A 1,064,155-nucleotide genomic window follows, 5' to 3' on the forward strand; every position below is an offset into this window, starting at 1 on the left:
AAATGCCCTTGTTATCAACAGCAGCCTTTTAAACTCACCTGAGCTAACAGGTATGTGAGCTGGTTACTCTGCTGCGCTTAAAATTTCTTTTTTGGTTTGCTACAATGCCTTTTCTGAAACGTTGTCTCCCTCTGCTGGAACACTGACTTCTTTCATTTAATGCCTGCAGACTATAAAAGAGAAACCAACCCAAAAAGTTTGGTTGATTAGTCTGTGGCATTCTTTTAAACTGTTGCTTATGGCGGTCTCTGTGAGCTTCTCAGTGACATTCAGCCATCCAGGTATCCCGCCTGCAGTAGATGGAATGTGGCAATGGAACGCTGGCTGCGCGTGTCATAATAGGCTCTGAGCCTTTATATACCTGCGCACAGCAGCAGCCACCTTCAGTCTGCTGCTGGACAGCCAGCAGCAGCAGCAGCAGGAGAGGTAATTAATCAGCAACCCTCCTGCTAAGGGTAGACAGCTGCTCGTTCCACCCCCCCCCCCGCCTTAATTGGTTCTCCTCCCTTCCAACGGTGTTGAGGCGGGTGGGAACAGCCGGGGGTTGAGGGTACTGTGCTAAAAGAGGTGGAGTTATGCAGATCTAAAACGCGTGGATTGCAGCAGCAGCAAGCCGAAAAGTGCAGGCATGTGAGGGATCTAGAGGTTGACAGCATGTCTTCTTAACGGGAGTCCAGGTGGCCATCTCCACAAATGGACTTTTCAGAATCCTTGGGTGGCACCGTAGTCGGAAACCAATTCTGGTTATCGCTTCTCGGCCTTTTGGCTAAGATCAAGTGTAGTATCTGTTCTTATCAGTTTAATATCTGATACGTCCCCTATCTGGGGACCATATATTAAATGGATTTTTAGAACAGGGAGATGGAAAAAGAGCTTGCTCTGTCCACTCCACGCATTGACCTGGTATTGCAGTATCTCCAGGACCGGTGCACCCCTTCTTTAATGCAGTTTCTAAAATCAGAAAGAATTGAATTCAATGCTTTTTGTTCATTTTGATTGTTTGTCGGATTTTGGGATGGACTCTTTGGCTTTGCTTTTCTTCTCCTCATTGGATTTTTCATGTTAAAAGTTGCAGAAGCCAGATGACAAGCTCATTTTGGTTCAACCTCAGCAACTGTGCATTGCATTGCCATGTAATGTAATGTAATGCAATGCTATCTATCTAGCTCTCCCTCTATACTTCCTTTTGGATAAACAGACATATTAGGCAAGCATTTTGGAGCTTTCACCTAAATAACTACAGGTGGTGAGATAAGCTGCACAATATAATTGACCTTTCAGTATATTGTTGCACACACACCATCTATTTAGCAAATGCCCTTGTTGTCAACAGCAGCCTTTTAAACTCACCTGAGCTAACAGGTATGTGAGCTGGTTACTCTGCTGCGCTTAAAATTTCTTTTTTGGTTTGCTACAATGCCTTTTCTGAAACGTTGTCTCCCTCTGCTGGAACACTGACTTCTTTCATTTAATGCCTGCAGACTATAAAAGAGAAACCAAACCAAAAAGTTTGGTTGATTAGTCTGTGGCATTCTTTTAAACTGTTGCTTATGGCGGTCTCTGTGAGCTTCTCAGTGACATTCAGCCATCCAGGTATCCCGCCTGCAGTAGACGGAATGTGGCAATGGAACGCTGGCTGCGCGTGTCATAATAGGCTCTGAGCCTTTATATACCTGCGCACAGCAGCAGCCACCTTCAGTCTGCTGCTGGACAGCCAGCAGCAGCAGCAGCAGGAGAGGTAATTAATCAGCAACCCTCCTGCTAAGGGTAGACAGCTGCTCGTTCCACCCCCACCCCCCGCCTTAATTGGTTCTCCTCCCTTCCAACGGTGTTGAGGCGGGTGGGAACAGCCGGGGGTTGAGGGTACTGTGCTAAAAGAGGTGGAGTTATGCAGATCTAAAACGCGTGGATTGCAGCAGCAGCAAGCCGAAAAGTGCAGGCATGTGAGGGATCTAGAGGTTGACAGCATGTCTTCTTAACGGGAGTCCAGGTGGCCATCTCCACAAATGGACTTTTCAGAATCCTTGGGTGGCACCGTAGTCGGAAACCAATTCTGGTTATCGCTTCTCGGCCTTTTGGCTAAGATCAAGTGTAGTATCTGTTCTTATCAGTTTAATATCTGATACGTCCCCTATCTGGGGACCATATATTAAATGGATTTTTAGAACAGGGAGATGGAAAAAGAGCTTGCTCTGTCCACTCCACGCATTGACCTGGTATTGCAGTATCTCCAGGACCGGTGCACCCCTTCTTTAATGCAGTTTCTAAAATCAGAAAGAATTGAATTCAATGCTTTTTGTTCATTTTGCTTGTTTGTCGGATTTTGGGATGGACTCTTTGGCTTTGCTTTTCTTCTCCTCATTGGATTTTTCATGTTAAAAGTTGCAGAAGCCAGATGACAAGCTCATTTTGGTTCAACTTCAGCAACTGTGCATTGCATTGCCATGTAATGTAATGCAATGCTATCTATCTAGCTCTCCCTCTATACTTCCTTTTGGATAAACAGACATATTAGGCAAGCATTTTGGAGCTTTCACCTAAATAACTACAGGTGGTGAGATAAGCTGCACAATATAATTGACCTTTCAGTATATTGTTGCACACACACCATCTATTTAGCAAATGCCCTTGTTATCAACAGCAGCCTTTTAAACTCACCTGAGCTAACAGGTATGTGAGCTGGTTACTCTGCTGCGCTTAAAATTTCTTTTTTGGTTTGCTACAATGCCTTTTCTGAAACGTTGTCTCCCTCTGCTGGAACACTGACTTCTTTCATTTAATGCCTGCAGACTATAAAAGAGAAACCAACCCAAAAAGTTTGGTTGATTAGTCTGTGGCATTCTTTTAAACTGTTGCTTATGGCGGTCTCTGTGAGCTTCTCAGTGACATTCAGCCATCCAGGTATCCCGCCTGCAGTAGACGGAATGTGGCAATGGAACGCTGGCTGCGCGTGTCATAATAGGCTCTGAGCCTTTATATACCTGCGCACAGCAGCAGCCACCTTCAGTCTGCTGCTGGACAGCCAGCAGCAGCAGCAGCAGGAGAGGTAATTAATCAGCAACCCTCCTGCTAAGGGTAGACAGCTGCTCGTTCCACCCCCCCCCCGCCTTAATTGGTTCTCCTCCCTTCCAACGGTGTTGAGGCGGGTGGGAACAGCCGGGGGTTGAGGGTACTGTGCTAAAAGAGGTGGAGTTATGCAGATCTAAAACGCGTGGATTGCAGCAGCAGCAAGCCGAAAAGTGCAGGCATGTGAGGGATCTAGAGGTTGACAGCATGTCTTCTTAACGGGAGTCCAGGTGGCCATCTCCACAAATGGACTTTTCAGAATCCTTGGGTGGCACCGTAGTCGGAAACCAATTCTGGTTATCGCTTCTCGGCCTTTTGGCTAAGATCAAGTGTAGTATCTGTTCTTATCAGTTTAATATCTGATACGTCCCCTATCTGGGGACCATATATTAAATGGATTTTTAGAACAGGGAGATGGAAAAAGAGCTTGCTCTGTCCACTCCACGCATTGACCTGGTATTGCAGTATCTCCAGGACCGGTGCACCCCTTCTTTAATGCAGTTTCTAAAATCAGAAAGAATTGAATTCAATGCTTTTTGTTCATTTTGCTTGTTTGTCGGATTTTGGGATGGACTCTTTGGCTTTGCTTTTCTTCTCCTCATTGGATTTTTCATGTTAAAAGTTGCAGAAGCCAGATGACAAGCTCATTTTGGTTCAACTTCAGCAACTGTGCATTGCATTGCCATGTAATGTAATGTAATGCAATGCTATCTATCTAGCTCTCCCTCTATACTTCCTTTTGGATAAACAGACATATTAGGCAAGCATTTTGGAGCTTTCACCTAAATAACAACAGGTGGTGAGATAAGCTGCACAATATAATTGACCTTTCAGTATATTGTTGCACACACACCATCTATTTAGCAAATGCCCTTGTTATCAACAGCAGCCTTTTAAACTCACCTGAGCTAACAGGTATGTGAGCTGGTTACTCTGCTGCGCTTAAAATTTCTTTTTTGGTTTGCTACAATGCCTTTTCTGAAACGTTGTCTCCCTCTGCTGGAACACTGACTTCTTTCATTTAATGCCTGCAGACTATAAAAGAGAAACCAACCCAAAAAGTTTGGTTGATTAGTCTGTGGCATTCTTTTAAACTGTTGCTTATGGCGGTCTCTGTGAGCTTCTCAGTGACATTCAGCCATCCAGGTATCCCGCCTGCAGTAGACGGAATGTGGCAATGGAACGCTGGCTGCGCGTGTCATAATAGGCTCTGAGCCTTTATATACCTGCGCACAGCAGCAGCCACCTTCAGTCTGCTGCTGGACAGCCAGCAGCAGCAGCAGCAGGAGAGGTAATTAATCAGCAACCCTCCTGCTAAGGGTAGACAGCTGCTCGTTCCACCCCCCCCCCGCCTTAATTGGTTCTCCTCCCTTCCAACGGTGTTGAGGCGGGTGGGAACAGCCGGGGGTTGAGGGTACTGTGCTAAAAGAGGTGGAGTTATGCAGATCTAAAACGCGTGGATTGCAGCAGCAGCAAGCCGAAAAGTGCAGGCATGTGAGGGATCTAGAGGTTGACAGCATGTCTTCTTAACGGGAGTCCAGGTGGCCATCTCCACAAATGGACTTTTCAGAATCCTTGGGTGGCACCGTAGTCGGAAACCAATTCTGGTTATCGCTTCTCGGCCTTTTGGCTAAGATCAAGTGTAGTATCTGTTCTTATCAGTTTAATATTTGATACGTCCCCTATCTGGGGACCATATATTAAATGGATTTTTAGAACAGGGAGATGGAAAAAGAGCTTGCTCTGTCCACTCCACGCATTGACCTGGTATTGCAGTATCTCCAGGACCGGTGCACCCCTTCTTTAATGCAGTTTCTAAAATCAGAAAGAATTGAATTCAATGCTTTTTGTTCATTTTGCTTGTTTGTCGGATTTTGGGATGGACTCTTTGGCTTTGCTTTTCTTCTCCTCATTGGATTTTTCATGTTAAAAGTTGCAGAAGCCAGATGACAAGCTCATTTTGGTTCAACTTCAGCAACTGTGCATTGCATTGCCATGTAATGTAATGTAATGCAATGCTATCTATCTAGCTCTCCCTCTATACTTCCTTTTGGATAAACAGACATATTAGGCAAGCATTTTGGAGCTTTCACCTAAATAACTACAGGTGGTGAGATAAGCTGCACAATATAATTGACCTTTCAGTATATTGTTGCACACACACCATCTATTTAGCAAATGCCCTTGTTATCAACAGCAGCCTTTTAAACTCACCTGAGCTAACAGGTATGTGAGCTGGTTACTCTGCTGCGCTTAAAATTTCTTTTTTGGTTTGCTACAATGCCTTTTCTGAAACGTTGTCTCCCTCTGCTGGAACACTGACTTCTTTCATTTAATGCCTGCAGACTATAAAAGAGAAACCAACCCAAAAAGTTTGGTTGATTAGTCTGTGGCATTCTTTTAAACTGTTGCTTATGGCGGTCTCTGTGAGCTTCTCAGTGACATTCAGCCATCCAGGTATCCCGCCTGCAGTAGACGGAATGTGGCAATGGAACGCTGGCTGCGCGTGTCATAATAGGCTCTGAGCCTTTATATACCTGCGCACAGCAGCAGCCACCTTCAGTCTGCTGCTGGACAGCCAGCAGCAGCAGGAGAGGTAATTAATCAGCAACCCTCCTGCTAAGGGTAGACAGCTGCTCGTTCCACCCCCCCCCCCGCCTTAATTGGTTCTCCTCCCTTCCAACGGTGTTGAGGCGGGTGGGAACAGCCGGGGGTTGAGGGTACTGTGCTAAAAGAGGTGGAGTTATGCAGATCTAAAACGCGTGGATTGCAGCAGCAGCAAGCCGAAAAGTGCAGGCATGTGAGGGATCTAGAGGTTGACAGCATGTCTTCTTAACGGGAGTCCAGGTGGCCATCTCCACAAATGGACTTTTCAGAATCCTTGGGTGGCACCGTAGTCGGAAACCAATTCTGGTTATCGCTTCTCGGCCTTTTGGCTAAGATCAAGTGTAGTATCTGTTCTTATCAGTTTAATATCTGATACGTCCCCTATCTGGGGACCATATATTAAATGGATTTTTAGAACAGGGAGATGGAAACAGAGCTTGCTCTGTCCACTCCACGCATTGACCTGGTATTGCAGTATCTCCAGGACCGGTGCACCCCTTCTTTAATGCAGTTTCTAAAATCAGAAAGAATTGAATTCAATGCTTTTTGTTCATTTTGCTTGTTTGTCGGATTTTGGGATTGACTCTTTGGCTTTGCTTTTCTTCTCCTCATTGGATTTTTCATGTTAAAAGTTGCAGAAGCCAGATGACAAGCTCATTTTGGTTCAACTTCAGCAACTGTGCATTGCATTGCCATGTAATGTAATGTAATGCAATGCTATCTATCTAGCTCTCCCTCTATACTTCCTTTTGGATAAACAGACATATTAGGCAAGCATTTTGGAGCTTTCACCTAAATAACTACAGGTGGTGAGATAAGCTGCACAATATAATTGACCTTTCAGTATATTGTTGCACACACACCATCTATTTAGCAAATGCCCTTGTTATCAACAGCAGCCTTTTAAACTCACCTGAGCTAACAGGTATGTGAGCTGGTTACTCTGCTGCGCTTAAAATTTCTTTTTTGGTTTGCTACAATGCCTTTTCTGAAACGTTGTCTCCCTCTGCTGGAACACTGACTTCTTTCATTTAATGCCTGCAGACTATTAAAGAGAAACCAACCCAAAAAGTTTGGTTGATTAGTCTGTGGCATTCTTTTAAACTGTTGCTTATGGCGGTCTCTGTGAGCTTCTCAGTGACATTCAGCCATCCAGGTATCCCGCCTGCAGTAGACGGAATGTGGCAATGGAACGCTGGCTGCGCGTGTCATAATAGGCTCTGAGCCTTTATATACCTGCGCACAGCAGCAGCCACCTTCAGTCTGCTGCTGGACAGCCAGCAGCAGCAGCAGCAGGAGAGGTAATTAATCAGCAACCCTCCTGCTAAGGGTAGACAGCTGCTCGTTCCACCCCCACCCCCCGCCTTAATTGGTTCTCCTCCCTTCCAACGGTGTTGAGGCGGGTGGGAACAGCCGGGGGTTGAGGGTACTGTGCTAAAAGAGGTGGAGTTATGCAGATCTAAAACGCGTGGATTGCAGCAGCAGCAAGCCGAAAAGTGCAGGCATGTGAGGGATCTAGAGGTTGACAGCATGTCTTCTTAACGGGAGTCCAGGTGGCCATCTCCACAAATGGACTTTTCAGAATCCTTGGGTGGCACCGTAGTCGGAAACCAATTCTGGTTATCGCTTCTCGGCCTTTTGGCTAAGATCAAGTGTAGTATCTGTTCTTATCAGTTTAATATCTGATACGTCCCCTATCTGGGGACCATATATTAAATGGATTTTTAGAACAGGGAGATGGAAAAAGAGCTTGCTCTGTCCACTCCACGCATTGACCTGGTATTGCAGTATCTCCAGGACCGGTGCACCCCTTCTTTAATGCAGTTTCTAAAATCAGAAAGAATTGAATTCAATGCTTTTTGTTCATTTTGCTTGTTTGTCGGATTTTGGGATGGACTCTTTGGCTTTGCTTTTCTTCTCCTCATTGGATTTTTCATGTTAAAAGTTGCAGAAGCCAGATGACAAGCTCATTTTGGTTCAACTTCAGCAACTGTGCATTGCATTGCCATGTAATGTAATGTAATGCAATGCTATCTATCTAGCTCTCCCTCTATACTTCCTTTTGGATAAACAGACATATTAGGCAAGCATTTTGGAGCTTTCACCTAAATAACTACAGGTGGTGAGATAAGCTGCACAATATAATTGACCTTTCAGTATATTGTTGCACACACACCATCTATTTAGCAAATGCCCTTGTTATCAACAGCAGCCTTTTAAACTCACCTGAGCTAACAGGTATGTGCGCTGGTTACTCTGCTGCGCTTAAAATTTCTTTTTTGGTTTGCTACAATGCCTTTTCTGAAACGTTGTCTCCTTCTGCTGGAACACTGACTTCTTTCATTTAATGCCTGCAGACTATAAAAGAGAACCCAACCCAAAAAGTTTGGTTGATTAGTCTGTGGCATTCTGTTAAACTGTTGCTTATGGCGGTCTCTGTGAGCTTCTCAGTGACATTCAGCCATCCAGGTATCCCGCCTGCAGTAGACGGAATGTGGCAATGGAACGCTGGCTGCGCGTGTCATAATAGGCTCTGAGCCTTTATATACCTGCGCACAGCAGCAGCCACCTTCAGTCTGCTGCTGGACAGCCAGCAGCAGCAGCAGCAGGAGAGGTAATTAATCAGCAACCCTCCTGCTAAGGGTAGACAGCTGCTCGTTCCACCCCCCCCCCGCCTTAATTGGTTCTCCTCCCTTCCAACGGTGTTGAGGCGGGTGGGAACAGCCGGGGGTTGAGGGTACTGTGCTAAAAGAGGTGAAGTTATGCAGATCTAAAACGCGTGGATTGCAGCAGCAGCAAGCCGAAAAGTGCAGGCATGTGAGGGATCTAGAGGTTGACAGCATGTCTTCTTAACGGGAGTCCAGGTGGCCATCTCCACAAATGGACTTTTCAGAATCCTTGGGTGGCACCGTAGTCGGAAACCAATTCTGGTTATCGCTTCTCGGCCTTTTGGCTAAGATCAAGTGTAGTATCTGTTCTTATCAGTTTAATATCTGATACGTCCCCTATCTGGGGACCATATATTAAATGGATTTTTAGAACAGGGAGATGGAAAAAGAGCTTGCTCTGTCCACTCCACGCATTGACCTGGTATTGCAGTATCTCCAGGACCGGTGCACCCCTTCTTTAATGCAGTTTCTAAAATCAGAAAGAATTGAATTCAATGCTTTTTGTTCATTTTGCTTGTTTGTCGGATTTTGGGATGGACTCTTTGGCTTTGCTTTTCTTCTCCTCATTGGATTTTTCATGTTAAAAGTTGCAGAAGCCAGATGACAAGCTCATTTTGGTTCAACTTCAGCAACTGTGCATTGCATTGCCATGTAATGTAATGTAATGCAATGCTATCTATCTAGCTCTCCCTCTATACTTCCTTTTGGATAAACAGACATATTAGGCAAGCATTTTGGAGCTTTCACCTAAATAACTACAGGTGGTGAGATAAGCTGCACAATATAATTGACCTTTCAGTATATTGTTGCACACACACCATCTATTTAGCAAATGCCCTTGTTATCAACAGCAGCCTTTTAAACTCACCTGAGCTAACAGGTATGTGAGCTGGTTACTCTGCTGCGCTTAAAATTTCTTTTTTGGTTTGCTACAATGCCTTTTCTGAAACGTTGTCTCCCTCTGCTGGAACACTGACTTCTTTCATTTAATGCCTGCAGACTATAAAAGAGAAACCAACCCAAAAAGTTTGGTTGATTAGTCTGTGGCATTCTTTTAAACTGTTGCTTATGGCGGTCTCTGTGAGCTTCTCAGTGACATTCAGCCATCCAGGTATCCCGCCTGCAGTAGACGGAATGTGGCAATGGAACGCTGGCTGCGCGTGTCATAATAGGCTCTGAGCCTTTATATACCTGCGCACAGCAGCAGCCACCTTCAGTCTGCTGCTGGACAGCCAGCAGCAGCAGCAGCAGGAGAGGTAATTAATCAGCAACCCTCCTGCTAAGGGTAGACAGCTGCTCGTTCCACCCCCCCCCCCGCCTTAATTGGTTCTCCTCCCTTCCAACGGTGTTGAGGCGGGTGGGAACAGCCGGGGGTTGAGGGTACTGTGCTAAAAGAGGTGGAGTTATGCAGATCTAAAACGCGTGGATTGCAGCAGCAGCAAGCCGAAAAGTGCAGGCATGTGAGGGATCTAGAGGTTGACAGCATGTCTTCTTAACGGGAGTCCAGGTGGCCATCTCCACAAATGGACTTTTCAGAATCCTTGGGTGGCACCGTAGTCGGAAACCAATTCTGGTTATCGCTTCTCGGCCTTTTGGCTAAGATCAAGTGTAGTATCTGTTCTTATCAGTTTAATATCTGATACGTCCCCTATCTGGGGACCATATATTAAATGGATTTTTAGAACAGGGAGATGGAAAAAGAGCTTGCTCTGTCCACTCCACGCATTGACCTGGTATTGCAGTATCTCCAGGACCGGTGCACACCTTCTTTAATGCAGTTTCTAAAATCAGAAAGAATTGAATTCAATGCTTTTTGTTCATTTTGCTTGTTTGTCGGATTTTGGGATGGACTCTTTGGCTTTGCTTTTCTTCTCCTCATTGGATTTTTCATGTTAAAAGTTGCAGAAGCCAGATGACAAGCTCATTTTGGTTCAACTTCAGCAACTGTGCATTGCATTGCCATGTAATGTAATGTAATGCAATGCTATCTATCTAGCTCTCCCTCTATACTTCCTTTTGGATAAACAGACATATTAGGCAAGCATTTTGGAGCTTTCACCTAAATAACTACAGGTGGTGAGATAAGCTGCACAATATAATTGACCTTTCAGTATATTGTTGCACACACACCATCTATTTAGCAAATGCCCTTGTTATCAACAGCAGCCTTTTAAACTCACCTGAGCTAACAGGTATGTGAGCTGGTTACTCTGCTGCGCTTAAAATTTATTTTTTGGTTTGCTACAATGCCTTTTCTGAAACGTTGTCTCCCTCTGCTGGAACACTGACTTCTTTCATTTAATGCCTGCAGACTATAAAAGAGAAACCAACCCAAAAAGTTTGGTTGATTAGTCTGTGGCATTCTTTTAAACTGTTGCTTATGGCGGTCTCTGTGAGCTTCTCAGTGACATTCAGCCATCCAGGTATCCCGCCTGCAGTAGACGGAATGTGGCAATGGAACGCTGGCTGCGCGTGTCATAATAGGCTCTGAGCCTTTATATACCTGCGCACAGCAGCAGCCACCTTCAGTCTGCTGCTGGACAGCCAGCAGCAGCAGCAGCAGGAGAGGTAATTAATCAGCAACCCTCCTGCTAAGGGTAGACAGCTGCTCGTTCCACCCCCCCCGCCTTAATTGGTTTTCCTCCCTTCCAACGGTGTTGAGGCGGGTGGGAACAGCCGGGGGTTGAGGGTACTGTGCTAAAAGAGGTGGAGTTATGCAGATCTAAAACGCGTGGATTGCAGCAGCAGCAAGCCGAAAAGTGCAGGCATGTGAGGGATCTAGAGGTTGACAGCATGTCTTCTTAACGGGAGTCCAGGTGGCCATCTCCACAAATGGACTTTTCAGAATCCTTGGGTGGCACCGTAGTCGGAAACCAATTCTGGTTATCGCTTCTCGGCCTTTTGGCTAAGATCAAGTGTAGTATCTGTTCTTATCAGTTTAATATCTGATACGTCCCCTATCTGGGGACCATATATTAAATGGATTTTTAGAACAGGGAGATGGAAAAAGAGCTTGCTCTGTCCACTCCACGCATTGACCTGGTATTGCAGTATCTCCAGGACCGGTGCACCCCTTCTTTAATGCAGTTTCTAAAATCAGAAAGAATTGAATTCAATGCTTTTTGTTCATTTTGCTTGTTTGTCGGATTTTGGGATGGACTCTTTGGCTTTGCTTTTCTTCTCCTCATTGGATTTTTCATGTTAAAAGTTGCAGAAGCCAGATGACAAGCTCATTTTGGTTCAACTTCAGCAACTGTGCATTGCATTGCCATGTAATGTAATGTAATGCAATGCTATCTATCTAGCTCTCCCTCTATACTTCCTTTTGGATAAACAGACATATTAGGCAAGCATTTTGGAGCTTTCACCTAAATAACTACAGGTGGTGAGATAAGCTGCACAATATAATTGACCTTTCAGTATATTGTTGCACACACACCATCTATTTAGCAAATGCCCTTGTTATCAACAGCAGCCTTTTAAACTCACCTGAGCTAACAGGTATGTGAGCTGGTTACTCTGCTGCGCTTAAAATTTCTTTTTTGGTTTGCTACAATGCCTTTTCTGAAACGTTGTCTCCCTCTGCTGGAACACTGACTTCTTTCATTTAATGCCTGCAGACTATAAAAGAGAAACCAACCCAAAAAGTTTGGTTGATTAGTCTGTGGCATTCTTTTAAACTGTTGCTTATGGCGGTCTCTGTGAGCTTCTCAGTGACATTCAGCCATCCAGGTATCCCGCCTGCAGTAGACGGAATGTGGCAATGGAACGCTGGCTGCGCATGTCATAATAGGCTCTGAGCCTTTATATACCTGCGCACAGCAGCAGCCACCTTCAGTCTGCTGCTGGACAGCCAGCAGCAGCAGCAGCAGGAGAGGTAATTAATCAGCAACCCTCCTGCTAAGGGTAGACAGCTGCTCGTTCCACCCCCCCCCGCCTTAATTGGTTTTCCTCCCTTCCAACGGTGTTGAGGCGGGTGGGAACAGCCGGGGGTTGAGGGTACTGTGCTAAAAGAGGTGGAGTTATGCAGATCTAAAACGCGTGGATTGCAGCAGCAGCAAGCCGAAAAGTGCAGGCATGTGAGGGATCTAGAGGTTGACAGCATGTCTTCTTAACGGGAGTCCAGGTGGCCATCTCCACAAATGGACTTTTCAGAATCCTTGGGTGGCACCGTAGTCGGAAACCAATTCTGGTTATCGCTTCTCGGCCTTTTGGCTAAGATCAAGTGTAGTATCTGTTCTTTTAAGAACACAAGAGCTACGATCTACACTTGACGAGAGCGATCGAACTCGGAAGGAGAAGAGCTTCGGAGCGCAGCTGACATCGGAGAAGGAAGGCGGATATCGGTGGGAGGAAGAAGCTCTAAAGAATCCAGAAGAAGACGAAGACTCGGAGAAGAATCGGGCTGTCCTGTGGAATCTTTGAGTAAGAAAATCATCGAGACAAAGACCTTTCGGGGAATTTGTCCAGAACACGACGGGAGAAGAATCTGCATAGCTCCACCCATTTCGGGAAGAGCTCCAGATCCAGCTCCAAGAAGTAACTGCAGGAGGAAAGCCATGGCAAGCGCTGCGAGGAAGGCCGAAAAGAAGAGCCTGGAGCAGGGGACAGCCAGGAGGGCCCAGCCAGGAGCCGATTCTGACCCCAAGGACTCTGCCTCCACGACTGGCCAGCAGAAGGGACCCCAGAAGCCCCGCCACGAAGCTCCAGCCCTGGAGCCATGGATGCGGCAGACGGTGGCCCTGAAGCTGAAGGAAGTGGATGGGAGGGTGCCGGACATGTCCTCGGACGTGTTCTGCCAGAAGATGCTGCTGGATCGAGGCTTCTCCAGGTCGGACACCCTCAGCATCCAGACCTTCTTGACGGGGATCTTCTTCGTCACCTTCGCCACTGTGAACACCTGCAGGAGGTTCTGGGAAATGGTAAGCGCAAAAGGATCGGATAATTCTTTCTCTGCCTTTACAGGTAGCTGCCCTATCCAGAGGGACGAAAGGAGGATCACGGTCTCCATGCGCAACCCGCACACCCCAGGCCAAGACATCTGTACCTTCCTGAGACGCTTCTGTTTGGTTGTGAAGGAACCCTCTCACATCCTGAATGGACTCGGCTTCTGGACAGGTAAGTGGTCGGTGACTGTTAGACTTCACAGGGACCTGGCGTACTCAGACGGACTTCGGCACCTGCCCCCGACATTCTCCCTGGGCAACTCCTACGGCCTCATCTATTACCCGGACATGCCGCGGAACTGCAGGAGATGCGGCAAGAACGGCCACGAGATGAAGGACTGCAAGGAGGATGCCTGCAGGATTTGTCGAGTGACGGGACACAGCTCGAAGGACTGCCCGAAGAAGACGTCCTGCAACCTGTGTGGGCTGGCGGCTCATCTGTACAAGGATTGCCCCAAGCGTGAGAGATCCTGGGCATCGGTGGTTGCGACGACCCCAGCTCCGGAGGACAACGCCCCGACGACCAGGCCTGTGAAGGTCAAGGACGCGACGACCAAGGCCCCAGCGGCCAAGGCCGAGACGACCAAGGCCAAAGCGGTCAAGGAGTCGGTGGCCAAAGCCCCAGCGACGGTCCCAGCAGCTCCGAAGCAGAAGAAAAAGTCAAAGGAGGGTAAGAGTTCTGTCACCCCTCTCTCGATCCCTCCCCCTGCCACCCCCGTCCAATCCCCCCCCACCCCGGCCACCCCTGCTGAGGATTCCACTTCCTCTTCCTCCTTCCCCTACTCCTCAGCAGGTGTCCTTTCCCCTGCCCCGGCAGCCACTCTCCCTCCTCAGACCATGGTAGTGGTGGAATTAACCTTTCCTCCACCTGCCGCTATCTATTCCGAGGAGGATTTTCCCCTTCTTGTCTCCCCAGTTCCAACCCGGGGAAAGAGGAAGGTGGAGGACAGCCCTGCTACTGAATCCTCCAAAAAGAAGATTCTGGATTTCGTAGGCGAAAAGGAGGATACCCTCCCTGAGCCAGAAGAGATGGAGCACATGGTTGAGACCCTGGTGGCCGAGCCAGAAGAGGAGGAACTGGTGGTCGCCGAGATCGAGGCCGCGCTGCTTGACCAGATGGAGGAAGAGGGCCTGCTGGTGATCCCGTCACCAGCAGTCAACACCGACGAGGGACCACCCGACCGGAGTGGTAACTAAGGTGTATTGCCTGCGCTAACTTTTTCTTTTTTCCCTACATGATGGCTAATATTAACTTATTTTCCATTAATGTCAGGAGCATCAAGGACAAGTTCAGACGTCAGACTATTTATGCCTTCCTTACTTCCCAGTTGTGTGATGTTTATATGTTGCAGGAATGTTCCCTTCCCTCCTCTAGGTCCTTCAAACATCTGGCCAGGGAGTGGTCCCACGGTCCATCCTACTGGTCCGGTGGGGGTGACTGCAAGTCTGCAGGGGTCGCAATTCTGATCAGGGGGGGCGCATTCACGCTTGAGTCCGTCCAGGAGCTCATCTGCGGCAGGGCTCTTGTTGTAGATGGCAACTGGGCGGGAGAACCTGTCAGGTTCATCAACGTGTATGCGTCCCCACTGAAGAATGAGCGTTTGGAGCTTTTCCAGACCCTGCGGCTTCAGCTTGCCACCACCAGGACCTTAGTGATGGCCGGGGATTTCAACTGCCCCATCGAGGAGGATGGTCGTAGTTCTGGCACATCTGCCAAGTTGGACATCACGTCCAAGCTGCTCATCGAGATGGTAACCGAGGCCTCTCTTCAGGACGTGGTGGGCTCCATGGGGAGAGGCTCCACGAACTATTCGTGGAGCCGACCGGATGGCTCACTCCGCTCCAGGATTGACTTTGTGTTCACCTCTCGGGCAGTCAGGCAGAGTAGGCACTCGATGGTCCCCTGCTCCTTCTCCGACCACAGAGCCATTCACTTACAAGGTGTCCTCGGCGACGGTTTTCCGTCCGGCCCCGGCTCCTGGAAGCTGAATTGTGCTCTGCTGGCTCAGGATGAAGTCGTGGAGGAGCTGAGAGCAGCCTACGCAATGTGGCAGTCCTACAAGGGTAGCTTCCAAACAGTCTCTGATTGGTGGGAATATGTTAAACTTGAGTTTCGCTGTTTCTTTCAGGCCAAGGGTCGACAACAGGCGTGTGAGAAGAGGAGGGACTTCAGAGGGCTGCAGCGCGAGCTGCGGTCGCTGCAGGACCTTCTTCACTGTGGCTGGGACGTGAGGGAGGAGCTGGAGGAGACCAAGAAGAGCCTGAAAAGGCACTTTGAGGAGGAGTCCAAGCGAATCGTCTTCCGTTCCAAAGTGGAGAATCTGGAGAAGGGTGAGAAATGTAACTCATTCTTTTTCAGGAAACTTCATGCCGGTCACACGCCCCTGAACGAGCTGCGAGACGAGAGCGGAAACATGCGACGTGGGAAGGAGGACGTGATGAGGGTCGTCAGCGACTTCTACAGCGAACTCTACTCCCACAAGACTACCGACCCCGACGCTGCTGATAACTTCCTGTCAGGTATCACTAACCATCTTGATCCTGCAGGCACGGCAGCCTTGGACAAACCTCTGATGGTGGGCGAATTGCTCTCTGCCGCTAAATCCTTTAGGACCGGCAGGACCCCGGGCAGTGATGGTCTTCCAGCGGAGCTCTATGTAGCGCTGGGAGACCTCATCTGTCCGGACCTGTTGGACCTGTACGAGGAGATGGTGGTGGAGGGTAGAATGCCTCCATCTTTGAGGGAAGGAATGGTCACGATCCTGTACAAGCGGAAGGGAGAGAGTTGCGACCTGAGGAATTGGCGTCCCATCACTCTGCTCAACGTGGACTACAAGATCCTGGCCAAGACGATGGCGACACGACTTAAGACGGTCATCGGACGGATCATCCACCCGGACCAGACCTGCGGCATCCCTGGACGTCGCATCGCAGACAGCCTCGCTCTCGTGCGGGACACGGTCGAGTACATCAAGGTCCGCCGCGCACACGCGGCCCTGGTCTCCTTGGATCAGGAGAAGGCCTTCGACCGGGTTTCCCACGAGTTCATGGGCCGAGCTCTGCACCGGTTAGGTTTGGGTAACATGTTTTGTTCGTATGTCCGTTTGATGTATTTTGATATCCACAGCTCGGTGTTGGTGAAAGGCTGGAAGACTGACCCCTTCCCTGTCCTCTCTGGGGTCAGACAAGGCTGCCCTCTATCACCTCTTCTTTTTGTTTGTGTTATAGAACTCTTCGCAGAGGCTATCCGGCAGAATGGAGAGATCAGAGGGATCACCGCACCGGGTCCGGGAGACACGAGGTCAAGTGCTCGCTCTACATGGACGACGTCACCGTCTTCTGCGCTGATCGTGGTTCAGTCGACGCCCTCGTCCAGACGTGTGAGAGGTTCGGCCGGGCTTCAGGGGCCAAAGTCAACTGCAGGAAGTCGGAAGCCATGCTCTTCGGGGATTGGCAGCCGGCCTCCTCCGCCCCCTTCCCCTTCAACATTCAACCGGATTTCCTCAAGGTGCTGGGAGTCTGGTTCGGGAAGGAAGGAGCGGCCCTCAAGTCCTGGCAAGAACGCTTGGCCAAGGTGAAGCAACGGATCGGACTCTGGAGCCTCAGACACCTCACTTGTGAGGGTAAGGCACTCGTCCTGCGTAATGAGGTCCTGCCCGTCTTGCAGTACACGGCGCAGGCCTGGCCCCCACACGTCACTGTGTGCAGGGCCATTACCAGGACAGTGTTTCACTTTGTCTGGGGATCCAAGATGGACAGAGTCAGGCGGGCCGTCATGTACAAGGAGCCTCGCAAGGGTGGGAAGGGCGTTCCAGATATCCCCACCCTCCTGCGATCCTCTTTTGTGTGTGATTGTGTCCGCCGGACTTTGCAAGTCAAGAATGGCTCCGCGGGCAGGTCCATGTCTCGCTTCTTCCTGCTTCCTCTTTGGAGGCGACTCGGCTGGGACAAGTGGGACAGCTCCTTCCCCTACAACTGGACGACGCCATGGTTCTATGGAGACGTCGTTCGATTTGTGGGGGAACATCAACTGGAGGGACTCAAGCCCGACTTGTGGAAGCCCAAAACTATCCACAAGCTCATCAGAGCCAAGGATGACGTGGAGAACATCACAGGACTTCACCAGGACACGCTGGAGACTGTGTGGACAAATGTGTCGTCTGACAGGCTGACCAACGGGCACAAGGACTTGTCGTGGATGGCGATTCAGGGCGGACTGCCCGTCCGGTCATTCATGCATGCCCGGAACCTGTGCAAGACCCGGTACTGCCCAAGGTGCCCCTTCGTGGAGGAAACATCTTTGCACACTTTTTGGGACTGCGGATTTGCACAGCGCCTGTTGACTGCCCTTGAGGACGACCTGAGGAACTCTGTCCCCAGGGCGAGCCTATCGCACCATTCTGTGCTTTACGGACTCTTCCCTGGGGTTCATACCGTCGGAGCCATCCAGGAGGCTTGGCGCCTTATGAACTGCTTCAAGGATGCCGTTTGGGTCGCCAGGAACCGGCTCATCTTGAGGAGGGAGAGGATGTCCATCCAGGACTGCCGCAGGCTGATCCACAGCCTGCTCAGAGACTATTCCATCGTGGACGGTCCGGAGGACGAGGATGAGGACTAAACCCCTCCTCCCCCTCTCCCCTTATGTGTCTTGTCTTTTAATAAAGCTTCGGGCCTGTGATTTTCCCCTCCCCATCCCCTTTTTCCCAATCCCCATCCCTTATCACGGTTCGTCGTACTGTATTGATTGACATGCTTTTTCTTTCATATTGAGTGTTTTGTGTAGCATAGGGGTGTGATGTGTCTAGTTAGTGCGTCGTATCCTCATGCTATGTAAATGTGATGTAGAATTCTGTGTGTACTGGGCTGCGGCACTGTACACTGTCTGTTAACTTATTTTTTGTGCTAATAAAAGATATATTCAATCAAAAAAATCTGTTCTTATCAGTTTAATATCTGATACGTCCCCTATCTGGGGACCATATATTAAATGGATTTTTAGAACAGGGAGATGGAAAAAGAGCTTGCTCTGTCCACTCCACGCATTGACCTGGTATTGCAGTATCTCCAGGACCGGTGCACCCCTTCTTTAATGCAGTTTCTAAAATCAGAAAGAATTGAATTCAATGCTTTTTGTTCATTTTGCTTGTTTGTCGGATTTTGGGATGGACTCTTTGGCTTTGCTTTTCTTCTCCTCATTGGATTTTTCATGTTAAAAGTTGCAGAAGCCAGATGACAAGCTCATTTTGGTTCAACTTCAGCAACTGTGCATTGCATTGCCATGTAATGTAATGTAATGCAATGCTATCTATCTAGCTCTCCCTCTATACTTCCTTTTGGATAAACAGACATATTAGGCAAGCATTTTGGAGCTTTCACCTAAATAACTACAGGTGGTGAGATAAGCTGCACAATATAATTGACCTTTCAGTATATTGTTGCACACACACCATCTATTTAGCAAATGCCCTTGTTATCAACAGCAGCCTTTTAAACTCACCTGAGCTAACAGGTATGTGAGCTGGTTACTCTGCTGCGCTTAAAATTTCTTTTTTGGTTTGCTACAATGCCTTTTCTGAAACGTTGTCTCCCTCTGCTGGAACACTGACTTCTTTCATTTAATGCCTGCAGACTATAAAAGAGAAACCAACCCAAAAAGTTTGGTTGATTAGTCTGTGGCATTCTTTTAAACTGTTGCTTATGGCGGTCTCTGTGAGCTTCTCAGTGACATTCAGCCATCCAGGTATCCCGCCTGCAGTAGACGGAATGTGGCAATGGAACGCTGGCTGCGCGTGTCATAATAGGCTCTGAGCCTTTATATACCTGCGCACAGCAGCAGCCACCTTCAGTCTGCTGCTGGACAGCCAGCAGCAGCAGCAACAGGAGAGGTAATTAATCAGCAACCCTCCTGCTAAGGGTAGACAGCTGCTCGTTCCACCCCCCCCCCCCGCCTTAATTGGTTCTCCTCCCTTCCAACGGTGTTGAGGCGGGTGGGAACAGCCGGGGGTTGAGGGTACTGTGCTAAAAGAGGTGGAGTTATGCAGATCTAAAACGCGTGGATTGCAGCAGCAGCAAGCCGAAAAGTGCAGGCATGTGAGGGATCTAGAGGTTGACAGCATGTCTTCTTAACGGGAGTCCAGGTGGCCATCTCCACAAATGGACTTTTCAGAATCCTTGGGTGGCACCGTAGTCGGAAACCAATTCTGGTTATCGCTTCTCGGCCTTTTGGCTAAGATCAAGTGTAGTATCTGTTCTTATCAGTTTAATATCTGATACGTCCCCTATCTGGGGACCATATATTAAATGGATTTTTAGAACAGGGAGATGGAAAAAGAGCTTGCTCTGTCCACTCCACGCATTGACCTGGTATTGCAGTATCTCCAGGACCGGTGCACCCCTTCTTTAATGCAGTTTCTAAAATCAGAAAGAATTGAATTCAATGCTTTTTGTTCATTTTGCTTGTTTGTCGGATTTTGGGATGGACTCTTTGGCTTTGCTTTTCTTCTCCTCATTGGATTTTTCATGTTAAAAGTTGCAGAAGCCAGATGACAAGCTCATTTTGGTTCAACTTCAGCAACTGTGCATTGCATTGCCATGTAATGTAATGTAATGCAATGCTATCTATCTAGCTCTCCCTCTATACTTCCTTTCGGATAAACAGACATATTAGGCAAGCGTTTTGGAGCTTTCACCTAAATAACTACAGGTGGTGAGATAAGCTGCACAATATAATTGACCTTTCAGTATATTGTTGCACACACACCATCTATTTAGCAAATGCCCTTGTTATCAACAGCAGCCTTTTAAACTCACCTGAGCTAACAGGTATGTGAGCTGGTTACTCTGCTGCGCTTAAAATTTCTTTTTTGGTTTGCTACAATGCCTTTTCTGAAACGTTGTCTCCCTCTGCTGGAACACTGACTTCTTTCATTTAATGCCTGCAGACTATAAAAGAGAAACCAACCCAAAAAGTTTGGTTGATTAGTCTGTGGCATTCTTTTAAACTGTTGCTTATGGCGGTCTCTGTGAGCTTCTCAGTGACATTCAGCCATCCAGGTATCCCGCCTGCAGTAGACGGAATGTGGCAATGGAACGCTGGCTGCGCGTGTCATAATAGGCTCTGAGCCTTTATATACCTGCGCACAGCAGCAGCCACCTTCAGTCTGCTGCTGGACAGCCAGCAGCAGCAGCAGCAGGAGAGGTAATTAATCAGCAACCCTCCTGCTAAGGGTAGACAGCTGCTCGTTCCACCCCCCCCCCGCCTTAATTGGTTCTCCTCCCTTCCAACGGTGTTGAGGCGGGTGGGAACAGCCGGGGGTTGAGGGTACTGTGCTAAAAGAGGTGGAGTTATGCAGATCTAAAACGCGTGGATTGCAGCAGCAGCAAGCCGAAAAGTGCAGGCATGTGAGGGATCTAGAGGTTGACAGCATGTCTTCTTAACGGGAGTCCAGGTGGCCATCTCCACAAATGGACTTTTCAGAATCCTTGGGTGGCACCGTAGTCGGAAACCAATTCTGGTTATCGCTTCTCGGCCTTTTGGCTAAGATCAAGTGTAGTATCTGTTCTTTTAAGAACACAAGAGCTACGATCTACACTTGACGAGAGCGATCGAACTCGGAAGGAGAAGAGCTTCGGAGCGCAGCTGACATCGGAGAAGGAAGGCGGATATCGGTGGGAGGAAGAAGCTCTAAAGAATCCAGAAGAAGACGAAGACTCGGAGAAGAATCGGGCTGTCCTGTGGAATCTTTGAGTAAGAAAATCATCGAGACAAAGACCTTTCGGGGAATTTGTCCAGAACACGACGGGAGAAGAATCTGCATAGCTCCACCCATTTCGGGAAGAGCTCCAGATCCAGCTCCAAGAAGTAACTGCAGGAGGAAAGCCATGGCAAGCGCTGCGAGGAAGGCCGAAAAGAAGAGCCTGGAGCAGGGGACAGCCAGGAGGGCCCAGCCAGGAGCCGATTCTGACCCCAAGGACTCTGCCTCCACGACTGGCCAGCAGAAGGGACCCCAGAAGCCCCGCCACGAAGCTCCAGCCCTGGAGCCATGGATGCGGCAGACGGTGGCCCTGAAGCTGAAGGAAGTGGATGGGAGGGTGCCGGACATGTCCTCGGACGTGTTCTGCCAGAAGATGCTGCTAGATCGAGGCTTCTCCAGGTCGGACACCCTCAGCATCCAGACCTTCTTGACGGGGATCTTCTTCGTCACCTTCGCCACTGTGAACACCTGCAGGAGGTTCTGGGAAATGGTAAGCGCAAAAGGATCGGATAATTCTTTCTCTGCCTTTACAGGTAGCTGCCCTATCCAGAGGGACGAAAGGAGGATCACGGTCTCCATGCGCAACCCGCACACCCCAGGCCAAGACATCTGTACCTTCCTGAGACGCTTCTGTTTGGTTGTGAAGGAACCCTCTCACATCCTGAATGGACTCGGCTTCTGGACAGGTAAGTGGTCGGTGACTGTTAGACTTCACAGGGACCTGGCGTACTCAGACGGACTTCGGCACCTGCCCCCGACATTCTCCCTGGGCAACTCCTACGGCCTCATCTATTACCCGGACATGCCGCGGAACTGCAGGAGATGCGGCAAGAACGGCCACGAGATGAAGGACTGCAAGGAGGATGCCTGCAGGATTTGTCGAGTGACGGGACACAGCTCGAAGGACTGCCCGAAGAAGACGTCCTGCAACCTGTGTGGGCTGGCGGCTCATCTGTACAAGGATTGCCCCAAGCGTGAGAGATCCTGGGCATCGGTGGTTGCGACGACCCCAGCTCCGGAGGACAACGCCCCGACAACCAGGCCTGTGAAGGTCAAGGACGCGACGACCAAGGCCCCAGCGGCCAAGGCCGAGACGACCAAGGCCAAAGCGGTCAAGGAGTCGGTGGCCAAAGCCCCAGCGACGGTCCCAGCAGCTCCGAAGCAGAAGAAAAAGTCAAAGGAGGGTAAGAGTTCTGTCACCCCTCTCTCGATCCCTCCCCCTGCCACCCCCGTCCAATCCCCCCCCACCCCGGCCACCCCTGCTGAGGATTCCACTTCCTCTTCCTCCTTCCCCTACTCCTCAGCAGGTGTCCTTTCCCCTGCCCCGGCAGCCACTCTCCCTCCTCAGACCATGGTAGTGGTGGAATTAACCTTTCCTCCACCTGCCGCTATCTATTCCGAGGAGGATTTTCCCCTTCTTGTCTCCCCAGTTCCAACCCGGGGAAAGAGGAAGGTGGAGGACAGCCCTGCTACTGAATCCTCCAAAAAGAAGATTCTGGATTTCGTAGGCGAAAAGGAGGATACCCTCCCTGAGCCAGAAGAGATGGAGCACATGGTTGAGACCCTGGTGGCCGAGCCAGAAGAGGAGGAACTGGTGGTCGCCGAGATCGAGGCCGCGCTGCTTGACCAGATGGAGGAAGAGGGCCTGCTGGTGATCCCGTCACCAGCAGTCAACACCGACGAGGGACCACCCGACCGGAGTGGTAACTAAGGTGTATTGCCTGCGCTAACTTTTTCTTTTTTCCCTACATGATGGCTAATATTAACTTATTTTCCATTAATGTCAGGAGCATCAAGGACAAGTTCAGACGTCAGACTATTTATGCCTTCCTTACTTCCCAGTTGTGTGATGTTTATATGTTGCAGGAATGTTCCCTTCCCTCCTCTAGGTCCTTCAAACATCTGGCCAGGGAGTGGTCCCACGGTCCATCCTACTGGTCCGGTGGGGGTGACTGCAAGTCTGCAGGGGTCGCAATTCTGATCAGGGGGGGCGCATTCACGCTTGAGTCCGTCCAGGAGCTCATCTGCGGCAGGGCTCTTGTTGTAGATGGCAACTGGGCGGGAGAACCTGTCAGGTTCATCAACGTGTATGCGTCCCCACTGAAGAATGAGCGTTTGGAGCTTTTCCAGACCCTGCGGCTTCAGCTTGCCACCACCAGGACCTTAGTGATGGCCGGGGATTTCAACTGCCCCATCGAGGAGGATGGTCGTAGTTCTGGCACATCTGCCAAGTTGGACATCACGTCCAAGCTGCTCATCGAGATGGTAACCGAGGCCTCTCTTCAGGACGTGGTGGGCTCCATGGGGAGAGGCTCCACGAACTATTCGTGGAGCCGACCGGATGGCTCACTCCGCTCCAGGATTGACTTTGTGTTCACCTCTCGGGCAGTCAGGCAGAGTAGGCACTCGATGGTCCCCTGCTTCTTCTCCGACCACAGAGCCATTCACTTACAAGGTGTCCTCGGCGACGGTTTTCCATCCGGTCCCGGCTCCTGGAAGCTGAATTGTGCTCTGCTGGCTCAGGATGAAGTCGTGGAGGAGCTGAGAGCAGCCTACGCAATGTGGCAGTCCTACAAGGGTAGCTTCCAAACAGTCTCTGATTGGTGGGAATATGTTAAACTTGAGTTTCGCTGTTTCTTTCAGGCCAAGGGTCGACAACAGGCGTGTGAGAAGAGGAGGGACTTCAGAGGGCTGCAGCGCGAGCTGCGGTCGCTGCAGGACTTTCTTCTCTGTGGCTGGGACGTGAGGGAGGAGCTGGAGGAGACCAAGAAGAGCCTGAAAAGGCACTTTGAGGAGGAGTCCAAGCGAATCGTCTTCCGTTCCAAAGTGGAGAATCTGGAGAAGGGTGAGAAATGTAACTCATTCTTTTTCAGGAAACTTCATGCCGGTCACACGCCCCTGAACGAGCTGCGAGACGAGAGCGGAAACATGCGACGTGGGAAGGAGGACGTGATGAGGGTCGTCAGCGACTTCTACAGCGAACTCTACTCCCACAAGACTACCGACCCCGACGCTGCTGATAACTTCCTGTCAGGTATCACTAACCATCTTGATCCTGCAGGCACGGCAGCCTTGGACAAACCTCTGATGGTGGGCGAATTGCTCTCTGCCGCTAAATCCTTTAGGACCGGCAGGACCCCGGGCAGTGATGGTCTTCCAGCGGAGCTCTATGTAGCGCTGGGAGACCTCATCTGTCCGGACCTGTTGGACCTGTACGAGGAGATGGTGGTGGAGGGTAGAATGCCTCCATCTTTGAGGGAAGGAATGGTCACGATCCTGTACAAGCGGAAGGGAGAGAGTTGCGACCTGAGGAATTGGCGTCCCATCACTCTGCTCAACGTGGACTACAAGATCCTGGCCAAGATGATGGCGACACGACTTAAGACGGTCATCGGACGGATCATCCACCCGGACCAGACCTGCGGCATCCCTGGACGTCGCATCGCAGACAGCCTCGCTCTCGTGCGGGACACGGTCGAGTACATCAAGGTCCGCCGCGCACACGCGGCCCTGGTCTCCTTGGATCAGGAGAAGGCCTTCGACCGGGTTTCCCACGAGTTCATGGGCCGAGCTCTGCACCGGTTAGGTTTGGGTAACATGTTTTGTTCGTATGTCCGTTTGATGTATTTTGATATCCACAGCTCGGTGTTGGTGAAAGGCTGGAAGACTGACCCCTTCCCTGTCCTCTCTGGGGTCAGACAAGGCTGCCCTCTATCACCTCTTCTTTTTGTTTGTGTTATAGAACTCTTCGCAGAGGCTATCCGGCAGAATGGAGAGATCAGAGGGATCACCGCACCGGGTCCGGGACGACACGAGGTCAAGTGCTCGCTCTACATGGACGACGTCACCGTCTTCTGCGCTGATCGTGGTTCAGTCGACGCCCTCGTCCAGACGTGTGAGAGGTTCGGCCGGGCTTCAGGGGCCAAAGTCAACTGCAGGAAGTCGGAAGCCATGCTCTTCGGGGATTGGCAGCCGGCCTCCTCCGCCCCCTTCCCCTTCAACATTCAACCGGATTTCCTCAAGGTGCTGGGAGTCTGGTTCGGGAAGGAAGGAGCGGCCCTCAAGTCCTGGCAAGAACGCTTGGCCAAGGTGAAGCAACGGATCGGACTCTGGAGCCTCAGACACCTCACTTGTGAGGGTAAGGCACTCGTCCTGCGTAATGAGGTCCTGCCCGTCTTGCAGTACACGGCGCAGGCCTGGCCCCCACACGTCACTGTGTGCAGGGCCATTACCAGGACAGTGTTTCACTTTGTCTGGGGATCCAAGATGGACAGAGTCAGGCGGGCCGTCATGTACAAGGAGCCTCGCAAGGGTGGGAAGGGCGTTCCAGATATCCCCACCCTCCTGCGATCCTCTTTTGTGTGTGATTGTGTCCGCCGGACTTTGCAAGTCAAGAATGGCTCCGCGGGCAGGTCCATGTCTCGCTTCTTCCTGCTTCCTCTTTGGAGGCGACTCGGCTGGGACAAGTGGGACAGCTCCTTCCCCTACAACTGGACGACGCCATGGTTCTATGGAGACGTCGTTCGATTTGTGGGGGAACATCAACTGGAGGGACTCAAGCCCGACTTGTGGAAGCCCAAAACTATCCACAAGCTCATCAGAGCCAAGGATGACGTGGAGAACATCACAGGACTTCACCAGGACACGCTGGAGACTGTGTGGACAAATGTGTCGTCTGACAGGCTGACCAACGGGCACAAGGACTTGTCGTGGATGGCGATTCAGGGCGGACTGCCCGTCCGGTCATTCATGCATGCCCGGAACCTGTGCAAGACCCGGTACTGCCCAAGGTGCCCCTTCGTGGAGGAAACATCTTTGCACACTTTTTGGGACTGCGGATTTGCACAGCGCCTGTTGACTGCCCTTGAGGACGACCTGAGGAACTCTGTCCCCAGGGCGAGCCTATCGCACCATTCTGTGCTTTACGGACTCTTCCCTGGGGTTCATACCGTCGGAGCCATCCAGGAGGCTTGGCGCCTTATGAACTGCTTCAAGGATGCCGTTTGGGTCGCCAGGAACCGGCTCATCTTGAGGAGGGAGAGGATGTCCATCCAGGACTGCCGCAGGCTGATCCACAGCCTGCTCAGAGACTATTCCATCGTGGACGGTCCGGAGGACGAGGATGAGGACTAAACCCCTCCTCCCCCTCTCCCCTTATGTGTCTTGTCTTTTAATAAAGCTTCGGGCCTGTGATTTTCCCCTCCCCATCCCCTTTTTCCCAATCCCCATCCCTTATCACGGTTCGTCGTACTGTATTGATTGACATGCTTTTTCTTTCATATTGAGTGTTTTGTGTAGCATAGGGGTGTGATGTGTCTAGTTAGTGCGTCGTATCCTCATGCTATGTAAATGTGATGCAGAATTCTGTGTGTACTGGGCTGCGGCACTGTACACTGTCTGTTAACTTATTTTTTGTGCTAATAAAAGATATATTCAATCAAAAAAATCTGTTCTTATCAGTTTAATATCTGATACGTCCCCTATCTGGGGACCATATATTAAATGGATTTTTAGAACAGGGAGATGGAAAAAGAGCTTGCTCTGTCCACTCCACGCATTGACCTGGTATTGCAGTATCTCCAGGACCGGTGCACCCCTTCTTTAATGCAGTTTCTAAAATCAGAAAGAATTGAATTCAATGCTTTTTGTTCATTTTGCTTGTTTGTCGGATTTTGGGATGGACTCTTTGGCTTTGCTTTTCTTCTCCTCATTGGATTTTTCATGTTAAAAGTTGCAGAAGCCAGATGACAAGCTCATTTTGGTTCAACTTCAGCAACTGTGCATTGCATTGCCATGTAATGTAATGTAATGCAATGCTATCTATCTAGCTCTCCCTCTATACTTCCTTTTGGATAAACAGACATATTAGGCAAGCATTTTGGAGCTTTCACCTAAATAACTACAGGTGGTGAGATAAGCTGCACAATATAATTGACCTTTCAGTATATTGTTGCACACACACCATCTATTTAGCAAATGCCCTTGTTATCAACAGCAGCCTTTTAAACTCACCTGAGCTAACAGGTATGTGAGCTGGTTACTCTGCTGCGCTTAAAATTTCTTTTTTGGTTTGCTACAATGCCTTTTCTGAAACGTTGTCTCCCTCTGCTGGAACACTGACTTCTTTCATTTAATGCCTGCAGACTATAAAAGAGAAACCAACCCAAAAAGTTTGGTTGATTAGTCTGTGGCATTCTTTTAAACTGTTGCTTATGGCGGTCTCTGTGAGCTTCTCAGTGACATTCAGCCATCCAGGTATCCCGCCTGCAGTAGACGGAATGTGGCAATGGAACGCTGGCTGCGCGTGTCATAATAGGCTCTGAGCCTTTATATACCTGCGCACAGCAGCAGCCACCTTCAGTCTGCTGCTGGACAGCCAGCAGCAGCAGCAGCAGGAGAGGTAATTAATCAGCAACCCTCCTGCTAAGGGTAGACAGCTGCTCGTTCCACCCCCCCCCCAGCCTTAATTGGTTCTCCTCCCTTCCAACGGTGTTGAGGCGGGTGGGAACAGCCGGGGGTTGAGGGTACTGTGCTAAAAGAGGTGGAGTTATGCAGATCTAAAACGCGTGGATTGCAGCAGCAGCAAGCCGAAAAGTGCAGGCATGTGAGGGATCTAGAGGTTGACAGCATGTCTTCTTAACGGGAGTCCAGGTGGCCATCTCCACAAATGGACTTTTCAGAATCCTTGGGTGGCACCGTAGTCGGAAACCAATTCTGGTTATCGCTTCTCGGCCTTTTGGCTAAGATCAAGTGTAGTATCTGTTCTTATCAGTTTAATATCTGATACGTCCCCTATCTGGGGACCATATATTAAATGGATTTTTAGAACAGGGAGATGGAAAAAGAGCTTGCTCTGTCCACTCCACGCATTGACCTGGTATTGCAGTATCTCCAGGACCGGTGCACCCCTTCTTTAATGCAGTTTCTAAAATCAGAAAGAATTGAATTCAATGCTTTTTGTTCATTTTGCTTGTTTGTCGGATTTTGGGATGGACTCTTTGGCTTTGCTTTTCTTCTCCTCATTGGATTTTTCATGTTAAAAGTTGCAGAAGCCAGATGACAAGCTCATTTTGGTTCAACTTCAGCAACTGTGCATTGCATTGCCATGTAATGTAATGTAATGCAATGCTATCTATCTAGCTCTCCCTCTATACTTCCTTTTGGATAAACAGACATATTAGGCAAGCATTTTGGAGCTTTCACCTAAATAACTACAGGTGGTGAGATAAGCTGCACAATATAATTGACCTTTCAGTATATTGTTGCACACACACCATCTATTTAGCAAATGCCCTTGTTATCAACAGCAGCCTTTTAAACTCACCTGAGCTAACAGGTATGTGAGCTGGTTACTCTGCTGCGCTTAAAATTTCTTTTTTGGTTTGCTACAATGCCTTTTCTGAAACGTTGTCTCCCTCTGCTGGAACACTGACTTCTTTCATTTAATGCCTGCAGACTATAAAAGAGAAACCAACCCAAAAAGTTTGGTTGATTAGTCTGTGGCATTCTTTTAAACTGTTGCTTATGGCGGTCTCTGTGAGCTTCTCAGTGACATTCAGCCATCCAGGTATCCCGCCTGCAGTAGACGGAATGTGGCAATGGAACGCTGACTGCGCGTGTCATAATAGGCTCTGAGCCTTTATATACCTGCGCACAGCAGCAGCCACCTTCAGTCTGCTGCTGGACAGCCAGCAGCAGCAGCAGCAGGAGAGGTAATTAATCAGCAACCCTCCTTCTAAGGGTAGACAGCTGCTCGTTCCACCCCACCCCCCCGCCTTAATTGGTTCTCCTCCCTTCCAACGGTGTTGAGGCGGGTGGGAACAGCCGGGGGTTGAGGGTACTGTGCTAAAAGAGGTGGAGTTATGCAGATCTAAAACGCGTGGATTGCAGCAGCAGCAAGCCGAAAAGTGCAGGCATGTGAGGGATCTAGAGGTTGACAGCATGTCTTCTTAACGGGAGTCCAGGTGGCCATCTCCACAAATGGACTTTTCAGAATCCTTGGGTGGCACCGTAGTCGGAAACCAATTCTGGTTATCGCTTCTCGGCCTTTTGGCTAAGATCAAGTGTAGTATCTGTTCTTATCAGTTTAATATCTGATACGTCCCCTATCTGGGGACCATATATTAAATGGATTTTTAGAACAGGGAGATGGAAAAAGAGCTTGCTCTGTCCACTCCACGCATTGACCTGGTATTGCAGTATCTCCAGGACCGGTGCACCCCTTCTTTAATGCAGTTTCTAAAATCAGAAAGAATTGAATTCAATGCTTTTTGTTCATTTTGCTTGTTTGTCGGATTTTGGGATGGACTCTTTGGCTTTGCTTTTCTTCTCCTCATTGGATTTTTCATGTTAAAAGTTGCAGAAGCCAGATGACAAGCTCATTTTGGTTCAACTTCAGCAACTGTGCATTGCATTGCCATGTAATGTAATGTAATGCAATGCTATCTATCTAGCTCTCCCTCTATACTTCCTTTCGGATAAACAGACATATTAGGCAAGCGTTTTGGAGCTTTCACCTAAATAACTACAGGTGGTGAGATAAGCTGCACAATATAATTGACCTTTCAGTATATTGTTGCACACACACCATCTATTTAGCAAATGCCCTTGTTATCAACAGCAGCCTTTTAAACTCACCTGAGCTAACAGGTATGTGAGCTGGTTACTCTGCTGCGCTTAAAATTTCTTTTTTGGTTTGCTACAATGCCTTTTCTGAAACGTTGTCTCCCTCTGCTGGAACACTGACTTCTTTCATTTAATGCCTGCAGACTATAAAAGAGAAACCAACCCAAAAAGTTTGGTTGATTAGTCTGTGGCATTCTTTTAAACTGTTGCTTATGGCGGTCTCTGTGAGCTTCTCAGTGACATTCAGCCATCCAGGTATCCCGCCTGCAGTAGACGGAATGTGGCAATGGAACGCTGGCTGCGCGTGTCATAATAGGCTCTGAGCCTTTATATACCTGCGCACAGCAGCAGCCACCTTCAGTCTGCTGCTGGACAGCCAGCAGCAGCAGCAGCAGGAGAGGTAATTAATCAGCAACCCTCCTGCTAAGGGTAGACAGCTGCTCGTTCCACCCCCCCCCCGCCTTAATTGGTTCTCCTCCCTTCCAACGGTGTTGAGGCGGGTGGGAACAGCCGGGGGTTGAGGGTACTGTGCTAAAAGAGGTGGAGTTATGCAGATCTAAAACGCGTGGATTGCAGCAGCAGCAAGCCGAAAAGTGCAGGCATGTGAGGGATCTAGAGGTTGACAGCATGTCTTCTTAACGGGAGTCCAGGTGGCCATCTCCACAAATGGACTTTTCAGAATCCTTGGGTGGCACCGTAGTCGGAAACCAATTCTGGTTATCGCTTCTCGGCCTTTTGGCTAAGATCAAGTGTAGTATCTGTTCTTTTAAGAACACAAGAGCTACGATCTACACTTGACGAGAGCGATCGAACTCGGAAGGAGAAGAGCTTCGGAGCGCAGCTGACATCGGAGAAGGAAGGCGGATATCGGTGGGAGGAAGAAGCTCTAAAGAATCCAGAAGAAGACGAAGACTCGGAGAAGAATCGTGCTGTCCTGTGGAATCTTTGAGTAAGAAAATCATCGAGACAAAGACCTTTCGGGGAATTTGTCCAGAACACGACGGGAGAAGAATCTGCATAGCTCCACCCATTTCGGGAAGAGCTCCAGATCCAGCTCCAAGAAGTAACTGCAGGAGGAAAGCCATGGCAAGCGCTGCGAGGAAGGCCGAAAAGAAGAGCCTGGAGCAGGGGACAGCCAGGAGGGCCCAGCCAGGAGCCGATTCTGACCCCAAGGACTCTGCCTCCACGACTGGCCAGCAGAAGGGACCCCAGAAGCCCTGCCACGAAGCTCCAGCCCTGGAGCCATGGATGCGGCAGACGGTGGCCCTGAAGCTGAAGGAAGTGGATGGGAGGGTGCCGGACATGTCCTCGGACGTGTTCTGCCAGAAGATGCTGCTGGATCGAGGCTTCTCCAGGTCGGACACCCTCAGCATCCAGACCTTCTTGACGGGGATCTTCTTCGTCACCTTCGCCACTGTGAACACCTGCAGGAGGTTCTGGGAAATGGTAAGCGCAAAAGGATCGGATAATTCTTTCTCTGCCTTTACAGGTAGCTGCCCTATCCAGAGGGACGAAAGGAGGATCACGGTCTCCATGCGCAACCCGCACACCCCAGGCCAAGACATCTGTACCTTCCTGAGACGCTTCTGTTTGGTTGTGAAGGAACCCTCTCACATCCTGAATGGACTCGGCTTCTGGACAGGTAAGTGGTCGGTGACTGTTAGACTTCACAGGGACCTGGCGTACTCAGACGGACTTCGGCACCTGCCCCCGACATTCTCCCTGGGCAACTCCTACGGCCTCATCTATTACCCGGACATGCCGCGGAACTGCAGGAGATGCGGCAAGAACGGCCACGAGATGAAGGACTGCAAGGAGGATGCCTGCAGGATTTGTCGAGTGACGGGACACAGCTCGAAGGACTGCCCGAAGAAGACGTCCTGCAACCTGTGTGGGCTGGCGGCTCATCTGTACAAGGATTGCCCCAAGCGTGAGAGATCCTGGGCATCGGTGGTTGCGACGACCCCAGCTCCGGAGGACAAGGCCCCGACGACCAGGCCTGTGAAGGTCAAGGACGCGACGACCAAGGCCCCAGCGGCCAAGGCCGAGACGACCAAGGCCAAAGCGGTCAAGGAGTCGGTGGCCAAAGCCCCAGCGACGGTCCCAGCAGCTCCGAAGCAGAAGAAAAAGTCAAAGGAGGGTAAGAGTTCTGTCACCCCTCTCTCGATCCCTCCCCCTGCCACCCCCGTCCAATCCCCCCCCACCCCGGCCACCCCTGCTGAGGATTCCACTTCCTCTTCCTCCTTCCCCTACTCCTCAGCAGGTGTCCTTTCCCCTGCCCCGGCAGCCACTCTCCCTCCCCAGACCATGGTAGTGGTGGAATTAACCTTTCCTCCACCTGCCGCTATCTATTCCGAGGAGGATTTTCCCCTTCTTGTCTCCCCAGTTCCAACCCGGGGAAAGAGGAAGGTGGAGGACAGCCCTGCTACTGAATCCTCCAAAAAGAAGATTCTGGATTTCGTAGGCGAAAAGGAGGATACCCTCCCTGAGCCAGAAGAGATGGAGCACATGGTTGAGACCCTGGTGGCCGAGCCAGAAGAGGAGGAACTGGTGGTCGCCGAGATCGAGGCCGCGCTGCTTGACCAGATGGAGGAAGAGGGCCTGCTGGTGATCCCGTCACCAGCAGTCAACACCGACGAGGGACCACCCGACCGGAGTGGTAACTAAGGTGTATTGCCTGCGCTAACTTTTTCTTTTTTCCCTACATGATGGCTAATATTAACTTATTTTCCATTAATGTCAGGAGCATCAAGGACAAGTTCAGACGTCAGACTATTTATGCCTTCCTTACTTCCCAGTTGTGTGATGTTTATATGTTGCAGGAATGTTCCCTTCCCTCCTCTAGGTCCTTCAAACATCTGGCCAGGGAGTGGTCCCACGGTCCATCCTACTGGTCCGGTGGGGGTGACTGCAAGTCTGCAGGGGTCGCAATTCTGATCAGGGGGGGCGCATTCACGCTTGAGTCCGTCCAGGAGCTCATCTGCGGCAGGGCTCTTGTTGTAGATGGCAACTGGGCGGGAGAACCTGTCAGGTTCATCAACGTGTATGCGTCCCCACTGAAGAATGAGCGTTTGGAGCTTTTCCAGACCCTGCGGCTTCAGCTTGCCACCACCAGGACCTTAGTGATGGCCGGGGATTTCAACTGCCCCATCGAGGAGGATGGTCGTAGTTCTGGCACATCTGCCAAGTTGGACATCACGTCCAAGCTGCTCATCGAGATGGTAACCGAGGCCTCTCTTCAGGACGTGGTGGGCTCCATGGGGAGAGGCTCCACGAACTATTCGTGGAGCCGACCGGATGGCTCACTCCGCTCCAGGATTGACTTTGTGTTCACCTCTCGGGCAGTCAGGCAGAGTAGGCACTCGATGGTCCCCTGCTTCTTCTCCGACCACAGAGCCATTCACTTACAAGGTGTCCTCGGCGACGGTTTTCCGTCCGGCCCCGGCTCCTGGAAGCTGAATTGTGCTCTGCTGGCTCAGGATGAAGTCGTGGAGGAGCTGAGAGCAGCCTACGCAATGTGGCAGTCCTACAAGGGTAGCTTCCAAACAGTCTCTGATTGGTGGGAATATGTTAAACTTGAGTTTCGCTGTTTCTTTCAGGCCAAGGGTCGACAACAGGCGTGTGAGAAGAGGAGGGACTTCAGAGGGCTGCAGCGCGAGCTGCGGTCGCTGCAGGACCTTCTTCACTGTGGCTGGGACGTGAGGGAGGAGCTGGAGGAGACCAAGAAGAGCCTGAAAAGGCACTTTGAGGAGGAGTCCAAGCGAATCGTCTTCCGTTCCAAAGTGGAGAATCTGGAGAAGGGTGAGAAATGTAACTCATTCTTTTTCAGGAAACTTCATGCCGGTCACACGCCCCTGAACGAGCTGCGAGACGAGAGCGGAAACATGCGACGTGGGAAGGAGGACGTGATGAGGGTCGTCAGCGACTTCTACAGCGAACTCTACTCCCACAAGACTACCGACCCCGACGCTGCTGATAACTTCCTGTCAGGTATCACTAACCATCTTGATCCTGCAGGCACGGCAGCCTTGGACAAACCTCTGATGGTGGGCGAATTGCTCTCTGCCGCTAAATCCTTTAGGACCGGCAGGACCCCGGGCAGTGATGGTCTTCCAGCGGAGCTCTATGTAGCGCTGGGAGACCTCATCTGTCCGGACCTGTTGGACCTGTACGAGGAGATGGTGGTGGAGGGTAGAATGCCTCCATCTTTGAGGGAAGGAATGGTCACGATCCTGTACAAGCGGAAGGGAGAGAGTTGCGACCTGAGGAATTGGCGTCCCATCACTCTGCTCAACGTGGACTACAAGATCCTGGCCAAGACGATGGCGACACGACTTAAGACGGTCATCGGACGGATCATCCACCCGGACCAGACCTGCGGCATCCCTGGACGTCGCATCGCAGACAGCCTCGCTCTCGTGCGGGACACGGTCGAGTACATCAAGGTCCGCCGCGCACACGCGGCCCTGGTCTCCTTGGATCAGGAGAAGGCCTTCGACCGGGTTTCCCACGAGTTCATGGGCCGAGCTCTGCACCGGTTAGGTTTGGGTAACATGTTTTGTTCGTATGTCCGTTTGATGTATTTTGATATCCACAGCTCGGTGTTGGTGAAAGGCTGGAAGACTGACCCCTTCCCTGTCCTCTCTGGGGTCAGACAAGGCTGCCCTCTATCACCTCTTCTTTTTGTTTGTGTTATAGAACTCTTCGCAGAGGCTATCCGGCAGAATGGAGAGATCAGAGGGATCACCGCACCGGGTCCGGGACGACACGAGGTCAAGTGCTCGCTCTACATGGACGACGTCACCGTCTTCTGCGCTGATCGTGGTTCAGTCGACGCCCTCGTCCAGACGTGTGAGAGGTTCGGCCGGGCTTCAGGGGCCAAAGTCAACTGCAGGAAGTCGGAAGCCATGCTCTTCGGGGATTGGCAGCCGGCCTCCTCCGCCCCCTTCCCCTTCAACATTCAACCGGATTTCCTCAAGGTGCTGGGAGTCTGGTTCGGGAAGGAAGGAGCGGCCCTCAAGTCCTGGCAAGAACGCTTGGCCAAGGTGAAGCAACGGATCAGACTCTGGAGCCTCAGACACCTCACTTGTGAGGGTAAGGCACTCGTCCTGCGTAATGAGGTCCTGCCCGTCTTGCAGTACACGGCGCAGGCCTGGCCCCCACACGTCACTGTGTGCAGGGCCATTACCAGGACAGTGTTTCACTTTGTCTGGGGATCCAAGATGGACAGAGTCAGGCGGGCCGTCATGTACAAGGAGCCTCGCAAGGGTGGGAAGGGCGTTCCAGATATCCCCACCCTCCTGCGATCCTCTTTTGTGTGTGATTGTGTCCGCCGGACTTTGCAAGTCAAGAATGGCTCCGCGGGCAGGTCCATGTCTCGCTTCTTCCTGCTTCCTCTTTGGAGGCGACTCGGCTGGGACAAGTGGGACAGCTCCTTCCCCTACAACTGGACGACGCCATGGTTCTACGGAGACGTCGTTCGATTTGTGGGGGTGCATCAACTGGAGGGACTCAAGCCCGACTTGTGGAAGCCCAAAACTATCCACAAGCTCATCAGAGCCAAGGATGACGTGGAGAACATCACAGGACTTCACCAGGACACGCTGGAGACTGTGTGGACAAATGTGTCGTCTGACAGGCTGACCAACGGGCACAAGGACTTGTCGTGGATGGCGATTCAGGGCGGACTGCCCGTCCGGTCATTCATGCATGCCCGGAACCTGTGCAAGACCCGGTACTGCCCAAGGTGCCCCTTCGTGGAGGAAACATCTTTGCACACTTTTTGGGACTGCGGATTTGCACAGCGCCTGTTGACTGCCCTTGAGGACGACCTGAGGAACTCTGTCCCCAGGGCGAGCCTATCGCACCATTCTGTGCTTTACGGACTCTTCCCTGGGGTTCATACCGTCGGAGCCATCCAGGAGGCTTGGCGCCTTATGAACTGCTTCAAGGATGCCGTTTGGGTCGCCAGGAACCGGCTCATCTTGAGGAGGGAGAGGATGTCCATCCAGGACTGCCGCAGGCTGATCCACAGCCTGCTCAGAGACTATTCCATCGTGGACGGTCCAGAGGACGAGGATGAGGACTAAACCCCTCCTCCCCCTCTCCCCTTATGTGTCTTGTCTTTTAATAAAGCTTCGGGCCTGTGATTTTCCCCTCCCCATCCCCTTTTTCCCAATCCCCATCCCTTATCACGGTTCGTCGTACTGTATTGATTGACATGCTTTTTCTTTCATATTGAGTGTTTTGTGTAGCATAGGGGTGTGATGTGTCTAGTTAGTGCGTCGTATCCTCATGCTATGTAAATGTGATGTAGAATTCTGTGTGTACTGGGCTGCGGCACTGTACACTGTCTGTTAACTTATTTTTTGTGCTAATAAAAGATATATTCAATCAAAAAAATCTGTTCTTATCAGTTTAATATCTGATACGTCCCCTATCTGGGGACCATATATTAAATGGATTTTTAGAACAGGGAGATGGAAAAAGAGCTTGCTCTGTCCACTCCATGCATTGACCTGGTATTGCAGTATCTCCAGGACCGGTGCACCCCTTCTTTAATGCAGTTTCTAAAATCAGAAAGAATTGAATTCAATGCTTTTTGTTCATTTTGCTTGTTTGTCGGATTTTGGGATGGACTCTTTGGCTTTGCTTTTCTTCTCCTCATTGGATTTTTCATGTTAAAAGTTGCAGAAGCCAGATGACAAGCTCATTTTGGTTCAACTTCAGCAACTGTGCATTGCATTGCCATGTAATGTAATGTAATGCAATGCTATCTATCTAGCTCTCCCTCTATACTTCCTTTTGGATAAACAGACATATTAGGCAAGCATTTTGGAGCTTTCACCTAAATAACTACAGGTGGTGAGATAAGCTGCACAATATAATTGACCTTTCAGTATATTGTTGCACACACACCATCTATTTAGCAAATGCCCTTGTTATCAACAGCAGCCTTTTAAACTCACCTGAGCTAACAGGTATGTGCGCTGGTTACTCTGCTGCGCTTAAAATTTCTTTTTTGGTTTGCTACAATGCCTTTTCTGAAACGTTGTCTCCCTCTGCTGGAACACTGACTTCTTTCATTTAATGCCTGCAGACTATAAAAGAGAAACCAACCCAAAAAGTTTGGTTGATTAGTCTGTGGCATTCTTTTAAACTGTTGCTTATGGCGGTCTCTGTGAGCTTCTCAGTGACATTCAGCCATCCAGGTATCCCGCCTGCAGTAGACGGAATGTGGCAATGGAACGCTGGCTGCGCGTGTCATAATAGGCTCTGAGCCTTTATATACCTGCGCACAGCAGCAGCCACCTTCAGTCTGCTGCTGGACAGCCAGCAGCAGCAGCAGCAGGAGAGGTAATTAATCAGCAACCCTCCTGCTAAGGGTAGACAGCTGCTCGTTCCACCCCCCCCCCCCCGCCTTAATTGGTTCTCCTCCCTTCCAACGGTGTTGAGGCGGGTGGGAACAGCCGGGGGTTGAGGGTACTGTGCTAAAAGAGGTGGAGTTATGCAGATCTAAAACGCGTGGATTGCAGCAGCAGCAAGCCGAAAAGTGCAGGCATGTGAGGGATCTAGAGGTTGACAGCATGTCTTCTTAACGGGAGTCCAGGTGGCCATCTCCACAAATGGACTTTTCAGAATCCTTGGGTGGCACCGTAGTCGGAAACCAATTCTGGTTATCGCTTCTCGGCCTTTTGGCTAAGATCAAGTGTAGTATCTGTTCTTATCAGTTTAATATCTGATACGTCCCCTATCTGGGGACCATATATTAAATGGATTTTTAGAACAGGGAGATGGAAAAAGAGCTTGCTCTGTCCACTCCACGCATTGACCTGGTATTGCAGTATCTCCAGGACCGGTGCACCCCTTCTTTAATGCAGTTTCTAAAATCAGAAAGAATTGAATTCAATGCTTTTTGTTCATTTTGCTTGTTTGTCGGATTTTGGGATGGACTCTTTGGCTTTGCTTTTCTTCTCCTCATTGGATTTTTCATGTTAAAAGTTGCAGAAGCCAGATGACAAGCTCATTTTGGTTCAACTTCAGCAACTGTGCATTGCATTGCCATGTAATGTAATGTAATGCAATGCTATCTATCTAGCTCTCCCTCTATACTTCCTTTTGGATAAACAGACATATTAGGCAAGCATTTTGGAGCTTTCACCTAAATAACTACAGGTGGTGAGATAAGCTGCACAATATAATTGACCTTTCAGTATATTGTTGCACACACACCATCTATTTAGCAAATGCCCTTGTTATCAACAGCAGCCTTTTAAACTCACCTGAGCTAACAGGTATGTGAGCTGGTTACTCTGCTGCGCTTAAAATTTCTTTTTTGGTTTGCTACAATGCCTTTTCTGAAACGTTGTCTCCCTCTGCTGGAACACTGACTTCTTTCATTTAATGCCTGCAGACTATAAAAGAGAAACCAACCCAAAAAGTTTGGTTGATTAGTCTGTGGCATTCTTTTAAACTGTTGCTTATGGCGGTCTCTGTGAGCTTCTCAGTGACATTCAGCCATCCAGGTATCCCGCCTGCAGTAGACGGAATGTGGCAATGGAACGCTGGCTGCGCGTGTCATAATAGGCTCTGAGCCTTTATATACCTGCGCACAGCAGCAGCCACCTTCAGTCTGCTGCTGGACAGCCAGCAGCAGCAGCAGCAGGAGAGGTAATTAATCAGCAACCCTCCTGCTAAGGGTAGACAGCTGCTCGTTCCACCCCCCCCCCAGCCTTAATTGGTTCTCCTCCCTTCCAACGGTGTTGAGGCGGGTGGGAACAGCCGGGGGTTGAGGGTACTGTGCTAAAATAGGTGGAGTTATGCAGATCTAAAACGCGTGGATTGCAGCAGCAGCAAGCCGAAAAGTGCAGGCATGTGAGGGATCTAGAGGTTGACAGCATGTCTTCTTAACGGGAGTCCAGGTGGCCATCTCCACAAATGGACTTTTCAGAATCCTTGGGTGGCACCGTAGTCGGAAACCAATTCTGGTTATCGCTTCTCGGCCTTTTGGCTAAGATCAAGTGTAGTATCTGTTCTTATCAGTTTAATATCTGATACGTCCCCTATCTGGGGACCATATATTAAATGGATTTTTAGAACAGGGAGATGGAAAAAGAGCTTGCTCTGTCCACTCCACGCATTGACCTGGTATTGCAGTATCTCCAGGACCGGTGCACCCCTTCTTTAATGCAGTTTCTAAAATCAGAAAGAATTGAATTCAATGCTTTTTGTTCATTTTGCTTGTTTGTCGGATTTTGGGATGGACTCTTTGGCTTTGCTTTTCTTCTCCTCATTGGATTTTTCATGTTAAAAGTTGCAGAAGCCAGATGACAAGCTCATTTTGGTTCAACTTCAGCAACTGTGCATTGAATTGCCATGTAATGTAATGTAATGCAATGCTATCTATCTAGCTCTCCCTCTATACTTCCTTTTGGATAAACAGACATATTAGGCAAGCATTTTGGAGCTTTCACCTAAATAACTACAGGTGGTGAGATAAGCTGCACAATATAATTGACCTTTCAGTATATTGTTGCACACACGCCATCTATTTAGCAAATGCCCTTGTTATCAACAGCAGCCTTTTAAACTCACCTGAGCTAACAGGTATGTGAGCTGGTTACTCTGCTGCGCTTAAAATTTCTTTTTTGGTTTGCTACAATGCCTTTTCTGAAACGTTGTCTCCCTCTGCTGGAACACTGACTTCTTTCATTTAATGCCTGCAGACTATAAAAGAGAAACCAACCCAAAAAGTTTGGTTGATTAGTCTGTGGCATTCTTTTAAACTGTTGCTTATGGCGGTCTCTGTGAGCTTCTCAGTGACATTCAGCCATCCAGGTATCCCGCCTGCAGTAGACGGAATGTGGCAATGGAACGCTGGCTGCGCGTGTCATAATAGGCTCTGAGCCTTTATATACCTGCGCACAGCAGCAGCCACGTTCAGTCTGCTGCTGGACAGCCAGCAGCAGCAGCAGCAGGAGAGGTAATTAATCAGCAACCCTCCTGCTAAGGGTAGACAGCTGCTCGTTCCACCCCCCCCCGCCTTAATTGGTTCTCCTCCCTTCCAACGGTGTTGAGGCGGGTGGGAACAGCCGGGGGTTGAGGGTACTGTGCTAAAAGAGGTGGAGTTATGCAGATCTAAAACGCGTGGATTGCAGCAGCAGCAAGCCGAAAAGTGCAGGCATGTGAGGGATCTAGAGGTTGACAGCATGTCTTCTTAACGGAAGTCCAGGTGGCCATCTCCACAAATGGACTTTTCAGAATCCTTGGGTGGCACCGTAGTCGGAAACCAATTCTGGTTATCGCTTCTCGGCCTTTTGGCTAAGATCAAGTGTAGTATCTGTTCTTATCAGTTTAATATCTGATACGTCCCCTATCTGGGGACCATATATTAAATGGATTTTTAGAACAGGGAGATGGAAAAAGAGCTTGCTCTGTCCACTCCACGCATTGACCTGGTATTGCAGTATCTCCAGGACCGGTGCACCCCTTCTTTAATGCAGTTTCTAAAATCAGAAAGAATTGAATTCAATGCTTTTTGTTCATTTTGCTTGTTTGTCGGATTTTGGGATGGACTCTTTGGCTTTGCTTTTCTTCTCCTCATTGGATTTTTCATGTTAAAAGTTGCAGAAGCCAGATGACAAGCTCATTTTGGTTCAACTTCAGCAACTGTGCATTGCATTGCCATGTAATGTAATGTAATGCAATGCTATCTATCTAGCTCTCCCTCTATACTTCCTTTTGGATAAACAGACATATTAGGCAAGCATTTTGGAGCTTTCACCTAAATAACTACAGGTGGTGAGATAAGCTGCACAATATAATTGACCTTTCAGTATATTGTTGCACACACACCATCTATTTAGCAAATGCCCTTGTTATCAACAGCAGCCTTTTAAACTCACCTGAGCTAACAGGTATGTGAGCTGGTTACTCTGCTGCGCTTAAAATTTCTTTTTTGGTTTGCTACAATGCCTTTTCTGAAACGTTGTCTCCCTCTGCTGGAACACTGACTTCTTTCATTTAATGCCTGCAGACTATAAAAGAGAAACCAACCCAAAAAGTTTGGTTGATTAGTCTGTGGCATTCTTTTAAACTGTTGCTTATGGCGGTCTCTGTGAGCTTCTCAGTGACATTCAGCCATCCAGGTATCCCGCCTGCAGTAGACGGAATGTGGCAATGGAACGCTGGCTGCGCGTGTCATAATAGGCTCTGAGCCTTTATATACCTGCGCACAGCAGCAGCCACCTTCAGTCTGCTGCTGGACAGCCAGCAGCAGCAGCAGCAGGAGAGGTAATTAATCAGCAACCCTCCTGCTAAGGGTAGACAGCTGCTCGTTCCACCCCCCCCCCCGCCTTAATTGGTTCTCCTCCCTTCCAACGGTGTTGAGGCGGGTGGGAACAGCCGGGGGTTGAGGGTACTGTGCTAAAAGAGGTGGAGTTATGCAGATCTAAAACGCGTGGATTGCAGCAGCAGCAAGCCGAAAAGTGCAGGCATGTGAGGGATCTAGAGGTTGACAGCATGTCTTCTTAACGGGAGTCCAGGTGGCCATCTCCACAAATGGACTTTTCAGAATCCTTGGGTGGCACCGTAGTCGGAAACCAATTCTGGTTATCGCTTCTCGGCCTTTTGGCTAAGATCAAGTGTAGTATCTGTTCTTATCAGTTTAATATCTGATACGTCCCCTATCTGGGGACCATATATTAAATGGATTTTTAGAACAGGGAGATGGAAAAAGAGCTTGCTCTGTCCACTCCACGCATTGACCTGGTATTTCAGTATCTCCAGGACCGGTGCACCCCTTCTTTAATGCAGTTTCTAAAATCAGAAAGAATTGAATTCAATGCTTTTTGTTCATTTTGCTTGTTTGTCGGATTTTGGGATGGACTCTTTGGCTTTGCTTTTCTTCTCCTCATTGGATTTTTCATGTTAAAAGTTGCAGAAGCCAGATGACAAGCTCATTTTGGTTCAACTTCAGCAACTGTGCATTGCATTGCCATGTAATGTAATGTAATGCAATGCTATCTATCTAGCTCTCCCTCTATACTTCCTTTTGGATAAACAGACATATTAGGCAAGCATTTTGGAGCTTTCACCTAAATAACTACAGGTGGTGAGATAAGCTGCACAATATAATTGACCTTTCAGTATATTGTTGCACACACACCATCTATTTAGCAAATGCCCTTGTTATCAACAGCAGCCTTTTAAACTCACCTGAGCTAACAGGTATGTGAGCTGGTTACTCTGCTGCGCTTAAAATTTCTTTTTTGGTTTGCTACAATGCCTTTTCTGAAACGTTGTCTCCCTCTGCTGGAACACTGACTTCTTTCATTTAATGCCTGCAGACTATAAAAGAGAAACCAACCCAAAAAGTTTGGTTGATTAGTCTGTGGCATTCTTTTAAACTGTTGCTTATGGCGGTCTCTGTGAGCTTCTCAGTGACATTCAGCCATCCAGGTATCCCGCCTGCAGTAGACGGAATGTGGCAATGGAACGCTGGCTGCGCGTGTCATAATAGGCTCTGAGCCTTTATATACCTGCGCACAGCAGCAGCCACCTTCAGTCTGCTGCTGGACAGCCAGCAGCAGCAGCAGCAGGAGAGGTAATTAATCAGCAACCCTCCTGCTAAGGGTAGACAGCTGCTCGTTCCACCACCCCCCCCGCCTTAATTGGTTCTCCTCCCTTCCAACGGTGTTGAGGCGGGTGGGAACAGCCGGGGGTTGAGGGTACTGTGCTAAAAGAGGTGGAGTTATGCAGATCTAAAACGCGTGGATTGCAGCAGCAGCAAGCCGAAAAGTGCAGGCATGTGAGGGATCTAGAGGTTGACAGCATGTCTTCTTAACGGGAGTCCAGGTGGCCATCTCCACAAATGGACTTTTCAGAATCCTTGGGTGGCACCGTAGTCGGAAACCAATTCTGGTTATCGCTTCTCGGCCTTTTGGCTAAGATCAAGTGTAGTATCTGTTCTTATCAGTTTAATATCTGATACGTCCCCTATCTGGGGACCATATATTAAATGGATTTTTAGAACAGGGAGATGGAAAAAGAGCTTGCTCTGTCCACTCCACGCATTGACCTGGTATTGCAGTATCTCCAGGACCGGTGCACCCCTTCTTTAATGCAGTTTCTAAAATCAGAAAGAATTGAATTCAATGCTTTTTGTTCATTTTGCTTGTTTGTCGGATTTTGGGATGGACTCTTTGGCTTTGCTTTTCTTCTCCTCATTGGATTTTTCATGTTAAAAGTTGCAGAAGCCAGATGACAAGCTCATTTTGGTTCAACTTCAGCAACTGTGCATTGCATTGCCATGTAATGTAATGTAATGCAATGCTATCTATCTAGCTCTCCCTCTATACTTCCTTTTGGATAAACAGACATATTAGGCAAGCATTTTGGAGCTTTCACCTAAATAACTACAGGTGGTGAGATAAGCTGCACAATATAATTGACCTATCAGTATATTGTTGCACACACACCATCTATTTAGCAAATGCCCTTGTTATCAACAGCAGCCTTTTAAACTCACCTGAGCTAACAGGTATGTGAGCTGGTTACTCTGCTGCGCTTAAAATTTCTTTTTTGGTTTGCTACAATGCCTTTTCTGAAACGTTGTCTCCCTCTGCTGGAACACTGACTTCTTTCATTTAATGCCTGCAGACTATAAAAGAGAAACCAACCCAAAAAGTTTGGTTGATTAGTCTGTGGCATTCTTTTAAACTGTTGCTTATGGCGGTCTCTGTGAGCTTCTCAGTGACATTCAGCCATCCAGGTATCCCGCCTGCAGTAGACGGAATGTGGCAATGGAACGCTGGCTGCGCGTGTCATAATAGGCTCTGAGCCTTTATATACCTGCGCACAGCAGCAGCCACCTTCAGTCTGCTGCTGGACAGCCAGCAGCTGCAGCAGCAGGAGAGGTAATTAATCAGCAACCCTCCTGCTAAGGGTAGACAGCTGCTCGTTCCACCCCCCCCCCCCGCCTTAATTGGTTCTCCTCCCTTCCAACGGTGTTGAGGCGGGTGGGAACAGCCGGGGGTTGAGGGTACTGTGCTAAAAGAGGTGGAGTTATGCAGATCTAAAACGCGTGGATTGCAGCAGCAGCAAGCCGAAAAGTGCAGGCATGTGAGGGATCTAGAGGTTGACAGCATGTCTTCTTAACGGGAGTCCAGGTGGCCATCTCCACAAATGGACTTTTCAGAATCCTTGGGTGGCACCGTAGTCGGAAACCAATTCTGGTTATCGCTTCTCGGCCTTTTGGCTAAGATCAAGTGTAGTATCTGTTCTTATCAGTTTAATATCTGATACGTCCCCTATCTGGGGACCATATATTAAATGGATTTTTAGAACAGGGAGATGGAAAAAGAGCTTGCTCTGTCCACTCCACGCATTGACCTGGTATTGCAGTATCTCTAGGACCGGTGCACCCCTTCTTTAATGCAGTTTCTAAAATCAGAAAGAATTGAATTCAATGCTTTTTGTTCATTTTGCTTGTTTGTCGGATTTTGGGATGGACTCTTTGGCTTTGCTTTTCTTCTCCTCATTGGATTTTTCATGTTAAAAGTTGCAGAAGCCAGATGACAAGCTCATTTTGGTTCAACTTCAGCAACTGTGCATTGCATTGCCATGTAATGTAATGTAATGCAATGCTATTTATCTAGCTCTCCCTCTATACTTCCTTTTGGATAAACAGACATATTAGGCAAGCATTTTGGAGCTTTCACCTAAATAACTACAGGTGGTGAGATAAGCTGCACAATATAATTGACCTTTCAGTATATTGTTGCACACACACCATCTATTTAGCAAATGCCCTTGTTATCAACAGCAGCCTTTTAAACTCACCTGAGCTAACAGGTATGTGAGCTGGTTACTCTGCTGCGCTTAAAATTTCTTTTTTGGTTTGCTACAATGCCTTTTCTGAAACGTTGTCTCCCTCTGCTGGAACACTGACTTCTTTCATTTAATGCCTGCAGACTATAAAAGAGAAACCAACCCAAAAAGTTTGGTTGATTAGTCTGTGGCATTCTTTTAAACTGTTGCTTATGGCGGTCTCTGTGAGCTTCTCAGTGACATTCAGCCATCCAGGTATCCCGCCTGCAGTAGACGGAATGTGGCAATGGAACGCTGGCTGCGCGTGTCATAATAGGCTCTGAGCCTTTATATACCTGCGCACAGCAGCAGCCACCTTCAGTCTGCTGCTGGACAGCCAGCAGCAGCAGCAGCAGGAGAGGTAATTAATCAGCAACCCTCCTGCTAAGGGTAGACAGCTGCTCGTTCCACGCCCCCCCCCCCGCCTTAATTGGTTCTCCTCCCTTCCAACGGTGTTGAGGCGGGTGGGAACAGCCGGGGGTTGAGGGTACTGTGCTAAAAGAGGTGGAGTTATGCAGATCTAAAACGCGTGGATTGCAGCAGCAGCAAGCCGAAAAGTGCAGGCATGTGAGGGATCTAGAGGTTGACAGCATGTCTTCTTAACGGGAGTCCAGGTGGCCATCTCCACAAATGGACTTTTCAGAATCCTTGGGTGGCACCGTAGTCGGAAACCAATTCTGGTTATCGCTTCTCGGCCTTTTGGCTAAGATCAAGTGTAGTATCTGTTCTTATCAGTTTAATATCTGATACGTCCCCTATCTGGGGACCATATATTAAATGGATTTTTAGAACAGGGAGATGGAAAAAGAGCTTGCTCTGTCCACTCCACGCATTGACCTGGTATTGCAGTATCTCCAGGACCGGTGCACCCCTTCTTTAATGCAGTTTCTAAAATCAGAAAGAATTGAATTCAATGCTTTTTGTTCATTTTGCTTGTTTGTCGGATTTTGGGATGGACTCTTTGGCTTTGCTTTTCTTCTCCTCATTGGATTTTTCATGTTAAAAGTTGCAGAAGCCAGATGACAAGCTCATTTTGGTTCAACTTCAGCAACTGTGCATTGCATTGCCATGTAATGTAATGTAATGCAATGCTATCTAGCTAGCTCTCCCTCTATACTTCCTTTTGGATAAACAGACATATTAGGCAAGCATTTTGGAGCTTTCACCTAAATAACTACAGGTGGTGAGATAAGCTGCACAATATAATTGACCTTTCAGTATATTGTTGCACACACACCATCTATTTAGCAAATGCCCTTGTTGTCAACAGCAGCCTTTTAAACTCACCTGAGCTAACAGGTATGTGAGCTGGTTACTCTGCTGCGCTTAAAATTTCTTTTTTGGTTTGCTACAATGCCTTTTCTGAAACGTTGTCTCCCTCTGCTGGAACACTGACTTCTTTCATTTAATGCCTGCAGACTATAAAAGAGAAACCAACCCAAAAAGTTTGGTTGATTAGTCTGTGGCATTCTTTTAAACTGTTGCTTATGGCGGTCTCTGTGAGCTTCTCAGTGACATTCAGCCATCCAGGTATCCCGCCTGCAGTAGACGGAATGTGGCAATGGAACGCTGGCTGCGCGTGTCATAATAGGCTCTGAGCCTTTATATACCTGCGCACAGCAGCAGCCACCTTCAGTCTGCTGCTGGACAGCCAGCAGCAGCAGCAGCAGGAGAGGTAATTAATCAGCAACCCTCCTGCTAAGGGTAGACAGCTGCTCGTTCCACCCCCACCCCCCGCCTTAATTGGTTCTCCTCCCTTCCAACGGTGTTGAGGCGGGTGGGAACAGCCGGGGGTTGAGGGTACTGTGCTAAAAGAGGTGGAGTTATGCAGATCTAAAACGCGTGGATTGCAGCAGCAGCAAGCCGAAAAGTGCAGGCATGTGAGGGATCTAGAGGTTGACAGCATGTCTTCTTAACGGGAGTCCAGGTGGCCATCTCCACAAATGGACTTTTCAGAATCCTTGGGTGGCACCGTAGTCGGAAACCAATTCTGGTTATCGCTTCTCGGCCTTTTGGCTAAGATCAAGTGTAGTATCTGTTCTTATCAGTTTAATATCTGATACGTCCCCTATCTGGGGACCATATATTAAATGGATTTTTAGAACAGGGAGATGGAAAAAGAGCTTGCTCTGTCCACTCCACGCATTGACCTGGTATTGCAGTATCTCCAGGACCGGTGCACCCCTTCTTTAATGCAGTTTCTAAAATCAGAAAGAATTGAATTCAATGCTTTTTGTTCATTTTGCTTGTTTGTCGGATTTTGGGATGGACTCTTTGGCTTTGCTTTTCTTCTCCTCATTGGATTTTTCATGTTAAAAGTTGCAGAAGCCAGATGACAAGCTCATTTTGGTTCAACTTCAGCAACTGTGCATTGCATTGCCATGTAATGTAATGCAATGCTATCTATCTAGCTCTCCCTCTATACTTCCTTTTGGATAAACAGACATATTAGGCAAGCATTTTGGAGCTTTCACCTAAATAACTACAGGTGGTGAGATAAGCTGCACAATATAATTGACCTTTCAGTATATTGTTGCACACACACCATCTATTTAGCAAATGCCCTTGTTATCAACAGCAGCCTTTTAAACTCACCTGAGCTAACAGGTATGTGAGCTGGTTACTCTGCTGCGCTTAAAATTTCTTTTTTGGTTTGCTACAATGCCTTTTCTGAAACGTTGTCTCCCTCTGCTGGAACACTGACTTCTTTCATTTAATGCCTGCAGACTATAAAAGAGAAACCAACCCAAAAAGTTTGGTTGATTAGTCTGTGGCATTCTTTTAAACTGTTGCTTATGGCGGTCTCTGTGAGCTTCTCAGTGACATTCAGCCATCCAGGTATCCCGCCTGCAGTAGACGGAATGTGGCAATGGAACGCTGGCTGCGCGTGTCATAATAGGCTCTGAGCCTTTATATACCTGCGCACAGCAGCAGCCACCTTCAGTCTGCTGCTGGACAGCCAGCAGCAGCAGCAGCAGGAGAGGTAATTAATCAGCAACCCTCCTGCTAAGGGTAGACAGCTGCTCGTTCCACCCCCCCCCCGCCTTAATTGGTTCTCCTCCCTTCCAACGGTGTTGAGGCGGGTGGGAACAGCCGGGGGTTGAGGGTACTGTGCTAAAAGAGGTGGAGTTATGCAGATCTAAAACGCGTGGATTGCAGCAGCAGCAAGCCGAAAAGTGCAGGCATGTGAGGGATCTAGAGGTTGACAGCATGTCTTCTTAACGGGAGTCCAGGTGGCCATCTCCACAAATGGACTTTTCAGAATCCTTGGGTGGCACCGTAGTCGGAAACCAATTCTGGTTATCGCTTCTCGGCCTTTTGGCTAAGATCAAGTGTAGTATCTGTTCTTATCAGTTTAATATCTGATACGTCCCCTATCTGGGGACCATATATTAAATGGATTTTTAGAACAGGGAGATGGAAAAAGAGCTTGCTCTGTCCACTCCACGCATTGACCTGGTATTGCAGTATCTCCAGGACCGGTGCACCCCTTCTTTAATGCAGTTTCTAAAATCAGAAAGAATTGAATTCAATGCTTTTTGTTCATTTTGCTTGTTTGTCGGATTTTGGGATGGACTCTTTGGCTTTGCTTTTCTTCTCCTCATTGGATTTTTCATGTTAAAAGTTGCAGAAGCCAGATGACAAGCTCATTTTGGTTCATCTTCAGCAACTGTGCATTGCATTGCCATGTAATGTAATGTAATGCAATGCTATCTATCTAGCTCTCCCTCTATACTTCCTTTTGGATAAACAGACATATTAGGCAAGCATTTTGGAGCTTTCACCTAAATAACTACAGGTGGTGAGATAAGCTGCACAATATAATTGACCTTTCAGTATATTGTTGCACACACACCATCTATTTAGCAAATGCCCTTGTTATCAACAGCAGCCTTTTAAACTCACCTGAGCTAACAGGTATGTGAGCTGGTTACTCTGCTGCGCTTAAAATTTCTTTTTTGGTTTGCTACAATGCCTTTTCTGAAACGTTGTCTCCCTCTGCTGGAACACTGACTTCTTTCATTTAATGCCTGCAGACTATAAAAGAGAAACCAACCCAAAAAGTTTGGTTGATTAGTCTGTGGCATTCTTTTAAACTGTTGCTTATGGCGGTCTCTGTGAGCTTCTCAGTGACATTCAGCCATCCAGGTATCCCGCCTGCAGTAGACGGAATGTGGCAATGGAACGCTGGCTGCGCGTGTCATAATAGGCTCTGAGCCTTTATATACCTGCGCACAGCAGCAGCCACCTTCAGTCTGCTGCTGGACAGCCAGCAGCAGCAGCAGCAGGAGAGGTAATTAATCAGCAACCCTCCTGCTAAGGGTAGACAGCTGCTCGTTCCACCCCCCCCCCGCCTTAATTGGTTCTCCTCCCTTCCAACGGTGTTGAGGCGGGTGGGAACAGCCGGGGGTTGAGGGTACTGTGCTAAAAGAGGTGGAGTTATGCAGATCTAAAACGCGTGGATTGCAGCAGCAGCAAGCCGAAAAGTGCAGGCATGTGAGGGATCTAGAGGTTGACAGCATGTCTTCTTAACGGGAGTCCAGGTGGCCATCTCCACAAATGGACTTTTCAGAATCCTTGGGTGGCACCGTAGTCGGAAACCAATTCTGGTTATCGCTTCTCGGCCTTTTGGCTAAGATCAAGTGTAGTATCTGTTCTTATCAGTTTAATATCTGATACGTCCCCTATCTGGGGACCATATATTAAATGGATTTTTAGAACAGGGAGATGGAAAAAGAGCTTGCTCTGTCCACTCCACGCATTGACCTGGTATTGCAGTATCTCCAGGACCGGTGCACCCCTTCTTTAATGCAGTTTCTAAAATCAGAAAGAATTGAATTCAATGCTTTTTGTTCATTTTGCTTGTTTGTCGGATTTTGGGATGGACTCTTTGGCTTTGCTTTTCTTCTCCTCATTGGATTTTTCATGTTAAAAGTTGCAGAAGCCAGATGACAAGCTCATTTTGGTTCAACTTCAGCAACTGTGCATTGCATTGCCATGTAATGTAATGTAATGCAATGCTATCTATCTAGCTCTCCCTCTATACTTCCTTTTGGATAAACAGACATATTAGGCAAGCATTTTGGAGCTTTCACCTAAATAACTACAGGTGGTGAGATAAGCTGCACAATATAATTGACCTTTCAGTATATTGTTGCACACACACCATCTATTTAGCAAATGCCCTTGTTATCAACAGCAGCCTTTTAAACTCACCTGAGCTAACAGGTATGTGAGCTGGTTACTCTGCTGCGCTTAAAATTTCTTTTTTGGTTTGCTACAATGCCTTTTCTGAAACGTTGTCTCCCTCTGCTGGAACACTGACTTCTTTCATTTAATGCCTGCAGACTATAAAAGAGAAACCAACCCAAAAAGTTTGGTTGATTAGTCTGTGGCATTCTTTTAAACTGTTGCTTATGGCGGTCTCTGTGAGCTTCTCAGTGACATTCAGCCATCCAGGTATCCCGCCTGCAGTAGACGGAATGTGGCAATGGAACGCTGGCTGCGCGTGTCATAATAGGCTCTGAGCCTTTATATACCTGCGCACAGCAGCAGCCACCTTCAGTCTGCTGCTGGACAGCCAGCAGCAGCAGCAGCAGGAGAGGTAATTAATCAGCAACCCTCCTGCTAAGGGTAGACAGCTGCTCGTTCCACCCCCCCCCCGCCTTAATTGGTTCTCCTCCCTTCCAACGGTGTTGAGGCGGGTGGGAACAGCCGGGGGTTGAGGGTACTGTGCTAAAAGAGGTGGAGTTATGCAGATCTAAAACGCGTGGATTGCAGCAGCAGCAAGCCGAAAAGTGCAGGCATGTGAGGGATCTAGAGGTTGACAGCATGTCTTCTTAACGGGAGTCCAGGTGGCCATCTCCACAAATGGACTTTTCAGAATCCTTGGGTGGCACCGTAGTCGGAAACCAATTCTGGTTATCGCTTCTCGGCCTTTTGGCTAAGATCAAGTGTAGTATCTGTTCTTATCAGTTTAATATCTGATACGTCCCCTATCTGGGGACCATATATTAAATGGATTTTTAGAACAGGGAGATGGAAAAAGAGCTTGCTCTGTCCACTCCACGCATTGACCTGGTATTGCAGTATCTCCAGGACCGGTGCACCCCTTCTTTAATGCAGTTTCTAAAATCAGAAAGAATTGAATTCAATGCTTTTTGTTCATTTTGCTTGTTTGTCGGATTTTGGGATGGACTCTTTGGCTTTGCTTTTCTTCTCCTCATTGGATTTTTCATGTTAAAAGTTGCAGAAGCCAGATGATAAGCTCATTTTGGTTCAACTTCAGCAACTGTGCATTGCATTGCCATGTAATGTAATGTAATGCAATGCTATCTATCTAGCTCTCCCTCTATACTTCCTTTTGGATAAACAGACATATTAGGCAAGCATTTTGGAGCTTTCACCTAAATAACTACAGGTGGTGAGATAAGCTGCACAATATAATTGACCTTTCAGTATATTGTTGCACACACACCATCTATTTAGCAAATGCCCTTGTTATCAACAGCAGCCTTTTAAACTCACCTGAGCTAACAGGTATGTGAGCTGGTTACTCTGCTGCGCTTAAAATTTATTTTTTGGTTTGCTACAATGCCTTTTCTGAAACGTTGTCTCCCTCTGCTGGAACACTGACTTCTTTCATTTAATGCCTGCAGACTATAAAAGAGAAACCAACCCAAAAAGTTTGGTTGATTAGTCTGTGGCATTCTTTTAAACTGTTGCTTATGGCGGTCTCTGTGAGCTTCTCAGTGACATTCAGCCATCCAGGTATCCCGCCTGCAGTAGACGGAATGTGGCAATGGAACGCTGGCTGCGCGTGTCATAATAGGCTCTGAGCCTTTATATACCTGCGCACAGCAGCAGCCACCTTCAGTCTGCTGCTGGACAGCCAGCAGCAGCAGCAGCAGGAGAGGTAATTAATCAGCAACCCTCCTGCTAAGGGTAGACAGCTGCTCGTTCCACCCCCCCCCCGCCTTAATTGGTTCTCCTCCCTTCCAACGGTGTTGAGGCGGGTGGGAACAGCCGGGGGTTGAGGGTACTGTGCTAAAAGAGGTGGAGTTATGCAGATCTAAAACGCGTGGATTGCAGCAGCAGCAAGCCGAAAAGTGCAGGCATGTGAGGGATCTAGAGGTTGACAGCATGTCTTCTTAACGGGAGTCCAGGTGGCCATCTCCACAAATGGACTTTTCAGAATCCTTGGGTGGCACCGTAGTCGGAAACCAATTCTGGTTATCGCTTCTCGGCCTTTTGGCTAAGATCAAGTGTAGTATCTGTTCTTATCAGTTTAATATCTGATACGTCCCCTATCTGGGGACCATATATTAAATGGATTTTTAGAACAGGGAGATGGAAAAAGAGCTTGCTCTGTCCACTCCACGCATTGACCTGGTATTGCAGTATCTCCAGGACCGGTGCACCCCTTCTTTAATGCAGTTTCTAAAATCAGAAAGAATTGAATTCAATGCTTTTTGTTCATTTTGCTTGTTTGTCGGATTTTGGGATGGACTCTTTGGCTTTGCTTTTCTTCTCCTCATTGGATTTTTCATGTTAAAAGTTGCAGAAGCCAGATGACAAGCTCATTTTGGTTCAACTTCAGCAACTGTGCATTGCATTGCCATGTAATGTAATGTAATGCAATGCTATTTATCTAGCTCTCCCTCTATACTTCCTTTTGGATAAACAGACATATTAGGCAAGCATTTTGGAGCTTTCACCTAAATAACTACAGGTGGTGAGATAAGCTGCACAATATAATTGACCTTTCAGTATATTGTTGCACACACACCATCTATTTAGCAAATGCCCTTGTTATCAACAGCAGCCTTTTAAACTCACCTGAGCTAACAGGTATGTGAGCTGGTTACTCTGCTGCGCTTAAAATTTCTTTTTTGGTTTGCTACAATGCCTTTTCTGAAACGTTGTCTCCCTCTGCTGGAACACTGACTTCTTTCATTTAATGCCTGCAGACTATAAAAGAGAAACCAACCCAAAAAGTTTGGTTGATTAGTCTGTGGCATTCTTTTAAACTGTTGCTTATGGCGGTCTCTGTGAGCTTCTCAGTGACATTCAGCCATCCAGGTATCCCGCCTGCAGTAGACGGAATGTGGCAATGGAACGCTGGCTGCGCGTGTCATAATAGGCTCTGAGCCTTTATATACCTGCGCACAGCAGCAGCCACCTTCAGTCTGCTGCTGGACAGCCAGCAGCAGCAGCAGCAGGAGAGGTAATTAATCAGCAACCCTCCTGCTAAGGGTAGACAGCTGCTCGTTCCACCCCCCCCCCCCCGCCTTAATTGGTTCTCCTCCCTTCCAACGGTGTTGAGGCGGGTGGGAACAGCCGGGGGTTGAGGGTACTGTGCTAAAAGAGGTGGAGTTATGCAGATCTAAAACGCGTGGATTGCAGCAGCAGCAAGCCGAAAAGTGCAGGCATGTGAGGGATCTAGAGGTTGACAGCATGTCTTCTTAACGGGAGTCCAGGTGGCCATCTCCACAAATGGACTTTTCAGAATCCTTGGGTGGCACCGTAGTCGGAAACCAATTCTGGTTATCGCTTCTCGGCCTTTTGGCTAAGATCAAGTGTAGTATCTGTTCTTATCAGTTTAATATCTGATACGTCCCCTATCTGGGGACCATATATTAAATGGATTTTTAGAACAGGGAGATGGAAAAAGAGCTTGCTCTGTCCACTCCACGCATTGACCTGGTATTGCAGTATCTCCAGGACCGGTGCACCCCTTCTTTAATGCAGTTTCTAAAATCAGAAAGAATTGAATTCAATGCTTTTTGTTCATTTTGCTTGTTTGTCGGATTTTGGGATGGACTCTTTGGCTTTGCTTTTCTTCTCCTCATTGGATTTTTCATGTTAAAAGTTGCAGAAGCCAGATGACAAGCTCATTTTGGTTCAACTTCAGCAACTGTGCATTGCATTGCCATGTAATGTAATGTAATGCAATGCTATCTATCTAGCTCTCCCTCTATACTTCCTTTTGGATAAACAGACATATTAGGCAAGCATTTTGGAGCTTTCACCTAAATAACTACAGGTGGTGAGATAAGCTGCACAATATAATTGACCTTTCAGTATATTGTTGCACACACACCATCTATTTAGCAAATGCCCTTGTTGTCAACAGCAGCCTTTTAAACTCACCTGAGCTAACAGGTATGTGAGCTGGTTACTCTGCTGCGCTTAAAATTTCTTTTTTGGTTTGCTACAATGCCTTTTCTGAAACGTTGTCTCCCTCTGCTGGAACACTGACTTCTTTCATTTAATGCCTGCAGACTATAAAAGAGAAACCAACCCAAAAAGTTTGGTTGATTAGTCTGTGGCATTCTTTTAAACTGTTGCTTATGGCGGTCTCTGTGAGCTTCTCAGTGACATTCAGCCATCCAGGTATCCCGCCTGCAGTAGACGGAATGTGGCAATGGAACGCTGGCTGCGCGTGTCATAATAGGCTCTGAGCCTTTATATACCTGCGCACAGCAGCAGCCACCTTCAGTCTGCTGCTGGACAGCCAGCAGCAGCAGCAGCAGGAGAGGTAATTAATCAGCAACCCTCCTGCTAAGGGTAGACAGCTGCTCGTTCCACCCCCACCCCCAGCCTTAATTGGTTCTCCTCCCTTCCAACGGTGTTGAGGCGGGTGGGAACAGCCGGGGGTTGAGGGTACTGTGCTAAAAGAGGTGGAGTTATGCAGATCTAAAACGCGTGGATTGCAGCAGCAGCAAGCCGAAAAGTGCAGGCATGTGAGGGATCTAGAGGTTGACAGCATGTCTTCTTAACGGGAGTCCAGGTGGCCATCTCCACAAATGGACTTTTCAGAATCCTTGGGTGGCACCGTAGTCGGAAACCAATTCTGGTTATCGCTTCTCGGCCTTTTGGCTAAGATCAAGTGTAGTATCTGTTCTTATCAGTTTAATATCTGATACGTCCCCTATCTGGGGACCATATATTAAATGGATTTTTAGAACAGGGAGATGGAAAAAGAGCTTGCTCTGTCCACTCCACGCATTGACCTGGTATTGCAGTATCTCCAGGACCGGTGCACCCCTTCTTTAATGCAGTTTCTAAAATCAGAAAGAATTGAATTCAATGCTTTTTGTTCATTTTGCTTGTTTGTCGGATTTTGGGATGGACTCTTTGGCTTTGCTTTTCTTCTCCTCATTGGATTTTTCATGTTAAAAGTTGCAGAAGCCAGATGACAAGCTCATTTTGGTTCAACTTCAGCAACTGTGCATTGCATTGCCATGTAATGTAATGCAATGCTATCTATCTAGCTCTCCCTCTATACTTCCTTTTGGATAAACAGACATATTAGGCAAGCATTTTGGAGCTTTCACCTAAATAACTACAGGTGGTGAGATAAGCTGCACAATATAATTGACCTTTCAGTATATTGTTGCACACACACCATCTATTTAGCAAATGCCCTTGTTATCAACAGCAGCCTTTTAAACTCACCTGAGCTAACAGGTATGTGAGCTGGTTACTCTGCTGCGCTTAAAATTTCTTTTTTGGTTTGCTACAATGCCTTTTCTGAAACGTTGTCTCCCTCTGCTGGAACACTGACTTCTTTCATTTAATGCCTGCAGACTATAAAAGAGAAACCAACCCAAAAAGTTTGGTTGATTAGTCTGTGGCATTCTTTTAAACTGTTGCTTATGGCGGTCTCTGTGAGCTTCTCAGTGACATTCAGCCATCCAGGTATCCCGCCTGCAGTAGACGGAATGTGGCAATGGAACGCTGGCTGCGCGTGTCATAATAGGCTCTGAGCCTTTATATACCTGCGCACAGCAGCAGCCACCTTCAGTCTGCTGCTGGACAGCCAGCAGCAGCAGCAGCAGGAGAGGTAATTAATCAGCAACCCTCCTGCTAAGGGTAGACAGCTGCTCGTTCCACCCCCCCCCCGCCTTAATTGGTTCTCCTCCCTTCCAACGGTGTTGAGGCGGGTGGGAACAGCCGGGGGTTGAGGGTACTGTGCTAAAAGAGGTGGAGTTATGCAGATCTAAAACGCGTGGATTGCAGCAGCAGCAAGCCGAAAAGTGCAGGCATGTGAGGGATCTAGAGGTTGACAGCATGTCTTCTTAACGGGAGTCCAGGTGGCCATCTCCACAAATGGACTTTTCAGAATCCTTGGGTGGCACCGTAGTCGGAAACCAATTCTGGTTATCGCTTCTCGGCCTTTTGGCTAAGATCAAGTGTAGTATCTGTTCTTATCAGTTTAATATCTGATACGTCCCCTATCTGGGGACCATATATTAAATGGATTTTTAGAACAGGGAGATGGAAAAAGAGCTTGCTCTGTCCACTCCACGCAGTGACCTGGTATTGCAGTATCTCCAGGACCGGTGCACCCCTTCTTTAATGCAGTTTCTAAAATCAGAAAGAATTGAATTCAATGCTTTTTGTTCATTTTGCTTGTTTGTCGGATTTTGGGATGGACTCTTTGGCTTTGCTTTTCTTCTCCTCATTGGATTTTTCATGTTAAAAGTTGCAGAAGCCAGATGACAAGCTCATTTTGGTTCATCTTCAGCAACTGTGCATTGCATTGCCATGTAATGTAATGTAATGCAATGCTATCTATCTAGCTCTCCCTCTATACTTCCTTTTGGATAAACAGACATATTAGGCAAGCATTTTGGAGCTTTCACCTAAATAACTACAGGTGGTGAGATAAGCTGCACAATATAATTGACCTTTCAGTATATTGTTGCACACACACCATCTATTTAGCAAATGCCCTTGTTATCAACAGCAGCCTTTTAAACTCACCTGAGCTAACAGGTATGTGAGCTGGTTACTCTGCTGCGCTTAAAATTTCTTTTTTGGTTTGCTACAATGCCTTTTCTGAAACGTTGTCTCCCTCTGCTGGAACACTGACTTCTTTCATTTAATGCCTGCAGACTATAAAAGAGAAACCAACCCAAAAAGTTTGGTTGATTAGTCTGTGGCATTCTTTTAAACTGTTGCTTATGGCGGTCTCTGTGAGCTTCTCAGTGACATTCAGCCATCCAGGTATCCCGCCTGCAGTAGACGGAATGTGGCAATGGAACGCTGGCTGCGCGTGTCATAATAGGCTCTGAGCCTTTATATACCTGCGCACAGCAGCAGCCACCTTCAGTCTGCTGCTGGACAGCCAGCAGCAGCAGCAGCAGGAGAGGTAATTAATCAGCAACCCTCCTGCTAAGGGTAGACAGCTGCTCGTTCCACCCCCCCCCCGCCTTAATTGGTTCTCCTCCCTTCCAACGGTGTTGAGGCGGGTGGGAACAGCCGGGGGTTGAGGGTACTGTGCTAAAAGAGGTGGAGTTATGCAGATCTAAAACGCGTGGATTGCAGCAGCAGCAAGCCGAAAAGTGCAGGCATGTGAGGGATCTAGAGGTTGACAGCATGTCTTCTTAACGGGAGTCCAGGTGGCCATCTCCACAAATGGACTTTTCAGAATCCTTGGGTGGCACCGTAGTCGGAAACCAATTCTGGTTATCGCTTCTCGGCCTTTTGGCTAAGATCAAGTGTAGTATCTGTTCTTATCAGTTTAATATCTGATACGTCCCCTATCTGGGGACCATATATTAAATGGATTTTTAGAACAGGGAGATGGAAAAAGAGCTTGCTCTGTCCACTCCACGCATTGACCTGGTATTGCAGTATCTCCAGGACCGGTGCACCCCTTCTTTAATGCAGTTTCTAAAATCAGAAAGAATTGAATTCAATGCTTTTTGTTCATTTTGCTTGTTTGTCGGATTTTGGGATGGACTCTTTGGCTTTGCTTTTCTTCTCCTCATTGGATTTTTCATGTTAAAAGTTGCAGAAGCCAGATGACAAGCTCATTTTGGTTCAACTTCAGCAACTGTGCATTGCATTGCCATGTAATGTAATGTAATGCAATGCTATCTATCTAGCTCTCCCTCTATACTTCCTTTTGGATAAACAGACATATTAGGCAAGCATTTTAGAGCTTTCACCTAAATAACAACAGGTGGTGAGATAAGCTGCACAATATAATTGACCTTTCAGTATATTGTTGCACACACACCATCTATTTAGCAAATGCCCTTGTTATCAACAGCAGCCTTTTAAACTCACCTGAGCTAACAGGTATGTGAGCTGGTTACTCTGCTGCGCTTAAAATTTCTTTTTTGGTTTGCTACAATGCCTTTTCTGAAACGTTGTCTCCCTCTGCTGGAACACTGACTTCTTTCATTTAATGCCTGCAGACTATAAAAGAGAAACCAACCCAAAAAGTTTGGTTGATTAGTCTGTGGCATTCTTTTAAACTGTTGCTTATGGCGGTCTCTGTGAGCTTCTCAGTGACATTCAGCCATCCAGGTATCCCGCCTGCAGTAGACGGAATGTGGCAATGGAACGCTGGCTGCGCGTGTCATAATAGGCTCTGAGCCTTTATATACCTGCGCACAGCAGCAGCCACCTTCAGTCTGCTGCTGGACAGCCAGCAGCAGCAGCAGCAGGAGAGGTAATTAATCAGCAACCCTCCTGCTAAGGGTAGACAGCTGCTCGTTCCACCCCCCCCCCGCCTTAATTGGTTCTCCTCCCTTCCAACGGTGTTGAGGCGGGTGGGAACAGCCGGGGGTTGAGGGTACTGTGCTAAAAGAGGTGGAGTTATGCAGATCTAAAACGCGTGGATTGCAGCAGCAGCAAGCCGAAAAGTGCAGGCATGTGAGGGATCTAGAGGTTGACAGCATGTCTTCTTAACGGGAGTCCAGGTGGCCATCTCCACAAATGGACTTTTCAGAATCCTTGGGTGGCACCGTAGTCGGAAACCAATTCTGGTTATCGCTTCTCGGCCTTTTGGCTAAGATCAAGTGTAGTATCTGTTCTTATCAGTTTAATATTTGATACGTCCCCTATCTGGGGACCATATATTAAATGGATTTTTAGAACAGGGAGATGGAAAAAGAGCTTGCTCTGTCCACTCCACGCATTGACCTGGTATTGCAGTATCTCCAGGACCGGTGCACCCCTTCTTTAATGCAGTTTCTAAAATCAGAAAGAATTGAATTCAATGCTTTTTGTTCATTTTGCTTGTTTGTCGGATTTTGGGATGGACTCTTTGGCTTTGCTTTTCTTCTCCTCATTGGATTTTTCATGTTAAAAGTTGCAGAAGCCAGATGACAAGCTCATTTTGGTTCAACTTCAGCAACTGTGCATTGCATTGCCATGTAATGTAATGTAATGCAATGCTATCTATCTAGCTCTCCCTCTATACTTCCTTTTGGATAAACAGACATATTAGGCAAGCATTTTGGAGCTTTCACCTAAATAACTACAGGTGGTGAGATAAGCTGCACAATATAATTGACCTTTCAGTATATTGTTGCACACACACCATCTATTTAGCAAATGCCCTTGTTATCAACAGCAGCCTTTTAAACTCACCTGAGCTAACAGGTATGTGAGCTGGTTACTCTGCTGCGCTTAAAATTTCTTTTTTGGTTTGCTACAATGCCTTTTCTGAAACGTTGTCTCCCTCTGCTGGAACACTGACTTCTTTCATTTAATGCCTGCAGACTATAAAAGAGAAACCAACCCAAAAAGTTTGGTTGATTAGTCTGTGGCATTCTTTTAAACTGTTGCTTATGGCGGTCTCTGTGAGCTTCTCAGTGACATTCAGCCATCCAGGTATCCCGCCTGCAGTAGACGGAATGTGGCAATGGAACGCTGGCTGCGCGTGTCATAATAGGCTCTGAGCCTTTATATACCTGCGCACAGCAGCAGCCACCTTCAGTCTGCTGCTGGACAGCCAGCAGCAGCAGCAGCAGGAGAGGTAATTAATCAGCAACCCTCCTGCTAAGGGTAGACAGCTGCTCGTTCCACCCCCCCCCCGCCTTAATTGGTTCTCCTCCCTTCCAACGGTGTTGAGGCGGGTGGGAACAGCCGGGGGTTGAGGGTACTGTGCTAAAAGAGGTGAAGTTATGCAGATCTAAAACGCGTGGATTGCAGCAGCAGCAAGCCGAAAAGTGCAGGCATGTGAGGGATCTAGAGGTTGACAGCATGTCTTCTTAACGGGAGTCCAGGTGGCCATCTCCACAAATGGACTTTTCAGAATCCTTGGGTGGCACCGTAGTCGGAAACCAATTCTGGTTATCGCTTCTCGGCCTTTTGGCTAACATCAAGTGTAGTATCTGTTCTTATCAGTTTAATATCTGATACGTCCCCTATCTGGGGACCATATATTAAATGGATTTTTAGAACAGGGAGATGGAAAAAGAGCTTGCTCTGTCCACTCCACGCATTGACCTGGTATTTCAGTATCTCCAGGACCGGTGCACCCCTTCTTTAATGCAGTTTCTAAAATCAGAAAGAATTGAATTCAATGCTTTTTGTTCATTTTGCTTGTTTGTCGGATTTTGGGATGGACTCTTTGGCTTTGCTTTTCTTCTCCTCATTGGATTTTTCATGTTAAAAGTTGCAGAAGCCAGATGACAAGCTCATTTTGGTTCAACTTCAGCAACTGTGCATTGCATTGCCATGTAATGTAATGTAATGCAATGCTATCTATCTAGCTCTCCCTCTATACTTCCTTTTGGATAAACAGACATATTAGGCAAGCATTTTGGAGCTTTCACCTAAATAACTACAGGTGGTGAGATAAGCTGCACAATATAATTGACCTTTCAGTATATTGTTGCACACACACCATCTATTTAGCAAATGCCCTTGTTATCAACAGCAGCCTTTTAAACTCACCTGAGCTAACAGGTATGTGAGCTGGTTACTCTGCTGCGCTTAAAATTTCTTTTTTGGTTTGCTACAATGCCTTTTCTGAAACGTTGTCTCCCTCTGCTGGAACACTGACTTCTTTCATTTAATGCCTGCAGACTATAAAAGAGAAACCAACCCAAAAAGTTTGGTTGATTAGTCTGTGGCATTCTTTTAAACTGTTGCTTATGGCGGTCTCTGTGAGCTTCTCAGTGACATTCAGCCATCCAGGTATCCCGCCTGCAGTAGACGGAATGTGGCAATGGAACGCTGGCTGCGCATGTCATAATAGGCTCTGAGCCTTTATATACCTGCGCACAGCAGCAGCCACCTTCAGTCTGCTGCTGGACAGCCAGCAGCAGCAGCAGCAGGAGAGGTAATTAATCAGCAACCCTCCTGCTAAGGGTAGACAGCTGCTCGTTCCACCCCCCCCCGCCTTAATTGGTTCTCCTCCCTTCCAACGGTGTTGAGGCGGGTGGGAACAGCCGAGGGTTGAGGGTACTGTGCTAAAAGAGGTGGAGTTATGCAGATCTAAAACGCGTGGATTGCAGCAGCAGCAAGCCGAAAAGTGCAGGCATGTGAGGGATCTAGAGGTTGACAGCATGTCTTCTTAACGGGAGTCCAGGTGGCCATCTCCACAAATGGACTTTTCAGAATCCTTGGGTGGCACCGTAGTCGGAAACCAATTCTGGTTATCGCTTCTCGGCCTTTTGGCTAAGATCAAGTGTAGTATCTGTTCTTATCAGTTTAATATCTGATACGTCCCCTATCTGGGGACCATATATTAAATGGATTTTTAGAACAGGGAGATGGAAAAAGAGCTTGCTCTGTCCACTCCACGCATTGACCTGGTATTGCAGTATCTCCAGGACCGGTGCACCCCTTCTTTAATGCAGTTTCTAAAATCAGAAAGAATTGAATTCAATGCTTTTTGTTCATTTTGCTTGTTTGTCGGATTTTGGGATGGACTCTTTGGCTTTGCTTTTCTTCTCCTCATTGGATTTTTCATGTTAAAAGTTGCAGAAGCCAGATGACAAGCTCATTTTGGTTCAACTTCAGCAACTGTGCATTGCATTGCCATGTAATGTAATGTAATGCAATGCTATCTATCTAGCTCTCCCTCTATACTTCCTTTTGGATAAACAGACATATTAGGCAAGCATTTTGGAGCTTTCACCTAAATAACTACAGGTGGTGAGATAAGCTGCACAATATAATTGACCTTTCAGTATATTGTTGCACACACACCATCTATTTAGCAAATGCCCTTGTTATCAACAGCAGCCTTTTAAACTCACCTGAGCTAACAGGTATGTGAGCTGGTTACTCTGCTGCGCTTAAAATTTCTTTTTTGGTTTGCTACAATGCCTTTTCTGAAACGTTGTCTCCCTCTGCTGGAACACTGACTTCTTTCATTTAATGCCTGCAGACTATAAAAGAGAAACCAACCCAAAAAGTTTGGTTGATTAGTCTGTGGCATTCTTTTAAACTGTTGCTTATGGCGGTCTCTGTGAGCTTCTCAGTGACATTCAGCCATCCAGGTATCCCGCCTGCAGTAGACGGAATGTGGCAATGGAACGCTGGCTGCGCGTGTCATAATAGGCTCTGAGCCTTTATATACCTGCGCACAGCAGCAGCCACCTTCAGTCTGCTGCTGGACAGCCAGCAGCAGCAGCAGCAGGAGAGGTAATTAATCAGCAACCCTCCTGCTAAGGGTAGACAGCTGCTCGTTCCACCCCCCCCCCGCCTTAATTGGTTCTCCTCCCTTCCAACGGTGTTGAGGCGGGTGGGAACAGCCGGGGGTTGAGGGTACTGTGCTAAAAGAGGTGGAGTTATGCAGATCTAAAACGCGTGGATTGCAGCAGCAGCAAGCCGAAAAGTGCAGGCATGTGAGGGATCTAGAGGTTGACAGCATGTCTTCTTAACGGGAGTCCAGGTGGCCATCTCCACAAATGGACTTTTCAGAATCCTTGGGTGGCACCGTAGTCGGAAACCAATTCTGGTTATCGCTTCTCGGCCTTTTGGCTAAGATCAAGTGTAGTATCTGTTCTTATCAGTTTAATATCTGATACGTCCCCTATCTGGGGACCATATATTAAATGGATTTTTAGAACAGGGAGATGGAAAAAGAGCTTGCTCTGTCCACTCCACGCATTGACCTGGTATTGCAGTATCTCCAGGACCGGTGCACACCTTCTTTAATGCAGTTTCTAAAATCAGAAAGAATTGAATTCAATGCTTTTTGTTCATTTTGCTTGTTTGTCGGATTTTGGGATGGACTCTTTGGCTTTGCTTTTCTTCTCCTCATTGGATTTTTCATGTTAAAAGTTGCAGAAGCCAGATGACAAGCTCATTTTGGTTCAACTTCAGCAACTGTGCATTGCATTGCCATGTAATGTAATGTAATGCAATGCTATCTATCTAGCTCTCCCTCTATACTTCCTTTTGGATAAACAGACATATTAGGCAAGCATTTTGGAGCTTTCACCTAAATAACTACAGGTGGTGAGATAAGCTGCACAATATAATTGACCTTTCAGTATATTGTTGCACACACACCATCTATTTAGCAAATGCCCTTGTTATCAACAGCAGCCTTTTAAACTCACCTGAGCTAACAGGTATGTGAGCTGGTTACTCTGCTGCGCTTAAAATTTCTTTTTTGGTTTGCTACAATGCCTTTTCTGAAACGTTGTCTCCCTCTGCTGGAACACTGACTTCTTTCATTTAATGCCTGCAGACTATAAAAGAGAAACCAACCCAAAAAGTTTGGTTGATTAGTCTGTGGCATTCTTTTAAACTGTTGCTTATGGCGGTCTCTGTGAGCTTCTCAGTGACATTCAGCCATCCAGGTATCCCGCCTGCAGTAGACGGAATGTGGCAATGGAACGCTGGCTGCGCGTGTCATAATAGGCTCTGAGCCTTTATATACCTGCGCACAGCAGCAGCCACCTTCAGTCTGCTGCTGGACAGCCAGCAGCAGCAGCAGCAGGAGAGGTAATTAATCAGCAACCCTCCTGCTAAGGGTAGACAGCTGCTCGTTCCACCCCCCCCCCCCGCCTTAATTGGTTCTCCTCCCTTCCAACGGTGTTGAGGCGGGTGGGAACAGCCGGGGGTTGAGGGTACTGTGCTAAAAGAGGTGGAGTTATGCAGATCTAAAACGCGTGGATTGCAGCAGCAGCAAGCTGAAAAGTGCAGGCATGTGAGGGATCTAGAGGTTGACAGCATGTCTTCTTAACGGGAGTCCAGGAGGCCATCTCCACAAATGGACTTTTCAGAATCCTTGGGTGGCACCGTAGTCGGAAACCAATTCTGGTTATCGCTTCTCGGCCTTTTGGCTAAGATCAAGTGTAGTATCTGTTCTTATCAGTTTAATATCTGATACGTCCCCTATCTGGGGACCATATATTAAATGGATTTTTAGAACAGGGAGATGGAAAAAGAGCTTGCTCTGTCCACTCCACGCATTGACCTGGTATTGCAGTATCTCCAGGACCGGTGCACCCCTTCTTTAATGCAGTTTCTAAAATCAGAAAGAATTGAATTCAATGCTTTTTGTTCATTTTGCTTGTTTGTCGGATTTTGGGATGGACTCTTTGGCTTTGCTTTTCTTCTCCTCATTGGATTTTTCATGTTAAAAGTTGCAGAAGCCAGATGACAAGCTCATTTTGGTTCAACTTCAGCAACTGTGCATTGCATTGCCATGTAATGTAATGTAATGCAATGCTATCTATCTAGCTCTCCCTCTATACTTCCTTTTGGATAAACAGACATATTAGGCAAGCATTTTGGAGCTTTCACCTAAATAACTACAGGTGGTGAGATAAGCTGCACAATATAATTGACCTTTCAGTATATTGTTGCACACACACCATCTATTTAGCAAATGCCCTTGTTATCAACAGCAGCCTTTTAAACTCACCTGAGCTAACAGGTATGTGAGCTGGTTACTCTGCTGCGCTTAAAATTTCTTTTTTGGTTTGCTACAATGCCTTTTCTGAAACGTTGTCTCCCTCTGCTGGAACACTGACTTCTTTCATTTAATGCCTGCAGACTATAAAAGAGAAACCAACCCAAAAAGTTTGGTTGATTAGTCTGTGGCATTCTTTTAAACTGTTGCTTATGGCGGTCTCTGTGAGCTTCTCAGTGACATTCAGCCATCCAGGTATCCCGCCTGCAGTAGACGGAATGTGGCAATGGAACGCTGGCTGCGCGTGTCATAATAGGCTCTGAGCCTTTATATACCTGCGCACAGCAGCAGCCACCTTCAGTCTGCTGCTGGACAGCCAGCAGCAGCAGCAGCAGGAGAGGTAATTAATCAGCAACCCTCCTGCTAAGGGTAGACAGCTGCTCGTTCCACCCCCCCCGCCTTAATTGGTTTTCCTCCCTTCCAACGGTGTTGAGGCGGGTGGGAACAGCCGGGGGTTGAGGGTACTGTGCTAAAAGAGGTGGAGTTATGCAGATCTAAAACGCGTGGATTGCAGCAGCAGCAAGCCGAAAAGTGCAGGCATGTGAGGGATCTAGAGGTTGACAGCATGTCTTCTTAACGGGAGTCCAGGTGGCCATCTCCACAAATGGACTTTTCAGAATCCTTGGGTGGCACCGTAGTCGGAAACCAATTCTGGTTATCGCTTCTCGGCCTTTTGGCTAAGATCAAGTGTAGTATCTGTTCTTATCAGTTTAATATCTGATACGTCCCCTATCTGGGGACCATATATTAAATGGATTTTTAGAACAGGGAGATGGAAAAAGAGCTTGCTCTGTCCACTCCACGCATTGACCTGGTATTGCAGTATCTCCAGGACCGGTGCACCCCTTCTTTAATGCAGTTTCTAAAATCAGAAAGAATTGAATTCAATGCTTTTTGTTCATTTTGCTTGTTTGTCGGATTTTGGGATGGACTCTTTGGCTTTGCTTTTCTTCTCCTCATTGGATTTTTCATGTTAAAAGTTGCAGAAGCCAGATGACAAGCTCATTTTGGTTCAACTTCAGCAACTGTGCATTGCATTGCCATGTAATGTAATGTAATGCAATGCTATCTATCTAGCTCTCCCTCTATACTTCCTTTTGGATAAACAGACATATTAGGCAAGCATTTTGGAGCTTTCACCTAAATAACTACAGGTGGTGAGATAAGCTGCACAATATAATTGACCTTTCAGTATATTGTTGCACACACACCATCTATTTAGCAAATGCCCTTGTTATCAACAGCAGCCTTTTAAACTCACCTGAGCTAACAGGTATGTGAGCTGGTTACTCTGCTGCGCTTAAAATTTCTTTTTTGGTTTGCTACAATGCCTTTTCTGAAACGTTGTCTCCCTCTGCTGGAACACTGACTTCTTTCATTTAATGCCTGCAGACTATAAAAGAGAAACCAACCCAAAAAGTTTGGTTGATTAGTCTGTGGCATTCTTTTAAACTGTTGCTTATGGCGGTCTCTGTGAGCTTCTCAGTGACATTCAGCCATCCAGGTATCCCGCCTGCAGTAGACGGAATGTGGCAATGGAACGCTGGCTGCGCATGTCATAATAGGCTCTGAGCCTTTATATACCTGCGCACAGCAGCAGCCACCTTCAGTCTGCTGCTGGACAGCCAGCAGCAGCAGCAGCAGGAGAGGTAATTAATCAGCAACCCTCCTGCTAAGGGTAGACAGCTGCTCGTTCCACCCCCCCCCCGCCTTAATTGGTTCTCCTCCCTTCCAACGGTGTTGAGGCGGGTGGGAACAGCCGGGGGTTGAGGGTACTGTGCTAAAAGAGGTGGAGTTATGCAGATCTAAAACGCGTGGATTGCAGCAGCAGCAAGCCGAAAAGTGCAGGCATGTGAGGGATCTAGAGGTTGACAGCATGTCTTCTTAACGGGAGTCCAGGTGGCCATCTCCACAAATGGACTTTTCAGAATCCTTGGGTGGCACCGTAGTCGGAAACCAATTCTGGTTATCGCTTCTCGGCCTTTTGGCTAAGATCAAGTGTAGTATCTGTTCTTTTAAGAACACAAGAGCTACGATCTACACTTGACGAGAGCGATCGAACTCGGAAGGAGAAGAGCTTCGGAGCGCAGCTGACATCGGAGAAGGAAGGCGGATATCGGTGGGAGGAAGAAGCTCTAAAGAATCCAGAAGAAGACGAAGACTCGGAGAAGAATCGGGCTGTCCTGTGGAATCTTTGAGTAAGAAAATCATCGAGACAAAGACCTTTCGGGGAATTTGTCCAGAACACGACGGGAGAAGAATCTGCATAGCTCCACCCATTTCGGGAAGAGCTCCAGATCCAGCTCCAAGAAGTAACTGCAGGAGGAAAGCCATGGCAAGCGCTGCGAGGAAGGCCGAAAAGAAGAGCCTGGAGCAGGGGACAGCCAGGAGGGCCCAGCCAGGAGCCGATTCTGACCCCAAGGACTCTGCCTCCACGACTGGCCAGCAGAAGGGACCCCAGAAGCCCCGCCACGAAGCTCCAGCCCTGGAGCCATGGATGCGGCAGACGGTGGCCCTGAAGCTGAAGGAAGTGGATGGGAGGGTGCCGGACATGTCCTCGGACGTGTTCTGCCAGAAGATGCTGCTGGATCGAGGCTTCTCCAGGTCGGACACCCTCAGCATCCAGACCTTCTTGACGGGGATCTTCTTCGTCACCTTCGCCACTGTGAACACCTGCAGGAGGTTCTGGGAAATGGTAAGCGCAAAAGGATCGGATAATTCTTTCTCTGCCTTTACAGGTAGCTGCCCTATCCAGAGGGACGAAAGGAGGATCACGGTCTCCATGCGCAACCCGCACACCCCAGGCCAAGACATCTGTACCTTCCTGAGACGCTTCTGTTTGGTTGTGAAGGAACCCTCTCACATCCTGAATGGACTCGGCTTCTGGACAGGTAAGTGGTCGGTGACTGTTAGACTTCACAGGGACCTGGCGTACTCAGACGGACTTCGGCACCTGCCCCCGACATTCTCCCTGGGCAACTCCTACGGCCTCATCTATTACCCGGACATGCCGCGGAACTGCAGGAGATGCGGCAAGAACGGCCACGAGATGAAGGACTGCAAGGAGGATGCCTGCAGGATTTGTCGAGTGACGGGACACAGCTCGAAGGACTGCCCGAAGAAGACGTCCTGCAACCTGTGTGGGCTGGCGGCTCATCTGTACAAGGATTGCCCCAAGCGTGAGAGATCCTGGGCATCGGTGGTTGCGACGACCCCAGCTCCGGAGGACAAGGCCCCGACGACCAGGCCTGTGAAGGTCAAGGACGCGACGACCAAGGCCCCAGCGGCCAAGGCCGAGACGACCAAGGCCAAAGCGGTCAAGGAGTCGGTGGCCAAAGCCCCAGCGACGGTCCCAGCAGCTCCGAAGCAGAAGAAAAAGTCAAAGGAGGGTAAGAGTTCTGTCACCCCTCTCTCGATCCCTCCCCCTGCCACCCCCGTCCAATCCCCCCCCACCCCGGCCACCCCTGCTGAGGATTCCACTTCCTCTTCCTCCTTCCCCTACTCCTCAGCAGGTGTCCTTTCCCCTGCCCCGGCAGCCACTCTCCCTCCTCAGACCATGGTAGTGGTGGAATTAACCTTTCCTCCACCTGCCGCTATCTATTCCGAGGAGGATTTTCCCCTTCTTGTCTCCCCAGTTCCAACCCGGGGAAAGAGGAAGGTGGAGGACAGCCCTGCTACTGAATCCTCCAAAAAGAAGATTCTGGATTTCGTAGGCGAAAAGGAGGATACCCTCCCTGAGCCAGAAGAGATGGAGCACATGGTTGAGACCCTGGTGGCCGAGCCAGAAGAGGAGGAACTGGTGGTCGCCGAGATCGAGGCCGCGCTGCTTGACCAGATGGAGGAAGAGGGCCTGCTGGTGATCCCGTCACCAGCAGTCAACACCGACGAGGGACCACCCGACCGGAGTGGTAACTAAGGTGTATTGCCTGCGCTAACTTTTTCTTTTTTCCCTACATGATGGCTAATATTAACTTATTTTCCATTAATGTCAGGAGCATCAAGGACAAGTTCAGACGTCAGACTATTTATGCCTTCCTTACTTCCCAGTTGTGTGATGTTTATATGTTGCAGGAATGTTCCCTTCCCTCCTCTAGGTCCTTCAAACATCTGGCCAGGGAGTGGTCCCACGGTCCATCCTACTGGTCCGGTGGGGGTGACTGCAAGTCTGCAGGGGTCGCAATTCTGATCAGGGGGGGCGCATTCACGCTTGAGTCCGTCCAGGAGCTCATCTGCGGCAGGGCTCTTGTTGTAGATGGCAACTGGGCGGGAGAACCTGTCAGGTTCATCAACGTGTATGCGTCCCCACTGAAGAATGAGCGTTTGGAGCTTTTCCAGACCCTGCGGCTTCAGCTTGCCACCACCAGGACCTTAGTGATGGCCGGGGATTTCAACTGCCCCATCGAGGAGGATGGTCGTAGTTCTGGCACATCTGCCAAGTTGGACATCACGTCCAAGCTGCTCATCGAGATGGTAACCGAGGCCTCTCTTCAGGACGTGGTGGGCTCCATGGGGAGAGGCTCCACGAACTATTCGTGGAGCCGACCGGATGGCTCACTCCGCTCCAGGATTGACTTTGTGTTCACCTCTCGGGCAGTCAGGCAGAGTAGGCACTCGATGGTCCCCTGCTTCTTCTCCGACCACAGAGCCATTCACTTACAAGGTGTCCTCGGCGACGGTTTTCCGTCCGGCCCCGGCTCCTGGAAGCTGAATTGTGCTCTGCTGGCTCAGGATGAAGTCGTGGAGGAGCTGAGAGCAGCCTACGCAATGTGGCAGTCCTACAAGGGTAGCTTCCAAACAGTCTCTGATTGGTGGGAATATGTTAAACTTGAGTTTCGCTGTTTCTTTCAGGCCAAGGGTCGACAACAGGCGTGTGAGAAGAGGAGGGACTTCAGAGGGCTGCAGCGCGAGCTGCGGTCGCTGCAGGACCTTCTTCACTGTGGCTGGGACGTGAGGGAGGAGCTGGAGGAGACCAAGAAGAGCCTGAAAAGGCACTTTGAGGAGGAGTCCAAGCGAATCGTCTTCCGTTCCAAAGTGGAGAATCTGGAGAAGGGTGAGAAATGTAACTCATTCTTTTTCAGGAAACTTCATGCCGGTCACACGCCCCTGAACGAGCTGCGAGACGAGAGCGGAAACATGCGACGTGGGAAGGAGGACGTGATGAGGGTCGTCAGCGACTTCTACAGCGAACTCTACTCCCACAAGACTACCGACCCCGACGCTGCTGATAACTTCCTGTCAGGTATCACTAACCATCTTGATCCTGCAGGCACGGCAGCCTTGGACAAACCTCTGATGGTGGGCGAATTGCTCTCTGCCGCTAAATCCTTTAGGACCGGCAGGACCCCGGGCAGTGATGGTCTTCCAGCGGAGCTCTATGTAGCGCTGGGAGACCTCATCTGTCCGGACCTGTTGGACCTGTACGAGGAGATGGTGGTGGAGGGTAGAATGCCTCCATCTTTGAGGGAAGGAATGGTCACGATCCTGTACAAGCGGAAGGGAGAGAGTTGCGACCTGAGGAATTGGCGTCCCATCACTCTGCTCAACGTGGACTACAAGATCCTGGCCAAGACGATGGCGACACGACTTAAGACGGTCATCGGACGGATCATCCACCCGGACCAGACCTGCGGCATCCCTGGACGTCGCATCGCAGACAGCCTCGCTCTCGTGCGGGACACGGTCGAGTACATCAAGGTCCGCCGCGCACACGCGGCCCTGGTCTCCTTGGATCAGGAGAAGGCCTTCGACCGGGTTTCCCACGAGTTCATGGGCCGAGCTCTGCACCGGTTAGGTTTGGGTAACATGTTTTGTTCGTATGTCCGTTTGATGTATTTTGATATCCACAGCTCGGTGTTGGTGAAAGGCTGGAAGACTGACCCCTTCCCTGTCCTCTCTGGGGTCAGACAAGGCTGCCCTCTATCACCTCTTCTTTTTGTTTGTGTTATAGAACTCTTCGCAGAGGCTATCCGGCAGAATGGAGAGATCAGAGGGATCACCGCACCGGGTCCGGGACGACACGAGGTCAAGTGCTCGCTCTACATGGACGACGTCACCGTCTTCTGCGCTGATCGTGGTTCAGTCGACGCCCTCGTCCAGACGTGTGAGAGGTTCGGCCGGGCTTCAGGGGCCAAAGTCAACTGCAGGAAGTCGGAAGCCATGCTCTTCGGGGATTGGCAGCCGGCCTCCTCCGCCCCCTTCCCCTTCAACATTCAACCGGATTTCCTCAAGGTGCTGGGAGTCTGGTTCGGGAAGGAAGGAGCGGCCCTCAAGTCCTGGCAAGAACGCTTGGCCAAGGTGAAGCAACGGATCGGACTCTGGAGCCTCAGACACCTCACTTGTGAGGGTAAGGCACTCGTCCTGCGTAATGAGGTCCTGCCCGTCTTGCAGTACACGGCGCAGGCCTGGCCCCCACACGTCACTGTGTGCAGGGCCATTACCAGGACAGTGTTTCACTTTGTCTGGGGATCCAAGATGGACAGAGTCAGGCGGGCCGTCATGTACAAGGAGCCTCGCAAGGGTGGGAAGGGCGTTCCAGATATCCCCACCCTCCTGCGATCCTCTTTTGTGTGTGATTGTGTCCGCCGGACTTTGCAAGTCAAGAATGGCTCCGCGGGCAGGTCCATGTCTCGCTTCTTCCTGCTTCCTCTTTGGAGGCGACTCGGCTGGGACAAGTGGGACAGCTCCTTCCCCTACAACTGGACGACGCCATGGTTCTATGGAGACGTCGTTCGATTTGTGGGGGAACATCAACTGGAGGGACTCAAGCCCGACTTGTGGAAGCCCAAAACTATCCACAAGCTCATCAGAGCCAAGGATGACGTGGAGAACATCACAGGACTTCACCAGGACACGCTGGAGACTGTGTGGACAAATGTGTCGTCTGACAGGCTGACCAACGGGCACAAGGACTTGTCGTGGATGGCGATTCAGGGCGGACTGCCCGTCCGGTCATTCATGCATGCCCGGAACCTGTGCAAGACCCGGTACTGCCCAAGGTGCCCCTTCGTGGAGGAAACATCTTTGCACACTTTTTGGGACTGCGGATTTGCACAGCGCCTGTTGACTGCCCTTGAGGACGACCTGAGGAACTCTGTCCCCAGGGCGAGCCTATCGCACCATTCTGTGCTTTACGGACTCTTCCCTGGGGTTCATACCGTCGGAGCCATCCAGGAGGCTTGGCGCCTTATGAACTGCTTCAAGGATGCCGTTTGGGTCGCCAGGAACCGGCTCATCTTGAGGAGGGAGAGGATGTCCATCCAGGACTGCCGCAGGCTGATCCACAGCCTGCTCAGAGACTATTCCATCGTGGACGGTCCGGAGGACGAGGATGAGGACTAAACCCCTCCTCCCCCTCTCCCCTTATGTGTCTTGTCTTTTAATAAAGCTTCGGGCCTGTGATTTTCCCCTCCCCATCCCCTTTTTCCCAATCCCCATCCCTTATCACGGTTCGTCGTACTGTATTGATTGACATGCTTTTTCTTTCATATTGAGTGTTTTGTGTAGCATAGGGGTGTGATGTGTCTAGTTAGTGCGTCGTATCCTCATGCTATGTAAATGTGATGTAGAATTATGTGTGTACTGGGCTGCGGCACTGTACACTGTCTGTTAACTTATTTTTTGTGCTAATAAAAGATATATTCAATCAAAAAAATCTGTTCTTATCAGTTTAATATCTGATACGTCCCCTATCTGGGGACCATATATTAAATGGATTTTTAGAACAGGGAGATGGAAAAAGAGCTTGCTCTGTCCACTCCACGCATTGACCTGGTATTGCAGTATCTCCAGGACCGGTGCACCCCTTCTTTAATGCAGTTTCTAAAATCAGAAAGAATTGAATTCAATGCTTTTTGTTCATTTTGCTTGTTTGTCGGATTTTGGGATGGACTCTTTGGCTTTGCTTTTCTTCTCCTCATTGGATTTTTCATGTTAAAAGTTGCAGAAGCCAGATGACAAGCTCATTTTGGTTCAACTTCAGCAACTGTGCATTGCATTGCCATGTAATGTAATGTAATGCAATGCTATCTATCTAGCTCTCCCTCTATACTTCCTTTTGGATAAACAGACATATTAGGCAAGCATTTTGGAGCTTTCACCTAAATAACTACAGGTGGTGAGATAAGCTGCACAATATAATTGACCTTTCAGTATATTGTTGCACACACACCATCTATTTAGCAAATGCCCTTGTTATCAACAGCAGCCTTTTAAACTCACCTGAGCTAACAGGTATGTGAGCTGGTTACTCTGCTGCGCTTAAAATTTCTTTTTTGGTTTGCTACAATGCCTTTTCTGAAACGTTGTCTCCCTCTGCTGGAACACTGACTTCTTTCATTTAATGCCTGCAGACTATAAAAGAGAAACCAACCCAAAAAGTTTGGTTGATTAGTCTGTGGCATTCTTTTAAACTGTTGCTTATGGCGGTCTCTGTGAGCTTCTCAGTGACATTCAGCCATCCAGGTATCCCGCCTGCAGTAGACGGAATGTGGCAATGGAACGCTGGCTGCGCGTGTCATAATAGGCTCTGAGCCTTTATATACCTGCGCACAGCAGCAGCCACCTTCAGTCTGCTGCTGGACAGCCAGCAGCAGCAGCAGGAGAGGTAATTAATCAGCAACCCTCCTGCTAAGGGTAGACAGCTGCTCGTTCCACCCCCCCCCCCCCGCCTTAATTGGTTCTCCTCCCTTCCAACGGTGTTGAGGCGGGTGGGAACAGCCGGGGGTTGAGGGTACTGTGCTAAAAGAGGTGGAGTTATGCAGATCTAAAACGCGTGGATTGCAGCAGCAGCAAGCCGAAAAGTGCAGGCATGTGAGGGATCTAGAGGTTGACAGCATGTCTTCTTAACGGGAGTCCAGGTGGCCATCTCCACAAATGGACTTTTCAGAATCCTTGGGTGGCACCGTAGTCGGAAACCAATTCTGGTTATCGCTTCTCGGCCTTTTGGCTAAGATCAAGTGTAGTATCTGTTCTTATCAGTTTAATATCTGATACGTCCCCTATCTGGGGACCATATATTAAATGGATTTTTAGAACAGGGAGATGGAAAAAGAGCTTGCTCTGTCCACTCCACGCATTGACCTGGTATTGCAGTATCTCCAGGACCGGTGCACCCCTTCTTTAATGCAGTTTCTAAAATCAGAAAGAATTGAATTCAATGCTTTTTGTTCATTTTGCTTGTTTGTCGGATTTTGGGATGGACTCTTTGGCTTTGCTTTTCTTCTCCTCATTGGATTTTTCATGTTAAAAGTTGCAGAAGCCAGATGACAAGCTCATTTTGGTTCAACTTCAGCAACTGTGCATTGCATTGCCATGTAATGTAATGTAATGCAATGCTATCTATCTAGCTCTCCCTCTATACTTCCTTTCGGATAAACAGACATATTAGGCAAGCGTTTTGGAGCTTTCACCTAAATAACTACAGGTGGTGAGATAAGCTGCACAATATAATTGACCTTTCAGTATATTGTTGCACACACACCATCTATTTAGCAAATGCCCTTGTTATCAACAGCAGCCTTTTAAACTCACCTGAGCTAACAGGTATGTGAGCTGGTTACTCTGCTGCGCTTAAAATTTCTTTTTTGGTTTGCTACAATGCCTTTTCTGAAACGTTGTCTCCCTCTGCTGGAACACTGACTTCTTTCATTTAATGCCTGCAGACTATAAAAGAGAAACCAACCCAAAAAGTTTGGTTGATTAGTCTGTGGCATTCTTTTAAACTGTTGCTTATGGCGGTCTCTGTGAGCTTCTCAGTGACATTCAGCCATCCAGGTATCCCGCCTGCAGTAGACGGAATGTGGCAATGGAACGCTGGCTGCGCGTGTCATAATAGGCTCTGAGCCTTTATATACCTGCGCACAGCAGCAGCCACCTTCAGTCTGCTGCTGGACAGCCAGCAGCAGCAGCAGCAGGAGAGGTAATTAATCAGCAACCCTCCTGCTAAGGGTAGACAGCTGCTCGTTCCACCCCCCCCCCGCCTTAATTGGTTCTCCTCCCTTCCAACGGTGTTGAGGCGGGTGGGAACAGCCGGGGGTTGAGGGTACTGTGCTAAAAGAGGTGGAGTTATGCAGATCTAAAACGCGTGGATTGCAGCAGCAGCAAGCCGAAAAGTGCAGGCATGTGAGGGATCTAGAGGTTGACAGCATGTCTTCTTAACGGGAGTCCAGGTGGCCATCTCCACAAATGGACTTTTCAGAATCCTTGGGTGGCACCGTAGTCGGAAACCAATTCTGGTTATCGCTTCTCGGCCTTTTGGCTAAGATCAAGTGTAGTATCTGTTCTTTTAAGAACACAAGAGCTACGATCTACACTTGACGAGAGCGATCGAACTCGGAAGGAGAAGAGCTTCGGAGCGCAGCTGACATCGGAGAAGGAAGGCGGATATCGGTGGGAGGAAGAAGCTCTAAAGAATCCAGAAGAAGACGAAGACTCGGAGAAGAATCGGGCTGTCCTGTGGAATCTTTGAGTAAGAAAATCATCGAGACAAAGACCTTTCGGGGAATTTGTCCAGAACACGACGGGAGAAGAATCTGCATAGCTCCACCCATTTCGGGAAGAGCTCCAGATCCAGCTCCAAGAAGTAACTGCAGGAGGAAAGCCATGGCAAGCGCTGCGAGGAAGGCCGAAAAGAAGAGCCTGGAGCAGGGGACAGCCAGGAGGGCCCAGCCAGGAGCCGATTCTGACCCCAAGGACTCTGCCTCCACGACTGGCCAGCAGAAGGGACCCCAGAAGCCCCGCCACGAAGCTCCAGCCCTGGAGCCATGGATGCGGCAGACGGTGGCCCTGAAGCTGAAGGAAGTGGATGGGAGGGTGCCGGACATGTCCTCGGACGTGTTCTGCCAGAAGATGCTGCTGGATCGAGGCTTCTCCAGGTCGGACACCCTCAGCATCCAGACCTTCTTGACGGGGATCTTCTTCGTCACCTTCGCCACTGTGAACACCTGCAGGAGGTTCTGGGAAATGGTAAGCGCAAAAGGATCGGATAATTCTTTCTCTGCCTTTACAGGTAGCTGCCCTATCCAGAGGGACGAAAGGAGGATCACGGTCTCCATGCGCAACCCGCACACCCCAGGCCAAGACATCTGTACCTTCCTGAGACGCTTCTGTTTGGTTGTGAAGGAACCCTCTCACATCCTGAATGGACTCGGCTTCTGGACAGGTAAGTGGTCGGTGACTGTTAGACTTCACAGGGACCTGGCGTACTCAGACGGACTTCGGCACCTGCCCCCGACATTCTCCCTGGGCAACTCCTACGGCCTCATCTATTACCCGGACATGCCGCGGAACTGCAGGAGATGCGGCAAGAACGGCCACGAGATGAAGGACTGCAAGGAGGATGCCTGCAGGATTTGTCGAGTGACGGGACACAGCTCGAAGGACTGCCCGAAGAAGACGTCCTGCAACCTGTGTGGGCTGGCGGCTCATCTGTACAAGGATTGCCCCAAGCGTGAGAGATCCTGGGCATCGGTGGTTGCGACGACCCCAGCTCCGGAGGACAACGCCCCGACAACCAGGCCTGTGAAGGTCAAGGACGCGACGACCAAGGCCCCAGCGGCCAAGGCCGAGACGACCAAGGCCAAAGCGGTCAAGGAGTCGGTGGCCAAAGCCCCAGCGACGGTCCCAGCAGCTCCGAAGCAGAAGAAAAAGTCAAAGGAGGGTAAGAGTTCTGTCACCCCTCTCTCGATCCCTCCCCCTGCCACCCCCGTCCAATCCCCCCCCACCCCGGCCACCCCTGCTGAGGATTCCACTTCCTCTTCCTCCTTCCCCTACTCCTCAGCAGGTGTCCTTTCCCCTGCCCCGGCAGCCACTCTCCCTCCTCAGACCATGGTAGTGGTGGAATTAACCTTTCCTCCACCTGCCGCTATCTATTCCGAGGAGGATTTTCCCCTTCTTGTCTCCCCAGTTCCAACCCGGGGAAAGAGGAAGGTGGAGGACAGCCCTGCTACTGAATCCTCCAAAAAGAAGATTCTGGATTTCGTAGGCGAAAAGGAGGATACCCTCCCTGAGCCAGAAGAGATGGAGCACATGGTTGAGACCCTGGTGGCCGAGCCAGAAGAGGAGGAACTGGTGGTCGCCGAGATCGAGGCCGCGCTGCTTGACCAGATGGAGGAAGAGGGCCTGCTGGTGATCCCGTCACCAGCAGTCAACACCGACGAGGGACCACCCGACCGGAGTGGTAACTAAGGTGTATTGCCTGCGCTAACTTTTTCTTTTTTCCCTACATGATGGCTAATATTAACTTATTTTCCATTAATGTCAGGAGCATCAAGGACAAGTTCAGACGTCAGACTATTTATGCCTTCCTTACTTCCCAGTTGTGTGATGTTTATATGTTGCAGGAATGTTCCCTTCCCTCCTCTAGGTCCTTCAAACATCTGGCCAGGGAGTGGTCCCACGGTCCATCCTACTGGTCCGGTGGGGGTGACTGCAAGTCTGCAGGGGTCGCAATTCTGATCAGGGGGGGCGCATTCACGCTTGAGTCCGTCCAGGAGCTCATCTGCGGCAGGGCTCTTGTTGTAGATGGCAACTGGGCGGGAGAACCTGTCAGGTTCATCAACGTGTATGCGTCCCCACTGAAGAATGAGCGTTTGGAGCTTTTCCAGACCCTGCGGCTTCAGCTTGCCACCACCAGGACCTTAGTGATGGCCGGGGATTTCAACTGCCCCATCGAGGAGGATGGTCGTAGTTCTGGCACATCTGCCAAGTTGGACATCACGTCCAAGCTGCTCATCGAGATGGTAACCGAGGCCTCTCTTCAGGACGTGGTGGGCTCCATGGGGAGAGGCTCCACGAACTATTCGTGGAGCCGACCGGATGGCTCACTCCGCTCCAGGATTGACTTTGTGTTCACCTCTCGGGCAGTCAGGCAGAGTAGGCACTCGATGGTCCCCTGCTTCTTTTCCGACCACAGAGCCATTCACTTACAAGGTGTCCTCGGCGACGGTTTTCCGTCCGGTCCCGGCTCCTGGAAGCTGAATTGTGCTCTGCTGGCTCAGGATGAAGTCGTGGAGGAGCTGAGAGCAGCCTACGCAATGTGGCAGTCCTACAAGGGTAGCTTCCAAACAGTCTCTGATTGGTGGGAATATGTTAAACTTGAGTTTCGCTGTTTCTTTCAGGCCAAGGGTCGACAACAGGCGTGTGAGAAGAGGAGGGACTTCAGAGGGCTGCAGCGCGAGCTGCGGTCGCTGCAGGACTTTCTTCACTGTGGCTGGGACGTGAGGGAGGAGCTGGAGGAGACCAAGAAGAGCCTGAAAAGGCACTTTGAGGAGGAGTCCAAGCGAATCGTCTTCCGTTCCAAAGTGGAGAATCTGGAGAAGGGTGAGAAATGTAACTGATTCTTTTTCAGGAAACTTCATGCCGGTCACACGCCCCTGAACGAGCTGCGAGACGAGAGCGGAAACATGCGACGTGGGAAGGAGGACGTGATGAGGGTCGTCAGCGACTTCTACAGCGAACTCTACTCCCACAAGACTACCGACCCCGACGCTGCTGATAACTTCCTGTCAGGTATCACTAACCATCTTGATCCTGCAGGCATGGCAGCCTTGGACAAACCTCTGATGGTGGGCGAATTGCTCTCTGCCGCTAAATCCTTTAGGACCGGCAGGACCCCGGGCAGTGATGGTCTTCCAGCGGAGCTCTATGTAGCGCTGGGAGACCTCATCTGTCCGGACCTGTTGGACCTGTACGAGGAGATGGTGGTGGAGGGTAGAATGCCTCCATCTTTGAGGGAAGGAATGGTCACGATCCTGTACAAGCGGAAGGGAGAGAGTTGCGACCTGAGGAATTGGCGTCCCATCACTCTGCTCAACGTGGACTACAAGATCCTGGCCAAGACGATGGCGACACGACTTAAGACGGTCATCGGACGGATCATCCACCCGGACCAGACCTGCGGCATCCCTGGACGTCGCATCGCAGACAGCCTCGCTCTCGTGCGGGACACGGTCGAGTACATCAAGGTCCGCCGCGCACACGCGGCCCTGGTCTCCTTGGATCAGGAGAAGGCCTTCGACCGGGTTTCCCACGAGTTCATGGGCCGAGCTCTGCACCGGTTAGGTTTGGGTAACATGTTTTGTTCGTATGTCCGTTTGATGTATTTTGATATCCACAGCTCGGTGTTGGTGAAAGGCTGGAAGACTGACCCCTTCCCTGTCCTCTCTGGGGTCAGACAAGGCTGCCCTCTATCACCTCTTCTTTTTGTTTGTGTTATAGAACTCTTCGCAGAGGCTATCCGGCAGAATGGAGAGATCAGAGGGATCACCGCACCGGGTCCGGGACGACACGAGGTCAAGTGCTCGCTCTACATGGACGACGTCACCGTCTTCTGCGCTGATCGTGGTTCAGTCGACGCCCTCGTCCAGACGTGTGAGAGGTTCGGCCGGGCTTCAGGGGCCAAAGTCAACTGCAGGAAGTCGGAAGCCATGCTCTTCGGGGATTGGCAGCCGGCCTCCTCCGCCCCCTTCCCCTTCAACATTCAACCGGATTTCCTCAAGGTGCTGGGAGTCTGGTTCGGGAAGGAAGGAGCGGCCCTCAAGTCCTGGCAAGAACGCTTGGCCAAGGTGAAGCAACGGATCGGACTCTGGAGCCTCAGACACCTCACTTGTGAGGGTAAGGCACTCGTCCTGCGTAATGAGGTCCTGCCCGTCTTGCAGTACACGGCGCAGGCCTGGCCCCCACACGTCACTGTGTGCAGGGCCATTACCAGGACAGTGTTTCACTTTGTCTGGGGATCCAAGATGGACAGAGTCAGGCGGGCCGTCATGTACAAGGAGCCTCGCAAGGGTGGGAAGGGCGTTCCAGATATCCCCACCCTCCTGCGATCCTCTTTTGTGTGTGATTGTGTCCGCCGGACTTTGCAAGTCAAGAATGGCTCCGCGGGCAGGTCCATGTCTCGCTTCTTCCTGCTTCCTCTTTGGAGGCGACTCGGCTGGGACAAGTGGGACAGCTCCTTCCCCTACAACTGGACGACGCCATGGTTCTATGGAGACGTCGTTCGATTTGTGGGGGAACATCAACTGGAGGGACTCAAGCCCGACTTGTGGAAGCCCAAAACTATCCACAAGCTCATCAGAGCCAAGGATGACGTGGAGAACATCACAGGACTTCACCAGGACACGCTGGAGACTGTGTGGACAAATGTGTCGTCTGACAGGCTGACCAACGGGCACAAGGACTTGTCGTGGATGGCGATTCAGGGCGGACTGCCCGTCCGGTCATTCATGCATGCCCGGAACCTGTGCAAGACCAGGTACTGCCCAAGGTGCCCCTTCGTGGAGAAAACATCTTTGCACACTTTTTGGGACTGCGGATTTGCACAGCGCCTGTTGACTGCCCTTGAGGACGACCTGAGGAACTCTGTCCCCAGGGCGAGCCTATCGCACCATTCTGTGCTTTACGGACTCTTCCCTGGGGTTCATACCGTCGGAGCCATCCAGGAGGCTTGGCGCCTTATGAACTGCTTCAAGGATGCCGTTTGGGTCGCCAGGAACCGGCTCATCTTGAGGAGGGAGAGGATGTCCATCCAGGACTGCCGCAGGCTGATCCACAGCCTGCTCAGAGACTATTCCATCGTGGACGGTCCGGAGGACGAGGATGAGGACTAAACCCCTCCTCCCCCTCTCCCCTTATGTGTCTTGTCTTTTAATAAAGCTTCGGGCCTGTGATTTTCCCCTCCCCATCCCCTTTTTCCCAATCCCCATCCCTTATCACGGTTCGTCGTACTGTATTGATTGACATGCTTTTTCTTTCATATTGAGTGTTTTGTGTAGCATAGGGGTGTGATGTGTCTAGTTAGTGCGTCGTATCCTCATGCTATGTAAATGTGATGTAGAATTCTGTGTGTACTGGGCTGCGGCACTGTACACTGTCTGTTAACTTATTTTTTGTGCTAATAAAAGATATATTCAATCAAAAAAATCTGTTCTTATCAGTTTAATATCTGATACGTCCCCTATCTGGGGACCATATATTAAATGGATTTTTAGAACAGGGAGATGGAAAAAGAGCTTGCTCTGTCCACTCCACGCATTGACCTGGTATTGCAGTATCTCCAGGACCGGTGCACCCCTTCTTTAATGCAGTTTCTAAAATCAGAAAGAATTGAATTCAATGCTTTTTGTTCATTTTGCTTGTTTGTCGGATTTTGGGATGGACTCTTTGGCTTTGCTTTTCTTCTCCTCATTGGATTTTTTATGTTAAAAGTTGCAGAAGCCAGATGACAAGCTCATTTTGGTTCAACTTCAGCAACTGTGCATTGCATTGCCATGTAATGTAATGTAATGCAATGCTATCTATCTAGCTCTCCCTCTATACTTCCTTTTGGATAAACAGACATATTAGGCAAGCATTTTGGAGCTTTCACCTAAATAACTACAGGTGGTGAGATAAGCTGCACAATATAATTGACCTTTCAGTATATTGTTGCACACACACCATCTATTTAGCAAATGCCCTTGTTATCAACAGCAGCCTTTTAAACTCACCTGAGCTAACAGGTATGTGAGCTGGTTACTCTGCTGCGCTTAAAATTTCTTTTTTGGTTTGCTACAATGCCTTTTCTGAAACGTTGTCTCCCTCTGCTGGAACACTGACTTCTTTCATTTAATGCCTGCAGACTATAAAAGAGAAACCAACCCAAAAAGTTTGGTTGATTAGTCTGTGGCATTCTTTTAAACTGTTGCTTATGGCGGTCTCTGTGAGCTTCTCAGTGACATTCAGCCATCCAGGTATCCCGCCTGCAGTAGACGGAATGTGGCAATGGAACGCTGGCTGCGCGTGTCATAATAGGCTCTGAGCCTTTATATACCTGCGCACAGCAGCAGCCACCTTCAGTCTGCTGCTGGACAGCCAGCAGCAGCAGCAGCAGGAGAGGTAATTAATCAGCAACCCTCCTGCTAAGGGTAGACAGCTGCTCGTTCCACCCCCCCCCCGCCTTAATTGGTTCTCCTCCCTTCCAACGGTGTTGAGGCGGGTGGGAACAGCCGGGGGTTGAGGGTACTGTGCTAAAAGAGGTGGAGTTATGCAGATCTAAAACGCGTGGATTGCAGCAGCAGCAAGCCGAAAAGTGCAGGCATGTGAGGGATCTAGAGGTTGACAGCATGTCTTCTTAACGGGAGTCCAGGTGGCCATCTCCACAAATGGACTTTTCAGAATCCTTGGGTGGCACCGTAGTCGGAAACCAATTCTGGTTATCGCTTCTCGGCCTTTTGGCTAAGATCAAGTGTAGTATCTGTTCTTATCAGTTTAATATCTGATACGTCCCCTATCTGGGGACCATATATTAAATGGATTTTTAGAACAGGGAGATGGAAAAAGAGCTTGCTCTGTCCACTCCACGCATTGACCTGGTATTGCAGTATCTCCAGGACCGGTGCACCCCTTCTTTAATGCAGTTTCTAAAATCAGAAAGAATTGAATTCAATGCTTTTTGTTCATTTTGCTTGTTTGTCGGATTTTGGGATGGACTCTTTGGCTTTGCTTTTCTTCTCCTCATTGGATTTTTCATGTTAAAAGTTGCAGAAGCCAGATGACAAGCTCATTTTGGTTCAACTTCAGCAACTGTGCATTGCATTGCCATGTAATGTAATGTAATGCAATGCTATCTATCTAGCTCTCCCTCTATACTTCCTTTTGGATAAACAGACATATTAGGCAAGCATTTTGGAGCTTTCACCTAAATAACTACAGGTGGTGAGATAAGCTGCACAATATAATTGACCTTTCAGTATATTGTTGCACACACACCATCTATTTAGCAAATGCCCTTGTTATCAACAGCAGCCTTTTAAACTCACCTGAGCTAACAGGTATGTGAGCTGGTTACTCTGCTGCGCTTAAAATTTCTTTTTTGGTTTGCTACAATGCCTTTTCTGAAACGTTGTCTCCCTCTGCTGGAACACTGACTTCTTTCATTTAATGCCTGCAGACTATAAAAGAGAAACCAACCCAAAAAGTTTGGTTGATTAGTCTGTGGCATTCTTTTAAACTGTTGCTTATGGCGGTCTCTGTGAGCTTCTCAGTGACATTCAGCCATCCAGGTATCCCGCCTGCAGTAGACGGAATGTGACAATGGAACGCTGGCTGCGCGTGTCATAATAGGCTCTGAGCCTTTATATACCTGCGCACAGCAGCAGCCACCTTCAGTCTGCTGCTGGACAGCCAGCAGCAGCAGCAGCAGGAGAGGTAATTAATCAGCAACCCTCCTGCTAAGGGTAGACAGCTGCTCGTTCCACCCCCCCCCCCCGCCTTAATTGGTTCTCCTCCCTTCCAACGGTGTTGAGGCGGGTGGGAACAGCCGGGGGTTGAGGGTACTGTGCTAAAAGAGGTGGAGTTATGCAGATCTAAAACGCGTGGATTGCAGCAGCAGCAAGCCGAAAAGTGCAGGCATGTGAGGGATCTAGAGGTTGACAGCATGTCTTCTTAACGGGAGTCCAGGTGGCCATCTCCACAAATGGACTTTTCAGAATCCTTGGGTGGCACCGTAGTCGGAAACCAATTCTGGTTATCGCTTCTCGGCCTTTTGGCTAAGATCAAGTGTAGTATCTGTTCTTATCAGTTTAATATCTGATACGTCCCCTATCTGGGGACCATATATTAAATGGATTTTTAGAACAGGGAGATGGAAAAAGAGCTTGCTCTGTCCACTCCACGCATTGACCTGGCATTGCAGTATCTCCAGGACCGGTGCACCCCTTCTTTAATGCAGTTTCTAAAATCAGAAAGAATTGAATTCAATGCTTTTTGTTCATTTTGCTTGTTTGTCGGATTTTGGGATGGACTCTTTGGCTTTGCTTTTCTTCTCCTCATTGGATTTTTCATGTTAAAAGTTGCAGAAGCCAGATGACAAGCTCATTTTGGTTCAACTTCAGCAACTGTGCATTGCATTGCCATGTAATGTAATGTAATGCAATGCTATCTATCTAGCTCTCCCTCTATACTTCCTTTTGGATAAACAGACATATTAGGCAAGCATTTTGGAGCTTTCACCTAAATAACTACAGGTGGTGAGATAAGCTGCACAATATAATTGACCTTTCAGTTTATTGTTGCACACACACCATCTATTTAGCAAATGCCCTTGTTATCAACAGCAGCCTTTTAAACTCACCTGAGCTAACAGGTATGTGAGCTGGTTACTCTGCTGCGCTTAAAATTTCTTTTTTGGTTTGCTACAATGCCTTTTCTGAAACGTTGTCTCCCTCTGCTGGAACACTGACTTCTTTCATTTAATGCCTGCAGACTATAAAAGAGAAACCAACCCAAAAAGTTTGGTTGATTAGTCTGTGGCATTCTTTTAAACTGTTGCTTATGGCGGTCTCTGTGAGCTTCTCAGTGACATTCAGCCATCCAGGTATCCCGCCTGCAGTAGACGGAATGTGGCAATGGAACGCTGGCTGCGCGTGTCATAATAGGCTCTGAGCCTTTATATACCTGCGCACAGCAGCAGCCACCTTCAGTCTGCTGCTGGACAGCCAGCAGCAGCAGCAGCAGGAGAGGTAATTAATCAGCAACCCTCCTGCTAAGGGTAGACAGCTGCTCGTTCCACCCCCCCCCCCAGCCTTAATTGGTTCTCCTCCCTTCCAACGGTGTTGAGGCGGGTGGGAACAGCCGGGGGTTGAGGGTACTGTGCTAAAAGAGGTGGAGTTATGCAGATCTAAAACGCGTGGATTGCAGCAGCAGCAAGCCGAAAAGTGCAGGCATGTGAGGGATCTAGAGGTTGACAGCATGTCTTCTTAACGGGAGTCCAGGTGGCCATCTCCACAAATGGACTTTTCAGAATCCTTGGGTGGCACCGTAGTCGGAAACCAATTCTGGTTATCGCTTCTCGGCCTTTTGGCTAAGATCAAGTGTAGTATCTGTTCTTATCAGTTTAATATCTGATACGTCCCCTATCTGGGGACCATATATTAAATGGATTTTTAGAACAGGGAGATGGAAAAAGAGCTTGCTCTGTCCACTCCACGCATTGACCTGGTATTGCAGTATCTCCAGGACCGGTGCACCCCTTCTTTAATGCAGTTTCTAAAATCAGAAAGAATTGAATTCAATGCTTTTTGTTCATTTTGCTTGTTTGTCGGATTTTGGGATGGACTCTTTGGCTTTGCTTTTCTTCTCCTCATTGGATTTTTCATGTTAAAAGTTGCAGAAGCCAGATGACAAGCTCATTTTGGTTCAACTTCAGCAACTGTGCATTGCATTGCCATGTAATGTAATGTAATGCAATGCTATCTATCTAGCTCTCCCTCTATACTTCCTTTTGGATAAACAGACATATTAGGCAAGCATTTTGGAGCTTTCACCTAAATAACTACAGGTGGTGAGATAAGCTGCACAATATAATTGACCTTTCAGTATATTGTTGCACACACACCATCTATTTAGCAAATGCCCTTGTTATCAACAGCAGCCTTTTAAACTCACCTGAGCTAACAGGTATGTGAGCTGGTTACTCTGCTGCGCTTAAAATTTCTTTTTTGGTTTGCTACAATGCCTTTTCTGAAACGTTGTCTCCCTCTGCTGGAACACTGACTTCTTTCATTTAATGCCTGCAGACTATAAAAGAGAAACCAACCCAAAAAGTTTGGTTGATTAGTCTGTGGCATTCTTTTAAACTGTTGCTTATGGCGGTCTCTGTGAGCTTCTCAGTGACATTCAGCCATCCAGGTATCCCGCCTGCAGTAGACGGAATGTGGCAATGGAACGCTGGCTGCGCATGTCATAATAGGCTCTGAGCCTTTATATACCTGCGCACAGCAGCAGCCACGTTCAGTCTGCTGCTGGACAGCCAGCAGCAGCAGCAGCAGGAGAGGTAATTAATCAGCAACCCTCCTGCTAAGGGTAGACAGCTGCTCGTTCCACCCCCCCCCGCCTTAATTGGTTCTCCTCCCTTCCAACGGTGTTGAGGCGGGTGGGAACAGCCGGGGGTTGAGGGTACTGTGCTAAAAGAGGTGGAGTTATGCAGATCTAAAACGCGTGGATTGCAGCAGCGGCAAGCCGAAAAGTGCAGGCATGTGAGGAATCTAGAGGTTGACAGCATGTCTTCTTAACGGAAGTCCAGGTGGCCATCTCCACAAATGGACTTTTCAGAATCCTTGGGTGGCACCGTAGTCGGAAACCAATTCTGGTTATCGCTTCTCGGCCTTTTGGCTAAGATCAAGTGTAGTATCTGTTCTTATCAGTTTAATATCTGATACGTCCCCTATCTGGGGACCATATATTAAATGGATTTTTAGAACAGGGAGATGGAAAAAGAGCTTGCTCTGTCCACTCCACGCATTGACCTGGTATTGCAGTATCTCCAGGACCGGTGCACCCCTTCTTTAATGCAGTTTCTAAAATCAGAAAGAATTGAATTCAATGCTTTTTGTTCATTTTGCTTGTTTGTCGGATTTTGGGATGGACTCTTTGGCTTTGCTTTTCTTCTCCTCATTGGATTTTTCATGTTAAAAGTTGCAGAAGCCAGATGACAAGCTCATTTTGGTTCAACTTCAGCAACTGTGCATTGCATTGCCATGTAATGTAATGTAATGCAATGCTATCTATCTAGCTCTCCCTCTATACTTCCTTTTGGATAAACAGACATATTAGGCAAGCATTTTGGAGCTTTCACCTAAATAACTACAGGTGGTGAGATAAGCTGCACAATATAATTGACCTTTCAGTATATTGTTGCACACACACCATCTATTTAGCAAATGCCCTTGTTATCAACAGCAGCCTTTTAAACTCACCTGAGCTAACAGGTATGTGAGCTGGTTACTCTGCTGCGCTTAAAATTTCTTTTCTGGTTTGCTACAATGCCTTTTCTGAAACGTTGTCTCCCTCTGCTGGAACACTGACTTCTTTCATTTAATGCCTGCAGACTATAAAAGAGAAACCAACCCAAAAAGTTTGGTTGATTAGTCTGTGGCATTCTTTTAAACTGTTGCTTATGGCGGTCTCTGTGAGCTTCTCAGTGACATTCAGCCATCCAGGTATCCCGCCTGCAGTAGACGGAATGTGGCAATGGAACGCTGGCTGCGCGTGTCATAATAGGCTCTGAGCCTTTATATACCTGCGCACAGCAGCAGCCACCTTCAGTCTGCTGCTGGACAGCCAGCAGCAGCAGCAGCAGGAGAGGTAATTAATCAGCAACCCTCCTGCTAAGGGTAGACAGCTGCTCGTTCCACCCCCCCCCCCGCCTTAATTGGTTCTCCTCCCTTCCAACGGTGTTGAGGCGGGTGGGAACAGCCGGGGGTTGAGGGTACTGTGCTAAAAGAGGTGGAGTTATGCAGATCTAAAACGCGTGGATTGCAGCAGCAGCAAGCCGAAAAGTGCAGGCATGTGAGGGATCTAGAGGTTGACAGCATGTCTTCTTAACGGGAGTCCAGGTGGCCATCTCCACAAATGGACTTTTCAGAATCCTTGGGTGGCACCGTAGTCGGAAACCAATTCTGGTTATCGCTTCTCGGCCTTTTGGCTAAGATCAAGTGTAGTATCTGTTCTTATCAGTTTAATATCTGATACGTCCCCTATCTGGGGACCATATATTAAATGGATTTTTAGAACAGGGAGATGGAAAAAGAGCTTGCTCTGTCCACTCCACGCATTGACCTGGTATTTCAGTATCTCCAGGACCGGTGCACCCCTTCTTTAATGCAGTTTCTAAAATCAGAAAGAATTGAATTCAATGCTTTTTGTTCATTTTGCTTGTTTGTCGGATTTTGGGATGGACTCTTTGGCTTTGCTTTTCTTCTCCTCATTGGATTTTTCATGTTAAAAGTTGCAGAAGCCAGATGACAAGCTCATTTTGGTTCAACTTCAGCAACTGTGCATTGCATTGCCATGTAATGTAATGTAATGCAATGCTATCTATCTAGCTCTCCCTCTATACTTCCTTTTGGATAAACAGACATATTAGGCAAGCATTTTGGAGCTTTCACCTAAATAACTACAGGTGGTGAGATAAGCTGCACAATATAATTGACCTTTCAGTATATTGTTGCACACACACCATCTATTTAGCAAATGCCCTTGTTATCAACAGCAGCCTTTTAAACTCACCTGAGCTAACAGGTATGTGAGCTGGTTACTCTGCTGCGCTTAAAATTTCTTTTTTGGTTTGCTACAATGCCTTTTCTGAAACGTTGTCTCCCTCTGCTGGAACACTGACTTCTTTCATTTAATGCCTGCAGACTATGAAAGAGAAACCAACCCAAAAAGTTTGGTTGATTAGTCTGTGGCATTCTTTTAAACTGTTGCTTATGGCGGTCTCTGTGAGCTTCTCAGTGACATTCAGCCATCCAGGTATCCCGCCTGCAGTAGACGGAATGTGGCAATGGAACGCTGGCTGCGCGTGTCATAATAGGCTCTGAGCCTTTATATACCTGCGCACAGCAGCAGCCACCTTCAGTCTGCTGCTGGACAGCCAGCAGCAGCAGCAGCAGGAGAGGTAATTAATCAGCAACCCTCCTGCTAAGGGTAGACAGCTGCTCGTTCCACCCCCCCCCCCCCGCCTTAATTGGTTCTCCTCCCTTCCAACGGTGTTGAGGCGGGTGGGAACAGCCGGGGGTTGAGGGTACTGTGCTAAAAGAGGTGGAGTTATGCAGATCTAAAACGCGTGGATTGCAGCAGCAGCAAGCTGAAAAGTGCAGGCATGTGAGGGATCTAGAGGTTGACAGCATGTCTTCTTAACGGGAGTCCAGGTGGCCATCTCCACAAATGGACTTTTCAGAATCCTTGGGTGGCACCGTAGTCGGAAACCAATTCTGGTTATCGCTTCTCGGCCTTTTGGCTAAGATCAAGTGTAGTATCTGTTCTTATCAGTTTAATATCTGATACGTCCCCTATCTGGGGACCATATATTAAATGGATTTTTAGAACAGGGAGATGGAAAAAGAGCTTGCTCTGTCCACTCCACGCATTGACCTGGTATTGCAGTATCTCCAGGACCGGTGCACCCCTTCTTTAATGCAGTTTCTAAAATCAGAAAGAATTGAATTCAATGCTTTTTGTTCATTTTGCTTGTTTGTCGGATTTTGGGATGGACTCTTTGGCTTTGCTTTTCTTCTCCTCATTGGATTTTTCATGTTAAAAGTTGCAGAAGCCAGATGACAAGCTCATTTTGGTTCAACTTCAGCAACTGTGCATTGCATTGCCATGTAATGTAATGTAATGCAATGCTATCTATCTAGCTCTCCCTCTATACTTCCTTTTGGATAAACAGACATATTAGGCAAGCATTTTGGAGCTTTCACCTAAATAACTACAGGTGGTGAGATAAGCTGCACAATATAATTGACCTTTCAGTATATTGTTGCACACACACCATCTATTTAGCAAATGCCCTTGTTATCAACAGCAGCCTTTTAAACTCACCTGAGCTAACAGGTATGTGAGCTGGTTACTCTGCTGCGCTTAAAATTTCTTTTCTGGTTTGCTACAATGCCTTTTCTGAAACGTTGTCTCCCTCTGCTGGAACACTGACTTCTTTCATTTAATGCCTGCAGACTATAAAAGAGAAACCAACCCAAAAAGTTTGGTTGATTAGTCTGTGGCATTCTTTTAAACTGTTGCTTATGGCGGTCTCTGTGAGCTTCTCAGTGACATTCAGCCATCCAGGTATCCCGCCTGCAGTAGACGGAATGTGGCAATGGAACGCTGGCTGCGCGTGTCATAATAGGCTCTGAGCCTTTATATACCTGCGCACAGCAGCAGCCACCTTCAGTCTGCTGCTGGACAGCCAGCAGCAGCAGCAGCAGGAGAGGTAATTAATCAGCAACCCTCCTGCTAAGGGTAGACAGCTGCTCGTTCCACCCCCCCCCCCGCCTTAATTGGTTCTCCTCCCTTCCAACGGTGTTGAGGCGGGTGGGAACAGCCGGGGGTTGAGGGTACTGTGCTAAAAGAGGTGGAGTTATGCAGATCTAAAACGCGTGGATTGCAGCAGCAGCAAGCCGAAAAGTGCAGGCATGTGAGGGATCTAGAGGTTGACAGCATGTCTTCTTAACGGGAGTCCAGGTGGCCATCTCCACAAATGGACTTTTCAGAATCCTTGGGTGGCACCGTAGTCGGAAACCAATTCTGGTTATCGCTTCTCGGCCTTTTGGCTAAGATCAAGTGTAGTATCTGTTCTTATCAGTTTAATATCTGATACGTCCCCTATCTGGGGACCATATATTAAATGGATTTTTAGAACAGGGAGATGGAAAAAGAGCTTGCTCTGTCCACTCCACGCATTGACCTGGTATTTCAGTATCTCCAGGACCGGTGCACCCCTTCTTTAATGCAGTTTCTAAAATCAGAAAGAATTGAATTCAATGCTTTTTGTTCATTTTGCTTGTTTGTCGGATTTTGGGATGGACTCTTTGGCTTTGCTTTTCTTCTCCTCATTGGATTTTTCATGTTAAAAGTTGCAGAAGCCAGATGACAAGCTCATTTTGGTTCAACTTCAGCAACTGTGCATTGCATTGCCATGTAATGTAATGTAATGCAATGCTATCTATCTAGCTCTCCCTCTATACTTCCTTTTGGATAAACAGACATATTAGGCAAGCATTTTGGAGCTTTCACCTAAATAACTACAGGTGGTGAGATAAGCTGCACAATATAATTGACCTTTCAGTATATTGTTGCACACACACCATCTATTTAGCAAATGCCCTTGTTATCAACAGCAGCCTTTTAAACTCACCTGAGCTAACAGGTATGTGAGCTGGTTACTCTGCTGCGCTTAAAATTTCTTTTTTGGTTTGCTACAATGCCTTTTCTGAAACGTTGTCTCCCTCTGCTGGAACACTGACTTCTTTCATTTAATGCCTGCAGACTATGAAAGAGAAACCAACCCAAAAAGTTTGGTTGATTAGTCTGTGGCATTCTTTTAAACTGTTGCTTATGGCGGTCTCTGTGAGCTTCTCAGTGACATTCAGCCATCCAGGTATCCCGCCTGCAGTAGACGGAATGTGGCAATGGAACGCTGGCTGCGCGTGTCATAATAGGCTCTGAGCCTTTATATACCTGCGCACAGCAGCAGCCACCTTCAGTCTGCTGCTGGACAGCCAGCAGCAGCAGCAGCAGGAGAGGTAATTAATCAGCAACCCTCCTGCTAAGGGTAGACAGCTGCTCGTTCCACCACCCCCCCCGCCTTAATTGGTTCTCCTCCCTTCCAACGGTGTTGAGGCGGGTGGGAACAGCCGGGGGTTGAGGGTACTGTGCTAAAAGAGGTGGAGTTATGCAGATCTAAAACGCGTGGATTGCAGCAGCAGCAAGCCGAAAAGTGCAGGCATGTGAGGGATCTAGAGGTTGACAGCATGTCTTCTTAACGGGAGTCCAGGTGGCCATCTCCACAAATGGACTTTTCAGAATCCTTGGGTGGCACCGTAGTCGGAAACCAATTCTGGTTATCGCTTCTCGGCCTTTTGGCTAAGATCAAGTGTAGTATCTGTTCTTATCAGTTTAATATCTGATACGTCCCCTATCTGGGGACCATATATTAAATGGATTTTTAGAACAGGGAGATGGAAAAAGAGCTTGCTCTGTCCACTCCACGCATTGACCTGGTATTGCAGTATCTCCAGGACCGGTGCACCCCTTCTTTAATGCAGTTTCTAAAATCAGAAAGAATTGAATTCAATGCTTTTTGTTCATTTTGCTTGTTTGTCGGATTTTGGGATGGACTCTTTGGCTTTGCTTTTCTTCTCCTCATTGGATTTTTCATGTTAAAAGTTGCAGAAGCCAGATGACAAGCTCATTTTGGTTCAACTTCAGCAACTGTGCATTGCATTGCCATGTAATGTAATGTAATGCAATGCTATCTATCTAGCTCTCCCTCTAAACTTTCTTTTGGATAAACAGACATATTAGGCAAGCATTTTGGAGCTTTCACCTAAATAACTACAGGTGGTGAGATAAGCTGCACAATATAATTGACCTTTCAGTATATTGTTGCACACACACCATCTATTTAGCAAATGCCCTTGTTATCAACAGCAGCCTTTTAAACTCACCTGAGCTAACAGGTATGTGAGCTGGTTACTCTGCTGCGCTTAAAATTTCTTTTTTGGTTTGCTACAATGCCTTTTCTGAAACGTTGTCTCCCTCTGCTGGAACACTGACTTCTTTCATTTAATGCCTGCAGACTATAAAAGAGAAACCAACCCAAAAAGTTTGGTTGATTAGTCTGTGGCATTCTTTTAAACTGTTGCTTATGGCGGTCTCTGTGAGCTTCTCAGTGACATTCAGCCATCCAGGTATCCCGCCTGCAGTAGACGGAATGTGGCAATGGAACGCTGGCTGCGCGTGTCATAATAGGCTCTGAGCCTTTATATACCTGCGCACAGCAGCAGCCACCTTCAGTCTGCTGCTGGACAGCCAGCAGCTGCAGCAGCAGGAGAGGTAATTAATCAGCAACCCTCCTGCTAAGGGTAGACAGCTGCTCGTTCCACCCCCCCCCCCGCCTTAATTGGTTCTCCTCCCTTCCAACGGTGTTGAGGCGGGTGGGAACAGCCGGGGGTTGAGGGTACTGTGCTAAAAGAGGTGGAGTTATGCAGATCTAAAACGCGTGGATTGCAGCAGCAGCAAGCCGAAAAGTGCAGGCATGTGAGGGATCTAGAGGTTGACAGCATGTCTTCTTAACGGGAGTCCAGGTGGCCATCTCCACAAATGGACTTTTCAGAATCCTTGGGTGGCACCGTAGTCGGAAACCAATTCTGGTTATCGCTTCTCGGCCTTTTGGCTAAGATCAAGTGTAGTATCTGTTCTTATCAGTTTAATATCTGATACGTCCCCTATCTGGGGACCATATATTAAATGGATTTTTAGAACAGGGAGATGGAAAAAGAGCTTGCTCTGTCCACTCCACGCATTGACCTGGTATTGCAGTATCTCCAGGACCGGTGCACCCCTTCTTTAATGCAGTTTCTAAAATCAGAAAGAATTGAATTCAATGCTTTTTGTTCATTTTGCTTGTTTGTCGGATTTTGGGATGGACTCTTTGGCTTTGCTTTTCTTCTCCTCATTGGATTTTTCATGTTAAAAGTTGCAGAAGCCAGATGACAAGCTCATTTTGGTTCAACTTCAGCAACTGTGCATTGCATTGCCATGTAATGTAATGTAATGCAATGCTATCTATCTAGCTCTCCCTCTATACTTCCTTTTGGATAAACAGACATATTAGGCAAGCATTTTGGAGCTTTCACCTAAATAACTACAGGTGGTGAGATAAGCTGCACAATATAATTGACCTTTCAGTATATTGTTGCACACACACCATCTATTTAGCAAATGCCCTTGTTATCAACAGCAGCCTTTTAAACTCACCTGAGCTAACAGGTATGTGAGCTGGTTACTCTGCTGCGCTTAAAATTTCTTTTTTGGTTTGCTACAATGCCTTTTCTGAAACGTTGTCTCCCTCTGCTGGAACACTGACTTCTTTCATTTAATGCCTGCAGACTATAAAAGAGAAACCAACCCAAAAAGTTTGGTTGATTAGTCTGTGGCATTCTTTTAAACTGTTGCTTATGGCGGTCTCTGTGAGCTTCTCAGTGACATTCAGCCATCCAGGTATCCCGCCTGCAGTAGACGGAATGTGGCAATGGAACGCTGTCTGCGCGTGTCATAATAGGCTCTGAGCCTTTATATACCTGCGCACAGCAGCAGCCACCTTCAGTCTGCTGCTGGACAGCCAGCAGCAGCAGCAGCAGAAGAGGTAATTAATCAGCAACCCTCCTGCTAAGGGTAGACAGCTGCTCGTTCCACCCCCCCCCCCCCCGCCTTAATTGGTTCTCCTCCCTTCCAACGGTGTTGAGGCGGGTGGGAACAGCCGGGGGTTGAGGGTACTGTGCTAAAAGAGGTGGAGTTATGCAGATCTAAAACGCGTGGATTGCAGCAGCAGCAAGCCGAAAAGTGCAGGCATGTGAGGGATCTAGAGCTTGACAGCATGTCTTCTTAACGGGAGTCCAGGTGGCCATCTCCACAAATGGACTTTTCAGAATCCTTGGGTGGCACCGTAGTCGGAAACCAATTCTGGTTATCGCTTCTCGGCCTTTTGGCTAAGATCAAGTGTAGTATCTGTTCTTATCAGTTTAATATCTGATACGTCCCCTATCTGGGGACCATATATTAAATGGATTTTTAGAACAGGGAGATGGAAAAAGAGCTTGCTCTGTCCACTCCACGCATTGACCTGGTATTGCAGTATCTCCAGGACCGGTGCACCCCTTCTTTAATGCAGTTTCTAAAATCAGAAAGAATTGAATTCAATGCTTTTTGTTCATTTTGCTTGTTTGTCGGATTTTGGGATGGACTCTTTGGCTTTGCTTTTCTTCTCCTCATTGGATTTTTCATGTTAAAAGTTGCAGAAGCCAGATGACAAGCTCATTTTGGTTCAACTTCAGCAACTGTGCATTGCATTGCCATGTAATGTAATGTAATGCAATGCTATCTATCTAGCTCTCCCTCTATACTTCCTTTTGGATAAACAGACATATTAGGCAAGCATTTTGGAGCTTTCACCTAAATAACTACAGGTGGTGAGATAAGCTGCACAATATAATTGACCTTTCAGTATATTGTTGCACACACACCATCTATTTAGCAAATGCCCTTGTTATCAATAGCAGCCTTTTAAACTCACCTGAGCTAACAGGTATGTGAGCTGGTTACTCTGCTGCGCTTAAAATTTCTTTTTTGGTTTGCTACAATGCCTTTTCTGAAACGTTGTCTCCCTCTGCTGGAACACTGACTTCTTTCATTTAATGCCTGCAGACTATAAAAGAGAAACCAACCCAAAAAGTTTGGTTGATTAGTCTGTGGCATTCTTTTAAACTGTTGCTTATGGCGGTCTCTGTGAGCTTCTCAGTGACATTCAGCCATCCAGGTATCCCGCCTGCAGTAGACGGAATGTGGCAATGGAACGCTGGCTGCGCGTGTCATAATAGGCTCTGAGCCTTTATATACCTGCGCACAGCAGCAGCCACCTTCAGTCTGCTGCTGGACAGCCAGCAGCAGCAGCAGCAGGAGAGGTAATTAATCAGCAACCCTCCTGCTAAGGGTAGACAGCTGCTCGTTCCACCCCCCCCCCGCCTTAATTGGTTCTCCTCCCTTCCAACGGTGTAGAGGCGGGTGGGAACAGCCGGGGGTTGAGGGTACTGTGCTAAAAGAGGTGGAGTTATGCAGATCTAAAACGCGTGGATTGCAGCAGCCGCAAGCCGAAAAGTGCAGGCATGTGAGGGATCTAGAGGTTGACAGCATGTCTTCTTAACGGGAGTCCAGGTGGCCATCTCCACAAATGGACTTTTCAGAATCCTTGGGTGGCACCGTAGTCGGAAACCAATTCTGGTTATCGCTTCTCGGCCTTTTGGCTAAGATCAAGTGTAGTATCTGTTCTTATCAGTTTAATATCTGATACGTCCCCTATCTGGGGACCATATATTAAATGGATTTTTAGAACAGGGAGATGGAAAAAGAGCTTGCTCTGTCCACTCCACGCATTGACCTGGTATTGCAGTATCTCCAGGACCGGTGCACCCCTTCTTTAATGCAGTTTCTAAAATCAGAAAGAATTGAATTCAATGCTTTTTGTTCATTTTGCTTGTTTGTCGGATTTTGGGATGGACTCTTTGGCTTTGCTTTTCTTCTCCTCATTGGATTTTTCATGTTAAAAGTTGCAGAAGCCAGATGACAAGCTCATTTTGGTTCAACTTCAGCAACTGTGCATTGCATTGCCATGTAATGTAATGTAATGCAATGCTATCTATCTAGCTCTCCCTCTATACTTCCTTTTGGATAAACAGACATATTAGGCAAGCATTTTGGAGCTTTCACCTAAATAACTACAGGTGGTGAGATAAGCTGCACAATATAATTGACCTTTCAGTATATTGTTGCACACACACCATCTATTTAGCAAATGCCCTTGTTATCAACAGCAGCCTTTTAAACTCACCTGAGCTAACAGGTATGTGAGCTGGTTACTCTGCTGCGCTTAAAATTTCTTTTTTGGTTTGCTACAATGCCTTTTCTGAAACGTTGTCTCCCTCTGCTGGAACACTGACTTCTTTCATTTAATGCCTGCAGACTATAAAAGAGAAACCAACCCAAAAAGTTTGGTTGATTAGTCTGTGGCATTCTTTTAAACTGTTGCTTATGGCGGTCTCTGTGAGCTTCTCAGTGACATTCAGCCATCCAGGTATCCCGCCTGCAGTAGTCGGAATGTGGCAATGGAACGCTGGCTGCGCGTGTCATAATAGGCTCTGAGCCTTTATATACCTGCGCACAGCAGCAGCCACCTTCAGTCTGCTGCTGGACAGCCAGCAGCAGCAGCAGCAGGAGAGGTAATTAATCAGCAACCCTCCTGCTAAGGGTAGACAGCTGCTCGTTCCACCCCCCCCCCGCCTTAATTGGTTCTCCTCCCTTCCAACGGTGTTGAGGCGGGTGGGAACAGCCGGGGGTTGAGGGTACTGTGCTAAAAGAGGTGGAGTTATGCAGATCTATAACGCGTGGATTGCAGCAGCAGCAAGCCGAAAAGTGCAGGCATGTGAGGGATCTAGAGGTTGACAGCATGTCTTCTTAACGGGAGTCCAGGTGGCCATCTCCACAAATGGACTTTTCAGAATCCTTGGGTGGCACCGTAGTCGGAAACCAATTCTGGTTATCGCTTCTCGGCCTTTTGGCTAAGATCAAGTGTAGTATCTGTTCTTATCAGTTTAATATCTGATACGTCCCCTATCTGGGGACCATATATTAAATGGATTTTTAGAACAGGGAGATGGAAAAAGAGCTTGCTCTGTCCACTCCACGCATTGACCTGGTATTCCAGTATCTCCAGGACCGGTGCACCCCTTCTTTAATGCAGTTTCTAAAATCAGAAAGAATTGAATTCAATGCTTTTTGTTCATTTTGCTTGTTTGTCGGATTTTGGGATGGACTCTTTGGCTTTGCTTTTCTTCTCCTCATTGGATTTTTCATGTTAAAAGTTGCAGAAGCCAGATGACAAGCTCATTTTGGTTCAACTTCAGCAACTGTGCATTGCATTGCCATGTAATGTAATGTAATGCAATGCTATCTATCTAGCTCTCCCTCTATACTTCCTTTTGGATAAACAGACATATTAGGCAAGCATTTTGGAGCTTTCACCTAAATAACTACAGGTGGTAAGATAAGCTGCACAATATAATTGACCTTTCAGTATATTGTTGCACACACACCATCTATTTAGCAAATGCCCTTGTTATCAACAGCAGCCTTTTAAACTCACCTGAGCTAACAGGTATGTGAGCTGGTTACTCTGCTGCGCTTAAAATTTCTTTTTTGGTTTGCTACAATGCCTTTTCTGAAACGTTGTCTCCCTCTGCTGGAACACTGACTTCTTTCATTTAATGCCTGCAGACTATAAAAGAGAAACCAACCCAAAAAGTTTGGTTGATTAGTCTGTGGCATTCTTTTAAACTGTTGCTTATGGCGGTCTCTGTGAGCTTCTCAGTGACATTCAGCCATCCAGGTATCCCGCCTGCAGTAGTCGGAATGTGGCAATGGAACGCTGGCTGCGCGTGTCATAATAGGCTCTGAGCCTTTATATACCTGCGCACAGCAGCAGCCACCTTCAGTCTGCTGCTGGACAGCCAGCAGCAGCAGCAGCAGGAGAGGTAATTAATCAGCAACCCTCCTGCTAAGGGTAGACAGCTGCTCGTTCCACCCCCCCCCCCCCGCCTTAATTGGTTCTCCTCCCTTCCAACGGTGTTGAGGCGGGTGGGAACAGCTGGGGGTTGAGGGTACTGTGCTAAAAGAGGTGGAGTTATGCAGATCTAAAACGCGTGGATTGCAGCAGCAGCAAGCCGAAAAGTGCAGGCATGTGAGGGATCTGGAGGTTGACAGCATGTCTTCTTAACGGGAGTCCAGGTGGCCATCTCCACAAATGGACTTTTCAGAATCCTTGGGTGGCACCGTAGTCGGAAACCAATTCTGGTTATCGCTTCTCGGCCTTTTGGCTAAGATCAAGTGTAGTATCTGTTCTTATCAGTTTAATATCTGATACGTCCCCTATCTGGGGACCATATATTAAATGGATTTTTAGAACAGGGAGATGGAAAAAGAGCTTGCTCTGTCCACTCCACGCATTGACCTGGTATTGCAGTATCTCCAGGACCGGTGCACCCCTTCTTTAATGCAGTTTCTAAAATCAGAAAGAATTGAATTCAATGCTTTTTGTTCATTTTGCTTGTTTGTCGGATTTTGGGATGGACTCTTTGGCTTTGCTTTTCTTCTCCTCATTGGATTTTTCATGTTAAAAGTTGCAGAAGCCAGATGACAAGCTCATTTTGGTTCAACTTCAGCAACTCTGCATTGCATTGCCATGTAATGTAATGTAATGCAATGCTATCTATCTAGCTCTCCCTCTATACTTCCTTTTGGATAAACAGACATATTAGGCAAGCATTTTGGAGCTTTCACCTAAATAACTACAGGTGGTGAGATAAGCTGCACAATATAATTGACCTTTCAGTATATTGTTGCACACACACCATCTATTTAGCAAATGCCCTTGTTATCAACAGCAGCCTTTTAAACTCACCTGAGCTAACAGGTATGTGAGCTGGTTACTCTGCTGCGCTTAAAATTTCTTTTTTGGTTTGCTACAATGCCTTTTCTGAAACGTTGTCTCCCTCTGCTGGAACACTGACTTCTTTCATTTAATGCCTGCAGACTATAAAAGAGAAACCAACCCAAAAAGTTTGGTTGATTAGTCTGTGGCATTCTTTTAAACTGTTGCTTATGGCGGTCTCTGTGAGCTTCTCAGTGACATTCAGCCATCCAGGTATCCCGCCTGCAGTAGACGGAATGTGGCAATGGAACGCTGGCTGCGCGTGTCATAATAGGCTCTGAGCCTTTATATACCTGCGCACAGCAGCAGCCACCTTCAGTCTGCTGCTGGACAGCCAGCAGCAGCAGCAGCAGGAGAGGTAATTAATCAGCAACCCTCCTGCTAAGGGTAGACAGCTGCTCGTTCCACCCCCCCCCCCCCGCCTTAATTGGTTCTCCTCCCTTCCAACGGTGTTGAGGCGGGTGGGAACAGCTGGGGGTTGAGGGTACTGTGCTAAAAGAGGTGGAGTTATGCAGATCTAAAACGCGTGGATTGCAGCAGCAGCAAGCCGAAAAGTGCAGGCATGTGAGGGATCTAGAGGTTGACAGCATGTCTTCTTAACGGGAGTCCAGGTGGCCATCTCCACAAATGGACTTTTCAGAATCCTTGGGTGGCACCGTAGTCGGAAACCAATTCTGGTTATCGCTTCTCGGCCTTTTGGCTAAGATCAAGTGTAGTATCTGTTCTTATCAGTTTAATATCTGATACGTCCCCTATCTGGGGACCATATATTAAATGGATTTTTAGAACAGGGAGATGGAAAAAGAGCTTGCTCTGTCCACTCCACGCATTGACCTGGTATTCCAGTATCTCCAGGACCGGTGCACCCCTTCTTTAATGCAGTTTCTAAAATCAGAAAGAATTGAATTCAATGCTTTTTGTTCATTTTGCTTGTTTGTCGGATTTTGGGATGGACTCTTTGGCTTTGCTTTTCTTCTCCTCATTGGATTTTTCATGTTAAAAGTTGCAGAAGCCAGATGACAAGCTCATTTTGGTTCAACTTCAGCAACTGTGCATTGCATTGCCATGTAATGTAATGTAATGCAATGCTATCTATCTAGCTCTCCCTCTATACTTCCTTTTGGATAAACAGACATATTAGGCAAGCATTTTGGAGCTTTCACCTAAATAACTACAGGTGGTGAGATAAGCTGCACAATATAATTGACCTTTCAGTATATTGTTGCACACACACCATCTATTTAGCAAATGCCCTTGTTATCAACAGCAGCCTTTTAAACTCACCTGAGCTAACAGGTATGTGAGCTGGTTACTCTGCTGCGCTTAAAATTTCTTTTTTGGTTTGCTACAATGCCTTTTCTGAAACGTTGTCTCCCTCTGCTGGAACACTGACTTCTTTCATTTAATGCCTGCAGACTATAAAAGAGAAACCAACCCAAAAAGTTTGGTTGATTAGTCTGTGGCATTCTTTTAAACTGTTGCTTATGGCGGTCTCTGTGAGCTTCTCAGTGACATTCAGCCATCCAGGTATCCCGCCTGCAGTAGACGGAATGTGGCAATGGAACGCTGGCTGCGCGTGTCATAATAGGCTCTGAGCCTTTATATACCTGCGCACAGCAGCAGCCACCTTCAGTCTGCTGCTGGACAGCCAGCAGCAGCAGCAGCAGGAGAGGTAATTAATCAGCAACCCTCCTGCTAAGGGTAGACAGCTGCTCGTTCCACCCCCCCCCCGCCTTAATTGGTTCTCCTCCCTTCCAACGGTGTTGAGGCGGGTGGGAACAGCCGGGGGTTGAGGGTACTGTGCTAAAAGAGGTGGAGTTATGCAGATCTATAACGCGTGGATTGCAGCAGCAGCAAGCCGAAAAGTGCAGGCATGTGAGGGATCTAGAGGTTGACAGCATGTCTTCTTAACGGGAGTCCAGGTGGCCATCTCCACAAATGGACTTTTCAGAATCCTTGGGTGGCACCGTAGTCGGAAACCAATTCTGGTTATCGCTTCTCGGCCTTTTGGCTAAGATCAAGTGTAGTATCTGTTCTTATCAGTTTAATATCTGATACGTCCCCTATCTGGGGACCATATATTAAATGGATTTTTAGAACAGGGAGATGGAAAAAGAGCTTGCTCTGTCCACTCCACGCATTGACCTGGTATTCCAGTATCTCCAGGACCGGTGCACCCCTTCTTTAATGCAGTTTCTAAAATCAGAAAGAATTGAATTCAATGCTTTTTGTTCATTTTGCTTGTTTGTCGGATTTTGGGATGGACTCTTTGGCTTTGCTTTTCTTCTCCTCATTGGATTTTTCATGTTAAAAGTTGCAGAAGCCAGATGACAAGCTCATTTTGGTTCAACTTCAGCAACTGTGCATTGCATTGCCATGTAATGTAATGTAATGCAATGCTATCTATCTAGCTCTCCCTCTATACTTCCTTTTGGATAAACAGACATATTAGGCAAGCATTTTGGAGCTTTCACCTAAATAACTACAGGTGGTGAGATAAGCTGCACAATATAATTGACCTTTCAGTATATTGTTGCACACACACCATCTATTTAGCAAATGCCCTTGTTATCAACAGCAGCCTTTTAAACTCACCTGAGCTAACAGGTATGTGAGCTGGTTACTCTGCTGCGCTTAAAATTTCTTTTTTGGTTTGCTACAATGCCTTTTCTGAAACGTTGTCTCCCTCTGCTGGAACACTGACTTCTTTCATTTAATGCCTGCAGACTATAAAAGAGAAACCAACCCAAAAAGTTTGGTTGATTAGTCTGTGGCATTCTTTTAAACTGTTGCTTATGGCGGTCTCTGTGAGCTTCTCAGTGACATTCAGCCATCCAGGTATCCCGCCTGCAGTAGTCGGAATGTGGCAATGGAACGCTGGCTGCGCGTGTCATAATAGGCTCTGAGCCTTTATATACCTGCGCACAGCAGCAGCCACCTTCAGTCTGCTGCTGGACAGCCAGCAGCAGCAGCAGCAGGAGAGGTAATTAATCAGCAACCCTCCTGCTAAGGGTAGACAGCTGCTCGTTCCACCCCCCCCCCCGCCTTAATTGGTTCTCCTCCCTTCCAACGGTGTTGAGGCGGGTGGGAACAGCTGGGGGTTGAGGGTACTGTGCTAAAAGAGGTGGAGTTATGCAGATCTAAAACGCGTGGATTGCAGCAGCAGCAAGCCGAAAAGTGCAGGCATGTGAGGGATCTAGAGGTTGACAGCATGTCTTCTTAACGGGAGTCCAGGTGGCCATCTCCACAAATGGACTTTTCAGAATCCTTGGGTGGCACCGTAGTCGGAAACCAATTCTGGTTATCGCTTCTCGGCCTTTTGGCTAAGATCAAGTGTAGTATCTGTTCTTATCAGTTTAATATCTGATACGTCCCCTATCTGGGGACCATATATTAAATGGATTTTTAGAACAGGGAGATGGAAAAAGAGCTTGCTCTGTCCACTCCACGCATTGACCTGGTATTGCAGTATCTCCAGGACCGGTGCACCCCTTCTTTAATGCAGTTTCTAAAATCAGAAAGAATTGAATTCAATGCTTTTTGTTCATTTTGCTTGTTTGTCGGATTTTGGGATGGACTCTTTGGCTTTGCTTTTCTTCTCCTCATTGGATTTTTCATGTTAAAAGTTGCAGAAGCCAGATGACAAGCTCATTTTGGTTCAACTTCAGCAACTCTGCATTGCATTGCCATGTAATGTAATGTAATGCAATGCTATCTATCTAGCTCTCCCTCTATACTTCCTTTTGGATAAACAGACATATTAGGCAAGCATTTTGGAGCTTTCACCTAAATAACTACAGGTGGTGAGATAAGCTGCACAATATAATTGACCTTTCAGTATATTGTTGCACACACACCATCTATTTAGCAAATGCCCTTGTTATCAACAGCAGCCTTTTAAACTCACCTGAGCTAACAGGTATGTGAGCTGGTTACTCTGCTGCGCTTAAAATTTCTTTTTTGGTTTGCTACAATGCCTTTTCTGAAACGTTGTCTCCCTCTGCTGGAACACTGACTTCTTTCATTTAATGCCTGCAGACTATAAAAGAGAAACCAACCCAAAAAGTTTGGTTGATTAGTCTGTGGCATTCTTTTAAACTGTTGCTTATGGCGGTCTCTGTGAGCTTCTCAGTGACATTCAGCCATCCAGGTATCCCGCCTGCAGTAGACGGAATGTGGCAATGGAACGCTGGCTGCGCGTGTCATAATAGGCTCTGAGCCTTTATATACCTGCGCACAGCAGCAGCCACCTTCAGTCTGCTGCTGGACAGCCAGCAGCAGCAGCAGCAGGAGAGGTAATTAATCAGCAACCCTCCTGCTAAGGGTAGACAGCTGCTCGTTCCACCCCCCCCCCCGCCTTAATTGGTTCTCCTCCCTTCCAACGGTGTTGAGGCGGGTGGGAACAGCCGGGGGTTGAGGGTACTGTGCTAAAAGAGGTGGAGTTATGCAGATCTATAACGCGTGGATTGCAGCAGCAGCAAGCCGAAAAGTGCAGGCATGTGAGGGATCTAGAGGTTGACAGCATGTCTTCTTAACGGGAGTCCAGGTGGCCATCTCCACAAATGGACTTTTCAGAATCCTTGGGTGGCACCGTAGTCGGAAACCAATTCTGGTTATCGCTTCTCGGCCTTTTGGCTAAGATCAAGTGTAGTATCTGTTCTTATCAGTTTAATATCTGATACGTCCCCTATCTGGGGACCATATATTAAATGGATTTTTAGAACAGGGAGATGGAAAAAGAGCTTGCTCTGTCCACTCCACGCATTGACCTGGTATTCCAGTATCTCCAGGACCGGTGCACCCCTTCTTTAATGCAGTTTCTAAAATCAGAAAGAATTGAATTCAATGCTTTTTGTTCATTTTGCTTGTTTGTCGGATTTTGGGATGGACTCTTTGGCTTTGCTTTTCTTCTCCTCATTGGATTTTTCATGTTAAAAGTTGCAGAAGCCAGATGACAAGCTCATTTTGGTTCAACTTCAGCAACTGTGCATTGCATTGCCATGTAATGTAATGTAATGCAATGCTATCTATCTAGCTCTCCCTCTATACTTCCTTTTGGATAAACAGACATATTAGGCAAGCATTTTGGAGCTTTCACCTAAATAACTACAGGTGGTGAGATAAGCTGCACAATATAATTGACCTTTCAGTATATTGTTGCACACACACCATCTATTTAGCAAATGCCCTTGTTATCAACAGCAGCCTTTTAAACTCACCTGAGCTAACAGGTATGTGAGCTGGTTACTCTGCTGCGCTTAAAATTTCTTTTTTGGTTTGCTACAATGCCTTTTCTGAAACGTTGTCTCCCTCTGCTGGAACACTGACTTCTTTCATTTAATGCCTGCAGACTATAAAAGAGAAACCAACCCAAAAAGTTTGGTTGATTAGTCTGTGGCATTCTTTTAAACTGTTGCTTATGGCGGTCTCTGTGAGCTTCTCAGTGACATTCAGCCATCCAGGTATCCCGTCTGCAGTAGACGGAATGTGGCAATGGAACGCTGGCTGCGCGTGTCATAATAGGCTCTGAGCCTTTATATATCTGCGCACAGCAGCAGCCACCTTCAGTCTGCTGCTGGACAGCCAGCAGCAGCAGCAGCAGGAGAGGTACTTAATCAGCAACCCTCCTGCTAAGGGTAGACAGCTGCTCGTTCCACCCCCCCCCCCGCCTTAATTGGTTCTCCTCCCTTCCAACGGTGTTGAGGCGGGTGGGAACAGCCGGGGGTTGAGGGTACTGTGCTAAAAGAGGTGGAGTTATGCAGATCTAAAACGCGTGGATTGCAGCAGCAGCAAGCCGAAAAGTGCAGGCATGTGAGGGATCTAGAGGTTGACAGCATGTCTTCTTAACGGGAGTCCAGGTGGCCATCTCCACAAATGGACTTTTCAGAATCCTTGGGTGGCACCGTAGTCGGAAACCAATTCTGGTTATCGCTTCTCGGCCTTTTGGCTAAGATCAAGTGTAGTATCTGTTCTTATCAGTTTAATATCTGATACGTCCCCTATCTGGGGACCATATATTAAATGGATTTTTAGAACAGGGAGATGGAAAAAGAGCTTGCTCTGTCCACTCCACGCATTGACCTGGTATTGCAGTATCTCCAGGACCGGTGCACCCCTTCTTTAATGCAGTTTCTAAAATCAGAAAGAATTGAATTCAATGCTTTTTGTTCATTTTGCTTGTTTGTCGGATTTTGGGATGGACACTTTGGCTTTGCTTTTCTTCTCCTCATTGGATTTTTCATGTTAAAAGTTGCAGAAGCCAGATGACAAGCTCATTTTGGTTCAACTTCAGCAACTGTGCATTGCATTGCCATGTAATGTAATGTAATGCAATGCTATCTATCTAGCTCTCCCTCTATACTTCCTTTTGGATAAACAGACATATTAGGCAAGCATTTTGGAGCTTTCACCTAAATAACTACAGGTGGTGAGATAAGCTGCACAATATAATTGACCTTTCAGTATATTGTTGCACACACACCATCTATTTAGCAAATGCCCTTGTTATCAACAGCAGCCTTTTAAACTCACCTGAGCTAACAGGTATGTGAGCTGGTTACTCTGCTGCGCTTAAAATTTCTTTTTTGGTTTGCTACAATGCCTTTTCTGAAACGTTGTCTCCCTCTGCTGGAACACTGACTTCTTTCATTTAATGCCTGCAGACTATAAAAGAGAAACCAACCCAAAAAGTTTGGTTGATTAGTCTGTGGCATTCTTTTAAACTGTTGCTTATGGCGGTCTCTGTGAGCTTCTCAGTGACATTCAGCCATCCAGGTATCCCGCCTGCAGTAGACGGAATGTGGCAATGGAACGCTGGCTGCGCGTGTCATAATAGGCTCTGAGCCTTTATATACCTGCGCACAGCAGCAGCCACCTTCAGTCTGCTGCTGGACAGCCAGCAGCAGCAGGAGAGGTACTTAATCAGCAACCCTCCTGCTAAGGGTAGACAGCTGCTCGTTCCACCCCCCCCCCCGCCTTAATTGGTTCTCCTCCCTTCCAACGGTGTTGAGGCGGGTGGGAACAGCCGGGGGTTGAGGGTACTGTGCTAAAAGTGGTGGAGTTATGCAGATCTAAAACGCGTGGATTGCAGCAGCAGCAAGCCGAAAAGTGCAGGCATGTGAGGGATCTAGAGGTTGACAGCATGTCTTCTTAACGGGAGTCCAGGTGGCCATCTCCACAAATGGACTTTTCAGAATCCTTGGGTGGCACCGTAGTCGGAAACCAATTCTGGTTATCGCTTCTCGGCCTTTTGGCTAAGATCAAGTGTAGTATCTGTTCTTATCAGTTTAATATCTGATACGTCCCCTATCTGGGGACCATATATTAAATGGATTTTTAGAACAGGGAGATGGAAAAAGAGCTTGCTCTGTCCACTCCACGCATTGACCTGGTATTGCAGTATCTCCAGGACCGGTGCACCCCTTCTTTAATGCAGTTTCTAAAATCAGAAAGAATTGAATTCAATGCTTTTTGTTCATTTTGCTTGTTTGTCGGATTTTGGGATGGACACTTTGGCTTTGCTTTTCTTCTCCTCATTGGATTTTTCATGTTAAAAGTTGCAGAAGCCAGATGACAAGCTCATTTTGGTTCAACTTCAGCAACTGTGCATTGCATTGCCATGTAATGTAATGTAATGCAATGCTATCTATCTAGCTCTCCCTCTATACTTCCTTTTGGATAAACAGACATATTAGGCAAGCATTTTGGAGCTTTCACCTAAATAACTACAGGTGGTGAGATAAGCTGCACAATATAATTGACCTTTCAGTATATTGTTGCACACACACCATCTATTTAGCAAATGCCCTTGTTATCAACAGCAGCCTTTTAAACTCACCTGAGCTAACAGGTATGTGAGCTGGTTACTCTGCTGCGCTTAAAATTTCTTTTTTGGTTTGCTACAATGCCTTTTCTGAAACGTTGTCTCCCTCTGCTGGAACACTGACTTCTTTCATTTAATGCCTGCAGACTATAAAAGAGAAACCAACCCAAAAAGTTTGGTTGATTAGTCTGTGGCATTCTTTTAAACTGTTGCTTATGGCGGTCTCTGTGAGCTTCTCAGTGACATTCAGCCATCCAGGTATCCCGCCTGCAGTAGACGGAATGTGGCAATGGAACGCTGGCTGCGCGTGTCATAATAGGCTCTGAGCCTTTATATACCTGCGCACAGCAGCAGCCACCTTCAGTCTGCTGCTGGACAGCCAGCAGCAGCAGCAGCAGGAGAGGTAATTAATCAGCAACCCTCCTGCTAAGGGTAGACAGCTGCTCGTTCCACCCCCCCCCCCGCCTTAATTGGTTCTCCTCCCTTCCAACGGTGTTGAGGCGGGTGGGAACAGCCGGGGGTTGAGGGTACTGTGCTAAAAGAGGTGGAGTTATGCAGATCTAAAACGCGTGGATTGCAGCAGCAGCAAGCCGAAAAGTGCAGGCATGTGAGGGATCTAGAGGTTGACAGCATGTCTTCTTAACGGGAGTCCAGGTGGCCATCTCCACAAATGGACTTTTCAGAATCCTTGGGTGGCACCGTAGTCGGAAACCAATTCTGGTTATCGCTTCTCGGCCTTTTGGCTAAGATCAAGTGTAGTATCTGTTCTTATCAGTTTAATATCTGATACGTCCCCTATCTGGGGACCATATATTAAATGGATTTTTAGAACAGGGAGATGGAAAAAGAGCTTGCTCTGTCCACTCCACGCATTGACCTGGTATTGCAGTATCTCCAGGACCGGTGCACCCCTTCTTTAATGCAGTTTCTAAAATCAGAAAGAATTGAATTCAATGCTTTTTGTTCATTTTGCTTGTTTGTCGGATTTTGGGATGGACTCTTTGGCTTTGCTTTTCTTCTCCTCATTGGATTTTTCATGTTAAAAGTTGCAGAAGCCAGATGACAAGCTCATTTTGGTTCAACTTCAGCAACTGTGCATTGCATTGCCATGTAATGTAATGTAATGCAATGCTATCTATCTAGCTCTCCCTCTATACTTCCTTTTGGATAAACAGACATATTAGGCAAGCATTTTGGAGCTTTCACCTAAATAACTACAGGTGGTGAGATAAGCTGCACAATATAATTGACCTTTCAGTATATTGTTGCACACACACCATCTATTTAGCAAATGCCCTTGTTATCAACAGCAGCCTTTTAAACTCACCTGAGCTAACAGGTATGTGAGCTGGTTACTCTGCTGCGCTTAAAATTTCTTTTTTGGTTTGCTACAATGCCTTTTCTGAAACGTTGTCTCCCTCTGCTGGAACACTGACTTCTTTCATTTAATGCCTGCAGACTATAAAAGAGAAACCAACCCAAAAAGTTTGGTTGATTAGTCTGTGGCATTCTTTTAAACTGTTGCTTATGGCGGTCTCTGTGAGCTTCTCAGTGACATTCAGCCATCCAGGTATCCCGCCTGCAGTAGACGGAATGTGGCAATGGAACGCTGGCTGCGCGTGTCATAATAGGCTCTGAGCCTTTATATACCTGCGCACAGCAGCAGCCACCTTCAGTCTGCTGCTGGACAGCCAGCAGCAGCAGCAGCAGGAGAGGTAATTAATCAGCAACCCTCCTGCTAAGGGTAGACAGCTGCTCGTTCCACCCCCCCCCCCGCCTTAATTGGTTCTCCTCCCTTCCAACGGTGTTGAGGCGGGTGGGAACAGCCGGGGGTTGAGGGTACTGTGCTAAAAGAGGTGGAGTTATGCAGATCTAAAACGCGTGGATTGCAGCAGCAGCAAGCCGAAAAGTGCAGGCATGTGAGGGATCTAGAGGTTGACAGCATGTCTTCTTAACGGGAGTCCAGGTGGCCATCTCCACAAATGGACTTTTCAGAATCCTTGGGTGGCACCGTAGTCGGAAACCAATTCTGGTTATCGCTTCTCGGCCTTTTGGCTAAGATCAAGTGTAGTATCTGTTCTTATCAGTTTAATATCTGATACGTCCCCTATCTGGGGACCATATATTAAATGGATTTTTAGAACAGGGAGATGGAAAAAGAGCTTGCTCTGTCCACTCCACGCATTGACCTGGTATTGCAGTATCTCCAGGACCGGTGCACCCCTTCTTTAATGCAGTTTCTAAAATCAGAAAGAATTGAATTCAATGCTTTTTGTTCATTTTGCTTGTTTGTCGGATTTTGGGATGGACTCTTTGGCTTTGCTTTTCTTCTCCTCATTGGATTTTTCATGTTAAAAGTTGCAGAAGCCAGATGACAAGCTCATTTTGGTTCAACTTCAGCAACTGTGCATTGCATTGCCATGTAATGTAATGTAATGCAATGCTATCTATCTAGCTCTCCCTCTATACTTCCTTTTGGATAAACAGACATATTAGGCAAGCATTTTGGAGCTTTCACCTAAATAACTACAGGTGGTGAGATAAGCTGCACAATATAATTGACCTTTCAGTATATTGTTGCACACACACCATCTATTTAGCAAATGCCCTTGTTATCAACAGCAGCCTTTTAAACTCACCTGAGCTAACAGGTATGTGAGCTGGTTACTCTGCTGCGCTTAAAATTTCTTTTTTGGTTTGCTACAATGCCTTTTCTGAAACGTTGTCTCCCTCTGCTGGAACACTGACTTCTTTCATTTAATGCCTGCAGACTATAAAAGAGAAACCAACCCAAAAAGTTTGGTTGATTAGTCTGTGGCATTCTTTTAAACTGTTGCTTATGGCTGTCTCTGTGAGCTTCTCAGTGACATTCAGCCATCCAGGTATCCCGCCTGCAGTAGACGGAATGTGGCAATGGAACGCTGGCTGCGCGTGTCATAATAGGCTCTGAGCCTTTATATACCTGCGCACAGCAGCAGCCACCTTCAGTCTGCTGCTGGACAGCCAGCAGCAGCAGCAGCAGGAGAGGTAATTAATCAGCAACCCTCCTGCTAAGGGTAGACAGCTGCTCGTTCCACCCCCCCCCCCGCCTTAATTGGTTCTCCTCCCTTCCAACGGTGTTGAGGCGGGTGGGAACAGCCGGGGGTTGAGGGTACTGTGCTAAAAGAGGTGGAGTTATGCAGATCTAAAACGCGTGGATTGCAGCAGCAGCAAGCCGAAAAGTGCAGGCATGTGAGGGATCTAGAGGTTGACAGCATGTCTTCTTAACGGGAGTCCAGGTGGCCATCTCCATAAATGGACTTTTCAGAATCCTTGGGTGGCACCGTAGTCGGAAACCAATTCTGGTTATCGCTTCTCGGCCTTTTGGCTAAGATCAAGTGTAGTATCTGTTCTTATCAGTTTAATATCTGATACGTCCCCTATCTGGGGACCATATATTAAATGGATTTTTAGAACAGGGAGATGGAAAAAGAGCTTGCTCTGTCCACTCCACGCATTGACCTGGTATTGCAGTATCTCCAGGACCGGTGCACCCCTTCTTTAATGCAGTTTCTAAAATCAGAAAGAATTGAATTCAATGCTTTTTGTTCATTTTGCTTGTTTGTCGGATTTTGGGATGGACTCTTTGGCTTTGCTTTTCTTCTCCTCATTGGATTTTTCATGTTAAAAGTTGCAGAAGCCAGATGACAAGCTCATTTTGGTTCAACTTCAGCAACTGTGCATTGCATTGCCATGTAATGTAATGTAATGCAATGCTATCTATCTAGCTCTCCCTCTATACTTCCTTTTGGATAAACAGACATATTAGGCAAGCATTTTGGAGCTTTCACCTAAATAACTACAGGTGGTGAGATAAGCTGCACAATATAATTGACCTTTCAGTATATTGTTGCACACACACCATCTATTTAGCAAATGCCCTTGTTATCAACAGCAGCCTTTTAAACTCACCTGAGCTAACAGGTATGTGAGCTGGTTACTCTGCTGCGCTTAAAATTTCTTTTTTGGTTTGCTACAATGCCTTTTCTGAAACGTTGTCTCCCTCTGCTGGAACACTGACTTCTTTCATTTAATGCCTGCAGACTATAAAAGAGAAACCAACCCAAAAAGTTTGGTTGATTAGTCTGTGGCATTCTTTTAAACTGTTGCTTATGGCGGTCTCTGTGAGCTTCTCAGTGACATTCAGCCATCCAGGTATCCCGCCTGCAGTAGACGGAATGTGGCAATGGAACGCTGGCTGCGCGTGTCATAATAGGCTCTGAGCCTTTATATACCTGCGCACAGCAGCAGCCACCTTCAGTCTGCTGCTGGACAGCCAGCAGCAGCAGCAGCAGGAGAGGTAATTAATCAGCAACCCTCCTGCTAAGGGTAGACAGCTGCTCGTTCCACCCCCCCCCCGCCTTAATTGGTTCTCCTCCCTTCCAACGGTGTTGAGGCGGGTGGGAACAGCCGGGGGTTGAGGGTACTGTGCTAAAAGAGGTGGAGTTATGCAGATCTAAAACGCGTGGATTGCAGCAGCAGCAAGCCGAAAAGTGCAGGCATGTGAGGGATCTAGAGGTTGACAGCATGTCTTCTTAACGGGAGTCCAGGTGGCCATCTCCACAAATGGACTTTTCAGAATCCTTGGGTGGCACCGTAGTCGGAAACCAATTCTGGTTATCGCTTCTCGGCCTTTTGGCTAAGATCAAGTGTAGTATCTGTTCTTATCAGTTTAATATCTGATACGTCCCCTATCTGGGGACCATATATTAAATGGATTTTTAGAACAGGGAGATGGAAAAAGAGCTTGCTCTGTCCACTCCACGCATTGACCTGGTATTGCAGTATCTCCAGGACCGGTGCACCCCTTCTTTAATGCAGTTTCTAAAATCAGAAAGAATTGAATTCAATGCTTTTTGTTCATTTTGCTTGTTTGTCGGATTTTGGGATGGACTCTTTGGCTTTGCTTTTCTTCTCCTCATTGGATTTTTCATGTTAAAAGTTGCAGAAGCCAGATGACAAGCTCATTTTGGTTCAACTTCAGCAACTCTGCATTGCATTGCCATGTAATGTAATGTAATGCAATGCTATCTATCTAGCTCTCCCTCTATACTTCCTTTTGGATAAACAGACATATTAGGCAAGCATTTTGGAGCTTTCACCTAAATAACTACAGGTGGTGAGATAAGCTGCACAATATAATTGACCTTTCAGTATATTGTTGCACACACACCATCTATTTAGCAAATGCCCTTGTTATCAACAGCAGCCTTTTAAACTCACCTGAGCTAACAGGTATGTGAGCTGGTTACTCTGCTGCGCTTAAAATTTCTTTTTTGGTTTGCTACAATGCCTTTTCTGAAACGTTGTCTCCCTCTGCTGGAACACTGACTTCTTTCATTTAATGCCTGCAGACTATAAAAGAGAAACCAACCCAAAAAGTTTGGTTGATTAGTCTGTGGCATTCTTTTAAACTGTTGCTTATGGCGGTCTCTGTGAGCTTCTCAGTGACATTCAGCCATCCAGGTATCCCGCCTGCAGTAGACGGAATGTGGCAATGGAACGCTGGCTGCGCGTGTCATAATAGGCTCTGAGCCTTTATATACCTGCGCACAGCAGCAGCCACCTTCAGTCTGCTGCTGGACAGCCAGCAGCAGCAGCAGCAGGAGAGGTAATTAATCAGCAACCCTCCTGCTAAGGGTAGACAGCTGCTCGTTCCACCCCCCCCCCGCCTTAATTGGTTCTCCTCCCTTCCAACGGTGTTGAGGCGGGTGGGAACAGCCGGGGGTTGAGGGTACTGTGCTAAAAGAGGTGGAGTTATGCAGATCTAAAACGCGTGGATTGCAGCAGCAGCAAGCCGAAAAGTGCAGGCATGTGAGGGATCTAGAGGTTGACAGCATGTCTTCTTAACGGGAGTCCAGGTGGCCATCTCCACAAATGGACTTTTCAGAATCCTTGGGTGGCACCGTAGTCGGAAACCAATTCTGGTTATCGCTTCTCGGCCTTTTGGCTAAGATCAAGTGTAGTATCTGTTCTTATCAGTTTAATATCTGATACGTCCCCTATCTGGGGACCATATATTAAATGGATTTTTAGAACAGGGAGATGGAAAAAGAGCTTGCTCTGTCCACTCCACGCATTGACCTGGTATTGCAGTATCTCCAGGACCGGTGCACCCCTTCTTTAATGCAGTTTCTAAAATCAGAAAGAATTGAATTCAATGCTTTTTGTTCATTTTGCTTGTTTGTCGGATTTTGGGATGGACTCTTTGGCTTTGCTTTTCTTCTCCTCATTGGATTTTTCATGTTAAAAGTTGCAGAAGCCAGATGACAAGCTCATTTTGGTTCAACTTCAGCAACTGTGCATTGCATTGCCATGTAATGTAATGTAATGCAATGCTATCTATCTAGCTCTCCCTCTATACTTCCTTTTGGATAAACAGACATATTAGGCAAGCATTTTGGAGCTTTCACCTAAATAACTACAGGTGGTGAGATAAGCTGCACAATATAATTGACCTTTCAGTATATTGTTGCACACACACCATCTATTTAGCAAATGCCCTTGTTATCAACAGCAGCCTTTTAAACTCACCTGAGCTAACAGGTATGTGAGCTGGTTACTCTGCTGCGCTTAAAATTTCTTTTTTGGTTTGCTACAATGCCTTTTCTGAAACGTTGTCTCCCTCTGCTGGAACACTGACTTCTTTCATTTAATGCCTGCAGACTATAAAAGAGAAACCAACCCAAAAAGTTTGGTTGATTAGTCTGTGGCATTCTTTTAAACTGTTGCTTATGGCGGTCTCTGTGAGCTTCTCAGTGACATTCAGCCATCCAGGTATCCCGCCTGCAGTAGACGGAATGTGGCAATGGAACGCTGGCTGCGCGTGTCATAATAGGCTCTGAGCCTTTATATACCTGCGCACAGCAGCAGCCACCTTCAGTCTGCTGCTGGACAGCCAGCAGCAGCAGCAGCAGGAGAGGTAATTAATCAGCAACCCTCCTGCTAAGGGTAGACAGCTGCTCGTTCCACCCCCCCCCCGCCTTAATTGGTTCTCCTCCCTTCCAACGGTGTTGAGGCGGGTGGGAACAGCCGGGGGTTGAGGGTACTGTGCTAAAAGAGGTGGAGTTATGCAGATCTAAAACGCGTGGATTGCAGCAGCAGCAAGCCGAAAAGTGCAGGCATGTGAGGGATCTAGAGGTTGACAGCATGTCTTCTTAACGGGAGTCCAGGTGGCCATCTCCACAAATGGACTTTTCAGAATCCTTGGGTGGCACCGTAGTCGGAAACCAATTCTGGTTATCGCTTCTCGGCCTTTTGGCTAAGATCAAGTGTAGTATCTGTTCTTATCAGTTTAATATCTGATACGTCCCCTATCTGGGGACCATATATTAAATGGATTTTTAGAACAGGGAGATGGAAAAAGAGCTTGCTCTGTCCACTCCACGCATTGACCTGGTATTGCAGTATCTCCAGGACCGGTGCACCCCTTCTTTAATGCAGTTTCTAAAATCAGAAAGAATTGAATTCAATGCTTTTTGTTCATTTTGCTTGTTTGTCGGATTTTGGGATGGACTCTTTGGCTTTGCTTTTCTTCTCCTCATTGGATTTTTCATGTTAAAAGTTGCAGAAGCCAGATGACAAGCTCATTTTGGTTCAACTTCAGCAACTGTGCATTGCATTGCCATGTAATGTAATGTAATGCAATGCTATCTATCTAGCTCTCCCTCTATACTTCCTTTTGGATAAACAGACATATTAGGCAAGCATTTTGGAGCTTTCACCTAAATAACTACAGGTGGTGAGATAAGCTGCACAATATAATTGACCTTTCAGTATATTGTTGCACACACACCATCTATTTAGCAAATGCCCTTGTTATCAACAGCAGCCTTTTAAACTCACCTGAGCTAACAGGTATGTGAGCTGGTTACTCTGCTGCGCTTAAAATTTCTTTTTTGGTTTGCTACAATGCCTTTTCTGAAACGTTGTCTCCCTCTGCTGGAACACTGACTTCTTTCATTTAATGCCTGCAGACTATAAAAGAGAAACCAACCCAAAAAGTTTGGTTGATTAGTCTGTGGCATTCTTTTAAACTGTTGCTTATGGCGGTCTCTGTGAGCTTCTCAGTGACATTCAGCCATCCAGGTATCCCGCCTGCAGTAGACGGAATGTGGCAATGGAACGCTGGCTGCGCGTGTCATAATAGGCTCTGAGCCTTTATATACCTGCGCACAGCAGCAGCCACCTTCAGTCTGCTGCTGGACAGCCAGCAGCAGCAGCAGCAGGAGAGGTAATTAATCAGCAACCCTCCTGCTAAGGGTAGACAGCTGCTCGTTCCACCCCCCCCCCCCGCCTTAATTGGTTCTCCTCCCTTCCAACGGTGTTGAGGCGGGTGGGAACAGCCGGGGGTTGAGGGTACTGTGCTAAAAGAGGTGGAGTTATGCAGATCTAAAACGCGTGGATTGCAGCAGCAGCAAGCCGAAAAGTGCAGGCATGTGAGGGATCTAGAGGTTGACAGCATGTCTTCTTAACGGGAGTCCAGGTGGCCATCTCCACAAATGGACTTTTCAGAATCCTTGGGTGGCACCGTAGTCGGAAACCAATTCTGGTTATCGCTTCTCGGCCTTTTGGCTAAGATCAAGTGTAGTATCTGTTCTTATCAGTTTAATATCTGATACGTCCCCTATCTGGGGACCATATATTAAATGGATTTTTAGAACAGGGAGATGGAAAAAGAGCTTGCTCTGTCCACTCCACGCATTGACCTGGTATTGCAGTATCTCCAGGACTGGTGCACCCCTTCTTTAATGCAGTTTCTAAAATCAGAAAGAATTGAATTCAATGCTTTTTGTTCATTTTGCTTGTTTGTCGGATTTTGGGATGGACTCTTTGGCTTTGCTTTTCTTCTCCTCATTGGATTTTTCATGTTAAAAGTTGCAGAAGCCAGATGACAAGCTCATTTTGGTTCAACTTCAGCAACTGTGCATTGCATTGCCATGTAATGTAATGTAATGCAATGCTATCTATCTAGCTCTCCCTCTATACTTCCTTTTGGATAAACAGACATATTAGGCAAGCATTTTGGAGCTTTCACCTAAATAACTACAGGTGGTGAGATAAGCTGCACAATATAATTGACCTTTCAGTATATTGTTGCACACACACCATCTATTTAGCAAATGCCCTTGTTATCAACAGCAGCCTTTTAAACTCACCTGAGCTAACAGGTATGTGAGCTGGTTACTCTGCTGCGCTTAAAATTTCTTTTTTGGTTTGCTACAATGCCTTTTCTGAAACGTTGTCTCCCTCTGCTGGAACACTGACTTCTTTCATTTAATGCCTGCAGACTATAAAAGAGAAACCAACCCAAAAAGTTTGGTTGATTAGTCTGTGGCATTCTTTTAAACTGTTGCTTATGGCTGTCTCTGTGAGCTTCTCAGTGACATTCAGCCATCCAGGTATCCCGCCTGCAGTAGACGGAATGTGGCAATGGAACGCTGGCTGCGCGTGTCATAATAGGCTCTGAGCCTTTATATACCTGCGCACAGCAGCAGCCACCTTCAGTCTGCTGCTGGACAGCCAGCAGCAGCAGCAGCAGGAGAGGTAATTAATCAGCAACCCTCCTGCTAAGGGTAGACAGCTGCTCGTTCCACCCCCCCCCCGCCTTAATTGGTTCTCCTCCCTTCCAACGGTGTTGAGGCGGGTGGGAACAGCCGGGGGTTGAGGGTACTGTGCTAAAAGAGGTGGAGTTATGCAGATCTAAAACGCGTGGATTGCAGCAGCAGCAAGCCGAAAAGTGCAGGCATGTGAGGGATCTAGAGGTTGACAGCATGTCTTCTTAACGGGAGTCCAGGTGGCCATCTCCACAAATGGACTTTTCAGAATCCTTGGGTGGCACCGTAGTCGGAAACCAATTCTGGTTATCGCTTCTCGGCCTTTTGGCTAAGATCAAGTGTAGTATCTGTTCTTATCAGTTTAATATCTGATACGTCCCCTATCTGGGGACCATATATTAAATGGATTTTTAGAACAGGGAGATGGAAAAAGAGCTTGCTCTGTCCACTCCACGCATTGACCTGGTATTGCAGTATCTCCAGGACCGGTGCACCCCTTCTTTAATGCAGTTTCTTAAATCAGAAAGAATTGAATTCAATGCTTTTTGTTCATTTTGCTTGTTTGTCGGATTTTGGGATGGACTCTTTGGCTTTGCTTTTCTTCTCCTCATTGGATTTTTCATGTTAAAAGTTGCAGAAGCCAGATGACAAGCTCATTTTGGTTCAACTTCAGCAACTGTGCATTGCATTGCCATGTAATGTAATGTAATGCAATGCTATCTATCTAGCTCTCCCTCTATACTTCCTTTTGGATAAACAAACATATTAGGCAAGCATTTTGGAGCTTTCACCTAAATAACTACAGGTGTGAGATAAGCTGCACAATATAATTGACCTTTCAGTATATTGTTGCACACACACCATCTATTTAGCAAATGCCCTTGTTATCAACAGCAGCCTTTTAAACTCACCTGAGCTAACAGGTATGTGAGCTGGTTACTCTGCTGCGCTTAAAATTTCTTTTTTGGTTTGCTACAATGCCTTTTCTGAAACGTTGTCTCCCTCTGCTGGAACACTGACTTCTTTCATTTAATGCCTGCAGACTATAAAAGAGAAAGCAACCCAAAAAGTTTGGTTGATTAGTCTGTGGCATTCTTTTAAACTGTTGCTTATGGCGGTCTCTGTGAGCTTCTCAGTGACATTCAGCCATCCAGGTATCCCGCCTGCAGTAGACGGAATGTGGCAATGGAACGCTGGCTGCGCGTGTCATAATAGGCTCTGAGCCTTTATATACCTGCGCACAGCAGCAGCCACCTTCAGTCTGCTGCTGGACAGCCAGCAGCAGCAGCAGCAGGAGAGGTAATTAATCAGCAACCCTCCTGCTAAGGGTAGACAGCTGCTCGTTCCCCCCCACCCCCGCCTTAATTGGTTCTCCTCCCTTCCAACGGTGTTGAGGCGGGTGGGAACAGCCGGGGGTTGAGGGTACTGTGCTAAAAGAGGTGGAGTTATGCAGATCTAAAACGCGTGGATTGCAGCAGCAGCAAGCCGAAAAGTGCAGGCATGTGAGGGATCTAGAGGTTGACAGCATGTCTTCTTAACGGGAGTCCAGGTGGCCATCTCCACAAATGGAGTTTTCAGAATCCTTGGGTGGCACCGTAGTCGGAAACCAATTCTGGTTATCGCTTCTCGGCCTTTTGGCTAAGATCAAGTGTAGTATCTGTTCTTATCAGTTTAATATCTGATACGTCCCCTATCTGGGGACCATATATTAAATGGATTTTTAGAACAGGGAGATGGAAAAAGAGCTTGCTCTGTCCACTCCACGCATTGACCTGGTATTGCAGTATCTCCAGGACCGGTGCACCCCTTCTTTAATGCAGTTTCTAAAATCAGAAAGAATTGAATTCAATGCTTTTTGTTCATTTTGCTTGTTTGTCGGATTTTGGGATGGACTGTTTGGCTTTGCTTTTCTTCTCCTCATTGGATTTTTCATGTTAAAAGTTGCAGAAGCCAGATGACAAGCTCATTTTGGTTCAACTTCAGCAACTGTGCATTGCATTGCCATGTAATGTAATGTAATGCAATGCTATCTATCTAGCTCTCCCTCTATACTTCCTTTTGGATAAACAGACATATTAGGCAAGCATTTTGGAGCTTTCACCTAAATAACTACAGGTGGTGAGATAAGCTGCACAATATAATTGACCTTTCAGTATATTGTTGCACACACACCATCTATTTAGCAAATGCCCTTGTTATCAACAGCAGCCTTTTAAACTCACCTGAGCTAACAGGTATGTGAGCTGGTTACTCTGCTGGGCTTAAAATTTCTTTTTTGGTTTGCTACAATGCCTTTTCTGAAACGTTGTCTCCCTCTGCTGGAACACTGACTTCTTTCATTTAATGCCTGCAGACTATAAAAGAGAAACCAACCCAAAAAGTTTGGTTGATTAGTCTGTGGCATTCTTTTAAACTGTTGCTTATGGCGGTCTCTGTGAGCTTCTCAGTGATATTCAGCCATCCAGGTATCCCGCCTGCAGTAGACGGAATGTGGCAATGGAACGCTGGCTGCGCGTGTCATAATAGGCTCTGAGCCTTTATATACCTGCGCACAGCAGCAGCCACCTTCAGTCTGCTGCTGGACAGCCAGCAGCAGCAGCAGCAGGAGAGGTAATTAATCAGCAACCCTCCTGCTAAGGGTAGACAGCTGCTCGTTCCACCCCCCCCCCCGCCTTAATTGGTTCCCCTCCCTTCCAACGGTGTTGAGGCGGGTGGGAACAGCCGGGGGTTGAGGGTACTGTGCTAAAAGAGGTGGAGTTATGCAGATCTAAAACGCGTGGATTGCAGCAGCAGCAAGCCGAAAAGTGCAGGCATGTGAGGGATCTAGAGGTTGACAGCATGTCTTCTTAACGGGAGTCCAGGTGGCCATCTCCACAAATGGACTTTTCAGAATCCTTGGGTGGCACCGTAGTCGGAAACCAATTCTGGTTATCGCTTCTCGGCCTTTTGGCTAAGATCAAGTGTAGTATCTGTTCTTATCAGTTTAATATCTGATACGTCCCCTATCTGGGGACCATATATTAAATGGATTTTTAGAACAGGGAGATGGAAAAAGAGCTTGCTCTGTCCACTCCACGCATTGACCTGGTATTGCAGTATCTCCAGGACCGGTGCACCCCTTCTTTAATGCAGTTTCTAAAATCAGAAAGAATTGAATTCAATGCTTTTTGTTCATTTTGCTTGTTTGTCGGATTTTGGGATGGACTCTTTGGCTTTGCTTTTCTTCTCCTCATTGGATTTTTCATGTTAAAAGTTGCAGAAGCCAGATGACAAGCTCATTTTGGTTCAACTTCAGCAACTCTGCATTGCATTGCCATGTAATGTAATGTAATGCAATGCTATCTATCTAGCTCTCCCTCTATACTTCCTTTTGGATAAACAGACATATTAGGCAAGCATTTTGGAGCTTTCACCTAAATAACTACAGGTGGTGAGATAAGCTGCACAATATAATTGACCTTTCAGTATATTGTTGCACACACACCATCTATTTAGCAAATGCCCTTGTTATCAACAGCAGCCTTTTAAACTCACCTGAGCTAACAGGTATGTGAGCTGGTTACTCTGCTGCGCTTAAAATTTCTTTTTTGGTTTGCTACAATGCCTTTTCTGAAACGTTGTCTCCCTCTGCTGGAACACTGACTTCTTTCATTTAATGCCTGCAGACTATAAAAGAGAAACCAACCCAAAAAGTTTGGTTGATTAGTCTGTGGCATTCTTTTAAACTGTTGCTTATGGCGGTCTCTGTGAGCTTCTCAGTGACATTCAGCCATCCAGGTATCCCGCCTGCAGTAGACGGAATGTGGCAATGGAACGCTGGCTGCGCGTGTCATAATAGGCTCTGAGCCTTTATATACCTGCGCACAGCAGCAGCCACCTTCAGTCTGCTGCTGGACAGCCAGCAGCAGCAGCAGCAGGAGAGGTAATTAATCAGCAACCCTCCTGCTAAGGGTAGACAGCTGCTCGTTCCACCCCCCCACCGCCTTAATTGGTTCTCCTCCCTTCCAACGGTGTTGAGGCGGGTGGGAACAGCCGGGGGTTGAGGGTACTGTGCTAAAAGAGGTGGAGTTATGCAGATCTAAAACGCGTGGATTGCAGCAGCAGCAAGCCGAAAAGTGCAGGCATGTGAGGGATCTAGAGGTTGACAGCATGTCTTCTTAACGGGAGTCCAGGTGGCCATCTCCACAAATGGACTTTTCAGAATCCTTGGGTGGCACCGTAGTCGGAAACCAATTCTGGTTATCGCTTCTCGGCCTTTTGGCTAAGATCAAGTGTAGTATCTGTTCTTATCAGTTTAATATCTGATACGTCCCCTATCTGGGGACCATATATTAAATGGATTTTTAGAACAGGGAGATGGAAAAAGAGCTTGCTCTGTCCACTCCACGCATTGACCTGGTATTGCAGTATCTCCAGGACCGGTGCACCCCTTCTTTAATGCAGTTTCTAAAATCAGAAAGAATTGAATTCAATGCTTTTTGTTCATTTTGCTTGTTTGTCGGATTTTGGGATGGACTCTTTGGCTTTGCTTTTCTTCTCCTCATTGGATTTTTCATGTTAAAAGTTGCAGAAGCCAGATCACAAGCTCATTTTGGTTCAACTTCAGCAACTGTGCATTGCATTGCCATGTAATGTAATGTAATGCAATGCTATCTATCTAGCTCTCCCTCTATACTTCCATTTGGATAAACAGACATATTAGGCAAGCATTTTGGAGCTTTCACCTAAATAACTACAGGTGGTGAGATAAGCTGCACAATATAATTGACCTTTCAGTATATTGTTGCACACACACCATCTATTTAGCAAATGCCCTTGTTATCAACAGCAGCCTTTTAAACTCACCTGAGCTAACAGGTATGTGAGCTGGTTACTCTGCTGCGCTTAAAATTTCTTTTTTGGTTTGCTACAATGCCTTTTCTGAAACGTTGTCTCCCTCTGCTGGAACACTGACTTCTTTCATTTAATGCCTGCAGACTATAAAAGAGAAACCAACCCAAAAAGTTTGGTTGATTAGTCTGTGGCATTCTTTTAAACTGTTGCTTATGGCGGTCTCTGTGAGCTTCTCAGTGACATTCAGCCATCCAGGTATCCCGCCTGCAGTAGACGGAATGTGGCAATGGAACGCTGGCTGCGCGTGTCATAATAGGCTCTGAGCCTTTATATACCTGCGCACAGCAGCAGCCACCTTCAGTCTGCTGCTGGACAGCCAGCAGCAGCAGCAGCAGGAGAGGTAATTAATCAGCAACCCTCCTGCTAAGGGTAGACAGCTGCTCGTTCCACCCCCCCCCCCCGCCTTAATTGGTTCTCCTCCCTTCCAACGGTGTTGAGGCGGGTGGGAACAGCCGGGGGTTGAGGGTACTGTGCTAAAAGAGGTGGAGTTATGCAGATCTAAAATGCGTGGATTGCAGCAGCAGCAAGCCGAAAAGTGCAGGCATGTGAGGGATCTAGAGGTTGACAGCATGTCTTCTTAACGGGAGTCCAGGTGGCCATCTCCACAAATGGACTTTTCAGAATCCTTGGGTGGCACCGTAGTCGGAAACCAATTCTGGTTATCGCTTCTCGGCCTTTTGGCTAAGATCAAGTGTAGTATCTGTTCTTATCAGTTTAATATCTGATACGTCCCCTATCTGGGGACCATATATTAAATGGATTTTTAGAACAGGGAGATGGAAAAAGAGCTTGCTCTGTCCACTCCACGCATTGACCTGGTATTGCAGTATCTCCAGGACCGGTGCACCCCTTCTTTAATGCAGTTTCTAAAATCAGAAAGAATTGAATTCAATGCTTTTTGTTCATTTTGCTTGTTTGTCGGATTTTGGGATGGACTCTTTGGCTTTGCTTTTCTTCTCCTCATTGGATTTTTCATGTTAAAAGTTGCAGAAGCCAGATGACAAGCTCATTTTGGTTCAACTTCAGCAACTGTGCATTGCATTGCCATGTAATGTAATGTAATGCAATGCTATCTATCTAGCTCTCCCTCTATACTTCCTTTTGGATAAACAGACATATTAGGCAAGCATTTTGGAGCTTTCACCTAAATAACTACAGGTGGTGAGATAAGCTGCAAAATATAATTGACCTTTCAGTATATTGTTGCACACACACCATCTATTTAGCAAATGCCCTTGTTATCAACAGCAGCCTTTTAAACTCACCTGAGCTAACAGGTATGTGAGCTGGTTACTCTGCTGCGCTTAAAATTTCTTTTTTGGTTTGCTACAATGCCTTTTCTGAAACGTTGTCTCCCTCTGCTGGAACACTGACTTCTTTCATTTAATGCCTGCAGACTATAAAAGAGAAACCAACCCAAAAAGTTTGGTTGATTAGTCTGTGGCATTCTTTTAAACTGTTGCTTTTGGCGGTCTCTGTGAGCTTCTCAGTGACATTCAGCCATCCAGGTATCCCGCCTGCAGTAGACGGAATGTGGCAATGGAACGCTGGCTGCGCGTGTAATAATAGGCTCTGAGCCTTTATATACCTGCGCACAGCAGCAGCCACCTTCAGTCTGCTGCTGGACAGCCAGCAGCAGCAGCAGCAGGAGAGGTAATTAATCAGCAACCCTCCTGCTAAGGGTAGACAGCTGCTCGTTCCACCCCCCCCCCCGCCTTAATTGGTTCTCCTCCCTTCCAACGGTGTTGAGGCGGGTGGGAACAGCCGGGGGTTGAGGGTACTGTGCTAAAAGAGGTGGAGTTATGCAGATCTAAAATGCGTGGATTGCAGCAGCAGCAAGCCGAAAAGTGCAGGCATGTGAGGGATCTAGAGGTTGACAGCATGTCTTCTTAACGGGAGTCCAGGTGGCCATCTCCACAAATGGACTTTTCAGAATCCTTGGGTGGCACCGTAGTCGGAAACCAATTCTGGTTATCGCTTCTCGGCCTTTTGGCTAAGATCAAGTGTAGTATCTGTTCTTATCAGTTTAATATCTGATACGTCCCCTATCTGGGGACCATATATTAAATGGATTTTTAGAACAGGGAGATGGAAAAAGAGCTTGCTCTGTCCACTCCACGCATTGACCTGGTATTGCAGTATCTCCAGGACCGGTGCACCCCTTCTTTAATGCAGTTTCTAAAATCAGAAAGAATTGAATTCAATGCTTTTTGTTCATTTTGCTTGTTTGTCGGATTTTGGGATGGACTCTTTGGCTTTGCTTTTCTTCTCCTCATTGGATTTTTCATGTTAAAAGTTGCAGAAGCCAGATGACAAGCTCATTTTGGTTCAACTTCAGCAACTGTGCATTGCATTGCCATGTAATTTAATGTAATGCAATGCTATCTATCTAGCTCTCCCTCTATACTTCCTTTTGGATAAACAGACATATTAGGCAAGCATTTTGGAGCTTTCACCTAAATAACTACAGGTGGTGAGATAAGCTGCAAAATATAATTGACCTTTCAGTATATTGTTGCACACACACCATCTATTTAGCAAATGCCCTTGTTATCAACAGCAGCCTTTTAAACTCACCTGAGCTAACAGGTATGTGAGCTGGTTACTCTGCTGCGCTTAAAATTTCTTTTTTGGTTTGCTACAATGCCTTTTCTGAAACGTTGTCTCCCTCTGCTGGAACACTGACTTCTTTCATTTAATGCCTGCAGACTATAAAAGAGAAACCAACCCAAAAAGTTTGGTTGATTAGTCTGTGGCATTCTTTTAAACTGTTGCTTTTGGCGGTCTCTGTGAGCTTCTCAGTGACATTCAGCCATCCAGGTATCCCGCCTGCAGTAGACGGAATGTGGCAATGGAACGCTGGCTGCGCGTGTCATAATAGGCTCTGAGCCTTTATATACCTGCGCACAGCAGCAGCCACCTTCAGTCTGCTGCTGGACAGCCAGCAGCAGCAGCAGCAGGAGAGGTAATTAATCAGCAACCCTCCTGCTAAGGGTAGACAGCTGCTCGTTCCATTCCCCCCCCGCCTTAATTGGTTCTCCTCCCTTCCAACGGTGTTGAGGCGGGTGGGAACAGCCGGGGGTTGAGGGTACTGTGCTAAAAGAGGTGGAGTTATGCAGATCTAAAATGCGTGGATTGCAGCAGCAGCAAGCCGAAAAGTGCAGGCATGTGAGGGATCTAGAGGTTGACAGCATGTCTTCTTAACGGGAGTCCAGGTGGCCATCTCCACAAATGGACTTTTCAGAATCCTTGGGTGGCACCGTAGTCGGAAACCAATTCTGGTTATCGCTTCTCGGCCTTTTGGCTAAGATCAAGTGTAGTATCTGTTCTTATCAGTTTAATATCTGATACGTCCCCTATCTGGGGACCATATATTAAATGGATTTTTAGAACAGGGAGATGGAAAAAGAGCTTGCTCTGTCCACTCCACGCATTGACCTGGTATTGCAGTATCTCCAGGACCGGTGCACCCCTTCTTTAATGCAGTTTCTAAAATCAGAAAGAATTGAATTCAATGCTTTTTGTTCATTTTGCTTGTTTGTCGGATTTTGGGATGGACTCTTTGGCTTTGCTTTTCTTCTCCTCATTGGATTTTTCATGTTAAAAGTTGCAGAAGCCAGATGACAAGCTCATTTTGGTTCAACTTCAGCAACTGTGCATTGCATTGCCATGTAATGTAATGTAATGCAATGCTATCTATCTAGCTCTCCCTCTATACTTCCTTTTGGATAAACAGACATATTAGGCAAGCATTTTGGAGCTTTCACCTAAATAACTACAGGTGGTGAGATAAGCTGCACAATATAATTGACCTTTCAGTATATTGTTGCACACACACCATCTATTTAGCAAATGCCCTTGTTATCAACAGCAGCCTTTTAAACTCACCTGAGCTAACAGGTATGTGAGCTGGTTACTCTGCTGCGCTTAAAATTTCTTTTTTGGTTTGCTACAATGCCTTTTCTGAAACGTTGTCTCCCTCTGCTGGAACACTGACTTCTTTCATTTAATGCCTGCAGACTATAAAAGAGAAACCAACCCAAAAAGTTTGGTTGATTAGTCTGTGGCATTCTTTTAAACTGTTGCTTATGGCGGTCTCTGTGAGCTTCTCAGTGACATTCAGCCATCCAGGTATCCCGCCTGCAGTAGACGGAATGTGGCAATGGAACGCTGGCTGCGCGTGTCATAATAGGCTCTGAGCCTTTATATACCTGCGCACAGCAGCAGCCACCTTCAGTCTGCTGCTGGACAGCCAGCAGCAGCAGCAGCAGGAGAGGTAATTAATCAGCAACCCTCCTGCTAAGGGTAGACAGCTGCTCGTTCCACCCCCCCCCCCCCGCCTTAATTGTTTCTCCTCCCTTCCAACGGTGTTGAGGCGGGTGGGAACAGCCGGAGGTTGAGGGTACTGTGCTAAAAGAGGTGGAGTTATGCAGATCTAAAACGCGTGGATTGCAGCAGCAGCAAGCCGAAAAGTGCAGGCATGTGAGGGATCTAGAGGTTGACAACATGTCTTCTTAACGGGAGTCCAGGTGGCCATCTCCACAAATGGACTTTTCAGAATCCTTGGGTGGCACCGTAGTCGGAAACCAATTCTGGTTATCGCTTCTCGGCCTTTTGGCTAAGATCAAGTGTAGTATCTGTTCTTATCAGTTTAATATCTGATACGTCCCCTATCTGGGGACCATATATTAAATGGATTTTTAGAACAGGGAGATGGAAAAAGAGCTTGCTCTGTCCACTCCACGCATTGACCTGGTATTGCAGTATCTCCAGGACCGGTGCACCCCTTCTTTAATGCAGTTTCTAAAATCAGAAAGAATTGAATTCAATGCTTTTTGTTCATTTTGCTTGTTTGTCGGATTTGGGATGGACTCTTTGGCTTTGCTTTTCTTCTCCTCATTGGATTTTTCATGTTAAAAGTTGCAGAAGCCAGATGACAAGCTCATTTTGGTTCAACTTCAGCAACTGTGCATTGCATTGCCATGTAATGTAATGTAATGCAATGCTATCTATCTAGCTCTCCCTCTATACTTCCTTTTGGATAAACAGACATATTAGGCAAGCATTTTGGAGCTTTCACCTAAATAACTACAGGTGGTGAGATAAGCTGCACAATATAATTGACCTTTCAGTATATTGTTGCACACACACCATCTATTTAGCAAATGCCCTTGTTATCAACAGCAGCCTTTTAAACTCACCTGAGCTAACAGGTATGTGAGCTGGTTACTCTGCTGCGCTTAAAATTTCTTTTTTGGTTTGCTACAATGCCTTTTCTGAAACGTTGTCTCCCTCTGCTGGAACACTGACTTCTTTCATTTAATGCCTGCAGACTATAAAAGAGAAACCAACCCAAAAAGTTTGGTTGATTAGTCTGTGGCATTCTTTTAAACTGTTGCTTATGGCGGTCTCTGTGAGCTTCTCAGTGACATTCAGCCATCCAGGTATCCCGCCTGCAGTAGACGGAATGTGGCAATGGAACGCTGGCTGCGCGTGTCATAATAGGCTCTGAGCCTTTATATACCTGCGCACAGCAGCAGCCACCTTCAGTCTGCTGCTGGACAGCCAGCAGCAGCAGCAGCAGGAGAGGTAATTAATCAGCAACCCTCCTGCTAAGGGTAGACAGCTGCTCGTTCCACCCCCCCCCCCCCCGCCTTAATTGGTTCTCCTCCCTTCCAACGGTGTTGAGGCGGGTGGGAACAGCCGGGGGTTGAGGGTACTGTGCTAAAAGAGGTGGAGTTATGCAGATCTAAAACGCGTGGATTGCAGCAGCAGCAAGCCGAAAAGTGCAGGCATGTGAGGGATCTAGAGGTTGACAGCATGTCTTCTTAACGGGAGTCCAGGTGGCCATCTCCACAAATGGACTTTTCAGAATCCTTGGGTGGCACCGTAGTCGGAAACCAATTCTGGTTATCGCTTCTCGGCCTTTTGGCTAAGATCAAGTGTAGTATCTGTTCTTATCAGTTTAATATCTGATACGTCCCCTATCTGGGGACCATATATTAAATGGATTTTTAGAACAGGGAGATGGAAAAAGAGCTTGCTCTGTCCACTCCACGCATTGACCTGGTATGGCAGTATCTCCAGGACCGGTGCACCCCTTCTTTAATGCAGTTTCTAAAATCAGAAAGAATTGAATTCAATGCTTTTTGTTCATTTTGCTTGTTTGTCGGATTTTGGGATGGACTCTTTGGCTTTGCTTTTCTTCTCCTCATTGGATTTTTCATGTTAAAAGTTGCAGAAGCCAGATGACAAGCTCATTTTGGTTCAACTTCAGCAACTGTGCATTGCATTGCCATGTAATGTAATGTAATGCAATGCTATCTATCTAGCTCTCCCTCTATACTTCCTTTTGGATAAACAGACATATTAGGCAAGCATTTTGGAGCTTTCACCTAAATAACTACAGGTGGTGAGATAAGCTGCACAATATAATTGACCTTTCAGTATATTGTTGCACACACACCATCTATTTAGCAAATGCCCTTGTTATCAACAGCAGCCTTTTAAACTCACCTGAGCTAACAGGTATGTGAGCTGGTTACTCTGCTGCGCTTAAAATTTCTTTTTTGGTTTGCTACAATGCCTTTTCTGAAACGTTGTCTCCCTCTGCTGGAACACTGACTTCTTTCACTTAATACCTGCAGACTATAAAAGAGAAACCAACCCAAAAAGTTTGGTTGATTAGTCTGTGGCATTCTTTTAAACTGTTGCTTATGGCGGTCTCTGTGAGCTTCTCAGTGACATTCAGCCATCCAGGAATCCCGCCTGCAGAAGACGGAATGTGGCAATGGAACGCTGGCTGCGCGTGTCATAATAGGCTCTGAGCCTTTATATACCTGCGCACAGCAGCAGCCACCTTCAGTCTGCTGCTGGACAGCCAGCAGCAGCAGCAGCAGGAGAGGTAATTAATCAGCAACCCTCCTGCTAAGGGTAGACAGCTGCTCGTTCCACCCCCTCCCACCCCCGCCTTAATTGGTTCTCCTCCCTTCCAACGGTGTTGAGGCGGGTGGGAACAGCCGGGGGTTGAGGGTACTGTGCTAAAAGAGGTGGAGTTATGCAGATCTAAAACGCGTGGATTGCAGCAGCAGCAAGCCGAAAAGTGCAGGCATGTGAGGGATCTAGAGGTTGACAGCATGTCTTCTTAACGGGAGTCCAGGTGGCCATCTCCACAAATGGACTTTTCAGAATCCTTGGGTGGCACCGTAGTCGGAAACCAATTCTGGTTATCGCTTCTCGGCCTTTTGGCTAAGATCAAGTGTAGTATCTGTTCTTATCAGTTTAATATCTGATACGTCCCCTATCTGGGGACCATATATTAAATGGATTTTTAGAACAGGGAGATGGAAAAAGAGCTTGCTCTGTCCACTCCACGCATTGACCTGGTATTGCAGTATCTCCAGGACCGGTGCACCCCTTCTTTAATGCAGTTTCTAAAATCAGAAAGAATTGAATTCAATGCTTTTTGTTCATTTTGCTTGTTTGTCGGATTTTGGGATGGACTCTTTGGCTTTGCTTTTCTTCTCCTCATTGGATTTTTCATGTTAAAAGTTGCAGAAGCCAGATGACAAGCTCATTTTGGTTCAACTTCAGCAACTGTGCATTGCATTGCCATGTAATGTAATGTAATGCAATGCTATCTATCTAGCTCTCCCTCTATACTTCCTTTTGGATAAACAGACATATTAGGCAAGCATTTTGGAGCTTTCACCTAAATAACTACAGGTGGTGAGATAAGCTGCACAATATAATTGACCTTTCAGTATATTGTTGCACACACACCATCTATTTAGCAAATGCCCTTGTTATCAACAGCAGCCTTTTAAACTCACCTGAGCTAACAGGTATGTGAGCTGGTTACTCTGCTGCGCTTAAAATTTCTTTTTTGGTTTGCTACAATGCCTTTTCTGAAACGTTGTCTCCCTCTGCTGGAACACTGACTTCTTTCATTTAATGCCTGCAGACTATAAAAGAGAAACCAACCCAAAAAGTTTGGTTGATTAGTCTGTGGCATTCTTTTAAACTGTTGCTTATGGCGGTCTCTGTGAGCTTCTCAGTGACATTCAGCCATCCAGGTATCCCGCCTGCAGTAGACGGAATGTGGCAATGGAACGCTGGCTGCGCGTGTCATAATAGGCTCTGAGCCTTTATATACCTGCGCACAGCAGCAGCCACCTTCAGTCTGCTGCTGGACAGCCAGCAGCAGCAGCAGCAGGAGAGGTAATTAATCAGCAACCGTCCTGCTAAGGGTAGACAGCTGCTCGTTCCACCCCCCCCCGCCTTAATTGGTTCTCCTCCCTTCCAACGGTGTTGAGGCGGGTGGGAACAGCCGGGGGTTGAGGGTACTGTGCTAAAAGAGTGGAGTTATGCAGATCTAAAACGCGTGGATTGCAGCAGCAGCAAGCCGAAAAGTGCAGGCATGTGAGGGATCCAGAGGTTGACAGCATGTCTTCTTAACGGGAGTCCAGGTGGCCATCTCCACAAATGGACTTTTCAGAATCCTTGGGTGGCACCGTAGTCGGAAACCAATTCTGGTTATCGCTTCTCGGCCTTTTGGCTAAGATCAAGTGTAGTATCTGTTCTTATCAGTTTAATATCTGATACGTCCCCTATCTGGGGACCATATATTAAATGGATTTTTAGAACAGGGAGATGGAAAAAGAGCTTGCTCTGTCCACTCCACGCATTGACCTGGTATTGCAGTATCTCCAGGACCGGTGCACCCCTTCTTTAATGCAGTTTCTAAAATCAGAAAGAATTGAATTCAATGCTTTTTGTTCATTTTGCTTGTTTGTCGGATTTTGGGATGGACTCTTTGGCTTTGCTTTTCTTCTCCTCATTGGATTTTTCATGTTAAAAGTTGCAGAAGCCAGATGACAAGCTCATTTTGGTTCAACTTCAGCAACTGTGCATTGCATTGCCATGTAATGTAATGTAATGCAATGCTATCTATCTAGCTCTCCCTCTATACTTCCTTTTGGATAAACAGACATATTAGGCAAGCATTTTGGAGCTTTCACCTAAATAACTACAGGTGGTGAGATAAGCTGCACAATATAATTGACCTTTCAGTATATTGTTGCACACACACCATCTATTTAGCAAATGCCCTTGTTATCAACAGCAGCCTTTTAAACTCACCTGAGCTAACAGGTATGTGAGCTGGTTACTCTGCTGCGCTTAAAATTTCTTTTTTGGTTTGCTACAATGCCTTTTCTGAAACGTTGTCTCCCTCTGCTGGAACACTGACTTCTTTCATTTAATGCCTGCAGACTATAAAAGAGAAACCAACCCAAAAAGTTTGGTTGATTAGTCTGTGGCATTCTTTTAAACTGTTGCTTATGGCGGTCTCTGTGAGCTTCTCAGTGACATTCAGCCATCCAGGTATCCCGCCTGCAGTAGACGGAATGTGGCAATGGAACGCTGGCTGCGTGTGTCATAATAGGCTCTGAGCCTTTATATACCTGCGCACAGCAGCAGCCACCTTCAGTCTGCTGCTGGACAGCCAGCAGCAGCAGCAGCAGGAGAGGTAATTAATCAGCAACCCTCCTGCTAAGGGTAGACAGCTGCTCGTTCCACCCCCCCCGCCTTAATTGGTTCTCCTCCCTTCCAACGGTGTTGAGGCGGGTGGGAACAGCCGGGGGTTGAGGGTACTGTGCTAAAAGAGGTGGAGTTATGCAGATCTAAAACGCGTGGATTGCAGCAGCAGCAAGCCGAAAAGTGCAGGCATGTGAGGGATCTAGAGGTTGACAGCATGTCTTCTTAACGGGAGTCCAGGTGGCCATCTCCACAAATGGACTTTTCAGAATCCTTGGGTGGCACCGTAGTCGGAAACCAATTCTGGTTATCGCTTCTCGGCCTTTTGGCTAAGATCAAGTGTAGTATCTGTTCTTATCAGTTTAATATCTGATACGTCCCCTATCTGGGGACCATATATTAAATGGATTTTTAGAACAGGGAGATGGAAAAAGAGCTTGCTCTGTCCACTCCACGCATTGACCTGGTATTGCAGTATCTCCAGGACCGGTGCACCCCTTCTTTAATGCAGTTTCTAAAATCAGAAAGAATTGAATTCAATGCTTTTTGTTCATTTTGCTTGTTTGTCGGATTTTGGGATGGACTCTTTGGCTTTGCTTTTCTTCTCCTCATTGGATTTTTCATGTTAAAAGTTGCAGAAGCCAGATGACAAGCTCATTTTGGTTCAACTTCAGCAACTGTGCATTGCATTGCCATGTAATGTAATGTAATGCAATGCTATCTATCTAGCTCTCCCTCTATACTTCCTTTTGGATAAACAGACATATTAGGCAAGCATTTTGGAGCTTTCACCTAAATAACTACAGGTGGTGAGATAAGCTGCACAATATAATTGACCTTTCAGTATATTGTTGCACACACACCATCTATTTAGCAAATGCCCTTGTTATCAACAGCAGCCTTTTAAACTCACCTGAGCTAACAGGTATGTGAGCTGGTTACTCTGCTGCGCTTAAAATTTCTTTTTTGGTTTGCTACAATGCCTTTTCTGAAACGTTGTCTCCCTCTGCTGGAACACTGACTTCTTTCATTTAATGCCTGCAGACTATAAAAGAGAAACCAACCCAAAAAGTTTGGTTGATTAGTCTGTGGCATTCTTTTAAACTGTTGCTTATGGCGGTCTCTGTGAGCTTCTCAGTGACATTCAGCCATCCAGGTATCCCGCCTGCAGTAGACGGAATGTGGCAATGGAACGCTGGCTGCGCGTGTCATAATAGGCTCTGAGCCTTTATATACCTGCGCACAGCAGCAGCCACCTTCAGTCTGCTGCTGGACAGCCAGCAGCAGCAGCAGCAGGAGAGGTAATTAATCAGCAACCCTCCTGCTAAGGGTAGACAGCTGCTCGTTCCACCCCCCCCCCCGCCTTAATTGGTTCTCCTCCCTTCCAAAGGTGTTGAGGCGGGTGGAAACAGCCGGGGGTTGAGGGTACTGTGCTAAAAGAGGTGGAGTTATGCAGATCTAAAACGCGTGGATTGCAGCAGCAGCAAGCCGAAAAGTGCAGGCATGTGAGGGATCTAGAGGTTGACAGCATGTCTTCTTAACGGGAGTCCAGGTGGCCATCTCCACAAATGGACTTTTCAGAATCCTTGGGTGGCACCGTAGTCGGAAACCAATTCTGGTTATCGCTTCTCGGCCTTTTGGCTAAGATCAAGTGTAGTATCTGTTCTTATCAGTTTAATATCTGATACGTCCCCTATCTGGGGACCATATATTAAATGGATTTTTAGAACAGGGAGATGGAAAAAGAGCTTGCTCTGTCCACTCCACGCATTGACCTGGTATTGCAGTATCTCCAGGACCGGTGCACCCCTTCTTTAATGCAGTTTCTAAAATCAGAAAGAATTGAATTCAATGCTTTTTGTTCATTTTGCTTGTTTGTCGGATTTTGGGATGGACTCTTTGGCTTTGCTTTTCTTCTCCTCATTGGATTTTTCATGTTAAAAGTTGCAGAAGCCAGATGACAAGCTCATTTTGGTTCAACTTCAGCAACTGTGCATTGCATTGCCATGTAATGTAATGTAATGCAATGCTATCTATCTAGCTCTCCCTCTATACTTCCTTTTGGATAAACAGACATATTAGGCAAGCATTTTGGAGCTTTCACCTAAATAACTACAGGTGGTGAGATAAGCTGCACAATATAATTGACCTTTCAGTATATTGTTGCACACACACCATCTATTTAGCAAATGCCCTTGTTATCAACAGCAGCCTTTTAAACTCACCTGAGCTAACAGGTATGTGAGCTGGTTACTCTGCTGCGCTTAAAATTTCTTTTTTGGTTTGCTACAATGCCTTTTCTGAAACGTTGTCTCCCTCTGCTGGAACACTGACTTCTTTCATTTAATGCCTGCAGACTATAAAAGAGAAACCAACCCAAAAAGTTTGGTTGATTAGTCTGTGGCATTCTTTTAAACTGTTGCTTATGGCGGTCTCTGTGAGCTTCTCAGTGACATTCAGCCATCCAGGTATCCCGCCTGCAGTAGACGGAATGTGGCAATGGAACGCTGGCTGCGCGTGTCATAATAGGCTCTGAGCCTTTATATACCTGCGCACAGCAGCAGCCACCTTCAGTCTGCTGCTGGACAGCCAGCAGCAGCAGCAGCAGGAGAGGTAATTAATCAGCAACCCTCCTGCTAAGGGTAGACAGCTGCTCGTTCCACCCCCCCCCGCCTTAATTGGTTCTCCTCCCTTCCAACGGTGTTGAGGCGGGTGGGAACAGCCGGGGGTTGAGGGTACTGTGCTAAAAGAGGTGGAGTTATGCAGATCTAAAACGCGTGGATTGCAGCAGCAGCAAGCCGAAAAGTGCAGGCATGTGAGGGATCTAGAGGTTGACAGCATGTCTTCTTAACGGGAGTCCAGGTGGCCATCTCCACAAATGGACTTTTCAGAATCCTTGGGTGGCACCGTAGTCGGAAACCAATTCTGGTTATCGCTTCTCGGCCTTTTGGCTAAGATCAAGTGTAGTATCTGTTCTTATCAGTTTAATATCTGATACGTCCCCTATCTGGGGACCATATATTAAATGGATTTTTAGAACAGGGAGATGGAAAAAGAGCTTGCTCTGTCCACTCCACGCATTGACCTGGTATTGCAGTATCTCCAGGACCGGTGCACCCCTTCTTTAATGCAGTTTCTAAAATCAGAAAGAATTGAATTCAATGCTTTTTGTTCATTTTGCTTGTTTGTCGGATTTTGGGATGGACTCTTTGGCTTTGCTTTTCTTCTCCTCATTGGATTTTTCATGTTAAAAGTTGCAGAAGCCAGATGACAAGCTCATTTTGGTTCAACTTCAGCAACTGTGCATTGCATTGCCATGTAATGTAATGTAATGCAATGCTATCTATCTAGCTCTCCCTCTATACTTCCTTTTGGATAAACAGACATATTAGGCAAGCATTTTGGAGCTTTCACCTAAATAACTACAGGTGGTGAGATAAGCTGCACAATATAATTGACCTTTCAGTATATTGTTGCACACACACCATCTATTTAGCAAATGCCCTTGTTATCAACAGCAGCCTTTTAAACTCACCTGAGCTAACAGGTATGTGAGCTGGTTACTCTGCTGCGCTTAAAATTTCTTTTTTGGTTTGCTACAATGCCTTTTCTGAAACGTTGTCTCCCTCTGCTGGAACACTGACTTCTTTCATTTAATGCCTGCAGACTATAAAAGAGAAACCAACCCAAAAAGTTTGGTTGATTAGTCTGTGGCATTCTTTTAAACTGTTGCTTATGGCGGTCTCTGTGAGCTTCTCAGTGACATTCAGCCATCCAGGTATCCCGCCTGCAGTAGACGGAATGTGGCAATGGAACGCTGGCTGCGCGTGTCATAATAGGCTCTGAGCCTTTATATACCTGCGCACAGCAGCAGCCACCTTCAGTCTGCTGCTGGACAGCCAGCAGCAGCAGCAGCAGGAGAGGTAATTAATCAGCAACCCTCCTGCTAAGGGTAGACAGCTGCTCGTTCCACCCCCCCCCCGCCTTAATTGGTTCTCCTCCCTTCCAACGGTGTTGAGGCGGGTGGGAACAGCCGGGGGTTGAGGGTACTGTGCTAAAAGAGGTGGAGTTATGCAGATCTAAAACGCGTGGATTGCAGCAGCAGCAAGCCGAAAAGTGCAGGCATGTGAGGGATCTAGAGGTTGACAGCATGTCTTCTTAACGGGAGTCCAGGTGGCCATCTCCACAAATGGACTTTTCAGAATCCTTGGGTGGCACCGTAGTCGGAAACCAATTCTGGTTATCGCTTCTCGGCCTTTTGGCTAAGATCAAGTGTAGTATCTGTTCTTATCAGTTTAATATCTGATACGTCCCCTATCTGGGGACCATATAATAAATGGATTTTTAGAACAGGGAGATGGAAAAAGAGCTTGCTCTGTCCACTCCACGCATTGACCTGGTATTGCAGTATCTCCAGGACCGGTGCACCCCTTCTTTAATGCAGTTTCTAAAATCAGAAAGAATTGAATTCAATGCTTTTTGTTCATTTTGCTTGTTTGTCGGATTTTGGGATGGACTCTTTGGCTTTGCTTTTCTTCTCCTCATTGGATTTTTCATGTTAAAAGTTGCAGAAGCCAGATGACAAGCTCATTTTGGTTCAACTTCAGCAACTGTGCATTGCATTGCCATGTAATGTAATGTAATGCAATGCTATCTATCTAGCTCTCCCTCTATACTTCCTTTTGGATAAACAGACATATTAGGCAAGCATTTTGGAGCTTTCACCTAAATAACTACAGGTGGTGAGATAAGCTGCACAATATAATTGACCTTTCAGTATATTGTTGCACACACACCATCTATTTAGCAAATGCCCTTGTTATCAACAGCAGCCTTTTAAACTCACCTGAGCTAACAGGTATGTGAGCTGGTTACTCTGCTGCGCTTAAAATTTCTTTTTTGGTTTGCTACAATGCCTTTTCTGAAACGTTGTCTCCCTCTGCTGGAACACTGACTTCTTTCATTTAATGCCTGCAGACTATAAAAGAGAAACCAACCCAAAAAGTTTGGTTGATTAGTCTGTGGCATTCTTTTAAACTGTTGCTTATGGCGGTCTCTGTGAGCTTCTCAGTGACATTCAGCCATCCAGGTATCCCGCCTGCAGTAGACGGAATGTGGCAATGGAACACTGGCTGCGCGTGTCATAATAGGCTCTGAGCCTTTATATACCTGCGCACAGCAGCAGCCACCTTCAGTCTGCTGCTGGACAGCCAGCAGCAGCAGCAGCAGGAGAGGTAATTAATCAGCAACCCTCCTGCTAAGGGTAGACAGCTGCTCGTTCCACCCCCCCCCGCCTTAATTGGTTCTCCTCCCTTCCAACGGTGTTGAGGCGGGTGGGAACAGCCGGGGGTTGAGGGTACTGTGCTAAAAGAGGTGGAGTTATGCAGATCTAAAACGCGTGGATTGCAGCAGCAGCAAGCCGAAAAGTGCAGGCATGTGAGGGATCTAGAGGTTGACAGCATGTCTTCTTAACGGGAGTCCAGGTGGCCATCTCCACAAATGGACTTTTCAGAATCCTTGGGTGGCACCGTAGTCGGAAACCAATTCTGGTTATCGCTTCTCGGCCTTTTGGCTAAGATCAAGTGTAGTATCTGTTCTTATCAGTTTAATATCTGATACGTCCCCTATCTGGGGACCATATATTAAATGGATTTTTAGAACAGGGAGATGGAAAAAGAGCTTGCTCTGTCCACTCCACGCATTGACCTGGTATTGCAGTATCTCCAGGACCGGTGCACCCCTTATTTAATGCAGTTTCTAAAATCAGAAAGAATTGAATTCAATGCTTTTTGTTCATTTTGCTTGTTTGTCGGATTTTGGGATGGACTCTTTGGCTTTGCTTTTCTTCTCCTCATTGGATTTTTCATGTTAAAAGTTGCAGAAGCCAGATGACAAGCTCATTTTGGTTCAACTTCAGCAACTGTGCATTGCATTGCCATGTAATGTAATGTAATGCAATGCTATCTATCTAGCTCTCCCTCTATACTTCCTTTTGGATAAACAGACATATTAGGCAAGCATTTTGGAGCTTTCACCTAAATAACTACAGGTGGTGAGATAAGCTGCACAATATAATTGACCTTTCAGTATATTGTTGCACACACACCATCTATTTAGCAAATGCCCTTGTTATCAACAGCAGCCTTTTAAACTCACCTGAGCTAACAGGTATGTGAGCTGGTTACTCTGCTGCGCTTAAAATTTCTTTTTTGGTTTGCTACAATGCCTTTTCTGAAACGTTGTCTCCCTCTGCTGGAACACTGACTTCTTTCATTTAATGCCTGCAGACTATAAAAGAGAAACCAACCCAAAAAGTTTGGTTGATTAGTCTGTGGCATTCTTTTAAACTGTTGCTTATGGCGGTCTCTGTGAGCTTCTCAGTGACATTCAGCCATCCAGGTATCCCGCCTGCAGTAGACGGAATGTGGCAATGGAACGCTGGCTGCGCGTGTCATAATAGGCTCTGAGCCTTTATATACCTGCGCACAGCAGCAGCCACCTTCAGTCTGCTGCTGGACAGCCAGCAGCAGCAGCAGCAGGAGAGGTAATTAATCAGCAACCCTCCTGCTAAGGGTAGACAGCTGCTCGTTCCACCCCCCCCCCCGCCTTAATTGGTTCTCCTCCCTTCCAACGGTGTTGAGGCGGGTGGGAACAGCCGGGGGTTGAGGGTACTGTGCTAAAAGAGGTGGAGTTATGCAGATCTAAAACGCGTGGATTGCAGCAGCAGCAAGCCGAAAAGTGCAGGCATGTGAGGGATCTAGAGGTTGACAGCATGTCTTCTTAACGGGAGTCCAGGTGGCCATCTCCACAAATGGACTTTTCAGAATCCTTGGGTGGCACCGTAGTCGGAAACCAATTCTGGTTATCGCTTCTCGGCCTTTTGGCTAAGATCAAGTGTAGTATCTGTTCTTATCAGTTTAATATCTGATACGTCCCCTATCTGGGGACCATATATTAAATGGATTTTTAGAACAGGGAGATGGAAAAAGAGCTTGCTCTGTCCACTCCACGCATTGACCTGGTATTGCAGTATCTCCAGGACCGGTGCACCCCTTCTTTAATGCAGTTTCTAAAATCAGAAAGAATTGAATTCAATGCTTTTTGTTCATTTTGCTTGTTTGTCGGATTTTGGGATGGACTCTTTGGCTTTGCTTTTCTTCTCCTCATTGGATTTTTCATGTTAAAAGTTGCAGAAGCCAGATGACAAGCTCATTTTGGTTCAACTTCAGCAACTGTGCATTGCATTGCCATGTAATGTAATGTAATGCAATGCTATCTATCTAGCTCTCCCTCTATACTTCCTTTTGGATAAACAGACATATTAGGCAAGCATTTTGGAGCTTTCACCTAAATAACTACAGGTGGTGAGATAAGCTGCACAATATAATTGACCTTTCAGTATATTGTTGCACACACACCATCTATTTAGCAAATGCCCTTGTTATCAACAGCAGCCTTTTAAACTCACCTGAGCTAACAGGTATGTGAGCTGGTTACTCTGCTGCGCTTAAAATTTCTTTTTTGGTTTGCTACAATGCCTTTTCTGAAACGTTGTCTCCCTCTGCTGGAACACTGACTTCTTTCATTTAATGCCTGCAGACTATAAAAGAGAAACCAACCCAAAAAGTTTGGTTGATTAGTCTGTGGCATTCTTTTAAACTGTTGCTTATGGCGGTCTCTGTGAGCTTCTCAGTGACATTCAGCCATCCAGGTATCCCGCCTGCAGTAGACGGAATGTGGCAATGGAACGCTGGCTGCGCGTGTCATAATAGGCTCTGAGCCTTTATATACCTGCGCACAGCAGCAGCCACCTTCAGTCTGCTGCTGGACAGCCAGCAGCAGCAGCAGCAGGAGAGGTAATTAATCAGCAACCCTCCTGCTAAGGGTAGACAGCTGCTCGTTCCACCCCCCCCCCCGCCTTAATTGGTTCTCCTCCCTTCCAACGGTGTTGAGGCGGGTGGGAACAGCCGGGGGTTGAGGGTACTGTGCTAAAAGAGGTGGAGTTATGCAGATCTAAAACGCGTGGATTGCAGCAGCAGCAAGCCGAAAAGTGCAGGCATGTGAGGGATCTAGAGGTTGACAGCATGTCTTCTTAACGGGAGTCCAGGTGGCCATCTCCACAAATGGACTTTTCAGAATCCTTGGGTGGCACCGTAGTCGGAAACCAATTCTGGTTATCGCTTCTCGGCCTTTTGGCTAAGATCAAGTGTAGTATCTGTTCTTATCAGTTTAATATCTGATACGTCCCCTATCTGGGGACCATATATTAAATGGATTTTTAGAACAGGGAGATGGAAAAAGAGCTTGCTCTGTCCACTCCACGCATTGACCTGGTATTGCAGTATCTCCAGGACCGGTGCACCCCTTCTTTAATGCAGTTTCTAAAATCAGAAAGAATTGAATTCAATGCTTTTTGTTCATTTTGCTTGTTTGTCGGATTTTGGGATGGACTCTTTGGCTTTGCTTTTCTTCTCCTCATTGGATTTTTCATGTTAAAAGTTGCAGAAGCCAGATGACAAGCTCATTTTGGTTCAACTTCAGCAACTGTGCATTGCATTGCCATGTAATGTAATGTAATGCAATGCTATCTATCTAGCTCTCCCTCTATACTTCCTTTTGGATAAACAGACATATTAGGCAAGCATTTTGGAGCTTTCACCTAAATAACTACAGGTGGTGAGATAAGCTGCACAATATAATTGACCTTTCAGTATATTGTTGCACACACACCATCTATTTAGCAAATGCCCTTGTTATCAACAGCAGCCTTTTAAACTCACCTGAGCTAACAGGTATGTGAGCTGGTTACTCTGCTGCGCTTAAAATTTCTTTTTTGGTTTGCTACAATGCCTTTTCTGAAACGTTGTCTCCCTCTGCTGGAACACTGACTTCTTTCATTTAATGCCTGCAGACTATAAAAGAGAAACCAACCCAAAAAGTTTGGTTGATTAGTCTGTGGCATTCTTTTAAACTGTTGCTTATGGCGGTCTCTGTGAGCTTCTCAGTGACATTCAGCCATCCAGGTATCCCGCCTGCAGTAGACGGAATGTGGCAATGGAACGCTGGCTGCGCGTGTCATAATAGGCTCTGAGCCTTTATATACCTGAGCACAGCAGCAGCCACCTTCAGTCTGCTGCTGGACAGCCAGCAGCAGCAGCAGCAGGAGAGGTAATTAATCAGCAACCCTCCTGCTAAGGGTAGACAGCTGCTCGTTCCACCCCCCCCCCCCCGCCTTAATTGGTTCTCCTCCCTTCCAACGGTGTTGAGGCGGGTGGGAACAGCCGGGGGTTGAGGGTACTGTGCTAAAAGAGGTGGAGTTATGCAGATCTAAAACGCGTGGATTGCAGCAGCAGCAAGCCGAAAAGTGCAGGCATGTGAGGGATCTAGAGGTTGACAGCATGTCTTCTTAACGGGAGTCCAGGTGGCCATCTCCACAAATGGACTTTTCAGAATCCTTGGGTGGCACCGTAGTCGGAAACCAATTCTGGTTATCGCTTCTCGGCCTTTTGGCTAAGATCAAGTGTAGTATCTGTTCTTATCAGTTTAATATCTGATACGTCCCCTATCTGGGGACCATATATTAAATGGATTTTTAGAACAGGGAGATGGAAAAAGAGCTTGCTCTGTCCACTCCACGCATTGACCTGGTATTGCAGTATCTCCAGGACCGGTGCACCCCTTCTTTAATGCAGTTTCTAAAATCAGAAAGAATTGAATTCAATGCTTTTTGTTCATTTTGCTTGTTTGTCGGATTTTGGGATGGACTCTTTGGCTTTGCTTTTCTTCTCCTCATTGGATTTTTCATGTTAAAAGTTGCAGAAGCCAGATGACAAGCTCATTTTGGTTCAACTTCAGCAACTGTGCATTGCATTGCCATGTAATGTAATGTAATGCAATGCTATCTATCTAGCTCTCCCTCTATACTTCCTTTTGGATAAACAGACATATTAGGCAAGCATTTTGGAGCTTTCACCTAAATAACTACAGGTGGTGAGATAAGCTGCACAATATAATTGACCTTTCAGTATATTGTTGCACACACACCATCTATTTAGCAAATGCCCTTGTTATCAACAGCAGCCTTTTAAACTCACCTGAGCTAACAGGTATGTGAGCTGGTTACTCTGCTGCGCTTAAAATTTCTTTTTTGGTTTGCTACAATGCCTTTTCTGAAACGTTGTCTCCCTCTGCTGGAACACTGACTTCTTTCATTTAATGCCTGCAGACTATAAAAGAGAAACCAACCCAAAAAGTTTGGTTGATTAGTCTGTGGCATTCTTTTAAACTGTTGCTTATGGCGGTCTCTGTGAGCTTCTCAGTGACATTCAGCCATCCAGGTATCCCGCCTGCAGTAGACGGAATGTGGCAATGGAACACTGGCTGCGCGTGTCATAATAGGCTCTGAGCCTTTATATACCTGCGCACAGCAGCAGCCACCTTCAGTCTGCTGCTGGACAGCCAGCAGCAGCAGCAGCAGGAGAGGTAATTAATCAGCAACCCTCCTGCTAAGGGTAGACAGCTGCTCGTTCCACCCCCCCCCGCCTTAATTGGTTCTCCTCCCTTCCAACGGTGTTGAGGCGGGTGGGAACAGCCGGGGGTTGAGGGTACTGTGCTAAAAGAGGTGGAGTTATGCAGATCTAAAACGCGTGGATTGCAGCAGCAGCAAGCCGAAAAGTGCAGGCATGTGAGGGATCTAGAGGTTGACAGCATGTCTTCTTAACGGGAGTCCAGGTGGCCATCTCCACAAATGGACTTTTCAGAATCCTTGGGTGGCACCGTAGTCGGAAACCAATTCTGGTTATCGCTTCTCGGCCTTTTGGCTAAGATCAAGTGTAGTATCTGTTCTTATCAGTTTAATATCTGATACGTCCCCTATCTGGGGACCATATATTAAATGGATTTTTAGAACAGGGAGATGGAAAAAGAGCTTGCTCTGTCCACTCCACGCATTGACCTGGTATTGCAGTATCTCCAGGACCGGTGCACCCCTTATTTAATGCAGTTTCTAAAATCAGAAAGAATTGAATTCAATGCTTTTTGTTCATTTTGCTTGTTTGTCGGATTTTGGGATGGACTCTTTGGCTTTGCTTTTCTTCTCCTCATTGGATTTTTCATGTTAAAAGTTGCAGAAGCCAGATGACAAGCTCATTTTGGTTCAACTTCAGCAACTGTGCATTGCATTGCCATGTAATGTAATGTAATGCAATGCTATCTATCTAGCTCTCCCTCTATACTTCCTTTTGGATAAACAGACATATTAGGCAAGCATTTTGGAGCTTTCACCTAAATAACTACAGGTGGTGAGATAAGCTGCACAATATAATTGACCTTTCAGTATATTGTTGCACACACACCATCTATTTAGCAAATGCCCTTGTTATCAACAGCAGCCTTTTAAACTCACCTGAGCTAACAGGTATGTGAGCTGGTTACTCTGCTGCGCTTAAAATTTCTTTTTTGGTTTGCTACAATGCCTTTTCTGAAACGTTGTCTCCCTCTGCTGGAACACTGACTTCTTTCATTTAATGCCTGCAGACTATAAAAGAGAAACCAACCCAAAAAGTTTGGTTGATTAGTCTGTGGCATTCTTTTAAACTGTTGCTTATGGCGGTCTCTGTGAGCTTCTCAGTGACATTCAGCCATCCAGGTATCCCGCCTGCAGTAGACGGAATGTGGCAATGGAACGCTGGCTGCGCGTGTCATAATAGGCTCTGAGCCTTTATATACCTGCGCACAGCAGCAGCCACCTTCAGTCTGCTGCTGGACAGCCAGCAGCAGCAGCAGCAGGAGAGGTAATTAATCAGCAACCCTCCTGCTAAGGGTAGACAGCTGCTCGTTCCACCCCCCCCCCCGCCTTAATTGGTTCTCCTCCCTTCCAACGGTGTTGAGGCGGGTGGGAACAGCCGGGGGTTGAGGGTACTGTGCTAAAAGAGGTGGAGTTATGCAGATCTAAAACGCGTGGATTGCAGCAGCAGCAAGCCGAAAAGTGCAGGCATGTGAGGGATCTAGAGGTTGACAGCATGTCTTCTTAACGGGAGTCCAGGTGGCCATCTCCACAAATGGACTTTTCAGAATCCTTGGGTGGCACCGTAGTCGGAAACCAATTCTGGTTATCGCTTCTCGGCCTTTTGGCTAAGATCAAGTGTAGTATCTGTTCTTATCAGTTTAATATCTGATACGTCCCCTATCTGGGGACCATATATTAAATGGATTTTTAGAACAGGGAGATGGAAAAAGAGCTTGCTCTGTCCACTCCACGCATTGACCTGGTATTGCAGTATCTCCAGGACCGGTGCACCCCTTCTTTAATGCAGTTTCTAAAATCAGAAAGAATTGAATTCAATGCTTTTTGTTCATTTTGCTTGTTTGTCGGATTTTGGGATGGACTCTTTGGCTTTGCTTTTCTTCTCCTCATTGGATTTTTCATGTTAAAAGTTGCAGAAGCCAGATGACAAGCTCATTTTGGTTCAACTTCAGCAACTGTGCATTGCATTGCCATGTAATGTAATGTAATGCAATGCTATCTATCTAGCTCTCCCTCTATACTTCCTTTTGGATAAACAGACATATTAGGCAAGCATTTTGGAGCTTTCACCTAAATAACTACAGGTGGTGAGATAAGCTGCACAATATAATTGACCTTTCAGTATATTGTTGCACACACACCATCTATTTAGCAAATGCCCTTGTTATCAACAGCAGCCTTTTAAACTCACCTGAGCTAACAGGTATGTGAGCTGGTTACTCTGCTGCGCTTAAAATTTCTTTTTTGGTTTGCTACAATGCCTTTTCTGAAACGTTGTCTCCCTCTGCTGGAACACTGACTTCTTTCATTTAATGCCTGCAGACTATAAAAGAGAAACCAACCCAAAAAGTTTGGTTGATTAGTCTGTGGCATTCTTTTAAACTGTTGCTTATGGCGGTCTCTGTGAGCTTCTCAGTGACATTCAGCCATCCAGGTATCCCGCCTGCAGTAGACGGAATGTGGCAATGGAACGCTGGCTGCGCGTGTCATAATAGGCTCTGAGCCTTTATATACCTGCGCACAGCAGCAGCCACCTTCAGTCTGCTGCTGGACAGCCAGCAGCAGCAGCAGCAGGAGAGGTAATTAATCAGCAACCCTCCTGCTAAGGGTAGACAGCTGCTCGTTCCACCCCCCCCCCCGCCTTAATTGGTTCTCCTCCCTTCCAACGGTGTTGAGGCGGGTGGGAACAGCCGGGGGTTGAGGGTACTGTGCTAAAAGAGGTGGAGTTATGCAGATCTAAAACGCGTGGATTGCAGCAGCAGCAAGCCGAAAAGTGCAGGCATGTGAGGGATCTAGAGGTTGACAGCATGTCTTCTTAACGGGAGTCCAGGTGGCCATCTCCACAAATGGACTTTTCAGAATCCTTGGGTGGCACCGTAGTCGGAAACCAATTCTGGTTATCGCTTCTCGGCCTTTTGGCTAAGATCAAGTGTAGTATCTGTTCTTATCAGTTTAATATCTGATACGTCCCCTATCTGGGGACCATATATTAAATGGATTTTTAGAACAGGGAGATGGAAAAAGAGCTTGCTCTGTCCACTCCACGCATTGACCTGGTATTGCAGTATCTCCAGGACCGGTGCACCCCTTCTTTAATGCAGTTTCTAAAATCAGAAAGAATTGAATTCAATGCTTTTTGTTCATTTTGCTTGTTTGTCGGATTTTGGGATGGACTCTTTGGCTTTGCTTTTCTTCTCCTCATTGGATTTTTCATGTTAAAAGTTGCAGAAGCCAGATGACAAGCTCATTTTGGTTCAACTTCAGCAACTGTGCATTGCATTGCCATGTAATGTAATGTAATGCAATGCTATCTATCTAGCTCTCCCTCTATACTTCCTTTTGGATAAACAGACATATTAGGCAAGCATTTTGGAGCTTTCACCTAAATAACTACAGGTGGTGAGATAAGCTGCACAATATAATTGACCTTTCAGTATATTGTTGCACACACACCATCTATTTAGCAAATGCCCTTGTTATCAACAGCAGCCTTTTAAACTCACCTGAGCTAACAGGTATGTGAGCTGGTTACTCTGCTGCGCTTAAAATTTCTTTTTTGGTTTGCTACAATGCCTTTTCTGAAACGTTGTCTCCCTCTGCTGGAACACTGACTTCTTTCATTTAATGCCTGCAGACTATAAAAGAGAAACCAACCCAAAAAGTTTGGTTGATTAGTCTGTGGCATTCTTTTAAACTGTTGCTTATGGCGGTCTCTGTGAGCTTCTCAGTGACATTCAGCCATCCAGGTATCCCGCCTGCAGTAGACGGAATGTGGCAATGGAACGCTGGCTGCGCGTGTCATAATAGGCTCTGAGCCTTTATATACCTGAGCACAGCAGCAGCCACCTTCAGTCTGCTGCTGGACAGCCAGCAGCAGCAGCAGCAGGAGAGGTAATTAATCAGCAACCCTCCTGCTAAGGGTAGACAGCTGCTCGTTCCACCCCCCCCCCCCGCCTTAATTGGTTCTCCTCCCTTCCAACGGTGTTGAGGCGGGTGGGAACAGCCGGGGGTTGAGGGTACTGTGCTAAAAGAGGTGGAGTTATGCAGATCTAAAACGCGTGGATTGCAGCAGCAGCAAGCCGAAAAGTGCAGGCATGTGAGGGATCTAGAGGTTGACAGCATGTCTTCTTAACGGGAGTCCAGGTGGCCATCTCCACAAATGGACTTTTCAGAATCCTTGGGTGGCACCGTAGTCGGAAACCAATTCTGGTTATCGCTTCTCGGCCTTTTGGCTAAGATCAAGTGTAGTATCTGTTCTTATCAGTTTAATATCTGATACGTCCCCTATCTGGGGACCATATATTAAATGGATTTTTAGAACAGGGAGATGGAAAAAGAGCTTGCTCTGTCCACTCCACGCATTGACCTGGTATTGCAGTATCTCCAGGACCGGTGCACCCCTTCTTTAATGCAGTTTCTAAAATCAGAAAGAATTGAATTCAATGCTTTTTGTTCATTTTGCTTGTTTGTCGGATTTTGGGATGGACTCTTTGGCTTTGCTTTTCTTCTCCTCATTGGATTTTTCATGTTAAAAGTTGCAGAAGCCAGATGACAAGCTCATTTTGGTTCAACTTCAGCAACTGTGCATTGCATTGCCATGTAATGTAATGTAATGCAATGCTATCTATCTAGCTCTCCCTCTATACTTCCTTTTGGATAAACAGACATATTAGGCAAGCATTTTGGAGCTTTCACCTAAATAACTACAGGTGGTGAGATAAGCTGCACAATATAATTGACCTTTCAGTATATTGTTGCACACACACCATCTATTTAGCAAATGCCCTTGTTATCAACAGCAGCCTTTTAAACTCACCTGAGCTAACAGGTATGTGAGCTGGTTACTCTGCTGCGCTTAAAATTTCTTTTTTGGTTTGCTACAATGCCTTTTCTGAAACGTTGTCTCCCTCTGCTGGAACACTGACTTCTTTCATTTAATGCCTGCAGACTATAAAAGAGAAACCAACCCAAAAAGTTTGGTTGATTAGTCTGTGGCATTCTTTTAAACTGTTGCTTATGGCGGTCTCTGTGAGCTTCTCAGTGACATTCAGCCATCCAGGTATCTCGCCTGCAGTAGACGGAATGTGGCAATGGAACGCTGGCTGCGCGTGTCATAATAGGCTCTGAGCCTTTATATACCTGCGCACAGCAGCAGCCACCTTCAGTCTGCTGCTGGACAGCCAGCAGCAGCAGCAGCAGGAGAGGTAATTAATCAGCAACCCTCCTGCTAAGGGTAGACAGCTGCTCGTTCCACCCCCCCCCCCCCCCCCGCCTTAATTGGTTCTCCTCCCTTCCAACGGTGTTGAGGCGGGTGGGAACAGCCGGGGGTTGAGGGTACTGTGCTAAAAGAGGTGGAGTTATGCAGATCTAAAACGCGTGGATTGCAGCAGCAGCAAGCCGAAAAGTGCAGGCATGTGAGGGATCTAGAGGTTGACAGCATGTCTTCTTAACGGGAGTCCAGGTGGCCATCTCCACAAATGGACTTTTCAGAATCCTTGGGTGGCACCGTAGTCGGAAACCAATTCTGGTTATCGCTTCTCGGCCTTTTGGCTAAGATCAAGTGTAGTATCTGTTCTTATCAGTTTAATATCTGATACGTCCCCTATCTGGGGACCATATATTAAATGGATTTTTAGAACAGGGAGATGGAAAAAGAGCTTGCTCTGTCCACTCCACGCATTGACCTGGTATTGCAGTATCTCCAGGACCGGTGCACCCCTTCTTTAATGCAGTTTCTAAAATCAGAAAGAATTGAATTCAATGCTTTTTGTTCATTTTGCTTGTTTGTCGGATTTTGGGATGGACTCTTTGGCTTTGCTTTTCTTCTCCTCATTGGATTTTTCATGTTAAAAGTTGCAGAAGCCAGATGACAAGCTCATTTTGGTTCAACTTCAGCAACTGTGCATTGCATTGCCATGTAATGTAATGTAATGCAATGCTATCTATCTAGCTCTCCCTCTATACTTCCTTTTGGATAAACAGACATATTAGGCAAGCATTTTGGAGCTTTCACCTAAATAACTACAGGTGGTGAGATAAGCTGCACAATATAATTGACCTTTCAGTATATTGTTGCACACACACCATCTATTTAGCAAATGCCCTTGTTATCAACAGCAGCCTTTTAAACTCACCTGAGCTAACAGGTATGTGAGCTGGTTACTCTGCTGCGCTTAAAATTTCTTTTTTGGTTTGCTACAATGCCTTTTCTGAAACGTTGTCTCCCTCTGCTGGAACACTGACTTCTTTCATTTAATGCCTGCAGACTATAAAAGAGAAACAAACCCAAAAAGTTTGGTTGATTAGTCTGTGGCATTCTTTTAAACTGTTGCTTATGGCGGTCTCTGTGAGCTTCTCAGTGACATTCAGCCATCCAGGTATCCCGCCTGCAGTAGACGGAATGTGGCAATGGAACGCTGGCTGCGCGTGTCATAATAGGCTCTGAGCCTTTATATACCTGCGCACAGCAGCAGCCACCTTCAGTCTGCTGCTGGACAGCCAGCAGCAGCAGCAGCAGGAGAGGTAATTAATCAGCAACCCTCCTGCTAAAGGTAGACAGCTGCTCGTTCCACCCCCATCCCCCCGCCTTAATTGGTTCTCCTCCCTTCCAACGGTGTTGAGGCGGGTGGGAACAGCCGGGGGTTGAGGGTACTGTGCTAAAAGAGGTGGAGTTATGCAGATCTAAAACGCGTGGATTGCAGCAGCAGCAAGCCGAAAAGTGCAGGCATGTGAGGGATCTAGAGGTTGACAGCATGTCTTCTTAACGGGAGTCCAGGTGGCCATCTCCACAAATGGACTTTTCAGAATCCTTGGGTGGCACCGTAGTCGGAAACCAATTCTGGTTATCGCTTCTCGGCCTTTTGGCTAAGATCAAGTGTAGTATCTGTTCTTATCAGTTTAATATCTGATACGTCCCCTATCTGGGGACCATATATTAAATGGATTTTTAGAACAGGGAGATGGAAAAAGAGCTTGCTCTGTCCACTCCACGCATTGACCTGGTATTGCAGTATCTCCAGGACCGGTGCACCCCTTCTTTAATGCAGTTTCTAAAATCAGAAAGAATTGAATTCAATGCTTTTTGTTCATTTTGCTTGTTTGTCGGATTTTGGGATGGACTCTTTGGCTTTGCTTTTCTTCTCCTCATTGGATTTTTCATGTTAAAAGTTGCAGAAGCCAGATGACAAGCTCATTTTGGTTCAACTTCAGCAACTGTGCATTGCATTGCCATGTAATGTAATGTAATGCAATGCTATCTATCTAGCTCTCCCTCTATACTTCCTTTTGGATAAACAGACATATTAGGCAAGCATTTTGGAGCTTTCACCTAAATAACTACAGGTGGTGAGATAAGCTGCACAATATAATTGACCTTTCAGTATATTGTTGCACACACACCATCTATTTAGCAAATGCCCTTGTTATCAACAGCAGCCTTTTAAACTCACCTGAGCTAACAGGTATGTGAGCTGGTTACTCTGCTGCGCTTAAAATTTCTTTTTTGGTTTGCTACAATGCCTTTTCTGAAACGTTGTCTCCCTCTGCTGGAACACTGACTTCTTTCATTTAATGCCTGCAGACTATAAAAGAGAAACCAACCCAAAAAGTTTGGTTGATTAGTCTGTGGCATTCTTTTAAACTGTTGCTTATGGCGGTCTCTGTGAGCTTCTCAGTGACATTCAGCCATCCAGGTATCCCGCCTGCAGTAGACGGAATGTGGCAATGGAACGCTGGCTGCGCGTGTCATAATAGGCTCTGAGCCTTTATATACCTGCGCACAGCAGCAGCCACCTTCAGTCTGCTGCTGGACAGCCAGCAGCAGCAGCAGCAGGAGAGGTAATTAATCAGCAACCCTCCTGCTAAGGGTAGACAGCTGCTCGTTCCACCCCCACCCCCCCGCCTTAATTGGTTCTCCTCCCTTCCAACGGTGTTGAGGCGGGTGGGAACAGCCGGGGGTTGAGGGTACTGTGCTAAAAGAGGTGGAGTTATGCAGATCTAAAACGCGTGGATTGCAGCAGCAGCAAGCCGAAAAGTGCAGGCATGTGAGGGATCTAGAGGTTGACAGCATGTCTTCTTAACGGGAGTCCAGGTGGCCATCTCCACAAATGGACTTTTCAGAATCCTTGGGTGGCACCGTAGTCGGAAACCAATTCTGGTTATCGCTTCTCGGCCTTTTGGCTAAGATCAAGTGTAGTATCTGTTCTTATCAGTTTAATATCTGATACGTCCCCTATCTGGGGACCATATATTAAATGGATTTTTAGAACAGGGAGATGGAAAAAGAGCTTGCTCTGTCCACTCCACGCATTGACCTGGTATTGCAGTATCTCCAGGACCGGTGCACCCCTTCTTTAATGCAGTTTCTAAAATCAGAAAGAATTGAATTCAATGCTTTTTGTTCATTTTGCTTGTTTGTCGGATTTTGGGATGGACTCTTTGGCTTTGCTTTTCTTCTCCTCATTGGATTTTTCATGTTAAAAGTTGCAGAAGCCAGATGACAAGCTCATTTTGGTTCAACTTCAGCAACTGTGCATTGCATTGCCATGTAATGTAATGTAATGCAATGCTATCTATCTAGCTCTCCCTCTATACTTCCTTTTGGATAAACAGACATATTAGGCAAGCATTTTGGAGCTTTCACCTAAATAACTACAGGTGGTGAGATAAGCTGCACAATATAATTGACCTTTCAGTATATTGTTGCACACACACCATCTATTTAGCAAATGCCCTTGTTATCAACAGCAGCCTTTTAAACTCACCTGAGCTAACAGGTATGTGAGCTGGTTACTCTGCTGCGCTTAAAATTTCTTTTTTGGTTTGCTACAATGCCTTTTCTGAAACGTTGTCTCCCTCTGCTGGAACACTGACTTCTTTCATTTAATGCCTGCAGACTATAAAAGAGAAACCAACCCAAAAAGTTTGGTTGATTAGTCTGTGGCATTCTTTTAAACTGTTGCTTATGGCGGTCTCTGTGAGCTTCTCAGTGACATTCAGCCATCCAGGTATCCCGCCTGCAGTAGACGGAATGTGGCAATGGAACGCTGGCTGCGCGTGTCATAATAGGCTCTGAGCCTTTATATACCTGCGCACAGCAGCAGCCACCTTCAGTCTGCTGCTGGACAGCCAGCAGCAGCAGCAGCAGGAGAGGTAATTAATCAGCAACCCTCCTGCTAAGGGTAGACAGCTGCTCGTTCCACCCCCCCCCGCCTTAATTGGTTCTCCTCCCTTCCAACGGTGTTGAGGCGGGTGGGAACAGCCGGGGGTTGAGGGTACTGTGCTAAAAGAGGTGGAGTTATGCAGATCTAAAACGCGTGGATTGCAGCAGCAGCAAGCCGAAAAGTGCAGGCATGTGAGGGATCTAGAGGTTGACAGCATGTCTTCTTAACGGGAGTCCAGGTGGCCATCTCCACAAATGGACTTTTCAGAATCCTTGGGTGGCACCGTAGTCGGAAACCAATTCTGGTTATCGCTTCTCGGCCTTTTGGCTAAGATCAAGTGTAGTATCTGTTCTTATCAGTTTAATATCTGATACGTCCCCTATCTGGGGACCATATATTAAATGGATTTTTAGAACAGGGAGATGGAAAAAGAGCTTGCTCTGTCCACTCCACGCATTGACCTGGTATTGCAGTATCTCCAGGACCGGTCCACCCCTTCTTTAATGCAGTTTCTAAAATCAGAAAGAATTGAATTCAATGCTTTTTGTTCATTTTGCTTGTTTGTCGGATTTTGGGATGGACTCTTTGGCTTTGCTTTTCTTCTCCTCATTGGATTTTTCATGTTAAAAGTTGCAGAAGCCAGATGACAAGCTCATTTTGGTTCAACTTCAGCAACTGTGCATTGCATTGCCATGTAATGTAATGTAATGCAATGCTATCTATCTAGCTCTCCCTCTATACTTCCTTTTGGATAAACAGACATATTAGGCAAGCATTTTGGAGCTTTCACCTAAATAACTACAGGTGGTGAGATAAGCTGCACAATATAATTGACCTTTCAGTATATTGTTGCACACACACCATCTATTTAGCAAATGCCCTTGTTATCAACAGCAGCCTTTTAAACTCACCTGAGCTAACAGGTATGTGAGCTGGTTACTCTGCTGCGCTTAAAATTTCTTTTTTGGTTTGCTACAATGCCTTTTCTGAAACGTTGTCTCCCTCTGCTGGAACACTGACTTCTTTCATTTAATGCCTGCAGACTATAAAAGAGAAACCAACCCAAAAAGTTTGGTTGATTAGTCTGTGGCATTCTTTTAAACTGTTGCTTATGGCGGTCTCTGTGAGCTTCTCAGTGACATTCAGCCATCCAGGTATCCCGCCTGCAGTAGACGGAATGTGGCAATGGAACGCTGGCTGCGCGTGTCATAATAGGCTCTGAGCCTTTATATACCTGCGCACAGCAGCAGCCACCTTCAGTCTGCTGCTGGACAGCCAGCAGCAGCAGCAGCAGGAGAGGTAATTAATCAGCAACCCTCCTGCTAAGGGTAGACAGCTGCTCGTTCCACCCCCCCCCCCGCCTTAATTGGTTCTCCTCCCTTCCAACGGTGTTGAGGCGGGTGGGAACAGCCGGGGGTTGAGGGTACTGTGCTAAAAGAGGTGGAGTTATGCAGATCTAAAACGCGTGGATTGCAGCAGCAGCAAGCCGAAAAGTGCAGGCATGTGAGGGATCTAGAGGTTGACAGCATGTCTTCTTAACGGGAGTCCAGGTGGCCATCTCCACAAATGGACTTTTCAGAATCCTTGGGTGGCACCGTAGTCGGAAACCAATTCTGGTTATCGCTTCTTGGCCTTTTGGCTAAGATCAAGTGTAGTATCGGGAAGGGCGTTCCAGATATCCCCACCCTCCTGCGATCCTTTTTTGTGTGTGATTGTGTCCGCCGGACTTTGCAAGTCAAGAATGGCTCCGCGGGCAGGTCCATGTCTCGCTTCTTCCTGCTTCCTTTTTGGAGGCGACTCGGCTGGGACAAGTGGGACAGCTCCTTCCCCTACAACTGGACGACGCCATGGTTCTACGGAGACGTCGTTCGATTTGTGGGGGAACATCAACTGGAGGGACTCAAGCCCGACTTGTGGAAGCCCAAAACTATCCACAAGCTCATCAGAGCCAAGGATGACGTGGAGAACATCACAGGACTTCACCAGGACACGCTGGAGACTGTGTGGACAAATGTGTCGTCTGACAGGCTGACCAACGGGCACAAGGACTTGTCGTGGATGGCGATTCAGGGCGGACTGCCCGTCCGGTCATTCATGCATGCCCGGAACCTGTGCAAGACCAGGTACTGCCCAAGGTGCCCCTTCGTGGAGGAAACATCTTTGCACACTTTTTGGGACTGCGGATTTGCACAGCGCCTGTTGACTGCCCTTGAGGACGACCTGAGGAACTCTGTCCCCAGGGCGAGCCTATCGCACCATTCTGTGCTTTACGGACTCTTCCCTGGGGTTCATACCGTCGGAGCCATCCAGGAGGCTTGGCGCCTTATGAACTGCTTCAAGGATGCCGTTTGGGTCGCCAGGAACCGGCTCATCTTGAGGAGGGAGAGGATGTCCATCCAGGACTGCCGCAGGCTGATCCACAGCCTGCTCAGAGACTATTCCATCGTGGACGGTCCGGAGGACGAGGATGAGGACTAAACCCCTCCTCCCCCTCTCCCCTTATGTGTCTTGTCTTTCTTCGGGCCTGTGATTTTCCCCTCCCCATCCCCTTTTTCCCAATCCCCATCCCTTATCACGGTTCGTCGTACTGTATTGATTGACATGCTTTTTCTTTCAGATTGAGTGTTTTGTGTAGCATAGGGGTGTGATGTGTCTAGTTAGTGCGTCGTATCCTCATGCTATGTAAATATGATGTAGAATTCTGTGTGTACTGGGCTGCGGCACTGTACACTGTCTGTTAACTTATTTTTTGTGCTAATAAAAGATATATTCAATCAAAAAATCTGTTCTTATCAGTTTAATATCTGATACCTCCCCTATCTGGGGACCATATATTAAATGGATTTTTAGAACAGGGAGATGGAAAAAGAGCTTGCTCTGTCCACTCCACGCATTGACCTGGTATTGCAGTATCTCCAGGACCGGTGCACCCCTTCTTTAATGCAGTTTCTAAAATCAGAAAGAATTGAATTCAATGCTTTTTGTTCATTTTGCTTGTTTGTCGGATTTTGGGATGGACTCTTTGGCTTTGCTTTTCTTCTCCTCATTGGATTTTTCATGTTAAAAGTTGCAGAAGCCAGATGACAAGCTCATTTTGGTTCAACTTCAGCAACTGTGCATTGCATTGCCATGTAATGTAATGTAATGCAATGCTATCTATCTAGCTCTCCCTCTATACTTCCTTTTGGATAAACAGACATATTAGGCAAGCATTTTGGAGCTTTCACCTAAATAACTACAGGTGGTGAGATAAGCTGCACAATATAATTGACCTTTCAGTATATTGTTGCACACACACCATCTATTTAGCAAATGCCCTTGTTATCAACAGCAGCCTTTTAAACTCACCTGAGCTAACAGGTATGTGAGCTGGTTACTCTGCTGCGCTTAAAATTTCTTTTTTGGTTTGCTACAATGCCTTTTCTGAAACGTTGTCTCCCTCTGCTGGAACACTGACTTCTTTCATTTAATGCCTGCAGACTATAAAAGAGAAACCAACCCAAAAAGTTTGGTTGATTAGTCTGTGGCATTCTTTTAAACTGTTGCTTATGGCGGTCTCTGTGAGCTTCTCAGTGACATTCAGCCATCCAGGTATCCCGCCTGCAGTAGACGGAATGTGGCAATGGAACGCTGGCTGCGCGTGTCATAATAGGCTCTGAGCCTTTATATACCTGCGCACAGCAGCAGCCACCTTCAGTCTGCTGCTGGACAGCCAGCAGCAGCAGCAGCAGGAGAGGTAATTAATCAGCAACCCTCCTGCTAAGGGTAGACAGCTGCTCGTTCCACCCCCCCCCCCCCGCCTTAATTGGTTCTCCTCCCTTCCAACGGTGTTGAGGCGGGTGGGAACAGCCGGGGGTTGAGGGTACTGTGCTAAAAGAGGTGGAGTTATGCAGATCTAAAACGCGTGGATTGCAGCAGCAGCAAGCCGAAAAGTGCAGGCATGTGAGGGATCTAGAGGTTGACAGCATGTCTTCTTAACGGGAGTCCAGGTGGCCATCTCCACAAATGGACTTTTCAGAATCCTTGGGTGGCACCGTAGTCGGAAACCAATTCTGGTTATCGCTTCTCGGCCTTTTGGCTAAGATCAAGTGTAGTATCTGTTCTTATCAGTTTAATATCTGATACGTCCCCTATCTGGGGACCATATATTAAATGGATTTTTAGAACAGGGAGATGGAAAAAGAGCTTGCTCTGTCCACTCCACGCATTGACCTGGTATTGCAGTATCTCCAGGACCGGTGCACCCCTTATTTAATGCAGTTTCTAAAATCAGAAAGAATTGAATTCAATGCTTTTTGTTCATTTTGCTTGTTTGTCGGATTTTGGGATGGACTCTTTGGCTTTGCTTTTCTTCTCCTCATTGGATTTTTCATGTTAAAAGTTGCAGAAGGCAGATGACAAGCTCATTTTGGTTCAACTTCAGCAACTGTGCATTGCATTGCCATGTAATGTAATGTAATGCAATGCTATCTATCTAGCTCTCCCTCTATACTTCCTTTTGGATAAACAGACATATTAGGCAAGCATTTTGGAGCTTTCACCTAAATAACTACAGGTGGTGAGATAAGCTGCACAATATAATTGACCTTTCAGTATATTGTTGCACACACACCATCTATTTAGCAAATGCCCTTGTTATCAACAGCAGCCTTTTAAACTCACCTGAGCTAACAGGTATGTGAGCTGGTTACTCTGCTGCGCTTAAAATTTCTTTTTTGGTTTGCTACAATGCCTTTTCTGAAACGTTGTCTCCCTCTGCTGGAACACTGACTTCTTTCATTTAATGCCTGCAGACTATAAAAGAGAAACCAACCCAAAAAGTTTGGTTGATTAGTCTGTGGCATTCTTTTAAACTGTTGCTTATGGCGGTCTCTGTGAGCTTCTCAGTGACATTCAGCCATCCAGGTATCCCGCCTGCAGTAGACGGAATGTGGCAATGGAACGCTGGCTGCGCGTGTCATAATAGGCTCTGAGCCTTTATATACCTGCGCACAGCAGCAGCCACCTTCAGTCTGCTGCTGGACAGCCAGCAGCAGCAGCAGCAGGAGAGGTAATTAATCAGCAACCCTCCTGCTAAGGGTAGACAGCTGCTCGTTCCATCCCCCCCCCCCCGCCTTAATTGGTTCTCCTCCCTTCCAACGGTGTTGAGGCGGGTGGGAACAGCCGGGGGTTGAGGGTACTGTGCTAAAAGAGGTGGAGTTATGCAGATCTAAAACGCGTGGATTGCAGCAGCAGCAAGCCGAAAAGTGCAGGCATGTGAGGGATCTAGAGGTTGACAGCATGTCTTCTTAACGGGAGTCCAGGTGGCCATCTCCACAAATGGACTTTTCAGAATCCTTGGGTGGCACCGTAGTCGGAAACCAATTCTGGTTATCGCTTCTCGGCCTTTTGGCTAAGATCAAGTGTAGTATCTGTTCTTATCAGTTTAATATCTGATACGTCCCCTATCTGGGGACCATATATTAAATGGATTTTTAGAACAGGGAGATGGAAAAAGAGCTTGCTCTGTCCACTCCACGCATTGACCTGGTATTGCAGTATCTCCAGGACCGGTGCACCCCTTATTTAATGCAGTTTCTAAAATCAGAAAGAATTGAATTCAATGCTTTTTGTTCATTTTGCTTGTTTGTCGGATTTTGGGATGGACTCTTTGGCTTTGCTTTTCTTCTCCTCATTGGATTTTTCATGTTAAAAGTTGCAGAAGCCAGATGACAAGCTCATTTTGGTTCAACTTCAGCAACTGTGCATTGCATTGCCATGTAATGTAATGTAATGCAATGCTATCTATCTAGCTCTCCCTCTATACTTCCTTTTGGATAAACAGACATATTAGGCAAGCATTTTGGAGCTTTCACCTAAATAACTACAGGTGGTGAGATAAGCTGCACAATATAATTGACCTTTCAGTATATTGTTGCACACACACCATCTATTTAGCAAATGCCCTTGTTATCAACAGCAGCCTTTTAAACTCACCTGAGCTAACAGGTATGTGAGCTGGTTACTCTGCTGCGCTTAAAATTTCTTTTTTGGTTTGCTACAATGCCTTTTCTGAAACGTTGTCTCCCTCTGCTGGAACACTGACTTCTTTCATTTAATGCCTGCAGACTATAAAAGAGAAACCAACCCAAAAAGTTTGGTTGATTAGTCTGTGGCATTCTTTTAAACTGTTGCTTATGGCGGTCTCTGTGAGCTTCTCAGTGACATTCAGCCATCCAGGTATCCCGCCTGCAGTAGACGGAATGTGGCAATGGAACGCTGGCTGCGCGTGTCATAATAGGCTCTGAGCCTTTATATACCTGCGCACAGCAGCAGCCACCTTCAGTCTGCTGCTGGACAGCCAGCAGCAGCAGCAGCAGGAGAGGTAATTAATCAGCAACCCTCCTGCTAAGGGTAGACAGCTGCTCGTTCCACCCCCCCCCCCGCCTTAATTGGTTCTCCTCCCTTCCAACGGTGTTGAGGCGGGTGGGAACAGCCGGGGGTTGAGGGTACTGTGCTAAAAGAGGTGGAGTTATGCAGATCTAAAACGCGTGGATTGCAGCAGCAGCAAGCCGAAAAGTGCAGGCATGTGAGGGATCTAGAGGTTGACAGCATGTCTTCTTAACGGGAGTCCAGGTGGCCATCTCCACAAATGGACTTTTCAGAATCCTTGGGTGGCACCGTAGTCGGAAACCAATTCTGGTTATCGCTTCTCGGCCTTTTGGCTAAGATCAAGTGTAGTATCTGTTCTTATCAGTTTAATATCTGATACGTCCCCTATCTGGGGACCATATATTAAATGGATTTTTAGAACAGGGAGATGGAAAAAGAGCTTGCTCTGTCCACTCCACGCATTGACCTGGTATTGCAGTATCTCCAGGACCGGTGCACCCCTTCTTTAATGCAGTTTCTAAAATCAGAAAGAATTGAATTCAATGCTTTTTGTTCATTTTGCTTGTTTGTCGGATTTTGGGATGGACTCTTTGGCTTTGCTTTTCTTCTCCTCATTGGATTTTTCATGTTAAAAGTTGCAGAAGCCAGATGACAAGCTCATTTTGGTTCAACTTCAGCAACTGTGCATTGCATTGCCATGTAATGTAATGTAATGCAATGCTATCTATCTAGCTCTCCCTCTATACTTCCTTTTGGATAAACAGACATATTAGGCAAGCATTTTGGAGCTTTCACCTAAATAACTACAGGTGGTGAGATAAGCTGCACAATATAATTGACCTTTCAGTATATTGTTGCACACACACCATCTATTTAGCAAATGCCCTTGTTATCAACAGCAGCCTTTTAAACTCACCTGAGCTAACAGGTATGTGAGCTGGTTACTCTGCTGCGCTTAAAATTTCTTTTTTGGTTTGCTACAATGCCTTTTCTGAAACGTTGTCTCCCTCTGCTGGAACACTGACTTCTTTCATTTAATGCCTGCAGACTATAAAAGAGAAACCAACCCAAAAAGTTTGGTTGATTAGTCTGTGGCATTCTTTTAAACTGTTGCTTATGGCGGTCTCTGTGAGCTTCTCAGTGACATTCAGCCATCCAGGTATCCCGCCTGCAGTAGACGGAATGTGGCAATGGAACGCTGGCTGCGCGTGTCATAATAGGCTCTGAGCCTTTATATACCTGCGCACAGCAGCAGCCACCTTCAGTCTGCTGCTGGACAGCCAGCAGCAGCAGCAGCAGGAGAGGTAATTAATCAGCAACCCTCCTGCTAAGGGTAGACAGCTGCTCGTTCCACCCCCCCCCCGCCTTAATTGGTTCTCCTCCCTTCCAACGGTGTTGAGGCGGGTGGGAACAGCCGGGGGTTGAGGGTACTGTGCTAAAATAGGTGGAGTTATGCAGATCTAAAACGCGTGGATTGCAGCAGCAGCAAGCCGAAAAGTGCAGGCATGTGAGGGATCTAGAGGTTGACAGCATGTCTTCTTAACGGGAGTCCAGGTGGCCATCTCCACAAATGGACTTTTCAGAATCCTTGGGTGGCACCGTAGTCGGAAACCAATTCTGGTTATCGCTTCTCGGCCTTTTGGCTAAGATCAAGTGTAGTATCTGTTCTTATCAGTTTAATATCTGATACGTCCCCTATCTGGGGACCATATATTAAATGGATTTTTAGAACAGGGAGATGGAAAAAGAGCTTGCTCTGTCCACTCCACGCATTGACCTGGTATTGCAGTATCTCCAGGACCGGTGCACCCCTTCTTTAATGCAGTTTCTAAAATCAGAAAGAATTGAATTCAATGCTTTTTGTTCATTTTGCTTGTTTGTCGGATTTTGGGATGGACTCTTTGGCTTTGCTTTTCTTCTCCTCATTGGATTTTTCATGTTAAAAGTTGCAGAAGCCAGATGACAAGCTCATTTTGGTTCAACTTCAGCAACTGTGCATTGCATTGCCATGTAATGTAATGTAATGCAATGCTATCTATTTAGCTCTCCCTCTATACTTCCTTTTGGATAAACAGACATATTAGGCAAGCATTTTGGAGCTTTCACCTAAATAACTACAGGTGGTGAGATAAGCTGCACAATATAATTGACCTTTCAGTATATTGTTGCACACACACCATCTATTTAGCAAATGCCCTTGTTATCAACAGCAGCCTTTTAAACTCACCTGAGCTAACAGGTATGTGAGCTGGTTACTCTGCTGCGCTTAAAATTTCTTTTTTGGTTTGCTACAATGCCTTTTCTGAAACGTTGTCTCCCTCTGCTGGAACACTGACTTCTTCCATTTAATGCCTGCAGACTATAAAAGAGAAACCAACCCAAAAAGTTTGGTTGATTAGTCTGTGGCATTCTTTTAAACTGTTGCTTATGGCGGTCTCTGTGAGCTTCTCAGTGACATTCAGCCATCCAGGTATCCCGCCTGCAGTAGACGGAATGTGGCAATGGAACGCTGGCTGCGCGTGTCATAATAGGCTCTGAGCCTTTATATACTTGCGCACAGCAGCAGCCACCTTCAGTCTGCTGCTGGACAGCCAGCAGCAGCAGCAGCAGGAGAGGTAATTAATCAGCAACCCTCCTGCTAAGGGTAGACAGCTGCTCGTTCCACCCCCCCCCCGCCTTAATTGGTTCTCCTCCCTTCCAACGGTGTTGAGGCGGGTGGGAAAAGCCGGGGGTTGAGGGTACTGTGCTAAAAGAGGTGGAGTTATGCAGATCTAAAACGCGTGGATTGCAGCAGCAGCAAGCCGAAAAGTGCAGGCATGTGAGGGATCTAGAGGTTGACAGCATGTCTTCTTAACGGGAGTCCAGGTGGCCATCTCCACAAATGGACTTTTCAGAATCCTTGGGTGGCACCGTAGTCGGAAACCAATTCTGGTTATCGCTTCTCGGCCTTTTGGCTAAGATCAAGTGTAGTATCTGTTCTTATCAGTTTAATATCTGATACGTCCCCTATCTGGGGACCATATATTAAATGGATTTTTAGAACAGGGAGATGGAAAAAGAGCTTGCTCTGTCCACTCCACGCATTGACCTGGTATTGCAGTATCTCCAGGACCGGTGCACCCCTTCTTTAATGCAGTTTCTAAAATCAGAAAGAATTGAATTCAATGCTTTTTGTTCATTTTGCTTGTTTGTCGGATTTTGGGATGGACTCTTTGGCTTTGCTTTTCTTCTCCTCATTGGATTTTTCATGTTAAAAGTTGCAGAAGCCAGATGACAAGCTCATTTTGGTTCAACTTCAGCAACTGTGCATTGCATTGCCATGTAATGTAATGTAATACAATGCTATCTATCTAGCTCTCCCTCTATACTTCCTTTTGGATAAACAGACATATTAGGCAAGCATTTTGGAGCTTTCACCTAAATAACTACAGGTGGTGAGATAAGCTGCACAATATAATTGACCTTTCAGTATATTGTTGCACACACACCATCTATTTAGCAAATGCCCTTCTTATCAACAGCAGCCTTTTAAACTCACCTGAGCTAACAGGTATGTGAGCTGGTTACTCTGCTGCGCTTAAAATTTCTTTTTTGGTTTGCTACAATGCCTTTTCTGAAACATTGTCTCCCTCTGCTGGAACACTGACTTCTTTCATTTAATGCCTGCAGACTATAAAAGAGAAACCAACCCAAAAAGTTTGGTTGATTAGTCTGTGGCATTCTTTTAAACTGTTGCTTATGGCGGTCTCTGTGAGCTTCTCAGTGACATTCAGCCATCCAGGTATCCCGCTTGCAGTAGACGGAATGTGGCAATGGAACGCTGGCTGCGCGTGTCATAATAGGCTCTGAGCCTTTATATACCTGCGCACAGCAGCAGCCACCTTCAGTCTGCTGCTGGACAGCCAGCAGAAGCAACAGCAGGAGAGGTAATTAATCAGCAACCCTCCTGCTAAGGGTAGACAGCTGCTCGTTCCACCCCCCCCCCGCCTTAATTGGTTCTCCTCCCTTCCAACGGTGTTGAGGCGGGTGGGAACAGCCGGGGGTTGAGGGTACTGTGCTAAAAGAGTTGGAGTTACGCAGATCTAAAACGCGTGGATTGCAGCAGCAGCAAGCCGAAAAGTGCAGGCATGTGAGGGATCTAGAGGTTGACAGCATGTCTTCTTAACGGGAGTCCAGGTGGCCATCTCCACAAATGGACTTTTCAGAATCCTTGGGTGGCACCGTAGTCGGAAACCAATTCTGGTTATCGCTTCTCGGCCTTTTGGCTAAGATCAAGTGTAGTATCTGTTCTTATCAGTTTAATATCTGATACGTCCCCTATCTGGGGACCATATATTAAATGGATTTTTAGAACAGGGAGATGGAAAAAGAGCTTGCTCTGTCCACTCCACGCATTGACCTGATATTGCAGTATCTCCAGGACCGGTGCACCCCTTCTTTAATGCAGTTTCTAAAATCAGAAAGAATTGAATTCAATGCTTTTTGTTCGTTTTGCTTGTTTGTCGGATTTTGGGATGGACTCTTTGGCTTTGCTTTTCTTCTCCTCATTGGATTTTTCATGTTAAAAGTTGCAGAAGCCAGATGACAAGCTCATTTTGGTTCAACTTCAGCAACTGTGCATTGCATTGCCATGTAATGTAATGTAATGCAATGCTATCTATCTAGCTCTCCCTCTATACTTCCTTTTGGATAAACAGACATATTAGGCAAGCATTTTGGAGCTTTCACCTAAATAACTACAGGTGGTGAGATAAGCTGCACAATATAATTGACCTTTCAGTATATTGTTGCACACACACCATCTATTTAGCAAATGCCCTTGTTATCAACAGCAGCCTTTTAAACTCACCTGAGCTAACAGGTATGTGAGCTGGTTACTCTGCTGCGCTTAAAGTTTCTTTTTTGGTTTGCTACAATGCCTTTTCTGAAACGTTGTCTCCCTCTGCTGGAACACTGACTTCTTTTATTTAATGCCTGCAGACTATAAAAGAGAAACCAACCCAAAAAGTTTGGTTGATTAGTCTGTGGCATTCTTTTAAACTGTTGCTTATGGCGGTCTCTGTGAGCTTCTCAGTGACATTCAGCCATCCAGGTATCCCGCCTGCAGTAGACGGAATGTGGCAATGGAACGCTGGCTGCGCGTGTCATAATAGGCTCTGAGCCTTTATATACCTGCGCACAGCAGCAGCCACCTTCAGTCTGCTGCTGGACAGCCAGCAGCAGCAGCAGCAGGAGAGGTAATTAATCAGCAACCCTCCTGCTAAGGGTAGACAGCTGCTCGTTCCACCCCCCCCCGCCTTAATTGGTTCTCCTCCCTTCCAACGGTGTTGAGGCGGGTGGGAACAGCCGGGGGTTGAGGGTACTGTGCTAAAAGAGGTGGAGTTATGCAGATCTAAAACGCGTGTATTGCAGCAGCAGCAAGCCGAAAAGTGCAGGCATGTGAGGGATCTAGAGGTTGACAGCATGTCTTCTTCACGGGAGTCCAGGTGGCCATCTCCACAAATGGACTTTTCAGAATCCTTGGGTGGCACCGTAGTCGGAAACCAATTCTGGTTATCGCTTCTCGGCCTTTTGGCTAAGATCAAGTGTAGTATCTGTTCTTATCAGTTTAATATCTGATACGTCCCCTATCTGGGGACCATATATTAAATGGATTTTTAGAACAGGGAGATGGAAAAAGAGCTTGCTCTGTCCACTCCACGCATTGACCTGGTATTGCAGTATCTCCAGGACCGGTGCACCCCTTCTTTAATGCAGTTTCTAAAATCAGAAAGAATTGAATTCAATGCTTTTTGTTCATTTTGCTTGTTTGTCGGATTTTGGGATGGACTCTTTGGCTTTGCTTTTCTTCTCCTCATTGGATTTTTCATGTTAAAAGTTGCAGAAGCCAGATGACAAGCTCATTTTGGTTCAACTTCAGCAACTGTGCATTGCATTGCCATGTAATGTAATGTAATGCAATGCTATCTATCTAGCTCTCCCTCTATACTTCCTTTTGGATAAACAGACATATTAGGCAAGCATTTTGGAGCTTTCACCTAAATAACTACAGGTGGTGAGATAAGCTGCACAATATAATTGACCTTTCAGTATATTGTTGCACACACACCGTCTATTTAGCAAATGCCCTTGTTATCAACAGCAGCCTTTTAAACTCACCTGAGCTAACAGGTATGTGAGCTGGTTACTCTGCTGCGCTTAAAATTTCTTTTTTGGTTTGCTACAATGCCTTTTCTGAAACGTTGTCTCCCTCTGCTGGAACACTGACTTCTTTCATTTAATGCCTGCAGACTATAAAAGAGAAACCAACCCAAAAAGTTTGGTTGATTAGTCTGTGGCATTCTTTTAAACTGTTGCTTATGGCGGTCTCTGTGAGCTTCTCAGTGACATTCAGCCATCCAGGTATCCCGCCTGCAGTAGACGGAATGTGGCAATGGAACGCTGGCTGCGCGTGTCATAATAGGCTCTGAGCCTTTATATACCTGCGCACAGCAGCAGCCACCTTCAGTCTGCTGCTGGACATCCAGCAGCAGCAGCAGCAGGAGAGGTAATTAATCAGCAACCCTCCTGCTAAGGGTAGACAGCTGCTCGTTCCACCCCCCCCCCCCCCGCCTTAATTGGTTCTCCTCCCTTCCAACGGTGTTGAGGCGGGTGGGAACAGCCGGGGGTTGAGGGTACTGTGCTAAAAGAGGTGGAGTTATGCAGATCTAAAACGCGTGGATTGCAGCAGCAGCAAGCCGAAAAGTGCAGGCATGTGAGGGATCTAGAGGTTGACAGCATGTCTTCTTAACGGGAGTCCAGGTGGCCATCTCCACAAATGGACTTTTCAGAATCGTTGGGTGGCACCGTAGTCGGAAACCAATTCTGGTTATCGCTTCTCGGCCTTTTGGCTAAGATCAAGTGTAGTATCTGTTCTTATCAGTTTAATATCTGATACGTCCCCTATCTGGGGACCATATATTAAATGGATTTTTAGAACAGGGAGATGGAAAAAGAGCTTGCTCTGTCCACTCCACGCATTGACCTGGTATTGCAGTATCTCCAGGACCGGTGCACCCCTTCTTTAATGCAGTTTCTAAAATCAGAAAGAATTGAATTCAATGCTTTTTGTTCATTTTGCTTGTTTGTCGGATTTTGGGATGGACTCTTTGGCTTTGCTTTTCTTCTCCTCATTGGATTTTTCATGTTAAAAGTTGCAGAAGCCAGATGACAAGCTCATTTTGGTTCAACTTCAGCAACTGTGCATTGCATTGCCATGTAATGTAATGTAATGCAATGCTATCTATCTAGCTCTCCCTCTATACTTCCTTTTGGATAAACAGACATATTAGGCAAGCATTTTGGAGCTTTCACCTAAATAACTACAGGTGGTGAGATAAGCTGCACAATATAATTGACCTTTCAGTATATTGTTGCACACACACCATCTATTTAGCAAATGCCCTTGTTATCAACAGCAGCCTTTTAAACTCACCTGAGCTAACAGGTATGTGAGCTGGTTACTCTGCTGCGCTTAAAATTTCTTTTTTGGTTTGCTACAATGACTTTTCTGAAACGTTGTCTCCCTCTGCTGGAACACTGACTTCTTTCATTTAATGCCTGCAGACTATAAAAGAGAAACCAACCCAAAAAGTTTGGTTGATTAGTCTGTGGCATTCTTTTAAACTGTTGCTTATGGCGGTCTCTGTGAGCTTCTCAGTGACATTCAGCCATCCAGGTATCCCGCCTGCAGTAGACGGAATGTGGCAATGGAACGCTGGCTGCGCGTGTCATAATAGGCTCTGAGCCTTTATATACCTGCGCACAGCAGCAGCCACCTTCAGTCTGCTGCTGGACAGCCAGCAGCAGCAGCAGCAGGAGAGGTAATTAATCAGCAACCCTCCTGCTAAGGGTAGACAGCTGCTCGTTCCACCCCCCCCCCGCCTTAATTGGTTCTCCTCCCTTCCAACGGTGTTGAGGCGGGTGGGAACAGCCGGGGGTTGAGGGTACTGTGCTAAAAGAGGTGGAGTTATGCAGATCTAAAACGCGTGGATTGCAGCAGCAGCAAGCCGAAAAGTGCAGGCATGTGAGGGATCTAGAGGTTGACAGCATGTCTTCTTAACGGGAGTCCAGGTGGCCATCTCCACAAATGGACTTTTCAGAATCCTTGGGTGGCACCGTAGTCGGAAACCAATTCTGGTTATCGCTTCTCGGCCTTTTGGCTAAGATCAAGTGTAGTATCTGTTCTTATCAGTTTAATATCTGATACGTCCCCTATCTGGGGACCATATATTAAATGGATTTTTAGAACAGGGAGATGGAAAAAGAGCTTGCTCTGTCCACTCCACGCATTGACCTGGTATTGCAGTATCTCCAGGACCGGTGCACCCCTTCTTTAATGCAGTTTCTAAAATCAGAAAGAATTGAATTCAATGCTTTTTGTTCATTTTGCTTGTTTGTCGGATTTTGGGATGGACTCTTTGGCTTTGCTTTTCTTCTCCTCATTGGATTTTTCATGTTAAAAGTTGCAGAAGCCAGATGACAAGCTCATTTTGGTTCAACTTCAGCAACTGTGCATTGCATTGCCATGTAATGTAATGTAATGCAATGCTATCTATCTAGCTCTCCCTCTATACTTCCTTTTGGATAAACAGACATATTAGGCAAGCATTTTGGAGCTTTCACCTAAATAACTACAGGTGGTGAGATAAGCTGCACAATATAATTGACCTTTCAGTATATTGTTGCACACACACCATCTATTTAGCAAATGCCCTTGTTATCAACAGCAGCCTTTTAAACTCACCTGAGCTAACAGGTATGTGAGCTGGTTACTCTGCTGCGCTTAAAATTTCTTTTTTGGTTTGCTACAATGCCTTTTCTGAAACGTTGTCTCCCTCTGCTGGAACACTGACTTCTTTCATTTAATGCCTGCAGACTATAAAAGAGAAACCAACCCAAAAAGTTTGGTTGATTAGTCTGTGGCATTCTTTTAAACTGTTGCTTATGGCGGTCTCTGTGAGCTTCTCAGTGACATTCAGCCATCCAGGTATCCCGCCTGCAGTAGACGGAATGTGGCAATGGAACGCTGGCTGCGCGTGTCATAATAGGCTCTGAGCCTTTATATACCTGCGCACAGCAGCAGCCACCTTCAGTCTGCTGCTGGACAGCCAGCAGCAGCAGCAGCAGGAGAGGTAATTAATCAGCAACCCTCCTGCTAAGGGTAGACAGCTGCTCGTTCCACCCCCCCCCCCCCCCGCCTTAATTGGTTCTCCTCCCTTCCAACGGTGTTGAGGCGGGTGGGAACAGCCGGGGGTTGAGGGTACTGTGCTAAAAGAGGTGGAGTTATGCAGATCTAAAACGCGTGGATTGCAGCAGCAGCAAGCCGAAAAGTGCAGGCATGTGAGGGATCTAGAGGTTGACAGCATGTCTTCTTAACGGGAGTCCAGGTGGCCATCTCCACAAATGGACTTTTCAGAATCCTTGGGTGGCACCGTAGTCGGAAACCAATTCTGGTTATCGCTTCTCGGCCTTTTGGCTAAGATCAAGTGTAGTATCTGTTCTTATCAGTTTAATATCTGATACGTCCCCTATCTGGGGACCATATATTAAATGGATTTTTAGAACAGGGAGATGGAAAAAGAGCTTGCTCTGTCCACTCCACGCATTGACCTGGTATTGCAGTATCTCCAGGACCGGTGCACCCCTTCTTTAATGCAGTTTCTAAAATCAGAAAGAATTGAATTCAATGCTTTTTGTTCATTTTGCTTGTTTGTCGGATTTTGGGATGGACTCTTTGGCTTTGCTTTTCTTCTCCTCATTGGATTTTTCATGTTAAAAGTTGCAGAAGCCAGATGACAAGCTCATTTTGGTTCAACTTCAGCAACTGTGCATTGCATTGCCATGTAATGTAATGTAATGCAATGCTATCTATCTAGCTCTCCCTCTATACTTCCTTTTGGATAAACAGACATATTAGGCAAGCATTTTGGAGCTTTCACCTAAATAACTACAGGTGGTGAGATAAGCTGCACAATATAATTGACCTTTCAGTATATTGTTGCACACACACCATCTATTTAGCAAATGCCCTTGTTATCAACAGCAGCCTTTTAAACTCACCTGAGCTAACAGGTATGTGAGCTGGTTACTCTGCTGCGCTTAAAATTTCTTTTTTGGTTTGCTACAATGCCTTTTCTGAAACGTTGTCTCCCTCTGCTGGAACACTGACTTCTTTCATTTAATGCCTGCAGACTATAAAAGAGAAACCAACCCAAAAAGTTTGGTTGATTAGTCTGTGGCATTCTTTTAAACTGTTGCTTATGGCGGTCTCTGTGAGCTTCTCAGTGACATTCAGCCATCCAGGTATCCCGCCTGCAGTAGACGGAATGTGGCAATGGAACGCTGGCTGCGCGTGTCATAATAGGCTCTGAGCCTTTATATACCTGCGCACAGCAGCAGCCACCTTCAGTCTGCTGCTGGACAGCCAGCAGCAGCAGCAGCAGGAGAGGTAATTAATCAGCAACCCTCCTGCTAAGGGTAGACAGCTGCTCGTTCCACCCCCCCCCCGCCTTAATTGGTTCTCCTCCCTTCCAACGGTGTTGAGGCGGGTGGGAACAGCCGGGGGTTGAGGGTACTGTGCTAAAAGAGGTGGAGTTATGCAGATCTAAAACGCGTGGATTGCAGCAGCAGCAAGCCGAAAAGTGCAGGCATGTGAGGGATCTAGAGGTTGACAGCATGTCTTCTTAACGGGAGTCCAGGTGGCCATCTCCACAAATGGACTTTTCAGAATCCTTGGGTGGCACCGTAGTCGGAAACCAATTCTGGTTATCGCTTCTCGGCCTTTTGGCTAAGATCAAGTGTAGTATCTGTTCTTATCAGTTTAATATCTGATACGTCCCCTATCTGGGGACCATATATTAAATGGATTTTTAGAACAGGGAGATGGAAAAAGAGCTTGCTCTGTCCACTCCACGCATTGACCTGGTATTGCAGTATCTCCAGGACCGGTGCACCCCTTCTTTAATGCAGTTTCTAAAATCAGAAAGAATTGAATTCAATGCTTTTTGTTCATTTTGCTTGTTTGTCGGATTTTGGGATGGACTCTTTGGCTTTGCTTTTCTTCTCCTCATTGGATTTTTCATGTTAAAAGTTGCAGAAGCCAGATGACAAGCTCATTTTGGTTCAACTTCAGCAACTGTGCATTGCATTGCCATGTAATGTAATGTAATGCAATGCTATCTATCTAGCTCTCCCTCTATACTTCCTTTTGGATAAACAGACATATTAGGCAAGCATTTTGGAGCTTTCACCTAAATAACTACAGGTGGTGAGATAAGCTGCACAATATAATTGACCTTTCAGTATATTGTTGCACACACACCATCTATTTAGCAAATGCCCTTGTTATCAACAGCAGCCTTTTAAACTCACCTGAGCTAACAGGTATGTGAGCTGGTTACTCTGCTGCGCTTAAAATTTCTTTTTTGGTTTGCTACAATGCCTTTTCTGAAACGTTGTCTCCCTCTGCTGGAACACTGACTTCTTTCGTTTAATGCCTGCAGACTATAAAAGAGAAACCAACCCAAAAAGTTTGGTTGATTAGTCTGTGGCATTCTTTTAAACTGTTGCTTATGGCGGTCTCTGTGAGCTTCTCAGTGACATTCAGCCATCCAGGTATCCCGCCTGCAGTAGACGGAATGTGGCAATGGAACGCTGGCTGCGCGTGTCATAATAGGCTCTGAGCCTTTATATACCTGCGCACAGCAGCAGCCACCTTCAGTCTGCTGCTGGACAGCCAGCAGCAGCAGCAGCAGGAGAGGTAATTAATCAGCAACCCTCCTGCTAAGGGTAGACAGCTGCTCGTTCCACCCCCCCCCCCCGCCTTAATTGGTTCTCCTCCCTTCCAACGGTGTTGAGGCGGGTGGGAACAGCCGGGGGTTGAGGGTACTGTGCTAAAAGAGGTGGAGTTATGCAGATCTAAAACGCGTGGATTGCAGCAGCAGCAAGCCGAAAAGTGCAGGCATGTGAGGGATCTAGAGGTTGACAGCATGTCTTCTTAACGGGAGTCCAGGTGGCCATCTCCACAAATGGACTTTTCAGAATCCTTGGGTGGCACCGTAGTCGGAAACCAATTCTGGTTATCGCTTCTCGGCCTTTTGGCTAAGATCAAGTGTAGTATCTGTTCTTATCAGTTTAATATCTGATACGTCCCCTATCTGGGGACCATATATTAAATGGATTTTTAGAACAGGGAGATGGAAAAAGAGCTTGCTCTGTCCACTCCACGCATTGACCTGGTATTGCAGTATCTCCAGGACCGGTGCACCCCTTCTTTAATGCAGTTTCTAAAATCAGAAAGAATTGAATTCAATGCTTTTTGTTCATTTTGCTTGTTTGTCGGATTTTGGGATGGACTCTTTCTTTGGCTTTGCTTTTCTTCTCCTCATTGGATTTTTCATGTTAAAAGTTGCAGAAGCCAGATGACAAGCTCATTTTGGTTCAACTTCAGCAACTGTGCATTGCATTGCCATGTAATGTATTGTAATGCAATGCTATCTATCTAGCTCTCCCTCTATACTTCCTTTTGGATAAACAGACATATTAGGCAAGCATTTTGGAGCTTTCACCTAAATAACTACAGGTGGTGAGATAAGCTGCACAATATAATTGACCTTTCAGTATATTGTTGCACACACACCATCTATTTAGCAAATGCCCTTGTTATCAACAGCAGCCTTTTAAACTCACCTGAGCTAACAGGTATGTGAGCTGGTTACTCTGCTGCGCTTAAAATTTCTTTTTTGGTTTGCTACAATGCCTTTTCTGAAACGCTGTCTCCCTCTGCTGGAACACTGACTTCTTTCATTTAATGCCTGCAGACTATAAAAGAGAAACCAACCCAAAAAGTTTGGTTGATTAGTCTGTGGCATTCTTTTAAACTGTTGCTTATGGTGGTCTCTGTGAACTTCTCAGTGACATTCAGCCATCCAGGTATCCCGCCTGCAGTAGACGGAATGTGGCAATGGAACGCTGGCTGCGCGTGTCATAATAGGCTCTGAGCCTTTATATACCTGCGCACAGCAGCAGCCACCTTCAGTCTGCTGCTGGACAGCCAGCAGCAGCAGCAGCAGGAGAGGTAATTAATCAGCAACCCTCCTGCTAAGGGTAGACAGCTGCTCGTTCCACCCCCCCCCCCCCGCCTTAATTGGTTCTCCTCCCTTCCAACGGTGTTGAGGCGGGTGGGAACAGCCGGGGGTTGAGGGTACTGTGCTAAAAGAGGTGGAGTTATGCAGATCTAAAACGCGTGGATTGCAGCAGCAGCAAGCCGAAAAGTGCAGGCATGTGAGGGATCTAGAGGTTGACAGCATGTCTTCTTAACGGGAGTCCAGGTGGCCATCTCCACAAATGGACTTTTCAGAATCCTTGGGTGGCACCGTAGTCGGAAACCAATTCTGGTTATCGCTTCTCGGCCTTTTGGCTAAGATCAAGTGTAGTATCTGTTCTTATCAGTTTAATATCTGATACGTCCCCTATCTGGGGACCATATATTAAATGGATTTTTAGAACAGGGAGATGGAAAAAGAGCTTGCTCTGTCCACTCCACGCATTGACCTGGTATTGCAGTATCTCCAGGACCAGTGCACCCCTTCTTTAATGCAGTTTCTAAAATCAGAAAGAATTGAATTCAATGCTTTTTGTTCATTTTGCTTGTTTGTCGGATTTTGGGATGGACTCTTTGGCTTTGCTTTTCTTCTCCTCATTGGATTTTTCATGTTAAAAGTTGCAGAAGCCAGATGACAAGCTCATTTTGGTTCAACTTCAGCAACTGTGCATTGCATTGCCATGTAATGTAATGTAATGCAATGCTATCTATCTAGCTCTCCCTCTATACTTCCTTTTGGATAAACAGACATATTAGGCAAGCATTTTGGAGCTTTCACCTAAATAACTACAGGTGGTGAGATAAGCTGCACAATATAATTGACCTTTCAGTATATTGTTGCACACACACCATCTATTTAGCAAATGCCCTTGTTATCAACAGCAGCCTTTTAAACTCACCTGAGCTAACAGGTATGTGAGCTGGTTACTCTGCTGCGCTTAAAATTTCTTTTTTGGTTTGCTACAATGCCTTTTCTGAAACGTTGTCTCCCTCTGCTGGAACACTGACTTCTTTCATTTAATGCCTGCAGACTATAAAAGAGAAACCAACCCAAAAAGTTTGGTTGATTAGTCTGTGGCATTCTTTTAAACTGTTGCTTATGGCGGTCTCTGTGAGCTTCTCAGTGACATTCAGCCATCCAGGTATCCCGCCTGCAGTAGACGGAATGTGGCAATGGAACGCTGGCTGCGCGTGTCATAATAGGCTCTGAGCCTTTATATACCTGCGCACAGCAGCAGCCACCTTCAATCTGCTGCTGGACAGCCAGCAGCAGCAGCAGCAGGAGAGGTAATTAATCAGCAACCCTTCTGCTAAGGGTAGACAGCTGCTCGTTCCACCCCCCCCCCGCCTTAATTGGTTCTCCTCCCTTCCAACGGTGTTGAGGCGGGTGGGAACAGCCGGGGGTTGAGGGTACTGTGCTAAAAGAGGTGGAGTTATGCAGATCTAAAACGCGTGGATTGCAGCAGCAGCAAGCCGAAAAGTGCAGGCATGTGAGGGATCTAGAGGTTGACAGCATGTCTTCTTAACGGGAGTCCAGGTGGCCATCTCCACAAATGGACTTTTCAGAATCCTTGGGTGGCACCGTAGTCGGAAACCAATTCTGGTTATCGCTTCTCGGCCTTTTGGCTAAGATCAAGTGTAGTATCTGTTCTTATCAGTTTAATATCTGATACGTCCCCTATCTGGGGACCATATATTAAATGGATTTTTAGAACAGGGAGATGGAAAAAGAGCTTGCTCTGTCCACTCCACGCATTGACCTGGTATTGCAGTATCTCCAGGACCGGTGCACCCCTTCTTTAATGCAGTTTCTAAAATCAGAAAGAATTGAATTCAATGCTTTTTGTTCATGTTGCTTGTTTGTCGGATTTTGGGATGGACTCTTTGGCTTTGCTTTTCTTCTCCTCATTGGATTTTTCATGTTAAAAGTTGCAGAAGCCAGATGACAAGCTCATTTTGGTTCAACTTCAGCAACTGTGCATTGCATTGCCATGTAATGTAATGTAATGCAATGCTATCTATCTAGCTCTCCCTCTATACTTCCTTTTGGATAAACAGACATATTAGGCAAGCATTTTGGAGCTTTCACCTAAATAACTACAGGTGGTGAGATAAGCTGCACAATATAATTGACCTTTCAGTATATTGTTGCACACACACCATCTATTTAGCAAATGCCCTTGTTATCAACAGCAGCCTTTTAAACTCACCTGAGCTAACAGGTATGTGAGCTGGTTACTCTGCTGCGCTTAAAATTTCTTTTTTGGTTTGCTACAATGCCTTTTCTGAAACGTTGTCTCCCTCTGCTGGAACACTGACTTCTTTCATTTAATGCCTGCAGACTATAAAAGAGAAACCAACTCAAAAAGTTTGGTTGATTAGTCTGTGGCATTCTTTTAAACTGTTGCTTATGGCGGTCTCTGTGAGCTTCTCAGTGACATTCAGCCATCCAGGTATCCCGCCTGCAGTAGACGGAATGTGGCAATGGAACGCTGGCTGCGCGTGTCATAATAGGCTCTGAGCCTTTATATACCTGCGCACAGCAGCAGCCACCTTCAGTCTGCTGCTGGACAGCCAGCAGCAGCAGCAGCAGGAGAGGTAATTAATCAGCAACCCTCCTGCTAAGGGTAGACAGCTGCTCGTTCCACCCCCCCCCCCCGCCTTAATTGGTTCTCCTCCCTTCCAACGGTGTTGAGGCGGGTGGGAACAGCCGGGGGTTGAGGGTACTGTGCTAAAAGAGGTGGAGTTATGCAGATCTAAAACGCGTGGATTGCAGCAGCAGCAAGCCGAAAAGTGCAGGCATGTGAGGGATCTAGAGGTTGACAGCATGTCTTCTTAACGGGAGTCCAGGTGGCCATCTCCACAAATGGACTTTTCAGAATCCTTGGGTGGCACCGTAGTCGGAAACCAATTCTGGTTATCGCTTCTCGGCCTTTTGGCTAAGATCAAGTGTAGTATCTGTTCTTATCAGTTTAATATCTGATACGTCCCCTATCTGGGGACCATATATTAAATGGATTTTTAGAACAGGGAGATGGAAAAAGAGCTTGCTCTGTCCACTCCACGCATTGACCTGGTATTGCAGTATCTCCAGGACCGGTGCACCCCTTCTTTAATGCAGTTTCTAAAATCAGAAAGAATTGAATTCAATGCTTTTTGTTCATTTTGCTTGTTTGTCGGATTTTGGGATGGACTCTTTCTTTGGCTTTGCTTTTCTTCTCCTCATTGGATTTTTCATGTTAAAAGTTGCAGAAGCCAGATGACAAGCTCATTTTGGTTCAACTTCAGCAACTGTGCATTGCATTGCCATGTAATGTATTGTAATGCAATGCTATCTATCTAGCTCTCCCTCTATACTTCCTTTTGGATAAACAGACATATTAGGCAAGCATTTTGGAGCTTTCACCTAAATAACTACAGGTGGTGAGATAAGCTGCACAATATAATTGACCTTTCAGTATATTGTTGCACACACACCATCTATTTAGCAAATGCCCTTGTTATCAACAGCAGCCTTTTAAACTCACCTGAGCTAACAGGTATGTGAGCTGGTTACTCTGCTGCGCTTAAAATTTCTTTTTTGGTTTGCTACAATGCCTTTTCTGAAACGTTGTCTCCCTCTGCTGGAACACTGACTTCTTTCATTTAATGCCTGCAGACTATAAAAGAGAAACCAACCCAAAAAGTTTGGTTGATTAGTCTGTGGCATTCTTTTAAACTGTTGCTTATGGTGGTCTCTGTGAACTTCTCAGTGACATTCAGCCATCCAGGTATCCCGCCTGCAGTAGACGGAATGTGGCAATGGAACGCTGGCTGCGCGTGTCATAATAGGCTCTGAGCCTTTATATACCTGCGCACAGCAGCAGCCACCTTCAGTCTGCTGCTGGACAGCCAGCAGCAGCAGCAGCAGGAGAGGTAATTAATCAGCAACCCTCCTGCTAAGGGTAGACAGCTGCTCGTTCCACCCCCCCCCCCCGCCTTAATTGGTTCTCCTCCCTTCCAACGGTGTTGAGGCGGGTGGGAACAGCCGGGGGTTGAGGGTACTGTGCTAAAAGAGGTGGAGTTATGCAGATCTAAAACGCGTGGATTGCAGCAGCAGCAAGCCGAAAAGTGCAGGCATGTGAGGGATCTAGAGGTTGACAGCATGTCTTCTTAACGGGAGTCCAGGTGGCCATCTCCACAAATGGACTTTTCAGAATCCTTGGGTGGCACCGTAGTCGGAAACCAATTCTGGTTATCGCTTCTCGGCCTTTTGGCTAAGATCAAGTGTAGTATCTGTTCTTATCAGTTTAATATCTGATACGTCCCCTATCTGGGGACCATATATTAAATGGATTTTTAGAACAGGGAGATGGAAAAAGAGCTTGCTCTGTCCACTCCACGCATTGACCTGGTATTGCAGTATCTCCAGGACCGGTGCACCCCTTCTTTAATGCAGTTTCTAAAATCAGAAAGAATTGAATTCAATGCTTTTTGTTCATGTTGCTTGTTTGTCGGATTTTGGGATGGACTCTTTGGCTTTGCTTTTCTTCTCCTCATTGGATTTTTCATGTTAAAAGTTGCAGAAGCCAGATGACAAGCTCATTTTGGTTCAACTTCAGCAACTGTGCATTGCATTGCCATGTAATGTAATGTAATGCAATGCTATCTATCTAGCTCTCCCTCTATACTTCCTTTTGGATAAACAGACATATTAGGCAAGCATTTTGGAGCTTTCACCTAAATAACTACAGGTGGTGAGATAAGCTGCACAATATAATTGACCTTTCAGTATATTGTTGCACACACACCATCTATTTAGCAAATGCCCTTGTTATCAACAGCAGCCTTTTAAACTCACCTGAGCTAACAGGTATGTGAGCTGGTTACTCTGCTGCGCTTAAAATTTCTTTTTTGGTTTGCTACAATGCCTTTTCTGAAACGTTGTCTCCCTCTGCTGGAACACTGACTTCTTTCATTTAATGCCTGCAGACTATAAAAGAGAAACCAACTCAAAAAGTTTGGTTGATTAGTCTGTGGCATTCTTTTAAACTGTTGCTTATGGCGGTCTCTGTGAGCTTCTCAGTGACATTCAGCCATCCAGGTATCCCGCCTGCAGTAGACGGAATGTGGCAATGGAACGCTGGCTGCGCGTGTCATAATAGGCTCTGAGCCTTTATATACCTGCGCACAGCAGCAGCCACCTTCAGTCTGCTGCTGGACAGCCAGCAGCAGCAGCAGCAGGAGAGGTAATTAATCAGCAACCCTCCTGCTAAGGGTAGACAGCTGCTCGTTCCACCCCCCCCCGCCTTAATTGGTTCTCCTCCCTTCCAACGGTGTTGAGGCGGGTGGGAACAGCCGGGGGTTGAGGGTACTGTGCTAAAAGAGGTGGAGTTATGCAGATCTAAAACGCGTGGATTGCAGCAGCAGCAAGCCGAAAAGTGCAGGCATGTGAGGGATCTAGAGGTTGACAGCATGTCTTCTTAACGGGAGTCCAGGTGGCCATCTCCACAAATGGACTTTTCAGAATCCTTGGGTGGCACCGTAGTCGGAAACCAATTCTGGTTATCGCTTCTCGGCCTTTTGGCTAAGATCAAGTGTAGTATCTGTTCTTATCAGTTTAATATCTGATACGTCCCCTATCTGGGGACCATATATTAAATGGATTTTTAGAACAGGGAGATGGAAAAAGAGCTTGCTCTGTCCACTCCACGCATTGACCTGGTATTGCAGTATCTCCAGGACCGGTGCACCCCTTCTTTAATGCAGTTTCTAAAATCAGAAAGAACTGAATGCAATGCTTTTTGTTCATTTTGCTTGTTTGTCGGATTTTGGGATGGACTCTTTGGCTTTGCTTTTCTTCTCCTCATTGGATTTTTCATGTTAAAAGTTGCAGAAGCCAGATGACAAGCTCATTTTGGTTCAACTTCAGCAACTGTGCATTGCATTGCCATGTAATGTAATGTAATGCAATGCTATCTATCTAGCTCTCCCTCTATACTTCCTTTTGGATAAACAGACATATTAGGCATGCATTTTGGAGCTTTCACCTAAATAACTACAGGTGGTGAGATAAGCTGCACAATATAATTGACCTTTCAGTATATTGTTGCACACACACCATCTATTTAGCAAATGCCCTTGTTATCAACAGCAGCCTTTTAAACTCACCTGAGCTAACAGGTATGTGAGCTGGTTACTCTGCTGCGCTTAAAATTTCTTTTTTGGTTTGCTACAATGCCTTTTCTGAAACGTTGTCTCCCTCTGCTGGAACACTGACTTCTTTCATTTAATGCCTGCAGACTATAAAAGAGAAACCAACCCAAAAAGTTTGGTTGATTAGTCTGTGGCATTCTTTTAAACTGTTGCTTATGGCGGTCTCTGTGAGCTTCTCAGTGACATTCAGCCATCCAGGTATCCTGCCTGCAGTAGACGGAATGTGGCAATGGAACGCTGGCTGCGCGTGTCATAATAGGCTCTGAGCCTTTATATACCTGCGCACAGCAGCAGCCACCTTCAGTCTGCTGCTGGACAGCCAGCAGCAGCAGCAGCAGGAGAGGTAATTAATCAGCAACCCTCCTGCTAAGGGTAGACAGCTGCTCGTTCCACCCCCCCCCCCGCCTTAATTGGTTCTCCTCCCTTCCAACGGTGTTGAGGCGGGTGGGAACAGCCGGGGGTTGAGGGTACTGTGCTAAAAGAGGTGGAGTTATGCAGATCTAAAACGCGTGGATTGCAGCAGCAGCAAGCCGAAAAGTGCAGGCATGTGAGGGATCTAGAGGTTGACAGCATGTCTTCTTAACGGGAGTCCAGGTGGCCATCTCCACAAATGGACTTTTCAGAATCCTTGGGTGGCACCGTAGTCGGAAACCAATTCTGGTTATCGCTTCTCGGCCTTTTGGCTAAGATCAAGTGTAGTATCTGTTCTTATCAGTTTAATATCTGATACGTCCCCTATCTGGGGACCATATATTAAATGGATTTTTAGAACAGGGAGATGGAAAAAGAGCTTGCTCTGTCCACTCCACGCATTGACCTGGTATTGCAGTATCTCCAGGACCGGTGCACCCCTTCTTTAATGCAGTTTCTAAAATCAGAAAGAATTGAATTCAATGCTTTTTGTTCATTTTGCTTGTTTGTCGGATTTTGGGATGGACTCTTTCTTTGGCTTTGCTTTTCTTCTCCTCATTGGATTTTTCATGTTAAAAGTTGCAGAAGCCAGATGACAAGCTCATTTTGGTTCAACTTCAGCAACTGTGCATTGCATTGCCATGTAATGTAATGTAATGCAATGCTATCTATCTAGCTCTCCCTCTATACTTACTTTTGGATAAACAGACATATTAGGCAAGCATTTTGGAGCTTTCACCTAAATAACTACAGGTGGTGAGATAAGCTGCACAATATAATTGACCTTTCAGTATATTGTTGCACACACACCATCTATTTAGCAAATGCCCTTGTTATCAACAGCAGCCTTTTAAACTCACCTGAGCTAACAGGTATGTGAGCTGGTTACTCTGCTGCGCTTAAAATTTCTTTTTTGGTTTGCTACAATGCCTTTTCTGAAACGTTGTGTCCCTCTGCTGGAACACTGACTTCTTTCATTTAATGCCTGCAGACTATAAAATATAAATCAACCCAAAAAGTTTGGTTGATTAGTCTGTGGCATTCTTTTAAACTGTTGCTTATGGAGGTCTCTGTGAGCTTCTCAGTGACATTCAGCCATCCAGGTATCCTGCCTGCAGTAGACGGAATGTGGCAATGGAACGCTGGCTGCGCGTGTCATAATAGGCTCTGAGCCTTTATATACCTGCGCACAGCAGCAGCCACCTTCAGTCTGCTGCTGGACAGCCAGCAGCAGCAGCAGCAGGAGAGGTAATTAATCAGCAACCCTCCTGCTAAGGGTAGACAGCTGCTCGTTCCACCCCCCCCCCGCCTTAATTGGTTCTCCTCCCTTCCAACGGTGTTGAGGCGGGTGGGAACAGCCGGGGGTTGAGGGTACTGTGCTAAAAGAGGTGGAGTTATGCAGATCTAAAACGCGTGGATTGCAGCAGCAGCAAGCCGAAAAGTGCAGGCATGTGAGGGATCTAGAGGTTGACAGCATGTCTTCTTAACGGGAGTCCAGGTGGCCATCTCCACAAATGGACTTTTCAGAATCCTTGGGTGGCACCGTAGTCGGAAACCAATTCTGGTTATCGCTTCTCGGCCTTTTGGCTAAGATCAAGTGTAGTATCTGTTCTTATCAGTTTAATATCTGATACGTCCCCTATCTGGGGACCATATATTAAATGGATTTTTAGAACAGGGAGATGGAAAAAGAGCTTGCTCTGTCCACTCCACGCATTGACCTGGTATTGCAGTATCTCCAGGACCGGTGCACCCCTTCTTTAATGCAGTTTCTAAAATCAGAAAGAATTGAATTCAATGCTTTTTGTTCATTTTGCTTGTTTGTCGGATTTTGGGATGGACTCTTTGGCTTTGTTTTTCTTCTCCTCATTGGATTTTTCATGTTAAAAGTTGCAGAAGCCAGATGACAAGCTCATTTTGGTTCAACTTCAGCAACTGTGCATTGCATTGCCATGTAATGTAATGTAATGCAATGCTATCTATCTAGCTCTCCCTCTATACTTCCTTTTGGATAAACAGACATATTAGGCAAGCATTTTGGAGCTTTCACCTAAATAACTACAGGTGGTGAGATAAGCTGCACAATATAATTGACCTTTCAGTATATTGTTGTACACACACCATCTATTTAGCAAATGCCCTTGTTATCAACAGCAGCCTTTTAAACTCACCTGAGCTAACAGGTATGTGAGCTGGTTACTCTGCTGCGCTTAAAATTTCTTTTTTGGTTTGCTACAATGCCTTTTCTGAAACGTTGTCTCCCTCTGCTGGAACACTGACTTCTTTCATTTAATGCCTGCAGACTATAAAAGAGAAACCAACCCAAAAAGTTTGGTTGATTAGTCTGTGGCATTCTTTTAAACTGTTGCTTATGGCGGTCTCTGTGAGCTTCTCAGTGACATTCAGCCATCCAGGTATCCCGCCTGCAGTAGACGGAATGTGGCAATGGAACGCTGGCTGCGCGTGTCATAATAGGCTCTGAGCCTTTATATACCTGCGCACAGCAGCAGCCACCTTCAGTCTGCTGCTGGACAGCCAGCAGCAGCAGCAGCAGGAGAGGTAATTAATCAGCAACCCTCCTGCTAAGGGTAGACAGCTGCTCGTTCCACCCCCCCCCCCGCCTTAATTGGTTCTCCTCCCTTCCAACGGTGTTGAGGTGGGTGGGAAGAGCCGGGGGTTGAGGGTACTGTGCTAAAAGAGGTGGAGTTATGCAGATCTAAAACGCGTGGATTGCAGCAGCAGCAAGCCGAAAAGTGCAGGCATGTGAGGGATCTAGAGGTTGACAGCATGTCTTCTTAACGGGAGTCCAGGTGGCCATCTCCACAAATGGACTTTTCAGAATCCTTGGGTGGCACCGTAGTCGGAAACCAATTCTGGTTATCGCTTCTCGGCCTTTTGGCTAAGATCAAGTGTAGTATCTGTTCTTATCAGTTTAATATCTGATACGTCCCCTATCTGGGGACCATATATTAAATGGATTTTTAGAACAGGGAGATGGAAAAAGAGCTTGCTCTGTCCACTCCACGCATTGACCTGGTATTGCAGTATCTCCAGGACCGGTGCACCCCTTCTTTAATGCAGTTTCTAAAATCAGAAAGAATTGAATTCAATGCTTTTTGTTCATTTTGCTTGTTTGTCGGATTTTGGGATGGACTCTTTGGCTTTGCTTTTCTTCTCCTCATTGGATTTTTCATGTTAAAAGTTGCAGAAGCCAGATGACAAGCTCATTTTGGTTCAACTTCAGCAACTGTGCATTGCATTGCCATGTAATGTAATGTAATGCAATGCTATCTATCTAGCTCTCCCTCTATACTTCCTTTTGGATAAACAGACATATTAGGCAAGCATTTTGGAGCTTTCACCTAAATAACTACAGGTGGTGAGATAAGCTGCACAATATAATTGACCTTTCAGTATATTGTTGCACACACACCATCTATTTAGCAAATGCCCTTGTTATCAACAGCAGCCTTTTAAACTCACCTGAGCTAACAGGTATGTGAGCTGGTTACTCTGCTGCGCTTAAAATTTCTTTTTTGGTTTGCTACAATGCCTTTTCTGAAACGTTGTCTCCCTCTGCTGGAACACTGACTTCTTTCATTTAATGCCTGCAGACTATAAAAGAGAAACCAACCCAAAAAGTTTGGTTGATTAGTCTGTGGCATTCTTTTAAACTGTTGCTTATGGCGGTCTCTGTGAGCTTCTCAGTGACATTCAGCCATCCAGGTATCCCGCCTGCAGTAGACGGAATGTGGCAATGGAACGCTGGCTGCGCGTGTCATAATAGGCTCTGAGCCTTTATATACCTGCGCACAGCAGCAGCCACCTTCAGTCTGCTGCTGGACAGCCAGCAGCAGCAGCAGCAGGAGAGGTAATTAATCAGCAACCCTCCTGCTAAGGGTAGACAGCTGCTCGTTCCACCCCCCCCCGCCTTAATTGGTTCTCCTCCCTTCCAACGGTGTTGAGGCGGGTGGGAACAGCCGGGGGTTGAGGGTACTGTGCTAAAAGAGGTGGAGTTATGCAGATCTAAAACGCGTGGATTGCAGCAGCAGCAAGCCGAAAAGTGCAGGCATGTGAGGGATCTAGAGGTTGACAGCATGTCTTCTTAACGGGAGTCCAGGTGGCCATCTCCACAAATGGACTTTTCAGAATCCTTGGGTGGCACCGTAGTCGGAAACCAATTCTGGTTATCGCTTCTCGGCCTTTTGGCTAAGATCAAGTGTAGTATCTGTTCTTATCAGTTTAATATCTGATACGTCCCCTATCTGGGGACCATATATTAAATGGATTTTTAGAACAGGGAGATGGAAAAAGAGCTTGCTCTGTCCACTCCACGCATTGACCTGGTATTGCAGTATCTCCAGGACCGGTGCACCCCTTCTTTAATGCAGTTTCTAAAATCAGAAAGAATTGAATTCAATGCTTTTTGTTCATTTTGCTTGTTTGTCGGATTTTGGGATGGACTCTTTGGCTTTGCTTTTCTTCTCCTCATTGGATTTTTCATGTTAAAAGTTGCAGAAGCCAGATGACAAGCTCATTTTGGTTCAACTTCAGCAACTGTGCATTGCATTGCCATGTAATGTAATGTAATGCAATGCTATCTATCTAGCTCTCCCTCTATACTTCCTTTTGGATAAACAGACATATTAGGCAAGCATTTTGGAGCTTTCACCTAAATAACTACAGGTGGTGAGATAAGCTGCACAATATAATTGACCTTTCAGTATATTGTTGCACACACACCATCTATTTAGCAAATGCCCTTGTTATCAACAGCAGCCTTTTAAACTCACCTGAGCTAACAGGTATGTGCGCTGGTTACTCCGCTGCGCTTAAAATTTCTTTTTTGGTTTGCTACAATGCCTTTTCTGAAACGTTGTCTCCCTCTGCTGGAACACTGACTTCTTTCATTTAATGCCTGCAGACTATAAAAGAGAAACCAACCCAAAAAGTTTGGTTGATTAGTCTGTGGCATTCTTTTAAACTGTTGCTTATGGCGGTCTCTGTGAGCTTCTCAGTGACATTCAGCCATCCAGGTATCCCGCCTGCAGTAGATGGAATGTGGCAATGGAACGCTGGCTGCGCGTGTCATAATAGGCTCTGAGCCTTTATATACCTGCACACAGCAGCAGCCACCTTCAGTCTGCTGCTGGACAGCCAGCAGCAGCAGCAGCAGGAGAGGTAATTAATCAGCAACCCTCCTGCTAAGGGTAGACAGCTGCTCGTTCCACCCCCCCCCCCGCCTTAATTGGTTCTCCTCCCTTCCAACGGTGTTGAGGCGGGTGGGAACAGCCGGGGGTTGAGGGTACTGTGCTAAAAGAGGTGGAGTTATGCAGATCTAAAACGCGTGGATTGCAGCAGCAGCAAGCCGAAAAGTGCAGGCATGTGAGGGATCTAGAGGTTGACAGCATGTCTTCTTAACGGGAGTCCAGGTGGCCATCTCCACAAATGGACTTTTCAGAATCCTTGGGTGGCACCGTAGTTGGAAACCAATTCTGGTTATCGCTTCTCGGCCTTTTGGCTAAGATCAAGTGTAGTATCTGTTCTTATCAGTTTAATATCTGATACGTCCCCTATCTGGGGACCATATATTAAATGGATTTTTAGAACAGGGAGATGGAAAAAGAGCTTGCTCTGTCCACTCCACGCATTGACCTGGTATTGCAGTATCTCCAGGACCGGTGCACCCCTTCTTTAATGCAGTTTCTAAAATCAGAAAGAATTGAATTCAATGCTTTTTGTTCATTTTGCTTGTTTGTCGGATTTTGGGATGGACTCTTTGGCTTTGCTTTTCTTCTCCTCATTGGATTTTTCATGTTAAAAGTTGCAGAAGCCAGATGTCAAGCTCATTTTGGTTCAACTTCAGCAACTGTGCATTGCATTGCCATGTAATGTAATGTAATGCAATGCTATCTATCTAGCTCTCCCTCTATACTTCCTTTTGGATAAACAGACATATTAGGCAAGCATTTTGGAGCTTTCACCTAAATAACTACAGGTGGTGAGATAAGCTGCACAATATAATTGACCTTTCAGTATATTGTTGCACACACACCATCTATTTAGCAAATGCCCTTGTTATCAACAGCAGCCTTTTAAACTCACCTGAGCTAACAGGTATGTGAGCTGGTTACTCTGCTGCGCTTAAAATTTCTTTTTTGGTTTGCTACAATGCCTTTTCTGAAACGTTGTCTCCCTCTGCTGGAACACTGACTTCTTTCATTTAATGCCTGCAGACTATAAAAGAGAAACCAACCCAAAAAGTTTGGTTGATTAGTCTGTGGCATTCTTTTAAACTGTTGCTTATGGCGGTCTCTGTGAGCTTCTCAGTGACATTCAGCCATCCAGGTATCCCGCCTGCAGTAGACGGAATGTGGCAATGGAACGCTGGCTGCGCGTGTCATAATAGGCTCTGAGCCTTTATATACCTGCGCACAGCAGCAGCCACCTTCAGTCTGCTGCTGGACAGCCAGCAGCAGCAGCAGCAGGAGAGGTAATTAATCAGCAACCCTCCTGCTAAGGGTAGACAGCTGCTCGTTCCACACCCCCCCCGCCTTAATTGGTTCTCCTCCCTTCCAACGGTGTTGAGGCGGGTGGGAACAGCCGGGGGTTGAGGGTACTGTGCTAAAAGAGGTGGAGTTATGCAGATCTAAAACGCGTGGATTGCAGCAGCAGCAAGCCGAAAAGTGCAGGCATGTGAGGGATCTAGAGGTTGACAGCATGTCTTCTTAACGGGAGTCCAGGTGGCCATCTCCACAAATGGACTTTTCAGAATCCTTGGGTGGCACCGTAGTCGGAAACCAATTCTGGTTATCGCTTCTCGGCCTTTTGGCTAAGATCAAGTGTAGTATCTGTTCTTATCAGTTTAATATCTGATACGTCCCCTATCTGGGGACCATATATTAAATGGATTTTTAGAACAGGGAGATGGAAAAAGAGCTTGCTCTGTCCACTCCACGCATTGACCTGGTATTGCAGTATCTCCAGGACCGGTGCACCCCTTCTTTAATGCAGTTTCTAAAATCAGAAAGAATTGAATTCAATGCTTTTTGTTCATTTTGCTTGTTTGTCGGATTTTGGGATGGACTCTTTGGCTTTGCTTTTCTTCTCCTCATTGGATTTTTCATGTTAAAAGTTGCAGAAGCCAGATGACAAGCTCATTTTGGTTCAACTTCAGCAACTGTGCATTGCATTGCCATGTAATGTAATGTAATGCAATGCTATCTATCTAGCTCTCCCTCTATACTTCCTTTTGGATAAACAGACATATTAGGCAAGCATTTTGGAGCTTTCACCTAAATAACTACAGGTGGTGAGATAAGCTGCACAATATAATTGACCTTTCAGTATATTGTTGCACACACACCATCTATTTAGCAAATGCCCTTGTTATCAACAGCAGCCTTTTAAACTCACCTGAGCTAACAGGTATGTGAGCTGGTTACTCTGCTGCGCTTAAAATTTCTTTTTTGGTTTGCTACAATGCCTTTTCTGAAACGTTGTCTCCCTCTGCTGGAACACTGACTTCTTCCATTTAATGCCTGCAGACTATAAAAGAGAAACCAACCCAAAAAGTTTGGTTGATTAGTCTGTGGCATTCTTTTAAACTGTTGCTTATGGCGGTCTCTGTGAGCTTCTCAGTGACATTCAGCCATCCAGGTATCCCGCCTGCAGTAGACGGAATGTGGCAATGGAACGCTGGCTGCGCGTGTCATAATAAGCTCTGAGCCTTTATATACCTGCGCACAGCAGCAGCCACCTTCAGTCTGCTGCTGGACAGCCAGCAGCAGCAGCAGGAGAGGTAATTAATCAGCAACCCTCCTGCTAAGGGTAGACAGCTGCTCGTTCCACCCCCCCCCGCCTTAATTGGTTCTCCTCCCTTCCAACGGTGTTGAGGCGGGTGGGAACAGCCGGGGGTTGAGGGTACTGTGCTAAAAGAGGTGGAGTTATGCAGATCTAAAACGCGTGGATTGCAGCAGCAGCAAGCCGAAAGGTGCAGGCATGTGAGGGATCTAGAGGTTGACAGCATGTCTTCTTAACGGGAGTCCAGGTGGCCATCTCCACAAATGGACTTTTCAGAATCCTTGGGTGGCACCGTAGTCGGAAACCAATTCTGGTTATCGCTTCCCGGCCTTTTGGCTAAGATCAAGTGTAGTATCTGTTCTTATCAGTTTAATATCTGATACGTCCCCTATCTGGGGACCATATATTAAATGGATTTTTAGAACAGGGAGATGGAAAAAGAGCTTGCTCTGTCCACTCCACGCATTGACCTGGTATTGCAGTATCTCCAGGACCGGTGCACCCCTTCTTTAATGCAGTTTCTAAAATCAGAAAGAATTGAATTCAATGCTTTTTGTTCATTTTGCTTGTTTGTCGGATTTTGGGATGGACTCTTTGGCTTTGCTTTTCTTCTCCTCATTGGATTTTTCATGTTAAAAGTTGCAGAAGCCAGATGACAAGCTCATTTTGGTTCAACTTCAGCAACTGTGCATTGCATTGCCATGTAATGTAATGTAATGCAATGCTATCTATCTAGCTCTCCCTCTATACTTCCTTTTGGATAAACAGACATATTAGGCAAGCATTTTGGAGCTTTCACCTAAATAACTACAGGTGGTGAGATAAGCTGCACAATATAATTGACCTTTCAGTATATTGTTGCACACACACCATCTATTTAGCAAATGCCCTTGTTATCAACAGCAGCCTTTTAAACTCACCTGAGCTAACAGGTATGTGAGCTGGTTACTCTGCTGCGCTTAAAATTTCTTTTTTGGTTTGCTACAATGCCTTTTCTGAAACGTTGTCTCCCTCTGCTGGAACACTGACTTCTTTCATTTAATGCCTGCAGACTATAAAAGAGAAACCAACCCAAAAAGTTTGGTTGATTAGTCTGTGGCATTCTTTTAAACTGTTGCTTATGGCGGTCTCTGTGAGCTTCTCAGTGACATTCAGCCATCCAGGTATCCCGCCTGCAGTAGACGGAATGTGGCAATGGAACGCTGGCTGCGCGTGTCATAATAGGCTCTGAGCCTTTATATACCTGCGCACAGCAGCAGCCACCTTCAGTCTGCTGCTGGACAGCCAGCAGCAGCAGCAGCAGGAGAGGTAATTAATCAGCAACCCTCCTGCTAAGGGTAGACAGCTGCTCGTTCCACCCCCCCCCCCCGCCTTAATTGGTTCTCCTCCCTTCCAACGGTGTTGAGGCGGGTGGGAACAGCCGGGGGTTGAGGGTACTGTGCTAAAAGAGGTGGAGTTATGCAGATCTAAAACGCGTGGATTGCAGCAGCAGCAAGCCGAAAAGTGCAGGCATGTGAGGGATCTAGAGGTTGACAGCATGTCTTCTTAACGGGAGTCCAGGTGGCCATCTCCACAAATGGACTTTTCAGAATCCTTGGGTGGCACCATAGTCGGAAACCAATTCTGGTTATCGCTTCTCGGCCTTTTGGCTAAGATCAAGTGTAGTATCTGTTCTTATCAGTTTAATATCTGATATGTCCCCTATCTGGGGACCATATATTAAATGGATTTTTAGAACAGGGAGATGGAAAAAGAGCTTGCTCTGTCCACTCCACGCATTGACCTGGTATTGCAGTATCTCCAGGACCGGTGCACCCCTTCTTTAATGCAGTTTCTAAAATCAGAAAGAATTGAATTCAATGCTTTTTGTTCATTTTGCTTGTTTGTCGGATTTTGGGATGGACTCTTTGGCTTTGCTTTTCTTCTCCTCATTGGATTTTTCATGTTAAAAGTTGCAGAAGCCAGATGACAAGCTCATTTTGGTTCAACTTCAGCAACTGTGCATTGCATTACCATGTAATGTAATGTAATGCAATGCTATCTATCTAGCTCTCCCTCTATACTTCCTTTTGGATAAACAGACATATTAGGCAAGCATTTTGGAGCTTTCACCTAAATAACTACAGGTGGTGAGATAAGCTGCACAATATAATTGACCTTTCAGTATATTGTTGCACACACACCATCTATTTAGCAAATGCCCTTGTTATCAACAGCAGCCTTTTAAACTCACCTGAGCTAACAGGTATGTGAGCTGGTTACTCTGCTGCGCTTAAAATTTCTTTTTTGGTTTGCTACAATGCCTTTTCTGAAACGTTGTCTCCCTCTGCTGGAACACTGACTTCTTTCATTTAATGCCTGCAGACTATAAAAGAGAAACCAACCCAAAAAGTTTGGTTGATTAGTCTGTGGCATTCTTTTAAACTGTTGCTTATGGCGGTCTCTGTGAGCTTCTCAGTGACATTCAGCCATCCAGGTATCCCGCCTGCAGTAGACGGAATGTGGCAATGGAACGCTGGCTGCGCGTGTCATAATAGGCTCTGAGCCTTTATATACCTGCGCACAGCAGCAGCCACCTTCAGTCTGCTGCTGGACAGCCAGCAGCAGCAGCAGCAGGAGAGGTAATTAATCAGCAACCCTCCTGCTAAGGGTAGACAGCTGCTCGTTCCACCCCCCCCCCCGCCTTAATTGGTTCTCCTCCCTTCCAACGGTGTTGAGGCGGGTGGGAACAGCCGGGGGTTGAGGGTACTGTGCTAAAAGAGGTGGAGTTATGCAGATCTAAAACGCGTGGATTGCAGCAGCAGCAAGCCGAAAAGTGCAGGCATGTGAGGGATCTAGAGGTTGACAGCATGTCTTCTTAACGGGAGTCCAGGTGGCCATCTCCACAAATGGACTTTTCAGAATCCTTGGGTGGCACCGTAGTCGGAAACCAATTCTGGTTATCGCTTCTCGGCCTTTTGGCTAAGATCAAGTGTAGTATCTGTTCTTATCAGTTTAATATCTGATACGTCCCCTATCTGGGGACCATATATTAAATGGATTTTTAGAACAGGGAGATGGAAAAAGAGCTTGCTCTGTCCACTCCACGCATTGACCTGGTATTGCAGTATCTCCAGGACCGGTGCACCCCTTCTTTAATGCAGTTTCTAAAATCAGAAAGAATTGAATTCAATGCTTTTTGTTCATTTTGCTTGTTTGTCGGATTTTGGGATGGACTCTTTGGCTTTGCTTTTCTTCTCCTCATTGGATTTTTCATGTTAAAAGTTGCAGAAGCCAGATGACAAGCTCATTTTGGTTCAACTTCAGCAACTGTGCATTGCATTGCCATGTAATGTAATGTAATGCAATGCTATCTATCTAGCTCTATATCTATACTTCCTTTTGGATAAACAGACATATTAGGCAAGCATTTTGGAGCTTTCACCTAAATTACTACAGGTGGTGAGATAAGCTGCACAATATAATTGACCTTTCAGTATATTGTTGCACACACACCATCTATTTAGCAAATGCCCTTGTTATCAACAGCAGCCTTTTAAACTCACCTGAGCTAACAGGTATGTGAGCTGGTTACTCTGCTGCGCTTAAAATTTCTTTTTTGGTTTGCTACAATGCCTTTTCTGAAACGTTGTCTCCCTCTGCTGGAACACTGACTTCTTTCATTTAATGCCTGCAGACTATAAAAGAGAAACCAACCCAAAAAGTTTGGTTGATTAGTCTGTGGCATTCTTTTAAACTGTTGCTTATGGCGGTCTCTGTGAGCTTCTCAGTGACATTCAGCCATCCAGGTATCCCGCCTGCAGTAGACGGAATGTGGCAATGGAACGCTGGCTGCGCGTGTCATAATAGGCTCTGAGCCTTTATATACCTGCGCACAGCAGCAGCCACCTTCAGTCTGCTGCTGGACAGCCAGCAGCAGCAGCAGCAGGAGAGGTAATTAATCAGCAACCCTCCTGCTAAGGGTAGACAGCTGCTCGTTCCACCCCCCCCCCGCCTTAATTGGTTCTCCTCCCTTTCAACGGTGTTGAGGCGGGTGGGAACAGCCGGGGGTTGAGGGTACTGTGCTAAAAGAGGTGGAGTTATGCAGATCTAAAACGCGTGGATTGCAGCAGCAGCAAGCCGAAAAGTGCAGGCATGTGAGGGATCTAGAGGTTGACAGCATGTCTTCTTAACGGGAGTCCAGGTGGCCATCTCCACAAATGGACTTTTCAGAATCCTTGGGTGGCACCGTAGTCGGAAACCAATTCTGGTTATCGCTTCTCGGCCTTTTGGCTAAGATCAAGTGTAGTATCTGTTCTTATCAGTTTAATATCTGATACGTCCCCTATCTGGGGACCATATATTAAATGGATTTTTAGAACAGGGAGATGGAAAAAGAGCTTGCTCTGTCCACTCCACGCATTGACCTGGTATTGCAGTATCTCCAGGACCGGTGCACCCCTTCTTTAATGCAGTTTCTAAAATCAGAAAGAATTGAATTCAATGCTTTTTGTTCATTTTGCTTGTTTGTCGGATTTTGGGATGGACTCTTTGGCTTTGCTTTTCTTCTCCTCATTGGATTTTTCATGTTAAAAGTTGCAGAAGCCAGATGACAAGCTCATTTTGGTTCAACTTCAGCAACTGTGCATTGCATTGCCATGTAATGTAATGTAATGCAATGCTATCTATCTAGCTCTCCCTCTATACTTCCTTTTGGATAAACAGACATATTAGGCAAGCATTTTGGAGCTTTCACCTAAATAACTACAGGTGGTGAGATAAGCTGCACAATATAATTGACCTTTCAGTATATTGTTGCACACACACCATCTATTTAGCAAATGCCCTTGTTATCAACAGCAGCCTTTTAAACTCACCTGAGCTAACAGGTATGTGAGCTGGTTACTCTGCTGCGCTTAAAATTTCTTTTTTGGTTTGCTACAATGCCTTTTCTGAAACGTTGTCTCCCTCTGCTGGAACACTGACTTCTTTCATTTAATGCCTGCAGACTATAAAAGAGAAACCAACCCAAAAAGTTTGGTTGATTAGTCTGTGGCATTCTTTTAAAATGTTGCTTATGGCGGTCTCTGTGAGCTTCTCAGTGACATTCAGCCATCCAGGTATCCCGCCTGCAGTAGACGGAATGTGGCAATGGAACGCTGGCTGCGCGTGTCATAATAGGCTCTGAGCCTTTATATACCTGCGCACAGCAGCAGCCACCTTCAGTCTGCTGCTGGACAGCCAGCAGCAGCAGCAGCAGGAGAGGTAATTAATCAGCAACCCTCTTGCTAAGGGTAGACAGCTGCTCGTTCCCCCCCCCACCCCGCCTTAATTGGTTCTCCTCCCTTTCAACGGTGTTGAGGCGGGTGGGAACAGCCGGGGGTTGAGGGTACTGTGCTAAAAGAGGTGGAGTTATGCAGATCTAAAACGCGTGGATTGCAGCAGCAGCAAGCCGAAAAGTGCAGGCATGTGAGGGATCTAGAGGTTGACAGCATGTCTTCTTAACGGGAGTCCAGGTGGCCATCTCCACAAATGGACTTTTCAGAATCCTTGGGTGGCACCGTAGTCGGAAACCAATTCTGGTTATCGCTTCTCGGCCTTTTGGCTAAGATCAAGTGTAGTATCTGTTCTTATCAGTTTAATATCTGATACGTCCCCTATCTGGGGACCATATATTAAATGGATTTTTAGAACAGGGAGATGGAAAAAGAGCTTGCTCTGTCCACTCCACGCATTGACCTGGTATTGCAGTATCTCCAGGACCGGTGCACCCCTTCTTTAATGCAGTTTCTAAAATCAGAAAGAATTGAATTCAATGCTTTTTGTTCATTTTGCTTGTTTGTCGGATTTTGGGATGGACTCTTTGGCTTTGCTTTTCTTCTCCTCATTGGATTTTTCATGTTAAAAGTTGCAGAAGCCAGATGACAAGCTCATTTTGGTTCAACTTCAGCAACTGTGCATTGCATTGCCATGTAATGTAATGTAATGCAATGCTATCTATCTAGCTCTATATCTATACTTCCTTTTGGATAAACAGACATATTAGGCAAGCATTTTGGAGCTTTCACCTAAATTACTACAGGTGGTGAGATAAGCTGCACAATATAATTGACCTTTCAGTATATTGTTGCACACACACCATCTATTTAGCAAATGCCCTTGTTATCAACAGCAGCCTTTTAAACTCACCTGAGCTAACAGGTATGTGAGCTGGTTACTCTGCTGCGCTTAAAATTTCTTTTTTGGTTTGCTACAATGCCTTTTCTGAAACGTTGTCTCCCTCTGCTGGAACACTGACTTCTTTCATTTAATGCCTGCAGACTATAAAAGAGAAACCAACCCAAAAAGTTTGGTTGATTAGTCTGTGGCATTCTTTTAAACTGTTGCTTATGGCGGTCTCTGTGAGCTTCTCAGTGACATTCAGCCATCCAGGTATCCCGCCTGCAGTAGACGGAATGTGGCAATGGAACGCTGGCTGCGCGTGTCATAATAGGCTCTGAGCCTTTATATACCTGCGCACAGCAGCAGCCACCTTCAGTCTGCTGCTGGACAGCCAGCAGCAGCAGCAGCAGGAGAGGTAATTAATCAGCAACCCTCCTGCTAAGGGTAGACAGCTGCTCGTTCCACCCCCCCCCCGCCTTAATTGGTTCTCCTCCCTTTCAACGGTGTTGAGGCGGGTGGGAACAGCCGGGGGTTGAGGGTACTGTGCTAAAAGAGGTGGAGTTATGCAGATCTAAAACGCGTGGATTGCAGCAGCAGCAAGCCGAAAAGTGCAGGCATGTGAGGGATCTAGAGGTTGACAGCATGTCTTCTTAACGGGAGTCCAGGTGGCCATCTCCACAAATGGACTTTTCAGAATCCTTGGGTGGCACCGTAGTCGGAAACCAATTCTGGTTATCGCTTCTCGGCCTTTTGGCTAAGATCAAGTGTAGTATCTGTTCTTATCAGTTTAATATCTGATACGTCCCCTATCTGGGGACCATATATTAAATGGATTTTTAGAACAGGGAGATGGAAAAAGAGCTTGCTCTGTCCACTCCACGCATTGACCTGGTATTGCAGTATCTCCAGGACCGGTGCACCCCTTCTTTAATGCAGTTTCTAAAATCAGAAAGAATTGAATTCAATGCTTTTTGTTCATTTTGCTTGTTTGTCGGATTTTGGGATGGACTCTTTGGCTTTGCTTTTCTTCTCCTCATTGGATTTTTCATGTTAAAAGTTGCAGAAGCCAGATGACAAGCTCATTTTGGTTCAACTTCAGCAACTGTGCATTGCATTGCCATGTAATGTAATGTAATGCAATGCTATCTATCTAGCTCTCCCTCTATACTTCCTTTTGGATAAACAGACATATTAGGCAAGCATTTTGGAGCTTTCACCTAAATAACTACAGGTGGTGAGATAAGCTGCACAATATAATTGACCTTTCAGTATATTGTTGCACACACACCATCTATTTAGCAAATGCCCTTGTTATCAACAGCAGCCTTTTAAACTCACCTGAGCTAACAGGTATGTGAGCTGGTTACTCTGCTGCGCTTAAAATTTCTTTTTTGGTTTGCTACAATGCCTTTTCTGAAACGTTGTCTCCCTCTGCTGGAACACTGACTTCTTTCATTTAATGCCTGCAGACTATAAAAGAGAAACCAACCCAAAAAGTTTGGTTGATTAGTCTGTGGCATTCTTTTAAACTGTTGCTTATGGCGGTCTCTGTGAGCTTCTCAGTGACATTCAGCCATCCAGGTATCCCGCCTGCAGTAGACGGAATGTGGCAATGGAACGCTGGCTGCGCGTGTCATAATAGGCTCTGAGCCTTTATATACCTGCGCACAGCAGCAGCCACCTTCAGTCTGCTGCTGGACAGCCAGCAGCAGCAGCAGCAGGAGAGGTAATTAATCAGCAACCCTCCTGCTAAGGGTAGACAGCTGCTCGTTCCACCCCCCCCCCGCCTTAATTGGTTCTCCTCCCTTCCAACGGTGTTGAGGCGGGTGGGAACAGCCGGGGGTTGAGGGTACTGTGCTAAAAGAGGTGGAGTTATGCAGATCTAAAACGCGTGGATTGCAGCAGCAGCAAGCCGAAAAGTGCAGGCATGTGAGGGATCTAGAGGTTGACAGCATGTCTTCTTAACGGGAGTCCAGGTGGCCATCTCCACAAATGGACTTTTCAGAATCCTTGGGTGGCACCGTAGTCGGAAACCAATTCTGGTTATCGCTTCTCGGCCTTTTGGCTACGACCAAGTGTTGTTGCTGGAAGACTCCAAAGCCTATCGCATCCTCGGCCTTGAGGCATCGGCAGTTCTACTGTCTTAAGCCTCCTGCTGCTATAGGGGGTGTGCGTGCTGAAGAGAACCAAGAAGGCGATCGACTTACCTGGATATGGCGATGGCGACATCGTCTACTCTCCGTTCTGCTGGAGCTGGCGACTTGAAGATCAAGAACTCTTTCAAGATTGAAGTTGAAGAGCGAGCCCGTGACAAGTTCTCCCTGTCTTTCTTCGTGAGGAAGGTCCTGCTTGAGATCCTGCAGGTGAAAAGGGAGAACATTCTGGCACTTCAAGATGCTCCTGGACGCTTTGTGCTTACCCTGACCTCTGAAGTGGCATCTCAGAATTTTTACCATCAGATCAAGCTGAGACTTCAGGAGGAAGATCTTAAAGGACTGTGTTTTGTGACCCTCTGCCTGGCAGAAGAGAAGTCTGTGGTGGTTCATATGAGCAATCCGCATGTCTCTGAAAAGGATGTGGCTGCGTTTCTGCATAACTATTGCTCTGAGGTCCACTTTTCTCACAAAATCATGAACTCTGAGAGGTTGTGGACCGGAAAATACAAGTTCATCGTGAAGCTGAGAGAAGGTTTGGGAATTGGTGGACTCATTCATCCGCCTCAGAGCTTCCTGATTGGCAGAGAGAGAGGAAGACTCTTCTATCCAGGGATGCCTATCTTCTGCAGAAAATGTATGGACTTTGGGCATTCCTTTGAGAGCTGCAAGGAGGAGAACGCTCTTTGCAAGAAGTGCTATCAAAAAGGACATGTCACTCTGAACTGCCCAAATCAGATGATCTGTAATATCTGCCGTATCCCTGGGCACTCTTTTCGGGATTGTCCGTTGAGAAAAAAGACCTTCAGCTATGCAGATGCAGCTCGGGGGGGAGCCCCTCCGAAGCGGTCCAGTCCTGAAGAACAAACAGACAAATCCAAGGACCCTCCCGGGAACCCTTCTGGGGATCCGCCCAAGGACACTGCTGGGGACCCGCCTGGGGATAGCATTGTTCTCAAGGATTGGTTGGAGAGTCCAGATGGTCATATGGTGGAGGAGAATCCAGCTGAGTCTGAAGTGGAGATGGGAGAGGAGTCTTCTAAGGAGGCTGGTGGTGAGGAGGAGGAGGAGGAGATTGACATTGACGTGGAGGTTTTGAGGAAAAGGAAAAAGGAGAAGTCGAGTTTGTTTAAGGGAGAGAGCGCCAGCAAAAGACCTGCTGGGCGTTTGAAAATAGTCCTCCCTAATTACTCACCTAAACCGATCATCTCAGTTCCTAAACCTGTAAACCCATCTGATCCGGTGAACATCGAGGAATTCTCAGACACGGACGTTTCTGCGGGTCCCTCTACCCCGGTCGGATTCATGTCAGATACGGACTCAAGCTCTGTTTAAATGATTTATGGCTACACTCAAAATTGCCTCACTAAATGTGAGGAGTTTAAAGGGCTCTGTCAAGAGAGCTGCTTTATTTTCTTACCTGATGACTTTAGATGCTGATATTTTTTTACTTCAAAAATGCGGCATTGACCATGACCCTAACTATAACAAACTAAGGGAAGATTGGGCGAACGGACCTTCCATCTGGTCCGGTGAAAATGGATCGCGTGCTACTGGTGTTGGTGTCCTGTTTAAAAACAAAGACTTTAAGGTTACCTCGTTCACTGAAGTTGAACCTGGACGTGCACTAGTTGTTAATGTGAGTTACTGTGGATCCGAGTTCAAGCTGATTAATGTTTATGCATCTCCGATTAAAGAGGAAAGATCCAGTTTATTAGATATCATCAAACTCTTTATACCTGGTCCTACACCAACTGTGGTTGGCGGTGACTTCAATTGTATCCGGTCTGATGAAAATAGGACATCAGGTACTAGAAGGAAAGACAAAACTGAGATGCAGTTAAAAAATCTAATCGACGATACTTGCCTGAATGATGTCTGGAGAGTAAAGAATACCTCTGAACCAGGATACACTTGGGAGAACAATCTTCTAAAATCAAGAATTGACTTTGTTCTGACATCACAGAGTTTTAAAGTGAATAAAGTGGATCTAACAGGTAACATCTTTTCTGACCACAAAACGTTAATTACTCACTTGGAATTGCCCAGTCTAGAGAAAGGGCGAGGTGTCTGGAAGTTGAACACTCTGCTGCTGGAAGATGAAAGTATAAAAGAGGAATTTTTGAAATTTTATAAAAAACTACAGGGGAAAAAACGTTATTACAAAAGAATTCTAGAATGGTGGGAGTATGTGAAGTCTCAAATTAGACATTTTTTTCTCTTAGCTGGCAAAAGGAAGGCCAGACAGAATCAGAAATGGTTTAAAGACCTGAATACAAAACTGCAAACAGGTTACAAACTCAGAAATGCAGGGATAGATATGGAGGATGTTATTTTACAAGTCAAAGAAGACATTAAAAAAGCAATTGAACAGAAAGGCAAAGAAATAATTTTCAACGCCAAGGTAGAACATATGGAAAAAAATGAAACATGTTCCAGGTTCTTTTTCAAAAAATCTTTAGAACGCAAAGAATTAATTAAAGAACTTGATGGTGAAACAACTAAAGATGGACTGTTGGACAAAGCGCAAACTTTTTATCAAAATCTTTTTAGCGAAAAGAAAATTGACGCTGATTTTTTACCTGATGCTCTTAATTCATTGCAGAATCACCTTGAAAAGCAAGATCAAGAGTTGTTGATTGAAGATATCTGTGAAGAAGAACTGCTAAGTGCAATCAAAAGCTTTTCTAGAGGAAAAACACCGGGTACTGACGGACTACAAATTGAATTTTATCTTACTTTTTGGGAGATTTTAAAAGACGACCTGTTTGAGATTTTTAAAGCTGTCTTTTTATGTGACAAATTGCCTGAATCTTGGAGAAGTGGTGTGGTCACCCTGCTTTTTAAAAAAGGAGATAAGACTAATCTAGAGAACTGGAGACCAATCACGTTACTCAACGTAGATTATAAAATTATGGCAAAAATCATGGTGAACAGAATGAAGAAGGTGATAGAGAAGGTCGTGCATCCTGATCAGGTATGTGGTGTGCCTGGTCGTACAATTGCAGAAAACTTGAATATTATACGGGACGCAATTTGGTATCAGCAAGAGAGGAAGCAAAAGCTAGCTCTTCTGTCCCTTGATTTCCAGAAAGCGTACGACAGAGTCTCTCATAAGTACCTGTATTCTGTGTTAAAGAAAATGAAATTCCCGGATGTTTTTATTAAGCACATTGCACTTTTATATGATGGAAGTTTTAGCAGGATTTTAATTAATGGTTTTTTATCTTCAGAAGTTTTTCTAAAGTCGGGCGTCAAACAAGGATGCCCACTCTCGCCTCTGCTCTTTATCTGCGCAATCGAGCCTCTACTGGCAATGTTGAGGAAAGATAAGATGGTGAAAGGTGTACCCATACCAGGTGGAAATGGACTAAGTACTAAGTCACTGGGGTACATGGATGACATCACGATCCTGTGCGACTCAGAACAATCGCTGAGAAGAGCAGTAAGAACTACTGATTTTTTCTGTTTAGCATCTGCCTTCAAACTGAACTTGGAGAAGAGCGAATGTCTTGGATTCGGTGATTGGTCAGATGCGCAGATTCCTCAACTTAAAATAAGAAGTGATAAGATCAAAATTTTAGGTGTTGTGTTTACAAAAAAGAATGATGGAGAAGAAAGTTGGCAGTTGGTGAAGGAGAAAATGCAAAAGAAGATAAGTTTATGGAAACTCAGAAAATTATCAATGGAAGGTAAAAACTTGATCATTAAGTCTTTGTTGTTGCCGATAATGTTGTTTTTAAGTATGGTGTACCCCCCGAATGAGAACACAATAAAGTTTCTCCAGAGACAAATTTTTCTTTTTCTGTGGGGATCAAAAATGGAGAAGGTTCGAAGAGAGACAATGTACAAGCAGCATAAATATGGTGGAAAGAATATCCCAAATATCAAAAAATTTTTGTACCTAAAGTTCTTTAGTTTTTGCTTCAAAATGACCAATCTAAGAACTCATTGGTCTTTCTACTTAAGATATGCAGCTGGAGATATCTTTAGGAAAAGAAAGTGGATAACATTGCCCCCAAATTCTCCTGTCCTAATTACACCGCCAAAACAATATGTCTTACTAGAAAAAACAATTAGACTTTATAACTTACCTGAAGTAGATGTGGAGATGCTGTCAAATTCAAGAAGACTGGCTCTAGAGACAAAGAGAAAAGAAACGATGACAGCAGTGGCAAACTTTACTTACACTAAAAGTGGAAGAATTTGGAGAATGACTTATGCACCTTATCTAACAAATGAATATAAAGACTTGGCATGGGCAATAGTGCAAGAATGTGTTCCTGTTAGATTTTTTCAACACAGAAGGGGATTGTGCAATACTGCAAGATGCCCTAGAACAGGCTGTGTTAGAGAGGAAACAGTTTTACACACCTTTTGGAACTGTTTTTATGCCCAAAATGTCTGGAAAGAAGTTGGAAGTCTCTTAAAGTTTGTTACTGGTCTTAAGTTTTTAAATCACGAAGTAGTTTTATATGGAAATTTTACATGTCAATCAAAAGAAAAAGAAAGAGTCATTTGGATAATGATAAATGGAATAAAGAATGCGCTATGGAAAGTCCGAAACATATTGCTTTTTAAAAGAGATTTTATAAGTGAAAGTGAATGCATAAAATTAGCACTAAGTGAAATATATATTTATTACCTGTTAGATCTGAAGAGAATTGGGAAAAAAAGAGCCAAGAGTCTATGGAACTTTCATCTGTGGAACCTTGTAGCATGAACAGATTATAAGGCAAGAGAAATATTAGAAGAGAAATAACAACTGAAATATAAGAACAAAATGAAAAAGAAAAAAATCTGTTCTTATCAGTTTAATATCTGATACGTCCCCTATCTGGGGACCATATATTAAATGGATTTTTAGAACAGGGAGATGGAAAAAGAGCTTGCTCTGTCCACTCCACGCATTGACCTGGTATTGCAGTATCTCCAGGACCGGTGCACCCCTTCTTTAATGCAGTTTCTAAAATCAGAAAGAATTGAATTCAATGCTTTTTGTTCATTTTGCTTGTTTGTCGGATTTTGGGATGGACTCTTTGGCTTTGCTTTTCTTCTCCTCATTGGATTTTTCATGTTAAAAGTTGCAGAAGCCAGATGACAAGCTGATTTTGGTTCAACTTCAGCAACTGTGCATTGCATTGCCATGTAATGTAATGTAATGCAATGCTATCTATCTAGCTCTCCCTCTATACTTCCTTTTGGATAAACAGACATATTAGGCAAGCATTTTGGAGCTTTCACCTAAATAACTACAGGTGGTGAGATAAGCTGCACAATATAATTGACCTTTCAGTATATTGTTGCACACACACCATCTATTTAGCAAATGCCCTTGTTATCAACAGCAGCCTTTTAAACTCACCTGAGCTAACAGGTATGTGCGCTGGTTACTCTGCTGCGCTTAAAATTTCTTTTTTGGTTTGCTACAATGCCTTTTCTGAAACGTTGTCTCCCTCTGCTGGAACACTGACTTCTTTCATTTAATGCCTGCAGATTATAAAAGAGAAACCAACCCAAAAAGTTTGGTTGATTAGTCTGTGGCATTCTTTTAAACTGTTGCTTATGGCGGTCTCTGTGAGCTTCTCAGTGACATTCAGCCATCCAGGTATCCCGCCTGCAGTAGACGGAATGTGGCAATGGAACGCTGGCTGCGCGTGTCATAATAGGCTCTGAGCCTTTATATACCTGCGCACAGCAGCAGCCACCTTCAGTCTGCTGCTGGACAGCCAGCAGCAGCAGCAGCAGGAGAGGTAATTAATCAGCAACCCTCCTGCTAAGGGTAGACAGCTGCTCGTTCCACCCCCCCCCCCCCGCCTTAATTGGTTCTCCTCCCTTCCAACGGTGTTGAGGCGGGTGGGAACAGCCGGGGGTTGAGGGTACTGTGCTAAAAGAGGTGGAGTTATGCAGATCTAAAACGCGTGGATTGCAGCAGCAGCAAGCCGAAAAGTGCAGGCATGTGAGGGATCTAGAGGTTGACAGCATGTCTTCTTAACGGGAGTCCAGGTGGCCATCTCCACAAATGGACTTTTCAGAATCCTTGGGTGGCACCGTAGTCGGAAACCAATTCTGGTTATCGCTTCTCGGCCTTTTGGCTAAGATCAAGTGTAGTATCTGTTCTTATCAGTTTAATATCTGATACGTCCCCTATCTGGGGACCATATATTAAATGGATTTTTAGAACAGGGAGATGGAAAAAGAGCTTGCTCTGTCCACTCCACGCATTGACCTGGTATTGCAGTATCTCCAGGACCGGTGCACCCCTTCTTTAATGCAGTTTCTAAAATCAGAAAGAATTGAATTCAATGCTTTTTGTTCATTTTGCTTGTTTGTCGGATTTTGGGATGGACTCTTTGGCTTTGCTTTTCTTCTCCTCATTGGATTTTTCATGTTAAAAGTTGCAGAAGCCAGATGACAAGCTGATTTTGGTTCAACTTCAGCAACTGTGCATTGCATTGCCATGTAATGTAATGTAATGCAATGCTATCTATCTAGCTCTCCCTCTATACTTCCTTTTGGATAAACAGACATATTAGGCAAGCATTTTGGAGCTTTCACCTAAATAACTACAGGTGGTGAGATAAGCTGCACAATATAATTGACCTTTCAGTATATTGTTGCACACACACCATCTATTTAGCAAATGCCCTTGTTATCAACAGCAGCCTTTTAAACTCACCTGAGCTAACAGGTATGTGCGCTGGTTACTCTGCTGCGCTTAAAATTTCTTTTTTGGTTTGCTACAATGCCTTTTCTGAAACGTTGTCTCCCTCTGCTGGAACACTGACTTCTTTCATTTAATGCCTGCAGATTATAAAAGAGAAACCAACCCAAAAAGTTTGGTTGATTAGTCTGTGGCATTCTTTTAAACTGTTGCTTATGGCGGTCTCTGTGAGCTTCTCAGTGACATTCAGCCATCCAGGTATCCCGCCTGCAGTAGACGGAATGTGGCAATGGAACGCTGGCTGCGCGTGTCATAATAGGCTCTGAGCCTTTATATACCTGCGCACAGCAGCAGCCACCTTCAGTCTGCTGCTGGACAGCCAGCAGCAGCAGCAGCAGGAGAGGTAATTAATCAGCAACCCTCCTGCTAAGGGTAGACAGCTGCTCGTTCCACCCCCCCCCCCCGCCTTAATTGGTTCTCCTCCCTTCCAACGGTGTTGAGGCGGGTGGGAACAGCCGGGGGTTGAGGGTACTGTGCTAAAAGAGGTGGAGTTATGCAGATCTAAAACGCGTGGATTGCAGCAGCAGCAAGCCGAAAAGTGCAGGCATGTGAGGGATCTAGAGGTTGACAGCATGTCTTCTTAACGGGAGTCCAGGTGGCCATCTCCACAAATGGACTTTTCAGAATCCTTGGGTGGCACCGTAGTCGGAAACCAATTCTGGTTATCGCTTCTCGGCCTTTTGGCTAAGATCAAGTGTAGTATCTGTTCTTATCAGTTTAATATCTGATACGTCCCCTATCTGGGGACCATATATTAAATGGATTTTTAGAACAGGGAGATGGAAAAAGAGCTTGCTCTGTCCACTCCACGCATTGACCTGGTATTGCAGTATCTCCAGGACCGGTGCACCCCTTCTTTAATGCAGTTTCTAAAATCAGAAAGAATTGAATTCAATGCTTTTTGTTCATTTTGCTTGTTTGTCGGATTTTGGGATGGACTCTTTGGCTTTGCTTTTCTTCTCCTCATTGGATTTTTCATGTTAAAAGTTGCAGAAGCCAGATGACAAGCTCATTTTGGTTCAACTTCAGCAACTGTGCATTGCATTGCCATGTAATGTAATGTAATGCAATGCTATCTATCTAGCTCTCCCTCTATACTTCCTTTTGGATAAACAGACATATTAGGCAAGCATTTTGGAGCTTTCACCTAAATAACTACAGGTGGTGAGATAAGCTGCACAATATAATTGACCTTTCAGTATATTGTTGCACACACACCATCTATTTAGCAAATGCCCTTGTTATCAACAGCAGCCTTTTAAACTCACCTGAGCTAACAGGTATGTGAGCTGGTTACTCTGCTGCGCTTAAAATTTCTTTTTTGGTTTGCTACAATGCCTTTTCTGAAACGTTGTCTCCCTCTGCTGGAACACTGACTTCTTTCATTTAATGCCTGCAGACTATAAAAGAGAAACCAACCCAAAAAGTTTGGTTGATTAGTCTGTGGCATTCTTTTAAACTGTTGCTTATGGCGGTCTCTGTGAGCTTCTCAGTGACATTCAGCCATCCAGGTATCCCGCCTGCAGTAGAAGGAATGTGGCAATGGAAAGCTGGCTGCGCGTGTTATAATAGGCTCTGAGCCTTTATATACCTGCGCACAGCAGCAGCCACCTTCAGTCTGCTGCTGGACAGCCAGCAGCAGCAGCAGCAGGAGAGGTAATTAATCAGCAACCCTCCTGCTAAGGGTAGACAGCTGCTCGTTCCACCCCCCCCCCCGCCTTAATTGGTTCTCCTCCCTTCCAACGGTGTTGAGGCGGGTGGGAACAGCCGGGGGTTGAGGGTACTGTGCTAAAAGAGGTGGAGTTATGCAGATCTAAAACGCGTGGATTGCAGCAGCAGCAAGCCGAAAAGTGCAGGCATGTGAGGGATCTAGAGGTTGACAGCATGTCTTCTTAACGGGAGTCCAGGTGGCCATCTCCACAAATGGACTTTTCAGAATCCTTGGGTGGCACCGTAGTCGGAAACCAATTCTGGTTATCGCTTCTCGGCCTTTTGGCTAAGATCAAGTGTAGTATCTGTTCTTATCAGTTTAATATCTGATACGTCCCCTATCTGGGGACCATATATTAAATGGATTTTTAGAACAGGGAGATGGAAAAAGAGCTTGCTCTGTCCACTCCACGCATTGACCTGGTATTGCAGTATCTCCAGGACCGGTGCACCCCTTCTTTAATGCAGTTTCTAAAATCAGAAAGAATTGAATTCAATGCTTTTTGTTCATTTTGCTTGTTTGTCGGATTTTGGGATGGACTCTTTGGCTTTGCTTTTCTTCTCCTCATTGGATTTTTCATGTTAAAAGTTGCAGAAGCCAGATGACAAGCTCATTTTGGTTCAACTTCAGCAACTGTGCATTGCATTGCCATGTAATGTAATGTAATGCAATGCTATCTATCTAGCTCTCCCTCTATACTTCCTTTTGGATAAACAGACATATTAGGCAAGCATTTTGGAGCTTTCACCTAAATAACTACAGGTGGTGAGATAAGCTGCACAATATAATTGACCTTTCAGTATATTGTTGCACACACACCATCTATTTAGCAAATGCCCTTGTTATCAACAGCAGCCTTTTAAACTCACCTGAGCTAACAGGTATGTGAGCTGGTTACTCTGCTGCGCTTAAAATTTCTTTTTTGGTTTGCTACAATGCCTTTTCTGAAACGTTGTCTCCCTCTGCTGGAACACTGACTTCTTTCATTTAATGCCTGCAGACTATAAAAGAGAAACCAACCCAAAAAGTTTGGTTGATTAGTCTGTGGCATTCTTTTAAACTGTTGCTTATGGCGGTCTCTGTGAGCTTCTCAGTGACATTCAGCCATCCAGGTATCCCGCATGCAGTAGACGGAATGTGGCAATGGAACGCTGGCTGTGCGTGTCATAATAGGCTCTGAGCCTTTATATACCTGCGCACAGCAGCAGCCACCTTCAGTCTGCTGCTGGACAGCCAGCAGCAGCAGCAGCAGGAGAGGTAATTAATCAGCAACCCTCCTGCTAAGGGTAGACAGCTGCTCGTTCCACCCCCCCTCCCCGCCTTAATTGGTTCTCCTCCCTTCCAACGGTGTTGAGTCGGGTGGGAACAGCCGGGGGTTGAGGGTACTGTGCTAAAAGAGGTGGAGTTATGCAGATCTAAAACGCGTGGATTGCAGCAGCAGCAAGCCGAAAAGTGCAGGCATGTGAGGGATCTAGAGGTTGACAGCATGTCTTCTTAACGGGAGTCCAGGTGGCCATCTCCACAAATGGACTTTTCAGAATCCTTGGGTGGCACCGTAGTCGGAAACCAATTCTGGTTATCGCTTCTCGGCCTTTTGGCTAAGATCAAGTGTAGTATCTGTTCTTATCAGTTTAATATCTGATACGTCCCCTATCTGGGGACCATATATTAAATGGATTTTTAGAACAGGGAGATGGAAAAAGAGCTTGCTCTGTCCACTCCACGCATTGACCTGGTATTGCAGTATCTCCAGGACCGGTGCACCCCTTCTTTAATGCAGTTTCTAAAATCAGAAAGAATTGAATTCAATGCTTTTTGTTCATTTTGCTTGTTTGTCGGATTTTGGGATGGACTCTTTGGCTTTGCTTTTCTTCTCCTCATTGGATTTTTCATGTTAAAAGTTGCAGAAGCCAGATGACAAGCTCATTTTGGTTCAACTTCAGCAACTGTGCATTGCATTGCCATGTAATGTAATGTAATGCAATGCTATCTATCTAGCTCTCCCTCTATACTTCCTTTTGGATAAACAGACATATTAGGCAAGCATTTTGGAGCTTTCACCTAAATAACTACAGGTGGTGAGATAAGCTGCACAATATAATTGACCTTTCAGTATATTGTTGCACACACACCATCTATTTAGCAAATGCCCTTGTTATCAACAGCAGCCTTTTAAACTCACCTGAGCTAACAGGTATGTGAGCTGGTTACTCTGCTGCGCTTAAAATTTCTTTTTTGGTTTGCTACAATGCCTTTTCTGAAACGTTGTCTCCCTCTGCTGGAACACTGACTTCTTTCATTTAATGCCTGCAGACTATAAAAGAGAAACCAACCCAAAAAGTTTGGTTGATTAGTCTGTGGCATTCTTTTAAACTGTTGCTTATGGCGGTCTCTGTGAGCTTCTCAGTGACATTCAGCCATCCAGGTATCCCGCCTGCAGTAGACGGAATGTGGCAATGGAACGCTGGCTGCGCGTGTCATAATAGGCTCTGAGCCTTTATATACCTGCGCACAGCAGCAGCCACCTTCAGTCTGCTGCTGGACAGCCAGCAGCAGCAGCAGCAGGAGAGGTAATTAATCAGCAACCCTCCTGCTAAGGGTAGACAGCTGCTCGTTCCACCCCCCCCCCCGCCTTAATTGGTTCTCCTCCCTTCCAACGGTGTTGAGGCGGGTGGGAACAGCCGGGGGTTGAGGGTACTGTGCTAAAAGAGGTGGAGTTATGCAGATCTAAAACGCGTGGATTGCAGCAGCAGCAAGCCGAAAAGTGCAGGCATGTGAGGGATCTAGAGGTTGACAGCATGTCTTCTTAACGGGAGTCCAGGTGGCCATCTCCACAAATGGACTTTTCAGAATCCTTGGGTGGCACCGTAGTCGGAAACCAATTCTGGTTATCGCTTCTCGGCCTTTTGGCTAAGATCAAGTGTAGTATCTGTTCTTATCAGTTTAATATCTGATACGTCCCCTATCTGGGGACCATATATTAAATGGATTTTTAGAACAGGGAGATGGAAAAAGAGGTTGCTCTGTCCACTCCACGCATTGACCTGGTATTGCAGTATCTCCAGGACCGGTGCACCCCTTCTTTAATGCAGTTTCTAAAATCAGAAAGAATTGAATTCAATGCTTTTTGTTCATTTTGCTTGTTTGTCGGATTTTGGGATGGACTCTTTGGCTTTGCTTTTCTTCTCCTCATTGGATTTTTCATGTTAAAAGTTGCAGAAGCCAGATGACAAGCTCATTTTGGTTCAACTTCAGCAACTGTGCATTGCATTGCCATGTAATGTAATGTAATGCAATGCTATCTATCTAGCTCTCCCTCTATACTTCCTTTTGGATAAACAGACATATTAGGCAAGCATTTTGGAGCTTTCACCTAAATAACTACAGGTGGTGAGATAAGCTGCACAATATAATTGACCTTTCAGTATATTGTTGCACACACACCATCTATTTAGCAAATGCCCTTGTTATCAACAGCAGCCTTTTAAACTCACCTGAGCTAACAGGTATGTGAGCTGGTTACTCTGCTGCGCTTAAAATTTCTTTTTTGGTTTGCTACAATGCCTTTTCTGAAACGTTGTCTCCCTCTGCTGGAACACTGACTTCTTTCATTTAATGCCTGCAGACTATAAAAGAGAAACCAACCCAAAAAGTTTGGTTGATTAGTCTGTGGCATTCTTTTAAACTGTTGCTTATGGCGGTCTCTGTCAGCTTCTCAGTGACATTCAGCCATCCAGGTATCCCGCCTGCAGTAGACGGAATGTGGCAATGGAACGCTGACTGCGCGTGTCATAATAGGCTATGAGCCTTTATATACCTGCGCACAGCAGCAGCCACCTTCAGTCTGCTGCTGGACAGCCAGCAGCAGCAGCAGCAGGAGAGGTAATTAATCAGCAACCCTCCTGCTAAGGGTAGACAGCTGCTCGTTCCACCCCCCCCCCGCCTTAATTGGTTCTCCTCCCTTCCAACGGTGTTGAGGCGGGTGGGAACAGCCGGGGGTTGAGGGTACTGTGCTAAAAGAGGTGGAGTTATGCAGAACTAAAACGCGTGGATTGCAGCAGCAGCAAGCCGAAAAGTGCAGGCATGTGAGGGATCTAGAGGTTGACAGCATGTCTTCTTAACGGGAGTCCCGGTGGCCATCTCCACAAATGGACTTATCAGAATCCTTGGGTGGCACCGTAGTCGGAAACCAATTCTGGTTATCGCTTCTCGGCCTTTTGGCTAAGATCAAGTGTAGTATCTGTTCTTATCAGTTTAATATCTGATACGTCCCCTATCTGGGGACCATATATTAAATGGATTTTTAGAACAGGGAGATGGAAAAAGAGCTTGCTCTGTCCACTCCACGCATTGACCTGGTATTGCAGTATCTCCAGGACCGGTGCACCCCTTCTTTAATGCAGTTTCTAAAATCAGAAAGAATTGAATTCAATGCTTTTTGTTCATTTTGCTTGTTTGTCGGATTTTGGGATGGACTCTTTGGCTTTGCTTTTCTTCTCCTCATTGGATTTTTCATGTTAAAAGTTGCAGAAGCCAGATGACAAGCTCATTTTGGTTCAACTTCAGCAACTGTGCATTGCATTGCCATGTAATGTAATGTAATGCAATGCTATCTATCTAGCTCTCCCTCTATACTTCCTTTTGGATAAACAGACATATTAGGCAAGCATTTTGGAGCTTTCACCTAAATAACTACAGGTGGTGAGATAAGCTGCACAATATAATTGACCTTTCAGTATATTGTTGCACACACACCATCTATTTAGCAAATGCCCTTGTTATCAACAGCAGCCTTTTAAACTCACCTGAGCTAACAGGTATGTGAGCTGGTTACTCTGCTGCGCTTAAAATTTATTTTTTGGTTTGCTACAATGCCTTTTCTGAAACGTTGTCTCCCTCTGCTGGAACACTGACTTCTTTCATTTAATGCCTGCAGACTATAAAAGAGAAACCAACCCAAAAAGTTTGGTTGATTAGTCTGTGGCATTCTTTTAAACTGTTGCTTATGGCGGTCTCTGTGAGCTTCTCAGTGACATTCAGCCATCCAGGTATCCCGCCTGCAGTAGACGGAATGTGGCAATGGAACGCTGGCTGCGCGTGTCATAATAGGCTCTGAGCCTTTATATACCTGCGCACAGCAGCAGCCACCTTCAGTCTGCTGCTGGACAGCCAGCAGCAGCAGCAGCAGGAGAGGTAATTAATCAGCAACCCTCCTGCTAAGGGTAGACAGCTGCTCGTTCCACCCCCCCCCCCCCTCCGCCTTAATTGGTTCTCCTCCCTTCCAACGGTGTTGAGGCGGGTGGGAACAGCCGGGGGTTGAGGGTACTGTGCTAAAAGAGGTGGAGTTATGCAGATCTAAAACGCGTGGATTGCAGCAGCAGCAAGCCGAAAAGTGCAGGCATGTGAAGGATCTAGAGGTTGACAGCATGTCTTCTTAACGGGAGTCCAGGTGGCCATCTCCACAAATGGACTTTTCAGAATCCTTGGGTGGCACCGTAGTCGGAAACCAATTCTGGTTATCGCTTCTCGGCCTTTTGGCTAAGATCAAGTGTAGTATCTGTTCTTATCAGTTTAATATCTGATACGTCCCCTATCTGGGGACCATATATTAAATGGATTTTTAGAACAGGGAGATGGAAAAAGAGCTTACTCTGTCCACTCCACGCATTGACCTGGTATTGCAGTATCTCCAGGACCGGTGCACCCCTTCTTTAATGCAGTTTCTAAAATCAGAAAGAATTGAATTCAATGCTTTTTGTTCATTTTGCTTGTTTGTCGGATTTTGGGATGGACTCTTTGGCTTTGCTTTTCTTCTCCTCATTGGATTTTTCATGTTAAAAGTTGCAGAAGCCAGATGACAAGCTCATTTTGGTTCAACTTCAGCAACTGTGCATTGCATTGCCATGTAATGTAATGTAATGCAATGCTATCTATCTAGCTCTCCCTCTATACTTCCTTTTGGATAAACAGACATATTAGGCAAGCATTTTGGAGCTTTCACCTAAATAACTACAGGTGGTGAGATAAGCTGCACAATATAATTGACCTTTCAGTATATTGTTGCACACACACCATCTATTTAGCAAATGCCCTTGTTATCAACAGCAGCCTTTTAAACTCACCTGAGCTAACAGGTATGTGAGCTGGTTACTCTGCTGCGCTTAAAATTTCTTTTTTGGTTTGCTACAATGCCTTTTCTGAAACGTTGTCTCCCTCTGCTGCAACACTGACTTCTTTCATTTAATGCCTGCAGACTATAAAAGAGAAACCAACCCAAAAAGTTTGGTTGATTAGTCTGTGGCATTCTTTTAAACTGTTGCTTATGGCGGTCTCTGTGAGCTTCTCAATGACATTCAGCCATCCAGGTATCCCGCCTGCAGTAGACGGAATGTGGCAATGGAACGCTGGCTGCGCGTGTCATAATAGGCTCTGAGCCTTTATATACCTGCGCACAGCAGCAGCCACCTTCAGTCTGCTGCTGGACAGCCAGCAGCAGCAGCAGCAGGAGAGGTAATTAATCAGCAACCCTCCTGCTAAGGGTAGACAGCTGCTCGTTCCACCCCCCCCCCGCCTTAATTGGTTCTCCTCCCTTCCAACGGTGTTGAGGCGGGTGGGAACAGCCGGGGGTTGAGGGTACTGTGCTAAAAGAGGTGGAGTTATGCAGATCTAAAACGCGTGGATTGCAGCAGCAGCAAGCCGAAAAGTGCAGGCATGTGAGGGATCTAGAGGTTGACAGCATGTCTTCTTAACGGGAGTCCAGGTGGCCATCTCCACAAATGGACTTTTCAGAATCCTTGGGTGGCACCGTAGTCGGAAACCAATTCTGGTTATCGCTTCTCGGCCTTTTGGCTAAGATCAAGTGTAGTATCTGTTCTTATCAGTTTAATATCTGATACGTCCCCTATCTGGGGACCATATATTAAATGGATTTTTAGAACAGGGAGATGGAAAAAGAGCTTGCTCTGTCCACTCCACGCATTGACCTGGTATTGCAGTATCTCCAGGACCGGTGCACCCCTTCTTTAATGCAGTTTCTAAAATCAGAAAGAATTGAATTCAATGCTTTTTGTTCATTTTGCTTGTTTGTCGGATTTTGGGATGGACTCTTTGGCTTTGCTTTTCTTCTCCTCATTGGATTTTTCATGTTAAAAGTTGCAGAAGCCAGATGACAAGCTCATTTTGGTTCAACTTCAGCAACTGTGCATTGCATTGCCATGTAATGTAATGTAATGCAATGCTATCTATCTAGCTCTCCCTCTATACTTCCTTTTGGATAAACAGACATATTAGGCAAGCATTTTGGAGCTTTCACCTAAATAACTACAGGTGGTGAGATAAGCTGCACAATATAATTGACCTTTCAGTATATTGTTGCACACACACCATCTATTTAGCAAATGCCCTTGTTATCAACAGCAGCCTTTTAAACTAACCTGAGCTAACAGGTATGTGAGCTGGTTACTCTGCTGCGCTTAAAATTTATTTTTTGGTTTGCTACAATGCCTTTTCTGAAACGTTGTCTCCCTCTGCTGGAACACTGACTTCTTTCATTTAATGCCTGCAGACTATAAAAGAGAAACCAACCCAAAAAGTTTGGTTGATTAGTCTGTGGCATTCTTTTAAACTGTTGCTTATGGCGGTCTCTGTGAGCTTCTCAGTGACATTCAGCCATCCAGGTATCCCGCCTGCAGTAGACGGAATGTGGCAATGGAACGCTGGCTGCGCGTGTCATAATAGGCTCTGAGCCTTTATATACCTGCGCACAGCAGCAGCCACCTTCAGTCTGCTGCTGGACAGCCAGCAGCAGCAGCAGCAGGAGAGGTAATTAATCAGCAACCCTCCTGCTAAGGGTAGACAGCTGCTCGTTCCACCCCCCCCCCGCCTTAATTGGTTCTCCTCCCTTCCAACGGTGTTGAGGCGGGTGGGAACAGCCGGGGGTTGAGGGTACTGTGCTAAAAGAGGTGGAGTTATGCAGAACTAAAACGCGTGGATTGCAGCAGCAGCAAGCCGAAAAGTGCAGGCATGTGAGGGATCTAGAGGTTGACAGCATGTCTTCTTAACGGGAGTCCCGGTGGCCATCTCCACAAATGGACTTATCAGAATCCTTGGGTGGCACCGTAGTCGGAAACCAATTCTGGTTATCGCTTCTCGGCCTTTTGGCTAAGATCAAGTGTAGTATCTGTTCTTATCAGTTTAATATCTGATACGTCCCCTATCTGGGGACCATATATTAAATGGATTTTTAGAACAGGGAGATGGAAAAAGAGCTTGCTCTGTCCACTCCACGCATTGACCTGGTATTGCAGTATCTCCAGGACCGGTGCACCCCTTCTTTAATGCAGTTTCTAAAATCAGAAAGAATTGAATTCAATGCTTTTTGTTCATTTTGCTTGTTTGTCGGATTTTGGGATGGACTCTTTGGCTTTGCTTTTCTTCTCCTCATTGGATTTTTCATGTTAAAAGTTGCAGAAGCCAGATGACAAGCTCATTTTGGTTCAACTTCAGCAACTGTGCATTGCATTGCCATGTAATGTAATGTAATGCAATGCTATCTATCTAGCTCTCCCTCTATACTTCCTTTTGGATAAACAGACATATTAGGCAAGCATTTTGGAGCTTTCACCTAAATAACTACAGGTGGTGAGATAAGCTGCACAATATAATTGACCTTTCAGTATATTGTTGCACACACACCATCTATTTAGCAAATGCCCTTGTTATCAACAGCAGCCTTTTAAACTCACCTGAGCTAACAGGTATGTGAGCTGGTTACTCTGCTGCGCTTAAAATTTCTTTTTTGGTTTGCTACAATGCCTTTTCTGAAACGTTGTCTCCCTCTGCTGGAACACTGACTTCTTTCATTTAATGCCTGCAGACTATAAAAGAGAAACCAACCCAAAAAGTTTGGTTGATTAGTCTATGGCATTCTTTTAAACTGTTGCTTATGGCGGTCTCTGTGAGCTTCTCAGTGACATTCAGCCATCCAGGTATCCCGCCTGCAGTAGACGGAATGTGGCAATGGAACGCTGGCTGCGCGTGTCATAATAGGCTCTGAGCCTTTATATACCTGCGCACAGCAGCAGCCACCTTCAGTCTGCTGCTGGACAGCCAGCAGCAGCAGCAGGAGAGGTAATTAATCAGCAACCCTCCTGCTAAGGGTAGACAGCTGCTCGCTCCACCCCCACCCCCGCCTTAATTGGTTCTCCTCCCTTCCAACGGTGTTGAGGCGGGTGGGAACAGCCGGGGGTTGAGGGTACTGTGCTAAAAGAGGTGGAGTTATGCAGATCTAAAACGCGAGGATTGCAGCAGCAGCAAGCCGAAAAGTGCAGGCATGTGAGGGATCTAGAGGTTGACAGCATGTCTTCTTAACGGGAGTCCAGGTGGCCATCTCCACAAATGGACTTTTCAGAATCCTTGGGTGGCACCGTAGTCGGAAACCAATTCTGGTTATCGCTTCTCGGCCTTTTGGCTAAGATCAAGTGTAGTATCTGTTCTTATCAGTTTAATATCTGATACGTCCCCTATCTGGGGACCATATATTAAATGGATTTTTAGAACAGGGAGATGGAAAAAGAGCTTGCTCTGTCCACTCCACGCATTGACCTGGTATTGCAGTATCTCCAGGACCGATGCACCCCTTCTTTAATGCAGTTTCTAAAATCAGAAAGAATTGAATTCAATGCTTTTTGTTCATTTTGCTTGTTTGTCGGATTTTGGGATGGACTCTTTGGCTTTGCTTTTCTTCTCCTCATTGGATTTTTCATGTTAAAAGTTGCAGAAGCCAGATGACAAGCTCATTTTGGTTCAACTTCAGCAACTGTGCATTGCATTGCCATGTAATGTAATGTAATGCAATGCTATCTATCTAGCTCTCCCTCTATACTTCCTTTTGGATAAACAGACATATTAGGCAAGCATTTTGGAGCTTTCACCTAAATAACTACAGGTGGTGAGATAAGCTGCACAATATAATTGACCTTTCAGTATATTGTTGCACACACACCATCTATTTAGCAAATGCCCTTGTTATCAACAGCAGCCTTTTAAACTCACCTGAGCTAACAGGTATGTGAGCTGGTTACTCTGCTGCGCTTAAAATTTCTTTTTTGGTTTGCTACAATGCCTTTTCTGAAACGTTGTCTCCCTCTGCTGGAACACTGACTTCTTTCATTTAATGCCTGCAGACTATAAAAGAGAAACCAACCCAAAAAGTTTGGTTGATTAGTCTGTGGCATTCTTTTAAACTGTTGCTTATGGCGGTCTCTGTGAGCTTCTCAGTGACATTCAGCCATCCAGGTATCCCGCCTGCAGTAGACGGAATGTGGCAATGGAACGCTGGCTGCGCGTGTCATAATAGGCTCTGAGTCTTTATATACCTGCGCACAGCAGCAGCCACCTTCAGTCTGCTGCTGGACAGCCAGCAGCAGCAGCAGCAGGAGAGGTAATTAATCAGCAACCCTCCTGCTAAGGGTAGACAGCTGCTCGTTCCACCCCCCCCCCCGCCTTAATTGGTTCTCCTCCCTTCCAACGGTGTTGAGGCGGGTGGGAACAGCCGGGGGTTGAGGGTACTGTGCTAAAAGAGGTGGAGTTATGCAGATCTAAAACGCGTGGATTGCAGCAGCAGCAAGCCGAAAAGTGCAGGCATGTGAGGGATCTAGAGGTTGACAGCATGTCTTCTTAACGGGAGTCCAGGTGGCCATCTCTACAAATGGACTTTTCAGAATCCTTGGGTGGCACCGTAGTCGGAAACCAATTCTGGTTATCGCTTCTCGGCCTTTTGGCTAAGATCAAGTGTAGTATCTGTTCTTATCAGTTTAATATCTGATACGTCCCCTATCTGGGGACCATATATTAAATGGATTTTTAGAACAGGGAGATGGAAAAAGAGCTTGCTCTGTCCACTCCACGCATTGACCTGGTATTGCAGTATCTCCAGGACCGGTGCACCCCTTCTTTAATGCAGTTTCTATAATCAGAAAGAATTGAATTCAATGCTTTTTGTTCATTTTGCTTGTTTGTCGGATTTTGGGATGGACTCTTTGGCTTTGCTTTTCTTCTCCTCATTGGATTTTTCATGTTAAAAGTTGCAGAAGCCAGATGACAAGCTCATTTTGGTTCAACTTCAGCAACTGTGCATTGCATTGCCATGTAATGTAATGTAATGCAATGCTATCTATCTAGCTCTCCCTCTATACTTCCTTTTGGATAAACAGACATATTAGGCAAGCATTTTGGAGCTTTCACCTAAATAACTACAGGTGGTGAGATAAGCTGCACAATATAATTGACCTTTCAGTATATTGTTGCACACACACCATCTATTTAGCAAATGCCCTTGTTATCAACAGCAGCCTTTTAAACTCACCTGAGCTAACAGGTATGTGAGCTGGTTACTCTGCTGCGCTTAAAATTTCTTTTTTGGTTTGCTACAATGCCTTTTCTGAAACGTTGTCTCCCTCTGCTGGAACACTGACTTCTTTCATTTAATGCCTGCAGACTATAAAAGAGAAACCAACCCAAAAAGTTTGGTTGATTAGTCTGTGGCATTCTTTTAAACTGTTGCTTATGGCGGTCTCTGTGAGCTTCTCAGTGACATTCAGCCATCCAGGTATCCCGCCTGCAGTAGACGGAATGTGGCAATGGAACGCTGGCTGCGCGTGTCATAATAGGCTCTGAGCCTTTATATACCTGCGCACAGCAGCAGCCACCTTCAGTCTGCTGCTGGACAGCCAGCAGCAGCAGCAGCAGGAGAGGTAATTAATCAGCAACCCTCCTGCTAAGGGTAGACAGCTGCTCGTTCCATCCCCCCCCCCCGCCTTAATTGGTTCTCCTCCCTTCCAACGGTGTTGAGGCGGGTGGGAACAGCCGGGGGTTGAGGGTACTGTGCTAAAAGAGGTGGAGTTATGCAGATCTAAAACGCGTGGATTGCAGCAGCAGCAAGCCGAAAAGTGCAGGCATGTGAGGGATCTAGAGGTTGACAGCATGTCTTCTTAACGGGAGTCCAGGTGGCCATCTCCACAAATGGACTTTTCAGAATCCTTGGGTGGCACCGTAGTCGGAAACCAATTCTGGTTATCGCTTCTCGGCCTTTTGGCTAAGATCAAGTGTAGTATCTGTTCTTATCAGTTTAATATCTGATACGTCCCCTATCTGGGGACCATATATTAAATGGATTTTTAGAACAGGGAGATGGAAAAAGAGCTTGCTCTGTCCACTCCACGCATTGACCTGGTATTGCAGTATCTCCAGGACCGGTGCACCCCTTCTTTAATGCAGTTTCTAAAATCAGAAAGAATTGAATTCAATGCTTTTTGTTCATTTTGCTTGTTTGTCGGATTTTGGGATGGACTCTTTGGCTTTGCTTTTCTTCTCCTCATTGGATTTTTCATGTTAAAAGTTGCAGAAGCCAGATGACAAGCTCATTTTGGTTCAACTTCAGCAACTGTGCATTGCATTGCCATGTAATGTAATGTAATGCAATGCTATCTATCTAGCTCTCCCTCTATACTTCCTTTTGGATAAACAGACATATTAGGCAAGCATTTTGGAGCTTTCACCTAAATAACTACAGGTGGTGAGATAAGCTGCACAATATAATTGACCTTTCAGTATATTGTTGCACACACACCATCTATTTAGCAAATGCCCTTGTTATCAACAGCAGCCTTTTAAACTCACCTGAGCTAACAGGTATGTGAGCTGGTTACTCTGCTGCGCTTAAAATTTCTTTTTTGGTTTGCTACAATGCCTTTTCTGAAACGTTGTCTCCCTCTGCTGGAACACTGACTTCTTTCATTTAATGCCTGCAGACTATAAAAGAGAAACCAACCCAAAAAGTTTGGTTGATTAGTCTGTGGCATTCTTTTAAACTGTTGCTTATGGCGGTCTCTGTGAGCTTCTCAGTGACATTCAGCCATCCAGGTATCCCGCCCGCAGTAGACGGAATGTGGCATTGGAACGCTGGCTGCGCGTGTCATAATAGGCTCTGAGCCTTTATATACCTTCGCACAGCAGCAGCCACCTTCAGTCTGCTGCTGGACAGCCAGCAGCAGCAGCAGCAGGAGAGGTAATTAATCAGCAACCCTCCTGCTAAGGGTAGACAGCTGCTCGTTCCACCCCCCCCCCCGCCTTAATTGGTTCTCCTCCCTTCCAACGGTGTTGAGGCGGGTGGGAACAGCCGGGGGTTGAGGGTACTGTGCTAAAAGAGGTGGAGTTATGCAGATCTAAAACGCGTGGATTGCAGCAGCAGCAAGCCGAAAAGTGCAGGCATGTGAGGGATCTAGAGGTTGACAGCATGTCTTCTTAACGGGAGTCCAGGTGGCCATCTCCACAAATGGACTTTTCAGAATCCTTGGGTGGCACCGTAGTCGGAAACCAATTCTGGTTATCGCTTCTCGGCCTTTTGGCTAAGATCAAGTGTAGTATCTGTTCTTATCAGTTTAATATCTGATACGTCCCCTATCTGGGGACCATATATTAAATGGATTTTTAGAACAGGGAGATGGAAAAAGAGCTTGCTCTGTCCACTCCACGCATTGACCTGGTATTGCAGTATCTCCAGGACCGGTGCACCCCTTCTTTAATGCAGTTTCTAAAATCAGAAAGAATTGAATTCAATGCTTTTTGTTCATTTTGCTTGTTTGTCGGATTTTGGGATGGACTCTTTGGCTTTGCTTTTCTTCTCCTCATTGGATTTTTCATGTTAAAAGTTGCAGAAGCCAGATGACAAGCTCATTTTGGTTCAACTTCAGCAACTGTGCATTGCATTGCCATGTAATGTAATGTAATGCAATGCTATCTATCTAGCTCTCCCTCTATACTTCCTTTTGGATAAACAGACATATTAGGCAAGCATTTTGGAGCTTTCACCTAAATAACTACAGGTGGTGAGATAAGCTGCACAATATAATTGACCTTTCAGTATATTGTTGCACACACACCATCTATTTAGCAAATGCCCTTGTTATCAACAGCAGCCTTTTAAACTCACCTGAGCTAACAGGTATGTGAGCTGGTTACTCTGCTGCGCTTAAAATTTCTTTTTTGGTTTGCTACAATGCCTTTTCTGAAACGTTGTCTCCCTCTGCTGGAACACTGACTTCTTTCATTTAATGCCTGCAGACTATAAAAGAGAAACCAACCCAAAAAGTTTGGTTGATTAGTCTGTGGCATTCTTTTAAACTGTTGCTTATGGCGGTCTCTGTGAGCTTCTCAGTGACATTCAGCCATCCAGGTATCCCGCCTGCAGTAGACGGAATGTGGCAATGGAACGCTGGCTGCGCGTGTCATAATAGGCTCTGAGCCTTTATATACCTGCGCACAGCAGCAGCCACCTTCAGTCTGCTGCTGGACAGCCAGCAGCAGCAGCAGCAGGAGAGGTAATTAATCAGCAACCCTCCTGCTAAGGGTAGACAGCTGCTCGTTCCACCCCCCCCCCCGCCTTAATTGGTTCTCCTCCCTTCCAACGGTGTTGAGGCGGGTGGGAACAGCCGGGGGTTGAGGGTACTGTGCTAAAAGAGGTGGAGTTATGCAGATCTAAAACGCGTGGATTGCAGCAGCAGCAAGCCGAAAAGTGCAGGCATGTGAGGGATCTAGAGGTTGACAGCATGTCTTCTTAACGGGAGTCCAGGTGGCCATCTCCACAAATGGACTTTTCAGAATCCTTGGGTGGCACCGTAGTCGGAAACCAATTCTGGTTATCGCTTCTCGGCCTTTTGGCTAAGATCAAGTGTAGTATCTGTTCTTATCAGTTTAATATCTGATACGTCCCCTATCTGGGGACCATATATTAAATGGATTTTTAGAACAGGGAGATGGAAAAAGAGCTTGCTCTGTCCACTCCACGCATTGACCGGGTATTGCAGTATCTCCAGGACCGGTGCACCCCTTCTTTAATGCAGTTTCTAAAATCAGAAAGAATTGAATTCAATGCTTTTTGTTCATTTTGCTTGTTTGTCGGATTTTGGGATGGACTCTTTGGCTTTGCTTTTCTTCTCCTCATTGGATTTTTCATGTTAAAAGTTGCAGAAGCCAGATGACAAGCTCATTTTGGTTCAACTTCAGCAACTGTGCATTGCATTGCCATGTAATGTAATGTAATGCAATGCTATCTATCTAGCTCTCCCTCTATACTTCCTTTTGGATAAACAGACATATTAGGCAAGCATTTTGGAGCTTTCACCTAAATAACTACAGGTGGTGAGATAAGCTGCACAATATAATTGACCTTTCAGTATATTGTTGCACACACACCATCTATTTAGCAAATGCCCTTGTTATCAACAGCAGCCTTTTAAACTCACCTGAGCTAACAGGTATGTGAGCTGGTTACTCTGCTGCGCTTAAAATTTCTTTTTTGGTTTGCTACAATGCCTTTTCTGAAACGTTGTCTCCCTCTGCTGGAACACTGACTTCTTTCATTTAATGCCTGCAGACTATAAAAGAGAAACCAACCCAAAAAGTTTGGTTGATTAGTCTGTGGCATTCTTTTAAACTGTTGCTTATGGCGGTCTCTGTGAGCTTCTCAGTGACATTCAGCCATCCAGGTATCCCGCCTGCAGTAGACGGAATGTGGCAATGGAACGCTGGCTGCGCGTGTCATAATAGGCTCTGAGCCTTTATATACCTGCGCACAGCAGCAGCCACCTTCAGTCTGCTGCTGGACAGCCAGCAGCAGCAGCAGCAGCAGGAGAGGTAATTAATCAGCAACCCTCCTGCTAAGGGTAGACAGCTGCTCGTTCCACCCCCCCCCCGCCTTAATTGGTTCTCCTCCCTTCCAACAGTGTTGAGGCGGGTGGGAACAGCCGGGGGTTGAGGGTACTGTGCTAAAAGAGGTGGAGTTATGCAGATCTAAAACGCGTGGATTGCAGCAGCAGCAAGCCGAAAAGTGCAGGCATGTGAGGGATCTAGAGGTTGACAGCATGTCTTCTTAACGGGAGTCCAGGTGGCCATCTCCACAAATGGACTTTTCAGAATCCTTGGGTGGCACCGTAGTCGGAAACCAATTCTGGTTATCGCTTCTCGGCCTTTTGGCTAAGATAAAGTGTAGTATCTGTTCTTATCAGTTTAATATCTGATACGTCCCCTATCTGGGGACCATATATTAAATGGATTTTTAGAACAGGGAGATGGAAAAAGAGCTTGCTCTGTCCACTCCACGCATTGACCTGGTATTGCAGTATCTCCAGGACCGGTGCACCCCTTCTTTAATGCAGTTTCTAAAATCAGAAAGAATTGAATTCAATGCTTTTTGTTCATTTTGCTTGTTTGTCGGATTTTGGGATGGACTCTTTGGCTTTGCTTTTCTTCTCCTCATTGGATTTTTCATGTTAAAAGTTGCAGAAGCCAGATGACAAGCTCATTTTGGTTCAACTTCAGCAACTGTGCATTGCATTGCCATGTAATGTAATGTAATGCAATGCTATCTATCTAGCTCTCCCTCTATACTTCCTTTTGGATAAACAGACATATTAGGCAAGCATTTTGGAGCTTTCACCTAAATAACTACAGGTGGTGAGATAAGCTGCACAATATAATTGACCTTTCAGTATATTGTTGCACACACACCATCTATTTAGCAAATGCCCTTGTTATCAACAGCAGCCTTTTAAACTCACCTGAGCTAACAGGTATGTGAGCTGGTTACTCTGCTGCGCTTAAAATTTCTTTTTTGGTTTGCTACAATGCCTTTTCTGAAACGTTGTCTCCCTCTGCTGGAACACTGACTTCTTTCATTTAATGCCTGCAGACTATAAAAGAGAAACCAACCCAAAAAGTTTGGTTGATTAGTCTGTGGCATTCTTTTAAACTGTTGCTTATGGCGGTCTCTGTGAGCTTCTCAGTGACATTCAGCCATCCAGGTATCCCGCCTGCAGTAGACGGAATGTGGCAATGGAACGCTGGCTGCGCGTGTCATAATAGGCTCTGAGCCTTTATATACCTTCGCACAGCAGCAGCCACCTTCAGTCTGCTGCTGGACAGCCAGCAGCAGCAGCAGCAGGAGAGGTAATTAATCAGCAACCCTCCTGCTAAGGGTAGACAGCTGCTCGTTCCACCCCCCCCCCGCCTTAATTGGTTCTCCTCCCTTCCAACGGTGTTGAGGCGGGTGGGAACAGCCGGGGGTTGAGGGTACTGTGCTAAAAGAGGTGGAGTTATGCAGATCTAAAACGCGTGGATTGCAGCAGCAGCAAGCCGAAAAGTGCAGGCATGTGAGGGATCTAGAGGTTGACAGCATGTCTTCTTAACGGAAGTCCAGGTGGCCATCTCCACAAATGGACTTTTCAGAATCCTTGGGTGGCACCGTAGTCGGAAACCAATTCTGGTTATCGCTTCTCGGCCTTTTGGCTAAGATCAAGTGTAGTATCTGTTCTTATCAGTTTAATATCTGATACGTCCCCTATCTGGGGACCATATATTAAATGGATTTTTAGAACAAGGAGATGGAAAAAGAGCTTGCTCTGTCCACTCCACGCATTGACCTGGTATTGCAGTATCTCCAGGACCGGTGCACCCCTTCTTTAATGCAGTTTCTAAAATCAGAAAGAATTGAATTCAATGCTTTTTGTTCATTTTGCTTGTTTGTCGGATTTTGGGATGGACTCTTTGGCTTTGCTTTTCTTCTCCTCATTGGATTTTTCATGTTAAAAGTTGCAGAAGCCAGATGACAAGCTCATTTTGGTTCAACTTCAGCAACTGTGCATTGCATTGCCATGTAATGTAATGTAATGCAATGCTATCTATCTAGCTCTCCCTCTATACTTCCTTTTGGATAAACAGACATATTAGGCAAGCATTTTGGAGCTTTCACCTAAATAACTACAGGTGGTGAGATAAGCTGCACAATATAATTGACCTTTCAGTATATTGTTGCACACACACCATCTATTTAGCAAATGCCCTTGTTATCAACAGCAGCCTTTTAAACTCACCTGAGCTAACAGGTATGTGAGCTGGTTACTCTGCTGCACTTAAAATTTCTTTTTTGGTTTGCTACAATGCCTTTTCTGAAACGTTGTCTCCCTCTGCTGGAACACTGACTTCTTTCATTTAATGCCTGCAGACTATAAAAGAGAAACCAACCCAAAAAGTTTGGTTGATTAGTCTGTGGCATTCTTTTAAACTGTTGCTTATGGCGGTCTCTGTGAGCTTCTCAGTGACATTCAGCCATCCAGGTATCCCGCCTGCAGTAGACGGAATGTGGCAATGGAACGCTGGCTGCGCGTGTCATAATAGGCTCTGAGCCTTTATATACCTGCGCACAGCAGCAGCCACCTTCAGTCTGCTGCTGGACAGCCAGCAGCAGCAGCAGGAGAGGTAATTAATCAGCAACCCTCCTGCTAAGGGTAGACAGCTGCTCGTTCCACCCCCCCCCCCGCCTTAATTGGTTCTCCTCCCTTCCAACGGTGTTGAGGCGGGTGGGAACAGCCGGGGGTTGAGGGTACTGTGCTAAAAGAGGTGGAGTTATGCAGATCTAAAACGCGTGGATTGCAGCAGCAGCAAGCCGAAAAGTGCAGGCATGTGAGGGATCTAGAGGTTGACAGCATGTCTTCTTAACGGGAGTCCAGGTGGCCATCTCCACAAATGGACTTTTCAGAATCCTTGGGTGGCACCGTAGTCGGAAACCAATTCTGGTTATCGCTTCTCGGCCTTTTGGCTAAGATCAAGTGTAGTATCTGTTCTTATCAGTTTAATATCTGATACGTCCCCTATCTGGGGACCATATATTAAATGGATTTTTAGAACAGGGAGATGGAAAAAGAGCTTGCTCTGTCCACTCCACGCATTGACCTGGTATTGCAGTATCTCCAGGACCGGTGCACCCCTTCTTTAATGCAGTTTCTAAAATCAGAAAGAATTGAATTCAATGCTTTTTGTTCATTTTGCTTGTTTGTCGGATTTTGGGATGGACTCTTTGGCTTTGCTTTTCTTCTCCTCATTGGATTTTTCATGTTAAAAGTTGCAGAAGCCAGATGACAAGCTCATTTTGGTTCAACTTCAGCAACTGTGCATTGCATTGCCATGTAATGTAATGTAATGCAATGCTATCTATCTAGCTCTCCCTCTATACTTCCTTTTGGATAAACAGACATATTAGGCAAGCATTTTGGAGCTTTCACCTAAATAACTACAGGTGGTGAGATAAGCTGCACAATATAATTGACCTTTCAGTATATTGTTGCACACACACCATCTATTTAGCAAATGCCCTTGTTATCAACAGCAGCCTTTTAAACTCACCTGAGCTAACAGGTATGTGAGCTGGTTACTCTGCTGCGCTTAAAATTTATTTTTTGGTTTGCTACAATGCCTTTTCTGAAACGTTGTCTCCCTCTGCTGGAACACTGACTTCTTTCATTTAATGCCTGCAGACTATAAAAGAGAAACCAACCCAAAAAGTTTGGTTGATTAGTCTGTGGCATTCTTTTAAACTGTTGCTTATGGCGGTCTCTGTGAGCTTCTCAGTGACATTCAGCCATCCAGGTATCCCGCCTGCAGTAGACGGAATGTGGCAATGGAACGCTGGCTGCGCGTGTCATAATAGGCTCTGAGCCTTTATATACCTGCGCACAGCAGCAGCCACCTTCAGTCTGCTGCTGGACAGCCAGCAGCAGCAGCAGCAGGAGAGGTAATTAATCAGCAACCCTCCTGCTAAGGGTAGACAGCTGCTCGTTCCACCCCCCCCCGCCTTAATTGGTTCTCCTCCCTTCCAACGGTGTTGAGGCGGGTGGGAACAGCCGGGGGTTGAGGGTACTGTGCTAAAAGAGGTGGAGTTATGCAGATCTAAAACGCGTGGATTGCAGCAGCAGCAAGCCGAAAAGTGCAGGCATGTGAGGGATCTAGAGGTTGACAGCATGTCTTCTTAACGGGAGTCCAGGTGGCCATCTCCACAAATGGACTTTTCAGAATCCTTGGGTGGCACCGTAGTCGGAAACCAATTCTGGTTATCGCTTCTCGGCCTTTTGGCTAAGATCAAGTGTAGTATCTGTTCTTATCAGTTTAATATCTGATACGTCCCCTATCTGGGGACCATATATTAAATGGATTTTTAGAACAGGGAGATGGAAAAAGAGCTTGCTCTGTCCACTCCACGCATTGACCTGGTATTGCAGTATCTCCAGGACCGGTGCACCCCTTCTTTAATGCAGTTTCTAAAATCAGAAAGAATTGAATTCAATGCTTTTTGTTCATTTTGCTTGTTTGTCGGATTTTGGGATGGACTCTTTGGCTTTGCTTTTCTTCTCCTCATTGGATTTTTCATGTTAAAAGTTGCAGAAGCCAGATGACAAGCTCATTTTGGTTCAACTTCAGCAACTGTGCATTGCATTGCCATGTAATGTAATGTAATGCAATGCTATCTATCTAGCTCTCCCTCTATACTTCCTTTTGGATAAACAGACATATTAGGCAAGCATTTTGGAGCTTTCACCTAAATAACTACAGGTGGTGAGATAAGCTGCACAATATAATTGACCTTTCAGTATATTGTTGCACACACACCATCTATTTAGCAAATGCCCTTGTTATCAACAGCAGCCTTTTAAACTCACCTGAGCTAACAGGTATGTGAGCTGGTTACTCTGCTGCGCTTAAAATTTCTTTTTTGGTTTGCTACAATGCCTTTTCTGAAACGTTGTCTCCCTCTGCTGGAACACTGACTTCTTTCATTTAATGCCTGCAGACTATAAAAGAGAAACCAACCCAAAAAGTTTGGTTGATTAGTCTGTGGCATTCTTTTAAACTGTTGCTTATGGCGGTCTCTGTGAGCTTCTCAGTGACATTCAGCCATCCAGGTATCCCGCCTGCAGTAGACGGAATGTGGCAATGGAACGCTGGCTGCGCGTGTCATAATAGGCACTGAGCCTTTATATACCTGCGCACAGCAGCAGCCACCTTCAGTCTGCTGCTGGACAGCCAGCAGCAGCAGCAGCAGGAGAGGTAATTAATCAGCAACCCTCCTGCTAAGGGTAGACAGCTGCTCGTTCCACCCCCCCCCCGCCTTAATTGGTTCTCCTCCCTTCCAACGGTGTTGAGGCGGGTGGGAACAGCCGGGGGTTGAGGGTACTGTGCTAAAAGAGGTGGAGTTATGCAGATCTAAAACGCGTGGATTGCAGCAGCAGCAAGCCGAAAAGTGCAGGCATGTGAGGGATCTAGAGGTTGACAGCATGTCTTCTTAACGGGAGTCCAGGTGGCCATCTCCACAAATGGACTTTTCAGAATCCTTGGGTGGCACCGTAGTCGGAAACCAATTCTGGTTATCGCTTCTCGGCCTTTTGGCTAAGATCAAGTGTAGTATCTGTTCTTATCAGTTTAATATCTGATACGTCCCCTATCTGGGGACCATATATTAAATGAATTTTTAGAACAGGGAGATGGAAAAAGAGCTTGCTCTGTCCACTCCACGCATTGACCTGGTATTGCAGTATCTCCAGGACCGGTGCACCCCTTCTTTAATGCAGTTTCTAAAATCAGAAAGAATTGAATTCAATGCTTTTTGTTCATTTTGCTTGTTTGTCGGATTTTGGGATGGACTCTTTGGCTTTGCTTTTCTTCTCCTCATTGGATTTTTCATGTTAAAAGTTGCAGAAGCCAGATGACAAGCTCATTTTGGTTCAACTTCAGCAACTGTGCATTGCATTGCCATGTAATGTAATGTAATGCAATGCTATCTATCTAGCTCTCCCTCTATACTTCCTTTTGGATAAACAGACATATTAGGCAAGCATTTTGGAGCTTTCACCTAAATAACTACAGGTGGTGAGATAAGCTGCACAATATAATTGACCTTTCAGTATATTGTTGCACACACACCATCTATTTAGCAAATGCCCTTGTTATCAACAGCAGCCTTTTAAACTCACCTGAGCTAACAGGTATGTGAGCTGGTTACTCTGCTGCGCTTAAAATTTCTTTTTTGGTTTGCTACAATGCCTTTTCTGAAACGTTGTCTCCCTCTGCTGGAACACTGACTTCTTTCATTTAATGCCTGCAGACTATAAAAGAGAAACCAACCCAAAAAGTTTGGTTGATTAGTCTGTGGCATTCTTTTAAACTGTTGCTTATGGCGGTCTCTGTGAGCTTCTCAGTGACATTCAGCCATCCAGGTATCCCGCCTGCAGTAGACGGAATGTGGCAATGGAACGCTGGCTGCGCGTGTCATAATAGGCTCTGAGCCTTTATATACCTGCGCACAGCAGCAGCCACCTTCAGTCTGCTGCTGGACAGCCAGCAGCAGCAGCAGCAGGAGAGGTAATTAATCAGCAACCCTCCTGCTAAGGGTAGACAGCTGCTCGTTCCACCCCCCCCCCCCCCCGCCTTAATTGGTTCTCCTCCCTTCCAACGGTGTTGAGGCGGGTGGGAACAGCCGGGGGTTGAGGGTACTGTGCTAAAAGAGGTGGAGTTATGCAGATCTAAAACGCGTGGATTGCAGCAGCAGCAAGCCGAAAAGTGCAGGCATGTGAGGGATCTAGAGGTTGACAGCATGTCTTCTTAACGGGAGTCCAGGTGGCCATCTCCACAAATGGACTTTTCAGAATCCTTGGGTGGCACCGTAGTCGGAAACCAATTCTGGTTATCGCTTCTCGGCCTTTTGGCTAAGATCAAGTGTAGTATCTGTTCTTATCAGTTTAATATCTGATACGTCCCCTATCTGGGGACCATATATTAAATGGATTTTTAGAACAGGGAGATGGAAAAAGAGCTTGCTCTGTCCACTCCACGCATTGACCTGGTATTGCAGTATCTCCAGGACCGGTGCACCCCTTCTTTAATGCAGTTTCTAAAATCAGAAAGAATTGAATTCAATGCTTTTTGTTCATTTTGCTTGTTTGTCGGATTTTGGGATGGACTCTTTGGCTTTGCTTTTCTTCTCCTCATTGGATTTTTCATGTTAAAAGTTGCAGAAGCCAGATGACAAGCTCATTTTGGTTCAACTTCAGCAACTGTGCATTGCATTGCTATGTAATGTAATGTAATGCAATGCTATCTATCTAGCTCTCCCTCTATACTTCCTTTTGGATAAACAGACATATTAGGCAAGCATTTTGGAGCTTTCACCTAAATAACTACAGGTGGTGAGATAAGCTGCACAATATAATTGACCTTTCAGTATATTGTTGCACACACACCATCTATTTAGCAAATGCCCTTGTTATCAACAGCAGCCTTTTAAACTCACCTGAGCTAACAGGTATGTGAGCTGGTTACTCTGCTGCGCTTAAAATTTCTTTTTTGGTTTGCTACAATGCCTTTTCTGAAACGTTGTCTCCCTCTGCTGGAACACTGACTTCTTTCATTTAATGCCTGCAGACTATAAAAGAGAAACCAACCCAAAAAGTTTGGTTGATTAGTCTGTGGCATTCTTTTAAACTGTTGCTTATGGCGGTCTCTGTGAGCTTCTCAGTGACATTCAGCCATCCAGGTATCCCGCCTGCAGTAGACGGAATGTGGCAATGGAACGCTGGCTGCGCGTGTCATAATAGGCTCTGAGCCTTTATATACCTGCGCACAGCAGCAGCCACCTTCAGTCTGCTGCTGGACAGCCAGCAGCAGCAGCAGCAGGAGAGGTAATTAATCAGCAACCCTCCTGCTAAGGGTAGACAGCTGCTCGTTCCACCCCCCCCCCCGCCTTAATTGGTTCTCCTCCCTTCCAACGGTGTTGAGGCGGGTGGGAACAGCCGGGGGTTGAGGGTACTGTGCTAAAAGAGGTGGAGTTATGCAGATCTAAAACGCGTGGATTGCAGCAGCAGCAAGCCGAAAAGTGCAGGCATGTGAGGGATCTAGAGGTTGACAGCATGTCTTCTTAACGGGAGTCCAGGTGGCCATCTCCACAAATGGACTTTTCAGAATCCTTGGGTGGCACCGTAGTCAGAAACCAATTCTGGTTATCGCTTCTCGGCCTTTTGGCTAAGATCAAGTGTAGTATCTGTTCTTATCAGTTTAATATCTGATACGTCCCCTATCTGGGGACCATATATTAAATGGATTTTTAGAACAGGGAGATGGAAAAAGAGCTTGCTCTGTCCACTCCACGCATTGACCTGGTATTGCAGTATCTCCAGGACCGGTGCACCCCTTCTTTAATGCAGTTTCTAAAATCAGAAAGAATTGAATTCAATGCTTTTTGTTCATTTTGCTTGTTTGTCGGATTTTGGGATGGACTCTTTGGCTTTGCTTTTCTTCTCCTCATTGGATTTTTCATGTTAAAAGTTGCAGAAGCCAGATGACAAGCTCATTTTGGTTCAACTTCAGCAACTGTGCATTGCATTGCCATGTAATGTAATGTAATGCAATGCTATCTATCTAGCTCTCCCTCTATACTTCCTTTTGGATAAACAGACATATTAGGCAAGCATTTTGGAGCTTTCACCTAAATAACTACAGGTGGTGAGATAAGCTGCACAATATAATTGACCTTTCAGTATATTGTTGCACACACACCATCTATTTAGCAAATGCCCTTGTTATCAACAGCAGCCTTTTAAACTCACCTGAGCTAACAGGTATGTGAGCTGGTTACTCTGCTGCGCTTAAAATTTCTTTTTTGGTTTGCTACAATGCCTTTTCTGAAACGTTGTCTCCCTCTGCTGGAACACTGACTTCTTTCATTTAATGCCTGCAGACTATAAAAGAGAAACCAACCCAAAAAGTTTGGTTGATTAGTCTGTGGCATTCTTTTAAACTGTTGCTTATGGCGGTCTCTGTGAGCTTCTCAGTGACATTCAGCCATCCAGGTATCCCGCCTGCAGTAGACGGAATGTGGCAATGGAACGCTGGCTGCGCGTGTCATAATAGGCTCTGAGCCTTTATATACCTGCGCACAGCAGCAGCCACCTTCAGTCTGCTGCTGGACAGACAGCAGCAGCAGCAGCAGGAGAGGTAATTAATCAGCAACCCTCCTGCTAAGGGTAGACAGCTGCTCGTTCCACCCCCCCCCCCGCCTTAATTGGTTCTCCTCCCTTCCAACGGTGTTGAGGCGGGTGGGAACAGCCGGGGGTTGAGGGTACTGTGCTAAAAGAGGTGGAGTTATGCAGATCTAAAACGCGTGGATTGCAGCAGCAGCAAGCCGAAAAGTGCAGGCATGTGAGGGATCTAGAGGTTGACAGCATGTCTTCTTAACGGGAGTCCAGGTGGCCATCTCCACAAATGGACTTTTCAGAATCCTTGGGTGGCACCGTAGTCGGAAACCAATTCTGGTTATCGCTTCTCGGCCTTTTGGCTAAGATCAAGTGTAGTATCTGTTCTTATCAGTTTAATATCTGATACGTCCCCTATCTGGGGACCATATATTAAATGGATTTTTAGAACAGGGAGATGGAAAAAGAGCTTGCTCTGTCCACTCCACGCATTGACCTGGTATTGCAGTATCTCCAGGACCGGTGCACCCCTTCTTTAATGCAGTTTCTAAAATCAGAAAGAATTGAATTCAATGCTTTTTGTTCATTTTGCTTGTTTGTCGGATTTTGGGATGGACTCTTTGGCTTTGCTTTTCTTCTCCTCATTGGATTTTTCATGTTAAAAGTTGCAGAAGCCAGATGACAAGCTCATTTTGGTTCAACTTCAGCAACTGTGCATTGCATTGCCATGTAATGTAATGTAATGCAATGCTATCTATCTAGCTCTCCCTCTATACTTCCTTTTGGATAAACAGACATATTAGGCAAGCATTTTGGAGCTTTCACCTAAATAACTACAGGTGGTGAGATAAGCTGCACAATATAATTGACCTTTCAGTATATTGTTGCACACACACCATCTATTTAGCAAATGCCCTTGTTATCAACAGCAGCCTTTTAAACTCACCTGAGCTAACAGGTATGTGAGCTGGTTACTCTGCTGCGCTTAAAATTTATTTTTTGGTTTGCTACAATGCCTTTTCTGAAACGTTGTCTCCCTCTGCTGGAACACTGACTTCTTTCATTTAATGCCTGCAGACTATAAAAGAGAAACCAACCCAAAAAGTTTGGTTGATTAGTCTGTGGCATTCTTTTAAACTGTTGCTTATGGCGGTCTCTGTGAGCTTCTCAGTGACATTCAGCCATCCAGGTATCCCGCCTGCAGTAGACGGAATGTGGCAATGGAACGCTGGCTGCGCGTGTCATAATAGGCTCTGAGCCTTTATATACCTGCGCACAGCAGCAGCCACCTTCAGTCTGCTGCTGGACAGCCAGCAGCAGCAGCAGCAGGAGAGGTAATTAATCAGCAACCCTCCTGCTAAGGGTAGACAGCTGCTCGTTCCACCCCCCCCCGCCTTAATTGGTTCTCCTCCCTTCCAACGGTGTTGAGGCGGGTGGGAACAGCCGGGGGTTGAGGGTACTGTGCTAAAAGAGGTGGAGTTATGCAGATCTAAAACGCGTGGATTGCAGCAGCAGCAAGCCGAAAAGTGCAGGCATGTGAGGGATCTAGAGGTTGACAGCATGTCTTCTTAACGGGAGTCCAGGTGGCCATCTCCACAAATGGACTTTTCAGAATCCTTGGGTGGCACCGAAGTCGGAAACCAATTCTGGTTATCGCTTCTCGGCCTTTTGGCTAAGATCAAGTGTAGTATCTGTTCTTATCAGTTTAATATCTGATACGTCCCCTATCTGGGGACCATATATTAAATGGATTTTTAGAACAGGGAGATGGAAAAAGAGCTTGCTCTGTCCACTCCACGCATTGACCTGGTATTGCAGTATCTCCAGGACCGGTGCACCCCTTCTTTAATGCAGTTTCTAAAATCAGAAAGAATTGAATTCAATGCTTTTTGTTCATTTTGCTTGTTTGTCGGATTTTGGGATGGACTCTTTGGCTTTGCTTTTCTTCTCCTCATTGGATTTTTCATGTTAAAAGTTGCAGAAGCCAGATGACAAGCTCATTTTGGTTCAACTTCAGCAACTGTGCATTGCATTGCCATGTAATGTAATGTAATGCAATGCTATCTATCTAGCTCTCCCTCTATACTTCCTTTTGGATAAACAGACATATTAGGCAAGCATTTTGGAGCTTTCACCTAAATAACTACAGGTGGTGAGATAAGCTGCACAATATAATTGACCTTTCAGTATATTGTTGCACACACACCATCTATTTAGCAAATGCCCTTGTTATCAACAGCAGCCTTTTAAACTCACCTGAGCTAACAGGTATGTGAGCTGGTTACTCTGCTGCGCTTAAAATTTCTTTTTTGGTTTGCTACAATGCCTTTTCTGAAACGTTGTCTCCCTCTGCTGGAACACTGACTTCTTTCATTTAATGCCTGCAGACTATAAAAGAGAAACCAACCCAAAAAGTTTGGTTGATTAGTCTGTGGCATTCTTTTAAACTGTTGCTTATGGCGGTCTCTGTGAGCTTCTCAGTGACATTCAGCCATCCAGGTATCCCGCCTGCAGTAGACGGAATGTGGCAATGGAACGCTGGCTGCGCGTGTCATAATAGGCTCTGAGCCTTTATATACCTGCGCACAGCAGCAGCCACCTTCAGTCTGCTGCTGGACAGCCAGCAGCAGCAGCAGCAGGAGAGGTAATTAATCAGCAACCCTCCTGCTAAGGGTAGACAGCTGCTCGTTCCACCCCCCCCCCGCCTTAATTGGTTCTCCTCCCTTCCAACGGTGTTGAGGCGGGTGGGAACAGCCGGGGGTTGAGGGTACTGTGCTAAAAGAGGTGGAGTTATGCAGATCTAAAACGCGTGGATTGCAGCAGCAGCAAGCCGAAAAGTGCAGGCATGTGAGGGATCTAGAGGTTGACAGCATGTCTTCTTAACGGGAGTCCAGGTGGCCATCTCCACAAATGGACTTTTCAGAATCCTTGGGTGGCACCGTAGTCGGAAACCAATTCTGGTTATCGCTTCTCGGCCTTTTGGCTAAGATCAAGTGTAGTATCTGTTCTTATCAGTTTAATATCTGATACGTCCCCTATCTGGGGACCATATATTAAATGGATTTTTAGAACAGGGAGATGGAAAAAGAGCTTGCTCTGTCCACTCCACGCATTGACCTGGTATTGCAGTATCTCCAGGACCGGTGCACCCCTTCTTTAATGCAGTTTCTAAAATCAGAAAGAATTGAATTCAATGCTTTTTGTTCATTTTGCTTGTTTGTCGGATTTTGGGATGGACTCTTTGGCTTTGCTTTTCTTCTCCTCATTGGATTTTTCATGTTAAAAGTTGCAGAAGCCAGATGACAAGCTCATTTTGGTTCAACTTCAGCAACTGTGCATTGCATTGCCATGTAATGTAATGTAATGCAATGCTATCTATCTAGCTCTCCCTCTATACTTCCTTTTGGATAAACAGACATATTAGGCAAGCATTTTGGAGCTTTCACCTAAATAACTACAGGTGGTGAGATAAGCTGCACAATATAATTGACCTTTCAGTATATTGTTGCACACACACCATCTATTTAGCAAATGCCCTTGTTATCAACAGCAGCCTTTTAAACTCACCTGAGCTAACAGGTATGTGAGCTGGTTACTCTGCTGCGCTTAAAATTTCTTTTTTGGTTTGCTACAATGCCTTTTCTGAAACGTTGTCTCCCTCTGCTGGAACACTGACTTCTTTCATTTAATGCCTGCAGACTATAAAAGAGAAACCAACCCAAAAAGTTTGGTTGATTAGTCTGTGGCATTCTTTTAAACTGTTGCTTATGGCGGTCTCTGTGAGCTTCTCAGTGACATTCAGCCATCCAGGTATCCCGCCTGCAGTAGACGGAATGTGGCAATGGAACGCTGGCTGCGCGTGTCATAATAGGCTCTGAGCCTTTATATACCTGCGCACAGCAGCAGCCACCTTCAGTCTGCTGCTGGACAGCCAGCAGCAGCAGCAGCAGGAGAGGTAATTAATCAGCAACCCTCCTGCTAAGGGTAGACACCTGCTCGTTCCACCCCCCCCCCCCCGCCTTAATTGGTTCTCCTCCCTTCCAACGGTGTTGAGGCGGGTGGGAACAGCCGGGGGTTGAGGGTACTGTGCTAAAAGAGGTGGAGTTATGCAGATCTAAAACGCGTGGATTGCAGCAGCAGCAAGCCGAAAAGTGCAGGCATGTGAGGGATCTAGAGGTTGACAGCATGTCTTCTTAACGGGAGTCCAGGTGGCCATCTCCACAAATGGACTTTTCAGAATCCTTGGGTGGCACCGTAGTCGGAAACCAATTCTGGTTATCGCTTCTCGGCCTTTTGGCTAAGATCAAGTGTAGTATCTGTTCTTATCAGTTTAATATCTGATACGTCCCCTATCTGGGGACCATATATTAAATGGATTTTTAGAACAGGGAGATGGAAAAAGAGCTTGCTCTGTCCACTCCACGCATTGACCTGGTATTGCAGTATCTCCAGGACCGGTGCACCCCTTCTTTAATGCAGTTTCTAAAATCAGAAAAAGTTGAATTCAATGCTTTTTGTTCATTTTGCTTGTTTGTCGGATTTTGGGATGGACTCTTTGGCTTTGCTTTTCTTCTCCTCATTGGATTTTTCATGTTAAAAGTTGCAGAAGCCAGATGACAAGCTCATTTTGGTTCAACTTCAGCAACTGTGCATTGCATTGCCATGTAATGTAATGTAATGCAATGCTATCTATCTAGCTCTCCCTCTATACTTCCTTTTGGATAAACAGACATATTAGGCAAGCATTTTGGAGCTTTCACCTAAATAACTACAGGTGGTGAGATAAGCTGCACAATATAATTGACCTTTCAGTATATTGTTGCACACACACCATCTATTTAGCAAATGCCCTTGTTATCAACAGCAGCCTTTTAAACTCACCTGAGCTAACAGGTATGTGAGCTGGTTACTCTGCTGCGCTTAAAATTTCTTTTTTGGTTTGCTACAATGCCTTTTCTGAAACGTTGTCTCCCTCTGCTGGAACACTGACTTCTTTCATTTAATGCCTGCAGACTATAAAAGAGAAACCAACCCAAAAAGTTTGGTTGATTAGTCTGTGGCATTCTTTTAAACTGTTGCTTATGGCGGTCTCTGTGAGCTTCTCAGTGACATTCAGCCATCCAGGTATCCCGCCTGCAGTAGACGGAATGTGGCAATGGAACGCTGGCTGCGCGTGTCATAATAGGCTCTGAGCCTTTATATACCTGCGCACAGCAGCAGCCACCTTCAGTCTGCTGCTGGACAGCCAGCAGCAGCAGCGGCAGGAGAGGTAATTAATCAGCAACCCTCCTGCTAAGGGTAGACAGCTGCTCGTTCCACCCCCCCCCCCCGCCTTAATTGGTTCTCCTCCCTTCCAACGGTGTTGAGGCGGGTGGGAACAGCCGGGGGTTGAGGGTACTGTGCTAAAAGAGGTGGAGTTATGCAGATCTAAAACGCGTGGATTGCAGCAGCAGCAAGCCGAAAAGTGCAGGCATGTGAGGGATCTAGAGGTTGACAGCATGTCTTCTTAACGGGAGTCCAGGTGGCCATCTCCACAAATGGACTTTTCAGAATCCTTGGGTGGCACCGTAGTCGGAAACCAATTCTGGTTATCGCTTCTCGGCCTTTTGGCTAAGATCAAGTGTAGTATCTGTTCTTATCAGTTTAATATCTGATACGTCCCCTATCTGGGGACCATATATTAAATGGATTTTTAGAACAGGGAGATGGAAAAAGAGCTTGCTCTGTCCACTCCATGCATTGACCTGGTATTGCAGTATCTCCAGGACCGGTGCACCCCTTCTTTAATGCAGTTTCTAAAATCAGAAAGAATTGAATTCAATGCTTTTTGTTCATTTTGCTTGTTTGTCGGATTTTGGGATGGACTCTTTGGCTTTGCTTTTTTTCTCCTCATTGGATTTTTCATGTTAAAAGTTGCAGAAGCCAGATGACAAGCTCATTTTGGTTCAACTTCAGCAACTGTGCATTGCATTGCCATGTAATGTAATGTAATGCAATGCTATCTATCTAGCTCTCCCTCTATACTTCCTTTTGGATAAACAGACATATTAGGCAAGCATTTTGGAGCTTTCACCTAAATAACTACAGGTGGTGAGATAAGCTGCACAATATAATTGACCTTTCAGTATATTGTTGCACACACACCATCTATTTAGCAAATGCCCTTGTTATCAACAGCAGCCTTTTAAACTCACCTGAGCTAACAGGTATGTGAGCTGGTTACTCTGCTGCGCTTAAAATTTCTTTTTTGGTTTGCTACAATGCCTTTTCTGAAACGTTGTCTCCCTCTGCTGGAACACTGACTTCTTTCATTTAATGCCTGCAGACTATAAAAGAGAAACCAACCCAAAAAGTTTGGTTGATTAGTCTGTGGCATTCTTTTAAACTGTTGCTTATGGCGGTCTCTGTGAGCTTCTCAGTGACATTCAGCCATCCAGGTATCCCGCCTGCAGTAGACGGAATGTGGCAATGGAACGCTGGCTGCGCGTGTCATAATAGGCTCTGAGCCTTTATATACCTGCGCACAGCAGCAGCCACCTTCAGTCTGCTGCTGGACAGCCAGCAGCAGCAGCAGCAGGAGAGGTAATTAATCAGCAACCCTCCTGCTAAGGGTAGACAGCTGCTCGTTCCACCCCCCCCCCCGCCTTAATTGGTTCTCCTCCCTTCCAACGGTGTTGAGGCGGGTGGGAACAGCCGGGGGTTGAGGGTACTGTGCTAAAAGAGGTGGAGTTATGCAGATCTAAAACGCGTGGATTGCAGCAGCAGCAAGCCGAAAAGTGCAGGCATGTGAGGGATCTAGAGGTTGACAGCATGTCTTCTTAACGGGAGTCCAGGTGGCCATCTCCACAAATGGACTTTTCAGAATCCTTGGGTGGCACCGTAGTCGGAAACCAATTCTGGTTATCGCTTCTCGGCCTTTTGGCTAAGATCAAGTGTAGTATCTGTTCTTATCAGTTTAATATCTGATACGTCCCCTATCTGGGGACCATATATTAAATGGATTTTTAGAACAGGGAGATGGAAAAAGAGCTTGCTCTGTCCACTCCACGCATTGACCTGGTATTGCAGTATCTCCAGGACCGGTGCACCCCTTCTTTAATGCAGTTTCTAAAATCAGAAAGAATTGAATTCAATGCTTTTTGTTCATTTTGCTTGTTTGTCGGATTTTGGGATGGACTCTTTGGCTTTGCTTTTCTTCTCCTCATTGGATTTTTCATGTTAAAAGTTGCAGAAGCCAGATGACAAGCTCATTTTGGTTCAACTTCAGCAACTGTGCATTGCATTGCCATGTAATGTAATGTAATGCAATGCTATCTATCTAGCTCTCCCTCTATACTTCCTTTTGGATAAACAGACATATTAGGCAAGCATTTTGGAGCTTTCACCTAAATAACTACAGGTGGTGAGATAAGCTGCACAATATAATTGACCTTTCAGTATATTGTTGCACACACACCATCTATTTAGCAAATGCCCTTGTTATCAACAGCAGCCTTTTAAACTCACCTGAGCTAACAGGTATGTGAGCTGGTTACTCTGCTGCGCTTAAAATTTCTTTTTTGGTTTGCTACAATGCCTTTTCTGAAACGTTGTCTCCCTCTGCTGGAACACTGACTTCTTTCATTTAATGCCTGCAGACTATAAAAGAGAAACCAACCCAAAAAGTTTGGTTGATTAGTCTGTGGCATTCTTTTAAACTGTTGCTTATGGCGGTCTCTGTGAGCTTCTCAGTGACATTCAGCCATCCAGGTATCCCGCCTGCAGTAGACGGAATGTGGCAATGGAACGCTGGCTGCGCGTGTCATAATAGGCTCTGAGCCTTTATATACCTGCGCACAGCAGCAGCCACCTTCAGTCTGCTGCTGGACAGCCAGCAGCAGCAGCAGCAGGAGAGGTAATTAATCAGCAACCCTCCTGCTAAGGGTAGACAGCTGCTCGTTCCACCCCCCCCCGCCTTAATTGGTTCTCCTCCCTTCCAACGGTGTTGAGGCGGGTGGGAACAGCCGGGGGTTGAGGGTACTGTGCTAAAAGAGGTGGAGTTATGCAGATCTAAAACGCGTGGATTGCAGCAGCAGCAAGCCGAAAAGTGCAGGCATGTGAGGGATCTAGAGGTTGACAGCATGTCTTCTTAACGGGAGTCCAGGTGGCCATCTCCACAAATGGACTTTTCAGAATCCTTGGGTGGCACCGTAGTCGGAAACCAATTCTGGTTATCGCTTCTCGGCCTTTTGGCTAAGATCAAGTGTAGTATCTGTTCTTATCAGTTTAATATCTGATACGTCCCCTATCTGGGGACCATATATTAAATGGATTTTTAGAACAGGGAGATGGAAAAAGAGCTTGCTCTGTCCACTCCACGCATTGACCTGGTATTGCAGTATCTCCAGGACCGGTGCACCCCTTCTTTAATGCAGTTTCTAAAATCAGAAAGAATTGAATTCAATGCTTTTTGTTCATTTTGCTTGTTTGTCGGATTTTGGGATGGACTCTTTGGCTTTTTCTTTTCTTCTCCTCATTGGATTTTTCATGTTAAAAGTTGCAGAAGCCAGATGACAAGCTCATTTTGGTTCAACTTCAGCAACTGTGCATTGCATTGCCATGTAATGTAATGTAATGCAATGCTATCTATCTAGCTCTCCCTCTATACTTCCTTTTGGATAAACAGACATATTAGGCAAGCATTTTGGAGCTTTCACCTAAATAACTACAGGTGGTGAGATAAGCTGCACAATATAATTGACCTTTCAGTATATTGTTGCACACACACCATCTATTTAGCAAATGCCCTTGTTATCAACAGCAGCCTTTTAAACTCACCTGAGCTAACAGGTATGTGAGCTGGTTACTCTGCTGCGCTTAAAATTTCTTTTTTGGTTTGCTACAATGCCTTTTCTGAAACGTTGTCTCCCTCTGCTGGAACACTGACTTCTTTCATTTAATGCCTGCAGACTATAAAAGAGAAACCAACCCAAAAAGTTTGGTTGATTAGTCTGTGGCATTCTTTTAAACTGTTGCTTATGGCGGTCTCTGTGAGCTTCTCAGTGACATTCAGCCATCCAGGTATCCCGCCTGCAGTAGACGGAATGTGGCAATGGAACGCTGGCTGCGCGTGTCATAATAGGCTCTGAGCCTTTATATACCTGCGCACAGCAGCAGCCACCTTCAGTCTGCTGCTGGACAGCCAGCAGCAGCAGCAGCAGGAGAGGTAATTAATCAGCAACCCTCCTGCTAAGGGTAGACAGCTGCTCGTTCCACCCCCCCCCGCCTTAATTGGTTCTCCTCCCTTCCAACGGTGTTGAGGCGGGTGGGAACAGCCGGGGGTTGAGGGTACTGTGCTAAAAGAGGTGGAGTTATGCAGATCTAAAACGCGTGGATTGCAGCAGCAGCAAGCCGAAAAGTGCAGGCATGTGAGGGATCTAGAGGTTGACAGCATGTCTTCTTAACGGGAGTCCAGGTGGCCATCTCCACAAATGGACTTTTCAGAATCCTTGGGTGGCACCGTAGTCGGAAACCAATTCTGGTTATCGCTTCTCGGCCTTTTGGCTAAGATCAAGTGTAGTATCTGTTCTTATCAGTTTAATATCTGATACGTCCCCTATCTGGGGACCATATATTAAATGGATTTTTAGAACAGGGAGATGGAAAAAGAGCTTGCTCTGTCCACTCCACGCATTGACCTGGTATTGCAGTATCTCCAGGACCGGTGCACCCCTTCTTTAATGCAGTTTCTAAAATCAGAAAGAATTGAATTCAATGCTTTTTGTTCATTTTGCTTGTTTGTCGGATTTTGGGATGGACTCTTTGGCTTTTTCTTTTCTTCTCCTCATTGGATTTTTCATGTTAAAAGTTGCAGAAGCCAGATGACAAGCTCATTTTGGTTCAACTTCAGCAACTGTGCATTGCATTGCCATGTAATGTAATGTAATGCAATGCTATCTATCTAGCTCTCCCTCTATACTTCCTTTTGGATAAACAGACATATTAGGCAAGCATTTTGGAGCTTTCACCTAAATAACTACAGGTGGTGAGATAAGCTGCACAATATAATTGACCTTTCAGTATATTGTTGCACACACACCATCTATTTAGCAAATGCCCTTGTTATCAACAGCAGCCTTTTAAACTCACCTGAGCTAACAGGTATGTGAGCTGGTTACTCTGCTGCGCTTAAAATTTCTTTTTTGGTTTGCTACAATGCCTTTTCTGAAACGTTGTCTCCCTCTGCTGGAACACTGACTTCTTTCATTTAATGCCTGCAGACTATAAAAGAGAAGCCAACCCAAAAAGTTTGGTTGATTAGTCTGTGGCATTCTTTTAAACTGTTGCTTATGGCGGTCTCTGTGAGCTTCTCAGTGACATTCAGCCATCCAGGTATCCCGCCTGCAGTAGACGGAATGTGGCAATGGAACGCTGGCTGCGCGTGTCATAATAGGCTCTGAGCCTTTATATACCTGCGCACAGCAGCAGCCACCTTCAGTCTGCTGCTGGACAGCCAGCAGCAGCAGCAGCAGGAGAGGTAATTAATCAGCAACCCTCCTGCTAAGGGTAGACAGCTGCTCGTTCCACCCCCCCCCCCCGCCTTAATTGGTTCTCCTCCCTTCCAACGGTGTTGAGGCGGGTGGGAACAGCCGGGGGTTGAGGGTACTGTGCTAAAAGAGGTGGAGTTATGCAGATCTAAAACGCGTGGATTGCAGCAGCAGCAAGCCGAAAAGTGCAGGCATGTGAGGGATCTAGAGGTTGACAGCATGTCTTCTTAACGGGAGTCCAGGTGGCCATCTCCACAAATGGACTTTTCAGAATCCTTGGGTGGCACCGTAGTCGGAAACCAATTCTGGTTATCGCTTCTCGGCCTTTTGGCTAAGATCAAGTGTAGTATCTGTTCTTATCAGTTTAATATCTGATACGTCCCCTATCTGGGGACCATATATTAAATGGATTTTTAGAACAGGGAGATGGAAAAAGAGCTTGCTCTGTCCACTCCACGCATTGACCTGGTATTGCAGTATCTCCAGGACCGGTGCACCCCTTCTTTAATGCAGTTTCTAAAATCAGAAAGAATTGAATTCAATGCTTTTTGTTCATTTTGCTTGTTTGTCGGATTTTGGGATGGACTCTTTGGCTTTGCTTTTCTTCTCCTCATTGGATTTTTCATGTTAAAAGTTGCAGAAGCCAGATGACAAGCTCATTTTGGTTCAACTTCAGCAACTGTGCATTGCATTGCCATGTAATGTAATGTAATGCAATGCTATCTATCTAGCTCTCCCTCTATACTTCCTTTTGGATAAACAGACATATTAGGCAAGCATTTTGGAGCTTTCACCTAAATAACTACAGGTGGTGAGATAAGCTGCACAATATAATTGACCTTTCAGTATATTGTTGCACACACACCATCTATTTAGCAAATGCCCTTGTTATCAACAGCAGCCTTTTAAACTCACCTGAGCTAACAGGTATGTGAGCTGGTTACTCTGCTGCGCTTAAAATTTCTTTTTTGGTTTGCTACAATGCCTTTTCTGAAACGTTGTCTCCCTCTGCTGGAACACTGACTTCTTTCATTTAATGCCTGCAGACTATAAAAGAGAAACCAACCCAAAAAGTTTGGTTGATTAGTCTGTGGCATTCTTTTAAACTGTTGCTTATGGCGGTCTCTGTGAGCTTCTCAGTGACATTCAGCCATCCAAGTATCCCGCCTGCAGTAGACGGAATGTGGCAATGGAACGCTGGCTGCGCGTGTCATAATAGGCTCTGAGCCTTTATATACCTGCGCACAGCAGCAGCCACCTTCAGTCTGCTGCTGGACAGCCAGCAGCAGCAGCAGCAGGAGAGGTAATTAATCAGCAACCCTCCTGCTAAGGGTAGACAGCTGCTCGTTCCACCCCCCCCCCCGCCTTAATTGGTTCTCCTCCCTTCCAACGGTGTTGAGGCGGGTGGGAACAGCCGGGGGTTGAGGGTACTGTGCTAAAAGAGGTGGAGTTATGCAGATCTAAAACGCGTGGATTGCAGCAGCAGCAAGCCGAAAAGTGCAGGCATGTGAGGGATCTAGAGGTTGACAGCATGTCTTCTTAACGGGAGTCCAGGTGGCCATCTCCACAAATGGACTTTTCAGAATCCTTGGGTGGCACCGTAGTCGGAAACCAATTCTGGTTATCGCTTCTCGGCCTTTTGGCTACGATCAAGTGCTTTATTGCAGGAGATTGTAGTTGAAGGGTACTCGGGTACCCCTCTCCTTGGCCTGGCAGGATCGTCCACTTTGGTGGACTTAACCTGCTTGCTGCTATTAGGGAGAGGGCTTAGTCCCAGGGTAACGTGTTGCGATCCCCCAGCTTCCAGGTGTCTTTCGCTGCAAGAACACTGGGAGCGCAGATTGCAAGCGGCTGCAATTTGCAACCTTGTTGCGGTTTCCATGGAGGTTGACCCTAACCTCGTGCCTCTTTATGCGAGGCTAAAAAACTCTATCCGAGTTCACTTCACGGCGGGTGGCTCGGATATGAGGAAATTAGGGTATGTAGTCCAGGACGTGCTCAGGAACCTTCTTGGCGTGCAGAGGAATGAAATTCTGTCCATCCAGGATTATCCTAGAAGAGGTGACTATGACATCACATTCACCGGAGAAGTTATTTTCAGAGATGTTCTAGAAAAGTTAAAAAAAGTTGAAAATAATCCTGTTCTGAAAGGGATACAAATTGTTGAGCACGTCCTGGATGAGGTAAGACTTGTTGTCGTAAAAGTATTTTCGCCTTTTGTTTCTGCTCCAGAAATTATGTCATTTTTAGCAATTTATTTTAAAAGTGTTAAATGTATTGGGAAGATACTTAATGAATATAACATATGGACATCTAAGTGGAAATTTCTTGTGAAGTGTATAAGAGATCCAAATACACCAGGTGGTATACGGCTCCCCCCTGCCCGTTTTAAAATTGGACAAACAAATGGGGATTTCTTCTTTTCTGGGATGCCAGTATATTGCAGAAATTGTGGGCGCTATGGTCATTCAAAAGAAAACTGTAATGTATCATGTAGAAATTGTGCTAGTGAAGAACATGAGACAAAAGAATGCCCTAAGGAAAAGAAATGTAGTTTTTGCCAGACTCCAGGTCACTTTTATTTTTCTTGCCCTCACAGATTTCGGGAAGATGAGCAAAAGGGAAAGTCCAAGACGTCCGACCAAGGACCAAAAGATCAGACCACCCCTCAGGAGGAGGAACAACAACCTGGAGCCTCTGGAGACAATAAGGGCGTACCAAATAGTGAAATGTCTCCAGAGTCTATGACAGGTAAAATACCAAATCCCAAAACCTGGCTGCAGGACCTGCGAGAGTCCAAAAGGAGGGCTGAGAAGGAGCAGAAGGGCACTACTGGTAAGGTCAAAAGGGACCGGCAAAAGGCCGACGCAGAAGCCCATGCCCAGTCTGGGTCTCCTAGGGCTGAGGGCGCTGAGTGGATAAAGGTGGGTCCGAAGAAAAAGAAAAAGGGTGGTTCGGAGGAGGCAGCAGGAGGTGAACAGATGGACACTTCTTCAGAAGGGGACGTGGACGCTGGACCCTCAGGGGTTTCGGTCTCCGCTGCTACAGGTGGGGACCGGGATCTTGCTGCCTCTGAAGAGTCAGAGGCTCTGCCTTGTGCGCAACCTCCTCCTATAGGACGACCTTCTACAGGTCAAACAGGGGCGGCGGAACCCCTCGGGGACCCACCCGATGAGGAACTGCATGGCCAGCCAATGGAGACCCAGCGGGTTCTGCCAGCCAGCCCTCCGAGCTATGCCAGTGTAGCGTCGGGTTTATATAAATGTGGTAATCTTTCCTCCTCCACGGAGACTCTCGTGACGATACTATCAGATGAGGAGGGAGGCGCAAGCCCAGTGGTCTGATCAGGTTCATCGGACAGGTAAATCCGTTGCTCTTAGTTACCTAAGTAAAATTTCTACATTTTCTAATGATGGCTGAACTCAAAGGTATTTCCCTCAACGTGAGAGGCATAAAATCTAACACGAGAAGAACTGCTCTTTTTAATTTTTTTACGTGTTTTACTGCATCTGTATTTTTTCTGCAAGAATGTAATATCCCACATGAAATGTCATATCAAAAATATAAAGATGAGTGGAAGTGTGGGCCATCTGTCTGGTCCGGATCGAATGCTGCAGGATCAGAGGGTGTAGCCATACTTTTTAAAGGGAACGTTTTAATTGATTTTATTCAGGAAATTTTACCAGGTCGTATTTTATTAGTGAAAGCTTTTATTGATGGTATTAGATGGCAGTTTTTAAATTTTTATGGATCCCCAGAGAAAAATGAAAGAGCCGAAATGCTTGATCTTTTACCATTATTTATTAATAACTCTGAACCTTTTATCTTAGCAGGGGATTTTAATTGTGTTTTAAAAGGTGAAAACTGGCGCTCCAGCTCTGTAAGCAGGAACTACGATAAAACCTCAGGTATGCTACATGATATAGTCAAAGATGCTAAATTGATAGACATATATAAAGAGTGTCATAGTGACAGCCCAGAGGACGCCGGTTTCACTTGGAGCAATGCTAATTGTAGCTCTAGGATTGATTTTATTTTTGGTTCAGATAAAACAATACCTGCCAAATGTGAAGTTTTAACTAATATATTTTCAGACCATAAACTTTTATCCTTTACCATAAAAGTAAATGACAACAAAAAATGTGGTAAGAAAAGCTGGAAAATGAACGTATCCCTTTTAACCGACCCGCAGATTTTATCAGATTTTATTGAGTTTTATAGGAAATGTAGAAAAGGGAAAAAAACAAATGAGACTATGAGTGTATGGTGGGATAGAATGAAAGTAAAAATAAAAGACTTTTTTATTAAAAAGAGTATATGTAGAGCCAAAGAAAAATATGAAGAATATAGAATTTTAAATACTCGCCTACAAACATTATTTAAGCTCAGAGACAATGGGATAGATGTACAACTTGATATTTCAAACTTAAAAGAAGAGATTTCAAAATGGCTAGAACAAAAAGGAAAAGAGATAATTTTTCGTTCTAGAGTACAACATATAGAAGAAAATGAAAAGTGTTCCAGATATTTTTTTAGGAAAAATAAAAAAGAAAAAGTGATAATTGACCATATAGATGGTGAGAATAATATAAAAAATATGCTGGGTAAAGTTGAGGTTTTTTTTTCTAATCTTTTTAATGGAAAAAATATAGATAATAAATTAATGGATGATTCGCTGCAAGGACTAACAGCTGTTTTAGATCCCGCATCCCAAGAGTTTTTATCCCAAGTTTTAACGGTACAAGAAGTGTTAAAAACTATTAAAAGTTTTAAAACTGGAAAGGTCCCTGGTCCTGATGGCATCCCAATAGAATTTTATGTATGTTTTTATGATATTTTAAAAGATGATTTGTTTTATTTGTTTACTGAGGTTTTTAATAATAAGGTTTTATTAAATTCCTGGAAGAAAGGTGAAGTCTCCCTCCTATACAAAAAAGGTGATAAATCAAAATTAGAAAACTGGAGACCAATAACACTTTTAAATTGTGACTATAAAATAATGGCTAAAATTTGTGCAAATCGTCTAAAAGAAGTCATCAGCAAAGTTATTCATTCTAATCAAGTGTGTGGGGTGCCGGGGCGCAGTATATGGGACAATCTGAATTTAGTGAAAGACTGTATTGAGGATGTGAAAGACAGAAAGGGGAAAATGGCGATTTTATCTATTGATTTTGAAAAAGCATTTGACCGTGTCTCACACTTTTATCTTTTTAAAGTTTTAGAGAAAATGGGCATACCAGAAGGGTTTTTACTATCGCTTAAAGCATTTTACAAGGATTGTACAAGTAAGATTTTAGTGAATGGTTTTAAGACACAAGAGGTATTTTTACGGTCAGGGGTGAAACAGGGATGCCCTCTGTCCCCCCTACTGTTTATCTGTGCACTGGAACCAATGTTATGTGCAATACGCCAAAATAAACAGATATGCGGTGTCCCTCTGCCTGGAAGCGGTGGTTTGGAGGCCAAGGTTGTAGGCTACATGGATGACGTGGCGGTCTTGTGTACAGATGCACCATCACTTACGGCCACTCTCCATCAAGTGCAATCCTTTTGTCTAGCTTCTGGTTTTAAAATCAATTTTAATAAGTGTAACATTTTAAGTGTTGGGGGGATGATTTTACGTGATGTACCAATTAATGTCTCCGAATCCATTTCCATTTTAGGTATATCATTCACTGAAAATAATGATGGTTATAATAGTTGGGAAACAGTTACACAGAAAGTAAATACGAAAATATGTATGTGGAACATGAGGAGACTTACAATGGAGGGTAAAGTATTGGTTTTAAAGATGGTGATTTTACCTCTTTTATTGTATCTTAGCATGGTTTTCCCCCCGCCTGTTAATGTTTTAAAAAAGATAACCAAAACCTGTTTTACCTTCTTTTGGAACTCAAAAATGGAAAAGCTGAAAAGAGAAATCGTGATGAAATCAAAAGTAAAAGGTGGTAAAGATTTTCCAGATTTTAATAGGTTTCTTTTAATCCATCTGTTCGTTTACTGTTTTAATGCCCTTTTTAAGAATCACTATTGGTCCTTTTTTATGCGTTTTAATACAGGATTTTTTATGAGAAAGTTTGGATGGTATGAAGTTAATATATCTGTGCCCCATGCTTTTAATTTGTCGACGCATTATGAGATTTTAAGGAAAATAGTGTCCGATTTTAATTTAGGGACTAAGAAAATAGAGGAATTAAGAAATAGTAAGAAACTAATTAAAGAAATACGTAAAAGTGAGGAAATATGTAATGTTGACAGATATGATGATGACAAATCTATGTCTATCTGGAAAATGATTAACGTTTTTTATCTTTTTAATGAACAGAGAGATCTGGCTTGGAGTTGCATGCACCGCTGTCTTCCTTGCCGGGCATTCCAATACAGAAGAGGATTTGTGAGGTCTGCCATCTGCCCAAGAGCCGGATGCCAAGAAGAGGAAACGGTGGAACATCTATTATGGACATGTAATTTTGCAAAGGATTTCTGGAGAAGACTGCTCCCCCTACTGGAAAGGGTGGCAGACCTCAAGGACTTTACATATAAAACTGTGCTATACGGACTTATGGAATGCCCCACAATGGACCAGTACACAATGGCTTGGAAGACAGTGAACTGCGCCAAGTCATCTCTCTGGAAAGCGCGCAACATTGCTATTTTTAAACAAGATGTTTTATCAGTGAATGATGTTTTAAGTTTATGTTTATGTGAAATGTATACTTATTATTTAATTGACAAAAAGAAGAATGTACATATTTCCAAAAAATGGCTTGTTGACCAATGGAACCTAATTATTTAAAATCTTTGTATTTTTTTGTTTTGTAAATTTCATTTGTCTTTTAACGTTTGGTATTTGTTTAATTATGCTTGTAATTTGTTAAAGTTTTAATAAACGGTTTTATCCCTCTGCAGGGGATAGCCAAATTAAAAAAAAAAATAAAAAATCTGTTCTTATCAGTTTAATATCTGATACGTCCCCTATCTGGGGACCATATATTAAATGGATTTTTAGAACAGGGAGATGGAAAAAGAGCTTGCTCTGTCCACTCCACGCATTGACCTGGTATTGCAGTATCTCCAGGACCGGTGCACCCCTTCTTTAATGCAGTTTCTAAAATCAGAAAGAATTGAATTCAATGCTTTTTGTTCATTTTGCTTGTTTGTCGGATTTTGGGATGGACTCTTTGGCTTTGCTTTTCTTCTCCTCATTGGATTTTTCATGTTAAAAGTTGCAGAAGCCAGATGACAAGCTCATTTTGGTTCAACTTCAGCAACCGTGCATTGCATTGCCATGTAATGTAATGTAATGCAATGCTATCTATCTAGCTCTCCCTCTATACTTCCTTTTGGATAAACAGACATATTAGGCAAGCATTTTGGAGCTTTCACCTAAATAACTACAGGTGGTGAGATAAGCTGCACAATATAATTGACCTTTCAGTATATTGTTGCACACACACCATCTATTTAGCAAATGCCCTTGTTATCAACAGCAGCCTTTTAAACTCACCTGAGCTAACAGGTATGTGAGCTGGTTACTCTGCTGCGCTTAAAATTTCTTTTTTGGTTTGCTACAATGCCTTTTCTGAAACGTTGTCTCCCTCTGCTGGAACACTGACTTCTTTCATTTAATGCCTGCAGACTATAAAAGAGAAACCAACCCAAAAAGTTTGGTTGATTAGTCTGTGGCATTCTTTTAAACTGTTGCTTATGGCGGTCTCTGTGAGCTTCTCAGTGACATTCAGCCATCCAGGTATCCCGCCTGCAGTAGACGGAATGTGGCAATGGAACGCTGGCTGCGCGTGTCATAATAGGCTCTGAGCCTTTATATACCTGCGCACAGCAGCAGCCACCTTCAGTCTGCTGCTGGACAGCCAGCAGCAGCAGCAGCAGGAGAGGTAATTAATCAGCAACCCTCCTGCTAAGGGTAGACAGCTGCTCGTTCCACCCCCCCCCCGCCTTAATTGGTTCTCCTCCCTTCCAACGGTGTTGAGGCGGGTGGGAACAGCCGGGGGTTGAGGGTACTGTGCTAAAAGAGGTGGAGTTATGCAGATCTAAAACGCGTGGATTGCAGCAGCAGCAAGCCGAAAAGTGCAGGCATGTGAGGGATCTAGAGGTTGACAGCATGTCTTCTTAACGGGAGTCCAGGTGGCCATCTCCACAAATGGACTTTTCAGAATCCTTGGGTGGCACCGTAGTCGGAATCCAATTCTGGTTATCGCTTCTCGGCCTTTTGGCTAAGATCAAGTGTAGTATCTGTTCTTATCAGTTTAATATCTGATACGTCCCCTATCTGGGGACCATATAATAAATGGATTTTTAGAACAGGGAGATGGAAAAAGAGCTTGCTCTGTCCACTCCACGCATTGACCTGGTATTGCAGTATCTTCAGGACCGGTGCACCCCTTCTTTAATGCAGTTTCTAAAATCAGAAAGAATTGAATTCAATGCTTTTTGTTCATTTTGCTTGTTTGTCGGATTTTGGGATGGACTCTTTGGCTTTGCTTTTCTTCTCCTCATTGGATTTTTCATGTTAAAAGTTGCAGAAGGCAGATGACAAGCTCATTTTGGTTCAACTTCAGCAACTGTGCATTGCATTGCCATGTAATGTAATGTAATGCAATGCTATCTATCTAGCTCTCCCTCTATACTTCCTTTTGGATAAACAGACATATTAGGCAAGCATTTTGGAGCTTTCACCTAAATAACTACAGGTGGTGAGATAAGCTGCACAATATAATTGACCTTTCAGTATATTGTTGCACACACACCATCTATTTAGCAAATGCCCTTGTTATCAACAGCAGCCTTTTAAACTCACCTGAGCTAACAGGTATGTGAGCTGGTTACTCTGCTGCGCTTAAAATTTCTTTTTTGGTTTGCTACAATGCCTTTTCTGAAACGTTGTCTCCCTCTGCTGGAACACTGACTTCTTTCATTTAATGCCTGCAGACTATAAAAGAGAAACCAACCCAAAAAGTTTGGTTGATTAGTCTGTGGCATTCTTTTAAACTGTTGCTTATGGCGGTCTCTGTGAGCTTCTCAGTGACATTCAGCCATCCAGGTATCCCGCCTGCAGTAGACGGAATGTGGCAATGGAACGCTGGCTGCGCGTGTCATAATAGGCTCTGAGCCTTTATATACCTGCGCACAGCAGCAGCCACCTTCAGTCTGCTGCTGGACAGCCAGCAGCAGCAGCAGCAGGAGAGGTAATTAATCAGCAACCCTCCTGCTAAGGGTAGACAGCTGCTCGTTCCATCCCCCCCCCCCCGCCTTAATTGGTTCTCCTCCCTTCCAACGGTGTTGAGGCGGGTGGGAACAGCCGGGGGTTGAGGGTACTGTGCTAAAAGAGGTGGAGTTATGCAGATCTAAAACGCGTGGATTGCAGCAGCAGCAAGCCGAAAAGTGCAGGCATGTGAGGGATCTAGAGGTTGACAGCATGTCTTCTTAACGGGAGTCCAGGTGGCCATCTCCACAAATGGACTTTTCAGAATCCTTGGGTGGCACCGTAGTCGGAAACCAATTCTGGTTATCGCTTCTCGGCCTTTTGGCTAAGATCAAGTGTAGTATCTGTTCTTATCAGTTTAATATTTGATACGTCCCCTATCTGGGGACCATATATTAAATGGATTTTTAGAACAGGGAGATGGAAAAAGAGCTTGCTCTGTCCACTCCACGCATTGACCTGGTATTGCAGTATCTCCAGGACCGGTGCACCCCTTCTTTAATGCAGTTTCTAAAATCAGAAAGAATTGAATTCAATGCTTTTTGTTCATTTTGCTTGTTTGTCGGATTTTGGGATGGACTCTTTGGCTTTGCTTTTCTTCTCCTCATTGGATTTTTCATGTTAAAAGTTGCAGAAGCCAGATGACAAGCCCATTTTGGTTCAACTTCAGCAACTGTGCATTGCATTGCCATGTAATGTAATGTAATGCAATGCTATCTATCTAGCTCTCCCTCTATACTTCCTTTTGGATAAACAGACATATTAGGCAAGCATTTTGGAGCTTTCACCTAAATAACTACAGGTGGTGAGATAAGCTGCACAATATAATTGACCTTTCAGTATATTGTTGCACACACACCATCTATTTAGCAAATGCCCTTGTTATCAACAGCAGCCTTTTAAACTCACCTGAGCTAACAGGTATGTGAGCTGGTTACTCTGCTGCGCTTAAAATTTCTTTTTTGGTTTGCTACAATGCCTTTTCTGAAACGTTGTCTCCCTCTGCTGGAACACTGACTTCTTTCATTTAATGCCTGCAGACTATAAAAGAGAAACCAACCCAAAAAGTTTGGTTGATTAGTCTGTGGCATTCTTTTAAACTGTTGCTTATGGCGGTCTCTGTGAGCTTCTCAGTGACATTCAGCCATCCAGGTATCCCGCCTGCAGTAGACGGAATGTGGCAATGGAACGCTGGCTGCGCGTGTCATAATAGGCTCTGAGCCTTTATATACCTGCGCACAGCAGCAGCCACCTTCAGTCTGCTGCTGGACAGCCAGCAGCAGCAGCAGCAGGAGAGGTAATTAATCAGCAACCCTCCTGCTAAGGGTAGACAGCTGCTCGTTCCATCCCCCCCCCCCGCCTTAATTGGTTCTCCTCCCTTCCAACGGTGTTGAGGCGGGTGGGAACAGCCGGGGGTTGAGGGTACTGTGCTAAAAGAGGTGGAGTTATGCAGATCTAAAACGCGTGGATTGCAGCAGCAGCAAGCCGAAAAGTGCAGGCATGTGAGGGATCTAGAGGTTGACAGCATGTCTTCTTAACGGGAGTCCAGGTGGCCATCTCCACAAATGGACTTTTCAGAATCCTTGGGTGGCACCGTAGTCGGAAACCAATTCTGGTTATCGCTTCTCGGCCTTTTGGCTAAGATCAAGTGTAGTATCTGTTCTTATCAGTTTAATATCTGATACGTCCCCTATCTGGGGACCATATATTAAATGGATTTTTAGAACAGGGAGATGGAAAAAGAGCTTGCTCTGTCCACTCCACGCATTGACCTGGTATTGCAGTATCTCCAGGACCGGTGCACCCCTTCTTTAATGCAGTTTCTAAAATCAGAAAGAATTGAATTCAATGCTTTTTGTTCATTTTGCTTGTTTGTCGGATTTTGGGATGGACTCTTTGGCTTTGCTTTTCTTCTCCTCATTGGATTTTTCATGTTAAAAGTTGCAGAAGCCAGATGACAAGCTCATTTTGGTTCAACTTCAGCAACTGTGCATTGCATTGCCATGTAATGTAATGTAATGCAATGCTATCTATCTAGCTCTCCCTCTATACTTCCTTTTGGATAAACAGACATATTAGGCAAGCATTTTGGAGCTTTCACCTAAATAACTACAGGTGGTGAGATAAGCTGCACAATATAATTGACCTTTCAGTATATTGTTGCACACACACCATCTATTTAGCAAATGCCCTTGTTATCAACAGCAGCCTTTTAAACTCACCTGAGCTAACAGGTATGTGAGCTGGTTACTCTGCTGCGCTTAAAATTTCTTTTTTGGTTTGCTACAATGCCTTTTCTGAAACGTTGTCTCCCTCTGCTGGAACACTGACTTCTTTCATTTAATGCCTGCAGACTATAAAAGAGAAACCAACCCAAAAAGTTTGGTTGATTAGTCTGTGGCATTCTTTTAAACTGTTGCTTATGGCGGTCTCTGTGAGCTTCTCAGTGACATTCAGCCATCCAGGTATCCCGCCTGCAGTAGACGGAATGTGGCAATGGAACGCTGGCTGCGCGTGTCATAATAGGCTCTGAGCCTTTATATACCTGCGCACAGCAGCAGCCACCTTCAGTCTGCTGCTGGACAGCCAGCAGCAGCAGCAGCAGGAGAGGTAATTAATCAGCAACCCTCCTGCTAAGGGTAGACAGCTGCTCGTTCCACCCCCCCCCCGCCTTAATTGGTTCTCCTCCCTTCCAACGGTGTTGAGGCGGGTGGGAACAGCCGGGGGTTGAGGGTACTGTGCTAAAAGAGGTGGAGTTATGCAGATCTAAAACGCGTGGATTGCAGCAGCAGCAAGCCGAAAAGTGCAGGCATGTGAGGGATCTAGAGGTTGACAGCATGTCTTCTTAACGGGAGTCCAGGTGGCCATCTCCACAAATGGACTTTTCAGAATCCTTGGGTGGCACCGTAGTCGGAAACCAATTCTGGTTATCGCTTCTCGGCCTTTTGGCTAAGATCAAGTGTAGTATCTGTTCTTATCAGTTTAATATCTGATACGTCCCCTATCTGGGGACCATATATTAAATGGATTTTTAGAACAGGGAGATGGAAAAAGAGCTTGCTCTGTCCACTCCACGCATTGACCTGGTATTGCAGTATCTCCAGGACCGGTGCACCCCTTCTTTAATGCAGTTTCTATAATCAGAAAGAATTGAATTCAATGCTTTTTGTTCATTTTGCTTGTTTGTCGGATTTTGGGATGGACTCTTTGGCTTTGCTTTTCTTCTCCTCATTGGATTTTTCATGTTAAAAGTTGCAGAAGCCAGATGACAAGCTCATTTTGGTTCAACTTCAGCAACTGTGCATTGCATTGCCATGTAATGTAATGTAATGCAATGCTATCTATCTAGCTCTCCCTCTATACTTCCTTTTGGATAAACAGACATATTAGGCAAGCATTTTGGAGCTTTCACCTAAATAACTACAGGTGGTGAGATAAGCTGCACAATATAATTGACCTTTCAGTATATTGTTGCACACACACCATCTATTTAGCAAATGCCCTTGTTATCAACAGCAGCCTTTTAAACTCACCTGAGCTAACAGGTATGTGAGCTGGTTACTCTGCTGCGCTTAAAATTTCTTTTTTGGTTTGCTACAATGCCTTTTCTGAAACGTTGTCTCCCTCTGCTGGAACACTGACTTCTTTCATTTAATGCCTGCAGACTATAAAAGAGAAACCAACCCAAAAAGTTTGGTTGATTAGTCTGTGGCATTCTTTTAAACTGTTGCTTATGGCGGTCTCTGTGAGCTTCTCAGTGACATTCAGCCATCCAGGTATCCCGCCTGCAGTAGACGGAATGTGGCAATGGAACGCTGGCTGCGCGTGTCATAATAGGCTCTGAGCCTTTATATACCTGCGCACAGCAGCAGCCACCTTCAGTCTGCTGCTGGACAGCCAGCAGCAGCAGCAGCAGGAGAGGTAATTAATCAGCAACCCTCCTGCTAAGGGTAGACAGCTGCTCGTTCCATCCCCCCCCCCCGCCTTAATTGGTTCTCCTCCCTTCCAACGGTGTTGAGGCGGGTGGGAACAGCCGGGGGTTGAGGGTACTGTGCTAAAAGAGGTGGAGTTATGCAGATCTAAAACGCGTGGATTGCAGCAGCAGCAAGCCGAAAAGTGCAGGCATGTGAGGGATCTAGAGGTTGACAGCATGTCTTCTTAACGGGAGTCCAGGTGGCCATCTCCACAAATGGACTTTTCAGAATCCTTGGGTGGCACCGTAGTCGGAAACCAATTCTGGTTATCGCTTCTCGGCCTTTTGGCTAAGATCAAGTGTAGTATCTGTTCTTATCAGTTTAATATCTGATACGTCCCCTATCTGGGGACCATATATTAAATGGATTTTTAGAACAGGGAGATGGAAAAAGAGCTTGCTCTGTCCACTCCACGCATTGACCTGGTATTGCAGTATCTCCAGGACCGGTGCACCCCTTCTTTAATGCAGTTTCTAAAATCAGAAAGAATTGAATTCAATGCTTTTTGTTCATTTTGCTTGTTTGTCGGATTTTGGGATGGACTCTTTGGCTTTGCTTTTCTTCTCCTCATTGGATTTTTCATGTTAAAAGTTGCAGAAGCCAGATGACAAGCTCATTTTGGTTCAACTTCAGCAACTGTGCATTGCATTGCCATGTAATGTAATGTAATGCAATGCTATCTATCTAGCTCTCCCTCTATACTTCCTTTTGGATAAACAGACATATTAGGCAAGCATTTTGGAGCTTTCACCTAAATAACTACAGGTGGTGAGATAAGCTGCACAATATAATTGACCTTTCAGTATATTGTTGCACACACACCATCTATTTAGCAAATGCCCTTGTTATCAACAGCAGCCTTTTAAACTCACCTGAGCTAACAGGTATGTGAGCTGGTTACTCTGCTGCGCTTAAAATTTCTTTTTTGGTTTGCTACAATGCCTTTTCTGAAACGTTGTCTCCCTCTGCTGGAACACTGACTTCTTTCATTTAATGCCTGCAGACTATAAAAGAGAAACCAACCCAAAAAGTTTGGTTGATTAGTCTGTGGCATTCTTTTAAACTGTTGCTTATGGCGGTCTCTGTGAGCTTCTCAGTGACATTCAGCCATCCAGGTATCCCGCCTGCAGTAGACGGAATGTGGCAATGGAACGCTGGCTGCGCGTGTCATAATAGGCTCTGAGCCTTTATATACCTGCGCACAGCAGCAGCCACCTTCAGTCTGCTGCTGGACAGCCAGCAGCAGCAGCAGCAGGAGAGGTAATTAATCAGCAACCCTCCTGCTAAGGGTAGACAGCTGCTCGTTCCACCCCCCCCCGCCTTAATTGGTTCTCCTCCCTTCCAACGGTGTTGAGGCGGGTGGGAACAGCCGGGGGTTGAGGGTACTGTGCTAAAAGAGGTGGAGTTATGCAGATCTAAAACGCGTGGATTGCAGCAGCAGCAAGCCGAAAAGTGCAGGCATGTGAGGGATCTAGAGGTTGACAGCATGTCTTCTTAACGGGAGTCCAGGTGGCCATCTCCACAAATGGACTTTTCAGAATCCTTGGGTGGCACCGTAGTCGGAAACCAATTCTGGTTATCGCTTCTCGGCCTTTTGGCTAAGATCAAGTGTAGTATCTGTTCTTATCAGTTTAATATCTGATACGTCCCCTATCTGGGGACCATATATTAAATGGATTTTTAGAACAGGGAGATGGAAAAAGAGCTTGCTCTGTCCACTCCACGCATTGACCTGGTATTGCAGTATCTCCAGGACCGGTGCACCCCTTCTTTAATGCAGTTTCTAAAATCAGAAAGAATTGAATTCAATGCTTTTTGTTCATTTTGCTTGTTTGTCGGATTTTGGGATGGACTCTTTGGCTTTGCTTTTCTTCTCCTCATTGGATTTTTCATGTTAAAAGTTGCAGAAGCCAGATGACAAGCTCATTTTGGTTCAACTTCAGCAACTGTGCATTGCATTGCCATGTAATGTAATGTAATGCAATGCTATCTATCTAGCTCTCCCTCTATACTTCCTTTTGGATAAACAGACATATTAGGCAAGCATTTTGGAGCTTTCACCTAAATAACTACAGGTGGTGAGATAAGCTGCACAATATAATTGACCTTTCAGTATATTGTTGCACACACACCATCTATTTAGCAAATGCCCTTGTTATCAACAGCAGCCTTTTAAACTCACCTGAGCTAACAGGTATGTGAGCTGGTTACTCTGCTGCGCTTAAAATTTCTTTTTTGGTTTGCTACAATGCCTTTTCTGAAACGTTGTCTCCCTCTGCTGGAACACTGACTTCTTTCATTTAATGCCTGCAGACTATAAAAGAGAAACCAACCCAAAAAGTTTGGTTGATTAGTCTGTGGCATTCTTTTAAACTGTTGCTTATGGCGGTCTCTGTGAGCTTCTCAGTGACATTCAGCCATCCAGGTATCCCGCCTGCAGTAGACGGAATGTGGCAATGGAACGCTGGCTGCGCGTGTCATAATAGGCTCTGAGCCTTTATATACCTGCGCACAGCAGCAGCCACCTTCAGTCTGCTGCTGGACAGCCAGCAGCAGCAGCAGCAGGAGAGGTAATTAATCAGCAACCCTCCTGCTAAGGGTAGACAGCTGCTCGTTCCACCCCCCCCCCCGCCTTAATTGGTTCTCCTCCCTTCCAACGGTGTTGAGGCGGGTGGGAACAGCCGGGGGTTGAGGGTACTGTGCTAAAAGAGGTGGAGTTATGCAGATCTAAAACGCGTGGATTGCAGCAGCAGCAAGCCGAAAAGTGCAGGCATGTGAGGTATCTAGAGGTTGACAGCATGTCTTCTTAACGGGAGTCCAGGTGGCCATCTCCACAAATGGACTTTTCAGAATCCTTGGGTGGCACCGTAGTCGGAAACCAATTCTGGTTATCGCTTCTCGGCCTTTTGGCTAAGATCAAGTGTAGTATCTGTTCTTATCAGTTTAATATCTGATACGTCCCCTATCTGGGGACCATATATTAAATGGATTTTTAGAACAGGGAGATGGAAAAAGAGCTTGCTCTGTCCACTCCACGCATTGACCTGGTATTGCAGTATCTCCAGGACCGGTGCACCCCTTCTTTAATGCAGTTTCTAAAATCAGAAAGAATTGAATTCAATGCTTTTTGTTCATTTTGCTTGTTTGTCGGATTTTGGGATGGACTCTTTGGCTTTGCTTTTCTTCTCCTCATTGGATTTTTCATGTTAAAAGTTGCAGAAGCCAGATGACAAGCTCATTTTGGTTCAACTTCAGCAACTGTGCATTGCATTGCCATGTAATGTAATGTAATGCAATGCTATCTATCTAGCTCTCCCTCTATACTTCCTTTTGGATAAACAGACATATTAGGCAAGCATTTTGGAGCTTTCACCTAAATAACTACAGGTGGTGAGATAAGCTGCACAATATAATTGACCTTTCAGTATATTGTTGCACACACACCATCTATTTAGCAAATGCCCTTGTTATCAACAGCAGCCTTTTAAACTCACCTGAGCTAACAGGTATGTGAGCTGGTTACTCTGCTGCGCTTAAAATTTCTTTTTTGGTTTGCTACAATGCCTTTTCTGAAACGTTGTCTCCCTCTGCTGGAACACTGACTTCTTTCATTTAATGCCTGCAGACTATAAAAGAGAAACCAACCCAAAAAGTTTGGTTGATTAGTCAGTGGCATTCTTTTAAACTGTTGCTTATGGCGGTCTCTGTGAGCTTCTCAGTGACATTCAGCCATCCAGGTATCCCGCCTGCAGTAGACGGAATGTGGCAATGGAACGCTGGCTGCGCGTGTCATAATAGGCTCTGAGCCTTTATATACCTGCGCACAGCAGCAGCCACCTTCAGTCTGCTGCTGGACAGCCAGCAGCAGCAGCAGCAGGAGAGGTAATTAATCAGCAACCCTCCTGCTAAGGGTAGACAGCTGCTCGTTCCACCCCCCCCCCGCCTTAATTGGTTCTCCTCCCTTCCAACGGTGTTGAGGCGGGTGGGAACAGCCGGGGGTTGAGGGTACTGTGCTAAAAGAGGTGGAGTTATGCAGATCTAAAACGCGTGGATTGCAGCAGCAGCAAGCCGAAAAGTGCAGGCATGTGAGGGATCTAGAGGTTGACAGCATGTCTTCTTAACGGGAGTCCAGGTGGCCATCTCCACAAATGGACTTTTCAGAATCCTTGGGTGGCACCGTAGTCGGAAACCAATTCTGGTTATCGCTTCTCGGCCTTTTGGCTAAGATCAAGTGTAGTATCTGTTCTTATCAGTTTAATATCTGATACGTCCCCTATCTGGGGACCATATATTAAATGGATTTTTAGAACAGGGAGATGGAAAAAGAGCTTGCTCTGTCCACTCCACGCATTGACCTGGTATTGCAGTATCTCCAGGACCGGTGCACCCCTTCTTTAATGCAGTTTCTATAATCAGAAAGAATTGAATTCAATGCTTTTTGTTCATTTTGCTTGTTTGTCGGATTTTGGGATGGACTCTTTGGCTTTGCTTTTCTTCTCCTCATTGGATTTTTCATGTTAAAAGTTGCAGAAGCCAGATGACAAGCTCATTTTGGTTCAACTTCAGCAACTGTGCATTGCATTGCCATGTAATGTAATGTAATGCAATGCTATCTATCTAGCTCTCCCTCTATACTTCCTTTTGGATAAACAGACATATTAGGCAAGCATTTTGGAGCTTTCACCTAAATAACTACAGGTGGTGAGATAAGCTGCACAATATAATTGACCTTTCAGTATATTGTTGCACACACACCATCTATTTAGCAAATGCCCTTGTTATCAACAGCAGCCTTTTAAACTCACCTGAGCTAACAGGTATGTGAGCTGGTTACTCTGCTGCGCTTAAAATTTCTTTTTTGGTTTGCTACAATGCCTTTTCTGAAACGTTGTCTCCCTCTGCTGGAACACTGACTTCTTTCATTTAATGCCTGCAGACTATAAAAGAGAAACCAACCCAAAAAGTTTGGTTGATTAGTCTGTGGCATTCTTTTAAACTGTTGCTTATGGCGGTCTCTGTGAGCTTCTCAGTGACATTCAGCCATCCAGGTATCCCGCCTGCAGTAGACGGAATGTGGCAATGGAACGCTGGCTGCGCGTGTCATAATAGGCTCTGAGCCTTTATATACCTGCGCACAGCAGCAGCCACCTTCAGTCTGCTGCTGGACAGCCAGCAGCAGCAGCAGCAGGAGAGGTAATTAATCAGCAACCCTCCTGCTAAGGGTAGACAGCTGCTCGTTCCACCCCCCCCCCCGCCTTAATTGGTTCTCCTCCCTTCCAACGGTGTTGAGGCGGGTGGGAACAGCCGGGGGTTGAGGGTACTGTGCTAAAAGAGGTGGAGTTATGCAGATCTAAAACGCGTGGATTGCAGCAGCAGCAAGCCGAAAATTGCAGGCATGTGAGGGATCTAGAGGTTGACAGCATGTCTTCTTAACGGGAGTCCAGGTGGCCATCTCCACAAATGGACTTTTCAGAATCCTTGGGTGGCACCGTAGTCGGAAACCAATTCTGGTTATCGCTTCTCGGCCTTTTGTCTAAGATCAAGTGTAGTATCTGTTCTTATCAGTTTAATATCTGATACGTCCCCTATCTGGGGACCATATATTAAATGGATTTTTAGAACAGGGAGATGGAAAAAGAGCTTGCTCTGTCCACTCCACGCATTGACCTGGTATTGCAGTATCTCCAGGACCGGTGCACCCCTTCTTTAATGCAGTTTCTAAAATCAGAAAGAATTGAATTCAATGCTTTTTGTTCATTTTGCTTGTTTGTCGGATTTTGGGATGGACTCTTTGGCTTTGCTTTTCTTCTCCTCATTGGATTTTTCATGTTAAAAGTTGCAGAAGCCAGATGACAAGCTCATTTTGGTTCAACTTCAGCAACTGTGCATTGCATTGCCATGTAATGTAATGTAATGCAATGCTATCTATCTAGCTCTCCCTCTATACTTCCTTTTGGATAAACAGACATATTAGGCAAGCATTTTGGAGCTTTCACCTAAATAACTACAAGTGGTGAGATAAGCTGCACAATATAATTGACCTTTCAGTATATTGTTGCACACACACCATCTATTTAGCAAATGCCCTTGTTATCAACAGCAGCCTTTTAAACTCACCTGAGCTAACAGGTATGTGAGCTGGTTACTCTGCTGCGCTTAAAATTTCTTTTTTGGTTTGCTACAATGCCTTTTCTGAAACGTTGTCTCCCTCTGCTGGAACACTGACTTCTTTCATTTAATGCCTGCAGACTATAAAAGAGAAACCAACCCAAAAAGTTTGGTTGATTAGTCTGTGGCATTCTTTTAAACTGTTGCTTATGGCGGTCTCTGTGAGCTTCTCAGTGACATTCAGCCATCCAGGTATCCCGCCTGCAGTAGACGGAATGTGGCAATGGAACGCTGGCTGCGCGTGTCATAATAGGCTCTGAGCCTTTATATACCTGCGCACAGCAGCAGCCACCTTCAGTCTGCTGCTGGACAGCCAGCAGCAGCAGCAGCAGGAGAGGTAATTAATCAGCAACCCTCCTGCTAAGGGTAGACAGCTGCTCGTTCCACCCCCCCCCGCCTTAATTGGTTCTCCTCCCTTCCAACGGTGTTGAGGCGGGTGGGAACAGCCGGGGGTTGAGGGTACTGTGCTAAAAGAGGTGGAGTTATGCAGATCTAAAACGCGTGGATTGCAGCAGCAGCAAGCCGAAAAGTGCAGGCATGTGAGGGATCTAGAGGTTGACAGCATGTCTTCTTAATGGGAGTCCAGGTGGCCATCTCCACAAATGGACTTTTCAGAATCCTTGGGTGGCACCTAAGTCGGAAACCAATTCTGGTTATCGCTTCTCGGCCTTTTGGCTAAGATCAAGTGTAGTATCTGTTCTTATCAGTTTAATATCTGATACGTCCCCTATCTGGGGACCATATATTAAATGGATTTTTAGAACAGGGAGATGGAAAAAGAGCTTGCTCTGTCCACTCCACGCATTGACCTGGTATTGCAGTATCTCCAGGACCGGTGCACCCCTTCTTTAATGCAGTTTCTAAAATCAGAAAGAATTGAATTCAATGCTTTTTGTTCATTTTGCTTGTTTGTCGGATTTTGGGATGGACCCTTTGGCTTTGCTTTTCTTCTCCTCATTGGATTTTTCATGTTAAAAGTTGCAGAAGCCAGATGACAAGCTCATTTTGGTTCAACTTCAGCAACTGTGCATTGCATTGCCATGTAATGTAATGTAATGCAATGCTATCTATCTAGCTCTCCCTCTATACTTCCTTTTGGATAAACAGACATATTAGGCAAGCATTTTGGAGCTTTCACCTAAATAACTACAGGTGGTGAGATAAGCTGCACAATATAATTGACCTTTCAGTATATTGTTGCACACACACCATCTATTTAGCAAATGCCCTTGTTATCAACAGCAGCCTTTTAAACTCACCTGAGCTAACAGGTATGTGAGCTGGTTACTCTGCTGCGCTTAAAATTTCTTTTTTGGTTTGCTACAATGCCTTTTCTGAAACGTTGTCTCCCTCTGCTGGAACACTGACTTCTTTCATTTAATGCCTGCAGACTATAAAAGAGAAACCAACCCAAAAAGTTTGGTTGATTAGTCTGTGGCATTCTTTTAAACTGTTGCTTATGGCGGTCTCTGTGAGCTTCTCAGTGACATTCAGCCATCCAGGTATCCCGCCTGCAGTAGACGGAATGTGGCAATGGAACGCTGGCTGCGCGTGTCATAATAGGCTCTGAGCCTTTATATACCTGCGCACAGCAGCAGCCACCTTCAGTCTGCTGCTGGACAGCCAGCAGCAGCAGCAGCAGGAGAGGTAATTAATCAGCAACCCTCCTGCTAAGGGTAGACAGCTGCTCGTTCCACCCCCCCCCCGCCTTAATTGGTTCTCCTCCCTTCCAACGGTGTTGAGGCGGGTGGGAACAGCCGGGGGTTGAGGGTACTGTGCTAAAAGAGGTGGAGTTATGCAGATCTAAAACGCGTGGATTGCAGCAGCAGCAAGCCAAAAAGTGCAGGCATGTGAGGGATCTAGAGGTTGACAGCATGTCTTCTTAACGGGAGTCCAGGTGGCCATCTCCACAAATGGACTTTTCAGAATCCTTGGGTGGCACCGTAGTCGGAAACCAATTCTGGTTATCGCTTCTCGGCCTTTTGGCTAAGATCAAGTGTAGTATCTGTTCTTATCAGTTTAATATCTGATACGTCCCCTATCTGGGGACCATATATTAAATGGATTTTTAGAACAGGGAGATGGAAAAAGAGCTTGCTCTGTCCACTCCACGCATTGACCTGGTATTGCAGTATCTCCAGGACTGGTGCACCCCTTCTTTAATGCAGTTTCTAAAATCAGAAAGAATTGAATTCAATGCTTTTTGTTCATTTTGCTTGTTTGTCGGATTTTGGGATGGACTCTTTGGCTTTGCTTTTCTTCTCCTCATTGGATTTTTCATGTTAAAAGTTGCAGAAGCCAGATGACAAGCTCATTTTGGTTCAACTTCAGCAACTGTGCATTGCATTGCCATGTAATGTAATGTAATGCAATGCTATCTATCTAGCTCTACCTCTATACTTCCTTTTGGATAAACAGACATATTAGGCAAGCATTTTGGAGCTTTCACCTAAATAACTACAGGTGGTGAGATAAGCTGCACAATATAATTGACCTTTCAGTATATTGTTGCACACACACCATCTATTTAGCAAATGCCCTTGTTATCAACAGCAGCCTTTTAAACTCACCTGAGCTAACAGGTATGTGAGCTGGTTACTCTGCTGCGCTTAAAATTTCTTTTTTGGTTTGCTACAATGCCTTTTCTGAAACGTTGTCTCCCTCTGCTGGAACACTGACTTCTTTCATTTAATGCCTGCAGACTATAAAAGAGAAACCAACCCAAAAAGTTTGGTTGATTAGTCTGTGGCATTCTTTTAAACTGTTGCTTATGGCGGTCTCTGTGAGCTTCTCAGTGACATTCAGCCATCCAGGTATCCCGCCTGCAGTAGACGGAATGTGGCAATGGAACGCTGGCTGCGCGTGTCATAATAGGCTCTGAGCCTTAATATACCTGCGCACAGCAGCAGCCACCTTCAGTCTGCTGCTGGACAGCCAGCAGCAGCAGCAGCAGGAGAGGTAATTAATCAGCAACCCTCCTGCTAAGGGTAGACAGCTGCTCGTTCCACCCCCCCCCCGCCTTAATTGGTTCTCCTCCCTTCCAACGGTGTTGAGGCGGGTGGGAACAGCCGGGGGTTGAGGGTACTGTGCTAAAAGAGGTGGAGTTATGCAGATCTAAAACGCGTGGATTGCAGCAGCAGCAAGCCGAAAAGTGCAGGCATGTGAGGGATCTAGAGGTTGACAGCATGTCTTCTTAACGGGAGTCCAGGTGGCCATCTCCACAAATGGACTTTTCAGAATCCTTGGGTGGCACCGTAGTCGGAAACCAATTCTGGTTATCGCTTCTCGGCCTTTTGGCTAAGATCAAGTGTAGTATCTGTTCTTATCAGTTTAATATCTGATACGTCCCCTATCTGGGGACCATATATTAAATGGATTTTTAGAACAGGGAGATGGAAAAAGAGCTTGCTCTGTCTACTCCACGCATTGACCTGGTATTGCAGTATCTCCAGGACCGGTGCACCCCTTCTTTAATGCAGTTTCTAAAATCAGAAAGAATTGAATTCAATGCTTTTTGTTCATTTTGCTTGTTTGTCGGATTTTGGGATGGACTCTTTGGCTTTGCTTTTCTTCTCCTCATTGGATTTTTCATGTTAAAAGTTGCAGAAGCCAGATGACAAGCTCATTTTGGTTCAACTTCAGCAACTGTGCATTGCATTGCCATGTAATGTAATGTAATGCAATGCTATCTATCTAGCTCTCCCTCTATACTTCCTTCTGGATAAACAGACATATTAGGCAAGCATTTTGGAGCTTTCACCTAAATAACTACAGGTGGTGAGATAAGCTGCACAATATAATTGACCTTTCAGTATATTGTTGCACACACACCATCTATTTAGCAAATGCCCTTGTTATCAACAGCAGCCTTTTAAACTCACCTGAGCTAACAGGTATGTGAGCTGGTTACTCTGCTGCGCTTAAAATTTATTTTTTGGTTTGCTACAATGCCTTTTCTGAAACTTTGTCTCCCTCTGCTGGAACACTGACTTCTTTCATTTAATGCCTGCAGACTATAAAAGAGAAACCAACCCAAAAAGTTTGGTTGATTAGTCTGTGGCATTCTTTTAAACTGTTGCTTATGGCGGTCTCTGTGAGCTTCTCCGTGACATTCAGCCATCCAGGTATCCCGCCTGCAGTAGACGGAATGTGGCAATGGAACGCTGGCTGCGCGTGTCATAATAGGCTCTGAGCCTTTATATACCTGCGCACAGCAGCAGCCACCTTCAGTCTGCTGCTGGACAGCCAGCAGCAGCAGCAGCAGGAGAGGTAATTAATCAGCAACCCTCCTGCTAAGGGTAGACAGCTGCTCGTTCCACCCCCCCCCCGCCTTAATTGGTTCTCCTCCCTTCCAACGGTGTTGAGGCGGGTGGGAACAGCCGGGGGTTGAGGGTACTGTGCTAAAAGAGGTGGAGTTATGCAGATCTAAAACGCGTGGATTGCAGCAGCAGCAAGCCGAAAAGTGCAGGCATGTGAGGGATCTAGAGGTTGACAGCATGTCTTCTTAACGGGAGTCCAGGTGGCCATCTCCACAAATGGACTTTTCAGAATCCTTGGGTGGCACCGTAGTCGGAAAACCAATTCTGGTTATCGCTTCTCGGCCTTTTGGCTAAGATCAAGTGTAGTATCTGTTCTTATCAGTTTAATATCTGATACGTCCCCTATCTGGGGACCATATATTAAATGGATTTTTAGAACAGGGAGATGGAAAAAGAGCTTGCTCTGTCCACTCCACGCATTGACCTGGTATTGCAGTATCTCCAGGACCGGTGCACCCCTTCTTTAATGCAGTTTCTAAAATCAGAAAGAATTGAATTCAATGCTTTTTGTTCATTTTGCTTGTTTGTCGGATTTTGGGATGGACTCTTTGGCTTTGCTTTTCTTCTCCTCATTGGATTTTTCATGTTAAAAGTTGCAGAAGCCAGATGACAAGCTCATTTTGGTTCAACTTCAGCAACTGTGCATTGCATTGCCATGTAATGTAATGTAATGCAATGCTATCTATCTAGCTCTCCCTCTATACTTCCTTTTGGATAAACAGACATATTAGGCAAGCATTTTGGAGCTTTCACCTAAATAACTACAGGTGGTGAGATAAGCTGCACAATATAATTGACCTTTCAGTATATTGTTGCACACACACCATCTATTTAGCAAATGCCCTTGTTATCAACAGCAGCCTTTTAAACTCACCTGAGCTAACAGGTATGTGAGCTGGTTACTCTGCTGCGCTTAAAATTTCTTTTTTGGTTTGCTACAATGCCTTTTCTGAAAAGTTGTCTCCCTCTGCTGGAACACTGACTTCTTTCATTTAATGCCTGCAGACTATAAAAGAGAAACCAACCCAAAAAGTTTGGTTGATTAGTCTGTGGCATTCTTTTAAACTGTTGCTTATGGCGGTCTCTGTGAGCTTCTCAGTGACATTCAGCCATCCAGGTATCCCGCCTGCAGTAGACGGAATGTGGCAATGGAACGCTGGCTGCGCGTGTCATAATAGGCTCTGAGCCTTTATATACCTGCGCACAGCAGCAGCCACCTTCAGTCTGCTGCTGGACAGCCAGCAGCAGCAGCAGCAGGAGAGGTAATTAATCAGCAACCCTCCTGCTAAGGGTAGACAGCTGCTCGTTCCACCCCCCCCCCCCCGCCTTAATTGGTTCTCCTCCCTTCCAACGGTGTTGAGGCGGGTGGGAACAGCCGGGGGTTGAGGGTACTGTGCTAAAAGAGGTGGAGTTATGCAGATCTAAAACGCGTGGATTGCAGCAGCAGCAAGCCGAAAAGTGCAGGCATGTGAGGGATCTAGAGGTTGACAGCATGTCTTCTTAACGGGAGTCCAGGTGGCCATCTCCACAAATGGACTTTTCAGAATCCTTGGGTGGCACCGTAGTCAGAAACCAATTCTGGTTATCGCTTCTCGGCCTTTTGGCTAAGATCAAGTGTAGTATCTGTTCTTATCAGTTTAATATCTGATACGTCCCCTATCTGGGGACCATATATTAAATGGATTTTTAGAACAGGGAGATGGAAAAAGAGCTTGCTCTGTCCACTCCACGCATTGACCTGGTATTGCAGTATCTCCAGGACCGGTGCACCCCTTCTTTAATGCAGTTTCTAAAATCAGAAAGAATTGAATTCAATGCTTTTTGTTCATTTTGCTTGTTTGTCGGATTTTGGGATGGACTCTTTGGCTTTGCTTTTCTTCTCCTCATTGGATTTTTCATGTTAAAAGTTGCAGAAGCCAGATGACAAGCTCATTTTGGTTCAACTTCAGCAACTGTGCATTGCATTGCCATGTAATGTAATGTAATGCAATGCTATCTATCTAGCTCTCCCTCTATACTTCCTTTTGGATAAACAGACATATTAGGCAAGCATTTTGGAGCTTTCACCTAAATAACTACAGGTGGTGAGATAAGCTGCACAATATAATTGACCTTTCAGTATATTGTTGCACACACACCATCTATTTAGCAAATGCCCTTGTTATCAACAGCAGCCTTTTAAACTCACCTGAGCTAACAGGTATGTGAGCTGGTTACTCTGCTGCGCTTAAAATTTCTTTTTTGGTTTGCTACAATGCCTTTTCTGAAACGTTGTCTCCCTCTGCTGGAACACTGACTTCTTTCATTTAATGCCTGCAGACTATAAAAGAGAAACCAACCCAAAAAGTTTGGTTGATTAGTCTGTGGCATTCTTTTAAACTGTTGCTTATGGCGGTCTCTGTGAGCTTCTCAGTGACATTCAGCCATCCAGGTATCCCGCCTGCAGTAGACGGAATGTGGCAATGGAACGCTGGCTGCGCGTGTCATATTAGGCTCTGAGCCTTTATATACCTGCGCACAGCAGCAGCCACCTTCAGTCTGCTGCTGGACAGCCAGCAGCAGCAGCAGCAGGAGAGGTAATTAATCAGCAACCCTCCTGCTAAGGGTAGACAGCTGCTCGTTCCACCCCCCCCCCGCCTTAATTGGTTCTCCTCCCTTCCAACGGTGTTGAGGCGGGTGGGAACAGCCGGGGGTTGAGGGTACTGTGCTAAAAGAGGTGGAGTTATGCAGACCTAAAACACGTGGATTGCAGCAGCAGCAAGCCGAAAAGTGCAGGCATGTGAGGGATCTAGAGGTTGACAGCATGTCTTCTTAACGGGAGTCCAGGTGGCCATCTCCACAAATGGACTTTTCAGAATCCTTGGGTGGCACCGTAGTCGGAAACCAATTCTGGTTATCGCTTCTCGGCCTTTTGGCTAAGATCAAGTGTAGTATCTGTTCTTATCAGTTTAATATCTGATACGTCCCCTATCTGGGGACCATATATTAAATGGATTTTTAGAACAGGGAGATGGAAAAAGAGCTTGCTCTGTCCACTCCACGCATTGACCTGGTATTGCAGTATCTCCAGGACCGGTGCACCCCTTCTTTAATGCAGTTTCTAAAATCAGAAAGAATTGAATTCAATGCTTTTTGTTCATTTTGCTTGTTTGTCGGATTTTGGGATGGACTCTTTGGCTTTGCTTTTCTTCTCCTCATTGGATTTTTCATGTTAAAAGTTGCAGAAGCCAGATGACAAGCTCATTTTGGTTCAACTTCAGCAACTGTGCATTGCATTGCCATGTAATGTAATGTAATGCAATGCTATCTATCTAGCTCTCCCTCTATACTTCCTTTTGGATAAACAGACATATTAGGCAAGCATTTTGGAGCTTTCACCTAAATAACTACAGGTGGTGAGATAAGCTGCACAATATAATTGACCTTTCAGTATATTGTTGCACACACACCATCTATTTAGCAAATGCCCTTGTTATCAACAGCAGCCTTTTAAACTCACCTGAGCTAACAGGTATGTGAGCTGGTTACTCTGCTGCGCTTAAAATTTCTTTTTTGGTTGGCTACAATGCCTTTTCTGAAACGTTGTCTCCCTCTGCTGGAACACTGACTTCTTTCATTTAATGCCTGCAGACTATAAAAGAGAAACCAACCCAAAAAGTTTGGTTGATTAGTCTGTGGCATTCTTTTAAACTGTTGCTTATGGCGGTCTCTGTGAGCTTCTCAGTGACATTCAGCCATCCAGGTATCCCGCCTGCAGTAGACGGAATGTGGCAATGGAACGCTGGCTGCGTGTGTCATAATAGGCTCTGAGCCTTTATATACCTGCGCACAGCAGCAGCCACCTTCAGTCTGCTGCTGGACAGCCAGCAGCAGCAGCAGCAGGAGAGGTAATTAATCAGCAACCCTCCTGCTAAGGGTAGACAGCTGCTCGTTCCACCCCCCCCCCGCCTTAATTGGTTCTCCTCCCTTCCAACGGTGTTGAGGCGGGTGGGAACAGCCGGGGGTTGAGGGTACTGTGCTAAAAGAGGTGGAGTTATGCAGATCTAAAACGCGTGGATTGCAGCAGCAGCAAGCCGAAAAGTGCAGGCATGTAAGGGATCTAGAGGTTGACAGCATGTCTTCTTAACGGGAGTCCAGGTGGCCATCTCCACAAATGGACTTTTCAGAATCCTTGGGTGGCACCGTAGTCGGAAACCAATTCTGGTTATCGCTTCTCGGCCTTTTGGCTAAGATCAAGTGTAGTATCTGTTCTTATCAGTTTAATATCTGATACGTCCCCTATCTGGGGACCATATATTAAATTGATTTTTAGAACAGGGAGATGGAAAAAGAGCTTGCTCTGTCCACTCCACGCATTGACCTGGTATTGCAGTATCTCCAGGACCGGTGCACCCCTTCTTTAATGCAGTTTCTAAAATCAGAAAGAATTGAATTCAATGCTTTTTGTTCATTTTGCTTGTTTGTCGGATTTTGGGATGGACTCTTTGGCTTTGCTTTTCTTCTCCTCATTGGATTTTTCATGTTAAAAGTTGCAGAAGCCAGATGACAAGCTCATTTTGGTTCAACTTCAGCAACTGTGCATTGCATTGCCATGTAATGTAATGTAATGCAATGCTATCTATCTAGCTCTCCCTCTATACTTCCTTTTGGATAAACAGACATATTAGGCAAGCATTTTGGAGCTTTCACCTAAATAACTACAGGTGGTGAGATAAGCTGCACAATATAATTGACCTTTCAGTATATTGTTGCACACACACCATCTATTTAGCAAATGCCCTTGTTATCAACAGCAGCCTTTTAAACTCACCTGAGCTAACAGGTATGTGAGCTGGTTACTCTGCTGCGCTTAAAATTTCTTTTTTGGTTGGCTACAATGCCTTTTCTGAAACGTTGTCTCCCTCTGCTTGAACACTGACTTCTTTCATTTAATGCCTGCAGACTATAAAAGAGAAACCAACCCAAAAAGTTTGGTTGATTAGTCTGTGGCATTCTTTTAAACTGTTGCTTATGGCGGTCTCTGTGAGCTTCTCAGTGACATTCAGCCATCCAGGTATCCCGCCTGCAGTAGACGGAATGTGGCAATGGAACGCTGGCTGCGCGTGTCATAATAGGCTCTGAGCCTTTATATACCTGCGCACAGCAGCAGCCACCTTCAGTCTGCTGCTGGACAGCCAGCAGCAGCAGCAGCAGGAGAGGTAATTAATCAGCAACCCTCCTGCTAAGGGTAGACAGCTGCTCGTTCCACCCCCCCCGCCTTAATTGGTTCTCCTCCCTTCCAACGGTGTTGAGGCGGGTGGGAACAGCCGGGGGTTGAGGGTACTGTGCTAAAAGAGGTGGAGTTATGCAGATCTAAAACGCGTGGATTGCAGCAGCAGCAAGCCGAAAAGTGCAGGCATGTGAGGGATCTAGAGGTTGACAGCATGTCTTCTTAACGGGAGTCCAGGTGGCCATCTCCACAAATGGACTTTTCAGAATCCTTGGGTGGCACCGTAGTCGGAAACCAATTCTGGTTATCGCTTCTCGGCCTTATGGCTAAGATCAAGTGTAGTATCTGTTCTTATCAGTTTAATATCTGATACGTCCCCTATCTGGGGACCATATATTAAATTGATTTTTAGAACAGGGAGATGGAAAAAGAGCTTGCTCTGTCCACTCCACGCATTGACCTGGTATTGCAGTATCTCCAGGACCGGTGCACCCCTTCTTTAATGCAGTTTCTAAAATCAGAAAGAATTGAATTCAATGCTTTTTGTTCATTTTGCTTGTTTGTCGGATTTTGGGATGGACTCTTTGGCTTTGCTTTTCTTCTCCTCATTGGATTTTTCATGTTAAAAGTTGCAGAAGCCAGATGACAAGCTCATTTTGGTTCAACTTCAGCAACTGTGCATTGCATTGCCATGTAATGTAATGTAATGCAATGCTATCTATCTAGCTCTCCCTCTATACTTCCTTTTGGATAAACAGACATATTAGGCAAGCATTTTGGAGCTTTCACCTAAATAACTACAGGTGGTGAGATAAGCTGCACAATATAATTGACCTTTCAGTATATTGTTGCACACACACCATCTATTTAGCAAATGCCCTTGTTATCAACAGCAGCCTTTTAAACTCACCTGAGCTAACAGGTATGTGAGCTGGTTACTCTGCTGCGCTTAAAATTTCTTTTTTGGTTTGCTACAATGCCTTTTCTGAAACGTTGTCTCCCTCTGCTGGAACACTGACTTCTTTCATTTAATGCCTGCAGACTATAAAAGAGAAACCAACCCAAAAAGTTTGGTTGATTAGTCTGTGGCATTCTTTTAAACTGTTGCTTATGGCGGTCTCTGTGAGCTTCTCAGTGACATTCAGCCATCCAGGTATCCCGCCTGCAGTAGACGGAATGTGGCAATGGAACGCTGGCTGCGCGTGTCATAATAGGCTCTGAGCCTTTATATACCTGCGCACAGCAGCAGCCACCTTCAGTCTGCTGCTGGACAGCCAGCAGCAGCAGCAGCAGGAGAGGTAATTAATCAGCAACCCTCCTGCTAAGGGTAGACAGCTGCTCGTTCCATCCCCCCCCCCCCCGCCTTAATTGGTTCTCCTCCCTTCCAACGGTGTTGAGGCGGGTGGGAACAGCCGGGGGTTGAGGGTACTGTGCTAAAAGAGGTGGAGTTATGCAGATCTAAAACGCGTGGATTGCAGCAGCAGCAAGCCGAAAAGTGCAGGCATGTGAGGGATCTAGAGGTTGACAGCATGTCTTCTTAACGGGAGTCCAGGTGGCCATCTCCACAAATGGACTTTTCAGAATCCTTGGGTGGCACCGTAGTCGGAAACCAATTCTGGTTATCGCTTCTCGGCCTTTTTGCTAAGATCAAGTGTAGTATCTGTTCTTATCAGTTTAATATCTGATACGTCCCCTATCTGGGGACCATATATTAAATGGATTTTTAGAACAGGGAGATGGAAAAAGAGCTTGCTCTGTCCACTCCACGCATTGACCTGGTATTGCAGTATCTCCAGGACCGGTGCACCCCTTCTTTAATGCAGTTTCTAAAATCAGAAAGAATTGAATTCAATGCTTTTTGTTCATTTTGCTTGTTTGTCGGATTTTGGGATGGACTCTTTGGCTTTGCTTTTCTTCTCCTCATTGGATTTTTCATGTTAAAAGTTGCAGAAGCCAGATGACAAGCTCATTTTGGTTCAACTTCAGCAACTGTGCATTGCATTGCCATGTAATGTAATGTAATGCAATGCTATCTATCTAGCTCTCCCTCTATACTTCCTTTTGGATAAACAGACATATTAGGCAAGCATTTTGGAGCTTTCACCTAAATAACTACAGGTGGTGAGATAAGCTGCACAATATAATTGACCTTTCAGTATATTGTTGCACACACACCATCTATTTAGCAAATGCCCTTGTTATCAACAGCAGCCTTTTAAACTCACCTGAGCTAACAGGTATGTGAGCTGGTTACTCTGCTGCGCTTAAAATTTCTTTTTTGGTTTGCTACAATGCCATTTCTGAAACGTTGTCTCCCTCTGCTGGAACACTGACTTCTTTCATTTAATGCCTGCAGACTATAAAAGAGAAACCAACCCAAAAAGTTTGGTTGATTAGTCTGTGGCATTCTTTTAAACTGTTGCTTATGGCGGTCTCTGTGAGCTTCTCAGTGACATTCAGCCATCCAGGTATCCCGCCTGCAGTAGACGGAATGTGGCAATGGAACGCTGGCTGCGCGTGTCATAATAGGCTCTGAGCCTTTATATACCTGCGCACAGCAGCAGCCACCTTCAGTCTGCTGCTGGACAGCCAGCAGCAGCAGCAGCAGGAGAGGTAATTAATCAGCAACCCTCCTGCTAAGGGTAGACAGCTGCTCGTTCCATCCCCCCCCCCCCCCGCCTTAATTGGTTCTCCTCCCTTCCAACGGTGTTGAGGCGGGTGGGAACAGCCGGGGGTTGAGGGTACTGTGCTAAAAGAGGTGGAGTTATGCAGATCTAAAACGCGTGGATTGCAGCAGCAGCAAGCCGAAAAGTGCAGGCATGTGAGGGATCTAGAGGTTGACAGCATGTCTTCTTAACGGGAGTCCAGGTGGCCATCTCCACAAATGGACTTTTCAGAATCCTTGGGTGGCACCGTAGTCGGAAACCAATTCTGGTTATCGCTTCTCGGCCTTTTGGCTAAGATCAAGTGTAGTATCTGTTCTTATCAGTTTAATATCTGATACGTCCCCTATCTGGGGACCATATATTAAATGGATTTTTAGAACAGGGAGATGGAAAAAGAGCTTGCTCTGTCCACTCCACGCATTGACCTGGTATTGCAGTATCTCCAGGACCGGTGCACCCCTTCTTTAATGCAGTTTCTAAAATCAGAAAGAATTGAATTCAATGCTTTTTGTTCATTTTGCTTGTTTGTCGGATTTTGGGATGGACTCTTTGGCTTTGCTTTTCTTCTCCTCATTGGATTTTTCATGTTAAAAGTTGCAGAAGCCAGATGACAAGCTCATTTTGGTTCAACTTCAGCAACTGTGCATTGCATTGCCATGTAATGTAATGTAATGCAATGCTATCTATCTAGCTCTCCCTCTATACTTCCTTTTGGATAAGCAGACATATTAGGCAAGCATTTTGGAGCTTTCACCTAAATAACTACAGGTGGTGAGATAAGCTGCACAATATAATTGACCTTTCAGTATATTGTTGCACACACACCATCTATTTAGCAAATGCCCTTGTTATCAACAGCAGCCTTTTAAACTCACCTGAGCTAACAGGTATGTGAGCTGGTTACTCTGCTGCGCTTAAAATTTCTTTTTTGGTTTGCTACAATGCCTTTTCTGAAACGTTGTCTCCCTCTGCTGGAACACTGACTTCTTTCATTTAATGCCTGCAGACTATAAAAGAGAAACCAACCCAAAAAGTTTGGTTGATTAGTCTGTGGCATTCTTTTAAACTGTTGCTTATGGCGGTCTCTGTGAGCTTCTCAGTGACATTCAGCCATCCAGGTATCCCGCCTGCAGTAGACGGAATGTGGCAATGGAACGCTGGCTGCGCGTGTCATAATAGGCTCTGAGCCTTTATATACCTGCGCACAGCAGCAGCCACCTTCAGTCTGCTGCTGGACAGCCAGCAGCAGCAGCAGCAGGAGAGGTAATTAATCAGCAACCCTCCTGCTAAGGGTAGACAGCTGCTCGTTCCACCCCCCCCCCGCCTTAATTGGTTCTCCTCCCTTCCAACGGTGTTGAGGCGGGTGGGAACAGCCGGGGGTTGAGGGTACTGTGCTAAAAGAGGTGGAGTTATGCAGATCTAAAACGCGTGGATTGCAGCAGCAGCAAGCCGAAAAGTGCAGGCATGTGAGGGATCTAGAGGTTGACAGCATGTCTTCTTAACGGGAGTCCAGGTGGCCATCTCCACAAATGGACTTTTCAGAATCCTTGGGTGGCACCGTAGTCGGAAACCAATTCTGGTTATCGCTTCTCGGCCTTTTGGCTAAGATCAAGTGTAGTATCTGTTCTTATCAGTTTAATATCTGATACGTCCCCTATCTGGGGACCATATATTAAATGGATTTTTAGAACAGGGAGATGGAAAAAGAGCTTGCTCTGTCCACTCCACGCATTGACCTGGTATTGCAGTATCTCCAGGACCGGTGCACCCCTTCTTTAATGCAGTTTCTAAAATCAGAAAGAATTGAATTCAATGCTTTTTGTTCATTTTGCTTGTTTGTCGGATTTTGGGATGGACTCTTTGGCTTTGCTTTTCTTCTCCTCATTGGATTTTTCATGTTAAAAGTTGCAGAAGCCAGATGACAAGCTCATTTTGGTTCAACTTCAGCAACTGTGCATTGCATTGCCATGTAATGTAATGTAATGCAATGCTATCTATCTAGCTCTCCCTCTATACTTCCTTTTGGATAAGCAGACATATTAGGCAAGCATTTTGGAGCTTTCACCTAAATAACTACAGGTGGTGAGATAAGCTGCACAATATAATTGACCTTTCAGTATATTGTTGCACACACACCATCTATTTAGCAAATGCCCTTGTTATCAACAGCAGCCTTTTAAACTCACCTGAGCTAACAGGTATGTGAGCTGGTTACTCTGCTGCGCTTAAAATTTCTTTTTTGGTTTGCTACAATGCCTTTTCTGAAACGTTGTCTCCCTCTGCTGGAACACTGACTTCTTTCATTTAATGCCTGCAGACTATAAAAGAGAAACCAACCCAAAAAGTTTGGTTGATTAGTCTGTGGCATTCTTTTAAACTGTTGCTTATGGCGGTCTCTGTGAGCTTCTCAGTGACATTCAGCCATCCAGGTATCCCGCCTGCAGTAGACGGAATGTGGCAATGGAACGCTGGCTGCGCGTGTCATAATAGGCTCTGAGCCTTTATATACCTGCGCACAGCAGCAGCCACCTTCAGTCTGCTGCTGGACAGCCAGCAGCAGCAGCAGCAGGAGAGGTAATTAATCAGCAACCCTCCTGCTAAGGGTAGACAGCTGCTCGTTCCACCCCCCCCCCGCCTTAATTGGTTCTCCTCCCTTCCAACGGTGTTGAGGCGGGTGGGAACAGCCGGGGGTTGAGGGTACTGTGCTAAAAGAGGTGGAGTTATGCAGATCTAAAACGCGTGGATTGCAGCAGCAGCAAGCCGAAAAGTGCAGGCATGTGAGGGATCTAGAGGTTGACAGCATGTCTTCTTAACGGGAGTCCAGGTGGCCATCTCCACAAATGGACTTTTCAGAATCCTTGGGTGGCACCGTAGTCGGAAACCAATTCTGGTTATCGCTTCTCGGCCTTTTGGCTAAGATCAAGTGTAGTATCTGTTCTTATCAGTTTAATATCTGATACGTCCCCTATCTGGGGACCATATATTAAATGGATTTTTAGAACAGGGAGATGGAAAAAGAGCTTGCTCTGTCCACTCCACGCATTGACCTGGTATTGCAGTATCTCCAGGACCGGTGCACCCCTTCTTTAATGCAGTTTCTAAAATCAGAAAGAATTGAATTCAATGCTTTTTGTTCATTTTGCTTGTTTGTCGGATTTTGGGATGGACTCTTTGGCTTTGCTTTTCTTCTCCTCATTGGATTTTTCATGTTACAAGTTGCAGAAGCCAGATGACAAGCTCATTTTGGTTCAACTTCAGCAACTGTGCATTGCATTGCCATGTAATGTAATGTAATGCAATGCTATCTATCTAGCTCTCCCTCTATACTTCCTTTTGGATAAACAGACATATTAGGCAAGCATTTTGGAGCTTTCACCTAAATAACTACAGGTGGTGAGATAAGCTGCACAATATAATTGACCTTTCAGTATATTGTTGCACACACACCATCTATTTAGCAAATGCCCTTGTTATCAACAGCAGCCTTTTAAACTCACCTGAGCTAACAGGTATGTGAGCTGGTTACTCTGCTGCGCTTAAAATTTCTTTTTTGGTTTGCTACAATGCCTTTTCTGAAACGTTGTCTCCCTCTGCTGGAACACTGACTTCTTTCATTTAATGCCTGCAGACTATAAAAGAGAAACCAACCCAAAAAGTTTGGTTGATTAGTCTGTGGCATTCTTTTAAACTGTTGCTTATGGCGGTCTCTGTGAGCTTCTCAGTGACATTCAGCCATCCAGGTATCCCGCCTGCAGTAGACGGAATGTGGCAATGGAACGCTGGCTGCGCGTGTCATAATAGGCTCTGAGCCTTTATATACCTGCGCACAGCAGCAGCCACCTTCAGTCTGCTGCTGGACAGCCAGCAGCAGCAGCAGCAGGAGAGGTAATTAATCAGCAACCCTCCTGCTAAGGGTATACAGCTGCTCGTTCCACCCCCCCCCCCCCCCGCCTTAATTGGTTCTCCTCCCTTCCAACGGTGTTGAGGCGGGTGGGAACAGCCGGGGGTTGAGGGTACTGTGCTAAAAGAGGTGGAGTTATGCAGATCTAAAACGCGTGGATTGCAGCAGCAGCAAGCCGAAAAGTGCAGGCATGTGAGGGACCTAGAGGTTGACAGCATGTCTTCTTAACGGGAGTCCAGGTGGCCATCTCCACAAATGGACTTTTCAGAATCCTTGGGTGGCACGGTAGTCGGAAACCAATTCTGGTTATCGCTTCTCGGCCTTTTGGCTAAGATCAAGTGTAGTATCTGTTCTTATCAGTTTAATATCTGATACGTCCCCTATCTGGGGACCATATATTAAATGGATTTTTAGAACAGGGAGATGGAAAAAGAGCTTGCTCTGTCCACTCCACGCATTGACCTGGTATTGCAGTATCTCCAGGACCGGTGCACCCCTTCTTTAATGCAGTTTCTAAAATCAGAAAGAATTGAATTCAATGCTTTTTGTTCATTTTGCTTGTTTGTCGGATTTTGGGATGGACTCTTTGGCTTTGCTTTTCTTCTCCTCATTGGATTTTTCATGTTAAAAGTTGCAGAAGCCAGATGACAAGCTCATTTTGGTTCAACTTCAGCAACTGTGCATTGCATTGCCATGTAATGTAATGTAATGCAATGCTATCTATCTAGCTCTCCCTCTATACTTCCTTTTGGATAAACAGACATATTAGGCAAGCATTTTGGAGCTTTCACCTAAATAACTACAGGTGGTGAGATAAGCTGCACAATATAATTGACCTTTCAGTATATTGTTGCACACACACCATCTATTTAGCAAATGCCCTTGTTATCAACAGCAGCCTTTTAAACTCACCTGAGCTAACAGGTATGTGAGCTGGTTACTCTGCTGCGCTTAAAATTTCTTTTTTGGTTTGCTACAATGCCTTTTCTGAAACGTTGTCTCCCTCTGCTGGAACACTGACTTCTTTCATTTAATGCCTGCAGACTATAAAAGAGAAACCAACCCAAAAAGTTTGGTTGATTAGTCTGTGGCATTCTTTTAAACTGTTGCTTATGGCGGTCTCTGTGAGCTTCTCAGTGACATTCAGCCATCCAGGTATCCCGCCTGCAGTAGACGGAATGTGGCAATGGAACGCTGGCTGCGCGTGTCATAATAGGCTCTGAGCCTTTATATACCTGCGCACAGCAGCAGCCACCTTCAGTCTGCTGCCTGACAGCCAGCAGCAGCAGCAGCAGGAGAGGTAATTAATCAGCAACCCTCCTGCTAAGGGTAGACAGCTGCTCGTTCCACCCCCCCCCCCCGCCTTAATTGGTTCTCCTCCCTTCCAACGGTGTTGAGGCGGGTGGGAACAGCCGGGGGTTGAGGGTACTGTGCTAAAAGAGGTGGAGTTATGCAGATCTAAAACGCGTGGATTGCAGCAGCAGCAAGCCGAAAAGTGCAGGCATGTGAGGGATCTAGAGGTTGACAGCATGTCTTCTTAACGGGAGTCCAGGTGGCCATCTCCACAAATGGACTTTTCAGAATCCTTGGGTGGCACCGTAGTCGGAAACCAATTCTGGTTATCGCTTCTCGGCCTTTTGGCTAAGATCAAGTGTAGTATCTGTTCTTATCAGTTTAATATCTGATACGTCCCCTATCTGGGGACCATATATTAAATGGATTTTTAGAACAGGGAGATGGAAAAAGAGCTTGCTCTGTCCACTCCACGCATTGACCTGGTATTGCAGTATCTCCAGGACCGGTGCACCCCTTCTTTAATGCAGTTTCTAAAATCAGAAAGAATTGAATTCAATGCTTTTTGTTCATTTTGCTTGTTTGTCGGATTTTGGGATGGACTCTTTGGCTTTGCTTTTCTTCTCCTCATTGGATTTTTCATGTTAAAAGTTGCAGAAGCCAGATGACAAGCTCATTTTGGTTCAACTTCAGCAACTGTGCATTGCATTGCCATGTAATGTAATGTAATGCAATGCTATCTATCTAGCTCTCCCTCTATACTTCCTTTTGGATAAACAGACATATTAGGCAAGCATTTTGGAGCTTTCACCTAAATAACTACAGGTGGTGAGATAAGCTGCACAATATAATTGACCTTTCAGTATATTGTTGCACACACACCATCTATTTAGCAAATGCCCTTGTTATCAACAGCAGCCTTTTAAACTCACCTGAGCTAACAGGTATGTGAGCTGGTTACTCTGCTGCGCTTAAAATTTCTTTTTTGGTTTGCCACAATGCCTTTTCTGAAACGTTGTCTCCCTCTGCTGGAACACTGACTTCTTTCATTTAATGCCTGCAGACTATAAAAGAGAAACCAACCCAAAAAGTTTGGTTGATTAGTCTGTGGCATTCTTTTAAACTGTTGCTTATGGCGGTCTCTGTGAGCTTCTCAGTGACATTCAGCCATCCAGGTATCCCGCCTGCAGTAGACGGAATGTGGCAATGGAATGCTGGCTGCGCGTGTCATAATAGGCTCTGAGCCTTTATATACCTGCGCACAGCAGCAGCCACCTTCAGTCTGCTGCTGGACAGCCAGCAGCAGCAGCAGCAGGAGAGGTAATTAATCAGCAACCCTCCTGCTAAGGGTAGACAGCTGCTCGTTCCACCCCCCCCCCCCCGCCTTAATTGGTTCTCCTCCCTTCCAACGGTGTTGAGGCGGGTGGGAACAGCCGGGGGTTGAGGGTACTGTGCTAAAAGAGGTGGAGTTATGCAGATCTAAAACGCGTGGATTGCAGCAGCAGCAAGCCGAAAAGTGCAGGCATGTGAGGGATCTAGAGGTTGACAGCATGTCTTCTTAATGGGAGTCCAGGTGGCCATCTCCACAAATGGACTTTTCAGAATCCTTGGGTGGCACCGTAGTCGGAAACCAATTCTGGTTATCGCTTCTCGGCCTTTTGGCTAAGATCAAGTGTAGTATCTGTTCTTATCAGTTTAATATCTGATACGTCCCCTATCTGGGGACCATATATTAAATGGATTTTTAGAACAGGGAGATGGAAAAAGAGCTTGCTCTGTCCACTCTACGCATTGACCTGGTATTGCAGTATCTCCAGGACCGGTGCACCCCTTCTTTAATGCAGTTTCTAAAATCAGAAAGAATTGAATTCAATGCTTTTTGTTCATTTTGCTTGTTTGTCGGATTTTGGGATGGACTCTTTGGCTTTGCTTTTCTTCTCCTCATTGGATTTTTCATGTTAAAAGTTGCAGAAGCCAGATGACAAGCTCATTTTGGTTCAACTTCAGCAACTGTGCATTGCATTGCCATGTAATGTAATGTAATGCAATGCTATCTATCTAGCTCTCCCTCTATACTTCCTTTTGGATAAACAGACATATTAGGCAAGCATTTTGGAGCTTTCACCTAAATAACTACAGGTGGTGAGATAAGCTGCACAATATAATTGACCTTTCAGTATATTGTTGCACACACACCATCTATTTAGCAAATGCCCTTGTTATTAACAGCAGCCTTTTAAACTCACCTGAGCTAACAGGTATGTGAGCTGGTTACTCTGCTGCGCTTAAAATTTCTTTTTTGGTTTGCTACAATGCCTTTTCTGAAACGTTGTCTCCCTCTGCTGGAACACTGACTTCTTTCATTTAATGCCTGCAGACTATAAAAGAGAAACCAACCCAAAAAGTTTGGTTGATTAGTCTGTGGCATTCTTTTAAACTGTTGCTTATGGTGGTCTCTGTGAGCTTCTCAGTGACATTCAGCCATCCAGGTATCCCGCCTGCAGTAGACGGAATGTGGCAATGGAACGCTGGCTGCGCGTGTCATAATAGGCTCTGAGCCTTTATATACCTGCGCACAGCAGCAGCCACCTTCAGTCTGCTGCTGGACAGCCAGCAGCAGCAGCAGCAGGAGGGGTAATTAATCAGCAACCCTCCTGCTAAGGGTAGACAGCTGCTCGTTCCACCCCCCCCCCCCCCCGCCTTAATTGGTTCTCCTCCCTTCCAACGGTGTTGAGGCGGGTGGGAACAGCCGGGGGTTGAGGGTACTGTGCTAAAAGAGGTGGAGTTATGCAGATCTAAAACGCGTGGATTGCAGCAGCAGCAAGCCGAAAAGTGCAGGCATGTGAGGGATCTAGAGGTTGACAGCATGTCTTCTTAACGGGAGTCCAGGTGGCCATCTCCACAAATGGACTTTTCAGAATCCTTGGGTGGCACCGTAGTCGGAAACCAATTCTGGTTATCGCTTCTCGGCCTTTTGGCTAAGATCAAGTGTAGTATCTGTTCTTATCAGTTTAATATCTGATACGTCCCCTATCTGGGGACCATATATTAAATGGATTTTTAGAACAGGGAGATGGAAAAAGAGCTTGCTCTGTCCACTCCACGCATTGACCTGGTATTGCAGTATCTCCAGGACCGGTGCACCCCTTCTTTAATGCAGTTTCTAAAATCAGAAAGAATTGAATTCAATGCTTTTTGTTCATTTTGCTTGTTTGTCGGATTTTGGGATGGACTCTTTGGCTTTGCTTTTCTTCTCCTCATTGGATTTTTCATGTTAAAAGTTGCAGAAGCCAGATGACAAGCTCATTTTGGTTCAACTTCAGCAACTGGGCATTGCATTGCCATGTAATGTAATGTAATGCAATGCTATCTATCTAGCTCTCCCTCTATACTTCCTTTTGGATAAACAGACATATTAGGCAAGCATTTTGGAGCTTTCACCTAAATAACTACAGGTGGTGAGATAAGCTGCACAATATAATTGACCTTTCAGTATATTGTTGCACACACACCATCTATTTAGCAAATGCCCTTGTTATTAACAGCAGCCTTTTAAACTCACCTGAGCTAACAGGTATGTGAGCTGGTTACTCTGCTGCGCTTAAAATTTCTTTTTTGGTTTGCTACAATGCCTTTTCTGAAACGTTGTCTCCCTCTGCTGGAACACTGACTTCTTTCATTTAATGCCTGCAGACTATAAAAGAGAAACCAACCCAAAAAGTTTGGTTGATTAGTCTGTGGCATTCTTTTAAACTGTTGCTTATGGTGGTCTCTGTGAGCTTCTCAGTGACATTCAGCCATCCAGGTATCCCGCCTGCAGTAGACGGAATGTGGCAATGGAACGCTGGCTGCGCGTGTCATAATAGGCTCTGAGCCTTTATATACCTGCGCACAGCAGCAGCCACCTTCAGTCTGCTGCTGGACAGCCAGCAGCAGCAGCAGCAGGAGAGGTAATTAATCAGCAACCCTCCTGCTAAGGGTAGACAGCTGCTCGTTCCACCCCCCCCCGCCTTAATTGGTTCTCCTCCCTTCCAACGGTGTTGAGGCGGGTGGGAACAGCCGGGGGTTGAGGGTACTGTGCTAAAAGAGGTGGAGTTATGCAGATCTAAAACGCGTGGATTGCAGCAGCAGCAAGCCGAAAAGTGCAGGCATGTGAGGGATCTAGAGGTTGACAGCATGTCTTCTTAACGGGAGTCCAGGTGGCCATCTCCACAAATGGACTTTTCAGAATCCTTGGGTGGCACCGTAGTCGGAAACCAATTCTGGTTATCGCTTCTCGGCCTTTTGGCTAAGATCAAGTGTAGTATCTGTTCTTATCAGTTTAATATCTGATACGTCCCCTATCTGGGGACCATATATTAAATGGATTTTTAGAACAGGGAGATGGAAAAAGAGCTTGCTCTGTCCACTCCACGCATTGACCTGGTATTGCAGTATCTCCAGGACCGGTGCACCCCTTCTTTAATGCAGTTTCTAAAATCAGAAAGAATTGAATTCAATGCTTTTTGTTCATTTTGCTTGTTTGTCGGATTTTGGGATGGACTCTTTGGCTTTGCTTTTCTTCTCCTCATTGGATTTTTCATGTTAAAAGTTGCAGAAGCCAGATGACAAGCTCATTTTGGCTCAACTTCAGCAACTGTGCTTTGCATTGCCATGTAATGTAATGTAATGCAATGCTATCTATCTAGCTCTCCCTCTATACTTCCTTTTGGATAAACAGACATATTAGGCAAGCATTTTGGAGCTTTCACCTAAATAACTACAGGTGGTGAGATAAGCTGCACAATATAATTGACCTTTCAGTATATTGTTGCACACACACCATCTATTTAGCAAATGCCCTTGTTATCAACAGCAGCCTTTTAAACTCACCTGAGCTAACAGGTATGTGAGCTGGTTACTCTGCTGCGCTTAAAATTTCTTTTTTGGTTTGCTACAATGCCTTTTCTGAAACGTTGTCTCCCTCTGCTGGAACACTGACTTCTTTCATTTAATGCCTGCAGACTATAAAAGAGAAACCAACCCAAAAAGTTTGGTTGATTAGTCTGTGGCATTCTTTTAAACTGTTGCTTATGGCGGTCTCTGTGAGCTTCTCAGTGACATTCAGCCATCCAGGTATCCCGCCTGCAGTAGACGGAATGTGGCAATGGAACGCTGGCTGCGCGTGTCATAATAGGCTCTGAGCCTTTATATACCTGCGCACAGCAGCAGCCACCTTCAGTCTGCTGCTGGACAGCCAGCAGCAGCAGCAGCAGGAGAGGTAATTAATCAGCAACCCTCCTGCTAAGGGTAGACAGCTGCTCGTTCCACCCCCCCCCCGCCTTAATTGGTTCTCCTCCCTTCCAACGGTGTTGAGGCGGGTGGGAACAGCCGGGGGTTGAGGGTACTGTGCTAAAAGAGGTGGAGTTATGCAGATCTAAAACGCGTGGATTGCAGCAGCAGCAAGCCGAAAAGTGCAGGCATGTGAGGGATCTAGAGGTTGACAGCATGTCTTCTTAACGGGAGTCCAGGTGGCCATCTCCACAAATGGACTTTTCAGAATCCTTGGGTGGCACCGTAGTCGGAAACCAATTCTGGTTATCGCTTCTCGGCCTTTTGGCTAAGATCAAGTGTAGTATCTGTTCTTATCAGTTTAATATCTGATACGTCCCCTATCTGGGGACCATATATTAAATGGATTTTTAGAACAGGGAGATGGAAAAAGAGCTTGCTCTGTCCACTCCACGCATTGATCTGGTATTGCAGTATCTCCAGGACCGGTGCACCCCTTCTTTAATGCAGTTTCTAAAATCAGAAAGAATTGAATTCAATGCTTTTTGTTCATTTTGCTTGTTTGTCGGATTTTGGGATGGACTCTTTGGCTTTGCTTTTCTTCTCCTCATTGGATTTTTCATGTTAAAAGTTGCAGAAGCCAGATGACAAGCTCATTTTGGTTCAACTTCAGCAACTGTGCATTGCATTGCCATGTAATGTAATGTAATGCAATGCTATCTATCTAGCTCTCCCTCTATACTTCCTTTTGGATAAACAGACATATTAGGCAAGCATTTTGGAGCTTTCACCTAAATAACTACAGGTGGTGAGATAAGCTGCACAATATAATTGACCTTTCAGTATATTGTTGCACACACACCATCTATTTAGCAAATGCCCTTGTTATCAACAGCAGCCTTTTAAACTCACCTGAGCTAACAGGTATGTGAGCTGGTTACTCTGCTGCGCTTAAAATTTCTTTTTTGGTTTGCTACAATGCCTTTTCTGAAACGTTGTCTCCCTCTGCTGGAACACTGACTTCTTTCATTTAATGCCTGCAGACTATAAAAGAGAAACCAACCCAAAAAGTTTGGTTGATTAGTCTGTGGCATTCTTTTAAACTGTTGCTTATGGCGGTCTCTGTGAGCTTCTCAGTGACATTCAGCCATCCAGGTATCCCGCCTGCAGTAGACGGAATGTGGCAATGGAACGCTGGCTGCGCGTGTCATAATAGGCTCTGAGCCTTTATATACCTGCGCACAGCAGCAGCCACCTTCAGTCTGCTGCTGGACAGCCAGCAGCAGCAGCAGCAGGAGAGGTAATTAATCAGCAACCCTCCTGCTAAGGGTAGACAGCTGCTCGTTCCACCCCCCCCCCCCGCCTTAATTGGTTCTCCTCCCTTCCAACGGTGTTGAGGCGGGTGGGAACAGCCGGGGGTTGAGGGTACTGTGCTAAAAGAGGTGGAGTTATGCAGATCTAAAACGCGTGGATTGCAGCAGCAGCAAGCCGAAAAGTGCAGGCATGTGAGGGATCTAGAGGTTGACAGCATGTCTTCTTAACGGGAGTCCAGGTGGCCAGCTCCACAAATGGACTTTTCAGAATCCTTGGGTGGCACCGTAGTCGGAAACCAATTCTGGTTATCGCTTCTCGGCCTTTTGGCTAAGATCAAGTGTAGTATCTGTTCTTATCAGTTTAATATCTGATACGTCCCCTATCTGGGGACCATATATTAAATGGATTTTTAGAACAGGGAGATGGAAAAAGAGCTTGCTCTGTCCACTCCACGCATTGACCTGGTATTGCAGTATCTCCAGGACCGGTGCACCCCTTCTTTAATGCAGTTTCTAAAATCAGAAAGAATTGAATTCAATGCTTTTTGTTCATTTTGCTTGTTTGTCGGATTTTGGGATGGACTCTTTGGCTTTGCTTTTCTTCTCCTCATTGGATTTTTCATGTTAAAAGTTGCAGAAGCCAGATGACAAGCTCATTTTGGTTCAACTTCAGCAACTGTGCATTGCATTGCCATGTAATGTAATGTAATGCAATGCTATCTATCTAGCTCTCCCTCTATACTTCCTTTTGGATAAACAGACATATTAGGCAAGCATTTTGGAGCTTTCACCTAAATAACTACAGGTGGTGAGATAAGCTGCACAATATAATTGACCTTTCAGTATATTGTTGCACACACACCATCTATTTAGCAAATGCCCTTGTTATCAACAGCAGCCTTTTAAACTCACCTGAGCTAACAGGTATGTGAGCTGGTTACTCTGCTGCGCTTAAAATTTCTTTTTTGGTTTGCTACAATGCCTTTTCTGAAACGTTGTCTCCCTCTGCTGGAACACTGACTTCTTTCATTTAATGCCTGCAGACTATAAAAGAGAAACCAACCCAAAAAGTTTGGTTGATTAGTCTGTGGCATTCTTTTAAACTGTTGCTTATGGCGGTCTCTGTGAGCTTCTCAGTGACATTCAGCCATCCAGGTATCCCGCCTGCAGTAGACGGAATGTGGCAATGGAACGCTGGCTGCGCGTGTCATAATAGGCTCTGAGCCTTTATATACCTGCGCACAGCAGCAGCCACCTTCAGTCTGCTGCTGGACAGCCAGCAGCAGCAGCAGCAGGAGAGGTAATTAATCAGCAACCCTCCTGCTAAGGGTAGACAGCTGCTCGTTCCACCCCCCCCCCCGCCTTAATTGGTTCTCCTCCCTTCCAACGGTGTTGAGGCGGGTGGGAACAGCCGGGGGTTGAGGGTACTGTGCTAAAAGAGGTGGAGTTATGCAGATCTAAAACGCGTGGATTGCAGCAGCAGCAAGCCGAAAAGTGCAGGCATGTGAGGGATCTAGAGGTTGACAGCATGTCTTCTTAACGGGAGTCCAGGTGGCCATCTCCACAAATGGACTTTTCAGAATCCTTGGGTGGCACCGTAGTCGGAAACCAATTCTGGTTATCGCTTCTCGGCCTTTTGGCTAAGATCAAGTGTAGTATCTGTTCTTATCAGTTTAATATCTGATACGTCCCCTATCTGGGGACCATATATTAAATGGATTTTTAGAACAGGGAGATGGAAAAAGAGCTTGCTCTGTCCACTCCACGCATTGACCTGGTATTGCAGTATCTCCAGGACCGGTGCACCCCTTCTTTAATGCAGTTTCTAAAATCAGAAAGAATTGAATTCAATGCTTTTTGTTCATTTTGCTTGTTTGTCGGATTTTGGGATGGACTCTTTGGCTTTGCTTTTCTTCTCCTCATTGGATTTTTCATGTTAAAAGTTGCAGAAGCCAGATGACAAGCTCATTTTGGTTCAACTTCAGCAACTGTGCATTGCATTGCCATGTAATGTGTTATGCACACGCCCGGACAGACTGGCGTGTGCGGTTGTAGTGGTTCCACTGGACGATGAACCGGAGAGTGCCTGGAGGGGCGTGACTAAGTATCTGGCCGATCCGACCAAGATGGCACGACGGCATACGACGCCAGTGCACCAGGGAGAAACCGGGCAGAGGGACCAGGTGCTACTCCAGGTCAAACTCCGGACACGGGGGTTGACCCACACAGGGATTACTGGAACAGGCTGGTAGGCTGGCACACAGACTGGTGGGTATAGGCAGGCACGACTGGTATGCAGGCAGGGGGGGTACAGGCAAGCACAGCAAGTGTGCAGACAGGGAGGCACTAGCAGGTAGGAACACAGGCGGGATAGGACCCAGTACACACTGGGACTCAGGAATAATACAGGCAGAGGGGTACAGGCAGGGCAGGACAGGACTGCCGGAGCAGCGGGCAGAAGCAGGGCAGGACAGGACTGCCGGAGCAGCGGGCAGAAGCAGGGCAGGACAGGACTGCCGGAGCAGCGGGCAGAAGCAGGGCAGGACAGGACTGCCGGAGCAGCGGGCAGAAGCAGGGCAGGACAGGACTCTGTTCACACGGAACAGACAGGAAGGGAAAGACAGAGCCAGACACCCACAGGGTACTTGCAGTGAAGTAGCGAGTGGACCACAAACTCACAAACGGGAGTACAGAGACAACAGGCAGGAGTTAGGTACGAGTTCAGACTCTGCAGAAAAAGGAAGGGAACGGACATAGAGGCAAAACAGGTAAAGGATAGGAGAGAGTTCAGACTGGAACTGAGTGTACGGAGGAGACCGACACTGCAGCGGGATACAGGAGCGGGTCTGGGAATACTGCCCCCAGAGAGGCGGGACGAACAGGCAAGGAGCGTGTTCAGACAGGACAGACAAGATACAGGAGCGGGTCTAGGTAATCGGCCCCTAGAAGGCGGGAGGAACAGGCTAGGAGCGTGTTCAGACAGGACAGACAAGATACACAGAAAGGACTCAGTTCAGACACGGGAACAAATACCGCAAAGCAGGAGACATACAGGACTCAGTTCAGACACGGGAGCTGATAAAGCATTAGACATACAGGACACAGTTCAGACACGGGAGCTGATACCGCAAAGCAGGAGACATACAGGACTCAGTTCAGACACGGGAACTAATACCGCAAAGCAGGAGACATACAGGACTCAGTTCAGACACGGGAGCTGATACCGCAAAGCAGGAGACATACAGGACTAAGTTCAGACAGGCCTGGAAATACAGCCTCCAGGAAAGGCAGACAAGGAAACAAAGACGGGACCTGGCACCTTCAAAGTGCAAGCACACACTGAAGGAAACACTATGCTCAGGCAGGGATAGAAGGGAGCTGCTGAGCTATATACCAAGTGTCAGACAGCAATAGGCTGAGGACGCACAAGGGGTGTGACCCACAGCAGGTACAAAAAGCAGGAAGTGATCGGGCGCCGCCCTTAAGCAGCAGAGACAGACACAAACAGACAGCATGGAGGGAAGCCAGAGAGACATTCTGGACAGGAGATCAAGTGCGCGCTCCTGCACAGTGGGAGATGGACCACTATGCAAGGACGCCGCCAGGTATGTTACAGTACCTCCCCCCTTACGCCCCCTCTTCTTCAGGCCTGCCAGAATCTTCCGCAGGGAATTCGAGGACCAGTCGTTCACTGGGTTGGAGGGGGACAGAGACTTGAGGGTAATCTCTGCTTCGAGGTACATCTTGTCAAGCTCACAGGAAAAAATAGACGGGTTTTCAGGTACATAATGAGGAAAAGTCACTGTCTCTTTGTTATCTGGTGGTACCCCGGAGGATTCAGGAAACAACTGGAGGTCCTCCGCCGGGTCAGAAGAGTGCAGAGGCTCAGAGAAAACAACTGCTTCAGAGTACACTAGGTCGGACTCACTGGAGGAAGCAGGCGAGGTATCGGGTACCGAGTATAGGAAAGTCTCTGTCCATTCACCACCAGGTGGCACCCCGAAGGGTTCTGAACACAACTGGAGGTCCTCCGCCTGGTCGGAGTGGTGTAGAGACTCGGGAGTAACCTCTGCTTCGGAGTACACTAGGTTGGACTCACTGGACGAAGCGAGCGAGGTATCAGGTACAGAGTATAGGAGAGTCTCTGTCCTTTCGCTACCAGGTAGCACCCCGAAGGGTTCAGGAGACAACTGGAGATCCTCCGCCTGGTCGGAGGGGTGTAGAGACTCGGGGGTAACTACCACTTTGGGGTACCCATTGTCAGGCTCACAGGACGAAGCGGACAAAGTATTGAGTACCGGGTGTAGAGAAGTCTCTCTCCATTTGTCATCGAGAGGTATCCCGGAGGATTCTGGAGGCAACAGGGGATCCTCCGCCAGGTAGTAGAGGTGCACAGACTCTGAGGTAACCACAGCTTTGGAGCATCCTTGGACATGCACACCGGTTAAAGAGAGAGAAGCAACTGATGCCGGGTGCAGGAAGTTCTCCTGTGTGGAGTCTGGATGGGCAGAAGTCTCTTCGGGCAGGAGAACTGGTGCACTACCCACGCACATTACCCATTGGGGTTTCTCCGGGATACAGGGAGATGAAGCTTCAGTAGGGACTTCAAGGTTGGGGTCAGGAGGTCTCAGGGAGGACAGACCCTGGCGTGACGGCTTGCCTCTAAGTCTAGCACGTCTGGACTGCCTCTTGAGGTTGAGAGAAGTATTCCGGAAAGCGTAGTCACCCTGTGAGGATTCTGGGTGGGCAGTAGTCTCATTGGGCTGGAGGACTATTGCGCTACCCACACACATTACCCATCGGGGCTGCTCCGGGATATTGGGAGGTGAAGCTTCAGCAGGAGCCTCCGGGTTAGGATCATCGAAGACCATTAGAAAGGCCACCAGGAAGGCCATTAGGTCCAGGAGGATCGGATCCTGTGTTTCATATAGGGGGTTGATCCATTCCAAGGCATCACCCGCCAGGTAAGACATAATAAAGGCCACTTTAGCCCAATCGGAAGGAAAAGAGAGAGGGTAGGCCTTAAAGTGTAGCATGCATTGCTCCACAAATGCACGACACTGTCTTGGATCCCCATAGTAACGTGGCGGATCCGCAGGAACGAGAGCTGATAGATCCATCTGGACGGTGCGTAATTCGCCTGGAACTCAGCTAAGGGAAAAAAAATTTATTTATTTATTTTAATGCATGTATTCGCTGGAAAAACTTCTCAGAGAGCGAAGGCCGTGGGGCTCAACGGGAACCATGGCCTGAGCATGCTGTTATGCACACGCCCGGACAGACTGGCGTGTGCGGTTGTAGTGGTTCCACTGGACCATGAACCGGAGAGTGCCTGGAGGGGCGTGACTAAGTATCTGGCCGATCCGACCAAGATGGCACGACGGCATACGACGCCAGTGCACCAGGGAGAAACCGGGCAGAGGGACCAGGTGCTACTCCAGGTCAAACTCCGGACACGGGGGTTGACCCACACAGGGATTACTGGAACAGGCTGGTAGGCTGGCACACAGACTGGTGGGTATAGGCAGGCACGACTGGTATGCAGGCAGGGGGGGTACAGGCAAGCACAGCAAGAGTGCAGACAGGGAGGCACTAGCAGGTAGGAACACAGGCGGGATAGGACCCAGTACACACTGGGACTCAGGAATAATACAGGCAGAGGGGTACAGGCAGGGCAGGACAGGACTGCCGGAGCAGCGGGCAGAAGCAGGGCAGGACAGGACTGCCGGAGCAGCGGGCAGAAGCAGGGCAGGACAGGACTGCCGGAGCAGCGGGCAGAAGCAGGGCAGGACAGGACTGCCGGAGCAGCGGGCAGAAGCAGGGCAGGACAGGACTCTGTTCACACGGAACAGACAGGAAGGGAAAGACAGAGCCAGACACCCACAGGGTACTTGCAGTGAAGTAGCGAGTGGACCACAAACTCACAAACGGGAGTACAGAGACAACAGGCAGGAGTTAGGTACGAGTTCAGACTCTGCAGAAAAAGGAAGGGAACGGACATAGAGGCAAAACAGGTAAAGGATAGGAGAGAGTTCAGACTGGAACTGAGTGTACGGAGGAGACCGACACTGCAGCGGGATACAGGAGCGGGTCTGGGAATACTGCCCCCAGAGAGGCGGGACGAACAGGCAAGGAGCGTGTTCAGACAGGACAGACAAGATACAGGAGCGGGTCTAGGTAATCGGCCCCTAGAAGGCGGGAGGAACAGGCTAGGAGCGTGTTCAGACAGGACAGACAAGATACACAGAAAGGACTCAGTTCAGACACGGGAACAAATACCGCAAAGCAGGAGACATACAGGACTCAGTTCAGACACGGGAGCTGATAAAGCAGGAGACATACAGGACACAGTTCAGACACGGGAGCTGATACCGCAAAGCAGGAGACATACAGGACTCAGTTCAGACACGGGAACTAATACCGCAAAGCAGGAGACATACAGGACTCAGTTCAGACACGGGAGCTGATACCGCAAAGCAGGAGACATACAGGACTAAGTTCAGACAGGCCTGGAAATACAGCCTCCAGGAAAGGCAGACAAGGAAACAAAGACAGGACCTGGCACCTTCAGAGTGCAAGCACACACTGAAGGAAACACTATGCTCAGGCAGGGATAGAAGGGAGCTGCTGAGCTATATACCAAGTGTCAGACAGCAATAGGCTGAGGACGCACAAGGGGTGTGACCCACAGCAGGTACAAAAAGCAGGAAGTGATCGGGCGCCGCCCTTAAGCAGCAGAGACAGACACAAACAGACAGCATGGAGGGAAGCCAGAGAGACATTCTGGACAGGAGATCAAGTGCGCGCTCCTGCACAGTGGGAGATGGACCACTATGCAAGGACGCCGCCAGGTATGTTACATAATGTAATGTAATGCAATGCTATCTATCTAGCTCTCCCTCTATACTTCCTTTTGGATAAACAGACATATTAGGCAAGCATTTTGGAGCTTTCACCTAAATAACTACAGGTGGTGAGATAAGCTGCACAATATAATTGACCTTTCAGTATATTGTTGCACACACACCATCTATTTAGCAAATGCCCTTGTTATCAACAGCAGCCTTTTAAACTCACCTGAGCTAACAGGTATGTGAGCTGGTTACTCTGCTGCGCTTAAAATTTCTTTTTTGGTTTGCTACAATGCCTTTTCTGAAACGTTGTCTCCCTCTGCTGGAACACTGACTTCTTTCATTTAATGCCTGCAGACTATAAAAGAGAAACCAACCCAAAAAGTTTGGTTGATTAGTCTGTGGCATTCTTTTAAACTGTTGCTTATGGCGGTCTCTGTGAGCTTCTCAGTGACATTCAGCCATCCAGGTATCCCGTCTGCAGTAGACGGAATGTGGCAATGGAACGCTGGCTGCGCGTGTCATAATAGGCTCTGAGCCTTTATATACCTGCGCACAGCAGCAGCCACCTTCAGTCTGCTGCTGGACAGCCAGCAGCAGCAGCAGCAGGAGAGGTAATTAATCAGCAACCCTCCTGCTAAGGGTAGACAGCTGCTCGTTCCACCCCCCCCCCCCGCCTTAATTGGTTCCCCTCCCTTCCAACGGTGTTGAGGCGGGTGGGAACAGCCGGGGGTTGAGGGTACTGTGCTAAAAGAGGTGGAGTTATGCAGATCTAAAACGCGTGGATTGCAGCAGCAGCAAGCCGAAAAGTGCAGGCATGTGAGGGATCTAGAGATTGACAGCATGTCTTCTTAACGGGAGTCCAGGTGGCCATCTCCACAAATGGACTTTTCAGAATCCTTGGGTGGCACCGTAGTCGGAAACCAATTCTGGTTATCGCTTCTCGGCCTTTTGGCTAAGATCAAGTGTAGTATCTGTTCTTATCAGTTTAATATCTGATACGTCCCCTATCTGGGGACCATATATTAAATGGATTTTTAGAACAGGGAGATGGAAAAAGAGCTTGCTCTGTCCACTCCACGCATTGACCTGGTATTGCAGTATCTCCAGGACCGGTGCACCCCTTCTTTAATGCAGTTTCTAAAATCAGAAAGAATTGAATTCAATGCTTTTTGTTCATTTTGCTTGTTTGTCGGATTTTGGGATGGACTCTTTGGCTTTGCTTTTCTTCTCCTCATTGGATTTTTCATGTTAAAAGTTGCAGAAGCCAGATGACAAGCTCATTTTGGTTCAACTTCAGCAACTGTGCATTGCATTGCCATGTAATGTAATGTAATGCAATGCTATCTATCTAGCTCTCCCTCTATACTTCCTTTTGGATAAACAGACATATTAGGCAAGCATTTTGGAGCTTTCACCTAAATAACTACAGGTGGTGAGATAAGCTGCACAATATAATTGACCTTTCAGTATATTGTTGCACACACACCATCTATTTAGCAAATGCCCTTGTTATCAACAGCAGCCTTTTAAACTCACCTGAGCTAACAGGTATGTGAGCTGGTTACTCTGCTGCGCTTAAAATTTCTTTTTTGGTTGGCTACAATGCCTTTTCTGAAACGTTGTCTCCCTCTGCTGGAACACTGACTTCTTTCATTTAATGCCTGCAGACTATAAAAGAGAAACCAACCCAAAAAGTTTGGTTGATTAGTCTGTGGCATTCTTTTAAACTGTTGCTTATGGCGGTCTCTGTGAGCTTCTCAGTGACATTCAGCCTTCCAGGTATCCCGCCTGCAGTAGACGGAATGTGGCAATGGAACGCTGGCTGCGCGGGTCATAATAGGCTCTGAGCCTTTATATACCTGCGCACAGCAGCAGCCACCTTCAGTCTGCTGCTGGACAGCCAGCAGCAGCAGCAGCAGGAGAGGTAATTAATCAGCAACCCTCCTGCTAAGGGTAGACAGCTGCTCGTTCCACCCCCCCCCCGCCTTAATTGGTTCTCCTCCCTTCCAACGGTGTTGAGGCGGGTGGGAACAGCCGGGGGTTGAGGGTACTGTGCTAAAAGAGGTGGAGTTATGCAGATCTAAAACGCGTGGATTGCAGCAGCAGCAAGCCGAAAAGTGCAGGCATGTGAGGGATCTAGAGGTTGACAGCATGTCTTCTTAACGGGAGTCCAGGTGGCCATCTCCACAAATGGACTTTTCAGAATCCTTGGGTGGCACCGTAGTCGGAAACCAATTCTGGTTATCGCTTCTCGGCCTTTTGGCTAAGATCAAGTGTAGTATCTGTTCTTATCAGTTTAATATCTGATACGTCCCCTATCTGGGGACCATATATTAAATGGATTTTTAGAACAGGGAGATGGAAAAAGAGCTTGCTCTGTCCACTCCACGCATTGACCTGGTATTGCAGTATCTCCAGGACCGGTGCACCCCTTCTTTAATGCAGTTTCTAAAATCAGAAAGAATTGAATTCAATGCTTTTTGTTCATTTTGCTTGTTTGTCGGATTTTGGGATGGACTCTTTGGCTTTGCTTTTCTTCTCCTCATTGGATTTTTCTGTTATGTTCTGCTACCAAAGCTAAGGAAAGAGAGGAGATCTGTCCCTACTATAAGACTCAGCTGAATCCCTACGATGTAACAGGGAACCTGATCCTGCGATGAGACCTGCTAAAGTCCTAATCTAGTCTGTACGGAGACCTATAGATTTGGGGAGGGAATCCCTACAAGTACTAAGGACTGGGAGGAATATGGGACACCTCCTAACAGAAATAGTAGCAGACAGACGAACAAACAAAATAGATAGAACATAGAGGTCCGTAGACCAAGCAAACTAACAGAGTTAGATACAGAGCACAGGCTAGCTAGAAAGTAGATATACAATGAAGTCCAGCAAAGCCAGAAGGGCGGAGCAGGATTAAATAGGCCAACAAGGTCATGTGACCAGCAAAGGAAAAAAAACCTAACAGCAAGGTTCTAACAGTACCCCCCCTTCTAAGAGGATCCTCCGGATCCCCTAGGACCAGGCTTATCAGGAAATCTCCTGTGAAACGCTCTGATAAGTCTGGACGCGGAAACATCATCTGACCTCACCCAAGAGTTATCCTCGGGTCCGAAACCTTTCCAGGCCACAAGATACTGCAAACTACCTCTATACCGTCTAGAGTCAAGGATGCGAGAAATTTCATATTCCCCGTCCTCCACCACCGGAGGAACAGAGGCAGAGGCGTCACCATCCGACACAACAGCTTTTTTTAACAGAGAGACATGAAAGACCGGATTAATTCTCCAGGAGGTAGGAACCTCCAACCTAACAGCAGATTGGTTGACAACCTGAAGCACCTTAAAGGGCCCTACAAACTTGGGACCCAATTTCTTAGAAGGAATCCTCAACCGCAGATTCCTAGAGGACAACCAAACCATGTCACCAACAGCGAACAAAACCTCCTGTCGTTTCCTATCAAAGTAGTCTTTAGATTTTCTGCCGGCCTCCTGAAGATTACCACGCACATCCGTCCAAACTCTTTCCAAATCACCGGAAAAATTCTCCTCCTCAGGCACGGCAGATCCCAACTTGGAGAACGACCCAAACGACGGATGTCTCCCAGAACAAAAAAAAAAGGCGAACAACCAGCAGAAGAAGATGTATGATTGTTCAGAGCAAATTCGGCAAGTGGCAGAAACTCAGACCACCCCTCTTGATTGTCTGCCACAAAACAACGCAAGAACTGCTCAACATCCTGGTTTTTCCTTTCTGTCTGGCCATTAGATTCAGGATGATATCCGGACGAAAACGACAAATGAATTCCCAACCTGTCACAAAAGGCACGCCAAAAACGAGCCACGAACTGAGGACCCCTATCAGAAACAATGTCAGTAGGAACGCCATGAAGTCTGACAATTTCCTTGACAAAGGCCTTAGCGAGAGTTTTAGCGCAGGGCAGTTTCACGAAGGGAACCAAGTGACACATCTTGCTAAAACGGTCCACGACCACCCAGATGACAGTAAAACCCTCAGAGGGGGGAAGGTCAGTTATAAAGTCCATAGCCAAATGTGTCCAAGGAGCACTGGGGACCTCCAAAGGACAAAGCAACCCCGCAGCAGGAGTATGTGAGGACTTAGATCTAGCACATATAGTACATTGGCGCACCCACTTAATGACTTCCTTCTGCCATCCAGGCCACCAAAAACTGCGACCCACCAGTCTCTTGGTCTCAGAGATTCCGGGATGACCTGCCAACCGAGATTCGTGACACTCAACAAACAAATCTCTCCTAAAGGTCCCAGGCACAAACAACCTCCCATGAGGAGTGTTAGATGGGGCATTCTCCTGAGCTTTAAGAATCTCATCTTCCAAAACGGAGTCTAAAGCAGCTATCACAACACCTTCTTGTAAAATGTTTTCCTCTTTCTCAGCACCGACTATGGGAGAAAAACTGCGAGACAAGGCATCCGCCTTAACATTCTTAGTACCAGGGATGTAAGTAACGGAGAAATTAAATCGCGAGAAAAACAGTGCCCACCTAGCCTGACGGGCATTCAGGCGCTTGGCAGCGTCAAGATATATCAGATTTTTATGATCCGTAAGAACCTGAACGGGAAATTCCGCACCTTCCAAGAAGTGGCGCCAGTGTTCAAATGCGAGTTTAATAGCCAATAATTCCCGATTACCAATATCGTAATTCAATTCAGTCTCCGAAAATTTTTTTGAAAAAAATGCACAGGGATGTAATCCATCCCCGTTATCCTGAGACAATACTGCGCCAACCCCCACAGAGGAAGCATCAACCTCAACCAAAAACGGCCTAGTAACATCAGGCTGCATAAGGATGGGAGCAGAGGTGAACCTCTCCTTGAGATACACAAAAGCTTCAATGGCCTCAGAAGACCACTGAACCGCATCAGCACCTTTCCTGGTGAGATCAGTCAGAGGTTTGACAATACTAGAAAAATTTTTTATGAATTTTCTATAGTAATTGGCGAAACCCAAAAACCTCTGTATCGATTTCAAACCAATAGGCCTAGGCCATTCCTGCACAGCCTGAACCTTAACCGGATCCATCTCAAAACCTTTGCTGGAGATAATGTAGCCCAAAAAACTAATTCTCTGTACAGCGAACTCACATTTCTCCAGCTTAGCAAAAAGCGAATTGTCCATTAATAACTGTAATACCTCACGCACGCTCCGCCAATGAGACTCCAGATCTGGCGAATAAATCAAAATGTCATCCAAATACACAACCACATTTTTACCGATCAAAGGTCTAAGGATGTCATTAATCAGATTCTGAAAAAATGCAGGAGCATTAGTAAGACCAAAAGGCATAACCAGATTCTCAAAATGACCCACAGGAGTGTTAAAAGCAGTCTTCCATTCATCACCCTCCTTCATGCGCAACAGATTGTATGCCCCTTAAGGTCAATTTTAGAGAACCACTTGGCCCCCAATAACTGGTTAAACAGATCAGGAATCAATGGCAGTGGGTAAGGATTGCGTACCGTAATTTTGTTAATCTCACGAAAATCCAGACAAGGACGTAAACCGCCGTCCTTTTTTTTTACAAAAAAAAATCCAACCGCCACAGGAGACTTAGAGGGCCTAATGTGACCGGCGGCCAAACTTGTCTGTATGTATTCCTCCAAAGCCTTCCTCTCAGGAATAGTAAGGTTAAATAAACGACTTTTAGGAAGAGTCGCTCCAGGGACAAATTCAATAGAACAATCATAGTCTCTATGGGGAGGCAAAACCTGCGATTCTTTCTCAGAAAAAACTCTCCAAAAATCCTGAATAGGAACAGGCAATTCTCCCCTATCCAAAGCTGCAATACGCCCGTTACAACACTTGTCATAACATTTATGGCTCCAGGATTTAATTTCACTGGTAGACCAATCCAGTACAGGATTGTGAAATTTTAACCAGGGCAAACCCAATATTACTGGAGAAGGCAAGTTATTCAACACTACCAAATCCAATTTCTCATGGTGAACACCATTAATAGTGAGAGGAAATTCACAGACCTTGAGAGTAATATTCTTCAAAGGGGAACCATCCACAGAAACCACAGCAATGGGGGATGATAAAGGTTCAGGTTTTAAATTGAGTTTTTCCACGAATCCCCCATCAATAACATTCAGTGTAGACCCGCAATCAACAAACACCCGAAATTCCATTAATTTTTCCTGAGCAATCGTGGAAGCAGCTAAAAATATACCCTTGGAATTTAAACAGGCAATACGGGCGTGACTGACCATTTTTTTTTCTTTCTTCATACGAAGCTCACAGCCTTTAATCAAATGACCAGATTTCCCGCAATAGAAACACAAGCCTTCTGAAAAACGACGGTGTTTTTCTTGAGAGCGAGGTGCCACCGATCCAATCTCCATCGGTTCACCACTGTTAGTACACACATTATCATAACCAGAAATTGACATAGCAGAGGATTTGCTCTCATTAACCCTAGCACGCAGTCTTCTATCCACCCGTATAGCTAATTGCATAGCCTGTTGCAAATCCTCAGGTGTAGGATAAGCAATTAGCAGGTCTTTAACCTTTTCACTGAGCCCAGCAAGAAATAGACTTTTCAGAGCAGAATCGTTCCACCCTGTTTGAGTGGACCAACGACGAAAATGTGTACAATATTTTTCCATATTACCTGATCCTTGTTTTAAACGTCTCAACTCAGTCTCAGCTGATGCGACACGGTCAGGATCATCATATAATAGTCCTAAAGCAGAAAAAAACTATCCACTGATCTGAAGCATGTATCACTAGGTTGCAAAGAAAAGGCCCACTCCTGAGGCTCTTTGCGCAAAAGTGACATTATGAACCCTATGCGCTGGGATTCATCCCCAGAGGACTTGGGTCTCAAACGAAAATACAATAAGCAAGCATTTTTAAATGAAAAAAATTCTCGATGTTCACCAAAAAATAAATCCGGCAAACATACCTTAGGCTCCAAGAAATATGCTCCAGGACAGTTACTCACGTGCTGACGGAGCTCGGCCACTTCCAGAGAGAGTCCCTGCAGGTGTTTAGCCAAATCCTGAACCGACACCATGATGGAACAAAAAAAAAATCTTTCCTTAGAGAATTTACAGGCTGGACTTACTGTTATGTTCTGCTACCAAAGCTAAGGAAAGAGAGGAGATCTGTCCCTACTATAAGACTCAGCTGAATCCCTACGATGTAACAGGGAACCTGATCCTGCGATCAGACCTGCTAAAGTCCTAATCTAGTCTGTACGGAGACCTATAGATTTGGGGAGGGAATCCCTACAAGTACTAAGGACTGGGAGGAATATGGGACACCTCCTAACAGAAATAGTAGCAGACAGACGAACAAACAAAATAGATAGAACATAGAGGTCCGTAGACCAAGCAAACTAACAGAGTTAGATACAGAGCACAGGCTAGCTAGAAAGTAGATATACAATGAAGTCCAGCAAAGCCAGAAGGGCGGAGCAGGATTAAATAGGCCAACAAGGTCATGTGACCAGCAAAGGAAAAAAAACCTAACAGCAAGGTTCTAACATTTTCATGTTAAAAGTTGCAGAAGCCAGATGACAAGCTCATTTTGGTTCAACTTCAGCAACTGTGCATTGCATTGCCATGTAATGTGTTATGCACACGCCCGGACAGACTGGCGTGTGCGGTTGTAGTGGTTCCACTGGACCATGAACCGGAGAGTGCCTGGAGGGGCGTGACTAAGTATCTGGCCGATCCGACCAAGATGGCACGACGGCATACGACGCCAGTGCACCAGGGAGAAACCGGGCAGAGGGACCAGGTGCTACTCCAGGTCAAACTCCGGACACGGGGGTTGACCCACACAGGGATTACTGGAACAGGCTGGTAGGCTGGCACACAGACTGGTGGGTATAGGCAGGCACGACTGGTATGCAGGCAGGGGGGGTACAGGCAAGCACAGCAAGAGTGCAGACAGGGAGGCACTAGCAGGTAGGAACACAGGCGGGATAGGACCCAGTACACACTGGGACTCAGGAATAATACAGGCAGAGGGGTACAGGCAGGGCAGGACAGGACTGCCGGAGCAGCGGGCAGAAGCAGGGCAGGACAGGACTGCCGGAGCAGCGGGCAGAAGCAGGGCAGGACAGGACTGCCGGAGCAGCGGGCAGAAGCAGGGCAGGACAGGACTGCCGGAGCAGCGGGCAGAAGCAGGGCAGGACAGGACTCTGTTCACACGGAACAGACAGGAAGGGAAAGACAGAGCCAGACACCCACAGGGTACTTGCAGTGAAGTAGCGAGTGGACCACAAACTCACAAACGGGAGTACAGAGACAACAGGCAGGAGTTAGGTACGAGTTCAGACTCTGCAGAAAAAGGAAGGGAACGGACATAGAGGCAAAACAGGTAAAGGATAGGAGAGAGTTCAGACTGGAACTGAGTGTACGGAGGAGACCGACACTGCAGCGGGATACAGGAGCGGGTCTGGGAATACTGCCCCCAGAGAGGCGGGACGAACAGGCAAGGAGCGTGTTCAGACAGGACAGACAAGATACAGGAGCGGGTCTAGGTAATCGGCCCCTAGAAGGCGGGAGGAACAGGCTAGGAGCGTGTTCAGACAGGACAGACAAGATACACAGAAAGGACTCAGTTCAGACACGGGAACAAATACCGCAAAGCAGGAGACATACAGGACTCAGTTCAGACACGGGAGCTGATAAAGCAGGAGACATACAGGACACAGTTCAGACACGGGAGCTGATACCGCAAAGCAGGAGACATACAGGACTCAGTTCAGACACGGGAGCTGATACCGCAAAGCAGGAGACATACAGGACTAAGTTCAGACAGGCCTGGAAATACAGCCTCCAGGAAAGGCAGACAAGGAAACAAAGACGGGACCTGGCACCTTCAGAGTGCAAGCACACACTGAAGGAAACACTATGCTCAGGCAGGGATAGAAGGGAGCTGCTGAGCTATATACCAAGTGTCAGACAGCAATAGGCTGAGGACGCACAAGGGGTGTGACCCACAGCAGGTACAAAAAGCAGGAAGTGATCGGGCGCCGCCCTTAAGCAGCAGAGACAGACACAAACAGACAGCATGGAGGGAAGCCAGAGAGACATTCTGGACAGGAGATCAAGTGCGCGCTCCTGCACAGTGGGAGATGGACCACTATGCAAGGACGCCGCCAGGTATGTTACATAATGTAATGTAATGCAATGCTATCTATCTAGCTCTCCCTCTATACTTCCTTTTGGATAAACAGACATATTAGGCAAGCATTTTGGAGCTTTCACCTAAATAACTACAGGTGGTGAGATAAGCTGCACAATATAATTGACCTTTCAGTATATTGTTGCACACACACCATCTATTTAGCAAATGCCCTTGTTATCAACAGCAGCCTTTTAAACTCACCTGAGCTAACAGGTATGTGAGCTGGTTACTCTGCTGCGCTTAAAATTTCTTTTTTGGTTTGCTACAATGCCTTTTCTGAAACGTTGTCTCCCTCTGCTGGAACACTGACTTCTTTCATTTAATGCCTGCAGACTATAAAAGAGAAACCAACCCAAAAAGTTTGGTTGATTAGTCTGTGGCATTCTTTTAAACTGTTGCTTATGGCGGTCTCTGTGAGCTTCTCAGTGACATTCAGCCATCCAGGTATCCCGCCTGCAGTAGACGGAATGTGGCAATGGAACGCTGGCTGCGCGTGTCATAATAGGCTCTGAGCCTTTATATACCTGCGCACAGCAGCAGCCACCTTCAGTCTGCTGCTGGACAGCCAGCAGCAGCAGCAGGAGAGGTAATTAATCAGCAACCCTCCTGCTAAGGGTAGACAGCTGCTCGTTCCACCCCCCCCCCGCCTTAATTGGTTCTCCTCCCTTCCAACGGTGTTGAGGCGGGTGGGAACAGCCGGGGGTTGAGGGTACTGTGCTAAAAGAGGTGGAGTTATGCAGATCTAAAACGCGTGGATTGCAGCAGCAGCAAGCCGAAAAGTGCAGGCATGTGAGGGATCTAGAGGTTGACAGCATGTCTTCTTAACGGGAGTCCAGGTGGCCATCTCCACAAATGGACTTTTCAGAATCCTTGGGTGGCACCGTAGTCGGAAACCAATTCTGGTTATCGCTTCTCGGCCTTTTGGCTAAGATCAAGTGTAGTATCTGTTCTTATCAGTTTAATATCTGATACGTCCCCTATCTGGGGACCATATATTAAATGGATTTTTAGAACAGGGAGATGGAAAAAGAGCTTGCTCTGTCCACTCCACGCATTGACCTGGTATTGCAGTATCTCCAGGACCGGTGCACCCCTTCTTTAATGCAGTTTCTAAAATCAGAAAGAATTGAATTCAATGCTTTTTGTTCATTTTGCTTGTTTGTCGGATTTTGGGATGGACTCTTTGGCTTTGCTTTTCTTCTCCTCATTGGATTTTTCATGTTAAAAGTTGCAGAAGCCAGATGACAAGCTCATTTTGGTTCAACTTCAGCAACTGTGCATTGCATTGCCATGTAATGTAATGTAATGCAATGCTATCTATCTAGCTCTCCCTCTATACTTCCTTTTGGATAAACAGACATATTAGGCAAGCATTTTGGAGCTTTCACCTAAATAACTACAGGTGGTGAGATAAGCTGCACAATATAATTGACCTTTCAGTATATTGTTGCACACACACCATCTATTTAGCAAATGCCCTTGTTATCAACAGCAGCCTTTTAAACTCACCTGAGCTAACAGGTATGTGAGCTGGTTACTCTGCTGCGCTTAAAATTTCTTTTTTGGTTTGCTACAATGCCTTTTCTGAAACGTTGTCTCCCTCTGCTGGAACACTGACTTCTTTCATTTAATGCCTGCAGACTATAAAAGAGAAACCAACCCAAAAAGTTTGGTTGATTAGTCTGTGGCATTCTTTTAAACTGTTGCTTATGGCGGTCTCTGTGAGCTTCTCAGTGACATTCAGCCATCCAGGTATCCCGCCTGCAGTAGACGGAATGTGGCAATGGAACGCTGGCTGCGCGTGTCATAATAGGCTCTGAGCCTTTATATACCTGCGCACAGCAGCAGCCACCTTCAGTCTGCTGCTGGACAGCCAGCAGCAGCAGCAGCAGGAGAGGTAATTAATCAGCAACCCTCCTGCTAAGGGTAGACAGCTGCTCGTTCCACCCCCCCCCCGCCTTAATTGGTTCTCCTCCCTTCCAACGGTGTTGAGGCGGGTGGGAACAGCCGGGGGTTGAGGGTACTGTGCTAAAAGAGGTGGAGTTATGCAGATCTAAAACGCGTGGATTGCAGCAGCAGCAAGCCGAAAAGTGCAGGCATGTGAGGGATCTAGAGGTTGACAGCATGTCTTCTTAACGGGAGTCCAGGTGGCCATCTCCACAAATGGACTTTTCAGAATCCTTGGGTGGCACCGTAGTCGGAAACCAATTCTGGTTATCGCTTCTCGGCCTTTTGGCTAAGATCAAGTGTAGTATCTGTTCTTATCAGTTTAATATCTGATACGTCCCCTATCTGGGGACCATATATTAAATGGATTTTTAGAACAGGGAGATGGAAAAAGAGCTTGCTCTGTCCACTCCACGCATTGACCTGGTATTGCAGTATCTCCAGGACCGGTGCACCCCTTCTTTAATGCAGTTTCTAAAATCAGAAAGAATTGAATTCAATGCTTTTTGTTCATTTTGCTTGTTTGTCGGATTTTGGGATGGACTCTTTGGCTTTGCTTTTCTTCTCCTCATTGGATTTTTCATGTTAAAAGTTGCAGAAGCCAGATGACAAGCTCATTTTGGTTCAACTTCAGCAACTGTGCATTGCATTGCCATGTAATGTAATGTAATGCAATGCTATCTATCTAGCTCTCCCTCTATACTTCCTTTTGGATAAACAGACATATTAGGCAAGCATTTTGGAGCTTTCACCTAAATAACTACAGGTGGTGAGATAAGCTGCACAATATAATTGACCTTTCAGTATATTGTTGCACACACACCATCTATTTAGCAAATGCCCTTGTTATCAACAGCAGCCTTTTAAACTCACCTGAGCTAACAGGTATGTGAGCTGGTTACTCTGCTGCGCTTAAAATTTCTTTTTTGGTTTGCTACAATGCCTTTTCTGAAACGTTGTCTCCCTCTGCTGGAACACTGACTTCTTTCATTTAATGCCTGCAGACTATAAAAGAGAAACCAACCCAAAAAGTTTGGTTGATTAGTCTGTGGCATTCTTTTAAACTGTTGCTTATGGCGGTCTCTGTGAGCTTCTCAGTGACATTCAGCCATCCAGGTATCCCGCCTGCAGTAGACGGAATGTGGCAATGGAACGCTGGCTGCGCGTGTCATAATAGGCTCTGAGCCTTTATATACCTGCGCACAGCAGCAGCCACCTTCAGTCTGCTGCTGGACAGCCAGCAGCAGCAGCAGGAGAGGTAATTAATCAGCAACCCTCCTGCTAAGGGTAGACAGCTGCTCGTTCCACCCCCCCCCCGCCTTAATTGGTTCTCCTCCCTTCCAACGGTGTTGAGGCGGGTGGGAACAGCCGGGGGTTGAGGGTACTGTGCTAAAAGAGGTGGAGTTATGCAGATCTAAAACGCGTGGATTGCAGCAGCAGCAAGCCGAAAAGTGCAGGCATGTGAGGGATCTAGAGGTTGACAGCATGTCTTCTTAACGGGAGTCCAGGTGGCCATCTCCACAAATGGACTTTTCAGAATCCTTGGGTGGCACCGTAGTCGGAAACCAATTCTGGTTATCGCTTCTCGGCCTTTTGGCTAAGATCAAGTGTAGTATCTGTTCTTATCAGTTTAATATCTGATACGTCCCCTATCTGGGGACCATATATTAAATGGATTTTTAGAACAGGGAGATGGAAAAAGAGCTTGCTCTGTCCACTCCACGCATTGACCTGGTATTGCAGTATCTCCAGGACCGGTGCACCCCTTCTTTAATGCAGTTTCTAAAATCAGAAAGAATTGAATTCAATGCTTTTTGTTCATTTTGCTTGTTTGTCGGATTTTGGGATGGACTCTTTGGCTTTGCTTTTCTTCTCCTCATTGGATTTTTCATGTTAAAAGTTGCAGAAGCCAGATGACAAGCTCATTTTGGTTCAACTTCAGCAACTGTGCATTGCATTGCCATGTAATGTAATGTAATGCAATGCTATCTATCTAGCTCTCCCTCTATACTTCCTTTTGGATAAACAGACATATTAGGCAAGCATTTTGGAGCTTTCACCTAAATAACTACAGGTGGTGAGATAAGCTGCACAATATAATTGACCTTTCAGTATATTGTTGCACACACACCATCTATTTAGCAAATGCCCTTGTTATCAACAGCAGCCTTTTAAACTCACCTGAGCTAACAGGTATGTGAGCTGGTTACTCTGCTGCGCTTAAAATTTCTTTTTTGGTTTGCTACAATGCCTTTTCTGAAACGTTGTCTCCCTCTGCTGGAACACTGACTTCTTTCATTTAATGCCTGCAGACTATAAAAGAGAAACCAACCCAAAAAGTTTGGTTGATTAGTCTGTGGCATTCTTTTAAACTGTTGCTTATGGCGGTCTCTGTGAGCTTCTCAGTGACATTCAGCCATCCAGGTATCCCGCCTGCAGTAGACGGAATGTGGCAATGGAACGCTGGCTGCGCGTGTCATAATAGGCTCTGAGCCTTTATATACCTGCGCACAGCAGCAGCCACCTTCAGTCTGCTGCTGGACAGCCAGCAGCAGCAGCAGGAGAGGTAATTAATCAGCAACCCTCCTGCTAAGGGTAGACAGCTGCTCGTTCCACCCCCCCCCGCCTTAATTGGTTCTCCTCCCTTCCAACGGTGTTGAGGCGGGTGGGAACAGCCGGGGGTTGAGGGTACTGTGCTAAAAGAGGTGGAGTTATGCAGATCTAAAACGCGTGGATTGCAGCAGCAGCAAGCCGAAAAGTGCAGGCATGTGAGGGATCTAGAGGTTGACAGCATGTCTTCTTAACGGGAGTCCAGGTGGCCATCTCCACAAATGGACTTTTCAGAATCCTTGGGTGGCACCGTAGTCGGAAACCAATTCTGGTTATCGCTTCTCGGCCTTTTGGCTAAGATCAAGTGTAGTATCTGTTCTTATCAGTTTAATATCTGATACGTCCCCTATCTGGGGACCATATATTAAATGGATTTTTAGAACAGGGAGATGGAAAAAGAGCTTGCTCTGTCCACTCCACGCATTGACCTGGTATTGCAGTATCTCCAGGACCGGTGCACCCCTTCTTTAATGCAGTTTCTAAAATCAGAAAGAATTGAATTCAATGCTTTTTGTTCATTTTGCTTGTTTGTCGGATTTTGGGATGGACTCTTTGGCTTTGCTTTTCTTCTCCTCATTGGATTTTTCATGTTAAAAGTTGCAGAAGCCAGATGACAAGCTCATTTTGGTTCAACTTCAGCAACTGTGCATTGCATTGCCATGTAATGTAATGTAATGCAATGCTATCTATCTAGCTCTCCCTCTATACTTCCTTTTGGATAAACAGACATATTAGGCAAGCATTTTGGAGCTTTCACCTAAATAACTACAGGTGGTGAGATAAGCTGCACAATATAATTGACCTTTCAGTATATTGTTGCACACACACCATCTATTTAGCAAATGCCCTTGTTATCAACAGCAGCCTTTTAAACTCACCTGAGCTAACAGGTATGTGAGCTGGTTACTCTGCTGCGCTTAAAATTTCTTTTTTGGTTTGCTACAATGCCTTTTCTGAAACGTTGTCTCCCTCTGCTGGAACACTGACTTCTTTCATTTAATGCCTGCAGACTATAAAAGAGAAACCAACCCAAAAAGTTTGGTTGATTAGTCTGTGGCATTCTTTTAAACTGTTGCTTATGGCGGTCTCTGTGAGCTTCTCAGTGACATTCAGCCATCCAGGTATCCCGCCTGCAGTAGACGGAATGTGGCAATGGAACGCTGGCTGCGCGTGTCATAATAGGCTCTGAGCCTTTATATACCTGCGCACAGCAGCAGCCACCTTCAGTCTGCTGCTGGACAGCCAGCAGCAGCAGCAGCAGGAGAGGTAATTAATCAGCAACCCTCCTGCTAAGGGTAGACAGCTGCTCGTTCCACCCCCCCCCCCGCCTTAATTGGTTCTCCTCCCTTCCAACGGTGTTGAGGCGGGTGGGAACAGCCGGGGGTTGAGGGTACTGTGCTAAAAGAGGTGGAGTTATGCAGATCTAAAACGCGTGGATTGCAGCAGCAGCAAGCCGAAAAGTGCAGGCATGTGAGGGATCTAGAGGTTGACAGCATGTCTTCTTAACGGGAGTCCAGGTGGCCATCTCCACAAATGGACTTTTCAGAATCCTTGGGTGGCACCGTAGTCGGAAACCAATTCTGGTTATCGCTTCTCGGCCTTTTGGCTAAGATCAAGTGTAGTATCTGTTCTTATCAGTTTAATATCTGATACGTCCCCTATCTGGGGACCATATATTAAATGGATTTTTAGAACAGGGAGATGGAAAAAGAGCTTGCTCTGTCCACTCCACGCATTGACCTGGTTTTGCAGTATCTCCAGGACCGGTGCACCCCTTCTTTAATGCAGTTTCTAAAATCAGAAAGAATTGAATTCAATGCTTTTTGTTCATTTTGCTTGTTTGTCGGATTTTGGGATGGACTCTTTGGCTTTGCTTTTCTTCTCCTCATTGGATTTTTCATGTTAAAAGTTGCAGAAGCCAGGTGACAAGCTCATTTTGGTTCAACTTCAGCAACTGTGCATTGCATTGCCATGTAATGTAATGTAATGCAATGCTATCTATCTAGCTCTCCCTCTATACTTCCTTTTGGATAAACAGACATATTAGGCAAGCATTTTGGAGCTTTCACCTAAATAACTACAGGTGGTGAGATAAGCTGCACAATATAATTGACCTTTCAGTATATTGTTGCACACACACCATCTATTTAGCAAATGCCCTTGTTATCAACAGCAGCCTTTTAAACTCACCTGAGCTAACAGGTATGTGAGCTGGTTACTCTGCTGCGCTTAAAATTTCTTTTTTGGTTTGCTACAATGCCTTTTCTGAAACGTTGTCTCCCTCTGCTGGAACACTGACTTCTTTCATTTAATGCCTGCAGACTATAAAAGAGAAACCAACCCAAAAAGTTTGGTTGATTAGTCTGTGGCATTCTTTTAAACTGTTGCTTATGGCGGTCTCTGTGAGCTTCTCAGTGACATTCAGCCATCCAGGTATCCCGCCTGCAGTAGACGGAATGTGGCAATGGAACGCTGGCTGCGCGTGTCATAATAGGCTCTGAGCCTTTATATACCTGCGCACAGCAGCAGCCACCTTCAGTCTGCTGCTGGACAGCCAGCAGCAGCAGCAGCAGGAGAGGTAATTAATCAGCAACCCTCCTGCTAAGGGTAGACAGCTGCTCGTTCCACCCCCCCCCCCCGCCTTAATTGGTTCTCCTCCCTTCCAACGGTGTTGAGGCGGGTGGGAACAGCCGGGGGTTGAGGGTACTGTGCTAAAAGAGGTGGAGTTATGCAGATCTAAAACGCGTGGATTGCAGCAGCAGCAAGCCGAAAAGTGCAGGCATGTGAGGGATCTAGAGGTTGACAGCATGTCTTCTTAACGGGAGTCCAGGTGGCCATCTCCACAAATGGACTTTTCAGAATCCTTGGGTGGCACCGTAGTCGGAAACCAATTCTGGTTATCGCTTCTCGGCCTTTTGGCTAAGATCAAGTGTAGTATCTGTTCTTATCAGTTTAATATCTGATACGTCCCCTATCTGGAGACCATATATTAAATGGATTTTTAGAACAGGGAGATGGAAAAAGAGCTTGCTCTGTCCACTCCACGCATTGACCTGGTATTGCAGTATCTCCAGGACCGGTGCACCCCTTCTTTAATGCAGTTTCTAAAATCAGAAAGAATTGAATTCAATGCTTTTTGTTCATTTTGCTTGTTTGTCGGATTTTGGGATGGACTCTTTGGCTTTGCTTTTCTTCTCCTCATTGGATTTTTCATGTTAAAAGTTGCAGAAGCCAGATGACAAGCTCATTTTGGTTCAACTTCAGCAACTGTGCATTGCATTGCCATGTAATGTAATGTAATGCAATGCTATCTATCTAGCTCTCCCTCTATACTTCCTTTTGGATAAACAGACATATTAGGCAAGCATTTTGGAGCTTTCACCTAAATAACTACAGGTGGTGAGATAAGCTGCACAATATAATTGACCTTTCAGTATATTGTTGCACACACACCATCTATTTAGCAAATGCCCTTGTTATCAACAGCAGCCTTTTAAACTCACCTGAGCTAACAGGTATGTGAGCTGGTTACTCTGCTGCGCTTAAAATTTCTTTTTTGGTTTGCTACAATGCCTTTTCTGAAACGTTGTCTCCCTCTGCTGGAACACTGACTTCTTTCATTTAATGCCTGCAGACTATAAAAGAGAAACCAACCCAAAAAGTTTGGTTGATTAGTCTGTGGCATTCTTTTAAACTGTTGCTTATGGCGGTCTCTGTGAGCTTCTCAGTGACATTCAGCCATCCAGGTATCCCGCCTGCAGTAGACGGAATGTGGCAATGGAACGCTGGCTGCGCGTGTCATAATAGGCTCTGAGCCTTTATATACCTGCGCACAGCAGCAGCCACCTTCAGTCTGCTGCTGGACAGCCAGCAGCAGCAGCAGCAGGAGAGGTAATTAATCAGCAACCCTCCTGCTAAGGGTAGACAGCTGCTCGTTCCACCCCCCCCCCCCGCCTTAATTGGTTCTCCTCCCTTCCAACGGTGTTGAGGCGGGTGGGAACAGCCGGGGGTTGAGGGTACTGTGCTAAAAGAGGTGGAGTTATGCAGATCTAAAACGCGTGGATTGCAGCAGCAGCAAGCCGAAAAGTGCAGGCATGTGAGGGATCTAGAGGTTGACAGCATGTCTTCTTAACGGGAGTCCAGGTGGCCATCTCCACAAATGGACTTTTCAGAATCCTTGGGTGGCACCGTAGTCGGAAACCAATTCTGGTTATCGCTTCTCGGCCTTTTGGCTAAGATCAAGTGTAGTATCTGTTCTTATCAGTTTAATATCTGATACGTCCCCTATCTGGGGACCATATATTAAATGGATTTTTAGAACAGGGAGATGGAAAAAGAGCTTGCTCTGTCCACTCCACGCATTGACCTGGTATTGCAGTATCTCCAGGACCGGTGCACCCCTTCTTTAATGCAGTTTCTAAAATCAGAAAGAATTGAATTCAATGCTTTTTGTTCATTTTGCTTGTTTGTCGGATTTTGGGATGGACTCTTTGGCTTTGCTTTTCTTCTCCTCATTGGATTTTTCATGTTAAAAGTTGCAGAAGCCAGATGACAAGCTCATTTTGGTTCAACTTCAGCAACTGTGCATTGCATTGCCATGTAATGTAATGTAATGCAATGCTATCTATCTAGCTCTCCCTCTATACTTCCTTTTGGATAAACAGACATATTAGGCAAGCATTTTGGAGCTTTCACCTAAATAACTACAGGTGGTGAGATAAGCTGCACAATATAATTGACCTTTCAGTATATTGTTGCACACACACCATCTATTTAGCAAATGCCCTTGTTATCAACAGCAGCCTTTTAAACTCACCTGAGCTAACAGGTATGTGAGCTGGTTACTCTGCTGCGCTTAAAATTTCTTTTTTGGTTTGCTACAATGCCTTTTCTGAAACGTTGTCTCCCTCTGCTGGAACACTGACTTCTTTCATTTAATGCCTGCAGACTATAAAAGAGAAACCAACCCAAAAAGTTTGGTTGATTAGTCTGTGGCATTCTTTTAAACTGTTGCTTATGGCGGTCTCTGTGAGCTTCTCAGTGACATTCAGCCATCCAGGTATCCCGCCTGCAGTAGACGGAATGTGGCAATGGAACGCTGGCTGCGCGTGTCATAATAGGCTCTGAGCCTTTATATACCTGCGCACAGCAGCAGCCACCTTCAGTCTGCTGCTGGACAGCCAGCAGCAGCAGCAGCAGGAGAGGTAATTAATCAGCAACCCTCCTGCTAAGGGTAGACAGCTGCTCGTTCCACCCCCCCCCCCCGCCTTAATTGGTTCTCCTCCCTTCCAACGGTGTTGAGGCGGGTGGGAACAGCCGGGGGTTGAGGGTACTGTGCTAAAAGAGGTGGAGTTATGCAGATCTAAAACGCGTGGATTGCAGCAGCAGCAAGCCGAAAAGTGCAGGCATGTGAGGGATCTAGAGGTTGACAGCATGTCTTCTTAACGGGAGTCCAGGTGGCCATCTCCACAAATGGACTTTTCAGAATCCTTGGGTGACACCGTAGTCGGAAACCAATTCTGGTTATCGCTTCTCGGCCTTTTGGCTAAGATCAAGTGTAGTATCTGTTCTTATCAGTTTAATATCTGATACGTCCCCTATCTGGGGACCATATATTAAATGGATTTTTAGAACAGGGAGATGGAAAAAGAGCTTGCTCTGTCCACTCCACGCATTGACCTGGTATTGCAGTATCTCCAGGACCGGTGCACCCCTTCTTTAATGCAGTTTCTAAAATCAGAAAGAATTGAATTCAATGCTTTTTGTTCATTTTGCTTGTTTGTCGGATTTTGGGATGGACTCTTTGGCTTTGCTTTTCTTCTCCTCATTGGATTTTTCATGTTAAAAGTTGCAGAAGCCAGATGACAAGCTCATTTTGGTTCAACTTCAGCAACTGTGCATTGCATTGCCATGTAATGTAATGTAATGCAATGCTATCTATCTAGCTCTCCCTCTATACTTCCTTTTGGATAAACAGACATATTAGGCAAGCATTTTGGAGCTTTCACCTAAATAACTACAGGTGGTGAGATAAGCTGCACAATATAATTGACCTTTCAGTATATTGTTGCACACACACCATCTATTTAGCAAATGCCCTTGTTATCAACAGCAGCCTTTTAAACTCACCTGAGCTAACAGGTATGTGAGCTGGTTACTCTGCTGCGCTTAAAATTTCTTTTTTGGTTTGCTACAATGCCTTTTCTGAAACGTTGTCTCCCTCTGCTGGAACACTGACTTCTTTCATTTAATGCCTGCAGACTATAAAAGAGAAACCAACCCAAAAAGTTTGGTTGATTAGTCTGTGGCATTCTTTTAAACTGTTGCTTATGGCGGTCTCTGTGAGCTTCTCAGTGACATTCAGCCATCCAGGTATCCCGCCTGCAGTAGACGGAATGTGGCAATGGAACGCTGGCTGCGCGTGTCATAATAGGCTCTGAGCCTTTATATACCTGCGCACAGCAGCAGCCACCTTCAGTCTGCTGCTGGACAGCCAGCAGCAGCAGCAGCAGGAGAGGTAATTAATCAGCAACCCTCCTGCTAAGGGTAGACAGCTGCTCGTTCCACCCCCCCCCCCGCCTTAATTGGTTCTCCTCCCTTCCAACGGTGTTGAGGCGGGTGGGAACAGCCGGGGGTTGAGGGTACTGTGCTAAAAGAGGTGGAGTTATGCAGATCTAAAACGCGTGGATTGCAGCAGCAGCAAGCCGAAAAGTGCAGGCATGTGAGGGATCTAGAGGTTGACAGCATGTCTTCTTAACGGGAGTCCAGGTGGCCATCTCCACAAATGGACTTTTCAGAATCCTTGGGTGGCACCGTAGTCGGAAACCAATTCTGGTTATCGCTTCTCGGCCTTTTGGCTAAGATCAAGTGTAGTATCTGTTCTTATCAGTTTAATATCTGATACGTCCCCTATCTGGGGACCATATATTAAATGGATTTTTAGAACAGGGAGATGGAAAAAGAGCTTGCTCTGTCCACTCCACGCATTGACCTGGTTTTGCAGTATCTCCAGGACCGGTGCACCCCTTCTTTAATGCAGTTTCTAAAATCAGAAAGAATTGAATTCAATGCTTTTTGTTCATTTTGCTTGTTTGTCGGATTTTGGGATGGACTCTTTGGCTTTGCTTTTCTTCTCCTCATTGGATTTTTCATGTTAAAAGTTGCAGAAGCCAGGTGACAAGCTCATTTTGGTTCAACTTCAGCAACTGTGCATTGCATTGCCATGTAATGTAATGTAATGCAATGCTATCTATCTAGCTCTCCCTCTATACTTCCTTTTGGATAAACAGACATATTAGGCAAGCATTTTGGAGCTTTCACCTAAATAACTACAGGTGGTGAGATAAGCTGCACAATATAATTGACCTTTCAGTATATTGTTGCACACACACCATCTATTTAGCAAATGCCCTTGTTATCAACAGCAGCCTTTTAAACTCACCTGAGCTAACAGGTATGTGAGCTGGTTACTCTGCTGCGCTTAAAATTTCTTTTTTGGTTTGCTACAATGCCTTTTCTGAAACGTTGTCTCCCTCTGCTGGAACACTGACTTCTTTCATTTAATGCCTGCAGACTATAAAAGAGAAACCAACCCAAAAAGTTTGGTTGATTAGTCTGTGGCATTCTTTTAAACTGTTGCTTATGGCGGTCTCTGTGAGCTTCTCAGTGACATTCAGCCATCCAGGTATCCCGCCTGCAGTAGACGGAATGTGGCAATGGAACGCTGGCTGCGCGTGTCATAATAGGCTCTGAGCCTTTATATACCTGCGCACAGCAGCAGCCACCTTCAGTCTGCTGCTGGACAGCCAGCAGCAGCAGCAGCAGGAGAGGTAATTAATCAGCAACCCTCCTGCTAAGGGTAGACAGCTGCTCGTTCCACCCCCCCCCCCCGCCTTAATTGGTTCTCCTCCCTTCCAACGGTGTTGAGGCGGGTGGGAACAGCCGGGGGTTGAGGGTACTGTGCTAAAAGAGGTGGAGTTATGCAGATCTAAAACGCGTGGATTGCAGCAGCAGCAAGCCGAAAAGTGCAGGCATGTGAGGGATCTAGAGGTTGACAGCATGTCTTCTTAACGGGAGTCCAGGTGGCCATCTCCACAAATGGACTTTTCAGAATCCTTGGGTGGCACCGTAGTCGGAAACCAATTCTGGTTATCGCTTCTCGGCCTTTTGGCTAAGATCAAGTGTAGTATCTGTTCTTATCAGTTTAATATCTGATACGTCCCCTATCTGGGGACCATATATTAAATGGATTTTTAGAACAGGGAGATGGAAAAAGAGCTTGCTCTGTCCACTCCACGCATTGACCTGGTATTGCAGTATCTCCAGGACCGGTGCACCCCTTCTTTAATGCAGTTTCTAAAATCAGAAAGAATTGAATTCAATGCTTTTTGTTCATTTTGCTTGTTTGTCGGATTTTGGGATGGACTCTTTGGCTTTGCTTTTCTTCTCCTCATTGGATTTTTCATGTTAAAAGTTGCAGAAGCCAGATGACAAGCTCATTTTGGTTCAACTTCAGCAACTGTGCATTGCATTGCCATGTAATGTAATGTAATGCAATGCTATCTATCTAGCTCTCCCTCTATACTTCCTTTTGGATAAACAGACATATTAGGCAAGCATTTTGGAGCTTTCACCTAAATAACTACAGGTGGTGAGATAAGCTGCACAATATAATTGACCTTTCAGTATATTGTTGCACACACACCATCTATTTAGCAAATGCCCTTGTTATCAACAGCAGCCTTTTAAACTCACCTGAGCTAACAGGTATGTGAGCTGGTTACTCTGCTGCGCTTAAAATTTCTTTTTTGGTTTGCTACAATGCCTTTTCTGAAACGTTGTCTCCCTCTGCTGGAACACTGACTTCTTTCATTTAATGCCTGCAGACTATAAAAGAGAAACCAACCCAAAAAGTTTGGTTGATTAGTCTGTGGCATTCTTTTAAACTGTTGCTTATGGCGGTCTCTGTGAGCTTCTCAGTGACATTCAGCCATCCAGGTATCCCGCCTGCAGTAGACGGAATGTGGCAATGGAACGCTGGCTGCGCGTGTCATAATAGGCTCTGAGCCTTTATATACCTGCGCACAGCAGCAGCCACCTTCAGTCTGCTGCTGGACAGCCAGCAGCAGCAGCAGCAGGAGAGGTAATTAATCAGCAACCCTCCTGCTAAGGGTAGACAGCTGCTCGTTCCACCCCCCCCCCCCGCCTTAATTGGTTCTCCTCCCTTCCAACGGTGTTGAGGCGGGTGGGAACAGCCGGGGGTTGAGGGTACTGTGCTAAAAGAGGTGGAGTTATGCAGATCTAAAACGCGTGGATTGCAGCAGCAGCAAGCCGAAAAGTGCAGGCATGTGAGGGATCTAGAGGTTGACAGCATGTCTTCTTAACGGGAGTCCAGGTGGCCATCTCCACAAATGGACTTTTCAGAATCCTTGGGTGACACCGTAGTCGGAAACCAATTCTGGTTATCGCTTCTCGGCCTTTTGGCTAAGATCAAGTGTAGTATCTGTTCTTATCAGTTTAATATCTGATACGTCCCCTATCTGGGGACCATATATTAAATGGATTTTTAGAACAGGGAGATGGAAAAAGAGCTTGCTCTGTCCACTCCACGCATTGACCTGGTATTGCAGTATCTCCAGGACCGGTGCACCCCTTCTTTAATGCAGTTTCTAAAATCAGAAAGAATTGAATTCAATGCTTTTTGTTCATTTTGCTTGTTTGTCGGATTTTGGGATGGACTCTTTGGCTTTGCTTTTCTTCTCCTCATTGGATTTTTCATGTTAAAAGTTGCAGAAGCCAGATGACAAGCTCATTTTGGTTCAACTTCAGCAACTGTGCATTGCATTGCCATGTAATGTAATGTAATGCAATGCTATCTATCTAGCTCTCCCTCTATACTTCCTTTTGGATAAACAGACATATTAGGCAAGCATTTTGGAGCTTTCACCTAAATAACTACAGGTGGTGAGATAAGCTGCACAATATAATTGACCTTTCAGTATATTGTTGCACACACACCATCTATTTAGCAAATGCCCTTGTTATCAACAGCAGCCTTTTAAACTCACCTGAGCTAACAGGTATGTGAGCTGGTTACTCTGCTGCGCTTAAAATTTCTTTTTTGGTTTGCTACAATGCCTTTTCTGAAACGTTGTCTCCCTCTGCTGGAACACTGACTTCTTTCATTTAATGCCTGCAGACTATAAAAGAGAAACCAACCCAAAAAGTTTGGTTGATTAGTCTGTGGCATTCTTTTAAACTGTTGCTTATGGCGGTCTCTGTGAGCTTCTCAGTGACATTCAGCCATCCAGGTATCCCGCCTGCAGTAGACGGAATGTGGCAATGGAACGCTGGCTGCGCGTGTCATAATAGGCTCTGAGCCTTTATATACCTGCGCACAGCAGCAGCCACCTTCAGTCTGCTGCTGGACAGCCAGCAGCAGCAGCAGCAGGAGAGGTAATTAATCAGCAACCCTCCTGCTAAGGGTAGACAGCTGCTCGTTCCACCCCCCCCCCCGCCTTAATTGGTTCTCCTCCCTTCCAACGGTGTTGAGGCGGGTGGGAACAGCCGGGGGTTGAGGGTACTGTGCTAAAAGAGGTGGAGTTATGCAGATCTAAAACGCGTGGATTGCAGCAGCAGCAAGCCGAAAAGTGCAGGCATGTGAGGGATCTAGAGGTTGACAGCATGTCTTCTTAACGGGAGTCCAGGTGGCCATCTCCACAAATGGACTTTTCAGAATCCTTGGGTGGCACCGTAGTCGGAAACCAATTCTGGTTATCGCTTCTCGGCCTTTTGGCTAAGATCAAGTGTAGTATCTGTTCTTATCAGTTTAATATCTGATACGTCCCCTATCTGGGGACCATATATTAAATGGATTTTTAGAACAGGGAGATGGAAAAAGAGCTTGCTCTGTCCACTCCACGCATTGACCTGGTATTGCAGTATCTCCAGGACCGGTGCACCCCTTCTTTAATGCAGTTTCTAAAATCAGAAAGAATTGAATTCAATGCTTTTTGTTCATTTTGCTTGTTTGTCGGATTTTGGGATGGACTCTTTGGCTTTGCTTTTCTTCTCCTCATTGGATTTTTCATGTTAAAAGTTGCAGAAGCCAGATGACAAGCTCATTTTGGTTCAACTTCAGCAACTGTGCATTGCATTGCCATGTAATGTAATGTAATCCAATGCTATCTATCTAGCTCTCCCTCTATACTTCCTTTTGGATAAACAGACATATTAGGCAAGCATTTTGGAGCTTTCACCTAAATAACTACAGGTGGTGAGATAAGCTGCACAATATAATTGACCTTTCAGTATATTGTTGCACACACACCATCTATTTAGCAAATGCCCTTGTTATCAACAGCAGCCTTTTAAACTCACCTGAGCTAACAGGTATGTGAGCTGGTTACTCTGCTGCGCTTAAAATTTCTTTTTTGGTTTGCTACAATGCCTTTTCTGAAACGTTGTCTCCCTCTGCTGGAACACTGACTTCTTTCATTTAATGCCTGCAGACTATAAAAGAGAAACCAACCCAAAAAGTTTGGTTGATTAGTCTGTGGCATTCTTTTAAACTGTTGCTTATGGCGGTCTCTGTGAGCTTCTCAGTGACATTCAGCCATCCAGGTATCCCGCCTGCAGTAGACGGAATGTGGCAATGGAACGCTGGCTGCGCGTGTCATAATAGGCTCTGAGCCTTTATATACCTGCGCACAGCAGCAGCCACCTTCAGTCTGCTGCTGGACAGCCAGCAGCAGCAGCAGCAGGAGAGGTAATTAATCAGCAACCCTCCTGCTAAGGGTAGACAGCTGCTCGTTCCACCCCCCCCCCGCCTTAATTGGTTCTCCTCCCTTCCAACGGTGTTGAGGCGGGTGAGAACAACCGGGGGTTGAGGGTACTGTGCTAAAAGAGGTGGAGTTATGCAGATCTAAAACGCGTGGATTGCAGCAGCAGCAAAGCCGAAAAGTGCAGGCATGTGAGGGATCTAGAGGTTGACAGCATGTCTTCTTAACGGGAGTCCAGGTGGCCATCTCCACAAATGGACTTTTCAGAATCCTTGGGTGGCACCGTAGTCGGAAACCAATTCTGGTTATCGCTTCTCGGCCTTTTGGCTAAGATCAAGTGTAGTATCTGTTCTTATCAGTTTAATATCTGATACGTCCCCTATCTGGGGACCATATATTAAATGGATTTTTAGAACAGGGAGATGGAAAAAGAGCTTGCTCTGTCCACTCCACGCATTGACCTGGTATTGCAGTATCTCCAGGACCGGTGCACCCCTTCTTTAATGCAGTTTCTAAAATCAGAAAGAATTGAATTCAATGCTTTTTGTTCATTTTGCTTGTTTGTCGGATTTTGGGATGGACTCTTTGGCTTTGCTTTTCTTCTCCTCATTGGATTTTTCATGTTAAAAGTTGCAGAAGCCAGATGACAAGCTCATTTTGGTTCAACTTCAGCAACTGTGCATTGCATTGCCATGTAATGTAATGTAATGCAATGCTATCTATCTAGCTCTCCCTCTATACTTCCTTTTGGATAAACAGACATATTAGGCAAGCATTTTGGAGCTTTCACCTAAATAACTACAGGTGGTGAGATAAGCTGCACAATATAATTGACCTTTCAGTATATTGTTGCACACACACCATCTATTTAGCAAATGCCCTTGTTATCAACAGCAGCCTTTTAAACTCACCTGAGCTAACAGGTATGTGAGCTGGTTACTCTGCTGCGCTTAAAATTTCTTTTTTGGTTTGCTACAATGCCTTTTCTGAAACGTTGTCTCCCTCTGCTGGAACACTGACTTCTTTCATTTAATGCCTGCAGACTATAAAAGAGAAACCAACCCAAAAAGTTTGGTTGATTAGTCTGTGGCATTCTTTTAAACTGTTGCTTATGGCGGTCTCTGTGAGCTTCTCAGTGACATTCAGCCATCCAGGTATCCCGCCTGCAGTAGACGGAATGTGGCAATGGAACGCTGGCTGCGCGTGTCATAATAGGCTCTGAGCCTTTATATACCTGCGCACAGCAGCAGCCACCTTCAGTCTGCTGCTGGACAGCCAGCAGCAGCAGCAGCAGGAGAGGTAATTAATCAGCAACCCTCCTGCTAAGGGTAGACAGCTGCTCGTTCCACCCCCCCCCCCGCCTTAATTGGTTCTCCTCCCTTCCAACGGTGTTGAGGCGGGTGGGAACAGCCGGGGGTTGAGGGTACTGTGCTAAAAGAGGTGGAGTTATGCAGATCTAAAACGCGTGGATTGCAGCAGCAGCAAGCCAAAAAGTGCAGGCATGTGAGGGATCTAGAGGTTGACAGCATGTCTTCTTAACGGGAGTCCAGGTGGCCATCTCCACAAATGGACTTTTCAGAATCCTTGGGTGGCACCGTAGTCGGAAACCAATTCTGGTTATCGCTTCTCGGCCTTTTGGCTAAGATCAAGTGTAGTATCTGTTCTTATCAGTTTAATATCTGATACGTCCCCTATCTGGGGACCATATATTAAATGGATTTTTAGAACAGGGAGATGGAAAAAGAGCTTGCTCTGTCCACTCCACGCATTGACCTGGTATTGCAGTATCTCCAGGACCGGTGCACCCCTTCTTTAATGCAGTTTCTAAAATCAGAAAGAATTGAATTCAATGCTTTTTGTTCATTTTGCTTGTTTGTCGGATTTTGGGATGGACTCTTTGGCTTTGCTTTTCTTCTCCTCATTGGATTTTTCATGTTAAAAGTTGCAGAAGCCAGATGACAAGCTCATTTTGGTTCAACTTCAGCAACTGTGCATTGCATTGCCATGTAATGTAATGTAATGCAATGCTATCTATCTAGCTCTCCCTCTATACTTCCTTTTGGATAAACAGACATATTAGGCAAGCATTTTGGAGCTTTCACCTAAATAACTACAGGAGGTGAGATAAGCTGCACAATATAATTGACCTTTCAGTATATTGTTGCACACACACCATCTATTTAGCAAATGCCCTTGTTATCAACAGCAGCCTTTTAAACTCACCTGAGCTAACAGGTATGTGAGCTGGTTACTCTGCTGCGCTTAAAATTTCTTTTTTGGTTTGCTACAATGCCTTTTCTGAAACGTTGTCTCCCTCTGCTGGAACACTGACTTCTTTCATTTAATGCCTGCAGACTATAAAAGAGAAACCAACCCAAAAAGTTTGGTTGATTAGTCTGTGGCATTCTTTTAAACTGTTGCTTATGGCGGTCTCTGTGAGCTTCTCAGTGACATTCAGCCATCCAGGTATCCCGCCTGCAGTAGACGGAATGTGGCAATGGAACGCTGGCTGCGCGTGTCATAATAGGCTCTGAGCCTTTATATACCTGCGCACAGCAGCAGCCACCTTCAGTCTGCTGCTGGACAGCCAGCAGCAGCAGCAGCAGGAGAGGTAATTAATCAGCAACCCTCCTGCTAAGGGTAGACAGCTGCTCGTTCCACCCCCCCCCGCCTTAATTGGTTCTCCTCCCTTCCAACGGTGTTGAGGCGGGTGGGAACAGCCGGGGGTTGAGGGTACTGTGCTAAAAGAGGTGGAGTTATGCAGATCTAAAACGCGTGGATTGCAGCAGCAGCAAGCCAAAAAGTGCAGGCATGTGAGGGATCTAGAGGTTGACAGCATGTCTTCTTAACGGGAGTCCAGGTGGCCATCTCCACAAATGGACTTTTCAGAATCCTTGGGTGGCACCGTAGTCGGAAACCAATTCTGGTTATCGCTTCTCGGCCTTTTGGCTAAGATCAAGTGTAGTATCTGTTCTTATCAGTTTAATATCTGATACGTCCCCTATCTGGGGACCATATATTAAATGGATTTTTAGAACAGGGAGATGGAAAAAGAGCTTGCTCTGTCCACTCCACGCATTGACCTGGTATTGCAGTATCTCCAGGACCGGTGCACCCCTTCTTTAATGCAGTTTCTAAAATCAGAAAGAATTGAATTCAATGCTTTTTGTTCATTTTGCTTGTTTGTCGGATTTTGGGATGGACTCTTTGGCTTTGCTTTTCTTCTCCTCATTGGATTTTTCATGTTAAAAGTTGCAGAAGCCAGATGACAAGCTCATTTTGGTTCAACTTCAGCAACTGTGCATTGCATTGCCATGTAATGTAATGTAATGCAATGCTATCTATCTAGCTCTCCCTCTATACTTCCTTTTGGATAAACAGACATATTAGGCAAGCATTTTGGAGCTTTCACCTAAATAACTACAGGTGGTGAGATAAGCTGCACAATATAATTGACCTTTCAGTATATTGTTGCACACACACCATCTATTTAGCAAATGCCCTTGTTATCAACAGCAGCCTTTTAAACTCACCTGAGCTAACAGGTATGTGAGCTGGTTACTCTGCTGCGCTTAAAATTTCTTTTTTGGTTTGCTACAATGCCTTTTCTGAAACGTTGTCTCCCTCTGCTGGAACACTGACTTCTTTCATTTAATGCCTGCAGACTATAAAAGAGAAACCAACCCAAAAAGTTTGGTTGATTAGTCTGTGGCATTCTTTTAAACTGTTGCTTATGGCGGTCTCTGTGAGCTTCTCAGTGACATTCAGCCATCCAGGTATCCCGCCTGCAGTAGACGGAATGTGGCAATGGAACGCTGGCTGCGCATGTCATAATAGGCTCTGAGCCTTTATATACCTGCGCACAGCAGCAGCCACCTTCAGTCTGCTGCTGGACAGCCAGCAGCAGCAGCAGCAGGAGAGGTAATTAATCAGCAACCCTCCTGATAAGGGTAGACAGCTGCTCGTTCCACCCCCCCCCCGCCTTAATTGGTTCTCCTCCCTTCCAACGGTGTTGAGGCGGGTGGGAACAGCCGGGGGTTGAGGGTACTGTGCTAAAAGAGGTGGAGTTATGCAGATCTAAAACGCGTGGATTGCAGCAGCAGCAAGCCGAAAAGTGCAGGCATGTGAGGGATCTAGAGGTTGACAGCATGTCTTCTTAACGGGAGTCCAGGTGGCCATCTCCACAAATGGACTTTTCAGAATCCTTGGGTGGCACCGTAGTCGGAAACCAATTCTGGTTATCGCTTCTCGGCCTTTTGGCTAAGATCAAGTGCAGTATCTGTTCTTATCAGTTTAATATCTGATACGTCCCCTATCTGGGGACCATATATTAAATGGATTTTTAGAACAGGGAGATGGAAAAAGAGCTTGCTCTGTCCACTCCACGCATTGACCTGGTATTGCAGTATCTCCAGGACCGGTGCACCCCTTCTTTAATGCAGTTTCTAAAATCAGAAAGAATTGAATTCAATGCTTTTTGTTCATTTTGCTTGTTTGTCGGATTTTGGGATGGACTCTTTGGCTTTGCTTTTCTTCTCCTCATTGGATTTTTCATGTTAAAAGTTGCAGAAGCCAGATGACAAGCTCATTTTGGTTCAACTTCAGCAACTGTGCATTGCATTGCCATGTAATGTAATGTAATGCAATGCTATCTATCTAGCTCTCCCTCTATACTTCCTTTTGGATAAACAGACATATTAGGCAAGCATTTTGGAGCTTTCACCTAAATAACTACAGGTGGTGAGATAAGCTGCACAATATAATTGACCTTTCAGTATATTGTTGCACACACACCATCTATTTAGCAAATGCCCTTGTTATCAACAGCAGCCTTTTAAACTCACCTGAGCTAACAGGTATGTGAGCTGGTTACTCTGCTGCGCTTAAAATTTCTTTTTTGGTTTGCTACAATGCCTTTTCTGAAACGTTGTCTCCCTCTGCTGGAACACTGACTTCTTTCATTTAATGCCTGCAGACTATAAAAGAGAAACCAACCCAAAAAGTTTGGTTGATTAGTCTGTGGCATTCTTTTAAACTGTTGCTTATGGCGGTCTCTGTGAGCTTCTCAGTGACATTCAGCCATCCAGGTATCCCGCCTGCAGTAGACGGAATGTGGCAATGGAACGCTGGCTGCGCGTGTCATAATAGGCTCTGAGCCTTTATATACCTGCGCACAGCAGCAGCCACCTTCAGTCTGCTGCTGGACAGCCAGCAGCAGCAGCAGCAGGAGAGGTAATTAATCAGCAACCCTCCTGCTAAGGGTAGACAGCTGCTCGTTCCACCCCCCCCCCGCCTTAATTGGTTCTCCTCCCTTCCAACGGTGTTGAGGCGGGTGGGAACAGCCGGGGGTTGAGGGTACTGTGCTAAAAGAGGTGGAGTTATGCAGATCTAAAACGCGTGGATTGCAGCAGCAGCAAGCCAAAAAGTGCAGGCATGTGAGGGATCTAGAGGTTGACAGCATGTCTTCTTAACGGGAGTCCAGGTGGCCATCTCCACAAATGGACTTTTCAGAATCCTTGGGTGGCACCGTAGTCGGAAACCAATTCTGGTTATCGCTTCTCGGCCTTTTGGCTAAGATCAAGTGTAGTATCTGTTCTTATCAGTTTAATATCTGATACGTCCCCTATCTGGGGACCATATATTAAATGGATTTTTAGAACAGGGAGATGGAAAAAGAGCTTGCTCTGTCCACTCCACGCATTGACCTGGTATTGCAGTATCTCCAGGACCGGTGCACCCCTTCTTTAATGCAGTTTCTAAAATCAGAAAGAATTGAATTCAATGCTTTTTGTTCATTTTGCTTGTTTGTCGGATTTTGGGATGGACTCTTTGGCTTTGCTTTTCTTCTCCTCATTGGATTTTTCATGTTAAAAGTTGCAGAAGCCAGATGACAAGCTCATTTTGGTTCAACTTCAGCAACTGTGCATTGCATTGCCATGTAATGTAATGTAATGCAATGCTATCTATCTAGCTCTCCCTCTATACTTCCTTTTGGATAAACAGACATATTAGGCAAGCATTTTGGAGCTTTCACCTAAATAACTACAGGTGGTGAGATAAGCTGCACAATATAATTGACCTTTCAGTATATTGTTGCACACACACCATCTATTTAGCAAATGCCCTTGTTATCAACAGCAGCCTTTTAAACTCACCTGAGCTAACAGGTATGTGAGCTGGTTACTCTGCTGCGCTTAAAATTTCTTTTTTGGTTTGCTACAATGCCTTTTCTGAAACGTTGTCTCCCTCTGCTGGAACACTGACTTCTTTCATTTAATGCCTGCAGACTATAAAAGAGAAACCAACCCAAAAAGTTTGGTTGATTAGTCTGTGGCATTCTTTTAAACTGTTGCTTATAGCGGTCTCTGTGAGCTTCTCAGTGACATTCAGCCATCCAGGTATCCCGCCTGCAGTAGACGGAATGTGGCAATGGAACGCTGGCTGCGCGTGTCATAATAGGCTCTGAGCCTTTATATACCTGCGCACAGCAGCAGCCACCTTCAGTCTGCTGCTGGACAGCCAGCAGCAGCAGCAGCAGGAGAGGTAATTAATCAGCAACCCTCCTGCTAAGGGTAGACAGCTGCTCGTTCCACCCCCCCCCCGCCTTAATTGGTTCTCCTCCCTTCCAACGGTGTTGAGGCGGGTGGGAACAGCCGGGAGTTGAGGGTACTGTGCTAAAAGAGGTGGAGTTATGCAGATCTAAAACGCGTGGATTGCAGCAGCAGCAAGCCGAAAAGTGCAGGCATGTGAGGGATCTAGAGGTTGACAGCATGTCTTCTTAACGGGAGTCCAGGTGGCCATCTCCACAAATGGACTTTTCAGAATCCTTGGGTGGCACCGTAGTCGGAAACCAATTCTGGTTATCGCTTCTCGGCCTTTTGGCTAAGATCAAGTGTAGTATCTGTTCTTATCAGTTTAATATCTGATACGTCCCCTATCTGGGGACCATATATTAAATGGATTTTTAGAACAGGGAGATGGAAAAAGAGCTTGCTCTGTCCACTCCACGCATTGACCTGGTATTGCAGTATCTCCAGGACCGGTGCACCCCTTCTTTAATGCAGTTTCTAAAATCAGAAAGAATTGAATTCAATGCTTTTTGTTCATTTTGCTTGTTTGTCGGATTTTGGGATGGACTCTTTGGCTTTGCTTTTCTTCTCCTCATTGGATTTTTCATGTTAAAAGTTGCAGAAGCCAGATGACAAGCTCATTTTGGTTCAACTTCAGCAACTGTGCATTGCATTGCCATGTAATGTAATGTAATGCAATGCTATCTATCTAGCTCTCCCTCTATACTTTCCTTTGGATAAACAGACATATTAGGCAAGCATTTTGGAGCTTTCACCTAAATAACTACAGGTGGTGAGATAAGCTGCACAATATAATTGACCTTTCAGTATATTGTTGCACACACACTATCTATTTAGCAAATGCCCTTGTTATCAACAGCAGCCTTTTAAACTCACCTGAGCTAACAGGTATGTGAGCTGGTTACTCTGCTGCGCTTAAAATTTCTTTTTTGGTTTGCTACAATGCCTTTTCTGAAACGTTGTCTCCCTCTGCTGGAACACTGACTTCTTTCATTTAATGCCTGCAGACTATAAAAGAGAAACCAACCCAAAAAGTTTGGTTGATTAGTCTGTGGCATTCTTTTAAACTGTTGCTTATGGCGGTCTCTGTGAGCTTCTCAGTGACATTCAGCCATCCAGGTATCCCGCCTGCAGTAGACGGAATGTGGCAATGGAACACTGGCTGCGCGTGTCATAATAGGCTCTGAGCCTTTATATACCTGCGCACAGCAGCAGCCACCTTCAGTCTGCTGCTGGACAGCCAGCAGCAGCAGCAGCAGGAGAGGTAATTAATCAGCAACCCTCCTGCTAAGGGTAGACAGCTGCTCGTTCCACCCCCCCCCCCCCCGCCTTAATTGGTTCTCCTCCCTTCCAACGGTGTTGAGGCGGGTGGGAACAGCCGGGAGTTGAGGGTACTGTGCTAAAAGAGGTGGAGTTATGCAGATCTAAAACGCGTGGATTGCAGCAGCAGCAAGCCGAAAAGTGCAGGCATGTGAGGGATCTAGAGGTTGACAGCATGTCTTCTTAACGGGAGTCCAGGTGGCCATCTCCACAAATGGACTTTTCAGAATCCTTGGGTGGCACCGTAGTCGGAAACCAATTCTGGTTATCGCTTCTCGGCCTTTTGGCTAAGATCAAGTGTAGTATCTGTTCTTATCAGTTTAATATCTGATACGTCCCCTATCTGGGGACCATATATTAAATGGATTTTTAGAACAGGGAGATGGAAAAAGAGCTTGCTCTGTCCACTCCACGCATTGACCTGGTATTGCAGTATCTCCAGGACCGGTGCACCCCTTCTTTAATGCAGTTTCTAAAATCAGAAAGAATTGAATTCAATGCTTTTTGTTCATTTTGCTTGTTTGTCGGATTTTGGGATGGACTCTTTGGCTTTGCTTTTCTTCTCCTCATTGGATTTTTCATGTTAAAAGTTGCAGAAGCCAGATGACAAGCTCATTTTGGTTCAACTTCAGCAACTGTGCATTGCATTGCCATGTAATGTAATGTAATGCAATGCTATCTATCTAGCTCTCCCTCTATACTTTCCTTTGGATAAACAGACATATTAGGCAAGCATTTTGGAGCTTTCACCTAAATAACTACAGGTGGTGAGATAAGCTGCACAATATAATTGACCTTTCAGTATATTGTTGCACACACACTATCTATTTAGCAAATGCCCTTGTTATCAACAGCAGCCTTTTAAACTCACCTGAGCTAACAGGTATGTGAGCTGGTTACTCTGCTGCGCTTAAAATTTCTTTTTTGGTTTGCTACAATGCCTTTTCTGAAACGTTGTCTCCCTCTGCTGGAACACTGACTTCTTTCATTTAATGCCTGCAGACTATAAAAGAGAAACCAACCCAAAAAGTTTGGTTGATTAGTCTGTGGCATTCTTTTAAACTGTTGCTTATGGCGGTCTCTGTGAGCTTCTCAGTGACATTCAGCCATCCAGGTATCCCGCCTGCAGTAGACGGAATGTGGCAATGGAACACTGGCTGCGCGTGTCATAATAGGCTCTGAGCCTTTATATACCTGCGCACAGCAGCAGCCACCTTCAGTCTGCTGCTGGACAGCCAGCAGCAGCAGCAGCAGGAGAGGTAATTAATCAGCAACCCTCCTGCTAAGGGTAGACAGCTGCTCGTTCCACCCCCCCCCCCCCCGCCTTAATTGGTTCTCCTCCCTTCCAACGGTGTTGAGGCGGGTGGGAACAGCCGGGGGTTGAGGGTACTGTGCTAAAAGAGGTGGAGTTATGCAGATCTAAAACGCGTGGATTGCACTAGCAGCAAGCCGAAAAGTGCAGGCATGTGAGGGATCTAGAGGTTGACAGCATGTCTTCTTAACGGGAGTCCAGGTGGCCATCTCCACAAATGGACTTTTCAGAATCCTTGGGTGGCACCGTAGTCGGAAACCAATTCTGGTTATCGCTTCTCGGCCTTTTGGCTAAGATCAAGTGTAGTATCTGTTCTTATCAGTTTAATATCTGATACGTCCCCTATCTGGGGACCATATATTAAATGGATTTTTAGAACAGGGAGATGGAAAGAGAGCTTGCTCTGTCCACTCCACGCATTGATCTGGTATTGCAGTATCTCCAGGACCGGTGCACCCCTTCTTTAATGCAGTTTCTAAAATCAGAAAGAATTGAATTCAATGCTTTTTGTTCATTTTGCTTGTTTGTCGGATTTTGGGATGGACTCTTTGGCTTTGCTTTTCTTCTCCTCATTGGATTTTTCATGTTAAAAGTTGCAGAAGCCAGATGACAAGCTCATTTTGGTTCAACTTCAGCAACTGTGCATTGCATTGCCATGTAATGTAATGTAATGCAATGCTATCTATCTAGCTCTCCCTCTATACTTCCTTTTGGATAAACAGACATATTAGGCAAGCATTTTGGAGCTTTCACCTAAATAACTACAGGTGGTGAGATAAGCTGCACAATATAATTGACCTTTCAGTATATTGTTGCACACACACCATCTATTTAGCAAATGCCCTTGTTATCAACAGCAGCCTTTTAAACTCACCTGAGCTAACAGGTATGTGAGCTGGTTACTCTGCTGCGCTTAAAATTTCTTTTTTGGTTTGCTACAATGCCTTTTCTGAAACGTTGTCTCCCTCTGCTGGAACACTGACTTCTTTCATTTAATGCCTGCAGACTATAAAAGAGAAACCAACCCAAAAAGTTTGGTTGATTAGTCTGTGGCATTCTTTTAAACTGTTGCTTATGGCGGTCTCTGTGAGCTTCTCAGTGACATTCAGCCATCCAGGTATCCCGCCTGCAGTAGACGGAATGTGGCAATGGAACGCTGGCTGCGCGTGTCATAATAGGCTCTGAGCCTTTATATACCTGCGCACAGCAGCAGCCACCTTCAGTCTGCTGCTGGACAGCCAGCAGCAGCAGCAGCAGGAGAGGTAATTAATCAGCAACCCTCCTGCTAAGGGTAGACAGCTGCTCGTTCCACCCCCCCCCCCGCCTTAATTGGTTCTCCTCCCTTCCAACGGTGTTGAGGCGGGTGGGAACAGCCGGGGGTTGAGGGTACTGTGCTAAAAGAGGTGGAGTTATGCAGATCTAAAACGCGTGGATTGCAGCAGCAGCAAGCCGAAAAGTGCAGGCATGTGAGGGATCTAGAGGTTGACAGCATGTCTTCTTAACGGGAGTCCAGGTGGCCATCTCCACAAATGGACTTTTCAGAATCCTTGGGTGGCACCGTAGTCGGAAACCAATTCTGGTTATCGCTTCTCGGCCTTTTGGCTAAGATCAAGTGTAGTATCTGTTCTTATCAGTTTAATATCTGATACGTCCCCTATCTGGGGACCATATATTAAATGGATTTTTAGAACAGGGAGATGGAAAAAGAGCTTGCTCTGTCCACTCCACGCATTGACCTGGTATTGCAGTATCTCCAGGACCGGTGCACCCCTTCTTTAATGCAGTTTCTAAAATCAGAAAGAATTGAATTCAATGCTTTTTGTTCATTTTGCTTGTTTGTCGGATTTTGGGATGGACTCTTTGGCTTTGCTTTTCTTCTCCTCATTGGATTTTTCATGTTAAAAGTTGCAGAAGCCAGATGACAAGCTCATTTTGGTTCAACTTCAGCAACTGTGCATTGCATTGCCATGTAATGTAATGTAATGCAATGCTATCTATCTAGCTCTCCCTCTATACTTCCTTTTGGATAAACAGACATATTAGGCAAGCATTTTGGAGCTTTCACCTAAATAACTACAGGTGGTGAGATAAGCTGCACAATATAATTGACCTTTCAGTATATTGTTGCACACACACCATCTATTTAGCAAATGCCCTTGTTATCAACAGCAGCCTTTTAAACTCACCTGAGCTAACAGGTATGTGAGCTGGTTACTCTGCTGCGCTTAAAATTTCTTTTTTGGTTTGCTACAATGCCTTTTCTGAAACGTTGTCTCCCTCTGCTGGAACACTGACTTCTTTCATTTAATGCCTGCAGACTATAAAAGAGAAACCAACCCAAAAAGTTTGGTTGATTAGTCTGTGGCATTCTTTTAAACTGTTGCTTATGGCGGTCTCTGTGAGCTTCTCAGTGACATTCAGCCATCCAGGTATCCCGCCTGCAGTAGACGGAATGTGGCAATGGAACGCTGGCTGCGCGTGTCATAATAGGCTCTGAGCCTTTATATACCTGCGCACAGCAGCAGCCACCTTCAGTCTGCTGCTGGACAGCCAGCAGCAGCAGCAGCAGGAGAGGTAATTAATCAGCAACCCTCCTGCTAAGGGTAGACAGCTGCTCGTTCCACCCCCCCCCCCGCCTTAATTGGTTCTCCTCCCTTCCAACGGTGTTGAGGCGGGTGGGAACAGCTGGGGGTTGAGGGTACTGTGCTAAAAGAGGTGGAGTTATGCAGATCTAAAACGCGTGGATTGCAGCAGCAGCAAGCCGAAAAGTGCAGGCATGTGAGGGATCTAGAGGTTGACAGCATGTCTTCTTAACGGGAGTCCAGGTGGCCATCTCCACAAATGGACTTTTCAGAATCCTTGGGTGGCACCGTAGTCGGAAACCAATTCTGGTTATCGCTTCTCGGCCTTTTGGCTAAGATCAAGTGTAGTATCTGTTCTTATCAGTTTAATATCTGATACGTCCCCTATCTGGGGACCATATATTAAATGGATTTTTAGAACAGGGAGATGGAAAAAGAGCTTGCTCTGTCCACTCCACGCATTGACCTGGTATTGCAGTATCTCCAGGACCGGTGCACCCCTTCTTTAATGCAGTTTCTAAAATCAGAAAGAATTGAATTCAATGCTTTTTGTTCATTTTGCTTGTTTGTCGGATTTTGGGATGGACTCTTTGGCTTTGCTTTTCTTCTCCTCATTGGATTTTTCATGTTAAAAGTTGCAGAAGCCAGATGACAAGCTCATTTTGGTTCAACTTCAGCAACTGTGCATTGCATTGCCATGTAATGTAATGTAATGCAATGCTATCTATCTAGCTCTCCCTCTATACTTCCTTTTGGATAAACAGACATATTAGGCAAGCATTTTGGAGCTTTCACCTAAATAACTACAGGTGGTGAGATAAGCTGCACAATATAATTGACCTTTCAGTATATTGTTGCACACACACCATCTATTTAGCAAATGCCCTTGTTATCAACAGCAGCCTTTTAAACTCACCTGAGCTAACAGGTATGTGAGCTGGTTACTCTGCTGCGCTTAAAATTTCTTTTTTGGTTTGCTACAATGCCTTTTCTGAAACGTTGTCTCCCTCTGCTGGAACACTGACTTCTTTCATTTAATGCCTGCAGACTATAAAAGAGAAACCAACCCAAAAAGTTTGGTTGATTAGTCTGTGGCATTCTTTTAAACTGTTGCTTATGGCGGTCTCTGTGAGCTTCTCAGTGACATTCAGCCATCCAGGTATCCCGCCTGCAGTAGACGGAATGTGGCAATGGAACGCTGGCTGCGCGTGTCATAATAGGCTCTGAGCCTTTATATACCTGCGCACAGCAGCAGCCACCTTCAGTCTGCTGCTGGACAGCCAGCAGCAGCAGCAGCAGGAGAGGTAATTAATCAGCAACCCTCCTGCTAAGGGTAGACAGCTGCTCGTTCCACCCCCCCCCCGCCTTAATTGGTTCTCCTCCCTTCCAACGGTGTTGAGGCGGGTGGGAACAGCCGGGGGTTGAGGGTACTGTGCTAAAAGAGGTGGAGTTATGCAGATCTAAAACGCGTGGATTGCAGCAGCAGCAAGCCGAAAAGTGCAGGCATGTGAGGGATCTAGAGGTTGACAGCATGTCTTCTTAACGGGAGCCCAGGTGGCCATCTCCACAAATGGACTTTTCAGAATCCTTGGGTGGCACCGTAGTCGGAAACCAATTCTGGTTATCGCTTCTCGGCCTTTTGGCTAAGATCAAGTGTAGTATCTGTTCTTATCAGTTTAATATCTGATACGTCCCCTATCTGGGGACCATATATTAAATGGATTTTTAGAACAGGGAGATGGAAAAAGAGCTTGCTCTGTCCACTCCACGCATTGACCTGGTATTGCAGTATCTCCAGGACCGGTGCACCCCTTCTTTAATGCAGTTTCTAAAATCAGAAAGAATTGAATTCAATGCTTTTTGTTCATTTTGCTTGTTTGTCGGATTTTGGGATGGACTCTTTGGCTTTGCTTTTCTTCTCCTCATTGGATTTTTCATGTTAAAAGTTGCAGAAGCCAGATGACAAGCTCATTTTGGTTCAACTTCAGCAACTGTGCATTGCATTGCCATGTAATGTAATGTAATGCAATGCTATCTATCTAGCTCTCCCTCTATACTTCCTTTTGGATAAACAGACATATTAGGCAAGCATTTTGGAGCTTTCACCTAAATAACTACAGGTGGTGAGATAAGCTGCACAATATAATTGACCTTTCAGTATATTGTTGCACACACACCATCTATTTAGCAAATGCCCTTGTTATCAACAGCAGCCTTTTAAACTCACCTGAGCTAACAGGTATGTGAGCTGGTTACTCTGCTGCGCTTAAAATTTCTTTTTTGGTTTGCTACAATGCCTTTTCTGAAACGTTGTCTCCCTCTGCTGGAACACTGACTTCTTTCATTTAATGCCTGCAGACTATAAAAGAGAAACCAACCCAAAAAGTTTGGTTGATTAGTCTGTGGCATTCTTTTAAACTGTTGCTTATGGCGGTCTCTGTGAGCTTCTCAGTGACATTCAGCCATCCAGGTATCCCGCCTGCAGTAGACGGAATGTGGCAATGGAACGCTGGCTGCGCGTGTCATAATAGGCTCTGAGCCTTTATATACCTGCGCACAGCAGCAGCCACCTTCAGTCTGCTGCTGGACAGCCAGCAGCAGCAGCAGCAGGAGAGGTAATTAATCAGCAACCCTCCTGCTAAGGGTAGACAGCTGCTCGTTCCACCCCCCCCCCCCCGCCTTAATTGGTTCTCCTCCCTTCCAACGGTGTTGAGGCGGGTGGGAACAGCCGGGGGTTGAGGGTACTGTGCTAAAAGAGGTGGAGTTATGCAGATCTAAAACGCGTGGATTGCAGCAGCAGCAAGCCGAAAAGTGCAGGCATGTGAGGGATCTAGAGGTTGACAGCATGTCTTCTTAACGGGAGTCCAGGTGGCCATCTCCACAAATGGACTTTTCAGAATCCTTGGGTGGCACCGTAGTCGGAAACCAATTCTGGTTATCGCTTCTCGGCCTTTTGGCTAAGATCAAGTGTAGTATCTGTTCTTATCAGTTTAATATCTGATACGTCCCCTATCTGGGGACCATATATTAAATGGATTTTTAGAACAGGGAGATGGAAAAAGAGCTTGCTCTGTCCACTCCACGCATTGACCTGGTATTGCAGTATCTCCAGGACCGGTGCACCCCTTCTTTAATGCAGTTTCTAAAATCAGAAAGAATTGAATTCAATGCTTTTTGTTCATTTTGCTTGTTTGTCGGATTTTGGGATGGACTCTTTGGCTTTGCTTTTCTTCTCCTCATTGGATTTTTCATGTTAAAAGTTGCAGAAGCCAGATGACAAGCTCATTTTGGTTCAACTTCAGCAACTGTGCATTGCATTGCCATGTAATGTAATGTAATGCAATGCTATCTATCTAGCTCTCCCTCTATACTTCCTTTTGGATAAACAGACATATTAGGCAAGCATTTTGGAGCTTTCACCTAAATAACTACAGGTGGTGAGATAAGCTGCACAATATAATTGACCTTTCAGTATATTGTTGCACACACACCATCTATTTAGCAAATGCCCTTGTTATCAACAGCAGCCTTTTAAACTCACCTGAGCTAACAGGTATGTGAGCTGGTTACTCTGCTGCGCTTAAAATTTCTTTTTTGGTTTGCTACAATGCCTTTTCTGAAACGTTGTCTCCCTCTGCTGGAACACTGACTTCTTTCATTTAATGCCTGCAGACTATAAAAGAGAAACCAACCCAAAAAGTTTGGTTGATTAGTCTGTGGCATTCTTTTAAACTGTTGCTTATGGCGGTCTCTGTGAGCTTCTCAGTGACATTCAGCCATCCAGGTATCCCGCCTGCAGTAGACGGAATGTGGCAATGGAACGCTGGCTGCGCGTGTCATAATACGCTCTGAGCCTTTATATACCTGCGCACAGCAGCAGCCACCTTCAGTCTGCTGCTGGACAGCCAGCAGCAGCAGCAGCAGGAGAGGTAATTAATCAGCAACCCTCCTGCTAAGGGTAGACAGCTGCTCGTTCCACCCCCCCCCCCCCGCCTTAATTGGTTCTCCTCCCTTCCAACGGTGTTGAGGCGGGTGGGAACAGCCGGGGGTTGAGGGTACTGTGCTAAAAGAGGTGGAGTTATGCAGATCTAAAACGCGTGGATTGCAGCAGCAGCAAGCCGAAAAGTGCAGGCATGTGAGGGATCTAGAGGTTGACAGCATGTCTTCTTAACGGGAGTCCAGGTGGCCATCTCCACAAATGGACTTTTCAGAATCCTTGGGTGGCACCGTAGTCGGAAACCAATTCTGGTTATCGCTTCTCGGCCTTTTGGCTAAGATCAAGTGTAGTATCTGTTCTTATCAGTTTAATATCTGATACGTCCCCTATCTGGGGACCATATATTAAATGGATTTTTAGAACAGGGAGATGGAAAAAGAGCTTGCTCTGTCCACTCCACGCATTGACCTGGTATTGCAGTATCTCCAGGACCGGTGCACCCCTTCTTTAATGCAGTTTCTAAAATCAGAAAGAATTGAATTCAATGCTTTTTGTTCATTTTGCTTGTTTGTCGGATTTTGGGATGGACTCTTTGGCTTAGCTTTTCTTCTCCTCATTGGATTTTTCATGTTAAAAGTTGCAGAAGCCAGATGACAAGCTCATTTTGGTTCAACTTCAGCAACTGTGCATTGCATTGCCATGTAATGTAATGTAATGCAATGCTATCTATCTAGCTCTCCCTCTATACTTCCTTTTGGATAAACAGACATATTAGGCAAGCATTTTGGAGCTTTCACCTAAATAACTACAGGTGGTGAGATAAGCTGCACAATATAATTGACCTTTCAGTATATTGTTGCACACACACCATCTATTTAGCAAATGCCCTTGTTATCAACAGCAGCCTTTTAAACTCACCTGAGCTAACAGGTATGTGAGCTGGTTACTCTGCTGCGCTTAAAATTTCTTTTTTGGTTTGCTACAATGCCTTTTCTGAAACGTTGTCTCCCTCTGCTGGAACACTGACTTCTTTCATTTAATGCCTGCAGACTATAAAAGAGAAACCAACCCAAAAAGTTTGGTTGATTAGTCTGTGGCATTCTTTTAAACTGTTGCTTATGGCGGTCTCTGTGAGCTTCTCAGTGACATTCAGCCATCCAGGTATCCCGCCTGCAGTAGACGGAATGTGGCAATGGAACGCTGGCTGCGCGTGTCATAATAGGCTCTGAGCCTTTATATACCTGCGCACAGCAGCAGCCACCTTCAGTCTGCTGCTGGACAGCCAGCAGCAGCAGCAGCAGGAGAGGTAATTAATCAGCAACCCTCCTGCTAAGGGTAGACAGCTGCTCGTTCCACCCCCCCCCCCCGCCTTAATTGGTTCTCCTCCCTTCCAACGGTGTTGAGGCGGGTGGGAACAGCCGGGGGTTGAGGGTACTGTGCTAAAAGAGGTGGAGTTATGCAGATCTAAAACGCGTGGATTGCAGCAGCAGCAAGCCGAAAAGTGCAGGCATGTGAGGGATCTAGAGGTTGACAGCAAGTCTTCTTAACGGGAGTCCAGGTGGCCATCTCCACAAATGGACTTTTCAGAATCCTTGGGTGGCACCGTAGTCGGAAACCAATTCTGGTTATCGCTTCTCGGCCTTTTGGCTAAGATCAAGTGTAGTATCTGTTCTTATCAGTTTAATATCTGATACGTCCCCTATCTGGGGACCATATATTAAATGGATTTTTAGAACAGGGAGATGGAAAAAGAGCTTGCTCTGTCCACTCCACGCATTGACCTGGTATTGCAGTATCTCCAGGACCGGTGCACCCCTTCTTTAATGCAGTTTCTAAAATCAGAAAGAATTGAATTCAATGCTTTTTGTTCATTTTGCTTGTTTGTCGGATTTTGGGATGGACTCTTTGGCTTTGCTTTTCTTCTCCTCATTGGATTTTTCATGTTAAAAGTTGCAGAAGCCAGATGACAAGCTCATTTTGGTTCAACTTCAGCAACTGTCCATTGCATTGCCATGTAATGTAATGTAATGCAATGCTATCTATCTAGCTCTCCCTCTATACTTCCTTTTGGATAAACAGACATATTAGGCAAGCATTTTGGAGCTTTCACCTAAATAACTACAGGTGGTGAGATAAGCTGCACAATATAATTGACCTTTCAGTATATTGTTGCACACACACCATCTATTTAGCAAATGCCCTTGTTATCAACAGCAGCCTTTTAAACTCACCTGAGCTAACAGGTATGTGAGCTGGTTACTCTGCTGCGCTTAAAATTTCTTTTTTGGTTTGCTACAATGCCTTTTCTGAAACGTTGTCTCCCTCTGCTGGAACACTGACTTCTTTCATTTAATGCCTGCAGACTATAAAAGAGAAACCAACCCAAAAAGTTTGGTTGATTAGTCTGTGGCATTCTTTTAAACTGTTGCTTATGGCGGTCTCTGTGAGCTTCTCAGTGACATTCAGCCATCCAGGTATCCCGCCTGCAGTAGACGGAATGTGGCAATGGAACGCTGGCTGCGCGTGTCATAATAGGCTCTGAGCCTTTATATACCTGCGCACAGCAGCAGCCACCTTCAGTCTGCTGCTGGACAGCCAGCAGCAGCAGCAGCAGGAGAGGTAATTAATCAGCAACCCTACTGCTAAGGGTAGACAGCTGCTCGTTCCACCCCCCCCCCGCCTTAATTGGTTCTCCTCCCTTCCAACGGTGTTGAGGCGGGTGGGAACAGCTGGGGGTTGAGGGTACTGTGCTAAAAGAGGTGGAGTTATGCAGATCTAAAACGCGTGGATTGCAGCAGCAGCAAGCCGAAAAGTGCAGGCATGTGAGGGATCTAGAGGTTGACAGCATGTCTTCTTAACGGGAGTCCAGGTGGCCATCTCCACAAATGGACTTTTCAGAATCCTTGGGTGGCACCGTAGTCGGAAACCAATTCTGGTTATCGCTTCTCGGCCTTTTGGCTAAGATCAAGTGTAGTATCTGTTCTTATCAGTTTAATATCTGATACGTCCCCTATCTGGGGACCATATATTAAATGGATTTTTAGAACAGGGAGATGGAAAAAGAGCTTGCTCTGTCCACTCCACGCATTGACCTGGTATTGCAGTATCTCCAGGACCGGTGCACCCCTTCTTTAATGCAGTTTCTAAAATCAGAAAGAATTGAATTCAATGCTTTTTGTTTATTTTGCTTGTTTGTCGGATTTTGGGATGGACTCTTTGGCTTTGCTTTTCTTCTCCTCATTGGATTTTTCATGTTAAAAGTTGCAGAAGCCAGATGACAAGCTCATTTTGGTTCAACTTCAGCAACTGTGCATTGCATTGCCATGTAATGTAATGTAATGCAATGCTATCTATCTAGCTCTCCCTCTATACTTCCTTTTGGATAAACAGACATATTAGGCAAGCATTTTGGAGCTTTCACCTAAATAACTACAGGTGGTGAGATAAGCTGCACAATATAATTGACCTTTCAGTATATTGTTGCACACACACCATCTATTTAGCAAATGCCCTTGTTATCAACAGCAGCCTTTTAAACTCACCTGAGCTAACAGGTATGTGAGCTGGTTACTCTGCTGCGCTTAAAATTTCTTTTTTGGTTTGCTACAATGCCTTTTCTGAAATGTTGTCTCCCTCTGCTGGAACACTGACTTCTTTCATTTAATGCCTGCAGACTATAAAAGAGAAACCAACCCAAAAAGTTTGGTTGATTAGTCTGTGGCATTCTTTTAAACTGTTGCTTATGGCGGTCTCTGTGAGCTTCTCAGTGACATTCAGCCATCCAGGTATCCCGCCTGCAGTAGACGGAATGTGGCAATTGAACGCTGGCTGCGCGTGTCATAATAGGCTCTGAGCCTTTATATACCTGCGCACAGCAGCAGCCACCTTCAGTCTGCTGCTGGACAGCCAGCAGCAGCAGCAGCAGGAGAGGTAATTAATCAGCAACCCTCCTGCTAAGGGTAGACAGCTGCTCGTTCCACCCCCCCCCCCCCGCCTTAATTGGTTCTCCTCCCTTCCAACGGTGTTGAGGCGGGTGGGAACAGCCGGGGGTTGAGGGTACTGTGCTAAAAGAGGTGGAGTTATGCAGATCTAAAACGCGTGGATTGCAGCAGCAGCAAGACGAAAAGTGCAGGCATGTGAGGGATCTAGAGGTTGACAGCATGTCTTCTTAACGGGAGTCCAGGTGGCCATCTCCACAAATGGACTTTTCAGAATCCTTGGGTGGCACCGTAGTCGGAAACCAATTCTGGTTATCGCTTCTCGGCCTTTTGGCTAAGATCAAGTGTAGTATCTGTTCTTATCAGTTTAATATCTGATACGTCCCCTATCTGGGGACCATATATTAAATGGATTTTTAGAACAGGGAGATGGAAAAAGAGCTTGCTCTGTCCACTCCACGCATTGACCTGGTATTGCAGTATCTCCAGGACCGGTGCACCCCTTCTTTAATGCAGTTTCTAAAATCAGAAAGAATTGAATTCAATGCTTTTTGTTCATTTTGCTTGTTTGTCGGATTTTGGGATGGACTCTTTGGCTTTGCTTTTCTTCTCCTCATTGGATTTTTCATGTTAAAAGTTGCAGAAGCCAGATGACAAGCTCATTTTGGTTCAACTTCAGCAACTGTGCATTGCATTGCCATGTAATGTAATGTAATGCAATGCTATCTATCTAGCTCTCCCTCTATACTTCCTTTTGGATAAACAGACATATTAGGCAAGCATTTTGGAGCTTTCACCTAAATAACTACAGGTGGTGAGATAAGCTGCACAATATAATTGACCTTTCAGTATATTGTTGCACACACACCATCTATTTAGCAAATGCCCTTGTTATCAACAGCAGCCTTTTAAACTCACCTGAGCTAACAGGTATGTGAGCTGGTTACTCTGCTGCGCTTAAAATTTCTTTTTTGGTTTGCTACAATGCCTTTTCTGAAACGTTGTCTCCCTCTGCTGGAACACTGACTTCTTTCATTTAATGCCTGCAGACTATAAAAGAGAAACCAACCCAAAAAGTTTGGTTGATTAGTCTGTGGCATTCTTTTAAACTGTTGCTTATGGCGGTCTCTGTGAGCTTCTCAGTGACATTCAGCCATCCAGGTATCCCGCCTGCAGTAGACGGAATGTGGCAATGGAACGCTGGCTGCGCGTGTCATAATAGGCTCTGAGCCTTTATATACCTGCGCACAGCAGCAGCCACCTTCAGTCTGCTGCTGGACAGCCAGCAGCAGCAGCAGCAGGAGAGGTAATTAATCAGCAACCCTCCTGCTAAGGGTAGACAGCTGCTCGTTCCACCCCCCCCCCCCCCGCCTTAATTGGTTCTCCTCCCTTCCAACGGTGTTGAGGCGGGTGGGAACAGCCGGGGGTTGAGGGTACTGTGCTAAAAGAGGTGGAGTTATGCAGATCTAAAACGCGTGGATTGCAGCAGCAGCAAGCCGAAAAGTGCAGGCATGTGAGGGATCTAGAGGTTGACAGCATGTCTTCTTAACGGGAGTCCAGGTGGCCATCTCCACAAATGGACTTTTCAGAATCCTTGGGTGGCACCGTAGTCGGAAACCAATTCTGGTTATCGCTTCTCGGCCTTTTGGCTAAGATCAAGTGTAGTATCTGTTCTTATCAGTTTAATATCTGATACGTCCCCTATCTGGGGACCATATATTAAATGGATTTTTAGAACAGGGAGATGGAAAAAGAGCTTGCTCTGTCCACTCCACGCATTGACCTGGTATTGCAGTATCTCCAGGACCGGTGCACCCCTTCTTTAATGCAGTTTCTAAAATCAGAAAGAATTGAATTCAATGCTTTTTGTTCATTTTGCTTGTTTGTCGGATTTTGGGATGGACTCTTTGGCTTTGCTTTTCTTCTCCTCATTGGATTTTTCATGTTAAAAGTTGCAGAAGCCAGATGACAAGCTCATTTTGGTTCAACTTCAGCAACTGTGCATTGCATTGCCATGTAATGTAATGTAATGCAATGCTATCTATCTAGCTCTCCCTCTATACTTCCTTTTGGATAAACAGACATATTAGGCAAGCATTTTGGAGCTTTCACCTAAATAACTACAGGTGGTGAGATAAGCTGCACAATATAATTGACCTTTCAGTATATTGTTGCACACACACCATCTATTTAGCAAATGCCCTTGTTATCAACAGCAGCCTTTTAAACTCACCTGAGCTAACAGGTATGTGAGCTGGTTACTCTGCTGCGCTTAAAATTTCTTTTTTGGTTTGCTACAATGCCTTTTCTGAAACGTTGTCTCCCTCTGCTGGAACACTGACTTCTTTCATTTAATGCCTGCAGACTATAAAAGAGAAACCAACCCAAAAAGTTTGGTTGATTAGTCTGTGGCATTCTTTTAAACTGTTGCTTATGGCGGTCTCTGTGAGCTTCTCAGTGACATTCAGCCATCCAGGTATCCCGCCTGCAGTAGACGGAATGTGGCAATGGAACGCTGGCTGCGCGTGTCATAATAGGCTCTGAGCCTTTATATACCTGCGCACAGCAGCAGCCACCTTCAGTCTGCTGCTGGACAGCCAGCAGCAGCAGCAGCAGGAGAGGTAATTAATCAGCAACCCTCCTGCTAAGGGTAGACAGCTGCTCGTTCCACCCCCCCCCCCCGCCTTAATTGGTTCTCCTCCCTTCCAACGGTGTTGAGGCGGGTGGGAACAGCCGGGGGTTGAGGGTACTGTGCTAAAAGAGGTGGAGTTATGCAGATCTAAAACGCGTGGATTGCAGCAGTAGCAAGACGAAAAGTGCAGGCATGTGAGGGATCTAGAGGTTGACAGCATGTCTTCTTAACGGGAGTCCAGGTGGCCATCTCCACAAATGGACTTTTCAGAATCCTTGGGTGGCACCGTAGTCGGAAACCAATTCTGGTTATCGCTTCTCGGCCTTTTGGCTAAGATCAAGTGTAGTATCTGTTCTTATCAGTTTAATATCTGATACGTCCCCTATCTGGGGACCATATATTAAATGGATTTTTAGAACAGGGAGATGGAAAAAGAGCTTGCTCTGTCCACTCCACGCATTGACCTGGTATTGCAGTATCTCCAGGACCGGTGCACCCCTTCTTTAATGCAGTTTCTAAAATCAGAAAGAATTGAATTCAATGCTTTTTGTTCATTTTGCTTGTTTGTCGGATTTTGGGATGGACTCTTTGGCTTTGCTTTTCTTCTCCTCATTGGATTTTTCATGTTAAAAGTTGCAGAAGCCAGATGACAAGCTCATTTTGGTTCAACTTCAGCAACTGTGCATTGCATTGCCATGTAATGTAATGTAATGCAATGCTATCTATCTAGCTTTCCCTCTATACTTCCTTTTGGATAAACAGACATATTAGGCAAGCATTTTGGAGCTTTCACCTAAATAACTACAGGTGGTGAGATAAGCTGCACAATATAATTGACCTTTCAGTATATTGTTGCACACACACCATCTATTTAGCAAATGCCCTTGTTATCAACAGCAGCCTTTTAAACTCACCTGAGCTAACAGGTATGTGAGCTGGTTACTCTGCTGCGCTTAAAATTTCTTTTTTGGTTTGCTACAATGCCTTTTCTGAAACGTTGTCTCCCTCTGCTGGAACACTGACTTCTTTCATTTAATGCCTGCAGACTATAAAAGAGAAACCAACCCAAAAAGTTTGGTTGATTAGTCTGTGGCATTCTTTTAAACTGTTGCTTATGGCGGTCTCTGTGAGCTTCTCAGTGACATTCAGCCATCCAGGTATCCCGCCTGCAGTAGACGGAATGTGGCAATGGAACGCTGGCTGCGCGTGTCATAATAGGCTCTGAGCCTTTACATACCTGCGCACAGCAGCAGCCACCTTCAGTCTGCTGCTGGACAGCCAGCAGCAGCAGCAGCAGGAGAGGTAATTAATCAGCAACCCTCCTGCTAAGGGTAGACAGCTGCTCGTTCCACCCCCCCCCCCGCCTTAATTGGTTCTCCTCCCTTCCAACGGTGTTGAGGCGGGTGGGAACAGCCGGGGGTTGAGGGTACTGTGCTAAAAGAGGTGGAGTTATGCAGATCTAAAACGCGTGGATTGCAGCAGCAGCAAGCCGAAAAGTGCAGGCATGTGAGGGATCTAGAGGTTGACAGCATGTCTTCTTAACGGGAGTCCAGGTGGCCATCTCCACAAATGGACTTTTCAGAATCCTTGGGTGGCACCGTAGTCGGAAACCAATTCTGGTTATCGCTTCTCGGCCTTTTGGCTAAGATCAAGTGTAGTATCTGTTCTTATCAGTTTAATATCTGATACGTCCCCTATCTGGGGACCATATATTAAATGGATTTTTAGAACAGGGAGATGGAAAAAGAGCTTGCTCTGTCCACTCCACGCATTGACCTGGTATTGCAGTATCTCCAGGACCGGTGCACCCCTTCTTTAATGCAGTTTCTAAAATCAGAAAGAATTGAATTCAATGCTTTTTGTTCATTTTGCTTGTTTGTCGGATTTTGGGATGGACTCTTTGGCTTTGCTTTTCTTCTCCTCATTGGATTTTTCATGTTAAAAGTTGCAGAAGCCAGATGACAAGCTCATTTTGGTTCAACTTCAGCAACTGTGCATTGCATTGCCATGTAATGTAATGTAATGCAATGCTATCTATCTAGCTCTCCCTCTATACTTCCTTTTGGATAAACAGACATATTAGGCAAGCATTTTGGAGCTTTCACCTAAATAACTACAGGTGGTGAGATAAGCTGCACAATATAATTGACCTTTCAGTATATTGTTGCACACACACCATCTATTTAGCAAATGCCCTTGTTATCAACAGCAGCCTTTTAAACTCACCTGAGCTAACAGGTATGTGAGCTGGTTACTCTGCTGCGCTTAAAATTTCTTTTTTGGTTTGCTACAATGCCTTTTCTGAAACGTTGTCTCCCTCTGCTGGAACACTGACTTCTTTCATTTAATGCCTGCAGACTATAAAAGAGAAACCAACCCAAAAAGTTTGGTTGATTAGTCTGTGGCATTCTTTTAAACTGTTGCTTATGGCGGTCTCTGTGAGTTCTCAGTGACATTCAGCCATCCAGGTATCCCGCCTGCAGTAGACGGAATGTGGCAATGGAACGCTGGCTGCGCGTGTCATAATAGGCTCTGAGCCTTTATATACCTGCGCACAGCAGCAGCCACCTTCAGTCTGCTGCTGGACAGCCAGCAGCAGCAGCAGCAGGAGAGGTAATTAATCAGCAACCCTCCTGCTAAGGGTAGACAGCTGCTCGTTCCACCCCCCCCCCCCCCGCCTTAATTGGTTCTCCTCCCTTCCAACGGTGTTGAGGCGGGTGGGAACAGCCGGGGGTTGAGGGTACTGTGCTAAAAGAGGTGGAGTTATGCAGATCTAAAACGCGTGGATTGCAGCAGCAGCAAGCCGAAAAGTGCAGGCATGTGAGGGATCTAGAGGTTGACAGCATGTCTTCTTAACGGGAGTCCAGGTGGCCATGTCCACAAATGGACTTTTCAGAATCCTTGGTTGGCACCGTAGTCGGAAACCAATTCTGGTTATCGCTTCTCGGCCTTTTGGCTAAGATCAAGTGTAGTATCTGTTCTTATCAGTTTAATATCTGATACGTCCCCTATCTGGGGACCATATATTAAATGGATTTTTAGAACAGGGAGATGGAAAAAGAGCTTGCTCTGTCCACTCCACGCATTGACCTGGTATTGCAGTATCTCCAGGACCGGTGCACCCCTTCTTTAATGCAGTTTCTAAAATCAGAAAGAATTGAATTCAATGCTTTTTGTTCATTTTGCTTGTTTGTCGGATTTTGGGATGGACTCTTTGGCTTTGCTTTTCTTCTCCTCATTGGATTTTTCATGTTAAAAGTTGCAGAAGCCAGATGACAAGCTCATTTTGGTTCAACTTCAGCAACTGTGCATTGCATTGCCATGTAATGTAATGTAATGCAATGCTATCTATCTAGCTCTCCCTCTATACTTCCTTTTGGATAAACAGACATATTAGGCAAGCATTTTGGAGCTTTCACCTAAATAACTACAGGTGGTGAGATAAGCTGCACAATATAATTGACCTTTCAGTATATTGTTGCACACACACCATCTATTTAGCAAATGCCCTTGTTATCAACAGCAGCCTTTTAAACTCACCTGAGCTAACAGGTATGTGAGCTGGTTATTCTGCTGCGCTTAAAATTTCTTTTTTGGTTTGCTACAATGCCTTTTCTGAAACGTTGTCTCCCTCTGCTGGAACACTGACTTCTTTCATTTAATGCCTGCAGACTATAAAAGAGAAACCAACCCAAAAAGTTTGGTTGATTAGTCTGTGGCATTCTTTTAAACTGTTGCTTATGGCGGTCTCTGTGAGCTTCTCAGTGACATTCAGCCATCCAGGTATCCCGCCTGCAGTAGACGGAATGTGGCAATGGAACGCTGGCTGCGCGTGTCATAATAGGCTCTGAGCCTTTATATACCTGCGCACAGCAGCAGCCACCTTCAGTCTGCTGCTGGACAGCCAGCAGCAGCAGCAGCAGGAGAGGTAATTAATCAGCAACCCTCCTGCTAAGGGTAGACAGCTGCTCGTTCCACCCCCCCCCCGCCTTAATTGGTTCTCCTCCCTTCCAACGGTGTTGAGGCGGGTGGGAACAGCCGGGGGTTGAGGGTACTGTGCTAAAAGAGGTGGAGTTATGCAGATCTAAAACGCGTGGATTGCAGCAGCAGCAAGCCGAAAAGTGCAGGCATGTGAGGGATCTAGAGGTTGACAGCATGTCTTCTTAACGGGAGTCCAGGTGGCCATCTCCACAAATGGACTTTTCAGAATCCTTGGGTGGCAACGTAGTCGGAAACCAATTCTGGTTATCGCTTCTCGGCCTTTTGGCTAAGATCAAGTGTAGTATCTGTTCTTATCAGTTTAATATCTGATACGTCCCCTATCTGGGGACCATATATTAAATGGATTTTTAGAACAGGGAGATGGAAAAAGAGCTTGCTCTGTCCACTCCATGCATTGACCTGGTATTGCAGTATCTCCAGGACCGGTGCACCCCTTCTTTAATGCAGTTTCTAAAATCAGAAAGAATTGAATTCAATGCTTTTTGTTCATTTTGCTTGTTTGTCGGATTTTGGGATGGACTCTTTGGCTTTGCTTTTCTTCTCCTCATTGGATTTTTCATGTTAAAAGTTGCAGAAGCCAGATGACAAGCTCATTTTGGTTCAACTTCAGCAACTGTGCATTGCATTGCCATGTAATGTAATGTAATGCAATGCTATCTATCTAGCTCTCCCTCTATACTTCCTTTTGGATAAACAGACATATTAGGCAAGCATTTTGGAGCTTTCACCTAAATAACTACAGGTGGTGAGATAAGCTGCACAATATAATTGACCTTTCAGTATATTGTTGCACACACACCATCTATTTAGCAAATGCCCTTGTTATCAACAGCAGCCTTTTAAACTCACCTGAGCTAACAGGTATGTGAGCTGGTTACTCTGCTGCGCTTAAAATTTCTTTTTTGGTTTGCTACAATGCCTTTTCTGAAACGTTGTCTCCCTCTGCTGGAACACTGACTTCTTTCATTTAATGCCTGCAGACTATAAAAGAGAAACCAACCCAAAAAGTTTGGTTGATTAGTCTGTGGCATTCTTTTAAACTGTTGCTTATGGCGGTCTCTGTGAGCTTCTCAGTGACATTCAGCCATCCAGGTATCCCGCCTGCAGTAGACGGAATGTGGCAATGGAACGCTGGCTGCGCGTGTCATAATAGGCTCTGAGCCTTTATATACCTGCGCACAGCAGCAGCCACCTTCAGTCTGCTGCTGGACAGCCAGCAGCAGCAGCAGCAGGAGAGGTAATTAATCAGCAACCCTCCTGCTAAGGGTAGACAGCTGCTCGTTCCACCCCCCCCCGCCTTAATTGGTTCTCCTCCCTTCCAACGGTGTTGAGGCGGGTGGGAACAGCCGGGGGTTGAGGGTACTGTGCTAAAAGAGGTGGAGTTATGCAGATCTAAAACGCGTGGATTGCAGCAGCAGCAAGCCGAAAAGTGCAGGCATGTGAGGGATCTAGAGGTTGACAGCATGTCTTCTTAACGGGAGTCCAGGTGGCCATCTCCACAAATGGACTTTTCAGAATCCTTGGGTGGCACCGTAGTCGGAAACCAATTCTGGTTATCGCTTCTCGGCCTTTTGGCTAAGATCAAGTGTAGTATCTGTTCTTATCAGTTTAATATCTGATACGTCCCCTATCTGGGGACCATATATTAAATGGATTTTTAGAACAGGGAGATGGAAAAAGAGCTTGCTCTGTCCACTCCACGCATTGACCTGGTATTGCAGTATCTCCAGGACCGGTGCACCCCTTCTTTAATGCAGTTTCTAAAATCAGAAAGAATTGAATTCAATGCTTTTTGTTCATTTTGCTTGTTTGTCGGATTTTGGGATGGACTCTTTGGCTTTGCTTTTCTTCTCCTCATTGGATTTTTCATGTTAAAAGTTGCAGAAGCCAGATGACAAGCTCATTTTGGTTCAACTTCAGCAACTGTGCATTGCATTGCCATGTAATGTAATGTAATGCAATGCTATCTATCTAGCTCTCCCTCTATACTTCCTTTTGGATAAACAGACATATTAGGCAAGCATTTTGGAGCTTTCACCTAAATAACTACAGGTGGTGAGATAAGCTGCACAATATAATTGACCTTTCAGTATATTGTTGCACACACACCATCTATTTAGCAAATGCCCTTGTTATCAACAGCAGCCTTTTAAACTCACCTGAGCTAACAGGTATGTGAGCTGGTTACTCTGCTGCGCTTAAAATTTCTATTTTGGTTTGCTACAATGCCTTTTCTGAAACGTTGTCTCCCTCTGCTGGAACACTGACTTCTTTCATTTAATGCCTGCAGACTATAAAAGAGAAACCAACCCAAAAAGTTTGGTTGATTAGTCTGTGGCATTCTTTTAAACTGTTGCTTATGGCGGTCTCTGTGAGCTTCTCAGTGACATTCAGCCATCCAGGTATCCCGCCTGCAGTAGACGGAATGTGGCAATGGAACGCTGGCTGCGCGTGTCATAATAGGCTCTGAGCCTTTATATACCTGCGCACAGCAGCAGCCACCTTCAGTCTGCTGCTGGACAGCCAGCAGCAGCAGCAGCAGGAGAGGTAATTAATCAGCAACCCTCCTGCTAAGGGTAGACAGCTGCTCGTTCCACCCCCCCCCCGCCTTAATTGGTTCTCCTCCCTTCCAACGGTGTTGAGGCGGGTGGGAACAGCCGGGGGTTGAGGGTACTGTGCTAAAAGAGGTGGAGTTATGCAGATCTAAAACGCGTGGATTGCAGCAGCAGCAAGCCGAAAAGTGCAGGCATGTGAGGGATCTAGAGGTTGACAGCATGTCTTCTTAACGGGAGTCCAGGTGGCCATCTCCACAAATGGACTTTTCAGAATCCTTGGGTGGCACCGTAGTCGGAAACCAATTCTGGTTATCGCTTCTCGGCCTTTTGGCTAAGATCAAGTGTAGTATCTGTTCTTATCAGTTTAATATCTGATACGTCCCCTATCTGGGGACCATATATTAAATGGATTTTTAGAACAGGGAGATGGAAAAAGAGCTTGCTCTGTCCACTCCACGCATTGACCTGGTATTGCAGTATCTCCAGGACCGGTGCACCCCTTCTTTAATGCAGTTTCTAAAATCAGAAAGAATTGAATTCAATGCTTTTTGTTCATTTTGCTTGTTTGTCGGATTTTGGGATGGACTCTTTGGCTTTGCTTTTCTTCTCCTCATTGGATTTTTCATGTTAAAAGTTGCAGAAGCCAGATGACAAGCTCATTTTGGTTCAACTTCAGCAACTGTGCATTGCATTGCCATGTAATGTAATGTAATGCAATGCTATCTATCTAGCTCTCCCTCTATACTTCCTTTTGGATAAACAGACATATTAGGCAAGCATTTTGGAGCTTTCACCTAAATAACTACAGGTGGTGAGATAAGCTGCACAATATAATTGACCTTTCAGTATATTGTTGCACACACACCATCTATTTAGCAAATGCCCTTGTTATCAACAGCAGCCTTTTAAACTCACCTGAGCTAACAGGTATGTGAGCTGGTTACTCTGCTGCGCTTAAAATTTATTTTTTGGTTTGCTACAATGCCTTTTCTGAAACGTTGTCTCCCTCTGCTGGAACACTGACTTCTTTCATTTAATGCCTGCAGACTATAAAAGAGAAACCAACCCAAAAAGTTTGGTTGATTAGTCTGTGGCATTCTTTTAAACTGTTGCTTATGGCGGTCTCTGTGAGCTTCTCAGTGACATTCAGCCATCCAGGTATCCCGCCTGCAGTAGACGGAATGTGGCAATGGAACGCTGGCTGCGCGTGTCATAATAGGCTCTGAGCCTTTATATACCTGCGCACAGCAGCAGCCACCTTCAGTCTGCTGCTGGACAGCCAGCAGCAGCAGCAGCAGGAGAGGTAATTAATCAGCAACCCTCCTGCTAAGGGTAGACAGCTGCTCGTTCCACCCCCCCCCCCGCCTTAATTGGTTCTCCTCCCTTCCAACGGTGTTGAGGCGGGTGGGAACAGCCGGGGGTTGAGGGTACTGTGCTAAAAGAGGTGGAGTTATGCAGATCTAAAACGCGTGGATTGCAGCAGCAGCAAGCCGAAAAGTGCAGGCATGTGAGGGATCTAGAGGTTGACAGCATGTCTTCTTAACGGGAGTCCAGGTGGCCATCTCCACAAATGGACTTTTCAGAATCCTTGGGTGGCACCGTAGTCGGAAACCAATTCTGGTTATCGCTTCTCGGCCTTTTGGCTAAGATCAAGTGTAGTATCTGTTCTTATCAGTTTAATATCTGATACGTCCCCTATCTGGGGACCATATATTAAATGGATTTTTAGAACAGGGAGATGGAAAAAGAGCTTGCTCTGTCCACTCCACGCATTGACCTGGTATTGCAGTATCTCCAGGACCGGTGCACCCCTTCTTTAATGCAGTTTCTAAAATCAGAAAGAATTGAATTCAATGCTTTTTGTTCATTTTGCTTGTTTGTCGGATTTTGGGATGGACTCTTTGGCTTTGCTTTTCTTCTCCTCATTGGATTTTTCATGTTAAAAGTTGCAGAAGCCAGATGACAAGCTCATTTTGGTTCAACTTCAGCAACTGTGCATTGCATTGCCATGTAATGTAATGTAATGCAATGCTATCTATCTAGCTCTCCCTCTATACTTCCTTTTGGATAAACAGACATATTAGGCAAGCATTTTGGAGCTTTCACCTAAATAACTACAGGTGGTGAGATAAGCTGCACAATATAATTGACCTTTCAGTATATTGTTGCACACACACCATCTATTTAGCAAATGCCCTTGTTATCAACAGCAGCCTTTTAAACTCACCTGAGCTAACAGGTATGTGAGCTGGTTACTCTGCTGCGCTTAAAATTTCTTTTTTGGTTTGCTACAATGCCTTTTCTGAAACGTTGTCTCCCTCTGCTGGAACACTGACTTCTTTCATTTAATGCCTGCAGACTATAAAAGAGAAACCAACCCAAAAAGTTTGGTTGATTAGTCTGTGGCATTCTTTTAAACTGTTGCTTATGGCGGTCTCTGTGAGCTTCTCAGTGACATTCAGCCATCCAGGTATCCCGCCTGCAGTAGACGGAATGTGGCAATGGAACGCTGGCTGCGCGTGTCATAATAGGCTCTGAGCCTTTATATACCTGCGCACAGCAGCAGCCACCTTCAGTCTGCTGCTGGACAGCCAGCAGCAGCAGCAGCAGGAGAGGTAATTAATCAGCAACCCTCCTGCTAAGGGTAGACAGCTGCTCGTTCCACCCCCCCCCCCCCGCCTTAATTGGTTCTCCTCCCTTCCAACGGTGTTGAGGCGGGTGGGAACAGCCGGGGGTTGAGGGTACTGTGCTAAAACAGGTGGAGTTATGCAGATCCAAAACGCGTGGATTGCAGCAGCAGCAAGCCGAAAAGTGCAGGCATGTGAGGGATCTAGAGGTTGACAGCATGTCTTCTTAACGGGAGTCCAGGTGGCCATCTCCACAAATGGACTTTTCAGAATCCTTGGGTGGCACCGTAGTCGGAAACCAATTCTGGTTATCGCTTCTCGGCCTTTTGGCTAAGATCAAGTGTAGTATCTGTTCTTATCAGTTTAATATCTGATACGTCCCCTATCTGGGGACCATATATTAAATGGATTTTTAGAACAGGGAGATGGAAAAAGAGCTTGCTCTGTCCACTCCACGCATTGACCTGGTATTGCAGTATCTCCAGGAACGGTGCACCCCTTCTTTAATGCAGTTTCTAAAATCAGAAAGAATTGAATTCAATGCTTTTTGTTCATTTTGCTTGTTTGTCGGATTTTGGGATGGACTCTTTGGCTTTGCTTTTCTTCTCCTCATTGGATTTTTCATGTTAAAAGTTGCAGAAGCCAGATGACAAGCTCATTTTGGTTCAACTTCAGCAACTGTGCATTGCATTGCCATGTAATGTAATGTAATGCAATGCTATCTATCTAGCTCTCCCTCTATACTTCCTTTTGGATAAACAGACATATTAGGCAAGCATTTTGGAGCTTTCACCTAAATAACTACAGGTGGTGAGATAAGCTGCACAATATAATTGACCTTTCAGTATATTGTTGCACACACACCATCTATTTAGCAAATGCCCTTGTTATCAACAGCAGCCTTTTAAACTCACCTGAGCTAACAGGTATGTGAGCTGGTTACTCTGCTGCGCTTAAAATTTCTTTTTTGGTTTGCTACAATGCCTTTTCTGAAACGTTGTCTCCCTCTGCTGGAACACTGACTTCTTTCATTTAATGCCTGCAGACTATAAAAGAGAAACCAACCCAAAAAGTTTGGTTGATTAGTCTGTGGCATTCTTTTAAACTGTTGCTTATGGCGGTCTCTGTGAGCTTCTCAGTGACATTCAGCCATCCAGGTATCCCGCCTGCAGTAGACGGAATGTGGCAATGGAACGCTGGCTGCGCGTGTCATAATAGGCTCTGAGCCTTTATATACCTGCGCACAGCAGCAGCCACCTTCAGTCTGCTGCTGGACAGCCAGCAGCAGCAGCAGCAGGAGAGGTAATTAATCAGCAACCCTCCTGCTAAGGGTAGACAGCTGCTCGTTCCACCCCCCCCCCCGCCTTAATTGGTTCTCCTCCCTTCCAACGGTGTTGAGGCGGGTGGGAACAGCCGGGGGTTGAGGGTACTGTGCTAAAAGAGGTGGAGTTATGCAGATCTAAAACGCGTGGATTGCAGCAGCAGCAAGCCGAAAAGTGCAGGCATGTGAGGGATCTAGAGGTTGACAGCATGTCTTCTTAACGGGAGCCCAGGTGGCCATCTCCACAAATGGACTTTTCAGAATCCTTGGGTGGCACCGTAGTCGGAAACCAATTCTGGTTATCGCTTCTCGGCCTTTTGGCTAAGATCAAGTGTAGTATCTGTTCTTATCAGTTTAATATCTGATACGTCCCCTATCTGGGGACCATATATTAAATGGATTTTTAGAACAGGGAGATGGAAAAAGAGCTTGCTCTGTCCACTCCACGCATTGACCTGGTATTGCAGTATCTCCAGGACCGGTGCACCCCTTCTTTAATGCAGTTTCTAAAATCAGAAAGAATTGAATTCAATGCTTTTTGTTCATTTTGCTTGTTTGTCGGATTTTGGGATGGACTCTTTGGCTTTGCTTTTCTTCTCCTCATTGGATTTTTCATGTTAAAAGTTGCAGAAGCCAGATGACAAGCTCATTTTGGTTCAACTTCAGCAACTGTGCATTGCATTGCCATGTAATGTAATGTAATGCAATGCTATCTATCTAGCTCTCCCTCTATACTTCCTTTTGGATAAACAGACATATTAGGCAAGCATTTTGGAGCTTTCACCTAAATAACTACAGGTGGTGAGATAAGCTGCACAATATAATTGACCTTTCAGTATATTGTTGCACACACACCATCTATTTAGCAAATGCCCTTGTTATCAACAGCAGCCTTTTAAACTCACCTGAGCTAACAGGTATGTGAGCTGGTTACTCTGCTGCGCTTAAAATTTATTTTTTGGTTTGCTACAATGCCTTTTCTGAAACGTTGTCTCCCTCTGCTGGAACACTGACTTCTTTCATTTAATGCCTGCAGACTATAAAAGAGAAACCAACCCAAAAAGTTTGGTTGATTAGTCTGTGGCATTCTTTTAAACTGTTGCTTATGGCGGTCTCTGTGAGCTTCTCAGTGACATTCAGCCATCCAGGTATCCCGCCTGCAGTAGACGGAATGTGGCAATGGAACGCTGGCTGCGCGTGTCATAATAGGCTCTGAGCCTTTATATACCTGCGCACAGCAGCAGCCACCTTCAGTCTGCTGCTGGACAGCCAGCAGCAGCAGCAGCAGGAGAGGTAATTAATCAGCAACCCTCCTGCTAAGGGTAGACAGCTGCTCGTTCCACCCCCCCCCCCGCCTTAATTGGTTCTCCTCCCTTCCAACGGTGTTGAGGCGGGTGGGAACAGCCGGGGGTTGAGGGTACTGTGCTAAAAGAGGTGGAGTTATGCAGATCTAAAACGCGTGGATTGCAGCAGCAGCAAGCCGAAAAGTGCAGGCATGTGAGGGATCTAGAGGTTGACAGCATGTCTTCTTAACGGGAGTCCAGGTGGCCATCTCCACAAATGGACTTTTCAGAATCCTTGGGTGGCACCGTAGTCGGAAACCAATTCTGGTTATCGCTTCTCGGCCTTTTGGCTAAGATCAAGTGTAGTATCTGTTCTTATCAGTTTAATATCTGATACGTCCCCTATCTGGGGACCATATATTAAATGGATTTTTAGAACAGGGAGATGGAAAAAGAGCTTGCTCTGTCCACTCCACGCATTGACCTGGTATTGCAGTATCTCCAGGACCGGTGCACCCCTTCTTTAATGCAGTTTCTAAAATCAGAAAGAATTGAATTCAATGCTTTTTGTTCATTTTGCTTGTTTGTCGGATTTTGGGATGGACTCTTTGGCTTTGCTTTTCTTCTCCTCATTGGATTTTTCATGTTAAAAGTTGCAGAAGCCAGATGACAAGCTCATTTTGGTTCAACTTCAGCAACTGTGCATTGCATTGCCATGTAATGTAATGTAATGCAATGCTATCTATCTAGCTCTCCCTCTATACTTCCTTTTGGATAAACAGACATATTAGGCAAGCATTTTGGAGCTTTCACCTAAATAACTACAGGTGGTGAGATAAGCTGCACAATATAATTGACCTTTCAGTATATTGTTGCACACACACCATCTATTTAGCAAATGCCCTTGTTATCAACAGCAGCCTTTTAAACTCACCTGAGCTAACAGGTATGTGAGCTGGTTACTCTGCTGCGCTTAAAATTTCTTTTTTGGTTTGCTACAATGCCTTTTCTGAAACGTTGTCTCCCTCTGCTGGAACACTGACTTCTTTCATTTAATGCCTGCAGACTATAAAAGAGAAACCAACCCAAAAAGTTTGGTTGATTAGTCTGTGGCATTCTTTTAAACTGTTGCTTATGGCGGTCTCTGTGAGCTTCTCAGTGACATTCAGCCATCCAGGTATCCCGCCTGCAGTAGACGGAATGTGGCAATGGAACGCTGGCTGCGCGTGTCATAATAGGCTCTGAGCCTTTATATACCTGCGCACAGCAGCAGCCACCTTCAGTCTGCTGCTGGACAGCCAGCAGCAGCAGCAGCAGGAGAGGTAATTAATCAGCAACCCTCCTGCTAAGGGTAGACAGCTGCTCGTTCCACACCCCCCCCGCCTTAATTGCTTCTCCTCCCTTCCAACGGTGTTGAGGCGGGTGGGAACAGCCGGGGGTTGAGGGTACTGTGCTAAAAGAGGTGGAGTTATGCAGATCTAAAACGCGTGGATTGCAGCAGCAGCAAGCCGAAAAGTGCAGGCATGTGAGGGATCTAGAGGTTGACAGCATGTCTTCTTAACGGGAGTCCAGGTGGCCATCTCCACAAATGGACTTTTCAGAATCCTTGGGTGGCACCGTAGTCGGAAACCAATTCTGGTTATCGCTTCTCGGCCTTTTGGCTAAGATCAAGTGTAGTATCTGTTCTTATCAGTTTAATATCTGATACGTCCCCTATCTGGGGACCATATATTAAATGGATTTTTAGAACAGGGAGATGGAAAAAGAGCTTGCTCTGTCCACTCCACGCATTGACCTGGTATTGCAGTATCTCCAGGACCGGTGCACCCCTTCTTTAATGCAGTTTCTAAAATCAGAAAGAATTGAATTCAATGCTTTTTGTTCATTTTGCTTGTTTGTCAGATTTTGGGATGGACTCTTTGGCTTTGCTTTTCTTCTCCTCATTGGATTTTTCATGTTAAAAGTTGCAGAAGCCAGATGACAAGCTCATTTTGGTTCAACTTCAGCAACTGTGCATTGCATTGCCATGTAATGTAATGTAATGCAATGCTATCTATCTAGCTCTCCCTCTATACTTCCTTTTGGATAAACAGACATATTAGGCAAGCATTTTGGAGCTTTCACCTAAATAACTACAGGTGGTGAGATAAGCTGCACAATATAATTGACCTTTCAGTATATTGTTGCACACACACCATCTATTTAGCAAATGCCCTTGTTATCAACAGCAGCCTTTTAAACTCACCTGAGCTAACAGGTATGTGAGCTGGTTACTCTGCTGCGCTTAAAATTTCTTTTTTGGTTTGCTACAATGCCTTTTCTGAAACGTTGTCTCCCTCTGCTGGAACACTGACTTCTTTCATTTAATGCCTGCAGACTATAAAAGAGAAACCAACCCAAAAAGTTTGGTTGATTAGTCTGTGGCATTCTTTTAAACTGTTGCTTATGGCGGTCTCTGTGAGCTTCTCAGTGACATTCAGCCATCCAGGTATCCCGCCTGCAGTAGACGGAATGTGGCAATGGAACGCTGGCTGCGCGTGTCATAATAGGCTCTGAGCCTTTATATACCTGCGCACAGCAGCAGCCACCTTCAGTCTGCTGCTGGACAGCCAGCAGCAGCAGCAGCAGGAGAGGTAATTAATCAGCAACCCTCCTGCTAAGGGTAGACAGCTGCTCGTTCCACCCCCCCCCCCCCGCCTTAATTGGTTCTCCTCCCTTCCAACGGTGTTGAGGCGGGTGGGAACAGCCGGGGGTTGAGGGTACTGTGCTAAAAGAGGTGGAGTTATGCAGATCTAAAACGCGTGGATTGCAGCAGCAGCAAGCCGAAAAGTGCAGGCATGTGAGGGATCTAGAGGTTGACAGCATGTCTTCTTAACGGGAGTCCAGGTGGCCATCTCCACAAATGGACTTTTCAGAATCCTTGGGTGGCACCGTAGTCGGAAACCAATTCTGGTTATCGCTTCTCGGCCTTTTGGCTAAGATCAAGTGTAGTATCTGTTCTTATCAGTTTAATATCTGATACGTCCCCTATCTGGGGACCATATATTAAATGGATTTTTAGAACAGGGAGATGGAAAAAGAGCTTGCTCTGTCCACTCCACGCATTGACCTGGTATTGCAGTATCTCCAGGACCGGTGCACCCCTTCTTTAATGCAGTTTCTAAAATCAGAAAGAATTGAATTCAATGCTTTTTGTTCATTTTGCTTGTTTGTCGGATTTTGGGATGGACTCTTTGGCTTTGCTTTTCTTCTCCTCATTGGATTTTTCATGTTAAAAGTTGCAGAAGCCAGATGACAAGCTCATTTTGGTTCAACTTCAGCAACTGTGCATTGCATTGCCATGTAATGTAATGTAATGCAATGCTATCTATCTAGCTCTCCCTCTATACTTCCTTTTGGATAAACAGACATATTAGGCAAGCATTTTGGAGCTTTCACCTAAATAACTACAGGTGGTGAGATAAGCTGCACAATATAATTGACCTTTCAGTATATTGTTGCACACACACCATCTATTTAGCAAATGCCCTTGTTATCAACAGCAGCCTTTTAAACTCACCTGAGCTAACAGGTATGTGAGCTGGTTACTCTGCTGCGCTTAAAATTTCTTTTTTGGTTTGCTACAATGCCTTTTCTGAAACGTTGTCTCCCTCTGCTGGAACACTGACTTCTTTCATTTAATGCCTGCAGACTATAAAAGAGAAACCAACCCAAAAAGTTTGGTTGATTAGTCTGTGGCATTCTTTTAAACTGTTGCTTATGGCGGTCTCTGTGAGCTTCTCAGTGACATTCAGCCATCCAGGTATCCCGCCTGCAGTAGACGGAATGTGGCAATGGAACGCTGGCTGCGCGTGTCATAATAGGCTCTGAGCCTTTATATACCTGCGCACAGCAGCAGCCACCTTCAGTCTGCTGCTGGACAGCCAGCAGCAGCAGCAGCAGGAGAGGTAATTAATCAGCAACCCTCCTGCTAAGGGTAGACAGCTGCTCGTTCCACCCCCCCCCCCCGCCTTAATTGGTTCTCCTCCCTTCCAACGGTGTTGAGGCGGGTGGGAACAGCCGGGGGTTGAGGGTACTGTGCTAAAAGAGGTGGAGTTATGCAGATCTAAAACGCGTGGATTGCAGCAGCAGCAAGCCGAAAAGTGCAGGCATGTGAGGGATCTAGAGGTTGACAGCAAGTCTTCTTAACGGGAGTCCAGGTGGCCATCTCCACAAATGGACTTTTCAGAATCCTTGGGTGGCACCGTAGTCGGAAACCAATTCTGGTTATCGCTTCTCGGCCTTTTGGCTAAGATCAAGTGTAGTATCTGTTCTTATCAGTTTAATATCTGATTCGTCCCCTATCTGGGGACCATATATTAAATGGATTTTTAGAACAGGGAGATGGAAAAAGAGCTTGCTCTGTCCACTCCACGCATTGACCTGGTATTGCAGTATCTCCAGGACCGGTGCACCCCTTCTTTAATGCAGTTTCTAAAATCAGAAAGAATTGAATTCAATGCTTTTTGTTCATTTTGCTTGTTTGTCGGATTTTGGGATGGACTCTTTGGCTTTGCTTTTCTTCTCCTCATTGGATTTTTCATGTTAAAAGTTGCAGAAGCCAGATGACAAGCTCATTTTGGTTCAACTTCAGCAACTGTGCATTGCATTGCCATGTAATGTAATGTAATGCAATGCTATCTATCTAGCTCTCCCTCTATACTTCCTTTTGGATAAACAGACATATTAGGCAAGCATTTTGGAGCTTTCACCTAAATAACTACAGGTGGTGAGATAAGCTGCACAATATAATTGACCTTTCAGTATATTGTTGCACACACACCATCTATTTAGCAAATGCCCTTGTTATCAACAGCAGCCTTTTAAACTCACCTGAGCTAACAGGTATGTGAGCTGGTTACTCTGCTGCGCTTAAAATTTCTTTTTTGGTTTGCTACAATGCCTTTTCTGAAACGTTGTCTCCCTCTGCTGGAACACTGACTTCTTTCATTTCATGCCTGCAGACTATAAAAGAGAAACCAACCCAAAAAGTTTGGTTGATTAGTCTGTGGCATTCTTTTAAACTGTTGCTTATGGCGGTCTCTGTGAGCTTCTCAGTGACATTCAGCCATCCAGGTATCCCGCCTGCAGTAGACGGAATGTGGCAATGGAACGCTGGCTGCGCGTGTCATAATAGGCTCTGAGCCTTTATATACCTGCGCACAGCAGCAGCCACCTTCAGTCTGCTGCTGGACAGCCAGCAGCAGCAGCAGCAGGAGAGGTAATTAATCAGCAACCCTCCTGCTAAGGGTAGACAGCTGCTCGTTCCACCCCCCCCCCCGCCTTAATTGGTTCTCCTCCCTTCCAACGGTGTTGAGGCGGGTGGGAACAGCCGGGGGTTGAGGGTACTGTGCTAAAAGAGGTGGAGTTATGCAGATCTAAAACGCGTGGATTGCAGCAGCAGCAAGACGAAAAGTGCAGGCATGTGAGGGATCTAGAGGTTGACAGCATGTCTTCTTAACGGGAGTCCAGGTGGCCATCTCCACAAATGGACTTTTCAGAATCCTTGGGTGGCACCGTAGTCGGAAACCAATTCTGGTTATCGCTTCTCGGCCTTTTGGCTAAGATCAAGTGTAGTATCTGTTCTTATCAGTTTAATATCTGATACGTCCCCTATCTGGGGACCATATATTAAATGGATTTTTAGAACAGGGAGATGGAAAAAGAGCTTGCTCTGTCCACTCCACGCATTGACCTGGTATTGCAGTATCTCCAGGACCGGTGCACCCCTTCTTTAATGCAGTTTCTAAAATCAGAAAGAATTGAATTCAATGCTTTTTGTTCATTTTGCTTGTTTGTCGGATTTTGGGATGGACTCTTTGGCTTTGCTTTTCTTCTCCTCATTGGATTTTTCATGTTAAAAGTTGCAGAAGCCAGATGACAAGCTCATTTTGGTTCAACTTCAGCAACTGTCCATTGCATTGCCATGTAATGTAATGTAATGCAATGCTATCTATCTAGCTCTCCCTCTATACTTCCTTTTGGATAAACAGACATATTAGGCAAGCATTTTGGAGCTTTCACCTAAATAACTACAGGTGGTGAGATAAGCTGCACAATATAATTGACCTTTCAGTATATTGTTGCACACACACCATCTATTTAGCAAATGCCCTTGTTATCAACAGCAGCCTTTTAAACTCACCTGAGCTAACAGGTATGTGAGCTGGTTACTCTGCTGCGCTTAAAATTTCTTTTTTGGTTTGCTACAATGCCTTTTCTGAAACGTTGTCTCCCTCTGCTGGAACACTGACTTCTTTCATTTAATGCCTGCAGACTATAAAAGAGAAACCAACCCAAAAAGTTTGGTTGATTAGTCTGTGGCATTCTTTTAAACTGTTGCTTATGGCGGTCTCTGTGAGCTTCTCAGTGACATTCAGCCATCCAGGTATCCCGCCTGCAGTAGACGGAATGTGGCAATGGAACGCTGGCTGCGCGTGTCATAATAGGCTCTGAGCCTTTATATACCTGCGCACAGCAGCAGCCACCTTCAGTCTGCTGCTGGACAGCCAGCAGCAGCAGCAGCAGGAGAGGTAATTAATCAGCAACCCTACTGCTAAGGGTAGACAGCTGCTCGTTCCACCCCCCCCCCGCCTTAATTGGTTCTCCTCCCTTCCAACGGTGTTGAGGCGGGTGGGAACAGCTGGGGGTTGAGGGTACTGTGCTAAAAGAGGTGGAGTTATGCAGATCTAAAACGCGTGGATTGCAGCAGCAGCAAGCCGAAAAGTGCAGGCATGTGAGGGATCTAGAGGTTGACAGCATGTCTTCTTAACGGGAGTCCAGGTGGCCATCTCCACAAATGGACTTTTCAGAATCCTTGGGTGGCACCGTAGTCGGAAACCAATTCTGGTTATCGCTTCTCGGCCTTTTGGCTAAGATCAAGTGTAGTATCTGTTCTTATCAGTTTAATATCTGATACGTCCCCTATCTGGGGACCATATATTAAATGGATTTTTAGAACAGGGAGATGGAAAAAGAGCTTGCTCTGTCCACTCCACGCATTGACCTGGTATTGCAGTATCTCCAGGACCGGTGCACCCCTTCTTTAATGCAGTTTCTAAAATCAGAAAGAATTGAATTCAATGCTTTTTGTTTATTTTGCTTGTTTGTCGGATTTTGGGATGGACTCTTTGGCTTTGCTTTTCTTCTCCTCATTGGATTTTTCATGTTAAAAGTTGCAGAAGCCAGATGACAAGCTCATTTTGGTTCAACTTCAGCAACTGTGCATTGCATTGCCATGTAATGTAATGTAATGCAATGCTATCTATCTAGCTCTCCCTCTATACTTCCTTTTGGATAAACAGACATATTAGGCAAGCATTTTGGAGCTTTCACCTAAATAACTACAGGTGGTGAGATAAGCTGCACAATATAATTGACCTTTCAGTATATTGTTGCACACACACCATCTATTTAGCAAATGCCCTTGTTATCAACAGCAGCCTTTTAAACTCACCTGAGCTAACAGGTATGTGAGCTGGTTACTCTGCTGCGCTTAAAATTTCTTTTTTGGTTTGCTACAATGCCTTTTCTGAAATGTTGTCTCCCTCTGCTGGAACACTGACTTCTTTCATTTAATGCCTGCAGACTATAAAAGAGAAACCAACCCAAAAAGTTTGGTTGATTAGTCTGTGGCATTCTTTTAAACTGTTGCTTATGGCGGTCTCTGTGAGCTTCTCAGTGACATTCAGCCATCCAGGTATCCCGCCTGCAGTAGACGGAATGTGGCAATTGAACGCTGGCTGCGCGTGTCATAATAGGCTCTGAGCCTTTATATACCTGCGCACAGCAGCAGCCACCTTCAGTCTGCTGCTGGACAGCCAGCAGCAGCAGCAGCAGGAGAGGTAATTAATCAGCAACCCTCCTGCTAAGGGTAGACAGCTGCTCGTTCCACCCCCCCCCCCCCCCGCCTTAATTGGTTCTCCTCCCTTCCAACGGTGTTGAGGCGGGTGGGAACAGCCGGGGGTTGAGGGTACTGTGCTAAAAGAGGTGGAGTTATGCAGATCTAAAACGCGTGGATTGCAGCAGCAGCAAGACGAAAAGTGCAGGCATGTGAGGGATCTAGAGGTTGACAGCATGTCTTCTTAACGGGAGTCCAGGTGGCCATCTCCACAAATGGACTTTTCAGAATCCTTGGGTGGCACCGTAGTCGGAAACCAATTCTGGTTATCGCTTCTCGGCCTTTTGGCTAAGATCAAGTGTAGTATCTGTTCTTATCAGTTTAATATCTGATACGTCCCCTATCTGGGGACCATATATTAAATGGATTTTTAGAACAGGGAGATGGAAAAAGAGCTTGCTCTGTCCACTCCACGCATTGACCTGGTATTGCAGTATCTCCAGGACCGGTGCACCCCTTCTTTAATGCAGTTTCTAAAATCAGAAAGAATTGAATTCAATGCTTTTTGTTCATTTTGCTTGTTTGTCGGATTTTGGGATGGACTCTTTGGCTTTGCTTTTCTTCTCCTCATTGGATTTTTCATGTTAAAAGTTGCAGAAGCCAGATGACAAGCTCATTTTGGTTCAACTTCAGCAACTGTGCATTGCATTGCCATGTAATGTAATGTAATGCAATGCTATCTATCTAGCTCTCCCTCTATACTTCCTTTTGGATAAACAGACATATTAGGCAAGCATTTTGGAGCTTTCACCTAAATAACTACAGGTGGTGAGATAAGCTGCACAATATAATTGACCTTTCAGTATATTGTTGCACACACACCATCTATTTAGCAAATGCCCTTGTTATCAACAGCAGCCTTTTAAACTCACCTGAGCTAACAGGTATGTGAGCTGGTTACTCTGCTGCGCTTAAAATTTCTTTTTTGGTTTGCTACAATGCCTTTTCTGAAACGTTGTCTCCCTCTGCTGGAACACTGACTTCTTTCATTTAATGCCTGCAGACTATAAAAGAGAAACCAACCCAAAAAGTTTGGTTGATTAGTCTGTGGCATTCTTTTAAACTGTTGCTTATGGCGGTCTCTGTGAGCTTCTCAGTGACATTCAGCCATCCAGGTATCCCGCCTGCAGTAGACGGAATGTGGCAATGGAACGCTGGCTGCGCGTGTCATAATAGGCTCTGAGCCTTTATATACCTGCGCACAGCAGCAGCCACCTTCAGTCTGCTGCTGGACAGCCAGCAGCAGCAGCAGCAGGAGAGGTAATTAATCAGCAACCCTCCTGCTAAGGGTAGACAGCTGCTCGTTCCACCCCCCCCCCCGCCTTAATTGGTTCTCCTCCCTTCCAACGGTGTTGAGGCGGGTGGGAACAGCCGGGGGTTGAGGGTACTGTGCTAAAAGAGGTGGAGTTATGCAGATCTAAAACGCGTGGATTGCAGCAGCAGCAAGCCGAAAAGTGCAGGCATGTGAGGGATCTAGAGGTTGACAGCATGTCTTCTTAACGGGAGTACAGGTGGCCATCTCCACAAATGGACTTTTCAGAATCCTTGGGTGGCACCGTAGTCGGAAACCAATTCTGGTTATCGCTTCTCGGCCTTTTGGCTAAGATCAAGTGTAGTATCTGTTCTTATCAGTTTAATATCTGATACGTCCCCTATCTGGGGACCATATATTAAATGGATTTTTAGAACAGGGAGATGGAAAAAGAGCTTGCTCTGTCCACTCCACGCATTGACCTGGTATTGCAGTATCTCCAGGACCGGTGCACCCCTTCTTTAATGCAGTTTCTAAAATCAGAAAGAATTGAATTCAATGCTTTTTGTTCATTTTGCTTGTTTGTCGGATTTTGGGATGGACTCTTTGGCTTTGCTTTTCTTCTCCTCATTGGATTTTTCATGTTAAAAGTTGCAGAAGCCAGATGACAAGCTCATTTTGGTTCAACTTCAGCAACTGTGCATTGCATTGCCATGTAATGTAATGTAATGCAATGCTATCTATCTAGCTCTCCCTCTATACTTCCTTTTGGATAAACAGACATATTAGGCAAGCATTTTGGAGCTTTCACCTAAATAACTACAGGTGGTGAGATAAGCTGCACAATATAATTGACCTTTCAGTATATTGTTGCACACACACCATCTATTTAGCAAATGCCCTTGTTATCAACAGCAGCCTTTTAAACTCACCTGAGCTAACAGGTATGTGAGCTGGTTACTCTGCTGCGCTTAAAATTTCTTTTTTGGTTTGCTACAATGCCTTTTCTGAAACGTTGTCTCCCTCTGCTGGAACACTGACTTCTTTCATTTAATGCCTGCAGACTATAAAAGAGAAACCAACCCAAAAAGTTTGGTTGATTAGTCTGTGGCATTCTTTTAAACTGTTGCTTATGGCGGTCTCTGTGAGCTTCTCAGTGACATTCAGCCATCCAGGTATCCCGCCTGCAGTAGACGGAATGTGGCAATGGAACGCTGGCTGCGCGTGTCATAATAGGCTCTGAGCCTTTATATACCTGCGCACAGCAGCAGCCACCTTCAGTCTGCTGCTGGACAGCCAGCAGCAGCAGCAGCAGGAGAGGTAATTAATCAGCAACCCTCCTGCTAAGGGTAGACAGCTGCTCGTTCCACCCCCCCCCCGCCTTAATTGGTTCTCCTCCCTTCCAACGGTGTTGAGGCGGGTGGGAACAGCCGGGGGTTGAGGGTACTGTGCTAAAAGAGGTGGAGTTATGCAGATCTAAAACGCGTGGATTGCAGCAGCAGCAAGCCGAAAAGTGCAGGCATGTGAGGGATCTAGAGGTTGACAGCATGTCTTCTTAACGGGAGTCCAGGTGGCCATCTCCACAAATGGACTTTTCAGAATCCTTGGGTGGCAACGTAGTCGGAAACCAATTCTGGTTATCGCTTCTCGGCCTTTTGGCTAAGATCAAGTGTAGTATCTGTTCTTATCAGTTTAATATCTGATACGTCCCCTATCTGGGGACCATATATTAAATGGATTTTTAGAACAGGGAGATGGAAAAAGAGCTTGCTCTGTCCACTCCATGCATTGACCTGGTATTGCAGTATCTCCAGGACCGGTGCACCCCTTCTTTAATGCAGTTTCTAAAATCAGAAAGAATTGAATTCAATGCTTTTTGTTCATTTTGCTTGTTTGTCGGATTTTGGGATGGACTCTTTGGCTTTGCTTTTCTTCTCCTCATTGGATTTTTCATGTTAAAAGTTGCAGAAGCCAGATGACAAGCTCATTTTGGTTCAACTTCAGCAACTGTGCATTGCATTGCCATGTAATGTAATGTAATGCAATGCTATCTATCTAGCTCTCCCTCTATACTTCCTTTTGGATAAACAGACATATTAGGCAAGCATTTTGGAGCTTTCACCTAAATAACTACAGGTGGTGAGATAAGCTGCACAATATAATTGACCTTTCAGTATATTGTTGCACACACACCATCTATTTAGCAAATGCCCTTGTTATCAACAGCAGCCTTTTAAACTCACCTGAGCTAACAGGTATGTGAGCTGGTTACTCTGCTGCGCTTAAAATTTCTTTTTTGGTTTGCTACAATGCCTTTTCTGAAACGTTGTCTCCCTCTGCTGGAACACTGACTTCTTTCATTTAAAGCCTGCAGACTATAAAAGAGAAACCAACCCAAAAAGTTTGGTTGATTAGTCTGTGGCATTCTTTTAAACTGTTGCTTATGGCGGTCTCTGTGAGCTTCTCAGTGACATTCAGCCATCCAGGTATCCCGCCTGCAGTAGACGGAATGTGGCAATGGAACGCTGGCTGCGCGTGTCATAATAGGCTCTGAGCCTTTATATACCTGCGCACAGCAGCAGCCACCTTCAGTCTGCTGCTGGACAGCCAGCAGCAGCAGCAGGAGAGGTAATTAATCAGCAACCCTCCTGCTAAGGGTAGACAGATGCTCGTTCCACCCCCCCCCCCCCGCCTTAATTGGTTCTCCTCCCTTCCAACGGTGTTGAGGCGGGTGGGAACAGCCGGGGGTTGAGGGTACTGTGCTAAAAGAGGTGGAGTTATGCAGATCTAAAACGCGTGGATTGCAGCAGCAGCAAGCCGAAAAGTGCAGGCATGTGAGGGATCTAGAGGTTGACAGCATGTCTTCTTAACGGGAGTCCAGGTGGCCATCTCCACAAATGGACTTTTCAGAATCCTTGGGTGGCACCGTAGTCGGAAACCAATTCTGGTTATCGCTTCTCGGCCTTTTGGCTAAGATCAAGTGTAGTATCTGTTCTTATCAGTTTAATATCTGATACGTCCCCTATCTGGGGACCATATATTAAATGGATTTTTAGAACAGGGAGATGGAAAAAGAGCTTGCTCTGTCCACTCCACGCATTGACCTGGTATTGCAGTATCTCCAGGACCGGTGCACCCCTTCTTTAATGCAGTTTCTAAAATCAGAAAGAATTGAATTCAATGCTTTTTGTTCATTTTGCTTGTTTGTCGGATTTTGGGATGGACTCTTTGGCTTTGCTTTTCTTCTCCTCATTGGATTTTTCATGTTAAAAGTTGCAGAAGCCAGATGACAAGCTCATTTTGGTTCAACTTCAGCAACTGTGCATTGCATTGCCATGTAATGTAATGTAATGCAATGCTATCTATCTAGCTCTCCCTCTATACTTCCTTTTGGATAAACAGACATATTAGGCAAGCATTTTGGAGCTTTCACCTAAATAACTACAGGTGGTGAGATAAGCTGCACAATATAATTGACCTTTCAGTATATTGTTGCACACACACCATCTATTTAGCAAATGCCCTTGTTATCAACAGCAGCCTTTTAAACTCACCTGAGCTAACAGGTATGTGAGCTGGTTACTCTGCTGCGCTTAAAATTTCTATTTTGGTTTGCTACAATGCCTTTTCTGAAACGTTGTCTCCCTCTGCTGGAACACTGACTTCTTTCATTTAATGCCTGCAGACTATAAAAGAGAAACCAACCCAAAAAGTTTGGTTGATTAGTCTGTGGCATTCTTTTAAACTGTTGCTTATGGCGGTCTCTGTGAGCTTCTCAGTGACATTCAGCCATCCAGGTATCCCGCCTGCAGTAGACGGAATGTGGCAATGGAACGCTGGCTGCGCGTGTCATAATAGGCTCTGAGCCTTTATATACCTGCGCACAGCAGCAGCCACCTTCAGTCTGCTGCTGGACAGCCAGCAGCAGCAGCAGCAGGAGAGGTAATTAATCAGCAACCCTCCTGCTAAGGGTAGACAGCTGCTCGTTCCACCCCCCCCCCCGCCTTAATTGGTTCTCCTCCCTTCCAACGGTGTTGAGGCGGGTGGGAACAGCCGGGGGTTGAGGGTACTGTGCTAAAAGAGGTGGAGTTATGCAGATCTAAAACGCGTGGATTGCAGCAGCAGCAAGCCGAAAAGTGCAGGCATGTGAGGGATCTAGAGGTTGACAGCATGTCTTCTTAACGGGAGTCCAGGTGGCCATCTCCACAAATGGACTTTTCAGAATCCTTGGGTGGCACCGTAGTCGGAAACCAATTCTGGTTATCGCTTCTCGGCCTTTTGGCTAAGATCAAGTGTAGTATCTGTTCTTATCAGTTTAATATCTGATACGTCCCCTATCTGGGGACCATATATTAAATGGATTTTTAGAACAGGGAGATGGAAAAAGAGCTTGCTCTGTCCACTCCACGCATTGACCTGGTATTGCAGTATCTCCAGGACCGGTGCACCCCTTCTTTAATGCAGTTTCTAAAATCAGAAAGAATTGAATTCAATGCTTTTTGTTCATTTTGCTTGTTTGTCGGATTTTGGGATGGACTCTTTGGCTTTGCTTTTCTTCTCCTCATTGGATTTTTCATGTTAAAAGTTGCAGAAGCCAGATGACAAGCTCATTTTGGTTCAACTTCAGCAACTGTGCATTGCATTGCCATGTAATGTAATGTAATGCAATGCTATCTATCTAGCTCTCCCTCTATACTTCCTTTTGGATAAACAGACATATTAGGCAAGCATTTTGGAGCTTTCACCTAAATAACTATAGGTGGTGAGATAAGCTGCACAATATAATTGACCTTTCAGTATATTGTTGCACACACACCATCTATTTAGCAAATGCCCTTGTTATCAACAGCAGCCTTTTAAACTCACCTGAGCTAACAGGTATGTGAGCTGGTTACTCTGCTGCGCTTAAAATTTCTTTTTTGGTTTGCTACAATGCCTTTTCTGAAACGTTGTCTCCCTCTGCTGGAACACTGACTTCTTTCATTTAATGCCTGCAGACTATAAAAGAGAAACCAACCCAAAAAGTTTGGTTGATTAGTCTGTGGCATTCTTTTAAACTGTTGCTTATGGCGGTCTCTGTGAGCTTCTCAGTGACATTCAGCCATCCAGGTATCCCGCCTGCAGTAGACGGAATGTGGCAATGGAACGCTGGCTGCGCGTGTCATAATAGGCTCTGAGCCTTTATATACCTGCGCACAGCAGCAGCCACCTTCAGTCTGCTGCTGGACAGCCAGCAGCAGCAGCAGCAGGAGAGGTAATTAATCAGCAACCCTCCTGCTAAGGGTAGACAGCTGCTCGTTCCACCCCCCCCCCGCCTTAATTGGTTCTCCTCCCTTCCAACGGTGTTGAGGCGGGTGGGAACAGCCGGGGGTTGAGGGTACTGTGCTAAAAGAGGTGGAGTTATGCAGATCTAAAACGCGTGGATTGCAGCAGCAGCAAGCCGAAAAGTGCAGGCATGTGAGGGATCTAGAGGTTGACAGCATGTCTTCTTAACGGGAGTCCAGGTGGCCATCTCCACAAATGGACTTTTCAGAATCCTTGGGTGGCACCGTAGTCGGAAACCAATTCTGGTTATCGCTTCTCGGCCTTTTGGCTAAGATCAAGTGTAGTATCTGTTCTTATCAGTTTAATATCTGATACGTCCCCTATCTGGGGACCATATATTAAATGGATTTTTAGAACAGGGAGATGGAAAAAGAGCTTGCTCTGTCCACTCCACGCATTGACCTGGTATTGCAGTATCTCCAGGACCGGTGCACCCCTTCTTTAATGCAGTTTCTAAAATCAGAAAGAATTGAATTCAATGCTTTTTGTTCATTTTGCTTGTTTGTCGGATTTTGGGATGGACTCTTTGGCTTTGCTTTTCTTCTCCTCATTGGATTTTTCATGTTAAAAGTTGCAGAAGCCAGATGACAAGCTCATTTTGGTTCAACTTCAGGAACTGTGCATTGCATTGCCATGTAATGTAATGTAATGCAATGCTATCTATCTAGCTCTCCCTCTATACTTCCTTTTGGATAAACAGACATATTAGGCAAGCATTTTGGAGCTTTCACCTAAATAACTACAGGTGGTGAGATAAGCTGCACAATATAATTGACCTTTCAGTATATTGTTGCACACACACCATCTATTTAGCAAATGCCCTTGTTATCAACAGCAGCCTTTTAAACTCACCTGAGCTAACAGGTATGTGAGCTGGTTACTCTGCTGCGCTTAAAATTTCTTTTTTGGTTTGCTACAATTCCTTTTCTGAAACGTTGTCTCCCTCTGCTGGAACACTGACTTCTTTCATTTAATGCCTGCAGACTATAAAAGAGAAACCAACCCAAAAAGTTTGGTTGATTAGTCTGTGGCATTCTTTTAAACTGTTGCTTATGGCGGTCTCTGTGAGCTTCTCAGTGACATTCAGCCATCCAGGTATCCCGCCTGCAGTAGACGGAATGTGGCAATGGAACGCTGGCTGCGCGTGTCATAATAGGCTCTGAGCCTTTATATACCTGCGCACAGCAGCAGCCACCTTCAGTCTGCTGCTGGACAGCCAGCAGCAGCAGCAGCAGGAGAGGTAATTAATCAGCAACCCTCCTGCTAAGGGTAGACAGCTGCTCGTTCCACCCCCCCCCCCCGCCTTAATTGGTTCTCCTCCCTTCCAACGGTGTTGAGGCGGGTGGGAACAGCCGGGGGTTGAGGGTACTGTGCTAAAAGAGGTGGAGTTATGCAGATCTAAAACGCGTGGATTGCAGCAGCAGCAAGCCGAAAAGTGCAGGCATGTGAGGGATCTAGAGGTTGACAGCATGTCTTCTTAACGGGAGTCCAGGTGGCCATCTCCACAAATGGACTTTTCAGAATCCTTGGGTGGCACCGTAGTCGGAAACCAATTCTGGTTATCGCTTCTCGGCCTTTTGGCTAAGATCAAGTGTAGTATCTGTTCTTATCAGTTTAATATCTGATACGTCCCCTATCTGGGGACCATATATTAAATGGATTTTTAGAACAGGGAGATGGAAAAAGAGCTTGCTCTGTCCACTCCACGCATTGACCTGGTATTGCAGTATCTCCAGGACCGGTGCACCCCTTCTTTAATGCAGTTTCTAAAATCAGAAAGAATTGAATTCAATGCTTTTTGTTCATTTTGCTTGTTTGTCGGATTTTGGGATGGACTCTTTGGCTTTGCTTTTCTTCTCCTCATTGGATTTTTCATGTTAAAAGTTGCAGAAGCCAGATGACAAGCTCATTTTGGTTCAACTTCAGCAACTGTGCATTGCATTGCCATGTAATGTAATGTAATGCAATGCTATCTATCTAGCTCTCCCTCTATACTTCCTTTTGGATAAACAGACATATTAGGCAAGCATTTTGGAGCTTTCACCTAAATAACTACAGGTGGTGAGATAAGCTGCACAATATAATTGACCTTTCAGTATATTGTTGCACACACACCATCTATTTAGCAAATGCCCTTGTTATCAACAGCAGCCTTTTAAACTCACCTGAGCTAACAGGTATGTGAGCTGGTTACTCTGCTGCGCTTAAAATTTCTTTTTTGGTTTGCTACAATGCCTTTTCTGAAACGTTGTCTCCCTCTGCTGGAACACTGACTTCTTTCATTTAATGCCTGCAGACTATAAAAGAGAAACCAACCCAAAAAGTTTGGTTGATTAGTCTGTGGCATTCTTTTAAACTGTTGCTTATGGCGGTCTCTGTGAGCTTCTCAGTGACATTCAGCCATCCAGGTATCCCGCCTGCAGTAGACGGAATGTGGCAATGGAACGCTGGCTGCGCGTGTCATAATAGGCTCTGAGCCTTTATATACCTGCGCACAGCAGCAGCCACCTTCAGTCTGCTGCTGGACAGCCAGCAGCAGCAGCAGGAGAGGTAATTAATCAGCAACCCTCCTGCTAAGGGTAGACAGCTGCTCGTTCCACCCCCCCCCCCCCGCCTTAATTGGTTCTCCTCCCTTCCAACGGTGTTGAGGCGGGTGGGAACAGCCGGGGGTTGAGGGTACTGTGCTAAAAGAGGTGGAGTTATGCAGATCTAAAACGCGTGGATTGCAGCAGCAGCAAGCCGAAAAGTGCAGGCATGTGAGGGATCTAGAGGTTGACAGCATGTCTTCTTAACGGGAGTCCAGGTGGCCATCTCCACAAATGGACTTTTCAGAATCCTTGGGTGGCACCGTAGTCGGAAACCAATTCTGGTTATCGCTTCTCGGCCTTTTGGCTAAGATCAAGTGTAGTATCTGTTCTTATCAGTTTAATATCTGATACGTCCCCTATCTGGGGACCATATATTAAATGGATTTTTAGAACAGGGAGATGGAAAAAGAGCTTGCTCTGTCCACTCCACGCATTGACCTGGTATTGCAGTATCTCCAGGACCGGTGCACCCCTTCTTTAATGCAGTTTCTAAAATCAGAAAGAATTGAATTCAATGCTTTTTGTTCATTTTGCTTGTTTGTCGGATTTTGGGATGGACTCTTTGGCTTTGCTTTTCTTCTCCTCATTGGATTTTTCATGTTAAAAGTTGCAGAAGCCAGATGACAAGCTCATTTTGGTTCAACTTCAGGAACTGTGCATTGCATTGCCATGTAATGTAATGTAATGCAATGCTATCTATCTAGCTCTCCCTCTATACTTCCTTTTGGATAAACAGACATATTAGGCAAGCATTTTGGAGCTTTCACCTAAATAACTATAGGTGGTGAGATAAGCTGCACAATATAATTGACCTTTCAGTATATTGTTGCACACACACCATCTATTTAGCAAATGCCCTTGTTATCAACAGCAGCCTTTTAAACTCACCTGAGCTAACAGGTATGTGAGCTGGTTACTCTGCTGCGCTTAAAATTTCTTTTTTGGTTTGCTACAATGCCTTTTCTGAAACGTTGTCTCCCTCTGCTGGAACACTGACTTCTTTCATTTAATGCCTGCAGACTATAAAAGAGAAACCAACCCAAAAAGTTTGGTTGATTAGTCTGTGGCATTCTTTTAAACTGTTGCTTATGGCGGTCTCTGTGAGCTTCTCAGTGACATTCAGCCATCCAGGTATCCCGCCTGCAGTAGACGGAATGTGGCAATGGAACGCTGGCTGCGCGTGTCATAATAGGCTCTGAGCCTTTATATACCTGCGCACAGCAGCAGCCACCTTCAGTCTGCTGCTGGACAGCCAGCAGCAGCAGCAGCAGGAGAGGTAATTAATCAGCAACCCTCCTGCTAAGGGTAGACAGCTGCTCGTTCCACCCCCCCCCCGCCTTAATTGGTTCTCCTCCCTTCCAACGGTGTTGAGGCGGGTGGGAACAGCCGGGGGTTGAGGGTACTGTGCTAAAAGAGGTGGAGTTATGCAGATCTAAAACGCGTGGATTGCAGCAGCAGCAAGCCGAAAAGTGCAGGCATGTGAGGGATCTAGAGGTTGACAGCATGTCTTCTTAACGGGAGTCCAGGTGGCCATCTCCACAAATGGACTTTTCAGAATCCTTGGGTGGCACCGTAGTCGGAAACCAATTCTGGTTATCGCTTCTCGGCCTTTTGGCTAAGATCAAGTGTAGTATCTGTTCTTATCAGTTTAATATCTGATACGTCCCCTATCTGGGGACCATATATTAAATGGATTTTTAGAACAGGGAGATGGAAAAAGAGCTTGCTCTGTCCACTCCACGCATTGACCTGGTATTGCAGTATCTCCAGGACCGGTGCACCCCTTCTTTAATGCAGTTTCTAAAATCAGAAAGAATTGAATTCAATGCTTTTTGTTCATTTTGCTTGTTTGTCGGATTTTGGGATGGACTCTTTGGCTTTGCTTTTCTTCTCCTCATTGGATTTTTCATGTTAAAAGTTGCAGAAGCCAGATGACAAGCTCATTTTGGTTCAACTTCAGCAACTGTGCATTGCATTGCCATGTAATGTAATGTAATGCAATGCTATCTATCTAGCTCTCCCTCTATACTTCCTTTTGGATAAACAGACATATTAGGCAAGCATTTTGGAGCTTTCACCTAAATAACTACAGGTGGTGAGATAAGCTGCACAATATAATTGACCTTTCAGTATATTGTTGCACACACACCATCTATTTAGCAAATGCCCTTGTTATCAACAGCAGCCTTTTAAACTCACCTGAGCTAACAGGTATGTGAGCTGGTTACTCTGCTGCGCTTAAAATTTCTTTTTTGGTTTGCTACAATGCCTTTTCTGAAACGTTGTCTCCCTCTGCTGGAACACTGACTTCTTTCATTTAATGCCTGCAGACTATAAAAGAGAAACCAACCCAAAAAGTTTGGTTGATTAGTCTGTGGCATTCTTTTAAACTGTTGCTTATGGCGGTCTCTGTGAGCTTCTCAGTGACATTCAGCCATCCAGGTATCCCGCCTGCAGTAGACGGAATGTGGCAATGGAACGCTGGCTGCGCGTGTCATAATAGGCTCTGAGCCTTTATATACCTGCGCACAGCAGCAGCCACCTTCAGTCTGCTGCTGGACAGCCAGCAGCAGCAGCAGCAGGAGAGGTAATTAATCAGCAACCCTCCTGCTAAGGGTAGACAGCTGCTCGTTCCACCCCCCCCCCCCGCCTTAATTGGTTCTCCTCCCTTCCAACGGTGTTGAGGCGGGTGGGAACAGCCGGGGGTTGAGGGTACTGTGCTAAAAGAGGTGGAGTTATGCAGATCTAAAACGCGTGGATTGCAGCAGCAGCAAGCCGAAAAGTGCAGGCATGTGAGGGATCTAGAGGTTGACAGCATGTCTTCTTAACGGGAGTCCAGGTGGCCATCTCCACAAATGGACTTTTCAGAATCCTTGGGTGGCACCGTAGTCGGAAACCAATTCTGGTTATCGCTTCTCGGCCTTTTGGCTAAGATCAAGTGTAGTATCTGTTCTTATCAGTTTAATATCTGATACGTCCCCTATCTGGGGACCATATATTAAATGGATTTTTAGAACAGGGAGATGGAAAAAGAGCTTGCTCTGTCCACTCCACGCATTGACCTGGTATTGCAGTATCTCCAGGACCGGTGCACCCCTTCTTTAATGCAGTTTCTAAAATCAGAAAGAATTGAATTCAATGCTTTTTGTTCATTTTGCTTGTTTGTCGGATTTTGGGATGGACTCTTTGGCTTTGCTTTTCTTCTCCTCATTGGATTTTTCATGTTAAAAGTTGCAGAAGCCAGATGACAAGCTCATTTTGGTTCAACTTCAGCAACTGTGCATTGCATTGCCATGTAATGTAATGTAATGCAATGCTATCTATCTAGCTCTCCCTCTATACTTCCTTTTGGATAAACAGACATATTAGGCAAGCATTTTGGAGCTTTCACCTAAATAACTACAGGTGGTGAGATAAGCTGCACAATATAATTGACCTTTCAGTATATTGTTGCACACACACCATCTATTTAGCAAATGCCCTTGTTATCAACAGCAGCCTTTTAAACTCACCTGAGCTAACAGGTATGTGAGCTGGTTACTCTGCTGCGCTTAAAATTTCTTTTTTGGTTTGCTACAATGCCTTTTCTGAAACGTTGTCTCCCTCTGCTGGAACACTGACTTCTTTCATTTAATGCCTGCAGACTATAAAAGAGAAACCAACCCAAAAAGTTTGGTTGATTAGTCTGTGGCATTCTTTTAAACTGTTGCTTATGGCGGTCTCTGTGAGCTTCTCAGTGACATTCAGCCATCCAGGTATCCCGCCTGCAGTAGACGGAATGTGGCAATGGAACGCTGGCTGCGCGTGTCATAATAGGCTCTGAGCCTTTATATACCTGCGCACAGCAGCAGCCACCTTCAGTCTGCTGCTGGACAGCCAGCAGCAGCAGCAGCAGGAGAGGTAATTAATCAGCAACCCTCCTGCTAAGGGTAGACAGCTGCTCGTTCCACCCCCCCCCCCGCCTTAATTGGTTCTCCTCCCTTCCAACGGTGTTGAGGCGGGTGGGAACAGCCGGGGGTTGAGGGTACTGTGCTAAAAGAGGTGGAGTTATGCAGATCTAAAACGCGTGGATTGCAGCAGCAGCAAGCCGAAAAGTGCAGGCATGTGAGGGATCTAGAGGTTGACAGCATGTCTTCTTAACGGGAGTCCAGGTGGCCATCTCCACAAATGGACTTTTCAGAATCCTTGGGTGGCACCGTAGTCGGAAACCAATTCTGGTTATCGCTTCTCGGTCTTTTGGCTAAGATCAAGTGTAGTATCTGTTCTTATCAGTTTAATATCTGATACGTCCCCTATCTGGGGACCATATATTAAATGGATTTTTAGAACAGGGAGATGGAAAAAGAGCTTGCTCTGTCCACTCCACGCATTGACCTGGTATTGCAGTATCTCCAGGACCGGTGCACCCCTTCTTTAATGCAGTTTCTAAAATCAGAAAGAATTGAATTCAATGCTTTTTGTTCATTTTGCTTGTTTGTCGGATTTTGGGATGGACTCTTTGGCTTTGCTTTTCTTCTCCTCATTGGATTTTTCATGTTAAAAGTTGCAGAAGCCAGATGACAAGCTCATTTTGGTTCAACTTCAGCAACTGTGCATTGCATTGCCATGTAATGTAATGTAATGCAATGCTATCTATCTAGCTCTCCCTCTATACTTCCTTTTGGATAAACAGACATATTAGGCAAGCATTTTGGAGCTTTCACCTAAATAACTACAGGTGGTGAGATAAGCTGCACAATATAATTGACCTTTCAGTATATTGTTGCACACACACCATCTATTTAGCAAATGCCCTTGTTATCAACAGCAGCCTTTTAAACTCACCTGAGCTAACAGGTATGTGAGCTGGTTACTCTGCTGCGCTTAAAATTTCTTTTTTGGTTTGCTACAATGCCTTTTCTGAAACGTTGTCTCCCTCTGCTGGAACACTGACTTCTTTCATTTAATGCCTGCAGACTATAAAAGAGAAACCAACCCAAAAAGTTTGGTTGATTAGTCTGTGGCATTCTTTTAAACTGTTGCTTATGGCGGTCTCTGTGAGCTTCTCAGTGACATTCAGCCATCCAGGTATCCCGCCTGCAGTAGACGGAATGTGGCAATGGAACGCTGGCTGCGCGTGTCATAATAGGCTCTGAGCCTTTATATACCTGCGCACAGCAGCAGCCACCTTCAGTCTGCTGCTGGACAGCCAGCAGCAGCAGCAGCAGGAGAGGTAATTAATCAGCAACCCTCCTGCTAAGGGTAGACAGCTGCTCGTTCCACCCCCCCCCCGCCTTAATTGGTTCTCCTCCCTTCCAACGGTGTTGAGGCGGGTGGGAACAGCCGGGGGTTGAGGGTACTGTGCTAAAAGAGGTGGAGTTATGCAGATCTAAAACGCGTGGATTGCAGCAGCAGCAAGCCGAAAAGTGCAGGCATGTGAGGGATCTAGAGGTTGACAGCATGTCTTCTTAACGGGAGTCCAGGTGGCCATCTCCACAAATGGACTTTTCAGAATCCTTGGGTGGCACCGTAGTCGGAAACCAATTCTGGTTATCGCTTCTCGGCCTTTTGGCTAAGATCAAGTGTAGTATCTGTTCTTATCAGTTTAATATCTGATACGTCCCCTATCTGGGGACCATATATTAAATGGATTTTTAGAACAGGGAGATGGAAAAAGAGCTTGCTCTGTCCACTCCACGCATTGACCTGGTATTGCAGTATCTCCAGGACCGGTGCACCCCTTCTTTAATGCAGTTTCTAAAATCAGAAAGAATTGAATTCAATGCTTTTTGTTCATTTTGCTTGTTTGTCGGATTTTGGGATGGACTCTTTGGCTTTGCTTTTCTTCTCCTCATTGGATTTTTCATGTTAAAAGTTGCAGAAGCCAGATGACAAGCTCATTTTGGTTCAACTTCAGCAACTGTGCATTGCATTGCCATGTAATGTAATGTAATGCAATGCTATCTATCTAGCTCTCCCTCTATACTTCCTTTTGGATAAACAGACATATTAGGCAAGCATTTTGGAGCTTTCACCTAAATAACTACAGGTGGTGAGATAAGCTGCACAATATAATTGACCTTTCAGTATATTGTTGCACACACACCATCTATTTAGCAAATGCCCTTGTTATCAACAGCAGCCTTTTAAACTCACCTGAGCTAACAGGTATGTGAGCTGGTTACTCTGCTGCGCTTAAAATTTCTTTTTTGGTTTGCTACAATGCCTTTTCTGAAACGTTGTCTCCCTCTGCTGGAACACTGACTTCTTTCATTTAATGCCTGCAGACTATAAAAGAGAAACCAACCCAAAAAGTTTGGTTGATTAGTCTGTGGCATTCTTTTAAACTGTTGCTTATGGCGGTCTCTGTGAGCTTCTCAGTGACATTCAGCCATCCAGGTATCCCGCCTGCAGTAGACGGAATGTGGCAATGGAACGCTGGCTGCGCGTGTCATAATAGGCTCTGAGCCTTTATATACCTGCGCACAGCAGCAGCCACCTTCAGTCTGCTGCTGGACAGCCAGCAGCAGCAGCAGCAGGAGAGGTAATTAATCAGCAACCCTCCTGCTAAGGGTAGACAGCTGCTCGTTCCACCCCCCCCCCCCCCCCCCCGCCTTAATTGGTTCTCCTCCCTTCCAACGGTGTTAAGGCGGGTGGGAACAGCCGGGGGTTGAGGGTACTGTGCTAAAAGAGGTGGAGTTATGCAGATCTAAAACGCGTGGATTGCAGCAGCAGCAAGCCGAAAAGTGCAGGCATGTGAGGGATCTAGAGGTTGACAGCATGTCTTCTTAACGGGAGTCCAGGTGGCCATCTCCACAAATGGACTTTTCAGAATCCTTGGGTGGCACCGTAGTCGGAAACCAATTCTGGTTATCGCTTCTCGGCCTTTTGGCTAAGATCAAGTGTAGTATCTGTTCTTATCAGTTTAATATCTGATACGTCCCCTATCTGGGGACCATATATTAAATGGATTTTTAGAACAGGGAGATGGAAAAAGAGCTTGCTCTGTCCACTCCACGCATTGACCTGGTATTGCAGTATCTCCAGGACCGGTGCACCCCTTCTTTAATGCAGTTTCTAAAATCAGAAAGAATTGAATTCAATGCTTTTTGTTCATTTTGCTTGTTTGTCGGATTTTGGGATGGACTCTTTGGCTTTGCTTTTCTTCTCCTCATTGGATTTTTCATGTTAAAAGTTGCAGAAGCCAGATGACAAGCTCATTTTGGTTCAACTTCAGCAACTGTGCATTGCATTGCCATGTAATGTAATGTAATGCAATGCTATCTATCTAGCTCTCCCTCTATACTTCCTTTTGGATAAACAGACATATTAGGCAAGCATTTTGGAGCTTTCACCTAAATAACTACAGGTGGTGAGATAAGCTGCACAATATAATTGACCTTTCAGTATATTGTTGCACACACACCATCTATTTAGCAAATGCCCTTGTTATCAACAGCAGCCTTTTAAACTCACCTGAGCTAACAGGTATGTGAGCTGGTTACTCTGCTGCGCTTAAAATTTCTTTTTTGGTTTGCTACAATGCCTTTTCTGAAACGTTGTCTCCCTCTGCTGGAACACTGACTTCTTTCATTTAATGCCTGCAGACTATAAAAGAGAAACCAACCCAAAAAGTTTGGTTGATTAGTCTGTGGCATTCTTTTAAACTGTTGCTTATGGCGGTCTCTGTGAGCTTCTCAGTGACATTCAGCCATCCAGGTATCCCGCCTGCAGTAGACGGAATGTGGCAATGGAACGCTGGCTGCGCGTGTCATAATAGGCTCTGAGCCTTTATATACCTGCGCACAGCAGCAGCCACCTTCAGTCTGCTGCTGGACAGCCAGCAGCAGCAGCAGCAGGAGAGGTAATTAATCAGCAACCCTCCTGCTAAGGGTGGACAGCTGCTCGTTCCACCCTCCCCCCTCCCCCGCCTTAATTGGTTCTCCTCCCTTCCAACGGTGTTGAGGCGGGTGGGAACAGCCGGGGGTTGAGGGTACTGTGCTAAAAGAGGTGGAGTTATGCAGATCTAAAACGCGTGGATTGCAGCAGCAGCAAGCCGAAAAGTGCAGGCATGTGAGGGATCTAGAGGTTGACAGCATGTCTTCTTAACGGGAGTCCAGGTGGCCATCTCCACAAATGGACTTTTCAGAATCCTTGGGTGGCACCGTAGTCGGAAACCAATTCTGGTTATCGCTTCTCGGCCTTTTGGCTAAGATCAAGTGTAGTATCTGTTCTTATCAGTTTAATATCTGATACGTCCCCTATCTGGGGACCATATATTAAATGGATTTTTAGAACAGGGAGATGGAAAAAGAGCTTGCTCTGTCCACTCCACGCATTGACCTGGTATTGCAGTATCTCCAGGACCGGTGCACCCCTTCTTTAATGCAGTTTCTAAAATCAGAAAGAATTGAATTCAATGCTTTTTGTTCATTTTGCTTGTTTGTCGGATTTTGGGATGGACTCTTTGGCTTTGCTTTTCTTCTCCTCATTGGATTTTTCATGTTAAAAGTTGCAGAAGCCAGATGACAAGCTCATTTTGGTTCAACTTCAGCAACTGTGCATTGCATTGCCATGTAATGTAATGTAATGCAATGCTATCTATCTAGCTCTCCCTCTATACTTCCTTTTGGATAAACAGACATATTAGGCAAGCATTTTGGAGCTTTCACCTAAATAACTACAGGTGGTGAGATAAGCTGCACAATATAATTGACCTTTCAGTATATTGTTGCACACACACCATCTATTTAGCAAATGCCCTTGTTATCAACAGCAGCCTTTTAAACTCACCTGAGCTAACAGGTATGTGAGCTGGTTACTCTGCTGCGCTTAAAATTTCATTTTTGGTTTGCTACAATGCCTTTTCTGAAACGTTGTCTCCCTCTGCTGGAACACTGACTTCTTTCATTTAATGCCTGCAGACTATAAAAGAGAAACCAACCCAAAAAGTTTGGTTGATTAGTCTGTGGCATTCTTTTAAACTGTTGCTTATGGCGGTCTCTGTGAGCTTCTCAGTGACATTCAGCCATCCAGGTATCCCGCCTGCAGTAGACGGAATGTGGCAATGGAACGCTGGCTGCGCGTGTCATAATAGGCTCTGAGCCTTTATATACCTGCGCACAGCAGCAGCCACCTTCAGTCTGCTGCTGGACAGCCAGCAGCAGCAGCAGCAGGAGAGGTAATTAATCAGCAACCCTCCTGCTAAGGGTAGACAGCTGCTCGTTCCACCCCCCCCCCGCCTTAATTGGTTCTCCTCCCTTCCAACGGTGTTGAAGCGGGTGGGAACAGCCGGGGGTTGAGGGTACTGTGCTAAAAGAGGTGGAGTTATGCAGATCTAAAACGCGTGGATTGCAGCAGCAGCAAGCCGAAAAGTGCAGGCATGTGAGGGATCTAGAGGTTGACAGCATGTCTTCTTAACGGGAGTCCAGGTGGCCATCTCCACAAATGGACTTTTCAGAATCCTTGGGTGGCACCGTAGTCGGAAACCAATTCTGGTTATTGCTTCTCGGCCTTTTGGCTAAGATCAAGTGTAGTATCTGTTCTTATCAGTTTAATATCTGATACGTCCCCTATCTGGGGACCATATATTAAATGGATTTTTAGAACAGGGAGATGGAAAAAGAGCTTGCTCTGTCCACTCCACGCATTGACCTGGTATTGCAGTATCTCCAGGACCGGTGCACCCCTTCTTTAATGCAGTTTCTAAAATCAGAAAGAATTGAATTCAATGCTTTTTGTTCATTTTGCTTGTTTGTCGGATTTTGGGATGGACTCTTTGGCTTTGCTTTTCTTCTCCTCATTGGATTTTTCATGTTAAAAGTTGCAGAAGCCAGATGACAAGCTCATTTTGGTTCAACTTCAGCAACTGTGCATTGCATTGCCATGTAATGTAATGTAATGCAATGCTATCTATCTAGCTCTCCCTCTATACTTCCTTTTGGATAAACAGACATATTAGGCAAGCATTTTGGAGCTTTCACCTAAATAACTACAGGTGGTGAGATAAGCTGCACAATATAATTGACCTTTCAGTATATTGTTGCACACACACCATCTATTTAGCAAATGCCCTTGTTATCAACAGCAGCCTTTTAAACTCACCTGAGCTAACAGGTATGTGAGCTGGTTACTCTGCTGCGCTTAAAATTTCTTTTTTGGTTTGCTACAATGCCTTTTCTGAAACGTTGTCTCCCTCTGCTGGAACACTGACTTCTTTCATTTAATGCCTGCAGACTATAAAAGAGAAACCAACCCAAAAAGTTTGGTTGATTAGTCTGTGGCATTCTTTTAAACTGTTGCTTATGGCGGTCTCTGTGAGCTTCTCAGTGACATTCAGCCATCCAGGTATCCCGCCTGCAGTAGACGGAATGTGGCAATGGAACGCTGGCTGCGCGTGTCATAATAGGCTCTGAGCCTTTATATACCTGCGCACAGCAGCAGCCACCTTCAGTCTGCTGCTGGACAGCCAGCAGCAGCAGCAGCAGGAGAGGTAATTAATCAGCAACCCTCCTGCTAAGGGTAGACAGCTGCTCGTTCCACCCCCCCCCCCGCCTTAATTGGTTCTCCTCCCTTCCAACGGTGTTGAGGCGGGTGGGAACAGCCGGGGGTTGAGGGTACTGTGCTAAAAGAGGTGGAGTTATGCAGATCTAAAACGCGTGGATTGCAGCAGCAGCAAGCCGAAAAGTGCAGGCATGTGAGGGATCTAGAGGTTGACAGCATGTCTTCTTAACGGGAGTCCAGGTGGCCATCTCCACAAATGGACTTTTCAGAATCCTTGGGTGGCACCGTAGTCGGAAACCAATTCTGGTTATCGCTTCTCGGTCTTTTGGCTAAGATCAAGTGTAGTATCTGTTCTTATCAGTTTAATATCTGATACGTCCCCTATCTGGGGACCATATATTAAATGGATTTTTAGAACAGGGAGATGGAAAAAGAGCTTGCTCTGTCCACTCCACGCATTGACCTGGTATTGCAGTATCTCCAGGACCGGTGCACCCCTTCTTTAATGCAGTTTCTAAAATCAGAAAGAATTGAATTCAATGCTTTTTGTTCATTTTGCTTGTTTGTCGGATTTTGGGATGGACTCTTTGGCTTTGCTTTTCTTCTCCTCATTGGATTTTTCATGTTAAAAGTTGCAGAAGCCAGATGACAAGCTCATTTTGGTTCAACTTCAGCAACTGTGCATTGCATTGCCATGTAATGTAATGTAATGCAATGCTATCTATCTAGCTCTCCCTCTATACTTCCTTTTGGATAAACAGACATATTAGGCAAGCATTTTGGAGCTTTCACCTAAATAACTACAGGTGGTGAGATAAGCTGCACAATATAATTGACCTTTCAGTATATTGTTGCACACACACCATCTATTTAGCAAATGCCCTTGTTATCAACAGCAGCCTTTTAAACTCACCTGAGCTAACAGGTATGTGAGCTGGTTACTCTGCTGCGCTTAAAATTTCTTTTTTGGTTTGCTACAATGCCTTTTCTGAAACGTTGTCTCCCTCTGCTGGAACACTGACTTCTTTCATTTAATGCCTGCAGACTATAAAAGAGAAACCAACCCAAAAAGTTTGGTTGATTAGTCTGTGGCATTCTTTTAAACTGTTGCTTATGGCGGTCTCTGTGAGCTTCTCAGTGACATTCAGCCATCCAGGTATCCCGCCTGCAGTAGACGGAATGTGGCAATGGAACGCTGGCTGCGCGTGTCATAATAGGCTCTGAGCCTTTATATACCTGCGCACAGCAGCAGCCACCTTCAGTCTGCTGCTGGACAGCCAGCAGCAGCAGCAGCAGGAGAGGTAATTAATCAGCAACCCTCCTGCTAAGGGTAGACAGCTGCTCGTTCCACCCCCCCCCCGCCTTAATTGGTTCTCCTCCCTTCCAACGGTGTTGAGGCGGGTGGGAACAGCCGGGGGTTGAGGGTACTGTGCTAAAAGAGGTGGAGTTATGCAGATCTAAAACGCGTGGATTGCAGCAGCAGCAAGCCGAAAAGTGCAGGCATGTGAGGGATCTAGAGGTTGACAGCATGTCTTCTTAACGGGAGTCCAGGTGGCCATCTCCACAAATGGACTTTTCAGAATCCTTGGGTGGCACCGTAGTCGGAAACCAATTCTGGTTATCGCTTCTCGGCCTTTTGGCTAAGATCAAGTGTAGTATCTGTTCTTATCAGTTTAATATCTGATACGTCCCCTATCTGGGGACCATATATTAAATGGATTTTTAGAACAGGGAGATGGAAAAAGAGCTTGCTCTGTCCACTCCACGCATTGACCTGGTATTGCAGTATCTCCAGGACCGGTGCACCCCTTCTTTAATGCAGTTTCTAAAATCAGAAAGAATTGAATTCAATGCTTTTTGTTCATTTTGCTTGTTTGTCGGATTTTGGGATGGACTCTTTGGCTTTGCTTTTCTTCTCCTCATTGGATTTTTCATGTTAAAAGTTGCAGAAGCCAGATGACAAGCTCATTTTGGTTCAACTTCAGCAACTGTGCATTGCATTGCCATGTAATGTAATGTAATGCAATGCTATCTATCTAGCTCTCCCTCTATACTTCCTTTTGGATAAACAGACATATTAGGCAAGCATTTTGGAGCTTTCACCTAAATAACTACAGGTGGTGAGATAAGCTGCACAATATAATTGACCTTTCAGTATATTGTTGCACACACACCATCTATTTAGCAAATGCCCTTGTTATCAACAGCAGCCTTTTAAACTCACCTGAGCTAACAGGTATGTGAGCTGGTTACTCTGCTGCGCTTAAAATTTCTTTTTTGGTTTGCTACAATGCCTTTTCTGAAACGTTGTCTCTCTCTGCTGGAACACTGACTTCTTTCATTTAATGCCTGCAGACTATAAAAGAGAAACCAACCCAAAAAGTTTGGTTGATTAGTCTGTGGCATTCTTTTAAACTGTTGCTTATGGCGGTCTCTGTGAGCTTCTCAGTGACATTCAGCCATCCAGGTATCCCGCCTGCAGTAGACGGAATGTGGCAATGGAACGCTGGCTGCGCGTGTCATAATAGGCTCTGAGCCTTTATATACCTGCGCACAGCAGCAGCCACCTTCAGTCTGCTGCTGGACAGCCAGCAGCAGCAGCAGCAGGAGAGGTAATTAATCAGCAACCCTCCTGCTAAGGGTAGACAGCTGCTCGTTCCACCCCCCCCCCCCCCCGCCTTAATTGGTTCTCCTCCCTTCCAACGGTGTTAAGGCGGGTGGGAACAGCCGGGGGTTGAGGGTACTGTGCTAAAAGAGGTGGAGTTATGCAGATCTAAAACGCGTGGATTGCAGCAGCAGCAAGCCGAAAAGTGCAGGCATGTGAGGGATCTAGAGGTTGACAGCATGTCTTCTTAACGGGAGTCCAGGTGGCCATCTCCACAAATGGACTTTTCAGAATCCTTGGGTGGCACCGTAGTCGGAAACCAATTCTGGTTATCGCTTCTCGGCCTTTTGGCTAAGATCAAGTGTAGTATCTGTTCTTATCAGTTTAATATCTGATACGTCCCCTATCTGGAGACCATATATTAGATGGATTTTTAGAACAGGGAGATGGAAAAAGAGCTTGCTCTGTCCACTCCACGCATTGACCTGGTATTGCAGTATCTCCAGGACCGGTGCACCCCTTCTTTAATGCAGTTTCTAAAATCAGAAAGAATTGAATTCAATGCTTTTTGTTCATTTTGCTTGTTTGTCGGATTTTGGGATGGACTCTTTGGCTTTGCTTTTCTTCTCCTCATTGGATTTTTCATGTTAAAAGTTGCAGAAGCCAGATGACAAGCTCATTTTGGTTCAACTTCAGCAACTGTGCATTGCATTGCCATGTAATGTAATGTAATGCAATGCTATCTATCTAGCTCTCCCTCTATACTTCCTTTTGGATAAACAGACATATTAGGCAAGCATTTTGGAGCTTTCACCTAAATAACTACAGGTGGTGAGATAAGCTGCACAATATAATTGACCTTTCAGTATATTGTTGCACACACACCATCTATTTAGCAAATGCCCTTGTTATCAACAGCAGCCTTTTAAACTCACGTGAGCTAACAGGTATGTGAGCTGGTTACTCTGCTGCGCTTAAAATTTCTTTTTTGGTTGCTACAATGCCTTTTCTGAAACGTTGTCTCCCTCTGCTGGAACACTGACTTCTTTCATTTAATGCCTGCAGACTATAAAAGAGAAACCAACCCAAAAAGTTTGGTTGATTAGTCTGTGGCATTCTTTTAAACTGTTGCTTATGGCGGTCTCTGTGAGCTTCTCAGTGACATTCAGCCATCCAGGTATCCCGCCTGCAGTAGACGGAATGTGGCAATGGAACGCTGGCTGCGCGTGTCATAATAGGCTCTGAGCCTTTATATACCTGCGCACAGCAGCAGCCACCTTCAGTCTGCTGCTGGACAGCCAGCAGCAGCAGCAGCAGGAGAGGTAATTAATCAGCAACCCTCCTGCTAAGGGTGGACAGCTGCTCGTTCCACCCTCCCCCCTCCCCCGCCTTAATTGGTTCTCCTCCCTTCCAACGGTGTTGAGGCGGGTGGGAACAGCCGGGGGTTGAGGGTACTGTGCTAAAAGAGGTGGAGTTATGCAGATCTAAAACGCGTGGATTGCAGCAGCAGCAAGCCGAAAAGTGCAGGCATGTGAGGGATCTAGAGGTTGACAGCATGTCTTCTTAACGGGAGTCCAGGTGGCCATCTCCACAAATGGACTTTTCAGAATCCTTGGGTGGCACCGTAGTCGGAAACCAATTCTGGTTATCGCTTCTCGGCCTTTTGGCTAAGATCAAGTGTAGTATCTGTTCTTATCAGTTTAATATCTGATACGTCCCCTATCTGGGGACCATATATTAAATGGATTTTTAGAACAGGGAGATGGAAAAAGAGCTTGCTCTGTCCACTCCACGCATTGACCTGGTATTGCAGTATCTCCAGGACCGGTGCACCCCTTCTTTAATGCAGTTTCTAAAATCAGAAAGAATTGAATTCAATGCTTTTTGTTCATTTTGCTTGTTTGTCGGATTTTGGGATGGACTCTTTGGCTTTGCTTTTCTTCTCCTCATTGGATTTTTCATGTTAAAAGTTGCAGAAGCCAGATGACAAGCTCATTTTGGTTCAACTTCAGCAACTGTGCATTGCATTGCCATGTAATGTAATGTAATGCAATGCTATCTATCTAGCTCTCCCTCTATACTTCCTTTTGGATAAACAGACATATTAGGCAAGCATTTTGGAGCTTTCACCTAAATAACTACAGGTGGTGAGATAAGCTGCACAATATAATTGACCTTTCAGTATATTGTTGCACACACACCATCTATTTAGCAAATGCCCTTGTTATCAACAGCAGCCTTTTAAACTCACCTGAGCTAACAGGTATGTGAGCTGGTTACTCTGCTGCGCTTAAAATTTCATTTTTGGTTTGCTACAATGCCTTTTCTGAAACGTTGTCTCCCTCTGCTGGAACACTGACTTCTTTCATTTAATGCCTGCAGACTATAAAAGAGAAACCAACCCAAAAAGTTTGGTTGATTAGTCTGTGGCATTCTTTTAAACTGTTGCTTATGGCGGTCTCTGTGAGCTTCTCAGTGACATTCAGCCATCCAGGTATCCCGCCTGCAGTAGACGGAATGTGGCAATGGAACGCTGGCTGCGCGTGTCATAATAGGCTCTGAGCCTTTATATACCTGCGCACAGCAGCAGCCACCTTCAGTCTGCTGCTGGACAGCCAGCAGCAGCAGCAGCAGGAGAGGTAATTAATCAGCAACCCTCCTGCTAAGGGTAGACAGCTGCTCGTTCCACCCCCCCCCCCGCCTTAATTGGTTCTCCTCCCTTCCAACGGTGTTGAAGCGGGTGGGAACAGCCGGGGGTTGAGGGTACTGTGCTAAAAGAGGTGGAGTTATGCAGATCTAAAACGCGTGGATTGCAGCAGCAGCAAGCCGAAAAGTGCAGGCATGTGAGGGATCTAGAGGTTGACAGCATGTCTTCTTAACGGGAGTCCAGGTGGCCATCTCCACAAATGGACTTTTCAGAATCCTTGGGTGGCACCGTAGTCGGAAACCAATTCTGGTTATCGCTTCTCGGCCTTTTGGCTAAGATCAAGTGTAGTATCTGTTCTTATCAGTTTAATATCTGATACGTCCCCTATCTGGGGACCATATATTAAATGGATTTTTAGAACAGGGAGATGGAAAAAGAGCTTGCTCTGTCCACTCCACGCATTGACCTGGTATTGCAGTATCTCCAGGACCGGTGCACCCCTTCTTTAATGCAGTTTCTAAAATCAGAAAGAATTGAATTCAATGCTTTTTGTTCATTTTGCTTGTTTGTCGGATTTTGGGATGGACTCTTTGGCTTTGCTTTTCTTCTCCTCATTGGATTTTTCATGTTAAAAGTTGCAGAAGCCAGATGACAAGCTCATTTTGGTTCAACTTCAGCAACTGTGCATTGCATTGCCATGTAATGTAATGTAATGCAATGCTATCTATCTAGCTCTCCCTCTATACTTCCTTTTGGATAAACAGACATATTAGGCAAGCATTTTGGAGCTTTCACCTAAATAACTACAGGTGGTGAGATAAGCTGCACAATATAATTGACCTTTCAGTATATTGTTGCACACACACCATCTATTTAGCAAATGCCCTTGTTATCAACAGCAGCCTTTTAAACTCACCTGAGCTAACAGGTATGTGAGCTGGTTACTCTGCTGCGCTTAAAATTTCTTTTTTGGTTTGCTACAATGCCTTTTCTGAAATGTTGTCTCCCTCTGCTGGAACACTGACTTCTTTCATTTAATGCCTGCAGACTATAAAAGAGAAACCAACCCAAAAAGTTTGGTTGATTAGTCTGTGGCATTCTTTTAAACTGTTGCTTATGGCGGTCTCTGTGAGCTTCTCAGTGACATTCAGCCATCCAGGTATCCCGCCTGCAGTAGACGGAATGTGGCAATGGAACGCTGGCTGCGCGTGTCATAATAGGCTCTGAGCCTTTATATACCTGCGCACAGCAGCAGCCACCTTCAGTCTGCTGCTGGACAGCCAGCAGCAGCAGCAGCAGGAGAGGTAATTAATCAGCAACCCTCCTGCTAAGGGTAGACAGCTGCTCGTTCCACCCCCCCCCCCCCCGCCTTAATTGGTTCTCCTCCCTTCCAACGGTGTTGAGGCGGGTGGGAACAGCCGGGGGTTGAGGGTACTGTGCTAAAAGAGGTGGAGTTATGCAGATCTAAAACGCGTGGATTGCAGCAGCAGCAAGCCGAAAAGTGCAGGCATGTGAGGGATCTAGAGGTTGACAGCATGTCTTCTTAACGGGAGTCCAGGTGGCCATCTCCACAAATGGACTTTTCAGAATCCTTGGGTGGCACCGTAGTCGGAAACCAATTCTGGTTATCGCTTCTCGGCCTTTTGGCTAAGATCAAGTGTAGTATCTGTTCTTATCAGTTTAATATCTGATACGTCCCCTATCTGGGGACCATATATTAAATGGATTTTTAGAACAGGGAGATGGAAAAAGAGCTTGCTCTGTCCACTCCACGCATTGACCTGGTATTGCAGTATCTCCAGGACCGGTGCACCCCTTCTTTAATGCAGTTTCTAAAATCAGAAAGAATTGAATTCAATGCTTTTTGTTCATTTTGCTTGTTTGTCGGATTTTGGGATGGACTCTTTGGCTTTGCTTTTCTTCTCCTCATTGGATTTTTCATGTTAAAAGTTGCAGAAGCCAGATGACAAGCTCATTTTGGTTCAACTTCAGCAACTGTGCATTGCATTGCCATGTAATGTAATGTAATGCAATGCTATCTATCTAGCTCTCCCTCTATACTTCCTTTTGGATAAACAGACATATTAGGCAAGCATTTTGGAGCTTTCACCTAAATAACTACAGGTGGTGAGATAAGCTGCACAATATAATTGACCTTTCAGTATATTGTTGCACACACACCATCTATTTAGCAAATGCCCTTGTTATCAACAGCAGCCTTTTAAACTCACCTGAGCTAACAGGTATGTGAGCTGGTTACTCTGCTGCGCTTAAAATTTCATTTTTGGTTTGCTACAATGCCTTTTCTGAAACGTTGTCTCCCTCTGCTGGAACACTGACTTCTTTCATTTAATGCCTGCAGACTATAAAAGAGAAACCAACCCAAAAAGTTTGGTTGATTAGTCTGTGGCATTCTTTTAAACTGTTGCTTATGGCGGTCTCTGTGAGCTTCTCAGTGACATTCAGCCATCCAGGTATCCCGCCTGCAGTAGACGGAATGTGGCAATGGAACGCTGGCTGCGCGTGTCATAATAGGCTCTGAGCCTTTATATACCTGCGCACAGCAGCAGCCACCTTCAGTCTGCTGCTGGACAGCCAGCAGCAGCAGCAGCAGGAGAGGTAATTAATCAGCAACCCTCCTGCTAAGGGTAGACAGCTGCTCGTTCCACCCCCCCCCCGCCTTAATTGGTTCTCCTCCCTTCCAACGGTGTTGAGGCGGGTGGGAACAGCCGGGGGTTGAGGATACTGTGCTAAAAGAGGTGGAGTTATGCAGATCTAAAACGCGTGGATTGCAGCAGCAGCAAGCCGAAAAGTGCAGGCATGTGAGGGATCTAGAGGTTGACAGCATGTCTTCTTAACGGGAGTCCAGGTGGCCATCTCCAGAAATGGACTTTTCAGAATCCTTGGGTGGCACCGTAGTCGGAAACCAATTCTGGTTATCGCTTCTCGGCCTTTTGGCTAAGATCAAGTGTAGTATCTGTTCTTATCAGTTTAATATCTGATACGTCCCCTATCTGGGGACCATATATTAAATGGATTTTTAGAACAGGGAGATGGAAAAAGAGCTTGCTCTGTCCACTCCACGCATTGACCTGGTATTGCAGTATCTCCAGGACCGGTGCACCCCTTCTTTAATGCAGTTTCTAAAATCAGAAAGAATTGAATTCAATGCTTTTTGTTCATTTTGCTTGTTTGTCGGATTTTGGGATGGACTCTTTGGCTTTGCTTTTCTTCTCCTCATTGGATTTTTCATGTTAAAAGTTGCAGAAGCCAGATGACAAGCTCATTTTGGTTCAACTTCAGCAACTGTGCATTGCATTGCCATGTAATGTAATGTAATGCAATGATATCTATCTAGCTCTCCCTCTATACTTCCTTTTGGATAAACAGACATATTAGGCAAGCATTTTGGAGCTTTCACCTAAATAACTACAGGTGGTGAGATAAGCTGCACAATATAATTGACCTTTCAGTATATTGTTGCACACACACCATCTATTTAGCAAATGCCCTTGTTATCAACAGCAGCCTTTTAAACTCACCTGAGCTAACAGGTATGTGAGCTGGTTACTCTGCTGCGCTTAAAATTTCTTTTTTGGTTTGCTACAATGCATTTTCTGAAACGTTGTCTCCCTCTGCTGGAACACTGACTTCTTTCATTTAATGCCTGCAGACTATAAAAGAGAAACCAACCCAAAAAGTTTGGTTGATTAGTCTGTGGCATTCTTTTAAACTGTTGCTTATGGCGGTCTCTGTGAGCTTCTCAGTGACATTCAGCCATCCAGGTATCCCGCCTGCAGTAGACGGAATGTGGCAATGGAACGCTGGCTGCGCGTGTCATAATAGGCTCTGAGCCTTTATATACCTGCGCACAGCAGCACCCACCTTCAGTCTGCTGCTGGACAGCCAGCAGCAGCAGCAGCAGGAGAGGTAATTAATCAGCAACCCTCCTGCTAAGGGTAGACAGCTGCTCGTTCCACCCCCCCCCCCCGCCTTAATTGGTTCTCCTCCCTTCCAACGGTGTTGAGGTGGGTGGGAACAGCCGGGGGTTGAGGGTACTGTGCTAAAAGAGGTGGAGTTATGCAGATCTAAAACGCGTGGATTGCAGCAGCAGCAAGCCGAAAAGTGCAGGCATGTGAGGGATCTAGAGGTTGACAGCATGTCTTCTTAACGGGAGTCCAGGTGGCCATCTCCACAAATGGACTTTTCAGAATCCTTGGGTGGCACCGTAGTCGGAAACCAATTCTGGTTATCGCTTCTCGGCCTTTTGGCTAAGATCAAGTGTAGTATCTGTTCTTATCAGTTTAATATCTGATACGTCCCCTATCTGGGGACCATATATTAAATGGATTTTTAGAACAGGGAGATGGAAAAAGAGCTTGCTCTGTCCACTCCACGCATTGACCTGGTATTGCAGTATCTCCAGGACCGGTGCACCCCTTCTTTAATGCAGTTTCTAAAATCAGAAAGAATTGAATTCAATGCTTTTTGTTCATTTTGCTTGTTTGTCGGATTTTGGGATGGACTCTTTGGCTTTGCTTTTCTTCTCCTCATTGGATTTTTCATGTTAAAAGTTGCAGAAGCCAGATGACAAGCTCATTTTGGTTCAACTTCAGCAACTGTGCATTGCATTGCCATGTAATGTAATGTAATGCAATGCTATCTATCTAGCTCTCCCTCTATACTTCCTTTTGGATAAACAGACATATTAGGCAAGCATTTTGGAGCTTTCACCTAAATAACTACAGGTGGTGAGATAAGCTGCACAATATAATTGACCTTTCAGTATATTGTTGCACACACACCATCTATTTAGCAAATGCCCTTGTTATCAACAGCAGCCTTTTAAACTCACCTGAGCTAACAGGTATGTGAGCTGGTTACTCTGCTGCGCTTAAAATTTCTTTTTTGGTTTGCTACAATGCCTTTTCTGAAACGTTGTCTCCCTCTGCTGGAACACTGACTTCTTTCATTTAATGCCTGCAGACTATAAAAGAGAAACCAACCCAAAAAGTTTGGTTGATTAGTCTGTGGCATTCTTTTAAACTGTTGCTTATGGCGGTCTCTGTGAGCTTCTCAGTGACATTCAGCCATCCAGGTATCCCGCCTGCAGTAGACGGAATGTGGCAATGGAACGCTGGCTGCGCGTGTCATAATAGGCTCTGAGCCTTTATATACCTGCGCACAGCAGCAGCCACCTTCAGTCTGCTGCTGGACAGCCAGCAGCAGCAGCAGCAGGAGAGGTAATTAATCAGCAACCCTCCTGCTAAGGGTAGACAGCTGCTCGTTCCACCCCCCCCCCGCCTTAATTGGTTCTCCTCCCTTCCAACGGTGTTGAGGCGGGTGGGAACAGCCGGGGGTTGAGGGTACTGTGCTAAAAGAGGTGGAGTTATGCAGATCTAAAACGCGTGGATTGCAGCAGCAGCAAGCCGAAAAGTGCAGGCATGTGAGGGATCTAGAGGTTGACAGCATGTCTTCTTAACGGGAGTCCAGGTGGCCATCTCCACAAATGGACTTTTCAGAATCCTTGGGTGGCACCGTAGTCGGAAACCAATTCTGGTTATCGCTTCTCGGCCTTTTGGCTAAGATCAAGTGTAGTATCTGTTCTTATCAGTTTAATATCTGATACGTCCCCTATCTGGGGACCATATATTAAATGGATTTTTAGAACAGGGAGATGGAAAAAGAGCTTGCTCTGTCCACTCCATGCATTGACCTGGTATTGCAGTATCTCCAGGACCGGTGCACCCCTTCTTTAATGCAGTTTCTAAAATCAGAAAGAATTGAATTCAATGCTTTTTGTTCATTTTGCTTGTTTGTCGGATTTTGGGATGGACTCTTTGGCTTTGCTTTTCTTCTCCTCATTGGATTTTTCATGTTAAAAGTTGCAGAAGCCAGATGACAAGCTCATTTTGGTTCAACTTCAGCAACTGTGCATTGCATTGCCATGTAATGTAATGTAATGCAATGCTATCTATCTAGCTCTTCCTCTATACTTCCTTTTGGATAAACAGACATATTAGGCAAGCATTTTGGAGCTTTCACCTAAATAACTACAGGTGGTGAGATAAGCTGCACAATATAATTGACCTTTCAGTATATTGTTGCACACACACCATCTATTTAGCAAATGCCCTTGTTATCAACAGCAGCCTTTTAAACTCACCTGAGCTAACAGGTATGTGAGCTGGTTACTCTGCTGCGCTTAAAATTTCTTTTTTGGTTTGCTACAATGCCTTTTCTGAAACGTTGTCTCCCTCTGCTGGAACACTGACTTCTTTCATTTAATGCCTGCAGACTATAAAAGAGAAACCAACCCAAAAAGTTTGGTTGATTAGTCTGTGGCATTCTTTTAAACTGTTGCTTATGGCGGTCTCTGTGAGCTTCTCAGTGACATTCAGCCATCCAGGTATCCCGCCTGCAGTAGACGGAATGTGGCAATGGAACGCTGGCTGCGCGTGTCATAATAGGCTCTGAGCCTTTATATACCTGCGCACAGCAGCAGCCACCTTCAGTCTGCTGCTGGACAGCCAGCAGCAGCAGCAGCAGGAGAGGTAATTAATCAGCAACCCTCCTGCTAAGGGTAGACAGCTGCTCGTTCCACCCCCCCCCCGCCTTAATTGGTTCTCCTCCCTTCCAGCGGTGTTGAGGCGGGTGGGAACAGCCGGGGGTTGAGGGTACTGTGCTAAAAGAGGTGGAGTTATGCAGATCTAAAACGCGTGGATTGCAGCAGCAGCAAGCCGAAAAGTGCAGGCATGTGAGGGATCTAGAGGTTGACAGCATGTCTTCTTAACGGGAGTCCAGGTGGCCATCTCCACAAATGGACTTTTCAGAATCCTTGGGTGGCACCGTAGTCGGAAACCAATTCTGGTTATCGCTTCTCGGCCTTTTGGCTAAGATCAAGTGTAGTATCTGTTCTTATCAGTTTAATATCTGATACGTCCCCTATCTGGGGACCATATATTAAATGGATTTTTAGAACAGGGAGATGGAAAAAGAGCTTGCTCTGTCCACTCCACGCATTGACCTGGTATTGCAGTATCTCCAGGACCGGTGCACCCCTTCTTTAATGCAGTTTCTGAAATCAGAAAGAATTGAATTCAATGCTTTTTGTTCATTTTGCTTGTTTGTCGGATTTTGGGATGGACTCTTTGGCTTTGCTTTTCTTCTCCTCATTGGATTTTTCATGTTAAAAGTTGCAGAAGCCAGATGACAAGCTCATTTTGGTTCAACTTCAGCAACTGTGCATTGCATTGCCATGTAATGTAATGTAATGCAATGCTATCTATCTAGCTCTCCCTCTATACTTCCTTTTGGATAAACAGACATATTAGGCAAGCATTTTGGAGCTTTCACCTAAATAACTACAGGTGGTGAGATAAGCTGCACAATATAATTGACCTTTCAGTATATTGTTGCACACACACCATCTATTTAGCAAATGCCCTTGTTATCAACAGCAGCCTTTTAAACTCACCTGAGCTAACAGGTATGTGAGCTGGTTACTCTGCTGCGCTTAAAATTTCTTTTTTGGTTTGCTACAATGCCTTTTCTGAAACGTTGTCTCCCTCTGCTGGAACACTGACTTCTTTCATTTAATGCCTGCAGACTATAAAAGAGAAACCAACCCAAAAAGTTTGGTTGATTAGTCTGTGGCATTCTTTTAAACTGTTGCTTATGGCGGTCTCTGTGAGCTTCTCAGTGACATTCAGCCATCCAGGTATCCCGCCTGCAGTAGACGGAATGTGGCAATGGAACGCTGGCTGCGCGTGTCATAATAGGCTCTGAGCCTTTATATACCTGCGCACAGCAGCAGCCACCTTCAGTCTGCTGCTGGACAGCCAGCAGCAGCAGCAGCAGGAGAGGTAATTAATCAGCAACCCTCCTGCTAAGGGTAGACAGCTGCTCGTTCCACCCCCCCCCCGCCTTAATTGGTTCTCCTCCCTTCCAACGGTGTTGAGGCGGGTGGGAACAGCCGGGGGTTGAGGGTACTGTGCTAAAAGAGGTGGAGTTATGCAGATCTAAAACGCGTGGATTGCAGCAGCAGCAAGCCGAAAAGTGCAGGCATGTGAGGGATCTAGAGGTTGACAGCATGTCTTCTTAACGGGAGTCCAGGTGGCCATCTCCACAAATGGACTTTTCAGAATCCTTGGGTGGCACCGTAGTCGGAAACCAATTCTGGTTATCGCTTCTCGGCCTTTTGGCTAAGATCAAGTGTAGTATCTGTTCTTATCAGTTTAATATCTGATACGTCCCCTATCTGGGGACCATATATTAAATGGATTTTTAGAACAGGGAGATGGAAAAAGAGCTTGCTCTGTCCACTCCACGCATTGACCTGGTATTGCAGTATCTCCAGGACCGGTGCACCCCTTCTTTAATGCAGTTTCTAAAATCAGAAAGAATTGAATTCAATGCTTTTTGTTCATTTTGCTTGTTTGTCGGATTTTGGGATGGACTCTTTGGCTTTGCTTTTCTTCTCCTCATTGGATTTTTCATGTTAAAAGTTGCAGAAGCCAGATGACAAGCTCATTTTGGTTCAACTTCAGCAACTGTGCATTGCATTGCCATGTAATGTAATGTAATGCAATGCTATCTATCTAGCTCTCCCTCTATACTTCCTTTTGGATAAACAGACATATTAGGCAAGCATTTTGGAGCTTTCACCTAAATAACTACAGGTGGTGAGATAAGCTGCACAATATAATTGACCTTTCAGTATATTGTTGCACACACACCATCTATTTAGCAAATGCCCTTGTTATCAACAGCAGCCTTTTAAACTCACCTGAGCTAACAGGTATGTGAGCTGGTTACTCTGCTGCGCTTAAAATTTCTTTTTTGGTTTGCTACAATGCCTTTTCTGAAACGTTGTCTCCCTCTGCTGGAACACTGACTTCTTTCATTTAATGCCTGCAGACTATAAAAGAGAAACCAACCCAAAAAGTTTGGTTGATTAGTCTGTGGCATTCTTTTAAACTGTTGCTTATGGCGGTCTCTGTGAGCTTCTCAGTGACATTCAGCCATCCAGGTATCCCGCCTGCAGTAGACGGAATGTGGCAATGGAACGCTGGCTGCGCGTGTCATAATAGGCTCTGAGCCTTTATATACCTGCGCACAGCAGCAGCCACCTTCAGTCTGCTGCTGGACAGCCAGCAGCAGCAGCAGCAGGAGAGGTAATTAATCAGCAACCCTCCTGCTAAGGGTAGACAGCTGCTCGTTCCACCCCCCCCCCACCTTAATTGGTTCTCCTCCCTTCCAACGGTGTTGAGGCGGGTGGGAACAGCCGGGGGTTGAGGGTACTGTGCTAAAAGAGGTGGAGTTATGCAGATCTAAAACGCGTGGATTGCAGCAGCAGCAAGCCGAAAAGTGCAGGCATGTGAGGGATCTAGAGGTTGACAGCATGTCTTCTTAACGGGAGTCCAGGTGGCCATCTCCACAAATGGACTTTTCAGAATCCTTGGGTGGCACCGTAGTCGGAAACCAATTCTGGTTATCGCTTCTCGGCCTTTTGGCTAAGATCAAGTGTAGTATCTGTTCTTATCAGTTTAATATCTGATACGTCCCCTATCTGGGGACCATATATTAAATGGATTTTTAGAACAGGGAGATGGAAAAAGAGCTTGCTCTGTCCACTCCACGCATTGACCTGGTATTGCAGTATCTCCAGGACCGGTGCACCCCTTCTTTAATGCAGTTTCTAAAATCAGAAAGAATTGAATTCAATGCTTTTTGTTCATTTTGCTTGTTTGTCGGATTTTGGGATGGACTCTTTGGCTTTGCTTTTCTTCTCCTCATTGGATTTTTCATGTTAAAAGTTGCAGAAGCCAGATGACAAGCTCATTTTGGTTCAACTTCAGCAACTGTGCATTGCATTGCCATGTAATGTAATGTAATGCAATGCTATCTATCTAGCTCTCCCTCTATACTTCCTTTTGGATAAACAGACATATTAGGCAAGCATTTTGGAGCTTTCACCTAAATAACTACAGGTGGTGAGATAAGCTGCACAATATAATTGACCTTTCAGTATATTGTTGCACACACACCATCTATTTAGCAAATGCCCTTGTTATCAACAGCAGCCTTTTAAACTCACCTGAGCTAACAGGTATGTGAGCTGGTTACTCTGCTGCGCTTAAAATTTCTTTTTAGGTTTGCTACAATGCCTTTTCTGAAACGTTGTCTCCCTCTGCTGGAACACTGACTTCTTTCATTTAATGCCTGCAGACTATAAAAGAGAAACCAACCCAAAAAGTTTGGTTGATTAGTCTGTGGCATTCTTTTAAACTGTTGCTTATGGCGGTCTCTGTGAGCTTCTCAGTGACATTCAGCCATCCAGGTATCCCGCCTGCAGTAGACGGAATGTGGCAATGGAACGCTGGCTGCGCGTGTCATAATAGGCTCTGAGCCTTTATATACCTGCGCACAGCAGCAGCCACCTTCAGTCTGCTGCTGGACAGCCAGCAGCAGCAGCAGCAGGAGAGGTAATTAATCAGCAAACCTCCTGCTAAGGGTAGACAGCTGCTCGTTCCACCCCCCCCCCGCCTTAATTGGTTCTCCTCCCTTCCAACGGTGTTGAGGCGGGTGGGAACAGCCGGGGGTTGAGGGTACTGTGCTAAAAGAGGTGGAGTTATGCAGATCTAAAACGCGTGGATTGCAGCAGCAGCAAGCCGAAAAGTGCAGGCATGTGAGGGATCTAGAGGTTGACAGCATGTCTTCTTAACGGGAGTCCAGGTGGCCATCTCCACAAATGGACTTTTCAGAATCCTTGGGTGGCACCGTAGTCGGAAACCAATTCTGGTTATCGCTTCTCGGCCTTTTGGCTAAGATCAAGTGTAGTATCTGTTCTTATCAGTTTAATATCTGATACGTCCCCTATCTGGGGACCATATATTAAATGGATTTTTAGAACAGGGAGATGGAAAAAGAGTTTGCTCTGTCCACTCCACGCATTGACCTGGTATTGCAGTATCTCCAGGACCGGTGCACCCCTTCTTTAATGCAGTTTCTAAAATCAGAAAGAATTGAATTCAATGCTTTTTGTTCATTTTGCTTGTTTGTCGGATTTTGGGATGGACTCTTTGGCTTTGCTTTTCTTCTCCTCATTGGATTTTTCATGTTAAAAGTTGCAGAAGCCAGATGACAAGCTCATTTTGGTTCAACTTCAGCAACTGTGCATTGCATTGCCATGTAATGTAATGTAATGCAATGCTATCTATCTAGCTCTCCCTCTATACTTCCTTTTGGATAAACAGACATATTAGGCAAGCATTTTGGAGCTTTCACCTAAATAACTACAGGTGGTGAGATAAGCTGCACAATATAATTGACCTTTCAGTATATTGTTGCACACACACCATCTATTTAGCAAATGCCCTTGTTATCAACAGCAGCCTTTTAAACTCACCTGAGCTAACAGGTATGTGAGCTGGTTACTCTGCTGCGCTTAAAATTTCTTTTTTGGTTTGCTACAATGCCTTTTCTGAAACGTTGTCTCCCTCTGCTGGAACACTGACTTCTTTCATTTAATGCCTGCAGACTATAAAAGAGAAACCAACCCAAAAAGTTTGGTTGATTAGTCTGTGGCATTCTTTTAAACTGTTGCTTATGGCGGTCTCTGTGAGCTTCTCAGTGACATTCAGCCATCCAGGTATCCCGCCTGCAGTAGACGGAATGTGGCAATGGAACGCTGGCTGCGCATGTCATAATAGGCTCTGAGCCTTTATATACCTGCGCACAGCAGCAGCCACCTTCAGTCTGCTGCTGGACAGCCAGCAGCAGCAGCAGCAGGAGAGGTAATTAATCAGCAACCCTCCTGCTAAGGGTAGACAGCTGCTCGTTCCACCCCACCCCCCCGCCTTAATTGGTTCTCCTCCCTTCCAACGGTGTTGAGGCGGGTGGGAACAGCCGGGGGTTGAGGGTACTGTGCTAAAAGAGGTGGAGTTATGCAGATCTAAAACGCGTGGATTGCAGCAGCAGCAAGCCGAAAAGTGCAGGCATGTGAGGGATCTAGAGGTTGACAGCAAGTCTTCTTAGCGGGAGTCCAGGTGGCCATCTCCACAAATGGACTTTTCAGAATCCTTGGGTGGCACCGTAGTCGGAAACCAATTCTGGTTATCGCTTCTCGGCCTTTTGGCTAAGATCAAGTGTAGTATCTGTTCTTATCAGTTTAAAATCTGATACGTCCCCTATCTGGGGACCATATATTAAATGGATTTTTAGAACAGGGAGATGGAAAAAGAGCTTGCTCTGTCCACTCCACGCATTGACCTGGTATTGCAGTATCTCCAGGACCGGTGCACCCCTTCTTTAATGCAGTTTCTAAAATCAGAAAGAATTGAATTCAATGCTTTTTGTTCATTTTGCTTGTTTGTCGGATTTTGGGATGGACTCTTTGGCTTTGCTTTTCTTCTCCTCATTGGATTTTTCATGTTAAAAGTTGCAGAAGCCAGATGACAAGCTCATTTTGGTTCAACTTCAGCAACTGTGCATTGCATTGCCATGTAATGTAATGTAATGCAATGCTATCTATCTAGCTCTCCCTCTATACTTCCTTTTGGATAAACAGACATATTAGGCAAGCATTTTGGAGCTTTCACCTAAATAACTACAGGTGGTGAGATAAGCTGCACAATATAATTGACCTTTCAGTATATTGTTGCACACACACCATCTATTTAGCAAATGCCCTTGTTATCAACAGCAGCCTTTTAAACTCACCTGAGCTAACAGGTATGAGAGCTGGTTACTCTGCTGCGCTTAAAATTTCTTTTTTGGTTTGCTACAATGCCTTTTCTGAAACGTTGTCTCCCTCTGCTGGAACACTGACTTCTTTCATTTAATGCCTGCAGACTATAAAAGAGAAACCAACCCAAAAAGTTTGGTTGATTAGTCTGTGGCATTCTTTTAAACTGTTGCTTATGGCGGTCTCTGTGAGCTTCTCAGTGACATTCAGCCATCCAGGTATCCCGCCTGCAGTAGACGGAATGTGGCAATGGAACGCTGGGTGCGCGTGTCATAATAGGCTCTGAGCCTTTATATACCTGCGCACAGCAGCAGCCACCTTCAGTCTGCTGCTGGACAGCCAGCAGCAGCAGCAGCAGGAGAGGTAATTAATCAGCAACCCTCCTGCTAAGGGTAGACAGCTGCTCGTTCCACCCCCCCCCGCCTTAATTGGTTCTCCTCCCTTCCAACGGTGTTGAGGCGGGTGGGAACAGCCGGGGGTTGAGGGTACTGTGCTAAAAGAGGTGGAGTTATGCAGATCTAAAACGCGTGGATTGCAGCAGCAGCAAGCCGAAAAGTGCAGGCATGTGAGGGATCTAGAGGTTGACAGCATGTCTTCTTAACGGGAGTCCAGGTGGCCATCTCCACAAATGGACTTTTCAGAATCCTTGGGTGGCACCGTAGTCGGAAACCAATTCTGGTTATCGCTTCTCGGCATTTTGGCTAAGATCAAGTGTAGTATCTGTTCTTATCAGTTTAATATCTGATACGTCCCCTATCTGGGGACCATATATTAAATGGATTTTTAGAACAGGGAGATGGAAAAAGAGCTTGCTCTGTCCACTCCACGCATTGACCTGGTATTGCAGTATCTCCAGGACCGGTGCACCCCTTCTTTAATGCAGTTTCTAAAATCAGAAAGAATTGAATTCAATGCTTTTTGTTCATTTTGCTTGTTTGTCGGATTTTGGGATGGACTCTTTGGCTTTGCTTTTCTTCTCCTCATTGGATTTTTCATGTTAAAAGTTGCAGAAGCCAGATGACAAGCTCATTTTGGTTCAACTTCAGCAACTGTGCATTGCATTGCCATGTAATGTAATGTAATGCAATGCTATCTATCTAGCTCTCCCTCTATACTTCCTTTTGGATAAACAGACATATTAGGCAAGCATTTTGGAGCTTTCACCTAAATAACTACAGGTGGTGAGATAAGCTGCACAATATAATTGACCTTTCAGTATATTGTTGCACACACACCATCTATTTAGCAAATGCCCTTGTTATCAACAGCAGCCTTTTAAACTCACCTGAGCTAACAGGTATGTGAGCTGGTTACTCTGCTGCGCTTAAAATTTCTTTTTTGGTTTGCTACAATGCCTTTTCTGAAACGTTGTCTCCCTCTGCTGGAACACTGACTTCTTTCACTTAATGCCTGCAGACTATAAAAGAGAAACCAACCCAAAAAGTTTGGTTGATTAGTCTGTGGCATTCTTTTAAACTGTTGCTTATGGCGGTCTCTGTGAGCTTCTCAGTGACATTCAGCCATCCAGGTATCCCGCCTGCAGTAGACGGAATGTGGCAATGGAACGCTGGCTGCACGTGTCATAATAGGCTCTGAGCCTTTATATACCTGCGCACAGCAGCAGCCACCTTCAGTCTGCTGCTGGACAGCCAGCAGCAGCAGCAGCAGGAGAGGTAATTAATCAGCAACCCTCCTGCTAAGGGTAGACAGCTGCTCGTTCCACCCCCCCCCCGCCTTAATTGGTTCTCCTCCCTTCCAACGGTGTTGAGGCGGGTGGGAACAGCCGGGGGTTGAGGGTACTGTGCTAAAAGAGGTGGAGTTATGCAGATCTAAAACGCGTGGATTGCAGCAGCAGCAAGCCGAAAAGTGCAGGCATGTGAGGGATCTAGAGGTTGACAGCATGTCTTCTTAACGGGAGTCCAGGTGGCCATCTCCACAAATGGACTTTTCAGAATCCTTGGGTGGCACCGTAGTCGGAAACCAATTCTGGTTATCGCTTCTCGGCCTTTTGGCTAAGATCAAGTGTAGTATCTGTTCTTATCAGTTTAATATCTGATACGTCCCCTATCTGGGGACCATATATTAAATGGATTTTTAGAACAGGGAGATGGAAAAAGAGCTTGCTCTGTCCACTCCACGCATTGACCTGGTATTGCAGTATCTCCAGGACCGGTGCACCCCTTCTTTAATGCAGTTTCTAAAATCAGAAAGAATTGAATTCAATGCTTTTTGTTCATTTTGCTTGTTTGTCGGATTTTGGGATGGACTCTTTGGCTTTGCTTTTCTTCTCCTCATTGGATTTTTCATGTTAAAAGTTGCAGAAGCCAGATGACAAGCTCATTTTGGTTCAACTTCAGCAACTGTGCATTGCATTGCCATGTAATGTAATGTAATGCAATGCTATCTATCTAGCTCTCCCTCTATACTTCCTTTTGGATAAACAGACATATTAGGCAAGCATTTTGGAGCTTTCACCTAAATAACTACAGGTGGTGAGATAAGCTGCACAATATAATTGACCTTTCAGTATATTGTTGCACACACACCATCTATTTAGCAAATGCCCTTGTTATCAACAGCAGCCTTTTAAACTCACCTGAGCTAACAGGTATGTGAGCTGGTTACTCTGCTGCGCTTAAAATTTCTTTTTTGGTTTGCTACAATGCCTTTTCTGAAACGTTGTCTCCCTCTGCTGGAACACTGACTTCTTTCATTTAATGCCTGCAGACTATAAAAGAGAAACCAACCCAAAAAGTTTGGTTGATTAGTCTGTGGCATTCTTTTAAACTGTTGCTTATGGCGGTCTCTGTGAGCTTCTCAGTGACATTCAGCCATCCAGGTATCCCGCCTGCAGTAGACGGAATGTGGCAATGGAACGCTGGCTGCGCGTGTCATAATAGGCTCTGAGCCTTTATATACCTGCGCACAGCAGCAGCCACCTTCAGTCTGCTGCTGGACAGCCAGCAGCAGCAGCAGCAGGAGAGGTAATTAATCAGCAACCCTCCTGCTAAGGGTAGACAGCTGCTCGTTCCACCCCCCCCCCCCCGCCTTAATTGGTTCTCCTCCCTTCCAACGGTGTTGAGGCGGGTGGGAACAGCCGGGGGTTGAGGGTACTGTGCTAAAAGAGGTGGAGTTATGCAGATCTAAAACGCGTGGATTGCAGCAGCAGCAAGCCGAAAAGTGCAGGCATGTGAGGGATCTAGAGGTTGACAGCATGTCTTCTTAACGGGAGTCCAGGTGGCCATCTCCACAAATGGACTTTTCAGAATCCTTGGGTGGCACCGTAGTCGGAAACCAATTCTGGTTATCGCTTCTCGGCCTTTTGGCTAAGATCAAGTGTAGTATCTGTTCTTATCAGTTTAATATCTGATACGTCCCCTATCTGGGGACCATATATTAAATGGATTTTTAGAACAGGGAGATGGAAAAAGAGCTTGCTCTGTCCACTCCACGCATTGACCTGGTATTGCAGTATCTCCAGGACCGGTGCACCCCTTCTTTAATGCAGTTTCTAAAATCAGAAAGAATTGAATTCAATGCTTTTTGTTCATTTTGCTTGTTTGTCGGATTTTGGGATGGACTCTTTGGCTTTGCTTTTCTTCTCCTCATTGGATTTTTCATGTTAAAAGTTGCAGAAGCCAGATGACAAGCTCATTTTGGTTCAACTTCAGCAACTGTGCATTGCATTGCCATGTAATGTAATGTAATGCAATGCTATCTATCTAGCTCTCCCTCTATACTTCCTTTTGGATAAACAGACATATTAGGCAAGCATTTTGGAGCTTTCACCTAAATAACTACAGGTGGTGAGATAAGCTGCACAATATAATTGACCTTTCAGTATATTGTTGCACACACACCATCTATTTAGCAAATGCCCTTGTTATCAACAGCAGCCTTTTAAACTCACCTGAGCTAACAGGTATGTGAGCTGGTTACTCTGCTGCGCTTAAAATTTCTTTTTTGGTTTGCTACAATGCCTTTTCTGAAACGTTGTCTCCCTCTGCTGGAACACTGACTTCTTTCATTTAATGCCTACAGACTATAAAAGAGAAACCAACCCAAAAAGTTTGGTTGATTAGTCTGTGGCATTCTTTTAAACTGTTGCTTATGGCGGTCTCTGTGAGCTTCTCAGTGACATTCAGCCATCCAGGTATCCCGCCTGCAGTAGACGGAATGTGGCAATGGAACGCTGGCTGCGCGTGTCATAATAGGCTCTGAGCCTTTATATACCTGCGCACAGCAGCAGCCACCTTCAGTCTGCTGCTGGACAGCCAGCAGCAGCAGCAGCAGGAGAGGTAATTAATCAGCAACCCTCCTGCTAAGGGTAGACAGCTGCTCGTTCCACCCCCCCCCCGCCTTAATTGGTTCTCCTCCCTTCCAACGGTGTTGAGGCGGGTGGGAACAGCCGGGGGTTGAGGGTACTGTGCTAAAAGAGGTGGAGTTATGCAGATCTAAAACGCGTGGATTGCAGCAGCAGCAAGCCGAAAAGTGCAGGCATGTGAGGGATCTAGAGGTTGACAGCATGTCTTCTTAACGGGAGTCCAGGTGGCCATCTCCACAAATGGACTTTTCAGAATCCTTGGGTGGCACCGTAGTCGGAAACCAATTCTGGTTATCGCTTCTCGGCCTTTTGGCTAAGATCAAGTGTAGTATCTGTTCTTATCAGTTTAATATCTGATACGTCCCCTATCTGGGGACCATATATTAAATGGATTTTTAGAACAGGGAGATGGAAAAAGAGCTTGCTCTGTCCACTCCACGCATTGACCTGGTATTGCAGTATCTCCAGGACCGGTGCACCCCTTCTTTAATGCAGTTTCTAAAATCAGAAAGAATTGAATTCAATGCTTTTTGTTCATTTTGCTTGTTTGTCGGATTTTGGGATGGACTCTTTGGCTTTGCTTTTCTTCTCCTCATTGGATTTTTCATGTTAAAAGTTGCAGAAGCCAGATGACAAGCTCATTTTGGTTCAACTTCAGCAACTGTGCATTGCATTGCCATGTAATGTAATGTAATGCAATGCTATCAATCTAGCTCTCCCTCTATACTTCCTTTTGGATAAACAGACATATTAGGCAAGCATTTTGGAGCTTTCACCTAAATAACTACAGGTGGTGAGATAAGCTGCACAATATAATTGACCTTTCAGTATATTGTTGCACACACACCATCTATTTAGCAAATGCCCTTGTTATCAACAGCAGCCTTTTAAACTCACCTGAGCTAACAGGTATGTGAGCTGGTTACTCTGCTGCGCTTAAAATTTCTTTTTTGGTTTGCTACAATGCCTTTTCTGAAACGTTGTCTCCCTCTGCTGGAACACTGACTTCTTTCATTTAATGCCTGCAGACTATAAAAGAGAAACCAACCCAAAAAGTTTGGTTGATTAGTCTGTGGCATTCTTTTAAACTGTTGCTTATGGCGGTCTCTGTGAGCTTCTCAGTGACATTCAGCCATCCAGGTATCCCGCCTGCAGTAGACGGAATGTGGCAATGGAACGCTGGCTGCGCGTGTCATAATAGGCTCTGAGCCTTTATATACCTGCGCACAGCAGCAGCCACCTTCAGTCTGCTGCTGGACAGCCAGCAGCAGCAGCAGCAGGAGAGGTAATTAATCAGCAACCCTCCTGCTAAGGGTAGACAGCTGCTCGTTCCACCCCCCCCCCGCCTTAATTGGTTCTCCTCCCTTCCAACGGTGTTGAGGCGGGTGGGAACAGCCGGGGGTTGAGGGTACTGTGCTAAAAGAGGTGGAGTTATGCAGATCTAAAACGCGTGGATTGCAGCAGCAGCAAGCCGAAAAGTGCAGGCATGTGAGGGATCTAGAGGTTGACAGCATGTCTTCTTAACGGGAGTCCAGGTGGCCATCTCCACAAATGGACTTTTCAGAATCCTTGGGTGGCACCGTAGTCGGAAACCAATTCTGGTTATCGCTTCTCGGCCTTTTGGCTAAGATCAAGTGTAGTATCTGTTCTTATCAGTTTAATATCTGATACGTCCCCTATCTGGGGACCATATATTAAATGGATTTTTAGAACAGGGAGATGGAAAAAGAGCTTGCTCTGTCCACTCCACGCATTGACCTGGTATTGCAGTATCTCCAGGACCGGTGCACCCCTTCTTTAATGCAGTTTCTAAAATCAGAAAGAATTGAATTCAATGCTTTTTGTTCATTTTGCTTGTTTGTCGGATTTTGGGATGGACTCTTTGGCTTTGCTTTTCTTCTCCTCATTGGATTTTTCATGTTAAAAGTTGCAGAAGCCAGATGACAAGCTCATTTTGGTTCAACTTCAGCAACTGTGCATTGCATTGCCATGTAATGTAATGTAATGCAATGCTATCTATCTAGCTCTCCCTCTATACTTCCTTTTGGATAAACAGACATATTAGGCAAGCATTTTGGAGCTTTCACCTAAATAACTACAGGTGGTGAGATAAGCTGCACAATATAATTGACCTTTCAGTATATTGTTGCACACACACCATCAATTTTGCAAATGCCCTTGTTATCAACAGCAGCCTTTTAAACTCACCTGAGCTAACAGGTATGTGAGCTGGTTACTCTGCTGCGCTTAAAATTTCTTTTTTGGTTTGCTACAATGCCTTTTCTGAAACGTTGTCTCCCTCTGCTGGAACACTGACTTCTTTCATTTAATGCCTACAGACTATAAAAGAGAAACCAACCCAAAAAGTTTGGTTGATTAGTCTGTGGCATTCTTTTAAACTGTTGCTTATGGCGGTCTCTGTGAGCTTCTCAGTGACATTCAGCCATCCAGGTATCCCGCCTGCAGTAGACGGAATGTGGCAATGGAACGCTGGCTGCGCGTGTCATAATAGGCTCTGAGCCTTTATATACCTGCGCACAGCAGCAGCCACCTTCAGTCTGCTGCTGGACAGCCAGCAGCAGCAGCAGCAGGAGAGGTAATTAATCAGCAACCCTCCTGCTAAGGGTAGACAGCTGCTCGTTCCACCCCCCCCCCGCCTTAATTGGTTCTCCTCCCTTCCAATGGTGTTGAGGCGGGTGGGAACAGCCGGGGGTTGAGGGTACTGTGCTAAAAGAGGTGGAGTTATGCAGATCTAAAACGCGTGGATTGCAGCAGCAGCAAGCCGAAAAGTGCAGGCATGTGAGGGATCTAGAGGTTGACAGCATGTCTTCTTAACGGGAGTCCAGGTGGCCATCTCCACAAATGGACTTTTCAGAATCCTTGGGTGGCACCGTAGTCGGAAACCAATTCTGGTTATCGCTTCTCGGCCTTTTGGCTAAGATCAAGTGTAGTATCTGTTCTTATCAGTTTAATATCTGATACGTCCCCTATCTGGGGACCATATATTAAATGGATTTTTAGAACAGGGAGATGGAAAAAGAGCTTGCTCTGTCCACTCCACGCATTGACCTGGTATTGCAGTATCTCCAGGACCGGTGCACCCCTTCTTTAATGCAGTTTCTAAAATCAGAAAGAATTGAATTCAATGCTTTTTGTTCATTTTGCTTGTTTGTCGGATTTTGGGATGGACTCTTTGGCTTTGCTTTTCTTCTCCTCATTGGATTTTTCATGTTAAAAGTTGCAGAAGCCAGATGACAAGCTCATTTTGGTTCAACTTCAGCAACTGTGCATTGCATTGCCATGTAATGTAATGTAATGCAATGCTATCTATCTAGCTCTCCCTCTATACTTCCTTTTGGATAAACAGACATATTTGGCAAGCATTTTGGAGCTTTCACCTAAATAACTACAGGTGGTGAGATAAGCTGCACAATATAATTGACCTTTCAGTATATTGTTGCACACACACCATCTATTTAGCAAATGCCCTTGTTATCAACAGCAGCCTTTTAAACTCACCTGAGCTAACAGGTATGTGAGCTGGTTACTCTGCTGCGCTTAAAATTTCTTTTTTGGTTTGCTACAATGCCTTTTCTGAAACGTTGTCTCCCTCTGCTGGAACACTGACTTCTTTCATTTAATGCCTGCAGACTATAAAAGAGAAACCAACCCAAAAAGTTTGGTTGATTAGTCTGTGGCATTCTTTTAAACTGTTGCTTATGGCGGTCTCTGTGAGCTTCTCAGTGACATTCAGCCATCCAGGTATCCCGCCTGCAGTAGACGGAATGTGGCAATGGAACGCTGGCTGCGCGTGTCATAATAGGCTCTGAGCCTTTATATACCTGCGCACAGCAGCAGCCACCTTCAGTCTGCTGCTGGACAGCCAGCAGCAGCAGCAGGAGAGGTAATTAATCAGCAACCCTCCTGCTAAGGGTAGACAGCTGCTCGTTCCACCCACCCCCCCGCCTTAATTGGTTCTCCTCCCTTCCAACGGTGTTGAGGCGGGTGGGAACAGCCGGGGGTTGAGGGTACTGTGCTAAAAGAGGTGGAGTTATGCAGATCTAAAACGCGTGGATTGCAGCAGCAGCAAGCCGAAAAGTGCAGGCATGTGAGGGATCTAGAGGTTGACAGCATGTCTTCTTAACGGGAGTCCAGGTGGCCATCTCCACAAATGGACTTTTCAGAATCCTTGGGTGGCACCGTAGTCGGAAACCAATTCTGGTTATCGCTTCTCGGCCTTTTGGCTAAGATCAAGTGTAGTATCTGTTCTTATCAGTTTAATATCTGATACGTCCCCTATCTGGGGACCATATATTAAATGGATTTTTAGAACAGGGAGATGGAAAAAGAGCTTGCTCTGTCCACTCCACGCATTGACCTGGTATTGCAGTATCTCCAGGACCGGTGCACCCCTTCTTTAATGCAGTTTCTAAAATCAGAAAGAATTGAATTCAATGCTTTTTGTTCATTTTGCTTGTTTGTCGGATTTTGGGATGGACTCTTTGGCTTTGCTTTTCTTCTCCTCATTGGATTTTTCATGTTAAAAGTTGCAGAAGCCAGATGACAAGCTCATTTTGGTTCAACTTCAGCAACTGTGCATTGCATTGCCATGTAATGTAATGTAATGCAATGCTATCTATCTAGCTCTCCCTCTATACTTCCTTTTGGATAAACAGACATATTAGGCAAGCATTTTGGAGCTTTCACCTAAATAACTACAGGTGGTGAGATAAGCTGCACAATATAATTGACCTTTCAGTATATTGTTGCACACACACCATCTATTTAGCAAATGCCCTTGTTATCAACAGCAGCCTTTTAAACTCACCTGAGCTAACAGGTATGTGAGCTGGTTACTCTGCTGCGCTTAAAATTTCTTTTTTGGTTTGCTACAATGCCTTTTCTGAAACATTGTCTCCCTCTGCTGGAACACTGACTTCTTTCATTTAATGCCTGCAGACTATAAAAGAGAAACCAACCCAAAAAGTTTGGTTGATTAGTCTGTGGCATTCTTTTAAACTGTTGCTTATGGCGGTCTCTGTGAGCTTCTCAGTGACATTCAGCCATCCAGGTATCCCGCCTGCAGTAGACGGAATGTGGCAATGGAACGCTGGCTGCGCGTGTCATAATAGGCTCTGAGCCTTTATATACCTGCGCACAGCAGCAGCCACCTTCAGTCTGCTGCTGGACAGCCAGCAGCAGCAGCAGCAGGAGAGGTAATTAATCAGCAACCCTCCTGCTAAGGGTAGACAGCTGCTCGTTCCACCCCCCCCCCCCCGCCTTAATTGGTTCTCCTCCCTTCCAACGGTGTTGAGGCGGGTGGGAACAGCCGGGGGTTGAGGGTACTGTGCTAAAAGAGGTGGAGTTATGCAGATCTAAAACGCGTGGATTGCAGCAGCAGCAAGCCGAAAAGTGCAGGCATGTGAGGGATCTAGAGGTTGACAGCATGTCTTCTTAACGGGAGTCCAGGTGGCCATCTCCACAAATGGACTTTTCAGAATCCTTGGGTGGCACCGTAGTCGGAAACCAATTCTGGTTATCGCTTCTCGGCCTTTTGGCTAAGATCAAGTGTAGTATCTGTTCTTATCAGTTTAATATCTGATACGTCCCCTATCTGGGGACCATATATTAAATGGATTTTTAGAACAGGGAGATGGAAAAAGAGCTTGCTCTGTCCACTCCACGCATTGACCTGGTATTGCAGTATCTCCAGGACCGGTGCACCCCTTCTTTAATGCAGTTTCTAAAATCAGAAAGAATTGAATTCAATGCTTTTTGTTCATTTTGCTTGTTTGTCGGATTTTGGGATGGACTCTTTGGCTTTGCTTTTCTTCTCCTCATTGGATTTTTCATGTTAAAAGTTGCAGAAGCCAGATGACAAGCTCATTTTGGTTCAACTTCAGCAACTGTGCATTGCATTGCCATGTAATGTAATGTAATGCAATGCTATCTATCTAGCTCTCCCTCTATACTTCCTTTTGGATAAACAGACATATTAGGCAAGCATTTTGGAGCTTTCACCTAAATAACTACAGGTGGTGAGATAAGCTGCACAATATAATTGACCTTTCAGTATATTGTTGCACACACACCATCTATTTAGCAAATGCCCTTGTTATCAACAGCAGCCTTTTAAACTCACCTGAGCTAACAGGTATGTGAGCTGGTTACTCTGCTGCGCTTAAAATTTCTTTTTTGGTTTGCTACAATGCCTTTTCTGAAACGTTGTCTCCCTCTGCTGGAACACTGACTTCTTTCATTTAATGCCTGCAGACTATAAAAGAGAAACCAACCCAAAAAGTTTGGTTGATTAGTCTGTGGCATTCTTTTAAACTGTTGCTTATGGCGGTCTCTGTGAGCTTCTCAGTGACATTCAGCCATCCAGGTATCCCGCCTGCCGTAGACGGAATGTGGCAATGGAACGCTGGCTGCGCGTGTCATAATAGGCTCTGAGCCTTTATATACCTGCGCACAGCAGCAGCCACCTTCAGTCTGCTGCTGGACAGCCAGCAGCAGCAGCAGCAGGAGAGGTAATTAATCAGCAACCCTCCTGCTAAGGGTAGACAGCTGCTCGTTCCACCCCCCCCCCCCCGCCTTAATTGGTTCTCCTCCCTTCCAACGGTGTTGAGGCGGGTGGGAACAGCCGGGGGTTGAGGGTACTGTGCTAAAAGAGGTGGAGTTATGCAGATCTAAAACGCGTGGATTGCAGCAGCAGCAAGCCGAAAAGTGCAGGCATGTGAGGGATCTAGAGGTTGACAGCATGTCTTCTTAACGGGAGTCCAGGTGGCCATCTCCACAAATGGACTTTTCAGAATCCTTGGGTGGCACCGTAGTCGGAAACCAATTCTGGTTATCGCTTCTCGGCCTTTTGGCTAAGATCAAGTGTAGTATCTGTTCTTATCAGTTTAATATCTGATACGTCCCCTATCTGGGGACCATATATTAAATGGATTTTTAGAACAGGGAGATGGAAAAAGAGCTTGCTCTGTCCACTCCACGCATTGACCTGGTATTGCAGTATCTCCAGGACCGGTGCACCCCTTCTTTAATGCAGTTTCTAAAATCAGAAAGAATTGAATTCAATGCTTTTTGTTCATTTTGCTTGTTTGTCGGATTTTGGGATGGACTCTTTGGCTTTGCTTTTCTTCTCCTCATTGGATTTTTCATGTTAAAAGTTGCAGAAGCCAGATGACAAGCTCATTTTGGTTCAACTTCAGCAACTGTGCATTGCATTGCCATGTAATGTAATGTAATGCAATGCTATCTATCTAGCTCTCACTCTATACTTCCTTTTGGATAAACAGACATATTAGGCAAGCATTTTGGAGCTTTCACCTAAATAACTACAGGTGGTGAGATAAGCTGCACAATATAATTGACCTTTCAGTATATTGTTGCACACACACCATCTATTTAGCAAATGCCCTTGTTATCAACAGCAGCCTTTTAAACTCACCTGAGCTAACAGGTATGTGAGCTGGTTACTCTGCTGCGCTTAAAATTTCTTTTTTGGTTTGCTACAATGCCTTTTCTGAAACGTTGTCTCCCTCTGCTGGAACACTGACTTCTTTCATTTAATGCCTGCAGACTATAAAAGAGAAACCAACCCAAAAAGTTTGGTTGATTAGTCTGTGGCATTCTTTTAAACTGTTGCTTATGGCGGTCTCTGTGAGCTTCTCAGTGACATTCAGCCATCCAGGTATCCCGCCTGCAGTAGACGGAATGTGGCAATGGAACGCTGGCTGCGCGTGTCATAATAGGCTCTGAGCCTTTATATACCTGCGCACAGCAGCAGCCACCTTCAGTCTGCTGCTGGACAGCCAGCAGCAGCAGCAGCAGGAGAGGTAATTAATCAGCAACCCTCCTGCTAAGGGTAGACAGCTGCTCGTTCCACCCCCCCCCCCGCCTTAATTGGTTCTCCTCCCTTCCAACGGTGTTGAGGCGGGTGGGAACAGCCGGGGGTTGAGGGTACTGTGCTAAAAGAGGTGGAGTTATGCAGATCTAAAACGCGTGGATTGCAGCAGCAGCAAGCCGAAAAGTGCAGGCATGTGAGGGATCTAGAGGTTGACAGCATGTCTTCTTAACGGGAGTCCAGGTGGCCATCTCCACAAATGGACTTTTCAGAATCCTTGGGTGGCACCGTAGTCGGAAACCAATTCTGGTTATCGCTTCTCGGCCTTTTGGCTAAGATCAAGTGTAGTATCTGTTCTTATCAGTTTAATATCTGATACGTCCCCTATCTGGGGACCATATATTAAATGGATTTTTAGAACAGGGAGATGGAAAAAGAGCTTGCTCTGTCCACTCCACGCATTGACCTGGTATTGCAGTATCTCCAGGACCGGTGCACCCCTTCTTTAATGCAGTTTCTAAAATCAGAAAGAATTGAATTCAATGCTTTTTGTTCATTTTGCTTGTTTGTCGGATTTTGGGATGGACTCTTTGGCTTTGCTTTTCTTCTCCTCATTGGATTTTTCATGTTAAAAGTTGCAGAAGCCAGATGACAAGCTCATTTTGGTTCAACTTCAGCAACTGTGCATTGCATTGCCATGTAATGTAATGTAATGCAATGCTATCTATCTAGCTCTCCCTCTATACTTCCTTTTGGATAAACAGACATATTAGGCAAGCATTTTGGAGCTTTCACCTAAATAACTACAGGTGGTGAGATAAGCTGCACAATATAATTGACCTTTCAGTATATTGTTGCACACACACCATCTATTTAGCAAATGCCCTTGTTATCAACAGCAGCCTTTTAAACTCACCTGAGCTAACAGGTATGTGAGCTGGTTACTCTGCTGCGCTTAAAATTTCTTTTTTGGTTTGCTACAATGCCTTTTCTGAAACGTTGTCTCCCTCTGCTGGAACACTGACTTCTTTCATTTAATGCCTGCAGACTATAAAAGAGAAACCAACCCAAAAAGTTTGGTTGATTAGTCTGTGGCATTCTTTTAAACTGTTGCTTATGGCGGTCTCTGTGAGCTTCTCAGTGACATTCAGCCATCCAGGTATCCCGCCTGCAGTAGACGGAATGTGGCAATGGAACGCTGGCTGCGCGTGTCATAATAGGCTCTGAGCCTTTATATACCTGCGCACAGCAGCAGCCACCTTCAGTCTGCTGCTGGACAGCCAGCAGCAGCAGCAGGAGAGGTAATTAATCAGCAACCCTCCTGCTAAGGGTAGACAGCTGCTCGTTCCACCCCCCCCCCCCGCCTTAATTGGTTCTCCTCCCTTCCAACGGTGTTGAGGCGGGTGGGAACAGCCGGGGGTTGAGGGTACTGTGCTAAAAGAGGTGGAGTTATGCAGATCTAAAACGCGTGGATTGCAGCAGCAGCAAGCCGAAAAGTGCAGGCATGTGAGGGATCTAGAGGTTGACAGCATGTCTTCTTAACGGGAGTCCAGGTGGCCATCTCCACAAATGGACTTTTCAGAATCCTTGGGTGGCACCGTAGTCGGAAACCAATTCTGGTTATCGCTTCTCGGCCTTTTGGCTAAGATCAAGTGTAGTATCTGTTCTTATCAGTTTAATATCTGATACGTCCCCTATCTGGGGACCATATATTAAATGGATTTTTAGAACAGGGAGATGGAAAAAGAGCTTGCTCTGTCCAGTCCACGCATTGACCTGGTATTGCAGTATCTCCAGGACCGGTGCACCCCTTCTTTAATGCAGTTTCTAAAATCAGAAAGAATTGAATTCAATGCTTTTTGTTCATTTTGCTTGTTTGTCGGATTTTGGGATGGACTCTTTGGCTTTGCTTTTCTTCTCCTCATTGGATTTTTCATGTTAAAAGTTGCAGAAGCCAGATGACAAGCTCATTTTGGTTCAACTTCAGCAACTGTGCATTGCATTGCCATGTAATGTAATGTAATGCAATGCTATCTATCTAGCTCTCCCTCTATACTTCCTTTTGGATAAACAGACATATTAGGCAAGCATTTTGGAGCTTTCACCTAAATAACTACAGGTGGTGAGATAAGCTGCACAATATAATTGACCTTTCAGTATATTGTTGCACACACACCATCTATTTAGCAAATGCCCTTGTTATCAACAGCAGCCTTTTAAACTCACCTGAGCTAACAGGTATGTGAGCTGGTTACTCTGCTGCGCTTAAAATTTCTTTTTTGGTTTGCTACAATGCCTTTTCTGAAACGTTGTCTCCCTCTGCTGGAACACTGACTTCTTTCATTTAATGCCTGCAGACTATAAAAGAGAAACCAACCCAAAAAGTTTGGTTGATTAGTCTGTGGCATTCTTTTAAACTGTTGCTTATGGCGGTCTCTGTGAGCTTCTCAGTGACATTCAGCCATCCAGGTATCCCGCCTGCAGTAGACGGAATGTGGCAATGGAACGCTGGCTGCGCGTGTCATAATAGGCTCTGAGCCTTTATATACCTGCGCACAGCAGCAGCCACCTTCAGTCTGCTGCTGGACAGCCAGCAGCAGCAGCAGCAGGAGAGGTAATTAATCAGCAACCCTCCTGCTAAGGGTAGACAGCTGCTCGTTCCACCCCCCCCCCCCGCCTTAATTGGTTCTCCTCCCTTCCAACGGTGTTGAGGCGGGTGGGAACAGCCGGGGGTTGAGGGTACTGTGCTAAAAGAGGTGGAGTTATGCAGATCTAAAACGCGTGGATTGCAGCAGCAGCAAGCCGAAAAGTGCAGGCATGTGAGGGATCTAGAGGTTGACAGCATGTCTTCTTAACGGGAGTCCAGGTGGCCATCTCCACAAATGGACTTTTCAGAATCCTTGGGTGGCACCGTAGTCGGAAACCAATTCTGGTTATCGCTTCTCGGCCTTTTGGCTAAGATCAAGTGTAGTATCTGTTCTTATCAGTTTAATATCTGATACGTCCCCTATCTGGGGACCATATATTAAATGGATTTTTAGAACAGGGAGATGGAAAAAGAGCTTGCTCTGTCCACTCCACGCATTGACCTGGTATTGCAGTATCTCCAGGACCGGTGCACCCCTTCTTTAATGCAGTTTCTAAAATCAGAAAGAATTGAATTCAATGCTTTCTGTTCATTTTGCTTGTTTGTCGGATTTTGGGATGGACTCTTTGGCTTTGCTTTTCTTCTCCTCATTGGATTTTTCATGTTAAAAGTTGCAGAAGCCAGATGACAAGCTCATTTTGGTTCAACTTCAGCAACTGTGCATTGCATTGCCATGTAATGTAATGTAATGCAATGCTATCTATCTAGCTCTCCCTCTATACTTCCTTTTGGATAAACAGACATATTAGGCAAGCATTTTGGAGCTTTCACCTAAATAACTACAGGTGGTGAGATAAGCTGCACAATATAATTGACCTTTCAGTATATTGTTGCACACACACCATCTATTTAGCAAATGCCCTTGTTATCAACAGCAGCCTTTTAAACTCACCTGAGCTAACAGGTATGTGAGCTGGTTACTCTGCTGCGCTTAAAATTTCTTTTTTGGTTTGCTACAATGCCTTTTCTGAAACGTTGTCTCCCTCTGCTGGAACACTGACTTCTTTCATTTAATGCCTGCAGACTATAAAAGAGAAACCAACCCAAAAAGTTTGGTTGATTAGTCTGTGGCATTCTTTTAAACTGTTGCTTATGGCGGTCTCTGTGAGCTTCTCAGTGACATTCAGCCATCCAGGTATCCCGCCTGCAGTAGACGGAATGTGGCAATGGAACGCTGGCTGCGCGTGTCATAATAGGCTCTGAGCCTTTATATACCTGCGCACAGCAGCAGCCACCTTCAGTCTGCTGCTGGACAGCCAGCAGCAGCAGCAGCAGGAGAGGTAATTAATCAGCAACCCTCCTGCTAAGGGTAGACAGCTGCTCGTTCCACCCCCCCCCCCCCGCCTTAATTGGTTCTCCTCCCTTCCAACGGTGTTGAGGCGGGTGGGAACAGCCGGGGGTTGAGGGTACTGTGCTAAAAGAGGTGGAGTTATGCAGATCTAAAACGCGTGGATTGCAGCAGCAGCAAGCCGAAAAGTGCAGGCATGTGAGGGATCTAGAGGTTGACAGCATGTCTTCTTAACGGGAGTCCAGGTGGCCATCTCCACAAATGGACTTTTCAGAATCCTTGGGTGGCACCGTAGTCGGAAACCAATTCTGGTTATCGCTTCTCGGCCTTTTGGCTAAGATCAAGTGTAGTATCTGTTCTTATCAGTTTAATATCTGATACGTCCCCTATCTGGGGACCATATATTAAATGGATTTTTAGAACAGGGAGATGGAAAAAGAGCTTGCTCTGTCCACTCCACGCATTGACCTGGTATTGCAGTATCTCCAGGACCGGTGCACCCCTTCTTTAATGCAGTTTCTAAAATCAGAAAGAATTGAATTCAATGCTTTCTGTTCATTTTGCTTGTTTGTCGGATTTTGGGATGGACTCTTTGGCTTTGCTTTTCTTCTCCTCATTGGATTTTTCATGTTAAAAGTTGCAGAAGCCAGATGACAAGCTCATTTTGGTTCAACTTCAGCAACTGTGCATTGCATTGCCATGTAATGTAATGTAATGCAATGCTATCTATCTAGCTCTCCCTCTATACTTCCTTTTGGATAAACAGACATATTAGGCAAGCATTTTGGAGCTTTCACCTAAATAACTACAGGTGGTGAGATAAGCTGCACAATATAATTGACCTTTCAGTATATTGTTGCACACACACCATCTATTTAGCAAATGCCCTTGTTATCAACAGCAGCCTTTTAAACTCACCTGAGCTAACAGGTATGTGAGCTGGTTACTCTGCTGCGCTTAAAATTTCTTTTTTGGTTTGCTACAATGCCTTTTCTGAAACGTTGTCTCCCTCTGCTGGAACACTGACTTCTTTCATTTAATGCCTGCAGACTATAAAAGAGAAACCAACCCAAAAAGTTTGGTTGATTAGTCTGTGGCATTCTTTTAAACTGTTGCTTTTGGCGGTCTCTGTGAGCTTCTCAGTGACATTCAGCCATCCAGGTATCCCGCCTGCAGTAGACGGAATGTGGCAATGGAACGCTGGCTGCGCGTGTCATAATAGGCTCTGAGCCTTTATATACCTGCGCACAGCAGCAGCCACCTTCAGTCTGCTGCTGGACAGCCAGCAGCAGCAGCAGCAGGAGAGGTAATTAATCAGCAACCCTCCTGCTAAGGGTAGACAGCTGCTCGTTCCACCCCCCCCCCCCCCGCCTTAATTGGTTCTCCTCCCTTCCAACGGTGTTGAGGCGGGTGGGAACAGCCGGGGGTTGAGGGTACTGTGCTAAAAGAGGTGGAGTTATGCAGATCTAAAACGCGTGGATTGCAGCAGCAGCAAGCCGAAAAGTGCAGGCATGTGAGGGATCTAGAGGTTGACAGCATGTCTTCTTAACGGGAGTCCAGGTGGCCATCTCCACAAATGGACCTTTCAGAATCCTTGGGTGGCACCGTAGTCGGAAACCAATTCTGGTTATCGCTTCTCGGCCTTTTGGCTAAGATCAAGTGTAGTATCTTTTGAAAAGGCAGTTTTGTCCTTGGGCTGCCCTAGTAAATTGATGCATATTACACACTGGTTTGGTGCACTTGTTAGTACGCCAGGTGGCTCATAGAGTTATCTGATGGAAAACATGGCCCTCCAGGATCAAAGTCACTAGGCTGGGTAAGTGTGAGGGCTTTGGAGCAATGTGCCCCAGGAGTAGGCGCCCTGGTGGGAGTCCAAGCTTACTGGGACTGGGAACCCCAGAAAGACTTGGCTTCGTTGCACGCCGCACCTTTGCCAATCATACTTTCTGAGCAACCCCCCCTATTCCTGGCCTCCGGGCTAGGAAGGGGAATTTTTATAAACCCGGTCGGAGGTCCGGTCAGCCTTGGGCTGAGAAACCAACACAGGCTCCAGCTCCACTAGGGTGGCAGCCTAGATGGAAGCTGGGAGCACGAAAACGGCTCTTCTCCGGCTTCGGCTAGGGAGAGCATCGGAGATCCCTGACCCTCGCTGTGGCCTTCTGGCTCGGAGGGATGGGGATGGTTTATTGGGGACCCTCTCCTCCGGGAAGGGTCCACATGAATCCTCGCCTCGTGCGCTGTTTTGGTGTGACTTCGGTCACATTTTTCAGTGCCTTGGATGCAGCTTCAATCAAAAAATCTGTTCTTATCAGTTTAATATCTGATACGTCCCCTATCTGGGGACCATATATTAAATGGATTTTTAGAACAGGGAGATGGAGAAAGAGCTTGCTCTGTCCACTCCACGCATTGACCTGGTATTGCAGTATCTCCAGGACCGGTGCACCCCTTCTTTAATGCAGTTTCTAAAATCAGAAAGAATTGAATTCAATGCTTTTTGTTCATTTTGCTTGTTTGTCGGATTTTGGGATGGACTCTTTGGCTTTGCTTTTCTTCTCCTCATTGGATTTTTCATGTTAAAAGTTGCAGAAGCCAGATGACAAGCTCATTTTGGTTCAACTTCAGCAACTGTGCATTGCATTGCCATGTAATGTAATGTAATGCAATGCTATCTATCTAGCTCTCCCTCTATACTTCCTTTTGGATAAACAGACATATTAGGCAAGCATTTTGGAGCTTTCACCTAAATAACTACAGGTGGTGAGATAAGCTGCACAATATAATTGACCTTTCAGTATATTGTTGCACACACACCATCTATTTAGCAAATGCCCTTGTTATCAACAGCAGCCTTTTAAACTCACCTGAGCTAACAGGTATGTGAGCTGGTTACTCTGCTGCGCTTAAAATTTCTTTTTTGGTTTGCTACAATGCCTTTTCTGAAACGTTGTCTCCCTCTGCTGGAACACTGACTTCTTTCATTTAATGCCTGCAGACTATAAAAGAGAAACCAACCCAAAAAGTTTGGTTGATTAGTCTGTGGCATTCTTTTAAACTGTTGCTTATGGCGGTCTCTGTGAGCTTCTCAGTGACATTCAGCCATCCAGGTATCCCGCCTGCAGTAGACGGAATGTGGCAATGGAACGCTGGCTGCACCTGTCATAATAGGCTCTGAGCCTTTATATACCTGCGCACAGCAGCAGCCACCTTCAGTCTGCTGCTGGACAGCCAGCAGCAGCAGCAGGAGAGGTAATTAATCAGCAACCCTCCTGCTAAGGGTAGACAGCTGCTCGTTCCACCCCCCCCCCGCCTTAATTGGTTCTCCTCCCTTCCAACGGTGTTGAGGCGGGTGGGAACAGCCGGGGGTTGAGAGTACTGTGCTAAAAGAGGTGGAGTTATGCAGATCTAAAACGCGTGGATTGCAGCAGCAGCAAGCCGAAAAGTGCAGGCATGTGAGGGATCTAGAGGTTGACAGCATGTCTTCTTAACGGGAGTCCAGGTGGCCATCTCCACAAATGGACTTTTCAGAATCCTTGGGTGGCACCGTAGTCGGAAACCAATTCTGGTTATCGCTTCTCGGCCTTTTGGCTAAGATCAAGTGTAGTATCTGTTCTTATCAGTTTAATATCTGATACGTCCCCTATCTGGGGACCATATATTAAATGGATTTTTAGAACAGGGAGATGGAAAAAGAGCTTGCTCTGTCCACTCCACGCATTGACCTGGTATTGCAGTATCTCCAGGACCGGTGCACCCCTTCTTTAATGCAGTTTCTAAAATCAGAAAGAATTGAATTCAATGCTTTTTGTTCATTTTGCTTGTTTGTCGGATTTTGGGATGGACTCTTTGGCTTTGCTTTTCTTCTCCTCATTGGATTTTTCATGTTAAAAGTTGCAGAAGCCAGATGACAAGCTCATTTTGGTTCAACTTCAGCAACTGTGCATTGCATTGCCATGTAATGTAATGTAATGCAATGCTATCTATCTAGCTCTCCCTCTATACTTCCTTTTGGATAAACAGACATATTAGGCAAGCATTTTGGAGCTTTCACCTAAATAACTACAGGTGGTGAGATAAGCTGCACAATATAATTGACCTTTCAGTATATTGTTGCACACACACCATCTATTTAGCAAATGCCCTTGTTATCAACAGCAGCCTTTTAAACTCACCTGAGCTAACAGGTATGTGAGCTGGTTACTCTGCTGCGCTTAAAATTTCTTTTTTGGTTTGCTACAATGCCTTTTCTGAAACGTTGTCTCCCTCTGCTGGAACACTGACTTCTTTCATTTAATGCCTGCAGACTATAAAAGAGAAACCAACCCAAAAAGTTTGGTTGATTAGTCTGTGGCATTCTTTTAAACTGTTGCTTATGGCGGTCTCTGTGAGCTTCTCAGTGACATTCAGCCATCCAGGTATCCCGCCTGCAGTAGACGGAATGTGGCAATGGAACGCTGGCTGCGCGTGTCATAATAGGCTCTGAGCCTTTATATACCTGCGCACAGCAGCAGCCACCTTCAGTCTGCTGCTGGACAGCCAGCAGCAGCAGCAGCAGGAGAGGTAATTAATCAGCAACCCTCCTGCTAAGGGTAGACAGCTGCTCGTTCCACCCCCCCCCCTCCTTAATTGGTTCTCCTCCCTTCCAACGGTGTTGAGGCGGGTGGGAACAGCCGGGGGTTGAGGGTACTGTGCTAAAAGAGGTGGAGTTATGCAGATCTAAAACGCGTGGATTGCAGCAGCAGCAAGCCGAAAAGTGCAGGCATGTGAGGGATCTAGAGGTTGACAGCATGTCTTCTTAACGGGAGTCCAGGTGGCCATCTCCACAAATGGACTTTTCAGAATCCTTGGGTGGCACCGTAGTCGGAAACCAATTCTGGTTATCGCTTCTCGGCCTTTTGGCTAAGATCAAGTGTAGTATCTGTTCTTATCAGTTTAATATCTGATACGTCCCCTATCTGGGGACCATATATTAAATGGATTTTTAGAACAGGGAGATGGAAAAAGAGCTTGCTCTGTCCACTCCACGCATTGACCTGGTATTGCAGTATCTCCAGGACCGGTGCACCCCTTCTTTAATGCAGTTTCTAAAATCAGAAAGAATTGAATTCAATGCTTTTTGTTCATTTTGCTTGTTTGTCGGATTTTGGGATGGACTCTTTGGCTTTGCTTTTCTTCTCCTCATTGGATTTTTCATGTTAAAAGTTGCAGAAGCCAGATGACAAGCTCATTTTGGTTCAACTTCAGCAACTGTGCATTGCATTGCCATGTAATGTAATGTAATGCAATGCTATCTATCTAGCTCTCCCTCTATACTTCCTTTTGGATAAACAGACATATTAGGCAAGCATTTTGGAGCTTTCACCTAAATAACTACAGGTGGTGAGATAAGCTGCACAATATAATTGACCTTTCAGTATATTGTTGCACACACACCATCTATTTAGCAAATGCCCTTGTTATCAACAGCAGCCTTTTAAACTCACCTGAGCTAACAGGTATGTGAGCTGGTTACTCTGCTGCGCTTAAAATTTCTTTTTTGGTTTGCTACAATGCCTTTTCTGAAACGTTGTCTCCCTCTGCTGGAACACTGACTTCTTTCATTTAATGCCTGCAGACTATAAAAGAGAAACCAACCCAAAAAGTTTGGTTGATTAGTCTGTGGCATTCTTTTAAACTGTTGCTTATGGCGGTCTCTGTGAGCTTCTCAGTGACATTCAGCCATCCAGGTATCCCGCCTGCAGTAGACGGAATGTGGCAATGGAACGCTGGCTGCGCGTGTCATAATAGGCTCTGAGCCTTTATATACCTGCGCACAGCAGCAGCCACCTTCAGTCTGCTGCTGGACAGCCAGCAGCAGCAGCAGCAGGAGAGGTAATTAATCAGCAACCCTCCTGCTAAGGGTAGACAGCTGCTCGTTCCACCCCCCCCCCCGCCTTAATTGGTTCTCCTCCCTTCCAACGGTGTTGAGGCGGGTGGGAACAGCCGGGGGTTGAGGGTACTGTGCTAAAAGAGGTGGAGTTATGCAGATCTAAAACGCGTGGATTGCAGCAGCAGCAAGCCGAAAAGTGCAGGCATGTGAGGGATCTAGAGGTTGACAGCATGTCTTCTTAACGGGAGTCCAGGTGGCCATCTCCACAAATGGACTTTTCAGAATCCTTGGGTGGCACCGTAGTCGGAAACCAATTCTGGTTATCGCTTCTCGGCCTTTTGGCTAAGATCAAGTGTAGTATCTGTTCTTATCAGTTTAATATCTGATACGTCCCCTATCTGGGGACCATATATTAAATGGATTTTTAGAACAGGGAGATGGAAAAAGAGCTTGCTCTGTCCACTCCACGCATTGACCTGGTATTGCAGTATCTCCAGGACCGGTGCACCCCTTCTTTAATGCAGTTTCTAAAATCAGAAAGAATTGAATTCAATGCTTTTTGTTCATTTTGCTTGTTTGTCGGATTTTGGGATGGACTCTTTGGCTTTGCTTTTCTTCTCCTCATTGGATTTTTCATGTTAAAAGTTGCAGAAGCCAGATGACAAGCTCATTTTGGTTCAACTTCAGCAACTGTGCATTGCATTGCCATGTAATGTAATGTAATGCAATGCTATCTATCTAGCTCTCCCTCTATACTTCCTTTTGGATAAACAGACATATTAGGCAAGCATTTTGGAGCTTTCACCTAAATAACTACAGGTGGTGAGATAAGCTGCACAATATAATTGACCTTTCAGTATATTGTTGCACACACACCATCTATTTAGCAAATGCCCTTGTTATCAACAGCAGCCTTTTCAACTCACCTGAGCTAACAGGTATGTGAGCTGGTTACTCTGCTGCGCTTAAAATTTCTTTTTTGGTTTGCTACAATGCCTTTTCTGAAACGTTGTCTCCCTCTGCTGGAACACTGACTTCTTTCATTTAATGCCTGCAGACTATAAAAGAGAAACCAACCCAAAAAGTTTGGTTGATTAGTCTGTGGCATTCTTTTAAACTGTTGCTTATGGCGGTCTCTGTGAGCTTCTCAGTGACATTCAGCCATCCAGGTATCCCGCCTGCAGTAGACGGAATGTGGCAATGGAACGCTGGCTGCGCGTGTCATAATAGGCTCTGAGCCTTTATATACCTGCGCACAGCAGCAGCCACCTTCAGTCTGCTGCTGGACAGCCAGCAGCAGCAGCAGCAGGAGAGGTAATTAATCAGCAACCCTCCTGCTAAGGGTAGACAGCTGCTCGTTCCACCCCCCCCCCCGCCTTAATTGGTTCTCCTCCCTTCCAACGGTGTTGAGGCGGGTGGGAACAGCCGGGGGTTGAGGGTACTGTGCTAAAAGAGGTGGAGTTATGCAGATCTAAAACGCGTGGATTGCAGCAGCAGCAAGCCGAAAAGTGCAGGCATGTGAGGGATCTAGAGGTTGACAGCATGTCTTCTTAACGGGAGTCCAGGTGGCCATCTCCACAAATGGACTTTTCAGAATCCTTGGGTGGCACCGTAGTCGGAAACCAATTCTGGTTATCGCTTCTCGGCCTTTTGGCTAAGATCAAGTGTAGTATCTGTTCTTATCAGTTTAATATCTGATACGTCCCCTATCTGGGGACCATATATTAAATGGATTTTTAGAACAGGGAGATGGAAAAAGAGCTTGCTCTGTCCACTCCACGCATTGACCTGGTATTGCAGTATCTCCAGGACCGGTGCACCCCTTCTTTAATGCAGTTTCTAAAATCAGAAAGAATTGAATTCAATGCTTTTTGTTCATTTTGCTTGTTTGTCGGATTTTGGGATGGACTCTTTGGCTTTGCTTTTCTTCTCCTCATTGGATTTTTCATGTTAAAAGTTGCAGAAGCCAGATGACAAGCTCATTTTGGTTCAACTTCAGCAACTGTGCATTGCATTGCCATGTAATGTAATGTAATGCAATGCTATCTATCTAGCTCTCCCTCTATACTTCCTTTTGGATAAACAGACATATTAGGCAAGCATTTTGGAGCTTTCACCTAAATAACTACAGGTGGTGAGATAAGCTGCACAATATAATTGACCTTTCAGTATATTGTTGCACACACACCATCTATTTAGCAAATGCCCTTGTTATCAACAGCCGCCTTTTAAACTTACCTGAGCTAACAGGTATGTGAGCTGGTTACTCTGCTGCGCTTAAAATTTCTTTTTTGGTTTGCTACAATGCCTTTTCTGAAATGTTGTCTCCCTCTGCTGGAACACTGACTTCTTTCATTTAATGCCTGCAGACTATAAAAGAGAAACCAACCCAAAAAGTTTGGTTGATTAGTCTGTGGCATTCTTTTAAACTGTTGCTTATGGCGGTCTCTGTGAGCTTCTCAGTGACATTCAGCCATCCAGGTATCCCGCCTGCAGTAGACGGAATGTGGCAATGGAACGCTGGCTGCGCGTGTCATAATAGGCTCTGAGCCTTTATATACCTGCGCACAGCAGCAGCCACCTTCAGTCTGCTGCTGGACAGCCAGCAGCAGCAGCAGCAGGAGAGGTAATTAATCAGCAACCCTCCTGCTAAGGGTAGACAGCTGCTCGTTCCACCCCCCCCCCCCCGCCTTAATTGGTTCTCCTCCCTTCAAACGGTGTTGAGGCGGGTGGGAACAGCCGGGGGTTGAGGGTACTGTGCTAAAAGAGGTGGAGTTATGCAGATCTAAAACGCGTGGATTGCAGCAGCAGCAAGCCGAAAAGTGCAGGCATGTGAGGGATCTAGAGGTTGACAGCATGTCTTCTTAACGGGAGTCCAGGTGGCCATCTCCACAAATGGACTTTTCAGAATCCTTGGGTGGCACCGTAGTCGGAAACCAATTCTGGTTATCGCTTCTCGGCCTTTTGGCTAAGATCAAGTGTAGTATCTGTTCTTATCAGTTTAATATCTGATACGTCCCCTATCTGGGGACCATATATTAAATGGATTTTTAGAACAGGGAGATGGAAAAAGAGCTTGCTCTGTCCACTCCACGCATTGACCTGGTATTGCAGTATCTCCAGGACCGGTGCACCCCTTCTTTAATGCAGTTTCTAAAATCAGAAAGAATTGAATTCAATGCTTTTTGTTCATTTTGCTTGTTTGTCGGATTTTGGGATGGACTCTTTGGCTTTGCTTTTCTTCTCCTCATTGGATTTTTCATGTTAAAAGTTGCAGAAGCCAGATGACAAGCTCATTTTGGTTCAACTTCAGCAACTGTGCATTGCATTGCCATGTAATGTAATGTAATGCAATGCTATCTATCTAGCTCTCCCTCTATACTTCCTTTTGGATAAACAGACATATTAGGCAAGCATTTTGGAGCTTTCACCTAAATAACTACAGGTGGTGAGATAAGCTGCACAATATAATTGACCTTTCAGTATATTGTTGCACACACACCATCTATTTAGCAAATGCCCTTGTTATCAACAGCAGCCTTTTAAACTCACCTGAGCTAACAGGTATGTGAGCTGGTTACTCTGCTGCGCTTAAAATTTCTTTTTTGGTTTGCTACAATGCCTTTTCTGAAACGTTGTCTCCCTCTGCTGGAACACTGACTTCTTTCATTTAATGCCTGCAGACAATAAAAGAGAAACCAACCCAAAAAGTTTGGTTGATTAGTCTGTGGCATTCTTTTAAACTGTTGCTTATGGCGGTCTCTGTGAGCTTCTCAGTGACATTCAGCCATCCAGGTATCCCGCCTGCAGTAGACGGAATGTGGCAATGGAACGCTGGCTGCGCGTGTCATAATAGGCTCTGAGCCTTTATATACCTGCGCACAGCAGCAGCCACCTTCAGTCTGCTGCTGGACAGCCAGCAGCAGCAGCAGCAGGAGAGGTAATTAATCAGCAACCCTCCTGCTAAGGGTAGACAGCTGCTCGTTCCACCCCCCCCCCCGCCTTAATTGGTTCTCCTCCCTTCCAACGGTGTTGAGGCGGGTGGGAACAGCCGGGGGTTGAGGGTACTGTGCTAAAAGAGGTGGAGTTATGCAGATCTAAAACGCGTGGATTGCAGCAGCAGCAAGCCGAAAAGTGCAGGCATGTGAGGGATCTAGAGGTTGACAGCATGTCTTCTTAACGGGAGTCCAGGTGGCCATCTCCACAAATGGACTTTTCAGAATCCTTGGGTGGCACCGTAGTCGGAAACCAATTCTGGTTATCGCTTCTCGGCCTTTTGGCTAAGATCAAGTGTAGTATCTGTTCTTATCAGTTTAATATCTGATACGTCCCCTATCTGGGGACCATATATTAAATGGATTTTTAGAACAGGGAGATGGAAAAAGAGCTTGCTCTGTCCACTCCACGCATTGACCTGGTATTGCAGTATCTCCAGGACCGGTGCACCCCTTCTTTAATGCAGTTTCTAAAATCAGAAAGAATTGAATTCAATGCTTTTTGTTCATTTTGCTTGTTTGTCGGATTTTGGGATGGACTCTTTGGCTTTGCTTTTCTTCTCCTCATTGGATTTTTCATGTTAAAAGTTGCAGAAGCCAGATGACAAGCTCATTTTGGTTCAACTTCAGCAACTGTGCATTGCATTGCCATGTAATGTAATGTAATGCAATGCTATCTATCTAGCTCTCCCTCTATACTTCCTTTTGGATAAACAGACATATTAGGCAAGCATTTTGGAGCTTTCACCTAAATAACTACAGGTGGTGAGATAAGCTGCACAATATAATTGACCTTTCAGTATATTGTTGCACACACACCATTTATTTAGCAAATGCCCTTTTTATCAACAGCAGCCTTTTAAACTCACCTGAGCTAACAGGTATGTGAGCTGGTTACTCTGCTGCACTTAAAATTTCTTTTTTGGTTTGCTACAATGCCTTTTCTGAAACGTTGTCTCCCTCTGCTGGAACACTGACTTCTTTCATTTAATGCCTGCAGACTATAAAAGAGAAACCAACCCAAAAAGTTTGGTTGATTAGTCTGTGGCATTCTTTTAAACTGTTGCTTATGGCGGTCTCTGTGAGCTTCTCAGTGACATTCAGCCATCCAGGTATCCCGCCTGCAGTAGACAGAATGTGGCAATGGAACGCTGGCTGCGCGTGTCATAATAGGCTCTGAGCCTTTATATACCTGCGCACAGCAGCAGCCACCTTCAGTCTGCTGCTGGACAGCCAGCAGCAGCAGCAGCAGGAGAGGTAATTAATCAGCAACCCTCCTGCTAAGGGTAGACAGCTGCTCGTTCCACCCACCCCCCCGCCTTAATTGGTTCTCCTCCCTTCCAACGGTGTTGAGGCGGGTGGGAACAGCCGGGGGTTGAGGGTACTGTGCTAAAAGAGGTGGAGTTATGCAGATCTAAAACGCGTGGATTGCAGCAGCAGCAAGCCGAAAAGTGCAGGCATGTGAGGGATCTAGAGGTTGACAGCATGTGTTCTTAACGGGAGTCCAGGTGGCCATCACCACAAATGGACTTTTCAGAATCCTTGGGTGGCACCGTAGTCGGAAACCAATTCTGGTTATCGCTTCTCGGCCTTTTGGCTAAGATCAAGTGTAGTATCTGTTCTTATCAGTTTAATATCTGATACGTCCCCTATCTGGGGACCATATATTAAATGGATTTTTAGAACAGGGAGATGGAAAAAGAGCTTGCTCTGTCCACTCCACGCATTGACCTGGTATTGCAGTATCTCCAGGACCGGTGCACCCCTTCTTTAATGCAGTTTCTAAAATCAAAAAGAATTGAATTCAATGCTTTTTGTTCATTTTGCTTGTTTGTCGGATTTTGGGATGGACTCTTTGGCTTTGCTTTTCTTCTCCTCATTGGATTTTTCATGTTAAAAGTTGCAGAAGCCAGATGACAAGCTCATTTTGGTTCAACTTCAGCAACTGTGCATTGCATTGCCATGTAATGTAATGTAATGCAATGCTATCTATCTTGCTCTCCCTCTATACTTCCTTTTGGATAAACAGACATATTAGGCAAGCATTTTGGAGCTTTCACCTAAATAACTACAGGTGGTGAGATAAGCTGCACAATATAATTGACCTTTCAGTATATTGTTGCACACACACCATCTATTTAGCAAATGCCCTTGTTATCAACAGCAGCCTTTTAAACTCATCTGAGCTAACAGGTATGTGAGCTGGTTACTCTGCTGCGCTTAGAATTTCTTTTTTGGTTTGCTACAATGCCTTTTCTGAAACGTTGTCTCCCTCTGCTGGAACACTGACTTCTTTCATTTAATGCCTGCAGACTATAAAAGAGAAACCAACCCAAAAAGTTTGGTTGATTAGTCTGTGGCATTCTTTTAAACTGTTGCTTATGGCGGTCTCTGTGAGCTTCTCAGTGACATTCAGCCATCCAGGTATCCCGCCTGCAGTAGACGGAATGTGGCAATGGAACGCTGGCTGCGCGTGTCATAATAGGCTCTGAGCCTTTATATACCTGCGCACAGCAGCAGCCACCTTCAGTCTGCTGCTGGACAGCCAGCAGCAGCAGCAGCAGGAGAGGTAATTAATCAGCAACCCTCCTGCTAAGGGTAGACAGCTGCTCGTTCCACCCCCCCCCCCGCCTTAATTGGTTCTCCTCCCTTCCAACGGTGTTGAGGCGGGTGGGAACAGCCGGGGGTTGAGGGTACTGTGCTAAAAGAGGTGGAGTTATGCAGATCTAAAACGCGTGGATTGCAGCAGCAGCAAGCCGAAAAGTGCAGGCATGTGAGGGATCTAGAGGTTGACAGCATGTCTTCTTAACGGGAGTCCAGGTGGCCATCTCCACAAATGGACTTTTCTGAATCCTTGGGTGGCACCGTAGTCGGAAACCAATTCTGGTTATCGCTTCTCGGCCTTTTGGCTAAGATCAAGTGTAGTATCTGTTCTTATCAGTTTAATATCTGATACGTCCCCTATCTGGGGACCATATATTAAATGGATTTTTAGAACAGGGAGATGGAAAAAGAGCTTGCTCTGTCCACTCCACGCATTGACCTGGTATTGCAGTATCTCCAGGACCGGTGCACCCCTTCTTTAATGCAGTTTCTAAAATCAGAAAGAATTGAATTCAATGCTTTTTGTTCATTTTGCTTGTTTGTCGGATTTTGGGATGGACTCTTTGGCTTTGCTTTTCTTCTCCTCATTGGATTTTTCATGTTAAAAGTTGCAGAAGCCAGATGACAAGCTCATTTTGGTTCAACTTCAGCAACTGTGCATTGCATTGCCATGTAATGTAATGTAATGCAATGCTATCTATCTAGCTCTCCCTCTATACTTCCTTTTGGATAAACAGACATATTAGGCAAGCATTTTGGAGCTTTCACCTAAATAACTACAGGTGGTGAGATAAGCTGCACAATATAATTGACCTTTCAGTATATTGTTGCACACACACCATCTATTTAGCAAATGCCCTTGTTATCAACAGCAGCCTTTTAAACTCACCTGAGCTAACAGGTATGTGAGCTGGTTACTCTGCTGCGCTTAAAATTTCTTTTTTGGTTTGCTACAATGCCTTTTCTGAAACGTTGTCTCCCTCTGCTGGAACACTGACTTCTTTCATTTAATGCCTGCAGACTATAAAAGAGAAACCAACCCAAAAAGTTTGGTTGATTAGTCTGTGGCATTCTTTTAAACTGTTGCTTATGGCGGTCTCTGTGAGCTTCTCAGTGACATTCAGCCATCCAGGTATCCCGCCTGCAGTAGACGGAATGTGGCAATGGAACGCTGGCTGCGCGTGTCATAATAGGCTCTGAGCCTTTATATACCTGCGCACAGCAGCAGCCACCTTCAGTCTGCTGCTGGACAGCCAGCAGCAGCAGGAGAGGTAATTAATCAGCAACCCTCCTGCTAAGGGTAGACAGCTGCTCGTTCCACCCCACCCCCCCCCCGCCTTAATTGGTTCTCCTCCCTTCCAACGGTGTTGAGGCGGGTGGGAACAGCCGGGGGTTGAGGGTACTGTGCTAAAAGAGATGGAGTTATGCAGATCTAAAACGCGTGGATTGCAGCAGCAGCAAGCCGAAAAGTGCAGGCATGTGAGGGATCTAGAGGTTGACAGCATGTCTTCTTAACGGGAGTCCAGGTGGCCATCTCCACAAATGGACTTTTCAGAATCCTTGGGTGGCACCGTAGTCGGAAACCAATTCTGGTTATCGCTTCTCGGCCTTTTGGCTAAGATCAAGTGTAGTATCTGTTCTTATCAGTTTAATATCTGATACGTCCCCTATCTGGGGACCATATATTAAATGGATTTTTAGAACAGGGAGATGGAAAAAGAGCTTGCTCTGTCCACTCCACGCATTGACCTGGTATTGCAGTATCTCCAGGACCGGTGCACCCCTTCTTTAATGCAGTTTCTAAAATCAGAAAGAATTGAATTCAATGCTTTTTGTTCATTTTGCTTGTTTGTCGGATTTTGGGATGGACTCTTTGGCTTTGCTTTTCTTCTCCTCATTGGATTTTTCATGTTAAAAGTTGCAGAAGCCAGATGACAAGCTCATTTTGGTTCAACTTCAGCAACTGTGCATTGCATTGCCATGTAATGTAATGTAATGCAATGCTATCTATCTAGCTCTCCCTCTATACTTCCTTTTGGATAAACAGACATATTAGGCAAGCATTTTGGAGCTTTCACCTAAATAACTACAGGTGGTGAGATAAGCTGCACAATATAATTGACCTTTCAGTATATTGTTGCACACACACCATCTATTTAGCAAATGCCCTTGTTATCAACAGCAGCCTTTTAAACTCACCTGAGCTAACAGGTATGTGAGCTGGTTACTCTGCTGCGCTTAAAATTTCTTTTTTGGTTTGCTACAATGCCTTTTCTGAAACGTTGTCTCCCTCTGCTGGAACACTGACTTCTTTCATTTAATGCCTGCAGACTATAAAAGAGAAACCAACCCAAAAAGTTTGGTTGATTAGTCTGTGGCATTCTTTTAAACTGTTGCTTATGGCGGTCTCTGTGAGCTTCTCAGTGACATTCAGCCATCCAGGTATCCCGCCTGCAGTAGACGGAATGTGGCAATGGAACGCTGGCTGCGCGTGTCATAATAGGCTCTGAGCCTTTATATACCTGCGCACAGCAGCAGCCACCTTCAGTCTGCTGCTGGACAGCCAGCAGCAGCAGCAGCAGGAGAGGTAATTAATCAGCAACCCTCCTGCTAAGGGTAGACAGCTGCTCGTTCCACCCCCCCCCCCCGCCTTAATTGGTTCTCCTCCCTTCCAACGGTGTTGAGGCGGGTGGGAACAGCCGGGGGTTGAGGGTACTGTGCTAAAAGAGGTGGAGTTATGCAGATCTAAAACGCGTGGATTGCAGCAGCAGCAAGCCGAAAAGTGCAGGCATGTGAGGGATCTAGAGGTTGACAGCATGTCTTCTTAACGGGAGTCCAGGTGGCCATCTCCACAAATGGACTTTTCTGAATCCTTGGGTGGCACCGTAGTCGGAAACCAATTCTGGTTATCGCTTCTCGGCCTTTTGGCTAAGATCAAGTGTAGTATCTGTTCTTATCAGTTTAATATCTGATACGTCCCCTATCTGGGGACCATATATTAAATGGATTTTTAGAACAGGGAGATGGAAAAAGAGCTTGCTCTGTCCACTCCACGCATTGACCTGGTATTGCAGTATCTCCAGGACCGGTGCACCCCTTCTTTAATGCAGTTTCTAAAATCAGAAAGAATTGAATTCAATGCTTTTTGTTCATTTTGCTTGTTTGTCGGATTTTGGGATGGACTCTTTGGCTTTGCTTTTCTTCTCCTCATTGGATTTTTCATGTTAAAAGTTGCAGAAGCCAGATGACAAGCTCATTTTGGTTCAACTTCAGCAACTGTGCATTGCATTGCCATGTAATGTAATGTAATGCAATGCTATCTATCTAGCTCTCCCTCTATACTTCCTTTTGGATAAACAGACACATTAGGCAAGCATTTTGGAGCTTTCACCTAAATAACTACAGGTGGTGAGATAAGCTGCACAATATAATTGACCTTTCAGTATATTGTTGCACACACACCATCTATTTAGCAAATGCCCTTGTTATCAACAGCAGCCTTTTAAACTCACCTGAGCTAACAGGTATGTGAGCTGGTTACTCTGCTGCGCTTAAAATTTCTTTTTTGGTTTGCTACAATGCCTTTTCTGAAACGTTGTCTCCCTCTGCTGGAACACTGACTTCTTTCATTTAATGCCTGCAGACTATAAAAGAGAAACCAACCCAAAAAGTTTGGTTGATTAGTCTGTGGCATTCTTTTAAACTGTTGCTTATGGCGGTCTCTGTGAGCTTCTCAGTGACATTCAGCCATCCAGGTATCCCGCCTGCAGTAGACGGAATGTGGCAATGGAACGCGGGCTGCGCGTGTCATAATAGGCTCTGAGCCTTTATATACCTGCGCACAGCAGCAGCCACCTTTAGTCTGCTGCTGGACAGCCAGCAGCAGCAGCAGCAGGAGAGGTAATTAATCAGCAACCCTCCTGCTAAGGGTAGACAGCTGCTCGTTCCACCCCCCCCCCCGCCTTAATTGGTTCTCCTCCCTTCCAACGGTGTTGAGGCGGGTGGGAACAGCCGGGGGTTGAGGGTACTGTGCTAAAAGAGGTGGAGTTATGCAGATCTAAAACGCGTGGATTGCAGCAGCAGCAAGCCGAAAAGTGCAGGCATGTGAGGGATCTAGAGGTTGACAGCATGTCTTCTTAACGGGAGTCCAGGTGGCCATCTCCACAAATGGACTTTTCAGAATCCTTGGGTGGCACCGTAGTCGGAAACCAATTCTGGTTATCGCTTCTCGGCCTTTTGGCTAAGATCAAGTGTAGTATCTGTTCTTATCAGTTTAATATCTGATACGTCCCCTATCTGGGGACCATATATTAAATGGATTTTTAGAACAGGGAGATGGAAAAAGAGCTTGCTCTGTCCACTCCACGCATTGACCTGGTATTGCAGTATCTCCAGGACCGGTGCACCCCTTCTTTAATGCAGTTTCTAAAATCAGAAAGAATTGAATTCAATGCTTTTTGTTCATTTTGCTTGTTTGTCGGATTTTGGGATGGACTCTTTGGCTTTGCTTTTCTTCTCCTCATTGGATTTTTCATGTTAAAAGTTGCAGAAGCCAGATGACAAGCTCATTTTGGTTCAACTTCAGCAACTGTGCATTGCATTGCCATGTAATGTAATGTAATGCAATGCTATCTATCTAGCTCTCCCTCTATACTTCCTTTTGGATAAACAGACATATTAGGCAAGCATTTTGGAGCTTTCACCTAAATAACTACAGGTGGTGAGATAAGCTGCACAATATAATTGACCTTTCAGTATATTGTTGCACACACACCATCTATTTAGCAAATGCCCTTGTTATCAGCAGCAGCCTTTTAAACTCACCTGAGCTAACAGGTATGTGAGCTGGTTACTCTGCTGCGCTTAAAATTTCTTTTTTGGTTTGCTACAATGCCTTTTCTGAAACGTTGTCTCCCTCTGCTGGAACACTGACTTCTTTCATTTAATGCCTGCAGACTATAAAAGAGAAACCAACCCAAAAAGTTTGGTTGATTAGTCTGTGGCATTCTTTTAAACTGTTGCTTATGGCGGTCTCTGTGAGCTTCTCAGTGACATTCAGCCATCCAGGTATCCCACCTGCAGTAGACGGAATGTGGCAATGGAACGCTGGCTGCGCGTGTCATAATAGGCTCTGAGCCTTTATATACCTGCGCACAGCAGCAGCCACCTTCAGTCTGCTGCTGGACAGCCAGCAGCAGCAGCAGGAGAGGTAATTAATCAGCAACCCTCCTGCTAAGGGTAGACAGCTGCTCGTTCCACCCCCCCCCCCCGCCTTAATTGGTTCTCCTCCCTTCCAACGGTGTTGAGGCGGGTGGGAACAGCCGGGGGTTGAGGGTACTGTGCTAAAAGAGGTGGAGTTATGCAGATCTAAAACGCGTGGATTGCAGCAGCAGCAAGCCGAAAAGTGCAGGCATGTGAGGGATCTAGAGGTTGACAGCATGTCTTCTTAACGGGAGTCCAGGTGGCCATCTCCACAAATGGACTTTTCAGAATCCTTGGGTGGCACCGTAGTCGGAAACCAATTCTGGTTATCGCTTCTCGGCCTTTTGGCTAAGATCAAGTGTAGTATCTGTTCTTATCAGTTTAATATCTGATACGTCCCCTATCTGGGGACCATATATTAAATGGATTTTTAGAACAGGGAGATGGAAAAAGAGCTTGCTCTGTCCACTCCACGCATTGACCTGGTATTGCAGTATCTCCAGGACCGGTGCACCCCTTCTTTAATGCAGTTTCTAAAATCAGAAAGAATTGAATTCAATGCTTTTTGTTCATTTTGCTTGTTTGTCGGATTTTGGGATGGACTCTTTGGCTTTGCTTTTCTTCTCCTCATTGGATTTTTCATGTTAAAAGTTGCAGAAGCCAGATGACAAGCTCATTTTGGTTCAACTTCAGCAACTGTGCATTGCATTGCCATGTAATGTAATGTAATGCAATGCTATCTATCTAGCTCTCCCTCTATACTTCCTTTTGGATAAACAGACATATTAGGCAAGCATTTTGGAGCTTTCACCTAAATAACTACAGGTGGTGAGATAAGCTGCACAATATAATTGACCTTTCAGTATATTGTTGCACACACACCATCTATTTAGCAAATGCCCTTGTTATCAACAGCAGCCTTTTAAACTCACCTGAGCTAACAGGTATGTGAGCTGGTTACTCTGCTGCGCTTAAAATTTCTTTTTTGGTTTGCTACAATGCCTTTTCTGAAACGTTGTCTCCCTCTGCTGGAACACTGACTTCTTTCATTTAATGCCTGCAGACTATAAAAGAGAAACCAACCCAAAAAGTTTGGTTGATTAGTCTGTGGCATTCTTTTAAACTGTTGCTTATGGCGGTCTCTGTGAGCTTCTCAGTGACATTCAGCCATCCAGGTATCCCGCCTGCAGTAGACGGAATGTGGCAATGGAACGCTGGCTGCGCGTGTCATAATAGGCTCTGAGCCTTTATATACCTGCGCACAGCAGCAGCCACCTTCAGTCTGCTGCTGGACAGCCAGCAGCAGCAGCAGCAGGAGAGGTAATTAATCAGCAACCCTCCTGCTAAGGGTAGACAGCTGCTCGTTCCACCCCCCCCCGCCTTAATTGGTTCTCCTCCCTTCCAACGGTGTTGAGGCGGGTGGGAACAGCCGGGGGTTGAGGGTACTGTGCTAAAAGAGGTGGAGTTATGCAGATCTAAAACGCGTGGATTGCAGCAGCAGCAAGCCGAAAAGTGCAGGCATGTAAGGGATCTAGAGGTTGACAGCATGTCTTCTTAACGGGAGTCCAGGTGGCCATCTCCACAAATGGACTTTTCAGAATCCTTGGGTGGCACCGTAGTCGGAAACCAATTCTGGTTATCGCTTCTCGGCCTTTTGGCTAAGATCAAGTGTAGTATCTGTTCTTATCAGTTTAATATCTGATACGTCCCCTATCTGGGGACCATATATTAAATGGATTTTTAGAACAGGGAGATGGAAAAAGAGCTTGCTCTGTCCACTCCACGCATTGACCTGGTATTGCAGTATCTCCAGGACCGGTGCACCCCTTCTTTAATGCAGTTTCTAAAATCAGAAAGAATTGAATTCAATGCTTTTTGTTCATTTTGCTTGTTTGTCGGATTTTGGGATGGACTCTTTGGCTTTGCTTTTCTTCTCCTCATTGGATTTTTCATGTTAAAAGTTGCAGAAGCCAGATGACAAGCTCATTTTGGTTCAACTTCAGCAACTGTGCATTGCATTGCCATGTAATGTAATGTAATGCAATGCTATCTATCTAGCTCTCCCTCTATACTTCCTTTTGGATAAACAGACATATTAGGCAAGCATTTTGGAGCTTTCACCTAAATAACTACAGGTGGTGAGATAAGCTGCACAATATAATTGACCTTTCAGTATATTGTTGCACACACACCATCTATTTAGCAAATGCCCTTGTTATCAACAGCAGCCTTTTAAACTCACCTGAGCTAACAGGTATGTGAGCTGGTTACTCTGCTGCGCTTAAAATTTCTTTTTTGGTTTGCTACAATGCCTTTTCTGAAACGTTGTCTCCCTCTGCTGGAACACTGACTTCTTTCATTTAATGCCTGCAGACTATAAAAGAGAAACCAACCCAAAAAGTTTGGTTGATTAGTCTGTGGCATTCTTTTAAACTGTTGCTTATGGCGGTCTCTGTGAGCTTCTCAGTGACATTCAGCCATCCAGGTATCCCGCCTGCAGTAGACGGAATGTGGCAATGGAACGCTGGCTGCGCGTGTCATAATAGGCTCTGAGCCTTTATATACCTGCGCACAGCAGCAGCCACCTTCAGTCTGCTGCTGGACAGCCAGCAGCAGCAGCAGGAGAGGTAATTAATCAGCAACCCTCCTGCTAAGGGTAGACAGCTGCTCGTTCCACCCCCCCCCCCGCCTAAATTGGTTCTCCTCCCTTCCAACGGTGTTGAGGCGGGTGGGAACAGCCGGGGGTTGAGGGTACTGTGCTAAAAGAGGTGGAGTTATGCAGATCTAAAACGCGTGGATTGCAGCAGCAGCAAGCCGAAAAGTGCAGGCATGTGAGGGATCTAGAGGTTGACAGCATGTCTTCTTAACGGGAGTCCAGGTGGCCATCTCCACAAATGGACTTTTCAGAATCCTTGGGTGGCACCGTAGTCGGAAACCAATTCTGGTTATCGCTTCTCGGCCTTTTGGCTAAGATCAAGTGTAGTATCTGTTCTTATCAGTTTAATATCTGATACGTCCCCTATCTGGGGACCATATATTAAATGGATTTTTAGAACAGGGAGATGGAAAAAGAGCTTGCTCTGTCCACTCCACGCATTGACCTGGTATTGCAGTATCTCCAGGACCGGTGCACCCCTTCTTTAATGCAGTTTCTAAAATCAGAAAGAATTGAATTCAATGCTTTTTGTTCATTTTGCTTGTTTGTCGGATTTTGGGATGGACTCTTTGGCTTTGCTTTTCTTCTCCTCATTGGATTTTTCATGTTAAAAGTTGCAGAAGCCAGATGACAAGCTCATTTTGGTTCAACTTCAGCAACTGTGCATTGCATTGCCATGTAATGTAATGTAATGCAATGCTATCTATCTAGCTCTCCCTCTATACTTCCTTTTGGATAAACAGACATATTAGGCAAGCATTTTGGAGCTTTCACCTAAATAACTACAGGTGGTGAGATAAGCTGCACAATATAATTGACCTTTCAGTATATTGTTGCACACACACCATCTATTTAGCAAATGCCCTTGTTATCAACAGCAGCCTTTTAAACTCACCTGAGCTAACAGGTATGTGAGCTGGTTACTCTGCTGCGCTTAAAATTTCTTTTTTGGTTTGCTACAATGCCTTTTCTGAAACGTTGTCTCCCTCTGCTGGAACACTGACTTCTTTCATTTAATGCCTGCAGACTATAAAAGAGAAACCAACCCAAAAAGTTTGGTTGATTAGTCTGTGGCATTCTTTTAAACTGTTGCTTATGGCGGTCTCTGTGAGCTTCTCAGTGACATTCAGCCATCCAGGTATCCCGCCTGCAGTAGACGGAATGTGGCAATGGAACGCTGGCTGCGCGTGTCATAATAGGCTCTGAGCCTTTATATACCTGCGCACAGCAGCAGCCACCTTCAGTCTGCTGCTGGACAGCCAGCAGCAGCAGCTGCAGGAGAGGTAATTAATCAGCAACCCTCCTGCTAAGGGTAGACAGCTGCTCGTTCCACCCCCCCCCCGCCTTAATTGGTTCTCCTCCCTTCCAACGGTGTTGAGGCGGGTGGGAACAGCCGGGGGTTGAGGGTACTGTGCTAAAAGAGGTGGAGTTATGCAGATCTAAAACGCGTGGATTGCAGCAGCAGCAAGCCGAAAAGTGCAGGCATGTGAGGGATCTAGAGGTTGACAGCATGTCTTCTTAACGGGAGTCCAGGTGGCCATCTCCACAAATGGACTTTTCAGAATCCTTGGGTGGCACCGTAGTCGGAAACCAATTCTGGTTATCGCTTCTCGGCCTTTTGGCTAAGATCAAGTGTAGTATCTTTTGAAAAGGCAGTTTTGTCCTTGGGCTGCCCTAGTAAATTGATGCATATTACACACTGGTTTGGTGCACTTGTTAGTACGCCAGGTGGCTCATAGAGTTATCTGATGGAAAACATGGCCCTCCAGGATCGAAGTCACTAGGCTGGGTAAGTGTGAGGGCTTTGGAGCAATGTGCCCCAGGAGTAGGCGCCCTGGTGGGAGTCCAAGCTTACTGGGACTGGGAACCCCAGAAAGACTTGGCTTCGTAGCACGCCGCACCTTTGCCAATCATACTTTCTGAGCAACCCCCCCTATTCCTGGCCTCCGGGCTAGGAAGGGGAATTTTTATAAACCCGTTCGGAGGTCCGGTCAGCTTTGGGCTGAGAAACCAACACAGGCTCCAGCTCCACTAGGGTGGCAGCCTAGATGGAAGCTGGGAGCACGAAAACAGCTCTTCTCCGGCTTCGGCTAGGGAGAGCATCGGAGATCCCTGACCCTCGCTGTGGCCTTCTGGCTCGGAGGGATGGGGATGGTTTATTGGGGATCCTCTCCTCCGGGAAGGGTCCACATGAATCCTCGCCTCGTGCGCTGTTTTGGTGTGACTTCGGTCACATTTTTCAGTGCCTTGGATGCAGCTTCAATCAAAAAATCTGTTCTTATCAGTTTAATATCTGATACGTCCCCTATCTGGGGACCATATATTAAATGGATTTTTAGAACAGGGAGATGGAAAAAGAGCTTGCTCTGTCCACTCCACGCATTGACCTGGTATTGCAGTATCTCCAGGACCGGTGCACCCCTTCTTTAATGCAGTTTCTAAAATCAGAAAGAATTGAATTCAATGCTTTTTGTTCATTTTGCTTGTTTGTCGGATTTTGTGATGGACTCTTTGGCTTTGCTTTTCTTCTCCTCATTGGATTTTTCATGTTAAAAGTTGCAGAAGCCAGATGACAAGCTCATTTTGGTTCAACTTCAGCAACTGTGCATTGCATTGCCATGTAATGTAATGTAATGCAATGCTATCTATCTAGCTCTCCCTCTATACTTCCTTTTGGATAAACAGACATATTAGGCAAGCATTTTGGAGCTTTCACCTAAATAACTACAGGTGGTGAGATAAGCTGCACAATATAATTGACCTTTCAGTATATTGTTGCACACACACCATCTATTTAGCAAATGCCCTTGTTATCAACAGCAGCCTTTTAAACTCACCTGAGCTAACAGGTATGTGAGCTGGTTACTCTGCTGCGCTTAAAATTTCTTTTTTGGTTTGCTACAATGCCTTTTCTGAAACATTGTCTCCCTCTGCTGGAACACTGACTTCTTTCATTTAATGCCTGCAGACTATAAAAGAGAAACCAACCCAAAAAGTTTGGTTGATTAGTCTGTGGCATTCTTTTAAACTGTTGCTTATGGCGGTCTCTGTGAGCTTCTCAGTGACATTCAGCCATCCAGGTATCCCGCCTGCAGTAGACGGAATGTGGCAATGGAACGCTGGCTGCGCGTGTCATAATAGGCTCTGAGCCTTTATATACCTGCGCACAGCAGCAGCCACCTTCAGTCTGCTGCTGGACAGCCAGCAGCAGCAGCAGGAGAGGTAATTAATCAGCAACCCTCCTGCTAAGGGTAGACAGCTGCTCGTTCCACCTCCCCCCCCGCCTTAATTGGTTCTCCTCCCTTCCAACGGTGTTGAGGCGGGTGGGAACAGCCGGGGGTTGAGGGTACTGTGCTAAAAGAGGTGGAGTTATGCAGATCTAAAACGCGTGGATTGCAGCAGCAGCAAGCCGAAAAGTGCAGGCATGTGAGGGATCTAGAGGTTGACAGCATGTCTTCTTAACGGGAGTCCAGGTGGCCATCTCCACAAATGGACTTTTCAGAATCCTTGGGTGGCACCGTAGTCGGAAACCAATTCTGGTTATCGCTTCTCGGCCTTTTGGCTAAGATCAAGTGTAGTATCTGTTCTTATCAGTTTAATATCTGATACGTCCCCTATCTGGGGACCATATATTAAATGGATTTTTAGAACAGGGAGATGGAAAAAGAGCTTGCTCTGTCCACTCCACGCATTGACCTGGTATTGCAGTATCTCCAGGACCGGTGCACCCCTTCTTTAATGCAGTTTCTAAAATCAGAAAGAATTGAATTCAATGCTTTTTGTTCATTTTGCTTGTTTGTCGGATTTTGGGATGGACTCTTTGGCTTTGCTTTTCTTCTCCTCATTGGATTTTTCATGTTAAAAGTTGCAGAAGCCAGATGACAAGCTCATTTTGGTTCAACTTCAGCAACTGTGCATTGCATTGCCATGTAATGTAATGTAATGCAATGCTATCTATCTAGCTCTCCCTCTATACTTCCTTTTGGATAAACAGACATATTAGGCAAGCATTTTGGAGCTTTCACCTAAATAACTACAGGTGGTGAGATAAGCTGCACAATATAATTGACCTTTCAGTATATTGTTGCACACACACCATCTATTTAGCAAATGCCCTTGTTATCAACAGCAGCCTTTTAAACTCACCTGAGCTAACAGGTATGTGAGCTGGTTACTCTGCTGCGCTTAAAATTTCTTTTTTGGTTTGCTACAATGCCTTTTCTGAAACGTTGTCTCCCTCTGCTGGAACACTGACTTCTTTCATTTAATGCCTGCAGACTATAAAAGAGAAACCAACCCAAAAAGTTTGGTTGATTAGTCTGTGGCATTCTTTTAAACTGTTGCTTATGGCGGTCTCTGTGAGCTTCTCAGTGACATTCAGCCATCCAGGTATCCCGCCTGCAGTAGACGGAATGTGGCAATGGAACGCTGGCTGCGCGTGTCATAATAGGCTCTGAGCCTTTATATACCTGCGCACAGCAGCAGCCACCTTCAGTCTGCTGCTGGACAGCCAGCAGCAGCAGCAGCAGGAGAGGTAATTAATCAGCAACCCTCCTGCTAAGGGTAGACAGCTGCTCGTTCCACCCCCCCCCGCCTTAATTGGTTCTCCTCCCTTCCAACGGTGTTGAGGCGGGTGGGAACAGCCGGGGGTTGAGGGTACTGTGCTAAAAGAGGTGGAGTTATGCAGATCTAAAACGCGTGGATTGCAGCAGCAGCAAGCCGAAAAGTGCAGGCATGTGAGGGATCTAGAGGTTGACAGCATGTCTTCTTAACGGGAGTCCAGGTGGCCATCTCCACAAATGGACTTTTCAGAATCCTTGGGTGGCACCGTAGTCGGAAACCAATTCTGGTTATCGCTTCTCGGCCTTTTGGCTAAGATCAAGTGTAGTATCTGTTCTTATCAGTTTAATATCTGATACGTCCCCTATCTGGGGACCATATATTAAATGGATTTTTAGAACAGGGAGATGGAAAAAGAGCTTGCTCTGTCCACTCCACGCATTGACCTGGTATTGCAGTATCTCCAGGACCGGTGCACCCCTTCTTTAATGCAGTTTCTAAAATCAGAAAGAATTGAATTCAATGCTTTTTGTTCATTTTGCTTGTTTGTCGGATTTTGGGATGGACTCTTTGGCTTTGCTTTTCTTCTCCTCATTGGATTTTTCATGTTAAAAGTTGCAGAAGCCAGATGACAAGCTCATTTTGGTTCAACTTCAGCAACTGTGCATTGCATTGCCATGTAATGTAATGTAATGCAATGCTATCTATCTAGCTCTCCCTCTATACTTCCTTTTGGATAAACAGACATATTAGGCAAGCATTTTGGAGCTTTCACCTAAATAACTACAGGTGGTGAGATAAGCTGCATAATATAATTGACCTTTCAGTATATTGTTGCACACACACCATCTATTTAGCAAATGCCCTTGTTATCAACAGCAGCCTTTTAAACTCACCTGAGCTAACAGGTATGTGAGCTGGTTACTCTGCTGCGCTTAAAATTTCTTTTTTGGTTTGCTACAATGCCTTTTCTGAAACGTTGTCTCCCTCTGCTGGAACACTGACTTCTTTCATTTAATGCCTGCAGACTATAAAAGAGAAACCAACCCAAAAAGTTTGGTTGATTAGTCTGTGGCATTCTTTTAAACTGTTGCTTATGGCGGTCTCTGTGAGCTTCTCAGTGACATTCAGCCATCCAGGTATCCCGCCTGCAGTAGACGGAATGTGGCAATGGAACGCCGGCTGCGCGTGTCATAATAGGCTCTGAGCCTTTATATACCTGCGCACAGCAGCAGCCACCTTCAGTCTGCTGCTGGACAGCCAGCAGCAGCAGCAGCAGGAGAGGTAATTAATCAGCAACCCTCCTGCTAAGGGTAGACAGCTGCTCGTTCCACCCCCCCCCCCGCCTTAATTGGTTCTCCTCCCTTCCAACGGTGTTGAGGCGGGTGGGAACAGCCGGGGGTTGAGGGTACTGTGCTAAAAGAGGTGGAGTTATGCAGATCTAAAACGCGTGGATTGCAGCAGCAGCAAGCCGAAAAGTGCAGGCATGTGAGGGATCTAGAGGTTGACAGCATGTCTTCTTAACGGGAGTCCAGGTGGCCATCTCCACAAATGGACTTTTCAGAATCCTTGGGTGGCACCGTAGTCGGAAACCAATTCTGGTTATCGCTTCTCGGCCTTTTGGCTAAGATCAAGTGTAGTATCTGTTCTTATCAGTTTAATATCTGATACGTCCCCTATCTGGGGACCATATATTAAATGGATTTTTAGAACAGGGAGATGGAAAAAGAGCTTGCTCTGTCCACTCCACGCATTGACCTGGTATTGCAGTATCTCCAGGACCGGTGCACCCCTTCTTTAATGCAGTTTCTAAAATCAGAAAGAATTGAATTCAATGCTTTTTGTTCATTTTGCTTGTTTGTCGGATTTTGGGATGGACTCTTTGGCTTTGCTTTTCTTCTCCTCATTGGATTTTTCATGTTAAAAGTTGCAGAAGCCAGATGACAAGCTCATTTTGGTTCAACTTCAGCAACTGTGCATTGCATTGCCATGTAATGTAATGTAATGCAATGCTATCTATCTAGCTCTCCCTCTATACTTCCTTTTGGATAAACAGACATATTAGGCAAGCATTTTGGAGCTTTCACCTAAATAACTACAGGTGGTGAGATAAGCTGCACAATATAATTGACCTTTCAGTATATTGTTGCACACACACCATCTATTTAGCAAATGCCCTTGTTATCAACAGCAGCCTTTTAAACTCACCTGAGCTAACAGGTATGTGAGCTGGTTACTCTGCTGCGCTTAAAATTTCTTTTTTGGTTTGCTACAATGCCTTTTCTGAAACGTTGTCTCCCTCTGCTGGAACACTGACTTCTTTCATTTAATGCCTGCAGACTATAAAAGAGAAACCAACCCAAAAAGTTTGGTTGATTAGTCTGTGGCATTCTTTTAAACTGTTGCTTATGGCGGTCTCTGTGAGCTTCTCAGTGACATTCAGCCATCCAGGTATCCCGCCTGCAGTAGACGGAATGTGGCAATGGAACGCTGGCTGCGCGTGTCATAATAGGCTCTGAGCCTTTATATACCTGCGCACAGCAGCAGCCACCTTCAGTCTGCTGCTGGACAGCCAGCAGCAGCAGCAGCAGGAGAGGTAATTAATCAGCAACCCTCCTGCTAAGGGTAGACAGCTGCTCGTTCCACCCCCCCCCCCACCTTAATTGGTTCTCCTCCCTTCCAACGGTGTTGAGGCGGGTGGGAACAGCCGGGGGTTGAGGGTACTGTGCTAAAAGAGGTGGAGTTATGCAGATCTAAAACGCGTGGATTGCAGCAGCAGCAAGCCGAAAAGTGCAGGCATGTGAGGGATCTAGAGGTTGACAGCATGTCTTCTTAACGGGAGTCCAGGTGGCCATCTCCACAAATGGACTTTTCAGAATCCTTGGGTGGCACCGTAGTCGGAAACCAATTCTGGTTATCGCTTCTCGGCCTTTTGGCTAAGATCAAGTGTAGTATCTGTTCTTATCAGTTTAATATCTGATACGTCCCCTATCTGGGGACCATATATTAAATGGATTTTTAGAACAGGGAGATGGAAAAAGAGCTTGCTCTGTCCACTCCACGCATTGACCTGGTATTGCAGTATCTCCAGGACCGGTGCACCCCTTCTTTAATGCAGTTTCTAAAATCAGAAAGAATTGAATTCAATGCTTTTTGTTCATTTTGCTTGTTTGTCGGATTTTGGGATGGACTCTTTGGCTTTGCTTTTCTTCTCCTCATTGGATTTTTCATGTTAAAAGTTGCAGAAGCCAGATGACAAGCTCATTTTGGTTCAACTTCAGCAACTGTGCATTGCATTGCCATGTAATGTAATGTAATGCAATGCTATCTATCTAGCTCTCCCTCTATACTTCCTTTTGGATAAACAGACATATTAGGCAAGCATTTTGGAGCTTTCACCTAAATAACTACAGGTGGTGAGATAAGCTGCACAATATAATTGACCTTTCAGTATATTGTTGCACACACACCATCTATTTAGCAAATGCCCTTGTTATCAACAGCAGCCTTTTAAACTCACCTGAGCTAACAGGTATGTGAGCTGGTTACTCTGCTGCGCTTAAAATTTCTTTTTTGGTTTGCTACAATGCCTTTTCTGAAACGTTGTCTCCCTCTGCTGGAACACTGACTTCTTTCATTTAATGCCTGCAGACTATAAAAGAGAAACCAACCCAAAAAGTTTGGTTGATTAGTCTGTGGCATTCTTTTAAACTGTTGCTTATGGCGGTCTCTGTGAGCTTCTCAGTGACATTCAGCCATCCAGGTATCCCGCCTGCAGTAGACGGAATGTGGCAATGGAACGCTGGCTGCGCGTGTCATAATAGGCTCTGAGCCTTTATATACCTGCGCACAGCAGCAGCCACCTTCAGTCTGCTGCTGGACAGCCAGCAGCAGCAGCAGCAGGAGAGGTAATTAATCAGCAACCCTCCTGCTAAGGGTAGACAGCTGCTCGTTCCACCCCCCCCCGCCTTAATTGGTTCTCCTCCCTTCCAACGGTGTTGAGGCGGGTGGGAACAGCCGGGGGTTGAGGGTACTGTGCTAAAAGAGGTGGAGTTATGCAGATCTAAAACGCGTGGATTGCAGCAGCAGCAAGCCGAAAAGTGCAGGCATGTGAGGGATCTAGAGGTTGACAGCATGTCTTCTTAACGGGAGTCCAGGTGGCCATCTCCACAAATGGACTTTTCAGAATCCTTGGGTGGCACCGTAGTCGGAAACCAATTCCGGTTATCGCTTCTCGGCCTTTTGGCTAAGATCAAGTGTAGTATCTGTTCTTATCAGTTTAATATCTGATACGTCCCCTATCTGGGGACCATATATTAAATGGATTTTTAGAACAGGGAGATGGAAAAAGAGCTTGCTCTGTCCACTCCACGCATTGACCTGGTATTGCAGTATCTCCAGGACCGGTGCACCCCTTCTTTAATGCAGTTTCTAAAATCAGAAAGAATTGAATTCAATGCTTTTTGTTCATTTTGCTTGTTTGTCGGATTTTGGGATGGACTCTTTGGCTTTGCTTTTCTTCTCCTCATTGGATTTTTCATGTTAAAAGTTGCAGAAGCCAGATGACAAGCTCATTTTGGTTCAACTTCAGCAACTGTGCATTGCATTGCCATGTAATGTAATGTAATGCAATGCTATCTATCTAGCTCTCCCTCTATACTTCCTTTTGGATAAACAGACATATTAGGCAAGCATTTTGGAGCTTTCACCTAAATAACTACAGGTGGTGAGATAAGCTGCACAATATAATTGACCTTTCAGTATATTGTTGCACACACACCATCTATTTAGCAAATGCCCTTGTTATCAACAGCAGCCTTTTAAACTCACCTGAGCTAACAGGTATGTGAGCTGGTTACTCTGCTGCGCTTAAAATTTCTTTTTTGGTTTGCTACAATGCCTTTTCTGAAACGTTGTCTCCCTCTGCTGGAACACTGACTTCTTTCATTTAATGCCTGCAGACTATAAAAGAGAAACCAACCCAAAAAGTTTGGTTGATTAGTCTGTGGCATTCTTTTAAACTGTTGCTTATGGCGGTCTCTGTGAGCTTCTCAGTGACATTCAGCCATCCAGGTATCCCGCCTGCAGTAGACGGAATGTGGCAATGGAACGCTGGCTGCGCGTGTCATAATAGGCTCTGAGCCTTTATATACCTGCGCACAGCAGCAGCCACCTTCAGTCTGCTGCTGGACAGCCAGCAGCAGCAGCAGCAGGAGAGGTAATTAATCAGCAACCCTCCTGCTAAGGGTAGACAGCTGCTCGTTCCACCCCCCCCCCCGCCTTAATTGGTTCTCCTCCCTTCCAACGGTGTTGAGGCGGGTGGGAACAGCCGGGGGTTGAGGGTACTGTGCTAAAAGAGGTGGAGTTATGCAGATCTAAAACGCGTGGATTGCAGCAGCAGCAAGCCGAAAAGTGCAGGCATGTGAGGGATCTAGAGGTTGACAGCATGTCTTCTTAACGGGAGTCCAGGTGGCCATCTCCACAAATGGACTTTTCAGAATCCTTGGGTGGCACCATAGTCGGAAACCAATTCTGGTTATCGCTTCTCGGCCTTTTGGCTAAGATCAAGTGTAGTATCTGTTCTTATCAGTTTAATATCTGATACGTCCCCTATCTGGGGACCATATATTAAATGGATTTTTAGAACAGGGAGATGGAAAAAGAGCTTGCTCTGTCCACTCCACGCATTGACCTGGTATTGCAGTATCTCCAGGACCGGTGCACCCCTTCTTTAATGCAGTTTCTAAAATCAGAAAGAATTGAATTCAATGCTTTTTGTTCATTTTGCTTGTTTGTCGGATTTTGGGATGGACTCTTTGGCTTTGCTTTTCTTCTCCTCATTGGATTTTTCATGTTAAAAGTTGCAGAAGCCAGATGACAAGCTCATTTTGGTTCAACTTCAGCAACTGTGCATTGCATTGCCATGTAATGTAATGTAATGCAATGCTATCTATCTAGCTCTCCCTCTATACTTCCTTTTGGATAAACAGACATATTAGGCAAGCATTTTGGAGCTTTCACCTAAATAACTACAGGTGGTGAGATAAGCTGCACAATATAATTGACCTTTCAGTATATTGTTGCACACACACCATCTATTTAGCAAATGCCCTTGTTATCAACAGCAGCCTTTTAAACTCACCTGAGCTAACAGGTATGTGAGCTGGTTACTCTGCTGCGCTTAAAATTTCTTTTTTGGTTTGCTACAATGCCTTTTCTGAAACGTTGTCTCCCTCTGCTGGAACACTGACTTCTTTCATTTAATGCCTGCAGACTATAAAAGAGAAACCAACCCAAAAAGTTTGGTTGATTAGTCTGTGGCATTCTTTTAAACTGTTGCTTATGGCGGTCTCTGTGAGCTTCTCAGTGACATTCAGCCATCCAGGTATCCCGCCTGCAGTAGACGGAATGTGGCAATGGAACGCTGGCTGCGCGTGTCATAATAGGCTCTGAGCCTTTATATACCTGCGCACAGCAGCAGCCACCTTCAGTCTGCTGCTGGACAGCCAGCAGCAGCAGCAGCAGGAGAGGTAATTAATCAGCAACCCTCCTGCTAAGGGTAGACAGCTGCTCGTTCCACCCCCCCCCCCGCCTTAATTGGTTCTCCTCCCTTCCAACGGTGTTGAGGCGGGTGGGAACAGCCGGGGGTTGAGGGTACTGTGCTAAAAGAGGTGGAGTTATGCAGATCTAAAACGCGTGGATTGCAGCAGCAGCAAGCCGAAAAGTGCAGGCATGTGAGGGATCTAGAGGTTGACAGCATGTCTTCTTAACGGGAGTCCAGGTGGCCATCTCCACAAATGGACTTTTCAGAATCCTTGGGTGGCACCGTAGTCGGAAACTAATTCTGGTTATCGCTTCTCGGCCTTTTGGCTAAGATCAAGTGTAGTATCTTTCGAAAAGGCGGTTTTGGATGTTGGCAGCCCTAGTAGATTGATACATTATGCACACTGGGGTTTAGGCGCTTGTTAGTACGCCAGGTGGCTAATATAGTCATCTGGTGGAAAGCATGGCCCCCCAGGATCGACGCCATTGGGCCGGGGAAGATCGAAAGCCCGAAGTGTGAAGTGCCCCAGGAGTGGTGACCCTGGGGTGCCTTAACTCACTGGGATTGGGAACCCCACTTGAGTTTATGGCACATTTGCACTAGCACTTCAATATTTCTTTCTTCACACACACCCTTATTCCGGGCCTTCTGGCCTTAGGATGGGGAATTTTTCAATTCCCGGTCGAAGGTCCGGGCAGTATTATACTGTGAAACCTTCACTATTTATTTAATTTCTTTGTCACTGTGTGTCCACTTATTCACGTGTGTCACGTCCTACTAGGATTTTGTCGGGATGCGGTTCCCTTACGGGTTCCTCTCTTGGCAGGTCTAGGGGGGGAGTGTGTGGCCATCAGGTTCCGCTCCCCCCTGAACCCCCCTGGCTCTCCTCTTTCGGGAGGAGAGCGTTGTTGGCTCCCCTCTTCCGGGAGGGGAGCACAGTCTTTGGCTCCCAGTGCCTTGCTCGGGTGAGAACTCGGGCAGGTGCTGGGGGTAAGATTGGGTCGCCTCTGGCTCCGGCTGGAGGTGGCTATTTGTCCCTGTTCCTCGCTGTGGCCTTCTGGCTCGGAGGGACGGGGAATGGTTTGGGGGACCCTTCTCCTTTTGGAGAGGGTTTCAAGAAGACCAGCATCCTAGTGCACTTTTTTTGTGGCACTTGTCACTTTTTTAAGCGCACTCGGGTTTTGTACACGAATTCGGGCTTTCGATAAAAAAAAAAAAAAAAATCTGTTCTTATCAGTTTAATATCTGATACGTCCCCTATCTGGGGACCATATATTAAATGGATTTTTAGAACAGGGAGATGGAAAAAGAGCTTGCTCTGTCCACTCCACGCATTGACCTGGTATTGCAGTATCTCCAGGACCGGTGCACCCCTTCTTTAATGCAGTTTCTAAAATCAGAAAGAATTGAATTCAATGCTTTTTGTTCATTTTGCTTGTTTGTCGGATTTTGGGATGGACTCTTTGGCTTTGCTTTTCTTCTCCTCATTGGATTTTTCATGTTAAAAGTTGCAGAAGCCAGATGACAAGCTCATTTTGGTTCAACTTCAGCAACTGTGCATTGCATTGCCATGTAATGTAATGTAATGCAATGCTATCTATCTAGCTCTCCCTCTATACTTCCTTTTGGATAAACAGACATATTAGGCAAGCATTTTGGAGCTTTCACCTAAATAACTACAGGTGGTGAGATAAGCTGCACAATATAATTGACCTTTCAGTATATTGTTGCACACACACCATCTATTTAGCAAATGCCCTTGTTATCAACAGCAGCCTTTTAAACTCACCTGAGCTAACAGGTATGTGAGCTGGTTACTCTGCTGCGCTTAAAATTTCTTTTTTGGTTTGCTACAATGCCTTTTCTGAAACGTTGTCTCCCTCTGCTGGAACACTGACTTCTTTCATTTAATGCCTGCAGACTATAAAAGAGAAACCAACCCAAAAAGTTTGGTTGATTAGTCTGTGGCATTCTTTTAAACTGTTGCTTATGGCGGTCTCTGTGAGCTTCTCAGTGACATTCAGCCATCCAGGTATCCCGCCTGCAGTAGACGGAATGTGGCAATGGAACGCTGGCTGCGCGTGTCATAATAGGCTCTGAGCCTTTATATACCTGCGCACAGCAGCAGCCACCTTCAGTCTGCTGCTGGACAGCCAGCAGCAGCAGCAGCAGGAGAGGTAATTAATCAGCAACCCTCCTGCTAAGGGTAGACAGCTGCTCGTTCCACCCCCCCCCCCGCCTTAATTGGTTCTCCTCCCTTCCAACGGTGTTGAGGCGGGTGGGAACAGCCGGGGGTTGAGGGTACTGTGCTAAAAGAGGTGGAGTTATGCAGATCTAAAACGCGTGGATTGCAGCAGCAGCAAGCCGAAAAGTGCAGGCATGTGAGGGATCTAGAGGTTGACAGCATGTCTTCTTAACGGGAGTCCAGGTGGCCATCTCCACAAATGGACTTTTCAGAATCCTTGGGTGGCACCGTAGTCGGAAACCAATTCTGGTTATCGCTTCTCGGCCTTTTGGCTAAGATCAAGTGTAGTATCTGTTCTTATCAGTTTAATATCTGATACGTCCCCTATCTGGGGACCATATATTAAATGGATTTTTAGAACAGGGAGATGGAAAAAGAGCTTGCTCTGTCCACTCCACGCATTGACCTGGTATTGCAGTATCTCCAGGACCGGTGCACCCCTTCTTTAATGCAGTTTCTAAAATCAGAAAGAATTGAATTCAATGCTTTTTGTTCATTTTGCTTGTTTGTCGGATTTTGGGATGGACTCTTTGGCTTTGCTTTTCTTCTCCTCATTGGATTTTTCATGTTAAAAGTTGCAGAAGCCAGATGACAAGCTCATTTTGGTTCAACTTCAGCAACTGTGCATTGCATTGCCATGTAATGTAATGTAATGCAATGCTATCTATCTAGCTCTCCCTCTATACTTCCTTTTGGATAAACAGACATATTAGGCAAGCATTTTGGAGCTTTCACCTAAATAACTACAGGTGGTGAGATAAGCTGCATAATATAATTGACCTTTCAGTATATTGTTGCACACACACCATCTATTTAGCAAATGCCCTTGTTATCAACAGCAGCCTTTTAAACTCACCTGAGCTAACAGGTATGTGAGCTGGTTACTCTGCTGCGCTTAAAATTTATTTTTTGGTTTGCTACAATGCCTTTTCTGAAACTTTGTCTCCCTCTGCTGGAACACTGACTTCTTTCATTTAATGCCTGCAGACTATAAAAGAGAAACCAACCCAAAAAGTTTGGTTGATTAGTCTGTGGCATTCTTTTAAACTGTTGCTTATGGCGGTCTCTGTGAGCTTCTCCGTGACATTCAGCCATCCAGGTATCCCGCCTGCAGTAGACGGAATGTGGCAATGGAACGCTGGCTGCGCGTGTCATAATAGGCTCTGAGCCTTTATATACCTGCGCACAGCAGCAGCCACCTTCAGTCTGCTGCTGGACAGCCAGCAGCAGCAGCAGCAGGAGAGGTAATTAATCAGCAACCCTCCTGCTAAGGGTAGACAGCTGCTCGTTCCACCCCCCCCCCCGCCTTAATTGGTTCTCCTCCCTTCCAACGGTGTTGAGGCGGGTGGGAACAGCCGGGGGTTGAGGGTACTGTGCTAAAAGAGGTGGAGTTATGCAGATCTAAAACGCGTGGATTGCAGCAGCAGCAAGCCGAAAAGTCCAGGCATGTGAGGGATCTAGAGGTTGACAGCATGTCTTCTTAACGGGAGTCCAGGTGGCCATCTCCACAAATGGACTTTTCAGAATCCTTGGGTGGCACCGTAGTCGGAAACCAATTCTGGTTATCGCTTCTCGGCCTTTTGGCTAAGATCAAGTGTAGTATCTGTTCTTATCAGTTTAATATCTGATACGTCCCCTATCTGGGGACCATATATTAAATGGATTTTTAGAACAGGGAGATGGAAAAAGAGCTTGCTCTGTCCACTCCACGCATTGACCTGGTATTGCAGTATCTCCAGGACCGGTGCACCCCTTCTTTAATGCAGTTTCTAAAATCAGAAAGAATTGAATTCAATGCTTTTTGTTCATTTTGCTTGTTTGTCGGATTTTGGGATGGACTCTTTGGCTTTGCTTTTCTTCTCCTCATTGGATTTTTCATGTTAAAAGTTGCAGAAGCCAGATGACAAGCTCATTTTGGTTCAACTTCAGCAACTGTGCATTGCATTGCCATGTAATGTAATGTAATGCAATGCTATCTATCTAGCTCTCCCTCTATACTTCCTTTTGGATAAACAGACATATTAGGCAAGCATTTTGGAGCTTTCACCTAAATAACTACAGGTGGTGAGATAAGCTGCACAATATAATTGACCTTTCAGTATATTGTTGCACACACACCATCTATTTAGCAAATGCCCTTGTTATCAACAGCAGCCTTTTAAACTCACCTGAGCTAACAGGTATGTGAGCTGGTTACTCTGCTGCGCTTAAAATTTCTTTTTTGGTTTGCTACAATGCCTTTTCTGAAACGTTGTCTCCCTCTGCTGGAACACTGACTTCTTTCATTTAATGCCTGCAGACTATAAAAGAGAAACCAACCCAAAAAGTTTGGTTGATTAGTCTGTGGCATTCTTTTAAACTGTTGCTTATGGCGGTCTCTGTGAGCTTCTCAGTGACATTCAGCCATCCAGGTATCCCGCCTGCAGTAGACGGAATGTGGCAATGGAACGCTGGCTGCGCGTGTCATAATAGGCTCTGAGCCTTTATATACCTGCGCACAGCAGCAGCCACCTTCAGTCTGCTGCTGCTGGACAGCCAGCAGCAGCAGCAGCAGGAGAGGTAATTAATCAGCAACCCTCCTGCTAAGGGTAGACAGCTGCTCGTTCCACCCCCCCCCCGCCTTAATTGGTTCTCCTCCCTTCCAACGGTGTTGAGGCGGGTGGGAACAGCCGGGGGTTGAGGGTACTGTGCTAAAAGAGGTGGAGTTATGCAGATCTAAAACGCGTGGATTGCAGCAGCAGCAAGCCGAAAAGTGCAGGCATGTGAGGGATCTAGAGGTTGACAGCATGTCTTCTTAACGGGAGTCCAGGTGGCCATCTCCACAAATGGACTTTTCAGAATCCTTGGGTGGCACGGTAGTCGGAAACCAATTCTGGTTATCGCTTCTCGGCCTTTTGGCTAAGATCAAGTGTAGTATCTGTTCTTATCAGTTTAATATCTGATACGTCCCCTATCTGGGGACCATATATTAAATGGATTTTTAGAACAGGGAGATGGAAAAAGAGCTTGCTCTGTCCACTCCACGCATTGACCTGGTATTGCAGTATCTCCAGGACCGGTGCACCCCTTCTTTAATGCAGTTTCTAAAATCAGAAAGAATTGAATTCAATGCTTTTTGTTCATTTTGCTTGTTTGTCGGATTTTGGGATGGACTCTTTGGCTTTGCTTTTCTTCTCCTCATTGGATTTTTCATGTTAAAAGTTGCAGAAGCCAGATGACAAGCTCATTTTGGTTCAACTTCAGCAACTGTGCATTGCATTGCCATGTAATGTAATGTAATGCAATGCTATCTATCTAGCTCTCCCTCTATACTTCCTTTTGGATAAACAGACATATTAGGCAAGCATTTTGGAGCTTTCACCTAAATAACTACAGGTGGTGAGATAAGCTGCACAATATAATTGACCTTTCAGTATATTGTTGCACACACACCATCTATTTAGCAAATGCCCTTGTTATCAACAGCAGCCTTTTAAACTCACCTGAGCTAACAGGTATGTGAGCTGGTTACTCTGCTGCGCTTAAAATTTCTTTTTTGGTTTGCTACAATGCCTTTTCTGAAACGTTGTCTCCCTCTGCTGGAACACTGACTTCTTTCATTTAATGCCTGCAGACTATAAAAGAGAAACCAACCCAAAAAGTTTGGTTGATTAGTCTGTGGCATTCTTTTAAACTGTTGCTTATGGCGGTCTCTGTGAGCTTCTCAGTGACATTCAGCCATCCAGGTATCCCGCCTGCAGTAGACGGAATGTGGCAATGGAACGCTGGCTGCGCGTGTCATAATAGGCTCTGAGCCTTTATATACCTGCGCACAGCAGCAGCCACCTTCAGTCTGCTGCTGGACAGCCAGCAGCAGCAGCAGCAGGAGAGGTAATTAATCAGCAACCCTCCTGCTAAGGGTAGACAGCTGCTCGTTCCACCCCCCCCCCCCGCCTTAATTGGTTCTCCTCCCTTCCAACGGTGTTGAGGCGGGTGGGAACAGCCGGGGGTTGATTGTACTGTGCTAAAAGAGGTGGAGTTATGCAGATCTAAAACGCGTGGATTGCAGCAGCAGCAAGCCGAAAAGTGCAGGCATGTGAGGGATCTAGAGGTTGACAGCATGTCTTCTTAACGGGAGTCCAGGTGGCCATCTCCACAAATGGACTTTTCAGAATCCTTGGGTGGCACCGTAGTCGGAAACCAATTCTGGTTATCGCTTCTCGGCCTTTTGGCTAAGATCAAGTGTAGTATCTGTTCTTATCAGTTTAATATCTGATACGTCCCCTATCTGGGGACCATATATTAAATGGATTTTTAGAACAGGGAGATGGAAAAAGAGCTTGCTCTGTCCACTCCACGCATTGACCTGGTATTGCAGTATCTCCAGGACCGGTGCACCCCTTCTTTAATGTAGTTTCTAAAATCAGAAAGAATTGAATTCAATGCTTTTTGTTCATTTTGCTTGTTTGTCGGATTTTGGGATGGACTCTTTGGCTTTGCTTTTCTTCTCCTCATTGGATTTTTCATGTTAAAAGTTGCAGAAGCCAGATGACAAGCTCATTTTGGTTCAACTTCAGCAACTGTGCATTGCATTGCCATGTAATGTAATGTAATGCAATGCTATCTATCTAGCTCTCCCTCTATACTTCCTTTTGGATAAACAGACATATTAGGCAAGCATTTTGGAGCTTTCACCTAAATAACTACAGGTGGTGAGATAAGCTGCACAATATAATTGACCTTTCAGTATATTGTTGCACACACACCATCTATTTAGCAAATGCCCTTGTTATCAACAGCAGCCTTTTAAACTCACCTGAGCTAACAGGTATGTGAGCTGGTTACTCTGCTGCGCTTAAAATTTCTTTTTTGGTTTGCTACAATGCCTTTTCTGAAACGTTGTCTCCCTCTGCTGGAACACTGACTTCTTTCATTTAATGCCTGCAGACTATAAAAGAGAAACCAACCCAAAAAGTTTGGTTGATTAGTCTGTGGCATTCTTTTAAACTGTTGCTTATGGCGGTCTCTGTGAGCTTCTCAGTGACATTCAGCCATCCAGGTATCCCGCCTGCAGTAGACGGAATGTGGCAATGGAACGCTGGCTGCGCGTGTCATAATAGGCTCTGAGCCTTTATATACCTGCGCACAGCAGCAGCCACCTTCAGTCTGCTGCTGGACAGCCAGCAGCAGCAGCAGCAGGAGAGGTAATTAATCAGCAACCCTCCTGCTAAGGGTAGACAGCTGCTCGTTCCACCCCCCCCCGCCTTAATTGGTTCTCCTCCCTTCCAACGGTGTTGAGGCGGGTGGGAACAGCCGGGGGTTGAGGGTACTGTGCTAAAAGAGGTGGAGTTATGCAGATCTAAAACGCGTGGATTGCAGCAGCAGCAAGCCGAAAAGTGCAGGCATGTGAGGGATCTAGAGGTTGACAGCATGTCTTCTTAACGGGAGTCCAGGTGGCCATCTCCACAAATGGACTTTTCAGAATCCTTGGGTGGCACCGTAGTCGGAAACCAATTCTGGTTATCGCTTCTTGGCCTTTTGGCTCAGATCAAGTGTCTGGACATCAGGTTCCTTGAGTGCTAGCCCTCGGCCTTCCAGCATCGCCACTCCGGTGGCTTAAGCTGGATGCTGCTATAGGGGGAGAGTGAGGAGGAAACGGGAAGGCGATTTCCGTGGCTGACTATGGGAGTCAAGCTGAAATTTGCTGGGACCGGGGACCCCCGGGTCAAGAATGGATTTCGCATTGAGATTTCCGAGGAGAAGAAGGGACATTTTTCCATGTCCTACCTGGTGAATGCCATCTTCTATGAAGCATTGAAGATTAAGAAGTCGGACATTCTTTGCCTGCAGGAATTTAGAAGTCATGGAAGGTATGTGCTGGTTCTTTCTACTATGGCTGCTTGCCAAAATCTTTATAGAACCTTGAAAGGCCATACTGAGAACTCCCTCCTAGATGGACTCACTTTTACTGTCCTCTATTCAAAGGGGGATGTTCCTGTTGTTGTGTTTATGCACAATCCCTTTATCCCCCAGGAGGACATTACTTTATTCTTGAGGAGGCATTGTACTTATGTGCATTTTTCCCACAAGATCTCGAATGAAGAAGGCTTGTGGACTGGCAAATACAAGTACTTTGTTCGTTTTGCTACAGACCCCGAGGGGCCAGGGGGCATACATTATCCTCCTATGTGTTTCTCTATTGGGAGAGACACTGGTTTCTTGTACTTTCCTGATGCTCCTTTTTTCTGCAGAAGATGTAACAAGTATGGTCATGTCCAGGAGTCCTGCAGGTATCCGCCAACCTGCAGGAGGTGTAACACGTCTGGTCATATGGCGAAAGACTGCAAGAACCAGGTAAAGTGTGATGCTTGTGGTGAGGAGGGGCATGTTCTTAGGCAGTGTCAAGCTAGAACCACTCCTAAGTCTTTTGCTCAAGTGGTCGCGGAGGGGCCTGCTGTTCCTTCGACTTCTACTAGGGTTCCACAAGGTCCCCTTCCGGATGTCGGGGAGGCAACTGCTCCCCAAGAGGAAGAGGATGGCACTCAGATGGACGACATATTTGAAGATGCCCAGCTTCAGCCTCCTGCATCAGGAGGCTTTGACATGGTGATTCCTGAGGTGATGTCACCTTTCCCTCCCCAGTTTGGTGTCCGTGGTGAGGGGGAAATGGACTTGTCCAATTCTCCTGTCATATCTTGGTGCAATACTGCTTCAGAGGAGATCGGGGGCGGTGGCCAAGGGGACTTGTCTGCTGTCCGTTTCTCTGATGAGGAGGATCCTGATGTGGTCAAGAAGAAGCCAAGGACTGAGTGTTCATCCATTGCTGCCGTGTGTGATAGCCCGGTGGACTCTCGTGCTTACCCGTCAGATGTATTTTCTCCTGACATTGTTACATTTGGCATTCAGCCAGATGGTAATAGCTTTGCTTTGCTTGATGAAGGTTGAGTTGATGTTTTCTTTCTTTTTTTTTCAGGTTATGTGTGATCCCCTTTAGTTATGCCGCATCATTCTGGATGGGACATTGTGTCCCTTAATGTTAGGCAAATTAGATCTGTTACCCGAAGAACAACAGTTCTGGATTATCTAAAGGGTTTGAGTGCAGATGTCTATTGTCTACAAGAGTGTGGGATTACTGAATCTCGAGGGGATAAGGACTGGCCTTATGGCCAGTATGTTTGGTCGGGGTCCAGCTTTAACAAAAATGATGGTGTGGGGATTTTAGTTGGTAATAAGAATATTACTATTGATAGTTACACGGTTGTGGAGGTGGGTCGCTGCATTATTGTTTTTTTGAGTTATAGGGGGTGGAAGGTTAGAATGATTAATTTATATTGTCCTACTAAAAAAGAGGAGCGGCTTGCTCTTCTTGAGAAATTGAGTTTTTTTCTCCCTGGAAAAATTCCTACAGTTTTTGTTGGTGACTGTAATTGTGTCACAGAAGGTAATGTGGACATTACGGGAAAAAAGTTATCTCAACTTATTTCTGATTTTTCTTTCTTAGACGCTGCAATACTTGAGTATGGCATTCCACCACCGCCTACATATTATGCTGACCGTGGTAATATTTCATCGAGAATAGATAGGATGTTATTTTCCAAAAATATGGTTTGTTCAAGTTATGTTCAACATAAGGTACCTTTTTCTGATCATGAGTGTTTGCGTGGAGTTTTTAGTGCGAATGGGGACATGGTGTTTGGGGGTGGGGTTTGGAAATTGAATACGAGGTTGTTGGAGGATGAGGAGGTGATGAGTGAGTTGGAGAAAAGGTATGCAAGTTGGAGGTGGCGTAAGCGTGATTTTGGTAGTGTGCTTGAATGGTGGGATTGGGTGAAATTACAGTTAAAAACTTTCTTTAAAAAATGGGGCTACAAAAAAGCTGCCAGATATCGTAATAGATTTAATGACTTAAGTAGACGGATTGATTGGTTGCGTGGGTGTGTTAGGAAAGGAATGGATATGTCTGATCAGCTTGAGGTTGCTAAGAATGAGTTAAAATGTCTTCTGGATGAAAAAGGTAAAGAGATTATTTACCGTACCAAGTTAGAGCATTTGGAAAAGAATGAAAAGTGCACCAGGTACTTTTTTAAAAAAATGAATGGAAGGAAGTTGGATTTGAGTGAAGTGGTAGATGAAGATGGATCTAGTGTGGTTGGGAAGAATGTGTTGAATGAGGTGAATGGCTTCTATAGTAAGTTGTACGATGAGAAATGGATTGATCCTGGACTTGTGTCGCATGTATTGAGTGGTATGGAGAAGAGACTTGGTTCGGATGAATGTGATGCTTTGTGTGAGGATGTTATTTTGGATGAGGTGAGGAATGTTGTTATGAGTGCTAAAAAGAATAAGACGCCTGGGAAGGATGGGTTGCCTGTGGAGCTGTATGTGAAAGCTTGGGAGTTTTTGGGTAAGGACTTGACTGAGGTTTGTAGGTATATGTGGATGAATGGTGTTTTGTGTGACAGTATGAAAGAGGGTATAGTGGTTCTTGTGTTTAAGAAGGGTGAGAAAAAGCGTTTGGAGAACTGGAGACCCATATCATTGCTTAACGCTGATTATAAGGTCTACAGTAAATTGTTAGCAAATCGTATGCGTGAGGTGATTGGTAGGGTTGTGGAGGATGACCAAGTGTGTGCCGTGCCTGGTCGGAGTATAAGTGATAATTTGTTATTGTTAAGGGATATGCTTGGGGATTGTAAGACTAGAAAGCAGAAGTGTATGGTGTTAGCAATTGATTTTGAAAAGGCTTTTGATAGAGTTTCGCATGTGTTTCTGTTTAAAGTATTGGAGAGGATGGGTTTCCCTAGGGTTTTTCTGAATGGAGTTAAGTCTTTATATGATTATGTGTCAAGTGAGTTTTTAGTGAATGGATGGTTGTCTGACAAAGTGATGATTAGGTCTGGTGTAAGACAGGGGTGCCCTATGTCCCCTGTCTTGTTTGTATGTGTGATTGAGCCTTTGCTGTGTTTAGTGAGACGTGAGAAAATGATGAGAGGATTGTTAGTGCCTGGGAGTGGGGGTAAGCATGTGAAGGTGTTAGGTTACATGGATGATGTTGTGATGGTGAGTGAAAGTATGGCTTCAATGAGTAGGGTGAGGTTGCTTTTGGATTTTTTCTGTGGTGCATCAGGTTTTAGAGTTAACTGGACTAAGTGTAGTTTCAAATGCTTTGGAGATGACAGTATTCGTATGGAAGGTGTTAAGTATGAGGAGAGTGCAATTAAGATTTTAGGGGTATTTTTCAATGATGATCTGAAAGGAAATGAGAGTTGGGACGAGTGTGGTATGCGTGTTGAGCGAAAACTGAATTTTTGGAGAATGAGAGATCTTTCTTTGCGGGGCAAAGTTCTAGTTATCAAAGCAGTGATCTTACCCATTCTGCTTTTTGTGGCCATATTTTTTCCATCCCCTTTTAGGAAAGTGAAGAGAGTTGAGAAAATGATTTTTTCTTTTTTCTGGTGCAGCAAGATGGAGAAGCTGAAGAGGGAAAGCCTTTATAAGGCCTGCCAGCATGGTGGTTTGGGATTTCCTAATGTTGAGGTTTTTTTAGGGCTCCATTATATTAAGACGATTGTGGTATTGTTGGGTAAAGGTAATAAGGGTGCATGTATGGCAAGTTATTCTGCAGGATGGATGTTGTATGGGTTAGGTTGGAGAAAGAGGGATGCGAGAGTGCCTGTGTCTTTTAAGTGTCCGGTGTGGTATGAGGTGATTGAAAAGTTTGTCAAGAAGTATGATTTGCTGAGTGTGCCGGTGGATGAGTTTAGAATGACTAAGAGGGTGTATAGGAAATTGTGTGCAAATGAGGTCGAGTCTAATATTGTTGGTTTGAGAGGGAATGAGGTTGCGGATGCTTGGAGAAAGTTGGGTATGTATGGGATGTCCAACAAACAGAAGGATGTAGTGTGGATGGCGTTTCACAATATTCTTCCAGTGAGGGACGTTCAAAAGAAGAGAGGTTTGATTATGTCGGATGTTTGTCCAAGAGATGGATGTAATGGTTGTGAGACGGTTATGCATCTGATGTGGAATTGTAATTTTGCGCAAGACGTGTGGAAATGTGTAGGGGGGTTGTGTAGGAGTTTGGCGGGAGTGACTTTTGTGGATTGGCGTGTGGTTATGTTTGGTATTGGTGCAAGTGGACGTGTAAAGGAGAGAGTTTTGTGGTTAATTATGGCTTGTGTGTTAGAAAGTTTGTGGGATGTGAGGAATCTTTGTGTATTCAAAAGGAAATCAATTACAGTAAATGAATGTATTAGGATTATTCTTTCTAGGCTATTTTTGATTTACAAGATGGATAGTAGTAGCGGTGGTGGAACAGATGCCGAGGGAATATGGAAATTTAAAAAGTGGAGGCATATTGTAAAATTTCAGTGATCTTTTGGTTTATATTAATAAGATGTTCTTCTTTCTGTAATATTAGGTTACTTTATGCTTAATAAATATGGCCATGATGATGAGAAGTTTTTTTTTTTGCAACAGTTTTGGTATATCCTACTGATTTGCTATAAAACTAACCTGAATGGTTAAAAAAAAAAAAAAAAAAAAAAATCTGTTCTTATCAGTTTAATATCTGATACGTCCCCTATCTGGGGACCATATATTAAATGGATTTTTAGAACAGGGAGATGGAAAAAGAGCTTGCTCTGTCCACTCCACGCATTGACCTGGTATTGCAGTATCTCCAGGACCGGTGCACCCCTTCTTTAATGCAGTTTCTAAAATCAGAAAGAATTGAATTCAATGCTTTTTGTTCATTTTGCTTGTTTGTCGGATTTTGGGATGGACTCTTTGGCTTTGCTTTTCTTCTCCTCATTGGATTTTTCATGTTAAAAATTGCAGAAGCCAGATGACAAGCTCATTTTGGTTCAACTTCAGCAACTGTGCATTGCATTGCCATGTAATGTAATGTAATGCAATGCTATCTATCTAGCTCTCCCTCTATACTTCCTTTTGGATAAACAGACATATTAGGCAAGCATTTTGGAGCTTTCACCTAAATAACTACAGGTGGTGAGATAAGCTGCACAATATAATTGACCTTTCAGTATATTGTTGCACACACACCATCTATTTAGCAAATGCCCTTGTTATCAACAGCAGCCTTTTAAACTCACCTGAGCTAACAGGTATGTGAGCTGGTTACTCTGCTGCGCTTAAAATTTCTTTTTTGGTTTGCTACAATGCCTTTTCTGAAACGTTGTCTCCCTCTGCTGGAACACTGACTTCTTTCATTTAATGCCTGCAGACTATAAAAGAGAAACCAACCCAAAAAGTTTGGTTGATTAGTCTGTGGCATTCTTTTAAACTGTTGCTTATGGCGGTCTCTGTGAGCTTCTCAGTGACATTCAGCCATCCAGGTATCCCGCCTGCAGTAGACGGAATGTGGCAATGGAACGCTGGCTGCGCGTGTCATAATAGGCTCTGAGCCTTTATATACCTGCGCACAGCAGCAGCCACCTTCAGTCTGCTGCTGGACAGCCAGCAGCAGCAGCAGCAGGAGAGGTAATTAATCAGCAACCCTCCTGCTAAGGGTAGACAGCTGCTCGTTCCACCCCCCCCCCCGCCTTAATTGGTTCTCCTCCCTTCCAACGGTGTTGAGGCGGGTGGGAACAGCCGGGGGTTGAGGGTACTGTGCTAAAAGAGGTGGAGTTATGCAGATCTAAAACGCGTGGATTGCAGCAGCAGCAAGCCGAAAAGTGCAGGCATGTGAGGGATCTAGAGGTTGACAGCATGTCTTCTTAACGGGAGTCCAGGTGGCCATCTCCACAAATGGACTTTTCAGAATCCTTGGGTGGCACCGTAGTCGGAAACCAATTCTGGTTATCGCTTCTCGGCCTTTTGGCTAAGATCAAGTGTAGTATCTGTTCTTATCAGTTTAATATCTGATACGTCCCCTATCTGGGGACCATATATTAAATGGATTTTTAGAACAGGGAGATGGAAAAAGAGCTTGCTCTGTCCACTCCACGCATTGACCTGGTATTGCAGTATCTCCAGGACCGGTGCACCCCTTCTTTAATGCAGTTTCTAAAATCAGAAAGAATTGAATTCAATGCTTTTTGTTCATTTTGCTTGTTTGTCGGATTTTGGGATGGACTCTTTGGCTTTGCTTTTCTTCTCCTCATTGGATTTTTCATGTTAAAAGTTGCAGAAGCCAGATGACAAGCTCATTTTGGTTCAACTTCAGCAACTGTGCATTGCATTGCCATGTAATGTAATGTAATGCAATGCTATCTATCTAGCTCTCTCTCTATACTTCCTTTTGGATAAACAGACATATTAGGCAAGCATTTTGGAGCTTTCACCTAAATAACTACAGGTGGTGAGATAAGCTGCACAATATAATTGACCTTTCAGTATATTGTTGCACACACACCATCTATTTAGCAAATGCCCTTGTTATCAACAGCAGCCTTTTAAACTCACCTGAGCTAACAGGTATGTGAGCTGGTTACTCTGCTGCGCTTAAAATTTCTTTTTTGGTTTGCTACAATGCCTTTTCTGAAACGTTGTCTCCCTCTGCTGGAACACTGACTTCTTTCATTTAATGCCTGCAGACTATAAAAGAGAAACCAACCCAAAAAGTTTGGTTGATTAGTCTGTGGCATTCTTTTAAACTGTTGCTTATGGCGGTCTCTGTGAGCTTCTCAGTGACATTCAGCCATCCAGGTATCCCGCCTGCAGTAGACGGAATGTGGCAATGGAACGCTGGCTGCGCGTGTCATAATAGGCTCTGAGCCTTTATATACCTGCGCACAGCAGCAGCCACCTTCAGTCTGCTGCTGGACAGCCAGCAGCAGCAGCAGCAGGAGAGGTAATTAATCAGCAACCCTCCTGCTAAGGGTAGACAGCTGCTCTTTCCACTCCCACCCCTGCCTTTATTGGTTCTCCTCCCTTCCAACTGTGTTGAGGCGGGTGGGAACAGCCGGGGGTTGAGGGTACTGTGCTAAAAGAGGTGGAGTTATGCAGATCTATAACGCGTGGATTGCAGCAGCAGCAAGCCGAAAAGTGCAGGCATGTGAGGGATCTAGAGGTTGACAGCATGTCTTCTTAACGGGAGTCCAGGTGGCCATCTCCACAAATGGACTTTTCAGAATCCTTGGGTGGCACCGTAGTCGGAAACCAATTCTGGTTATCGCTTCTCGGCCTTTTGGCTAAGATCAAGTGTAGTATCTGTTCTTATCAGTTTAATATCTGATACGTCCCCTATCTGGGGACCATATATTAAATGGATTTTTAGAACAGGGAGATGGAAAAAGAGCTTGCTCTGTCCACTCCACGCATTGACCTGGTATTGCAGTATCTCCAGGACCGGTGCACCCCTTCTTTAATGCAGTTTCTAAAATCAGAAAGAATTGAATTCAATGCTTTTTGTTCATTTTGCTTGTTTGTCAGATTTTGGGATGGACTCTTTGGCTTTGCTTTTCTTCTCCTCATTGGATTTTTCATGTTAAAAGTTGCAGAAGCCAGATGACAAGCTCATTTTGGTTCAACTTCAGCAACTGTGCATTGCATTGCCATGTAATGTAATGTAATGCAATGCTATCTATCTAGCTCTCCCTCTATACTTCCTTTTGGATAAACAGACATATTAGGCAAGCATTTTGGAGCTTTCACCTAAATAACTACAGGTGGTGAGATAAGCTGCACAATATAATTGACCTTTCAGTATATTGTTGCACACACACCATCTATTTAGCAAATGCCCTTGTTATCAACAGCAGCCTTTTAAACTCACCTGAGCTAACAGGTATGTGAGCTGGTTACTCTGCTGCGCTTAAAATTTCTTTTTTGGTTTGCTACAATGCCTTTTCTGAAACGTTGTCTCCCTCTGCTGGAACACTGACTTCTTTCATTTAATGCCTGCAGACTATAAAAGAGAAACCAACCCAAAAAGTTTGGTTGATTAGTCTGTGGCATTCTTTTAAACTGTTGCTTATGGCGGTCTCTGTGAGCTTCTCAGTGACATTCAGCCATCCAGGTATCCCGCCTGCAGTAGACGGAATGTGGCAATGGAACGCTGGCTGCGCGTGTCATAATAGGCTCTGAGCCTTTATATACCTGCGCACAGCAGCAGCCACCTTCAGTCTGCTGCTGGACAGCCAGCAGCAGCAGCAGCAGGAGAGGTAATTAATCAGCAACCCTCCTGCTAAGGGTAGACAGCTGCTCGTTCCACCCCCCCCCGCCTTAATTGGTTCTCCTCCCTTCCAACGGTGTTGAGGCGGGTGGGAACAGCCGGGGGTTGAGGGTACTGTGCTAAAAGAGGTGGAGTTATGCAGATCTAAAACGCGTGGATTGCAGCAGCAGCAAGCCGAAAAGTGCAGGCATGTGAGGGATCTAGAGGTTGACAGCATGTCTTCTTAACGGGAGTCCAGGTGGCTATCTCCACAAATGGACTTTTCAGAATCCTTGGGTGGCACCGTAGTCGGAAACCAATTCTGGTTATCGCTTCTCGGCCTTTTGGCTAAGATCAAGTGTAGTATCTGTTCTTATCAGTTTAATATCTGATACGTCCCCTATCTGGGGACCATATATTAAATGGATTTTTAGAACAGGGAGATGGAAAAAGAGCTTGCTCTGTCCACTCCACGCATTGACCTGGTATTGCAGTATCTCCAGGACTGGTGCACCCCTTCTTTAATGCAGTTTCTAAAATCAGAAAGAATTGAATTCAATGCTTTTTGTTCATTTTGCTTGTTTGTCGGATTTTGGGATGGACTCTTTGGCTTTGCTTTTCTTCTCCTCATTGGATTTTTCATGTTAAAAGTTGCAGAAGCCAGATGACAAGCTCATTTTGGTTCAACTTCAGCAACTGTGCATTGCATTGCCATGTAATGTAATGTAATGCAATGCTATCTATCTAGCTCTCCCTCTATACTTCCTTTTGGATAAACAGACATATTAGGCAAGCATTTTGGAGCTTTCACCTAAATAACTACAGGTGGTGAGATAAGCTGCACAATATAATTGACCTTTCAGTATATTGTTGCACACACACCATCTATTTAGCAAATGCCCTTGTTATCAACAGCAGCCTTTTAAACTCACCTGAGCTAACAGGTATGTGAGCTGGTTACTCTGCTGCGCTTAAAATTTCTTTTTTGGTTTGCTACAATGCCTTTTCTGAAACGTTGTCTCCCTCTGCTGGAACACTGACTTCTTTCATTTAATGCCTGCAGACTATAAAAGAGAAACCAACCCAAAAAGTTTGGTTGATTAGTCTGTGGCATTCTTTTAAACTGTTGCTTATGGCGGTCTCTGTGAGCTTCTCAGTGACATTCAGCCATCCAGGTATCCCGCCTGCAGTAGACGGAATGTGGCAATGGAACGCTGGCTGCGCGTGTCATAATAGGCTCTGAGCCTTTATATACCTGCGCACAGCAGCAGCCACCTTCAGTCTGCTGCTGGACAGCCAGCAGCAGCAGCAGCAGGAGAGGTAATTAATCAGCAACCCTCCTGCTAAGGGTAGACAGCTGCTCGTTCCACCCCCCCCCCGCCTTAATTGGTTCTCCTCCCTTCCAACGGTGTTGAGGCGGGTGGGAACAGCCGGGGGTTGAGGGTACTGTGCTAAAAGAGGTGGAGTTACGCAGATCTAAAACGCGTGGATTGCAGCAGCAGCAAGCCGAAAAGTGCAGGCATGTGAGGGATCTAGAGGTTGACAGCATGTCTTCTTAACGGGAGTCCAGGTGGCCATCTCCACAAATGGACTTTTCAGAATCCTTGGGTGGCACCGTAGTCGGAAACCAATTCTGGTTATCGCTTCTCGGCCTTTTGGCTAAGATCAAGTGTAGTATCTGTTCTTATCAGTTTAATATCTGATACGTCCCCTATCTGGGGACCATATATTAAATGGATTTTTAGAACAGGGAGATGGAAAAAGAGCTTGCTCTGTCCACTCCACGCATTGACCTGGTATTGCAGTATCTCCAGGACCGGTGCACCCCTTCTTTAATGCAGTTTCTAAAATCAGAAAGAATTGAATTCAATGCTTTTTGTTCATTTTGCTTGTTTGTCGGATTTTGGGATGGACTCTTTGGCTTTGCTTTTCTTCTCCTCATTGGATTTTTCATGTTAAAAGTTGCAGAAGCCAGATTACAAGCTCATTTTGGTTCAACTTCAGCAACTGTGCATTGCATTGCCATGTAATGTAATGTAATGCAATGCTATCTATCTAGCTCTCCCTCTATACTTCCTTTTGGATAAACAGACATATTAGGCAAGCATTTTGGAGCTTTCACCTAAATAACTACAGGTGGTGAGATAAGCTGCACAATATAATTGACCTTTCAGTATATTGTTGCACACACACCATCTATTTAGCAAATGCCCTTGTTATCAACAGCAGCCTTTTAAACTCACCTGAGCTAACAGGTATGTGAGCTGGTTACTCTGCTGCGCTTAAAATTTCTTTTTTGGTTTGCTACAATGCCTTTTCTGAAACGTTGTCTCCCTCTGCTGGAACACTGACTTCTTTCATTTAATGCCTGCAGACTATAAAAGAGAAACCAACCCAAAAAGTTTGGTTGATTAGTCTGTGGCATTCTTTTAAACTGTTGCTTATGGCGGTCTCTGTGAGCTTCTCAGTGACATTCAGCCATCCAGGTATCCCGCCTGCAGTAGACGGAATGTGGCAATGGAACGCTGGCTGCGCGTGTCATAATAGGCTCTGAGCCTTTATATACCTGCGCACAGCAGCAGCCACCTTCAGTATGCTGCTGGACAGCCAGCAGCAGCAGCAGGAGAGGTAATTAATCAGCAACCCTCCTGCTAAGGGTAGACAGCTGCTCGTTCCACCCCCCCCCCCGCCTTAATTGGTTCTCCTCCCTTCCAACGGTGTTGAGGCGGGTGGGAACAGCCGGGGGTTGAGGGTACTGTGCTAAAAGAGGTGGAGTTATGCAGATCTAAAACGCGTGGATTGCAGCAGCAGCAAGCCGAAAAGTGCAGGCATGTGAGGGATCTAGAGGTTGACAGCATGTCTTCTTAACGGGAGTCCAGGTGGCCATCTCCACAAATGGACTTTTCAGAATCCTTGGGTGGCACCGTAGTCGGAAACCAATTCTGGTTATCGCTTCTCGGCCTTTTGGCTAAGATCAAGTGTAGTATCTGTTCTTATCAGTTTAATATCTGATACGTCCCCTATCTGGGGACCATATATTAAATGGATTTTTAGAACAGGGAGATGGAAAAAGAGCTTGCTCTGTCCACTCCACGCATTGACCTGGTATTGCAGTATCTCCAGGACCGGTGCACCCCTTCTTTAATGCAGTTTCTAAAATCAGAAAGAATTGAATTCAATGCTTTTTGTTCATTTTGCTTGTTTGTCGGATTTTGGGATGGACTCTTTGGCTTTGCTTTTCTTCTCCTCATTGGATTTTTCATGTTAAAAGTTGCAGAAGCCAGATGACAAGCTCATTTTGGTTCAACTTCAGCAACTGTGCATTGCATTGCCATGTAATGTAATGTAATGCAATGCTATCTATCTAGCTCTCCCTCTATACTTCCTTTTGGATAAACAGACATATTAGGCAAGCATTTTGGAGCTTTCACCTAAATAACTACAGGTGGTGAGATAAGCTGCACAATATAATTGACCTTTCAGTATATTGTTGCACACACACCATCTATTTAGCAAATGCCCTTGTTATCAACAGCAGCCTTTTAAACTCACCTGAGCTAACAGGTATGTGAGCTGGTTACTCTGCTGCGCTTAAAATTTCTTTTTTGGTTTGCTACAATGCCTTTTCTGAAACGTTGTCTCCCTCTGCTGGAACACTGACTTCTTTCATTTAATGCCTGCAGACTATAAAAGAGAAACCAACCCAAAAAGTTTGGTTGATTAGTCTGTGGCATTCTTTTAAACTGTTGCTTATGGCGGTCTCTGTGAGCTTCTCAGTGACATTCAGCCATCCAGGTATCCCGCCTGCAGTAGACGGAATGTGGCAATGGAACGCTGGCTGCGCGTGTCATAATAGGCTCTGAGCCTTTATATACCTGCGCACAGCAGCAGCCACCTTCAGTCTGCTGCTGGACAGCCAGCAGCAGCAGCAGCAGGAGAGGTAATTAATCAGCAACCCTCCTGCTAAGGGTAGACAGCTGCTCTTTCCACTCCCACCCCTGCCTTAATTGGTTCTCCTCCCTTCCAACGGTGTTGAGGCGGGTGGGAACAGCCGGGGGTTGAGGGTACTGTGCTAAAAGAGGTGGAGTTATGCAGATCTAAAACGCGTGGATTGCAGCAGCAGCAAGCCGAAAAGTGCAGGCATGTGAGGGATCTAGAGGTTGACAGCATGTCTTCTTAACGGGAGTCCAGGTGGCCATCTCCACAAATGGACTTTTCAGAATACTTGGGTGGCACCGTAGTCGGAAACCAATTCTGGTTATCGCTTCTCGGCCTTTTGGCTAAGATCAAGTGTAGTATCTGTTCTTATCAGTTTAATATCTGATACGTCCCCTATCTGGGGACCATATATTAAATGGATTTTTAGAACAGGGAGATGGAAAAAGAGCTTGCTCTGTCCACTCCACGCATTGACCTGGTATTGCAGTATCTCCAGGACCGGTGCACCCCTTCTTTAATGCAGTTTCTAAAATCAGAAAGAATTGAATTCAATGCTTTTTGTTCATTTTGCTTGTTTGTCAGATTTTGGGATGGACTCTTTGGCTTTGCTTTTCTTCTCCTCATTGGATTTTTCATGTTAAAAGTTGCAGAAGCCAGATGACAAGCTCATTTTGGTTCAACTTCAGCAACTGTGCATTGCATTGCCATGTAATGTAATGTAATGAAATGCTATCTATCTAGCTCTCCCTCTATACTTCCTTTTGGATAAACAGACATATTAGGCAAGCATTTTGGAGCTTTCACCTAAATAACTACAGGTGGTGAGATAAGCTGCACAATATAATTGACCTTTCAGTATATTGTTGCACACACACCATCTATTTAGCAAATGCCCTTGTTATCAACAGCAGCCTTTTAAACTCACCTGAGCTAACAGGTATGTGAGCTGGTTACTCTGCTGCGCTTAAAATTTCTTTTTTGGTTTGCTACAATGCCTTTTCTGAAACGTTGTCTCCCTCTGCTGGAACACTGACTTCTTTCATTTAATGCCTGCAGACTATAAAAGAGAAACCAACCCAAAAAGTTTGGTTGATTAGTCTGTGGCATTCTTTTAAACTGTTGCTTATGGCGGTCTCTGTGAGCTTCTCAGTGACATTCAGCCATCCAGGTATCCCGCCTGCAGTAGACGGAATGTGGCAATGGAACGCTGGCTGCGCGTGTCATAATAGGCTCTGAGCCTTTATATACCTGCGCACAGCAGCAGCCACCTTCAGTCTGCTGCTGGACAGCCAGCAGCAGCAGCAGCAGGAGAGGTAATTAATCAGCAACCCTCCTGCTAAGGGTAGACAGCTGCTCGTTCCACCCCCCCCCCCGCCTTAATTGGTTCTCCTCCCTTCCAACGGTGTTGAGGCGGGTGGGAACAGCCGGGGGTTGAGGGTACTGTGCTAAAAGAGGTGGAGTTATGCAGATCTAAAACGCGTGGATTGCAGCAGCAGCAAGCCGAAAAGTGCAGGCATGTGAGGGATCTAGAGGTTGACAGCATGTCTTCTTAACGGGAGTCCAGGTGGCCATCTCCACAAATGGACTTTTCAGAATCCTTGGGTGGCACCGTAGTCGGAAACCAATTCTGGTTATCGCTTCTCGGCCTTTTGGCTAAGATCAAGTGTAGTATCTGTTCTTATCAGTTTAATATCTGATACGTCCCCTATCTGGGGACGATATATTAAATGGATTTTTAGAACAGGGAGATGGAAAAAGAGCTTGCTCTGTCCACTCCACGCATTGACCTGGTATTGCAGTATCTCCAGGACCGGTGCACCCCTTCTTTAATGCAGTTTCTAAAATCAGAAAGAATTGAATTCAATGCTTTTTGTTCATTTTGCTTGTTTGTCGGATTTTGGGATGGACTCTTTGGCTTTGCTTTTCTTCTCCTCATTGGATTTTTCATGTTAAAAGTTGCAGAAGCCAGATGACAAGCTCATTTTGGTTCAACTTCAGCAACTGTGCATTGCATTGCCATGTAATGTAATGTAATGCAATGCTATCTATCTAGCTCTCCCTCTATACTTCCTTTTGGATAAACAGACATATTAGGCAAGCATTTTGGAGCTTTCACCTAAATAACTACAGGTGGTGAGATAAGCTGCACAATATAATTGACCTTTCAGTATATTGTTGCACACACACCATCTATTTAGCAAATGCCCTTGTTATCAACAGCAGCCTTTTAAACTCACCTGAGCTAACAGGTATGTGAGCTGGTTACTCTGCTGCGCTTAAAATTTCTTTTTTGGTTTGCTACAATGTCTTTTCTGAAACGTTGTCTCCCTCTGCTGGAACACTGACTTCTTTCATTTAATGCCTGCAGACTATAAAAGAGAAACCAACCCAAAAAGTTTGGTTGATTAGTCTGTGGCATTCTTTTAAACTGTTGCTTATGGCGGTCTCTGTGAGCTTCTCAGTGACATTCAGCCATCCAGGTATCCCGCCTGCAGTAGACGGAATGTGGCAATGGAACGCTGGCTGCGCGTGTCATAATAGGCTCTGAGCCTTTATATACCTGCGCACAGCAGCAGCCACCTTCAGTCTGCTGCTGGACAGCCAGCAGCAGCAGCAGCAGGAGAGGTAATTAATCAGCAACCCTCCTGCTAAGGGTAGACAGCTGCTCGTTCCACCCCCCCCCCCGCCTTAATTGGTTCTCCTCCCTTCCAACGGTGTTGAGGCGGGTGGGAACAGCCGGGGGTTGAGGGTACTGTGCTAAAAGAGGTGGAGTTATGCAGATCTAAAACGCGTGGATTGCAGCAGCAGCAAGCCGAAAAGTGCAGGCATGTGAGGGATCTAGAGGTTGACAGCATGTCTTCTTAACGGGAGTCCAGGTGGCCATCTCCACAAATGGACTTTTCAGAATCCTTGGGTGGCACCGTAGTCGGAAACCAATTCTGGTTATCGCTTCTCGGCCTTTTGGCTAAGATCAAGTGTAGTATCTGTTCTTATCAGTTTAATATCTGATACGTCCCCTATCTGGGGACCATATATTAAATGGATTTTTAGAACAGGGAGATGGAAAAAGAGCTTGCTCTGTCCACTCCACGCATTGACCTGGTATTGCAGTATCTCCAGGACCGGTGCACCCCTTCTTTAATGCAGTTTCTAAAATCAGAAAGAATTGAATTCAATGCTTTTTGTTCATTTTGCTTGTTTGTCGGATTTTGGGATGGACTCTTTGGCTTTGCTTTTCTTCTCCTCATTGGATTTTTCATGTTAAAAGTTGCAGAAGCCAGATGACAAGCTCATTTTGGTTCAACTTCAGCAACTGTGCATTGCATTGCCATGTAATGTAATGTAATGCAATGCTATCTATCTAGCTCTCCCTCTATACTTCCTTTTGGATAAACAGACATATTAGGCAAGCATTTTGGAGCTTTCACCTAAATAACTACAGGTGGTGAGATAAGCTGCACAATATAATTGACCTTTCAGTATATTGTTGCACACACACCATCTATTTAGCAAATGCCCTTGTTATCAACAGCAGCCTTTTAAACTCACCTGAGCTAACAGGTATGTGAGCTGGTTACTTTGCTGCGCTTAAAATTTCTTTTTTGGTTTGCTACAATGCCTTTTCTGAAACGTTGTCTCCCTCTGCTGGAACACTGACTTCTTTCATTTAATGCCTGCAGACTATAAAAGAGAAACCAACCCAAAAAGTTTGGTTGATTAGTCTGTGGCATTCTTTTAAACTGTTGCTTATGGCGGTCTCTGTGAGCTTCTCAGTGACATTCAGCCATCCAGGTATCCCGCCTGCAGTAGACGGAATGTGGCAATGGAACGCTGGCTGCGCGTGTCATAATAGGCTCTGAGCCTTTATATACCTGCGCACAGCAGCAGCCACCTTCAGTCTGCTGCTGGACAGCCAGCAGCAGCAGCAGCAGGAGAGGTAATTAATCAGCAACCCTCCTGCTAAGGGTAGACAGCTGCTCGTTCCACCACCCCCCCCGCCTTAATTGGTTCTCCTCCCTTCCAACGGTGTTGAGGCGGGTGGGAACAGCCGGGGGTTGAGGGTACTGTGCTAAAAGAGGTGGAGTTATGCAGATCTAAAACGCGTGGATTGCAGCAGCAGCAAGCCGAAAAGTGCAGGCATGTGAGGAATCTAGAGGTTGACAGCATGTCTTCTTAACGGGAGTCCAGGTGGCCATCTCCACAAATGGACTTTTCAGAATCCTTGGGTGGCACCGTAGTCGGAAACCAATTCTGGTTATCGCTTCTCGGCCTTTTGGCTAAGATCAAGTGTAGTATCTGTTCTTTTAAGAACACAAGAGCTACGATCTACACTTGACGAGAGCGATCGAACTCGGAAGGAGAAGAGCTTCGGAGCCCAGCTGACATCGGAGAAGGAAGGCGGATATCGGTGGGAGGAAGAAGCTCTAAAGAATCCAGAAGAAGACGAAGACTCGGAGAAGAATCGGGCTGTCCTGTGGAATCTTCGAGGAAGAAAATCATCGAGACAAAGACCTTTCGGGGAATTTGTCCAGAACACGACGGGAGAAGAATCTGCATAGCTCCACCCATTCCGGGAAGAGTTCCAGATCCAGCTCCAAGAAGTAACTGCAGGAGGAAAGCCATGGCAAGCGCTGCGAGGAAGGCCGAAAAGAAGAGCCTGGAGCAGGGGACAGCCAGGAGGGCCCAGCCAGGAGCCGATTCTGACCCCAAGGACTCTGCCTCCACGACTGGCCAGCAGAAGGGACCCCAGAAGCCCCGCCACGAAGCTCCAGCCCTGGAGCCATGGATGCGGCAGACGGTGGCCCTGAAGCTGAAGGAAGTGGATGGGAGGGTGCCGGACATGTCCTCGGACGTGTTCTGCCAGAAGATGCTGCTGGATCGAGGCTTCTCCAGGTCGGACACCCTCAGCATCCAGACCTTCTTGACGGGGATCTTCTTCGTCACCTTCACCACTGTGAACACCTGCAGGAGGTTCTGGGAAATGGTAAGCGCAAAAGGACCGGATAATTCTTTCTCTGCCTTTACAGGTAGCTGCCCTATCCAGAGGGACGAAAGGAGGATCACGGTCTCCATGCGCAACCCGCACACCCCAGGCCAAGACATCTGTACCTTCCTGAGACGCTTCTGTTTGGTTGTGAAGGAACCCTCTCACATCCTGAATGGACTCGGCTTCTGGACAGGTAAGTGGTCGGTGACCGTTAGACTTCACAGGGACCTGGCGTACTCAGACGGACTTCGGCACCTGCCCCCGACATTCTCCCTGGGCAACTCCTACGGCCTCATCTATTACCCGGACATGCCGCGGAACTGCAGGAGATGCGGCAAGAACGGCCACGAGATGAAGGACTGCAAGGAGGATGCCTGCAGGATTTGTCGAGTGACGGGACACAGCTCGAAGGACTGCCCGAAGAAGACGTCCTGCAACCTGTGTGGGCTGGCGGCTCATCTGTACAAGGATTGCCCCAAGCGTGAGAGATCCTGGGCATCGGTGGTTGCGACGACCCCAGCTCCGGAGGACAAGGCCCCGACGACCAGGCCTGTGAAGGTCAAGGACGCGACGACCAAGGCCCCAGCGGCCAAAGCCGAGACGACCAAGGCCAAAGCGGTCAAGGAGTCGGTGGCCAAAGCCCCAGCGACGGTCCCAGCAGCTCTGAAGCAGAAGAAAAAGTCAAAGGAGGGTAAGAGTTCTGTCACCCCTCTCTCGATCCCTCCCCCTGCCACCCCCGTCCAATCCCCCCCCACCCCGGCCACCCCTGCTGAGGATTCCACTTCCTCTTCCTCCTTCCCCTACTCCTCAGCAGGTGTCCTTTCCCCTGCCCCGGCAGCCACTCTCCCTCCCCAGACCATGGTAGCGGTGGAATTAACCTTTCCTCCACCCGCCGCTATCTATTCCGAGGAGGATTTTCCCCTTCTTGTCTCCCCAGTTCCAACCCGGGGAAAGAGGAAGGTGGAGGACAGCCCTGCTACTGAATCCTCCAAAAAGAAGATTCTGGATTTCGTAGGCGAAAAGGAGGATACCCTCCCTGAGCCAGAAGAGATGGAGCACATGGTTGAGACCCTGGTGGCCGAGCCAGAAGAGGAGGAACTGGTGGTCGCCGAGATCGAGGCCGCGCTGCTTGACCAGATGGAGGAAGAGGGCCTGCTGGTGATCCCGTCACCAGCAGTCAACACCGACGAGGGACCACCCGACCGGAATGGTAACTAAGGTGTATTGCCTGCGCTAACTTTTTCTTTTTTTCCCTACATGATGGCTAATATTAACTTATTTTCCATTAATGTCAGGAGCATCAAGGACAAGTTCAGACGTCAGACTATTTATGCCTTCCTTACTTCCCAGTTGTGTGATGTTTATATGTTGCAGGAATGTTCCCTTCCCTCCTCTAGGTCCTTCAAACATCTGGCCAGGGAGTGGTCCCACGGTCCATCCTACTGGTCCGGTGGGGGTGACTGCAAGTCTGCGGGGGTCGCAATTCTGATCAGGGGGGGCGCATTCACGCTTGAGTCCGTCCAGGAGCTCATCTGCGGCAGGGCTCTTGTTGTAGATGGCAACTGGGCGGGAGAACCTGTCAGGTTCATCAACGTGTATGCGTCCCCACTGAAGAATGAGCGTTTGGAGCTTTTCCAGACCCTGCGGCTTCAGCTTGCCACCACCAGGACCTTAGTGATGGCCGGGGATTTCAACTGCCCCATCGAGGAGGATGGTCGTAGTTCTGGCACATCTGCCAAGTTGGACATCACGTCCAAGCTGCTCATCGAGATGGTAACCGAGGCCTCTCTTCAGGACGTGGTGGGCTCCATGGGGAGAGGCTCCACGAACTATTCGTGGAGCCGACCCGATGGCTCACTCCGCTCCAGGATTGACTTTGTGTTCACCTCTCGGGCAGTCAGGCAGAGTAGGCACTCGATGGTCCCCTGCTTCTTCTCCGACCACAGAGCCATTCACTTACAAGGTGTCCTCGGCGATGGTTTTCCGTCCGGCCCCGGCTCCTGGAAGCTGAATTGTGCTCTGCTGGCTCAGGATGAAGTCGTGGAGGAGCTGAGAGCAGCCTACGCAATGTGGCAGTCCTACAAGGGTAGCTTCCAAACAGTCTCTGATTGGTGGGAATATGTTAAACTTGAGTTTCGCTGTTTCTTTCAGGCCAAGGGTCGACAACAGGCGTGTGAGAAGAGGAGGGACTTCAGAGGGCTGCAGCGCGAGCTGCGATCGCTGCAGGACCTTCTTCACTGCGGCTGGGACGTGAGGGAGGAGCTGGAGGAGACCAAGAAGAGCCTGAAAAGGCACTTTGAGGAGGAGTCCAAGCGAATCGTCTTCCGTTCCAAAGTGGAGAATCTGGAGAAGGGTGAGAAATGTAACTCATTCTTTTTCAGGAAACTTCATGCCGGTCACACGCCCCTGAACGAGCTGCGAGACGAGAGCGGAAACATGCGACGTGGGAAGGAGGACGTGATGAGGGTCGTCAGAGACTTCTACAGTGAACTCTACTCCCACAAGACTACCAACCCCAACGCTGCTGATAAGTTCCTGTCAGGTATCACTAACCATCTTGATCCTGCAGGCACGGCAGCCTTGGACAAACCTCTGATGGTGGGCGAATTGCTCTCTGCCGCTAAATCCTTTAGGACCGGCAGGACCCCGGGCAGTGATGGTCTTCCAGCGGAGCTCTATGTAGCGCTGGGAGACCTCATCTGTCCGGACCTGTTGGACCTGTACGAGGAGATGGTGGTGGAGGGTAGAATGCCTCCATCTTTGAGGGAAGGAATGGTCACGATCCTGTACAAGCGGAAGGGAGAGAGGTGCGACCTGAGGAATTGGCGTCCCATTACTCTGCTCAACGTGGACTACAAGATCCTGGCCAAGACGATGGCGACACGACTTAAGACGGTCATCGGACGGATCATCCACCCGGACCAGACCTGCGGCATCCCTGGACGTCGCATCGCAGACAGCCTCGCTCTCGTGCGGGACACGGTCGAGTACATCAAGGTCCGCTGCGCACACGCGGCCCTGGTCTCCTTGGATCAGGAGAAGGCCTTCGACCGGGTTTCCCACGAGTTCATGGGCCGAGCTCTGCACCGGTTAGGTTTGGGTAACATGTTTTGTTCGTATGTCCGTCTGATGTATTTTGATATCCACAGCTCGGTGTTGGTGAACGGCTGGAAGACTGACCCCTTCCCTGTCCTCTCTTGGGTCAGACAAGGCTGCCCTCTATCACCTCTTCTTTTTGTTTGTGTTATAGAACTCTTCGCAGAGGCTATCCGGCAGAATGGAGAGATCAGAGGGATCACCGCACCGGGTCCGGGACAACACGAGGTCAAGTGCTCGCTCTACATGGACGACGTCACCGTCTTCTGCGCTGATCGTGGTTCAGTCGACGCCCTCGTCCAGACGTGTGAGAGGTTCGGCCGGGCTTCAGGGGCCAAAGTCAACTGCAGGAAGTCGGAAGCCATGCTCTTCGGGGATTGGCAGCCGGCCTCCTCCGCCCCCTTCCCCTTCAACATTCAACCGGATTTCCTCAAGGTGCTGGGAGTCTGGTTCGGGAAGGAAGGAGCGGCCCTCAAGTCCTGGCAAGAACGCTTGGCCAAGGTGAAGCAACGGATCGGACTCTGGAGCCTCAGACACCTCACTTGTGAGGGTAAGGCACTCGTCCTGCGTAATGAGGTCCTGCCCGTCTTGCAGTACACGGCGCAGGCCTGGCCCCCACACGTCACTGTGTGCAGGGCCATTACCAGGACAGTGTTTCACTTTGTCTGGGGATCCAAGATGGACAGAGTCAGGCGGGCCGTCATGTACAAGGAGCCTCGCAAGGGTGGGAAGGGCGTTCCAGATATCCCCACCCTCCTGCGATCCTCTTTTGTGTGTGATTGTGTCCGCCGGACTTTGCAAGTCAAGAATGGCTCCGCGGGCAGGTCCATGTCTCGCTTCTTCCTGCTTCCTCTTTGGAGGCGACTCGGCTGGGACAAGTGGGACAGCTCCTTCCCCTACAACTGGACGACGCCATGGTTCTACGGAGACGTCGTTCGATTTGTGGGGGAACATCAACTGGAGGGACTCAAGCCCGACTTGTGGATGCCCAAAACTATCCACAAGCTCATCAGAGCCAAGGATGACGTGGAGAATATCACAGGACTTCACCAGGACACGCTGGAGACTGTGTGGACAAATGTGTCGTCTGACAGGCTGACCAACGGGCACAAGGACTTGTCGTGGATGGCGATTCAGGGCGGACTGCCCGTCCGGTCATTCATGCATGCCCGGAACCTGTGCAAGACCCGGTACTGCCCAAGGTGCCCCTTCGTGGAGGAAACATCTTTGCACACTTTTTGGGACTGCGGATTTGCACAGCGCCTGTTGACTGCCCTTGAGGACGACCTGAGGAACTCTGTCCCCAGGGCGAGCCTATCGCACCATTCTGTGCTTTACGGACTCTTCCCTGGGGTTCATACCGTCGGAGCCATCCAGGAGGCTTGGCGCCTTATGAACTGCTTCAAGGATGCCGTTTGGGTCGCCAGGAACCGGCTCATCTTGAGGAGGGAGAGGATGTCCATCCAGGACTGCCGCAGGCTGATCCACAGCCTGCTCAGAGACTATTACATCGTGGACGGTCCGGAGGACGAGGATGAGGACTAAACCCCTCCTCCCCCTCTCCCCTTATGTGTCTTGTCTTTCAATAAAGCTTCGGGCCTGTGATTTTCCCTTCCCCATCCCCTTTTTCCCAATCCCCATCCCCTGTCACGGTTCGTCGTACTGTATTGATTGACATGCTTTTTCTTTCAGATTGAGTGTTTTGTGTAGCATAGGGGTGTGATGTGTCTAGTTAGTGCGTCGTATCCTCATGCTATGTAAATATGATGTAGAATTCTGTGTGTACTGGGCTGCGGCACTGTACACTGTCTGTTAACTTATTTTTTGTGCTAATAAAAGATATATTCAATCAAAAAAAAAAAAAAAAAAAAAAAAAAAATCTGTTCTTATCAGTTTAATATCTGATACGTCCCCTATCTGGGGACCATATATTAAATGGATTTTTAGAACAGGGAGATGGAAAAAGAGCTTGCTCTGTCCACTCCACGCATTGACCTGGTATTGCAGTATCTCCAGGACCGGTGCACCCCTTCTTTAATGCAGTTTCTAAAATCAGAAAGAATTGAATTCAATGCTTTTTGTTCATTTTGCTTGTTTGTCGGATTTTGGGATGGACTCTTTGGCTTTGCTTTTCTTCTACTCATTGGATTTTTCATGTTAAAAGTTGCAGAAGCCAGATGACAAGCTCATTTTGGTTCAACTTCAGCAACTGTGCATTGCATTGCCATGTAATGTAATGTAATGCAATGCTATCTATCTAGCTCTCCCTCTATACTTCCTTTTGGATAAACAGACATATTAGGCAAGCATTTTGGAGCTTTCACCTAAATAACTACAGGTGGTGAGATAAGCTGCACAATATAATTGACCTTTCAGTATATTGTTGCACACACACCATCTATTTAGCAAATGCCCTTGTTATCAACAGCAGCCTTTTAAACTCACCTGAGCTAACAGGTATGTGAGCTGGTTACTCTGCTGCGCTTAAAATTTCTTTTTTGGTTTGCTACAATGCCTTTTCTGAAACGTTGTCTCCCTCTGCTGGAACACTGACTTCTTTCATTTAATGCCTGCAGACTATAAAAGAGAAACCAACCCAAAAAGTTTGGTTGATTAGTCTGTGGCATTCTTTTAAACTGTTGCTTATGGCGGTCTCTGTGAGCTTCTCAGTGACATTCAGCCATCCAGGTATCCCGCCTGCAGTAGACGGAATGTGGCAATGGAACGCTGGCTGCGCGTGTCATAATAGGCTCTGAGCCTTTATATACCTGCGCACAGCAGCAGCCACCTTCAGTCTGCTGCTGGACAGCCAGCAGCAGCAGCAGGAGAGGTAATTAATCAGCAACCCTCCTGCTAAGGGTAGACAGCTGCTCGTTCCACCCCCCCCCCGCCTTAATTGGTTCTCCTCCCTTCCAACGGTGTTGAGGCGGGTGGGAACAGCCGGGGGTTGAGGGTACTGTGCTAAAAGAGGTGGAGTTATGCAGATCTAAAACGCGTGGATTGCAGCAGCAGCAAGCCGAAAAGTGCAGGCATGTGAGGGATCTAGAGGTTGACAGCATGTCTTCTTAACGGGAGTCCAGGTGGCCATCTCCACAAATGGACTTTTCAGAATCCTTGGGTGGCACCGTAGTCGGAAACCATTTCTGGTTATCGCTTCTCGGCCTTTTGGCTAAGATCAAGTGTAGTATCTGTTCTTATCAGTTTAATATCTGATACGTCCCCTATCTGGGGACCATATATTAAATGGATTTTTAGAACAGGGAGATGGAAAAAGAGCTTGCTCTGTCCACTCCACGCATTGACCTGGTATTGCAGTATCTCCAAGACCGGTGCACCCCTTCTTTAATGCAGTTTCTAAAATCAGAAAGAATTGAATTCAATGCTTTTTGTTCATTTTGCTTGTTTGTCGGATTTTGGGATGGACTCTTTGGCTTTGCTTTTCTTCTCCTCATTGGATTTTTCATGTTAAAAGTTGCAGAAGCCAGATGACAAGCTCATTTTGGTTCAACTTCAGCAACTGTGCATTGCATTGCCATGTAATGTAATGTAATGCAATGCTATCTATCTAGCTCTCCCTCTATACTTCCTTTTGGATAAACAGACATATTAGGCAAGCATTTTGGAGCTTTCACCTAAATAACTACAGGTGGTGAGATAAGCTGCACAATATAATTGACCTTTCAGTATATTGTTGCACACACACCATCTATTTAGCAAATGCCCTTGTTATCAACAGCAGCCTTTTAAACTCACCTGAGCTAACAGGTATGTGAGCTGGTTACTCTGCTGCGCTTAAAATTTCTTTTTTGGTTTGCTACAATGCCTTTTCTGAAACGTTGTCTCCCTCTGCTGGAACACTGACTTCTTTCATTTAATGCCTGCAGACTATAAAAGAGAAACCAACCCAAAAAGTTTGGTTGATTAGTCTGTGGCATTCTTTTAAACTGTTGCTTATGGCGGTCTCTGTGAGCTTCTCAGTGACATTCAGCCATCCAGGTATCCCGCCTGCAGTAGACGGAATGTGGCAATGGAACGCTGGCTGCGCGTGTCATAATAGGCTCTGAGCCTTTATATACCTGCGCACAGCAGCAGCCACCTTCAGTCTGCTGCTGGACAGCCAGCAGCAGCAGCAGCAGGAGAGGTAATTAATCAGCAACCCTCCTGCTAAGGGTAGACAGCTGCTCGTTCCACCCCCCCCCCCGCCTTAATTGGTTCTCCTCCCTTCCAACGGTGTTGAGGCGGGTGGGAACAGCCGGGGGTTGAGGGTACTGTGCTAAAAGAGGTGGAGTTATGCAGATCTAAAACGCGTGGATTGCAGCAGCAGCAAGCCGAAAAGTGCAGGCATGTGAGGGATCTAGAGGTTGACAGCATGTCTTCTTAACGGGAGTCCAGGTGGCCATCTCCACAAATGGACTTTTCAGAATCCTTGGGTGGCACCGTAGTCGGAAACCAATTCTGGTTATCGCTTCTCGGCCTTTTGGCTAAGATCAAGTGTAGTATCTGTTCTTATCAGTTTAATATCTGATACGTCCCCTATCTGGGGACCATATATTAAATGGATTTTTAGAACAGGGAGATGGAAAAAGAGCTTGCTCTGTCCACTCCACGCATTGACCTGGTATTGCAGTATCTCCAGGACCGGTGCACCCCTTCTTTAATGCAGTTTCTAAAATCAGAAAGAATTGAATTCAATGCTTTTTGTTCATTTTGCTTGTTTGTCGGATTTTGGGATGGACTCTTTGGCTTTGCTTTTCTTCTCCTCATTGGATTTTTCATGTTAAAAGTTGCAGAAGCCAGATGACAAGCTCATTTTGGTTCAACTTCAGCAACTGTGCATTGCATTGCCATGTAATGTAATGTAATGCAATGCTATCTATCTAGCTCTCCCTCTATACTTCCTTTTGGATAAACAGACATATTAGGCAAGCATTTTGGAGCTTTCACCTAAATAACTACAGGTGGTGAGATAAGCTGCACAATATAATTGACCTTTCAGTATATTGTTGCACACACACCATCTATTTAGCAAATGCCCTTGTTATCAACAGCAGCCTTTTAAACTCACCTGAGCTAACAGGTATGTGAGCTGGTTACTCTGCTGCGCTTAAAATTTCTTTTTTGGTTTGCTACAATGCCTTTTCTGAAACGTTGTCTCCCTCTGCTGGAACACTGACTTCTTTCATTTAATGCCTGCAGACTATAAAAGAGAAACCAACCCAAAAAGTTTGGTTGATTAGTCTGTGGCATTCTTTTAAACTGTTGCTTATGGCGGTCTCTGTGAGCTTCTCAGTGACATTCAGCCATCCAGGTATCCCGCCTGCAGTAGACGGAATGTGGCAATGGAACGCTGGCTGCGCGTGTCATAATAGGCTCTGAGCCTTTATATACCTGCGCACAGCAGCAGCCACCTTCAGTCTGCTGCTGGACAGCCAGCAGCAGCAGCAGCAGGAGAGGTAATTAATCAGCAACCCTCCTGCTAAGGGTAGACAGCTGCTCGTTCCACCCCCCCCCGCCTTAATTGGTTCTCCTCCCTTCCAACGGTGTTGAGGCGGGTGGGAACAGCCGGGGGTTGAGGGTACTGTGCTAAAAGAGGTGGAGTTATGCAGATCTAAAACGCGTGGATTGCAGCAGCAGCAAGCCGAAAAGTGCAGGCATGTGAGGGATCTAGAGGTTGACAGCATGTCTTCTTAACGGGAGTCCAGGTGGCCATCTCCACAAATGGACTTTTCAGAATCCTTGGGTGGCACCGTAGTCGGAAACCAATTCTGGTTATCGCTTCTCGGCCTTTTGGCTAAGATCAAGTGTAGTATCTGTTCTTATCAGTTTAATATCTGATACGTCCCCTATCTGGGGACCATATATTAAATGGATTTTTAGAACAGGGAGATGGAAAAAGAGCTTGCTCTGTCCACTCCACGCATTGACCTGGTATTGCAGTATCTCCAGGACCGGTGCACCCCTTCTTTAATGCAGTTTCTAAAATCAGAAAGAATTGAATTCAATGCTTTTTGTTCATTTTGCTTGTTTGTCGGATTTTGGGATGGACTCTTTGGCTTTGCTTTTCTTCTCCTCATTGGATTTTTCATGTTAAAAGTTGCAGAAGCCAGATGACAAGCTCATTTTGGTTCAACTTCAGCAACTGTGCATTGCATTGCCATGTAATGTAATGTAATGCAATGCTACTATCTAGCTCTCCCTCTATACTTCCTTTTGGATAAACAGACATATTAGGCAAGCATTTTGGAGCTTTCACCTAAATAACTACAGGTGGTGAGATAAGCTGCACAATATAATTGACCTTTCAGTATATTGTTGCACACACACCATCTATTTAGCAAATGCCCTTGTTATCAACAGCAGCCTTTTAAACTCACCTGAGCTAACAGGTATGTGAGCTGGTTACTCTGCTGCGCTTAAAATTTCTTTTTTGGTTTGCTACAATGCCTTTTCTGAAACGTTGTCTCCCTCTGCTGGAACACTGACTTCTTTCATTTAATGCCTGCAGACTATAAAAGAGAAACCAACCCAAAAAGTTTGGTTGATTAGTCTGTGGCATTCTTTTAAACTGTTGCTTATGGCGGTCTCTGTGAGCTTCTCAGTGACATTCAGCCATCCAGGTATCCCGCCTGCAGTAGACGGAATGTGGCAATGGAACGCTGGCTGCGCGTGTCATAATAGGCTCTGAGCCTTTATATACCTGCGCACAGCAGCAGCCACCTTCAGTCTGCTGCTGGACAGCCAGCAGCAGCAGCAGCAGGAGAGGTAATTAATCAGCAACCCTCCTGCTAAGGGTAGACAGCTGCTCGTTCCACCCCCCCCCCCGCCTTAATTGGTTCTCCTCCCTTCCAACGGTGTTGAGGCGGGTGGGAACAGCCGGGGGTTGAGGGTACTGTGCTAAAAGAGGTGGAGTTATGCAGATCTAAAACGCGTGGATTGCAGCAGCAGCAAGCCGAAAAGTGCAGGCATGTGAGGGATCTAGAGGTTGACAGCATGTCTTCTTAACGGGAGTCCAGGTGGCCATCTCCACAAATGGACTTTTCAGAATCCTTGGGTGGCACCGTAGTCGGAAACCAATTCTGGTTATCGCTTCTCGGCCTTTTGGCTAAGATCAAGTGTAGTATCTGTTCTTATCAGTTTAATATCTGATACGTCCCCTATCTGGGGACCATATATTAAATGGATTTTTAGAACAGGGAGATGGAAAAAGAGCTTGCTCTGTCCACTCCACGCATTGACCTGGTATTGCAGTATCTCCAGGACCGGTGCACCCCTTCTTTAATGCAGTTTCTAAAATCAGAAAGAATTGAATTCAATGCTTTTTGTTCATTTTGCTTGTTTGTCGGATTTTGGGATGGACTCTTTGGCTTTGCTTTTCTTCTCCTCATTGGATTTTTCATGTTAAAAGTTGCAGAAGCCAGATGACAAGCTCATTTTGGTTCAACTTCAGCAACTGTGCATTGCATTGCCATGTAATGTAATGTAATGCAATGCTATCTATCTAGCTCTCCCTCTATACTTCCTTTTGGATAAACAGACATATTAGGCAAGCATTTTGGAGCTTTCACCTAAATAACTACAGGTGGTGAGATAAGCTGCACAATATAATTGACCTTTCAGTATATTGTTGCACACACACCATCTATTTAGCAAATGCCCTTGTTATCAACAGCAGCCTTTTAAACTCACCTGAGCTAACAGGTATGTGAGCTGGTTACTCTGCTGCGCTTAAAATTTCTTTTTTGGTTTGCTACAATGCCTTTTCTGAAACGTTGTCTCCCTCTGCTGGAACACTGACTTCTTTCATTTAATGCCTGCAGACTATAAAAGAGAAACCAACCCAAAAAGTTTGGTTGATTAGTCTGTGGCATTCTTTTAAACTGTTGCTTATGGCGGTCTCTGTGAGCTTCTCAGTGACATTCAGCCATCCAGGTATCCCGCCTGCAGTAGACGGAATGTGGCAATGGAACGCTGGCTGCGCGTGTCATAATAGGCTCTGAGCCTTTATATACCTGCGCACAGCAGCAGCCACCTTCAGTCTGCTGCTGGACAGCCAGCAGCAGCAGCAGCAGGAGAGGTAATTAATCAGCAACCCTCCTGCTAAGGGTAGACAGCTGCTCGTTCCACCCCCCACCCCCGCCTTAATTGGTTCTCCTCCCTTCCAACGGTGTTGAGGCGGGTGGGAACAGCCGGGGGTTGAGGGTACTGTGCTAAAAGAGGTGGAGTTATGCAGATCTAAAACGCGTGGATTGCAGCAGCAGCAAGCCGAAAAGTGCAGGCATGTGAGGGATCTAGAGCTTGACAGCATGTCTTCTTAACGGGAGTCCAGGTGGCCATCTCCACAAATGGACTTTTCAGAATCCTTGGGTGGCACCGTAGTCGGAAACCAATTCTGGTTATCGCTTCTCGGCCTTTTGGCTAAGATCAAGTGTAGTATCTTTTGAAAAGGCAGTTTTGTCCTTGGGCTGCCCTAGTAAATTGATGCATATTACACACTGGTTTGGTGCACTTGTTAGTACGCCAGGTGGCTCATAGAGTTATCTGATGGAAAACATGGCCCTTCAGGATCGAAGTCACTAGGCTGGGTAAGTGTGAGGGCTTTGGAGCAATGTGCCCCAGGAGTAGGCTCCCTGGTGGGAGTCCAAGCTTACTGGGACTGGGAACCCCAGAAAGACTTGGCTTCGTAGCACGCCGCACCTTTGCCAATCATACTTTCTGAGCAACCCCCCCTATTCCTGGCCTCCGGGCTAGGAAGGGGAATTTTTATAAACCCGGTCGGAGGTCCGGTCAGCTTTGGGCTGAGAAACCAACACAGGCTCCAGCTCCACTAGGGTGGCAGCCTAGATGGAAGCTGGGAGCACGAAAACGGCTCTTCTCCGGCTTCGGCTAGGGAGAGCATCGGAGATCCCTAACCCTCGCTGTGGCCTTCTGGCTCGGAGGGATGGGGATGGTTTATTGGGGACCCTCTCCTCCGGGAAGGGTCCACATGAATCCTCGCCTCGTGCGCTGTTTTGGTGTGACTTCGGTCACATTTTTCAGTGCCTTGGATGCAGCTTCAATCAAAAAAAAATCTGTTCTTATCAGTTTAATATCTGATACGTCCCCTATCTGGGGACCATATATTAAATGGATTTTTAGAACAGGGAGATGGAAAAAGAGCTTGCTCTGTCCACTCCACGCATTGACCTGGTATTGCAGTATCTCCAGGACCGGTGCACCCCTTCTTTAATGCAGTTTCTAAAATCAGAAAGAATTGAATTCAATGCTTTTTGTTCATTTTGCTTGTTTGTCGGATTTTGGGATGGACTCTTTGGCTTTGCTTTTCTTCTCCTCATTGGATTTTTCATGTTAAAAGTTGCAGAAGCCAGATGACAAGCTCATTTTGGTTCAACTTCAGCAACTGTGCATTGCATTGCCATGTAATGTAATGTAATGCAATGCTATCTATCTAGCTCTCCCTCTATACTTCCTTTTGGATAAACAGACATATTAGGCAAGCATTTTGGAGCTTTCACCTAAATAACTACAGGTGGTGAGATAAGCTGCACAATATAATTGACCTTTCAGTATATTGTTGCACACACACCATCTATTTAGCAAATGCCCTTGTTATCAACAGCAGCCTTTTAAACTCACCTGAGCTAACAGGTATGTGAGCTGGTTACTCTGCTGCGCTTAAAATTTCTTTTTTGGTTTGCTACAATGCCTTTTCTAAAACGTTGTCTCCCTCTGCTGGAACACTGACTTCTTTCATTTAATGCCTGCAGACTATAAAAGAGAAACCAACCCAAAAAGTTTGGTTGATTAGTCTGTGGCATTCTTTTAAACTGTTGCTTATGGCGGTCTCTGTGAGCTTCTCAGTGACATTCAGCCATCCAGGTATCCCGCCTGCAGTAGACGGAATGTGGCAATGGAACGCTGGCTGCGCGTGTCATAATAGGCTCTGAGCCTTTATATACCTGCGCACAGCAGCAGCCACCTTCAGTCTGCTGCTGGACAGCCAGCAGCAGCAGCAGCAGGAGAGGTAATTAATCAGCAACCCTCCTGCTAAGGGTAGACAGCTGCTCGTTCCACCCCCCCCCCGCCTTAATTGGTTCTCCTCCCTTCCAACGGTGTTGAGGCGGGTGGGAACAGCCGGGGGTTGAGGGTACTGTGCTAAAAGAGGTGGAGTTATGCAGATCTAAAACGCGTGGATTGCAGCAGCAGCAAGCCGAAAAGTGCAGGCATGTGAGGGATCTAGAGGTTGACAGCATGTCTTCTTAACGGGAGTCCAGGTGGCCATCTCCACAAATGGACTTTTCAGAATCCTTGGGTGGCACCGTAGTCGGAAACCAATTCTGGTTATCGCTTCTCGGCCTTTTGGCTAAGATCAAGTGTAGTATCTGTTCTTATCAGTTTAATATCTGATACGTCCCCTATCTGGGGACCATATATTAAATGGATTTTTAGAACAGGGAGATGGAAAAAGAGCTTGCTCTGTCCACTCCACGCATTGACCTGGTATTGCAGTATCTCCAGGACCGGTGCACCCCTTCTTTAATGCAGTTTCTAAAATCAGAAAGAATTGAATTCAATGCTTTTTGTTCATTTTGCTTGTTTGTCGGATTTTGGGATGGACTCTTTGGCTTTGCTTTTCTTCTCCTCATTGGATTTTTCATGTTAAAAGTTGCAGAAGCCAGATGACAAGCTCATTTTGGTTCAACTTCAGCAACTGTGCATTGCATTGCCATGTAATGTAATGTAATGCAATGCTATCTATCTAGCTCTCCCTCTATACTTCCTTTTGGATAAACAGACATATTAGGCAAGCATTTTGGAGCTTTCACCTAAATAACTACAGGTGGTGAGATAAGCTGCACAATATAATTGACCTTTCAGTATATTGTTGCACACACACCATCTATTTAGCAAATGCCCTTGTTATCAACAGCAGCCTTTTAAACTCACCTGAGCTAACAGGTATGTGAGCTGGTTACTCTGCTGCGCTTAAAATTTCTTTTTTGGTTTGCTACAATGCCTTTTCTGAAACGTTGTCTCCCTCTGCTGGAACACTGACTTCTTTCATTTAATGCCTGCAGACTATAAAAGAGAAACCAACCCAAAAAGTTTGGTTGATTAGTCTGTGGCATTCTTTTAAACTGTTGCTTATGGCGGTCTCTGTGAGCTTCTCAGTGACATTCAGCCATCCAGGTATCCCGCCTGCAGTAGACGGAATGTGGCAATGGAACGCTGGCTGCGCGTGTCATAATAGGCTCTGAGCCTTTATATACCTGCGCACAGCAGCAGCCACCTTCAGTCTGCTGCTGGACAGCCAGCAGCAGCAGCAGCAGGAGAGGTAATTAATCAGCAACCCTCCTGCTAAGGGTAGACAGCTGCTCGTTCCACCCCCCCCCCGCCTTAATTGGTTCTCCTCCCTTCCAACGGTGTTGAGGCGGGTGGGAACAGCCGGGGGTTGAGGGTACTGTGCTAAAAGAGGTGGAGTTATGCAGATCTAAAACGCGTGGATTGCAGCAGCAGCAAGCCGAAAAGTGCAGGCATGTGAGGGATCTAGAGGTTGACAGCATGTCTTCTTAACGGGAGTCCAGGTGGCCATCTCCACAAATGGACTTTTCAGAATCCTTGGGTGGCACCGTAGTCGGAAACCAATTCTGGTTATCGCTTCTCGGCCTTTTGGCTAAGATCAAGTGTAGTATCTGTTCTTATCAGTTTAATATCTGATACGTCCCCTATCTGGGGACCATATATTAAATGGATTTTTAGAACAGGGAGATGGAAAAAGAGCTTGCTCTGTCCACTCCACGCATTGACCTGGTATTGCAGTATCTCCAGGACCGGTGCACCCCTTCTTTAATGCAGTTTCTAAAATCAGAAAGAATTGAATTCAATGCTTTTTGTTAATTTTGCTTGTTTGTCGGATTTTGGGATGGACTCTTTGGCTTTGCTTTTCTTCTCCTCATTGGATTTTTCATGTTAAAAGTTGCAGAAGCCAGATGACAAGCTCATTTTGGTTTAACTTCAGCAACTGTGCATTGCATTGCCATGTAATGTAATGTAATGCAATGCTATCTATCTAGCTCTCCCTCTATACTTCCTTTTGGATAAACAGACATATTAGGCAAGCATTTTGGAGCTTTCACCTAAATAACTACAGGTGGTGAGATAAGCTGCACAATATAATTGACCTTTCAGTATATTGTTGCACACACACCATCTATTTAGCAAATGCCCTTGTTATCAACAGCAGCCTTTTAAACTCACCTGAGCTAACAGGTATGTGAGCTGGTTACTCTGCTGCGCTTAAAATTTCTTTTTTGGTTTGCTACAATGCCTTTTCTGAAACGTTGTCTCCCTCTGCTGGAACACTGACTTCTTTCATTTAATGCCTGCAGACTATAAAAGAGAAACCAACCCAAAAAGTTTGGTTGATTAGTCTGTGGCATTCTTTTAAACTGTTGCTTATGGCGGTCTCTGTGAGCTTCTCAGTGACATTCAGCCATCCAGGTATCCCGCCTGCAGTAGACGGAATGTGGCAATGGAACGCTGGCTGCGCGTGTCATAATAGGCTCTGAGCCTTTATATACCTGCGCACAGCAGCAGCCACCTTCAGTCTGCTGCTGGACAGCCAGCAGCAGCAGCAGCAGGAGAGGTAATTAATCAGCAACCCTCCTGCTAAGGGTAGACAGCTGCTCGTTCCACCCCCCCCCCGCCTTAATTGGTTCTCCTCCCTTCCAACGGTGTTGAGGCGGGTGGGAACAGCCGGGGGTTGAGGGTACTGTGCTAAAAGAGGTGGAGTTATGCAGATCTAAAACGCGTGGATTGCAGCAGCAGCAAGCCGAAAAGTGCAGGCATGTGAGGGATCTAGAGGTTGACAGCATGTCTTCTTAACGGGAGTCCAGGTGGCCATCTCCACAAATGGACTTTTCAGAATCCTTGGGTGGCACCGTAGTCGGAAACCAATTCTGGTTATCGCTTCTCGGCCTTTTGGCTAAGATCAAGTGTAGTATCTGTTCTTATCAGTTTAATATCTGATACGTCCCCTATCTGGGGACCATATATTAAATGGATTTTTAGAACAGGGAGATGGAAAAAGAGCTTGCTCTGTCCACTCCACGCATTGACCTGGTATTGCAGTATCTCCAGGACCGGTGCACCCCTTCTTTAATGCAGTTTCTAAAATCAGAAAGAATTGAATTCAATGCTTTTTGTTCATTTTGCTTGTTTGTCGGATTTTGGGATGGACTCTTTGGCTTTGCTTTTCTTCTCCTCATTGGATTTTTCATGTTAAAAGTTGCAGAAGCCAGATGACAAGTTCATTTTGGTTCAACTTCAGCAACTGTGCATTGCATTGCCATGTAATGTAATGTAATGCAATGCTATCTATCTAGCTCTCCCTCTATACTTCCTTTTGGATAAACAGACATATTAGGCAAGCATTTTGGAGCTTTCACCTAAATAACTACAGGTGGTGAGATAAGCTGCACAATATAATTGACCTTTCAGTATATTGTTGCACACACACCATCTATTTAGCAAATGCCCTTGTTATCAACAGCAGCCTTTTAAACTCACCTGAGCTAACAGGTATGTGAGCTGGTTACTCTGCTGCGCTTAAAATTTCTTTTTTGGTTTGCTACAATGCCTTTTCTGAAACGTTGTCTCCCTCTGCTGGAACACTGACTTCTTTCATTTAATGCCTGCAGACTATAAAAGAGAAACCAACCCAAAAAGTTTGGTTGATTAGTCTGTGGCATTCTTTTAAACTGTTGCTTATGGCGGTCTCTGTGAGCTTCTCAGTGACATTCAGCCATCCAGGTATCCCGCCTGCAGTAGACGGAATGTGGCAATGGAACGCTGGCTGCGCGTGTCATAATAGGCTCTGAGCCTTTATATACCTGCGCACAGCAGCAGCCACCTTCAGTCTGCTGCTGGACAGCCAGCAGCAGCAGCAGCAGGAGAGGTAATTAATCAGCAACCCTCCTGCTAAGGGTAGACAGCTGCTCGTTCCACCCCCCCACCCCCGCCTTAATTGGTTCTCCTCCCTTCCAACGGTGTTGAGGCGGGTGGGAACAGCCGGGGGTTGAGGGTACTGTGCTAAAAGAGGTGGAGTTATGCAGATCTAAAACGCGTGGATTGCAGCAGCAGCAAGCCGAAAAGTGCAGGCATGTGAGGGATCTAGAGGTTGACAGCATGTCTTCTTAACGGGAGTCCAGGTGGCCATCTCCACAAATGGACTTTTCAGAATCCTTGGGTGGCACCGTAGTCGGAAACCAATTCTGGTTATCGCTTCTCGGCCTTTTGGCTAAGATCAAGTGTAGTATCTGTTCTTATCAGTTTAATATCTGATACGTCCCCTATCTGGGGACCATATATTAAATGGATTTTTAGAACAGGGAGATGGAAAAAGAGCTTGCTCTGTCCACTCCACGCATTGACCTGGTATTGCAGTATCTCCAGGACCGGTGCACCCCTTCTTTAATGCAGTTTCTAAAATCAGAAAGAATTGAATTCAATGCTTTTTGTTCATTTTGCTTGTTTGTCGGATTTTGGGATGGACTCTTTGGCTTTGCTTTTCTTCTCCTCATTGGATTTTTCATGTTAAAAGTTGCAGAAGCCAGATGACAAGCTCATTTTGGTTCAACTTCAGCAACTGTGCATTGCATTGCCATGTAATGTAATGTAATGCAATGCTATCTATCTAGCTCTCCCTCTATACTTCCTTTTGGATAAACAGACATATTAGGCAAGCATTTTGGAGCTTTCACCTAAATAACTACAGGTGGTGAGATAAGCTGCACAATATAATTGACCTTTCAGTATATTGTTGCACACACACCATCTATTTAGCAAATGCCCTTGTTATCAACAGCAGCCTTTTAAACTCACCTGAGCTAACAGGTATGTGAGCTGGTTACTCGGCTGCGCCTAAAATTTCTTTTTTGGTTTGCTACAATGCCTTTTCTGAAACGTTGTCTCCCTCTGCTGGAACACTGACTTCTTTCATTTAATGCCTGCAGACTATAAAAGAGAAACCAACCCAAAAAGTTTGGTTGATTAGTCTGTGGCATTCTTTTAAACTGTTGCTTATGGCGGTCTCTGTGAGCTTCTCAGTGACATTCAGCCATCCAGGTATCCCGCCTGCAGTAGACGGAATGTGGCAATGGAACGCTGGCTGCGCGTGTCATAATAGGCTCTGAGCCTTTATATACCTGCGCACAGCAGCAGCCACCTTCAGTCTGCTGCTGGACAGCCAGCAGCAGCAGCAGCAGGAGAGGTAATTAATCAGCAACCCTCCTGCTAAGGGTAGACAGCTGCTCGTTCCACCCCCCCCCCCACCTTAATTGGTTCTCCTCCCTTCCAACGGTGTTGAGGCGGGTGGGAACAGCCGGGGGTTGAGGGTACTGTGCTAAAAGAGGTGGAGTTATGCAGATCTAAAACGCGTGGATTGCAGCAGCAGCAAGCCGAAAAGTGCAGGCATGTGAGGGATCTAGAGGTTGACAGCATGTCTTCTTAACGGGAGTCCAGGTGGCCATCTCCACAAATGGACTTTTCAGAATCCTTGGGTGGCACCGTAGTCGGAAACCAATTCTGGTTATCGCTTCTCGGCCTTTTGGCTAAGATCAAGTGTAGTATCTGTTCTTATCAGTTTAATATCTGATACGTCCCCTATCTGGGGACCATATATTAAATGTATTTTTAGAACAGGGAGATGGAAAAAGAGCTTGCTCTGTCCACTCCACGCATTGACCTGGTATTGCAGTATCTCCAGGACCGGTGCACCCCTTCTTTAATGCAGTTTCTAAAATCAGAAAGAATTGAATTCAATGCTTTTTGTTAATTTTGCTTGTTTGTCGGATTTTGGGATGGACTCTTTGGCTTTGCTTTTCTTCTCCTCATTGGATTTTTCATGTTAAAAGTTGCAGAAGCCAGATGACAAGCTCATTTTGGTTCAACTTCAGCAACTGTGCATTGCATTGCCATGTAATGTAATGTAATGCAATGCTATCTATCTAGCTCTCCCTCTATACTTCCTTTTGGATAAACAGACATATTAGGCAAGCATTTTGGAGCTTTCACCTAAATAACTACAGGTGGTGAGATAAGCTGCACAATATAATTGACCTTTCAGTATATTGTTGCACACACACCATCTATTTAGCAAATGCCCTTGTTATCAACAGCAGCCTTTTAAACTCACCTGAGCTAACAGGTATGTGAGCTGGTTACTCTGCTGCGCTTAAAATTTCTTTTTTGGTTTGCTACAATGCCTTTTCTGAAACGCTGTCTCCCTCTGCTGGAACACTGACTTCTTTCATTTAATGCCTGCAGACTATAAAAGAGAAACCAACCCAAAAAGTTTGGTTGATTAGTCTGTGGCATTCTTTTAAACTGTTGCTTATGGCGGTCTCTGTGAGCTTCTCAGTGACATTCAGCCATCCAGGTATCCCGCCTGCAGTAGACGGAATGTGGCAATGGAACGCTGGCTGCGCGTGTCATAATAGGCTCTGAGCCTTTATATACCTGCGCACAGCAGCAGCCACCTTCAGTCTGCTGCTGGACAGCCAGCAGCAGCAGCAGCAGGAGAGGTAATTAATCAGCAACCCTCCTGCTAAGGGTAGACAGCTGCTCGTTCCACCCCCCCCCCGCCTTAATTGGTTCTCCTCCCTTCCAACGGTGTTGAGGCGGGTGGGAACAGCCGGGGGTTGAGGGTACTGTGCTAAAAGAGGTGGAGTTATGCAGATCTAAAACGCGTGGATTGCAGCAGCAGCAAGCCGAAAAGTGCAGGCATGTGAGGGATCTAGAGGTTGACAGCATGTCTTCTTAACGGGAGTCCAGGTGGCCATCTCCACAAATGGACTTTTCAGAATCCTTGGGTGGCACCGTAGTCGGAAACCAATTCTGGTTATCGCTTCTCGGCCTTTTGGCTAAGATCAAGTGTAGTATCTGTTCTTATCAGTTTAATATCTGATACGTCCCCTATCTGGGGACCATATATTAAATGGATTTTTAGAACAGGGAGATGGAAAAAGAGCTTGCTCTGTCCACTCCACGCATTGACCTGGTATTGCAGTATCTCCAGGACCGGTGCACCCCTTCTTTAATGCAGTTTCTAAAATCAGAAAGAATTGAATTCAATGCTTTTTGTTCATTTTGCTTGTTTGTCGGATTTTGGGATGGACTCTTTGGCTTTGCTTTTCTTCTCCTCATTGGATTTTTCATGTTAAAAGTTGCAGAAGCCAGATGACAAGCTCATTTTGGTTCAACTTCAGCAACTGTGCATTGCATTGCCATGTAATGTAATGTAATGCAATGCTATCTATCTAGCTCTCCCTCTATACTTCCTTTTGGATAAACAGACATATTAGGCAAGCATTTTGGAGCTTTCACCTAAATAACTACAGGTGGTGAGATAAGCTGCACAATATAATTGACCTTTCAGTATATTGTTGCACACACACCATCTATTTAGCAAATGCCCTTGTTATCAACAGCAGCCTTTTAAACTCACCTGAGCTAACAGGTATGTGAGCTGGTTACTCTGCTGCGCTTAAAATTTCTTTTTTGGTTTGCTACAATGCCTTTTCTGAAACGTTGTCTCCCTCTGCTGGAACACTGACTTCTTTCATTTAATGCCTGCAGACTATAAAAGAGAAACCAACCCAAAAAGTTTGGTTGATTAGTCTGTGGCATTCTTTTAAACTGTTGCTTATGGCGGTCTCTGTGAGCTTCTCAGTGACATTCAGCCATCCAGGTATCCCGCCTGCAGTAGACGGAATGTGGCAATGGAACGCTGGCTGCGCGTGTCATAATAGGCTCTGAGCCTTTATATACCTGCGCACAGCAGCAGCCACCTTCAGTCTGCTGCTGGACAGCCAGCAGCAGCAGCAGCAGGAGAGGTAATTAATCAGCAACCCTCCTGCTAAGGGTAGACAGCTGCTCGTTCCACCCCCCCCCCGCCTTAATTGGTTCTCCTCCCTTCCAACGGTGTTGAGGCGGGTGGGAACAGCCGGGGGTTGAGGGTACTGTGCTAAAAGAGGTGGAGTTATGCAGATCTAAAACGCGTGGATTGCAGCAGCAGCAAGCCGAAAAGTGCAGGCATGTGAGGGATCTAGAGGTTGACAGCATGTCTTCTTAACGGGAGTCCAGGTGGCCATCTCCACAAATGGACTTTTCAGAATCCTTGGGTGGCACCGTAGTCGGAAACCAATTCTGGTTATCGCTTCTCGGCCTTTTGGCTAAGATCAAGTGTAGTATCTGTTCTTATCAGTTTAATATCTGATACGTCCCCTATCTGGGGACCATATATTAAATGGATTTTTAGAACAGGGAGATGGAAAAAGAGCTTGCTCTGTCCACTCCACGCATTGACCTCGTATTGCAGTATCTCCAGGACCGGTGCACCCCTTCTTTAATGCAGTTTCTAAAATCAGAAAGAATTGAATTCAATGCTTTTTGTTCATTTTGCTTGTTTGTCGGATTTTGGGATGGACTCTTTGGCTTTGCTTTTCTTCTCCTCATTGGATTTTTCATGTTAAAAGTTGCAGAAGCCAGATGACAAGCTCATTTTGGTTCAACTTCAGCAACTGTGCATTGCATTGCCATGTAATGTAATGTAATGCAATGCTATCTATCTAGCTCTCCCTCTATACTTCCTTTTGGATAAACAGACATATTAGGCAAGCATTTTGGAGCTTTCACCTAAATAACTACAGGTGGTGAGATAAGCTGCACAATATAATTGACCTTTCAGTATATTGTTGCACACACACCATCTATTTAGCAAATGCCCTTGTTATCAACAGCAGCCTTTTAAACTCACCTGAGCTAACAGGTATGTGAGCTGGTTACTCTGCTGCGCTTAAAATTTCTTTTTTGGTTTGCTACAATGCCTTTTCTGAAACGTTGTCTCCCTCTGCTGGAACACTGACTTCTTTCATTTAATGCCTGCAGACTATAAAAGAGAAACCAACCCAAAAAGTTTGGTTGATTAGTCTGTGGCATTCTTTTAAACTGTTGCTTATGGCGGTCTCTGTGAGCTTCTCAGTGACATTCAGCCATCCAGGTATCCCGCCTGCAGTAGACGGAATGTGGCAATGGAACGCTGGCTGCGCGTGTCATAATAGGCTCTGAGCCTTTATATACCTGCGCACAGCAGCAGCCACCTTCAGTCTGCTGCTGGACAGCCAGCAGCAGCAGCAGCAGGAGAGGTAATTAATCAGCAACCCTCCTGCTAAGGGTAGACAGCTGCTCGTTCCACCCCCCCCCCGCCTTAATTGGTTCTCCTCCCTTCCAACGGTGTTGAGGCGGGTGGGAACAGCCGGGGGTTGAGGGTACTGTGCTAAAAGAGGTGGAGTTATGCAGATCTAAAACGAGTGGATTACAGCAGCAGCAAGCCGAAAAGTGCAGGCATGTGAGGGATCTAGAGGTTGACAGCATGTCTTCTTAACGGGAGTCCAGGTGGCCATCTCCACAAATGGACTTTTCAGAATCCTTGGGTGGCACCGTAGTCGGAAACCAATTCTGGTTATCGCTTCTCGGCCTTTTGGCTAAGATCAAGTGTAGTATCTGTTCTTATCAGTTTAATATCTGATACGTCTCCTATCTGGGGACCATATATTAAATGGATTTTTAGAACAGGGAGATGGAAAAAGAGCTTGCTCTGTCCACTCCACGCATTGACCTGGTATTGCAGTATCTCCAGGACCGGTGCACCCCTTCTTTAATGCAGTTTCTAAAATCAGAAAGAATTGAATTCAATGCTTTTTGTTCATTTTGCTTGTTTGTCGGATTTTGGGATGGACTCTTTGGCTTTGCTTTTCTTCTCCTCATTGGATTTTTCATGTTAAAAGTTGCAGAAGCCAGATGACAAGCTCATTTTGGTTCAACTTCAGCAACTGTGCATTGCATTGCCATGTAATGTAATGTAATGCAATGCTATCTATCTAGCTCTCCCTCTATACTTCCTTTTGGATAAACAGACATATTAGGCAAGCATTTTGGAGCTTTCACCTAAATAACTACAGGTGGTGAGATAAGCTGCACAATATAATTGACCTTTCAGTATATTGTTGCACACACAGCATCTATTTAGCAAATGCCCTTGTTATCAACAGCAGCCTTTTAAACTCACCTGAGCTAACAGGTATGTGAGCTGGTTACTCTGCTGCGCTTAAAATTTCTTTTTTGGTTTGCTACAATGCCTTTTCTGAAACGCTGTCTCCCTCTGCTGGAACACTGACTTCTTTCATTTAATGCCTGCAGACTATAAAAGAGAAACCAACCCAAAAAGTTTGGTTGATTAGTCTGTGGCATTCTTTTAAACTGTTGCTTATGGCGGTCTCTGTGAGCTTCTCAGTGACATTCAGCCATCCAGGTATCCCGCCTGCAGTAGACGGAATGTGGCAATGGAACGCTGGCTGCGCGTGTCATAATAGGCTCTGAGCCTTTATATACCTGCGCACAGCAGCAGCCACCTTCAGTCTGCTGCTGGACAGCCAGCAGCAGCAGCAGCAGGAGAGGTAATTAATCAGCAACCCTCCTGCTAAGGGTAGACAGCTGCTCGTTCCACCCCCCCCCCGCCTTAATTGGTTCTCCTCCCTTCCAACGGTGTTGAGGCGGGTGGGAACAGCCGGGGGTTGAGGGTACTGTGCTAAAAGAGGTGGAGTTATGCAGATCTAAAACGCGTGGATTGCAGCAGCAGCAAGCCGAAAAGTGCAGGCATGTGAGGGATCTAGAGGTTGACAGCATGTCTTCTTAACGGGAGTCCAGGTGGCCATCTCCACAAATGGACTTTTCAGAATCCTTGGGTGGCACCGTAGTCGGAAACCAATTCTGGTTATCGCTTCTCGGCCTTTTGGCTAAGATCAAGTGTAGTATCTGTTCTTATCAGTTTAATATCTGATACGTCCCCTATCTGGGGACCATATATTAAATGGATTTTTAGAACAGGGAGATGGAAAAAGAGCTTGCTCTGTCCACTCCACGCATTGACCTGGTATTGCAGTATCTCCAGGACCGGTGCACCCCTTCTTTAATGCAGTTTCTAAAATCAGAAAGAATTGAATTCAATGCTTTTTGTTCATTTTGCTTGTTTGTCGGATTTTGGGATGGACTCTTTGGCTTTGCTTTTCTTCTCCTCATTGGATTTTTCATGTTAAAAGTTGCAGAAGCCAGATGACAAGCTCATTTTGGTTCAACTTCAGCAACTGTGCATTGCATTGCCATGTAATGTAATGTAATGCAATGCTATCTATCTAGCTCTCCCTCTATACTTCCTTTTGGATAAACAGACATATTAGGCAAGCATTTTGGAGCTTTCACCTAAATAACTACAGGTGGTGAGATAAGCTGCACAATATAATTGACCTTTCAGTATATTGTTGCACACACACCATCTATTTAGCAAATGCCCTTGTTATCAACAGCAGCCTTTTAAACTCACCTGAGCTAACAGGTATGTGAGCTGGTTACTCTGCTGCGCTTAAAATTTCTTTTTTGGTTTGCTACAATGCCTTTTCTGAAACGTTGTCTCCCTCTGCTGGAACACTGACTTCTTTCATTTAATGCCTGCAGACTATAAAAGAGAAACCAACCCAAAAAGTTTGGTTGATTAGTCTGTGGCATTCTTTTAAACTGTTGCTTATGGCGGTCTCTGTGAGCTTCTCAGTGACATTCAGCCATCCAGGTATCCCGCCTGCAGTAGACGGAATGTGGCAATGGAACGCTGGCTGCGCGTGTCATAATAGGCTCTGAGCCTTTATATACCTGCGCACAGCAGCAGCCACCTTCAGTCTGCTGCTGGACAGCCAGCAGCAGCAGCAGCAGGAGAGGTAATTAATCAGCAACCCTCCTGCTAAGGGTAGACAGCTGCTCGTTCCACCCCCCCCCCGCCTTAATTGGTTCTCCTCCCTTCCAACGGTGTTGAGGCGGGTGGGAACAGCCGGGGGTTGAGGGTACTGTGCTAAAAGAGGTGGAGTTATGCAGATCTAAAACGCGTGGATTGCAGCAGCAGCAAGCCGAAAAGTGCAGGCATGTGAGGGATCTAGAGGTTGACAGCATGTCTTCTTAACGGGAGTCCAGGTGGCCATCTCCACAAATGGACTTTTCAGAATCCTTGGGTGGCACCGTAGTCGGAAACCAATTCTGGTTATCGCTTCTCGGCCTTTTGGCTAAGATCAAGTGTAGTATCTGTTCTTATCAGTTTAATATCTGATACGTCCCCTATCTGGGGACCATATATTAAATGGATTTTTAGAACAGGGAGATGGAAAAAGAGCTTGCTCTGTCCACTCCACGCATTGACCTCGTATTGCAGTATCTCCAGGACCGGTGCACCCCTTCTTTAATGCAGTTTCTAAAATCAGAAAGAATTGAATTCAATGCTTTTTGTTCATTTTGCTTGTTTGTCGGATTTTGGGATGGACTCTTTGGCTTTGCTTTTCTTCTCCTCATTGGATTTTTCATGTTAAAAGTTGCAGAAGCCAGATGACAAGCTCATTTTGGTTCAACTTCAGCAACTGTGCATTGCATTGCCATGTAATGTAATGTAATGCAATGCTATCTATCTAGCTCTCCCTCTATACTTCCTTTTGGATAAACAGACATATTAGGCAAGCATTTTGGAGCTTTCACCTAAATAACTACAGGTGGTGAGATAAGCTGCACAATATAATTGACCTTTCAGTATATTGTTGCACACACACCATCTATTTAGCAAATGCCCTTGTTATCAACAGCAGCCTTTTAAACTCACCTGAGCTAACAGGTATGTGAGCTGGTTACTCTGCTGCGCTTAAAATTTCTTTTTTGGTTTGCTACAATGCCTTTTCTGAAACGTTGTCTCCCTCTGCTGGAACACTGACTTCTTTCATTTAATGCCTGCAGACTATAAAAGAGAAACCAACCCAAAAAGTTTGGTTGATTAGTCTGTGGCATTCTTTTAAACTGTTGCTTATGGCGGTCTCTGTGAGCTTCTCAGTGACATTCAGCCATCCAGGTATCCCGCCTGCAGTAGACGGAATGTGGCAATGGAACGCTGGCTGCGCGTGTCATAATAGGCTCTGAGCCTTTATATACCTGCGCACAGCAGCAGCCACCTTCAGTCTGCTGCTGGACAGCCAGCAGCAGCAGCAGCAGGAGAGGTAATTAATCAGCAACCCTCCTGCTAAGGGTAGACAGCTGCTCGTTCCACCCCCCCCCCGCCTTAATTGGTTCTCCTCCCTTCCAACGGTGTTGAGGCGGGTGGGAACAGCCGGGGGTTGAGGGTACTGTGCTAAAAGAGGTGGAGTTATGCAGATCTAAAACGAGTGGATTACAGCAGCAGCAAGCCGAAAAGTGCAGGCATGTGAGGGATCTAGAGGTTGACAGCATGTCTTCTTAACGGGAGTCCAGGTGGCCATCTCCACAAATGGACTTTTCAGAATCCTTGGGTGGCACCGTAGTCGGAAACCAATTCTGGTTATCGCTTCTCGGCCTTTTGGCTAAGATCAAGTGTAGTATCTGTTCTTATCAGTTTAATATCTGATACGTCTCCTATCTGGGGACCATATATTAAATGGATTTTTAGAACAGGGAGATGGAAAAAGAGCTTGCTCTGTCCACTCCACGCATTGACCTGGTATTGCAGTATCTCCAGGACCGGTGCACCCCTTCTTTAATGCAGTTTCTAAAATCAGAAAGAATTGAATTCAATGCTTTTTGTTCATTTTGCTTGTTTGTCGGATTTTGGGAGGAATCTTTGGCTTTGCTTTTCTTCTCCTCATTGGATTTTTCATGTTAAAAGTTGCAGAAGCCAGATGACAAGCTCATTTTGGTTCAACTTCAGCAACTGTGCATTGCATTGCCATGTAATGTAATGTAATGCAATGCTATCTATCTAGCTCTCCCTCTATACTTCCTTTTGGATAAACAGACATATTAGGCAAGCATTTTGGAGCTTTCACCTAAATAACTACAGGTGGTGAGATAAGCTGCACAATATAATTGACCTTTCAGTATATTGTTGCACACACAGCATCTATTTAGCAAATGCCCTTGTTATCAACAGCAGCCTTTTAAACTCACCTGAGCTAACAGGTATGTGAGCTGGTTACTCTGCTGCGTTTAAAATTTCTTTTTTGGTTTGCTACAATGCCTTTTCTGAAACGTTGTCTCCCTCTGCTGGAACACTGACTTCTTTCATTTAATGCCTGCAGACTATAAAAGAGAAACCAACCCAAAAAGTTTGGTTGATTAGTCTGTGGCATTCTTTTAAACTGTTGCTTATGGCGGTCTCTGTGAGCTTCTCAGTGACATTCAGCCATCCAGGTATCCCGCCTGCAGTAGACGGAATGTGGCAATGGAACGCTGGCTGCGCGTGTCATAATAGGCTCTGAGCCTTTATATACCTGCGCACAGCAGCAGCCACCTTCAGTCTGCTGCTGGACAGCCAGCAGCAGCAGCAGCAGGAGAGGTAATTAATCAGCAACCCTCCTGCTAAGGGTAGACAGCTGCTCGTTCCACCCCCCCCCCCGCCTTAATTGGTTCTCCTCCCTTCCAACGGTGTTGAGGCGGGTGGGAACAGCCGGGGGTTGAGGGTACTGTGCTAAAAGAGGTGGAGTTATGCAGATCTAAAACGCGTGGATTGCAGCAGCAGCAAGCCGAAAAGTGCAGGCATGTGAGGGATCTAGAGGTTGACAGCATGTCTTCTTAACGGGAGTCCAGGTGGCCATCTCCACAAATGGACTTTTCAGAATCCTTGGGTGGCACCGTAGTCGGAAACCAATTCTGGTTATCGCTTCTCGGCCTTTTGGCTAAGATCAAGTGTAGTATCTGTTCTTATCAGTTTAATATCTGATACGTCCCCTATCTGGGGACCATATATTAAATGGATTTTTAGAACAGGGAGATGGAAAAAGAGCTTGCTCTGTCCACTCCACGCATTGACCTGGTATTGCAGTATTGCAGTATCTCCAGGACCGGTGCACCCCTTCTTTAATGCAGTTTCTAAAATCAGAAAGAATTGAATTCAATGCTTTTTGTTAATTTTGCTTGTTTGTCGGATTTTGGGATGGACTCTTTGGCTTTGCTTTTCTTCTCCTCATTGGATTTTTCATGTTAAAAGTTGCAGAAGCCAGATGACAAGCTCATTTTGGTTCAACTTCAGCAACTGTGCATTGCATTGCCATGTAATGTAATGTAATGCAATGCTATCTATCTAGCTCTCCCTCTATACTTCCTTTTGGATAAACAGACATATTAGGCAAGCATTTTGGAGCTTTCACCTAAATAACTACAGGTGGTGAGATAAGCTGCACAATATAATTGACCTTTCAGTATATTGTTGCACACACACCATCTATTTAGCAAATGCCCTTGTTATCAACAGCAGCCTTTTAAACTCAACTGAGCTAACAGGTATGTGAGCTGGTTACTTTGCTGCGCTTAAAATTTCTTTTTTGGTTTGCTACAATGCCTTTTCTGAAACGTTGTCTCCCTCTGCTGGAACACTGACTTCTTTCATTTAATGCCTGCAGACTATAAAAGAGAAACCAACCCAAAAAGTTTGGTTGATTAGTCTGTGGCATTCTTTTAAACTGTTGCTTATGGCGGTCTCTGTGAGCTTCTCAGTGACATTCAGCCATCCAGGTATCCCGCCTGCAGTAGACGGAATGTGGCAATGGAACGCTGGCTGCGCGTGTCATAATAGGCTCTGAGCCTTTATATATCTGCGCACAGCAGCAGCCACCTTCAGTCTGCTGCTGGACAGCCAGCAGCAGCAGCAGCAGGAGAGGTAATTAATCAGCAACCCTCCTGCTAAGGGTAGACAGCTGCTCGTTCCACCCCCCCCCGCCTTAATTGGTTCTCCTCCCTTCCAACGGTGTTGAGGCGGGTGGGAACAGCCGGGGGTTGAGGGTACTGTGCTAAAAGAGGTGGAGTTATGCAGATCTAAAACGCGTGGATTGCAGCAGCAGCAAGCCGAAAAGTGCAGGCATGTGAGGGATCTAGAGGTTGACAGCATGTCTTCTTAACGGGAGTCCAGGTGGCCATCTCCACAAATGGACTTTTCAGAATCCTTGGGTGGCACCGTAGTCGGAAACCAATTCTGGTTATCGCTTCTCGGCCTTTTGGCTAAGATCAAGTGTAGTATCTGTTCTTTTAAGAACACAAGAGCTACGATCTACACTTGACGAGAGCGATCGAACTCGGAAGGAGAAGAGCTTCGGAGCCCAGCTGACATCGGAGAAGGAAGGCGGATATCGGTGGGAGGAAGAAGCTCTAAAGAATCCAGAAGAAGACGAAGACTCGGAGAAGAATCGGGCTGTCCTGTGGAATCTTCGAGGAAGAAAATCATCGAGACAAAGACCTTTCGGGGAATTTGTCCAGAACACGACGGGAGAAGAATCTGCATAGCTCCACCCATTCCGGGAAGAGTTCCAGATCCAGCTCCAAGAAGTAACTGCAGGAGGAAAGCCATGGCAAGCGCTGCGAGGAAGGCCGAAAAGAAGAGCCTGGAGCAGGGGACAGCCAGGAGGGCCCAGCCAGGAGCCGATTCTGACCCCAAGGACTCTGCCTCCACGACTGGCCAGCAGAAGGGACCCCAGAAGCCCCGCCACGAAGCTCCAGCCCTGGAGCCATGGATGCGGCAGACGGTGGCCCTGAAGCTGAAGGAAGTGGATGGGAGGGTGCCGGACATGTCCTCGGACATGTTCTGCCAGAAGATGCTGCTGGATCGAGGCTTCTCCAGATCAGACACCCTCAGCATCCAGACCTTCTTGACGGGGATCTTCTTCGTCACCTTCGCCACTGTGAACACCTGCAGGAGGTTCTGGGAAATGGTAAGCGCAAAAGGACCGGATAATTCTTTCTCTGCCTTTACAGGTAGCTGCCCTATCCAGAGGGACGAAAGGAGGATCACGGTCTCCATGCGCAACCCGCACACCCCAGGCCAAGACATCTGTACCTTCCTGAGACGCTTCTGTTTGGTTGTGAAGGAACCCTCTCACATCCTGAATGGACTCGGCTTCTGGACAGGTAAGTGGTCGGTGACCGTTAGACTTCACAGGGACCTGGCGTACTCAGACGGACTTCGGCACCTGCCCCCGACATTCTCCCTGGGCAACTCCTACGGCCTCATCTATTACCCGGACATGCCGCGGAACTGCAGGAGATGCGGCAAGAACGGCCACGAGATGAAGGACTGCAAGGAGGATGCCTGCAGGATTTGTCGAGTGACGGGACACAGCTCGAAGGACTGCCCGAAGAAGACGTCCTGCAACCTGTGTGGGCTGGCGGCTCATCTGTACAAGGATTGCCCCAAGCGTGAGAGATCCTGGGCATCGGTGGTTGCGTCGACCCCAGCTCCGGAGGACAAGGCCCCGACGACCAGGCCTGTGAAGGCCAAGGACGCGACGACCAAGGCCCCAGCGGCCAAAGCCGAGACGACCAAGGCCAAAGCGGTCAAGGAGTCGGTGGCCAAAGCCCCAGCGACGGTCCCAGCAGCTCCGAAGCAGAAGAAAAAGTCAAAGGACTGTAAGAGTTCTGTCACCCCTCTCTCGATCCCTCCCCCTGCCACCCCCGTCCAATCCCCCCCCACCCCGGCCACCCCTGCTGAGGATTCCACTTCCTCTTCCTCCTTCCCCTACTCCTCAGCAGGTGTCCTTTCCCCTGCCCCGGCAGCCACTCTCCCTCCCCAGACCATGGTAGCGGTGGAATTAACCTTTCCTCCACCCGCCGCTATCTATTCCGAGGAGGATTTTCCCCTTCTTGTCTCCCCAGTTCCAACCCGGGGAAAGAGGAAGGTGGAGGACAGCCCTGCTACTGAATCCTCCAAAAAGAAGATTCTGGATTTCGTAGGCGAAAAGGAGGATACCCTCCCTGAGCCAGAAGAGATGGAGCACATGGTTGAGACCCTGGTGGCCGAGCCAGAAGAGGAGGAACTGGTGGTCGCCGAGATCGAGGCCGCGCTGCTTGACCAGATGGAGGAAGAGGGCCTGCTGGTGATCCCGTCACCAGCAGTCAACACCGACGAGGGACCACCCGACCGGAATGGTAACTAAGGTGTATTGCCTGCGCTAACTTTTTCTTTTTTCCCTACATGATGGCTAATATTAACTTATTTTCCATTAATGTCAGGAGCATCAAGGACAAGTTCAGACGTCAGACTATTTATGCCTTCCTTACTTCCCAGTTGTGTGATGTTTATATGTTGCAGGAATGTTCTCTTCCCTCCTCTAGGTCCTTCAAACATCTGGCCAGGGAGTGGTCCCACGGTCCATCCTACTGGTCCGGTGGGGGTGACTGCAAGTCTGCGGGGGTCGCAATTCTGATCAGGGGGGGCGCATTCACGCTTGAGTCCGTCCAGGAGCTCATCTGCGGCAGGGCTCTTGTTGTAGATGGCAACTGGGCGGGAGAACCTGTCAGGTTCATCAACGTGTATGCGTCCCCACTGAAGAATGAGCGTTTGGAGCTTTTCCAGACCCTGCGGCTTCAGCTTGCCACCACCAGGACCTTAGTGATGGCCGGGGATTTCAACTGCCCCATCGAGGAGGATGGTCGTAGTTCTGGCACATCTGCCAAGTTGGACATCACGTCCAAGCTGCTCATCGAGATGGTAACCGAGGCCTCTCTTCAGGACGTGGTGGGCTCCATGGGGAGAGGCTCCACGAACTATTCGTGGAGCCGACCCGATGGCTCACTCCGCTCCAGGATTGACTTTGTGTTCACCTCTCGGGCAGTCAGGCGGTGTAGGCACTCGATGGTCCCCTGCTTCTTCTCCGACCACAGAGCCATTCACTTACAAGGTGTCCTCGGCGACGGTTTTCCGTCCGGCCCCGGCTCCTGGAAGCTGAATTGTGCTCTGCTGGCTCAGGATGAAGTCGTGGAGGAGCTGAGAGCAGCCTACGCAATGTGGCAGTCCTACAAGGGTAGCTTCCAAACAGTCTCTGATTGGTGGGAATATGTTAAACTTGAGTTTCGCTGTTTCTTTCAGGCCAAGGGTCGACAACAGGCGTGTGAGAAGAGGAGGGACTTCAGAGGGCTGCAGCGCGAGCTGCGGTCGCTGCAGGACCTTCTTCACTGCGGCTGGGACGTGAGGGAGGAGCTGGAGGAGACCAAGAAGAGCCTGAAAAGACACTTTGAGGAGGAGTCCAAGAGAATCGTCTTCCGTTCCAAAGTGGAGAATCTGGAGAAGGGTGAGAAATGTAACTCATTCTTTTTCAGGAAACTTCATGCCGGTCACACGCCCCTGAACGAGCTGCGAGACGAGAGCGGAAACATGCGACGTGGGAAGGAGGACGTGATGAGGGTCGTCAGCGACTTCTACAGCGAACTCTACTCCCACAAGACTACCGACCCCAATGCTGCTGATAAGTTCCTGTCAGGTATCACTAACCATCTTGATCCTGCAGGCACGGCAGCCTTGGACAAACCTCTGATGGTGGGCGAATTGCTCTCTGCCGCTAAATCCTTTAGGACCGGCAGGACCCCGGGCAGTGATGGTCTTCCAGCGGAGCTCTATGTAGCGCTGGGAGACCTCATCTGTCCGGACCTGTTGGACCTGTACGAGGAGATGGTGGTGGAGGGTAGAATGCCTCCATCTTTGAGGGAAGGAATGGTCATGATCCTGTACAAGCGGAAGGGAGAGAGGTGCGACCTGAGGAATTGGCGTCCCATCACTCTGCTCAACGTGGACTACAAGATCCTGGCCAAGACGATGGCGACACGACTTAAGACGGTCATCGGACGGATCATTCACCCGGACCAGACCTGCGGCATCCCTGGACGTCGCATCGCAGACAGCCTCGCTCTCGTGCGGGACACGGTCGAGTACATCAAGGTCCGCCGTGCACACGCGGCCCTGGTCTCCTTGGATCAGGAGAAGGCCTTCGAACGGGTTTCCCACGAGTTCATGGGCCGAGCTCTGCACCGGTTAGGTTTGGGTAACATGTTTTGTTCGTATGTCCGTCTGATGTATTTTGATATCCACAGCTCGGTGTTGGTGAACGGCTGGAAGACTGACCCCTTCCCTGTCCTCTCTGGGATCAGACAAGGCTGCCCTCTATCACCTCTTCTTTTTGTTTGTGCTATAGAACTCTTCGCAGAGGCTATCCGGCAGAATGGAGAGATCAGAGGGATCACCGCACCGGGTCCGGGACGACACGAGGTCAAGTGCTCGCTCTACATGGACGACGTCACCGCCTTCTGCGCTGATCGTGGTTCAGTCGACGCCCTCGTCCAGACGTGTGAGAGGTTCGGCCGGGCTTCAGGGGCCAAAGTCAACTGCAGGAAGTCGGAAGCCATGCTCTTCGGGGATTGGCAGCCGGCCTCCTCCGCCCCCTTCCCCTTCAACATTCAACCGGATTTCCTCAAGGTGCTGGGAGTCTGGTTCGGGAAGGAAGGAGCGGCCCTCAAGTCCTGGCAAGAACGCTTGGCCAAGGTGAAGCAACGGATCGGACTCTGGAGCCTCAGACACCTCACTTGTGAGGGTAAGGCACTCGTCCTGCGTAATGAGGTCCTGCCCGTCTTGCAGTACACGGCGCAGGCCTGGCCCCCACACGTCACTGTGTGCAGGGCCATTACCAGGACAGTGTTTCACTTTGTCTGGGGATCCAAGATGGACAGAGTCAGGCGGGCCGTCATGTACAAGGAGCCTCGCAAGGGTGGGAAGGGCGTTCCAGATATCCCCACCCTCCTGCGATCCTCTTTTGTGTGTGATTGTGTCCGCCGGACTTTGCAAGTCAAGAATGGCTCCGCGGGCAGGTCCATGTCTCGCTTCTTCCTGCTTCCTCTTTGGAGGCGACTCGGCTGGGACAAGTGGGACAGCTCCTTCCCCTACAACTGGACGACGCCATGGTTCTACGGAGACGTCGTTCGATTTGTGGGGGAACATCAACTGGAGGGACTCAAGCCCGACTTGTGGAAGCCCAAAACTATCCACAAGCTCATCAGAGCCAAGGATGACGTGGAGAATATCACAGGACTTCACCAGGACACGCTGGAGACTGTGTGGACAAATGTGTCGTCTGACAGGCTGACCAACGGGCATAAGGACTTGTCGTGGATGGCGATTCAGGGCGGACTGCCCGTCCGGTCATTCATGCATGCCCGGAACCTGTGCAAGACCCGGTACTGCCCAAGGTGCCCCTTCGTGGAGGAAACATCTTTGCACACTTTTTGGGACTGCGGATTTGCACAGCGCCTGTTGACTGCCCTTGAGGATGACCTGAGGAACTCTGTCCCCAGGGCGAGCCTATCGCACCATTCTGTGCTTTACGGACTCTTCCCTGGGGTTCATACCGTCGGAGCCATCCAGGAGGCTTGGCGCCTTATGAACTGCTTCAAGGATGCCGTTTGGGTCGCCAGGAACCGGCTCATCTTGAGGAGGGAGAGGATGTTCATCCAGGACTGCCGCAGGCTGATCCACAGCCTGCTCAGAGACTATTCCATCGTGGACGGTCCGGAGGACGAGGATGAGGACTAAACCCCTCCTCCCCCTCTCCCCTTATGTGTCTTGTCTTTCAATAAAGCTTCGGGCCTGTGATTTTCCCCTCCCCATCCCCTTTTTCCCAATCCCCATCCCTTATCACGGTTCGTCGTACTGTATTGATTGACCTGCTTTTTCTTTCAGATTGAGTGTTTTGTGTAGCATAGGGGTGTGATGTGTCTAGTTAGTGCGTCGTATCCTCATGCTATGTAAATATGATGTAGAATTCTGTGTGTACTGGGCTGCGGCACTGTACACTGTCTGTTAACTTATTTTTTGTGCTAATAAAAGATATATTCAATCAAAAAAATCTGTTCTTATCAGTTTAATATCTGATACGTCCCCTATCTGGGGACCATATATTAAATGGATTTTTAGAACAGGGAGATGGAAAAAGAGCTTGCTCTGTCCACTCCACGCATTGACCTGGTATTGCAGTATCTCCAGGACCGGTGTACCCCTTCTTTAATGCAGTTTCTAAAATCAGAAAGAATTGAATTCAATGCTTTTTGTTCATTTTGCTTGTTTGTCGGATTTTGGGATGGACTCTTTGGCTTTGCTTTTCTTCTCCTCATTGGATTTTTCATGTTAAAAGTTGCAGAAGCCAGATGACAAGCTCATTTTGGTTCAACTTCAGCAACTGTGCATTGCATTGCCATGTAATGTAATGTAATGCAATGCTATCTATCTAGCTCTCCCTCTATACTTCCTTTTGGATAAACAGACATATTAGGCAAGCATTTTGGAGCTTTCACCTAAATAACTACAGGTGGTGAGATAAGCTGCACAATATAATTGACCTTTCAGTATATTGTTGCACACACACCATCTATTTAGCAAATGCCCTTGTTATCAACAGCAGCCTTTTAAACTCACCTGAGCTAACAGGTATGTGAGCTGGTTACTCTGCTGCGCTTAAAATTTCTTTTTTGGTTTGCTACAATGCCTTTTCTGAAACGTTGTCTCCCTCTGCTGGAACACTGACTTCTTTCATTTAATGCCTGCAGACTATAAAAGAGAAACCAACCCAAAAAGTTTGGTTGATTAGTCTGTGGCATTCTTTTAAACTGTTGCTTATGGCGGTCTCTGTGAGCTTCTCAGTGACATTCAGCCATCCAGGTATCCCGCCTGCAGTAGACGGAATGTGGCAATGGAACGCTGGCTGCGCGTGTCATAATAGGCTCTGAGCCTTTATATACCTGCGCACAGCAGCAGCCACCTTCAGTCTGCTGCTGGACAGCCAGCAGCAGCAGCAGCAGGAGAGGTAATTAATCAGCAACCCTCCTGCTAAGGGTAGACAGCTGCTCGTTCCACCCCCCCCCCGCCTTAATTGGTTCTCCTCCCTTCCAACGGTGTTGAGGCGGGTGGGAACAGCCGGGGGTTGAGGGTACTGTGCTAAAAGAGGTGGAGTTATGCAGATCTAAAACGCGTGGATTGCAGCAGCAGCAAGCCGAAAAGTGCAGGCATGTGAGGGATCTAGAGGTTGACAGCATGTCTTCTTAACGGGAGTCCAGGTGGCCATCTCCACAAATGGACTTTTCAGAATCCTTGGGTGGCACCGTAGTCGGAAACCAATTCTGGTTATCGCTTCTCGGCCTTTTGGCTAAGATCAAGTGTAGTATCTGTTAGAACCTTGCTGTTAGGTTTTTTTTCCTTTGCTGGTCACATGACCTTGTTGGCCTATTTAATCCTGCTCCGCCCTTCTGGCTTTGCTGGACTTCATTGTATTTCTACTTTCTAGCTAGCCTGTGCTCTGTATCTAACTCTGTTAGTTTGCTTGGTCTACGGACCTGTATGTTCAATCTATTTTGTTTGTTCGTCTTTCTGCTACTATTTCTGTTAGGAGGTGTCCCATATTCCTCCCAGTCCTTAGTACTTGTAGGGATTCCCTCCCCACATCTATAGGTCTTCGTACAGACTAGATTAGGACTTTAGCAGGTCTGATCGCAGGATCAGGTTCCCTGTTACATCGTAGGGATTCAGCTGAGTCCTATAGTAGGGACAGATCTCCTCTCTTTCCTTAGCTCTGGTAGCAGAACATAACAGTAAGTCCAGCCCGCAAATTCTCTAAGGAAAGATTTTTTTTTTTGTTCCATCATGGTGTCGGTTCAGGATTTGGCTAAACACCTGCAGGGACTCTCTCTGGAAGTGGCCGAGCTCCGTCAGCACGTGAGTAACTGTCCTGGAGCATATTTCTTGGAGCCTAAGGTATGTTTGCCGGATTTATTTTTTGGTGAACACCGAGAATTTTTTTCATTTAAAAATGCTTGCTTATTGTATTTTCGTTTGAGACCCAAGTCCTCTGGGGATGAATCCCAGCGCGTAGGGTTCATAATGTCACTTTTGCGCAAAGAGCCTCAGGAGTGGGCCTTTTCTTTGCAACCTAGTGATACATGCTTCAGATCAGTGGATAGTTTTTTTTCTGCTTTAGGACTATTATATGATGATCCTGACCGTGTGGCATCAGCTGAGACTGAGTTGAGACGTCTAAAACAAGGATCGGGTAATGTTGAAAAATATTGTACACATTTTCGTCGTTGGTCCACTCAAACAGGGTGGAACGATTCTGCTCTGAAAAGTCTATTTCTTGCTGGGCTCAGTGAAAGGGTTAAAGACCTGCTAATTGCTTATCCTACACCTGAGGATTTGCAACAGGCTATGCAATTAGCTATACGGGTGGATAGAAGACTGCGTGCTAGGGTTAATGAGAGCAAATCCTCTGCTATGTCAGTTTCTGGTTATGATAATGTGTGTACTAACAGTGGTGAACCGATGGAGATTGGATCGGGGGAACCTCGCTCTCAAGAAAAAGACCGTCGTTTTTCGGAAGGCTTGTGTTACTATTGCGGAAAATCTGGTCATTTGATTAAAGGCTGTGAGCTTCGTATGAAGAAAGAAAAAAAAATGGTCAGTCACGCCCGTATTGCCTGTTTAAATTCCAAGGGTATATTTTTAGCTGCTTCCACGATTGCTCAGGAAAAATTGATGGAATTTCGGGTGTTTGTTGATTGCGGGTCTACACTGAATGTAATTGATGGGGGATTCGTGGAAAAACTCAATTTAAAACCTGAACCTTTATCATCCCCCATTGCTGTGGTTTCTGTGGATGGCTCCCCTTTGAAGAATATTACTCTCAAGGTCAGTGAATTTCCTCTCACTATTAATGGTGTTCACCATGAGAAATTGGATTTGGTAGTGTTGAATAACTTGCCTTCTCCAGTAATATTGGGTTTGCCCTGGTTAAAATTTCACAATCCTGTATTGGATTGGTCTACCAGTGAAATTAAATCCTGGAGCCATAAATGTTATGACAAGTGTTGTAACGGGCGTATTGCAGCTTTGGATAGGGGAGAATTGCCTGTTCCTATTCAGGATTTTTGGAGAGTTTTTTCTGAGAAGGAATCGCAGGTTTTGCCTCCCCATAGAGACTATGATTGTTCTATTGAATTTGTCCCTGGAGCGACTCTTCCTAAAAGTCGTTTATTTAACCTTACTATTCCTGAGAGGAAGGCTTTGGAGGAATACATACAGACAAGTTTGGCCGCCGGTCACATTAGGCCCTCTAAGTCTCCTGTGGCGGTTGGATTTTTTTTTGTAAAAAAAAAGGACGGCGGTTTACGTCCTTGTCTGGATTTTCGTGAGATTAACAAAATTACGGTACGCAATCCTTACCCACTGCCATTGATTCCTGATCTGTTTAACCAGTTATTGGGGGCCAAGTGGTTCTCTAAAATTGACCTTAAGGGGGCATACAATCTGTTGCGCATGAAGGAGGGTGATGAATGGAAGACTGCTTTTAACACTCCTGTGGGTCATTTTGAGAATCTGGTTATGCCTTTTGGTCTTACTAATGCTCCTGCATTTTTTCAGAATCTGATTAATGACATCCTTAGACCTTTGATCGGTAAAAATGTGGTTGTGTATTTGGATGACATTTTGATTTATTCGCCAGATCTGGAGTCTCATTGGCGGAGCGTGCGTGAGGTATTACAGTTATTAATGGACAATTCGCTTTTTGCTAAGCTGGAGAAATGTGAGTTCGCTGTACAGAGAATTAGTTTTTTGGGCTACATTATCTCCAGCAAAGGTTTTGAGATGGATCCGGTTAAGGTTCAGGCTGTGCAGGAATGGCCTAGGCCTATTGGTTTGAAATCGATACAGAGGTTTTTGGGTTTCGCCAATTACTATAGAAAATTCATAAAAAATTTTTCTAGTATTGTCAAACCTCTGACTGATCTCACCAGGAAAGGTGCTGATGCGGTTCAGTGGTCTTCTGAGGCCATTGAAGCTTTTGTGTATCTCAAGGAGAGGTTCACCTCTGCTCCCATCCTTATGCAGCCTGATGTTACTAGGCCGTTTTTGGTTGAGGTTGATGCTTCCTTTGTGGGGGTTGGCGCAGTATTGTCTCAGGATAACGGGGATGGATTACATCCCTGTGCTTTTTTTTCAAAAAAATTTTCGGAGACTGAATTGAATTACGATATTGGTAATCGGGAATTATTGGCTATTAAACTCGCATTTGAACACTGGCGCCACTTCTTGGAAGGTGCGGAATTTCCCGTTCAGGTTCTTACGGATCATAAAAATCTGATATATCTTGACGCTGCCAAGCGCCTGAATGCCCGTCAGGCTAGGTGGGCACTGTTTTTCTCGCGGTTTAATTTCTCCGTTACTTACATCCCTGGTACTAAGAATGTTAAGGCGGATGCCTTGTCTCGCAGTTTTTCTCCCATAGTCGGTGCTGAGAAAGAGGAAAACATTTTACAAGAAGGTGTTGTGATAGCTGCTTTAGACTCCGTTTTGGAAGATGAGATTCTTAAAGCTCAGGAGAATGCCCCATCTAACACTCCTCATGGGAGGTTGTTTGTGCCTGGGACCTTTAGGAGAGATTTGTTTGTTGAGTGTCACGAATCTCGGTTGGCAGGTCATCCCGGAATCTCTGAGACCAAGAGACTGGTGGGTCGCAGTTTTTGGTGGCCTGGATGGCAGAAGGAAGTCATTAAGTGGGTGCGCCAATGTACTATATGTGCTAGATCTAAGTCCTCACATACTCCTGCTGCGGGGTTGCTTTGTCCTTTGGAGGTCCCCAGTGCTCCTTGGACACATTTGGCTATGGACTTTATAACTGACCTTCCCCCCTCTGAGGGTTTTACTGTCATCTGGGTGGTCGTGGACCGTTTTAGCAAGATGTGTCACTTGGTTCCCTTCGTCAAACTGCCCTGCGCTAAAACTCTCGCTAAGGCCTTTGTCAAGGAAATTGTCAGACTTCATGGCGTTCCTACTGACATTGTTTCTGATAGAGGTCCTCAGTTCGTGGCTCGTTTTTGGCGTGCCTTTTGTGACAGGTTGGGAATTCATTTGTCGTTTTCGTCCGGATATCATCCTGAATCTAATGGCCAGACAGAAAGGAAAAACCAGGATGTTGAGCAGTTCTTGCGTTGTTTTGTGGCAGACAATCAAGAGGGGTGGTCTGAGTTTCTGCCACTTGCCGAATTTGCTCTGAACAATCATACATCTTCTTCTGCTGGTTGTTCGCCTTTTTTTTGTTGTTCTGGGAGACATCCGTCGTTTGGGTCGTTCTCCAAGTTGGGATCTGCCGTGCCTGAGGAGGAGAATTTTTCCGGTGATTTGGAAAGAGTTTGGACGGATGTGCGTGGTAATCTTCAGGAGGCCAACAGAAAATCTAAAGACTACTTTGATAGGAAACGACAGGAGGTTTTGTTCGCTGTTGGTGACATGGTTTGGTTGTCCTCTAGGAATCTGCGGTTGAGGATTCCTTCTAAGAAATTGGGTCCCAAGTTTGTAGGGCCCTTTAAGGTGCTTCAGGTTGTCAACCAATCTGCTGTTAGGTTGGAGGTTCCTACCTCCTGGAGAATTAATCCGGTCTTTCATGTCTCTCTGTTAAAAAAAGCTGTTGTGTCGGATGGTGACGCCTCTGCCTCTGTTCCTCCGGTGGTGGAGGACGGGGAATATGAAATTTCTCGCATCCTTGACTCTAGACGGTATAGAGGTAGTTTGCAGTATCTTGTGGCCTGGAAAGGTTTCGGACCCGAGGATAACTCTTGGGTGAGGTCAGATGATGTTTCCGCGTCCAGACTTATCAGAGCGTTTCACAGGAGATTTCCTGATAAGCCTGGTCCTAGCGGATCCGGAGGATCCTCTTAGAAGGGGGGGTACTGTTAGAACCTTGCTGTTAGGTTTTTTTTCCTTTGCTGGTCACATGACCTTGTTGACCTATTTAATCCTGCTCCGCCCTTCTGGCTTTGCTGGACTTCATTGTATTTCTACTTTCTAGCTAGCCTGTGCTCTGTATCTAACTCTGTTAGTTTGCTTGGTCTACGGACCTCTATGTTCAATCTATTTTGTTTGTTCGTCTTTCTGCTACTATTTCTGTTAGGAGGTGTCCCATATTCCTCCCAGTCCTTAGTACTTGTAGGGATTCCCTCCCCACATCTATAGGTCTTCGTACAGACTAGATTAGGACTTTAGCAGGTCTGATCGCAGGATCAGGTTCCCTGTTACATCGTAGGGATTCAGCTGAGTCCTATAGTAGGGACAGATCTCCTCTCTTTCCTTAGCTCTGGTAGCAGAACATAACAGTATCTGTTCTTATCAGTTTAATATCTGATACGTCCCCTATCTGGGGACCATATATTAAATGGATTTTTAGAACAGGGAGATGGAAAAAGAGCTTGCTCTGTCCACTCCACGCATTGACCTGGTATTGCAGTATCTCCAGGACCGGTGCACCCCTTCTTTAATGCAGTTTCTAAAATCAGAAAGAATTGAATTCAATGCTTTTTGTTCATTTTGCTTGTTTGTCGGATTTTGGGATGGACTCTTTGGCTTTGCTTTTCTTCTCCTCATTGGATTTTTCATGTTAAAAGTTGCAGAAGCCAGATGACAAGCTCATTTTGGTTCAACTTCAGCAACTGTGCATTGCATTGCCATGTAATGTAATGTAATGCAATGCTATCTATCTAGCTCTCCCTCTATACTTCCTTTTGGATAAACAGACATATTAGGCAAGCATTTTGGAGCTTTCACCTAAATAACTACAGGTGGTGAGATAAGCTGCACAATATAATTGACCTTTCAGTATATTGTTGCACACACACCATCTATTTAGCAAATGCCCTTGTTATCAACAGCAGCCTTTTAAACTCACCTGAGCTAACAGGTATGTGAGCTGGTTACTCTGCTGCGCTTAAAATTTCTTTTTTGGTTTGCTACAATGCCTTTTCTGAAACGTTGTCTCCCTCTGCTGGAACACTGACTTCTTTCATTTAATGCCTGCAGACTATAAAAGAGAAACCAACCCAAAAAGTTTGGTTGATTAGTCTGTGGCATTCTTTTAAACTGTTGCTTATGGCGGTCTCTGTGAGCTTCTCAGTGACATTCAGCCATCCAGGTATCCCGCCTGCAGTAGACGGAATGTGGCAATGGAACGCTGGCTGCGCGTGTCATAATAGGCTCTGAGCCTTTATATACCTGCGCACAGCAGCAGCCACCTTCAGTCTGCTGCTGGACAGCCAGCAGCAGCAGCAGCAGGAGAGGTAATTAATCAGCAACCCTCCTGCTAAGGGTAGACAGCTGCTCGTTCCACCCCCCCCCCGCCTTAATTGGTTCTCCTCCCTTCCAACGGTGTTGAGGCGGGTGGGAACAGCCGGGGGTTGAGGGTACTGTGCTAAAAGAGGTGGAGTTATGCAGATCTAAAACGCGTGGATTGCAGCAGCAGCAAGCCGAAAAGTGCAGGCATGTGAGGGATCTAGAGGTTGACAGCATGTCTTCTTAACGGGAGTCCAGGTGGCCATCTCCACAAATGGACTTTTCAGAATCCTTGGGTGGCACCGTAGTCGGAAACCAATTCTGGTTATCGCTTCTCGGCCTTTTGGCTAAGATCAAGTGTAGTATCTGTTCTTATCAGTTTAATATCTGATACGTCCCCTATCTGGGGACCATATATTAAATGGATTTTTAGAACAGGGAGATGGAAAAAGAGCTTGCTCTGTCCACTCCACGCATTGACCTGGTATTGCAGTATCTCCAGGACCGGTGCACCCCTTCTTTAATGCAGTTTCTAAAATCAGAAAGAATTGAATTCAATGCTTTTTGTTCATTTTGCTTGTTTGTCGGATTTTGGGATGGACTCTTTGGCTTTGCTTTTCTTCTCCTCATTGGATTTTTCATGTTAAAAGTTGCAGAAGCCAGATGACAAGCTCATTTTGGTTCAACTTCAGCAACTGTGCATTGCATTGCCATGTAATGTAATGTAATGCAATGCTATCTATCTAGCTCTCCCTCTATACTTCCTTTTGGATAAACAGACATATTAGGCAAGCATTTTGGAGCTTTCACCTAAATAACTACAGGTGGTGAGATAAGCTGCACAATATAATTGACCTTTCAGTATATTGTTGCACACACACCATCTATTTAGCAAATGCCCTTGTTATCAACAGCAGCCTTTTAAACTCACCTGAGCTAACAGGTATGTGAGCTGGTTACTCTGCTGCGCTTAAAATTTCTTTTTTGGTTTGCTACAATGCCTTTTCTGAAACGTTGTCTCCCTCTGCTGGAACACTGACTTCTTTCATTTAATGCCTGCAGACTATAAAAGAGAAACCAACCCAAAAAGTTTGGTTGATTAGTCTGTGGCATTCTTTTAAACTGTTGCTTATGGCGGTCTCTGTGAGCTTCTCAGTGACATTCAGCCATCCAGGTATCCCGCCTGCAGTAGACGGAATGTGGCAATGGAACGCTGGCTGCGCGTGTCATAATAGGCTCTGAGCCTTTATATACCTGCGCACAGCAGCAGCCACCTTCAGTCTGCTGCTGGACAGCCAGCAGCAGCAGCAGCAGGAGAGGTAATTAATCAGCAACCCTCCTGCTAAGGGTAGACAGCTGCTCGTTCCACCCCCCCCCCGCCTTAATTGGTTCTCCTCCCTTCCAACGGTGTTGAGGCGGGTGGGAACAGCCGGGGGTTGAGGGTACTGTGCTAAAAGAGGTGGCGTTATGCAGATCTAAAACGCGTGGATTGCAGCAGCAGCAAGCCGAAAAGTGCAGGCATGTGAGGGATCTAGAGGTTGACAGCATGTCTTCTTAACGGGAGTCCAGGTGGCCATCTCCACAAATGGACTTTTCAGAATCCTTGGGTGGCACCGTAGTCGGAAACCAATTCTGGTTATCGCTTCTCGGCCTTTTGGCTAAGATCAAGTGTAGTATCTTTCGAAAAGGCGGTTTTGGATGTTGGCCGCCCTAGTAGATTGATACATTATGCACACTGGGGTTTAGGCGCTTGTTAGTACGCCAGGTGGCTATTATAGTCATCTGGTGGAAAGCATGGCCCCCCAGGATCGACGCCATTGGGCCGGGGAAGATCGAAAGCCCGAAGTGTGAAGTGCCCCAGGAGTGGTGACCCTGGGGTGCCTTAACTCACTGGGATTGGGAACCCCACTTGAGTTTATGGCACATTTGCACAAGCACTTCAAATTTTCTTTCTTCGCACACACCCTTATTCCGGGCCTTCTGGCCTTAGGATGGGGAATTTTTCAATTCCCGGTCGAAGGTCCGGGCAGTATTATACTGTGAAACCTTCACTATTTATTTAATTTCTTTGTCACTGTGTGTCCACTTATTCACGTGTGTCACGTCCTACTAGGATTTTGTCGGGATGCGGTTCCCTTACGGGTTCCTCTCTTGGCAGGTCTAGGGGGGGAGTGTGTGGCCATCAGGTTCCGCTCCCCCCTGAACCCCCCTGGCTATTCTCTTTCGGGAGGAGAGCGTTGTTGGCTCCCCTCTTCCGGGAGGGGAGCACAGTCTTTGGCTCCCAGTGCCTTGCTCGGGTGAGAACTCGGGCAGGTGCTGGGGGTAAGATTGGGTCGCCTCTGGCTTCGGCTGGAGGTGGCTTTTTGTCCCTGTTCCTCGCTGTGGCCTTTTGGCTCGGAGGGACGGGGAATGGTTTGGGGGACCCTTCTCCTTTTGGAGAGGGTTTCAAGAAGACCAGCATCCTAGTGCACTTTTTTTGTGGCACTTGTCACTTTTTTAAGCGCACTCGGGTTTTGTACACGAATTCGGGCTTTAAAAAAAAAAAAAAAAAAATCTGTTCTTATCAGTTTAATATCTGATACGTCCCCTATCTGGGGATCATATATTAAATGGATTTTTAGAACAGGGAGATGGAAAAAGAGCTTGCTCTGTCCACTCCACGCATTGACCTGGTATTGCAGTATCTCCAGGACCGGTGCACCCCTTCTTTAATGCAGTTTCTAAAATCAGAAAGAATTGAATTCAATGCTTTTTGTTCATTTTGCTTGTTTGTCGGATTTTGGGATGGACTCTTTGGCTTTGCTTTTCTTCTCCTCATTGGATTTTTCATGTTAAAAGTTGCAGAAGCCAGATGACAAGCTCATTTTGGTTCAACTTCAGCAACTGTGCATTGCATTGCCATGTAATGTAATGTAATGCAATGCTATCTATCTAGCTCTCCCTCTATGCTTCCTTTTGGATAAACAGACATATTAGGCAAGCATTTTGGAGCTTTCACCTAAATAACTACAGGTGGTGAGATAAGCTGCACAATATAATTGACCTTTCAGTATATTGTTGCACACACACCATCTATTTAGCAAATGCCCTTGTTATCAACAGCAGCCTTTTAAACTCACCTGAGCTAACAGGTATGTGAGCTGGTTACTCTGCTGCGCTTAAAATTTCTTTTTTGGTTTGCTACAATGCCTTTTCTGAAACGTTGTCTCCCTCTGCTGGAACACTGACTTCTTTCATTTAATGCCTGCAGACTATAAAAGAGAAACCAACCCAAAAAGTTTGGTTGATTAGTCTGTGGCATTCTTTTAAACTGTTGCTTATGGCGGTCTCTGTGAGCTTCTCAGTGACATTCAGCCATCCAGGTATCCCGCCTGCAGTAGACGGAATGTGGCAATGGAACGCTGGCTGCGCGTGTCATAATAGGCTCTGAGCCTTTATATACCTGCGCACAGCAGCAGCCACCTTCAGTCTGCTGCTGGACAGCCAGCAGCAGCAGCAGCAGGAGAGGTAATTAATCAGCAACCCTCCTGCTAAGGGTAGACAGCTGCTCGTTCCACCCCCCCCCGCCTTAATTGGTTCTCCTCCCTTCCAACGGTGTTGAGGCGGGTGGGAACAGCCGGGGGTTGAGGGTACTGTGCTAAAAGAGGTGGAGTTATGCAGATCTAAAACGCGTGGATTGCAGCAGCAGCAAGCCGAAAAGTGCAGGCATGTGAGGGATCTAGAGGTTGACAGCATGTCTTCTTAACGGGAGTCCAGGTGGCCATCTCCACAAATGGACTTTTCAGAATCCTTGGGTGGCACCGTAGTCGGAAACCAATTCTGGTTATCGCTTCTCGGCCTTTTGGCTACGATCAAGTGCTTTATTGCAGGAGATTGTGGTTGAAGGGCACTCGGGTACCCCTCTCCTTGGCCTGGCAGGATCGTCCACTTTGGTGGACTTAACCTGCTTGCTGCTATTAGGGAGAGGGCTTAGTCCCAGGGTAACGAGTTGCGATCCCCCAGCTTCCAGGTGTTTTTCGCTGCAAGAACACTGGGAGCGCAGATTGCAAGCGGCTGCAATTTGCAACCTTGTTGCGTTTTTCCATGGAGGTTGACCCTAACCTCGTGCCTCTTTATGCGAGGCTAAAAAACTCTATCCGAGTTCACTTCACGGCGGGTGGCTCGGATATGAGGAAATTAGGGTATGTAGTCCAGGACGTGCTCAGGAACCTTCTTGGCGTACAAAGGAATGAAATTCTCTCCATCCAGGATTATCCCAGAAGAGGTGACTATGACATCACATTCACCGGAGAAGGTATTTTTAGAGATGTACTAGAAAAGTTAAAAAAAGTTGAAAATAGTCCTGTTTTGAAAGGGATACAAATTGTTGAGCACGTCCTGGATGAGGTAAGACTGGTTATTGTAAAAGTATTTTCGCCCTTTGTTTCTGCTCCAGAAGTAATGTCATTTCTAGCAATTTATTTTAAAAGTGTTAAATGTATTGGGAAGATATTAAACGAATATAACATATGGACATCTAAGTGGAAATTCCTTGTGAAGTGTACAAGAGATCCAAATACACCAGGTGGTATACGGCTCCCCCCTGCCCGTTTCAAAATTGGGCAAACAAATGGGGATTTCTTCTTTTCTGGGATGCCAGTATATTGCAGAAATTGTGGGCGCTATGGTCATTCAAAAGAAAACTGTCATGTATCATGTAGAAATTGTGCTAGTGAAGAACATGAGACAAAAGAATGCCCTAAGGAAAAGAAATGCAGTTTTTGCCAGACTCCAGGTCACTTTTATTTTTCTTGCCCTCACAGATTTCGGGAAGATGAGCAAAAGGGGAAGTCCAAGACGTCCGACCAAGGACCAAAAGATCAGACCACCCCTCAGGAGGAGGAACAACAACCTGGAGCCTCTGGAGACAATAAGGGCGTACCAAATAGTGAAGTGTCTCCAGAGTCTATGACAGGTAAAATACCAAATCCCAAAACCTGGCTGCAGGACCTGCGGGAGTCCAAAAGGAGGGCTGAGAAGGAGCAGAAGGGCACTACTGGAAAGGTCAAAAGGGACCGGCAAAAGGCCGACACAGAAGCCCTTGCCCAGTCTGGGTCTCCTAGGGCTGAGGGCGCTGAGTGGATAAAGGTGGGTCCTAAGAAAAAGAAAAAGGGTGGTTCGGAGGAGGCAGCAGGAGGTGAACAGATGGACACTTCTCCAGAAGGGGACGTGGACGCTGGACCCTCAGAGGTTTCGGTCTCCGCTGCTACAGGTGGGGACCGGGATCTTGCTGCCTCTGAAGAGTCAGAGGCTCTGCCTTGTGCGCAACCTCCTCCTATAGGACGACCTTCTACAGGTCAAACAGGGGCGGCGGAACCCCTCGGGGACCCACCTGATGAGGAACTGCATGGCCAGCCAATGGAGACCCAGCGGGTTCTGCCAGCCAGCCCTCCGAGCTATGCCAGTGTAGCGTCGGGTTTATATAAATGTGGTAATCTTTCCTCCTCCACGGAGACTCTCGTGACGATACTATCAGATGAGGAGGGAGGCGCAAGCCCAGTGGTCTGATCAGGTTCATCGGACAGGTAAATCCGTTGCTCTTAGTTACCTAAGTAAAATTTTTACATTTTCTAATGATGGCTGAACTCAAAGGTATTTCCCTCAACGTGAGAGGCATAAAATCTAACACGAGAAGAACTGCTCTTTTTAATTTTTTTACGTGTTTTACTGCATCTGTATTTTTTCTGCAAGAATGTAATATCCCACATGAAATGTCATATCAAAAATATAAAGATGAGTGGAAGTGTGGGCCATCTGTCTGGTCTGGATCGAATGCTGCAGGATCAGCGGGTGTAGCCATACTTTTTAAAGGGAACGTTTTAATTGATTTTATTCAGGAAATTTTACCAGGTCGTATTTTATTAGTGAAAGCTTTTATTGATGGTATTAGATGGCAGTTTTTAAATTTTTATGGATCCCCAGAGAAAAATGAAAGAGCCGAAATGCTTGATCTTTTACCATTATTTATTAATAACTCTGAACCTTTTATCTTAGCAGGGGATTTTAATTGTGTTTTAAAAGGTGAAAACCGGCGCTCCAGCTCTGTAAGCAGGAACTACGATAAAACCTCAGGTATGCTACATGATATAGTCAAAGATGCTAAATTGATAGACATATATAAAGAGTGTCATAGTGACAGCCCAGAGGACGCCGGTTTCACTTGGAGCAATGCTAATTGTAGCTCTAGGATTGATTTTATTTTTGGTTCAGATAAAACAATACCTGCCAAATGTGAAGTTTTAACTAATATATTTTCAGACCATAAACTTTTATCCTTTACCATAAAAGTAAATGACAACAAAAAATGTGGTAAGAAAAGCTGGAAAATGAACGTATCCCTTTTAACCGACCCGCAGATTTTATCAGATTTTATTGAGTTTTATAGGAAATGTAGAAAAGGGAAAAAAACAAATGAGACTATGAGTGTATGGTGGGATAGAATGAAAGTAAAAATAAAAGACTTTTTTATTAAAAAGAGTATATGTAGAGCCAAAGAAAAATATGAAGAATATAGAATTTTAAATACCCGCCTACAAACATTATTTAAGCTCAGAGACAATGGGATAGATGTACAACTTGATATTTCAAACTTAAAAGAAGAGATTTCAAAATGGCTAGAACAAAAAGGAAAAGAGATAATTTTTCGTTCTAGAGTACAACATATAGAAGAAAATGAAAAGTGTTCCAGATATTTTTTTAGGAAAAATAAAAAAGAAAAAGTGATAATTGACCATATAGATGGTGAGAATAATATAAAAAATATGCTGGGTAAAGTTGAGGTTTTTTTTTCTAATCTTTTTAATGGAAAAAATATAGATAATAAATTAATGGATGATTCGCTGAAAGGACTAACGGCTGTTTTAGATCCCGCATCCCAAGAGTTTTTATCCCAAGTTTTAACGGAACAAGAAGTGTTAAAAACTATTAAAAGGTTTAAAACTGGAAAGGTCCCTGGTCCTGATGGCATCCCAATAGAATTTTATGTATGTTTTTATGATATTTTAAAAGATGATTTGTTTTATTTGTTTACTGAGGTTTTTAATAATAAGGTTTTATTAAATTCCTGGAAGAAAGGTGAAGTCTCCCTCCTATACAAAAAAGGTGATAAATCAAAATTAGAAAACTGGAGACCAATAACACTTTTAAATTGTGACTATAAAATAATGGCTAAAATTTGTGCAAATCGTCTAAAAGAAGTCATCAGCAAAGTTATTCATTCTAATCAAGTGTGTGGGGTGCCGGGGCGCAGTATATGGGACAATCTGAATTTAGTGAAAGACTGTATTGAGAATGTGAAAGACAGAAAGGGGAAAATGGCGATTTTATCTATTGATTTTGAAAAAGCATTTGACCGTGTCTCACACTTTTATCTTTTTAAAGTTTTAGAGAAAATGGGCATACCAGAAGGGTTTTTACTATCGCTTAAAGCATTTTACAAGGATTGTACAAGTAAGATTTTAGTGAATGGTTTTAAGACACAAGAGGTATTTTTACGGTCAGGGGTGAAACAGGGATGCCCTCTGTCCCCCCTACTGTTTATCTGTGCACTGGAACCAATGTTATGTGCAATACGCCAAAATAAACAGATATGCGGTGTCCCTCTGCCTGGAAGCGGTGGTTTGGAGGCCAAGGTTGTAGGCTACATGGATGACGTGGCGGTCTTGTGTACAGATGCACCATCACTTACGGCCACTCTCCATCAAGTGCAATCCTTTTGTCTAGCTTCTGGTTTTAAAATCAATTTTAATAAGTGTAACATTTTAAGTGTTGGGGGGATGATTTTACGTGATGTACCAATTAATGTCTCCGAATCCATTTCCATTTTAGGTATATCATTCACTGAAAATAATGATGGTTATAATAGTTGGGAAACAGTTACACAGAAAGTAAATACGAAAATATGTATGTGGAACATGAGGAGACTTACAATGGAGGGTAAAGTATTGGTTTTAAAGATGGTGATTTTACCTCTTTTATTGTATCTTAGCATGGTTTTCCCCCCGCCTGTTAATGTTTTAAAAAAGATAACCAAAACCTGTTTTACCTTCTTTTGGAACTCAAAAATGGAAAAGCTGAAAAGACAAATCGTGATGAAATCAAAAGTAAAAGGTGGTAAAGATTTTCCAGATTTTAATAGGTTTCTTTTAATCCATCTGTTCGTTTACTGTTTTAATGCCCTTTTTAAGAATCACTATTGGTCCTTTTTTATGCGTTTTAATACAGGATTTTTTATGAGAAAGTTTGGATGGTATGAAGTTAATATATCTGTGCCCCATGCTTTTAATTTGTCGACGCATTATGAGATTTTAAGGAAAATAGTGTCCGATTTTAATTTAGGGACTAAGAAAATAGAGGAATTAAGAAATAGTAAGAAACTAATTAAAGAAATACGTAAAAGTGAGGAAATATGTAATGTTGACAGATATGATGATGACAAATCTATGTCTATCTGGAAAATGATTAACGTTTTTTATCTTTTTAATGAACAGAGAGATCTGGCTTGGAGTTGCATGCACCGCTGTCTTCCTTGCCGGGCATTCCAATACAGAAGAGGATTTGTGAGGTCTGCCATCTGCCCAAGAGCCGGATGCCAAGAAGAGGAAACGGTGGAACATCTATTATGGACATGTAATTTTGCAAAGGATTTCTGGAGAAGACTGCTCCCCCTACTGGAAAGGGTGGCAGACCTCAAGGACTTTACATATAAAACTGTGCTATACGGACTTATGGAATGCCCCACAATGGACCAGTACACAATGGCTTGGAAGACAGTGAACTGCGCCAAGTCATCTCTCTGGAAAGCGCGCAACATTGCTATTTTTAAACAAGATGTTTTATCAGTGAATGATGTTTTAAGTTTATGTTTATGTGAAATGTATACTTATTATTTAATTGACAAAAAGAAGAATGTACATATTTCCAAAAAATGGCTTGTTGACCAATGGAACCTAATTATTTAAAATCTTTGTATTTTTTTGTTTTGTAAATTTCATTTGTCTTTTAACGTTTGGTATTTGTTAAATTATGCTTGTAATTTGTTAAAGTTTTAATAAACGGTTTTATCCCTCTGCAGGGGATAGCCAAATTAAAAAAAAAATCTGTTCTTATCAGTTTAATATCTGATACGTCCCCTATCTGGGGACCATATATTAAATGGATTTTTAGAACAGGGAGATGGAAAAAGAGCTTGCTCTGTCCACTCCACGCATTGACCTGGTATTGCAGTATCTCCAGGACCGGTGCACCCCTTCTTTAATGCAGTTTCTAAAATCAGAAAGAATTGAATTCAATGTTTTTTGTTCATTTTGCTTGTTTGTCGGATTTGGGGATGGACTCTTTGGCTTTGCTTTTCTTCTCCTCATTGGATTTTTCATGTTCAAAGTTGCAGAAGCCAGATTACAAGCTCATTTTGGTTCAACTTCAGCAACTGTGCATTGCATTGCCATGTAATGTGATGCAATGCTATCTTTCTAGCTCTCCCTTTTTACTTCCTTTTGGATAAACAGACATATTAGGCAAGCATTTTGGAGCTTTCACCTAAATAACTACAGGTGGTGAGATAAGCTGCACAATATAATTGACCTTTCAGTATATTGTTGCACACACACCATCTATTTAGCAAATGCCCTTGTTATCAACAGCAGCCTTTTAAACTCACCTGAGCTAACAGGTATGTGCGCTGGTTACTCTGCTGCGCTTAAAATTTCTTTTTTGGTTTGCTACAATGCCTTTTCTGAAACGTTGTCTCCCTCTGCTGGAACACTGACTTCTTTCATTTAATGCCTGCAGACTATAAAAGAGAACCCAACCCAAAAAGTTTGGTTGATTAGTCTGTGGCATTCTGTTAAACTGTTGCTTATGGCGGTCTCTGTGAGCTTCTCAGCGACATTCAGCCAGCCAAGTATCCTGCCTGCAGTAGATGGAATGTGGCAATGGAACGCTGGCTGCGCGTGTCATAATAGGCTCTGAGCCTTTATATACCTGTGCACAGCAGCAGCCACCTTCAGTCTGCTGCTGGACAGCCAGCAGCAGCAGCAGCAGGAGAGGTATGTAATCAGGAGCCCTCCTGCTAAGGGTAGACAGCTGCTCGTTCCACCCCACCCCCCGCCTTAATTGGTTCTCCTCCCTTCCAACGGTGTTGAGGCGGGTGGGAACAGCAGGGGGTGAAGGTGCTGTGTTTAAAGAGGTGGAGTTATGCAGATCTAAAACGCGTGGATTGCAGCAGCAGCAAGCCGAAAAGTGCAGGCATGTAAGGGATCTAGAGGTTGACAACATGTCTTCTTAACGGGAGTCCAGGAGCTCATCTCCACAAATGGACTTTTCAGGATCCTTGGGTGGCTGCGTAGTTTGAAACCAATTCTGGTTATCGCTTCTCGGCCTTTTGGCTAAGATCAAGTGTAGTATCTGTTCTTATCAGTTTAATATCTGATACGTCCCCTATCTGGGGACCATATATTAAATGGATTTTTAGAACAGGGAGATGGAAAAAGAGCTTGCTCTGTCCACTCCACGCATTGACCTGGTATTGCAGTATCTCCAGGACCGGTGCACCCCTTCTTTAATGCAGTTTCTAAAATCAGAAAGAATTGAATTCAATGTTTTTTGTTCATTTTGCTTGTTTGTCGGATTTGGGGATGGACTCTTTGGCTTTGCTTTTCTTCTCCTCATTGGATTTTTCATGTTCAAAGTTGCAGAAGCCAGATTACAAGCTCATTTTGGTTCAACTTCAGCAACTGTGCATTGCATTGCCATGTAATGTGATGCAATGCTATCTTTCTAGCTCTCCCTTTTTACTTCCTTTTGGATAAACAGACATATTAGGCAAGCATTTTGGAGCTTTCACCTAAATAACTACAGGTGGTGAGATAAGCTGCACAATATAATTGACCTTTCAGTATATTGTTGCACACACACCATCTATTTAGCAAATGCCCTTGTTATCAACAGCAGCCTTTTAAACTCACCTGAGCTAACAGGTATGTGCGCTGGTTACTCTGCTGCGCTTAAAATTTCTTTTTTGGTTTGCTACAATGCCTTTTCTGAAACGTTGTCTCCTTCTGCTGGAACACTGACTTCTTTCATTTAATGCCTGCAGACTATAAAAGAGAACCCAACCCAAAAAGTTTGGTTGATTAGTCTGTGGCATTCTGTTAAACTGTTGCTTATGGCGGTCTCTGTGAGCTTCTCAGCGACATTCAGCCAGCCAGGTATCCTGCCTGCAGTAGATGGAATGTGGCAATGGAACGCTGGCTGCGCGTGTCATAATAGGCTCTGAGCCTTTATATACCTGTGCACAGCAGCAGCCACCTTCAGTCTGCTGCTGGACAGCCAGCAGCAGCAGCAGCAGGAGAGGTATGTAATCAGGAGCCCTCCTGCTAAGGGTAGACAGCTGCTCGTTCCACCCCACCCCCCGCCTTAATTGGTTCTCCTCCCTTCCAACGGTGTTGAGGCGGGTGGGAACAGCAGGGGGTGAAGGTGCTGTGTTTAAAGAGGTGGAGTTATGCAGATCTAAAACGCGTGGATTGCAGCAGCAGCAAGCCGAAAAGTGCAGGCATGTAAGGGATCTAGAGGTTGACAACATGTCTTCTTAACGGGAGTCCAGGAGCTCATCTCCACAAATGGACTTTTCAGGATCCTTGGGTGGCTCCGTAGTTTGAAACCAATTCTGGTTATCGCTTCTCGGCCTTTTGGCTAAGATCAAGTGTAGTATCTGTTCTTATCAGTTTAATATCTGATACGTCCCCTATCTGGGGACCATATATTAAATGGATTTTTAGAACAGGGAGATGGAAAAAGAGCTTGCTCTGTCCACTCCACGCATTGACCTGGTATTGCAGTATCTCCAGGACCGGTGCACCCCTTCTTTAATGCAGTTTCTAAAATCAGAAAGAATTGAATTCATTGTTTTTTGTTCATTTTGCTTGTTTGTCGGATTTGGGGATGGACTCTTTGGCTTTGCTTTTCTTCTCCTCATTGGATTTTTCATGTTCAAAGTTGCAGAAGCCAGATTACAAGCTCATTTTGGTTCAACTTCAGCAACTGTGCATTGCATTGCCATGTAATGTGATGCAATGCTATCTTTCTAGCTCTCCCTTTTTACTTCCTTTTGGATAAACAGACATATTAGGCAAGCATTTTGGAGCTTTCACCTAAATAACTACAGGTGGTGAGATAAGCTGCACAATATAATTGACCTTTCAGTATATTGTTGCACACACACCATCTATTTAGCAAATGCCCTTGTTATCAACAGCAGCCTTTTAAACTCACCTGAGCTAACAGGTATGTGCGCTGGTTACTCTGCTGCGCTTAAAATTTCTTTTTTGGTTTGCTACAATGCCTTTTCTGAAACGTTGTCTCCTTCTGCTGGAACACTGACTTCTTTCATTTAATGCCTGCAGACTATAAAAGAGAACCCAACCCAAAAAGTTTGGTTGATTAGTCTGTGGCATTCTGTTAAACTGTTGCTTATGGCGGTCTCTGTGAGCTTCTCAGCGACATTCAGCCAGCCAGGTATCCTGCCTGCAGTAGATGGAATGTGGCAATGGAACGCTGGCTGCGCGTGTCATAATAGGCTCTGAGCCTTTATATACCTGTGCACAGCAGCAGCCACCTTCAGTCTGCTGCTGGACAGCCAGCAGCAGCAGCAGCAGGAGAGGTATGTAATCAGGAGCCCTCCTGCTAAGGGTAGACAGCTGCTCGTTCCACCCCACCCCCCGCCTTAATTGGTTCTCCTCCCTTCCAACGGTGTTGAGGCGGGTGGGAACAGCAGGGGGTGAAGGTGCTGTGTTTAAAGAGGTGGAGTTATGCAGATCTAAAACGCGTGGATTGCAGCAGCAGCAAGCCGAAAAGTGCAGGCATGTAAGGGATCTAGAGGTTGACAACATGTCTTCTTAACGGGAGTCCAGGAGCTCATCTCCACAAATGGACTTTTCAGGATCCTTGGGTGGCTCCATAGTTTGAAACCAATTCTGGTTATCGCTTCTCGGCCTTTTGGCTAAGATCAAGTGTAGTATCTGTTCTTATCAGTTTAATATCTGATACGTCCCCTATCTGGGGACCATATATTAAATGGATTTTTAGAACAGGGAGATGGAAAAAGAGCTTGCTCTGTCCACTCCACGCATTGACCTGGTATTGCAGTATCTCCAGGACCGGTGCACCCCTTCTTTAATGCAGTTTCTAAAATCAGAAAGAATTGAATTCAATGTTTTTTGTTCATTTTGCTTGTTTGTCGGATTTGGGGATGGACTCTTTGGCTTTGCTTTTCTTCTCCTCATTGGATTTTTCATGTTCAAAGTTGCAGAAGCCAGATTACAAGCTCATTTTGGTTCAACTTCAGCAACTGTGCATTGCATTGCCATGTAATGTGATGCAATGCTATCTTTCTAGCTCTCCCTTTTTACTTCCTTTTGGATAAACAGACATATTAGGCAAGCATTTTGGAGCTTTCACCTAAATAACTACAGGTGGTGAGATAAGCTGCACAATATAATTGACCTTTCAGTATATTGTTGCACACACACCATCTATTTAGCAAATGCCCTTGTTATCAACAGCAGCCTTTTAAGCTCACCTGAGCTAACAGGTATGTGCGCTGGTTACTCTGCTGCGCTTAAAATTTCTTTTTTGGTTTGCTACAATGCCTTTTCTGAAACGTTGTCTCCTTCTGCTGGAACACTGACTTCTTTCATTTAATGCCTGCAGACTATAAAAGAGAACCCAACCCAAAAAGTTTGGTTGATTAGTCTGTGGCATTCTGTTAAACTGTTGCTTATGGCGGTCTCTGTGAGCTTCTCAGAGACATTCAGCCAGCCAGGTATCCTGCCTGCAGTAGATGGAATGTGGCAATGGAACGCTGGCTGCGCGTGTCATAATAGGCTCTGAGCCTTTATATACCTGTGCACAGCAGCAGCCACCTTCAGTCTGCTGCTGGACAGCCAGCAGCAGCAGCAGCAGGAGAGGTATGTAATCAGGAGCCCTCCTGCTAAGGGTAGACAGCTGCTCGTTCCACCCCACCCCCCGCCTTAATTGGTTCTCCTCCCTTCCAACGGTGTTGAGGCGGGTGGGAACAGCAGGGGGTGAAGGTGCTGTGTTTAAAGAGGTGGAGTTATGCAGATCTAAAACGCGTGGATTGCAGCAGCAGCAAGCCGAAAAGTGCAGGCATGTAAGGGATCTAGAGGTTGACAACATGTCTTCTTAACGGGAGTCCAGGAGCTCATCTCCACAAATGGACTTTTCAGGATCCTTGGGTGGCTCCGTAGTTTGAAACCAATTCTGGTTATCGCTTCTCGGCCTTTTGGCTAAGATCAAGTGTAGTATCTGTTCTTATCAGTTTAATATCTGATACGTCCCCTATCTGGGGACCATATATTAAATGGATTTTTAGAACAGGGAGATGGAAAAAGAGCTTGCTCTGTCCACTCCACGCATTGACCTGGTATTGCAGTATCTCCAGGACCAGTGCACCCCTTCTTTAATGCAGTTTCTAAAATCAGAAAGAATTGAATTCAATGTTTTTTGTTCATTTTGCTTGTTTGTCGGATTTGGGGATGGACTCTTTGGCTTTGCTTTTCTTCTCCTCATTGGATTTTTCATGTTCAAAGTTGCAGAAGCCAGATTACAAGCTCATTTTGGTTCAACTTCAGCAACTGTGCATTGCATTGCCATGTAATGTGATGCAATGCTATCTTTCTAGCTCTCCCTTTTTACTTCCTTTTGGATAAACAGACATATTAGGCAAGCATTTTGGAGCTTTCACCTAAATAACTACAGGTGGTGAGATAAGCTGCACAATATAATTGACCTTTCAGTATATTGTTGCACACACACCATCTATTTAGCAAATGCCCTTGTTATCAACAGCAGCCTTTTAAACTCACCTGAGCTAACAGGTATGTGCGCTGGTTACTCTGCTGCGCTTAAAATTTCTTTTTTGGTTTGCTACAATGCCTTTTCTGAAACGTTGTCTCCTTCTGCTGGAACACTGACTTCTTTCATTTAATGCCTGCAGACTATAAAAGAGAACCCAACCCAAAAAGTTTGGTTGATTAGTCTGTGGCATTCTGTTAAACTGTTGCTTATGGCGGTCTCTGTGAGCTTCTCAGCGACATTCAGCCAGCCAGGTATCCTGCCTGCAGTAGATGGAATGTGGCAATGGAACGCTGGCTGCGCGTGTCATAATAGGCTCTGAGCCTTTATATACCTGTGCACAGCAGCAGCCACCTTCAGTCTGCTGCTGGACAGCCAGCAGCAGCAGCAGCAGGAGAGGTATGTAATCAGGAGCCCTCCTGCTAAGGGTAGACAGCTGCTCGTTCCACCCCACCCCCCGCCTTAATTGGTTCTCCTCCCTTCCAACGGTGTTGAGGCGGGTGGGAACAGCAGGGGGTTAAGGTGCTGTGTTTAAAGAGGTGGAGTTATGCAGATCTAAAACGCGTGGATTGCAGCAGCAGCAAGCCGAAAAGTGCAGGCATGTAAGGGATCTAGAGGTTGACAACATGTCTTCTTAACGGGAGTCCAGGAGCTCATCTCCACAAATGGACTTTTCAGGATCCTTGGGTGGCTCCGTAGTTTGAAACCAATTCTGGTTATCGCTTCTCGGCCTTTTGGCTAAGATCAAGTGTAGTATCTGTTCTTATCAGTTTAATATCTGATACGTCCCCTATCTGGGGACCATATATTAAATGGATTTTTAGAACAGGGAGATGGAAAAAGAGCTTGCTCTGTCCACTCCACGCATTGACCTGGTATTGCAGTATCTCCAGGACCGGTGCACCCCTTCTTTAATGCAGTTTCTAAAATCAGAAAGAATTGAATTCAATGTTTTTTGTTCATTTTGCTTGTTTGTCGGATTTGGGGATGGACTCTTTGGCTTTGCTTTTCTTCTCCTCATTGGATTTTTCATGTTCAAAGTTGCAGAAGCCAGATTACAAGCTCATTTTGGTTCAACTTCAGTAACTGTGCATTGCATTGCCATGTAATGTGATGCAATGCTATCTTTCTAGCTCTCCCTTTTTACTTCCTTTTGGATAAACAGACATATTAGGCAAGCATTTTGGAGCTTTCACCTAAATAACTACAGGTGGTGAGATAAGCTGCACAATATAATTGACCTTTCAGTATATTGTTGCACACACACCATCTATTTAGCAAATGCCCTTGTTATCAACAGCAGCCTTTTAAACTCACCTGAGCTAACAGGTATGTGCGCTGGTTACTCTGCTGCGCTTAAAATTTCTTTTTTGGTTTGCTACAATGCCTTTTCTGAAACGTTGTCTCCTTCTGCTGGAACACTGACTTCTTTCATTTAATGCCTGCAGACTATAAAAGAGAACCCAACCCAAAAAGTTTGGTTGATTAGTCTGTGGCATTCTGTTAAACTGTTGCTTATGGCGGTCTCTGTGAGCTTCTCAGCGACATTCAGCCAGCCAGGTACCCTGCCTGCAGTAGATGGAATGTGGCAATGGAACGCTGGCTGCGCGTGTCATAATAGGCTCTGAGCCTTTATATACCTGTGCACAGCAGCAGCCACCTTCAGTCTGCTGCTGGACAGCCAGCAGCAGCAGCAGCAGGAGAGGTATGTAATCAGGAGCCCTCCTGCTAAGGGTAGACAGCTGCTCGTTCCACCCCACCCCCCGCCTTAATTGGTTCTCCTCCCTTCCAACGGTGTTGAGGCGGGTGGGAACAGCAGGGGGTGAAGGTGCTGTGTTTAAAGAGGTGGAGTTATGCAGATCTAAAACGCGTGGATTGCAGCAGCAGCAAGCCGAAAAGTGCAGGCATGTAAGGGATCTAGAGGTTGACAACATGTCTTCTTAACGGGAGTCCAGGAGCTCATCTCCACAAATGGACTTTTCAGGATCCTTGGGTGGCTCCGTAGTTTGAAACCAATTCTGGTTATCGCTTCTCGGCCTTTTGGCTAAGATCAAGTGTAGTATCTGTTCTTATCAGTTTAATATCTGATACGTCCCCTATCTGGGGACCATATATTAAATGGATTTTTAGAACAGGGAGATGGAAAAAGAGCTTGCTCTGTCCACTCCACGCATTGACCTGGTATTGCAGTATCTCCAGGACCGGTGCACCCCTTCTTTAATGCAGTTTCTAAAATCAGAAAGAATTGAATTCAATGTTTTTTGTTCATTTTGCTTGTTTGTCGGATTTGGGGATGGACTCTTTGGCTTTGCTTTTCTTCTCCTCATTGGATTTTTCATGTTCAAAGTTGCAGAAGCCAGATTACAAGCTCATTTTGGTTCAACTTCAGCAACTGTGCATTGCATTGCCATGTAATGTGATGCAATGCTATCTTTCTAGCTCTCCCTTTTTACTTCCTTTTGGATAAACAGACATATTAGGCAAGCATTTTGGAGCTTTCACCTAAATAACTACAGGTGGTGAGATAAGCTGCACAATATAATTGACCTTTCAGTATATTGTTGCACACACACCATCTATTTAGCAAATGCCCTTGTTATCAACAGCAGCCTTTTAAACTCACCTGAGCTAACAGGTATGTGCGCTGGTTACTCTGCTGCGCTTAAAATTTATTTTTTGGTTTGCTACAATGCCTTTTCTGAAACGTTGTCTCCTTCTGCTGGAACACTGACTTCTTTCATTTAATGCCTGCAGACTATAAAAGAGAACCCAACCCAAAAAGTTTGGTTGATTAGTCTGTGGCATTCTGTTAAACTGTTGCTTATGGCGGTCTCTGTGAGCTTCTCAGCGACATTCAGCCAGCCAGGTATCCTGCCTGCAGTAGATGGAATGTGGCAATGGAACGCTGGCTGCGCGTGTCATAATAGGCTCTGAGCCTTTATATACCTGTGCACAGCAGCAGCCACCTTCAGTCTGCTGCTGGACAGCCAGCAGCAGCAGCAGCAGGAGAGGTATGTAATCAGGAGCCCTCCTGCTAAGGGTAGACAGCTGCTCGTTCCACCCCACCCCCCGCCTTAATTGGTTCTCCTCCCTTCCAACGGTGTTGAGGCGGGTGGGAACAGCAGGGGGTGAAGGTGCTGTGTTTAAAGAGGTGGAGTTATGCAGATCTAAAACGCGTGGATTGCAGCAGCAGCAAGCCGAAAAGTGCAGGCATGTTAGGGATCTAGAGGTTGACAACATGTCTTCTTAACGGGAGTCCAGGAGCTCATCTCCACAAATGGACTTTTCAGGATCCTTGGGTGGCTCCGTAGTTTGAAACCAATTCTGGTTATCGCTTCTCGGACTTTTGGCTAAGATCAAGTGTAGTATCTGTTCTTATCAGTTTAATATCTGATACGTCCCCTATCTGGGGACCATATATTAAATGGATTTTTAGAAAAGGGAGATGGAAAAAGAGCTTGCTCTGTCCACTCCACGCATTGACCTGGTATTGCAGTATCTCCAGGACCGGTGCACCCCTTCTTTAATGCAGTTTCTAAAATCAGAAAGAATTGAATTCAATGTTTTTTGTTCATTTTGCTTGTTTGTCGGATTTGGGGATGGACTCTTTGGCTTTGCTTTTCTTCTCCTCATTGGATTTTTCATGTTCAAAGTTGCAGAAGCCAGATTACAAGCTCATTTTGGTTCAACTTCAGCAACTGTGCATTGCATTGCCATGTAATGTGATGCAATGCTATCTTTCTAGCTCTCCCTTTTTACTTCCTTTTGGATAAACAGACATATTAGGCAAGCATTTTGGAGCTTTCACCTAAATAACTACAGGTGGTGAGATAAGCTGCACAATATAATTGACCTTTCAGTATATTGTTGCACACACACCATCTATTTAGCAAATGCCCTTGTTATCAACAGCAGCCTTTTAAACTCACCTGAGCTAACAGGTATGTGCGCTGGTTACTCTGCTGCGCTTAAAATTTCTTTTTTGGTTTGCTACAATGCCTTTTCTGAAACGTTGTCTCCTTCTGCTGGAACACTGACTTCTTTCATTTAATGCCTGCAGACTATAAAAGAGAACCCAACCCAAAAAGTTTGGTTGATTAGTCTGTGGCATTCTGTTAAACTGTTGCTTATGGCGGTCTCTGTGAGCTTCTCAGCGACATTCAGCCAGCCAGGTATCCTGCCTGCAGTAGATGGAATGTGGCAATGGAACGCTGGCTGCGCGTGTCATAATAGGCTCTGAGCCTTTATATACCTGTGCACAGCAGCAGCCACCTTCAGTCTGCTGCTGGACAGCCAGCAGCAGCAGCAGCAGGAGAGGTATGTAATCAGGAGCCCTCCTGCTAAGGGTAGACAGCTGCTCGTTCCACCCCACCCCCCGCCTTAATTGGTTCTCCTCCCTTCCAACGGTGTTGAGGCGGGTGGGAACAGCAGGGGGTGAAGGTGCTGTGTTTAAAGAGGTGGAGTTATGCAGATCTAAAACGCGTGGATTGCAGCAGCAGCAAGCCGAAAAGTGCAGGCATGTAAGGGATCTAGAGGTTGACAACATGTCTTCTTAACGGGAGTCCAGGAGCTCATCTCCACAAATGGACTTTTCAGGATCCTTGGGTGGCTCCGTAGTTTGAAACCAATTCTGGTTATCGCTTCTCGGCCTTTTGGATAAGATCAAGTGTAGTATCTGTTCTTATCAGTTTAATATCTGATACGTCCCCTATCTGGGGACCATATATTAAATGGATTTTTAGAACAGGGAGATGGAAAAAGAGCTTGCTCTGTCCACTCCACGCATTGACCTGGTATTGCAGTATCTCCAGGACCGGTGCACCCCTTCTTTAATGCAGTTTCTAAAATCAGAAAGAATTGAATTCAATGTTTTTTGTTCATTTTGCTTGTTTGTCGGATTTGGGGATGGACTCTTTGGCTTTGCTTTTCTTCTCCTCATTGGATTTTTCATGTTCAAAGTTGCAGAAGCCAGATTACAAGCTCATTTTGGTTCAACTTCAGCAACTGTGCATTGCATTGCCATGTAATGTGATGCAATGCTATCTTTCTAGCTCTCCCTTTTTACTTCCTTTTGGATAAACAGACATATTAGGCAAGCATTTTGGAGCTTTCACCTAAATAACTACAGGTGGTGAGATAAGCTGCACAATATAATTGACCTTTCAGTATATTGTTGCACACACACCATCTATTTAGCAAATGCCCTTGTTATCAACAGCAGCCTTTTAAACTCACCTGAGCTAACAGGTATGTGCGCTGGTTACTCTGCTGCGCTTAAAATTTCTTTTTTGGTTTGCTACAATGCCTTTTCTGAAACGTTGTCTCCTTCTGCTGGAACACTGACTTCTTTCATTTAATGCCTGCAGACTATAAAAGAGAACCCAACCCAAAAAGTTTGGTTGATTAGTCTGTGGCATTCTGTTAAACTGTTGCTTATGGCGGTCTCTGTGAGCTTCTCAGCGACATTCAGCCAGCCAGGTATCCTGCCTGCAGTAGATGGAATGTGGCAATGGAACGCTGGCTGCGCGTGTCATAATAGGCTCTGAGCCTTTATATACCTGTGCACAGCAGCAGCCACCTTCAGTCTGCTGCTGGACAGCCAGCAGCAGCAGCAGCAGGAGAGGTATGTAATCAGGAGCCCTCCTGCTAAGGGTAGACAGCTGCTCGTTCCACCCCACCCCCCGCCTTAATTGGTTCTCCTCCCTTCCAACGGTGTTGAGGCGGGTGGGAACAGCAGGGGGTGAAGGTGCTGTGTTTAAAGAGGTGGAGTTATGCAGATCTAAAACGCGTGGATTGCAGCAGCAGCAAGCCGAAAAGTGCAGGCATGTAAGGGATCTAGAGGTTGACAACATGTCTTCTTAACGGGAGTCCAGGAGCTCATCTCCACAAATGGACTTTTCAGGATCCTTGGGTGGCTCCGTAGTTTGAAACCAATTCTGGTTATCGCTTCTCGGCCTTTTGGCTAAGATCAAGTGTAGTATCTGTTCTTATCAGTTTAATATCTGATACGTCCCCTATCTGGGGACCATATATTAAATGGATTTTTAGAACAGGGAGATGGAAAAAGAGCTTGCTCTGTCCACTCCACGCATTGACCTGGTATTGCAGTATCTCCAGGACCGGTGCACCCCTTCTTTAATGCAGTTTCTAAAATCAGAAAGAATTGAATTCAATGTTTTTTGTTCATTTTGCTTGTTTGTCGGATTTGGGGATGGACTCTTTGGCTTTGCTTTTCTTCTCCTCATTGGATTTTTCATGTTCAAAGTTGCAGAAGCCAGATTACAAGCTCATTTTGGTTCAACTTCAGCAACTGTGCATTGCATTGCCATGTAATGTGATGCAATGCTATCTTTCTAGCTCTCCCTTTTTACTTCCTTTTGGATAAACAGACATATTAGGCAAGCATTTTGGAGCTTTCACCTAAATAACTACAGGTGGTGAGATAAGCTGCACAATATAATTGACCTTTCAGTATATTGTTGCACACACACCATCTATTTAGCAAATGCCCTTGTTATCAACAGCAGCCTTTTAAACTCACCTGAGCTAACAGGTATGTGCGCTGGTTACTCTGCTGCGCTTAAAATTTCTTTTTTGGTTTGCTACAATGCCTTTTCTGAAACGTTGTCTCCTTCTGCTGGAACACTGACTTCTTTCATTTAATGCCTGCAGACTATAAAAGAGAACCCAACCCAAAAAGTTTGGTTGATTAGTCTGTGGCATTCTGTTAAACTGTTGCTTATGGCGGTCTCTGTGAGCTTCTCAGCGACATTCAGCCAGCCAGGTACCCTGCCTGCAGTAGATGGAATGTGGCAATGGAACGCTGGCTGCGCGTGTCATAATAGGCTCTGAGCCTTTATATACCTGTGCACAGCAGCAGCCACCTTCAGTCTGCTGCTGGACAGCCAGCAGCAGCAGCAGCAGGAGAGGTATGTAATCAGGAGCCCTCCTGCTAAGGGTAGACAGCTGCTCGTTCCACCCCACCCCCCGCCTTAATTGGTTCTCCTCCCTTCCAACGGTGTTGAGGCGGGTGGGAACAGCAGGGGGTGAAGGTGCTGTGTTTAAAGAGGTGGAGTTATGCAGATCTAAAACGCGTGGATTGCAGCAGCAGCAAGCCGAAAAGTGCAGGCATGTAAGGGATCTAGAGGTTGACAACATGTCTTCTTAACGGGAGTCCAGGAGCTCATCTCCACAAATGGACTTTTCAGGATCCTTGGGTGGCTCCGTAGTTTGAAACCAATTCTGGTTATCGCTTCTCGGCCTTTTGGCTAAGATCAAGTGTAGTATCTGTTCTTATCAGTTTAATATCTGATACGTCCCCTATCTGGGGACCATATATTAAATGGATTTTTAGAACAGGGAGATGGAAAAAGAGCTTGCTCTGTCCACTCCACGCATTGACCTGGTATTGCAGTATCTCCAGGACCGGTGCACCCCTTCTTTAATGCAGTTTCTAAAATCAGAAAGAATTGAATTCAATGTTTTTTGTTCATTTTGCTTGTTTGTCGGATTTTGGGATGGACTCTTTGGCTTTGCTTTTCTTCTCCTCATTGGATTTTTCATGTTCAAAGTTGCAGAAGCCAGATTACAAGCTCATTTTGGTTCAACTTCAGCAACTGTGCATTGCATTGCCATGTAATGTGATGCAATGCTATCTTTCTAGCTCTCCCTTTTTACTTCCTTTTGGATAAACAGACATATTAGGCAAGCATTTTGGAGCTTTCACCTAAATAACTACAGGTGGTGAGATAAGCTGCACAATATAATTGACCTTTCAGTATATTGTTGCACACACACCATCTATTTAGCAAATGCCCTTGTTATCAACAGCAGCCTTTTAAACTCACCTGAGCTAACAGGTATGTGCGCTGGTTACTCTGCTGCGCTTAAAATTTCTTTTTTGGTTTGCTACAATGCCTTTTCTGAAACGTTGTCTCCTTCTGCTGGAACACTGACTTCTTTCATTTAATGCCTGCAGACTATAAAAGAGAACCCAACCCAAAAAGTTTGGTTGATTAGTCTGTGGCATTCTGTTAAACTGTTGCTTATGGCGGTCTCTGTGAGCTTCTCAGCGACATTCAGCCAGCCAGGTATCCTGCCTGCAGTAGATGGAATGTGGCAATGGAACGCTGGCTGCGCGTGTCATAATAGGCTCTGAGCCTTTATATACCTGTGCACAGCAGCAGCCACCTTCAGTCTGCTGCTGGACAGCCAGCAGCAGCAGCAGCAGGAGAGGTATGTAATCAGGAGCCCTCCTGCTAAGGGTAGACAGCTGCTCGTTCCACCCCACCCCCCGCCTTAATTGGTTCTCCTCCCTTCCAACGGTGTTGAGGCGGGTGGGAACAGCAGGGGGTGAAGGTGCTGTGTTTAAAGAGGTGGAGTTATGCAGATCTAAAACGCGTGGATTGCAGCAGCAGCAAGCCGAAAAGTGCAGGCATGTACGGGATCTAGAGGTTGACAACATGTCTTCTTAACGGGAGTCCAGGAGCTCATCTCCACAAATGGACTTTTCAGGATCCTTGGGTGGCTCCGTAGTTTGAAACCAATTCTGGTTATCGCTTCTCGGCCTTTTGGCTAAGATCAAGTGTAGTATCTGTTCTTATCAGTTTAATATCTGATACGTCCCCTATCTGGGGACCATATATTAAATGGATTTTTAGAACAGGGAGATGGAAAAAGAGCTTGCTCTGTCCACTCCACGCATTGACCTGGTATTGCAGTATCTCCAGGACCGGTGCACCCCTTCTTTAATGCAGTTTCTAAAATCAGAAAGAATTGAATTCAATGTTTTTTGTTCATTTTGCTTGTTTGTCGGATTTTGGGATGGACTCTTTGGCTTTGCTTTTCTTCTCCTCATTGGATTTTTCATGTTCAAAGTTGCAGAAGCCAGATTACAAGCTCATTTTGGTTCAACTTCAGCAACTGTGCATTGCATTGCCATGTAATGTGATGCAATGCTATCTTTCTAGCTCTCCCTTTTTACTTCCTTTTGGATAAACAGACATATTAGGCAAGCATTTTGGAGCTTTCACCTAAATAACTACAGGTGGTGAGATAAGCTGCACAATATAATTGACCTTTCAGTATATTGTTGCACACACACCATCTATTTAGCAAATGCCCTTGTTATCAACAGCAGCCTTTTAAACTCACCTGAGCTAACAGGTATGTGCGCTGGTTACTCTGCTGCGCTTAAAATTTCTTTTTTGGTTTGCTACAATGCCTTTTCTGAAACGTTGTCTCCTTCTGCTGGAACACTGACTTCTTTCATTTAATGCCTGCAGACTATAAAAGAGAACCCAACCCAAAAAGTTTGGTTGATTAGTCTGTGGCATTCTGTTAAACTGTTGCTTATGGCGGTCTCTGTGAGCTTCTCAGCGACATTCAGCCAGCCAGGTATCCTGCCTGCAGTAGATGGAATGTGGCAATGGAACGCTGGCTGCGCGTGTCATAATAGGCTCTGAGCCTTTATATACCTGTGCACAGCAGCAGCCACCTTCAGTCTGCTGCTGGACAGCCAGCAGCAGCAGCAGCAGGAGAGGTATGTAATCAGGAGCCCTCCTGCTAAGGGTAGACAGCTGCTCGTTCCACCCCACCCCCCGCCTTAATTGGTTCTCCTCCCTTCCAACGGTGTTGAGGCGGGTGGGAACAGCAGGGGGTGAAGGTGCTGTGTTTAAAGAGGTGGAGTTATGCAGATCTAAAACGCGTGGATTGCAGCAGCAGCAAGCCGAAAAGTGCAGGCATGTAAGGGATCTAGAGGTTGACAACATGTCTTCTTAACGGGAGTCCAGGAGCTCATCTCCACAAATGGACTTTTCAGGATCCTTGGGTGGCTCCGTAGTTTGAAACCAATTCTGGTTATCGCTTCTCGGCCTTTTGGCTAAGATCAAGTGTAGTATCTGTTCTTATCAGTTTAATATCTGATACGTCCCCTATCTGGGGACCATATATTAAATGGATTTTTAGAACAGGGAGATGGAAAAAGAGCTTGCTCTGTCCACTCCACGCATTGACCTGGTATTGCAGTATCTCCAGGACCGGTGCACCCCTTCTTTAATGCAGTTTCTAAAATCAGAAAGAATTGAATTCAATGTTTTTTGTTCATTTTGCTTGTTTGTCGGATTTGGGGATGGACTCTTTGGCTTTGCTTTTCTTCTCCTCATTGGATTTTTCATGTTCAAAGTTGCAGAAGCCAGATTACAAGCTCATTTTGGTTCAACTTCAGCAACTGTGCATTGCATTGCCATGTAATGTGATGCAATGCTATCTTTCTAGCTCTCCCTTTTTACTTCCTTTTGGATAAACAGACATATTAGGCAAGCATTTTGGAGCTTTCACCTAAATAACTACAGGTGGTGAGATAAGCTGCACAATATAATTGACCTTTCAGTATATTGTTGCACACACACCATCTATTTAGCAAATGCCCTTGTTATCAACAGCAGCCTTTTAAACTCACCTGAGCTAACAGGTATGTGCGCTGGTTACTCTGCTGCGCTTAAAATTTCTTTTTTGGTTTGCTACAATGCCTTTTCTGAAACGTTGTCTCCTTCTGCTGGAACACTGACTTCTTTCATTTAATGCCTGCAGACTATAAAAGAGAACCCAACCCAAAAAGTTTGGTTGATTAGTCTGTGGCATTCTGTTAAACTGTTGCTTATGGCGGTCTCTGTGAGCTTCTCAGCGACATTCAGCCAGCCAGGTATCCTGCCTGCAGTAGATGGAATGTGGCAATGGAACGCTGGCTGCGCGTGTCATAATAGGCTCTGAGCCTTTATATACCTGTGCACAGCAGCAGCCACCTTCAGTCTGCTGCTGGACAGCCAGCAGCAGCAGCAGCAGGAGAGGTATGTAATCAGGAGCCCTCCTGCTAAGGGTAGACAGCTGCTCGTTCCACCCCACCCCCCGCCTTAATTGGTTCTCCTCCCTTCCAACGGTGTTGAGGCGGGTGGGAACAGCAGGGGGTGAAGGTGCTGTGTTTAAAGAGGTGGAGTTATGCAGATCTAAAACGCGTGGATTGCAGCAGCAGCAAGCCGAAAAGTGCAGGCATGTACGGGATCTAGAGGTTGACAACATGTCTTCTTAACGGGAGTCCAGGAGCTCATCTCCACAAATGGACTTTTCAGGATCCTTGGGTGGCTCCGTAGTTTGAAACCAATTCTGGTTATCGCTTCTCGGCCTTTTGGCTAAGATCAAGTGTAGTATCTGTTCTTATCAGTTTAATATCTGATACGTCCCCTATCTGGGGACCATATATTAAATGGATTTTTAGAACAGGGAGATGGAAAAAGAGCTTGCTCTGTCCACTCCACGCATTGACCTGGTATTGCAGTATCTCCAGGACCGGTGCACCCCTTCTTTAATGCAGTTTCTAAAATCAGAAAGAATTGAATTCAATGTTTTTTGTTCATTTTGCTTGTTTGTCGGATTTTGGGATGGACTCTTTGGCTTTGCTTTTCTTCTCCTCATTGGATTTTTCATGTTCAAAGTTGCAGAAGCCAGATTACAAGCTCATTTTGGTTCAACTTCAGCAACTGTGCATTGCATTGCCATGTAATGTGATGCAATGCTATCTTTCTAGCTCTCCCTTTTTACTTCCTTTTGGATAAACAGACATATTAGGCAAGCATTTTGGAGCTTTCACCTAAATAACTACAGGTGGTGAGATAAGCTGCACAATATAATTGACCTTTCAGTATATTGTTGCACACACACCATCTATTTAGCAAATGCCCTTGTTATCAACAGCAGCCTTTTAAACTCACCTGAGCTAACAGGTATGTGCGCTGGTTACTCTGCTGCGCTTAAAATTTCTTTTTTGGTTTGCTACAATGCCTTTTCTGAAACGTTGTCTCCTTCTGCTGGAACACTGACTTCTTTCATTTAATGCCTGCAGACTATAAAAGAGAACCCAACCCAAAAAGTTTGGTTGATTAGTCTGTGGCATTCTGTTAAACTGTTGCTTATGGCGGTCTCTGTGAGCTTCTCAGCGACATTCAGCCAGCCAGGTATCCTGCCTGCAGTAGATGGAATGTGGCAATGGAACGCTGGCTGCGCGTGTCATAATAGGCTCTGAGCCTTTATATACCTGTGCACAGCAGCAGCCACCTTCAGTCTGCTGCTGGACAGCCAGCAGCAGCAGCAGCAGGAGAGGTATGTAATCAGGAGCCCTCCTGCTAAGGGTAGACAGCTGCTCGTTCCACCCCACCCCCCGCCTTAATTGGTTCTCCTCCCTTCCAACGGTGTTGAGGCGGGTGGGAACAGCAGGGGGTGAAGGTGCTGTGTTTAAAGAGGTGGAGTTATGCAGATCTAAAACGCGTGGATTGCAGCAGCAGCAAGCCGAAAAGTGCAGGCATGTAAGGGATCTAGAGGTTGACAACATGTCTTCTTAACGGGAGTCCAGGAGCTCATCTCCACAAATGGACTTTTCAGGATCCTTGGGTGGCTCCGTAGTTTGAAACCAATTCTGGTTATCGCTTCTCGGCCTTTTGGCTAAGATCAAGTGTAGTATCTGTTCTTATCAGTTTAATATCTGATACGTCCCCTATCTGGGGACCATATATTAAATGGATTTTTAGAACAGGGAGATGGAAAAAGAGCTTGCTCTGTCCACTCCACGCATTGACCTGGTATTGCAGTATCTCCAGGACCGGTGCACCCCTTCTTTAATGCAGTTTCTAAAATCAGAAAGAATTGAATTCAATGTTTTTTGTTCATTTTGCTTGTTTGTCGGATTTGGGGATGGACTCTTTGGCTTTGCTTTTCTTCTCCTCATTGGATTTTTCATGTTCAAAGTTGCAGAAGCCAGATTACAAGCTCATTTTGGTTCAACTTCAGCAACTGTGCATTGCATTGCCATGTAATGTGATGCAATGCTATCTTTCTAGCTCTCCCTTTTTACTTCCTTTTGGATAAACAGACATATTAGGCAAGCATTTTGGAGCTTTCACCTAAATAACTACAGGTGGTGAGATAAGCTGCACAATATAATTGACCTTTCAGTATATTGTTGCACACACACCATCTATTTAGCAAATGCCCTTGTTATCAACAGCAGCCTTTTAAACTCACCTGAGCTAACAGGTATGTGCGCTGGTTACTCTGCTGCGCTTAAAATTTCTTTTTTGGTTTGCTACAATGCCTTTTCTGAAACGTTGTCTCCTTCTGCTGGAACACTGACTTCTTTCATTTAATGCCTGCAGACTATAAAAGAGAACCCAACCCAAAAAGTTTGGTTGATTAGTCTGTGGCATTCTGTTAAACTGTTGCTTATGGCGGTCTCTGTGAGCTTCTCAGCGACATTCAGCCAGCCAGGTATCCTGCCTGCAGTAGATGGAATGTGGCAATGGAACGCTGGCTGCGCGTGTCATAATAGGCTCTGAGCCTTTATATACCTGTGCACAGCAGCAGCCACCTTCAGTCTGCTGCTGGACAGCCAGCAGCAGCAGCAGCAGGAGAGGTATGTAATCAGGAGCCCTCCTGCTAAGGGTAGACAGCTGCTCGTTCCACCCCACCCCCCGCCTTAATTGGTTCTCCTCCCTTCCAACGGTGTTGAGGCGGGTGGGAACAGCAGGGGGTGAAGGTGCTGTGTTTAAAGAGGTGGAGTTATGCAGATCTAAAACGCGTGGATTGCAGCAGCAGCAAGCCGAAAAGTGCAGGCATGTAAGGGATCTAGAGGTTGACAACATGTCTTCTTAACGGGAGTCCAGGAGCTCATCTCCACAAATGGACTTTTCAGGATCCTTGGGTGGCTCCGTAGTTTGAAACCAATTCTGGTTATCGCTTCTCGGCCTTTTGGCTAAGATCAAGTGTAGTATCTGTTCTTATCAGTTTAATATCTGATACGTCCCCTATCTGGGGACCATATATTAAATGGATTTTTAGAACAGGGAGATGGAAAAAGAGCTTGCTCTGTCCACTCCACGCATTGACCTGGTATTGCAGTATCTCCAGGACCGGTGCACCCCTTCTTTAATGCAGTTTCTAAAATCAGAAAGAATTGAATTCAATGTTTTTTGTTCATTTTGCTTGTTTGTCGGATTTGGGGATGGACTCTTTGGCTTTGCTTTTCTTCTCCTCATTGGATTTTTCATGTTCAAAGTTGCAGAAGCCAGATTACAAGCTCATTTTGGTTCAACTTCAGCAACTGTGCATTGCATTGCCATGTAATGTGATGCAATGCTATCTTTCTAGCTCTCCCTTTTTACTTCCTTTTGGATAAACAGACATATTAGGCAAGCATTTTGGAGCTTTCACCTAAATAACTACAGGTGGTGAGATAAGCTGCACAATATAATTGACCTTTCAGTATATTGTTGCACACACACCATCTATTTAGCAAATGCCCTTGTTATCAACAGCAGCCTTTTAAACTCACCTGAGCTAACAGGTATGTGCGCTGGTTACTCTGCTGCGCTTAAAATTTCTTTTTTGGTTTGCTACAATGCCTTTTCTGAAACGTTGTCTCCTTCTGCTGGAACACTGACTTCTTTCATTTAATGCCTGCAGACTATAAAAGAGAACCCAACCCAAAAAGTTTGGTTGATTAGTCTGTGGTATTCTGTTAAACTGTTGCTTATGGCGGTCTCTGTGAGCTTCTCAGCGACATTCAGCCAGCCAGGTATCCTGCCTGCAGTAGATGGAATGTGGCAATGGAACGCTGGCTGCGCGTGTCATAATAGGCTCTGAGCCTTTATATACCTGTGCACAGCAGCAGCCACCTTCAGTCTGCTGCTGGACAGCCAGCAGCAGCAGCAGCAGGAGAGGTATGTAATCAGGAGCCCTCCTGCTAAGGGTAGACAGCTGCTCGTTCCACCCCACCCCCCGCCTTAATTGGTTCTCCTCCCTTCCAACGGTGTTGAGGCGGGTGGGAACAGCAGGGGGTGAAGGTGCTGTGTTTAAAGAGGTGGAGTTATGCAGATCTAAAACGCGTGGATTGCAGCAGCAGCAAGCCGAAAAGTGCAGGCATGTAAGGGATCTAGAGGTTGACAACATGTCTTCTTAACGGGAGTCCAGGAGCTCATCTCCACAAATGGACTTTTCAGGATCCTTGGGTGGCTCCGTAGTTTGAAACCAATTCTGGTTATCGCTTCTCGGCCTTTTGGCTAAGATCAAGTGTAGTATCTGTTCTTATCAGTTTAATATCTGATACGTCCCCTATCTGGGGACCATATATTAAATGGATTTTTAGAACAGGGAGATGGAAAAAGAGCTTGCTCTGTCCACTCCACGCATTGACCTGGTATTGCAGTATCTCCAGGACCGGTGCACCCATTCTTTAATGCAGTTTCTAAAATCAGAAAGAATTGAATTCAATGTTTTTTGTTCATTTTGCTTGTTTGTCGGATTTGGGGATGGACTCTTTGGCTTTGCTTTTCTTCTCCTCATTGGATTTTTCATGTTCAAAGTTGCAGAAGCCAGATTACAAGCTCATTTTGGTTCAACTTCAGCAACTGTGCATTGCATTGCCATGTAATGTGATGCAATGCTATCTTTCTAGCTCTCCCTTTTTACTTCCTTTTGGATAAACAGACATATTAGGCAAGCATTTTGGAGCTTTCACCTAAATAACTACAGGTGGTGAGATAAGCTGCACAATATAATTGACCTTTCAGTATATTGTTGCAAACACACCATCTATTTAGCAAATGCCCTTGTTATCAACAGCAGCCTTTTAAACTCACCTGAGCTAACAGGTATGTGCGCTGGTTACTCTGCTGCGCTTAAAATTTCTTTTTTGGTTTGCTACAATGCCTTTTCTGAAACGTTGTCTCCTTCTGCTGGAACACTGACTTCTTTCATTTAATGCCTGCAGACTATAAAAGAGAACCCAACCCAAAAAGTTTGGTTGATTAGTCTGTGGCATTCTGTTAAACTGTTGCTTATGGCGGTCTCTGTGAGCTTCTCAGCGACATTCAGCCAGCCAGGTATCCTGCCTGCAGTAGATGGAATGTGGCAATGGAACGCTGGCTGCGCGTGTCATAATAGGCTCTGAGCCTTTATATACCTGTGCACAGCAGCAGCCACCTTCAGTCTGCTGCTGGACAGCCAGCAGCAGCAGCAGCAGGAGAGGTATGTAATCAGGAGCCCTCCTGCTAAGGGTAGACAGCTGCTCGTTCCACCCCACCCCCCGCCTTAATTGGTTCTCCTCCCTTCCAACGGTGTTGAGGCGGGTGGGAACAGCAGGGGGTGAAGGTGCTGTGTTTAAAGAGGTGGAGTTATGCAGATCTAAAACGCGTGGATTGCAGCAGCAGCAAGCCGAAAAGTGCAGGCATGTAAGGGATCTAGAGGTTGTCAACATGTCTTCTTAACGGGAGTCCAGGAGCTCATCTCCACAAATGGACTTTTCAGGATCCTTGGGTGGCTCCGTAGTTTGAAACCAATTCTGGTTATCGCTTCTCGGCCTTTTGGCTAAGATCAAGTGTAGTATCTGTTCTTATTAGTTTAATATCTGATACGTCCCCTATCTGGGGACCATATATTAAATGGATTTTTAGAACAGGGAGATGGAAAAAGAGCTTGCTCTGTCCACTCCACGCATTGACCTGGTATTGCAGTATCTCCAGGACCGGTGCACCCCTTCTTTAATGCAGTTTCTAAAATCAGAATGAATTGAATTCAATGTTTTTTGTTCATTTTGCTTGTTTGTCGGATTTGGGGATGGACTCTTTGGCTTTGCTTTTCTTCTCCTCATTGGATTTTTCATGTTCAAAGTTGCAGAAGCCAGATTACAAGCTCATTTTGGTTCAACTTCAGCAACTGTGCATTGCATTGCCATGTAATGTGATGCAATGCTATCTTTCTAGCTCTCCCTTTTTACTTCCTTTTGGATAAACAGACATATTAGGCAAGCATTTTGGAGCTTTCACCTAAATAACTACAGGTGGTGAGATAAGCTGCACAATATAATTGACCTTTCAGTATATTGTTGCACACACACCATCTATTTAGCAAATGCCCTTGTTATCAACAGCAGCCTTTTAAACTCACCTGAGCTAACAGGTATGTGCGCTGGTTACTCTGCTGCGCTTAAAATTTCTTTTTTGGTTTGCTACAATGCCTTTTCTGAAACGTTGTCTCCTTCTGCTGGAACACTGACTTCTTTCATTTAATGCCTGCAGACTATAAAAGAGAACCCAACCCAAAAAGTTTGGTTGATTAGTCTGTGGCATTCTGTTAAACTGTTGCTTATGGCGGTCTCTGTGAGCTTCTCAGCGACATTCAGCCAGCCAGGTATCCTGCCTGCAGTAGATGGAATGTGGCAATGGAACGCTGGCTGCGCGTGTCATAATAGGCTCTGAGCCTTTATATACCTGTGCACAGCAGCAGCCACCTTCAGTCTGCTGCTGGACAGCCAGCAGCAGCAGCAGCAGGAGAGGTATGTAATCAGGAGCCCTCCTGCTAAGGGTAGACAGCTGCTCGTTCCACCCCACCCCCCGCCTTAATTGGTTCTCCTCCCTTCCAACGGTGTTGAGGCGGGTGGGAACAGCAGGGGGTGAAGGTGCTGTGTTTAAAGAGGTGGAGTTATGCAGATCTAAAACGCGTGGATTGCAGCAGCAGCAAGCCGAAAAGTGCAGGCATGTAAGGGATCTAGAGGTTGACAACATGTCTTCTTAACGGGAGTCCAGGAGCTCATCTCCACAAATGGACTTTTCAGGATCCTTGGGTGGCTCCGTAGTTTGAAACCAATTCTGGTTATCGCTTCTCGGCCTTTTGGCTAAGATGAAGTGTAGTATCTGTTCTTATCAGTTTAATATCTGATACGTCCCCTATCTGGGGACCATATATTAAATGGATTTTTAGAACAGGGAGATGGAAAAAGAGCTTGCTCTGTCCACTCCACGCATTGACCTGGTATTGCAGTATCTCCAGGACCGGTGCACCCCTTCTTTAATGCAGTTTCTAAAATCAGAAAGAATTGAATTCAATGTTTTTTGTTCATTTTGCTTGTTTGTCGGATTTGGGGATGGACTCTTTGGCTTTGCTTTTCTTCTCCTCATTGGATTTTTCATGTTCAAAGTTGCAGAAGCCAGATTACAAGCTCATTTTGGTTCAACTTCAGCAACTGTGCATTGCATTGCCATGTAATGTGATGCAATGCTATTTTTCTAGCTCTCCCTTTTTACTTCCTTTTGGATAAACAGACATATTAGGCAAGCATTTTGGAGCTTTCACCTAAATAACTACAGGTGGTGAGATAAGCTGCACAATATAATTGACCTTTCAGTATATTATTGCACACACACCATCTATTTAGCAAATGCCCTTGTTATCAACAGCAGCCTTTTAAACTCACCTGAGCTAACAGGTATGTGCGCTGGTTACTCTGCTGCGCTTAAAATTTCTTTTTTGGTTTGCTACAATGCCTTTTCTGAAACATTGTCTCCTTCTGCTGGAACACTGACTTCTTTCATTTAATGCCTGCAGACTATAAAAGAGAAACCAACCCAAAAAGTTTGGTTGATTAGTCTGTGGCATTCTGTTAAACTGTTTCTTATGGCGGTCTCTGTGAGCTTCTCAGCGACATTCAGCCAGCCAGGTATCCTGCCTGCAGTAGATGGAATGTGGCAATGGAACGCTGGCTGCGCGTGTCATAATAGGCTCTGAGCCTTTATATACCTGTGCACAGCAGCAGCCACCTTCAGTCTGCTGCTGGACAGCCAGCAGCAGCAGCAGCAGGAGAGGTATGTAATCAGGAGCCCTCCTGCTAAGGGTAGACAGCTGCTCGTTCCACCCCACCCCCCGCCTTAATTGGTTCTCCTCCCTTCCAACGGTGTTGAGGCGGGTGGGAACAGCAGGGGGTGAAGGTGCTGTGTTTAAAGAGGTGGAGTTATGCAGATCTAAAACGCGTGGATTGCAGCAGCAGCAAGCCGAAAAGTGCAGGCATGTAAGGGATCTAGAGGTTGACAACATGTCTTCTTAACGGGAGTCCAGGAGCTCATCTCCACAAATGGACTTTTCAGGATCCTTGGGTGGCTCCGTAGTTTGAAACCAATTCTGGTTATCGCTTCTCGGCCTTTTGGCTAAGATCAAGTGTAGTATCTGTTCTTATCAGTTTAATATCTGATACGTCCCCTATCTGGGGACCATATATTAAATGGATTTTTAGAACAGGGAGATGGAAAAAGAGCTTGCTCTGTCCACTCCACGCATTGACCTGGTATTGCAGTATCTCCAGGACCGGTGCACCCCTTCTTTAATGCAGTTTCTAAAATCAGAAAGAATTGAATTCAATGTTTTTTGTTCATTTTGCTTGTTTGTCGGATTTGGGGATGGACTCTTTGGCTTTGCTTTTCTTCTCCTCATTGGATTTTTCATGTTCAAAGTTGCAGAAGCCAGATTACAAGCTCATTTTGGTTCAACTTCAGCAACTGTGCATTGCATTGCCATGTAATGTGATGCAATGCTATCTTTCTAGCTCTCCCTTTTTACTTCCTTTTGGATAAACAGACATATTAGGCAAGCATTTTGGAGCTTTCACCTAAATAACTACAGGTGGTGAGATAAGCTGCACAATATAATTGACCTTTCAGTATATTGTTGCACACACACCATCTATTTAGCAAATGCCCTTGTTATCAACAGCAGCCTTTTAAACTCACCTGAGCTAACAGGTATGTGCGCTGGTTACTCTGCTGCGCTTAAAATTTCTTTTTTGGTTTGCTACAATGCCTTTTCTGAAACGTTGTCTCCTTCTGCTGGAACACTGACTTCTTTCATTTAATGCCTGCAGACTATAAAAGAGAACCCAACCCAAAAAGTTTGGTTGATTAGTCTGTGGCATTCTGTTAAACTGTTGCTTATGGCGGTCTCTGTGAGCTTCTCAGCGACATTCAGCCAGCCAGGTATCCTGCCTGCAGTAGATGGAATGTGGCAATGGAACGCTGGCTGCGCGTGTCATAATAGGCTCTGAGCCTTTATATACCTGTGCACAGCAGCAGCCACCTTCAGTCTGCTGCTGGACAGCCAGCAGCAGCAGCAGCAGGAGAGGTATGTAATCAGGAGCCCTCCTGCTAAGGGTAGACAGCTGCTCGTTCCACCCCACCCCCCGCCTTAATTGGTTCTCCTCCCTTCCAACGGTGTTGAGGCGGGTGGGAACAGCAGGGGGTGAAGGTGCTGTGTTTAAAGAGGTGGAGTTATGCAGATCTAAAACGCGTGGATTGCAGCAGCAGCAAGCCGAAAAGTGCAGGCATGTAAGGGATCTAGAGGTTGACAACATGTCTTCTTAACGGGAGTCCAGGAGCTCATCTCCACAAATGGACTTTTCAGGATCCTTGGGTGGCTCCGTAGTTTGAAACCAATTCTGGTTATCGCTTCTCGGCCTTTTGGCTAAGATCAAGTGTAGTATCTGTTCTTATCAGTTTAATATCTGATACGTCCCCTATCTGGGGACCATATATTAAATGGATTTTTAGAACAGGGAGATGGAAAAAGAGCTTGCTCTGTCCACTCCACGCATTGACCTGGTATTGCAGTATCTCCAGGACCGGTGCACCCCTTCTTTAATGCAGTTTCTAAAATCAGAAAGAATTGAATTCAATGTTTTTTGTTCATTTTGCTTGTTTGTCGGATTTGGGGATGGACTCTTTGGCTTTGCTTTTCTTCTCCTCATTGGATTTTTCATGTTCAAAGTTGCAGAAGCCAGATTACAAGCTCATTTTGGTTCAACTTCAGCAACTGTGCATTGCATTGCCATGTAATGTGATGCAATGCTATTTTTCTAGCTCTCCCTTTTTACTTCCTTTTGGATAAACAGACATATTAGGCAAGCATTTTGGAGCTTTCACCTAAATAACTACAGGTGGTGAGATAAGCTGCACAATATAATTGACCTTTCAGTATATTGTTGCACACACACCATCTATTTAGCAAATGCCCTTGTTATCAACAGCAGCCTTTTAAACTCACCTGAGCTAACAGGTATGTGCGCTGGTTACTCTGCTGCGCTTAAAATTTCTTTTTTGGTTTGCTACAATGCCTTTTCTGAAACGTTGTCTCCTTCTGCTGGAACACTGACTTCTTTCATTTAATGCCTGCAGACTATAAAAGAGAACCCAACCCAAAAAGTTTGGTTGATTAGTCTGTGGCATTCTGTTAAACTGTTGCTTATGGCGGTCTCTGTGAGCTTCTCAGCGACATTCAGCCAGCCAGGTATCCTGCCTGCAGTAGATGGAATGTGGCAATGGAACGCTGGCTGCGCGTGTCATAATAGGCTCTGAGCCTTTATATACCTGTGCACAGCAGCAGCCACCTTCAGTCTGCTGCTGGACAGCCAGCAGCAGCAGCAGCAGGAGAGGTATGTAATCAGGAGCCCTCCTGCTAAGGGTAGACAGCTGCTCGTTCCACCCCACCCCCCGCCTTAATTGGTTCTCCTCCCTTCCAACGGTGTTGAGGCGGGTGGGAACAGCAGGGGGTGAAGGTGCTGTGTTTAAAGAGGTGGAGTTATGCAGATCTAAAACGCGTGGATTGCAGCAGCAGCAAGCCGAAAAGTGCAGGCATGTAAGGGATCTAGAGGTTGACAACATGTCTTCTTAACGGGAGTCCAGGAGCTCATCTCCACAAATGGACTTTTCAGGATCCTTGGGTGGCTCCGTAGTTTGAAACCAATTCTGGTTATCGCTTCTCGGCCTTTTGGCTAAGATCAAGTGTAGTATCTGTTCTTATCAGTTTAATATCTGATACGTCCCCTATCTGGGGACCATATATTAAATGGATTTTTAGAACAGGGAGATGGAAAAAGAGCTTGCTCTGTCCACTCCACGCATTGACCTGGTATTGCAGTATCTCCAGGACCGGTGCACCCCTTCTTTAATGCAGTTTCTAAAATCAGAAAGAATTGAATTCAATGTTTTTTGTTCATTTTGCTTGTTTGTCGGATTTGGGGATGGACTCTTTGGCTTTGCTTTTCTTCTCCTCATTGGATTTTTCATGTTCAAAGTTGCAGAAGCCAGATTACAAGCTCATTTTGGTTCAACTTCAGCAACTGTGCATTGCATTGCCATGTAATGTGATGCAATGCTATTTTTCTAGCTCTCCCTTTTTACTTCCTTTTGGATAAACAGACATATTAGGCAAGCATTTTGGAGCTTTCACCTAAATAACTACAGGTGGTGAGATAAGCTGCACAATATAATTGACCTTTCAGTATATTATTGCACACACACCATCTATTTAGCAAATGCCCTTGTTATCAACAGCAGCCTTTTAAACTCACCTGAGCTAACAGGTATGTGCGCTGGTTACTCTGCTGCGCTTAAAATTTCTTTTTTGGTTTGCTACAATGCCTTTTCTGAAACATTGTCTCCTTCTGCTGGAACACTGACTTCTTTCATTTAATGCCTGCAGACTATAAAAGAGAAACCAACCCAAAAAGTTTGGTTGATTAGTCTGTGGCATTCTGTTAAACTGTTGCTTATGGCGGTCTCTGTGAGCTTCTCAGCGACATTCAGCCAGCCAGGTATCCTGCCTGCAGTAGATGGAATGTGGCAATGGAACGCTGGCTGCGCGTGTCATAATAGGCTCTGAGCCTTTATATACCTGTGCACAGCAGCAGCCACCTTCAGTCTGCTGCTGGACAGCCAGCAGCAGCAGCAGCAGGAGAGGTATGTAATCAGGAGCCCTCCTGCTAAGGGTAGACAGCTGCTCGTTCCACCCCACCCCCCGCCTTAATTGGTTCTCCTCCCTTCCAACGGTGTTGAGGCGGGTGGGAACAGCAGGGGGTGAAGGTGCTGTGTTTAAAGAGGTGGAGTTATGCAGATCTAAAACGCGTGGATTGCAGCAGCAGCAAGCCGAAAAGTGCAGGCATGTAAGGGATCTAGAGGTTGACAACATGTCTTCTTAACGGGAGTCCAGGAGCTCATCTCCACAAATGGACTTTTCAGGATCCTTGGGTGGCTCCGTAGTTTGAAACCAATTCTGGTTATCGCTTCTCGGCCTTTTGGCTAAGATCAAGTGTAGTATCTGTTCTTATCAGTTTAATATCTGATACGTCCCCTATCTGGGGACCATATATTAAATGGATTTTTAGAACAGGGAGATGGAAAAAGAGCTTGCTCTGTCCACTCCACGCATTGACCTGGTATTGCAGTATCTCCAGGACCGGTGCACCCCTTCTTTAATGCAGTTTCTAAAATCAGAAAGAATTGAATTCAATGTTTTTTGTTCATTTTGCTTGTTTGTCGGATTTGGGGATGGACTCTTTGGCTTTGCTTTTCTTCTCCTCATTGGATTTTTCATGTTCAAAGTTGCAGAAGCCAGATTACAAGCTCATTTTGGTTCAACTTCAGCAACTGTGCATTGCATTGCCATGTAATGTGATGCAATGCTATCTTTCTAGCTCTCCCTTTTTACTTCCTTTTGGATAAACAGACATATTAGGCAAGCATTTTGGAGCTTTCACCTAAATAACTACAGGTGGTGAGATAAGCTGCACAATATAATTGACCTTTCAGTATATTGTTGCACACACACCATCTATTTAGCAAATGCCCTTGTTATCAACAGCAGCCTTTTAAACTCACCTGAGCTAACAGGTATGTGCGCTGGTTACTCTGCTGCGCTTAAAATTTCTTTTTTGGTTTGCTACAATGCCTTTTCTGAAACGTTGTCTCCTTCTGCTGGAACACTGACTTCTTTCATTTAATGCCTGCAGACTATAAAAGAGAACCCAACCCAAAAAGTTTGGTTGATTAGTCTGTGGCATTCTGTTAAACTGTTGCTTATGGCGGTCTCTGTGAGCTTCTCAGCGACATTCAGCCAGCCAGGTATCCTGCCTGCAGTAGATGGAATGTGGCAATGGAACGCTGGCTGCGCGTGTCATAATAGGCTCTGAGCCTTTATATACCTGTGCACAGCAGCAGCCACCTTCAGTCTGCTGCTGGACAGCCAGCAGCAGCAGCAGCAGGAGAGGTATGTAATCAGGAGCCCTCCTGCTAAGGGTAGACAGCTGCTCGTTCCACCCCACCCCCCGCCTTAATTGGTTCTCCTCCCTTCCAACGGTGTTGAGGCGGGTGGGAACAGCAGGGGGTGAAGGTGCTGTGTTTAAAGAGGTGGAGTTATGCAGATCTAAAACGCGTGGATTGCAGCAGCAGCAAGCCGAAAAGTGCAGGCATGTAAGGGATCAAGAGGTTGACAACATGTCTTCTTAACGGGAGTCCAGGAGCTCATCTCCACAAATGGACTTTTCAGGATCCTTGGGTGGCTCCGTAGTTTGAAACCAATTCTGGTTATCGCTTCTCGGCCTTTTGGCTAAGATCAAGTGTAGTATCTGTTCTTATCAGTTTAATATCTGATACGTCCCCTATCTGGGGACCATATATTAAATGGATTTTTAGAACAGGGAGATGGAAAAAGAGCTTGCTCTGTCCACTCCACGCATTGACCTGGTATTGCAGTATCTCCAGGACCGGTGCACCCCTTCTTTAATGCAGTTTCTAAAATCAGAAAGAATTGAATTCAATGTTTTTTGTTCATTTTGCTTGTTTGTCGGATTTGGGGATGGACTCTTTGGCTTTGCTTTTCTTCTCCTCATTGGATTTTTCATGTTCAAAGTTGCAGAAGCCAGATTACAAGCTCATTTTGGTTCAACTTCAGCAACTGTGCATTGCATTGCCATGTAATGTGATGCAATGCTATTTTTCTAGCTCTCCCTTTTTACTTCCTTTTGGATAAACAGACATATTAGGCAAGCATTTTGGAGCTTTCACCTAAATAACTACAGGTGGTGAGATAAGCTGCACAATATAATTGACCTTTCAGTATATTGTTGCACACACACCATCTATTTAGCAAATGCCCTTGTTATCAACAGCAGCCTTTTAAACTCACCTGAGCTAACAGGTATGTGCGCTGGTTACTCTGCTGCGCTTAAAATTTCTTTTTTGGTTTGCTACAATGCCTTTTCTGAAACGTTGTCTCCTTCTGCTGGAACACTGACTTCTTTCATTTAATGCCTGCAGACTATAAAAGAGAACCCAACCCAAAAAGTTTGGTTGATTAGTCTGTGGCATTCTGTTAAACTGTTGCTTATGGCGGTCTCTGTGAGCTTCTCAGCGACATTCAGCCAGCCAGGTATCCTGCCTGCAGTAGATGGAATGTGGCAATGGAACGCTGGCTGCGCGTGTCATAATAGGCTCTGAGCCTTTATATACCTGTGCACAGCAGCAGCCACCTTCAGTCTGCTGCTGGACAGCCAGCAGCAGCAGCAGCAGGAGAGGTATGTAATCAGGAGCCCTCCTGCTAAGGGTAGACAGCTGCTCGTTCCACCCCACCCCCCGCCTTAATTGGTTCTCCTCCCTTCCAACGGTGTTGAGGCGGGTGGGAACAGCAGGGGGTGAAGGTGCTGTGTTTAAAGAGGTGGAGTTATGCAGATCTAAAACGCGTGGATTGCAGCAGCAGCAAGCCGAAAAGTGCAGGCATGTAAGGGATCTAGAGGTTGACAACATGTCTTCTTAACGGGAGTCCAGGAGCTCATCTCCACAAATGGACTTTTCAGGATCCTTGGGTGGCTCCGTAGTTTGAAACCAATTCTGGTTATCGCTTCTCGGCCTTTTGGCTAAGATCAAGTGTAGTATCTGTTCTTATCAGTTTAATATCTGATACGTCCCCTATCTGGGGACCATATATTAAATGGATTTTTAGAACAGGGAGATGGAAAAAGAGCTTGCTCTGTCCACTCCACGCATTGACCTGGTATTGCAGTATCTCCAGGACCGGTGCACCCCTTCTTTAATGCAGTTTCTAAAATCAGAAAGAATTGAATTCAATGTTTTTTGTTCATTTTGCTTGTTTGTCGGATTTTGGGATGGACTCTTTGGCTTTGCTTTTCTTCTCCTCATTGGATTTTTCATGTTCAAAGTTGCAGAAGCCAGATTACAAGCTCATTTTGGTTCAACTTCAGCAACTGTGCATTGCATTGCCATGTAATGTGATGCAATGCTATCTTTCTAGCTCTCCCTTTTTACTTCCTTTTGGATAAACAGACATATTAGGCAAGCATTTTGGAGCTTTCACCTAAATAACTACAGGTGGTGAGATAAGCTGCACAATATAATTGACCTTTCAGTATATTGTTGCACACACACCATCTATTTAGCAAATGCCCTTGTTATCAACAGCAGCCTTTTAAACTCACCTGAGCTAACAGGTATGTGCGCTGGTTACTCTGCTGCGCTTAAAATTTCTTTTTTGGTTTGCTACAATGCCTTTTCTGAAACGTTGTCTCCTTCTGCTGGAACACTGACTTCTTTCATTTAATGCCTGCAGACTATAAAAGAGAACCCAACCCAAAAAGTTTGGTTGATTAGTCTGTGGCATTCTGTTAAACTGTTGCTTATGGCGGTCTCTGTGAGCTTCTCAGCGACATTCAGCCATCCAGGTATCCTGCCTGCAGTAGATGGAATGTGGCAATGGAACGCTGGCTGCGCATGTCATAATAGGCTCTGAGCCTTTATATACCTGTGCACAGCAGCAGCCACCTTCAGTCTGCTGCTGGACAGCCAGCAGCAGCATCAGCAGGAGAGGTATGTAATCAGGAGCCCTCCTGCTAAGGGTAGACAGCTGCTCGTTCCACCCCACCCCCCGCCTTAATTGGTTCTCCTCCCTTCCAACGGTGTTGAGGCGGGTGGGAACAGCAGGGGGTGAAGGTGCTGTGTTTAAAGAGGTGGAGTTATGCAGATCTAAAACGCGTGGATTGCAGCAGCAGCAAGCCGAAAAGTGCAGGCATGTAAGGGATCTAGAGGTTGACAACATGTCTTCTTAACGGGAGTCCAGGAGCTCATCTCCACAAATGGACTTTTCAGGATTCTTGGGTGGCTCCGTAGTTTGAAACCAATTCTGGTTATCGCTTCTCGGCCTTTTGGCTAAGATCAAGTGTAGTATCTGTTCTTATCAGTTTAATATCTGATACGTCCCCTATCTGGGGACCATATATTAAATGGATTTTTAGAACAGGGAGATGGAAAAAGAGCTTGCTCTGTCCACTCCACGCATTGACCTGGTATTGCAGTATCTCCAGGACCGGTGCACCCCTTCTTTAATGCAGTTTCTAAAATCAGAAAGAATTGAATTCAATGTTTTTTGTTCATTTTGCTTGTTTGTCGGATTTGGGGATAGACTCTTTGGCTTTGCTTTTCTTCTCCTCATTGGATTTTTCATGTTCAAAGTTGCAGAAGCCAGATTACAAGCTCATTTTGGTTCAACTTCAGCAACTGTGCATTGCATTGCCATGTAATGTGATGCAATGCTATCTTTCTAGCTCTCCCTTTTTACTTCCTTTTGGATAAACAGACATATTAGGCAAGCATTTTGGAGCTTTCACCTAAATAACTACAGGTGGTGAGATAAGCTGCACAATATAATTGACCTTTCAGTATATTGTTGCACACACACCATCTATTTAGCAAATGCCCTTGTTATCAACAGCAGCCTTTTAAACTCACCTGAGCTAACAGGTATGTGCGCTGGTTACTCTGCTGCGCTTAAAATTTCTTTTTTGGTTTGCTACAATGCCTTTTCTGAAACGTTGTCTCCTTCTGCTGGAACACTGACTTCTTTCATTTAATGCCTGCAGACTATAAAAGAGAACCCAACCCAAAAAGTTTGGTTGATTAGTCTGTGGCATTCTGTTAAACTGTTGCTTATGGCGGTCTCTGTGAGCTTCTCAGCGACATTCAGCCAGCCAGGTATCCTGCCTGCAGTAGATGGAATGTGGCAATGGAACGCTGGCTGCGCGTGTCATAATAGGCTCTGAGCCTTTATATACCTGTGCACAGCAGCAGCCACCTTCAGTCTGCTGCTGGACAGCCAGCAGCAGCAGCAGCAGGAGAGGTATGTAATCAGGAGCCCTCCTGCTAAGGGTAGACAGCTGCTCGTTCCACCCCACCCCCCGCCTTAATTGGTTCTCCTCCCTTCCAACGGTGTTGAGGCGGGTGGGAACAGCAGGGGGTGAAGGTGCTGTGTTTAAAGAGGTGGAGTTATGCAGATCTAAAACGCGTGGATTGCAGCAGCAGCAAGCCGAAAAGTGCAGGCATGTAAGGGATCTAGAGGTTGACAACATGTCTTCTTAACGGGAGTCCAGGAGCTCATCTCCACAAATGGACTTTTCAGGATCCTTGGGTGGCTCCGTAGTTTGAAACCAATTCTGGTTATCGCTTCTCGGCCTTTTGGCTAAGATCAAGTGTAGTATCTGTTCTTATCAGTTTAATATCTGATACGTCCCCTATCTGGGGACCATATATTAAATGGATTTTTAGAACAGGGAGATGGAAAAAGAGCTTGCTCTGTCCACTCCACGCATTGACCTGGTATTGCAGTATCTCCAGGACCGGTGCACCCCTTCTTTAATGCAGTTTCTAAAATCAGAAAGAATTGAATTCAATGTTTTTTGTTCATTTTGCTTGTTTGTCGGATTTGGGGATGGACTCTTTGGCTTTGCTTTTCTTCTCCTCATTGGATTTTTCATGTTCAAAGTTGCAGAAGCCAGATTACAAGCTCATTTTGGTTCAACTTCAGCAACTGTGCATTGCATTGCCATGTAATGTGATGCAATGCTATCTTTCTAGCTCTCCCTTTTTACTTCCTTTTGGATAAACAGACATATTAGGCAAGCATTTTGGAGCTTTCACCTAAATAACTACAGGTGGTGAGATAAGCTGCACAATATAATTGACCTTTCAGTATATTGTTGCACACACACCATCTATTTAGCAAATGCCCTTGTTATCAACAGCAGCCTTTTAAACTCACCTGAGCTAACAGGTATGTGCGCTGGTTACTCTGCTGCGCTTAAAATTTCTTTTTTGGTTTGCTACAATGCCTTTTCTGAAACGTTGTCTCCTTCTGCTGGAACACTGACTTCTTTCATTTAATGCCTGCAGACTATAAAAGAGAACCCAACCCAAAAAGTTTGGTTGATTAGTCTGTGGCATTCTGTTAAACTGTTGCTTATGGCGGTCTCTGTGAGCTTCTCAGCGACATTCAGCCATCCAGGTATCCTGCCTGCAGTAGATGGAATGTGGCAATGGAACGCTGGCTGCGCATGTCATAATAGGCTCTGAGCCTTTATATACCTGTGCACAGCAGCAGCCACCTTCAGTCTGCTGCTGGACAGCCAGCAGCAGCATCAGCAGGAGAGGTATGTAATCAGGAGCCCTCCTGCTAAGGGTAGACAGCTGCTCGTTCCACCCCACCCCCCGCCTTAATTGGTTCTCCTCCCTTCCAACGGTGTTGAGGCGGGTGGGAACAGCAGGGGGTGAAGGTGCTGTGTTTAAAGAGGTGGAGTTATGCAGATCTAAAACGCGTGGATTGCAGCAGCAGCAAGCCGAAAAGTGCAGGCATGTAAGGGATCTAGAGGTTGACAACATGTCTTCTTAACGGGAGTCCAGGAGCTCATCTCCACAAATGGACTTTTCAGGATTCTTGGGTGGCTCCGTAGTTTGAAACCAATTCTGGTTATCGCTTCTCGGCCTTTTGGCTAAGATCAAGTGTAGTATCTGTTCTTATCAGTTTAATATCTGATACGTCCCCTATCTGGGGACCATATATTAAATGGATTTTTAGAACAGGGAGATGGAAAAAGAGCTTGCTCTGTCCACTCCACGCATTGACCTGGTATTGCAGTATCTCCAGGACCGGTGCACCCCTTCTTTAATGCAGTTTCTAAAATCAGAAAGAATTGAATTCAATGTTTTTTGTTCATTTTGCTTGTTTGTCGGATTTGGGGATAGACTCTTTGGCTTTGCTTTTCTTCTCCTCATTGGATTTTTCATGTTCAAAGTTGCAGAAGCCAGATTACAAGCTCATTTTGGTTCAACTTCAGCAACTGTGCATTGCATTGCCATGTAATGTGATGCAATGCTATCTTTCTAGCTCTCCCTTTTTACTTCCTTTTGGATAAACAGACATATTAGGCAAGCATTTTGGAGCTTTCACCTAAATAACTACAGGTGGTGAGATAAGCTGCACAATATAATTGACCTTTCAGTATATTGTTGCACACACACCATCTATTTAGCAAATGCCCTTGTTATCAACAGCAGCCTTTTAAACTCACCTGAGCTAACAGGTATGTGCGCTGGTTACTCTGCTGCGCTTAAAATTTCTTTTTTGGTTTGCTACAATGCCTTTTCTGAAACGTTGTCTCCTTCTGCTGGAACACTGACTTCTTTCATTTAATGCCTGCAGACTATAAAAGAGAACCCAACCCAAAAAGTTTGGTTGATTAGTCTGTGGCATTCTGTTAAACTGTTGCTTATGGCGGTCTCTGTGAGCTTCTCAGCGACATTCAGCCAGCCAGGTATCCTGCCTGCAGTAGATGGAATGTGGCAATGGAACGCTGGCTGCGCGTGTCATAATAGGCTCTGAGCCTTTATATACCTGTGCACAGCAGCAGCCACCTTCAGTCTGCTGCTGGACAGCCAGCAGCAGCAGCAGCAGGAGAGGTATGTAATCAGGAGCCCTCCTGCTAAGGGTAGACAGCTGCTCGTTCCACCCCACCCCCCGCCTTAATTGGTTCTCCTCCCTTCCAACGGTGTTGAGGCGGGTGGGAACAGCAGGGGGTGAAGGTGCTGTGTTTAAAGAGGTGGAGTTATGCAGATCTAAAACGCGTGGATTGCAGCAGCAGCAAGCCGAAAAGTGCAGGCATGTAAGGGATCTAGAGGTTGACAACATGTCTTCTTAACGGGAGTCCAGGAGCTCATCTCCACAAATGGACTTTTCAGGATCCTTGGGTGGCTCCGTAGTTTGAAACCAATTCTGGTTATCGCTTCTCGGCCTTTTGGCTAAGATCAAGTGTAGTATCTGTTCTTATCAGTTTAATATCTGATACGTCCCCTATCTGGGGACCATATATTAAATGGATTTTTAGAACAGGGAGATGGAAAAAGAGCTTGCTCTGTCCACTCCACGCATTGACCTGGTATTGCAGTATCTCCAGGACCGGTGCACCCCTTCTTTAATGCAGTTTCTAAAATCAGAAAGAATTGAATTCAATGTTTTTTGTTCATTTTGCTTGTTTGTCGGATTTGGGGATGGACTCTTTGGCTTTGCTTTTCTTCTCCTCATTGGATTTTTCATGTTCAAAGTTGCAGAAGCCAGATTACAAGCTCATTTTGGTTCAACTTCAGCAACTGTGCATTGCATTGCCATGTAATGTGATGCAATGCTATCTTTCTAGCTCTCCCTTTTTACTTCCTTTTGGATAAACAGACATATTAGGCAAGCATTTTGGAGCTTTCACCTAAATAACTACAGGTGGTGAGATAAGCTGCACAATATAATTGACCTTTCAGTATATTGTTGCACACACACCATCTATTTAGCAAATGCCCTTGTTATCAACAGCAGCCTTTTAAACTCACCTGAGCTAACAGGTATGTGCGCTGGTTACTCTGCTGCGCTTAAAATTTCTTTTTTGGTTTGCTACAATGCCTTTTCTGAAACGTTGTCTCCTTCTGCTGGAACACTGACTTCTTTCATTTAATGCCTGCAGACTATAAAAGAGAACCCAACCCAAAAAGTTTGGTTGATTAGTCTGTGGCATTCTGTTAAACTGTTGCTTATGGCGGTCTCTGTGAGCTTCTCAGCGACATTCAGCCAGCCAGGTATCCTGCCTGCAGTAGATGGAATGTGGCAATGGAACGCTGGCTGCGCGTGTCATAATAGGCTCTGAGCCTTTATATACCTGTGCACAGCAGCAGCCACCTTCAGTCTGCTGCTGGACAGCCAGCAGCAGCAGCAGCAGGAGAGGTATGTAATCAGGAGCCCTCCTGCTAAGGGTAGACAGCTGCTCGTTCCACCCCACCCCCCGCCTTAATTGGTTCTCCTCCCTTCCAACGGTGTTGAGGCGGGTGGGAACAGCAGGGGGTGAAGGTGCTGTGTTTAAAGAGGTGGAGTTATGCAGATCTAAAACGCGTGGATTGCAGCAGCAGCAAGCCGAAAAGTGCAGGCATGTAAGGGATCTAGAGGTTGACAACATGTCTTCTTAACGGGAGTCCAGGAGCTCATCTCCACAAATGGACTTTTCAGGATCCTTGGGTGGCTCCGTAGTTTGAAACCAATTCTGGTTATCGCTTCTCGGCCTTTTGGCTAAGATCAAGTGTAGTATCTGTTCTTATCAGTTTAATATCTGATACGTCCCCTATCTGGGGACCATATATTAAATGGATTTTTAGAACAGGGAGATGGAAAAAGAGCTTGCTCTGTCCACTCCACGCATTGACCTGGTATTGCAGTATCTCCAGGACCGGTGCACCCCTTCTTTAATGCAGTTTCTAAAATCAGAAAGAATTGAATTCAATGTTTTTTGTTCATTTTGCTTGTTTGTCGGATTTGGGGATGGACTCTTTGGCTTTGCTTTTCTTCTCCTCATTGGATTTTTCATGTTCAAAGTTGCAGAAGCCAGATTACAAGCTCATTTTGGTTCAACTTCAGCAACTGTGCATTGCATTGCCATGTAATGTGATGCAATGCTATCTTTCTAGCTCTCCCTTTTTACTTCCTTTTGGATAAACAGACATATTAGGCAAGCATTTTGGAGCTTTCACCTAAATAACTACAGGTGGTGAGATAAGCTGCACAATATAATTGACCTTTCAGTATATTGTTGCACACACACCATCTATTTAGCAAATGCCCTTGTTATCAACAGCAGCCTTTTAAACTCACCTGAGCTAACAGGTATGTGCGCTGGTTACTCTGCTGCGCTTAAAATTTCTTTTTTGGTTTGCTACAATGCCTTTTCTGAAACGTTGTCTCCTTCTGCTGGAACACTGACTTCTTTCATTTAATGCCTGCAGACTATAAAAGAGAACCCAACCCAAAAAGTTTGGTTGATTAGTCTGTGGCATTCTGTTAAACTGTTGCTTATGGCGGTCTCTGTGAGCTTCTCAGCGACATTCAGCCAGCCAGGTATCCTGCCTGCAGTAGATGGAATGTGGCAATGGAACGCTGGCTGCGCGTGTCATAATAGGCTCTGAGCCTTTATATACCTGTGCACAGCAGCAGCCACCTTCAGTCTGCTGCTGGACAGCCAGCAGCAGCAGCAGCAGGAGAGGTATGTAATCAGGAGCCCTCCTGCTAAGGGTAGACAGCTGCTCGTTCCACCCCACCCCCCGCCTTAATTGGTTCTCCTCCCTTCCAACGGTGTTGAGGCGGGTGGGAACAGCAGGGGGTGAAGGTGCTGTGTTTAAAGAGGTGGAGTTATGCAGATCTAAAACGCGTGGATTGCAGCAGCAGCAAGCCGAAAAGTGCAGGCATGTAAGGGATCTAGAGGTTGACAACATGTCTTCTTAACGGGAGTCCAGGAGCTCATCTCCACAAATGGACTTTTCAGGATCCTTGGGTGGCTCCGTAGTTTGAAACCAATTCTGGTTATCGCTTCTCGGCCTTTTGGCTAAGATCAAGTGTAGTATCTGTTCTTATCAGTTTAATATCTGATACGTCCCCTATCTGGGGACCATATATTAAATGGATTTTTAGAACAGGGAGATGGAAAAAGAGCTTGCTCTGTCCACTCCACGCATTGACCTGGTATTGCAGTATCTCCAGGACCGGTGCACCCCTTCTTTAATGCAGTTTCTAAAATCAGAAAGAATTGAATTCAATGTTTTTTGTTCATTTTGCTTGTTTGTCGGATTTGGGGATGGACTCTTTGGCTTTGCTTTTCTTCTCCTCATTGGATTTTTCATGTTCAAAGTTGCAGAAGCCAGATGACAAGCTCATTTTGGTTCAACTTCAGCAACTGTGCATTGCATTGCCATGTAATGTGATGCAATGCTATCTTTCTAGCTCTCCCTTTTTACTTCCTTTTGGATAAACAGACATATTAGGCAAGCATTTTGGAGCTTTCACCTAAATAACTACAGGTGGTGAGATAAGCTGCACAATATAATTGACCTTTCAGTATATTGTTGCACACACACCATCTATTTAGCAAATGCCCTTGTTATCAACAGCAGCCTTTTAAACTCACCTGAGCTAACAGGTATGTGCGCTGGTTACTCTGCTGCGCTTAAAATTTCTTTTTTGGTTTGCTACAATGCCTTTTCTGAAACGTTGTCTCCTTCTGCTGGAACACTGACTTCTTTCATTTAATGCCTGCAGACTATAAAAGAGAACCCAACCCAAAAAGTTTGGTTGATTAGTCTGTGGCATTCTGTTAAACTGTTGCTTATGGCGGTCTCTGTGAGCTTCTCAGCGACATTCAGCCAGCCAGGTATCCTGCCTGCAGTAGATGGAATGTGGCAATGGAACGCTGGCTGCGCGTGTCATAATAGGCTCTGAGCCTTTATATACCTGTGCACAGCAGCAGCCACCTTCAGTCTGCTGCTGGACAGCCAGCAGCAGCAGCAGCAGGAGAGGTATGTAATCAGGAGCCCTCCTGCTAAGGGTAGACAGCTGCTCGTTCCACCCCACCCCCCGCCTTAATTGGTTCTCCTCCCTTCCAACGGTGTTGAGGCGGGTGGGAACAGCAGGGGGTGAAGGTGCTGTGTTTAAAGAGGTGGAGTTATGCAGATCTAAAACGCGTGGATTGCAGCAGCAGCAAGCCGAAAAGTGCAGGCATGTAAGGGATCTAGAGGTTGACAACATGTCTTCTTAACGGGAGTCCAGGAGCTCATCTCCACAAATGGACTTTTCAGGATCCTTGGGTGGCTCCGTAGTTTGAAACCAATTCTGGTTATCGCTTCTCGGCCTTTTGGCTAAGATCAAGTGTAGTATCTGTTCTTATCAGTTTAATATCTGATACGTCCCCTATCTGGGGACCATATATTAAATGGATTTTTAGAACAGGGAGATGGAAAAAGAGCTTGCTCTGTCCACTCCACGCATTGACCTGGTATTGCAGTATCTCCAGGACCGGTGCACCCCTTCTTTAATGCAGTTTCTAAAATCAGAAAGAATTGAATTCAATGTTTTTTGTTCATTTTGCTTGTTTGTCGGATTTGGGGATGGACTCTTTGGCTTTGCTTTTCTTCTCCTCATTGGATTTTTCATGTTCAAAGTTGCAGAAGCCAGATTACAAGCTCATTTTGGTTCAACTTCAGCAACTGTGCATTGCATTGCCATGTAATGTGATGCAATGCTATCTTTCTAGCTCTCCCTTTTTACTTCCATTTGGATAAACAGACATATTAGGCAAGCATTTTGGAGCTTTCACCTAAATAACTACAGGTGGTGAGATAAGCTGCACAATATAATTGACCTTTCAGTATATTGTTGCACACACACCATCTATTTAGCAAATGCCCTCGTTATCAACAGCAGCCTTTTAAACTCACCTGAGCTAACAGGTATGTGCGCTGGTTACTCTGCTGCGCTTAAAATTTCTTTTTTGGTTTGCTACAATGCCTTTTCTGAAACGTTGTCTCCTTCTGCTGGAACACTGACTTCTTTCATTTAATGCCTGCAGACTATAAAAGAGAACCCAACCCAAAAAGTTTGGTTGATTAGTCTGTGGCATTCTGTTAAACTGTTGCTTATGGCGGTCTCTGTGAGCTTCTCAGCGACATTCAGCCAGCCAGGTATCCTGCCTGCAGTAGATGGAATGTGGCAATGGAACGCTGGCTGCGCGTGTCATAATAGGCTCTGAGCCTTTATATACCTGTGCACAGCAGCAGCCACCTTCAGTCTGCTGCTGGACAGCCAGCAGCAGCAGCAGGAGAGGTATGTAATCAGGAGCCCTCCTGCTAAGGGTAGACAGCTGCTCGTTCCACCCCACCCCCCGCCTTAATTGGTTCTCCTCCCTTCCAACGGTGTTGAGGCGGGTGGGAACAGCAGGGGGTGAAGGTGCTGTGTTTAAAGAGGTGGAGTTATGCAGATCTAAAACGCGTGGATTGCAGCAGCAGCAAGCCGAAAAGTGCAGGCATGTAAGGGATCTAGAGGTTGACAACATGTCTTCTTAACGGGAGTCCAGGAGCTCATCTCCACAAATGGACTTTTCAGGATCCTTGGGTGGCTCCGTAGTTTGAAACCAATTCTGGTTATCACTTCTCGGCCTTTTGGCTAAGATCAAGTGTAGTATCTGTTCTTATCAGTTTAATATCTGATACGTTCCCTATCTGGGGACCATATATTAAATGGATTTTTAGAACAGGGAGTAGGAAAAAGAGCTTGCTCTGTCCACTCCACGCATTGACCTGGTATTGCAGTATCTCCAGGACCGGTGCACCCCTTCTTTAATGCAGTTTCTAAAATCAGAAAGAATTGAATTCAATGTTTTTTGTTCATTTTGCTTGTTTGTCGGATTTGGGGATGGACTCTTTGGCTTTGCTTTTCTTCTCCTCATTGGATTTTTCATGTTCAAAGTTGCAGAAGCCAGATTACAAGCTCATTTTGGTTCAACTTCAGCAACTGTGCATTGCATTGCCATGTAATGTGATGCAATGCTATCTTTCTAGCTCTCCCTTTTTACTTCCTTTTGGATTAACAGACATATTAGGCAAGCATTTTGGAGCTTTCACCTAAATAACTACAGGTGGTGAGATAAGCTGCACAATATAATTGACCTTTCAGTATATTGTTGCACACACACCATCTATTTAGCAAATGCCCTTGTTATCAACAGCAGCCTTTTAAACTCACCTGAGCTAACAGGTATGTGCGCTGGTTACTCTGCTGCGCTTAAAATTTCTTTTTTGGTTTGCTACAATGCCTTTTCTGAAACGTTGTCTCCTTCTGCTGGAACACTGACTTCTTTCATTTAATGCCTGCAGACTATAAAAGAGAACCCAACCCAAAAAGTTTGGTTGATTAGTCTGTGGCATTCTGTTAAACTGTTGCTTATGGCGGTCTCTGTGAGCTTCTCAGCGACATTCAGCCAGCCAGGTATCCTGCCTGCAGTAGATGGAATGTGGCAATGGAACGCTGGCTGCGCGTGTCATAATAGGCTCTGAGCCTTTATATACCTGTGCACAGCAGCAACCACCTTCAGTCTGCTGCTGGACAGCCAGCAGCAGCAGCAGCAGGAGAGGTATGTAATCAGGAGCCCTCCTGCTAAGGGTAGACAGCTGCTCGTTCCACCCCACCCCCCGCCTTAATTGGTTCTCCTCCCTTCCAACGGTGTTGAGGCGGGTGGGAACAGCAGGGGGTGAAGGTGCTGTGTTTAAAGAGGTGGAGTTATGCAGATCTAAAACGCGTGGATTGCAGCAGCAGCAAGCCGAAAAGTGCAGGCATGTAAGGGATCTAGAGGTTGACAACATGTCTTCTTAACGGGAGTCCAGGAGCTCATCTCCACAAATGGACTTTTCAGGATCCTTGGGTGGCTCCGTAGTTTGAAACCAATTCTGGTTATCGCTTCTCGGCCTTTTGGCTAAGATCAAGTGTAGTATCTGTTCTTATCAGTTTAATATCTGATACGTCCCCTATCTGGGGACCATATATTAAATGGATTTTTAGAACAGGGAGATGGAAAAAGAGCTTGCTCTGTCCACTCCACGCATTGACCTGGTATTGCAGTATCTCCAGGACCGGTGCACCCCTTCTTTAATGCAGTTTCTAAAATCAGAAAGAATTGAATTCAATGTTTTTTGTTCATTTTGCTTGTTTGTCGGATTTGGGGATGGACTCTTTGGCTTTGCTTTTCTTCTCCTCATTGGATTTTTCATGTTCAAAGTTGCAGAAGCCAGATTACAAGCTCATTTTGGTTCAACTTCAGCAACTGTGCATTGCATTGCCATGTAATGTGATGCAATGCTATCTTTCTAGCTCTCCCTTTTTACTTCCTTTTGGATAAACAGACATATTAGGCAAGCATTTTGGAGCTTTCACCTAAATAACTACAGGTGGTGAGATAAGCTGCACAATATAATTGACCTTTCAGTATATTGTTGCACACACACCATCTATTTAGCAAATGCCCTTGTTATCAACAGCAGCCTTTTAAACTCACCTGAGCTAACAGGTATGTGCGCTGGTTACTCTGCTGCGCTTAAAATTTCTTTTTTGGTTTGCTACAATGCCTTTTCTGAAACGTTGTCTCCTTCTGCTGGAACACTGACTTCTTTCATTTAATGCCTGCAGACTATAAAAGAGAACCCAACCCAAAAAGTTTGGTTGATTAGTCTGTGGCATTCTGTTAAACTGTTGCTTATGGCGGTCTCTGTGAGCTTCTCAGCGACATTCAGCCAGCCAGGTATCCTGCCTGCAGTAGATGGAATGTGGCAATGGAACGCTGGCTGCGCGTGTCATAATAGGCTCTGAGCCTTTATATACCTGTGCACAGCAGCAGCCACCTTCAGTTTGCTGCTGGACAGCCAGCAGCAGCAGCAGCAGGAGAGGTATGTAATCAGGAGCCCTCCTGCTAAGGGTAGACAGCTGCTCGTTCCACCCCACCCCCCGCCTTAATTGGTTCTCCTCCCTTCCAACGGTGTTGAGGCGGGTGGGAACAGCAGGGGGTGAAGGTGCTGTGTTTAAAGAGGTGGAGTTATGCAGATCTAAAACGCGTGGATTGCAGCAGCAGCAAGCCGAAAAGTGCAGGCATGTAAGGGATCTAGAGGTTGACAACATGTCTTCTTAACGGGAGTCCAGGAGCTCATCTCCACAAATGGACTTTTCAGGATCCTTGGGTGGCTCCGTAGTTTGAAACCAATTCTGGTTATCGCTTCTCGGCCTTTTGGCTAAGATCAAGTGTAGTATCTGTTCTTATCAGTTTAATATCTGATACGTCCCCTATCTGGGGACCATATATTAAATGGATTTTTAGAACAGGGAGATGGAAAAAGAGCTTGCTCTGTCCACTCCACGCATTGACCTGGTATTGCAGTATCTCCAGGACCGGTGCACCCCTTCTTTAATGCAGTTTCTAAAATCAGAAAGAATTGAATTCAATGTTTTTTGTTCATTTTGCTTGTTTGTCGGATTTGGGGATGGACTCTTTGGCTTTGCTTTTCTTCTCCTCATTGGATTTTTCATGTTCAAAGTTGCAGAAGCCAGATTACAAGCTCATTTTGGTTCAACTTCAGCAACTGTGCATTGCATTGCCATGTAATGTGATGCAATGCTATCTTTCTAGCTCTCCCTTTTTACTTCCTTTTGGATAAACAGACATATTAGGCAAGCATTTTGGAGCTTTCACCTAAATAACTACAGGTGGTGAGATAAGCTGCACAATATAATTGACCTTTCAGTATATTGTTGCACACACACCATCTATTTAGCAAATGCCCTTGTTATCAACAGCAGCCTTTTAAACTCACCTGAGCTAACAGGTATGTGCGCTGGTTACTCTGCTGCGCTTAAAATTTCTTTTTTGGTTTGCTACAATGCCTTTTCTGAAACGTTGTCTCCTTCTGCTGGAACACTGACTTCTTTCATTTAATGCCTGCAGACTATAAAAGAGAACCCAACCCAAAAAGTTTGGTTGATTAGTCTGTGGCATTCTGTTAAACTGTTGCTTATGGCGGTCTCTGTGAGCTTCTCAGCGACATTCAGCCAGCCAGGTATCCTGCCTGCAGTAGATGGAATGTGGCAATGGAACGCTGGCTGCGCGTGTCATAATAGGCTCTGAGCCTTTATATACCTGTGCACAGCAGCAGCCACCTTCAGTCTGCTGCTGGACAGCCAGCAGCAGCAGCAGCAGGAGAGGTATGTAATCAGGAGCCCTCCTGCTAAGGGTAGACAGCTGCTCGTTCCACCCCACCCCCCGCCTTAATTGGTTCTCCTCCCTTCCAACGGTGTTGAGGCGGGTGGGAACAGCAGGGGGTGAAGGTGCTGTGTTTAAAGAGGTGGAGTTATGCAGATCTAAAACGCGTGGATTGCAGCAGCAGCAAGCCGAAAAGTGCAGGCATGTAAGGGATCTAGAGGTTGACAACATGTCTTCTTAACGGGAGTCCAGGAGCTCATCTCCACAAATGGACTTTTCAGGATCCTTGGGTGGCTCCGTAGTTTGAAACCAATTCTGGTTATCGCTTCTCGGCCTTTTGGCTAAGATCAAGTGTAGTATCTGTTCTTATCAGTTTAATATCTGATACGTCCCCTATCTGGGGACCATATATTAAATGGATTTTTAGAACAGGGAGATGGAAAAAGAGCTTGCTCTGTCCACTCCACGCATTGACCTGGTATTGCAGTATCTCCAGGACCGGTGCACCCCTTCTTTAATGCAGTTTCTAAAATCAGAAAGAATTGAATTCAATGTTTTTTGTTCATTTTGCTTGTTTGTCGGATTTGGGGATGGACTATTTGGCTTTGCTTTTCTTCTCCTCATTGGATTTTTCATGTTCAAAGTTGCAGAAGCCAGATTACAAGCTCATTTTGGTTCAACTTCAGCAACTGTGCATTGCATTGCCATGTAATGTGATGCAATGCTATCTTTCTAGCTCTCCCTTTTTACTTCCTTTTGGATAAACAGACATATTAGGCAAGCATTTTGGAGCTTTCACCTAAATAACTACAGGTGGTGAGATAAGCTGCACAATATAATTGACCTTTCAGTATATTGTTGCACACACACCATCTATTTAGCAAATGCCCTTGTTATCAACAGCAGCCTTTTAAACTCACCTGAGCTAACAGGTATGTGCGCTGGTTACTCTGCTGCGCTTAAAATTTCTTTTTTGGTTTGCTACAATGCCTTTTCTGAAACGTTGTCTCCTTCTGCTGGAACACTGACTTCTTTCATTTAATGCCTGCAGACTATAAAAGAGAACCCAACCCAAAAAGTTTGGTTGATTATTCTGTGGCATTCTGTTAAACTGTTGCTTATGGCGGTCTCTGTGAGCTTCTCAGCGACATTCAGCCAGCCAGGTATCCTGCCTGCAGTAGATGGAATGTGGCAATGGAACGCTGGCTGCGCATGTCATAATAGGCTCTGAGCCTTTATATACCTGTGCACAGCAGCAGCCACCTTCAGTCTGCTGCTGGACAGCCAGCAGCAGCAGCAGCAGGAGAGGTATGTAATCAGGAGCCCTCCTGCTAAGGGTAGACAGCTGCTCGTTCCACCCCACCCCCCGCCTTAATTGGTTCTCCTCCCTTCCAACGGTGTTGAGGCGGGTGGGAACAGCAGGGGGTGAAGGTGCTGTGTTTAAAGAGGTGGAGTTATGCAGATCTAAAACGCGTGGATTGCAGCAGCAGCAAGCCGAAAAGTGCAGGCATGTAAGGGATCTAGAGGTTGACAACATGTCTTCTTAACGGGAGTCCAGGAGCTCATCTCCACAAATGGACTTTTCAGGATCCTTGGGTGGCTCCGTAGTTTGAAACCAATTCTGGTTATCGCTTCTCGGCCTTTTGGCTAAGATCAAGTGTAGTATCTGTTCTTATCAGTTTAATATCTGATACGTCCCCTATCTGGGGACCATATATTAAATGGATTTTTAGAACAGGGAGATGGAAAAAGAGCTTGCTCTGTCCACTCCACGCATTGACCTGGTATTGCAGTATCTCCAGGACCGGTGCACCCCTTCTTTAATGCAGTTTCTAAAATCAGAAAGAATTGAATTCAATGTTTTTTGTTCATTTTGCTTGTTTGTCGGATTTGGGGATGGACTCTTTGGCTTTGCTTTTCTTCTCCTCATTGGATTTTTCATGTTCAAAGTTGCAGAAGCCAGATTACAAGCTCATTTTGGTTCAACTTCAGCAACTGTGCATTGCATTGCCATGTAATGTGATGCAATGCTATCTTTCTAGCTCTCCCTTTTTACTTCCTTTTGGATAAACAGACATATTAGGCAAGCATTTTGGAGCTTTCACCTAAATAACTACAGGTGGTGAGATAAGCTGCACAATATAATTGACCTTTCAGTATATTGTTGCACACACACCATCTATTTAGCAAATGCCCTTGTTATCAACAGCAGCCTTTTAAACTCACCTGAGCTAACAGGTATGTGCGCTGGTTACTCTGCTGCGCTTAAAATTTCTTTTTTGGTTTGCTACAATGCCTTTTCTGAAACGTTGTCTCCTTCTGCTGGAACACTGACTTCTTTCATTTAATGCCTGCAGACTATAAAAGAGAACCCAACCCAAAAAGTTTGGTTGATTAGTCTGTGGCATTCTGTTAAACTGTTGCTTATGGCGGTCTCTGTGAGCTTCTCAGCGACATTCAGCCAGCCAGGTATCCTGCCTGCAGTAGATGGAATGTGGCAATGGAACGCTGGCTGCGCGTGTCATAATAGGCTCTGAGCCTTTATATACCTGTGCACAGCAGCAGCCACCTTCAGTCTGCTGCTGGACAGCCAGCAGCAGCAGCAGCAGGAGAGGTATGTAATCAGGAGCCCTCCTGCTAAGGGTAGACAGCTGCTCGTTCCACCCCACCCCCCGCCTTAATTGGTTCTCCTCCCTTCCAACGGTGTTGAGGCGGGTGGGAACAGCAGGGGGTGAAGGTGCTGTGTTTAAAGAGGTGGAGTTATGCAGATCTAAAACGCGTGGATTGCAGCAGCAGCAAGCCGAAAAGTGCAGGCATGTAAGGGATCTAGAGGTTGACAACATGTCTTCTTAACGGGAGTCCAGGAGCTCATCTCCACAAATGGACTTTTCAGGATCCTTGGGTGGCTCCGTAGTTTGAAACCAATTCTGGTTATCGCTTCTCGGCCTTTTGGCTAAGATCAAGTGTAGTATCTGTTCTTATCAGTTTAATATCTGATACGTCCCCTATCTGGGGACCATATATTAAATGGATTTTTAGAACAGGGAGATGGAAAAAGAGCTTGCTCTGTCCACTCCACGCATTGACCTGGTATTGCAGTATCTCCAGGACCGGTGCACCCCTTCTTTAATGCAGTTTCTAAAATCAGAAAGAATTGAATTCAATGTTTTTTGTTCATTTTGCTTGTTTGTCGGATTTGGGGATGGACTCTTTGGCTTTGCTTTTCTTCTCCTCATTGGATTTTTCATGTTCAAAGTTGCAGAAGCCAGATTACAAGCTCATTTTGGTTCAACTTCAGCAACTGTGCATTGCATTGCCATGTAATGTGATGCAATGCTATCTTTCTAGCTCTCCCTTTTTACTTCCTTTTGGATTAACAGACATATTAGGCAAGCATTTTGGAGCTTTCACCTAAATAACTACAGGTGGTGAGATAAGCTGCACAATATAATTGACCTTTCAGTATATTGTTGCACACACACCATCTATTTAGCAAATGCCCTTGTTATCAACAGCAGCCTTTTAAACTCACCTGAGCTAACAGGTATGTGCGCTGGTTACTCTGCTGCGCTTAAAATTTCTTTTTTGGTTTGCTACAATGCCTTTTCTGAAACGTTGTCTCCTTCTGCTGGAACACTGACTTCTTTCATTTAATGCCTGCAGACTATAAAAGAGAACCCAACCCAAAAAGTTTGGTTGATTAGTCTGTGGCATTCTGTTAAACTGTTGCTTATGGCGGTCTCTGTGAGCTTCTCAGCGACATTCAGCCAGCCAGGTATCCTGCCTGCAGTAGATGGAATGTGGCAATGGAACGCTGGCTGCGCGTGTCATAATAGGCTCTGAGCCTTTATATACCTGTGCACAGCAGCAGCCACCTTCAGTCTGCTGCTGGACAGCCAGCAGCAGCAGCAGCAGGAGAGGTATGTAATCAGGAGCCCTCCTGCTAAGGGTAGACAGCTGCTCGTTCCACCCCACCCCCCGCCTTAATTGGTTCTCCTCCCTTCCAACGGTGTTGAGGCGGGTGGGAACAGCAGGGGGTGAAGGTGCTGTGTTTAAAGAGGTGGAGTTATGCAGATCTAAAACGCGTGGATTGCAGCAGCAGCAAGCCGAAAAGTGCAGGCATGTAAGGGATCTAGAGGTTGACAACATGTCTTCTTAACGGGAGTCCAGGAGCTCATCTCCACAAATGGACTTTTCAGGATCCTTGGGTGGCTCCGTAGTTTGAAACCAATTCTGGTTATCGCTTCTCGGCCTTTTGGCTAAGATCAAGTGTAGTATCTGTTCTTATCAGTTTAATATCTGATACGTCCCCTATCTGGGGACCATATATTAAATGGATTTTTAGAACAGGGAGATGGAAAAAGAGCTTGCTCTGTCCACTCCACGCATTGACCTGGTATTGCAGTATCTCCAGGACCGGTGCACCCCTTCTTTAATGCAGTTTCTAAAATCAGAAAGAATTGAATTCAATGTTTTTTGTTCATTTTGCTTGTTTGTCGGATTTGGGGATGGACTCTTTGGCTTTGCTTTTCTTCTCCTCATTGGATTTTTCATGTTCAAAGTTGCAGAAGCCAGATTCCAAGCTCATTTTGGTTCAACTTCAGCAACTGTGCATTGCATTGCCATGTAATGTGATGCAATGCTATCTTTCTAGCTCTCCCTTTTTACTTCCTTTTGGATAAACAGACATATTAGGCAAGCATTTTGGAGCTTTCACCTAAATAACTACAGGTGGTGAGATAAGCTGCACAATATAATTGACCTTTCAGTATATTGTTGCACACACACCATCTATTTAGCAAATGCCCTTGTTATCAACAGCAGCCTTTTAAACTCACCTGAGCTAACAGGTATGTGCGCTGGTTACTCTGCTGCGCTTAAAATTTCTTTTTTGGTTTGCTACAATGCCTTTTCTGAAACGTTGTCTCCTTCTGCTGGAACACTGACTTCTTTCATTTAATGCCTGCAGACTATAAAAGAGAACCCAACCCAAAAAGTTTGGTTGATTAGTCTGTGGCATTCTGTTAAACTGTTGCTTATGGCGGTCTCTGTGAGCTTCTCAGCGACATTCAGCCAGCCAGGTATCCTGCCTGCAGTAGATGGAATGTGGCAATGGAACGCTGGCTGCGCGTGTCATAATAGGCTCTGAGCCTTTATATACCTGTGCACAGCAGCAGCCACCTTCAGTTTGCTGCTGGACAGCCAGCAGCAGCAGCAGCAGGAGAGGTATGTAATCAGGAGCCCTCCTGCTAAGGGTAGACAGCTGCTCGTTCCACCCCACCCCCCGCCTTAATTGGTTCTCCTCCCTTCCAACGGTGTTGAGGCGGGTGGGAACAGCAGGGGGTGAAGGTGCTGTGTTTAAAGAGGTGGAGTTATGCAGATCTAAAACACGTGGATTGCAGCAGCAGCAAGCCGAAAAGTGCAGGCATGTAAGAGATCTAGAGGTTGACAACATGTCTTCTTAACGGGAGTCCAGGAGCTCATCTCCACAAATGGACTTTTCAGGATCCTTGGGTGGCTCCGTAGTTTGAAACCAATTCTGGTTATCGCTTCTCGGCTTTTTGGCTAAGATCAAGTGTAGTATCTGTTCTTATCAGTTTAATATCTGATACGTCCCCTATCTGGGGACCATATATTAAATGGATTTTTAGAACAGGGAGATGGAAAAAGAGCTTGCTCTGTCCACTCCACGCATTGACCTGGTATTGCAGTATCTCCAGGACCGGTGCACCCCTTCTTTAATGCAGTTTCTAAAATCAGAAAGAATTGAATTCAATGTTTTTTGTTCATTTTGCTTGTTTGTCGGATTTGGGGATGGACTCTTTGGCTTTGCTTTTCTTCTCCTCATTGGATTTTTCATGTTCAAAGTTGCAGAAGCCAGATTCCAAGCTCATTTTGGTTCAACTTCAGCAACTGTGCATTGCATTGCCATGTAATGTGATGCAATGCTATCTTTCTAGCTCTCCCTTTTTACTTCCTTTTGGATAAACAGACATATTAGGCAAGCATTTTGGAGCTTTCACCTAAATAACTACAGGTGGTGAGATAAGCTGCACAATATAATTGACCTTTCAGTATATTGTTGCACACACACCATCTATTTAGCAAATGCCCTTGTTATCAACAGCAGCCTTTTAAACTCACCTGAGCTAACAGGTATGTGCGCTGGTTACTCTGCTGCGCTTAAAATTTCTTTTTTGGTTTGCTACAATGCCTTTTCTGAAACGTTGTCTCCTTCTGCTGGAACACTGACTTCTTTCATTTAATGCCTGCAGACTATAAAAGAGAACCCAACCCAAAAAGTTTGGTTGATTAGTCTGTGGCATTCTGTTAAACTGTTGCTTATGGCGGTCTCTGTGAGCTTCTCAGCGACATTCAGCCAGCCAGGTATCCTGCCTGCAGTAGATGGAATGTGGCAATGGAACGCTGGCTGCGCGTGTCATAATAGGCTCTGAGCCTTTATATACCTGTGCACAGCAGCAGCCACCTTCAGTCTGCTGCTGGACAGCCAGCAGCAGCAGCAGCAGGAGAGGTATGTAATCAGGAGCCCTCCTGCTAAGGGTAGACAGCTGCTCGTTCCACCCCACCCCCCGCCTTAATTGGTTCTCCTCCCTTCCAACGGTGTTGAGGCGGGTGGGAACAGCAGGGGGTGAAGGTGCTGTGTTTAAAGAGGTGGAGTTATGCAGATCTAAAACGCGTGGATTGCAGCAGCAGCAAGCCGAAAAGTGCAGGCATGTAAGGGATCTAGAGGTTGACAACATGTCTTCTTAACGGGAGTCCAGGAGCTCATCTCCACAAATGGACTTTTCAGGATCCTTGGGTGGTTCCGTAGTTTGAAACCAATTCTGGTTATCGCTTCTCGGCCTTTTGGCTAAGATCAAGTGTAGTATCTGTTCTTATCAGTTTAATATCTGATACGTCCCCTATCTGGGGACCATATATTAAATGGATTTTTAGAACAGGGAGATGGAAAAAGAGCTTGCTCTGTCCACTCCACGCATTGACCTGGTATTGCAGCATCTCCAGGACCGGTGCACCCCTTCTTTAATGCAGTTTCTAAAATCAGAAAGAATTGAATTCAATGTTTTTTGTTCATTTTGCTTGTTTGTCGGATTTGGGGATGGACTCTTTGGCTTTGCTTTTCTTCTCCTCATTGGATTTTTCATGTTCAAAGTTGCAGAAGCCAGATTACAAGCTCATTTTGGTTCAACTTCAGCAACTGTGCATTGCATTGCCATGTAATGTGATGCAATGCTATCTTTCTAGCTCTCCCTTTTTACTTCCTTTTGGATAAACAGACATATTAGGCAAGCATTTTGGAGCTTTCACCTAAATAACTACAGGTGGTGAGATAAGCTGCACAATATAATTGACCTTTCAGTATATTGTTGCACACACACCATCTATTTAGCAAATGCCCTTGTTATCAACAGCAGCCTTTTAAACTCACCTGAGCTAACAGGTATGTGCGCTGGTTACTCTGCTGCGCTTAAAATTTCTTTTTTGGTTTGCTACAATGCCTTTTCTGAAACGTTGTCTCCTTCTGCTGGAACACTGACTTCTTTCATTTAATGCCTGCAGACTATAAAAGAGAACCCAACCCAAAAAGTTTGGTTGATTAGTCTGTGGCATTCTGTTAAACTGTTGCTTATGGCGGTCTCTGTGAGCTTCTCAGCGACATTCAGCCAGCCAGGTATCCTGCCTGCAGTAGATGGAATGTGGCAATGGAACGCTGGCTGCGCGTGTCATAATAGGCTCTGAGCCTTTATATACCTGTGCACAGCAGCAGCCACCTTCAGTCTGCTGCTGGACAGCCAGCAGCAGCAGCAGCAGGAGAGGTATGTAATCAGGAGCCCTCCTGCTAAGGGTAGACAGCTGCTCGTTCCACCCCACCCCCCGCCTTAATTGGTTCTCCTCCCTTCCAACGGTGTTGAGGCGGGTGGGAACAGCAGGGGGTGAAGGTGCTGTGTTTAAAGAGGTGGAGTTATGCAGATCTAAAACGCGTGGATTGCAGCAGCAGCAAGCCGAAAAGTGCAGGCATGTAAGGGATCTAGAGGTTGACAACATGTCTTCTTAACGGGAGTCCAGGAGCTCATCTCCACAAATGGACTTTTCAGGATCCTTGGGTGGCTCCGTAGTTTGAAACCAATTCTGGTTATCGCTTCTCGGCCTTTTGGCTAAGATCAAGTGTAGTATCTGTTCTTATCAGTTTAATATCTGATACGTCCCCTATCTGGGGACCATATATTAAATGGATTTTTAGAACAGGGAGATGGAAAAAGAGCTTGCTCTGTCCACTCCACGCATTGACCTGGTATTGCAGTATCTCCAGGACCGGTGCACCCCTTCTTTAATGCAGTTTCTAAAATCAGAAAGAATTGAATTCAATGTTTTTTGTTCATTTTGCTTGTTTGTCGGATTTGGGGATGGACTCTTTGGCTTTGCTTTTCTTCTCCTCATTGGATTTTTCATGTTCAAAGTTGCAGAAGCCAGATTACAAGCTCATTTTGGTTCAACTTCAGCAACTGTGCATTGCATTGCCATGTAATGTGATGCAATGCTATCTTTCTAGCTCTCCCTTTTTACTTCCTTTTGGATAAACAGACATATTAGGCAAGCATTTTGGAGCTTTCACCTAAATAACTACAGGTGGTGAGATAAGCTGCACAATATAATTGACCTTTCAGTATATTGTTGCACACACACCATCTATTTAGCAAATGCCCTTGTTATCAACAGCAGCCTTTTAAACTCACCTGAGCTAACAGGTATGTGCGCTGGTTACTCTGCTGCGCTTAAAATTTCTTTTTTGGTTTGCTACAATGCCTTTTCTGAAACGTTGTCTCCTTCTGCTGGAACACTGACTTCTTTCATTTAATGCCTGCAGACTATAAAAGAGAACCCAACCCAAAAAGTTTGGTTGATTAGTCTGTGGCATTCTGTTAAACTGTTGCTTATGGCGGTCTCTGTGAGCTTCTCAGCGACATTCAGCCAGCCAGGTATCCTGCCTGCAGTAGATGGAATGTGGCAATGGAACGCTGGCTGCGCGTGTCATAATAGGCTCTGAGCCTTTATATACCTGTGCACAGCAGCAGCCACCTTCAGTCTGCTGCTGGACAGCCAGCAGCAGCAGCAGCAGGAGAGGTATGTAATCAGGAGCCCTCCTGCTAAGGGTAGACAGCTGCTCGTTCCACCCCACCCCCCGCCTTAATTGGTTCTCCTCCCTTCCAACGGTGTTGAGGCGGGTGGGAACAGCAGGGGGTGAAGGTGCTGTGTTTAAAGAGGTGGAGTTATGCAGATCTAAAACGCGTGGATTGCAGCAGCAGCAAGCCGAAAAGTGCAGGCATGTAAGGGATCTAGAGGTTGACAACATGTCTTCTTAACGGGAGTCCAGGAGCTCATCTCCACAAATGGACTTTTCAGGATCCTTGGGTGGCTCCGTAGTTTGAAACCAATTCTGGTTATCGCTTCTCGGCCTTTTGGCTAAGATCAAGTGTAGTATCTTTTGAAAAGGCAGTTTTGTCCTTGGGCTGCCCTAGTAAATTGATGCATATTACACACTGGTTTGGTGCACTTGTTAGTACGCCAGGTGGCTCATCGAGTTATCTGATGGAAAACATGGCACTCCAGGATCGAAGTCACTAGGCTGGGTAAGTGTGAGGGCTTTGGAGCAATGTGCCCCAGGAGTAGGCGCCCTGGTGGGAGTCCAAGCTTACTGGGACTGGGAACCCCAGAAAGACTTGGCTTCGTAGCACGCCGCACCTTTGCCAATCATACTTTCTGAGCAACCCCCCCTATTCCTGGCCTCCGGGCTAGGAAGGGGAATTTTTATAAACCCGGTCGGAGGTCCGGTCAGCTTTGGGCTGAGAAACCAACACAGGCTCCAGCTCCACTAGGGTGGCAGCCTAGATGGAAGCTGGGAGCACGAAAACGGCTCTTCTCCGGCTTCGGCTAGGGAGAGCATCGGAGATCCCTGACCCTCGCTGTGGCCTTCTGGCTCGGAGGGATGGGGATGGTTTATTGGGAACCCTCTCCTCCGGGAAGGGTCCACATGAATCCTCACCTCGTGCGCTGTTTTGGTGTGACTTCGGTCACATTTTTCAGTGCCTTGGATGCAGCTTCAATCAAAAAATCTTTTCTTATCAGTTTAATATCTGATACGTCCCCTATCTGGGGACCATATATTAAATGGATTTTTAGAACAGGGAGATGGAAAAAGAGCTTGCTCTGTCCACTCCACGCATTGACCTGGTATTGCAGTATCTCCAGGACCGGTGCACCCCTTCTTTAATGCAGTTTCTAAAATCAGAAAGAATTGAATTCAATGTTTTTTGTTCATTTTGCTTGTTTGTTGGATTTGGGGATGGACTCTTTGGCTTTGCTTTTCTTCTCCTCATTGGATTTTTCATGTTCAAAGTTGCAGAAGCCAGATTACAAGCTCATTTTGGTTCAACTTCAGCAACTGTGCATTGCATTGCCATGTAATGTGATGCAATGCTATCTTTCTAGCTCTCCCTTTTTACTTCCTTTTGGATAAACAGACATATTAGGCAAGCATTTTGGAGCTTTCACCTAAATAACTACAGGTGGTGAGATAAGCTGCACAATATAATTGACCTTTCAGTATATTGTTGCACACACACCATCTATTTAGCAAATGCCCTTGTTATCAACAGCAGCCTTTTAAACTCACCTGAGCTAACAGGTATGTGCGCTGGTTACTCTGCTGCGCTTAAAATTTCTTTTTTGGTTTGCTACAATGCCTTTTCTGAAACGTTGTCTCCTTCTGCTGGAACACTGACTTCTTTCATTTAATGCCTGCAGACTATAAAAGAGAACCCAACCCAAAAAGTTTGGTTGATTAGTCTGTGGCATTCTGTTAAACTGTTGCTTATGGCGGTCTCTGTGAGCTTCTCAGCGACATTCAGCCAGCCAGGTATCCTGCCTGCAGTAGATGGAATGTGGCAATGGAACGCTGGCTGCGCGTGTCATAATAGGCTCTGAGCCTTTATATACCTGTGCACAGCAGCAGCCACCTTCAGTCTGCTGCTGGACAGCCAGCAGCAGCAGCAGCAGGAGAGGTATGTAATCAGGAGCCCTCCTGCTAAGGGTAGACAGCTGCTCGTTCCACCCCACCCCCCGCCTTAATTGGTTCTCCTCCCTTCCAACGGTGTTGAGGCGGGTGGGAACAGCAGGGGGTGAAGGTGCTGTGTTTAAAGAGGTGGAGTTATGCAGATCTAAAACGCGTGGATTGCAGCAGCAGCAAGCCGAAAAGTGCAGGCATGTAAGGGATCTAGAGGTTGACAACATGTCTTCTTAACGGGAGTCCAGGAGCTCATCTCCACAAATGGACTTTTCAGGATCCTTGGGTGGCTCCGTAGTTTGAAACCAATTCTGGTTATCGCTTCTCGGCCTTTTGGCTAAGATCAAGTGTAGTATCTGTTCTTATCAGTTTAATATCTGATACGTCCCCTATCTGGGGACCATATATTAAATGGATTTTTAGAACAGGGAGATGGAAAAAGAGCTTGCTCTGTCCACTCCACGCATTGACCTGGTATTGCAGTATCTCCAGGACCGGTGCACCCCTTCTTTAATGCAGTTTCTAAAATCAGAAAGAATTGAATTCAATGTTTTTTGTTCATTTTGCTTGTTTGTCGGATTTGGGGATGGACTCTTTGGCTTTGCTTTTCTTCTCCTCATTGGATTTTTCATGTTCAAAGTTGCAGAAGCCAGATTACAAGCTCATTTTGGTTCAACTTCAGCAACTGTGCATTGCATTGCCATGTAATGTGATGCAATGCTATCTTTCTAGCTCTCCCTTTTTACTTCCTTTTGGATAAACAGACATATTAGGCAAGCATTTTGGAGCTTTCACCTAAATAACTACAGGTGGTGAGATAAGCTGCACAATATAATTGACCTTTCAGTATATTGTTGCACACACACCATCTATTTAGCAAATGCCCTTGTTATCAACAGCAGCCTTTTAAACTCACCTGAGCTAACAGGTATGTGCGCTGGTTACTCTGCTGCGCTTAAAATTTCTTTTTTGGTTTGCTACAATGCCTTTTCTGAAACGTTGTCTCCTTCTGCTGGAACACTGACTTCTTTCATTTAATGCCTGCAGACTATAAAAGAGAACCCAACCCAAAAAGTTTGGTTGATTAGTCTGTGGCATTCTGTTAAACTGTTGCTTATGGCGGTCTCTGTGAGCTTCTCAGCGACATTCAGCCAGCCAGGTATCCTGCCTGCAGTAGATGGAATGTGGCAATGGAACGCTGGCTGCGCGTGTCATAATAGGCTCTGAGCCTTTATATACCTGTGCACAGCAGCAGCCACCTTCAGTCTGCTGCTGGACAGCCAGCAGCAGCAGCAGCAGGAGAGGTATGTAATCAGGAGCCCTCCTGCTAAGGGTAGACAGCTGCTCGTTCCACCCCACCCCCCGCCTTAATTGGTTCTCCTCCCTTCCAATGGTGTTGAGGCGGGTGGGAACAGCAGGGGGTGAAGGTGCTGTGTTTAAAGAGGTGGAGTTATGCAGATCTAAAACGCGTGGATTGCAGCAGCAGCAAGCCGAAAAGTGCAGGCATGTAAGGGATCTAGAGGTTGACAACATGTCTTCTTAACGGGAGTCCAGGAGCTCATCTCCACAAATGGACTTTTCAGGATCCTTGGGTGGCTCTGTAGTTTGAAACCAATTCTGGTTATCGCTTCTCGGCCTTTTGGCTGTGATCGTATGACTGTACCTTGATTGGTGCGAGTCTCCTGGAGGAATCCGGAACCTTTTGTGGAGGATTTTCTGCTTTTTCCTGTGGTATTCCATACCGACAGAATCCAAGATGTCTTTTGTGAAGAACACCATCCGTTTGTCCGTGGATCCATCTGACCAGAACAAGAACAACGTGGTTTTCATTGTCCAAGACATCGTTGAAGGCAAAGCTGGAGCAAGACGTTCTGAGATCTTCAGTGTCAACGAATTTTCACGTCAAGGTAATTATGACGTTACCTTTATGGACCAGGATGTTTGCCTTAATGTCTTTGAATGGCTCCGTGGTCACTCTAGTGACCCCTGCTTGGAAGGAGTTAGATGGGAACCTTTGTTTGGTCTGCAAGAAAAGGAGGTGACTGTGACTGTCTATAACCCTTTTACAGACCCTGAGCTGCTGGAGTGCTTCCTCTCTCGCTACTGTGAATATGTGCGGAAGGGAGTGAAGCAAGTCAATTGTCTAGGAATCTTTAACTGTCAGTATAAATTCCGTGTGAAATTGAAAAGGGATCCTGACAGTGTGGGGGGCTTTAGACACCCTCCATCAAATTTTTCCGTTGCAGGCCATAGAGGTTTCCTCTTTTACCCAGGCCAGCCCATGTTTTGCCGTAGATGCTTTTCTTTCGGACATACCATGGTAACATGCCTTAAAGGGCAGTGTTGCCGAAATTGCAGAAAGGAGGGGCATATGGCCAACCAGTGTCCAGAGGCTAAGTCCTGTGATGTCTGTGGGAGTAGTGATCACATGTATAAGGACTGTCCTATGAGTGCACCTAGACGTTCTGATAAAGAACAGAAGGAGGAGGAGCTGGAGAGGAGGCAGATGGCAAGCGCACTGAAAGTGCTGGAAAGATTGGAGAGGGAGGAGAGAGAGGGAAGGAGGCGGGAAACTGGTAGAGCCTCTCCCTCTACGGCGCCAGAGGAGGTGTCCCTGAGACCATGTTCTTCTTCTGCTGAAGAAATGAGGAAGAAGCGGAGGGAAGAAAAGGAGTTCTGGAGGGAAGTGGCAAAGGTGGAGAAAAAGGCAGTGTCTGCGAGAATATCTAGGAAAGTGGTGGAAGCAGAGCTGCCTGAGATGATGACTTTTGGAGAGGCAATGGACGCAACAGGATGTGAAGTGCAAATCTCGGAACCCGACAGTCCTGAACACCCTTCGGGTCCTGAAAACATTGAAGATTTTTCTTCGGAGGATGATAGGGGTGCAAAGAAGAGTCGTAGGGAGGATGGTGGGGGCAGTGATGATGCAGATTTTAGTGAGCCTCAGAGGAAGATCAGAACTGCCAGAATGAGGAGTGTGGCTGGTGAAGCCAGCGGGTCGGAAACCAGCTGTTCTGTTCTGATGGCGGAGGAGGATAGTGGTGGTGCTGGATAGTGTCACCATATAATATTGTAAATGTTTTTTCTTTTTATCCTCTTGTGAGCTTTGGTTTAGGCCAAAGGCTATTTCTTTGTGTAATTGGTGAAGGAGTAGAAGTATTATGGGATTTACCATAGTGTCCCAAAACGTAAGAGTGTTTAAAAGTAAAGTAAGAAGAGCTGCTATTTTTGAGTTTTTAGCTATGCAAAATGCATCTATTTTTTGTTTACAAGAATGTGGGGTAGTGGATGGTGTGAAAGGGGATGAATGGTCTTATGGAGCGTCTGTGTGGTCGGGGAGTGCATGTAATAAGAATGATGGTGTGGGTATTTTGGTTAAAGGAAGGGAGGTTGTTTTGAGTGATTATTTGGTTATTGAGGTGGGGAGATGTATCCTTGCTAATTTTGTATACAAGAATGTAAAGTTTTGTGTTATTAATGTTTATGCGCCAGTTGAAAAAAATGAGCGCAAAAATTTATTTGAAAAAATTAAGCTTTTTGTTCCAGGAAGAATACCTGTGGTAATTGTGGGTGATATGAACTGTGATGTGGGGAGAGTGAATGTGGATGTGTCTGGGAAAGCATTATTGGAGTTAGTGAATGATTTTGGGTTGTGTGATATGCAGCGGGTGTGTAACATGAATCCTTTGTTGAACACTTTCTTTTCTGAGAGTGGTAGGGTACAATCCAGATTGGATTATTGTTTTATTTCTAAAAATATGGTTTCTGTTAATTATAGGCAGGAAAACGTTCTTTTTTCAGATCATGTGTGTATGTTGTGTGAGTTGGATATAAAAGTTGATGGAGTGTTTGGGAGAGGATTGTGGAAGTTAAATGTTAAACTGTTAGAGAATGAAGATGTGAGAAAGGAGTATGAAAGGCGGTATGAAGAATGGTGTAAGCATAAAAATGAGTTTGGGAATGTTTGTGAGTGGTGGGACTGGGTGAAGAAACAAACAAAAATGTTCTTTAAAAATTTAGGATACAAGTATGCAGCAATTAAAAGAGAGAGTTTTGTTAAACTGAACGCGCGGTTGAGCGTTTTGTATAAGTTAAGGGAAGGAGGAGTTGAGGTGGAGGAGGATATTTTAGAGGTAAAAAAGGAGATTAGTGAGTTTTTGTTGGAGAGAGGGAGAAGCATAGTGTTTAGGGCAAAGATTGATAAAATGGAGCAGGATGAGAAATGTTCTCGGTTTTTCTTTAAAAAAGTTTTTGGAAAGAAACAGAGTATGAGCGTGGTGTATGGAGCAGATGGAAGTGAGGTGAGTGGAGAGGATATGTGTGAAGAGGTGGCTAAGTTTTATGAGGATCTGTATGCAGTGAAACAGAGGGATGAATGTTTGGAGAATGATGTTTTGAGTGTGTTAGAGAGTAAGTTGAGTGAAGCAGAAAGAGAGAGAGTGATGGGTGAGGTGACTGGTGATGAGGTATGGAAGGTTATGTGTAGTATGGCTTTGAATAAGACGCCGGGGGAGGATGGCCTCCCAGTAGAATTTTATCGTGTGATGTGGGGTGTGATTGGTAAGGACTTTGTGGATGTATGTAAGTATATGTGGGGAAACATGGAGGTGGCTGAGAGTATGCGTGCAGGTATGGTTGTGTTAATTCCTAAGAAAGGGGATTTGAAAAGTCTGAGGAATTGGAGGCCAATAACGTTACTTAATTGTGATTATAAAATCTATGCAAAACTTATGGCTAATAGGATGCGTGATGTGATAGAGAGTGTGATTGGGGATGAGCAGTGTTGTGCGGTACCTGGGAGGCGGATTCATGAGTGTGTGTGTATGTTAAGAGATTGTCTATGGGATTGCATGGGTCGTAAGAAGAGTGTATTTTTGTTAAGTTTGGATTTTGAAAAGGCTTATGATAGGTTGTCGCATGGTTTTTTGTTCAGAGTGTTGTTAAAAATGGGTTTTCCGGCTGATTTTGTTGGGCGAGTGAGAAGTTTGTATGCGGGTGTTTATAGCTGTGTTTTAATGAATGGGTATGTGGGTAGGAAAGTGAATGTGTTTTCGGGTGTGCGACAGGGGTGTCCTTTGTCCCCTGTAGCATTTATTTGTGCAATTGAGCCATTGTTGTCTATGCTGAGGAAAGATAAGGTAATTCGTGGTGTGCAAGTGCCGGGAGGTGGAGGAAAAGAATGGAAGGTGAGTGGTTATATGGATGACGTGTGTGTATTATGTGATTCTGAATGTTCGGTGAGGCGGGTGAAGTTGTTAGTGTCTATTTTTTGTGGTGCATCTGCGTTTAAAGTGAATTGGGAAAAGAGTGAGTGTAAGGGTTTTGGAGGCGGAAGTTTAAGTAGGGATGTAGGTGTGAATGTAGTGAATGGACCTATTAAAGTTTTGGGTGTGAAGTTTTCAGAGAGTTTGGATGGGAAAGAAAGTTGGGATGATGCGAAAGGAAAAGTTGAACAGAAGTTGAATTTTTGGAAATTGAGGAGTTTATCCTTTTTTGGGAAGATTTTAATTGTTAAGAGTGTGGTGTTGCCAATATTTTTATATATTGCGGTAGTATTTCCACCAGGATATATGTGTATGAGAAGCTTGAATAGAATTTTATTTGTTTTTTTGTGGAACTCGAAAATGGAGAGAGCTAGGAGAGAAATTTTGGTTAAAAGAGTGGAAAAAGGTGGTTTGGGTTTTCCGAATTTGGACGTGTTTTTTGGTGTGAATATCGTTGTGTTTGTTTTGAAAGTGATTAGGGCGGATGGAAAGTTTTCATCTATGTGTAGGTATTTATTTGGAGCGTATTTGTTTCGTTTAAAGTGGCAAGAAAGGGATTTGCGATGTCCGATTGCTTTTGAGGTGCCTGTATGGTATGTGTGGGTTTATAAGTTTTTGGTGAGGTATGAACTGTGTGATGCAGATGTGAGATTGCTGGAGAATAAGAAGGCTGTGTATAGGATGATTGAATGTAGAGAGGTAGAATGTGGAATAAATATGGTTAGGGGTGGTGATGTGCAGAAGGTTTGGAAGAAAGTGCGGATGAGTGGTATGACCAACAAACAGAGTGAGGTGGTGTGGCAGTCTTTACATGGAGTATTACCTGTGAGAGAGTTTCAGAGGAATAGAGGTTTGGTGAGGAGTGAAATGTGTCCAAGAAATGGCTGTGGTGGAAGGGAAAGTGTGTTGCATGTTTTTTGGAATTGCCAGTATGCTAGAGATGTGATTGGGAGAATGGGGCCTTTGTGTAAAGAATTGTGTGGTGTGAATTTGTTGTCTTTTGAGTTGTTTATGTTTGGTTTGGGAATATGTGATGGGACGAAGGAAAGAGTCTTGTGGTTGATGCTTGCATGTATAAAGGAAGTGTTATGGGATGTGAGGAATGTGTATGTGTTTAAAAGGAAGGAAATTGCTGTAAAGGATAGTGTGAAGGTGATTTTTGGGAAGATGTATGTGTGTTTCCTATGGGACAAAAAGAGGAGAGGGGAAGTGGATGCAGAGGGAATATGGAAAGTTAAAAAGTGGAGATATATTGTTAGTACCTCTTGATTTTTGTTATTGTTGTTTTGAAATATGAAATAAATATTTCCGATGATGATGGGGACAGCAAATTGCGTATTGGATTTGACGCAGCTGTTTTGATGGAATTTTCCTTTGTCTGGTTTCCATAGACTGTGGAATTTCCTCGTCTGAGGAGAAAAAAAAAAAAAAAAAAAAAAAAAAAAAAAAATCTGTTCTTATCAGTTTAATATCTGATACGTCCCCTATCTGGGGACCATATATTAAATGGATTTTTAGAACAGGGAGATGGAAAAAGAGCTTGCTCTGTCCACTCCACGCATTGACCTGGTATTGCAGTATCTCCAGGACCGGTGCACCCCTTCTTTAATGCAGTTTCTAAAATCAGAAAGAATTGAATTCAATGTTTTTTGTTCATTTTGCTTGTTTGTCGGATTTGGGGATGGACTCTTTGGCTTTGCTTTTCTTCTCCTCATTGGATTTTTCATGTTCAAAGTTGCAGAAGCCAGATTACAAGCTCATTTTGGTTCAACTTCAGCAACTGTGCATTGCATTGCCATGTAATGTGATGCAATGCTATCTTTCTAGCTCTCCCTTTTTACTTCCTTTTGGATAAACAGACATATTAGGCAAGCATTTTGGAGCTTTCACCTAAATAACTACAGGTGGTGAGATAAGCTGCACAATATAATTGACCTTTCAGTATATTGTTGCACACACACCATCTATTTAGCAAATGCCCTTGTTATCAACAGCAGCCTTTTAAACTCACCTGAGCTAACAGGTATGTGCGCTGGTTACTCTGCTGCGCTTAAAATTTCTTTTTTGGTTTGCTACAATGCCTTTTCTGAAACGTTGTCTCCTTCTGCTGGAACACTGACTTCTTTCATTTAATGCCTGCAGACTATAAAAGAGAACCCAACCCAAAAAGTTTGGTTGATTAGTCTGTGGCATTCTGTTAAACTGTTGCTTATGGCGGTCTCTGTGAGCTTCTCAGCGACATTCAGCCAGCCAGGTATCCTGCCTGCAGTAGATGGAATGTGGCAATGGAACGCTGGCTGCGCGTGTCATAATAGGCTCTGAGCCTTTATATACCTGTGCACAGCAGCAGCCACCTTCAGTCTGCTGCTGGACAGCCAGCAGCAGCAGCAGCAGGAGAGGTATGTAATCAGGAGCCCTCCTGCTAAGGGTAGACAGCTGCTCGTTCCACCCCACCCCCCGCCTTAATTGGTTCTCCTCCCTTCCAACGATGTTGAGGCGGGTGGGAACAGCAGGGGGTGAAGGTGCTGTGTTTAAAGAGGTGGAGTTATGCAGATCTAAAACGCGTGGATTGCAGCAGCAGCAAGCCGAAAAGTGCAGGCATGTAAGGGATCTAGAGGTTGACAACATGTCTTCTTAACGGGAGTCCAGGAGCTCATCTCCACAAATGGACTTTTCAGGATCCTTGGGTGGCTCCGTAGTTTGAAACCAATTCTGGTTATCGCTTCTCGGCCTTTTGGCTAAGATCAAGTGTAGTATCTGTTCTTATCAGTTTAATATCTGATACGTCCCCTATCTGGGGACCATATATTAAATGGATTTTTAGAACAGGGAGATGGAAAAAGAGCTTGCTCTGTCCACTCCACGCATTGACCTGGTATTGCAGTATCTCCAGGACCGGTGCACCCCTTCTATAATGCAGTTTCTAAAATCAGAAAGAATTGAATTCAATGTTTTTTGTTCATTTTGCTTGTTTGTCGGATTTGGGGATGGACTCTTTGGCTTTGCTTTTCTTCTCCTCATTGGATTTTTCATGTTCAAAGTTGCAGAAGCCAGATTACAAGCTCATTTTGGTTCAACTTCAGCAACTGTGCATTGCATTGCCATGTAATGTGATGCAATGCTATCTTTCTAGCTCTCCCTTTTTACTTCCTTTTGGATAAACAGACATATTAGGCAAGCATTTTGGAGCTTTCACCTAAATAACTACAGGTGGTGAGATAAGCTGCACAATATAATTGACCTTTCAGTATATTGTTGCACACACACCATCTATTTAGCAAATGCCCTTGTTATCAACAGCAGCCTTTTAAACTCACCTGAGCTAACAGGTATGTGCGCTGGTTACTCTGCTGCGCTTAAAATTTCTTTTTTGGTTTGCTACAATGCCTTTTCTGAAACGTTGTCTCCTTCTGCTGGAACACTGACTTCTTTCATTTAATGCCTGCAGACTATAAAAGAGAACCCAACCCAAAAAGTTTGGTTGATTAGTCTGTGGCATTCTGTTAAACTGTTGCTTATGGCGGTCTCTGTGAGCTTCTCAGCGACATTCAGCCAGCCAGGTATCCTGCCTGCAGTAGATGGAATGTGGCAATGGAACACTGGCTGCGCGTGTCATAATAGGCTCTGAGCCTTTATATACCTGTGCACAGCAGCAGCCACCTTCAGTCTGCTGCTGGACAGCCAGCAGCAGCAGCAGCAGGAGAGGTATGTAATCAGGAGCCCTCCTGCTAAGGGTAGACAGCTGCTCGTTCCACCCCACCCCCCGCCTTAATTGGTTCTCCTCCCTTCCAACGGTGTTGAGGCGGGTGGGAACAGCAGGGGGTGAAGGTGCTGTGTTTAAAGAGGTAGAGTTATGCAGATCTAAAACGCGTGGATTGCAGCAGCAGCAAGCCGAAAAGTGCAGGCATGTAAGGGATCTAGAGGTTGACAACATGTCTTCTTAACGGGAGTCCAGGAGCTCATCTCCACAAATGGACTTTTCAGGATCCTTGGGTGGCTCCGTAGTTTGAAACCAATTCTGGTTATCGCTTCTCGGCCTTTTGGCTAAGATCAAGTGTAGTATCTGTTCTTATCAGTTTAATATCTGATACGTCCCCTATCTGGGGACCATATATTAAATGGATTTTTAGAACAGGGAGATGGAAAAAGAGCTTGCTCTGTCCACTCCACGCATTGACCTGGTATTGCAGTATCTCCAGGACCGGTGCACCCCTTCTTTAATGCAGTTTCTAAAATCAGAAAGAATTGAATTCAATGTTTTTTGTTCATTTTGCTTGTTTGTCGGATTTGGGGATGGACTCTTTGGCTTTGCTTTTCTTCTCCTCATTGGATTTTTCATGTTCAAAGTTGCAGAAGCCAGATTACAAGCTCATTTTGGTTCAACTTCAGCAACTGTGCATTGCATTGTCATGTAATGTGATGCAATGCTATCTTTCTAGCTCTCCCTTTTTACTTCTTTTTGGATAAACAGACATATTAGGCAAGCATTTTGGAGCTTTCACCTAAATAACTACAGGTGGTGAGATAAGCTGCACAATATAATTGACCTTTCAGTATATTGTTGCACACACACCATCTATTTAGCAAATGCCCTTGTTATCAACAGCAGCCTTTTAAACTCACCTGAGCTAACAGGTATGTGCGCTGGTTACTCTGCTGCGCTTAAAATTTCTTTTTTGGTTTGCTACAATGCCTTTTCTGAAACGTTGTCTCCTTCTGCTGGAACACTGACTTCTTTCATTTAATTCCTGCAGACTATAAAAGAGAACCCAACCCAAAAAGTTTGGTTGATTAGTCTGTGGCATTCTGTTAAACTGTTGCTTATGGCGGTCTCTGTGAGCTTCTCAGCGACATTCAGCCAGCCAGGTATCCTGCCTGCAGTAGATGGAATGTGGCAATGGAACGCTGGCTGCGCGTGTCATAATAGGCTCTGAGCCTTTATATACCTGTGCACAGCAGCAGCCACCTTCAGTCTGCTGCTGGACAGCCAGCAGCAGCAGCAGCAGGAGAGGTATGTAATCAGGAGCCCTCCTGCTAAGGGTAGACAGCTGCTCGTTCCACCCCACCCCCCGCCTTAATTGGTTCTCCTCCCTTCCAACGGTGTTGAGGCGGGTGGGAACAGCAGGGGGTGAAGGTGCTGTGTTTAAAGAGGTGGAGTTATGCAGATCTAAAACGCGTGGATTGCAGCAGCAGCAAGCCGAAAAGTGCAGGCATGTAAGGGATCTAGAGGTTGACAACATGTCTTCTTAACGGGAGTCCAGGAGCTCATCTCCACAAATGGACTTTTCAGGATCCTTGGGTGGCTCCGTAGTTTGAAACCAATTCTGGTTATCGCTTCTCGGCCTTTTGGCTAAGATCAAGTGTAGTATCTGTTCTTATCAGTTTAATATCTGATACGTCCCCTATCTGAGGACCATATATTAAATGGATTTTTAGAACAGGGAGATGGAAAAAGAGCTTGCTCTGTCCACTCCACGCATTGACCTGGTATTGCAGTATCTCCAGGACCGGTGCACCCCTTCTTTAATGCAGTTTCTAAAATCAGAAAGAATTGAATTCAATGTTTTTTGTTCATTTTGCTTGTTTGTCGGATTTGGGGATGGACTCTTTGGCTTTGCTTTTCTTCTCCTCATTGGATTTTTCATGTTCAAAGTTGCAGAAGCCAGATTACAAGCTCATTTTGGTTCAACTTCAGCAACTGTGCATTGCATTGCCATGTAATGTGATGCAATGCTATCTTTCTAGCTCTCCCTTTTTACTTCCTTTTGGATAAACAGACATATTAGGCAAGCATTTTGGAGCTTTCACCTAAATAACTACAGGTGGTGAGATAAGCTGCACAATATAATTGACCTTTCAGTATATTGTTGCACACACACCATCTATTTAGCAAATGCCCTTGTTATCAACAGCAGCCTTTTAAACTCACCTGAGCTAACAGGTATGTGCGCTGGTTACTCTGCTGCGCTTAAAATTTCTTTTTTGGTTTGCTACAATGCCTTTTCTGAAACGTTGTCTCCTTCTGCTGGAACACTGACTTCTTTCATTTAATGCCTGCAGACTATAAAAGAGAACCCAACCCAAAAAGTTTGGTTGATTAGTCTGTGGCATTCTGTTAAACTGTTGCTTATGGCGGTCTCTGTGAGCTTCTCAGCGACATTCAGCCAGCCAGGTATCCTGCCTGCAGTAGATGGAATGTGGCAATGGAACGCTGGCTGCGCGTGTCATAATAGGCTCTGAGCCTTTATATACCTGTGCACAGCAGCAGCCACCTTCAGTCTGCTGCTGGACAGCCAGCAGCAGCAGCAGCAGGAGAGGTATGTAATCAGGAGCCCTCCTGCTAAGGGTAGACAGCTGCTCGTTCCACCCCACCCCCCGCCTTAATTGGTTCTCCTCCCTTCCAACGGTGTTGAGGCGGGTGGGAACAGCAGGGGGTGAAGGTGCTGTGTTTAAAGAGGTGGAGTTATGCAGATCTAAAACGCGTGGATTGCAGCAGCAGCAAGCCGAAAAGTGCAGGCATGTAAGGGATCTAGAGGTTGACAACATGTCTTCTTAACGGGAGTCCAGGAGCTCATCTCCACAAATGGACTTTTCAGGATCCTTGGGTGGCTCCGTAGTTTGAAACCAATTCTGGTTATCGCTTCTCGGCCTTTTGGCTAAGATCAAGTGTAGTATCTGTTCTTATCAGTTTAATATCTGATACGTCCCCTATCTGGGGACCATATATTAAATGGATTTTTAGAACAGGGAGATGGAAAAAGAGCTTGCTCTGTCCACTCCACGCATTGACCTGGAATTGCAGTATCTCCAGGACCGGTGCACCCCTTCTATAATGCAGTTTCTAAAATCAGAAAGAATTGAATTCAATGTTTTTTGTTCATTTTGCTTGTTTGTCGGATTTGGGGATGGACTCTTTGGCTTTGCTTTTCTTCTCCTCATTGGATTTTTCATGTTCAAAGTTGCAGAAGCCAGATTACAAGCTCATTTTGGTTCAACTTCAGCAACTGTGCATTGCATTGCCATGTAATGTGATGCAATGCTATCTTTCTAGCTCTCCCTTTTTACTTCCTTTTGGATAAACAGACATATTAGGCAAGCATTTTGGAGCTTTCACCTAAATAACTACAGGTGGTGAGATAAGCTGCACAATATAATTGACCTTTCAGTATATTGTTGCACACACACCATCTATTTAGCAAATGCCCTTGTTATCAACAGCAGCCTTTTAAACTCACCTGAGCTAACAGGTATGTGCGCTGGTTACTCTGCTGCGCTTAAAATTTCTTTTTTGGTTTGCTACAATGCCTTTTCTGAAACGTTGTCTCCTTCTGCTGGAACACTGACTTCTTTCATTTAATGCCTGCAGACTATAAAAGAGAACCCAACCCAAAAAGTTTGGTTGATTAGTCTGTGGCATTCTGTTAAACTGTTGCTTATGGCAGTCTCTGTGAGCTTCTCAGCGACATTCAGCCAGCCAGGTATCCTGCCTGCAGTAGATGGAATGTGGCAATGGAACACTGGCTGCGCGTGTCATAATAGGCTCTGAGCCTTTATATACCTGTGCACAGCAGCAGCCACCTTCAGTCTGCTGCTGGACAGCCAGCAGCAGCAGCAGCAGGAGAGGTATGTAATCAGGAGCCCTCCTGCTAAGGGTAGACAGCTGCTCGTTCCACCCCACCCCCCGCCTTAATTGGTTCTCCTCCCTTCCAACGGTGTTGAGGCGGGTGGGAACAGCAGGGGGTGAAGGTGCTGTGTTTAAAGAGGTAGAGTTATGCAGATCTAAAACGCGTGGATTGCAGCAGCAGCAAGCCGAAAAGTGCAGGCATGTAAGGGATCTAGAGGTTGACAACATGTCTTCTTAACGGGAGTCCAGGAGCTCATCTCCACAAATGGACTTTTCAGGATCCTTGGGTGGCTCCGTAGTTTGAAACCAATTCTGGTTATCGCTTCTCGGCCTTTTGGCTAAGATCAAGAGTAGTATCTGTTCTTATCAGTTTAATATCTGATACGTCCCCTATCTGGGGACCATATATTAAATGGATTTTTAGAACAGGGAGATGGAAAAAGAGCTTGCTCTGTCCACTCCACGCATTGACCTGGTATTGCAGTATCTCCAGGACCGGTGCACCCCTTCTTTAATGCAGTTTCTAAAATCAGAAAGAATTGAATTCAATGTTTTTTGTTCATTTTGCTTGTTTGTCGGATTTGGGGATGGACTCTTTGGCTTTGCTTTTCTTCTCCTCATTGGATTTTTCATGTTCAAAGTTGCAGAAGCCAGATTACAAGCTCATTTTGGTTCAACTTCAGCAACTGTGCATTGCATTGTCATGTAATGTGATGCAATGCTATCTTTCTAGCTCTCCCTTTTTACTTCCTTTTGGATAAACAGACATATTAGGCAAGCATTTTGGAGCTTTCACCTAAATAACTACAGGTGGTGAGATAAGCTGCACAATATAATTGACCTTTCAGTATATTGTTGCACACACACCATCTATTTAGCAAATGCCCTTGTTATCAACAGCAGCCTTTTAAACTCACCTGAGCTAACAGGTATGTGCGCTGGTTACTCTGCTGCGCTTAAAATTTCTTTTTTGGTTTGCTACAATGCCTTTTCTGAAACGTTGTCTCCTTCTGCTGGAACACTGACTTCTTTCATTTAATGCCTGCAGACTATAAAAGAGAACCCAACCCAAAAAGTTTGGTTGATTAGTCTGTGGCATTCTGTTAAACTGTTGCTTATGGCGGTCTCTGTGAGCTTCTCAGCGACATTCAGCCAGCCAGGTATCCTGCCTGCAGTAGATGGAATGTGGCAATGGAACGCTGGCTGCGCGTGTCATAATAGGCTCTGAGCCTTTATATACCTGTGCACAGCAGCAGCCACCTTCAGTCTGCTGCTGGACAGCCAGCAGCAGCAGCAGCAGGAGAGGTATGTAATCAGGAGCCCTCCTGCTAAGGGTAGACAGCTGCTCGTTCCACCCCACCCCCCGCCTTAATTGGTTCTCCTCCCTTCCAACGGTGTTGAGGCGGGTGGGAACAGCAGGGGGTGAAGGTGCTGTGTTTAAAGAGGTGGAGTTATGCAGATCTAAAACGCGTGGATTGCAGCAGCAGCAAGCCGAAAAGTGCAGGCATGTAAGGGATCTAGAGGTTGACAACATGTCTTCTTAACGGGAGTCCAGGAGCTCATCTCCACAAATGGACTTTTCAGGATCCTTGGGTGGCTCCGTAGTTTGAAACCAATTCTGGTTATCGCTTCTCGGCCTTTTGGCTAAGATCAAGTGTAGTATCTGTTCTTATCAGTTTAATATCTGATACGTCCCCTATCTGGGGACCATATATTAAATGGATTTTTAGAACAGGGAGATGGAAAAAGAGCTTGCTCTGTCCACTCCACGCATTGACCTGGTATTGCAATATCTCCAGGACCGGTGCACCCCTTCTTTAATGCAGTTTCTAAAATCAGAAAGAATTGAATTCAAAGTTTTTTGTTCATTTTGCTTGTTTGTCGGATTTGGGGATGGACTCTTTGGCTTTGCTTTTCTTCTCCTCATTGGATTTTTCATGTTCAAAGTTGCAGAAGCCAGATTACAAGCTCATTTTGGTTCAACTTCAGCAACTGTGCATTGCATTGCCATGTAATGTGATGCAATGCTATCTTTCTAGCTCTCCCTTTTTACTTCCTTTTGGATAAACAGACATATTAGGCAAGCATTTTGGAGCTTTCACCTAAATAACTACAGGTGGTGAGATAAGCTGCACAATATAATTGACCTTTCAGTATATTGTTGCACACACACCATCTATTTAGCAAATGCCCTTGTTATCAACAGCAGCCTTTTAAACTCACCTGAGCTAACAGGTATGTGCGCTGGTTACTCTGCTGCGCTTAAAATTTCTTTTTTGGTTTGCTACAATGCCTTTTCTGAAACGTTGTCTCCTTCTGCTGGAACACTGACTTCTTTCATTTAATGCCTGCAGACTATAAAAGAGAACCCAACCCAAAAAGTTTGGTTGATTAGTCTGTGGCATTCTGTTAAACTGTTGCTTATGGCGGTCTCTGTGAGCTTCTCAGCGACATTCAGCCAGCCAGGTATCCTGCCTGCAGTAGATGGAATGTGGCAATGGAACGCTGGCTGCGCGTGTCATAATAGGCTCTGAGCCTTTATATACCTGTGCACAGCAGCAGCCACCTTCAGTCTGCTGCTGGACAGCCAGCAGCAGCAGCAGCAGGAGAGGTATGTAATCAGGAGCCCTCCTGCTAAGGGTAGACAGCTGCTCGTTCCACCCCACCCCCCGCCTTAATTGGTTCTCCTCCCTTCCAACGGTGTTGAGGCGGGTGGGAACAGCAGGGGGTGAAGGTGCTGTGTTTAAAGAGGTGGAGTTATGCAGATCTAAAACGCGTGGATTGCAGCAGCAGCAAGCCGAAAAGTGCAGGCATGTAAGGGATCTAGAGGTTGACAACATGTCTTCTTAACGGGAGTCCAGGAGCTCATCTCCACAAATGGACTTTTTAGGATCCTTGGGTGGCTCCGTAGTTTGAAACCAATTCTGGTTATCGCTTCTCGGCCTTTTGGCTACGACCAAGTGTTGTTGCTGGAAGACTCCAAAGCCTATCGCATCCTCGGCCTTGAGGCATCGGCAGTTCTACTGTCTTAAGCCTCCTGCTGCTATAGGGGGTGTGCGTGCTGAAGAGAACCAAGAAGGCGATCGACTTATCTGAATATGGCGATGGCGACATCGGCTACTCTCCGTTCTGCTGGAGCTGGCGACTTGAAGATCAAGAACTCTTTCAAGATTGAAGTTGAAGAGCGAGCCCGTGACAAGTTCTCCCTGTCTTTCTTCGTGAGGAAGGTCCTGCTTGAGATCCTGCAGGTGAAAAGGGAGAACATTCTGGCACTTCAAGATGCTCCTGGACGCTTTGTGCTTACCCTGACCTCTGAAGTGGCATCTCAGAATTTTTACCATCAGATCAAGCTGAGACTTCAGGAGGAAGATCTTAAAGGACTGTGTTTTGTGACCCTCTGCCTGGCAGAAGAGAAGTCTGTGGGGGTTCATATGAGCAATCCGCATGTCTCTGAAAAGGATGTGGCTGCGTTTCTGCATAACTATTGCTCTGAGGTCCACTTTTCTCACAAAATCATGAACTCTGAGAGGTTGTGGACCGGAAAATACAAGTTCATCGTGAAGCTGAGAGAAGGTTTGGGAATTGGTGGACTCATTCATCCGCCTCAGAGCTTCCTGATTGGCAGAGAGAGAGGAAGACTCTTCTATCCAGGGATGCCTATCTTCTGCAGAAAATGTATGGACTTTGGGCATTCCTTTGAGAGCTGCAAGGAGGAGAACGCTCTTTGCAAGAAGTGCTATCAAAAAGGACATGTCACTCTGAACTGCCCAAATCAGATGATCTGTAATATCTGCCGTATCCCTGGGCACTCTTTTCGGGATTGTCCGTTGAGAGAAAAGACCTTCAGCTATGCAGATGCAGCTCGGGGGGGAGCCCCTCCGAAGCGGTCCAGTCCTGAAGAACAAACAGACAAATCCAAGGACCCTCCTGGGAACCCTTCTGGGGATCCGCCCAAGGACACTGCTGGGGACCCGCCTGGGGATAGCATTGTTCTCAAGGATTGGTCGGAGAGTCCAGATGGTCATGTGGTGGAGGAGAATCCAGCTGAGTCTGAAGTGGAGATGGGAGAGGAGTCTTCTAAGGAGGCTGGTGGTGAGGAGGAGGAGGAGGAGATTAACATTGACGTGGAGGTTTTGAGGAAAAGGAAAAAGGAGAAGTCGAGTTTGTTTAAGGGAGAGAGCGCCAGCAAAAGACCTGCTGGGCGTTTGAAAATAGTCCTCCCTAATTACTCACCTAAACCGATCATCTCAGTTCCTAAACCTGTAAACCCATCTGATCCGGTGAACATCGAGGAATTCTCAGACACGGACGTTTCTGCGGGTCCCTCTACCCCGGTCGGATTCATGTCAGATACGGACTCAAGCTCTGTTTAAATGATTTATGGCTACACTCAAAATTGCCTCACTAAATGTGAGGAGTTTAAAGGGCTCTGTCAAGAGAGCTGCTTTATTTTCTTACCTGATGACTTTAGATGCTGATATTTTTTTACTTCAAGAATGCGGCATTGACCATGACCCTAACTATAACAAACTAAGGGAAGATTGGGCGAACGGACCTTCCATCTGGTCCGGTGAAAATGGATCGCGTGCTACTGGTGTTGGCGTCCTGTTTAAAAACAAAGACTTTAAGGTTACCTCGTTCACTGAAGTTGAACCTGGACGTGCACTAGTTGTTAATGTGAGTTACTGTGGATCCGAGTTCAAGCTGATTAATGTTTATGCATCTCCGATTAAAGAGGAAAGATCCAGTTTATTAGATATCATCAAACTCTTTATACCTGGTCCTACACCAACTGTGGTTGGCGGTGACTTCAATTGTATCCGGTCTGATGAAAATAGGACATCAGGTACTAGAAGGAAAGACAAAACTGAGATGCAGTTAAAAAATCTAATCGACGATACTTGCCTGAATGATGTCTGGAGAGTAAAGAATACCTCTGAACCAGGATACACTTGGGAGAACAATCTTCTAAAATCAAGAATTGACTTTGTTCTGACATCACAGAGTTTTAAAGTGAATAAAGTGGATCTAACAGGTAACATCTTTTCTGACCACAAAACGTTAATTACTCACTTGGAATTGCCCAGTCTAGAGAAAGGGCGAGGTGTCTGGAAGTTGAACACTCTGCTGCTGGAAGATGAAAGTATAAAAGAGGAATTTTTGAAATTTTATAAAAAACTACAGGGGAAAAAACATTATTACAAAAGAATTCTAGAATGGTGGGAGTATGTGAAGTCTCAAATTAGACATTTTTTTCTCTTAGCTGGCAAAAGGAAGGCCAGACAGAATCAGAAATGGTTTAAAGACCTGAATACAAAACTGCAAACAGGTTACAAACTCAGAAATGCAGGGATAGATATGGAGGATGTTATTTTACAAGTCAAAGAAGACATTAAAAAAGCAATTGAACAGAAAGGCAAAGAAATAATTTTCAACGCCAAGGTAGAACATATGGAAAAAAATGAAACATGTTCCAGGTTCTTTTTCAAAAAATCTTTAGAACGCAAAGAATTAATTAAAGAACTTGATGGTGAAACAACTAAAGATGGACTGTTGGACAAAGCGCAAACTTTTTATCAAAATCTTTTTAGCGAAAAGAAAATTGACGCTGATTTTTTACCTGATGCTCTTAATTCATTGCAGAATCACCTTGAAAAGCAAGATCAAGAGTTGTTGATTGAAGATATCTGTGAAGAAGAACTGCTAAGTGCAATCAAAAGCTTTTCTAGAGGAAAAACACCGGGTACTGACGGACTACAAATTGAATTTTATCTTACTTTTTGGGAGATTTTAAAAGACGACCTGTTTGAGATTTTTAAAGCTGTCTTTTTATGTGACAAATTGCCTGAATCTTGGAGAAGTGGTGTGGTCACCCTGCTTTTTAAAAAAGGAGATAAGACTAATCTAGAGAACTGGAGACCAATCACGTTACTCAACGTAGATTATAAAATTATGGCAAAAATCATGGTGAACAGAATGAAGAAGGTGATAGAGAAGGTCGTGCATCCTGATCAGGTATGTGGTGTGCCTGGTCGTACAATTGCAGAAAACTTGAATATTATACGGGACGCAATTTGGTATCAGCAAGAGAGGAAGCAAAAGCTAGCTCTTCTGTCCCTTGATTTCCAGAAAGCGTACGACAGAGTCTCTCATAAGTACCTGTATTCTGTGTTAAAGAAAATGAAATTCCCGGATGTTTTTATTAAGCACATTGCACTTTTATATGATGGAAGTTTTAGCAGGATTTTAATTAATGGTTTTTTATCTTCAGAAGTTGTTCTAAAGTCGGGCGTCAAACAAGGATGCCCACTTTCGCCTCTGCTCTTTATCTGCGCAATCGAGCCTCTACTGGCAATGTTGAGGAAAGATAAGATGGTGAAAGGTGTACCCATACCAGGTGGAAATGGACTAAGTACTAAGTCACTGGGGTACATGGATGACATCACGATCCTGTGCGACTCAGAACAATCGCTGAGAAGAGCAGTAAGAACTACTGATTTTTTCTGTTTAGCATCTGCCTTCAAACTGAACTTGGAGAAGAGCGAATGTCTTGGATTCGGTGATTGGTCAGATGCGCAGATTCCTCAACTTAAAATAAGAAGTGATAAGATCAAAATTTTAGGTGTTGTGTTTACAAAAAAGAATGATGGAGAAGAAAGTTGGCAGTTGGTGAAGGAGAAAATGCAAAAGAAGATAAGTTTATGGAAACTCAGAAAATTATCAATGGAAGGTAAAAACTTGATCATTAAGTCTTTGTTGTTGCCGATAATGTTGTTTTTAAGTATGGTGTACCCCCCGAATGAGAACACAGTAAAGTTTCTCCAGAGACAAATTTTTCTTTTTCTGTGGGGATCAAAAATGGAGAAGGTTCGAAGAGAGACAATGTACAAGCAGCATAAATATGGTGGAAAGAATATCCCAAATATCAAAAAATTTTTGTACCTAAAGTTCTTTAGTTTTTGCTTCAAAATGACCAATCTAAGAACTCATTGGTCTTTCTACTTAAGATATGCAGCTGGAGATATCTTTAGGAAAAGAAAGTGGATAACATTGCCCCCAAATTCTCCTGTCCTAATTACACCGCCAAAACAATATGTCTTACTAGAAAAAACAATTAGACTTTATAACTTACCTGAAGTAGATGTGGAGATGCTGTCAAATTCAAGAAGACTGGCTCTAGAGACAAAGAGAAAAGAAACGATGACAGCAGTGGCAAACTTTACATACACTAAAAGTGGAAGAATTTGGAGAATGACTTATGCACCTTATCTAACAAATGAATATAAAGACTTGGCATGGGCAATAGTGCAAGAATGTGTTCCTGTTAGATTTTTTCAACACAGAAGGGGATTGTGCAATACTGCAAGATGCCCTAGAACAGGCTGTGTTAGAGAGGAAACAGTTTTACACACCTTTTGGAACTGTTTTTATGCCCAAAATGTCTGGAAAGAAGTTGGAAGTCTCTTAAAGTTTGTTACTGGTCTTAAGTTTTTAAATCACGAAGTAGTTTTATATGGAAATTTTACATGTCAATCAAAAGAAAAAGAAAGAGTCATTTGGATAATGATAAATGGAATAAAGAATGCGCTATGGAAAGTCCGAAACATATTGCTTTTTAAAAGAGATTTTATAAGTGAAAGTGAATGCATAAAATTAGCACTAAGTGAAATATATATTTATTACCTGTTAGATCTGAAGAGAATTGGGAAAAAAAGAGCCAAGAGTCTATGGAACTTTCATCTGTGGAACCTTGTAGCATGAACAGATTATAAGGCAAGAGAAATATTAGAAGAGAAATAACAACTGAAATATAAGAACAAAATGAAAAAGAAAAAAATCTGTTCTTATCAGTTTAATATCTGATACGTCCCCTATCTGGGGACCATATATTAAATGGATTTTTAGAACAGGGAGATGGAAAAAGAGCTTGCTCTGTCCACTCCACGCATTGACCTGGTATTGCAGTATCTCCAGGACCGGTGCACCCCTTCTTTAATGCAGTTTCTAAAATCAGAAAGAATTGAATTCAATGTTTTTTGTTCATTTTGCTTGTTTGTCGGATTTGGGGATGGACTCTTTGGCTTTGCTTTTCTTCTCCTCATTGGATTTTTCATGTTCAAAGTTGCAGAAGCCAGATTACAAGCTCATTTTGGTTCAACTTCAGCAACTGTGCATTGCATTGCCATGTAATGTGATGCAATGCTATCTTTCTAGCTCTCCCTTTTTACTTCCTTTTGGATAAACAGACATATTAGGCAAGCATTTTGGAGCTTTCACCTAAATAACTACAGGTGGTGAGATAAGCTGCACAATATAATTGACCTTTCAGTATATTGTTGCACACACACCATCTATTTAGCAAATGCCCTTGTTATCAACAGCAGCCTTTTAAACTCACCTGAGCTAACAGGTATGTGCGCTGGTTACTCTGCTGCGCTTAAAATTTCTTTTTTGGTTTGCTACAATGCCTTTTCTGAAACGTTGTCTCCTTCTGCTGGAACACTGACTTCTTTCATTTAATGCCTGCAGACTATAAAAGAGAACCCAACCCAAAAAGTTTGGTTGATTAGTCTGTGGCATTCTGTTAAACTGTTGCTTATGGCGGTCTCTGTGAGCTTCTCAGCGACATTCAGCCAGCCAGGTATCCTGCCTGCAGTAGATGGAATGTGGCAATGGAACGCTGGCTGCGCGTGTCATAATAGGCTCTGAGCCTTTATATACCTGTGCACAGCAGCAGCCACCTTCAGTCTGCTGCTGGACAGCCAGCAGCAGCAGCAGCAGGAGAGGTATGTAATCAGGAGCCCTCCTGCTAAGGGTAGACAGCTGCTCGTTCCACCCCACCCCCCGCCTTAATTGGTTCTCCTCCCTTCCAACGGTGTTGAGGCGGGTGGGAACAGCAGGGGGTGAAGGTGCTGTGTTTAAAGAGGTGGAGTTATGCAGATCTAAAACGCGTGGATTGCAGCAGCAGCAAGCCGAAAAGTGCAGGCATGTAAGGGATCTAGAGGTTGACAACATGTCTTCTTAACGGGAGTCCAGGAGCTCATCTCCACAAATGGACTTTTCAGGATCCTTGGGTGGCTCCGTAGTTTGAAACCAATTCTGGTTATCGCTTCTCGGCCTTTTGGCTAAGATCAAGTGTAGTATCTGTTCTTATCAGTTTAATATCTGATACGTCCCCTATCTGGGGACCATATATTAAATGGATTTTTAGAACAGGGAGATGGAAAAAGAGCTTGCTCTGTCCACTCCACGCATTGACCTGGTATTGCAGTATCTCCAGGACCGGTGCACCCCTTCTTTAATGCAGTTTCTAAAATCAGAAAGAATTGAATTCAATGTTTTTTGTTCATTTTGCTTGTTTGTCGGATTTGGGGATGGACTCTTTGGCTTTGCTTTTCTTCTCCTCATTGGATTTTTCATGTTCAAAGTTGCAGAAGCCAGATTACAAGCTCATTTTGGTTCAACTTCAGCAACTGTGCATTGCATTGCCATGTAATGTGATGCAATGCTATCTTTCTAGCTCTCCCTTTTTACTTCCTTTTGGATAAACAGACATATTAGGCAAGCATTTTGGAGCTTTCACCTAAATAACTACAGGTGGTGAGATAAGCTGCACAATATAATTGACCTTTCAGTATATTGTTGCACACACACCATCTATTTAGCAAATGCCCTTGTTATCAACAGCAGCCTTTTAAACTCACCTGAGCTAACAGATATGTGCGCTGGTTACTCTGCTGCGCTTAAAATTTCTTTTTTGGTTTGCTACAATGCCTTCTCTGAAACGTTGTCTCCTTCTGCTGGAACACTGACTTCTTTCATTTAATGCCTGCAGACTATAAAAGAGAACCCAACCCAAAAAGTTTGGTTGATTAGTCTGTGGCATTCTGTTAAACTGTTGCTTATGGCGGTCTCTGTGAGCTTCTCAGCGACATTCAGCCAGCCAGGTATCCTGCCTGCAGTAGATGGAATGTGGCAATGGAACGCTGGCTGCGCGTGTCATAATAGGCTCTGAGCCTTTATATACCTGTGCACAGCAGCAGCCACCTTCAGTCTGCTGCTGGACAGCCAGCAGCAGCAGCAGCAGGAGAGGTATGTAATCAGGAGCCCTCCTGCTAAGGGTAGACAGCTGCTCGTTCCACCCCACCCCCCGCCTTAATTGGTTCTCCTCCCTTCCAACGGTGTTGAGGCGGGTGGGAACAGCAGGGGGTGAAGGTGCTGTGTTTAAAGAGGTGGAGTTATGCAGATCTAAAACGCGTGGATTGCAGCAGCAGCAAGCCGAAAAGTGCAGGCATGTAAGGGATCTAGAGGTTGACAACATGTCTTCTTAACGGGAGTCCAGGAGCTCATCTCCACAAATGGACTTTTCAGGATCCTTGGGTGGCTCCGTAGTTTGAAACCAATTCTGGTTATCGCTTCTCGGCCTTTTGGCTAAGATCAAGTGTAGTATCTGTTCTTATCAGTTTAATATCTGATACGTCCCCTATCTGGGGACCATATATTAAATGGATTTTTAGAACAGGGAGATGGAAAAAGAGCTTGCTCTGTCCACTCCACGCATTGACCTGGTATTGCAGTATCTCCAGGACCGGTGCACCCCTTCTTTAATGCAGTTTCTAAAATCAGAAAGAATTGAATTCAATGTTTTTTGTTCATTTTGCTTGTTTGTCGGATTTGGGGATGGACTCTTTGGCTTTGCTTTTCTTCTCCTCATTGGATTTTTCATGTTCAAAGTTGCAGAAGCCAGATTACAAGCTCATTTTGGTTCAACTTCAGCAACTGTGCATTGCATTGCCATGTAATGTGATGCAATGCTATCTTTCTAGCTCTCCCTTTTTACTTCCTTTTGGATAAACAGACATATTAGGCAAGCATTTTGGAGCTTTCACCTAAATAACTACAGGTGGTGAGATAAGCTGCACAATATAATTGACCTTTCAGTATATTGTTGCACACACACCATCTATTTAGCAAATGCCCTTGTTATCAACAGCAGCCTTTTAAACTCACCTGAGCTAACAGGTATGTGCGCTGGTTACTCTGCTGCGCTTAAAATTTCTTTTTTGGTTTGCTACAATGCCTTTTCTGAAACGTTGTCTCCTTCTGCTGGAACACTGACTTCTTTCATTTAATGCCTGCAGACTATAAAAGAGAACCCAACCCAAAAAGTTTGGTTGATTAGTCTGTGGCATTCTGTTAAACTGTTGCTTATGGCGGTCTCTGTGAGCTTCTCAGCGACATTCAGCCAGCCAGGTATCCTGCCTGCAGTAGATGGAATGTGGCAATGGAACGCTGGCTGCGCGTGTCATAATAGGCTCTGAGCCTTTATATACCTGTGCACAGCAGCAGCCACCTTCAGTCTGCTGCTGGAAAAGCCAGCAGCAGCAGCAGCAGGAGAGGTATGTAATCAGGAGCCCTCCTGCTAAGGGTAGACAGCTGCTCGTTCCACCCCACCCCCCGCCTTAATTGGTTCTCCTCCCTTCCAACGGTGTTGAGGCGGGTGGGAACAGCAGGGGGTGAAGGTGCTGTGTTTAAAGAGGTGGAGTTATGCAGATCTAAAACGCGTGGATTGCAGCAGCAGCAAGCCGAAAAGTGCAGGCATGTAAGGGATCTAGAGGTTGACAACATGTCTTCTTAACGGGAGTCCAGGAGCTCATCTCCACAAATGGACTTTTCAGGATCCTTGGGTGGCTCCGTAGTTTGAAACCAATTCTGGTTATCGCTTCTCGGCCTTTTGGCTAAGATCAAGTGTAGTATCTGTTCTTATCAGTTTAATATCTGATACGTCCCCTATCTGGGGACCATATATTAAATGGATTTTTAGAACAGGGAGATGGAAAAAGAGCTTGCTCTGTCCACTCCACGCATTGACCTGGTATTGCAGTATCTCCAGGACCGGTGCACCCCTTCTTTAATGCAGTTTCTAAAATCAGAAAGAATTGAATTCAATGTTTTTTGTTCATTTTGCTTGTTTGTCGGATTTGGGGATGGACTCTTTGGCTTTGCTTTTCTTCTCCTCATTGGATTTTTCATGTTCAAAGTTGCAGAAGCCAGATTACAAGCTCATTTTGGTTCAACTTCAGCAACTGTGCATTGCATTGCCATGTAATGTGATGCAATGCTATCTTTCTAGCTCTCCCTTTTTACTTCCTTTTGGATAAACAGACATATTAGGCAAGCATTTTGGAGCTTTCACCTAAATAACTACAGGTGGTGAGATAAGCTGCACAATATAATTGACCTTTCAGTATATTGTTGCACACACACCATCTATTTAGCAAATGCCCTTGTTATCAACAGCAGCCTTTTAAACTCACCTGAGCTAACAGGTATGTGCGCTGGTTACTCTGCTGCGCTTAAAATTTCTTTTTTGGTTTGCTACAATGCCTTTTCTGAAACGTTGTCTCCTTCTGCTGGAACACTGACTTCTTTCATTTAATGCCTGCAGACTATAAAAGAGAACCCAACCCAAAAAGTTTGGTTGATTAGTCTGTGGCATTCTGTTAAACTGTTGCTTATGGCGGTCTCTGTGAGCTTCTCAGCGACATTCAGCCAGCCAGGTATCCTGCCTGCAGTAGATGGAATGTGGCAATGGAACGCTGGCTGCGCGTGTCATAATAGGCTCTGAGCCTTTATATACCTGTGCACAGCAGCAGCCACCTTCAGTCTGCTGCTGGACAGCCAGCAGCAGCAGCAGCAGGAGAGGTATGTAATCAGGAGCCCTCCTGCTAAGGGTAGACAGCTGCTCGTTCCACCCCACCCCCCGCCTTAATTGGTTCTCCTCCCTTCCAACGGTGTTGAGGCGGGTGGGAACAGCAGGGGGTGAAGGTGCTGTGTTTAAAGAGGTGGAGTTATGCAGATCTAAAACGCGTGGATTGCAGCAGCAGCAAGCCGAAAAGTGCAGGCATGTAAGGGATCTAGAGGTTGACAACATGTCTTCTTAACGGGAGTCCAGGAGCTCATCTCCACAAATGGACTTTTCAGGATCCTTGGGTGGCTCCGTAGTTTGAAACCAATTCTGGTTATCGCTTCTCGGCCTTTTGGCTAAGATCAAGTGTAGTATCTGTTCTTATCAGTTTAATATCTGATACGTCCCCTATCTGGGGACCATATATTAAATGGATTTTTAGAACAGGGAGATGGAAAAAGAGCTTGCTCTGTCCACTCCACGCATTGACCTGGTATTGCAGTATCTCCAGGACCGGTGCACCCCTTCTTTAATGCAGTTTCTAAAATCAGAAAGAATTGAATTCAATGTTTTTTGTTCATTTTGCTTGTTTGTCGGATTTGGGGATGGACTCTTTGGCTTTGCTTTTCTTCTCCTCATTGGATTTTTCATGTTCAAAGTTGCAGAAGCCAGATTACAAGCTCATTTTGGTTCAACTTCAGCAACTGTGCATTGCATTGCCATGTAATGTGATGCAATGCTATCTTTCTAGCTCTCCCTTTTTACTTCCTTTTGGATAAACAGACATATTAGGCAAGCATTTTGGAGCTTTCACCTAAATAACTACAGGTGGTGAGATAAGCTGCACAATATAATTGACCTTTCAGTATATTGTTGCACACACACCATCTATTTAGCAAATGCCCTTGTTATCAACAGCAGCCTTTTAAACTCACCTGAGCTAACAGGTATGTGCGCTGGTTACTCTGCTGCGCTTAAAATTTCTTTTTTGGTTTGCTACAATGCCTTTTCTGAAACGTTGTCTCCTTCTGCTGGAACACTGACTTCTTTCATTTAATGCCTGCAGACTATAAAAGAGAACCCAACCCAAAAAGTTTGGTTGATTAGTCTGTGGCATTCTGTTAAACTGTTGCTTATGGCGGTCTCTGTGAGCTTCTCAGCGACATTCAGCCAGCCAGGTATCCTGCCTGCAGTAGATGGAATGTGGCAATGGAACGCTGGCTGCGCGTGTCATAATAGGCTCTGAGCCTTTATATACCTGTGCACAGCAGCAGCCACCTTCAGTCTGCTGCTGGACAGCCAGCAGCAGCAGCAGCAGGAGAGGTATGTAATCAGGAGCCCTCCTGCTAAGGGTAGACAGCTGCTCGTTCCACCCCACCCCCCGCCTTAATTGGTTCTCCTCCCTTCCAACTGTGTTGAGGCGGGTGGGAACAGCAGGGGGTGAAGGTGCTGTGTTTAAAGAGGTGGAGTTATGCAGATCTAAAACGCGTGGATTGCAGCAGCAGCAAGCCGAAAAGTGCAGGCATGTAAGGGATCTAGAGGTTGACAACATGTCTTCTTAACGGGAGTCCAGGAGCTCATCTCCACAAATGGACTTTTCAGGATCCTTGGGTGGCTCCGTAGTTTGAAACCAATTCTGGTTATCGCTTCTCGGCCTTTTGGCTAAGATCAAGTGTAGTATCTGTTCTTATCAGTTTAATATCTGATACGTCCCCTATCTGGGGACCATATATTAAATGGATTTTTAGAACAGGGAGATGGAAAAAGAGCTTGCTCTGTCCACTCCACGCATTGACCTGGTATTGCAGTATCTCCAGGACCGGTGCACCCCTTCTTTAATGCAGTTTCTAAAATCAGAAAGAATTGAATTCAATGTTTTTTGTTCATTTTGCTTGTTTGTCGGATTTGGGGATGGACTCTTTGGCTTTGCTTTTCTTCTCCTCATTGGATTTTTCATGTTCAAAGTTGCAGAAGCCAGATTACAAGCTCATTTTGGTTCAACTTCAGCAACTGTGCATTGCATTGCCATGTAATGTGATGCAATGCTATCTTTCTAGCTCTCCCTTTTTACTTCCTTTTGGATAAACAGACATATTAGGCAAGCATTTTGGAGCTTTCACCTAAATAACTACAGGTGGTGAGATAAGCTGCACAATATAATTGACCTTTCAGTATATTGTTGCACACACACCATCTATTTAGCAAATGCCCTTGTTATCAACAGCAGCCTTTTAAACTCACCTGAGCTAACAGGTATGTGCGCTGGTTACTCTGCTGCGCTTAAAATTTCTTTTTTGGTTTGCTACAATGCCTTTTCTGAAACGTTGTCTCCTTCTGCTGGAACACTGACTTCTTTCATTTAATGCCTGCAGACTATAAAAGAGAACCCAACCCAAAAAGTTTGGTTGATTAGTCTGTGGCATTCTGTTAAACTGTTGCTTATGGCGGTCTCTGTGAGCTTCTCAGCGACATTCAGCCAGCCAGGTATCCTGCCTGCAGTAGATGGAATGTGGCAATGGAACGCTGGCTGCGCGTGTCATAATAGGCTCTGAGCCTTTATATACCTGTGCACAGCAGCAGCCACCTTCAGTCTGCTGCTGGACAGCCAGCAGCAGCAGCAGCAGGAGAGGTATGTAATCAGGAGCCCTCCTGCTAAGGGTAGACAGCTGCTCGTTCCACCCCACCCCCCGCCTTAATTGGTTCTCCTCCCTTCCAACGGTGTTGAGGCGGGTGGGAACAGCAGGGGGTGAAGGTGCTGTGTTTAAAGAGGTGGAGTTATGCAGATCTAAAACGCGTGGATTGCAGCAGCAGCAAGCCGAAAAGTGCAGGCATGTAAGGGATCTAGAGGTTGACAACATGTCTTCTTAACGGGAGTCCAGGAGCTCATCTCCACAAATGGACTTTTCAGGATCCTTGGGTGGCTCCGTAGTTTGAAACCAATTCTGGTTATCGCTTCTCGGCCTTTTGGCTAAGATCAAGTGTAGTATCTGTTCTTATCAGTTTAATATCTGATACGTCCCCTATCTGGGGACCATATATTAAATGGATTTTTAGAACAGGGAGATGGAAAAAGAGCTTGCTCTGTCCACTCCACGCATTGACCTGGTATTGCAGTATCTCCAGGACCGGTGCACCCCTTCTTTAATGCAGTTTCTAAAATCAGAAAGAATTGAATTCAATGTTTTTTGTTCATTTTGCTTGTTTGTCGGATTTGGGGATGGACTCTTTGGCTTTGCTTTTCTTCTCCTCATTGGATTTTTCATGTTCAAAGTTGCAGAAGCCAGATTACAAGCTCATTTTGGTTCAACTTCAGCAACTGTGCATTGCATTGCCATGTAATGTGATGCAATGCTATCTTTCTAGCTCTCCCTTTTTACTTCCTTTTGGATAAACAGACATATTAGGCAAGCATTTTGGAGCTTTCACCTAAATAACTACAGGTGGTGAGATAAGCTGCACAATATAATTGACCTTTCAGTATATTGTTGCACACACACCATCTATTTAGCAAATGCCCTTGTTATCAACAGCAGCCTTTTAAACTCACCTGAGCTAACAGGTATGTGCGCTGGTTACTCTGCTGCGCTTAAAATTTCTTTTTTGGTTTGCTACAATGCCTTTTCTGAAACGTTGTCTCCTTCTGCTGGAACACTGACTTCTTTCATTTAATGCCTGCAGACTATAAAAGAGAACCCAACCCAAAAAGTTTGGTTGATTAGTCTGTGGCATTCTGTTAAACTGTTGCTTATGGCGGTCTCTGTGAGCTTCTCAGCGACATTCAGCCAGCCAGGTATCCTGCCTGCAGTAGATGGAATGTGGCAATGGAACGCTGGCTGCGCGTGTCATAATAGGCTCTGAGCCTTTATATACCTGTGCACAGCAGCAGCCACCTTCAGTCTGCTGCTGGAAAAGCCAGCAGCAGCAGCAGCAGGAGAGGTATGTAATCAGGAGCCCTCCTGCTAAGGGTAGACAGCTGCTCGTTCTACCCCACCCCCCGCCTTAATTGGTTCTCCTCCCTTCCAACGGTGTTGAGGCGGGTGGGAACAGCAGGGGGTGAAGGTGCTGTGTTTAAAGAGGTGGAGTTATGCAGATCTAAAACGCGTGGATTGCAGCAGCAGCAAGCCGAAAAGTGCAGGCATGTAAGGGATCTAGAGGTTGACAACATGTCTTCTTAATGGGAGTCCAGGAGCTCATCTCCACAAATGGACTTTTCAGGATCCTTGGGTGGCTCCGTAGTTTGAAACCAATTCTGGTTATCGCTTCTCGGCCTTTTGGCTAAGATCAAGTGTAGTATCTGTTCTTATCAGTTTAATATCTGATACGTCCCCTATCTGGGGACCATATATTAAATGGATTTTTAGAACAGGGAGATGGAAAAAGAGCTTGCTCTGCCCACTCCACGCATTGACCTGGTATTGCAGTATCTCCAGGACCGGTGCACCCCTTCTTTAATGCAGTTTCTAAAATCAGAAAGAATTGAATTCAATGTTTTTTGTTCATTTTGCTTGTTTGTCGGATTTGGGGATGGACTCTTTGGCTTTGCTTTTCTTCTCCTCATTGGATTTTTCATGTTCAAAGTTGCAGAAGCCAGATTACAAGCTCATTTTGGTTCAACTTCAGCAACTGTGCATTGCATTGCCATGTAATGTGATGCAATGCTATCTTTCTAGCTCTCCCTTTTTACTTCCTTTTGGATAAACAGACATATTAGGCAAGCATTTTGGAGCTTTCACCTAAATAACTACAGGTGGTGAGATAAGCTGCACAATATAATTGACCTTTCAGTATATTGTTGCACACACACCATCTATTTAGCAAATGCCCTTGTTATCAACAGCAGCCTTTTAAACTCACCTGAGCTAACAGGTATGTGCGCTGGTTACTCTGCTGCGCTTAAAATTTCTTTTTTGGTTTGCTACAATGCCTTTTCTGAAACGTTGTCTCCTTCTGCTGGAACACTGACTTCTTTCATTTAATGCCTGCAGACTATAAAAGAGAACCCAACCCAAAAAGTTTGGTTGATTAGTCTGTGGCATTCTGTTAAACTGTTGCTTATGGCGGTCTCTGTGAGCTTCTCAGCGACATTCAGCCAGCCAGGTATCCTGCCTGCAGTAGATGGAATGTGGCAATGGAACGCTGGCTGCGCGTGTCATAATAGGCTCTGAGCCTTTATATACCTGTGCACAGCAGCAGCCACCTTCAGTCTGCTGCTGGACAGCCAGCAGCAGCAGCAGCAGGAGAGGTATGTAATCAGGAGCCCTCCTGCTAAGGGTAGACAGCTGCTCGTTCCACCCCACCCCCCGCCTTAATTGGTTCTCCTCCCTTCCAACGGTGTTGAGGCGGGTGGGAACAGCAGGGGGTGAAGGTGCTGTGTTTAAAGAGGTGGAGTTATGCAGATCTAAAACGCGTGGATTGCAGCAGCAGCAAGCCGAAAAGTGCAGGCATGTAAGGGATCTAGAGGTTGACAACATGTCTTCTTAACGGGAGTCCAGGAGCTCATCTCCACAAATGGACTTTTCAGGATCCTTGGGTGGCTCCGTAGTTTGAAACCAATTCTGGTTATCGCTTCTCGGCCTTTTGGCTAAGATCAAGTGTAGTATCTGTTCTTATCAGTTTAATATCTGATACGTCCCCTATCTGGGGACCATATATTAAATGGATTTTTAGAACAGGGAGATGGAAAAAGAGCTTGCTCTGTCCACTCCACGCATTGACCTGGTATTGCAGTATCTCCAGGACCGGTGCACCCCTTCTTTAATGCAGTTTCTAAAATCAGAAAGAATTGAATTCAATGTTTTTTGTTCATTTTGCTTGTTTGTCGGATTTGGGGATGGACTCTTTGGCTTTGCTTTTCTTCTCCTCATTGGATTTTTCATGTTCAAAGTTGCAGAAGCCAGATTACAAGCTCATTTTGGTTCAACTTCAGCAACTGTGCATTGCATTGCCATGTAATGTGATGCAATGCTATCTTTCTAGCTCTCCCTTTTTACTTCCTTTTGGATAAACAGACATATTAGGCAAGCATTTTGGAGCTTTCACCTAAATAACTACAGGTGGTGAGATAAGCTGCACAATATAATTGACCTTTCAGTATATTGTTGCACACACACCATCTATTTAGCAAATGCCCTTGTTATCAACAGCAGCCTTTTAAACTCACCTGAGCTAACAGGTATGTGCGCTGGTTACTCTGCTGCGCTTAAAATTTCTTTTTTGGTTTGCTACAATGCCTTTTCTGAAACGTTGTCTCCTTCTGCTGGAACACTGACTTCTTTCATTTAATGCCTGCAGACTATAAAAGAGAACCCAACCCAAAAAGTTTGGTTGATTAGTCTGTGGCATTCTGTTAAACTGTTGCTTATGGCGGTCTCTGTGAGCTTCTCAGCGACATTCAGCCAGCCAGGTATCCTGCCTGCAGTAGATGGAATGTGGCAATGGAACGCTGGCTGCGCGTGTCATAATAGGCTCTGAGCCTTTATATACCTGTGCACAGCAGCAGCCACCTTCAGTCTGCTGCTGGACAGCCAGCAGCAGCAGCAGCAGGAGAGGTATGTAATCAGGAGCCCTCCTGCTAAGGGTAGACAGCTGCTCGTTCCACCCCACCCCCCGCCTTAATTGGTTCTCCTCCCTTCCAACTGTGTTGAGGCGGGTGGGAACAGCAGGGGGTGAAGGTGCTGTGTTTAAAGAGGTGGAGTTATGCAGATCTAAAACGCGTGGATTGCAGCAGCAGCAAGCCGAAAAGTGCAGGCATGTAAGGGATCTAGAGGTTGACAACATGTCTTCTTAACGGGAGTCCAGGAGCTCATCTCCACAAATGGACTTTTCAGGATCCTTGGGTGGCTCCGTAGTTTGAAACCAATTCTGGTTATCGCTTCTCGGCCTTTTGGCTAAGATCAAGTGTAGTATCTGTTCTTATCAGTTTAATATCTGATACGTCCCCTATCTGGGGACCATATATTAAATGGATTTTTAGAACAGGGAGATGGAAAAAGAGCTTGCTCTGTCCACTCCACGCATTGACCTGGTATTGCAGTATCTCCAGGACCGGTGCACCCCTTCTTTAATGCAGTTTCTAAAATCAGAAAGAATTGAATTCAATGTTTTTTGTTCATTTTGCTTGTTTGTCGGATTTGGGGATGGACTCTTTGGCTTTGCTTTTCTTCTCCTCATTGGATTTTTCATGTTCAAAGTTGCAGAAGCCAGATTACAAGCTCATTTTGGTTCAACTTCAGCAACTGTGCATTGCATTGCCATGTAATGTGATGCAATGCTATCTTTCTAGCTCTCCCTTTTTACTTCCTTTTGGATAAACAGACATATTAGGCAAGCATTTTGGAGCTTTCACCTAAATAACTACAGGTGGTGAGATAAGCTGCACAATATAATTGACCTTTCAGTATATTGTTGCACACACACCATCTATTTAGCAAATGCCCTTGTTATCAACAGCAGCCTTTTAAACTCACCTGAGCTAACAGGTATGTGCGCTGGTTACTCTGCTGCGCTTAAAATTTCTTTTTTGGTTTGCTACAATGCCTTTTCTGAAACGTTGTCTCCTTCTGCTGGAACACTGACTTCTTTCATTTAATGCCTGCAGACTATAAAAGAGAACCCAACCCAAAAAGTTTGGTTGATTAGTCTGTGGCATTCTGTTAAACTGTTGCTTATGGCGGTCTCTGTGAGCTTCTCAGCGACATTCAGCCAGCCAGGTATCCTGCCTGCAGTAGATGGAATGTGGCAATGGAACGCTGGCTGCGCGTGTCATAATAGGCTCTGAGCCTTTATATACCTGTGCACAGCAGCAGCCACCTTCAGTCTGCTGCTGGACAGCCAGCAGCAGCAGCAGCAGGAGAGGTATGTAATCAGGAGCCCTCCTGCTAAGGGTAGACAGCTGCTCGTTCCACCCCACCCCCCGCCTTAATTGGTTCTCCTCCCTTCCAACGGTGTTGAGGCGGGTGGGAACAGCAGGGGGTGAAGGTGCTGTGTTTAAAGAGGTGGAGTTATGCAGATCTAAAACGCGTGGATTGCAGCAGCAGCAAGCCGAAAAGTGCAGGCATGTAAGGGATCTAGAGGTTGACAACATGTCTTCTTAACGGGAGTCCAGGAGCTCATCTCCACAAATGGACTTTTCAGGATCCTTGGGTGGCTCCGTAGTTTGAAACCAATTCTGGTTATCGCTTCTCGGCCTTTTGGCTAAGATCAAGTGTAGTATCTGTTCTTATCAGTTTAATATCTGATACGTCCCCTATCTGGGGACCATATATTAAATGGATTTTTAGAACAGGGAGATGGAAAAAGAGCTTGCTCTGTCCACTCCACGCATTGACCTGGTATTGCAGTATCTCCAGGACCGGTGCACCCCTTCTTTAATGCAGTTTCTAAAATCAGAAAGAATTGAATTCAATGTTTTTTGTTCATTTTGCTTGTTTGTCGGATTTGGGGATGGACTCTTTGGCTTTGCTTTTCTTCTCCTCATTGGATTTTTCATGTTCAAAGTTGCAGAAGCCAGATTACAAGCTCATTTTGGTTCAACTTCAGCAACTGTGCATTGCATTGCCATGTAATGTGATGCAATGCTATCTTTCTAGCTCTCCCTTTTTACTTCCTTTTGGATAAACAGACATATTAGGCAAGCATTTTGGAGCTTTCACCTAAATAACTACAGGTGGTGAGATAAGCTGCACAATATAATTGACCTTTCAGTATATTGTTGCACACACACCATCTATTTAGCAAATGCCCTTGTTATCAACAGCAGCCTTTTAAACTCACCTGAGCTAACAGGTATGTGCGCTGGTTACTCTGCTGCGCTTAAAATTTCTTTTTTGGTTTGCTACAATGCCTTTTCTGAAACGTTGTCTCCTTCTGCTGGAACACTGACTTCTTTCATTTAATGCCTGCAGACTATAAAAGAGAACCCAACCCAAAAAGTTTGGTTGATTAGTCTGTGGCATTCTGTTAAACTGTTGCTTATGGCGGTCTCTGTGAGCTTCTCAGCGACATTCAGCCAGCCAGGTATCCTGCCTGCAGTAGATGGAATGTGGCAATGGAACGCTGGCTGCGCGTGTCATAATAGGCTCTGAGCCTTTATATACCTGTGCACAGCAGCAGCCACCTTCAGTCTGCTGCTGGACAGCCAGCAGCAGCAGCAGCAGGAGAGGTATGTAATCAGGAGCCCTCCTGCTAAGGGTAGACAGCTGCTCGTTCCACCCCACCCCCCGCCTTAATTGGTTCTCCTCCCTTCCAACGGTGTTGAGGCGGGTGGGAACAGCAGGGGGTGAAGGTGCTGTGTTTAAAGAGGTGGAGTTATGCAGATCTAAAACGCGTGGATTGCAGCAGCAGCAAGCCGAAAAGTGCAGGCATGTAAGGGATCTAGAGGTTGACAACATGTCTTCTTAACGGGAGTCCAGGAGCTCATCTCCACAAATGGACTTTTCAGGATCCTTGGGTGGCTCCGTAGTTTGAAACCAATTCTGGTTATCGCTTCTCGGCCTTTTGGCTAAGATCAAGTGTAGTATCTGTTCTTATCAGTTTAATATCTGATACGTCCCCTATCTGGGGACCATATATTAAATGGATTTTTAGAACAGGGAGATGGAAAAAGAGCTTGCTCTGTCCACTCCACGCATTGACCTGGTATTGCAGTATCTCCAGGACCGGTGCACCCCTTCTTTAATGCAGTTTCTAAAATCAGAAAGAATTGAATTCAATGTTTTTTGTTCATTTTGCTTGTTTGTCGGATTTGGGGATGGACTCTTTGGCTTTGCTTTTCTTCTCCTCATTGGATTTTTCATGTTCAAAGTTGCAGAAGCCAGATTACAAGCTCATTTTGGTTCAACTTCAGCAACTGTGCATTGCATTGCCATGTAATGTGATGCAATGCTATCTTTCTAGCTCTCCCTTTTTACTTCCTTTTGGATAAACAGACATATTAGGCAAGCATTTTGGAGCTTTCACCTAAATAACTACAGGTGGTGAGATAAGCTGCACAATATAATTGACCTTTCAGTATATTGTTGCACACACACCATCTATTTAGCAAATGCCCTTGTTATCAACAGCAGCCTTTTAAACTCACCTGAGCTAACAGGTATGTGCGCTGGTTACTCTGCTGCGCTTAAAATTTCTTTTTTGGTTTGCTACAATGCCTTTTCTGAAACGTTGTCTCCTTCTGCTGGAACACTGACTTCTTTCATTTAATGCCTGCAGACTATAAAAGAGAACCCAACCCAAAAAGTTTGGTTGATTAGTCTGTGGCATTCTGTTAAACTGTTGCTTATGGCGGTCTCTGTGAGCTTCTCAGCGACATTCAGCCAGCCAGGTATCCTGCCTGCAGTAGATGGAATGTGGCAATGGAACGCTGGCTGCGCGTGTCATAATAGGCTCTGAGCCTTTATATACCTGTGCACAGCAGCAGCCACCTTCAGTCTGCTGCTGGACAGCCAGCAGCAGCAGCAGCAGGAGAGGTATGTAATCAGGAGCCCTCCTGCTAAGGGTAGACAGCTGCTCGTTCCACCCCACCCCCCGCCTTAATTGGTTCTCCTCCCTTCCAACTGTGTTGAGGCGGGTGGGAACAGCAGGGGGTGAAGGTGCTGTGTTTAAAGAGGTGGAGTTATGCAGATCTAAAACGCGTGGATTGCAGCAGCAGCAAGCCGAAAAGTGCAGGCATGTAAGGGATCTAGAGGTTGACAACATGTCTTCTTAACGGGAGTCCAGGAGCTCATCTCCACAAATGGACTTTTCAGGATCCTTGGGTGGCTCCGTAGTTTGAAACCAATTCTGGTTATCGCTTCTCGGCCTTTTGGCTAAGATCAAGTGTAGTATCTGTTCTTATCAGTTTAATATCTGATACGTCCCCTATCTGGGGACCATATATTAAATGGATTTTTAGAACAGGGAGATGGAAAAAGAGCTTGCTCTGTCCACTCCACGCATTGACCTGGTATTGCAGTATCTCCAGGACCGGTGCACCCCTTCTTTAATGCAGTTTCTAAAATCAGAAAGAATTGAATTCAATGTTTTTTGTTCATTTTGCTTGTTTGTCGGATTTGGGGATGGACTCTTTGGCTTTGCTTTTCTTCTCCTCATTGGATTTTTCATGTTCAAAGTTGCAGAAGCCAGATTACAAGCTCATTTTGGTTCAACTTCAGCAACTGTGCATTGCATTGCCATGTAATGTGATGCAATGCTATCTTTCTAGCTCTCCCTTTTTACTTCCTTTTGGATAAACAGACATATTAGGCAAGCATTTTGGAGCTTTCACCTAAATAACTACAGGTGGTGAGATAAGCTGCACAATATAATTGACCTTTCAGTATATTGTTGCACACACACCATCTATTTAGCAAATGCCCTTGTTATCAACAGCAGCCTTTTAAACTCACCTGAGCTAACAGGTATGTGCGCTGGTTACTCTGCTGCGCTTAAAATTTCTTTTTTGGTTTGCTACAATGCCTTTTCTGAAACGTTGTCTCCTTCTGCTGGAACACTGACTTCTTTCATTTAATGCCTGCAGACTATAAAAGAGAACCCAACCCAAAAAGTTTGGTTGATTAGTCTGTGGCATTCTGTTAAACTGTTGCTTATGGCGGTCTCTGTGAGCTTCTCAGCGACATTCAGCCAGCCAGGTATCCTGCCTGCAGTAGATGGAATGTGGCAATGGAACGCTGGCTGCGCGTGTCATAATAGGCTCTGAGCCTTTATATACCTGTGCACAGCAGCAGCCACCTTCAGTCTGCTGCTGGACAGCCAGCAGCAGCAGCAGCAGGAGAGGTATGTAATCAGGAGCCCTCCTGCTAAGGGTAGACAGCTGCTCGTTCCACCCCACCCCCCGCCTTAATTGGTTCTCCTCCCTTCCAACTGTGTTGAGGCGGGTGGGAACAGCAGGGGGTGAAGGTGCTGTGTTTAAAGAGGTGGAGTTATGCAGATCTAAAACGCGTGGATTGCAGCAGCAGCAAGCCGAAAAGTGCAGGCATGTAAGGGATCTAGAGGTTGACAACATGTCTTCTTAACGGGAGTCCAGGAGCTCATCTCCACAAATGGACTTTTCAGGATCCTTGGGTGGCTCCGTAGTTTGAAACCAATTCTGGTTATCGCTTCTCGGCCTTTTGGCTAAGATCAAGTGTAGTATCTGTTCTTATCAGTTTAATATCTGATACGTCCCCTATCTGGGGACCATATATTAAATGGATTTTTAGAACAGGGAGATGGAAAAAGAGCTTGCTCTGTCCACTCCACGCATTGACCTGGTATTGCAGTATCTCCAGGACCGGTGCACCCCTTCTTTAATGCAGTTTCTAAAATCAGAAAGAATTGAATTCAATGTTTTTTGTTCATTTTGCTTGTTTGTCGGATTTGGGGATGGACTCTTTGGCTTTGCTTTTCTTCTCCTCATTGGATTTTTCATGTTCAAAGTTGCAGAAGCCAGATTACAAGCTCATTTTGGTTCAACTTCAGCAACTGTGCATTGCATTGCCATGTAATGTGATGCAATGCTATCTTTCTAGCTCTCCCTTTTTACTTCCTTTTGGATAAACAGACATATTAGGCAAGCATTTTGGAGCTTTCACCTAAATAACTACAGGTGGTGAGATAAGCTGCACAATATAATTGACCTTTCAGTATATTGTTGCACACACACCATCTATTTAGCAAATGCCCTTGTTATCAACAGCAGCCTTTTAAACTCACCTGAGCTAACAGGTATGTGCGCTGGTTACTCTGCTGCGCTTAAAATTTCTTTTTTGGTTTGCTACAATGCCTTTTCTGAAACGTTGTCTCCTTCTGCTGGAACACTGACTTCTTTCATTTAATGCCTGCAGACTATAAAAGAGAACCCAACCCAAAAAGTTTGGTTGATTAGTCTGTGGCATTCTGTTAAACTGTTGCTTATGGCGGTCTCTGTGAGCTTCTCAGCGACATTCAGCCAGCCAGGTATCCTGCCTGCAGTAGATGGAATGTGGCAATGGAACGCTGGCTGCGCGTGTCATAATAGGCTCTGAGCCTTTATATACCTGTGCACAGCAGCAGCCACCTTCAGTCTGCTGCTGGACAGCCAGCAGCAGCAGCAGCAGGAGAGGTATGTAATCAGGAGCCCTCCTGCTAAGGGTAGACAGCTGCTCGTTCCACCCCACCCCCCGCCTTAATTGGTTCTCCTCCCTTCCAACGGTGTTGAGGCGGGTGGGAACAGCAGGGGGTGAAGGTGCTGTGTTTAAAGAGGTGGAGTTATGCAGATCTAAAACGCGTGGATTGCAGCAGCAGCAAGCCGAAAAGTGCAGGCATGTAAGGGATCTAGAGGTTGACAACATGTCTTCTTAACGGGAGTCCAGGAGCTCATCTCCACAAATGGACTTTTCAGGATCCTTGGGTGGCTCCGTAGTTTGAAACCAATTCTGGTTATCGCTTCTCGGCCTTTTGGCTAAGATCAAGTGTAGTATCTGTTCTTATCAGTTTAATATCTGATACGTCCCCTATCTGGGGACCATATATTAAATGGATTTTTAGAACAGGGAGATGGAAAAAGAGCTTGCTCTGTCCACTCCACGCATTGACCTGGTATTGCAGTATCTCCAGGACCGGTGCACCCCTTCTTTAATGCAGTTTCTAAAATCAGAAAGAATTGAATTCAATGTTTTTTGTTCATTTTGCTTGTTTGTCGGATTTGGGGATGGACTCTTTGGCTTTGCTTTTCTTCTCCTCATTGGATTTTTCATGTTCAAAGTTGGAAAAGCCAGATTACAAGCTCATTTTGGTTCAACTTCAGCAACTGTGCATTGCATTGCCATGTAATGTGATGCAATGCTATCTTTCTAGCTCTCCCTTTTTACTTCCTTTTGGATAAACAGACATATTAGGCAAGCATTTTGGAGCTTTCACCTAAATAACTACAGGTGGTGAGATAAGCTGCACAATATAATTGACCTTTCAGTATATTGTTGCACACACACCATCTATTTAGCAAATGCCCTTGTTATCAACAGCAGCCTTTTAAACTCACCTGAGCTAACAGGTATGTGCGCTGGTTACTCTGCTGCGCTTAAAATTTCTTTTTTGGTTTGCTACAATGCCTTTTCTGAAACGTTGTCTCCTTCTGCTGGAACACTGACTTCTTTCATTTAATGCCTGCAGACTATAAAAGAGAACCCAACCCAAAAAGTTTGGTTGATTAGTCTGTGGCATTCTGTTAAACTGTTGCTTATGGCGGTCTCTGTGAGCTTCTCAGCGACATTCAGCCAGCCAGGTATCCTGCCTGCAGTAGATGGAATGTGGCAATGGAACGCTGGCTGCGCGTGTCATAATAGGCTCTGAGCCTTTATATACCTGTGCACAGCAGCAGCCATCTTCAGTCTGCTGCTGGACAGCCAGCAGCAGCAGCAGCAGGAGAGGTATGTAATCAGGAGCCCTCCTGCTAAGGGTAGACAGCTGCTCGTTCCACCCCACCCCCCGCCTTAATTGGTTCTCCTCCCTTCCAACGGTGTTGAGGCGGGTGGGAACAGCAGGGGGTGAAGGTGCTGTGTTTAAAGAGGTGGAGTTATGCAGATCTAAAACGCGTGGATTGCAGCAGCAGCAAGCCGAAAAGTGCAGGCATGTAAGGGATCTAGAGGTTGACAACATGTCTTCTTAACGGGAGTCCAGGAGCTCATCTCCACAAATGGACTTTTCAGGATCCTTGGGTGGCTCCGTAGTTTGAAACCAATTCTGGTTATCGCTTCTCGGCCTTTTGGCTAAGATCAAGTGTAGTATCTGTTTTTATCAGTTTAATATCTGATACGTCCCCTATCTGGGGACCATATATTAAATGGATTTTTAGAACAGGGAGATGGAAAAAGAGCTTGCTCTGTCCACTCCACGCATTGACCTGGTATTGCAGTATCTCCAGGACCGGTGCACCCCTTCTTTAATGCAGTTTCTAAAATCAGAAAGAATTGAATTCAATGTTTTTTGTTCATTTTGCTTGTTTGTCGGATTTGGGGATGGACTCTTTGGCTTTGCTTTTCTTCTCCTCATTGGATTTTTCATGTTCAAAGTTGCAGAAGCCAGATTACAAGCTCATTTTGGTTCAACTTCAGCAACTGTGCATTACATTGCCATGTAATGTGATGCAATGCTATCTTTCTAGCTCTCCCTTTTTACTTCCTTTTGGATAAACAGACATATTAGGCAAGCATTTTGGAGCTTTCACCTAAATAACTACAGGTGGTGAGATAAGCTGCACAATATAATTGACCTTTCAGTATATTGTTGCACACACACCATCTATTTAGCAAATGCCCTTGTTATCAACAGCAGCCTTTTAAACTCACCTGAGCTAACAGGTATGTGCGCTGGTTACTCTGCTGCGCTTAAAATTTCTTTTTTGGTTTGCTACAATGCCTTTTCTGAAACGTCTCCTTCTGCTGGAACACTGACTTCTTTCATTTAATGCCTGCAGACTATAAAAGAGAACCCAACCCAAAAAGTTTGGTTGATTAGTCTGTGGCATTCTGTTAAACTGTTGCTTATGGCGGTCTCTGTGAGCTTCTCAGCGACATTCAGCCAGCCAGGTATCCTGCCTGCAGTAGATGGAATGTGGCAATGGAACGCTGGCTGCGCGTGTCATAATAGGCTCTGAGCCTTTATATACCTGTGCACAGCAGCAGCCACCTTCAGTCTGCTGCTGGACAGCCAGCAGCAGCAGCAGCAGGAGAGGTATGTAATCAGGAGCCCTCCTGCTAAGGGTAGACAGCTGCTCGTTCCACCCCACCCCCCGCCTTAATTGGTTCTCCTCCCTTCCAACGGTGTTGAGGCGGGTGGGAACAGCAGGGGGTGAAGGTGCTGTGTTTAAAGAGGTGGAGTTATGCAGATCTAAAACGCGTGGATTGCAGCAGCAGCAAGCCGAAAAGTGCAGGCATGTAAGGGATCTAGAGGTTGACAACATGTCTTCTTAACGGGAGTCCAGGAGCTCATCTCCACAAATGGACTTTTCAGGATCCTTGGGTGGCTCCGTAGTTTGAAACCAATTCTGGTTATCGCTTCTCGGCCTTTTGGCTAAGATCAAGTGTAGTATCTGTTCTTATCAGTTTAATATCTGATACGTCCCCTATCTGGGGACCATATATTAAATGGATTTTTAGAACAGGGAGATGGAAAAAGAGCTTGCTCTGTCCACTCCACGCATTGACCTGGTATTGCAGTATCTCCAGGACCGGTGCACCCCTTCTTTAATGCAGTTTCTAAAATCAGAAAGAATTGAATTCAATGTTTTTTGTTCATTTTGCTTGTTTGTCGGATTTGGGGATGGACTCTTTGGCTTTGCTTTTCTTCTCCTCATTGGATTTTTCATGTTCAAAGTTGCAGAAGCCAGATTACAAGCTCATTTTGGTTCAACTTCAGCAACTGTGCATTACATTGCCATGTAATGTGATGCAATGCTATCTTTCTAGCTCTCCCTTTTTACTTCCTTTTGGATAAACAGACATATTAGGCAAGCATTTTGGAGCTTTCACCTAAATAACTACAGGTGGTGAGATAAGCTGCACAATATAATTGACCTTTCAGTATATTGTTGCACACACACCATCTATTTAGCAAATGCCCTTGTTATCAACAGCAGCCTTTTAAACTCACCTGAGCTAACAGGTATGTGCGCTGGTTACTCTGCTGCGCTTAAAATTTCTTTTTTGGTTTGCTACAATGCCTTTTCTGAAACGTCTCCTTCTGCTGGAACACTGACTTCTTTCATTTAATGCCTGCAGACTATAAAAGAGAACCCAACCCAAAAAGTTTGGTTGATTAGTCTGTGGCATTCTGTTAAACTGTTGCTTATGGCGGTCTCTGTGAGCTTCTCAGCGACATTCAGCCAGCCAGGTATCCTGCCTGCAGTAGATGGAATGTGGCAATGGAACGCTGGCTGCGCGTGTCATAATAGGCTCTGAGCCTTTATATACCTGTGCACAGCAGCAGCCACCTTCAGTCTGCTGCTGGACAGCCAGCAGCAGCAGCAGCAGGAGAGGTATGTAATCAGGAGCCCTCCTGCTAAGGGTAGACAGCTGCTCGTTCCACCCCACCCCCCGCCTTAATTGGTTCTCCTCCCTTCCAACGGTGTTGAGGCGGGTGGGAACAGCAGGGGGTGAAGGTGCTGTGTTTAAAGAGGTGGAGTTATGCAGATCTAAAACGCGTGGATTGCAGCAGCAGCAAGCCGAAAAGTGCAGGCATGTAAGGGATCTAGAGGTTGACAACATGTCTTCTTAACGGGAGTCCAGGAGCTCATCTCCACAAATGGACTTTTCAGGATCCTTGGGTGGCTCCGTAGTTTGAAACCAATTCTGGTTATCGCTTCTCGGCCTTTTGGCTAAGATCAAGTGTAGTATCTGTTCTTATCAGTTTAATATCTGATACGTCCCCTATCTGGGGACCATATATTAAATGGATTTTTAGAACAGGGAGATGGAAAAAGAGCTTGCTCTGTCCACTCCACGCATTGACCTGGTATTGCAGTATCTCCAGGACCGGTGCACCCCTTCTTTAATGCAGTTTCTAAAATCAGAAAGAATTGAATTCAATGTTTTTTGTTCATTTTGCTTGTTTGTCGGATTTGGGGATGGACTCTTTGGCTTTGCTTTTCTTCTCCTCATTGGATTTTTCATGTTCAAAGTTGCAGAAGCCAGATTACAAGCTCATTTTGGTTCAACTTCAGCAACTGTGCATTGCATTGCCATGTAATGTGATGCAATGCTATCTTTCTAGCTCTCCCTTTTTACTTCCTTTTGGATAAACAGACATATTAGGCAAGCATTTTGGAGCTTTCACCTAAATAACTACAGGTGGTGAGATAAGCTGCACAATATAATTGACCTTTCAGTATATTGTTGCACACACACCATCTATTTAGCAAATGCCCTTGTTATCAACAGCAGCCTTTTAAACTCACCTGAGCTAACAGGTATGTGCGCTGGTTACTCTGCTGCGCTTAAAATTTCTTTTTTGGTTTGCTACAATGCCTTTTCTGAAACGTTGTCTCCTTCTGCTGGAACACTGACTTCTTTCATTTAATGCCTGCAGACTATAAAAGAGAACCCAACCCAAAAAGTTTGGTTGATTAGTCTGTGGCATTCTGTTAAACTGTTGCTTATGGCGGTCTCTGTGAGCTTCTCAGCGACATTCAGCCAGCCAGGTATCCTGCCTGCAGTAGATGGAATGTGGCAATGGAACGCTGGCTGCGCGTGTCATAATAGGCTCTGAGCCTTTATATACCTGTGCACAGCAGCAGCCACCTTCAGTCTGCTGCTGGACAGCCAGCAGCAGCAGCAGCAGGAGAGGTATGTAATCAGGAGCCCTCCTGCTAAGGGTAGACAGCTGCTCGTTCCACCCCACCCCCCGCCTTAATTGGTTCTCCTCCCTTCCAACGGTGTTGAGGCGGGTGGGAACAGCAGGGGGTGAAGGTGCTGTGTTTAAAGAGGTGGAGTTATGCAGATCTAAAACGCGTGGATTGCAGCAGCAGCAAGCCGAAAAGTGCAGGCATGTAAGGGATCTAGAGGTTGACAACATGTCTTCTTAACGGGAGTCCAGGAGCTCATCTCCACAAATGGACTTTTCAGGATCCTTGGGTGGCTCCGTAGTTTGAAACCAATTCTGGTTATCGCTTCTCGGCCTTTTGGCTAAGATCAAGTGTAGTATCTGTTCTTATCAGTTTAATATCTGATACGTCCCCTATCTGGGGACCATATATTAAATGGATTTTTAGAACAGGGAGATGGAAAAAGAGCTTGCTCTGTCCACTCCACGCATTGACCTGGTATTGCAGTATCTCCAGGACCGGTGCACCCCTTCTTTAATGCAGTTTCTAAAATCAGAAAGAATTGAATTCAATGTTTTTTGTTCATTTTGCTTGTTTGTCGGATTTGGGGATGGACTCTTTGGCTTTGCTTTTCTTCTCCTCATTGGATTTTTCATGTTCAAAGTTGCAGAAGCCAGATTACAAGCTCATTTTGGTTCAACTTCAGCAACTGTGCATTACATTGCCATGTAATGTGATGCAATGCTATCTTTCTAGCTCTCCCTTTTTACTTCCTTTTGGATAAACAGACATATTAGGCAAGCATTTTGGAGCTTTCACCTAAATAACTACAGGTGGTGAGATAAGCTGCACAATATAATTGACCTTTCAGTATATTGTTGCACACACACCATCTATTTAGCAAATGCCCTTGTTATCAACAGCAGCCTTTTAAACTCACCTGAGCTAACAGGTATGTGCGCTGGTTACTCTGCTGCGCTTAAAATTTCTTTTTTGGTTTGCTACAATGCCTTTTCTGAAACGTTGTCTCCTTCTGCTGGAACACTGACTTCTTTCATTTAATGCCTGCAGACTATAAAAGAGAACCCAACCCAAAAAGTTTGGTTGATTAGTCTGTGGCATTCTGTTAAACTGTTGCTTATGGCGGTCTCTGTGAGCTTCTCAGCGACATTCAGCCAGCCAGGTATCCTGCCTGCAGTAGATGGAATGTGGCAATGGAACGCTGGCTGCGCGTGTCATAATAGGCTCTGAGCCTTTATATACCTGTGCACAGCAGCAGCCACCTTCAGTCTGCTGCTGGACAGCCAGCAGCAGCAGCAGCAGGAGAGGTATGTAATCAGGAGCCCTCCTGCTAAGGGTAGACAGCTGCTCGTTCCACCCCACCCCCCGCCTTAATTGGTTCTCCTCCCTTCCAACGGTGTTGAGGCGGGTGGGAACAGCAGGGGGTGAAGGTGCTGTGTTTAAAGAGGTGGAGTTATGCAGATCTAAAACGCGTGGATTGCAGCAGCAGCAAGCCGAAAAGTGCAGGCATGTAAGGGATCTAGAGGTTGACAACATGTCTTCTTAACGGGAGTCCAGGAGCTCATCTCCACAAATGGACTTTTCAGGATCCTTGGGTGGCTCCGTAGTTTGAAACCAATTCTGGTTATCGCTTCTCGGCCTTTTGGCTAAGATCAAGTGTAGTATCTGTTCTTATCAGTTTAATATCTGATACGTCCCCTATCTGGGGACCATATATTAAATGGATTTTTAGAACAGGGAGATGGAAAAAGAGCTTGCTCTGTCCACTCCACGCATTGACCTGGTATTGCAGTATCTCCAGGACCGGTGCACCCCTTCTTTAATGCAGTTTCTAAAATCAGAAAGAATTGAATTCAATGTTTTTTGTTCATTTTGCTTGTTTGTCGGATTTGGGGATGGACTCTTTGGCTTTGCTTTTCTTCTCCTCATTGGATTTTTCATGTTCAAAGTTGCAGAAGCCAGATTACAAGCTCATTTTGGTTCAACTTCAGCAACTGTGCATTGCATTGCCATGTAATGTGATGCAATGCTATCTTTCTAGCTCTCCCTTTTTACTTCCTTTTGGATAAACAGACATATTAGGCAAGCATTTTGGAGCTTTCACCTAAATAACTACAGGTGGTGAGATAAGCTGCACAATATAATTGACCTTTCAGTATATTGTTGCACACACACCATCTATTTAGCAAATGCCCTTGTTATCAACAGCAGCCTTTTAAACTCACCTGAGCTAACAGGTATGTGCGCTGGTTACTCTGCTGCGCTTAAAATTTCTTTTTTGGTTTGCTACAATGCCTTTTCTGAAACGTTGTCTCCTTCTGCTGGAACACTGACTTCTTTCATTTAATGCCTGCAGACTATAAAAGAGAACCCAACCCAAAAAGTTTGGTTGATTAGTCTGTGGCATTCTGTTAAACTGTTGCTTATGGCGGTCTCTGTGAGCTTCTCAGCGACATTCAGCCAGCCAGGTATCCTGCCTGCAGTAGATGGAATGTGGCAATGGAACGCTGGCTGCGCGTGTCATAATAGGCTCTGAGCCTTTATATACCTGTGCACAGCAGCAGCCACCTTCAGTCTGCTGCTGGACAGCCAGCAGCAGCAGCAGCAGGAGAGGTATGTAATCAGGAGCCCTCCTGCTAAGGGTAGACAGCTGCTCGTTCCACCCCACCCCCCGCCTTAATTGGTTCTCCTCCCTTCCAACGGTGTTGAGGCGGGTGGGAACAGCAGGGGGTGAAGGTGCTGTGTTTAAAGAGGTGGAGTTATGCAGATCTAAAACGCGTGGATTGCAGCAGCAGCAAGCCGAAAAGTGCAGGCATGTAAGGGATCTAGAGGTTGACAACATGTCTTCTTAACGGGAGTCCAGGAGCTCATCTCCACAAATGGACTTTTCAGGATCCTTGGGTGGCTCCGTAGTTTGAAACCAATTCTGGTTATCGCTTCTCGGCCTTTTGGCTAAGATCAAGTGTAGTATCTGTTCTTATCAGTTTAATATCTGATACGTCCCCTATCTGGGGACCATATATTAAATGGATTTTTAGAACAGGGAGATGGAAAAAGAGCTTGCTCTGTCCACTCCACGCATTGACCTGGTATTGCAGTATCTCCAGGACCGGTGCACCCCTTCTTTAATGCAGTTTCTAAAATCAGAAAGAATTGAATTCAATGTTTTTTGTTCATTTTGCTTGTTTGTCGGATTTGGGGATGGACTCTTTGGCTTTGCTTTTCTTCTCCTCATTGGATTTTTCATGTTCAAAGTTGCAGAAGCCAGATTACAAGCTCATTTTGGTTCAACTTCAGCAACTGTGCATTGCATTGCCATGTAATGTGATGCAATGCTATCTTTCTAGCTCTCCCTTTTTACTTCCTTTTGGATAAACAGACATATTAGGCAAGCATTTTGGAGCTTTCACCTAAATAACTACAGGTGGTGAGATAAGCTGCACAATATAATTGACCTTTCAGTATATTGTTGCACACACACCATCTATTTAGCAAATGCCCTTGTTATCAACAGCAGCCTTTTAAACTCACCTGAGCTAACAGGTATGTGCGCTGGTTACTCTGCTGCGCTTAAAATTTCTTTTTTGGTTTGCTACAATGCCTTTTCTGAAACGTTGTCTCCTTCTGCTGGAACACTGACTTCTTTCATTTAATGCCTGCAGACTATAAAAGAGAACCCAACCCAAAAAGTTTGGTTGATTAGTCTGTGGCATTCTGTTAAACTGTTGCTTATGGCGGTCTCTGTGAGCTTCTCAGCGACATTCAGCCAGCCAGGTATCCTGCCTGCAGTAGATGGAATGTGGCAATGGAACGCTGGCTGCGCGTGTCATAATAGGCTCTGAGCCTTTATATACCTGTGCACAGCAGCAGCCACCTTCAGTCTGCTGCTGGACAGCCAGCAGCAGCAGCAGCAGCAGGAGAGGTATGTAATCAGGAGCCCTCCTGCTAAGGGTAGACAGCTGCTCGTTCCACCCCACCCCCCGCCTTAATTGGTTCTCCTCCCTTCCAACGGTGTTGAGGCGGGTGGGAACAGCAGGGGGTGAAGGTGCTGTGTTTAAAGAGTTGGAGTTATGCAGATCTAAAACGCGTGGATTGCAGCAGCAGCAAGCCGAAAAGTGCAGGCATGTAAGGGATCTAGAGGTTGACAACATGTCTTCTTAACGGGAGTCCAGGAGCTCATCTCCACAAATGGACTTTTCAGGATCCTTGGGTGGCTCCGTAGTTTGAAACCAATTCTGGTTATCGCTTCTCGGCCTTTTGGCTAAGATCAAGTGTAGTATCTGTTCTTATCAGTTTAATATCTGATACGTCCCCTATCTGGGGACCATATATTAAATGGATTTTTAGAACAGGGAGATGGAAAAAGAGCTTGCTCTGTCCACTCCACGCATTGACCTGGTATTGCAGTATCTCCAGGACCGGTGCACCCCTTCTTTAATGCAGTTTCTAAAATCAGAAAGAATTGAATTCAATGTTTTTTGTTCATTTTGCTTGTTTGTCGGATTTGGGGATGGACTCTTTGGCTTTGCTTTTCTTCTCCTCATTGGATTTTTCATGTTCAAAGTTGCAGAAGCCAGATTACAAGCTCATTTTGGTTCAACTTCAGCAACTGTGCATTGCATTGCCATGTAATGTGATGCAATGCTATCTTTCTAGCTCTCCCTTTTTACTTCCTTTTGGATAAACAGACATATTAGGCAAGCATTTTGGAGCTTTCACCTAAATAACTACAGGTGGTGAGATAAGCTGCACAATATAATTGACCTTTCAGTATATTGTTGCACACACACCATCTATTTAGCAAATGCCCTTGTTATTAACAGCAGCCTTTTAAACTCACCTGAGCTAACAGGTATGTGCGCTGGTTACTCTGCTGCGCTTAAAATTTCTTTTTTGGTTTGCTACAATGCCTTTTCTGAAACGTTGTCTCCTTCTGCTGGAACACTGACTTCTTTCATTTAATGCCTGCAGACTATAAAAGAGAACCCAACCCAAAAAGTTTGGTTGATTAGTCTGTGGCATTCTGTTAAACTGTTGCTTATGGCGGTCTCTGTGAGCTTCTCAGCGACATTCAGCCAGCCAGGTATCCTGCCTGCAGTAGATGGAATGTGGCAATGGAACGCTGGCTGCGCGTGTCATAATAGGCTCTGAGCCTTTATATACCTGTGCACAGCAGCAGCCACCTTCAGTCTGCTGCTGGACAGCCAGCAGCAGCAGCAGCAGGAGAGGTATGTAATCAGGAGCCCTCCTGCTAAGGGTAGACAGCTGCTCGTTCCACCCCACCCCCCGCCTTAATTGGTTCTCCTCCCTTCCAACGGTGTTGAGGCGGGTGGGAACAGCAGGGGGTGAAGGTGCTGTGTTTAAAGAGGTGGAGTTATGCAGATCTAAAACGCGTGGATTGCAGCAGCAGCAAGCCGAAAAGTGCAGGCATGTAAGGGATCTAGAGGTTGACAACATGTCTTCTTAACGGGAGTCCAGGAGCTCATCTCCACAAATGGACTTTTCAGGATCCTTGGGTGGCTCCGTAGTTTGAAACCAATTCTGGTTATCGCTTCTCGGCCTTTTGGCTAAGATCAAGTGTAGTATCTGTTCTTATCAGTTTAATATCTGATACGTCCCCTATCTGGGGACCATATATTAAATGGATTTTTAGAACAGGGAGATGGAAAAAGAGCTTGCTCTGTCCACTCCACGCATTGACCTGGTATTGCAGTATCTCCAGGACCGGTGCACCCCTTCTTTAATGCAGTTTCTAAAATCAGAAAGAATTGAATTCAATGTTTTTTGTTCATTTTGCTTGTTTGTCGGATTTGGGGATGGACTCTTTGGCTTTGCTTTTCTTCTCCTCATTGGATTTTTCATGTTCAAAGTTGCAGAAGGCAGATTACAAGCTCAATTTGGTTCAACTTCAGCAACTGTGCATTGCATTGCCATGTAATGTGATGCAATGCTATCTTTCTAGCTCTCCCTTTTTACTTCCTTTTGGATAAACAGACATATTAGGCAAGCATTTTGGAGCTTTCACCTAAATAACTACAGGTGGTGAGATAAGCTGCACAATATAATTGACCTTTCAGTATATTGTTGCACACACACCATCTATTTAGCAAATGCCCTTGTTATCAACAGCAGCCTTTTAAACTCACCTGAGCTAACAGGTATGTGCGCTGGTTACTCTGCTGCGCTTAAAATTTCTTTTTTGGTTTGCTACAATGCCTTTTCTGAAACGTTGTCTCCTTCTGCTGGAACACTGACTTCTTTCATTTAATGCCTGCAGACTATAAAAGAGAACCCAACCCAAAAAGTTTGGTTGATTAGTCTGTGGCATTCTGTTAAACTGTTGCTTATGGCGGTCTCTGTGAGCTTCTCAGCGACATTCAGCCAGCCAGGTATCCTGCCTGCAGTAGATGGAATGTGGCAATGGAACGCTGGCTGCGCGTGTCATAATAGGCTCTGAGCCTTTATATACCTGTGCACAGCAGCAGCCACCTTCAGTATGCTGCTGGACAGCCAGCAGCAGCAGCAGCAGGAGAGGTATGTAATCAGGAGCCCTCCTGCTAAGGGTAGACAGCTGCTCGTTCCACCCCACCCCCCGCCTTAATTGGTTCTCCTCCCTTCCAACGGTGTTGAGGCGGGTGGGAACAGCAGGGGGTGAAGGTGCTGTGTTTAAAGAGGTGGAGGTATGCAGATCTAAAACGCGTGGATTGCAGCAGCAGCAAGCCGAAAAGTGCAGGCATGTAAGGGATCTAGAGGTTGACAACATGTCTTCTTAACGGGAGTCCAGGAGCTCATCTCCACAAATGGACTTTTCAGGATCCTTGGGTGGCTCCGTAGTTTGAAACCAATTCTGGTTATCGCTTCTCGGCCTTTTGGCTAAGATCAAGTGTAGTATCTGTTCTTATCAGTTTAATATCTGATACGTCCCCTATCTGGGGACCATATATTAAATGGATTTTTAGAACAGGGAGATGGAAAAAGAGCTTGCTCTGTCCACTCCACGCATTGACCTGGTATTGCAGTATCTCCAGGACCGGTGCACCCCTTCTTTAATGCAGTTTCTAAAATCAGAAAGAATTGAATTCAATGTTTTTTGTTCATTTTGCTTGTTTGTCGGATTTTGGGATGGACTCTTTGGCTTTGCTTTTCTTCTCCTCATTGGATTTTTCATGTTCAAAGTTGCAGAAGGCAGATTACAAGCTCATTTTGGTTCAACTTCAGCAACTGTGCATTGCATTGCCATGTAATGTGATGCAATGCTATCTTTCCAGCTCTCCCTTTTTACTTCCTTTTGGATAAACAGACATATTATTCAAGCATTTTGGAGCTTTCACCTAAATAACTACAGGTGGTGAGATAAGCTGCACAATATAATTGACCTTTCAGTATATTGTTGCACACACACCATCTATTTAGCAAATGCCCTTGTTATCAACAGCAGCCTTTTAAACTCACCTGAGCTAACAGGTATGTGCGCTGGTTACTCTGCTGCGCTTAAAATCTCTTTTTTGGTTTGCTACAATGCCTTTTCTGAAACGTTGTCTCCTTCTGCTGGAACACTGACTTCTTTCATTTAATGCCTGCAGACTATAAAAGAGAACCCAACCCAAAAAGTTTGGTTGATTAGTCTGTGGCATTCTGTTAAACTGTTGCTTATGGCGGTCTCTGTGAGCTTCTCAGCGACATTCAGCCAGCCAGGTATCCTGCCTGCAGTAGATGGAATGTGGCAATGGAACGCTGGCTGCGCGTGTCATAATAGGCTCTGAGCCTTTATATACCTGTGCACAGCAGCAGCCACCTTCAGTCTGCTGCTGGACAGCCAGCAGCAGCAGCAGCAGGAGAGGTATGTAATCAGGAGCCCTCCTGCTAAGGGTAGACAGCTGCTCGTTCCACCCCACCCCCCGCCTTAATTGGTTCTCCTCCCTTCCAACGGTGTTGAGGCGGGTGGGAACAGCAGGGGGTGAAGGTGCTGTGTTTAAAGAGGTGGAGTTATGCAGATCTAAAATGCGTGGATTGCAGCAGCAGCAAGCCGAAAAGTGCAGGCATGTAAGGGATCTAGAGGTTGACAACATGTCTTCTTAACGGGAGTCCAGGAGCTCATCTCCACAAATGGACTTTTCAGGATCCTTGGGTGGCTCCGTAGTTTGAAACCAATTCTGGTTATCGCTTCTCGGCCTTTTGGCTAAGATCAAGTGTAGTATCTGTTCTTATCAGTTTAATATCTGATACGTCCCCTATCTGGGGACCATATATTAAATGGATTTTTAGAACAGGGAGATGGAAAAAGAGCTTGCTCTGTCCACTCCACGCATTGACCTGGTATTGCAGTATCTCCAGGACCGGTGCACCCCTTCTTTAATGCAGTTTCTAAAATCAGAAAGAATTGAATTCAATGTTTTTTGTTCATTTTGCTTGTTTGTCGGATTTGGGGATGGACTCTTTGGCTTTGCTTTTCTTCTCCTCATTGGATTTTTCATGTTCAAAGTTGCAGAAGCCAGATTACAAGCTCATTTTGGTTCAACTTCAGCAACTGTGCATTGCATTGCCATGTAATGTGATGCAATGCTATCTTTCTAGCTCTCCCTTTTTACTTCCTTTTGGATAAACAGACATATTAGGCAAGCATTTTGGAGCTTTCACCTAAATAACTACAGGTGGTGAGATAAGCTGCACAATATAATTGACCTTTCAGTATATTGTTGCACACACACCATCTATTTAGCAAATGCCCTTGTTATCAACAGCAGCCTTTTAAACTCACCTGAGCTAACAGGTATGTGCGCTGGTTACTCTGCTGCGCTTAAAATTTCTTTTTTGGTTTGCTACAATGCCTTTTCTGAAACGTTGTCTCCTTCTGCTGGAACACTGACTTCTTTCATTTAATGCCTGCAGACTATAAAAGAGAACCCAACCCAAAAAGTTTGGTTGATTAGTCTGTGGCATTCTGTTAAACTGTTGCTTATGGCGGTCTCTGTGAGCTTCTCAGCGACATTCAGCCAGCCAGGTATCCTGCCTGCAGTAGATGGAATGTGGCAATGGAACGCTGGCTGCGCGTGTCATAATAGGCTCTGAGCCTTTATATACCTGTGCACAGCAGCAGCCACCTTCAGTCTGCTGCTGGACAGCCAGCAGCAGCAGCAGGAGAGGTATGTAATCAGGAGCCCTCCTGCTAAGGGTAGACAGCTGCTCGTTCCACCCCACCCCTCGCCTTAATTGGTTCTCCTCCCTTCCAACGGTGTTGAGGCGGGTGGGAACAGCAGGGGGTGAAGGTGCTGTGTTTAAAGAGGTGGAGTTATGCAGATCTAAAACGCGTGGATTGCAGCAGCAGCAAGCCGAAAAGTGCAGGCATGTAAGGGATCTAGAGGTTGACAACATGTCTTCTTAACGGGAGTCCAGGAGCTCATCTCCACAAATGGACTTTTCAGGATCCTTGGGTGGCTCCGTAGTTTGAAACCAATTCTGGTTATCGCTTCTCGGCCTTTTGGCTAAGATCAAGTGTAGTATCTGTTCTTATCAGTTTAATATCTGATACGTCCCCTATCTGGGGACCATATATTAAATGGATTTTTAGAACAGGGAGATGGAAAAAGAGCTTGCTCTGTCCACTCCACGCATTGACCTGGTATTGCAGTATCTCCAGGACCGGTGCACCCCTTCTTTAATGCAGTTTCAAAAATCAGAAAGAATTGAATTCAATGTTTTTTGTTCATTTTGCTTGTTTGTCGGATTTGGGGATGGACTCTTTGGCTTTGCTTTTCTTCTCCTCATTGGATTTTTCATGTTCAAAGTTGCAGAAGCCAGATTACAAGCTCATTTTGGTTCAACTTCAGCAACTGTGCATTGCATTGCCATGTAATGTGATGCAATGCTATCTTTCTAGCTCTCCCTTTTTACTTCCTTTTGGATAAACAGACATATTAGGCAAGCATTTTGGAGCTTTCACCTAAATAACTACAGGTGGTGAGATAAGCTGCACAATATAATTGACCTTTCAGTATATTGTTGCACACACACCATCTATTTAGCAAATGCCCTTGTTATCAACAGCAGCCTTTTAAACTCACCTGAGCTAACAGGTATGTGCGCTGGTTACTCTGCTGCGCTTAAAATTTCTTTTTTGGTTTGCTACAATGCCTTTTCTGAAACGTTGTCTCCTTCTGCTGGAACACTGACTTCTTTCATTTAATGCCTGCAGACTATAAAAGAGAACCCAACCCAAAAAGTTTGGTTGATTAGTCTGTGGCATTCTGTTAAACTGTTGCTTATGGCGGTCTCTGTGAGCTTCTCAGCGACATTCAGCCAGCCAGGTATCCTGCCTGCAGTAGATGGAATGTGGCAATGGAACGCTGGCTGCGCGTGTCATAATAGGCTCTGAGCCTTTATATACCTGTGCACAGCAGCAGCCACCTTCAGTCTGCTGCTGGACAGCCAGCAGCAGCAGCAGCAGGAGAGGTATGTAATCAGGAGCCCTCCTGCTAAGGGTAGACAGCTGCTCGTTCCACCCCACCCCCCGCCTTAATTGGTTCTCCTCCCTTCCAACGGTGTTGAGGCGGGTGGGAACAGCAGGGGGTGAAGGTGCTGTGTTTAAAGAGGTGGAGTTATGCAGATCTAAAACGCGTGGATTGCAGCAGCAGCAAGCCGAAAAGTGCAGGCATGTAAGGGATCTAGAGGTTGACAACATGTCTTCTTAACGGGAGTCCAGGAGCTCATCTCCACAAATGGACTTTTCAGGATCCTTGGGTGGCTCCGTAGTTTGAAACCAATTCTGGTTATCGCTTCTCGGCCTTTTGGCTAAGATCAAGTGTAGTATCTGTTCTTATCAGTTTAATATCTGATACGTCCCCTATCTGGGGACCATACATTAAATGGATTTTTAGAACAGGGAGATGGAAAAAGAGCTTGCTCTGTCCACTCCACGCATTGACCTGGTATTGCAGTATCTCCAGGACCGGTGCAACCCTTCTTTAATGCAGTTTCTAAAATCAGAAAGAATTGAATTCAATGTTTTTTGTTCATTTTGCTTGTTTGTCGGATTTGGGGATGGACTCTTTGGCTTTGCTTTTCTTCTCCTCATTGGATTTTTCATGTTCAAAGTTGCAGAAGCCAGATTACAAGCTCATTTTGGTTCAACTTCAGCAACTGTGCATTGCATTGCCATGTAATGTGATGCAATGCTATCTTTCTAGCTCTCCCTTTTTACTTCCTTTTGGATAAACAGACATATTAGGCAAGCATTTTGGAGCTTTCACCTAAATAACTACAGGTGGTGAGATAAGCTGCACAATATAATTGACCTTTCAGTATATTGTTGCACACACACCATCTATTTAGCAAATGCCCTTGTTATCAACAGCAGCCTTTTAAACTCACCTGAGCTAACAGGTATGTGCGCTGGTTACTCTGCTGCGCTTAAAATTTCTTTTTTGGTTTGCTACAATGCCTTTTCTGAAACGTTGTCTCCTTCTGCTGGAACACTGACTTCTTTCATTTAATGCCTGCAGACTATAAAAGAGAACCCAACCCAAAAAGTTTGGTTGATTAGTCTGTGGCATTCTGTTAAACTGTTGCTTATGGCGGTCTCTGTGAGCTTCTCAGCGACATTCAGCCAGCCAGGTATCCTGCCTGCAGTAGATGGAATGTGGCAATGGAACGCTGGCTGCGCGTGTCATAATAGGCTCTGAGCCTTTATATACCTGTGCACAGCAGCAGCCACCTTCAGTCTGCTGCTGGACAGCCAGCAGCAGCAGCAGCAGGAGAGGTATGTAATCAGGAGCCCTCCTGCTAAGGGTAGACAGCTGCTCGTTCCACCCCACCCCCCGCCTTAATTGGTTCTCCTCCCTTCCAACGGTGTTGAGGCGGGTGGGAACAGCAGGGGGTGAAGGTGCTGTGTTTAAAGAGGTGGAGTTATGCAGATCTAAAACGCGTGGATTGCAGCAGCAGCAAGCCGAAAAGTGCAGGCATGTAAGGGATCTAGAGGTTGACAACATGTCTTCTTAACGGGAGTCCAGGAGCTCATCTCCACAAATGGACTTTTCAGGATCCTTGGGTGGCTCCGTAGTTTGAAACCAATTCTGGTTATCGCTTCTCGGCCTTTTGGCTAAGATCAAGTGTAGTATCTGTTCTTATCAGTTTAATATCTGATACGTCCCCTATCTGGGGACCATATATTAAATGGATTTTTAGAACAGGGAGATGGAAAAAGAGCTTGCTCTGTCCACTCCACGCATTGACCTGGTATTGCAGTATCTCCAGGACCGGTGCACCCCTTCTTTAATGCAGTTTCTAAAATCAGAAAGAATTGAATTCAATGTTTTTTGTTCATTTTGCTTGTTTGTCGGATTTGGGGATGGACTCTTTGGCTTTGCTTTTCTTCTCCTCATTGGATTTTTCATGTTCAAAGTTGCAGAAGCCAGATTACAAGCTCATTTTGGTTCAACTTCAGCAACTGTGCATTGCATTGCCATGTAATGTGATGCAATGCTATCTTTCTAGCTCTCCCTTTTTACTTCCTTTTGGATAAACAGACATATTAGGCAAGCATTTTGGAGCTTTCACCTAAATAACTACAGGTGGTGAGATAAGCTGCACAATATAATTGACCTTTCAGTATATTGTTGCACACACACCATCTATTTAGCAAATGCCCTTGTTATCAACAGCAGCCTTTTAAACTCACCTGAGCTAACAGGTATGTGCGCTGGTTACTCTGCTGCGCTTAAAATTTCTTTTTTGGTTTGCTACAATGCCTTTTCTGAAACGCTGTCTCCTTCTGCTGGAACACTGACTTCTTTCATTTAATGCCTGCAGACTATAAAAGAGAACCCAACCCAAAAAGTTTGGTTGATTAGTCTGTGGCATTCTGTTAAACTGTTGCTTATGGCGGTCTCTGTGAGCTTCTCAGCGACATTCAGCCAGCCAGGTATCCTGCCTGCAGTAGATGGAATGTGGCAATGGAACGCTGGCTGCGCGTGTCATAATAGGCTCTGAGCCTTTATATACCTGTGCACAGCAGCAGCCACCTTCAGTCTGCTGCTGGACAGCCAGCAGCAGCAGCAGCAGGAGAGGTATGTAATTAGGAGCCCTCCTGCTAAGGGTAGACAGCTGCTCGTTCCACCCCACCCCCCGCCTTAATTGGTTCTCCTCCCTTCCAACGGTGTTGAGGCGGGTGGGAACAGCAGGGGGTGAAGGTGCTGTGTTTAAAGAGGTGGAGTTATGCAGATCTAAAACGCGTGGATTGCAGCAGCAGCAAGCCGAAAAGTGCAGGCATGTAAGGGATCTAGAGGTTGACAACATGTCTTCTTAACGGGAGTCCAGGAGCTCATCTCCACAAATGGACTTTTCAGGATCCTTGGGTGGCTCCGTAGTTTGAAACCAATTCTGGTTATCGCTTCTCGGCCTTTTGGCTAAGATCAAGTGTAGTATCTGTTCTTATCAGTTTAATATCTGATACGTCCCCTATCTGGGGACCATATATTAAATGGATTTTTAGAACAGGGAGATGGAAAAAGAGCTTGCTCTGTCCACTCCACGCATTGACCTGGTATTGCAGTATCTCCAGGACCGGTGCACCCCTTCTTTAATGCAGTTTCTAAAATCAGAAAGAATTGAATTCAATGTTTTTTGTTCATTTTGCTTGTTTGTCGGATTTGGGGATGGACTCTTTGGCTTTGCTTTTCTTCTCCTCATTGGATTTTTCATGTTCAAAGTTGCAGAAGGCAGATTACAAGCTCATTTTGGTTCAACCTCCGCAACTGTGCATTGCATTGCCATGTAATGTGATGCAATGCTATCTTTCTAGCTCTCCCTTTTTACTTCCTTTTGGATAAACAGACATATTAGGCAAGCATTTTGGAGCTTTCACCTAAATAACTACAGGTGGTGAGATAAGCTGCACAATATAATTGACCTTTCAGTATATTGTTGCACACACACCATCTATTTAGCAAATGCCCTTGTTATCAACAGCAGCCTTTTAAACTCACCTGAGCTAACAGGTATGTGCGCTGGTTACTCTGCTGCGCTTAAAATTTCTTTTTTGGTTTGCTACAATGCCTTTTCTGAAACGTTGTCTCCTTCTGCTGGAACACTGACTTCTTTCATTTAATGCCTGCAGACTATAAAAGAGAACCCAACCCAAAAAGTTTGGTTGATTAGTCTGTGGCATTCTGTTAAACTGTTGCTTATGGCGGTCTCTGTGAGCTTCTCAGCGACATTCAGCCAGCCAGGTATCCTGCCTGCAGTAGATGGAATGTGGCAATGGAACGCTGGCTGCGCGTGTCATAATAGGCTCTGAGCCTTTATATACCTGTGCACAGCAGCAGCCACCTTCAGTCTGCTGCTGGACAGCCAGCAGCAGCAGCAGCAGGAGAGGTATGTAATCAGGAGCCCTCCTGCTAAGGGTAGACAGCTGCTCGTTCCACCCCACCCCCCGCCTTAATTGGTTCTCCTCCCTTCCAACGGTGTTGAGGCGGGTGGGAACAGCAGGGGGTGAAGGTGCTGTGTTTAAAGAGGTGGAGTTATGCAGATCTAAAACGCGTGGATTGCAGCAGCAGCAAGCCGAAAAGTGCAGGCATGTAAGGGATCTAGAGGTTGACAACATGTCTTCTTAACGGGAGTCCAGGAGCTCATCTCCACAAATGGACTTTTCAGGATCCTTGGGTGGCTCCGTAGTTTGAAACCAATTCTGGTTATCGCTTCTCGGCCTTTTGGCTAAGATCAAGTGTAGTATCTGTTCTTATCAGTTTAATATCTGATACGTCCCCTATCTGGGGACCATATATTAAATGGATTTTTAGAACAGGGAGATGGAAAAAGAGCTTGCTCTGTCCACTCCACGCATTGACCTGGTATTGCAGTATCTCCAGGACCGGTGCACCCCTTCTTTAATGCAGTTTCTAAAATCAGAAAGAATTGAATTCAATGTTTTTTGTTCATTTTGCTTGTTTGTCGGATTTGGGGATGGACTCTTTGGCTTTGCTTTTCTTCTCCTCATTGGATTTTTCATGTTCAAAGTTGCAGAAGCCAGATTACAAGCTCATTTTGGTTCAACTTCAGCAACTGTGCATTGCATTGCCATGTAATGTGATGCAATGCTATCTTTCTAGCTCTCCCTTTTTACTTCCTTTTGGATAAACAGACATATTAGGCAAGCATTTTGGAGCTTTCACCTAAATAACTACAGGTGGTGAGATAAGCTGCACAATATAATTGACCTTTCAGTATATTGTTGCACACACACCATCTATTTAGCAAATGCCCTTGTTATCAACAGCAGCCTTTTAAACTCACCTGAGCTAACAGGTATGTGCGCTGGTTACTCTGCTGCGCTTAAAATTTCTTTTTTGGTTTGCTACAATGCCTTTTCTGAAACGTTGTCTCCTTCTGCTGGAACACTGACTTCTTTCATTTAATGCCTGCAGACTATAAAAGAGAACCCAACCCAAAAAGTTTGGTTGATTAGTCTGTGGCATTCTGTTAAACTGTTGCTTATGGCGGTCTCTGTGAGCTTCTCAGCGACATTCAGCCAGCCAGGTATCCTGCCTGCAGTAGATGGAATGTGGCAATGGAACGCTGGCTGCGCGTGTCATAATAGGCTCTGAGCCTTTATATACCTGTGCACAGCAGCAGCCACCTTCAGTCTGCTGCTGGACAGCCAGCAGCAGCAGCAGCAGGAGAGGTATGTAATTAGGAGCCCTCCTGCTAAGGGTAGACAGCTGCTCGTTCCACCCCACCCCCCGCCTTAATTGGTTCTCCTCCCTTCCAACGGTGTTGAGGCGGGTGGGAACAGCAGGGGGTGAAGGTGCTGTGTTTAAAGAGGTGGAGTTATGCAGATCTAAAACGCGTGGATTGCAGCAGCAGCAAGCCGAAAAGTGCAGGCATGTAAGGGATCTAGAGGTTGACAACATGTCTTCTTAACGGGAGTCCAGGAGCTCATCTCCACAAATGGACTTTTCAGGATCCTTGGGTGGCTCCGTAGTTTGAAACCAATTCTGGTTATCGCTTCTCGGCCTTTTGGCTAAGATCAAGTGTAGTATCTGTTCTTATCAGTTTAATATCTGATACGTCCCCTATCTGGGGACCATATATTAAATGGATTTTTAGAACAGGGAGATGGAAAAAGAGCTTGCTCTGTTCACTCCACGCATTGACCTGGTATTGCAGTATCTCCAGGACCGGTGCACCCCTTCTTTAATGCAGTTTCTAAAATCAGAAAGAATTGAATTCAATGTTTTTTGTTCATTTTGCTTGTTTGTCGGATTTGGGGATGGACTCTTTGGCTTTGCTTTTCTTCTCCTCATTGGATTTTTCATGTTCAAAGTTGCAGAAGCCAGATTACAAGCTCATTTTGGTTCAACCTCCGCAACTGTGCATTGCATTGCCATGTAATGTGATGCAATGCTATCTTTCTAGCTCTCCCTTTTTACTTCCTTTTGGATAAACAGACATATTAGGCAAGCATTTTGGAGCTTTCACCTAAATAACTACAGGTGGTGAGATAAGCTGCACAATATAATTGACCTTTCAGTATATTGTTGCACACACACCATCTATTTAGCAAATGCCCTTGTTATCAACAGCAGCCTTTTAAACTCACCTGAGCTAACAGGTATGTGCGCTGGTTACTCTGCTGCGCTTAAAATTTCTTTTTTGGTTTGCTACAATGCCTTTTCTGAAACGTTGTCTCCTTCTGCTGGAACACTGACTTCTTTCATTTAATGCCTGCAGACTATAAAAGAGAACCCAACCCAAAAAGTTTGGTTGATTAGTCTGTGGCATTCTGTTAAACTGTTGCTTATGGCGGTCTCTGTGAGCTTCTCAGCGACATTCAGCCAGCCAGGTATCCTGCCTGCAGTAGATGGAATGTGGCAATGGAACGCTGGCTGCGCGTGTCATAATAGGCTCTGAGCCTTTATATACCTGTGCACAGCAGCAGCCACCTTCAGTCTGCTGCTGGACAGCCAGCAGCAGCAGCAGCAGGAGAGGTATGTAATCAGGAGCCCTCCTGCTAAGGGTAGACAGCTGCTCGTTCCACCCCACCCCCCGCCTTAATTGGTTCTCCTCCCTTCCAACGGTGTTGAGGCGGGTGGGAACAGCAGGGGGTGAAGGTGCTGTGTTTAAAGAGGTGGAGTTATGCAGATCTAAAACGCGTGGATTGCAGCAGCAGCAAGCCGAAAAGTGCAGGCATGTAAGGGATCTAGAGGTTGACAACATGTCTTCTTAACGGGAGTCCAGGAGCTCATCTCCACAAATGGACTTTTCAGGATCCTTGGGTGGCTCCGTAGTTTGAAACCAATTCTGGTTATCGCTTCTCGGCCTTTTGGCTAAGATCAAGTGTAGTATCTGTTCTTATCAGTTTAATATCTGATACGTCCCCTATCTGGGGACCATATATTAAATGGATTTTTAGAACAGGGAGATGGAAAAAGAGCTTGCTTTGTCCACTCCACGCATTGACCTGGTATTGCAGTATCTCCAGGACCGGTGCACCCCTTCTTTAATGCAGTTTCTAAAATCAGAAAGAATTGAATTCAATGTTTTTTGTTCATTTTGCTTGTTTGTCGGATTTGGGGATGGACTCTTTGGCTTTGCTTTTCTTCTCCTCATTGGATTTCTCATGTTCAAAGTTGCAGAAGCCAGATGACAAGCTCATTTTGGTTCAACTTCAGCAACTGTGCATTGCATTGTCATGTAATGTGATGCAATGCTATCTATCTAGCTCTCCCTTTTTACTTCCTTTTGGATAAACAGACATATTAGGCAAGCATTTTGGAGCTTTCACCTAAATAACTACAGGTGGTGAGATAAGCTGCACAATATAATTGACCTTTCAGTATATTGTTGCACACACACCATCTATTTAGCAAATGCCCTTGTTATCAACAGCAGCCTTTTAAACTCACCTGAGCTAACAGGTATGTGCGCTGGTTACTCTGCTGCGCTTAAAATTTCTTTTTTGGTTTGCTACAATGCCTTTTCTGAAACGTTGTCTCCTTCTGCTGGAACACTGACTTCTTTCATTTAATGCCTGCAGACTATAAAAGAGAACCCAACCCAAAAAGTTTGGTTGATTAGTCTGTGGCATTCTGTTAAACTGTTGCTTATGGCGGTCTCTGTGAGCTTATCAGCGACATTCAGCCAGCCAGGTATCCTGCCTGCAGTAGATGGAATGTGGCAATGGAACGCTGGCTGCGCGTGTCATAATAGGCTCTGAGCCTTTATATACCTGTGCACAGCAGCAGCCACCTTCAGTCTGCTGCTGGACAGCCAGCAGCAGCAGCAGCAGGAGAGGTATGTAATCAGGAGCCCTCCTGCTAAGGGTAGACAGCTGCTCGTTCCACCCCACCCCCCGCCTTAATTGGTTCTCCTCCCTTCCAACGGTGTTGAGGCGGGTGGGAACAGCAGGGGGTGAAGGTGCTGTGTTTAAAGAGGTGGAGTTATGCAGATCTAAAACGCGTGGATTGCAGCAGCAGCAAGCCGAAAAGTGCAGGCATGTAAGGGATCTAGAGGTTGACAACATGTCTTCTTAACGGGAGTCCAGGAGCTCATCTCCACAAATGGACTTTTCAGGATCCTTGGGTGGCTCCGTAGTTTGAAACCAATTCTGGTTATCGCTTCTCGGCCTTTTGGCTAAGATCAAGTGTAGTATCTGTTCTTATCAGTTTAATATCTGATACGTCCCCTATCTGGGGACCATATATTAAATGGATTTTTAGAACAGGGAGATGGAAAAAGAGCTTGCTCTGTCCACTCCACGCATTGACCTGGTATTGCAGTATCTCCAGGACCGGTGCACCCCTTCTTTAATGCAGTTTCTAAAATCAGAAAGAATTGAATTCAATGTTTTTTGTTCATTTTGCTTGTTTGTCGGATTTGGGGATGGACTCTTTGGCTTTGCTTTTCTTCTCCTCATTGGATTTTTCATGTTCAAAGTTGCAGAAGCCAGATTACAAGCTCATTTTGGTTCAACCTCCGCAACTGTGCATTGCATTGCCATGTAATGTGATGCAATGCTATCTTTCTAGCTCTCCCTTTTTACTTCCTTTTGGATAAACAGACATATTAGGCAAGCATTTTTGAGCTTTCACCTAAATAACTACAGGTGGTGAGATAAGCTGCACAATATAATTGACCTTTCAGTATATTGTTGCACACACACCATCTATTTAGCAAATGCCCTTGTTATCAACAGCAGCCTTTTAAACTCACCTGAGCTAACAGGTATGTGCGCTGGTTACTCTGCTGCGCTTAAAATTTCTTTTTTGGTTTGCTACAATGCCTTTTCTGAAACGTTGTCTCCCTCTGCTGGAACACTGACTTCTTTCATTTAATGCCTGCAGACTATAAAAGAGAACCCAACCCAAAAAGTTTGGTTGATTAGTCTGTGGCATTCTGTTAAACTGTTGCTTATGGCGGTCTCTGTGAGCTTCTCAGCGACATTCAGCCAGCCAGGTATCCTGCCTGCAGTAGATGGAATGTGGCAATGGAACGCTGGCTGCGCGTGTCATAATAGGCTCTGAGCCTTTATATACCTGTGCACAGCAGCAGCCACCTTCAGTCTGCTGCTGGACAGCCAGCAGCAGCAGCAGCAGGAGAGGTATGTAATCAGGAGCCCTCCTGCTAAGGGTAGACAGCTGCTCGTTCCACCCCACCCCCCGCCTTAATTGGTTCTCCTCCCTTCCAACGGTGTTGAGGCGGGTGGGAACAGCAGGGGGTGAAGGTGCTGTGTTTAAAGAGGTGGAGTTATGCAGATCTAAAACGCGTGGATTGCAGCAGCAGCAAGCCGAAAAGTGCAGGCATGTAAGGGATCTAGAGGCTGACAACATGTCTTCTTAACGGGAGTCCAGGAGCTCATCTCCACAAATGGACTTTTCAGGATCCTTGGGTGGCTCCGTAGTTTGAAACCAATTCTGGTTATCGCTTCTCGGCCTTTTGGCTAAGATCAAGTGTAGTATCTGTTCTTATCAGTTTAATATCTGATACGTCCCCTATCTGGGGACCATATATTAAATGGATTTTTAGAACAGGGAGATGGAAAAAGAGCTTGCTCTGTCCACTCCACGCATTGACCTGGTATTGCAGTATCTCCAGGACCGGTGCACCCCTTCTTTAATGCAGTTTCTAAAATCAGAAAGAATTGAATTCAATGTTTTTTGTTCATTTTGCTTGTTTGTCGGATTTGGGGATGGACTCTTTGGCTTTGCTTTTCTTCTCCTCATTGGATTTCTCATGTTCAAAGTTGCAGAAGCCAGATTACAAGCTCATTTTGGTTCAACTTCAGCAACTGTGCATTGCATTGCCATGTAATGTGATGCAATGCTATCTTTCTAGCTCTCCCTTTTTACTTCCTTTTGGATAAACAGACATATTAGGCAAGCATTTTGGAGCTTTCACCTAAATAACTACAGGTGGTGAGATAAGCTGCACAATATAATTGACCTTTCAGTATATTGTTGCACACACACCATCTATTTAGCAAATGCCCTTGTTATCAACAGCAGCCTTTTAAACTCACCTGAGCTAACAGGTATGTGCGCTGGTTACTCTGCTGCGCTTAAAATTTCTTTTTTGGTTTGCTACAATGCCTTTTCTGAAACGTTGTCTCCTTCTGCTGGAACACTGACTTCTTTCATTTAATGCCTGCAGACTATAAAAGAGAACCCAACCCAAAAAGTTTGGTTGATTAGTCTGTGGCATTCTGTTAAACTGTTGCTTATGGCGGTCTCTGTGAGCTTCTCAGCGACATTCAGCCAGCCAGGTATCCTGCCTGCAGTAGATGGAATGTGGCAATGGAACGCTGGCTGCGCGTGTCATAATAGGCTCTGAGCCTTTATATACCTGTACACAGCAGCAGCCACCTTCAGTCTGCTGCTGGACAGCCAGCAGCAGCAGCAGCAGGAGAGGTATGTAATCAGGAGCCCTCCTGCTAAGGGTAGACAGCTGCTCGTTCCACCCCACCCCCCGCCTTAATTGGTTCTCCTCCCTTCCAACGGTGTTGAGGCGGGTGGGAACAGCAGGGGGTGAAGGTGCTGTGTTTAAAGAGGTGGAGTTATGCAGATCTAAAACGCGTGGATTGCAGCAGCAGCAAGCCGAAAAGTGCAGGCATGTAAGGGATCTAGAGGTTGACAACATGTCTTCTTAACGGGAGTCCAGGAGCTCATCTCCACAAATGGACTTTTCAGGATCCTTGGGTGGCTCCGTAGTTTGAAACCAATTCTGGTTATCGCTTCTCGGCCTTTTGGCTAAGATCAAGTGTAGTATCTGTTCTTATCAGTTTAATATCTGATACGTCCCCTATCTGGGGACCATATATTAAATGGATTTTTAGAACAGGGAGATGGAAAAAGAGCTTGCTCTGTCCACTCCACGCATTGACCTGGTATTGCAGTATCTCCAGGACCGGTGCACCCCTTCTTTAATGCAGTTTCTAAAATCAGAAAGAATTGAATTCAATGTTTTTTGTTCATTTTGCTTGTTTGTCGGATTTGGGGATGGACTCTTTGGCTTTGCTTTTCTCCTCCTCATTGGATTTTTCATGTTCAAAGTTGCAGAAGCCAGATTACAAGCTCATTTTGGTTCAACCTCCGCAACTGTGCATTGCATTGCCATGTAATGTGATGCAATGCTATCTTTCTAGCTCTCCCTTTTTACTTCCTTTTGGATAAACAGACATATTAGGCAAGCATTTTGGAGCTTTCACCTAAATAACTACAGGTGGTGAGATAAGCTGCACAATATAATTGACCTTTCAGTATATTGTTGCACACACACCATCTATTTAGCAAATGCCCTTGTTATCAACAGCAGCCTTTTAAACTCACCTGAGCTAACAGGTATGTGCGCTGGTTACTCTGCTGCGCTTAAAATTTCTTTTTTGGTTTGCTACATTGCCTTTTCTGAAACGTTGTCTCCTTCTGCTGGAACACTGACTTCTTTCATTTAATGCCTGCAGACTATAAAAGAGAACCCAACCCAAAAAGTTTGGTTGATTAGTCTGTGGCATTCTGTTAAACTGTTGCTTATGGCGGTCTCTGTGAGCTTCTCAGCGACATTCAGCCAGCCAGGTATCCTGCCTGCAGTAGATGGAATGTGGCAATGGAACGCTGGCTGCGCGTGTCATAATAGGCTCTGAGCCTTTATATACCTGTGCACAGCAGCAGCCACCTTCAGTCTGCTGCTGGACAGCCAGCAGCAGCAGCAGCAGGAGAGGTATGTAATCAGGAGCCCTCCTGCTAAGGGTAGACAGCTGCTCGTTCCACCCCACCCCCCGCCTTAATTGGTTCTCCTCCCTTCCAACGGTGTTGAGGCGGGTGGGAACAGCAGGGGGTGAAGGTGCTGTGTTTAAAGAGGTGGAGTTATGCAGATCTAAAACGCGTGGATTGCAGCAGCAGCAAGCCGAAAAGTGCAGGCATGTAAGGGATCTAGAGGTTGACAACATGTCTTCTTAACGGGAGTCCAGGAGCTCATCTCCACAAATGGACTTTTCAGGATCCTTGGGTGGCTCCGTAGTTTGAAACCAATTCTGGTTATCGCTTCTCGGCCTTTTGGCTAAGATCAAGTGTAGTATCTGTTCTTATCAGTTTAATATCTGATACGTCCCCTATCTGGGGACCATATATTAAATGGATTTTTAGAACAGGGAGATGGAAAAAGAGCTTGCTCTGTCCACTCCACGCATTGACCTGGTATTGCAGTATCTCCAGGACCGGTGCACCCCTTCTTTAATGCAGTTTCTAAAATCAGAAAGAATTGAATTCAATGTTTTTTGTTCATTTTGCTTGTTTGTCGGATTTGGGGATGGACTCTTTGGCTTTGCTTTTCTTCTCCTCATTGGATTTTTCATGTTCAAAGTTGCAGAAGCCAGATTACAAGCTCATTTTGGTTCAACTTCAGCAACTGTGCATTGCATTGCCATGTAATGTGATGCAATGCTATCTTTCTAGCTCTCCCTTTTTACTTCCTTTTGGATAAACAGACATATTAGGCAAGCATTTTGGAGCTTTCACCTAAATAACTACAGGTGGTGAGATAAGCTGCACAATATAATTGACCTTTCAGTATATTGTTGCACACACACCATCTATTTAGCAAATGCCCTTGTTATCAACAGCAGCCTTTTAAACTCACCTGAGCTAACAGGTATGTGCGCTGGTTACTCTGCTGCGCTTAAAATTTCTTTTTTGGTTTGCTACAATGCCTTTTCTGAAACGTTGTCTCCTTCTGCTGGAACACTGACTTCTTTCATTTAATGCCTGCAGACTATAAAAGAGAACCCAACCCAAAAAGTTTGGTTGATTAGTCTGTGGCATTCTGTTAAACTGTTGCTTATGGCGGTCTCTGTGAGCTTCTCAGCGACATTCAGCCAGCCAGGTATCCTGCCTGCAGTAGATGGAATGTGGTAATGGAACGCTGGCTGCGCGTGTCATAATAGGCTCTGAGCCTTTATATACCTGTGCACAGCAGCAGCCACCTTCAGTCTGCTGCTGGACAGCCAGCAGCAGCAGCAGGAGAGGTATGTAATCAGGAGCCCTCCTGCCAAGGGTAGACAGCTGCTCGATCCACCCCACCCCCCGCCTTAATTGGTTCTCCTCCCTTCCAACGGTGTTGAGGCGGGTGGGAACAGCAGGGGGTGAAGGTGCTGTGTTTAAAGAGGTGGAGTTATGCAGATCTAAAACGCGTGGATTGCAGCAGCAGCAAGCCGAAAAGTGCAGGCATGTAAGGGATCTAGAGGTTGACAACATGTCTTCTTAACGGGAGTCCAGGAGCTCATCTCCACAAATGGACTTTTCAGGATCCTTGGGTGGCTCCGTAGTTTGAAACCAATTCTGGTTATCGCTTCTCGGCCTTTTGGCTAAGATCAAGTGTAGTATCTGTTCTTATCAGTTTAATATCTGATACGTCCCCTATCTGGGGACCATATATTAAATGGATTTTTAGAACAGGGAGATGGAAAAAGAGCTTGCTCTGTCCACTCCACGCATTGACCTGGTATTGCAGTATCTCCAGGACCGGTGCACCCCTTCTTTAATGCAGTTTCTAAAATCAGAAAGAATTGAATTCAATGTTTTTTGTTCATTTTGCTTGTTTGTCGGATTTGGGGATGGTCTCTTTGGCTTTGCTTTTCTTCTCCTCATTGGATTTTTCATGTTCAAAGTTGCAGAAGCCAGATTACAAGCTCATTTTGGTTCAACTTCAGCAACTGTGCATTGCATTGCCATGTAATGTGATGCAATGCTATCTTTCTAGCTCTCCCTTTTTACTTCCTTTGGGATAAACAGACATATTAGGCAAGCATTTTGGAGCTTTCACCTAAATAACTACAGGTGGTGAGATAAGCTGCACAATATAATTGACCTTTCAGTATATTGTTGCACACACACCATCTATTTAGCAAATGCCCTTGTTATCAACAGCAGCCTTTTAAACTCACCTGAGCTAACAGGTATGTGCGCTGGTTACTCTGCTGCGCTTAAAATTTCTTTTTTGGTTTGCTACAATGCCTTTTCTGAAACGTTGTCTCCTTCTGCTGGAACACTGACTTCTTTCATTTAATGCCTGCAGACTATAAAAGAGAACCCAACCCAAAAAGTTTGGTTGATTAGTCTGTGGCATTCTGTTAAACTGTTGCTTATGGCGGTCTCTGTGAGCTTCTCAGCGACATTCAGCCAGCCAGGTATCCTGCCTGCAGTAGATGGAATGTGGCAATGGAACGCTGGCTGCGCGTGTCATAATAGGCTCTGAGCCTTTATATACCTGTGCACAGCAGCAGCCACCTTCAGTCTGCTGCTGGACAGCCAGCAGCAGCAGCAGCAGGAGAGGTATGTAATCAGGAGCCCTCCTGCTAAGGGTAGACAGCTGCTCGTTCCACCCCACCCCCCGCCTTAATTGGTTCTCCTCCCTTCCAACGGTGTTGAGGCGGGTGGGAACAGCAGGGGGTGAAGGTGCTGTGTTTAAAGAGGTGGAGTTATGCAGATCTAAAACGCGTGGATTGCAGCAGCAGCAAGCCGAAAAGTGCAGGCATGTAAGGGATCTAGAGGTTGACAACATGTCTTCTTAACGGGAGTCCAGGAGCTCATCTCCACAAATGGACTTTTCAGGATCCTTGGGTGGCTCCGTAGTTTGAAACCAATTCTGGTTATCGCTTCTCGGCCTTTTGGCTAAGATCAAGTGTAGTATCTGTTCTTATCAGTTTAATATCTGATACGTCCCCTATCTGGGGACCATATATTAAATGGATTTTTAGAACAGGGAGATGGAAAAAGAGCTTGCTCTGTCCACTCCACGCATTGACCTGGTATTGCAGTATCTCCAGGACCGGTGCACCCCTTCTTTAATGCAGTTTCTAAAATCAGAAAGAATTGAATTCAATGTTTTTTGTTCATTTTGCTTGTTTGTCGGATTTGGGGATGGACTCTTTGGCTTTGCTTTTCTTCTCCTCATTGGATTTTTCATGTTCAAAGTTGCAGAAGCCAGATTACAAGCTCATTTTGGTTCAACTTCAGCAACTGTGCATTGCATTGCCATGTAATGTGATGCAATGCTATCTTTCTAGCTCTCCCTTTTTACTTCCTTTTGGATAAACAGACATATTAGGCAAGCATTTTGGAGCTTTCACCTAAATAACTACAGGTGGTGAGATAAGCTGCACAATATAATTGACCTTTCAGTATATTGTTGCACACACACCATCTATTTAGCAAATGCCCTTGTTATCAACAGCAGCCTTTTAAACTCACCTGAGCTAACAGGTATGTGCGCTGGTTACTCTGCTGCGCTTAAAATTTCTTTTTTGGTTTGCTACAATGCCTTTTCTGAAACGTTGTCTCCTTCTGCTGGAACACTGACTTCTTTCATTTAATGCCTGCAGACTATAAAAGAGAACCCAACCCAAAAAGTTTGGTTGATTAGTCTGTGGCATTCTGTTAAACTGTTGCTTATGGCGGTCTCTGTGAGCTTCTCAGCGACATTCAGCCAGCCAGGTATCCTGCCTGCAGTAGATGGAATGTGGCAATGGAACGCTGGCTGCGCGTGTCATAATAGGCTCTGAGCCTTTATATACCTGTGCACAGCAGCAGCCACCTTCAGTCTGCTGCTGGACAGCCAGCAGCAGCAGCAGCAGGAGAGGTATGTAATCAGGAGCCCTCCTGCTAAGGGTAGACAGCTGCTCGTTCCACCCCACCCCCCGCCTTAATTGGTTCTCCTCCCTTCCAACGGTGTTGAGGCGGGTGGGAACAGCAGGGGGTGAAGGTGCTGTGTTTAAAGAGGTGGAGTTATGCAGATCTAAAACGCGTGGATTGCAGCAGCAGCAAGCCGAAAAGTGCAGGCATGTAAGGGATCTAGAGGTTGACAACATGTCTTCTTAACGGGAGTCCAGGAGCTCATCTCCACAAATGGACTTTTCAGAATCCTTGGGTGGCTCCGTAGTTTGAAACCAATTCTGGTTATCGCTTCTCGGCCTTTTGGCTAAGATCAAGTGTAGTATCTGTTCTTATCAGTTTAATATCTGATACGTCCCCTATCTGGGGACCATATATTAAATGGATTTTTAGAACAGGGAGATGGAAAAAGAGCTTGCTCTGTCCACTCCACGCATTGACCTGGTAATGCAGTATCTCCAGGACCGGTGCACCCCTTCTTTAATGCAGTTTCTAAAATCAGAAAGAATTGAATTCAATGTTTTTTGTTCATTTTGCTTGTTTGTCGGATTTGGGGATGGACTCTTTGGCTTTGCTTTTCTTCTCCTCATTGGATTTTTCATGTTCAAAGTTGCAGAAGCCAGATTACAAGCTCATTTTGGTTCAACTTCAGCAACTGTGCATTGCATTGCCATGTAATGTGATGCAATGCTATCTTTCTAGCTCTCCCTTTTTACTTCCTTTTGGATAAACAGACATATTAGGCAAGCATTTTGGAGCTTTCACCTAAATAACTACAGGTGGTGAGATAAGCTGCACAATATAATTGACCTTTCAGTATATTGTTGCACACACACCATCTATTTAGCAAATGCCCTTGTTATCAACAGCAGCCTTTTAAACTCACCTGAGCTAACAGGTATGTGCGCTGGTTACTCTGCTGCGCTTAAAATTTCTTTTTTGGTTTGCTACAATGCCTTTTCTGAAACGTTGTCTCCTTCTGCTGGAACACTGACTTCTTTCATTTAATGCCTGCAGACTATAAAAGAGAACCCAACCCAAAAAGTTTGGTTGATTAGTCTGTGGCATTCTGTTAAACTGTTGCTTATGGCGGTCTCTGTGAGCTTCTCAGCGACATTCAGCCAGCCAGGTATCCTGCCTGCAGTAGATGGAATGTGGCAATGGAACGCTGGCTGCGCGTGTCATAATAGGCTCTGAGCCTTTATATACCTGTGCACAGCAGCAGCCACCTTCAGTCTGCTGCTGGACAGCCAGCAGCAGCAGCAGCAGGAGAGGTATGTAATCAGGAGCCCTCCTGCTAAGGGTAGACAGCTGCTCGTTCCACCCCACCCCCCGCCTTAATTGGTTCTCCTCCCTTCCAACGGTGTTGAGGCGGGTGGGAACAGCAGGGGGTGAAGGTGCTGTGTTTAAAGAGGTGGAGTTATGCAGATCTAAAACGCGTGGATTGCAGCAGCAGCAAGCCGAAAAGTGCAGGCATGTAAGGGATCTAGAGGTTGACAACATGTCTTCTTAACGGGAGTCCAGGAGCTCATCTCCACAAATGGACTTTTCAGGATCCTTGGGTGGCTCCGTAGTTTGAAACCAATTCTGGTTATCGCTTCTCGGCCTTTTGGCTAAGATCAAGTGTAGTATCTGTTCTTATCAGTTTAATATCTGATACGTCCCCTATCTGGGGACCATATATTAAATGGATTTTTAGAACAGGGAGATGGAAAAAGAGCTTGCTCTGTCCACTCCACGCATTGACCTGGTATTGCAGTATCTCCAGGACCGGTGCACCCCTTCTTTAATGCAGTTTCTAAAATCAGAAAGAATTGAATTCAATGTTTTTTGTTCATTTTGCTTGTTTGTCGGATTTGGGGATGGACTCTTTGGCTTTGCTTTTCTTCTTCTCATTGGATTTTTCATGTTCAAAGTTGCAGAAGCCAGATTACAAGCTCATTTTGGTTCAACTTCAGCAACTGTGCATTGCATTGCCATGTAATGTGATGCAATGCTATCTTTCTAGCTCTCCCTTTTTACTTCCTTTTGGATAAACAGACATATTAGGCAAGCATTTTGGAGCTTTCACCTAAATAACTACAGGTGGTGAGATAAGCTGCACAATATAATTGACCTTTCAGTATATTGTTGCACACACACCATCTATTTAGCAAATGCCCTTGTTATCAACAGCAGCCTTTTAAACTCACCTGAGCTAACAGGTATGTGCGCTGGTTACTCTGCTGCGCTTAAAATTTCTTTTTTGGTTTGCTACAATGCCTTTTCTGAAACGTTGTCTCCTTCTGCTGGAACACTGACTTCTTTCATTTAATGCCTGCAGACTATAAAAGAGAACCCAACCCAAAAAGTTTGGTTGATTAGTCTGTGGCATTCTGTTAAACTGTTGCTTATGGCGGTCTCTGTGAGCTTCTCAGCGACATTCAGCCAGCCAGGTATCCTGCCTGCAGTAGATGGAATGTGGCAATGGAACGCTGGCTGCGCGTGTCATAATAGGCTCTGAGCCTTTATATACCTGTGCACAGCAGCAGCCACCTTCAGTCTGCTGCTGGACAGCCAGCAGCAGCAGCAGCAGGAGAGGTATGTAATCAGGAGCCCTCCTGCTAAGGGTAGACAGCTGCTCGTTCCACCCCACCCCCCGCCTTAATTGGTTCTCCTCCCTTCCAACGGTGTTGAGGCGGGTGGGAACAGCAGGGGGTGAAGGTGCTGTGTTTAAAGAGGTGGAGTTATGCAGATCTAAAACGCGTGGATTGCAGCAGCAGCAAGCCGAAAAGTGCAGGCATGTAAGGGATCTAGAGGTTGACAACATGTCTTCTTAACGGGAGTCCAGGAGCTCATCTCCACAAATGGACTTTTCAGGATCCTTGGGTGGCTCCGTAGTTTGAAACCAATTCTGGTTATCGCTTCTCGGCCTTTTGGCTAAGATCAAGTGTAGTATCTGTTCTTATCAGTTTAATATCTGATACGTCCCCTATCTGGGGACCATATATTAAATGGATTTTTAGAACAGGGAGATGGAAAAAGAGCTTGCTCTGTCCACTCCACGCATTGACCTGGTATTGCAGTATCTCCAGGACCGGTGCACCCCTTCTTTAATGCAGTTTCTAAAATCAGAAAGAATTGAATTCAATGTTTTTTGTTCATTTTGCTTGTTTGTCGGATTTGGGGATGGACTCTTTGGCTTTGCTTTTCTTCTCCTCATTGGATTTTTCATGTTCAAAGTTGCAGAAGCCAGATTACAAGCTCATTTTGGTTCAACTTCAGCAACTGTGCATTGCATTGCCATGTAATGTGATGCAATGCTATCTTTCTAGCTCTCCCTTTTTACTTCCTTTTGGATAAACAGACATATTAGGCAAGCATTTTGGAGCTTTCACCTAAATAACTACAGGTGGTGAGATAAGCTGCACAATATAATTGACCTTTCAGTATATTGTTGCACACACACCATCTATTTAGCAAATGCCCTTGTTATCAACAGCAGCCTTTTAAACTCACCTGAGCTAACAGGTATGTGCGCTGGTTACTCTGCTGCGCTTAAAATTTCTTTTTTGGTTTGCTACAATGCCTTTTCTGAAACGTTGTCTCCTTCTGCTGGAACACTGACTTCTTTCATTTAATGCCTGCAGACTATAAAAGAGAACCCAACCCAAAAAGTTTGGTTGATTAGTCTGTGGCATTCTGTTAAACTGTTGCTTATGGCGGTCTCTGTGAGCTTCTCAGCGACATTCAGCCAGCCAGGTATCCTGCCTGCAGTAGATGGAATGTGGCAATGGAACGCTGGCTGCGCGTGTCATAATAGGCTCTGAGCCTTTATATACCTGTGCACAGCAGCAGCCACCTTCAGTCTGCTGCTGGACAGCCAGCAGCAGCAGCAGCAGGAGAGGTATGTAATCAGGAGCCCTCCTGCTAAGGGTAGACAGCTGCTCGTTCCACCCCACCCCCCGCCTTAATTGGTTCTCCTCCCTTCCAACAGTGTTGAGGCGGGTGGGAACAGCAGGGGGTGAAGGTGCTGTGTTTAAAGAGGTGGAGTTATGCAGATCTAAAACGCGTGGATTGCAGCAGCAGCAAGCTGAAAAGTGCAGGCATGTAAGGGATCTAGAGGTTGACAACATGTCTTCTTAACGGGAGTCCAGGAGCTCATCTCCACAAATGGACTTTTCAGGATCCTTGGGTGGCTCCGTAGTTTGAAACCAATTCTGGTTATCGCTTCTCAGCCTATTGGCTAAGATCAAGTGTAGTATCTGTTCTTATCAGTTTAATATCTGATACGTCCCCTATCTGGGGACCATATATTAAATGGATTTTTAGAACAGGGAGATGGAAAAAGAGCTTGCTCTGTCCACTCCACGCATTGACCTGGTATTGCAGTATCTCCAGGACCGGTGCACCCCTTCTTTAATGCAGTTTCTAAAATCAGAAAGAATTGAATTCAATGTTTTTTGTTCATTTTGCTTGTTTGTCGGATTTGGGGATGGACTCTTTGGCTTTGCTTTTCTTCTCCTCATTGGATTTTTCATGTTCAAAGTTGCAGAAGCCAGATTACAAGCTCATTTTGGTTCAACTTCAGCAACTGTGCATTGCATTGCCATGTAATGTGATGCAATGCTATCTTTCTAGCTCTCCCTTTTTACTTCCTTTTGGATAAACAGACATATTAGGCAAGCATATTGGAGCTTTCACCTAAATAACTACAGGTGGTGAGATAAGCTGCACAATATAATTGACCTTTCAGTATATTGTTGCACACACACCATCTATTTAGCAAATGCCCTTGTTATCAACAGCAGCCTTTTAAACTCACCTGAGCTAACAGGTATGTGCGCTGGTTACTCTGCTGCGCTTAAAATTTCTTTTTTGGTTTGCTACAATGCCTTTTCTGAAACGTTGTCTCCTTCTGCTGGAACACTGACTTCTTTCATTTAATGCCTGCAGACTATAAAAGAGAACCCAACCCAAAAAGTTTGGTTGATTAGTCTGTGGCATTCTGTTAAACTGTTGCTTATGGCGGTCTCTGTGAGCTTCTCAGCGACATTCAGCCAGCCAGGTATCCTGCCTGCAGTAGATGGAATGTGGCAATGGAACGCTGGCTGCGCGTGTCATAATAGGCTCTGAGCCTTTATATACCTGTGCACAGCAGCAGCCACCTTCAGTCTGCTGCTGGACAGCCAGCAGCAGCAGCAGCAGGAGAGGTATGTAATCAGGAGCCCTCCTGCTAAGGGTAGACAGCTGCTCGTTCCACCCCACCCCCCGCCTTAATTGGTTCTCCTCCCTTCCAACGGTGTTGAGGCGGGTGGGAACAGCAGGGGGTGAAGGTGCTGTGTTTAAAGAGGTGGAGTTATGCAGATCTAAAACGCGTGGATTGCAGCAGCAGCAAGCCGAAAAGTGCAGGCATGTAAGGGATCTAGAGGTTGACAACATGTCTTCTTAACGGGAGTCCAGGAGCTCATCTCCACAAATGGACTTTTCAGGATCCTTGGGTGGCTCCGTAGTTTGAAACCAATTCTGGTTATCGCTTCTCGGCCTTTTGGCTAAGATCAAGTGCAGTGATTTAGCGATTGCTGCCTTGGTTTTGGTTGGAGGTGTCTAGGGTACCTGGCTCGTCGGCCTTGGGGGATCGTCCTTACCTAATTGTGGGGACTTCACCCCCTTGCTGCTATAGGCGTGTCGGCTTAGTCCCCAGACAACGGGAAGTGATCATACTCGCTCCTTCTGTGTGTTGGAGTGGAGATTACGCTCATTCTGTTGGAGAATCATGGCAAAAGAGGCGGAGTTGTGGCCGAAGTTGGAGGTTCCAGAACATGCACGTGTGGAGACCGCTTTCCGGATTTTTGTCCGGAGAGACTGTCAGAAGGTTAAGGACTTTCGGTTTATTATGAAGGAGATCATCTTGGGTGTCGCAAAGGTGAATAAAGAAGACATCGTGGCAGTTATGGATTATCCCCAAAAGGGTGTCTATGACGTGTTTTTTGAGTCTACAAAGATTTTGGAGAACTATATGGATTCTTTTGATGAATTGAGACATGAGAAGTTTGTTGGAATTCGGTTTCAACGTCACGTATTTAGTAGTGAAAAGATGGTGACAGTGAAAATGTTTTCACCACTGGTTCCAGAAGAGGACATTGTCACGTTTTTGAGTGGTTTTGCCAAGTCTGTAGTATCAAAAGGTAAAGTAATGAATGAATTCGGAGTATGGACGGGAAAGTGGAAATTTTTTGTGGAATTTAACATGAACAAGGATAGGAGTTTTTCCTACCCGCCTCAAAGGTTTAAGCTTGGTAAAGTAAGTGGGAATTTATTCTTTAATGGGATGGATTCCTTTTGTTCAATTTGTGAGGTATATGGTCATAAACGTGAAGACTGTACTGCAGAAAAGTGTTGGAAGTGTAAAGCGGAAGGACATGTTTCTAAATCATGTCCAGTAGAAAGGAATAAGTGTAACCTGTGTATGGAAATTGGGCATAGGTTTAAGGAATGCCCAAAGAGAAAGAGTAATAAGGAGAAGATGGAAAGTGCAAAGGCGGAAAAGAAAGAAAAAAAGAAGACGGTAGAGGTTCAGAGGCAAACAGAAGAGGAGGAAGCTGATAAAGAAATGGACAAAGTTAAAAAAGGAATTGCGGAAATGAAGGGAAGTGGTGTGTGTTTTGAAGCTTTTTTTCCAAAGGTAATCGCAAGTGTGAAGGCAAATAAAGAGAGGTTTTTTGAAACCTATAAGGTGGGAAGGACATGGATAGATTATGTGAATACAAACTTTGAATCTTTCTCGCAAGAGAAAGGACTGTTGGAGTATCTAACATATTATGCGTTGAAGGCAGGAATGCAGTAATGTGTTTTGTTTCCTTCCTCTATATATTATGTGTCTGAGAGGAAATACTGGTTGTTGTTTTGTTTTTTTTGTATATGCATTAAATAATGTTTTTTTGTTTTAAAATGACACGATGATGGATTTGGTCCATCACCGTTTTCAGAAGTATGGAATCGAGATGGTACTTGTAATCTGAGTGTTAAGAAAAAAAAAAAAAAAAATCTGTTCTTATCAGTTTAATATCTGATACGTCCCCTATCTGGGGACCATATATTAAATGGATTTTTAGAACAGGGAGATGGAAAAAGAGCTTGCTCTGTCCACTCCACGCATTGACCTGGTATTGCAGTATCTCCAGGACCGGTGCACCCCTTCTTTAATGCAGTTTCTAAAATCAGAAAGAATTGAATTCAATGTTTTTTGTTCATTTTGCTTGTTTGTCGGATTTTGGGATGGACTCTTTGGCTTTGCTTTTCTTCTCCTCATTGGATTTTTCATGTTCAAAGTTGCAGAAGCCAGATTACAAGCTCATTTTGGTTCAACTTCAGCAACTGTGCATTGCATTGCCATGTAATGTGATGCAATGCTATCTTTCTAGCTCTCCCTTTTTACTTCCTTTTGGATAAACAGACATATTAGGCAAGCATTTTGGAGCTTTCACCTAAATAACTACAGGTGGTGAGATAAGCTGCACAATATAATTGACCTTTCAGTATATTGTTGCACACACACCATCTATTTAGCAAATGCCCTTGTTATCAACAGCAGCCTTTTAAACTCACCTGAGCTAACAGGTATGTGCGCTGGTTACTCTGCTGCGCTTAAAATTTCTTTTTTGGTTTGCTACAATGCCTTTTCTGAAACGTTGTCTCCTTCTGCTGGAACACTGACTTCTTTCATTTAATGCCTGCAGACTATAAAAGAGAACCCAACCCAAAAAGTTTGGTTGATTAGTCTGTGGCATTCTGTTAAACTGTTGCTTATGGCGGTCTCTGTGAGCTTCTCAGCGACATTCAGCCAGCCAGGTATCCTGCCTGCAGTAGATGGAATGTGGCAATGGAACGCTGGCTGCGCGTGTCATAATAGGCTCTGAGCCTTTATATACCTGTGCACAGCAGCAGCCACCTTCAGTCTGCTGCTGGACAGCCAGCAGCAGCAGCAGCAGGAGAGGTATGTAATCAGGAGCCCTCCTGCTAAGGGTAGACAGCTGCTCGTTCCACCCCACCCCCCGCCTTAATTGGTTCTCCTCCCTTCCAACGGTGTTGAGGCGGGTGGGAACAGCAGGGGGTGAAGGTGCTGTGTTTAAAGAGGTGGAGTTATGCAGATCTAAAACGCGTGGATTGCAGCAGCAGCAAGCCGAAAAGTGCAGGCATGTAAGGGATCTAGAGGTTGACAACATGTCTTCTTAACGGGAGTCCAGGAGCTCATCTCCACAAATGGACTTTTCAGGATCCTTGGGTGGCTCCGTAGTTTGAAACCAATTCTGGTTATCGCTTCTCGGCCTTTTGGCTAAGATCAAGTGTAGTATCTGTTCTTATCAGTTTAATATCTGATACGTCCCCTATCTGGGGACCATATATTAAATGGATTTTTAGAACAGGGAGATGGAAAAAGAGCTTGCTCTGTCCACTCCACGCATTGACCTGGTATTGCAGTATCTCCAGGACCGGTGCACCCCTTCTTTAATGCAGTTTCTAAAATCAGAAAGAATTGAATTCAATGTTTTTTGTTCATTTTGCTTGTTTGTCGGATTTGGGGATGGACTCTTTGGCTTTGCTTTTCTTCTCCTCATTGGATTTTTCATGTTCAAAGTTGCAGAAGCCAGATTACAAGCTCATTTTGGTTCAACTTCAGAAACTGTGCATTGCATTGCCATGTAATGTGAAGTAATGCTATCTTTCTAGCTCTCCCTTTTTACTTCCTTTTGGATAAACAGACATATTAGGCAAGCATTTTGGAGCTTTTACCTAAATAACTACAGGTGGTGAGATAAGCTGCACAATATAATTGACCTTTCAGTATATTGTTGCACACACACCATCTATTTAGCAAATGCCCTTGTTATCAACAGCAGCCTTTTAAACTCACCTGAGCTAACAGGTATGTGCGCTGGTTACTCTGCTGCGCTTAAAATTTCTTTTTTGGTTTGCTACAATGCCTTTTCTGAAACGTTGTCTCCTTCTGCTGGAACACTGACTTCTTTCATTTAATGCCTGCAGACTATAAAAGAGAACCCAACCCAAAAAGTTTGGTTGATTAGTCTGTGTTATTCTGTTAAACTGTTGCTTATGGCGGTCTCTGTGAGCTTCTCAGCGACATTCAGCCAGCCAGGTATCCTGCCTGCAGTAGATGGAATGTGGCAATGGAACGCTGGCTGCGCGTGTCATAATAGGCTCTGAGCCTTTATATACCTGTGCACAGCAGCAGCCACCTTCAGTCTGCTGCTGGACAGCCAGCAGCAGCAGCAGCAGGAGAGGTATGTAATCAGGAGCCCTCCTGCTAAGGGTAGACAGCTGCTCGTTCCACCCCACCCCCCGCCTTAATTGGTTCTCCTCCCTTCCAATGGTGTTGAGGCGGGTGGGAACAGCAGGGGGTGAAGGTGCTGTGTTTAAAGAGGTGGAGTTATGCAGATCTAAAACGCGTGGATTGCAGCAGCAGCAAGCCGAAAAGTGCAGGCATGTAAGGGATCTAGAGGTTGACAACATGTCTTCTTAACGGGAGTCCAGGAGCTCATCTCCACAAATGGACTTTTCAGGATCCTTGGGTGGCTCCGTAGTTTGAAACCAATTCTGGTTATCGCTTCTCGGCCTTTTGGCTAAGATCAAGTGTAGTATCTGTTCTTATCAGTTTAATATCTGATACGTCCCCTATCTGGGGACCATATATTAAATGGATTTTTAGAACAGGGAGATGGAAAAAGAGCTTGCTCTGTCCACTCCACGCATTGACCTGGTATTGCAATATCTCCAGGACCGGTGCACCCCTTCTTTAATGCAGTTTCTAAAATCAGAAAGAATTGAATTCAATGTTTTTTGTTCATTTTGCTTGTTTGTCGGATTTGGGGATGGACTCTTTGGCTTTGCTTTTCTTCTCCTCATTGGATTTTTCATGTTCAAAGTTGCAGAAGCCAGATTACAAGCTCATTTTGGTTCAACTTCAGCAACTGTGCATTGCATTGCCATGTAATGTGATGCAATGCTATCTTTCTAGCTCTCCCTTTTTACTTCCTTTTGGATAAACAGACATATTAGGCAAGCATTTTGGAGCTTTCACCTAAATAACTACAGGTGGTGAGATAAGCTGCACAATATAATTGACCTTTCAGTATATTGTTGCACACACACCATCTATTTAGCAAATGCCCTTGTTATCAACAGCAGCCTTTTAAACTCACCTGAGCTAACAGGTATGTGCGCTGGTTACTCTGCTGCGCTTAAAATTTCTTTTTTGGTTTGCTACAATGCCTTTTCTGAAACGTTGTCTCCTTCTGCTGGAACACTGACTTCTTTCATTTAATGCCTGCAGACTATAAAAGAGAACCCAACCCAAAAAGTTTGGTTGATTAGTCTGTGGCATTCTGTTAAACTGTTGCTTATGGCGGTCTCTGTGAGCTTCTCAGCGACATTCAGCCAGCCAGGTATCCTGCCTGCAGTAGATGGAATGTGGCAATGGAACGCTGGCTGCGCGTGTCATAATAGGCTCTGAGCCTTTATATACCTGTGCACAGCAGCAGCCACCTTCAGTCTGCTGCTGGACAGCCAGCAGCAGCAGCAGCAGGAGAGGTATGTAATCAGGAGCCCTCCTGCTAAGGGTAGACAGCTGCTCGTTCCACCCCACCCCCCGCCTTAATTGGTTCTCCTCCCTTCCAACGGTGTTGAGGCGGGTGGGAACAGCAGGGGGTGAAGGTGCTGTGTTTAAAGAGGTGGAGTTATGCAGATCTAAAACGCGTGGATTGCAGCAGCAGCAAGCCGAAAAGTGCAGGCATGTAAGGGATCTAGAGGTTGACAACATGTCTTCTTAACGGGAGTCCAGGAGCTCATCTCCACAAATGGACTTTTCAGGATCCTTGGGTGGCTCCGTAGTTTGAAACCAATTCTGGTTATCGCTTCTCGGCCTTTTGGCTAAGATCAAGTGTAGTATCTGTTCTTATCAGTTTAATATCTGATACGTCCCCTATCTGGGGACCATATATTAAATGGATTTTTAGAACAGGGAGATGGAAAAAGAGCTTGCTCTGTCCACTCCACGCATTGACCTGGTATTGCAGTATCTCCAGGACCGGTGCACCCCTTCTTTAATGCAGTTTCTAAAATCAGAAAGAATTGAATTCAATGTTTTTTGTTCATTTTGCTTGTTTGTCGGATTTGGGGATGGACTCTTTGGCTTTGCTTTTCTTCTCCTCATTGGATTTTTCATGTTCAAAGTTGCAGAAGCCAGATTACAAGCTCATTTTGGTTCAACTTCAGCAACTGTGCATTGCATTGCCATGTAATGTGATGCAATGCTATCTTTCTAGCTCTCCCTTTTTACTTCCTTTTGGATAAACAGACATATTAGGCAAGCATTTTGGAGCTTTTACCTAAATAACTACAGGTGGTGAGATAAGCTGCACAATATACTTGACCTTTCAGTATATTGTTGCACACACACCATCTATTTAGCAAATGCCCTTGTTATCAACAGCAGCCTTTTAAACTCACCTGAGCTAACAGGTATGTGCGCTGGTTACTCTGCTGCGCTTAAAATTTCTTTTTTGGTTTGCTACAATGCCTTTTCTGAAACGTTGTCTCCTTCTGCTGGAACACTGACTTCTTTCATTTAATGCCTGCAGACTATAAAAGAGAACCCAACCCAAAAAGTTTGGTTGATTAGTCTGTGTTATTCTGTTAAACTGTTGCTTATGGCGGTCTCTGTGAGCTTCTCAGCGACATTCAGCCAGCCAGGTATCCTGCCTGCAGTAGATGGAATGTGGCAATGGAACGCTGGCTGCGCGTGTCATAATAGGCTCTGAGCCTTTATATACCTGTGCACAGCAGCAGCCACCTTCAGTCTGCTGCTGGACAGCCAGCAGCAGCAGCAGCAGGAGAGGTATGTAATCAGGAGCCCTCCTGCTAAGGGTAGACAGCTGCTCGTTCCACCCCACCCCCCGCCTTAATTGGTTCTCCTCCCTTCCAAGGGTGTTGAGGCGGGTGGGAACAGCAGGGGGTGAAGGTGCTGTGTTTAAAGAGGTGGAGTTATGCAGATCTAAAACGCGTGGATTGCAGCAGCAGCAAGCCGAAAAGTGCAGGCATGTAAGGGATCTAGAGGTTGACAACATGTCTTCTTAACGGGAGTCCAGGAGCTCATCTCCACAAATGGACTTTTCAGGATCCTTGGGTGGCTCCGTAGTTTGAAACCAATTCTGGTTATCGCTTCTCGGCCTTTTGGCTAAGATCAAGTGTAGTATCTGTTCTTATCAGTTTAATATCTGATACGTCCCCTATCTGGGGACCATATATTAAATGGATTTTTAGAACAGGGAGATGGAAAATGAGCTTGCTCTGTCCACTCCACGCATTGACCTGGTATTGCAGTATCTCCAGGACCGGTGCACCCCTTCTTTAATGCAGTTTCTAAAATCAGAAAGAATTGAATTCAATGTTTTTTGTTCATTTTGCTTGTTTGTCGGATTTGGGGATGGACTCTTTGGCTTTGCTTTTCTTCTCCTCATTGGATTTTTCATGTTCAAAGTTGCAGAAGCCAGATTACAAGCTCATTTTGGTTCAACTTCAGCAACTGTGCATTGCATTGCCATGTAATGTGATGCAATGCTATCTTTCTAGCTCTCCCTTTTTACTTCCTTTTGGATAAACAGACATATTAGGCAAGCATTTTGGAGCTTTCACCTAAATAACTACAGGTGGTGAGATAAGCTGCACAATATAATTGACCTTTCAGTATATTGTTGCACACACACCATCTATTTAGCAAATGCCCTTGTTATCAACAGCAGCCTTTTAAACTCACCTGAGCTAACAGGTATGTGCGCTGGTTACTCTGCTGCGCTTAAAATTTCTTTTTTGGTTTGCTACAATGCCTTTTCTGAAACGTTGTCTCCTTCTGCTGGAACACTGACTTCTTTCATTTAATGCCTGCAGACTATAAAAGAGAACCCAACCCAAAAAGTTTGGTTGATTAGTCTGTGGCATTCTGTTAAACTGTTGCTTATGGCGGTCTCTGTGAGCTTCTCAGCGACATTCAGCCAGCCAGGTATCCTACCTGCAGTAGATGGAATGTGGTAATGGAACGCTGGCTGCGCGTGTCATAATAGGCTCTGAGCCTTTATATACCTGTGCACAGCAGCAGCCACCTTCAGTCTGCTGCTGGACAGCCAGCAGCAGCAGCAGCAGGAGAGGTATGTAATCAGGAGCCCTCCTGCTAAGGGTAGACAGCTGCTCGTTCCACCCCACCCCCCGCCTTAATTGGTTCTCCTCCCTTCCAACGGTGTTGAGGCGGGTGGGAACAGCAGGGGGTGAAGGTGCTGTGTTTAAAGAGGTGGAGTTATGCAGATCTAAAACGCGTGGATTGCAGCAGCAGCAAGCCGAAAAGTGCAGGCATGTAAGGGATCTAGAGGTTGACAACATGTCTTCTTAACGGGAGTCCAGGAGCTCATCTCCACAAATGGACTTTTCAGGATCCTTGGGTGGCTCCGTAGTTTGAAACCAATTCTGGTTATCGCTTCTCGGCCTTTTGGCTAAGATCAAGTGTAGTATCTGTTCTTATCAGTTTAATATCTGATACGTCCCCTATCTGGGGACCATATATTAAATGGATTTTTAGAACAGGGAGATGGAAAATGAGCTTGCTCTGTCCACTCCACGCATTGACCTGGTATTGCAGTATCTCCAGGACCGGTGCACCCCTTCTTTAATGCAGTTTCTAAAATCAGAAAGAATTGAATTCAATGTTTTTTGTTCATTTTGCTTGTTTGTCGGATTTGGGGATGGACTCTTTGGCTTTGCTTTTCTTCTCCTCATTGGATTTTTCATGTTCAAAGTTGCAGAAGCCAGATTACAAGCTCATTTTGGTTCAACTTCAGCAACTGTGCATTGCATTGCCATGTAATGTGATGCAATGCTATCTTTCTAGCTCTCCCTTTTTACTTCCTTTTGGATAAACAGACATATTAGGCAAGCATTTTGGAGCTTTCACCTAAATAACTACAGGTGGTGAGATAAGCTGCACAATATAATTGACCTTTCAGTATATTGTTGCACACACACCATCTATTTAGCAAATGCCCTTGTTATCAACAGCAGCCTTTTAAACTCACCTGAGCTAACAGGTATGTGCGCTGGTTACTCTGCTGCGCTTAAAATTTCTTTTTTGGTTTGCTACAATGCCTTTTCTGAAACGTTGTCTCCTTCTGCTGGAACACTGACTTCTTTCATTTAATGCCTGCAGACTATAAAAGAGAACCCAACCCAAAAAGTTTGGTTGATTAGTCTGTGGCATTCTGTTAAACTGTTGCTTATGGCGGTCTCTGTGAGCTTCTCAGCGACATTCAGCCAGCCAGGTATCCTACCTGCAGTAGATGGAATGTGGTAATGGAACGCTGGCTGCGCGTGTCATAATAGGCTCTGAGCCTTTATATACCTGTGCACAGCAGCAGCCACCTTCAGTCTGCTGCTGGACAGCCAGCAGCAGCAGCAGCAGGAGAGGTATGTAATCAGGAGCCCTCCTGCTAAGGGTAGACAGCTGCTCGTTCCACCCCACCCCCCGCCTTAATTGGTTCTCCTCCCTTCCAACGGTGTTGAGGCGGGTGGGAACAGCAGGGGGTGAAGGTGCTGTGTTTAAAGAGGTGGAGTTATGCAGATCTAAAACGCGTGGATTGCAGCAGCAGCAAGCCGAAAAGTGCAGGCATGTAAGGGATCTAGAGGTTGACAACATGTCTTCTTAACGGGAGTCCAGGAGCTCATCTCCACAAATGGACTTTTCAGGATCCTTGGGTGGCTCCGTAGTTTGAAACCAATTCTGGTTATCGCTTCTCGGCCTTTTGGCTAAGATCAAGTGTAGTATCTGTTCTTATCAGTTTAATATCTGATACGTCCCCTATCTGGGGACCATATATTAAATGGATTTTTAGAACAGGGAGATGGAAAAAGAGCTTGCTCTGTCCACTCCACGCATTGACCTGGTATTGCAGTATCTCCAGGACCGGTGCACCCCTTCTTTAATGCAGTTTCTAAAATCAGAAAGAATTGAATTCAATGTTTTTTGTTCATTTTGCTTGTTTGTCGGATTTGGGGATGGACTCTTTGGCTTTGCTTTTCTTCTCCTCATTGGATTTTTCATGTTCAAAGTTGCAGAAGCCAGATTACAAGCTCATTTTGGTTCAACTTCAGCAACTGTGCATTGCATTGCCATGTAATGTGATGCAATGCTATCTTTCTAGCTCTCCCTTTTTACTTCCTTTTGGATAAACAGACATATTAGGCAAGCATTTTGGAGCTTTCACCTAAATAACTACAGGTGGTGAGATAAGCTGCACAATATAATTGACCTTTCAGTATATTGTTGCACACACACCATCTATTTAGCAAATGCCCTTGTTATCAACAGCAGCCTTTTAAACTCACCTGAGCTAACAGGTATGTGCGCTGGTTACTCTGCTGCGCTTAAAATTTCTTTTTTGGTTTGCTACAATGCCTTTTCTGAAACGTTGTCTCCTTCTGCTGGAACACTGACTTCTTTCATTTAATGCCTGCAGACTATAAAAGAGAACCCAACCCAAAAAGTTTGGTTGATTAGTCTGTGGCATTCTGTTAAACTGTTGCTTATGGCGGTCTCTGTGAGCTTCTCAGCGACATTCAGCCAGCCAGGTATCCTGCCTGCAGTAGATGGAATGTGGCAATGGAACGCTGGCTGCGCGTGTCATAATAGGCTCTGAGCCTTTATATACCTGTGCACAGCAGCAGCCACCTTCAGTTTGCTGCTGGACAGCCAGCAGCAGCAGCAGCAGGAGAGGTATGTAATCAGGAGCCCTCCTGCTAAGGGTAGACAGCTGCTCGTTCCACCCCACCCCCCGCCTTAATTGGTTCTCCTCCCTTCCAACGGTGTTGAGGCGGGTGGGAACAGCAGGGGGTGAAGGTGCTGTGTTTAAAGAGGTGGAGTTATGCAGATCTAAAACGCGTGGATTGCAGCAGCAGCAAGCCGAAAAGTGCAGGCATGTAAGGGATCTAGAGGTTGACAACATGTCTTCTTAACGGGAGTCCAGGAGCTCATCTCCACAAATGGACTTTTCAGGATCCTTGGGTGGCTCCGTAGTTTGAAACCAATTCTGGTTATCGCTTCTCGGCCTTTTGGCTAAGATCAAGTGTAGTATCTGTTCTTATCAGTTTAATATCTGATACGTCCCCTATCTGGGGACCATATATTAAATGGATTTTTAGAACAGGGAGATGGAAAAAGAGCTTGCTCTGTCCACTCCACGCATTGACCTGGTATTGCAGTATCTCCAGGACCGGTGCACCCCTTCTTTAATGCAGTTTCTAAAATCAGAAAGAATTGAATTCAATGTTTTTTGTTCATTTTGCTTGTTTGTCGGATTTGGGGATGGACTCTTTGGCTTTGCTTTTCTTCTCCTCATTGGATTTTTCATGTTCAAAGTTGCAGAAGCCAGATTACAAGCTCATTTTGGTTCAACTTCAGCAACTGTGCATTGCATTGCCATGTAATGTGATGCAATGCTATCTTTCTAGCTCTCCCTTTTTACTTCCTTTTGGATAAACAGACATATTAGGCAAGCATTTTGGAGCTTTCACCTAAATAACTACAGGTGGTGAGATAAGCTGCACAATATAATTGACCTTTCAGTATATTGTTGCACACACACCATCTATTTAGCAAATGCCCTTGTTATCAACAGCAGCCTTTTAAACTCACCTGAGCTAACAGGTATGTGCGCTGGTTACTCTGCTGCGCTTAAAATTTCTTTTTTGGTTTGCTACAATGCCTTTTCTGAAACGTTGTCTCCTTCTGCTGGAACACTGACTTCTTTCATTTAATGCCTGCAGACTATAAAAGAGAACCCAACCCAAAAAGTTTGGTTGATTAGTCTGTGGCATTCTGTTAAACTGTTGCTTATGGCGGTCTCTGTGAGCTTCTCAGCGACATTCAGCCAGCCAGGTATCCTGCCTGCAGTAGATGGAATGTGGCAATGGAACGCTGGCTGCGCGTGTCATAATAGGCTCTGAGCCTTTATATACCTGTGCACAGCAGCAGCCACCTTCAGTCTGCTGCTGGACAGCCAGCAGCAGCAGCAGCAGGAGAGGTATGTAATCAGGAGCCCTCCTGCTAAGGGTAGACAGCTGCTCGTTCCACCCCACCCCCCGCCTTAATTGGTTCTCCTCCCTTCCAACGGTGTTGAGGCGGGTGGGAACAGCAGGGGGTGAAGGTGCTGTGTTTAAAGAGGTGGAGTTATGCAGATCTAAAACGCGTGGATTGCAGCAGCAGCAAGCCGAAAAGTGCAGGCATGTAAGGGATCTAGAGGTTGACAACATGTCTTCTTAACGGGAGTCCAGGAGCTCATCTCCACAAATGGACTTTTCAGGATCCTTGGGTGGCTCCGTAGTTTGAAACCAATTCTGGTTATCGCTTCTCGGCCTTTTGGCTAAGATCAAGTGTAGTATCTGTTCTTATCAGTTTAATATCTGATACGTCCCCTATCTGGGGACCATATATTAAATGGATTTTTAGAACAGGGAGATGGAAAAAGAGCTTGCTCTGTCCACTCCACGCATTGACCTAGTATTGCAGTATCTCCAGGACCGGTGCACCCCTTCTTTAATGCAGTTTCTAAAATCAGAAAGAATTGAATTCAATGTTTTTTGTTCATTTTGCTTGTTTGTCGGATTTGGGGATGGACTCTTTGGCTTTGCTTTTCTTCTCCTCATTGGATTTTTCATGTTCAAAGTTGCAGAAGCCAGATTACAAGCTCATTTTGGTTCAACTTCAGCAACTGTGCATTGCATTGCCATTTAATGTGATGCAATGCTATCTTTCTGGCTCTCCCTTTTTACTTCCTTTTGGATAAACAGACATATTAGGCAAGCATTTTGGAGCTTTCACCTAAATAACTACAGGTGGTGAGATAAGCTGCACAATATAATTGACCTTTCAGTATATTGTTGCACACACACCATCTATTTAGCAAATGCCCTTGTTATCAACAGCAGCCTTTTAAACTCACCTGAGCTAACAGGTATGTGCGCTGGTTACTCTGCTGCGCTTAAAATTTCTTTTTTGGTTTGCTACAATGCCTTTTCTGAAACGTTGTCTCCTTCTGCTGGAACACTGACTTCTTTCATTTAATGCCTGCAGACTATAAAAGAGAACCCAACCCAAAAAGTTTGGTTGATTAGTCTGTGGCATTCTGTTAAACTGTTGCTTATGGCGGTCTCTGTGAGCTTCTCAGCGACATTCAGCCAGCCAGGTATCCTGCCTGCAGTAGATGGAATGTGGCAATGGAACGCTGGCTGCGCGTGTCATAATAGGCTCTGAGCCTTTATATACCTGTGCACAGCAGCAGCCACCTTCAGTCTGCTGCTGGACAGCCAGCAGCAGCAGCAGCAGGAGAGGTATGTAATCAGGAGCCCTCCTGCTAAGGGTAGACAGCTGCTCGTTCCACCCCACCCCCCGCCTTAATTGGTTCTCCTCCCTTCCAACGGTGTTGAGGCGGGTGGGAACAGCAGGGGGTGAAGGTGCTGTGTTTAAAGAGGTGGAGTTATGCAGATCTAAAACGCGTGGATTGCAGCAGCAGCAAGCCGAAAAGTGCAGGCATGTAAGGGATCTAGAGGTTGACAACATGTCTTCTTAACGGGAGTCCAGGAGCTCATCTCCACAAATGGACTTTTCAGGATCCTTGGGTGGCTCCGTAGTTTGAAACCAATTCTGGTTATCGCTTCTCGGCCTTTTGGCTAAGATCAAGTGTAGTATCTGTTCTTATCAGTTTAATATCTGATACGTCCCCTATCTGGGGACCATATATTAAATGGATTTTTAGAACAGGGAGATGGAAAAAGAGCTTGCTCTGTCCACTCCACGCATTGACCTGGTATTGCAGTATCTCCAGGACCGGTGCACCCCTTCTTTAATGCAGTTTCTAAAATCAGAAAGAATTGAATTCAATGTTTTTTGTTCATTTTGCTTGTTTGTCGGATTTGGGGATGGACTCTTTGGCTTTGCTTTTCTTCTCCTCATTGGATTTTTCATGTTCAAAGTTGCAGAAGCCAGATTACAAGCTCATTTTGGTTCAACTTCAGCAACTGTGCATTGCATTGCCATGTAATGTGATGCAATGCTATCTTTCTAGCTCTCCCTTTTTACTTCCTTTTGGATAAACAGACATATTAGGCAAGCATTTTGGAGCTTTCACCTAAATAACTACAGGTGGTGAGATAAGCTGCACAATATAATTGACCTTTCAGTATATTGTTGCACACACACCATCTATTTAGCAAATGCCCTTGTTATCAACAGCAGCCTTTTAAACTCACCTGAGCTAACAGGTATGTGCGCTGGTTACTCTGCTGCGCTTAAAATTTCTTTTTTGGTTTGCTACAATGCCTTTTCTGAAACGTTGTCTCCTTCTGCTGGAACACTGACTTCTTTCATTTAATGCCTGCAGACTATAAAAGAGAACCCAACCCAAAAAGTTTGGTTGATTAGTCTGTGGCATTCTGTTAAACTGTTGCTTATGGCGGTCTCTGTGAGCTTCTCAGCGACATTCAGCCAGCCAGGTATCCTGCCTGCAGTAGATGGAATGTGGCAATGGAACGCTGGCTGCGCGTGTCATAATAGGCTCTGAGCCTTTATATACCTGTGCACAGCAGCAGCCACCTTCAGTCTGCTGCTGGACAGCCAGCAGCAGCAGCAGCAGGAGAGGTATGTAATCAGGAGCCCTCCTGCTAAGGGTAGACAGCTGCTCGTTCCACCCCACCCCCCGCCTTAATTGGTTCTCCTCCCTTCCAACGGTGTTGAGGCGGGTGGGAACAGCAGGGGGTGAAGGTGCTGTGTTTAAAGAGGTGGAGTTATGCAGATCTAAAACGCGTGGATTGCAGCAGCAGCAAGCCGAAAAGTGCAGGCATGTAAGGGATCTAGAGGTTGACAACATGTCTTCTTAACGGGAGTCCAGGAGCTCATCTCCACAAATGGACTTTTCAGGATCCTTGGGTGGCTCCGTAGTTTGAAACCAATTCTGGTTATCGCTTCTCGGCCTTTTGGCTAAGATCAAGTGTAGTATCTGTTCTTATCAGTTTAATATCTGATACGTCCCCTATCTGGGGACCATATATTAAATGGATTTTTAGAACAGGGAGATGGAAAAAGAGCTTGCTCTGTCCACTCCACGCATTGACCTAGTATTGCAGTATCTCCAGGACCGGTGCACCCCTTCTTTAATGCAGTTTCTAAAATCAGAAAGAATTGAATTCAATGTTTTTTGTTCATTTTGCTTGTTTGTCGGATTTGGGGATGGACTCTTTGGCTTTGCTTTTCTTCTCCTCATTGGATTTTTCATGTTCAAAGTTGCAGAAGCCAGATTACAAGCTCATTTTGGTTCAACTTCAGCAACTGTGCATTGCATTGCCATTTAATGTGATGCAATGCTATCTTTCTGGCTCTCCCTTTTTACTTCCTTTTGGATAAACAGACATATTAGGCAAGCATTTTGGAGCTTTCACCTAAATAACTACAGGTGGTGAGATAAGCTGCACAATATAATTGACCTTTCAGTATATTGTTGCACACACACCATCTATTTAGCAAATGCCCTTGTTATCAACAGCAGCCTTTTAAACTCACCTGAGCTAACAGGTATGTGCGCTGGTTACTCTGCTGCGCTTAAAATTTCTTTTTTGGTTTGCTACAATGCCTTTTCTGAAACGTTGTCTCCTTCTGCTGGAACACTGACTTCTTTCATTTAATGCCTGCAGACTATAAAAGAGAACCCAACCCAAAAAGTTTGGTTGATTAGTCTGTGGCATTCTGTTAAACTGTTGCTTATGGCGGTCTCTGTGAGCTTCTCAGCGACATTCAGCCAGCCAGGTATCCTGCCTGCAGTAGATGGAATGTGGCAATGGAACGCTGGCTGCGCGTGTCATAATAGGCTCTGAGCCTTTATATACCTGTGCACAGCAGCAGCCACCTTCAGTCTGCTGCTGGACAGCCAGCAGCAGCAGCAGCAGGAGAGGTATGTAATCAGGAGCCCTCCTGCTAAGGGTAGACAGCTGCTCGTTCCACCCCACCCCCCGCCTTAATTGGTTCTCCTCCCTTCCAACGGTGTTGAGGCGGGTGGGAACAGCAGGGGGTGAAGGTGCTGTGTTTAAAGAGGTGGAGTTATGCAGATCTAAAACGCGTGGATTGCAGCAGCAGCAAGCCGAAAAGTGCAGGCATGTAAGGGATCTAGAGGTTGACAACATGTCTTCTTAACGGGAGTCCAGGAGCTCATCTCCACAAATGGACTTTTCAGGATCCTTGGGTGGCTCCGTAGTTTGAAACCAATTCTGGTTATCGCTTCTCGGCCTTTTGGCTAAGATCAAGTGTAGTATCTGTTCTTATCAGTTTAATATCTGATACGTCCCCTATCTGGGGACCATATATTAAATGGATTTTTAGAACAGGGAGATGGAAAAAGAGCTTGCTCTGTCCACTCCACGCATTGACCTGGTATTGCAGTATCTCCAGGACCGGTGCACCCCTTCTTTAATGCAGTTTCTAAAATCAGAAAGAATTGAATTCAATGTTTTTTGTTCATTTTGCTTGTTTGTCGGATTTGGGGATGGACTCTTTGGCTTTGCTTTTCTTCTCCTCATTGGATTTTTCATGTTCAAAGTTGCAGAAGCCAGATTACAAGCTCATTTTGGTTCAACTTCAGCAACTGTGCATTGCATTGCCATTTAATGTGATGCAATGCTATCTTTCTGGCTCTCCCTTTTTACTTCCTTTTGGATAAACAGACATATTAGGCAAGCATTTTGGAGCTTTCACCTAAATAACTACAGGTGGTGAGATAAGCTGCACAATATAATTGACCTTTCAGTATATTGTTGCACACACACCATCTATTTAGCAAATGCCCTTGTTATCAACAGCAGCCTTTTAAACTCACCTGAGCTAACAGGTATGTGCGCTGGTTACTCTGCTGCGCTTAAAATTTCTTTTTTGGTTTGCTACAATGCCTTTTCTGAAACGTTGTCTCCTTCTGCTGGAACACTGACTTCTTTCATTTAATGCCTGCAGACTATAAAAGAGAACCCAACCCAAAAAGTTTGGTTGATTAGTCTGTGGCATTCTGTTAAACTGTTGCTTATGGCGGTCTCTGTGAGCTTCTCAGCGACATTCAGCCAGCCAGGTATCCTGCCTGCAGTAGATGGAATGTGGCAATGGAACGCTGGCTGCGCGTGTCATAATAGGCTCCGAGCCTTTATATACCTGTGCACAGCAGCAGCCACCTTCAGTCTGCTGCTGGACAGCCAGCAGCAGCAGCAGCAGGAGAGGTATGTAATCAGGAGCCCTCCTGCTAAGGGTAGACAGCTGCTCGTTCCACCCCACCCCCCGCCTTAATTGGTTCTCCTCCCTTCCAACGGTGTTGAGGCGGGTGGGAACAGCAGGGGGTGAAGGTGCTGTGTTTAAAGAGGTGGAGTTATGCAGATCTAAAACGCGTGGATTGCAGCAGCAGCAAGCCGAAAAGTGCAGGCATGTAAGGGATCTAGAGGTTGACAACATGTCTTCTTAACGGGAGTCCAGGAGCTCATCTCCACAAATGGACTTTTCAGGATCCTTGGGTGGCTCCGTAGTTTGAAACCAATTCTGGTTATCGCTTCTCGGCCTTTTGGCTAAGATCAAGTGTAGTATCTGTTCTTATCAGTTTAATATCTGATACGTCCCCTATCTGGGGACCATATATTAAATGGATTTTTAGAACAGGGAGATGGAAAAAGAGCTTGCTCTGTCCACTCCACGCATTGACCTGGTATTGCAGTATCTCCAGGACCGGTGCACCCCTTCTTTAATGCAGTTTCTAAAATCAGAAAGAATTGAATTCAATGTTTTTTGTTCATTTTGCTTGTTTGTCGGATTTTGGGATGGACTCTTTGGCTTTGCTTTTCTTCTCCTCATTGGATTTTTCATGTTCAAAGTTGCAGAAGCCAGATTACAAGCTCATTTTGGTTCAACTTCAGCAACTGTGCATTGCATTGCCATTTAATGTGATGCAATGCTATCTTTCTGGCTCTCCCTTTTTACTTCCTTTTGGATAAACAGACATATAAGGCAAGCATTTTGGAGCTTTCACCTAAATAACTACAGGTGGTGAGATAAGCTGCACAATATAATTGACCTTTCAGTATATTGTTGCACACACACCATCTATTTAGCAAATGCCCTTGTTATCAACAGCAGCCTTTTAAACTCACCTGAGCTAACAGGTATGTGCGCTGGTTACTCTGCTGCGCTTAAAATTTCTTTTTTGGTTTGCTACAATGCCTTTTCTGAAACGTTGTCTCCTTCTGCTGGAACACTGACTTCTTTCATTTAATGCCTGCAGACTATAAAAGAGAACCCAACCCAAAAAGTTTGGTTGATTAGTCTGTGGCATTCTGTTAAACTGTTGCTTATGGCGGTCTCTGTGAGCTTCTCAGCGACATTCAGCCAGCCAGGTATCCTGCCTGCAGTAGATGGAATGTGGCAATGGAACGCTGGCTGCGCGTGTCATAATAGGCTCTGAGCCTTTATATACCTGAGCACAGCAGCAGCCACCTTCAGTCTGCTGCTGGACAGCCAGCAGCAGCAGCAGCAGGAGAGGTATGTAATCAGGAGCCCTCCTGCTAAGGGTAGACAGCTGCTCGTTCCACCCCACCCCCCGCCTTAATTGGTTCTCCTCCCTTCCAACGGTGTTGAGGCGGGTGGGAACAGCAGGGGGTGAAGGTGCTGTGTTTAAAGAGGTGGAGTTATGCAGATCTAAAACGCGTGGATTGCAGCAGCAGCAAGCCGAAAAGTGCAGGCATGTAAGGGATCTAGAGGTTGACAACATGTCTTCTTAACGGGAGTCCAGGAGCTCATCTCCACAAATGGACTTTTCAGGATCCTTGGGTGGCTCCGTAGTTTGAAACCAATTCTGGTTATCGCTTCTCGGCCTTTTGGCTGCGATCGTATGACTGTACCTTGATTGGTGCGAGTCTCCTGGAGGAATCCGGACCCTTTTGTGGAGGATTTTCTGCTTTTTCCTGTGGTATTCCATACCGACAGAATCCAAGATGTCTTTTGTGAAGAACACCATCCGTTTGTCCGTGGATCCATCTGACCAGAACAAGAACAACGTGGTTTTCATTGTCCAAGACATCGTTGAAGGCAAAGCTGGAGCAAGACGTTCTGAGATCTTCAGTGTCAACGAATTTTCACGTCAAGGTAATTATGACGTTACCTTTATGGACCAGGATGTTTGCCTTAATGTCTTTGAATGGCTCCGTGGTCACTCTAGTGACCCCTGCTTGGAAGGAGTTAGATGGGAACCTTTGTTTGGTCTGCAAGAAAAGGAGGTGACTGTGACTGTCTATAACCCTTTTACAGACCCTGAGCTGCTGGAGTGCTTCCTCTCTCGCTACTGTGAATATGTGCGGAAGGGAGTGAAGCAAGTCAATTGTCTAGGAATCTTTAACTGTCAGTATAAATTCCGTGTGAAATTGAAAAGGGATCCTGACAGTGTGGGGGGCTTTAGACACCCTCCATCAAATTTTTCCGTTGCAGGCCATAGAGGTTTCCTCTTTTACCCAGGCCAGCCCATGTTTTGCCGTAGATGCTTTTCTTTCGGACATACCATGTTAACATGCCTTAAAGGGCAGTGTTGCCGAAATTGCAGAAAGGAGGGGCATATGGCCAACCAGTGTCCAGAGGCCAAGTCCTGTGATGTCTGTGGGAGTAGTGATCACATGTATAAGGACTGTCCTATGAGTGCACCTAGACGTTCTGATAAAGAACAGAAGGAGGAGGAGCTGGAGAGGAGGCAGATGGCAAGCGCACTGAAAGTGCTGGAAAGATTGGAGAGGGAGGAGAGAGAGGGAAGGAGGCGGGAAACTGGTAGAGCCTCTCCCTCTACGGCGCCAGAGGAGGTGTCCCTGAGACCATGTTCTTCTTCTGCTGAAGAAATGAGGAAGAAGCGGAGGGAAGAAAAGGAGTTCTGGAGGGAAGTGGCAAAGGTGGAGAAAAAGGCAGTGTCTGCGAGAATATCTAGGAAAGTGGTGGAAGCAGAGCTGCCTGAGATGATGACTTTTGGAGAGGCAATGGACGCAACAGGATGTGAAGTGCAAATCTCGGAACCCGACAGTCCTGAACACCCTTCGGGTCCTGAAAACACTGAAGATTTTTCTTCGGAGGATGATAGGGGTGCAAAGAAGAGTCGTAGGGAGGATGGTGGGGGCAGTGATGATGCAGATTTTAGTGAGCCTCAGAGGAAGATCAGAACTGCCAGAATGAGGAGTGTGGCTGGTGAAGCCAGCGGGTCGGAAACCAGCTGTTCTGTTCTGATGGCGGAGGAGGATAGTGGTGGTGCTGGATAGTGTCACCATATAATATTGTAAATGTTTTTTCTTTTTGTCCTCTTGTGAGCTTTGGTTTAGGCCAAAGGCTATTTCTTTGTGTAATTGGTGAAGGAGTAGAAGTATTATGGGATTTACCATAGTGTCCCAAAACGTAAGAGTGTTTAAAAGTAAAGTAAGAAGAGCTGCTATTTTTGAGTTTTTAGCTATGCAAAATGCATCTATTTTTTGTTTACAAGAATGTGGGGTAGTGGATGGTGTGAAAGGGGATGAATGGTCTTATGGAGCGTCTGTGTGGTCGGGGAGTGCATGTAATAAGAATGATGGTGTGGGTATTTTGGTTAAAGGAAGGGAGGTTGTTTTGAGTGATTATTTGGTTATTGAGGTGGGGAGATGTATCCTTGCTAATTTTGTATACAAGAATGTAAAGTTTTGTGTTATTAATGTTTATGCGCCAGTTGAAAAAAATGAGCGCAAAAATTTATTTGAAAAAATTAAGCTTTTTGTTCCAGGAAGAATACCTGTGGTAATTGTGGGTGATATGAACTGTGATGTGGGGAGAGTGAATGTGGATGTGTCTGGGAAAGCATTATTGGAGTTAGTGAATGATTTTGGGTTGTGTGATATGCAGCGCGTGTGTAACATGAATCCTTTGTTGAACACTTTCTTTTCTGAGAGTGGTAGGGTACAATCCAGATTGGATTATTGTTTTATTTCTAAAAATATGGTTTCTGTTAATTATAGGCAGGAAAACGTTCTTTTTTCAGATCATGTGTGTATGTTGTGTGAGTTGGATATAAAAGTTGATGGAGTGTTTGGGAGAGGATTGTGGAAGTTAAATGTTAAACTGTTAGAGAATGAAGATGTGAGAAAGGAGTATGAAAGGCGGTATGAAGAATGGTGTAAGCATAAAAATGAGTTTGGGAATGTTTGTGAGTGGTGGGACTGGGTGAAGAAACAAACAAAAATGTTCTTTAAAAATTTAGGATACAAGTATGCAGCAATTAAAAGAGAGAGTTTTGTTAAACTGAACGTGCGGTTGAGCGTTTTGTATAAGTTAAGAGAAGGAGGAGTTGAGGTGGAGGAGGAGATTTTAGAGGTAAAAAAGGAGATTAGTGAGTTTTTGTTGGAGAGAGGGAGAAGCATAGTGTTTAGGGCAAAGATTGATAAGATGGAGCAGGATGAGAAATGTTCTCGGTTTTTCTTTAAAAAAGTTTTTGGAAAGAAACAGAGTATGAGCGTGGTGTATGGAGCAGATGGAAGTGAGGTGAGTGGAGAGGATATGTGTGAAGAGGTGGCTAAGTTTTATGAGGATCTGTATGCAGTGAAACAGAGGGATGAATGTTTGGAGAATGATGTTTTGAGTGTGTTAGAGAGTAAGTTGAGTGAAGCAGAAAGAGAGAGAGTGATGGGTGAGGTGACTGGTGATGAGGTATGGAAGGTTATGTGTAGTATGGCTTTGAATAAGACGCCGGGGGAGGATGGCCTCCCAGTAGAATTTTATCGTGTGATGTGGGGTGTGATTGGTAAGGACTTTGTGGATGTATGTAAGTATATGTGGGGAAACATGGAGGTGGCTGAGAGTATGCGTGCAGGTATGGTTGTGTTAATTCCTAAGAAAGGGGATTTGAAAAGTCTGAGGAATTGGAGGCCAATAACGTTACTTAATTGTGATTATAAAATCTATGCAAAACTTATGGCTAATAGGATGCGTGATGTGATAGAGAGTGTGATTGGGGATGAGCAGTGTTGTGCGGTACCTGGGAGGCGGATTCATGAGTGTGTGTGTATGTTAAGAGATTGTCTATGGGATTGCATGGGTCGTAAGAAGAGTGTATTTTTGTTAAGTTTGGATTTTGAAAAGGCTTATGATAGGTTGTCGCATGGTTTTTTGTTCAGAGTGTTGTTAAAAATGGGTTTTCCGGCTGATTTTGTTGGGCGAGTGAGAAGTTTGTATGCGGGTGTTTATAGCTGTGTTTTAATGAATGGGTATGTGGGTAGGAAAGTGAATGTCTTTTCGGGTGTGCGACAGGGGTGTCCTTTGTCCCCTGTAGAATTTATTTGTGCAATTGAGCCATTGTTGTGTATGCTGAGGAAAGATAAGGTAATTCGTGGTGTGCAAGTGCCGGGAGGTGGAGGAAAAGAATGGAAGGTGAGTGGTTATATGGATGACGTGTGTGTATTATGTGATTCTGAATGTTCGGTGAGGCGGGTGAAGTTGTTAGTGTCTATTTTTTGTGGTGCATCTGCGTTTAAAGTGAATTGGGAAAAGAGTGAGTGTAAGGGTTTTGGAGGCGGAAGTTTAAGTAGGGATGTAGGTGTGAATGTAGTGAATGGACCTATTAAAGTTTTGGGTGTGAAGTTTTCAGAGAGTTTGGATGGGAAAGAAAGTTGGGATGATGCGAAAGGAAAAGTTGAGCAGAAGTTGAATTTTTGGAAATTGAGGAGTTTATCCTTTTTTGGGAAGATTTTAATTGTTAAGAGTGTGGTGTTGCCAATATTTTTATATATTGCGGTAGTATTTCCACCAGGATATATGTGTATGAGAAGCTTGAATAGAATTTTATTTGTTTTTTTGTGGAACTCGAAAATGGAGAGAGCTAGGAGAGAAATTTTGGTTAAAAGAGTGGAAAAAGGTGGTTTGGGTTTTCCGAATTTGGACGTGTTTTTTGGTGTGAATATCGTTGTGTTTGTTTTGAAAGTGATTAGGGCGGATGGAAAGTTTTCATCTATGTGTAGGTATTTATTTGGAGCGTATTTGTTTCGTTTAAAGTGGCAAGAAAGGGATTTGCGATGTCCGATTGCTTTTGAGGTGCCTGTATGGTATGTGTGGGTTTATAAGTTTTTGGTGAGGTATGAACTGTGTGATGCAGATGTGAGATTGCTGGAGAATAAGAAGGCTGTGTATAGGATGATTGAATGTAGAGAGGTAGAATGTGGAATAAATATGGTTAGGGGTGGTGATGTGCAGAAGGTTTGGAAGAAAGTGCGGATGAGTGGTATGACCAACAAACAGAGTGAAGTTGTGTGGCAGTCTTTACATGGAGTATTACCTGTGAGAGAGTTTCAGAGGAATAGAGGTTTGGTGAGGAGTGAAATGTGTCCAAGAAATGGCTGTGGTGGAAGGGAAAGTGTGTTGCATGTTTTTTGGAATTGCCAGTATGCTAGAGATGTGATTGGGAGAATGGGGCCTTTGTGTAAAGAATTGTGTGGTGTGAATTTGTTGTCTTTTGAGTTGTTTATGTTTGGTTTGGGAATATGTGATGGGACGAAGGAAAGAGTCTTGTGGTTGATGCTTGCATGTATAAAGGAAGTGTTATGGGATGTGAGGAATGTGTATGTGTTTAAAAGGAAGGAAATTGCTGTAAAGGATAGTGTGAAGGTGATTTTGGGGAAGATGTATGTGTGTTTCCTATGGGACAAAAAGAGGAGAGGGGAAGTGGATGCGGAGGGAATATGGAAAGTTAAAAAGTGGAGATATATTGTTAGTACCTCTTGATTTTTGTTATTGTTGTTTTGAAATATGAAATAAATATTTCCGATGATGATGGGGACAGCAAATTGCGTATTGGATTTGACGCAGCTGTTTTGATGGAATTTTCCTTTGTCTGGTTTCCATAGACTGTGGAATTTCCTCGTCTGAGGAGAAAAAAAAAAGAAAAAAAAAAAAAATCTGTTCTTATCAGTTTAATATCTGATACGTCCCCTATCTGGGGACCATATATTAAATGGATTTTTAGAACAGGGAGATGGAAAAAGAGCTTGCTCTGTCCACTCCACGCATTGACCTGGTATTGCAGTATCTCCAGGACCGGTGCACCCCTTCTTTAATGCAGTTTCTAAAATCAGAAAGAATTGAATTCAATGTTTTTTGTTCATTTTGCTTGTTTGTCGGATTTTGGGATGGACTCTTTGGCTCTGCTTTTTTTCTCCTCATTGGATTTTTCATGTTCAAAGTTGCAGAAGCCAGATTACAAGCTCATTTTGGTTCAACTTCAGCAACTGTGCATTGCATTGCCATGTAATGTGATGCAATGCTATCTTTCTAGCTCTCCCTTTTTACTTCCTTTTGGATAAACAGACATATTAGGCAAGCATTTTGGAGCTTTCACCTAAATAACTACAGGTGGTGAGATAAGCTGCACAATATAATTGACCTTTCAGTATATTGTTGCACACACACCATCTATTTAGCAAATGCCCTTGTTATCAACAGCAGCCTTTTAAACTCACCTGAGCTAACAGGTATGTGCGCTGGTTACTCTGCTGCGGTTAAAATTTCTTTTTTGGTTTGCTACAATGCCTTTTCTGAAACGTTGTCTCCTTCTGCTGGAACACTGACTTCTTTCATTTAATGCCTGCAGACTATAAAAGAGAACCCAACCCAAAAAGTTTGGTTGATTAGTCTGTGGCATTCTGTTAAACTGTTGCTTATGGCGGTCTCTGTGAGCTTCTCAGCGACATTCAGCCAGCCAGGTATCCTGCCTGCAGTAGATGGAATGTGGCAATGGAACGCTGGCTGCGCATGTCATAATAGGCTCTGAGCCTTTATATACCTGTGCACAGCAGCAGCCACCTTCAGTCTGCTGCTGGACAGCCAGCAGCAGCAGCAGCAGGAGAGGTATGTAATCAGGAGCCCTCCTGCTAAGGGTAGACAGCTGCTCGTTCCACCCCACCCCCCGCCTTAATTGGTTCTCCTCCCTTCCAACGGTGTTGAGGCGGGTGGGAACAGCAGGGGGTGAAGGTGCTGTGTTTAAAGAGGTGGAGTTATGCAGATCTAAAACGCGTGGATTGCAGCAGCAGCAAGCCGAAAAGTGCAGGCATGTAAGGGATCTAGAGGTTGACAACATGTCTTCTTAACGGGAGTCCAGGAGCTCATCTCCACAAATGGACTTTTCAGGATCCTTGGGTGGCTCCGTAGTTTGAAACCAATTCTGGTTATCGCTTCTCGGCCTTTTGGCTAAGATCAAGTGTAGTATCTGTTCTTATCAGTTTAATATCTGATACGTCCCCTATCTGGGGACCATATATTAAATGGATTTTTAGAACAGGGAGATGGAAAAAGAGCTTGCTCTGTCCACTCCACGCATTGACCTGGTATTGCAGTATCTCCAGGACCGGTGCACCCCTTCTTTAATGCAGTTTCTAAAATCAGAAAGAATTGAATTCAATGTTTTTTGTTCATTTTGCTTGTTTGTCGGATTTTGGGATGGACTCTTTGGCTTTGCTTTTCTTCTCCTCATTGGATTTTTCATGTTCAAAGTTGCAGAAGCCAGATTACAAGCTCATTTTGGTTCAACTTCAGCAACTGTGCATTGCATTGCCATGTAATGTGATGCAATGCTATCTTTCTAGCTCTCCCTTTTTACTTCCTTTTGGATAAACAGACATATTAGGCAAGCATTTTGGAGCTTTTACCTAAATAACTACAGGTGGTGAGATAAGCTGAACAATATAATTGACCTTTCAGTATATTGTTGCACACACACCATCTATTTAGCAAATGCCCTTGTTATCAACAGCAGCCTTTTAAACTCACCTGAGCTAACAGGTATGTGCGCTGGTTACTCTGCTGCGCTTAAAATTTCTTTTTTGGTTTGCTACAATGCCTTTTCTGAAACGTTGTCTCCTTCTGCTGGAACACTGACTTCTTTCATTTAATGCCTGCAGACTATAAAAGAGAACCCAACCCAAAAAGTTTGGTTGATTAGTCTGTGGCATTCTGTTAAACTGTTGCTTATGGCGGTCTCTGTGAGCTTCTCAGCGACATTCAGCCAGCCAGGTATCCTGCCTGCAGTAGATGGAATGTGGCAATGGAACGCTGGCTGCGCGTGTCATAATAGGCTCTGAGCCTTTATATACCTGTGCACAGCAGCAGCCACCTTCAGTCTGCTGCTGGACAGCCAGCAGCAGCAGCAGCAGGAGAGGTATGTAATCAGGAGCCCTCCTGCTAAGGGTAGACAGCTGCTCGTTCCACCCCACCCCCCGCCTTAATTGGTTCTCCTCCCTTCCAACGGTGTTGAGGCGGGTGGGAACAGCAGGGGGTGAAGGTGCTGTGTTTAAAGAGGTGGAGTTATGCAGATCTAAAACGCGTGGATTGCAGCAGCAGCAAGCCGAAAAGTGCAGGCATGTAAGGGATCTAGAGGTTGACAACATGTCTTCTTAACGGGAGTCCAGGAGCTCATCTCCACAAATGGACTTTTCAGGATCCTTGGGTGGCTCCGTAGTTTGAAACCAATTCTGGTTATCGCTTCTCGGCCTTTTGGCTAAGATCAAGTGTAGTATCTGTTCTTATCAGTTTAATATCTGATACGTCCCCTATCTGGGGACCATATATTAAATGGATTTTTAGAACAGGGAGATGGAAAAAGAGCTTGCTCTGTCCACTCCACGCATTGACCTGGTATTGCAGTATCTCCAGGACCGGTGCACCCCTTCTTTAATGCAGTTTCTAAAATCAGAAAGAATTGAATTCAATGTTTTTTGTTCATTTTGCTTGTTTGTCGGATTTGGGGATGGACTCTTTGGCTTTGCTTTTCTTCTCCTCATTGGATTTTTCATGTTCAAAGTTGCAGAAGCCAGATTACAAGCTCATTTTGGTTCAACTTCAGCAACTGTGCATTGCATTGCCATGTAATGTGATGCAATGCTATCTTTCTAGCTCTCCCTTTTTACTTCCTTTTGGATAAACAGACATATTAGGCAAGCATTTTGGAGCTTTCACCTAAATAACTACAGGTGGTGAGATAAGCTGCACAATATAATTGACCTTTCAGTATATTGTTGCACACACACCATCTATTTAGCAAATGCCCTTGTTATCAACAGCAGCCTTTTAAACTCACCTGAACTAACAGGTATGTGCGCTGGTTACTCTGCTGCGCTTAAAATTTCTTTTTTGGTTTGCTACAATGCCTTTTCTGAAACGTTGTCTCCTTCTGCTGGAACACTGACTTCTTTCATTTAATGCCTGCAGACTATAAAAGAGAACCCAACCCAAAAAGTTTGGTTGATTAGTCTGTGGCATTCTGTTAAACTGTTGCTTATGGCGGTCTCTGTGAGCTTCTCAGCGACATTCAGCCAGCCAGGTATCCTGCCTGCAGTAGATGGAATGTGGCAATGGAACGCTGGCTGCGCGTGTCATAATAGGCTCTGAGCCTTTATATACCTGTGCACAGCAGCAGCCACCTTCAGTCTGCTGCTGGACAGCCAGCAGCAGCAGCAGCAGGAGAGGTATGTAATCAGGAGCCCTCCTGCTAAGGGTAGACAGCTGCTCGTTCCACCCCACCCCCCGCCTTAATTGGTTCTCCTCCCTTCCAACGGTGTTGAGGCGGGTGGGAACAGCAGGGGGTGAAGGTGCTGTGTTTAAAGAGGTGGAGTTATGCAGATCTAAAACGCGTGGATTGCAGCAGCAGCAAGCCGAAAAGTGCAGGCATGTAAGGGATCTAGAGGTTGACAACATGTCTTCTTAACGGGAGTCCAGGAGCTCATCTCCACAAATGGACTTTTCAGGATCCTTGGGTGGCTCCGTAGTTTGAAACCAATTCTGGTTATCGCTTCTCGGCCTTTTGGCTAAGATCAAGTGTAGTATCTGTTCTTATCAGTTTAATATCTGATACGTCCCCTATCTGGGGACCATATATTAAATGGATTTTTAGAACAGGGAGATGGAAAAAGAGCTTGCTCTGTCCACTCCACGCATTGACCTGGTATTGCAGTATCTCCAGGACCAGTGCACCCCTTCTTTAATGCAGTTTCTAAAATCAGAAAGAATTGAATTCAATGTTTTTTGTTCATTTTGCTTGTTTGTCGGATTTGGGGATGGACTCTTTGGCTTTGCTTTTCTTCTCCTCATTGGATTTTTCATGTTCAAAGTTGCAGAAGCCAGATTACAAGCTCATTTTGGTTCAACTTCAGCAACTGTGCATTGCATTGCCATGTAATGTGATGCAATGCTATCTTTCTAGCTCTCCCTTTTTACTTCCTTTTGGATAAACAGACATATTAGGCAAGCATTTTGGAGCTTTCACCTAAATAACTACAGGTGGTGAGATAAGCTGCACAATATAATTGACCTTTCAGTATATTGTTGCACACACACCATCTATTTAGCAAATGCCCTTGTTATCAACAGCAGCCTTTTAAACTCACCTGAGCTAACAGGTATGTGCGCTGGTTACTCTGCTGCGCTTAAAATTTCTTTTTTGGTTTGCTACAATGCCTTTTCTGAAACGTTGTCTCCTTCTGCTGGAACACTGACTTCTTTCATTTAATGCCTGCAGACTATAAAAGAGAACCCAACCCAAAAAGTTTGGTTGATTAGTCTGTGGCATTCTGTTAAACTGTTGCTTATGGCGGTCTCTGTGAGCTTCTCAGCGACATTCAGCCAGCCAGGTATCCTGCCTGCAGTAGATGGAATGTGGCAATGGAACGCTGGCTGCGCGTGTCATAATAGGCTCTGAGCCTTTATATACCTGTGCACAGCAGCAGCCACCTTCAGTCTGCTGCTGGACAGCCAGCAGTAGCAGCAGCAGGAGAGGTATGTAATCAGGAGCCCTCCTGCTAAGGGTAGACAGCTGCTCGTTCCACCCCACCCCCCGCCTTAATTGGTTCTCCTCCCTTCCAACGGTGTTGAGGCGGGTGGGAACAGCAGGGGGTGAAGGTGCTGTGTTTAAAGAGGTGGAGTTATGCAGATCTAAAACGCGTGGATTGCAGCAGCAGCAAGCCGAAAAGTGCAGGCATGTAAGGGATCTAGAGGTTGACAACATGTCTTCTTAACGGGAGTCCAGGAGCTCATCTCCACAAATGGACTTTTCAGGATCCTTGGGTGGCTCCGTAGTTTGAAACCAATTCTGGTTATCGCTTCTCGGCCTTTTGGCTAAGATCAAGTGTAGTATCTGTTCTTATCAGTTTAATATCTGATACGTCCCCTATCTGGGGACCATATATTAAATGGATTTTTAGAACAGGGAGATGGAAAAAGAGCTTGCTCTGTCCACTCCACGCATTGACCTGGTATTGCAGTATCTCCAGGACCGGTGCACCCCTTCTTTAATGCAGTTTCTAAAATCAGAAAGAATTGAATTCAATGTTTTTTGTTCATTTTGCTTGTTTGTCGGATTTGGGGATGGACTCTTTGGCTTTGCTTTTCTTCTCCTCATTGGATTTTTCATGTTCAAAGTTGCAGAAGCCAGATTACAAGCTCATTTTGGTTCAACTTCAGCAACTGTGCATTGCATTGCCATGTAATGTGATGCAATGCTATCTTTCTAGCTCTCCCTTTTTACTTCCTTTTGGATAAACAGACATATTAGGCAAGCATTTTGGAGCTTTCACCTAAATAACTACAGGTGGTGAGATAAGCTGCACAATATAATTGACCTTTCAGTATATTGTTGCACACACACCATCTATTTAGCAAATGCCCTTGTTATCAACAGCAGCCTTTTAAACTCACCTGAGCTAACAGGTATGTGCGCTGGTTACTCTGCTGCGCTTAAAATTTCTTTTTTGGTTTGCTACAATGCCTTTTCTGAAACGTTGTCTCCTTCTGCTGGAACACTGACTTCTTTCATTTAATGCCTGCAGACTATAAAAGAGAACCCAACCCAAAAAGTTTGGTTGATTAGTCTGTGGCATTCTGTTAAACTGTTGCTTATGGCGGTCTCTGTGAGCTTCTCAGCGACATTCAGCCAGCCAGGTATCCTGCCTGCAGTAGATGGAATGTGGCAATGGAACGCTGGCTGCGCGTGTCATAATAGGCTCTGAGCCTTTATATACCTGTGCACAGCAGCAGCCACCTTCAGTCTGCTGCTGGACAGCCAGCAGCAGCAGCAGCAGGAGAGGTATGTAATCAGGAGCCCTCCTGCTAAGGGTAGACAGCTGCTCGTTCCACCCCACCCCCCGCCTTAATTGGTTCTCCTCCCTTCCAACGGTGTTGAGGCGGGTGGGAACAGCAGGGGGTGAAGGTGCTGTGTTTAAAGAGGTGGAGTTATGCAGATCTAAAACGCGTGGATTGCAGCAGCAGCAAGCCGAAAAGTGCAGGCATGTAAGGGATCTAGAGGTTGACAACATGTCTTCTTAACGGGAGTCCAGGAGCTCATCTCCACAAATGGACTTTTCAGGATCCTTGGGTGGCTCCGTAGTTTGAAACCAATTCTGGTTATCGCTTCTCGGCCTTTTGGCTAAGATCAAGTGTAGTATCTGTTCTTATCAGTTTAATATCTGATACGTCCCCTTTCTGGGGACCATATATTAAATGGATTTTTAGAACAGGGAGATGGAAAAAGAGCTTGCTCTGTCCACTCCACGCATTGACCTGGTATTGCAGTATCTCCAGGACCGGTGCACCCCTTCTTTAATGCAGTTTCTAAAATCAGAAAGAATTGAATTCAATGTTTTTTGTTCATTTTGCTTGTTTGTCGGATTTTGGGATGGACTCTTTGGCTTTGCTTTTCTTCTCCTCATTGGATTTTTCATGTTCAAAGTTGCAGAAGCCAGATTACAAGCTCATTTTGGTTCAACTTCAGCAACTGTGCATTGCATTGCCATGTAATGTGATGCAATGCTATCTTTCTAGCTCTCCCTTTTTACTTCCTTTTGGATAAACAGACATATTAGGCAAGCATTTTGGAGCTTTCACCTAAATAACTACAGGTGGTGAGATAAGCTGCACAATATAATTGACCTTTCAGTATATTGTTGCACACACACCATCTATTTAGCAAATGCCCTTGTTAGCAACAGCAGCCTTTTAAACTCACCTGAGCTAACAGGTATGTGCGCTGGTTACTCTGCTGCGCTTAAAATTTCTTTTTTGGTTTGCTACAATGCCTTTTCTGAAACGTTGTCTCCTTCTGCTGGAACACTGACTTCTTTCATTTAATGCCTGCAGACTATAAAAGAGAACCCAACCCAAAAAGTTTGGTTGATTAGTCTGTGGCATTCTGTTAAACTGTTGCTTATGGCGGTCTCTGTGAGCTTCTCAGCGACATTCAGCCAGCCAGGTATCCTGCCTGCAGTAGATGGAATGTGGCAATGGAACGCTGGCTGCGCGTGTCATAATAGGCTCTGAGCCTTTATATACCTGTGCACAGCAGCAGCCACCTTCAGTCTGCTGCTGGACAGCCAGCAGCAGCAGCAGCAGGAGAGGTATGTAATCAGGAGCCCTCCTGCTAAGGGTAGACAGCTGCTCGTTCCACCCCACCCCCCGCCTTAATTGGTTCTCCTCCCTTCCAACGGTGTTGAGGAGGGTGGGAACAGCAGGGGGTGAAGGTGCTGTGTTTAAAGAGGTGGAGTTATGCAGATCTAAAACGCGTGGATTGCAGCAGCAGCAAGCCGAAAAGTGCAGGCATGTAAGGGATCTAGAGGTTGACAACATGTCTTCTTAACGGGAGTCCAGGAGCTCATCTCCACAAATGGACTTTTCAGGATCCTTGGGTGGCTCCGTAGTTTGAAACCAATTCTGGTTATCGCTTCTCGGCCTTTTGGCTAAGATCAAGTGTAGTATCTGTTCTTATCAGTTTAATATCTGATACGTCCCCTATCTGGGGACCATATATTAAATGGATTTTTAGAACAGGGAGATGGAAAAAGAGCTTGCTCTGTCCACTCCACGCATTGACCTGGTATTGCAGTATCTCCAGGACCGGTGCACCCCTTCTTTAATGCAGTTTCTAAAATCAGAAAGAATTGAATTCAATGTTTTTTGTTCATTTTGCTTGTTTGTCGGATTTTGGGATGGACTCTTTGGCTTTGCTTTTCTTCTCCTCATTGGATTTTTCATGTTCAAAGTTGCAGAAGCCAGATTACAAGCTCATTTTGGTTCAACTTCAGCAACTGTGCATTGCATTGCCATGTAATGTGATGCAATGCTATCTTTCTAGCTCTCCCTTTTTACTTCCTTTTGGATAAACAGACATATTAGGCAAGCATTTTGGAGCTTTCACCTAAATAACTACAGGTGGTGAGATAAGCTGCACAATATAATTGACCTTTCAGTATATTGTTGCACACACACCATCTATTTAGCAAATGCCCTTGTTATCAACAGCAGCCTTTTAAACTCACCTGAGCTAACAGGTATGTGCGCTGGTTACTCTGCTGCGCTTAAAATTTCTTTTTTGGTTTGCTACAATGCCTTTTCTGAAACGTTGTCTCCTTCTGCTGGAACACTGACTTCTTTCATTTAATGCCTGCAGACTATAAAAGAGAACCCAACCCAAAAAGTTTGGTTGATTAGTCTGTGGCATTCTGTTAAACTGTTGCTTATGGCGGTCTCTGTGAGCTTCTCAGCGACATTCAGCCAGCCAGGTATCCTGCCTGCAGTAGATGGAATGTGGCAATGGAACGCTGGCTGCGCGTGTCATAATAGGCTCTGAGCCTTTATATACCTGTGCACAGCAGCAGCCACCTTCAGTCTGCTGCTGGACAGCCAGCAGCAGCAGCAGCAGGAGAGGTATGTAATCAGGAGCCCTCCTGCTAAGGGTAGACAGCTGCTCGTTCCACCCCACCCCCCGCCTTAATTGGTTCTCCTCCCTTCCAACGGTGTTGAGGCGGGTGGGAACAGCAGGGGGTGAAGGTGCTGTGTTTAAAGAGGTGGAGTTATGCAGATCTAAAACGCGTGGATTGCAGCAGCAGCAAGCCGAAAAGTGCAGGCATGTAAGGGATCTAGAGGTTGACAACATGTCTTCTTAACGGGAGTCCAGGAGCTCATCTCCACAAATGGACTTTTCAGGATCCTTGGGTGGCTCCGTAGTTTGAAACCAATTCTGGTTATCGCTTCTCGGCCTTTTGGCTCAGACCTAGTGTTTGGACAAGAGGTTCCTTGTGTACTAGCCCTCGGCCTTCCAGCATCGCCACTTCGGTGGCTTAAGCTGGATGCTGCTATAGGGGGAGAGTGAGGAGGAAACGAGAAGGCGATTCCTGAAGCGACCATGGGTGTCAAGCTTCGTTTTGCTGGGACCGGGGATCCCCGGGTCAAGAATGCTTTCCGTATCGACGTCTCTGAGGAGAAGAAGGACCATTTCTCGTTGTCATACCTGGTCAACGCCATTTTCTATGAAATCCTGAAGATCCAGAAGTCGGAGATCATCTGTTTGCAGGAGTTCAGAAGGGAGCATAGGTACGTCTTGGTGCTTTCTTCTATGGCGGCTTGCCAAAACCTTTTCAAAACTCTTCAAGTCCTTTCAGAGCACCCTCAGCTGGATGGACTTATCTTCACTGTACTCTACTCTAAGGGGGATATCCCGGTGGTAATATTCATGCACAACCCCTTTATCTCCCGGGATGATATCACTGCATTCCTGAGAAGACACTGCATTTTTGTGCAATTCTCCCATAAAATCTTAAATGGAGAAGGGCTGTGGACTGGGAAGTATAAATACTTTGTGAGGTTTGGGATAGACCCTCATGGTCCTGGAGGTATTCACTATCCTCCCCTGAACTTTACAATTGGAAGAGACTCTGGATATCTGTTTTTTCCCGAGGCGCCATTGTTCTGCAGGAGATGCAACATGTTCGGGCATATCCAGGATTTCTGCAAGCAATTGCCAAACTGTAGAAAGTGCAACAAGTACGGTCATCTGGCGAAGGATTGTTCCAACCCGGTGGTATGTGATGCCTGCGGGGAGGAAGGACATGTGATTCGGGATTGTAAGGCTAAAGTCAAGCCTAGGTCCTTCTCCGAAGTGACCAAAGGTAAGCCTACTGTCCCTGCTGTTACCCCACAGGTGACTACTGCAGAGATCAATGCTGAGACGGAGCCCCCTGAGGTTGAAGATCTGGTGGGTGAGGCCCAGAACCTGTTGGACCCTCCGGCCCCTGCTGGGCCAGGTATGGAGATCTCCGAGTTGGATGTGGACCTCCCTCATCAGTCCGAAATATGTGGTGAGGGTGACATGGATGTGTCTCTAGCTCGAACCCCTGCATTGTCCTGGGGTGCTACAGACGAAGAGGTGGCCAGGGATGGTGGCCAAGGAGACTTTACTTCTGGGAGGTCTTTTGATGATGATGATACTCCTGAACTGGCCAATAAAAAACCCAGACGAGAGTACTCACCTGCCAGCGGAGGGTGCGACAGTCCTGCAAGTGACCGCATTTACCCGCAGGATGTCTTCTCCCCTGATGCTCCTTACCTTGGCATCCCTGAGAGCATCAACACCTTTGGGGTGCTTTCCCAGTCTGATGATAATGGATGAGTATGGTGTGATCAACATTGAGTCATGTATTTCTTTTCATTAATTAATGTCTTGCCAATCTGGTTGGGATGTAGTGTCCCTAAATGTAAGGCAGATCAGATCTAAAATCAGAAGAACAACTGTTCTGGACTACCTGAAACATTTAGGTGCTGATGTTTTTTGCATTCAGGAGTGTGGGATTCAGGATGCTCCTTGTGACAAAGACTGGCCTTACGGACAGCATATCTGGTCAGGGTCTAATCATAATAAAAATGATGGGGTGGGGATATTAGTTGGGAATAAAGAAATCTCTATTGATAGTTATATTGTGGTGGAGGTGGGACGATGTTTAATTGCATTTTTGAGTTATAGAGGGTGGCGGGTCAGAATTATTACTTTATATTGCCCTACAGGGAAGGAAGAGCGGCTTGCTCTTCTTGAAAAATTAAGTTTTTTTCTTCCAGGGAAATCTCCCACTATTTTTGTTGGGGACGTTAATTGTGTCACAGAAGGAAAGTGTGACATAACAGGAAAGAAATTGTCCCATTTAATTTGTGATTTTTCCTTTTTAGATGCAGCAGTTGTTGTTCTTGGCATGCCACCACCGCCGACATACCATGCTGACCGTGGTGAGATTCATTCCAGAATTGATTTAATGTTATTTTCTAAAAATATGGTATGTTTGGATTTTTCTCAACAAAAGGTACCTTTTTCGGACCATGAATGTTTGAGAGGCGTGTTTTGTGCGAATGGTGACCAAGTGTATGGCGGTGGGGTATGGAAGTTGAATGCAAGGCTGTTAGAGGATGATGAGGTGATGAATGAGTTTAATGTAAAGTATGAAAGATGGAGAATGCGTAAGAAGGATTTTGTGTGTGTTCTTGACTGGTGGGACTGGGTGAAAGTGCAATTTAAAACTTTCTTCAAAAAGTGGGGCTATAGAAAAGCTGCCAGATATAGGAATAGGTTTAATGACCTTAATAGACGGATTGACTGGTTGAGAAAGTGTGTTGCAAGTGGTTTGGAGATGTCTGATCAACTTACTGAGGCTAAGAATGAATTGAAGCGTGTGTTGGATGAGAAAGGAAAGGAAATTATATATCGTACTAAAATTGAGCACCTGGAGAAAAATGAGAAGTGTACGAGGTTCTTTTTTAAAAAAATGAATGGTAGGAAGACTGATATGAATGAAGTTGTGAATGAAAGTGGAACCAACTGTATGGGTGAGGATGTGCTGAAAGAAGTGAATAGGTTTTATAGCAAGTTGTATGATGAGAAATGGATTGACTCTGGGCTTGTGTCATATGTTCTGAATGGTGTGGAGAAAAAACTTGATTCTGAGGAGCGTGATCTATTGTGTGAGGATGTAGTTCTGGATGAAGTGAAGAATGTGGTGTGGAGTGCTAAAAAGAGTAAGACTCCTGGGAAAGATGGTATACCTGTAGAGTTGTATGTGAAAGCATGGGAAGTTTTGGGAACAGATTTGACTGAGGTATGTAAGTATATGTGGGTGAATGGTAGGTTGTGTGAATCAATGAAAGAAGGAGTGGTTGTGCTTGTGTATAAAAAGGGTGAGAGGAAACGTTTGGAAAACTGGAGACCAATAACACTGCTGAATTCGGATTATAAGGTCTACAGTAAGTTACTGGCAAATCGTATGCGTGAAGTGATTGGTAGTGTTGTGGAGGAGGACCAAGTATGTGCAGTGCCTGGAAGAAGTATGAGTGATAACTTGTTATTGTTGAGAGATATGATTGGGGATTGCAAGGATAGAAAGCAGAAATGTATGACTTTAGCTATTGATTTTGAGAAGGCGTTTGACAGGGTTTCGCATGTGTTTTTGTTTAAAGTACTGGAAAGAATGGGGTTTCCTAGAGAATTTGTGAATTTTGTAAAATCATTGTATGATTGTGTGTCAAGTGAGTTCATGGTTAATGGGTGGCTGTGTGACAAAGTGAAGATTAGGTCAGGAGTAAGGCAGGGGTGTCCTATGTCCCCCGTCTTATTTGTATGTGTAATAGAACCATTGTTATGTTTGATTAGACGGGATAAAATGATGAGAGGTTTGTTGGTGCCTGGTAGTGGTGGTAAGCATGTGAAAGTGTTAGGTTATATGGATGATGTTGTGGTTGTGAGTGAAAGTATGGCTTCTTTGAGTAGAATTAAATTGCTTTTGGATTTTTTTGTTGGTGCGTCTGGTTTTAGGGTAAATTGGAATAAATGTAGTTTTAAATGTTTTGGAGATAGTAGTATTCGTATGGATGGTGTAAAGTGTGAAGAGGGTGCAATCAAGATTTTGGGCGTATTATTTAATGATGACTTAAAAGGGAATGAAAGTTGGGAAGAGTGTGGTATGCGGGTTGAACGTAAATTGAATTTTTGGCGAATGAGAGAATTGACTCTGCGTGGTAAGGTGTTAATTATCAAAGCAGTGATTCTCCCTATCCTGCTTTATGTGGCGACTGTTTTTCCTTCTCCTTACAGGAAAATTAAGAGAATAGAGAAGTTGGTATTCACATTCCTGTGGTGTAGTAAGATGGAGAAGTTGAAGCGGGAGAGCCTTTTTAAGGCTTGTCAGCATGGTGGGCTGGCCTTTCCCAATATTGAAGTTTTTTTAGGCCTTAATTATATTAAGACTGTGGTTATTTTGCTGGGTAAAGGCAATAAAGGTGCTTTTATGGCTAATTATTCTGCTGGATGGATGTTGTATGGGATATGCTGGAGGAAGAGAGATGCGAGTGTGCCTGTGGCCTTTAAGTGTCCTGTTTGGTATGAGGTGATTGAGAAATTTGTGAGAAAGCATGATTTGTTGAGTGTGGGAATGAATGATTTTAGAATGACCAAGAATGTGGTGAAAAGAATGAGTGCAAATGAGGTAGAGTGTAATATTGTTGGGCTGAGAGGGAATGAGGTTTCAGATGCATGGAAGAAGTTAGATACATATGGGATGTCAAACAAACAGAAGGATGTGGTGTGGATGACTTTACATAATATTTTACCTGTGAGAGAAGTGCAGAAGAAAAGAGAGTTGATAAGAACAGATGTGTGTCCGAGAGTGGGATGTGGTGGTTGTGAGACTGTCAGGCATGTTATGTGGGATTGTGAGTACGCGTACAGTGTGTGGAAGTGTGTAGGTGGATTGTGCAAGGGTTTAGCAGGCGTGAATTTTGTGGATTGGCGTGTGGCGATGTTTGGAATTGGTGCGTGTAGTCGGTCTAAAGATAGAATTTTATGGTTGATAATGGCTTGTGTGATGGAGAGTTTGTGGGATGCAAGGAACCTTGGACTTTTCAAAAGGAAATCTTTATCAGTGAATGAATGTGTTAGACTTATTCTTTCAAGACTATACCTGATATATAAGTTGGACAGCAGAGGCGGTGGTGGCACAGATGCCGAAGGGATTTGGAAATTTAAAAAGTGGCATTACCTTATCAAATACCAGTGATTTTTTTCTTTGTGATTCCTTGAAGTTTCTGCATTTGTGTTACGTAAAGGATGTTCCCTTGTGATTATATTTCGTCTTATACTACTGCTAAATAAATAGAACCATGATGATGAGAAGTTTTAAGTAGCAAATTTTGGAGAAATTCATACTGTTTGCTAAAAAACTAAACTGAATGGTTTAAAAAAAAAAAAAAAAATCTGTTCTTATCAGTTTAATATCTGATACGTCCCCTATCTGGGGACCATATATTAAATGGATTTTTAGAACAGGGAGATGGAAAAAGAGCTTGCTCTGTCCACTCCACGCATTGACCTGGTATTGCAGTATCTCCAGGACCGGTGCACCCCTTCTTTAATGCAGTTTCTAAAATCAGAAAGAATTGAATTCAATGTTTTTTGTTCATTTTGCTTGTTTGTCGGATTTTGGGATGGACTCTTTGGCTTTGCTTTTCTTCTCCTCATTGGATTTTTCATGTTCAAAGTTGCAGAAGCCAGATTACAAGCTCATTTTGGTTCAACTTCAGCAACTGTGCATTGCATTGCCATGTAATGTGATGCAATGCTATCTTTCTAGCTCTCCCTTTTTACTTCCTTTTGGATAAACAGACATATTAGGCAAGCATTTTGGAGCTTTCACCTAAATAACTACAGGTGGTGAGATAAGCTGCACAATATAATTGACCTTTCAGTATATTGTTGCACACACACCATCTATTTAGCAAATGCCCTTGTTATCAACAGCAGCCTTTTAAACTCACCTGAGCTAACAGGTATGTGCGCTGGTTACTCTGCTGCGCTTAAAATTTCTTTTTTGGTTTGCTACAATGCCTTTTCTGAAACGTTGTCTCCTTCTGCTGGAACACTGACTTCTTTCATTTAATGCCTGCAGACTATAAAAGAGAACCCAACCCAAAAAGTTTGGTTGATTAGTCTGTGGCATTCTGTTAAACTGTTGCTTATGGCGGTCTCTGTGAGCTTCTCAGCGACATTCAGCCAGCCAGGTATCCTGCCTGCAGTAGATGGAATGTGGCAATGGAACGCTGGCTGCGCGTGTCATAATAGGCTCTGAGCCTTTATATACCTGTGCACAGCAGCAGCCACCTTCAGTCTGCTGCTGGACAGCCAGCAGCAGCAGCAGCAGGAGAGGTATGTAATCAGGAGCCCTCCTGCTAAGGGTAGACAGCTGCTCGTTCCACCCCACCCCCCGCCTTAATTGGTTCTCCTCCCTTCCAACGGTGTTGAGGCGGGTGGGAACAGCAGGGGGTGAAGGTGCTGTGTTTAAAGAGGTGGAGTTATGCAGATCTAAAACGCGTGGATTGCAGCAGCAGCAAGCCGAAAAGTGCAGGCATGTAAGGGATCTAGAGGTTGACAACATGTCTTCTTAACGGGAGTCCAGGAGCTCATCTCCACAAATGGACTTTTCAGGATCCTTGGGTGGCTCCGTAGTTTGAAACCAATTCTGGTTATCGCTTCTCGGCCTTTTGGCTAAGATCAAGTGTAGTATCTGTTCTTATCAGTTTAATATCTGATACGTCCCCTATCTGGGGACCATATATTAAATGGATTTTTAGAACAGGGAGATGGAAAAAGAGCTTGCTCTGTCCACTCCACGCATTGACCTGGTATTGCAGTATCTCCAGGACCGGTGCACCCCTTCTTTAATGCAGTTTCTAAAATCAGAAAGAATTGAATTCAATGTTTTTTGTTCATTTTGCTTGTTTGTCGGATTTTGGGACGGACTCTTTGGCTTTGCTTTTCTTCTCCTCATTGGATTTTTCATGTTCAAAGTTGCAGAAGCCAGATTACAAGCTCATTTTGGTTCAACTTCAGCAACTGTGCATTGCATTGCCATGTAATGTGATGCAATGCTATCTTTCTAGCTCTCCCTTTTTACTTCCTTTTGGATAAACAGACATATTAGGCAAGCATTTTGGAGCTTTCACCTAAATAACTACAGGTGGTGAGATAAGCTGCACAATATAATTGACCTTTCAGTATATTGTTGCACACACACCATCTATTTAGCAAATGCCCTTGTTATCAACAGCAGCCTTTTAAACTCACCTGAGCTAACAGGTATGTGCGCTGGTTACTCTGCTGCGCTTAAAATTTCTTTTTTGGTTTGCTACAATGCCTTTTCTGAAACGTTGTCTCCTTCTGCTGGAACACTGACTTCTTTCATTTAATGCCTGCAGACTATAAAAGAGAACCCAACCCAAAAAGTTTGGTTGATTAGTCTGTGGCATTCTGTTAAACTGTTGCTTATGGCGGTCTCTGTGAGCTTCTCAGCGACATTCAGCCAGCCAGGTATCCTGCCTGCAGTAGATGGAATGTGGCAATGGAACGCTGACTGCGCGTGTCATAATAGGCTCTGAGCCTTTATATACCTGTGCACAGCAGCAGCCACCTTCAGTCTGCTGCTGGACAGCCAGCAGCAGCAGCAGCAGGAGAGGTATGTAATCAGGAGCCCTCCTGCTAAGGGTAGACAGCTGCTCGTTCCACCCCACCCCCCGCCTTAATTGGTTCTCCTCCCTTCCAACGGTGTTGAGGCGGGTGGGAACAGCAGGGGGTGAAGGTGCTGTGTTTAAAGAGGTGGAGTTATGCAGATCTAAAACGCGTGGATTGCAGCAGCAGCAAGCCGAAAAGTGCAGGCATGTAAGGGATCTAGAGGTTGACAACATGTCTTCTTAACGGGAGTCCAGGAGCTCATCTCCACAAATGGACTTTTCAGGATCCTTGGGTGGCTCCGTAGTTTGAAACCAATTCTGGTTATCGCTTCTCGGCCTTTTGGCTAAGATCAAGTGTAGTATCTGTTCTTATCAGTTTAATATCTGATACGTCCCCTATCTGGGGACCATATATTAAATGGATTTTTAGAACAGGGAGATGGAAAAAGAGCTTGCTCTGTCCACTCCACGCATTGACCTGGTATTGCAGTATCTCCAGGACCGGTGCACCCCTTCTTTAATGCAGTTTCTAAAATCAGAAAGAATTGAATTCAATGTTTTTTGTTCATTTTGCTTGTTTGTCGGATTTTGGGATGGACTCTTTGGCTTTGCTTTTCTTCTCCTCATTGGATTTTTCATGTTCAAAGTTGCAGAAGCCAGATTACAAGCTCATTTTGGTTCAACTTCAGCAACTGTGCATTGCATTGCCATGTAATGTGATGCAATGCTATCTTTCTAGCTCTCCCTTTTTACTTCCTTTTGGATAAACAGACATATTAGGCAAGCATTTTGGAGCTTTCACCTAAATAACTACAGGTGGTGAGATAAGCTGCACAATATAATTGACCTTTCAGTATATTGTTGCACACACACCATCTATTTAGCAAATGCCCTTGTTATCAACAGCAGCCTTTTAAACTCACCTGAGCTAACAGGTATGTGCGCTGGTTACTCTGCTGCGCTTAAAATTTCTTTTTTGATTTGCTACAATGCCTTTTCTGAAACGTTGTCTCCTTCTGCTGGAACACTGACTTCTTTCATTTAATGCCTGCAGACTATAAAAGAGAACCCAACCCAAAAAGTTTGGTTGATTAGTCTGTGGCATTCTGTTAAACTGTTGCTTATGGCGGTCTCTGTCAGCTTCTCAGCGACATTCAGCCAGCCAGGTATCCTGCCTGCAGTAGATGGAATGTGGCAATGGAACGCTGGCTGCGCGTGTCATAATAGGCTCTGAGCCTTTATATACCTGTGCACAGCAGCAGCCACCTTCAGTCTGCTGCTGGACAGCCAGCAGCAGCAGCAGGAGAGGTATGTAATCAGGAGCCCTCCTGCTAAGGGTAGACAGCTGCTCGTTCCACCCCACCCCCCGCCTTAATTGGTTCTCCTCCCTTCCAACGGTGTTGAGGCGGGTGGGAACAGCAGGGGGTGAAGGTGCTGTGTTTAAAGAGGTGGAGTTATGCAGATCTAAAACGCGTGGATTGCAGCAGCAGCAAGCCGAAAAGTGCAGGCATGTAAGGGATCTAGAGGTTGACAACATGTCTTCTTAACGGGAGTCCAGGAGCTCATCTCCACAAATGGACTTTTCAGGATCCTTGGGTGGCTCCGTAGTTTGAAACCAATTCTGGTTATCGCTTCTCGGCCTTTTGGCTAAGATCAAGTGTAGTATCTGTTCTTATCAGTTTAATATCTGATACGTCCCCTATCTGGGGACCATATATTAAATGGATTTTTAGAACAGGGAGATGGAAAAAGAGCTTGCTCTGTCCACTCCACGCATTGACCTGGTATTGCAGTATCTCCAGGACCGGTGCACCCCTTCTTTAATGCAGTTTCTAAAATCAGAAAGAATTGAATTCAATGTTTTTTGTTCATTTTGCTTGTTTGTCGGATTTTGGGATGGACTCTTTGGCTTTGCTTTTCTTCTCCTCATTGGATTTTTCATGTTCAAAGTTGCAGAAGCCAGATTACAAGCTCATTTTGGTTCAACTTCAGCAACTGTGCATTGCATTGCCATGTAATGTGATGCAATGCTATCTTTCTAGCTCTCCCTTTTTACTTCCTTTTGGATAAACAGACATATTAGGCAAGCATTTTGGAGCTTTTACCTAAATAACTACAGGTGGTGAGATAAGCTGCACAATATAATTGACCTTTCAGTATATTGTTGCACACACACCATCTATTTAGCAAATGCCCTTGTTATCAACAGCAGCCTTTTAAACTCACCTGAGCTAACAGGTATGTGCGCTGGTTACTCTGCTGCGCTTAAAATTTCTTTTTTGGTTTGCTACAATGCCTTTTCTGAAACGTTGTCTCCTTCTGCTGGAACACTGACTTCTTTCATTTAATGCCTGCAGACTATAAAAGAGAACCCAACCCAAAAAGTTTGGTTGATTAGTCTGTGGCATTCTGTTAAACTGTTGCTTATGGCGGTCTCTGTGAGCTTCTCAGCGACATTCAGCCAGCCAGGTATCCTGCCTGCAGTAGATGGAATGTGGCAATGGAACGCTGGCTGCGCGTGTCATAATAGGCTCTGAGCCTTTATATACCTGTGCACAGCAGCAGCCACCTTCAGTCTGCTGCTGGACAGCCAGCAGCAGCAGCAGCAGGAGAGGTATGTAATCAGGAGCCCTCCTGCTAAGGGTAGACAGCTGCTCGTTCCACCCCACCCCCCGCCTTAATTGGTTCTCCTCCCTTCCAACGGTGTTGAGGCGGGTGGGAACAGCAGGGGGTGAAGGTGCTGTGTTTAAAGAGGTGGAGTTATGCAGATCTAAAACGCGTGGATTGCAGCAGCAGCAAGCCGAAAAGTGCAGGCATGTAAGGGATCTAGAGGTTGACAACATGTCTTCTTAACGGGAGTCCAGGAGCTCATCTCCACAAATGGACTTTTCAGGATCCTTGGGTGGCTCCGTAGTTTGAAACCAATTCTGGTTATCGCTTCTCGGCCTTTTGGCTAAGATCAAGTGTAGTATCTGTTCTTATCAGTTTAATATCTGATACGTCCCCTATCTGGGGACCATATATTAAATGGATTTTTAGAACAGGGAGATGGAAAAAGAGCTTGCTCTGTCCACTCCACGCATTGACCTGGTATTGCAGTATCTCCAGGACCGGTGCACCCCTTCTTTAATGCAGTTTCTAAAATCAGAAAGAATTGAATTCAATGTTTTTTGTTCATTTTGCTTGTTTGTCGGATTTTGGGACGGACTCTTTGGCTTTGCTTTTCTTCTCCTCATTGGATTTTTCATGTTCAAAGTTGCAGAAGCCAGATTACAAGCTCATTTTGGTTCAACTTCAGCAACTGTGCATTGCATTGCCATGTAATGTGATGCAATGCTATCTTTCTAGCTCTCCCTTTTTACTTCCTTTTGGATAAACAGACATATTAGGCAAGCATTTTGGAGCTTTCACCTAAATAACTACAGGTGGTGAGATAAGCTGCACAATATAATTGACCTTTCAGTATATTGTTGCACACACACCATCTATTTAGCAAATGCCCTTGTTATCAACAGCAGCCTTTTAAACTCACCTGAGCTAACAGGTATGTGCGCTGGTTACTCTGCTGCGCTTAAAATTTCTTTTTTGGTTTGCTACAATGCCTTTTCTGAAACGTTGTCTCCTTCTGCTGGAACACTGACTTCTTTCATTTAATGCCTGCAGACTATAAAAGAGAACCCAACCCAAAAAGTTTGGTTGATTAGTCTGTGGCATTCTGCTAAACTGTTGCTTATGGCGGTCTCTGTCAGCTTCTCAGCGACATTCAGCCAGCCAGGTATCCTGCCTGCAGTAGATGGAATGTGGCAATGGAACGCTGGCTGCGCGTGTCATAATAGGCTCTGAGCCTTTATATACCTGTGCACAGCAGCAGCCACCTTCAGTCTGCTGCTGGACAGCCAGCAGCAGCAGCAGCAGGAGAGGTATGTAATCAGGAGCCCTCCTGCTAAGGGTAGACAGCTGCTCGTTCCACCCCACCCCCCGCCTTAATTGGTTCTCCTCCCTTCCAACGGTGTTGAGGCGGGTGGGAACAGCAGGGGGTGAAGGTGCTGTGTTTAAAGAGGTGGAGTTATGCAGATCTAAAACGCGTGGATTGCAGCAGCAGCAAGCCGAAAAGTGCAGGCATGTAAGGGATCTAGAGGTTGACAACATGTCTTCTTAACGGGAGTCCAGGAGCTCATCTCCACAAATGGACTTTTCAGGATCCTTGGGTGGCTCCGTAGTTTGAAACCAATTCTGGTTATCGCTTCTCGGCCTTTTGGCTAAGATCAAGTGTAGTATCTGTTCTTATCAGTTTAATATCTGATACGTCCCCTATCTGGGGACCATATATTAAATGGATTTTTAGAACAGGGAGATGGAAAAAGAGCTTGCTCTGTCCACTCCACGCATTGACCTGGTATTGCAGTATCTCCAGGACCGGTGCACCCCTTCTTTAATGCAGTTTCTAAAATCAGAAAGAATTGAATTCAATGTTTTTTGTTCATTTTGCTTGTTTGTCGGATTTTGGGATGGACTCTTTGGCTTTGCTTTTCTTCTCCTCATTGGATTTTTCATGTTCAAAGTTGCAGAAGCCAGATTACAAGCTCATTTTGGTTCAACTTCAGCAACTGTGCATTGCATTGCCATGTAATGTAATGTAATGCAATGCTATCTATCTAGCTCTCCCTCTATACTTCCTTTTGGATAAACAGACATATTAGGCAAGCATTTTGGAGCTTTCACCTAAATAACTACAGGTGGTGAGATAAGCTGCACAATATAATTGACCTTTCAGTATATTGTTGCACACACACCATCTATTTAGCAAATGCCCTTGTTATCAACAGCAGCCTTTTAAACTCACCTGAGCTAACAGGTATGTGCGCTGGTTACTCTGCTGCGCTTAAAATTTCTTTTTTGGTTTGCTACAATGCCTTTTCTGAAACGTTGTCTCCTTCTGCTGGAACACTGACTTCTTTCATTTAATGCCTGCAGACTATAAAAGAGAACCCAACCCAAAAAGTTTGGTTGATTAGTCTGTGGCATTCTGTTAAACTGTTGCTTATGGCGGTCTCTGTGAGCTTCTCAGCGACATTCAGCCAGCCAGGTATCCTGCCTGCAGTAGATGGAATGTGGCAATGGAACGCTGGCTGCGCGTGTCATAATAGGCTCTGAGCCTTTATATACCTGTGCACAGCAGCAGCCACCTTCAGTCTGCTGCTGGACAGCCAGCAGCAGCAGCAGCAGGAGAGGTATGTAATCAGGAGCCCTCCTGCTAAGGGTAGACAGCTGCTCGTTCCACCCCACCCCCCGCCTTAATTGGTTCTCCTCCCTTCCAACGGTGTTGAGGCGGGTGGGAACAGCAGGGGGTGAAGGTGCTGTGTTTAAAGAGGTGGAGTTATGCAGATCTAAAACGCGTGGATTGCAGCAGCAGCAAGCCGAAAAGTGCAGGCATGTAAGGGATCTAGAGGTTGACAACATGTCTTCTTAACGGGAGTCCAGGAGCTCATCTCCACAAATGGACTTTTCAGGATCCTTGGGTGGCTCCGTAGTTTGAAACCAATTCTGGTTATCGCTTCTCGGCCTTTTGGCACGATCTGTAGTGGGTTGTGACATTGGGCTGAAGGTTGCTGTGGTGGCAGAACCGATTCTTGGCCTTTGGAGATATCCAGTGCTGCTTTTGGGAATCGGTGCTAAAGCTGCAGTGCCTTTTCTTTATGGAGGACGGTGTGTTGGAGGGAGGACGAACTTCGTGGAGGCTGCGATCCGTGTGTAATATTTTCCTTGGTATCTGGAAAAGAAGAGGAAAATCATGGAGACAAGGAGAAACCCTGGAGGAAGGAAGGAGAATCAAGCAAGCAACCCGAATGATTATTTCTCGGAGGAGCATCCGCTGAAGGACACCATCAGGTTCGTGGTTGCTCCTGACCACCGGCAGGTGAAAGATTCTCAATTTATTTTCAATGTTATTTGTAAGCTCTTGAAGATCGACAAGGAGCATCTTTTTTGCTTTCAATCTTTTTTTTCTCGAGGACTTTATGATGTTACGCTTAATAAAGCCTCGCAGTGTGAAAGTGCCTACGCTCTTTATGAAGTAAATAAAGAGAAGGTAGAGCTGGAGGGGGTGAAAGTAATCCCCTCTTTTCAGTTTTCAATGAAAGTACTGACGATTCATTTGTTTAGTCCATTTATTACAGACTCTGAGGTTGAAAGTTACCTATCAATGTATTGTGACAAAATCATCCCTAAGAGACGCGGGGAAACACAGTTTGGAGTGTGGAACGGGAAACGTGTGTATGTGGTATCATTTAGGAAGAACCCGAATGAGGAGGGGGGCGTGTCCAGACCTCCGCCGCAGGTTTATATCAACCATAGCCGCGGTTATTTATTCTTCCCAGGGATGCCACACTACTGCCGTGTGTGTAAAAAATATGGACATCTGGATGCAGAATGTAACAAGTGTTTTAGTTGCATGGGTACTCCTCACCAGATGGATGAGTGCCCTAAAAATAAGAAAAAGGATGTAGAGGAGATGGACACATCGCCTGAAGAACAGCAACAAGAAGCTAAAGACGATGTGGAAGCAGGCATTGCTGCTGAAGAGGAAAAAGGGGAAGAGGAGAAAGAAAGGAGTGAGAAGGAGGAGACAGAAAGAAAGAGAAAAGAGGAAGAGGAGGGACGGGCAATGAAGGAGAAGAAGAAGGAGGAACGGGTTAAAAAATCACAAGAAGAAGAGGAAAGGAAGTTGGAAGAAAGGAAGAGAAAGAAGGAAGAGGAAAAACAGAAGAGGATAGAGGACATAGAAAAAAGGGCCATGGAGATAAAGAAACAGATGGAAAGGAAAAAGAGAGAAGAGCAGAAGAAAGAAGATAAGAAGAAAGAAGATAAGAATGAAAAGAAGAAGATAGAAGAACAGAAGAAAGAAGATCAGAAGAGAGAAGAGAAGAGTCAAATGTTGCAAGAAATTTCTCCACTAAGTAAAGGGAGTAGTTGTGGAGGGGAAAGTGATATTCCAGAAGTAGTGGAGTCCACTCCTACTAATTCCCTGTCGCAGAGCTTACCTTGCGCGCAGGTACAAATGGACTGCACAGAAAAATCTCTAAAAAGAAGTGTGGATAGAAGTGATAATGAAGGAATACCATGTGGTGGGAAAGTAAAGGCATTAGAAGCAACAAGTCTGCTGGGGAGTGTGTCATCTTCGGATGTATCAGATCTGGAGGTAGACCCATCTTCTCCGGCAGTAGAGAATGAGGGCGGAGGGAAGAGCCCTGCACTAAATGTTAGAAGATGATCCGCTCAATGTCCCTGAATGTTCAGGGGTTTAACGACCTATATAAGAGAACTGCTTTATATGATTTTTTAAATAATGAAAATATTGATTTTATCTTTCTACAAGAATGTAATTTGACAAAAAAAATAAGCTATGAATATTTACAGGGTATATGGAAGGGTAACTTATGCTTTTCTGGTGGGAACGAGTCAAAAAGTGATGGTGTGGGGTTTTTATGCTCTAAAGATTGGGAGATTGTAAATTATGAAGAGATATACCCTGGGAGGATTTTAAGAATTGATGTGCAGAAAAATGGGAAGAAAGTGAGGTGTTTTAATGTGTATGCAAATGCAGAAAAAGCCTTGAGATTACATTTGTTTGAACTGTTGCAGCTGTTTTTACCTGGAGTAGATCCATTAGTTTTAGGTGGGGATTTTAATTGTCATTTAAAAAATGTAAAAGATGGGTCAGCTTCATGTCTTAGAAATATTTTAGCAGCTTTTAATCTTAAAGATACATGGGCATTAGATGGACAAAAAAAGGAGCATGAAGTCACTTGGGTGGGGAGAGGTGTTTCATCCAGAATAGATTATATTTTTATATCTCAAGCCCTAACATGCTCAGGTTTTAAAACGCATTCAACACCTTTTTCAGATCATAAAATAATAGAATGTAGTTTTAAAATAGAATCAGATGTGGATAAAAGACCGTCACACTGGAAATTTAATGTATCCCTACTACAAGACGAGGTGGTTATGGAAGGTTTTAAAAAGCTGTATGAAAAACTGAAGCTAAAAAAACCGTTTTTTAAATCTATTTTTAATTGGTGGGATTTTGTCAAGAAGGAGGTAAAAATATTTTTTATTAAAGAAGGAAAGAAGAAAGCTGCTGCAAAACGTATTTTTTATAATGATCTTAATGCTAAACTGCAATGTTTTTTTCACCTCGAAAATAACGGATGTGATATGGAGGAGGCGATCCGAACAACAAAAGAAAAGATCCAAAACTGCCTGAAAGAAAAAGGTAAAGAAATTATTTTTAATTCCCGAGTAAAAGTTTTAGACGAGGATGAAAAATGCACAAAATTCTTTTTTAAAAAAATATGTGACAAGAAGGATTATATGAAGGTTTTGGAAGGAGAAACAAGTTTGGAGGGGAAGAAGATGAAAGCAAAAGAATTTTATGATGATTTATTTTCTGTTAAAAACACGGATGTGTCTCTAAAAAAACATTTTTTAGAAGGACTGGAAAAAAATTTTAATGCGGAAGATAAATCTTTTTTAATAGGGAATTTTACTAAAGAGGAAGTTTTAATACAATTAATACGCTACAAAATAACAAAACGCCGGGAGCAGATGGACTACCTGTTGAATTTTACAAGTGTTTATGGGAGATCATGGGTGAGGATTTTTATGAAGTAATTTTAGAAGCAGAAGCATCTTTTAGTGTCCCAGAGTCGTGGTGGGAGGGTCTTATTGTTTTATTATTTAAGAAAGGAAATAAAGAACTGATTAAAAATTGGAGACCAATAACCCTTTTAAATACGGACTGTAAGGTATATGCAAAGTTACTAGCAAATAGATTAAAAAAGGTAATCGGCTCAGTAATAGAAGTGGATCAGACGTGTGCAGTGCCAAATCGGAGAATCAGCGACTCATTGATTTTAATCAGGGATGTTTTATGGGATGTTTTAGACAGAAAACAAAAGCTTGCTCTAATTACTTTGGATTTTGAAAAAGCGTACGATAGAGTTGCCCATGATTTTTTATTTGCAGTTTTAGAGAAAATGGGATGCCCGGATGTTTTTAGCAAACGTATTAAATCTCTTTACAAATCATGTTTTAGCAAAATATCTATTAATGGTTTTTTATCTGATAATGTAAAAATAAACTGTGGCGTTAAACAGGGGTGTCCCTTATCCCCTATTCTTTTTATTTGTGCAATTGAACCACTTTTAGCAGCTTTTAGGAGAGATAAGGTAATCAATGTTTTTTTTATTCCCGGGAGTTGCAATGAACAAGTTAAAGTGGTGGCATATATGGATGATGTGACGGTTTTAGTTAAAGACACTAGAAGCATGAACAGAGCCATAAGAACAGTGGATTGGTTTGGGGGCGCATCGGGTTTTAAAATTAACATGGAAAAATCTGGTATTTTAACTGTTGGTGATTTTATTGTAGATTCTGAGTGTAAATTAACAAGAATGAATGAAGTAAAAATTTTAGGTATTTATTTCTCAGAGTCAGGTGGTAATGTAAGAAATTGGGAGTCTCTGCTGGAAAGAGTTAAGAAAAAGATTACTTTCTGGCAGTTGAGAGATCTTACCCTGGAAGGAAAAATTTTAATTATTAGACAGGTTTTACTCCCAATGTTTTTATATGTCTCAACAGTTTTTATCCCCCAAAATAATATCATGAAGAGAGTTATTAAGGTATGTTTTAATTTTTTATGGAGATCCAAGATGGAAAGAGTAAAGAGAGAGGAGATATATAAATCAAAGAAAAAAGGTGGGAAAGGTTTTCCGGATATTAGGTCCTTTTTATATGCAAAGTATGTAGCGAACTGTGTATGCACTTTATTAGGACCAGGCTCTAAGCTAAAGTTGTTTTCTATATATAATTTAGGTTTCTATATTAGAAATTATAAATGGTTGGAGATGTCTCTAAATAGGCCTTATAGGTTTTTACCTCCAGGAAATTATATTGTTTTAGGAAAAATTTTAAGAGATTTTAAACTTAAGATGGTCGAAATAAATGTTCTTAAATGCCATAAAAAAATCCTAAAAATCCTGGAAGAGAGAATAGGTATCAGTCCTGTGGAACATTTTTCATTCAAAATTGTGGAAAGAATCTGGATGAATGTAAATTATAGTGTGTTATCTAATGAACACAAGGATTTACTCTGGTGTATAGTAAAAGACTGCCTGCCAACCCGTGAGTTCCAACACAGGCGTGGGTTGGTAAGATCTGAAGTGTGCCCAAGATCCAGGTGTGGGAATAGTGAAACACCCATGCACATCTTCTGGAATTGTAATTTTGCACAGACAATATGGAGGAAAGTGTGCAATATAGTGAGAGCTGTGAGTACTGTTAATTTTTTGGATTTTAACAGAGTATTTTATGGGATGGGGATAAGAGAGGAGGATTTTAAAATTGTATGGATTATTATTGCATGTGTGAAGGCGGCATTGTGGAAAGCAAGGAACATTTTAGTGTTTAAACATAAGGAAGTAACAGTCGACCAGTGTATTAAATTATGTCTAAGTTATTTGTACATGTATTTCTGGAGGGACAAAATGACGCTTGGCAAGGTGAAAGCAAATGAGAAATGGAAACAATGTAAATGGAATGAACTTACCTTGTAAGATTTGATTTTTTGAAAACCTGTGGAAAAACAAAAAAAGAAGAACAAAAACAAACAAAAAAAAATAGCCAAAACTATATAATTTAAAAAAAAAAAAAAAAGAGGGAAAAAATAAATAAATATATATATATAAAAGAAAAAGAAAATAAAAGATTTGGAGAAGTATTAAAATTGGTAGAATGCACGATGATGGATTTGAGTCTTCTTATCTTTTTGTTGATTCCAAGACTTTGTAATCTGAGTGTAAAAAAAAAAAAAAAAAAAAAAAAAAAAAATCTGTTCTTATCAGTTTAATATCTGATACGTCCCCTATCTGGGGACCATATATTAAATGGATTTTTAGAACAGGGAGATGGAAAAAGAGCTTGCTCTGTCCACTCCACGCATTGACCTGGTATTGCAGTATCTCCAGGACCGGTGCACCCCTTCTTTAATGCAGTTTCTAAAATCAGAAAGAATTGAATTCAATGTTTTTTGTTCATTTTGCTTGTTTGTCGGATTTTGGGATGGACTCTTTGGCTTTGCTTTTCTTCTCCTCATTGGATTTTTCATGTTCAAAGTTGCAGAAGCCAGATTACAAGCTCATTTTGGTTCAACTTCAGCAACTGTGCATTGCATTGCCATGTAATGTAATGTAATGCAATGCTATCTATCTAGCTCTCCCTCTATACTTCCTTTTGGATAAACAGACATATTAGGCAAGCATTTTGGAGCTTTCACCTAAATAACTACAGGTGGTGAGATAAGCTGCACAATATAATTGACCTTTCAGTATATTGTTGCACACACACCATCTATTTAGCAAATGCCCTTGTTATCAACAGCAGCCTTTTAAACTCACCTGAGCTAACAGGTATGTGCGCTGGTTACTCTGCTGCGCTTAAAATTTCTTTTTTGGTTTGCTACAATGCCTTTTCTGAAACGTTGTCTCCTTCTGCTGGAACACTGACTTCTTTCATTTAATGCCTGCAGACTATAAAAGAGAACCCAACCCAAAAAGTTTGGTTGATTAGTCTGTGGCATTCTGTTAAACTGTTGCTTATGGCGGTCTCTGTGAGCTTCTCAGCGACATTCAGCCAGCCAGGTATCCTGCCTGCAGTAGATGGAATGTGGCAATGGAACGCTGGCTGCGCGTGTCATAATAGGCTCTGAGCCTTTATATACCTGTGCACAGCAGCAGCCACCTTGAGTCTGCTGCTGGACAGCCAGCAGCAGCAGCAGCAGGAGAGGTATGTAATCAGGAGCCCTCCTGCTAAGGGTAGACAGCTGCTCGTTCCACCCCACCCCCCGCCTTAATTGGTTCTCCTCCCTTCCAACGGTGTTGAGGCGGGTGGGAACAGCAGGGGGTGAAGGTGCTGTGTTTAAAGAGGTGGAGTTATGCAGATCTAAAACGCGTGGATTGCAGCAGCAGCAAGCCGAAAAGTGCAGGCATGTAAGGGATCTAGAGGTTGACAACATGTCTTCTTAACGGGAGTCCAGGAGCTCATCTCCACAAATGGACTTTTCAGGATCCTTGGGTGGCTCCGTAGTTTGAAACCAATTCTGGTTATCGCTTCTCGGCCTTTTGGCTAAGATCAAGTGTAGTATCTGTTCTTATCAGTTTAATATCTGATACGTCCCCTATCTGGGGACCATATATTAAATGGATTTTTAGAACAGGGAGATGGAAAAAGAGCTTGCTCTGTCCACTCCACGCATTGACCTGGTATTGCATTATCTCCAGGACCGGTGCACCCCTTCTTTAATGCAGTTTCTAAAATCAGAAAGAATTGAATTCAATGTTTTTTGTTCATTTTGCTTGTTTGTCGGATTTTGGGATGGACTCTTTGGCTTTGCTTTTCTTCTCCTCATTGGATTTTTCATGTTCAAAGTTGCAGAAGCCAGATTACAAGCTCATTTTGGTTCAACTTCAGCAACTGTGCATTGCATTGCCATGTAATGTGATGCAATGCTATCTTTCTAGCTCTCCCTTTTTACTTCCTTTTGGATAAACAGACATATTAGGCAAGCATTTTGGAGCTTTCACCTAAATAACTACAGGTGGTGAGATAAGCTGCACAATATAATTGACCTTTCAGTATATTGTTGCACACACACCATCTATTTAGCAAATGCCCTTGTTATCAACAGCAGCCTTTTAAACTCGCCTGAGCTAACAGGTATGTGCGCTGGTTACTCTGCTGCGCTTAAAATTTCTTTTTTGGTTTGCTACAATGCCTTTTCTGAAACGTTGTCTCCTTCTGCTGGAACACTGACTTCTTTCATTTAATGCCTGCAGACTATAAAAGAGAACCCAACCCAAAAAGTTTGGCTGATTAGTCTGTGGCATTCTGTTAAACTGTTGCTTATGGCGGTCTCTGTGAGCTTCTCAGCGACATTCAGCCAGCCAGGTATCCTGCCTGCAGTAGATGGAATGTGGCAATGGAACGCTGGCTGCGCGTGTCATAATAGGCTCTGAGCCTTTATATACCTGTGCACAGCAGCAGCCACCTTCAGTCTACTGCTGGACAGCCAGCAGCAGCAGCAGCAGGAGAGGTATGTAATCAGGAGCCCTCCTGCTAAGGGTAGACAGCTGCTCGTTCCACCCCACCCCCCGCCTTAATTGGTTCTCCTCCCTTCCAACGGTGTTGAGGTGGGTGGGAACAGCAGGGGGTGAAGGTGCTGTGTTTAAAGAGGTGGAGTTATGCAGATCTAAAACGCGTGGATTGCAGCAGCAGCAAGCCGAAAAGTGCAGGCATGTAAGGGATCTAGAGGTTGACAACATGTCTTCTTAACGGGAGTCCAGGAGCTCATCTCCACAAATGGACTTTTCAGGATCCTTGGGTGGCTCCGTAGTTTGAAACCAATTCTGGTTATCGCTTCTCGGCCTTTTGGCTAAGATCAAGTGTAGTATCTGTTCTTATCAGTTTAATATCTGATACGTCCCCTATCTGGGGACCATATATTAAATGGATTTTTAGAACAGGGAGATGGAAAAAGAGCTTGCTCTGTCCACTCCACGCATTGACCTGGTATTGCAGTATCTCCAGGACCGGTGCACCCCTTCTTTAATGCAGTTTCTAAAATCAGAAAGAATTGAATTCAATGTTTTTTGTTCATTTTGCTTGTTTGTCGGATTTTGGGATGGACTCTTTGGCTTTGCTTTTCTTCTCCTCATTGGATTTTTCATGTTCAAAGTTGCAGAAGCCAGATTACAAGCTCATTTTGGTTCAACTTCAGCAACTGTGCATTGCATTGCCATGTAATGTGATGCAATGCTATCTTTCTAGCTCTCCCTTTTTACTTCCTTTTGGATAAACAGACATATTAGGCAAGCATTTTGGAGCTTTCACCTAAATAACTACAGGTGGTGAGATAAGCTGCACAATATAATTGACCTTTCAGTATATTGTTGCACACACACCATCTATTTAGCAAATGCCCTTGTTATCAACAGCAGCCTTTTAAACTCACCTGAGCTAACAGGTATGTGCGCTGGTTACTCTGCTGCGCTTAAAATTTCTTTTTTGGTTTGCTACAATGCCTTTTCTGAAACGTTGTCTCCTTCTGCTGGAACACTGACTTCTTTCATTTAATGCCTGCAGACTATAAAAGAGAACCCAACCCAAAAAGTTTGGTTGATTAGTCTGTGGCATTCTGTTAAACTGTTGCTTATGGCGGTCTCTGTGAGCTTCTCAGCGACATTCAGCCAGCCAGGTATCCTGCCTGCAGTAGATGGAATGTGGCAATGGAACGCTGGCTGCGCGTGTCATAATAGGCTCTGAGCCTTTATATACCTGTGCACAGCAGCAGCCACCTTCAGTCTGCTGCTGGACAGCCAGCAGCAGCAGCAGCAGGAGAGGTATGTAATCAGGAGCCCTCCTGCTAAGGGTAGACAGCTGCTCGTTCCACCCCACCCCCCGCCTTAATTGGTTCTCCTCCCTTCCAACGGTGTTGAGGCGGGTGGGAACAGCAGGGGGTGAAGGTGCTGTGTTTAAAGAGGTGGAGTTATGCAGATCTAAAACGCGTGGATTGCAGCAGCAGCAAGCCGAAAAGTGCAGGCATGTAAGGGATCTAGAGGTTGACAACATGTCTTCTTAACGGGAGTCCAGGAGCTCATCTCCACAAATGGACTTTTCAGGATCCTTGGGTGGCTCCGTAGTTTGAAACCAATTCTGGTTATCGCTTCTCGGCCTTTTGGCTAAGATCAAGTGTAGTATCTGTTCTTATCAGTTTAATATCTGATACGTCCCCTATCTGGGGACCATATATTAAATGGATTTTTAGAACAGGGAGATGGAAAAAGAGCTTGCTCTGTCCACTCCACGCATTGACCTGGTATTGCAGTATCTCCAGGACCGGTGCACCCCTTCTTTAATGCAGTTTCTAAAATCAGAAAGAATTGAATTCAATGTTTTTTGTTCATTTTGCTTGTTTGTCGGATTTTGGGATGGACTCTTTGGCTTTGCTTTTCTTCTCCTCATTGGATTTTTCATGTTCAAAGTTGCAGAAGCCAGATTACAAGCTCATTTTGGTTCAACTTCAGCAACTGTGCATTGCATTGCCATGTAATGTGATGCAATGCTATCTTTCTAGCTCTCCCTTTTTACTTCCTTTTGGATAAACAGACATATTAGGCAAGCATTTTGGAGCTTTCACCTAAATAACTACAGGTGGTGAGATAAGCTGCACAATATAATTGACCTTTCAGTATATTGTTGCACACACACCATCTATTTAGCAAATGCCCTTGTTATCAACAGCAGCCTTTTAAACTCACCTGAGCTAACAGGTATGTGCGCTGGTTACTCTGCTGCGCTTAAAATTTCTTTTTTGGTTTGCTACAATGCCTTTTCTGAAACGTTGTCTCCTTCTGCTGGAACACTGACTTCTTTCATTTAATGCCTGCAGACTATAAAAGAGAACCCAACCCAAAAAGTTTGGTTGATTAGTCTGTGGCATTCTGTTAAACTGTTGCTTATGGCGGTCTCTGTGAGCTTCTCAGCGACATTCAGCCAGCCAGGTATCCTGCCTGCAGTAGATGGAATGTGGCAATGGAACGCTGGCTGCGCGTGTCATAATAGGCTCTGAGCCTTTATATACCTGTGCACAGCAGCAGCCACCTTCAGTCTGCTGCTGGACAGCCAGCAGCAGCAGCAGCAGGAGAGGTATGTAATCAGGAGCCCTCCTGCTAAGGGTAGACAGCTGCTCGTTCCACCCCACCCCCCGCCTTAATTGGTTCTCCTCCCTTCCAACGGTGTTGAGGCGGGTGGGAACAGCAGGGGGTGAAGGTGCTGTGTTTAAAGAGGTGGAGTTATGCAGATCTAAAACGCGTGGATTGCAGCAGCAGCAAGCCGAAAAGTGCAGGCATGTAAGGGATCTAGAGGTTGACAACATGTCTTCTTAACGGGAGTCCAGGAGCTCATCTCCACAAATGGACTTTTCAGGATCCTTGGGTGGCTCCGTAGTTTGAAACCAATTCTGGTTATCGCTTCTCGGCCTTTTGGCTAAGATCAAGTGTAGTATCTGTTCTTATCAGTTTAATATCTGATACGTCCCCTATCTGGGGACCATATATTAAATGGATTTTTAGAACAGGGAGATGGAAAAAGAGCTTGCTCTGTCCACTCCACGCATTGACCTGGTATTGCAGTATCTCCAGGACCGGTGCACCCCTTCTTTAATGCAGTTTCTAAAATCAGAAAGAATTGAATTCAATGTTTTTTGTTCATTTTGCTTGTTTGTCGGATTTTGGGATGGACTCTTTGGCTTTGCTTTTCTTCTCCTCATTGGATTTTTCATGTTCAAAGTTGCAGAAGCCAGATTACAAGCTCATTTTGGTTCAACTTCAGCAACTGTGCATTGCATTGCCATGTAATGTGATGCAATGCTATCTTTCTAGCTCTCCCTTTTTACTTCCTTTTGGATAAACAGACATATTAGGCAAGCATTTTGGAGCTTTCACCTAAATAACTACAGGTGGTGAGATAAGCTGCACAATATAATTGACCTTTCAGTATATTGTTGCACACACACCATCTATTTAGCAAATGCCCTTGTTATCAACAGCAGCCTTTTAAACTCACCTGAGCTAACAGGTATGTGCGCTGGTTACTCTGCTGCGCTTAAAATTTCTTTTTTGGTTTGCTACAATGCCTTTTCTGAAACGTTGTCTCCTTCTGCTGGAACACTGACTTCTTTCATTTAATGCCTGCAGACTATAAAAGAGAACCCAACCCAAAAAGTTTGGTTGATTAGTCTGTGGCATTCTGTTAAACTGTTGCTTATGGCGGTCTCTGTGAGCTTCTCAGCGACATTCAGCTAGCCAGGTATCCTGCCTGCAGTAGATGGAATGTGGCAATGGAACGCTGGCTGCGCGTGTCATAATAGGCTCTGAGCCTTTATATACCTGTGCACAGCAGCAGCCACCTTCAGTCTGCTGCTGGACAGCCAGCAGCAGCAGCAGCAGGAGAGGTATGTAATCAGGAGCCCTCCTGCTAAGGGTAGACAGCTGCTCGTTCCACCCCACCCCCCGCCTTAATTGGTTCTCCTCCCTTCCAACGGTGTTGAGGCGGGTGGGAACAGCAGGGGGTGAAGGTGCTGTGTTTAAAGAGGTGGAGTTATGCAGATCTAAAACGCGTGGATTGCAGCAGCAGCAAGCCGAAAAGTGCAGGCATGTAAGGGATCTAGAGGTTGACAACATGTCTTCTTAATGGGAGTCCAGGAGCTCATCTCCACAAATGGACTTTTCAGGATCCTTGGGTGGCTCCGTAGTTTGAAACCAATTCTGGTTATCGCTTCTCGGCCTTTTGGCTAAGATCAAGTGTAGTATCTGTTCTTATCAGTTTAATATCTGATACGTCCCCTATCTGGGGACCATATATTAAATGGATTTTTAGAACAGGGAGATGGAAAAAGAGCTTGCTCTGTCCACTCCACGCATTGACCTGGTATTGCAGTATCTCCAGGACCGGTGCACCCCTTCTTTAATGCAGTTTCTAAAATCAGAAAGAATTGAATTCAATGTTTTTTGTTCATTTTGCTTGTTTGTCGGATTTTGGGATGGACTCTTTGGCTTTGCTTTTCTTCTCCTCATTGGATTTTTCATGTTCAAAGTTGCAGAAGCCAGATTACAAGCTCATTTTGGTTCAACTTCAGCAACTGTGCATTGCATTGCCATGTAATGTGATGCAATGCTATCTTTCTAGCTCTCCCTTTTTACTTCCTTTTGGATAAACAGACATATTAGGCAAGCATTTTGGAGCTTTCACCTAAATAACTACAGGTGGTGAGATAAGCTGCACAATATAATTGACCTTTCAGTATATTGTTGCACACACACCATCTATTTAGCAAATGCCCTTGTTATCAACAGCAGCCTTTTAAACTCACCTGAGCTAACAGGTATGTGCGCTGGTTACTCTGCTGCGCTTAAAATTTCTTTTTTGGTTTGCTACAATGCCTTTTCTGAAACGTTGTCTCCTTCTGCTGGAACACTGACTTCTTTCATTTAATGCCTGCAGACTATAAAAGAGAACCCAACCCAAAAAGTTTGGTTGATTAGTCTGTGGCATTCTGTTAAACTGTTGCTTATGGCGGTCTCTGTGAGCTTCTCAGCGACATTCAGCCAGCCAGGTATCCTGCCTGCAGTAGATGGAATGTGGCAATGGAACGCTGGCTGCGCGTGTCATAATAGGCTCTGAGCCTTTATATACCTGTGCACAGCAGCAGCCACCTTCAGTCTGCTGCTGGACAGCCAGCAGCAGCAGCAGCAGGAGAGGTATGTAATCAGGAGCCCTCCTGCTAAGGGTAGACAGCTGCTCGTTCCACCCCACCCCCCGCCTTAATTGGTTCTCCTCCCTTCCAACGGTGTTGAGGCGGGTGGGAACAGCAGGGGGTGAAGGTGCTGTGTTTAAAGAGGTGGAGTTATGCAGATCTAAAACGCGTGGATTGCAGCAGCAGCAAGCCGAAAAGTGCAGGCATGTAAGGGATCTAGAGGTTGACAACATGTCTTCTTAACGGGAGTCCAGGAGCTCATCTCCACAAATGGACTTTTCAGGATCCTTGGGTGGCTCCGTAGTTTGAAACCAATTCTGGTTATCGCTTCTCGGCCTTTTGGCTAAGATCAAGTGTAGTATCTGTTCTTATCAGTTTAATATCTGATACGTCCCCTATCTGGGGACCATATATTAAATGGATTTTTAGAACAGGGAGATGGAAAAAGAGCTTGCTCTGTCCACTCCACGCATTGACCTGGTATTGCAGTATCTCCAGGACCGGTGCACCCCTTCTTTAATGCAGTTTCTAAAATCAGAAAGAATTGAATTCAATGTTTTTTGTTCATTTTGCTTGTTTGTCGGATTTTGGGATGGACTCTTTGGCTTTGCTTTTCTTCTCCTCATTGGATTTTTCATGTTCAAAGTTGCAGAAGCCAGATTACAAGCTCATTTTGGTTCAACTTCAGCAACTGTGCATTGCATTGCCATGTAATGTGATGCAATGCTATCTTTCTAGCTCTCCCTTTTTACTTCCTTTTGGATAAACAGACATATTAGGCAAGCATTTTGGAGCTTTCACCTAAATAACTACAGGTGGTGAGATAAGCTGCACAATATAATTGACCTTTCAGTATATTGTTGCACACACACCATCTATTTAGCAAATGCCCTTGTTATCAACAGCAGCCTTTTAAACTCACCTGAGCTAACAGGTATGTGCGCTGGTTACTCTGCTGCGCTTAAAATTTCTTTTTTGGTTTGCTACAATGCCTTTTCTGAAACGTTGTCTCCTTCTGCTGGAACACTGACTTCTTTCATTTAATGCCTGCAGACTATAAAAGAGAACCCAACCCAAAAAGTTTGGTTGATTAGTCTGTGGCATTCTGTTAAACTGTTGCTTATGGCGGTCTCTGTGAGCTTCTCAGCGACATTCAGCCAGCCAGGTATCCTGCCTGCAGTAGATGGAATGTGGCAATGGAACGCTGGCTGCGCGTGTCATAATAGGCTCTGAGCCTTTATATACCTGTGCACAGCAGCAGCCACCTTCAGTCTGCTGCTGGACAGCCAGCAGCAGCAGCAGCAGGAGAGGTATGTAATCAGGAGCCCTCCTGCTAAGGGTAGACAGCTGCTCGTTCCGCCCCACCCCCCGCCTTAATTGGTTCTCCTCCCTTCCAACGGTGTTGAGGCGGGTGGGAACAGCAGGGGGTGAAGGTGCTGTGTTTAAAGAGGTGGAGTTATGCAGATCTAAAACGCGTGGATTGCAGCAGCAGCAAGCCGAAAAGTGCAGGCATGTAAGGGATCTAGAGGTTGACAACATGTCTTCTTAACGGGAGTCCAGGAGCTCATCTCCACAAATGGACTTTTCAGGATCCTTGGGTGGCTCCGTAGTTTGAAACCAATTCTGGTTATCGCTTCTCGGCCTTTTGGCTAAGATCAAGTGTAGTATCTGATTTGCACAGCGCCTGTTGACTGCCCTTGAGGACGACCTGAGGAACTCTGTCCCCAGGGCGAGCCTATCGCACCATTCTGTGCTTTATGGACTCTTCCCTGGGGTTCATACCGTCGGAGCCATCCAGGAGGCTTGGCGCCTTATGAACTGCTTCAAGGATGCCGTTTGGGTCGCCAGGAACCGGCTCATCTTGAGGAGGGAGAGGATGTCCATCCAGGACTGCCGCAGGCTGATCCACAGCCTGCTCAGAGACTATTCCATCGAAGACGGTCCGGAGGACGAGGATGAGGACTAAACCCCTCCTCCCCCTCTCCCCTTATGTGTCTTGTCTTTCAATAAAGCTTCGGGCCTGTGATTTTCCCCTCCCCATCCCCTTTTTCCCAATCCCCATCCCTTATCACGGTTCGTCGTACTGTATTGATTGACATGCTTTTTCTTTCAGATTGAGTGTTTTGTGTAGCATAGGGGTGTGATGTGTCTAGTTAGTGCGTCGTATCCTCATGCTATGTAAATATGATGTAGAATTCTGGGTGTACTGGGCTGCGGCACTGTACACTGTCTGTTAACTTATTTTTTGTGCTAATAAAAGATATATTCAATCAAAAAATCTGTTCTTATCAGTTTAATATCTGATACGTCCCCTATCTGGGGACCATATATTAAATGGATTTTTAGAACAGGGAGATGGAAAAAGAGCTTGCTCTGTCCACTCCACGCATTGACCTGGTATTGCAGTATCTCCAGGACCGGTGCACCCCTTCTTTAATGCAGTTTCTAAAATCAGAAAGAATTGAATTCAATGTTTTTTGTTCATTTTGCTTGTTTGTCGGATTTTGGGATGGACTCTTTGGCTTTGCTTTTCTTCTCCTCATTGGATTTTTCATGTTCAAAGTTGCAGAAGCCAGATTACAAGCTCATTTTGGTTCAACTTCAGCAACTGTGCATTGCATTGCCATGTAATGTGATGCAATGCTATCTTTCTAGCTCTCCCTTTTTACTTCCTTTTGGATAAACAGACATATTAGGCAAGCATTTTGGAGCTTTCACCTAAATAACTACAGGTGGTGAGATAAGCTGCACAATATAATTGACCTTTCAGTATATTGTTGCACACACACCATCTATTTAGCAAATGCCCTTGTTATCAACAGCAGCCTTTTAAACTCACCTGAGCTAACAGGTATGTGCGCTGGTTACTCTGCTGCGCTTAAAATTTCTTTTTTGGTTTGCTACAATGCCTTTTCTGAAACGTTGTCTCCTTCTGCTGGAACACTGACTTCTTTCATTTAATGCCTGCAGACTATAAAAGAGAACCCAACCCAAAAAGTTTGGTTGATTAGTCTGTGGCATTCTGTTAAACTGTTGCTTATGGCGGTCTCTGTGAGCTTCTCAGCGACATTCAGCCAGCCAGGTATCCTGCCTGCAGTAGATGGAATGTGGCAATGGAACGCTGGCTGCGCGTGTCATAATAGGCTCTGAGCCTTTATATACCTGTGCACAGCAGCAGCCACCTTCAGTCTGCTGCTGGACAGCCAGCAGCAGCAGCAGCAGGAGAGGTATGTAATCAGGAGCCCTCCTGCTAAGGGTAGACAGCTGCTCGTTCCACCCCACCCCCCCCCTTAATTGGTTCTCCTCCCTTCCAACGGTGTTGAGGCGGGTGGGAACAGCAGGGGGTGAAGGTGCTGTGTTTAAAGAGGTGGAGTTATGCAGATCTAAAACGCGTGGATTGCAGCAGCAGCAAGCCGAAAAGTGCAGGCATGTAAGGGATCTAGAGGTTGACAACATGTCTTCTTAACGGGAGTCCAGGAGCTCATCTCCACAAATGGACTTTTCAGGATCCTTGGGTGGCTCCGTAGTTTGAAACCAATTCTGGTTATCGCTTCTCGGCCTTTTGGCTAGGATCAGGTGCAGTGATCTAACGGTTGCTGCCTTGGTCTCGGCTAGGAGGTGCCTGGGGTACCTGACTTGTTGGCCTTGGGGGATCGCTCTCTCTTAACGGAGGGAGCTTCACCCCCTTGCAGCTATTGGCAGGTCGGCTTAGTCCCCGGACAACGGGGAGCGATCGCGTCTTGTCTTCGGGGCGACCCGAGGAAATAAGGGCGTTTTCCTTTGCTGAGCTTTATCGCTTAGTGGGCTGTGTAAGTTCTTGGGGTACCCCTCCCTCGGTCTTGGGTTTGTTCCTGCTTTTGTGGGATTCATTCCCTTGTTACTATTGGGGGAGGGCTTAGTCCCTGAGGGCCGAAAATGCCTTTTTCTTTTGGATTTGCGGTGGGGGAGACTCCACTGCGACAGTCCATTAGAATCATGGTGGATGAATGCCAGCGCCATGAGAAGAATCTGCAGTACATCGTGCATGAGATTCTTTTTGGGTTCTTCCACCTGGAGCGAGATAAGATCCTGTGTCTTTACGATCAGGAATTCCGTGGGCGATATACCATTTCCTTTATGGCTAAATCATGCTGTGATAATATCCATGCAGCACTGATGGTTGCGGACAAGGACGATGAGAGACTGAACGGGCTGAGCTTTGACTTCCTGTACGGTGAAGAGGAAGTACCCTTGGTGATCTTCATGTACAGCCCATTCGTCTCTGAGGGCGATATCGAAACCTTTTTGAAGCGTTACTGCAAGTCAGTGCGCTTCTCACATGATATCCTCAACTCCCAGCGCTTCTGGAATGGGAAGAGGAAATACCTGGTGAAGTTCCATCCAGATCAGAGCGGCATTGGTGGTCTTCACCACCCGCCTGCTAATTTTGCCATTGGTAATGTCAGGGGATTCCTACGCTACCCAGGAATGCCCCTTCAATGCCGGAATTGTCATGAATATGGGCATACACGAGAAAATTGTACAAGGGCTCATGTAGTCTTTTGCAACAAGTGCGGTAAGAGTGGGCACACCTCCGCTACGTGTGACTCTGAGATCGTATGTAACCTATGTGGGAAGGCAGGTCACGCCTTCAGGAATTGTCCGAGCAAAAAGTCAAAAACATATGACATGTTTAAGTCAGGTCAACTGACTATCCAAGAATACTTCGGAGGGAGTATTACTACACCTGCCCCTGGACCTGGGTTGGTGCACGCTGACGGGTCCGGACCAAATCCTTCAACGGCTCCGCCAGAGGGCCCGCTGGTAGTTCCACAGAAGGACGGTCGTAGGGGTTCCATAAGATTAACCGAGGGTTCGCTCTCTGTGGAATTGATCGATGTTCTGGCTCTAGATGTTGCCGTATCTCAGAGTCAAGAGGAAGGGTCCTCATCCAGCATGAATGCACCACCGGCATTATGTGGAACTGAGGAGACCTCTAGTACCCCGATTAAGCAAGCACCCAGATTCGCCACACCATCATCGGTGATCTTGGGTAAGGGCAAAAAGGGTACGCTCCTTAATCGATCAACCAGTGTGTCGGAAAGAGAGACATCTAGGGCGCGAAGTAAAAAGGACCCGGCTAAGACCCAGTCGAGCCCTGGTCCTCGAACCAGAAGTCGCAGTAGTTCCGTGACCAGACCAGAGGACAAGACGACCCAGAGGGATGACACCCGTTCCATAGACCAGACCGCCATGAGGACTGCAGATGCACAGGACTTGGAAAAGATGGACAGCTCCCAGCCTCTGAAAAGGCAACGGGAGGACGTAAAGCAACCTGATATCCAAAGAAAACACGGATGTCGAGGTCCAGATGAGGAGCCAAAAGTGGATGATGCCTTTTTGCCTGCTTCAGATCCCGGTAATATTAAACAAATCCTGACCCCTGGAGATGCGGAGGAGGAGGTGCCGTGTATTGACTTCTTCCCATCTTCAGATCCTGATTCTTCTTAATGTCTGTTCCTCTTAAAATCTCCTCACTAAATGTGAGGTCCCTAAAGAGCCCTACACGTAGGGCTGCTTTATTTTCTTATTTAGAGACATTGGACTTTGATTTCTGCTTTCTACAAGAATGTGGTATACAGAGTAATTTAAATTATAAGGACTTAAAAGAAGACTGGAAACTGGGCGCTTCTGTGTGGTCCGGTGCTAATGACTGTCGTTCTGCCGGAGTTGGACTACTTTGCCGTGGACATTCTACCATCATTCAATCTGTGACTGAAATTATACCTGGCAGAGCTATTTTAATACATCTTGTTTTTAATGGACTTTCTTTACGTTTATTAAATGTGTACGCTCCTCCTGGGAAGCAGGAAAGGGCGGATTTACTTGAAATATTGCCATTATTTTGTGTTGGGTCAACCCCCCTGCTAGTGGGAGGAGATTTTAATTGTTTACGTGATGGGGAATCCCGGCAGGGTGGGGATGTGAATCGTAAAGACCGTACCTCCTATTTGTTGAAAAGTTTAATTGATGATTTTAGATTACAGGACTGCTGGAAGGAACTCTTGCCGGCGGATCCAGGTGTTACATGGTCCAATGGAAGAGTTTCTTCTAGAATTGATTTCATATTTGCTTCTACTGCCTTTAAACCTTGTAAATGTTTTCTTTTATCTAATTTATTCTCTGATCATAAAGTTTTATCTGTGTTTTTAGAGTTAGCAGGGGAACAAAATACCTCAAGAGGCCCATGGAGATTAAATACAACTCTCCTAGAGGATATTGATATTCAAAAGAGGTTTGTGCAGGCCTACCAGTGCTGGCAATCAAAGAGAGACCCCCGTGCCTCGATGCTGGATTGGTGGGAGAGCATTAAACCTAAGATTAAATTATTTTTTATTAAGGCAGGGAAAATGAAAGCAAAAAAGAAAAAGCAGTGGTTTTATGTTTTTAATATGAGATTACAAGTACTCTTTAAACTAAAAGAAGTTGGTATTGATGTGGATGATGATATTGCAAATCTTAAGTCTGAAATAAAAAATGCTCTTAATGAAAAAGGAAAACAAATAATTTTTAACTCCCATGTACAGCACCTGGAGGAAGGAGAGAAATGCTCCCGATTCTTCTTCAAAAAGGTAATGGGGAGGAGGGACGCAATCCTAAATCTTGAAGGTGAAAATGATATTAAGGGTATGTTAGGAAAAGCTTTTAATTTTTATCAACTTCTTTTTAACACTAAAGTTATAGATCCATCCTTTTTAGAGTATGCTATTAATTCCCTTGATTTTAAGTTAGATATTTTAGACCAGGGTATTTTATCTAGGGATCTCACCAGTGAGGAACTTTTACAGATTTTTAAAAGTTTCTCCAGTGGGAAAGCCCCTGGGGAAGACGGTCTACCGATTGAGTTTTATCTGACTTTTTGGGGAATTTTAAAGAACGATATGTTTTTATTGTTTAAAGAAGCTTTTAATACTAATAAATTACCCCCATCTTGGAGGAGAGGTCTGGTATCTTTAATATATAAAAAAGGGGATAGGAGCCAACTTAAAAACTGGCGGCCTATTACGCTTTTAAACCTTGATTATAAAATTTTAGCTAAACTTATTGCAGTCCGTTTAAAACCCTTTATAGCCAAATTAATTCACCCTAACCAGGTATGTGGTGTTCCCGGAAGAACCATAGCTGAGTCCCTCAACATAATTAGGGATACCATATGGTATTCAAAAGAGAGAAGTCAAAACCTTGCTATTTTATCCTTAGACTTTGAAAAAGCTTTTGACAGGGTATCGCATGAATTTCTTTTTATGGTTCTTAAAAAAATGGCGTTTCCAGAGAAAATTTTAACCCGCATTATGCTTTTATATAATTCTTGTTTTAGTCAAATTTCTGTAAATGGGTTTTTAACGAAGGGGGTTCCTCTATTATCAGGGGTGAAACAAGGGTGCCCTCTCTCACCACTGCTCTTTATCTGTGTTATGGAACCACTATTAACCATACTGAGAAAAGATAAAGTAATTAAAGGGGTACCTATTCCCGGGAGTAGGGGTATGCAACTTAAAGCCCTAAGTTACATGGATGATGTTACCATACTATGTCCAGATTCCACATCTCTGAGGAGGGTATTGAGAAACACACAATTTTTCTGTGAAGCCTCAGGTTTTAAATTAAATATAGATAAATGTGACTGTTTTAATGTGGGGGGATGGGACTCCTCTTTGACCCCTGGGATAGTGATACAGAAAAATCACATAAAAATTTTAGGAATTATTTTTAACCAAGCCAATGAGGAGGACCCTAACTGGGACTCTGCAATGGATAAAATAGAAAAAAAGATCTCATTGTGGAATTTAAGGAACCTTAGTATGGAAGGTAAAATTTTAATTATTAAAGCCGTTTTAATTCCCATTATGTTGTATGTTGCAATGGTGTTTCCCCCTTCCAATTTACAAATCAAGAAAGTAACAAGAATTGTTTTTATGTTTTTATGGGGTTCAAAAATGGAAAAGTTAAAAAGAGATCTGATGTACAAATGTAAATCTAATGGTGGTAAAGATGTACCCAATTTTTTTACCTTTTTCCATATAAAGTATTTCTGCTTCTGTTTTAAGGTTTTTAAATCTGATGGCATTTTTAGTTATTTTTTAAAATATGCAGCAGGAATGATTTTTAAAAGGTGGTTTAGCCTACCTTTAAGTTCTCCTGTGCTCCTGTGCCCACCTAAACAGTATGTGATACTTGAGAAAACGGTCAGACTTTTAGGTCTCCAGGAATTGGAGCCTGATATATTGGGGGACCAAAGGAAGGTATCTATTGCTTGCAGACACTCTGAGGACACAATTCCTGTCTCCAATTTTTCACAGGCAAGGTCCAAAACGGTGTGGCGAAATGTGTACGGGAAATATCTTGCAAATGTACACAAGGACCTTGCCTGGGCTATCGTCCACCAGTGCCTCCCTACCCGTGAGTTTCAACATAGGCGGGGGCTGGTGGCGAGAGCCAAATGTCCAAGAGATATATGCGGGGAAAGTGAGTCTGTATTGCATCTCTTTTGGAATTGTCCTTTTGCACAGGAGGTTTGGAGAAAGGTAGGCCCACTTTTAAAATGGGCATGTGGCCTGAAAGATTTTAATCACTTTTATGTCTTTTATGGTCTTTTTAAGTGTCCAAATTTTAAACAATTCCGAGTTGCCTGGATTATTATTAATTGTTTTAAAAATGCCATGTGGAAAGTTAGAAATATTTTACTCTTCAAACATGATCATATTGATTCAACAGACTGTATAAAAATTGCTTTAAGTGAAATGTATATTTACTATCTCAGAGATAAAAAACTGTATGGAGCAAAAGACGCGGCTTCTATGTGGTGTGTACAATTATGGAACACAATTAGTGGTAATTAAATAAACCCAAGTACATCTGTAATTATGATTTTCTTAATTGTTACAATGGTTTCATGATGGTAAATTGTGTTTTTACAAAAAACTTGAATTGATTATTATCATGTTTTATCATTTTATTGTAATGTTATAAATGTTCTTTTTTAAAACCTTTGTAAATATACTTTTGAATCAATAAAATTGCGTTGAAACCTTATCTGTTCTTATCAGTTTAATATCTGATACGTCCCCTATCTGGGGACCATATATTAAATGGATTTTTAGAACAGGGAGATGGAAAAAGAGCTTGCTCTGTCCACTCCACGCATTGACCTGGTATTGCAGTATCTCCAGGACCGGTGCACCCCTTCTTTAATGCAGTTTCTAAAATCAGAAAGAATTGAATTCAATGTTTTTTGTTCATTTTGCTTGTTTGTCGGATTTTGGGATGGACTCTTTGGCTTTGCTTTTCTTCTCCTCATTGGATTTTTCATGTTCAAAGTTGCAGAAGCCAGATTACAAGCTCATTTTGGTTCAACTTCAGCAACTGTGCATTGCATTGCCATGTAATGTGATGCAATGCTATCTTTCTAGCTCTCCCTTTTTACTTCCTTTTGGATAAACAGACATATTAGGCAAGCATTTTGGAGCTTTCACCTAAATAACTACAGGTGGTGAGATAAGCTGCACAATATAATTGACCTTTCAGTATATTGTTGCACACACACCATCTATTTAGCAAATGCCCTTGTTATCAACAGCAGCCTTTTAAACTCACCTGAGCTAACAGGTATGTGCGCTGGTTACTCTGCTGCGCTTAAAATTTATTTTTTGGTTTGCTACAATGCCTTTTCTGAAACGTTGTCTCCCTCTGCTGGAACACTGACTTCTTTCATTTAATGCCTGCAGACTATAAAAGAGAACCCAACCCAAAAAGTTTGGTTGATTAGTCTGTGGCATTCTGTTAAACTGTTGCTTATGGCGGTCTCTGTGAGCTTCTCAGCGACATTCAGCCAGCCAGGTATCCTGCCTGCAGTAGATGGAATGTGGCAATGGAACGCTGGCTGCGCGTGTCATAATAGGCTCTGAGCCTTTATATACCTGTGCACAGCAGCAGCCACCTTCAGTCTGCTGCTGGACAGCCAGCAGCAGCAGCAGCAGGAGAGGTATGTAATCAGGAGCCCTCCTGCTAAGGGTAGACAGCTGCTCGTTCCACCCCACCCCCCGCCTTAATTGGTTCTCCTCCCTTCCAACGGTGTTGAGGCGGGTGGGAACAGCAGGGGGTGAAGGTGCTGTGTTTAAAGAGGTGGAGTTATGCAGATCTAAAACGCGTGGATTGCAGCAGCAGCAAGCCGAAAAGTGCAGGCATGTAAGGGATCTAGAGGTTGACAACATGTCTTCTTAACGGGAGTCCAGGAGCTCATCTCCACAAATGGACTTTTCAGGATCCTTGGGTGGCTCCGTAGTTTGAAACCAATTCTGGTTATCGCTTCTCGGCCTTTTGGCTAAGATCAAGTGTAGTATCTGTTCTTATCAGTTTAATATCTGATACGTCCCCTATCTGGGGACCATATATTAAATGGATTTTTAGAACAGGGAGATGGAAAAAGAGCTTGCTCTGTCCACTCCACGCATTGACCTGGTATTGCAGTATCTCCAGGACCGGTGCACCCCTTCTTTAATGCAGTTTCTAAAATCAGAAAGAATTGAATTCAATGTTTTTTGTTCATTTTGCTTGTTTGTCGGATTTTGGGATGGACTCTTTGGCTTTGCTTTTCTTCTCCTCATTGGATTTTTCATGTTCAAAGTTGCAGAAGCCAGATTACAAGCTCATTTTGGTTCAACTTCAGCAACTGTGCATTGCATTGCCATGTAATGTGATGCAATGCTATCTTTCTAGCTCTCCCTTTTTACTTCCTTTTGGATAAACAGACATATTAGGCAAGCATTTTGGAGCTTTCACCTAAATAACTACAGGTGGTGAGATAAGCTGCACAATATAATTGACCTTTCAGTATATTGTTGCACACACACCATCTATTTAGCAAATGCCCTTGTTATCAACAGCAGCCTTTTAAACTCACCTGAGCTAACAGGTATGTGCGCTGGTTACTCTGCTGCGCTTAAAATTTCTTTTTTGGTTTGCTACAATGCCTTTTCTGAAACGTTGTCTCCCTCTGCTGGAACACTGACTTCTTTCATTTAATGCCTGCAGACTATAAAAGAGAACCCAACCCAAAAAGTTTGGTTGATTAGTCTGTGGCATTCTGTTAAACTGTTGCTTATGGCGGTCTCTGTGAGCTTCTCAGCGACATTCAGCCAGCCAGGTATCCTGCCTGCAGTAGATGGAATGTGGCAATGGAACGCTGGCTGCGCGTGTCATAATAGGCTCTGAGCCTTTATATACCTGTGCACAGCAGCAGCCACCTTCAGTCTGCTGCTGGACAGCCAGCAGCAGCAGCAGCAGGAGAGGTATGTAATCAGGAGCCCTCCTGCTAAGGGTAGACAGCTGCTCGTTCCACCCCACCCCCCGCCTTAATTGGTTCTCCTCCCTTCCAACGGTGTTGAGGCGGGTGGGAACAGCAGGGGGTGAAGGTGCTGTGTTTAAAGAGGTGGAGTTATGCAGATCTAAAACGCGTGGATTGCAGCAGCAGCAAGCCGAAAAGTGCAGGCATGTAAGGGATCTAGAGGTTGACAACATGTCTTCTTAACGGGAGTCCAGGAGCTCATCTCCACAAATGGACTTTTCAGGATCCTTGGGTGGCTCCGTAGTTTGAAACCAATTCTGGTTATCACTTCTCGGCCTTTTGGCTAAGATCAAGTGTAGTATCTGTTCTTATCAGTTTAATATCTGATACGTCCCCTATCTGGGGACCATATATTAAATGGATTTTTAGAACAGGGAGATGGAAAAAGAGCTTGCTCTGTCCACTCCACGCATTGACCTGGTATTGCAGTATCTCCAGGACCGGTGCACCCCTTCTTTAATGCAGTTTCTAAAATCAGAAAGAATTGAATTCAATGTTTTTTGTTCATTTTGCTTGTTTGTCGGATTTTGGGATGGACTCTTTGGCTTTTCTTTTCTTCTCCTCATTGGATTTTTCATGTTCAAAGTTGCAGAAGCCAGATTACAAGCTCATTTTGGTTCAACTTCAGCAACTGTGCATTGCATTGCCATGTAATGTGATGCAATGCTATCTTTCTAGCTCTCCCTTTTTACTTCCTTTTGGATAAACAGACATATTAGGCAAGCATTTTGGAGCTTTCACCTAAATAACTACAGGTGGTGAGATAAGCTGCACAATATAATTGACCTTTCAGTATATTGTTGCACACACACCATCTATTTAGCAAATGCCCTTGTTATCAACAGCAGCCTTTTAAACTCACCTGAGCTAACAGGTATGTGCGCTGGTTACTCTGCTGCGCTTAATATTTCTTTTTTGGTTTGCTACAATGCCTTTTCTGAAACGTTGTCTCCTTCTGCTGGAACACTGACTTCTTTCATTTAATGCCTGCAGACTATAAAAGAGAACCCAACCCAAAAAGTTTGGTTGATTAGTCTGTGGCATTCTGTTAAACTGTTGCTTATGGCGGTCTCTGTGAGCTTCTCAGCGACATTAAGCCAGCCAGGTATCCTGCCTGCAGTAGATGGAATGTGGCAATGGAACGCTGGCTGCGCGTGTCATAATAGGCTCTGAGCCTTTATATACCTGTGCACAGCAGCAGCCACCTTCAGTCTGCTGCTGGACAGCCAGCAGCAGCAGCAGCAGGAGAGGTATGTAATCAGGAGCCCTCCTGCTAAGGGTAGACAGCTGCTCGTTCCACCCCACCCCCCGCCTTAATTGGTTCTCCTCCCTTCCAACGGTGTTGAGGCGGGTGGGAACAGCAGGGGGTGAAGGTGCTGTGTTTAAAGAGGTGGAGTTATGCAGATCTAAAACGCGTGGATTGCAGCAGCAGCAAGCCGAAAAGTGCAGGCATGTAAGGGATCTAGAGGTTGACAACATGTCTTCTTAACGGGAGTCCAGGAGCTCATCTCCACAAATGGACTTTTCAGGATCCTTGGGTGGCTCCGTAGTTTGAAACCAATTCTGGTTATCGCTTCTCGGCCTTTTGGCTAAGATCAAGTGTAGTATCTTTTGAAAAGGCAGTTTTGTCCTTGGGCTGCCCTAGTAAATTGATGCATATTACACACTGGTTTGGTGCACTTGTTAGTACGCCAGGTGGCTCATAGAGTTATCTGATGGAAAACATGGCCCTCCAGGATCGAAGTCACTAGGCTGGGTAAGTGTGAGGGCTTTGGAGCAATGTGCCCCAGGAGTAGGCGCCCTGGTGGGAGTCCAAGCTTACTGGGACTGGGAACCCCAGAAAGACTTGGCTTCGTTGCACGCCGCACCTTTGCCAATCATACTTTCTGAGCAACCCCCCCTATTCCTGGCCTCCGGGCTAGGAAGGGGAATTTTTATAAACCCGGTCGGAGGTCCGGTCAGCTTTGGGCTGAGAAACCAACACAGGCTCCAGCTCCACTAGGGTGGCAGCCTAGATGGAAGCTGGGAGCACGAAAACGGCTCTTCTCCGGCTTCGGCTAGGGAGAGCATCGGAGATCCCTGACCCTCGCTGTGGCCTTCTGGCTCGGAGGGATGGGGATGGTTTATTGGGGACCCTCTCCTCCGGGAAGGGTCCACATGAATCCTCGCCTCGTGCGCTGTTTTGGTGTGACTTCGGTCACATTTTTCAGTGCCTTGGATGCAGCTTCAATCAAAAAAATCTGTTCTTATCAGTTTAATATCTGATACGTCCCCTATCTGGGGACCATATATTAAATGGATTTTTAGAACAGGGAGATGGAAAAAGAGCTTGCTCTGTCCACTCCACGCATTGACCTGGTATTGCAGTATCTCCAGGACCGGTGCACCCCTTCTTTAATGCAGTTTCTAAAATCAGAAAGAATTGAATTCAATGTTTTTTGTTCATTTTGCTTGTTTGTCGGATTTTGGGATGGACTCTTTGGCTTTGCTTTTCTTCTCCTCATTGGATTTTTCATGTTCAAAGTTGCAGAAGCCAGATTACAAGCTCATTTTGGTTCAACTTCAGCAACTGTGCATTGCATTGCCATGTAATGTGATGCAATGCTATCTTTCTAGCTCTCCCTTTTTACTTCCTTTTGGATAAACAGACATATTAGGCAAGCATTTTGGAGCTTTCACCTAAATAACTACAGGTGGTGAGATAAGCTGCACAATATAATTGACCTTTCAGTATATTGTTGCACACACACCATCTATTTAGCAAATGCCCTTGTTATCAACAGCAGCCTTTTAAACTCACCTGAGCTAACAGGTATGTGCGCTGGTTACTCTGCTGCGCTTAAAATTTCTTTTTTGGTTTGCTACAATGCCTTTTCTGAAACGTTGTCTCCCTCTGCTGGAACACTGACTTCTTTCATTTAATGCCTGCAGACTATAAAAGAGAACCCAACCCAAAAAGTTTGGTTGATTAGTCTGTGGCATTCTGTTAAACTGTTGCTTATGGCGGTCTCTGTGAGCTTCTCAGCGACATTCAGCCAGCCAGGTATCCTGCCTGCAGTAGATGGAATGTGGCAATGGAACGCTGGCTGCGCGTGTCATAATAGGCTCTGAGCCTTTATATACCTGTGCACAGCAGCAGCCACCTTCAGTCTGCTGCTGGACAGCCAGCAGCAGCAGCAGCAGGAGAGGTATGTAATCAGGAGCCCTCCTGCTAAGGGTAGACAGCTGCTCGTTCCACCCCATCCCCCGCCTTAATTGGTTCTCCTCCCTTCCAACGGTGTTGAGGCGGGTGGGAACAGCAGGGGGTGAAGGTGCTGTGTTTAAAGAGGTGGAGTTATGCAGATCTAAAACGCGTGGATTGCAGCAGCAGCAAGCCGAAAAGTGCAGGCATGTAAGGGATCTAGAGGTTGACAACATGTCTTCTTAACGGGAGTCCAGGAGCTCATCTCCACAAATGGACTTTTCAGGATCCTTGGGTGGCTCCGTAGTTTGAAACCAATTCTGGTTATCGCTTCTCGGCCTTTTGGCTAAGATCAAGTGTAGTATCTGTTCTTATCAGTTTAATATCTGATACGTCCCCTATCTGGGGACCATATATTAAATGGATTTTTAGAACAGGGAGATGGAAAAAGAGCTTGCTCTGTCCACTCCACGCATTGACCTGGTATTGCAGTATCTCCAGGACCGGTGCACCCCTTCTTTAATGCAGTTTCTAAAATCAGAAAGAATTGAATTCAATGTTTTTTGTTCATTTTGCTTGTTTGTCGGATTTTGGGATGGACTCTTTGGCTTTGCTTTTCTTCTCCTCATTGGATTTTTCATGTTCAAAGTTGCAGAAGCCAGATTACAAGCTCATTTTGGTTCAACTTCAGCAACTGTGCATTGCATTGCCATGTAATGTGATGCAATGCTATCTTTCTAGCTCTCCCTTTTTACTTCCTTTTGGATAAACAGACATATTAGGCAAGCATTTTGGAGCTTTCACCTAAATAACTACAGGTGGTGAGATAAGCTGCACAATATAATTGACCTTTCAGTATATTGTTGCACACACACCATCTATTTAGCAAATGCCCTTGTTATCAACAGCAGCCTTTTAAACTCACCTGAGCTAACAGGTATGTGCGCTGGTTACTCTGCTGCGCTTAAAATTTCTTTTTTGGTTTGCTACAATGCCTTTTCTGAAACGTTGTCTCCCTCTGCTGGAACACTGACTTCTTTCATTTAATGCCTGCAGACTATAAAAGAGAACCCAACCCAAAAAGTTTGGTTGATTAGTCTGTGGCATTCTGTTAAACTGTTGCTTATGGCGGTCTCTGTGAGCTTCTCAGCGACATTCAGCCAGCCAGGTATCCTGCCTGCAGTAGATGGAATGTGGCAATGGAACGCTGGCTGCGCGTGTCATAATAGGCTCTGAGCCTTTATATACCTGTGTACAGCAGCAGCCACCTTCAGTCTGCTGCTGGACAGCCAGCAGCAGCAGCAGCAGGAGAGGTATGTAATCAGGAGCCCTCCTGCTAAGGGTAGACAGCTGCTCGTTCCACCCCACCCCCCGCCTTAATTGGTTCTCCTCCCTTCCAACGGTGTTGAGGCGGGTGGGAACATCAGGGGGTGAAGGTGCTGTGTTTAAAGAGGTGGAGTTATGCAGATCTAAAACGCGTGGATTGCAGCAGCAGCAAGCCGAAAAGTGCAGGCATGTAAGGGATCTAGAGGTTGACAACATGTCTTCTTAACGGGAGTCCAGGAGCTCATCTCCACAAATGGACTTTTCAGGATCCTTGGGTGGCTCCGTAGTTTGAAACCAATTCTGGTTATCGCTTCTCGGCCTTTTGGCTAAGATCAAGTGTAGTATCTGTTCTTATCAGTTTAATATCTGATACGTCCCCTATCTGGGGACCATATATTAAATGGATTTTTAGAACAGGGAGATGGAAAAAGAGCTTGCTCTGTCCACTCCACGCATTGACCTGGTATTGCAGTATCTCCAGGACCGGTGCACCCCTTCTTTAATGCAGTTTCTAAAATCAGAAAGAATTGAATTCAATGTTTTTTGTTCATTTTGCTTGTTTGTCGGATTTTGGGATGGACTCTTTGGCTTTGCTTTTCTTCTCCTCATTGGATTTTTCATGTTCAAAGTTGCAGAAGCCAGATTACAAGCTCATTTTGGTTCAACTTCAGCAACTGTGCATTGCATTGCCATGTAATGTGATGCAATGCTATCTTTCTAGCTCTCCCTTTTTACTTCCTTTTGGATAAACAGACATATTAGGCAAGCATTTTGGAGCTTTCACCTAAATAACTACAGGTGGTGAGATAAGCTGCACAATATAATTGACCTTTCAGTATATTGTTGCACACACACCATCTATTTAGCAAATGCCCTTGTTATCAACAGCAGCCTTTTAAACTCACCTGAGCTAACAGGTATGTGAGCTGGTTACTCTGCTGCGCTTAAAATTTCTTTTTTGGTTTGCTACAATGCCTTTTCTGAAACGTTGTCTCCCTCTGCTGGAACACTGACTTCTTTCATTTAATGCCTGCAGACTATAAAAGAGAACCCAACCCAAAAAGTTTGGTTGATTAGTCTGTGGCATTCTGTTAAACTGTTGCTTATGGCGGTCTCTGTGAGCTTCTCAGCGACATTCAGCCAGCCAGGTATCCTGCCTGCAGTAGATGGAATGTGGCAATGGAACGCTGGCTGCACGTGTCATAATAGGCTCTGAGCCTTTATATACCTGTGCACAGCAGCAGCCACCTTCAGTCTGCTGCTGGACAGCCAGCAGCAGCAGCAGCAGGAGAGGTATGTAATCAGGAGCCCTCCTGCTAAGGGTAGACAGCTGCTCGTTCCACCCCACCCCCCGCCTTAATTGGTTCTCCTCCCTTCCAACGGTGTTGAGGCGGGTGGGAACAGCAGGGGGTGAAGGTGCTGTGTTTAAAGAGGTGGAGTTATGCAGATCTAAAACGCGTGGATTGCAGCAGCAGCAAGCCGAAAAGTGCAGGCATGTAAGGGATCTAGAGGTTGACAACATGTCTTCTTAACGGGAGTCCAGGAGCTCATCTCCACAAATGGACTTTTCAGGATCCTTGGGTGGCTCCGTAGTTTGAAACCAATTCTGGTTATCGCTTCTCGGCCTTTTGGCTACGATCAAGTGCTTTATTGCAGGAGATTGTGGTTGAAGGGCACCCGGGTACCCCTCTCCTTGGCCTGGCAGGATCGTCCACTTTGGTGGACTTAACCTGCTTGCTGCTATTAGGGAGAGGGCTTAGTCCCAGGGTAACGAGTTGCGATCCCCCAGCTTCCAGGTGTTTTTCGCTGCAAGAACACTGGGAGCGCAGATTGCAAGCGGCTGCAATTTGCAACCTTGTTGCGTTTTTCCATGGAGGTTGACCCTAACCTCGTGCCTCTTTATGCGAGGCTAAAAAACTCTATCCGAGTTCACTTCACGGCGGGTGGCTCGGATATGAGGAAATTAGGGTATGTAGTCCAGGACGTGCTCAGGAACCTTCTTGGCGTACAAAGGAATGAAATTCTCTCCATCCAGGATTATCCCAGAAGAGGTGACTATGACATCACATTCACCGGAGAAGGTATTTTTAGAGATGTACTAGAAAAGTTAAAAAAAGTTGAAAATAGTCCTGTTTTGAAAGGGATACAAATTGTTGAGCACGTCCTGGATGAGGTAAGACTGGTTATTGTAAAAATATTTTCGCCCTTTGTTTCTGCTCCAGAAGTAATGTCATTTCTAGCAATTTATTTTAAAAGTGTTAAATGTATTGGGAAGATATTAAACGAATATAACATATGGACATCTAAGTGGAAATTCCTTGTGAAGTGTACAAGAGATCCAAATACACCAGGTGGTATACGGCTCCCCCCTGCCCGTTTCAAAATTGGGCAAACAAATGGGGATTTCTTCTTTTCTGGGATGCCAGTATATTGCAGAAATTGTGGGCGCTATGGTCATTCAAAAGAAAACTGTCATGTATCATGTAGAAATTGTGCTAGTGAAGAACATGAGACAAAAGAATGCCCTAAGGAAAAGAAATGCAGTTTTTGTCAGACTCCAGGTCACTTTTATTTTTCTTGTCCTCACAGATTTCGGGAAGATGAGCAAAAGGGGAAGTCCAAGACGTCCGACCAAGGACCAAAAGATCAGACCACCCCTCAGGAGGAGGAACAACAACCTGGAGCCTCTGGAGACAATAAGGGCGTACCAAATAGTGAAGTGTCTCCAGAGTCTATGACAGGTAAAATACCAAATCCCAAAACCTGGCTGCAGGACCTGCGGGAGTCCAAAAGGAGTGCTGAGAAGGAGCAGAAGGGCACTACTGGTAAGGTCAAAAGGGACCGGCAAAAGGCCGACACAGAAGCCCATGCCCAGTCTGGGTCTCCTAGTGCTGAGGGCGCTGAGTGGATAAAGGTGGGTCCTAAGAAAAAGAAAAAGGGTGGTTCGGAGGAGGCAGCAGGAGGTGAACAGATGGACACTTCTCCAGAAGGGGACGTGGACGCTGGACCCTCAGGGGTTTCGGTCTCCGCTGCTACAGGTGGGGACCGGGATCTTGCTGCCTCTGAAGAGTCAGAGGCTCTGCCTTGTGCGCAACCTCCTCCTATAGGACGACCTTCTACAGGTCAAACAGGGGCGGCGGAACCCCTCGGGGACCCACCTGATGAGGAACTGCATGGCCAGCCAATGGAGACCCAGCGGGTTCTGCCAGCCAGCCCTCCGAGCTATGCCAGTGTAGCGTCGGGTTTATATAAATGTGGTAATCTTTCCTCCTCCACGGAGACTCTCGTGACGATACTATCAGATGAGGAGGGAGGCGCAAGCCCAGTGGTCTGATCAGGTTCATCGGACAGGTAAATCCGTTGCTCTTAGTTACCTAAGTAAAATTTCTACATTTTCTAATGATGGCTGAACTCAAAGGTATTTCCCTCAACGTGAGAGGCATAAAATCTAACACGAGAAGAACTGCTCTTTTTAATTTTTTTACGTGTTTTACTGCATCTGTATTTTTTCTGCAAGAATGTAATATCCCACATGAAATGTCATATCAAAAATATAAAGATGAGTGGAAGTGTGGGCCATCTGTCTGGTCCGGATCGAATGCTGCAGGATCAGCGGGTGTAGCCATACTTTTTAAAGGGAACGTTTTAATTGATTTTATTCAGGAAATTTTACCAGGTCGTATTTTATTAGTAAAAGCTTTTATTGATGGTATTAGATGGCAGTTTTTAAATTTTTATGGATCCCCAGAGAAAAATGAAAGAGCCGAAATGCTTGATCTTTTACCATTATTTATTAATAACTCTGAACCTTTTATCTTAGCAGGGGATTTTAATTGTGTTTTAAAAGGTGAAAACCGGCGCTCCAGCTCTGTAAGCAGGAACTACGATAAAACCTCAGGTATGCTACATGATATAGTCAAAGATGCTAAATTGATAGACATATATAAAGAGTGTCATAGTGACAGCCCAGAGGACGCCGGTTTCACTTGGAGCAATGCTAATTGTAGCTCTAGGATTGATTTTATTTTTGGTTCAGATAAAACAATACCTGCCAAATGTGAAGTTTTAACTAATATATTTTCAGACCATAAACTTTTATCCTTTACCATAAAAGTAAATGACAACAAAAAATGTGGTAAGAAAAGCTGGAAAATGAACGTATCCCTTTTAACCGACCCGCAGATTTTATCAGATTTTATTGAGTTTTATAGGAAATGTAGAAAAGGGAAAAAAACAAATGAGACTATGAGTGTATGGTGGGATAGAATGAAAGTAAAAATAAAAGACTTTTTTATTAAAAAGAGTATATGTAGAGCAAAAGAAAAATATGAAGAATATAGAATTTTAAATACCCGCCTACAAACATTATTTAAGCTCAGAGACAATGGGATAGATGTACAACTTGATATTTCAAACTTAAAAGAAGAGATTTCAAAATGGCTAGAACAAAAAGGAAAAGAGATAATTTTTCGTTCTAGAGTACAACATATAGAAGAAAATGAAAAGTGTTCCAGATATTTTTTTAGGAAAAATAAAAAAGAAAAAGTGATAATTGACCATATAGATGGTGAGAATAATATAAAAAATATGCTGGGTAAAGTTGAGGTTTTTTTTTCTAATCTTTTTAATGGAAAAAATATAGATAATAAATTAATGGATGATTCGCTGCAAGGACTAACAGCTGTTTTAGATCCCGCATCCCAAGAGTTTTTATCCCAAGTTTTAACGGAACAAGAAGTGTTAAAAACTATTAAAAGTTTTAAAACTGGAAAGGTCCCTGGTCCTGATGGCATCCCAATAGAATTTTATGTATGTTTTTATGATATTTTAAAAGATGATTTGTTTTATTTGTTTACTGAGGTTTTTAATAATAAGGTTTTATTAAATTCCTGGAAGAAAGGTGAAGTCTCCCTCCTATACAAAAAAGGTGATAAATCAAAATTAGAAAACTGGAGACCAATAACACTTTTAAATTGTGACTATAAAATAATGGCTAAAATTTGTGCAAATCGTCTAAAAGAAGTCATCAGCAAAGTTATTCATTCTAATCAAGTGTGTGGGGTGCCGGGGCGCAGTATATGGGACAATCTGAATTTAGTGAAAGACTGTATTGAGGATGTGAAAGACAGAAAGGGGAAAATGGCGATTTTATCTATTGATTTTGAAAAAGCATTTGACCGTGTCTCACACTTTTATCTTTTTAAAGTTTTAGAGAAAATGGGCATACCAGAAGGGTTTTTACTATCGCTTAAAGCATTTTACAAGGATTGTACAAGTAAGATTTTAGTGAATGGTTTTAAGACACAAGAGGTATTTTTACGGTCAGGGGTGAAACAGGGATGCCCTCTGTCCCCCCTACTGTTTATCTGTGCACTGGAACCAATGTTATGTGCAATACGCCAAAATAAACAGATATGCGGTGTCCCTCTGCCTGGAAGCGGTGGTTTGGAGGCCAAGGTTGTAGGCTACATGGATGACGTGGCGGTCTTGTGTACAGATGCACCATCACTTACGGCCACTCTCCATCAAGTGCAATCCTTTTGTCTAGCTTCTGGTTTTAAAATCAATTTTAATAAGTGTAACATTTTAAGTGTTGGGGGGATGATTTTACGTGATGTACCAATTAATGTCTCCGAATCCATTTCCATTTTAGGTATATCATTCACTGAAAATAATGATGGTTATAATAGTTGGGAAACAGTTACACAGAAAGTAGATACGAAAATATGTATGTGGAACATGAGGAGACTTACAATGGAGGGTAAAGTATTGGTTTTAAAGATGGTGATTTTACCTCTTTTATTGTATCTTAGCATGGTTTTCCCCCCACCTGTTAATGTTTTAAAAAAGATAACCAAAACCTGTTTTACCTTCTTTTGGAACTCAAAAATGGAAAAGCTGAAAAGAGAAATCGTGATGAAATCAAAAGTAAAAGGTGGTAAAGATTTTCCAGATTTTAATAGGTTTCTTTTAATCCATCTGTTCGTTTACTGTTTTAATGCCCTTTTTAAGAATCACTATTGGTCCTTTTTTATGCGTTTTAATACAGGATTTTTTATGAGAAAGTTTGGATGGTATGAAGTTAATATATCTGTGCCCCATGCTTTTAATTTGTCGACGCATTATGAGATTTTAAGGAAAATAGTGTCCGATTTTAATTTAGGGACTAAGAAAATAGAGGAATTAAGAAATAGTAAGAAACTAATTAAAGAAATACGTAAAAGTGAGGAAATATGTAATGTTGACAGATATGATGATGACAAATCTATGTCTATCTGGAAAATGATTAACGTTTTTTATCTTTTTAATGAACAGAGAGATCTGGCTTGGAGTTGCATGCACCGCTGTCTTCCTTGCCGGGCATTCCAATACAGAAGAGGATTTGTGAGGTCTGCCATCTGCCCAAGAACCGGATGCCAAGACGAGGAAACGGTGGAACATCTATTATGGACATGTAATTTTGCAAAGGATTTCTGGAGAAGACTGCTCCCCCTACTGGAAAGGGTGGCAGACCTCAAGGACTTTACATATAAAACTGTGCTATACGGACTTATGGAATGCCCCACAATGGACCAGTACACAATGGCTTGGAAGACAGTGAACTGCGCCAAGTCATCTCTCTGGAAAGCGCGCAACATTGCTATTTTTAAACAAGACGTTTTATCAGTGAATGATGTTTTAAGTTTATGTTTATGTGAAATGTATACTTATTATTTAATTGACAAAAAGAAGAATGTACATATTTCCAAAAAATGGCTTGTTGACCAATGGAACCTAATTATTTAAAATCTTTGTATTTTTTTGTTTTGTAAATTTCATTTGTCTTTTAACGTTTGGTATTTGTTTAATTATGCTTGTAATTTGTTAAAGTTTTAATAAACGGTTTTATCCCTCTGCAGGGGATAGCCAAATTAAAAAAAAATCTGTTCTTATCAGTTTAATATCTGATACGTCCCCTATCTGGGGACCATATATTAAATGGATTTTTAGAACAGGGAGATGGAAAAAGAGCTTGCTCTGTCCACTCCACGCATTGACCTGGTATTGCAGTATCTCCAGGACCGGTGCACCCCTTCTTTAATGCAGTTTCTAAAATCAGAAAGAATTGAATTCAATATTTTTTGTTCATTTTGCTTGTTTGTCGGATTTTGGGGTGGACTCTTTGGCTTTGCTTTTCTTCTCCTCATTGGATTTTTCATGTTCAAAGTTGCAGAAGCCAGATTACAAGCTCATTTTGGTTCAACTTCAGCAACTGTGCATTGCATTGCCATGTAATGTGATGCAATGCTATCTTTCTAGCTCTCCCTTTTTACTTCCTTTTGGATAAACAGACATATTAGGCAAGCATTTTGGAGCTTTCACCTAAATAACTACAGGTGGTGAGATAAGCTGCACAATATAATTGACCTTTCAGTATATTGTTGCACACACACCATCTATTTAGCAAATGCCCTTGTTATCAACAGAAGCCTTTTAAACTCACCTGAGCTAACAGGTATGTGCGCTGGTTACTCTGCTGCGCTTAAAATTTCTTTTTTGGTTTGCTACAATGCCTTTTCTGAAATGTTGTCTCCCTCTGCTGGAACACTGACTTCTTTCATTTAATGCCTGCAGACTATAAAAGAGAACCCAACCCAAAAAGTTTGGTTGATTAGTCTGTGGCATTCTGTTAAACTGTTGCTTATGGCGGTCTCTGTGAGCTTCTCAGCGACATTCAGCCAGCCAGGTATCCTGCCTGCAGTAGATGGAATGTGGCAATGGAACGCTGGCTGCGCGTGTCATAATAGGCTCTGAGCCTTTATATACCTGTGCACAGCAGCAGCCACCTTCAGTCTGCTGCTGGACAGCCAGCAGCAGCAGCAGCAGGAGAGGTATGTAATCAGGAGCCCTCCTGCTAAGGGTAGACAGCTGCTCGTTCCACCCCACCCCCCGCCTTAATTGGTTCTCCTCCCTTCCAACGGTGTTGAGGCGGGTGGGAACAGCAGGGGGTGAAGGTGCTGTGTTTAAAGAGGTGGAGTTATGCAGATCTAAAACGCGTGGATTGCAGCAGCAGCAAGCCGAAAAGTGCAGGCATGTAAGGGATCTAGAGGTTGACAACATGTCTTCTTAACGGGAGTCCAGGAGCTCATCTCCACAAATTTACTTTTCAGGATCCTTGGGTGGCTCCGTAGTTTGAAACCAATTCTGGTTATCGCTTCTCGGCCTTTTGGCTAAGATCAAGTGTAGTATCTGTTCTTATCAGTTTAATATCTGATACGTCCCCTATCTGGGGACCATATATTAAATGGATTTTTAGAACAGGGAGATGGAAAAAGAGCTTGCTCTGTCCACTCCACGCATTGACCTGGTATTGCAGTATCTCCAGGACCGGTGCACCCCTTCTTTAATGCAGTTTCTAAAATCAGAAAGAATTGAATTCAATGTTTTTTGTTCATTTTGCTTGTTTGTCGGATTTTGGGATGGACTCTTTGGCTTTGCTTTTCTTCTCCTCATTGGATTTTTCATGTTCAAAGTTGCAGAAGCCAGATTACAAGCTCATTTTGGTTCAACTTCAGCAACTGTGCATTGCATTGCCATGTAATGTGATGCAATGCTATCTTTCTAGCTCTCCCTTTTTACTTCCTTTTGGATAAACAGACATATTAGGCAAGCATTTTGGAGCTTTCACCTAAATAACTACAGGTGGTGAGATAAGCTGCACAATATAATTGACCTTTCAGTATATTGTTGCACACACACCATCTATTTAGCAAATGCCCTTGTTATCAACAGCAGCCTTTTAAACTCACCTGAGCTAACAGGTATGTGCGCTGGTTACTCTGCTGCGCTTAAAATTTCTATTTTGGTTTGCTACAATGCCTTTTCTGAAACGTTGTCTCCCTCTGCTGGAACACTGACTTCTTTCATTTAATGCCTGCAGACTATAAAAGAGAACCCAACCCAAAAAGTTTGGTTGATTAGTCTGTGGCATTCTGTTAAACTGTTGCTTATGGCGGTCTCTGTGAGCTTCTCAGCGACATTCAGCCAGCCAGGTATCCTGCCTGCAGTAGATGGAATGTGGCAATGGAATGCTGGCTGCGCGTGTCATAATAGGCTCTGAGCCTTTATATACCTGTGCACAGCAGCAGCCACCTTCAGTCTGCTGCTGGACAGCCAGCAGCAGCAGCAGCAGGAGAGGTATGTAATCAGGAGCCCTCCTGCTAAGGGTAGACAGCTGCTCGTTCCACCCCACCCCCCGCCTTAATTGGTTCTCCTCCCTTCCAACGGTGTTGAGGCGGGTGGGAACAGCAGGGGGTGAAGGTGCTGTGTTTAAAGAGGTGGAGTTATGCAGATCTAAAACGCGTGGATTGCAGCAGCAGCAAGCCGAAAAGTGCAGGCATGTAAGGGATCTAGAGGTTGACAACATGTCTTCTTAACGGGAGTCCAGGAGCTCATCTCCACAAATGGACTTTTCAGGATCCTTGGGTAGCTCCGTAGTTTGAAACCAATTCTGGTTATCGCTTCTCGGCCTTTTGGCTAAGATCAAGTGTAGTATCTGTTCTTATCAGTTTAATATCTGATACGTCCCCTATCTGGGGACCATATATTAAATGGATTTTTAGAACAGGGAGATGGAAAAAGAGCTTGCTCTGTCCACTCCACGCATTGACCTGGTATTGCAGTATCTCCAGGACCGGTGCACCCCTTCTTTAATGCAGTTTCTAAAATCAGAAAGAATTGAATTCAATGTTTTTTGTTCATTTTGCTTGTTTGTCGGATTTTGGGATGGACTCTTTGGCTTTGCTTTTCTTCTCCTCATTGGATTTTTCATGTTCAAAGTTGCAGAAGCCAGATTACAAGCTCATTTTGGTTCAACTTCAGCAACTGTGCATTGCATTGCCATGTAATGTGATGCAATGCTATCTTTCTAGCTCTCCCTTTTTACTTCCTTTTGGATAAACAGACATATTAGGCAAGCATTTTGGAGCTTTCACCTAAATAACTACAGGTGGTGAGATAAGCTGCACAATATAATTGACCTTTCAGTATATTGTTGCACACACACCATCTATTTAGCAAATGCCCTTGTTATCAACAGCAGCCTTTTAAACTCACCTGAGCTAACAGGTATGTGCGCTGGTTACTCTGCTGCGCTTAAAATTTCTTTTTTGGTTTGCTACAATGCCTTTTCTGAAACGTTGTCTCCCTCTGCTGGAACACTGACTTCTTTCATTTAATGCCTGCAGACTATAAAAGAGAACCCAACCCAAAAAGTTTGGTTGATTAGTCTGTGGCATTCTGTTAAACTGTTGCTTATGGCGGTCTCTGTGAGCTTCTCAGCGACATTCAGCCAGCCAGGTATCCTGCCTGCAGTAGATGGAATGTGGCAATGGAACGCTGGCTGCGCGTGTCATAATAGGCTCTGAGCCTTTATATACCTGTGCACAGCAGCAGCCACCTTCAGTCTGCTGCTGGACAGCCAGCAGCAGCAGCAGCAGGAGAGGTATGTAATCAGGAGCCCTCCTGCTAAGGGTAGACAGCTGCTCGTTCCACCCCACCCCCCGCCTTAATTGGTTCTCCTCCCTTCCAACGGTGTTGAGGCGGGTGGGAACAGCAGGGGGTGAAGGTGCTGTGTTTAAAGAGGTGGAGTTATGCAGATCTAAAACGCGTGGATTGCAGCAGCAGCAAGCCGAAAAGTGCAGGCATGTAAGGGATCTAGAGGTTGACAACATGTCTTCTTAACGGGAGTCCAGGAGCTCATCTCCACAAATGGACTTTTCAGGATCCTTGGGTAGCTCCGTAGTTTGAAACCAATTCTGGTTATCGCTTCTCGGCCTTTTGGCTAAGATCAAGTGTAGTATCTGTTCTTATCAGTTTAATATCTGATACGTCCCCTATCTGGGGACCATATATTAAATGGATTTTTAGAACAGGGAGATGGAAAAAGAGCTTGCTCTGTCCACTCCACGCATTGACCTGGTATTGCAGTATCTCCAGGACCGGTGCACCCCTTCTTTAATGCAGTTTCTAAAATCAGAAAGAATTGAATTCAATGTTTTTTGTTCATTTTGCTTGTTTGTCGGATTTTGGGATGGACTCTTTGGCTTTGCTTTTCTTCTCCTCATTGAATTTTTCATGTTCAAAGTTGCAGAAGCCAGATTACAAGCTCATTTTGGTTCAACTTCAGCAACTGTGCATTGCATTGCCATGTAATGTGATGCAATGCTATCTTTCTAGCTCTCCCTTTTTACTTCCTTTTGGATAAACAGACATATTAGGCAAGCATTTTGGAGCTTTCACCTAAATAACTACAGGTGGTGAGATAAGCTGCACAATATAATTGACCTTTCAGTATATTGTTGCACACACACCATCTATTTAGCAAATGCCCTTGTTATCAACAGCAGCCTTTTAAACTCACCTGAGCTAACAGGTATGTGCGCTGGTTACTCTGCTGCGCTTAAAATTTCTTTTTTGGTTTGCTACAATGCCTTTTCTGAAACGTTGTCTCCCTCTGCTGGAACACTGACTTCTTTCATTTAATGCCTGCAGACTATAAAAGAGAACCCAACCCAAAAAGTTTGGTTGATTAGTCTGTGGCATTCTGTTAAACTGTTGCTTATGGCGGTCTCTGTGAGCTTCTCAGCGACATTCAGCCAGCCAGGTATCCTGCCTGCAGTAGATGGAATGTGGCAATGGAACGCTGGCTGCGCGTGTCATAATAGGCTCTGAGCCTTTATATACCTGTGCACAGCAGCAGCCACCTTCAGTCTGCTGCTGGACAGCCAGCAGCAGCAGCAGCAGGAGAGGTATGTAATCAGGAGCCCTCCTGCTAAGGGTAGACAGCTGCTCGTTCCACCCCACCCCCCGCCTTAATTGGTTCTCCTCCCTTCCAACGGTGTTGAGGCGGGTGGGAACAGCAGGGGGTGAAGGTGCTGTGTTTAAAGAGGTGGAGTTATGCAGATCTAAAACGCGTGGATTGCAGCAGCAGCAAGCCGAAAAGTGCAGGCATGTAAGGGATCTAGAGGTTGACAACATGTCTTCTTAACGGGAGTCCAGGAGCTCATCTCCACAAATGGACTTTTCAGGATCCTTGGGTGGCTCCGTAGTTTGAAACCAATTCTGGTTATCGCTTCTCGGCCTTTTGGCACGATCCTTGTGATTGGTGTCAGGAGGCAGGTTCGTGATCACTGGAATTCTTTCTCGGCCTTTTCCGATTGGAACTGCTGCTATTGGGAAGGAAGGAAGGTGTTTCTCGTACCTTTCGGCGTGGAAGGAATTCTGGATCGTGGAGGAGGATTTCTTCAGGACTGGAGTTCTGGACGCTGCTGAACAGAAGGGATCGAGTCTGGTGCTGTTATTTTTGGACGTCATCGGGCTTTCTTTTGAATTTTCTCTGTGTGGAAATGGAGATGAATTTGGATCAGGACGATGCCTACATGAAGGACACCATCCGGTTTGTGGTGAGTGTGGAATTTAGGCAAGTTAAAAACTTGGACTTTTTGTACAGGAAAGTCTTTACTCCTATCTTGCATATCAGCAAGGATGAGTACTTTTGTGTTCAGTCATTTTCTAACAGAGGAGTACACGATGTGACTTTGAGAGGTGCTGGTGTATGTGAGAGGGTTTTTTCCAGTTTTAGATATGCTGCAGCCTGTGAGCATAGTGAGGTATTGGAAGGAATTTCAGCCACGCCTCGCTTTCAATTTGATCAAAGGATGCTAACAATACATATGTATAACCCTTTCATATCTGATGAGCAAGTGACTTCATACTTAAGAAGGTTTTGCTCCGTATTAATTATGAAAAAACGTTGTACGACTGGTTTTGGGGCCTGGAACGGCAAGAGACTGTATCAGGTCATTTTTAAAAAGGACCCGTCAGTGGAGGGGGGTGTCTTAAGACCCCCACCAGTCGTGTTCATAAATAGAGATAGAGGCTTTTTGTTTTTTTCTAATATGCCACCATATTGTAAACGATGTCGGAAATATGGCCATATGGATGAAAATTGCGCCCCTTGTGAAGTATGTTCTGGCCCGGTTCATCAGGCGAGAGAGTGCCCAATGCAAGCCAGGCAAACATCTGAGGCTGATGCTGAAGATAAACAAGGGGATGGTGGGCAGATGGAGGATGGAGGATCAGAAAGTTCTTCTAATGTGGCGCAGGAAGTAGAGGTTCTGGCACCTCTAAGTAATAGAGAAAAAAGAGAAGAGAGGAAGAAAGCTGAAGAAAAGAAGAAAGAAGAAAGGAAGAAGGAAGAAAAGAAGAAGGAAGTAAAGAAGAAGGAAGAAAAGAAGAAAGAAGACAAGAAGAAGGAAGACAAGAAGAAAGAAGATAAAAAGAAAGAAGGAGAGAGGAAAGAAGATGGAAGAGAGGAAGGAACATTGGAAGAGGAAAAGGAGGGGCAACAAGGTATTGTGGATACAGTTGCTGCTCTGGCGGTATTATCAGAGATGTTGTCAGGGATTCCTTGTGCCCAGGAAAATATGGACTTAAGTTCAAAATCTTTGAAAAGGAGTACATGGGAAGAAGAGCAACAGGAGATCATGGAGGACTTGGGTGGGAAAAAATCTCGTGGTGACGCGTCTTCTTTGTTTGGGGATGTATCTCCCTCAAGTTCTTCTGATCAAGAATCCTTAATTGTGGATGTGAAATCACCTTTGGTAGATGAGGGCGGAGGGATTAGCCCTGGGCCTATTACTAGAAGATGATTACTGTTGTATCCCTGAATGTTCAGGGGTTGAACAATTTATACAAACGCACTGCATTATATGATTTTTTGAATAATGAGAAATGCGATTTTATTTTTTTACAAGAATGTAATTTAGAAAGGAAAATGAGCTATGAATATTTACGTGGAATATGGAAGGGTAACATGGTTTTTTCTGGTGGGAATGAATTGAAAAGTGATGGGGTGGGTTTTTTGTGCTCTAGTGAGTGGGAGGTGGTGAAGTATGAGGAAATTTACCCTGGTCGTATTCTATGTGTAGAAGTAATGAGGGAGGGTAAAAGGGTGCGTTGTTTTAATATTTATGCTCATACTGAGAAAAATCAAAGATTACATTTATTCGAGATTTTACAGCTTTTTTTATCAGGTGCGGATCCGATTTTAATTGGTGGGGATTTTAACTGCCAGTTAAATAATGTACGGGATGGGTCGGTAACCTGCCTTAAGAACATAATTTCTGCCTTCAGTTTAAAGGATGCATGGGCTATGGATGGTAGTAAAAAAGAATTTGAAGTTACGTGGTCAAACAGAGGTTTTACGTCTAGGATTGATCACTTTTTTATGTCTGATTCTTTTAAATGTTCCTCTTTTAAGACAAGTATTAATCCTTTTTCGGATCATAAGTTATTGGGATGCACTTTAGCAATAGACCCTTGCGGTAAGAAAAAACCTTCGCATTGGAAACTGAATGTTTCTTTATTACAGGGGGAGAATTTTAAAGAAGACTTTAAGGTTTTTTATAATGAATTAAAACTTAACAAAAAGGGTTTTAAGTGTATTTTAGACTGGTGGGATTTTATGAAGGGTAAGATCAGAACCTTCTTTGTTAAATTGGGAAAGAGGAAAGCGTATGAGAAAAGGCAGTTTTATGATGCGTTAAATGCTAATTTGCAGTGTTATTATTATTTTCAAAACAATGGAGTTAATATGGACAGCAGTATTAGTGAGGTAAAGGAGAAAATTCAGAATGCACTAAAAGAGAAGGGAAAAGAAATCATCTTCAACTCTAGGGTAAAGGTCCTGGATGAGGATGAGAAATGCACTAAGTTTTTCTTTAAAAAAATATGTGGAAAAAAGGATTTTATTGAGGTCTTAGAGGGTGAGGTGAGCCCAGAAGGGAAAGCATTGCAGGCCAAAATGTTTTATGATGATCTGTTTTCTCGAAAAAAGATTGATGAATCATTGAAAAACCATTTTTTAGAGGTTCTGGATAAAGCTCTTAGTGAGGAAGAAAAATTACTTTTATCTAGGGAGTTTACTAAGGAGGAGATATTTAATACTATTTGCACTTTACAAAATCAGAAGACACCAGGTGTGGATGGCCTCCCTGTGGAGTTTTACAGGGTTGTGTGGGATATTATAGGGGAAGATTTTTATTAGTTGTTTTCAGAAGTGGAGTCCTCTTTTAATATTCCCAAGTCATGGGCAGAAGGCCTTATTGTTTTATTATATAAAAAAGGAGGAAAAGAACTGATTAAAAATTGGAGGCCTATTACGCTGCTAAATACAGACTATAAAGTATATGCAAAACTATTGGCCAATAGATTAAAGAGTGTGATAGGGTCGGTTATTGAGGTGGATCAGTCTTGTGCAGTCCCGAATCGTAAGATTACCGACACGCTAATCTTACTGAGAGATATAATATGGGATGTGGCTGATAGGAAGCAGGACTTGGCCCTTGTTTCCCTTGATTTTGAGAAGGCATATGATAGGGTTGCTCATGAGTTTTTATTTGCCGTTTTAAAAAAAATAGGATGTCCTGGTGTTTTTATTGAACGTATTAAATGTCTGTATAAGTTATGTTTTAGTAAGATTTCTATTAATGGTTTTTTATCGGAAAATATTAATATTAATTGTGGGGTTAAGCAGGGGTGCCCCCTGTCGCCTATACTTTTCATTTGTGCAATAGAACCCCTTTTAACTGCTTTTAGGAAAGATAAAGTTATTAATGGCTTTTTTATTCCTGGCAGTAGGAATGACCAAGTGAAGGTTTTAGCTTATATGGATGATGTGTCAGTTTTAGTGCGGGACATTAAGAGTCTTCATAGAGTTTTAAGGACAGTTGTGTGGTTTGGTGGAGCATCTGGTTTTAAAATAAATTTAGAAAAATCAGGTGTTTTAACTATGGGTAAATTTCTTTTAAATTCGGATTGCATGCTGATGAGAGTAATGGAAATTAAAGTTTTAGGGGTATTTTTTACAGAGACATGTGGGAATGTGAGGAATTGGGAGTCCCTGCTTGAAAGGGTAAGGAAAAAGATTGATTTTTGGAACTTGAGAAGTTTAACAATGGAAGGCAAAATCTTGATAATAAAGCAGGTCTTACTTCCGATAATTTTATACATTTCAACTGTTTTTATACCTCCTATTAATGTAATGAAAAAGATAATTAAGTTATGTTTTAATTTCCTATGGAAGTCAAAAATGGAAAGGGTAAAAAGGGAAGAGTTGTACAAAATTAAAGGGAAAGGAGGGAAAGGCTTCCCAGACATCAGAACCTTCATTTATGCCAAGTATTTAGCTAATTGCATATGCACTTTATTAGGACCAGTTTCTAGGCTGAAAACCTTTTTAACATACAATTTGGGTTTTTTTATTAGGAAATACAAATGGTTACAAATGCATTTGGATCGGCCATATAAGTTTATGCCATCTGGGAATTATATTATTTTAGAAAGAATTCTGAGGGATTTTAAATTAATGAATATGGATCTTAAAATACTTGGAAATCATAAGAACATTTTAAAAGTCTTAGAAAGCAGGGTGATAGCTAGTCCGGTAGAGCGATTTTCCGATAATGTTGTAGATAAAATTTGGATTAATGCAAATTTTAAGTGTTTGACTAATGAACACAAGGACTTAATATGGTGTAGTATTAAAGACTGTCTGCCAACTCGAGATTTCCAATATAGAAGAGGATTGGTACGGTTTGAAAAATGCCCAAGACGTAAATGTGCTGCTGGCGAAACAGCTATGCACATTTTTTGGAACTGTTGTTATGCACAATTAGTATGGAGAAAGATTAGTAATTTAGTTAAAGCTCTAAGTGGTGTTAATTTTCTAGATTTTAATAGGATTTTTTACGGGTTGGGTGTCAAGGATGAAGTGTTCAAGGTTGTATGGATAATTTTATCTTGTGTGAAAATGGCGCTTTGGAAAACTCGGAATATTTTGATTTTTAAACATAAGGAAGTATCGGTACAAGAATGTATTAAGTTATGCCTAAGTTATATGTTTTTATATTTCTGGAGAGATAAGGTGTTGTTTGGTGATAAAAAAGCTAATGAAATTTGGAAGCAAAAAGATTGGAATGTACTTACCTTGTGATGTTCTTGTTGCACCATATGTACCCCCCTGTAAAAAATGGAAATTCTAAAGTTAAAAGGAAAATAAACTGGAATATGGAAAATAATATAAGCTGTAAATTTACAACAACAAAAAAAGGAAAAAAAAAAAAAAAAGATGCAGTTTGCTATCTACAATGAGGAAACTTTTAAGTTTGAAACCATTTTAACATGATGACTTGTGATGGTGGACTTAAAGATCTGAGTAGAAAGAAAAAAAAAAAAAAACAAAAAAAAAATCTGTTCTTATCAGTTTAATATCTGATACGTCCCCTATCTGGGGACCATATATTAAATGGATTTTTAGAACAGGGAGATGGAAAAAGAGCTTGCTCTGTCCACTCCACGCATTGACCTGGTATTGCAGTATCTCCAGGACCGGTGCACCCCTTCTTTAATGCAGTTTCTAAAATCAGAAAGAATTGAATTCAATGTTTTTTGTTCATTTTGCTTGTTTGTCGGATTTTGGGATGGACTCTTTGGCTTTGCTTTTCTTCTCCTCATTGGATTTTTCATGTTCAAAGTTGCAGAAGCCAGATTACAAGCTCATTTTGGTTCAACTTCAGCAACTGTGCATTGCATTGCCATGTAATGTGATGCAATGCTATCTTTCTAGCTCTCCCTTTTTACTTCCTTTTGGATAAACAGACATATTAGGCAAGCATTTTGGAGCTTTCACCTAAATAACTACAGGTGGTGAGATAAGCTGCACAATATAATTGACCTTTCAGTATATTGTTGCACACACACCATCTATTTAGCAAATGCCCTTGTTATCAACAGCAGCCTTTTAAACTCACCTGAGCTAACAGGTATGTGCGCTGGTTACTCTGCTGCGCTTAAAATTTCTTTTTTGGTTTGCTACAATGCCTTTTCTGAAACGTTGTCTCCCTCTGCTGGAACACTGACTTCTTTCATTTAATGCCTGCAGACTATAAAAGAGAACCCAACCCAAAAAGTTTGGTTGATTAGTCTGTGGCATTCTGTTAAACTGTTGCTTATGGCGGTCTCTGTGAGCTTCTCAGCGACATTCAGCCAGCCAGGTATCCTGCCTGCAGTAGATGGAATGTGGCAATGGAACGCTGGCTGCGCGTGTCATAATAGGCTCTGAGCCTTTATATACCTGTGCACAGCAGCAGCCACCTTTAGTCTGCTGCTGGACAGCCAGCAGCAGCAGCAGCAGGAGAGGTATGTAATCAGGAGCCCTCCTGCTAAGGGTAGACAGCTGCTCGTTCCACCCCACCCCCCGCCTTAATTGGTTCTCCTCCCTTCCAACGGTGTTGAGGCGGGTGGGAACAGCAGGGGGTGAAGGTGCTGTGTTTAAAGAGGTGGAGTTATGCAGATCTAAAACGCGTGGATTGCAGCAGCAGCAAGCCGAAAAGTGCAGGCATGTAAGGGATCTAGAGGTTGACAACATGTCTTCTTAACGGGAGTCCAGGAGCTCATCTCCACAAATGGACTTTTCAGGATCCTTGGGTGGCTCCGTAGTTTGAAACCAATTCTGGTTATCGCTTCTCGGCCTTTTGGCTAAGATCAAGTGTAGTATCTGTTCTTATCAGTTTAATATCTGATACGTCCCCTATCTGGGGACCATATATTAAATGGATTTTTAGAACAGGGAGATGGAAAAAGAGCTTGCTCTGTCCACTCCACGCATTGACCTGGTATTGCAGTATCTCCAGGACCGGTGCACCCCTTCTTTAATGCAGTTTCTAAAATCAGAAAGAATTGAATTCAATGTCTTTTGTTCATTTTGCTTGTTTGTCGGATTTTGGGATGGACTCTTTGGCTTTGCTTTTCTTCTCCTCATTGGATTTTTCATGTTCAAAGTTGCAGAAGCCAGATTACAAGCTCATTTTGGTTCAACTTCAGCAACTGTGCATTGCATTGCCATGTAATGTGATGCAATGCTATCTTTCTAGCTCTCCCTTTTTACTTCCTTTTGGATAAACAGACATATTAGGCAAGCATTTTGGAGCTTTCACCTAAATAACTACAGGTGGTGAGATAAGCTGCAGAATATAATTGACCTTTCAGTATATTGTTGCACACACACCATCTATTTAGCAAATGCCCTTGTTATCAACAGCAGCCTTTTAAACTCACCTGAGCTAACAGGTATGTGCGCTGGTTACTCTGCTGCGCTTAAAATTTCTTTTTTGGTTTGCTACAATGCCTTTTCTGAAACGTTGACTCCCTCTGCTGGAACACTGACTTCTTTCATTTAATGCCTGCAGACTATAAAAGAGAACCCAACCCAAAAAGTTTGGTTGATTAGTCTGTGGCATTCTGTTAAACTGTTGCTTATGGCGGTCTCTGTGAGCTTCTCAGCGACATTCAGCCAGCCAGGTATCCTGCCTGCAGTAGACGGAATGTGGCAATGGAACGCTGGCTGCGCGTGTCATAATAGGCTCTGAGCCTTTATATACCTGTGCACAGCAGCAGCCACCTTCAGTCTGCTGCTGGACAGCCAGCAGCAGCAGCAGCAGGAGAGGTATGTAATCAGGAGCCCTCCTGCTAAGGGTAGACAGCTGCTCGTTCCACCCCACCCCCCGCCTTAATTGGTTCTCCTCCCTTCCAACGGTGTTGAGGCGGGTGGGAACAGCAGGGGGTGAAGGTGCTGTGTTTAAAGAGGTGGAGTTATGCAGATCTAAAACGCGTGGATTGCAGCAGCAGCAAGCCGAAAAGTGCAGGCATGTAAGGGATCTAGAGGTTGACAACATGTCTTCTTAACGGGAGTCCAGGAGCTCATCTCCACAAATGGACTTTTCAGGATCCTTGGGTGGCTCCGTAGTTTGAAACCAATTCTGGTTATCGCTTCTCGGCCTTTTGGCTAAGATCAAGTGTAGTATCTGTTCTTATCAGTTTAATATCTGATACGTCCCCTATCTGGGGACCATATATTAAATGGATTTTTAGAACAGGGAGATGGAAAAAGAGCTTGCTCTGTCCACTCCACGCATTGACCTGGTATTGCAGTATCTCCAGGACCGGTGCACCCCTTCTTTAATGCAGTTTCTAAAATCAGAAAGAATTGAATTCAATGTTTTTTGTTCATTTTGCTTGTTTGTCGGATTTTGGGATGGACTCTTTGGCTTTGCTTTTCTTCTCCTCATTTTATTTTTCATGTTCAAAGTTGCAGAAGCCAGATTACAAGCTCATTTTGGTTCAACTTCAGCAACTGTGCATTGCATTGCCATGTAATGTGATGCAATGCTATCTTTCTAGCTCTCCCTTTTTACTTCCTTTTGGATAAACAGACATATTAGGCAAGCATTTTGGAGCTTTCACCTAAATAACTACAGGTGGTGAGATAAGCTGCACAATATAATTGACCTTTCAGTATATTGTTGCACACACACCATCTATTTAGCAAATGCCCTTGTTATCAATAGTGTTGAGCCACCCCCGTAGTGTTCGGGTTCGGTTCGGTTCGTCGAACACCGGGATGTTCGAGGAACTGTTCGTCGAACTGTTCGTCGAACACCTTAGAACACCGTCGAACACCGTTAAAACCAATGGCAGGCAAACAAAAACACATAGAAACACATAGAAAACACCTGCAAAGGTGTCCAAAAGCTGACAAACTGCTCAGAAGACACTCTGTTTAAAAAAGCCGGCCGGCAAATTCAGCAGCGGCATACACCGGTACCCGACAATTTAGACAAGAAGGAATAGAGCCTCACACATAGATTAGATAGATAGAAACATGTCAGTCACACATATAAGAAGCACAGTGACAGTGTTGGTTACTGCATTTGTCATTTAGTGTAAAGGATTTATTAAAAAAAATATTAGTGTTTTCGTGCACCGTCTCTTTAAAAAAGCCGGCCGGCAATTCAGCATCTGTACCCGACAATTTAGAACAGAAAGAATAGAGCTTCACACATAGATTAGATAGATAGAAACATGTCAGTCACATATATAATAAGTACAGTGATAGTGTTGCTTACTGTACTTGTCATTTAGTGTAAAGGATTTATTTAAAAAAATAATAGTGTTTTCATGCACTGTCTCTTTAAAAAAGCCGGCCGGCAATTCAGCAGCGGTACCCGACAATTTAGAACAGAAAGATAGAGCATCACACATAGATTAGATAGATAGAAACATGTCAGTCACATATATATGAAGTACAGTGATAGTGTTGGTTACTGTACTTGTCATTTAGTATTAAAATAAAGGATTTATTATTAAAAAAATTGGCGTGGGGTTCCCCTTAATTTTAGGCTCTAGCGGAGGTTAAGCAGACGGCTGGGGCAGATGTTTGAAGCCTGGGAAGGGGGTAATACCCACGGAGCTTCCCAGGCTACTAATATCAGCCCCCAGCTGAATACATAGCCTTTACTAGCTATTAAAATGGGGGACCCCCCAAAAAAAATGACGTGGGGTCCCCCCTAATTTAATAGCTAGCAAAGGCTAGGCAGACAGCTGGGGGCTGATATTAATAGCCCAGGAAGGGAGCCATGAATATTGGCCCCCTCCCAGGCTAGAAACACCAGCCGTCAGCCGCCCCAGAAATGGCGCATTCATAGGATGCGCCAATTCTGGCACTTAGCCTCGCTCTTCCACGCTGCCCTGGTGCGGTGGCAGGGGGTAATAGGGTTGGGGTTGATGTCAGCTTATAATGCCAGCTGACATCAAGCCCAGGTTAGTAATGGAGAGGCGTCTATAAGACACCCCCATTACTAACCCCATAGTCAAAGTTAAAAAAAAACACAAACACCCAGAATAAAGTCCTTTAATTGAAATAAAGACACAATCCTTTATTGTTCTAAATTAAACCATACCTACCATCACGCCCATTCCAGCTGAAGCCAACGATCTCCTGCAATAAAAGAAAAATAATAAAGCAACCTCATCCTTACCTTTCCATGGTTCCCACGACAGCTCCAGCTCTGCTACATCGAGATGACAGGCTGGACCGCAGCAGAACGCCGCCATCCAGCCTGTCATCCCGCAGACACTGAGAAGCGCAGGCTTGCTTGCGCTGCTCAGCGTCTCTCTGTGACGACATCCAGATGAGCCGAGTTCATGTCCAATGAACTCGGCTCACCTCATGCACGTCACTGACAGCGTGGGAAAATTCTCACGCTGAAGCGCTGATTGCAGGAGAATTTTCCCACGCTGTCAGTGACGTGCAGGAGGTGAGCTGAGTTCATTGGACATGAGCTCACCTCATGCACATCACTGACAGCGTGGGAGAATTCTCCTGCACTCAGCACTTCAGCGTGAGAATTTTCCCACGCTGTCAGTGACGTGCATGAGGTGAGCCGAGTTCATTGGACATGACCTCGGCTCATCTGGATGCCGTCACAGCGAGACAGTGAGGAGCGCAAGCATGCCTGCGCTTCTCAGTGTCTGCGGGATGACAGACTGGATGGCAGCGTTCTGCTGCGGTCCAGCCAGTCATCTCGATGTAGCAGAGCTGAAGCTGTCGTGGGAACCATGGAAAGGTAAGGATGAGGTTGGTTTATTATTTTTCTTTTATTGCAGGAGATCGTTGGCTTCAGCTGGAATGGGCGTGATGGTAAGTATGGTTTAATTCAGAACAATAAAGAATTGTGTCTTTATTTCAATTAAAGGACTTTATTCTGGGTGTTGTGTTTTTTTTAAATACTTTACTAGAAATTCATGGCGGTCATGTCTAATACTGGCGTGACCCCATGAATTTTGGGCTTGGGGCCAGCTGATAATACCAAGCTGGCCCTAACCCCTTTATTACCCAGTGAGCCACCGCACCAGGGCCCTGGATGAGTTGGGTACAGCGCCAGAAGATGGCGCTTCTATGAACGCGCCATTTTCCGGGGTGGCTGCGGACTGCAATTTGTAGCGGGGGGGCCCCAGAAAGCTTGGGCCTCCCTGCGCTGCAGATTCCAGCCCCCAGCTGCCTAGTTGTACCTGGCTGGACACAAAAATAGGGCGAAGCCCCACGTACTTTTTTTTTAATTATTTCATGAATTTCATGAAATAATTAAGCAAAAAAGGCCTTCCCTATATTGTTGTGTCCGGCCAGGTACAAATAGGCAGCTGGTGGTTGGGGGCAGCCCGTTCCTGCCTGCTGTACCTGGCTGGACACAAATATAGTGCGAAGCCCCACTTCAATTTTTTTTAATTATTTCATGAAATTCATGAAATAATTAAGAAAAAAAGGGCTTCCCTATATTGTTGTGTCCGGCCAGGTACAAATAGGCAGCTGGTGGTTGGGGGCAGCCCGTTCCTGCCTGCTGTACCTGGCTGGACACAAATATAGTGCGAAGCCCCACTTCAATTTTTTTAAATTATTTCAGGAAATTCATGAAATAATTTAAAAAAAATTGACATGGGGCTTCGCACTATATTTGTGTCCAGCCAGGTACAGCAGGCAGGAACGGGCTGCCCCCAACCACCAGCTGCCTATTTGTACCTGGCCGGACACAACAATATAGGGAAGCCCTTTTTTTCTTAATTATTTCATGAAATAATTTAAAGAAAATTGACGTGGGGCTTCGCCCTGTTTTTGTGTCCAGCCAGGTACAACTAGGCAGCTGGGGGCTGGAATCCGCAGCGCAGGGAGGCCCAAGCTTTCTGGGCCACCCCCGCTGCAAATTGCAGTCCGCAGCCACCCCGGAAAATGGCGCGTTCATAGAAGCGCCATCTTCTGGCGCTGTACCCAACTCATCCAGGGCCCTGATGCGGTGGCTCACTGGGTAATAAAGGGGTTAGGGCCAGCTTGGCATTATCAGCTGGCCCTAAGCCCGAAATTCATGGGGTCACGCCAATATTAGACATGACCACCATGAATTTCTAGTAAAGTATTTAAAAAAAACACAACACCCAGAAAAAAGTCCTTTAATTGAAATAAACACACAATTCTTTATTGTTCTAAATTAAACCATACTTACCATCACGCCCATTCCAGCTGAAGCCAACGATCTCCTGCAATAAAAGAAAAATAATAAAGCAACCTCATCCTTACCTTTCCATGGTTCCCACGACAGCTTCAGCTCTGCTACATCGAGATGACAGGCTGGACCGCAGCAGAACGCTGCCATCCAGCCTGTCATCCCGCAGACACTGAGAAGCGCAGGCTTGCTTGCGCTCCACAGTGTCTCTCTGTGAGGGCATCCAGATGAGCCGAGTTAATGTCCAATGAACTCGGCTCACCTCATGCACGTCACTGACAGCGTGGGAAAATTCTCCTGCACTCAGCGCTTCAGCGTGGGAGAATTCTCACACTGAAGCGCTGAGTGCAGGAGAATTCTCCCACGCTGTCAGTGAGGTGCAGGAGGTGAGCTGAGTTCATTGGACATGAGCTCACCTTATGCACGTCACTGACAGCGTGGGAAAATTCTCCTGCACTCAGCGCTTCAGCGTGGGAGAATTCTCACGCTGAAGCGCTGAGTGCAGGAGAATTCTCCCACGCTGTCAGTGACGTGCAGGAGGTGAGCTGAGTTCATTGGACATGAGCTCACCTTATGCAAGTCACTGACAGCGTGGGAGAATTCTCCTGCACTCACCGCTTCAGCGTGAGAATTTTCCCACGCTGTCAGTGACGTGCATGAGGTGAGCCGAGTTCATTGGACATGAACTCGGCTCATCTGGATGTCGTCACAGAGAGACGCTGAGCAGCGCAAGCAAGCCTGCGCTTCTCAGTGTCTGCGGGATGAGAGGCTGGATGGCAGCGTTCTGCTGCGGTCCAGCCTGTCATCTCGATGTAGCAGAGCTGAAGCTGTCGTGGGAACCATGGAAAGGTAAGGATGAGGTTGCTTTATTATTTTTCTTTTATTGCAGGAGATCGTTGGCTTCAGCTGGAATGGGCGTGACGGTAAGTATGGTTTAATTTAGAACAATAAAGGATTGTGTCTTTATTTCAATTAAAGGACTTTATTCTGGGTGTTTGTGTTTTTTTTAACTTTGACTATGGGGTTAGTAATGGGGGTGTCTTATAGACGCCTCTCCATTACTAACCTGGGCTTGATGTCAGCTGGCATTATAAGCTGACATCAACCCCAGCCCTATTACCCCCTGCCACCGCACCAGGGCAGCGTGGAAGAGCGAGGCTAAGTGCCAGAATTGGCGCATCCTATGAATGCGCCATTTCTGGGGCGGCTGACGGCTGGTGTTTCTAGCCTGGGAGGGGGCCAATATTCATGGCTCCCTTCCTGGGCTATTAATATCAGCCCCCAGCTGTCTGCCTAGCCTTTGCTAGCTATTAAATTAGGGGGGACCCCACGTCATTTTTTTGGGGGGGTCCCCCATTTTAATAGCTAGTAAAGGCTATGTATTCAGCTGGGGGCTGATATTAGTAGCCTGGGAAGCTCCGTGGGTATTACCCCCTTCCCAGGCTTCAAACATCTGCCCCAGCCGTCTGCTTAACCTCCGCTAGAGCCTAAAATTAAGGGGAACCCCACGCCAATTTTTTTAATAATAAATCCTTTGTTTTAATACTAAATGACAAGTACAGTAACCAACACTGTCACTGTACTTCATATATATGTGACTGACATGTTTCTATCTATCTAATCTATGTGTGATTCTCTATTCTTTCTATTCTAAATTGTCGGGTACCGCTGCTGAATTGCCGGCCGGCTTTTTTAAAGAGACAGTGCATGAAAACACTATTATTTTTTTTGATAAATCCTTTACGCTAAATGACAAGTACAGTAACCAACACTATCACTGTACTTCATATATATGTGACTGACATGTTTCTATCTATCTAATCTATGTGTGAAGCTCTATTCTGTCTGTTATAAATTGTCGGGTACAGATGCTGAATTGCCGTCCGGCTTTCTTAAAGAGACGGTGCATGAAAACACTATTATTTTTTTTGATAAATCCTTTACGCTAAATGACAAGTACAGTAAGCAGCACTTTCACTGTACTTCGTATATATGTGACTGACATGTTTATATCTATCTAATCTATGTGTGAAGCTCTATTCTTTCGGTTCTAAATTGTCGGGTACAGGTGTATGCCGCTGCTGAATTGCCGGCTTTTCATGTTTCACTGTTGGCACTGTTCCCATCGATTTGGGCAATCACTGTAATGCCACAACCACCATGGCTGTGGCATTACAGTGAGTGGCAGACAATCCCTGCATGATTGGTGCTCTAAATAGCGCCAGACATGCAGGACACGCTTTTGGTGCACGAACAGTTATCGAACATAACCTCGAACAGCCGAATTTTTTGCAAATCGTTCGGGTTCGTCGAACAACTCGAACACCGCCCAAAACAGCTCGAATTTGAGATTGGCGAACAGTTGTAGTCGAACACCGCTCATCTCTAGTTATCAACAGCAGCCTTTTAAACTCACCTGAGCTAACAGGTATGTGCGCTGGTTACTCTGCTGCGCTTAAAATTTCTTTTTTGGTTTGCTACAATGCCTTTTCTGAAACGTTGTCTCCCTCTGCTGGAACACTGACTTCTTTCATTTAATGCCTGCAGACTATAAAAGAGAACCCAACCCAAAAAGTTTGGTTGATTAGTCTGTGGCATTCTGTTAAACTGTTGCTTATGGCGGTCTCTGTGAGCTTCTCAGCGACATTCAGCCAGCCAGGTATCCTGCCTGCAGTAGATGGAATGTGGCAATGGAACGCTGGCTGCGCGTGTCATAATAGGCTCTGAGCCTTTATATACCTGTGCACAGCAGCAGCCACCTTCAGTCTGCTGCTGGACAGCCAGCAGCAGCAGCAGCAGGAGAGGTATGTAATCAGGAGCCCTCCTGCTAAGGGTAGACAGCTGCTCGTTCCACCCCACCCCCCGCCTTAATTGGTTCTCCTCCCTTCCAACGGTGTTGAGGCGGGTGGGAACAGCAGGGGGTGAAGGTGCTGTGTTTAAAGAGGTGGAGTTATGCAGATCTAAAACGCGTGGATTGCAGCAGCAGCAAGCCGAAAAGTGCAGGCATGTAAGGGATCTAGAGGTTGACAACATGTCTTCTTAACGGGAGTCCAGGAGCTCATCTCCACAAATGGACTTTTCAGGATCCTTGGGTGGCTCCGTAGTTTGAAACCAATTCTGCTTATCGCTTCTCGGCCTTTTGGCTAAGATCAAGTGTAGTATCTTTTGAAAAGGCAGTTTTGTCCTTGGGCTGCCCTAGTAAATTGATGCATATTACACACTGGTTTGGTGCACTTGTTAGTACGCCAGGTGGCTCATAGAGTTATCTGATGGAAAACATGGCCCTCCAGGATCGAAGTCACTAGGCTGGGTAAGTGTGAGGGCTTTGGAGCAATGTGCCCCAGGAGTAGGCGCCCTGGTGGGAGTCCAAGCTTACTGGGACTGGGAACCCCAGAAAGACTTGGCTTCGTAGCACGCCGCACCTTTGCCAATCATACTTTCTGAGCAACCCCCCCTATTCCTGGCCTCCGGGCTAGGAAGGGGAATTTTTATAAACCCGGTCGGAGGTCCGGTCAGCTTTGGGCTGAGAAACCAACACAGGCTCCAGCTCCACTAGGGTGGCAGCCTAGATGGAAGCTGGGAGCACGAAAACGGCTCTTCTCCGGCTTCGGCTAGGGAGAGCATCGGAGATCCCTGACCCTCGCTGTGGCCTTCTGGCTCGGAGGGATGGGGATGGTTTATTAGGGACCCTCTCCTCCGGGAAGGGTCCACATGAATCCTCGCCTCGTGCGCTGTTTTGGTGTGACTTCGGTCACATTTTTCAGTGCCTTGGATGCAGCTTCAATCAAAAAATCTGTTCTTATCAGTTTAATATCTGATACGTCCCCTATCTGGGGACCATATATTAAATGGATTTTTAGAACAGGGAGATGGAAAAAGAGCTTGCTCTGTCCACTCCACGCATTGACCTGGTATTGCAGTATCTCCAGGACCGGTGCACCCCTTCTTTAATGCAGTTTCTAAAATCAGAAAGAATTGAATTCAATGTTTTTTGTTCATTTTGCTTGTTTGTCGGATTTTGGGATGGACTCTTTGGCTTTGCTTTTCTTCTCCTCATTGGATTTTTCATGTTCAAAGTTGCAGAAGCCAGATTACAAGCTCATTTTGGTTCAACTTCAGCAACTGTGCATTGCATTGCCATGTAATGTGATGCAATGCTATCTTTCTAGCTCTCCCTTTTTACTTCCTTTTGGATAAACAGACATATTAGGCAAGCATTTTGGAGCTTTCACCTAAATAACTACAGGTGGTGAGATAAGCTGCACAATATAATTGACCTTTCAGTATATTGTTGCACACACACCATCTATTTAGCAAATGCCCTTGTTATCAACAGCAGCCTTTTAAACTCACCTGAGCTAACAGGTATGTGCGCTGGTTACTCTGCTGCGCTTAAAATTTCTTTTTTGGTTTGCTACAATGCCTTTTCTGAAACGTTGTCTCCCTCTGCTGGAACACTGACTTCTTTCATTTAATGCCTGCAGACTATAAAAGAGAACCCAACCCAAAAAGTTTGGTTGATTAGTCTGTGGCATTCTGTTAAACTGTTGCTTATGGCGGTCTCTGTGAGCTTCTCAGCGACATTCAGCCAGCCAGGTATCCTGCCTGCAGTAGATGGAATGTGGCAATGGAACGCTGGCTGCGCGTGTCATAATAGGCTCTGAGCCTTTATATACCTGTGCACAGCAGCAGCCACCTTCAGTCTGCTGCTGGACAGCCAGCAGCAGCAGCAGCAGGAGAGGTATGTAATCAGGAGCCCTCCTGCTAAGGGTAGACAGCTGCTCGTTCCACCCCACCCCCCGCCTTAATTGGTTCTCCTCCCTTCCAACGGTGTTGAGGCGGGTGGGAACAGCAGGGGGTGAAGGTGCTGTGTTTAAAGAGGTGGAGTTATGCAGATCTAAAACGCGTGGATTGCAGCAGCAGCAAGCCGAAAAGTGCAGGCATGTAAGGGATCTAGAGGTTGACAACATGTCTTCTTAACGGGAGTCCAGGAGCTCATCTCTACAAATGGACTTTTCAGGATCCTTGGGTGGCTCCGTAGTTTGAAACCAATTCTGGTTATCGCTTCTCGGCCTTTTGGCTCAGATCAAGTGTCTGGACATCAGGTTCCTTGAGTGCTAGCCCTCGGCCTTCCAGCATCGCCACTCCGGTGGCTTAAGCTGGATGCTGCTATAGGGGGAGAGTTAGGAGGAAACGGGAAGGCGATTTCCGTGGCTGACTATGGGAGTCAAGCTGAAATTTGCTGGGACCGGGGACCCCCGGGTCAAGAATGGATTTCGCATTGAGATTTCCGAGGAGAAGAAGCGACATTTTTCCATGTCCTACCTGGTGAATGCCATCTTCTATGAAGCATTGAAGATTAAGAAGTCGGACATTCTTTGCCTGCAGGAATTTAGAAGTCATCGAAGGTATGTGCTGGTTCTTTCTACTATGGCTGCTTGCCAAAATCTTTATAGAACCTTGAAAGGCCATACTGAGAACTCCCTCCTAGATGGACTCACTTTTACTGTCCTCTATTCAAAGGGGGATGTTCCTGTTGTTGTGTTTATGCACAATCCCTTTATCCCCCAGGAGGACATTACTGTATTCTTGAGGAGGCATTGTACTTATGTGCATTTTTCCCACAAGATCTCGAATGAAGAAGGCTTGTGGACTGGCAAATACAAGTACTTTGTTCGTTTTGCTACAGACCCCGAGGGGCCAGGGGGCATACATTATCCTCCTATGAGTTTCTCTATTGGGAGAGACACTGGTTTCTTGTACTTTCCTGATGCTCCTTTTTTCTGCAGAAGATGTAACAAGTATGGTCATGTCCAGGAGTCCTGCAGGTATCCGCCAACCTGCAGGAGGTGTAACACGTCTGGTCATATGGCGAAAGACTGCAAGAACCAGGTAAAGTGTGATGCTTGTGGTGAGGAGGGGCATGTTCTTAGGCAGTGTCAAGCTAGAACCACTCCTAAGTCTTTTGCTCAAGTGGTCGCGGAGGGGCCTGCTGTTCCTTCGACTTCTACTAGGGTTCCACAAGGTCCCCTTCCGGATGTCGGGGAGGCAACTGCTCCCCAAGAGGAAGAGGATGGCACTCAGATGGACGACATATTTGAAGATGCCCAGCTTCAGCCTCCTGCGTCAGGAGGCTTTGACATGGTGATTCCAGAGGTGATGTCACCTTTCCCTCCCCAGTTTGGTGTCCGTGGTGAGGGGGAAATGGACTTGTCCAATTCTCCTGTCATATCTTGGTGCAATACTGCTTCAGAGGAGATCGGGGGCGGTGGCCAAGGGGACTTGTCTGCTGTCCGTTTCTCTGATGAGGAGGATCCTGATGTGGTCAAGAAGAAGCCAAGGACTGAGTGTTCATCCATTGCTGCCGTGTGTGATAGCCCGGTGGACTCTCGTGCTTACCCGTCAGATGTATTTTCTCCTGACATTGTTACATTTGGCATTCAGCCAGATGGTAATAGCTTTGCTTTGCTTGATGAAGGTTGAGTTGATGTTTTCTTTCTTTTTTTTTCAGGTTATGTGTGATCCCCTTTAGTTATGCCGCATCATTCTGGATGGGACATTGTGTCCCTTAATGTTAGGCAAATTAGATCTGTTACCCGAAGAACAACAGTTCTGGATTATCTAAAGGGTTTGAGTGCAGATGTCTATTGTCTACAAGAGTGTGGGATTACTGAATCTCCAGGGGATAAGGACTGGCCTTATGGCCAGTATGTTTGGTCGGGGTCCAGCTTTAACAAAAATGATGGTGTGGGGATTTTAGTTGGTAATAAGAATATTACTATTGATAGTTACACGGTTGTGGAGGTGGGTCGCTGCATTATTGTTTTTTTGAGTTATAGGGGGTGGAAGGTTAGAATGATTAATTTATATTGTCCTACTAAAAAAGAGGAGCGGCTTGCTCTTCTTGAGAAATTGATTTTTTTTCTCCCTGGAAAAATTCCTACAGTTTTTGTTGGTGACTGTAATTGTGTCACAGAAGGTAATGTGGACATTACGGGAAAAAAGTTATCTCAACTTATTTCTGATTTTTCTTTCTTAGACGCTGCAATACTTGAGTATGGCATTCCACCACCGCCTACATATTATGCTGACCGTGGTAATATTTCATCGAGGATAGATAGGATGTTATTTTCCAAAAATATGGTTTGTTCAAGTTATGTTCAACATAAGGTACCTTTTTCTGATCATGAGTGTTTGCGTGGAGTTTTTAGTGCGAATGGGGACATGGTGTTTGGGGGTGGGGTTTGGAAATTGAATACGAGGTTGTTGGAGGATGAGGAGGTGATGAGTGAGTTGGAGAAAAGGTATGCAAGTTGGAGGTGGCGTAAGCGTGATTTTGGTAGTGTGCTTGAATGGTGGGATTGGGTGAAATTACAGTTAAAAACTTTCTTTAAAAAATGGGGCTACAAAAAAGCTGCCAGATATCGTAATAGATTTAATGACTTAAGTAGACGGATTGATTGGTTGCGTGGGTGTGTTAGGAAAGGAATGGATATGTCTGATCAGCTTGAGGTTGCTAAGAATGAGTTAAAATGTCTTCTGGATGAAAAAGGTAAAGAGATTATTTACCGTACCAAGTTAGAGCATTTGGAAAAGAATGAAAAGTGCACCAGGTACTTTTTTAAAAAAATGAATGGAAGGAAGTTGGATTTGAGTGAAGTGGTAGGTGAAGATGGATCTAGTGTGGTTGGGAAGAATGTGTTGAATGAGGTGAATGGCTTCTATAGTAAGTTGTACGATGAGAAATGGATTGATCCTGGACTTGTGTCGCATGTATTGAGTGGTATGGAGAAGAGACTTGGTTCGGATGAATGTGATGCTTTGTGTGAGGATGTTATTTTGGATGAGGTGAGGAATGTTGTTATGAGTGCTAAAAAGAATAAGACGCCTGGGAAGGATGGGTTGCCTGTGGAGCTGTATGTGAAAGCTTGGGAGTTTTTGGGTAAGGACTTGACTGAGGTTTGTAGGTATATGTGGATGAATGGTGTTTTGTGTGACAGTATGAAAGAGGGTATAGTGGTTCTTGTGTTTAAGAAGGGTGAGAAAAAGCGTTTGGAGAACTGGAGACCCATATCATTGCTTAACGCTGATTATAAGGTCTACAGTAAATTGTTAGCAAATCGTATGCGTGAGGTGATTGGTAGGGTTGTGGAGGATGACCAAGTGTGTGCCGTGCCTGGTCGGAGTATAAGTGATAATTTGTTATTGTTAAGGGATATGCTTGGGGATTGTAAGACTAGAAAGCAGAAGTGTATGGTGTTAGCAATTGATTTCGAAAAGGCTTTTGATAGAGTTTCGCATGTGTTTCTGTTTAAAGTATTGGAGAGGATGGGTTTCCCTAGGGTTTTTCTGAATGGAGTTAAGTCTTTATATGATTATGTGTCAAGTGAGTTTTTAGTGAATGGATGGTTGTCTGACAAAGTGATGATTAGGTCTGGTGTAAGACAGGGGTGCCCTATGTCCCCTGTCTTGTTTGTATGTGTGATTGAGCCTTTGCTGTGTTTAGTGAGACGTGAGAAAATGATGAGAGGATTGTTAGTGCCTGGGAGTGGTGGTAAGCATGTGAAGGTGTTAGGTTACATGGATGATGTTGTGATGGTGAGTGAAAGTATGGCTTCAATGAGTAGGGTGAGGTTGCTTTTGGATTTTTTCTGTGGTGCATCAGGTTTTAGAGTTAACTGGACTAAGTGTAGTTTCAAATGCTTTGGAGATGACAGTATTCGTATGGAAGGTGTTAAGTATGAGGAGAGTGCAATTAAGGTTTTAGGGGTATTTTTCAATGATGATCTGAAAGGAAATGAGAGTTGGGACGAGTGTGGTATGCGTGTTGAGCGAAAATTGAATTTTTGGAGAATGAGAGATCTTTCTTTGCGGGGCAAAGTTCTAGTTATCAAAGCAGTGATCTTACCCATTCTGCTTTTTGTGGCCATAATTTTTCCATCCCCTTTTAGGAAAGTGAAGAGAGTTGAGAAAATGATTTTTTCCTTTTTCTGGTGCAGCAAGATGGAGAAGCTGAAGAGGGAAAGCCTTTATAAGGCCTGCCAGCATGGTGGTTTGGGATTTCCTAATGTTGAGGTTTTTTTAGGGCTCCATTATATTAAGACGATTGTGGTATTGTTGGGTAAAGGTAATAAGGGTGCATGTATGGCAAGTTATTCTGCAGGATGGATGTTGTATGGGTTAGGTTGGAGAAAGAGGGATGCGAGAGTGCCTGTGTCTTTTAAGTGTCCGGTGTGGTATGAGGTGATTGAGAAGTTTGTCAAGAAGTATGATTTGCTGAGTGTGCCGGTGGATGAGTTTAGAATGACTAAGAGGGTGTATAGGAAATTGTGTGCAAATGAGGTCGAGTCTAATATTGTTGGTTTGAGAGGGAATGAGGTTGCGGATGCTTGGAGAAAGTTGGGTATGCATGGGATGTCCAACAAACAGAAGGATGTAGTGTGGATGGCGTTTCACAATATTCTTCCAGTGAGAGACGTTCAAAAGAAGAGAGGTTTGATTAGGTCGGATGTTTGTCCAAGAGATGGATGTAATGGTTGTGAGACGGTTATGCATCTGATGTGGAATTGTGATTTTGCGCAAGACGTGTGGAAATGTGTAGGGGGGTTGTGTAGGAGTTTGGCAGGAGTGACTTTTGTGGATTGGCGTGTGGTTATGTTTGGTATTGGTGCAAGTGGACGTGTAAAGGAGAGAGTTTTGTGGTTAATTATGGCTTGTGTGTTAGAAAGTTTGTGGGATGTGAGGAATCTTTGTGTATTTAAAAGGAAATCAATCACAGTAAATGAATGTATTAGGATTATTCTTTCTAGGCTATTTTTGATTTACAAGATGGATAGTAGTAGCGGTGGTGGAACAGATGCCGAGGGAATGTGGAAATTTAAAAAGTGGAGGCATATTGTAAAATTTCAGTGATCTTTTGGTTTATATTAATAAGATGTTCTTCTTTCTGTAATATTAGGTTACTTTATGCTTAATAAATATGGCCATGATGATGAGAAGTTTTTTTTGCAACAGTTTTGGTATATCCTACTGATTTGCTATAAAACTAACCTGAATGGTTTAAAAAAAAAAAAAAAAATCTGTTCTTATCAGTTTAATATCTGATACGTCCCCTATCTGGGGACCATATATTAAATGGATTTTTAGAACAGGGAGATGGAAAAAGAGCTTGCTCTGTCCACTCCACGCATTGACCTGGTATTGCAGTATCTCCAGGACCGGTGCACCCCTTCTTTAATGCAGTTTCTAAAATCAGAAAGAATTGAATTCAATGTTTTTTGTTCATTTTGCTTGTTTGTCGGATTTTGGGATGGACTCTTTGGCTTTGCTTTTCTTCTCCTCATTGGATTTTTCATGTTCAAAGTTGCAGAAGCCAGATTACAAGCTCATTTTGGTTCAACTTCAGCAACTGTGCATTGCATTGCCATGTAATGTGATGCAATGCTATCTTTCTAGTTCTCCCTTTTTACTTCCTTTTGGATAAACAGACATATTAGGCAAGCATTTTGGAGCTTTCACCTAAATAACTACAGGTGGTGAGATAAGCTGCACAATATAATTGACCTTTCAGTATATTGTTGCACACACACCATCTATTTAGCAAATGCCCTTGTTATCAACAGCAGCCTTTTAAACTCACCTGAGCTAACAGGTATGTGCGCTGGTTACTCTGCTGTGCTTAAAATTTCTTTTTTGGTTTGCTACAATGCCTTTTCTGAAACGTTGTCTCCCTCTGCTGGAACACTGACTTCTTTCATTTAATGCCTGCAGACTATAAAAGAGAACCCAACCCAAAAAGTTTGGTTGATTAGTCTGTGGCATTCTGTTAAACTGTTGCTTATGGCGGTCTCTGTGAGCTTCTCAGCGACATTCAGCCAGCCAGGTATCCTGCCTGCAGTAGATGGAATGTGGCAATGGAACGCTGGCTGCGCGTGTCATAATAGGATCTGAGCCTTTATATACCTGTGCACAGCAGCAGCCACCTTCAGTCTGCTGCTGGACAGCCAGCAGCAGCAGCAGCAGGAGAGGTATGTAATCAGGAGCCCTCCTGCTAAGGGTAGACAGCTGCTCGTTCCACCCCACCCCCCGCCTTAAGATTGGTTCTCCTCCCTTCCAACGGTGTTGAGGCGGGTGGGAACAGCAGGGGGTGAAGGTGCTGTGTTTAAAGATGTGGAGTTATGCAGATCTAAAACGCGTGGATTGCAGCAGCAGCAAGCCGAAAAGTGCAGGCATGTAAGGGATCTAGAGGTTGACAACATGTCTTCTTAACGGGAGTCCAGGAGCTCATCTCCACAAATGGACTTTTCAGGATCCTTGGGTGGCTCCGTAGTTTGAAACCAATTCTGGTTATCGCTTCTCGGCCTTTTGGCTAAGATCAAGTGTAGTATCTGTTCTTTTAAGAACACAAGAGCTACGATCTACACTTGACGAGAGCGATCGAACTCGGAAGGAGAAGAGCTTCGGAGCCCAGCTGACATCGGAGAAGGAAGGCGGATATCGGTGGGAGGAAGAAGCTCTAAAGAATCCAGAAGAAGATGAAGACTCGGAGAAGAATCGGGCTGTCCTGTGGAATCTTCGAGGAAGAAAATCATCGAGACAAAGACCTTTCGGGGAATTTGTCCAGAACACGACTGGAGAAGAATCTGCATAGCTCCACCCATTCCGGGAAGAGTTCCAGATCCAGCTCCAAGAAGTAACTGCAGGAGGAAAGCCATGGCAAGCGCTGAGATGAAGGCCGAAAAGAAGAGCCTGGAGCAGGGGACAGCCAGGAGGGCCCAGCCAGGAGCCGATTCTGACCCCAAGGACTCTGCCTCCACGACTGGCCAGCAGAAGGGACCCCAGAAGCCCCGCCACGAAGCTCCAGCCCTGGAGCCATGGATGCGGCAGACGGTGGCCCTGAAGCTGAAGGAAGTGGATGGGAGGGTGCCGGACATGTCCTCGGACGTGTTCTGCCAGAAGATGCTGCTGGATCGAGGCTTCTCCAGGTCGGACACCCTCAGCATCCAGACCTTCTTGACGGGGATCTTCTTCGTCACCTTCGCCACTGTGAACACCTGCAGGAGGTTCTGGGAAATGGTAAGCGCAAAAGGACCGGATAATTCTTTCTCTGCCTTTACAGGTAGCTGCCCTATCCAGAGGGACGAAAGGAGGATCACGGTCTCCATGCGCAACCCGCACTCCCCAGGCCAAGACATCTGTACCTTCCTGAGACGCTTCTGTTTGGTTGTGAAGGAACCCTCTCACATCCTGAATGGACTCGGCTTCTGGACAGGTAAGTGGTCGGTGACCGTTAGACTTCACAGGGACCTGGCGTACTCAGACGGACTTCGGCACCTGCCCCCGACATTCTCCCTGGGCAACTCCTACGGCCTCATCTATTACCCGGACATGCCGCAGAACTGCAGGAGATGCGGCAAGAATGGCCACGAGATGAAGGACTGCAAGGAGGATGCCTGCAGGATTTGTCGAGTGACGGGACACAGCTCGAAGGACTGCCCGAAGAAGACGTCCTGCAACCTGTGTGGGCTGGCGGCTCATCTGTACAAGGATTGCCCCAAGCGTGAGAGATCCTGGGCATCGGTGGTTGCGACGACCCCAGCTACGGAGGACAAGGCCCCGACGACCAGGCCTGTGAAGGTCAAGGACGCGACGACCAAGGCCCCAGCGGCCAAGGCCGAGACGACCAAGGCCAAAGCGGTCAAGGAGTCGGTGGCCAAAGCCCCAGCGACGGTCCCAGCAGCTCCGAAGCAGAAGAAAAAGTCAAAGGAGGGTAAGAGTTCTGTCACCCCTCTCTCGATCCCTCCCCCTGCCACCCCCGTCCAATCCCCCCCCACCCCGGCCACCCCTGCTGAGGATTCCACTTCCTCTTACTCCTTCCCCTACTCCTCAGCAGGTGTCCTTTCCCCTGCCCCGGCAGCCACTCTCCCTCCCCAGACCATGGTAGCGGTGGAATTAACCTTTCCTCCACCCGCCGCTATCTATTCCGAGGAGGATTTTCCCCTTCTTGTCTCCCCAGTTCCAACCCGGGGAAAGAGGAAGGTGGAGGACAGCCCTGCTACTGAATCCTCCAAAAAGAAGATTCTGGATTTCGTAGGCGAAAAGGAGGATACCCTCCCTGAGCCAGAAGAGATGGAGCACATGGTTGAGACCCTGGTGGCCGAGCCAGAAGAGGAGGAACTGGTGGTCGCCGAGATCGAGGCCGCGCTGCTTGACCAGATGGAGGAAGAGGGCCTGCTGGTGATCCCGTCACCAGCAGTCAACACCGACGAGGGACCACCCGACCGGAGTGGTAACTAAGGTGTATTGCCTGCGCTAACTTTTTCTTTTTTCCCTACATGATGGCTAATATTAACTTATTTTCCATTAATGTCAGGAGCATCAAGGACAAGTTCAGACGTCAGACTATTTATGCCTTCCTTACTTCCCAGTTGTGTGATGTTTATATGTTGCAGGAATGTTCCCTTCCCTCCTCTAGGTCCTTCAAACATCTGGCCAGGGAGTGGTCCCACGGTCCATCCTACTGGTCCGGTGGGGGTGACTGCAAGTCTGCGGGGGTCGCAATTCTGATCAGGGGGGGCGCATTCACGCTTGAGTCCGTCCAGGAGCTCATCTGCGGCAGGGTTCTTGTTGTAGATGGCAACTGGGCGGGAGAACCTGTCAGGTTCATCAACGTGTATGCGTCCCCACTGAAGAATGAGCGTTTGGAGCTTTTCCAGACCCTGCGGCTTCAGCTTGCCACCACCAGGACCTTAGTGATGGCCGGGGATTTCAACTGCCCCATCGAGGAGGATGGTCGTAGTTCTGGCACATCTGCCAAGTTGGACATCACGTCCAAGCTGCTCATCGAGATGGTAACCGAGGCCTCTCTTCAGGACGTGGTGGGCTCCATGGGGAGAGGCTCCACGAACTATTCGTGGAGCCGACCCGATGGCTCACTCCGCTCCAGGATTGACTTTGTGTTCACCTCTCGGGCAGTCAGGCAGAGTAGGCACTCGATGGTCTCCTGCTTCTTCTCCGACCACAGAGCCATTCACTTACAAGGTGTCCTCGGCGACGGTTTTCCGTCCGGCCCCGGCTCCTGGAAGCTGAATTGTGCTCTGCTGGCTCAGGATGAAGTCGTGGAGGAGCTGAGAGCAGCCTACGCAATGTGGCAGTCCTACAAGGGTAGCTTCCAAACAGTCTCTGATTGGTGGGAATATGTTAAACTTGAGTTTCGCTGTTTCTTTCAGGCCAAGGGTCGACAACAGGCGTGTGAGAAGAGGAGGGACTTCAGAGGGCTGCAGCGCGAGCTGCGGTCGCTGCAGGACCTTCTTCACTGCGGCTGGGACGTGAGGGAGGAGCTGGAGGAGACCAAGAAGAGCTTGAAAAGGCACTTTGAGGAGGAGTCCAAGCGAATCGTCTTCCGTTCCAAAGTGGAGAATCTGGAGAAGGGTGAGAAATGTAACTCATTCTTTTTCAGGAAACTTCATGCCGGTCACACGCCCCTGAACGAGCTGCGAGACGAGAGCGGAAACATGCGACGTGGGAAGGAGGACGTGATGAGGGTCGTCAGCGACTTCTACAGCGAACTCTACTCCCACAAGACTACCGACCCCGACGCTGCTGATAAGTTCCTGTCAGGTATCACTAACCATCTTGATCCTGCAGGCACGGCAGCCTTGGACAAACCTCTGATGGTGGGCGAATTGCTCTCTGCCGCTAAATCCTTTAGGACCGGCAGGACCCCGGGCAGTGATGGTCTTCCAGCGGAGCTCTATGTAGCGCTGGGAGACCTCATCTGTCCGGACCTGTTGGACCTGTACGAGGAGATGGTGGTGGAGGGTAGAATGCCTCCATCTTTGAGGGAAGGAATGGTCACGATCCTGTACAAGCGGAAGGGAGAGAGGTGCGACCTGAGGAATTGGCGTCCCATCACTCTGCTCAACGTGGACTACAAGATCCTGGCCAAGACGATGGCGACACGACTTAAGACGGTCATCGGACGGATCATCCACCCAGACCAGACCTGCGGCATCCCTGGACGTCGCATCGCAGACAGCCTCGCTCTCGTGCGGGACACGGTCGAGTACATCAAGGTCCGCCGCGCACACGCGGCCCTGGTCTCCTTGGATCAGGAGAAGGCCTTCGACCGGGTTTCCCACGAGTTCATGGGCCGAGCTCTCCACCGGTTAGGTCTGGGTAACATGTTTTGTTCGTATGTCCGTCTGATGTATTTTGATATCCACAGCTCGGTGTTGGTGAACGGCTGGAAGACTGACCCCTTCCCTGTCCTCTCTGGGGTCAGACAAGGCTGCCCTCTATCACCTCTTCTTTTTGTTTGTGTTATAGAACTCTTCGCAGAGGCTATCCGGCAGAATGGAGAGATCAGAGGGATCACCGCACCGGGTCCGGGACGACACGAGGTCAAGTGCTCGCTCTACATGGACGATGTCACCGTCTTCTGCGCTGATCGTGGTTCAGTCGACGCCCTCGTCCAGACGTGTGAGAGGTTCGGCCGGGCTTCAGGGGCCAAAGTCAACTGCAGGAAGTCGGAAGCCATGCTCTTCGGGGATTGGCAGCCGGCCTCCTCCGCCCCCTTCCCCTTCAACATTCAACCGGATTTCCTCAAGGTGCTGGGAGTCTGGTTCGGGAAGGAAGGAGCGGCCCTCAAGTCCTGGCAAGAACGCTTGGCCAAGGTGAAGCAACGGATCGGACTCTGGAGCCTCAGACACCTCACTTGTGAGGGTAAGGCACTCGTCCTGCGTAATGAGGTCCTGCCCGTCTTGCAGTACACGGCGCAGGCCTGGCCCCCACACGTCACTGTGTGCAGGGCCATTACCAGGACAGTGTTTCACTTTGTCTGGGGATCCAAGATGGACAGAGTCAGGCGGGCCGTCATGTACAAGGAGCCTCGCAAGGGTGGGAAGGGTGTTCCAGATATCCCCACCCTCCTGCGATCCTCTTTTGTGTGTGATTGTGTCCGCCGGACTTTGCAAGTCAAGAATGGCTCCGCGGGCAGGTCCATGTCTCGCTTCTTCCTGCTTCCTCTTTGGAGGCGACTCGGCTGGGACAAGTGGGACAGCTCCTTCCCCTACAACTGGACGACGCCATGGTTCTACGGAGACGTCGTTCGATTTGTGGGGGAGCATCAACTGGAGGGACTCAAGCCCGACTTGTGGAAGCCCAAAACTATCCACAAGCTAATCAGAGCCAAGGATGACGTGGAGAACATCACAGGACTTCACCAGGACACGCTGGAGACTGTGTGGACAAATGTGTCGTCTGACAGGCTGACCAACGGGCACAAGGACTTGTCGTGGATGGCGATTCAGGGCGGACTGCCCGTCCGGTCATTCATGCATGCCCGGAACCTGTGCAAGACCCGGTACTGCCCAAGGTGCCCCTTCGTGGAGGAAACATCTTTGCACACTTTTTGGGACTGCGGATTTGCACAGCGCCTATTGACTGCACTTGAGGATGACCTGAGGAACTCTGTCCCCAGGGCGAGCCTATCGCACCATTCTGTGCTTTACGGACTCTTCCCTGGGGTTCATACCGTCGGAGCCATCCAGGAGGCTTGGCGCCTTATGAACTGCTTCAAGGATGCCGTTTGGGTCGCCAGGAACCGGTTCATCTTGAGGAGGGAGAGGATGTCCATCCAGGACTGCCGCAGGCTGATCCACAGCCTGCTCAGAGACTATTCCATCATGGACGGTCCGGAGGACGAGGATGAGGACTAAACCCCTCCTCCCCCTCTCCCCTTATGTGTCTTGTCTTTCAATAAAGCTTCGGGCCTGTGATTTTCCCCTCCCCATCCCCTTTTTCCCAATACCCATCCCTTATCACGGTTCGTCGTACTGTATTGATTGACATGCTTTTTCTTTCAGATTGAGTGTTTTGTGTAGCATAGGGGTGTGATGTGTCTAGTTAGTGCGTCGTATCCTCATGCTATGTAAATATGATGTAGAATTCTGTGTGTACTGGGCTGCGGCACTGTACACTGTCTGTTAACTTATTTTTTGTGCTAATAAAAGATATATTCAATCAAAAAAATCTGTTCTTATCAGTTTAATATCTGATACGTCCCCTATCTGGGGACCATATATTAAATGGATTTTTAGAACAGGGAGATGGAAAAAGATCTTGCTCTGTCCACTCCACGCATTGACCTGGTATTGCAGTATCTCCAGGACCGGTGCACCCCTTCTTTAATGCAGTTTCTAAAATCAGAAAGAATTGAATTCAATGTTTTTTGTTCATTTTGCTTGTTTGTCGGATTTTGGGATGGACTCTTTGGCTTTGCTTTTCTTCTCCTCATTGGATTTTTCATGTTCAAAGTTGCAGAAGCCAGATTACAAGCTCATTTTGGTTCAACTTCAGCAACTGTGCATTGCATTGCCATGTAATGTGATGCAATGCTATCTTTCTAGCTCTCCCTTTTTACTTCCTTTTGGATAAACAGACATATTAGGCAAGCATTTTGGAGCTTTCACCTAAATAACTACAGGTGGTGAGATAAGCTGCACAATATAATTGACCTTTCAGTATATTGTTGCACACACACCATCTATTTAGCAAATGCCCTTGTTATCAACAGCAGCCTTTTAAACTCACCTGAGCTAACAGGTATGTGCGCTGGTTACTCTGCTGCGCTTAAAATTTCTTTTTTGGTTTGCTACAATGCCTTTTCTGAAACATTGTCTCCCTCTGCTGGAACACTGACTTCTTTCATTTAATGCCTGCAGACTATAAAAGAGAACCCAACCCAAAAAGTTTGGTTGATTAGTCTGTGGCATTCTGTTAAACTGTTGCTTATGGCGGTCTCTGTGAGCTTCTCAGCGACATTCAGCCAGCCAGGTATCCTGCCTGCAGTAGATGGAATGTGGCAATGGAACGCTGGCTGCGCGTGTCATAATAGGCTCTGAGCCTTTATATACCTGTGCACAGCAGCAGCCACCTTCAGTCTGCTGCTGGACAGCCAGCAGCAGCAGCAGCAGGAGAGGTATGTAATCAGGAGCCCTCCTGCTAAGGGTAGACAGCTGCTCGTTCCACCCCACCCCCCGCCTTAATTGGTTCTCCTCCCTTCCAACGGTGTTGAGGCGGGTGGGAACAGCAGGGGGTGAAGGTGCTGTGTTTAAAGAGGTGGAGTTATGCAGATCTAAAACGCGTGGATTGCAGCAGCAGCAAGCCGAAAAGTGCAGGCATGTAAGGGATCTAGAGGTTGACAACATGTCTTCTTAACGGGAGTCCAGGAGCTCATCTCCACAAATGGACTTTTCAGGATCCTTGGGTGGCTCCGTAGTTTGAAACCAATTCTGGTTATCGCTTCTCGGCCTTTTGGCTAAGATCAAGTGTAGTATCTGTTCTTATCAGTTTAATATCTGATACGTCCCCTATCTGGGGACCATATATTAAATGGATTTTTAGAACAGGGAGATGGAAAAAGAGCTTGCTCTGTCCACTCCACGCATTGACCTGGTATTGCAGTATCTCCAGGACCGGTGCACCCCTTCTTTAATGCAGTTTCTAAAATCAGAAAGAATTGAATTCAATGTTTTTTGTTCATTTTGCTTGTTTGTCGGATTTTGGGATGGACTCTTTGGCTTTGCTTTTCTTCTCCTCATTGGATTTTTTATGTTCAAAGTTGCAGAAGCCAGATTACAAGCTCATTTTGGTTCAACTTCAGCAACTGTGCATTGCATTGCCATGTAATGTGATGCAATGCTATCTTTCTAGCTCTCCCTTTTTACTTCCTTTTGGATAAACAGACATATTAGGCAAGCATTTTGGAGCTTTCACCTAAATAACTACAGGTGGTGAGATAAGCTGCACAATATAATTGACCTTTCAGTATATTTTTGCACACACACCATCTATTTAGCAAATGCCCTTGTTATCAACAGCAGCCTTTTAAACTCACCTGAGCTAACAGGTATGTGCGCTGGTTACTCTGCTGCGCTTAAAATTTCTTTTTTGGTTTGCTACAATGCCTTTTCTGAAACATTGTCTCCCTCTGCTGGAACACTGACTTCTTTCATTTAATGCCTGCAGACTATAAAAGAGAACCCAACCCAAAAAGTTTGGTTGATTAGTCTGTGGCATTCTGTTAAACTGTTGCTTATGGCGGTCTCTGTGAGCTTCTCAGCGACATTCAGCCAGCCAGGTATCCTGCCTGCAGTAGATGGAATGTGGCAATGGAACGCTGGCTGCGCGTGTCATAATAGGCTCTGAGCCTTTATATACCTGTGCACAGCAGCAGCCACCTTCAGTCTGCTGCTGGACAGCCAGCAGCAGCAGCAGCAGGAGAGGTATGTAATCAGGAGCCCTCCTGCTAAGGGTAGACAGCTGCTCGTTCCACCCCACCCCCCGCCTTAATTGGTTCTCCTCCCTTCCAACGGTGTTGAGGCGGGTGGGAACAGCAGGGGGTGAAGGTGCTGTGTTTAAAGAGGTGGAGTTATGCAGATCTAAAACGCGTGGATTGCAGCAGCAGCAAGCCGAAAAGTGCAGGCATGTAAGGGATCTAGAGGTTGACAACATGTCTTCTTAACGGGAGTCCAGGAGCTCATCTCCACAAATGGACTTTTCAGGATCCTTGGGTGGCTCCGTAGTTTGAAACCAATTCTGGTTATCGCTTCTCGGCCTTTTGGCTAAGATCAAGTGTAGTATCTGTTCTTATCAGTTTAATATCTGATACGTCCCCTATCTGGGGACCATATATTAAATGGATTTTTAGAACAGGGAGATGGAAAAAGAGCTTGCTCTGTCCACTCCACGCATTGACCTGGTATTGCAGTATCTCCAGGACCGGTGCACCCCTTCTTTAATGCAGTTTCTAAAATCAGAAAGAATTGAATTCAATGTTTTTTGTTCATTTTGCTTGTTTGTCGGATTTTGGGATGGACTCTTTGGCTTTGCTTTTCTTCTCCTCATTGGATTTTTTATGTTCAAAGTTGCAGAAGCCAGATTACAAGCTCATTTTGGTTCAACTTCAGCAACTGTGCATTGCATTGCCATGTAATGTGATGCAATGCTATCTTTCTAGCTCTCCCTTTTTACTTCCTTTTGGATAAACAGACATATTAGGCAAGCATTTTGGAGCTTTCACCTAAATAACTACAGGTGGTGAGATAAGCTGCACAATATAATTGACCTTTCAGTATATTGTTGCACACACACCATCTATTTAGCAAATGCCCTTGTTATCAACAGCAGCCTTTTAAACTCACCTGAGCTAACAGGTATGTGCGCTGGTTACTCTGCTGCGCTTAAAATTTCTTTTTTGGTTTGCTACAATGCCTTTTCTGAAACGTTGTCTCCCTCTGCTGGAACACTGACTTCTTTCATTTAATGCCTGCAGACTATAAAAGAGAACCCAACCCAAAAAGTTTGGTTGATTAGTCTGTGGCATTCTGTTAAACTGTTGCTTATGGCGGTCTCTGTGAGCTTCTCAGCGACATTCAGCCAGCCAGGTATCCTGCCTGCAGTAGATGGAATGTGGCAATGGAACGCTGGCTGCGCGTGTCATAATAGGCTCTGAGCCTTTATATACCTGTGCACAGCAGCAGCCACCTTCAGTCTGCTGCTGGACAGCCAGCAGCAGCAGCAGCAGGAGAGGTATGTAATCAGGAGCCCTCCTGCTAAGGGTAGACAGCTGCTCGTTCCACCCCACCCCCCGCCTTAATTGGTTCTCCTCCCTTCCAACGGTGTTGAGGCGGGTGGGAACAGCAGGGGGAGAAGGTGCTGTGTTTAAAGAGGTGGAGTTATGCAGATCTAAAACGCGTGGATTGCAGCAGCAGCAAGCCGAAAAGTGCAGGCATGTAAGGGATCTAGAGGTTGACAACATGTCTTCTTAACGGGAGTCCAGGAGCTCATCTCCACAAATGGACTTTTCAGGATCCTTGGGTGGCTCCGTAGGTTGAAACCAATTCTGGTTATCGCTTCTCGGCCTTTTGGCTAAGATCAAGTGTAGTATCTGTTCTTATCAGTTTAATATCTGATACGTCCCCTATCTGGGGACCATATATTAAATGGATTTTTAGAACAGGGAGATGGAAAAAGAGCTTGCTCTGTCCACTCCACGCATTGACCTGGTATTGCAGTATCTCCAGGACCGGTGCACCCCTTCTTTAATGCAGTTTCTAAAATCAGAAAGAGTTGAATTCAATGTTTTTTGTTCATTTTGCTTGTTTGTCGGATTTTGGGATGGACTCTTTGGCTTTGCTTTTCTTCTCCTCATTGGATTTTTCATGTTCAAAGTTGCAGAAGCCAGATTACAAGCTCATTTTGGTTCAACTTCAGCAACTGTGCATTGCATTGCCATGTAATGTGATGCAATGCTATCTTTCTAGCTCTCCCTTTTTACTTCCTTTTGGATAAACAGACATATTAGGCAAGCATTTTGGAGCTTTCACCTAAATAACTACAGGTGGTGAGATAAGCTGCACAATATAATTGACCTTTCAGTATATTGTTGCACACACACCATCTATTTAGCAAATGCCCTTGTTATCAACAGCAGCCTTTTAAACTCACCTGAGCTAACAGGTATGTGCGCTGGTTACTCTGCTGCGCTTAAAATTTCTTTTTTGGTTTGCTACAATGCCTTTTCTGAAACGTTGTCTCCCTCTGCTGGAACACTGACTTCTTTCATTTAATGCCTGCAGACTATAAAAGAGAACCCAACCCAAAAAGTTTGGTTGATTAGTCTGTGGCATTCTGTTAAACTGTTGCTTATGGCGGTCTCTGTGAGCTTCTCAGCGACATTCAGCCAGCCAGGTATCCTGCCTGCAGTAGATGGAATGTGGCAATGGAACGCTGGCTGCGCGTGTCATAATAGGCTCTGAGCCTTTATATACCTGTGCACAGCAGCAGCCACCTTCAGTCTGCTGCTGGACAGCCAGCAGCAGCAGCAGCAGGAGAGGTATGTAATCAGGAGCCCTCCTGCTAAGGGTAGACAGCTGCTCGTTCCACCCCACCCCCCGCCTTAATTGGTTCTCCTCCCTTCCAACGGTGTTGAGGCGGGTGGGAACAGCAGGGGGTGAAGGTGCTGTGTTTAAAGAGGTGGAGTTATGCAGATCTAAAACGCGTGGATTGCAGCAGCAGCAAGCCGAAAAGTGCAGGCATGTAAGGGATCTAGAGGTTGACAACATGTCTTCTTAACGGGAGTCCAGGAGCTCATCTCCACAAATGGACTTTTCAGGATCCTTGGGTGGCTCCGTAGTTTGAAACCAATTCTGGTTATCGCTTCTCGGCCTTTTGGCTAAGATCAAGTGTAGTATCTGTTCTTATCAGTTTAATATCTGATACGTCCCCTATCTGGGGACCATATATTAAATGGATTTTTAGAACAGGGAGATGGAAAAAGAGCTTGCTCTGTCCACTCCATGCATTGACCTGGTATTGCAGTATCTCCAGGACCGGTGCACCCCTTCTTTAATGCAGTTTCTAAAATCAGAAAGAATTGAATTCAATGTTTTTTGTTCATTTTGCTTGTTTGTCGGATTTTGGGATGGACTCTTTGGCTTTGCTTTTCTTCTCCTCATTGGATTTTTCATGTTCAAAGTTGCAGAAGCCAGATTACAAGCTCATTTTGGTTCAACTTCAGCAACTGTGCATTGCATTGCCATGTAATGTGATGCAATGCTATCTTTCTAGCTCTCCCTTTTTACTTCCTTTTGGATAAACAGACATATTAGGCAAGCATTTTGGAGCTTTCACCTAAATAACTACAGGTGGTGAGATAAGCTGCACAATATAATTGACCTTTCAGTATATTGTTGCACACACACCATCTATTTAGCAAATGCCCTTGTTATCAACAGCAGCCTTTTAAACTCACCTGAGCTAACAGGTATGTGCGCTGGTTACTCTGCTGCGCTTAAAATTTCTTTTTTGGTTTGCTACAATGCCTTTTCTGAAACGTTGTCTCCCTCTGCTGGAACACTGACTTCTTTCATTTAATGCCTGCAGACTATAAAAGAGAACCCAACCCAAAAAGTTTGGTTGATTAGTCTGTGGCATTCTGTTAAACTGTTGCTTATGGCGGTCTCTGTGAGCTTCTCAGTGACATTCAGCCAGCCAGGTATCCTGCCTGCAGTAGATGGAATGTGGCAATGGAACGCTGGCTGCGCGTGTCATAATAGGCTCTGAGCCTTTATATACCTGTGCACAGCAGCAGCCACCTTCAGTCTGCTGCTGGACAGCCAGCAGCAGCAGCAGCAGGAGAGGTATGTAATCAGGAGCCCTCCTGCTAAGGGTAGACAGCTGCTCGTTCCACCCCACCCCCCGCCTTAATTGGTTCTCCTCCCTTCCAACGGTGTTGAGGCGGGTGGGAACAGCAGGGGGAGAAGGTGCTGTGTTTAAAGAGGTGGAGTTATGCAGATCTAAAACGCGTGGATTGCAGCAGCAGCAAGCCGAAAAGTGCAGGCATGTAAGGGATCTAGAGGTTGACAACATGTCTTCTTAACGGGAGTCCAGGAGCTCATCTCCACAAATGGACTTTTCAGGATCCTTGGGTGGCTCCGTAGGTTGAAACCAATTCTGGTTATCGCTTCTCGGCCTTTTGGCTAAGATCAAGTGTAGTATCTGTTCTTATCAGTTTAATATCTGATACGTCCCCTATCTGGGGACCATATATTAAATGGATTTTTAGAACAGGGAGATGGAAAAAGAGCTTGCTCTGTCCACTCCACGCATTGACCTGGTATTGCAGTATCTCCAGGACCGGTGCACCCCTTCTTTAATGCAGTTTCTAAAATCAGAAAGAATTGAATTCAATGTTTTTTGTTCATTTTGCTTGTTTGTCGGATTTTGGGATGGACTCTTTGGCTTTGCTTTTCTTCTCCTCATTGGATTTTTCATGTTCAAAGTTGCAGAAGCCAGATTACAAGCTCATTTTGGTTCAACTTCAGCAACTGTGCATTGCATTGCCATGTAATGTGATGCAATGCTATCTTTCTAGCTCTCCCTTTTTACTTCCTTTTGGATAAACAGACATATTAGGCAAGCATTTTGGAGCTTTCACCTAAATAACTACAGGTGGTGAGATAAGCTGCACAATATAATTGACCTTTCAGTATATTGTTGCACACACACCATCTATTTAGCAAATGCCCTTGTTATCAACAGCAGCCTTTTAAACTCACCTGAGCTAACAGGTATGTGCGCTGGTTACTCTGCTGCGCTTAAAATTTCTTTTTTGGTTTGCTACAATGCCTTTTCTGAAACGTTGTCTCCCTCTGCTGGAACACTGACTTCTTTCATTTAATGCCTGCAGACTATAAAAGAGAACCCAACCCAAAAAGTTTGGTTGATTAGTCTGTGGCATTCTGTTAAACTGTTGCTTATGGCGGTCTCTGTGAGCTTCTCAGCGACATTCAGCCAGCCAGGTATCCTGCCTGCAGTAGATGGAATGTGGCAATGGAACGCTGGCTGCGCGTGTCATAATAGGCTCTGAGCCTTTATATACCTGTGCACAGCAGCAGCCACCTTCAGTCTGCTGCTGGACAGCCAGCTGCAGCAGCAGCAGCAGGAGAGGTATGTAATCAGGAGCCCTCCTGCTAAGGGTAGACAGCTGCTCGTTCCACCCCACCCCCCGCCTTAATTGGTTCTCCTCCCTTCCAACGGTGTTGAGGCGGGTGGGAACAGCAGGGGGTGAAGGTGCTGTGTTTAAAGAGGTGGAGTTATGCAGATCTAAAACGCGTGGATTGCAGCAGCAGCAAGCCGAAAAGTGCAGGCATGTAAGGGATCTAGAGGTTGACAACATGTCTTCTTAACGGGAGTCCAGGAGCTCATCTCCACAAATGGACTTTTCAGGATCCTTGGGTGGCTCCGTAGTTTGAAACCAATTCTGGTTATCGCTTCTCGGCCTTTTGGCTAAGATCAAGTGTAGTATCTGTTCTTATCAGTTTAATATCTGATACGTCCCCTATCTGGGGACCATATATTAAATGGATTTTTAGAACAGGGAGATGGAAAAAGAGCTTGCTCTGTCCACTCCACGCATTGACCTGGTATTGCAGTATCTCCAGGACCGGTGCACCCCTTCTTTAATGCAGTTTCTAAAATCAGAAAGAATTGAATTCAATGTTTTTTGTTCATTTTGCTTGTTTGTCGGATTTTGGGATGGACTCTTTGGCTTTGCTTTTCTTCTCCTCATTGGATTTTTCATGTTCAAAGTTGCAGAAGCCAGATTACAAGCTCATTTTGGTTCAACTTCAGCAACTGTGCATTGCATTGCCATGTAATGTGATGCAATGCTATCTTTCTAGCTCTCCCTTTTTACTTCCTTTTGGATAAACAGACATATTAGGCAAGCATTTTGGAGCTTTCACCTAAATAACTACAGGTGGTGAGATAAGCTGCACAATATAATTGACCTTTCAGTATATTGTTGCACACACACCATCTATTTAGCAAATACCCTTGTTATCAACAGCAGCCTTTTAAACTCACCTGAGCTAACAGGTATGTGCGCTGGTTACTCTGCTGCGCTTAAAATTTCTTTTTTGGTTTGCTACAATGCCTTTTCTGAAACGTTGTCTCCCTCTGCTGGAACACTGACTTCTTTCATTTAATGCCTGCAGACTATAAAAGAGAACCCAACCCAAAAAGTTTGGTTGATTAGTCTGTGGCATTCTGTTAAACTGTTGCTTATGGCGGTCTCTGTGAGCTTCTCAGCGACATTCAGCCAGCCAGGTATCCTGCCTGCAGTAGATGGAATGTGGCAATGGAACGCTGGCTGCGCGTGTCATAATAGGCTCTGAGCCTTTATATACCTGTGCACAGCAGCAGCCACCTTCAGTCTGCTGCTGGACAGCCAGCAGCAGCAGCAGCAGGAGAGGTATGTAATCAGGAGCCCTCCTGCTAAGGGTAGACAGCTGCTCGTTCCACCCCACCCCCCGCCTTAATTGGTTCTCCTCCCTTCCAACGGTGTTGAGGCGGGTGGGAACAGCAGGGGGTGAAGGTGCTGTGTTTAAAGAGGTGGAGTTATGCAGATCTAAAACGCGTGGATTGCAGCAGCAGCAAGCCGAAAAGTGCAGGCATGTAAGGGATCTAGAGGTTGACAACATGTCTTCTTAACGGGAGTCCAGGAGCTCATCTCCACAAATGGACTTTTCAGGATCCTTGGGTGGCTCCGTAGTTTGAAACCAATTCTGGTTATCGCTTCTCGGCCTTTTGGCTAAGATCAAGTGTAGTATCTGTTCTTATCAGTTTAATATCTGATACGTCCCCTATCTGGGGACCATATATTAAATGGATTTTTAGAACAGGGAGATGGAAAAAGAGCTTGCTCTGTCCACTCCACGCATTGACCTGGTATTGCAGTATCTCCAGGACCGGTGCACCCCTTCTTTAATGCAGTTTCTAAAATCAGAAAGAGTTGAATTCAATGTTTTTTGTTCATTTTGCTTGTTTGTCGGATTTTGGGATGGACTCTTTGGCTTTGCTTTTCTTCTCCTCATTGGATTTTTCATGTTCAAAGTTGCAGAAGCCAGATTACAAGCTCATTTTGGTTCAACTTCAGCAACTGTGCATTGCATTGCCATGTAATGTGATGCAATGCTATCTTTCTAGCTCTCCCTTTTTACTTCCTTTTGGATAAACAGACATATTAGGCAAGCATTTTGGAGCTTTCACCTAAATAACTACAGGTGGTGAGATAAGCTGCACAATATAATTGACCTTTCAGTATATTGTTGCACACACACCATCTATTTAGCAAATGCCCTTGTTATCAACAGCAGCCTTTTAAACTCACCTGAGCTAACAGGTATGTGCGCTGGTTACTCTGCTGCGCTTAAAATTTCTTTTTTGGTTTGCTACAATGCCTTTTCTGAAACGTTGTCTCCCTCTGCTGGAACACTGACTTCTTTCATTTAATGCCTGCAGACTATAAAAGAGAACCCAACCCAAAAAGTTTGGTTGATTAGTCTGTGGCATTCTGTTAAACTGTTGCTTATGGCGGTCTCTGTGAGCTTCTCAGCGACATTCAGCCAGCCAGGTATCCTGCCTGCAGTAGATGGAATGTGGCAATGGAACGCTGGCTGCGCGTGTCATAATAGGCTCTGAGCCTTTATATACCTGTGCACAGCAGCAGCCACCTTCAGTCTGCTGCTGGACAGCCAGCAGCAGCAGCAGCAGGAGAGGTATGTAATCAGGAGCCCTCCTGCTAAGGGTAGACAGCTGCTCGTTCCACCCCACCCCCCGCCTTAATTGGTTCTCCTCCCTTCCAACGGTGTTGAGGCGGGTGGGAACAGCAGGGGGTGAAGGTGCTGTGTTTAAAGAGGTGGAGTTATGCAGATCTAAAACGCGTGGATTGCAGCAGCAGCAAGCCGAAAAGTGCAGGCATGTAAGGGATCTAGAGGTTGACAACATGTCTTCTTAACGGGAGTCCAGGAGCTCATCTCCACAAATGGACTTTTCAGGATCCTTGGGTGGCTCCGTAGTTTGAAACCAATTCTGGTTATCGCTTCTCGGCCTTTTGGCTAAGATCAAGTGTAGTATCTGTTCTTATCAGTTTAATATCTGATACGTCCCCTATCTGGGGACCATATATTAAATGGATTTTTAGAACAGGGAGATGGAAAAAGAGCTTGCTCTGTCCACTCCACGCATTGACCTGGTATTGCAGTATCTCCAGGACCGGTGCACCCCTTCTTTAATGCAGTTTCTAAAATCAGAAAGAATTGAATTCAATGTTTTTTGTTCATTTTGCTTGTTTGTCGGATTTTGGAATGGACTCTTTGGCTTTGCTTTTCTTCTCCTCATTGGATTTTTCATGTTCAAAGTTGCAGAAGCCAGATTACAAGCTCATTTTGGTTCAACTTCAGCAACTGTGCATTGCATTGCCATGTAATGTGATGCAATGCTATCTTTCTAGCTCTCCCTTTTTACTTCCTTTTGGATAAACAGACATATTAGGCAAGCATTTTGGAGCTTTCACCTAAATAACTACAGGTGGTGAGATAAGCTGCACAATATAATTGACCTTTCAGTATATTGTTGCACACACACCATCTATTTAGCAAATGCCCTTGTTATCAACAGCAGCATTTTAAACTCACCTGAGCTAACAGGTATGTGCGCTGGTTACTCTGCTGCGCTTAAAATTTCTTTTTTGGTTTGCTACAATGCCTTTTCTGAAACGTTGTCTCCCTCTGCTGGAACACTGACTTCTTTCATTTAATGCCTGCAGACTATAAAAGAGAACCCAACCCAAAAAGTTTGGTTGATTAGTCTGTGGCATTCTGTTAAACTGTTGCTTATGGCGGTCTCTGTGAGCTTCTCAGCGACATTCAGCCAGCCAGGTATCCTGCCTGCAGTAGATGGAATGTGGCAATGGAACGCTGGCTGCGCGTGTCATAATAGGCTCTGAGCCTTTATATACCTGTGCACAGCAGCAGCCACCTTCAGTCTGCTGCTGGACAGCCAGCAGCAGCAGCAGCAGGAGAGGTATGTAATCAGGAGCCCTCCTGCTAAGGGTAGACAGCTGCTCGTTCCACCCCACCCCCCGCCTTAATTGGTTCTCCTCCCTTCCAAAGGTGTTGAGGCGGGTGGGAACAGCAGGGGGTGAAGGTGCTGTGTTTAAAGAGGTGGAGTTATGCAGATCTAAAACGCGTGGATTGCAGCAGCAGCAAGCCGAAAAGTGCAGGCATGTAAGGGATCTAGAGGTTGACAACATGTCTTCTTAACGGGAGTCCAGGAGCTCATCTCCACAAATGGACTTTTCAGGATCCTTGGGTGGCTCCGTAGTTTGAAACCAATTCTGGTTATCGCTTCTCGGCCTTTTGGCATGATCTATCAGGTTTACCTGTGTGGTCTTGCCTGTGAGGTGCTCTTGGTACCCTTTCTCTCGGCCTGGGGGGATCGTTCCTTTTCGGAGGGACTTAACCCCCCTGCTGCTATTGGGAGGAAGGATTAGTCCGGGAGCAACGGGAAGGGATCCCATGAAGGCTTGCGCCTTTCAGAGAGAAGAGTCGGTACGTTCCTGAGTGAAGGATGCCGGCAACGCTCACATATTCATCGGGTGATGCCCGGATGCGGAACACCGTGAGGATTGAAGTTGGAGCAGGATCGAGGACGGAGAAGAATTTGGATTACATCTGCCATAGGATTCTGCTTGGAGTTCTGGAGTTTCGGCGGGAAGACATATTCTGCTTCCAGGACAATGAGTACAAGGGGACTTACACCATCACCTTCAAGAGCCAGGGATGCTGTCACCAACTCGTACAAAAGGTAAATGAGAAAAACTACTTGGATGAATTGGATGGACTAACCTTTTGTCTCTTGTATGCCTATGACGAGATCCCTATCGTGGTGCATTTCCCGAACCCCTTTGTGGAAGCTGCAGACATCTCGACCTACCTTATCCGTTATTGTGACGATCTGAGATACCTGGGCACTGTGAAGAACGCGGTAGGCTTCTGGTGCGGCAAGAGGAGGTACATGGCCCGTCTAAAGAGGGACCCAAGCGGAGTGGGAGGAATGCTACACCCTCCCTCAACATTTGTGATCGGTAAGAGCAGAGGCTACTTATTTTACCCTGGAATGCCGGTATGTTGCAGGAACTGTGGACAAATGGGTCATACCCAAACGTCCTGCACAGGCAGGAAAGTAGACCGCTGCAATAATTGCAGCTGTTACGGACATTTAATGAAGGACTGTCCCGCTGGGAGGAAATGCAATCTTTGTGGTGAGGCGGGGCACATGTTCCGAGGATGCCCCAACAGGACCAGGACCAGGACCTACGCAGAAGCTGCATCTTCTGCAGCTGAGCCGATGCGCCCGCCGGTCTTCACTGGCGGGCCGGCGTCGGAGGGCGGTTCGAAGGGCGAGAAGGCTGGGATGGAGCAGGGAGCCGGAGGCCCCTCTGGGGCGGCCCCTGCATCGAAGTCCCTTAATGATGGGCGGACCTCGCATGGACCGGAGCGGAGGGGTCCTCCTTCTGGGAGGGTATCCTCCGTGTCGATGGTTCCCGATACCGATCCTGTTGGGCTGGAGGGTGGTGCCCCTGTGCGGTTGGCTACAGGGGACCACGCAGCGATGGACTCAGGATCTTCCAGGGCGATTAGCCAGCCAGATGAGGGGGCTTTGCTTCTAGGTGGCGAACATCAGGGAATCGGTGTTGGTGATCTTATCCTGATGGACCAGTCTCTTCCCCTGGAGGAGGTGGAGGAAGAGGAGGACTGCACCAGTGACCTAGTGGAGTCTGCCCCGAAAAAGAGACGGAATGTCGAAGCCCCAGTGTCTCCTGGAATGTGGCTGGGAACCGTGACCTACGAGGGGGCAACCGCCGGCTCACAGAATATCGAGTCGTTTGGGTCCTCTAGCCCGGATGTCCTGGAGCAATTTGACATACAGGGCTTTGAGTCAGGTGTCCTCATGGAAGATCCACCACCCTGACCTATGAATGCCAACATTAAGACTTGTCTCACTGAATGTGAGGTCATTAAAGAGCCCAGTTCGTAGGGCTGCTCTTTCAAGTATTTAGAAACCGCTGACTTTGACATTTGTTTATTACAGGAATGCGGGATACAACATGCACTAAATTATAATGACATCAAGACAGATTGGAGACTGGGGCCCTCCATCTGGTCTGGCTCCAATGACAACAAGTCAGCGGGGGTGGGCTTCCTCTGTCGTGGGAGAAATATTACTGTAAATGCTGTCACAGAAATAGTACCAGGCAGAGTGGTTTTAGTGCATTTTAAATTTAATGGTTTTACCCTACGTGTAATGAATATTTATGCTCCACCTGATAAGCAAGAGAGAATTAATTTATTTGGGATATTGCCATTGTACTGTACTGGGTCATCTCCCCTGATCGTAGGGGGTGATTTTAATTGTCTTTGTGCTAGTGAACAACGAGCGGGGGGTGACCCTTTACGCAAATTGGATAAGTCATGTCATCTATTGAAAGATTTTATAACTGATTTTAAATTATGCGATGCGTGGAGGTCACTCCTGCCGACGGACCCTGGTTATACGTGGTCCGGAAGAGGGGTGTCCTCCAGGATCGATTTTATTTTCCTATCAGATGATTTTAACCCTGTAAAATGTGTTTTAACATCAAATATATTTTCTGACCATAAGGGCTTGGAGGTGCACCTAGAATACCGGGATGAACAGAGGGTCAACAGGGGCCTCTGGCGTCTAAGTACTTACCTGCTGGAGGACCCTCTGATTCGACAAGACTTTGGTAAAGCCTATCAAGCCTGGCGGCGACAAAAACCTTCTGATGCCCCTATGGTAACCTGGTGGGAAAATTTGAAAAAAAAAGTCAGAATGTTTTTTATAAAAGCAGGGAGACGTAAAGCTAGAGAAAAAAAAAGATGTTTTAGTGATCTTAACACCAAACTACAAACACTTTTTAAATTCAAAGAGCTAGGGGTGGAGGTGGGAGATGATATTGCTAGCCTAAAAACTGAAATCCAGAACTGCATAGACACAAAGGGGAAAGAGATTATTTTTAACTCTAGAGTGCAGCACTTGGAGGAGGGGGAGAAGTGCTCTCGCTTCTTCTTCAAAAAAGTCATGGATAAAAGAGAAGTGATCACAAATCTAGAGGGTGAAACATCTATGCAGGGAATGTTGAATGCTACTTTTAACTTTTATAAGCATCTTTTTAGTAAAAAGTGTATAGATGAGTCCTTTTTATCTGATGCTCTTAATGATCTCGATTTTAAGTTAAATTTTACAGACCAGGAGTTTTTAGAACGCGATATTGTTTTAGAGGAATTATTTTATGTTTTTAAAAGTTTCTCTAAGGGTAAAGCACCTGGGTGTGACGGACTACCTGTAGAATTTTACCTTACTTTTTGGGACATTTTAAAAGAGGACCTTTTTATGCTTTTTAAAGAAGTTTTTATTTGTGAACAGTTGCCATTTTCGTGGAGGAGAGGAGTGGTGTCTTTGATATATAAAAAAGGTGATCGCAGTGCTCTAGCGAATTGGAGACCCATAACTCTCCTAAACGTTGATTACAAGGTACTTGCTAAGGTGGTTGCAAACCGGCTCAGGAATGTCATTGCCAAACTAATCCAGCCTGAGCAGGTTTGTAGTGTACCAGGCAGAAGTATTTCAGAGGTTTTAAACGTATTAAGGGATGTAATTTGGTATTCCAGAGACCGGGGTCAAAATGTAGCTCTTTTAGCCCTAGATTTTGAAAAAGCTTTCGATAGAGTCTCTCATAGATTTCTTTTTAGAGTTTTAAAAAGAATGGGTATCCCTAATATGCTTTTAAATTGTATTAAGATTTTATATAAAAATTGTTTTAGTCAAATTTCTCTTAATGGCTTTTTAACAGATGGAGTTCCCCTTGAGTCCGGAGTGAAGCAGGGATGCCCCTTGTCGCCCATCCTGTTCATCTGCGCCATGGAGCCCCTGCTGAGCGCAATAAGGAAAGACAAAGTGATTAGAGGGGTTCCTGTTCCTGGCGGAGGTGGCAGTGATGTGAGAGTCTTTGGCTACATGGATGACGTGACGGTTGTGTGCGTGGACCCTGCTTCCCTCCGGAGGGCGGTGTTGCGCATTGAATTTTTTTCCCAGGCATCCGGGTTTAAACTTAATTTAAATAAATCTGAATGTCAGACTTTGGGATCCTGGGACACCGCCCAACTCCCGCAGCTCACTATAAAACGAGACAATGTAAAAATTCTTGGAGTTGTTTTTAACGAGGAGAATGTGGGAACTCAAAGCTGGGAGAATGTCATAGAAAAAATGTCAAAGAAAATATCATTTTGGGGTTTGAGGTCCCTAACAATGGAGGGGAAAATTTTAATTATAAAATCAGTGTTGTTACCCCTCATACTGTATATAGCTATGGTGTACCCCCCCTCTGATGTTTTAATTAAAAAAATGACTAGGATGATCTTTATGTTTTTATGGAACTCCAAAATGGAAAAATTAAGGCGAGAAATAATGAGGAAGAATAAAATGAACGGCGGAAGGGATGTCCCCGACTTACATATTTATTTGTATTTAAATTATTTCTGCTTTTGTTTCAAACATTTTAATGGTAATAGTGCGCTAAGTTATTTTTTAAAATATACTTGTGGGATGATTTTTAAAAGATGGTTTAAGTTGTCGTTGAATTCCCCTGTTTTACTATGCCCCCCCAAACACCAAGCAATCTTAGAAAAGACTGTTCGATTTTATAGCCTTGGTGATTTTAATATGGACATTTTTAAAGACCGCAAGAAGCTTTTATCTTTTCTGAGGAGGAATGAAGATGTGACCCCCATAGTAAATTTCTCAGAAGAGAGATCGAAGCAAGTTTGGAAGAATGTCTTCGGGAAATTCTTAGCAAATGGACATAAGGACATCGCATGGATCGTGGTCCACCAGTGCCTCCCCACCAGAGAGTTTCAACACAGGAGAGGCCTGGTGGCCAGAGCAAAATGCCCCAGAGACTCATGTGTTAATGACGAAACCACCTTGCACCTTATGTGGAATTGCCCATTTGCACAGGAACTTTGGCACAAAGTTGGGATTCTTTTAAAATGGACTTGCGGTTTAAGAGATTTTAACCATGAATATGTTTTATATGGCCTTTTTAAATGTCCGACCCCTCAACAGTATTGTATATGTTGGTGTATGATTAACTGTTTTAAAGACGCCCTTTGGAAGGCACGCAATATTTTACTTTTTAAACGTGATGCTATTTCTGTGAAGGATTGTCTTAAAATTGCTTTTAGTCAGATGTATATTTATTACTTGAGGGATGTCAAATGTATTGGGAGAAGGGATGCCAATCGTATATGGGGTTTTTATGGGTGGAATTCTGTGTTTTATTAATGTATTGTTTGTGTTGCTGTTTTTGATTGTAAACCATCTTTTACGCACATAATAAAATATGTTGAAACCTGATCTGTTCTTATCAGTTTAATATCTGATACGTCCCCTATCTGGGGACCATATATTAAATGGATTTTTAGAACAGGGAGATGGAAAAAGAGCTTGCTCTGTCCACTCCACGCATTGACCTGGTATTGCAGTATCTCCAGGACCGGTGCACCCCTTCTTTAATGCAGTTTCTAAAATCAGAAAGAATTGAATTCAATGTTTTTTGTTCATTTTGCTTGTTTGTCGGATTTTGGGATGGACTCTTTGGCTTTGCTTTTCTTCTCCTCATTGGATTTTTCATGTTCAAAGTTGCAGAAGCCAGATTACAAGCTCATTTTGGTTCAACTTCAGCAACTGTGCATTGCATTGCCATGTAATGTGATGCAATGCTATCTTTCTAGCTCTCCCTTTTTACTTCCTTTTGGATAAACAGACATATTAGGCAAGCATTTTGGAGCTTTCACCTAAATAACTACAGGTGGTGAGATAAGCTGCACAATATAATTGACCTTTCAGTATATTGTTGCACACACACCATCTATTTAGCAAATGCCCTTGTTATCAACAGCAGCCTTTTAAACTCACCTGAGCTAACAGGTATGTGCGCTGGTTACTCTGCTGCGCTTAAAATTTCTTTTTTGGTTTGCTACAATGCCTTTTCTGAAACGTTGTCTCCCTCTGCTGGAACACTGACTTCTTTCATTTAATGCCTGCAGACTATAAAAGAGAACCCAACCCAAAAAGTTTGGTTGATTAGTCTGTGGCATTCTGTTAAACTGTTGCTTATGGCGGTCTCTGTGAGCTTCTCAGCGACATTCAGCCAGCCAGGTATCCTGCCTGCAGTAGATGGAATGTGGCAATGGAACGCTGGCTGCGCGTGTCATAATAGGCTCTGAGCCTTTATATACCTGTGCACAGCAGCAGCCACCTTCAGTCTGCTGCTGGACAGCCAGCAGCAGCAGCAGCAGGAGAGGTATGTAATCAGGAGCCCTCCTGCTAAGGGTAGACAGCTGCTCGTTCCACCCCACCCCCCGCCTTAATTGGTTCTCCTCCCTTCCAACGGTGTTGAGGCGGGTGGGAACAGCAGGGGGTGAAGGTGCTGTGTTTAAAGAGGTGGAGTTATGCAGATCTAAAACGCGTGGATTGCAGCAGCAGCAAGCCGAAAAGTGCAGGCATGTAAGGGATCTAGAGGTTGACAACATGTCTTCTTAACGGGAGTCCAGGAGCTCATCTCCACAAATGGACTTTTCAGGATCCTTGGGTGGCTCCGTAGTTTGAAACCAATTCTGGTTATCGCTTCTCGGCCTTTTGGCTAAGATCAAGTGTAGTATCTGTTCTTATCAGTTTAATATCTGATACGTCCCCTATCTGGGGACCATATATTAAATGGATTTTTAGAACAGGGAGATGGAAAAAGAGCTTGCTCTGTCCACTCCACGCATTGACCTGGTATTGCAGTATCTCCAGGACCGGTGCACCCCTTCTTTAATGCAGTTTCTAAAATCAGAAAGAATTGAATTCAATGTTTTTTGTTCATTTTGCTTGTTTGTCGGATTTTGGGATGGACTCTTTGGCTTTGCTTTTCTTCTCCTCATTGGATTTTTCATGTTCAAAGTTGCAGAAGCCAGATTACAAGCTCATTTTGGTTCAACTTCAGCAACTGTGCATTGCATTGCCATGTAATGTGATGCAATGCTATCTTTCTAGCTCTCCCTTTTTACTTCCTTTTGGATAAACAGACATATTAGGCAAGCATTTTGGAGCTTTCACCTAAATAACTACAGGTGGTGAGATAAGCTGCACAATATAATTGACCTTTCAGTATATTGTTGCACACACACCATCTATTTAGCAAATGCCCTTGTTATCAACAGCAGCCTTTTAAACTCACCTGAGCTAACAGGTATGTGCGCTGGTTACTCTGCTGCGCTTAAAATTTCTTTTTTGGTTTGCTACAATGCCTTTTCTGAAACGTTGTCTCCCTCTGCTGGAACACTGACTTCTTTCATTTAATGCCTGCAGACTATAAAAGAGAACCCAACCCAAAAAGTTTGGTTGATTAGTCTGTGGCATTCTGTTAAACTGTTGCTTATGGCGGTCTCTGTGAGCTTCTCAGCGACATTCAGCCAGCCAGGTATCCTGCCTGCAGTAGATGGAATGTGGCAATGGAACGCTGGCTGCGCGTGTCATAATAGGCTCTGAGCCTTTATATACCTGTGCACAGCAGCAGCCACCTTCAGTCTGCTGCTGGACAGCCAGCAGCAGCAGCAGGAGAGGTATGTAATCAGGAGCCCTCCTGCTAAGGGTAGACAGCTGCTCGTTCCACCCCACCCCCCGCCTTAATTGGTTCTCCTCCCTTCCAACGGTGTTGAGGCGGGTGGGAACAGCAGGGGGTGAAGGTGCTGTGTTTAAAGAGGTGGAGTTATGCAGATCTAAAACGCGTGGATTGCAGCAGCAGCAAGCCGAAAAGTGCAGGCATGTAAGGGATCTAGAGGTTGACAACATGTCTTCTTAACGGGAGTCCAGGAGCTCATCTCCACAAATGGACTTTTCAGGATCCTTGGGTGGCTCCGTAGTTTGAAACCAATTCTGGTTATCGCTTCTCGGCCTTTTGGCTAAGATCAAGTGTAGTATCTTTCGAAAAGGCGGTTTTGGATGTTGGCCGCCCTAGTAGATTGATACATTATGCACACTGGGGTTTAGGCGCTTGTTAGTACGCCAGGTGGCTAATATAGTCATCTGGTGGAAAGCATGGCCTCCCAGGATCGACGCCATTGGGCCGGGGAAGATCGAAAGCCCGAAGTGTGAAGTGCCCCAGGAGTGGTGACCCTGGGGTGCCTTAACTCACTGGGATTGGGAACCCCACTTGAGTTTATGGCACATTTGCACTAGCACTTCAATATTTCTTTCTTCACACACACCCTTATTCCGGGCCTTCTGGCCTTAGGATGGGGAATTTTTCAATTCCCGGTCGAAGGTCCTGGCAGTATTATACTGTGAAACCTTCACTATTTATTTAATTTTTTTGTCACTGTGTGTCCACTTTTTCACGTGTGTCCACGTCCTTACTAGGATTTTGTCGGGATGCGGTTCCCTTACGGGTTCCTCTCTTGGCAGGTCTAGGGGGGGAGTGTGTGGCCATCAGGTTCCGCTCCCCCCTGAACCCCCCTGGCTCTCCTCTTTCGGGAGGAGAGCGTTGTTGGCTCCCCTCTTCCGGGAGGGGAGCACAGTCTTTGGCTCCCAGTGCCTTGCTCGGGTGAGAACTCGGGCAGGTGCTGGGGGTAAGATTGGGTCGCCTCTGGCTTTGGCTGGAGGTGGCTATTTGTCCCTGTTCCTCGCTGTGGCCTTCTGGCTCGGAGGGACGGGGAATGGTTTGGGGGACCCTTCTCCTTTTGGAGAGGGTTTCAAGAAGACCAGCATCCTAGTGCACTTTTTTTGTGGCACTTGTCACTTTTTTTAAGCGCACTCGGGTTTTGTACACGAATTCGGGCTTTCGATAAAAAAATCTGTTCTTATCAGTTTAATATCTGATACGTCCCCTATCTGGGGACCATATATTAAATGGATTTTTAGAACAGGGAGATGGAAAAAGAGCTTGCTCTGTCCACTCCACGCATTGACCTGGTATTGCAGTATCTCCAGGACCGGTGCACCCCTTCTTTAATGCAGTTTCTAAAATCAGAAAGAATTGAATTCAATGTTTTTTGTTCATTTTGCTTGTTTGTCGGATTTTGGGATGGACTCTTTGGCTTTGCTTTTCTTCTCCTCATTGGATTTTTCATGTTCAAAGTTGCAGAAGCCAGATTACAAGCTCATTTTGGTTCAACTTCAGCAACTGTGCATTGCATTGCCATGTAATGTGATGCAATGCTATCTTTCTAGCTCTCCCTTTTTACTTCCTTTTGGATAAACAGACATATTAGGCAAGCATTTTGGAGCTTTCACCTAAATAACTACAGGTGGTGAGATAAGCTGCACAATATAATTGACCTTTCAGTATATTGTTGCACACACACCATCTATTTAGCAAATGCCCTTGTTATCAACAGCAGCCTTTTAAACTCACCTGAGCTAACAGGTATGTGCGCTGGTTACTCTGCTGCGCTTAAAATTTCTTTTTTGGTTTGCTACAATGCCTTTTCTGAAACGTTGTCTCCCTCTGCTGGAACACTGACTTCTTTCATTTAATGCCTGCAGACTATAAAAGAGAACCCAACCCAAAAAGTTTGGTTGATTAGTCTGTGGCATTCTGTTAAACTGTTGCTTATGGCGGTCTCTGTGAGCTTCTCAGCGACATTCAGCCAGCCAGGTATCCTGCCTGCAGTAGATGGAATGTGGCAATGGAACGCTGGCTGCGCGTGTCATAATAGGCTCTGAGCCTTTATATACCTGTGCACAGCAGCAGCCACCTTCAGTCTGCTGCTGGACAGCCAGCAGCAGCAGCAGCAGGAGAGGTATGTAATCAGGAGCCCTCCTGCTAAGGGTAGACAGCTGCTCGTTCCACCCCACCCCCCGCCTTAATTGGTTCTCCTCCCTTCCAACGGTGTTGAGGCGGGTGGGAACAGCAGGGGGTGAAGGTGCTGTGTTTAAAGAGGTGGAGTTATGCAGATCTAAAACGCGTGGATTGCAGCAGCAGCAAGCCGAAAAGTGCAGGCATGTAAGGGATCTAGAGGTTGACAACATGTCTTCTTAACGGGAGTCCAGGAGCTCATCTCCACAAATGGACTTTTCAGGATCCTTGGGTGGCTCCGTAGTTTGAAACCAATTCTGGTTATCGCTTCTCGGCCTTTTGGCTAGGATCAAGTGTAGTATCTGTTCTTATCAGTTTAATATCTGATACGTCCCCTATCTGGGGACCATATATTAAATGGATTTTTAGAACAGGGAGATGGAAAAAGAGCTTGCTCTGTCCACTCCACGCATTGACCTGGTATTGCAGTATCTCCAGGACCGGTGCACCCCTTCTTTAATGCAGTTTCTAAAATCAGAAAGAATTGAATTCAATGTTTTTTGTTCATTTTGCTTGTTTGTCGGATTTTGGGATGGACTCTTTGGCTTTGCTTTTCTTCTCCTCATTGGATTTTTCATGTTCAAAGTTGCAGAAGCCAGATTACAAGCTCATTTTGGTTCAACTTCAGCAACTGTGCATTGCATTGCCATGTAATGTGATGCAATGCTATCTTTCTAGCTCTCCCTTTTTACTTCCTTTTGGATAAACAGACATATTAGGCAAGCATTTTGGAGCTTTCACCTAAATAACTACAGGTGGTGAGATAAGCTGCACAATATAATTGACCTTTCAGTATATTGTTGCACACACACCATCTATTTAGCAAATGCCCTTGTTATCAACAGCAGCCTTTTAAACTCACCTGAGCTAACAGGTATGTGCGCTGGTTACTCTGCTGCGCTTAAAATTTCTTTTTTGGTTTGCTACAATGCCTTTTCTGAAACGTTGTCTCCCTCTGCTGGAACACTGACTTCTTTCATTTAATGCCTGCAGACTATAAAAGAGAACCCAACCCAAAAAGTTTGGTTGATTAGTCTGTGGCATTCTGTTAAACTGTTGCTTATGGCGGTCTCTGTGAGCTTCTCAGCGACATTCAGCCAGCCAGGTATCCTGCCTGCAGTAGATGGAATGTGGCAATGGAACGCTGGCTGCGCGTGTCATAATAGGCTCTGAGCCTTTATATACCTGTGCACAGCAGCAGCCACCTTCAGTCTGCTGCTGGACAGCCAGCAGCAGCAGCAGCAGGAGAGGTATGTAATCAGGAGCCCTCCTGCTAAGGGTAGACAGCTGCTCGTTCCACCCCACCCCCCGCCTTAATTGGTTCTCCTCCCTTCCAACGGTGTTGAGGCGGGTGGGAACAGCAGGGGGTGAAGGTGCTGTGTTTAAAGAGGTGGAGTTATGCAGATCTAAAACGCGTGGATTGCAGCAGCAGCAAGCCGAAAAGTGCAGGCATGTAAGGGATCTAGAGGTTGACAACATGTCTTCTTAACGGGAGTCCAGGAGCTCATCTCCACAAATGGACTTTTCAGGATCCTTGGGTGGCTCCGTAGTTTGAAACCAATTCTGATTATCGCTTCTCGGCCTTTTGGCTAAGATCAAGTGTAGTATCTGTTCTTATCAGTTTAATATCTGATACGTCCCCTATCTGGGGACCATATATTAAATGGATTTTTAGAACAGGGAGATGGAAAAAGAGCTTGCTCTGTCCACTCCACGCATTGACCTGGTATTGCAGTATCTCCAGGACCGGTGCACCCCTTCTTTAATGCAGTTTCTAAAATCAGAAAGAATTGAATTCAATGTTTTTTGTTCATTTTGCTTGTTTGTCGGATTTTGGGATGGACTCTTTGGCTTTGCTTTTCTTCTCCTCATTGGATTTTTCATGTTCAAAGTTGCAGAAGCCAGATTACAAGCTCATTTTGGTTCAACTTCAGCAACTGTGCATTGCATTGCCATGTAATGTGATGCAATGCTATCTTTCTAGCTCTCCCTTTTTACTTCCTTTTGGATAAACAGACATATTAGGCAAGCATTTTGGAGCTTTCACCTAAATAACTACAGGTGGTGAGATAAGCTGCACAATATAATTGACCTTTCAGTATATTGTTGCACACACACCATCTATTTAGCAAATGCCCTTGTTATCAACAGCAGCCTTTTAAACTCACCTGAGCTAACAGGTATGTGCGCTGGTTACTCTGCTGCGCTTAAAATTTCTTTTTTGGTTTGCTACAATGCCTTTTCTGAAACGTTGTCTCCCTCTGCTGGAACACTGACTTCTTTCATTTAATGCCTGCAGACTATAAAAGAGAACCCAACCCAAAAAGTTTGGTTGATTAGTCTGTGGCATTCTGTTAAACTGTTGCTTATGGCGGTCTCTGTGAGCTTCTCAGCGACATTCAGCCAGCCAGGTATCCTGCCTGCAGTAGATGGAATGTGGCAATGAAACGCTGGCTGCGCGTGTCATAATAGGCTCTGAGCCTTTATATACCTGTGCACAGCAGCAGCCACCTTCAGTCTGCTGCTGGACAGCCAGCAGCAGCAGCAGCAGGAGAGGTATGTAATCAGGAGCCCTCCTGCTAAGGGTAGACAGCTGCTCGTTCCACCCCACCCCCCGCCTTAATTGGTTCTCCTCCCTTCCAACGGTGTTGAGGCGGGTGGGAACAGCAGGGGGTGAAGGTGCTGTGTTTAAAGAGGTGGAGTTATGCAGATCTAAAACGCGTGGATTGCAGCAGCAGCAAGCCGAAAAGTGCAGGCATGTAAGGGATCTAGAGGTTGACAACATGTCTTCTTAACGGGAGTCCAGGAGCTCATCTCCACAAATGGACTTTTCAGGATCCTTGGGTGGCTCCGTAGTTTGAAACCAATTCTGGTTATCGCTTCTCGGCCTTTTGGCTAATATCAAGTGTAGTATCTGTTCTTATCAGTTTAATATCTGATACGTCCCCTATCTGGGGACAATATATTAAATGGATTTTTAGAACAGGGAGATGGAAAAAGAGCTTGCTCTGTCCACTCCACGCATTGACCTGGTATTGCAGTATCTCCAGGACCGGTGCACCCCTTCTTTAATGCAGTTTCTAAAATCAGAAAGAATTGAATTCAATGTTTTTTGTTCATTTTGCTTGTTTGTCGGATTTTGGGATGGACTCTTTGGCTTTGCTTTTCTTCTCCTCATTGGATTTTTCATGTTCAAAGTTGCAGAAGCCAGATTACAAGCTCATTTTGGTTCAACTTCAGCAACTGTGCATTGCATTGCCATGTAATGTGATGCAATGCTATCTTTCTAGCTCTCCCTTTTTACTTCCTTTTGGATAAACAGACATATTAGGCAAGCATTTTGGAGCTTTCACCTAAATAACTACAGGTGGTGAGATAAGCTGCACAATATAATTGACCTTTCAGTATATTGTTGCACACACACCATCTATTTAGCAAATGCCCTTGTTATCAACAGCAGCCTTTTAAACTCACCTGAGCTAACAGGTATGTGCGCTGGTTACTCTGCTGCGCTTAAAATTTCTTTTTTGGTTTGCTACAATGCCTTTTCTGAAACGTTGTCTCCCTCTGCTGGAACACTGACTTCTTTCATTTAATGCCTGCAGACTATAAAAGAGAACCCAACCCAAAAAGTTTGGTTGATTAGTCTGTGGCATTCTGTTAAACTGTTGCTTATGGCGGTCTCTGTGAGCTTCTCAGCGACATTCAGCCAGCCAGGTATCCTGCCTGCAGTAGATGGAATGTGGCAATGAAACGCTGGCTGCGCGTGTCATAATAGGCTCTGAGCCTTTATATACCTGTGCACAGCAGCAGCCACCTTCAGTCTGCTGCTGGACAGCCAGCAGCAGCAGCAGCAGGAGAGGTATGTAATCAGGAGCCCTCCTGCTAAGGGTAGACAGCTGCTCGTTCCACCCCACCCCCCGCCTTAATTGGTTCTCCTCCCTTCCAACGGTGTTGAGGCGGGTGGGAACAGCAGGGGGTGAAGGTGCTGTGTTTAAAGAGGTGGAGTTATGCAGATCTAAAACGCGTGGATTGCAGCAGCAGCAAGCCGAAAAGTGCAGGCATGTAAGGGATCTAGAGGTTGACAACATGTCTTCTTAACGGGAGTCCAGGAGCTCATCTCCACAAATGGACTTTTCAGGATCCTTGGGTGGCTCCGTAGTTTGAAACCAATTCTGGTTATCGCTTCTCGGCCTTTTGGCTAATATCAAGTGTAGTATCTGTTCTTATCAGTTTAATATCTGATACGTCCCCTATCTGGGGACAATATATTAAATGGATTTTTAGAACAGGGAGATGGAAAAAGAGCTTGCTCTGTCCACTCCACGCATTGACCTGGTATTGCAGTATCTCCAGGACCGGTGCACCCCTTCTTTAATGCAGTTTCTAAAATCAGAAAGAATTGAATTCAATGTTTTTTGTTCATTTTGCTTGTTTGTCGGATTTTGGGATGGACTCTTTGGCTTTGCTTTTCTTCTCCTCATTGGATTTTTCATGTTCAAAGTTGCAGAAGCCAGATTACAAGCTCATTTTGGTTCAACTTCAGCAACTGTGCATTGCATTGCCATGTAATGTGATGCAATGCTATCTTTCTAGCTCTCCCTTTTTACTTCCTTTTGGATAAACAGACATATTAGGCAAGCATTTTGGAGCTTTCACCTAAATAACTACAGGTGGTGAGATAAGCTGCACAATATAATTGACCTTTCAGTATATTGTTGCACACACACCATCTATTTAGCAAATGCCCTTGTTATCAACAGCAGCCTTTTAAACTCACCTGAGCTAACAGGTATGTGCGCTGGTTACTCTGCTGCGCTTAAAATTTCTTTTTTGGTTTGCTACAATGCCTTTTCTGAAACGTTGTCTCCCTCTGCTGGAACACTGACTTCTTTCATTTAATGCCTGCAGACTATAAAAGAGAACCCAACCCAAAAAGTTTGGTTGATTAGTCTGTGGCATTCTGTTAAACTGTTGCTTATGGCGGTCTCTGTGAGCTTCTCAGCGACATTCAGCCAGCCAGGTATCCTGCCTGCAGTAGATGGAATGTGGCAATGGAACGCTGGCTGCGCGTGTCATAATAGGCTCTGAGCCTTTATATACCTGTGCACAGCAGCAGCCACCTTCAGTCTGCTGCTGGACAGCCAGCAGCAGCAGCAGCAGGAGAGGTATGTAATCAGGAGCCCTCCTGCTAAGGGTAGACAGCTGCTCGTTCCACCCCACCCCCCGCCTTAATTGGTTCTCCTCCCTTCCAACGGTGTTGAGGCGGGTGGGAACAGCAGGGGGTGAAGGTGCTGTGTTTAAAGAGGTGGAGTTATGCAGATCTAAAACGCGTGGATTGCAGCAGCAGCAAGCCGAAAAGTGCAGGCATGTAAGGGATCTAGAGGTTGACAACATGTCTTCTTAACGGGAGTCCAGGAGCTCATCTCCACAAATGGACTTTTCAGGATCCTTGGGTGGCTCCGTAGTTTGAAACCAATTCTGGTTATCGCTTCTCGGCCTTTTGGCTGAGACCAAGTGCTTCACAGCAGGAGGTTTCAGTTGAAGGGCACTCAGGTACCCCTCTCCTTGGCCTGGCAGGATCGTCCACTTCGGTGGGCTTCACCTGCCTGCTGCTATTAGGGAGAGGGATTAGTCCTAGGGTAACGGGCAGCGATCCCCCAGCCTTCAGGTGCTTTATCTCAAAGCTCTGAAGGCGCAGATTGCAGGCGGTTGCAATTTGCATTTTGTTGCGCCATACCATGGAGGTTGACTCCAACCTCGTGCCTCTATATGCGAGGCTTAAGAACACCATAAGGGTCCGCTTTACGGCTGGTGGTTCCGATATGCGGAATCTGGGATATGTAGTCCAGGACGTGCTTGAGAAACTGCTCCACGTCAGAACCAACGAAATCCTTTCTATCCAGGATTATCCTCGACGTGGAGATTATGATGTAACCTTTACTGGCGAAGGTATTTTCAAAGATGTTTTGTCCAGAGTTAAGTCGGTAGAAAATAGCCCTGGTCTAAAAGGGATTCAGATCATCGAGCACGTCCTGGATGAGGTAAAGATGGTGGTTGTGAAAATCTTCTCACCCTTCATAACAGCACCAGAGGTTATTTCCTTTTTGTCAGTTTATTTTAAAAGTGTGAAATTGATTGGGAAAGTGTTGAATGAGTTTAACATCTGGACCTCAAAATGGAAGTTTTTAGTAAAATGTGAAAGAGACCCTAAATTCCCTGGAGGTGTGAGACTTCCTCCAGCTCGATTTAAAATAGGGCAAACTAATGGGGATTTTTTTTTCTCAGGAATGCCACTTTTCTGTAGGTATTGTGGTCTCTATGGGCACTCTAAGGATAGTTGTGGTGCCACTTGTAGAAATTGTGCCAGTACTGAACATGACACAAAGGAGTGCCCAAATGAAAAAAAATGCTCTTTTTGTCGGACACCTGGTCATTTCTATTTTTCTTGCCCTCACAGGTTCAGAGAGGATGAACAAAAACAAAAGGAGAAGTCCAAGACATCCGGGAATGGACGGGCCAATCAGACCACCCCTCAGGAGGAGGAACAGCAACCTGGAGCCTCGGGAGGTGATAAGGGCGCTTCGACTAGTAACAATCCCTCCGAGTCAATGACAGGTAACTCACAGGAGCCCAGGAGCTGGCTGAAAGACCATAAGGAGGCTAAAAGGAAGGCTGAGAAAGATCATAAAGGGGCGGTCGGTAAGGCCAAAAAAGAACGCCAAAAGGCTGACACCGAGCCCAAAATTCCCACTGGGTCTCACGAGAGCGAGGGCGGTACGTGGCATTTGGTGAGGTCTCATAATAAGAAAAAGAATGGTTCCGTGGAGGTGGCTAATAGGGAGGAGATGGATACATCCCCTCACGGGGGTGTAGACTCTGGAATCCCGAGGTCCCGGGGCTCTGCTGCCCCAGGTGGGGCCCCGAACCTGGCTGCCTCCGGGGACTCTGAGGCTCCGCCATGTGCGCAGCCTGCCCCTGTGTTACGACCCTCTGCGGGTCAGCAGGGGAGTGCGGAGCCTCTCGGAGACCCACCTGACGAGGACCTAAATGGTCAGCCTATGGAGACCCAGTGTAACCTTTCTCACAATATCCTTCCGAGCTACACCCCAGTAGCGTCGGGTCTTAATTTAAGTGAATGTTCCTTCTCCGATGATGAAGACTCTTTGATAACGGTGGATTCAGAAGAGGGCGTTGGTGAAAGTCCAAGTGGTCTGATCCGTCCATCGGATAGGTAAAGTCCAGTTTTTGTTTCTTCCTAACCATTTGTTATGATGGCTGACATTAGTGGTGTTTCCCTCAATGTGAGAGGCATAGGATCCAAGACCAGAAGAGCTACTGTTTTACATTTTTTAACCTGTTTTACAGCTTCTGTGTTCTTTTTACAAGAATGTCATATCCCTCATAAGATTTCTTACAAAAAATATAAGGAAGAGTGGAAACATGGTCCATCGGTCTGGTCTGGATCAAATGCAACCGGATCAGCCGGGGTAGCTATACTTTTTAAGGGAAATGTGTCTATTGATTTTATCCAAGATATTTTACCGGGTCGTATTCTTTTAGTTAAGGCTTTTATTGATGGGACAAGATGGCAGTTTTTAAATTTTTATGGGTCACCTGATAAAAATGAAAGGGCTGATATGCTGGAAATTTTACCTTTATTTATTAACATTTCTGAACCTTTTATCCTGGCAGGTGATTTTAATTGTATTTTAAAAGGCGAAAGCCGACGCTCCGGTTCCGTGAGTAGAAATTATGACAAAACGTCTGGAATGTTAAGCAATATTATAAATGATTGTAAATTAACTGATGTGTATAAAGAATGTAACAAGGATAGCCCTATAGACGCTGGTTTCACCTGGAGCAATTCTACATGTAGCTCCAGGATAGATTTTGTTTTAGGTTCAGAAAAAATACTGCCAGTGAAATGTGAAGTTTTAACTAATATTCTCTCAGATCACAAGGTTTTATCTTTTAGAGTGAGGATTAATGGAAAGAAGAAATGTGGTAAGAAATCTTGGAAATTGAATGTGTCCCTTTTAAAAGATCCACAAATTTTATCGGATTTTATTGAGTTTTATGTAAACTGTAGAAAAAGGAAAAACCCCAATATTTCTTTTAGCTCCTGGTGGGATAGAATGAAAATAAGCATTAAAGATTTCTTTATTAAGAAAAGCATACAAAAAGCTAAAGAAAAGTTTGAGATCTATAATTTTCTTAATATCAGGTTACAGACATTGTACAAATTCAAAGACAATGGTCTGGATGTAGGTAATGATATATTGAGTCTTAAAGGAGAAATTTCAAAGTGGTTGGAACAAAAAGGAAAAGAACTGATTTTTCGTTCAAAGGTAAAACACGTAGAAGAGGATGAGACTTGTTCCAGGTATTTTTTTAAGAAAAACAAACAGGCGAAAACAATAATTGATAACATAGATGGAGATAATAATATCAACGTTATATTGGATAAGGTAAATGTCTATTTTAATGATCTTTTTAATGTAAAAACTGTAGACCATGATTTAATACACACTTTCCTGGGGGAGATCAAGTCCACCCTAGATGCTGATGCCCAAAGTTTTTTATCCCAACCTCTATGTGAGGAAGAGATTTTAGAAACCATGAAGAGTTTTAAAAATGGTAAAGTGCCGGGCCCTGATGGTATCCCCATAGAGTTTTATATAAGTTTTTATGATATTTTAAAAGATGATTTGTTTAATTTGTTTTCCGAAGTTTTTAATAATAAGGTTTTACTCAACTCATGGAAGAAAGGTGAGGTATCACTACTATACAAGAAAGGTGACAAAACGGATCTTAAAAACTGGAGGCCGATAACTCTTTTAAATAGTGATTACAAAATTATGGCTAAGATCTGTGCAAATCGGTTGAAAAAAGTGATACATAAAGTAATTCATGCAAATCAGGTATGCGGGGTACCTGGGCGTAGTATCTGGGACAATTTAAACCTGGTGAAAGATTGTATTGAAGATGTAAAAACCAGAAAGACAAAGATGTCAATCCTAGCGGTGGATTTTGAGAAAGCTTTTGACCGCGTGTCTCATTTTTATCTTTTTAAAGTTTTAGAAAAAATGGGCATTCCGGGTGGGTTTTTATTGTCTCTTAAAGCTTTTTATAATGATTGTACGAGTAAGATTTTAGTTAATGGTTTTAAAACAAAAGAGGTAGTTTTAAAATCAGGGGTGAAGCAGGGTTGCCCTTTGTCCCCCCTGCTTTTTATATGTGCTATAGAACCCCTTTTATGTACAATACGCCGGGATAAGCAAATATGTGGAGTACCCTTACCCGGAGGGAACAGTCTACAAGTTAAAGTTGTAAGCTATATGGATGATGTAGCAGTGTTTGGATGTGATGTACCTTCAATACAAAAAACGATAAGCCAAATTCAGTCTTTTTGTACAGTTTCCGTTTTTAAAATTAATCTTACTAAATGTAATATTTTAAATGTCGGGGGGATGAGTTTACATGATGTACCAATTGCAGTTACAGATTCCATTACTATTTTAGGTGTTTCTTTTAATGAATCTAATAATGGTTTTAATAGCTGGGATGCGGCAGCACAGAAAATTAATCAGAAAATCTGCATGTGGAATATGAGAAAGCTGTCAATGGAAGGTAAAGTTCTGATTGTAAAAATGGTGATATTACCTATCCTGTTATATCTTAGTTTGGTGTTCCCCCCTCCTACAAATTTGTTGAAACGAATTACAAAAGTATGTTTTACCTTTTTTTGGGGCTCAAAAATGGAGAAACTCAAAAGAGAAATTGTGACAAAGCCAAAGGTTAAAGGTGGGAAAGATTTCCCTGTTTTAGATAAGTTTCTTTTAATACATTTTTTCTGTTTCTGTTTTAAAACCCTTTTTAAAGATAATTACCTTTCCTATTTTATGCGTTTTAACATTGGTTTTCTCATGAGAAGGTTTGGTTGGTTTGAAACGGTTTTATCCTTTCCTTATGCTTTTAACCTACCTGCACATTATGAGATTTTAAAGAAAATTATTCTTGATTTTAATTTGAATAAGAAACAGACAGGGGATCTATGTAACAGCAAGACACTACTCAAACAAATTAGTACTGATGTGACGTTGTGTGATATTGAACGTTATGATGATGACAAAACTGTACACATATGGAAAATGATTAACGCCCCTTATCTTTTTAATGTACAGAAAGACATGTCTTGGAGCTGCGCACACCACTGTCTTCCTTGCCGGGCATTCCAGTACAGAAGAGGTTTTGTGAGGTCTGCCATCTGCCCAAGAGAAGGTTGTCAAGAAGAAGAGACAGTGAAGCATCTTTTATGGACTTGTGCTTTTGCTAAAGAGTTCTGGAGAAGATTAATCCCCCTGCTGGAGAAAATGGTGGACCTCAAGGACTTTAATTTTGCATCAGTGTTATATGGTCTTCTGGAATGCCCAACAATGGACCAAAAAATAATGGCGTGGAAGACAGTGAATTGTGCCAAGATAGCGCTCTGGAATGCTAGAAATATTGCTGTTTTTAAACATGAAATGTTACCAGTAGATGATGTTTTAGCCTTTTGTAAAAGTGAAATGTACATATACTATTTATTGGACAGGAAAAAGAATGTAACATTGGCAGGCAAATGGCTTTTTAACCTATGGAATATTTGAAGTCTTGTAAATTTTGCTGTGATGGAATTTTTATTTTTCTTTGAAGTCCCGAAAGTGTAATGTGGATGTAATGGTTTTATTTCTGTAATTTGTTAAATTTTAAATAAACGGTTTTTATCCCCATGTGGGGGATAGCCAAATTAAAAAAAAAAATCTGTTCTTATCAGTTTAATATCTGATACGTCCCCTATCTGGGGACCATATATTAAATGGATTTTTAGAACAGGGAGATGGAAAAAGAGCTTGCTCTGTCCACTCCACGCATTGACCTGGTATTGCAGTATCTCCAGGACCGGTGCACCCCTTCTTTAATGCAGTTTCTAAAATCAGAAAGAATTGAATTCAATGTTTTTTGTTCATTTTGCTTGTTTGTCGGATTTTGGGATGGACTCTTTGGCTTTGCTTTTCTTCTCCTCATTGGATTTTTCATGTTCAAAGTTGCAGAAGCCAGATTACAAGCTCATTTTGGTTCAACTTCAGCAACTGTGCATTGCATTGCCATGTAATGTGATGCAATGCTATCTTTCTAGCTCTCCCTTTTTACTTCCTTTTGGATAAACAGACATATTAGGCAAGCATTTTGGAGCTTTCACCTAAATAACTACAGGTGGTGAGATAAGCTGCACAATATAATTGACCTTTCAGTATATTGTTGCACACACACCATCTATTTAGCAAATGCCCTTGTTATCAACAGCAGCCTTTTAAACTCACCTGAGCTAACAGGTATGTGCGCTGGTTACTCTGCTGCGCTTAAAATTTCTTTTTTGGTTTGCTACAATGCCTTTTCTGAAACGTTGTCTCCCTCTGCTGGAACACTGACTTCTTTCATTTAATGCCTGCAGACTATAAAAGAGAACCCAACCCAGAAAGTTTGGTTGATTAGTCTGTGGCATTCTGTTAAACTGTTGCTTATGGCGGTCTCTGTGAGCTTCTCAGCGACATTCAGCCAGCCAGGTATCCTGCCTGCAGTAGATGGAATGTGGCAATGGAACGCTGGCTGCGCGTGTCATAATAGGCTCTGAGCCTTTATATACCTGTGCACAGCAGCAGCCACCTTCAGTCTGCTGCTGGACAGCCAGCAGCAGCAGCAGCAGGAGAGGTATGTAATCAGGAGCCCTCCTGCTAAGGGTAGACAGCTGCTCGTTCCACCCCACCCCCCGCCTTAATTGGTTCTCCTCCCTTCCAACGGTGTTGAGGCGGGTGGGAACAGCAGGGGGTGAAGGTGCTGTGTTTAAAGAGGTGGAGTTATGCAGATCTAAAACGCGTGGATTGCAGCAGCAGCAAGCCGAAAAGTGCAGGCATGTAAGGGATCTAGAGGTTGACAACATGTCTTCTTAACGGGAGTCCAGGAGCTCATCTCCACAAATGGACTTTTCAGGATCCTTGGGTGGCTCCGTAGTTTGAAACCAATTCTGGTTATCGCTTCTCGGCCTTTTGGCTAAGATCAAGTGTAGTATCTGTTCTTTTAAGAACACAAGAGCTACGATCTACACTTGACGAGAGCGATCGAACTCGGAAGGAGAAGAGCTTCGGAGCCCAGCTGACATCGGAGAAGGAAGGCGGATATCGGTGAGAGGAAGAAGCTCTAAAGAATCCAGAAGAAGACGAAGACTCGGAGAAGAATCGGGCTGTCCTGTGGAATCTTCGAGGAAGAAAATCATCGAGACAAAGACCTTTCGGGGAATTTGTCCAGAACACGACGGGAGAAGAATCTGCATAGCTCCACCCATTCCGGGAAGAGTTCCAGATCCAGCTCCAAGAAGTAACTGCAGGAGGAAAGCCATGGCAAGCGCTGCGAGGAAGGCCGAAAAGAAGAGCCTGGAGCAGGGGACAGCCAGGAGGGCCCAGCCAGGAGCCGATTCTGACCCCAAGGACTCTGCCTCCACGACTGGCCAGCAGAAGGGACCCCAGAAGCCCCGCCACGAAGCTCCAGCCCTGGAGCCATGGATGCGGCAGACGGTGGCCCTGAAGCTGAAGGAAGTGGATGGGAGGGTGCCGGACATGTCCTCGGACGTGTTCTGCCAGAAGATGCTGCTGGATCGAGGCTTCTCCAGGTCGGACACCCTCAGCATCCAGACCTTCTTGACGGGGATCTTCTTCGTCACCTTCGCCACTGTGAACACCTGCAGGAGGTTCTGGGAAATGGTAAGCGCAAAAGGACCGGATAATTCTTTCTCTGCCTTTACAGGTAGCTGCCCTATCCAGAGGGACGAAAGGAGGATCACGGTCTCCAACCGCAACCCGCACACCCCAGGCCAAGACATCTGTACCTTCCTGAGACGCTGCTGTTTGGTTGTGAAGGAACCCTCTCACATCCTGAATGGACTCGGCATCTGGACAGGTAAGTGGTCGGTGACCGTTAGACTTCACAGGGACCTGGCGTACTCAGACGGACTTCGGCACCTGCCCCCGACATTCTCCCTGGGCAACTCCTACGGCCTCATCTATTACCCGGACATGCCGCGGAACTGCAGGAGATGCGGCAAGAACGGCCACGAGATGAAGGACTGCAAGGAGGATGCCTGCAGGATTTGTCGAGTGACGGGACACAGCTCGAAGGACTGCCCGAAGAAGACGTCCTGCAACCTGTGTGGGCTGGCGGCTCATCTGTACAAGGATTGCCCCAAGCGTGAGAGATCCTGGGCATCGGTGGTTGCGACGACCCCAGCTACGGAGGACAAGGCCCCGACGACCAGGCCTGTGAAGGTCAAGGACGCGACGACCAAGGCCCCAGCGGCCAAGGCCGAGACGACCAAGGCCAATGCGGTCAAGGAGTCGGTGGCCAAAGCCCCAGCGACGGTCCCAGCAGCTCCGAAGCAGAAGAAAAAGTCAAAGGAGGGTAAGAGTTCTGTCACCCCTCTCTCGATCCCTCCCCCTGCCACCCCCGTCCAATCCCCCCCCACCCCGGCCACCCCTGCTGAGGATTCCACTTCCTCTTCCTCCTTCCCCTACTCCTCAGCAGGTGTCCTTTCCCCTGCCCCGGCAGCCACTCTCCCTCCCCAGACCATGGTAGCGGTGGAATTAACCTTTCCTCCACCCGCCGCTATCTATTCCGAGGAGGATTTTCCTCTTCTTGTCTCCCCAGTTCCAACCCGGGGAAAGAGGAAGGTGGAGGACAGCCCTGCTACTGAATCCTCCAAAAAGAAGATTCTGGATTTCGTAGGCGAAAAGGAGGATACCCTCCCTGAGCCAGAAGAGATGGAGCACATGGTTGAGACCCTGGTGGCCGAGCCAGAAGAGGAGGAACTGGTGGTCGCCGAGATCGAGGCCGCGCTGCTTGACCAGATGGAGGAAGAGGGCCTGCTGGTGATCCCGTCACCAGCAGTCAACACCGACGAGGGACCACCCGACCGGAGTGGTAACTAAGGTGTATTGCCTGCGCTAACTTTTTCTTTTTTCCCTACATGATGGCTAATATTAACTTATTTTCCATTAATGTCAGGAGCATCAAGGACAAGTTCAGACGTCAGACTATTTATGCCTTCCTTACTTCCCAGTTGTGTGATGTTTATATGTTGCAGGAATGTTCCCTTCCCTCCTCTAGGTCCTTCAAACATCTGGCCAGGGAGTGGTCCCACGGTCCATCCTACTGGTCCGGTGGGGGTGACTGCAAGTCTGCGGGGGTCGCAATTCTGATCAGGGGGGGCGCATTCACGCTTGAGTCCGTCCAGGAGCTCATCTGCGGCAGGGCTCTTGTTGTAGATGGCAACTGGGCGGGAGAACCTGTCAGGTTCATCAACGTGTATGCGTCCCCACTGAAGAATGAGCGTTTGGAGCTTTTCCAGACCCTGCGGCTTCAGCTTGCCACCACCAGGACCTTAGTGATGGCCGGGGATTTCAACTGCCCCATCGAGGAGGATGGTCGTAGTTCTGGCACATCTGCCAAGTTGGACATCACGTCCAAGCTGCTCATCGAGATGGTAACCGAGGCCTCTCTTCAGGACGTGGTGGGCTCCATGGGGAGAGGCTCCACGAACTATTCGTGGAGCCGACCCGATGGCTCACTCCGCTCCAGGATTGACTTTGTGTTCACCTCTCGGGCAGTCAGGCAGAGTAGGCACTCGATGGTCTCCTGCTTCTTCTCCGACCACAGAGCCATTCACTTACAAGGTGTCCTCGGCGACGGTTTTCCGTCCGGGCCCGGCTCCTGGAAGCTGAATTGTGCTCTGCTGGCTCAGGATGAAGTCGTGGAGGAGCTGAGAGCAGCCTACGCAATGTGGCAGTCCTACAAGGGTAGCTTCCAAACAGTCTCTGATTGGTGGGAATATGTTAAACTTGAGTTTCGCTGTTTCTTTCAGGCCAAGGGTCGACAACAGGCGTGTGAGAAGAGGAGGGACTTCAGAGGGCTGCAGCGCGAGCTGCGGTCGCTGCAGGACCTTCTTCGCTGCGGCTGGGACGTGAGGGAGGAGCTGGAGGAGACCAAGAAGAGCCTGAAAAGGCACTTTGAGGAGGAGTCCAAGCGAATCGTCTTCCGTTCCAAAGTGGAGAATCTGGAGAAGGGTGAGAAATGTAACTCATTCTTTTTCAGGAAACTTCATGCCGGTCACACGCCCCTGAACGAGCTGCGAGACGAGAGCGGAAACATGCGACGTGGGAAGGAGGACGTGATGAGGGTCGTCAGCGACTTCTACAGCGAACTCTACTCCCACAAGACTACCGACCCCGACGCTGCTGATAAGTTCCTGTCAGGTATCACTAACCATCTTGATCCTGCAGGCACGGCAGCCTTGGACAAACCTCTGATGGTGGGCGAATTGCTCTCTGCCGCTAAATCCTTTAGGACCGGCAGGACCCCGGGCAGTGATGGTCTTCCAGCGGAGCTCTATGTAGCGCTGGGAGACCTCATCTGTCCGGACCTGTTGGACCTGTACGAGGAGATGGTGGTGGAGGGTAGAATGCCTCCATCTTTGAGGGAAGGAATGGTCACGATCCTGTACAAGCGGAAGGGAGAGAGGTGCGACCTGAGGAATTGGCGTCCCATCACTCTGCTCAACGTGGACTACAAGATCCTGGCCAAGACGATGGCGACACGACTTAAGACGGTGATCGGACGGATCATCCACCCGGACCAGACCTGCGGCATCCCTGGACGTCGCATCGCAGACAGCCTCGCTCTCGTGCGGGACACGGTCGAGTACATCAAGGTCCGCCGCGCACACGCGGCCCTGGTCTCCTTGGATCAGGAGAAGGCCTTCGACCGGGTTTCCCACGAGTTCATGGGCCGAGCTCTGCACCGGTTAGGTTTGGGTAACATGTTTTGTTCGTATGTCCGTCTGATGTATTTTGATATCCACAGCTCGGTGTTGGTGAACGGCTGGAAGACTGACCCCTTCCCTGTCCTCTCTGGGGTCAGACAAGGCTGCCCTCTATCACCTCTTCTTTTTGTTTGTGTTATAGAACTCTTCGCAGAGGCTATCCGGCAGAATGGAGAGATCAGAGGGATCACCGCACCGGGTCCGGGACGACACGAGGTCAAGTGCTCGCTCTACATGGACGACGTCACCGTCTTCTGCGCTGATCGTGGTTCAGTCGACGCCCTCGTCCAGACGTGTGAGAGGTTCGGCCGGGCTTCAGGGGCCAAAGTCAACTGCAGGAAGTCGGAAGCCATGTTCTTCGGGGATTGGCAGCCGGCCTCCTCCGCCCCCTTCCCCTTCAACATTCAACCGGATTTCCTCAAGGTGCTGGGAGTCTGGTTCGGGAAGGAAGGAGCGGCCCTCAAGTCCTGGCAAGAACGCTTGGCCAAGGTGAAGCAACGGATCGGACTCTGGAGCCTCAGACACCTCACTTGTGAGGGTAAGGCACTCGTCCTGCGTAATGAGGTCCTGCCCGTCTTGCAGTACACGGCGCAGGCCTGGCCCCCACACGTCACTGTGTGCAGGGCCATTACCAGGACAGTGTTTCACTTTGTCTGGGGATCCAAGATGGACAGAGTCAGGCGGGCCGTCATGTACAAGGAGCCTCGCAAGGGTGGGAAGGGCGTTCCAGATATCCCCACCCTCCTGCGATCCTCTTTTGTGTGTGATTGTGTCCGCCGGACTTTGCAAGTCAAGAATGGCTCCGCGGGCAGGTCCATGTCTCGCTTCTTCCTGCTTCCTCTTTGGAGGCGACTCGGCTGGGACAAGTGGGACAGCTCCTTCCCCTACAACTGGACGACGCCATGGTTCTACGGAGACGTCGTTCGATTTGTGGGGGAGCATCAACTGGAGGGACTCAAGCCCGACTTGTGGAAGCCCAAAACTATCCACAAGCTAATCAGAGCCAAGGATGACGTGGAGAACATCACAGGACTTCACCAGGACACGCTGGAGACTGTGTGGACAAATGTGTCGTCTGACAGGCTGACCAACGGGCACAAGGACTTGTCGTGGATGGCGATTCAGGGCGGACTGCCCGTCCGGTCATTCATGCATGCCCGGAACCTGTGCAAGACCCGGTACTGCCCAAGGTGCCCCTTCGTGGAGGAAACATCTTTGCACACTTTTTGGGACTGCGGATTTGCACAGCACCTATTGACTGCACTTGAGGACGACCTGAGGAACTCTGTCCCCAGGGCGAGCCTATCGCACCATTCTGTGCTTTATGGACTCTTCCCTGGGGTTCATACCGTCGGAGCCATCCAGGAGGCTTGGCGCCTTATGAACTGCTTCAAGGATGCCCTTTGGGTCGCCAGGAACCGGCTCATCTTGAGGAGGGAGAGGATGTCCATCCAGGACTGCCGCAGGCTGATCCACAGCCTGCTCAGAGACTATTCCATCATGGACGGTCCGGAGGACGAGGATGAGGAATAAACCCCTCCTCCCCCTCTCCCCTTATGTGTCTTGTCTTTCAATAAAGCTTCGGGCCTGTGATTTTCCCCTCCCCATCCCCTTTTTCCCAATCCCTATCCCTTATCACGGTTCGTCGTACTGTATTGATTGATATGCTTTTTCTTTCAGATTGAGTGTTTTGTGTAGCATAGGGGTGTGATGTGTCTAGTTAGTGCGTCATATCCTCATGCTATGTAAATATGATGTAGAATTCTGTGTGTACTGGGCTGCGGCACTGTACACTGTCTGTTAACTTATTTTTTGTGCTAATAAAAGATATATTCAATCAAAAAAAATCTGTTCTTATCAGTTTAATATCTGATACGTCCCCTATCTGGGGACCATATATTAAATGGATTTTTAGAACAGGGAGATGGAAAAAGAGCTTGCTCTGTCCACTCCACGCATTGACCTGGTATTGCAGTATCTCCAGGACCGGTGCACCCCTTCTTTAATGCAGTTTCTAAAATCAGAAAGAATTGAATTCAATGTTTTTTGTTCATTTTGCTTGTTTGTCGGATTTTGGGATGGACTCTTTGGCTTTGCTTTTCTTCTCCTCATTGGATTTTTCATGTTCAAAGTTGCAGAAGCCAGATTACAAGCTCATTTTGGTTCAACTTCAGCAACTGTGCATTGCATTGCCATGTAATGTGATGCAATGCTATCTTTCTAGCTCTCCCTTTTTACTTCCTTTTGGATAAACAGACATATTAGGCAAGCATTTTGGAGCTTTCACCTAAATAACTACAGGTGGTGAGATAAGCTGCACAATATAATTGACCTTTCAGTATATTGTTGCACACACACCATCTATTTAGCAAATGCCCTTGTTATCAACAGCAGCCTTTTAAACTCACCTGAGTAACAGGTATGTGCGCTGGTTACTCTGCTGCGCTTAAAATTTCTTTTTTGGTTTGCTACAATGCCTTTTCTGAAACGTTGTCTCCCTCTGCTGGAACACTGACTTCTTTCATTTAATGCCTGCAGACTATAAAAGAGAACCCAACCCAAAAAGTTTGGTTGATTAGTCTGTGGCATTCTGTTAAACTGTTGCTTATGGCGGTCTCTGTGAGCTTCTCAGCGACATTCAGCCAGCCAGGTATCCTGCCTGCAGTAGATGGAATGTGGCAATGGAACGCTGGCTGCGCATGTCATAATAGGCTCTGAGCCTTTATATACCTGTGCACAGCAGCAGCCACCTTCAGTCTGCTGCTGGACAGCCAGCAGCAGCAGCAGCAGGAGAGGTATGTAATCAGGAGCCCTCCTGCTAAGGGTAGACAGCTGCTCGTTCCACCCCACCCCCCGCCTTAATTGGTTCTCCTCCCTTCCAACGGTGTTGAGGCGGGTGGGAACAGCAGGGGGTGAAGGTGCTGTGTTTAAAGAGGTGGAGTTATGCAGATCTAAAACGCGTGGATTGCAGCAGCAGCAAGCCGAAAAGTGCAGGCATGTAAGGGATCTAGAGGTTGACAACATGTCTTCTTAACGGGAGTCCAGGAGCTCATCTCCACAAATGGACTTTTCAGGATCCTTGGGTGGCTCCGTAGTTTGAAACCAATTCTGGTTATCGCTTCTCGGCCTTTTGGCTAAGATCAAGTGTAGTATCTGTTCTTATCAGTTTAATATCTGATACGTCCCCTATCTGGGGACCATATATTAAATGGATTTTTAGAACAGGGAGATGGAAAAAGAGCTTGCTCTGTCCACTCCACGCATTGACCTGGTATTGCAGTATCTCCAGGACCGGTGCACCCCTTCTTTAATGCAGTTTCTAAAATCAGAAAGAATTGAATTCAATGTTTTTTGTTCATTTTGCTTGTTTGTCGGATTTTGGGATGGACTCTTTGGCTTTGCTTTTCTTCTCCTCATTGGATTTTTCATGTTCAAAGTTGCAGAAGCCAGATTACAAGCTCATTTTGGTTCAACTTCAGCAACTGTGCATTGCATTGCCATGTAATGTGATGCAATGCTATCTTTCTAGCTCTCCCTTTTTACTTCCTTTTGGATAAACAGACATATTAGGCAAGCATTTTGGAGCTTTCACCTAAATAACTACAGGTGGTGAGATAAGCTGCACAATATAATTGACCTTTCAGTATATTGTTGCACACACACCATCTATTTAGCAAATGCCCTTGTTATCAACAGCAGCCTTTTAAACTCACCTGAGCTAACAGGTATGTGCGCTGGTTACTCTGCTGCGCTTAATATTTCTTTTTTGGTTTGCTACAATGCCTTTTCTGAAACGTTGTCTCCCTCTGCTGGAACACTGACTTCTTTCATTTAATGCCTGCAGACTATAAAAGAGAACCCAACCCAAAAAGTTTGGTTGATTAGTCTGTGGCATTCTGTTAAACTGTTGCTTATGGCGGTCTCTGTGAGCTTCTCAGTGACATTCAGCCAGCCAGGTATCCTGCCTGCAGTAGATGGAATGTGGCAATGGAACGCTGGCTGCGCGTGTCATAATAGGCTCTGAGCCTTTATATACCTGTGCACAGCAGCAGCCACCTTCAGTCTGCTGCTGGACAGCCAGCAGCAGCAGCAGCAGGAGAGGTATGTAATCAGGAGCCCTCCTGCTAAGGGTAGACAGCTGCTCGTTCCACCCCACCCCCCGCCTTAATTGGTTCTCCTCCCTTCCAACGGTGTTGAGGCGGGTGGGAACAGCAGGGGGTGAAGGTGCTGTGTTTAAAGAGGTGGAGTTATGCAGATCTAAAACGCGTGGATTGCAGCAGCAGCAAGCCGAAAAGTGCAGGCATGTAAGGGATCTAGAGGTTGACAACATGTCTTCTTAACGGGAGTCCAGGAGCTCATCTCCACAAATGGACTTTTCAGGATCCTTGGGTGGCTCCGTAGTTTGAAACCAATTCTGGTTATCGCTTCTCGGCCTTTTGGCTAAGATCAAGTGTAGTATCTGTTCTTATCAGTTTAATATCTGATACGTCCCCTATCTGGGGACCATATATTAAATGGATTTTTAGAACAGGGAGATGGAAAAAGAGCTTGCTCTGTCCACTCCACGCATTGACCTGGTATTGCAGTATCTCCAGGACCGGTGCACCCCTTCTTTAATGCAGTTTCTAAAATCAGAAAGAATTGAATTCAATGTTTTTTGTTCATTTTGCTTGTTTGTCGGATTTTGGGATGGACTCTTTGGCTTTGCTTTTCTTCTCCTCATTGGATTTTTCATGTTCAAAGTTGCAGAAGCCAGATTACAAGCTCATTTTGGTTCAACTTCAGCAACTGTGCATTGCATTGCCATGTAATGTGATGCAATGCTATCTTTCTAGCTCTCCCTTTTTACTTCCTTTTGGATAAACAGACATATTAGGCAAGCATTTTGGAGCTTTCACCTAAATAACTACAGGTGGTGAGATAAGCTGCACAATATAATTGACCTTTCAGTATATTGTTGCACACACACCATCTATTTAGCAAATGCCCTTGTTATCAACAGCAGCCTTTTAAACTCACCTGAGCTAACAGGTATGTGCGCTGGTTACTCTGCTGCGCTTAAAATTTCTTTTTTGGTTTGCTACAATGCCTTTTCTGAAACGTTGTCTCCCTCTGCTGGAACACTGACTTCTTTCATTTAATGCCTGCAGACTATAAAAGAGAACCCAACCCAAAAAGTTTGGTTGATTAGTCTGTGGCATTCTGTTAAACTGTTGCTTATGGCGGTCTCTGTGAGCTTCTCAGCGACATTCAGCCAGCCAGGTATCCTGCCTGCAGTAGATGGAATGTGGCAATGGAACGCTGGCTGCGCGTGTCATAATAGGCTCTGAGCCTTTATATACCTGTGCACAGCAGCAGCCACCTTCAGTCTGCTGCTGGACAGCCAGCAGCAGCAGCAGCAGGAGAGGTATGTAATCAGGAGCCCTCCTGCTAAGGGTAGACAGCTGCTCGTTCCACCCCACCCCCCGCCTTAATTGGTTCTCCTCCCTTCCAACGGTGTTGAGGCGGGTGGGAACAGCAGGGGGTGAAGGTGCTGTGTTTAAAGAGGTGGAGTTATGCAGATCTAAAACGCGTGGATTGCAGCAGCAGCAAGCCGAAAAGTGCAGGCATGTAAGGGATCTAGAGGTTGACAACATGTCTTCTTAACGGGAGTCCAGGAGCTCATCTCCACAAATGGACTTTTCAGGATCCTTGGGTGGCTCCGTAGTTTGAAACCAATTCTGGTTATCGCTTCTCGGCCTTTTGGCTAAGATCAAGTGTAGTATCTGTTCTTTTAAGAACACAAGAGCTACGATCTACACTTGACGAGAGCGATCGAACTCGGAAGGAGAAGAGCTTCGGAGCCCAGCTGACATCAGAGAACGAAGGCGGATATCGGTGGGAGGAAGAAGCTCTAAAGAATCCAGAAGAAGACGAAGTCTCGGAGAAGAATCGGGCTGTCCTGTGGAATCTTCGAGGAAGAAAATCATCGAGACAAAGACCTTTCGGGGAATTTGTCCAGAACACGACGGGAGAAGAATCTGCATAGCTCCACCCATTCCGGGAAGAGTTCCAGATCCAGCTCCAAGAAGTAACTGCAGGAGGAAAGCCATGGCAAGCGCTGCGAGGAAGGCCGAAAAGAAGAGCCTGGAGCTGGGGACAGCCAGGAGGGGCCAGCCAGGAGCCGATTCTGACCCCAAGGACTCTGCCTCCACGACTGGCCAGCAGAAGGGACTCCAGAAGCCCCGCCACGAAGCTCCAGCCCTGGAGCCATGGATGCGGCAGACGGTGGCCCTGAAGCTGAAGGAAGTGGATGGGAGGGTGCCGGACATGTCCTCGGACGTGTTCTGCCAGAAGATGCTGCTGGATCGAGGCTTCTCCAGGTCGGACACCCTCAGCATCCAGACCTTCTTGACGGGGATCTTCTTCGTCACCTTCGCCACTGTGAACACCTGCAGGAGGTTCTGGGAAATGGTAAGCGCAAAAGGACCGGATAATTCTTTCTCTGCCTTTACAGGTAGCTGCCCTATCCAGAGGGATGAAAGGAGGATCACGGTCTCCATGCGCAACCCGCACACCCCAGGCCAAGACATCTGTACCTTCCTGAGACGCTTCTGTTTGGTTGTGAAGGAACCCTCTCACATCCTGAATGGACTCGGCTTCTGGACAGGTAAGTGGTCGGTGACTGTTAGACTTCACAGGGACCTGGCGTACTCAGACGGACTTCGGCACCTGCCCCCGACATTCTCCCTGGGCAACTCCTACGGCCTCATCTATTACCCGGACATGCCGCGGAACTGCAGGAGATGCGGCAAGAACGGCCACGAGATGAAGGACTGCAAGGAGGATGCCTGCAGGATTTGTCGAGTGACGGGACACAGCTCGAAGGACTGCCCGAAGAAGACGTCCTGCAACCTGTGTGGGCTGGCGGCTCATCTGTACAAGGATTGCCCCAGGCGTGAGAGATCCTGGGCATCGGTGGTTGCGACGACCCCAGCTACGGAGGACAAGGCCCCGACGACCAGGCCTGTGAAGGTCAAGGACGCGACGACCAAGGCCCCAGCGGCCAAGGCCGAGACGACCAAGGCCAAAGCGGTCAAGGAGTCGGTGGCCAAAGCCCCAGCGACGGTCCCAGCAGCTCCGAAGCAGAAGAAAAAGTCAAAGGAGGGTAAGAGTTCTGTCACCCCTCTCTCGATCCCTCCCCCTGCCACCCCCGTCCAATCCCCCCCCACCCCGGCCACCCCTGCTGAGGATTCCACTTCCTCTTCCTCCTTCCCCTACTCCTCAGCAGGTGTCCTTTCCCCTGCCCCGGCAGCCACTCTCCCTCCCCAGACCATGGTAGCGGTGGAATTAACCTTTCCTCCACCCGCCGCTATCTATTCCGAGGAGGATTTTCCCCTTCTTGTCTCCCCAGTTCCAACCCGGGGAAAGAGGAAGGTGGAGGACAGCCCTGCTACTGAATCCTCCAAAAAGAAGATTCTGGATTTCGTAGGCGAAAAGGAGGATACCCTCCCTGAGCCAGAAGAGATGGAGCACATGGTTGAGACCCTGGTGGCCGAGCCAGAAGAGGAGGAACTGGTGGTCGCCGAGATTGAGGCCGCGCTGCTTGACCAGATGGAGGAAGAGGGCCTGCTGGTGATCCCGTCACCAGCAGTCAACACCGACGAGGGACCACCCGACCGGAGTGGTAACTAAGGTGTATTGCCTGCGCTAACTTTTTCTTTTTTCCCTACATGATGGCTAATATTAACTTATTTTCCATTAATGTCAGGAGCATCAAGGACAAGTTCAGACGTCAGACTATTTATGCCTTCCTTACTTCCCAGTTGTGTGATGTTTATATGTTGCAGGAATGTTCCCTTCCCTCCTCTAGGTCCTTCAAACATCTGGCCAGGGAGTGGTCCCACGGTCCATCCTACTGGTCCGGTGGGGGTGACTGCAAGTCTGCGGGGGTCGCAATTCTGATCAGGGGGGGCGCATTCACGATTGAGTCCGTCCAGGAGCTCATCTGCGGCAGGGCTCTTGTTGTAGATGGCAACTGGGCGGGAGAACCTGTCAGGTTCATCAACGTGTATGCGTCCCCACTGAAGAATGAGCGTTTGGAGCTTTTCCAGACCCTGCGGCTTCAGCTTGCCACCACCAGGACCTTAGTGATGGCCGGGGATTTCAACTGCCCCATCGAGGAGGACGGTTGTAGTTCTGGCACATCTGCCAAGTTGGACATCACGTCCAAGCTGCTCATCGAGATGGTAACCGAGGCCTCTCTTCAGGACGTGGTGGGCTCCATGGGGAGAGGCTCCACGAACTATTCGTGGAGCCGACCCGATGGCTCACTCCACTCCAGGATTGACTTTGTGTTCACCTCTCGGGCAGTCAGGCAGAGTAGGCACTCGATGGTCTCCTGCTTCTTCTCCGACCACAGAGCCATTCACTTACAAGGTGTCCTCGGTGACGGTTTTCCGTCCGGCCCCGGCTCCTGGAAGCTGAATTGTGCTCTGCTGGCTCAGGATGAAGTCGTGGAGGAGCTGAAAGCAGCCTACGCAATGTGGCAGTCCTACAAGGGCAGCTTCCAAACAGTCTCTGATTTGTGGGAATATGTTAAACTTGAGTTTCACTGTTTCTTTCAGGCCAAGGGTCGACAACAGGCGTGTGAGAAGAGGAGGGACTTCAGAGGGCTGCAGCGCGAGCTGCGGTCGCTGCAGGACCTTCTTCACTGCGGCTGGGACGTGAGGGAGGAGCTGGAGGAGACCAAGAAGAGCCTGAAAAGGCACTTTGAGGAGGAGTCCAAGCGAATCATCTTCCGTTCCAAAGTGGAGAATCTGGAGAAGGGTGAGAAATGTAACTCATTCTTTTTCAGGAAACTTCATGCCGGTCACACGCCCCTGAACGAGCTGCGAGACGAGAGCGGAAACATGCGACGTGGGAAGGAGGACGTGATGAGGGTCGTCAGCGACTTCTACAGCGAACTCTACTCCCACAAGACTACCGACCCCGACGCTGCTGATAAGTTCCTGTCAGGTATCACTAACCATCTTGATCCTGCAGGCACGGCAGCCTTGGACAAACCTCTGATGGTGGGCGAATTGCTCTCTGCCGCTAAATCCTTTAGGACCGGCAGGACCCCGGGCAGTGATGGTCTTCCAGCGGAGCTCTATGTAGCGCTGGGAGACCTCATCTGTCCGGACCTGTTGGACCTGTACGAGGAGATGGTGGTGGAGGGTAGAATGCCTCCATCTTTGAGGGAAGGAATGGTCACGATCCTGTACAAGCGGAAGGGAGAGAGGTGCGACCTGAGGAATTGGCGTCCCATCACTCTGCTCAACGTGGACTACAAGATCCTGGCCAAGACGATGGCGACACGACTTAAGACGGTCATCGGACGGATCATCCACCCGGACCAGACCTGCGGCATCCCTGGACGTCGCATCGCAGACAGCCTCGCTCTCGTGCGGGACACGGTCGAGTACATCAAGGTCCGCCGCGCACACGCGGCCCTGGTCTCCTTGGATCAGGAGAAGGCCTTCGACCGGGTTTCCCACGAGTTCATGGGCCGAGCTCTGCACCGGTTAGGTTTGGGTAACATGTTTTGTTCGTATGTCCGTCTGATGTATTTTGATATCCACAGCTCGGTGTTGGTGAACGGCTGGAAGACTGACCCCTTCCCTGTCCTCTCTGGGGTCAGACAAGGCTGCCCTCTATCACCTCTTCTTTTTGTTTGTGTTATAGAACTCTTCGCAGAGGCTATCCGGCAGAATGGAGAGATCAGAGGGATCACCGCACCGGGTCCGGGACGACACGAGGTCAAGTGCTCGCTCTACATGGACGACGTCACCGTCTTCTGCGCTGATCGTGGTTCAGTCGACGCCCTCGTCCAGACGTGTGAGAGGTTCGGCCGGGCTTCAGGGGCCAAAGTCAACTGCAGGAAGTCGGAAGCCATGCTCTTCGGGGATTGGCAGCCGGCCTCCTCCGCCCCCTTCCCCTTCAACATTCAACCGGATTTCCTCAAGGTGCTGGGAGTCTGGTTCGGGAAGGAAGGAGCGGCCCTCAAGTCCTGGCAAGAACGCTTGGCCAAGGTGAAGCAACGGATCGGACTCTGGAGCCTCAGACACCTCACTTGTGAGGGTAAGGCACTCGTCCTGCGTAATGAGGTCCTGCCCGTCTTGCAGTACACGGCGCAGGCCTGGCCCCCACACGTCACTGTGTGCAGGGCCATTACCAGGACAGTGTTTCACTTTGTCTGGGGATCCAAGATGGACAGAGTCAGGCGGGCCGTCATGTACAAGGAGCCTCGCAAGGGTGGGAAGGGCGTTCCAGATATCCCCACCCTCCTGCGATCCTCTTTTGTGTGTGATTGTGTCCGCCGGACTTTGCAAGTCAAGAATGGCTCCGCGGGCAGGTCCATGTCTCGCTTCTTCCTGCTTCCTCTTTGGAGGCGACTCGGCTGGGACAAGTGGGACAGCTCCTTCCCCTACAACTGGACGACGCCATGGTTCTACGGAGACGTCGTTCGATTTGTGGGGGAGCATCAACTGGAGGGACTCAAGCCCGACTTGTGGAAGCCCAAAACTATCCACAAGCTAATCAGAGCCAAGGATGACGTGGAGAACATCACAGGACTTCACCAGGACACGCTGGAGACTGTGTGGACAAATGTGTCGTCTGACAGGCTGACCAACGGGCACAAGGACTTGTCGTGGATGGCGATTCAGGGCGGACTGCCCGTCCGGTCATTCATGCATGCCCGGAACCTGTGCAAGACCCGGTACTGCCCAAGGTGCCCCTTCGTGGAGGAAACATCTTTGCACACTTTTTGGGACTGCGGATTTGCACAGCGCCTATTGACTGCACTTGAGGACGACCTGAGGAACTCTGCCCCAGGGCGAGCCTATCGCACCATTCTGTGCTTTATGGACTCTTCCCTGGGGTTCATACCGTCGGAGCCATCCAGGAGGCTTGGCGCCTTATGAACTGCTTCAAGGATGCCGTTTGGGTCGCCAGGAACCGGCTCATCTTGAGGAGGGAGAGGATGTCCATCCAGGACTGCCGCAGGCTGATCCACAGCCTGCTCAGAGACTATTCCATCATGGACGGTCCGGAGGACGAGGACGAGGACTAAACCCCTCCTCCCCCTCTCCCCTTATGTGTCTTGTCTTTCAATAAAGCTTCGGGCCTGTGATTTTCCCCTCCCCATCCCCTTTTTCCCAATCCCCATCCCTTATCACGGTTCGTCGTACTGTATTGATTGACATGCTTTTTCTTTCAGATTAAGTGTTTTGTGTAGCATAGGGGTGTGATGTGTCTAGTTAGTGCGTCGTATCCTCATGCTATGTAAATATGATGTAGAATTCTGTGTGTACTGGGCTGCGGCACTGTACACTGTCTGTTAACTTATTTTTTGTGCTAATAAAAGATATATTCAATCAAAAAAAATCTGTTCTTATCAGTTTAATATCTGATACGTCCCCTATCTGGGGACCATATATTAAATGGATTTTTAGAACAGGGAGATGGAAAAAGAGCTTGCTCTGTCCACTCCACGCATTGACCTGGTATTGCAGTATCTCCAGGACCGGTGCACCCCTTCTTTAATGCAGTTTCTAAAATCAGAAAGAATTGAATTCAATGTTTTTTGTTCATTTTGCTTGTTTGTCGGATTTTGGGATGGACTCTTTGGCTTTGCTTTTCTTCTCCTCATTGGATTTTTCATGTTCAAAGTTGCAGAAGCCAGATTACAAGCTCATTTTGGTTCAACTTCAGCAACTGTGCATTGCATTGCCATGTAATGTGATGCAATGCTATCTTTCTAGCTCTCCCTTTTTACTTCCTTTTGGATAAACAGACATATTAGGCAAGCATTTTGGAGCTTTCACCTAAATAACTACAGGTGGTGAGATAAGCTGCACAATATAATTGACCTTTCAGTATATTGTTGCACACACACCATCTATTTAGCAAATGCCCTTGTTATCAACAGCAGCCTTTTAAACTCACCTGAGCTAACAGGTATGTGCGCTGGTTACTCTGCTGCGCTTAAAATTTCTTTTTTGGTTTGCTACAATGCCTTTTCTGAAACGTTGTCTCCCTCTGCTGGAACACTGACTTCTTTCATTTAATGCCTGCAGACTATAAAAGAGAACCCAACCCAAAAAGTTTGGTTGATTAGTCTGTGGCATTCTGTTAAACTGTTGCTTATGGCGGTCTCTGTGAGCTTCTCAGCGACATTCAGCCAGCCAGGTATCCTGCCTGCAGTAGATGGAATGTGGCAATGGAACGCTGGCTGCGCGTGTCATAATAGGCTCTGAGGGTTTATATACCTGTGCACAGCAGCAGCCACCTTCAGTCTGCTGCTGGACAGCCAGCAGCAGCAGCAGCAGGAGAGGTATGTAATCAGGAGCCCTCCTGCTAAGGGTAGACAGCTGCTCGTTCCACCCCACCCCCCGCCTTAATTGGTTCTCCTCCCTTCCAACGGTGTTGAGGCGGGTGGGAACAGCAGGGGGTGAAGGTGCTGTGTTTAAAGAGGTGGAGTTATGCAGATCTAAAACGCGTGGATTGCAGCAGCAGCAAGCCGAAAAGTGCAGGCATGTAAGGGATCTAGAGGTTGACAACATGTCTTCTTAACGGGAGTCCAGGAGCTCATCTCCACAAATGGACTTTTCAGGATCCTTGGGTGGCTCCGTAGTTTGAAACCAATTCTGGTTATCGCTTCTCGGCCTTTTGGCTAAGATCAAGTGTAGTATCTGTTCTTATCAGTTTAATATCTGATACGTCCCCTATCTGGGGACCATATATTAAATGGATTTTTAGAACAGGGAGATGGAAAAAGAGCTTGCTCTGTCCACTCCACGCATTGACCTGGTATTGCAGTATCTCCAGGACCGGTGCACCCCTTCTTTAATGCAGTTTCTAAAATCAGAAAGAATTGAATTCAATGTTTTTTGTTCATTTTGCTTGTTTGTCGGATTTTGGGATGGACTCTTTGGCTTTGCTTTTCTTCTCCTCATTGGATTTTTCATGTTCAAAGTTGCAGAAGCCAGATTACAAGCTCATTTTGGTTCAACTTCAGCAACTGTGCATTGCATTGCCATGTAATGTGATGCAATGCTATCTTTCTAGCTCTCCCTTTTTACTTCCTTTTGGATAAACAGACATATTAGGCAAGCATTTTGGAGCTTTCACCTAAATAACTACAGGTGGTGAGATAAGCTGCACAATATAATTGACCTTTCAGTATATTGTTGCACACACACCATCTATTTAGCAAATGCCCTTGTTATCAACAGCAGCCTTTTAAACTCACCTGAGCTAACAGGTATGTGCGCTGGTTACTCTGCTGCGCTTAAAATTTCTTTTTTGGTTTGCTACAATGCCTTTTCTGAAACGTTGTCTCCCTCTGCTGGAACACTGACTTCTTTCATTTAATGCCTGCAGACTATAAAAGAGAACCCAACCCAAAAAGTTTGGTTGATTAGTCTGTGGCATTCTGTTAAACTGTTGCTTATGGCGGTCTCTGTGAGCTTCTCAGCGACATTCAGCCAGCCAGGTATCCTGCCTGCAGTAGATGGAATGTGGCAATGGAACGCTGGCTGCGCGTGTCATAATAGGCTCTGAGCCTTTATATACCTGTGCACAGCAGCAGCCACCTTCAGTCTGCTGCTGGACAGCCAGCAGCAGCAGCAGCAGGAGAGGTATGTAATCAGGAGCCCTCCTGCTAAGGGTAGACAGCTGCTCGTTCCACCCCACCCCCCGCCTTAATTGGTTCTCCTCCCTTCCAACGGTGTTGAGGCGGGTGGGAACAGCAGGGGGTGAAGGTGCTGTGTTTAAAGAGGTGGAGTTATGCAGATCTAAAACGCGTGGATTGCAGCAGCAGCAAGCCGAAAAGTGCAGGCATGTAAGGGATCTAGAGGTTGACAACATGTCTTCTTAACGGGAGTCCAGGAGCTCATCTCCACAAATGGACTTTTCAGGATCCTTGGGTGGCTCCGTAGTTTGAAACCAATTCTGGTTATCGCTTCTCGGCCTTTTGGCTAAGATCAAGTGTAGTATCTTTCGAAAAGGCGGTTTTGGATGTTGGCCGCCCTAGTAGATTGATACATTATGCACACTGGGGTTTAGGCGCTTGTTAGTACGCCAGGTGGCTAATATAGTCATCTGGTGGAAAGCATGGCCCCCCAGGATCGACGCCATTGGGCCGGGGAAGATCGAAAGCCCGAAGTGTGAAGTGCCCCAGGAGTGGTGACCCTGGGGTGCCTTAACTCACTGGGATTGGGAAACCCACTTGAGTTTATGGCACATTTGCACTAGCACTTCAATATTTCTTTCTTCACACACACCTTTATTCCGGGCCTTCTGGCCTTAGGATGGGGAATTTTTCAATTCCCGGTCGAAGGTCCGGGCAGTATTATACTGTGAAACCTTCACTATTTATTTAATTTTTTTTTGTCACTGTGTGTCCACTTTTTCACGTGTGTCCACGTCCTTACTAGGATTTTGTCGGGATGCGGTTCCCTTACGGGTTCCTCTCTTGGCAGGTCTAGGGGGGGAGTGTGTGGCCATCAGGTTCCGCTCCCCCCTGAACCCCCCTGGCTCTCCTCTTTCGGGAGGAGAGCGTTGTTGCCTCCCCTCTTCCGGGAGGGGAGCACAGTTTTTGGCTCCCAGTGCCTTGCTCGGGTGAGAACTCGGGCAGGTATTGGGGGTAAGATTGGGTCGCCTCTGGCTCCGGCTGGAGGTGGCTATTTGTCCCTGTTCCTCGCTGTGGCCTTCTGGCTCGGAGGGACGGGGAATGGTTTGGGGGAACCTTCTCCTTTTGGAGAGGGTTTCAAGAAGACCAGCATCCTAGTGCACTTTTTTTGTGGCACTTGTCACTTTTTTAAGCGCACTCGGGTTTTGTACACGAATTCGGGCTTTCGAAGAAAAAAAAAAAATCTGTTCTTATCAGTTTAATATCTGATACGTCCCCTATCTGGGGACCATATATTAAATGGATTTTTAGAACAGGGAGATGGAAAAAGAGCTTGCTCTGTCTACTCCACGCATTGACCTGGTATTGCAGTATCTCCAGGACCGGTGCACCCCTTCTTTAATGCAGTTTCTAAAATCAGAAAGAATTGAATTCAATGTTTTTTGTTCATTTTGCTTGTTTGTCGGATTTTGGGATGGACTCTTTGGCTTTGCTTTTCTTCTCCTCATTGGATTTTTCATGTTCAAAGTTGCAGAAGCCAGATGACAAGCTCATTTTGGTTCAACTTCAGCAACTGTGCATTGCATTGCCATGTAATGTGATGCAATGCTATCTTTCTAGCTCTCCCTTTTTACTTCCTTTTGGATAAACAGACATATTAGGCAAGCATTTTGGAGCTTTCACCTAAATAACTACAGGTGGTGAGATAAGCTGCACAATATAATTGACCTTTCAGTATATTGTTGCACACACACCATCTATTTAGCAAATGCCCTTGTTATCAACAGCAGCCTTTTAAACTCACCTGAGCTAACAGGTATGTGCGCTGGTTACTCTGCTGCGCTTAAAATTTCTTTTTTGGTTTGCTACAATGCCTTTTCTGAAAGTTGTCTCCCTCTGCTGGAACACTGACTTCTTTCATTTAATGCCTGCAGACTATAAAAGAGAACCCAACCCAAAAACTTTGGTTGATTAGTCTGTGGCATTCTGTTAAACTGTTGCTTATGGCGGTCTCTGTGAGCTTCTCAGCGACATTCAGCCAGCCAGGTATCCTGCCTGCAGTAGATGGAATGTGGCAATGGAACGCTGGCTGCGCGTGTCATAATAGGCTCTGAGCCTTTATATACCTGTGCACAGCAGCAGCCACCTTCAGTCTGCTGCTGGACAGCCAGCAGCAGCAGCAGGAGAGGTATGTAATCAGGAGCCCTCCTGCTAAGGGTAGACAGCTGCTCGTTCCACCCCACCCCCCGCCTTAATTGGTTCTCCTCCCTTCCAACGGTGTTGAGGCGGGTGGGAACAGCAGGGGGTGAAGGTGCTGTGTTTAAAGAGGTGGAGTTATGCAGATCTAAAACGCGTGGATTGCAGCAGCAGCAAGCCGAAAAGTGCAGGCATATAAGGGATCTAGAGGTTGACAACATGTCTTCTTAACGGGAGTCCAGGAGCTCATCTCCACAAATGGACTTTTCAGGATCCTTGGGTGGCTCCGTAGTTTGAAACCAATTCTGGTTATCGCTTCTCGGCCTTTTGGCTGAGACCAAGTGCTTCACAGCAGGAGGTTTCAGTTGAAGGGCACTCAGGTACCCCTCTCCTTGGCCTGGCAGGATCGTCCACTTCGGTGGGCTTCACCTGCCTGCTGCTATTAGGGAGAGGGATTAGTCCTAGGGTAACGGGCAGCGATCCCCCAGCCTTCAGGTGCTTTATCACAAAGCTCTGAAGGCGCAGATTGCAGGTGGTTGCAATTTGCATTTTGTTGCGCCATACCATGGAGGTTGACCCCAACCTCGTGCCTCTATATGCGAGGCTCAAGAACACCATAAGGGTCCGCTTTACGGCTGGTGGTTCCGATATGCGGAATCTGGGATATGTAGTCCAGGACGTGCTTGAGAAACTGCTCCACGTCAGAACCAACGAAATCCTTTCTATCCAGGATTATCCTCGACGTGGAAACTATGATGTAACCTTTACTGGCGAAGGTATTTTCAAAGATGTTTTGTCCAGAGTTAAGTCGGTAGAAAATAGCCCTGGTCTAAAAGGGATTCAGATCATCGAGCACGTCCTGGATGAGGTAAAGATGGTGGTTGTGAAAATCTTCTCACCCTTCATAACGGCACCAGAGGTTATTTCCTTTTTGTCAGTTTATTTTAAAAGTGTGAAATTGATTGGGAAAGTGTTGAATGAGTTTAACATCTGGACCTCAAAATGGAAGTTTTTAGTAAAATGTGAAAGAGACCCTAAATTCCCTGGAGGTGTGAGACTTCCTCCAGCTCGATTTAAAATAGGGCAAACTAATGGGGATTTTTTTTTCTCAGGAATGCCACTTTTCTGTAGGTATTGTGGTCTCTACGGGCACTCTAAGGATAGTTGTGGTGCCACTTGTAGAAATTGTGCCAGTACTGAACATGACACAAAGGAGTGCCCAAATGAAAAAAAATGCTCTTTTTGTCGGACACCTGGTCATTTCTATTTTTCTTGCCCTCACAGGTTCAGAGAGGATGAACAAAAACAAAAGGAGAAGTCCAAGACATCCGGGAATGGACGGGCCAATCAGACCACCCCTCAGGAGGAGGAACAGCAACCTGGAGCCTCGGGAGGTGATAAGGGCGCTTTGACTAGTAACAATCCCTCCGAGTCAATGACAGGTAACTCACAGGAGCCCAGGAGCTGGCTGAAAGACCATAAGGAGGCTAAAAGGAAGGCTGAGAAAGATCATAAAGGGGCGGTCGGTAAGGCCAAAAAAGAGCGCCAAAAGGCTGACACCGAGCCCAAAATTCCCACTGGGTCTCACGAGAGCGAGGGCGGTACGTGGCATTTGGTGAGGTCTCATAATAAGAAAAAGAATGGTTCCGTGGAGGTGGCTAATAGGGAGGAGATGGATACATCCCCTCACGGGGGTGTAGACTCTGGAATCCCGAGGTCCCGGGGCTCTGCTGCCCCAGGTGGGGCCCCGAACCTGGCTGCCTCCGGGGACTCTGAGGCTCCGCCATGTGCGCAGCCTGCCCCTGTGTTACGACCCTCTGTGGGTCAGCAGGGGAGTGCGGAGCCTCTCGGAGACCCACCTGACGAGGACCTAAATGGTCAGCCTATGGAGACCCAGTGTAACCTTTCTCTCAATATCCTTCCGAGCTACACTCCAGTAGCGTCGGGTCTTAATTTAAGTGAATGTTCCTTCTCCGATGATGAAGACTCTTTGATAACGGTGGATTCAGAAGAGGGCGTTGGTGAAAGTCCAAGTGGTCTGATCCGTCCATCGGATAGGTAAAGTCCAGTTTTTGTTTCTTCCTAACCATTTGTTATGATGGCTGACATTAGTGGTGTTTCCCTCAATGTGAGAGGCATAGGATCCAAGACCAGAAGAGCTACTGTTTTACATTTTTTAACCTGTTTTACAGCTTCTGTTTTCTTTTTACAAGAATGTCATATCCCTCATAAGATTTCTTACAAAAAATATAAGGAAGAGTGGAAACATGGTCCATCGGTCTGGTCTGGATCAAATGCAACCGGATCAGCCGGGGTAGCTATACTTTTTAAAGGAAATGTGTCTATTGATTTTATCCAAGATATTTTACCGGGTCGTATTCTTTTAGTTAAGGCTTTTATTGATGGGACAAGATGGCAGTTTTTAAATTTTTATGGGTCACCTGATAAAAATGAAAGGGCTGATATGCTGGAAATTTTACCTTTATTTATTAACATTTCTGAACCTTTTATCCTGGCAGGTGATTTTAATTGTATTTTAAAAGGCGAAAGCCGACGCTCCGGTTCCGTGAGTAGAAATTATGACAAAACGTCTGGAATGTTAAGCAATATTATAAATGATTGTAAATTAACTGATGTGTATAAAGAATGTAACAAGGATAGCCCTATAGACGCTGGTTTCACCTGGAGCAATTCTACATGTAGCTCCAGGATAGATTTTGTTTTAGGTTCAGAAAAAATACTGCCAGTGAAATGTGAAGTTTTAACTAATATTCTCTCAGATCACAAGGTTTTATCTTTTAGAGTGAGGAATAATGGAAAGAAGAAATGTGGTAAGAAATCTTGGAAATTGAATGTGTCCCTTTTAAAAGATCCACAAATTTTATCGGATTTTATTGAGTTTTATGTAAACTGTAGAAAAAGGAAAAACCCCAATATTTCTTTTAGCTCCTGGTGGGATAGAATGAAAATAAGCATTAAAGATTTCTTTATTAAGAAAAGCATACAAAAAGCTAAAGAAAAGTTTGAGATCTATAATTTTCTTAATATCAGGTTACAGACATTGTACAAATTCAAAGACAATGGTCTGGATGTAGGTAATGATATATTGAGTCTTAAAGGAGAAATTTCAAAGTGGTTGGAACAAAAAGGAAAAGAACTGATTTTTCGTTCAAAGGTAAAACACGTAGAAGAGGATGAGACTTGTTCCAGGTATTTTTTTAAGAAAAACAAACAGGCGAAAACAATAATTGATAACATAGATGGAGATAATAATATCAACGTTATATTGGATAAGGTAAATGTCTATTTTAATGATCTTTTTAATGTAAAAACTGTAGACCATGATTTAATACACACTTTCCTGGGGGAGATCAAGTCCACCCTAGATGCTGATGCCCAAAGTTTTTTATCCCAATCTCTATGTGAGGAAGAGATTTTAGAAACCATGAAGAGTTTTAAAAATGGTAAAGTGCCCGGCCCTGATGGTATCCCCATAGAGTTTTATATAAGTTTTTATGATATTTTAAAAGATGATTTGTTTAATTTGTTTTCCGAAGTTTTTAATAATAAGGTTTTACTCAACTCATGGAAGAAAGGTGAGGTATCACTACTATACAAAAAAGGTGACAAAACGGATCTTAAAAACTGGAGGCCGATAACTCTTTTAAATAGTGATTACAAAATTATGGCTAAGATCTGTGCAAATCGGTTGAAAAAGGTGATACATAAAGTAATTCATGCAAATCAGGTATGCGGGGTACCTGGGCGTAGTATCTGGGACAATTTAAACCTGGTGAAAGATTGTATTGAAGATGTAAAAACCAGAAAGACAAAGATGTCAATCCTAGCGGTGGATTTTGAGAAAGCTTTTGACCGCGTGTCTCATTTTTATCTTTTTAAAGTTTTAGAAAAAATGGGCATTCCGGGTGGGTTTTTATTGTCTCTTAAAGCTTTTTATAATGATTGTACGAGTAAGATTTTAGTTAATGGTTTTAAAACAAAAGAGGTAGTTTTAAAATCAGGGGTGAAGCAGGGTTGCCCTTTGTCCCCCCTGCTTTTTATATGTGCTATAGAACCCCTTTTATGTACAATACGCCGGGATAAGCAAATATGTGGAGTACCCTTACCCGGAGGGAACGGTCTACAAGTTAAAGTTGTAAGCTATATGGATGATGTAGCAGTGTTTGGATGTGATGTACCTTCAATACAAAAAACGATAAGCCAAATTCAGTCTTTTTGTACAGTTTCCGGTTTTAAAATTAATCTTACTAAATGTAATATTTTAAATGTCGGGGGGATGAGTTTACATGATGTACCAATTGCAGTTACAGATTCCATTACTATTTTAGGTGTTTCTTTTAATGAATCTAATAATGGTTTTAATAGCTGGGATGCGGCAGCACAGAAAATTAATCAGAAAATCTGCATGTGGAATATGAGAAAGCTGTCAATGGAAGGTAAAGTTCTGATTGTAAAAATGGTGATATTACCTATCCTGTTATATCTTAGTTTGGTGTTCCCCCCTCCTACAAATTTGTTGAAACGAATTACAAAAGTATGTTTTACCTTTTTTTGGGGCTCAAAAATGGAGAAACTCAAAAGAGAAATTGTGACAAAGCCAAAGGTTAAAGGTGGGAAAGATTTCCCTGTTTTAGATAAGTTTCTTTTAATACATTTTTTCTGTTTCTGTTTTAAAACCCTTTTTAAAGATAATTACCTTTCCTATTTTATGCGTTTTAACACTGGTTTTCTCATGAGAAGGTTTGGTTGGTTTGAAACAGTTTTATCCTCTCCTTATGCTTTTAACCTACCTGCACATTATGAGATTTTAAAGAAAATTATTCTTGATTTTAATTTGAATAAGAAACAGACAGGGGATCTATGTAACAGCAAGACACTACTCAAACAAATTAGTACTGATGTGACGTTGTGTGATATTGAACGTTATGATGATGACAAAACTGTACACATATGGAAAATGATTAACGCCCCTTATCTTTTCAATGTACAGAAAGACATGTCTTGGAGCTGCGCACACCACTGTCTTCCTTGCCGGGCATTCCAGTACAGAAGAGGTTTTGTGAGGTCTGCCATCTGCCCAAGAGAAGGTTGTCAAGAAGAAGAGACAGTGAAGCATCTTTTATGGACTTGTGCTTTTGCTAAAGAGTTCTGGAGAAGACTAATCCCCCTGCTGGAGAAAATGGTGGACCTCAAAGACTTTAATTTTGCATCAGTGTTATATGGTCTTCTGGAATGCCCAACAATGGACCAAAAAATAATGGCGTGGAAGATAGTGAATTGTGCCAAGATAGCGCTCTGGAATGCTAGAAATATTGCTGTTTTTAAACATGAAATGTTACCAGTAGATGATGTTTTAGCCTTTTGTAAAAGTGAAATGTACATATACTATTTATTGGACAGGAAAAAGAATGTAACGTTGGCAGGCAAATGGCTTTTTAACCTATGGAATATTTGAAGTCTTGTAAAATTTGCTGTGATGGAATTTTTATTTTTCTTTGAAGTCCCGAAAGTGTAATGTGGATGTAATGGTTTTATTTCTGTAATTTGTTAAATTTTAAATAAACGGTTTTTATCCCCATGTGGGGGATAGCCAAATTAAAAAAAAAAATCTGTTCTTATCAGTTTAATATCTGATACGTCCCCTATCTGGGGACCATATATTAAATGGATTTTTAGAACAGGGAGATGGAAAAAGAGCTTGCTCTGTCCACTCCACGCATTGACCTGGTATTGCAGTATCTCCAGGACCGGTGCACCCCTTCTTTAATGCAGTTTCTAAAATCAGAAAGAATTGAATTCAATGCTTTTTGTTCATTTTGCTTGTTTGTCGGATTTTGGGATGGACTCTTTGGCTTTGCTTTTCTTCTCCTCATTGGATTTTTCATGTTAAAAGTTGCAGAAGCCAGATGACAAGCTCATTTTGGTTCAACTTCAGCAACTGTGCATTGCATTGCCATGTAATGTAATGTAATGCAAGGCTATCTATCTAGCTCTCCCTCTATACTTCCTTTTGGATAAACAGACATATTAGGCAAGCATTTTGGAGCTTTCACCTAAATAACTACAGGTGGTGAGATAAGCTGCACAATATAATTGACCTTTCAGTATATTGTTGCACACACACCATCTATTTAGCAAATGCCCTTGTTATCAACAGCAGCCTTTTAAACTCACCTGAGCTAACAGGTATGTGAGCTGGTTACTCTGCTGCGCTTAAAATTTCTTTTTTGGTTTGCTACAATGCCTTTTCTGAAACGTTGTCTCCCTCTGCTGGAACACTGACTTCTTTCATTTAATGCCTGCAGACTATAAAAGAGAAACCAACCCAAAAAGTTTGGTTGATTAGTCTGTGGCATTCTTTTAAACTGTTGCTTATGGCGGTCTCTGTGAGCTTCTCAGTGACATTCAGCCATCCAGGTATCCCGCCTGCAGTAGACGGAATGTGGCAATGGAACGCTGGCTGCGCGTGTCATAATAGGCTCTGAGCCTTTATATACCTGCGCACAGCAGCAGCCACCTTCAGTCTGCTGCTGGACAGCCAGCAGCAGCAGCAGCAGGAGAGGTAATTAATCAGCAACCCTCCTGCTAAGGGTAGACAGCTGCTCGTTCCACCCCCCCCCCGCCTTAATTGGTTCTCCTCCCTTCCAACGGTGTTGAGGCGGGTGGGAACAGCCGGGGGTTGAGGGTACTGTGCTAAAAGAGGTGGAGTTATGCAGATCTAAAACGCGTGGATTGCAGCAGCAGCAAGCCGAAAAGTGCAGGCATGTGAGGGATCTAGAGGTTGACAGCATGTCTTCTTAACGGGAGTCCAGGTGGCCATCTCCACAAATGGACTTTTCAGAATCCTTGGGTGGCACCGTAGTCGGAAACCAATTCTGGTTATCGCTTCTCGGCCTTTTGGCTAAGATCAAGTGTAGTATCTGTTCTTATCAGTTTAATATCTGATACGTCCCCTATCTGGGGACCATATATTAAATGGATTTTTAGAACAGGGAGATGGAAAAAGAGCTTGCTCTGTCCACTCCACGCATTGACCTGGTATTGCAGTATCTCCAGGACCGGTGCACCCCTTCTTTAATGCAGTTTCTAAAATCAGAAAGAATTGAATTCAATGCTTTTTGTTCATTTTGCTTGTTTGTCGGATTTTGGGATGGACTCTTTGGCTTTGCTTTTCTTCTCCTCATTGGATTTTTCATGTTAAAAGTTGCAGAAGCCAGATGACAAGCTCATTTTGGTTCAACTTCAGCAACTGTGCATTGCATTGCCATGTAATGTAATGTAATGCAATGCTATCTATCTAGCTCTCCCTCTATACTTCCTTTTGGATAAACAGACATATTAGGCAAGCATTTTGGAGCTTTCACCTAAATAACTACAGGTGGTGAGATAAGCTGCACAATATAATTGACCTTTCAGTATATTGTTGCACACACACCATCTATTTAGCAAATGCCCTTGTTATCAACAGCAGCCTTTTAAACTCACCTGAGCTAACAGGTATGTGAGCTGGTTACTCTGCTGCGCTTAAAATTTCTTTTTTGGTTTGCTACAATGCCTTTTCTGAAACGTTGTCTCCCTCTGCTGGAACACTGACTTCTTTCATTTAATGCCTGCAGACTATAAAAGAGAAACCAACCCAAAAAGTTTGGTTGATTAGTCTGTGGCATTCTTTTAAACTGTTGCTTATGGCGGTCTCTGTGAGCTTCTCAGTGACATTCAGCCATCCAGGTATCCCGCCTGCAGTAGACGGAATGTGGCAATGGAACGCTGGCTGCGCGTGTCATAATAGGCTCTGAGCCTTTATATACCTGCGCACAGCAGCAGCCACCTTCAGTCTGCTGCTGGACAGCCAGCAGCAGCAGCAGCAGGAGAGGTAATTAATCAGCAACCCTCCTGCTAAGGGTAGACAGCTGCTCGTTCCACCCCCCCCCCCCCGCCTTAATTGGTTCTCCTCCCTTCCAACGGTGTTGAGGCGGGTGGGAACAGCCGGGGGTTGAGGGTACTGTGCTAAAAGAGGTGGAGTTATGCAGATCTAAAACGCGTGGATTGCAGCAGCAGCAAGCCGAAAAGTGCAGGCATGTGAGGGATCTAGAGGTTGACAGCATGTCTTCTTAACGGGAGTCCAGGTGGCCATCTCCACAAATGGACTTTTCAGAATCCTTGGGTGGCACCGTAGTCGGAAACCAATTCTGGTTATCGCTTCTCGGCCTTTTGGCTAAGATCAAGTGTAGTATCTGTTCTTATCAGTTTAATATCTGATACGTCCCCTATCTGGGGACCATATATTTAATGGATTTTTAGAACAGGGAGATGGAAAAAGAGCTTGCTCTGTCCACTCCACGCATTGACCTGGTATTGCAGTATCTCCAGGACCGGTGCACCCCTTCTTTAATGCAGTTTCTAAAATCAGAAAGAATTGAATTCAATGCTTTTTGTTCATTTTGCTTGTTTGTCGGATTTTGGGATGGACTCTTTGGCTTTGCTTTTCTTCTCCTCATTGGATTTTTCATGTTAAAAGTTGCAGAAGCCAGATGACAAGCTCATTTTGGTTCAACTTCAGCAACTGTGCATTGCATTGCCATGTAATGTAATGTAATGCAATGCTATCTATCTAGCTCTCCCTCTATACTTCCTTTTGGATAAACAGACATATTAGGCAAGCATTTTGGAGCTTTCACCTAAATAACTACAGGTGGTGAGATAAGCTGCACAATATAATTGACTTTTCAGTATATTGTTGCACACACACCATCTATTTAGCAAATGCCCTTGTTATCAACAGCAGCCTTTTAAACTCACCTGAGCTAACAGGTATGTGAGCTGGTTACTCTGCTGCGCTTAAAATTTCTTTTTTGGTTTGCTACAATGCCTTTTCTGAAACGTTGTCTCCCTCTGCTGGAACACTGACTTCTTTCATTTAATGCCTGCAGACTATAAAAGAGAAACCAACCCAAAAAGTTTGGTTGATTAGTCTGTGGCATTCTTTTAAACTGTTGCTTATGGCGGTCTCTGTGAGCTTCTCAGTGACATTCAGCCATCCAGGTATCCCGCCTGCAGTAGACGGAATGTGGCAATGGAACGCTGGCTGCGCGTGTCATAATAGGCTCTGAGCCTTTATTTACCTGCGCACAGCAGCAGCCACCTTCAGTCTGCTGCTGGACAGCCAGCAGCAGCAGCAGCAGGAGAGGTAATTAATCAGCAACCCTCCTGCTAAGGGTAGACAGCTGCTCGTTCCACCCCCCCCCCCGCCTTAATTGGTTCTCCTCCCTTCCAACGGTGTTGAGGCGGGTGGGAACAGCCGGGGGTTGAGGGTACTGTGCTAAAAGAGGTGGAGTTATGCAGATCTAAAACGCGTGGATTGCAGCAGCAGCAAGCCGAAAAGTGCAGGAATGTGAGGGATCTAGAGGTTGACAGCATGTCTTCTTAACGGGAGTCCAGGTGGCCATCTCCACAAATGGACTTTTCAGAATCCTTGGGTGGCACCGTAGTCGGAAACCAATTCTGGTTATCGCTTCTCGGCCTTTTGGCTAAGATCAAGTGTAGTATCTGTTCTTATCAGTTTAATATCTGATACGTCCCCTATCTGGGGACCATATATTTAATGGATTTTTAGAACAGGGAGATGGAAAAAGAGCTTGCTCTGTCCACTCCACGCATTGACCTGGTATTGCAGTATCTCCAGGACCGGTGCACCCCTTCTTTAATGCAGTTTCTAAAATCAGAAAGAATTGAATTCAATGCTTTTTGTTCATTTTGCTTGTTTGTCGGATTTTAGGATGGACTCTTTGGCTTTGCTTTTCTTCTCCTCATTGGATTTTTCATGTTAAAAGTTGCAGAAGCCAGATGACAAGCTCATTTTGGTTCAACTTCAGCAACTGTGCATTGCATTGCCATGTAATGTAATGTAATGCAATGCTATCTATCTAGCTCTCCCTCTATACTTCCTTTTGGATAAACAGACATATTAGGCAAGCATTTTGGAGCTTTCACCTAAATAACTACAGGTGGTGAGATAAGCTGCACAATATAATTGACCTTTCAGTATATTGTTGCACACACACCATCTATTTAGCAAATGCCCTTGTTATCAACAGCAGCCTTTTAAACTCACCTGAGCTAACAGGTATGTGAGCTGGTTACTCTGCTGCGCTTAAAATTTCTTTTTTGGTTTGCTACAATGCCTTTTCTGAAACGTTGTCTCCCTCTGCTGGAACACTGACTTCTTTCATTTAATGCCTGCAGACTATAAAAGAGAAACCAACCCAAAAAGTTTGGTTGATTAGTCTGTGGCATTCTTTTAAACTGTTGCTTATGGCGGTCTCTGTGAGCTTCTCAGTGACATTCAGCCATCCAGGTATCCCGCCTGCAGTAGACGGAATGTGGCAATGGAACGCTGGCTGCGCGTGTCATAATAGGCTCTGAGCCTTTATATACCTGCACACAGCAGCAGCCACCTTCAGTCTGCTGCTGGACAGCCAGCAGCAGCAGCAGGAGAGGTAATTAATCAGCAACCCTCCTGCTAAGGGTAGACAGCTGCTCGTTCCACCCCCCCCCGCCTTAATTGGTTCTCCTCCCTTCCAACGGTGTTGAGGCGGGTGGGAACAGCCGGGGGTTGAGGGTACTGTGCTAAAAGAGGTGGAGTTATGCAGATCTAAAACGCGTGGATTGCAGCAGCAGCAAGCCGAAAAGTGCAGGCATGTGAGGGATCTAGAGGTTGACAGCATGTCTTCTTAACGGGAGTCCAGGTGGCCATCTCCACAAATGGACTTTTCAGAATCCTTGGGTGGCACCGTAGTCGGAAACCAATTCTGGTTATCGCTTCTCGGCCTTTTGGCTAAGATCAAGTGTAGTATCTGTTCTTATCAGTTTAGTATCTGATACGTCCCCTATCTGGGGACCATATATTAAATGGATTTTTAGAACAGGGAGATGGAAAAAGAGCTTGCTCTGTCCACTCCACGCATTGACCTGGTATTGCAGTATCTCCAGGACCGGTGCACCCCTTCTTTAATGCAGTTTCTAAAATCAGAAAGAATTGAATTCAATGCTTTTTGTTCATTTTGCTTGTTTGTCGGATTTTGGGATGGACTCTTTGGCTTTGCTTTTCTTCTCCTCATTGGATTTTTCATGTTAAAAGTTGCAGAAGCCAGATGACAAGCTCATTTTGGTTCAACTTCAGCAACTGTGCATTGCATTGCCATGTAATGTAATGTAATGCAATGCTATCTATCTAGCTCTCCCTCTATACTTCCTTTTGGATAAACAGACATATTAGGCAAGCATTTTGGAGCTTTCACCTAAATAACTACAGGTGGTGAGATAAGCTGCACAATATAATTGACCTTTCAGTATATTGTTGCACACACACCATCTATTTAGAAAATGCCCTTGTTATCAACAGCAGCCTTTTAAACTCACCTGAGCTAACAGGTATGTGAGCTGGTTACTCTGCTGCGCTTAAAATTTCTTTTTTGGTTTGCTACAATGCCTTTTCTGAAACGTTGTCTCCCTCTGCTGGAACACTGACTTCTTTCATTTAATGCCTGCAGACTATAAAAGAGAAACCAACCCAAAAAGTTTGGTTGATTAGTCTGTGGCATTCTTTTAAGCTGTTGCTTATGGCGGTCTCTGTGAGCTTCTCAGTGACATTCAGCCATCCAGGTATCCCGCCTGCAGTAGACGGAATGTGGCAATGGAACGCTGGCTGCGCGTGTCATAATAGGCTCTGAGCCTTTATATACCTGCGCACAGCAGCAGCCACCTTCAGTCTGCTGCTGGACAGCCAGCAGCAGCAGCAGCAGGAGAGGTAATTAATCAGCAACCCTCCTGCTAAGGGTAGACAGCTGCTCGTTCCACCCCCCCCCCCCGCCTTAATTGGTTCTCCTCCCTTCCAACGGTGTTGAGGCAGGTGGGAACAGCCGGGGGTTGAGGGTACTGTGCTAAAAGAGGTGGAGTTATGCAGATCTAAAACGCGTGGATTGCAGCAGCAGCAAGCCGAAAAGTGCAGGCATGTGAGGGATCTAGAGGTTGACAGCATGTCTTCTTAACGGGAGTCCAGGTGGCCATCTCCACAAATGGACTTTTCAGAATCCTTGGGTGGCACCGTAGTCGGAAACCAATTCTGGTTATCGCTTCTCGGCCTTTTGGCTAAGATCAAGTGTAGTATCTGTTCTTATCAGTTTAATATCTGATACGTCCCCTATCTGGGGACCATATATTAAATGGATTTTTAGAACAGGGAGATGGAAAAAGAGCTTGCTCTGTCCACTCCACGCATTGACCTGGTATTGCAGTATCTCCAGGACCGGTGCACCCCTTCTTTAATGCAGTTTCTAAAATCAGAAAGAATTGAATTCAATGCTTTTTGTTCATTTTGCTTGTTTGTCGGATTTTGGGATGGACTCTTTGGCTTTGCTTTTCTTCTCCTCATTGGATTTTTCATGTTAAAAGTTGCAGAAGCCAGATGACAAGCTCATTTTGGTTCAACTTCAGCAACTGTGCATTGCATTGCCATGTAATGTAATGTAATGCAATGCTATCTATCTAGCTCTCCCTCTATACTTCCTTTTGGATAAACAGACATATTAGGCAAGCATTTTGGAGCTTTCACCTAAATAACTACAGGTGGTGAGATAAGCTGCACAATATAATTGACCTTTCAGTATATTGTTGCACACACACCATCTATTTAGCAAATGCCCTTGTTATCAACAGCAGCCTTTTAAACTCACCTGAGCTAACAGGTATGTGAGCTGGTTACTCTGCTGCGCTTAAAATTTCTTTTTTGGTTTGCTACAATGCCTTTTCTGAAACGTTGTCTCCCTCTGCTGGAACACTGACTTCTTTCATTTAATGCCTGCAGACTATAAAAGAGAAACCAACCCAAAAAGTTTGGTTGATTAGTCTGTGGCATTCTTTTAAACTGTTGCTTATGGCGGTCTCTGTGAGCTTCTCAGTGACATTCAGCCATCCAGGTATCCCGCCTGCAGTAGACGGAATGTGGCAATGGAACGCTGGCTGCGCGTGTCATAATAGGCTCTGAGCCTTTATATACCTGCGCACAGCAGCAGCCACCTTCAGTCTGCTGCTGGACAGCCAGCAGCAGCAGCAGCAGGAGAGGTAATTAATCAGCAACCCTCCTGCTAAGGGTAGACAGCTGCTCGTTCCACCCCCCCCGCCTTAATTGGTTCTCCTCCCTTCCAACGGTGTTGAGGCGGGTGGGAACAGCCGGGGGTTGAGGGTACTGTGCTAAAAGAGGTGGAGTTATGCAGATCTAAAACGCGTGGATTGCAGCAGCAGCAAGCCGAAAAGTGCAGGCATGTGAGGGATCTAGAGGTTGACAGCATGTCTTCTTAACGGGAGTCCAGGTGGCCATCTCCACAAATGGACTTTTCAGAATCCTTGGGTGGCACCGTAGTCGGAAACCAATTCTGGTTATCGCTTCTCGGCCTTTTGGCTAAGATCAAGTGTAGTATCTGTTCTTATCAGTTTAATATCTGATACGTCCCCTATCTGGGGACCATATATTAAATGGATTTTTAGAACAGGGAGATGGAAAAAGAGCTTGCTCTGTCCACTCCACGCATTGACCTGGTATTGCAGTATCTCCAGGACCGGTGCACCCCTTCTTTAATGCAGTTTCTAAAATCAGAAAGAATTGAATTCAATGCTTTTTGTTCATTTTGCTTGTTTGTCGGATTTTGGGATGGACTCTTTGGCTTTGCTTTTCTTCTCCTCATTGGATTTTTCATGTTAAAAGTTGCAGAAGCCAGATGACAAGCTCATTTTGGTTCAACTTCAGCAACTGTGCATTGCATTGCCATGTAATGTAATGTAATGCAATGCTATCTATCTAGCTCTCCCTCTATACTTCCTTTTGGATAAACAGACATATTAGGCAAGCATTTTGGAGCTTTCAACTAAATAACTACAGGTGGTGAGATAAGCTGCACAATATAATTGACCTTTCAGTATATTGTTGCACACACACCATCTATTTAGCAAATGCCCTTGTTATCAACAGCAGCCTTTTAAACTCACCTGAGCTAACAGGTATGTGAGCTGGTTACTCTGCTGCGCTTAAAATTTCTTTTTTGGTTTGCTACAATGCCTTTTCTGAAACGTTGTCTCCCTCTGCTGGAACACTGACTTCTTTCATTTAATGCCTGCAGACTATAAAAGAGAAACCAACCCAAAAAGTTTGGTTGATTAGTCTGTGGCATTCTTTTAAACTGTTGCTTATGGCGGTCTCTGTGAGCTTCTCAGTGACATTCAGCCATCCAGGTATCCCGCCTGCAGTAGACGGAATGTGGCAATGGAACGCTGGCTGCGCGTGTCATAATAGGCTCTGAGCCTTTATATACCTGCGCACAGCAGCAGCCACCTTCAGTCTGCTGCTGGACAGCCAGCAGCAGCAGCAGCAGGAGAGGTAATTAATCAGCAACCCTCCTGCTAAGGGTAGACAGCTGCTCGTTCCACCCCCCCCCCGCCTTAATTGGTTCTCCTCCCTTCTAACGGTGTTGAGGCGGGTGGGAACAGCCGGGGGTTGAGGGTACTGTGCTAAAAGAGGTGGAGTTATGCAGATCTAAAATGCGTGGATTGCAGCAGCAGCAAGCCGAAAAGTGCAGGCATGTGAGGGATCTAGAGGTTGACAGCATGTCTTCTTAACGGGAGTCCAGGTGGCCATCTCCACAAATGGACTTTTCAGAATCCTTGGGTGGCACCGTAGTCGGAAACCAATTCTGGTTATCGCTTCTCGGCCTTTTGGCTAAGATCAAGTGTAGTATCTGTTCTTATCAGTTTAATATCTGATACGTCCCCTATCTGGGGACCATATATTAAATGGATTTTTAGAACAGGGAGATGGAAAAAGAGCTTGCTCTGTCCACTCCACGCATTGACCTGGTATTGCAGTATCTCCAGGACCGGTGCACCCCTTCTTTAATGCAGTTTCTAAAATCAGAAAGAATTGAATTCAATGCTTTTTGTTCATTTTGCTTGTTTGTCGGATTTTGGGATGGACTCTTTGGCTTTGCTTTTCTTCTCCTCATTGGATTTTTCATGTTAAAAGTTGCAGAAGCCAGATGACAAGCTCATTTTGGTTCAACTTCAGCAACTGTGCATTGCATTGCCATGTAATGTAATGTAATGCAATGCTATCTATCTAGCTCTCCCTCTATACTTCCTTTTGGATAAACAGACATATTAGGCAAGCATTTTGGAGCTTTCACCTAAATAACTACAGGTGGTGAGATAAGCTGCACAATATAATTGACCTTTCAGTATATTGTTGCACACACACCATCTATTTAGCAAATGCCCTTGTTATCAACAGCAGCCTTTTAAACTCACCTGAGCTAACAGGTATGTGAGCTGGTTACTCTGCTGCGCTTAAAATTTCTTTTTTGGTTTGCTACAATGCCTTTTCTGAAACGTTGTCTCCCTCTGCTGGAACACTGACTTCTTTCATTTAATGCCTGCAGACTATAAAAGAGAAACCAACCCAAAAAGTTTGGTTGATTAGTCTGTGGCATTCTTTTAAACTGTTGCTTATGGCGGTCTCTGTGAGCTTCTCAGTGACATTCAGCCATCCAGGTATCCCGCCTGCAGTAGACGGAATGTGGCAATGGAACGCTGGCTGCGCGTGTCATAATAGGCTCTGAGCCTTTATATACCTGCGCACAGCAGCAGCCACCTTCAGTCTGCTGCTGGACAGCCAGCAGCAGCAGCAGCAGGAGAGGTAATTAATCAGCAACCCTCCTGCTAAGGGTAGACAGCTGCTCGTTCCACCCCCCCCCCCGCCTTAATTGGTTCTCCTCCCTTCCAACGGTGTTGAGGCGGGTGGGAACAGCCGGGGGTTGAGGGTACTGTGCTAAAAGAGGTGGAGTTATGCAGATCTAAAACGCGTGGATTGCAGCAGCAGCAAGCCGAAAAGTGCAGGCATGTGAGGGATCTAGAGGTTGACAGCATGTCTTCTTAATGGGAGTCCAGGTGGCCATCTCCACAAATGGACTTTTCAGAATCCTTGGGTGGCACCGTAGTCGGAAACCAATTCTGGTTATCGCTTCTCGGCCTTTTGGCTAAGATCAAGTGTAGTATCTGTTCTTATCAGTTTAATATCTGATACGTCCCCTATCTGGGGACCATATATTAAATGGATTTTTAGAACAGGGAGATGGAAAAAGAGCTTGCTCTGTCCACTCCACGCATTGACCTGGTATTGCAGTATCTCCAGGACCGGTGCACCCCTTCTTTAATGCAGTTTCTAAAATCAGAAAGAATTGAATTCAATGCTTTTTGTTCATTTTGCTTGTTTGTCGGATTTGGGATGGACTCTTTGGCTTTGCTTTTCTTCTCCTCATTGGATTTTTCATGTTAAAAGTTGCAGAAGCCAGATGACAAGCTCATTTTGGTTCAACTTCAGCAACTGTGCATTGCATTGCCATGTAATGTAATGTAATGCAATGCTATCTATCTAGCTCTCCCTCTATACTTCCTTTTGGATAAACAGACATATTAGGCAAGCATTTTGGAGCTTTCACCTAAATAACTACAGGTGGTGAGATAAGCTGCACAATATAATTGACCTTTCAGTATATTGTTGCACACACACCATCTATTTAGCAAATGCCCTTGTTATCAACAGCAGCCTTTTAAACTCACCTGAGCTAACAGGTATGTGAGCTGGTTACTCTGCTGCGCTTAAAATTTCTTTTTTGGTTTGCTACAATGCCTTTTCTGAAACGTTGTCTCCCTCTGCTGGAACACTGACTTCTTTCATTTAATGCCTGCAGACTATAAAAGAGAAACCAACCCAAAAAGTTTGGTTGATTAGTCTGTGGCATTCTTTTAAACTGTTGCTTATGGCGGTCTCTGTGAGCTTCTCAGTGACATTCAGCCATCCAGGTATCCCGCCTGCAGTAGACGGAATGTGGCAATGGAACGCTGGCTGCGCGTGTCATAATAGGCTCTGAGCCTTTATATACCTGCGCACAGCAGCAGCCACCTTCAGTCTGCTGCTGGACAGCCAGCAGCAGCAGCAGCAGGAGAGGTAATTAATCAGCAACCCTCCTGCTAAGGGTAGACAGCTGCTCGTTCCACCCCCCCCCCCGCCTTAATTGGTTCTCCTCCCTTCCAACGGTGTTGAGGCGGGTGGGAACAGCCGGGGGTTGAGGGTACTGTGCTAAAAGAGGTGGAGTTATGCAGATCTAAAACGCGTGGATTGCAGCAGCAGCAAGCCGAAAAGTGCAGGCATGTGAGGGATCTAGAGGTTGACAGCATGTCTTCTTAATGGGAGTCCAGGTGGCCATCTCCACAAATGGACTTTTCAGAATCCTTGGGTGGCACCGTAGTCGGAAACCAATTCTGGTTATCGCTTCTCGGCCTTTTGGCTAAGATCAAGTGTAGTATCTGTTCTTATCAGTTTAATATCTGATACGTCCCCTATCTGGGGACCATATATTAAATGGATTTTTAGAACAGGGAGATGGAAAAAGAGCTTGCTCTGTCCACTCCACGCATTGACCTGGTATTGCAGTATCTCCAGGACCGGTGCACCCCTTCTTTAATGCAGTTTCTAAAATCAGAAAGAATTGAATTCAATGCTTTTTGTTCATTTTGCTTGTTTGTCGGATTTGGGATGGACTCTTTGGCTTTGCTTTTCTTCTCCTCATTGGATTTTTCATGTTAAAAGTTGCAGAAGCCAGATGACAAGCTCATTTTGGTTCAACTTCAGCAACTGTGCATTGCATTGCCATGTAATGTAATGTAATGCAATGCTATCTATCTAGCTCTCCCTCTATACTTCCTTTTGGATAAACAGACATATTAGGCAAGCATTTTGGAGCTTTCACCTAAATAACTACAGGTGGTGAGATAAGCTGCACAATATAATTGACCTTTCAGTATATTGTTGCACACACACCATCTATTTAGCAAATGCCCTTGTTATCAACAGCAGCCTTTTAAACTCACCTGAGCTAACAGGTATGTGAGCTGGTTACTCTGCTGCGCTTAAAATTTCTTTTTTGGTTTGCTACAATGCCTTTTCTGAAACGTTGTCTCCCTCTGCTGGAACACTGACTTCTTTCATTTAATGCCTGCAGACTATAAAAGAGAAACCAACCCAAAAAGTTTGGTTGATTAGTCTGTGGCATTCTTTTAAACTGTTGCTTATGGCGGTCTCTGTGAGCTTCTCAGTGACATTCAGCCATCCAGGTATCCCGCCTGCAGTAGACGGAATGTGGCAATGGAACGCTGGCTGCGCGTGTCATAATAGGCTCTGAGCCTTTATATACCTGCGCACAGCAGCAGCCACCTTCAGTCTGCTGCTGGACAGCCAGCAGCAGCAGCAGCAGGAGAGGTAATTAATCAGCAACCCTCCTGCTAAGGGTAGACAGCTGCTCGTTCCACCCCCCCCCCGCCTTAATTGGTTCTCCTCCCTTCCAACGGTGTTGAGGCAGGTGGGAACAGCCGGGGGTTGAGGGTACTGTGCTAAAAGAGGTGGAGTTATGCAGATCTAAAACGCGTGGATTGCAGCAGCAGCAAGCCGAAAAGTGCAGGCATGTGAGGGATCTAGAGGTTGACAGCATGTCTTCTTAACGGGAGTCCAGGTGGCCATCTCCACAAATGGACTTTTCAGAATCCTTGGGTGGCACCGTAGTCGGAAACCAATTCTGGTTATCGCTTCTCGGCCTTTTGGCTAAGATCAAGTGTAGTATCTGTTCTTATCAGTTTAATATCTGATACGTCCCCTATCTGGGGACCATATATTAAATGGATTTTTAGAACAGGGAGATTGAAAAAGAGCTTGCTCTGTCCACTCCACGCATTGACCTGGTATTGCAGTATCTCCAGGACCGGTGCACCCCTTCTTTAATGCAGTTTCTAAAATCAGAAAGAATTGAATTCAATGCTTTTTGTTCATTTTGCTTGTTTGTCGGATTTTGGGATGGACTCTTTGGCTTTGCTTTTCTTCTCCTCATTGGATTTTTCATGTTAAAAGTTGCAGAAGCCAGATGACAAGCTCATTTTGGTTCAACTTCAGCAACTGTGCATTGCATTGCCATGTAATGTAATGTAATGCAATGCTATCTATCTAGCTCTCCCTCTATACTTCCTTTTGGATAAACAGACATATTAGGCAAGCATTTTGGAGCTTTCACCTAAATAACTACAGGTGGTGAGATAAGCTGCACAATATAATTGACCTTTCAGTATATTGTTGCACACACACCATCTATATAGCAAATGCCCTTGTTATCAACAGCAGCCTTTTAAACTCACCTGAGCTAACAGGTATGTGAGCTGGTTACTCTGCTGCGCTTAAAATTTCTTTTTTGGTTTGCTACAATGCCTTTTCTGAAACGTTGTCTCCCTCTGCTGGAACACTGACTTCTTTCATTTAATGCCTGCAGACTATAAAAGAGAAACCAACCCAAAAAGTTTGGTTGATTAGTCTGTGGCATTCTTTTAAACTGTTGCTTATGGCGGTCTCTGTGAGCTTCTCAGTGACATTCAGCCATCCAGGTATCCCGCCTGCAGTAGACGGAATGTGGCAATGGAACGCTGGCTGCGCGTGTCATAATAGGCTCTGAGCCTTTATATACCTGCGCACAGCAGCAGCCACCTTCAGTCTGCTGCTGGACAGCCAGCAGCAGCTGCAGCAGGAGAGGTAATTAATCAGCAACCCTCCTGCTAAGGGTAGACAGCTGCTCGTTCCACCCCCCCCCCGGCCTTAATTGGTTCTCCTCCCTTCCAACGGTGTTGAGGCGGGTGGGAACAGCCGGGGGTTGAGGGTACTGTGCTAAAAGAGGTGGAGTTATGCAGATCTAAAACGCGTGGATTGCAGCAGCAGCAAGCCGAAAAGTGCAGGCATGTGAGGGATCTAGAGGTTGACAGCATGTCTTCTTAACGGGAGTCCAGGTGGCCATCTCCACAAATGGACTTTTCAGAATCCTTGGGTGGCACCGTAGTCGGAAACCAATTCTGGTTATCGCTTCTCGGCCTTTTGGCTAAGATCAAGTGTAGTATCTGTTCTTATCAGTTTAATATCTGATACGTCCCCTATCTGGGGACCATATATTAAATGGATTTTTAGAACAGGGAGATGGAAAAAGAGCTTGCTCTGTCCACTCCACGCATTGACCTGGTATTGCAGTATCTCCAGGACCGGTGCACCCCTTCTTTAATGCAGTTTCTAAAATCAGAAAGAATTGAATTCAATGCTTTTTGTTCATTTTGCTTGTTTGCCGGATTTTGGGATGGACTATTTGGCTTTGCTTTTCTTCTCCTCATTGGATTTTTCATGTTAAAAGTTGCAGAAGCCAGATGACAAGCTCATTTTGGTTCAACTTCAGCAACTGTGCATTGCATTGCCATGTAATGTAAAGTAATGCAATGCTATCTATCTAGCTCTCCCTCTATACTTCCTTTTGGATAAACAGACATATTAGGCAAGCATTTTGGAGCTTTCACCTAAATAACTACAGGTGGTGAGATAAGCTGCACAATATAATTGACCTTTCAGTATATTGTTGCACACACACCATCTATTTAGCAAATGCCCTTGTTATCAACAGCAGCCTGTTAAACTCACCTGAGCTAACAGGTATGTGAGCTGGTTACTCTGCTGCGCTTAAAATTTCTTTTTTGGTTTGCTACAATGCCTTTTCTGAAACGTTGTCTCCCTCTGCTGGAACACTGACTTCTTTCATTTAATGCCTGCAGACTATAAAAGAGAAACCAACCCAAAAAGTTTGGTTGATTAGTCTGTGGCATTCTTTTAAACTGTTGCTTATGGCGGTCTCTGTGAGCTTCTCAGTGACATTCAGCCATCCAGGTATCCCGCCTGCAGTAGACGGAATGTGGCAATGGAACGCTGGCTGCGCGTGTCATAATAGGCTCTGAGCCTTTATATACCTGCGCACAGCAGCAGCCACCTTCAGTCTGCTGCTGGACAGCCAGCAGCAGCAGCAGCAGGAGAGGTAATTAATCAGCAACCCTCCTGCTAAGGGTAGACAGCTGCTCGTTCCACCCCCCCCCCGCCTTAATTGGTTCTCCTCCCTTCCAACGGTGTTGAGGCGGGTGGGAACAGCCGGGGGTTGAGGGTACTGTGCTAAAAGAGGTGGAGTTATGCAGATCTAAAACGCGTGGATTGCAGCAGCAGCAAGCCGAAAAGTGCAGGCATGTGAGGGATCTAGAGGTTGACAGCATGTCTTCTTAACGGGGGTCCAGGTGGCCATCTCCACAAATGGACTTTTCAGAATCCTTGGGTGGCACCGTAGTCGGAAACCAATTCTGGTTATCGCTTCTCGGCCTTTTGGCTAAGATCAAGTGTAGTATCTGTTCTTATCAGTTTAATATCTGATACGTCCCCTATCTGGGGACCATATATTAAATGGATTTTTAGAACAGGGAGATGGAAAAAGAGCTTGCTCTGTCCACTCCACGCATTGACCTGGTATTGCAGTATCTCCAGGACCGGTGCACCCCTTCTTTAATGCAGTTTCTAAAATCAGAAAGAATTGAATTCAATGCTTTTTGTTCATTTTGCTTGTTTGTCGGATTTTGGGATGGACTCTTTGGCTTTGCTTTTCTTCTCCTCATTGGATTTTTCATGTTAAAAGTTGCAGAAGCCAGATGACAAGCTCATTTTGGTTCAACTTCAGCAACTGTGCATTGCATTGCCATGTAATGTAATGTAATGCAATGCTATCTATCTAGCTCTCCCTCTATACTTCCTTTTGGATAAACAGACATATTAGGCAAGCATTTTGGAGCTTTCACCTAAATAACTACAGGTGGTGAGATAAGCTGCACAATATAATTGACCTTTCAGTATATTGTTGCACACACACCATCTATTTAGCAAATGCCCTTGTTATCAACAGCAGCCTTTTAAACTCACCTGAGCTAACAGGTATGTGAGCTGGTTACTCTGCTGCGCTTAAAATTTCTTTTTTGGTTTGCTACAATGCCTTTTCTGAAACGTTGTCTCCCTCTGCTGGAACACTGACTTCTTTCATTTAATGGCTGCAGACTATAAAAGAGAAACCAACCCAAAAAGTTTGGTTGATTAGTCTGTGGCATTCTTTTAAACTGTTGCTTATGGCGGTCTCTGTGAGCTTCTCAGTGACATTCAGCCATCCAGGTATCCCGCCTGCAGTAGACGGAATGTGGCAATGGAACGCTGGCTGCGCGTGTCATAATAGGCTCTGAGCCTTTATATACCTGCGCACAGCAGCAGCCACCTTCAGTCTGCTGCTGGACAGCCAGCAGCAACAGCAGGAGAGGTAATTAATCAGCAACCCTCCTGCTAAGGGTAGACAGCTGCTCGTTCCACCCCCCCCCCCCCGCCTTAATTGGTTCTCCTCCCTTCCAACGGTGTTGAGGCGGGTGGGAACAGCTGGGGGTTGAGGGTACTGTGCTAAAAGAGGTGGAGTTATGCAGATCTAAAACGCGTGGATTGCAGCAGCAGCAAGCCGAAAAGTGCAGGCATGTGAGGGATCTAGAGGTTGACAGCATGTCTTCTTAACGGGAGTCCAGGTGGCCATCTCCACAAATGGACTTTTCAGAATCCTTGGGTGGCACCGTAGTCGGAAACCAATTCTGGTTATCGCTTCTCGGCCTTTTGGCTAAGATCAAGTGTAGTATCTGTTCTTATCAGTTTAATATCTGATACGTCCCCTATCTGGGGACCATATATTAAATGGATTTTTAGAACAGGGAGATGGAAAAAGAGCTTGCTCTGTCCACTCCACGCATTGACCTGGTATTGCAGTATCTCCAGGACCGGTGCACCCCTTCTTTTCTAAAATCAGAAAGAATTGAATTCAATGCTTTTTGTTCATTTTGCTTGTTTGTCGGATTTTGGGATGGACTCTTTGGCTTTGCTTTTCTTCTCCTCATTGGATTTTTCATGTTAAAAGTTGCAGAAGCCAGATGACAAGCTCATTTTGGTTCAACTTCAGCAACTGTGCATTGCATTGCCATGTAATGTAATGTAATGCAATGCTATCTATCTAGCTCTCCCTCTATACTTCCTTTTGGATAAACAGACATATTAGGCAAGCATTTTGGAGCTTTCACCTAAATAACTACAGGTGGTGAGATAAGCTGCACAATATAATTGACCTTTCAGTATATTGTTGCACACACACCATCTATTTAGCAAATGCCCTTGTTATCAACAGCAGCGTTTTAAACTCACCTGAGCTAACAGGTATGTGAGCTGGTTACTCTGCTGCGCTTAAAATTTATTTTTTGGTTTGCTACAATGCCTTTTCTGAAACGTTGTCTCCCTCTGCTGGAACACTGACTTCTTTCATTTAATGCCTGCAGACTATAAAAGAGAAACCAACCCAAAAAGTTTGGTTGAATAGTCTGTGGCATTCTTTTAAACTGTTGCTTATGGCGGTCTCTGTGAGCTTCTCAGTGACATTCAGCCATCCAGGTATCCCGCCTGCAGTAGACGGAATGTGGCAATGGAACGCTGGCTGCGCGTGTCATAATAGGCTCTGAGCCTTTATATACCTGCGCACAGCAGCAGCCACCTTCAGTCTGCTGCTGGACAGCAAGCAGCAGCAGCAGCAGGAGAGGTAATTAATCAGCAACCCTCCTGCTAAGGGTAGACAGATGCTCGTTCCACCCCCCCCCCGCCTTAATTGGTTCTCCTCCCTTCCAACGGTGTTGAGGCGGGTGGGAACAGCCGGGGGTTGAGGGTACTGTGCTAAAAGAGGTGGAGTTATGCAGATCTAAAACGCGTGGATTGCAGCAGCAGCAAGCCGAAAAGTGCAGGCATGTGAGGGATCTAGAGGTTGACAGCATGTCCTCTTAACGGGAGTCCAGGTGGCCATCTCCACAAATGGACTTTTCAGAATCCTTGGGTGGCACCGTAGTCGGAAACCAATTCTGGTTATCGCTTCTCGGCCTTTTGGCTAAGATCAAGTGTAGTATCTGTTCTTATCAGTTTAATATCTGATACGTCCCCTATCTGGGGACCATATATTAAATGGATTTTTAGAACAGGGAGATGGAAAAAGAGCTTGCTCTGTCCACTCCACGCATTGACCTGGTATTGAAGTATCTCCAGGACCGGTGCACCCCTTCTTTAATGCAGTTTCTAAAATCAGAAAGAATTGAATTCAATGCTTTTTGTTCATTTTGCTTGTTTGTCGGATTTTGGGATGGACTCTTTGGCTTTGCTTTTCTTCTCCTCATTGGATTTTTCATGTTAAAAGTTGCAGAAGCCAGATGACAAGCTCATTTTGGTTCAACTTCAGCAACTGTGCATTGCATTGCCATGTAATGTAATGTAATGCAATGCTATCTATCTAGCTCTCCCTCTATACTTCCTTTTGGATAAACAGACATATTAGGCAAGCATTTTGGAGCTTTCACCTAAATAACTACAGGTGGTGAGATAAGCTGCACAATATAATTGACCTTTCAGTATATTGTTGCACACACACCATCTATTTAGCAAATGCCCTTGTTATCAACAGCAGCCTTTTAAACTCACCTGAGCTAACAGGTATGTGAGCTGGTTACTCTGCTGCGCTTAAAATTTCTTTTTTGGTTTGCTACAATGCCTTTTCTGAAACGTTGTCTCCCTCTGCTGGAACACTGACTTCTTTCATTTAATGCCTGCAGACTATAAAAGAGAAACCAACCCAAAAAGTTTGGTTGATTAGTCTGTGGCATTCTTTTAAACTGTTGCTTATGGCGGTCTCTGTGAGCTTCTCAGTGACATTCAGCCATCCAGGTATCCCGCCTGCAGTAGACGGAATGTGGCAATGGAACGCTGGCTGCGCGTGTCATAATAGGCTCTGAGCCTTTATATACCTGCGCACAGCAGCAGCCACCTTCAGTCTGCTGCTGGACAGCCAGCAGCAGCAGCAGCAGGAGAGGTAATTAATCAGCAACCCTCCTGCTAAGGGTAGACAGCTGCTCGTTCCACCCCCCCCCCCCCGCCTTAATTGGTTCTCCTCCCTTCCAACGGTGTTGAGGCGGGTGGGAACAGCCGGGGGTTGAGGGTACTGTGCTAAAAGAGGTGGAGTTATGCAGATCTAAAACGCGTGGATTGCAGCAGCAGCAAGCCGAAAAGTGCAGGCATGTGAGGGATCTAGAGGTTGACAGCATGTCTTCTTAACGGGAGTCCAGGTGGCCATCTCCACAAATGGACTTTTCAGAATCCTTGGGTGGCACCGTAGTCAGAAACCAATTCTGGTTATCGCTTCTCGGCCTTTTGGCTAAGATCAAGTTTAGTATCTTTCGAAAAGTCGGTTTTGGATGTTGGCCGCCCTAGTAGATTGATAAATTATGCACACTGGGGTTTAGGCGCTTGTTAGTACGCCAGGTGGCTAATATAGTCATCTGGTGGAAAGCATGGCCCCCCAGGATCGACGCCATTGGGCCGGGGAAGATCGAAAGCCCGAAGTGTGAAGTGCCCCAGGAGTGGTGACCCTGGGGTGCCTTAACTCACTGGGATTGGGAACCCCACTTGAGTTTATGGCACATTTGCACAAGCACTTCAATATTTCTTTCTTCGCACACACCCTTATTCTGGGCCTTCTGGCCTTAGGATGGGGAATTTTTTCAATTCCCGGTCGAAGGTCCGGGCAGTATTATACTGTGAAACCTTCACTATTTATTTAATTTCTTTGTCACTGTGTGTCCACTTATTCACGTGTGTCACGTCCTACTAGGATTTTGTCGGGATGCGGTTCCCTTATGGGTTCCTCTCTTGGCAGGTCTAGGGGGGGAGTGTGTGGCCATCAGGTTCCGCTCCCCCCTGAACCCCCCTGGCTCTCCTCTTTCGGGAGGAGAGCATTGTTGGCTCCCCTCTTCCGGGAGGGGAGCACAGTCTTTGGCTCCCAGTGCCTTGCTCGGGTGAGAACTCGGGCAGGTGCTGGGGGTAAGATTGGGTCGCCTCTGGCTTCGGCTGGAGGTGGCTATTTGTCCCTGTTCCTCGCTGTGGCCTTCTGGCTCGGAGGGACGGGGAATGGTTTGGGGGACCCTTCTCCTTTTGGAGAGGGTTTCAAGAAGACCAGCATCCTAGTGCACTTTTTTTGTGGCACTTGTCACTTTTTTAAGCGCACTCGGGTTTTGTACACGAATTCGGGCTTTCAAAAAAAAAAAAAAAAAAAATCTGTTCTTATCAGTTTAATATCTGATACGTCCCCTATCTGGGGACCATATATTAAATGGATTTTTAGAACAGGGAGATGGAAAAAGAGCTTGCTCTGTCCACTCCACGCATTGACCTGGTATTGCAGTATCTCCAGGACCGGTGCACCTCTTCTTTAATGCAGTTTCTAAAATCAGAAAGAATTGAATTCAATGCTTTTTGTTCATTTTGCTTCTTTGTCGGATTTTGGGATGGACTCTTTGGCTTTGCTTTTCTTCTCCTCATTGGACTTTTCATGTTAAAAGTTGCAGAAGCCAGATGACAAGCTCATTTTGGTTCAACTTCAGCAACTGTGCATTGCATTGCCATGTAATGTAATGTAATGCAATGCTATCTATCTAGCTCTCCCTCTATACTTCCTTTTGGATAAACAGACATATTAGGCAAGCATTTTGGAGCTTTCACCTAAATAACTACAGGTGGTGAGATAAGCTGCACAATATAATTGACCTTTCAGTATATTGTTGCACACACACCATCTATTTAGCAAATGCCCTTGTTATCAACAGCAGCCTTTTAAACTCACCTGAGCTAACAGGTATGTGAGCTGGTTACTCTGCTGCGCTTAAAATTTCTTTTTTGGTTTGCTACAATGCCTTTTCTGAAACGTTGTCTCCCTCTGCTGGAACACTGACTTCTTTCATTTAATGCCTGCAGACTATAAAAGAGAAACCAACCCAAAAAGTTTGGTTGATTAGTCTGTGGCATTCTTTTAAACTGTTGCTTATGGCGGTCTCTGTGAGCTTCTCAGTGACATTCAGCCATCCAGGTATCCCGCCTGCAGTAGACGGAATGTGGCAATGGAACGCTGGCTGCGCGTGTCATAATAGGCTCTGAGCCTTTATATACCTGCGCACAGCAGCAGCCACCTTCAGTCTGCTGCTGGACAGCCAGCAGCAGCAGCAGCAGGAGAGGTAATTAATCAGCAACCCTCCTGCTAAGGGTAGACAGCTGCTCGTTCCACCCCCCCCCGCCTTAATTGGTTCTCCTCCCTTCCAACGGTGTTGAGGCGGGTGGGAACAGCCGGGGGTTGAGGGTACTGTGCTAAAAGAGGTGGAGTTATGCAGATCTAAAACGCGTGGATTGCAGCAGCAGCAAGCCGAAAAGTGCAGGCATGTGAGGGATCTAGAGGTTGACAGCATGTCTTCTTAACGGGAGTCCAGGTGGCCATCTCCACAAATGGACTTTTCAGAATCCTTGGGTGGCACCGTAGTCGGAAACCAATTCTGGTTATCGCTTCTCGGCCTTTTGGCTAAGATCAAGTGTAGTATCTGTTCTTATCAGTTTAATATCTGATACGTCCCCTATCTGGGGACCATATATTAGATGGATTTTTAGAACAGGGAGATGGAAAAAGAGCTTGCTCTGTCCACTCCACGCATTGACCTGGTATTGCAGTATCTCCAGGACCGGTGCACCCCTTCTTTAATGCAGTTTCTAAAATCAGAAAGAATTGAATTCAATGCTTTTTGTTCATTTTGCTTGTTTGTCGGATTTTGGGATGGACTCTTTGGCTTTGCTTTTCTTCTCCTCATTGGATTTTTCATGTTAAAAGTTGCAGAAGCCAGATGACAAGCTCATTTTGGTTCAACTTCAGCAACTGTGCATTGCATTGCCATGTAATGTAATGTAATGCAATGCTATCTATCTAGCTCTCCCTCTATACTTCCTTTTGGATAAACAGACATATTAGGCAAGCATTTTGGAGCTTTCACCTAAATAACTACAGGTGGTGAGATAAGCTGCACAATATAATTGACCTTTCAGTATATTGTTGCACACACACCATCTATTTAGCAAATGCCCTTGTTATCAACAGCAGCCTTTTAAACTCACCTGAGCTAACAGGTATGTGAGCTGGTTACTCTGCTGCGCTTAAAATTTCTTTTTTGGTTTGCTACAATGCCTTTTCTGAAACGTTGTCTCCCTCTGCTGGAACACTGACTTCTTTCATTTAATGCCTGCAGACTATAAAAGAGAAACCAACCCAAAAAGTTTGGTTGATTAGTCTGTGGCATTCTTTTAAACTGTTGCTTATGGCGGTCTCTGTGAGCTTCTCAGTGACATTCAGCCATCCAGGTATCCCGCCTGCAGTAGACGGAATGTGGCAATGGAACGCTGGCTGCGCGTGTCATAATAGGCTCTGAGCCTTTATATACCTGCGCACAGCAGCAGCCACCTTCAGTCTGCTGCTGGACAGCCAGCAGCAGCAGCAGCAGGAGAGGTAATTAATCAGCAACCCTCCTGCTAAGGGTAGACAGCTGCTCGTTCCACCCCCCCCCCGCCTTAATTGGTTCTCCTCCCTTCCAACGGTGTTGAGGCGGGTGGGAACAGCCGGGGGTTGAGGGTACTGTGCTAAAAGAGGTGGAGTTATGCAGATCTAAAACGCGTGGATTGCAGCAGCAGCAAGCCGAAAAGTGCAGGCATGTGAGGGATCTAGAGGTTGACAGCATGTCTTCTTAACGGGAGTCCAGGTGGCCATCTCCACAAATGGACTTTTCAGAATCCTTGGGTGGCACCGTAGTCGGAAACCAATTCTGGTTATCGCTTCTCGGCCTTTTGGCTAAGATCAAGTGTAGTATCTGTTCTTATCAGTTTAATATCTGATACGTCCCCTATCTGGGGACCATATATTAAATGGATTTTTAGAACTGGGAGATGGAAAAAGAGCTTGCTCTGTCCACTCCACGCATTGACCTGGTATTGCAGTATCTCCAGGACCGGTGCACCCCTTCTTTAATGCAGTTTCTAAAATCAGAAAGAATTGAATTCAATGCTTTTTGTTCATTTTGCTTGTTTGTCGGATTTTGGGATGGACTCTTTGGCTTTGCTTTTCTTCTCCTCATTGGATTTTTCATGTTAAAAGTTGCAGAAGCCAGATGACAAGCTCATTTTGGTTCAACTTCAGCAACTGTGCATTGCATTGCCATGTAATGTAATGTAATGCAATGCTATCTATCTAGCTCTCCCTCTATACTTCCTTTTGGATAAACAGACATATTAGGCAAGCATTTTGGAGCTTTCACCTAAATAACTACAGGTGGTGAGATAAGCTGCACAATATAATTGACCTTTCAGTATATTGTTGCACACACACCACCTATTTAGCAAATGCCCTTGTTATCAACAGCAGCCTTTTAAACTCACCTGAGCTAACAGGTATGTGAGCTGGTTACTCTGCTGCGCTTAAAATTTCTTTTTTGGTTTGCTACAATGCCTTTTCTGAAACGTTGTCTCCCTCTGCTGGAACACTGACTTCTTTCATTTAATGGCTGCAGACTATAAAAGAGAAACCAACCCAAAAAGTTTGGTTGATTAGTCTGTGGCATTCTTTTAAACTGTTGCTTATGGCGGTCTCTGTGAGCTTCTCAGTGACATTCAGCCATCCAGGTATCCCGCCTGCAGTAGACGGAATGTGGCAATGGAACGCTGGCTGCGCGTGTCATAATAGGCTCTGAGCCTTTATATACCTGCGCACAGCAGCAGCCACCTTCAGTCTGCTGCTGGACAGCCAGCAGCAGCAGCAGCAGGAGAGGTAATTAATCAGCAATCCTCCTGCTAAGGGTAGACAGCTGCTCGTTCCACCCCCCCCCCCGCCTTAATTGGTTCTCCTCCCTTCCAACGGTGTTGAGGCGGGTGGGAACAGCCGGGGGTTGAGGGTACTGTGCTAAAAGAGGTGGAGTTATGCAGATCTAAAACGCGTGGATTGCCGCAGCAGCAAGCCGAAAAGTGCAGGCATGTGAGGGATCTAGAGGTTGACAGCATGTCTTCTTAACAGGAGTCCAGGTGGCCATCTCCACAAATGGACTTTTCAGAATCCTTGGGTGGCACCGTAGTCGGAAACCAATTCTGGTTATCGCTTCTCGGCCTTTTGGCTAAGATCAAGTGTAGTATCTGTTCTTATCAGTTTAATATCTGATACGTCCCCTATCTGGGGACCATATATTAAATGGATTTTTAGAACAGGGAGATGGAAAAAGAGCTTGCTCTGTCCACTCCACGCATTGACCTGGTATTGCAGTATCTCCAGGACCGGTGCACCCCTACTTTAATGCAGTTTCTAAAATCAGAAAGAATTGAATTCAATGCTTTTTGTTCATTTTGCTTGTTTGTCGGATTTTGGGATGGACTCTTTGGCTTTGCTTTTCTTCTCCTCATTGGATTTTTCATGTTAAAAGTTGCAGAAGCCAGATGACAAGCTCATTTTGGTTCAACTTCAGCAACTGTGCATTGCATTGCCATGTAATGTAATGTAATGCAATGCTATCTATCTAGCTCTCCCTCTATACTTCCTTTTGGATAAACAGACATATTAGGCAAGCATTTTGGAGCTTTCACCTAAATAACTACAGGTGGTGAGATAAGCTGCACAATATAATTGACCTTTCAGTATATTGTTGCACACACACCATCTATTTAGCAAATGCCCTTGTTATCAACAGCAGCCTTTTAAACTCACCTGAGCTAACAGGTATGTGAGCTGGTTACTCTGCTGCGCTTAAAATTTCTTTTTTGGTTTGCTACAATGCCTTTTCTGAAACGTTGTCTCCCTCTGCTGGAACACTGACTTCTTTCATTTAATGCCTGCAGACTATAAAAGAGAAACCAACCCAAAAAGTTTGGTTGATTAGTCTGTGGCATTCTTTTAAACTGTTGCTTATGGCGGTCTCTGTGAGCTTCTCAGTGACATTCAGCCATCCAGGTATCCCGCCTGCAGTAGACGGAATGTGGCAATGGAACGCTGGCTGCGCGTGTCATAATAGGCTCTGAGCCTTTATATACCTGCGCACAGCAGCAGCCACCTTCAGTCTGCTGCTGGACAGCCAGCAGCAGCTGCAGCAGGAGAGGTAATTAATCAGCAACCCTCCTGCTAAGGGTAGACAGCTGCTCGTTCCACCCCCCCCCCGGCCTTAATTGGTTCTCCTCCCTTCCAACGGTGTTGAGGCGGGTGGGAACAGCCGGGGGTTGAGGGTACTGTGCTAAAAGAGGTGGAGTTATGCAGATCTAAAACGCGTGGATTGCAGCAGCAGCAAGCCGAAAAGTGCAGGCATGTGAGGGATCTAGAGGTTGACAGCATGTCTTCTTAACGGGAGTCCAGGTGGCCATCTCCACAAATGGACTTTTCAGAATCCTTGGGTGGCACCGTAGTCGGAAACCAATTCTGGTTATCGCTTCTCGGCCTTTTGGCTAAGATCAAGTGTAGTATCTGTTCTTATCAGTTTAATATCTGATACGTCCCCTATCTGGGGACCATATATTAAATGGATTTTTAGAACAGGGAGATGGAAAAAGAGCTTGCTCTGTCCACTCCACGCATTGACCTGGTATTGCAGTATCTTCAGGACCGGTGCACCCCTTCTTTAATGCAGTTTCTAAAATCAGAAAGAATTGAATTCAATGCTTTTTGTTCATTTTGCTTGTTTGTCGGATTTTGGGATGGACTCTTTGGCTTTGCTTTTCTTCTCCTCATTGGATTTTTCATGTTAAAAGTTGCAGAAGCCAGATGACAAGCTCATTTTGGTTCAACTTCAGCAACTGTGCATTGCATTGCCATGTAATGTAATGTAATGCAATGCTATCTATCTAGCTCTCCCTCTATACTTCCTTTTGGATAAACAGACATATTAGGCAAGCATTTTGGAGCTTTCACCTAAATAACTACAGGTGGTGAGATAAGCTGCACAATATAATTGACCTTTCAGTATATTGTTGCACACACACCATCTATTTAGCAAATGCCCTTGTTATCAACAGCAGCCTTTTAAACTCACCTGAGCTAACAGGTATGTGAGCTGGTTACTCTGCTGCGCATAAAATTTCTTTTTTGGTTTGCTACAATGCCTTTTCTGAAACGTTGTCTCCCTCTGCTGGAACACTGACTTCTTTCATTTAATGCCTGCAGACTATAAAAGAGAAACCAACCCAAAAAGTTTGGTTGATTAGTCTGTGGCATTCTTTTAAACTGTTGCTTATGGCGGTCTCTGTGAGCTTCTCAGTGACATTCAGCCATCCAGGTATCCCGCCTGCAGTAGACGGAATGTGGCAATGGAACGCTGGCTGCGCGTGTCATAATAGGCTCTGAGCCTTTATATACCTGCGCACAGCAGCAGCCACCTTCAGTCTGCTGCTGGACAGCCAGCAGCAGCAGCAGCAGGAGAGGTAATTAATCAGCAACCCTCCTGCTAAGGGTAGACAGCTGCTCGTTCCACCCCCCCCCCGCCTTAATTGGTTCTCCTCCCTTCCAACGGTGTTGAGGCGGGTGGGAACAGCCGGGGGTTGAGGGTACTGTGCTAAAAGAGGTGGAGTTATGCAGATCTAAAACGCGTGGATTGCAGCAGCAGCAAGCCGAAAAGTGCAGGCATGTGAGGGATCTAGAGGTTGACAGCATGTCTTCTTAACGGGAGTCCAGGTGGCCATCTCCACAAATGGACTTTTCAGAATCCTTGGGTGGCACCGTAGTCGGAAACCAATTCTGGTTATCGCTTCTCGGCCTTTTGGCTAAGATCAAGTGTAGTATCTGTTCTTATCAGTTTAATATCTGATACGTCCCCTATCTGGGGACCATATATTAAATGGATTTTTAGAACAGGGAGATGGAAAAAGAGCTTGCTCTGTCCACTCCACGCATTGACCTGGTATTGCAGTATCTCCAGGACCGGTGCACCCCTTCTTTAATGCAGTTTCTAAAATCAGAAAGAATTGAATTCAATGCTTTTTGTTCATTTTGCTTGTTTGTCGGATTTTGGGATGGACTCTTTGGCTTTGCTTTTCTTCTCCTCATTGGATTTTTCATGTTAAAAGTTGCAGAAGCCAGATGACAAGTTCATTTTGGTTCAACTTCAGCAACTGTGCATTGCATTGCCATGTAATGTAATGTAATGCAATGCTATCTATCTAGCTCTCCCTCTATACTTCCTTTTGGATAAACAGACATATTAGGCAAGCATTTTGGAGCTTTCACCTAAATAACTACAGGTGGTGAGATAAGCTGCACAATATAATTGACCTTTCAGTATATTGTTGCACACACACCATCTATTTAGCAAATGCCCTTGTTATCAACAGCAGCCTTTTAAACTCACCTGAGCTAACAGGTATGTGAGCTGGTTACTCTGCTGCGCTTAAAATTTCTTTTTTGGTTTGCTACAATGCCTTTTCTGAAACGTTGTCTCCCTCTGCTGGAACACTGACTTCTTTCATTTAATGCCTGCAGACTATAAAAGAGAAACCAACCCAAAAAGTTTGGTTGATTAGTCTGTGGCATTCTTTTAAACTGTTGCTTATGGCGGTCTCTGTGAGCTTCTCAGTGACATTCAGCCATCCAGGTATCCCGCCTGCAGTAGACGGAATGTGGCAATGGAACGCTGGCTGCGCGTGTCATAATAGGCTCTGAGCCTTTATATACCTGCGCACAGCAGCAGCCACCTTCAGTCTGCTGCTGGACAGCCAGCAGCAGCAGCAGCAGGAGAGGTAATTAATCAGCAACCCTCCTGCTAAGGGTAGACAGCTGCTCGTTCCACCCCCCCCCCCCGCCTTAATTGGTTCTCCTCCCTTCCAACGGTGTTGAGGCGGGTGGGAACAGCCGGGGGTTGAGGGTACTGTGCTAAAAGAGGTGGAGTTATGCAGATCTAAAACGCGTGGATTGCAGCAGCAGCAAGCCGAAAAGTGCAGGCATGTGAGGGATCTAGAGGTTGACAGCATGTCTTCTTAACGGGAGTCCAGGTGGTCATCTCCACAAATGGACTTTTCAGAATCCTTGGGTGGCACCGTAGTCGGAAACCAATTCTGGTTATCGCTTCTCGGCCTTTTGGCTAAGATCAAGTGTAGTATCTGTTCTTATCAGTTTAATATCTGATACGTCCCCTATCTGGGGACCATATATTAAATGGATTTTTAGAACAGGGAGATGGAAAAAGAGCTTGCTCTGTCCACTCCACGCATTGACCTGGTATTGCAGTATCTCCAGGACCGGTGCACCCCTTCTTTAATGCAGTTTCTAAAATCAGAAAGAATTGAATTCAATGCTTTTTGTTCATTTTGCTTGTTTGTCGGATTTTGGGATGGACTCTTTGGCTTTGCTTTTCTTCTCCTCATTGGATTTTTCATGTTAAAAGTTGCAGAAGCCAGATGACAAGCTCATTTTGGTTCAACTTCAGCAACTGTGCATTGCATTGCCATGTAATGTAATGTAATGCAATGCTATCTATCTAGCTCTCCCTCTATACTTCCTTTTGGATAAACAGACATATTAGGCAATCATTTTGGAGCTTTCACCTAAATAACTACAGGTGGTGAGATAAGCTGCACAATATAATTAACCTTTCAGTATATTGTTGCACACACACCATCTATTTAGCAAATGCCCTTGTTATCAACAGCAGCCTTTTAAACTCACCTGAGCTAACAGGTATGTGAGCTGGTTACTCTGCTGCGCTTAAAATTTCTTTTTTGGTTTGCTACAATGCCTTTTCTGAATCGTTGTCTCCCTCTGCTGGAACACTGACTTCTTTCATTTAATGCCTGCAGACTATAAAAGAGAAACCAACCCAAAAAGTTTGGTTGATTAGTCTGTGGCATTCTTTTAAACTGTTGCTTATGGCGGTCTCTGTGAGCTTCTCAGTGACATTCAGCCATCCAGGTATCCCGCCTGCAGTAGACGGAATGTGGCAATGGAACGCTGGCTGCGCGTGTCATAATAGGCTCTGAGCCTTTATATACCTGCGCACAGCAGCAGCCACCTTCAGTCTGCTGCTGGACAGCCAGCAGCAGCAGCAGCAGGAGAGGTAATTAATCAGCAACCCTCCTGCTAAGGGTAGACAGCTGCTCGTTCCACCCCCCCCCCCCGCCTTAATTGGTTCTCCTCCCTTCCAACGGTGTTGAGGCGGGTGGGAACAGCCGGGGGTTGAGGGTACTGTGCTAAAAGAGGTGGAGTTATGCAGATCTAAAACGCGTGGATTGCAGCAGCAGCAAGCCGAAAAGTGCAGGCATGTGAGGGATCTAGAGGTTGACAGCATGTCTTCTTAACGGGAGTCCAGGTGGTCATCTCCACAAATGGACTTTTCAGAATCCTTGGGTGGCACCGTAGTCGGAAACCAATTCTGGTTATCGCTTCTCGGCCTTTTGGCTAAGATCAAGTGTAGTATCTGTTCTTATCAGTTTAATATCAGATACGTCCCCTATCTGGGGACCATATATTAAATGGATTTTTAGAACAGGGAGATGGAAAAAGAGCTTGCTCTGTCCACTCCACGCATTGACCTGGTATTGCAGTATCTCCAGGACCGGTGCACCCCTTCTTTAATGCAGTTTCTAAAATCAGAAAGAATTGAATTCAATGCTTTTTGTTCATTTTGCTTGTTTGTCGGATTTTGGGATGGACTCTTTGGCTTTGCTTTTCTTCTCCTCATTGGATTTTTCATGTTAAAAGTTGCAGAAGCCAGATGACAAGCTCATTTTGGTTCAACTTCAGCAACTGTGCATTGCATTGCCATGTAATGTAATGTAATGCAATGCTATCTATCTAGCTCTCCCTCTATACTTCCTTTTGGATAAACAGACATATTAGGCAATCATTTTGGAGCTTTCACCTAAATAACTACAGGTGGTGAGATAAGCTGCACAATATAATTAACCTTTCAGTATATTGTTGCACACACACCATCTATTTAGCAAATGCCCTTGTTATCAACAGCAGCCTTTTAAACTCACCTGAGCTAACAGGTATGTGAGCTGGTTACTCTGCTGCGCTTAAAATTTCTTTTTTGGTTTGCTACAATGCCTTTTCTGAAACGTTGTCTCCCTCTGCTGGAACACTGACTTCTTTCATTTAATGCCTGCAGACTATAAAAGAGAAACCAACCCAAAAAGTTTGGTTGATTAGTCTGTGGCATTCTTTTAAACTGTTGCTTATGGCGGTCTCTGTGAGCTTCTCAGTGACATTCAGCCATCCAGGTATCCCGCCTGCAGTAGACGGAATGTGGCAATGGAACGCTGGCTGCGCGTGTCATAATAGGCTCTGAGCCTTTATATACCTGCGCACAGCAGCAGCCACCTTCAGTCTGCTGCTGGACAGCCAGCAGCAGCAGCAGCAGGAGAGGTAATTAATCAGCAACCCTCCTGCTAAGGGTAGACAGCTGCTCGTTCCACCCCCCCCCCCGCCTTAATTGGTTCTCCTCCCTTCCAACGGTGTTGAGGCGGGTGGGAACAGCCGGGGGTTGAGGGTACTGTGCTAAGAGAGGTGGAGTTATGCAGATCTAAAACGCGTGGATTGCAGCAGCAGCAAGCCGAAAAGTGCAGGCATGTGAGGGATCTAGAGGTTGACAGCATGTCTTCTTAACGGGAGTCCAGGTGGCCATCTCCACAAATGGACTTTTCAGAATCCTTGGGTGGCACCGTAGTCGGAAACCAATTCTGGTTATCGCTTCTCGGCCTTTTGGCTAAGATCAAGTGTAGTATCTGTTCTTATCAGTTTAATATCTGATACGTCCCCTATCTGGGGACCATATATTAAATGGATTTTTAGAACAGGGAGATGGAAAAAGAGCTTGCTCTGTCCACTCCACGCATTGACCTGGTATTGCAGTATCTCCAGGACCGGTGCACCCCTTCTTTAATGCAGTTTCTAAAATCAGAAAGAATTGAATTCAATGCTTTTTGTTCATTTTGCTTGTTTGTCGGATTTTGGGATGGACTCTTTGGCTTTGCTTTTCTTCTCCTCATTGGATTTTTCATGTTAAAAGTTGCAGAAGCCAGATGACAAGCTCATTTTGGTTCAACTTCAGCAACTGTGCATTGCATTGCCATGTAATGTAATGTAATGCAATGCTATCTATCTAGCTCTCCCTCTATACTTCCTTTTGGATAAACAGACATATTAGGCAAGCATTTTGGAGCTTTCACCTAAATAACTACAGGTGGTGAGATAAGCTGCACAATATAATTGACCTTTCAGTATATTGTTGCACACACACCATCTATTTAGCAAATGCCCTTGTTATCAACAGCAGCCTTTTAAACTCACCTGAGCTAACAGGTATGTGAGCTGGTTACTCTGCTGCGCTTAAAATTTCTTTTTTGGTTTGCTACAATGCCTTTTCTGAAACGTTGTCTCCCTCTGCTGGAACACTGACTTCTTTCATTTAATGCCTGCAGACTATAAAAGAGAAACCAACCCAAAAAGTTTGGTTGATTAGTCTGTGGCATTCTTTTAAACTGTTGCTTATGGCGGTCTCTGTGAGCTTCTCAGTGACATTCAGCCATCCAGGTATCCCGCCTGCAGTAGACGGAATGTGGCAATGGAACGCTGGCTGCGCGTGTCATAATAGGCTCTGAGCCTTTATATACCTGCGCACAGCAGCAGCCACCTTCAGTCTGCTGCTGGACAGCCAGCAGCAGCAGCAGCAGGAGAGGTAATTAATCAGCAACCCTCCTGCTAAGGGTAGACAGCTGCTCGTTCCACCCCCCCCCCGCCTTAATTGGTTCTCCTCCCTTCCAACGGTGTTGAGGCGGGTGGGAACAGCCGGGGGTTGAGGGTACTGTGCTAAAAGAGGTGGAGTTATGCAGATCTAAAACGCGTGGATTGCAGCAGCAGCAAGCCGAAAAGTGCAGGCATGTGAGGGATCTAGAGGTTGACAGCATGTCTTCTTAACGGGAGTCCAGGTGGCCATCTCCACAAATGGACTTTTCAGAATCCTTGGGTGGCACCGTAGTCGGAAACCAATTCTGGTTATCGCTTCTCGGCCTTTTGGCTAAGATCAAGTGTAGTATCTGTTCTTATCAGTTTAATATCTGATACGTCCCCTATCTGGGGACCATATATTAAATGGATTTTTAGAACAGGGAGATGGAAAAAGAGCTTGCTCTGTCCACTCCACGCATTGACCTGGTATTGCAGTATCTCCAGGACCGGTGCACCCCTTCTTTAATGCAGTTTCTAAAATCAGAAAGAATTGAATTCAATGCTTTTTGTTCATTTTGCTTGTTTGTCGGATTTTGGGATGGACTCTTTGGCTTTGCTTTTCTTCTCCTCATTGGATTTTTCATGTTAAAAGTTGCAGAAGCCAGATGACAAGCTCATTTTGGTTCAACTTCAGCAACTGTGCATTGCATTGCCATGTAATGTAATGTAATGCAATGCTATCTATCTAGCTCTCCCTCTATACTTCCTTTTGGATAAACAGACATATTAGGCAAGCATTTTGGAGCTTTCACCTAAATAACTACAGGTGGTGAGATAAGCTGCACAATATAATTGACCTTTCAGTATATTGTTGCACACACACCATCTATTTAGCAAATGCCCTTGTTATCAACAGCAGCCTTTTAAACTCACCTGAGCTAACAGGTATGTGAGCTGGTTACTCTGCTGCGCTTAAAATTTCTTTTTTGGTTTGCTACAATGCCTTTTCTGAAACGTTGTCTCCCTCTGCTGGAACACTGACTTCTTTCATTTAATGCCTGCAGACTATAAAAGAGAAACCAACCCAAAAAGTTTGGTTGATTAGTCTGTGGCATTCTTTTAAACTGTTGCTTATGGCGGTCTCTGTGAGCTTCTCAGTGACATTCAGCCATCCAGGTATCCCGCCTGCAGTAGACGGAATGTGGCAATGGAACGCTGGCTGCGCGTGTCATAATAGGCTCTGAGCCTTTATATACCTGCGCACAGCAGCAGCCACCTTCAGTCTGCTGCTGGACAGCCAGCAGCAGCAGCAACAGGATAGGTAATTAATCAGCAACCCTCCTGCTAAGGGTAGACAGCTGCTCGTTCCACCCCCCCCCCGCCTTAATTGGTTCTCCTCCCTTCCAACGGTGTTGAGGCGGGTGGGAACAGCCGGGGGTTGAGGGTACTGTGCTAAAAGAGGTGGAGTTATGCAGATCTAAAACGCGTGGATTGCAGCAGCAGCAAGCCGAAAAGTGCAGGCATGTGAGGGATCTAGAGGTTGACAGCATGTCTTCTTAACGGGAGTCCAGGTGGCCATCTCCACAAATGGACTTTTCAGAATCCTTGGGTGGCACCGTAGTCGGAAACCAATTCTGGTTATCGCTTCTCGGCCTTTTGGCTAAGATCAAGTGTAGTATCTGTTCTTATCAGTTTAATATCTGATACGTCCCCTATCTGGGGACCATATATTAAATGGATTTTTAGAACAGGGAGATGGAAAAAGAGCTTGCTCTGTCCACTCCACGCATTGACCTGGTATTGCAGTATCTCCAGGACCGGTGCACCCCTTCTTTAATGCAGTTTCTAAAATCAGAAAGAATTGAATTCAATGCTTTTTGTTCATTTTGCTTGTTTGTCGGATTTTGGGATGGACTCTTTGGCTTTGCTTTTCTTCTCCTCATTGGATTTTTCATGTTAAAAGTTGCAGAAGCCAGATGACAAGCTCATTTTGGTTCAACTTCAGCAACTGTGCATTGCATTGCCATGTAATGTAATGTAATGCAATGCTATCTATCTAGCTCTCCCTCTATACTTCCTTTTGGATAAACAGACATATTAGGCAAGCATTTTGGAGCTTTCACCTAAATAACTACAGGTGGTGAGATAAGCTGCACAATATAATTGACCTTTCAGTATATTGTTGCACACACACCATCTATTTAGCAAATGCCCTTGTTATCAACAGCAGCCTTTTAAACTCACCTGAGCTAACAGGTATGTGAGCTGGTTACTCTGCTGCGCTTAAAATTTCTTTTTTGGTTTGCTACAATGCCTTTTCTGAAACGTTGTCTCCCTCTGCTGGAACACTGACTTCTTTCATTTAATGCCTGCAGACTATAAAAGAGAAACCAACCCAAAAAGTTTGGTTGATTAGTCTGTGGCATTCTTTTAAACTGTTGCTTATGGCGGTCTCTGTGAGCTTCTCAGTGACATTCAGCCATCCAGGTATCCCGCCTGCAGTAGACGGAATGTGGCAATGGAACGCTGGCTGCGCGTGTCATAATAGGCTCTGAGCCTTTATATACCTGCGCACAGCAGCAGCCACCTTCAGTCTGCTGCTGGACAGCCAGCAGCAGCAGCAGCAGGAGAGGTAATTAATCAGCAACCCTCCTGCTAAGGGTAGACAGCTGCTCGTTCCACCCCCCCCCCACCTTAATTGGTTCTCCTCCCTTCCAACGGTGTTGAGGCGGGTGGGAACAGCCGGGGGTTGAGGGTACTGTGCTAAAAGAGGTGGAGTTATGCAGATCTAAAACGCGTGGATTGCAGCAGCAGCAAGCCGAAAAGTGCAGGCATGTGAGGGATCTAGAGGTTGACAGCATGTCTTCTTAACGGGAGTCCAGGTGGCCATCTCCACAAATGGACTTTTCAGAATCCTTGGGTGGCACCGTAGTCGGAAACCAATTCTGGTTATCGCTTCTCGGCCTTTTGGCTAAGATCAAGTGTAGTATCTGTTCTTATCAGTTTAATATCTGATACGTCCCCTATCTGGGGACCATATATTAAATGGATTTTTAGAACTGGGAGATGGAAAAAGAGCTTGCTCTGTCCACTCCACGCATTGACCTGGTATTGCAGTATCTCCAGGACCGGTGCACCCCTTCTTTAATGCAGTTTCTAAAATCAGAAAGAATTGAATTCAATGCTTTTTGTTCTTATTGCTTGTTTGTCGGATTTTGGGATGGACTCTTTGGCTTTGCTTTTCTTCTCCTCATTGGATTTTTCATGTTAAAAGTTGCAGAAGCCAGATGACAAGCTCATTTTGGTTCAACTTCAGCAACTGTGCATTGCATTGCCATGTAATGTAATGTAATGCAATGCTATCTATCTAGCTCTCCCTCTATACTTCCTTTTGGATAAACAGACATATTAGGCAAGCATTTTGGAGCTTTCACCTAAATAACTACAGGTGGTGAGATAAGCTGCACAATATAATTGACCTTTCAGTATATTGTTGCACACACACCATCTATTTAGCAAATGCCCTTGTTATCAACAGCAGCCTTTTAAACTCACCTGAGCTAACAGGTATGTGAGCTGGTTACTCTGCTGCGCTTAAAATTTCTTTTTTGGTTTGCTACAATGCCTTTTCTGAAACGTTGTCTCCCTCTGCTGGAACACTGACTTCTTTCATTTAATGGCTGCAGACTATAAAAGAGAAACCAACCCAAAAAGTTTGGTTGATTAGTCTGTGGCATTCTTTTAAACTGTTGCTTATGGCGGTCTCTGTGAGCTTCTCAGTGACATTCAGCCATCCAGGTATCCCGCCTGCAGTAGACGGAATGTGGCAATGGAACGCTGGCTGCGCGTGTCATAATAGGCTCTGAGCCTTTATATACCTGCGCACAGCAGCAGCCACCTTCAGTCTGCTGCTGGACAGCCAGCAGCAGCAGCAGCAGGAGAGGTAATTAATCAGCAATCCTCCTGCTAAGGGTAGACAGCTGCTCGTTCCACCCCCCCCCCCGCCTTAATTGGTTCTCCTCCCTTCCAACGGTGTTGAGGCGGGTGGGAACAGCCGGGGGTTGAGGGTACTGTGCTAAAAGAGGTGGAGTTATGCAGATCTAAAACGCGTGGATTGCCGCAGCAGCAAGCCGAAAAGTGCAGGCATGTGAGGGATCTAGAGGTTGACAGCATGTCTTCTTAACAGGAGTCCAGGTGGCCATCTCCACAAATGGACTTTTCAGAATCCTTGGGTGGCACCGTAGTCGGAAACCAATTCTGGTTATCGCTTCTCGGCCTTTTGGCTAAGATCAAGTGTAGTATCTGTTCATATCAGTTTAATATCTGATACGTCCCCTATCTGGGGACCATATATTAAATGGATTTTTAGAACAGGGAGATGGAAAAAGAGCTTGCTCTGTCCACTCCACGCATTGACCTGGTATTGCAGTATCTCCAGGACCGGTGCACCCCTTCTTTAATGCAGTTTCTAAAATCAGAAAGAATTGAATTCAATGCTTTTTGTTCATTTTGCTTGTTTGTCGGATTTTGGGATGGACTCTTTGGCTTTGCTTTTCTTCTCCTCATTGGATTTTTCATGTTAAAAGTTGCAGAAGCCAGATGACAAGCTCATTTTGGTTCAACTTCAGCAACTGTGCATTGCATTGCCATGTAATGTAATGTAATGCAATGCTATCTATCTAGCTCTCCCTCTATACTTCCTTTTGGATAAACAGACATATTAGGCAAGCATTTTGGAGCTTTCACCTAAATAACTACAGGTGGTGAGATAAGCTGCACAATATAATTGACCTTTCAGTATATTGTTGCACACACACCATCTATTTAGCAAATGCCCTTGTTATCAACAGCAGCCTTTTAAACTCACCTGAGCTAACAGGTATGTGAGCTGGTTACTCTGCTGCGCTTAAAATTTCTTTTTTGGTTTGCTACAATGCCTTTTCTGAAACGTTGTCTCCCTCTGCTGGAACACTGACTTCTTTCATTTAATGCCTGCAGACTATAAAAGAGAAACCAACCCAAAAAGTTTGGTTGATTAGTCTGTGGCATTCTTTTAAACTGTTGCTTATGGCGGTCTCTGTGAGCTTCTCAGTGACATTCAGCCATCCAGGTATCCCGCCTGCAGTAGACGGAATGTGGCAATGGAACGCTGGCTGCGCGTGTCATAATAGGCTCTGAGCCTTTATATACCTGCGCACAGCAGCAGCCACCTTCAGTCTGCTGCTGGACAGCCAGCAGCAGCTGCAGCAGGAGAGGTAATTAATCAGCAACCCTCCTGCTAAGGGTAGACAGCTGCTCGTTCCACCCCCCCCCCCCCCCGCCTTAATTGGTTCTCCTCCCTTCCAACGGTGTTGAGGCGGGTGGGAACAGCCGGGGGTTGAGGGTACTGTGCTAAAAGAGGTGGAGTTATGCAGATATAAAACGCGTGGATTGCAGCAGCAGCAAGCCGAAAAGTGCAGGCATGTGAGGGATCTAGAGGTTGACAGCATGTCTTCTTAACGGGAGTCCAGGTGGCCATCTCCACAAATGGACTTTTCAGAATCCTTGGGTGGCACCGTAGTCGGAAACCAATTCTGGTTATCGCTTCTCGGCCTTTTGGCTAAGATCAAGTGTAGTATCTGTTCTTATCAGTTTAATATCTGATACGTCCGCTATCTGGGGACCATATATTAAATGGATTTTTAGAACAGGGAGATGGAAAAAGAGCTTGCTCTGTCCACTCCACGCATTGACCTGGTATTGCAGTATCTTCAAGACCGGTGCACCCCTTCTTTAATGCAGTTTCTAAAATCAGAAAGAATTGAATTCAATGCTTTTTGTTCATTTTGCTTGTTTGTCGGATTTTGGGATGGACTCTTTGGCTTTGCTTTTCTTCTCCTCATTGGATTTTTCATGTTAAAAGTTGCAGAAGCCAGATGACAAGCTCATTTTGGTTCAACTTCAGCAACTGTGCATTGCATTGCCATGTAATGTAATGTAATGCAATGCTATCTATCTAGCTCTCCCTCTATACTTCCTTTTGGATAAACAGACATATTAGGCAAGCATTTTGGAGCTTTCACCTAAATAACTACAGGTGGTGAGATAAGCTGCACAATATAATTGACCTTTCAGTATATTGTTGCACACACACCATCTATTTAGCAAATGCCCTTGTTATCAACAGCAGCCTTTTAAACTCACCTGAGCTAACAGGTATGTGAGCTGGTTACTCTGCTGCGCTTAAAATTTCTTTTTTGGTTTGCTACAATGCCTTTTCTGAAACGTTGTCTCCCTCTGCTGGAACACTGACTTCTTTCATTTAATGCCTGCAGACTATAAAAGAGAAACCAACCCAAAAAGTTTGGTTGATTAGTCTGTGGCATTCTTTTAAACTGTTGCTTATGGCGGTCTCTGTGAGCTTCTCAGTGACATTCAGCCATCCAGGTATCCCGCCTGCAGTAGACGGAATGTGGCAATGGAACGCTGGCTGCGCGTGTCATAATAGGCTCTGAGCCTTTATATACCTGCGCACAGCAGCAGCCACCTTCAGTCTGCTGCTGGACAGCCAGCAGCAGCAGCAGCAGGAGAGGTAATTAATCAGCAACCCTCCTGCTAAGTGTAGACAGCTGCTCGTTCCACCCCCCCCCCCCGCCTTAATTGGTTCTCCTCCCTTCCAACGGTGTTGAGGCGGGTGGGAACAGCCGGGGGTTGAGGGTACTGTGCTAAAAGAGGTGGAGTTATGCAGATCTAAAACGCGTGGATTGCAGCAGCAGCAAGCCGAAAAGTGCAGGCATGTGAGGGATCTAGAGGTTGACAGCATGTCTTCTTAACGGGAGTCCAGGTGGCCATCTCCACAAATGGACTTTTCAGAATCCTTGGGTGGCACCGTAGTCGGAAACCAATTCTGGTTATCGCTTCTCGGCCTTTTGGCTAAGATCAAGTGTAGTATCTGTTCTTATCAGTTTAATATCTGATACGTCCCCTATCTGGGGACCATATATTAAATGGATTTTTAGAACAGGGAGATGGAAAAAGAGCTTGCTCTGTCCACTCCACGCATTGACCTGGTATTGCAGTATCTCCAGGACCGGTGCACCCCTTCTTTAATGCAGTTTCTAAAATCAGAAAGAATTGAATTCAATGCTTTTTGTTCATTTTGCTTGTTTGTCGGATTTTGGGATGGACTCTTTGGCTTTGCTTTTCTTCTCCTCATTGGATTTTTCATGTTAAAAGTTGCAGAAGCCAGATGACAAGTTCATTTTGGTTCAACTTCAGCAACTGTGCATTGCATTGCCATGTAATGTAATGTAATGCAATGCTATCTATCTAGCTCTCCCTCTATACTTCCTTTTGGATAAACAGACATATTAGGCAAGCATTTTGGAGCTTTCACCTAAATAACTACAGGTGGTGAGATAAGCTGCACAATATAATTGACCTTTCAGTATATTGTTGCACACACACCATCTATTTAGCAAATGCCCTTGTTATCAACAGCAGCCTTTTAAACTCACCTGAGCTAACAGGTATGTGAGCTGGTTACTCTGCTGCGCTTAAAATTTCTTTTTTGGTTTGCTACAATGCCTTTTCTGAAACGTTGTCTCCCTCTGCTGGAACACTGACTTCTTTCATTTAATGCCTGCAGACTATAAAAGAGAAACCAACCCAAAAAGTTTGGTTGATTAGTCTGTGGCATTCTTTTAAACTGTTGCTTATGGCGGTCTCTGTGAGCTTCTCAGTGACATTCAGCCATCCAGGTATCCCGCCTGCAGTAGATGGAATGTGGCAATGGAACGCTGGCTGCGCGTGTCATAATAGGCTCTGAGCCTTTATATACCTGCGCACAGCAGCAGCCACCTTCAGTCTGCTGCTGGACAGCCAGCAGCAGCAGCAGCAGGAGAGGTAATTAATCAGCAACCCTCCTGCTAAGGGTAGACAGCTGCTCGTTCCACCCCCCCCCCGCCTTAATTGGTTCTCCTCCCTTCCAACGGTGTTGAGGCGGGTGGGAACAGCCGGGGGTTGAGGGTACTGTGCTAAAAGAGGTGGAGTTATGCAGATCTAAAACGCGTGGATTGCAGCAGCAGCAAGCCGAAAAGTGCAGGCATGTGAGGGATCTAGAGGTTGACAGCATGTCTTCTTAACGGGAGTCCAGGTGGCCATCTCCACAAATGGACTTTTCAGAATCCTTGGGTGGCACCGTAGTCGGAAACCAATTCTGGTTATCGCTTCTCGGCCTTTTGGCTAAGATCAAGTGTAGTATCTTTCGAAAAGGCGGTTTTGGATGTTGGCCGCCCTAGTAGATTGATACATTATGCACACTGGGGTTTAGGCGCTTGTTAGTACGCCAGTTGGCTAATATAGTCATCTGGTGGAAAGCATGGCCCCCCAGGATCGACGCCATTGGGCCGGGGAAGATCGAAAGCCCGAAGTGTGAAGTGCCCCAGGAGTGGTGACCCTGGGGTGCCTTAACTCACTGGGATTGGGAACCCCACTTGAGTTTATGGCACATTTGCACTAGCACTTCAATATTTCTTTCTTCACACACACCCTTATTCCGGGCCTTCTGGCCTTAGGATGGGGAATTTTTCAATTCCCGGTCGAAGGTCCGGGCAGTATTATACTGTGAAACCTTCACTATTTATTTAATTTTTTTTGTCACTGTGTGTCCACTTTTTCACGTGTGTCCACGTCCTTACTAGGATTTTGTCGGGATGCGGTTCCCTTACGGGTTCCTCTCTTGGCAGGTCTAGGGGGGGAGTGTGTGGCCATCAGGTTCCGCTCCCCCCTGAACCCCCCTGGCTCTCCTCTTTCGGGAGGAGAGCATTGTTGGCTCCCCTCTTCCGGGAGGGGAGCACAGTCTTTGGCTCCCAGTGCCTTGCTCGGGTGAGAACTCGGGCAGGTATTGGGGGTAAGATTGGGTCGCCTCTGGCTCCGGCTGGAGGTGGCTATTTGTCCCTGTTCCTCGCTGTGGCCTTCTGGCTCGGAGGGACGGGGAATGGTTTGGGGGACCCTTCTCCTTTTGGAGAGGGTTTTAAGAAGACCAGCATCCTAGTGCACTTTTTTTGTGGCACTTGTCACTTTTTTAAGCGCACTCGGGTTTTGTACACGAATTCGGGCTTTCAAAAAAAAAAAAAAAAATCTGTTCTTATCAGTTTAATATCTGATACGTCCCCTATCTGGGGACCATATATTAAATGGATTTTTAGAACAGGGAGATGGAAAAAGAGCTTGCTCTGTCCACTCCACGCATTGACCTGGTATTGCAGTATCTCCAGGACCGGTGCACCCCTTCTTTAATGCAGTTTCTAAAATCAGAAAGAATTGAATTCAATGCTTTTTGTTCATTTTGCTTGTTTGTCGGATTTTGGGATGGACTCTTTGGCTTTGCTTTTCTTCTCCTCATTGGATTTTTCATGTTAAAAGTTGCAGAAGCCAGATGACAAGTTCATTTTGGTTCAACTTCAGCAACTGTGCATTGCATTGCCATGTAATGTAATGTAATGCAATGCTATCTATCTAGCTCTCCCTCTATACTTCCTTTTGGATAAACAGACATATTAGGCAAGCATTTTGGAGCTTTCACCTAAATAACTACAGGTGGTGAGATAAGCTGCACAATATAATTGACCTTTCAGTATATTGTTGCACACACACCATCTATTTAGCAAATGCCCTTGTTATCAACAGCAGCCTTTTAAACTCACCTGAGCTAACAGGTATGTGAGCTGGTTACTCTGCTGCGCTTAAAATTTCTTTTTTGGTTTGCTACAATGCCTTTTCTGAAACGTTGTCTCCCTCTGCTGGAACACTGACTTCTTTCATTTAATGCCTGCAGACTATAAAAGAGAAACCAACCGAAAAAGTTTGGTTGATTAGTCTGTGGCATTCTTTTAAACTGTTGCTTATGGCGGTCTCTGTGAGCTTCTCAGTGACATTCAGCCATCCAGGTATCCCGCCTGCAGTAGACGGAATGTGGCAATGGAACGCTGGCTGCGCGTGTCATAATAGGCTCTGAGCCTTTATATACCTGCGCACAGCAGCAGCCACCTTCAGTCTGCTGCTGGACAGCCAGCAGCAGCAGCAGCAGGAGAGGTAATTAATCAGCAACCCTCCTGCTAAGGGTAGACAGCTGCTCGTTCCACCCCCCCCCCCGCCTTAATTGGTTCTCCTCCCTTCCAACGGTGTTGAGGCGGGTGGGAACAGCCGGGGGTTGAGGGTACTGTGCTAAAAGAGGTGGAGTTATGCAGATCTAAAACGCGTGGATTGCAGCAGCAGCAAGCCGAAAAGTGCAGGCATGTGAGGGATCTAGAGGTTGACAGCATGTCTTCTTAACGGGAGTCCAGGTGGCCATCTCCACAAATGGACTTTTCAGAATCCTTGGGTGGCACCGTAGTCGGAAACCAATTCTGGTTATCGCTTCTCGGCCTTTTGGCTAAGATCAAGTGTAGTATCTGTTCTTATCAGTTTAATATCTGATACGTCCCCTATCTGGGGACCATATATTAAATGGATTTTTAGAACAGGGAGATGGAAAAAGAGCTTGCTCTGTCCACTCCACGCATTGACCTGGTATTGCAGTATCTCCAGGACCGGTGCACCCCTTCTTTAATGCAGTTTCTAAAATCAGAAAGAATTGAATTCAATGCTTTTTGTTCATTTTGCTTGTTTGTCGGATTTTGGGATGGACTCTTTGGCTTTGCTTTTCTTCTCCTCATTGGATTTTTCATGTTAAAAGTTGCAGAAGCCAGATGACAAGCTCATTTTGGTTCAACTTCAGCAACTGTGCATTGCATTGCCATGTAATGTAATGAAATGCAATGCTATCTATCTAGCTCTCCCTCTATACTTCCTTTTGGATAAACAGACATATTAGGCAATCATTTTGGAGCTTTCACCTAAATAACTACAGGTGGTGAGATAAGCTGCACAATATAATTGACCTTTCAGTATATTGTTGCACACACACCATCTATTTAGCAAATGCCCTTGTTATCAACAGCAGCCTTTTAAACTCACCTGAGCTAACAGGTATGTGAGCTGGTTACTCTGCTGCGCTTAAAATTTCTTTTTTGGTTTGCTACAATGCCTTTTCTGAAACGTTGTCTCCCTCTGCTGGAACACTGACTTCTTTCATTTAATGCCTGCAGACTATAAAAGAGAAACCAACCCAAAAAGTTTGGTTGATTAGTCTGTGGCATTCTTTTAAACTGTTGCTTATGGCGGTCTCTGTGAGCTTCTCAGTGACATTCAGCCATCCAGGTATCCCGCCTGCAGTAGACGGAATGTGGCAATGGAACGCTGGCTGCGCGTGTCATAATAGGCTCTGAGCCTTTATATACCTGCGCACAGCAGCAGCCACCTTCAGTCTGCTGCTGGACAGCCAGCAGCAGCAGCAGCAGGAGAGGTAATTAATCAGCAACCCTCCTGCTAAGGGTAGACAGCTGCTCGTTCCACCCCCCCCCCCCCGCCTTAATTGGTTCTCCTCCCTTCCAACGGTGTTGAGGCGGGTGGGAACAGCCGGGGGTTGAGGGTACTGTGCTAAGAGAGGTGGAGTTATGCAGATCTAAAACGCGTGGATTGCAGCAGCAGCAAGCCGAAAAGTGCAGGCATGTGAGGGATCTAGAGGTTGACAGCATGTCTTCTTAACGGGAGTCCAGGTGGCCATCTCCACAAATGGACTTTTCAGAATCCTTGGGTGGCACCGTAGTCGGAAACCAATTCTGGTTATCGCTTCTCGGCCTTTTGGCTAAGATCAAGTGTAGTATCTGTTCTTATCAGTTTAATATCTGATACGTCCCCTATCTGGGGACCATATATTAAATGGATTTTTAGAACAGGGAGATGGAAAAAGAGCTTGCTCTGTCCACTCCACGCATTGACCTGGTATTGCAGTATCTCCAGGACCGGTGCACCCCTTCTTTAATGCAGTTTCTAAAATCAGAAAGAATTGAATTCAATGCTTTTTGTTCATTTTGCTTGTTTGTCGGATTTTGGGATGGACTCTTTGGCTTTGCTTTTCTTCTCCTCATTGGATTTTTCATGTTAAAAGTTGCAGAAGCCAGATGACAAGCTCATTTTGGTTCAACTTCAGCAACTGTGCATTGCATTGCCATGTAATGTAATGTAATGCAATGCTATCTATCTAGCTCTCCCTCTATACTTCCTTTTGGATAAACAGACATATTAGGCAAGCATTTTGGAGCTTTCACCTAAATAACTACAGGTGGTGAGATAAGCTGCACAATATAATTGACCTTTCAGTATATTGTTGCACACACACCATCTATTTAGCAAATGCCCTTGTTATCAACAGCAGCCTTTTAAACTCACCTGAGCTAACAGGTATGTGAGCTGGTTACTCTGCTGCGCTTAAAATTTCTTTTTTGGTTTGCTACAATGCCTTTTCTGAAACGTTGTCTCCCTCTGCTGGAACACTGACTTCTTTCATTTAATGCCTGCAGACTATAAAAGAGAAACCAACCCAAAAAGTTTGGTTGATTAGTCTGTGGCATTCTTTTAAACTGTTGCTTATGGCGGTCTCTGTGAGCTTCTCAGTGACATTCAGCCATCCAGGTATCCCGCCTGCAGTAGACGGAATGTGGCAATGGAACGCTGGCTGCGCGTGTCATAATAGGCTCTGAGCCTTTATATACCTGCGCACAGCAGCAGCCACCTTCAGTCTGCTGCTGGACAGCCAGCAGCAGCAGCAGCAGGAGAGGTAATTAATCAGCAACCCTCCTGCTAAGGGTAGACAGCTGCTCGTTCCACCCCCCCCCCCGCCTTAATTGGTTCTCCTCCCTTCCAACGGTGTTGAGGCGGGTGGGAACAGCCGGGGGTTGAGGGTACTGTGCTAAAAGAGGTGGAGTTATGCAGATCTAAAACACGTGGATTGCAGCAGCAGCAAGCCGAAAAGTGCAGGCATGTGAGGGATCTAGAGGTTGACAGCATGTCTTCTTAACGGGAGTCCAGGTGGCCATCTCCACAAATGGACTTTTCAGAATCCTTGGGTGGCACCGTAGTCGGAAACCAATTCTGGTTATCGCTTCTCGGCCTTTTGGCTAAGATCAAGTGTAGTATCTGTTCTTATCAGTTTAATATCTGATACGTCCCCTATCTGGGGACCATATATTAAATGGATTTTTAGAACAGGGAGATGGAAAAAGAGCTTGCTCTGTCCACTCCACGCATTGACCTGGTATTGCAGTATCTCCAGGACCGGTGCACCCCTTCTTTAATGCAGTTTCTAAAATCAGAAAGAATTGAATTCAATGCTTTTTGTTCATTTTGCTTGTTTGTCGGATTTTGGGATGGACTCTTTGGCTTTGCTTTTCTTCTCCTCATTGGATTTTTCATGTTAAAAGTTGCAGAAGCCAGATGACAAGCTCATTTTGGTTCAACTTCAGCAACTGTGCATTGCATTGCCATGTAATGTAATGTAATGCAATGCTATCTATCTAGCTCTCCCTCTATACTTCCTTTTGGATAAACAGACATATTAGGCAAGCATTTTGGAGCTTTCACCTAAATAACTACAGGTGGTGAGATAAGCTGCACAATATAATTGACCTTTCAGTATATTGTTGCACACACACCATCTATTTAGCAAATGCCCTTGTTATCAACAGCAGCCTTTTAAACTCACCTGAGCTAACAGGTATGTGAGCTGGTTACTCTGCTGCGCTTAAAATTTCTTTTTTGGTTTGCTACAATGCCTTTTCTGAAACGTTGTCTCCCTCTGCTGGAACACTGACTTCTTTCATTTAATGCCTGCAGACTATAAAAGAGAAACCAACCCAAAAAGTTTGGTTGATTAGTCTGTGGCATTCTTTTAAACTGTTGCTTATGGCGGTCTCTGTGAGCTTCTCAGTGACATTCAGCCATCCAGGTATCCCGCCTGCAGTAGACGGAATGTGGCAATGGAACGCTGGCTGCGCGTGTCATAATAGGCTCTGAGCCTTAATATACCTGCGCACAGCAGCAGCCACCTTCAGTCTGCTGCTGGACAGCCAGCAGCAGCAGCAGCAGGAGAGGTAATTAATCAGCAACCCTCCTGCTAAGGGTAGACAGCTGCTCGTTCCACCCCCCCCCCGCCTTAATTGGTTCTCCTCCCTTCCAACGGTGTTGAGGCGGGTGGGAACAGCCGGGGGTTGAGGGTACTGTGCTAAAAGAGGTGGAGTTATGCAGATCTAAAACGCGTGGATTGCAGCAGCAGCAAGCCGAAAAGTGCAGGCATGTGAGGGATCTAGAGGTTGACAGCATGTCTTCTTAACGGGAGTCCAGGTGGCCATCTCCACAAATGGACTTTTCAGAATCCTTGGGTGGCACCGTAGTCGGAAACCAATTCTGGTTATCGCTTCTCGGCCTTTTGGCTAAGATCAAGTGTAGTATCTGTTCTTATCAGTTTAATATCTGATACGTCCCCTATCTGGGGACCATATATTAAATGGATTTTTAGAACAGGGAGATGGAAAAAGAGCTTGCTCTGTCCACTCCACGCATTGACCTGGTATTGCAGTATCTCCAGGACCGGTGCACCCCTTCTTTAATGCAGTTTCTAAAATCAGAAAGAATTGAATTCAATGCTTTTTGTTCATTTTGCTTGTTTGTCGGATTTTGGGATGGACTCTTTGGCTTTGCTTTTCTTCTCCTCATTGGATTTTTCATGTTAAAAGTTGCAGAAGCCAGATGACAAGCTCATTTTGGTTCAACTTCAGCAACTGTGCATTGCATTGCCATGTAATGTAATGTAATGCAATGCTATCTATCTAGCTCTCCCTCTATACTTCCTTTTGGATAAACAGACATATTAGGCAAGCATTTTGGAGCTTTCACCTAAATAACTACAGGTGGTGAGATAAGCTGCACAATATAATTGACCTTTCAGTATATTGTTGCACACACACCATCTATTTAGCAAATGCCCTTGTTATCAACAGCAGCCTTTTAAACTCACCTGAGCTAACAGGTATGTGAGCTGGTTACTCTGCTGCGCTTAAAATTTCTTTTTTGGTTTGCTACAATGCCTTTTCTGAAACGTTGTCTCCCTCTGCTGGAACACTGACTTCTTTCATTTAATGCCTGCAGACTATAAAAGAGAAACCAACCCAAAAAGTTTGGTTGATTTGTCTGTGGCATTCTTTTAAACTGTTGCTTATGGCGGTCTCTGTGAGCTTCTCAGTGACATTCAGCCATCCAGGTATCCCGCCTGCAGTAGACGGAATGTGGCAATGGAACGCTGGCTGCGCGTGTCATAATAGGCTCTGAGCCTTTATATACCTGCGCACAGCAGCAGCCACCTTCAGTCTGCTGCTGGACAGCCAGCAGCAGCAGCAGCAGGAGAGGTAATTAATCAGCAACCCTCCTGCTAAGGGTAGACAGCTGCTCGTTCCACCCCCCCCCCCGCCTTAATTGGTTCTCCTCCCTTCCAACGGTGTTGAGGCGGGTGGGAACAGCCGGGGGTTGAGGGTACTGTGCTAAAAGAGGTGGAGTTATGCAGATCTAAAACGCGTGGATTGCAGCAGCAGCAAGCCGAAAAGTGCAGGCATGTGAGGGATCTAGAGGTTGACAGCATGTCTTCTTAACGGGAGTCCAGGTGGCCATCTCCAGAAATGGACTTTTCAGAATCCTTGGGTGGCACCGTAGTCGGAAACCAATTCTGGTTATCGCTTCTCGGCCTTTTGGCTAAGATCAAGTGTAGTATCTGTTCTTATCAGTTTAATATCTGATACGTCCCCTATCTGGGGACCATATATTAAATGGATTTTTAGAACAGGGAGATGGAAAAAGAGCTTGCTCTGTCCACTCCACGCATTGACCTGGTATTGCAGTATCTCCAGGACCGGTGCACCCCTTCTTTAATGCAGTTTCTAAAATCAGAAAGAATTGAATTCAATGCTTTTTGTTCATTTTGCTTGTTTGTCGGATTTTGGGATGGACTCTTTGGCTTTGCTTTTCTTCTCCTCATTGGATTTTTCATGTTAAAAGTTGCAGAAGCCAGATGACAAGCTCATTTTGGTTCAACTTCAGCAACTGTGCATTGCATTGCCATGTAATGTAATGTAATGCAATGCTATCTATCTAGCTCTCCCTCTATACTTCCTTTTGGATAAACAGACATATTAGGCAAGCATTTTGGAGCTTTCACCTAAATAACTACAGGTGGTGAGATAAGCTGCACAATATAATTGACCTTTCAGTATATTGTTGCACACACACCATCTATTTAGCAAATGCCCTTGTTATCAACAGCAGCCTTTTAAACTCACCTGAGCTAACAGGTATGTGAGCTGGTTACTCTGCTGCGCTTAAAATTTCTTTTTTGGTTTGCTACAATGCCTTTTCTGAAACGTTGTCTCCCTCTGCTGGAACACTGACTTCTTTCATTTAATGCCTGCAGACTATAAAAGAGAAACCAACCCAAAAAGTTTGGTTGATTAGTCTGTGGCATTCTTTTAAACTGTTGCTTATGGCGGTCTCTGTGAGCTTCTCAGTGACATTCAGCCATCCAGGTATCCCGCCTGCAGTAGACGGAATGTGGCAATGGAACGCTGGCTGCGCGTGTCATAATAGGCTCTGAGCCTTTATATACCTGCGCACAGCAGCAGCCACCTTCAGTCTGCTGCTGGACAGCCAGCAGCAGCAGCAGCAGGAGAGGTAATTAATCAGCAACCCTCCTGCTAAGGGTAGACAGCTGCTCGTTCCACCCCCCCCCCCCCCGCCTTAATTGGTTCTCCTCCCTTCCAACGGTGTTGAGGCGGGTGGGAACAGCCGGGGGTTGAGGGTACTGTGCTAAAAGAGGTGGAGTTATGCAGATCTAAAACGCGTGGATTGCAGCAGCAGCAAGCCGAAAAGTGCAGGCATGTGAGGGATCTAGAGGTTGACAGCATGTCTTCTTAACGGGAGTCCAGGTGGCCATCTCCACAAATGGACTTTTCAGAATCCTTGGGTGGCACCGTAGTCGGAAACCAATTCTGGTTATCGCTTCTCGGCCTTTTGGCTAAGATCAAGTGTAGTATCTGTTCTTATCAGTTTAATATCTGATACGTCCCCTATCTGGGGACCATATATTAAATGGATTTTTAGAACAGGGAGATGGAAAAAGAGCTTGCTCTGTCCACTCCACGCATTGACCTGGTATTGCAGTATCTCCAGGACCGGTGCACCCCTTCTTTAATGCAGTTTCTAAAATCAGAAAGAATTGAATTCAATGCTTTTTGTTCATTTTGCTTGTTTGTCGGATTTTGGGATGGACTCTTTGGCTTTGCTTTTCTTCTCCTCATTGGATTTTTCATGTTAAAAGTTGCAGAAGCCAGATGACAAGCTCATTTTGGTTCAACTTCAGCAACTGTGCATTGCATTGCCATGTAATGTAATGTAATGCAATGCTATCTATCTAGCTCTCCCTCTATACTTCCTTTTGGATAAACAGACATATTAGGCAAGCATTTTGGAGCTTTCACCTAAATAACTACAGGTGGTGAGATAAGCTGCACAATATAATTGACCTTTCAGTATATTGTTGCACACACACCATCTATTTAGCAAATGCCCTTGTTATCAACAGCAGCCTTTTAAACTCACCTGAGCTAACAGGTATGTGAGCTGGTTACTCTGCTGCGCTTAAAATTTCTTTTTTGGTTTGCTACAATGCCTTTTCTGAAACGTTGTCTCCCTCTGCTGGAACACTGACTTCTTTCATTTAATGCCTGCAGACTATAAAAGAGAAACCAACCCAAAAAGTTTGGTTGATTAGTCTGTGGCATTCTTTTAAACTGTTGCTTATGGCGGTCTCTGTGAGCTTCTCAGTGACATTCAGCCATCCAGGTATCCCGCCTGCAGTAGACGGAATGTGGCAATGGAACGCTGGCTGCGCGTGTCATAATAGGCTCTGAGCCTTTATATACCTGCGCACAGCAGCAGCCACCTTCAGTCTGCTGCTGGACAGCCAGCAGCAGCAGCAGCAGGAGAGGTAATTAATCAGCAACCCTCCTGCTAAGGGTAGACAGCTGCTCGTTCCACCCCCCCCCCGCCTTAATTGGTTCTCCTCCCTTCCAACGGTGTTGAGGCGGGTGGGAACAGCCGGGGGTTGAGGGTACTGTGCTAAAAGAGGTGGAGTTATGCAGATCTAAAACGCGTGGATTGCAGCAGCAGCAAGCCGAAAAGTGCAGGCATGTGAGGGATCTAGAGGTTGACAGCATGTCTTCTTAACGGGAGTCCAGGTGGCCATCTCCACAAATGGACTTTTCAGAATCCTTGGGTGGCACCGTAGTCGGAAACCAATTCTGGTTATCGCTTCTCGGCCTTTTGGCTAAGATCAAGTGTAGTATCTGTTCTTATCAGTTTAATATCTGATACGTCCCCTATCTGGGGACCATATATTAAATGGATTTTTAGAACAGGGAGATGGAAAAAGAGCTTGCTCTGTCCACTCCACGCATTGACCTGGTATTGCAGTATCTCCAGGACCGGTGCACCCCTTCTTTAATGCAGTTTCTAAAATCAGAAAGAATTGAATTCAATGCTTTTTGTTCATTTTGCTTGTTTGTCGGATTTTGGGATGGACTCTTTGGCTTTGCTTTTCTTCTCCTCATTGGATTTTTCATGTTAAAAGTTGCAGAAGCCAGATGACAAGCTCATTTTGGTTCAACTTCAGCAACTGTGCATTGCATTGCCATGTAATGTAATGTAATGCAATGCTATCTATCTAGCTCTCCCTCTATACTTCCTTTTGGATAAACAGACATATTAGGCAAGCATTTTGGAGCTTTCACCTAAATAACTACAGGTGGTGAGATAAGCTGCACAATATAATTGACCTTTCAGTATATTGTTGCACACACACCATCTATTTAGCAAATGCCCTTGTTATCAACAGCAGCCTTTTAAACTCACCTGAGCTAACAGGTATGTGAGCTGGTTACTCTGCTGCGCTTAAAATTTCTTTTTTGGTTTGCTACAATGCCTTTTCTGAAACGTTGTCTCCCTCTGCTGGAACACTGACTTCTTTCATTTAATGCATGCAGACTATAAAAGAGAAACCAACCCAAAAAGTTTGGTTGATTAGTCTGTGGCATTCTTTTAAACTGTTGCTTATGGCGGTCTCTGTGAGCTTCTCAGTGACATTCAGCCATCCAGGTATCCCGCCTGCAGTAGACGGAATGTGGCAATGGAACGCTGGCTGCGCGTGTCATAATAGGCTCTGAGCCTTTATATACCTGCGCACAGCAGCAGCCACCTTCAGTCTGCTGCTGGACAGCCAGCAGCAGCAGCAGCAGGAGAGGTAATTAATCAGCAACCCTCCTGCTAAGGGTAGACAGCTGCTCGTTCCACCCCCCCCCGCCTTAATTGGTTCTCCTTCCTTCCAACGGTGTTGAGGCGGGTGGGAACAGCCGGGGGTTGAGGGTACTGTGCTAAAAGAGGTGGAGTTATGCAGATCTAAAACGCGTGGATTGCAGCAGCAGCAAGCCGAAAAGTGCAGGCATGTGAGGGATCTAGAGGTTGACAGCATGTCTTCTTAACGGGAGTCCAGGTGGCCATCTCCACAAATGGACTTTTCAGAATCCTTGGGTGGCACCGTAGTCGGAAACCAATTCTGGTTATCGCTTCTCGGCCTTTTGGCTAAGATCAAGTGTAGTATCTGTTCTTATCAGTTTAATATCTGATACGTCCCCTATCTGGGGACCATATATTAAATGGATTTTTAGAACAGGGAGATGGAAAAAGAGCTTGCTCTGTCCACTCCACGCATTGACCTGGTATTGCAGTATCTCCAGGACCGGTGCACCCCTTCTTTAATGCAGTTTCTAAAATCAGAAAGAATTGAATTCAATGCTTTTTGTTCATTTTGCTTGTTTGTCGGATTTTGGGATGGACTCTTTGGCTTTGCTTTTCTTCTCCTCATTGGATTTTTCATGTTAAAAGTTGCAGAAGCCAGATGACAAGCTCATTTTGGTTCAACTTCAGCAACTGTGCATTGCATTGCCATGTAATGTAATGTAATGCAATGCTATCTATCTAGCTCTCCCTCTATACTTCCTTTTGGATAAACAGACATATTAGGCAAGCATTTTGGAGCTTTCACCTAAATAACTACAGGTGGTGAGATAAGCTGCACAATATAATTGACCTTTCAGTATATTGTTGCACACACACCATCTATTTAGCAAATGCCCTTGTTATCAACAGCAGCCTTTTAAACTCACCTGAGCTAACAGGTATGTGAGCTGGTTACTCTGCTGCGCTTAAAATTTCTTTTTTGGTTTGCTACAATGCCTTTTCTGAAACGTTGTCTCCCTCTGCCGGAACACTGACTTCTTTCATTTAATGCCTGCAGACTATAAAAGAGAAACCAACCCAAAAAGTTTGGTTGATTAGTCTGTGGCATTCTTTTAAACTGTTGCTTATGGCGGTCTCTGTGAGCTTCTCAGTGACATTCAGCCATCCAGGTATCCCGCCTGCAGTAGACGGAATGTGGCAATGGAACGCTGGCTGCGCGTGTCATAATAGGCTCTGAGCCTTTATATACCTGCGCACAGCAGCAGCCACCTTCAGTCTGCTGCTGGACAGCCAGCAGCAGCAGCAGCAGGAGAGGTAATTAATCAGCAACCCTCCTGCTAAGGGTAGACAGCTGCTCGTTCCACCCCCCCCCCGCCTTAATTGGTTCTCCTCCCTTCCAACGGTGTTGAGGCGGGTGGGAACAGCCGGGGGTTGAGGGTACTGTGCTAAAAGAGGTGGAGTTATGCAGATCTAAAACGCGTGGATTGCAGCAGCAGCAAGCCGAAAAGTGCAGGCATGTGAGGGATCTAGAAATTGACAGCATGTCTTCTTAACGGGAGTCCAGGTGGCCATCTCCACAAATGGACTTTTCAGAATCCTTGGGTGGCACCGTAGTCGGAAACCAATTCTGGTTATCGCTTCTCGGCCTTTTGTCTAAGATCAAGTGTAGTATCTGTTCTTATCAGTTTAATATCTGATACGTCCCCTATCTGGGGACCATATATTAAATGGATTTTTAGAACAGGGAGATGGAAAAAGAGCTTGCTCTGTCCACTCCACGCATTGACCTGGTATTGCAGTATCTCCAGGACCGGTGCACCCCTTCTTTAATGCAGTTTCTAAAATCAGAAAGAATTGAATTCAATGCTTTTTGTTCATTTTGCTTGTTTGTCGGATTTTGGGATGGACTCTTTGGCTTTGCTTTTCTTCTCCTCATTGGATTTTTCATGTTAAAAGTTGCAGAAGCCAGATGACAAGCTCATTTTGGTTCAACTTCAGCAACTGTGCATTGCATTGCCATGTAATGTAATGTAATGCAATGCTATCTATCTAGCTCTCCCTCTATACTTCCTTTTGGATAAACAGACATATTAGGCAAGCATTTTGGAGCTTTCACCTAAATAACTACAGGTGGTGAGATAAGCTGCACAATATAATTGACCTTTCAGTATATTGTTGCACACACACCATCTATTTAGCAAATGCCCTTGTTATCAACAGCAGCCTTTTAAACTCACCTGAGCTAACAGGTATGTGAGCTGGTTACTCTGCTGCGCTTAAAATTTCTTTTTTGGTTTGCTACAATGCCTTTTCTGAAACGTTGTCTCCCTCTGCTGGAACACTGACTTCTTTCATTTAATGCCTGCAGACTATAAAAGAGAAACCAACCCAAAAAGTTTGGTTGATTAGTCTGTGGCATTCTTTTAAACTGTTGCTTATGGCGGTCTCTGTGAGCTTCTCAGTGACATTCAGCCATCCAGGTATCCCGCCTGCAGTAGACGGAATGTGGCAATGGAACGCTGGCTGCGCGTGTCATAATAGGCTCTGAGCCTTTATATACCTGCGCACAGCAGCAGCCACCTTCAGTCTGCTGCTGGACAGCCAGCAGCAGCAGCAGCAGGAGAGGTAATTAATCAGCAACCCTCCTGCTAAGGGTAGACAGCTGCTCGTTCCACCCCCCCCCCCCCCCGCCTTAATTGGTTCTCCTCCCTTCCAACGGTGTTGAGGCGGGTGGGAACAGCCGGGGGTTGTGGGTACTGTGCTAAAAGAGGTGGAGTTATGCAGATCTAAAACGCGTGGATTGCAGCAGCAGCAAGCCGAAAAGTGCAGGCATGTGAGGGATCTAGAGGTTGACAGCATGTCTTCTTAACGGGAGTCCAGGTGGCCATCTCCACAAATGGACTTTTCAGAATCCTTGGGTGGCACCGTAGTCGGAAACCAATTCTGGTTATCGCTTCTCGGCCTTTTGGCTAAGATCAAGTGTAGTATCTGTTCTTATCAGTTTAATATCTGATACGTCCCCTATCTGGGGACCATATATTAAATGGATTTTTAGAACAGGGAGATGGAAAAAGAGCTTGCTCTGTCCACTCCACGCATTGACCTGGTATTGCAGTATCTCCAGGACCGGTGCACCCCTTCTTTAATGCAGTTTCTAAAATCAGAAAGAATTGAATTCAATGCTTTTTGTTCATTTTGCTTGTTTGTCGGATTTTGGGATGGTCTCTTTGGCTTTGCTTTTCTTCTCCTCATTGGATTTTTCATGTTAAAAGTTGCAGAAGCCAGATGACAAGCTCATTTTGGTTCAACTTCAGCAACTGTGCATTGCATTGCCATGTAATGTAATGTAATGCAATGCTATCTATCTAGCTCTCCCTCTATACTTCCTTTTGGATAAACAGACATATTAGGCAAGCATTTTGGAGCTTTCACCTAAATAACTACAGGTGGTGAGATAAGCTGCACAATATAATTGACCTTTCAGTATATTGTTGCACACACACCATCTATTTAGCAAATGCCCTTGTTATCAACAGCAGCCTTTTAAACTCACCTGAGCTAACAGGTATGTGAGCTGGTTACTCTGCTGCGCTTAAAATTTCTTTTTTGGTTTGCTACAATGCCTTTTCTGAAACGTTGTCTCCCTCTGCTGGAACACTGACTTCTTTCATTTAATGCCTGCAGACTATAAAAGAGAAACCAACCCAAAAAGTTTGGTTGATTAGTCTGTGGCATTCTTTTAAACTGTTGCTTATGGCGGTCTCTGTGAGCTTCTCAGTGACATTCAGCCATCCAGGTATCCCGCCTGCAGTAGACGGAATGTGGCAATGGAACGCTGGCTGCGCGTGTCATAATAGGCTCTGAGCCTTTATATACCTGCGCACAGCAGCAGCCACCTTCAGTCTGCTGCTGGACAGCCAGCAGCAGCAGCAGCAGGAGAGGTAATTAATCAGCAACCCTCCTGCTAAGGGTAGACAGCTGCTCGTTCCACCCCCCCCCCGCCTTAATTGGTTCTCCTCCCTTCCAACGGTGTTGAGGCGGGTGGGAACAGCCGGGGGTTGAGGGTACTGTGCTAAAAGAGGTGGAGTTATGCAGATCTAAAACGCGTGGATTGCAGCAGCAGCAAGCCGAAAAGTGCAGGCATGTGAGGGATCTAGAAATTGACAGCATGTCTTCTTAACGGGAGTCCAGGTGGCCATCTCCACAAATGGACTTTTCAGAATCCTTGGGTGGCACCGTAGTCGGAAACCAATTCTGGTTATCGCTTCTCGGCCTTTTGTCTAAGATCAAGTGTAGTATCTGTTCTTATCAGTTTAATATCTGATACGTCCCCTATCTGGGGACCATATATTAAATGGATTTTTAGAACAGGGAGATGGAAAAAGAGCTTGCTCTGTCCACTCCACGCATTGACCTGGTATTGCAGTATCTCCAGGACCGGTGCACCCCTTCTTTAATGCAGTTTCTAAAATCAGAAAGAATTGAATTCAATGCTTTTTGTTCATTTTGCTTGTTTGTCGGATTTTGGGATGGACTCTTTGGCTTTGCTTTTCTTCTCCTCATTGGATTTTTCATGTTAAAAGTTGCAGAAGCCAGATGACAAGCTCATTTTGGTTCAACTTCAGCAACTGTGCATTGCATTGCCATGTAATGTAATGTAATGCAATGCTATCTATCTAGCTCTCCCTCTATACTTCCTTTTGGATAAACAGACATATTAGGCAAGCATTTTGGAGCTTTCACCTAAATAACTACAGGTGGTGAGATAAGCTGCACAATATAATTGACCTTTCAGTATATTGTTGCACACACACCATCTATTTAGCAAATGCCCTTGTTATCAACAGCAGCCTTTTAAACTCACCTGAGCTAACAGGTATGTGAGCTGGTTACTCTGCTGCGCTTAAAATTTCTTTTTTGGTTTGCTACAATGCCTTTTCTGAAACGTTGTCTCCCTCTGCTGGAACACTGACTTCTTTCATTTAATGCCTGCAGACTATAAAAGAGAAACCAACCCAAAAAGTTTGGTTGATTAGTCTGTGGCATTCTTTTAAACTGTTGCTTATGGCGGTCTCTGTGAGCTTCTCAGTGACATTCAGCCATCCAGGTATCCCGCCTGCAGTAGACGGAATGTGGCAATGGAACGCTGGCTGCGCGTGTCATAATAGGCTCTGAGCCTTTATATACCTGCGCACAGCAGCAGCCACCTTCAGTCTGCTGCTGGACAGCCAGCAGCAGCAGCAGCAGGAGAGGTAATTAATCAGCAACCCTCCTGCTAAGGGTAGACAGCTGCTCGTTCCACCCCCCCCCCCGCCTTAATTGGTTCTCCTCCCTTCCAACGGTGTTGAGGCGGGTGGGAACAGCCGGGGGTTGAGGGTACTGTGCTAAAAGAGGTGGAGTTATGCAGATCTAAAACGCGTGGATTGCAGCAGCAGCAAGCCGAAAAGTGCAGGCATGTGAGGGATCTAGAGGTTGACAGCATGTCTTCTGAACGGGAGTCCAGGTGGCCATCTCCACAAATGGACTTTTCAGAATCCTTGGGTGGCACCGTAGTCGGAAACCAATTCTGGTTATCGCTTCTCGGCCTTTTGGCTAAGATCAAGTGTAGTATCTGTTCTTATCAGTTTAATATCTGATACGTCCCCTATCTGGGGACCATATATTAAATGGATTTTTAGAACAGGGAGATGGAAAAAGAGCTTGCTCTGTCCACTCCACGCATTGACCTGGTATTGCAGTATCTCCAGGACCGGTGCACCCCTTCTTTAATGCAGTTTCTAAAATCAGAAAGAATTGAATTCAATGCTTTTTGTTCATTTTGCTTGTTTGTCGGATTTTGGGATGGACTCTTTGGCTTTGCTTTTCTTCTCCTCATTGGATTTTTCATGTTAAAAGTTGCAGAAGCCAGATGACAAGCTCATTTTGGTTCAACTTCAGCAACTGTGCATTGCATTGCCATGTAATGTAATGTAATGCAATGCTATCTATCTAGCTCTCCCTCTATACTTCCTTTTGGATAAACAGACATATTAGGCAAGCATTTTGGAGCTTTCACCTAAATAACTACAGGTGGTGAGATAAGCTGCACAATATAATTGACCTTTCAGTATATTGTTGCACACACACCATCTATTTAGCAAATGCCCTTGTTATCAACAGCAGCCTTTTAAACTCACCTGAGCTAACAGGTATGTGAGCTGGTTACTCTGCTGCGCTTAAAATTTCTTTTTTGGTTTGCTACAATGCCTTTTCTGAAACGTTGTCTCCCTCTGCTGGAACACTGACTTCTTTCATTTAATGCCTGCAGACTATAAAAGAGAAACCAACCCAAAAAGTTTGGTTGATTAGTCTGTGGCATTCTTTTAAACTGTTGCTTATGGCGGTCTCTGTGAGCTTCTCAGTGACATTCAGCCATCCAGGTATCCCGCCTGCAGTAGACGGAATGTGGCAATGGAACGCTGGCTGCGCGTGTCATAATAGGCTCTGAGCCTTTATATACCTGCGCACAGCAGCAGCCACCTTCAGTCTGCTGCTGGACAGCCAGCAGCAGCAGCAGCAGGAGAGGTAATTAATCAGCAACCCTCCTGCTAAGGGTAGACAGCTGCTCGTTCCACCCCCCCCCCCCCGCCTTAATTGGTTCTCCTCCCTTCCAACGGTGTTGAGGCGGGTGGGAACAGCCGGGGGTTGAGGGTACTGTGCTAAAAGAGGTGGAGTTATGCAGATCTAAAACGCGTGGATTGCAGCAGCAGCAAGCCGAAAAGTGCAGGCATGTGAGGGATCTAGAGGTTGACAGCATGTCTTCTTAACGGGAGTCCAGGTGGCCATCTCCACAAATGGACTTTTCAGAATCCTTGGGTGGCACCGTAGTCGGAAACCAATTCTGGTTATCGCTTCTCGGCCTTTTGGCTAAGATCAAGTGTAGTATCTGTTCTTATCAGTTTAATATCTGATACGTCCCCTATCTGGGGACCATATATTAAATGGATTTTTAGAACAGGGAGATGGAAAAAGAGCTTGCTCTGTCCACTCCACGCATTGACCTGGTATTGCAGTATCTCCAGGACCGGTGCACCCCTTCTTTAATGCAGTTTCTAAAATCAGAAAGAATTGAATTCAATGCTTTTTGTTCATTTTGCTTGTTTGTCGGATTTTGGGATGGACTCTTTGGCTTTGCTTTTCTTCTCCTCATTGGATTTTTCATGTTAAAAGTTGCAGAAGCCAGATGACAAGCTCATTTTGGTTCAACTTCAGCAACTGTGCATTGCATTGCCATGTAATGTAATGTAATGCAATGCTATCTATCTAGCTCTCCCTCTATACTTCCTTTTGGATAAACAGACATATTAGGCAAGCATTTTGGAGCTTTCACCTAAATAACTACAGGTGGTGAGATAAGCTGCACAATATAATTGACCTTTCAGTATATTGTTGCACACACACCATTTATTTAGCAAATGCCCTTGTTATCAACAGCAGCCTTTTAAACTCACCTGAGCTAACAGGTATGTGAGCTGGTTACTCTGCTGCGCTTAAAATTTCTTTTTTGGTTTGCTACAATGCCTTTTCTGAAACGTTGTCTCCCTCTGCTGGAACACTGACTTCTTTCATTTAATGCCTGCAGACTATAAAAGAGAAACCAACCCAAAAAGTTTGGTTGATTAGTCTGTGGCATTCTTTTAAACTGTTGCTTATGGCGGTCTCTGTGAGCTTCTCAGTGACATTCAGCCATCCAGGTATCCCGCCTGCAGTAGACGGAATGTGGCAATGGAACGCTGGCTGCGCGTGTCATAATAGGCTCTGAGCCTTTATATACCTGCGCTCAGCAGCAGCCACCTTCAGTCTGCTGCTGGACAGCCAGCAGCAGCAGCAGCAGGAGAGGTAATTAATCAGCAACCCTCCTGCTAAGGGTAGACAGCTGCTCGTTCCACCCCCCCCCCGCCTTAATTGGTTCTCCTCCCTTCCAACGGTGTTGAGGCGGGTGGGAACAGCCGGGGGTTGAGGGTACTGTGCTAAAAGAGGTGGAGTTATGCAGATCTAAAACGCGTGGATTGCAGCAGCAGCAAGCCGAAAAGTGCAGGCATGTGAGGGATCTAGAGGTTGACAGCATGTCTTCTTAACGGGAGTCCAGGTGGCCATCTCCACAAATGGACTTTTCAGAATCCTTGGGTGGCACCGTAGTCGGAAACCAATTCTGGTTATCGCTTCTCGGCCTTTTGGCTAAGATCAAGTGTAGTATCTGTTCTTATCAGTTTAATATCTGATACGTCCCCTATCTGGGGACCATATATTAAATGGATTTTTAGAACAGGGAGATGGAAAAAGAGCTTGCTCTGTCCACTCCACGCATTGACCTGGTATTGCAGTATCTCCAGGACCTGTGCACCCCTTGTTTAATGCAGTTTCTAAAATCAGAAAGAATTGAATTCAATGCTTTTTGTTCATTTTGCTTGTTTGTCGGATTTTGGGATGGACTCTTTGGCTTTGCTTTTCTTCTCCTCATTGGATTTTTCATGTTAAAAGTTGCAGAAGCCAGATGACAAGCTCATTTTGGTTCAACTTCAGCAACTGTGCATTGCATTGCCATGTAATGTAATGTAATGCAATGCTATCTATCTAGCTCTCCCTCTATACTTCCTTTTGGATAAACAGACATATTAGGCAAGCATTTTGGAGCTTTCACCTAAATAACTACAGGTGGTGAGTAGTGTTGAGCGATACCTTCCGATATCAGGAAATATCGTATCGGATTGGATCGGGCCGATACCCAAAAAGTATCGGATATCGCCGATTCCGATACCGGAAACCAATGCAAGTCAATGGGACACAAATATCGGAATGAAAATAAACCCTTTCTTTCCTTGTAGGTTAATTCTACATGAAGTAAAACAACTAAGAATAATGTAGAATGACATGAAAAGCCGGCAATTCATCAGCGGCATTCACCGGTACCCGACAATTTACAACAGAAAGAATAGAGCTTCACACATAGATTAGATAGATAGAAACATGTCAGTCACATATATATGAAGTACAGTGACAGTGTTGCTTACTGTACTTGTCATTTAGTGTAAAGGATTTATTAAAAAAAATATTAGTGTTTTCGTGCACCGTCTCTTTAAAAAAGCCGGCCGGCAATTCAGCATCTGTACCCGACAATTTATAACAGACAGAATAGAGCTTCACACATAGATTAGATAGATAGAAACATGTCAGCCACATATATATGAAGTACAGTGACAGTGTTGCTTACAGAACTTGTCATTTAGTGTAAAGGATTTATTTAAAAAAATAATAGTGTTTTCATGCACCGTCTCTTTAAGAAAGCCGGCCGGCAATTCAGCATCTGTACCCGACAATTTAGAATAGAAGGAATAGAGAATCACACATAGATTAGATAGATAGAAACATGTCAGTCACATATATATGAAGTACAGTGACAGTGTTGATTACTGTACTTGTCATTTAGTGTTAAAATAAAGGATTTATTTAAAAAAAAATTGGCGTGGGGTTCCCCTTAATTTTAGGCTCTAGCGGAGGTTAAGCAGACAGCTGGGGCAAATGTTTGAAGCCTGGGAAGGGGGTAATACCCACGGAGCTTCCCAGGCTACTAATATCAGCCCCCAGCTGAATACCTAGCCTTTACTAGCTATTAAAATGGGGGACCCCCCCAAAAAAATGACGTGGGGTCCCCCCTAATTTAATAGCTAGCACAGGCTAGGCAGACAGCTGGGGGCTGATATTAATAGCCCAGGAAGGGTGCCATGAATATTGGCCCCCTCCCAGGCTAGAAACACCAGCCGTCAGCCGCCCCAGAAATGGCGCATCCATAGGATGCGCCAATTCTGGCACTTAGCCTCGCTCTTCCACGCTGCCCTGGTGCGGTGGCAGGGGGTAATAGGGTTGGGGTTGATGTCAGCTTATAATGCCAGCTGACATCAAGCCCAGGTTAGTAATGGAGAGGCGTCTATAAGACACCCCCATTACTAACCCCATAGTCAAAGTTAAAAGAAAACACAAACACCCAGAGTAAAGTCCTTTAATTGAAATAAAGACACAATTCTTTATTGTTCTAAATTAAACCATACTTACCATCACGCCCATTCCAGCTGAAGCCAACGATCTCCTGCAATAAAAGAAAAATAATAAAGCAACCTCATCCTTACCTTTCGATGGTTCCCAGGACAGCTCCAGCTCTGCTACATCGAGATGACAGGCTGGACCGCAGCAGAAAGCTGCCATCCAGCCTGTCATCCCGCAGACACTGAGAAGCGCAGGCATGCTTGCGCTCCTCAGTGTCTCTCTGTGACGTCATCCAGATGAGCCGAGTTCATGTCCAATGAACTCAGCTCACCTCATGCACGTCACTGACAGCGTGGGAAAATTCTCCTGCACTCAGCGCTTCAGCGTGAGAATTCTCCCACGCTGTCAGTGACATACATGAGGTGAGGTCATGTCCAATGAACTCAGCTCACCTCATGCACGTCACTGACAGCGTGGGAAAATTCTCACGCTGAAGTGCTGAGTGCAGGAGAATTTTCCCACGCTGTCAGTGACGTACATGAAGTGAGCGGAGTTCATTGGACATGACCTCGGCTCATCTGGATGCCGTCACAGCCAGACACTGAGGAGTGGAAGTATGCCTGCGCTTCTCAGTGTCTGCGGGATGACAGGATGGATGGCAGCGTTCTGCTGCGGTCCAGCCTGTCATCTCGATGTAGCAGAGCTGAAGCTGTCATGGGAACCATGGAAAGGTAAGGATGAGGTTGCTTTATTATTTTACTTTTATTGCAGGAGATCGTTGGCTTCAGCTGGAATGGGCGTGGTGGTAAGTATGGTTTAATTTAGAACAATAAAGAATTGTGTGTTTATTTCAATTAAAGGACTTTTTTCTGGGTGTTGTGTTTTTTTAAATACTTTACTAGAAATTCATGGTGGTCATGTCTAATATTGGCGTGACCCCATGAATTTTGGGCTTAGGGCCAGCTGATAATGCCAAGCTGGCCTTAACCCCTTTATTACCCAGTGAGCCACCGCACCAGGGCCCTGGATGAGTTGGGTACAGCGCCAGAAGATGGCGCTTCTATGAACGCGCCATTTTCTGGGGCGGCTGCGGACTGCAATTTGCAGCGGGGGTGGCCCAGAAAGCTTGGGTCTCCCTGCGCTGCGGATTCCAGCCCCCAGCTGCCTAGTTGTATCTGGCTGGGCACAAAAATAGGGCGAAGCCCCACGCATTTTTTTTCTTAATTATTTCATGAAATTCATGGAATAATTAAGAAAAAAAGGGCTTCCCTATATTGTTGTGTCCAACCAGGTACAAATAGGCAGCTGGTGGTTGGGGGCAGCCCATTCCTGCCTGCTGTACCTGGCTGGACACAAATATAGTGCGAAGCCCCACGTCAATTTTTTTTTAATTATTTCATGAAATAATTTTTTTAAAAAAGGGCTTCCCTATATTGTTGTGTCCGGCCAGGTACAAATAGGCAGCTGGTGGTTGGGGGCAGCCTGTTCCTGCCTGCTGTACCTGGCTGGACACAAATATAGGGCGAAGCCCCACGTCAATTTTTTTTAAAATAAGTCCTTTATTTTAACACTAAATGACATTTGAGGAGTTAATAAAGATGCAGTCCCTAAATTATTATTTATTTTTTAATTAATTTTTCCCAAAACTTTTGACGTGGGCTTCGCCATATTTTTGTATGCCAGCCAGGTACAGCATCCAGCTTCTATGAACGCGCCATTTTCCGGGGTGGCTGCGCACTGCAATTTTCAGCGGGGGGAGGGGGGGGGGCAGAAAGCTTGGGCCTCCCTGCGCTGCAGATTCCATCCCCCAGCTGCCTAGTTGTACCTGGCTGGACACAAAAATAGGGAGAAGCTTCACGTATTTTTTTTTTTTAATTATTTCATGAAATTCATGAAATAATTAAGAAAAAAAGGGCTTCCCTATATTGTTGTGTCCAACCAGGTACAAATAGGCAGCTGGTGGTTGGGGGCAGCCCGTTCCTGCCTGCTGTACCTGGCTGGACACAAATATAGTGCGAAGCCCCACGTCAATTTTTTTTAAATCATTTCAGGAAATTCATGAAATAATTTAAAAAAATTGATGTGGGGCTTCGCCCTATATTTGTGTCCAGTCAGGTACAGCAGGCAGGAACGGGCTGCCCCCAACCACCAGCAGCCTATTTGTACCTAGCCGGACACAACAATATAGGGAAGCCCTTTTTTTCTGAATTATTCCATGAATTTCATGAATTTAAAAAAAAAAAAACGTGGAGCTTCGCCCTATTTTTGTGTCCAGCCAGGTACAACTAGGCAGCTGGGGGCTGGAATCTGCAGCGCAGGGAGGCCCAAGCTTTCTGGGCCCCACCCGCTGCAAATTGCAGTCCGCAGCCGCCCCGGAAAATGGCGCGTTCATAGAAGCGCCATCTTCTGGCGCTGTACCCAACTCATCCAGGGCCCTGATGCGGTGGCTCACTGGGTAATAAAGGGGTTAAGGCCAGCTTGGCATTATCAGCTGGCCCTAAGCCCGAAATTCATGGGGTCACGCCAATATTAGACATGACCACCATGAATTTCTAGTAAAGTATTTAAAAAAAACACAAACACCCAGAAAAAAGTCCTTTAATTGAAATAAACACACAATTCATTATTGTTCTAAATTAAACCATACTTACCATCACGCCCATTCCAGCTGAAGCCAACGATCTCCTGCAATAAAAGAAAAATAATAAAGCAACCTCATCCTTACCTTTCCATGGCTCCCACGACGGCTCCAGCTCTGCTACATCGAGATGACAGGCTGGACCGCAGCAGAACGCTGCCATCCAGCCTGTCATCCCGCAGACACTGAGAAGGGCAGGCATACTTCCACTCCTCAGTGTCTGGCTGTGACGGCATCCAGATGAGCCGACAATGAACTCGGCTCACCTCATGTACGTCACTGACAGCGTGGGAGAATTCTCCTGCACTCAGCGCTTCAGCGTGAGAATTTTCCCACGCTGTCAGTGACGTGCATGAGGTGAGGTCATGTCCCATGAACTCGGCGCACCTCATGCACGTCACTGACAGCGTGGGAGAATTCTCACGCTGAAGCGCTGAGTGCAGGAGAATTTTCCCACGCTGTCAGTGACGTGCATGAGGTGAGCTGAGTTCATTGGACATGACCTCGGCTCATCTGGATGACGTCACAGAAAGACACTGAGGAGCGCAAGCATGCCTGCGCTTCTCAGTGTCCGCGGGATGACAGGCTGGATGGCAGCGTTCTGCTGCGGTCCAGCCTGTCATCTCGATGTAGCAGAGCTGAAGCTGTCCTGGGAACCATGGAAAGGTAAGGATGAGGTTGCTTTATTATTTTACTTTTATTGCAGGAGATCGTTGGCTTCAGCTGGAATGGGTGTGGCGGTAAGTATGGTTTAATTTAGAACAATAAAGAATTGTGTCTTTATTTCAATTAAAGGACTTTTTTCTGGGTGTTTGTGTTTTTTTTAAATACTTTACTAGAAATTCATGGCGGTCATGTCTAATATTGGCGTGACCCCATGAATTTCGGGCTTAGGGCCAGCTGATAATGCCAAGCTGGCCTTAACCCCTTTATTACCCAGTGAGCCACCGCACCAGGGCCCTGGATGAGTTGGGTACAGCGCCAGAAGATGGCGCTTCTATGAACGCGCCATTTTCCGGGGCGGCTGCGGACTGCAATTTGCAGCGGGTGGGACCCAGAAAGCTTGGGTCTCCCTGCGCTGCAGATTCCAGCCCCCAGCTGCCTAGTTGTACCTGGCTGGACACAAAAATAGGGCGAAGCGCCACACATTTTTTTTTTTAATTATTTCATGAAATTCATGGAATAATTAAGAAAAAAAGGGCTTCCCTATATTGTTGTGTCCGGCTAGGTACAAATAGGCAGCTGGTGGTTGGGGGCAGCCCGTTCCTGCCTGCTGTACCTGGCTGGACACAATTATAGGGCGAAGCCCCACATAATTTTTTTTTAATTATTTCATGAATTTCCTGAAATAATTAAAAAAAAATTGACGTGGGGCTTCACACTATATTTGTGTCCAGCCAGGTACAGCAGGCAGGAACGGGCTGCCCCCAACCACCAGCTGCCTATTTGTACCTAGCCGGACACAACAATATAGGGAAGCCCTTTTTTTCTTAATTATTCCATGAATTTCATGAAATAATTAAAAAAAAAAAAACGTGGAGCTTCTCCCTATTTTTGTGTCCAGCCAGGTACAACTAGGCAGCTGGGGGATGGAATCTGCAGCGCAGGGAGGCCCAAGCTTTCTGCCCTCCCCCCCCCCCGCTGAAAATTGCAGTCCGCAGCCGCCCCGGAAAATGGCGCGTTCATAGAAGCTGGATGCTGTACCTGGCTGGCATACAAAAATATGGCGAAGCCCACGTCAAAAGTTTTGGGAAAAATTTATTAAAAAATAAATAATAATTTAGGGACTGCATCTTTATTAAGTCCTCAAATGTCATTTAGTGTTAAAATAAAGGATTTATTTAAAAAAAAAATGGCGTGGGATCCCCCATAATTTTAGTCTCTAGCGGAGGTTAAGCAGACGGCTGGGGCAGATGTTTGAAGCCTGGGAAGGGGGTAAAACCCACGGAGCTTCCCAGGCTACTAATATCAGCCCCCAGCTGAATACCTAGCCTTTACTAGCTATTAAAATGGGGGACCCCCCAAAAAAAAATGACGTGGGGTCCCCTCTATTTTAATAGCTAGCAAAGGCTAGGCAGACAGCTGGGGGCTGATATTAATAGCTCAGGAAGGGTGCCATGAATATTGGCCCCCTCCCAGGCTAGAAACACCAGCCGTCAGCCGCCCCAGAAATGGCGCATCCATAGGATGCGCCAATTCTGGCACTTAGCCTCGCTCTTCCACGCTGCCCTGGTGCGGTGGCAGGGGGTAATAGTGGTGGGGTTCATGTCAGCGCCAGCTGCCATGAAGCCCAGGTTAGTAATGATGGCCGTCTATATGACACCCCCATTACTAACCTACAAAGTGTTAAAAAGAAAAAACACACTACACCCAGAAAAAAATAATTTATTTGAAATAAAACACCATTTTATTTAATTCTTAGTTTACTAAAAAAAAAATAGTTACCTGTCCACGTTCCTGCGCTGATCTCCCATGCACAGCTGTCACATCTGGAGATGGTGACAGCTGTGCATGGCTGCTGTAAGCTCAGGCTGCCGGGAACACGTCCGCTCCCGGCAGCGGGAGCCACTGACTGAGGTCACCGGAGTGCATTCAGGCAGCGCAGCTCCGGAGACCTCCTTTACGGCAGTGCTGTACCGTGGGAATTTCTCACGATACAGCAGTGCCGTAAAGGAGCTAACCGGAGCAGCGCTGCCTGAACTCCGGTGAACCCTTACGGCCCCGTCATTCTAGCGGCGGCAGCGGTTCAGAGCGGTCACATTCTATGTGGCTGCTCTGAACTGGAGATCTTCGTGGGACACTCGTGGACTACTACGGAGGGGTAAGGATAAGGTTGTGGTTTATTATTTTATATTTTATTACAGGAGATCGATGGCTTCGGGGAATTAGGTGTCTTGGTGAGTATAGGTGTAGTTTTTTATTTTTTACTTTATTTTAGGTGGCGATCGGCGGGGACAGGTAATGTATGAACTAATTTCTTTTAGGTAACCACTGGCCACCAATGACATGTATTTAAAATTTATTGGGGACACAGTAGGGCAATTTAAATAGCAGGATCAGGCTGATGGGAACTACTGCTCCCATCGAGCTGATCCTGCTGGCAGGAGTGGACGGGGGACAGACATAGGCCGATGGGAGTAGTAGTGTCACATCGGCCTATGTCTGCCCGCACACACACCCGCACACATCGCACAGACACCCCGCACACACACCCCGCACACACACCCGCACACACACACACCCGCACACACACACCCGCACACATCGCACAGACACCCCGCACACACACCCCGCACACATCGCACAGACACCCCGCACACACACCCCGCACACACACACACCCGCACACACACACCCCGCACACACACTAATCATGACGGGTCCGGGAGGTGAGGCTGACCTGTGCGGCCGTGGGAAAGTTCATGTGAGTTCATGCAGTCAAGCATGAACTCACATGAACCCTCTGAGGGCACCGCGGCTACTTCAAATGAACAGCTGATCGGCATCACCTGATACCTCAGCTGTTCATTTGAAATAACCGGCGGGAAAGCGCAGCACAGAACGGGAAAGCCGGCGGTGAAGTCTTTTCACTGCCGGCTTCCCCGCCCGGGTCCTTCGCTCCTTGGTGCTGTGCTCCCCGCCCGGTCCTAATTTACGATCGGGATGGGAGGTGGCGAGGGGAGCGGAGGATCGGGGTGGGAGGCTGCGGGGAAGCAGTATGGGGCTGCGTGATTGTTTAAAAGCCGGCGGCTTTTTACCGCGCGCCGGCTTTTAAACAATCAGGAGAATTCTCCCACGCTGGGATGGCATTCTGATGACAAGCTGGATCGCAGCTGAGCGCTGCCATCCAGCTTGTCATCCTTCAGAGACACTGCAGAGCGCAGGCATTATGGGAACTTCCGATTCCGGTATTCGATATTATAAAAGTATCGGAATTAAGTATCGGAATTCCGATACAGTGAATATCGGCCGATACCCGATATTTCAGTATCGGAATGCTCAACACTAGTGGTGAGATAAGCTGCACAATATAATTGACCTTTCAGTATATTGTTGCACACACACCATCTATTTAGCAAATGCCCTTGTTATCAACAGCAGCCTTTTAAACTCACCTGAGCTAACAGGTATGTGAGCTGGTTACTCTGCTGCGCTTAAAATTTCTTTTTTGGTTTGCTACAATGCCTTTTCTGAAACGTTGTCTCCCTCTGCTGGAACACTGACTTCTTTCATTTAATGCCTGCAGACTATAAAAGAGAAACCAACCCAAAAAGTTTGGTTGATTAGTCTGTGGCATTCTTTTAAACTGTTGCTTATGGCGGTCTCTGTGAGCTTCTCAGTGACATTCAGCCATCCAGGTATCCCGCCTGCAGTAGACGGAATGTGGCAATGGAACACTGGCTGCGCGTGTCATAATAGGCTCTGAGCCTTTATATACCTGCGCACAGCAGCAGCCACCTTCAGTCTGCTGCTGGACAGCCAGCAGCAGCAGCAGCAGGAGAGGTAATTAATCAGCAACCCTCCTGCTAAGGGTAGACAGCTGCTCGTTCCACCCCCCCCCCCGCCTTAATTGGTTCTCCTCCCTTCCAACGGTGTTGAGGCGGGTGGGAACAGCCGGGGGTTGAGGGTACTGTGCTAAAAGAGGTGGAGTTATGCAGATCTAAAACGCGTGGATTGCAGCAGCAGCAAGCCGAAAAGTGCAGGCATGTGAGGGATCTAGAGGTTGACAGCATGTCTTCTTAACGGGAGTCCAGGTGGCCATCTCCACAAATGGACTTTTCAGAATCCTTGGGTGGCACCGTAGTCGGAAACCAATTCTGGTTATCGCTTCTCGGCCTTTTGGCTAAGATCAAGTGTAGTATCTGTTCTTATCAGTTTAATATCTGATACGTCCCCTATCTGGGGACCATATATTAAATGGATTTTTAGAACAGGGAGATGGAAAAAGAGCTTGCTCTGTCCACTCCACGCATTGACCTGGTATTGCAGTATCTCCAGGACCGGTGCACCCCTTCTTTAATGCAGTTTCTAAAATCAGAAAGAATTGAATTCAATGCTTTTTGTTCATTTTGCTTGTTTGTCGGATTTTGGGATGGACTCTTTGGCTTTGCTTTTCTTCTCCTCATTGGATTTTTCATGTTAAAAGTTGCAGAAGCCAGATGACAAGCTCATTTTGGTTCAACTTCAGCAACTGTGCATTGCATTGCCATGTAATGTAATGTAATGCAATGCTATCTATCTAGCTCTCCCTCTATACTTCCTTTTGGATAAACAGACATATTAGGCAAGCATTTTGGAGCTTTCACCTAAATAACTACAGGTGGTGAGATAAGCTGCATAATATAATTGACCTTTCAGTATATTGTTGCACACACACCATCTATTTAGCAAATGCCCTTGTTATCAACAGCAGCCTTTTAAAGTCACCTGAGCTAACAGGTATGTGAGCTGGTTACTCTGCTGCGCTTAAAATTTCTTTTTTGGTTTGCTACAATGCCTTTTCTGAAACGTTGTCTCCCTCTGCTGGAACACTGACTTCTTTCATTTAATGCCTGCAGACTATAAAAGAGAAACCAACCCAAAAAGTTTGGTTGATTAGTCTGTGGCATTCTTTTAAACTGTTGCTTATGGCGGTCTCTGTGAGCTTCTCAGTGACATTCAGCCATCCAGGTATCCTGCCTGCAGTAGACGGAATGTGGCAATGGAACGCTGGCTGCGCGTGTCATAATAGGCTCTGAGCCTTTATATACCTGCGCACAGCAGCAGCCACCTTCAGTCTGCTGCTGGACAGCCAGCAGCAGCAGCAGCAGGAGAGGTAATTAATCAGCAACCCTCCTGCTAAGGGTAGACAGCTGCTCGTTCCACCCCCCCCCGCCTTAATTGGTTCTCCTCCCTTCCAACGGTGTTGAGGCGGGTGGGAACAGCCGGGGGTTGAGGGTACTGTGCTAAAAGAGGTGGAGTTATGCAGATCTAAAACGCGTGGATTGCAGCAGCAGCAAGCCGAAAAGTGCAGGCATGTGAGGGATCTAGAGGTTGACAGCATGTCTTCTTAACGGGAGTCCAGGTGGCCATCTCCACAAATGGACTTTTCAGAATCCTTGGGTGGCACCGTAGTCGGAAACCAATTCTGGTTATCGCTTCTCGGCCTTTTGGCTAAGATCAAGTGTAGTATCTTTTGAAAAGGCAGTTTTGTCCTTGGGCTGCCCTAGTAAATTGATGCATATTAGACACTGGTTTGGTGCACTTGTTAGTACGCCAGGTGGCTCATAGAGTTATCTGATGGAAAACATGGCCCTCCAGGATCGAAGTCACTAGGCTGGGTAAGTGTGAGGGCTTTGGAGCAATGTGCCCCAGGAGTAGGCGCCCTGGTGGGAGTCCAAGCTTACTGGGACTGGGAACCCCAGAAAGACTTGGCTTCGTAGCACGCCGCACCTTTGCCAATCATACTTTCTGAGCAACCCCCCCTATTCCTGGCCTCCGGGCTAGGAAGGGGAATTTTTATAAACCCGGTCGGAGGTCCGGTCAGCTTTGGGCTGAGAAACCAACACAGGCTCCAGCTCCACTAGGGTGGCAGCCTAGATGGAAGCTGGGAGCACGAAAACGGCTCTTCTCCGGCTTCGGCTAGGGAGAGCATCGGAGATCCCTGACCCTCGCTGTGGCCTTCTGGCTCGGAGGGATGGGGATGGTTTATTGGGGACCCTCTCCTCCGGGAAGGGTCCACATGAATCCTCGCATCGTGCGCTGTTTTGGTGTGACTTCGGTCACATTTTTCAGTGCCTTGGATGCAGCTTCAATGAAAAAAATCTGTTCTTATCAGTTTAATATCTGATACGTCCCCTATCTGGGGAGCATATATTAAATGGATTTTTAGAACAGGGAGATGGAAAAAGAGCTTGCTCTGTCCACTCCACGCATTGACCTGGTATTGCAGTATCTCCAGGACCGGTGCACCCCTTCTTTAATGCAGTTTCTAAAATCAGAAAGAATTGAATTCAATGCTTTTTGTTCATTTTGCTTGTTTGTCGGATTTTGGGATGGACTCTTTGGCTTTGCTTTTCTTCTCCTCATTGGATTTTTCATGTTAAAAGTTGCAGAAGCCAGATGACAAGCTCATTTTGGTTCAACTTCAGCAACTGTGCATTGCATTGCCATGTAATGTAATGTAATGCAATGCTATCTATCTAGCTCTCCCTCTATACTTCCTTTTGGATAAACAGACATATTAGGCAAGCATTTTGGAGCTTTCACCTAAATAACTACAGGTGGTGAGATAAGCTGCACAATATAATTGACCTTTCAGTATATTGTTGCACACACACCATCTATTTAGCAAATGCCCTTGTTATCAACAGCAGCCTTTTAAACTCACCTGAGCTAACAGGTATGTGAGCTGGTTACTCTGCTGCGCTTAAAATTTCTTTTTTGGATTGCTACAATGCCTTTTCTGAAACGTTGTCTCCCTCTGCTGGAACACTGACTTCTTTCATTTAATGCCTGCAGACTATAAAAGAGAAACCAACCCAAAAAGTTTGGTTGATTAGTCTGTGGCATTCTTTTAAACTGTTGCTTATGGCGGTCTCTGTGAGCTTCTCAGTGACATTCAGCCATCCAGGTATCCCGCCTGCAGTAGACGGAATGTGGCAATGGAACGCTGGCTGCGCGTGTCATAATAGGCTCTGAGCCTTTATATACCTGCGCTCAGCAGCAGCCACCTTCAGTCTGCTGCTGGACAGCCAGCAGCAGCAGCAGCAGGAGAGGTAATTAATCAGCAACCCTCCTGCTAAGGGTAGACAGCTGCTCGTTCCACCCCCCCCTCCGCCTTAATTGGTTCTCCTCCCTTCCAACGGTGTTGAGGCGGGTGGGAACAGCCGGGGGTTGAGGGTACTGTGCTAAAAGAGGTGGAGTTATGCAGATCTAAAACGCGTGGATTGCAGCAGCAGCAAGCCGAAAAGTGCAGGCATGTGAGGGATCTAGAGGTTGACAGCATGTCTTCTTAACGGGAGTCCAGGTGGCCATCTCCACAAATGGACTTTTCAGAATCCTTGGGTGGCACCGTAGTCGGAAACCAATTCTGGTTATCGCTTCTCGGCCTTTTGGCTAAGATCAAGTGTAGTATCTGTTCTTATCAGTTTAATATCTGATACGTCCCCTATCTGGGGACCATATATTAAATGGATTTTTAGAACAGGGAGATGGAAAAAGAGCTTGCTCTGTCCACTCCACGCATTGACCTGGTATTGCAGTATCTCCAGGACCTGTGCACCCCTTCTTTAATGCAGTTTCTAAAATCAGAAAGAATTGAATTCAATGCTTTTTGTTCATTTTGCTTGTTTGTCGGATTTTGGGATGGACTCTTTGGCTTTGCTTTTCTTCTCCTCATTGGATTTTTCATGTTAAAAGTTGCAGAAGCCAGATGACAAGCTCATTTTGGTTCAACTTCAGCAACTGTGCATTGCATTGCCATGTAATGTAATGTAATGCAATGCTATCTATCTAGCTCTCCCTCTATACTTCCTTTTGGATAAACAGACATATTAGGCAAGCATTTTGGAGCTTTCACCTAAATAACTACAGGTGGTGAGATAAGCTGCACAATATAATTGACCTTTCAGTATATTGTTGCACACACACCATCTATTTAGCAAATGCCCTTGTTATCAACAGCAGCCTTTTAAACTCACCTGAGCTAACAGGTATGTGAGCTGGTTACTCTGCTGCGCTTAAAATTTCTTTTTTGGTTTGCTACAATGCCTTTTCTGAAACGTTGTCTCCCTCTGCTGGAACATTGACTTCTTTCATTTAATGCCTGCAGACTATAAAAGAGAAACCAACCCAAAAAGTTTGGTTGATTAGTCTGTGGCATTCTTTTAAACTGTTGCTTATGGCGGTCTCTGTGAGCTTCTCAGTGACATTCAGCCATCCAGGTATCCCGCCTGCAGTAGACGGAATGTGGCAATGGAACGCTGGCTGCGCGTGTCATAATAGGCTCTGAGCCTTTATATACCTGCGCACAGCAGCAGCCACCTTCAGTCTGCTGCTGGACAGCCAGCAGCAGCAGCAGCAGGAGAGGTAATTAATCAGCAACCCTCCTGCTAAGGGTAGACAGCTGCTCGTTCCACCCCCCCCCGCCTTAATTGGTTCTCCTCCCTTCCAACGGTGTTGAGGCGGGTGGGAACAGCCGGGGGTTGAGGGTACTGTGCTAAAAGAGGTGGAGTTATGCAGATCTAAAACGCGTGGATTGCAGCAGCAGCAAGCCGAAAAGTGCAGGCATGTGAGGGATCTAGAGGTTGACAGCATGTCTTCTTAACGGGAGTCCAGGTGGCCATCTCCACAAATGGACTTTTCAGAATCCTTGGGTGGCACCGTAGTCGGAAACCAATTCTGGTTATCGCTTCTCGGCCTTTTGGCTAAGATCAAGTGTAGTATCTGTTCTTATCAGTTTAATATCTGATACGTCCCCTATCTGGGGACCATATATTAAATGGATTTTTAGAACAGGGAGATGGAAAAAGAGCTTGCTCTGTCCACTCCACGCATTGACCTGGTATTGCAGTATCTCCAGGACCGGTGCACCCCTTCTTTAATGCAGTTTCTAAAATCAGAAAGAATTGAATTCAATGCTTTTTGTTCATTTTGCTTGTTTGTCGGATTTTGGGATGGACTCTTTGGCTTTGCTTTTCTTCTCCTCATTGGATTTTTCATCTTAAAAGTTGCAGAAGCCAGATGACAAGCTCATTTTGGTTCAACTTCAGCAACTGTGCATTGCATTGCCATGTAATGTAATGTAATGCAATGCTATCTATCTAGCTCTCCCTCTATACTTCCTTTTGGATAAACAGACATATTAGGCAAGCATTTTGGAGCTTTCACCTAAATAACTACAGGTGGTGAGATAAGCTGCACAATATAATTGACCTTTCAGTATATTGTTGCACACACACCATCTATTTAGCAAATGCCCTTGTTATCAACAGCAGCCTTTTAAACTCACCTGAGCTAACAGGTATGTGAGCTGGTTACTCTGCTGCGCTTAAAATTTCTTTTTTGGTTTGCTACAATGCCTTTTCTGAAACGTTGTCTCCCTCTGCTGGAACACTGACTTCTTTCATTTAATGCCTGCAGACTATAAAAGAGAAACCAACCCAAAAAGTTTGGTTGATTAGTCTGTGGCATTCTTTTAAACTGTTGCTTATGGCGGTCTCTGTGAGCTTCTCAGTGACATTCAGCCATCCAGGTATCCCGCCTGCAGTAGACGGAATGTGGCAATGGAACGCTGGCTGCGCGTGTCATAATAGGCTCTGAGCCTTTATATACCTGCGCACAGCAGCAGCCACCTTCAGTCTGCTGCTGGACAGCCAGCAGCAGCAGCAGCAGGAGAGGTAATTAATCAGCAACCCTCCTGCTAAGGGTAGACAGCTGCTCGTTCCACCCCCCCCCCCCGCCTTAATTGGTTCTCCTCCCTTCCAACGGTGTTGAGGCGGGTGGGAACAGCCGGGGGTTGAGGGTACTGTGCTAAAAGAGGTGGAGTTATGCAGATTTAAAACGCGTGGATTGCAGCAGCAGCAAGCCGAAAAGTGCAGGCATGTGAGGGATCTAGAGGTTGACAGCATGTCTTCTTAACGGGAGTCCAGGTGGCCATCTCCACAAATGGACTTTTCAGAATCCTTGGGTGGCACCGTAGTCGGAAACCAATTCTGGTTATCGCTTCTCGGCCTTTTGGCTAAGATCAAGTGTAGTATCTTTCGAAAAGGCGGTTTTGGATGTTGGCCGCCCTAGTAGATTGATACATTATGCACACTGGGGTTTAGGCGCTTGTTAGTACGCCAGGTGGCTAATATAGTCATCTGGTGGAAAGCATGGCCCCCCAGGATCGACGCCATTGGGCCGGGGAAGATCGAAAGCCCGAAGTGTGAAGTGCCCCAGGAGTGGTGACCCTGGGGTGCCTTAACTCACTGGGATTGGGAACCCCACTTGAGTTTATGGCACATTTGCACAAGCACTTCAAATTTTCTTTCTTCGCACACACCCTTATTCCGGGCCTTCTGGCCTTAGGATGGGGAATTTTTCAATTCCCGGTCGAAGGTCCGGGCAGTATTATACTGTGAAACCTTCACTATTTATTTAATTTCTTTGTCACTGTGTGTCCACTTATTCACGTGTGTCACGTCCTACTAGGATTTTGTCGGGATGCGGTTCCCTTACGGGTTCCTCTCTTGGCAGGTCTAGGGGGGGAGTGTGTGGCCATCAGGTTCCGCTCCCCCCTGAACCCCCCTGGCTCTCCTCTTTCGGGAGGAGAGCATTGTTGGCTCCCCTCTTCCGGGAGGGGAGCACAGTCTTTGGCTCCCAGTGCCTTGCTCGGGTGAGAACTCGGGCAGGTGCTGGGGGTAAGATTGGGTCGCCTCTGGCTTCGGCTGGAGGTGGCTTTTTGTCCCTGTTCCTCGCTGTGGCCTTTTGGCTCGGAGGGACGGGGAATGGTTTGGGGGACCCTTCTCCTTTTGGAGAGGGTTTCAAGAAGACCAGCATCCTAGTGCACTTTTTTTGTGGCACTTGTCACTTTTTTAAGCGCACTCGGGTTTTGTACACGAATTCGGGCTTTCGATAAAAAAAAAAATCTGTTCTTATCAGTTTAATATCTGATACGTCCCCTATCTGGGGACCATATATTAAATGGATTTTTAGAACAGGGAGATGGAAAAAGAGCTTGCTCTGTCCACTCCACGCATTGACCTGGTATTGCAGTATCTCCAGGACCGGTGCACCCCTTCTTTAATGCAGTTTCTAAAATCAGAAAGAATTGAATTCAATGCTTTTTGTTCATTTTGCTTGTTTGTCGGATTTTGGGATGGACTCTTTGGCTTTGCTTTTCTTCTCCTCATTGGATTTTTCATGTTAAAAGTTGCAGAAGCCAGATGACAAGCTCATTTTGGTTCAACTTCAGCAACTGTGCATTGCATTGCCATGTAATGTAATGTAATGCAATGCTATCTATCTAGCTCTCCCTCTATACTTCCTTTTGGATAAACAGACATATTAGGCAAGCATTTTGGAGCTTTCACCTAAATAACTACAGGTGGTGAGATAAGCTGCACAATATAATTGACCTTTCAGTATATTGTTGCACACACACCATCTATTTAGCAAATGCCCTTGTTATCAATAGCAGCCTTTTAAACTCACCTGAGCTAACAGGTATGTGAGCTGGTTACTCTGCTGCGCTTAAAATTTCTTTTTTGGTTTGCTACAATGCCTTTTCTGAAACGTTGTCTCCCTCTGCTGGAACACTGACTTCTTTCATTTAATGCCTGCAGACTATAAAAGAGAAACCAACCCAAAAAGTTTGGTTGATTAGTCTGTGGCATTCTTTTAAACTGTTGCTTATGGCGGTCTCTGTGAGCTTCTCAGTGACATTCAGCCATCCAGGTATCCCGCCTGCAGTAGACGGAATGTGGCAATGGAACGCTGGCTGCGCGTGTCATAATAGGCTCTGATCCTTTATATACCTGCGCACAGCAGCAGCCACCTTCAGTCTGCTGCTGGACAGCCAGCAGCAGCAGCAGCAGGAGAGGTAATTAATCAGCAACCCTCCTGCTAAGGGTAGACAGCTGCTCGTTCCACCCCCCCCCCGCCTTAATTGGTTCTCCTCCCTTCCAACGGTGTTGAGGCGGGTGGGAACAGCCGGGGGTTGAGGGTACTGTGCTAAAAGAGGTGGAGTTATGCAGATCTAAAACGCGTGGATTGCAGCAGCAGCAAGCCGAAAAGTGCAGGCATGTGAGGGATCTAGAGGTTGACAGCATGTCTTCTTAACGGGAGTCCAGGTGGCCATCTCCACAAATGGACTTTTCAGAATCCTTGGGTGGCACCGTAGTCGGAAACCAATTCTGGTTATCGCTTCTCGGCCTTTTGGCTAAGATCAAGTGTAGTATCTGTTCTTATCAGTTTAATATCTGATACGTCCCCTATCTGGGGACCATATATTAAATGGATTTTTAGAACAGGGAGATGGAAAAAGAGCTTGCTCTGTCCACTCCACGCATTGACCTGGTATTGCAGTATCTCCAGGACCGGTGCACCCCTTCTTTAATGCAGTTTCTAAAATCAGAAAGAATTGAATTCAATGCTTTTTGTTCATTTTGCTTGTTTGTCGGATTTTGGGATGGACTCTTTGGCTTTGCTTTTCTTCTCCTCATTGGATTTTTCATGTTAAAAGTTGCAGAAGCCAGATGACAAGCTCATTTTGGTTCAACTTCAGCAACTGTGCATTGCATTGCCATGTAATGTAATGTAATGCAATGCTATCTATCTAGCTCTCCCTCTATACTTCCTTTTGGATAAACAGACATATTAGGCAAGCATTTTGGAGCTTTCACCTAAATAACTACAGGTGGTGAGATAAGCTGCACAATATAATTGACCTTTCAGTATATTGTTGCACACACACCATCTATTTAGCAAATGCCCTTGTTATCAACAGCAGCCTTTTAAACTCACCTGAGCTAACAGGTATGTGAGCTGGTTACTCTGCTGCGCTTAAAATTTCTTTTTTGGTTTGCTACAATGCCTTTTCTGAAACGTTGTCTCCCTCTGCTGGAACACTGACTTCTTTCATTTAATGCCTGCAGACTATAAAAGAGAAACCAACCCAAAAAGTTTGGTTGATTAGTCTGTGGCATTCTTTTAAACTGTTGCTTATGGCGGTCTCTGTGAGCTTCTCAGTGACATTCAGCCATCCAGGTATCCCGCCTGCAGTAGACGGAATGTGGCAATGGAACGCTGGCTGCGCGTGTCATAATAGGCTCTGAGCCTTTATATACCTGCGCACAGCAGCAGCCACCTTCAGTCTGCTGCTGGACAGCCAGCAGCAGCAGCAGCAGGAGAGGTAATTAATCAGCAACCCTCCTGCTAAGGGTAGACAGCTGCTCGTTCCACCCCCCCCCCGCCTTAATTAGTTCTCCTCCCTTCCAACGGTGTTGAGGCGGGTGGGAACAGCCGGGGGTTGAGGGTACTGTGCTAAAAGAGGTGGAGTTATGCAGATCTAAAACGCGTGGATTGCAGCAACAGCAAGCCGAAAAGTGCAGGCATGTGAGGGATCTAGAGGTTGACAGCATGTCTTCTTAACGGGAGTCCAGGTGGCCATCTCCACAAATGGACTTTTCAGAATCCTTGGGTGGCACCGTAGTCGGAAACCAATTCTGGTTATCGCTTCTCGGCCTTTTGGCTAAGATCAAGTGTAGTATCTGTTCTTATCAGTTTAATATCTGATACGTCCCCTATCTGGGGACCATATATTAAATGGATTTTTAGAACAGGGAGATGGAAAAAGAGCTTGCTCTGTCCACTCCACGCATTGACCTGGTATTGCAGTATCTCCAGGACCGGTGCACCCCTTCTTTAATGCAGTTTCTAAAATCAGAAAGAATTGAATTCAATGCTTTTTGTTCATTTTGCTTGTTTGTCGGATTTTGGGATGGACTCTTTGGCTTTGCTTTTCTTCTCCTCATTGGATTTTTCATGTTAAAAGTTGCAGAAGCCAGATGACAAGCTCATTTTGGTTCAACTTCAGCAACTGTGCATTGCATTGCCATGTAATGTAATGTAATGCAATGCTATCTATCTAGCTCTCCCTCTATACTTCCTTTTGGATAAACAGACATATTAGGCAAGCATTTTGGAGCTTTCACCTAAATAACTACAGGTGGTGAGATAAGCTGCACAATATAATTGACCTTTCAGTATATTGTTGCACACACACCATCTATTTAGCAAATGCCCTTGTTATCAACAGCAGCCTTTTAAACTCACCTGAGCAAACAGGTATGTGAGCTGGTTACTCTGCTGCGCTTAAAATTTCTTTTTTGGTTTGCTACAATGCCTTTTCTGAAACGTTGTCTCCCTCTGCTGGAACACTGACTTCTTTCATTTAATGCCTGCAGACTATAAAAGAGAAACCAACCCAAAAAGTTTGGTTGATTAGTCTGTGGCATTCTTTTAAACTGTTGCTTATGGCGGTCTCTGTGAGCTTCTCAGTGACATTCAGCCATCCAGGTATCCCGCCTGCAGTAGACGGAATGTGGCAATGGAACGCTGGCTGCGCGTGTCATAATAGGCTCTGAGCCTTTATATACCTGCGCACAGCAGCAGCCACCTTCAGTCTGCTGCTGGACAGCCAGCAGCAGCAGCAGCAGGAGAGGTAATTAATCAGCAACCCTCCTGCTAAGGGTAGACAGCTGCTCGTTCCACCCCCCCCCCCGCCTTAATTGGTTCTCCTCCCTTCCAACGGTGTTGAGGCGGGTGGGAACAGCCGGGGGTTGAGGGTACTGTGCTAAAAGAGGTGGAGTTATGCAGATCTAAAACGCGTGGATTGCAGCAGCAGCAAGCCGAAAAGTGCAGGCATGTGAGGGATCTAGAGGTTGACAGCATGTCTTCTTAACGGGAGTCCAGGTGGCCATCTCCACAAATGGACTTTTCAGAATCCTTGGGTGGCACCGTAGTCGGAAACCAATTCTGGTTATCGCTTCTCGGCCTTTTGGCTAAGATCAAGTGTAGTATCTGTTCTTATCAGTTTAATATCTGATACGTCCCCTATCTGGGGACCATATATTAAATGGATTTTTAGAACAGGGAGATGGAAAAAGAGCTTGCTCTGTCCACTCCACGCATTGACCTGGTATTGCAGTATCTCCAGGACCGGTGTACCCCTTCTTTAATGCAGTTTCTAAAATCAGAAAGAATTGAATTCAATGCTTTTTGTTCATTTTGCTTGTTTGTCGGATTTTGGGATGGACTCTTTGGCTTTGCTTTTCTTCTCCTCATTGGATTTTTCATGTTAAAAGTTGCAGAAGCCAGATGACAAGCTCATTTTGGTTCAACTTCAGCAACTGTGCATTGCATTGCCATGTAATGTAATGTAATGCAATGCTATCTATCTAGCTCTCCCTCTATACTTCCTTTTGGATAAACAGACATATTAGGCAAGCATTTTGGAGCTTTCACCTAAATAACTACAGGTGGTGAGATAAGCTGCACAATATAATTGACCTTTCAGTATATTGTTGCACACACACCATCTATTTAGCAAATGCCCTTGTTATCAACAGCAGCCTTTTAAACTCACCTGAGCTAACAGGTATGTGAGCTGGTTACTCTGCTGCGCTTAAAATTTCTTTTTTGGTTTGCTACAATGCCTTTTCTGAAACGTTGTCTCCCTCTGCTGGAACACTGACTTCTTTCATTTAATGCCTGCAGACTATAAAAGAGAAACCAACCCAAAAAGTTTGGTTGATTAGTCTGTGGCATTCTTTTAAACTGTTGCTTATGGCGGTCTCTGTGAGCTTCTCAGTGACATTCAGCCATCCAGGTATCCCGCCTGCAGTAGACGGAATGTGGCAATGGAACGCTGGCTGCGCGTGTCATAATAGGCTCTGAGCCTTTATATACCTGCGCACAGCAGCAGCCACCTTCAGTCTGCTGCTGGACAGCCAGCAGCAGCAGGAGAGGTAATTAATCAGCAACCCTCCTGCTAAGGGTAGACAGCTGCTCGTTCCACCCCCCCCCCCCCGCCTTAATTGGTTCTCCTCCCTTCCAACGGTGTTGAGGCGGGTGGGAACAGCCGGGGGTTGAGGGTACTGTGCTAAAAGAGGTGGAGTTATGCAGATCTAAAACGCGTGGATTGCAGCAGCAGCAAGCCGAAAAGTGCAGGCATGTGAGGGATCTAGAGGTTGACAGCATGTCTTCTTAACGGGAGTCCAGGTGGCCATCTCCACAAATGGACTTTTCAGAATCCTTGGGTGGCACCGTAGTCGGAAACCAATTCTGGTTATCGCTTCTCGGCCTTTTGGCTAAGATCAAGTGTAGTATCTGTTCTTATCAGTTTAATATCTGATACGTCCCCTATCTGGGGACCATATATTAAATGGATTTTTAGAACAGGGAGATGGAAAAAGAGCTTGCTCTGTCCACTCCACGCATTGACCTGGTATTGCAGTATCTCCAGGACCGGTGCACCCCTTCTTTAATGCAGTTTCTAAAATCAGAAAGAATTGAATTCAATGCTTTTTGTTCATTTTGCTTGTTTGTCGGATTTTGGGATGGACTCTTTGGCTTTGCTTTTCTTCTCCTCATTGGATTTTTCATGTTAAAAGTTGCAGAAGCCAGATGACAAGCTCATTTTGGTTCAACTTCAGCAACTGTGCATTGCATTGCCATGTAATGTAATGTAATGCAATGCTATCTATCTAGCTCTCCCTCTATACTTCCTTTTGGATAAACAGACATATTAGGCAAGCATTTTGGAGCTTTCACCTAAATAACTACAGGTGGTGAGATAAGCTGCACAATATAATTGACCTTTCAGTATATTGTTGCACACACACCATCTATTTAGCAAATGCCCTTGTTATCAACAGCAGCCTTTTAAACTCACCTGAGCTAACAGGTATGTGAGCTGGTTACTCTGCTGCGCTTAAAATTTCTTTTTTGGTTTGCTACAATGCCTTTTCTGAAACGTTGTCTCCCTCTGCTGGAACACTGACTTCTTTCATTTAATGCCTGCAGACTATAAAAGAGAAACCAACCCAAAAAGTTTGGTTGATTAGTCTGTGGCATTCTTTTAAACTGTTGCTTATGGCGGTCTCTGTGAGCTTCTCAGTGACATTCAGCCATCCAGGTATCCCGCCTGCAGTAGACGGAATGTGGCAATGGAACGCTGGCTGCGCGTGTCATAATAGGCTCTGAGCCTTTATATACCTGCGCACAGCAGCAGCCACCTTCAGTCTGCTGCTGGACAGCCAGCAGCAGCAGCAGCAGGAGAGGTAATTAATCAGCAACCCTCCTGCTAAGGGTAGACAGCTGCTCGTTCCACCCCCCCCCCGCCTTAATTGGTTCTCCTCCCTTCCAACGGTGTTGAGGCGGGTGGGAACAGCCGGGGGTTGAGGGTACTGTGCTAAAAGAGGTGGAGTTATGCAGATCTAAAACGCGTGGATTGCAGCAGCAGCAAGCCGAAAAGTGCAGGCATGTGAGGGATCTAGAGGTTGACAGCATGTCTTCTTAACGGGAGTCCAGGTGGCCATCTCCACAAATGAACTTTTCAGAATCCTTGGGTGGCACCGTAGTCGGAAACCAATTCTGGTTATCGCTTCTCGGCCTTTTGGCTAAGATCAAGTGTAGTATCTGTTCTTATCAGTTTAATATCTGATACGTCCCCTATCTGGGGACCATATATTAAATGGATTTTTAGAACAGGGAGATGGAAAAAGAGCTTGCTCTGTCCACTCCACGCATTGACCTGGTATTGCAGTATCTCCAGGACCGGTGCACCCCTACTTTAATGCAGTTTCTAAAATCAGAAAGAATTGAATTCAATGCTTTTTGTTCATTTTGCTTGTTTGTCGGATTTTGGGATGGACTCTTTGGCTTTGCTTTTCTTCTCCTCATTGGATTTTTCATGTTAAAAGTTGCAGAAGCCAGATGACAAGCTCATTTTGGTTCAACTTCAGCAACTGTGCATTGCATTGCCATGTAATGTAATGTAATGCAATGCTATCTATCTAGCTCTCCCTCTATACTTCCTTTTGGATAAACAGACATATTAGGCAAGCATTTTGGAGCTTTCACCTAAATAACTACAGGTGGTGAGATAAGCTGCACAATATAATTGACCTTTCAGTATATTGTTGCACACACACCATCTATTTAGCAAATGCCCTTGTTATCAACAGCAGCCTTTTAAACTCACCTGAGCTAACAGGTATGTGAGCTGGTTACTCTGCTGCGCTTAAAATTTCTTTTTTGGTTTGCTACAATGCCTTTTCTGAAACGTTGTCTCCCTCTGCTGGAACACTGACTTCTTTCATTTAATGCCTGCAGACTATAAAAGAGAAACCAACCCAAAAAGTTTGGTTGATTAGTCTGTGGCATTCTTTTAAACTGTTGCTTATGGCGGTCTCTGTGAGCTTCTCAGTGACATTCAGCCATCCAGGTATCCCGCCTGCAGTAGACGGAATGTGGCAATGGAACGCTGGCTGCGCGTGTCATAATAGGCTCTGAGCCTTTAAATACCTGCGCACAGCAGCAGCCACCTTCAGTCTGCTGCTGGACAGCCAGCAGCAGCAGCAGCAGGAGAGGTAATTAATCAGCAACCCTCCTGCTAAGGGTAGACAGCTGCTCGTTCCACCCCCCCCCCCCGCCTTAATTGGTTCTCCTCCCTTCCAACGGTGTTGAGGCGGGTGGGAACAGCCGGGGGTTGAGGGTACTGTGCTAAAAGAGGTGGAGTTATGCAGATCTAAAACGCGTGGATTGCAGCAGCAGCAAGCCGAAAAGTGCAGGCATGTGAGGGATCTAGAGGTTGACAGCATGTCTTCTTAACGGGAGTCCAGGTGGCCATCTCCACAAATGGACTTTTCAGAATCCTTGGGTGGCACCGTAGTCGGAAACCAATTCTGGTTATCGCTTCTCGGCCTTTTGGCTGAGATCAAGTGTAGTATCTGTTCTTATCAGTTTAATATCTGATACGTCCCCTATCTGGGGACCATATATTAAATGGATTTTTAGAACAGGGAGATGGAAAAAGAGCTTGCTCTGTCCACTCCACGCATTGACCTGGTATTGCAGTATCTCCAGGACCGGTGCACCCCTTCTTTAATGCAGTTTCTAAAATCAGAAAGAATTGAATTCAATGCTTTTTGTTCATTTTGCTTGTTTGTCGGATTTTGGGATGGACTCTTTGGCTTTGCTTTTCTTCTCCTCATTGGATTTTTCATGTTAAAAGTTGCAGAAGCCAGATGACAAGCTCATTTTGGTTCAACTTCAGCAACTGTGCATTGCATTGCCATGTAATGTAATGTAATGCAATGCTATCTATCTAGCTCTCCCTCTATACTTCCTTTTGAATAAACAGACATATTAGGCAAGCATTTTGGAGCTTTCACCTAAATAACTACAGGTGGTGAGATAAGCTGCACAATATAATTGACCTTTCAGTATATTGTTGCACACACACCATCTATTTAGCAAATGCCCTTGTTATCAACAGCAGCCTTTTAAACTCACCTGAGCTAACAGGTATGTGAGCTGGTTACTCTGCTGCGCTTAAAATTTCTTTTTTGGTTTGCTACAATGCCTTTTCTGAAACGTTGTCTCCCTCTGCTGGAACACTGACTTCTTTCATTTAATGCCTGCAGACTATAAAAGAGAAACCAACCCAAAAAGTTTGGTTGATTAGTCTGTGGCATTCTTTTAAACTGTTGCTTATGGCGGTCTCTGTGAGCTTCTCAGTGACATTCAGCCATCCAGGTATCCCGCCTGCAGTAGACGGAATGTGGCAATGGAACGCTGGCTGCGCGTGTCATAATAGGCTCTGAGCCTTTATATACCTGCGCACAGCAGCAGCCACCTTCAGTCTGCTGCTGGACAGCCAGCAGCAGCAGCAGCAGGAGAGGTAATTAATCAGCAACCCTCCTGCTAAGGGTAGACAGCTGCTCGTTCCACCCCCCCCCCGCCTTAATTGGTTCTCCTCCCTTCCAACGGTGTTGAGGCGGGTGGGAACAGCCGGGGGTTGAGGGTACTGTGCTAAAAGAGGTGGAGTTATGCAGATCTAAAACGCGTGGATTGCAGCAGCAGCAAGCCGAAAAGTGCAGGCATGTGAGGGATCTAGAGGTTGACAGCATGTCTTCTTAACGGGAGTCCAGGTGGCCATCTCCACAAATGGACTTTTCAGAATTCTTGGGTGGCACCGTAGTCGGAAACCAATTCTGGTTATCGCTTCTCGGCCTTTTGGCTAAGATCAAGTGTAGTATCTGTTCTTATCAGTTTAATATCTGATACGTCCCCTATCTGGGGACCATATATTAAATGGATTTTTAGAACAGGGAGATGGAAAAAGAGCTTGCTCTGTCCACTCCACGCATTGACCTGGTATTGCAGTATCTCCAGGACCGGTGCACCTCTTCTTTAATGCAGTTTCTAAAATCAGAAAGAATTGAATTCAATGCTTTTTGTTCATTTTGCTTGTTTGTCGGATTTTGGGATGGACTCTTTGGCTTTGCTTTTCTTCTCCTCATTGGATTTTTCATGTTAAAAGTTGCAGAAGCCAGATGACAAGCTCATTTTGGTTCAACTTCAGCAACTGTGCATTGCATTGCCATGTAATGTAATGTAATGCAATGCTATCTATCTAGCTCTCCCTCTATACTTCCTTTTGGATAAACAGACATATTAGGCAAGCATTTTGGAGCTTTCACCTAAATAACTACAGGTGGTGAGATAAGCTGCACAATATAATTGACCTTTCAGTATATTGTTGCACACACACCATCTATTTAGCAAATGCCCTTGTTATCAACAGCAGCCTTTTAAACTCACCTGAGCTAACAGGTATGTGAGCTGGTTACTCTGCTGCGCTTAAAATTTCTTTTTTGGTTTGCTACAATGCCTTTTCTGAAACGTTGTCTCCCTCTGCTGGAACACTGACTTCTTTCATTTAATGCCTGCAGACTATAAAAGAGAAACCAACCCAAAAAGTTTGGTTGATTAGTCTGTGGCATTCTTTTAAACTGTTGCTTATGGCGGTCTCTGTGAGCTTCTCAGTGACATTCAGCCATCCAGGTATCCCGCCTGCAGTAGACGGAATGTGGCAATGGAACGCTGGCTGCGCGTGTCATAATAGGCTCTGAGCCTTTATATACCTGCGCACAGCAGCAGCCACCTTCAGTCTGCTGCTGGACAGCCAGCAGCAGCAGCAGCAGGAGAGGTAATTAATCAGCAACCCTCCTGCTAAGGGTAGACAGCTGCTCGTTCCACCCCCCCCCCCGCCTTAATTGGTTCTCCTCCCTTCCAACGGTGTTGAGGCGGGTGGGAACAGTCGGGGGTTGAGGGTACTGTGCTAAAAGAGGTGGAGTTATGCAGATCTAAAACGCGTGGATTGCAGCAGCAGCAAGCCGAAAAGTGCAGGCATGTGAGGGATCTAGAGGTTGACAGCATGTCTTCTTAACGGGAGTCCAGGTGGCCATCTCCACAAATGGACATTTCAGAATCCTTGGGTGGCACCGTAGTCGGAAACCAATTCTGGTTATCGCTTCTCGGCCTTTTGGCTAAGATCAAGTGTAGTATCTGTTCTTATCAGTTTAATATCTGATACGTCCCCTATCTGGGGACCATATATTAAATGGATTTTTAGAACAGGGAGATGGAAAAAGAGCTTGCTCTGTCCACTCCACGCATTGACCTGGTATTGCAGTATCTCCAGGACCGGTGCACCCCTTCTTTAATGCAGTTTCTAAAATCAGAAAGAATTGAATTCAATGCTTTTTGTTCATTTTGCTTGTTTGTCGGATTTTGGGATGGACTCTTTGGCTTTGCTTTTCTTCTCCTCATTGGATTTTTCATGTTAAAAGTTGCAGAAGCCAGATGACAAGCTCATTTTGGTTCAACTTCAGCAACTGTGCATTGCATTGCCATGTAATGTAATGTAATGCAATGCTATCTATCTAGCTCTCCCTCTATACTTCCTTTTGGATAAACAGACATATTAGGCAAGCATTTTGGAGCTTTCACCTAAATAACTACAGGTGGTGAGATAAGCTGCACAATATAATTGACCTTTCAGTATATTGTTGCACACACACCATCTATTTAGCAAATGCCCTTGTTATCAACAGCAGCCTTTTAAACTCACCTGAGCTAACAGGTATGTGAGCTGGTTACTCTGCTGCGCTTAAAATTTCTTTTTTGGTTTGCTACAATGCCTTTTCTGAAACGTTGTCTCCCTCTGCTGGAACACTGACTTCTTTCATTTAATGCCTGCAGACTATAAAAGAGAAACCAACCCAAAAAGTTTGGTTGATTAGTCTGTGGCATTCTTTTAAACTGTTGCTTATGGCGGTCTCTGTGAGCTTCTCAGTGACATTCAGCCATCCAGGTATCCCGCCTGCAGTAGACGGAATGTGGCAATGGAACGCTGGCTGCGCGTGTCATAATAGGCTCTGAGCCTTTATATACCTGCGCACAGCAGCAGCCACCTTCAGTCTGCTGCTGGACAGCCAGCAGCAGCAGCAGCAGGAGAGGTAATTAATCAGCAACCCTCCTGCTAAGGGTAGACAGCTGCTCGTTCCACCCCCCCCCCCGCCTTAATTGGTTCTCCTCCCTTCCAACGGTGTTGAGGCGGGTGGGAACAGCCGGGGGTTGAGGGTACTGTGCTAAAAGAGGTGGAGTTATGCAGATCTAAAACGCGTGGATTGCAGCAGCAGCAAGCCGAAAAGTGCAGGCATGTGAGGGATCTAGAGGTTGACAGCATGTCTTCTTAACGGGAGTCCAGATGGCCATCTCCACAAATGGACTTTTCAGAATCCTTGGGTGGCACCGTAGTCGGAAACCAATTCTGGTTATCGCTTCTCGGCCTTTTGGCTAAGATCAAGTGTAGTATCTGTTCTTATCAGTTTAATATCTGATACGTCCCCTATCTGGGGACCATATATTAAATGGATTTTTAGAACAGGGAGATGGAAAAAGAGCTTGCTCTGTCCACTCCACGCATTGACCTGGTATTGCAGTATCTCCAGGACCGGTGCACCCCTTCTTTAATGCAGTTTCTAAAATCAGAAAGAATTGAATTCAATGCTTTTTGTTCATTTTGCTTGTTTGTCGGATTTTGGGATGGACTCTTTGGCTTTGCTTTTCTTCTCCTCATTGGATTTTTCATGTTAAAAGTTGCAGAAGCCAGATGACAAGCTCATTTTGGTTCAACTTCAGCAACTGTGCATTGCATTGCCATGTAATGTAATGTAATGCAATGCTATCTATCTAGCTCTCCCTCTATACTTCCTTTTGGATAAACAGACATATTAGGCAAGCATTTTGGAGCTTTCACCTAAATAACTACAGGTGGTGAGATAAGCTGCACAATATAATTGACCTTTCAGTATATTGTTGCACACACACCATCTATTTAGCAAATGCCCTTGTTATCAACAGCAGCCTTTTAAACTCACCTGAGCTAACAGGTATGTGAGCTGGTTACTCTGCTGCGCTTAAAATTTCTTTTTTGGTTTGCTACAATGCCTTTTCTGAAACGTTGTCTCCCTCTGCTGGAACACTGACTTCTTTCATTTAATGCCTGCAGACTATAAAAGAGAAACCAACCCAAAAAGTTTGGTTGATTAGTCTGTGGCATTCTTTTAAACTGTTGCTTATGGCGGTCTCTGTGAGCTTCTCAGTGACATTCAGCCATCCAGGTATCCCGCCTGCAGTAGACGGAATGTGGCAATGGAACGCTGGCTGCGCGTGTCATAATAGGCTCTGAGCCTTTATATACCTGCGCACAGCAGCAGCCACCTTCAGTCTGCTGCTGGACAGCCAGCAGCAGCAGCAGCAGGAGAGGTAATTAATCAGCAACCCTCCTGCTAAGGGTAGACAGCTGCTCGTTCCACCCCCCCCCCCCGCCTTAATTGGTTCTCCTCCCTTCCAACAGTGTTGAGGCGGGTGGGAACAGCCGGGGGTTGAGGGTACTGTGCTAAAAGAGGTGGAGTTATGCAGATCTAAAACGCGTGGATTGCAGCAGCAGCAAGCCGAAAAGTGCAGGCATGTGAGGGATCTAGAGGTTGACAGCATGTCTTCTTAACGGGAGTCCAGGTGGCCATCTCCACAAATGGACTTTTCAGAATCCTTGGGTGGCACCGTAGTCGGAAACCAATTCTGGTTATCGCTTCTCGGCCTTTTGGCTGAGACCAAGTGCTTCACAGCAGGAGGTTTCAGTTGAAGGGTACTCAGGTACCCCTCTCCTTGGCCTGGCAGGATCGTCCACTTCGGTGGGCTTCACCTGCCTGCTGCTATTAGGGAGAGGGATTAGTCCTAGGGTAACGGGCAGCAATCCCCCAGCCTTCAGGTGCTTTATCACAAAGCTCTGAAGGCGCAGATTGCAGGCGGTTGCAATTTGCATTTTGTTGCGCCATACCATGGAGGTTGACCCCAACCTCGTGCCTCTATATGCGAGGCTCAAGAACACCATAAGGGTCCGCTTTACGGCTGGTGGTTCCGATATGCGGAATCTGGGATATGTAGTCCAGGACGTGCTTGAGAAACTGCTCCACGTCAGAACCAGCGAAATCCTTTCTATCCAGGATTATCCTCGACGTGGAGACTTTACTGGCGAAGGTATTTTCAAAGATGTTTTGTCCAGAGTTAAGTCGGTAGAAAATAGCCCTGGTCTAAAAGGGATTCAGATTATCGAGCACGTCCTGGATGAGGTAAAGATGGTGGTTGTGAAAATCTTCTCACCCTTCATAACAGCACCAGAGATTATTTCCTTTTTGTCAGTTTATTTTAAAAGTGTGAAATTGATTGGGAAAGTGTTGAATGAGTTTAACATCTGGACCTCAAAATGGAAGTTTTTAGTAAAATGTGAAAGAGACCCAAAATTCCCTGGAGGTGTGAGACTTCCTCCAGCTCGATTTAAAATAGGGCAAACTAATGGGGATTTTTTTTTCTCAGGAATGCCACTTTTCTGTAGGTATTGTGGTCTCTATGGGCACTCTAAGGATAGTTGTGGTGCCACTTGTAGAAATTGTGCCAGTACTGAACATGACACAAAGGAGTGCCCAAATGAAAAAAAATGCTCTTTTTGTCGGACACCTGGTCATTTCTATTTTTCTTGCCCTCACAGGTTCAGAGAGGATGAACAAAAACAAAAGGAGAAGTCCAAGACATCCGGGAATGGACGGGCCAATCAGACCACCCCTCAGGAGGAGGAACAGCAACCTGGAGCCTCGGGAGGTGATAAGGGCGCTTCGACTAGTAACAATCCCTCCGAGTCAATGACAGGTAACTCACAGGAGCCCAGGAGCTGGCTGAAAGACCATAAGGAGGCTAAAAGGAAGGCTGAGAAAGATCATAAAGGGGCGGTCGGTAAGGCCAAAAAAGAGCGCCAAAAGGCTGACACCGAGCCCAAAATTCCCACTGGGTCTCACGAGAGCGAGGGCGGTACGTGGCATTTGGTGAGGTCTCATAATAAGAAAAAGAATGGTTCCGTGGAGGTGGCTAATAGGTAGGAGATGGATACATCCCCTCACGGGGGTGTAGACTCTGGAATCCCGAGGTCCCGGGGCTCTGCTGCCCCAGGTGGGGCCCCGAACCTGGCTGCCTCCGGGGACTCTGAGGCTCCGCCATGTGCGCAGCCTGCCCCTGTGTTACGACCCTCTGCGGGTCAGCAGGGGAGTGCGGAGCCTCTCGGAGACCCACCTGACGAGGACCTAAATGGTCAGCCTATGGAGACCCAGTGTAACCTTTCTCTCAATATCCTTCCGAGCTACACCCCAGTAGCGTCGGGTCTTAATTTAAGTGAATGTTCCTTCTCCGATGATGAAGACTCTTTGATAACGGTGGATTCAGAAGAGGGCGTTGGTGAAAGTCCAAGTGGTCTGATCCGTCCATCGGATAGGTAAAGTCCAGTTTTTGTTTCTTCCTAACCATTTGTTATGATGGCTGACATTAGTGGTGTTTCCCTCAATGTGAGAGGCATAGGATCCAAGACCAGAAGAGCTACTGTTTTACATTTTTTAACCTGTTTTACAGCTTCTGTTTTCTTTTTACAAGAATGTCATATCCCTCATAAGATTTCTTACAAAAAATATAAGGAAGAGTGGAAACATGGTCCATCGGTCTGGTCTGGATCAAATGCAACCGGATCAGCCGGGGTAGCTATACTTTTTAAGGGAAATGTGTCTATTGATTTTATCCAAGATATTTTACCGGGTCGTATTCTTTTAGTTAAGGCTTTTATTGATGGGACAAGATGGCAGTTTTTAAATTTTTATGGGTCACCTGATAAAAATGAAAGGGCTGATATGCTGGAAATTTTACCTTTATTTATTAACATTTCTGAACCTTTTATCCTGGCAGGTGATTTTAATTGTATTTTAAAAGGCGAAAGCCGACGCTCCGGTTCCGTGAGTAGAAATTATGACAAAACGTCTGGAATGTTAAGCAATATTATAAATGATTGTAAATTAACTGATGTGTATAAAGAATGTAACAAGGATAGCCCTATAGACGCTGGTTTCACCTGGAGCAATTCTACATGTAGCTCCAGGATAGATTTTGTTTTAGGTTCAGAAAAAATACTGCCAGTGAAATGTGAAGTTTTAACTAATATTCTCTCAGATCACAAGGTTTTATCTTTTAGAGTGAGGATTAATGGAAAGAAGAAATGTGGTAAGAAATCTTGGAAATTGAATGTGTCCCTTTTAAAAGATCCACAAATTTTATCGGATTTTATTGAGTTTTATGTAAAGTGTAGAAAAAGGAAAAACCCCAATATTTCTTTTAGCTCCTGGTGGGATAGAATGAAAATAAGCATTAAAGATTTCTTTATTAAGAAAAGCATACAAAAAGCTAAAGAAAAGTTTGAGATCTATAATTTTCTTAATATCAGGTTACAGACATTGTACAAATTCAAAGACAATGGTCTGGATGTAGGTAATGATATATTGAGTCTTAAAGGAGAAATTTCAAAGTGGTTGGAACAAAAAGGAAAAGAACTGATTTTTCGTTCAAAGGTAAAACACGTAGAAGAGGATGAGACTTGTTCCAGGTATTTTTTTAAGAAAAACAAACAGGCAAAAACAATAATTGATAACATAGATGGAGATAATAATATCAACGTTATATTGGATAAGGTAAATGTCTATTTTAATGATCTTTTTAATGTAAAAACTGTAGACCATGATTTAATACACACTTTCCTGGGGGAGATCAAGTCCACCCTAGATGCTGATGCCCAAAGTTTTTTATCCCAACCTCTATGTGAGGAAGAGATTTTAGAAACCATGAAGAGTTTTAAAAATGGTAAAGTGCCCGGCCCTGATGGTATCCCCATAGAGTTTTATATAAGTTTTTATGATATTTTAAAAGATGATTTGTTTAATTTGTTTTCCGAAGTTTTTAATAATAAGGTTTTACTCAACTCATGGAAGAAAGGTGAGGTATCACTACTATACAAAAAAGGTGACAAAACGGATCTTAAAAACTGGAGGCCGATAACTCTTTTAAATAGTGATTACAAAATTATGGCTAAGATCTGTGCAAATCGGTTGAAAAAGGTGATACATAAAGTAATTCATGCAAATCAGGTATGCGGGGTACCTGGGCGTAGTATCTGGGACAATTTAAACCTGGTGAAAGATTGTATTGAAGATGTAAAAACCAGAAAGACAAAGATGTCAATCCTAGCGGTGGATTTTGAGAAAGCTTTTGATCGCGTGTCTCATTTTTATCTTTTTAAAGTTTTAGAAAAAATGGGCATTCCGGGTGGGTTTTTATTGTCTCTTAAAGCTTTTTATAATGATTGTACGAGTAAGATTTTAGTTAATGGTTTTAAAACAAAAGAGGTAGTTTTAAAATCAGGGGTGAAGCAGGGTTGCCCTTTGTCCCCCCTGCTTTTTATATGTGCTATAGAACCCCTTTTATGTACAATACGCCAGGATAAGCAAATATGTGGAGTACCCTTACCCGGAGGGAACGGTCTACAAGTTAAAGTTGTAAGCTATATGGATGATGTAGCAGTGTTTGGATGTGATGTACCTTCAATACAAAAAACGATAAGCCAAATTCAGTCTTTTTGTACAGTTTCCGGTTTTAAAATTAATCTTACTAAATGTAATATTTTAAATGTCGGGGGGATGAGTTTACATGATGTACCAATTGCAGTTACAGATTCCATTACTATTTTAGGTGTTTCTTTTAATGAATCTAATAATGGTTTTAATAGCTGGGATGCGGCAGCACAGAAAATTAATCAGAAAATCTGCATGTGGAATATGAGAAAGCTGTCAATGGAAGGTAAAGTTCTGATTGTAAAAATGGTGATATTACCTATCCTGTTATATCTTAGTTTGGTGTTCCCCCCTCCTACAAATTTGTTGAAACGAATTACAAAAGTATGTTTTACCTTTTTTTGGGGCTCAAAAATGGAGAAACTCAAAAGAGAAATTGTGACAAAGCCAAAGGTTAAAGGTGGGAAAGATTTCCCTGTTTTAGATAAGTTTCTTTTAATACATTTTTTCTGTTTCTGTTTTAAAACCCTTTTTAAAGATAATTACCTTTCCTATTTTATGCGTTTTAACACTGGTTTTCTCATGAGAAGGTTTGGTTGGTTTGAAACGGTTTTATCCTTTCCTTATGCTTTTAACCTACCTGCACATTATGAGATTTTAAAGAAAATTATTCTTGATTTTAATTTGAATAAGAAACAGACAGGGGATCTATGTAACAGCAAGACACTACTCAAACAAATTAGTACTGATGTGACGTTGTGTGATATTGAACGTTATGATGATGACAAAACTGTACACATATGGAAAATGATTAACGCCCCTTATCTTTTTAATGTACAGAAAGACATGTCTTGGAGCTGCGCACACCACTGTCTTCCTTGCCGGGCATTCCAGTACAGAAGAGGTTTTGTGAGGTCTGCCATCTGCCCAAGAGAAGGTTGTCAAGAAGAAGAGACAGTGAAGCATCTTTTATGGACTTGTGCTTTTGCTAAAGAGTTCTGGAGAAGATTAATCCCCCTGCTGGAGAAAATGGTGGACCTCAAGGACTTTAATTTTGCATCAGTGTTATATGGTCTTCTGGAATGCCCAACAATGGACCAAAAAATAATGGCGTGGAAGACAGTGAATTGTGCCAAGATAGCGCTCTGGAATGCTAGAAATATTGCTGTTTTTAAACATGAAATGTTACCAGTAGATGATGTTTTAGCCTTTTGTAAAAGTGAAATGTACATATACTATTTATTGGACAGGAAAAAGAATGTAACGTTGGCAGGCAAATGGCTTTTTAACCTATGGAATATTTGAAGTCTTGTAAAATTTGCTGTGATGGAATTTTTATTTTTCTTTGAAGTCCCGAAAGTGTAATGTGGATGTAATGGTTTTATTTCTGTAATTTGTTAAATTTTAAATAAACGGTTTTTATCCCCATGTGGGGGATAGCCAAATTAAAAAAAAAAAAATCTGTTCTTATCAGTTTAATATCTGATACGTCCCCTATCTGGGGACCATATATTAAATGGATTTTTAGAACAGGGAGATGGAAAAAGAGCTTGCTCTGTCCACTCCACGCATTGACCTGGTATTGCAGTATCTCCAGGACCGGTGCACCCCTTCTTTAATGCAGTTTCTAAAATCAGAAAGAATTGAATTCAATGCTTTTTGTTCATTTTGCTTGTTTGTCGGATTTTGGGATGGACTCTTTGGCTTTGCTTTTCTTCTCCTCATTGGATTTTTCATGTTAAAAGTTGCAGAAGCCAGATGACAAGCTCATTTTGGTTCAACTTCAGCAACTGTGCATTGCATTGCCATGTAATGTAATGTAATGCAATGCTATCTATCTAGCTCTCCCTCTATACTTCCTTTTGGATAAACAGACATATTAGGCAAGCATTTTGGAGCTTTCACCTAAATAACTACAGGTGGTGAGATAAGCTGCACAATATAATTTGACCTTTCAGTATATTGTTGCACACACACCATCTATTTAGCAAATGCCCTTGTTATCAACAGCAGCCTTTTAAACTCACCTGAGCTAACAGGTATGTGAGCTGGTTACTCTGCTGCGCTTAAAATTTCTTTTTTGGTTTGCTACAATGCCTTTTCTGAAACGTTGTCTCCCTCTGCTGGAACACTGACTTCTTTCATTTAATGCCTGCAGACTATAAAAGAGAAACCAACCCAAAAAGTTTGGTTGATTAGTCTGTGGCATTCTTTTAAACTGTTGCTTATGGCGGTCTCTGTGAGCTTCTCAGTGACATTCAGCCATCCAGGTATCCCGCCTGCAGTAGACGGAATGTGGCAATGGAACGCTGGCTGCACGTGTCATAATAGGCTCTGAGCCTTTATATACCTGCGCACAGCAGCAGCCACCTTCAGTCTGCTGCTGGACAGCCAGCAGCAGCAGCAGCAGGAGAGGTAATTAATCAGCAACCCTCCTGCTAAGGGTAGACAGCTGCTCGTTCCACCCCCCCCCCGCCTTAATTGGTTCTCCTCCCTTCCAACGGTGTTGAGGCGGGTGGGAACAGCCGGGGGTTGAGGGTACTGTGCTAAAAGAGGTGGAGTTATGCAGATCTAAAACGCGTGGATTGCAGCAGCAGCAAGCCGAAAAGTGCAGGCATGTGAGGGATCTAGAGGTTGACAGCATGTCTTCTTAACGGGAGTCCAGGTGGCCATCTCCACAAATGGACTTTTCAGAATCCTTGGGTGGCACCGTAGTCGGAAACCAATTCTGGTTATCGCTTCTCGGCCTTTTGGCTAAGATCAAGTGTAGTATCTGTTCTTATCAGTTTAATATCTGATACGTCCCCTATCTGGGGACCATATATTAAATGGATTTTTAGAACAGGGAGATGGAAAAAGAGCTTGCTCTGTCCACTCCACGCATTGACCTGGTATTGCAGTATCTCCAGGACCGGTGCACCCCTTCTTTAATGCAGTTTCTAAAATCAGAAAGAATTGAATTCAATGCTTTTTGTTCATTTTGCTTGTTTGTCGGATTTTGGGATGGACTCTTTGGCTTTGCTTTTCTTCTCCTCATTGGATTTTTCATGTTAAAAGTTGCAGAAGCCAGATGACAAGCTCATTTTGGTTCAACTTCAGCAACTGTGCATTGCATTGCCATGTAATGTAATGTAATGCAATGCTATCTATCTAGCTCTCCCTCTATACTTCCTTTTGGATAAACATACATATTAGGCAAGCATTTTGGAGCTTTCACCTAAATAACTACAGGTGGTGAGATAAGCTGCACAATATAATTGACCTTTCAGTATATTGTTGCACACACACCATCTATTTAGCAAATGCCCTTGTTATCAACAGCAGCCTTTTAAACTCACCTGAGCTAACAGGTATGTGAGCTGGTTACTCTGCTGCGCTTAAAATTTCTTTTTTGGTTTGCTACAATGCCTTTTCTGAAACGTTGTCTCCCTCTGCTGGAACACTGACTTCTTTCATTTAATGCCTGCAGACTATAAAAGAGAAACCAACCCAAAAAGTTTGGTTGATTAGTCTGTGGCATTCTTTTAAACTGTTGCTTATGGGGGTCTCTGTGAGCTTCTCAGTGACATTCAGCCATCCAGGTATCCCGCCTGCAGTAGACGGAATGTGGCAATGGAACGCTGGCTGCGCGTGTCATAATAGGCTCTGAGCCTTTATATACCTGCGCACAGCAGCAGCCACCTTCAGTCTGCTGCTGGACAGCCAGCAGCAGCAGCAGCAGGAGAGGTAATTAATCAGCAACCCTCCTGCTAAGGGTAGACAGCTGCTCGTTCCACCCCCCCCCGCCTTAATTGGTTCTCCTCCCTTCCAACGGTGTTGAGGCGGGTGGGAACAGCCGGGGGTTGAGGGTACTGTGCTAAAAGAGGTGGAGTTATGCAGATCTAAAACGCGTGGATTGCAGCAGCAGCAAGCCGAAAAGTGCAGGCATGTGAGGGATCTAGAGGTTGACAGCATGTCTTCTTAACGGGAGTCCAGGTGGCCATCTCCACAAATGGACTTTTCAGAATCCTTGGGTGGCACCGTAGTCGGAAACCAATTCTGGTTATCGCTTCTCGGCCTTTTGGCTAAGATCAAGTGTAGTATCTGTTCTTATCAGTTTAATATCTGATACGTCCCCTATCTGGGGACCATAAATTAAATGGATTTTTAGAACAGGGAGATGGAAAAAGAGCTTGCTCTGTCCACTCCACGCATTGACCTGGTATTGCAGTATCTCCAGGACCGGTGCACCCCTTCTTTAATGCAGTTTCTAAAATCAGAAAGAATTGAATTCAATGCTTTTTGTTCATTTTGCTTGTTTGTCGGATTTTGGGATGGACTCTTTGGCTTTGCTTTTCTTCTCCTCATTGGATTTTTCATGTTAAAAGTTGCAGAAGCCAGATGACAAGCTCATTTTGGTTCAACTTCAGCAACTGTGCATTGCATTGCCATGTAATGTAATGTAATGCAATGCTATCTATCTAGCTCTCCCTCTATACTTCCTTTTGGATAAACAGACATATTAGGCAAGCATTTTGGAGCTTTCACCTAAATAACTACAGGTGGTGAGATAAGCTGCACAATATAATTGACCTTTCAGTATATTGTTGCACACACACCATCTATTTAGCAAATGCCCTTGTTATCAACAGCAGCCTTTTAAACTCACCTGAGCTAACAGGTATGTGAGCTGGTTACTCTGCTGCGCTTAAAATTTCTTTTTTGGTTTGCTACAATGCCTTTTCTGAAACGTTGTCTCCCTCTGCTGGAACACTGACTTCTTTCATTTAATGCCTGCAGACTATAAAAGAGAAACCAACCCAAAAAGTTTGGTTGATTAGTCTGTGGCATTCTTTTAAACTGTTGCTTATGGCGGTCTCTGTGAGCTTCTCAGTGACATTCAGCCATCCAGGTATCCCGCCTGCAGTAGACGGAATGTGGCAATGGAACGCTGGCTGCGCGTGTCATAATAGGCTCTGAGCCTTTATATACCTGCGCACAGCAGCAGCCACCTTCAGTCTGCTGCTGGACAGCCAGCAGCAGCAGCAGCAGGAGAGGTAATTAATCAGCAACCCTCCTGCTAAGGGTAGACAGCTGCTCGTTCCACCCCCCCCCCCGCCTTAATTGGTTCTCCTCCCTTCCAACGGTGTTGAGGCGGGTGGGAACAGCCGGGGGTTGAGGGTACTGTGCTAAAAGAGGTGGAGTTATGCAGATCTAAAACGCGTGGATTGCAGCAGCAGCAAGCCGAAAAGTGCAGGCATGTGAGGGATCTAGAGGTTGACAGCATGTCTTCTTAACGGGAGTCCAGGTGGCCATCTCCAGAAATGGACTTTTCAGAATCCTTGGGTGGCACCGTAGTCGGAAACCAATTCTGGTTATCGCTTCTCGGCCTTTTGGCTAAGATCAAGTGTAGTATCTGTTCTTATCAGTTTAATATCTGATACGTCCCCTATCTGGGGACCATATATTAAATGGATTTTTAGAACAGGGAGATGGAAAAAGAGCTTGCTCTGTCCACTCCACGCATTGACCTGGTATTGCAGTATCTCCAGGACCGGTGCACCCCTTCTTTAATGCAGTTTCTAAAATCAGAAAGAATTGAATTCAATGCTTTTTGTTCATTTTGCTTGTTTGTCGGATTTTGGGATGGACTCTTTGGCTTTGCTTTTCTTCTCCTCATTGGATTTTTCATGTTAAAAGTTGCAGAAGCCAGATGACAAGCTCATTTTGGTTCAACTTCAGCAACTGTGCATTGCATTGCCATGTAATGTAATGTAATGCAATGCTATCTATCTAGCTCTCCCTCTATACTTCCTTTTGGATAAACAGACATATTAGGCAAGCATTTTGGAGCTTTCACCTAAATAACTACAGGTGGTGAGATAAGCTGCACAATATAATTGACCTTTCAGTATATTGTTGCACACACACCATCTATTTAGCAAATGCCCTTGTTATCAACAGCAGCCTTTTAAACTCACCTGAGCTAACAGGTATGTGAGCTGGTTACTCTGCTGCGCTTAAAATTTCTTTTTTGGTTTGCTACAATGCCTTTTCTGAAACGTTGTCTCCCTCTGCTGGAACACTGACTTCTTTCATTTAATGCCTGCAGACTATAAAAGAGAAACCAACCCAAAAAGTTTGGTTGATTAGTCTGTGGCATTCTTTTAAACTGTTGCTTATGGCGGTCTCTGTGAGCTTCTCAGTGACATTCAGCCATCCAGGTATCCCGCCTGCAGTAGACGGAATGTGGCAATGGAACGCTGGCTGCGCGTGTCATAATAGGCTCTGAGCCTTTATATACCTGCGCACAGCAGCAGCCACCTTCAGTCTGCTGCTGGACAGCCAGCAGCAGCAGCAGCAGGAGAGGTAATTAATCAGCATCCCTCCTGCTAAGGGTAGACAGCTGCTCGTTCCACCCCCCCCCCGCCTTAATTGGTTCTCCTCCCTTCCAACGGTGTTGAGGCGGGTGGGAACAGCCGGGGGTTGAGGGTACTGTGCTAAAAGAGGTGGAGTTATGCAGATCTAAAACGCGTGGATTGCAGCAGCAGCAAGCCGAAAAGTGCAGGCATGTGAGGGATCTAGAGGTTGACAGCATGTCTTCTTAACGGGAGTCCAGGTGGCCATCTCCACAAATGGACTTTTCAGAATCCTTGGGTGGCACCGTAGTCGGAAACCAATTCTGGTTATCGCTTCTCGGCCTTTTGGCTAAGATCAAGTGTAGTATCTGTTCTTATCAGTTTAATATCTGATACGTCCCCTATCTGGGGACCATATATTAAATGGATTTTTAGAACTGGGAGATGGAAAAAGAGCTTGCTCTGTCCACTCCACGCATTGACCTGGTATTGCAGTATCTCCAGGACCGGTGCACCCCTTCTTTAATGCAGTTTCTAAAATCAGAAAGAATTGAATTCAATGCTTTTTGTTCATTTTGCTTGTTTGTCGGATTTTGGGATGGACTCTTTGGCTTTGCTTTTCTTCTCCTCATTGGATTTTTCATGTTAAAAGTTGCAGAAGCCAGATGACAAGCTCATTTTGGTTCAACTTCAGCAACTGTGCATTGCATTGCCATGTAATGTAATGTAATGCAATGCTATCTATCTAGCTCTCCCTCTATACTTCCTTTTGGATAAACAGACATATTAGGCAAGCATTTTGGAGCTTTCACCTAAATAACTACAGGTGGTGAGATAAGCTGCACAATATAATTGACCTTTCAGTATATTGTTGCACACACACCATCTATTTAGCAAATGCCCTTGTTATCAACAGCAGCCTTTTAAACTCACCTGAGCTAACAGGTATGTGAGCTGGTTACTCTGCTGCGCTTAAAATTTCTTTTTTGGTTTGCTACAATGCCTTTTCTGAAACGTTGTCTCCCTCTGCTGGAACACTGACTTCTTTCATTTAATGCCTGCAGACTATAAAAGAGAAACCAACCCAAAAAGTTTGGTTGATTAGTCTGTGGCATTCTTTTAAACTGTTGCTTATGGCGGTCTCTGTGAGCTTCTCAGTGACATTCAGCCATCCAGGTATCCCGCCTGCAGTAGACGGAATGTGGCAATGGAACGCTGGCTGCGCGTGTCATAATAGGCTCTGAGCCTTTATATACCTGCGCACAGCAGCAGCCACCTTCAGTCTGCTGCTGGACAGCCAGCAGCAGCAGCAGCAGGAGAGGTAATTAATCAGCAACCCTCCTGCTAAGGGTAGACAGCTGCTCGTTCCACCCCCCCCCCCCCCGCCTTAATTGGTTCTCCTCCCTTCCAACGGTGTTGAGGCGGGTGGGAACAGCCGGGGATTGAGGGTACTGTGCTAAAAGAGGTGGAGTTATGCAGATCTAAAACGCGTGGATTGCAGCAGCAGCAAGCCGAAAAGTGCAGGCATGTGAGGGATCTAGAGGTTGACAGCATGTCTTCTTAACGGGAGTCCAGGTGGCCATCTCCACAAATGGACTTTTCAGAATCCTTGGGTGGCACCGTAGTCGGAAACCAATTCTGGTTATCGCTTCTCGGCCTTTTGGCTAAGATCAAGTGTAGTATCTGTTCTTATCAGTTTAATATCTGATACGTCCCCTATCTGGGGACCATATATTAAATGGATTTTTAGAACAGGGAGATGGAAAAAGAGCTTGCTCTGTCCACTCCACGCATTGACCTGGTATTGCAGTATCTCCAGGACCGGTGCACCCCTTCTTTAATGCAGTTTCTAAAATCAGAAAGAATTGAATTCAATGCTTTTTGTTCATTTTGCTTGTTTGTCGGATTTTGGGATGGACTCTTTGGCTTTGCTTTTCTTCTCCTCATTGGATTTTTCATGTTAAAAGTTGCAGAAGCCAGATGACAAGCTCATTTTGGTTCAACTTCAGCAACTGTGCATTGCATTGCCATGTAATGTAATGTAATGCAATGCTATCTATCTAGCTCTCCCTCTATACTTCCTTTTGGATAAACAGACATATTAGGCAAGCATTTTGGAGCTTTCACCTAAATAACTACAGGTGGTGAGATAAGCTGCACAATATAATTGACCTTTCAGTATATTGTTGCACACACACCATCTATTTAGCAAATGCCCTTGTTATCAACAGCAGCCTTTTAAACTCACCTGAGCTAACAGGTATGTGAGCTGGTTACTCTGCTGCGCTTAAAATTTCTTTTTTGGTTTGCTACAATGCCTTTTCTGAAACGTTGTCTCCCTCTGCTGGAACACTGACTTCTTTCATTTAATGCCTGCAGACTATAAAAGAGAAACCAACCCAAAAAGTTTGGTTGATTAGTCTGTGGCATTCTTTTAAACTGTTGCTTATGGCGGTCTCTGTGAGCTTTTCAGTGACATTCAGCCATCCAGGTATCCCGCCTGCAGTAGACGGAATGTGGCAATGGAACGCTGGCTGCGCGTGTCATAATACGCTCTGAGCCTTTATATACCTGCGCACAGCAGCAGCCACCTTCAGTCTGCTGCTGGACAGCCAGCAGCAGCAGCAGCAGGAGAGGTAATTAATCAGCAACCCTCCTGCTAAGGGTAGACAGCTGCTCGTTCCACCCCCCCCCCCCGCCTTAATTGGTTCTCCTCCCTTCCAACGGTGTTGAGGCGGGTGGGAACAGCCGGGGGTTGAGGGTACTGTGCTAAAAGAGGTGGAGTTATGCAGATCTAAAACGCGTGGATTGCAGCAGCAGCAAGCCGAAAAGTGCAGGCATGTGAGGGATCTAGAGGTTGACAGCATGTCTTCTTAACGGGAGTCCAGGTGGCCATCTCCACAAATGGACTTTTCAGAATCCTTGGGTGGCACCGTAGTCGGAAACCAATTCTGGTTATCGCTTCTCGGCCTTTTGGCTAAGATCAAGTGTAGTATCTGTTCTTATCAGTTTAATATCTGATACGTCCCCTATCTGGGGACCATATATTAAATGGATTTTTAGAACAGGGAGATGGAAAAAGAGCTTGCTCTGTCCACTCCACGCATTGACCTGGTATTGCAGTATCTCCAGGACCGGTGCACCCCTTCTTTAATGCAGTTTCTAAAATCAGAAAGAATTGAATTCAATGCTTTTTGTTCATTTTGCTTGTTTGTCGGATTTTGGGATGGACTCTTTGGCTTTGCTTTTCTTCTCCTCATTGGATTTTTCATGTTAAAAGTTGCATAAGCCAGATGACAAGCTCATTTTGGTTCAACTTCAGCAACTGTGCATTGCATTGCCATGTAATGTAATGTAATGCAATGCTATCTATCTAGCTCTCCCTCTATACTTCCTTTTGGATAAACAGACATATTAGGCAAGCATTTTGGAGCTTTCACCTAAATAACTACAGGTGGTGAGATAAGCTGCACAATATAATTGACCTTTCAGTATATTGTTGCACACACACCATCTATTTAGCAAATGCCCTTGTTATCAACAGCAGCCTTTTAAACTCACCTGAGCTAACAGGTATGTGAGCTGGTTACTCTGCTGCGCTTAAAATTTCTTTTTTGGTTTGCTACAATGCCTTTTCTGAAACGTTGTCTCCCTCTGCTGGAACACTGACTTCTTTCATTTAATGCCTGCAGACTATAAAAGAGAAACCAACCCAAAAAGTTTGGTTGATTAGTCTGTGGCATTCTTTTAAACTGTTGCTTATGGCGGTCTCTGTGAGCTTCTCAGTGACATTCAGCCATCCAGGTATCCCGCCTGCAGTAGACGGAATGTGGCAATGGAACGCTGGCTGCGCGTGTCATAATAGGCTCTGAGCCTTTATATACCTGCGCACAGCAGCAGCCACCTTCAGTCTGCTGCTGGACAGCCAGCAGCAGCAGCAGCAGGAGAGGTAATTAATCAGCAACCCTCCTGCTAAGGGTAGACAGCTGCTCGTTCCACCCCCCCCCCCCGCCTTAATTGGTTCTCATCCCTTCCAACGGTGTTGAGGCGGGTGGGAACAGCCGGGGGTTGAGGGTACTGTGCTAAAAGAGGTGGAGTTATGCAGATCTAAAACGCGTGGATTGCAGCAGCAGCAAGCCGAAAAGTGCAGGCATGTGAGGGATCTAGAGGTTGACAGCATGTCTTCTTAACGGGAGTCCAGGTGGCCATCTCCACAAATGGACTTTTCAGAATCCTTGGGTGGCACCGTAGTCGGAAACCAATTCTGGTTATCGCTTCTCGGCCTTTTGGCTACGATCAAGTGCTTTATTGCAGGAGATTGTGGTTGAAGGGCACTCGGGTACCCCTCTCCTTGGCCTGGCAGGATCGTCCACTTTGGTGGACTTAACCTGCTTGCTGCTATTAGGGAGAGGGCTTAGTCCCAGGGTAACGAGTTGCGATCCCCCAGCTTCCAGGTGTTTTTCGCTGCAAGAACACTGGGAGCGCAGATTGCAAGCGGCTGCAATTTGCAACCTTGTTGCGTTTTTCCATGGAGGTTGACCCTAACCTCGTGCCTCTTTATGCGAGGCTAAAAAACTCTATCCGAGTTCACTTCACGGCGGGTGGCTCGGATATGAGGAAATTAGGGTATGTAGTCCAGGACGTGCTCAGGAACCTTCTTGGTGTACAAAGGAATGAAATTCTCTCCATCCAGGAATATCCCAGAAGAGGTGACTATGACATCACATTCACCGGAGAAGGTATTTTTAGAGATGTACTAGAAAAGTTAAAAAAAGTTGAAAATAGTCCTGTTTTGAAAGGGATACAAATTGTTGAGCACGTCCTGGATGAGGTAAGACTGGTTATTGTAAAAATATTTTCGCCCTTTGTTTCTGCTCCAGAAGTAATGTCATTTCTAGCAATTTATTTTAAAAGTGTTAAATGTATTGGGAAGATATTAAACGAATATAACATATGGACATCTAAGTGGAAATTCCTTGTGAAGTGTACAAGAGATCCAAACACACCAGGTGGTATACGGCTCCCCCCTGCCCGTTTCAAAATTGGGCAAACAAATGGGGATTTCTTCTTTTCTGGGATGCCAGTATATTGCAGAAATTGTGGGCGCTATGGTCATTCAAAAGAAAACTGTCATGTATCATGTAGAAATTGTGCTAGTGAAGAACATGAGACAAAAGAATGCCCTAAGGAAAAGAAATGCAGTTTTTGCCAGACTCCAGGTCACTTTTATTTTTCTTGCCCTCACAGATTTCGGGAAGATGAGCAAAAGGGGAAGTCCAAGACGTCCGACCAAGGACCAAAAGATCAGACCACCCCTCAGGAGGAGGAACAACAACCTGGAGCCTCTGGAGACAATAAGGGCGTACCAAATAGTGAAGTGTCTCCAGAGTCTATGACAGGTAAAATACCAAATCCCAAAACCTGGCTGCAGGACCTGCGGGAGTCCAAAAGGAGGGCTGAGAAGGAGCAGAAGGGCACTACTGGTAAGGTCAAAAGGGACCGACAAAAGGCCGACACAGAAGCCCATGCCCAGTCTGGGTCTCCTAGTGCTGAGGGCGCTGAGTGGATAAAGGTGGGTCCTAAGAAAAAGAAAAAGGGTGGTTCGGAGGAGGCAGCAGGAGGTGAACAGATGGACACTTCTCCAGAAGGGGACGTGGACGCTGGACCCTCAGGGGTTTCGGTCTCCGCTGCTACAGGTGGGGACCGGGATCTTGCTGCCTCTGAAGAGTCAGAGGCTCTGCCTTGTGCGCAACCTCCTCCTATAGGACGACCTTCTACAGGTCAAACAGGGGCGGCGGAACCCCTCGGGGACCCACCTGATGAGGAACTGCATGGCCAGCCAATGGAGACCCAGCGGGTTCTGCCAGCCAGCCCTCCGAGCTATGCCAGTGTAGCGTCGGGTTTATATAAATGTGGTAATCTTTCCTCCTCCACGGAGACTCTCGTGACGATACTATCAGATGAGGAGGGAGGCGCAAGCCCAGTGGTCTGATCAGGTTCATCGGACAGGTAAATCCGTTGCTCTTAGTTACCTAAGTAAAATTTCTACATTTTCTAATGATGGCTGAACTCAAAGGTATTTCCCTCAACGTGAGAGGCATAAAATCTAACACGAGAAGAACTGCTCTTTTTAATTTTTTTACGTGTTTTACTGCATCTGTATTTTTTCTGCAAGAATGTAATATCCCACATGAAATGTCATATCAAAAATATAAAGATGAGTGGAAGTGTGGGCCATCTGTCTGGTCTGGATCGAATGCTGCAGGATCAGCGGGTGTAGCCATACTTTTTAAAGGGAACGTTTTAATTGATTTTATTCAGGAAATTTTACCAGGTCGTATTTTATTAGTGAAAGCTTTTATTGATGGTATTAGATGGCAGTTTTTAAATTTTTATGGATCCCCAGAGAAAAATGAAAGAGCCGAAATGCTTGATCTTTTACCATTATTTATTAATAACTCTGAACCTTTTATCTTAGCAGGGGATTTTAATTGTGTTTTAAAAGGTGAAAACCGGCGCTCCAGCTCTGTAAGCAGGAACTACGATAAAACCTCAGGTATGCTACATGATATAGTCAAAGATGCTAAATTGATAGACATATATAAAGAGTGTCATAGTGACAGCCCAGAGGACGCCGGTTTCACTTGGAGCAATGCTAATTGTAGCTCTAGGATTGATTTTATTTTTGGTTCAGATAAAACAATACCTGCCAAATGTGAAGTTTTAACTAATATATTTTCAGACCATAAACTTTTATCCTTTACCATAAAAGTAAATGACAACAATAAATGTGGTAAGAAAAGCTGGAAAATGAACGTATCCCTTTTAACCGACCCGCAGATTTTATCAGATTTTATTGAGTTTTATAGGAAATGTAGAAAAGGGAAAAAAACAAATGAGACTATGAGTGTATGGTGGGATAGAATGAAAGTAAAAATAAAAGACTTTTTTATTAAAAAGAGTATATGTAGAGCCAAAGAAAAATATGAAGAATATAGAATTTTAAATACCCGCCTACAAACATTATTTAAGCTCAGAGACAATGGGATAGATGTACAACTTGATATTTCAAACTTAAAAGAAGAGATTTCAAAATGGCTAGAACAAAAAGGAAAAGAGATAATTTTTTGTTCTAGAGTACAACATATAGAAGAAAATGAAAAGTGTTCCAGATATTTTTTTAGGAAAAATAAAAAAGAAAAAGTGATAATTGACCATATAGATGGTGAGAATAATATAAAAAATATGCTGGGTAAAGTTGAGGTTTTTTTTTCTAATCTTTTTAATGGAAAAAATATAGATAATAAATTAATGGATGATTCGCTGCAAGGACTAACAGCTGTTTTAGATCCCGCATCCCAAGAGTTTTTATCCCAAGTTTTAACGGAACAAGAAGTGTTAAAAACTATTAAAAGTTTTAAAACTGGAAAGGTCCCTGGTCCTGATGGCATCCCAATAGAATTTTATGTATGTTTTTATGATATTTTAAAAGATGATTTGTTTTATTTGTTTACTGAGGTTTTTAATAATAAGGTTTTATTAAATTCCTGGAAGAAAGGTGAAGTCTCCCTCCTATACAAAAAAGGCGATAAATCAAAATTAGAAAACTGGAGACCAATAACACTTTTAAATTGTGACTATAAAATAATGGCTAAAATTTGTGCAAATCGTCTAAAAGAAATCATCAGCAAAGTTATTCATTCTAATCAAGTGTGTGGGGTGCCGGGGCGCAGTATATGGGACAATCTGAATTTAGTGAAAGACTGTATTGAGGATGTGAAAGACAAAAAGGGGAAAATGGCGATTTTATCTATTGATTTTGAAAAAGCATTTGACCGTGTCTCACACTTTTATCTTTTTAAAGTTTTAGAGAAAATGGGCATACCAGAAGGGTTTTTACTATCGCTTAAAGCATTTTACAAGGATTGTACAAGTAAGATTTTAGTGAATGGTTTTAAGACACAAGAGGTATTTTTACGGTCAGGGGTGAAACAGAGATGCCCTCTGTCCCCCCTACTGTTTATCTGTGCACTGGAACCAATGTTATGTGCAATACGCCAAAATAAACAGATATGCGGTGTCCCTCTGCCTGGAAGCGGTGGTTTGGAGGCCAAGGTTGTAGGCTACATGGATGACGTGGCGGTCTTGTGTACAGATGCACCATCACTTACGGCCACTCTCCATCAAGTGCAATCCTTTTGTCTAGCTTCTGGTTTTAAAATCAATTTTAATAAGTGTAACATTTTAAGTGTTGGGGGGATGATTTTACGTGATGTACCAATTAATGTCTCCCAATCCATTTCCATTTTAGGTGTATCATTCACTGAAAATAATGATGGTTATAATAGTTGGGAAACAGTTACACAGAAAGTAAATACGAAAATATGTATGTGGAACATGAGGAGACTTACAATGGAGGGTAAAGTATTGGTTTTAAAGATGGTGATTTTACCTCTTTTATTGTATCTTAGCATGGTTTTACCCCCGCCTGTTAATGTTTTAAAAAAGATAACCAAAACCTGTTTTACCTTCTTTTGGAACTCAAAAATGGAAAAGCTGAAAAGAGAAATCGTGATGAAATCAAAAGTAAAAGGTGGTAAAGATTTTCCAGATTTTAATAGGTTTCTTTTAATCCATCTGTTCGTTTACTGTTTTAATGCCCTTTTTAAGAATCACTATTGGTCCTTTTTTATGCGTTTTAATACAGGATTTTTTATGAGAAAGTTTGGATGGTATGAAGTTAATATATCTGTGCCCCATGCTTTTAATTTGTCGACGCATTATGAGATTTTAAGGAAAATAGTGTCCGATTTTAATTTAGGGACTAAGAAAATAGAGGAATTAAGAAATAGTAAGAAACTAATTAAAGAAATACGTAAAAGTGAGGAAATATGTAATGTTGACAGATATGATGATGACAAATCTATGTCTATCTGGAAAATGATTAACGTTTTTTATCTTTTTAATGAACAGAGAGATCTGGCTTGGAGTTGCATGCACCGCTGTCTTCCTTGCCGGGCATTCCAATACAGAAGAGGATTTGTGAGGTCTGCCATCTGCCCAAGAGCCGGATGCCAAGACGAGGAAACGGTGGAACATCTATTATGGACATGTAATTTTGCAAAGGATTTCTGGAGAAGACTGCTCCCCCTACTGGAAAGGGTGGCAGACCTCAAGGACTTTACATATAAAACTGTGCTATACGGACTTATGGAATGCCCCACAATGGACCAGTACACAATGGCTTGGAAGACAGTGAACTGCGCCAAGTCATCTCTCTGGAAAGCGCGCAACATTGCGATTTTTAAACAAGATGTTTTATCAGTGAATGATGTTTTAAGTTTATGTTTATGTGAAATGTATACTTATTATTTAATTGACAAAAAGAAGAATGTACATATTTCCAAAAAATGGCTTGTTGACCAATGGAACCTAATTATTTAAAATCTTTGTATTTTTTTGTTTTGTAAATTTCATTTGTCTTTTAACGTTTGGTATTTGTGTAATTATGCTTGTAATTTGTTAAAGTTTTAATAAACGGTTTTATCCCTCTGCAGGGGATAGCCAAATTAAAAAAAAAAATCTGTTCTTATCAGTTTAATATCTGATACGTCCCCTATCTGGGGACCATATATTAAATGGATTTTTAGAACAGGGAGATGGAAAAAGAGCTTGCTCTGTCCACTCCACGCATTGACCTGGTATTGCAGTATCTCCAGGACCGGTGCACCCCTTCTTTAATGCAGTTTCTAAAATCAGAAAGAATTGAATTCAATGCTTTTTGTTCATTTTGCTTGTTTGTCGGATTTTGGGATGGACTCTTTGGCTTTGCTTTTCTTCTCCTCATTGGATTTTTCATGTTAAAAGTTGCAGAAGCCAGATGACAAGCTCATTTTGGTTCAACTTCAGCAACTGTGCATTGCATTGCCATGTAATGTAATGTAATGCAATGCTATCTATCTAGCTCTCCCTCTATACTTCCTTTTGGATAAACAGACATATTAGGCAAGCATTTTGGAGCTTTCACCTAAATAACTACAGGTGGTGAGATAAGCTGCACAATATAATTGACCTTTCAGTATATTGTTGCACACACACCATCTATTTAGCAAATGCCCTTGTTATCAACAGCAGCCTTTTAAACTCACCTGAGCTAACAGGTATGTGAGCTGGTTACTCTGCTGCGCTTAAAATTTCTTTTTTGGTTTGCTACAATGCCTTTTCTGAAACGTTGTCTCCCTCTGCTGGAACACTGACTTCTTTCATTTAATGCCTGCAGACTATAAAAGAGAAACCAACCCAAAAAGTTTGGTTGATTAGTCTGTGGCATTCTTTTAAACTGTTGCTTATGGCGGTCTCTGTGAGCTTCTCAGTGACATTCAGCCATCCAGGTATCCCGCCTGCAGTAGACGGAATGTGGCAATGGAACGCTGGCTGCGCGTGTCATAATAGGCTCTGAGCCTTTATATACCTGTGCACAGCAGCAGCCACCTTCAGTCTGCTGCTGGACAGCCAGCAGCAGCAGCAGCAGGAGAGGTAATTAATCAGCAACCCTCCTGCTAAGGGTAGACAGCTGCTCGTTCCACCCCCCCCCGCCTTAATTGGTTCTCCTCCCTTCCAACGGTGTTGAGGCGGGTGGGAACAGCCGGGGGTTGAGGGTACTGTGCTAAAAGAGGTGGAGTTATGCAGATCTAAAACGCGTGGATTGCAGCAGCAGCAAGCCGAAAAGTGCAGGCATGTGAGGGATCTAGAGGTTGACAGCATGTCTTCTTAACGGGAGTCCAGGTGGCCATCTCCACAAATGGACTTTTCAGAATCCTTGGGTGGCACCGTAGTCGGAAACCAATTCTGGTTATCGCTTCTCGGCCTTTTGGCTAAGATCAAGTGTAGTATCTGTTCTTATCAGTTTAATATCTGATACGTCCCCTATCTGGGGACCATATATTAAATGGATTTTTAGAACAGGGAGATGGAAAAAGAGCTTGCTCTGTCCACTCCACGCATTGACCTGGTATTGCAGTATCTCCAGGACCGGTGCACCCCTTCTTTAATGCAGTTTCTAAAATCAGAAAGAATTGAATTCAATGCTTTTTGTTCATTTTGCTTGTTTGTCGGATTTTGGGATGGACTCTTTGGCTTTGCTTTTCTTCTCCTCATTGGATTTTTCATGTTAAAAGTTGCAGAAGCCAGATGACAAGCTCATTTTGGTTCAACTTCAGCAACTGTGCATTGCATTGCCATGTAATGTAATGTAATGCAATGCTATCTATCTAGCTCTCCCTCTATACTTCCTTTTGGATAAACAGACATATTAGGCAAGCATTTTGGAGCTTTCACCTAAATAACTACAGGTCGTGAGATAAGCTGCACTTTATAATTGACCTTTCAGTATATTGTTGCACACACACCATCTATTTAGCAAATGCCCTTGTTATCAACAGCAGCCTTTTAAACTCACCTGAGCTAACAGGTATGTGAGCTGGTTACTCTGCTGCGCTTAAAATTTCTTTTTTGGTTTGCTACAATGCCTTTTCTGAAACGTTGTCTCCCTCTGCTGGAACACTGACTTCTTTCATTTAATGCCTGCAGACTATAAAAGAGAAACCAACCCAAAAAGTTTTGTTGATTAGTCTGTGGCATTCTTTTAAACTGTTGCTTATGGCGGTCTCTGTGAGCTTCTCAGTGACATTCAGCCATCCAGGTATCCCGCCTGCAGTAGACGGAATGTGGCAATGGAACGCTGGCTGCGCGTGTCATAATAGGCTCTGAGCCTTTATATACCTGCGCACAGCAGCAGCCACCTTCAGTCTGCTGCTGGACAGCCAGCAGCAGCAGCAGGAGAGGTAATTAATCAGCAACCCTCCTGCTAAGGGTAGACAGCTGCTCGTTCCACCCCCCCCCCGCCTTAATTGGTTCTCCTCCCTTCCAACGGTGTTGAGGCGGGTGGGAACAGCCGGGGGTTGAGGGTACTGTGCTAAAAGAGGTGGAGTTATGCAGATCTAAAACGCGTGGATTGCAGCAGCAGCAAGCCGAAAAGTGCAGGCATGTGAGGGATCTAGAGGTTGACAGCATGTCTTCTTAACGGGAGTCCAGGTGGCCATCTCCACAAATGGACTTTTCAGAATCCTTGGGTGGCACCGTAGTCGGAAACCAATTCTGGTTATCGCTTCTCGGCCTTTTGGCTAAGATCAAGTGTAGTATCTGTTCTTATCAGTTTAATATCTGATACGTCCCCTATCTGGGGACCATATATTAAATGGATTTTTAGAACAGGGAGATGGAAAAAGAGCTTGCTCTGTCCACTCCACGCATTGACCTGGTATTGCAGTATCTCCAGGACCGGTGCACCCCTTCTTTAATGCAGTTTCTAAAATCAGAAAGAATTGAATTCAATGCTTTTTGTTCATTTTGCTTGTTTGTCGGATTTTGGGATGGACTCTTTGGCTTTGCTTTTCTTCTCCTCATTGGATTTTTCATGTTAAAAGTTGCAGAAGCCAGATGACAAGCTCATTTTGGTTCAACTTCAGCAACTGTGCATTGCATAGCCATGTAATGTAATGTAATGCAATGCTATCTATCTAGCTCTCCCTCTATACTTCCTTTTGGATAAACAGACATATTAGGCAAGCATTTTGGAGCTTTCACCTAAATAACTACAGGTGGTGAGATAAGCTGCACAATATAATTGACCTTTCAGTATATTGTTGCACACACACCATCTATTTAGCAAATGCCCTTGTTATCAACAGCAGCCTTTTAAACTCACCTGAGCTAACAGGTATGTGAGCTGGTTACTCTGCTGCGCTTAAAATTTCTTTTTTGGTTTGCTACAATGCCTTTTCTGAAACGTTGTCTCCCTCTGCTGGAACACTGACTTCTTTCATTTAATGCCTGCAGACTATAAAAGAGAAACCAACCCAAAAAGTTTGGTTGATTAGTCTGTGGCATTCTTTTAAACTGTTGCTTATGGCGGTCTCTGTGAGCTTCTCAGTGACATTCAGCCATCCAGGTATCCCGCCTGCAGTAGACGGAATGTGGCAATGGAACGCTGGCTGCGCGTGTCATAATAGGCTCTGAGCCTTTATATACCTGCGCACAGCAGCAGCCACCTTCAGTCTGCTGCTGGACAGCCAGCAGCAGCAGCAGCAGGAGAGGTAATTAATCAGCAACCCTCCTGCTAAGGGTAGACAGCTGCTCGTTCCACCCCCCCCCCCCCGCCTTAATTGGTTCTCCTCCCTTCCAACGGTGTTGAGGCGGGTGGGAACAGCCGGGGGTTGAGGGTACTGTGCTAAAAGAGGTGGAGTTATGCAGATCTAAAACGCGTGGATTGCAGCAGCAGCAAGCCGAAAAGTGCAGGCATGTGAGGGATCTAGAGGTTGACAGCATGTCTTCTTAACGGGAGTCCAGGTGGCCATCTCCACAAATGGACTTTTCAGAATCCTTGGGTGGCACCGTAGTCGGAAACCAATTCTGGTTATCGCTTCTCGGCCTTTTGGCTAAGATCAAGTGTAGTATCTGTTCTTATCAGTTTAATATCTGATACGTCCCCTATCTGGGGACCATATATTAAATGGATTTTTAGAACAGGGAGATGGAAAAAGAGCTTGCTCTGTCCACTCCACGCATTGACCTGGTATTGCAGTATCTCCAGGACCGGTGCACCCCTTCTTTAATGCAGTTTCTAAAATCAGAAAGAATTGAATTCAATGCTTTTTGTTCATTTTGCTTGTTTGTCGGATTTTGGGATGGACTCTTTGGCTTTGCTTTTCTTCTCCTCATTGGATTTTTCATGTTAAAAGTTGCAGAAGCCAGATGACAAGCTCATTTTGGTTCAACTTCAGCAACTGTGCATTGCATTGCCATGTAATGTAATGTAATGCAATGCTATCTATCTAGCTCTCCCTCTATACTTCCTTTTGGCTAAACAGACATATTAGGCAAGCATTTTGGAGCTTTCACCTAAATAACTACAGGTGGTGAGATAAGCTGCACAATATAATTGACCTTTCAGTATATTGTTGCACACACACCATCTATTTAGCAAATGCCCTTGTTATCAACAGCAGCCTTTTAAACTCACCTGAGCTAACAGGTATGTGAGCTGGTTACTCTGCTGCGCTTAAAATTTCTTTTTTGGTTTGCTACAATGCCTTTTCTGAAACATTGTCTCCCTCTGCTGGAACACTGACTTCTTTCATTTAATGCCTGCAGACTATAAAAGAGAAACCAACCCAAAAAGTTTGGTTGATTAGTCTGTGGCATTCTTTTAAACTGTTGCTTATGGCGGTCTCTGTGAGCTTCTCAGTGACATTCAGCCATCCAGGTATCCCGCCTGCAGTAGACGGAATGTGGCAATGGAACGCTGGCTGCGCGTGTCATAATAGGCTCTCAGCATTTATATACCTGCGCACAGCAGCAGCCACCTTCAGTCTGCTGCTGGACAGCCAGCAGCAGCAGCAGCAGGAGAGGTAATTAATCAGCAACCCTCCTGCTAAGGGTAGACAGCTGCTCGTTCCACCCCCCCCCGCCTTAATTGGTTCTCCTCCCTTCCAACGGTGTTGAGGCGGGTGGGAACAGCCGGGGGTTAAGGGTACTGTGCTAAAAGAGGTGGAGTTATGCAGATCTAAAACGCGTGGATTGCAGCAGCAGCAAGCCGAAAAGTGCAGGCATGTGAGGGATCTAGAGGTTGACAGCATGTCTTCTTAACGGGAGTCCAGGTGGCCATCTCCACAAATGGACTTTTCAGAATCCTTGGGTGGCACCGTAGTCGGAAACCAATTCTGGTTATCGCTTCTCGGCCTTTTGGCTAAGATCAAGTGTAGTATCTGTTCTTATCAGTTTAATATCTGATACGTCCCCTATCTGGGGACCATATATTAAATGGATTTTTAGAACAGGGAGATGGAAAAAGAGCTTGCTCTGTCCACTCCACGCATTGACCTGGTATTGCAGTATCTCCAGGACCGGTGCACCCCTTCTTTAATGCAGTTTCTAAAATCAGAAAGAATTGAATTCAATGCTTTTTGTTCATTTTGCTTGTTTGTCGGATTTTGGGATGGACTCTTTGGCTTTGCTTTTCTTCTCCTCATTGGATTTTTCATGTTAAAAGTTGCAGAAGCCAGATGACAAGCTCATTTTGGTTCAACTTCAGCAACTGTGCATTGCATTGCCATGTAATGTAATGTAATGCAATGCTATCTATCTAGCTCTCCCTCTATACTTCCTTTTGGATAAACAGACATATTAGGCAAGCATTTTGGAGCTTTCACCTAAATAACTACAGGTGGTGAGATAAGCTGCACAATATAATTGACCTTTCAGTATATTGTTGCACACACACCATCTATTTAGCAAATGCCCTTGTTATCAACAGCAGCCTTTTAAACTCACCTGAGCTAACAGGTATGTGAGCTGGTTACTCTGCTGCGCTTAAAATTTCTTTTTTGGTTTGCTACAATGCCTTTTCTGAAACGTTGTCTCCCTCTGCTGGAACACTGACTTCTTTCATTTAATGCCTGCAGACTATAAAAGAGAAACCAACCCAAAAAGTTTGGTTGATTAGTCTGTGGCATTCTTTTAAACTGTTGCTTATGGCGGTCTCTGTGAGCTTCTCAGTGACATTCAGCCATCCAGGTATCCCGCCTGCAGTAGACGGAATGTGGCAATGGAACGCTGGCTGCGCGTGTCATAATAGGCTCTCAGCCTTTATATACCTGAGCACAGCAGCAGCCACCTTCAGTCTGCTGCTGGACAGCCAGCAGCAGCAGCAGCAGGAGAGGTAATTAATCAGCAACCCTCCTGCTAAGGGTAGACAGCTGCTCGTTCCACCCCCCCCCCGCCTTAATTGGTTCTCCTCCCTTCCAACGGTGTTGAGGCGGGTGGGAACAGCCGGGGGTTAAGGGTACTGTGCTAAAAGAGGTGGAGTTATGCAGATCTAAAACGCGTGGATTGCAGCAGCAGCAAGCCGAAAAGTGCAGGCATGTGAGGGATCTAGAGGTTGACAGCATGTCTTCTTAACGGGAGTCCAGGTGGCCATCTCCACAAATGGACTTTTCAGAATCCTTGGGTGGCACCGTAGTCGGAAACCAATTCTGGTTATCGCTTCTCGGCCTTTTGGCTAAGATCAAGTGTAGTATCTGTTCTTATCAGTTTAATATCTGATACGTCCCCTATCTGGGGACCATATATTAAATGGATTTTTAGAACAGGGAGATGGAAAAAGAGCTTGCTCTGTCCACTCCACGCATTGACCTGGTATTGCAGTATCTCCAGGACCGGTGCACCCCTTCTTTAATGCAGTTTCTAAAATCAGAAAGAATTGAATTCAATGCTTTTTGTTCATTTTGCTTGTTTGTCGGATTTTGGGATGGACTCTTTGGCTTTGCTTTTCTTCTCCTCATTGGATTTTTCATGTTAAAAGTTGCAGAAGCCAGATGACAAGCTCATTTTGGTTCAACTTCAGCAACTGTGCATTGCATTGCCATGTAATGTAATGTAATGCAATGCTATCTATCTAGCTCTCCCTCTATACTTCCTTTTGGATAAACAGACATATTAGGCAAGCATTTTGGAGCTTTCACCTAAATAACTACAGGTGGTGAGATAAGCTGCACAATATAATTGACCTTTCAGTATATTGTTGCACACACACCATCTATTTAGCAAATGCCCTTGTTATCAACAGCAGCCTTTTAAACTCACCTGAGCTAACAGGTATGTGAGCTGGTTACTCTGCTGCGCTTAAAATTTCTTTTTTGGTTTGCTACAATGCCTTTTCTGAAACGTTGTCTCCCTCTGCTGGAACACTGACTTCTTTCATTTAATGCCTGCAGACTATAAAAGAGAAACCAACCCAAAAAGTTTGGTTGATTAGTCTGTGGCATTCTTTTAAACTGTTGCTTATGGCGGTCTCTGTGAGCTTCTCAGTGACATTCAGCCATCCAGGTATCCCGCCTGCAGTAGACGGAATGTGGCAATGGAACGCTGGCTGCGCGTGTCATAATAGGCTCTGAGCCTTTATATACCTGCGCACAGCAGCAGCCACCTTCAGTCTGCTGCTGGACAGCCAGCAGCAGCAGCAGCAGGAGAGGTAATTAATCAGCAACCCTCCTGCTAAGGGTAGACAGCTGCTCGTTCCACCCCCCCCCCCCCGCCTTAATTGGTTCTCCTCCCTTCCAACGGTGTTGAGGCGGGTGGGAACAGCCGGGGGTTGAGGGTACTGTGCTAAAAGAGGTGGAGTTATGCAGATCTAAAACGCGTGGATTGCAGCAGCAGCAAGCCGAAAAGTGCAGGCATGTGAGGGATCTAGAGGTTGACAGCATGTCTTCTTAACGGGAGTCCAGGTGGCCATCTCCACAAATGGACTTTTCAGAATCCTTGGGTGGCACCGTAGTCGGAAACCAATTCTGGTTATCGCTTCTCGGCCTTTTGGCTAAGATCAAGTGTAGTATCTGTTCTTATCAGTTTAATATCTGATACGTCCCCTATCTGGGGACCATATATTAAATGGATTTTTAGAACAGGGAGATGGAAAAAGAGCTTGCTCTGTCCACTCCACGCATTGACCTGGTATTGCAGTATCTCCAGGACCGGTGCACCCCTTCTTTAATGCAGTTTCTAAAATCAGAAAGAATTGAATTCAATGCTTTTTGTTCATTTTGCTTGTTTGTCGGATTTTGGGATGGACTCTTTGGCTTTGCTTTTCTTCTCCTCATTGGATTTTTCATGTTAAAAGTTGCAGAAGCCAGATGACAAGCTCATTTTGGTTCAACTTCAGCAACTGTGCATTGCATTGCCATGTAATGTAATCCAATGCTATCTATCTAGCTCTCCCTCTATACTTCCTTTTGGATAAACAGACATATTAGGCAAGCATTTTGGAGCTTTCACCTAAATAACTACAGGTGGTGAGATAAGCTGCACAATATAATTGACCTTTCAGTATATTGTTGCACACACACCATCTATTTAGCAAATGCCCTTGTTGTCAACAGCAGCCTTTTAAACTCACCTGAGCTAACAGGTATGTGAGCTGGTTACTCTGCTGCGCTTAAAATTTCTTTTTTGGTTTGCTACAATGCCTTTTCTGAAACGTTGTCTCCCTCTGCTGGAACACTGACTTCTTTCATTTAATGCCTGCAGACTATAAAAGAGAAACCAAACCAAAAAGTTTGGTTGATTAGTCTGTGGCATTCTTTTAAACTGTTGCTTATGGCGGTCTCTGTGAGCTTCTCAGTGACATTCAGCCATCCAGGTATCCCGCCTGCAGTAGACGGAATGTGGCAATGGAACGCTGGCTGCGCGTGTCATAATAGGCTCTGAGCCTTTATATACCTGCGCACAGCAGCAGCCACCTTCAGTCTGCTGCTGGACAGCCAGCAGCAGCAGCAGCATGAGAGGTAATTAATCAGCAACCCTCCTGCTAAGGGTAGACAGCTGCTCGTTCCACCCCCCCCCCGCCTTAATTGGTTCTCCTCCCTTCCAACGGTGTTGAGGCGGGTGGGAACAGCCGGGGGTTGAGGGTACTGTGCTAAAAGAGGTGGAGTTATGCAGATCTAAAACGCGTGGATTGCAGCAGCAGCAAGCCGAAAAGTGCAGGCATGTGAGGGATCTAGAGGTTGACAGCATGTCTTCTTAACGGGAGTCCAGGTGGCCATCTCCACAAATGGACTTTTCAGAATCCTTGGGTGGCACCGTAGTCGGAAACCAATTCTGGTTATCGCTTCTCGGCCTTTTGGCTAAGATCAAGTGTAGTATCTGTTCTTATCAGTTTAATATCTGATACGTCCCCTATCTGGGGACCATATATTAAATGGATTTTTAGAACAGGGAGATGGAAAAAGAGCTTGCTCTGTCCACTCCACGCATTGACCTGGTATTGCAGTATCTCCAGGACCGGTGCACCCCTTCTTTAATGCAGTTTCTAAAATCAGAAAGAATTGAATTCAATGCTTTTTGTTCATTTTGCTTGTTTGTCGGATTTTGGGATGGACTCTTTGGCTTTGCTTTTCTTCTCCTCATTGGATTTTTCATGTTAAAAGTTGCAGAAGCCAGATGACAAGCTCATTTTGGTTCAACTTCAGCAACTGTGCATTGCATTGCCATGTAATGTAATGTAATGCAATGCTATCTATCTAGCTCTCCCTCTATACTTCATTTTGGATAAACAGACATATTAGGCAAGCATTTTGGAGCTTTCACCTAAATAACAACAGGTGGTGAGATAAGCTGCACAATATAATTGACCTTTCAGTATATTGTTGCACACACACCATCTATTTAGCAAATGCCCTTGTTATCAACAGCAGCCTTTTAAACTCACCTGAGCTAACAGGTATGTGAGCTGGTTACTCTGCTGCGCTTAAAATTTCTTTTTTGGTTTGCTACAATGCCTTTTCTGAAACGTTGTCTCCCTCTGCTGGAACACTGAATTCTTTCATTTAATGCCTGCAGACTATAAAAGAGAAACCAACCCAAAAAGTTTGGTTGATTAGTCTGTGGCATTCTTTTAAACTGTTGCTTATGGCGGTCTCTGTGAGCTTCTCAGTGACATTCAGCCATCCAGGTATCCCGCCTGCAGTAGACGGAATGTGGCAATGGAACGCTGGCTGCGCGTGTCATAATAGGCTCTGAGCCTTTATATACCTGCGCACAGCAGCAGCCACCTTCAGTCTGCTGCTGGACAGCCAGCAGCAGCAGCAGCAGGAGAGGTAATTAATCAGCAACCCTCCTGCTAAGGGTAGACAGCTGCTCGTTCCACCCCCCCCCCGCCTTAATTGGTTCTCCTCCCTTCCAACGGTGTTGAGGCGGGTGGGAACAGCCGGGGGTTGAGGGTACTGTGCTAAAAGAGGTGGAGTTATGCAGATCTAAAACGCGTGGATTGCAGCAGCAGCAAGCCGAAAAGTGCAGGCATGTGAGGGATCTAGAGGTTGACAGCATGTCTTCTTAACGGGAGTCCAGGTGGCCATCTCCACAAATGGACTTTTCAGAATCCTTGGGTGGCACCGTAGTCGGAAACCAATTCTGGTTATCGCTTCTCGGCCTTTTGGCTAAGATCAAGTGTAGTATCTGTTCTTATCAGTTTAATATTTGATACGTCCCCTATCTGGGGACCATATATTAAATGGATTTTTAGAACAGGGAGATGGAAAAAGAGCTTGCTCTGTCCACTCCACGCATTGACCTGGTATTGCAGTATCTCCAGGACCGGTGCACCCCTTCTTTAATGCAGTTTCTAAAATCAGAAAGAATTGAATTCAATGCTTTTTGTTCATTTTGCTTGTTTGTCGGATTTTGGGATGGACTCTTTGGCTTTGCTTTTCTTCTCCTCATTGGATTTTTCATGTTAAAAGTTGCAGAAGCCAGATGACAAGCTCATTTTGGTTCAACTTCAGCAACTGTGCATTGCATTGCCATGTAATGTAATGTAATGCAATGCTATCTATCTAGCTCTCCCTCTATACTTCCTTTTGGATAAACAGACATATTAGGCAAGCATTTTGGAGCTTTCACCTAAATAACTACAGGTGGTGAGATAAGCTGCACAATATAATTGACCTTTCAGTATATTGTTGCACACACACCATCTATTTAGCAAATGCCCTTGTTATCAACAGCAGCCTTTTAAACTCACCTGAGCTAACAGGTATGTGAGCTGGTTACTCTGCTGCGCTTAAAATTTCTTTTTTGGTTTGCTACAATGCCTTTTCTGAAACGTTGTCTCCCTCTGCTGGAACACTGACTTCTTTCATTTAATGCCTGCAGACTATAAAAGAGAAACCAACCCAAAAAGTTTGGTTGATTAGTCTGTGGCATTCTTTTAAACTGTTGCTTATGGCGGTCTCTGTGAGCTTCTCAGTGACATTCAGCCATCCAGGTATCCCGCCTGCAGTAGACGGAATGTGGCAATGGAACGCTGGCTGCGCGTGTCATAATAGGCTCTGAGCCTTTATATACCTGCGCACAGCAGCAGCCACCTTCAGTCTGCTGCTGGACAGCCAGCAGCAGCAGCAGCAGGAGAGGTAATTAATCAGCAACCCTCCTGCTAAGGGTAGACAGCTGCTCGTTCCACCCCCCCCCCCGCCTTAATTGGTTCTCCTCCCTTCCAACGGTGTTGAGGCGGGTGGGAACAGCCGGGGGTTGAGGGTACTGTGCTAAAAGAGGTGGAGTTATGCAGATCTAAAACGCGTGGATTGCAGCAGCAGCAAGCCGAAAAGTGCAGGCATGTGAGGGATCTAGAGGTTGACAGCATGTCTTCTTAACGGGAGTCCAGGTGGCCATCTCCACAAATGGACTTTTCAGAATCCTTGGGTGGCACCGTAGTCGGAAACCAATTCTGGTTATCGCTTCTCGGCCTTTTGGCTAAGATCAAGTGTAGTATCTGTTCTTATCAGTTTAATATCTGATACGTCCCCTATCTGGGGACCATATATTAAATGGATTTTTAGAACAGGGAGATGGAAAAAGAGCTTGCTCTGTCCACTCCACGCATTGACCTGGTATTGCAGTATCTCCAGGACCGGTGCACCCCTTCTTTAATGCAGTTTCTAAAATCAGAAAGAATTGAATTCAATGCTTTTTGTTCATTTTGCTTGTTTGTCGGATTTTGGGATTGACTCTTTGGCTTTGCTTTTCTTCTCCTCATTGGATTTTTCATGTTAAAAGTTGCAGAAGCCAGATGACAAGCTCATTTTGGTTCAACTTCAGCAACTGTGCATTGCATTGCCATGTAATGTAATGTAATGCAATGCTATCTATCTAGCTCTCCCTCTATACTTCCTTTTGGATAAACAGACATATTAGGCAAGCATTTTGGAGCTTTCACCTAAATAACTACAGGTGGTGAGATAAGCTGCACAATATAATTGACCTTTCAGTATATTGTTGCACACACACCATCTATTTAGCAAATGCCCTTGTTATCAACAGCAGCCTTTTAAACTCACCTGAGCTAACAGGTATGTGAGCTGGTTACTCTGCTGCGCTTAAAATTTCTTTTTTGGTTTGCTACAATGCCTTTTCTGAAACGTTGTCTCCCTCTGCTGGAACACTGACTTCTTTCATTTAATGCCTGCAGACTATTAAAGAGAAACCAACCCAAAAAGTTTGGTTGATTAGTCTGTGGCATTCTTTTAAACTGTTGCTTATGGCGGTCTCTGTGAGCTTCTCAGTGACATTCAGCCATCCAGGTATCCCGCCTGCAGTAGACGGAATGTGGCAATGGAACGCTGGCTGCGCGTGTCATAATAGGCTCTGAGCCTTTATATACCTGCGCACAGCAGCAGCCACCTTCAGTCTGCTGCTGGACAGCCAGCAGCAGCAGCAGCAGGAGAGGTAATTAATCAGCAACCCTCCTGCTAAGGGTAGACAGCTGCTCGTTCCACCCCCACCCCCCGCCTTAATTGGTTCTCCTCCCTTCCAACGGTGTTGAGGTGGGTGGGAACAGCCGGGGGTTGAGGGTACTGTGCTAAAAGAGGTGGAGTTATGCAGATCTAAAACGCGTGGATTGCAGCAGCAGCAAGCCGAAAAGTGCAGGCATGTGAGGGATCTAGAGGTTGACAGCATGTCTTCTTAACGGGAGTCCAGGTGGCCATCTCCACAAATGGACTTTTCAGAATCCTTGGGTGGCACCGTAGTCGGAAACCAATTCTGGTTATCGCTTCTCGGCCTTTTGGCTAAGATCAAGTGTAGTATCTGTTCTTATCAGTTTAATATCTGATACGTCCCCTATCTGGGGACCATATATTAAATGGATTTTTAGAACAGGGAGATGGAAAAAGAGCTTGCTCTGTCCACTCCACGCATTGACCTGGTATTGCAGTATCTCCAGGACCGGTGCACCCCTTCTTTAATGCAGTTTCTAAAATCAGAAAGAATTGAATTCAATGCTTTTTGTTCATTTTGCTTGTTTGTCGGATTTTGGGATGGACTCTTTGGCTTTGCTTTTCTTCTCCTCATTGGATTTTTCATGTTAAAAGTTGCAGAAGCCAGATGACAAGCTCATTTTGGTTCAACTTCAGCAACTGTGCATTGCATTGCCATGTAATGTAATGTAATGCAATGCTATCTATCTAGCTCTCCCTCTATACTTCCTTTTGGATAAACAGACATATTAGGCAAGCATTTTGGAGCTTTCACCTAAATAACTACAGGTGGTGAGATAAGCTGCACAATATAATTGACCTTTCAGTATATTGTTGCACACACACCATCTATTTAGCAAATGCCCTTGTTATCAACAGCAGCCTTTTAAACTCACCTGAGCTAACAGGTATGTGAGCTGGTTACTCTGCTGCGCTTAAAATTTCTTTTTTGGTTTGCTACAATGCCTTTTCTGAAACGTTGTCTCCCTCTGCTGGAACACTGACTTCTTTCATTTAATGCCTGCAGACTATAAAAGAGAAACCAACCCAAAAAGTTTGGTTGATTAGTCTGTGGCATTCTTTTAAACTGTTGCTTATGGCGGTCTCTGTGAGCTTCTCAGTGACATTCAGCCATCCAGGTATCCCGCCTGCAGTAGACGGAATGTGGCAATGGAACGCTGGCTGCGCGTGTCATAATAGGCTCTGAGCCTTTATATACCTGCGCACAGCAGCAGCCACCTTCAGTCTGCTGCTGGACAGCCAGCAGCAGCAGCAGCAGGAGAGGTAATTAATCAGCAACCCTCCTGCTAAGGGTAGACAGCTGCTCGTTCCACCCCCCCCCCGCCTTAATTGGTTCTCCTCCCTTCCAACGGTGTTGAGGCGGGTGGGAACAGCCGGGGGTTGAGGGTACTGTGCTAAAAGAGGTGAAGTTATGCAGATCTAAAACGCGTGGATTGCAGCAGCAGCAAGCCGAAAAGTGCAGGCATGTGAGGGATCTAGAGGTTGACAGCATGTCTTCTTAACGGGAGTCCAGGTGGCCATCTCCACAAATGGACTTTTCAGAATCCTTGGGTGGCACCGTAGTCGGAAACCAATTCTGGTTATCGCTTCTCGGCCTTTTGGCTAAGATCAAGTGTAGTATCTGTTCTTATCAGTTTAATATCTGATACGTCCCCTATCTGGGGACCATATATTAAATGGATTTTTAGAACAGGGAGATGGAAAAAGAGCTTGCTCTGTCCACTCCACGCATTGACCTGGTATTGCAGTATCTCCAGGACCGGTGCACCCCTTCTTTAATGCAGTTTCTAAAATCAGAAAGAATTGAATTCAATGCTTTTTGTTCATTTTGCTTGTTTGTCGGATTTTGGGATGGACTCTTTGGCTTTGCTTTTCTTCTCCTCATTGGATTTTTCATGTTAAAAGTTGCAGAAGCCAGATGACAAGCTCATTTTGGTTCAACTTCAGCAACTGTGCATTGCATTGCCATGTAATGTAATGTAATGCAATGCTATCTATCTAGCTCTCCCTCTATACTTCCTTTTGGATAAACAGACATATTAGGCAAGCATTTTGGAGCTTTCACCTAAATAACTACAGGTGGTGAGATAAGCTGCACAATATAATTGACCTTTCAGTATATTGTTGCACACACACCATCTATTTAGCAAATGCCCTTGTTATCAACAGCAGCCTTTTAAACTCACCTGAGCTAACAGGTATGTGAGCTGGTTACTCTGCTGCGCTTAAAATTTCTTTTTTGGTTTGCTACAATGCCTTTTCTGAAACGTTGTCTCCCTCTGCTGGAACACTGACTTCTTTCATTTAATGCCTGCAGACTATAAAAGAGAAACCAACCCAAAAAGTTTGGTTGATTAGTCTGTGGCATTCTTTTAAACTGTTGCTTATGGCGGTCTCTGTGAGCTTCTCAGTGACATTCAGCCATCCAGGTATCCCGCCTGCAGTAGACGGAATGTGGCAATGGAACGCTGGCTGCGCGTGTCATAATAGGCTCTGAGCCTTTATATACCTGCGCACAGCAGCAGCCACCTTCAGTCTGCTGCTGGACAGCCAGCAGCAGCAGCAGCAGGAGAGGTAATTAATCAGCAACCCTCCTGCTAAGGGTAGACAGCTGCTCGTTCCACCCCCCCCCCGCCTTAATTGGTTCTCCTCCCTTCCAACGGTGTTGAGGCGGGTGGGAACAGCCGGGGGTTGAGGGTACTGTGCTAAAAGAGGTGGAGTTATGCAGATCTAAAACGCGTGGATTGCAGCAGCAGCAAGCCGAAAAGTGCAGGCATGTGAGGGATCTAGAGGTTGACAGCATGTCTTCTTAACGGGAGTCCAGGTGGCCATCTCCACAAATGGACTTTTCAGAATCCTTGGGTGGCACCGTAGTCGGAAACCAATTCTGGTTATCGCTTCTCGGCCTTTTGGCTAAGATCAAGTGTAGTATCTGTTCTTATCAGTTTAATATCTGATACGTCCCCTATCTGGGGACCATATATTAAATGGATTTTTAGAACAGGGAGATGGAAAAAGAGCTTGCTCTGTCCACTCCACGCATTGACCTGGTATTGCAGTATCTCCAGGACCGGTGCACACCTTCTTTAATGCAGTTTCTAAAATCAGAAAGAATTGAATTCAATGCTTTTTGTTCATTTTGCTTGTTTGTCGGATTTTGGGATGGACTCTTTGGCTTTGCTTTTCTTCTCCTCATTGGATTTTTCATGTTAAAAGTTGCAGAAGCCAGATGACAAGCTCATTTTGGTTCAACTTCATCAACTGTGCATTGCATTGCCATGTAATGTAATGTAATGCAATGCTATCTATCTAGCTCTCCCTCTATACTTCCTTTTGGATAAACAGACATATTAGGCAAGCATTTTGGAGCTTTCACCTAAATAACTACAGGTGGTGAGATAAGCTGCACAATATAATTGACCTTTCAGTATATTGTTGCACACACACCATCTATTTAGCAAATGCCCTTGTTATCAACAGCAGCCTTTTAAACTCACCTGAGCTAACAGGTATGTGAGCTGGTTACTCTGCTGCGCTTAAAATTTCTTTTTTGGTTTGCTACAATGCCTTTTCTGAAACGTTGTCTCCCTCTGCTGGAACACTGACTTCTTTCATTTAATGCCTGCAGACTATAAAAGAGAAACCAACCCAAAAAGTTTGGTTGATTAGTCTGTGGCATTCTTTTAAACTGTTGCTTATGGCGGTCTCTGTGAGCTTCTCAGTGACATTCAGCCATCCAGGTATCCCGCCTGCAGTAGACGGAATGTGGCAATGGAACGCTGGCTGCGCGTGTCATAATAGGCTCTGAGCCTTTATATACCTGCGCACAGCAGCAGCCACCTTCAGTCTGCTGCTGGACAGCCAGCAGCAGCAGCAGCAGGAGAGGTAATTAATCAGCAACCCTCCTGCTAAGGGTAGACAGCTGCTCGTTCCACCCCCCCCCCCGCCTTAATTGGTTCTCCTCCCTTCCAACGGTGTTGAGGCGGGTGGGAACAGCCGGGGGTTGAGGGTACTGTGCTAAAAGAGGTGGAGTTATGCAGATCTAAAATGCGTGGATTGCAGCAGCAGCAAGCTGAAAAGTGCAGGCATGTGAGGGATCTAGAGGTTGACAGCATGTCTTCTTAACGGGAGTCCAGGAGGCCATCTCCACAAATGGACTTTTCAGAATCCTTGGGTGGCACCGTAGTCGGAAACCAATTCTGGTTATCGCTTCTCGGCCTTTTGGCTAAGATCAAGTGTAGTATCTGTTCTTATCAGTTTAATATCTGATACGTCCCCTATCTGGGGACCATATATTAAATGGATTTTTAGAACAGGGAGATGGAAAAAGAGCTTGCTCTGTCCACTCCACGCATTGACCTGGTATTGCAGTATCTCCAGGACCGGTGCACCCCTTCTTTAATGCAGTTTCTAAAATCAGAAAGAATTGAATTCAATGCTTTTTGTTCATTTTGCTTGTTTGTCGGATTTTGGGATGGACTCTTTGGCTTTGCTTTTCTTCTCCTCATTGGATTTTTCATGTTAAAAGTTGCAGAAGCCAGATGACAAGCTCATTTTGGTTCAACTTCAGCAACTGTGCATTGCATTGCCATGTAATGTAATGTAATGCAATGCTATCTATCTAGCTCTCCCTCTATACTTCCTTTTGGATAAACAGACATATTAGGCAAGCATTTTGGAGCTTTCACCTAAATAACTACAGGTGGTGAGATAAGCTGCACAATATAATTGACCTTTCAGTATATTGTTGCACACACACCATCTATTTAGCAAATGCCCTTGTTATCAACAGCAGCCTTTTAAACTCACCTGAGCTAACAGGTATGTGAGCTGGTTACTCTGCTGCGCTTAAAATTTCTTTTTTGGTTTGCTACAATGCCTTTTCTGAAACGTTGTCTCCCTCTGCTGGAACACTGACTTCTTTCATTTAATGCCTGCAGACTATAAAAGAGAAACCAACCCAAAAAGTTTGGTTGATTAGTCTGTGGCATTCTTTTAAACTGTTGCTTATGGCGGTCTCTGTGAGCTTCTCAGTGACATTCAGCCATCCAGGTATCCCGCCTGCAGTAGACGGAATGTGGCAATGGAACGCTGGCTGCGCGTGTCATAATAGGCTCTGAGCCTTTATATACCTGCGCACAGCAGCAGCCACCTTCAGTCTGCTGCTGGACAGCCAGCAGCAGCAGCAGCAGGAGAGGTAATTAATCAGCAACCCTCCTGCTAAGGGTTTACAGCTGCTCGTTCCACCCCCCCCCCGCCTTAATTGGTTCTCCTCCCTTCCAACGGTGTTGAGGTGGGTGGGAACAGCCGGGGGTTGAGGGTACTGTGCTAAAAGAGGTGGAGTTATGCAGATCTAAAACGCGTGGATTGCAGCAGCAGCAAGCCGAAAAGTGCAGGCATGTGAGGGATCTAGAGGTTGACAGCATGTCTTCTTAACGGGAGTCCAGGTGGCCATCTCCACAAATGGACTTTTCAGAATCCTTGGGTGGCACCGTAGTCGGAAACCAATTCTGGTTATCGCTTCTCGGCCTTTTGGCTAAGATCAAGTGTAGTATCTGTTCTTATCAGTTTAATATCTGATACGTCCCCTATCTGGGGACCATATATTAAATGGATTTTTAGAACAGGGAGATGGAAAAAGAGCTTGCTCTGTCCACTCCACGCATTGACCTGGTATTGCAGTATCTCCAGGACCGGTGCACCCCTTCTTTAATGCAGTTTCTAAAATCAGAAAGAATTGAATTCAATGCTTTTTGTTCATTTTGCTTGTTTGTCGGATTTTGGGATGGACTCTTTGGCTTTGCTTTTCTTCTCCTCATTGGATTTTTCATGTTAAAAGTTGCAGAAGCCAGATGACAAGCTCATTTTGGTTCAACTTCAGCAACTGTGCATTGCATTGCCATGTAATGTAATGTAATGCAATGCTATCTATCTAGCTCTCCCTCTATACTTCCTTTTGGATAAACAGACATATTAGGCAAGCATTTTGGAGCTTTCACCTAAATAACTACAGGTGGTGAGATAAGCTGCACAATATAATTGACCTTTCAGTATATTGTTGCACACACACCATCTATTTAGCAAATGCCCTTGTTATCAACAGCAGCCTTTTAAACTCACCTGAGCTAACAGGTATGTGAGCTGGTTACTCTGCTGCGCTTAAAATTTCTTTTTTGGTTTGCTACAATGCCTTTTCTGAAACGTTGTCTCCCTCTGCTGGAACACTGACTTCTTTCATTTAATGCCTGCAGACTATAAAAGAGAAACCAACCCAAAAAGTTTGGTTGATTAGTCTGTGGCATTCTTTTAAACTGTTGCTTATGGCGGTCTCTGTGAGCTTCTCAGTGACATTCAGCCATCCAGGTATCCCGCCTGCAGTAGACGGAATGTGGCAATGGAACGCTGGCTGCGCGTGTCATAATAGGCTCTGAGCCTTTATATACCTGCGCACAGCAGCAGCCACCTTCAGTCTGCTGCTGGACAGCCAGCAGCAGCAGCAGCAGGAGAGGTAATTAATCAGCAACCCTCCTGCTAAGGGTAGACAGCTGCTCGTTCCACCCCCCCCCGCCTTAATTGGTTTTCCTCCCTTCCAACGGTGTTGAGGCGGGTGGGAACAGCCGGGGGTTGAGGGTACTGTGCTAAAAGAGGTGGAGTTATGCAGATCTAAAACGCGTGGATTGCAGCAGCAGCAAGCCGAAAAGTGCAGGCATGTGAGGGATCTAGAGGTTGACAGCATGTCTTCTTAACGGGAGTCCAGGTGGCCATCTCCACAAATGGACTTTTCAGAATCCTTGGGTGGCACCGTAGTCGGAAACCAATTCTGGTTATCGCTTCTCGGCCTTTTGGCTAAGATCAAGTGTAGTATCTGTTCTTATCAGTTTAATATCTGATACGTCCCCTATCTGGGGACCATATATTAAATGGATTTTTAGAACAGGGAGATGGAAAAAGAGCTTGCTCTGTCCACTCCACGCATTGACCTGGTATTGCAGTATCTCCAGGACCGGTGCACCCCTTCTTTAATGCAGTTTCTAAAATCAGAAAGAATTGAATTCAATGCTTTTTGTTCATTTTGCTTGTTTGTCGGATTTTGGGATGGACTCTTTGGCTTTGCTTTTCTTCTCCTCATTGGATTTTTCATGTTAAAAGTTGCAGAAGCCAGATGACAAGCTCATTTTGGTTCAACTTCAGCAACTGTGCATTGCATTGCCATGTAATGTAATGTAATGCAATGCTATCTATCTAGCTCTCCCTCTATACTTCCTTTTGGATAAACAGACATATTAGGCAAGCATTTTGGAGCTTTCACCTAAATAACTACAGGTGGTGAGATAAGCTGCACAATATAATTGACCTTTCAGTATATTGTTGCACACACACCATCTATTTAGCAAATGCCCTTGTTATCAACAGCAGCCTTTTAAACTCACCTGAGCTAACAGGTATGTGAGCTGGTTACTCTGCTGCGCTTAAAATTTCTTTTTTGGTTTGCTACAATGCCTTTTCTGAAACGTTGTCTCCCTCTGCTGGAACACTGACTTCTTTCATTTAATGCCTGCAGACTATAAAAGAGAAACCAACCCAAAAAGTTTGGTTGATTAGTCTGTGGCATTCTTTTAAACTGTTGCTTATGGCGGTCTCTGTGAGCTTCTCAGTGACATTCAGCCATCCAGGTATCCCGCCTGCAGTAGACGGAATGTGGCAATGGAACGCTGGCTGCGCATGTCATAATAGGCTCTGAGCCTTTATATACCTGCGCACAGCAGCAGCCACCTTCAGTCTGCTGCTGGACAGCCAGCAGCAGCAGCAGCAGGAGAGGTAATTAATCAGCAACCCTCCTGCTAAGGGTAGACAGCTGCTCGTTCCACCCCCCCCCCGCCTTAATTGGTTCTCCTCCCTTCCAACGGTGTTGAGGCGGGTGGGAACAGCCGGGGGTTGAGGGTACTGTGCTAAAAGAGGTGGAGTTATGCAGATCTAAAACGCGTGGATTGCAGCAGCAGCAAGCCGAAAAGTGCAGGCATGTGAGGGATCTAGAGGTTGACAGCATGTCTTCTTAACGGGAGTCCAGGTGGCCATCTCCACAAATGGACTTTTCAGAATCCTTGGGTGGCACCGTAGTCGGAAACCAATTCTGGTTATCGCTTCTCGGCCTTTTGGCTAAGATCAAGTGTAGTATCTGTTCTTTTAAGAACACAAGAGCTACGATCTACACTTGACGAGAGCGATCGAACTCGGAAGGAGAAGAGCTTCGGAGCGCAGCTGACATCGGAGAAGGAAGGCGGATATCGGTGGGAGGAAGAAGCTCTAAAGAATCCAGAAGAAGACGAAGACTCGGAGAAGAATCGGGCTGTCCTGTGGAATCTTTGAGTAAGAAAATCATCGAGACAAAGACCTTTCGGGGAATTTGTCCAGAACACGACGGGAGAAGAATCTGCATAGCTCCACCCATTTCGGGAAGAGCTCCAGATCCAGCTCCAAGAAGTAACTGCAGGAGGAAAGCCATGGCAAGCGCTGCGAGGAAGGCCGAAAAGAAGAGCCTGGAGCAGGGGACAGCCAGGAGGGCCCAGCCAGGAGCCGATTCTGACCCCAAGGACTCTGCCTCCACGACTGGCCAGCAGAAGGGACCCCAGAAGCCCCGCCACGAAGCTCCAGCCCTGGAGCCATGGATGCGGCAGACGGTGGCCCTGAAGCTGAAGGAAGTGGATGGGAGGGTGCCGGACATGTCCTCGGACGTGTTCTGCCAGAAGATGCTGCTGGATCGAGGCTTCTCCAGGTCGGACACCCTCAGCATCCAGACCTTCTTGACGGGGATCTTCTTCGTCACCTTCGCCACTGTGAACACCTGCAGGAGGTTCTGGGAAATGGTAAGCGCAAAAGGATCGGATAATTCTTTCTCTGCCTTTACAGGTAGCTGCCCTATCCAGAGGGACGAAAGGAGGATCACGGTCTCCATGCGCAACCCGCACACCCCAGGCCAAGACATCTGTACCTTCCTGAGACGCTTCTGTTTGGTTGTGAAGGAACCCTCTCACATCCTGAATGGACTCGGCTTCTGGACAGGTAAGTGGTCGGTGACTGTTAGACTTCACAGGGACCTGGCGTACTCAGACGGACTTCGGCACCTGCCCCCGACATTCTCCCTGGGCAACTCCTACGGCCTCATCTATTACCCGGACATGCCGCGGAACTGCAGGAGATGCGGCAAGAACGGCCACGAGATGAAGGACTGCAAGGAGGATGCCTGCAGGATTTGTCGAGTGACGGGACACAGCTCGAAGGACTGCCCGAAGAAGACGTCCTGCAACCTGTGTGGGCTGGCGGCTCATCTGTACAAGGATTGCCCCAAGCGTGAGAGATCCTGGGCATCGGTGGTTGCGACGACCCCAGCTCCGGAGGACAAGGCCCCGACGACCAGGCCTGTGAAGGTCAAGGACGCGACGACCAAGGCCCCAGCGGCCAAGGCCGAGACGACCAAGGCCAAAGCGGTCAAGGAGTCGGTGGCCAAAGCCCCAGCGACGGTCCCAGCAGCTCCGAAGCAGAAGAAAAAGTCAAAGGAGGGTAAGAGTTCTGTCACCCCTCTCTCGATCCCTCCCCCTGCCACCCCCGTCCAATCCCCCCCCACCCCGGCCACCCCTGCTGAGGATTCCACTTCCTCTTCCTCCTTCCCCTACTCCTCAGCAGGTGTCCTTTCCCCTGCCCCGGCAGCCACTCTCCCTCCTCAGACCATGGTAGTGGTGGAATTAACCTTTCCTCCACCTGCCGCTATCTATTCCGAGGAGGATTTTCCCCTTCTTGTCTCCCCAGTTCCAACCCGGGGAAAGAGGAAGGTGGAGGACAGCCCTGCTACTGAATCCTCCAAAAAGAAGATTCTGGATTTCGTAGGCGAAAAGGAGGATACCCTCCCTGAGCCAGAAGAGATGGAGCACATGGTTGAGACCCTGGTGGCTGAGCCAGAAGAGGAGGAACTGGTGGTCGCCGAGATCGAGGCCGCGCTGCTTGACCAGATGGAGGAAGAGGGCCTGCTGGTGATCCCGTCACCAGCAGTCAACACCGACGAGGGACCACCCGACCGGAGTGGTAACTAAGGTGTATTGCCTGCGCTAACTTTTTCTTTTTTCCCTACATGATGGCTAATATTAACTTATTTTCCATTAATGTCAGGAGCATCAAGGACAAGTTCAGACGTCAGACTATTTATGCCTTCCTTACTTCCCAGTTGTGTGATGTTTATATGTTGCAGGAATGTTCCCTTCCCTCCTCTAGGTCCTTCAAACATCTGGCCAGGGAGTGGTCCCACGGTCCATCCTACTGGTCCGGTGGGGGTGACTGCAAGTCTGCAGGGGTCGCAATTCTGATCAGGGGGGGCGCATTCACGCTTGAGTCCGTCCAGGAGCTCATCTGCGGCAGGGCTCTTGTTGTAGATGGCAACTGGGCGGGAGAACCTGTCAGGTTCATCAACGTGTATGCGTCCCCACTGAAGAATGAGCGTTTGGAGCTTTTCCAGACCCTGCGGCTTCAGCTTGCCACCACCAGGACCTTAGTGATGGCCGGGGATTTCAACTGCCCCATCGAGGAGGATGGTCGTAGTTCTGGCACATCTGCCAAGTTGGACATCACGTCCAAGCTGCTCATCGAGATGGTAACCGAGGCCTCTCTTCAGGACGTGGTGGGCTCCATGGGGAGAGGCTCCACGAACTATTCGTGGAGCCGACCGGATGGCTCACTCCGCTCCAGGATTGACTTTGTGTTCACCTCTCGGGCAGTCAGGCAGAGTAGGCACTCGATGGTCCCCTGCTTCTTCTCCGACCACAGAGCCATTCACTTACAAGGTGTCCTCGGCGACGGTTTTCCGTCCGGCCCCGGCTCCTGGAAGCTGAATTGTGCTCTGCTGGCTCAGGATGAAGTCGTGGAGGAGCTGAGAGCAGCCTACGCAATGTGGCAGTCCTACAAGGGTAGCTTCCAAACAGTCTCTGATTGGTGGGAATATGTTAAACTTGAGTTTCGCTGTTTCTTTCAGGCCAAGGGTCGACAACAGGCGTGTGAGAAGAGGAGGGACTTCAGAGGGCTGCAGCGCGAGCTGCGGTCGCTGCAGGACCTTCTTCACTGTGGCTGGGACGTGAGGGAGGAGCTGGAGGAGACCAAGAAGAGCCTGAAAAGGCACTTTGAGGAGGAGTCCAAGCGAATCGTCTTCCGTTCCAAAGTGGAGAATCTGGAGAAGGGTGAGAAATGTAACTCATTCTTTTTCAGGAAACTTCATGCCGGTCACACGCCCCTGAACGAGCTGCGAGACGAGAGCGGAAACATGCGACGTGGGAAGGAGGACGTGATGAGGGTCGTCAGCGACTTCTACAGCGAACTCTACTCCCACAAGACTACCGACCCCGACGCTGCTGATAACTTCCTGTCAGGTATCACTAACCATCTTGATCCTGCAGGCACGGCAGCCTTGGACAAACCTCTGATGGTGGGCGAATTGCTCTCTGCCGCTAAATCCTTTAGGACCGGCAGGACCCCGGGCAGTGATGGTCTTCCAGCGGAGCTCTATGTAGCGCTGGGAGACCTCATCTGTCCGGACCTGTTGGACCTGTACGAGGAGATGGTGGTGGAGGGTAGAATGCCTCCATCTTTGAGGGAAGGAATGGTCACGATCCTGTACAAGCGGAAGGGAGAGAGTTGCGACCTGAGGAATTGGCGTCCCATCACTCTGCTCAACGTGGACTACAAGATCCTGGCCAAGACGATGGCGACACGACTTAAGACGGTCATCGGACGGATCATCCACCCGGACCAGACCTGCGGCATCCCTGGACGTCGCATCGCAGACAGCCTCGCTCTCGTGCGGGACACGGTCGAGTACATCAAGGTCCGCCGCGCACACGCGGCCCTGGTCTCCTTGGATCAGGAGAAGGCCTTCGACCGGGTTTCCCACGAGTTCATGGGCCGAGCTCTGCACCGGTTAGGTTTGGGTAACATGTTTTGTTCGTATGTCCGTTTGATGTATTTTGATATCCACAGCTCGGTGTTGGTGAAAGGCTGGAAGACTGACCCCTTCCCTGTCCTCTCTGGGGTCAGACAAGGCTGCCCTCTATCACCTCTTCTTTTTGTTTGTGTTATAGAACTCTTCGCAGAGGCTATCCGGCAGAATGGAGAGATCAGAGGGATCACCGCACCGGGTCCGGGACGACACGAGGTCAAGTGCTCGCTCTACATGGACGACGTCACCGTCTTCTGCGCTGATCGTGGTTCAGTCGACGCCCTCGTCCAGACGTGTGAGAGGTTCGGCCGGGCTTCAGGGGCCAAAGTCAACTGCAGGAAGTCGGAAGCCATGCTCTTCGGGGATTGGCAGCCGGCCTCCTCCGCCCCCTTCCCCTTCAACATTCAACCGGATTTCCTCAAGGTGCTGGGAGTCTGGTTCGGGAAGGAAGGAGCGGCCCTCAAGTCCTGGCAAGAACGCTTGGCCAAGGTGAAGCAACGGATCGGACTCTGGAGCCTCAGACACCTCACTTGTGAGGGTAAGGCACTCGTCCTGCGTAATGAGGTCCTGCCCGTCTTGCAGTACACGGCGCAGGCCTGGCCCCCACACGTCACTGTGTGCAGGGCCATTACCAGGACAGTGTTTCACTTTGTCTGGGGATCCAAGATGGACAGAGTCAGGCGGGCCGTCATGTACAAGGAGCCTCGCAAGGGTGGGAAGGGCGTTCCAGATATCCCCACCCTCCTGCGATCCTCTTTTGTGTGTGATTGTGTCCGCCGGACTTTGCAAGTCAAGAATGGCTCCGCGGGCAGGTCCATGTCTCGCTTCTTCCTGCTTCCTCTTTGGAGGCGACTCGGCTGGGACAAGTGGGACAGCTCCTTCCCCTACAACTGGACGACGCCATGGTTCTATGGAGACGTCGTTCGATTTGTGGGGGAACATCAACTGGAGGGACTCAAGCCCGACTTGTGGAAGCCCAAAACTATCCACAAGCTCATCAGAGCCAAGGATGACGTGGAGAACATCACAGGACTTCACCAGGACACGCTGGAGACTGTGTGGACAAATGTGTCGTCTGACAGGCTGACCAACGGGCACAAGGACTTGTCGTGGATGGCGATTCAGGGCGGACTGCCCGTCCGGTCATTCATGCATGCCCGGAACCTGTGCAAGACCCGGTACTGCCCAAGGTGCCCCTTCGTGGAGGAAACATCTTTGCACACTTTTTGGGACTGCGGATTTGCACAGCGCCTGTTGACTGCCCTTGAGGACGACCTGAGGAACTCTGTCCCCAGGGCGAGCCTATCGCACCATTCTGTGCTTTACGGACTCTTCCCTGGGGTTCATACCGTCGGAGCCATCCAGGAGGCTTGGCGCCTTATGAACTGCTTCAAGGATGCCGTTTGGGTCGCCAGGAACCGGCTCATCTTGAGGAGGGAGAGGATGTCCATCCAGGACTGCCGCAGGCTGATCCACAGCCTGCTCAGAGACTATTCCATCGTGGACGGTCCGGAGGACGAGGATGAGGACTAAACCCCTCCTCCCCCTCTCCCCTTATGTGTCTTGTCTTTTAATAAAGCTTCGGGCCTGTGATTTTCCCCTCCCCATCCCCTTTTTCCCAATCCCCATCCCTTATCACGGTTCGTCGTACTGTATTGATTGACATGCTTTTTCTTTCATATTGAGTGTTTTGTGTAGCATAGGGGTGTGATGTGTCTAGTTAGTGCGTCGTATCCTCATGCTATGTAAATGTGATGTAGAATTATGTGTGTACTGGGCTGCGGCACTGTACACTGTCTGTTAACTTATTTTTTGTGCTAATAAAAGATATATTCAATCAAAAAAATCTGTTCTTATCAGTTTAATATCTGATACGTCCCCTATCTGGGGACCATATATTAAATGGATTTTTAGAACAGGGAGATGGAAAAAGAGCTTGCTCTGTCCACTCCACGCATTGACCTGGTATTGCAGTATCTCCAGGACCGGTGCACCCCTTCTTTAATGCAGTTTCTAAAATCAGAAAGAATTGAATTCAATGCTTTTTGTTCATTTTGCTTGTTTGTCGGATTTTGGGATGGACTCTTTGGCTTTGCTTTTCTTCTCCTCATTGGATTTTTCATGTTAAAAGTTGCAGAAGCCAGATGACAAGCTCATTTTGGTTCAACTTCAGCAACTGTGCATTGCATTGCCATGTAATGTAATGTAATGCAATGCTATCTATCTAGCTCTCCCTCTATACTTCCTTTCGGATAAACAGACATATTAGGCAAGCGTTTTGGAGCTTTCACCTAAATAACTACAGGTGGTGAGATAAGCTGCACAATATAATTGACCTTTCAGTATATTGTTGCACACACACCATCTATTTAGCAAATGCCCTTGTTATCAACAGCAGCCTTTTAAACTCACCTGAGCTAACAGGTATGTGAGCTGGTTACTCTGCTGCGCTTAAAATTTCTTTTTTGGTTTGCTACAATGCCTTTTCTGAAACGTTGTCTCCCTCTGCTGGAACACTGACTTCTTTCATTTAATGCCTGCAGACTATAAAAGAGAAACCAACCCAAAAAGTTTGGTTGATTAGTCTGTGGCATTCTTTTAAACTGTTGCTTATGGCGGTCTCTGTGAGCTTCTCAGTGACATTCAGCCATCCAGGTATCCCGCCTGCAGTAGACGGAATGTGGCAATGGAACGCTGGCTGCGCGTGTCATAATAGGCTCTGAGCCTTTATATACCTGCGCACAGCAGCAGCCACCTTCAGTCTGCTGCTGGACAGCCAGCAGCAGCAGCAGCAGGAGAGGTAATTAATCAGCAACCCTCCTGCTAAGGGTAGACAGCTGCTCGTTCCACCCCCCCCCCGCCTTAATTGGTTCTCCTCCCTTCCAACGGTGTTGAGGCGGGTGGGAACAGCCGGGGGTTGAGGGTACTGTGCTAAAAGAGGTGGAGTTATGCAGATCTAAAACGCGTGGATTGCAGCAGCAGCAAGCCGAAAAGTGCAGGCATGTGAGGGATCTAGAGGTTGACAGCATGTCTTCTTAACGGGAGTCCAGGTGGCCATCTCCACAAATGGACTTTTCAGAATCCTTGGGTGGCACCGTAGTCGGAAACCAATTCTGGTTATCGCTTCTCGGCCTTTTGGCTAAGATCAAGTGTAGTATCTGTTCTTTTAAGAACACAAGAGCTATGATCTACACTTGACGAGAGCGATCGAACTCGGAAGGAGAAGAGCTTCGGAGCGCAGCTGACATCGGAGAAGGAAGGCGGATATCGGTGGGAGGAAGAAGCTCTAAAGAATCCAGAAGAAGACGAAGACTCGGAGAAGAATCGGGCTGTCCTGTGGAATCTTTGAGTAAGAAAATCATCGAGACAAAGACCTTTCGGGGAATTTGTCCAGAACACGACGGGAGAAGAATCTGCATAGCTCCACCCATTTCGGGAAGAGCTCCAGATCCAGCTCCAAGAAGTAACTGCAGGAGGAAAGCCATGGCAAGCGCTGCGAGGAAGGCCGAAAAGAAGAGCCTGGAGCAGGGGACAGCCAGGAGGGCCCAGCCAGGAGCCGATTCTGACCCCAAGGACTCTGCCTCCACGACTGGCCAGCAGAAGGGACCCCAGAAGCCCCGCCACGAAGCTCCAGCCCTGGAGCCATGGATGCGGCAGACGGTGGCCCTGAAGCTGAAGGAAGTGGATGGGAGGGTGCCGGACATGTCCTCGGACGTGTTCTGCCAGAAGATGCTGCTGGATCGAGGCTTCTCCAGGTCGGACACCCTCAGCATCCAGACCTTCTTGACGGGGATCTTCTTCGTCACCTTCGCCACTGTGAACACCTGCAGGAGGTTCTGGGAAATGGTAAGCGCAAAAGGATCGGATAATTCTTTCTCTGCCTTTACAGGTAGCTGCCCTATCCAGAGGGACGAAAGGAGGATCACGGTCTCCATGCGCAACCCGCACACCCCAGGCCAAGACATCTGTACCTTCCTGAGACGCTTCTGTTTGGTTGTGAAGGAACCCTCTCACATCCTGAATGGACTCGGCTTCTGGACAGGTAAGTGGTCGGTGACTGTTAGACTTCACAGGGACCTGGCGTACTCAGACGGACTTCGGCACCTGCCCCCGACATTCTCCCTGGGCAACTCCTACGGCCTCATCTATTACCCGGACATGCCGCGGAACTGCAGGAGATGCGGCAAGAACGGCCACGAGATGAAGGACTGCAAGGAGGATGCCTGCAGGATTTGTCGAGTGACGGGACACAGCTCGAAGGACTGCCCGAAGAAGACGTCCTGCAACCTGTGTGGGCTGGCGGCTCATCTGTACAAGGATTGCCCCAAGCGTGAGAGATCCTGGGCATCGGTGGTTGCGACGACCCCAGCTCCGGAGGACAACGCCCCGACAACCAGGCCTGTGAAGGTCAAGGACGCGACGACCAAGGCCCCAGCGGCCAAGGCCGAGACGACCAAGGCCAAAGCGGTCAAGGAGTCGGTGGCCAAAGCCCCAGCGACGGTCCCAGCAGCTCCGAAGCAGAAGAAAAAGTCAAAGGAGGGTAAGAGTTCTGTCACCCCTCTCTCGATCCCTCCCCCTGCCACCCCCGTCCAATCCCCCCCCACCCCGGCCACCCCTGCTGAGGATTCCACTTCCTCTTCCTCCTTCCCCTACTCCTCAGCAGGTGTCCTTTCCCCTGCCCCGGCAGCCACTCTCCCTCCTCAGACCATGGTAGTGGTGGAATTAACCTTTCCTCCACCTGCCGCTATCTATTCCGAGGAGGATTTTCCCCTTCTTGTCTCCCCAGTTCCAACCCGGGGAAAGAGGAAGGTGGAGGACAGCCCTGCTACTGAATCCTCCAAAAAGAAGATTCTGGATTTCGTAGGCGAAAAGGAGGATACCCTCCCTGAGCCAGAAGAGATGGAGCACATGGTTGAGACCCTGGTGGCCGAGCCAGAAGAGGAGGAACTGGTGGTCGCCGAGATCGAGGCCGCGCTGCTTGACCAGATGGAGGAAGAGGGCCTGCTGGTGATCCCGTCACCAGCAGTCAACACCGACGAGGGACCACCCGACCGGAGTGGTAACTAAGGTGTATTGCCTGCGCTAACTTTTTCTTTTTTCCCTACATGATGGCTAATATTAACTTATTTTCCATTAATGTCAGGAGCATCAAGGACAAGTTCAGACGTCAGACTATTTATGCCTTCCTTACTTCCCAGTTGTGTGATGTTTATATGTTGCAGGAATGTTCCCTTCCCTCCTCTAGGTCCTTCAAACATCTGGCCAGGGAGTGGTCCCACGGTCCATCCTACTGGTCCGGTGGGGGTGACTGCAAGTCTGCAGGGGTCGCAATTCTGATCAGGGGGGGCGCATTCACGCTTGAGTCCGTCCAGGAGCTCATCTGCGGCAGGGCTCTTGTTGTAGATGGCAACTGGGCGGGAGAACCTGTCAGGTTCATCAACGTGTATGCGTCCCCACTGAAGAATGAGCGTTTGGAGCTTTTCCAGACCCTGCGGCTTCAGCTTGCCACCACCAGGACCTTAGTGATGGCCGGGGATTTCAACTGCCCCATCGAGGAGGATGGTCGTAGTTCTGGCACATCTGCCAAGTTGGACATCACGTCCAAGCTGCTCATCGAGATGGTAACCGAGGCCTCTCTTCAGGACGTGGTGGGCTCCATGGGGAGAGGCTCCACGAACTATTCGTGGAGCCGACCGGATGGCTCACTCCGCTCCAGGATTGACTTTGTGTTCACCTCTCGGGCAGTCAGGCAGAGTAGGCACTCGATGGTCCCCTGCTTCTTCTCCGACCACAGAGCCATTCACTTACAAGGTGTCCTCGGCGACGGTTTTCCGTCCGGTCCCGGCTCCTGGAAGCTGAATTGTGCTCTGCTGGCTCAGGATGAAGTCGTGGAGGAGCTGAGAGCAGCCTACGCAATGTGGCAGTCCTACAAGGGTAGCTTCCAAACAGTCTCTGATTGGTGGGAATATGTTAAACTTGAGTTTCGCTGTTTCTTTCAGGCCAAGGGTCGACAACAGGCGTGTGAGAAGAGGAGGGACTTCAGAGGGCTGCAGCGCGAGCTGCGGTCGCTGCAGGACTTTCTTCACTGTGGCTGGGACGTGAGGGAGGAGCTGGAGGAGACCAAGAAGAGCCTGAAAAGGCACTTTGAGGAGGAGTCCAAGCGAATCGTCTTCCGTTCCAAAGTGGAGAATCTGGAGAAGGGTGAGAAATGTAACTCATTCTTTTTCAGGAAACTTCATGCCGGTCACACGCCCCTGAACGAGCTGCGAGACGAGAGCGGAAACATGCGACGTGGGAAGGAGGACGTGATGAGGGTCGTCAGCGACTTCTACAGCGAACTCTACTCCCACAAGACTACCGACCCCGACGCTGCTGATAACTTCCTGTCAGGTATCACTAACCATCTTGATCCTGCAGGCACGGCAGCCTTGGACAAACCTCTGATGGTGGGCGAATTGCTCTCTGCCGCTAAATCCTTTAGGACCGGCAGGACCCCGGGCAGTGATGGTCTTCCAGCGGAGCTCTATGTAGCGCTGGGAGACCTCATCTGTCCGGACCTGTTGGACCTGTACGAGGAGATGGTGGTGGAGGGTAGAATGCCTCCATCTTTGAGGGAAGGAATGGTCACGATCCTGTACAAGCGGAAGGGAGAGAGTTGCGACCTGAGGAATTGGCGTCCCATCACTCTGCTCAACGTGGACTACAAGATCCTGGCCAAGACGATGGCGACACGACTTAAGACGGTCATCGGACGGATCATCCACCCGGACCAGACCTGCGGCATCCCTGGACGTCGCATCGCAGACAGCCTCGCTCTCGTGCGGGACACGGTCGAGTACATCAAGGTCCGCCGCGCACACGCGGCCCTGGTCTCCTTGGATCAGGAGAAGGCCTTCGACCGGGTTTCCCACGAGTTCATGGGCCGAGCTCTGCACCGGTTAGGTTTGGGTAACATGTTTTGTTCGTATGTCCGTTTGATGTATTTTGATATCCACAGCTCGGTGTTGGTGAAAGGCTGGAAGACTGACCCCTTCCCTGTCCTCTCTGGGGTCAGACAAGGCTGCCCTCTATCACCTCTTCTTTTTGTTTGTGTTATAGAACTCTTCGCAGAGGCTATCCGGCAGAATGGAGAGATCAGAGGGATCACCGCACCGGGTCCGGGACGACACGAGGTCAAGTGCTCGCTCTACATGAACGACGTCACCGTCTTCTGCGCTGATCGTGGTTCAGTCGACGCCCTCGTCCAGACGTGTGAGAGGTTCGGCCGGGCTTCAGGGGCCAAAGTCAACTGCAGGAAGTCGGAAGCCATGCTCTTCGGGGATTGGCAGCCGGCCTCCTCCGCCCCCTTCCCCTTCAACATTCAACCGGATTTCCTCAAGGTGCTGGGAGTCTGGTTCGGGAAGGAAGGAGCGGCCCTCAAGTCCTGGCAAGAACGCTTGGCCAAGGTGAAGCAACGGATCGGACTCTGGAGCCTCAGACACCTCACTTGTGAGGGTAAGGCACTCGTCCTGCGTAATGAGGTCCTGCCCGTCTTGCAGTACACGGCGCAGGCCTGGCCCCCACACGTCACTGTGTGCAGGGCCATTACCAGGACAGTGTTTCACTTTGTCTGGGGATCCAAGATGGACAGAGTCAGGCGGGCCGTCATGTACAAGGAGCCTCGCAAGGGTGGGAAGGGCGTTCCAGATATCCCCACCCTCCTGCGATCCTCTTTTGTGTGTGATTGTGTCCGCCGGACTTTGCAAGTCAAGAATGGCTCCGCGGGCAGGTCCATGTCTCGCTTCTTCCTGCTTCCTCTTTGGAGGCGACTCGGCTGGGACAAGTGGGACAGCTCCTTCCCCTACAACTGGACGACGCCATGGTTCTATGGAGACGTCGTTCGATTTGTGGGGGAACATCAACTGGAGGGACTCAAGCCCGACTTGTGGAAGCCCAAAACTATCCACAAGCTCATCAGAGCCAAGGATGACGTGGAGAACATCACAGGACTTCACCAGGACACGCTGGAGACTGTGTGGACAAATGTGTCGTCTGACAGGCTGACCAACGGGCACAAGGACTTGTCGTGGATGGCGATTCAGGGCGGACTGCCCGTCCGGTCATTCATGCATGCCCGGAACCTGTGCAAGACCCGGTACTGCCCAAGGTGCCCCTTCGTGGAGGAAACATCTTTGCACACTTTTTGGGACTGCGGATTTGCACAGCGCCTGTTGACTGCCCTTGAGGACGACCTGAGGAACTCTGTCCCCAGGGCGAGCCTATCGCACCATTCTGTGCTTTACGGACTCTTCCCTGGGGTTCATACCGTCGGAGCCATCCAGGAGGCTTGGCGCCTTATGAACTGCTTCAAGGATGCCGTTTGGGTCGCCAGGAACCGGCTCATCTTGAGGAGGGAGAGGATGTCCATCCAGGACTGCCGCAGGCTGATCCACAGCCTGCTCAGAGACTATTCCATCGTGGACGGTCCGGAGGACGAGGATGAGGACTAAACCCCTCCTCCCCCTCTCCCCTTATGTGTCTTGTCTTTTAATAAAGCTTCGGGCCTGTGATTTTCCCCTCCCCATCCCCTTTTTCCCAATCCCCATCCCTTATCACGGTTCGTCGTACTGTATTGATTGACATGCTTTTTCTTTCATATTGAGTGTTTTGTGTAGCATAGGGGTGTGATGTGTCTAGTTAGTGCGTCGTATCCTCATGCTATGTAAATGTGATGTAGAATTCTGTGTGTACTGGGCTGCGGCACTGTACACTGTCTGTTAACTTATTTTTTGTGCTAATAAAAGATATATTCAATCAAAAAAATCTGTTCTTATCAGTTTAATATCTGATACGTCCCCTATCTGGGGACCATATATTAAATGGATTTTTAGAACAGGGAGATGGAAAAAGAGCTTGCTCTGTCCACTCCACGCATTGACCTGGTATTGCAGTATCTCCAGGACCGGTGCACCCCTTCTTTAATGCAGTTTCTAAAATCAGAAAGAATTGAATTCAATGCTTTTTGTTCATTTTGCTTGTTTGTCGGATTTTGGGATGGACTCTTTGGCTTTGCTTTTCTTCTCCTCATTGGATTTTTCATGTTAAAAGTTGCAGAAGCCAGATGACAAGCTCATTTTGGTTCAACTTCAGCAACTGTGCATTGCATTGCCATGTAATGTAATGTAATGCAATGCTATCTATCTAGCTCTCCCTCTATACTTCCTTTTGGATAAACAGACATATTAGGCAAGCATTTTGGAGCTTTCACTTAAATAACTACAGGTGGTGAGATAAGCTGCACAATATAATTGACCTTTCAGTATATTGTTGCACACACACCATCTATTTAGCAAATGCCCTTGTTATCAACAGCAGCCTTTTAAACTCACCTGAGCTAACAGGTATGTGAGCTGGTTACTCTGCTGCGCTTAAAATTTCTTTTTTGGTTTGCTACAATGCCTTTTCTGAAACGCTGTCTCCCTCTGCTGGAACACTGACTTCTTTCATTTAATGCCTGCAGACTATAAAAGAGAAACCAACCCAAAAAGTTTGGTTGATTAGTCTGTGGCATTCTTTTAAACTGTTGCTTATGGCGGTCTCTGTGAGCTTCTCAGTGACATTCAGCCATCCAGGTATCCCGCCTGCAGTAGACGGAATGTGGCAATGGAACGCTGGCTGCGCGTGTCATAATAGGCTCTGAGCCTTTATATACCTGCGCACAGCAGCAGCCACCTTCAGTCTGCTGCTGGACAGCCAGCAGCAGCAGCAGCAGGAGAGGTAATTAATCAGCAACCCTCCTGCTAAGGGTAGACAGCTGCTCGTTCCACCCCACCCCCCCGCCTTAATTGGTTCTCCTCCCTTCCAACGGTGTTGAGGCGGGTGGGAACAGCCGGGGGTTGAGGGTACTGTGCTAAAAGAGGTGGAGTTATGCAGATCTAAAACGCGTGGATTGCAGCAGCAGCAAGCCGAAAAGTGCAGGCATGTGAGGGATCTAGAGGTTGACAGCATGTCTTCTTAACGGGAGTCCAGGTGGCCATCTCCACAAATGGACTTTTGAGAATCCTTGGGTGGCACCGTAGTCGGAAACCAATTCTGGTTATCGCTTCTCGGCCTTTTGGCTAAGATCAAGTGTAGTATCTGTTCTTATCAGTTTAATATCTGATACGTCCCCTATCTGGGGACCATATATTAAATGGATTTTTAGAACAGGGAGATGGAAAAAGAGCTTGCTCTGTCCACTCCACGCATTGACCTGGTATTGCAGTATCTCCAGGACCGGTGCACCCCTTCTTTAATGCAGTTTCTAAAATCAGAAAGAATTGAATTCAATGCTTTTTGTTCATTTTGCTTGTTTGTCGGATTTTGGGATGGACTCTTTGGCTTTGCTTTTCTTCTCCTCATTGGATTTTTCATGTTAAAAGTTGCAGAAGCCAGATGACAAGCTCATTTTGGTTCAACTTCAGCAACTGTGCATTGCATTGCCATGTAATGTAATGTAATGCAATGCTATCTATCTAGCTCTCCCTCTATACTTCCTTTCGGATAAACAGACATATTAGGCAAGCGTTTTGGAGCTTTCACCTAAATAACTACAGGTGGTGAGATAAGCTGCACAATATAATTGACCTTTCAGTATATTGTTGCACACACACCATCTATTTAGCAAATGCCCTTGTTATCAACAGCAGCCTTTTAAACTCACCTGAGCTAACAGGTATGTGAGCTGATTACTCTGCTGCGCTTAAAATTTCTTTTTTGGTTTGCTACAATGCCTTTTCTGAAACGTTGTCTCCCTCTGCTGGAACACTGACTTCTTTCATTTAATGCCTGCAGACTATAAAAGAGAAACCAACCCAAAAAGTTTGGTTGATTAGTCTGTGGCATTCTTTTAAACTGTTGCTTATGGCGGTCTCTGTGAGCTTCTCAGTGACATTCAGCCATCCAGGTATCCCGCCTGCAGTAGACGGAATGTGGCAATGGAACGCTGGCTGCGCGTGTCATAATAGGCTCTGAGCCTTTATATACCTGCGCACAGCAGCAGCCACCTTCAGTCTGCTGCTGGACAGCCAGCAGCAGCAGCAGCAGGAGAGGTAATTAATCAGCAACCCTCCTGCTAAGGGTAGACAGCTGCTCGTTCCACCCCCCCCCCGCCTTAATTGGTTCTCCTCCCTTCCAACGGTGTTGAGGCGGGTGGGAACAGCCGGGGGTTGAGGGTACTGTGCTAAAAGAGGTGGAGTTATGCAGATCTAAAACGCGTGGATTGCAGCAGCAGCAAGCCGAAAAGTGCAGGCATGTGAGGGATCTAGAGGTTGACAGCATGTCTTCTTAACGGGAGTCCAGGTGGCCATCTCCACAAATGGACTTTTCAGAATCCTTGGGTGGCACCGTAGTCGGAAACCAATTCTGGTTATCGCTTCTCGGCCTTTTGGCTAAGATCAAGTGTAGTATCTGTTCTTTTAAGAACACAAGAGCTACGATCTACACTTGACGAGAGCGATCGAACTCGGAAGGAGAAGAGCTTCGGAGCGCAGCTGACATCGGAGAAGGAAGGCGGATATCGGTGGGAGGAAGAAGCTCTAAAGAATCCAGAAGAAGACGAAGACTCGGAGAAGAATCGTGCTGTCCTGTGGAATCTTTGAGTAAGAAAATCATCGAGACAAAGACCTTTCGGGGAATTTGTCCAGAACACGACGGGAGAAGAATCTGCATAGCTCCACCCATTTCGGGAAGAGCTCCAGATCCAGCTCCAAGAAGTAACTGCAGGAGGAAAGCCATGGCAAGCGCTGCGAGGAAGGCCGAAAAGAAGAGCCTGGAGCAGGGGACAGCCAGGAGGGCCCAGCCAGGAGCCGATTCTGACCCCAAGGACTCTGCCTCCACGACTGGCCAGCAGAAGGGACCCCAGAAGCCCCGCCACGAAGCTCCAGCCCTGGAGCCATGGATGCGGCAGACGGTGGCCCTGAAGCTGAAGGAAGTGGATGGGAGGGTGCCGGACATGTCCTCGGACGTGTTCTGCCAGAAGATGCTGCTGGATCGAGGCTTCTCCAGGTCGGACACCCTCAGCATCCAGACCTTCTTGACGGGGATCTTCTTCGTCACCTTCGCCACTGTGAACACCTGCAGGAGGTTCTGGGAAATGGTAAGCGCAAAAGGATCGGATAATTCTTTCTCTGCCTTTACAGGTAGCTGCCCTATCCAGAGGGACGAAAGGAGGATCACGGTCTCCATGCGCAACCCGCACACCCCAGGCCAAGACATCTGTACCTTCCTGAGACGCTTCTGTTTGGTTGTGAAGGAACCCTCTCACATCCTGAATGGACTCGGCTTCTGGACAGGTAAGTGGTCGGTGACTGTTAGACTTCACAGGGACCTGGCGTACTCAGACGGACTTCGGCACCTGCCCCCGACATTCTCCCTGGGCAACTCCTACGGCCTCATCTATTACCCGGACATGCCGCGGAACTGCAGGAGATGCGGCAAGAACGGCCACGAGATGAAGGACTGCAAGGAGGATGCCTGCAGGATTTGTCGAGTGACGGGACACAGCTCGAAGGACTGCCCGAAGAAGACGTCCTGCAACCTGTGTGGGCTGGCGGCTCATCTGTACAAGGATTGCCCCAAGCGTGAGAGATCCTGGGCATCGGTGGTTGCGACGACCCCAGCTCCGGAGGACAAGGCCCCGACGACCAGGCCTGTGAAGGTCAAGGACGCGACGACCAAGGCCCCAGCGGCCAAGGCCGAGACGACCAAGGCCAAAGCGGTCAAGGAGTCGGTGGCCAAAGCCCCAGCGACGGTCCCAGCAGCTCCGAAGCAGAAGAAAAAGTCAAAGGAGGGTAAGAGTTCTGTCACCCCTCTCTCGATCCCTCCCCCTGCCACCCCCGTCCAATCCCCCCCCACCCCGGCCACCCCTGCTGAGGATTCCACTTCCTCTTCCTCCTTCCCCTACTCCTCAGCAGGTGTCCTTTCCCCTGCCCCGGCAGCCACTCTCCCTCCCCAGACCATGGTAGTGGTGGAATTAACCTTTCCTCCACCTGCCGCTATCTATTCCGAGGAGGATTTTCCCCTTCTTGTCTCCCCAGTTCCAACCCGGGGAAAGAGGAAGGTGGAGGACAGCCCTGCTACTGAATCCTCCAAAAAGAAGATTCTGGATTTCGTAGGCGAAAAGGAGGATACCCTCCCTGAGCCAGAAGAGATGGAGCACATGGTTGAGACCCTGGTGGCCGAGCCAGAAGAGGAGGAACTGGTGGTCGCCGAGATCGAGGCCGCGCTGCTTGACCAGATGGAGGAAGAGGGCCTGCTGGTGATCCCGTCACCAGCAGTCAACACCGACGAGGGACCACCCGACCGGAGTGGTAACTAAGGTGTATTGCCTGCGCTAACTTTTTCTTTTTTCCCTACATGATGGCTAATATTAACTTATTTTCCATTAATGTCAGGAGCATCAAGGACAAGTTCAGACGTCAGACTATTTATGCCTTCCTTACTTCCCAGTTGTGTGATGTTTATATGTTGCAGGAATGTTCCCTTCCCTCCTCTAGGTCCTTCAAACATCTGGCCAGGGAGTGGTCCCACGGTCCATCCTACTGGTCCGGTGGGGGTGACTGCAAGTCTGCAGGGGTCGCAATTCTGATCAGGGGGGGCGCATTCACGCTTGAGTCCGTCCAGGAGCTCATCTGCGGCAGGGCTCTTGTTGTAGATGGCAACTGGGCGGGAGAACCTGTCAGGTTCATCAACGTGTATGCGTCCCCACTGAAGAATGAGCGTTTGGAGCTTTTCCAGACCCTGCGGCTTCAGCTTGCCACCACCAGGACCTTAGTGATGGCCGGGGATTTCAACTGCCCCATCGAGGAGGATGGTCGTAGTTCTGGCACATCTGCCAAGTTGGACATCACGTCCAAGCTGCTCATCGAGATGGTAACCGAGGCCTCTCTTCAGGACGTGGTGGGCTCCATGGGGAGAGGCTCCACGAACTATTCGTGGAGCCGACCGGATGGCTCACTCCGCTCCAGGATTGACTTTGTGTTCACCTCTCGGGCAGTCAGGCAGAGTAGGCACTCGATGGTCCCCTGCTTCTTCTCCGACCACAGAGCCATTCACTTACAAGGTGTCCTCGGCGACGGTTTTCCGTCCGGCCCCGGCTCCTGGAAGCTGAATTGTGCTCTGCTGGCTCAGGATGAAGTCGTGGAGGAGCTGAGAGCAGCCTACGCAATGTGGCAGTCCTACAAGGGTAGCTTCCAAACAGTCTCTGATTGGTGGGAATATGTTAAACTTGAGTTTCGCTGTTTCTTTCAGGCCAAGGGTCGACAACAGGCGTGTGAGAAGAGGAGGGACTTCAGAGGGCTGCAGCGCGAGCTGCGGTCGCTGCAGGACCTTCTTCACTGTGGCTGGGACGTGAGGGAGGAGCTGGAGGAGACCAAGAAGAGCCTGAAAAGGCACTTTGAGGAGGAGTCCAAGCGAATCGTCTTCCGTTCCAAAGTGGAGAATCTGGAGAAGGGTGAGAAATGTAACTCATTCTTTTTCAGGAAACTTCATGCCGGTCACACGCCCCTGAACGAGCTGCGAGACGAGAGCGGAAACATGCGACGTGGGAAGGAGGACGTGATGAGGGTCGTCAGCGACTTCTACAGCGAACTCTACTCCCACAAGACTACCGACCCCGACGCTGCTGATAACTTCCTGTCAGGTATCACTAACCATCTTGATCCTGCAGGCACGGCAGCCTTGGACAAACCTCTGATGGTGGGCGAATTGCTCTCTGCCGCTAAATCCTTTAGGACCGGCAGGACCCCGGGCAGTGATGGTCTTCCAGCGGAGCTCTATGTAGCGCTGGGAGACCTCATCTGTCCGGACCTGTTGGACCTGTACGAGGAGATGGTGGTGGAGGGTAGAATGCCTCCATCTTTGAGGGAAGGAATGGTCACGATCCTGTACAAGCGGAAGGGAGAGAGTTGCGACCTGAGGAATTGGCGTCCCATCACTCTGCTCAACGTGGACTACAAGATCCTGGCCAAGACGATGGCGACACGACTTAAGACGGTCATCGGACGGATCATCCACCCGGACCAGACCTGCGGCATCCCTGGACGTCGCATCGCAGACAGCCTCGCTCTCGTGCGGGACACGGTCGAGTACATCAAGGTCCGCCGCGCACACGCGGCCCTGGTCTCCTTGGATCAGGAGAAGGCCTTCGACCGGGTTTCCCACGAGTTCATGGGCCGAGCTCTGCACCGGTTAGGTTTGGGTAACATGTTTTGTTCGTATGTCCGTTTGATGTATTTTGATATCCACAGCTCGGTGTTGGTGAAAGGCTGGAAGACTGACCCCTTCCCTGTCCTCTCTGGGGTCAGACAAGGCTGCCCTCTATCACCTCTTCTTTTTGTTTGTGTTATAGAACTCTTCGCAGAGGCTATCCGGCAGAATGGAGAGATCAGAGGGATCACCGCACCGGGTCCGGGACGACACGAGGTCAAGTGCTCGCTCTACATGGACGGCGTCACCGTCTTCTGCGCTGATCGTGGTTCAGTCGACGCCCTCGTCCAGACGTGTGAGAGGTTCGGCCGGGCTTCAGGGGCCAAAGTCAACTGCAGGAAGTCGGAAGCCATGCTCTTCGGGGATTGGCAGCCGGCCTCCTCCGCCCCCTTCCCCTTCAACATTCAACCGGATTTCCTCAAGGTGCTGGGAGTCTGGTTCGGGAAGGAAGGAGCGGCCCTCAAGTCCTGGCAAGAACGCTTGGCCAAGGTGAAGCAACGGATCGGACTCTGGAGCCTCAGACACCTCACTTGTGAGGGTAAGGCACTCGTCCTGCGTAATGAGGTCCTGCCCGTCTTGCAGTACACGGCGCAGGCCTGGCCCCCACACGTCACTGTGTGCAGGGCCATTACCAGGACAGTGTTTCACTTTGTCTGGGGATCCAAGATGGACAGAGTCAGGCGGGCCGTCATGTACAAGGAGCCTCGCAAGGGTGGGAAGGGCGTTCCAGATATCCCCACCCTCCTGCGATCCTCTTTTGTGTGTGATTGTGTCCGCCGGACTTTGCAAGTCAAGAATGGCTCCGCGGGCAGGTCCACGTCTCGCTTCTTCCTGCTTCCTCTTTGGAGGCGACTCGGCTGGGACAAGTGGGACAGCTCCTTCCCCTACAACTGGACGACGCCATGGTTCTACGGAGACGTCGTTCGATTTGTGGGGGTGCATCAACTGGAGGGACTCAAGCCCGACTTGTGGAAGCCCAAAACTATCCACAAGCTCATCAGAGCCAAGGATGACGTGGAGAACATCACAGGACTTCACCAGGACACGCTGGAGACTGTGTGGACAAATGTGTCGTCTGACAGGCTGACCAACGGGCACAAGGACTTGTCGTGGATGGCGATTCAGGGCGGACTGCCCGTCCGGTCATTCATGCATGCCCGGAACCTGTGCAAGACCCGGTACTGCCCAAGGTGCCCCTTCGTGGAGGAAACATCTTTGCACACTTTTTGGGACTGCGGATTTGCACAGCGCCTGTTGACTGCCCTTGAGGACGACCTGAGGAACTCTGTCCCCAGGGCGAGCCTATCGCACCATTCTGTGCTTTACGGACTCTTCCCTGGGGTTCATACCGTCGGAGCCATCCAGGAGGCTTGGCGCCTTATGAACTGCTTCAAGGATGCCGTTTGGGTCGCCAGGAACCGGCTCATCTTGAGGAGGGAGAGGATGTCCATCCAGGACTGCCGCAGGCTGATCCACAGCCTGCTCAGAGACTATTCCATCGTGGACGGTCCGGAGGACGAGGATGAGGACTAAACCCCTCCTCCCCCTCTCCCCTTATGTGTCTTGTCTTTTAATAAAGCTTCGGGCCTGTGATTTTCCCCTCCCCATCCCCTTTTTCCCAATCCCCATCCCTTATCACGGTTCGTCGTACTGTATTGATTGACATGCTTTTTCTTTCATATTGAGTGTTTTGTGTAGCATAGGGGTGTGATGTGTCTAGTTAGTGCGTCGTATCCTCATGCTATGTAAATGTGATGTAGAATTCTGTGTGTACTGGGCTGCGGCACTGTACACTGTCTGTTAACTTATTTTTTGTGCTAATAAAAGATATATTCAATCAAAAAAATCTGTTCTTATCAGTTTAATATCTGATACGTCCCCTATCTGGGGACCATATATTAAATGGATTTTTAGAACAGGGAGATGGAAAAAGAGCTTGCTCTGTCCACTCCATGCATTGACCTGGTATTGCAGTATCTCCAGGACCGGTGCACCCCTTCTTTAATGCAGTTTCTAAAATCAGAAAGAATTGAATTCAATGCTTTTTGTTCATTTTGCTTGTTTGTCGGATTTTGGGATGGACTCTTTGGCTTTGCTTTTCTTCTCCTCATTGGATTTTTCATGTTAAAAGTTGCAGAAGCCAGATGACAAGCTCATTTTGGTTCAACTTCAGCAACTGTGCATTGCATTGCCATGTAATGTAATGTAATGCAATGCTATCTATCTAGCTCTCCCTCTATACTTCCTTTTGGATAAACAGACATATTAGGCAAGCATTTTGGAGCTTTCACCTAAATAACTACAGGTGGTGAGATAAGCTGCACAATATAATTGACCTTTCAGTATATTGTTGCACACACACCATCTATTTAGCAAATGCCCTTGTTATCAACAGCAGCCTTTTAAACTCACCTGAGCTAACAGGTATGTGAGCTGGTTACTCTGCTGCGCTTAAAATTTCTTTTTTGGTTTGCTACAATGCCTTTTCTGAAACGTTGTCTCCCTCTGCTGGAACACTGACTTCTTTCATTTAATGCCTGCAGACTATAAAAGAGAAACCAACCCAAAAAGTTTGGTTGATTAGTCTGTGGCATTCTTTTAAACTGTTGCTTATGGCGGTCTCTGTGAGCTTCTCAGTGACATTCAGCCATCCAGGTATCCCGCCTGCAGTAGACGGAATGTGGCAATGGAACGCTGGCTGCGCGTGTCATAATAGGCTCTGAGCCTTTATATACCTGCGCACAGCAGCAGCCACCTTCAGTCTGCTGCTGGACAGCCAGCAGCAGCAGCAGCAGGAGGGGTAATTAATCAGCAACCCTCCTGCTAAGGGTAGACAGCTGCTCGTTCCACCCCCCCCCCCGCCTTAATTGGTTCTCCTCCCTTCCAACGGTGTTGAGGCGGGTGGGAACAGCCGGGGGTTGAGGGTACTGTGCTAAAAGAGGTGGAGTTATGCAGATCTAAAACGCGTGGATTGCAGCAGCAGCAAGCCGAAAAGTGCAGGCATGTGAGGGATCTAGAGGTTGACAGCATGTCTTCTTAACGGGAGTCCAGGTGGCCATCTCCACAAATGGACTTTTCAGAATCCTTGGGTGGCACCGTAGTCGGAAACCAATTCTGGTTATCGCTTCTCGGCCTTTTGGCTAAGATCAAGTGTAGTATCTGTTCTTATCAGTTTAATATCTGATACGTCCCCTATCTGGGGACCATATATTAAATGGATTTTTAGAACAGGGAGATGGAAAAAGAGCTTGCTCTGTCCACTCCACGCATTGACCTGGTATTGCAGTATCTCCAGGACCGGTGCACCCCTTCTTTAATGCAGTTTCTAAAATCAGAAAGAATTGAATTCAATGCTTTTTGTTCATTTTGCTTGTTTGTCGGATTTTGGGATGGACTCTTTGGCTTTGCTTTTCTTCTCCTCATTGGATTTTTCATGTTAAAAGTTGCAGAAGCCAGATGACAAGCTCATTTTGGTTCAACTTCAGCAACTGTGCATTGCATTGCCATGTAATGTAATGTAATGCAATGCTATCTATCTAGCTCTCCCTCTATACTTCCTTTTGGATAAACAGACATATTAGGCAAGCATTTTGGAGCTTTCACCTAAATAACTACAGGTGGTGAGATAAGCTGCACAATATAATTGACCTTTCAGTATATTGTTGCACACACACCATCTATTTAGCAAATGCCCTTGTTATCAACAGCAGCCTTTTAAACTCACCTGAGCTAACAGGTATGTGAGCTGGTTACTCTGCTGCGCTTAAAATTTCTTTTTTGGTTTGCTACAATGCCTTTTCTGAAACGTTGTCTCCCTCTGCTGGAACACTGACTTCTTTCATTTAATGCCTGCAGACTATAAAAGAGAAACCAACCCAAAAAGTTTGGTTGATTAGTCTGTGGCATTCTTTTAAACTGTTGCTTATGGCGGTCTCTGTGAGCTTCTCAGTGACATTCAGCCATCCAGGTATCCCGCCTGCAGTAGACGGAATGTGGCAATGGAACGCTGGCTGCGCGTGTCATAATAGGCTCTGAGCCTTTATATACCTGCGCACAGCAGCAGCCACCTTCAGTCTGCTGCTGGACAGCCAGCAGCAGCAGCAGCAGGAGAGGTAATTAATCAGCAACCCTCCTGCTAAGGGTAGACAGCTGCTCGTTCCACCCCCCCCCCCAGCCTTAATTGGTTCTCCTCCCTTCCAACGGTGTTGAGGCGGGTGGGAACAGCCGGGGGTTGAGGGTACTGTGCTAAAAGAGGTGGAGTTATGCAGATCTAAAACGCGTGGATTGCAGCAGCAGCAAGCCGAAAAGTGCAGGCATGTGAGGGATCTAGAGGTTGACAGCATGTCTTCTTAACGGGAGTCCAGGTGGCCATCTCCACAAATGGACTTTTCAGAATCCTTGGGTGGCACCGTAGTCGGAAACCAATTCTGGTTATCGCTTCTCGGCCTTTTGGCTAAGATCAAGTGTAGTATCTGTTCTTATCAGTTTAATATCTGATACGTCCCCTATCTGGGGACCATATATTAAATGGATTTTTAGAACAGGGAGATGGAAAAAGAGCTTGCTCTGTCCACTCCACGCATTGACCTGGTATTGCAGTATCTCCAGGACCGGTGCACCCCTTCTTTAATGCAGTTTCTAAAATCAGAAAGAATTGAATTCAATGCTTTTTGTTCATTTTGCTTGTTTGTCGGATTTTGGGATGGACTCTTTGGCTTTGCTTTTCTTCTCCTCATTGGATTTTTCATGTTAAAAGTTGCAGAAGCCAGATGACAAGCTCATTTTGGTTCAACTTCAGCAACTGTGCATTGCATTGCCATGTAATGTAATGTAATGCAATGCTATCTATCTAGCTCTCCCTCTATACTTCCTTTTGGATAAACAGACATATTAGGCAAGCATTTTGGAGCTTTCACCTAAATAACTACAGGTGGTGAGATAAGCTGCACAATATAATTGACCTTTCAGTATATTGTTGCACACACACCATCTATTTAGCAAATGCCCTTGTTATCAACAGCAGCCTTTTAAACTCACCTGAGCTAACAGGTATGTGAGCTGGTTACTCTGCTGCGCTTAAAATTTCTTTTTTGGTTTGCTACAATGCCTTTTCTGAAACGTTGTCTCCCTCTGCTGGAACACTGACTTCTTTCATTTAATGCCTGCAGACTATAAAAGAGAAACCAACCCAAAAAGTTTGGTTGATTAGTCTGTGGCATTCTTTTAAACTGTTGCTTATGGCGGTCTCTGTGAGCTTCTCAGTGACATTCAGCCATCCAGGTATCCCGCCTGCAGTAGACGGAATGTGGCAATGGAACGCTGGCTGCGCGTGTCATAATAGGCTCTGAGCCTTTATATACCTGCGCACAGCAGCAGCCACGTTCAGTCTGCTGCTGGACAGCCAGCAGCAGCAGCAGCAGGAGAGGTAATTAATCAGCCACCCTCCTGCTAAGGGTAGACAGCTGCTCGTTCCACCCCCCCCGCCTTAATTGGTTCTCCTCCCTTCCAACGGTGTTGAGGCGGGTGGGAACAGCCGGGGGTTGAGGGTACTGTGCTAAAAGAGGTGGAGTTATGCAGATCTAAAACGCGTGGATTGCAGCAGCAGCAAGCCGAAAAGTGCAGGCATGTGAGGGATCTAGAGGTTGACAGCATGTCTTCTTAACGGAAGTCCAGGTGGCCATCTCCACAAATGGACTTTTCAGAATCCTTGGGTGGCACCGTAGTCGGAAACCAATTCTGGTTATCGCTTCTCGGCCTTTTGGCTAAGATCAAGTGTAGTATCTGTTCTTATCAGTTTAATATCTGATACGTCCCCTATCTGGGGACCATATATTAAATGGATTTTTAGAACAGGGAGATGGAAAAAGAGCTTGCTCTGTCCACTCCACGCATTGACCTGGTATTGCAGTATCTCCAGGACCGGTGCACCCCTTCTTTAATGCAGTTTCTAAAATCAGAAAGAATTGAATTCAATGCTTTTTGTTCATTTTGCTTGTTTGTCGGATTTTGGGATGGACTCTTTGGCTTTGCTTTTCTTCTCCTCATTGGATTTTTCATGTTAAAAGTTGCAGAAGCCAGATGACAAGCTCATTTTGGTTCAACTTCAGCAACTGTGCATTGCATTGCCATGTAATGTAATGTAATGCAATGCTATCTATCTAGCTCTCCCTCTATACTTCCTTTTGGATAAACAGACATATTAGGCAAGCATTTTGGAGCTTTCACCTAAATAACTACAGGTGGTGAGATAAGCTGCACAATATAATTGACCTTTCAGTATATTGTTGCACACACACCATCTATTTAGCAAATGCCCTTGTTATCAACAGCAGCCTTTTAAACTCACCTGAGCTAACAGGTATGTGAGCTGGTTACTCTGCTGCGCTTAAAATTTCTTTTTTGGTTTGCTACAATGCCTTTTCTGAAACGTTGTCTCCCTCTGCTGGAACACTGACTTCTTTCATTTAATGCCTGCAGACTATAAAAGAGAAACCAACCCAAAAAGTTTGGTTGATTAGTCTGTGGCATTCTTTTAAACTGTTGCTTATGGCGGTCTCTGTGAGCTTCTCAGTGACATTCAGCCATCCAGGTATCCCGCCTGCAGTAGACGGAATGTGGCAATGGAACGCTGGCTGCGCGTGTCATAATAGGCTCTGAGCCTTTATATACCTGCGCACAGCAGCAGCCACCTTCAGTCTGCTGCTGGACAGCCAGCAGCAGCAGCAGCAGGAGAGGTAATTAATCAGCAACCCTCCTGCTAAGGGTAGACAGCTGCTCGTTCCACCACCCCCCCGCCTTAATTGGTTCTCCTCCCTTCCAACGGTGTTGAGGCGGGTGGGAACAGCCAGGGGTTGAGGGTACTGTGCTAAAAGAGGTGGAGTTATGCAGATCTAAAACGCGTGGATTGCAGCAGCAGCAAGCCGAAAAGTGCAGGCATGTGAGGGATCTAGAGGTTGACAGCATGTCTTCTTAACGGGAGTCCAGGTGGCCATCTCCACAAATGGACTTTTCAGAATCCTTGGGTGGCACCGTAGTCGGAAACCAATTCTGGTTATCGCTTCTCGGCCTTTTGGCTAAGATCAAGTGTAGTATCTGTTCTTATCAGTTTAATATCTGATACGTCCCCTATCTGGGGACGATATATTAAATGAATTTTTAGAACAGGGAGATGGAAAAAGAGCTTGCTCTGTCCACTCCACGCATTGACCTGGTATTGCAGTATCTCCAGGACCGGTGCACCCCTTCTTTAATGCAGTTTCTAAAATCAGAAAGAATTGAATTCAATGCTTTTTGTTCATTTTGCTTGTTTGTCGGATTTTGGGATGGACTCGTTGGCTTTGCTTTTCTTCTCCTCATTGGATTTTTCATGTTAAAAGTTGCAGAAGCCAGATGACAAGCTCATTTTGGTTCAACTTCAGCAACTGTGCATTGCATTGCCATGTAATGTAATGTAATGCAATGCTATCTATCTAGCTCTCCCTCTATACTTCCTTTTGGATAAACAGACATATTAGGCAAGCATTTTGGAGCTTTCACCTAAATAACTACAGGTGGTGAGATAAGCTGCACAATATAATTGACCTATCAGTATATTGTTGCACACACACCATCTATTTAGCAAATGCCCTTGTTATCAACAGCAGCCTTTTAAACTCACCTGAGCTAACAGGTATGTGAGCTGGTTACTCTGCTGCGCTTAAAATTTCTTTTTTGGTTTGCTACAATGCCTTTTCTGAAACGTTGTCTCCCTCTGCTGGAACACTGACTTCTTTCATTTAATGCCTGCAGACTATAAAAGAGAAACCAACCCAAAAAGTTTGGTTGATTAGTCTGTGGCATTCTTTTAAACTGTTGCTTATGGCGGTCTCTGTGAGCTTCTCAGTGACATTCAGCCATCCAGGTATCCCGCCTGCAGTAGACGGAATGTGGCAATGGAACGCTGGCTGCGCGTGTCATAATAGGCTCTGAGCCTTTATATACCTGCGCACAGCAGCAGCCACCTTCAGTCTGCTGCTGGACAGCCAGCAGCAGCAGCAGGAGAGGTAATTAATCAGCAACCCTCCTGCTAAGGGTAGACAGCTGCTCGTTCCACCCCCCCCCCGCCTTAATTGGTTCTCCTCCCTTCCAACGGTGTTGAGGCGGGTGGGAACAGCCGGGGGTTGAGGGTACTGTGCTAAAAGAGGTGGAGTTATGCAGATCTAAAACGCGTGGATTGCAGCAGCAGCAAGCCGAAAAGTGCAGGCATGTGAGGGATCTAGAGGTTGACAGCATGTCTTCTTAACGGGAGTCCAGGTGGCCATCTCCACAAATGGACTTTTCAGAATCCTTGGGTGGCACCGTAGTCGGAAACCAATTCTGGTTATCGCTTCTCGGCCTTTTGGCTAAGATCAAGTGTAGTATCTGTTCTTATCAGTTTAATATCTGATACGTCCCCTATCTGGGGACACATATTAAATGGATTTTTAGAACAGGGAGATGGAAAAAGAGCTTGCTCTGTCCACTCCACGCATTGACCTGGTATTGCAGTATCTCCAGGACCGGTGCACCCCTTCTTTAATGCAGTTTCTAAAATCAGAAAGAATTGAATTCAATGCTTTTTGTTCATTTTGCTTGTTTGTCGGATTTTGGGATGGACTCTTTGGCTTTGCTTTTCTTCTCCTCATTGGATTTTTCATGTTAAAAGTTGCAGAAGCCAGATGACAAGCTCATTTTGGTTCAACTTCAGCAACTGTGCATTGCATTGCCATGTAATGTAATGTAATGCAATGCTATCTATCTAGCTCTCCCTCTATACTTCCTTTTGGATAAACAGACATATTAGGCAAGCATTTTGGAGCTTTCACCTAAATAACTACAGGTGGTGAGATAAGCTGCACAATATAATTGACCTTTCAGTATATTGTTGCACACACACCATCTATTTAGCAAATGCCCTTGTTATCAACAGCAGCCTTTTAAACTCACCTGAGCTAACAGGTATGTGAGCTGGTTACTCTGCTACGCTTAAAATTTCTTTTTTGGTTTGCTACAATGCCTTTTCTGAAACGTTGTCTCCCTCTGCTGGAACACTGACTTCTTTCATTTAATGCCTGCAGACTATAAAAGAGAAACCAACCCAAAAAGTTTGGTTGATTAGTCTGTGGCATTCTTTTAAACTGTTGCTTATGGCGGTCTCTGTGAGCTTCTCAGTGACATTCAGCCATCCAGGTATCCCGCCTGCAGTAGACGGAATGTGGCAATGGAACGCTGGCTGCGCGTGTCATAATAGGCTCTGAGCCTTTATATACCTGCGCACAGCAGCAGCCACCTTCAGTCTGCTGCTGGACAGCCAGCAGCTGCAGCAGCAGGAGAGGTAATTAATCAGCAACCCTCCTGCTAAGGGTAGACAGCTGCTCGTTCCACCCCCCCCCCCGCCTTAATTGGTTCTCCTCCCTTCCAACGGTGTTGAGGCGGCTGGGAACAGCCGGGGGTTGAGGGTACTGTGCTAAAAGAGGTGGAGTTATGCAGATCTAAAACGCGTGGATTGCAGCAGCAGCAAGCCGAAAAGTGCAGGCATGTGAGGGATCTAGAGGTTGACAGCATGTCTTCTTAACGGGAGTCCAGGTGGCCACCTCCACAAATGGACTTTTCAGAATCCTTGGGTGGCACCGTAGTCGGAAACCAATTCTGGTTATCGCTTCTCGGCCTTTTGGCTAAGATCAAGTGTAGTATCTGTTCTTATCAGTTTAATATCTGATACGTCCCCTATCTGGGGACCATATATTAAATGGATTTTTAGAACAGGGAGATGGAAAAAGAGCTTGCTCTGTCCACTCCACGCATTGACCTGGTATTGCAGTATCTCCAGGACCGGTGCACCCCTTCTTTAATGCAGTTTCTAAAATCAGAAAGAATTGAATTCAATGCTTTTTGTTCATTTTGCTTGTTTGTCGGATTTTGGGATGGACTCTTTGGCTTTGCTTTTCTTCTCCTCATTGGATTTTTCATGTTAAAAGTTGCAGAAGCCAGATGACAAGCTCATTTTGGTTCAACTTCAGCAACTGTGCATTGCATTGCCATGTAATGTAATGTAATGCAATGCTATCTATCTAGCTCTCCCTCTATACTTCCTTTTGGATAAACAGACATATTAGGCAAGCATTTTGGAGCTTTCACCTAAATAACTACAGGTGGTGAGATAAGCTGCACAATATAATTGACCTTTCAGTATATTGTTGCACACACACCATCTATTTAGCAAATGCCCTTGTTATCAACAGCAGCCTTTTAAACTCACCTGAGCTAACAGGTATGTGAGCTGGTTACTCTGCTGCGCTTAAAATTTCTTTTTTGGTTTGCTACAATGCCTTTTCTGAAACGTTGTCTCCCTCTGCTGGAACACTGACTTCTTTCATTTAATGCCTGCAGACTATAAAAGAGAAACCAACCCAAAAAGTTTGGTTGATTAGTCTGTGGCATTCTTTTAAACTGTTGCTTATGGCGGTCTCTGTGAGCTTCTCAGTGACATTCAGCCATCCAGGTATCCCGCCTGCAGTAGACGGAATGTGGCAATGGAACGCTGGCTGCGCGTGTCATAATAGGCTCTGAGCCTTTATATACCTGCGCACAGCAGCAGCCACCTTCAGTCTGCTGCTGGACAGCCAGCAGCAGCAGCAGCAGGAGAGGTAATTAATCAGCAACCCTCCTGCTAAGGGTAGACAGCTGCTCGTTCCACCCCCCCCCCGCCTTAATTGGTTCTCCTCCCTTCCAACGGTGTTGAGGCGGGTGGGAACAGCCGGGGGTTGAGGGTACTGTGCTAAAAGAGGTGGAGTTATGCAGATCTAAAACGCGTGGATTGCAGCAGCAGCAAGCCGAAAAGTGCAGGCATGTGAGGGATCTAGAGGTTGACAGCATGTCTTCTTAACGGGAGTCCAGGTGGCCATCTCCACAAATGGACTTTTCAGAATCCTTGGGTGGCACCGTAGTCGGAAACCAATTCTGGTTATCGCTTCTCGGCCTTTTGGCTAAGATCAAGTGTAGTATCTGTTCTTATCAGTTTAATATCTGATACGTCCCCTATCTGGGGACCATATATTAAATGGATTTTTAGAACAGGGAGATGGAAAAAGAGCTTGCTCTGTCCACTCCACGCATTGACCTGGTATTGCAGTATCTCCAGGACCGGTGCACCCCTTCTTTAATGCAGTTTCTAAAATCAGAAAGAATTGAATTCAATGCTTTTTGTTCATTTTGCTTGTTTGTCGGATTTTGGGATGGACTCTTTGGCTTTGCTTTTCTTCTCCTCATTGGATTTTTCATGTTAAAAGTTGCAGAAGCCAGATGACAAGCTCATTTTGGTTCAACTTCAGCAACTGTGCATTGCATTGCCATGTAATGTAATGTAATGCAATGCTATCTATCTAGCTCTCCCTCTATACTTCCTTTTGGATAAACAGACATATTAGGCAAGCATTTTGGAGCTTTCACCTAAATAACTACAGGTGGTGAGATAAGCTGCACAATATAATTGACCTTTCAGTATATTGTTGCACACACACCATCTATTTAGCAAATGCCCTTGTTGTCAACAGCAGCCTTTTAAACTCACCTGAGCTAACAGGTATGTGAGCTGGTTACTCTGCTGCGCTTAAAATTTCTTTTTTGGTTTGCTACAATGCCTTTTCTGAAACGTTGTCTCCCTCTGCTGGAACACTGACTTCTTTCATTTAATGCCTGCAGACTATAAAAGAGAAACCAACCCAAAAAGTTTGGTTGATTAGTCTGTGGCATTCTTTTAAACTGTTGCTTATGGCGGTCTCTGTGAGCTTCTCAGTGACATTCAGCCATCCAGGTATCCCGCCTGCAGTAGACGGAATGTGGCAATGGAACGCTGGCTGCGCGTGTCATAATAGGCTCTGAGCCTTTATATACCTGCGCACAGCAGCAGCCACCTTCAGTCTGCTGCTGGACAGCCAGCAGCAGCAGCAGCAGGAGAGGTAATTAATCAGCAACCCTCCTGCTAAGGGTAGACAGCTGCTCGTTCCACCCCCACCCCCCGCCTTAATTGGTTCTCCTCCCTTCCAACGGTGTTGAGGCGGGTGGGAACAGCCGGGGGTTGAGGGTACTGTGCTAAAAGAGGTGGAGTTATGCAGATCTAAAACGCGTGGATTGCAGCAGCAGCAAGCCGAAAAGTGCAGGCATGTGAGGGATCTAGAGGTTGACAGCATGTCTTCTTAACGGGAGTCCAGGTGGCCATCTCCACAAATGGACTTTTCAGAATCCTTGGGTGGCACCGTAGTCGGAAACCAATTCTGGTTATCGCTTCTCGGCCTTTTGGCTAAGATCAAGTGTAGTATCTGTTCTTATCAGTTTAATATCTGATACGTCCCCTATCTGGGGACCATATATTAAATGGATTTTTAGAACAGGGAGATGGAAAAAGAGCTTGCTCTGTCCGCTCCACGCATTGACCTGGTATTGCAGTATCTCCAGGACCGGTGCACCCCTTCTTTAATGCAGTTTCTAAAATCAGAAAGAATTGAATTCAATGCTTTTTGTTCATTTTGCTTGTTTGTCGGATTTTGGGATGGACTCTTTGGCTTTGCTTTTCTTCTCCTCATTGGATTTTTCATGTTAAAAGTTGCAGAAGCCAGATGACAAGCTCATTTTGGTTCAACTTCAGCAACTGTGCATTGCATTGCCATGTAATGTAATGCAATGCTATCTATCTAGCTCTCCCTCTATACTTCCTTTTGGATAAACAGACATATTAGGCAAGCATTTTGGAGCTTTCACCTAAATAACTACAGGTGGTGAGATAAGCTGCACAATATAATTGACCTTTCAGTATATTGTTGCACACACACCATCTATTTAGCAAATGCCCTTGTTATCAACAGCAGCCTTTTAAACTCACCTGAGCTAACAGGTATGTGAGCTGGTTACTCTGCTGCGCTTAAAATTTATTTTTTGGTTTGCTACAATGCCTTTTCTGAAACGTTGTCTCCCTCTGCTGGAACACTGACTTCTTTCATTTAATGCCTGCAGACTATAAAAGAGAAACCAACCCAAAAAGTTTGGTTGATTAGTCTGTGGCATTCTTTTAAACTGTTGCTTATGGCGGTCTCTGTGAGCTTCTCAGTGACATTCAGCCATCCAGGTATCCCGCCTGCAGTAGACGGAATGTGGCAATGGAACGCTGGCTGCGCGTGTCATAATAGGCTCTGAGCCTTTATATACCTGCGCACAGCAGCAGCCACCTTCAGTCTGCTGCTGGACAGCCAGCAGCAGCAGCAGCAGGAGAGGTAATTAATCAGCAACCCTCCTGCTAAGGGTAGACAGCTGCTCGTTCCACCCCCCCCCCGCCTTAATTGGTTCTCCTCCCTTCCAACGGTGTTGAGGCGGGTGGGAACAGCCGGGGGTTGAGGGTACTGTGCTAAAAGAGGTGGAGTTATGCAGATCTAAAACGCGTGGATTGCAGCAGCAGCAAGCCGAAAAGTGCAGGCATGTGAGGGATCTAGAGGTTGACAGCATGTCTTCTTAACGGGAGTCCAGGTGGCCATCTCCACAAATGGACTTTTCAGAATCCTTGGGTGGCACCGTAGTCGGAAACCAATTCTGGTTATCGCTTCTCGGCCTTTTGGCTAAGATCAAGTGTAGTATCTGTTCTTATCAGTTTAATATCTGATACGTCCCCTATCTGGGGACCATATATTAAATGGATTTTTAGAACAGGGAGATGGAAAAAGAGCTTGCTCTGTCCACTCCACGCATTGACCTGGTATTGCAGTATCTCCAGGACCGGTGCACCCCTTCTTTAATGCAGTTTCTAAAATCAGAAAGAATTGAATTCAATGCTTTTTGTTCATTTTGCTTGTTTTGTCGGATTTTGGGATGGACTCTTTGGCTTTGCTTTTCTTCTCCTCATTGGATTTTTCATGTTAAAAGTTGCAGAAGCCAGATGACAAGCTCATTTTGGTTCAACTTCAGCAACTGTGCATTGCATTGCCATGTAATGTAATGTAATGCAATGCTATTTATCTAGCTCTCCCTCTATACTTCCTTTTGGATAAACAGACATATTAGGCAAGCATTTTGGAGCTTTCACCTAAATAACTACAGGTGGTGAGATAAGCTGCACAATATAATTGACCTTTCAGTATATTGTTGCACACACACCATCTATTTAGCAAATGCCCTTGTTATCAACAGCAGCCTTTTAAACTCACCTGAGCTAACAGGTATGTGAGCTGGTTACTCTGCTGCGCTTAAAATTTCTTTTTTGGTTTGCTACAATGCCTTTTCTGAAACGTTGTCTCCCTCTGCTGGAACACTGACTTCTTTCATTTAATGCCTGCAGACTATAAAAGAGAAACCAACCCAAAAAGTTTGGTTGATTAGTCTGTGGCATTCTTTTAAACTGTTGCTTATGGCGGTCTCTGTGAGCTTCTCAGTGACATTCAGCCATCCAGGTATCCCGCCTGCAGTAGACGGAATGTGGCAATGGAACGCTGGCTGCGCGTGTCATAATAGGCTCTGAGCCTTTATATACCTGCGCACAGCAGCAGCCACCTTCAGTCTGCTGCTGGACAGCCAGCAGCAGCAGCAGCAGGAGAGGTAATTAATCAGCAACCCTCCTGCTAAGGGTAGACAGCTGCTCGTTCCACCCCCCCCCCCCGCCTTAATTGGTTCTCCTCCCTTCCAACGGTGTTGAGGCGGGTGGGAACAGCCGGGGGTTGAGGGTACTGTGCTAAAAGAGGTGGAGTTATGCAGATCTAAAACGCGTGGATTGCAGCAGCAGCAAGCCGAAAAGTGCAGGCATGTGAGGGATCTAGAGGTTGACAGCATGTCTTCTTAACGGGAGTCCAGGTGGCCATCTCCACAAATGGACTTTTCAGAATCCTTGGGTGGCACCGTAGTCGGAAACCAATTCTGGTTATCGCTTCTCGGCCTTTTGGCTAAGATCAAGTGTAGTATCTGTTCTTATCAGTTTAATATCTGATACGTCCCCTATCTGGGGACCATATATTAAATGGATTTTTAGAACAGGGAGATGGAAAAAGAGCTTGCTCTGTCCACTCCACGCATTGACCTGGTATTGCAGTATCTCCAGGACCGGTGCACCCCTTCTTTAATGCAGTTTCTAAAATCAGAAAGAATTGAATTCAATGCTTTTTGTTCATTTTGCTTGTTTGTCGGATTTTGGGATGGACTCTTTGGCTTTGCTTTTCTTCTCCTCATTGGATTTTTCATGTTAAAAGTTGCAGAAGCCAGATGACAAGCTCATTTTGGTTCAACTTCAGCAACTGTGCATTGCATTGCCATGTAATGTAATGTAATGCAATGCTATCTATCTAGCTCTCCCTCTATACTTCCTTTTGGATAAACAGACATATTAGGCAAGCATTTTGGAGCTTTCACCTAAATAACTACAGGTGGTGAGATAAGCTGCACAATATAATTGACCTTTCAGTATATTGTTGCACACACACCATCTATTTAGCAAATGCCCTTGTTGTCAACAGCAGCCTTTTAAACTCACCTGAGCTAACAGGTATGTGAGCTGGTTACTCTGCTGCGCTTAAAATTTCTTTTTTGGTTTGCTACAATGCCTTTTCTGAAACGTTGTCTCCCTCTGCTGGAACACTGACTTCTTTCATTTAATGCCTGCAGACTATAAAAGAGAAACCAACCCAAAAAGTTTGGTTGATTAGTCTGTGGCATTCTTTTAAACTGTTGCTTATGGCGGTCTCTGTGAGCTTCTCAGTGACATTCAGCCATCCAGGTATCCCGCCTGCAGTAGACGGAATGTGGCAATGGAACGCTGGCTGCGCGTGTCATAATAGGCTCTGAGCCTTTATATACCTGCGCACAGCAGCAGCCACCTTCAGTCTGCTGCTGCACAGCCAGCAGCAGCAGCAGCAGGAGAGGTAATTAATCAGCAACCCTCCTGCTAAGGGTAGACAGCTGCTCGTTCCACCCCCACCCCCCGCCTTAATTGGTTCTCCTCCCTTCCAACGGTGTTGAGGCGGGTGGGAACAGCCGGGGGTTGAGGGTACTGTGCTAAAAGAGGTGGAGTTATGCAGATCTAAAACGCGTGGATTGCAGCAGCAGCAAGCCGAAAAGTGCAGGCATGTGAGGGATCTAGAGGTTGACAGCATGTCTTCTTAACGGGAGTCCAGGTGGCCATCTCCACAAATGGACTTTTCAGAATCCTTGGGTGGCACCGTAGTCGGAAACCAATTCTGGTTATCGCTTCTCGGCCTTTTGGCTAAGATCAAGTGTAGTATCTGTTCTTATCAGTTTAATATCTGATACGTCCCCTATCTGGGGACCATATATTAAATGGATTTTTAGAACAGGGAGATGGAAAAAGAGCTTGCTCTGTCCGCTCCACGCATTGACCTGGTATTGCAGTATCTCCAGGACCGGTGCACCCCTTCTTTAATGCAGTTTCTAAAATCAGAAAGAATTGAATTCAATGCTTTTTGTTCATTTTGCTTGTTTGTCGGATTTTGGGATGGACTCTTTGGCTTTGCTTTTCTTCTCCTCATTGGATTTTTCATGTTAAAAGTTGCAGAAGCCAGATGACAAGCTCATTTTGGTTCAACTTCAGCAACTGTGCATTGCATTGCCATGTAATGTAATGCAATGCTATCTATCTAGCTCTCCCTCTATACTTCCTTTTGGATAAACAGACATATTAGGCAAGCATTTTGGAGCTTTCACCTAAATAACTACAGGTGGTGAGATAAGCTGCACAATATAATTGACCTTTCAGTATATTGTTGCACACACACCATCTATTTAGCAAATGCCCTTGTTATCAACAGCAGCCTTTTAAACTCACCTGAGCTAACAGGTATGTGAGCTGGTTACTCTGCTGCGCTTAAAATTTCTTTTTTGGTTTGCTACAATGCCTTTTCTGAAACGTTGTCTCCCTCTGCTGGAACACTGACTTCTTTCATTTAATGCCTGCAGACTATAAAAGAGAAACCAACCCAAAAAGTTTGGTTGATTAGTCTGTGGCATTCTTTTAAACTGTTGCTTATGGCGGTCTCTGTGAGCTTCTCAGTGACATTCAGCCATCCAGGTATCCCGCCTGCAGTAGACGGAATGTGGCAATGGAACGCTGGCTGCGCGTGTCATAATAGGCTCTGAGCCTTTATATACCTGCGCACAGCAGCAGCCACCTTCAGTCTGCTGCTGGACAGCCAGCAGCAGCAGCAGCAGGAGAGGTAATTAATCAGCAACCCTCCTGCTAAGGGTAGACAGCTGCTCGTTCCACCCCCCCCCCGCCTTAATTGGTTCTCCTCCCTTCCAACGGTGTTGAGGCGGGTGGGAACAGCCGGGGGTTGAGGGTACTGTGCTAAAAGAGGTGGAGTTATGCAGATCTAAAACGCGTGGATTGCAGCAGCAGCAAGCCGAAAAGTGCAGGCATGTGAGGGATCTAGAGGTTGACAGCATGTCTTCTTAACGGGAGTCCAGGTGGCCATCTCCACAAATGGACTTTTCAGAATCCTTGGGTGGCACCGTAGTCGGAAACCAATTCTGGTTATCGCTTCTCGGCCTTTTGGCTAAGATCAAGTGTAGTATCTGTTCTTATCAGTTTAATATCTGATACGTCCCCTATCTGGGGACCATATATTAAATGGATTTTTAGAACAGGGAGATGGAAAAAGAGCTTGCTCTGTCCACTCCACGCATTGACCTGGTATTGCAGTATCTCCAGGACCGGTGCACCCCTTCTTTAATGCAGTTTCTAAAATCAGAAAGAATTGAATTCAATGCTTTTTGTTCATTTTGCTTGTTTGTCGGATTTTGGGATGGACTCTTTGGCTTTGCTTTTCTTCTCCTCATTGGATTTTTCATGTTAAAAGTTGCAGAAGCCAGATGACAAGCTCATTTTGGTTCATCTTCAGCAACTGTGCATTGCATTGCCATGTAATGTAATGTAATGCAATGCTATCTATCTAGCTCTCCCTCTATACTTCCTTTTGGATAAACAGACATATTAGGCAAGCATTTTGGAGCTTTCACCTAAATAACTACAGGTGGTGAGATAAGCTGCACAATATAATTGACCTTTCAGTATATTGTTGCACACACACCATCTATTTAGCAAATGCCCTTGTTATCAACAGCAGCCTTTTAAACTCACCTGAGCTAACAGGTATGTGAGCTGGTTACTCTGCTGCGCTTAAAATTTCTTTTTTGGTTTGCTACAATGCCTTTTCTGAAACGTTGTCTCCCTCTGCTGGAACACTGACTTCTTTCATTTAATGCCTGCAGACTATAAAAGAGAAACCAACCCAAAAAGTTTGGTTGATTAGTCTGTGGCATTCTTTTAAACTGTTGCTTATGGCGGTCTCTGTGAGCTTCTCAGTGACATTCAGCCATCCAGGTATCCCGCCTGCAGTAGACGGAATGTGGCAATGGAACGCTGGCTGCGCGTGTCATAATAGGCTCTGAGCCTTTATATACCTGCGCACAGCAGCAGCCACCTTCAGTCTGCTGCTGGACAGCCAGCAGCAGCAGCAGCAGGAGAGGTAATTAATCAGCAACCCTCCTGCTAAGGGTAGACAGCTGCTCGTTCCACCCCCCCCCCGCCTTAATTGGTTCTCCTCCCTTCCAACGGTGTTGAGGCGGGTGGGAACAGCCGGGGGTTGAGGGTACTGTGCTAAAAGAGGTGGAGTTATGCAGATCTAAAACGCGTGGATTGCAGCAGCAGCAAGCCGAAAAGTGCAGGCATGTGAGGGATCTAGAGGTTGACAGCATGTCTTCTTAACGGGAGTCCAGGTGGCCATCTCCACAAATGGACTTTTCAGAATCCTTGGGTGGCACCGTAGTCGGAAACCAATTCTGGTTATCGCTTCTCGGCCTTTTGGCTAAGATCAAGTGTAGTATCTGTTCTTATCAGTTTAATATCTGATACGTCCCCTATCTGGGGACCATATATTAAATGGATTTTTAGAACAGGGAGATGGAAAAAGAGCTTGCTCTGTCCACTCCACGCATTGACCTGGTATTGCAGTATCTCCAGGACCGGTGCACCCCTTCTTTAATGCAGTTTCTAAAATCAGAAAGAATTGAATTCAATGCTTTTTGTTCATTTTGCTTGTTTGTCGGATTTTGGGATGGACTCTTTGGCTTTGCTTTTCTTCTCCTCATTGGATTTTTCATGTTAAAAGTTGCAGAAGCCAGATGACAAGCTCATTTTGGTTCAACTTCAGCAACTGTGCATTGCATTGCCATGTAATGTAATGTAATGCAATGCTATCTATCTAGCTCTCCCTCTATACTTCCTTTTGGATAAACAGACATATTAGGCAAGCATTTTGGAGCTTTCACCTAAATAACTACAGGTGGTGAGATAAGCTGCACAATATAATTGACCTTTCAGTATATTGTTGCACACACACCATCTATTTAGCAAATGCCCTTGTTATCAACAGCAGCCTTTTAAACTCACCTGAGCTAACAGGTATGTGAGCTGGTTACTCTGCTGCGCTTAAAATTTCTTTTTTGGTTTGCTACAATGCCTTTTCTGAAACGTTGTCTCCCTCTGCTGGAACACTGACTTCTTTCATTTAATGCCTGCAGACTATAAAAGAGAAACCAACCCAAAAAGTTTGGTTGATTAGTCTGTGGCATTCTTTTAAACTGTTGCTTATGGTGGTCTCTGTGAGCTTCTCAGTGACATTCAGCCATCCAGGTATCCCGCCTGCAGTAGACGGAATGTGGCAATGGAACGCTGGCTGCGCGTGTCATAATAGGCTCTGAGCCTTTATATACCTGCGCACAGCAGCAGCCACCTTCAGTCTGCTGCTGGACAGCCAGCAGCAGCAGCAGCAGGAGAGGTAATTAATCAGCAACCCTCCTGCTAAGGGTAGACAGCTGCTCGTTCCACCCCCCCCCCCGCCTTAATTGGTTCTCCTCCCTTCCAACGGTGTTGAGGCGGGTGGGAACAGCCGGGGGTTGAGGGTACTGTGCTAAAAGAGGTGGAGTTATGCAGATCTAAAACGCGTGGATTGCAGCAGCAGCAAGCCGAAAAGTGCAGGCATGTGAGGGATCTAGAGGTTGACAGCATGTCTTCTTAACGGGAGTCCAGGTGGCCATCTCCACAAATGGACTTTTCAGAATCCTTGGGTGGCACCGTAGTCGGAAACCAATTCTGGTTATCGCTTCTCGGCCTTTTGGCTAAGATCAAGTGTAGTATCTGTTCTTATCAGTTTAATATCTGATACGTCCCCTATCTGGGGACCATATATTAAATGGATTTTTAGAACAGGGAGATGGAAAAAGAGCTTGCTCTGTCCACTCCACGCATTGACCTGGTATTGCAGTATCTCCAGGACCGGTGCACCCCTTCTTTAATGCAGTTTCTAAAATCAGAAAGAATTGAATTCAATGCTTTTTGTTCATTTTGCTTGTTTGTCGGATTTTTGGATTGACTCTTTGGCTTTGCTTTTCTTCTCCTCATTGGATTTTTCATGTTAAAAGTTGCAGAAGCCAGATGACAAGCTCATTTTGGTTCAACTTCAGCAACTGTGCATTGCATTGCCATGTAATGTAATGTAATGCAATGCTATCTATCTAGCTCTCCCTCTATACTTCCTTTTGGATAAACAGACATATTAGGCAAGCATTTTGGAGCTTTCACCTAAATAACTACAGGTGGTGAGATAAGCTGCACAATATAATTGACCTTTCAGTATATTGTTGCACACACACCATCTATTTAGCAAATGCCCTTGTTATCAACAGCAGCCTTTTAAACTCACCTGAGCTAACAGGTATGTGAGCTGGTTACTCTGCTGCGCTTAAAATTTCTTTTTTGGTTTGCTACAATGCCTTTTCTGAAACGTTGTCTCCCTCTGCTGGAACACTGACTTCTTTCATTTAATGCCTGCAGACTATTAAAGAGAAACCAACCCAAAAAGTTTGGTTGATTAGTCTGTGGCATTCTTTTAAACTGTTGCTTATGGCGGTCTCTGTGAGCTTCTCAGTGACATTCAGCCATCCAGGTATCCCGCCTGCAGTAGACGGAATGTGGCAATGGAACGCTGGCTGCGCGTGTCATAATAGGCTCTGAGCCTTTATATACCTGCGCACAGCAGCAGCCACCTTCAGTCTGCTGCTGGACAGCCAGCAGCAGCAGCAGCAGGAGAGGTAATTAATCAGCAACCCTCCTGCTAAGGGTAGACAGCTGCTCGTTCCACCCCCCCCCCCCGCCTTAATTGGTTCTCCTCCCTTCCAACGGTGTTGAGGCGGGTGGGAACAGCCGGGGGTTGAGGGTACTGTGCTAAAAGAGGTGGAGTTATGCAGATCTAAAACGCGTGGATTGCAGCAGCAGCAAGCCGAAAAGTGCAGGCATGTGAGGGATCTAGAGGTTGACAGCATGTCTTCTTAACGGGAGTCCAGGTGGCCATCTCCACAAATGGACTTTTCAGAATCCTTGGGTGGCACCGTAGTCGGAAACCAATTCTGGTTATCGCTTCTCGGCCTTTTGGCTAAGATCAAGTGTAGTATCTGTTCTTATCAGTTTAATATCTGATACGTCCCCTATCTGGGGACCATATATTAAATGGATTTTTAGAACAGGGAGATGGAAAAAGAGCTTGCTCTGTCCACTCCACGCATTGACCTGGTATTGCAGTATCTCCAGGACCGGTGCACCCCTTCTTTAATGCAGTTTCTAAAATCAGAAAGAATTGAATTCAATGCTTTTTGTTCATTTTGCTTGTTTGTCGGATTTTGGGATGGACTCTTTGGCTTTGCTTTTCTTCTCCTCATTGGATTTTTCATGTTAAAAGTTGCAGAAGCCAGATGACAAGCTCATTTTGGTTCAACTTCAGCAACTGTGCATTGCATTGCCATGTAATGTAATGTAATGCAATGCTATCTATCTAGCTCTCCCTCTATACTTCCTTTTGGATAAACAGACATATTAGGCAAGCATTTTGGAGCTTTCACCTAAATAACTACAGGTGGTGAGATAAGCTGCACAATATAATTGACCTTTCAGTATATTGTTGCACACACACCATCTATTTAGCAAATGCCCTTGTTATCAACAGCAGCCTTTTAAACTCACCTGAGCTAACAGGTATGTGAGCTGGTTACTCTGCTGCGCTTAAAATTTCTTTTTTGGTTTGCTACAATGCCTTTTCTGAAACGTTGTCTCCCTCTGCTGGAACACTGACTTCTTTCATTTAATGCCTGCAGACTATAAAAGAGAAACCAACCCAAAAAGTTTGGTTGATTAGTCTGTGGCATTCTTTTAAACTGTTGCTTATGGCGGTCTCTGTGAGCTTCTCAGTGACATTCAGCCATCCAGGTATCCCGCCTGCAGTAGACGGAATGTGGCAATGGAACGCTGGCTGCGCGTGTCATAATAGGCTCTGAGCCTTTATATACCTGCGCACAGCAGCAGCCACCTTCAGTCTGCTGCTGGACAGCCAGCAGCAGCAGCAGCAGGAGAGGTAATTAATCAGCAACCCTCCTGCTAAGGGTAGACAGCTGCTCGTTCCACCCCCCCCCCGCCTTAATTGGTTCTCCTCCCTTCCAACGGTGTTGAGGCGGGTGGGAACAGCCGGGGGTTGAGGGTACTGTGCTAAAAGAGGTGGAGTTATGCAGATCTAAAACGCGTGGATTGCAGCAGCAGCAAGCCGAAAAGTGCAGGCATGTGAGGGATCTAGAGGTTGACAGCATGTCTTCTTAACGGGAGTCCAGGTGGCCATCTCCACAAATGGACTTTTCAGAATCCTTGGGTGGCACCGTAGTCGGAAACCAATTCTGGTTATCGCTTCTCGGCCTTTTGGCTAAGATCAAGTGTAGTATCTGTTCTTATCAGTTTAATATCTGATACGTCCCCTATCTGGGGACCATATATTAAATGGATTTTTAGAACAGGGAGATGGAAAAAGAGCTTGCTCTGTCCACTCCACGCATTGACCTGGTATTGCAGTATCTCCAGGACCGGTGCACACCTTCTTTAATGCAGTTTCTAAAATCAGAAAGAATTGAATTCAATGCTTTTTGTTCATTTTGCTTGTTTGTCGGATTTTGGGATGGACTCTTTGGCTTTGCTTTTCTTCTCCTCATTGGATTTTTCATGTTAAAAGTTGCAGAAGCCAGATGACAAGCTCATTTTGGTTCAACTTCAGCAACTGTGCATTGCATTGCCATGTAATGTAATGTAATGCAATGCTATCTATCTAGCTCTCCCTCTATACTTCCTTTTGGATAAACAGACATATTAGGCAAGCATTTTGGAGCTTTCACCTAAATAACTACAGGTGGTGAGATAAGCTGCACAATATAATTGACCTTTCAGTATATTGTTGCACACACACCATCTATTTAGCAAATGCCCTTGTTATCAACAGCAGCCTTTTAAACTCACCTGAGCTAACAGGTATGTGAGCTGGTTACTCTGCTGCGCTTAAAATTTATTTTTTGGTTTGCTACAATGCCTTTTCTGAAACGTTGTCTCCCTCTGCTGGAACACTGACTTCTTTCATTTAATGCCTGCAGACTATAAAAGAGAAACCAACCCAAAAAGTTTGGTTGATTAGTCTGTGGCATTCTTTTAAACTGTTGCTTATGGCGGTCTCTGTGAGCTTCTCAGTGACATTCAGCCATCCAGGTATCCCGCCTGCAGTAGACGGAATGTGGCAATGGAACGCTGGCTGCGCGTGTCATAATAGGCTCTGAGCCTTTATATACCTGCGCACAGCAGCAGCCACCTTCAGTCTGCTGCTGGACAGCCAGCAGCAGCAGCAGCAGGAGAGGTAATTAATCAGCAACCCTCCTGCTAAGGGTAGACAGCTGCTCGTTCCACCCCCCCCGCCTTAATTGGTTTTCCTCCCTTCCAACGGTGTTGAGGCGGGTGGGAACAGCCGGGGGTTGAGGGTACTGTGCTAAAAGAGGTGGAGTTATGCAGATCTAAAACGCGTGGATTGCAGCAGCAGCAAGCCGAAAAGTGCAGGCATGTGAGGGATCTAGAGGTTGACAGCATGTCTTCTTAACGGGAGTCCAGGTGGCCATCTCCACAAATGGACTTTTCAGAATCCTTGGGTGGCACCGTAGTCGGAAACCAATTCTGGTTATCGCTTCTCGGCCTTTTGGCTAAGATCAAGTGTAGTATCTGTTCTTATCAGTTTAATATCTGATACGTCCCCTATCTGGGGACCATATATTAAATGGATTTTTAGAACAGGGAGATGGAAAAAGAGCTTGCTCTGTCCACTCCACGCATTGACCTGGTATTGCAGTATCTCCAGGACCGGTGCACCCCTTCTTTAATGCAGTTTCTAAAATCAGAAAGAATTGAATTCAATGCTTTTTGTTCATTTTGCTTGTTTGTCGGATTTTGGGATGGACTCTTTGGCTTTGCTTTTCTTCTCCTCATTGGATTTTTCATGTTAAAAGTTGCAGAAGCCAGATGACAAGCTCATTTTGGTTCAACTTCAGCAACTGTGCATTGCATTGCCATGTAATGTAATGTAATGCAATGCTATCTATCTAGCTCTCCCTCTATACTTCCTTTTGGATAAACAGACATATTAGGCAAGCATTTTGGAGCTTTCACCTAAATAACTACAGGTGGTGAGATAAGCTGCACAATATAATTGACCTTTCAGTATATTGTTGCACACACACCATCTATTTAGCAAATGCCCTTGTTATCAACAGCAGCCTTTTAAACTCACCTGAGCTAACAGGTATGTGAGCTGGTTACTCTGCTGCGCTTAAAATTTCTTTTTTGGTTTGCTACAATGCCTTTTCTGAAACGTTGTCTCCCTCTGCTGGAACACTGACTTCTTTCATTTAATGCCTGCAGACTATAAAAGAGAAACCAACCCAAAAAGTTTGGTTGATTAGTCTGTGGCATTCTTTTAAACTGTTGCTTATGGCGGTCTCTGTGAGCTTCTCAGTGACATTCAGCCATCCAGGTATCCCGCCTGCAGTAGACGGAATGTGGCAATGGAACGCTGGCTGCGCATGTCATAATAGGCTCTGAGCCTTTATATACCTGCGCACAGCAGCAGCCACCTTCAGTCTGCTGCTGGACAGCCAGCAGCAGCAGCAGCAGGAGAGGTAATTAATCAGCAACCCTCCTGCTAAGGGTAGACAGCTGCTCGTTCCACCCCCCCCCCCGCCTTAATTGGTTCTCCTCCCTTCCAACGGTGTTGAGGCGGGTGGGAACAGCCGGGGGTTGAGGGTACTGTGCTAAAAGAGGTGGAGTTATGCAGATCTAAAACGCGTGGATTGCAGCAGCAGCAAGCCGAAAAGTGCAGGCATGTGAGGGATCTAGAGGTTGACAGCATGTCTTCTTAACGGGAGTCCAGGTGGCCATCTCCACAAATGGACTTTTCAGAATCCTTGGGTGGCACCGTAGTCGGAAACCAATTCTGGTTATCGCTTCTCGGCCTTTTGGCTAAGATCAAGTGTAGTATCTGTTCTTTTAAGAACACAAGAGCTACGATCTACACTTGACGAGAGCGATCGAACTCGGAAGGAGAAGAGCTTCGGAGCGCAGCTGACATCGGAGAAGGAAGGCGGATATCGGTGGGAGGAAGAAGCTCTAAAGAATCCAGAAGAAGACGAAGACTCGGAGAAGAATCGGGCTGTCCTGTGGAATCTTTGAGTAAGAAAATCATCGAGACAAAGACCTTTCGGGGAATTTGTCCAGAACACGACGGGAGAAGAATCTGCATAGCTCCACCCATTTCGGGAAGAGCTCCAGATCCAGCTCCAAGAAGTAACTGCAGGAGGAAAGCCATGGCAAGCGCTGCGAGGAAGGCCGAAAAGAAGAGCCTGGAGCAGGGGACAGCCAGGAGGGCCCAGCCAGGAGCCGATTCTGACCCCAAGGACTCTGCCTCCACGACTGGCCAGCAGAAGGGACCCCAGAAGCCCCGCCACGAAGCTCCAGCCCTGGAGCCATGGATGCGGCAGACGGTGGCCCTGAAGCTGAAGGAAGTGGATGGGAGGGTGCCGGACATGTCCTCGGACGTGTTCTGCCAGAAGATGCTGCTGGATCGAGGCTTCTCCAGGTCGGACACCCTCAGCATCCAGACCTTCTTGACGGGGATCTTCTTCGTCACCTTCGCCACTGTGAACACCTGCAGGAGGTTCTGGGAAATGGTAAGCGCAAAAGGATCGGATAATTCTTTCTCTGCCTTTACAGGTAGCTGCCCTATCCAGAGGGACGAAAGGAGGATCACGGTCTCCATGCGCAACCCGCACACCCCAGGCCAAGACATCTGTACCTTCCTGAGACGCTTCTGTTTGGTTGTGAAGGAACCCTCTCACATCCTGAATGGACTCGGCTTCTGGACAGGTAAGTGGTCGGTGACTGTTAGACTTCACAGGGACCTGGCGTACTCAGACGGACTTCGGCACCTGCCCCCGACATTCTCCCTGGGCAACTCCTACGGCCTCATCTATTACCCGGACATGCTGCGGAACTGCAGGAGATGCGGCAAGAACGGCCACGAGATGAAGGACTGCAAGGAGGATGCCTGCAGGATTTGTCGAGTGACGGGACACAGCTCGAAGGACTGCCCGAAGAAGACGTCCTGCAACCTGTGTGGGCTGGCGGCTCATCTGTACAAGGATTGCCCCAAGCGTGAGAGATCCTGGGCATCGGTGGTTGCGACGACCCCAGCTCCGGAGGACAAGGCCCCGACGACCAGGCCTGTGAAGGTCAAGGACGCGACGACCAAGGCCCCAGCGGCCAAGGCCGAGACGACCAAGGCCAAAGCGGTCAAGGAGTCGGTGGCCAAAGCCCCAGCGACGGTCCCAGCAGCTCCGAAGCAGAAGAAAAAGTCAAAGGAGGGTAAGAGTTCTGTCACCCCTCTCTCGATCCCTCCCCCTGCCACCCCCGTCCAATCCCCCCCCACCCCGGCCACCCCTGCTGAGGATTCCACTTCCTCTTCCTCCTTCCCCTACTCCTCAGCAGGTGTCCTTTCCCCTGCCCCGGCAGCCACTCTCCCTCCTCAGACCATGGTAGTGGTGGAATTAACCTTTCCTCCACCTGCCGCTATCTATTCCGAGGAGGATTTTCCCCTTCTTGTCTCCCCAGTTCCAACCCGGGGAAAGAGGAAGGTGGAGGACAGCCCTGCTACTGAATCCTCCAAAAAGAAGATTCTGGATTTCGTAGGCGAAAAGGAGGATACCCTCCCTGAGCCAGAAGAGATGGAGCACATGGTTGAGACCCTGGTGGCCGAGCCAGAAGAGGAGGAACTGGTGGTCGCCGAGATCGAGGCCGCGCTGCTTGACCAGATGGAGGAAGAGGGCCTGCTGGTGATCCCGTCACCAGCAGTCAACACCGACGAGGGACCACCCGACCGGAGTGGTAACTAAGGTGTATTGCCTGCGCTAACTTTTTCTTTTTTCCCTACATGATGGCTAATATTAACTTATTTTCCATTAATGTCAGGAGCATCAAGGACAAGTTCAGACGTCAGACTATTTATGCCTTCCTTACTTCCCAGTTGTGTGATGTTTATATGTTGCAGGAATGTTCCCTTCCCTCCTCTAGGTCCTTCAAACATCTGGCCAGGGAGTGGTCCCACGGTCCATCCTACTGGTCCGGTGGGGGTGACTGCAAGTCTGCAGGGGTCGCAATTCTGATCAGGGGGGGCGCATTCACGCTTGAGTCCGTCCAGGAGCTCATCTGCGGCAGGGCTCTTGTTGTAGATGGCAACTGGGCGGGAGAACCTGTCAGGTTCATCAACGTGTATGCGTCCCCACTGAAGAATGAGCGTTTGGAGCTTTTCCAGACCCTGCGGCTTCAGCTTGCCACCACCAGGACCTTAGTGATGGCCGGGGATTTCAACTGCCCCATCGAGGAGGATGGTCGTAGTTCTGGCACATCTGCCAAGTTGGACATCACGTCCAAGCTGCTCATCGAGATGGTAACCGAGGCCTCTCTTCAGGACGTGGTGGGCTCCATGGGGAGAGGCTCCACGAACTATTCGTGGAGCCGACCGGATGGCTCACTCCGCTCCAGGATTGACTTTGTGTTCACCTCTCGGGCAGTCAGGCAGAGTAGGCACTCGATGGTCCCCTGCTTCTTCTCCGACCACAGAGCCATTCACTTACAAGGTGTCCTCGGCGACGGTTTTCCGTCCGGCCCCGGCTCCTGGAAGCTGAATTGTGCTCTGCTGGCTCAGGATGAAGTCGTGGAGGAGCTGAGAGCAGCCTACGCAATGTGGCAGTCCTACAAGGGTAGCTTCCAAACAGTCTCTGATTGGTGGGAATATGTTAAACTTGAGTTTCGCTGTTTCTTTCAGGCCAAGGGTCGACAACAGGCGTGTGAGAAGAGGAGGGACTTCAGAGGGCTGCAGCGCGAGCTGCGGTCGCTGCAGGACCTTCTTCACTGTGGCTGGGACGTGAGGGAGGAGCTGGAGGAGACCAAGAAGAGCCTGAAAAGGCACTTTGAGGAGGAGTCCAAGCGAATCGTCTTCCGTTCCAAAGTGGAGAATCTGGAGAAGGGTGAGAAATGTAACTCATTCTTTTTCAGGAAACTTCATGCCGGTCACACGCCCCTGAACGAGCTGCGAGACGAGAGCGGAAACATGCGACGTGGGAAGGAGGACGTGATGAGGGTCGTCAGCGACTTCTACAGCGAACTCTACTCCCACAAGACTACCGACCCCGACGCTGCTGATAACTTCCTGTCAGGTATCACTAACCATCTTGATCCTGCAGGCACGGCAGCCTTGGACAAACCTCTGATGGTGGGCGAATTGCTCTCTGCCGCTAAATCCTTTAGGACCGGCAGGACCCCGGGCAGTGATGGTCTTCCAGCGGAGCTCTATGTAGCGCTGGGAGACCTCATCTGTCCGGACCTGTTGGACCTGTACGAGGAGATGGTGGTGGAGGGTAGAATGCCTCCATCTTTGAGGGAAGGAATGGTCACGATCCTGTACAAGCGGAAGGGAGAGAGTTGCGACCTGAGGAATTGGCGTCCCATCACTCTGCTCAACGTGGACTACAAGATCCTGGCCAAGACGATGGCGACACGACTTAAGACGGTCATCGGACGGATCATCCACCCGGACCAGACCTGCGGCATCCCTGGACGTCGCATCGCAGACAGCCTCGCTCTCGTGCGGGACACGGTCGAGTACATCAAGGTCCGCCGCGCACACGCGGCCCTGGTCTCCTTGGATCAGGAGAAGGCCTTCGACCAGGTTTCCCACGAGTTCATGGGCCGAGCTCTGCACCGGTTAGGTTTGGGTAACATGTTTTGTTCGTATGTCCGTTTGATGTATTTTGATATCCACAGCTCGGTGTTGGTGAAAGGCTGGAAGACTGACCCCTTCCCTGTCCTCTCTGGGGTCAGACAAGGCTGCCCTCTATCACCTCTTCTTTTTGTTTGTGTTATAGAACTCTTCGCAGAGGCTATCCGGCAGAATGGAGAGATCAGAGGGATCACCGCACCGGGTCCGGGACGACACGAGGTCAAGTGCTCGCTCTACATGGACGACGTCACCGTCTTCTGCGCTGATCGTGGTTCAGTCGACGCCCTCGTCCAGACGTGTGAGAGGTTCGGCCGGGCTTCAGGGGCCAAAGTCAACTGCAGGAAGTCGGAAGCCATGCTCTTCGGGGATTGGCAGCCGGCCTCCTCCGCCCCCTTCCCCTTCAACATTCAACCGGATTTCCTCAAGGTGCTGGGAGTCTGGTTCGGGAAGGAAGGAGCGGCCCTCAAGTCCTGGCAAGAACGCTTGGCCAAGGTGAAGCAACGGATCGGACTCTGGAGCCTCAGACACCTCACTTGTGAGGGTAAGGCACTCGTCCTGCGTAATGAGGTCCTGCCCGTCTTGCAGTACACGGCGCAGGCCTGGCCCCCACACGTCACTGTGTGCAGGGCCATTACCAGGACAGTGTTTCACTTTGTCTGGGGATCCAAGATGGACAGAGTCAGGCGGGCCGTCATGTACAAGGAGCCTCGCAAGGGTGGGAAGGGCGTTCCAGATATCCCCACCCTCCTGCGATCCTCTTTTGTGTGTGATTGTGTCCGCCGGACTTTGCAAGTCAAGAATGGCTCCGCGGGCAGGTCCATGTCTCGCTTCTTCCTGCTTCCTCTTTGGAGGCGACTCGGCTGGGACAAGTGGGACAGCTCCTTCCCCTACAACTGGACGACGCCATGGTTCTATGGAGACGTCGTTCGATTTGTGGGGGAACATCAACTGGAGGGACTCAAGCCCGACTTGTGGAAGCCCAAAACTATCCACAAGCTCATCAGAGCCAAGGATGACGTGGAGAACATCACAGGACTTCACCAGGACACGCTGGAGACTGTGTGGACAAATGTGTCGTCTGACAGGCTGACCAACGGGCACAAGGACTTGTCGTGGATGGCGATTCAGGGCGGACTGCCCGTCCGGTCATTCATGCATGCCCGGAACCTGTGCAAGACCCGGTACTGCCCAAGGTGCCCCTTCGTGGAGGAAACATCTTTGCACACTTTTTGGGACTGCGGATTTGCACAGCGCCTGTTGACTGCCCTTGAGGACGACCTGAGGAACTCTGTCCCCAGGGCGAGCCTATCGCACCATTCTGTGCTTTACGGACTCTTCCCTGGGGTTCATACCGTCGGAGCCATCCAGGAGGCTTGGCGCCTTATGAACTGCTTCAAGGATGCCGTTTGGGTCGCCAGGAACCGGCTCATCTTGAGGAGGGAGAGGATGTCCATCCAGGACTGCCGCAGGCTGATCCACAGCCTGCTCAGAGACTATTCCATCGTGGACGGTCCGGAGGACGAGGATGAGGACTAAACCCCTCCTCCCCCTCTCCCCTTATGTGTCTTGTCTTTTAATAAAGCTTCGGGCCTGTGATTTTCCCCTCCCCATCCCCTTTTTCCCAATCCCCATCCCTTATCACGGTTCGTCGTACTGTATTGATTGACATGCTTTTCCTTTCATATTGAGTGTTTTGTGTAGCATAGGGGTGTGATGTGTCTAGTTAGTGCGTCGTATCCTCATGCTATGTAAATGTGATGTAGAATTATGTGTGTACTGGGCTGCGGCACTGTACACTGTCTGTTAACTTATTTTTTGTGCTAATAAAAGATATATTCAATCAAAAAAATCTGTTCTTATCAGTTTAATATCTGATACGTCCCCTATCTGGGGACCATATATTAAATGGATTTTTAGAACAGGGAGATGGAAAAAGAGCTTGCTCTGTCCACTCCACGCATTGACCTGGTATTGCAGTATCTCCAGGACCGGTGCACCCCTTCTTTAATGCAGTTTCTAAAATCAGAAAGAATTGAATTCAATGCTTTTTGTTCATTTTGCTTGTTTGTCGGATTTTGGGATGGACTCTTTGGCTTTGCTTTTCTTCTCCTCATTGGATTTTTCATGTTAAAAGTTGCAGAAGCCAGATGACAAGCTCATTTTGGTTCAACTTCAGCAACTGTGCATTGCATTGCCATGTAATGTAATGTAATGCAATGCTATCTATCTAGCTCTCCCTCTATACTTCCTTTTGGATAAACAGACATATTAGGCAAGCATTTTGGAGCTTTCACCTAAATAACTACAGGTGGTGAGATAAGCTGCACAATATAATTGACCTTTCAGTATATTGTTGCACACACACCATCTATTTAGCAAATGCCCTTGTTATCAACAGCAGCCTTTTAAACTCACCTGAGCTAACAGGTATGTGAGCTGGTTACTCTGCTGCGCTTAAAATTTCTTTTTTGGTTTGCTACAATGCCTTTTCTGAAACGTTGTCTCCCTCTGCTGGAACACTGACTTCTTTCATTTAATGCCTGCAGACTATAAAAGAGAAACCAACCCAAAAAGTTTGGTTGATTAGTCTGTGGCATTCTTTTAAACTGTTGCTTATGGCGGTCTCTGTGAGCTTCTCAGTGACATTCAGCCATCCAGGTATCCCGCCTGCAGTAGACGGAATGTGGCAATGGAACGCTGGCTGCGCGTGTCATAATAGGCTCTGAGCCTTTATATACCTGCGCACAGCAGCAGCCACCTTCAGTCTGCTGCTGGACAGCCAGCAGCAGCAGCAGGAGAGGTAATTAATCAGCAACCCTCCTGCTAAGGGTAGACAGCTGCTCGTTCCACCCCCCCCCCCCGCCTTAATTGGTTCTCCTCCCTTCCAACGGTGTTGAGGCGGGTGGGAACAGCCGGGGGTTGAGGGTACTGTGCTAAAAGAGGTGGAGTTATGCAGATCTAAAACGCGTGGATTGCAGCAGCAGCAAGCCGAAAAGTGCAGGCATGTGAGGGATCTAGAGGTTGACAGCATGTCTTCTTAACGGGAGTCCAGGTGGCCATCTCCACAAATGGACTTTTCAGAATCCTTGGGTGGCACCGTAGTCGGAAACCAATTCTGGTTATCGCTTCTCGGCCTTTTGGCTAAGATCAAGTGTAGTATCTGTTCTTATCAGTTTAATATCTGATACGTCCCCTATCTGGGGACCATATATTAAATGGATTTTTAGAACAGGGAGATGGAAAAAGAGCTTGCTCTGTCCACTCCACGCATTGACCTGGTATTGCAGTATCTCCAGGACCGGTGCACCCCTTCTTTAATGCAGTTTCTAAAATCAGAAAGAATTGAATTCAATGCTTTTTGTTCATTTTGCTTGTTTGTCGGATTTTGGGATGGACTCTTTGGCTTTGCTTTTCTTCTCCTCATTGGATTTTTCATGTCAAAAGTTGCAGAAGCCAGATGACAAGCTCATTTTGGTTCAACTTCAGCAACTGTGCATTGCATTGCCATGTAATGTAATGTAATGCAATGCTATCTATCTAGCTCTCCCTCTATACTTCCTTTCAGATAAACAGACATATTAGGCAAGCGTTTTGGAGCTTTCACCTAAATAACTACAGGTGGTGAGATAAGCTGCACAATATAATTGACCTTTCAGTATATTGTTGCACACACACCATCTATTTAGCAAATGCCCTTGTTATCAACAGCAGCCTTTTAAACTCACCTGAGCTAACAGGTATGTGAGCTGGTTACTCTGCTGCGCTTAAAATTTCTTTTTTGGTTTGCTACAATGCCTTTTCTGAAACGTTGTCTCCCTCTGCTGGAACACTGACTTCTTTCATTTAATGCCTGCAGACTATAAAAGAGAAACCAACCCAAAAAGTTTGGTTGATTAGTCTGTGGCATTCTTTTAAACTGTTGCTTATGGCGGTCTCTGTGAGCTTCTCAGTGACATTCAGCCATCCAGGTATCCCGCCTGCAGTAGACGGAATGTGGCAATGGAACGCTGGCTGCGCGTGTCATAATAGGCTCTGAGCCTTTATATACCTGCGCACAGCAGCAGCCACCTTCAGTCTGCTGCTGGACAGCCAGCAGCAGCAGCAGCAGGAGAGGTAATTAATCAGCAACCCTCCTGCTAAGGGTAGACAGCTGCTCGTTCCACCCCCCCCCCGCCTTAATTGGTTCTCCTCCCTTCCAACGGTGTTGAGGCGGGTGGGAACAGCCGGGGGTTGAGGGTACTGTGCTAAAAGAGGTGGAGTTATGCAGATCTAAAACGCGTGGATTGCAGCAGCAGCAAGCCGAAAAGTGCAGGCATGTGAGGGATCTAGAGGTTGACAGCATGTCTTCTTAACGGGAGTCCAGGTGGCCATCTCCACAAATGGACTTTTCAGAATCCTTGGGTGGCACCGTAGTCGGAAACCAATTCTGGTTATCGCTTCTCGGCCTTTTGGCTAAGATCAAGTGTAGTATCTGTTCTTTTAAGAACACAAGAGCTACGATCTACACTTGACGAGAGCGATCGAACTCGGAAGGAGAAGAGCTTCGGAGCGCAGCTGACATCGGAGAAGGAAGGCGGATATCGGTGGGAGGAAGAAGCTCTAAAGAATCCAGAAGAAGACGAAGACTCGGAGAAGAATCGGGCTGTCCTGTGGAATCTTTGAGTAAGAAAATCATCGAGACAAAGACCTTTCGGGGAATTTGTCCAGAACACGACGGGAGAAGAATCTGCATAGCTCCACCCATTTCGGGAAGAGCTCCAGATCCAGCTCCAAGAAGTAACTGCAGGAGGAAAGCCATGGCAAGCGCTGCGAGGAAGGCCGAAAAGAAGAGCCTGGAGCAGGGGACAGCGAGGAGGGCCCAGCCAGGAGCCGATTCTGACCCCAAGGACTCTGCCTCCACGACTGGCCAGCAGAAGGGACCCCAGAAGCCCCGCCACGAAGCTCCAGCCCTGGAGCCATGGATGCGGCAGACGGTGGCCCTGAAGCTGAAGGAAGTGGATGGGAGGGTGCCGGACATGTCCTCGGACGTGTTCTGCCAGAAGATGCTGCTGGATCGAGGCTTCTCCAGGTCGGACACCCTCAGCATCCAGACCTTCTTGACGGGGATCTTCTTCGTCACCTTCGCCACTGTGAACACCTGCAGGAGGTTCTGGGAAATGGTAAGCGCAAAAGGATCGGATAATTCTTTCTCTGCCTTTACAGGTAGCTGCCCTATCCAGAGGGACGAAAGGAGGATCACGGTCTCCATGCGCAACCCGCACACCCCAGGCCAAGACATCTGTACCTTCCTGAGACGCTTCTGTTTGGTTGTGAAGGAACCCTCTCACATCCTGAATGGACTCGGCTTCTGGACAGGTAAGTGGTCGGTGACTGTTAGACTTCACAGGGACCTGGCGTACTCAGACGGACTTCGGCACCTGCCCCCGACATTCTCCCTGGGCAACTCCTACGGCCTCATCTATTACCCGGACATGCCGCGGAACTGCAGGAGATGCGGCAAGAACGGCCACGAGATGAAGGACTGCAAGGAGGATGCCTGCAGGATTTGTCGAGTGACGGGACACAGCTCGAAGGACTGCCCGAAGAAGACGTCCTGCAACCTGTGTGGGCTGGCGGCTCATCTGTACAAGGATTGCCCCAAGCGTGAGAGATCCTGGGCATCGGTGGTTGCGACGACCCCAGCTCCGGAGGACAACGCCCCGACAACCAGGCCTGTGAAGGTCAAGGACGCGACGACCAAGGCCCCAGCGGCCAAGGCCGAGACGACCAAGGCCAAAGCGGTCAAGGAGTCGGTGGCCAAAGCCCCAGCGACGGTCCCAGCAGCTCCGAAGCAGAAGAAAAAGTCAAAGGAGGGTAAGAGTTCTGTCACCCCTCTCTCGATCCCTCCCCCTGCCACCCCCGTCCAATCCCCCCCCACCCCGGCCACCCCTGCTGAGGATTCCACTTCCTCTTCCTCCTTCCCCTACTCCTCAGCAGGTGTCCTTTCCCCTGCCCCGGCAGCCACTCTCCCTCCTCAGACCATGGTAGTGGTGGAATTAACCTTTCCTCCACCTGCCGCTATCTATTCCGAGGAGGATTTTCCCCTTCTTGTCTCCCCAGTTCCAACCCGGGGAAAGAGGAAGGTGGAGGACAGCCCTGCTACTGAATCCTCCAAAAAGAAGATTCTGGATTTCGTAGGCGAAAAGGAGGATACCCTCCCTGAGCCAGAAGAGATGGAGCACATGGTTGAGACCCTGGTGGCCGAGCCAGAAGAGGAGGAACTGGTGGTCGCCGAGATCGAGGCCGCGCTGCTTGACCAGATGGAGGAAGAGGGCCTGCTGGTGATCCCGTCACCAGCAGTCAACACCGACGAGGGACCACCCGACCGGAGTGGTAACTAAGGTGTATTGCCTGCGCTAACTTTTTCTTTTTTCCCTACATGATGGCTAATATTAACTTATTTTCCATTAATGTCAGGAGCATCAAGGACAAGTTCAGACGTCAGACTATTTATGCCTTCCTTACTTCCCAGTTGTGTGATGTTTATATGTTGCAGGAATGTTCCCTTCCCTCCTCTAGGTCCTTCAAACATCTGGCCAGGGAGTGGTCCCACGGTCCATCCTACTGGTCCGGTGGGGGTGACTGCAAGTCTGCAGGGGTCGCAATTCTGATCAGGGGGGGCGCATTCACGCTTGAGTCCGTCCAGGAGCTCATCTGCGGCAGGGCTCTTGTTGTAGATGGCAACTGGGCGGGAGAACCTGTCAGGTTCATCAACGTGTATGCGTCCCCACTGAAGAATGAGCGTTTGGAGCTTTTCCAGACCCTGCGGCTTCAGCTTGCCACCACCAGGACCTTAGTGATGGCCGGGGATTTCAACTGCCCCATCGAGGAGGATGGTCGTAGTTCTGGCACATCTGCCAAGTTGGACATCACGTCCAAGCTGCTCATCGAGATGGTAACCGAGGCCTCTCTTCAGGACGTGGTGGGCTCCATGGGGAGAGGCTCCATGAACTATTCGTGGAGCCGACCGGATGGCTCACTCCGCTCCAGGATTGACTTTGTGTTCACCTCTCGGGCAGTCAGGCAGAGTAGGCACTCGATGGTCCCCTGCTTCTTCTCCGACCACAGAGCCATTCACTTACAAGGTGTCCTCGGCGACGGTTTTCCGTCCGGTCCCGGCTCCTGGAAGCTGAATTGTGCTCTGCTGGCTCAGGATGAAGTCGTGGAGGAGCTGAGAGCAGCCTACGCAATGTGGCAGTCCTACAAGGGTAGCTTCCAAACAGTCTCTGATTGGTGGGAATATGTTAAACTTGAGTTTCGCTGTTTCTTTCAGGCCAAGGGTCGACAACAGGCGTGTGAGAAGAGGAGGGACTTCAGAGGGCTGCAGCGCGAGCTGCGGTCGCTGCAGGACTTTCTTCACTGTGGCTGGGACGTGAGGGAGTAGCTGGAGGAGACCAAGAAGAGCCTGAAAAGGCACTTTGAGGAGGAGTCCAAGCGAATCGTCTTCCGTTCCAAAGTGGAGAATCTGGAGAAGGGTGAGAAATGTAACTCATTCTTTTTCAGGAAACTTCATGCCGGTCACACGCCCCTGAACGAGCTGCGAGACGAGAGCGGAAACATGCGACGTGGGAAGGAGGACGTGATGAGGGTCGTCAGCGACTTCTACAGCGAACTCTACTCCCACAAGACTACCGACCCCGACGCTGCTGATAACTTCCTGTCAGGTATCACTAACCATCTTGATCCTGCAGGCATGGCAGCCTTGGACAAACCTCTGATGGTGGGCGAATTGCTCTCTGCCGCTAAATCCTTTAGGACCGGCAGGACCCCGGGCAGTGATGGTCTTCCAGCGGAGCTCTATGTAGCGCTGGGAGACCTCATCTGTCCGGACCTGTTGGACCTGTACGAGGAGATGGTGGTGGAGGGTAGAATGCCTCCATCTTTGAGGGAAGGAATGGTCACGATCCTGTACAAGCGGAAGGGAGAGAGTTGCGACCTGAGGAATTGGCGTCCCATCACTCTGCTCAACGTGGACTACAAGATCCTGGCCAAGACGATGGCGACACGACTTAAGACGGTCATCGGACGGATCATCCACCCGGACCAGACCTGCGGCATCCCTGGACGTCGCATCGCAGACAGCCTCGCTCTCGTGCGGGACACGGTCGAGTACATCAAGGTCCGCCGCGCACACGCGGCCCTGGTCTCCTTGGATCAGGAGAAGGCCTTCGACCGGGTTTCCCACGAGTTCATGGGCCGAGCTCTGCACCGGTTAGGTTTGGGTAACATGTTTTGTTCGTATGTCCGTTTGATGTATTTTGATATCCACAGCTCGGTGTTGGTGAAAGGCTGGAAGACTGACCCCTTCCCTGTCCTCTCTGGGGTCAGACAAGGCTGCCCTCTATCACCTCTTCTTTTTGTTTGTGTTATAGAACTCTTCGCAGAGGCTATCCGGCAGAATGGAGAGATCAGAGGGATCACCGCACCGGGTCCGGGACGACACGAGGTCAAGTGCTCGCTCTACATGGACGACGTCACCGTCTTCTGCGCTGATCGTGGTTCAGTCGACGCCCTCGTCCAGACGTGTGAGAGGTTCGGCCGGGCTTCAGGGGCCAAAGTCAACTGCAGGAAGTCGGAAGCCATGCTCTTCGGGGATTGGCAGCCGGCCTCCTCCGCCCCCTTCCCCTTCAACATTCAACCGGATTTCCTCAAGGTGCTGGGAGTCTGGTTCGGGAAGGAAGGAGCGGCCCTCAAGTCCTGGCAAGAACGCTTGGCCAAGGTGAAGCAACGGATCGGACTCTGGAGCCTCAGACACCTCACTTGTGAGGGTAAGGCACTCGTCCTGCGTAATGAGGTCCTGCCCGTCTTGCAGTACACGGCGCAGGCCTGGCCCCCACACGTCACTGTGTGCAGGGCCATTACCAGGACAGTGTTTCACTTTGTCTGGGGATCCAAGATGGACAGAGTCAGGCGGGCCGTCATGTACAAGGAGCCTCGCAAGGGTGGGAAGGGCGTTCCAGATATCCCCACCCTCCTGCGATCCTCTTTTGTGTGTGATTGTGTCCGCCGGACTTTGCAAGTCAAGAATGGCTCCGCGGGCAGGTCCATGTCTCGCTTCTTCCTGCTTCCTCTTTGGAGGCGACTCGGCTGGGACAAGTGGGACAGCTCCTTCCCCTACAACTGGACGACGCCATGGTTCTATGGAGACGTCGTTCGATTTGTGGGGGAACATCAACTGGAGGGACTCAAGCCCGACTTGTGGAAGCCCAAAACTATCCACAAGCTCATCAGAGCCAAGGATGACGTGGAGAACATCACAGGACTTCACCAGGACACGCTGGAGACTGTGTGGACAAATGTGTCGTCTGACAGGCTGACCAACGGGCACAAGGACTTGTCGTGGATGGCGATTCAGGGCGGACTGCCCGTCCGGTCATTCATGCATGCCCGGAACCTGTGCAAGACCCGGTACTGCCCAAGGTGCCCCTTCGTGGAGAAAACATCTTTGCACACTTTTTGGGACTGCGGATTTGCACAGCGCCTGTTGACTGCCCTTGAGGACGACCTGAGGAACTCTGTCCCCAGGGCGAGCCTATCGCACCATTCTGTGCTTTACGGACTCTTCCCTGGGGTTCATACCGTCGGAGCCATCCAGGAGGCTTGGCGCCTTATGAACTGCTTCAAGGATGCCGTTTGGGTCGCCAGGAACCGGCTCATCTTGAGGAGGGAGAGGATGTCCATCCAGGACTGCCGCAGGCTGATCCACAGCCTGCTCAGAGACTATTCCATCGTGGACGGTCCGGAGGACGAGGATGAGGACTAAACCCCTCCTCCCCCTCTCCCCTTATGTGTCTTGTCTTTTAATAAAGCTTCGGGCCTGTGATTTTCCCCTCCCCATCCCCTTTTTCCCAATCCCCATCCCTTATCACGGTTCGTCGTACTGTATTGATTGACATGCTTTTTCTTTCATATTGAGTGTTTTGTGTAGCATAGGGGTGTGATGTGTCTAGTTAGTGCGTCGTATCCTCATGCTATGTAAATGTGATGTAGAATTCTGTGTGTACTGGGCTGCGGCACTGTACACTGTCTGTTAACTTATTTTTTGTGCTAATAAAAGATATATTCAATCAAAAAAATCTGTTCTTATCAGTTTAATATCTGATACGTCCCCTATCTGGGGACCATATATTAAATGGATTTTTAGAACAGGGAGATGGAAAAAGAGCTTGCTCTGTCCACTCCACGCATTGACCTGGTATTGCAGTATCTCCAGGACCGGTGCACCCCTTCTTTAATGCAGTTTCTAAAATCAGAAAGAATTGAATTCAATGCTTTTTGTTCATTTTGCTTGTTTGTCGGATTTTGGGATGGACTCTTTGGCTTTGCTTTTCTTCTCCTCATTGGATTTTTCATGTTAAAAGTTGCAGAAGCCAGATGACAAGCTCATTTTGGTTCAACTTCAGCAACTGTGCATTGCATTGCCATGTAATGTAATGTAATGCAATGCTATCTATCTAGCTCTCCCTCTATACTTCCTTTTGGATAAACAGACATATTAGGCAAGCATTTTGGAGCTTTCACCTAAATAACTACAGGTGGTGAGATAAGCTGCACAATATAATTGACCTTTCAGTATATTGTTGCACACACACCATCTATTTAGCAAATGCCCTTGTTATCAACAGCAGCCTTTTAAACTCACCTGAGCTAACAGGTATGTGAGCTGGTTACTCTGCTGCGCTTAAAATTTCTTTTTTGGTTTGCTACAATGCCTTTTCTGAAACGTTGTCTCCCTCTGCTGGAACACTGACTTCTTTCATTTAATGCCTGCAGACTATAAAAGAGAAACCAACCCAAAAAGTTTGGTTGATTAGTCTGTGGCATTCTTTTAAACTGTTGCTTATGGCGGTCTCTGTGAGCTTCTCAGTGACATTCAGCCATCCAGGTATCCCGCCTGCAGTAGACGGAATGTGACAATGGAACGCTGGCTGCGCGTGTCATAATAGGCTCTGAGCCTTTATATACCTGCGCACAGCAGCAGCCACCTTCAGTCTGCTGCTGGACAGCCAGCAGCAGCAGCAGCAGGAGAGGTAATTAATCAGCAACCCTCCTGCTAAGGGTAGACAGCTGCTCGTTCCACCCCCCCCCCCCCCCCGCCTTAATTGGTTCTCCTCCCTTCCAACGGTGTTGAGGCGGGTGGGAACAGCCGGGGGTTGAGGGTACTGTGCTAAAAGAGGTGGAGTTATGCAGATCTAAAACGCGTGGATTGCAGCAGCAGCAAGCCGAAAAGTGCAGGCATGTGAGGGATCTAGAGGTTGACAGCATGTCTTCTTAACGGGAGTCCAGGTGGCCATCTCCACAAATGGACTTTTCAGAATCCTTGGGTGGCACCGTAGTCGGAAACCAATTCTGGTTATCGCTTCTCGGCCTTTTGGCTAAGATCAAGTGTAGTATCTGTTCTTATCAGTTTAATATCTGATACGTCCCCTATCTGGGGACCATATATTAAATGGATTTTTAGAACAGGGAGATGGAAAAAGAGCTTGCTCTGTCCACTCCACGCATTGACCTGGTATTGCAGTATCTCCAGGACCGGTGCACCCCTTCTTTAATGCAGTTTCTAAAATCAGAAAGAATTGAATTCAATGCTTTTTGTTCATTTTGCTTGTTTGTCGGATTTTGGGATGGACTCTTTGGCTTTGCTTTTCTTCTCCTCATTGGATTTTTCATGTTAAAAGTTGCAGAAGCCAGATGACAAGCTCATTTTGGTTCAACTTCAGCAACTGTGCATTGCATTGCCATGTAATGTAATGTAATGCAATGCTATCTATCTAGCTCTCCCTCTATACTTCCTTTTGGATAAACAGACATATTAGGCAAGCATTTTGGAGCTTTCACCTAAATAACTACAGGTGGTGAGATAAGCTGCACAATATAATTGACCTTTCAGTATATTGTTGCACACACACCATCTATTTAGCAAATGCCCTTGTTATCAACAGCAGCCTTTTAAACTCACCTGAGCTAACAGGTATGTGAGCTGGTTACTCTGCTGCGCTTAAAATTTCTTTTTTGGTTTGCTACAATGCCTTTTCTGAAACGTTGTCTCCCTCTGCTGGAACACTGACTTCTTTCATTTAATGCCTGCAGACTGTAAAAGAGAAACCAACCCAAAAAGTTTGGTTGATTAGTCTGTGGCATTCTTTTAAACTGTTGCTTATGGCGGTCTCTGTGAGCTTCTCAGTGACATTCAGCCATCCAGGTATCCCGCCTGCAGTAGACGGAATGTGGCAATGGAACGCTGGCTGCGCATGTCATAATAGGCTCTGAGCCTTTATATACCTGCGCACAGCAGCAGCCACCTTCAGTCTGCTGCTGGACAGCCAGCAGCAGCAGCAGGAGAGGTAATTAATCAGCAACCCTCCTGCTAAGGGTAGACAGCTGCTCGTTCCACCCCCCCCCCCAGCCTTAATTGGTTCTCCTCCCTTCCAACGGTGTTGAGGCGGGTGGGAACAGCCGGGGGTTGAGGGTACTGTGCTAAAAGAGGTGGAGTTATGCAGATCTAAAACGCGTGGATTGCAGCAGCAGCAAGCCGAAAAGTGCAGGCATGTGAGGGATCTAGAGGTTGACAGCATGTCTTCTTAACGGGAGTCCAGGTGGCCATCTCCACAAATGGACTTTTCAGAATCCTTGGGTGGCACCGTAGTCGGAAACCAATTCTAGTTATCGCTTCTCGGCCTTTTGGCTAAGATCAAGTGTAGTATCTGTTCTTATCAGTTTAATATCTGATACGTCCCCTATCTGGGGACCATATATTAAATGGATTTTTAGAACAGGGAGATGGAAAAAGAGCTTGCTCTGTCCACTCCACGCATTGACCTGGTATTGCAGTATCTCCAGGACCGGTGCACCCCTTCTTTAATGCAGTTTCTAAAATCAGAAAGAATTGAATTCAATGCTTTTTGTTCATTTTGCTTGTTTGTCGGATTTTGGGATGGACTCTTTGGCTTTGCTTTTCTTCTCCTCATTGGATTTTTCATGTTAAAAGTTGCAGAAGCCAGATGACAAGCTCATTTTGGTTCAACTTCAGCAACTGTGCATTGCATTGCCATGTAATGTAATGTAATGCAATGCTATCTATCTAGCTCTCCCTCTATACTTCCTTTTGGATAAACAGACATATTAGGCAAGCATTTTGGAGCTTTCACCTAAATAACTACAGGTGGTGAGATAAGCTGCACAATATAATTGACCTTTCAGTATATTGTTGCACACACACCATCTATTTAGCAAATGCCCTTGTTATCAACAGCAGCCTTTTAAACTCACCTGAGCTAACAGGTATGTGAGCTGGTTACTCTGCTGCGCTTAAAATTTCTTTTTTGGTTTGCTACAATGCCTTTTCTGAAACGTTGTCTCCCTCTGCTGGAACACTGACTTCTTTCATTTAATGCCTGCAGACTATAAAAGAGAAACCAACCCAAAAAGTTTGGTTGATTAGTCTGTGGCATTCTTTTAAACTGTTGCTTATGGCGGTCTCTGTGAGCTTCTCAGTGACATTCAGCCATCCAGGTATCCCGCCTGCAGTAGACGGAATGTGGCAATGGAACGCTGGCTGCGCATGTCATAATAGGCTCTGAGCCTTTATATACCTGCGCACAGCAGCAGCCACGTTCAGTCTGCTGCTGGACAGCCAGCAGCAGCAGCAGCAGGAGAGGTAATTAATCAGCAACCCTCCTGCTAAGGGTAGACAGCTGCTCGTTCCACCCCCCCCCCCGCCTTAATTGGTTCTCCTCCCTTCCAACGGTGTTGAGGCGGGTGGGAACAGCCGGGGGTTGAGGGTACTGTGCTAAAAGAGGTGGAGTTATGCAGATCTAAAACGCGTGGATTGCAGCAGCAGCAAGCCGAAAAGTGCAGGCATGTGAGGGATCTAGAGGTTGACAGCATGTCTTCTTAACGGGAGTCCAGGTGGCCATCTCCACAAATGGACTTTTCAGAATCCTTGGGTGGCACCGTAGTCGGAAACCAATTCTGGTTATCGCTTCTCGGCCTTTTGGCTAAGATCAAGTGTAGTATCTGTTCTTATCAGTTTAATATCTGATACGTCCCCTATCTGGGGACCATATATTAAATGGATTTTTAGAACAGGGAGATGGAAAAAGAGCTTGCTCTGTCCACTCCACGCATTGACCTGGTATTGCAGTATCTCCAGGACCGGTGCACCCCTTCTTTAATGCAGTTTCTAAAATCAGAAAGAATTGAATTCAATGCTTTTTGTTCATTTTGCTTGTTTGTCGGATTTTGGGATGGACTCTTTGGCTTTGCTTTTCTTCTCCTCATTGGATTTTTCATGTTAAAAGTTGCAGAAGCCAGATGACAAGCTCATTTTGGTTCAACTTCAGCAACTGTGCATTGCATTGCCATGTAATGTAATGTAATGCAATGCTATCTATCTAGCTCTCCCTCTATACTTCCTTTTGGATAAACAGACATATTAGGCAAGCATTTTGGAGCTTTCACCTAAATAACTACAGGTGGTGAGATAAGCTGCACAATATAATTGACCTATCAGTATATTGTTGCACACACACCATCTATTTAGCAAATGCCCTTGTTATCAACAGCAGCCTTTTAAACTCACCTGAGCTAACAGGTATGTGAGCTGGTTACTCTGCTGCGCTTAAAATTTCTTTTTTGGTTTGCTACAATGCCTTTTCTGAAACGTTGTCTCCCTCTGCTGGAACACTGACTTCTTTCATTTAATGCCTGCAGACTATAAAAGAGAAACCAACCCAAAAAGTTTGGTTGATTAGTCTGTGGCATTCTTTTAAACTGTTGCTTATGGCGGTCTCTGTGAGCTTCTCAGTGACATTCAGCCATCCAGGTATCCCGCCTGCAGTAGACGGAATGTGGCAATGGAACGCTGGCTGCGCGTGTCATAATAGGCTCTGAGCCTTTATATACCTGCGCACAGCAGCAGCCACCTTCAGTCTGCTGCTGGACAGCCAGCAGCAGCAGCAGGAGGGGTAATTAATCAGCAACCCTCCTGCTAAGGGTAGACAGCTGCTCGTTCCACCCCCCCCCCGCCTTAATTGGTTCTCCTCCCTTCCAACGGTGTTGAGGCGGGTGGGAACAGCCGGGGGTTGAGGGTACTGTGCTAAAAGAGGTGGAGTTATGCAGATCTAAAACGCGTGGATTGCAGCAGCAGCAAGCCGAAAAGTGCAGGCATGTGAGGGATCTAGAGGTTGACAGCATGTCTTCTTAACGGGAGTCCAGGTGGCCATCTCCACAAATGGACTTTTCAGAATCCTTGGGTGGCACCGTAGTCGGAAACCAATTCTGGTTATCGCTTCTCGGCCTTTTGGCTAAGATCAAGTGTAGTATCTGTTCTTATCAGTTTAATATCTGATACGTCCCCTATCTGGGGACCATATATTAAATGGATTTTTAGAACAGGGAGATGGAAAAAGAGCTTGCTCTGTCCACTCCACGCATTGACCTGGTATTGCAGTATCTCCAGGACCGGTGCACCCCTTCTTTAATGCAGTTTCTAAAATCAGAAAGAATTGAATTCAATGCTTTTTGTTCATTTTGCTTGTTTGTCGGATTTTGGGATGGACTCTTTGGCTTTGCTTTTCTTCTCCTCATTGGATTTTTCATGTTAAAAGTTGCAGAAGCCAGATGACAAGCTCATTTTGGTTCAACTTCAGCAACTGTGCATTGCATTGCCATGTAATGTAATGTAATGCAATGCTATCTATCTAGCTCTCCCTCTAAACTTTCTTTTGGATAAACAGACATATTAGGCAAGCATTTTGGAGCTTTCACCTAAATAACTACAGGTGGTGAGATAAGCTGCACAATATAATTGACCTTTCAGTATATTGTTGCACACACACCATCTATTTAGCAAATGCCCTTGTTATCAACAGCAGCCTTTTAAACTCACCTGAGCTAACAGGTATGTGAGCTGGTTACTCTGCTGCGCTTAAAATTTCTTTTTTGGTTTGCTACAATGCCTTTTCTGAAACGTTGTCTCCCTCTGCTGGAACACTGACTTCTTTCATTTAATGCCTGCAGACTATAAAAGAGAAACCAACCCAAAAAGTTTGGTTGATTAGTCTGTGGCATTCTTTTAAACTGTTGCTTATGGCGGTCTCTGTGAGCTTCTCAGTGACATTCAGCCATCCAGGTATCCCGCCTGCAGTAGACGGAATGTGGCAATGGAACGCTGGCTGCGCGTGTCATAATAGGCTCTGAGCCTTTATATACCTGCGCACAGCAGCAGCCACCTTCAGTCTGCTGCTGGACAGCCAGCAGCAGCAGCAGCAGGAGAGGTAATTAATCAGCAACCCTCCTGCTAAGGGTAGACAGCTGCTCGTTCCACCCCCCCCCCGCCTTAATTGGTTCTCCTCCCTTCCAACGGTGTTGAGGCGGGTGGGAACAGCCGGGGGTTGAGGGTACTGTGCTAAAAGAGGTGGAGTTATGCAGATCTAAAACGCGTGGATTGCAGCAGCAGCAAGCCGAAAAGTGCAGGCATGTGAGGGATCTAGAGGTTGACAGCATGTCTTCTTAACGGGAGTCCAGGTGGCCATCTCCACAAATGGACTTTTCAGAATCCTTGGGTGGCACCGTAGTCGGAAACCAATTCTGGTTATCGCTTCTCGGCCTTTTGGCTAAGATCAAGTGTAGTATCTGTTCTTATCAGTTTAATATCTGATACGTCCCCTATCTGGGGACCATATATTAAATGGATTTTTAGAACAGGGAGATGGAAAAAGAGCTTGCTCTGTCCACTCCACGCATTGACCTGGTATTGCAGTATCTCCAGGACCGGTGCACCCCTTCTTTAATGCAGTTTCTAAAATCAGAAAGAATTGAATTCAATGCTTTTTGTTCATTTTGCTTGTTTGTCGGATTTTGGGATGGACTCTTTGGCTTTGCTTTTCTTCTCCTCATTGGATTTTTCATGTTAAAAGTTGCAGAAGCCAGATGACAAGCTCATTTTGGTTCAACTTCAGCAACTGTGCATTGCATTGCCATGTAATGTAATGTAATGCAATGCTATCTATCTAGCTCTCCCTCTATACTTCCTTTTGGATAAACAGACATATTAGGCAAGCATTTTGGAGCTTTCACCTAAATAACAACAGGTGGTGAGATAAGCTGCACAATATAATTGACCTTTCAGTATATTGTTGCACACACACCATCTATTTAGCAAATGCCCTTGTTATCAACAGCAGCCTTTTAAACTCACCTGAGCTAACAGGTATGTGAGCTGGTTACTCTGCTGCGCTTAAAATTTCTTTTTTGGTTTGCTACAATGCCTTTTCTGAAACGTTGTCTCCCTCTGCTGGAACACTGACTTCTTTCATTTAATGCCTGCAGACTATAAAAGAGAAACCAACCCAAAAAGTTTGGTTGATTAGTCTGTGGCATTCTTTTAAACTGTTGCTTATGGCGGTCTCTGTGAGCTTCTCAGTGACATTCAGCCATCCAGGTATCCCGCCTGCAGTAGACGGAATGTGGCAATGGAACGCTGGCTGCGCGTGTCATAATAGGCTCTGAGCCTTTATATACCTGCGCACAGCAGCAGCCACCTTCAGTCTGCTGCTGGACAGCCAGCAGCAGCAGCAGCAGGAGAGGTAATTAATCAGCAACCCTCCTGCTAAGGGTAGACAGCTGCTCGTTCCACCCCCCCCCCGCCTTAATTGGTTCTCCTCCCTTCCAACGGTGTTGAGGCGGGTGGGAACAGCCGGGGGTTGAGGGTACTGTGCTAAAAGAGGTGGAGTTATGCAGATCTAAAACGCGTGGATTGCAGCAGCAGCAAGCCGAAAAGTGCAGGCATGTGAGGGATCTAGAGGTTGACAGCATGTCTTCTTAACGGGAGTCCAGGTGGCCATCTCCACAAATGGACTTTTCAGAATCCTTGGGTGGCACCGTAGTCGGAAACCAATTCTGGTTATCGCTTCTCGGCCTTTTGGCTAAGATCAAGTGTAGTATCTGTTCTTATCAGTTTAATATTTGATACGTCCCCTATCTGGGGACCATATATTAAATGGATTTTTAGAACAGGGAGATGGAAAAAGAGCTTGCTCTGTCCACTCCACGCATTGACCTGGTATTGCAGTATCTCCAGGACCGGTGCACCCCTTCTTTAATGCAGTTTCTAAAATCAGAAAGAATTGAATTCAATGCTTTTTGTTCATTTTGCTTGTTTGTCGGATTTTGGGATGGACTCTTTGGCTTTGCTTTTCTTCTCCTCATTGGATTTTTCATGTTAAAAGTTGCAGAAGCCAGATGACAAGCTCATTTTGGTTCAACTTCAGCAACTGTGCATTGCATTGCCATGTAATGTAATGTAATGCAATGCTATCTATCTAGCTCTCCCTCTATACTTCCTTTTGGATAAACAGACATATTAGGCAAGCATTTTGGAGCTTTCACCTAAATAACTACAGGTGGTGAGATAAGCTGCACAATATAATTGACCTTTCAGTATATTGTTGCACACACACCATCTATTTAGCAAATGCCCTTGTTATCAACAGCAGCCTTTTAAACTCACCTGAGCTAACAGGTATGTGAGCTGGTTACTCTGCTGCGCTTAAAATTTCTTTTTTGGTTTGCTACAATGCCTTTTCTGAAACGTTGTCTCCCTCTGCTGGAACACTGACTTCTTTCATTTAATGCCTGCAGACTATTAAAGAGAAACCAACCCAAAAAGTTTGGTTGATTAGTCTGTGGCATTCTTTTAAACTGTTGCTTATGGCGGTCTCTGTGAGCTTCTCAGTGACATTCAGCCATCCAGGTATCCCGCCTGCAGTAGACGGAATGTGGCAATGGAACGCTGGCTGCGCGTGTCATAATAGGCTCTGAGCCTTTATATACCTGCGCACAGCAGCAGCCACCTTCAGTCTGCTGCTGGACAGCCAGCAGCAGCAGCAGCAGGAGAGGTAATTAATCAGCAACCCTCCTGCTAAGGGTAGACAGCTGCTCGTTCCACCCCCCCCCCCCCGCCTTAATTGGTTCTCCTCCCTTCCAACGGTGTTGAGGCGGGTGGGAACAGCCGGGGGTTGAGGGTACTGTGCTAAAAGAGGTGGAGTTATGCAGATCTAAAACGCGTGGATTGCAGCAGCAGCAAGCCGAAAAGTGCAGGCATGTGAGGGATCTAGAGGTTGACAGCATGTCTTCTTAACGGGAGTCCAGGTGGCCATCTCCACAAATGGACTTTTCAGAATCCTTGGGTGGCACCGTAGTCGGAAACCAATTCTGGTTATCGCTTCTCGGCCTTTTGGCTAAGATCAAGTGTAGTATCTGTTCTTATCAGTTTAATATCTGATACGTCCCCTATCTGGGGACCATATATTAAATGGATTTTTAGAACAGGGAGATGGAAAAAGAGCTTGCTCTGTCCACTCCACGCATTGACCTGGTATTGCAGTATCTCCAGGACCGGTGCACCCCTTCTTTAATGCAGTTTCTAAAATCAGAAAGAATTGAATTCAATGCTTTTTGTTCATTTTGCTTGTTTGTCGGATTTTGGGATGGACTCTTTGGCTTTGCTTTTCTTCTCCTCATTGGATTTTTCATGTTAAAAGTTGCAGAAGCCAGATGACAAGCTCATTTTGGTTCAACTTCAGCAACTGTGCATTGCATTGCCATGTAATGTAATGTAATGCAATGCTATCTATCTAGCTCTCCCTCTATACTTCCTTTTGGATAAACAGACATATTAGGCAAGCATTTTGGAGCTTTCACCTAAATAACTACAGGTGGTGAGATAAGCTGCACAATATAATTGACCTTTCAGTATATTGTTGCACACACACCATCTATTTAGCAAATGCCCTTGTTATCAACAGCAGCCTTTTAAACTCACCTGAGCTAACAGGTATGTGAGCTGGTTACTCTGCTGCGCTTAAAATTTCTTTTTTGGTTTGCTACAATGCCTTTTCTGAAACGTTGTCTCCCTCTGCTGGAACACTGACTTCTTTCATTTAATGCCTGCAGACTATAAAAGAGAAACCAACCCAAAAAGTTTGGTTGATTAGTCTGTGGCATTCTTTTAAACTGTTGCTTATGGCGGTCTCTGTGAGCTTCTCAGTGACATTCAGCCATCCAGGTATCCCGCCTGCAGTAGACGGAATGTGGCAATGGAACGCTGGCTGCGCGTGTCATAATAGGCTCTGAGCCTTTATATACCTGCGCACAGCAGCAGCCACCTTCAGTCTGCTGCTGGACAGCCAGCAGCAGCAGCAGCAGGAGAGGTAATTAATCAGCAACCCTCCTGCTAAGGGTAGACAGCTGCTCGTTCCACCCCCCCCCCGCCTTAATTGGTTCTCCTCCCTTCCAACGGTGTTGAGGCGGGTGGGAACAGCCGGGGGCTGAGGGTACTGTGCTAAAAGAGGTGAAGTTATGCAGATCTAAAACGCGTGGATTGCAGCAGCAGCAAGCCGAAAAGTGCAGGCATGTGAGGGATCTAGAGGTTGACAGCATGTCTTCTTAACGGGAGTCCAGGTGGCCATCTCCACAAATGGACTTTTCAGAATCCTTGGGTGGCACCGTAGTCGGAAACCAATTCTGGTTATCGCTTCTCGGCCTTTTGGCTAACATCAAGTGTAGTATCTGTTCTTATCAGTTTAATATCTGATACGTCCCCTATCTGGGGACCATATATTAAATGGATTTTTAGAACAGGGAGATGGAAAAAGAGCTTGCTCTGTCCACTCCACGCATTGACCTGGTATTTCAGTATCTCCAGGACCGGTGCACCCCTTCTTTAATGCAGTTTCTAAAATCAGAAAGAATTGAATTCAATGCTTTTTGTTCATTTTGCTTGTTTGTCGGATTTTGGGATGGACTCTTTGGCTTTGCTTTTCTTCTCCTCATTGGATTTTTCATGTTAAAAGTTGCAGAAGCCAGATGACAAGCTCATTTTGGTTCAACTTCAGCAACTGTGCATTGCATTGCCATGTAATGTAATGTAATGCAATGCTATCTATCTAGCTCTCCCTCTATACTTCCTTTTGGATAAACAGACATATTAGGCAAGCATTTTGGAGCTTTCACCTAAATAACTACAGGTGGTGAGATAAGCTGCACAATATAATTGACCTTTCAGTATATTGTTGCACACACACCATCTATTTAGCAAATGCCCTTGTTATCAACAGCAGCCTTTTAAACTCACCTGAGCTAACAGGTATGTGAGCTGGTTACTCTGCTGCGCTTAAAATTTCTTTTTTGGTTTGCTACAATGCCTTTTCTGAAACGTTGTCTCCCTCTGCTGGAACACTGACTTCTTTCATTTAATGCCTGCAGACTATAAAAGAGAAACCAACCCAAAAAGTTTGGTTGATTAGTCTGTGGCATTCTTTTAAACTGTTGCTTATGGCGGTCTCTGTGAGCTTCTCAGTGACATTCAGCCATCCAGGTATCCCGCCTGCAGTAGACGGAATGTGGCAATGGAACGCTGGCTGCGCATGTCATAATAGGCTCTGAGCCTTTATATACCTGCGCACAGCAGCAGCCACCTTCAGTCTGCTGCTGGACAGCCAGCAGCAGCAGCAGCAGGAGAGGTAATTAATCAGCAACCCTCCTGCTAAGGGTAGACAGCTGCTCGTTCCACCCCCCCCCCGCCTTAATTGGTTCTCCTCCCTTCCAACGGTGTTGAGGCGGGTGGGAACAGCCGGGGGTTGAGGGTACTGTGCTAAAAGAGGTGGAGTTATGCAGATCTAAAACGCGTGGATTGCAGCAGCAGCAAGCCGAAAAGTGCAGGCATGTGAGGGATGTAGAGGTTGACAGCATGTCTTCTTAACGGGAGTCCAGGTGGCCATCTCCACAAATGGACTTTTCAGAATCCTTGGGTGGCACCGTAGTCGGAAACCAATTCTGGTTATCGCTTCTCGGCCTTTTGGCTAAGATCAAGTGTAGTATCTGTTCTTATCAGTTTAATATCTGATACGTCCCCTATCTGGGGACCATATATTAAATGGATTTTTAGAACAGGGAGATGGAAAAAGAGCTTGCTCTGTCCACTCCACGCATTGACCTGGTATTGCAGTATCTCCAGGACCGGTGCACACCTTCTTTAATGCAGTTTCTAAAATCAGAAAGAATTGAATTCAATGCTTTTTGTTCATTTTGCTTGTTTGTCGGATTTTGGGATGGACTCTTTGGCTTTGCTTTTCTTCTCCTCATTGGATTTTTCATGTTAAAAGTTGCAGAAGCCAGATGACAAGCTCATTTTGGTTCAACTTCAGCAACTGTGCATTGCATTGCCATGTAATGTAATGTAATGCAATGCTATCTATCTAGCTCTCCCTCTATACTTCCTTTTGGATAAACAGACATATTAGGCAAGCATTTTGGAGCTTTCACCTAAATAACTACAGGTGGTGAGATAAGCTGCACAATATAATTGACCTTTCAGTATATTGTTGCACACACACCATCTATTTAGCAAATGCCCTTGTTATCAACAGCAGCCTTTTAAACTCACCTGAGATAACAGGTATGTGAGCTGGTTACTCTGCTGCGCTTAAAATTTCTTTTTTGGTTTGCTACAATGCCTTTTCTGAAACGTTGTCTCCCTCTGCTGGAACACTGACTTCTTTCATTTAATGCCTGCAGACTATAAAAGAGAAACCAACCCAAAAAGTTTGGTTGATTAGTCTGTGGCATTCTTTTAAACTGTTGCTTATGGCGGTCTCTGTGAGCTTCTCAGTGACATTCAGCCATCCAGGTATCCCGCCTGCAGTAGACGGAATGTGGCAATGGAACGCTGGCTGCGCGTGTCATAATAGGCTCTGAGCCTTTATATACCTGCGCACAGCAGCAGCCACCTTCAGTCTGCTGCTGGACAGCCAGCAGCAGCAGCAGCAGGAGAGGTAATTAATCAGCAACCCTCCTGCTAAGGGTAGACAGCTGCTCGTTCCACCCCCCCCCCCGCCTTAATTGGTTCTCCTCCCTTCCAACGGTGTTGAGGCGGGTGGGAACAGCCGGGGGTTGAGGGTACTGTGCTAAAAGAGGTGGAGTTATGCAGATCTAAAACGCGTGGATTGCAGCAGCAGCAAGCTGAAAAGTGCAGGCATGTGAGGGATCTAGAGGTTGACAGCATGTCTTCTTAACGGGAGTCCAGGAGGCCATCTCCACAAATGGACTTTTCAGAATCCTTGGGTGGCACCGTAGTCGGAAACCAATTCTGGTTATCGCTTCTCGGCCTTTTGGCTAAGATCAAGTGTAGTATCTGTTCTTATCAGTTTAATATCTGATACGTCCCCTATCTGGGGACCATATATTAAATGGATTTTTAGAACAGGGAGATGGAAAAAGAGCTTGCTCTGTCCACTCCACGCATTGACCTGGTATTGCAGTATCTCCAGGACCGGTGCACCCCTTCTTTAATGCAGTTTCTAAAATCAGAAAGAATTGAATTCAATGCTTTTTGTTCATTTTGCTTGTTTGTCGGATTTTGGGATGGACTCTTTGGCTTTGCTTTTCTTCTCCTCATTGGATTTTTCATGTTAAAAGTTGCAGAAGCCAGATGACAAGCTCATTTTGGTTCAACTTCAGCAACTGTGCATTGCATTGCCATGTAATGTAATGTAATGCAATGCTATCTATCTAGCTCTCCCTCTAAACTTTCTTTTGGATAAACAGACATATTAGGCAAGCATTTTGGAGCTTTCACCTAAATAACTACAGGTGGTGAGATAAGCTGCACAATATAATTGACCTTTCAGTATATTGTTGCACACACACCATCTATTTAGCAAATGCCCTTGTTATCAACAGCAGCCTTTTAAACTCACCTGAGCTAACAGGTATGTGAGCTGGTTACTCTGCTGCGCTTAAAATTTCTTTTTTGGTTTGCTACAATGCCTTTTCTGAAACGTTGTCTCCCTCTGCTGGAACACTGACTTCTTTCATTTAATGCCTGCAGACTATAAAAGAGAAACCAACCCAAAAAGTTTGGTTGATTAGTCTGTGGCATTCTTTTAAACTGTTGCTTATGGCGGTCTCTGTGAGCTTCTCAGTGACATTCAGCCATCCAGGTATCCCGCCTGCAGTAGACGGAATGTGGCAATGGAACGCTGGCTGCGCGTGTCATAATAGGCTCTGAGCCTTTATATACCTGCGCACAGCAGCAGCCACCTTCAGTCTGCTGCTGGACAGCCAGCAGCAGCAGCAGCAGGAGAGGTAATTAATCAGCAACCCTCCTGCTAAGGGTAGACAGCTGCTCGTTCCACCCCCCCCCCGCCTTAATTGGTTCTCCTCCCTTCCAACGGTGTTGAGGCGGGTGGGAACAGCCGGGGGTTGAGGGTACTGTGCTAAAAGAGGTGGAGTTATGCAGATCTAAAACGCGTGGATTGCAGCAGCAGCAAGCCGAAAAGTGCAGGCATGTGAGGGATCTAGAGGTTGACAGCATGTCTTCTTAACGGGAGTCCAGGTGGCCATCTCCACAAATGGACTTTTCAGAATCCTTGGGTGGCACCGTAGTCGGAAACCAATTCTGGTTATCGCTTCTCGGCCTTTTGGCTAAGATCAAGTGTAGTATCTGTTCTTATCAGTTTAATATCTGATACGTCCCCTATCTGGGGACCATATATTAAATGGATTTTTAGAACAGGGAGATGGAAAAAGAGCTTGCTCTGTCCACTCCACGCATTGACCTGGTATTGCAGTATCTCCAGGACCGGTGCACCCCTTCTTTAATGCAGTTTCTAAAATCAGAAAGAATTGAATTCAATGCTTTTTGTTCATTTTGCTTGTTTGTCGGATTTTGGGATGGACTCTTTGGCTTTGCTTTTCTTCTCCTCATTGGATTTTTCATGTTAAAAGTTGCAGAAGCCAGATGACAAGCTCATTTTGGTTCAACTTCAGCAACTGTGCATTGCATTGCCATGTAATGTAATGTAATGCAATGCTATCTATCTAGCTCTCCCTCTATACTTCCTTTTGGATAAACAGACATATTAGGCAAGCATTTTGGAGCTTTCACCTAAATAACAACAGGTGGTGAGATAAGCTGCACAATATAATTGACCTTTCAGTATATTGTTGCACACACACCATCTATTTAGCAAATGCCCTTGTTATCAACAGCAGCCTTTTAAACTCACCTGAGCTAACAGGTATGTGAGCTGGTTACTCTGCTGCGCTTAAAATTTCTTTTTTGGTTTGCTACAATGCCTTTTCTGAAACGTTGTCTCCCTCTGCTGGAACACTGACTTCTTTCATTTAATGCCTGCAGACTATAAAAGAGAAACCAACCCAAAAAGTTTGGTTGATTAGTCTGTGGCATTCTTTTAAACTGTTGCTTATGGCGGTCTCTGTGAGCTTCTCAGTGACATTCAGCCATCCAGGTATCCCGCCTGCAGTAGACGGAATGTGGCAATGGAACGCTGGCTGCGCGTGTCATAATAGGCTCTGAGCCTTTATATACCTGCGCACAGCAGCAGCCACCTTCAGTCTGCTGCTGGACAGCCAGCAGCAGCAGCAGCAGGAGAGGTAATTAATCAGCAACCCTCCTGCTAAGGGTAGACAGCTGCTCGTTCCACCCCCCCCCCGCCTTAATTGGTTCTCCTCCCTTCCAACGGTGTTGAGGCGGGTGGGAACAGCCGGGGGTTGAGGGTACTGTGCTAAAAGAGGTGGAGTTATGCAGATCTAAAACGCGTGGATTGCAGCAGCAGCAAGCCGAAAAGTGCAGGCATGTGAGGGATCTAGAGGTTGACAGCATGTCTTCTTAACGGGAGTCCAGGTGGCCATCTCCACAAATGGACTTTTCAGAATCCTTGGGTGGCACCGTAGTCGGAAACCAATTCTGGTTATCGCTTCTCGGCCTTTTGGCTAAGATCAAGTGTAGTATCTGTTCTTATCAGTTTAATATTTGATACGTCCCCTATCTGGGGACCATATATTAAATGGATTTTTAGAACAGGGAGATGGAAAAAGAGCTTGCTCTGTCCACTCCACGCATTGACCTGGTATTGCAGTATCTCCAGGACCGGTGCACCCCTTCTTTAATGCAGTTTCTAAAATCAGAAAGAATTGAATTCAATGCTTTTTGTTCATTTTGCTTGTTTGTCGGATTTTGGGATGGACTCTTTGGCTTTGCTTTTCTTCTCCTCATTGGATTTTTCATGTTAAAAGTTGCAGAAGCCAGATGACAAGCTCATTTTGGTTCAACTTCAGCAACTGTGCATTGCATTGCCATGTAATGTAATGTAATGCAATGCTATCTATCTAGCTCTCCCTCTATACTTCCTTTTGGATAAACAGACATATTAGGCAAGCATTTTGGAGCTTTCACCTAAATAACTACAGGTGGTGAGATAAGCTGCACAATATAATTGACCTTTCAGTATATTGTTGCACACACACCATCTATTTAGCAAATGCCCTTGTTATCAACAGCAGCCTTTTAAACTCACCTGAGCTAACAGGTATGTGAGCTGGTTACTCTGCTGCGCTTAAAATTTCTTTTTTGGTTTGCTACAATGCCTTTTCTGAAACGTTGTCTCCCTCTGCTGGAACACTGACTTCTTTCATTTAATGCCTGCAGACTATTAAAGAGAAACCAACCCAAAAAGTTTGGTTGATTAGTCTGTGGCATTCTTTTAAACTGTTGCTTATGGCGGTCTCTGTGAGCTTCTCAGTGACATTCAGCCATCCAGGTATCCCGCCTGCAGTAGACGGAATGTGGCAATGGAACGCTGGCTGCGCGTGTCATAATAGGCTCTGAGCCTTTATATACCTGCGCACAGCAGCAGCCACCTTCAGTCTGCTGCTGGACAGCCAGCAGCAGCAGCAGCAGGAGAGGTAATTAATCAGCAACCCTCCTGCTAAGGGTAGACAGCTGCTCGTTCCACCCCCCCCCCCCCGCCTTAATTGGTTCTCCTCCCTTCCAACGGTGTTGAGGCGGGTGGGAACAGCCGGGGGTTGAGGGTACTGTGCTAAAAGAGGTGGAGTTATGCAGATCTAAAACGCGTGGATTGCAGCAGCAGCAAGCCGAAAAGTGCAGGCATGTGAGGGATCTAGAGGTTGACAGCATGTCTTCTTAACGGGAGTCCAGGTGGCCATCTCCACAAATGGACTTTTCAGAATCCTTGGGTGGCACCGTAGTCGGAAACCAATTCTGGTTATCGCTTCTCGGCCTTTTGGCTAAGATCAAGTGTAGTATCTGTTCTTATCAGTTTAATATCTGATACGTCCCCTATCTGGGGACCATATATTAAATGGATTTTTAGAACAGGGAGATGGAAAAAGAGCTTGCTCTGTCCACTCCACGCATTGACCTGGTATTGCAGTATCTCCAGGACCGGTGCACCCCTTCTTTAATGCAGTTTCTAAAATCAGAAAGAATTGAATTCAATGCTTTTTGTTCATTTTGCTTGTTTGTCGGATTTTGGGATGGACTCTTTGGCTTTGCTTTTCTTCTCCTCATTGGATTTTTCATGTTAAAAGTTGCAGAAGCCAGATGACAAGCTCATTTTGGTTCAACTTCAGCAACTGTGCATTGCATTGCCATGTAATGTAATGTAATGCAATGCTATCTATCTAGCTCTCTCTCTATACTTCCTTTTGGATAAACAGACATATTAGGCAAGCATTTTGGAGCTTTCACCTAAATAACTACAGGTGGTGAGATAAGCTGCACAATATAATTGACCTTTCAGTATATTGTTGCACACACACCATCTATTTAGCAAATGCCCTTGTTATCAACAGCAGCCTTTTAAACTCACCTGAGCTAACAGGTATGTGAGCTGGTTACTCTGCTGCGCTTAAAATTTCTTTTTTGGTTTGCTACAATGCCTTTTCTGAAACGTTGTCTCCCTCTGCTGGAACACTGACTTCTTTCATTTAATGCCTGCAGACTATAAAAGAGAAACCAACCCAAAAAGTTTGGTTGATTAGTCTGTGGCATTCTTTTAAACTGTTGCTTATGGCGGTCTCTGTGAGCTTCTCAGTGACATTCAGCCATCCAGGTATCCCGCCTGCAGTAGACGGAATGTGGCAATGGAACGCTGGCTGCGCGTGTCATAATAGGCTCTGAGCCTTTATATACCTGCGCACAGCAGCAGCCACCTTCAGTCTGCTGCTGGACAGCCAGCAGCAGCAGCAGCAGGAGAGGTAATTAATCAGCAACCCTCCTGCTAAGGGTAGACAGCTGCTCGTTCCACCCCCCCCCCGCCTTAATTGGTTCTCCTCCCTTCCAACGGTGTTGAGGCGGGTGGGAACAGCCGGGGGTTGAGGGTACTGTGCTAAAAGAGGTGAAGTTATGCAGATCTAAAACGCGTGGATTGCAGCAGCAGCAAGCCGAAAAGTGCAGGCATGTGAGGGATCTAGAGGTTGACAGCATGTCTTCTTAACGGGAGTCCAGGTGGCCATCTCCACAAATGGACTTTTCAGAATCCTTGGGTGGCACCGTAGTCGGAAACCAATTCTGGTTATCGCTTCTCGGCCTTTTGGCTAACATCAAGTGTAGTATCTGTTCTTATCAGTTTAATATCTGATACGTCCCCTATCTGGGGACCATATATTAAATGGATTTTTAGAACAGGGAGATGGAAAAAGAGCTTGCTCTGTCCACTCCACGCATTGACCTGGTATTGCAGTATCTCCAGGACCGGTGCACCCCTTCTTTAATGCAGTTTCTAAAATCAGAAAGAATTGAATTCAATGCTTTTTGTTCATTTTGCTTGTTTGTCGGATTTTGGGATGGACTCTTTGGCTTTGCTTTTCTTCTCCTCATTGGATTTTTCATGTTAAAAGTTGCAGAAGCCAGATGACAAGCTCATTTTGGTTCAACTTCAGCAACTGTGCATTGCATTGCCATGTAATGTAATGTAATGCAATGCTATCTATCTAGCTCTCCCTCTATACTTCCTTTTGGATAAACAGACATATTAGGCAAGCATTTTGGAGCTTTCACCTAAATAACTACAGGTGGTGAGATAAGCTGCACAATATAATTGACCTTTCAGTATATTGTTGCACACACACCATCTATTTAGCAAATGCCCTTGTTATCAACAGCAGCCTTTTAAACTCACCTGAGCTAACAGGTATGTGAGCTGGTTACTCTGCTGCGCTTAAAATTTCTTTTTTGGTTTGCTACAATGCCTTTTCTGAAACGTTGTCTCCCTCTGCTGGAACACTGACTTCTTTCATTTAATGCCTGCAGACTATAAAAGAGAAACCAACCCAAAAAGTTTGGTTGATTAGTCTGTGGCATTCTTTTAAACTGTTGCTTATGGCGGTCTCTGTGAGCTTCTCAGTGACATTCAGCCATCCAGGTATCCCGCCTGCAGTAGACGGAATGTGGCAATGGAACGCTGGCTGCGCGTGTCATAATAGGCTCTGAGCCTTTATATACCTGCGCACAGCAGCAGCCACCTTCAGTCTGCTGCTGGACAGCCAGCAGCAGCAGCAGCAGGAGAGGTAATTAATCAGCAACCCTCCTGCTAAGGGTAGACAGCTGCTCGTTCCACCCCCCCCGCCTTAATTGGTTTTCCTCCCTTCCAACGGTGTTGAGGCGGGTGGGAACAGCCGGGGGTTGAGGGTACTGTGCTAAAAGAGGTGGAGTTATGCAGATCTAAAACGCGTGGATTGCAGCAGCAGCAAGCCGAAAAGTGCAGGCATGTGAGGGATCTAGAGGTTGACAGCATGTCTTCTTAACGGGAGTCCAGGTGGCCATCTCCACAAATGGACTTTTCAGAATCCTTGGGTGGCACCGTAGTCGGAAACCAATTCTGGTTATCGCTTCTCGGCCTTTTGGCTAAGATCAAGTGTAGTATCTGTTCTTATCAGTTTAATATCTGATACGTCCCCTATCTGGGGACCATATATTAAATGGATTTTTAGAACAGGGAGATGGAAAAAGAGCTTGCTCTGTCCACTCCACGCATTGACCTGGTATTGCAGTATCTCCAGGACCGGTGCACCCCTTCTTTAATGCAGTTTCTAAAATCAGAAAGAATTGAATTCAATGCTTTTTGTTCATTTTGCTTGTTTGTCGGATTTTGGGATGGACTCTTTGGCTTTGCTTTTCTTCTCCTCATTGGATTTTTCATGTTAAAAGTTGCAGAAGCCAGATGACAAGCTCATTTTGGTTCAACTTCAGCAACTGTGCATTGCATTGCCATGTAATGTAATGTAATGCAATGCTATCTATCTAGCTCTCCCTCTATACTTCCTTTTGGATAAACAGACATATTAGGCAAGCATTTTGGAGCTTTCACCTAAATAACTACAGGTGGTGAGATAAGCTGCACAATATAATTGACCTTTCAGTATATTGTTGCACACACACCATCTATTTAGCAAATGCCCTTGTTATCAACAGCAGCCTTTTAAACTCACCTGAGCTAACAGGTATGTGAGCTGGTTACTCTGCTGCGCTTAAAATTTCTTTTTTGGTTTGCTACAATGCCTTTTCTGAAACGTTGTCTCCCTCTGCTGGAACACTGACTTCTTTCATTTAATGCCTGCAGACTATAAAAGAGAAACCAACCCAAAAAGTTTGGTTGATTAGTCTGTGGCATTCTTTTAAACTGTTGCTTATGGCGGTCTCTGTGAGCTTCTCAGTGACATTCAGCCATCCAGGTATCCCGCCTGCAGTAGACGGAATGTGGCAATGGAACGCTGGCTGCGCATGTCATAATAGGCTCTGAGCCTTTATATACCTGCGCACAGCAGCAGCCACCTTCAGTCTGCTGCTGGACAGCCAGCAGCAGCAGCAGCAGGAGAGGTAATTAATCAGCAACCCTCCTGCTAAGGGTAGACAGCTGCTCGTTCCACCCCCCCCCCGCCTTAATTGGTTCTCCTCCCTTCCAACGGTGTTGAGGCGGGTGGGAACAGCCGGGGGTTGAGGGTACTGTGCTAAAAGAGGTGGAGTTATGCAGATCTAAAACGCGTGGATTGCAGCAGCAGCAAGCCGAAAAGTGCAGGCATGTGAGGGATCTAGAGGTTGACAGCATGTCTTCTTAACGGGAGTCCAGGTGGCCATCTCCACAAATGGACTTTTCAGAATCCTTGGGTGGCACCGTAGTCGGAAACCAATTCTGGTTATCGCTTCTCGGCCTTTTGGCTAAGATCAAGTGTAGTATCTGTTCTTTTAAGAACACAAGAGCTACGATCTACACTTGACGAGAGCGATCGAACTCGGAAGGAGAAGAGCTTCGGAGCGCAGCTGACATCGGAGAAGGAAGGCGGATATCGGTGGGAGGAAGAAGCTCTAAAGAATCCAGAAGAAGACGAAGACTCGGAGAAGAATCGGGCTGTCCTGTGGAATCTTTGAGTAAGAAAATCATCGAGACAAAGACCTTTCGGGGAATTTGTCCAGAACACGACGGGAGAAGAATCTGCATAGCTCCACCCATTTCGGGAAGAGCTCCAGATCCAGCTCCAAGAAGTAACTGCAGGAGGAAAGCCATGGCAAGCGCTGCGAGGAAGGCCGAAAAGAAGAGCCTGGAGCAGGGGACAGCCAGGAGGGCCCAGCCAGGAGCCGATTCTGACCCCAAGGACTCTGCCTCCACGACTGGCCAGCAGAAGGGACCCCAGAAGCCCCGCCACGAAGCTCCAGCCCTGGAGCCATGGATGCGGCAGACGGTGGCCCTGAAGCTGAAGGAAGTGGATGGGAGGGTGCCGGACATGTCCTCGGACGTGTTCTGCCAGAAGATGCTGCTGGATCGAGGCTTCTCCAGGTCGGACACCCTCAGCATCCAGACCTTCTTGACGGGGATCTTCTTCGTCACCTTCGCCACTGTGAACACCTGCAGGAGGTTCTGGGAAATGGTAAGCGCAAAAGGATCGGATAATTCTTTCTCTGCCTTTACAGGTAGCTGCCCTATCCAGAGGGACGAAAGGAGGATCACGGTCTCCATGCGCAACCCGCACACCCCAGGCCAAGACATCTGTACCTTCCTGAGACGCTTCTGTTTGGTTGTGAAGGAACCCTCTCACATCCTGAATGGACTCGGCTTCTGGACAGGTAAGTGGTCGGTGACTGTTAGACTTCACAGGGACCTGGCGTACTCAGACGGACTTCGGCACCTGCCCCCGACATTCTCCCTGGGCAACTCCTACGGCCTCATCTATTACCCGGACATGCTGCGGAACTGCAGGAGATGCGGCAAGAACGGCCACGAGATGAAGGACTGCAAGGAGGATGCCTGCAGGATTTGTCGAGTGACGGGACACAGCTCGAAGGACTGCCCGAAGAAGACGTCCTGCAACCTGTGTGGGCTGGCGGCTCATCTGTACAAGGATTGCCCCAAGCGTGAGAGATCCTGGGCATTGGTGGTTGCGATGACCCCAGCTCCGGAGGACAAGGCCCCGACGACCAGGCCTGTGAAGGTCAAGGACGCGACGACCAAGGCCCCAGCGGCCAAGGCCGAGACGACCAAGGCCAAAGCGGTCAAGGAGTCGGTGGCCAAAGCCCCAGCGACGGTCCCAGCAGCTCCGAAGCAGAAGAAAAAGTCAAAGGAGGGTAAGAGTTCTGTCACCCCTCTCTCGATCCCTCCCCCTGCCACCCCCGTCCAATCCCCCCCCACCCCGGCCACCCCTGCTGAGGATTCCACTTCCTCTTCCTCCTTCCCCTACTCCTCAGCAGGTGTCCTTTCCCCTGCCCCGGCAGCCACTCTCCCTCCTCAGACCATGGTAGTGGTGGAATTAACCTTTCCTCCACCTGCCGCTATCTATTCCGAGGAGGATTTTCCCCTTCTTGTCTCCCCAGTTCCAACCCGGGGAAAGAGGAAGGTGGAGGACAGCCCTGCTACTGAATCCTCCAAAAAGAAGATTCTGGATTTCGTAGGCGAAAAGGAGGATACCCTCCCTGAGCCAGAAGAGATGGAGCACATGGTTGAGACCCTGGTGGCCGAGCCAGAAGAGGAGGAACTGGTGGTCGCCGAGATCGAGGCCGCGCTGCTTGACCAGATGGAGGAAGAGGGCCTGCTGGTGATCCCGTCACCAGCAGTCAACACCGACGAGGGACCACCCGACCGGAGTGGTAACTAAGGTGTATTGCCTGCGCTAACTTTTTCTTTTTTCCCTACATGATGGCTAATATTAACTTATTTTCCATTAATGTCAGGAGCATCAAGGACAAGTTCAGACGTCAGACTATTTATGCCTTCCTTACTTCCCAGTTGTGTGATGTTTATATGTTGCAGGAATGTTCCCTTCCCTCCTCTAGGTCCTTCAAACATCTGGCCAGGGAGTGGTCCCACGGTCCATCCTACTGGTCCGGTGGGGGTGACTGCAAGTCTGCAGGGGTCGCAATTCTGATCAGGGGGGGCGCATTCACGCTTGAGTCCGTCCAGGAGCTCATCTGCGGCAGGGCTCTTGTTGTAGATGGCAACTGGGCGGGAGAACCTGTCAGGTTCATCAACGTGTATGCGTCCCCACTGAAGAATGAGCGTTTGGAGCTTTTCCAGACCCTGCGGCTTCAGCTTGCCACCACCAGGACCTTAGTGATGGCCGGGGATTTCAACTGCCCCATCGAGGAGGATGGTCGTAGTTCTGGCACATCTGCCAAGTTGGACATCACGTCCAAGCTGCTCATCGAGATGGTAACCGAGGCCTCTCTTCAGGACGTGGTGGGCTCCATGGGGAGAGGCTCCACGAACTATTCGTGGAGCCGACCGGATGGCTCACTCCGCTCCAGGATTGACTTTGTGTTCACCTCTCGGGCAGTCAGGCAGAGTAGGCACTCGATGGTCCCCTGCTTCTTCTCCGACCACAGAGCCATTCACTTACAAGGTGTCCTCGGCGACGGTTTTCCGTCCGGCCCCGGCTCCTGGAAGCTGAATTGTGCTCTGCTGGCTCAGGATGAAGTCGTGGAGGAGCTGAGAGCAGCCTACGCAATGTGGCAGTCCTACAAGGGTAGCTTCCAAACAGTCTCTGATTGGTGGGAATATGTTAAACTTGAGTTTCGCTGTTTCTTTCAGGCCAAGGGTCGACAACAGGCGTGTGAGAAGAGGAGGGACTTCAGAGGGCTGCAGCGCGAGCTGCGGTCGCTGCAGGACCTTCTTCACTGTGGCTGGGACGTGAGGGAGGAGCTGGAGGAGACCAAGAAGAGCCTGAAAAGGCACTTTGAGGAGGAGTCCAAGCGAATCGTCTTCCGTTCCAAAGTGGAGAATCTGGAGAAGGGTGAGAAATGTAACTCATTCTTTTTCAGGAAACTTCATGCCGGTCACACGCCCCTGAACGAGCTGCGAGACGAGAGCGGAAACATGCGACGTGGGAAGGAGGACGTGATGAGGGTCGTCAGCGACTTCTACAGCGAACTCTACTCCCACAAGACTACCGACCCCGACGCTGCTGATAACTTCCTGTCAGGTATCACTAACCATCTTGATCCTGCAGGCACGGCAGCCTTGGACAAACCTCTGATGGTGGGCGAATTGCTCTCTGCCGCTAAATCCTTTAGGACCGGCAGGACCCCGGGCAGTGATGGTCTTCCAGCGGAGCTCTATGTAGCGCTGGGAGACCTCATCTGTCCGGACCTGTTGGACCTGTACGAGGAGATGGTGGTGGAGGGTAGAATGCCTCCATCTTTGAGGGAAGGAATGGTCACGATCCTGTACAAGCGGAAGGGAGAGAGTTGCGACCTGAGGAATTGGCGTCCCATCACTCTGCTCAACGTGGACTACAAGATCCTGGCCAAGACGATGGCGACACGACTTAAGACGGTCATCGGACGGATCATCCACCCGGACCAGACCTGCGGCATCCCTGGACGTCGCATCGCAGACAGCCTCGCTCTCGTGCGGGACACGGTCGAGTACATCAAGGTCCGCCGCGCACACGCGGCCCTGGTCTCCTTGGATCAGGAGAAGGCCTTCGACCGGGTTTCCCACGAGTTCATGGGCCGAGCTCTGCACCGGTTAGGTTTGGGTAACATGTTTTGTTCGTATGTCCGTTTGATGTATTTTGATATCCACAGCTCGGTGTTGGTGAAAGGCTGGAAGACTGACCCCTTCCCTGTCCTCTCTGGGGTCAGACAAGGCTGCCCTCTATCACCTCTTCTTTTTGTTTGTGTTATAGAACTCTTCGCAGAGGCTATCCGGCAGAATGGAGAGATCAGAGGGATCACCGCACCGGGTCCGGGACGACACGAGGTCAAGTGCTCGCTCTACATGGACGACGTCACCGTCTTCTGCGCTGATCGTGGTTCAGTCGACGCCCTCGTCCAGACGTGTGAGAGGTTCGGCCGGGCTTCAGGGGCCAAAGTCAACTGCAGGAAGTCGGAAGCCATGCTCTTCGGGGATTGGCAGCCGGCCTCCTCCGCCCCCTTCCCCTTCAACATTCAACCGGATTTCCTCAAGGTGCTGGGAGTCTGGTTCGGGAAGGAAGGAGCGGCCCTCAAGTCCTGGCAAGAACGCTTGGCCAAGGTGAAGCAACGGATCGGACTCTGGAGCCTCAGACACCTCACTTGTGAGGGTAAGGCACTCGTCCTGCGTAATGAGGTCCTGCCCGTCTTGCAGTACACGGCGCAGGCCTGGCCCCCACACGTCACTGTGTGCAGGGCCATTACCAGGACAGTGTTTCACTTTGTCTGGGGATCCAAGATGGACAGAGTCAGGCGGGCCGTCATGTACAAGGAGCCTCGCAAGGGTGGGAAGGGCGTTCCAGATATCCCCACCCTCCTGCGATCCTCTTTTGTGTGTGATTGTGTCCGCCGGACTTTGCAAGTCAAGAATGGCTCCGCGGGCAGGTCCATGTCTCGCTTCTTCCTGCTTCCTCTTTGGAGGCGACTCGGCTGGGACAAGTGGGACAGCTCCTTCCCCTACAACTGGACGACGCCATGGTTCTATGGAGACGTCGTTCGATTTGTGGGGGAACATCAACTGGAGGGACTCAAGCCCGACTTGTGGAAGCCCAAAACTATCCACAAGCTCATCAGAGCCAAGGATGACGTGGAGAACATCACAGGACTTCACCAGGACACGCTGGAGACTGTGTGGACAAATGTGTCGTCTGACAGGCTGACCAACGGGCACAAGGACTTGTCGTGGATGGCGATTCAGGGCGGACTGCCCGTCCGGTCATTCATGCATGCCCGGAACCTGTGCAAGACCCGGTACTGCCCAAGGTGCCCCTTCGTGGAGGAAACATCTTTGCACACTTTTTGGGACTGCGGATTTGCACAGCGCCTGTTGACTGCCCTTGAGGACGACCTGAGGAACTCTGTCCCCAGGGCGAGCCTATCGCACCATTCTGTGCTTTACGGACTCTTCCCTGGGGTTCATACCGTCGGAGCCATCCAGGAGGCTTGGCGCCTTATGAACTGCTTCAAGGATGCCGTTTGGGTCGCCAGGAACCGGCTCATCTTGAGGAGGGAGAGGATGTCCATCCAGGACTGCCGCAGGCTGATCCACAGCCTGCTCAGAGACTATTCCATCGTGGACGGTCCGGAGGACGAGGATGAGGACTAAACCCCTCCTCCCCCTCTCCCCTTATGTGTCTTGTCTTTTAATAAAGCTTCGGGCCTGTGATTTTCCCCTCCCCATCCCCTTTTTCCCAATCCCCATCCCTTATCACGGTTCGTCGTACTGTATTGATTGACATGCTTTTTCTTTCATATTGAGTTTTTGTGTAGCATAGGGGTGTGATGTGTCTAGTTAGTGCGTCGTATCCTCATGCTATGTAAGTGTGATGTAGAATTATGTGTGTACTGGGCTGCGGCACTGTACACTGTCTGTTAACTTATTTTTTGTGCTAATAAAAGATATATTCAATCAAAAAAATCTGTTCTTATCAGTTTAATATCTGATACGTCCCCTATCTGGGGACCATATATTAAATGGATTTTTAGAACAGGGAGATGGAAAAAGAGCTTGCTCTGTCCACTCCACGCATTGACCTGGTATTGCAGTATCTCCAGGACCGGTGCACCCCTTCTTTAATGCAGTTTCTAAAATCAGAAAGAATTGAATTCAATGCTTTTTGTTCATTTTGCTTGTTTGTCGGATTTTGGGATGGACTCTTTGGCTTTGCTTTTCTTCTCCTCATTGGATTTTTCATGTTAAAAGTTGCAGAAGCCAGATGACAAGCTCATTTTGGTTCAACTTCAGCAACTGTGCATTGCATTGCCATGTAATGTAATGTAATGCAATGCTATCTATCTAGCTCTCCCTCTATACTTCCTTTTGGATAAACAGACATATTAGGCAAGCATTTTGGAGCTTTCACCTAAATAACTACAGGTGGTGAGATAAGCTGCACAATATAATTGACCTTTCAGTATATTGTTGCACACACACCATCTATTTAGCAAATGCCCTTGTTATCAACAGCAGCCTTTTAAACTCACCTGAGCTAACAGGTATGTGAGCTGGTTACTCTGCTGCGCTTAAAATTTCTTTTTTGGTTTGCTACAATGCCTTTTCTGAAACGTTGTCTCCCTCTGCTGGAACACTGACTTCTTTCATTTAATGCCTGCAGACTATAAAAGAGAAACCAACCCAAAAAGTTTGGTTGATTAGTCTGTGGCATTCTTTTAAACTGTTGCTTATGGCGGTCTCTGTGAGCTTCTCAGTGACATTCAGCCATCCAGGTATCCCGCCTGCAGTAGACGGAATGTGGCAATGGAACGCTGGCTGCGCGTGTCATAATAGGCTCTGAGCCTTTATATACCTGCGCACAGCAGCAGCCACCTTCAGTCTGCTGCTGGACAGCCAGCAGCAGCAGCAGGAGAGGTAATTAATCAGCAACCCTCCTGCTAAGGGTAGACAGCTGCTCGTTCCACCCCCCCCCCCGCCTTAATTGGTTCTCCTCCCTTCCAACGGTGTTGAGGCGGGTGGGAACAGCCGGGGGTTGAGGGTACTGTGCTAAAAGAGGTGGAGTTATGCAGATCTAAAACGCGTGGATTGCAGCAGCAGCAAGCCGAAAAGTGCAGGCATGTGAGGGATCTAGAGGTTGACAGCATGTCTTCTTAACGGGAGTCCAGGTGGCCATCTCCACAAATGGACTTTTCAGAATCCTTGGGTGGCACCGTAGTCGGAAACCAATTCTGGTTATCGCTTCTCGGCCTTTTGGCTAAGATCAAGTGTAGTATCTGTTCTTATCAGTTTAATATCTGATACGTCCCCTATCTGGGGACCATATATTAAATGGATTTTTAGAACAGGGAGATGGAAAAAGAGCTTGCTCTGTCCACTCCACGCATTGACCTGGTATTGCAGTATCTCCAGGACCGGTGCACCCCTTCTTTAATGCAGTTTCTAAAATCAGAAAGAATTGAATTCAATGCTTTTTGTTCATTTTGCTTGTTTGTCGGATTTTGGGATGGACTCTTTGGCTTTGCTTTTCTTCTCCTCATTGGATTTTTCATGTTAAAAGTTGCAGAAGCCAGATGACAAGCTCATTTTGGTTCAACTTCAGCAACTGTGCATTGCATTGCCATGTAATGTAATGTAATGCAATGCTATCTATCTAGCTCTCCCTCTATACTTCCTTTTGGATAAACAGACATATTAGGCAAGCATTTTGGAGCTTTCACCTAAATAACTACAGGTGGTGAGATAAGCTGCACAATATAATTGACCTTTCAGTATATTGTTGCACACACACCATCTATTTAGCAAATGCCCTTGTTATCAACAGCAGCCTTTTAAACTCACCTGAGCTAACAGGTATGTGAGCTGGTTACTCTGCTGCGCTTAAAATTTCTTTTTTGGTTTGCTACAATGCCTTTTCTGAAACGTTGTCTCCCTCTGCTGGAACACTGACTTCTTTCATTTAATGCCTGCAGACTATAAAAGAGAAACCAACCCAAAAAGTTTGGTTGATTAGTCTGTGGCATTCTTTTAAACTGTTGCTTATGGCGGTCTCTGTGAGCTTCTCAGTGACATTCAGCCATCCAGGTATCCCGCCTGCAGTAGACGGAATGTGGCAATGGAACGCTGGCTGCGCGTGTCATAATAGGCTCTGAGCCTTTATATACCTGCGCACAGCAGCAGCCACCTTCAGTCTGCTGCTGGACAGCCAGCAGCAGCAGCAGCAGGAGAGGTAATTAATCAGCAACCCTCCTGCTAAGGGTAGACAGCTGCTCGTTCCACCCCCCCCGCCTTAATTGGTTTTCCTCCCTTCCAACGGTGTTGAGGCGGGTGGGAACAGCCGGGGGTTGAGGGTACTGTGCTAAAAGAGGTGGAGTTATGCAGATCTAAAACGCGTGGATTGCAGCAGCAGCAAGCCGAAAAGTGCAGGCATGTGAGGGATCTAGAGGTTGACAGCATGTCTTCTTAACGGGAGTCCAGGTGGCCATCTCCACAAATGGACTTTTCAGAATCCTTGGGTGGCACCGTAGTCGGAAACCAATTCTGGTTATCGCTTCTCGGCCTTTTGGCTAAGATCAAGTGTAGTATCTGTTCTTATCAGTTTAATATCTGATACGTCCCCTATCTGGGGACCATATATTAAATGGATTTTTAGAACAGGGAGATGGAAAAAGAGCTTGCTCTGTCCACTCCACGCATTGACCTGGTATTGCAGTATCTCCAGGACCGGTGCACCCCTTCTTTAATGCAGTTTCTAAAATCAGAAAGAATTGAATTCAATGCTTTTTGTTCATTTTGCTTGTTTGTCGGATTTTGGGATGGACTCTTTGGCTTTGCTTTTCTTCTCCTCATTGGATTTTTCATGTTAAAAGTTGCAGAAGCCAGATGACAAGCTCATTTTGGTTCAACTTCAGCAACTGTGCATTGCATTGCCATGTAATGTAATGTAATGCAATGCTATCTATCTAGCTCTCCCTCTATACTTCCTTTTGGATAAACAGACATATTAGGCAAGCATTTTGGAGCTTTCACCTAAATAACTACAGGTGGTGAGATAAGCTGCACAATATAATTGACCTTTCAGTATATTGTTGCACACACACCATCTATTTAGCAAATGCCCTTGTTATCAACAGCAGCCTTTTAAACTCACCTGAGCTAACAGGTATGTGAGCTGGTTACTCTGCTGCGCTTAAAATTTCTTTTTTGGTTTGCTACAATGCCTTTTCTGAAACGTTGTCTCCCTCTGCTGGAACACTGACTTCTTTCATTTAATGCCTGCAGACTATAAAAGAGAAACCAACCCAAAAAGTTTGGTTGATTAGTCTGTGGCATTCTTTTAAACTGTTGCTTATGGCGGTCTCTGTGAGCTTCTCAGTGACATTCAGCCATCCAGGTATCCCGCCTGCAGTAGACGGAATGTGGCAATGGAACGCTGGCTGCGCATGTCATAATAGGCTCTGAGCCTTTATATACCTGCGCACAGCAGCAGCCACCTTCAGTCTGCTGCTGGACAGCCAGCAGCAGCAGCAGCAGGAGAGGTAATTAATCAGCAACCCTCCTGCTAAGGGTAGACAGCTGCTCGTTCCACCCCCCCCCCGCCTTAATTGGTTCTCCTCCCTTCCAACGGTGTTGAGGCGGGTGGGAACAGCCGGGGGTTGAGGGTACTGTGCTAAAAGAGGTGGAGTTATGCAGATCTAAAACGCGTGGATTGCAGCAGCAGCAAGCCGAAAAGTGCAGGCATGTGAGGGATCTAGAGGTTGACAGCATGTCTTCTTAACGGGAGTCCAGGTGGCCATCTCCACAAATGGACTTTTCAGAATCCTTGGGTGGCACCGTAGTCGGAAACCAATTCTGGTTATCGCTTCTCGGCCTTTTGGCTAAGATCAAGTGTAGTATCTGTTCTTTTAAGAACACAAGAGCTACGATCTACACTTGACGAGAGCGATCGAACTCGGAAGGAGAAGAGCTTCGGAGCGCAGCTGACATCGGAGAAGGAAGGCGGATATCGGTGGGAGGAAGAAGCTCTAAAGAATCCAGAAGAAGACGAAGACTCGGAGAAGAATCGGGCTGTCCTGTGGAATCTTTGAGTAAGAAAATCATCGAGACAAAGACCTTTCGGGGAATTTGTCCAGAACACGACGGGAGAAGAATCTGCATAGCTCCACCCATTTCGGGAAGAGCTCCAGATCCAGCTCCAAGAAGTAACTGCAGGAGGAAAGCCATGGCAAGCGCTGCGAGGAAGGCCGAAAAGAAGAGCCTGGAGCAGGGGACAGCCAGGAGGGCCCAGCCAGGAGCCGATTCTGACCCCAAGGACTCTGCCTCCACGACTGGCCAGCAGAAGGGACCCCAGAAGCCCCGCCACGAAGCTCCAGCCCTGGAGCCATGGATGCGGCAGACGGTGGCCCTGAAGCTGAAGGAAGTGGATGGGAGGGTGCCGGACATGTCCTCGGACGTGTTCTGCCAGAAGATGCTGCTGGATCGAGGCTTCTCCAGGTCGGACACCCTCAGCATCCAGACCTTCTTGACGGGGATCTTCTTCGTCACCTTCGCCACTGTGAACACCTGCAGGAGGTTCTGGGAAATGGTAAGCGCAAAAGGATCGGATAATTCTTTCTCTGCCTTTACAGGTAGCTGCCCTATCCAGAGGGACGAAAGGAGGATCACGGTCTCCATGCGCAACCCGCACACCCCAGGCCAAGACATCTGTACCTTCCTGAGACGCTTCTGTTTGGTTGTGAAGGAACCCTCTCACATCCTGAATGGACTCGGCTTCTGGACAGGTAAGTGGTCGGTGACTGTTAGACTTCACAGGGACCTGGCGTACTCAGACGGACTTCGGCACCTGCCCCCGACATTCTCCCTGGGCAACTCCTACGGCCTCATCTATTACCCGGACATGCTGCGGAACTGCAGGAGATGCGGCAAGAACGGCCACGAGATGAAGGACTGCAAGGAGGATGCCTGCAGGATTTGTCGAGTGACGGGACACAGCTCGAAGGACTGCCCGAAGAAGACGTCCTTCAACCTGTGTGGGCTGGCGGCTCATCTGTACAAGGATTGCCCCAAGCGTGAGAGATCCTGGGCATCGGTGGTTGCGATGACCCCAGCTCCGGAGGACAAGGCCCCGACGACCAGGCCTGTGAAGGTCAAGGACGCGACGACCAAGGCCCCAGCGGCCAAGGCCGAGACGACCAAGGCCAAAGCGGTCAAGGAGTCGGTGGCCAAAGCCCCAGCGACGGTCCCAGCAGCTCCGAAGCAGAAGAAAAAGTCAAAGGAGGGTAAGAGTTCTGTCACCCCTCTCTCGATCCCTCCCCCTGCCACCCCCGTCCAATCCCCCCCCACCCCGGCCACCCCTGCTGAGGATTCCACTTCCTCTTCCTCCTTCCCCTACTCCTCAGCAGGTGTCCTTTCCCCTGCCCCGGCAGCCACTCTCCCTCCTCAGACCATGGTAGTGGTGGAATTAACCTTTCCTCCACCTGCCGCTATCTATTCCGAGGAGGATTTTCCCCTTCTTGTCTCCCCAGTTCCAACCCGGGGAAAGAGGAAGGTGGAGGACAGCCCTGCTACTGAATCCTCCAAAAAGAAGATTCTGGATTTCGTAGGCGAAAAGGAGGATACCCTCCCTGAGCCAGAAGAGATGGAGCACATGGTTGAGACCCTGGTGGCCGAGCCAGAAGAGGAGGAACTGGTGGTCGCCGAGATCGAGGCCGCGCTGCTTGACCAGATGGAGGAAGAGGGCCTGCTGGTGATCCCGTCACCAGCAGTCAACACCGACGAGGGACCACCCGACCGGAGTGGTAACTAAGGTGTATTGCCTGCGCTAACTTTTTCTTTTTTCCCTACATGATGGCTAATATTAACTTATTTTCCATTAATGTCAGGAGCATCAAGGACAAGTTCAGACGTCAGACTATTTATGCCTTCCTTACTTCCCAGTTGTGTGATGTTTATATGTTGCAGGAATGTTCCCTTCCCTCCTCTAGGTCCTTCAAACATCTGGCCAGGGAGTGGTCCCACGGTCCATCCTACTGGTCCGGTGGGGGTGACTGCAAGTCTGCAGGGGTCGCAATTCTGATCAGGGGGGGCGCATTCACGCTTGAGTCCGTCCAGGAGCTCATCTGCGGCAGGGCTCTTGTTGTAGATGGCAACTGGGCGGGAGAACCTGTCAGGTTCATCAACGTGTATGCGTCCCCACTGAAGAATGAGCGTTTGGAGCTTTTCCAGACCCTGCGGCTTCAGCTTGCCACCACCAGGACCTTAGTGATGGCCGGGGATTTCAACTGCCCCATCGAGGAGGATGGTCGTAGTTCTGGCACATCTGCCAAGTTGGACATCACGTCCAAGCTGCTCATCGAGATGGTAACCGAGGCCTCTCTTCAGGACGTGGTGGGCTCCATGGGGAGAGGCTCCACGAACTATTCGTGGAGCCGACCGGATGGCTCACTCCGCTCCAGGATTGACTTTGTGTTCACCTCTCGGGCAGTCAGGCAGAGTAGGCACTCGATGGTCCCCTGCTTCTTCTCCGACCACAGAGCCATTCACTTACAAGGTGTCCTCGGCGACGGTTTTCCGTCCGGCCCCGGCTCCTGGAAGCTGAATTGTGCTCTGCTGGCTCAGGATGAAGTCGTGGAGGAGCTGAGAGCAGCCTACGCAATGTGGCAGTCCTACAAGGGTAGCTTCCAAACAGTCTCTGATTGGTGGGAATATGTTAAACTTGAGTTTCGCTGTTTCTTTCAGGCCAAGGGTCGACAACAGGCGTGTGAGAAGAGGAGGGACTTCAGAGGGCTGCAGCGCGAGCTGCGGTCGCTGCAGGACCTTCTTCACTGTGGCTGGGACGTGAGGGAGGAGCTGGAGGAGACCAAGAAGAGCCTGAAAAGGCACTTTGAGGAGGAGTCCAAGCGAATCGTCTTCCGTTCCAAAGTGGAGAATCTGGAGAAGGGTGAGAAATGTAACTCATTCTTTTTCAGGAAACTTCATGCCGGTCACACGCCCCTGAACGAGCTGCGAGACGAGAGCGGAAACATGCGACGTGGGAAGGAGGACGTGATGAGGGTCGTCAGCGACTTCTACAGCGAACTCTACTCCCACAAGACTACCGACCCCGACGCTGCTGATAACTTCCTGTCAGGTATCACTAACCATCTTGATCCTGCAGGCACGGCAGCCTTGGACAAACCTCTGATGGTGGGCGAATTGCTCTCTGCCGCTAAATCCTTTAGGACCGGCAGGACCCCGGGCAGTGATGGTCTTCCAGCGGAGCTCTATGTAGCGCTGGGAGACCTCATCTGTCCGGACCTGTTGGACCTGTACGAGGAGATGGTGGTGGAGGGTAGAATGCCTCCATCTTTGAGGGAAGGAATGGTCACGATCCTGTACAAGCGGAAGGGAGAGAGTTGCGACCTGAGGAATTGGCGTCCCATCACTCTGCTCAACGTGGACTACAAGATCCTGGCCAAGACGATGGCGACACGACTTAAGACGGTCATCGGACGGATCATCCACCCGGACCAGACCTGCGGCATCCCTGGACGTCGCATCGCAGACAGCCTCGCTCTCGTGCGGGACACGGTCGAGTACATCAAGGTCCGCCGCGCACACGCGGCCCTGGTCTCCTTGGATCAGGAGAAGGCCTTCGACCGGGTTTCCCACGAGTTCATGGGCCGAGCTCTGCACCGGTTAGGTTTGGGTAACATGTTTTGTTCGTATGTCCGTTTGATGTATTTTGATATCCACAGCTCGGTGTTGGTGAAAGGCTGGAAGACTGACCCCTTCCCTGTCCTCTCTGGGGTCAGACAAGGCTGCCCTCTATCACCTCTTCTTTTTGTTTGTGTTATAGAACTCTTCGCAGAGGCTATCCGGCAGAATGGAGAGATCAGAGGGATCACCGCACCGGGTCCGGGACGACACGAGGTCAAGTGCTCGCTCTACATGGACGACGTCACCGTCTTCTGCGCTGATCGTGGTTCAGTCGACGCCCTCGTCCAGACGTGTGAGAGGTTCGGCCGGGCTTCAGGGGCCAAAGTCAACTGCAGGAAGTCGGAAGCCATGCTCTTCGGGGATTGGCAGCCGGCCTCCTCCGCCCCCTTCCCCTTCAACATTCTACCGGATTTCCTCAAGGTGCTGGGAGTCTGGTTCGGGAAGGAAGGAGCGGCCCTCAAGTCCTGGCAAGAACGCTTGGCCAAGGTGAAGCAACGGATCGGACTCTGGAGCCTCAGACACCTCACTTGTGAGGGTAAGGCACTCGTCCTGCGTAATGAGGTCCTGCCCGTCTTGCAGTACACGGCGCAGGCCTGGCCCCCACACGTCACTGTGTGCAGGGCCATTACCAGGACAGTGTTTCACTTTGTCTGGGGATCCAAGATGGACAGAGTCAGGCGGGCCGTCATGTACAAGGAGCCTCGCAAGGGTGGGAAGGGCGTTCCAGATATCCCCACCCTCCTGCGATCCTCTTTTGTGTGTGATTGTGTCCGCCGGACTTTGCAAGTCAAGAATGGCTCCGCGGGCAGGTCCATGTCTCGCTTCTTCCTGCTTCCTCTTTGGAGGCGACTCGGCTGGGACAAGTGGGACAGCTCCTTCCCCTACAACTGGACGACGCCATGGTTCTATGGAGACGTCGTTCGATTTGTGGGGGAACATCAACTGGAGGGACTCAAGCCCGACTTGTGGAAGCCCAAAACTATCCACAAGCTCATCAGAGCCAAGGATGACGTGGAGAACATCACAGGACTTCACCAGGACACGCTGGAGACTGTGTGGACAAATGTGTCGTCTGACAGGCTGACCAACGGGCACAAGGACTTGTCGTGGATGGCGATTCAGGGCGGACTGCCCGTCCGGTCATTCATGCATGCCCGGAACCTGTGCAAGACCCGGTACTGCCCAAGGTGCCCCTTCGTGGAGGAAACATCTTTGCACACTTTTTGGGACTGCGGATTTGCACAGCGCCTGTTGACTGCCCTTGAGGACGACCTGAGGAACTCTGTCCCCAGGGCGAGCCTATCGCACCATTCTGTGCTTTACGGACTCTTCCCTGGGGTTCATACCGTCGGAGCCATCCAGGAGGCTTGGCGCCTTATGAACTGCTTCAAGGATGCCGTTTGGGTCGCCAGGAACCGGCTCATCTTGAGGAGGGAGAGGATGTCCATCCAGGACTGCCGCAGGCTGATCCACAGCCTGCTCAGAGACTATTCCATCGTGGACGGTCCGGAGGACGAGGATGAGGACTAAACCCCTCCTCCCCCTCTCCCCTTATGTGTCTTGTCTTTTAATAAAGCTTCGGGCCTGTGATTTTCCCCTCCCCATCCCCTTTTTCCCAATCCCCATCCCTTATCACGGTTCGTCGTACTGTATTGATTGACATGCTTTTTCTTTCATATTGAGTGTTTTGTGTAGCATAGGGGTGTGATGTGTCTAGTTAGTGCGTCGTATCCTCATGCTATGTAAGTGTGATGTAGAATTATGTGTGTACTGGGCTGCGGCACTGTACACTGTCTGTTAACTTATTTTTTGTGCTAATAAAAGATATATTCAATCAAAAAAATCTGTTCTTATCAGTTTAATATCTGATACGTCCCCTATCTGGGGACCATATATTAAATGGATTTTTAGAACAGGGAGATGGAAAAAGAGCTTGCTCTGTCCACTCCACGCATTGACCTGGTATTGCAGTATCTCCAGGACCGGTGCACCCCTTCTTTAATGCAGTTTCTAAAATCAGAAAGAATTGAATTCAATGCTTTTTGTTCATTTTGCTTGTTTGTCGGATTTTGGGATGGACTCTTTGGCTTTGCTTTTCTTCTCCTCATTGGATTTTTCATGTTAAAAGTTGCAGAAGCCAGATGACAAGCTCATTTTGGTTCAACTTCAGCAACTGTGCATTGCATTGCCATGTAATGTAATGTAATGCAATGCTATCTATCTAGCTCTCCCTCTATACTTCCTTTTGGATAAACAGACATATTAGGCAAGCATTTTGGAGCTTTCACCTAAATAACTACAGGTGGTGAGATAAGCTGCACAATATAATTGACCTTTCAGTATATTGTTGCACACACACCATCTATTTAGCAAATGCCCTTGTTATCAACAGCAGCCTTTTAAACTCACCTGAGCTAACAGGTATGTGAGCTGGTTACTCTGCTGCGCTTAAAATTTCTTTTTTGGTTTGCTACAATGCCTTTTCTGAAACGTTGTCTCCCTCTGCTGGAACACTGACTTCTTTCATTTAATGCCTGCAGACTATAAAAGAGAAACCAACCCAAAAAGTTTGGTTGATTAGTCTGTGGCATTCTTTTAAACTGTTGCTTATGGCGGTCTCTGTGAGCTTCTCAGTGACATTCAGCCATCCAGGTATCCCGCCTGCAGTAGACGGAATGTGGCAATGGAACGCTGGCTGCGCGTGTCATAATAGGCTCTGAGCCTTTATATACCTGCGCACAGCAGCAGCCACCTTCAGTCTGCTGCTGGACAGCCAGCAGCAGCAGCAGGAGAGGTAATTAATCAGCAACCCTCCTGCTAAGGGTAGACAGCTGCTCGTTCCACCCCCCCCCCCCGCCTTAATTGGTTCTCCTCCCTTCCAACGGTGTTGAGGCGGGTGGGAACAGCCGGGGGTTGAGGGTACTGTGCTAAAAGAGGTGGAGTTATGCAGATCTAAAACGCGTGGATTGCAGCAGCAGCAAGCCGAAAAGTGCAGGCATGTGAGGGATCTAGAGGTTGACAGCATGTCTTCTTAACGGGAGTCCAGGTGGCCATCTCCACAAATGGACTTTTCAGAATCCTTGGGTGGCACCGTAGTCGGAAACCAATTCTGGTTATCGCTTCTCGGCCTTTTGGCTAAGATCAAGTGTAGTATCTGTTCTTATCAGTTTAATATCTGATACGTCCCCTATCTGGGGACCATATATTAAATGGATTTTTAGAACAGGGAGATGGAAAAAGAGCTTGCTCTGTCCACTCCACGCATTGACCTGGTATTGCAGTATCTCCAGGACCGGTGCACCCCTTCTTTAATGCAGTTTCTAAAATCAGAAAGAATTGAATTCAATGCTTTTTGTTCATTTTGCTTGTTTGTCGGATTTTGGGATGGACTCTTTGGCTTTGCTTTTCTTCTCCTCATTGGATTTTTCATGTTAAAAGTTGCAGAAGCCAGATGACAAGCTCATTTTGGTTCAACTTCAGCAACTGTGCATTGCATTGCCATGTAATGTAATGTAATGCAATGCTATCTATCTAGCTCTCCCTCTATACTTCCTTTCGGATAAACAGACATATTAGGCAAGCGTTTTGGAGCTTTCACCTAAATAACTACAGGTGGTGAGATAAGCTGCACAATATAATTGACCTTTCAGTATATTGTTGCACACACACCATCTATTTAGCAAATGCCCTTGTTATCAACAGCAGCCTTTTAAACTCACCTGAGCTAACAGGTATGTGAGCTGGTTACTCTGCTGCGCTTAAAATTTCTTTTTTGGTTTGCTACAATGCCTTTTCTGAAACGTTGTCTCCCTCTGCTGGAACACTGACTTCTTTCATTTAATGCCTGCAGACTATAAAAGAGAAACCAACCCAAAAAGTTTGGTTGATTAGTCTGTGGCATTCTTTTAAACTGTTGCTTATGGCGGTCTCTGTGAGCTTCTCAGTGACATTCAGCCATCCAGGTATCCCGCCTGCAGTAGACGGAATGTGGCAATGGAACGCTGGCTGCGCGTGTCATAATAGGCTCTGAGCCTTTATATACCTGCGCACAGCAGCAGCCACCTTCAGTCTGCTGCTGGACAGCCAGCAGCAGCAGCAGCAGGAGAGGTAATTAATCAGCAACCCTCCTGCTAAGGGTAGACAGCTGCTCGTTCCACCCCCCCCCCGCCTTAATTGGTTCTCCTCCCTTCCAACGGTGTTGAGGCGGGTGGGAACAGCCGGGGGTTGAGGGTACTGTGCTAAAAGAGGTGGAGTTATGCAGATCTAAAACGCGTGGATTGCAGCAGCAGCAAGCCGAAAAGTGCAGGCATGTGAGGGATCTAGAGGTTGACAGCATGTCTTCTTAACGGGAGTCCAGGTGGCCATCTCCACAAATGGACTTTTCAGAATCCTTGGGTGGCACCGTAGTCGGAAACCAATTCTGGTTATCGCTTCTCGGCCTTTTGGCTAAGATCAAGTGTAGTATCTGTTCTTTTAAGAACACAAGAGCTACGATCTACACTTGACGAGAGCGATCGAACTCGGAAGGAGAAGAGCTTCGGAGCGCAGCTGACATCGGAGAAGGAAGGCGGATATCGGTGGGAGGAAGAAGCTCTAAAGAATCCAGAAGAAGACGAAGACTCGGAGAAGAATCGGGCTGTCCTGTGGAATCTTTGAGTAAGAAAATCATCGAGACAAAGACCTTTCGGGGAATTTGTCCAGAACACGACGGGAGAAGAATCTGCATAGCTCCACCCATTTCGGGAAGAGCTCCAGATCCAGCTCCAAGAAGTAACTGCAGGAGGAAAGCCATGGCAAGCGCTGCGAGGAAGGCCGAAAAGAAGAGCCTGGAGCAGGGGACAGCCAGGAGGGCCCAGCCAGGAGCCGATTCTGACCCCAAGGACTCTGCCTCCACGACTGGCCAGCAGAAGGGACCCCAGAAGCCCCGCCACGAAGCTCCAGCCCTGGAGCCATGGATGCGGCAGACGGTGGCCCTGAAGCTGAAGGAAGTGGATGGGAGGGTGCCGGACATGTCCTCGGACGTGTTCTGCCAGAAGATGCTGCTGGATCGAGGCTTCTCCAGGTCGGACACCCTCAGCATCCAGACCTTCTTGACGGGGATCTTCTTCGTCACCTTCGCCACTGTGAACACCTGCAGGAGGTTCTGGGAAATGGTAAGCGCAAAAGGATCGGATAATTCTTTCTCTGCCTTTACAGGTAGCTGCCCTATCCAGAGGGACGAAAGGAGGATCACGGTCTCCATGCGCAACCCGCACACCCCAGGCCAAGACATCTGTACCTTCCTGAGACGCTTCTGTTTGGTTGTGAAGGAACCCTCTCACATCCTGAATGGACTCGGCTTCTGGACAGGTAAGTGGTCGGTGACTGTTAGACTTCACAGGGACCTGGCGTACTCAGACGGACTTCGGCACCTGCCCCCGACATTCTCCCTGGGCAACTCCTACGGCCTCATCTATTACCCGGACATGCCGCGGAACTGCAGGAGATGCGGCAAGAACGGCCACGAGATGAAGGACTGCAAGGAGGATGCCTGCAGGATTTGTCGAGTGACGGGACACAGCTCGAAGGACTGCCCGAAGAAGACGTCCTGCAACCTGTGTGGGCTGGCGGCTCATCTGTACAAGGATTGCCCCAAGCGTGAGAGATCCTGGGCATCGGTGGTTGCGACGACCCCAGCTCCGGAGGACAACGCCCCGACAACCAGGCCTGTGAAGGTCAAGGACGCGACGACCAAGGCCCCAGCGGCCAAGGCCGAGACGACCAAGGCCAAAGCGGTCAAGGAGTCGGTGGCCAAAGCCCCAGCGACGGTCCCAGCAGCTCCGAAGCAGAAGAAAAAGTCAAAGGAGGGTAAGAGTTCTGTCACCCCTCTCTCGATCCCTCCCCCTGCCACCCCCGTCCAATCCCCCCCCACCCCGGCCACCCCTGCTGAGGATTCCACTTCCTCTTCCTCCTTCCCCTACTCCTCAGCAGGTGTCCTTTCCCCTGCCCCGGCAGCCACTCTCCCTCCTCAGACCATGGTAGTGGTGGAATTAACCTTTCCTCCACCTGCCGCTATCTATTCCGAGGAGGATTTTCCCCTTCTTGTCTCCCCAGTTCCAACCCGGGGAAAGAGGAAGGTGGAGGACAGCCCTGCTACTGAATCCTCCAAAAAGAAGATTCTGGATTTCGTAGGCGAAAAGGAGGATACCCTCCCTGAGCCAGAAGAGATGGAGCACATGGTTGAGACCCTGGTGGCCGAGCCAGAAGAGGAGGAACTGGTGGTCGCCGAGATCGAGGCCGCGCTGCTTGACCAGATGGAGGAAGAGGGCCTGCTGGTGATCCCGTCACCAGCAGTCAACACCGACGAGGGACCACCCGACCGGAGTGGTAACTAAGGTGTATTGCCTGCGCTAACTTTTTCTTTTTTCCCTACATGATGGCTAATATTAACTTATTTTCCATTAATGTCAGGAGCATCAAGGACAAGTTCAGACGTCAGACTATTTATGCCTTCCTTACTTCCCAGTTGTGTGATGTTTATATGTTGCAGGAATGTTCCCTTCCCTCCTCTAGGTCCTTCAAACATCTGGCCAGGGAGTGGTCCCACGGTCCATCCTACTGGTCCGGTGGGGGTGACTGCAAGTCTGCAGGGGTCGCAATTCTGATCAGGGGGGGCGCATTCACGCTTGAGTCCGTCCAGGAGCTCATCTGCGGCAGGGCTCTTGTTGTAGATGGCAACTGGGCGGGAGAACCTGTCAGGTTCATCAACGTGTATGCGTCCCCACTGAAGAATGAGCGTTTGGAGCTTTTCCAGACCCTGCGGCTTCAGCTTGCCACCACCAGGACCTTAGTGATGGCCGGGGATTTCAACTGCCCCATCGAGGAGGATGGTCGTAGTTCTGGCACATCTGCCAAGTTGGACATCACGTCCAAGCTGCTCATCGAGATGGTAACCGAGGCCTCTCTTCAGGACGTGGTGGGCTCCATGGGGAGAGGCTCCATGAACTATTCGTGGAGCCGACCGGATGGCTCACTCCGCTCCAGGATTGACTTTGTGTTCACCTCTCGGGCAGTCAGGCAGAGTAGGCACTCGATGGTCCCCTGCTTCTTCTCCGACCACAGAGCCATTCACTTACAAGGTGTCCTCGGCGACGGTTTTCCGTCCGGTCCCGGCTCCTGGAAGCTGAATTGTGCTCTGCTGGCTCAGGATGAAGTCGTGGAGGAGCTGAGAGCAGCCTACGCAATGTGGCAGTCCTACAAGGGTAGCTTCCAAACAGTCTCTGATTGGTGGGAATATGTTAAACTTGAGTTTCGCTGTTTCTTTCAGGCCAAGGGTCGACAACAGGCGTGTGAGAAGAGGAGGGACTTCAGAGGGCTGCAGCGCGAGCTGCGGTCGCTGCAGGACTTTCTTCACTGTGGCTGGGACGTGAGGGAGGAGCTGGAGGAGACCAAGAAGAGCCTGAAAAGGCACTTTGAGGAGGAGTCCAAGCGAATCGTCTTCCGTTCCAAAGTGGAGAATCTGGAGAAGGGTGAGAAATGTAACTCATTCTTTTTCAGGAAACTTCATGCCGGTCACACGCCCCTGAACGAGCTGCGAGACGAGAGCGGAAACATGCGACGTGGGAAGGAGGACGTGATGAGGGTCGTCAGCGACTTCTACAGCGAACTCTACTCCCACAAGACTACCGACCCCGACGCTGCTGATAACTTCCTGTCAGGTATCACTAACCATCTTGATCCTGCAGGCATGGCAGCCTTGGACAAACCTCTGATGGTGGGCGAATTGCTCTCTGCCGCTAAATCCTTTAGGACCGGCAGGACCCCGGGCAGTGATGGTCTTCCAGCGGAGCTCTATGTAGCGCTGGGAGACCTCATCTGTCCGGACCTGTTGGACCTGTACGAGGAGATGGTGGTGGAGGGTAGAATGCCTCCATCTTTGAGGGAAGGAATGGTCACGATCCTGTACAAGCGGAAGGGAGAGAGTTGCGACCTGAGGAATTGGCGTCCCATCACTCTGCTCAACGTGGACTACAAGATCCTGGCCAAGACGATGGCGACACGACTTAAGACGGTCATCGGACGGATCATCCACCCGGACCAGACCTGCGGCATCCCTGGACGTCGCATCGCAGACAGCCTCGCTCTCGTGCGGGACACGGTCGAGTACATCAAGGTCCGCCGCGCACACGCGGCCCTGGTCTCCTTGGATCAGGAGAAGGCCTTCGACCGGGTTTCCCACGAGTTCATGGGCCGAGCTCTGCACCGGTTAGGTTTGGGTAACATGTTTTGTTCGTATGTCCGTTTGATGTATTTTGATATCCACAGCTCGGTGTTGGTGAAAGGCTGGAAGACTGACCCCTTCCCTGTCCTCTCTGGGGTCAGACAAGGCTGCCCTCTATCACCTCTTCTTTTTGTTTGTGTTATAGAACTCTTCGCAGAGGCTATCCGGCAGAATGGAGAGATCAGAGGGATCACCGCACCGGGTCCGGGACGACACGAGGTCAAGTGCTCGCTCTACATGGACGACGTCACCGTCTTCTGCGCTGATCGTGGTTCAGTCGACGCCCTCGTCCAGACGTGTGAGAGGTTCGGCCGGGCTTCAGGGGCCAAAGTCAACTGCAGGAAGTCGGAAGCCATGCTCTTCGGGGATTGGCAGCCGGCCTCCTCCGCCCCCTTCCCCTTCAACATTCAACCGGATTTCCTCAAGGTGCTGGGAGTCTGGTTCGGGAAGGAAGGAGCGGCCCTCAAGTCCTGGCAAGAACGCTTGGCCAAGGTGAAGCAACGGATCGGACTCTGGAGCCTCAGACACCTCACTTGTGAGGGTAAGGCACTCGTCCTGCGTAATGAGGTCCTGCCCGTCTTGCAGTACACGGCGCAGGCCTGGCCCCCACACGTCACTGTGTGCAGGGCCATTACCAGGACAGTGTTTCACTTTGTCTGGGGATCCAAGATGGACAGAGTCAGGCGGGCCGTCATGTACAAGGAGCCTCGCAAGGGTGGGAAGGGCGTTCCAGATATCCCCACCCTCCTGCGATCCTCTTTTGTGTGTGATTGTGTCCGCCGGACTTTGCAAGTCAAGAATGGCTCCGCGGGCAGGTCCATGTCTCGCTTCTTCCTGCTTCCTCTTTGGAGGCGACTCGGCTGGGACAAGTGGGACAGCTCCTTCCCCTACAACTGGACGACGCCATGGTTCTATGGAGACGTCGTTCGATTTGTGGGGGAACATCAACTGGAGGGACTCAAGCCCGACTTGTGGAAGCCCAAAACTATCCACAAGCTCATCAGAGCCAAGGATGACGTGGAGAACATCACAGGACTTCACCAGGACACGCTGGAGACTGTGTGGACAAATGTGTCGTCTGACAGGCTGACCAACGGGCACAAGGACTTGTCGTGGATGGCGATTCAGGGCGGACTGCCCGTCCGGTCATTCATGCATGCCCGGAACCTGTGCAAGACCCGGTACTGCCCAAGGTGCCCCTTCGTGGAGAAAACATCTTTGCACACTTTTTGGGACTGCGGATTTGCACAGCGCCTGTTGACTGCCCTTGAGGACGACCTGAGGAACTCTGTCCCCAGGGCGAGCCTATCGCACCATTCTGTGCTTTACGGACTCTTCCCTGGGGTTCATACCGTCGGAGCCATCCAGGAGGCTTGGCGCCTTATGAACTGCTTCAAGGATGCCGTTTGGGTCGCCAGGAACCGGCTCATCTTGAGGAGGGAGAGGATGTCCATCCAGGACTGCCGCAGGCTGATCCACAGCCTGCTCAGAGACTATTCCATCGTGGACGGTCCGGAGGACGAGGATGAGGACTAAACCCCTCCTCCCCCTCTCCCCTTATGTGTCTTGTCTTTTAATAAAGCTTCGGGCCTGTGATTTTCCCCTCCCCATCCCCTTTTTCCCAATCCCCATCCCTTATCACGGTTCGTCGTACTGTATTGATTGACATGCTTTTTCTTTCATATTGAGTGTTTTGTGTAGCATAGGGGTGTGATGTGTCTAGTTAGTGCGTCGTATCCTCATGCTATGTAAATGTGATGTAGAATTCTGTGTGTACTGGGCTGCGGCACTGTACACTGTCTGTTAACTTATTTTTTGTGCTAATAAAAGATATATTCAATCAAAAAAATCTGTTCTTATCAGTTTAATATCTGATACGTCCCCTATCTGGGGACCATATATTAAATGGATTTTTAGAACAGGGAGATGGAAAAAGAGCTTGCTCTGTCCACTCCACGCATTGACCTGGTATTGCAGTATCTCCAGGACCGGTGCACCCCTTCTTTAATGCAGTTTCTAAAATCAGAAAGAATTGAATTCAATGCTTTTTGTTCATTTTGCTTGTTTGTCGGATTTTGGGATGGACTCTTTGGCTTTGCTTTTCTTCTCCTCATTGGATTTTTCATGTTAAAAGTTGCAGAAGCCAGATGACAAGCTCATTTTGGTTCAACTTCAGCAACTGTGCATTGCATTGCCATGTAATGTAATGTAATGCAATGCTATCTATCTAGCTCTCCCTCTATACTTCCTTTTGGATAAACAGACATATTAGGCAAGCATTTTGGAGCTTTCACCTAAATAACTACAGGTGGTGAGATAAGCTGCACAATATAATTGACCTTTCAGTATATTGTTGCACACACACCATCTATTTAGCAAATGCCCTTGTTATCAACAGCAGCCTTTTAAACTCACCTGAGCTAACAGGTATGTGAGCTGGTTACTCTGCTGCGCTTAAAATTTCTTTTTTGGTTTGCTACAATGCCTTTTCTGAAACGTTGTCTCCCTCTGCTGGAACACTGACTTCTTTCATTTAATGCCTGCAGACTATAAAAGAGAAACCAACCCAAAAAGTTTGGTTGATTAGTCTGTGGCATTCTTTTAAACTGTTGCTTATGGCGGTCTCTGTGAGCTTCTCAGTGACATTCAGCCATCCAGGTATCCCGCCTGCAGTAGACGGAATGTGACAATGGAACGCTGGCTGCGCGTGTCATAATAGGCTCTGAGCCTTTATATACCTGCGCACAGCAGCAGCCACCTTCAGTCTGCTGCTGGACAGCCAGCAGCAGCAGCAGCAGGAGAGGTAATTAATCAGCAACCCTCCTGCTAAGGGTAGACAGCTGCTCGTTCCACCCCCCCCCCCCGCCTTAATTGGTTCTCCTCCCTTCCAACGGTGTTGAGGCGGGTGGGAACAGCCGGGGGTTGAGGGTACTGTGCTAAAAGAGGTGGAGTTATGCAGATCTAAAACGCGTGGATTGCAGCAGCAGCAAGCCGAAAAGTGCAGGCATGTGAGGGATCTAGAGGTTGACAGCATGTCTTCTTAACGGGAGTCCAGGTGGCCATCTCCACAAATGGACTTTTCAGAATCCTTGGGTGGCACCGTAGTCGGAAACCAATTCTGGTTATCGCTTCTCGGCCTTTTGGCTAAGATCAAGTGTAGTATCTGTTCTTATCAGTTTAATATCTGATACGTCCCCTATCTGGGGACCATATATTAAATGGATTTTTAGAACAGGGAGATGGAAAAAGAGCTTGCTCTGTCCACTCCACGCATTGACCTGGTATTGCAGTATCTCCAGGACCGGTGCACCCCTTCTTTAATGCAGTTTCTAAAATCAGAAAGAATTGAATTCAATGCTTTTTGTTCATTTTGCTTGTTTGTCGGATTTTGGGATGGACTCTTTGGCTTTGCTTTTCTTCTCCTCATTGGATTTTTCATGTTAAAAGTTGCAGAAGCCAGATGACAAGCTCATTTTGGTTCAACTTCAGCAACTGTGCATTGCATTGCCATGTAATGTAATGTAATGCAATGCTATCTATCTAGCTCTCCCTCTATACTTCCTTTTGGATAAACAGACATATTAGGCAAGCATTTTGGAGCTTTCACCTAAATAACTACAGGTGGTGAGATAAGCTGCACAATATAATTGACCTTTCAGTATATTGTTGCACACACACCATCTATTTAGCAAATGCCCTTGTTATCAACAGCAGCCTTTTAAACTCACCTGAGCTAACAGGTATGTGAGCTGGTTACTCTGCTGCGCTTAAAATTTCTTTTTTGGTTTGCTACAATGCCTTTTCTGAAACGTTGTCTCCCTCTGCTGGAACACTGACTTCTTTCATTTAATGCCTGCAGACTATAAAAGAGAAACCAACCCAAAAAGTTTGGTTGATTAGTCTGTGGCATTCTTTTAAACTGTTGCTTATGGCGGTCTCTGTGAGCTTCTCAGTGACATTCAGCCATCCAGGTATCCCGCCTGCAGTAGACGGAATGTGGCAATGGAACGCTGGCTGCGCGTGTCATAATAGGCTCTGAGCCTTTATATACCTGCGCACAGCAGCAGCCACCTTCAGTCTGCTGCTGGACAGCCAGCAGCAGCAGCAGGAGAGGTAATTAATCAGCAACCCTCCTGCTAAGGGTAGACAGCTGCTCGTTCCACCCCCCCCCCCCAGCCTTAATTGGTTCTCCTCCCTTCCAACGGTGTTGAGGCGGGTGGGAACAGCCGGGGGTTGAGGGTACTGTGCTAAAAGAGGTGGAGTTATGCAGATCTAAAACGCGTGGATTGCAGCAGCAGCAAGCCGAAAAGTGCAGGCATGTGAGGGATCTAGAGGTTGACAGCATGTCTTCTTAACGGGAGTCCAGGTGGCCATCTCCACAAATGGACTTTTCAGAATCCTTGGGTGGCACCGTAGTCGGAAACCAATTCTGGTTATCGCTTCTCGGCCTTTTGGCTAAGATCAAGTGTAGTATCTGTTCTTATCAGTTTAATATCTGATACGTCCCCCCCTATCTGGGGACCATATATTAAATGATTTAGAACAGGGAGATGGAAAAAGAGCTTGCTCTGTCCACTCCACGCATTGACCTGGTATTGCAGTATCTCCAGGACCGGTGCACCCCCTTCTTTAATGCAGTTTCTAAAATCAGAAGAATTGGAATTCAATGCTTTTTGTTCATTTTGCTTGTTTGTCGGATTTTGGGATGGACTCTTTGGCTTTGCTTTTCTTCTCCTCATTGGATTTTTCATGTTAAAAGTTGCAGAAGCCAGATGACAAGCTCATTTTTGGTTCAACTTCAGCAACTGTGCATTGCATTGCCATGTAATGTAATGTAATGCAATGCTATCTATCTAGCTCTCCCTCTATACTTCCTTTTGGATAAACAGACATATTAGGCAAGCATTTTTGGAGCTTTCACCTAAATAACTACAGGTGGTGAGATAAGCTGCACAATATAATTGACCTTTCAGTATATTGTTGCACACACACCATCTATTTAGCAAATGCCCTTGTTATCAACAGCAGCCTTTTAAACTCACCTGAGCTAACAGTATGTGAGCTGGTTACTCTGCTGCGCTAAAATTTCTTTTTTGGTTTGCTACAATGCCTTTTCTGAAACGTTGTCTCCCTCTGCTGGAACACTGACTTCTTTCATTTAATGCCTGCAGACTATAAAAGAGAAACCAACCCAAAAGTTTGGTTGATTAGTCTGTGGCATTCTTTTAAACTGTTGCTTATGGCGGTCTCTGTGAGCTTCTCAGTGACATTCAGCCATCCAGGTATCCCGCCTGCAGTAGACGGAATGTGGCAATGGAACGCTGGCTGCGCATGTCATAATAGGCTCTGAGCCTTTATATACCTGCGCACAGCAGCAGCCACGTTCAGTCTGCTGCTGGACAGCCAGCAGCAGCAGCAGCAGGAGAGGTAATTAATCAGCAACCCTCCTGCTAAGGGTAGACAGCTGCTCGTTCCACCCCCCCCCCCGCCTTAATTGGTTCTCCTCCCTTCCAACGGTGTTGAGGCGGGTGGGAACAGCCGGGGGTTGAGGGTACTGTGCTAAAAGAGGTGGAGTTATGCAGATCTAAAACGCGTGGATTGCAGCAGCAGCAAGCCGAAAAGTGCAGGCATGTGAGGGATCTAGAGGTTGACAGCATGTCTTCTTAACGGGAGTCCAGGTGGCCATCTCCACAAATGGACTTTTCAGAATCCTTGGGTGGCACCGTTGTCGGAAACCAATTCTGGTTATCGCTTCTCGGCCTTTTGGCTAAGATCAAGTGTAGTATCTGTTCTTATCAGTTTAATATCTGATACGTCCCCTATCTGGGGACCATATATTAAATGGATTTTTAGAACAGGGAGATGGAAAAAGAGCTTGCTCTGTCCACTCCACGCATTGACCTGGTATTTGCAGTATCTCCAGGCCGGTGCACCCTTCTTTAATGCAGTTTCTAAAATCAGAAAGAATTGAATTCAATGCTTTTTGTTCATTTTGCTTGTTTGTCGGATTTTGGGATGGACTCTTTGGCTTTGCTTTTCTTCTCCTCATTGGATTTTCATGTTAAAAGTTGCAGAAGCCAGATGACAAGCTCATTTTGGTTCAACCTTCAGCAACTGTGCATTGCATTGCCATGTAATGTAATGTAATGCAATGCTATCTATCTAGCTCTCCCTCTATACTTCCTTTTGGATAAAGACATATTAGGCAAGCATACTGGAGCTTTCACCTAAATAACCTACAGGTGGTGAGATAGCTGCACAATATAATTGACCTTTCAGTATATTGTTGCACACACACCATCTATTTAGCAAATGCCCTTGTTATCAACAGCAGCCTTTTAAACTCACCTGAGCTAACAGGTATGTGAGCTGGTTTACTCTGCTGCGCTTAAAATTTCTTTTTTGGTTTGCTACAATGCCTTTTCTGAAACGTTGTCTCCCTCTGCTGGAACACTGACTTCTTTCATTTAATGCCTGCAGACTATAAAAGAGAAACCAACCCAAAAAGTTTGGTTGATTAGTCTGTGGCATTCTTTTAAAACTGTTGCTTATGGCGGTCTCTGTGAGCTTCTCAGTGACATTCAGCCATCCAGGTATCCCGCCTGCAGTAGACGGAATGTGGCAATGGAACGCTGTCTGCGCGTGTCATAATAGGCTCTGAGCCTTTATATACCTGCGCACAGCAGCAGCCACCTTCAGTCTGCTGCTGGACAGCCAGCAGCAGCAGCAGCAGAAGAGGTAATTAATCAGCAACCCTCCTGCTAAGGGTAGACAGCTGCTCGTTCCACCCCCCCCCCCGCCTTAATTGGTTCTCCTCCCTTCCAACGGTGTTGAGGCGGGTGGGAACAGCCGGGGGTTGAGGGTACTGTGCTAAAAGAGGTGGAGTTATGCAGATCTAAAACGCGTGGATTGCAGCAGCAGCAAGCCGAAAGTGCAGGCATGTGAGGGATCTAGAGGTTGACAGCATGTCTTATTAACGGGAGTCCAGGTGGCCATCTCCACAAATGGACTTTTCAGAATCCTTGGGTGGCACCGTAGTCGGAAACCAATTCTGGTTATCGCTTCTCGGCCTTTTGGCTAAGATCAAGTGTAGTATCTGTTCTTATCAGTTTAATATCTGATACGTCCCCTATCTGGGGACCATATATTAAATGGATTTTTAGAACAGGGAGATGGAAAAAGAGCTTGCTCTGTCCACTCCACGCATTGACCTGGTATTGCAGTATCTCCAGGACCGGTGCACCCCTTCTTTAATGCAGTTTCTAAAATCAGAAAGAATTGAATTCAATGCTTTTTGTTCATTTTGCTTGTTTGTCGGATTTTGGGATGGACTCTTTGGCTTTGCTTTTCTTCTCCTCATTGGATTTTTCATGTTAAAAGTTGCAGAAGCCAGATGACAAGCTCATTTTGGTTCAACTTCAGCAACTGTGCATTGCATTGCCATGTAATGTAATGTAATGCAATGCTATCTATCTAGCTCTCCCTCTATACTTCCTTTTGGATAAACAGACATATTAGGCAAGCATTTTGGAGCTTTCACCTAAATAACTACAGGTGGTGAGATAAGCTGCACAATATAATTGACCTTTCAGTATATTGTTGCACACACACCATCTATTTAGCAAATGCCCTTGTTATCAACAGCAGCCTTTTAAACTCACCTGAGCTAACAGGTATGTGAGCTGGTTACTCTGCTGCGCTTAAAATTTCTTTTTTGGTTTGCTACAATGCCTTTTCTGAAACGTTGTCTCCCTCTGCTGGAACACTGACTTCTTTCATTTAATGCCTGCAGACTATAAAAGAGAAACCAACCCAAAAAGTTTGGTTGATTAGTCTGTGGCATTCTTTTAAACTGTTGCTTATGGCGGTCTCTGTGAGCTTCTCAGTGACATTCAGCCATCCAGGTATCCCGCCTGCAGTAGACGGAATGTGGCAATGGAACGCTGGCTGCGCGTGTCATAATAGGCTCTGAGCCTTTATATACCTGCGCACAGCAGCAGCCACCTTCAGTCTGCTGCTGGACAGCCAGCAGCAGCAGCAGCAGGAGAGGTAATTAATCAGCAACCCTCCTGCTAAGGGTAGACAGCTGCTCGTTCCACCCCCCCCCGCCTTAATTGGTTCTCCTCCCTTCCAACGGTGTAGAGGCGGGTGGGAACAGCCGGGGGTTGAGGGTACTGTGCTAAAAGAGGTGGAGTTATGCAGATCTAAAACGCGTGGATTGCAGCAGCCGCAAGCCGAAAAGTGCAGGCATGTGAGGGATCTAGAGGTTGACAGCATGTCTTCTTAACGGGAGTCCAGGTGGCCATCTCCACAAATGGACTTTTCAGAATCCTTGGGTGGCACCGTAGTCGGAAACCAATTCTGGTTATCGCTTCTCGGCCTTTTGGCTAAGATCAAGTGTAGTATCTGTTCTTATCAGTTTAATATCTGATACGTCCCCTATCTGGGGACCATATATTAAATGGATTTTTAGAACAGGGAGATGGAAAAAGAGCTTGCTCTGTCCACTCCACGCATTGACCTGGTATTGCAGTATCTCCAGGACCGGTGCACCCCTTCTTTAATGCAGTTTCTAAAATCAGAAAGAATTGAATTCAATGCTTTTTGTTCATTTTGCTTGTTTGTCGGATTTTGGGATGGACTCTTTGGCTTTGCTTTTCTTCTCCTCATTGGATTTTTCATGTTAAAAGTTGCAGAAGCCAGATGACAAGCTCATTTTGGTTCAACTTCAGCAACTGTGCATTGCATTGCCATGTAATGTAATGTAATGCAATGCTATCTATCTAGCTCTCCCTCTATACTTCCTTTTGGATAAACAGACATATTAGGCAAGCATTTTGGAGCTTTCACCTAAATAACTACAGGTGGTGAGATAAGCTGCACAATATAATTGACCTTTCAGTATATTGTTGCACACACACCATCTATTTAGCAAATGCCCTTGTTATCAACAGCAGCCTTTTAAACTCACCTGAGCTAACAGGTATGTGAGCTGGTTACTCTGCTGCGCTTAAAATTTCTTTTTTGGTTTGCTACAATGCCTTTTCTGAAACGTTGTCTCCCTCTGCTGGAACACTGACTTCTTTCATTTAATGCCTGCAGACTATAAAAGAGAAACCAACCCAAAAAGTTTGGTTGATTAGTCTGTGGCATTCTTTTAAACTGTTGCTTATGGCGGTCTCTGTGAGCTTCTCAGTGACATTCAGCCATCCAGGTATCCCGCCTGCAGTAGTCGGAATGTGGCAATGGAACGCTGGCTGCGCGTGTCATAATAGGCTCTGAGCCTTTATATACCTGCGCACAGCAGCAGCCACCTTCAGTCTGCTGCTGGACAGCCAGCAGCAGCAGCAGCAGGAGAGGTAATTAATCAGCAACCCTCCTGCTAAGGGTAGACAGCTGCTCGTTCCACCCCCCCCCCCCGCCTTAATTGGTTCTCCTCCCTTCCAACGGTGTTGAGGCGGGTGGGAACAGCCGGGGGTTGAGGGTACTGTGCTAAAAGAGGTGGAGTTATGCAGATCTATAACGCATGGATTGCAGCAGCAGCATGCCGAAAAGTGCAGGCATGTGAGGGATCTAGAGGTTGACAGCATGTCTTCTTAACGGGAGTCCAGGTGGCCATCTCCACAAATGGACTTTTCAGAATCCTTGGGTGGCACCGTAGTCGGAAACCAATTCTGGTTATCGCTTCTCGGCCTTTTGGCTAAGATCAAGTGTAGTATCTGTTCTTATCAGTTTAATATCTGATACGTCCCCTATCTGGGGACCATATATTAAATGGATTTTTAGAACAGGGAGATGGAAAAAGAGCTTGCTCTGTCCACTCCACGCATTGACCTGGTATTCCAGTATCTCCAGGACCGGTGCACCCCTTCTTTAATGCAGTTTCTAAAATCAGAAAGAATTGAATTCAATGCTTTTTGTTCATTTTGCTTGTTTGTCGGATTTTGGGATGGACTCTTTGGCTTTGCTTTTCTTCTCCTCATTGGATTTTTCATGTTAAAAGTTGCAGAAGCCAGATGACAAGCTCATTTTGGTTCAACTTCAGCAACTGTGCATTGCATTGCCATGTAATGTAATGTAATGCAATGCTATCTATCTAGCTCTCCCTCTATACTTCCTTTTGGATAAACAGACATATTAGGCAAGCATTTTGGAGCTTTCACCTAAATAACTACAGGTGGTGAGATAAGCTGCACAATATAATTGACCTTTCAGTATATTGTTGCACACACACCATCTATTTAGCAAATGCCCTTGTTATCAACAGCAGCCTTTTAAACTCACCTGAGCTAACAGGTATGTGAGCTGGTTACTCTGCTGCGCTTAAAATTTCTTTTTTGGTTTGCTACAATGCCTTTTCTGAAACGTTGTCTCCCTCTGCTGGAACACTGACTTCTTTCATTTAATGCCTGCAGACTATAAAAGAGAAACCAACCCAAAAAGTTTGGTTGATTAGTCTGTGGCATTCTTTTAAACTGTTGCTTATGGCGGTCTCTGTGAGCTTCTCAGTGACATTCAGCCATCCAGGTATCCCGCCTGCAGTAGTCGGAATGTGGCAATGGAACGCTGGCTGCGCGTGTCATAATAGGCTCTGAGCCTTTATATACCTGCGCACAGCAGCAGCCACCTTCAGTCTGCTGCTGGACAGCCAGCAGCAGCAGCAGCAGGAGAGGTAATTAATCAGCAACCCTCCTGCTAAGGGTAGACAGCTGCTCGTTCCACCCCCCCCCCCCGCCTTAATTGGTTCTCCTCCCTTCCAACGGTGTTGAGGCGGGTGGGAACAGCTGGGGGTTGAGGGTACTGTGCTAAAAGAGGTGGAGTTATGCAGATCTAAAACGCGTGGATTGCAGCAGCAGCAAGCCGAAAAGTGCAGGCATGTGAGGGATCTAGAGGTTGACAGCATGTCTTCTTAACGGGAGTCCAGGTGGCCATCTCCACAAATGGACTTTTCAGAATCCTTGGGTGGCACCGTAGTCGGAAACCAATTCTGGTTATCGCTTCTCGGCCTTTTGGCTAAGATCAAGTGTAGTATCTGTTCTTATCAGTTTAATATCTGATACGTCCCCTATCTGGGGACCATATATTAAATGGATTTTTAGAACAGGGAGATGGAAAAAGAGCTTGCTCTGTCCACTCCACGCATTGACCTGGTATTGCAGTATCTCCAGGACCGGTGCACCCCTTCTTTAATGCAGTTTCTAAAATCAGAAAGAATTGAATTCAATGCTTTTTGTTCATTTTGCTTGTTTGTCGGATTTTGGGATGGACTCTTTGGCTTTGCTTTTCTTCTCCTCATTGGATTTTTCATGTTAAAAGTTGCAGAAGCCAGATGACAAGCTCATTTTGGTTCAACTTCAGCAACTCTGCATTGCATTGCCATGTAATGTAATGTAATGCAATGCTATCTATCTAGCTCTCCCTCTATACTTCCTTTTGGATAAACAGACATATTAGGCAAGCATTTTGGAGCTTTCACCTAAATAACTACAGGTGGTGAGATAAGCTGCACAATATAATTGACCTTTCAGTATATTGTTGCACACACACCATCTATTTAGCAAATGCCCTTGTTATCAACAGCAGCCTTTTAAACTCACCTGAGCTAACAGGTATGTGAGCTGGTTACTCTGCTGCGCTTAAAATTTCTTTTTTGGTTTGCTACAATGCCTTTTCTGAAACGTTGTCTCCCTCTGCTGGAACACTGACTTCTTTCATTTAATGCCTGCAGACTATAAAAGAGAAACCAACCCAAAAAGTTTGGTTGATTAGTCTGTGGCATTCTTTTAAACTGTTGCTTATGGCGGTCTCTGTGAGCTTCTCAGTGACATTCAGCCATCCAGGTATCCCGCCTGCAGTAGACGGAATGTGGCAATGGAACGCTGGCTGCGCGTGTCATAATAGGCTCTGAGCCTTTATATACCTGCGCACAGCAGCAGCCACCTTCAGTCTGCTGCTGGACAGCCAGCAGCAGCAGCAGCAGGAGAGGTAATTAATCAGCAACCCTCCTGCTAAGGGTAGACAGCTGCTCGTTCCACCCCCCCCCCGCCTTAATTGGTTCTCCTCCCTTCCAACGGTGTTGAGGCGGGTGGGAACAGCCGGGGGTTGAGGGTACTGTGCTAAAAGAGGTGGAGTTATGCAGATCTATAACGCATGGATTGCAGCAGCAGCATGCCGAAAAGTGCAGGCATGTGAGGGATCTAGAGGTTGACAGCATGTCTTCTTAACGGGAGTCCAGGTGGCCATCTCCACAAATGGACTTTTCAGAATCCTTGGGTGGCACCGTAGTCGGAAACCAATTCTGGTTATCGCTTCTCGGCCTTTTGGCTAAGATCAAGTGTAGTATCTGTTCTTATCAGTTTAATATCTGATACGTCCCCTATCTGGGGACCATATATTAAATGGATTTTTAGAACAGGGAGATGGAAAAAGAGCTTGCTCTGTCCACTCCACGCATTGACCTGGTATTCCAGTATCTCCAGGACCGGTGCACCCCTTCTTTAATGCAGTTTCTAAAATCAGAAAGAATTGAATTCAATGCTTTTTGTTCATTTTGCTTGTTTGTCGGATTTTGGGATGGACTCTTTGGCTTTGCTTTTCTTCTCCTCATTGGATTTTTCATGTTAAAAGTTGCAGAAGCCAGATGACAAGCTCATTTTGGTTCAACTTCAGCAACTGTGCATTGCATTGCCATGTAATGTAATGTAATGCAATGCTATCTATCTAGCTCTCCCTCTATACTTCCTTTTGGATAAACAGACATATTAGGCAAGCATTTTGGAGCTTTCACCTAAATAACTACAGGTGGTGAGATAAGCTGCACAATATAATTGACCTTTCAGTATATTGTTGCACACACACCATCTATTTAGCAAATGCCCTTGTTATCAACAGCAGCCTTTTAAACTCACCTGAGCTAACAGGTATGTGAGCTGGTTACTCTGCTGCGCTTAAAATTTCTTTTTTGGTTTGCTACAATGCCTTTTCTGAAACGTTGTCTCCCTCTGCTGGAACACTGACTTCTTTCATTTAATGCCTGCAGACTATAAAAGAGAAACCAACCCAAAAAGTTTGGTTGATTAGTCTGTGGCATTCTTTTAAACTGTTGCTTATGGCGGTCTCTGTGAGCTTCTCAGTGACATTCAGCCATCCAGGTATCCCGCCTGCAGTAGACGGAATGTGGCAATGGAACGCTGGCTGCGCGTGTCATAATAGGCTCTGAGCCTTTATA

The 1,064,155-nt window shown here is 45.9% G+C and overlaps 620 non-coding genes and 44 pseudogenes across 620 annotated transcripts; all 664 read left to right on the forward strand.

Moving 5' to 3' along the window:
• Positions 1–746: 746 nt before the first annotated feature.
• Positions 747–937, forward strand: LOC141196816 (U2 spliceosomal RNA). Its single transcript, XR_012269211.1, has one exon. It is a non-coding gene; the product is annotated as a U2 spliceosomal RNA (small nuclear RNA).
• A 1,122-nt stretch (positions 938–2,059) lies between these two features.
• LOC141196827 (U2 spliceosomal RNA) lies at positions 2,060–2,250 on the forward strand. Its single transcript, XR_012269222.1, has one exon. It is a non-coding gene; the product is annotated as a U2 spliceosomal RNA (small nuclear RNA).
• A 1,115-nt stretch (positions 2,251–3,365) lies between these two features.
• Positions 3,366–3,556, forward strand: LOC141196838 (U2 spliceosomal RNA). Its single transcript, XR_012269233.1, has one exon. It is a non-coding gene; the product is annotated as a U2 spliceosomal RNA (small nuclear RNA).
• Positions 3,557–4,676: 1,120 nt separating this feature from the next.
• On the forward strand, positions 4,677–4,867 carry LOC141196000 (U2 spliceosomal RNA). Its single transcript, XR_012268569.1, has one exon. It is a non-coding gene; the product is annotated as a U2 spliceosomal RNA (small nuclear RNA).
• Positions 4,868–5,982: 1,115 nt separating this feature from the next.
• Positions 5,983–6,173, forward strand: LOC141195726 (U2 spliceosomal RNA). The gene has a single exon (XR_012268304.1). It is a non-coding gene; the product is annotated as a U2 spliceosomal RNA (small nuclear RNA).
• A 1,122-nt stretch (positions 6,174–7,295) lies between these two features.
• On the forward strand, positions 7,296–7,486 carry LOC141196849 (U2 spliceosomal RNA). Its single transcript, XR_012269244.1, has one exon. It is a non-coding gene; the product is annotated as a U2 spliceosomal RNA (small nuclear RNA).
• A 1,120-nt stretch (positions 7,487–8,606) lies between these two features.
• On the forward strand, positions 8,607–8,797 carry LOC141194487 (U2 spliceosomal RNA). The gene has a single exon (XR_012267113.1). It is a non-coding gene; the product is annotated as a U2 spliceosomal RNA (small nuclear RNA).
• A 1,121-nt stretch (positions 8,798–9,918) lies between these two features.
• Positions 9,919–10,109, forward strand: LOC141195778 (U2 spliceosomal RNA). Its single transcript, XR_012268356.1, has one exon. It is a non-coding gene; the product is annotated as a U2 spliceosomal RNA (small nuclear RNA).
• A 1,118-nt stretch (positions 10,110–11,227) lies between these two features.
• On the forward strand, positions 11,228–11,418 carry LOC141194499 (U2 spliceosomal RNA). Its single transcript, XR_012267124.1, has one exon. It is a non-coding gene; the product is annotated as a U2 spliceosomal RNA (small nuclear RNA).
• Positions 11,419–12,537: 1,119 nt separating this feature from the next.
• On the forward strand, positions 12,538–12,615 carry LOC141196424 (U2 spliceosomal RNA; annotated as a pseudogene).
• Positions 12,616–18,178: 5,563 nt separating this feature from the next.
• LOC141196239 (U2 spliceosomal RNA) lies at positions 18,179–18,372 on the forward strand. The gene has a single exon (XR_012268802.1). It is a non-coding gene; the product is annotated as a U2 spliceosomal RNA (small nuclear RNA).
• A 1,122-nt stretch (positions 18,373–19,494) lies between these two features.
• On the forward strand, positions 19,495–19,685 carry LOC141194511 (U2 spliceosomal RNA). The gene has a single exon (XR_012267135.1). It is a non-coding gene; the product is annotated as a U2 spliceosomal RNA (small nuclear RNA).
• Positions 19,686–20,805: 1,120 nt separating this feature from the next.
• Positions 20,806–20,883, forward strand: LOC141196425 (U2 spliceosomal RNA; annotated as a pseudogene).
• Positions 20,884–26,447: 5,564 nt separating this feature from the next.
• Positions 26,448–26,641, forward strand: LOC141196240 (U2 spliceosomal RNA). Its single transcript, XR_012268803.1, has one exon. It is a non-coding gene; the product is annotated as a U2 spliceosomal RNA (small nuclear RNA).
• Positions 26,642–27,762: 1,121 nt separating this feature from the next.
• On the forward strand, positions 27,763–27,953 carry LOC141194523 (U2 spliceosomal RNA). Its single transcript, XR_012267146.1, has one exon. It is a non-coding gene; the product is annotated as a U2 spliceosomal RNA (small nuclear RNA).
• Positions 27,954–29,075: 1,122 nt separating this feature from the next.
• LOC141194535 (U2 spliceosomal RNA) lies at positions 29,076–29,266 on the forward strand. Its single transcript, XR_012267158.1, has one exon. It is a non-coding gene; the product is annotated as a U2 spliceosomal RNA (small nuclear RNA).
• Positions 29,267–30,386: 1,120 nt separating this feature from the next.
• On the forward strand, positions 30,387–30,464 carry LOC141196426 (U2 spliceosomal RNA; annotated as a pseudogene).
• Positions 30,465–36,028: 5,564 nt separating this feature from the next.
• On the forward strand, positions 36,029–36,222 carry LOC141196263 (U2 spliceosomal RNA). Its single transcript, XR_012268825.1, has one exon. It is a non-coding gene; the product is annotated as a U2 spliceosomal RNA (small nuclear RNA).
• A 1,123-nt stretch (positions 36,223–37,345) lies between these two features.
• On the forward strand, positions 37,346–37,536 carry LOC141194548 (U2 spliceosomal RNA). Its single transcript, XR_012267171.1, has one exon. It is a non-coding gene; the product is annotated as a U2 spliceosomal RNA (small nuclear RNA).
• Positions 37,537–38,657: 1,121 nt separating this feature from the next.
• Positions 38,658–38,848, forward strand: LOC141194560 (U2 spliceosomal RNA). The gene has a single exon (XR_012267182.1). It is a non-coding gene; the product is annotated as a U2 spliceosomal RNA (small nuclear RNA).
• Positions 38,849–39,967: 1,119 nt separating this feature from the next.
• Positions 39,968–40,158, forward strand: LOC141194571 (U2 spliceosomal RNA). Its single transcript, XR_012267193.1, has one exon. It is a non-coding gene; the product is annotated as a U2 spliceosomal RNA (small nuclear RNA).
• A 1,121-nt stretch (positions 40,159–41,279) lies between these two features.
• On the forward strand, positions 41,280–41,470 carry LOC141195825 (U2 spliceosomal RNA). The gene has a single exon (XR_012268400.1). It is a non-coding gene; the product is annotated as a U2 spliceosomal RNA (small nuclear RNA).
• Positions 41,471–42,591: 1,121 nt separating this feature from the next.
• LOC141194582 (U2 spliceosomal RNA) lies at positions 42,592–42,782 on the forward strand. The gene has a single exon (XR_012267204.1). It is a non-coding gene; the product is annotated as a U2 spliceosomal RNA (small nuclear RNA).
• Positions 42,783–43,904: 1,122 nt separating this feature from the next.
• LOC141195910 (U2 spliceosomal RNA) lies at positions 43,905–44,095 on the forward strand. Its single transcript, XR_012268481.1, has one exon. It is a non-coding gene; the product is annotated as a U2 spliceosomal RNA (small nuclear RNA).
• Positions 44,096–45,218: 1,123 nt separating this feature from the next.
• On the forward strand, positions 45,219–45,409 carry LOC141194593 (U2 spliceosomal RNA). Its single transcript, XR_012267215.1, has one exon. It is a non-coding gene; the product is annotated as a U2 spliceosomal RNA (small nuclear RNA).
• Positions 45,410–46,531: 1,122 nt separating this feature from the next.
• Positions 46,532–46,722, forward strand: LOC141194604 (U2 spliceosomal RNA). The gene has a single exon (XR_012267226.1). It is a non-coding gene; the product is annotated as a U2 spliceosomal RNA (small nuclear RNA).
• Positions 46,723–47,837: 1,115 nt separating this feature from the next.
• On the forward strand, positions 47,838–48,028 carry LOC141194615 (U2 spliceosomal RNA). Its single transcript, XR_012267237.1, has one exon. It is a non-coding gene; the product is annotated as a U2 spliceosomal RNA (small nuclear RNA).
• A 1,120-nt stretch (positions 48,029–49,148) lies between these two features.
• Positions 49,149–49,339, forward strand: LOC141194626 (U2 spliceosomal RNA). The gene has a single exon (XR_012267248.1). It is a non-coding gene; the product is annotated as a U2 spliceosomal RNA (small nuclear RNA).
• A 1,120-nt stretch (positions 49,340–50,459) lies between these two features.
• Positions 50,460–50,650, forward strand: LOC141194637 (U2 spliceosomal RNA). Its single transcript, XR_012267259.1, has one exon. It is a non-coding gene; the product is annotated as a U2 spliceosomal RNA (small nuclear RNA).
• A 1,120-nt stretch (positions 50,651–51,770) lies between these two features.
• LOC141194648 (U2 spliceosomal RNA) lies at positions 51,771–51,961 on the forward strand. Its single transcript, XR_012267270.1, has one exon. It is a non-coding gene; the product is annotated as a U2 spliceosomal RNA (small nuclear RNA).
• Positions 51,962–53,084: 1,123 nt separating this feature from the next.
• LOC141194660 (U2 spliceosomal RNA) lies at positions 53,085–53,275 on the forward strand. Its single transcript, XR_012267282.1, has one exon. It is a non-coding gene; the product is annotated as a U2 spliceosomal RNA (small nuclear RNA).
• Positions 53,276–54,397: 1,122 nt separating this feature from the next.
• LOC141194671 (U2 spliceosomal RNA) lies at positions 54,398–54,588 on the forward strand. Its single transcript, XR_012267293.1, has one exon. It is a non-coding gene; the product is annotated as a U2 spliceosomal RNA (small nuclear RNA).
• Positions 54,589–55,703: 1,115 nt separating this feature from the next.
• Positions 55,704–55,894, forward strand: LOC141196107 (U2 spliceosomal RNA). The gene has a single exon (XR_012268673.1). It is a non-coding gene; the product is annotated as a U2 spliceosomal RNA (small nuclear RNA).
• Positions 55,895–57,014: 1,120 nt separating this feature from the next.
• LOC141194683 (U2 spliceosomal RNA) lies at positions 57,015–57,205 on the forward strand. Its single transcript, XR_012267305.1, has one exon. It is a non-coding gene; the product is annotated as a U2 spliceosomal RNA (small nuclear RNA).
• Positions 57,206–58,325: 1,120 nt separating this feature from the next.
• LOC141196001 (U2 spliceosomal RNA) lies at positions 58,326–58,516 on the forward strand. The gene has a single exon (XR_012268570.1). It is a non-coding gene; the product is annotated as a U2 spliceosomal RNA (small nuclear RNA).
• Positions 58,517–59,636: 1,120 nt separating this feature from the next.
• LOC141196184 (U2 spliceosomal RNA) lies at positions 59,637–59,827 on the forward strand. The gene has a single exon (XR_012268749.1). It is a non-coding gene; the product is annotated as a U2 spliceosomal RNA (small nuclear RNA).
• A 1,119-nt stretch (positions 59,828–60,946) lies between these two features.
• On the forward strand, positions 60,947–61,137 carry LOC141194695 (U2 spliceosomal RNA). The gene has a single exon (XR_012267316.1). It is a non-coding gene; the product is annotated as a U2 spliceosomal RNA (small nuclear RNA).
• Positions 61,138–62,257: 1,120 nt separating this feature from the next.
• LOC141195779 (U2 spliceosomal RNA) lies at positions 62,258–62,448 on the forward strand. The gene has a single exon (XR_012268357.1). It is a non-coding gene; the product is annotated as a U2 spliceosomal RNA (small nuclear RNA).
• A 1,122-nt stretch (positions 62,449–63,570) lies between these two features.
• LOC141194706 (U2 spliceosomal RNA) lies at positions 63,571–63,761 on the forward strand. The gene has a single exon (XR_012267327.1). It is a non-coding gene; the product is annotated as a U2 spliceosomal RNA (small nuclear RNA).
• Positions 63,762–64,879: 1,118 nt separating this feature from the next.
• On the forward strand, positions 64,880–65,070 carry LOC141194717 (U2 spliceosomal RNA). The gene has a single exon (XR_012267338.1). It is a non-coding gene; the product is annotated as a U2 spliceosomal RNA (small nuclear RNA).
• A 1,120-nt stretch (positions 65,071–66,190) lies between these two features.
• On the forward strand, positions 66,191–66,268 carry LOC141196427 (U2 spliceosomal RNA; annotated as a pseudogene).
• Positions 66,269–71,832: 5,564 nt separating this feature from the next.
• On the forward strand, positions 71,833–72,026 carry LOC141196241 (U2 spliceosomal RNA). The gene has a single exon (XR_012268804.1). It is a non-coding gene; the product is annotated as a U2 spliceosomal RNA (small nuclear RNA).
• Positions 72,027–73,146: 1,120 nt separating this feature from the next.
• On the forward strand, positions 73,147–73,337 carry LOC141194728 (U2 spliceosomal RNA). Its single transcript, XR_012267349.1, has one exon. It is a non-coding gene; the product is annotated as a U2 spliceosomal RNA (small nuclear RNA).
• A 1,120-nt stretch (positions 73,338–74,457) lies between these two features.
• LOC141196428 (U2 spliceosomal RNA) lies at positions 74,458–74,535 on the forward strand (annotated as a pseudogene).
• A 5,564-nt stretch (positions 74,536–80,099) lies between these two features.
• On the forward strand, positions 80,100–80,293 carry LOC141196242 (U2 spliceosomal RNA). The gene has a single exon (XR_012268805.1). It is a non-coding gene; the product is annotated as a U2 spliceosomal RNA (small nuclear RNA).
• Positions 80,294–81,413: 1,120 nt separating this feature from the next.
• LOC141194739 (U2 spliceosomal RNA) lies at positions 81,414–81,604 on the forward strand. The gene has a single exon (XR_012267360.1). It is a non-coding gene; the product is annotated as a U2 spliceosomal RNA (small nuclear RNA).
• A 1,122-nt stretch (positions 81,605–82,726) lies between these two features.
• Positions 82,727–82,917, forward strand: LOC141195850 (U2 spliceosomal RNA). Its single transcript, XR_012268424.1, has one exon. It is a non-coding gene; the product is annotated as a U2 spliceosomal RNA (small nuclear RNA).
• A 1,122-nt stretch (positions 82,918–84,039) lies between these two features.
• On the forward strand, positions 84,040–84,230 carry LOC141194750 (U2 spliceosomal RNA). Its single transcript, XR_012267371.1, has one exon. It is a non-coding gene; the product is annotated as a U2 spliceosomal RNA (small nuclear RNA).
• A 1,119-nt stretch (positions 84,231–85,349) lies between these two features.
• On the forward strand, positions 85,350–85,540 carry LOC141194761 (U2 spliceosomal RNA). The gene has a single exon (XR_012267382.1). It is a non-coding gene; the product is annotated as a U2 spliceosomal RNA (small nuclear RNA).
• Positions 85,541–86,661: 1,121 nt separating this feature from the next.
• LOC141195826 (U2 spliceosomal RNA) lies at positions 86,662–86,852 on the forward strand. Its single transcript, XR_012268401.1, has one exon. It is a non-coding gene; the product is annotated as a U2 spliceosomal RNA (small nuclear RNA).
• A 1,123-nt stretch (positions 86,853–87,975) lies between these two features.
• LOC141194774 (U2 spliceosomal RNA) lies at positions 87,976–88,166 on the forward strand. Its single transcript, XR_012267394.1, has one exon. It is a non-coding gene; the product is annotated as a U2 spliceosomal RNA (small nuclear RNA).
• A 1,121-nt stretch (positions 88,167–89,287) lies between these two features.
• On the forward strand, positions 89,288–89,478 carry LOC141195827 (U2 spliceosomal RNA). The gene has a single exon (XR_012268402.1). It is a non-coding gene; the product is annotated as a U2 spliceosomal RNA (small nuclear RNA).
• A 1,121-nt stretch (positions 89,479–90,599) lies between these two features.
• On the forward strand, positions 90,600–90,790 carry LOC141194785 (U2 spliceosomal RNA). Its single transcript, XR_012267405.1, has one exon. It is a non-coding gene; the product is annotated as a U2 spliceosomal RNA (small nuclear RNA).
• Positions 90,791–91,911: 1,121 nt separating this feature from the next.
• On the forward strand, positions 91,912–92,102 carry LOC141194796 (U2 spliceosomal RNA). The gene has a single exon (XR_012267416.1). It is a non-coding gene; the product is annotated as a U2 spliceosomal RNA (small nuclear RNA).
• Positions 92,103–93,226: 1,124 nt separating this feature from the next.
• Positions 93,227–93,417, forward strand: LOC141194808 (U2 spliceosomal RNA). The gene has a single exon (XR_012267427.1). It is a non-coding gene; the product is annotated as a U2 spliceosomal RNA (small nuclear RNA).
• Positions 93,418–94,537: 1,120 nt separating this feature from the next.
• Positions 94,538–94,728, forward strand: LOC141194820 (U2 spliceosomal RNA). Its single transcript, XR_012267439.1, has one exon. It is a non-coding gene; the product is annotated as a U2 spliceosomal RNA (small nuclear RNA).
• Positions 94,729–95,848: 1,120 nt separating this feature from the next.
• Positions 95,849–96,039, forward strand: LOC141195869 (U2 spliceosomal RNA). The gene has a single exon (XR_012268442.1). It is a non-coding gene; the product is annotated as a U2 spliceosomal RNA (small nuclear RNA).
• A 1,123-nt stretch (positions 96,040–97,162) lies between these two features.
• Positions 97,163–97,353, forward strand: LOC141194832 (U2 spliceosomal RNA). Its single transcript, XR_012267451.1, has one exon. It is a non-coding gene; the product is annotated as a U2 spliceosomal RNA (small nuclear RNA).
• Positions 97,354–98,476: 1,123 nt separating this feature from the next.
• LOC141195871 (U2 spliceosomal RNA) lies at positions 98,477–98,667 on the forward strand. The gene has a single exon (XR_012268444.1). It is a non-coding gene; the product is annotated as a U2 spliceosomal RNA (small nuclear RNA).
• A 1,120-nt stretch (positions 98,668–99,787) lies between these two features.
• On the forward strand, positions 99,788–99,978 carry LOC141195872 (U2 spliceosomal RNA). Its single transcript, XR_012268445.1, has one exon. It is a non-coding gene; the product is annotated as a U2 spliceosomal RNA (small nuclear RNA).
• Positions 99,979–101,099: 1,121 nt separating this feature from the next.
• LOC141194843 (U2 spliceosomal RNA) lies at positions 101,100–101,290 on the forward strand. Its single transcript, XR_012267462.1, has one exon. It is a non-coding gene; the product is annotated as a U2 spliceosomal RNA (small nuclear RNA).
• A 1,121-nt stretch (positions 101,291–102,411) lies between these two features.
• LOC141195873 (U2 spliceosomal RNA) lies at positions 102,412–102,602 on the forward strand. Its single transcript, XR_012268446.1, has one exon. It is a non-coding gene; the product is annotated as a U2 spliceosomal RNA (small nuclear RNA).
• Positions 102,603–103,723: 1,121 nt separating this feature from the next.
• On the forward strand, positions 103,724–103,914 carry LOC141194855 (U2 spliceosomal RNA). The gene has a single exon (XR_012267473.1). It is a non-coding gene; the product is annotated as a U2 spliceosomal RNA (small nuclear RNA).
• A 1,115-nt stretch (positions 103,915–105,029) lies between these two features.
• On the forward strand, positions 105,030–105,220 carry LOC141194866 (U2 spliceosomal RNA). The gene has a single exon (XR_012267484.1). It is a non-coding gene; the product is annotated as a U2 spliceosomal RNA (small nuclear RNA).
• Positions 105,221–106,341: 1,121 nt separating this feature from the next.
• LOC141194878 (U2 spliceosomal RNA) lies at positions 106,342–106,532 on the forward strand. Its single transcript, XR_012267495.1, has one exon. It is a non-coding gene; the product is annotated as a U2 spliceosomal RNA (small nuclear RNA).
• Positions 106,533–107,653: 1,121 nt separating this feature from the next.
• LOC141194890 (U2 spliceosomal RNA) lies at positions 107,654–107,844 on the forward strand. The gene has a single exon (XR_012267507.1). It is a non-coding gene; the product is annotated as a U2 spliceosomal RNA (small nuclear RNA).
• Positions 107,845–108,965: 1,121 nt separating this feature from the next.
• Positions 108,966–109,156, forward strand: LOC141194902 (U2 spliceosomal RNA). Its single transcript, XR_012267518.1, has one exon. It is a non-coding gene; the product is annotated as a U2 spliceosomal RNA (small nuclear RNA).
• Positions 109,157–110,276: 1,120 nt separating this feature from the next.
• LOC141194913 (U2 spliceosomal RNA) lies at positions 110,277–110,467 on the forward strand. The gene has a single exon (XR_012267529.1). It is a non-coding gene; the product is annotated as a U2 spliceosomal RNA (small nuclear RNA).
• Positions 110,468–111,587: 1,120 nt separating this feature from the next.
• On the forward strand, positions 111,588–111,778 carry LOC141194925 (U2 spliceosomal RNA). Its single transcript, XR_012267540.1, has one exon. It is a non-coding gene; the product is annotated as a U2 spliceosomal RNA (small nuclear RNA).
• Positions 111,779–112,898: 1,120 nt separating this feature from the next.
• Positions 112,899–113,089, forward strand: LOC141194937 (U2 spliceosomal RNA). Its single transcript, XR_012267551.1, has one exon. It is a non-coding gene; the product is annotated as a U2 spliceosomal RNA (small nuclear RNA).
• A 1,122-nt stretch (positions 113,090–114,211) lies between these two features.
• Positions 114,212–114,402, forward strand: LOC141195801 (U2 spliceosomal RNA). The gene has a single exon (XR_012268378.1). It is a non-coding gene; the product is annotated as a U2 spliceosomal RNA (small nuclear RNA).
• A 1,120-nt stretch (positions 114,403–115,522) lies between these two features.
• Positions 115,523–115,713, forward strand: LOC141194949 (U2 spliceosomal RNA). The gene has a single exon (XR_012267562.1). It is a non-coding gene; the product is annotated as a U2 spliceosomal RNA (small nuclear RNA).
• A 1,119-nt stretch (positions 115,714–116,832) lies between these two features.
• Positions 116,833–117,023, forward strand: LOC141194960 (U2 spliceosomal RNA). The gene has a single exon (XR_012267573.1). It is a non-coding gene; the product is annotated as a U2 spliceosomal RNA (small nuclear RNA).
• A 1,121-nt stretch (positions 117,024–118,144) lies between these two features.
• LOC141194971 (U2 spliceosomal RNA) lies at positions 118,145–118,335 on the forward strand. The gene has a single exon (XR_012267584.1). It is a non-coding gene; the product is annotated as a U2 spliceosomal RNA (small nuclear RNA).
• Positions 118,336–119,455: 1,120 nt separating this feature from the next.
• LOC141194982 (U2 spliceosomal RNA) lies at positions 119,456–119,646 on the forward strand. Its single transcript, XR_012267595.1, has one exon. It is a non-coding gene; the product is annotated as a U2 spliceosomal RNA (small nuclear RNA).
• Positions 119,647–120,768: 1,122 nt separating this feature from the next.
• Positions 120,769–120,959, forward strand: LOC141194995 (U2 spliceosomal RNA). Its single transcript, XR_012267606.1, has one exon. It is a non-coding gene; the product is annotated as a U2 spliceosomal RNA (small nuclear RNA).
• A 1,121-nt stretch (positions 120,960–122,080) lies between these two features.
• Positions 122,081–122,271, forward strand: LOC141195007 (U2 spliceosomal RNA). Its single transcript, XR_012267618.1, has one exon. It is a non-coding gene; the product is annotated as a U2 spliceosomal RNA (small nuclear RNA).
• Positions 122,272–123,391: 1,120 nt separating this feature from the next.
• Positions 123,392–123,582, forward strand: LOC141195019 (U2 spliceosomal RNA). Its single transcript, XR_012267629.1, has one exon. It is a non-coding gene; the product is annotated as a U2 spliceosomal RNA (small nuclear RNA).
• A 1,123-nt stretch (positions 123,583–124,705) lies between these two features.
• LOC141195031 (U2 spliceosomal RNA) lies at positions 124,706–124,896 on the forward strand. The gene has a single exon (XR_012267640.1). It is a non-coding gene; the product is annotated as a U2 spliceosomal RNA (small nuclear RNA).
• Positions 124,897–126,019: 1,123 nt separating this feature from the next.
• On the forward strand, positions 126,020–126,210 carry LOC141195943 (U2 spliceosomal RNA). Its single transcript, XR_012268514.1, has one exon. It is a non-coding gene; the product is annotated as a U2 spliceosomal RNA (small nuclear RNA).
• Positions 126,211–127,335: 1,125 nt separating this feature from the next.
• On the forward strand, positions 127,336–127,526 carry LOC141195042 (U2 spliceosomal RNA). The gene has a single exon (XR_012267651.1). It is a non-coding gene; the product is annotated as a U2 spliceosomal RNA (small nuclear RNA).
• A 1,118-nt stretch (positions 127,527–128,644) lies between these two features.
• Positions 128,645–128,835, forward strand: LOC141195054 (U2 spliceosomal RNA). The gene has a single exon (XR_012267662.1). It is a non-coding gene; the product is annotated as a U2 spliceosomal RNA (small nuclear RNA).
• A 1,118-nt stretch (positions 128,836–129,953) lies between these two features.
• On the forward strand, positions 129,954–130,144 carry LOC141195065 (U2 spliceosomal RNA). The gene has a single exon (XR_012267673.1). It is a non-coding gene; the product is annotated as a U2 spliceosomal RNA (small nuclear RNA).
• A 1,121-nt stretch (positions 130,145–131,265) lies between these two features.
• LOC141195077 (U2 spliceosomal RNA) lies at positions 131,266–131,456 on the forward strand. Its single transcript, XR_012267684.1, has one exon. It is a non-coding gene; the product is annotated as a U2 spliceosomal RNA (small nuclear RNA).
• A 1,119-nt stretch (positions 131,457–132,575) lies between these two features.
• LOC141195088 (U2 spliceosomal RNA) lies at positions 132,576–132,766 on the forward strand. The gene has a single exon (XR_012267695.1). It is a non-coding gene; the product is annotated as a U2 spliceosomal RNA (small nuclear RNA).
• A 1,120-nt stretch (positions 132,767–133,886) lies between these two features.
• On the forward strand, positions 133,887–134,077 carry LOC141195922 (U2 spliceosomal RNA). The gene has a single exon (XR_012268493.1). It is a non-coding gene; the product is annotated as a U2 spliceosomal RNA (small nuclear RNA).
• A 1,119-nt stretch (positions 134,078–135,196) lies between these two features.
• LOC141195099 (U2 spliceosomal RNA) lies at positions 135,197–135,387 on the forward strand. Its single transcript, XR_012267706.1, has one exon. It is a non-coding gene; the product is annotated as a U2 spliceosomal RNA (small nuclear RNA).
• Positions 135,388–136,508: 1,121 nt separating this feature from the next.
• LOC141195110 (U2 spliceosomal RNA) lies at positions 136,509–136,699 on the forward strand. The gene has a single exon (XR_012267717.1). It is a non-coding gene; the product is annotated as a U2 spliceosomal RNA (small nuclear RNA).
• Positions 136,700–137,820: 1,121 nt separating this feature from the next.
• LOC141195123 (U2 spliceosomal RNA) lies at positions 137,821–138,011 on the forward strand. Its single transcript, XR_012267729.1, has one exon. It is a non-coding gene; the product is annotated as a U2 spliceosomal RNA (small nuclear RNA).
• Positions 138,012–139,134: 1,123 nt separating this feature from the next.
• Positions 139,135–139,325, forward strand: LOC141195135 (U2 spliceosomal RNA). Its single transcript, XR_012267740.1, has one exon. It is a non-coding gene; the product is annotated as a U2 spliceosomal RNA (small nuclear RNA).
• Positions 139,326–140,444: 1,119 nt separating this feature from the next.
• On the forward strand, positions 140,445–140,635 carry LOC141195147 (U2 spliceosomal RNA). Its single transcript, XR_012267751.1, has one exon. It is a non-coding gene; the product is annotated as a U2 spliceosomal RNA (small nuclear RNA).
• A 1,121-nt stretch (positions 140,636–141,756) lies between these two features.
• Positions 141,757–141,947, forward strand: LOC141195158 (U2 spliceosomal RNA). Its single transcript, XR_012267762.1, has one exon. It is a non-coding gene; the product is annotated as a U2 spliceosomal RNA (small nuclear RNA).
• A 1,121-nt stretch (positions 141,948–143,068) lies between these two features.
• Positions 143,069–143,259, forward strand: LOC141195169 (U2 spliceosomal RNA). The gene has a single exon (XR_012267773.1). It is a non-coding gene; the product is annotated as a U2 spliceosomal RNA (small nuclear RNA).
• Positions 143,260–144,381: 1,122 nt separating this feature from the next.
• Positions 144,382–144,572, forward strand: LOC141195180 (U2 spliceosomal RNA). The gene has a single exon (XR_012267784.1). It is a non-coding gene; the product is annotated as a U2 spliceosomal RNA (small nuclear RNA).
• Positions 144,573–145,699: 1,127 nt separating this feature from the next.
• LOC141195192 (U2 spliceosomal RNA) lies at positions 145,700–145,890 on the forward strand. Its single transcript, XR_012267795.1, has one exon. It is a non-coding gene; the product is annotated as a U2 spliceosomal RNA (small nuclear RNA).
• Positions 145,891–147,013: 1,123 nt separating this feature from the next.
• On the forward strand, positions 147,014–147,204 carry LOC141195204 (U2 spliceosomal RNA). The gene has a single exon (XR_012267806.1). It is a non-coding gene; the product is annotated as a U2 spliceosomal RNA (small nuclear RNA).
• A 1,123-nt stretch (positions 147,205–148,327) lies between these two features.
• On the forward strand, positions 148,328–148,518 carry LOC141195215 (U2 spliceosomal RNA). Its single transcript, XR_012267817.1, has one exon. It is a non-coding gene; the product is annotated as a U2 spliceosomal RNA (small nuclear RNA).
• Positions 148,519–149,637: 1,119 nt separating this feature from the next.
• Positions 149,638–149,828, forward strand: LOC141196117 (U2 spliceosomal RNA). Its single transcript, XR_012268683.1, has one exon. It is a non-coding gene; the product is annotated as a U2 spliceosomal RNA (small nuclear RNA).
• Positions 149,829–150,949: 1,121 nt separating this feature from the next.
• Positions 150,950–151,020, forward strand: LOC141196540 (U2 spliceosomal RNA; annotated as a pseudogene).
• Positions 151,021–152,072: 1,052 nt separating this feature from the next.
• Positions 152,073–152,265, forward strand: LOC141196291 (U2 spliceosomal RNA). The gene has a single exon (XR_012268850.1). It is a non-coding gene; the product is annotated as a U2 spliceosomal RNA (small nuclear RNA).
• A 1,123-nt stretch (positions 152,266–153,388) lies between these two features.
• On the forward strand, positions 153,389–153,579 carry LOC141195227 (U2 spliceosomal RNA). Its single transcript, XR_012267828.1, has one exon. It is a non-coding gene; the product is annotated as a U2 spliceosomal RNA (small nuclear RNA).
• Positions 153,580–154,702: 1,123 nt separating this feature from the next.
• Positions 154,703–154,893, forward strand: LOC141195240 (U2 spliceosomal RNA). The gene has a single exon (XR_012267840.1). It is a non-coding gene; the product is annotated as a U2 spliceosomal RNA (small nuclear RNA).
• A 1,121-nt stretch (positions 154,894–156,014) lies between these two features.
• On the forward strand, positions 156,015–156,205 carry LOC141195252 (U2 spliceosomal RNA). Its single transcript, XR_012267851.1, has one exon. It is a non-coding gene; the product is annotated as a U2 spliceosomal RNA (small nuclear RNA).
• Positions 156,206–157,325: 1,120 nt separating this feature from the next.
• On the forward strand, positions 157,326–157,516 carry LOC141195264 (U2 spliceosomal RNA). Its single transcript, XR_012267863.1, has one exon. It is a non-coding gene; the product is annotated as a U2 spliceosomal RNA (small nuclear RNA).
• Positions 157,517–158,636: 1,120 nt separating this feature from the next.
• Positions 158,637–158,827, forward strand: LOC141195275 (U2 spliceosomal RNA). Its single transcript, XR_012267874.1, has one exon. It is a non-coding gene; the product is annotated as a U2 spliceosomal RNA (small nuclear RNA).
• A 1,120-nt stretch (positions 158,828–159,947) lies between these two features.
• On the forward strand, positions 159,948–160,138 carry LOC141196057 (U2 spliceosomal RNA). Its single transcript, XR_012268624.1, has one exon. It is a non-coding gene; the product is annotated as a U2 spliceosomal RNA (small nuclear RNA).
• A 1,119-nt stretch (positions 160,139–161,257) lies between these two features.
• Positions 161,258–161,448, forward strand: LOC141195287 (U2 spliceosomal RNA). Its single transcript, XR_012267885.1, has one exon. It is a non-coding gene; the product is annotated as a U2 spliceosomal RNA (small nuclear RNA).
• Positions 161,449–162,572: 1,124 nt separating this feature from the next.
• LOC141195299 (U2 spliceosomal RNA) lies at positions 162,573–162,763 on the forward strand. Its single transcript, XR_012267896.1, has one exon. It is a non-coding gene; the product is annotated as a U2 spliceosomal RNA (small nuclear RNA).
• A 1,120-nt stretch (positions 162,764–163,883) lies between these two features.
• Positions 163,884–164,074, forward strand: LOC141195311 (U2 spliceosomal RNA). The gene has a single exon (XR_012267907.1). It is a non-coding gene; the product is annotated as a U2 spliceosomal RNA (small nuclear RNA).
• A 1,125-nt stretch (positions 164,075–165,199) lies between these two features.
• LOC141195322 (U2 spliceosomal RNA) lies at positions 165,200–165,390 on the forward strand. Its single transcript, XR_012267918.1, has one exon. It is a non-coding gene; the product is annotated as a U2 spliceosomal RNA (small nuclear RNA).
• A 1,120-nt stretch (positions 165,391–166,510) lies between these two features.
• Positions 166,511–166,701, forward strand: LOC141195334 (U2 spliceosomal RNA). The gene has a single exon (XR_012267929.1). It is a non-coding gene; the product is annotated as a U2 spliceosomal RNA (small nuclear RNA).
• A 1,122-nt stretch (positions 166,702–167,823) lies between these two features.
• LOC141195345 (U2 spliceosomal RNA) lies at positions 167,824–168,014 on the forward strand. The gene has a single exon (XR_012267940.1). It is a non-coding gene; the product is annotated as a U2 spliceosomal RNA (small nuclear RNA).
• A 1,127-nt stretch (positions 168,015–169,141) lies between these two features.
• On the forward strand, positions 169,142–169,332 carry LOC141196799 (U2 spliceosomal RNA). The gene has a single exon (XR_012269194.1). It is a non-coding gene; the product is annotated as a U2 spliceosomal RNA (small nuclear RNA).
• A 1,120-nt stretch (positions 169,333–170,452) lies between these two features.
• Positions 170,453–170,643, forward strand: LOC141195357 (U2 spliceosomal RNA). Its single transcript, XR_012267952.1, has one exon. It is a non-coding gene; the product is annotated as a U2 spliceosomal RNA (small nuclear RNA).
• Positions 170,644–171,765: 1,122 nt separating this feature from the next.
• Positions 171,766–171,956, forward strand: LOC141195369 (U2 spliceosomal RNA). Its single transcript, XR_012267963.1, has one exon. It is a non-coding gene; the product is annotated as a U2 spliceosomal RNA (small nuclear RNA).
• Positions 171,957–173,082: 1,126 nt separating this feature from the next.
• On the forward strand, positions 173,083–173,273 carry LOC141195381 (U2 spliceosomal RNA). Its single transcript, XR_012267974.1, has one exon. It is a non-coding gene; the product is annotated as a U2 spliceosomal RNA (small nuclear RNA).
• Positions 173,274–174,392: 1,119 nt separating this feature from the next.
• LOC141195392 (U2 spliceosomal RNA) lies at positions 174,393–174,583 on the forward strand. Its single transcript, XR_012267985.1, has one exon. It is a non-coding gene; the product is annotated as a U2 spliceosomal RNA (small nuclear RNA).
• Positions 174,584–175,704: 1,121 nt separating this feature from the next.
• Positions 175,705–175,895, forward strand: LOC141195404 (U2 spliceosomal RNA). The gene has a single exon (XR_012267996.1). It is a non-coding gene; the product is annotated as a U2 spliceosomal RNA (small nuclear RNA).
• A 1,124-nt stretch (positions 175,896–177,019) lies between these two features.
• On the forward strand, positions 177,020–177,210 carry LOC141195415 (U2 spliceosomal RNA). The gene has a single exon (XR_012268007.1). It is a non-coding gene; the product is annotated as a U2 spliceosomal RNA (small nuclear RNA).
• Positions 177,211–178,331: 1,121 nt separating this feature from the next.
• On the forward strand, positions 178,332–178,522 carry LOC141195426 (U2 spliceosomal RNA). Its single transcript, XR_012268018.1, has one exon. It is a non-coding gene; the product is annotated as a U2 spliceosomal RNA (small nuclear RNA).
• Positions 178,523–179,641: 1,119 nt separating this feature from the next.
• Positions 179,642–179,832, forward strand: LOC141195438 (U2 spliceosomal RNA). Its single transcript, XR_012268029.1, has one exon. It is a non-coding gene; the product is annotated as a U2 spliceosomal RNA (small nuclear RNA).
• A 1,121-nt stretch (positions 179,833–180,953) lies between these two features.
• LOC141195450 (U2 spliceosomal RNA) lies at positions 180,954–181,144 on the forward strand. The gene has a single exon (XR_012268040.1). It is a non-coding gene; the product is annotated as a U2 spliceosomal RNA (small nuclear RNA).
• Positions 181,145–182,264: 1,120 nt separating this feature from the next.
• Positions 182,265–182,455, forward strand: LOC141195461 (U2 spliceosomal RNA). The gene has a single exon (XR_012268051.1). It is a non-coding gene; the product is annotated as a U2 spliceosomal RNA (small nuclear RNA).
• A 1,116-nt stretch (positions 182,456–183,571) lies between these two features.
• LOC141196045 (U2 spliceosomal RNA) lies at positions 183,572–183,762 on the forward strand. The gene has a single exon (XR_012268613.1). It is a non-coding gene; the product is annotated as a U2 spliceosomal RNA (small nuclear RNA).
• Positions 183,763–184,884: 1,122 nt separating this feature from the next.
• LOC141196643 (U2 spliceosomal RNA) lies at positions 184,885–185,075 on the forward strand. The gene has a single exon (XR_012269043.1). It is a non-coding gene; the product is annotated as a U2 spliceosomal RNA (small nuclear RNA).
• Positions 185,076–186,196: 1,121 nt separating this feature from the next.
• On the forward strand, positions 186,197–186,387 carry LOC141195474 (U2 spliceosomal RNA). Its single transcript, XR_012268063.1, has one exon. It is a non-coding gene; the product is annotated as a U2 spliceosomal RNA (small nuclear RNA).
• A 1,120-nt stretch (positions 186,388–187,507) lies between these two features.
• LOC141195485 (U2 spliceosomal RNA) lies at positions 187,508–187,698 on the forward strand. Its single transcript, XR_012268074.1, has one exon. It is a non-coding gene; the product is annotated as a U2 spliceosomal RNA (small nuclear RNA).
• Positions 187,699–188,819: 1,121 nt separating this feature from the next.
• On the forward strand, positions 188,820–189,010 carry LOC141195497 (U2 spliceosomal RNA). The gene has a single exon (XR_012268085.1). It is a non-coding gene; the product is annotated as a U2 spliceosomal RNA (small nuclear RNA).
• A 1,120-nt stretch (positions 189,011–190,130) lies between these two features.
• Positions 190,131–190,321, forward strand: LOC141195509 (U2 spliceosomal RNA). Its single transcript, XR_012268097.1, has one exon. It is a non-coding gene; the product is annotated as a U2 spliceosomal RNA (small nuclear RNA).
• Positions 190,322–196,319: 5,998 nt separating this feature from the next.
• LOC141196349 (U2 spliceosomal RNA) lies at positions 196,320–196,501 on the forward strand. Its single transcript, XR_012268893.1, has one exon. It is a non-coding gene; the product is annotated as a U2 spliceosomal RNA (small nuclear RNA).
• A 1,123-nt stretch (positions 196,502–197,624) lies between these two features.
• Positions 197,625–197,815, forward strand: LOC141195522 (U2 spliceosomal RNA). The gene has a single exon (XR_012268108.1). It is a non-coding gene; the product is annotated as a U2 spliceosomal RNA (small nuclear RNA).
• Positions 197,816–198,937: 1,122 nt separating this feature from the next.
• LOC141195534 (U2 spliceosomal RNA) lies at positions 198,938–199,128 on the forward strand. The gene has a single exon (XR_012268119.1). It is a non-coding gene; the product is annotated as a U2 spliceosomal RNA (small nuclear RNA).
• A 1,121-nt stretch (positions 199,129–200,249) lies between these two features.
• Positions 200,250–200,440, forward strand: LOC141195545 (U2 spliceosomal RNA). Its single transcript, XR_012268130.1, has one exon. It is a non-coding gene; the product is annotated as a U2 spliceosomal RNA (small nuclear RNA).
• A 1,122-nt stretch (positions 200,441–201,562) lies between these two features.
• LOC141195557 (U2 spliceosomal RNA) lies at positions 201,563–201,753 on the forward strand. The gene has a single exon (XR_012268141.1). It is a non-coding gene; the product is annotated as a U2 spliceosomal RNA (small nuclear RNA).
• Positions 201,754–202,874: 1,121 nt separating this feature from the next.
• Positions 202,875–203,065, forward strand: LOC141196164 (U2 spliceosomal RNA). Its single transcript, XR_012268729.1, has one exon. It is a non-coding gene; the product is annotated as a U2 spliceosomal RNA (small nuclear RNA).
• Positions 203,066–204,185: 1,120 nt separating this feature from the next.
• LOC141195569 (U2 spliceosomal RNA) lies at positions 204,186–204,376 on the forward strand. Its single transcript, XR_012268153.1, has one exon. It is a non-coding gene; the product is annotated as a U2 spliceosomal RNA (small nuclear RNA).
• A 1,126-nt stretch (positions 204,377–205,502) lies between these two features.
• On the forward strand, positions 205,503–205,693 carry LOC141196137 (U2 spliceosomal RNA). Its single transcript, XR_012268702.1, has one exon. It is a non-coding gene; the product is annotated as a U2 spliceosomal RNA (small nuclear RNA).
• A 1,120-nt stretch (positions 205,694–206,813) lies between these two features.
• LOC141195581 (U2 spliceosomal RNA) lies at positions 206,814–207,004 on the forward strand. Its single transcript, XR_012268164.1, has one exon. It is a non-coding gene; the product is annotated as a U2 spliceosomal RNA (small nuclear RNA).
• A 1,120-nt stretch (positions 207,005–208,124) lies between these two features.
• Positions 208,125–208,315, forward strand: LOC141195593 (U2 spliceosomal RNA). The gene has a single exon (XR_012268176.1). It is a non-coding gene; the product is annotated as a U2 spliceosomal RNA (small nuclear RNA).
• A 1,118-nt stretch (positions 208,316–209,433) lies between these two features.
• LOC141195735 (U2 spliceosomal RNA) lies at positions 209,434–209,624 on the forward strand. Its single transcript, XR_012268313.1, has one exon. It is a non-coding gene; the product is annotated as a U2 spliceosomal RNA (small nuclear RNA).
• Positions 209,625–210,745: 1,121 nt separating this feature from the next.
• LOC141195605 (U2 spliceosomal RNA) lies at positions 210,746–210,936 on the forward strand. The gene has a single exon (XR_012268187.1). It is a non-coding gene; the product is annotated as a U2 spliceosomal RNA (small nuclear RNA).
• A 1,122-nt stretch (positions 210,937–212,058) lies between these two features.
• LOC141195616 (U2 spliceosomal RNA) lies at positions 212,059–212,249 on the forward strand. The gene has a single exon (XR_012268198.1). It is a non-coding gene; the product is annotated as a U2 spliceosomal RNA (small nuclear RNA).
• A 1,121-nt stretch (positions 212,250–213,370) lies between these two features.
• On the forward strand, positions 213,371–213,561 carry LOC141195628 (U2 spliceosomal RNA). Its single transcript, XR_012268209.1, has one exon. It is a non-coding gene; the product is annotated as a U2 spliceosomal RNA (small nuclear RNA).
• Positions 213,562–214,682: 1,121 nt separating this feature from the next.
• On the forward strand, positions 214,683–214,873 carry LOC141195979 (U2 spliceosomal RNA). The gene has a single exon (XR_012268549.1). It is a non-coding gene; the product is annotated as a U2 spliceosomal RNA (small nuclear RNA).
• A 1,123-nt stretch (positions 214,874–215,996) lies between these two features.
• LOC141196098 (U2 spliceosomal RNA) lies at positions 215,997–216,187 on the forward strand. The gene has a single exon (XR_012268664.1). It is a non-coding gene; the product is annotated as a U2 spliceosomal RNA (small nuclear RNA).
• Positions 216,188–217,307: 1,120 nt separating this feature from the next.
• Positions 217,308–217,498, forward strand: LOC141196792 (U2 spliceosomal RNA). Its single transcript, XR_012269188.1, has one exon. It is a non-coding gene; the product is annotated as a U2 spliceosomal RNA (small nuclear RNA).
• A 1,118-nt stretch (positions 217,499–218,616) lies between these two features.
• LOC141195639 (U2 spliceosomal RNA) lies at positions 218,617–218,807 on the forward strand. Its single transcript, XR_012268220.1, has one exon. It is a non-coding gene; the product is annotated as a U2 spliceosomal RNA (small nuclear RNA).
• Positions 218,808–219,926: 1,119 nt separating this feature from the next.
• On the forward strand, positions 219,927–220,117 carry LOC141195652 (U2 spliceosomal RNA). The gene has a single exon (XR_012268232.1). It is a non-coding gene; the product is annotated as a U2 spliceosomal RNA (small nuclear RNA).
• Positions 220,118–221,237: 1,120 nt separating this feature from the next.
• Positions 221,238–221,428, forward strand: LOC141196563 (U2 spliceosomal RNA). The gene has a single exon (XR_012268965.1). It is a non-coding gene; the product is annotated as a U2 spliceosomal RNA (small nuclear RNA).
• A 1,125-nt stretch (positions 221,429–222,553) lies between these two features.
• Positions 222,554–222,744, forward strand: LOC141195664 (U2 spliceosomal RNA). Its single transcript, XR_012268243.1, has one exon. It is a non-coding gene; the product is annotated as a U2 spliceosomal RNA (small nuclear RNA).
• Positions 222,745–223,865: 1,121 nt separating this feature from the next.
• LOC141195675 (U2 spliceosomal RNA) lies at positions 223,866–224,056 on the forward strand. Its single transcript, XR_012268254.1, has one exon. It is a non-coding gene; the product is annotated as a U2 spliceosomal RNA (small nuclear RNA).
• A 1,121-nt stretch (positions 224,057–225,177) lies between these two features.
• On the forward strand, positions 225,178–225,368 carry LOC141195686 (U2 spliceosomal RNA). The gene has a single exon (XR_012268265.1). It is a non-coding gene; the product is annotated as a U2 spliceosomal RNA (small nuclear RNA).
• A 1,119-nt stretch (positions 225,369–226,487) lies between these two features.
• On the forward strand, positions 226,488–226,678 carry LOC141195698 (U2 spliceosomal RNA). The gene has a single exon (XR_012268276.1). It is a non-coding gene; the product is annotated as a U2 spliceosomal RNA (small nuclear RNA).
• Positions 226,679–227,798: 1,120 nt separating this feature from the next.
• Positions 227,799–227,989, forward strand: LOC141195710 (U2 spliceosomal RNA). The gene has a single exon (XR_012268288.1). It is a non-coding gene; the product is annotated as a U2 spliceosomal RNA (small nuclear RNA).
• A 1,123-nt stretch (positions 227,990–229,112) lies between these two features.
• Positions 229,113–229,303, forward strand: LOC141195721 (U2 spliceosomal RNA). Its single transcript, XR_012268299.1, has one exon. It is a non-coding gene; the product is annotated as a U2 spliceosomal RNA (small nuclear RNA).
• A 1,122-nt stretch (positions 229,304–230,425) lies between these two features.
• On the forward strand, positions 230,426–230,616 carry LOC141195739 (U2 spliceosomal RNA). Its single transcript, XR_012268317.1, has one exon. It is a non-coding gene; the product is annotated as a U2 spliceosomal RNA (small nuclear RNA).
• Positions 230,617–231,737: 1,121 nt separating this feature from the next.
• LOC141195732 (U2 spliceosomal RNA) lies at positions 231,738–231,928 on the forward strand. The gene has a single exon (XR_012268310.1). It is a non-coding gene; the product is annotated as a U2 spliceosomal RNA (small nuclear RNA).
• Positions 231,929–233,047: 1,119 nt separating this feature from the next.
• Positions 233,048–233,238, forward strand: LOC141195743 (U2 spliceosomal RNA). Its single transcript, XR_012268321.1, has one exon. It is a non-coding gene; the product is annotated as a U2 spliceosomal RNA (small nuclear RNA).
• A 1,120-nt stretch (positions 233,239–234,358) lies between these two features.
• Positions 234,359–234,549, forward strand: LOC141195754 (U2 spliceosomal RNA). The gene has a single exon (XR_012268332.1). It is a non-coding gene; the product is annotated as a U2 spliceosomal RNA (small nuclear RNA).
• A 1,123-nt stretch (positions 234,550–235,672) lies between these two features.
• Positions 235,673–235,863, forward strand: LOC141195765 (U2 spliceosomal RNA). The gene has a single exon (XR_012268343.1). It is a non-coding gene; the product is annotated as a U2 spliceosomal RNA (small nuclear RNA).
• A 6,395-nt stretch (positions 235,864–242,258) lies between these two features.
• Positions 242,259–242,455, forward strand: LOC141196297 (U2 spliceosomal RNA). Its single transcript, XR_012268855.1, has one exon. It is a non-coding gene; the product is annotated as a U2 spliceosomal RNA (small nuclear RNA).
• Positions 242,456–243,575: 1,120 nt separating this feature from the next.
• On the forward strand, positions 243,576–243,766 carry LOC141196118 (U2 spliceosomal RNA). Its single transcript, XR_012268684.1, has one exon. It is a non-coding gene; the product is annotated as a U2 spliceosomal RNA (small nuclear RNA).
• A 1,123-nt stretch (positions 243,767–244,889) lies between these two features.
• Positions 244,890–245,080, forward strand: LOC141196002 (U2 spliceosomal RNA). The gene has a single exon (XR_012268571.1). It is a non-coding gene; the product is annotated as a U2 spliceosomal RNA (small nuclear RNA).
• A 1,122-nt stretch (positions 245,081–246,202) lies between these two features.
• LOC141195776 (U2 spliceosomal RNA) lies at positions 246,203–246,393 on the forward strand. Its single transcript, XR_012268354.1, has one exon. It is a non-coding gene; the product is annotated as a U2 spliceosomal RNA (small nuclear RNA).
• A 1,120-nt stretch (positions 246,394–247,513) lies between these two features.
• On the forward strand, positions 247,514–247,704 carry LOC141195788 (U2 spliceosomal RNA). Its single transcript, XR_012268365.1, has one exon. It is a non-coding gene; the product is annotated as a U2 spliceosomal RNA (small nuclear RNA).
• A 1,122-nt stretch (positions 247,705–248,826) lies between these two features.
• On the forward strand, positions 248,827–249,017 carry LOC141195799 (U2 spliceosomal RNA). The gene has a single exon (XR_012268376.1). It is a non-coding gene; the product is annotated as a U2 spliceosomal RNA (small nuclear RNA).
• Positions 249,018–250,136: 1,119 nt separating this feature from the next.
• Positions 250,137–250,327, forward strand: LOC141195811 (U2 spliceosomal RNA). Its single transcript, XR_012268387.1, has one exon. It is a non-coding gene; the product is annotated as a U2 spliceosomal RNA (small nuclear RNA).
• Positions 250,328–251,448: 1,121 nt separating this feature from the next.
• Positions 251,449–251,639, forward strand: LOC141195824 (U2 spliceosomal RNA). Its single transcript, XR_012268399.1, has one exon. It is a non-coding gene; the product is annotated as a U2 spliceosomal RNA (small nuclear RNA).
• A 1,120-nt stretch (positions 251,640–252,759) lies between these two features.
• On the forward strand, positions 252,760–252,950 carry LOC141195835 (U2 spliceosomal RNA). The gene has a single exon (XR_012268410.1). It is a non-coding gene; the product is annotated as a U2 spliceosomal RNA (small nuclear RNA).
• A 1,121-nt stretch (positions 252,951–254,071) lies between these two features.
• LOC141196171 (U2 spliceosomal RNA) lies at positions 254,072–254,262 on the forward strand. Its single transcript, XR_012268736.1, has one exon. It is a non-coding gene; the product is annotated as a U2 spliceosomal RNA (small nuclear RNA).
• Positions 254,263–255,381: 1,119 nt separating this feature from the next.
• LOC141195846 (U2 spliceosomal RNA) lies at positions 255,382–255,572 on the forward strand. The gene has a single exon (XR_012268421.1). It is a non-coding gene; the product is annotated as a U2 spliceosomal RNA (small nuclear RNA).
• A 1,120-nt stretch (positions 255,573–256,692) lies between these two features.
• Positions 256,693–256,883, forward strand: LOC141195802 (U2 spliceosomal RNA). Its single transcript, XR_012268379.1, has one exon. It is a non-coding gene; the product is annotated as a U2 spliceosomal RNA (small nuclear RNA).
• Positions 256,884–258,003: 1,120 nt separating this feature from the next.
• On the forward strand, positions 258,004–258,194 carry LOC141196805 (U2 spliceosomal RNA). The gene has a single exon (XR_012269200.1). It is a non-coding gene; the product is annotated as a U2 spliceosomal RNA (small nuclear RNA).
• Positions 258,195–259,315: 1,121 nt separating this feature from the next.
• LOC141195858 (U2 spliceosomal RNA) lies at positions 259,316–259,506 on the forward strand. Its single transcript, XR_012268432.1, has one exon. It is a non-coding gene; the product is annotated as a U2 spliceosomal RNA (small nuclear RNA).
• A 1,123-nt stretch (positions 259,507–260,629) lies between these two features.
• Positions 260,630–260,820, forward strand: LOC141195870 (U2 spliceosomal RNA). Its single transcript, XR_012268443.1, has one exon. It is a non-coding gene; the product is annotated as a U2 spliceosomal RNA (small nuclear RNA).
• Positions 260,821–261,940: 1,120 nt separating this feature from the next.
• LOC141195883 (U2 spliceosomal RNA) lies at positions 261,941–262,131 on the forward strand. The gene has a single exon (XR_012268454.1). It is a non-coding gene; the product is annotated as a U2 spliceosomal RNA (small nuclear RNA).
• A 1,120-nt stretch (positions 262,132–263,251) lies between these two features.
• LOC141195467 (U2 spliceosomal RNA) lies at positions 263,252–263,442 on the forward strand. Its single transcript, XR_012268057.1, has one exon. It is a non-coding gene; the product is annotated as a U2 spliceosomal RNA (small nuclear RNA).
• Positions 263,443–264,560: 1,118 nt separating this feature from the next.
• On the forward strand, positions 264,561–264,751 carry LOC141195797 (U2 spliceosomal RNA). Its single transcript, XR_012268374.1, has one exon. It is a non-coding gene; the product is annotated as a U2 spliceosomal RNA (small nuclear RNA).
• A 1,124-nt stretch (positions 264,752–265,875) lies between these two features.
• On the forward strand, positions 265,876–266,066 carry LOC141196125 (U2 spliceosomal RNA). Its single transcript, XR_012268691.1, has one exon. It is a non-coding gene; the product is annotated as a U2 spliceosomal RNA (small nuclear RNA).
• Positions 266,067–267,191: 1,125 nt separating this feature from the next.
• LOC141195894 (U2 spliceosomal RNA) lies at positions 267,192–267,382 on the forward strand. The gene has a single exon (XR_012268465.1). It is a non-coding gene; the product is annotated as a U2 spliceosomal RNA (small nuclear RNA).
• A 1,120-nt stretch (positions 267,383–268,502) lies between these two features.
• On the forward strand, positions 268,503–268,693 carry LOC141195905 (U2 spliceosomal RNA). Its single transcript, XR_012268476.1, has one exon. It is a non-coding gene; the product is annotated as a U2 spliceosomal RNA (small nuclear RNA).
• A 1,120-nt stretch (positions 268,694–269,813) lies between these two features.
• On the forward strand, positions 269,814–270,004 carry LOC141195916 (U2 spliceosomal RNA). Its single transcript, XR_012268487.1, has one exon. It is a non-coding gene; the product is annotated as a U2 spliceosomal RNA (small nuclear RNA).
• Positions 270,005–271,129: 1,125 nt separating this feature from the next.
• Positions 271,130–271,320, forward strand: LOC141195927 (U2 spliceosomal RNA). Its single transcript, XR_012268498.1, has one exon. It is a non-coding gene; the product is annotated as a U2 spliceosomal RNA (small nuclear RNA).
• Positions 271,321–272,442: 1,122 nt separating this feature from the next.
• Positions 272,443–272,633, forward strand: LOC141195939 (U2 spliceosomal RNA). The gene has a single exon (XR_012268510.1). It is a non-coding gene; the product is annotated as a U2 spliceosomal RNA (small nuclear RNA).
• A 1,123-nt stretch (positions 272,634–273,756) lies between these two features.
• LOC141195940 (U2 spliceosomal RNA) lies at positions 273,757–273,947 on the forward strand. Its single transcript, XR_012268511.1, has one exon. It is a non-coding gene; the product is annotated as a U2 spliceosomal RNA (small nuclear RNA).
• A 1,125-nt stretch (positions 273,948–275,072) lies between these two features.
• Positions 275,073–275,263, forward strand: LOC141195950 (U2 spliceosomal RNA). The gene has a single exon (XR_012268521.1). It is a non-coding gene; the product is annotated as a U2 spliceosomal RNA (small nuclear RNA).
• Positions 275,264–276,382: 1,119 nt separating this feature from the next.
• On the forward strand, positions 276,383–276,573 carry LOC141195961 (U2 spliceosomal RNA). The gene has a single exon (XR_012268532.1). It is a non-coding gene; the product is annotated as a U2 spliceosomal RNA (small nuclear RNA).
• Positions 276,574–277,693: 1,120 nt separating this feature from the next.
• LOC141195895 (U2 spliceosomal RNA) lies at positions 277,694–277,884 on the forward strand. Its single transcript, XR_012268466.1, has one exon. It is a non-coding gene; the product is annotated as a U2 spliceosomal RNA (small nuclear RNA).
• Positions 277,885–279,006: 1,122 nt separating this feature from the next.
• LOC141195973 (U2 spliceosomal RNA) lies at positions 279,007–279,197 on the forward strand. Its single transcript, XR_012268543.1, has one exon. It is a non-coding gene; the product is annotated as a U2 spliceosomal RNA (small nuclear RNA).
• Positions 279,198–280,318: 1,121 nt separating this feature from the next.
• Positions 280,319–280,509, forward strand: LOC141195985 (U2 spliceosomal RNA). The gene has a single exon (XR_012268554.1). It is a non-coding gene; the product is annotated as a U2 spliceosomal RNA (small nuclear RNA).
• A 5,975-nt stretch (positions 280,510–286,484) lies between these two features.
• On the forward strand, positions 286,485–286,675 carry LOC141195996 (U2 spliceosomal RNA). The gene has a single exon (XR_012268565.1). It is a non-coding gene; the product is annotated as a U2 spliceosomal RNA (small nuclear RNA).
• A 1,120-nt stretch (positions 286,676–287,795) lies between these two features.
• LOC141196007 (U2 spliceosomal RNA) lies at positions 287,796–287,986 on the forward strand. Its single transcript, XR_012268576.1, has one exon. It is a non-coding gene; the product is annotated as a U2 spliceosomal RNA (small nuclear RNA).
• Positions 287,987–295,638: 7,652 nt separating this feature from the next.
• On the forward strand, positions 295,639–295,829 carry LOC141196018 (U2 spliceosomal RNA). The gene has a single exon (XR_012268587.1). It is a non-coding gene; the product is annotated as a U2 spliceosomal RNA (small nuclear RNA).
• Positions 295,830–296,949: 1,120 nt separating this feature from the next.
• LOC141196029 (U2 spliceosomal RNA) lies at positions 296,950–297,140 on the forward strand. The gene has a single exon (XR_012268598.1). It is a non-coding gene; the product is annotated as a U2 spliceosomal RNA (small nuclear RNA).
• Positions 297,141–298,257: 1,117 nt separating this feature from the next.
• On the forward strand, positions 298,258–298,448 carry LOC141196041 (U2 spliceosomal RNA). Its single transcript, XR_012268609.1, has one exon. It is a non-coding gene; the product is annotated as a U2 spliceosomal RNA (small nuclear RNA).
• Positions 298,449–299,564: 1,116 nt separating this feature from the next.
• On the forward strand, positions 299,565–299,755 carry LOC141196054 (U2 spliceosomal RNA). The gene has a single exon (XR_012268621.1). It is a non-coding gene; the product is annotated as a U2 spliceosomal RNA (small nuclear RNA).
• Positions 299,756–300,876: 1,121 nt separating this feature from the next.
• LOC141195767 (U2 spliceosomal RNA) lies at positions 300,877–301,067 on the forward strand. The gene has a single exon (XR_012268345.1). It is a non-coding gene; the product is annotated as a U2 spliceosomal RNA (small nuclear RNA).
• Positions 301,068–302,189: 1,122 nt separating this feature from the next.
• LOC141196086 (U2 spliceosomal RNA) lies at positions 302,190–302,380 on the forward strand. The gene has a single exon (XR_012268652.1). It is a non-coding gene; the product is annotated as a U2 spliceosomal RNA (small nuclear RNA).
• A 1,122-nt stretch (positions 302,381–303,502) lies between these two features.
• On the forward strand, positions 303,503–303,693 carry LOC141196065 (U2 spliceosomal RNA). Its single transcript, XR_012268632.1, has one exon. It is a non-coding gene; the product is annotated as a U2 spliceosomal RNA (small nuclear RNA).
• Positions 303,694–304,815: 1,122 nt separating this feature from the next.
• LOC141196077 (U2 spliceosomal RNA) lies at positions 304,816–305,006 on the forward strand. Its single transcript, XR_012268643.1, has one exon. It is a non-coding gene; the product is annotated as a U2 spliceosomal RNA (small nuclear RNA).
• A 1,121-nt stretch (positions 305,007–306,127) lies between these two features.
• LOC141195768 (U2 spliceosomal RNA) lies at positions 306,128–306,318 on the forward strand. Its single transcript, XR_012268346.1, has one exon. It is a non-coding gene; the product is annotated as a U2 spliceosomal RNA (small nuclear RNA).
• A 1,122-nt stretch (positions 306,319–307,440) lies between these two features.
• Positions 307,441–307,631, forward strand: LOC141196088 (U2 spliceosomal RNA). Its single transcript, XR_012268654.1, has one exon. It is a non-coding gene; the product is annotated as a U2 spliceosomal RNA (small nuclear RNA).
• A 1,122-nt stretch (positions 307,632–308,753) lies between these two features.
• Positions 308,754–308,944, forward strand: LOC141196099 (U2 spliceosomal RNA). Its single transcript, XR_012268665.1, has one exon. It is a non-coding gene; the product is annotated as a U2 spliceosomal RNA (small nuclear RNA).
• Positions 308,945–310,065: 1,121 nt separating this feature from the next.
• On the forward strand, positions 310,066–310,256 carry LOC141196110 (U2 spliceosomal RNA). The gene has a single exon (XR_012268676.1). It is a non-coding gene; the product is annotated as a U2 spliceosomal RNA (small nuclear RNA).
• Positions 310,257–311,377: 1,121 nt separating this feature from the next.
• LOC141196121 (U2 spliceosomal RNA) lies at positions 311,378–311,568 on the forward strand. Its single transcript, XR_012268687.1, has one exon. It is a non-coding gene; the product is annotated as a U2 spliceosomal RNA (small nuclear RNA).
• Positions 311,569–312,689: 1,121 nt separating this feature from the next.
• LOC141196133 (U2 spliceosomal RNA) lies at positions 312,690–312,880 on the forward strand. Its single transcript, XR_012268698.1, has one exon. It is a non-coding gene; the product is annotated as a U2 spliceosomal RNA (small nuclear RNA).
• A 1,119-nt stretch (positions 312,881–313,999) lies between these two features.
• On the forward strand, positions 314,000–314,190 carry LOC141196144 (U2 spliceosomal RNA). The gene has a single exon (XR_012268709.1). It is a non-coding gene; the product is annotated as a U2 spliceosomal RNA (small nuclear RNA).
• A 1,120-nt stretch (positions 314,191–315,310) lies between these two features.
• Positions 315,311–315,501, forward strand: LOC141195998 (U2 spliceosomal RNA). Its single transcript, XR_012268567.1, has one exon. It is a non-coding gene; the product is annotated as a U2 spliceosomal RNA (small nuclear RNA).
• Positions 315,502–316,621: 1,120 nt separating this feature from the next.
• Positions 316,622–316,812, forward strand: LOC141196155 (U2 spliceosomal RNA). Its single transcript, XR_012268720.1, has one exon. It is a non-coding gene; the product is annotated as a U2 spliceosomal RNA (small nuclear RNA).
• Positions 316,813–317,932: 1,120 nt separating this feature from the next.
• Positions 317,933–318,123, forward strand: LOC141196167 (U2 spliceosomal RNA). Its single transcript, XR_012268732.1, has one exon. It is a non-coding gene; the product is annotated as a U2 spliceosomal RNA (small nuclear RNA).
• Positions 318,124–319,247: 1,124 nt separating this feature from the next.
• On the forward strand, positions 319,248–319,438 carry LOC141196178 (U2 spliceosomal RNA). Its single transcript, XR_012268744.1, has one exon. It is a non-coding gene; the product is annotated as a U2 spliceosomal RNA (small nuclear RNA).
• Positions 319,439–320,562: 1,124 nt separating this feature from the next.
• LOC141195942 (U2 spliceosomal RNA) lies at positions 320,563–320,753 on the forward strand. The gene has a single exon (XR_012268513.1). It is a non-coding gene; the product is annotated as a U2 spliceosomal RNA (small nuclear RNA).
• A 1,121-nt stretch (positions 320,754–321,874) lies between these two features.
• LOC141196191 (U2 spliceosomal RNA) lies at positions 321,875–322,065 on the forward strand. Its single transcript, XR_012268755.1, has one exon. It is a non-coding gene; the product is annotated as a U2 spliceosomal RNA (small nuclear RNA).
• Positions 322,066–323,186: 1,121 nt separating this feature from the next.
• LOC141196202 (U2 spliceosomal RNA) lies at positions 323,187–323,377 on the forward strand. Its single transcript, XR_012268766.1, has one exon. It is a non-coding gene; the product is annotated as a U2 spliceosomal RNA (small nuclear RNA).
• A 1,120-nt stretch (positions 323,378–324,497) lies between these two features.
• LOC141196213 (U2 spliceosomal RNA) lies at positions 324,498–324,688 on the forward strand. The gene has a single exon (XR_012268777.1). It is a non-coding gene; the product is annotated as a U2 spliceosomal RNA (small nuclear RNA).
• A 1,123-nt stretch (positions 324,689–325,811) lies between these two features.
• On the forward strand, positions 325,812–326,002 carry LOC141196224 (U2 spliceosomal RNA). Its single transcript, XR_012268788.1, has one exon. It is a non-coding gene; the product is annotated as a U2 spliceosomal RNA (small nuclear RNA).
• Positions 326,003–327,125: 1,123 nt separating this feature from the next.
• On the forward strand, positions 327,126–327,316 carry LOC141196235 (U2 spliceosomal RNA). Its single transcript, XR_012268798.1, has one exon. It is a non-coding gene; the product is annotated as a U2 spliceosomal RNA (small nuclear RNA).
• Positions 327,317–328,438: 1,122 nt separating this feature from the next.
• Positions 328,439–328,629, forward strand: LOC141196246 (U2 spliceosomal RNA). Its single transcript, XR_012268809.1, has one exon. It is a non-coding gene; the product is annotated as a U2 spliceosomal RNA (small nuclear RNA).
• A 1,120-nt stretch (positions 328,630–329,749) lies between these two features.
• On the forward strand, positions 329,750–329,940 carry LOC141196257 (U2 spliceosomal RNA). The gene has a single exon (XR_012268820.1). It is a non-coding gene; the product is annotated as a U2 spliceosomal RNA (small nuclear RNA).
• A 1,123-nt stretch (positions 329,941–331,063) lies between these two features.
• On the forward strand, positions 331,064–331,254 carry LOC141196268 (U2 spliceosomal RNA). The gene has a single exon (XR_012268830.1). It is a non-coding gene; the product is annotated as a U2 spliceosomal RNA (small nuclear RNA).
• Positions 331,255–332,378: 1,124 nt separating this feature from the next.
• LOC141196281 (U2 spliceosomal RNA) lies at positions 332,379–332,569 on the forward strand. Its single transcript, XR_012268841.1, has one exon. It is a non-coding gene; the product is annotated as a U2 spliceosomal RNA (small nuclear RNA).
• A 1,122-nt stretch (positions 332,570–333,691) lies between these two features.
• On the forward strand, positions 333,692–333,882 carry LOC141196292 (U2 spliceosomal RNA). The gene has a single exon (XR_012268851.1). It is a non-coding gene; the product is annotated as a U2 spliceosomal RNA (small nuclear RNA).
• A 1,121-nt stretch (positions 333,883–335,003) lies between these two features.
• On the forward strand, positions 335,004–335,194 carry LOC141196304 (U2 spliceosomal RNA). The gene has a single exon (XR_012268860.1). It is a non-coding gene; the product is annotated as a U2 spliceosomal RNA (small nuclear RNA).
• A 1,123-nt stretch (positions 335,195–336,317) lies between these two features.
• Positions 336,318–336,508, forward strand: LOC141196316 (U2 spliceosomal RNA). The gene has a single exon (XR_012268870.1). It is a non-coding gene; the product is annotated as a U2 spliceosomal RNA (small nuclear RNA).
• A 1,120-nt stretch (positions 336,509–337,628) lies between these two features.
• On the forward strand, positions 337,629–337,819 carry LOC141195740 (U2 spliceosomal RNA). The gene has a single exon (XR_012268318.1). It is a non-coding gene; the product is annotated as a U2 spliceosomal RNA (small nuclear RNA).
• Positions 337,820–338,938: 1,119 nt separating this feature from the next.
• On the forward strand, positions 338,939–339,129 carry LOC141196327 (U2 spliceosomal RNA). The gene has a single exon (XR_012268880.1). It is a non-coding gene; the product is annotated as a U2 spliceosomal RNA (small nuclear RNA).
• Positions 339,130–340,249: 1,120 nt separating this feature from the next.
• LOC141196339 (U2 spliceosomal RNA) lies at positions 340,250–340,440 on the forward strand. The gene has a single exon (XR_012268885.1). It is a non-coding gene; the product is annotated as a U2 spliceosomal RNA (small nuclear RNA).
• A 1,121-nt stretch (positions 340,441–341,561) lies between these two features.
• On the forward strand, positions 341,562–341,752 carry LOC141196351 (U2 spliceosomal RNA). The gene has a single exon (XR_012268895.1). It is a non-coding gene; the product is annotated as a U2 spliceosomal RNA (small nuclear RNA).
• Positions 341,753–342,875: 1,123 nt separating this feature from the next.
• Positions 342,876–343,066, forward strand: LOC141196552 (U2 spliceosomal RNA). The gene has a single exon (XR_012268954.1). It is a non-coding gene; the product is annotated as a U2 spliceosomal RNA (small nuclear RNA).
• Positions 343,067–344,187: 1,121 nt separating this feature from the next.
• Positions 344,188–344,378, forward strand: LOC141196363 (U2 spliceosomal RNA). The gene has a single exon (XR_012268903.1). It is a non-coding gene; the product is annotated as a U2 spliceosomal RNA (small nuclear RNA).
• A 1,121-nt stretch (positions 344,379–345,499) lies between these two features.
• LOC141196374 (U2 spliceosomal RNA) lies at positions 345,500–345,690 on the forward strand. Its single transcript, XR_012268910.1, has one exon. It is a non-coding gene; the product is annotated as a U2 spliceosomal RNA (small nuclear RNA).
• Positions 345,691–346,810: 1,120 nt separating this feature from the next.
• LOC141196386 (U2 spliceosomal RNA) lies at positions 346,811–347,001 on the forward strand. Its single transcript, XR_012268918.1, has one exon. It is a non-coding gene; the product is annotated as a U2 spliceosomal RNA (small nuclear RNA).
• A 1,123-nt stretch (positions 347,002–348,124) lies between these two features.
• LOC141196398 (U2 spliceosomal RNA) lies at positions 348,125–348,315 on the forward strand. The gene has a single exon (XR_012268926.1). It is a non-coding gene; the product is annotated as a U2 spliceosomal RNA (small nuclear RNA).
• A 1,122-nt stretch (positions 348,316–349,437) lies between these two features.
• Positions 349,438–349,628, forward strand: LOC141196103 (U2 spliceosomal RNA). The gene has a single exon (XR_012268669.1). It is a non-coding gene; the product is annotated as a U2 spliceosomal RNA (small nuclear RNA).
• A 1,121-nt stretch (positions 349,629–350,749) lies between these two features.
• LOC141196410 (U2 spliceosomal RNA) lies at positions 350,750–350,940 on the forward strand. The gene has a single exon (XR_012268934.1). It is a non-coding gene; the product is annotated as a U2 spliceosomal RNA (small nuclear RNA).
• Positions 350,941–352,060: 1,120 nt separating this feature from the next.
• On the forward strand, positions 352,061–352,251 carry LOC141196422 (U2 spliceosomal RNA). The gene has a single exon (XR_012268935.1). It is a non-coding gene; the product is annotated as a U2 spliceosomal RNA (small nuclear RNA).
• A 1,125-nt stretch (positions 352,252–353,376) lies between these two features.
• On the forward strand, positions 353,377–353,567 carry LOC141196433 (U2 spliceosomal RNA). Its single transcript, XR_012268936.1, has one exon. It is a non-coding gene; the product is annotated as a U2 spliceosomal RNA (small nuclear RNA).
• A 1,121-nt stretch (positions 353,568–354,688) lies between these two features.
• LOC141196444 (U2 spliceosomal RNA) lies at positions 354,689–354,879 on the forward strand. Its single transcript, XR_012268937.1, has one exon. It is a non-coding gene; the product is annotated as a U2 spliceosomal RNA (small nuclear RNA).
• A 1,120-nt stretch (positions 354,880–355,999) lies between these two features.
• Positions 356,000–356,190, forward strand: LOC141195741 (U2 spliceosomal RNA). Its single transcript, XR_012268319.1, has one exon. It is a non-coding gene; the product is annotated as a U2 spliceosomal RNA (small nuclear RNA).
• A 1,120-nt stretch (positions 356,191–357,310) lies between these two features.
• Positions 357,311–357,501, forward strand: LOC141196456 (U2 spliceosomal RNA). The gene has a single exon (XR_012268938.1). It is a non-coding gene; the product is annotated as a U2 spliceosomal RNA (small nuclear RNA).
• Positions 357,502–358,622: 1,121 nt separating this feature from the next.
• On the forward strand, positions 358,623–358,813 carry LOC141196467 (U2 spliceosomal RNA). The gene has a single exon (XR_012268939.1). It is a non-coding gene; the product is annotated as a U2 spliceosomal RNA (small nuclear RNA).
• Positions 358,814–359,933: 1,120 nt separating this feature from the next.
• Positions 359,934–360,124, forward strand: LOC141196478 (U2 spliceosomal RNA). Its single transcript, XR_012268940.1, has one exon. It is a non-coding gene; the product is annotated as a U2 spliceosomal RNA (small nuclear RNA).
• A 1,122-nt stretch (positions 360,125–361,246) lies between these two features.
• Positions 361,247–361,437, forward strand: LOC141196489 (U2 spliceosomal RNA). Its single transcript, XR_012268941.1, has one exon. It is a non-coding gene; the product is annotated as a U2 spliceosomal RNA (small nuclear RNA).
• Positions 361,438–362,557: 1,120 nt separating this feature from the next.
• Positions 362,558–362,748, forward strand: LOC141196501 (U2 spliceosomal RNA). Its single transcript, XR_012268942.1, has one exon. It is a non-coding gene; the product is annotated as a U2 spliceosomal RNA (small nuclear RNA).
• A 1,120-nt stretch (positions 362,749–363,868) lies between these two features.
• Positions 363,869–364,059, forward strand: LOC141196514 (U2 spliceosomal RNA). Its single transcript, XR_012268944.1, has one exon. It is a non-coding gene; the product is annotated as a U2 spliceosomal RNA (small nuclear RNA).
• A 1,122-nt stretch (positions 364,060–365,181) lies between these two features.
• LOC141196525 (U2 spliceosomal RNA) lies at positions 365,182–365,372 on the forward strand. Its single transcript, XR_012268945.1, has one exon. It is a non-coding gene; the product is annotated as a U2 spliceosomal RNA (small nuclear RNA).
• A 1,121-nt stretch (positions 365,373–366,493) lies between these two features.
• Positions 366,494–366,684, forward strand: LOC141196072 (U2 spliceosomal RNA). Its single transcript, XR_012268638.1, has one exon. It is a non-coding gene; the product is annotated as a U2 spliceosomal RNA (small nuclear RNA).
• A 1,120-nt stretch (positions 366,685–367,804) lies between these two features.
• Positions 367,805–367,995, forward strand: LOC141196537 (U2 spliceosomal RNA). The gene has a single exon (XR_012268946.1). It is a non-coding gene; the product is annotated as a U2 spliceosomal RNA (small nuclear RNA).
• A 1,129-nt stretch (positions 367,996–369,124) lies between these two features.
• LOC141196545 (U2 spliceosomal RNA) lies at positions 369,125–369,315 on the forward strand. The gene has a single exon (XR_012268947.1). It is a non-coding gene; the product is annotated as a U2 spliceosomal RNA (small nuclear RNA).
• Positions 369,316–370,441: 1,126 nt separating this feature from the next.
• Positions 370,442–370,632, forward strand: LOC141196546 (U2 spliceosomal RNA). The gene has a single exon (XR_012268948.1). It is a non-coding gene; the product is annotated as a U2 spliceosomal RNA (small nuclear RNA).
• A 1,120-nt stretch (positions 370,633–371,752) lies between these two features.
• Positions 371,753–371,943, forward strand: LOC141195749 (U2 spliceosomal RNA). The gene has a single exon (XR_012268327.1). It is a non-coding gene; the product is annotated as a U2 spliceosomal RNA (small nuclear RNA).
• A 1,121-nt stretch (positions 371,944–373,064) lies between these two features.
• LOC141196073 (U2 spliceosomal RNA) lies at positions 373,065–373,255 on the forward strand. Its single transcript, XR_012268639.1, has one exon. It is a non-coding gene; the product is annotated as a U2 spliceosomal RNA (small nuclear RNA).
• A 1,120-nt stretch (positions 373,256–374,375) lies between these two features.
• Positions 374,376–374,566, forward strand: LOC141196547 (U2 spliceosomal RNA). Its single transcript, XR_012268949.1, has one exon. It is a non-coding gene; the product is annotated as a U2 spliceosomal RNA (small nuclear RNA).
• A 1,125-nt stretch (positions 374,567–375,691) lies between these two features.
• On the forward strand, positions 375,692–375,882 carry LOC141196157 (U2 spliceosomal RNA). Its single transcript, XR_012268722.1, has one exon. It is a non-coding gene; the product is annotated as a U2 spliceosomal RNA (small nuclear RNA).
• Positions 375,883–377,007: 1,125 nt separating this feature from the next.
• On the forward strand, positions 377,008–377,198 carry LOC141196548 (U2 spliceosomal RNA). Its single transcript, XR_012268950.1, has one exon. It is a non-coding gene; the product is annotated as a U2 spliceosomal RNA (small nuclear RNA).
• Positions 377,199–378,319: 1,121 nt separating this feature from the next.
• On the forward strand, positions 378,320–378,510 carry LOC141196549 (U2 spliceosomal RNA). Its single transcript, XR_012268951.1, has one exon. It is a non-coding gene; the product is annotated as a U2 spliceosomal RNA (small nuclear RNA).
• A 1,124-nt stretch (positions 378,511–379,634) lies between these two features.
• Positions 379,635–379,825, forward strand: LOC141196550 (U2 spliceosomal RNA). The gene has a single exon (XR_012268952.1). It is a non-coding gene; the product is annotated as a U2 spliceosomal RNA (small nuclear RNA).
• Positions 379,826–380,945: 1,120 nt separating this feature from the next.
• Positions 380,946–381,136, forward strand: LOC141196551 (U2 spliceosomal RNA). Its single transcript, XR_012268953.1, has one exon. It is a non-coding gene; the product is annotated as a U2 spliceosomal RNA (small nuclear RNA).
• A 1,122-nt stretch (positions 381,137–382,258) lies between these two features.
• Positions 382,259–382,449, forward strand: LOC141196553 (U2 spliceosomal RNA). The gene has a single exon (XR_012268955.1). It is a non-coding gene; the product is annotated as a U2 spliceosomal RNA (small nuclear RNA).
• A 1,120-nt stretch (positions 382,450–383,569) lies between these two features.
• Positions 383,570–383,760, forward strand: LOC141195742 (U2 spliceosomal RNA). Its single transcript, XR_012268320.1, has one exon. It is a non-coding gene; the product is annotated as a U2 spliceosomal RNA (small nuclear RNA).
• Positions 383,761–384,880: 1,120 nt separating this feature from the next.
• Positions 384,881–385,071, forward strand: LOC141196554 (U2 spliceosomal RNA). Its single transcript, XR_012268956.1, has one exon. It is a non-coding gene; the product is annotated as a U2 spliceosomal RNA (small nuclear RNA).
• Positions 385,072–386,191: 1,120 nt separating this feature from the next.
• Positions 386,192–386,382, forward strand: LOC141196555 (U2 spliceosomal RNA). Its single transcript, XR_012268957.1, has one exon. It is a non-coding gene; the product is annotated as a U2 spliceosomal RNA (small nuclear RNA).
• Positions 386,383–387,502: 1,120 nt separating this feature from the next.
• Positions 387,503–387,693, forward strand: LOC141196556 (U2 spliceosomal RNA). The gene has a single exon (XR_012268958.1). It is a non-coding gene; the product is annotated as a U2 spliceosomal RNA (small nuclear RNA).
• Positions 387,694–388,813: 1,120 nt separating this feature from the next.
• LOC141195997 (U2 spliceosomal RNA) lies at positions 388,814–389,004 on the forward strand. Its single transcript, XR_012268566.1, has one exon. It is a non-coding gene; the product is annotated as a U2 spliceosomal RNA (small nuclear RNA).
• Positions 389,005–390,126: 1,122 nt separating this feature from the next.
• Positions 390,127–390,317, forward strand: LOC141195794 (U2 spliceosomal RNA). The gene has a single exon (XR_012268371.1). It is a non-coding gene; the product is annotated as a U2 spliceosomal RNA (small nuclear RNA).
• A 1,119-nt stretch (positions 390,318–391,436) lies between these two features.
• LOC141196127 (U2 spliceosomal RNA) lies at positions 391,437–391,627 on the forward strand. The gene has a single exon (XR_012268693.1). It is a non-coding gene; the product is annotated as a U2 spliceosomal RNA (small nuclear RNA).
• A 1,120-nt stretch (positions 391,628–392,747) lies between these two features.
• On the forward strand, positions 392,748–392,938 carry LOC141196557 (U2 spliceosomal RNA). The gene has a single exon (XR_012268959.1). It is a non-coding gene; the product is annotated as a U2 spliceosomal RNA (small nuclear RNA).
• Positions 392,939–394,061: 1,123 nt separating this feature from the next.
• LOC141196558 (U2 spliceosomal RNA) lies at positions 394,062–394,252 on the forward strand. Its single transcript, XR_012268960.1, has one exon. It is a non-coding gene; the product is annotated as a U2 spliceosomal RNA (small nuclear RNA).
• Positions 394,253–395,372: 1,120 nt separating this feature from the next.
• LOC141196559 (U2 spliceosomal RNA) lies at positions 395,373–395,563 on the forward strand. The gene has a single exon (XR_012268961.1). It is a non-coding gene; the product is annotated as a U2 spliceosomal RNA (small nuclear RNA).
• Positions 395,564–396,683: 1,120 nt separating this feature from the next.
• LOC141196560 (U2 spliceosomal RNA) lies at positions 396,684–396,874 on the forward strand. The gene has a single exon (XR_012268962.1). It is a non-coding gene; the product is annotated as a U2 spliceosomal RNA (small nuclear RNA).
• A 1,120-nt stretch (positions 396,875–397,994) lies between these two features.
• LOC141196561 (U2 spliceosomal RNA) lies at positions 397,995–398,185 on the forward strand. Its single transcript, XR_012268963.1, has one exon. It is a non-coding gene; the product is annotated as a U2 spliceosomal RNA (small nuclear RNA).
• A 1,118-nt stretch (positions 398,186–399,303) lies between these two features.
• Positions 399,304–399,494, forward strand: LOC141196562 (U2 spliceosomal RNA). The gene has a single exon (XR_012268964.1). It is a non-coding gene; the product is annotated as a U2 spliceosomal RNA (small nuclear RNA).
• A 1,123-nt stretch (positions 399,495–400,617) lies between these two features.
• LOC141196564 (U2 spliceosomal RNA) lies at positions 400,618–400,808 on the forward strand. The gene has a single exon (XR_012268966.1). It is a non-coding gene; the product is annotated as a U2 spliceosomal RNA (small nuclear RNA).
• A 1,123-nt stretch (positions 400,809–401,931) lies between these two features.
• On the forward strand, positions 401,932–402,122 carry LOC141196565 (U2 spliceosomal RNA). The gene has a single exon (XR_012268967.1). It is a non-coding gene; the product is annotated as a U2 spliceosomal RNA (small nuclear RNA).
• Positions 402,123–403,243: 1,121 nt separating this feature from the next.
• Positions 403,244–403,434, forward strand: LOC141196566 (U2 spliceosomal RNA). The gene has a single exon (XR_012268968.1). It is a non-coding gene; the product is annotated as a U2 spliceosomal RNA (small nuclear RNA).
• Positions 403,435–404,553: 1,119 nt separating this feature from the next.
• On the forward strand, positions 404,554–404,744 carry LOC141196085 (U2 spliceosomal RNA). The gene has a single exon (XR_012268651.1). It is a non-coding gene; the product is annotated as a U2 spliceosomal RNA (small nuclear RNA).
• Positions 404,745–405,866: 1,122 nt separating this feature from the next.
• LOC141196567 (U2 spliceosomal RNA) lies at positions 405,867–406,057 on the forward strand. The gene has a single exon (XR_012268969.1). It is a non-coding gene; the product is annotated as a U2 spliceosomal RNA (small nuclear RNA).
• A 1,123-nt stretch (positions 406,058–407,180) lies between these two features.
• LOC141196568 (U2 spliceosomal RNA) lies at positions 407,181–407,371 on the forward strand. Its single transcript, XR_012268970.1, has one exon. It is a non-coding gene; the product is annotated as a U2 spliceosomal RNA (small nuclear RNA).
• Positions 407,372–408,495: 1,124 nt separating this feature from the next.
• Positions 408,496–408,611, forward strand: LOC141196465 (U2 spliceosomal RNA; annotated as a pseudogene).
• Positions 408,612–409,135: 524 nt separating this feature from the next.
• LOC141196231 (U2 spliceosomal RNA) lies at positions 409,136–409,317 on the forward strand. Its single transcript, XR_012268794.1, has one exon. It is a non-coding gene; the product is annotated as a U2 spliceosomal RNA (small nuclear RNA).
• Positions 409,318–410,434: 1,117 nt separating this feature from the next.
• On the forward strand, positions 410,435–410,625 carry LOC141196571 (U2 spliceosomal RNA). The gene has a single exon (XR_012268972.1). It is a non-coding gene; the product is annotated as a U2 spliceosomal RNA (small nuclear RNA).
• A 1,120-nt stretch (positions 410,626–411,745) lies between these two features.
• On the forward strand, positions 411,746–411,936 carry LOC141196572 (U2 spliceosomal RNA). The gene has a single exon (XR_012268973.1). It is a non-coding gene; the product is annotated as a U2 spliceosomal RNA (small nuclear RNA).
• A 1,121-nt stretch (positions 411,937–413,057) lies between these two features.
• On the forward strand, positions 413,058–413,248 carry LOC141196573 (U2 spliceosomal RNA). Its single transcript, XR_012268974.1, has one exon. It is a non-coding gene; the product is annotated as a U2 spliceosomal RNA (small nuclear RNA).
• Positions 413,249–414,369: 1,121 nt separating this feature from the next.
• LOC141196574 (U2 spliceosomal RNA) lies at positions 414,370–414,560 on the forward strand. Its single transcript, XR_012268975.1, has one exon. It is a non-coding gene; the product is annotated as a U2 spliceosomal RNA (small nuclear RNA).
• Positions 414,561–415,683: 1,123 nt separating this feature from the next.
• Positions 415,684–415,874, forward strand: LOC141196575 (U2 spliceosomal RNA). The gene has a single exon (XR_012268976.1). It is a non-coding gene; the product is annotated as a U2 spliceosomal RNA (small nuclear RNA).
• A 1,121-nt stretch (positions 415,875–416,995) lies between these two features.
• On the forward strand, positions 416,996–417,186 carry LOC141196577 (U2 spliceosomal RNA). Its single transcript, XR_012268978.1, has one exon. It is a non-coding gene; the product is annotated as a U2 spliceosomal RNA (small nuclear RNA).
• Positions 417,187–418,307: 1,121 nt separating this feature from the next.
• On the forward strand, positions 418,308–418,498 carry LOC141196578 (U2 spliceosomal RNA). Its single transcript, XR_012268979.1, has one exon. It is a non-coding gene; the product is annotated as a U2 spliceosomal RNA (small nuclear RNA).
• A 1,121-nt stretch (positions 418,499–419,619) lies between these two features.
• LOC141196579 (U2 spliceosomal RNA) lies at positions 419,620–419,810 on the forward strand. Its single transcript, XR_012268980.1, has one exon. It is a non-coding gene; the product is annotated as a U2 spliceosomal RNA (small nuclear RNA).
• Positions 419,811–420,929: 1,119 nt separating this feature from the next.
• LOC141196580 (U2 spliceosomal RNA) lies at positions 420,930–421,120 on the forward strand. The gene has a single exon (XR_012268981.1). It is a non-coding gene; the product is annotated as a U2 spliceosomal RNA (small nuclear RNA).
• A 1,122-nt stretch (positions 421,121–422,242) lies between these two features.
• Positions 422,243–422,433, forward strand: LOC141196581 (U2 spliceosomal RNA). Its single transcript, XR_012268982.1, has one exon. It is a non-coding gene; the product is annotated as a U2 spliceosomal RNA (small nuclear RNA).
• Positions 422,434–423,554: 1,121 nt separating this feature from the next.
• Positions 423,555–423,745, forward strand: LOC141196582 (U2 spliceosomal RNA). Its single transcript, XR_012268983.1, has one exon. It is a non-coding gene; the product is annotated as a U2 spliceosomal RNA (small nuclear RNA).
• Positions 423,746–424,864: 1,119 nt separating this feature from the next.
• On the forward strand, positions 424,865–425,055 carry LOC141196583 (U2 spliceosomal RNA). Its single transcript, XR_012268984.1, has one exon. It is a non-coding gene; the product is annotated as a U2 spliceosomal RNA (small nuclear RNA).
• A 1,119-nt stretch (positions 425,056–426,174) lies between these two features.
• Positions 426,175–426,365, forward strand: LOC141196584 (U2 spliceosomal RNA). Its single transcript, XR_012268985.1, has one exon. It is a non-coding gene; the product is annotated as a U2 spliceosomal RNA (small nuclear RNA).
• A 1,118-nt stretch (positions 426,366–427,483) lies between these two features.
• On the forward strand, positions 427,484–427,674 carry LOC141196585 (U2 spliceosomal RNA). The gene has a single exon (XR_012268986.1). It is a non-coding gene; the product is annotated as a U2 spliceosomal RNA (small nuclear RNA).
• Positions 427,675–428,794: 1,120 nt separating this feature from the next.
• LOC141196468 (U2 spliceosomal RNA) lies at positions 428,795–428,910 on the forward strand (annotated as a pseudogene).
• A 524-nt stretch (positions 428,911–429,434) lies between these two features.
• LOC141196210 (U2 spliceosomal RNA) lies at positions 429,435–429,616 on the forward strand. The gene has a single exon (XR_012268774.1). It is a non-coding gene; the product is annotated as a U2 spliceosomal RNA (small nuclear RNA).
• A 1,118-nt stretch (positions 429,617–430,734) lies between these two features.
• On the forward strand, positions 430,735–430,925 carry LOC141196586 (U2 spliceosomal RNA). Its single transcript, XR_012268987.1, has one exon. It is a non-coding gene; the product is annotated as a U2 spliceosomal RNA (small nuclear RNA).
• A 1,119-nt stretch (positions 430,926–432,044) lies between these two features.
• On the forward strand, positions 432,045–432,235 carry LOC141196588 (U2 spliceosomal RNA). Its single transcript, XR_012268989.1, has one exon. It is a non-coding gene; the product is annotated as a U2 spliceosomal RNA (small nuclear RNA).
• Positions 432,236–433,356: 1,121 nt separating this feature from the next.
• LOC141196589 (U2 spliceosomal RNA) lies at positions 433,357–433,547 on the forward strand. Its single transcript, XR_012268990.1, has one exon. It is a non-coding gene; the product is annotated as a U2 spliceosomal RNA (small nuclear RNA).
• A 1,121-nt stretch (positions 433,548–434,668) lies between these two features.
• On the forward strand, positions 434,669–434,859 carry LOC141196590 (U2 spliceosomal RNA). The gene has a single exon (XR_012268991.1). It is a non-coding gene; the product is annotated as a U2 spliceosomal RNA (small nuclear RNA).
• A 1,119-nt stretch (positions 434,860–435,978) lies between these two features.
• Positions 435,979–436,169, forward strand: LOC141196591 (U2 spliceosomal RNA). Its single transcript, XR_012268992.1, has one exon. It is a non-coding gene; the product is annotated as a U2 spliceosomal RNA (small nuclear RNA).
• A 1,121-nt stretch (positions 436,170–437,290) lies between these two features.
• Positions 437,291–437,481, forward strand: LOC141196592 (U2 spliceosomal RNA). Its single transcript, XR_012268993.1, has one exon. It is a non-coding gene; the product is annotated as a U2 spliceosomal RNA (small nuclear RNA).
• Positions 437,482–438,602: 1,121 nt separating this feature from the next.
• On the forward strand, positions 438,603–438,677 carry LOC141196499 (U2 spliceosomal RNA; annotated as a pseudogene).
• Positions 438,678–439,488: 811 nt separating this feature from the next.
• On the forward strand, positions 439,489–439,672 carry LOC141196359 (U2 spliceosomal RNA). Its single transcript, XR_012268901.1, has one exon. It is a non-coding gene; the product is annotated as a U2 spliceosomal RNA (small nuclear RNA).
• Positions 439,673–440,793: 1,121 nt separating this feature from the next.
• On the forward strand, positions 440,794–440,984 carry LOC141196593 (U2 spliceosomal RNA). Its single transcript, XR_012268994.1, has one exon. It is a non-coding gene; the product is annotated as a U2 spliceosomal RNA (small nuclear RNA).
• Positions 440,985–442,105: 1,121 nt separating this feature from the next.
• LOC141196594 (U2 spliceosomal RNA) lies at positions 442,106–442,296 on the forward strand. Its single transcript, XR_012268995.1, has one exon. It is a non-coding gene; the product is annotated as a U2 spliceosomal RNA (small nuclear RNA).
• A 1,123-nt stretch (positions 442,297–443,419) lies between these two features.
• On the forward strand, positions 443,420–443,610 carry LOC141196595 (U2 spliceosomal RNA). Its single transcript, XR_012268996.1, has one exon. It is a non-coding gene; the product is annotated as a U2 spliceosomal RNA (small nuclear RNA).
• Positions 443,611–444,732: 1,122 nt separating this feature from the next.
• LOC141196596 (U2 spliceosomal RNA) lies at positions 444,733–444,923 on the forward strand. The gene has a single exon (XR_012268997.1). It is a non-coding gene; the product is annotated as a U2 spliceosomal RNA (small nuclear RNA).
• Positions 444,924–451,013: 6,090 nt separating this feature from the next.
• Positions 451,014–451,221, forward strand: LOC141196380 (U2 spliceosomal RNA; annotated as a pseudogene).
• A 1,121-nt stretch (positions 451,222–452,342) lies between these two features.
• Positions 452,343–452,533, forward strand: LOC141196597 (U2 spliceosomal RNA). Its single transcript, XR_012268998.1, has one exon. It is a non-coding gene; the product is annotated as a U2 spliceosomal RNA (small nuclear RNA).
• A 1,121-nt stretch (positions 452,534–453,654) lies between these two features.
• On the forward strand, positions 453,655–453,845 carry LOC141196599 (U2 spliceosomal RNA). The gene has a single exon (XR_012269000.1). It is a non-coding gene; the product is annotated as a U2 spliceosomal RNA (small nuclear RNA).
• A 1,119-nt stretch (positions 453,846–454,964) lies between these two features.
• On the forward strand, positions 454,965–455,155 carry LOC141195803 (U2 spliceosomal RNA). The gene has a single exon (XR_012268380.1). It is a non-coding gene; the product is annotated as a U2 spliceosomal RNA (small nuclear RNA).
• Positions 455,156–456,275: 1,120 nt separating this feature from the next.
• LOC141196600 (U2 spliceosomal RNA) lies at positions 456,276–456,466 on the forward strand. Its single transcript, XR_012269001.1, has one exon. It is a non-coding gene; the product is annotated as a U2 spliceosomal RNA (small nuclear RNA).
• Positions 456,467–457,584: 1,118 nt separating this feature from the next.
• On the forward strand, positions 457,585–457,775 carry LOC141196601 (U2 spliceosomal RNA). The gene has a single exon (XR_012269002.1). It is a non-coding gene; the product is annotated as a U2 spliceosomal RNA (small nuclear RNA).
• Positions 457,776–458,896: 1,121 nt separating this feature from the next.
• On the forward strand, positions 458,897–459,087 carry LOC141196602 (U2 spliceosomal RNA). Its single transcript, XR_012269003.1, has one exon. It is a non-coding gene; the product is annotated as a U2 spliceosomal RNA (small nuclear RNA).
• A 1,121-nt stretch (positions 459,088–460,208) lies between these two features.
• Positions 460,209–460,399, forward strand: LOC141195708 (U2 spliceosomal RNA). Its single transcript, XR_012268286.1, has one exon. It is a non-coding gene; the product is annotated as a U2 spliceosomal RNA (small nuclear RNA).
• Positions 460,400–461,520: 1,121 nt separating this feature from the next.
• Positions 461,521–461,711, forward strand: LOC141196603 (U2 spliceosomal RNA). The gene has a single exon (XR_012269004.1). It is a non-coding gene; the product is annotated as a U2 spliceosomal RNA (small nuclear RNA).
• A 1,121-nt stretch (positions 461,712–462,832) lies between these two features.
• On the forward strand, positions 462,833–462,910 carry LOC141196445 (U2 spliceosomal RNA; annotated as a pseudogene).
• A 5,565-nt stretch (positions 462,911–468,475) lies between these two features.
• Positions 468,476–468,690, forward strand: LOC141196354 (U2 spliceosomal RNA; annotated as a pseudogene).
• A 1,117-nt stretch (positions 468,691–469,807) lies between these two features.
• Positions 469,808–469,998, forward strand: LOC141195992 (U2 spliceosomal RNA). The gene has a single exon (XR_012268561.1). It is a non-coding gene; the product is annotated as a U2 spliceosomal RNA (small nuclear RNA).
• A 1,121-nt stretch (positions 469,999–471,119) lies between these two features.
• On the forward strand, positions 471,120–471,310 carry LOC141196604 (U2 spliceosomal RNA). The gene has a single exon (XR_012269005.1). It is a non-coding gene; the product is annotated as a U2 spliceosomal RNA (small nuclear RNA).
• Positions 471,311–472,429: 1,119 nt separating this feature from the next.
• LOC141196606 (U2 spliceosomal RNA) lies at positions 472,430–472,620 on the forward strand. Its single transcript, XR_012269006.1, has one exon. It is a non-coding gene; the product is annotated as a U2 spliceosomal RNA (small nuclear RNA).
• A 1,120-nt stretch (positions 472,621–473,740) lies between these two features.
• On the forward strand, positions 473,741–473,931 carry LOC141196607 (U2 spliceosomal RNA). The gene has a single exon (XR_012269007.1). It is a non-coding gene; the product is annotated as a U2 spliceosomal RNA (small nuclear RNA).
• A 1,122-nt stretch (positions 473,932–475,053) lies between these two features.
• Positions 475,054–475,169, forward strand: LOC141196482 (U2 spliceosomal RNA; annotated as a pseudogene).
• A 524-nt stretch (positions 475,170–475,693) lies between these two features.
• LOC141196232 (U2 spliceosomal RNA) lies at positions 475,694–475,878 on the forward strand. Its single transcript, XR_012268795.1, has one exon. It is a non-coding gene; the product is annotated as a U2 spliceosomal RNA (small nuclear RNA).
• Positions 475,879–476,998: 1,120 nt separating this feature from the next.
• LOC141196608 (U2 spliceosomal RNA) lies at positions 476,999–477,189 on the forward strand. The gene has a single exon (XR_012269008.1). It is a non-coding gene; the product is annotated as a U2 spliceosomal RNA (small nuclear RNA).
• A 1,120-nt stretch (positions 477,190–478,309) lies between these two features.
• On the forward strand, positions 478,310–478,500 carry LOC141196609 (U2 spliceosomal RNA). The gene has a single exon (XR_012269009.1). It is a non-coding gene; the product is annotated as a U2 spliceosomal RNA (small nuclear RNA).
• A 1,120-nt stretch (positions 478,501–479,620) lies between these two features.
• LOC141196611 (U2 spliceosomal RNA) lies at positions 479,621–479,811 on the forward strand. Its single transcript, XR_012269011.1, has one exon. It is a non-coding gene; the product is annotated as a U2 spliceosomal RNA (small nuclear RNA).
• A 1,123-nt stretch (positions 479,812–480,934) lies between these two features.
• LOC141196612 (U2 spliceosomal RNA) lies at positions 480,935–481,125 on the forward strand. Its single transcript, XR_012269012.1, has one exon. It is a non-coding gene; the product is annotated as a U2 spliceosomal RNA (small nuclear RNA).
• Positions 481,126–482,246: 1,121 nt separating this feature from the next.
• On the forward strand, positions 482,247–482,437 carry LOC141196665 (U2 spliceosomal RNA). The gene has a single exon (XR_012269065.1). It is a non-coding gene; the product is annotated as a U2 spliceosomal RNA (small nuclear RNA).
• A 1,120-nt stretch (positions 482,438–483,557) lies between these two features.
• LOC141196613 (U2 spliceosomal RNA) lies at positions 483,558–483,748 on the forward strand. The gene has a single exon (XR_012269013.1). It is a non-coding gene; the product is annotated as a U2 spliceosomal RNA (small nuclear RNA).
• A 1,120-nt stretch (positions 483,749–484,868) lies between these two features.
• Positions 484,869–485,059, forward strand: LOC141196147 (U2 spliceosomal RNA). The gene has a single exon (XR_012268712.1). It is a non-coding gene; the product is annotated as a U2 spliceosomal RNA (small nuclear RNA).
• Positions 485,060–486,179: 1,120 nt separating this feature from the next.
• Positions 486,180–486,370, forward strand: LOC141195912 (U2 spliceosomal RNA). The gene has a single exon (XR_012268483.1). It is a non-coding gene; the product is annotated as a U2 spliceosomal RNA (small nuclear RNA).
• Positions 486,371–487,490: 1,120 nt separating this feature from the next.
• Positions 487,491–487,681, forward strand: LOC141196614 (U2 spliceosomal RNA). Its single transcript, XR_012269014.1, has one exon. It is a non-coding gene; the product is annotated as a U2 spliceosomal RNA (small nuclear RNA).
• A 1,120-nt stretch (positions 487,682–488,801) lies between these two features.
• On the forward strand, positions 488,802–488,992 carry LOC141196148 (U2 spliceosomal RNA). The gene has a single exon (XR_012268713.1). It is a non-coding gene; the product is annotated as a U2 spliceosomal RNA (small nuclear RNA).
• A 1,120-nt stretch (positions 488,993–490,112) lies between these two features.
• Positions 490,113–490,303, forward strand: LOC141195913 (U2 spliceosomal RNA). The gene has a single exon (XR_012268484.1). It is a non-coding gene; the product is annotated as a U2 spliceosomal RNA (small nuclear RNA).
• Positions 490,304–491,423: 1,120 nt separating this feature from the next.
• LOC141196195 (U2 spliceosomal RNA) lies at positions 491,424–491,622 on the forward strand. The gene has a single exon (XR_012268759.1). It is a non-coding gene; the product is annotated as a U2 spliceosomal RNA (small nuclear RNA).
• A 1,119-nt stretch (positions 491,623–492,741) lies between these two features.
• On the forward strand, positions 492,742–492,819 carry LOC141196446 (U2 spliceosomal RNA; annotated as a pseudogene).
• A 5,564-nt stretch (positions 492,820–498,383) lies between these two features.
• LOC141196279 (U2 spliceosomal RNA) lies at positions 498,384–498,577 on the forward strand. The gene has a single exon (XR_012268840.1). It is a non-coding gene; the product is annotated as a U2 spliceosomal RNA (small nuclear RNA).
• A 1,120-nt stretch (positions 498,578–499,697) lies between these two features.
• On the forward strand, positions 499,698–499,790 carry LOC141196457 (U2 spliceosomal RNA; annotated as a pseudogene).
• A 4,883-nt stretch (positions 499,791–504,673) lies between these two features.
• Positions 504,674–504,869, forward strand: LOC141196209 (U2 spliceosomal RNA). Its single transcript, XR_012268773.1, has one exon. It is a non-coding gene; the product is annotated as a U2 spliceosomal RNA (small nuclear RNA).
• Positions 504,870–505,989: 1,120 nt separating this feature from the next.
• LOC141196615 (U2 spliceosomal RNA) lies at positions 505,990–506,180 on the forward strand. Its single transcript, XR_012269015.1, has one exon. It is a non-coding gene; the product is annotated as a U2 spliceosomal RNA (small nuclear RNA).
• A 1,120-nt stretch (positions 506,181–507,300) lies between these two features.
• LOC141196506 (U2 spliceosomal RNA) lies at positions 507,301–507,392 on the forward strand (annotated as a pseudogene).
• Positions 507,393–508,186: 794 nt separating this feature from the next.
• LOC141196400 (U2 spliceosomal RNA) lies at positions 508,187–508,368 on the forward strand. Its single transcript, XR_012268927.1, has one exon. It is a non-coding gene; the product is annotated as a U2 spliceosomal RNA (small nuclear RNA).
• Positions 508,369–514,762: 6,394 nt separating this feature from the next.
• On the forward strand, positions 514,763–514,951 carry LOC141196286 (U2 spliceosomal RNA). The gene has a single exon (XR_012268845.1). It is a non-coding gene; the product is annotated as a U2 spliceosomal RNA (small nuclear RNA).
• Positions 514,952–516,066: 1,115 nt separating this feature from the next.
• Positions 516,067–516,257, forward strand: LOC141196616 (U2 spliceosomal RNA). Its single transcript, XR_012269016.1, has one exon. It is a non-coding gene; the product is annotated as a U2 spliceosomal RNA (small nuclear RNA).
• Positions 516,258–517,372: 1,115 nt separating this feature from the next.
• Positions 517,373–517,563, forward strand: LOC141196617 (U2 spliceosomal RNA). The gene has a single exon (XR_012269017.1). It is a non-coding gene; the product is annotated as a U2 spliceosomal RNA (small nuclear RNA).
• Positions 517,564–518,678: 1,115 nt separating this feature from the next.
• LOC141196618 (U2 spliceosomal RNA) lies at positions 518,679–518,869 on the forward strand. Its single transcript, XR_012269018.1, has one exon. It is a non-coding gene; the product is annotated as a U2 spliceosomal RNA (small nuclear RNA).
• Positions 518,870–519,984: 1,115 nt separating this feature from the next.
• Positions 519,985–520,175, forward strand: LOC141194541 (U2 spliceosomal RNA). The gene has a single exon (XR_012267165.1). It is a non-coding gene; the product is annotated as a U2 spliceosomal RNA (small nuclear RNA).
• Positions 520,176–521,290: 1,115 nt separating this feature from the next.
• Positions 521,291–521,481, forward strand: LOC141196619 (U2 spliceosomal RNA). The gene has a single exon (XR_012269019.1). It is a non-coding gene; the product is annotated as a U2 spliceosomal RNA (small nuclear RNA).
• A 1,115-nt stretch (positions 521,482–522,596) lies between these two features.
• On the forward strand, positions 522,597–522,787 carry LOC141196620 (U2 spliceosomal RNA). The gene has a single exon (XR_012269020.1). It is a non-coding gene; the product is annotated as a U2 spliceosomal RNA (small nuclear RNA).
• Positions 522,788–523,902: 1,115 nt separating this feature from the next.
• Positions 523,903–524,093, forward strand: LOC141196181 (U2 spliceosomal RNA). The gene has a single exon (XR_012268747.1). It is a non-coding gene; the product is annotated as a U2 spliceosomal RNA (small nuclear RNA).
• Positions 524,094–525,208: 1,115 nt separating this feature from the next.
• Positions 525,209–525,399, forward strand: LOC141196174 (U2 spliceosomal RNA). Its single transcript, XR_012268739.1, has one exon. It is a non-coding gene; the product is annotated as a U2 spliceosomal RNA (small nuclear RNA).
• Positions 525,400–526,514: 1,115 nt separating this feature from the next.
• LOC141196622 (U2 spliceosomal RNA) lies at positions 526,515–526,705 on the forward strand. The gene has a single exon (XR_012269022.1). It is a non-coding gene; the product is annotated as a U2 spliceosomal RNA (small nuclear RNA).
• Positions 526,706–527,820: 1,115 nt separating this feature from the next.
• Positions 527,821–528,011, forward strand: LOC141196623 (U2 spliceosomal RNA). Its single transcript, XR_012269023.1, has one exon. It is a non-coding gene; the product is annotated as a U2 spliceosomal RNA (small nuclear RNA).
• A 1,115-nt stretch (positions 528,012–529,126) lies between these two features.
• Positions 529,127–529,317, forward strand: LOC141196624 (U2 spliceosomal RNA). The gene has a single exon (XR_012269024.1). It is a non-coding gene; the product is annotated as a U2 spliceosomal RNA (small nuclear RNA).
• A 1,115-nt stretch (positions 529,318–530,432) lies between these two features.
• Positions 530,433–530,623, forward strand: LOC141196625 (U2 spliceosomal RNA). The gene has a single exon (XR_012269025.1). It is a non-coding gene; the product is annotated as a U2 spliceosomal RNA (small nuclear RNA).
• A 1,115-nt stretch (positions 530,624–531,738) lies between these two features.
• LOC141196626 (U2 spliceosomal RNA) lies at positions 531,739–531,929 on the forward strand. Its single transcript, XR_012269026.1, has one exon. It is a non-coding gene; the product is annotated as a U2 spliceosomal RNA (small nuclear RNA).
• Positions 531,930–533,044: 1,115 nt separating this feature from the next.
• Positions 533,045–533,235, forward strand: LOC141196627 (U2 spliceosomal RNA). The gene has a single exon (XR_012269027.1). It is a non-coding gene; the product is annotated as a U2 spliceosomal RNA (small nuclear RNA).
• A 1,115-nt stretch (positions 533,236–534,350) lies between these two features.
• Positions 534,351–534,541, forward strand: LOC141196628 (U2 spliceosomal RNA). The gene has a single exon (XR_012269028.1). It is a non-coding gene; the product is annotated as a U2 spliceosomal RNA (small nuclear RNA).
• Positions 534,542–535,656: 1,115 nt separating this feature from the next.
• Positions 535,657–535,847, forward strand: LOC141195712 (U2 spliceosomal RNA). The gene has a single exon (XR_012268290.1). It is a non-coding gene; the product is annotated as a U2 spliceosomal RNA (small nuclear RNA).
• Positions 535,848–536,962: 1,115 nt separating this feature from the next.
• LOC141195962 (U2 spliceosomal RNA) lies at positions 536,963–537,153 on the forward strand. Its single transcript, XR_012268533.1, has one exon. It is a non-coding gene; the product is annotated as a U2 spliceosomal RNA (small nuclear RNA).
• A 1,115-nt stretch (positions 537,154–538,268) lies between these two features.
• On the forward strand, positions 538,269–538,459 carry LOC141196124 (U2 spliceosomal RNA). Its single transcript, XR_012268690.1, has one exon. It is a non-coding gene; the product is annotated as a U2 spliceosomal RNA (small nuclear RNA).
• A 1,115-nt stretch (positions 538,460–539,574) lies between these two features.
• On the forward strand, positions 539,575–539,765 carry LOC141196629 (U2 spliceosomal RNA). Its single transcript, XR_012269029.1, has one exon. It is a non-coding gene; the product is annotated as a U2 spliceosomal RNA (small nuclear RNA).
• Positions 539,766–540,880: 1,115 nt separating this feature from the next.
• Positions 540,881–541,071, forward strand: LOC141196630 (U2 spliceosomal RNA). The gene has a single exon (XR_012269030.1). It is a non-coding gene; the product is annotated as a U2 spliceosomal RNA (small nuclear RNA).
• A 1,115-nt stretch (positions 541,072–542,186) lies between these two features.
• On the forward strand, positions 542,187–542,377 carry LOC141196631 (U2 spliceosomal RNA). The gene has a single exon (XR_012269031.1). It is a non-coding gene; the product is annotated as a U2 spliceosomal RNA (small nuclear RNA).
• A 1,115-nt stretch (positions 542,378–543,492) lies between these two features.
• LOC141196633 (U2 spliceosomal RNA) lies at positions 543,493–543,683 on the forward strand. Its single transcript, XR_012269033.1, has one exon. It is a non-coding gene; the product is annotated as a U2 spliceosomal RNA (small nuclear RNA).
• Positions 543,684–544,798: 1,115 nt separating this feature from the next.
• LOC141196634 (U2 spliceosomal RNA) lies at positions 544,799–544,989 on the forward strand. Its single transcript, XR_012269034.1, has one exon. It is a non-coding gene; the product is annotated as a U2 spliceosomal RNA (small nuclear RNA).
• A 1,115-nt stretch (positions 544,990–546,104) lies between these two features.
• Positions 546,105–546,295, forward strand: LOC141196635 (U2 spliceosomal RNA). The gene has a single exon (XR_012269035.1). It is a non-coding gene; the product is annotated as a U2 spliceosomal RNA (small nuclear RNA).
• A 1,115-nt stretch (positions 546,296–547,410) lies between these two features.
• On the forward strand, positions 547,411–547,601 carry LOC141196636 (U2 spliceosomal RNA). Its single transcript, XR_012269036.1, has one exon. It is a non-coding gene; the product is annotated as a U2 spliceosomal RNA (small nuclear RNA).
• A 1,115-nt stretch (positions 547,602–548,716) lies between these two features.
• LOC141196637 (U2 spliceosomal RNA) lies at positions 548,717–548,907 on the forward strand. Its single transcript, XR_012269037.1, has one exon. It is a non-coding gene; the product is annotated as a U2 spliceosomal RNA (small nuclear RNA).
• Positions 548,908–550,022: 1,115 nt separating this feature from the next.
• LOC141196638 (U2 spliceosomal RNA) lies at positions 550,023–550,213 on the forward strand. The gene has a single exon (XR_012269038.1). It is a non-coding gene; the product is annotated as a U2 spliceosomal RNA (small nuclear RNA).
• A 1,115-nt stretch (positions 550,214–551,328) lies between these two features.
• LOC141196639 (U2 spliceosomal RNA) lies at positions 551,329–551,519 on the forward strand. Its single transcript, XR_012269039.1, has one exon. It is a non-coding gene; the product is annotated as a U2 spliceosomal RNA (small nuclear RNA).
• A 1,115-nt stretch (positions 551,520–552,634) lies between these two features.
• Positions 552,635–552,825, forward strand: LOC141196640 (U2 spliceosomal RNA). The gene has a single exon (XR_012269040.1). It is a non-coding gene; the product is annotated as a U2 spliceosomal RNA (small nuclear RNA).
• A 1,115-nt stretch (positions 552,826–553,940) lies between these two features.
• On the forward strand, positions 553,941–554,131 carry LOC141196641 (U2 spliceosomal RNA). The gene has a single exon (XR_012269041.1). It is a non-coding gene; the product is annotated as a U2 spliceosomal RNA (small nuclear RNA).
• A 1,115-nt stretch (positions 554,132–555,246) lies between these two features.
• On the forward strand, positions 555,247–555,437 carry LOC141196642 (U2 spliceosomal RNA). Its single transcript, XR_012269042.1, has one exon. It is a non-coding gene; the product is annotated as a U2 spliceosomal RNA (small nuclear RNA).
• A 1,112-nt stretch (positions 555,438–556,549) lies between these two features.
• On the forward strand, positions 556,550–556,740 carry LOC141195821 (U2 spliceosomal RNA). The gene has a single exon (XR_012268397.1). It is a non-coding gene; the product is annotated as a U2 spliceosomal RNA (small nuclear RNA).
• Positions 556,741–557,855: 1,115 nt separating this feature from the next.
• LOC141196644 (U2 spliceosomal RNA) lies at positions 557,856–558,046 on the forward strand. The gene has a single exon (XR_012269044.1). It is a non-coding gene; the product is annotated as a U2 spliceosomal RNA (small nuclear RNA).
• Positions 558,047–559,161: 1,115 nt separating this feature from the next.
• Positions 559,162–559,352, forward strand: LOC141196645 (U2 spliceosomal RNA). The gene has a single exon (XR_012269045.1). It is a non-coding gene; the product is annotated as a U2 spliceosomal RNA (small nuclear RNA).
• Positions 559,353–560,467: 1,115 nt separating this feature from the next.
• On the forward strand, positions 560,468–560,658 carry LOC141196646 (U2 spliceosomal RNA). The gene has a single exon (XR_012269046.1). It is a non-coding gene; the product is annotated as a U2 spliceosomal RNA (small nuclear RNA).
• A 1,115-nt stretch (positions 560,659–561,773) lies between these two features.
• LOC141196647 (U2 spliceosomal RNA) lies at positions 561,774–561,964 on the forward strand. The gene has a single exon (XR_012269047.1). It is a non-coding gene; the product is annotated as a U2 spliceosomal RNA (small nuclear RNA).
• Positions 561,965–563,079: 1,115 nt separating this feature from the next.
• LOC141196648 (U2 spliceosomal RNA) lies at positions 563,080–563,270 on the forward strand. Its single transcript, XR_012269048.1, has one exon. It is a non-coding gene; the product is annotated as a U2 spliceosomal RNA (small nuclear RNA).
• Positions 563,271–564,385: 1,115 nt separating this feature from the next.
• Positions 564,386–564,576, forward strand: LOC141196649 (U2 spliceosomal RNA). The gene has a single exon (XR_012269049.1). It is a non-coding gene; the product is annotated as a U2 spliceosomal RNA (small nuclear RNA).
• A 1,115-nt stretch (positions 564,577–565,691) lies between these two features.
• Positions 565,692–565,882, forward strand: LOC141195921 (U2 spliceosomal RNA). Its single transcript, XR_012268492.1, has one exon. It is a non-coding gene; the product is annotated as a U2 spliceosomal RNA (small nuclear RNA).
• A 1,115-nt stretch (positions 565,883–566,997) lies between these two features.
• LOC141195900 (U2 spliceosomal RNA) lies at positions 566,998–567,188 on the forward strand. The gene has a single exon (XR_012268471.1). It is a non-coding gene; the product is annotated as a U2 spliceosomal RNA (small nuclear RNA).
• A 1,115-nt stretch (positions 567,189–568,303) lies between these two features.
• On the forward strand, positions 568,304–568,494 carry LOC141196650 (U2 spliceosomal RNA). The gene has a single exon (XR_012269050.1). It is a non-coding gene; the product is annotated as a U2 spliceosomal RNA (small nuclear RNA).
• A 1,115-nt stretch (positions 568,495–569,609) lies between these two features.
• LOC141196483 (U2 spliceosomal RNA) lies at positions 569,610–569,725 on the forward strand (annotated as a pseudogene).
• A 524-nt stretch (positions 569,726–570,249) lies between these two features.
• On the forward strand, positions 570,250–570,431 carry LOC141196283 (U2 spliceosomal RNA). Its single transcript, XR_012268842.1, has one exon. It is a non-coding gene; the product is annotated as a U2 spliceosomal RNA (small nuclear RNA).
• A 1,115-nt stretch (positions 570,432–571,546) lies between these two features.
• Positions 571,547–571,737, forward strand: LOC141196651 (U2 spliceosomal RNA). Its single transcript, XR_012269051.1, has one exon. It is a non-coding gene; the product is annotated as a U2 spliceosomal RNA (small nuclear RNA).
• A 6,155-nt stretch (positions 571,738–577,892) lies between these two features.
• LOC141196372 (U2 spliceosomal RNA) lies at positions 577,893–578,096 on the forward strand (annotated as a pseudogene).
• A 1,115-nt stretch (positions 578,097–579,211) lies between these two features.
• On the forward strand, positions 579,212–579,402 carry LOC141196652 (U2 spliceosomal RNA). The gene has a single exon (XR_012269052.1). It is a non-coding gene; the product is annotated as a U2 spliceosomal RNA (small nuclear RNA).
• Positions 579,403–580,517: 1,115 nt separating this feature from the next.
• LOC141196653 (U2 spliceosomal RNA) lies at positions 580,518–580,708 on the forward strand. The gene has a single exon (XR_012269053.1). It is a non-coding gene; the product is annotated as a U2 spliceosomal RNA (small nuclear RNA).
• Positions 580,709–581,823: 1,115 nt separating this feature from the next.
• On the forward strand, positions 581,824–582,014 carry LOC141196031 (U2 spliceosomal RNA). The gene has a single exon (XR_012268600.1). It is a non-coding gene; the product is annotated as a U2 spliceosomal RNA (small nuclear RNA).
• A 1,115-nt stretch (positions 582,015–583,129) lies between these two features.
• On the forward strand, positions 583,130–583,320 carry LOC141196161 (U2 spliceosomal RNA). The gene has a single exon (XR_012268726.1). It is a non-coding gene; the product is annotated as a U2 spliceosomal RNA (small nuclear RNA).
• Positions 583,321–584,435: 1,115 nt separating this feature from the next.
• Positions 584,436–584,626, forward strand: LOC141195990 (U2 spliceosomal RNA). The gene has a single exon (XR_012268559.1). It is a non-coding gene; the product is annotated as a U2 spliceosomal RNA (small nuclear RNA).
• A 1,115-nt stretch (positions 584,627–585,741) lies between these two features.
• LOC141195720 (U2 spliceosomal RNA) lies at positions 585,742–585,932 on the forward strand. The gene has a single exon (XR_012268298.1). It is a non-coding gene; the product is annotated as a U2 spliceosomal RNA (small nuclear RNA).
• Positions 585,933–591,925: 5,993 nt separating this feature from the next.
• On the forward strand, positions 591,926–592,107 carry LOC141196350 (U2 spliceosomal RNA). The gene has a single exon (XR_012268894.1). It is a non-coding gene; the product is annotated as a U2 spliceosomal RNA (small nuclear RNA).
• A 1,115-nt stretch (positions 592,108–593,222) lies between these two features.
• Positions 593,223–593,413, forward strand: LOC141196655 (U2 spliceosomal RNA). Its single transcript, XR_012269055.1, has one exon. It is a non-coding gene; the product is annotated as a U2 spliceosomal RNA (small nuclear RNA).
• Positions 593,414–594,528: 1,115 nt separating this feature from the next.
• LOC141196656 (U2 spliceosomal RNA) lies at positions 594,529–594,719 on the forward strand. The gene has a single exon (XR_012269056.1). It is a non-coding gene; the product is annotated as a U2 spliceosomal RNA (small nuclear RNA).
• Positions 594,720–595,835: 1,116 nt separating this feature from the next.
• Positions 595,836–596,026, forward strand: LOC141196657 (U2 spliceosomal RNA). The gene has a single exon (XR_012269057.1). It is a non-coding gene; the product is annotated as a U2 spliceosomal RNA (small nuclear RNA).
• Positions 596,027–597,141: 1,115 nt separating this feature from the next.
• Positions 597,142–597,332, forward strand: LOC141196658 (U2 spliceosomal RNA). Its single transcript, XR_012269058.1, has one exon. It is a non-coding gene; the product is annotated as a U2 spliceosomal RNA (small nuclear RNA).
• Positions 597,333–598,447: 1,115 nt separating this feature from the next.
• Positions 598,448–598,638, forward strand: LOC141196659 (U2 spliceosomal RNA). Its single transcript, XR_012269059.1, has one exon. It is a non-coding gene; the product is annotated as a U2 spliceosomal RNA (small nuclear RNA).
• A 1,115-nt stretch (positions 598,639–599,753) lies between these two features.
• Positions 599,754–599,944, forward strand: LOC141196660 (U2 spliceosomal RNA). The gene has a single exon (XR_012269060.1). It is a non-coding gene; the product is annotated as a U2 spliceosomal RNA (small nuclear RNA).
• A 1,116-nt stretch (positions 599,945–601,060) lies between these two features.
• LOC141196047 (U2 spliceosomal RNA) lies at positions 601,061–601,251 on the forward strand. Its single transcript, XR_012268615.1, has one exon. It is a non-coding gene; the product is annotated as a U2 spliceosomal RNA (small nuclear RNA).
• Positions 601,252–602,366: 1,115 nt separating this feature from the next.
• On the forward strand, positions 602,367–602,557 carry LOC141196661 (U2 spliceosomal RNA). The gene has a single exon (XR_012269061.1). It is a non-coding gene; the product is annotated as a U2 spliceosomal RNA (small nuclear RNA).
• A 1,115-nt stretch (positions 602,558–603,672) lies between these two features.
• LOC141196662 (U2 spliceosomal RNA) lies at positions 603,673–603,863 on the forward strand. The gene has a single exon (XR_012269062.1). It is a non-coding gene; the product is annotated as a U2 spliceosomal RNA (small nuclear RNA).
• Positions 603,864–604,978: 1,115 nt separating this feature from the next.
• On the forward strand, positions 604,979–605,169 carry LOC141196663 (U2 spliceosomal RNA). The gene has a single exon (XR_012269063.1). It is a non-coding gene; the product is annotated as a U2 spliceosomal RNA (small nuclear RNA).
• Positions 605,170–606,284: 1,115 nt separating this feature from the next.
• Positions 606,285–606,475, forward strand: LOC141196664 (U2 spliceosomal RNA). Its single transcript, XR_012269064.1, has one exon. It is a non-coding gene; the product is annotated as a U2 spliceosomal RNA (small nuclear RNA).
• Positions 606,476–607,590: 1,115 nt separating this feature from the next.
• LOC141196666 (U2 spliceosomal RNA) lies at positions 607,591–607,781 on the forward strand. The gene has a single exon (XR_012269066.1). It is a non-coding gene; the product is annotated as a U2 spliceosomal RNA (small nuclear RNA).
• A 1,115-nt stretch (positions 607,782–608,896) lies between these two features.
• Positions 608,897–609,087, forward strand: LOC141196667 (U2 spliceosomal RNA). The gene has a single exon (XR_012269067.1). It is a non-coding gene; the product is annotated as a U2 spliceosomal RNA (small nuclear RNA).
• A 1,115-nt stretch (positions 609,088–610,202) lies between these two features.
• LOC141196668 (U2 spliceosomal RNA) lies at positions 610,203–610,393 on the forward strand. The gene has a single exon (XR_012269068.1). It is a non-coding gene; the product is annotated as a U2 spliceosomal RNA (small nuclear RNA).
• Positions 610,394–611,508: 1,115 nt separating this feature from the next.
• LOC141196011 (U2 spliceosomal RNA) lies at positions 611,509–611,699 on the forward strand. The gene has a single exon (XR_012268580.1). It is a non-coding gene; the product is annotated as a U2 spliceosomal RNA (small nuclear RNA).
• Positions 611,700–612,811: 1,112 nt separating this feature from the next.
• On the forward strand, positions 612,812–613,002 carry LOC141196669 (U2 spliceosomal RNA). The gene has a single exon (XR_012269069.1). It is a non-coding gene; the product is annotated as a U2 spliceosomal RNA (small nuclear RNA).
• A 1,112-nt stretch (positions 613,003–614,114) lies between these two features.
• LOC141196670 (U2 spliceosomal RNA) lies at positions 614,115–614,305 on the forward strand. The gene has a single exon (XR_012269070.1). It is a non-coding gene; the product is annotated as a U2 spliceosomal RNA (small nuclear RNA).
• Positions 614,306–615,420: 1,115 nt separating this feature from the next.
• LOC141196671 (U2 spliceosomal RNA) lies at positions 615,421–615,611 on the forward strand. Its single transcript, XR_012269071.1, has one exon. It is a non-coding gene; the product is annotated as a U2 spliceosomal RNA (small nuclear RNA).
• Positions 615,612–616,726: 1,115 nt separating this feature from the next.
• On the forward strand, positions 616,727–616,917 carry LOC141196672 (U2 spliceosomal RNA). The gene has a single exon (XR_012269072.1). It is a non-coding gene; the product is annotated as a U2 spliceosomal RNA (small nuclear RNA).
• Positions 616,918–618,032: 1,115 nt separating this feature from the next.
• On the forward strand, positions 618,033–618,223 carry LOC141196673 (U2 spliceosomal RNA). Its single transcript, XR_012269073.1, has one exon. It is a non-coding gene; the product is annotated as a U2 spliceosomal RNA (small nuclear RNA).
• Positions 618,224–619,341: 1,118 nt separating this feature from the next.
• On the forward strand, positions 619,342–619,532 carry LOC141196674 (U2 spliceosomal RNA). The gene has a single exon (XR_012269074.1). It is a non-coding gene; the product is annotated as a U2 spliceosomal RNA (small nuclear RNA).
• Positions 619,533–620,647: 1,115 nt separating this feature from the next.
• Positions 620,648–620,838, forward strand: LOC141196675 (U2 spliceosomal RNA). The gene has a single exon (XR_012269075.1). It is a non-coding gene; the product is annotated as a U2 spliceosomal RNA (small nuclear RNA).
• A 1,115-nt stretch (positions 620,839–621,953) lies between these two features.
• On the forward strand, positions 621,954–622,144 carry LOC141196677 (U2 spliceosomal RNA). Its single transcript, XR_012269077.1, has one exon. It is a non-coding gene; the product is annotated as a U2 spliceosomal RNA (small nuclear RNA).
• A 1,115-nt stretch (positions 622,145–623,259) lies between these two features.
• Positions 623,260–623,450, forward strand: LOC141196678 (U2 spliceosomal RNA). The gene has a single exon (XR_012269078.1). It is a non-coding gene; the product is annotated as a U2 spliceosomal RNA (small nuclear RNA).
• A 1,112-nt stretch (positions 623,451–624,562) lies between these two features.
• Positions 624,563–624,753, forward strand: LOC141196679 (U2 spliceosomal RNA). The gene has a single exon (XR_012269079.1). It is a non-coding gene; the product is annotated as a U2 spliceosomal RNA (small nuclear RNA).
• Positions 624,754–625,868: 1,115 nt separating this feature from the next.
• On the forward strand, positions 625,869–626,059 carry LOC141195861 (U2 spliceosomal RNA). The gene has a single exon (XR_012268435.1). It is a non-coding gene; the product is annotated as a U2 spliceosomal RNA (small nuclear RNA).
• Positions 626,060–627,174: 1,115 nt separating this feature from the next.
• LOC141196680 (U2 spliceosomal RNA) lies at positions 627,175–627,365 on the forward strand. Its single transcript, XR_012269080.1, has one exon. It is a non-coding gene; the product is annotated as a U2 spliceosomal RNA (small nuclear RNA).
• A 1,115-nt stretch (positions 627,366–628,480) lies between these two features.
• LOC141196681 (U2 spliceosomal RNA) lies at positions 628,481–628,671 on the forward strand. Its single transcript, XR_012269081.1, has one exon. It is a non-coding gene; the product is annotated as a U2 spliceosomal RNA (small nuclear RNA).
• Positions 628,672–629,786: 1,115 nt separating this feature from the next.
• LOC141196683 (U2 spliceosomal RNA) lies at positions 629,787–629,977 on the forward strand. The gene has a single exon (XR_012269083.1). It is a non-coding gene; the product is annotated as a U2 spliceosomal RNA (small nuclear RNA).
• Positions 629,978–631,092: 1,115 nt separating this feature from the next.
• LOC141195838 (U2 spliceosomal RNA) lies at positions 631,093–631,283 on the forward strand. Its single transcript, XR_012268413.1, has one exon. It is a non-coding gene; the product is annotated as a U2 spliceosomal RNA (small nuclear RNA).
• A 1,115-nt stretch (positions 631,284–632,398) lies between these two features.
• Positions 632,399–632,589, forward strand: LOC141195863 (U2 spliceosomal RNA). The gene has a single exon (XR_012268437.1). It is a non-coding gene; the product is annotated as a U2 spliceosomal RNA (small nuclear RNA).
• Positions 632,590–633,704: 1,115 nt separating this feature from the next.
• On the forward strand, positions 633,705–633,895 carry LOC141196684 (U2 spliceosomal RNA). Its single transcript, XR_012269084.1, has one exon. It is a non-coding gene; the product is annotated as a U2 spliceosomal RNA (small nuclear RNA).
• A 1,115-nt stretch (positions 633,896–635,010) lies between these two features.
• Positions 635,011–635,201, forward strand: LOC141196685 (U2 spliceosomal RNA). Its single transcript, XR_012269085.1, has one exon. It is a non-coding gene; the product is annotated as a U2 spliceosomal RNA (small nuclear RNA).
• A 1,115-nt stretch (positions 635,202–636,316) lies between these two features.
• LOC141196686 (U2 spliceosomal RNA) lies at positions 636,317–636,507 on the forward strand. The gene has a single exon (XR_012269086.1). It is a non-coding gene; the product is annotated as a U2 spliceosomal RNA (small nuclear RNA).
• A 1,115-nt stretch (positions 636,508–637,622) lies between these two features.
• Positions 637,623–637,813, forward strand: LOC141196687 (U2 spliceosomal RNA). The gene has a single exon (XR_012269087.1). It is a non-coding gene; the product is annotated as a U2 spliceosomal RNA (small nuclear RNA).
• Positions 637,814–638,925: 1,112 nt separating this feature from the next.
• Positions 638,926–639,116, forward strand: LOC141196689 (U2 spliceosomal RNA). Its single transcript, XR_012269089.1, has one exon. It is a non-coding gene; the product is annotated as a U2 spliceosomal RNA (small nuclear RNA).
• A 1,115-nt stretch (positions 639,117–640,231) lies between these two features.
• LOC141196690 (U2 spliceosomal RNA) lies at positions 640,232–640,422 on the forward strand. Its single transcript, XR_012269090.1, has one exon. It is a non-coding gene; the product is annotated as a U2 spliceosomal RNA (small nuclear RNA).
• A 1,115-nt stretch (positions 640,423–641,537) lies between these two features.
• Positions 641,538–641,728, forward strand: LOC141195832 (U2 spliceosomal RNA). The gene has a single exon (XR_012268407.1). It is a non-coding gene; the product is annotated as a U2 spliceosomal RNA (small nuclear RNA).
• A 1,115-nt stretch (positions 641,729–642,843) lies between these two features.
• On the forward strand, positions 642,844–643,034 carry LOC141196691 (U2 spliceosomal RNA). The gene has a single exon (XR_012269091.1). It is a non-coding gene; the product is annotated as a U2 spliceosomal RNA (small nuclear RNA).
• A 1,115-nt stretch (positions 643,035–644,149) lies between these two features.
• Positions 644,150–644,340, forward strand: LOC141196692 (U2 spliceosomal RNA). Its single transcript, XR_012269092.1, has one exon. It is a non-coding gene; the product is annotated as a U2 spliceosomal RNA (small nuclear RNA).
• Positions 644,341–645,455: 1,115 nt separating this feature from the next.
• Positions 645,456–645,646, forward strand: LOC141195948 (U2 spliceosomal RNA). Its single transcript, XR_012268519.1, has one exon. It is a non-coding gene; the product is annotated as a U2 spliceosomal RNA (small nuclear RNA).
• Positions 645,647–648,245: 2,599 nt separating this feature from the next.
• On the forward strand, positions 648,246–648,429 carry LOC141196385 (U2 spliceosomal RNA). Its single transcript, XR_012268917.1, has one exon. It is a non-coding gene; the product is annotated as a U2 spliceosomal RNA (small nuclear RNA).
• A 1,115-nt stretch (positions 648,430–649,544) lies between these two features.
• On the forward strand, positions 649,545–649,735 carry LOC141196693 (U2 spliceosomal RNA). The gene has a single exon (XR_012269093.1). It is a non-coding gene; the product is annotated as a U2 spliceosomal RNA (small nuclear RNA).
• A 1,115-nt stretch (positions 649,736–650,850) lies between these two features.
• LOC141195722 (U2 spliceosomal RNA) lies at positions 650,851–651,041 on the forward strand. Its single transcript, XR_012268300.1, has one exon. It is a non-coding gene; the product is annotated as a U2 spliceosomal RNA (small nuclear RNA).
• A 1,115-nt stretch (positions 651,042–652,156) lies between these two features.
• Positions 652,157–652,347, forward strand: LOC141196694 (U2 spliceosomal RNA). Its single transcript, XR_012269094.1, has one exon. It is a non-coding gene; the product is annotated as a U2 spliceosomal RNA (small nuclear RNA).
• Positions 652,348–653,462: 1,115 nt separating this feature from the next.
• Positions 653,463–653,653, forward strand: LOC141195841 (U2 spliceosomal RNA). The gene has a single exon (XR_012268416.1). It is a non-coding gene; the product is annotated as a U2 spliceosomal RNA (small nuclear RNA).
• A 1,115-nt stretch (positions 653,654–654,768) lies between these two features.
• Positions 654,769–654,959, forward strand: LOC141195842 (U2 spliceosomal RNA). The gene has a single exon (XR_012268417.1). It is a non-coding gene; the product is annotated as a U2 spliceosomal RNA (small nuclear RNA).
• Positions 654,960–656,074: 1,115 nt separating this feature from the next.
• LOC141196695 (U2 spliceosomal RNA) lies at positions 656,075–656,265 on the forward strand. Its single transcript, XR_012269095.1, has one exon. It is a non-coding gene; the product is annotated as a U2 spliceosomal RNA (small nuclear RNA).
• Positions 656,266–657,380: 1,115 nt separating this feature from the next.
• On the forward strand, positions 657,381–657,571 carry LOC141196696 (U2 spliceosomal RNA). The gene has a single exon (XR_012269096.1). It is a non-coding gene; the product is annotated as a U2 spliceosomal RNA (small nuclear RNA).
• Positions 657,572–658,686: 1,115 nt separating this feature from the next.
• LOC141196092 (U2 spliceosomal RNA) lies at positions 658,687–658,877 on the forward strand. Its single transcript, XR_012268658.1, has one exon. It is a non-coding gene; the product is annotated as a U2 spliceosomal RNA (small nuclear RNA).
• A 1,115-nt stretch (positions 658,878–659,992) lies between these two features.
• LOC141196697 (U2 spliceosomal RNA) lies at positions 659,993–660,183 on the forward strand. The gene has a single exon (XR_012269097.1). It is a non-coding gene; the product is annotated as a U2 spliceosomal RNA (small nuclear RNA).
• A 1,115-nt stretch (positions 660,184–661,298) lies between these two features.
• On the forward strand, positions 661,299–661,489 carry LOC141196093 (U2 spliceosomal RNA). The gene has a single exon (XR_012268659.1). It is a non-coding gene; the product is annotated as a U2 spliceosomal RNA (small nuclear RNA).
• Positions 661,490–662,604: 1,115 nt separating this feature from the next.
• Positions 662,605–662,795, forward strand: LOC141196698 (U2 spliceosomal RNA). The gene has a single exon (XR_012269098.1). It is a non-coding gene; the product is annotated as a U2 spliceosomal RNA (small nuclear RNA).
• Positions 662,796–663,910: 1,115 nt separating this feature from the next.
• LOC141196700 (U2 spliceosomal RNA) lies at positions 663,911–664,101 on the forward strand. Its single transcript, XR_012269100.1, has one exon. It is a non-coding gene; the product is annotated as a U2 spliceosomal RNA (small nuclear RNA).
• A 6,155-nt stretch (positions 664,102–670,256) lies between these two features.
• Positions 670,257–670,452, forward strand: LOC141196355 (U2 spliceosomal RNA). The gene has a single exon (XR_012268897.1). It is a non-coding gene; the product is annotated as a U2 spliceosomal RNA (small nuclear RNA).
• Positions 670,453–671,567: 1,115 nt separating this feature from the next.
• Positions 671,568–671,758, forward strand: LOC141196701 (U2 spliceosomal RNA). Its single transcript, XR_012269101.1, has one exon. It is a non-coding gene; the product is annotated as a U2 spliceosomal RNA (small nuclear RNA).
• Positions 671,759–672,873: 1,115 nt separating this feature from the next.
• LOC141196702 (U2 spliceosomal RNA) lies at positions 672,874–673,064 on the forward strand. The gene has a single exon (XR_012269102.1). It is a non-coding gene; the product is annotated as a U2 spliceosomal RNA (small nuclear RNA).
• Positions 673,065–674,179: 1,115 nt separating this feature from the next.
• LOC141194654 (U2 spliceosomal RNA) lies at positions 674,180–674,370 on the forward strand. The gene has a single exon (XR_012267276.1). It is a non-coding gene; the product is annotated as a U2 spliceosomal RNA (small nuclear RNA).
• Positions 674,371–675,485: 1,115 nt separating this feature from the next.
• Positions 675,486–675,676, forward strand: LOC141196703 (U2 spliceosomal RNA). The gene has a single exon (XR_012269103.1). It is a non-coding gene; the product is annotated as a U2 spliceosomal RNA (small nuclear RNA).
• A 1,115-nt stretch (positions 675,677–676,791) lies between these two features.
• Positions 676,792–676,982, forward strand: LOC141195831 (U2 spliceosomal RNA). Its single transcript, XR_012268406.1, has one exon. It is a non-coding gene; the product is annotated as a U2 spliceosomal RNA (small nuclear RNA).
• A 1,115-nt stretch (positions 676,983–678,097) lies between these two features.
• LOC141196704 (U2 spliceosomal RNA) lies at positions 678,098–678,288 on the forward strand. Its single transcript, XR_012269104.1, has one exon. It is a non-coding gene; the product is annotated as a U2 spliceosomal RNA (small nuclear RNA).
• Positions 678,289–684,394: 6,106 nt separating this feature from the next.
• On the forward strand, positions 684,395–684,598 carry LOC141196337 (U2 spliceosomal RNA; annotated as a pseudogene).
• Positions 684,599–685,713: 1,115 nt separating this feature from the next.
• On the forward strand, positions 685,714–685,904 carry LOC141196705 (U2 spliceosomal RNA). Its single transcript, XR_012269105.1, has one exon. It is a non-coding gene; the product is annotated as a U2 spliceosomal RNA (small nuclear RNA).
• A 1,115-nt stretch (positions 685,905–687,019) lies between these two features.
• On the forward strand, positions 687,020–687,210 carry LOC141196708 (U2 spliceosomal RNA). Its single transcript, XR_012269106.1, has one exon. It is a non-coding gene; the product is annotated as a U2 spliceosomal RNA (small nuclear RNA).
• A 1,112-nt stretch (positions 687,211–688,322) lies between these two features.
• Positions 688,323–688,513, forward strand: LOC141196709 (U2 spliceosomal RNA). Its single transcript, XR_012269107.1, has one exon. It is a non-coding gene; the product is annotated as a U2 spliceosomal RNA (small nuclear RNA).
• A 1,115-nt stretch (positions 688,514–689,628) lies between these two features.
• Positions 689,629–689,819, forward strand: LOC141196710 (U2 spliceosomal RNA). The gene has a single exon (XR_012269108.1). It is a non-coding gene; the product is annotated as a U2 spliceosomal RNA (small nuclear RNA).
• A 1,115-nt stretch (positions 689,820–690,934) lies between these two features.
• Positions 690,935–691,125, forward strand: LOC141196711 (U2 spliceosomal RNA). Its single transcript, XR_012269109.1, has one exon. It is a non-coding gene; the product is annotated as a U2 spliceosomal RNA (small nuclear RNA).
• Positions 691,126–697,512: 6,387 nt separating this feature from the next.
• On the forward strand, positions 697,513–697,735 carry LOC141196298 (U2 spliceosomal RNA; annotated as a pseudogene).
• Positions 697,736–698,855: 1,120 nt separating this feature from the next.
• LOC141196688 (U2 spliceosomal RNA) lies at positions 698,856–699,046 on the forward strand. Its single transcript, XR_012269088.1, has one exon. It is a non-coding gene; the product is annotated as a U2 spliceosomal RNA (small nuclear RNA).
• Positions 699,047–700,161: 1,115 nt separating this feature from the next.
• Positions 700,162–700,352, forward strand: LOC141196713 (U2 spliceosomal RNA). The gene has a single exon (XR_012269111.1). It is a non-coding gene; the product is annotated as a U2 spliceosomal RNA (small nuclear RNA).
• A 1,115-nt stretch (positions 700,353–701,467) lies between these two features.
• LOC141196714 (U2 spliceosomal RNA) lies at positions 701,468–701,658 on the forward strand. Its single transcript, XR_012269112.1, has one exon. It is a non-coding gene; the product is annotated as a U2 spliceosomal RNA (small nuclear RNA).
• Positions 701,659–702,773: 1,115 nt separating this feature from the next.
• On the forward strand, positions 702,774–702,964 carry LOC141196715 (U2 spliceosomal RNA). The gene has a single exon (XR_012269113.1). It is a non-coding gene; the product is annotated as a U2 spliceosomal RNA (small nuclear RNA).
• Positions 702,965–704,079: 1,115 nt separating this feature from the next.
• Positions 704,080–704,270, forward strand: LOC141196716 (U2 spliceosomal RNA). The gene has a single exon (XR_012269114.1). It is a non-coding gene; the product is annotated as a U2 spliceosomal RNA (small nuclear RNA).
• Positions 704,271–705,385: 1,115 nt separating this feature from the next.
• Positions 705,386–705,576, forward strand: LOC141196717 (U2 spliceosomal RNA). Its single transcript, XR_012269115.1, has one exon. It is a non-coding gene; the product is annotated as a U2 spliceosomal RNA (small nuclear RNA).
• Positions 705,577–706,691: 1,115 nt separating this feature from the next.
• LOC141196492 (U2 spliceosomal RNA) lies at positions 706,692–706,830 on the forward strand (annotated as a pseudogene).
• A 470-nt stretch (positions 706,831–707,300) lies between these two features.
• Positions 707,301–707,493, forward strand: LOC141196234 (U2 spliceosomal RNA). The gene has a single exon (XR_012268797.1). It is a non-coding gene; the product is annotated as a U2 spliceosomal RNA (small nuclear RNA).
• A 6,605-nt stretch (positions 707,494–714,098) lies between these two features.
• On the forward strand, positions 714,099–714,287 carry LOC141196307 (U2 spliceosomal RNA). Its single transcript, XR_012268862.1, has one exon. It is a non-coding gene; the product is annotated as a U2 spliceosomal RNA (small nuclear RNA).
• Positions 714,288–715,402: 1,115 nt separating this feature from the next.
• LOC141196718 (U2 spliceosomal RNA) lies at positions 715,403–715,593 on the forward strand. The gene has a single exon (XR_012269116.1). It is a non-coding gene; the product is annotated as a U2 spliceosomal RNA (small nuclear RNA).
• Positions 715,594–716,708: 1,115 nt separating this feature from the next.
• Positions 716,709–716,899, forward strand: LOC141195756 (U2 spliceosomal RNA). The gene has a single exon (XR_012268334.1). It is a non-coding gene; the product is annotated as a U2 spliceosomal RNA (small nuclear RNA).
• Positions 716,900–718,014: 1,115 nt separating this feature from the next.
• On the forward strand, positions 718,015–718,130 carry LOC141196469 (U2 spliceosomal RNA; annotated as a pseudogene).
• A 524-nt stretch (positions 718,131–718,654) lies between these two features.
• On the forward strand, positions 718,655–718,837 carry LOC141196227 (U2 spliceosomal RNA). The gene has a single exon (XR_012268791.1). It is a non-coding gene; the product is annotated as a U2 spliceosomal RNA (small nuclear RNA).
• A 1,115-nt stretch (positions 718,838–719,952) lies between these two features.
• Positions 719,953–720,143, forward strand: LOC141196719 (U2 spliceosomal RNA). The gene has a single exon (XR_012269117.1). It is a non-coding gene; the product is annotated as a U2 spliceosomal RNA (small nuclear RNA).
• A 1,115-nt stretch (positions 720,144–721,258) lies between these two features.
• Positions 721,259–721,449, forward strand: LOC141196720 (U2 spliceosomal RNA). Its single transcript, XR_012269118.1, has one exon. It is a non-coding gene; the product is annotated as a U2 spliceosomal RNA (small nuclear RNA).
• A 6,390-nt stretch (positions 721,450–727,839) lies between these two features.
• Positions 727,840–728,027, forward strand: LOC141196306 (U2 spliceosomal RNA). The gene has a single exon (XR_012268861.1). It is a non-coding gene; the product is annotated as a U2 spliceosomal RNA (small nuclear RNA).
• A 1,115-nt stretch (positions 728,028–729,142) lies between these two features.
• LOC141196721 (U2 spliceosomal RNA) lies at positions 729,143–729,333 on the forward strand. The gene has a single exon (XR_012269119.1). It is a non-coding gene; the product is annotated as a U2 spliceosomal RNA (small nuclear RNA).
• Positions 729,334–730,448: 1,115 nt separating this feature from the next.
• LOC141196722 (U2 spliceosomal RNA) lies at positions 730,449–730,639 on the forward strand. The gene has a single exon (XR_012269120.1). It is a non-coding gene; the product is annotated as a U2 spliceosomal RNA (small nuclear RNA).
• Positions 730,640–731,754: 1,115 nt separating this feature from the next.
• LOC141196724 (U2 spliceosomal RNA) lies at positions 731,755–731,945 on the forward strand. The gene has a single exon (XR_012269122.1). It is a non-coding gene; the product is annotated as a U2 spliceosomal RNA (small nuclear RNA).
• A 6,218-nt stretch (positions 731,946–738,163) lies between these two features.
• Positions 738,164–738,396, forward strand: LOC141196323 (U2 spliceosomal RNA; annotated as a pseudogene).
• A 1,115-nt stretch (positions 738,397–739,511) lies between these two features.
• LOC141196725 (U2 spliceosomal RNA) lies at positions 739,512–739,702 on the forward strand. The gene has a single exon (XR_012269123.1). It is a non-coding gene; the product is annotated as a U2 spliceosomal RNA (small nuclear RNA).
• A 1,115-nt stretch (positions 739,703–740,817) lies between these two features.
• On the forward strand, positions 740,818–741,008 carry LOC141196726 (U2 spliceosomal RNA). Its single transcript, XR_012269124.1, has one exon. It is a non-coding gene; the product is annotated as a U2 spliceosomal RNA (small nuclear RNA).
• A 7,000-nt stretch (positions 741,009–748,008) lies between these two features.
• LOC141196470 (U2 spliceosomal RNA) lies at positions 748,009–748,124 on the forward strand (annotated as a pseudogene).
• Positions 748,125–748,648: 524 nt separating this feature from the next.
• Positions 748,649–748,830, forward strand: LOC141196211 (U2 spliceosomal RNA). Its single transcript, XR_012268775.1, has one exon. It is a non-coding gene; the product is annotated as a U2 spliceosomal RNA (small nuclear RNA).
• A 6,109-nt stretch (positions 748,831–754,939) lies between these two features.
• Positions 754,940–755,116, forward strand: LOC141196341 (U2 spliceosomal RNA; annotated as a pseudogene).
• Positions 755,117–756,233: 1,117 nt separating this feature from the next.
• LOC141196447 (U2 spliceosomal RNA) lies at positions 756,234–756,311 on the forward strand (annotated as a pseudogene).
• A 5,564-nt stretch (positions 756,312–761,875) lies between these two features.
• Positions 761,876–762,069, forward strand: LOC141196336 (U2 spliceosomal RNA). Its single transcript, XR_012268883.1, has one exon. It is a non-coding gene; the product is annotated as a U2 spliceosomal RNA (small nuclear RNA).
• Positions 762,070–763,184: 1,115 nt separating this feature from the next.
• On the forward strand, positions 763,185–763,375 carry LOC141196727 (U2 spliceosomal RNA). The gene has a single exon (XR_012269125.1). It is a non-coding gene; the product is annotated as a U2 spliceosomal RNA (small nuclear RNA).
• Positions 763,376–764,490: 1,115 nt separating this feature from the next.
• Positions 764,491–764,681, forward strand: LOC141196728 (U2 spliceosomal RNA). Its single transcript, XR_012269126.1, has one exon. It is a non-coding gene; the product is annotated as a U2 spliceosomal RNA (small nuclear RNA).
• Positions 764,682–765,796: 1,115 nt separating this feature from the next.
• Positions 765,797–765,987, forward strand: LOC141196729 (U2 spliceosomal RNA). Its single transcript, XR_012269127.1, has one exon. It is a non-coding gene; the product is annotated as a U2 spliceosomal RNA (small nuclear RNA).
• A 1,115-nt stretch (positions 765,988–767,102) lies between these two features.
• LOC141195744 (U2 spliceosomal RNA) lies at positions 767,103–767,293 on the forward strand. Its single transcript, XR_012268322.1, has one exon. It is a non-coding gene; the product is annotated as a U2 spliceosomal RNA (small nuclear RNA).
• Positions 767,294–768,408: 1,115 nt separating this feature from the next.
• LOC141196730 (U2 spliceosomal RNA) lies at positions 768,409–768,599 on the forward strand. Its single transcript, XR_012269128.1, has one exon. It is a non-coding gene; the product is annotated as a U2 spliceosomal RNA (small nuclear RNA).
• A 1,118-nt stretch (positions 768,600–769,717) lies between these two features.
• LOC141196731 (U2 spliceosomal RNA) lies at positions 769,718–769,908 on the forward strand. Its single transcript, XR_012269129.1, has one exon. It is a non-coding gene; the product is annotated as a U2 spliceosomal RNA (small nuclear RNA).
• A 1,115-nt stretch (positions 769,909–771,023) lies between these two features.
• LOC141196732 (U2 spliceosomal RNA) lies at positions 771,024–771,214 on the forward strand. Its single transcript, XR_012269130.1, has one exon. It is a non-coding gene; the product is annotated as a U2 spliceosomal RNA (small nuclear RNA).
• Positions 771,215–772,329: 1,115 nt separating this feature from the next.
• Positions 772,330–772,520, forward strand: LOC141196734 (U2 spliceosomal RNA). The gene has a single exon (XR_012269131.1). It is a non-coding gene; the product is annotated as a U2 spliceosomal RNA (small nuclear RNA).
• Positions 772,521–778,694: 6,174 nt separating this feature from the next.
• LOC141196345 (U2 spliceosomal RNA) lies at positions 778,695–778,884 on the forward strand. The gene has a single exon (XR_012268889.1). It is a non-coding gene; the product is annotated as a U2 spliceosomal RNA (small nuclear RNA).
• Positions 778,885–779,999: 1,115 nt separating this feature from the next.
• Positions 780,000–780,190, forward strand: LOC141196736 (U2 spliceosomal RNA). The gene has a single exon (XR_012269133.1). It is a non-coding gene; the product is annotated as a U2 spliceosomal RNA (small nuclear RNA).
• A 1,112-nt stretch (positions 780,191–781,302) lies between these two features.
• Positions 781,303–781,394, forward strand: LOC141196508 (U2 spliceosomal RNA; annotated as a pseudogene).
• A 792-nt stretch (positions 781,395–782,186) lies between these two features.
• LOC141196280 (U2 spliceosomal RNA) lies at positions 782,187–782,365 on the forward strand (annotated as a pseudogene).
• A 1,115-nt stretch (positions 782,366–783,480) lies between these two features.
• On the forward strand, positions 783,481–783,671 carry LOC141195909 (U2 spliceosomal RNA). The gene has a single exon (XR_012268480.1). It is a non-coding gene; the product is annotated as a U2 spliceosomal RNA (small nuclear RNA).
• Positions 783,672–784,786: 1,115 nt separating this feature from the next.
• Positions 784,787–784,977, forward strand: LOC141196737 (U2 spliceosomal RNA). The gene has a single exon (XR_012269134.1). It is a non-coding gene; the product is annotated as a U2 spliceosomal RNA (small nuclear RNA).
• A 1,115-nt stretch (positions 784,978–786,092) lies between these two features.
• LOC141196135 (U2 spliceosomal RNA) lies at positions 786,093–786,283 on the forward strand. Its single transcript, XR_012268700.1, has one exon. It is a non-coding gene; the product is annotated as a U2 spliceosomal RNA (small nuclear RNA).
• Positions 786,284–787,398: 1,115 nt separating this feature from the next.
• On the forward strand, positions 787,399–787,589 carry LOC141196136 (U2 spliceosomal RNA). Its single transcript, XR_012268701.1, has one exon. It is a non-coding gene; the product is annotated as a U2 spliceosomal RNA (small nuclear RNA).
• Positions 787,590–793,985: 6,396 nt separating this feature from the next.
• Positions 793,986–794,175, forward strand: LOC141196308 (U2 spliceosomal RNA). Its single transcript, XR_012268863.1, has one exon. It is a non-coding gene; the product is annotated as a U2 spliceosomal RNA (small nuclear RNA).
• Positions 794,176–795,290: 1,115 nt separating this feature from the next.
• LOC141196448 (U2 spliceosomal RNA) lies at positions 795,291–795,368 on the forward strand (annotated as a pseudogene).
• A 5,564-nt stretch (positions 795,369–800,932) lies between these two features.
• Positions 800,933–801,127, forward strand: LOC141196265 (U2 spliceosomal RNA). The gene has a single exon (XR_012268827.1). It is a non-coding gene; the product is annotated as a U2 spliceosomal RNA (small nuclear RNA).
• Positions 801,128–802,241: 1,114 nt separating this feature from the next.
• LOC141196738 (U2 spliceosomal RNA) lies at positions 802,242–802,432 on the forward strand. Its single transcript, XR_012269135.1, has one exon. It is a non-coding gene; the product is annotated as a U2 spliceosomal RNA (small nuclear RNA).
• A 1,115-nt stretch (positions 802,433–803,547) lies between these two features.
• LOC141196739 (U2 spliceosomal RNA) lies at positions 803,548–803,738 on the forward strand. Its single transcript, XR_012269136.1, has one exon. It is a non-coding gene; the product is annotated as a U2 spliceosomal RNA (small nuclear RNA).
• Positions 803,739–804,853: 1,115 nt separating this feature from the next.
• LOC141196454 (U2 spliceosomal RNA) lies at positions 804,854–804,931 on the forward strand (annotated as a pseudogene).
• Positions 804,932–810,494: 5,563 nt separating this feature from the next.
• Positions 810,495–810,689, forward strand: LOC141196266 (U2 spliceosomal RNA). The gene has a single exon (XR_012268828.1). It is a non-coding gene; the product is annotated as a U2 spliceosomal RNA (small nuclear RNA).
• A 1,115-nt stretch (positions 810,690–811,804) lies between these two features.
• On the forward strand, positions 811,805–811,995 carry LOC141196740 (U2 spliceosomal RNA). Its single transcript, XR_012269137.1, has one exon. It is a non-coding gene; the product is annotated as a U2 spliceosomal RNA (small nuclear RNA).
• A 1,115-nt stretch (positions 811,996–813,110) lies between these two features.
• On the forward strand, positions 813,111–813,202 carry LOC141196509 (U2 spliceosomal RNA; annotated as a pseudogene).
• A 793-nt stretch (positions 813,203–813,995) lies between these two features.
• LOC141196364 (U2 spliceosomal RNA) lies at positions 813,996–814,180 on the forward strand. Its single transcript, XR_012268904.1, has one exon. It is a non-coding gene; the product is annotated as a U2 spliceosomal RNA (small nuclear RNA).
• A 6,392-nt stretch (positions 814,181–820,572) lies between these two features.
• Positions 820,573–820,762, forward strand: LOC141196309 (U2 spliceosomal RNA). The gene has a single exon (XR_012268864.1). It is a non-coding gene; the product is annotated as a U2 spliceosomal RNA (small nuclear RNA).
• Positions 820,763–821,882: 1,120 nt separating this feature from the next.
• LOC141196741 (U2 spliceosomal RNA) lies at positions 821,883–822,073 on the forward strand. Its single transcript, XR_012269138.1, has one exon. It is a non-coding gene; the product is annotated as a U2 spliceosomal RNA (small nuclear RNA).
• Positions 822,074–823,196: 1,123 nt separating this feature from the next.
• Positions 823,197–823,387, forward strand: LOC141195923 (U2 spliceosomal RNA). Its single transcript, XR_012268494.1, has one exon. It is a non-coding gene; the product is annotated as a U2 spliceosomal RNA (small nuclear RNA).
• A 1,121-nt stretch (positions 823,388–824,508) lies between these two features.
• Positions 824,509–824,699, forward strand: LOC141195924 (U2 spliceosomal RNA). The gene has a single exon (XR_012268495.1). It is a non-coding gene; the product is annotated as a U2 spliceosomal RNA (small nuclear RNA).
• A 1,116-nt stretch (positions 824,700–825,815) lies between these two features.
• On the forward strand, positions 825,816–826,006 carry LOC141196095 (U2 spliceosomal RNA). The gene has a single exon (XR_012268661.1). It is a non-coding gene; the product is annotated as a U2 spliceosomal RNA (small nuclear RNA).
• A 1,122-nt stretch (positions 826,007–827,128) lies between these two features.
• LOC141196742 (U2 spliceosomal RNA) lies at positions 827,129–827,319 on the forward strand. Its single transcript, XR_012269139.1, has one exon. It is a non-coding gene; the product is annotated as a U2 spliceosomal RNA (small nuclear RNA).
• A 1,118-nt stretch (positions 827,320–828,437) lies between these two features.
• On the forward strand, positions 828,438–828,628 carry LOC141196743 (U2 spliceosomal RNA). Its single transcript, XR_012269140.1, has one exon. It is a non-coding gene; the product is annotated as a U2 spliceosomal RNA (small nuclear RNA).
• Positions 828,629–829,748: 1,120 nt separating this feature from the next.
• LOC141196744 (U2 spliceosomal RNA) lies at positions 829,749–829,939 on the forward strand. Its single transcript, XR_012269141.1, has one exon. It is a non-coding gene; the product is annotated as a U2 spliceosomal RNA (small nuclear RNA).
• A 1,121-nt stretch (positions 829,940–831,060) lies between these two features.
• Positions 831,061–831,251, forward strand: LOC141196745 (U2 spliceosomal RNA). Its single transcript, XR_012269142.1, has one exon. It is a non-coding gene; the product is annotated as a U2 spliceosomal RNA (small nuclear RNA).
• A 1,120-nt stretch (positions 831,252–832,371) lies between these two features.
• On the forward strand, positions 832,372–832,562 carry LOC141196747 (U2 spliceosomal RNA). The gene has a single exon (XR_012269144.1). It is a non-coding gene; the product is annotated as a U2 spliceosomal RNA (small nuclear RNA).
• A 1,119-nt stretch (positions 832,563–833,681) lies between these two features.
• LOC141195951 (U2 spliceosomal RNA) lies at positions 833,682–833,872 on the forward strand. The gene has a single exon (XR_012268522.1). It is a non-coding gene; the product is annotated as a U2 spliceosomal RNA (small nuclear RNA).
• Positions 833,873–834,993: 1,121 nt separating this feature from the next.
• On the forward strand, positions 834,994–835,184 carry LOC141196748 (U2 spliceosomal RNA). The gene has a single exon (XR_012269146.1). It is a non-coding gene; the product is annotated as a U2 spliceosomal RNA (small nuclear RNA).
• A 1,120-nt stretch (positions 835,185–836,304) lies between these two features.
• LOC141196749 (U2 spliceosomal RNA) lies at positions 836,305–836,495 on the forward strand. The gene has a single exon (XR_012269147.1). It is a non-coding gene; the product is annotated as a U2 spliceosomal RNA (small nuclear RNA).
• Positions 836,496–837,615: 1,120 nt separating this feature from the next.
• LOC141196750 (U2 spliceosomal RNA) lies at positions 837,616–837,806 on the forward strand. The gene has a single exon (XR_012269148.1). It is a non-coding gene; the product is annotated as a U2 spliceosomal RNA (small nuclear RNA).
• Positions 837,807–838,917: 1,111 nt separating this feature from the next.
• On the forward strand, positions 838,918–839,108 carry LOC141195980 (U2 spliceosomal RNA). The gene has a single exon (XR_012268550.1). It is a non-coding gene; the product is annotated as a U2 spliceosomal RNA (small nuclear RNA).
• A 2,010-nt stretch (positions 839,109–841,118) lies between these two features.
• LOC141196366 (U2 spliceosomal RNA) lies at positions 841,119–841,302 on the forward strand. The gene has a single exon (XR_012268905.1). It is a non-coding gene; the product is annotated as a U2 spliceosomal RNA (small nuclear RNA).
• A 1,119-nt stretch (positions 841,303–842,421) lies between these two features.
• On the forward strand, positions 842,422–842,612 carry LOC141195860 (U2 spliceosomal RNA). The gene has a single exon (XR_012268434.1). It is a non-coding gene; the product is annotated as a U2 spliceosomal RNA (small nuclear RNA).
• A 1,120-nt stretch (positions 842,613–843,732) lies between these two features.
• LOC141196712 (U2 spliceosomal RNA) lies at positions 843,733–843,923 on the forward strand. Its single transcript, XR_012269110.1, has one exon. It is a non-coding gene; the product is annotated as a U2 spliceosomal RNA (small nuclear RNA).
• A 1,121-nt stretch (positions 843,924–845,044) lies between these two features.
• LOC141195759 (U2 spliceosomal RNA) lies at positions 845,045–845,235 on the forward strand. Its single transcript, XR_012268337.1, has one exon. It is a non-coding gene; the product is annotated as a U2 spliceosomal RNA (small nuclear RNA).
• A 1,121-nt stretch (positions 845,236–846,356) lies between these two features.
• LOC141195903 (U2 spliceosomal RNA) lies at positions 846,357–846,547 on the forward strand. Its single transcript, XR_012268474.1, has one exon. It is a non-coding gene; the product is annotated as a U2 spliceosomal RNA (small nuclear RNA).
• Positions 846,548–847,667: 1,120 nt separating this feature from the next.
• Positions 847,668–847,858, forward strand: LOC141196751 (U2 spliceosomal RNA). The gene has a single exon (XR_012269149.1). It is a non-coding gene; the product is annotated as a U2 spliceosomal RNA (small nuclear RNA).
• Positions 847,859–848,980: 1,122 nt separating this feature from the next.
• On the forward strand, positions 848,981–849,171 carry LOC141196752 (U2 spliceosomal RNA). The gene has a single exon (XR_012269150.1). It is a non-coding gene; the product is annotated as a U2 spliceosomal RNA (small nuclear RNA).
• Positions 849,172–850,293: 1,122 nt separating this feature from the next.
• Positions 850,294–850,484, forward strand: LOC141196162 (U2 spliceosomal RNA). Its single transcript, XR_012268727.1, has one exon. It is a non-coding gene; the product is annotated as a U2 spliceosomal RNA (small nuclear RNA).
• A 1,121-nt stretch (positions 850,485–851,605) lies between these two features.
• Positions 851,606–851,796, forward strand: LOC141196753 (U2 spliceosomal RNA). The gene has a single exon (XR_012269151.1). It is a non-coding gene; the product is annotated as a U2 spliceosomal RNA (small nuclear RNA).
• A 1,120-nt stretch (positions 851,797–852,916) lies between these two features.
• Positions 852,917–853,107, forward strand: LOC141196755 (U2 spliceosomal RNA). Its single transcript, XR_012269152.1, has one exon. It is a non-coding gene; the product is annotated as a U2 spliceosomal RNA (small nuclear RNA).
• Positions 853,108–854,227: 1,120 nt separating this feature from the next.
• Positions 854,228–854,418, forward strand: LOC141196756 (U2 spliceosomal RNA). The gene has a single exon (XR_012269153.1). It is a non-coding gene; the product is annotated as a U2 spliceosomal RNA (small nuclear RNA).
• Positions 854,419–855,538: 1,120 nt separating this feature from the next.
• LOC141196723 (U2 spliceosomal RNA) lies at positions 855,539–855,729 on the forward strand. Its single transcript, XR_012269121.1, has one exon. It is a non-coding gene; the product is annotated as a U2 spliceosomal RNA (small nuclear RNA).
• Positions 855,730–856,850: 1,121 nt separating this feature from the next.
• Positions 856,851–857,041, forward strand: LOC141196071 (U2 spliceosomal RNA). Its single transcript, XR_012268637.1, has one exon. It is a non-coding gene; the product is annotated as a U2 spliceosomal RNA (small nuclear RNA).
• Positions 857,042–858,166: 1,125 nt separating this feature from the next.
• LOC141196206 (U2 spliceosomal RNA) lies at positions 858,167–858,357 on the forward strand. Its single transcript, XR_012268770.1, has one exon. It is a non-coding gene; the product is annotated as a U2 spliceosomal RNA (small nuclear RNA).
• A 1,122-nt stretch (positions 858,358–859,479) lies between these two features.
• Positions 859,480–859,670, forward strand: LOC141196757 (U2 spliceosomal RNA). Its single transcript, XR_012269154.1, has one exon. It is a non-coding gene; the product is annotated as a U2 spliceosomal RNA (small nuclear RNA).
• A 1,120-nt stretch (positions 859,671–860,790) lies between these two features.
• LOC141196504 (U2 spliceosomal RNA) lies at positions 860,791–860,882 on the forward strand (annotated as a pseudogene).
• A 797-nt stretch (positions 860,883–861,679) lies between these two features.
• LOC141196362 (U2 spliceosomal RNA) lies at positions 861,680–861,860 on the forward strand (annotated as a pseudogene).
• Positions 861,861–862,981: 1,121 nt separating this feature from the next.
• Positions 862,982–863,172, forward strand: LOC141196759 (U2 spliceosomal RNA). Its single transcript, XR_012269156.1, has one exon. It is a non-coding gene; the product is annotated as a U2 spliceosomal RNA (small nuclear RNA).
• Positions 863,173–864,295: 1,123 nt separating this feature from the next.
• Positions 864,296–864,486, forward strand: LOC141196760 (U2 spliceosomal RNA). The gene has a single exon (XR_012269157.1). It is a non-coding gene; the product is annotated as a U2 spliceosomal RNA (small nuclear RNA).
• A 1,121-nt stretch (positions 864,487–865,607) lies between these two features.
• Positions 865,608–865,798, forward strand: LOC141196761 (U2 spliceosomal RNA). The gene has a single exon (XR_012269158.1). It is a non-coding gene; the product is annotated as a U2 spliceosomal RNA (small nuclear RNA).
• Positions 865,799–866,918: 1,120 nt separating this feature from the next.
• LOC141196762 (U2 spliceosomal RNA) lies at positions 866,919–867,109 on the forward strand. The gene has a single exon (XR_012269159.1). It is a non-coding gene; the product is annotated as a U2 spliceosomal RNA (small nuclear RNA).
• A 1,121-nt stretch (positions 867,110–868,230) lies between these two features.
• LOC141196763 (U2 spliceosomal RNA) lies at positions 868,231–868,421 on the forward strand. Its single transcript, XR_012269160.1, has one exon. It is a non-coding gene; the product is annotated as a U2 spliceosomal RNA (small nuclear RNA).
• Positions 868,422–869,545: 1,124 nt separating this feature from the next.
• Positions 869,546–869,736, forward strand: LOC141196764 (U2 spliceosomal RNA). Its single transcript, XR_012269161.1, has one exon. It is a non-coding gene; the product is annotated as a U2 spliceosomal RNA (small nuclear RNA).
• A 1,120-nt stretch (positions 869,737–870,856) lies between these two features.
• Positions 870,857–871,047, forward strand: LOC141196765 (U2 spliceosomal RNA). The gene has a single exon (XR_012269162.1). It is a non-coding gene; the product is annotated as a U2 spliceosomal RNA (small nuclear RNA).
• A 1,119-nt stretch (positions 871,048–872,166) lies between these two features.
• Positions 872,167–872,357, forward strand: LOC141196766 (U2 spliceosomal RNA). The gene has a single exon (XR_012269163.1). It is a non-coding gene; the product is annotated as a U2 spliceosomal RNA (small nuclear RNA).
• A 1,120-nt stretch (positions 872,358–873,477) lies between these two features.
• LOC141196172 (U2 spliceosomal RNA) lies at positions 873,478–873,668 on the forward strand. Its single transcript, XR_012268737.1, has one exon. It is a non-coding gene; the product is annotated as a U2 spliceosomal RNA (small nuclear RNA).
• Positions 873,669–874,793: 1,125 nt separating this feature from the next.
• Positions 874,794–874,984, forward strand: LOC141196767 (U2 spliceosomal RNA). The gene has a single exon (XR_012269164.1). It is a non-coding gene; the product is annotated as a U2 spliceosomal RNA (small nuclear RNA).
• Positions 874,985–876,104: 1,120 nt separating this feature from the next.
• Positions 876,105–876,295, forward strand: LOC141196173 (U2 spliceosomal RNA). Its single transcript, XR_012268738.1, has one exon. It is a non-coding gene; the product is annotated as a U2 spliceosomal RNA (small nuclear RNA).
• A 1,121-nt stretch (positions 876,296–877,416) lies between these two features.
• LOC141196768 (U2 spliceosomal RNA) lies at positions 877,417–877,607 on the forward strand. The gene has a single exon (XR_012269165.1). It is a non-coding gene; the product is annotated as a U2 spliceosomal RNA (small nuclear RNA).
• Positions 877,608–878,730: 1,123 nt separating this feature from the next.
• Positions 878,731–878,921, forward strand: LOC141196771 (U2 spliceosomal RNA). The gene has a single exon (XR_012269167.1). It is a non-coding gene; the product is annotated as a U2 spliceosomal RNA (small nuclear RNA).
• A 1,120-nt stretch (positions 878,922–880,041) lies between these two features.
• On the forward strand, positions 880,042–880,232 carry LOC141195892 (U2 spliceosomal RNA). Its single transcript, XR_012268463.1, has one exon. It is a non-coding gene; the product is annotated as a U2 spliceosomal RNA (small nuclear RNA).
• A 9,093-nt stretch (positions 880,233–889,325) lies between these two features.
• On the forward strand, positions 889,326–889,516 carry LOC141196772 (U2 spliceosomal RNA). The gene has a single exon (XR_012269168.1). It is a non-coding gene; the product is annotated as a U2 spliceosomal RNA (small nuclear RNA).
• Positions 889,517–890,635: 1,119 nt separating this feature from the next.
• LOC141196485 (U2 spliceosomal RNA) lies at positions 890,636–890,751 on the forward strand (annotated as a pseudogene).
• A 524-nt stretch (positions 890,752–891,275) lies between these two features.
• On the forward strand, positions 891,276–891,458 carry LOC141196322 (U2 spliceosomal RNA). Its single transcript, XR_012268876.1, has one exon. It is a non-coding gene; the product is annotated as a U2 spliceosomal RNA (small nuclear RNA).
• A 1,121-nt stretch (positions 891,459–892,579) lies between these two features.
• LOC141195893 (U2 spliceosomal RNA) lies at positions 892,580–892,770 on the forward strand. Its single transcript, XR_012268464.1, has one exon. It is a non-coding gene; the product is annotated as a U2 spliceosomal RNA (small nuclear RNA).
• A 1,119-nt stretch (positions 892,771–893,889) lies between these two features.
• On the forward strand, positions 893,890–894,080 carry LOC141196773 (U2 spliceosomal RNA). The gene has a single exon (XR_012269169.1). It is a non-coding gene; the product is annotated as a U2 spliceosomal RNA (small nuclear RNA).
• Positions 894,081–895,202: 1,122 nt separating this feature from the next.
• Positions 895,203–895,294, forward strand: LOC141196510 (U2 spliceosomal RNA; annotated as a pseudogene).
• Positions 895,295–896,083: 789 nt separating this feature from the next.
• Positions 896,084–896,266, forward strand: LOC141196269 (U2 spliceosomal RNA). The gene has a single exon (XR_012268831.1). It is a non-coding gene; the product is annotated as a U2 spliceosomal RNA (small nuclear RNA).
• Positions 896,267–897,386: 1,120 nt separating this feature from the next.
• Positions 897,387–897,577, forward strand: LOC141196774 (U2 spliceosomal RNA). Its single transcript, XR_012269170.1, has one exon. It is a non-coding gene; the product is annotated as a U2 spliceosomal RNA (small nuclear RNA).
• A 1,120-nt stretch (positions 897,578–898,697) lies between these two features.
• LOC141196775 (U2 spliceosomal RNA) lies at positions 898,698–898,888 on the forward strand. Its single transcript, XR_012269171.1, has one exon. It is a non-coding gene; the product is annotated as a U2 spliceosomal RNA (small nuclear RNA).
• Positions 898,889–900,009: 1,121 nt separating this feature from the next.
• On the forward strand, positions 900,010–900,200 carry LOC141195856 (U2 spliceosomal RNA). The gene has a single exon (XR_012268430.1). It is a non-coding gene; the product is annotated as a U2 spliceosomal RNA (small nuclear RNA).
• Positions 900,201–901,317: 1,117 nt separating this feature from the next.
• Positions 901,318–901,508, forward strand: LOC141196776 (U2 spliceosomal RNA). The gene has a single exon (XR_012269172.1). It is a non-coding gene; the product is annotated as a U2 spliceosomal RNA (small nuclear RNA).
• A 1,120-nt stretch (positions 901,509–902,628) lies between these two features.
• Positions 902,629–902,819, forward strand: LOC141195760 (U2 spliceosomal RNA). The gene has a single exon (XR_012268338.1). It is a non-coding gene; the product is annotated as a U2 spliceosomal RNA (small nuclear RNA).
• Positions 902,820–903,941: 1,122 nt separating this feature from the next.
• LOC141195855 (U2 spliceosomal RNA) lies at positions 903,942–904,132 on the forward strand. Its single transcript, XR_012268429.1, has one exon. It is a non-coding gene; the product is annotated as a U2 spliceosomal RNA (small nuclear RNA).
• Positions 904,133–905,252: 1,120 nt separating this feature from the next.
• LOC141195711 (U2 spliceosomal RNA) lies at positions 905,253–905,443 on the forward strand. Its single transcript, XR_012268289.1, has one exon. It is a non-coding gene; the product is annotated as a U2 spliceosomal RNA (small nuclear RNA).
• Positions 905,444–906,564: 1,121 nt separating this feature from the next.
• Positions 906,565–906,755, forward strand: LOC141196777 (U2 spliceosomal RNA). Its single transcript, XR_012269173.1, has one exon. It is a non-coding gene; the product is annotated as a U2 spliceosomal RNA (small nuclear RNA).
• Positions 906,756–907,876: 1,121 nt separating this feature from the next.
• On the forward strand, positions 907,877–908,067 carry LOC141196778 (U2 spliceosomal RNA). Its single transcript, XR_012269174.1, has one exon. It is a non-coding gene; the product is annotated as a U2 spliceosomal RNA (small nuclear RNA).
• A 6,382-nt stretch (positions 908,068–914,449) lies between these two features.
• Positions 914,450–914,650, forward strand: LOC141196335 (U2 spliceosomal RNA; annotated as a pseudogene).
• A 1,121-nt stretch (positions 914,651–915,771) lies between these two features.
• Positions 915,772–915,962, forward strand: LOC141196779 (U2 spliceosomal RNA). Its single transcript, XR_012269175.1, has one exon. It is a non-coding gene; the product is annotated as a U2 spliceosomal RNA (small nuclear RNA).
• Positions 915,963–917,081: 1,119 nt separating this feature from the next.
• LOC141195771 (U2 spliceosomal RNA) lies at positions 917,082–917,272 on the forward strand. The gene has a single exon (XR_012268349.1). It is a non-coding gene; the product is annotated as a U2 spliceosomal RNA (small nuclear RNA).
• A 1,121-nt stretch (positions 917,273–918,393) lies between these two features.
• Positions 918,394–918,584, forward strand: LOC141196780 (U2 spliceosomal RNA). Its single transcript, XR_012269176.1, has one exon. It is a non-coding gene; the product is annotated as a U2 spliceosomal RNA (small nuclear RNA).
• Positions 918,585–919,704: 1,120 nt separating this feature from the next.
• Positions 919,705–919,895, forward strand: LOC141196735 (U2 spliceosomal RNA). The gene has a single exon (XR_012269132.1). It is a non-coding gene; the product is annotated as a U2 spliceosomal RNA (small nuclear RNA).
• A 1,124-nt stretch (positions 919,896–921,019) lies between these two features.
• On the forward strand, positions 921,020–921,210 carry LOC141196782 (U2 spliceosomal RNA). The gene has a single exon (XR_012269178.1). It is a non-coding gene; the product is annotated as a U2 spliceosomal RNA (small nuclear RNA).
• Positions 921,211–922,332: 1,122 nt separating this feature from the next.
• On the forward strand, positions 922,333–922,523 carry LOC141196783 (U2 spliceosomal RNA). The gene has a single exon (XR_012269179.1). It is a non-coding gene; the product is annotated as a U2 spliceosomal RNA (small nuclear RNA).
• A 6,397-nt stretch (positions 922,524–928,920) lies between these two features.
• On the forward strand, positions 928,921–929,110 carry LOC141196301 (U2 spliceosomal RNA). The gene has a single exon (XR_012268857.1). It is a non-coding gene; the product is annotated as a U2 spliceosomal RNA (small nuclear RNA).
• A 1,119-nt stretch (positions 929,111–930,229) lies between these two features.
• LOC141196784 (U2 spliceosomal RNA) lies at positions 930,230–930,420 on the forward strand. Its single transcript, XR_012269180.1, has one exon. It is a non-coding gene; the product is annotated as a U2 spliceosomal RNA (small nuclear RNA).
• A 1,117-nt stretch (positions 930,421–931,537) lies between these two features.
• Positions 931,538–931,728, forward strand: LOC141196785 (U2 spliceosomal RNA). The gene has a single exon (XR_012269181.1). It is a non-coding gene; the product is annotated as a U2 spliceosomal RNA (small nuclear RNA).
• A 1,123-nt stretch (positions 931,729–932,851) lies between these two features.
• LOC141196786 (U2 spliceosomal RNA) lies at positions 932,852–933,042 on the forward strand. The gene has a single exon (XR_012269182.1). It is a non-coding gene; the product is annotated as a U2 spliceosomal RNA (small nuclear RNA).
• Positions 933,043–934,161: 1,119 nt separating this feature from the next.
• LOC141196787 (U2 spliceosomal RNA) lies at positions 934,162–934,352 on the forward strand. The gene has a single exon (XR_012269183.1). It is a non-coding gene; the product is annotated as a U2 spliceosomal RNA (small nuclear RNA).
• Positions 934,353–935,472: 1,120 nt separating this feature from the next.
• LOC141196788 (U2 spliceosomal RNA) lies at positions 935,473–935,663 on the forward strand. The gene has a single exon (XR_012269184.1). It is a non-coding gene; the product is annotated as a U2 spliceosomal RNA (small nuclear RNA).
• A 1,123-nt stretch (positions 935,664–936,786) lies between these two features.
• LOC141196789 (U2 spliceosomal RNA) lies at positions 936,787–936,977 on the forward strand. Its single transcript, XR_012269185.1, has one exon. It is a non-coding gene; the product is annotated as a U2 spliceosomal RNA (small nuclear RNA).
• Positions 936,978–938,092: 1,115 nt separating this feature from the next.
• Positions 938,093–938,283, forward strand: LOC141196790 (U2 spliceosomal RNA). The gene has a single exon (XR_012269186.1). It is a non-coding gene; the product is annotated as a U2 spliceosomal RNA (small nuclear RNA).
• A 1,120-nt stretch (positions 938,284–939,403) lies between these two features.
• On the forward strand, positions 939,404–939,594 carry LOC141196003 (U2 spliceosomal RNA). Its single transcript, XR_012268572.1, has one exon. It is a non-coding gene; the product is annotated as a U2 spliceosomal RNA (small nuclear RNA).
• Positions 939,595–940,715: 1,121 nt separating this feature from the next.
• On the forward strand, positions 940,716–940,906 carry LOC141196791 (U2 spliceosomal RNA). Its single transcript, XR_012269187.1, has one exon. It is a non-coding gene; the product is annotated as a U2 spliceosomal RNA (small nuclear RNA).
• Positions 940,907–942,028: 1,122 nt separating this feature from the next.
• LOC141196793 (U2 spliceosomal RNA) lies at positions 942,029–942,219 on the forward strand. Its single transcript, XR_012269189.1, has one exon. It is a non-coding gene; the product is annotated as a U2 spliceosomal RNA (small nuclear RNA).
• A 1,120-nt stretch (positions 942,220–943,339) lies between these two features.
• LOC141196794 (U2 spliceosomal RNA) lies at positions 943,340–943,530 on the forward strand. The gene has a single exon (XR_012269190.1). It is a non-coding gene; the product is annotated as a U2 spliceosomal RNA (small nuclear RNA).
• Positions 943,531–944,650: 1,120 nt separating this feature from the next.
• On the forward strand, positions 944,651–944,841 carry LOC141195781 (U2 spliceosomal RNA). Its single transcript, XR_012268358.1, has one exon. It is a non-coding gene; the product is annotated as a U2 spliceosomal RNA (small nuclear RNA).
• A 1,121-nt stretch (positions 944,842–945,962) lies between these two features.
• Positions 945,963–946,153, forward strand: LOC141196795 (U2 spliceosomal RNA). The gene has a single exon (XR_012269191.1). It is a non-coding gene; the product is annotated as a U2 spliceosomal RNA (small nuclear RNA).
• A 1,120-nt stretch (positions 946,154–947,273) lies between these two features.
• On the forward strand, positions 947,274–947,464 carry LOC141196797 (U2 spliceosomal RNA). The gene has a single exon (XR_012269192.1). It is a non-coding gene; the product is annotated as a U2 spliceosomal RNA (small nuclear RNA).
• A 1,119-nt stretch (positions 947,465–948,583) lies between these two features.
• LOC141196798 (U2 spliceosomal RNA) lies at positions 948,584–948,774 on the forward strand. The gene has a single exon (XR_012269193.1). It is a non-coding gene; the product is annotated as a U2 spliceosomal RNA (small nuclear RNA).
• A 1,120-nt stretch (positions 948,775–949,894) lies between these two features.
• LOC141196429 (U2 spliceosomal RNA) lies at positions 949,895–949,972 on the forward strand (annotated as a pseudogene).
• Positions 949,973–955,536: 5,564 nt separating this feature from the next.
• LOC141196243 (U2 spliceosomal RNA) lies at positions 955,537–955,730 on the forward strand. The gene has a single exon (XR_012268806.1). It is a non-coding gene; the product is annotated as a U2 spliceosomal RNA (small nuclear RNA).
• A 1,120-nt stretch (positions 955,731–956,850) lies between these two features.
• On the forward strand, positions 956,851–956,940 carry LOC141196416 (U2 spliceosomal RNA; annotated as a pseudogene).
• A 5,552-nt stretch (positions 956,941–962,492) lies between these two features.
• Positions 962,493–962,686, forward strand: LOC141196244 (U2 spliceosomal RNA). Its single transcript, XR_012268807.1, has one exon. It is a non-coding gene; the product is annotated as a U2 spliceosomal RNA (small nuclear RNA).
• Positions 962,687–963,808: 1,122 nt separating this feature from the next.
• Positions 963,809–963,999, forward strand: LOC141196800 (U2 spliceosomal RNA). Its single transcript, XR_012269195.1, has one exon. It is a non-coding gene; the product is annotated as a U2 spliceosomal RNA (small nuclear RNA).
• A 1,120-nt stretch (positions 964,000–965,119) lies between these two features.
• LOC141196430 (U2 spliceosomal RNA) lies at positions 965,120–965,197 on the forward strand (annotated as a pseudogene).
• A 5,564-nt stretch (positions 965,198–970,761) lies between these two features.
• Positions 970,762–970,955, forward strand: LOC141196264 (U2 spliceosomal RNA). Its single transcript, XR_012268826.1, has one exon. It is a non-coding gene; the product is annotated as a U2 spliceosomal RNA (small nuclear RNA).
• Positions 970,956–972,076: 1,121 nt separating this feature from the next.
• On the forward strand, positions 972,077–972,267 carry LOC141196801 (U2 spliceosomal RNA). The gene has a single exon (XR_012269196.1). It is a non-coding gene; the product is annotated as a U2 spliceosomal RNA (small nuclear RNA).
• Positions 972,268–973,389: 1,122 nt separating this feature from the next.
• LOC141196802 (U2 spliceosomal RNA) lies at positions 973,390–973,580 on the forward strand. The gene has a single exon (XR_012269197.1). It is a non-coding gene; the product is annotated as a U2 spliceosomal RNA (small nuclear RNA).
• Positions 973,581–974,698: 1,118 nt separating this feature from the next.
• Positions 974,699–974,889, forward strand: LOC141196803 (U2 spliceosomal RNA). Its single transcript, XR_012269198.1, has one exon. It is a non-coding gene; the product is annotated as a U2 spliceosomal RNA (small nuclear RNA).
• A 1,120-nt stretch (positions 974,890–976,009) lies between these two features.
• LOC141196676 (U2 spliceosomal RNA) lies at positions 976,010–976,200 on the forward strand. The gene has a single exon (XR_012269076.1). It is a non-coding gene; the product is annotated as a U2 spliceosomal RNA (small nuclear RNA).
• A 1,117-nt stretch (positions 976,201–977,317) lies between these two features.
• Positions 977,318–977,507, forward strand: LOC141195966 (U2 spliceosomal RNA). Its single transcript, XR_012268537.1, has one exon. It is a non-coding gene; the product is annotated as a U2 spliceosomal RNA (small nuclear RNA).
• Positions 977,508–978,628: 1,121 nt separating this feature from the next.
• On the forward strand, positions 978,629–978,819 carry LOC141196804 (U2 spliceosomal RNA). The gene has a single exon (XR_012269199.1). It is a non-coding gene; the product is annotated as a U2 spliceosomal RNA (small nuclear RNA).
• Positions 978,820–979,939: 1,120 nt separating this feature from the next.
• Positions 979,940–980,130, forward strand: LOC141196806 (U2 spliceosomal RNA). The gene has a single exon (XR_012269201.1). It is a non-coding gene; the product is annotated as a U2 spliceosomal RNA (small nuclear RNA).
• Positions 980,131–981,252: 1,122 nt separating this feature from the next.
• On the forward strand, positions 981,253–981,443 carry LOC141195795 (U2 spliceosomal RNA). Its single transcript, XR_012268372.1, has one exon. It is a non-coding gene; the product is annotated as a U2 spliceosomal RNA (small nuclear RNA).
• A 1,115-nt stretch (positions 981,444–982,558) lies between these two features.
• Positions 982,559–982,749, forward strand: LOC141196807 (U2 spliceosomal RNA). The gene has a single exon (XR_012269202.1). It is a non-coding gene; the product is annotated as a U2 spliceosomal RNA (small nuclear RNA).
• Positions 982,750–983,872: 1,123 nt separating this feature from the next.
• On the forward strand, positions 983,873–984,063 carry LOC141196808 (U2 spliceosomal RNA). The gene has a single exon (XR_012269203.1). It is a non-coding gene; the product is annotated as a U2 spliceosomal RNA (small nuclear RNA).
• A 1,122-nt stretch (positions 984,064–985,185) lies between these two features.
• Positions 985,186–985,376, forward strand: LOC141195796 (U2 spliceosomal RNA). Its single transcript, XR_012268373.1, has one exon. It is a non-coding gene; the product is annotated as a U2 spliceosomal RNA (small nuclear RNA).
• A 1,115-nt stretch (positions 985,377–986,491) lies between these two features.
• LOC141196809 (U2 spliceosomal RNA) lies at positions 986,492–986,682 on the forward strand. The gene has a single exon (XR_012269204.1). It is a non-coding gene; the product is annotated as a U2 spliceosomal RNA (small nuclear RNA).
• Positions 986,683–987,802: 1,120 nt separating this feature from the next.
• LOC141196810 (U2 spliceosomal RNA) lies at positions 987,803–987,993 on the forward strand. Its single transcript, XR_012269205.1, has one exon. It is a non-coding gene; the product is annotated as a U2 spliceosomal RNA (small nuclear RNA).
• A 1,121-nt stretch (positions 987,994–989,114) lies between these two features.
• Positions 989,115–989,305, forward strand: LOC141196811 (U2 spliceosomal RNA). Its single transcript, XR_012269206.1, has one exon. It is a non-coding gene; the product is annotated as a U2 spliceosomal RNA (small nuclear RNA).
• Positions 989,306–990,427: 1,122 nt separating this feature from the next.
• On the forward strand, positions 990,428–990,618 carry LOC141196812 (U2 spliceosomal RNA). The gene has a single exon (XR_012269207.1). It is a non-coding gene; the product is annotated as a U2 spliceosomal RNA (small nuclear RNA).
• Positions 990,619–991,738: 1,120 nt separating this feature from the next.
• On the forward strand, positions 991,739–991,929 carry LOC141195782 (U2 spliceosomal RNA). The gene has a single exon (XR_012268359.1). It is a non-coding gene; the product is annotated as a U2 spliceosomal RNA (small nuclear RNA).
• A 1,118-nt stretch (positions 991,930–993,047) lies between these two features.
• LOC141196813 (U2 spliceosomal RNA) lies at positions 993,048–993,238 on the forward strand. The gene has a single exon (XR_012269208.1). It is a non-coding gene; the product is annotated as a U2 spliceosomal RNA (small nuclear RNA).
• Positions 993,239–994,359: 1,121 nt separating this feature from the next.
• On the forward strand, positions 994,360–994,437 carry LOC141196431 (U2 spliceosomal RNA; annotated as a pseudogene).
• Positions 994,438–1,000,001: 5,564 nt separating this feature from the next.
• LOC141196245 (U2 spliceosomal RNA) lies at positions 1,000,002–1,000,195 on the forward strand. The gene has a single exon (XR_012268808.1). It is a non-coding gene; the product is annotated as a U2 spliceosomal RNA (small nuclear RNA).
• A 1,119-nt stretch (positions 1,000,196–1,001,314) lies between these two features.
• On the forward strand, positions 1,001,315–1,001,505 carry LOC141196814 (U2 spliceosomal RNA). The gene has a single exon (XR_012269209.1). It is a non-coding gene; the product is annotated as a U2 spliceosomal RNA (small nuclear RNA).
• Positions 1,001,506–1,002,625: 1,120 nt separating this feature from the next.
• Positions 1,002,626–1,002,703, forward strand: LOC141196432 (U2 spliceosomal RNA; annotated as a pseudogene).
• Positions 1,002,704–1,008,267: 5,564 nt separating this feature from the next.
• LOC141196247 (U2 spliceosomal RNA) lies at positions 1,008,268–1,008,461 on the forward strand. Its single transcript, XR_012268810.1, has one exon. It is a non-coding gene; the product is annotated as a U2 spliceosomal RNA (small nuclear RNA).
• A 1,126-nt stretch (positions 1,008,462–1,009,587) lies between these two features.
• LOC141196815 (U2 spliceosomal RNA) lies at positions 1,009,588–1,009,778 on the forward strand. The gene has a single exon (XR_012269210.1). It is a non-coding gene; the product is annotated as a U2 spliceosomal RNA (small nuclear RNA).
• A 1,119-nt stretch (positions 1,009,779–1,010,897) lies between these two features.
• LOC141196817 (U2 spliceosomal RNA) lies at positions 1,010,898–1,011,088 on the forward strand. Its single transcript, XR_012269212.1, has one exon. It is a non-coding gene; the product is annotated as a U2 spliceosomal RNA (small nuclear RNA).
• A 1,121-nt stretch (positions 1,011,089–1,012,209) lies between these two features.
• LOC141196818 (U2 spliceosomal RNA) lies at positions 1,012,210–1,012,400 on the forward strand. Its single transcript, XR_012269213.1, has one exon. It is a non-coding gene; the product is annotated as a U2 spliceosomal RNA (small nuclear RNA).
• Positions 1,012,401–1,013,517: 1,117 nt separating this feature from the next.
• On the forward strand, positions 1,013,518–1,013,708 carry LOC141196819 (U2 spliceosomal RNA). Its single transcript, XR_012269214.1, has one exon. It is a non-coding gene; the product is annotated as a U2 spliceosomal RNA (small nuclear RNA).
• Positions 1,013,709–1,014,828: 1,120 nt separating this feature from the next.
• LOC141196820 (U2 spliceosomal RNA) lies at positions 1,014,829–1,015,019 on the forward strand. Its single transcript, XR_012269215.1, has one exon. It is a non-coding gene; the product is annotated as a U2 spliceosomal RNA (small nuclear RNA).
• Positions 1,015,020–1,016,139: 1,120 nt separating this feature from the next.
• LOC141196004 (U2 spliceosomal RNA) lies at positions 1,016,140–1,016,330 on the forward strand. The gene has a single exon (XR_012268573.1). It is a non-coding gene; the product is annotated as a U2 spliceosomal RNA (small nuclear RNA).
• Positions 1,016,331–1,017,453: 1,123 nt separating this feature from the next.
• LOC141196821 (U2 spliceosomal RNA) lies at positions 1,017,454–1,017,644 on the forward strand. The gene has a single exon (XR_012269216.1). It is a non-coding gene; the product is annotated as a U2 spliceosomal RNA (small nuclear RNA).
• Positions 1,017,645–1,018,764: 1,120 nt separating this feature from the next.
• LOC141196185 (U2 spliceosomal RNA) lies at positions 1,018,765–1,018,955 on the forward strand. Its single transcript, XR_012268750.1, has one exon. It is a non-coding gene; the product is annotated as a U2 spliceosomal RNA (small nuclear RNA).
• A 1,120-nt stretch (positions 1,018,956–1,020,075) lies between these two features.
• On the forward strand, positions 1,020,076–1,020,266 carry LOC141195783 (U2 spliceosomal RNA). Its single transcript, XR_012268360.1, has one exon. It is a non-coding gene; the product is annotated as a U2 spliceosomal RNA (small nuclear RNA).
• Positions 1,020,267–1,021,387: 1,121 nt separating this feature from the next.
• Positions 1,021,388–1,021,578, forward strand: LOC141196822 (U2 spliceosomal RNA). The gene has a single exon (XR_012269217.1). It is a non-coding gene; the product is annotated as a U2 spliceosomal RNA (small nuclear RNA).
• A 1,120-nt stretch (positions 1,021,579–1,022,698) lies between these two features.
• Positions 1,022,699–1,022,889, forward strand: LOC141196823 (U2 spliceosomal RNA). Its single transcript, XR_012269218.1, has one exon. It is a non-coding gene; the product is annotated as a U2 spliceosomal RNA (small nuclear RNA).
• Positions 1,022,890–1,024,009: 1,120 nt separating this feature from the next.
• On the forward strand, positions 1,024,010–1,024,200 carry LOC141196005 (U2 spliceosomal RNA). The gene has a single exon (XR_012268574.1). It is a non-coding gene; the product is annotated as a U2 spliceosomal RNA (small nuclear RNA).
• Positions 1,024,201–1,025,323: 1,123 nt separating this feature from the next.
• On the forward strand, positions 1,025,324–1,025,514 carry LOC141196824 (U2 spliceosomal RNA). Its single transcript, XR_012269219.1, has one exon. It is a non-coding gene; the product is annotated as a U2 spliceosomal RNA (small nuclear RNA).
• Positions 1,025,515–1,026,634: 1,120 nt separating this feature from the next.
• LOC141196163 (U2 spliceosomal RNA) lies at positions 1,026,635–1,026,825 on the forward strand. The gene has a single exon (XR_012268728.1). It is a non-coding gene; the product is annotated as a U2 spliceosomal RNA (small nuclear RNA).
• A 1,118-nt stretch (positions 1,026,826–1,027,943) lies between these two features.
• Positions 1,027,944–1,028,134, forward strand: LOC141196825 (U2 spliceosomal RNA). The gene has a single exon (XR_012269220.1). It is a non-coding gene; the product is annotated as a U2 spliceosomal RNA (small nuclear RNA).
• A 1,120-nt stretch (positions 1,028,135–1,029,254) lies between these two features.
• Positions 1,029,255–1,029,332, forward strand: LOC141196434 (U2 spliceosomal RNA; annotated as a pseudogene).
• A 5,563-nt stretch (positions 1,029,333–1,034,895) lies between these two features.
• Positions 1,034,896–1,035,089, forward strand: LOC141196248 (U2 spliceosomal RNA). The gene has a single exon (XR_012268811.1). It is a non-coding gene; the product is annotated as a U2 spliceosomal RNA (small nuclear RNA).
• A 1,118-nt stretch (positions 1,035,090–1,036,207) lies between these two features.
• On the forward strand, positions 1,036,208–1,036,398 carry LOC141196826 (U2 spliceosomal RNA). The gene has a single exon (XR_012269221.1). It is a non-coding gene; the product is annotated as a U2 spliceosomal RNA (small nuclear RNA).
• Positions 1,036,399–1,037,516: 1,118 nt separating this feature from the next.
• On the forward strand, positions 1,037,517–1,037,707 carry LOC141196828 (U2 spliceosomal RNA). The gene has a single exon (XR_012269223.1). It is a non-coding gene; the product is annotated as a U2 spliceosomal RNA (small nuclear RNA).
• Positions 1,037,708–1,038,827: 1,120 nt separating this feature from the next.
• LOC141196435 (U2 spliceosomal RNA) lies at positions 1,038,828–1,038,905 on the forward strand (annotated as a pseudogene).
• A 5,564-nt stretch (positions 1,038,906–1,044,469) lies between these two features.
• Positions 1,044,470–1,044,663, forward strand: LOC141196249 (U2 spliceosomal RNA). The gene has a single exon (XR_012268812.1). It is a non-coding gene; the product is annotated as a U2 spliceosomal RNA (small nuclear RNA).
• A 1,119-nt stretch (positions 1,044,664–1,045,782) lies between these two features.
• On the forward strand, positions 1,045,783–1,045,973 carry LOC141196829 (U2 spliceosomal RNA). Its single transcript, XR_012269224.1, has one exon. It is a non-coding gene; the product is annotated as a U2 spliceosomal RNA (small nuclear RNA).
• A 1,120-nt stretch (positions 1,045,974–1,047,093) lies between these two features.
• On the forward strand, positions 1,047,094–1,047,171 carry LOC141196436 (U2 spliceosomal RNA; annotated as a pseudogene).
• A 5,564-nt stretch (positions 1,047,172–1,052,735) lies between these two features.
• Positions 1,052,736–1,052,929, forward strand: LOC141196250 (U2 spliceosomal RNA). Its single transcript, XR_012268813.1, has one exon. It is a non-coding gene; the product is annotated as a U2 spliceosomal RNA (small nuclear RNA).
• Positions 1,052,930–1,054,051: 1,122 nt separating this feature from the next.
• On the forward strand, positions 1,054,052–1,054,242 carry LOC141196830 (U2 spliceosomal RNA). Its single transcript, XR_012269225.1, has one exon. It is a non-coding gene; the product is annotated as a U2 spliceosomal RNA (small nuclear RNA).
• A 1,120-nt stretch (positions 1,054,243–1,055,362) lies between these two features.
• Positions 1,055,363–1,055,553, forward strand: LOC141196207 (U2 spliceosomal RNA). Its single transcript, XR_012268771.1, has one exon. It is a non-coding gene; the product is annotated as a U2 spliceosomal RNA (small nuclear RNA).
• A 1,121-nt stretch (positions 1,055,554–1,056,674) lies between these two features.
• LOC141196199 (U2 spliceosomal RNA) lies at positions 1,056,675–1,056,865 on the forward strand. Its single transcript, XR_012268763.1, has one exon. It is a non-coding gene; the product is annotated as a U2 spliceosomal RNA (small nuclear RNA).
• A 1,119-nt stretch (positions 1,056,866–1,057,984) lies between these two features.
• LOC141196831 (U2 spliceosomal RNA) lies at positions 1,057,985–1,058,175 on the forward strand. Its single transcript, XR_012269226.1, has one exon. It is a non-coding gene; the product is annotated as a U2 spliceosomal RNA (small nuclear RNA).
• A 1,119-nt stretch (positions 1,058,176–1,059,294) lies between these two features.
• On the forward strand, positions 1,059,295–1,059,485 carry LOC141196832 (U2 spliceosomal RNA). The gene has a single exon (XR_012269227.1). It is a non-coding gene; the product is annotated as a U2 spliceosomal RNA (small nuclear RNA).
• Positions 1,059,486–1,060,607: 1,122 nt separating this feature from the next.
• LOC141195874 (U2 spliceosomal RNA) lies at positions 1,060,608–1,060,798 on the forward strand. The gene has a single exon (XR_012268447.1). It is a non-coding gene; the product is annotated as a U2 spliceosomal RNA (small nuclear RNA).
• Positions 1,060,799–1,061,920: 1,122 nt separating this feature from the next.
• Positions 1,061,921–1,062,111, forward strand: LOC141196833 (U2 spliceosomal RNA). The gene has a single exon (XR_012269228.1). It is a non-coding gene; the product is annotated as a U2 spliceosomal RNA (small nuclear RNA).
• Positions 1,062,112–1,063,231: 1,120 nt separating this feature from the next.
• On the forward strand, positions 1,063,232–1,063,422 carry LOC141195875 (U2 spliceosomal RNA). The gene has a single exon (XR_012268448.1). It is a non-coding gene; the product is annotated as a U2 spliceosomal RNA (small nuclear RNA).
• The last annotated feature ends 733 nt before the right edge of the window (positions 1,063,423–1,064,155 follow it).

Source organism: Phyllobates terribilis, unplaced genomic scaffold, assembly GCF_046119375.1.
Source record: "Phyllobates terribilis strain yellow unplaced genomic scaffold, ASM4611937v1 Scaffold_74__1_contigs__length_7073193, whole genome shotgun sequence".
Taxonomy (NCBI): Eukaryota; Metazoa; Chordata; class Amphibia; order Anura; family Dendrobatidae; genus Phyllobates; species Phyllobates terribilis.